The sequence below is a fragment of the Geotrypetes seraphini genome, chromosome 9 (assembly GCF_902459505.1).
Source record: "Geotrypetes seraphini chromosome 9, aGeoSer1.1, whole genome shotgun sequence".
NCBI lineage: Eukaryota > Metazoa > Chordata > Amphibia > Gymnophiona > Dermophiidae > Geotrypetes > Geotrypetes seraphini.
The window spans coordinates 33,065,107-34,102,169 of NC_047092.1; the positions used below are offsets into that span (position 1 = coordinate 33,065,107).

General features: G+C 42.4%; 10 protein-coding genes across 18 annotated transcripts; 6 read left to right on the top strand and 4 right to left on the bottom strand.

The window, feature by feature from the left end:
* Positions 1-79,737: 79,737 nt before the first annotated feature.
* Positions 79,738-82,756, bottom strand: CCDC71L (coiled-coil domain containing 71 like). Its single transcript, XM_033958878.1, has one exon. The coding sequence runs from the start codon at positions 82,506-82,508 to the stop codon at positions 81,861-81,863; it is 648 nt and encodes a 215-aa protein (XP_033814769.1). The 5' UTR covers positions 82,509-82,756; the 3' UTR covers positions 79,738-81,860.
* A 153-nt stretch (positions 82,757-82,909) lies between these two features.
* PIK3CG (phosphatidylinositol-4,5-bisphosphate 3-kinase catalytic subunit gamma) lies at positions 82,910-174,455 on the top strand. Of its 4 annotated transcripts, none has more exons than XM_033958876.1 (11): positions 82,910-83,025; positions 145,710-147,725; positions 151,719-151,784; positions 154,382-154,607; positions 157,153-157,256; positions 160,230-160,376; positions 161,697-161,787; positions 164,279-164,409; positions 166,743-166,854; positions 171,339-171,496; positions 173,286-174,455. In XM_033958876.1, exons 2-11 carry the CDS (start codon positions 145,722-145,724, stop codon positions 173,565-173,567), a joined length of 3,321 nt encoding a protein of 1,106 aa, XP_033814767.1. In that variant the 5' UTR covers positions 82,910-83,025; positions 145,710-145,721; the 3' UTR covers positions 173,568-174,455. The 4 variants fall into 4 exon arrangements, with proteins under 4 accessions (XP_033814767.1, XP_033814765.1, XP_033814768.1 ...); XM_033958874.1 differs by lacking the exon at positions 82,910-83,025 and adding an exon at positions 138,788-138,926; XM_033958875.1 differs by lacking the exon at positions 82,910-83,025 and adding an exon at positions 144,111-144,228.
* Positions 174,456-182,171: 7,716 nt separating this feature from the next.
* Positions 182,172-275,627, top strand: PRKAR2B (protein kinase cAMP-dependent type II regulatory subunit beta). Of its 4 annotated transcripts, none has more exons than XM_033959514.1 (11): positions 182,172-182,600; positions 211,015-211,050; positions 227,682-227,734; positions 232,914-232,997; positions 237,845-237,951; positions 247,371-247,524; positions 259,077-259,178; positions 259,263-259,337; positions 260,804-260,869; positions 271,155-271,293; positions 274,100-275,627. In XM_033959514.1, exons 1-11 carry the CDS (start codon positions 182,363-182,365, stop codon positions 274,231-274,233), a joined length of 1,188 nt encoding a protein of 395 aa, XP_033815405.1. In that variant the 5' UTR covers positions 182,172-182,362; the 3' UTR covers positions 274,234-275,627. The 4 variants fall into 4 exon arrangements, with proteins under 4 accessions (XP_033815405.1, XP_033815406.1, XP_033815408.1 ...); XM_033959516.1 differs by lacking the exon at positions 182,172-182,600 and adding an exon at positions 186,188-186,273; XM_033959515.1 differs by lacking the exon at positions 211,015-211,050.
* A 31,902-nt stretch (positions 275,628-307,529) lies between these two features.
* HBP1 (HMG-box transcription factor 1) lies at positions 307,530-369,122 on the top strand. The gene is made up of 11 exons (XM_033958865.1): positions 307,530-307,725; positions 322,183-322,375; positions 327,214-327,445; positions 328,202-328,343; positions 332,855-332,969; positions 333,053-333,162; positions 339,519-339,675; positions 347,753-347,897; positions 357,478-357,786; positions 366,903-367,044; positions 368,251-369,122. Exons 1-11 carry the CDS (start codon positions 307,711-307,713, stop codon positions 368,266-368,268), a joined length of 1,578 nt encoding a protein of 525 aa, XP_033814756.1. The 5' UTR covers positions 307,530-307,710; the 3' UTR covers positions 368,269-369,122.
* Positions 369,123-377,533: 8,411 nt separating this feature from the next.
* Positions 377,534-720,078, bottom strand: COG5 (component of oligomeric golgi complex 5). 2 transcript variants are annotated; one of them, XM_033957896.1, is made up of 22 exons: positions 719,987-720,078; positions 695,252-695,391; positions 694,088-694,145; positions 681,788-681,842; positions 674,957-675,026; positions 654,708-654,828; positions 514,149-514,279; positions 480,914-481,079; positions 471,530-471,642; positions 471,364-471,441; positions 468,993-469,074; positions 461,482-461,686; positions 455,094-455,255; positions 448,528-448,627; positions 444,086-444,196; positions 437,781-437,843; positions 433,207-433,310; positions 427,647-427,884; positions 412,387-412,463; positions 399,232-399,358; positions 393,404-393,483; positions 377,534-378,301 (listed from the first exon to the last, which is right to left on the bottom strand). In XM_033957896.1, the coding sequence occupies exons 1-22, from the start codon at positions 720,063-720,065 to the stop codon at positions 378,187-378,189; spliced, it is 2,475 nt and encodes an 824-aa protein (XP_033813787.1). In that variant the 5' UTR covers positions 720,066-720,078; the 3' UTR covers positions 377,534-378,186. The 2 variants fall into 2 exon arrangements, with proteins under 2 accessions (XP_033813787.1, XP_033813788.1); XM_033957897.1 differs by having other exon boundaries at positions 378,187-378,301; positions 719,766-720,044.
* Positions 592,943-594,268, top strand: GPR22 (G protein-coupled receptor 22). The gene has a single exon (XM_033957898.1). The coding sequence runs from the start codon at positions 592,967-592,969 to the stop codon at positions 594,266-594,268; it is 1,302 nt and encodes a 433-aa protein (XP_033813789.1). The 5' UTR covers positions 592,943-592,966.
* Positions 720,079-721,668: 1,590 nt separating the features above from the next.
* Positions 721,669-830,075, top strand: LOC117366890. The gene is made up of 15 exons (XM_033958866.1): positions 721,669-721,907; positions 725,181-725,194; positions 725,303-725,372; positions 728,795-728,916; positions 735,317-735,434; positions 747,422-747,544; positions 749,482-749,708; positions 756,511-756,516; positions 771,849-771,948; positions 782,346-782,446; positions 794,809-794,959; positions 800,558-800,693; positions 815,884-815,995; positions 826,954-827,054; positions 828,800-830,075. The coding sequence occupies exons 1-15, from the start codon at positions 721,669-721,671 to the stop codon at positions 828,860-828,862; spliced, it is 1,683 nt and encodes a 560-aa protein (XP_033814757.1). The 3' UTR covers positions 828,863-830,075.
* A 29,206-nt stretch (positions 830,076-859,281) lies between these two features.
* Positions 859,282-919,332, top strand: SLC26A4 (solute carrier family 26 member 4). 2 transcript variants are annotated; one of them, XM_033959087.1, is made up of 21 exons: positions 859,282-859,418; positions 860,466-860,614; positions 861,074-861,213; positions 863,855-863,965; positions 865,112-865,293; positions 872,005-872,169; positions 875,556-875,708; positions 875,810-875,892; positions 877,436-877,583; positions 884,107-884,220; positions 885,518-885,595; positions 890,820-890,915; positions 892,156-892,262; positions 896,027-896,096; positions 898,308-898,400; positions 900,965-901,060; positions 906,473-906,703; positions 911,075-911,129; positions 912,771-912,916; positions 915,901-915,984; positions 917,950-919,332. In XM_033959087.1, exons 2-21 carry the CDS (start codon positions 860,484-860,486, stop codon positions 917,971-917,973), a joined length of 2,307 nt encoding a protein of 768 aa, XP_033814978.1. In that variant the 5' UTR covers positions 859,282-859,418; positions 860,466-860,483; the 3' UTR covers positions 917,974-919,332. The 2 variants fall into 2 exon arrangements, with proteins under 2 accessions (XP_033814978.1, XP_033814977.1); XM_033959086.1 differs by having other exon boundaries at positions 859,287-859,424.
* An 8,980-nt stretch (positions 919,333-928,312) lies between these two features.
* CBLL1 (Cbl proto-oncogene like 1) lies at positions 928,313-956,167 on the bottom strand. The gene is made up of 6 exons (XM_033958713.1): positions 956,010-956,167; positions 945,411-945,578; positions 943,562-943,659; positions 939,281-939,364; positions 936,187-936,260; positions 928,313-932,862 (listed from the first exon to the last, which is right to left on the bottom strand). The coding sequence occupies exons 1-6, from the start codon at positions 956,116-956,118 to the stop codon at positions 931,839-931,841; spliced, it is 1,557 nt and encodes a 518-aa protein (XP_033814604.1). The 5' UTR covers positions 956,119-956,167; the 3' UTR covers positions 928,313-931,838.
* A 13,740-nt stretch (positions 956,168-969,907) lies between these two features.
* On the bottom strand, positions 969,908-1,020,822 carry SLC26A3 (solute carrier family 26 member 3). Its single transcript, XM_033958867.1, has 20 exons — positions 1,020,692-1,020,822; positions 1,018,742-1,018,881; positions 1,004,273-1,004,383; positions 1,003,927-1,004,087; positions 1,002,825-1,002,989; positions 999,119-999,271; positions 997,612-997,694; positions 995,490-995,637; positions 995,199-995,312; positions 991,691-991,768; positions 990,866-990,961; positions 988,635-988,741; positions 985,089-985,158; positions 984,904-984,996; positions 982,997-983,092; positions 976,628-976,861; positions 971,527-971,581; positions 970,467-970,612; positions 970,060-970,128; positions 969,908-969,955 (listed from the first exon to the last, which is right to left on the bottom strand). Exons 1-20 carry the CDS (start codon positions 1,020,820-1,020,822, stop codon positions 969,908-969,910), a joined length of 2,298 nt encoding a protein of 765 aa, XP_033814758.1.
* Positions 1,020,823-1,037,063: the final 16,241 nt, after the last annotated feature.

Below are 1,037,063 nucleotides of genomic sequence, written 5' to 3' on the forward strand. Positions count from 1 at the left end.
ACCCCTTGAAGGTCTGCACCCCCCCCCCCGAAGGCCTGTCCCCCCTTGAAGGCCTGCCTGCCTGCCTGTCACCCCCTCCCCCTTGAAAGCCTGCTTGCCTGCCCTCCCGCCCCACCCTGAAGGCCTGATGCCCCGACCCACCCCGAAGGACCGCTCGCCCCCCTGGCCTCCCCGCACCACCTATGAAGCAGCCGCAGCAGGATCGCGAAGTCAGCGTCAGCGATCCCTGCGCTGCTTCCTGCGCCACGGTCCCGCCCCTCCTCTGACGTCAGAGGAGGGGCGGGATCGCGGCGCAGGAAGCAGCGCAGGGATGCTGACACTGACTTCGCGATCCTGCTGCGGGCTGCTTCACAGGTGGTGCAGGAAGGTCAGTGGGGCGAGCGGTCCTTCGGGGGTGGCGGGGGACTGAACGGCAAGGCCGGGAACACCCCCTTAGGGCTGGTACCCGGGGCGGCCCGCCCCCCCCTAGGTACGCCACTGAGCTCAGGGGAGATATGATAGAGGTTTGTAAAATACTAAGTAGATGTAAATCGCTTGTTTACTCTTTCCAAAAATACTAGGAGTAGAGGACATGCAATGAACCTACTAAGTAGTAAATTTAAAACAAATCAAAGAAATTATTTATTCACTCATCATGTAATTAAATTCTGGAAGTCATTGCCAGAGAATGTGGTGAAAGCATTTAGCTTAGCAGGGTTTAAAAAAAAAGGTTTGATAATTTCCTATAAGAAAAGTCCATAAGCCATTTGTGGCAGAGTCCAGTCCAGACCTTCCTGGAGCCTTGCACACATGTATTCAAAACAGCACAAACAACCACTGTACAAAGGTGCAACAAGAAGAAAGCTTTTATTTTTCTAGATACCTGAATCTGATTCTTCACAGACTCAGGAAAGGCACAAATAATTGCTTAGTTTTCATAGCCTTAAGTCATTTCCACAACTATTCTCCTTATGGCCTTGGCTTACCCTGTTTCAGTAGAGACCAGTTACCTCTGGAGGTTCTTGCACATGTCCCAAATCTTTCCTCAGCCTACCACTAGGAAAGGGGAAATTTCTCTCTCCCCGGAACGCCTTCTTTCCTCAGAGATTTTTCTCTCTCGTGGGGACCTCTCCCCGGTGATTCACCTCTGTGGCAAATAAACACTTCCCTGCTGAACCCCGCCCCCTGACTCAGCAGGATTACCTGGTTAAGGTGGCTCAGCACTGAGCTGTAAAGCCCAGTGTGATCTGGGGTATGTAGTCCGCTCGCCTTGGGCTAGTAGCCCCTGCTGTATGGAGGTGGAATGGTAGCATTAATGGAAAATAACCCCTTACTCTATTTCACACCATTAAGATGAACAGGGAAAATTCACTGCTTATTTCTAGGATATGCAGCATAAAATCTGTTATACTCTTTTGGGATCTTTCCAGGTACTTATGACCTGGGTTTGCCACTGTTGGTCTGTCCCAATATGGCAACTCTTATGTTCTTATTTCTGCAAATGTGTTATTCTGTTTGATAATCACACATATTTGTTATGATTCTTTTCAATAGCAGTTCTTAGAAGGTAAAGGTTCTGCATTAACAGAAAAAAAATGAGCTGCCTCTTTAATGCAGTGCCATTGTAATAATAATAATAACTGACACTCAACTTGCAAATTTTCTTTGTTTTCCTTTCTTATGCTAAATAGTTCTTCCTCAGGGATAATGAGGTTCTTTCCTCCTTCATTAGTGGATTATATAGAGACAAATGTTTGTCAATTTTCAGTTTTTGTTGGTTGAATTGTTTCTTAATGGCTCTTTATTCTTTGATGTATTGTATGAAACAAAGATAAAAAATAGAATCAAGATGAATAGTGCCCCTGGCTCCAAGGTAAGTGGGTAGAAAGTTACCTGTATGTTCGGACCATCGCCTACCCGCCTCCCTCCCAGATCTATTGCAGGCCTCTATAGGGCCTGCCGCAAGATCTGGTGGTGGACTGGGACATGAGGTGCCCCCCCCCCCAAACTTCCATCCCAGCCAAATCCAAACCACCACCTGCCTCCATCACGCACCTGTGGACTCCTTGGTGGCCTCGTGGTAGATGGGACAGGAGGAATCCCTTCTGCCTCCTTGAGAACTCACAGCAGCCAATCAGCCAGTGGCCTTGAACAGAGTAGGAGGGCAGGAAGATCACGCCTGCTCTGTGCACTGACTGACTACCAGGGACCTGAAAGGTATGTGGGGAGGTGGGAGGGAGGTCTGGTTATCAATTTCAGAAGGCACAGGAGGCAAAAGGGATTCTGCCTGTCTCACCCACCATGAGGCCGCCGAGGAGTCGGGTGTGCGCAGGGAGACAGGGGTGCATAGTTGTTGTTTTTTAAATTCAGCTGAGATGGGAGACGGGGGATCATTCATATACCAGCCCACTGCTGGATCATCTTGTCCTGCGGCAGACCCGGTGGAGGCCTGCAGGGCATCAGGAGGGAGGGAGATGGTACAGGACAGTGAGGGGGGCTAGGTGCAGAGCCGGGAAGGGAGTGAGTGGGGCTGGATCCAGAGTCTGGCAGAGCAGGGAGGGAAAGGGGCCTGGGTGCAGAGCCTGGCAGGGAGGGGGACTGAGTGCAGAGCCTGGTAGGTGAGGGAGGGGCACTGGATACAGATCCTGGCAGGGCATTTGAATATTAATGCCCCCGTCTTATATTCGAGTCACCCATTTTTCCTCCTTTTTGGGGGGAAATGAGGGTCTCGACTTATTCAGATTGACTTATATTCAAGTATACATGGTATGTTGACAGTGGTCACTTCAAAGCTGTGCTCCTTGTCTTTTGTTCACTATGTCCTAGTCAGCTAACATACTGTACAAAGCACTCTGGCTGCAGTATCTTTGTCAAACACTGTGGCCTTGGTAACCACCAGCACATTTTTACTTGCCTCTGGTGACTATTATATAGGCATATATTTCCAGGCTACTTGTTGCTTTCTTCTATACAAGTGAATACATCTGCGAATGAACTCTGGTGGTCAGTGTAAGATTCTGAGTTCCTGTAATGTCAGATTGCTAAAGCCTATGCTCTATGTCATCACACTGAACATATATCTATATTTCTTTAGTGGTTTCTGATATGTTTGCCTTTCGTATAAAGATCTTCAAATCAAAAATCCCCACAGATATGATCAACATTCAGAAAAATCTTAATATAAATTGTAATACTATTTAATTGTTTATCTTCAATTGCTCATAGATCAGTTGTTCACAGGGCAATCATATGGTAAATAATTTTTTACCAGTGGTGCATTTTTTGTTCTAATCACAGCACATAGGATTCAGACATCTTGCTTGGTGATAGCACAGAGATGGTCTTATATCTATATACTCTGAATTTAAGATGTATAATTCCACACTCTTATCTTGCTGCAGATGACCAAAAATGTAGACCCCAGCCTCGACATGGACAAAAAATGTAGACCTTGGCCTTGACAGGAGCCGTGTTTCACAACTGCTACTTCAGGAAGCCAAGCATAATTTTATTTTTCAAAAATTGTCTGTGAACAAACATAACAAAATAAAAATAAATTAATGAATTCATACATGACCTATAACATTAAATTCTCATTTGTATTTTGAAAAGCTAAAAAAACAAAATAGGCCCTTCAGACAGTACCTTGAATGAATGAAAAGATGCCACGTAAAACCAGCACAATGAGGTTAAAAGTGCTGGCCGCAGTGACGTCATAAAGAGTGCGCAAGGATCTACTAAATTACCCCACAGGTGAAAAAACCTTCCCCAAAACGAACATAAAACTGATCAGAGACATAAAAATGTGCAACATCCCACCTCACAATTTAAACCGTTGTTCCTTCCTCCAGAGGGCTCTTGATACATCACCACCTTGGGGTAACAAGATGGTTTCCAAGACCAAATATTTATGATTCAATAGAGTTTGAGAAAAATCCTTCCAGTGTTGCACCAGGGGAGCCTAAAAGATTTCTTTCCAGATTCCACTTAAATGTTCTTGAATGTCATCAGTAACACGGCACACGGAAGGCTCCGACATGAGAAGGCCACGAAGCAGCCTGTTTAGAGTGCTGCCAGCCCGACACTGCTCTGAAGGGAGGTATGTAGGGCTCTCGGATGGGAGGGAAGGATGGAGGGTCAGCGGGGGTTCAGCTGCGTGGCGGGGCGGGTGCTCAAGGGTTCTGCTGCAGAAGGGATGGGAGGGAGGGAAGGATGAATGGAAACTGGGCAAAGGTTCTGCATGAGGGATGGGAGGGAGGGAAGGATAGAAGCTGGGGAAGGGTTCTGCTGCAAGAGGGATTGGAGAGGGAAGGAAGGATAGAAGCTGGGCAAGGGTTCTGTTGCAGAAGGGATGGGAGGGAGGGAAGGATGAATGGAAGCTGAGCAAAGGTTCTGCTGCACGAGGGATGGGAGGGAGGGAGGGAAGGATGAATGGAAGCTGGGCAAAGGTTCTGCACGAAGGAGGGGAGAATAGAAGCTGGGCAAGGGTTCTGCTGCAAGAGGGATTGGAGGGAGGGAGGGAAGGATAGAAGCTGGGCAAGGGTTCTGCTGCAGAAAGGATGGGAGGAAGAGAAGGATGAATGGAAGCTGGGCAAAGGTTCTGCACGAAGGAGGGGAGAATAGAAGCTGGGCAAGGGTTCTGCTGCAGAAGGGATGGGAGGGAGGGAAGGATGAATGGAAGTTGGGCAAAGGTTCTGCACGAGGATAGGAGGGAGGGAAGGATTGAAGCTGGGCAAGGGTTATGCTGCAAGAGGGATGGTAGGGAGGAAAGGATTAAAGCTGGGCAAGGGTTCTGCTTCACAGGGGGATGGGAGAGATAGAAAGATGCTCTTGGTCTGGCCCCTGTGTCAAATTTAAGAACCCATTGTGGCCCACAAGTCATAAAGTTTGCCTTCCCATAGGTTAGGGTGTAGTCCTCTAGGACTGTACTAGAGCAATAAGGAATTAGCCAATCTTCATGTGTGAGGCAACCACTCTCAGGGTTTGTTTCAGTGGCTAAGGTCCTTATCACTGCATGAAGTGTTTTTAAAGCTTGATAAGAACTCTACAGTATAGTTACAAAGATCCCTTCAAGTCTGTGGCATGCAAATTTGGGCATGGCTATTTTGGCGCCCTTTATACAATCTAGGGGAATTGTCTGCCTTATCATGAAGGTCCAGGAATCTTTATCACAGTATCTGAGAGCCTCTCTCCTTCGCCCACAGGCTCATAATATTCTGCCAAGTCAGATTCATGCAGCTGTGGTAGAGTTATTGAATCTCTTGCCCATTCAGCTGGGAGTAGTTGATGATGGTGTGAAGGGATATATGTGGATCAGTAAATAGTTTTAAAGTGGCATTTACATTATTTTTGTGTGTTCATGTATTGTTATTTTGCTCATAGGCACATTGGTCTTTCTCAGTATACAGTACATGTACATCATTGCTACTATAACTGAGAACACTTTGGTGACTTTCATGGAAGTCTTCTCTATTGCGTTGACTATAGCTATGATGGAATGTTGTTACTCTGTACACTGCTATATGGTTTTATCTCGCACAATGTCAGTATGTACATAGGGATGTGCATTAATTTGAAATGATGTTTTTAGGCCAAAATAACAGGAACAAATTCATTTTTTTCCTTTGTCAGAAAAAGTGCATACTCTTCAGAAAACAAAAATGTGTGATAGTGTATCAAAACCAAAAATATGTTTTCTTTGATCCTAAACAATAAATACCAGTGCACCACTATTCATGTGTTCAAATCACGTGTTCCTCAGAATGCCACACGATAGAATTGTGTGGTAGCCGTCCTCATTGGAACTTTTTATAATGTGATATTTTTGAACTCGTGTGTAGTTATTTGCATAATATAATTTATAAAGTGTAGGTGCTATCTAAAACCAAACATTTTAAGATATTCTATATGTGAAGTTAACTTAGCTTTAGAACCGGGTCTGCTTCATTCCCCACCGACGCGTTTCAAAGTTTTTCTTCAGGGTCGGAGACATGAAGAGCAGAGTTATCCGGGATTTGTAGTATAACGCTAATCCATAGTGATACTACAATAGCTCCGGATAGTATCACTATGGATTAGCGTTATACTACAAATCCCGGATAACTCTGCTCTTCATGTCCCCGACCCTGAAGAAAAACTTGAAACGCATTGATGGGGAATGAAGCAGACCCGGTTCTAAAGCTAAGTTAACTTCACATATAGAATATCTTAAAACGTTTGGTTTTAGATAGCACCGACACTTTATAAACAATACAAAATCAAACTGAAGGAAAAAAGAACAGACTACTACTCCAAACTCATTGGCACCGATAAACCGGACACAAAAAAACTTTTCAACCTTGTCAGAAATCTCACTGATACCAAACCCCACCTCGCCACCCTAGGAAACCAAACTCCAACAGCCTCCCAACTAGCGGACCATTTCAAACACAAAATCATCACAATCAGATCCACATTCAACAACTCTCGAAATATCTTAGAAGAGATACTAACAAAACCCACAAAAGACGAAGCCACCTCAGCAGATAGGACCTGGACCGACTTCCCAACGACACAATGGTCAGACCTAGACCGGCTGAATAAAAAATACAGCAAATCTTCATGTGATTTGAACAATTGTCCTCCTTATCTACTAGCTACAGCGTCCACTAAATTCACAGCTGGTCTCACGCTATGGCTGCAAACCACCCTAAGGGAAGGTCAGTTCCCCCCGGAACTTGGCGAAATCATAATTACTCCCATACTAAAAGACCCCAAAGGCCCAATAGACAGCCCAACAAATTATAGACCAATCGCTTCTATACCTCTATACGTCAAACTCATAGAGGGTCTAGTAGCACAATATCTCGCCAATTACCTAGAAGACCACCACATCCTACACCCTACTCAATCCAGATTCAGAACCAATCACAGTACTGAAACACTTCTGGTTTCCCTACTAGACATACCGTCAGCACCTCAGCAAAGGAAATAAGTTACTAATCATCCAACTCGATCTTTCAGCAGCATTCGACTTAGTTGACCATTCCATACTACTCCAGATACTAGATGCCATAGGAATATCAGGTAATGTTCTCAACTGGTTCCAAGGATTCCTCAAAACAAGATCATACAGAGTCAAGTCAAATGATCTTCTATCCGACTCATGGTCAAACCCCTGCGGAGTTCAACAAGGATCCCCTCTATCGCCCATACTTTTCAACCTCTTCATAGCATCCCTAGGCACGGCCCTAGACGCCCTAAACATTACATCCTTCAGCTACGCGGATGATATAACCATCCTCCTCCCCTTCGACATCCAAGACCCCACCTCCAACGGACGCCTGAAAACAACATTGGAAACTGTAGAAAAATGGATGACGAACCACAAGTTAAAACTGAATGCGGAGAAAACCAAATTCCTACTACTAGAGAAGGAACAAAAACCATCCCTAACAGAACTAGATGTAAACACAATCAAATATCCAATACAGAATACTCTCAAAATTCTGGGAACACACCTAGACAGAGGCTGCACAATGCAAACACAAATACACAAAACCATAAAAAAGCATTCTTCACCATGCGAAGCCTAAGAAAAATAAGAAAATTCTTTTCCAAAGAACACTTCAAGATCATTGTACAATCCCTCATACTCAGCTCCTTAGATTACTGCAACAGCCTCTACCTACCTTGCCCAAATACTATGATAAAACAACTACAGACCGTTCAGAACACAGCCATCAGACTCATCTACTCGCTCAGCAAATTCGACCACGTCACACCCGCCTATGTAGACTCTCACTGGCTTCCGATAAAAGCAAGAACTCAATTCAAACTCTACTGCTTACTTTTCAAAGTAACCCATGGTATGGCCCCCAATTACCTGAACAACCGTCTTTGCCGCTACCGACTACCCAGATCAAGAAGAACTCAGAATCTTTTAAACTTCCCCCCTCATAATGGTACCCGATGTAAAAAACTTTACGACAGCCTTCTAGCAACTCAGGCAGCGAAAATTGACCCCACCATCACCAAACTCATGATCAAAACAACAGACATCAAAGTGTTTTGGAAAGAAATCAAAACATTTCTTTTCAAAAAACACATCCTTACTTAATATTCCCCTCCCCAATCGCACATGCACTCTCCCCAACAAATAACACACTAGTCATCCCCTTGAACCTCATTTACGAAAAATATCCAAACTCCTAAATAAGCATCTTCCTTAGGTATCCATTTAACCTTCTCCTAAATAAGCATCTCCCTTAGGTATCCACTTAACTGATTCCTTCAAAGTTAGGTATCTTTCTTCAGTTGCCTATATTGTTTTCCCCACTGAACCTTGTAACTACTTGAACCCTGTCAAGTTATTCTATCGATAAATCCAGATATCTTATACTTGTATTTCTATACCACAACATGTAATTTACTTAAATCGTTGTAATGTAATTCTCTCGGTAATGTCCTGATCTCTTTTAACTGTAATCCGCTTAGAACCGCAAGGCACAGGCGGAATAGAAATCACAAATGTAATGTAATGTAATAAATTATATTATGCAAATAATTGCACACGAGTTCAAAAATATCACATTATAAAAAGTTCCAATGAGGACGGCTACCACACAATTCTATCGTGTGGCATTCTGAGGAACACGTGATTTGAACACATGAATAGTGGTGCACTGGTATTTATTGTTTCGAAACTAGACTTTGGTGCCTTTTTCTGTTTTGAGTATTCTTTGATCCTAGCCAGCTGACAACCTTCTTGTTAGCGGCTCGACTGAAATAGGGGGAGGAATATGAAGCACTCTTAAAATTGATTGTTTGACTTCCTATCTCAGCCAATATAATTCTTAACTTTTTATTTTTATTTCTTTGTTATTTTCTCTGATTCTATATTTTGGACCCATTTTGAGGGCTTGAGTTAAAGTTATGATAATTTGGGTTATTAGATTAAAATCTGATTTGTAAATTTATTTCCTATCTAACTTTATCTTTCTGTACAAGTGGATACTTGATATATTATTGAAAAATGATAAAGAAAGAAAGAAAACAAAAATTCTAAGTATTATTAATAGATGGGGTGGGTGGGAAGGGATTCTTTTATACTTTAATGATTATAAGTAAGATTGTCAAGTGATTTGTTTAAAAAATTTTCTGATTGATTATTATACACTTGTAAGATATGAAAATGAATAAAGATTTACAAAACAAAAAACAAAACAGTTTTGGGATGCCTACCCCTAGTACATAGGACCCCTCACCAAAGTTAATATGACAATAAATACAGCATAGATGGTGAAAACGTAGCAGTCTTTTTAATAACAACAACAAAAAATAATAATAATCCCAAACTATAAAGTACTTTTATACAAAATATTTGAGAAAATTAAGATAAAATAGAACCCCCAAACCCTTCACGTAAAATAATTGCAGATTCAGATTTGGGGGGTCCTGGGTTCTGTGCTCTTCAGTATCAGTGGCATAGTGAGGGAAGCTTGCACCAGGGACAGGGGTGCCCGGCAACCCTCCCCACGGTGGGAGAGCTCTTAGATTTACTGTCCCTCCATACTTCTCAAATCTTCTTTTCTTCACTGGCAGGGTCTCCTATCCACTGCTCATGCCAGCTGAGCCTGCCCTCTGGCATCACTTCCTGGTCCCGCAAACAAGAAGTGATGTCAGAGGGAGGGCTGTGACCGGTGTGAGCAGTGGGAAGGAGTTCCTGCTTATTGCTGGCAAAAACTATAAGAGGTATGGGTTGGGGGTTGCATTTAAGAGACTCCCCCATTGCCAGGGGAGGAGAGATGCTGGCACCCCACCAAGATGGTACTCAGGGTGCTCTACCCCCACCACCCTTACTATGGCACTGACCAGTGCCCCTCATATTGACCCATAAACAATCTATTGCTTTTGTCGGCCTATAAATGCTGTCCTTCAGGGTCTGTAGCCTCGGGATTCTCTTTTGCAGTTGAGTAGATAGGATCTGCACGACAACAGAACCTAGACGTGGCATATGCATTGGACCACTTCTGCTGGAAAAGACAGAGTAACTGTAGTTAGAAGGTCATGGTGGGAGAAGAAACGGGGGAGCTGCAGCAGGAGAAAATGATATGGTAGGAGAGAGGGGCCGAGAAGCAGGAGGAGGTGGAGGAAGAGACAGAGGAACTGCAGCAAAAGGGCAAACAGAATGCTAGGAATGATTAAGGGCGAACAGAATACTAGGAATGATTAAGAAGGGGATCACGAACAGATCGGAGAAGGTTATCATGCTGCTGTACCGGGCCATGGTACGCCCTCACCTGGAATACTGCATCCAGCACTGGTCGCCATACATGAAGAAGGACACGGTACTACTCGAAAGGGTCCAGAGAACAGTGACTAAAATGGTTAAGGGGTTGGAGGAGTTGCAGTACAGTGAGAAATTAGGGAAGCTGGGCCTATTCTCACTTGAAAAGAGGAGACTGAGAGGAGACATGATCGAAACATTCAAGATAATGAAGGGAATAGACTTAGTAGATAAAGACAGGTTGTTCACCCTCTCCAAGGTAGAGAGAACGAGAGGGCACTCTCTAAAGTTAAAAGGGGATAGATTCCGTACAAACGTAAGGAAGTTCTTCACCCAGAGAGTGGTAGAGAACTGGAATGCTCTTCTGGAGTCTGTTATAAGGGAAAACACCCTCCAGGGATTCAAGACAAGGTTGGATAAATTCCTGATGAACCAGAACAAATGCAGATAGGGCTGATCTCGGTTAGGGCACAGGTTTTTGACCTGGGGGCTGCCGCATGAGCGGACTGCTGGGCACGAGGGACCACTGGTCTGACACAGCAGCGGCAATTCTTATGTTCTTATGTAAGGAGAGAGTGTCCCAGAAAAGTGATGAGCATAAGAAAAAAAAAATCCCAATTATAAGTACAAATTGCTGGGTTAGGAGTCAGCACCTAAGAAAAAGATGTTGGAGTCACATATGTTGGTATTTTCAGTCCAGTGTGCTATGGCTGCTGAAAAAAACCAAATAGAACGCTAGGAATGAAGTACAGAACTCTGAATTTCAAGCAGCATAAAATCTGTTTTACTACTTGAGATCTAGCTAGGTTCTTGGGACCTGGATTGGCCACTGTTGGACAGGATACTGGGCTTGATGGACCTTCGGCCTGTCCCAGTATGCCAATTCTTATGTTCTTATGTGAGCCAAACATAGGACAATCAAGCCATTGTGACATCACTGATGAGTTTGACTCTTAGGCATTGGTGGAATGAGGCTTTATGACATCACAATCTCAGCTCTGGAATGTTGCTATTTTGTTAGGTACTTGGGACCTGGATTGGCCACTGTTGGACAGGATACTGGGCTTGATGGTCCTTCGGCCTGTCCCAGTATGGCAAGTCTTATGTTATGTTCTTATTCTGCCTCTGCAGGTCCCTGAAGTGACATCAGAGGAAGAGCCGACGTTAGCATGACAGCAGCTTGGGGGTTTCTGCTCACACCCGAAACATTGCAGAGGTACAGGGGAACGGAAGCGGTGTGCGTGCGCACAGGTATTGGGGGGGAGAGGAGGATGGGTGCTTGCGCCCTCACCAAGACGGCGCCTGGGGCGGATCGTCCCCCTTACAACGCCACTGCATTAACCTTGTTTAAGGGAATATATTACACTAATGTGTAGCACAGGCGTGTCCAACCTCAGTCCTCAGAAGCCTCTATCTAGTTGGGTTTTCAGGATTTCTCCAATGAATATGCATGAGATTATTTGCATGCACTGCTTCCATTGTATGCAAATACTGTAAATCTCATGCATGTTCAATGTGGAAATCCTGACAGCCAAGGTTGGTCACCCCTGGTTTAGCTCATCTACTGAATCCCCTGCTATAAATGTCACTGCATGCCACAGTTTTTTTATGCTTTTTATTCTTTGTTCTTACTGTAGTTTGCTCTCAAGGATTTTTTGTAGTAGTACTGACACAGCTGAGTTCAGTTCCAGCGGTCTCACAATTATGCCTCCCCTGGTTTTGTCCATAGCTGCAGAATGGAGGCATCGTCACTACCAAGACGGTTACTTCAATGATGTCAGCCACCTGGCTGGATGGTTATAAAAACTACTCCAAGAAAGATCTGGTACAGGCATAGGTGCCGGAACAGAGAGGGAGGGGCACAAGGTATGGAGGGCTATGTATGTTAATGCACACAGTTTAGGCAACAAAATTCTGGAATTGGAGACCGAAATAATGAATGCTGACCTAGATGTGGTGGCGATTTCCGAGACTTGGTTCACAGACTCTCATGAGTGGGATATGGCTATACCGGGTTACAACTTACTTCGTCAAGACAGAGAGGGCAAGTTAGGAGGAGGGGTAGCACTATACACTAAAGAAGACATCAAAACTACGAGAATCACAGATGTCAAGTACACCGGGGAATCCCTCTGGGGAGTGTGTGGCGCAGTGGTTAAAGCTACAGCCTCAGCACCCTGGGGTTGTGGGTTCAAACCCACGCTGCTCCTTGTGACCCTGGGCAAGTCACTTAATCCCCCCATTGCCCCAGGTACATTAGGTAGATTGTGAGCCCGCCGGGACAGACAGGGAAAAATGCTTGAGTACCTGAATAAATTCATGTAAACCGTTCTGAACTCCCCTGGGAGAACGGTATAGAAAAATTGAATAAATAAATAAACCTGGCCAGAGGCAACGAAAAATGCCTGTATCTTGGTGTAATATACAGACCTCCAAGACAGCTGGAAGACAAAGAAATAGAATTAATCAAAGACATAGAGAATATCACCTTACGGGGGGGACACTGTACTGCTAGGGGACTTCAATATGCCAGATGCAGATTGGAACTCACTCTCAGCGACAACCAGCGGCAGCAGAAGGCTATTAACCTCCATGAAGGGAGCATGACTCAAACAATTGGTCTGGGAGCCCACTAGGGCCCAGGCGATACTGGACCTGGTACTCACTAACGGAGAAAGCGTCTCGGAGGTATCGGTAGGAGATAAGCTAGCCTCCAGCGATCACAACATGGTATGGTTCAACCTCAGGAAAGGTTTCACTAGATCAAGCACGACAACAAAAGTACTCAACTTTTGAGGCACTGACTTTAGTCGCATGGGAGATTTCGTCCATCGGGCACTGCAAAACCAAGCTGTGACCGATAATGTGGAGGTTATGTGTTTAACCCTGAAATCTACCCTACACGTAGCAACAAACAGCTACATAAAATCAGTAAGTAAAGGGCGAAGAAACAATAGACCCCAATGGTTCACCGCAGAGATCTCAGACCTCGTTAAAGAAAAGAAAAGAGCATTCATTTCCTACAAACATTCAGAGAAAAGGAAGGCTTTAATAGAATATATGGCCAAGTCTACAGCTGTCAAAGCGGCAGTCAGAGAAGCCAAGCTTCGAGTTGAAGAAGACCTAGCAAAGCACATTAAGAAAGGGGACAAATCCTTCTTCAGGTATATTAGTGACAGAAAAAGAAACACAGGCGGTATTGTACGCCTCAGAAAACCAGACGGGAATTACGTAGAATCAGATTCAGATAAAGCCGAACTACTAAATGAATACTTCTGCTCAGTCTTCACCTGCGAGGCTCCGGGGTCCGGTCCACAGTTGCAGGTAAGGCAAAGCAAAGCTTGGAAGACCCGTTTCGAAATTTCGAGTTTACTCCCAGAGACGTCTACGGCGAACTATCAAGACTCAAGGTGAACAAAGCCATGGGACCGGACAATGTACACCCCAGAGTGCTCAGGGAGCTGTGTGTCGTCCCAGCAGAACCGTTATCCGTACTCTTCAATCTCTCCCTGAGTACGGGAAGAGTCCCCTTGGACTGGAAAACGGCTAACGTTCTTCTGCACAAAAAGGGGTGCAGGGCAGAGGCTGCGAATTACAGACCGGTGAGTCTCACATCGATAGTGAGTAAACTCATGGAAAACTAATCAAACGCAAATTAGACACGATCCTGGACGAGGAGAATTTACGCGATCCCCACCAACATGGATTCACCAAGGGTAGGTCCTGCCAATCCAATCTTATCAGCTTCTTTGACTGGGTAACTAGAAAGCTGGATTTGGGAGAGTCCCTGGACTTCGTGTACTTGGACTTCAGTAAAGCTTTTGATAGCGTCCCCCACCGCTGGTTATTGAGCAAGATGAAATCGATGGGAATAGGTGCAACACTAATCGCATGGGTCAATGATTGGCTAAGTGGTAGACTTCAGAGGGAGGTGGTTAACGGTACCCTCTCTAAAACGTCAGAGGTGACCAGTGGAGTGCCGCAGGGCTTGGTCTTGGGCCCGATCCTTTTCAACATATTCATAGAAGATCTGACCCAGGGGCTTCAAGGTAAAATAACGTTATTCGCCAATGACGCCAAACTATGTAACATTGTAAGTAACAGAAATTTGTCCGACAGTATGACGCAGGACCTGCTTTTATTGGAACATTGGTCTTCGACCTGGCAGCTGAGCTTCAATGCTAAAAAATGCAAAGTCATGCACCTTGGCAACAATAACCCGTGCAGAACGTACACATTGAATGGTGAGACATTGGCTAGAACTGCAGCAGAATGAGATTTAGGGGTGATCATTAGTGAAGACATGAAAACTGCCAATCAAGTGGAGAAGGCTTCATCCAAGGCTAGACAAATGCTGGGTTGTATCCGTAGAAGTTTTGTTAGTCGGAAGCCCGAGGTCATAATGCCATTGTACAGAACCATGGTGAGACCTCATCTGGAGTACTGTGTACAATTCTGGAGACCACATTACCATAAAGATGTGCTGAGAGTTGAATCGGTTCAGCGAATGGCCACCAGGATGGTCTCGGGGCTCAAGGATCTCTCGTACGAGGAAAGGCTGAACAAATTGCGGCTATACTCTCTCGAAGAACGTAGGGAGAGGTAGACATGATTGAGACATTTAAGTATATCACTGGCCGTCTCAAGGTGGAAGATGATATTTTCTTTCTTAAAGGACCCTCGACCACAAGAGGGCATCCGCTGAAAATCAGGGGCAGAAAATTTCATGGCGACACCTGGAAGTATTTCTTCACCGAAAGAGTCATTAATCATTGGAATGAGCTTCCAGTGCAAGTTATCGAGGCCAGCAGCGTGCCAGATTTTAAGAATAAATGGGATGCCCATGTTGGATCTCTAAGAGGGTAGAGTTAAGGGGATGGGTCATCAGAGTGCGATCTCTCAGAAGGTAGTTAGGGGGGAGGGTCAATAGAGTGGGCAGACTTGATGGGCTATGGCCCTTTTCTGTCATCATTTTTCTATGTTTCTTTTCTATGTTTCTAGGGGCCTGGCCTCGCCAAAAATGTGATCCCTGGTGGTCCAGGGGAGCAATGGGCAGGAGCGAGCTTTCCACACTCCTACCCGCTGCTAACCCGGTCGGTGGCAGCTGATTTCTTCTGCCGCTGAGCAGCAACCAGCAGGAGCGCGCTTTGGCGCTGCCTGCTCGGCGCTCAGCAGCTTCTTTGACTGGCTGAGCTTGCCCCCCCCCCCCAAACTAAAAAGTGTTTTGTCGCCTATGCGGTACAGGCAAATCGATGCTGAAGCAACACAGCTCCTATTTCTGCATTGATGATTTTACTGAAGCTGCTCAGAGACTCGCTGTGGGACTGCCCTACCAACTAAGAAACCACCTTACTGGTGCTAGAGAGTTGACTTGACTTGCTAAATTTCATTCTTAATACTGTTAAACTTTATTTTGTGTGTGATCGTCTGTACACTCCTCTTTGGCCTATTTGTTCTCTCCCATATTTCTCTCACTGTAGACAGCATGCCTGGGTACTCATGCCAGAGAGGTTTCCTCCAAGATATAAAATCAGTATTACTCAGTGGATTATAATAGGAATGGCAAACATCTTCCCTCCCACCCCGGAATCAGCCATTTCATTTTCCCAGCACAGAGTCAGAACCTCAGAGTTCAGTTTGAGCATTGGAGCCAGCCCTGTGTTCTACTTCTGTGACTGGAATGGCAAAAGCATTTAACGAATACGAAGACAGTTATCAAAACTGACCACACTGGTGTGAAATCCATGGGTGCTTTCCCCATATAATTTTGTGCCAGGTCTCAAGGGGAAATTAGGCATGTATTTTCCCTTTGAAAACTGCCAGTGGAAAAAGTACCTGCCAAGTTTGGCAGGTACTGTAATTTTTTTTTTTTTTTTTCCCAAAAACCAACACACGTAATTATTAAATTGCAAAACTATGGGCTCCTTTTACGAAGGTATGTTAGGGCCATAACACGCGGAATAGCGCGCGCTAAAATGCCGCGTGCGCTAGCCGCTACCGCCTCCTCTTGAGCAGGCGGTAGTTTTTCAGCTAGCGCACGCTAATCTGGTGTGTGCGCTAAAAACGCTAGCGCACCTTCGTAAAAGGAGCCTTGTTTTGCCTCCACCAGCTTGACATAGCTCCTGCCTTTGCAAAATGTAAGTAAAACTGTACATATTATAGGACATGTGTGCTTTTACATACATCAAGCGGATCCAAATCCCACTTTAAGCCATAAAACGTGCTCCAATTTTATTAAATCATATCAAATTATGGGGCATACTAAGAGATTCAAGTTAATTTGGGGCCCATTGACGTCTTTTATGGTTTATTATAGTTGTCTTTTCCTTTATTTCTGTTGGTATAATACACACACACCCAGGGGGAGGGAGGGCGGGAGGGGGGTATTTCTTTTGTATGGTTCTATTCCCTTATGAAAATGTTGGTTGGGTGGGGTTTTTTTTTAATATTGTATGGATTTTGATTGATTATAAGTACATATATGATTAATATTATTGGTATAGATACTGTATTGCATTTTTGTTAGCTTTAGAAACTCTTGGAGTCTTATGGTACCAAATAAAAGCGAATATCTTCCGACGGCGATTTTGAGGGAGGCTTTTCAAAACCCGGACAAAGGAGTACATGTCCGGGGAAATCTGGACATCAGGTAACCCTACCCGAAGGGAGAACAGCTTCATTACCACTGTGTACCTTTAAGGCAGAAAAAGGGGAAGATCAGTATTTGAAGGCGTCTTTAAAGAGAAAACATTTCAGTGCCCCTTTAAATTTAGTTTTCAGTGGAGGTCTATGGTTTACAGTGGGTTTTGTGTACGTTTGATGTTTTTACCACTGCCCCAAGAGATATTGAAATTCTTTTATATTACACACAAAATAAGCAGTTTTAAAAAAGCTGGTGGGGGGGTGTGTGTTCTGAATAAATGATCAGAGCACCAAATTTTTTTTAACGATGATGGGAAATGTATGTGGAGGGTAGAGAGGACTAAACTCTATAAAACAAAGCAAAGGGTTCCGGTAAAGTCTGCAGAAAACTTCATTGTTTCAGTTTCTTTTCCTCTTTTCTTGTTGTGCAATTCTAAGCATGATTAATGCCTGATTCATTAAGGCATTTCCCCATGGATTCTGTATAAGTTGCTTAAATTTGGGCATGGATCCCAGATCCGTGTGTAAACTGATTAGTCAATTAGTTGCTAACAATCAATAATTGGATCTAACAAGCACTTAATTGGCAGTAATTAGGGGTGTAGTGTATCGAGATTTTCAGAAAGCTTTTGATAAAGTTCATCACGAGAGGCTCCTGAAAAAATGAAAGAGTCATGGGATAGGTGGCAAAGTTCGGTTATGGATTAGGACTTGGTTATCGGATAGAAAACAGAAGGTAGGGTTAAATGGTCATTTTTCTCAATGGAGGAGAGTAAACAGTGGAGTGCCACATGGGTCTGTACTAGGACCGGTGCTATTTAACTTATTTATAAATGATCTGGAAACTGGAACGACGAGTGAGATGATTAAATTTGCAGATGACACTAAACTGCTCAAAGTTGTTAAAACGCATGCGGATTATGAAAAATTGCAGGCAGACCTTAGGAAATTGTAGGACTGGGTGTCCGAGTAGCAGATGAAATTTAATGCGGACAAATGCGAAGTGATGCACATTGGGAAGAATAACCTGAATCACAGTTATTGGATGCTAGGGTCCACCTTGGGGATCAGCGTCCGAGAAAAGGATCTGAGTGTCATTGTAGACAATATGATGAAACCTTCTGCCTAATGTGTGACAGTGGCCAAAAAAGCAAACAGGATGCTAGGAATTATTAAAATAGGGATGGTTAACAAGACTAAGAATGTTACAATGCCCCTGTATCGCTCATGGTACGACCTCATCTGGAGTATTGCGTTCAATTCTGCTGCTGCCAAGGATCCCTGCCTGCCCCCTGCTGAAGCCGCTGCTGCTGGGGATCCCTCTTTGTCTCCCTGTCAGCCCACCCGCTGCACCACCCCATGCCCCCGAAGCTGACCCTGCCACTTCGCTGGAGCCAGACACGCTCCATCCCCCCACAAAAGCAACTCCACACAGGGATGGGCCACAGTGCGTGCAGCAATTCACACGCTGCTCGCAGCTTGCCCACAAACCTTCCCCCCAACGTCAATTCTGACATTGGAGAGAAGGTTCCGGGCCAGCCAATGTTGGATGTGGCAGTAAAGGGGGTGGGAGAGATGCCTGGATCTCTCAAGACAGATGGACAGTGAGAGAGAGGGAGACATATTGCCAATAGGGGTGGAGGAAAGAGAAAGAAAAGTTGAACTCATGGAGGGACAGAGAGAGATGTTGGTTGGGGAAGGGAATGGGGTCAGGAGGAGAGGAAGCGTGCAGGAGGCAGAAAAAAAAAGAAGTATTGAATACACAGTCAGAAGGAAATTCAACCAGAGACTCATGAGATCACCAGACAGCAAAAGTAGGAAAAATAATTTTATTTGCAATTTAGTGATCAAAATGTGTCAATTTTGTGAAATTATATCTGCTGTCTATATTTTGCTCTATATTTGTCTTATTTTCTATAGTTGCTACTGATTGCATATTTTAAAGTCATCTGCTTTGACCTCTTTGAAAAAAACCCTGAACATAAATGATAATTAACATTTTCTAAGCTTTGTGTTTTTTTAATTTAGTGGTTACCATTATATATTAATAAGATTATATTGTGTGTACATGAAAAATGGATGGAAGAAATTGCATTACAATTAGTACTATTATTATGGGGTGGGGTCAGAGGCGGAGCTTGGGCGGGTCTGGGGCGGAGCTTAGGTGGGGGTACTCAGTTGGTATTTGTTAGGCTTAGGGCAGGGGTGTCCAATGTCGGTCCTCGAGGGCCGCAATCCAGTCGGGTTTTCAGGATTTCCCCAATGAATATGCATTGAAAGCAGTGCATGTAAATAGATCTCATGCATATTCATTGGGGAAATCCTGAAAACCCGACTGGATTGCGGCCCTCGAGGACCGACATTGAACACCCCTGGCTTAGGGGGTACTTGGCTTGAAGAAGTTGAGAAACACTGGTTTACTGGATTGGATGTTTAGAATCATACATCTGCAAGCATAAATGAGCACTCAGGGTCGTATTCTGTAAACCGCACTGGCTAAAAGCACCTAACTTAATTGCTTTAATTGACCACGTCATTTAAAACCAATTAAAAGCTTGTTAAAGAAAAGTAGGTGCCTGAAGGGGTGAGCACCATGATTGTGCCTAAGGTCAAAGGGGACATGGTTAGGGGCAGAGATGACTGTCGGCACTGCTACGCGTGATTCTTCCAAGGCGTGATATAGGCGACGGGGCCTATATCACTGGCACCTAAGATTTTCTTAGGAGTTCGAGAGCTGCAATGCTGTTAAAAGTGCCTGAGCGTGATTGATATGTGGCCGGTGTCGTTTTTCCAGGCGCTGCTTACAGAATCTGGGCCATGGCATGCTTATACACTGTCTAAGCGTTGTTCTGTATATAACTGTCCAAGGGACATGCACATCGGCTGGGCTTTTAGCGCGGTTTTTAGAGCCAGCCATGGCGGTAACAGCTCCTATGAGCATTGGAGCTGTTACTGCCACAGTCAGCGCTAAAAATGGCGCTAAGCTTTTGTAAAAAGGGTAAATATATATATATATATATATATATAAACATTTTCATCTGAATTTACATTTTCTGTTAGTATTACAGACAATTACAATTCATATTAAAGTGTCTCAGAGAGTGGACATGGAAGTGTTCAGTGATGTACCTGGTTTGCTTGCACCTGAGGCAGAGCACACGCCCCCTCCTCCAGTCAGTAGAGGGTGCATGAAGTGGTCACAGAGGGTGTTTGCAAAATTGAAGTAACTACGCTGACACTGAAGATAACTGATTACCTTGGATTAGCCTAAGAATTATTCAGAAATGTTGGCTTACATCACCATTCAAAACCACAAAGTTCCCTTTTCTTAGAAATCTTGAATTTCCACAGCACTTATTTTGCAACTCCAAAAGCACTTTATGCAGTGCAGATAGAATACATGCGCCTTTGAAAGATCTGGATGGTGGGCTCTGTAATTGTAGATCTCTGGATAATTGGGCCAGTGTAAGTCCTCTGTCTTAGATATTCATTCCTTAGTACAGAAAATTGCATGGTTTTGTTCAACCCCTTGCTGAGAGGATGGGACAGGCTTTAGCATGGTGACCAGAGAGTAACTTAGTGTTACCAGATGTCTGGGAAAACCCAGACATGTCCTTTTTTAGAGGACTGTCCGGGGTCCCAGAGGGACTTTCTAAAACCCGTCAGTTTGTTCGGGTTTTGGAAAGCTCCAACAAGCTCCGGTCACATCTGGAGGGCATCTGAGTGTACACAGATGATGTCACACACATCCATGCATGCTCCAGGCCCTCCAGATGCGCCTGGAGCTTGTCAGGGAAGAAGAGAGGAGGTTTGTGGGGGCAGGGCTGGAGGCTGAACTGGGAGGGGCTTGGGTAGGATGGGGCAGAGCTGGGGCTGGGCCGGATTTTTGTAGCCCAAAAAATGGTAACCCTATCCCTAAGAGATCTATCCATATGTACTGGGCACAGGTGATATTTTTCTGTCCTACCAAAATATTTTCCCAGCCACCTTCAAGGTTCAGTTCAAAGCTTTCACTAAATGAAAATGCCTTCATTTTGGAGAGTTTGGAAATAGGAGATATTGGTTCAGAAGGAATAGCATTACAAGCTCAGTATGTGTTATACCTTTTTACAACAACTCAGACAGAGACTGTGTCTGAATTCAAGAGGGCCTGGGATAGGCACGTGGGATCTCTCAGAGAGAGAAAAAGATAATGGTTACTGCGGATGGGCAGCTCTATGACCTCACAATGCAGTTGCAAAGAGCCTTAGCCTATGGGAAGAGGAGATGCAAATGTTAAGAGCCTTAGCCAATAGGGAGAGGAGGAGATAGTGGATGCTGCAGATGGGCAGACTGGATGGGCCATTTGGCCTTTATCTGCCATCATGTTTCTATGTTTCCCACTTATTGAGAGTCCATTTGAATATCACCAGTACTCCATAAACAGGGTACACTCTCTCACTTCCAGCTAGAGTTACCATATTGACCAGAAAAAGGAGGACGGACTGAGATATCTGGGTTTTACTTCCATTGAAATCAATGGAAGTAAAACCCGGATGTCTCAATCTGTCCTCCTTACTTCCATTGTTTTCAGTGGAAGTAAAACCTGGATGTCTCAATCCATCCTCCATTTTCTGGAGTCATACGGTAACCCAACTTCCAGCAGAACTGAGATTGGGAGGAGATGAGGAGAATGACTACACAGTAAGAATTATATTGACCAGATGGTTATTCTATGGATTAATGAACAACTTCAACCAGCTCAGCAGGCAGCCCCCGCAGCCACCCAGCAGCCCGCGCCAACAGAGGGGTCCTTGGAGGCCCAACAAAGAACATTGGGAGCCGCGGATAAGGACCCGCCAGTACCGCTAACAGCACCAATTTGAACCAGCTCAGCAGGCATCCCCCGCAGCCACCCAGCAGCCCACGCCGACAGAGGGGTCCTTGTAGGCCCAATAAAGAACAGTGGAAGCCGCGGATAGGGAGCCGCCTGTGCCGCAAGCAGCACCAACTTCAACTAGCTCAGCAGGCAGCCCCCGCAGCCACACAACAGCCCGCACCGACGGAGAGGTCCTTGGAGGCCCAATAAAGAACAGTGGGAGCTGCGGTATGCGGCCCGTGGTCGTGAGTCCGAAGGAGCATGGCCAAAGGGGCAGGACACGCCCCTTTTCAGCCCCTTCGGAGTCCATGAGGATCTGGGAGAGGACTGAGGCTTTATCCTTCTAAAATGGGTCAGAGGAAAGCTAAACTTCATTTCTTAACTCCAACTTCAGGACCAATGGATCGTTTCTTATCAGCTTCATCTTTACCAAGGTTAGAAGAGCAGGTAACTTTAAGCATGCAGTCAGCTTTTCTTTCCTTAGGAGGTCCTTCACCACCTCCCCAGCCGTTAACTCCTGTTGGAAGAGTAGAGACATCCTCCAATGTTGAGGAGGTAGCCTCTTCCTTACAAATTTCTAATATAACTGGACTTAACAGGTGGAGCAAATAAGCGAGGGGAAGACTAAAGGATTGATTCCTATCCAGATAGTTATGGAGCCAACCCTTGATGTTCTCCCTAAGGATAAAGTTATCACTTTAAATGATATTTGGCTAACCGTTAACAGAATTGAGTCTTCCTTGCAAAAAACAGTTTTGAAATTGTGTCATTTTTCTTCAGATGTAACAGTTAATGAATGAACATGATAATCAAATAAAAGAGCAGGGAAATAAATTAGACAAATTGGATAAATCTGTGACTAACCCACAAAAGACCAGATGGTTATTATATGGATTAATGACTTGTTTGTTACTATGTTGCTGTTCATTCTAAGGATGTTTTAACATTTTACTTTTGATTAGAGCGTATTGGTTTTTCTTTATTTATTGTTTTATGTGTTTTGCTTAATTACATCACCCACCATCCTTGGCCTAGAGCATTGAAGGGCAACTTCTATAAGAAGCGCCCAAAAGTTAGGTGCCAAATTAGACACTGTTCAGCACGATTCAAGTAAAATTGGGTGCTGTTTAATGAATCACGCTGAGCGGCACTCAATAAATAGGCCAGCTCAATAAAGCTCAACTCAAAGTTAGGCTCCTATGTGAGCACTTAAGCACGCTTAAGAGCAGTGATTCTGCAACAAGGCGCCTAACATGTAGCCACGCCCAGGCCTAACGTGCAAAGCGCCTAATTTTTTGAAGGCCGCCTAAATTTTTAGAGGCTCCTGATTGCAGAATCACTTTATCTTGACAGGCGGCTAAGTTTCAATTAGTGCTGATTAAAAAGTTTAATTGAGTTTGTTTATCAATTTAGATAGGCACCTATCTAGATGGCCGCCTCCAAAATAGGTGCCTATCATTAGGTACCGTTTGAGTATCATCAGAGCATTTTGCGCCCCAGGCCATGGTAGAAACATCTTCTGCGGCTTGGTAAAAGAGGGCCTTTATAAATTAGTTTTTGTATATTGCTAGCCTTACGTAAGGTGGTGTCTCAAAATTGACAAACAAAGCTAAATAAAAATCAGCTGTCATGGAATAATTATCTGGAATTGGGGAAATAGCAGAAATGTGTTCTTTTATGCCACATCAGAAGCTCTCTTTAAAAAGGTAAAATACCTCAAAGTTCAATAGGACAACCTTGCCAAGCTCCAAAAGATATTACCACAGTCTATTGCAAGCCACAAGGCAGCAGAATTCTAGCTTGGCTATATTCAGAATAACTATAATAGCTACTAGCTGATTACCTGGAATTGCGCGGAAATTTATTTATCCCAAATATCTGATGTTTTCAATAATTTTTACATGTCACCCCCTTCCCACCGCCACAATATTTTTTCCAAGATAGTAAGTCATATGTATACCAAGTTTGGTTGAAATCTCTCCGTGCGTTCCAGAGTTATGCTGGAACATCATCTCAGCAAGGCCGAAAACTATGGAATAGACACTAATATCTGTTGTTTTTGATAATTTTTACATGTCACCCCCTTCCCACCCCACAGTATTTTTTCCAAGATAGTAAGTTATATGTATACCAAGTTTGGTTGAAATCTCTCCATGCGTTTCAGAGTTATGCTGGAACATACATACACACACACAGATACATTCGATTTTATTTATACAAGAAATAAATAAACTGTATAAACAGTAAAACAATAACACAATACAAAACAATAAGAAACTAATATTCAAAAACACTGAGTTATTCCATTTTAGCTGATCAATACAGTTGACTCATAAGTCTTCCCTCTGATGTCAGAGCTGACATCAACAGGAAGGCTTCCAGGTCAGTCACATGTAGCATGCAGGAACTACTGCCTGCAGCCCTGCGAAGAAGCAAGTAAGGCAAGAAGGAAGCAGCCCACTTGGAGGGTCTGTCTAGTACACATATGGGAGGAAGCTAGCAAGCGCATTGGAACAAGGAAAGGAGAGAGAGGGGGCATGAACTTGAGACAAAGGAGGGAGCACATTGGGAGATGAGAGACGCACGAACTTTGGACAAAGACTGGAAGGAAGGAGAGAGACATGAACTTGGGGCATAGAAGTTAGGTAGAGATCATGTTTGGACACAGAAGGAAGGGAGGGGCATGAAATTGAGACAAAAGGAAGAGAAGAAGGGGGATGAGCTTAGGATATAGTATGGAGGGAGGGAAATGCTATAATGGGAGAGGGAATAGAAAGGGAGAATTGTTGGGCATGGGTGTATGAGTGAGAGGGAAAGAGAGATGGTGCACATGAGGGAAAAGAAAAAGGAGAATTGTTTGGCATAGGGAGGGAAAGATGCCTGGAGAAAAGAAAGATTAGAGGGAGAAATTTTGGATATGTAGTAGAGAGGGAACAGTGGAACAGATTGAAAGGGATGCAAGAGGGAGGAATGTTGGACATGGTGATGGAGAGAGAGATGTGGCATGGTGTTGGAAAGGGGTGATAGAAAGAAATGTTGGGCATGGGGCTGGTGGGCAGGGATGAAAGATGCTGCACATGGTCTGGGGAATGAGAGAGGGAGAAATGTTGGATGTGGCAGTAGATGGAGTGGTATCTCTCTCTCCCCCCTCCCACTCCCTTTGCAATAAGGGAGGGAATTAGAAAAAGAGAGATGGTGTGAGAGAGAGGGAGATTTTTTGCACATGGGGGTGGAGGAAAGAGGAAGAAATGCTGTGCAGGAAGGGGGAGGGGTAAAGAGGGAGAATGATCCAGGAAAGAAGGGAGTGAGAATGCTATTCAGTAGGAGGGAGGGAAGAGAGAAATGCTGGAACATGGTAGAGAAACCAATGGACAGCAATCACTTGAAGAAGAATTTTCAGAAGACAGGCAAGCAGAAAAAAAGAGAAACTAGAACCACCTTGATGGAAAAATAAATCTCCAAAGGTAAAAAATAGAATTTATTGACTGAAATATGGTAGCTTTGGGAAATGTATATAGATGTCTTTGTATTGTATTCAACAGAAAAGGAAATGCATTTCTGGCTTTATTTCTCCAGTGTTGAAGTACTTGCTGTGGCTGGTAGGGATCCCCAAGCACTGCCTGCTGAGGGCCTTCTCCAAAGATGGCCAGAAGGCCTCTCCACCAAGTAGTAATTGACATTGCAGCATCCCTGAGCTACTGACTCAGAAACTAAGCTTGGCAAAGGGGACCCTCGGCCACCTTCAGAGGAAGTCCTCAGTTGACCTAGTTTGAAGGTCCTCATCAACTGGAGTATTTATATTTTATATTTACATTAGAGGCTCTGGCAGAGTCCCATTCACAAAGTATGTATTCTTCTCCATTTAGATTTCCAAATTAATAAAGTGTCTTTGTTTATTTGTAAATGGGTCTCTACCAGATCCTTTAATTCAGTAGCATAATTAAATAAAATATCTACTTTTGAAGTTTATGGGGACGGGCTGGGATAGATATAGTAATGTAACCTGATTTATCTTCCAATGTTATTATGTCTATACCCTCAATCTGTATTCTCCAATGTCATGTACCCTCCTGGAAATGTCCAGCTCTCTTCTTATGTAATCCGCTTTGAACCGCAAGGTACAAGCGGAATAAAAATCACTAATGTAATGTAATGTAATAGACTCAATTCCAGTGGGGTGGGCGGGTCGGATTTGATTTCCAACATGGACAAGCAGGAATGGGTTTGATTTCTGTCCCCTATTTAGGTTCATACTATGGAGTTGCCATTGAAGCCCACTCCAGCATATCCTAACCATCCTGCCACTGGAGCTTCTGTCCAAACCCTCCAAAGTTCATCCTAAACCAAATCACCATATATGGGACACAGACCCTGCAGGATTGCCAAGTAGCATCCTTTGTTTTATACCAGTGTTTCTCAACTCGGTCCTGGAGTACCCCTTTGCAGGTCAGGTTTTCAGGACATCCACAATGAATATGCATTAAAGAAATTTGCATTTAATGGAGGCAGTGTATGCAAATCAAATTTATGCATATTCATTGTGGATATCCTGAAAACTTGACTGGCAAAGGAATGAGTTGAGAAACACTGTTTTATACCATTCATTTTTAAATTAGAGATCCTCTGTGTTCATCCCACGCTTTTTTTTAATTCGGTCACCGTTGTCATCTCCACCACCTCCCTCAGGAGGGCATTCCAGACATCCAACACCCTCTCCCTGTATAAGAATTTCCTAACATTGGGCTAGATTCTCAAAGCAAACCGATCATGTACCGATCAGTTTGCGACCCCTTTACTATCAAATTTCTATCCGGCCTGATTCACTTACCTCTCCTGCAATCCGCTTTGAATCCGTGCATGCAAATGAGGTGAAATGCATGCAAATTGAACAGGGACCTGATTTACTACACCAAATTTCTGATCCAACTGGGCTGGCCGATCACCTGAAGAAGCGACTGCTGGGGACCAGTTGAAAACATCTTTCCGACTGGAAGCCCTGCAATCTCTCCTGCCTGCTCGCCCCGAATGCTGCCCTGCTTCTTATCTCCTGCTGCTTGTCTTTCCGATGCTCTTCTCCTGCCTGCCCAAACTGCTGCCTGCCCCAAATTGCCATGATTTCCTGCCTGCCTGGACTCTCCCACCCTTCCCCGAAGTGCAAGCCCGTGGTTTTAACATGCGGGTTCTAAGCGGGTTAAAACCACGGGCTCCATTTATCTTTTTATTATTAGTGAGGGCAGCAGCTGGCAAGAGCAAGACCAGCTTTCTGGGAGCCACACAAGTTGGGGGTCAGTGGGGGTGGCTACATTTGGTTCAGTCTCCCCGAAGTCCTGCCGCCCAAAGTATAAAAAAGTATAAAAACAAAAAGATCGCTGCTCCTATGGTCTGTGCATGCGCGATCCATGCAGGCAGATGGGGGGCGTTCCTCCGATCGCCCCCATCTGCATATTTTTGGTTTCTGAATTGGTCGGACCTGTCAGGATCGGGCCCGAATCGGGCCCAATCTGACAGGTTAATGAATCCTGGCCATTACTCCTAAGTCTGCCACCCCCAACCTCAGTTCATGCCCTCTAGTTTTACCATTTTCTTTCTCTGGAAAAGATTTGTTTCTCTGGATAAGATTTGTTCCACTCATCAGACTGTAAATCAACACTATGAGTATTCCAAAGAAATGAAACAGAAAGTGTAACTAGCTAGTGTTGATTGCTCTTGGCATCTCTGATGGGTGCAGCACCAGGGTTGCAGCTGGACTCATTTCATTTTTTTAAATCTGTTTATTGTAAGAGCAGAGTCAGTAATGTTTTATTCCTGGCTGTACAGTGTAAACCAGAGCTGACATGAAAAAAAAAGATCTATGAGCAATCTAAACTCAGGACGACAAATGAAAACTGATATTAAATAGCATGGAAAAATCTGAAGAAGGTTAGTGTTAAAAGTGATATCCAGAGCCACATGATGTACGTTTCCAGGAAGGAAAGCAAGCAGGAAGCTCTGGGAAACCTGAGGTTGCATTTGCAACATGAATGTGGTGTGGGAATGTGACATTTCCTTCAATCTAGAGGACACTTCACAGAAATCATTTAGCTGTAAACAGGATTGCTTTTAGGAAATAAGCTCATTTTCTAACATGTTTCTCTGGTTTCAGTTGATATATATATATTTATTTTTTTATTATTTTTTTAATTCTTTCATCTTTTCTTCACCATCTCTATTATTTCTTCTGCACGGCAGTCTCTACCTGTGCTTTGAAATGTCAGCCTCCATTGAGCTATAGCACCCCAAACCTTCTCATGCAGTTGTCTGAATTTTTTATTGTTTCGTTTCTCCTGTCATTCTGTTCCCTCACAGTAGCTTAGTCATTGGGATAACGGTGTTCACCCAGGGCTACAGACCATGCCTCCCTCTGAGGCCTGGTCATGCGCACCTTTAGTGCTGCCTCACATGATACACGACCTACTCCTACTGGAGCGCTGGTCTAGGACCTGGCAGCTCAGCTTCAATGCCAAAAAATGCAAAGTTATGCACCTGGGCAGCCAAAATCCATGCAAGATCTATACCCTTAATGGCGAGATCCTAGCAAGAACGGTAGCAGAACGAGACTTGGGGGTGATCGTCGGTGAGGACATGAAGGCTGCAAGCTTCATCCAAGGCAAGACAAATCATAAGTTGCATACGCAGGGGTTTCGTCAGCCGCAAGCCGGAAGTCATTATGCCATTGTACAGATCCATGGTGAGACCCCACCTGTAATACTGTGTGCAATTCTGGAGGCCGCATTATCGCAAGGATGTGCTGAGACTGGAGTCGGTTCAGAGAATGGCCACCCGGATGGTCTCGGGACTCAAGGATCTCCCGTACGAGGAACGGCTAGACAAATTGCAGCTGTACTCACTCGAGGAGCGCAGAGAGAGGGGGGACATGATCGAGACGTTCAAGTATCTCACGGGCCGCATCGAGCCTGAGGAAGATATCTTCTTTTTCAGGGGTCCCGCGACAACAAGAGGGCATCCGTGGAAAATCAGAGACAGAAAACTACGAGGTGACACCAGGAAATTCTTTTTCACTGAAAGGGTGGTTGATCGCTGGAATAGTCTTCTACTGCAGGTGATTGAGGCTAGTAGCGTGCCTGATTTTAAAGCCAAATGGGATCGACACATGGGATCTATTCAAAGGGCAAAGGGAGGGGAGGGACAGTAGGGTGGGCAGACTTGATGGGCAGTGGCCCTTATCTGCCGTCTATTTCTATGTTTCTATGATGGCTGAGGCTAGTTGCTCACCCGAGACATTTATACACTAGAAGTGTAAAAGGCAAAATCATTTTGTTTGGTTTAGTTTTGTATGTTATTTGAAAATTTTGAAAATTTTGTTTTTTGTAAACTTTTGTGTTGTTTCATTTTGGTTTTTTAATAAGTTTTTGTTTCAGAGCAATTTTGTTAATTAAGAGGTGGCTGTTGTTGCTGCCCTCCCTTAAGCAACCCGGGCCAATCAGAGACTTAGGCCCCTCCCCGGCGCATCCCTACTATTTTGAAGAGGCAGGCCTGCTGGCCAGAGGGCGTAGGCATCCCTCCGGCTAGCCATGGTAAACAAGGTAAGGGGGAGGGGGGTCGTCGGAGGCATAGGAGGTGTCGGGGGGTTGCATGGTGGTGGGAGGAAGTGGGCATCTTTCCCACTGGTGGAGGGGGTATTGGGGGAATTTTGCTTGGATGCAGGAGGGAGTGGGCATCTCTCCCCCTGCCAGGGGGTGTCGTGGGGGGTCATTGTTTGGCTGTGGGAAGGAATGGGTATCTCCCGCTGCCAGGGGGTGTTGGGGGGCATTGCTTGCTGGCAGGAGGGAGTGGGCATCTCTCCCCCTGCCAGGGGGTGTCGTGGGGGGTCATTGTTTGGCTGTGGGAAGGAATGGGTATCTCCCGCTGCCAGGGGGTGTTGGGGGGCATTGCTTGCTGGCAGGAGGGAGTGGGCATCTCTCCTGCTGCTGTGGGGGATGTCAGGGGAGCGTTGCTTGGTGGTGGGAAGGAGTGGGCATCTCTCCCATTGCCAAGGGGTGGCAGGAGGCATTGTTTGGCAGTGGGAGGGAATGGGCATCCCTCCTGCCAATCTTTGATTGGGGAGGGGGGTTTGTACATTTATTCTGCACATGTGCCAATCACTATCATCAACAATGGGCACATGCAAATTTAACAAACCTTCGCTACTCTCCGTCAACCTCATTTGCATGTGCGTTTTTTGGAGAATGACTCGCCTTTTTGAAATCACTGCAATAATGGCTGCGACAGTGGCCCAACTCTTTTTACCGCAAAGTTTTGAGAATCTAGCCCTGGGTGTCTATAACAGGAATGCTCTTTTTTTCTGGGCCTTTAGGACTGAGGGAATGATGGTTTTGTTTTTGTTAATACCTGGGTAGTGGTATAAAGGGAAGGGTTGATTTGTGTGGCTCTTTTACCACATCTTGAAGCTTTGGTACCGAGGGTCCTGGCGTAGGACAGAGAGAGGAAGCCTCTTCGAGCCGTGAGACTTTAGGAAGAAGGATAAGCCCTTGGGGCACTGGGATCCAAGTTTGTAGAGGGAAAATAGTAGGGTTGCCGCTGCTGGGTCAGACCAGTGGTCCATCATGCCCAGCAGTCGATCATGCCCAGCAGTCCACTCACGCAGCGGCCCTTAGGTCAAAGACCAGTGCCCTATTTGAGTCTAGCCTTACCTGCGTAAGTTTTGGTTCAGCAGAAACTTATCTAATCTTTTCTTGAATCCCTGGAGGGTGCTTTCCCCTATAACAGCCTCTGGAAGAGCCTTCCAGATTTCTACCACTCTCTGGGTGAAGAAGAACTTCCTTAAGTTTGTATGGAGTCTATCCCCTTTTAATTTTAACGCGTGCCCTCTCGTTCTCTTCACCTTGGAGAGGGTGAACAATCTCTCTTTCTAGTGCTCACTGTAGTGTTTAAGATGCTGCCTTTTCTTTGTAACACCTTTGTGTGACAAGTGGATTATTATTAAAAATATTTTTTCCATATAGAGGAGAGGGGTGTTAAAAATAATTGGCCCCGGGTGTCCAATATACTAGGTACGCCACTGCATAGCGATATCCTGATATTAGAGATATCCTGCAATTCTCTTTATCAGGGAATCACCCAAAAACAGATCAGGAGATTACAGATAATTCAAAACACAGCCATCAAAATTATCTTTAACGCATAAAAAATTTGACCATGTATCCCCTCTCCTTAAAAACGCTCAATGGTTGCGCATCACTCAGAATTTCCTTTAAAACTCTTTTTCTTGCATTTAGGGCTCCTTTTACATAGGTGCGCTAGCATTTTTAGCACACACTAGCTGAAAAATTACCGCCTGCTTAAAAGGAGGCGGCAGTGGCTAGCGTGTGCGGCAATTTAGCGCACACTATTCCACGCGTCAAAGCCATAACGCACCTTTGTAAAAGGAGCCCTTAAAGTTAAAGCCAATCGCTCCCCTTCCCCCCCCCATGTTTATCGACAGACTTTTAAACATAGAAACATAGAAATAGACGGCAGATAAGGGCCACGGCCCATCCAGTCTGCCCATCCTAGTTACCCTCCCCTACCTTTACCCTGTGAATAGATCCCACGTGTGGATCTCATTTGGCCTTAAAATCAGGCACGCTGCTGGCCTCAATCACCTGAAGTGGAAGACTATTCCAGCAATTAGCCACCCTTTCAGTGAAAAAGAATTTCCTGGTGTCGCCGCGCAGTTTCCCGCTTCTGATTTTCCACGGATGCCCTCTTGTTGCCGCGGGACCCTTGAAAAAGAAGATATCTTCCTCCGCTTCGATGCGGCCCGTGAGATACTTGAACGTCTCGATCATGTCTCCCCTCTCTCTGCGCTCCTCGAGCAAGAATAGCTGTAGTTTATCTAGCCGTTCTTCGTATGGGAGATCCTTGAGTCCCGAGGCCATCCTCAAGGTCACTGCAATCATCACAACAGCTGTTCGAGTTGTTCTACGACACAACACATAAAACCATTTATTCGGTAGTTGTTCCAATATTATGTAATGCCCTCCCCATAACCCTATGACAGGAAACTAGTCTAAATCATTAAAGAAGCTTTTGAGATTTAGAAAAAAAAAGGTTTATTCTAGATAACCCCAGTTCCCTGACGTTTTTTCCTGTACCTTTTCCTTTTATTTTAATACTGTATCCTTACCCTTTTTCCTTTTGTTTCAATGTGTTGTTTAATAGTAGCTGTTAGTTTGTTTGTCCATTCCCTGACTTTTAATTAATTTTTATATTTCTGTAAGATGTAAACCGCTTTGGTACTTAAAGCGGTATATCAAGTCATAATAAACTTGAAAACCCGACTGGCCTCTGGACCCCTAAGGCAGGTTTGATTATAGAATCCTGTTCCATTAGATATCAGGCTTTCAGAAACTTATCTGAGACTTCAGCGACAAGTTAAGACATTCCTTTTCTGTGGCAGTGTCTACCTTGGAAAAGAGACGGCTGAGGGGAGATATGATTGATGTCTACAAAATCCTGAGTGGAGTAGAACGGATACAAGTGGATCGATTTTTCACTCCGTTGCCAGTGGAAGCACGAGTAATGTTTAAATTTTCATGCCTTTGTTTCAAGTTGGTCTGGGGATTGGCCCCTACCTACTTATTACCTCATTTCGTGCTATATAATCCCGTGAGGGTAACCAGGAATTGTAATCTATTTGCATACCCAAAGATTTTAGGCTATAAAGTTAGATCATTTTTAGACAGGATGCTTGCATTTCAAGCAAGTAAGCAACAGTCCTGGTTGGGCAACTATATTAGTGGAGCCGTTGTCTTACGGTGCCTTCCAAAAAGAAATTAAGACAGTACAATTTGATAAATTTATCTCTTAATTTGATGTTTTATTCTCAACATAATCATTTTATTGCATTAACTTAAATTTTTATTGTCTTTTTAGTAAACATGCTATATTCTTACTATTAATATTTTGTATTTCACTGATTTTCCAGTTTTTCTGTTTTGTGTAAACCGCCTAGAATTCTTTTGATTGAGGCGGTATAGAAAAATAAAGTTATGTTATGTCAAAAATTACAAAGACTAGGGGACACTCGATGAAGTTACAGGGAAATACTTTTAAAACCAATAGGAGGAAATTTTTTTTCACTCAGTGAATAGTTAAGTTCTGGAACGCATTGCCAGAGGTTGTGGTAAGAGCAGATAGCGTAGCAGATTTTAAGAAAGGTTTGGACAATTTCCTGGAGTAAAAGTCCATAGTCTGTTATTGAGAAAGACTGCTTGCTCTGGATCGGTAGCATGAAATATTGCTACTCCTTGGGTTTTGGCCACCGTGACCTGGATTGACCACCGTGAGAACGGGCTACTGGGCTTGATGGACCATTGGTCTGACCCAGTAAGGCTATTCTTAGGGTTTAGGGAACCTTAGGGTTCCTTTTACTAAATTGTAGCAAAAAGTAGCCTTAGTGCACTCTTATTCAGCTTTATCAAATACACCAAGATTATTTTTAGCACAGTCCTAAAACTCTTTTTAAAAAAAAAAAAAATTTATAAATGGCCATGCACTTATGTTGCATTTGTGCGTGACCATTAAAAACTTTTACCGCTTGAGCACTTACTGCCACTTGTATTGTACATGGTAAGGGCTCACACGGTATCCTGTCTTAACAAGTTAGTATGTTGCTGCAGGAAGTCTGAATTAGAGGTCTGCACGGGAACGGGGATCGCAGGAATCCCGCGGGTCCCGCGGGAAACCCCCATATCCACGGGACTCCCACGGGGACCCCCTTCTGGCCCACCAGACTCCCACGGGGACCCCCCTCTAGCCAATGGGACTCCCATGGGGATGGAAGGCTATGGAAGAAGGGTTTGTCCATATAATATAATGGACACATCAGCCTTAGTAAAAGAGGGGATTTATAAGTTAATTACCTGAACAGAAAACAAAAAAAGGGTTCCACCAAAGAGATTCCACAAGGAAAACAGCAAAAGAAATTGTGGAATTGATGATCCTGTCAGAAGTAATTGCTGCTTTTTATGGGGACGGGCGGGGATGGAGGTAATTCCTTGTGGGGATGGGTGGGGACGGAGAGGATCCTGGCGGGGACGCGTGGGGACGGCCAGGAATGGGTGGGATTTCTGTCCCCGCGCAACTCTCTAGTCTGAATTCTTCCTGTGTTACGCCATTTTAAGCTGTGATAGGTTGAATGGGAGATTTGTTAAATTGTAATGTGGGCTCTGTTTCGTTTTTTTTCAAATCATTTTTTCTGTATTTTTGCTTTTGCACATTTTATTATTTGATTACATTAACTCTTCTGTGTGTTATTATTGTGTTGTAATAATAAAACTTGCCTATAGTATTCAGTTATCATGTTTGTAATAAATGTAAAAAAAAAAAAAGAAAGAATTAAGGGGCTTTTTTACTACACTGTGTTATGAAATGGGCTTAGCGTACCCCTATGTAAATTCTTTCCATGTACTAAACCCCAAATTTGTGTATGGCGCCATAAGTTGTGCATGCAAATTGGTGAGCATAGCTGATTTGCATGTACCACTTAATTACTTGACAAGACCAATTGGCACCATTAATTGGCAATTACCTCATAATTGATGCTAATTGGCACTAATTAGAAGTTGTGTGGACAACATGGAGGGCACATTCTATAAAGCGGTTCGCATCAGTTCTAGTATATGGATCTGAAAAGGGGTGTGTGGCCAGAGGAGGAGCATGGGTGGTTCGTGGGCGTTCCTCAAAGTTAAGCGCACTGATATACAATGCACCCAATCTGTGCACAACTTAAGTTCAGGTATTGAGGCCTGGTTTTCCTTGGCCTGAATGGCTGGGCCTAACTGTTAGTGATGCATGGGCTGCTAAGCGAGACTATATATGGTGCATACATTATATAGCATTGTGCTAAGCACTGTTCTAGTCAGTGCCGATTTTTTTGGCGCTATACATAGAATCAGGCCCTAAGCACATTTCTTGTGCAGCCATAAAAAAATCATTTCTTGTATTTCTTCCATATATGGCCATGCATTAATGTTACCATTAGTGTGTGGCTACTAAAAAATTGAACATTGGAGGCTTCAAGTTGGGGAGGGGAGGAATGGCCTAGTAGTTGGAGCCTGCTGCCTTAGCACCGTGAGGTTGTGAGTTCAATGGAGGGTTAAGTGACTTGCCTGGAGTCAGAGGGAGTGGGCTGGGATTGAGCTCACAACTAGAGAATGACACGGTGACAAAATTCATCACCGTCCCCGTCCCCGTGGATAACCGCGGGAAATAATCCCATGTCATTTTCTAGTGTCTATTTCAACCTCAGTCCTTCTACACCAGCATTCTTCAAAGCAAAGCTTGCGGGTCAGTGATTGTGGCCATTCATACTCTGATTCTTATGTTAGCCAAGGATAATGAAGCCATTGTGACATCACTGGTGGAATGAGACATTATGACATCACAATATCTGCTCTGGATACCAGAGACTGTCATTCTGTAGTGTCTATCTCAACCTCAGTCCTTCTACACCAGCATTCTTCAAAGCAAAGCTTGTGGCCATTCATACTCTGATTCTTATGTGAGCCAAGGATAATGAAGCCATTGTGACATCACTGATGTGATTGGCTCTTAGGCACTGGTGGAATGAGGCATTATGACATCACAATATCTGCTCTGGATACCAGAGACTGTCATTCTGTAGTGTCTATCTCAACCTCAGTCCTTCTACACCAGCATTCTTCAAAGCAAAGCTTGTGGGTCAGTGGTTGTGGCCATTCATACTCTGATTCTTATGTGAGCCAAGGATAATGAAGCCATTGTGACATCACTGATGTGATTGGCTCTTAGGCACTGGTGGAATGAGGCATTATGACATCACAATATCTACTCTGGATACCAGAGACTGTCATTCTATAGTATCTATCTCAATCTCGGTCCTTCTACACCAGCATTCTTCAAAGCAAAGCTTGCGGGTCAGTGGTTGTGGCCATTCATACTCCGATTCATCCCTCTCTCCTTAAAGAATGACATGAAGATGGTTTTCCGCGGTTATCCACGGGGACGGGAACGGTGATGAATTTTGTCACCGTGTCATTCTCTACTCACAACCTCAGGGTGCTGAGGCAGCAGCTCTAACCACTAGATCACTCCCCTCCCTCCCCCCCCCATTGCTATTTTTGAAACCCATTATTTAGACATTTTTCTATGCAGTGCATCTAAATCACAAGGGGGTGTCTTGAAGGCGTGTTTTGGGTGGGGTTAGGTTGGGCTTATGATATGAAAGTTTTTCTGTAATAATGGAATATTGTAAAAAAAAAAAAAAAACAGAGCAAAAATTGGACGTTTGAGGCCAGACCTGTTTCAATAAAGAATACTGTTAAGTGCCAAAAAAAAGTGCCCAAACTGACCAGATGACCACTGGAGGGAGTAAGTCATGACCCCACCCCCCTTACTGACTCCCTCCCAGGTGGGTGAGCAGAGAGGAGGAGAGGTGCCAGTACCCAAGGCAGTCTGCCCCTCGCCCACTCCTCTTTTCATCGTATATTATTTGTATCACGTAAACCACTCTGAAGAGCAATTTAAGGGCAACAGCATTAAACCCGAAACTTGACACATAGATCTGCTTATCTCTCGTTCCCAGTCAAGATAAGCAGGTTGAATGTCTTTCCCAATCTGGGCCCTCGCAAGTTGAAGCGTCAGAGCTCTGCTTCCTGTAAATATTCTAATAATTGTATAACCCTCTGTGTTTCTCAATTCTATGTGCAACTCATGGGAGATTGCAGCTTCAGTACATTAGGGCCCATGCTGGTAGTTGGTTCATAGACAACAGCGCGAAAGACAAAAGCGCGCGCTGACAATTGAGCGCAGCGCGCGCCGCCGCGCCGCTCTAAATTACAGTTTTTAGGTGCTCCGACGGGGGGTTTTGTTGGGGAACCCCCCCAGTTTACTTAATAGACATCACACCGGCGTTATGGGGGGTTGTAACCAGTGTTCCCGCTAAGCTGCGTTGGCCTGCGCTCACGCACAAAATATTACATCGCAGCGCAAAGTTTCTCTTCACAGCGCACACACGCGTCGGTAAGGTAAGGGGACGCATTGGGGGGATTGCACTTCCCCACAATTGCCATGCTTCGGTTCCTCTTCTTCCTTCCTTCCTACCCCCCCCCCCCGCGGGACCCTGCGGCACCATCAACTCTTACTCCCTCTAATGTCGGCCCTGCAGCTCCAGACTTCCTCGCACCTTCTCCCCTCCCCCTTTGGATCGCTATTATTTTAAATGTTATAGCCGCGGAGCTGTATCCATCAGTGGAGATGTCTAACCTCGGCCTGCCCCGGAACTCTTACTGCAGCAGCCGCCCGTCTAGGCAGGAACAGGAAGTCACTGTTGCAGTAAGAGTTCCGGGGCAGGCCGAGGTTAGACATCTCCACTGATGGATACAGCTCCGCGGCTATAACATTTAAAATAATAGCGATCCAAAGGGGGAGGGGAGAAGGTGCGAGGAAGTCTGGAGCTGCAGGGCCGACATTAGAGGGAGTAAGAGTTGATGGTGCCGCAGGGTCCCGCGGGGGGGGGGGGAGGAAGGAAGGAAGAAGAGGAACCGAAGCATGGCAATTGTGGGGAAGTGCAGAGCTGCAGGGAAGAGTGTTGCGGTACCCAGCTGGAGGGAGAAGGAAGAGGAGGGAGGGAATTAAAGGAGATGCCAGGGCTTGGAGCGTAGGAGGAAGGTATGCCAGTCTAAGGGAAAAGGAAGGGGGAGATGTGAGAGCATGGAGGGGGAGCGAAAGATGGAAGAAAAGGAAAGGAGAGAGATGCCAGAGAATCAGGGAAGGGGAGATACCAGACTATGAGGAGAGGTGTGGGAGAGGGAAGGCGAGGAGAGAGATGCCAGACCAATGGGGTGAAAGGAGAGATGGAAGGGGGAGGCATACAGTTTCTGGAAGGGGCATAGAAGGAGAGAAGATGCCATATAGGGGAAGAGAGACGGCAGACAGTGGATGGAAGGAAGAGAGTTACAAGAAGATGAGGAAAGGAGAAACCACAGAAGACAAAGGTAGAAAAAAATTTCTATTTATTTATTGCTTTAGGAGACATGTGTCACTGTTTCTGTGAAGCATTGTATGCAGAGTCCAGCTTCTTGCTGGTTCAATTTAACCTTTGTCTATGTATTTTTATTTTATCCCCCCTTTTACAAAACTGTGAAGCGTTTTTAGCACCAGCCTTGGTGGTAGCAGCTCTGATGCTCAGAATTTTATGAGCATCAGAGCTGTTACCTCCGTAGCTAAAATCCACACTACAGTTTTGTAAAAGAGGGAGGGGTTAGTTTGTGATTACATATTCCTTACTAGGCGAAGGTGTTTTCTGTGTTCTGTGTGTTCGAAAGACATGGTTTTCTGTTAGGATTGACGGTGTAGGATTGATCTGTGCTGGTCTGGCTTGTTTAGTTTTACAATGGGTGTATTGATGTACTGCTCACTGCAATATGTAAGATGCTGCCTTTTCCTAGGTACTCATGTGTGACGTGTGGTTTGTTACTAAAAATCATGTTTTTCTTACAGATGGGGGGGGGTGCCAAAAAATGATGGGCCCCGGATGTTACATATGCTAGGTACGCCACTGTATGTAAAGATACCAGAAAGCTGGCGTAGCAAAAACTTCTAAGTTTTGAGTATTTAACCCTCCCACAATCTCACGGGCACTCGTTTCAAGTTTATTGAGATTTTGATTTAAACGCAATATCAAATATTTTCAATGCGTATAACAAAAATAAATTTGGGGAAATAAATAAAACCATTTGAACCAGTGTTCCCGCTAAGCTGCGCTGGCGTGCGCTGGCGCACAAAATATTACATCGCAGCGCACACGTTTCTCGTCACAGCGCACGATCGGAAGAGGCGTACGGCAGATGGCAGGGCGGCGAGAGGAGAATCGGGCGAGTTGGCTCATAACTTGCTGGCGCCCGATATTTTTGGCTCACGGTGAAAAAAGTTTGCTCACAACACCCGCCCGCTTAGAGGGAACACTGGTTGTAACCCTCCACATTTTACTGTAAACTTCACTTTTTCCCTAAAAACAGGGAAAAAGTTAAGTTTTCAGTAAAATGTGGGAGGTTACAACCCCCCACACCTCCACAATGCCCCCACAACGCGGCGCGATGTCTATTAAGTAAAGTGGGGGGTTCCCCCCCCACGCCCCCCCGTCGGAGCACTAAAAACAGTAATTTAGAGCAGAGCGGCGGCGCGCGCTACACTCAATTGTCTGGGCACGCCTTTGTCCCGGCGCGCTTTTGACTGGTAGTTTCTGGGTCAGGATCGGATGGATTCATCCCATGTTTCCCCTCTCATACTCTTTAATTGGTGACAGGTCAAAAGCACGCAAGAACAAAGGCGCGCCGACAACCGAGCGCAGACAACTGAGCGCAGGGCTTGATCGCGCCGAAGAAAACCCATATTTTAAAAGGCTCTGATGGGTGGTGTGGGGGGGGGAACCCTCACACTCTACTTAATAGGGATCGCGCTGCCTCACGCTGCCATGTTGGGGGGGGGTGTAACCCCCCACATTATACTGAAAACTTAACTTTTTCCCTAAAAAACAGGGAAAAAGTTAGCCCTTTAAAATACGGTTTTTCATCGGCGCGATTAAGTCCCGCGCTAGGTTGTCGGCGCGCCTTTGTCCTTGCGCGCTTTATACTATAAACCCTTTAATTACACAGCTCAAGTTTCTCCCAGTCAAACTGTACTCTCTGGGCCCAATATTCAAAACAAAAGCTGAGCTCCCAGTTTTTAGCTACAAATCGGAATTGGTGTTCTTCCCCTGTCCCTTTTTGTATTGTAAGTCATTTTTTTTAAATTATTATTTTTGTTAAATTGTATTTTTATTGTACGTTAATTTACATTTATTTGTAAGCCGCTTAGTTGCTGTGTGATTTGTGGGTTATCAAGCAATAATAAAAACTTGGGGCTCCTTTTACAAAGGTGCGCTAGCGGTTATAACACGCGCTAAAATGCCGCACGCGCTAGCCACTACTGCCTCCTTTTAAGCAGGCGGTAGTTTTTCAGCTAGTGCATGCTAAAAACGCTAGCATACCTTTGTAAAAGGAGCCCTTGGAAACTAATTTAAGAACTTAAAGTTATCGCATGTATAAATTTAGGTGAGTGGTTCAGTTCCAAGAATTTAATTTACAGGGATTGATATGGAATGTTAATACATGCTTTTTATATTTTTTTGGTATTTTCGATGAGTGTTAGTATCTGGGTCATTAATGTTATTTTCATTTTGGCTTCGCAGCATTCTGTTCCAAAAGCTCACCTACTCCCTGAGGAAAGTGTCGAAACGGATATCTCACCGGAGAGGTGTTGCTGCTAAGCAAGCTATGTACATGATCTATAAATTGGAGTGTATTAATGAAATTAATAAGGCATATATTTATATAAGAAAAAATTAAGCACAAATAAGAAAGGATAAATGAAATACGAGGATTATTTCATAAATAATGCACACTTTTTTTTTTTTTTAATTTACATGTTGTTTTTTTTAAGTATTTCTTTACAATCCTTCAATATAGTTTCCCTGCTTTGCAATGACCAAGTCCCAACGTCTGGGAAGCTTCATTATTCCATCCAAGACACCATTTTGTTCAGTTGCCAAATGGCTCAGGTACCGGTGGAAGAAAGCTCTTTCAGAGATGAAAAAAAATGTCCACGCATAGGTTGTTTCAACTTTGGAAAAAGGTCGAAGTCTGGTGGACGCATGTCTGGACTGTAGGGAGGATGAGGTAACACCTCCCAGCCGTATTTGTGTTCCGATATGCAGCACTACCTTTATAGCAGTTTATGGATTTTTCCCTCCAGGAATTTGTCCTAACCTTTTTTAAACTGAGATGTACTAACTGCTTTAACCACATCCTCCGGCAACAAATTCCAGAGTTTAACTATTAGTTGAGTGAAACGATTGGGGCGGGGGGAGTTTCTCTTACCTGTTTTAAAAGTATTACCATGTTATTTCAGTACTACTGCAAGGCTGCTGCTAGAGGTTGCAACAGCCATTTGGAAAAGGCATTGCCCATTTCCTACTAGACCACCAGGGAGTGGGCAGGTAGGCCCACTGCAGTCTGGGGGTAGTCTTGATGTCCTGGGGGTGAGAAGGATTGAAGGGTATCTTGGGAGAATGGTTGATGTTTCAGGGAGTGGGAGGGAGGGCAGATCTTGGGGGCTCTTAATGTTTTGGGAGTGCGGGAGGGAGGAAGGGAGAAGAGATCTGAAGGAGGGGGTTTCTTAATGTTCTTCCAGGAGGGTCATAAGGTGGGGGATTTGAGATGTTATGGGGAGTGAGAGGGAGATTAGAATTGGGGAGGGGGAAGGGGACAGAACCTGGTTAGAAATGCTTATGAATCTCAAGTGAATATCGGCCGGGAACTGTACTTGCATAAGTTCTGGCGGCTGGCATATCAGGAATTAGCCCTGGATATAGAATGCCAGTTCCTGGACGTGGCCCTGCATTGAATATCTGGGGCTAATTCTGCCTACGGTGGTCAGTGTTTAAAATCCCATGAAACCAAACAATGCAGCAACCAGAGAAACTGTAACATATGACATCCCCCTCCCCCGTGCTATAGAATAAATTGTTGTTATATTATTAATCTTTAGAGCAGACTAACACAGCTATCACGCTACTTTGTCCTAAATTAAAAATACACTTTGTTTTTATTTTATAGTCTGCCCATTTAATTTTTCTAATTGTGCGGTCCCCGTCTTTGTCTTCTCTATCCTCCTGTCTTAACTCTCCACTGCCCCGGGTACAAAGTAAGTGCCCATATATAATATGTAAACCCCTTTGATTATAACCACAGAAAGGAGGTATATCAAAGCCCATCCCCTTCCCTTCATTCTTCCACCACATCCGACCTCAATTTTTTTCTTTTCAGCTTTCATTTATTCTTCTGCCTCTATGTCTAGATTTCATTCATTCCTACGATCCAGTTTTCATTTCCCCTTTTTTCACTGCATACACTTACAGCTTTCTAACTACAGTACAGTCTGAATTATCTGACCAGGCAATTCTGGCAGACCCCTCCTCCCCCCTGGTGACATCATCACATTGCCATTAGGAAGAATGCAGATTCTTTTTCTGTTTTCTGGCATCACATGCTGTAAGGAAGTCATGCTTTTGAGCTGAGACCAGACGTTTCCAGTACGGGCAGCAATTTTTTTGGGGGGGGGCCTGGGTCCCTGCTTATGCTCCGAGACCATGCTTCTCTGCTAATACTCCTTCATGATGGCGTAGTGAGGGTGAGAAGTGCCCCTCCCCTGTCCTCATCTCTGCTCTGCCTCCATGATCCTTCCCCGATCCCCCCCTGCCACACTTATGCCCCCCTTCCATTCCCTTCCCCGTACCTCTAGTTCACCCCCACGAGCAACAAGATCTTCAACATGCTCCTTGCGACCCAGTCATCTCTCCCGCTGACACCCAGCCACGAGGAGCACGTTAAAGTTGTTTCGGTGAACAACTAGAGGGGGGGAAGGGGCAAGGGCAGAGAAGAGGTGGGGTGCCGGCGCCCCAACCAACATGGCGCCCGGGGTGTCCCCCCCTTACTTCACCACTGCTCCTTCATGAACCTCTCATTGCCTTTAAGAAGCACACAACTTCTCTTCCTGTTTTCCAACAAGGGAAAGGAAATGGGACTTGATATTTAAATACCACATTTCAGTGGTTACAATCAAAGTGGTTCACATATTATATACAGGTACTTATTTTGTACCTGGGCAATGAAGGGTTAAGTGACCTGCCCTGACTTGCCCAGAGTCACAAGGAGCTGCAGTGGGAATCAAACCCAGTTCTCCTGGTTCTTAGGCTGCCGTACTAACCACTCCACATTATTATGTGTGTAGCAATTTTTGGGAGTGGACCCCACTTTTTCAGCGAAAGAACCGTTCTTGATCTGAGACGCTGAGCACTGGATGAAGGTAAAGAAAGTGAGCATTAATTCAATTCTGATCAAGTCAAGTTCTTATATTCTACAGCTTTCTGAACAGGTTCAGCGTGGATATCAAGAGGACCTCTGAACGTGGGAAATTCTACAGCAGTTGTTCAGAAGAAAAAGAAACCCTGTCTATTAAGTAATTAGATCGAACAAACAGGTTTTCGGAGATTTTCTTTGCAAAGGCAACGTTGTTTGATTTAAGAGCTTGCTTTTCTTGCCAGGGAACCAGTTCTGATCTGAGACTGTGCTTTTGCAGCAAAGAAAACCAAGCAAAAGGTTGACCCTTAATCCCGCAGATAATGCAAATCCAGTGAAAATGAAAACTCTATGGAGGTGGGGATGTTCAAGATATAGGCTTTATTTAAAAACTAGTGTTTAAGCCCGTTAGATTAACGGGTGCTAGAATATATGTGCAGACTTAAGAGTGAAAACAATTTACTAAAAACTTACCATGAGAAGTTTAATATCCATTGTATGGTTGATTTATTATAAGTTTTTCTATTTTTCCTATTTTTTCTTGCATGTAGTGGGCTTAAGAAATTTTTACATTTCCCATTTGTCCAGCAGATTTGTTTGCAATTTAAAAACCCGAAGTGACTGAAAAATATATTATTTTTTGAAATTATTCTTAAACATTGTAAATGACATTATTTTATTGTAAAACGATGTCCCCTTCTTAACTATGCATACAAACAATCTCAATTACCTAAAACCTCCGTCAACTGAATATAATACTCATACTTCCCAGTCAACATAGGAAACTTTGTGTAACTCAAGGGTGTAAAGGAATGCTTGGTACTCAGATGCTTCTCTGTTTGGTGGTTCTATTATATTGTGCATGTGCAGGCATGTAGTGTAAAAGTGTGCATGTGTAGTTAAGGGTTTTATTAATAGCATGAAGATAATTTTTTATTTTTTTTAAATGTTGTATATCTATAAAATGTCCTTATAGACAATATTCCTTGTAAAGATTCTGTTTGAGTTAGGTAATAGTTTTCCTTGGTTAGGGCCATCTACCACTGGAGAGACCGCACAAGCTGAGGTGTCAGATCTCTCCTTCGAGGAAGTCATTCTCTCTCCGGATGAGCGAAGACCGCCTAGCTGCCCCGTTGCAACGGAGGAGTCGTTTGTCGACGTACCGTTCTTGTTAGGATCTCGCCATTAAGGGTATAAGTCCTGCATGGATTCTGGGTACCCAGGTGCATAACTTTGCATTTTTTGGCATTGAAGCTGAGCTGCCATGTCTTAGACCAGCTCTCTAGTAAGAGTAGATCATGCATCATATTGTCGGGCACTGAATTTTTATCTATTATGCTTTTGCCCACTACATTGCTTAGTTTGGCATCATCGGCAAATAATGTTATCTTACCTCTTGGCAGAAGGGCTCCGAGGTAGGATAACATTATTTGCCGATGACGCCAAACTAAGCAATGTAGTGGGCAAAAGCACAATAGATAAAAATTCAGTGCCCGACAATATGATGCATGATCTACTCTTACTAGAGAGCTGGTCTAAGACATGGCAGCTCAGCTTCAATGCCAAAAAATGCAAAGTTATGCACCTGGGTACCCAGAATCCATGCAGGACTTATACCCTTAATGGCGAGATCCTAACAAGAACAGTTGCAGAACGAGACTTAGGGGTGATCGTCAGTGAGGACATGAAGGCTGCCAATCAAGTGGAGCAAGCTTCTTCCAAGGCAAGACAAATCATAGGTTGCATACGCAGGGGTTTCGTCAGCCGTAAGCCTGAAGTCATTATGCCTTTGTATAGATCCATGGTGAGACCGCACCTGGAATACTGTGTGCAATTCTGGAGGCCACATTACCGTAAGGATGTGCTGAGGCTGGAATCGGTCCAGAGAATGGCCACTCGGATGGTCTCGGGACTAAAGGATCTCCCGTACGAAGAACGGTTAGATAAATTACAGCTATACTCGCTCGAGGAGCGCAGGGAGAGGGGAGACATGATCGAGACGTTCAAGTATCTCACGGGCCGCATCGAGGTAGAAGAAGATATCTTCTTTTTCAGGGGTCCCACGGCAACAAGAGGACACCCGTGGGAAATCAGAGGCGGGAAACTGCACGGTGATACCAGGAAATTCTTTTTCACCGAAAGGGTGGTGGATCGCTGGAATGGTCTTCCACTTCAGGTGATTGAGGCCAACAGCGTGCCTGATTTTAAGGCCAAATGGGATCGACACGTGGGTTCTATTCGCAAAGTAAAGGCAGGGGAGGGTCATTAGGGTGGGCAGACTGGATGGGCCTTGGCCCTTATCTGCCGTCGATTTCTATGTTTCTATGTTACCGGCTCGGGATGCCCTCTTGCTGTCATCTCGGAATGGGAGGACTAACCCTGTTAGGGGGAAGGAGGAGCCTTCAGGATCACAGCAAGCGGCGAAGAGAACCCAGCAAGCTCAAAGAGACTTTCCGAGCACTCAAGAGGCTTCAGGTACTTCGGGAGCCCATGAATTTTCTTTGATTTCTGAAGCGGTTACTGGCTCTTTGGCCACAGCAGGGAATATTAGAACTGAGATTGTTCCCTTGCAAAGGCCTAAGGTAATCACTATGGAATCCATATGGGTGGCCATATCGAATATGCAAACTTCACTGGGGACCCAAATTCAACAATTATCCTCACATTGTACTACTGTACTTTCAGAAAACTTGGAACTTAAAAATAAGGTATCAAGTCTGGAAAATAAAATGAGCGACACTGAGACTAAAGTGAAATCTTTGGAAGTACAAGCCCTGACTTGGGTTAAGGACAGTGCTAGTTTGCACTTTAAACAAGAAATGCTTGAAAACTCTATTAGGAGGAATAATCTTCAGATTATCAATTTTCCGAAAGTACAATCTACACCTGCCCTTGCTATGTTTAAAAGATATTTGTCAGAAATTTTGAAGATACCAGAAATCTTGTATCCACCTCTCTCAAAAATATATTATCTTTTAAAGAAAGTTAAACCTCAAAATCCAAACTTAAATCAGCAGAATTTATCTGTTGATAGTTTGGATCTGACTCAGATTCTAGAGAGGTCGGATACTGAGATTCAGGTTCCAGCTACATTAATAGTACAGTTTGCAATTGACTCGGACAGGGATTGGATGCTTAAGATGTTTTTTACTGTTGCAACCTAAGGGGTGGGATACACTATAGCCCTCCCCACAATATCTTCTATATTACAACTGTTTATTAACAAAAGTCTTCAGGCCCTCAGAGGTGCCACCAGATGCTCAATTATGTCTCATAGCAACTGGCTTTATGCCCCCTATCATCATCGGGTCTCTTTAGTTTTTTTAAGTTTTTTTTGTGCAATGCTATATTTTCGTGTTAATTCAATAAATAGTTGATAAAAGTTAGAACTTATCTTGGGTGGTTCAGCCAAGAGGGATAGAATACTGCCAACATGTTTCACCCTATTCGGGTTTCCTCAGGGCACAATCCCTACAATAAAACATAACTTAAGTGCTCAATGCTTACTAAAATTTATTGCATCAACCAAAAACAACTAAACTAATGGCTTACCTCAGAACTGTGTGTGCTCTATACGACTTGGCCACCCGAATGAATGATCTAAGATGGCTGCGGCTTGTATTGTGTCATTAAATACTCTACATGCACAGCTGGGGCTGATGTCATCCAATCAGCTCGGGAATGCAGTGGTAACCACAAAACCGATGGTCCCAGGCTAGGCATACTTGAACACAAATAAACACTCCTGCTCTTACAATACTTAAGACACACTGAAAACGTGCTGGGGATGTGGGGACCCAGTGAGACCTCACCAGAGGGATTGCCACTCGAGCTCCAGATTGAGCCCGTGGGGTATCACTGAATCTAGTTGATAGATCCATCTCTGTTCAAGAAAGTTAAGCTTAGCTTCCAAATTCCCCTCCTCTTCCTGGCTGTCAATCACATCAATGATTCGCCATTTGATTTGATCTGTAGTGTGTTGTTTATCCAGCCAGTGTGGAACTAGTGGAGCTGTTAACGTCCCAGTGGATATCCGGGATTTATGTTCATTTAATCTTAAATGAACCGGCCGTTTGGTGCATCCCACATATACCAGGGGACACAGACAGACAATTACATAGACCACCCAGTTAGATTTACATGTGGTGTGGACTCTGGCACGGATGGAATGTCCGGTGTGTGGGTCCTGCCAAACACTCCCTGCCAGGGTTTTGTCACACCACTGGCAATGGGAACACTGAGAATGAACAGCTTGATCAGTGGTAAGATCCCTTCTACGATTTAGCAATTGTCCTATGGTGGTACCCTTAGTATACGCTATTAGAGGAAATTCCTCCAGACCCCTAAGAGTTCTAAGTATGGGCCAATGTGCTCTAATGGAACCAACCACACTCCTAACTGCATTGGAAAAAGGAAGCACACACACCATCCGGGTGGTTCCCAACTCCTGATCCCTGCTTTTGGGGTTGTCCTGTAGCAACAATTCCCGATTGGCATAGCGGGCCCTTACATATGCCTTGTGAATGGCCTTATCCGGGTATCCCCGAGCCCGGAATCTCTGGGTGATGTCCGTGGCAACCCCCTGGAAGTGGGATAAATCTGAACACAGCCTCCTAGCCCTAAGAAACTGACTAACCGGGAGATTGTACTTGAGTTTGTAGGGATGGAAGCTAGAGAAGTGAAGTAGGGTATTCCTAGCTACTGCTTTCCTGTATAAGGTAGTGGAAAACGCGTCACCCTCCTTAAGAATGAGAATGTCCAGAAACTCAATTTTAGTCAAACTATAAGATAAGGTGAACTGAATGTTCAAGTCAATGGTATTAATCCAATGTACAAATTTTTGGAGTTCTATATCCGTCCCTGTCCATAACAAGAATACATCATCAAAAAAACATTTCCATAAGATGACATTCTCTTGGTATATTTTAGAAGGATATATGGCCTGCGCTTCAAGTTTGCCTACATAGAGGGTAGCCACAGAGGGAGCAAACATCGCCCCCATGGCCACCCCCCTGGATTTGTTTGTAGTACATATCATCAAATTTGAAATAGTTTTCTTGAATTACCCACTTAGCTAGTGTTGTAAGGAAGTCCGTAGGTATTTGCTGGGGACCCTGCCTAGCCTCCAAGGTGTCCCTAATAACTTCCAAAGCCCCAGATTGGGGGATTTTAGTGTAGAGGGATACTATGTCCAAGGTGGCCATATAGCATTGTGTGGGAACATGTTGTATAAGCCCTAATTCCCTAAGAAAATGGGATGAGTCTTTCAAATAGGATGGGACTTTAAACGCTGCCTCTTTCAAAAATATGTCAAGAAACCTGGACAATGGCTCCAACAGACTTGCCCTGGTATTAACTATAGGTCTCCCTGGTGGACAATGGAGATTCTTGTGGATCTTGGGCACGAATCGAATTTTGGGGGTAACAGGGAATTTCTCCAGAAGGAACTTGTATACATTCTTGGTGATGTGCCCATCTTCGTACGTGGCAGTGATATAATTGAAAATGTCTTTAGCCAATGTCTCCCCTGGGTCACAGGGGATCAATTCATAGGCGGCCACATCACCTAACTGTTTGGCAGCTTCCTCACTGTATTTGGTGGAATCCTGGATGACTATGGCTCCCCCCTTATCCGCCTGTCTGATGGTTATATCATCTCTGTTCGCCAATTCTGCAATAGCCTAATGTTGAGCATGGGATATATTGTATTTCTGGTGTCTAAAGCTGTAATTTTTCTGTAAGCGTTCAATATCTTTGATCACCAAATCCCGAAACGTGGCCACTGCGGTATCCATAGGAGGGGGAGGAGTCCATGTCGACTTCACCTTACAGATGGAATCATCAATTTCCCTGGGAATATCCCCTTTCTCCTCAACATTCTGGAAAAAGACCTTAATCTGAACATTCTTAATGAATTTATGAAAAGCAATCAAAAGTCTGGCTTCGCCTGCACTACAAAGCCCAACCCAAGTTGTAGAACTTCTTTCTGTATGGTGGTAAGATCTGAGGAAGATATATTAACCACCAATGATGATGTCATTTGGGTTTCTGAGCTCCCCCCATCCTGTGGGGGCCCCTGCTCCTGGTCCTGGACCGCAGGTTTTTTGAGCCTGGGTCTGCTTCCCTTGATGGCTTCGGATGGGAGCTATCAGTGGATTCGCCACTAGTTACATCAGATTCTTCTGATGTGGCATAGGATGCCACCCTGCGCTTAGTAACTGTCGGTATGGTTGGTTTTTTATTCCAGGTGTATACTCGCCCCATCTAATAGTCTCGCTCATCCCTTCTTAGTTTCTTGATCTTAGTCAATTTTAACGCTTCCCGTGCCTTGTTAAGGGCTTCCTCCATCTCCTTCCTCTTCTTGTCATATTCCTCCACTGGATATTTACCCTGAAGTTCTTGCTGGATCTCCACCACCTTGACTTTAAGATCTTGTTCAAGTTGTAATATAGAAGATATTGTGGGGAGGGCTATAGTGTATCCCACCCCTTAGGTTGCAACAGTACGCATTCTTCTATAAATATTTTCCATCTATAAGCCTATATACTAATTCATTAAGATGTTTTTTAAGAACATAAGAACATAAGAACATAAGAAGCGCCATCTCCGGATCAGACCTTCGGTCCATCAAGTCCGGCGATCCGCACACGCGGAGGCCCTGCTAGGTATTCACCTGGCTTATTTTATAGCCAACCATATCTTTATATGCCTATCTCAAGGAGATATGCATCTAGTTTGCTTTTGAAACCTAGGACTGTCGATTCCGCAATAATCTCCCCTGGGAGAGTATTCCAGATGTCAACCACTCTCTGTGTGAAGCAGAACTTCCTGACATTAGTCCTGAACTTGCCCCCCCTTAGCTTCATTTCATGTCCTCTTGTCCGTGTCAAATTGGACATTGTAAATAATCTTCTCTGCTCTATTTTGTCAATTCCTTTCAGTATTTTGAAGGTCTCGATCATATCCCCACGCAGTCTCCTTTTCTCAAGGGAGAACAATCCCAGTGTTTTAAGTCGATCCTCATATTCCAGTTTCTCCATACCCTTCACTAGTTTAGTTGCTCGTCTCTGCACCCTCTCCAGCAGTTTTATATCCTTCTTTAGGTAGGGAGACCAATGTTGGACGCAGTATTCCAAGTGGGGTCTGACCATTGCCCTATAAAGCGGCATTATAACTTTCTCCGATCTACTCGAGATTCCTTTCTTTATCATGCCCAACATTCTATTTGCCTTATTTGCCGCTGCCACGCATTGTGCCGACGGCTTCAGGGTCCTATCTATCAGTACACCCAGATCTCTTTCTTGTTCACTTTTCCCCAGAGTTGCACCTGACATTCTGTACTCGTATTCCTTATTTTTACTGCCTAAATGCATTACCTTGCATTTCTCCACGTTGAACTTCATCTGCCATTTCTCCGCCCATTTTTCTAACCGACACAAATCGCTCTGGAGTTCCTCACTGTCCTCCTGCGATCTGATTGCCCGGCAGAGTTTTGTGTCGTCTGCAAACTTGATGATCTCACTGGATGTTCCGTTTTCCAGGTCATTGATATAAATATTAAAAAGGATCGGCCCAAGTACCGAGCCCTGGGGCACACCACTAGTCACTCTCTCCCAGTCGGAGAACTTCCCATTTATGCCCACTCTCTGCTTTCGGTTTTCCAGCCATTTGCCTATCCATCTTTGTATATCTCCCTCTATGCCATGGCTTTGTAGCTTCCTGAGAAGTCTTTCGTGTGGAACTTTGTCAAATGCTTTCTGGAAGTCCAAGTATATTATGTCCACCGGCTTTCCACTATCAATTTGCTCGTTCACGGTCTCAAAGAATTGGAGTAAATTCGTCAGACACGATTTCCCTTTCCTGAATCCATGTTGACTGGGTTTCATCAAGTCGTGTGTGTCCAAGTGCTGAACTATGCTATCCTTGATCAGTGATTCAATCATCTTGCCGGGGACAGACGTAAGACTCACAGGTCTATAGTTGCCCGGTTCTCCTCTCGATCCTTTTTTGAAAATTGGCGTGACGTTCGCTTTCCTCCAGTCGTCTGGTATCTGACCAGTTCTGATTGACAGGTTTGCAAGTTTTTGCAATAACTCTCCAATTTCAATCTTCAATTCCTTCAAGACTCTCGGGTGAATTTCATCCGGTCCAGGTGATTTGTCACTTTTAAGTTTGTCGATCTGATAGTATATCTGGGCTAAGTCCACTTCAACTGTGGTGAGGCTGTCTTCTATTTCTCCTGCAAACACTTTCTCCGCTTCAGGTATTGTTGAGGTGTCCTCCTTCGTAAAAACGGACGCAAAGAAGGAATTTAGTTTGTCTGCGATTTGTTTATCTTCCTTGATGTACCCTTTTCTTCCCTTGTCGTCCAGGGGTCCCACTGCCTCTTTTGCAGGTTTTTTCCCTTTCACGTATCTAAAGAAGGGCTTGAAGTTTTTGGCCTCCCGGGCTATTTTTTCCTCATAGTCCTGTTTTGCTTCCCTCACCGCCTTGTGACATTTCTTCTGTTCATCTTTATGTTTGTTCCAGGCTTCGGTTGTCTTCGTGCATTTCCATTTTTTGAAAGAGTCCTTCTTTACCTTTATGGCTTCCTTCACCTGTATGGTAAGCCATGCCGGTTCTCTTTTGCCTTTAGTTCTCCGATCTTTGGAAATCCTCGGAATGTTCCATTTATGACAAATATAATTAGGATGTACCCTGATGTATCTCGTCCAACCCAGAGAAGAAGAAAACAATTTCTAGTATTAAGACCTCAGGCTGTACAACTAGGGGCAACCTTTGTTCTAAGATATCCCTGTAAGTGTGTTATAATATTTGGAGGGAATAGATATGTATTCTATGAACCACAACAGTTATCTAAGTTTATTTCTGATAGTTATCATGAGCCTCTGTGTTCTCAAGTTAGCTCTAAGAAGATTGTTCAAGAGCGGTCAGATCGCCTCTTAATTTGCCTAATATTTAGTTTCCTGATTACCTTATTTCAGCTTTTTTCTCTTTAACCGTCTCCGATATAGTGGACTAATAATGCCTTGTATAGGTCTATACCTTTTCAAAATTGTTTGGAAGTTTGATTTAATTTCAATATACATTGTATGTTTGCTTATTGACTTGTAATTATTGTCAATTATTAAAAATCAGTAAATAAATAATTACAAAAAATATATATATATATAAAACTTTAACATTGTCCATACTGTGCATGCGCATGTGCCTTCCTGTCTGATGTCAAATAATAGAACCTTCAGCACCATCCAAAAGCTAAGAAGCCAGCTAGGGGAGGTGGGTGGGTTTTTAAGAATATCTGCCTGCTGTCCTCAGAGAACACCTGCTACAAGTGAGTAACTATGCTTTCTCCAAGGACAAGCAAGCAGTATATTCTCACATATGGAACTTCCAAGCTGCCAGGCTCATGCCTTTAGGAAGAGAATTAAATATAATTGTCATATGGCTGGTGAAATCCCTGAGGATGGAGGGAAGATTAGAGAATGACACGGGGTCAAATTTTTCCCCGTCCCCACAGGAACTCATTTTCCCGTCCCGTCCAAGCGAGTTCTTTTCCTGTCCCTGCCCCATTCCTGCAAGCTCTGTCCTCATCTGCTGAAGCCTCAAACACTTTAAAATCATAAGTAGCAACATTCTAGAGCTCAGATTGTGATGTCATAATGCCTCATTCCACCAATGCCTAAGCTCTGTCCTCATCTGCATAAGCCTCAAACACTTTAAAATCATAAGTGTTCGAGGCTTGTGCAGTTAAGGCAAAGCTTACACAAATGGGACAGGGGCAGCAACAAAACCTGCAGGGACGAGATGGGGAAATTGAGTTCCTTCAGAGACAAGGAAAAATTTGTCCCCATGTCATTCTCTAGGGAAGATGGCTTTTAGAGAGAGAATACATTTTTGAGAACCGCCTGACCAAACTGACTGTCATGAGAAGTTCTGTGGATTGAGGATCAAGTAGTCACTTTGCAGATGTCCTGAATGGGAGTGGAGAGTAAATGGGCGATAGAAGTTGGCATAGCTCATACTCTATGAGCAGTGACACGGTCATCTAGCATCAGCCTAGCCTGAGAATATGCAAAAGAGATGCAGTCTGCTAGTTAGCATGAAATAGTCCTCATGGTAACTGGAACTCCCAGTTAGGATCAAATGAGATAAACAGTTGAGTTGTAGTCCTATGTGATTTGGTTCGATCCAAGTAGTAGGCAAGTGCTCTTTTACAGTCCAGGGTATGAAGAACTGATTCTTTAGAATGTGCATGTGGTTTTGGAAAGAAAATGGATGAAACAATGAACTGGTTGAGATGAAATTCAGAAACCACCTTTGGTAAGAACTTTGAATGAGTATGGAGAATATCCCTGTTGTGATTAAAATCTGGTATAGGGTGGATTTGAGACCAGTGATTGTAATTCATTGACTCGACATGCAGAAGTGTAATCAGGAAAGACACTTTCCAGATGAGGTGTTTCAGTGTAGTAGACAAGAGCAGCTCAAATGGAGGCTTTGTGATTATAGAAGAACCACATTTAAATCCCATATTACTAGCTGAGGGTCTGAGGGGAGGTTGGTGTGGTGAAGGCCCTTCATGAATCTGCAGACCAATGGATGCATCGATATGGGTTTATTATTCAGCTGAGTATGAAAAACTCTGATTGCACTGAGATGGACATGGACAGAAGATGTTTGAAGTACAGAATTGGAAAGATGAAGGAGGTAGTCAAGCAGAGATGGTAAAGGACATATGACTGGATCTAAAGAGTGGAGATCACACCAAAGAATAAATCATTTCCATTTAAATTGGTAACAGCATCTAGTAGTAGATGGTTTTCTAGATGCTTCAAAAATGTTCAAGACTGAAGGCGACAGGGGAGAGGCATCTACGTCTGGGAAGATAGATACCAGACTATTAGTGCCAATGAGCGTAGACTAGGATGAAAGAGTCAGTAGAGACTTTCAGGCAGGGATCCTATCCTAGGGAGAGGAGATGAAGGGTTCAATGGAAATCCCTAAGTTTCTTCAGCAGAAACATCGATACTGTTGGAGTGGATAGAGAGATCTAAATCAATGTCCTCAACATGATGTCTAGTAGAATGGAATGTGGAATGTTGAGAAGAGCATCGAGATTGTGAAGGAGAGGTGCACTGAGAGTGCCTTGATGGAGATGAAGAGCATTAAAAGGAGGGCCAGGAAGTATGTCTGGATCAGGAGGCATGAGATGAATGATGGGGAGAGACTCAATGTCGAGACGTAGAAGCTCAACGCTTGGATGTAGATCGATGTTAAGGTGTTCAATCATGATGTGATGAAGATCAGCCTCGAGGACGTGAAGGCTGCAAAGCAGCATCTGGCTGTAGTATATCAGGCTGGGCCGAGACTGAGTCTGAGGCATGCTGCATCAAGGAAAGCAGTGCCTGGGACTGTAGCAAGGATGCCAATTCCTGCTGCAATAGGACTTTAATCTGGTCCTGCAGGGAAGGTGATGGTACCAATGTAGTCAAAGGTACAGTGGGCTCAGGTTGACATTGAGGCATCGGGGATTTAGGTGGAGTAGGAAGCCCAGCTGGAGAAAACATCTGTAGTGATGGAGAGTGCATGAACTAATCAGTAGGAGGGTAATTTTTACAGCTTTTTACCCATGCCCAGCTGAAAACTGTCCCCCTATACTATGGATTAAAGAAATTGCATTGTTTATATTGTGGGTACTTTTACCAGTGTTGATCAAGACCCATGCATAGTTACAACTACTAATTTATATTATTTCTAAAGCGCTGAAAGGCGTAGGCAGTGTTTTCTACAAGTGTTAAATACCAGTTGCTCTCAAGCTAGCTGGACTTTTAAAAGGAAGCCCTACATAAAGTTTTCCTTAGACAGTGTGTCCAAGCCCCACATTTAATTTAAAAATGACTTCCCTATGCTCTAAGAGTGGTCATGGTGTGATGTTCTTGGAAAAGGGTGTGCCCGAGCTCTCCCTTGCTTCTACTCGGAAGCCTTGATTCTTTAATAAAGAGATAAAGTCTGTCTGTAGCCTCTGTAAGCATGCAAAGATGTTTCTGTTGCTGCCTCTGCGTGGTTAAAAAAAATGATTGTATTTGAAGAAGGGCCAAAGCTTTTGAGAAGCAGCTGATTTCCTTCCAAGGTTCCTTCCTACAAAGGAAGATAAAGCAGCTGGCATTCCTGATGATAGGGTGTAGACTTGATGGATTGAACTTTGATTCCATCGTATAAGATGAAAGACTGCAATTTTTGCCTAAAAATGTAAGGAAATCAGAGATTTACTTAAAGGAACAGAGGCCCAGCTTTCTATCAGCATATTGTAACTCGCTGACTGTCCAGCTCTCTTCAATGTAAACCGCCTAGAAGTCTCACGATTATGGCGGTATAGAAGAATAAAGTTATTATTATTATTATTACAACAAAATATAAGAACATAAGAATATCCTTACTGGGTCAGACCAAAGGTCCATCAAGCCCAGTAGCCTGTACTCATGGTGGCCAATCCAGGTCACTAGCACCTGGCCAAAAACCAAGGAGTAGCAATATTCCATGCTACCGATCCAGGGCAAGCAGTGGCTTCCCCCATGTCTCTCTCAATAACAGACTATGGACTTTTCCTCCAGGAAATTGTCCAAACCCTTCTTAAAACCAGCTACGCTATCCGCTCTTACCACAACCTCTGACAATGCGTTCCAGAGCTTAACTATTCTCTGAGTGAAAAAAAATTCTTTCTATCATATTGGTTCTAAAAGTATTTCCCTGTAACTTCATCGAGTATCCCCTAGTCTTTGTAATTTTTGATGGCGTGAAAAATCAATCCACTATACCCATTCTACTCCACTCAGGATTTTGTAGACTTCAATCATATCTCCCCTAAGCCATTTCTTTTCCAAGCTGAAGCGTCCTAACTTTTTTAGTCTTTCCTCATACGAGAGGAGTTTCATCCCCTTTACCATCTTTGGTCGCTCTTCTTTGAACCTTTTCTAGCGCCAATATATTTTTCTTGAGATAATGAGACCAGAATTGAATGCAGTATTCCAAATATAGAAAGATGCACACCGCTTTGACGTAAGTAGTTTATAAATTTTAAAAATAAATAATACCCCCCACACACACACACTTTTTCTAAGCCAATTAGCCAATTAGTTAAAACCCATTTACTTTTAAACTGATTAATCATTCTTAACATTACCTTTTTCCTTGAAACATTTTAAAACAATTAAAGCTTTTTCTATCAATTTATTTTCTTTATATTTTTTCTCAATTGACCCTATCCTTGTGTATAAACCTTAAATGTTTTTTTTTTTCTTTTCTTTTATAAATTGTATAAATTGTATTTCTCCCCTTTACCTACTTGTTCCAGTTTGTATTAATAGAACATAATGATTAGTCTGTATAATTTTGTCTCATTTGTATTTGTCATCCCTGGCTTTTATTGTACATTACAATTATATAATACGCATTGAACTATTGGATATTGCGTAAAATCAAAATATAATAAACTTGAAACTTGAAGCAGCCCAGAGTAATCACACCAAAGCCCATTGCTATGTGGCTTTGTAAAAGGGGGGAAGGTATAGAAAAAAGACACATGATGGCAGATAAAGGTCAAATGGCCCATCCAGTTAAATGTCAGCAAAAAGCTAATCTTTTTCCTTCACTTTCTTCTCAGGTACCCTGTTGCACTCACAAAATGCTACAGAAGTGATGAGTTTTACCAACAATTCCCACATTCACAGCACCAAAAGTGATTAATACCCACTCTAAAATTGCCCTTGCAACCAGAAGTGTAGCTAAGTGGAGTGTGAGAGGAGCGGCCACGCCCCCAATGGACTTCAAAAGAAAATGGTGCCTATTAGAGAGTTGCACGGGGACAGAAATCCCACCCATCCCCGCCCGTCCCGCCAGGAACCTCTCCGTCCCCACCCAACCCCGCCAGGATCCTCTCCGTCCCCACCCATCTCCGCCAGGATCCTCTCCATCCCCACCCGTCCCCGTCAGGATCCTCTCCGTCCCCACCCATCCCCACAAGGAATTACCTCCATCCCCGCCCATCCCCATAAAAAGCAGCAATTACTTCTGACAGGATCATCAATTCCACAGTTTCTTTTGTGTTTGCGCTGCTGTTTTCCTTGTGGAATCTCTTTGGTGGAACCCTATTTTTGTTTTATGTTCAGGTAATTAACTTATAAACCCTCTCTTTTACTAAGGCTGACGTGTCCATTATATTATATGGACGAACCCTGCTTCCAAAGCCTTCCATCCCCGTGGGAGTCCCGTTGGCTAGAGGGGGGGTCCCCGTGGGAGTCCCTTGGGCCAGAGGGGGGTTCCTGTGGGAGTCCCGTGGGTTAGGGAGAGATTCCCGTGGGACCCGCTGCATTCCCGCAATCCCCGTTCCCGTGCAGACCTCTAGTGCCTATGCAGTTTTCATGCTGGCACCTACTTATTTTCACTGTCTGCTGGCCCTGATGCCAAAACCTGGCTACGCCTCTATTTGCAACCAGACTAAAACAAGCAAGAGTCAGTTCTGCTCTAATTATAAATTTTCCCGATAACGTTCTGCCTTACACCTGGTAACTGGCAGCAATATTCATAGATGCCGTATATGTAGTTAGCAGTTATGCCAGAGGATATTATCTCCGACGCTTCGGACTTTAGTTAGTTTAATTAATTAATTTATTTAAAAATGTATATACCGCATAAAAATTATGCGGTTTACAAAATTACATGCATACGTATGAAAAATACTAAAACATGTTTCGACAGAACAAACACAATAGAAACATTAACCAACAGTATCATTATTAAAACCTTCTTTCAAATTCATCCAACAAGATGGAAAGACAAATTCCCACAAAAACATTTACAGGACGGTAAGGCTTCAGCAGCAAATAGCATTAGCACATGAAGGCATTAACAAACAATTGTGGACTCCTTTTACTAAGCTGCGTGAGGGCATCAACGCGCGAAATAGCACACGCTACAATGCTGCGCGCGCTAGACGCTAACACCAGCATTGAGCTGATGTTAGTTCTAGCTGAGTAGCGCGGGGATAGCACACGCTAATCTGCTGCATGCGCTAAAAACGCTAGCGCACTTTAGTAAAAGGAGCCCTGTGTTTTCAACATTTTCTTAAAATAAAGTTGAAGCAGTTCAGCTATAGTCCCTTTCAGTTCCTTGATGACCCTATTTCCAGGTTGTGGATTAAATTTACTGACCTTTTTATTTTTAAATAAAAGTCTCAATCAGCAACATCCGTCTCCTTGGCTTTTGCTTTGTTTTGTGTTTTAACTGTGGGAGAAACGGGTCTACTCTTTTGGTTGGCCTATGTAGTTGCAAAGTACATGGGTGGTCTGAGTGCATGCTTTATGTAACGCATAACTGATATTATTCTATAAGTTGTGCACATCTATTGGTGGCACGCTCATGGCCCATCTCTGCTCCACCAATGTGTATTTCTCATGACAATTATGCACAGATTTAACTGTGCTGGGAATTTTGTGTTTGACTTATCCTAAACTAGGACACATCCTCTCTCTGCTGTAAAACAACCAGAATCTCATGTGCAATGACATGATCAAAGATGGTAAATTATCCTATGGTGAGGGAGAAAGGGAGGCTCGACCTGTAATTATAAAGAATTTCGCTCTGCAACAGCAGGAACAGAGGTCAGCAGCAAATACATGTTAAAACCTTTTTATTCAACTTAATACATTTGCAGAAAAGCTTTTGAAAGCTATGTTTCCTTGATCATTTGAACAGGTAAACAGTAAAGTATTTAGTATGTTTAAGTTAATTGATGGAATTTGAACACTCTGTTCTCCATTTGTGCTTCAGTAAACACCAATAATTTATATATATATATATGCATATAAATATGTGTAAAAGAGGAATGTAGAATGAGCTCCTCCTAGTGGAAGTGAGTGTTTTTGTTCTCAGCTAACAGCATTATCTACTTGGCCAATACAACCCTTCTGGATGATTTTGGAAATACAGTAAAACCTTGGTTTGTGAGCATAATTTGTTCCAAAAGCATGCTTGTAATCCAAAGCATTGGTATATCAAAGTGAATTTCCCCTTAGGAAATAATGGAAACTCAGACGATTTGTTCCACAACCCAAAAACTTTAATACATAATACTATACGTACTTGTATTTCAAGACCTCACTCATTTAGAAAAGTCACTAAACTCCTGCAGCGTCAGAGAAGAACCATCGGCTCGGTTGTGATGATGTGACGCGTGTATGCTGTATGTACTTGTATTGCAAGACCTTGCTTGTTTAGAACAGTCACGACACTCTTGCAGATTCAGAGAGAGAAGAACAATCGGCTCAGTTGTGATGTGTGTATACTGTAAGTACTTGTATTGCAAGACATTGCTTGTATATCAAGTTAAAATTTAATAAAATGTTTTGCTTGTCTTGCAAAACACTTGCAAACCAAGTTTCTTGCAATCCAAGAGTTTATGGAGCAGTGAGTTTGTTTTTTTCTTGTAATGATAGAATTTATTCTTATTACAACTAGGTCTTCTGGTAGAAGGGACAAGACATTTATTATTGAAGGAGTTAGAATTATGAGTGGAGAAGGCTGACTTTTTTATTAAAAAAATTTACTAAACCACACTATCCATGCAGTTCTAGAGTTAGATCAGGCATGGGCAACTCCGGTCCTCGAGGGCCGGAATCCAATAAGGTTTTCAGGATTTCCCCAATGAATATGCATGAGATCTATTTGCATGTACTGCTTTCAATGCATATTCACTGGGAAAATCCTGAAAACCCGATTGGATTCCGGCCTTCGAGGACCGGAGTTGCCCATACCTGGGTTAGATTCTCAAAAATTTGTGTCAGGTTCAAACAATTTTTATTGATGCAAACAACAGCAAAAGCAATGCTAAAGCACACAAATGGTGTACAGTACAAATAATGATGCATCATATACAACAGTAAATCAAGCAGGTATAGAAAAGAGTAACAGCAACAACCCCCCCCCCCTCCTAATCCACTCAGGGCAAGCGAGACCAGAGGTGACAGAAAGGCACTCCGAGGCCCTGGACTCGTATGAGCCCTGAAGAGGCCACACCATCCCCTTCCCCCACCTATCCCAGTGACTAAGAGCCGGAACCTTTCATAACAACCCCGCCCCCTTCCCCAAGTCCTCCATCCCCCCAGTGGTCAAAAATTTGTATTAAAAACCAATGGGCCACTGTCGCAGCCGTTATTGTAGTGATTTTTTTGAAAAGTGAGCCATTCTTCCAAAAAATGCTCATGAAAATGAGGCTAGCGGAGAGTAGCAAAGATTCGCTAAATTTGCATGTGCCCATCGCTGGTGATAGTGATGCATACATGCACAGAAAAAATGCCAACCCCCCCCCCCAAAAAAACCCAACAACACACTGAGCCACCGAAGTCAAGCAAACCCCCCTCCCCCAACATCCCTCCACCACAGAGAGAGAGATAACCACTCCCTCCTGTCGCCAAGCAACAACCTCCCCTCCCCGGCAGCAGGAGAGATCTCCACTCATTCCTACCATGTTGCATAATCACCTGACACTGCTAACAACTCCCCCCAGCAGCGGGAGAGATGCCCACTCCCTCTGCCACACAACCCCCCATCCCCGCCCTGATACCTCACCGTGCTTCTGGAAACCCCCCCGCTCTCTCCCCCTTATCTTGTTTATGATGGTTGGCCTCTTCAAAATGGCAGGCTTTTCCCTCCCCTGTGCATTCTGGGATGCACCGGGGAGGGACCTATGGCTCTGATTGGGCGGGGCCTTTGGGCAACAGAAGAGACAAGTGAGATGTCTGGTTCCAACCAACAGTTACATTTATTGAAATAAGCAACAATAGTCAAACATAAGTCCTTAGTCAAAGTCCCAAAGTGCTTGTTAAAGAATCCCAGGAAAGTCCTGACTAGGATCCAAGTTTCAGCAGCAACGTTGCCTTCCTCAGGGGACAAGTCACTAAATTGAATGGTAGGACAAAACATATAAAGTAATAATAAATACAGAAGCCATAAAAATACTTATTAAAATGAAACCATATAAAACATAAAGCATCGCTATCAAACATATATACTGTAAATCCAAGTAAAACCCAGTGACACACTGAAACATATAACCACAAAAAAGGGAGGAATTTATTTATTTATTTATTCAATTTTCTATACCATTCTACCAGGTGAGCTCAGAACGGTTTACATGATTTTATTCAGGTACTCAAGCATTTTTCCCTGTCTGTCCCAGCAGGCTCACAATCTATCTAATGTACCTGGAGGGAAGTGTAATCCAAAACAAAAGCACCATATAAGTCAAGAAAGCTAGCTTATTACTTAAGCGAAAGAAAAGCCTCAGACAAACAGAGAGGTGTACCCACACTCTTCTACCCAAGCATCATAGGCAAAAAACTTTTGCACAAGGGCTACAGGCTTCAAAGAAGGTTTGGATAGGTACCTGGAAGACAAAGGGATTGAGGGGTACAGATAGGAGTAGAGGTAGGTTATAGGGATAGGATTAGAGGCAGTTACAAAATTAGTCAGGGACACTGTTCAGGCAATTAGGCCTGATGGGCCGCCGCGGGAGCGGACCGCTGGGCAAGATGAACCTCTGGTCTGCCTCAGCGGAGGCAACTTCTTATGTTAGCAGGTGGGAGCAAAAAAATAGCCGAGAATGATTAATGGTAAATACCACTGAACACAAACAGGCCATTAATCATTCTCGGCTATTTTTTATTTTTTTTTCTCCTACCTGCTAACTTTACACTTGAGCGAAAGTTTTTTGCCTATGATGCTTGGGTGGAAGAGTGTGGGTACACCTCTCCATTTGTCTGAGGCTTTTCTTTCGCTTAAGTAATAAGCTAGCTTTCTTGGCTTGTGTGGTGCTTTTGTCTTGGAGTGATATTTTTGGATTACACTGAAACATATTACATAACTGGAAAAACGCAAGCAGATAAAAACAACAAGCTAAGTGAAATGAAGAAAGATAGCGTAAGTATAACTTAAGAAAGTACTGTCATCTAAAAAAACACATTGGTTAAACATAATGTCATAAAATAAAAATGCAAAAAGAGCTAAAGGAAAAACATCATAACAGGAAATTCGCTTATTATGTGCCAGTACTTTAAAACAGTGTGCTACAGGTACTGAGAAACGGTGGCATGAAAGAAAATAAAATGTAAAAATCCAGATAACACCCAAAAGTGATGTATGTGTTAGGTCTTACCTTAAGTCAGGGGTGTCAGAGTCCCTCCTCGAGGGCCGCAATCCAGTCGGATTTTCAGGATTTCCCCAATGAATATGCATGAGATCTATTTGCATGCACTGCTTTCGTTGTATGCTAATAGATCTCATGCATATTCATTGGGGAAATCCTGAAAACCCGACTGGATTGCAGCCCTCGAGGAGGGACTTTGATACCTCAGCCTTAGGTAAAGGACTACTAGCATACAATCTGCTAAAAAAAGTAAGCCTGACTCTTATCATCCAATCTCCTTATATACTTTTGAGGCTAAGCTTTTTGCTAATATACTGAGATAAACTATTACTGTACAACTAGTCCTCATTGCGCACAAATTCTCTCACACAAAATTACAATTGCTCTGAAGAAAGTCTAATGGGGAACTCTAGAACTTGGTACCAAAATGAAGGTGCCACGGTGGGGTGCGTTTAACACTAGTTCTATAACAGCTGCTGAGGGGCTTAGCAAGAGGGGTGGTGGACTGCCCCAGGTGTTGTTTCCTCCTGTCCACCCTCCTACCTGCTGCTCTACTTCTGACATCACTTCCTGGTCATGGGACCAGGAAGTGAAGGCAGAGGAAGAGCTGAGGCCAGCACAAGCAGAAGGTACAAGATGCTGCTCGCTGCCAGTGAAGATTTAAAGAGGCACGTAGGCACGCATACGGCAGGACCCCTAAGCACTTTGAAAGCCTGGATATTCTGTTTTAAAAAAAATTACCTTTCTAGGGTGAAAGAAGACTGGAGGTATTCAAATGAAGAATACTGTCATTGTTGGTAGGTCACATTAGGCTATTGGAATAAATATTTCTGCCAACGCATTTGAAGTTAGAAAGTCTCCCACTGAAATTCTAATATGCATTCTGAAATACATAATCTACTTTTTATACAGTCTGTTGAAAAAACTGAAGGAAAAATCATAACATAAATTTGACCTCCAGTTAATTGAATACTGGGTATTATGCCAACAAAACACCCTTGCCAAACCTTCCCAGTCGTTGTTTTCAAAACCCACTTTGTACACAGTTTTCTATGTTGTTCGTCTGCGTAGGTGGGTTTAGCATGCGCTAAAATCCTGTGTGCGCTAAAAACGCTAGCGCACCTTAGTAAAAGGAGCCCATAGTCTTGCAAGTCAACCAAAAACCAGAGAGATTGCAGGAAGAAAAATTATGCTTTTTTGCTTTGACCAGACTGAACCTTAAAATGTTTTATATAATGCCAATAAGGGAAACACATTAAGGGATAGGGACTTGTATGTTGCCTTTGTGTAATTACACAACCACATTCAAAGCAATTTATGTACTGCTAATCAAGCATTCTCCCTATCTGCCTGGTCGGCTCACAATTTGTCTAATGTACCTGAGGGAGTGGAAGATTAAGGGACTTACCCACGGTCACAAGGAGCAGTGTGGGGTTTGAATCCCAGGTATAGATCTAATCACTGCACTTCTACCTTCAAAATGAGTGATAAACAAGCCAAACAAGCAAGGCATACAGAAAAAAAATATTTATGGTATAGGAAAATATTTAGGGTCATCTGCACACAGGTAAAATTAGAGAAACAGAACCACTGCATAACATTTTGGAGAATTTTGTCTAAGAAGAGACGGGGATATGTCAGGAGGGACAAACTCACTAGAGATAGCAGAAGGTTCCACTGGAGCAAGTTAGAAAAACATATGAAATGAAGAAAGACTAAAAAGGTTAGGGCTCTTCAGCTTAGAAAAGAGACGACTGAGGGGAGATATGATTGAAGTCTACAAAATCCTGAGTGGAGTAGAACAGGTACAGATGGGTCGATTTTTCACACCATCAAAAATTAGAAAGACTAGGGGGCACTCAATGAAGTTACAGGGAAATACTTTTAAAACCAATAGGAGGAAATATTTTTTTTCACTCAGAGAATAGTTAAGCTCTGAAACGCGTTGCCAGAGGTTGTGGTAAGAGCGGATAGCTGGATTTAAGAAGGATTTGGACAATTTCCTGGAGGAAAAGTCCATAGTCTGTTATTGAGAAAGACATGGGGGAAGCCACTGCATGCCCTGGATCAGTAGCATGGAATGTTGCTACTCTTTGGGATTCCGGAATCTTTTGTTACTCTTTGGGATTCTAGAATCTTGCTGTTCTTTAGGATTTTGAATGGAATGTTGCTACTCTTTGGGTTTTGGCCAGGTACTAGTGACCTGGATTGGCAACCGTGAGAACGGGCTACTGGGCTTGATGGACCTTTGGTCTGACCCAGTACGGCTATTCTTATGATATTGAAGATCAGCTTGTTTTACACCTTTAAACACCCAGATGAAATAAACACTAGTCAAACAAAATATATATATTATTGTTTTGGCCATTTTGAAGAATCTGTTGCAGCCAAGTCATAAAAAATATATATATTTGAGGAGGATATTGTGAAGTGGCATCTGAGTTTTATATGTTAAAGGAAGAGGAAATAACTTTAGAATTTACCAGTTTTAAGGTCACTGAGGTCTCTCTGCTCGCTGTCTAGATTCCCTGACTTCTGTGGGTGCTTCCATAAACCCTTACACACTCACATTCTTTGGGGGCTCAGGTCTCTGCCGGCCCAGAAAATCCATGATCTTAAGAAATGCTCCAATTATAGGCAGTCAGTGACTCAGACATTTGGGGAGGCTAGAGAAGGGTGGGGTGGGCAGGGAATGCACTAGCTGGTTAACATTTCCACACCCACTCTCTGCCCATACCACAGTTCCTCCAAAAACAAAAATAGAAAAAAATTAATACCACACCGTTAGTACACACAAAAGGGATAATTACTGCAGGATGCTTTTAACGCATCCGACTTAGCACACCTTAGTAAAATGGCTCCAAAGTGAAAATATAAGCAATTATGCTGTTTTTGTAGTGTAGGCAGGGGGCAAAGCATTCCACAGGCAGGGACCTATCACAGATAGTGCCTTATTCCAAGTCATGGTGAGCTGCTCATAGGATACCAGAGGGATAATTATCAGAAGACTCAGCAGTTATTGAAGTATAAGCAGAATCAAAACTCTGAAATACATCCACCAAATGCCTAGGCATGTGAACATGTGGAGGAGCATAATTGAAAGGAACGTCTAAGTCCATTTTCGTCTAAGCTGCAAGTCGTCCAAAGTAAAAAAATAGCCTAGGACACATTTTTGAAAAATACATCCAAAATTTTTTTTTCTTTCAAAAATCGTCTAATTATACGTCCTGCCGATCTGATCATCCAAGTCACAAAATCGTCCATCTTTATACCACACTTTCATCCAACTTTTCGTCCAAGTCAAAAGCGCCTAGAACAAGCCCTGTTGGACATGGGAGGGGTCTGCAAAGTGGGACTGAACACCCAGACATGTCATCTAAATAGCGGGGTACCTTACAGGGCACTGCTGTGAACTTCACAAAAAGGGTGCCATGTCTTCTCCTCACTGCTGCTCACTTATAGGTCATGGTGATCCCCCCAAACCACCTCCAGAATCCCCTAGACCCACTTATCTACCACCCCAATAGCCCTTATGGCTGCAGGAGCCACTTATATGCCAGTAAAAAAGAGTTGTGGGGGTGTATAGGGCAGTGCACATGTTTCAATATCAATGCAGTGATTACAGAGGCTTATGGGCATGGATCCTCCTCTCTATGGGTCCCTAACCCACCCCTAAGATGACTTAAGCCGCCTCTGTGCTGGACGACTAGGCTTTCCTATGCCAGTGTGCCAGGTGATGATGGTGTGGAGGCTGAATTTTAAAGGTGTGATTATGATTTTTATGGGGTTGGTGGGGTCGGTGATTACTGGGGTAGTGTGTGGGAGTCTGTTTTTTGTGTTTGCAGTGCTTTTCTGGTGACTTTAGGTGGGTTTTTGTGACTTAGACCATGTTTTAAATGGTCTAAGTCACAACGTCCAAGTTCCGTCGATCCTGAGCTGTATAACTTTCAGTTATACAAGCTGTACGACTAAGTCTAAGCTGGTCCACGTCCTGCCCAACTCCCGCCGTCGACACTCCTCCTGAAACGCCCCATTTAGCTTTGGTCATTCAGCGGCACTATGAAGGCCTAGGTCGTTTAGAAATACATTCAAAACCCGTTTTTATTATCGGCACTTGGACGTATTTGGACAATGTTCGTCCAAGTGCCGACTTAGGCCAGTTTTTGGACGTTTTTTTCTTTTGATTATGAGCCCCTTAAAGCCCAGTGAATCTGAATACATTTTAAATCAAAATGACATTTCACCAGGAGGCAGTATAATTCCCATCAGTGCCATAGCCACAGGTAGGCACAGGCTAGGTGGGCACAGGCCCACCCACTCTGGCCTCAGACTCACCCAGTAGCAGCATATGTATAAAATAGCTGGTGAGGATCCCCAAGCCCTGCCAGCTAAAAGTTTCTGAAACCTCTCACTCCCGCATATCCTTAAATGACAGCTCTTTGCCAGCAGCGAGCGGTATGACTGATTCACACTGCTCACATTGGCTCCACAGTCTTCCTTCTGCTGTGTTCCACCAATTTGAAAACAGGAAGTTGAATCAGAAGGAAGGCTACAGGGCCAGTGGAAGAACTGCTCTGTGCTCCCTGCCCTAAGCACTAGTCTATTCGGACATGTGTACAAGAGGGTGCACTATGGGTGAAGCACAACCAGGGCTCCCAGTTATGCTGACACGTAAATGTTAGGTGTGTCAATGGCAGCCTATGCAAGTACAGTATTCTATAATGACATCTTGGTGCACAGATGTCTGTATAAAAAAGGTGCTCATTGCACACAAGCAGGGCACCTAAAGGAGGCGCCCAGTTGTAGAATTGCCCTCTTAGGGCCATATTCTATATATGGCAGCCACAAAATTGGTACAGAACGACACTTAGCATGATTCTATAAAAAGTATATGCACCTTATAGAATCGCACGACGCACTAGCGTGTGTCATAGTCACATGACCTGTCTATTCTAATTCTTTCCGGTGATGTATGCCTCTCTTATTTCTGTTCACTTATATTTGTTTATATTGTATTTTATTGTTGGTTTAAATCAGGGGTGTCAAACTCAATCCATTAAGGGGCCAAAATCCAAAACACAGGCTAAGTCGCGGGCCAGTCACCGCCCAATCTACACCCCAGACCCTGCCCCCATAATAATACTAATTATAACACCATTTTTAAATTCATTTTTCATGACTTCTGGGTAGTCTGCGAAGTTTAGGTCACTTAGGACTATGATTTGTTTATGGTTTTCAGACAGGTTGCTTATAACAGTTAGCAGTTCTTCGAGAGCAGAAATAGGGGAGAAGGGTGCCCGTTAATCTAACGGGCTTAAACACTAGTATCAGGTATATTCTTTAACACTGCACATGAATTTTAGGAATGCCCATGCTCCTCTCCTAACGATGCTCCCTTTTCAGATTTGCAGACTAAATTGAAATCTCAGCACTTTATAGAATGTGACGACCAAGTTGCGCATGCAATTTCTAATTAGTCCCAATTAGCATCAATTATGAGGTATTAATTGCTAATTATCAGCACTAATTAAGTTTGTTAAACAAACTGTGTGCGCAAATCAGCTGTGTGCACTGAATTGGGGGGTTAAAAGGTAACTTTATAACAGTTTGCCTAACTGGTGCATTAGGTATATACATAAGTTACACCAATTTTCAAAGTGAAATATATACATGTCTCTCCCCAAACTTGCTCTCAGGAGCCTCTCCACTTAGTTTGGATAAAGTGATACACATACATGACAAGGACTGAAGGCACCTTATAGACTAACCAGTTTATTGTGCAATGAGCTTTGAAGGACCAGAGTCCACTTCATTGAATGCATAACATATAAAACACGAAGATGGGGGTGGATATCCAGGGACTGAAGGATACAGAGAAGACATTGAGAAATGCAGAGCAAGTAGTGGAAAGGGAGTGATAATAGCATACTTCCGCTAATTGTGAGAGGCCAATCACAGGATGAACTGATTAAAAGTTAAGACCGTTCAAGACTGTAGTGCCCCATGAAGCCATTGTCCTCTTTTGTACTCAAGGTGATGGTGTTATGCTTTTTGATGAATTATTTGGAGTTTTAGGATTATGGCAATGTTAAGGTTAGAGTGTCCTGGAAGCTTGAATGTTCCGCTACTGGTTTTCAGATGTTGTCATTTCTGATAATAGATCTGTGTCCATTATTCTTTTACTTATTGTATTTGTCCCTTTGGGCTAGATTCACTAAGCTCACCGATCATGTCCCGACCAGTTTGCGAGCCTTTTCCGACCCCGACCCAATTCACTAACTTTCTGCCCGATCCAATCCGCACATGCAAATGAGGGGAAATGGCATGCATAACTAGGAAGGCAGCGATTCACTAAACAGAAGATGGAACACTGATTGGGTTTGCCAATCCAAAACGAAGCGACTGCTGAGGACCAGTCGCTCATGTCCTTGCTGAATCCCACTCTCTGCCGCACTGTTGAAATCCCTGAAATCTCCCTGCTCCCCTGTGGTTTTAAAGCAGGGCTGCACTGTTTATTTATTCAATTTTCTATACTGTTCTCCCAGGGGAGCTCAGAATGGTTTACATGCATTTATTCAGGTACTCAAGCAGTTTTCTCTCTCTCTGTCCCAGCGGACTCACAATCTATCTAACGTACCTGGGGCAATGGGGGGATTAAGTGACTTGCCCAGGGTCACAAGGAGCAGCGTGGGTTTGAACCCACAACCTCAGGGTGCTGAGGCTGTAGCTTTAACCACTGCGCCACACTCTCTGTTCCATGTTGTTCCAGTCTGGCTGCAAAGCATGTTCTGTTCCATTGAAATGATTCCTGAAGTCCACTCATGAGGCCAGCGAGTGCATCCACCCCTCCCCCTTTCGTTTTGACCTCAAGCTTATGTGGAGAGCAAGCGCATGCACGGATCTCATCTACAGGCAAAGAGGATGGTCTGCGCATGCGTCTGGATCGCTCTGCAGCGATCCGTGGGATCACTAAGGGGCATGCATTCGATCACTTCATTTGCATGAGGACTTTGTAGTGAATCGGTTGCCCAGCAAGACTCGGTCCACGGATCGCCCACCTTGGTGAGTTTTAGTAAATCTAGGCCTTTGTAAGAGAAGGGTGAGAAAATAGAAGCTGAAACAGAACCCATCAAAAGGTTTTGTATCAAACCCTTCCTTATGTGTGAATAGTTAAATGACCCACTACAACTGTGAATGGGTGTAAGTATTATCTCTTTGGTTTCTCTCACTCAGTTGTCAAGTAGCTGAATTGTACTGCTATTATCACTCTCTTCCCACACCTCACTCAGTACTTCTAAATGTTTTCTATGTATTGTGTATCTTTGCCCTCCCCCCTTGGATCCTTTTTCATGGATATTTACCCAGCTCCCAAAGCACACTTCATGCCTCTGATGAAGTGGACAATTGTCCTTCAAAGCTCAAGCTTCAGTAAATTGGTTAGTCTCAAGAGGCCCACTATTCTCATTAAACCTGGAAACTCAGAGGATTCTCAAAACTTACATTGCCTTTAACAATGGTTGCTAAACTGGTGATGCCAGCAGATGTAATGTAATTTATTTCTTATATACCACTACATCCGTTAGGTTCTAAGCGGTTTGAAGAAAATATACATTAAGATTATAAATGAGAAGTAAGAAGGTACTTAAAAAAATTCCCTTACTGTCCCGAAGGCTCACAATCTAACTAAAGTACCTGGAAATTAATAAAGAGAAAATAAAGATGGTTGAAAAAAGAAAAATTCTATGTGAACTTATAGGATGGAAATTAAACTGACAGTGAAGAACTGTATGAAAAATACATATGGAATGCAGTTAGAGAGGGTAGGTTACAATCTATTTATGGTATTTGTTTAATTGGAAGGTGTTAAGGTGGGTAATTTGGGGGAAGGTTATCTGAACTCATAACTTCTTCTGGCTGTATGTAGTATTGAGCTCGCCAAATAGCAGTTACTTACCATAACAAGTGTTATCAGTAATTTGCAGAATGCTCTGACTGCCTCTTCCTGTACTAAAATCAGGCTACACCAATCAGGAGCTGCCTGTCAAAGCAGCAAATAATACTGCAAATGATTTTCTGCACTTGCTGGCGCCCCAGCTGCCCTCTTCTGCCTTTTGACAGACGCAAACCCGCTTTTGTGGTTTTTTGAATTTCGCAGGTGTTCCTGGAACAGAACCCCTGTGAATTTCAGGAGAGTACTGTATTCTAAACGTGGTCTAATTTGTCCTTGTCCCCCTGAGCTCTGTCCGTGCCCCATCCCTGCAAGCTCTGTCCTCATCTGCACAAGCCTTAAGTGTTTGAGGCTTGTCCAGATGAGGACAGAACTTGCAGGGATGGAGATGGAGATAGAACTCTTAACAACTTACAGGGACATTCTTTCTCTTTTTTTTTCTTTCTTCTTCCTGTTTATGCCTCTCAGTTCAGCTAAGAAAAAATTGTTCCAGTTTGATATTAATCTCCAAAAATCATCAGTAGAGGGTTAGATACTCGATCCTCAGAGGGTGAAATTACCCACAGGTTCAAGTGAGCAACACTCACCGAACCCCGATCTTCACTGGATCAAAACCGTATCTATTTTTCTTTTTAACTATATATACTTTTTAAATGATTTTTCTTTTTTATCCATCAATTGTTAATTTAAATAATTTCACTTAACTTGCTAGTTTATACAGGGGAGCACCTCCACCAACATGTCCATGTTTCACACGCTTTCCTCGGGGTCGAGGCTCCCTATCGTTTTCATGCACATAGTAGAAATCGCTCCATTCGAAAAGATATCATGCTGAACGAGCCTCGACCCTGAGGAAAGCGTGTGAAACATGGACATGTTGGTGGAGGCGCTCCCCTGTATAAACTAGCAAGTTAAGTGAAATTATTTAAATTAACAATTGATGGATAAAAAAGAAAAATCATTTAAAAAGTATATATAGTTAAAAAGAAAAATAGATACGGTTTTGATCCAGTGAAGATCGGGGTTCGGTGAGTATTGCTCACTTGAACCTGTGGGTAATTTCACCCTCTGAGGATCGAGTATCTAACCCTCTTCTGATGATTTTTGGAGATTAATATCAAACTGGAACAATTTTTTCTTCATATGATACGGTTGATGTTTCCAGTTGTTTGCATAGCCACTATTTCATAGTTCTCAGTTCAGCTATGCATCTTTCAGGCCTTAGCTGCTACCACCTTGTCATATTTTGGGCCCTAGCACTGCCTCATTCCATCTCCCAAGCCCGCTCCCACAAACCTCATCTTCCCTGACAAGCTCTGGCAGCATCTTGAGGGCCTGGAGCATTTGGCAATGTGTGTGACATCATTTGCCATTTGCGCATGCTCATTGGCCTTCCAGATGTGGCCGGAGCTTGTCAGGGCTTTCCAAACTCAGAAAGTTCGTCCGGGCAGCTAGACAGACCTCTAAAAATAGGACATTTCCGGGTTTTCCTGGACATCTGGTAATTCTACACATGTATGTACTCTCTCACACTTTTATTACACATGCTTATGTATTCATTGGTCTCGTTCTTCAGACATTGACTCAGTAACGTAGTGAGGGCGAGCGGCGCCTGGCGCAGTGATGCCCCTCCCCTGCCCCCCTGCCACACGCACCGCTTCCTCATACCTTTTTAACTTCGGTGCCAGCAGCCACCAACTTATAGCCTGCATCAGTTTCAGCGCTCTCTCTAGTGTCGCGCTCTCTCTAGTGTCACTTCCTAGGCTCCATCACCAGCACAAACCCCATACCAGCCTACCCCCCAATACTCCGTCTTCTACCACCCTATCCCAATTTCACATGGCCACCCATGCTGAAGTTCTCGAAACCCTGAGAGAACCCAAGCCCTCCGGCACCATCCTCAACCCCTGCCCATCCAACCTCCTACTATCCACAGAAGAAACCATGGCAGAATCTATCCTCCCCATCATTAACTCCTCCCTCTTGGCGGGGACAGTACCACTCAGCTGGAAGTCGGCTATTATCAAACCCACACTCAAGAAACCCACCCTCGACTCCCCCCAACGAACCCGGCAACTAACGACCAGTCTACAACCTCCCATTTGTCTCCAAACTCCTAGAACGAATAGTGCTCTGCCGCTTACATCCTTTCATAGAAGAACAAGCGGCCCTGTCTCCCGCACAATCTGGCTTCTCAAAAGGCCACAGCACTGAGTCAGTACTCCTGGATATCATAGATGAGTTGGTCAATACTCGACAAAGGCAGCGATGCTATACTGGTCCTACTTGACCTCAGTGCTGCCTTTGACACTGTCAACCATCACCTCCTCTTATCCAGACTCTGTGACCTCGGAATCAAGGACTCAGTCCTCCAGTAGTTCACCTCCTTTCTTCACCAAAGAACCCAAACAGTCCTACTAGGGCCAAACAAATCTGACCCCAAAACCTATCAAATACAGTGTTCCCCAAGGCGCCCTTCTATCCCCACATCAGACCTGTCCTAGATATAGCCCAGAAGTACATCAAAATTCACTCTTACGCCAATGACATCCAGCTGTTCCTCCCACTAGGCGAAAACTGATCATCCCAAATTGATAACCTCCAACTCTGCCTCTCTGGCATGAAAACCTGGATGTCAAACAACAAATTACAGCTGAATGCCTCTAAAACCAAACTTTTATGGATTAGGAAAAAAGGTACCAAACACACACGCCCAACTTTATTATGGGACTCCACCTCACTAACAGCAGCAGATCAGATACGCAACCTAGGAATAACATTAGATGGCCAACTGTCCTTGCCCACCCACATGTCTCAAATAGCCTCCACCTCCTTCTACTACCTCCCCCAAATGAGAAGAATCAAACCTTACATCTCCAAACCTGACCTAGCCCAACTCCTCTACACCTATGTTCTCTCCAAGATGGATTACTGTAACTCCCTATTTAATGGAATGGCCAAAAAAGATCTCAAACACCTCCAGCATGTACAAAGTGCAGCAATCCGCCTCCTACACAACCTAAACTACCATGACCCTATCTCCCCAGCCCTCCACGCAGAGCACTGACTCCCGATCAACCAACGCTGTGCTTTCAAGGCCCTGGTGATAGCACATAAAAGAATCTACGCCACCACCCCATCATACATAGGATCCAAGCTAACCCTGTACACCCCCACCCGCCTCCTCTATTCTGAAATGGAGAATACGGTTTTTCAGCTGATCGAAGGCAGGAGAGGGCAGCTGGGGCGCTTAAATTGTACTTACGAAGTCGGGCACATTTTCCAACCGCCTCTTTCTGGTACTAAAGTCAAGGTTACACCAATCAGGAGCTACTTTGACACGCTATCTGGCATATCAAACTCCTGATTGGTGTAACCATTACTTTAGTACTAGGAAGAGGCAGTCAGAAAATACCACAAATTACTGAGTCCACGATTTATGAACCGCAAATTCGCAGGGGTTTACTGTATAGACTTTACTAGTGCTGTGCAGCTTGTGTGCAACGTTCCTTAATGCAGGCATACTACTAAACAGAACCGCATGGGCTTGGTGCTGTGATACACATATGTTTACATGGGTTATAAAGATCTATTCCATACAAAATATGGTCAAGAAGGTTCCTTTTTTTTCGGCTAGCCAATCTAGCAGGACATTGCCTCTCATTGCTGAAAAAAAGGTTTTATAATGTTTAACAGGAGATATACCATGGCTTTAGCAATGACCATGTTTAGGAGTTTCATAAGCTGTGGGCATTGGTCTGATACCTCAAATTTTGCCTATTGCTGGAAATTAACATGTACCAAATATTCAAGTCCTGAGCACCCTATTGTGCATTCAGTTTTACAATCCAGAATGGTGAGTAACTCTGTCCTCGGTCCAGCATGAAAACAACTGTTCTGGGTCACTGTATGTATTGTGTGACAGGGAAGCTCCTGTCACAGGTAAAAAGACTGTGGGTCCAGTCAGGAATACAGCCCTTAAGGCTGTAAGCTCTAAAATAAAGCCTGTTTACCCTGGGAAAAGCAGTAGGGTAGTACAACCAAATAGCATGGAGGAAAAGCCAAGGTGGAGCCAGCCCAGAATTCAGGAAGGGAGGGCATTGAAACCACAAGCCAGTCCCTATTATTCCTTTCCCAAGGTTAGGGAAATCAAGGCAGAAGGGGGTGGAGCTGGTCATCAAACCCTGCAAACCTCAAATAGGCAGAGTAATCAGGGAGGAGGAGGAGACTCAGCTGCTCCTGATTGTAGGAGCCCAGCAGCACACCAAGGTAGCTGCTATCTCCCTTCTTCCATGGGCCAGCCAAGAAAGCTTTCAGGACACCAGCCCACCAGGGGAGAGAGATTACCTCCAGGGAAGTACCATAACTTTCCTAGCACGTTTTGGGGTGAGGAGCTAGAGGGTGTTCCTGAAGGGGAAAATGATTTGAGAAGGCTGACAGGTATTCAAAGAGGGGGATGGGAGGAACGGACAGAAGTGGAGGACTTCGTGGAGAGCCCTAGTTCCCTGGAGCCAGCCTGGGAAATGCTCAGTGAGGGAGACACTGAAGAATATATGTGGGGAGAAGACATGGACATTGAGACCTGAGCAGGAGGAAAGCTCCCTGGAAAAGGCAGGGCAGCAGTGTCCAATTAAGAAAGAAAAAAAGTATTTCCTGGAACCTCATTTCTCCCAGTAGCCCTTTGAAATAAAGTTCAGGACGTTAAGGGCCTGTTCGGGTAGGCTGAAGACCTTAGCAAGGGAGGTTTGCCCGCACAGCCTGTGTCCAGGTTGTGAACGTCCTTCCAAGGGGAGGGACAGAGTGAGAAAGAAAATAGTAAAAGCCAAAAACGGTTTTTTTTCTACTGAAAGTATAGTGGAAAACTTGCTGACACCTGTTGTGCTCAGCTGTAAAGTAACAAGCCAACTCTGGCTAGCAGAAGCCCTTAGTCCTAAGAGGGGACAATTCAGAAGCAGTGAAGAAACTGCAGAAGCATTTTTTTTGGTTTGTTTTTATGATGCCAATGTGTTGACAAAGCTTGTCAGTCTTGGGCAGAGGCGCACCCAGCGTGCCCTGGACTTGTGTATAATATACGGCAAAATTAATGACTAAGCCTGAGACAAGTATTCAGTTCAGTGAAGTTTTTTTTGTTACTTTAATAAACCCGGTGAAATTTTGTGAAAAGTCCAGTGTCCGGGTTTTCCTTTAACCAACCATACAAAAGGCATTCCTAAAATCTTACTTGTGGTCTGAGCCAGGGTTTCCCACCTACTCGGGATCTGGCCCGGCCACAATATTCTGTGAATCTGAAGCTCTGGAAGCAGATTGTACATGACTGCAGTCCCGTGCATGAAAGCACCGTAAGGAGGGAAATAGACTTTGTACTGGAGAACATAAGAAAGCAAGCCTGAAAAGTTGTATCTTGATTGACGCGACTGAAGACTTGGAGCCTACCAGTATGCTGTATGTAGCTCTTCTTGTCCCCTCCCCCAGTGCTTTATTTGTTTGCTGTATAAAAGGGCTGGAAACAAACTTCACTAGAGGAAATCAACCAGAAGCGGAAGAAAACCAGAGAGCTCAGTCACACTACCTAGCGCAGGGGTGTCAAAGTCCCTTCTCAAGGGCCACAATCCAGTTGGATTTTCAGGATTTCCCCAATGAATATGCAAGAGCTCTATGTGCATGCACTGCTTTCATTGTATGCTAATAGATCTCATGCATATTCATTGGGGAAATCCTGAACACCCAACTGGATTGCGGCCCTTGAGGAGGGACTTTGACACCCCTGACCTAGCAGGGATGTGTACTTAAAATATTGAGGCCCTCTTTTACAAAGGTGCGCTAAGCGTTTTAGAGTGTGCTAAATCAACACATGCGCTAACCACTAACACATCTGTAGGATAACATGCATGCATTAGCATTTAGCGCGTGATTAGAGCACACATGCGCTAAAAAGCATAGCGCAAATTTGTAAAAGAGGGGGTTAGAGTACATAGAATTGATTTAATATGCATTAACTTTAAATCAATGCAGTATATCATTATTGCAATAGTCAGCCTTCCACTTAGATTTTCAGAGGCGCTCCTTATGGATTTTGTTTTTCTTTCCAGAAGATATACAGCACTAACTTTGTCATGCAATCTTGCATTTTTTTTTTAATGCGTATACTTAACATTACAATTTTTCTGTTGACATAATCCAATAAATTTATGAAGGTAATGGAAAACTTAGCTCATAGTTCAATGTTGGTGGGGACCGGTGCTTCCACCACATTTCACCTCATGGCTTTTTCACGGAAGTCCCCCCAATTCACCACCAAACATTTTCACTGTTCGATAGAAAAGTAGGCTTATAGCTCATATCACATCTGGCCCCAAGTACATTCCAGGATCTTTCTCCTGTCATCTTCTCCCCCCACCACCAACAATAATCCACACCTCCCCCATCTAGGATAGTATCTGATGATCTTAAGGTGACTAAACAGGTTGAAAAAGCAACAGCAAAAGGAGGATGCTCAGATGCATAGGGAGAGGAATGGCCTCTAGGAAAAAGGAGAGATCAATGCCTCTGTATAAGACTCTCCTGCCACCTCATTTAGAATATTGTATACAATGCTGGAGACTATACCTTCAAACAGATATAAACAGTTGGTCCAGAGGAAGGCTACTAAATTAGGCAGTGGTCGACGTCACAAGGTGTATGGGACAGATAGCAATATACTCTGGAGGAAAGGCAAAAGAGGGGAGATATAGATAATTAAATACCTACATGGTATAAGTATCCATAAGGCAACTCTTTCCAATGAAAGAAAAGGAAACTCCAGCATAAGAGGGCATAGGATAAAGTTAAGAGGTGATAGGCCCAGGAGAAATCCAAGGAAATACTGTTTGTTTGTTTTTTGGGGGGGGTTATTTTTTTACAAAAGCATAGTGGCAGATAAAGGCCAAATAGCCCATCCACTATCTGCTCCTCTCCCTAAGCCTGTCCCACGCTTTCTTGAATTCAGACACAGACTGTCTCCACCACCTCTACCAGGAGATTATTCCACACATCTACCACCCTTGCTGTACAAAATATTTCCTTAGATCAGTGGTCTCAAACTCAAACCCTTTGCGGGGCCACATTTTGGATTTGTAGGCACTTGGAGGGCTGCAGAAAAAATAGTTAATGCCTTATTAAAGAAATGACAATTTTGCATGAGGTAAAACTCTTTATAGTTTATAAAACTTTCCTTTAACAGTTAAAAGGAAAGATATATAAACTATAAAGAGTTTTACCTCATGCAAAATTGTCATTTCTTTAATAAGACATTAACTATTTTTTCTGCGGCCCTCCAAGTACTCTATTTTTTTCTGCAGCACTCACATTTAAAGTTCAATATCTTTTCTTTCTCAACACTGGCACATTTCAATCACTAAATTGAAAATAAAATCATTTTCCTACCTTTGTTTGGTAATTTCATCAGTCTATGGTTGCACTTTATTCTTCTGACTGTGCATCCAATACTTCTTCCCTTCTTTCAGCCTCCTGCATGCTTCCTCTCCTCCAGACCTCATTCCCTCCCCCAACTTTTTTCTTTCTTTCTCTGTCTGTCTTTATCTGATTCCGTGCCCCATTTTTTGCTTTGTTTCTGGTTCCCTGTCCCTCCTCCTTCTTTCTTCCTTCCTCCATGCCCCATTTTTTGCTTTTTTTTCTGGCTCCCTGTCCCCACCCCACCTTCTTTCTTCCTTCCTGCCCTCCCCCATGCCACCGCCGCTGCGGAATAGGCTGCTGCTGCTATCGGGAACAGGCCATCTCCCTGCTTCTCTTCTGCATGGGGCCGACCAACTCTCATTGCCCGATGTCAATTCTAACGTCGGAAAGGACATTCCGGGCAGCCAGGCAGCGATTGGCTAGCCAGAACATCCTCTCGCCGTCAGAATTTATGTCGGGCCGCCAGAGTTGGTCGACCCTGCAGGGAAGAGAACAGTGGACCCCCCCCCCCCCCGGTACGCCACTGGAGCAGCAGCGTGTTTGGCGGGTGGCGGCTCTGAGCGAACGAGCCGGCTGCTGCTCCAAAAGGAAGAGAATGATGGCCTCCAGACCGCGGGCCGCAAATAAAACCTGGAGAGCCACATGCGGCCCACGGGCCGCGTGTTTGAGACCGCTGCCTTAGATTATTCCTGAGCCTATCATCTCTTAACTTCATCTTATGCCCTCTCATGCCAGAGCTTCCTTTCAAAATGAGAGATTCAACCTCAAGAACTTTCATGCCATGTCAGTATTTAAAACATCTCTTTATCATGTCTCTTCATTCCCTCAAAGTATATATACAGTGTGTGTATATATATCCTATATAATAAAACGCTAGACGCTCATGCGCACTAAGACCTGCGTGATCTGTAATCCCTGATCTGTGAGATGCAAGTCCGTGGCATTGCAGGAGTGTGCATGCGCACCTACGGTTCTTTCTTCGTCTTCGCCCCTCTCCCCCCAATCCCCGTTGAGCCTCCCACCCGATCGCCTCCAGAAGTCCGCTCCGCTCCTCCAACACCGGAAGACCCCAAGCTTAAGTCGGCTAACGAGCTGGTCCTTTGCAGGCTGCTGCCGCTCATGTGCTGAGGAGCGCGGTGTACAGGCGCTGAATAGCGGCGGCTCCGGGGCTTCTCCTCCTGCACAGGCCTCTCCCCTCTCCGCCAAAGACGTTCTAAGCACAGCCCGGTGCTGTGTGGGAAACCGAGTACCACGCTTGACACCGACCAAACTTCCACTGAACCAGTCGCGCGAAGCTGCGGCGGCCTTCCTCCCTAGGTTCCATACAAAGCAGGCTGAGCAGCACAACATTCAATAGGATTAGTGATATGAAAAGATGAGCAGACAAGAACAGAGACTGAGAAAAAGAGAAGGCATAAAGGAGTAGACAATTGCAGTTAGCTTCAAAATTAAAGGCAGTTATTAAATAACTGAGCACTTTGAAGTAGCTCCCTACTGCTGGACAGGGGGAGCAGGAAGAGGTGCTGATGGACAGGGGGGGAGAAGGGAGGCCTACTGCTGGACAGGGGGACCAGGAAGAAGTGCTGATGGACAGGGGGGGGGGGAAATGAAGGGAGGTCTACTGCTGGATAGGGGGAGCAGGAAGAGGTGCTGATGCACAGGGGGGGAGGTAAAACAAAGGGAGAAGGGCTGCTGCTGGATAAGGGGAGCAGTGAAGGGGTGGTAAAAGGAAGGAAGAATGGACAGGGGGAGAACGCAAGGGGTGGTTGTGGACAGCCAAGGAAAAAAAGCGGCTAAGAAGAGAGAGAAAGAAAGAAATAAAGACAGACAGACATACACACACATATTCTAGCATCCGTTAATGTAACGGGCTATAAAGCTAGTAAATATATATATTTTGAGAGCTTAAAATTCTGAACACATCAGTATATAATATGCAGCAGTAGACATCTGAAATATTGCTGTGATCTCAAGCAAGAAAGACGGAATAATGTATTACTCGGAGATGATGCAAAACTTTTGCATGGCTGTATATAGAGAGCTTAAGTCTTTCTTCAGACGCCTTATGAAGGCCACCAACCATTTTAGCCGATTTCCTCTGGAACAACTGCCTCCCTATTTTTTTTTTGTACAAAATATTCTAAATGAGATCTCGTGAGTCTTATACAGGGGCATCCATACTTCCTGTTTCGTATTAGCCATTCCTCTCTTTGCATCCTACCTGCCTTCTAGCTTTCGTTACCATCTTTTCAACCTGTTTAGCCACCTAAGATCATCACATACTATCATATTTAAGTCCCACTCCTCTTTCATGCACAAAAGATAACTCTAAACCCTCTAATTTAACAAATGTGATTCCAGAGAGTTTAAACAAGGTATCTAAGTAATGACAACATTATATTAAACTTTTTTATATATATATAGCAGACAACACAAGCATGTCATCTAGACAGAGATCAGACACTGGTTATCTTAACTAAGTTTATTTACAGTAAATGTTATAGTACAAATTCTCATGCTGTGCAATTCCATTTTCTAGACAACCTGCAGAATAGCTCCTGTCCATTAATAAATTACTCTTCAATATATCTTCCCAGGGACTACAAGGACTTGTGTGTACTAATTGAAAGTTTTGCTGATAAATATGTCATAATTAAATACCTCACAGCATTTTAAAGCTCTTTATATATAAATATCAGCTGAGCTAAAGACGTAACATAAGAACAGTTTTATTCACCACAAAAATATACATATGCATAAATATATATACACACACTAATTACAGAACTAAGGATTTTCCCCTTTAGTACCACATGGGCAAAAGCACTTATAAAAACAGGGTTCACAACTGCTTATCAAAATTATTCAATCCAATTAGGCACTATAGGCTTTAAAGAGTAGAAAAGTGTCAAAACTATACTTTTAGATGCACTCCTGTTTCTTCCTTAGAATATTCTTGTGTATTTAAACAAAACTTATTTATTGCACCCCTTTTTCCTTGGCAAGTACTGTTTGCGCAGTAGTTTTATCCAACATGGACTTTCAGCATAATTGAAACACTGCCCCAGCTAAGCCTTAGTCACATACGCTGTATAGAGGCTCAAAGAAATCCTTGTTGGCTGGCTCAACAGGCTCCCAACTCTTCCAGGCCTGAACATCCTCTGCCCATCCAAGTCCCAGAAACTGTGCGAAAAATTGCAGAGGTTAGCTCCTTCCATGTCCTAATCTCTTCTAGAACTAAACCCTGTACTACTTTGTGCTGTAACAAAACTCAACCAACTTAAAGCATCAAAGTAAACAACAGTTAAGCTAAAGCAGGAGCAACCATGAAAAGTCACAGCAAGTTTAAACAGGGAGATAGATACTGTACTTCATAACCTACAACAAAAAAAACGTAGAATAGTGGGGAGGGAGTAAACAGATTTCACATTAGCTTTTCTGCTCTAGAATGTAGATGATTATTGTGCTTTCCAGTTACTGAAAAGCACAACTTATTTGTGGTCTGTGTTCCATTTTCCACCTACAGAAAAATACAGCACCATTTAAATTTTACAAAAGGAACCACACCACATTCAACTACAGTAGAATATATTAAAACCTATGAACAGATATAAAAAAAACAAAAAAAAAAAAACTTTAGCACCACAAATTTAAGTAGACACATATGCTACATGTCTCCCTTTCGACACCAATGCCTACTAGTCTGTTGGTGCCCCCAGAGCTCAAGGCACTTGCACCACCTCTCCTTTGCTATGGGGAGAAATTTGCTGTACAGTAAGGTCAGAAACTGCTTCACAGAGTACTAGGAGCATGCCTATTTTACACATTTTCACTCTCAAGTAGGCATCAGGAATAAACTATGCCCAAAACTCCCAACCACAATTATACCCACGTTGCATTATACAGCTAAGCAGCCACAAAGCAACCACCTTCCAACTTTCAGAAAACAGTACGGCTCAACATTTATGCATTAGTCTTTTTTATATAAATATTCTAGAAACATTAAAAAAAAAGTTTAAGATGACATTGACATAACTAAAAAAAAAAAAATCTCAAAAGAATTATGGCGACAGATTTGCGTTTGCACAGTTGTTTTTTTTTTTTAACATATGTATTCTGGGTATTGCTGAGCCCTTTTTAAGGTTTCTAACCCTTGCACCAGGGAAGACGCTCTGAACCGCTTTGCCTTCATTGCCAACTCGCCAAGAGTCGCCACATTCGGAGCACATACTAGTGCAAAAAACTCAAAAGGAAGGACACCATCAAAAGCAAACCAAAGTCAACCTGTACACTTCAGCCACCGCAGGCCGGTTTTCTTTGGGTCGTCGCGGACTCGCGGACGACACGTGAGGTAGTCCCCAGGTGGGGCTGTGGGAGCAGAGGCGCGGCGCTGAAGCTGCGCGAGCCGAGGACCGGTACCAGTCAAGCCTTCAGTCCGCCAGAGGCAGCGCCCTTTTCGCCGACTTTCGTCTGCCCCTAAAGTGCAACAACGGGCGCCTCACCCCGGCGGAAGTGTAAACGAAGAGACGGGCAGAAAGGGGGGGGGGGAGGGTCCGGGAAGCTCAGTCCGGCTCCCTCCCGAGCCCCCGGCTCCCTCAGCAGGCGGCCAGCGGGAAGCGCCGCATCAGCACCACGGGCTGCAGGTTCACGCGCAGGATGCGCTGCGCCTCCCGTCTCGCGGCCGCCACGCTCTGCTCCGACGAGACGTCCTTCACGCGGATGGTGGGGAAGCTGGTGAGGGTGGGGGTGGCCGCGCGCCAGATCTCCTCCAGGGTCTTGCCCAGGTGCAGGAACGGGGACAGGGGCTCGGCGGGAGCCGGGGCGGAGACCGCGCTCCCGCCGCGGTCGGCACGGCCACGCTTTCTAGTGCCGCCGCCAGCGTCATCGCCGCCGCCGCCACCGCCGCCGCTCTTTTTCCTCTTCACGAGCGCCTTCCTCTGCGCCACGGCGGCGGCGGCGGCTGCCGTCGCCGCTCGGGTCCGCCGGGTCCTGCCGGCGCCACTGTGCAGGTCGCTGGGGTCCGGCACCTCCGCGCGGCACGACGAGTAGCCGTAGACGTCTTTGCTGCGGAGGATGACCGGCGAGAACTCGTGCTTGAGGCTGCACAGGAAGTTCCAGAGCTCCGTGTCCGAGCTCATGAAGTCCTTGGAGGCGGGCATGAACATCTCGAAGGCGTCCTCCAGCAGCTTGGTCCCCGCGAACAGGATCTGAGACCGGGAGTAGACAACTTTTTCATCCTCCATGGCTGCCCGTCGAATTCGGGGCTTTCTGTGCTGCTGCCCCTAGGGGCCGTCCGCCTTTCTTCCGGTGGTGAGGAGGAGGCGCCGCCGCCGATCACACAAGCGAAAACCGGCGCCTCCTAGTGCAAAACTTGGGCCGTCGAAGGGATTATTTTCTCTTGCGCCTTCACAGCGGGATAGCGCCCTCCTCCCTCCGCTCTGTTACCCTACCACCGGAAACAAAATGGCTCTCCCTTAAAGGCCTTGCCGCTGACTATATGTTGGTCAATTTGAAATACGTCACATCCTTGTCCCGCCCACCTACTCCAGAGCCAGCATGCTGATTCGTCTGAAGAGTTCCTGGTGGGGGCTCTTGGATTGGTTTTCAGAGGGCGTGGGCAGGGGTTCGGGTGTGAAGGGTTTAATCAGGGTTGACTAAGCCTGAGTTGGAGAAAGATGAGGTCATGCCTCTGTGTTAAGCAACCAGAGTAGATATGTATCTGGTGTGATTGGTGGAGACTTGGGGAGTCAGTGGGGAAAGGTAAGTAACCTTGTAGAACCTTTGAGATTTTAGGAATTGACTCCCCCATCCAGTTTAGGGGTTTAGATAGATAGTTATTATTTAAGGTACAAATAGAAGAATGCTTTTCATAAATGACAGGTATTTGAAAATTCCAAAATGTCTGTTTAAATCAAGTCTTTTTCTTTCATTCTTCTTCCCAGTTAATCCTCAGTACTTTCTCTCAAGCTTGATCCACTCTTTGAGTGGCTTCTTGTCCCCACCACCAAGTTTCAATCATTCCCTCACAAGCAATACCCATCAGTCTTAATTTTGCCTCACCCCAATTTAAGTTTCCCCCCTCAATGGCCTATTTCCTTATCTGGGTAAACATACCCCCTTTACAAGCCACAGTTTCTTTCTCAGAGCATCACCCACACCCTAGGATTACCATATGGCTCCAGAAAAAAAGGATGCATTAAGATACCCAGGTTTTACTTCCATTGAAAGCAATGGAAGTAAGGAGGACAGATCGAGATATCTGGGGTTTAACTTCCACTGAAAGCAATGGAAGTAAAACCTAGATATCTCAATCCATTCTCCTTTTCTGGAGCCATATGGTAACCCTACCCCCACCCCTGCCTCCTATCATAATTTCAGCCCATTAGTACATTCCCCCCAAACCTCAACTCCTCTATTTGTAGAAACAAGCATTTGTTTTGAAACTACATGAAGAAACTAAGGATATGGAGGGCAAAACTTTTGGTTCTGTTTATTTTCCTATGTCGTTTGCAAGATTTTTCATTTTGCTTTGGGGCGATGTCACTAATAGTGTGCATTTTTCACTAATAATGCACAATATTAACAAACGAGAAATTGTAACAAAATTTTATGGGGAGCCTTATTGTCATTTCTATTATCATTCCATTCCCTTGAGTTTGAACGTGATAGAACTTGTTGAAGAGGGTCTATCCATCTGTCTGCAAACTTTGGTTTATGGTTGCGCTTACACAAACAAGCTTAGGTATACCAGTGGAGGCAAGAGGATTGTGCATCAAAAGTCAGCAAGGTGCTAGAGGAAGTCAGTACCAGAAAAGGACTGAGTAGTATACGGAAAGAAGGAAACTAGTGCACAGAATAAGAGAAGCCTTTTCAACATGCCAGCAGAAGAGGATGGGCAAACACTGTGAAAAATTCTGCAGTCTGCTGACGGAAGCCCAAACCCACCAGAAAAAAAAGACAATGAGAACTACAGGTGTGGCAAAGAGCTGGCATGGTTAAAAGGTGAAGTAAAAGAGGCTATTAGAATCAAATAAACATCCTTTAAAGAATGGAAAAAGGATTCGAATGAAGAAAATAAGAAGAAACACAAGCACTGGCAAGTTAGAGTCAAAGCATTGATAAAGAAAGCTAAGAAAAATATGAAGAAAAACTTGCAAGAGGCAAAAACTCATAACAATTTTTTTAGGTACATCAAAAGTAGAAAACCAGTGAGGGAATCTGTGGGACCTGGATGATCAAGGAGCAAAAGGGGCGCTCAGGGAGGATAAGGCCATAGCAGAGAGCCTGAATGAATTAATTTATAACGCGAAAAAATATGGCCATGTTTCCCCACTACTAAAAGACGCTCACTGGCTGCCAATCGGCCATAGGATAATGTTCAAAATAATGCTTCTCATTTTCAAAACTTTAGCATCTAACAAACCACAATTTATTTCTAGATCACTAATCCCATACAAAACCCAACGCCCACTCCGATCATCAGATCAAAATCTACTTTCCGTACCCTCTTTGAAAATTATAGGGACAAGGAGATCAGACATGTTTACAGTGATGGGACCACAATGGTGGAATGCCCTTCCTCAATATATTAGAATTGAACACAACATTGTAACATTTTAAAAACTTTTAAAAACTTATTTATTTAATGATGCTTTTAACACTTGAAATTTATTTGTTTTAGGGACACCTCTTAAATAGCGCTTTGGTTTTATAACCCCTTACCTTTTGTTTTTACCTTACTTTCCGAACCCAAGATTGTAACTTTTTAATTTCTTTCCTCCCACCTCAAGTATGTACTTTATGTAATTTTATTGTTAATATATTAGTTTCTCTGTTTCTTTACTTGGATTATGTACATCGCCTAGCAATTTTAATAGGCGATTCATCAAATGTTAAATAAACTTGAAACTTTGCTTCAGTCTGTACAGAAGATGTATGAGATCTACCTGAATCGGAAATGGTTTTCATGGGTGATGATGCAGAGGAACTGAAAGAAATCTTGGTGAATCTGGAAGATGTACTAAGCCAAATTGACAAGTAAAAAAGTAATAAATCACCTGGACCGGATGGTATACATCCTAGGGTACTAAAAGAACTCAAACATGAAATTGCTGACCTGCTGTTAGTGATCTGTAACCTGTTGCTAAAATCGTCTGTAGTACCTGATGATTAGAGGGTGGCCAATGTTGTGCCGAATTTTAAAAAGGGTTCCAGGGGAGATCCAAGAAATTACAGATCAGTAAGCCTGACTTCAGTACCGGGGAAAATGGTGGAAACAATTATAAAAAATAAAATTGTGGAACACATAGACAAACATGATTTAATGAGACAGAGTCAGTATGTGTTCAGCCGAGGAAGATCTTGCCTCACCAATTTCTTGGCTTCTTTGAAGGTGTGAATAAACATGTGGATAAAGGGGAGCCAGTTGATGTAGTGTATCTAGATTTTCAGAAAGCTTTTGATAAAGTTCCTCATGAGAGCCTCCTGAGAAAATTAAAGAGTCATGAGATAGGTGGCAAAGTTCAGTTGTGAATTAGGAATAGAAAACAGATAGAAATCGGATAGAAAACAGAGGGTAGGATTAAATGGCCATTTTTCTCAATGGAGGCACGTAAACAGTAGAGTCCCGTAGAGATCTTTACTGGGACCTTTGCTATTTAACTTATTTATAAATTATATGGACATTGGAACGATGAGTGAGGTGATTAAATTTGCAGATGACACTAAACTGTTCAAAGTTCTCAGAATGCATGCAGATTGTGAAAAATTGCAGGCAGATGTTAGGAAACTGGAAGACTGGGTATCCAAGTGCCAACTGAAATTTAAAGTGGACAAAGGCAAAGTGATGCACATTGGGAAGAATAACCTGAATTACAGTTGCCGGATGCTAGGGTCCTTGAAAAGTGTCCATGTAATATGTGCCTTGACACATGTGAGGGGAGGCCCTGAGCTTAGCCCCCTCTAGTACCTCTAGGCCTGGAGAATTGCAGAGGGCTCATTCTTCAGGGAGAAAATCCCTCTCGGAGCCCTCAGAGAGCGAATCGTTGAAATACAGACATGTGGACGGATGATGATGTCCAATCTGTATCCCATGGCTCCCAAATTTCAGCAGCTGTTTATTCAGCCTAAAGTGGATTCCTTCCGTCAAGCATACTTCCCTCCCTAGTGAGGGAGGTGTGATTTTAAAGGATGCACAGGACAGGGTAGAGGTTGTCCTCAAAAGACAGTTCCGAAGCCTTGGCTTTGGGAATCAAGATTGCTGCGTTGCCCTTGTTTATGGCATGGTCTGACCACTACCTAGGGGCCTTCTGTCTCCTCATTTTCATGTCACATCTCGGGCCCCCATCCCGCACCTCAAATTCTATTACCTTCCGTAAAAAAATCTCGAGCAATCTGTTCTGGATCAATTTTCTCAACAAATTTTCCCCCATCCCTAAACCTGCAGAACCAGAATCTAACTGGTCCAAGTCCACTTTCCATTCCCTCGCCCCTCTCTCCACTAAAACCATTTCCTACTCCCGTAAGGCCCCTTGGTACCTCCCATACCACAGAGAACTGAAACAGAAATGTCATGCTCTGGAACGAAAATGGAAAAAAATCTAAATCCCCTACAGACAGACTCTCCTGGAGGGTCAACATTAAAATCTATAATACTGTTCTAAAAAAAGCAAGGAAAAACTTCTACGGTGACAAAATCTCCAAATCCAACAATCAGGGTAGCACATTATTTAACATCTGGCGTTCCTTAACCTCCAAAAATGACTCCATACTTCCCTCCTCCCCCTCAGCCGATTTTCTAGCAAAGTTCTTCAATGATAAGTCGCTTCTTCCCACCTGAAATCTCCTACAAATCTCTGATTCCAATTGACCCCAACCCTATCCCAACAGACGCCTACCCTATCCCAGCAGACAGATCCTGGTCTTCCTTCGAACTTGTTTCCGAATCCCTGGTCTATAATCTCTTCCTCAAATTGAAATCCTGCAACTGTACCTTGGATCCTTTCCCCTCTTACTTCTACGAGAACACTCCCCCTCAGGCCATCTCATCTCTTACCATTCTCATAAACTCCGCCCTCCATTTGGGTCTCTTCTCCCCAGAAATGGGCCATATTTCCTTAACCCCACTACTGAAAAAACCTGAGCTTGACCCCTCTACACCATCCAGCTACCATCCAATAGCTAACATTCCCCTTCTTACCAAGATGCTAGAGTCCATCATATCCACTCAACTATCTTCCTACCTTTAGAAATTCACCATTCTTCAACCCTACCAATACGGCTTCCATCCCAATTTCAGCACCAAATCCCTTCTGACCTCCTTAATCTCAAAAGTTCAATATCTCCATTCTCGCAACAAGTTCGCCGTCCTTCTTCAATTCGAACTCTCTGTAGCTTTTGATGTCGTCCATCATGATATTCTAATTTACCAGCTCACCGAAATAGGCATAAACTCCACAGTCCTTGACTGGTTCTCGAAGTTCTTACACTCCCGCTCCTACATAGTCAACATGAAGGGCACTTCTTCCTCCCCCTGGAACCTGATCTGTGGAGTCCCGCAAGGCTCACCTCTCTCTCCTGTCCTCTTCAACATTTATATGTCTTCCCTTAAACTCCTCCATCTCTCCCCCCTTGAAACACTCTACACTTACGCAGACGACATCTTTGTCCTCCTTGAGACCGACCGGAACCTCACCAACCTCTCGGCGAACATATCCTCATGTATATCGAACCTTCAATCCTGGGCCACACTGTGCAGATGAAACTGAACGAATCTAAAACAAAACTTCTCTGGCTCGGCCCAAAATTGGACCAACTGTCCACCTCCATCCCACTGTCCTCTGGCCCCACTCTGCATCTTGAATATTCTAGTAAAGTTCTGGGAGTCATCATTGACTCTATACTTTCCTTCAATGACCACCTCAACTCCCTAGTAAAAAAATGTTTCTTCAGCCTTCACATTCTGAGAAAAGTGAGATCCTGTTTCTATCAAAAACACTTTGCCGTCCTTGTCCAATCCACCATCCTTTCCAGACTGGACTACTGCAACTCTATCTACCTTAGCCTAACAAAGAAAAACCTTCAAAGACTCCAGCGAATTCAGAATACCGCTGCTAAGCTTATCTTCACAAAAAACAAATTTGACCACGTCTCACCGCTTTTATCCAAGCTCCACTGGCTTCCGATTATCTCCAGAGTCCACTTCAAATGTGCCTGCCTCACTTTCAAGATCCTACACAGTATCCTCCCTTCCTTCATTCCTCTTTTTTGGAACTCCTCTAACCCCAATTCTGCCAGATCCACCCAAAAACTTAAACTTTCCTTTCTCTCTCTAAAAGGCATTTCACTTGTAGGAAAACTAGGTTCTTCCCTCCCTTTCAGAATCACTCAGCTCTGGAACAACCTTACCTCCCCTCTTAGGAATCTGAGCTCCCTCCAACTCTTCCGTAAACATCTGAAAACCTGGTTATTCTCAAAAATGTAACTCCTCCTCCCTCTCTGATTATTCTAGTCCTCTAAATTTTCTCTTCATTTTGCCTCTTCCCTCCACTGGAGTTCCTTTCTACCCTAACTCTTGTTAACCGTGTCGAGCTTTACGAATGTAGAGATGATGCGGTATACAAACCTAAGGTTTAGATTAGATTAGATTAGATTAGATGCGCTTGCCATACCAGAATGCGTTAGACTCGCTCAATAGATGACATTTATCCCCAACTGGTGATGGTGGGGGTTGACTATGTAGTAGACAATCTGTATAATTAGAATCTGAGCAAGGTTTCCAATTATGCCTTCTCTGCTTGTAGAATGTGGTGGATCAAGTAATGGGTGGGAGATTCAGCTTCTAAAGCAACGCTGAGCAGACTCCCTTTTAAAGGGGAAATACTGTTTTATAAGGGATTAGATAACCTTATGGTCAGTGTGGCAGATCATCACCCTAAAGCTTTGCCTGAGAGCAGACCACGAGCCCCTAGAAGGTCAGGTTGAGCTAATTTTCAAGGCAATTAAATCCAGGTGACAGTGACAAGGCCCTTAGACATTCAAGCCATAGAGCCAGTATCTCCTGAAGAATCAGGCAAGGCCTTAGACATTCAAGCCATAGAGCCAGTACCTCCTGAAGAATCAGGCTTAGGCAGATACTCTATATACTTTATAGTACCCCAAAAATTTTCAGATGACTGGAGACCAATGCTGGATCTGACGTCCGTCAATGCAGCACTAAAAGTTCAGAGGTTCCACAAGGGAATTCTTAGCCTCACTGGATTTAATGAAGGTCTATCTGCATATTCCCATTTTTCTGGAGCACAGAAAGTATCTGAGGTTCCATGTGTTGGGGAGGCATTTCCAGTTCTCCATGCTCCCCTTTGATCTAACTGCAGCGCCATGCACATTCGCCAAGGTGATGGTGGAGATTGTAGCGCATCTACTCAAGGCAGGAACTTTTTTCTTTTTTTTAGTATTTATATACCACTTATAACCTAAGTGGTTTACATTCAGATGCTCAAGCATTTTTCCCTATCTGTCCCGATGGGCTCACACTCTATCTAATGTATCTGGGGCAATGGGGAATTAAATGATTTTCCCAAGGTCACAAGGAGCAGAGCAGGATTTGAACCCACAACCCCAGGGTGCTGAGGCTGTAACTCCAACCACTAAGCCACACACACAGGTACACCTGTACTTGGTTGATTGGTTGACCAGAGCCCCGTCCAAGTCGGAGGGAGAAAAGGCAGTGGTAAAAGTGGTCCAACTGCTGCAGAGCCTCAACTGGATTGTCAACTTAGTACCATCCCAATCCCTAGAGTATTTGTGAATTTGGTTGAATGTGGCAGAAGGTCATGTTTTCTTTTCAGAGCCATGCAAACAGAAGAAATGGAGACAAATTGCAGACCTCTTGACAATGCAAGCACCAATGGCGTGGCACTATCAACAAATAGGGTGCCTAACTTAAGGCACCGTTTATAGAAGTTGGGCCTTACCTGAGGCAATGAGAGAGAAAGTCAAGTTGCCCTAGGTAAAAAGAAATGTCAGTGAGGAAAGTGGACTTTGAACTCCATTCCTTAGTTTTCAAACACAGTGAAAATTCTGCAGGTTATCATGGTATTGGACAGTTTTATATCACGCAATGTGCTACTGACCTCTCTTTTTTTATTTGATATTTGGTTAATGTTACTTATCACTATTTGAACTCAAAAGAAAGAGGCCTGCTGTGCAGTGGAGATTACCAGGTAAATTTACTCCATTATCCTTTTCTGAATAAATTGTGGCACATGGAGGCAAAACTATCTGCATAAATACCTGGAAGAGCTGAATATCACCACTCTTGGGTTCCCAAAATTTTGCATACAATTACTCATTAATAATTCAGAAAGACTGCAGATGTTGAGGCTATCTTCTCACACTTGTATATAAAAATGAACAGTTTTATTATTAAACTAATTTAGACAGATTTGCAGTTCTTCAGTTACTAATCAGCAATTGTAAACACAAATTTGAGAACTGAAAGGCTGTGACCCAGAATTTACATGACAATTGCAGAAAGTATCAGGTATTTAGCAAACCATCTGGCTCGTCAACTGCTTAAAAATGTGCAAGTGCCTACTAATTCCTGTTACTCTTTTAAGTTCTGTAAATGCGTAAAAAGCCTTCTTAAAAAAAGTAAAAATTTCAGATTGCTGGGCACTGGGCAGATTTAATAACAAGGCTCTACCATTCTGTGGCCATGCTTAGCTTAATTGCTCCAACCAATTTTTTTTTTATTTTTTTTTTAAGATAGTGATTTTGCTTTCTTTCTGTGGGATGGAAAAGGTGACTTTAATTAGCTTTTAGCTCTAGCTTTCTGATCTCCACAATGTTATGAGACCTTAAGTAAATTTAAGTAATATATGGAGGGTTTATTTTATAATTTATTTTTGTTGTATTTTGGTATTACACAATGTACACTTACCCTTCAATAATAATGTTAGCAATTTGATTGATTATGCTTATACAATTAGGCCATTATCGGTGGCCACCTTTAGAGAATCATGCCTCTGGCAAAGGTAGGTGCCAGAAATGTAGGCCAGGGTTTTCAAGGCCTACCTTTGCTCTGAATCACACCTCCTTTAGGCGCCAGTAGGCGCCTGGAAAATCATTTAAAAACATTTTATAAACTGAATTTTTCACTTAACTTAGGCGCCTACATTTATTGTTTATCTAAAGCTTTTATACTGCTAACTAATGATGAATTTAATTCAGAGCGGTTTACATGACCAGCTTTGATGGGCGTAACATTAATTTCAGAAATGATGGTATAGAATATGAGTTACAATATATAAACTATAGACAAGAATATGGGCCTTAAGTTATCACCTCAGTCATCACATATGCATTTTTTAGCTCTGTTGCCGCCCACCTTTCATCTGCTTTGAAAAATATATTTCCAGATTTAAGTATCAAAGTATCATCCTGTTTTCTAAGTATGCTTGAATTTAAACTGATTGCTACTTGACATCTCCAAGTGACCCAAGGGCAATTATTTTCTAAAAAGGTGCATATTCTGCCATTCCTTTAGGTTACAAGGCAGATACAAATAATTTATAAAATACAGAGATGCTAAGTTATCCAGTTCCAGGCTGGAGACTTTTTGGCCATATCTGGTTTTGAACTTACACCCCAAAGCAAAGTGTGATTTGTAATTCCTGATTCTACCCATTGAAATCAATTCTGCAAGTTCCATAATGTATCAGGATAGGTTGGTCAGAAATCCAGGACTGTTTCAAAATCTTCAGCCTAGGACAGGGGTGTCAAACTCAGGCCCGTGGGCCAAATCTGGCCTGCAGTATAATTAGATTTGGCCCGCGAGAAAATACCCTTTCTGTTCCTTCCCTCCCTCCATCCCATTGTCCACAATCTCTCTCCCGGATTGCCGGTCAGCTGTAGCAATCCTAGCAGGCTGCCATCGGCTTCCGCAGCACGTTCCCTCTGCCGCGGTCCCGTATGTCAGAGGAGGGACGGGACCTTGTTAGAGGGAATGTGCTGCAGAGGCTGACAGCAGCCTGCTAGGATCGCTGCAGCCGACTGGTGATCCTCTGCAGGCTGCTTTGAAGGTGAGACCGGGAAGCTGGAAGACGCTAGAAAGAAGGGGGAAAACATGTAGGCCTGAGGGGGGGGGGAAGAAATAATGGGTCTATAAACAGAGGAGAGGGAAAGAGATAGTGGACAATGGGTTGGAGGGATGGAAGGACAGAAAGGGAGAGAAGTTGGACACAAGGGATGGTGTGGAGGGGGGCTAGAGATACTGGATAGGAGAGTAGTTGGGAAAAGAAAGGGAGAGCTGATGGACCCTAGGGTGGTGGGGAAGGAGGGAGAGATGCTGGATGAGAAAAGGAGAGATGATGGATCTGGGGATGATGGGGTCCATCGCCTCAGCTGCGGGGATGGAGACAAAAAAAAAGGAAAGATGCCAGACCTCCAGGGGAGGGAGGGGAAACGGAAAGGGAGGACAGAGATGGAAGATGGATGGTTAGCACCGAGAAAGAAAAAAACGAGAAATGGGCAGGAGACCCTGGCAAGCGAGTTATCAGAAAACAAAGATAAACCAGAGCCTGGGACCAACATGATTTGAATAATGACCAGACAACAAAAGGTAGAAAAAATAATTTTATTTTCTATTTTGTGATTACAATATGTCAGATTTGAAATGTGTACCCTGTCAGAGCTGGTGTTAGATAGCAAGTGTGAACTAGGACCTAAAAGAGAGGAAAAGTCTTTTTCATTTATTTTGTTTACACCACAGAGCCGGTGTGGGTTTGGAGAGATTGTAATCCTATACTTCTACTAAGATTAACCCCCTCTTCTACTAAACCACGCTAGTGGTTTTAGCGCGGGGAGCAGTGTGGGCCATTCAGCGCAGCTCCCCATGCTAAAACCGCTAGCGCAGTTTAGTAGAAGAGGGGTAAGTAACTTAATAAAAAATTTGGCCCGTGACTTAGCCCGTGTTATAGATTTTGGCTCTTTATGGGCTAGATTCACTAAGCCCAAGGATCCGATCCAATCCGTCGGTGATCCGAGGCCGGGCGACTAATTCTGAACGCGCTTGCATGCAAAGCAGACCGATCGGAGGCACGCCCCCAACCGACTGCACAGGTCGCTGAAGAGCGATCCTGTCGCATGCGCAGACCAACTTCGTTGCCTGTAGATTTTATTTTTTTATTTTTATTCAATTTTCTTTACCGTCCTCCCAGGGGAGCTCAGAATGGTTTACATGCATTTATTCAGGTTCTCAAGCAGTTTTCCCTCTCTGTCCCGGCAGGCTCACAATCTATCTAATGTACCTGGTAGATGGTCTGCACATGCACCTAAGTGAGCCGCGACAATTTTTCTCCACTCAGCCAGAATCCAACTTTTTTTTTTCTTTTAATAACCTCACTTTTCAAGCCTTTGTATGGGAGAACTTTTTTTATTATAATTATTATTATTATTTGAGCAGTACTACCTCCAAGCAAACATGCTTTAGTGCGAGCCCGTGGTTTTAACCCACTGGTTTAAAGCGGAGCTGCACTGCGGGTTAAAACCACGGGCGGCAAGGCAGGAGAATTTGAGACGGCAAGGCAGGAGAGGTCCGGGTGGCAAGGCAAGAGAAGTCAGCAGAGAGCAGGAAAGATTGTGAGCGGCTGGTCTCCAGCAGTCGCTTCTTTTATGATCGGCCAGCCCAGTCAGTGTTCTTGAAAAAGTTTAGTGAATCACTTTGCATGCCATTTCCCCTCATTTGCTTGCACGGATCAGAATCGGATCAGAGGTTGATCGGCCACGAGGTTAGTGAATCGGGTCAGGTCGCAAATCGATCGGTACATGATCGGTAAGCTTAGTGAATCTAGCCCATGTGATTGAGTTTGACACCCCTGGCCTAGGACTTGATGCTATGAATTATTTAAAAAAAAAAAGGATGGTTAATAAGACTAAGACTGTTATAATGCCCCTCTATCGCTCCATGGTGCGACCTCATCTGGAGTATTTCATTCAATTCTGGTCTCCTTATCTTAAGAAAGATATAGTGGCTCTAGAAAAGGTTCAAAGAAGAGCGCCCAGATGATAAAGGGGATTGAACTCCTCTCGTATGAGGAAAGACTGAAAAGGTTAGGGCTCTTCAGCTTGGAAAAGAGACAGCTGAGGGGAGATATGATTGAAGTCGACAAAATCCTGAGTGGAGTAGAATGGGTACAAGTGGATCAATTTTTCACTTTGTCAAAAATTACAAAGACTAGGGGACTCAATGAAGTTATAGGGAAATACTTTTAAAACCAATTGGAGGAAATATTTGTTCACTCAGAAAATAGTTAAGCTCTGGAACGCATTGCCAGAGGTTGTGGTAAGAGCAGATAGCATAATTGGTTTTAAGAAAGGTTTAGAAAAGTCCATAGTCTGTTATTGAGAAAGACATGGGGGAAGCCACTGCTTGCCCTGGATCGGTAGCATGGAATAATGCTACTCCTAGGGTTTTGGCCAGGTACTAGTGACCTGGATTGGCCGCCATGAGAATGGGCTACTGGGCTTGATGGACCATTGGTCTGACACAGTAAGGCTTTTCTTATGTTCTTAAAATATCAACAGTATAAATAACACAAGATATGACAGCCTAAGCAATAAAATTACTCATCCAAAAGCTTTCTCAAAAAGCCAGACTTTACACAAGGTCTTTTTTATGAAGCCACGCTAGCGAGTGCCGCGTGGCAAAAAGCCCTGAAGCACTTTAAATTCCTACGGGCTTCGGGGCATTTACCACAGCAGCTTGCGTTATCGGGCTTGATAAAAGAGGCCCGCAGTTTGCTGAAGGAAAAAAGATTGCTCACTACTTTCAAATCCAGAAGTACATTCTGTGGAAAAGGACCTAGAGGGGAGAAAGCCTCTTCTTATAGCCATCAGCTTAGGGAAGTCTGGTAGCTGTATTATGGCAGGCTGTGAAGATTGCAGTTCTTGAAGTGGAGCATAGTACAAAACTTTCTGTTTCAAGAGTCTGGAAATCCCTGCAAGGCCCAGCCCCAGATCTGCAGAGAGAGATGAGAACATAATTTATCTTGAACTTGGAGTCAGCTCCTCCTCCTCCTGTTTTATTTGATCTTTCAGCAAAAGCAAAATCTCCAGCCTGAATCCAGGGAAAAAGAACTAGGAAATGTCTGCACTGGGTAAATTATTCTCTCTCGTACACAGGGGCCCTGATTCTGCAAAGTGCTCCCAATTGTAGGCAGCTGTAGGCATCCTACAGCTGTCTAATCAGCTAATCGGGAGGCACTTTTTCTAAAAATAAAAAAAAAAATGCTTCCCAGGCAGGCCGCCTATATTGAAGGAACCTCCAGGGAGCCTAGAGAGGCCTGCAAGCCCGCTTAAGCTCGCCTAAGGCTAGGCGGTAGCCTTAAGCGAACCTAGGCGGCCCTATGCGTCTCCCTAGCAGAACGGGAGACGCTTACAATGTAGGCTAGCAAAATGCTGGCATACATGGTAAGTAGACGTGGCCGCTGTACCTAATCGCGGCAATGGACGCAAGTCTCCCCTCCCCCCAGTGATTGCGGCAGGAGGGTGCCCAACCCCTCCTGTCGACAGAAACCCCCTGACGATCGCCGGCAGGAAGGTGCTCAACCTCTCCTGTCGACCCCCCCAACGGCCCTCCCAAAGATCACAGCAGGAGGGTACCCTTCCCCTCCTGCCGACCCCCCCAACGGCCCCCCTAAGATCGCCGACAGGAGGATGCCCAACTTCTCTTGCCAGACTCCCCCCAACGAACCCCCCACCCCCACCCCGGAACCCCCTCTTGGCCTTACCAGCAAGTTGAACCAGACGGCTCCTCACACATCTGGCCAGCAGGCCCACCTTTCATCCAAATGAGGTGGGCCCACCCTTCAATTGCTCAGCCCACAGGATCCTAGGGCCTGATTGGTCCAGGCGCCTAAGGTCCCTCCAGGCGTCCTATACAGAATCCAGGCCAGGGTGTTTAGAGTTACCATAGAGGTAATATATGTCTCTGTGATGATATATATAAGTAAACCACTTGATCATAGATATAATAAATACTATTCATTGTAATAAAAGTAAAGTGCTCAGACCCTGCAACCAAACTGTTTAGTGGTGTCACTAAACTATGGCTGCCACTGGGACCATCACTGCCTTTACTGTCCCAATCCGCCCTACATATCTGACATTGATGATAAAAATGATAAAAGAAAAATGAAAACTTATCTCATGAATCCGGCGGGAGGTTCGATCTTTACAGGCGTTGTAGCCACCGACTGAAAGTCATTTTAAAAGTGCTCTTGCTACTAAAATATGAATGAAACTGAAAGCCGTAGAGTGCAATGGCCCTCCGACTCGAGTTTTGCACTCTTCCTCAGGAGGGGGTCACTGCTCTCGGCACCTTCTGACTCGAAGGACTGGAAAGACTAAGCTGCACAGGAGCGCGTTCCAGAAAAAAGGAGGACAGTTTGAGACATCCGGGTTTTACTTCCACTGAAAGCAATGGAAGTATACCTTTTTAAAGATGCTTTTAATACTTAATATTATATAATCTTTTCTTAGCATTTTAATTTTTTAATCAAACCCTTTCCCTTATGTTTTTTCCCGTATTTGTTTTCCTAACTAAAACAGATGTAATCTTTGCCCTTTCTTTCCCTCCATCTCAAGTTTGTCTTGTCTTAAACTTATGTTACTGAGTTTTAATTTTGTATCTCCATATTTTATGTTTTACTTATGTACATCGCTTTGTAAACAGATTTAGCGATAAATCAAATGTTAATAAATGTTAATAAACCTTGGGTGCCAGCATTTAAAGGAAAATGGTTCCTTGTGCAGTTCTTCCAGCCACTTTTTGCCCTGGATCCCTGGCATGGAATGCTGCTACTATTTGGGTTTTTGCCAGGTACTTGTGACTTGGATTGGCCTCCATGAAGACGGGATACTGAGCTAGATGGACCATTGGTCTGACCCAATAAAGCTATTTTTATGCTCTTAAAGCTAAATTCTATTAACTGGGAGCCAATGTGAAGACTGCAGAATTAGAACAAAATTTGGACCTTCTAACAAAAAATATTTTTAAACAGTTAACTTGTTTTACACTAAGCACCTTTTGTACCTCCATCAGACAGCTGTGTGATTAATCTTATTAAGATGCTCCTCCCCCAGATCGCAAGACAGATGAATCTCCTCCGCATACAAAGTACATTTAATACCATTAGTGCAAATCAAGCAGGCCAAAGATTGCAAATGCACATAGAATAAAATGGGTAACAGCAGCGAGCCTTGAGGAACACTAAACTCAGTTCTCCATAGAAACTTCATGTCTCCATAGAAATGATGCAAACATAATTGTGATAAATAAAAAAGATATCAGTATCTGTGAAGTCTAAGACAGCTGAAAGATCTAAAAGGAGATGCACTGAGTCAGCTCCTTCATAGCTCAATTGTCAGAGCTAAGAGTATAGACTGTGCCCTGTATGGAAGCCTCATTGCTCTGTAGCCTGGATGCCATGATCTTCTATTGTTAGGTGCCATCGACTCGTGCTCAAGACCTAGCGACTTGTTGAATTACAGATCTAAACAGAAATCGGTTTTGTGCTAGTCCGGAAAGGTCCTCCAGTGCCATCCCCAAGGTTGTTTTCAACGTGTCCAGCCATCTGATTGCAGGTCGCCCTCCTTGCCAGTTCCTTCAATCTTCTCAAACATGATGTCCTTCTCCAGTGATCTCTCTCTTCTGATGGTGTGACCAAAATAAGACAGTCGTAACTTCATCATATGGGCTTCGAGTGACATAGCCGGTTTGATCTCTTTCAGAATCAAGTTGCCATTATCCTTTCTATTAATTTTCCCCAAGAAGGTAAATGTGAGATGGATCTTAGTTCTGAAAACTCTTTTTATAAAATTGGACATACCCAGATGTTTGGATTTCCCTGGACATGTCCGGACGGCTTTTCAAAACCCGGCACTTTGTTCGGGTTCGGGAGGGGGTATCCGCGGGTGCGTGGATGCACCACGGTGATGTCATCACCTTGCATCCGCGCAGGTGTGGATGCCTTCCTGCCCAACAAACAGGCAATGGGAGAGGGACTGGGGGCAGAGATGACAGTGGAGCTGGGGCATAAGAGGGCAAGGGATGGGTGAAACTGTGCAGGCCTGGGAGGTGGGTCTAGGGGTCTGGATTTTACTAACATAAAATCTGGTAACCCTAGACATATCATTCATTTCTTACGTGGTGTAGTGAAAATTCCATCTCATGGGGAAGAATTTATTAATGGCAAAATAAAAGGTGCTGGTGGCTATTTGTTCTCTTGTTTGTAGGAGACCCACTACTTCTAGAGCTTGAGGCCAAGTTATGCATTCTTATGTGATACTAACTGCGATTCTGACAAAAGAATAATTATTGCCTGAACTAAACTTAAATCCTGTTGCTTGACCTCCCCATTCCCATGATCAAGACTCCCAGGCTTGTGCTGATCTGATGTAGGTGTGTTTGGGGCAAAGTTTGGGCATAGCATAGATGGAGTCACGATTTTTATAAAATATGGACATCCACCTACACCAGTTTCTTATGCTGATATAAATATACACAGGCCCAGCATAGTTACAATTTCTAAAATACTTATTCTAGCATTTTATAGAGATTCATAGGTGCCTATTGGGGGCATATTCAAAACATGAAGACATCCAAAAAATGGCATAAATCGGCACTTAGACATTCTTCTCACCAAAACATCCAAGGGCCGATTTTCAAAATCGTCTTTCTGGATGTCTTGCGAGGCGTCCCAGCTGTTGTGCATCCAAAATTCAGGGAGGGGGGTGCGGTGTGTTGGAAAGCGTGTCATCGGTGTGCTTACACTTGGATGTCTTGCGGTGATAAACCTTCTCCAAGACGTTCAGGATGGAACTTAGATGTTCGGAGCTAGACCTGTTATAGAAGCATCTAGGTGACACAAAGGTATCCAATCTGACCAGATGACCACTAGATGCATGAAGGTATGTCCCTCCCACACTCCCCCAGTGGTCACTGACCCCCCCCTCCAACCCCCCAAAGATCTGAATAAGACAGTACATACCTGTCTCTAGAACAGCAACATCTGGTATAAGAAAGCCTAGTAGAGCAGCAAGTAGGTGTATGGAGTCACCTGATGGGTGGTGTAGTGAATCCGAGAGGGGGAACCAAGCCCACATTCCACTCTAACCACTACATCCTATATAGAATTTCCCTCTCTACTAAGGGCCAGATTCACTAAACACACCAATCGTGTTCCGATCAGTTTGCGAACGTTCCCTGACCCCGACCCGATTCACTAACCTTCCCGATCCGATCCATCCATGCAAATGAGGGGAAATGGCATGCAAAGTAGGAAGGAAGAGAAGAAGGAACACCGATTGGGCTGGCTGATTCAAACTGAAGCAATTGCTGAGGACCGGTCGCTCACGTCCTTGCCGACTGTCCTGCTCTCTGCCGCCCTGAAATCCCAGCCCTGCAGCTCTGAAACTATCAAAATAAAACATGTCCTTGCTCCCTGCCACCCTGCCTCTCTGCAAGCCCGTGTTTTTAACCCTCAGTTTTAACCCACGGGTTAAAAGCGGGACTGCACTATGGCGTTGTTCCAGTCTGATTTAAATGATTCTCGTGGGGCCAGCGAGTGCAGCCACCACCCCCCTTTTGTTTTGACCTCAAGCTTTGCAAGCACATGCACAGGAAGAAAGGATGGTCTGCGCATGCGTCTGGATCGCTCTGCAGCGATCTGTGGGATCGCTTGTGAGCATGTGTCCTATCAGATCATTTGCATGGGGATTCTTTTGTGAATCAGTCACCCGACAAGACTCGGTCACAGATCGCCCACATCAGTGAGTTTAGTGAATCTGGGCCTAAGTTGCTAGCCTACAAAAATGGAAACATCCAATTACAATTAAGGCAGTAAATGGTGAGCATATTTTGGGGATCAGACTGAAAGGTCACTTTGGGCAGCCACAAAAATTAAGAGACTTGAAGAAAGCCCAGATGTTTATTCAGCATATGCAGACCCCTGAGCCCCAAGCTGGCTTCAGAAATCCCGAAACCAGGAAGTTTCAGAGCTATTTATACATTCTTCTGGCTATACAACTGAATTCTAGAAAAAAAACCTTTTCACATGTTACTTTTCTTAACAATCATTGGTCCTAAGCTCACACTAGCAGGTCACTTATTTAAGCCCTGCAGTCTTTCTGTTACATGTCCAGGAGGGCGGAATACAATATCATGTATGCTGAGATAGCCATAAGAAGCTAGAAAGCCCAAGCTAAAATACCCAGTGCAGGCAGGCTATAGAACATGAGATAAGTTAGGTCTGCAGCTAAACATAATTCAGCATTTTATTAAAGAGAAAACTTAGTTCAACATTTAGGAAAATCAGTCCCAGACTCCTTCAAGACCACCATTTAAAGGGAAATTTAAAACAAAACAGGAACCAGAGGCTCTTGTTATCTTTTTCCACCCCAACAAAAAAACAAACAAACAGAGAAACTATGATATGTAAGCCACTTTGCTATTCTTATTGAAAGGTAGTTAATTGAATTTACTAAGCATAAATTTAAAAACTAGGGGCTAGATTCACCAATCGGGCCCGATCCAGGCAGGTCCGATGAATTCTTCAAAGTTGAATATGCAGATGAAGGCCATCGGAGGAATGCCCCCATCTGCCTTAGGAAGTCCCTGATTGGCTATTGCTTTGACCAATCAGGGACTTCCTTAGGCTCAGCCCTAAGGAAGTCCCTGATTGGCTCAGGTGCCCAAGGCCCCTCCCAAGGGAGGAGCCTGAGCCAACCATGGCCTTAGGCTCCTCCCCATGCATCACATGATGCAACAGGGCGGGGCCTAAGGCCCACATTAGCAGTGCGTCATGGAGGAGGGGCAGGAGCAGGAGCAGGAGAATTGTGCGGTTCCTCCTGCTCCCCGAACACATCGCTGGAGGCCTAAGGAGCAGGAGGAACTGAGCACCCCTCCTGCTCCCAACTTTTAGGTACAGGGGAGGTGTCAGGTCAGGCCAGGCCCGACCAGGGGTGGGCCAATTCGGTCAGAGGGGTGGTGGAGTGGGCCGGTCTGGGGGTGCGGTGGGCCGGCCCAGGCTGGGCGCATTCATTTGGTGGAAGGAGGGAGTTGGCATTCCTCCTGTTATATTCGCACGGGCAACGTCGGGTGGAGCGGCTGGAGTGTCAGGGGCACTTTGTAGGGGAGGCTTTTTTTTTTTATTTCATTTTAGCCATTTTTTGACAGGTCTGCCTGTCTTTTCATTTTTTTTTTATGGGGCAGATATTTTGCGTGTGTAACACACACAAAATATCAGTGCCATGGAAAAAAAATGTATAAAAAAGACAGGCAAGCCTGTCAAAAAACCTGCAGGCCTGTCGGTAACTCAGTTACTGACAGGTCTGCAGCAGTTGGGTTTGTCAATAGTAAAACCCGATTCAAAATAGCCAAGCAATTGTTAGTGAATCCATCGCTTGGCTATTTTGCATGGGGTTTTACTAATTTGCATGGGATGATCGGGATCGGATCGCTACAGGCGTTAGTGAATGAGGTTGGAAGGCAATCGCATGGCAAAGGGCTCACAAACCGATCGGGTTGCATAGCGAATCTAGCCCTAGGGCCAATCCAATCTGTGATGCAATGTGGTAGACACAAGACTTTCACACGTACAAGAACAATCTGCAAATAAGAAGTGTGAAAACAATGGTGAAAGACAAACAGTAAATCAGATTATCATGTCAAATACTATTGTTGGAAGGTACAATGGCATTAATTTACATGAGCAAAGATAAATCTGTACTTTTGTAGGCAGCCACAAAGGCATTTGCTCTACAAAATCAGCTTATCTATTTAGAGCAGTCCTTTGCAGCACACTTGGGTTTATTTTATAGCTCTTATTCTCTGTCCTATTTTAGGGCCCCTTTTACAAAGCCATGGTAGTGATTCTCCCATGGCAAATGCGCCAAATTTCATTCAATTCCTGTGGGCTTTGGTGCATTTGCTGCAGGAGAATCGCTACTGCGACTTTGTAAAAGGGGCCCTTTGTATATTTTCATGTGTTTTTAACAGTCTAGTCATCCATTTAAAAATGTCCCTTTTCTGAGCATACGGTTAATGCAGTTTTTGTGGCATGCATATTTGATCATTAGATTTTTGTAATGATCAGACCGTTTAAGTACAATCTACAAATGTACTCACTCAATAGTCCCTCACTATTTCACTTCGCTTATCTCCCCCTATAATCCCCCCCCCCACCCCTTACATGAGCTCTGCTCACCTGGTAAGTCCCTTCTATCTGTGTTCTGTTCAACTACCAACTCCAGACTCTGTCCCTTCGGTCTTGCTGCACCATACGCTTGGAACAAGCTGCCTGAATCCCTACGGTGGGCTCAGTCTAATCTAATCTAAACCTTAGGTTTGTATACCGCATCATCTCTACATTCGTAAAGCTCGACACGGTTAACAAGAGTTAGGGTAGAAAGGAACTCCAGTGGAGGGAAGAGGCAAAATGAAGAGAAAATTTAGAAGACTAGAATAACCAGAGAGGGAGGAGGAGTTACATTTTTAAGAATAACCAGGTTTTCAGATGTTTACGGAAGAGTTGGAGGGAGCTCAGATTCCTAAAAGGGGAGGTAAGGTTGTTCCAGAGCTGAGTGATTCTGAAAGGGAGGGAAGAACCTAGTTTTCCTACAAGTGAAACGCCTTTTAGAGAGGGAAAGGAAAGTTTCAGTTTTTGGGTGGATCTGGCAGAATTGGGATTAGAGGAGTTCCAAGAAAGAGGAATGAAGGGAGGGAGGATACCGTTTAGGATCTTGAAAGTGAGGCAGGCACATTTGAAGTGGACTCTGGAGATAATCGGAAGCCAGTGGAGCTTGGATGAAAGCGGTGAGACGTGGTCGAATTTGCTTTTTGCGAAGATAAGCTTAGCAGCGGTATTCTGAATCCGCTGGAGTCTTTGGCAGTCTCTGGCAGTGTTCAAGGCCCAGTTAAAAGCTCACCTCCTCGAGAGCGCTTTTGAATCCTAACTCCTTTCACCTTGGGTTTTGCATCCTCTACCTTCTATGTCATGTCTGTCTGTCCGTTAGATTGTAAGCTCTTCCGAGCAGGGACCATCTATAACTGTCAAAATGAACAGCGCTGCGTACGCCTTTAAGCGCTATATAAGTGATAAGTAGGAGTAGGAGTAAGAGAAGTTTTCAAAGTGTAATAGAAATGTCACTACTACAGAAATGAAATAGAAAAATCAGAATAAGCATACAGGCAGTCCCCAGGTTAAGAACGAGTTACGTTTTTAAAGCTGTTCTTAAGTTGGATTTGTATGTAACTCGGAACTTGTAGATTTTAAGATTCTTGCTACTCACCTCTGCTCCCAGCTGACAAAAGGGCCAACTGTCCCAGTGTTCCCTCTAAGATACAGCATGCACAACCACACACTGTTCTTAATGTGGCCATGCATCATTCCTGAATCTGCTGAAGGAGAAGTGTAGTGAAATCAAATGAAGCTGTGACCGTGTTCTTAAGTACAAGTCGTGCTTAAGTCTGTAACACGGGGCGTGCCTGTACTTGACTCGCATAAAAACATAAGAGTTGCTATACTGGGACAGACCAAAGGTCCCTCAAGCCCAGTATCCTCTTTTCAACAGTGGGCAACTCAGGTCACAAGTGCCTGGCAAGATCCCAAGGAGTAGCAACATTCTAGAGCTGATATTGTGATGTCATAATGCCTCATTCCACCAATGCTTAAGAGCAAACCTCATCAGTGATGTCACAATGGCTTGATTATTCCTATACAGGCAGTCCCCGGGTTAAGAACGAATTACATTTTAAAATATTTTCTTAAGTCGGATTTGTATGTAACTCAGAACTTGTAGATTTTAAGATTCTTGCTACTCGCCTCTGTTCCCATCTGACAAAAAGGCCAACTGTCCCTACCAGTGTTCCTTCTAAGATGCAGCATACACAACCACACACTGTTCTTAATGTGGCCATGCATTGTTCCTGAATCTGTGTAGGAGTCTATATCACTGGAAAGACTGCTCAGTGACATCAAATGAAGCTGCGACCTCGTTCTTAAGTATGAGTTGTACTTAAGTCAAGTGTCTGTAACTCAGGGACTGCCTGTATTTGATTTTATTGCTTTTCTTTAATTTAACTTTGAATTAACTTTAAAAAAAAACCCAAACCCAAAAACACAAGTTTCAAGTTTATTTTTGACTTATTGAATCGCTTAATTTAATTTGCTAAGCGATTTACAGATAAAAAATAGATACATCAGATTAATTATAAAAGGATACATAAATTTGACACATTATCATACAAAATAATAAATAAAGTCATACAAACTAACAGATACATGGGGAAAGAAAGGGTTGAACTACAATCGTATATATAAAAGAAACAAGAATGGTAAAAAACAACAGGTAGGGGAGATAACGGGGAAATAAAAAGATAAAAAAGGAAAAATTTGATAATAATCCTTAGTTAAGCTTATAAATTAAACGCATCTTTAAAAAGGAAACTCTTTAAGCTGCTTTTAAACTGTTTCAGATCATTTTCTACTCTAAGATACTGGGGCAAGCTGTTCCATAATTGTGGGGCCATTACAGAAAAAATGTCAGGGCGATGAGTTCCGATGACTTTTAGTGATGGAACTGTTAAGAGTTTTTGATTGGTGGATCTTAAAGAGCGTGACGTACTATGTGGAATAAGTAATCTATTAATAAATTGGGGTTCATTTGTAGTCAATGTTTTAAAAACTAAAAGTAAGATTTTAAAAGTAATGCGATGGGCAATAGGAAGCCAATGTGACTCAATCAAGAGCGGTGTAACATGGTCAAATTTTTTGCAGTTGTGTATTAATTTGATAGCAGTATTTTGAACTATTTGAAGACGTTTTTTCTCTTTTTGGGTGACATTTATTAATAAAGAGTTACAGTAATCAAGCTTTGAAATAATTAATGAATGAATCAATATGTTTAGTGATTTTGGCTCTAAAAATTTGGCAATTGAGCGGATCATACGCAATTTGAAAAAACATGTTCTGACAGTGTTAGTAATGTGTCATTGGAAAGATAACACACACGCTGTCATGCTGAATAAACAAAAACAGTTACCTGGATGATGGATCCGTTTTTTGGTGCCAGTATTCTCAACTAGCGAGGCTAAATTCCCAGAGGACACAGACACATCATTGGGAAAGGAATGTATGGGAGGCAGCCAGCACTATGAGAAACAGCCTGCTGTTTGCTGCCTTAAGAACATAAGAATTTGCCGCTGCTGGGTCAGACCAGTGGTCCATCGTGCCCAGCAGTCCGCTCCCGCAGTGGCCCCCAGGTCAAGACCAGAGCCCTGAGACCAGCCCTACCTGCTTACGTTTTGGTTCAACAGAAACCCGTCCAACTTTGTCTTGAATCCCTGGAGGGTGTTTTCCCCAATAACAGCCTCCAGAAGAGCGTTCCAGTTTTCTACCACTCTCTGGGTGAAGAAGAACTTTCTTATGTTTGTACGGCATCTATCCCCTTTCAACTTTAGAGAGTGCCCTCTTGTTCTCCCTTCCTTGGAGAGGGTGAACAACCTGTCTTTATCTACTCGGTCTATTCCCTTCAGTATTTTGAATGTTTCAATCATGTCCCCTATCAGTCTCCTCTTTTCAAGGGAGAAGAGGCCCAGTTTCTCTAATCTCTCACTGTATGGCAACTCCTCCAGCTCCTTTACCATTTTAGTCGCTCTTCTCGTGTCCTTCTTCATATACGGTGACCAGTGCTGGATGCAGTACTACAGGTGAGGGCGAATCATGGCCTGGTCAGGTCACAAAAGCAAAGTATCAGCAATAACCATGGCCATCTGCCTCCTCTTACTTATCTATCTGGCCAGTGGCATAGTAAGGGTGAGCCGTGCCTGGGGCACCGATGCTTCTCTCCCCTCTCCCCTCCCCCGGCCGCATGTTCACTCCCTTCCCGTTCCCCATACCTTTTTAGCTTCTCTGACATGAACAGCATGCTGCTCATGTTAGTGTCGGCTCGCATTTTGACATCACTTTCTAGACGTGGGTCCTGGAAGTGACATCAGAGAGAGCGCCGGGGAAAGGTACAGGGGAAGGCAAGGGGAAGGCAAGGGGAAGAGCAAGGAGAAGGTGAACGGGCAGGGGGAAGGCGGGGAGGAGGAGGGGTGCTGTCGTGCTCTTAGGAAGACTGCGCCCGGGGTGGACCACCCCTCCCCCGCACCTCCGTTACTACACCACTGTATCTGGTGGAAAAAGAAATTGGTTTCAAGTTTATTCATATTTTTCTATTCCACTCAATGTACTAGCCTTCTGGGTGGCTCAGAATGTAATATGGGGGGGGGGGGAGATGGATTATGAAGGGGATGGTGTTGGAGGATCTTATCAGACTAGCACAAAACCGATTTCTTTTTAGATCTGTAATTCATCAAGTTGCTAAGACTCAAACACGGGTCGATGGCACCTAACTAACTCCCCCCTCTAATAGATTCTTCTCACTTTTGTATGCTTAATGTCCCTTTAGCAATTTCAGACATTTTAACATAACATAAGAACATAAAAATAGCCTTACTGGGTCAGACCAATGGTCCATCAAACCCAGTAGCCCGTTATCATGGTGGCCAATCCAGGTCCCTAGTACCTGCCCAAAACCCAAAGAGTAGCAACATTCCATTCAGAATCCTAAAGAATAGCAAGATTCCGGAGTCCCAGAGTACCCTTATCTCTTCCTCTCTCTAAGAGATCCCACATGCCTATCCCAGGCTTTCTTGAATTAAGACACAGTCTCCACCACCTCTTCCGGGAGACTCTTCCAGTCTAGTCTGAGTTTTTTTTCTAAAGTTCAGGTGCGGTTCATGGCATGTTTGCTACGAAAACAATAACGAAGGAGACCAGATGGTGCTCAAGCCTTTTATTATAAAACTGACTCGACAAGATTGTGTTTTGGCCCAAGAGGGCCTGCCTCAGGAGTCTTGATATTAAATGACAAAACCATAGATGTGTAAATCTATATGTCCAAGTATTGCAATAAAACCTCTTAAAAAAACCACCAAAATAATGGCTGACAGTGAATACAGCGAAAACCGGATTTACACATCCATGGTTTTATCATTTAGGGCTCCTTTTACGAAGGTGCGTTAGGGCCTTAACCGCGCGGAATAGCGCACGCTAAAATGCCGCACGCGCTAGCCGCTACTGCCTCCTCTTGAGCAGGCGGTAGTTTTTCAGCTAGCGTGCACTATAGCATGAGCTAATCCAGTGCGTGCGCTAAAAACGCTAGCGCACTTTCGTAAAAGGAGCCCTTAATATAAAGACTCCTGAGGCAGGAGACTTTTGAGTCAAGATGATGTTGGGAGCAGACGTGCGCGCTGAGCTATGCCACTAAGCTCTTCTAGAACTGACCAAACTCCAAACTCATTCGCGTTGCTTCTCTCGCAATGGGAAAGAGGAAAGGATCCTTGCGGTCAGTACCTCCAGTGACCGCGACTCCAAGTTGGTTAGTACAGATGACTTTTGAGGGCTTGGCTTGACGTGCAACCCAGATGGCACAGCCAGCTTCAGGAGAAGTTCCATTTTCAACGGAGGTTCTTAGCATCGAAGGGGCTTCGTTTAGCCCCAAAGTGGACAGCCACCCACCCAGCCCGGAAGTTCCAGCCCTGTGCTGCAGTCAACACTGATGTCCCTGGAAGTGGCAACAGAAGTGTGGAGCCTTGGAGGAGCGTCTGGGAGACCCTGTCGGGTCGAAGTGCAAGCCGGAGATTTAACAACGATCTCCAGCACAGAAGTTGGAGAAGGAAAATCCAGGGAAGAAATACTATCATATTTTGGAAGGTTGGAAAAACCAGCTGTCGTCAAATTAGAAGATATTTGGAGGGCAATAGAGGTAATGGACTCCAACCTTAAAAAAGCAGTTGAAGTTTTAATGAAGGATTGTGGTAGTATCAGTGATGAAGTGGAACATCATGGGGAAATCCTGAAGGAATATGGTGAGATTATTCAGAAGCATGAGAGGCAGATTTCTCAGATGAATGATCAAGTAGACATAGTTAGAGAGATCTGTCATTCAAAAAAAATTAGAGTATATTGAAAATTATCAAAGAAAAAATTATTTGAGAATTTTAAATTTTCCAAGGTCACCAGTAATCTCAGCTATTGAAATGGTCCATAAATATATGCGTGAAATTTTATTTCTACCTGGAGAAAACCTACCACCAATAGTGAGAGCACAATATTTGACCATTAAAGCTAAGCCAGCTAGCTCTACACCAACAGAAACTGAGATGCCTGAAGCTGAAATTAACAAACTTTTGGGAAAATTCTTTGGAAGTTATAATGGAAAGGACCCACTCTTGTGGTGACTTTTGCACTTGAGTTTGATAGAAACTTTAATACTTAAGACTTATTTCCGGCATATTAATGATCAATTTATGGGCTCAAAAATACATACATTTCCTGATCTCTCACAAATATCACAACGTAGAAGAAGGGATTTTCTGGTTTATCGACCAAGAGTCACTTCATTAAGTGCTATGTTTGTACTTAAATATCCTTCAAAATGTTGTATTACTTATTTGGGTAAAAATTTTCTTTTCTTTGAGCCCAAACAATTGTTAGAATTTATTATGGCTAGAGAAGGTGGGGGAGATCATAATTGACTCTGTTCCCATTCCAAAAGAGTAATGTGAACTGGCTGCTGACAGTGCCCTCTTTGTAATGCTCCCATGTAATGAGATTGTGTTCTCTTTCTATCTTTATTTCTTCTTTTTTATTTCTAGTTCTTGACTCCAAAAATATTTATGGACTATGGGCTCCTTTTACAAAGGTGCGCTAGTGTTTTTAATGCATGCACTTGATTAGTGCGTGCTAGCCAAATATCTACCACCTGCTCAAAAGGAGGTGGTAGCGGCTAGTGCACGCGGCAATTTAGCACGCGCCATTCCGTGCGTTAAGGCCCTAGCGTGCCTTTGTAAAAGGAGCCCTAAATAATGATAGTTTTCTATTTTTATTTTTTATAATGTTAGGGATTAATTTCCCTATTTCATTTGGTGAATCTGTATTCAAGTGTGTAAATGATACTTGTTTGATTAATTAAAAAATTATAAATAAATTTTTTGTAGAAAAAAAGATTCCTGAGGCAGGCCCTGTTGGGCCGAAACAAGATCGTGTCGAGTCAGTTTTATAATAAAAGGATTGAGCACCATTTGGTGTCCTTTGTTGTTGTTTTTGTGCCCCTCACTGTTGTGAAGGCAGCTTCTCCTGTTTATCTTCTGAAGGTATGTTTGCTGTACAGTTTGTGAGTTTGGAGTTTTTGTTCAGTTGATTTTCAACTTGAAAAAATTTGATCATGTGACTAAATTCTATCAGAAGCTACATTGGCTCCCAGTTGAGGCAACAATATTATTCAAGTTAGGTTGTACCTGTTACAAGACATTGTTTAGCCTTATACCTGATTATGGGCTCCTTTTACGAAGCCGCGTTAATGGTTTAACGCGCGTAATAGCGCGCGCTAATTTGCTGTCTGCGCTAGCTGCTACCGCCTCCTCTTGAGCAGGCGGTAGTTTTTCAGCTAGCGCAGGGGTTAGCGCACGCAAAAATGTGTGTGCGATAAAGCTGCTAATGCAGCTTCGTAAAAGGAGCCCTATATTATTGATCACTTTAAATTTACTGACAGAAAACATTTTTCTCGGCATTTTAGATTATTTATATTTCTTACTGTAAAAGATTGTGTATACAAAAGATTTTTCCATAGAATTTTTAGAAAAATGCTAAAGACCTATTTATTTGACATATTCTTCTGAATGTGATTATAATACACTGTGCTTGTACAGTCTCTTGATTGTTGCTAACCACATTGAAATGAGAGTTTACTGCGGTATATAAATGAATTTGTTATGTTATTCTAGTATCAGCCCAATTGCCTAGTTGGTTGCCTCTCCACCTTATAGATGACTACCACTACTACTTATCATTTCTATAGTGCTACTAAATGTATGTAGCGCTATACATTTAAGGCCTGATTCTATATATAGCACCCAAAAAAGTGGCACCCACTAGAGCTGGAAAGCAATAGAAGTAAAACCCAGATGTCTAAATCCGTCCTCCTTTATCTGTAGCCATATGGTAACCCTACCTTGGTGCCTCCTCAAAAAGAGGCGGTGTGTCCACAGTAATTTTTTTTATAATGGCTACATGCCAGTGCACAGCTAAAAATGAAGCAAATAGAAAAACACCCTCTTTGAATGGCTGCACTAGAAATGGGCTTAACACGTGGGAAAAGTCTGCATAAGGGTACGCAAAGGGGCTCATAATCAAAAAAATAACCCACCTAAATCGGTACTTGGACGATCTAAAAGACAAGTCGTCCAAGTACCGATAATCAAAATGGGTTTTAGACATACCTAAAAACGACTTAGGCCTTGTCAGTGCTGCTATACGACCAGAGCTAAAAGGGGCGTTTTAGGAGAAGTGGTGAGGGTGGGACGTGGGCTGCTCTAGTCGTACTGCAAGTATAACCGAAAGTTTAATGAGGCTTCCTGGATGGAAGTTGTACGTTGTGGCCATGTAAAATCAGGTCTAAGTGGCAAAAATGCATCCAAAGTGACCAGATAACCACTGCAGGGACAAAGTACAGACCCCCAGTGATCACTGACCTCCCCCCCCCAAACACCATAAAAATCGTAATAAAAACATAGACATCTGCCTCCAGAACATCAGCACCTGGCAGCCTGGCATGGGAAAGCCTAGTAGAGCTGCACAGAAGTGGCTTGTGGTCTTGGGGTGGGTTAATGAACCTTGGAGAGGAGGAACCAGGCCCATAAGCCACTCTAATCATGAGCATTCATGGTGAAACATGTGCACCCCCCCAAAACCCCTTTTGTACTGCCATATAAGTGGCACCTGCAGCCATAAGGGCTCTTGGGGTGGTAGACAGGTGGGTGTAGTAGGTTCTGTGGGGTGTTTTGGGGGGGCTCACAATGACCTATAACGGAGTTGTGGTGAGATGTTTATGTGGCACCCTTTTTGTGAAGCTCACAGCAGTGCTCTGTAAGGTACCTCACTACTCAGGTGCAATGTTTGGGTGGCCAGTCCATCACTTTGCTGACCCCGCCCACGTCCAAAAGGTCTTGTTCTGGGTTTTTATGACTTGGATGAATTTTTGGACGAGAATGGGGTATAACGATAGACGACATAGTGGTCTGGATGATCAAATGGCTGGTCGTCCTGAAAGGTCACTTTGGGCAGCCACAAAACGTAGAGACTTGAAGAAAGTACAGATGTTTATTCAGCATATGCGGACCCCTGAGCCCCAAGCTGGCTTCAGAAGTCCAGAAACCAGGAAGTTACAGAGATATTTATACATTCTTCTGGCTATACAACTGAATTCTAGAAAAAACTTTTTACGTGTTACTTTTCTTAACAATCATTGGTCCTAAGCTCACACTAGCAGGTCACTAGCAGGTCACTTATCTAAGCCCTGCAGTCTTTATGTTACATGTTCAGGAGGGCGGAATACAATATTGTATACTGAGATAGCCATAAGAAGCTAGAATGCCCAAGCTAAAACAGCCAGTGCAGGCAGGCTAGAACATGAGATAAGTTAGGTCTGCAGCTAAACATAATTCCAATGTTAAAAGGTGAACCCCTTCAGTCATCTCTTAAGTACCTTCTATTAAATATTACTCTTCAGGCCCTCAGAAATGCCACCAGATGTTCAACGTTTCATAACACCTGGCTTTATGCATTCAATCTTCACCGGGTCACTTATAACAATAATTTTCTTAACTTAAGTAGGATAGAATAGATTTAACTTTCATACCCACTACATTAGTACTTAACTTAGGTGGCAATGGTAAGGGATAAATATGCCAACATGTTTCACCCTTAGGGGGTTTCCTCAGGGCCACAATCCCTCAACTAAAGTCTTTTCCATGCGACGCAACCACCCAATAGCTCTAAACATAATTCAACATTTTATTAAAGAGAAAACTTAGTTCAACACTTAGGAAAACCAGTCCCAGACTCCTTCAGTCTAACTAGACTTTTTTCGAAAATATATATATATATATTTTGGACGTATTTTTCGGGAATGGACATTTTACTTAGTTGACTATGGGCGACTAGCGACTTAGGCCAAAAACGGACTTAGATATTTTGTTTGATTATGCCCCTCCATGCCTATTTCTTAGAGCAACTTAGTAAAGCATAAGGACCCCTTAGTGACCCCAGCCTCTTCCAGTCTAATTAGCAGAACACAGATGCAAAAATCAAACCTGTCTCCTCCACACAAAAATATCCAAGACTGACATGTGTGTTGATTGAGATGTTATACCAGCCACTGGAGTTTAAATTCCCACTAGAAAGAAATAGAAAGTCTTGAGAAGGAGACTTGGGAGTGATCATCAGCACAGACATGAAAACTGCTGATTATGTTCAGAAGGCTTCATCTAAGGCAAGACAGTTGTTAGGTTGCATCCGCAGGAGTTTCGTCAGCCTGAAGCCTGAAGTATGAAGTCATAATGCCATTATACAGAACCATGGTGAGGCCTCATTTGGAATACTGTGTGCAATTCTGGAGGCCACACTACCGAAAAGATGTGCTGAGAGTAGAGTCGGTGTAATGGATGGCCACCAGGATGGTCTCGGGGCTCAAGGATCTATCGTACGAGGAAAGGCTGAAAAATTTGCGGCTGTACTCACTCGAGGAACGTAGGGAGAGAGGAGACATGATCGAGACGTTTAAGTATATTACTGGCTGTATCAAGATGGAAGAAGAGATTCTCTTTCTCAAAGGACCCTCAGCCACAAGAGGGCATCCACTCAAATTCAGGTCCGGGAAATTTCATGGCGACACCAGGAAATATTTCTTCACCGAGAGAGTGGTTGATCCTTGGAACAAGCTCCCGGTGCAGGTGATCGAGGCAAACAGCGTGCAAGAATTTAAGAGCAAATGGGATGCCCATGTGGGATCCCTTAGAGGGTTAAGCCAAGGGAACATGTCACCAGGAATGGGATCCCTAGGATAGTAGACTTGGGGGTGGGTCAGTAAAGTGGGCAGACCTGATGGGCTATGGCCCTTATCTGCCGTCATCTTCTATGTTTCTATGTTTCTAGAATCAGAATGTTGGCTTTGGGCTGTGGTTTTAGCCAAAACATTCTAAATTCACTGATCTCGGTTAAACTGGACTGACTGGATTTATAACTGCCAAAAGGCAGGATTAAAGAAGTGTCATAAGCAGAAGGTGACTCACTTGTTGGAGGAAGCTGAAACAGGAAAGTCTGACTCTTAAAGAGACAGTCCCACTTTCTCTACTAAGGAGCACTTCTCTTCTTCTCTTCCTTCCCTCCTCCGCACCCCCCTCCCCCCCCAGAATACTCAACCTTTTGTTTTGTTCTGTTCTCTGTTTCCTCTTGCTTGGCCCATCTAACCTTGCACTCTTTTTTTCTGGGCCCCCTACTCATTTGTCACTCTAGGAACTATAGAAAATTGTAGTTTGAAAATTTAATAAAGATATACAAAAAAAAAAAGTGTTGTTTTTTTTTAACCTCTAGAAGATGCTAATTGGTTCATTTTGCTAGTCAGCACCAAATAGAGGCAGTAGGTTTGTCAGATTTCCACCCCTAGCCCAGCTCCGTTCTGCCCCCCACTTCCGCCACACAAACTTCACATCTCCTTCCCTGAGCTCGGGGCCGCATCTGGAGGGCCTCGGATTTATATGCTGATTTTTTTTTTAATTTATGTACCGTATTCCACAGTCAGTTTCAAGTGCATCAGTTCTGGATGCAAGATTGAAAATCCTGACAGCCTGGTCATTCTGTCCTCTAAGTCTTCCATTTTATGAAACAGCTTTTGCAGGGTTTTTTGGTTCAATATATGCAATTTTGTATTCGTTATAAGATTTTGAAATTAGTTCAGCAGGGTATTTATGGTAAACTTCCCAGTTATTTTAGTGAAATTTTACAGATGTACAAGCTAGAGCGTACATAGAGAGCTGAGAAATGGGGGACCCGTCAAATGCGCGCACGACAATTGCGCACATGACAAATGAATGGGAGAGGTGACACGTCAAATGCGCTCCGACAATTGGATACTACTACACTTAAAAGATTCACTTTCTATCTAGTGTTAGGGTAAGCTTTACATGATGATTATGGGAACCCTTTATATAAGTCGATATCTGGAAGGCCCTGATTTGCTCAGACTCCTCAGGCCCCGTCCATTGGGAGGGGCTTGAGGCACCTCAAGCCCCTCCCAAGGGACGGGGCCTGAGGAGTCTGAGCAAATCAGGGCCTTCAATGTATGTATACCTTTCAAACGTTCTCTCTTTGGTGTGCGCATTTAACGAGGCACAATTGACGGGGTGGCAATGTCCTGCACGCACTTGTCCGTACGCGCAATTGTCGGGGGCGCCTTTGTTGTGTGCGGATTTGTGTGTATGCTGTTGGATGTTAGAATAAGGGGTAATGCACATGTTGTGAATACAGCAAAATTTTCTTTCTCTATTGCTGGTCCGATTTTGGAATGGAATGGTATTCCTGGAAACTTGCATTTCTGTGAGAATGTGCTTAGTTTCTGGAAATTATTGAAGATATATCTTTATGTCCAAGTATTTAATTGAAGTAAAGGTTAATTGAATCTAGGAAGACTTGTGTATTAGATCAGTCTTAAAAATGTACAATGAATCTACTTAGGAAGTATGAGGGAAGGGTGTGCCCAGCCTGCAGGGGAGGGGCAGTGACCAAGATAGAGTGAGAGGTGCTCTAATCTCCTCCTATGGCTTTTAAGTATCACCTCTGTGCCAACAACTTGCAGATCTATCTCTCAACGCCTGAAATCTCGACAGACATTCAGCCCAAAGTTTCAGCCTGCTTGTCTGACATCACTACGTTGAAAAAATATACAAAATGGAGTCATACAAAGTATATTAAAAATTTAGTTATACAAATGGCTTCCAGACATCCCCATCAGGTTATCCAGAGGGGTGACCACAGGTTGCAGAGCTCCTTAATTTTATTGATAACATTAGGAATGTTAAGATGTCATGTGTCTTCCCATGAAGGATGAAATTTTATACCTAAATATTTTAAATCTGTGTGCAATTTTGGAGGCCACATTACCGCAAGGATGTGCTGAGACTGGAATCAGTCCAGAGAATGGCCACCAGGATGGTCTCGGGACTCAAGGAGCTCCCATACGAAGAGCGGTTAGGGAAGTTGCAGCTCTACTCACTCGAGGAACGTAGAGAGAGGGGAGATATGATCGAGACATTCAAGTACCTCACAGGTCGCATCGAGGTGGAAGAGGATATCTTCTTTTTCAAGGGTCCCGCGGCAACAAGGGGGCATCAGTGGAAAATCAGGGGCGGGAAACTGCACGGTGACACTAGGAAATTCTTCTTCACCGAAAGGGTGGTTAATAGCTGGAATAGTCTTCCACTTCAGGTTATTGAGGCCAGCAGCGTGCCAGATTTTAAGGCCAGATGGGACAGACATGTGGGATCTATCCGCAAAGATAGATAGGGAGGGTCATTGGAGTGGGCAGACTTGATGGGCCGTGGCCCTTATTTGCCGTCTATTTCTATGTTTCTATGAAGTAGAAAAGATGCTAACGTGTCCTTGATGCAATGTGCATTTAAGAGCATCACTTCAGTTGTATCCCAATGAATTGTGTAGCCGTGCAAAAAAGACTGAAGGGTAGACGACACAGCTGGAACAGATGTCAAGGAATGGGTTAAATACAAAATGACATCATCTGCAAAAGCGATAACCTTCACTTCTTTATTACCATAGGGTACCCTGTGTATCGTAGGACTAGAGTGAAGAGATCATAGTAGCGGTAATTCTTATGTTCTTATGAAACTGTTCCAAGTATCTACCACCCTTTCTGTACAAAAGTATTTCTTTAGATTACTCCGGAGCCTATCACCTCTTAACTTCATCCTATGCCCTCTCATTCCAGAGCTTCCTTTCAAATGAAAGAGACTCGACTCACGTGCATTTATGCCATGTAGATATTTAAACATCTCTATCATATCAGAATTATTCTAATGCAAGGAGAACAAGGCATATTGGCCCCACGTGCTAATGAATGCCATGTGTCTTCCGTTTGTTAAGCAATTCCACATGTTAATGAAACTTTACTGTCCTTGCCTTTCGAAGCCTATGCTCAGGGCATCTGTCAGTTCAAGTAGAAAAGACATTCCTCTGCCCCCAGAGGGCTTTCTGGCTAGGTGGGAACCTGGAAGGCTAAAGTAACTTGGTTAGAATCACAGGGAATGTCACGGGGGAGGGGAACAGTTTTCCTCATTCTTATGCTATTGTGCTAAATATTAGGTCACTCCTTTAGGTGCAAGCTGTGGATCAGCAGAGATATGTTACTCTTAGGAGTTGGTCCTATGTAGGTAGCATTTGCCAGTTCCTATACTTCTTTTTTGTAATTTAAAAATTTTATTTGCACATTCAAAAAAAACAAACTTCCGGAGGCTGTTATAGGGGAAAGCGCCCTCCAGGGATTCAAGACAGGGTTAGACAAGTTACTGCTGAACCAGAACGTACGCAGGTAGGGCTAGTCCTCAGGGCGCTGGTGTTTGACCAGAGGGCCGCCGCGTGAGCAGACTGCTTGGCACGATGGACCACTGGTCTGACCCAGCAGCGGAAATTCGTATGCTCTTAAGTAATGGTTCTCAAGCAAGGTTGAACAGAAATGGTGAGAGAGGACAGCTTTGATAAGTACCCCTAGATAAAACAAATGATTCAGTATAGTACGGTAATCCTCTACAAAGGGAGGAAAAAGAGAAATTTCACCATTTGAATATAATCGTCATCTAACTGAAACCAGCACATAGTTTCTTTATATATTACATTACAGATTTCTATTCCGCCATTACCTTTCGGTTCAAAGCGGATTACAAAAAGAGTTATGGATGAGGGTTACAACGTTAGATCAGAGAAGGTCTCCAAGAGAGGGAAAAGTAGGATCTGGGGTTAGGGAGGGGATGGTAAAAGGGGGGTTAAGCTTTATCCTGGTATTCATGGTATTAAGCTTTATTAAGGGATTTCTATATCTATCTATCTATATCTATATATTCTATATATATCTATATCTATATATATCTTTATTGCTTTTCCAAACTATCAACAGTGCATTTACAATTACACAGACATATAATAAATTCAGATTAAACACTTACAACTTTCAACAAACCATAAAGATACTAGGTGTAACTTTGGATCAGTGCCTAACCCTGAGAGACCAGGTGGACTCCTTGATCAGAAAGGGATTTTTCACTCTCTGGAAACTCAGATCCATTAAAGCTTATTTCGATACAGCGGCATTCAGAACCCTAGTCCAATCCCTCGTACTGAGTCTACTTGACTACTGTAACATCGCCTATTTAGCAATTTCCCAAAAGAACATGCAGCGTTTACAATTGATGCAAAATGCAGCGACCAAACTGATCTTTGGGCTGAGGAAGTTTGACCACGTGACACCCTACTACCGGCAGCTGCATTGGCTGCCAATGGAGGCGCGCGTAAAGTTTAAATTTGCCTGCTTCTGCTTCAAAGCACTATACGGACTTGCCCCTAAATATATAACTGACCTTTTCGTCTTCTCAGCCAACAGACACATGAGAAGCTCACATTCCAACTTCGTTTCCCCCCCAGTGAGAGGTTGTAAACTGAAAAAACACCATGAGCATCTTCTCTCGCACCAAGCAGCATCGTGGGGTAAAGACCTAGAACAATTGCTTTCGCCCACTACTTATGAGGAATTTAGGAAACGTCTGAAAACACACCTGTTCCTAAAGTATCTAGACAACTGATCCTCTCTTCTCTCTCTCCTCTATAGCGATTAACTTGTTCTATTGATCACTCTCTCCTCAAAAATGGATTTCCTGTCCTATTAACCCTCTTTCTTCCTCCCCTCTTAAAGTCAATCAATTTGTACCTTTGCTTAATCTTTGTAAACCGCATAGAACTTCACGGTATTGCGGTATATAAGCTGCTATTATTATTACTATTATTATAAGCAATCATTTTCACCCCTTCCTTCCTCCCACCCAAATAACAACTATAGATTCCATCAATAACCTCTCCTATGTTAATTTCTGTAAAAGTCAAAGAAACTCCCCTCCCTTCCTCCCACCCCTTGGATGTGTAAGTTATAATTCAGTTATTATTGATAAATTAGTCAACGGACTCCATATTAATTGTATAGTTTCAAAAAGGTAGTGCCACTCCACATAATCAAAAACTCCAAGGGCCATAGCACAAACAGGATGCCGAAGTTTGCCTGCTAAGTGTTGTACATGACAGAAGATCTGAGTATTATCTGGAGCAGTGTATCGCAAACTGTGTCCCATGGCACACTAGTGTGCCTCCTGAGACACTGGGGGGAGGAGAAGTGCCGGCGAGAGGCAATCAGCCGGTGCCAGCGCCTTTCCTTCCCTCTGGCCCCTCTTCCTTGCTGGCCTCCTCCACTGGTGGCTCAGGGCATGGCTGCACGGCCTTCTCACATGCGCAGACATTGATGTGATGATGTCATGCATGCACGTGATGTCATCACAGTGACATCTGCGCATTTCCGGATGCCTCGAGCTACGGCCACTACGTTTAGTGTGCCATAGCTCAACAAAGTTTGTAGGACAATGATCTACAGCAATGCGGATGGATAAAAATGGGCATACATTGTGCTAATCGGTTGGCTAAAATTTTAGCATAAATCTTACAATCGTAATTAATCCCCACTTTTACACAACCATAGCGTGGTTTTTAATGCTGGCTGCGGCGATAACAGTTCCGACTCTAATGGGAATTCTATGAGTTTCGGAGCTGTTACCGCACTATGGTTTTGTAAAAGAGGTGGGGAGGAGGGTAAGTAATGAAATTGGCCAGTAACTCTTAGAAAGTAATGGGTCCCTTCCCGGTTTTGGCAAAACAATTATAGTGGCCTCTGTGAAGGAGCCCACGCTATAATGACTATCTATAAATGACTGATATAACTGAAGCAATTTAGGTGCTAACAATATGGAATTGGTTTTGTAAAATTCATCTGTAAAACCATCATACCAGGTGCGTTATTAGGCTTTAATCTTTTATTGTTGTTAAGCTCTGGAACGCGTAACCAGAGGTTGTGGTAAGAGTGGCTAACGTAGCTGGTTTTAAGAAAGGTTTGGACAATTTCCTGGAGAAAAAGTCCATAGTCTGTTATGTTCAAATCTTTTTTTTTATTGTGAATGCCAAGAACAAGAAACAAAGGCCAAAGAAGCAACATCCCATTTGTGGTTTTGTGGTAAGAAAACAGAATCAGAAATCCCCTACCCCATCTCCCCAACCCACAACCCCCCTCGCTTCCTCAATAATCCCCCTCCTAGATAAACACACAAAAGATGATGGTCGCTAACATCCCAAAGGCCCGTACTCCTGTGGCCCTGGGTAAAGAAAAGTCCCCAAAAGGAAGAAGAAAAATAAAAAAAATAAAGAGAAGTGCCTGCAGTGACCGATCCCAGCGGCGAGCGCTTGGTACCACAACAAAGCTAAGCCAGAGGGTTCAAGAGGAGACTGCATCCTCTAGGCCAGTGATTCCCAACCCTGTCCTGGAGGAACACCAGGCCAATCGGGTTTTCAGGCTAGCCCTAATGAATATGCATGAGAGAGATTTGCATATGATGGAAGTGATAGGCATGCAAATTTGCTTCATGCATATTCATTAGGGCTAGCCTGAAAACCCAATTGGCCTGGTGTTCCTCCAGGACAGGGTTGGGAACCACTGCTCTAGGCAATAAGGAATCCAACTAGGCTCCCCAAAACTTATGACCAGGCAGGACTGGTCCTGCTCTGATCACAGTGATTTCTTGGTTATCCACTAGGGGGAGCTGGTAGAACTAAGAACTCACCAGGTATCCGATATCCAGGTCACCACCGGGGGAGCCCAAGAGCTGTGCAGGTCCAAGCTGACTCAGCTAGATCAGGGTGTGCCCCTGCTCTAGAAAAGACAGCAGTTTGGGACAAACAGTTAGGCAGGCTAGGGAGAAGGATAAGGTTTCTCTCCCACAATGAACCCCCTGGTCCAAGTAGAGGTGAGAGCTGTACACCCATGGAGGTAATTGAGGCTGGTGACTCACTGAATCTACAAATGCTGGAGGAAGAAACCGCTATGGAGTTACAAGGAAGTCTGCCTGAGGAGCTTGGGGAATATCCTGAATCCATGGAAGTTGGATTGATTACCAGGTGCCAAGAATGACCTTTTGACTGTGAGTTTTTGTTTCAACTCTTTTGGAACTCTGCATTTTTGTTTGAATCTTTGAAGCTGTGAGTGTGCCTTTTTGGGTGAGGTTTGCAAACACCCAGGGAAGGAATTTTGATAGCTGTTTTGTAAGGCTGTTTGGAAAGGCAAACCTAGGGCACTTTTTATTTCCCAGCAGTGCTCCAAACACTGCTGGAGGCTTCCGTTTTGGGAACTGTGAACTTTACACATACCAGAGCAGAGAACTAGATTGTTACATTTCAACCTGCTTGGGAGCAGGCTGCGACCGCCCTGAGAGAAGAAGCTCTGAGGAGAGCAAGATCTCAGGAGATTAAAGGACTATTGTTTGAAAAGGGAGAATCCTGAACTGTTATTGACTGATTGTGCTTGGTGTTTTGTTTTGCTTTATGAACCTTTTTCCAGAAGCACTATCTATTTTGCTTGAACCACCCTGACCTTTATTTTTGAAAGTAAATTTATGTTATATTACACAACTGTGGTTGTGCTTTTTGATTGAGTTCCTCTTGTCTCTCCAGTCCTGCAGGGTGACTTCAAGCCGGGTCACACGTGGTTGTTTGTTTTATGTCTAGCCACTAGGAGTGCTATAGAGTCCCGGTCCCGGGCTGCAGTGTGGCTACAACCTGCAGAAAATTCCGCCTATGACGAGGCCGAACAACCACCCCACGGGCCTCCCACATGGCCAGATTATGCACAATAGATCTCCAGGTCCAAAAAGAGGGAAGCTCAGAAGCAGTCCAGCAGTTCAAAATGCATTTGCAAGCAAGAAGACACACCTTACGACTCCAAAGGGGATCCCCCCTTAGGAAGGCCCCGGAAAGTCCCAGGCAGGTCCTGAACCAATTGTACTACAGTACCCGCAATTGGACTAAAAAAATAAGCCTCGTAAGAAGGAGACTCTAGACTGCCAAAAGACTTGGACAGTCCAACAATCCCAAAAGGAATGAACAAATGTATTGGGATCCCGGTCATATTTCAGACAGATAGGTGAGTCGATACCCCCAATTTTATGTAATTGCACCTGAGTAAAATAGGCCCTATATAGCACTCGCACATAACACTCTCGAAACAATGCTCCCGTGATCAAACTAGGAAATCCCTGCAGGGCCCGTAGAATATTCCAATGGCTACGGTCCATATGAAGATCACGACCCCAGCTCCCTTGTATTTGAGACACATCCTTGGGGGTCAGAAAATTCTGAAAGGGCCCCATATAACGCCAACATTGAAGAGCCCATAGTCTGTTATTGAGAAAGACATAGGGGAAGCCACTACTTGCCATGGATTGGTAGAATGGAATATTGCTACTGTTTGGGGTTCTGGAATCTTTTGTTTACTGCGGATGGGCAGATTGGATGGATCATTTGACCTTTATCTGCCATTATGTTTCTAAGATCACATTAGAGAACAATCTACTATGAAGGACATGTCTTACCTGTAGTTATAAAAGATGTAACAGTTATTTGCAAACTTAGTAAAATACAGTATTTACATGAAAAGCAAAGGAAAAAAAATCTCCTGGCAAATGGACATAGATTCTTTCCTCTTATTCTGTGTAATGCAGCATTTGTCATGAAGAGCCCACACCCTGTGACTCAAAAATAATTTCAGGCTATTACGAAAATCATATCTAAGGGTTCATCCTGAATCTTGCTGTAATACAACAGTAAACAGAAGAGTAGCTCTTGATTCCTCTAATTCTCATGCCTGAATTCAGTCCTAGACAATACTGGTAATTGTCTAGGATGCCAGATTTTGAAGATACAAATATTTTTAGGCCATATCCATTTGCTGCTTAAAAAGGGAGCCTCTTCCATATTTGCATATGGTGCTGCATAGTCAGCTCTGGGTTAACTATTAAGCAAAATAAGCATGTGTTTAGGACACCAAGAGAAGGGGAGCACTCCAGAGTTCCCCCCCCCTTCCCCCAGCTATCTGCCACACCCATTATCAAGGCAGGAGATAAGGGATATGATTGCAACATTTTAAAATCTGTGTCAATGTACAAGGGGCGAGCCTTTTTCAAATTAAGGAAAAATCTGGAATGAGAGGGCATAGGACAGGGGTCTGTCTCAAAGTCCATCCTTGAGAGCCACAATCCAGTTGGGTTTTCAGGATTTCCCCAATGGATATGCATGAGATCTATTTGCATGTGCAATGATCTTGTATTTTATATGATTTTTGTATGTGAAGTTTTAAGCTTTGAAATTTATTATTTTTATATATTTTTATACTTGTTATGTTTAGATATTGTGACACCTGAAGCAGACCTTATGCCGAAACATTGATCTTGTGTCAGCTCTTGGGATTCAACTTTGCTACCCTCTGGCAGACTCTTGTGGAATTGTCTGGATTTGATGTCATCACATAAAGTCCTTCTATTGGAACATTGAATGGCCTCTTTATTTATGGAAAGTCTGTGATTCATCCCTACTTTGAAGTACTCTCGTTTGTATTAGATTACGGTGCATGCAAATTGCAAAGGAGCATGGAATGGGTGTGTTTTGGGTAGGTCAAGGGCATGGCAAGTTCACAGACATCTATTCCCCATTTTAGAAGAAGACCAAATATATGTGTCCTTAAAGATTGATTGCAGGAGTTACATCTGCTCCCAAAAGCAACTGCTATTCAGCAGCACTCAACTGGAGGGATTAGAGCAGGGATCTCAAAGTCCCTCCTTGAGGGCCGCAATCCAGTCGGGTTTTCAGGATTTCCCCAATGAATATGCATTGAAAGCAGTGCATGCACATAGATCTCATGCATATTCATTGGGGAAATCCTGAAAACCCAACTGGATTGCGGTCCTCAAGGAGGGACTTTGAGACCCCGGGATTAGAGGAAATGCTCCCCTTAATCCTTTGGTGGTTTGTGTCCCTCAAAATGCCAAACTAGCAAACTGGTCACTGTGACAGCATTGGGAACATAACTGGTTATGATTCAAAGATCGCAAAGATAACTGTTTACATGCCAGCTTTTTAAACATCTGTATTCTAAACTAAACTAAACTAAATTAAATCTTAAGTTTGTATACCGCATCATCTCCACAGAAGTAGAGCTCGGCACGGTTTACAGGAATTGATATAGAAAGGAACTCCAAAAGAAAAGTAGAAGAACTTGGTACAGAGAAGTTTAGAGAGACTTAGTATATCGAAGAGGGAGAGGTCATTACATTTTAGAGAAAAGCCATGTTTTTAAATGTTTTCGGAAGAGTTGGAGGGAGGTCAGACTCCGAAGCGGGATAGTGAAGCTGTTCCAGAGTTCAGTGATCCTGAAGAAGAGGGATGTCCCTAATTTTCCTGCATATGTACTGTACATTTTAAATAGATGTTTACAATGTATGCTCCCAGGCCCGGATTCTGTAAATGGTGCCGTTATCGACGACCACATTAAAAACAGCCACTGATCATTTGTCAATCACTCAGCGGTGCCATTTACAGAATCGCGGCTACATGAAAGGTAGATGCTGGAAATGCAGGCCAGGGTTTTCAAGTCCCACATTTCCGGCACCTACCTTTCATGTCCATGGAGGCACCTTACAACGCCTAATGCCACTTCTGGCATTAATCACGCCTACAGTGGCAGTAAGCATTGCAAGGTGCTTCCATAAGTATGATAACAGCACTTTTTTCTGGAGGCGCCCTTAGGCATCTCTATTTTTTTTTTTTAATAGCATTTTAATTAGTTTTTAATCAGCACAGCCAAATAGTGCGCCAATTAGACCAAGTCAAACCAATTAAGTTAGGCAGTGGTAGGGCACCTACCACCGCCTGATTTAGGGTGCCATTTTTTTTTAATTGGGCCCCCACTGTACAAATATCCATTTCCCTATATTTTAGAACAGGCTCTATATACAGGTGAATAGATTCTGTACAAATGTAAGGAAGGTAGAAATCTAGAATGCTCTTCCAGAGGCTGTTATAGGGGAAAACACCCTCCAGGGATTCAAGACAAGGTTAGACAAGTTCCTGCTGATTCAGAACGTACACAGATAAGGCTAGACTCAATTAGGGCACTGGTCTTTGACCTAAGGGCTGCCGCGAGAGCGGACTGCTGGGCATGATAGACTACTGGTCTGACCCAGCAGTGGCAATTCTTATGTTCTTATCTCAATTTTTACTTCTACAACCTCTTTAAAATGGTGTTGCATGCATTAATAGTATGCACTTCTATACATGTATACCTCCAAGAAGTTTATAAGCAGCTATTTGTAATTCTATCATGCTTCATTAAATTGTCCTCAGCTTTCTTCTTTGAGAAAGGTTTAAAATAACTCGTTACCACTTTCTATTGTTTTCGTTATATTATGTTAATTAATCTGACAAGAGATTTTTTTTTTTTTTCATAAAATTTCTAGCACAGGGCTTTTATTTTGTTCTGCCTGAATTCTGTTTCATTAAATCAGAGAGTGATAAGGACTCGCCACTTAAACTTTTACCAAAAGCAGCAGTGAATAAGAGAAGTATTTGCCACAGTGGGATAGAGCTGTGCTTTGTAACCATCTTGTCAATCAAAAGCAGGCTATTATTTCAAAGGGGATGTTAAAAGACACTCTAAAAATATAACTGGTGCTGGGTTGCGTCAGCCTATGTTCTGCCAATCATAAAGAGGGTAGGCGCAAAGGCCAATCTTCAAAGTCCTTTCCTCTCCTCAGGTAAAAACACTTTCTATCCACGGAAGTCTGGCTTTTAACATTGTGCAATCCAAATGTAGGTAAATTATTAAGAACATAATTGCCATACTGGGACAGACTGAAGGTCCATCAAACCCATCCAACAGTGGCCAACCCAGGTCACAAGTACCTAGCTAGATCCCAAGTAGTAAAATTAATTTTATGCTGCTTATCCTAAGAATAAGCAGTGGATAATCTCAATAATGGCCTATGGACTTCTCATGTAGGAAATTAGTCAAGCCTTTTTAAAACCCTACTAAGCTAACTGATTTCACAGGAAAAAAAACTGTGGAGTGACGATGTTCCTAAATGGACTTTATTTGAAAGTGTCAAAGTTCCAAGGTACACTGAATTCATCCACATAAAAATAAGTTATCCACATAAAAGCCTTAAAGGACCTAGTCCGCTAGGGATACAGGACCCAACACGGTCCGTGTTTTGACAAAAAGTCTTCTTCAGGCGTCCCTTGGGGGTCCTATAAAGGTGAATATGTGGGAAACAATTGTGTGGTGAACCGGAAGTGAGACACTGCTTGCATTAAGCTAATTGATTTCACCACATTCTCTGGTAACGAATTCCAGAGTTTAATTACACGTTGTGTGAAGAAATATTTTCTCCAGTTTGTTTTAAATCTAATCTAATCTAATCTTCTATTTCTGCGTTGCACATACCTAAGCAGGCTCAAGGTGACTTACAAAGAGAAGTGAGAGGAGTGGAGAGAGGCGGGGAGAGAAGGGAAGGAGAAAAGGGGGGAACATTTGGGCAGGGGAAGATTTGAGATGTTCAAGTGTCAAAGAGGTAGGTTTTTATTTTTTTCCGGAATGTGGTGTAGTTGGGTTCTGTTCTGGTCATTTCAGTGAGGTCATTCCAGGTTTTCACTCCTAGGAAGGTAAGCATGGAGTGAAAAATTTGCTTGTATTGGAGATTCTTTGTTAAAGGACGGTTTAGTAGTATCCTTTTAAGGGTTCTCTGGGATGTGGACCATGCCTTTGAGAAGAGTTGGATGAGTGGAGTTTCTGAGTTTCTGTGAATTATTTGGCATAAGATGCATGAAGTTTTAAATTTTATTTGTGATGGGATGGGTAACCAGCTTGATGAAGGCTGATATCGAGTCGTATTTTTTCAGGTTGAAAATTAGTCTTACAGCTGTGTTTTGTATGAGTTGCATTTTATGGATCAGTGCGCTGTTGATTCCCATGTAGGCAGAGTTACAGTAGTCCAGCTATGGTAGGATCATCGACTGTACAATCAGAGCAAAGTATGGTCTGATGAGTCTTAGTTGCCTCATGGTGAAGAGGGACTTTTTCCAGATATTAGAGATTTGAGTTTTCATGGTTAGTGTAGAATCAAGAATGCAGCCTAGGATTTTGGAGATTTTATCGACAGCAAGGGTATGGCCTGATCAGAGAGTGATGCTTGTCGGTGCTGTCTGTTGGGCTATGTGGAAGTATAAGATTTTGGTTTGATTTAGTTTTAGCTTGTTGATTGTTGCCTAATTTTGGATTCTTTCAATATTGATTGAGACTTTGTTGGCGACATCTGATTGGTTGTTGGTTGTGGGGATGAGGAGCAGAATGTCATCTGCGGAGAACATTATGCATTCATCATCAAATTTGATGTTTCCAAGGGAGCTCATGAAGAGGTTAAACAGGATGGGGGGAAAGTGGAGAGCCTTGAGGCACCCCACAGAAGGCTTTCCAGGGGCTGGAGATCTCTTCATTCATTTTGACTATGTATTCTCTGTTTTGTAAGAAGTCAGAGAACCATTTTAGCACTGTTCCAGTTATATCAATTTCTGGCTACTTAGTAGCTTCATTGCATGACCCCCTAGTCCTAGAATTTTTGAAAAGAGTGAACAAGCGACTCACATCTACCTTTTCCATTCAGTATTTTATAGACCTCTATCATATCACCCCTGAGCTGTCTCTTCTCCAAGTTAAAGAGCCCTAGTTGCTTTAGCCTCTCCTCATAGGGAAGTCGTCCCAAACCTTTTATCATTTTTGTTGCCCTTCTCTGTACCTTTTCTAATTCTGCTATATCTTTTTTGAGATATGGCGACCAGAACTGCACACAACATTCAAGTTGCGGCCATACCATAGAGCATTATAAGGGAATTATAACATTTTCATCTTTGTTTTCTATTCCTTTTCTGATAATTCCTAACATTCTATTTGCTTTCTTAGCCGTCATCACACATTGAGCTGAGGAAGGATTTCAACGTATCCTCAACAATGACACCTAGATCCTTTTCCTGGGTACTGACTCCTAACATAGAACCCAGCATCACATAGCTATAGTTCGGGTTCCTCTTTCCCACATGCATCACTTTGCACTTGATCACATTAAACATCATCTGCCATTTGACACCCAGTCTTCCAGTCTCACAAGGTCCTGTTGCGATTTATCAATTTTGTGTAATCAGCAAATTTAATTATCTCACTAGTTATTCCCATCTCTAGATCATTGATAAATATGTTTAAAAGCAGTAGTCCCAGCACAGACCCCTGGGAAACCCCACTATTTACTCTTCTCCACTGAGCATATTGACCAATTAAATCTACTCTCTGTTTTCTGGTTTTCAACTAGCTCTTAATCCATAATAGGACACTATCTCCATGACTTTCTAATTTCCTCAGAAGTCTTTCATGAGGTATTTTGTCAAATGCCTTTTGAAAATCCAAATACACAATATCAACACTCTGGCCAATATTCAGAGTGTTGATATCGTGTATTTGGATTTTCAAAAGGCATTTGACAAAATACCTCATGAAAGACTTCTGAGGAAATTAGAAAGTCATGAAGGTAGTGTTATCCACAAGAATAGAGAATGGCTCCCTATCTGCTTCCACTTACAGTTCAAATTCCTCTTACTGACCTACAAGTGCATTCACTCTGCATCTCCTCAGTATCTCTCCTCTCTTATCTCTCTTTATACTCTTCCCCAGTATCTCCATTCATAGGGTAAGTCTCTCTTAACTGTACTCTTCTCCTTTATTGCCAACTCCAGACTCCGTCCTTTCTGTCTCGCTGTGCCATATGCCTGGAACAGACTACCTGAGTTGGTTTGTCAAGCTCCATCTCTGGCAGTGTTCAAATCCAGATTGAACTCCCACTTTTTGAAGCTGCTTTAAACTCCTAACTCTGGCCCACCTGTAAAGTATGAAACTATTGAAAACCATTTGCACAATATAAAAAATGGACACTACTTCTATATCCCAACTTTTTAATTAGATTCACTACTTAAATAATTGGATTTAATAGTATAACTGTTGACTTTTAATCACATTACATTAATTAACTTCTAGTGGGGACAAACCTCAGACTTAGGAGAACATGTTTCCCAAAATGGGATTACTGAAACACATTGCTCTCTTATCTCCTTATAACATCATCGGCTATTACCCCACCTCCCTACCAATATAGATAAATCAAATGTTTAATTCTCTATTTTTTAAAAAAATACATTACATTAATTTTTATAAATAAATAATTCTAAACAGTATGGGGTTCATAATAAAAAAAAAAATAAAAATCTAAAAAGTAGCCTAAATGGCTACTTGGACGATCAAAAAGCCTGATCGTCCAAGTACCCATAATCAAAGCTGGTTTTAGATGTATCTAAAACCAGCTTAGGCCTTTCCCCTGCCACTAAACGCACAGAGAGAAAAGAGGCGTGTTTAGAGGAGGGGAAAGGGCGGGTGGTGGGCGGGAGGTGGGCCGACCTACACCTAGGCGTGCAGCAGGTATAACCAAAACCTTAGGCAGGTTGCTTAGTCGGCACTTATACGTTTTGACTTAGACGAAGTCAAAACAGGTCTAAGTGCCAAAAAAGGGGCCGCTGAGCTGATCGTGGCTGCTGCGATCAGCTCAGCGGCCCCAGCAACCTGCCTACCCCCTACAGCAATGATCACAGCAGGAGAGATGCCTCATCTCCCCTACCGCGATGCTATCACTCCTCTACCCGAACTGCTGCGACCCACGACAGGAGAGATGCCCTATGCGATCATTGCTGTCGGCCCGGGAGTCTTAGGCCCCTCCTGTGGGGGGGGGGGGTTGTGTCGAGGGCAGGAGGGCCTGGGATCCCTCCTGCCCGTATTGTAGTGGGGGTGGGGGGTAGAGGGTCTGCCTGGGCAGGAGGGGTTAGGCTCCCTCCTGCCCGATTGTGTAGGGGGGTGGGGGGAGAGAGGCCAGGAGGGCTTGGACTCCCTCCTGGCCTGATCGTAATCGGGGGGTGCTGCAGGTGCCCGGGGCAAGAGGGTTTGGGCTCCCTCTTGCCCCGATGTCATCGGGGAATGTCGGGGTGCCACGGGGCAAGAGGGCTTGGGCTCCCTCTTGCCTCAAATGTAATCGTGGGGGGGGGAGTCGGTGCCACGGGGCAGGAGGGCTTGGGTTACCTCCTGCCCCGATGTCGTGGGGGGGGGGTTGGTGTGGATTATGTAACCGGTGTTGTTTTTGACAGACACTGGTTACAGAATCCAGCTTTTAGGCGAAGGACTGGCTCCTCCTTCGCCTAAAAGCCCTTGTGTTGGACGTTTGGGGCTTAGGCATTTTTTGGTTCATTATGGGGTATAAGTGTAGATGTCGTGGGGGTATAAGTATAGACGTAGTGGTGGTCTGGGCGTTTAAACAACTGAATATAGAGGCAGGCCATTATATTAAAAAAACCCTCCATTTGGACGTTTTTTTTTTTGATTCTGGACATTTTCCCTGCTTCTACTTTCAACGCTTAAGGCCTTAGGCCAAAAGGGGACTTATATGTTTTTTTTGATTATGCCCCTACACGCCTCCTCTTTTATTAATTTGAATCCTTAAAAGCTTATTAAATTTAAACTACAAAAACTATTTTGGTATGGGATATATATTACTTGAAATAGATCAGCATGCCATTTTTGAAACTCAGGACCAACTCATATCAGACCATATATATTCATCTAATCAAATTCAATCAAGATATCTCATCTAAAATTCTTATTCAATTTCATTGCAATTCATTTCTCTTTTGTCACTCCCTCTGTAATTCCTTACCCCAATTGTCCTATTTTCTGTCTGATTAGATTGTAAGCTCTGTTGAGCAGAGATTGTCTTTCAAATGTAATGTTGAGTGCTGCATACGTCTGGCAGCACTATAGAAGTAATAAGTGGTCGTGGTACCCTATACTTTTATAAAAACCCTTGTGTATTTATTGAGATTGAGGTAAGTGGGAGAAAAAACTAAAAAAAAAATTTTTTTTAATGCATCCCTGCCCAGCAGATGTCACCATAAGATAGGTAGTTTCAATATCTCCTTATCCAGCATTTGATTCTAAGAACACAGAAATAAAAATGCAAAACAGATGAACTAGAAAGTTATAAAGCTCCTTTTACAAAACTGCGATAGCAGTTTCTAGCGCGGGGAGCTGCGCTGAATGAGTTCCTGTGAGCGTTAGGAGCAGCGCGGGCCATTCAGCGCGGCTCCCCAAGCTAGAAACTGCTATCTCAGTTTTGTAAAAGAGGGATCTAAGGCTAGATTCACTAAGCAAACCGATCGTGTGTGACCCCTTTGCAATCCGATTTCCCTCCGACCCAATTCACTGACCTCTATCCCAATCATCCGCGCATGCAAATGAGGGGGAATAGGATTCAAATGTAGGCAGGCAGCAATTCACTAAAAAAAAAAAAAAAAAATGAGGGACATCGACTGGGCTGACCGATCCAAAAATAAGCGACTGCTGAGGATCAGTCGCTCAGATCCTTTCCGACTGCCCTTCCTTCTGCCCCCCCTGCTCTCTGCCCTGCTTCTCTGCTCTCAGCTCTCAACTTTTCAGCTCTGTCTGCCCCGATCGCCGCCCTGCTCTCAGCCCCCGACTCTCCTGCTCGCTCCCCCCAACTTTCCAGCAGTCTGCCCCGATCGCCTTCCCCGCAGCCTGTCCTCCTTATTTCTATTGCTTTCAATAGAAGTAAAACCCAGATGTTTCAATCCATCCTCCTTTTTCTGGAGCCCTATGGTAACCCTAGTAACAGTCTGCAGACAGCACACAAACCTTTCCCCACAGGGAAGGAGACTGGAGCAGGCTACTGGAAATACACGTTTGGGTTTTATTTTGGAATCCTTGTACCTGCTTCCACCTCATTTGCCGCTAACAAAGAAGGGAAGTTATTAATATGGGCTACCATCAAGAAGGGTTATTTTATTATCAACTCATGCTATTTTAGTACAGGGTCCATTTTGTGCAATTTGACCTAGTTCTGAGCTTTCTGGGGGAAGACAGGATATAAAATGAATTAAATCCCTATTTGAGGGGTACAGATAGGGGTAGATAAGGTATAGAAGGAATATAGATAGAAAAATAAGGGGACATAGGGCTAAATCAAGAAAACCTGACAGGTCATTGGCCTGATGGTCCGCCGCAGGTGCGGACTGCTGGGCGCGATGGACCTCTGGTCTGACCCAGTGGAGGCAACTTCTTATGTTCTTAAATAAATAAACACTAATAAGTGGATTAACAGTAAAATATTTAAAGTATAATGTAATAAAAATGAGCCAAGTATACAACTACTGCTGTTGATCATTTCAATAGTGGTGCCAGACGCATGTAGCGCTGTCCATTACATTAACAATGTAAGAGACAAGCCCAGCTTGATAGAGTTTACAATCTAATCAGACAAACAAACAAACAAACAGGGAAAACAGGGTTAGGCTCCTGCATGGGACAGTACTTGGAGTGCAGCACTCCAAAGGAAAATGGGGAGACCCAATGATCCACCGTGAAAACTGTGGATACAGATGTTCTGGAGATAATTTATTAAACACTGACATATAAAACCATGAAAATTCAACTAAAAAAGTACAATGATAAAAAATACTGTGATAAAAATACAACCGGACCATACACTGTCCGTGTTTCGGCGAACACGCCTTCCTCAGGGGTTCAATGGTTTGCAAACTCACATATAAAGAATAGGACTGAAAACAGTCTATTGTCTTTAAATATGTGAGCAAAGAACACATATTTTTTTTTTTTTTTGCTACTTCAGCTTATCTACGGTGTTCTTTGCTCACATGTTTTGTTTTCACAGTACTTGGAGTACCTGTAGATGCTTGTAATTCACTCTCTGGACACTTGGGGGCCATATCTCGAAGCAAAAGCCAGACAATGAGGTGAAAGTGAAAGCAAAGAAAGCTGGGGGGGGTGGGGAGTTAACAGACAGTCCACGAATGCACGAACACAGCAACGAAAATGGAAATATTGATCTCAATTGATGCAACCCTGGATATGGGAAATCGCGCATCGGGAATACACAAATAATGAGAATGGACTGAAATACGCAAATAATGAGAACAAAACTGAAACTGCTTCTGGCATAGAAATGCATCTGGCTTTTTTGGGGAGCACTCTTCTCTATAAAACCATTATTTTTCTGGTGTCCCAGGTGCATAGAGATAATCTAGATTAGTACAGGCAGTCCCCGGGTTAAGAACAAGTTACGATTTTAAAGCCATTCTTAAGTCGGATTTATATGTAACTCAGAATTTGTAGATTTTAAGATTCTTGCTGTTTACATCTGCTCCCAGCTGACAAAAGGGCCAACTTTCCTCAGTGTTCCCTCTAAGATACAGCAGAAATTGTTCTTAATGTGGTCCTTTATCATTCCTGAATCTGCTGCAGGAGAAGTGTAGAAGGTTATGACGCTGGAAATACTGGTCAGTAAAATTAAATGAAGCCGCAACTGCGTTCTTAAGTATGAGTTGTACTTAAGTTAGGTATCTGTACTGTAATGCAAGAATTCCCAGTTTGATCCCGCACATTTTCAAAACTGGAAGTGACTTTTCACTAGCTTTTCTCTCTGTTAAATGTTTGGAGAGTTATACAGAGACAGATACTGTATTATCAACTCCTTTAAGTATAAATTTTGTACAGCATCTAATAGGTTGGAAAGAATAGGTAGGAGAAATTATAGCTGACAAGGAAGAGAATGAAACAGGAAAGAAGTAAGCAATAATAATAATAATAATAATAATAATTTTATTCTTATATACCGCCATACCCAGCAAGTTCTAGGCGGTTCACATAAATTAGATTAGGATCCGCATTGACATGCAGATTTACAACAATTTATCAGATTTATAACAAATTTGGCCGAACTTGGCAGATGAAAAAGGAAGAGGGTGGAAGAAAGGGGAGAGAGAAGCTATCGTGAAGGAGGAGCTGAGCCGAGCGAAGGGCCAGGCGATTGCTGGAGGGGGGACGGTTAGGGGTCTTGTTTGCTGAATAGGTAAATTTTGAGTAATTTTCTGAAGCCGAGGTAAGTGGGGGCCTCGAGTATCATTTGGGCTAGCCATGGGTTCAGCTTGGCTGCTTGGAAGGCGAAGGTTCTGTCTAGGAATCTTTTGAGGTGACAAAGCTTTAGCGAAGGGAAGGCGAACAGCTGAATTCTGTGGGATTTCTTGTTGGTGCAGTAAAGGTTAAAGTGGGGAATGATGTATCTTGTCGAAAAGCCATTTACCGATTTGTAGCATAAGCATGCGAACTTGAAAAACACTCTGGATTCGAATGGCAGCCAGTGGAGTTGGTGGTAGAACGGGGTGATATGTTCCCATTTCTTTAGGCCATAGATGAGGCGAACGGCGGTGTTTTGGAACATTTTTAGTCTCCTGGTAGTTTTCTTCGTGGAGTTCAGGTAGATAATATTGCAGTAGTCTAGAATGCTGAGAATGGAGGATTGCACTAGTAGGCGGAAAGCGGTGTCATTGAAGTATTTTTTTTATGGTGCAGAGTTTCCAAAGTACCGAGAAGCATTTCCTGACTATGAGGTCAGTGTGATTTTCTAAGGATAAATTTTTGTCCAAGGTGACTCCCAGAATTTTTATGATATGTTCGAGGGGGAAAGTCATTCCTTTCAGTTGAATTGTAGTTAAGGTTACCATATGTCCAGATCTACCCAGACATGTCCTCTTTTTAGAGGACTGTCTAGGCATCTGGAAGGGTTTTTATCACATGGGTGTGGGCTGTGGGCAGAATGGTGCGGGGCCACGCGTCCTCTTTTTTTTTTTTGTAGAAAAAAATATGGTAGCCCTACAAACGTGACCGAGGTCTTTAAAAAAAACATCTGAAGTAAATGCAAATAACATGATTTAAAGTTTTCCCCCAATAAACATTTCCTCTTAAAGGCTGTCATGCAAAGCAATTATTGCACTGTCAGGGTTTGTTGCACAATTTGCAAGTCTGCTGTCTATATTAGGAGCTTTCTTTATCATGAGGAAGTGTGGTTTAAAGTTCCGAACACAGAAGTTTGTAGAATGCATCAGGCATCTATACATAGGAGCCAACTTTTCAAAATTATTGGGATGTCAAACCCAACAGACATTGCCTTGCCTTGGACACAGTCAAGTAGTTTGTTCAATACTGGGGGTACGCAAGCATCCATATTACCCACCCAGCTGGCTCCTGTGCTTCTGTGCTTTGGTACCCACTACCAGTGGGCTACAATTGGCAACTTCTGCTCTGTTTAGAAGTACAATATAAACTTTAGGGGCCAGTGGTGCAGCTACACTTGTTATTTTGGGTGGTCCTTCAAAACCACTCCCCTTTGTCCTGTATCTCTTTCCCTATCCTCTGTCCCCAGATCCAGTATTTGCCCCTGCCTGTGACCCAGCAATTCCTCTTTCCTGACATACCTCACCATGTTCGCAAGCGTTGGCAGCAGACATGTACATCTGCTGCCTGCACTGGTCTCTGCAGGCTTCCCCCTGCTGTGTTCTGCTGTCAGTGATGTCACCTCCTGTTTCTTCTGGCAGGATGTGGCAGAGGAAAGCCTGCAGAGGCCAGATCAGGCAGCAGATGTGTTACTGCTGCCGTTACATACGAACATGGTGTGATAGACACAGAGTCACCAGGATGTGGACTGATCCAGGGAAGGAAGAGAGGAAGCAAGGGGACCCAGATGGCAACACCAGAAGTGTGTTGAGGGGCCAGACAAAGTGGGGAGACAAGAACGGGTGGGCAACGTTATTGAACTTTTGTCTATTCCCTGTTCAGAATATATTGATATTCCATATTGTGTTAATATAATTCACAACTTTGTTTAATACTGAATTGTAATTGTATACTTCGCGGTATTTCTTCGTACTTGTTCGGCCTCAATCGACAGTGTCAGTTTGCAGCGTTTTAGGTAGCTCTGGCGCTGAGACTAATCTTTAAATGGAATCTGGAAATTCATTACTAGTCATTACAGCTAATTGTCCATAAGAATACTTGCAGTGGTGTAGTGTAATACTCAATTATTAACTGCATAAATTTATATTTAAAGGTGCGTATTCCATTATTCACATATTTGCTTGTACGGAGTTCTCATGATTTTAATAATTTCACAATTATTTATAAATTTATTCTCTTTTACAGTTTTAACATGGATGGGAAAAAGAAAAGACAGTTCCATCATTCACGTTAATGGTTTTATTATAATTTGTGATGAAAATATGAGAATTTGCTGGTAGTGTTCATTGTCATTAATATATGATAATTTAATCTCACATACTCTGTAATTAGTTTATAAAATTTTCTGCTTTCAATAAAACTCATATCTAGAGTTAGTTATCTTTTTTTTTTCTACGGCCCGCTGAAAAGTGCTGAAGTACCCAATGTGGCCCTCGTGGCAAAAAGTTTGGAGACCCCTGGTCTATTCCCAACAATTAAAAAAAAGTCAATAAATTCAGAGGAATATAGGCATAGAATAATTGCTGTATTAATGTCCGAGAAACCTTATGTACTTCACTCAGATTTAACCAAAATACAGTGGTACCTCGGAATCCGAACGCCCCAGAACTCGAACGTTTTGGAATCTGAACTTTTTTTTGTAGTTAATTTTGCCCCAGAATCCGAACTCTGCTTTGGAATCCGAACACCCTGCACATTGTGGCCCTGATTCTGCAAAGTACTCCCAATTGTAGGTAGCTGTAGGCATCCTACAGCTATCTAATCAGCCAATCAGGAGGCACTTTTTCTAAAAAAAAAAAAAAATGCTCCCCAGGCATAATGGACGCGGCTACGGTCGCCAGTCTCCCCTCCCCAACACCCCCCTCCCCCCGCCTATAGCAGGAGGGGCCTTAGGCACCTGGGCCAATCAGGCCCTAGGATCCTGTGGGTTGGGCAGTGGAGGGGTGGGCCCGCTTCATTTGGACGGAGGCAGGCCTGCTGGCTGGACGGTGCGAGTTGCCATCCGGCCAAATTGGAGGTAAGCCCAAGGAGGGGTTCCAGGGTGGGGGCTTTTGTTGGGGGGTCCGGCAGGAGGGGTTGGGTACCCTCCTGCTGGCGATTTTAGGGGGGCCATTAGGGGGGTCTGGCAGGAGGAGTTGGGCACCCTCCTGCCGGTGATCATCAGAAGGGGGGCCATTGGGAGGTCCGGCAGGAAAGATTGGGTACCCTCCTGCCGACGATCTTAGGGGGGCCATTGGGGGGTCCGGCAGGAGGAGTTATGCATCCTCCTGCCGGTGATCTTCGGGGGGGGGGGTTCTGTCGGCAGGTAGGGTTGAGCACCTTCTTGCTGGCGATCTTCAGGGGGGCTGTGTAGGCCCGATTCTATATAGGACTCCTGGGACAGGCATCCTATACAGAATCTGGGCCTTTATGTGTGTGTTTCTGCCCCTAAAATCCAGTGTATTTACTGTTAAAATTTTAGTTTGTGAGACCCAGGAACGGATTAATTCAGTTTCCATTATTTTCAATGGGAAAAATTGTCTTGGAACTCGAACGGGGTTCTGGAACGGATTAAGTTCGGATTCCAAGGCATCACTGTATGTTTTGCTGCTCTGCAATTAATCTTTCAGCAACATTTGTAAACAGTTGATATGAGTACCTCTTAGGGGGAAATTATCAACATGGGCTACCGTTAAGACGTGTTATTTTACCGCTCACTAGGGTTACCAGATGTCCGGGAAAACCCGGACAGGTCCTCTTTTTAGAGAACATGTCTGGGTGCCCGGAGGGACTTCCAAAACCAGGCAGTTTGTCTGGATTATGGAAGTCCCCGATGTTGGGGCAGCATGTGGAGGACCTCCACACCTGTACAGACGTCGGCGCAATGACATCGTATGCATACGCACATGCGCATGTTGTCATCACATCGACATCCGCACAAGTGAGGTCCTCCACACGCTGCCCTGAAGCCAGAAGTTTGTGTGGGGGCGTGGCTGGGGGGGGGGTGGAACATGGCACAGTTGAAGGCGGAACGGGGTGTGGCCATGTATCCGGGATTTCAGCTAACAAAGGAGTCCTTTTACTAAGGTGCGCTAACCAATTTAGCGCGTGCAAAATGTTAAGGCACCCATTATATTCTACGGGTGCCTTAGCATTTAGCACATGCTACATCAATTAGCATGCGCTAAATCGGTTAGTGCGCCTTAGTAAAAGGACCCCAAAGTCTGGTAACCCTACCACTAACTCATGCTATATGAGTTAGTGGTATGCGATATGACCTAGCTCATACTTATAATAAAATTATAATAAAATAATCTGTTTCTCCTCCTTCATTTCTTTTTGATATCAAAGAAAGTAATACACTTCTCCCTCCGTGTTCGCAGTTTTGATTATCCGTGGTTTTTAGCTTGCTGGCTCCTCCCCCCAAATTACATCAGCTTGCATAGAGCTGTGTTCTTCAACCACCGGTCTGTGGACCAGTGCCAGTCCGTGGACCAGTGCCGGTCCACAGAAATTTCCTGCCGGTCCACAGGGCCAGCACGTGCATCAGCCCCAAAACAGTGTTCTTCAACTGCCGGTCCAAGGTGCGATCGATGCGGCGTTATCTTCGAGCCAGCTCCTTCTTCCTCACTGATTCAGTGCACAAAGCCACGGGCAGCGGCTCCTACTGGCGTCCTGCGCCTGAACCGGAAGCCTTCGCTCTGACCTTGCAACGTCAGAGGGAAGGCTTCCAGATGAGGCATGGGACGTGCAAGGTGCAATTAGTACTATTATGGGGGCGAGGTCTGGGGTAGAGATTGGGTAGAGATGGGCGGGCTCTGGCCTACGACTTAGCCCAGTGTTCTTCAAACGCCGGTACACGGACCGATGCCGATCCACAGAATAGTTCCTTTATTTCTGCCGGTCCATAGGTGTAAAAAGGTTGAAAAACACTAGCATAGAGAAATCGCTGATTCCAAGCATTTACAGAGAAAATTGCTGATTCCCAGCACTTTCTTCACCATGTTTTGCCTCTCCTTCAGGAACAGGCCAGGTCTCCTACCATGTTGTTCGGGTTTCACCATATTCACGATGGTTTTTAATAGAAAACAGCAAATAACATATAAAAAAATTATTTGAGTTTTTTCTGTCTTCGTGGGTCTGTTAATCCCCTATCACAGCGAATACGGAGGGAGAAGTGTAGTCACTAGTTGTCAGGCCCAAGGAGCATTGCTGAGTGAATGCAAATTACCCTGTGTAATCTGGGACGAAAAACATTGTTCTTCCTATAAAAACAAAACAGTAGTTCAGCTTTTTGTGCTAAACAGTAAATATATTCCTTGTTGTAGCAACAGGATGTGTACTTTGAATTTCTAAATCAGCAACCAAATGTATAATCAAGTTTGGTTAAAACTTCCTTCCTGGTTAAAAAACCTGCACTTCCTCTGCATCTGGATGTGAAAGAGAGCAGAAGAAAGCAGAGCAGTGAGGGTGTGAGACTGATCCCTGAGCACCCCTGAATTTAAAAGCAGAGACCTGAGGCCCGAGCAAATGAGTCTTCGGCACCATAACGTTTCCTGTTCAAACAGGTAGCCATGCACTGTATTCCTCAGACAAGGTTCATTCTGAAAACTGAGTACTAAAGGCAGCAGGCATGGGGGGGGGGGGGGGTTCTTTTTTGGTTCTGCATTACCTTGTTTTTGAATGTTTACAAAAAGAGAGAGGAAGCAGGCTTTTTTGGAAGTGGATTAAGGTAGGTGGTGCAAAAGTTGAAAATGTCCTGTGAAGGAAAGCTTCAAATAGAGAGAGAGCATTGCTGTTAACTGATTGATGGAAAGGACGTGGATATCTGGAGTTAACCCTCCCCGCCCCGTTTCCCTGAGCAGGGCTTTATATGAAATTACAAACGTGCACGATTTCTGCTTAGGTAGAATGTATATATAAGATCAGCCAGAGTCACAGTCTGGTGTTCTGCTTTTTATCTAGGAAAGAAGAAATAATTTCGACATAAATGGCAAATGCCATAGGGGCTCTATCAACGCCCACAATTTTTTTCTTTTACATTTGGCTTGTGCCTTTTCACTAGTAAATCAAGGTGAGTTGTATTCAGATACAGTAGGTACGAGGAGGTGCTGAAAAGTTCTCAGCCGAACCAACCAGCTTCCTAAATTCTGAGCCTTGTTTTGTCACTGTAGCTGAAAAGAGTGTTATCTTAAGTTCCAATTTGCAGAAATGAAATTCTTATGTTTTTTTGACATTGATCGAACCATGTCATTCTCTTCTGGGTTGGGCTGAGAACTTTTCAGCACCCCCTTGGTAATGGAACAAGTTTTAGTCTCTGGTAACCAGAACTGAGATTGTGATGTCATAATGCCTCATTCCACCAATAAGAGCAAACCTCATCAGTGATGTCACAAGAGCTTGATTGTCCTATACTTGGCTCACTTTTATTACATACAAGGGGGTGCTGAAAAGTTCTCAGCTGAACCAACCAACTTCCTAAATTCTGAGTGTGGGTCTGCCACTGCAGCTGAAAAGAGTGTTATCTTATTTTTTTAAGTGCCAATTTGCAGAAATGAAATTCTAATGTTTTGACATTGTTTCAGATCATTGATTGAACCATATCCACGCCATTCTCTTCTTGGTTGGGCTGAGAACTTTTCAGCATCCCCTTGTATTGTTAAATTATTTCCCAAGGTCACAAAGCACATCAGTGTGATTTAAACCCTGGTTCTCAGCCTGTTGCTCTAACCATGAGACTACCTCAATGTTTCCCTCTCCTGGGGGAGGCCTAGCCAGTCAGGTTTTCAGGATATCCACAGTGAATATGCATAAGAGAGATTTGAATAAAAGAGGCGTATGTTATATGTAAATTTATTTCATGCATATTCATTGTGGTAAATCTGACTGTCTGTCTAGGTATGCCTTCAGGAGAGGATTGAGAAACACTGGGTTACCCCTCCATCCAAACACTGGACTTTCCCAAATACCCCCTTCTAGGATCCCACACCCTAGTGTGGACCAAGTGGCTTTTGGTCCATCTAGATATGGGGCATTTTGGGCCTGATTCTATAAATGGCACCTACCAGTAGGTGCCTACTGAGTTCGGCGTTTATCTTAATTTTTTTTTAAAAAATTGGTTAAATGGGACTGATAATTGAAAGCGTCGTTTGAAAAAATTAATTTAATTTTCAGGTGCGCTCCTAACTCAGTAGGCACGAAGTAGACATCTACACCAAGACACCTACCTGCGCCCACCCAAAATGTGGCGGAATTTGGGTGTGGAATGAGTTAAGTGCCTGTATTTTAGGCCAAGAAAACCCTGGCCTAATAGACCTCCAGATGCGGCCCCAAGCTTAGGGAAGGAGATGCAAGGTTTTTGTAGGGTAGGGCTGGTGGCGGAATGGGGTGGGGCCGGGCCGGGCCGGGCCAGGTGTCCTCTTTCTTTTAAAGGGGGGAGAGTGGCGCAGTGATTAAAGCTACAGCCTCAGCACCCTGAGGTTGTGGGTTCAAATCCACACTGCTCCTTGTGACCCTAAGCAAGCCATTAATCCCCCACTGCACCAGGTACATTAGATGGATTGTGAGCCCATTGGATCAGACAAGGGAAAATGCTTTGAGTACCTGAATAAATTCATGTAAACCGTTCTGAGCTCCCCTGGGAGAACAGTATAGTAAATTGAATAAATAAATAAGAGGAAATCTGGTAATCCTAAGGTAGACCCACCCAAACAGCAGGCCTATCTTTGGCCACTATAACATGGCCAGCCAGCCAATGAATATTGGCTGAAGTGGCTAAAAATAGAACAAATATTCAATGCCAGATGCCAGATACAGCCCAGCATTGAATTTTTAGGTTTCACACCAACAGAAACAAAAAGAGGGGAGTCCAACCTTGTCTGCAGTGAAAAAACCAACCAGGAAAAAACAAGCCAAAACTGCAGATATGTACAACTATGTAGGCAAAATTTATTGTGACAACCAAACTATATATTAAAACCTTTTTACCAAACAGGGGACTCAACACGGTCCGTGTTTCGGACAACCTTCATCAGGGGTCCATGGTAGAAAAAGGAAAAAACATATGTCACAACAAATGTATATAATAAAGCCAAACTGATGTTATGTAACGCTAGTGTAAAAAAAAAACAAAAAAAAAACTCTAGTGATTTTTACTATTCACAGTGACTCTCGGCGTTGCATAACATCAGTTTGGCTTTATTATATACATTTGTTGTGACATATGTTTTTTCCTTTTTCTACCATGGACCCCTGATGAAGGTTGTCCGAAACACGGACCGTGTTGGGTCCCCTGTTTGGTAAAAAGGTTTTAATATATAGTTTGGTTGTCACAATAAATTTTGCCTACATCGTTGTACATATCTGCAGTTTTGGCTTGTTTTTTCCTGGTAGGTTTCACACCAACCATAGGAGTCAGCCCGTCTAATATGCCCCAAGGCATATTTTAGTGTATAAAGAGGGGCATTTTCGATATGACATCCAAATCTGTTTACCTTTCATGGTCATTTTGGCTTTGGGGACGAGCCAGAAGTCGCACGGTGCCAGATCCAGCGAATAACTTGGATGAGGACACACTGTAATGCTTTTATTTGACAGAAATTGCTGTACCAGAAGTAACGTGTGACACGGAGCATTGTCATGATGGAGGAAGAAACCGTTTGCCCATTTCTCATGTCGTTTTCATGTTCAAATCTGTTGTTAAAATGTTTTGAACGGAACCATAAGAGATGTTCAGATCCTCAGAAACTTCCCTAGTAGTCAATCACCTCTTTGATTGCATCATTTTGTTTACTCTTTCAACATTCTCTTGGGTTTTTGATATTGAAGGATGTCCCGATCTCTCCTCGTCTTCAACCAATTCACAACCATTATGAAATCACTCAAACCACTTGTAAACCAACTTTCATGGTCACTGCATAAACTAATTTAAACATTTTGAGGGGCATAATTGAAAGGAACGTCTAAGTGCGTTTTCGTTTAAGTAGCAAGTCGTCCAAAGTAAAACCAGCGTAGGACACATTTTCGAAAAATATGTTCAGATTTTTTTTCATTTCGAAAATCGTCTAACTATACGTCCTGCCGATCTGATCGTCCAAGCTGCTAAATCGTCCATCTTTATACCACATTTTCGTCCAACTTTTCGTCCAAGTCAAAAACGCCTAGAACAAGCCCTGTTGGACGTGGGAGGGGTCTGCAAAGTGATGGACTGAACAACCAGACATGGCTCCTAAATAGTGGGGTACCTTACAGGGCACTGCCGTGAACTTCACAAAAAGAGTGCCATGTCATCATCTCACTACAGCTCTCTTATAGGTCATGGTGAGCCCCTAAACCACTTCCAGAATCCCCTAGACCCACTTATCTACCACCCTAATAGCCCTTATGGCTGCAGGAGCTACTTATATGCTAGTAAAAAAGGGTTTTGGGGGTGTATAGGGGAGTGCACATGTTTCAATATCAATGCAGTGATTACCGGTTTGTTTCATAGATACTGATGCTGTAGATCTCATCCTCCAAGTCCAAATCCATTAAAACTCGTGGCACTGCTTGCAACATTGGTGTCTTGTGAGAATTTAGCTCATTCTCTAGTGGGATTCGCTAATTCCTGTAAAGTTTTTTTGTTTGTGCTGATTCTGGTCATCACTCGGCATGAAAAATGATGAATCCAGATGACAGAAGCAGCTGAGTGGACTGTAAAGGGAAGTGTAAAAATAGAGGGAAAAGAAACAGGAGTTGTCTTTGACACTATGAGTACAGCACGGAGGGGGTGGGGTACAACCTATGAGTTTCTTCTCCTACAAATAAGGCTGGGGCACCACGGAGACGATGTGCTCTATCCTGAGGAAGGAGTGAAGATGATTGTAGCTGCTGTGGCATCCCTTGCCAGCCAAAGGAGTGTTCTTGAGGGTAATGCTCAAAGGAGAAGAGCTCCCTTGACTGCCTCAGCATGCTGTCAGGAGAGAGACTTGTGTTAAAGAAGAAATAAATAGCCTGGAGCAACCTGCTAGACTCGGTACTAAAGAATGATATAGGATGGTTAGAACATAGACCATAAGCGTTGTCGTACTGGGACAGACCAAAGGTCCATCAATCCCGGTATCTTGTTTCCAGCAGAGGCCAACCTAGGTCCCAAGTATCTGGTAGAAGCCCAAATAGTAACAACATTCCAGAGTTGAGATTGTGATGCAATAATGCCTCATTCCACATTCCACCAATGCCTATGAGCCAGCCTCATTAGTGATGTCACAATAGCTTCATTATCCTAGACTTTAGCTAACATCTTTTCATTGCTAGCTCAAGAGCAGTTACATTTCAGGTACAGTGGGCATTTATTGAGCTGTGGAAAAGTTGGAAAAGTGGATGACTTAAGATTTGACTGGAGAATTTGGCTCTATGTTGCTTTGAAAGAAAACCCTGTTCTCCCTTGCTTTGTTAATCAAAAATTTCTAATCTGAATGTCTATTGTCATGTATTTATTGACGATCGGTTTTAAAAGGAGACTGTGTACAAAGGGGTAGATTCAATAAATAGCATCCAAAGTTAGGCACCAGAATGATCCCTACTAAGCTAGTATTCTGTAGAGCAGGGCTGCCCAAGTCCGGTCCTCGAGATCTACTGGCAAGCCAGGTTTTCAGGATATCCACAATGAACATGCATGAGAGAGATTTGCATAACAAGAAGGTAGTGCAAGCAAATCTCTCTCATGCATATTCATTGTGCATATCCTGAAAACCTGGCCTGCCAGTAGATCTCGAGGATCGGACTTGGGCAGCCCTGGTGTAGAGGGTGCCTCGCGAGACTGCCCCTGGAAGTCTCGGCAGCTAATTTTGCCACTGACAGAGCATGGGCAGGAGCGAGTAGGGAAATGAGGTAGGCCTGGGGTCTTTCCTGTGAGTCTGGGCGGGGGTTGGTGGTGCCTGTTCAGGGAGTGAAAGGGAGTGCTGCCTTTTTTTTGGTCGGGAATGGGGGGGCTTGAAGGGACTGTCCAGAAGGTTGTTTTTTTTTAAAATTAAAAACAAAATAATAGTACTTTGGAATAGTACTTTGGGGGTAACTCAAATATAAACTGAGAACCCCTCCCCCCTGAAGCAATACGAATAATTGGAGTTTGGATAATCGGCGTTCCGCTGTATATATATTTTTAATTATTGAGCAAATATGGAAAGTAGCATATCTTTTCAATTTTGATGTACTTCCATAATATGCACTTTCGAGCTATCCTCTTAAATAACTGAGTTTCAAATTTATTTGTAATTTGATATACCAACCATCACAAGTATCTGGTCGGTTTACAATAATAAAAATTTAAAAAAAAGTAAGATATTTAAAATTGCGTAAATAGCTAAGAAAAAAAAATGGGGAAAGTTAATGACAAGACAAAGACATAATTGAGACAAGTGGGTGACAAGAGGAGGGAGGGGGAAAGGGAGGTTGTTAATTACATTATGTAAATGAATAAAAAGGAAGGGAAGAAAGGGAAGGGTAAAACAAAAGGGAGAGGGGAATGTCGCTTCTTAAAAGCGTTTCTCTGTTTATTAGTTTTTGTTTGTCTTTTTTCGGGTTCTCAGTTGGAGTTTAGATAGGCGTCTTTGAATAGAAATGTTTTAAGGTGTGTTTTAAACTTGTTTAGGGAGTTTTCAGCATGGAGGTGAGGTGGCATTGTATTTCGAAGCAAGGGTGCGACAGTGGAAAATATAGTATTTCTAGTATAGTATAAGTCCTTAATTGAGGGAACTGTCAGTAAGTTCTAATTAGTAGATCTAAGGGCCATAGCAGGGGTATGTATGAGAGGTTAGATATTTGTCTAGAAAGGTGGGGAGATGGGAGATCCTAATTTTGAAAACTAGGAGAATCTTATACGTTGTTCTGTGAGAGATTGGTAACCAGTGTGACTCTCGAAGTAGTGGGGTAACGTGGTCATATTTTTTGGCTTTATAGATGAGTTTGATTTCGGTATTTTGAATTAATTGCAGTCGACAGATTTCTTTTTGCGTTATTCCATGATAGTGTGAGTTGTAATAGTGAGATGATCAGCGAATGAATTAACATTTGAATAGAAGTAGGTTCTAGGACTGAGGTTATGGACAAAGGTTTCGGAGAAGAAATTTTAGCTCAGCACATATGGGTAAAATAATTTTTTGGTCTTGAAATTGTTCTTTTTTTCCCCCAGTATTGCATAATAATTCCATACATTGTTAATTACCTGCATGAAACCGATATAATAACTTGAGTAACTTCAATAAAAGTATTGCACCTTCGGTAGACTCTATGGGCAAATTTGAAATATAGGAGCTCATATGTGTGAATGTTTAGCGAGTTCACTTTTTAACGACTCTTTTGTCATTTGTTAGCTTTCTTCTGGAATGGAGCTGGAGACTTACGAACAGCCTGTCGTTTTGAGAGAGGAGAACAAACGCAGGAGGAGAAGGATGAGGCCTCATTCTGCAGCCCACAACCTGTCTTCCATGGAACTCATTTCCATAGAGTTTTTCCTGCCTACATTTAGCAAGCTTACGAAAACACAAGACACTCTCGTGCTGGAGATAGCTGGAAACTGTACTGTCGAACAGATGAAAGCCCAGGTTTGGATGCGTGCTATAGAGACAAACCTGAATTCGGATTTTTACCATAAGCTTACTCCTGACCACTTTCTCCTTCATTATCAGAAGAAAGGACAATGGTATGAAATTTATGACAAGCATCAGGTCATACAAACTTTGGACTGCATACTATATTGGAAAGTTTTGCAGAAGAGTGTGGGCAAAATCCACATTGTTGAGAAGCAAAAAATGACAGACGAGGTCGTTGAATTTCAGAAGCAGCTTAATTATTTGATTGGCTACGATGTTACAGATGTAAGCAACGTGCATGATGATGAGCTTGAATTTACTCGTCGACGATTAGTAACTCCTCGTGTGATTGAACTAGCCAGCAGAGACCCAAGATTGTATTCAATGGATCCATGGATTACATCCAAGCCACTTCCAGAATACTTGTTTAAAAAGATAGCTAGTAGTAATATTTTTATAGTTATACACAGAGGGACAACTAGTCAGACGATCAAAGTATCAATTGATGATACACCAAACATGATCCTTCAAACCTTTTTTACAAAAATAGCAAAGAAAAAATCATTGCTGGACATACCAGAAGATCATAGTGAACTCGATTTTGTTCTCAGAGTTTGTGGCAGGGATGAATACATTATAGGAGACACCCCAATCAGAGACTTTCACTGGATAAGAGAATGCCATAAAAATGGGGAAGAAATCCATCTTGTCCTGGACATCCCACCTGATCCAGCTCTAGATGAGGTTCAGAAAGAAGAGTGGCCCCTGGTGGATGACTGCACAGGAGTTACAGGGTACCATGAGCAATTAACAATAGAAGGAAAAGATCATGAGAAGGTGTTCACAATATCTTTGTGGGATTGTAACAGAAAATTTAGAGTAAAGGTCATTGGCATTGATATCCCAGTGCTGCCGAGAAACACTGAACTCATGGTTTTCGTTGAGGCCAATATTCAGCATGGACAACAACTTCTTGCTCAGAAGAGGACTACATGTAAGCCTTTTACTGAAGAGGTTCTGTGGAACACATGGCTCGATTTTGATATTAAAATCAAAGACTTGCCCAAAGGAGCTTTGTTGAATCTTCAGATATATTGTGGGAAATCACCATCGTTAACCACAAAGACAAATGTGCAACCCCACGATACTTTGTCATCAGATTCTAAATGTAAAAACCAGCTTCTCTATTATGTAAATCTTTTATTAATAGATCATCGTTTCCTACTAAGGCAAGGGGACTATGTTCTTCATATGTGGAAAATTCCAGGTAAAGGAGAAGAGCAAGGAAGTATTAATGCTGACAAGCTTACATCCGCAACTAATCCCGACAAAGAAACATCAATGGCCATATCCATTGTTCTAGACAGATATTGCCACCCAATTGCTTTACCTAAGCACAGGACAGTGTCTGATCTGGAAGCGGACAGGACAAGAACTGAAATGCCTAATCAGCTTCGCAAGCAGCTTGAAGAGATCATTGCCACAGATCCGCTCAATCCACTAACACCAGAGGACAAAGAATTATTGTGGCATTTTAGATATGAAAGCATAAAGCACCCAAAGGCATATCCTAAGCTACTTGCATCAGTGAAATGGGGACATCAGGAAACAGTGGCCAAAACGTACCAGTTACTGGCTAAAAAGGAAGCATGGGATCGTAGCTCACTGGACGTGGGACTAACTATGCAACTACTAGACTGTAACTTTCCTGATGAAAATGTACGCGCCATGGCAGTTCAGAAACTGGAGAGTTTACAAGACGATGACGTTCTGCATTATCTCTTGCAGCTTGTACAGGTAGGATGTATTTGCATTCACCAACTTACGATCCAGTCCCTCTGTTATGTGCATTTGCATTAACATGAAAGCTCGTTCTCATGGTAAAATGAACTCTTGCTTGAACACTCTTGAAACCGTCTTCCTGGATGCTTTCTGTGAATAAGCATTCAGGATCTATTTAAGCGAACAAAGTCCGTTTCTACTCTAGTATCAAACATAATAACACTATTAAAATAAGCAAAGATACTTTCCTTTATGTACTTCTCTTGTTTTTATTTTATTTGGGGAGGGGGCTAGAATTTTTTTTAATCTTAACATGTATAGCTTGTTTTCTAGGTCCTGATGTTAGGAAAAACAAACATGCCCTTAGCCTCGAACCACATTTGGTGAATTTTCTCAGATTCATTTTTTCTTTTCTTTGAATTAAGTTATGTACTACAGTGTACATTTTCCCCTGTGAGGGAATTAGGAGCATTTTCAAAACACTAACCCCCTCCCCCACCTCTTTTACAAAACCGTGAAAGCGGTTTTTAGCGCAGGCCGGCTCGCTGAATGCTCTGTACTGCTCCTGACACTCATAGAGTTCCTATGAGCGTCGGGAGCTGCGCAGAGCATTCAGCACTCCGGCCTGCACTAAAAACCGCTTTTGTGGTTTTGTAAAAGGGGGAGGGTAAGGATGTCCAAAAAAAAAGCATAAGTCTGCACTTGGATGTATTTCTTGTCAGAACATCCAAGTGCCAATTTTCAAAATCGTCTTTCTGGATGTCTTGCGAGGCGTCCTAGCCGCTCTGCGTTCAGAAATAAAAGGGGGGTATGTTGTAGGCATGTTCTGGGCGGGATTTGGATGACCTTTGGGCAGAGTTAGACTCGGATGTCTTTCGGTAATAATTGAACCTTTCCCAAGACGCCTTGGACGGAACTTTGACGTTCTGAGCTAGTCTAAGTGCAATAAAGGAACTCAAACTGACCACATGACCACTAGAGGGATTAATTAATGACCTCCCACACTTCCCCAGTGGTTACTGAACCCCCTCCCACCCTCCAAAAATCTGAATGAAACAGTACATACCTGTCTCTAGAACAGCAGCACCTGGTATGGGAAAACATAGGAGAGTATCACAAAGGTGTCTTAAGTAGCCTGTTGAGTGGGCTAGTGAACCATAGAGAGGAGAATCCAGGCCCATAAGCCACTCTAACCACTACATTTATGGTGGAAAGTATGAGCCCAGCAAACCCTACCAAAAACCTACTATACTGCCATATAGGTGTCGCCTGCAGCCATAAGGGCTATTGAGGTGCTAGATAGGTGATTATATTATAGATTTTGGGGAAGTTTTGGAGGGCTCATCATACATTATAAGCGGGTTCTGGTTACATTAGTGATTTCTATTCCGTCAATACCTTGCGGTTCAAGGCGGATTACATAAGATTTATCAGGAGTTACAAGAATTGTAACTTTACATAATAATTGTCTTAGGAATTACATAGGAGTTATATAAGAATTGTTAGGAACTTGAGGCGATACATATTGGGTAAATTAGAAACATTTTAGATTTGAAAGGGGTAGTGGGTGTGGTAGGTAGAGACTGGGAAGGAACTGGTTGTGTTAAATAGGTTTTATGCATTTTTGGAAGAGTAGGGTTTTAGTTTCTGACCCAGTGGAGGCATTGCTTATGTTCTGGGGGCTACTGCGCAGGTCCTGGACCTGTTGGACCGCCACGTGAGCGGACTGCTGGGCAGGATGGACCTCGGATCTGACCCAGTGGAGGCATTGCTTATGTTCTTTATGTTCTTTTTTTGAAGGTTTTGTAGTCTGTGGTCGAGGACAGCAGATTGGTGATTTGTCTGTCTAGTTTTGCTGCTTTGGAGGCCATTAGATTGTTATATAGTTTTATTCGTTTGACATTTTTGGTTGGTGGGTGTGTGAATAGTGAATGGGTTCTCCTGTGTCTAGTTGAGGTGGATTGAGTTAGTCGGTTGTTCCAGTAGGATGGGCTTTCTCCATTAATAGCTTTGAAAAGTAGGCAGTAGAATTTGAAGTGTATTCTTGCTTGTATTGGGAGCCAGTGTGAGTCGTGGTATGCTTCTGTGATATGGTCATATTTTTTCAATGAGTAGATGAGTCTTAAGGCTGTATTTTTTGTAATTGCTTTATCATGGTCTCTGGGCAAGGGAGGTATAGTATGTTGCAGTAGTACTTCTGGCACCCTTTACGTGAAGTTCACAGCAGTGTCTCTTCTAAGGTGTCTGACTGCTCTATTGGCATGTCTATGTCAGTGATTCCCAACCCTGTCCTGGAGGAACACCAGGCCAATCGAGTTTTCAGGCTAGCCCTAATGAATATGCATGAGAGAGATTTGCATATGATGGAAGTGATAGGCATGCAAATTTGCTTCATGCATATTCATTAGGGCTAGCCTGAAAACCCAATTGGCCTGGTGTTCCTCCAGGACAGGGTTGGGAACCACTGATCTATGTGACCAGTCCATTACAATGCTAATCCTCCCATAGCCAAATGGTCTGAATTAAGACGTTTTGAACTTTGACGCTTTTTTGCGGTCAAAAATGGTGAACAAAAATAGACATCCTAAGGTTGGACGTCCTGGCAGCCAAGATGCCTAACTAGGCGATTAAAAAAAAAAATTGGATGTTTTGCAGTGTTGCTTGTTTCGAAAATGACCATTTCTCCACCTCCAGCTTTGGACATCTTGCGGGAAACGTCCAATGTTAGACTTAGACATCCTATCGAAAATGCCCCTCCACGTGTCTCACAAATTTCCCTGTTTCTCAACCCAAGCAGAACGTAAAGATATACCAAGATATCGATTCCTGCAATAGAAACTCAGCCCATTCTAGGAATTTACTTTTTCTTTTTTTTTTCATTTTGGGATTATTTAATCATTTCATGTTGATTTTAGCACACACGTTATTTACAAATAGATGTTATTTGCAAATGACCTACTCTAAGAGGTCCTTTTTCTAAGGTGCACTAAAGATTAATGCATGTAAGATTGTGCTAATCGTTAGTGTGTGCTAAATCCATTATCACACCTTAGTGAAAGGACCTCTATGGGCCTGTTTTACAAAGCCGCGGTAACGGCCCTGACGCCCATAGAGATTTAAAGGGCTTTGGGGCTATTGCTGTGTGGCGACCGCTAGCACAGCTTTGTAAAACAGGCTGTATATCTAAAGTAAAGCAAACAAAATAATGTTGTTGATCATTTTTGTAGTTCATTTTGAAATGAAATGCCCCTTCGCTGCGTTTTTCATTTTGTTTTAAAATGAATGCACATCTGTGCCTACTGGCTGGGTTTATCCTGTGAAAAAAAAGAGATTTGCATGCCAAGCTTTGGCCCTCTTTGACTACGCTGTGGTAGATGTTTATACCGTGGCCTGGATCGCTAAATGCTCGGCTCCTAAAAAATAGGGAAAAAGTTGTTTCCTCTATAATGGGGGGTTCCAACCCCCCAAAACTCCCCCAACGGCAGTGTGAACACTATTAAGTAAACTGGGGGGATTCTCCCATTACACTCACACACACCCCTTCGGAGCTCTTTAAAATAAATTTTTACGGCGGCGCGCTGGAGTCTTGAGCTCAGTTGTCTGCTCTGTAATGTCGGCGTGCCTTTGTCTGGCGCGCCTATAACTGGGAACCAAATTTTATATTGTTAACTGAACAGAGAAGATGATTCTGGCAATGAGAAGGGAAATGTAAATTTTTATAATACCATTTCCACAAACAACACGCTAGTTAAAATCTATTGTCATTCAAATATCCTTGGAACTTCCATTTGTAGAGCCACGTCAAAGCCTTTCTGATAAATTGTAGAAATGTGTTTAACACTCTCCAGAGCAGGAATTGTTGGGATGTAGTGTTAAAGATGAGGCCAAGGCATGTGGAAAACCAGTATCGTAGTCGCAGCTGTTTACCACTCAGATACTACAGATTTAATAACTGTTTAGAAAAATGTCTAACAAAAGAGTTTCTTGCTTTCTTTATGTGCTCTTTAGGCTGTAAAGTTTGAACCATATCATGACAGCGCATTAGCCAGGTTTCTGCTGAAACGAGCTCTGAGAGTAAGTAGTCATATTTTATTTTTCTTTTGTATCCCCTGCATTAATTGATCTTAAATCTAGCCACTAGGTGTCACCATTGCCCAATCACACCCTCCCCTCCAGGCGCTATGAACTGCCTTCACAGCATCGCCAGCCATAGTCTCAACTGATCAGGAGAATAGAGGGCAAGGATCACAGCAGAGTTCCTTCTGAACACCACTAAGCCACCAGGACAGGCCCAAAAGGTCAAATTATATACATCAGCCAAACAGTTGCCATATTAAGGGCTTTTTCAATGAAAAGTAAAGGCATTCTGGGGCCTACTTGCATTTCTAAGGGGAAAGCGAACTCGTTTGCTCCTTATATTTACTGAGGTGATCTCTTAAATGGTCTATATTCTTTTCCCCTCATTTCAAAAGTAGTATGCTCTGTGAAGCTTTTACCTGCATTTTAACCATGGTGACCCATCTCTAGAATGCTCCCTACACCCAAGTTGATATATGTTGTGAGTATTAAGATCAACTTTGGATGTTATGATAGATTAGGATTACCAGAAGTCCGGGGAAACCTTGACATGTCCTCTTTTTAGAGGACTGTCCAGGCTCCCGGACAGACTTTCCAAAATCCAGCATTTGTCTGGGTTTTGGAAAGCCCCAACAAGCTCTGGCCACATCTGGAGGGCCTCTGAGCATGCGCAGAAGATGTCCATGCTCCAGGCCCTCCAGACATGGCTGGAGCTCATCCGGAAGTAGAGAGGAGGCTTTGTTGGGGTGGGACTTGGGGTGAAATGGCGCAGGACTGGAAGTGGAACCAGGCGGGGCTTGGGCAGAATAGGGTGGGACTGGAAGTAGAACGGGACAGGGTCATGTGTCCAGGGTTTCCAGGAGAAAATAAGGTAATCCTTTGATAGATAGATACACAGATATCTGTAATCTACTTGCACCTTAAACAGAATCTGAAGCCTTTAAGAAAATGTAATTAAAGTCAATGGCATAATAAGGGGGTGGGGGCCGCCCCAAACACCACTGATTGAATGGATTGGGTGGGGTGGAGTGGAGCTTGGTTCAGATGTCTGACTTTCCCAGTAAATGCATATTTATGTCATACATATTCATGGAAGATATCCAGAAAATTTGATTGTCTGTTGGGTCAAAAGCACAGGTTTAGGAAAGCCCTGATGTAGCAGAGTGAAGACACTAAGGCCTAGATTCTCTAAAAGTCGCGTTAAAAACTGATGGGCCACTGTCGCAGCTGTTACAGTAGTGATTTTAGAAAAAAACGAGTCATTCTCCCAAAAATGCTCATGCAAATGCGGTTGGTGGAGAGCAGCGAAGATTCGCCAAATTTGCATGTGCCCATCGCTGGTGATAGCAATGGGCACGTGCGCAGAATAAAGGCAAAAGAACCCCCAACAACAAAATATCGAGCCGCAAGTAGCCCTCCATCCAACAGCGGGAGAGATGCCCAATTTCTCCCGCTGCCAAGCAACACTCACCCAACACCCTCCCCCCTTCTCCGGCAGCGGGAGAGATGCCCACGCTCTTCCGACACCACGCAACATCCTGCCCCGTGCCCTCTCCCCTTACCTTACTTTTAGATGGCTAGCCAGAGGGATGCCTACTCCCTTCAACCAGCTGGTCCGCCTCTTCAAAATGTTAGGTCTTCCTCTCCTTGGTGCATCCTGGGATGCACCAGGGAGGAGTCTGAGGCTCTGATTGGCCCAGGTTGTTTAAGGCCCCTCCTATGGGAGCGGCCTTAAGTGTCTGGCCAGCTGGCCAGAGGGAGTAGGCATCCTACCAGCCAGCCATCTGAAAGTAAGGTAAGGGGGATAGGGCGGGGTTGTTTGAGGCACGGTGGGGGCATCTCTCCCGCTGCTGAAGGGGGTTGGGAGGGGTGTTGGTTGGTGGCGGGAGAGATTGGGCATCTCTTTCGCTACTGGGGGGGGGGGGGGTCGGTTGGCAGCAGGAGAGCATAGGTAACTCTCCTGCTGCTGAGGGGGTGCTGGGGGTGTGTTTCTTGGTGGCGGGAGAGATTGGGCATCTGTCCTGCTGCCGAGGGGGGCTATAATACAAATGCTCAAGAAGCGTGCTTTTACTACTTGCACTAAAAAAAAAATAGACGACAGTTTATGATTCTTCATGTAATTTTTTATTAGCCACAGTCAAAACACACACCACAAGATGCACTTTTAACAGTGCTGTCATTATACAGGCACCCCTGTACTAGTCGCTGAATTTTGTCGCCAAAAGCCGACACCACTCTCAGAAAATGATTCGGTGATTTTTAAGAATCCACCGGAGTGCTTGTTTCAGTATTCAAGAGCCCATTTGCATGACAGTTTCGTAGACTGCTAGAAAGCTAGCTAAAAGACTGTGATAAACCATTTTGACAATCCACTGCTCAAATGCACACAGGCTAAACCATCTGGAACCAGTTTAGCGGCCTCATTAAAGTTTTGAGGATCTGGCCCTAAGAAAGGTTTCTAAGGATGGACATTCTGCTGACTCACCCATACGGCTTGACAGAACTTCTAAAACCTCAGGCAACATAGTTATAAATAGTTGCAGATACCAGGGGCTGTAAGCGCCTCTTTTTACCTTTTTCATTTCTCTTTATAGAGTAAAAGAATTGGCCACTTCTTGTTTTGGTTCCTGAGGAGTGAGATTGCTCAGTCTATGCATTATCAGCAGAGGTTTGCAGTACTTTTAGAAGCCTATTTGAGAGGCTGTGGGAAAGCTAAGTTGCATGATTTTATGAAGCAGGTACAAGTTACTGAGATGCTACATAAAGTCACTATGGAAATAAAATCCATTTCTGCTGAAAAGTATGACATCACGTCTCAAGGTATGTTTAATGATTTAAAGGGGTAGTTATTACCAAACCTTAACTTCCCATGCATGTGATTAATCTGTAATGGACATGTACAGGCGTGTAGTTTGAATATAGTATGGGCAGAGTTCACAAGTACATACATTAATTATAACCCCTCCGCTTTTCCAAAACCACGATAGCGATTTTTAGTGCATAACGGTGTGCTGAATGCTCTGCGCTGCTCCTGACACACATAGAGTTCCAGCCTGCGCTAAAAACCACTATTGCGGTATTCTAAAAGAGGAGAGGGGGGGGGTAAATATACTAATCTGTGTGAGCACTTGAAAAATCTAGACTCATTTACACTTGCAAGGTAAGCATGATTTATATAGCTTGTATTAGTATTTATAAAAGCCTATTTTAGATAGGATGAGGAGAAGGGCATTAAAATGTCCAGGTTGGGATGTAGAGGCTCTTCCAAATGCAGTGTCTTATAAAATACATGTAAGGACATCATGATCCCCCCCCCCCATGTCCAGCAGAGGAAAGACGGGAGAGGGGAGATATGATAGAGATGTTTAAATACCTATATGGTGAAAATGCGGATGAGTCGAGTCTCTGTCAATTGAAAGGAAACTCTGAAATGAGAGGGCATAGGATTAAGTTAAGAGGTGATAGGCTCCGGAGTAATCTGAGCAAATACTTTTTTATAGAAAGGGTGGTAGATGCGTGGAACAGTCTCCCGGAAGAGGTGGTGGAAACAGAGACTGTGTCTGAATTCAAGAGGGCCTAGGATAGGCACATGGGATCTCTCGGAGAGGGAAAGAGATAATGGTTACTGAGGAGGGGCAGCTCTATGACCTCACAATGCAAGTGCAAAGAGCCTTAGCCTATAGGAAGAGGAGATGCAAATGTTAAGAGCCTTAGCCAATAGGGAGAGGAGGAGCTAGTGGATGCTGCAGATGGGCAGACTGGAAGGGCCATTAATGACTTTTATCTGCCGTCATGTGTCTATGAGGGGAAAAAGTTCCGCACTACCTTCCATATTCATGGGAGCAAATTTTTCAATCACTTCTCTTGATCTTCATGCACATCCTCCACATGTTTAATAAGGTTCATTCATGGACTTTTTTTTAAATTAACAAATAATTACTTGACATTCTTGTGCAGTTCTGGAAAGTTTTTTCCCCCCTATAAGATAATTAAACTATAATTACTAACTCTTCTTCATGTTGTCTGTGTTCCATGGACTCTAATTGTTTTTACTCTTAGTGGTCATAAGAACATAAGCAGTGCCTCCGCCGGGTCCATCCTGCCCGGCAGTCCGCTCCCGCGGCGGCCCAAACAGGTCACGACCTGTCTGAATCACCAGAAGGGGCTCCCTTGCCACCTTGGTTTCCCATTTAAGTCCTATCTTCCCATCGAAGTCCTAACCCTCCGGTCTTGCACATGCACGACCTGGTTGGGTTTCTATACTTATTACCTGGTTAGCTTTCTATACTTGTGTTACATCCCAGCACCTCTCTCAATATCCCACGATCCCTTTATCCCTCAGGAATCCGTCCAATCCCTGTTTGAATCCCTGTACCGTACTCTGCCTGATCACTTCCTCCAGTAGCGCATTCCAAGTGTCCACGACCCTTTGGGTGAAAAAAAAACTTCCTTGCATTTGTTTTGAACCTATCTCCCTTCAGTTTCTCCGAATGCCCCCTCGTACCTGTTGTCCCCTTCAGTCTGAAGAATCTGTCCCTATCCACCCTCTCCATGCCCCTCATGATCTTGAAGGTCTCTATCATATCTCCCCTGAGCCTCCTTTTTTCCAGAGAGAAGAGCCCCAGCCTATCCAACCTCTCGGTGTATGGGCAGTGTTCCAGCCCTTTTACCAGTTTCGTTGCTCTCCTTTGGACTCTCTCAAGTACCGCCATGTCCTTCTTGAGGTGCGGCGACCAATACTGAACGCAGTATTCCAGATGTGGACGCACCATCGCTCGATACAATGGCATGATGACTTCCCGCGTCCTGGTTGTTATGCCCCTCTTTATGATGCCCAGCATCCTGTTGGCTTTTTTCGAGGCTGCTGCGCACTGTGCAGATGGCTTCAGTGATGCATCCACCAGCACACCCAAGTCTCTCTCAAGTCTGCTGTCTCCCAACAATGGTCCTTTCACTGCACTAATGTGCAGTAAAAAATATTTTTATGTTTTAGCACTGGGGGGATGTTTGGGGATGGAGAGAAGTAATTGTTAGTGCAGCTACATCATTGCATGCTAACTGATAAGCGTGTGGTTAGCAAATGAACCTTTAACGCATACAAAATTAGGTGTAGTTAAGGGCTCACGGCTAATGGCCATGCACTAATAGAAAGATTAGCACATGGCCATTATTGCGCAAATGGAAAAATATGGCCAATTTACAGCTATGTTAAAAGTGGCTTCAGCGCATAGGGAAACCCACTCGCTAATCAAAGTTCAGGTCACTTTTTAGCAAGCCTTAGTAAAAAGATCCCTTATTGTGTAAAACTTATTAAGCTACCATGCATACCTTTTTCTTCTGTTTTTTTTTTTAATGCCTTTTCCAGTTATCACACAGCTCAGGCAAAAACTCGACAAAATGCAGAATTCAAAATTTCCCGAAAGCTTTAGAGTTCCGTATGATCCTGGGCTACGAGCTGGGACATTGGTGGTAAGTATCAGATTATTGATCTCTACTTGGTTGCTTGTCGAGCATGTTTATGTAAGTGAGAGATGCACACAGACAACTCATTCATGTTTTTATTCAGAATTTTTAAATACATAACATATCACCATCCACCTGGGATATAATAGAAATATTAACAAAAATATGAAAAGGAAAATAATACAATGAATATGAAATATGGATCCAAGAATCAGAAAAAGGAGAGAAAAAAGGAAAAAAATAATCATTTTGAGGATGCAACTCCATCCTTTTATCTGGCCAGACTTAAGCAGCAAACATAAGGGCTATTCAGTAATATTCACATCTTCCTTAGCTTTCAGAAACTCTTCCAATTGCTTAGGCTCAAAAAACTGAAATTGTTTACCCTCAAAAATTATAAAGAATACACAAGGAATTTTAAAAACAAAATTAGCACCTAAGAGCCAGGAAAGCCCTTTGTCTCATCTGTGTATCTCTTGCGAGATCAGGAAATACTCAAACTTTTGAGCCTAAAAATAAAGAATTTAGATGTCTAAAGGAAATTTTCAAACACAACAAACAGAGAGCTAACAATTGCCAAGCAACACAACCAACAAAACAGATCTCAAACTACCCAATAATAATGGAGGAAAAAAGTCTAGAAGAGTTAATGGCATGAAGCATTATATATATTACCGCCTCTTTTTAGGATGAATATCTTTCATTGGCAAAAAACCCCCAAACCTCCATATATTATACAACCAGACATAGAAAATCCCACATCCCATTGACACACCCTCCAATCAAAGAAAAATGTAAAAAACTATATGATGGCCTCCTAGCCACTCAAGCAGCAAAACTAGATAACCAAATCTCCAGTCTACTGATAACCACCCCAGACTACAAGATGTTCAGAAAAGAAATAAAGACTATACTCTTCAAGAAATCCCTGAAAAAGTCTTAACACCACGAGTACCTTCCTTCTTCCCATCTCTTTCCTGTCTCCCCGATACTACCTGGTCTACTCTTTACTTTCACTAGAAATGACCCACCTTCTTTAACTCTTTTGTAATCTGCCTTGAACCACAAGGTAATGGCGGAATAGAAATCTCTAACGTAATGTAATTTAAATAAACCAGCACTTGTATCCCAACAGGACCTGTTTCACTGGCACATGTCAAAGCAGCTCCTGATTGGTTTAACCATGACTTTAGTACCAGGAAGAGGCAGTGGGAAAATACCGCAAATTATTGAGTCTGCGATTTGCGAACCGCGAATTCGCAGGGGTTTACTGTATTAGTAAAATAAAAGAAAAAGATTGTTAGTTTGTGCACGCAATCAAGTTAATGCGAAGGTTTTTCAAGGATGATGAACGAAACTTCCATCCACGTTTAAGCCAATTGAGATTGTAATGATTTTCGGTGGTCCTTTTTCCTTCGTTTAAGTACTATTTGTCATACTATAAACTTTGTGTGAGTATCTGGATTTGTTTTTGGTTTATATACATTTTCGTTACGTTTTGAGTACCGTATTTTCACGCATATAACGTGCGCGTTATACATGATTTTTACAAACCGTGCATAACCTTGCGTATTATACGCGTGAGCGCGTTGTACAATTTATTTTTTTCATTCCGATCCGGTATCCTTCCCCCCACTCGCGTCACCCCCCCTCCCCCGCGATCCTACATCCCCCCAGCACCGCAAAACATCTCTTACCCGATTTGGCACCAGCACCAATGCACAGGACGTGCCAGTGCCCGAAGATCCTCCCTCGTTGTTGCAGGGCTGGGCTGTGCTGGGCGGTGCGAGGGAGATCCTCCTTCTTCCTCGTGCCAGGCTGGACTGGGCTTTGAGCATTTGCACATGCTCAAAGCCTTCTGGTCTCGCTCTCTCCGGTTCGCAGGCCAGAAGAGTAAGCGGGAGTGGGAGGAGGTTATAGCAGCATGCGCGGTATATGCGTGTGCGTGCTATATAAAAAAATTTTTACTGAAATACTTTGGACCTGCGCGCTATACGCGTATGCGTGTTATACACGTATGCGCGTTATATGGGTGAAAATACGGTAATAAGGTGACTGGACCATAAAAACAGCCAAAGGACTAAATTTCCAGTAGAAACAATAAAGAATGTGAAATAACACCTGTGAATCACAGAGTCATACCAGCAGTGATAGAAATATGGCAGCATCTGGGGAGCATCTCCTTGTGATGCATCCCTCATGGAGCTAGTTTCAATCCCTATATAGTCTGTCTGTCTGTCTTGCCCCTGTATGTCTGTGCCCAGGAGTAGAGAAGGAGATGCATTTTGAAAGGAGCAGTTCTATAACTGCTATGTTTCAGTGGACCATAGTTTCTATGCTGTAGAAACTGGAACTGCTTCTCCCCAAAAAACGCATTGGTCCATTTTGGGGGAGGGGGGCGGAGTTTATTTCTCTGGAATACTTGGTCCGACGAGGCCTGTTTTCCAAACTCAGCGTGTCTTTTCCTCAGATACTCCTCCACAACAAATGGGTCCAGTTCTAAATTTTTAGGAAGTTATTTTGCCCACAGACAGACATACTCACCCCCTTGCGATATGATGGGAAAAATACACTTCTCCCTCCGTATTCGCTGTGATAGGGGATTAACAGAACCGCAAATACAGAAAAACCGCGAATAACTTTTTCATAAGTTATTCGCTGTTTTCTATGAAAAACCATCGTGAATATGGTGAAACCACGAATAACATGGTGGGAGACCTGGCCTGTTCCTGAAGGAGAGGCAAAACACGGTGAAGAAAGTGCCGGGAATCGGCGATTTTCTCTGTAAACGCTTGGAATCAGCGATTTCTCTATGCAAGCTGAAGTAATTTGGGAGGAGGTGCCAGCAAGCTAAAAACTGTGAATAATCGAAACCGCGAATGCTGAAACTGCAAATATGGAGGGAGAAGTGTACAAAGTTACGTGCTAGTGACTTTTATGAAAAACATACGGGTTGCTTTTTTTTTTTTTTTTTTACAGGTTGAAAAATGCAAAGTAATGGCATCAAAGAAAAAACCCCTTTGGTTAGAATTTAAATGTGCAGATCCCACAGCCTTGTCAAATGAAACCATAGGAATTATTTTCAAACACGGAGACGATTTGCGGCAAGACATGCTCATTTTGCAGGTAGCTTCTCAATTGTTATTTCATACACTTACGTATCATTAAAGAACTCTGTTTCTCATTCATCGCTGCTTATGGCTGAGGACAGTGGTGTAACGAGGTGGGCAGTGGCACCCCCCGCCTTCTTCTTTGCTCCCTGCCCCCCTGCCACACACGTGCCTTCCCTTCCCTTCCCCCATACCTCTTAACTCTCTGCCAGCACGAGCAGCATCTCCAACCTGCTGCCCGCTCCAGCCTTGGCTTTCCCTCTTATGTTACTTCCTGGTCCCGTGAAAAAAAAAACTAGTGCTCCTGGTCTCTTGCAATGCTGCATGGGAAGGCTATAGAATCCAAGCCTTGCTGCAGAATTGACAAGTGTCTAAGGAACTGAAGACTTGGGTGTCCATGCTATGCTGGGGAACAGGTGGGCGTTCTCAGCCTGTTCCTGCTTAATACATCCTACCTGAATGAGTTCCCCATCCCTCATGATAATAGAGTGATAAAGAGGAGGAGAACAGTAATATGTCCTGCACATTGTTTGTGAATATTTCTGCCCCAGAATCTGAATGCTGCTTTGGAATACAGTGCTCCCCTGAGATTCGCGGGGGTTCTGTTCCAGGAACCCCCGCGAATCGTGAAAAACCACGAATACGGTTTTTCATGGGGGAGCCTGAAGAGGGCAGCGGGAGAGGGCAGCAGGAGAACAGCCGGAGCACCGCGAGTGCAGGAAATCACTCGCGTTACACTCCAATCGCCTCTTCCTGCACGAAGTCGGGCCTTATCCAATCAGGAGCTGCATGTCAAAGCAGCTCCTGATTGGATATGGTCCGACTTTGTGAAGGAAGAAGCGGTCGGAGCGTACCGGCGCTCCGGCTGCTCTCTCCTGCCTCTGCCACTGCCCTCTTCTTGTCGGTGGTTCGTGGTCGGAAAATACCGCGAATGATTGGGACCGCGAACCGCTGACCGTGAACAACCGGGGGAACACTGTATTTGTTAATATTTTACCTTAAAATGTGGTAATACCTTAAAATTTGTTAATATTTTACCTTAAAATTTGAATTTGTGGGACCCAGGAACGGATTAATCCAGTTTCTATTATTTTAAATGGGAAAAATTGTCTTGGAACTCGAACGCTTTGGAACTTGAACAGGGTTCTGGAATGGATTAAGTTCGGATTCCAAGTCATCACTGTATAGCTAATTATATGTATAACCAAAAGTTAATAAGTGCTGGCAGCTTTTAAAGTAAAGCACTTAAGCAATGAGTACTTGCTGCTGACTGCATAAATGCTTTGGAACGTTGGGCCCAAAGTTTCTTAAACAAATGTTAATGTTTTATTACCAGATTCTTCGTATTATGGAATCGATTTGGGAAGCAGAATCCCTGGACCTTTGTCTGTTGCCCTATGGCTGCATTTCCACAGGAAACAAAATAGGTACATTATTCTTGGTTTCTTGAAATTCAGATCTGAAGTTGGAACCCAGCAAATGGACAACTTTGGAAGTCCCCTGGCCAAATACGAGTATTTGTTTTCAAATTCCACCTTTTTTCCACTCTCCCACTCCGAAAACGGTCCTGAAGGGAAATCATTTTTAGAGATAATCCAGAAATGGATAACTCTGATTTGGGAGGATTCAGTGAGATATAAGATTGCACGTAACATAAATTATCTTTTGGGACTAATTTTATGTTAGGCATGATAAAGAAGGGAATCACGAGTAGATTGGAGAGGGTTATAATACTGCTCTATAGAGCAATGGTCAGACCACACTTGGAATACTGCGTCCAACATTGGTCTCCCAACCTAAAGAAGGATATAAAACTGCTAGATAGGGTGCAGAGACGAGCAACGAAGCTAGTAAAAGGCATGGAGAAACTGGAATACGAGGAACGACGTAAGAGACTGAGATTGTTCTCCCTTGAGAAAAGGAGACTGCAAGGGGATATGATCGAGACCTTCAAAATACTGAAAGGAATTGACAAAATAGATCAGAAAAAAAAAAAAATTACATTGTCCAATTTGACACGGACAAGAGGACACAGATTGAAGCTAAGGGGGGGTCAAGTCCAGGACAAATATCAGGAAGTTCTGCTTCACACAGAGAGTGATCGACACCTGGAATGCTCTCCCAGAGGAGGTTATTGTGGAATCAACCGTCCTAGGATTTAAAAGCAAACTAGATTCACATCTCTTTACGAGAGGCATAGAGAGATATGGGTGATTAAAAATTTAGTCTACACCTGGCAGGGCCTCCGCATGTGCAGATCGCCGGACTTGTTGGACCGAAGGTCTTCTTATGTTCTGTTCATATTAATCAATATTCTGAACGCCAAGCAGCCCTCACAGACAAAAGAAAAAGCCTCAGGTCTTGGGTGAGCCAACTTCTTACAGCTCTTCCCCACCACTGACATCATTGGCATAAAAAAACTTTTGTCAAACGATTATGATTAATTTCAAAAGGAGAAAAAAAAAAGTTTTAACATGAAGCAACCAAAAAACAAAACAATACCACTGGTCCCAGTTCTGAGCCGGGAGAAGAGTCAAACGCGTACAACAATTAATAATCACTAAAGTCCAGCAATCCTGAAGAAGTGGTTCTCCCACGAAACGTTGACTGTATACCGAAGGACCAGTGGCATTGTTTTGTTTTTTGGTTGCTTGATGTTAAAACTTTTTTTTCGCCTTTTTGAAATTAACCATACCCGTTTGACAAAAGATTTTTATGCCAATGATGTCAGTGGTGCGATAGAGCTGTAAGGGGTTGACTCACCCAAGACCTGAGGACTTCTCTTTAAGGAAATTATCCAAGCCTTTTTTAAACCCCGCTAAGCTGATTTCATCACATTCTTTGGCAATAAATTCCAGAGCTTAGTTACCACCATTTATAGAATTTGGGGGTTAATGCCAGCTCTATGGCTAATGCAAATGCTCACACCGTAGTGTATACGCGCATATGTATGCTATTAATCTAGCATTCTATAAAGGAAAGTAGGCAACTATATTCTTTGAGGCCCAAATGCTATACATGGTGCTACTAGTTAGGCGCCCTGAAGTTGCCACTTCTAATTGATTTAATTGTCTTCAATCAACGCGATAATTGATTGTGTTGTTTAAAAACAATTAAAAACTCATTTAAAAAAAGGCACCTCCACATACAGTGCCAAAATCATGACCTTGGAGGCCTAAGGGTAAAATAGGCGTGGTGAACACCAGAAGTAGGTGTCGGTAGGTGCCTCCATAGTTGTGATTCTTGTCACAGATAGGCGCCGGAAATGTAGGTATTGAATACCCGGCCTTACATCTCCGGTGTCTATCTGTGACGTAGCTGTGATTCTGTAAATGGCTTCGCGTGATGGACATGTGATCAGCGCCACTTTGGGGGGCAGCTGACGATCACAGCGCCGTTTATAGAATCCGGGCCTGATAGAATAGGCGGCTAATTTATAGGTGCGCAGTTTTAGAAGCACCTCCGTTCTGCATTACGAATCCTACAGAATGTACAGTATACAGCATTTGCCACTCAAAAATTATTGCATATCAGTATCATATATAGTACAGTAATGCAAGACTATATACAACGGTTTTGCCATTTTTATCCTATTTCATGGTACCAGTTGGCTTTGCATTCCTTGACAAGGAGTAACCCTTTTTGAATTTTTCCAGATGCCCTTGGAACCAGTCCACTTGGTTTGCCGTTTCAGGGCTTTTTTCCATAGCATTTTCACCAAGGAGCTGTTGCATAGAGCACACTGTACTATATTTTATTGTTCCTCTGAGCCTCTCCCCCTCTCCCCCCCCCCCAATTACCACCACCTTGGCAAGCATTTCATTGTATGTGACTTTGCATGAATTAGGCTGAATTTCCTCTTCAGAAGTGAATGGTGATGGGAATGAGCGTGGTATCTCTCTTCTTGTCTTCGTGCAGGAATGATTGAAATAGTGAAGGATGCTACCACCATTGCTAAAATTCAGCAAAGCACAGTTGGCAACACTGGGGCCTTTAAGGATGAAGTGCTGAATCAGTGGCTAAAGGAAAAGTGTCCAGTTGAAGAAAAGGTGGCCTTTTTTTTAATAATTCATTTCTTTTTCATTGATAGAAAAAATTACTTGATGCCTGTTGTTACAGAGGTTTCCATGGTTTGGCAGGAATTTCCTGCTTTCCAGAATGTATACAAACCATAATCCTGGGCTGCCCTCCTGGCTCAGACCATAAATGAAGCAGAGTGTTGTGGGGTATCCATATTTTGATCCCCTGCCTGTCCAAGTCTGTGTGACCTGGTCGCCCCATGGAGGCTTGGCATGCAGGCTTGGAGATGTACGGAAGCAGCAGACCCTTCTACCAGCCAATGAGCAGCATTGAGGGTGCACCTTGTAGAAAATACCCCTCGGGCTGATTAGGGGTATTCTGATCCATCTAGCCATGCTGCCTGGAAAGAAGCAAAGATGGAGGGAAAGAACATGGAGTCAATATTTAACCCTTTATTTGGCATTGTTGTTGAGAAGCACCATGTGTTTTCTTATGGGAAATCTGCATCTCCAAATGCCTTTTACTTGGCACTGTTGCTCTCGTTCAGCATCAAGTCACGTAAAGCAGCCATTTCACCATCTGCCAATTAAAGGATTAAAACCCTAAGTCAGTGATTTATTTTTTTATTTTTAACTAGTCTTTAAGCCCGTTACATTAACGGGTGCTAGAATAGATGTGTGTGTCTTTCTTTCTCTCTCTCTCTCCTTGGCCGCTGTCTGTCTGTCTGTCTGTCTTTCTTTCTCTCTCTCATTGGCCGCTGTCTTTCTTTCTTTCTTTCTTTCTGTCTCTCTCTTTCCTCGGCTGTCCACCACCCCTTCCCTGCTCCCCCTGTCCAGCAGTAGCCCTTCTCCCTTCGTTTTACTTCCCCCCCTGTCCAGCAGCACCTCTTCCCTGCTCCCCCTGTCCATCAATACCTGTCCAGCAGCACCCCTTCCCTGCTCCCCCTGTCCAGCATCAGCTAGCCTGGGCAGCCCCCAGCACACCCCTCCCCTAAAGCAGCCCCCTTTCCCTCTCCCCCTCCACTTCTTACCAGCATGGGACACTTCGTAGCCGTTGCTGAGACAAACCGCCACAAGCTGCCCCAAGTGCCACAAATGGAATGCGGCCACAGAGGCACACATCTCGGCGGCAGGGATCATGGCCTCCTAAGTGCGCATGTGCGCTTAGGTTTTTATTATAGAGGATGCTGGCTGTGGAGCTTAAAGATATTAATATATATTCAGCACTGCCTTATATATAGTAAGTGGCACTGAATATATGCATGTCTGTTAAGGCACAGTATATTTTTGTTTATTTATTTATTTTTACAAATTTATACCCTACTTGCAATAAAAAACATACATGAAAACAGCAGCATAAATAACATAAAGCCATCTGCATAACATCTGTAAACTAAGGGCTCCTTTTACTAAGGTGCGCTAGCGGTTTTAGTGCCTGCTAAACGCTAACATCTCCATAGAGCTTGCATCAGTATTTTTCATTTAGCGTGTGGTTTGCGCGTGCTAAAAACGCTAGCGCACCTTAGTAAAAGGAGCCCTAAGGGTCCCTTTTATTAAGCTGCAGTAAGCACTAACACCTGCAGGTTGAAATGCGCTACTGCAGGGCACACACAGGCATCCCGCAGTCATTTTGCTTATATGCTAAAAAAATAGAATAGGTATCGGTAAGTGCTCATGTGCTAATGAAGAAGTTAGTGCATGTAAAACCACAAAAATAAGGGTTTCAACAGGGTAACAATTATAACACTAAACGACTTATACTATTGAAAGGAAATAAAACCGCAAGCGTAAGTGTATAACAAACTGCTGAAAATCCAGAGAATAAAGTGACAGTCATAGGCCTGTCCTTCTCCCCTTTCTGTTTCCTACTCCTCGGCCAGGTTTGCTTTGGTGTCCTTTTTTCCCCCCCAAGCTCTATGGGAAACTAATATATATATTTTTTAAAAGGTTCATTTTAGATGGGTCCTCTGTCCCCAGCAGCAGCCTCCTCCCTCCCTCTCGCCCTCCGCGGTCTGTGCATCTCCCTCCCTCCCTTGGCCTTACCTTCACTGGCAATTTTTCTCTTAACCAGCAGCTGGAGCATTTCCTGAAGTCGCGTGCGGCTGGCTGGCTGCCTGAAACTTCTCCTCTACTCTGACACAACTTCCTGTTTCCGGTTGCGTTAGAGGAGAAGTTTCAGGCAGCCAGCCTAATGGACTTTTGATTCCTCTTAATAATGGAAAAGAGAGCTTGTACATACTAGTTATTCTCGTGCCCGAAGATCTCATGGTGTTTAGAGATAAAGACATCAAAGGAAGAAATAGTCCATGTAAAATTTTAAAGTCTATACAGATACCATACATTTAAATTATTTTCTTTTTCAGTTCCTCGCATCAGTGGAAAGATTTGTTTATTCTTGTGCTGGTTACTGTGTGGCTACCTATGTATTAGGAATAGGAGACAGACATAATGACAACATTATGATAACAGAGTCTGGTAAGTTGCTCCGATTTTGAAACCTAGTTTGCTATAGGTTTCCCCACTGATGCAGAAGAGCATAAAACACTGGAATAAGTTGACTGGACCATTAAAGAGCTCTTGTAGATTTTCAGAAGTTTACGAAACTTCTGAAAGCGACATTATTTATAGAAGCATTTCAATAAATGCTTTTTGCCAGGATTATGAATGTTTCTGTATGGATACGCTGTCCAGTGCTGTAAAATATGGCTGATATGAAGGACCTGTTGTTATTTGTATGATATGTGTTGTATGTTTTTTATTTTACATGATTGTCTTTTGTAAAACCATCTAGTTATAGGCGGTTAAGAAATCTTTTAAATAAATACATAAAATAAACATAATCGCAATAAATTGAGCCCATGAACGGTATGAGGGGCCGCTGAAAAGTTCTCAACAAAGCTGAGGCAGTCTCCATCGAGGGCTATTTTTGGTAGGGCTCCGATATCGGAGCTGCCTGAAAAGTAGCCGTTGATCACGTGACGGCGCCCAACCGAGAATTGCGCCTCCACAAAAGAAAGGCGCTGGAAATGTAGGCCAGGGTTTTCCGGGTCTACATTTCCGGTACCTATTTTTGTGGTGAATTGTGCCTGCGTAGGCGCTTTATGCCACCTAGCGCCACTTATGGCGTTAGCCAAGCCCTTAGTGGTGTTCGGCTGCCTAAAACACCTACGTAGGCATGATTCAGAGGCGTATTATTTAGGTGCCAGTAGGCGTTTTAACAGTGCAAAATTTTTTTTTTTTTGCCGTTTTAAATGGAGTTTGTTAATTAACTTAGGTGCCGGTAGGGCGCCATTTTTAGAACTTCCCCCTTAAGTCCAGTGATTTTCCACTTTTTTCATTCCATATTTTTCTGATGGAACGAAAAAAGTGGAAAATCACTGGACTAACCCCCTCTTTTACTAAGGTGCGCTAACCGATTAGCGCGTGTTTTTTTTTTTTTTTTTTAAATTCAAATTTTAAACATTATTATTTATACGTAATAATAAGAAAAGGAAATTACATAAAGAAAATAAGGAAAAAATTATAAAACCAAAGATTATCACAAGATTCCTCAAATCCACATAACTGAGAGAGAGCAAACAGATTAATATATTACAAGAAACATTCAAAAAATAAACATGATCCAGAGATCAACCATATTAGTGTTAATTATTTCAAAACTCCAAATATTAATTATGTAGTGACAGAAGAACTAGTTTCATGATGTTGCAAAAATTGCTCTAACTGAATAGAGTCCCAGTAAACATAATCATTATCCTTAAATTTAATCAAGCATTTACAAGGAAATTTTAAATAAAATGTAGCTCCCAAAGCCAACACCCTAGATTTCAATGCCAAAAAAGAAGTTTTGGGGATGGCGGACGTAGAAAATTTGCCTTTAACAAATTTATATTATATTCCTCAGAGGAAAAAAGTTCCCATAGAACCGGGTATAGACCAGTTGGAACAAATTGAATTTGATTTAACTGGTTTCCTGGAAGATTCACAGGATACAATTCCAACTAGGTCTACACTCCTTATAACTTGTACAAGAGAGATAGATAAATCCCTTAATTATGAAAGCTTATTTTCAAAATAAGCAAATTAAATTTTGTGGGGATAATGTATTGATTTTTCCAGATGTGGCCCAAACAACACAATTAAGAAGAAAATCTTTTTTGGCATTGAAATCTAGCGCGTGCTAATCGAATTGGCGTGCGCTAAACACTACTGCGTCCATAGACTAACATGTACGCGTTAGCGCACCTTAGTAAAAGAGGGCCTAAGTATATAGCCTTTGATGGAGACTGTCCTTGATTGAGCTGAGAACTTTTCAGCAGCCCCTTGTCATTTTTTTTTTTAATTATTATTATTTATTTTTTTTAATTATTATTTATTTATACCCCTTGTCATTTTTTTTTTTAATTATTATTATTTATTTATTTTTATTTTTTTAATTATTATTATTTATTTATACCCCTTGTCATTTTTTTTTTAATTATTATTATTTATTTTTTTATTTTTTTTAATTTTTTTTAATTATTATTTATTTATACCCCTTGTCATTTTTATAGCAGGATGCCTACTTCACATTTACTCTATAAGGAAGATTAGGGGACAAATTCTATAAGAAGCGCCCAAAAGTTAGGCACCGAATTAGGCACCGTTCAGCGCGATTCAAGCAAAATTGGGTGCTGTTTAGTAAATCACGGTGAGCGGCACCTATTTTGGAGGTGCCCATGAAATAGGCCAACTCTAGGTGCAACTAAAACAGGCGCCCATGTGAGCGCCGAAGCATGCTTAAGAGCAGCGATTTTGTAACAAGGCGTCTAACACGAAGCCACGCCCATGCCTAACTTGCATAGCGCTTATTCTTTTGAGGGACGCCTAAATTTTGAGAGGTGCCTCGTTACAGAATCACTCTTTCTTAATAGGCGCCTAAGTTTCAATTAGTGCTGATTAAAAAGCTTAATTGAGCTTGTTATTCCTTTTAGATAGGCACCTATCTAGTTGGACGCCTCCAAAATAGGTGCTGGTTACAGAATTTGGGCCTAGGTGCCTAGTGGCTTATAGGGTTAGGTTCTATAAAGGGCACCTAAAAAACCCACAAAAATCAGCACCCCAAAAAAATACTCTCTGCGCTATTCTAAAAACGGTGCTCAATGAAGAAGAAAAATTTGAGAAAATTTGGATTATCTGCATTCACCCCGCCCGCCAAAGCAGTGAGTAGTCAGGAAAAATGAGGCCATCTGTATCTACCCTCACCCCTGAATTAGAGATAGATCCAAAGGAGAGAGAAGCCAGTGAGGTAAGCCATTGCTCCACCTCTGTAGAAGAACCAACATGGAGGGAATCAGTCACATTGCGAAGGTGGGAGGTGCCTGGGGAGGCAGCGCCCCCCCCCCCCCCGCCTTTCTGCTCCTTGCTCCTTCCCCCCTCTGTACCCCTTTATATCTTCACCAGCGTGAGCAGCTTCTCTGGGCTGCTGCTCACGCTGGCATTGGCTTTCCCTCTGACATCACTTCCTGGCCCTGCGACCCAGAAGTGATTTCAGAGGGGAGCCAGGCTGACGCGAGCAGCAGACCGGAAAAGCTGCTCATGCTGGCAAAGATTTAAAGAGGTGGGGGAAGGGAGGGCGGAAGCGTGTCATGGGAGGGCGGAGAGCTGCCAGCGCCCCCACCAAGATGGTACCTGGGGCAGCTGGCACCCCATCCCCCTTTACTACGCCACTGGAGGGAACCTACCTGCTGCATCACTGCCAAGAGAAAGAAGTTCTAGAGAATGAAGACAGCTACCCCTACCACAGAAAGAGCGAGAAGCTAAAATGACTCCCCCAGCAGAGCGGGAAGCAGCCAGTCTCACCAGTACTGAAGAAGGGGAGAGCCAGATACTTTCTACATGTATTTCTTCTTTATTCTTTTTATTGTGTAAGACCGATTAGAATGCTTGACATAATGATGTTATTAAAATGTTTAAAACAAAGCATATGGGGTGGTTAAAGGTTGAGAATCAGCATGCTACAGTCAGGGATTAGGAAATCTGGTCCTCAAAAGCTGCAAATCAGTTTGGTTTTCAGGATATCCACTATGAATATTAGATATATTTGGTCCAACAGTTATCTTAATTTATGGGTGGAGGCGTGGCCTTGTTGTTAGAGCAGCTGCCTTAGAACCTTGGGGATTGTGAGTTCAATTCCCACTGCAGCACCTTGTGACTCTGGGCAACTCACTCAACGCTTCATTGCCCCAGATACAAAATAAGGCCCTCTTTTACTAAGGGGCGCTATCCGATTAGCGTGCGCTAATCGGATTAGCACGCGCCAAACGCTAACGCGTGCATGTTAGTCTATGGACGTGTTGGCGTTTAGTGCGCGCTAATTCGATTAGCGCACCTTAGTAAAAGAGGGGGTAAGTACCTGTCTAAAATATGTAAACTACTTTGATTGTAACCACACAGAAAAAGGAGTATATCAAGTCCCTTTCCCTTTACATTAGTTACTTTGATAAGCAGATGTAGCCATGGCTCTCTGAGACGGGATTTTGAACACCCATTAGGAAGAGTTAAAATGTAACACAATAACCAAAATTGGAAAGCAAGAGGGCATTCGGAAAAGTTGAAAGGGGACTGATTCAAAACGAATGCTAGGAAGTTCTTCTTTACCCAACGTGTGGTGGACACCTGGAATGCGCTTCCAGAGAGCGTAATAGGGCAGAGTATGGTACTGGGGTTCAAGAAAGGATTGGACAATTTCCTGCTGGAAAAGGGGATAGAGGGGTATAGATAGAGGATTACTGCACAGGTCCTGGACCTGTTGGGCCGCCGCGTGAGCGGACTGCTGGGCACGATGGACCTCAGGTCTGACCCAGCAGAGGCATTGCTTATGTTGTTATGACAGCCAGACTATTTCAAATAGCAATGAAAAGACCACCCCATTTTATCATTTTCCTGGCTGTCTTTTAACTTTTAATTCTTCTTTCAAGGGAATCTCTTTCATATTGACTTTGGTCATATTCTTGGCAATTACAAAAGCTTCCTTGGAATTAATAAGGAAAGGGTCCCATTTGTGTTAACGCCTGACTTCCTTTTTGTGATGGGAACTTCTGGAAAGAAGACAAGTCAACATTTCCATAAATTTGAGGTAAAGTATAAAAACAAATCCTATTAATTGCATAATGGACTACTTTTGGTTTTCCAGTTTTTGAAGTTTATGAGAAGGACATCTAAAAGAAACCATAAACAAAATACTTGTATTCTGAGGGGCTGCTTCTATTAGAATACATCCAGATTTAGGTGGCAAAAAACACATGTAAGTGCTGGCACTGAGGTCCTTTGCATGTGTTAGGTGGCAACGTACGAATGCATAAATCACAATATTCCCGCTGTGTGCCAATTTTCAATGGCACGCTCTTTACAGGAGGGTGGTCACACAGGCAGGGCACCCAATTATGCATGTAAATTAATAAATACCGGGGTCCTTTTATTAAGGCGCACTAACTGATTTATCGCATGCTAAAGATTAGCATGTGCTAAATGCTAAGGCTTCCATTATATTCTATGGGTGCCTTAGCATTTAGCACGTGCTAATCTTTAGTGCGCGCTAAATCGATTAGCGCACCTTAATAAAAGGACCCCACTGTGACTTACACAATCTAGGCATCAGTAGTTATCTGCCTGAGTGGAAATGCCTAAAATGTAGGTGCCTATTTGGACTGTTATGCTGGTATTCTATAGAGGAAAGCAGGTGCCTACTTTTATTTATAGCATAGGCTACAAATAGGTGCCTTCTTAAAAGCTAAACCCCTTTATAGAATTATCTTTAGAAACATAGAATATGACTGCAGAAAAGGGCCGATGGCCCAACAAGTCTGCCCACTCGAGAACCCTCCCTCCAACTAGTCTGCCTGCTCAAGGACCTTTCTTCCCTGGAGTATCTATCGATTGATTTGTACCCTTTCATTCTGTAACAGGTCACTTAAAGTTAGACACAAATTGCATGCCTAAGTTATAGAATACAAAGGGGCGTTCACAGGGGGAGGAGCATGTCTTCTATTTACATATGTAATAGTGTTATTCTATTGGCCTGAGAGCATTGGGCTGACAAGCTGCGGCCCAGTTGCTTCTAGGCTGACTCTTAAGGGGTCAGCAATGTTAGAAATCTCTTGGCAACACAAAACAAAGTGGGATGAAGCACCGCAGTACCAAGATGATTGCATACAGATTTATTGTAGAACCAAACCAAATCTCAAACGTGTATGGTGGTGATTGATGTAAAGTTTTGGCAGTTTATGCCTTCCTCAGGAGTCCTATCTTCAAAACATCAAGCAAAACACAATTGAGATAATCTATCCAATAGGTATAAAACATAGGTATCACCTATGTGCTAAAATAGTAGAATTTTCTCCAGCTCACTTGCAGCTGTAATGAATCTTGGCTCTTGGCTACAGAGCATCCCCACCAACAGAAGAGTCCTCTTGCGGCCACCCTATTGAAAGGCCCTCCTCAATATTGTCCCTTATACAAACTTACCAGCAAGCTGCAGGGCTCCTGCCCTCAAGGTCCCCCTCTCATGTGTACCTTATATATTCCTGATGTCTAGTGGGTGGGCGGGAATGAATCCCAGTTGGTCTTGCCCTAATCAGTGACAGGTTCCAGAATAGTACCAGCGCCCCTAGTGGTAGTCTTGTGGTACATAATAATGTTTTTCATCTCATTACTATGTAACACAGGGTGGCTTAATTATCATAGGGTTAGGGCTCCACATCCAGTGTTAATACCCTTCAACAGGCAATAATGGGAAAATAATGCATGTTAGTGCCCTCATGCAGCTTGATAACTTCCCCTTCCCCTTAGATATCTTACTTTGTTAGATTACTTATGCACCTCATGGAATTCTATACTTTAAAAAAGCCTCTCCTTTCTCGCCATAGGATGTGTGTGTGAAAGCCTACTTGGCCCTACGACACCACACAAATCTTCTCATCATTCTGTTCTCCATGATGCTCATGACGGGAATGCCTCAGCTGACCAGCAAGGAGGACATTGAATACATCCGGGATGCGCTAACTGTTGGCAGAAGCGAGGATGATGCCAAGAGGCATTTTCTTGACCAGATTGAGATCTGCAGAGATAAAGGCTGGACGGTGCAGTTTAACTGGTTTCTGCATCTCGTGCTCGGAATCAAACAAGGAGTAGAAAAACATTCTGCTTAATACTGTTCCCTAAGCCAGAAGAGGTCCAGGCTGTGTGATTACATATCACTTACAGTGTAAATTTTCCTGTTTTTTCTTGGATACACTTTTGGATTTTTGAGGACTAGTTTGTGCCAAAATTAAGAAAACTTGCAACAGTTTTTGGCTAAAACAACTAAAAGCTTGTCCACTCTGTTTCAAGTAGAACAATTCAGAAGCAGACAAGGTCTGAGGATGAGACCTTAGTATTCTTCTTGAGTCTTGCATCTTTGAACTTTCATTTGCCCTACCTTCTTCCCCAATGAGGCCCCCCTTTTATGAAGCCACATTAGGCTTATCACTGGCCGCTGCGATAAGAGCTCCGACGCACATAGGAATTCTATAAGCTTTTACCGGAGCTTTTACTGCCGCTGCTGGCGATAGAAAAGCCTAATGTTGCTTCATAAAATGGGGGTGGGGTTAATGTGTTGATTTTCTTTTGGCTAATTTTATGATGCTTCCAGCCCACAGAGAAGAACGAGGTTTCAGTATTTACTGGAGTGCAGAATGTGTTCTCTTTTATATCTTAGGACCCTTCTACAAAGCCATGATAGCGAGTCCCAGATCGGCAAATGCAATGCAGGCTATAGGAATTGAATGGGCTGTATCGCATTTTCCACCTGAGACTCGCTACTGCAGCTTTGCAAAAGGGGCTCTTATTTTGGATAATTTAATGTTTGTCTGTTTTTTTCCATTTGAACTTATTAAAGCTGAAATTTGAGTAATTTCTTCTTCTGGGACAAAAGACGTTCTCTTTTGGCTTCTAGTCTACAAACCAGTATGCAATCATACTATTCATTACATTACGTTAGGGATTTCTATTCCGCCATTACCTTGCAGTTCAAGGTGGATTACAAAATAATTATCAAGGATGTATTACAACAAGAACTTACCAAAAGAAAAAAGAAAATTGGTCATTCTCAAAGAGAGTAAGAAATGAGTATGGTTATTTGTTTGGGGTAGTTGGCTTTGGTGTTTGAAACTTGCGGTTTTATTTCTTTTTTCAGGGCTTTCTTGAAGAGTATGGTCTTTATTTCTTTTCTAAAAGTCTTGTAGTCGAGGGATGCCGTCAGTAGATTGGCGATTTGGTTGTCTAGTTTGGCTGCTTGAGTTACTGCTTAAAAGTCTATGTGGGATGGAGAGGAATATTGCCCATGCTGACTTGAATAACTTTTTTTTTTCCTTTTTGTTTTCTTTGGGTTTTTTTTTTTTCACAGCATGACAAATAAAGAGCTGTAGGTCAAATATTGCCATGTATTCTGCTAATTTGCACAGCTCTGAAATGTGGCTGGACAAAGGCCACCCTAAATTACACACTTATCTGGAAAATTGCATCCGAAGAGTAGATATCTTCTATTCTAGAGGATAAAATTATATCACCAGCTGATTATGCATTTCATTTTTTAAAAAGTGCTAATCAGAAATTTTGTTTAAGATTTTGCACCCTCAGAACCTTGTTTTGGTTGTATCAGAAGTAAAGACAGAATAGAATGAGCTCCTGGGAATCATTGCGGTTTACATAAGATTAATAAGGTTAGCAACATAGACATTATGAATCATAGCAAGACTATCATGAAAACAGATGCATTTTAGCATCCTCCTAAACTAAAGATAGGAGGAGGTTTGACATAAGCAGGTCGGGAGGCAGTTCCAAATTTTGGGGCCTTGAAACTCAAAGGTGGATTCAAAGAGTGATTTCCTACAATGCATTGGTCCTATACAAAAAGGATCAGGGACTCTATCAGGCTTGCTGTATTGCTTGTATTTTCAAATATATTTTATTGAGCTCAACAAAACCATCAAAAAAGAAACCAATCAAATACAAGCAAGCTCAGCATTTTTGATAACAAAACCCATCCCTACAGATAAGAAAGCCCTCCATCCCAACACAACCCACCCCAAAATAAATAACCCCCCCCCCCCAGGGTCCTCCTTCCAAGTATAACACAGCCAAAGAAAAGTATCCAAAGAACTAGTAAACCAGGTGTAACAAAGGAATACAGAATATAAAGATTCAACAATTCAGCAAGCGGCTTCGGGCCAGCGGGGTCATAGTTGTCCAGAAGGGTTCCCAAGTGCGTTGAAAGACCCGGCCTGGGAGAGAAGAAAGGTCCAACACATCTCTCCATTCCCACATCAAGAGGGTAATCATCCGACATCGCCAAAGAGAGTAATTGGGAGCAGTATCTTCAAGCCAGTGAAGCAAAATACATTTCAGGGCCACCAAAACAGTCCATTTTAGGAAAGCTGTAGCGCCCCGCACACGAGGGAAATAGTGAGGAACAGTTCCAAACAATATCAAAGGGGAGCGGCGAACGGTAATTTTCCAGATGCGCTCCACAAAGACAAAAACAGCATTCCAAAAGGCTTAAATATCCGGGCAAGTCCAAAACATGTGTCCCAAGCCTGCCTCAGGAGCTTGGCAGCGAAGACAAGCTGCATTTTCACGAAGGCGGGATAAATATGCCCTCTTTGGAGAGATGTACAAGCGGAAAACTAACTTATAGTGTTGTTCCCAAAAAGTGGTATATTTTCGAAAGGCTGACAACCTACGAACAGCCTGTGAGAGCACATCATCCGGTAAATCTACAGCAAGGTCACGAGCCCAGGCCTCCCTTAAATTGGAATGGTCAAACAAGGGGGATTCATCCTTCAAATGGCGATGATGGAATTTAAGGGGGACTGGAAATTGAGAACCAATGGTGAAAGCCGTGGAGAGCAACTCGTGACAGGAGGCAGTCAAAGAACTGGAGGGTAAAGAAGAAACATAATGATGAAGTTGCATATAAGCAAAATAATCAGTGGGGGGGGGGAGATCAAATTCCTCTTGCAAAAGGCTTGATTTTGCCATCATCATCAACCAATTGAAAAACATAGTGAATCCCCATGGTTTCCCACCGAGCAAAACTCGGCCCATCTATCCCCGGCAGGAAGGAACTATTGAAGCGGATAGGCAGAAAGGGAGATACAGAAGCAGAAAGAGCATGGAATTTACAGACCCAGCGTCAAACCTTCCTCAAGGGACAGGAGCACTTTTGCAGAGAGAGGTTCAGGCGCAAGAGAAGGAAGAGAATGTAAATAAGCACTAAAGTGAGTAGAGCAAAAGGCAAAAAAGTTCCAAAGAAATGTTAGTGAACACCGAAGTACCCCTAAAAAGGTCATTAATGTGCCGCATGCCACAACCAACAGTTAAATAACGAAGGTTCAATAAACCCAATCCACCCCTGTACCACGGAACCACGGCCCTCTGATAAGGCAGACGAGGCCGCTTCCCAGACCAAAGAAATCTCTGAACCAATCATACCAGTCGTCTCTCATCTCGAGAAGACAAATAAAGAGGAAGGACCTGAAAGACATAGAGCCAAAAGGGGACAATAAGTATGTTATAAAGATGTACCCGACCCAAGAGCGAAAAGGGTAGACTTCTCCATAGTAATTTGTTCTGAAGGGGCTGTATTGCTTGTATATGTCTTAGCTATTTATATGTTCTTAATAAACTTATTGTCCTTGAGGCTGATGTGCGGTGTCCCTTCCCCGCTCTTTCTGTTTCACATTGCTATAAGTGGGGTTGTGTGTTCCTTTGTGGACTGTTGTTACTTATGGGTGAAGTTAGGAAGAGGTTTTAGCTTGGTCCTACTTGGTCCACATGCAGGCCCGCACAAAGAGCCTTTTGGTGGGGCCCGCCTCCAGTGCAGGCTCGCCTGACATGCAACCCTTTAAAGGGCTGCTTAATCAGGCCCATGAGGTAGTAGGTGGGGCCTCAGTTCAGCTGAGTATCCTCAGATGGAGAGAGGAGGGACAATCAGCTGACTCCCTTCCTCCTCTCTCTGCTGGAATCAGAATGACCGGTGGTTTATTTCAAACAGAAACGCTGGAGTTATATAACAGTGTTCTCCAAGTCAGACCTGGAGTACCCCCTTGCCAGTCAGGTTTTTAGGATATCCACGATAAATATGCATGAAAGAGATTTGCATAAAATGCAGACCGAAGGTCCATCAAGCCCAGTATCCTGTTTCCAACAGTGGCCAACCTAGATCCCAAGTCCCTGGCAGAACCCAAATAGTAGCAACATTCCAGAGCTGAGATTATGATGTCATAAAGCCTCATTCCACCAATGCCTAAGAGTCAAACTCATCAGTGGTGTCTCAATGGCTTGATTGTCCTATATTGGCTCACATAAGAATTGCCATCCTGGGACAGACCAAAGTCCATCAAGCCTATGATCCTGTTTCCAACAGTGGCCAACCCAGGTCCCAAGACCCTGGCAGAACCCAAATAGTAGCAACATGCCAGAGCTGAGACTGTGATGTCATAAAGCCTCATTCCACCAATACCTAAGAGTCAGACTCATCAGTGATGTCACAATGGCTTGATTGTCCTATACTTGGCTCACATAAGAATTGCCATACTGGGACAGACCGAAGGTCCATCAAGCTCAGTATCCTGTTTCCAATAGTGGCCAACCCAGGTCCCAAGTACCTAGCTAAATCCAAAGTAGTAAAACAGATTTTATGATGCTTATCCAGGAATAAGCAGTGGATTTCCCCAGGCCATCTCAATAATTGCTTATGGACTTCTCTTTTAGGAAATTATGCAAACCTTTTTTAAACCCCACTGAGCTAACTGATTTCACCACAATCTCCAGCAACGAATTCAAGAGTTTAATTACATGTTGTGTGAAGAAATATTTTCTCCAGTTTGTTGAAAATCTACTACTTAGTAGCTTCATCGCATGTCCCCTAGTCCTAGTATTTTTGGAAAGAGTGAACAAGCGATTCACTTCTACCCAAATGGCCCATCCAGTCTGCCCCATCCACAGTAACTACTCTCTCTGAGATCTCACGTGCCTGTCCCAGGCTTTCTTGAATTCAGACACAGCCTCTGTTTGCACCACCTCTTCCGGGATACTGTTCCACGCATCTACCACCCTTTTTGTAAAAAAATATCTCCTCAGATTGCACCGGATCCTATCACCTCTTAACTTCATCCTATGCTCTCTCATTGCAGTTTCCTTTCAAATCAGAAAAGTTTTAGGAGTGCCCTTAAGCCTCCTCTTAATGGGGTTCCCATGAAGGGAAAAAGTCTGCACTGGAGACATTGAAATATTGAGAGCTTCGGGGTTTTTTTTTTGTTTTTAGCACAAGTAGATGTTAATCTTTCTGAAATAACCTATGGTTTTAGGATCATAACCTTCCTCAGTTGAAATCTCTGCTTCCTGCAGAGGGTCTTGTAGAAATGAAGATCTAGACACCAATGAATGAGCTATATCCAATACCCAAAATTTGTATTTATTTGGGAATTATTAACCACCTATATGAAGAGATTCACCCAAGGCGGTTTACTTTATACTGAATAGTGGTCAGGGACTCTAAGCATTTTCCTTATATGTCTTAGTGGAATCACAAATAGAGCAAAATGGGAATCTACTAGAAAGAAAGCTTTTTATTCTATTGCTCCATTTTAATGGAATCTTTACCATGGGATATAAGGCTGGAAGAAAATATTAAGGCTTTTAAAACTTTGCTAAAAACTCTTGTTTCAGGAAGCATTTGGAGTAAATTCAGTTTTATCCAATTCAATTCATATATATTAGAGGAATCAGGACTGTTAGTAGACTCCCTGTAATTTAACATTAGTACAAGAGATATGCTATAAATTAAATCTTGATATGTAAGTTCTTGTGTGTATGCTTTTAGAATTATGTAGGACTGTCCTGTTTTAAATGGAGTTCTTTTTCTAAATTTTATATATTTGTAAAAGCGGTTTAACACGTTTTAATAAAACATAAGATAACTATGATACCTGAGGATGGAAGGTCATGAGGAGTGTTGCTGGGACTGAACCCACGATGGGTTACCATATGGCTCCAGAAAAAGGAGGACGGATTGAGACATCTGGGCTTTTATTTCCATTGAAAGCAATGGAAGTAAAACCTGGATGTCTCAATCCGTCTTCCTTTTCCTGGAGCCATATGGTAACCCGAGGTTGGCTGAAGAGTAAGGGGTGAGAAGGCTAGCCAGGAATGGGCATTCCAGATGATTGACATGAGGTTTGTAGTTTATAAGGAATCCTATAAGAGACAGAAGCCAGTGTTCACTAATGAAAAGAGGAATTGCATGATCATATTTCTTTTGTGAAGAAGTTCCTGGAGGAAAAGACTATTAACTGTTGTTAAAGTAGATATGGGGAAGTCCACTACTTATTCCTGGGATTGGTAACATGGAATCTTGCTAATCTATGAGATTCTACCAGGTACTTGTGACCTGGATTGACTGCTATTAGAAGTAGGATACTGGGCTAGAGGGTTATTCGGTCTGATCCAGTATGATAATTCTTACGTTCTTACCTAATTTCATTTGGCTTGCCCTTAACCTGGAGATAGTAGCAGGCAGGTTATAGCTTCCAGGGCCCTTATGACCTTGAAGATAATAGCAGGCAAGATGTTAGCAGCTCCTGGGACTGTTCAGTACTGAGGAGTAGAGAATGACAGAGAAATTCAATTTCCCCATCCCATCCCCGTGAGTTTTGTCACTGTTCCTGACCCATTCCTGTAAGCTCTGCCTTAACCGCACAAGCCTTGAACACCTATGATTTTAAAGTGTTTGAGGCTTGTACAGATGAGGATAGAGGATGCAGGAATGGGGCAGGGACAGGAAAAGAATTCGCTGAGACAGGACGGCAAAATGAGTTCCCGTGGGGAAGAGGAAAAATTTGTCCTTGTGCCATTCTCTACTGAGGAGATGATAATAATAATAATAACTTTATTCTTTTATACCGCCATAACCAAATGTTCTAGGGGGTTTACACTAAAAAGAGCTGGACAACCAATGAAATACAATAATACAGTAAAAATTGCAAATATTTGTAAAATAGAATTTCAATAATAAAACTCACTAAGTAATAAACTTATTGAACAAAGTGGTCTTAATTAATTTCTGAAAACTGCAATAGAATAACATAGCTTGCTGAATACATGTGCCTAACCAAGATTGTTGCCTACCAGCTTGAAATGCTAGGGTCCTATCTAAGGTCTTATATCTACAATTATTAATTTTGGGATAAGCAAATAAGTAGTTTCTGTTGATGGTCTCTGCAACATAAAATGAGGAAAAAGGTAAGCTGGAGACAATCCCAATATCAGATTAAAGCAGACGCAGGAAAATTTGAATAATACTCTTGCCTCCAAAGGCAGCCAACGAAGTAAACGATAATATGGACTAATATGGTTGTTCTTTTTTAAACCAAAAATCAATCGAACAGCTGTATTCTGAATTATCCTTAATTTCCTTCGAATTTTTTTGGGTGCTCCTAAATAGATGATGTTACAAAAGTCTAAAATAGATAAAACTAATGCCTGGCGAGTCTGTAAAGTGTGAACAAGAAACTAGAAAAAACTGCAGACAATATGTACAAAATGCAGGCTGTGTTTATTATATCAAATATTAAATGCGGTCAATAATACCACCTTTTTACAAACCAAGGGACCCGACACGGTCTGTGTTTCGGTAAACACACCTTCCTCCGGGGTCCAAGGTTGATAAGGTTTTAAGACAAACCACAATTTAAATTAACAAAAGCCTATGCAAACAATTAACGCGAGTCGACGGTTCCAGCGCAAAATGGATACCGGTTTGTCTTAAAACCTTATCAAGCATGGGCTACTGAGGAAGGCGTGTTTACCAAAACACAGACCATGTCGGGTCCCTTGGTTTGTAAAAAAGGTGGTATTATTGACCGCATTTAATATTTGATATAATAAACACAGCCTGCATTTTGTATATATTGTCTGCAGTTTTTTCTTGTTCCTGTAGTGCAGTCGTCCTTGGATTTTCCTTTTGTTGTTTGCTTTGAGTCTGTAAAGTGTACCCAGGATAGAGTGGTAGGCGAGTTATCCACAGCTTCTGGAGCTGTGCTAACAATTTAGCATAGTATCAGAAGGGTTATCAGCTAGAGAATGACACGGTGACAAAATTCATCACCGTTCCTGTCCCCGCGGATAACCGCGGGAAACCATCTTCATGTCGTTCTTTAAGGAGAGAGGGAAGAATCAGAGAATGAATGGCCACAACCACTGACCCGCAAGCTTTGCTTTGAAGGATGCTGGTGTAGAAGGACCGAGGTTGAAATTAGACACTAGAAAATGACATGGGATTATTTCCCGCGGTTATCCGCGGGGACGGGAACGGTGATGAATTTTGTCACCGTGTCATTCTCTATTATCAGCAACTCCTGACTGCAGTTTAGATTGTAAGCCACCCAGAAGGTCTTTATCCCTGGGAGCGGGAGAGTAAATCTGAATAAACTTGGAAACTAGTGTAGCCTGGATATATTGGCAGCCACATTATCAGGGCTTCCTGGGAGATAGTGGTAAGTAAGTTGCCCACAGTGCCTATCGTGTCCCCAGGAAGCAGAAGCAGACAGGCTGCCTTAGCCTCAGGTCTTGGGGATGGAGGCAGTGGGGCTCTCACTCATCCCTTTCCCTCTGCCCCTCTCCCTCCCCTCCCCTCCACTCCGGGCTCAGCCTCAGACGCAATCCCCAGGCTGGGTGGTTGCCATGGTTGCCGGGGTCACATGCGTGCTGAGGCTTCCCCCTGGCTGCGAGGCGAAGGTGTGCGCGAGATGCAGCAGCTGCTGCCGCTTCCTGGCCCCTCCCCAGTGCCATTTGTCAGAGCGCGCCGCGGGGAGGCTCGGCGGACCGCAGCAGGGAACCCCCCCTCGGGTCCGGTGCGGTCCAATTTCCGTACAGGGGACTGCTGCGCCGGCGACTGCTCTGGGCAATGAGTATCGAAATCCCCGCAGGGCTGACGGAGCTGCTGCAGAGCTTTACGGTGGAGGTGCTGCGGAGCCAGCCCGGGGACCTGCTCGAGTTCGCCCTGCAGTACTTCGGCCAGCTGAAGGAGACGCGGGGCGAGCAAGGGGCCGGCCGCGACGGCAAGCTGCCCTTCAGGGCTTCCAAAGGAGTCAACTTCGCGGACGAGCCCGTGCAGAGCGACTCGGAGGACGAGGAATTCATCGGTAAGGGAGGGGGGGGGGGGTTCTGAGGTCTGCTGCGCGTGCACATTTATGTCCCCCCCCTCCCTTTTGCATAGAAGTCCAACAGTTCTTTGCCCTCAGAACTGAGAGCGGATTAGCAGCAGAAGTCGCCCCGTTTTTACGAGCGAAAACGAGTCATTTACTTCCGCACTCTTTTTCGTGGGAGACTTCTGGGGCGTCCCTTGTTTGCAGCCTTCAGAGATTAATGCAGGGGTGTCCAAGTCCCTCCTCGAGGGCCGCAATCCAGTCGGGTTTTCAGGATTTCCACAATGAATATGCATGAAATCTATTTGCATGCACTGCTTTCATTGTTTGCTAATAGATCTCATGCATATTCATTGGGGAAATCCTGAAAACCCGACTGGATTGCGGCCCTCGAGGAGGGACTTTGACACCCCTGGATTAATAGAAGCCTTTTACTAGCTTGCTTGCGTCTCTAACTCTTCCAGATTGATATGGTAAAACCAGGATCGTCATTGACTTATATTGAGATCTTCTTTTTCTTTAATCTGCTGAAGGCCAGCCTCCCTCATGCAGATTCTTTACACCACAGGTGTCAAAGTCACTCCTCCAGGGCTGCAATCCAGTCAGGTTTTCAGGATTTCCACAATGAATATGCGTGAGATCTATTTGCATGCACTGCTTTCATTGTTTGCTAATAGATCTCATGCATATTCATTGGGGAAATCCTGAAAACCCGACTGGATTGCGGCCGAGGAGTGTCTTTGACACCCCTGGATTAATGGAAGCCTTTTACTAGCTTGCTTGCATCTCTAACTCTTCCAGATTGATATTCACAGAATATGGTAAAACCAGGATCCTCATTGACTTATATTGAGATCTTCTTTTTCTTTAATCTGCTGAAGGCCAGCCTCCCTCATGCAGATTCTTTACACCACAGGCTAATAGATCTCATGCATATTCATTGGGGAAATCCTGAAAACCCAACTAGATTGTGGCCCTCGAGGAGGGATTTTGACACCCCTGCTTTACACTCTTCTGAAGGAGGGCAGGGATGTTCTAGTCCAGGAGGTAGGCAATTCCGTCTGTGAGAGCCGGAGCCAGGTTAGGTTTTCAGGATTCTGCATGAGATAGATTTGCATCTCAAAGAGGCAGTGCGTGCAAATCCATCTCGTACATATTCATTGTGGATATCCTGAAAACCTGACCTGGCTCCGGCTCTCGAGGACCGGAATTGCTTACTCCTGTTCTAGTCTGTTGGTGTGAGAATAGGAGGGGGGGGGAAGGATATCTGCTCCTCTTCAAAAGCTAAAATAGAATGAATGGAGAGAGCAGCACCCCCAGTTGTAGTGTTTGGGGGGTTAGAAAATCAGCTGGGCAGCCTTTACAAGGCAGAGGGGTGGAGCTGGTTGGAGAAACTTCATTTGCAAGGTTGAATGTAATTTTTCAAACAGAAGTGTGCAGACGGGCAATGCCAAATGCCCATGGGGGCATTGCAGGATATCTATTCTGGAACAGCTTGGTTCAGAGCTGGGTACTAGGCAGCCTTATACCCCCTTCCCCTCAGGACCTACTGTTTTGCTTTGCCTGCAGCTGATCTCTGCTGTCCCCCCCCCCCTAAGAAACCACTGCCTAGTCTTGCTTAAAGGTGCTGGCTTTAAATACAGAAATATGTTTAGAAAGTGTGTGACATTTTCTACTGCTCTTTAGTAACAGGGTTGTTGCTCATTTCAACGGATGCTGATTTTGATCCATTTTAGTATTTTCTTCCCCCCCACCCCCCTTTTGTAGTCACATTGACAGATATGACCTCGCTCATTAAAGGGATCTTTTATTAAAGATCAGCTCATGTTAACTGCAGCAGGGCCCATGGGAGTAAAGCAGGTCCTGTGGCAGACAACATGCACTGACCTTTAATAAAAGAACCCCCAAATATTTATTTTATTGTGCAGATACAGAAGGCCACACTTTTTGTTTGTTGGTTTGTTTTTAATGCTTCTGTGTCAAGAATGAGGTCAGAAAACGTTTGGGAGGGAGCGGGAGTCAAACCCCAGATCTGAGGGAGAAAACAACCTAGTAATTATTCTAATTCGCTTGGAAGCTCTTTAGCCTGCTACATCTTAGTGAAGTACATGCATGTGTGTACACTAGAAAAGGCATTAAATCTGTTGCTAGCCCCTGGAGGGCTTTGTACAGGCTGACAGTAATAGCTTTGCCTGGTTATTTCGTATTTCAACGAGCCTCTTTATCATTCTCTGACCTTTGCAATGCGTTGGAAGCTGTCATGTCCCATGGATGCATTTTGGCTTTTCATTAATTGTACTGTAATGTTTCTCTTTTGCCTTGTTAGGGGCGTGATTGAACTGCCTCTTTTTTTGTTTACACCAGGATCCAGGAAGGGGTAAAACGCGGACCTCACGGACAACGTGGGCCTCACGGACCTGACGGACCTCGCGGATCTAAACCCGCACGTCCTTAAAAATCTCAGGTCCGTGCCGCTTGTAGTTAGTTTCTGGCTCTGACAGACCTCGGTGACAATTTAGCGCTACATAGGGAAGGAAAAGTATTAGCGCTAAAATGTCACCGAGGTCTGTCAGAGCCAGAGACTAGTGCTGGAGCGGCTGTAAAACAAATCCTTTAAACTGGTTTCCTGCAGCCCCAGTAAATTTAAAAATCCGAGGTCCGCGGCTCTGACAGACCTCAATGACATTGTAACGCTGACGGATCCTAATACTTTTCCTTCCCTATACAGCGCTAAATTGTCACCGAGGTCTGTCAGAGCCAGAAACTAACTACAAGCGGCACGGACCTGAGATTTTTAAGGACGTGCGGGTTTAGATCCGCGAGGTCCGTCAGGTCCGTGTTTTACCCCTACCCCCAGGATCCTGGTTTTACCTCGTTCCTCATAGGCACCTTTCTTGTACAAGGCTAAACCGTGTAAACCGTGCAAAAGGTTGGGCAGGGCCTCTGTGAGGCTTGTCAATATACAAAGTCACCTTGCAAAATCTGTTTTTGCCGTTCATATAGTGGGAAGCAGAACTGAGATTGTGATGTCATAATGCCTCACTCCACCAATAAGAGCCAACCTCATCAGTGATGTCACAATGGCTTGATTGTCCTGTACTCCCCCCCTGCCCTCCAACTCAGCCAGCCGATTTGTTCCCTTTAACTGTATCCATGACGTCCTGTTTGTCTGGCTAGGCTGTTTTAGATTGTAAGCCCTTTCTTTGAGACTCTGTACAGCGCTGCGTACGTCTGGTGGCGCTATAGAAATAATAGTAGCAGTAGTAGTACTGATGTTTCACTAGGCTTTACCATGAATTACTAGGCAATCTCTTTGCACAAAGTTGTTCTCGGTCGCGCATCTTCGCAGGCTGTCACTCGAGGTGCGGAGGACGAGGGGGCAGGGCCGGGAGGCGTGGAAGGGAGATCGCTAATTCCGGATTGGTTGCAGCGCATTTCCCCTGCCAGTTTTTGAACCCTGCTGTAATTGATTACGTCATCCGCGAGGCTGGGGGGGGGGGGGGGGAGGAGGTGTGTGTGTGTGAAAAAAAAAAAAAAAGCCCGAAGCTGTTATTTAAAGCAGAGCTAGGATGGTGCTGCGGGAGAATTAAACGGCGCATTCAGCTTTTGGAGAAAATGTCTGTCACGTTTGGGTCGTACAATGTCAAAAAGACGGTGCATTTGAACAGCGGTAAGTGGGAGCCTGGGCGCTCTTTCCTTACTCTTTACGTTGCGGATGTGGGTCTTGTGATGGGTGGCTCTTGTCTCTCTAGGTCTTAAACTTGTTTTCGCAGTAATTGCCCCCCCCCCCATTCACCCCCAAATCGTTGCAGATGAAAGGGCACGGCGAATGCTATGACATGTTTTCCTATTAGAAATACTTCTGATAATCTTGAAGCAGGATATTTGAAGTCCTTTATATAAAAAAAAGAAATGTTTCTGTGGGAATCTTCTGCAGTGGAGATGCGTAAAAACCATGATTTTTCAGCAATGCAAAGATAATCTGAGAAGGAAAGGGCACTGGCCCTGAATCACATACAGTAAAGGACCAGTAATCTGGTTGCACCTTGCAGTGGTTCAATGTTCTGATTGGGATCTCTGCATTTTAATACAATGCTTATATATTAATAATAATAATAAAAAGAACCGATTCTATTTTTGTTTTGAAAATGAGGGGTTTCAAAGTAGTGGCTGCTTAATAAAATTGCTCTAGCTGAAGTTTGCCGTGATCATATATATATTTTTTTCTGACTTCTAATTAAATATTGCTCTCTAATTGCAATTGAACAACTTTAAAAACATTACTATCCTGTTCATTTTAAACCAGCAGGTATTTAAAAAATAAAAAAAATAAAAATAACAGCCTTGTGCTCTGCTGGACTCTGAGATTTGTGTTTGCATTAGGCTATCTTCTTCCCAAGAGGATGTTCAAAGATACTGCTCATAGGCACCAATATTTAAAAAAAATGACTGGGGTTGCACTTGCCAGACAAAACAAATCACCTCTCTCTGGTCACAAAGAACGAACTTTCTTAATATTGGGGATGCTCAGCATAAACTTATTTATTCCATTTTCTATACTCTTCTCCCAGAGGAGTTCAGAATGGTTTGCATTAATTTATTCAGATACTTAAGCATTTTTTCCAGTCCTGGTGTACCTGGGGCAATGGAGAAATTAAGTAAGTCCCTCTTTTACTAAGGTGCGTTAGCTGATTAGTGTGTGCTAAATGCTAATGCGTGCATGTTAGTCTATGGATGCATTAGCGTTTAGCGCATGCAAATCGGTTAGCGCACCTTAGTAAAAGAGGGGGTTAGTGACTTGCCCCGGGTCACAAGGAGCAGCGTGGGTTTGAACCCACGACCTCAGGGTGCTGAAGCTGTAGCTTTAACCACTGCGCCACTCTAGAAATCAAAATGTAATAAAAGTCAGCCAAGTATAGGACAGTGAAGCCATTGTGACATCACTGATGAGGTTGGCTCTTAGGCATTGGTGGAATGAGGCATTATGACATCACAATACCAGCTCTGGTAAGCAGAGGCTGAAACTTTTCACACTACTTATTTATTGAACTTTCTATACTGTTCTACCAGGGGAGCTCAGAATGGTTCAGGTGCTCAAGTATTTTTCCCTCTCTGTCCCAGTGGGGCCATTGACAACTTACTGTAATGAGTTGACACCATTTTCTATTGAAAGTATATTTGCAAATGGGGAGGAGGGTGAATTAAAGTTTTACTATAGGTTTAATCAATAGTAAAGAATATTTATATTTGTATATTTTTGATTGAATGCTAAAGGAAAGGGTGGGTGGGAAGGGAATAAATTTATTTATTTAATGTTATACTAGAAAGAAATTCAAGTTATGTATTTAATTTTAAATGTTTTATTATTTGTACACTTGTAAGATTAAAAAATGAATAAAGAATTAAAAAAAAAAAAAAAAAAAAAAGAAACTTTACAAACTATTTATTTCTTCAATTTTCTATACTGGTCTCCCAGGGGTGCTCAGAATGGTTTACAGTAATTTATTTGGGTACTCAAGCATTTTTCCCTGTCTTGGTGAATTCACAGTCTAATGTACCTGGGGCAATGGGGAATTAAGTGACTTGTCCAGGGTCACAAAGAGCTGTGTGGGTATGAACCTACAGCCTCAGAGTGCTGAGGCTGTATCTTTAACCACTGCACCACACGTTCCCCCAGCTGTCTGCTGTGTCTTTAAGAGCCTCCTTATAATATACTGAATAATACGACAGTATACTGTAATTAAATTCTCCACCAGGTTGGTTTAAGAATAGATATCAAGGAGTCTTGAAAACATTTTAGTTATCCCCTAAAGCCCTCTTTTACTAAGGTGCACTAACCAAATTAGCATGCGCTAAACTATTTAGCGCACTCTAAATACTAATGCGTTCATGTTAGTCTATGGACGCATTAGCGTTTAGCGCATGCTAATTCAATTAGCGCGTGCAAATCGGTTAGCACACCTTAGTAAAAGAAGGGGTAGATATCAGGAAGGCTAAAGGCAGCCATGACAAATTGACTTAGGACTTCTATTAAACCGCGCTAGCGGTTTTTAGCGGGGGAGCCGCGCTGAATGGCCCCCGCGCTGCTCCCGACGCTCGTAGAGTTCCTGTGAGCATCGGGAGCAGCGCGGGCCATTCAGCGCGGCTTTCTGCGCCACAAACTCCTAACGCAGTTTTGTAGGGGGGGAGGGGGAATGTCCAATCATACCTCACCATGCAGCCTTACAGTGTTTCCAATGTGTTGAGAAAGTTAGTTTTATGATAGTGAAATTCAGATTTATTTATTTAATTAATTCATTTTCGATCCCGTTACAAAAAGATCAGATCAGGTTACAGATTAAATATACAAAATTTCAGAACAAGTTTACAGTACAAATTTTTATCCTAACCTGACACATCCTAACCTGACACTAATATTAATATACAGTGGTACCTTGGTTTACGAGCATGATCCGTTCCAGGACCATGCTCATAATCCAAAACGCTCGTATATCAAAGCAAAGTTCCCCATAGGATATAATGGAGGCTCGGGCAATTCGTTGCTGCTGCTGCCGGCGGCCGACATAAACATAACAGAACTGGGGCGCTGGGGCTCCTTCCGCAGCCGAACCAACCTCGCTGGGGCCTTGCAGCTTTAACTTCTTTTTCGTTCATTTTGTGCCGTGGGTGCCTACATTCATGCCGGCTTTCTTCTCCTTGCCGCGGTGCTCGTTCAAAGCAGCGGGCAGCGGTTCCTACGTGCACCCTGAGGCCGACCCGGAAGACCTCCCTGTGCCGCGGTGCCTACCTTCATGCTGGCTTTCTCCTCCTTCTTGCCGCGGTGCTCGTTCAAAGCCATGGACAGCGGTTCCCACGTGCCCCCTGCGGCCAACCCGGAAGCCCTCTCTCTGACGTCGCAACGTCAGAGGGAACGTTTCCGTGCCAGCCACAGGAGGCATGCAGGAGCTGCCGCCTGCGGCCCCGAGCAAACACAGCAAGGAGGAGGGAGCCAGCCAGAAGGCAATCCTCCAGGGGCGCAGAGGGAACAAAAGCATTGCCCTCGAGCGGGCCGCCCGGCACTGCAGGTTGGACACCCTAAAAGGCAAAACTGAAGTGGAAGAGAATCGGAAAGAAAATCTGCAGTCGGTGTGCGTGAATTGCAAGGTATGGAGAGGGGGATGCGGGATGTTTTACTTTGGGATACGCTCCTATAGCGAGTCAAGCTCGGTTTACGAGTCACAGATTTTACAAATGTTTTGCTCGTCTTGCAAAACACTCGCAAACCGAGGTTTGACTGTACATAATATACAGTTTACCGGTTACTATTTGCCATGGTTATCATTACAGTGCAAAGTTTTCAGTACAAGTTTTATCCTAATTTGATCCACAGATATATGGCAAATCTAACATGTAAACTAACAACTATACACAGACCTCAAAATGACGAAAACAATGGGGAAAAAACTACAAGGCCACGGTGCAATTTATATAATTCCTTCCTCATAATACATTTTTTCAAATTATGTTTATCACTCATACTTCTATTTAAGCAGGAAAGTCTATTAACTATGGCCCTCTTTTACTAAGGTGCGCTAACCGACTAGCACGCACTAAATGCTAATGCGTTAGCATTTATCGCCTGCTAATCGGTTAGCGCACCTTAGTAAAAGAGGAGGTATGTTTAACTGAACATCAACTTAACCCCCCCATTTTGTAAAGCCGCGTTAGCATTTTTTATTACCGACTACAGCGATAAAGGCTCCGAATCTCGTAGAATTCTTATGAGCATTAAAACTTTTACCGCCGCAGCTGGTGATAACCCCCCCCAAAAAAAAAAACCGCTAAAGCAGCTTCATAAAAGTGGGTACTAGTGTCTTGCGTTCAGTTAGAGGACGGTTTTCCACTGCCACTAACATAACCCCTTCCCATCAGCCCAACCACCAAGTCATATTAGTCGCTGCTCCTCTCAGAGATCCACCTGGTTCCATAACACTAGACCAGGGGTCCCCAAAGTCCCTCCTTGAGGGCTGAATCCAGTCGGGTTTTCAGGATTTCCCCAATGAATATGCATTGAAAGCAGTGCATGCACATAGATCTCATGCATATTCGTTGGGAAAATCCTGAAAACCCGACTGGATTGCGGCCCTCGAGGAGGGACTTTGGGGACCCCTGCACTAGACAGAGGGCTTCATTCGCTAAGCTGCGGTAGTGTTGTTAACGTGAGCTAACTCCCGCGCTACACGGAAACACTAACGCCAGCTCAATGGAGGCATTAGCGTCTAGCGCGCATCGTATTGTAGCGTGCGCTAATGCCGCTAGCGCAGCTTAGTAAAAGGAGACCAGAGTGTGAGCCCACCGGAACAGACAGGGAAAAATGCTTGAATACCTGAATAAATTCATGTAAACTGTTCTGAGCTCTCCAGAAGAACAGTATAGAAAACTGAATCTAATATAATAAAACCCTAAGCTGCGCATGCGCACTCCCACCTGCGTGCTCCCGTTTTCCGTGCGCTGTAGGGCACTGCAGGTAGGAGTGCGCATGCGCGCGAATCTCTCTCTCTTTCTCTCTTCCCTCGAGGCAGATGTCGGCCGCGGCGGCTGTCGGCAGCTGCAGACCGCGGCGCCAGGATCCTCTCCATCTCCACCCGTCCCCGCCAGGATCCTCTCCATCCCCACCCGTCCCCGTCAGGATCCTCTCCGTTCCCACCCGTCCCCGCAAGGAATTACCTCCATCCCCTCCCGTCCCCATAAAAAGCAGCAATTTCTTCTGACAGGATCATCAATTCCACAATTTCTTTTGTGTTTGCACTGCTGTTTTCCTTGTGGAATCTCTTTGGTGGAACACTTTTTTTTGTTTTCTGTTCAGGTAATTAACTTATAAACCCCCTCTTGTACTAAGGCTGATGTGTCCATTATATTATATGGACGAACCCTGCTTCCAAAGCCTTCCATCCCCGTGGGAGTCCCGTTGGCTATAGGGGGGTCCCCGTGGGAGTCCCGTGGGCCAGAGGGGGGTCCCCGTGGGAGTCCCGTGGGTTAGGGAGGGAATTCCTGCGGGACTCCCGCGGAACCCGCGGGATTCCGCGATCCCCGTTCCCTTGCAGACCTCTAACGGAGCCACCAGCAGTGGGTGGCGGTCAGCCCGAGAAACCCCTGACCTAAAGGCCGGGCCAAAGTTTAAAGTAGTGAATGTAGGAGGTGCAGGAGAAGCTAGACTGAGGGAAAAAATGATGATGCACAGGGAAATGGAGGTAGAGGGGATGCTGCGGCTGCTGCACAGGGAAGTAGGGAAGGAGATGAGATAGGAAGAAAGACACAGGGGCAGGGAGAGGGACAGAAAGACAGACAGCGGGAGGAAGAGAGACAGAAAGAAAAAGACGGGTAGGGAGAGAAACAGAAAGAAAGACAGACATATATTCTAGCGCCAGCGGGAGGAAGGGAGACAGAAAGAAAAGAAGAAAGACACAGGGACAGGGAGAGACACAGAAAGACAGACAGACAAAGGGGGCCAGGGAGAGAGACAGACAGAAAGAAAGACAGCGGGACAGAGAGAGAGACAGAAATAAAGACAGACAGACATATATTCTAGCACCCGTTAATGTAACGGGCTAAAATACTAATAAATAAATAAATAGTCTGCACCCTCTAGCTGTGGCCCTGGCTGTAAAGACATGCCAGAATGGTATGGGTTATTTTTGTCTAGATAAGTAAGCAACCTTTGTGGTCATAAGATATAGCAGGCTAGAGTTTCCTAGCTGAATCATATCATAGGTCCATGGAGCTCAGCATTCGGTTTTGAAAACTCAGCTGATGCAGCTTCTTTTTCGGTCCTTTTTTTTTTCTGGCCCTTTAAATGATATCGGCAGCCCATTTAGATTCCACTTTTCTTCAGTATTTGCTGTAGTCTCTGGTAAGCAAAAGTGGACTATTGATTTCCTCATTCTTGTGGTGGTGCAGAATTATTTTCTGCTCAGATGGATATTATCTTCATTGGATGGCCAGGGTTGTGGCTAACATGTAAATGCTTTTATATTCATTCCGGGATAGGTCTCAAGAGATTCTGTAGATGTTGGATAGTAGACAGAAGTAGAAATTATCGTTTCCCTTTTAAGGGAATTAAATCAGCTGGGATACTTTGTCAGTCGTATGCCTTCAAGTTGGTAGAGATTTGGAATGGTCTTCCTGGCTCTATTAGAACGATAGGACAACTGCAACTGTTTTGGAAAACCTTAAAAACCCTGCTACTCTCACAATATCTAAACAGTTTACCTGCAGGATCTACTAATCGATAACATTGCAAGATCTTCTCTTCGCGATGGGCTAAATTAATTTCTACCATTCTTACTTCTCATTTTATGTATATTCTGGTCTCCTGACTACTGTAAACCGAGTCAAGCTCCGATGAGAGATGACCTGGTATATAAACCGAAGACTAGATTGGATTAGATTAGATTAGATAGAGAGACACCATATTGACAAACACAATCGCCAACAGCAGACAGATGCTTATTTCTGCTAGTTCAGTAAGACTGCAGTAATATTTTACTTTCCTTATGGATGTAGAAGGCAGATTGTTGTGATCTGGTAAATATAAAAAAACAAACACACGTTGTACCAGGAGACTATGTCCTAGGAACTGAGCAAAATATATAATAAAGGAAGAAAGCAATAGGGGGAAATTACACTTGAAACAAGTTAAACCCCCTCTTTTACTAAGGTGCGCTAATCGAATTAGTGCACACTAACGCGTCCATAGACTAACATGCACATGTTAGCGTTTAGCACGCGCTAATCGGTTAGCGCACCTTACCCCCTCTTTTACTAAGATGCGCTAACCGATTAGCGCATGCTAATCGATTTAGTGTGCGCTAAATGCTGATGCATCCATAGAATTTAATGGACACGTTAGCGTTTAGCACGCTAAATTGATTAGTGCACCTTACCCCCTCTTTTACTAAGATGCGCTAACCGATTAGCGCATGCTAAATGCTGATGCGTCTATAGAATTTAATGGACATGTTAGCGATTAGCACGTTAAATTGATTAGTGCACCTTACCCCCCTCTTTTACTAAGATGCACTAACTGATTAGCGCATGCTAATCGATTTAGCGTGTGCTAAATGCTGATGCGTCCATAGAATTTAATGGACACGTTAGAGTTTAGCACGCTAAATTGATTAGCGCACCTTACCCCCCTCTTTTACTAAGGTGCACTAACCAATTAGCGCGTTCTAAACCCTAACGCGTCCATAGACTAACATGCACGTGTTTAGCATTTAGCGTGCGCTAATTCACTTAGCACACCTTAGTAAAAGAGGGGGTTAGTTTTTTCACTTTAGGTTTCGTTTCTATGTTTGAAATTTATTAATGATAATAAAAAGAAGAATGAGACTTAACTGATAAGAACTGAAAGTTCCTAAAGCTAGCCAGTAGGGTAAAAACACTCCATCCTGGAAAGGACGAAGTCCGTGGATTCTGTCTAAAACATCTGACAAGCTACATCCTACAGTTTAACAGCATTCTGCAAATAAACTAAACTAAACTAAACTAAACTAAGCCTTAGGTTTATATACCGCATCTTCTCCACGGAAGTGGAGCTCGGCACGATTTACAAAGCTTAAATATATAAGAAGAGAGGAGAAATATTTACAAGAGTATATGAGCAGAAGGTAATAAACAGGAGAAGAGATGATCTTATGTTAGAAGAAATGATTCTATGTTAGAAAAGAGCCAGGTTTTCAATTGTTTGCGGAATAATTGGAGGGAGCCCAGGTTCCGCAGCGGGATAGTGAGATCGTTCCAAAGGCCTGTGATTTTGGAGACGAGGGACTTTCCCAGTTTGCCCGCGTAGAGAATACCGTGCAGAGAGGGGAGGGATAGTTTATGTCTGTGGGCGGATCTGGTGGTAGCAGGCCTTGAGGCGTTAAAAGATAGTGGGATTAGGGGCGGAAGGATGCAGTGAATGATCTTGAAAGCCAGACAGGAGCATTTGAAGTGAATTCTGGAAAGCACTGGGAGCCAGTGAAGATTGGCAAGTAGTGGGGAGACGTGTTCGAATTTTCGTTTTGCAAAAATCAACTTGGCTGCAGTATTTTGGATAAGCTGGAGTCTGTGGAGACTTTTTTTTGTAAGGCATAAAAATGGCATTACAGTAGTCGAGTTTGGAGAGGATGGTGGAATGTTTTTGGTGAAAGTAAATCATTTTTAATTCAGAAAAAATAAAGAAAAAAGCACTGGTCACGATAATTTCAATGTAAAACTCGCCTACCCACTACTTTCAGACTGTTCGCTGGAACTATAGCTACGGTAACTTCATACATGCCTATTTGAAGAAAAACTCTTTTTCTCAACAGAACAGATGAGAATTTCAAGTCCAGGGGAACAAAAGACTAATTCCTTACTGACAAGATGATCGTGAAAAATTCAAAAAAGAAGGTAGACAAACTCTTATCATGGCTTGGATTGACAACAAAAAGGCATTTAGGGGTCCTTTTACTAAGGCGTGCTAATCGATTTAGCATGCGCTAAATGCTAAGGTGCCCATTATATTAGCATTCAATGCGTGCTAATCGTTAGCACGCGCTAAATCAATTAGCATGCACTAAATCGCACCTTAGTAAAAGGACCCCTTAATTCACTTCCCCATAGTTGGATCACAAAGGGGTCCTTTTACTAAAACGCACTAGCTGATTTAACGTGCGCTAAACACTAACGCGTCCATTATATCCTATTAGCGATAAAAAGCTTAGCGCACCTTTGTAAAAGAGGGGGTATGTAGACCAACTTTGAAAACAAAGTATATAAACCTACAACCTAAATACTGTATGGTATACCAAAAACGGTGACGGGTCAAAAGCGCGCGAGGACAAAGGCGCGCTGACAACCGAGCGCAGACAACTGAGTGCAGGGCTTAATCGCGCCAAAGAAAAACCGTATTTTAAAGGGCTTTGACGGGGGTTTGGAGGGGGTAAAACCCCCCCCACCCCACCACCACTACCACTCTACTTAATAGGGATCGCGCTGCCTCACGCTGCCATGTTGGGGGGGGGTGTGGGGGGGTGTAACCCCCCACATTATACTGAAAACATAACTTTTTCCCTAAAAAACAGGGAAAAAGTTAAATTTCCAGTATAATGAGGGGGGTTTCAACCCCCCCAACTCCCCCAACGCCAGCGCGATCTCTATTAAGTAAAGTGGGGGTACCCCACCAACACCCCCTGTTGGAGCCCTTTAAAATACGGTTTTTCTTCGGCGCGATTAAGTTCTGCGCTCAGTTGTCTGCGCACCTTTGTCCTTGCACGCTTTAGACTATGAACCACCAAAAACAGTACTGTATCTTTGCTCAACACAGTTCATATCCTTAGTGAAGACATGGGAATGAAATTTTGGTTTAGACCAATGTGCGATGCAGTTTGGTTTAGACCAATGTGCGATGTTCACAATTAAAGGCGATAAAATCATAGAAGAAAAATGATTTACAGATAATAAATGGAAGTTTCATGAAATAATTAGCCACAGAAGAAGGATATACGAAACTTTAAACTTGCTAATGACCAAAGCAAAATAAAAATGATCTTATACTATATCAAATGTGTTTTGGTAATTTCTAAAGATAAAGTTAAATGGAGATAGTTCAATTATAACTGTTGACACCTGGGCAGTTCCGGTCAACAGATATGCTTCTAGAATTGTAGACTTGCACATAAACTAATTTATATAAACTTGATTGAAGAACCAGAAAATTGATGACAGCAAATCATGCCCTACACCCATGAAGTGATATTGATAGATCAATATACCAAGAATCAAAGGAACAAACTGTGGAAGAAAAACATGGCCTGATTAACTACAAAAAAAGCAAAGAATCCATGTTTAATTCAAGTTCATAAAGAAAAAATTGCTGAAAACATCAGAATTGAAAATAGAATATAAAAAGAAATAGAACGTAGGTTCAGCAACTAGAAAACATGATACCGCAAGGTCAGGAGTAAGGTTACATAGCTTTTGTCAAACTAAATTTGCATATTTTGAAAGGCGACCATGTTCACTTCTGGCCCCTTCAGCCAATTAAAAGTGAGAATCTGCCCAAGCCCCACTAACTGTCTACCCTTCTCCCCGGGACACAGTGGGCCAACACTGAATGGGGAAATAGGGACACAGGGAAGCAGTGCTGATCACAGGAAAGGCTAAAGCGGCTAGGGCTCTTCAGCCTGGAGAAGAGACGGCTCAAGGATATGATAAAGGCCTATAAAATACTGAGCGGAATGGAAAGGGTAGATATGAATTGCTAGTTTACTCTTTCCAAAAATACTAGGACTAGGGGGCATGCGATGTAGCTATACAGTAATAGATTTCAAACAAACGGAAGAAAGAAGAGAAAGGAGTAAAAAACTAAAAGGGAATGATGAGTATATCAGATATAGGTGTAGTGAGAGAATGAATTCCTATGAGCGTCAGAGATGTTGCCACCATGGCCTGCCCTAAAAACGCTAGCATGGCTTTGTAAGGGAGATCATTTATAAATATGTTCAATAGCAGCGGTCCCAGCACAGACCCCTGGAGAACCTCACTATCTAAATTAACCAAAACCAAAAAGAAAATTCAGCGCAGTGTGTGTCAGAGTTGAACAGCATTGCAGGCTTTATCCTGACTATTTTTAGAAGACATTGAGGTCAGTATTCTATAAACGGCTCCTTAGGTTAGGCCCTACTGGTGCCTAACCTAAGTGCAAAACACCATTAAAAATAAAATAAAAGGAGTTAAAAAAAAATATAGACGACTATTGGTCTCTATAAAAAAGGTGCCTGCATCATGGCTACGGAGGCGATTTATAGCGCCTAATGCCACTGTATGCGCGGCTAACACCAGTTTACTAGTGAAAGATAGGCGCCGGAAAAGTAGGCCTTGAAAATCCTGGCCTCCGTTTCCGGCACCTACCGTTCACAAAGCCATGATTCTACAAACGGCACTGATGCGCGATTGACACGTAATCGGTGGCTGTTTTTTAGGCGTCCTCCGATACCGACGCTATTTGTAGAATGCTTGAGTGTTTGGAATGCCATTCGTAGATGACTACACCAAAGAGTACATGTTTAGCTATTTGTGAAGTATGTTAAATTTCTGTTATTTCCCACAATAACCCCCACCTTTTAATAATAATTTATATTCTTGTATACCACCCTGCCAGTAGTTCTGGGCGGTTCACAACAAAAGAAACTGAGACATTTCAGTGAAGAAATACAATTCAAAAAACATGTTAATAATTTAAATACACATCAATAAAAAAATACAATTCAGTTAAAATGCGATAGCGGTTATTAGCGCAGGGACCCTATGAGCGTCGAGAGCAGCGCGGAGCATTCAGATTGAGCGTCGGGAGCAGCGCAGAGAATTCAGCGCAGTTCCCTGCATCGGGAGCAGCGCGGAGCATTCAGCTTGAGCGGCGGGAGCAGCATGGAGCATTCAGCGCAGCTCCCTGCATCGGGAGCAGGGCGGAGCATTCAGCTTGAGCGTCGGGAGCAGCGCAGAGAATTCAGTGCAGTTCCATGCATCGGAAGCAGCACGGAGCATTCAGCTTGAGCATCGGGGAGCAGCGCAGAGCAGTCAGCTTGAGCGTCAGGAGCAGCACGGAGCATTCAACGCAGTTACCTGCATCGGGAGCAGTGCGGAGCATTCAGCTTGAGTGCTGGGAGCAGTGCAGAGCATTCAACAGCTCCCTGCGTTAATAACTGCTATCGCGGTTTAGTAAAGGGGGGGGCGGGATAAATGCAGATATTAAAGGTTCATTTAATAAAATGCTACTAGATATTTTGCATAAAGGCCCTGTTTTACAAAGGTGTTTTAGCATGGATTTAGCGCATGCTAAATCAATGCGTGCGCTAACCGCTAGCGTGTCCATAGGATAACATGCATGCGTTAGCATTTAGCGTGCGCTAGAAAGCTTAGCACACCTTTGTAAAAGAGGGGGAAATGTTTTTAATCATTTTCTGATGACATGAGAATGCTTTCCTATTCTTATGTGGTTATAACACTGTCTTAGTGGGGTTCTAAGGAATCCGATCCCATGTGTTATAATAAGCATATTGGAGACTCTAGTGTTATTTCTGTACTGATTTATTGTACTTTTTCAATAAAGCAGACTTGACATAAATTGTCTTTTTATCAATGTATCTATCATTGCTGATTGTGAAAACATAAATTATAGCTATAATCCCAAGAAATTTGCTCCGTTAAGCAAAAAAAAAAAAAAAGGGACTTTTTTTTATCACCAGCCCTAGTGGTATTAGCTCCGATGCTCATAGGAATTCTCTCCCCTCCCCCTCCCTTTTTACAAAAGTGTGCTAGCATTTTCAGTGCCGGCTGCGACGGAATTCCTATGAATGTCGGAGCTATTACCACAGTCGTCGCTAAAAACTGCTGAACGCTTTTGTAAAGGGGGGGGGGTCTATGAGTGTCAGAGCTAATACCGCCACAGCCGGTGATAATAAAAAGCTTCGTAAAAGGGGGGGGGGGGAGTGTTTAAGAAAAACGGAGCTTTATGTAATCAGTGGCTTTGAGGGACCCATTATTTAAAAATTATTTTCTGATCAAGCATAATCAAAATCATGGGAAGAACTTCAATTTGCACAGTTTTTCCATCTTTAGGATTTTCTGGCCACCCACGCTAAAATCATTATAAAGTTACCTCTTATGTTTAAAGAAATACATTATTATTTAATATGAATTTATTGTGCGACTAATAAGCAGGTTCTTGGTGTAAGCAAAATAAAGTAGTATTAGTTAAGTCAGGGTATGGCGACATCTCGAATCGAATCACAATGTACCACGCATGACAAAAATAGTAATTATTGTAATGGCTGGATTCTGCAATTAAGTCCACACCAAGATATTAATCTATGCTGTCATAGGATGGCTTAATGGATGGAGAAGGTAATTTGTTACAGCTGGGAACAGTGGCATAGTTAGGGTGAGTGGCGGCTGGGGCAGTGGCGCCTCTCCCCCGCCCTCTTCCCCACCTCCCCTGTCGCGCGCACCTCCTTCACTTTCCCCAGCCCTTTTAAACTTCTTTGGCGTGAGCAGCATGCTGCCCAAGTCGGTGTCGGCTCGCCTTTGACGTCACTTCTTAGGCGCAGGTCCCGGAAGTGACATCAGAGAGAGCGCCAGAAAGGTACAGGGGAAGGCAAGGGGGTCCGCACAGCAAGGAGAGGAGCGGGGGGTCGTAGAGGAGAAGGCGTGTCGCCACACCCTTAGGAAGACCCTGCCCAGGGCGGACCGCACCCCCAGTACTATGCCACTGGCTGGGAACCTGTGTCTTTTTCAGAAAGGAAAAGAGACTGCGGAGAGGAATGTACAAGGTGCAGGAACTTTTATTAAAAGTCAATTAAAATATTGTAATCCAGAAAATGGTTCTCATTTGCATGGAGAACGAACCCAACGCGGTCTGTGTTTTAGAGAAACATTCCTTCAGGGGTCCAAATTTTCCTATACTTCACAAATAGAGAACCGTATGGAATACAACGGTGTTGTATAAAGTCCTTAAAATTTCGTGAATTGTGAGCGTCAGCCCATCAGAAGTTTTGCCTTCAATTTTCAAATTTTAAGAGCTTTATACAACGCCGTTGTATTCCATACGGTTCTCTAGTAGTGAAGCATAGGACAATTTGGACCTCTGAAGAAGGAGTGTTTCTCTGAAACACGGACCGCGTTGGGTCCGTTCTCCATGCAAATGAGAGCCATTTTCTGGATTACAATATTTTATTTGACTTTTAATAAAAGTTCCTGTACCTTGTACATTCCTCTCTGCAGTCTCTTTTTGTTTTTGGTGCTGGCCTTTCACTGCAGACTTGTTGGACTTTTCTTTGTTTTTTCAGAAGGGAAGAAATACTGGGCTCCATTAGGCGGTATGAGATCTAGGATAGGTTCATAAGTTCTTCTGTACTAAGTTCTCATAATTGCAACTGTACTGTCTAAATGAGAAAACTGATGGCATCAAAGAATATCATTGTATTTTAGCACAGTCATGGAAAAATAAGCATCTGTGGAAATATACGTAAGCTTGGCCTCATGCTTCATATCAGACTTAGGATATGTTATTATTACGGAAGACCACATAGCTGATCATATGTTGTTGTGTGCATTTATCTTCTTGTTTGGGCTGCCATTACATAATTTTCTGACACTGCGTATGGTTCCTCAAGAAATAAATACCATTTTCACAACTTGAGTTTGTTGACAGCACTCAGGAAAAAAACCATAATACAGTGAAGTCCTGTTCATATTTTTAATTTGTTGTTCCACACCTGGTGCACATTTATAGTAAGCTGTGTAAATATTATAGTGTGATATGACATCTAATAACATTTTTAATGTTTTGTAGATAAAAAAAATTTGCTGAGCATGTTCTGATTTTTTTTTTTTTTTGCTATAGCGATTCTTTGATGTAGCACTTGAATAGTGATTCCAGCATCCTAATCAACTGGATGTATTTGATGGCATTCAGGGTTTTATTCAAGTGCCACAGTAGAAGTTTCTACCGCAGCCCAGGGTGTTAAATACTTGGAGCAGTATCGAGCATTTAGCACTCCGAACCACAGTAGAAACCTCTACCATGGCTTAGACCCACTTTTACAAAGGCGCGTTCCGTTTATTAGGCGCCACTCTACTTACCTACCTATACCAGGTCAGGGTGTCAAGCCTCTTGTTGGGGTTTGTAGCCTTCCGCTGACTCTGGGTTCTAAGACTTTCGCTCATCACTTTTTTGTGGTGAGAGGCCTGCACACATCCTTGTGTTTGGGATCAGATTGTCTTGTTCACCTAGGAGTCTACGTTGATTTGGTGAATGGTGTGCTTTGGAGCAGATTGCAAGGCACCCCAGTAGAAGGCGTGGACCTGATAGATGATCTGAAGGCTGGGCAACCTCTTCCTCAAGTTTGTGAAGTAGTCTGTGCTGCTGACATCAAGATTCCTGGTCTTGTGCAGGATTTTGCTCTGTCTCTTTGTTTGGCCTATGGTCAACGCTTGCTCGATGATATTGGCTTTTTCAACCCCAATTCTTCTTTTCTCGAGCAGGGCCTCTCTCTAGGTGTTTTACCTTGTACCTAACTCTTCTTTCCATGTGTTGATTGTCAATGTTCAACCTACTGAAGTCCTATTTTCTGATGGAGAACCTTTGGGTTTTCTTGTGGGTGAATCTTTTCCTGATGTTGAGGTAACTTTGGATTTAGTGTGCGCTAAATCAACACATGCACTAACCACTAACGCGTCCATAGGATAACATGCACGTGTTAGCGTTTGGCGCGTGTTTAGCGTGGGCTAAAAAGCTTAGCACAGCTTTGTAAAAGAGGGAGTTAGTTTAAGTGAGGGTTAGTTAGTGAACCTGAGGTATCCCTATGTTTTGGCAGGACAGTTCTTGGAATTTGAAATCTGCTTTGTGCTTCTGCTCTATGACCTTTTGAAAACCAAAGTTCAAAGTTCAATTTTATTTGATAAACTGCATATTCTACTATAAATCATAGTGGATTCAAAAAGAAAATTAATTAAGGAAAGGAGCATTATAACAAAGCAAGGCAAAACAAATATATACAGTAAGGATTACAAAATAGTCTGTAAACCTCTGTATAAAACTAGTTATATTAGGATTAACAATTAATCCCCCTCTTTTACTGAGGTGCGCTATGCTTTTTAGCGCACGGTATATATTAGCGTGTGCGAAACACACGCTAAATGCTAACACGTGCATGTTATCCTATGGACACGTTAGTGGTTAGTGCATGCGTTGATTTAGCGTGCGCTAAAACGCTTAGCGCCCCTTATTAAAAGAGGGCCTAAATGTATAATAAAAGTCAAAATAGCTAAAGTTAAAATTAAAAATGAATTTAACAAAAGGAAGGGAATAAAACATTGACCTCTTGTTATGAGGCATTTGATAAAATATTTTCAAAGTTATTGATGATCAAAGTCTGAGCCTCATTTTGTGCAGTAAATTTTTTGGCCCACTTTGCTGGGCAATAATAATGAAATAACCTAATTTGAGTAATTCAGTCAGTATATCAGAATGCAGCATCAAAAACTGTATAGATAAGCCAAATTTGAACTTTTCTACCCGTTTTTGTTTATGTGCTATAGATAGTGAAAGTAGCCACTTTGGTTCCGATCACGCGCAGACAAGAGTAGCCCTCACATCGGACGTTCTAGTTCAGGAACAAATACATATCTGAGTCTAATATTATGCACAGCTTAGGGGTCCTTTTATCAAGCCGCGCTAGCGGGGTTAGTGCGTCAGACATTTCATCACGCGCTAACCCCCCCGGCCGGCTACAAAAACTAACGCCTGCGCACTGCAGGTGTTAGCTGCTAGCGCGGCAGGCGGTTTAACACACGGTATTACGCGCGTTAAACTCCTACCACAGCTTGATAAAAGGACCCTTTAGTTTAAGACCTGAGGCTACTCATATATGAAATTTCATGGAATTCTGAGATGGTCAGCTGGGGACATATTGCAATTTCGGACCATTTTGACTTGTTCCCTTTCTCTAACTCAATACATTTTTGACGGCACTTAGGGCTCCTTTTACAAAGGTGCGATATGCGTTTTAGTGTGCACTAAATATTAGCACGTGCTAACCATGCACTAAACCAGGGGTGGGGAACTCTGGTCCTCGAGGGCCGTAATCCAGTCTGGTTTTCGGGATTTCCCCAATGACTGTGCTTGAGATCTATTTCCATGCACTGCTTTCAGTGCATAGTCATTGGGGAAATCCTGAAAACCCGACTGGATTACGGCCCTCGAGGACCGGAGTTCCCCACCCCTGCACTAAACGCTAAAGTGTGCATGTTAGTCTATGGTCGCATTAACGTGCATGTATATTTAGCGTGCGCTAAAACGCATAGCACACCTTAGTAAAACAGGGGGTAAATTTACTTATACTGTATAGTTATTCATATAGTTAACTAAGGCGGGCTAGCCATTTTAGCACGTGCTAAATGCTAACGCATCCTTAGACTATAATGGATGCGTTAGTGTTGGCACGCATTAAAATGGCTAGTGCGCCTTAGAAAAAGGACCTCATATTTAGCTAGTTAGTTAGTTTTATAGCCCATTCTCCAAAGAAGCCTAGAACGGGTTACAGCGATACACTCACAATGTTTTTGAGGCATACGAATAAGGGTACATTCACATTATATTGGCATAGGACTAAGGGTATATTCACATTTAACTAGAGATTTAAGGGATATAGCGGCTTATTAATAATATATTTGTGGCATATCGTACTTAGGAGTGATCATTAGTGAAGATATGAAGACTGCCATTCAAGTGGAGAAAGCTTCATCCAAGGCTAGACAAATGCTGGGTTGTATCCGAAGAAGTTTCGTCAGCCGGAAACCCGAAGTTGTAATGCCGTTGTACAGGTCTATGGTGAGACCTCATCTGGAATATTGTGTTCAATTTTGGAGGCCACATTATCAAAAGTGCTTAGAGTGGAGTCGGTTCAGCAAATGGCCACCAGGATGGTCTCAGGACTCAAGGATCTCCTGTATGAGGAACGTCTAGGTTAGTTGCAGCTATACTCTCTCGAGGAACGCAGAGAGAGGGGAGACATGATAGAGACGTTCAAATATGTTACGGGCCATATTGAGGTAGAAGAAGATATCTTTTTCCTTAAAGGACCTACGGCAACAAGAGGGCATCCGTTGAAAATCAAGGGTGGGAGATTTCATAGCAACACTAGGAAGTATTTCTTCACCGAAAGGGTGGTTGATCGTTGGAATGATCTTCCACTGCAGGCAATTGAGGCCAGCAACGTGCTAGATTTTAAGAAAAAATGGGATAAGCATGTGGGTTCACTTCGAGGAAGTGCTTAGGGGGGAGGGTCCTTAGAGTGGGCAGACTTGTTGGGCCGGTGGCCCTTTTCTGCCGTCATGTTCTATGTTTCTATGTACTCAAATTAGGCATATAGAGATGCAATCTTGGTGAACTGGAGGTTTTCTCCATATATTCGAGTCAAGGAATAGGTTGTCAGTGGTATAAACTTGCCCGAACTGGAGGCATGGGGCTAGAGGGACCTTGAGGTGTTGGGAAGGTACCCATAGAAAACAGTGTCCTGTCATTGGCAATGTGTCTTAGGGGTCCTTTTACAAAGGCGCGTTAGCCATTTTAGCACGTTTTTAGCCTCCATAGACTTATAATGGGCACGTTAGCGTTTAGAGCATGTGTAGATTTAGCGTGCAGTAAAACAGCTAATGCGCCTTTGTAAAAGGACCCTTTAGTGAGCAGTTTTAGTTGCATAATGTTAAAGCCTGGTTGTTAGGGTCTCAAAGGTTGTTAGGGTCTCAACTGTTTTACAGTTTTACTGTCTCAATATTACTTTATTTAGGATGTATTTGGGAGCCAAATATATCTGGTGTCTACCTTAATTTACTCTATGTGTTATTTTATTAGATATGTTATATTCATGTATTTAGATGTCATTTTTTATTGTTGTGTGTGTATATACAATTATTATATATTATTATTTTTATGTTTGTTTGTTTTTTTAGCATTTTGACCCCTGAAGCGGGCGGTTTACCGCCAAAACACAGCTCCATGTTGGGTCTTTGCATTTTGGATATTTTAGAAATAAACTTTTTATTGATCACACCTGGTGGCTGGAAATTATTTGGTCCACCCCCTACTTCTCCTAAAGTTTCATATGTAATGCCAAAGTTTCAGGTAGAATATCATTATGATTTATGGAGGGAACGGAGGAGAGAGAAATGTAGTGGAAGTACAGAGAAACAGATGCTGTGTTTCTTGTGAAAGCCATTAGTAAAAGAGCATTGAGAGCAACTTTGCAATGCAAAGAGGAACAACATAAGTCATTTGACAGTGGACATTTATGGATGTCGCTAATAAAGAGCTGTAGCTTTTGTGTTCCTTTAAAACTTTGCTTATGCAAAAGCAATATTGTCAAAACTGGTCTGATGTTCTTGTACTTCTATCTTGTTATCTAAGCTTCCTGATTCACATTTTCTTATCATCAGCCTGTGGGAGTCATTATTTAGATGTGCACGTTGGAGGCGATTTTATGCTTAATTTGACTAGCTTGTGGGATAAAGACCAGATAGTAAGTGGTACCATAATGCAGCAAACAGCAAGACAGATGGAAATAAAATGAAAAAGAATGCAACTAGAACTAAAGTATGAGTTGAAATGAAGCACAGAGGCACACTTTAGAGCAATCTCTTCCCCCCCCCCCCCGAAATTGCTAGGCATGTTTTGGGGGGGGGCTGCTGTTTGAAAACTCAGTGTTATTTACAAGGTAACTTGCAGTTCTGAACTTGATCCAGGAGCAAAATGGCTTCTACGATCCCTTCCATCCCAGGGCATAATTTATTTTGGGGTTCAATGTCAAGTCTTTAAGCAAAAATAACTCTATAGTAAGGCAAATACTAGCTCCATTAAAAGACTGCTGATTTCTTGGATATGTTAATTAACATTTCTTGATACAGGTGTTTGCCCTTTCTATTTGTGGACTGAATTAACATCACTTTGAAGAATGGGTGGCTTTTCTTATGCTGTATTTCTTGCTAGGAGACGTCCGGATTTACCCGGACATGTCCGGGCGTCCAGACGGCTTTTCAAAACCCGTCACTTTGTCCGGGTTTGCAAAGCTTCCTCTTCAGACCGCGTCGGGAGGGGGCATCCGCACATGTGCGGATGCTCCCAACCGACCACGGGGCTAGGGGCAAGGCTGGGGCATGGCATGGGCTTAACGGGGTGAGGATAAGTGGAACTGGGTGAGCCTGGGGCCAGGTGTATGGGTCCAGAATTTACGCAAGTAAAATCTGGTAACCCTAATCTTGCTAACCTTACCTTATTTATAAAGGACATTTTCTTTGCCGTTGGCACCCTCCCACTCTTACCTGACCCAACCCTCCAAACCTTCCTTTCCTCAATGCTGCTGCGCCCCTGTCAAACACATTCTGCCTCTCTCACTGCCTGAAGCCTCTCTCCATAGCATCCTGCCCAGAAACAGGAAGATCTGTCGGAAGAAGTAGGATGCTATGCAGAGAGGCTTCAGGCAGTAAGAGAGGATCATTCCGTGGCAGGGCAGCAGCATCACGAAAAGGAAGATTTTGGAGGGCTGAGTTGGGCGGGTGGAGCGGGTGCTAACTGTGAGTACAGGGTGCTTAATGGCCACAATGAAGGACTGTTGGGGCTGTGTTGGTAGGGTTACCATATTTGGAGCCTCACAACTAGTTCCACCTCAAGTCCCGCCCTACTCTGCGCCCAACCCTGCCCCCTCAAAGCCTTGTCTTCTTCCCCAACGAGCTCCGGCCGGGTCTGGAGGGCCTCGAGCAAGCGCGGATGTGCGCGATGTTGCTGCGCATGCTCGGAGGCCCTCCAGACGCGGCCGGAGCTCATCGGTGCTTTCCAAAACCCGGACAAACTGTCGGGTTTTGGAAAGTCCTTCCGGGAACCCGGATAGTCCTCTAATAAGAGGTTTTCCCGGACGTTTGATAACTCTATGTGTTGGTGACCCATGGGCTAGGATGAACAACTGTCTGTCTGGATTTTTTCATGATTCTACAGATTTTGAAATTAGCTGTCTGAAAGTCAAAAGGATGGTTAAGGCCCTCTTTTACAAAGGCACGCTAAGTGTGCGTCCGCTAACCGCTAACGCATCCATAGAATAACATGCACGTGTTAGCGTTTAGCGCGCTAAAAAGCTTAGCGCACCTTTGTAAAAGAGGGGGTAAGTGTAAAGTTTATCTCTCTATAGCTATTCAGCAGACAACATAACATCAGAAGAGAGCAAGGGTCTAAGAGTTTGAGGAGTGACAGCATGTATGTATGTATGTACCATATTTAATGACGTACAAACCCAGACACATGGCCCTGCCCATTCTACCTCAGACCCACCTTGATCCACCTATAACCCCGCCCCAATCTTCCTCAATCCCCGTCCTGTTCCACCCCCAGCCCCACCAGCTGAAAGCCTCATTTTTTCTTTACTGACCTCCGGGTGCTCTGCGCTCAGAGGCTTTCCAGATGCCGTTGGAGCTCGAGACTTTCCAAAACGCAGATAGACTTCTGGGTTTTGGAAAGTTCATCTGGGCACCCGGACAGTCCTCTAAAAAGAGGTCAACTAGTAGCCCTATCTATGTACATATGTGCATGTATATACATGAAGAGTGAGAGTGCATGCATATGTGTATCTAAAGAGCAAGAGTATATGTGACTATGCGCATGCCTGAAGAATGTATGTACCCAAATGTGTCTGAAGAAATTCTATGTACAAGTATATATGTGTGACTGAAGAATGAGAATCCATGCATTGTGTTTGTGTTTCTGGGTCACTGGTGGGAGCAATATCATATTAATAGTTTCTTTTGAAAATTTGGGCTAGAGTAGATAAGTCCAATGTACCTATGCGCATGCTAAGTAATGGAAAGGTAAGCTTGGGGAATATACCCAGCTAATTGTTAAGTTTCCTGGGCAAATTTTTTTTTTTCACAGTTGCTTCCACTCTGTCTCTATCCTTTCAGAAGCACCTGCGAAAGCTACATACCGTGTTTCCCTGAAAATAAGACAGTGTGTGATATTAATTTTGGGTCCAAAAAATGCACTCGAGCTTACTTTCGGTGATGTCTTATTTTGTTCATGTACAATAATCATCTCCCCCTTCCTCTCCTCTACCCCAATTCTTCTTCTTTCCTTTCTTCCCTCCCCCCCCCAATGTGCAGCATCTTTCCTCCCCTCTCACCCATCCCCTTGTGCAGCATCTTTCTATTCCTCCCTCCCTCCCCCCTGTGCAGCAGAACCCCACCGACCTTCCCAACGTGAGACTGACATACCTCCGCTCCGAGGCTTCCTAAAGCAGCAGGGGTGGGAGTTGCTGAATCGACGAGTCTGATTTTTTTTTCAGCAAATCAGGCAGCACTAGTGTCAAGGATGGAGTCAGGGAGTGTCAGGGTCATTTGGGGGGGGCTTCAGGGGTCGATCTTAACTAGGGCTTATTTTGAGGATACTGTTTATATTAGAAGCATTTTTAAAAATCATGCTAGGGCTTATTTTCAGGATAGGTCTTATTTTCAGGGAAACAGGGTGTTTTCTTTTGCTGCTTCTCTATGTGAAACTTTTTTTTTTTCACAAGTCCACCTTTGGTATCTTTGTCTCAGAGGCACTGAAAGGTGAAATTGACTTTCCTGGCGTAGTGAGGTGAGTTGTGCTTGGGGGCAGTGGTGCCGCACACGTGCCCCCTTCCCGCGTAGCTTTTTAATTTTCCAGGCGCGAGTAGCATCGCGAACTTGCTGCCTGCATCATGACAGCTATTCCTGTGACATCACTTCCTAGGTGCGGGACCCGGAAGTGATGTCAGAGAGAGGCGACACCAATGTGGGCAGCAAGTTCGTAATGCTGTTCGTGCATGGAATATTAAAAAGGTATGAGTGAAGGGAAGGGGTGCATGGCTGGGGGGGTGCGGAGAGGAGGACGGGTGCTGGCGCCCTTACCAAGATCATGCCCCCCTCCTGCCCCCCCTTACTACTCCACTGTATCCCACTGTTTTGGAACTGCCAACTTAACCAATTCCAAGAGGGAGACTTTTTGGCCAGCCCTGTTTTTGAACTTAAATCCTAATTCAGTGACTTCATTGCTGTAGGTTTATTTAAGATTTGATCTACCGCTCTTGAATTTTACTGACCTAAGTGGTTTACAATGTATCAGGCTAAAATGAAATTAGGTACTTGAGAAAAACGACCCTATCTGTCCCGAAGGCTCACAATCTAGCTAAAGTTCCTGATTAAAATAAAAATATGTAATTCATTTCCAAGATCAAAAATCAAAGAAATAGAAATAATGAAAGAAGATGATAAAATTTTTTTTTTTAAGTTCAATAAATTTTATTATATAATACTTATAGATACAACCAAGTCATAACAGATTTATATTATACATAGGAACCAACAATCGTCCTATACAATAGCAGCCATATAACACATCAGAGAAAAAAAGTATTAATTAACACAATTAAGCACAAATAAAGTAAATGTTATTCTGTTGAGTCTAAAGGCCCCAATCACAGATGAGCTGGCTAAATTATTGCGAATATTACTAAATTTAACAATAAAAACAATTCTTAGCCATTGGAAAGATTTTACAAGGATAGAGTATATTACTTGGTGGAATTCTGTATGTCTCATAACTAAATTTGAAAGGGCTTTTGCTGAAAAAAGAGGTACGTTTGCATACATATCGTAAAATATGGAAACCTCTCATAAAATATAGTGACGTAGCAGATTTATTTTGTTGAAATTTATTAATGCACATCCATGCTGTTAATTATGGGCTCCTTTCACGAAGGTACACTAGCGTTTGTAGTGTTTACACCAGATTAGCGTGCGCTAGCTGAAAAACTACTGCCTGCTCAAGAGGAGGCGGTAGCGGCTAGCATGCGTGGCATTTTAGCGGGCGCTATTCCGCGCGTTAAGACCCTAACACGCCTTCATAAAAGGAGCCTTATATGTTGATTATTGTTATTATCTATTGGTAGTAAAAATAATATATAAAAAATTTTTTAGATAAAATAAAACAACTTTAAGAGATAGAAAAGTCTCTGAGGCGGCTTGATAGTAAGTTCAGTCTGCAGAACCAGGTCAACCGGCCGCCATCAAAGAAGCAGGAACCATGCCAATGAAGACCACCAAGACACCAGTCACCAAACAGGCAAGGTCAGGCGCCGCCTTCAGCAGACCCCTGAAGTGAAGTCCAGTTTCATGGGCTTCGATGTGTCCATCAGCCCAGCTGTAGGAGTGCCAAGTCCACCGAAGAGAGGGGGAACAGAGGCCAAGGCCGCAGGAGATCCTCTGACGCCGGCATCAATCCACCGCTGGTGACCACGTCGGGGCTGTGCTGCATCGCGCCAATGGCTTCTCCCTTCTGCTGCTGGACAAGAGCCCGGACAGGGAAAGCTGTGTTGAACTAGCTGATAGGTCCCTTATAGCACCAGAGTAGGGTTGTCAGAATCAGAAATCCAGGGCTGGCCTAAAATCTTCTGCCTGGGCTGGTTAAGTGGGCAGCTCTCCACCTCTGACCATTAAGCCACCCCATTCAAAGCATGTGCTTGCCTAATCCCCATGGCTTACTCACAAGTTACTATTACTGCTGCCATGCCCACAGCTAGGTGATCCACTTTTCTCTGCTACTTCTGGAGGGGTGAAATGTGTGGAGAGAGGAGAGGAGAGTGCACAAATTAAGATTTTTTTGGGGGGGAAGGGGTGGCAGGGAAAATGAATAAAAATAAATTAGAGGTCACTGGTAAAGTGACCCACAAATATAGTATTAATCTGGCCCTGTATGCAGGAAGTATGAATTTTTGCTGCCACTATGTGTAAATTTTCTAAATAAGATCTCTCTCTTCCTCCCTCCCCCTCTTTTTTTTTTTTTGTAAAGCTCCAGTAATAAACAGATTCACCAGACGGGCCTCAGGTAAGCATGTAACGATTATTTTTAATGTTGTAAAGTGCTCACTCTGTAGGTTGTTGGTTCAGTATCTGCAGCTTTACATACAGAAACGATCACCATGATGACTTTTGCTTTTCTGGTTTGCAGTAAAACAACAATACAGTAACGTTTCCTTTCATAATGAAAAATAATTTTTATGACACATGTACAAAAAAAAAAAAAAAAATGGGTTCTATCCACACAAAGGCATTATGGATTCACTATTACCAGCCCATTAATGTAAAATCTAAAATGCCTAATTTAGGACATTTTGCTCTCTTAGCCAATTTAGATGGAGATCTTGCTGTTTCTCTTCCTCTGTGAACAACTTCATTCTACAGAAAAGAGGGCTATTAACATGCACTCTCCACAGATTTTCTCTCTGCATTTTTTTTCCTGAGCACCAGTTCAGCCTTTCTCTGAGCTAGAATGAGCTTCATTTTCCCCATGCTAAACACATATATCATGTAGTAATATCATGTAGTAATATCTATTTGCTCCCTCTCCCATGTGTTAAATTTTCATTCAGACTTGTATAACTCAATGTAAAACATTTGTTGCTTTGGACTATCAAAAACTCTTGGCTTCAAGTCACATTTCTTTCTTTTTTTTTTTATGATGTACAATGCAACCAAAAAAAAAAAGCAACATTACTTGGAGTGGATAATAGTTCCAGAAAAAAGAAAGTATACAATAAATAAAAAAAAATAATAACAAAAATAGCCATATAATAGTTTGACAAGTAATAATAAATAAAAAAAAATTAAATCATAATAGTAATTAACAATCCCTTTTACAAAACCATAGTGCAGTTTTTAGCGCCGGCCATAGAGTTCCTGTGACCGTCTGAGCTGTTACCACTGCGTTCGGCACTAAAACCACACTACAGTTATGTAAAAGGGGGATAAATAAACACAAAATTTCAACAAAACACATTAAATATGTGCTAGGATTAACAGTCATAAATGTATTGGATTTGAATCACCAGATAGCCATCCTGAAATATCTCATTCTGAACAATATTCAACTAGCGGTGGCTAACGATTTTTAAGGTATTGCCTGCTGCAGGCTGAATTTGACCCACATATTCAATGCCAGGCTTGATCCGAGCACTGACACTGACTATTCAAATCTTGCCTGGATACCAGAAACTCTCCGATATTCAGCATTGGTACTTGAATAGCTATTTTTATTTGTCCAAATAGCTAGCCAGACACCAGCACTGAATAAGAACAAAGTGCCACCTATGCCACGACGTTTTTTCAGGCTGACGCCATTACAGGGCAAAAGTTATGGAGTACAAGTCCTAGTGAGGATGATTGCATAGTGACATGGGTCACATGAAGCTTTCTGCCAGTTGGTCACTGGATGTTAGATGTGGTTGGGACATGTTCAGTTATAGTCATTTCTCTTGATCTCCTGACGAAGCCACGTGCAAAACGGGCCCCGTTGAGATCACGATTATGAAGTTTCATTGCTGTTGGAAGCTAAGTTCTACACTTATAATGTTTACAGAATATTTATGATATTTGTAATATTTATTGTTTTAACACGATAAGATTTTGCATTAAGGTTGGTGAGTGGTGATTGACCGGTGATTGATAAATTAATCCCCCAAATGGATCAGCTTAGGCTGCCCTATAGTGAGTTGGAGAATGAATTTCCGAGGTCCCACCACAAATGAGTTTTATATTTTGAATGAAAGCTCAGCCTTACCACTCTTTTCAGTATTGATTAATGAATTATTTATGATCTTTGGCAATAGTTATTTCACCCCACATTTTTATTGTTTATCATTTTTGATTTTTCAGTGGGGGTTTTTTTTTTTGTCTTTTTTAATTTTTGTGTTACACATATATACCCTAGAAATAGTACAATACAATTCTCCCTTCCCCGTCAATAAAAAAAAAAAAAAATGCCCGCCCTATTCCATAAGCTATTTGTTCATTGTGTAATCATTTGAAGTCAGTAACTTGATGATTAAGGACATTTATCGAGTGCTATATTTTGAAAAAGAGTTTTAAAAAATGATTATTTATAAATAGCAGAGGATCCCATTAAGAAATAGGCCCCGTGAAGTATTTTGTGCCGCCCCGGTCAAGGGCGATGCAGTGTTTTCCTCTGCTGCTCCTGGGTAGTTTACTGTCTTGCCGGCTCCCTCCTCTGTTTTGCTGCAGCATTTGCACAGCCCCAGAAACATTTTTTTTGGCCAATGTGGCCCAGGGAAGCCAAAAGGTTGGACACCCCTGGTCTACAACAACATGCAAAATATTTCCGGGTTAGTCTGTTTGATTTCTAGAATTTTCTTCTTTAATCAACATCATTATTCAGATCTTAAATATTAGTATAGTAATTACTAACAAATAGCTCACTGGGTTTTATTTTTTCCTTTTGTAAGGATAGAGGGTTTAATAGAACTCTCAGAGGAGTTCTAGAATAGAATTATCAGAAATGCTTATTAAGAATACTTAATGTTCAAAAAAGCATGTGTTTAAGCCCTTGCTGAAATGGAGGCAATTTAATTCTAGGCGTGACCCCACTGGAAGCTTGAGAATGGTACTGCACATATCTTTTCACTAGTTCTGACTTCTCTAGCAAGTTTGAAAGACTGCAAGCAGAGGCACGTGAGCTGATACCACAAAGAGATGGATGCCACTTCAGCATGACTCAGAATGACCATTACTCTTATGCATACAAATATGAGTCATTAGTGTGTATTATTGCATTTTCTCCTAGGATAATATAAGTGCTCAGCCTAGCTTTGCTGTTCTCTCCTGTGTAGTAGGAGGAATAGCTTATATCCGTGATAAATAACCCAGGGGAATAATTTTATAAATTGGTTTTGCCTGTAGAATGTCATTCTACTCTTGTTAAGCTCAGATTCAACGTTGTACTTTATAGATCATTTTTAAATCTTTTTTTATTTTTATTTCAGATCATTAGCTTTATCCGCCGATGCTTGCACTCTCACATATTGCTCTCCCATGAGCATAACAACTTCAGATTCTTCTGTCCCCTTTCAGCATTCTTGGCTTGTCCTCTTTCAGCTTCAGCTTGGTTCTCTGGGATGTAGGAACATTTTTCTGGTCCGTACCATCCCATCTCTAATTCTCTTATCTTATGCTTACAGCTCACTTTAGATAACTCTTCAAAACAAATGCAAGGAAGTTTTTTTCACCCAGAGGGTCGTGGACACTTGGAATGCGCTGCCGGAGGAAGTGGTCGGGCAGAGTACGGTACAGGGATTCAAACAGGGATTGGACGGATTCCTGAGGGACAAAGGGATCGTGGGATACTGAGAGAAGTATCCAGGAAATAAGTATAGAAACCCGACCAGGTCGTGCATGTGCAAAACCGGAGGGTTAGGACTTCGATGGGAAGATAGGACTTCAATGGGAAACCAGGGTGGCAAGGGGGCCCCTTCTGGTGATTCAGACAGGTGACCTGTTTGGGCCGCCGCGGGAGCGGACTGCTGGGCATGATGGACCTATGGTCTGACCCGGCGGAGGCACTGCTTATGTTCTTATGTTCTCCTTCAGGCTGTAGTACTTGCATAGCACCCAAACTCCTCTTTCCTTTGGTGAGGGCCTTGGTCAGCACTGAAATACTGACAATTAGAAATCTGCTTTCTTATTGTCATCGTGTCGGGAAACCAGGAAAAAAAGACAGTTTTCTTCCAACAACTTTCTCATTTATCATCTCTGATACTCTTCCAGCTTCTGTCCTGGCATAATCTGAGGCACCCATGCACCAGTCAATAAAGATCATCCACGACTCAACCATCCCCCAAAACAAGGGTAAAGCAATAAGTATTTTATCCTGACTTAAACTATGGTGTAGAATCATCAGGATGAAGATACTTTGGAAAGGAGTTGCAACGCAAGGGGACCAAGACGTAGAAAGCAGAATAATGAGTAATTTTGTGATGGGCTCGGCATGGAGGCCGTCATTATGAGATAGAAGCGAGTGAACAGATGTATGGAGAATAAGGACATCTAAAGAGTATCCAGTTTTCATGACCTTGAACCCAGGAGCTTTAAACTTGTTTCTGTAGGCTACCAGCTTTTTTAAGGGAGGGGGGTAACATGATCAGATGAACAGAGATTAAACAGGATGTGCAGCTATGTTATACACAAATTTTAGTTGCCTTCCTAACCCTATCCTAATTCCTGTACAGGCGTCACTTGCAGGTATAAGGGCTGTTGGTGTGGTGTATAGTTAGGTAATTCCGGGTTTGGGAGGGCCCACCATACAAGGGGTTGTGGTGAGATGTGTACCTTGGCCTTTTTTGGTGAAGTTCACTGCAGTGCCCCCTAGGGAGTCTCACTGTTCAACTGGGATGTCTGTGTGCCCAGCCTACTAAGACTGCTGGCTCCTCCTACATCCCAATGGCTTGTTTTCTATGTTTTGGTTTTGGACTGGGGTTTGTTGTTTTGTTAATGGTTCAAAAAGATAGGCGCACAAAGCGCATTTTCGGAAACAAGATAGACGCTTTGCAGTTTTGAAAATAGGCATGTTTGGTACTGGATCTTTGTACTTGTTCCACAAAACATCTAAACTTGGAATTAGATGTCGTGTTGAAAATGCCTCTCTAAAGGAATTAAGGGCCCTTTAATGAAGCTGCGGTTAGTGCTAGAGTGTGTTTATCACAGCTTAAAATGATTTATTTCATGAGGCGCTCAAGCATCCTGTGGTAAGTGCCAAATGGGTGTGTGCTAACCATGCACTAAAACATATTTTAATATTTTTTGCTAGCGGGGGGCTCTGTGAGTGAAGAGTGAGCATTCCTGCATTACTTACACTGGCTTTTACAAAGCCACGGTGGAGTTTTCTACCACTGGCTGGTGAGGTAAATGCTCCGACGCTCATGGAATTCCTATGAGCGTTGGAGCATTTTCCTTGCCGGCCTGCAGTGGAAACCTCTACCGCAGCTGCACTAACTGGTTATGACAGGATTAGCATTTGAGCCATTACAACCTAAAAAATATGCTCATTTTTGTAATGTCTATGCACTAATGGACGTTTAAACAGAAAATGGAAATTCCCCCATTTTCTGGCTGTGGTAAAAATGGCCTCAGCATTTGGGAAAAACCTTTTCATGGGCATGATTTTTATTGCAGGTTAGTAAAAGGACCCCACAGAAACAAATTGAACAATTCTGGTACAAGAAGAGAGAACCCTGTGAAACTCCAGTGCATAGTTCTTGTTTAGTACAGAAGAAAGAGTTGACATAGGGCTCCTTTTACTAAGGTGCGTTAGGGCCTTAAAGCGTGCTAAATTGCCATACACGCTAGACCTTAATGCCAACATTGAGCTGGCGTTATTCTGGAAGCATACTGCGTGATTTATCATGCAGTAATTTTGTGCATGCGCTAAAAACGCTAGCGCACCTTAGTAAAAGGAGCCCGTAAACTCTAAAAAAAAAAAAAGATCACACAGAAAGGCATTGAACTGACCTAAGGACTGGGTCTTGTGGTTATCTTCAAGCAATAGCCATCTCCCCCCACCCTGAAAACCAGGTCTTTTATATTTATTTATTTATTTGTTCATTTTTATAGCCCGTCCTCCCCAGGAGCCCAGAACGGGTTACAATAAAATAAAAATAAAATTAGGTACGTGGAATTTCTCTAACTGTCCCAAAGGCTCACTATCTAGCTAAAGTACCTGAGAAAACAATTATTAAAAAGTAAAGATATTACAGAGGAAGGGGTTAGAAGAAGGTAGGGAGGAGTGGAGAGGAGAGAAGTATGTAGAATATTTCATAGAAATTCCTAACTTTACAGATAGGAGCACCATCTGTGTAAATGATATCTAAATGAATTAAAGTAATATGTAAAAAGGAACCGTTAAAACAATAGAATTCAGTTAATAAAATAAAAAGAATAGGGGTAAAAACAATGGAATGACATTTAAAATATTTCATAAACTGGAAGAAAAAATTGAAAACCAAAATCAAATAAGTCTGGCAGAAGTCCAATTTCCTGAAGCAGCTCTGTTGACTCAGCATATTTTAAATAATCCCAATTTTCATGATTTTAAAATTGTCTTTATACAGATATTCTACAGTATTTTAAATTAATCCAAGGGAAGGAGCCAAGTGCACTAAGTTCACAGTTAATGGTATCACACATAACGTTGATGATTCTTGCTACTTCAACCTTTATTGATAGGCTTTAACCTTTCTGTTCTTAAACTCTTCAGACACCATTATCTGATTGAACAGTTGGAAATCAACTAGTGTCAGACTTCCAGCAGCTAAGAATAAACGGAACTTCAGAATTAATGGAAGTGGCTCCAGCAGGCTCTTTGTGACATCCATGAGGCCAGATATAACAGAAGTTTGATTTACTGTGAATAATGCAACACAAAAATCTCATAAAATGGAAGAATTATTTTTCTATACAAGCTGTTATATTTGATTTTTTATTTTAATTTCACCTGAAAGAGAAATGTCAAAGTTCAATGGGCCAATTCAAGCCAAAGCCGAATACATCAATAAAATACCTACTCAGATGCATTAGACCAGTGGTCTCAAACTCAAACCATTTGCAGGGCCACATTTTGGATTTGTAGGTACTTGGAGGGCATCAGAAAAAATAGTTAATGTCTTATTAAAGAAATGACAATTTGGCATGAGGTAAAAACTCTTTATAGTTTATAAATCTTTCCTTTTGGCTAAGTCTTAATAATAATATTATAATTTATAGCTAAAAAGACATATGATCAAGAAACTGTTTTGTGATTATGATAAACAAAATAGTACCTGGCGGGCCGCATGTGGTTCCCGGACCGCGAGTTTGAGACCACTGCATTAGACTGTCATGCAATAATACCATTTTTTTATTTTCTAATTAGAGGATAAAGACCTGTGAAGTCTGTGAACAAAGTCAACTACCATGCCCGAAGGCTATTATTTTGTTGCTATCACAGACAAACTTCAATCATAGGTCAAAAAACTTCTATGTTTTAGATACAAGTGCAATTTCAAATATATATTTTTTATTTTGAGTGCAAACAAATATAGTATAAATAAATCTTCAGAAGGAAGGACAGCATTTATTAAAAAAAAAAAAAAAAGAATGATCCTGTTTCACCCTAGGCTTCAACAAGGAATCAAAAAAAACATGCTGAATCCTGAAATAAAAACATTTAGTTCAGTAGTAATATTCTCTCACAACTTGGGTCATATCATATAACAGACAGTTCTGAATGGTGATTAAACTTACATTATAGGCCCCCTTTTACAAAGCCGCGATAAAGGCCTCAAAAATATATTTTAGTGACTAGAATCATTCAACCACACAAATAGACAATGGGAGGAGGCTATGAAACAGGTATTCCTTGCACTGTAGAATAGCTAGATATTAAATTGGGAATGGGTAATGGGAGAAGAAAGAAAACTAGAAATATGACAGCAGGTAGAAACCATACCACCTATCCAGTCTGCCCATTCACATGAACTTTTAAGTTCTACAGCTTCATCCTTTCCCTCAGGGATCCTCTGTGCTTGTCCCAAGTTTTCATGAACTCAGATACTGTCCTGAACTCCACCACTTCCACCAGGAGGCCATTTTACACATCTACCATCCTTTCCATAAGAGAATATTACCTTAGATTACTTTGGGGCCTACTCCCTTTAACCCAGATCTTATGATCCCTCATTCCAGTGTTTCCTTTTCATTGAAAGAGGCCCAACTCACCAATCTGCTGTCTTCGTCCACAGATTACAAACCCTACTCTTCAAAAAAATACATAAAACCTATTTAACACAACCAGATCCGTCCCAAGCTTCACCTACTATACTATCTACTCCTTATCAAATCTAAAATGTTCAAATTACCCATTATGTATTACCTAATTTTGCGACAATTCTTATGTAATCTGCCTTATATATTTCGTAACATCATGACAAATTATGTAATCTGCCTTGAACCGTAAGGTAATGGCAGAATAGAAATCACTAATGTAATCTCCTGTGCATTTAAACCATGAAGGTATTTAAATGCCTCTATCCTATCTTCCCTTCCTACCCTTTTTCCAAAGCATACATTCCTTTATCCCAGAAAGAGAACTCTGGAGAGAATACATTCCAAAAGTTGAAAGCAGACTTGCTTGTGTAGGGTTAACACTGAGAATCTTTTCAGAAAACTATCCTAGAGGACTAAAGGAGTTAAATGAACTGAGTATGCTCGGAGAGTGCTGGCATCGACAGCTGGAGGCATCCAGATGACTTCCTCACTCCTGAGGTAGTATAAGAAGGAAGGAGGCGGTTTTGGCAGTGGATTTCTTCTACTTGCAGGGTTTTGGCATGCCTGCCAACAAAGGTATGATACCTAATGTGGTGGGGAGGGAAGAGGAAATACATGGCTCCCCATCCACCCCGTGCTCCTGCTTTTAATTGCATAGTCAATTGTACAATTAAAATTTCTAATTGCATGAGTAATTGCGATTAAAAAATTTAATAGAGAAACAGCCCTACAGTTTTTACATCAATATACAGTATCCTCAATGAGGTCAAATGGCAATGCATTAGCCCTTCATAGCAGCATTCACTCTTAGCCTGCCCTAAAGGATGACAACTTAAACTCTGGAATTCATTGCCAGGGAGAATGTGGTGAAAGCAGTTAGCTTAGCAAGGTTAAAAAAAAAGGTTTGGATAATTTCCTATAATAAAAGTCTTATAATTTGGAAGAATTTGCTGCTTATTTCTGAAATAAGCAGCGTAAAATCTGTTTTTCTCTTTTTGGGATCTTGCAGGTACTTGAAACCTGGATTAGCCACTGTTTGAAACAGGATACTGGGCTTGATTTACCTTTGGTCTGTCCCAATATGGCAATGCTTATGTACTTATAGGCTATAGGGGGAGAGTGTGGCGCAGTGGTTAAAGCTACAGCCTCAGCACCCTGAGGTTGTGGGTTCAAACCCACGCTGCTCCTTGTGACCCTGGGCAAGTCACTTAATCCCCCCCATTGCCCCAGGTACGTTAGATAGATTGTGAGCCCACCGGGACAGAGAGGGAAAACTACTTGAGTACCTGAATAAATGCATGTAAACAGTTCTGAGTTCCCCTGGGAGAACGGTATAGAAAATGGAATAAATAAATAAAGGAGAAATTCTATAAGATGCGTCCAAAGATAGGCACCAAAATAAATAGGTGCCTAATTTGCCCCTCCTTTTATCAAACTACACTAGAGGTTTTTAGCGCGGGCCGGTGAGGTAAGTGCTCCAATGCTCATAGGAATTCTATGAGTGTCAGAGGGTTTACCACGCCAGCTCGCACTAAAAACCTCTAGCGCAGCTTGATAAAAGGGGCCTTTAATTAATAAATTGGCTTCAATTATGAGCTTGTTAAAACCAGAAGAATTTACAACATAGTATTAATATTAAAATAAATTATTTGCTACTCCCATACTTTACACATGGTACACACAGTATGCACACACATCCCACAATTCTGAAGCTGACCCTCCGCACAGGGAGCCAAGCTGGAGCAGTCAACCCTGGAGCACAGTGAATCGGGCCTTTTATTCCCTCACACCCCCATAGAGAGAGAGAACAGAAAGCTAAGTTAAAATCAGGCCCATAACACCTAGCAGCCATAATAACAATTCTTGCACTTCCTCTCAGGTCCTTCCAGCCTGGCACACCTCTTGCCCATTACCAAGCCCAGCAAGTCATACACCTGCAGCGCTACTTCAGCTCCACAAGAATCCCAAATGGCCGCCTCTTACCGTCAGGGAGGCGAAAGGTAGAAGCCACGCACTCTCCAGCTCTAGTGGTTCCCATTCTGCATGCCACCCTTCAAGCTCCCCTCCCCTCAAACACTGCTACCTTCCCTGCCCCCCCTCCATCCACAACAACCACCAGGGTGCAGCTTGCAGAAGCCGCGCACCAACAATCCGCCCTCCTATTGGCCTACCATGCAACCAGAAGAAAGACTACTATTGGTGTCAGACGAGAGAGGCAGTGAGGAAGAAATTATTAGTACAAGAAGACAATTTATCTTCTCATGTACAGCTCCTCAGACTTGGAATGCGCTTCCCATGTTTTTACGGGAAGAGAAGGTGTTTGGGAAATTTAAAAGCGAGTTAAAAACCTTTTTGTTTAAAGATGCATTTGCAAATTAATTATCAATTCTATTTTACTGAGTTATTTTAGTGAATTATTTTGCTTTTACTTGTCTTCCTACTTCCTTTTGTATTTTCCTTGTATGTTCTCTCTTTACTAGAAAAAATGTATTTCACCCCCTCATACCTTTTGTTTATATTATAATTAATTAAGTGTATGTTATGTTTTGGTTTCCTTAAAAATGTATATTTTACTGTACATCGCTTAGAAATTCGATTAAGCGATTCAACAAGCCAATTAATAAACTTGAAACTTGTGTAGACTCGGGCAAAATTAAATGGAGTGGGCAGGCAGTGGCAGCAACGAGCGGGCGGGTGGCAAGTAGCGGTGGTGGGCAGGTGGCGGTCAGCCTGCGTACCCCCAACAGGCGGTCCGCATACCTCCTAGGGTACAGATACTGCAGGTTGAGAAACCCTGCTCTAAAGGACTTAGGTGCCTATAATGTAGGTCTTTAAAACTCTGGCCTACATTACAGGGCCAAACTTTAAATTAGTTGTGATTCTGTAATAGGTGCCTAAGTGTGACTGACAAGAGATTGGTGCCTATATTATAGACACCTATCTCTTCAGATGCCATTTACAGAATTAATAATAATAATAACAGTTTATATGCCACAATATGCAGTTTACAATAGATTAAGCGAGGTACAAATTGATTGAATTTAAGAGGGGGGAAGAGGAGAGTTAATAGGACCGGAAATGCGTTGTTGAGGAGAAAGAGATTAATAGGACAGAGAAATCACTATGGAGGAGAAAGAAGATGAGTGGGTCGGTTGTCTAGATACTTTAGGAACAGTTGAGTTTTTAGACGTTTTCTGAAATGCCCAGCTTTAACCCATTGTTCAGAAATCCATGTTGGACACTATTCTTGATTTTAGCCTAAAGGCTCAGAGCTTCTTTTCAACAACAACTGTCTGCCCTGCTCTAAGAGAGATGGATATTAAAGTGATTATTTAGCCTAGACTGCCTGTATTACGAACACCATCAGCTTGGCATTGGAAACTAAATTCTCTCAGTCTTCTTCTTTCAGCATCTCCAGTTATTCTACATTGTCTAATATCATCAGACTTCCTTTTAGATTACTTTGGAGTTTCATGCTTTTTGTGAAGCCAAATTGTCTTGTTCAATTGAATCCAATTTTATTTATAATTTATACATCTATAAATTATAAAACAGTCTTCCTTTCCAAAGGACTGCAGAGTGTTGCTTAGGTCATTGAAACAAGCTACGAGGGGGTGCTGAAAAGTTCTCAGTCCAAACCAACTTCCTAAATTGTGAGCATTATTTTGCCACCGTGGCTGAAAAGTGTGTTGTCTTATTTTATTAAGTGCCAATTTGAAGAAACAAAATTCTGTGTTTTGACATTGTTTCAGATCATTGATTGAACCATATCCATGTCATTCTCTGAGAACTTTCCAGCACCCCCTCGAAGTGTGAAGAGTCTCTGGTAACCAGAGCTGAGATTGTGATGTCATAATGCCTCATTCCACCAATAAGGGTCAACCTCATCAGTGATGTTACAATGGTTTGATTGTCCTATATTTGGTTCACTTTTATTACATATGAGGGAGTGCTGAAAAGTTCTCAGCCCAACCAACCAACTTCCTAAATTCTGAGCGTTATGACGCTACTGTAGCTGAAAAGAGTGTTCTCGTAATTCATGAAGTGCCAATTTGCAGAAACGAAATTCTGTTTTTGACGTTGTTTCGGGTCACTGATTGAACCATATACACGTCATTCTCTTGTTGGTGGGTCTGAGATCGTTTCAGCACCCCCTCCTACAGTCACCTGAGGCCTTGCTTCTTTTTACCATCAACACTATACCATAAACCTTAATATTTGTCAGATTTCTGCCCCTTTGGAATTATCCATTTCTAAGTGTGTTTCTCAAATATGATTTGCCTTTCTGCTTTAAGAGGTGCTAAGCATTGCACAGTTAGAGGTTAATTAGTGAAGCACCTGCTGACACCAGTTAAAAACATGATTTATTTAGCTGTCTGTCTCTTCTTGCCTACTGTGAATTTCCTAATGTGTTGCCACAGTTTGCTTTTTCAAGTAGAGTGAATATAAAGGTGAAATGCCAGCCTCTAATCACCCTGGGATTTTCATGCTGAAAATTTAATGTGCTTATGGGTGGCAGGGCTAGTGATATGATTCTGAAATCTACAGTAAAGATCTTCACACATAAGAACATAAGAATAACCTTGCTGGGTCAGACCAGTTGTCCATTAAGCCCAGTAGCCCGTTCTCACGGTAGCCAATCCAGGTCACTAGTACCTGGCCAAAACCCAAGGAGTAGCAATATTCCATATTACCAATACAGGGCAAGCAGTGGCTTCCTCCATGTCTTTCTCAAGAACAGAGTATGGATTTTTCCTCCAGAAACTTGAACAAACCTTTCTTAAAACAAGCTACCCTATCCGCTCTTACCACATCCTCTGGCAATTCGTTCCAGAGCTTAACTATTCTCTGAGTGAAAAAAAATTTCCTCCTATTGGTTTTTTTTTTTTTTTTTTTTTTGAACTAGACTTTTTTTATTTATTATATTTTACACAAAATTACTTACACTCTATTTATATAAAACTTAACCAACTTTTCAGATAAACAAAGCTTGTTTTTTTCATATTAAAGAGAAAATAAATCACTTTTTTTGTGTTAAACCTCAGCTTCAAATATTCTTTGTATGCCAAGTTTTCAGGGACTAATTAGCTGAGCTGAATATTTACAATCGTTTCATAATCCTCTTTCTCCTAGTTTTTCATCCTTTTCTTATTTCCTTCTCATTTTTCATTGTGCTCTTTTCCTTCCTGCCAGTACCTGCATATCAGAACAACCTACGGCAAAAAAACTGAACTGTGCATCATGCCACAAGGTGTCAAATAGTCAAAAGGAAAACAAGTACTGTATGCCACAAAGCAAAAGAATTGGTTTTAAAAGTATTTCCCTGTAACTTCATTGAGTGTCCCCTAGTCTTTGTCATTTTTGACAGAGTGAAAAATCAATCCACTTGTACCCGTTTTACTCCACTCAGGATTTTGTAGACTTCAATCATATCTCCCCTCAGCCATCTCTTTTTCAAGCTGAAGAGCCTTAATCGTTTTAGTGTTTCCTCATACGAGAGGTGTTCCATCCCCTTTACCATCTTGGTCGCTCTTCTTTGAACCTTTTCTAGCGCCATACCTCCATATTTTACTTCAGTAACACCTAATTCTTATTGTTTCCCCCGATGTTTCTGCTGAATATGTTGTGGATATTTCACTGATTACAGTAAAAAATGACTGAGTCATGAAACTTGTCTGATGTATGAAGACAACCTTTTCATAAGGACCAGAATGTCTATCGCTGATATGGACCTTAGTGTTATGTCTACTGTGTGTTGAACATAGATGGTGACTCAAGTTTCAAGTTTTATTTAAAATATGATTAAAACGCTTATCGGTTTTTCTAAGCGTTGTGCATTACTAAAAATGGGGGACACAATTATAAACGTACAATAGACTCATAGAACATAAATAGACCAACTCAAAGGCGTAAATAGACTAACTCAAAGACATAAAGTAAGACTACAATATATGTGAGCAAAGAGAGACATCGAGGTTTGAATGAAGGGTGGGGGGGGGGGGTGGAAATAAAATAGTACTAAAATGTATCGCTGATCGAAAGAAATGTTCTAAGAGTATAGGCTTTGCTCTAATCATAAATATTAAAAGCATCCATGAAGAGAAAACTTTTAAGGGAACCTTTAAATCTGTCTAATTTAGTCTCTTCTCTGATATAGATGGATAAGGAATTGCAAAGTTGGGGGGCTGTAACAAGTGATGTTCATTTGGTCTTAAAGTCTTTGAAGGAGAGTTTGATAGGAGTCTATCAAGAAAAAAACGGGGTTTGGAAGCTAAAGTGGGTCAGAGCAGGGCTGGGCTGGGTTGGGAGTTTGGGACTAAGGCGCACTAAAGGCTCCTTTTACAAAGGTGCACTAGCGTTTTTAACGCACGCAACGGATTAGCGCACGCTAGCTGAAAATCTACCGCCTGCTCAAAAGGAGGCGGTAGCGGCTAGCGCGCGTGGCAATTTAGCGTGCATTATTCCGTGTGTTAAGGCCCTAGCGCGGCTTTGTAAAAGGAGCCCTAAGTGTTTTAGCGCGGATTTAGTGTGCACTAAATTAATGCGTGCGCTAACTGCTAACTCGTCCTTAGGATAACATGCACGCATTAGAGTTTAGCACGTGTTTAGTGCGTGCTGAAATTTAGTGTGCGATAAAAAGCTTAGCGCACCTTTGTAAAAGAGGGAGTAAGGCAGACAATATGGGATGGTGAGGTCTAAGTTAAAATCCTTGGGGTGCATTGCCCCTCTGTCTCTCCCCCCCCCCCCCCACAATAGTCCTTCTCTCTCTTTCTTCCCATAAGTCCCATCCCTCACCATCATCCCATTTCATCCTCTTACCCCATAATTGCCCCATCTCTTTCTCTCCCTCCACCCTCCCATCACTGATATCTCTGATGGGCCACTGCCTGCCCGAGTCCACAGCAGAAAGAATGAATAGGATGGGTGATCTTCTCTTCCCTTCCCTGAGGTTGCAAAGAAAATTAAATCGTGTGCAGGGCCAGAGCACTGATAGCTCTGTTTGTCTTGGGAGGAAGGAGGAGAGAGAGGTAAGTAGAGCTGGCAGTGGTATGCACAGTGCTCTGGCTCTACACATTATTAAAACTCTCTTCAGTTATTTATTTAATGTCCTCCTGTATAACCTGTGATGAAATCAAACATATATATTATTGGGCCTGTATGAATGCAAAGTAATTTTTAACAAATAGCTGCTATAAACTTTCCCTGCATCATCCAAAAGATTCATCCCCGTAGTGAGACTTTTATTGTCCCAAATCATAACGTCATACTGAACATGCCTATGGGAAATTCTGCATTACCTTAACAGCACTATGGGGTCCTTATCCACCCAACCTTTACAAACCTACCTCCAGACCCATTGAAATTTGCTGCAGCCCTCCATGGCAGAGAAACTGGTCATACGATTAGATTTGAGGACATAAGAGTCCTGGAGAAAGGAAACTGTTGGTGGCTGAGAAAAATCGAAGAGGAACTAGAGATAGCAGGACACCCCCAATAACTTCAACTGAGATAAGGCCTATCCAAAAACAAAACATGGCAACCACTCATCCAAAAGAAATTTAGCGCAAAAATGACTGGGGCCAAGGATAAACGCCTTCTCTCTCCATCTAAAAGTTTCCACTACCTCCTTTTTTCTGACAGAATTTTTTTTTTTTTTTTTAAATGTGACCACAGACTTCCCCCCACCAGAATTAAAAATTGTGTCCAATGGACATTCCTGCCAAAATTCAAATTTGTGTTACCAATGAACTTTCAAACCTCCATAATTCAAATCTGAGACCAACAAAATTTTCCCAGCACATTACAAATTTGTGACCAACAAACTTTCCCGCCAAAATTCATGAACAACCGTCTTCCCTGTTCTCAATCAGGTCAGTGGACCCACTATATATAAAGACAAACTACAGACCTCACAGTATATCCTCAAGAAAGCCACAGCATGATGACTGAAATATCGGTTGTACCTACCCAGAAGTGGTGAGACCCAGACAACAGCAACAATCATGATGCCAGTTGCAGAAGCCTAAGAGAACATAATGGCAATAATTGATAGGGCCAAATTATGATTGGCACTAATTGACTCATTCATAAGTGTTGGAAGGGGGAAAGCCAGAGGGGCCATTGCCTCCCCAAAAATTTCAGTCACCGTTTGTTTCCTGCCCTCCTTCCCATCTGCCCAGGAACCCTAAACTAAACTAAACTAAACCTTATGTTCTTAAGTTTATATACCGCATCATCTCCACGGAAGTAGAGCTCGGCACAGTTTACAAGAACTTAAAAATGAGAAAGGGTAGGAAAAGGTTTACATAAGTTTATAAGTTGAGTGGAAAAGTAAGGGAAAAAAAGAAATTACATGTTAGAGAAGAGCCCCCTTCATTTTACTTCTGGGGGCAGGCCTGCTCGTAGACGCTGTGCAGCGGCTGCCCAGAGATTTAAAACTATTGCACCGGGAGGAGTTGGATAGAAGTCTCGGGAGCTGCTGAGAGGTCGTGCGCTAGGGCGGAGCTCCTGGTTCCCCCCCAAACAAATCAGCGTTCCACTGCCTAAGGGCTCATTACTAAATTAAATTATGTGCACAACCTGGGCACATGCCCAAATGTGTGTGCGTAATTCTGAGCACCATTTATGGAATTTGGGGGATAGTTTATAGTATTCACTGTGTAAGGTATTTGCATATAGAATAGAACAGGCAGAATTCTGGTATTTATGTGCTTACATGCACACATATGCCATTATTCTAAACATTTACGCATGCAGTCAGCACATAAATGTTAGTGCACACCTAATAGAATTATTCCCTTGTTTCTTATTAAAGTGTCATATATTTTCCATGCATTTCCTCACACTGATGTATGTTCCTTGCTTTAGTGTGTGCAGAAGCGTATAACCCTGATGAAGAAGAGGATGAAACAGAATCAAGGGTAAGTTCGTACATAGTCTTCATAGCATCAGTCTGATGCACAGTAAGCACTAGAGCACCACCATTTTTTCGATACATGTAAATCTTTTGAAGAATATCGTTTGCATAAGATTCTGGCGTCTCTGTATTATGTTCATTATCCTCTGTATTATATGTTCACTAGTTTTTTAGCCCGTTATATTAACGGGTGCTAGAATAGATGTGTAGACTTAGGCATTTCTTTCTCTCTTTCTATATGTGTGTCTTTCTTTCTTTCTCCCTGCCCCCCTTTCTTTCTGTCTCTCCCCCCTGTCCAGCAGCACCCCTTTCCTGCTCTCCCTGTCCAGCAGTAGCCCTTTTCTCTTCTTTTACCTCCCCCTGTCCAGCAGTACCCCTTCCCTGCTCCCCCTGTCCATCAGTAGCCCTTCTCCCTTCTTTTTACCTACCAATATTCCCATTTCCCCTTTTACCTTTCCTATTTCCACCTTTTTCACCCCATCCAGCATCATTAGAGTACCTGTTCCATTGTTGGTGTTCCAGTGTTTCCTCTGCCTTGGGTCTGGGCCAACTATTGTGGGCCAGGATTGCCAGGGGTGCCCTGTGGGACAGGCAGGGGTAAGGGTCAGCAGAGATGGGGGAGTTCTGGGTGGCAGCGTGAGTTCACTCTGGTGCAGGGCCTCTGCCGGGCCGCGGGGAGCTGGTGTCTGCACTTCTAGCCACTTCCTCCAATCTCTCTAGAGTCCCTACAGATCTTCTGTCTCACTCCGCTACGCTTCCCGTCATCTCTTTTGTCCAATCGCCTTCAACCCTTGGACAGAAGCACTTCCTACAAAGACAGCTTTGAGCATCCTCCCATTCCCTCTTCCACAGCCGCCACCACCAACATGCCAATTAACAGCAATAATTGATCGTTAGTACTCACTTTTTGGCACTAATTACATTTGCATGTAGAAATGTGCGTGCCATTTATAGACTTTGGGGGTAATGTCCATGCCTTGAATGTTGGTGCTATTGCCACTGGCTTTGTGCTAGCATTTTATAAAGTCATATAAGCGCCTGTGTGTCTTCATAAAATAATGCCAAAATACTGTAGGTGTCTTTCTGCTATAGAATTAGCCCTAAAGAGTGTTAGTAGCAGAAGCAGGATTTAGAACCTGGCTTCTCTGGTTCTCAATCTGTTGCTCTAAACATAAGGTCACTTCCTCTCTTTTTACACTGCTACTGTGTTTGATTATGGTCCATTTGTTGTAGCTGCAGAACAGATATTCAATCCATTATTTTCCCACTGAACAAGCAGACAGATGGATACACTGTCTTATGAGCACTGGTGCCAAGGCACTCTTGGTACGCCGTTGAAATCTGAAATGCTATTATGCTGGTAGCAAACTGACACTTGAGTTATTTTGTGGTTTAGAGCTGTTTTTATCCTACTTTGCCTTCTGGCTCCATTAATATGTTGAAATGCAGTGGGGCAACCTAAGGGCTTTCATACCCTCTCAAGACTCAAGTCTCTTTAAAGTGTCCATGTTAGATCGCCTCTTTGAAGACTAGTGTCAAAAGAACTGAGCTATGTACCAGGCGTGCATTCTTATATACAAGAAAACAAACCAGAAAAGTATTTGGGGCTTATTTCTTTGATGGTCTTTGCAGCTATAAGAACATACAATATTCAGAAACTCCAGCATTAATCAGCGGGCACTCAACTCATGCCTTCTATGAAAGAGTTGCATTGTTTATCTCCCACCCAAAAATTAAAATGAGACTTGGAGAGAATATGTGAATTGTACCTTAGGTGCAACTTGCAGGCCTTAAATTTTTTTTAAAAAATTGACCAATCAATATTCAGTGGGATTCAGTGGAGTCTGGGGGTGGAGTCAGGTTAGTCCTCGAGGTAATCCAGATATCACAATGCCCTGGATAACTATCTGAGCAAGTAGAACTGTATAAAAAGCCCAGGTAGCTATTTGGGAACAGCGGTACCTGGATAACTTACTGGAGCTACTGAAAACCAAGATATTCAGTGTAGAGAATGACATGGGGACCAGTATCCGTGGTTAACTGAGGGACGTGGACAGGGAGAGAGCCCAAGGGGGCGAGTATAGGGATAGAGCCCAAGGGGCAGGGATGGGAAAAGGACAGAGCCCATGGGGAAAGGGATCAACTCTGTCCCTGTGTCATTCTCTAAAAATTGAGACTAGTATCATTATGTAAAAACTTGACACATCTTAGACAATTGGCAACTGAATTCAATGCTTTTTTTTTTAACTGCTTTTGAATTTAAATGAGCTACTGTTAAATGACATCATTTATGTCTTGTCTGCCTTTGATGTGGCAACAAGAGTCTCGTCTGCTGATCAGACTCCTACCATCTGCAATGCCCTTCCATCATTTGTCCAGTTGCTCAAGCATCTTACTGTTATTGCAACAGATTCATCAACCGTTGCTGGCATCAAGAAATATTTCCATCATTTATAGACACTTAGGCCCTGATTCTCCAAAGTGCGTCCCGATTTTAGGCAGCTGTAGGCGTCCTACAGTTGTCTAATCAGCCAATCGGGATGCACGTTTTTTAAAAAAAATGCTCCCCAGGCAGGCCGCCTATATTGAAGGCGAGGCCCGCAAGACACCTAGGCCCTGATTCTGTATAGGACGCCCGGGAGAGGCGTCCTATTCAGAATCGGCCTACACTAAAACCCCGATTCTGTAACCGGCGTCCATGTTACAGACGCTGGTTAGAGAATCGGGTTAGATTAGACACGGCCCGCTACACTTATCGCGGCAAGGGATCTCTCTGCCGCTATAAGTATAGCGGGCCGCGGCCTGTCCGATCGGATGCCCCCCCCTCCGACACTACCGACCGCCCCCCCCCCCCCCGACATTACCGATCTCCCTCCCACCCCGACACTACCGATCGCTGGCAGGAGGGTGTCCAATCCCTCCTGCCCGAAGACGCACCTCCCCCCCCGGCGCTAACAACCCCCAAACCTCCAAACTAACCTGTTCTTCAGGCCAGACGGTTCTTGCCCGTCCAGCCGGTAAGCCCGCCTCGTCGCAATGAGGCGGACTCGCCCCTTCCCGGCCCATCCCGCCGAAGCCTAAGGCCTGATTGGCCCAGGCTCTAGAAGCCTGGACCAATCAGGCCTTAGGCATAGCGGGTCCGCCCATCCCCACTTAATCTAAGGCCTGATTGGCCAATCAGACCTTAGACTACTGGTGCTGTTTCGCATTTCTCATATTTGTTTATTGCTTAGGACCCCAGAAGAAGGTTGTTTCAACTACCGAAACACGGCCCGTGTTGAGTCTGTGTCATAATTTGTTACTATTTTTGTACCCTGTTCAAATAAAGGTGTTATCAAGATCATCAGTTCCACTGGTTTTTTGTCTCCATTACAAGATAAGGAACATTATTGCTTCTTTCTAGCTAGTTCAGGGGTCTCAAAGTCCCTCCTTGAGGGTCTCAATCCAGTCGGGTTTTCAGGATTTCCCCAATGTATATGCATGAGATCTGTGTGCATGCACTGCTTTCAATGCATATTCATTGGGAAAATCTTGAAAACCTGACTGGATTGCGGCCCTCAAGGAGGGACTTTGAGATCCCTGAGCTAGTTGTACTAATACTCCACCCCAAGAGGTAGCTGCAACTATCATTCTAAAAAGTTACAGCAAAAAATGTATTAGTAGATTGCTGGAACGCTCTTCCTTCTGGTATCAGGAGTCAAGATAACTATTCGATTTTCTGTAGACAACTAAAACCTTATTCCTTTCAGAAATCTCTGTTAGGAAATAGGAAATGAATACTTGTGGTAGATTTGTAGTTCTTTTAGATCAGACATGGGCAACTCCGGTCCTCGAGGGCCGGAATCCAATCAGGTTTTCAGGATTTCCCCAATGGCTATGCATTGAAAGCAGTGCATGCAAATAGATCTCATGCATATTCATTGGGGAAATCCTGAAAACCCGACTGGATTCCGGCCCTCAAGGACCGGAGTTGCCCATGTCGGTTTTAGGTATACAGTATTTACAAGTTAATGTTCTTCAGAACATTATACCCCTCTTTTACTAAGGCGCGCTGGCCGATTTATTGCGCGCTAAATATTAGCTAACGCGTCCATAGAATATAATGGACATGTTAGCATTTTGCGCTAAATAGGCCAGCGCACCTTAGTAAAAGGATCCCTATATTTTTTTAATGTGGATTTTATCTTATTCCATAGTAAATGTATTCTGAGCCATTTTGAACCAAAAAATGTTTTTTTGACTAATGTGGGATATAAATGTTAATGAGTGAAATGAACCATGTTCACCCTGGTTCTTCTCAGTCCACTGCCCTAACCTTAGGTTCCTCTACTGCTCCCATAAATAAAACAATTTGCTAATACTACCAGCTGAATTCTTTAAAGATGTATGTTTAAGATGCTTCTGAAATATGATTATTGTGTTGAATGTAGTACCTAGCCATTGGAGACCGGCTAGATTCCGAGCTGCACAGTTACCCAGTTTCATGAGGGTGACATATTGACCAGTGCAGTGTGGGATTTGTAGTCCCCGATACTGCCCATTGAAATCAGTGCTGCAGGTTGCATAAGGTATCAAGATAGAGGGTTGTCAGAAATCCAGAACTGGCCTAGAATAACCACCCTGGAACCGAGCAACTAGGCAGGTTATTTCTGTAGGTTATGTCTTCAGATTCAATTGCAAGACTAACGGGGTCTTTAACTAAAACTAGTGCATGTTATCTACCACAGGATAACATGGGCTGATCGTTAATAAAAGACTCCTAAGAAAAGGAGCAGTAGCATGCAGGTTGAGCCTTCAGGGGATTCACTCCACCCCCTAAAGGCCATGAGGGCATTGCTCTGAATTTGATTGGTTGAGCAGGCAACAGGCAGAAGCTGCTCAGCCAATCAAATTCAGACCAGTACTGTCAGGGCCTTCAGGAGGTTTGGAGAATCCCCAGCCGAAGAGCCCTGCTTTTTCTTTTGGTTTTCTTTTTGTTTGATGCAGTTTGACTGGTTGAGCAGGCTGCCTACTCAGCAAATCAAACTGCATCAAGTAAAAAGTAAACAACAACAATAAAAAAGCAGGGCTGCCGAGCTGAGGATTCACTAAATCCCCTGAAAGCCCTCACCGCATGCCACTAGAAAGAACTGTGCATAAATATAAAGAAATACTAAAGCAAAATTTTCCATGATCTCTTCTAGATTATCCATCCCAAAACAGATGATCAGAGAAACAGGTTGCAAGAGGCTTGTAAAGATATTCTTCTCTTCAAGAACCTTGATCCAGTAAGAAAGCTCATGCTAACCACGTCAGCCTCATGAGAAAAATATTAGCTTGCGTATGCTGTTTAATTAATTCTGCAACAACACTACATGATTTTAGGGGTGGATTCAGTAAATGGTACCTAAAGAATTAAAAGCAAGTCTGCATGGAACTGCTGTAATAGAATATTAGCTTAAGTACGCATCCTTGTACGTACATACTGGCATTTAGGTACATAAATGCAACTATTGTATAAAACCAAGCCTAAATCCGGACCCCCTAGACCACAGGTGTCAAAGTCCCTCTTCGAGGGCTGCAATCCAGTTGGGTTTTCAGGATTTCCCTAATGAATATGTATTGAAAGCAGTGCATGCAAATAGATCTCATGCATATTCATTGGGGAAATCCTGAAAACTCGACTGAATTGCGGCCCTCGAGGAGGGACTTTGGCACCCCTGCCCTAGACTCATCCATTTCCACCCATCCCTGCTCCGTTACGCCCCAGCTCCGCTCCCAGACCTGCCCTCACTGCCTGTTCGTCGGGCAGAAAGACATCCGCAGATGCCCCCTCCCGACACGATTTCTTTTCAAAACCTGGACAAAGGAGCACATATCCGGGGAAATCCGGACTTCTGGATAAATACAATGAACAAGGTAAACTCAAAATCAGCAGATTGAAATTTAATAATAGGGCTACCATGAAACCATTTCAAAAATCTACTTATTAACAGCACTGAAATTCAAATAGCAGAGATGTCAGCATATTACTTATGGAACACCTAATAAGCACACATTAGAACATTCAAGTAATATAGATATGACACAATACAGCTTATCATACAGCCAAGGGACCAAGTGTAGGTATCAGATGGGGACAAGATGGGTGGTACAGAGTCCATTTGGATAAACAGATGGGTGGCTAAACTCAAGGCAAGTTTTTTATACAGTTAAACAAGATAGGTCAGTTCCTAACAGTGTGTGTAGCAAACTAGTCCAGGTTCAGAGTGAGTATATATAGTCAGTCACCCTATGTTTTGAAGGCTTGGGAGAGAAATGAGGTTTTCATTTGCTTCCTGACGTAGAACTCCTCTGGGAGTAAATTCCAGAGTGTGGGGCTTTATCCTGAGAAGGCTCAATCTCAGCCTGCCTATCTGACATAGCCACCTGGGTGTCTCACCATCATCTAAAACTTCTTATCTTCCCGCCTAAACCCATCTCCCCCTCCCCCATTCTCTGTTTCTGTAGCCAACACTCTCTTCCTTCCTGTCTTGTCAGCTCGCAACGTTGGGGTCATCTTTGAATCCTCTCTCTCCTCCTCTGCTCAGATCAAACAAACTGCTAAAGCCTGTCACTTCTTCCCCTATAATTTTACCAAAATCCAACCTCTCCTTTCCAAGCACACTATCAAAACTCTTATCCACACTCATCACCTCTCGCTTAGATCACTGCAACTTGCTTCTTTCAGGTCTTCTGCTCAACCACCTTTCTCCCCTTCAATCCATTTAGAATTCTGCTGCATGACTCATATTCCATGAAAAGCATCATACTCACATTGCCCCTCTCTTCAAATCACTTCATTGGTTCCTCATCCATTCCTGAATACAGTTCAAACTCCTCTTATAGACGTATCTCCACCTATGCTCTTCCTCATCCCAGTAAACTCTGTTCATCCGGTAAATCCCTCCTATCTATACTCTTCTCCTCCACTTCCAGTTCCAGGCTCTGTCCATTCAATCTTGCTGCACCGTATGCCTGGAACAGACTTCCTGAGTCGTTACGTCAGGTTCCGTCTCTAGCAGTATTCAAATCCAAGTTAATCCACTTTTTCAAGGCTGCTTTCAACTCCTAATTCCCACGTACCGTAAGATACCTGTGTCCATCCAATCATTCTCTCTGCTAGAAACTCCCCAACCCCTTTATGTCCTGTCTGTCTGTCCAAATTAGATTGTAAGCTCTTCTGAGCATGGACCGTCTTTTATATGTTGAATGTACAGCGCTGTGCACGCCTTTCAGCACTATAGAAATGATAAATAGTAGTAGGGAATTTCCAAGTACCTAATTTTATTTTATTTTAACCTGTTCTGAGCTTCTGGGGAGGACGGGCTATAAAAATGAACACATCAATCAATCAGTCACATCATACAATTTCTTTTGACGAAGGTACAAATAGTGATGTTACTTAAGAGGACCTCAGAGGCCTCAAAAGTATGTAAAGTGGAGGTCTTAACGAGCACTGATTGGCACAAATAGCTGACCTCAAAGTATCTTTTGGGACGTATGAACCCCCTCTAAAATCACAGGTCAGAAATCTGAGGATACTGCTAGACTCATTACTCACTCTGATCCCAGAAATGCAAACAACCTTTACAAATTGTCTCTATCATCTATAGCAGCTACAAAATCTCTCTCCATATATTGAAAAAACAAGTGGTCCACCCACAATAATATCACTACTAGGCTACTGTAATGCCTTGTACACTGGCCTAACAAAGAGATTTGCATTAGAGAATGACATGGGGAAAAAATCTGTCCCCGGCACTGCCCCGTCACCGGACCACCGCCCCGTCTCTGCCAACCTCTTCGCCGTCCTGTCCCCGTCCCTGCTGTCCCCTTCACCACCCCGTCCCTGTAGCATCCACCCTTCTCTCTTGCCACCTCACTGCCCTTCGACAGCCCTCGCCCGGTCCGTGCATCTCCCTCCCTCCCCCTTACCTTCGTAGTGCATTTTAAGGTTTGAGTAGCTTGTTGAAAGCCGCCGGAGTGTTCGTGCAGTCATGTGCGTGTGTGGGCGGAAGCTTCTCCTCTGATGCAACAAGTCTCAAACCTTAAAACGCGCTGCGAAGGTAAGGAGGAGGGAGGGAGATAGATTTGGGTAGGTAGGAAGGAGAGAGGGAGGGGGCCGCCACGATCAGTGACTGCGCACGTTCCCTCTCTTAACTGCGGGAACAAGGCCATTCACCGCTCCACCTGTGGTGAGCACCTTTCCCCCCTCCACAGTTTTGGTGGGTTACCCGCGGCTACTCATGGCTAGCCATGGGTAACATCCACCGTGTCATTCTCTATTTTGCATCTGTTCCAACTAATTTAGAATGCTGCAGCACAATTGACAGAAGGCTGCAAGCGACGTGACCACATTAAACCCTTCCTGGAAAAAACTAGACTGGCTACTAGTACCTTACAGGGCCAAATTTAAAACTCCTTGTTTGATTTTTTTTTTTTTTTTTAAGGTCCTTAGATAAAATAGGCCATATTACTTAAAGAATAAGCAAGCTGTTTATTTTTTTTTTTAATGTATATTCTCCATATCCTACAATTCTATGCGGATTACAAATTATTCAGGTACTCAAGCATTATTCCCTAACTGTTCTGGTGGGCTCCCACTCTATCTAACATACTTGAGACAGATTCAAAACGAACGCTAGGAAGTTCTTCTTCACTCAGAGGGTAATGGACACCTGGAATGCGCTCCCAGAGGAGGTGATAGGGCAGAGTACAATATTGGGCTTCAAAAAAGAATTGGATGACTTCCTGAAGGAGAAGGGGATTGAAGGGTATAGGTACAGGTACTAAATGAATAGGAGACAAATAATTTAGGTAAGGACCAATTACAGGTCACGGACCTGGGGGGCCGCCGCGGGAGCGGACTGCTGGGCGCGATGGACCCCTGGTCTGACCCGGCAGAGGCAATGCTTATGTGTTTATGTGCAATGGGGATTAAGTGACATGCCCAGGGTCACAAGGAGCAGTGCAGGATTTGAACCCACAACCTCAGGAAGCCATAGCTCCAACCACTGCACCACAAATGCCTTTTAAAATGGCAAACACTCACACCGTTTATAATAATACGCACTGGAATTGTGCCTATCTAGGCGCTTTAGGCCGCCGAACACCACTTTGGGTGTGGCTAATGCCTGAAATCTCGTTAGGCAGCCTAAAGGGCCTTCATAGGTGTGATTCATGACAAAAATAGATGCCGGAAATGTAGGCCTAGAAAACCCTGGCCTACATTTCTGGCACCTATCTATAGCGAAGACACAATTCCAACTTGCTGCTCACGCCAGCGTCGGCTCTCCCTCTGATGTCACTTCCTGTTCCTGTACCTAGGAAGCAATGTTAGAGGGAGAGCCGATGCTGATGTGAGCAGCAAGTTGGTGCTGCTCCTCGTGCTATGGGAGTTAAAGAGGTATGGGGAAGAGAAGGGGTGTGCATGCTCGGTGGGGAGGTGGAATGGGGGGGGGGCGCCACTGCCCCAGATGCCTCCTATCCTTGCTACGCCACTGCTCCAGTCCAAACGCATGTCAAGAAATATTTGCTAGGTGACAGTAAACATTTTAACAGAGTACAACATTGAAATGCAGGTGAATAAGGTATTACTTTGGATTTGGGGTTCTATTACAACTTCTGATAAAAGCTGCCCAATGCCAAAATTTGTATTGATGGCTACTGAAGGCCATTATTTTAATTTTATAATAACACTGAATACATTATTTAGGCTGCTCACTGTTGTGCAAAATCTAGAAAAAGAGAACAGCTAAATAAAACATGTGAACATCAAAAGAAAATTCTAATTAGTAAACGAAAGCTGTGAAGCAATAGGTTATGCCCACCAGGCCTTCAGGTCAAAGAAAACAAGAAGGAGAGAGATGGGTCGAAAGAGTGGGGTGGAAGGGAAGGAAGAAGAGAACAATTAGATCCCAGACAGTTTGGTGATATGTTCATTAGATTTTCTAGCAGCTGAGTCTGGTGGTACCTCAGAGCAGACAGCAGTGAAGATGATGATACGCACCAATGCATTTTACCCTCTTCAGAAATCAGGAAACACTGGTGCTCTTACATGGGCCTGCTTGCTAACATTTCCATCTCCTTGTAGGAACAGATGTCTCAGGTGTTAGATGCCATGTTTGAAAAATTAGTCAAATGTGAGGAACATGTTATCGATCAAGGGGACGATGGAGACAATTTTTATGTCATCGACAGGTAAACTCTTAAAGCATCTTGATATTGCTAAAAGTCACTTTTTTGAAACTGAAATCCTTTGGGCTCCTTTTACAAAGGTGCGCTAGCGTTTTTAGCGCACGCACTGGATTAGCGCGCGCTACCCGAAAAACTACCGCCTGCTCAAGAGGAGGCGGTAGCGGCTAGCGCGCATGGCATTTTAGCGCACGCTATTCCGCGTGTTAAGGCTCTAACGCACCTTTGTAAAAGGAGCCCTATGTGTTTTGTGCTGTGTGACCATCAAATGATACCTGCTTAGCTTTCTAAATAAAGCCATCCTTCTGCTACTACCTATTGAAAATTAAAGGATCAATATTCTAAAGCACTTACCAGATAAGAGCATCTGCTACCTGGATAAGTGCTGCTGACCAAGATTTTCATAGGCCCTATCTGGATATTGCTTCTGCTAACCCTGTTGATGGTTTCTATACTATGGGGGCAATTCTGTTACCGGGTACCACAATTTAAGCACACTTTATGTGACTGTAGCACTATTCTATACTGCTAGCTTACATCAGGTACCAATGTAAACACTAGTTTTACAGCTGGCATAAATATTAGCACACTCGGTGCTTTCTTCACTTATAACATTAACCCCCCTCTTTTACTAAGGTGCACTAACCGATTAGAGCATGCTAATTGAATTAGCGTGCGCTAAATGCTAACGTGTTCATAGACTAACATGCACACGTTAGCATTTAGCGCGCGCTAATCGGTTAGCGCACCTTAGTAAAAAAAAAGGCCTAAAGCTTTGAGTTCCAAAGATGTCATGAGGTAATTTTTCCACCACATTTGTACTACAGTATTTTAAATAGGGAAGTTATCCATGTAAAGTAATGCAGTTTTAAAAAAATCATTCTTAAACATATTGGGGTCACCTTATATAGAATCCCAGGGAGAGCGTTTACGTGTGAGATTTGTTTATTTGGATTTATATCAGAAGAACATAACATAAGAACATAAGAAATGGCTTCGCCGGATCAGACTCTAGGTCCATCCAGTCCGGCGACCCACACCCGCGGAGGCCAAGCCAGGTGTTCCCTGATGAGAAACCTTGTTTACTCGTATCCCCCAATGTGATTTGCAAGAAGGTGTGCATCCAACTTGCTCTTGAAACCCAGAATGCTGGTCTCCATCACGACCTCCTCAGGGAGAGCGTTCCAAGCGTCCACCACTCGTTGTGCGAAACAGAACTTCCTAATATTTGTCCTGGGCCTGGTGCCCCTCAGTTTCAGTCCATGACCTCTTGTCCGAGTCACATTTGACAATGTGAATAACGATGTTTCTTGCTCTATTTTGTCAAATCCTTTTAGTATTTTAAAAGTCTCTATCATGTCTCCTCGCAGTCTTCTCTTCTCGAGGGTGAACAATCCCAGTTTTCCGAGGCGTTCTGTGTAGCTCAAATTCTCGATACCTTTTACTAGCTTCGTAGCTCAGAACGAGTTACAAGTTTACGTACTGTATAATAAGACATAACAGAGTATACAGTATAGTAATGCAGAGCTTGACAGTACTTTTTAGATCATGACATGATAGGACATAGCACGTGCAAAATCAGCGCACTAAATTGGTTAGCGCGCCTTAGTAAAAAGACCCCATAATCTTTAGTTTTAATCCCTTTAGCTTTTCATGCCCATACTGGATACATATACAGTAGTACCTCGGTTTACGAGTGCACTGTTTACGAGTGTTTTGCAAGACGAGCAAAACACTCAGCAAACTTTTGTCTCGTAAACCGAGCACTGCCCCGATAAACGAGCACTCAGCAAAGGTGGCCCAGGGGTGAGTACCTGCCTGCGGGTACTGCAGCGCTTTCAAAGTGGTGGCTTCCTTCCCTGCGTGCCTGTACGCGGTGAGCGTGTTGTCGGGGCAGCGGCTGACAGAGGAGAGGAGAGGTGAGGCCGCGTGCAATCTCGTTCAGGAGGGCATCGGCCGAAGCAGGAGGGCAGCCGCACGGGGACCCCGAGGGAAGGAAGCCACCACTTTGGAAGCGCTGCAGCACCGGCAGGCAGGTACTCAGCCCTGGGCCACCATTGCAAACTTTGGTTGTGGAACGAATCTTCTGAGTTTGCATTAAGGCCTATGGGGCATTTTGCTTTGATAAACGAGCGTTTTGGATTATGAGCATGATCCTGGAACGGATTATGCTCGTAAACCAAGGTACCACTGCACATTCTATGGGGCCCTTTTACTAAAACGTGGTATGTGGTATCAGTAGCGTAGGGCTTTCCTGCGAGCTAAGGCCACTTTTTGCGTGGTTGTAAAATGGCTGTATTTCCTATTTCCCCCATTAATGTCCATGCACTGATTTCCCAATTAGCACATAGCTATTACCATGTGAGCCCTTTAGTAGGCGGTGAGGGCTCCCGCGCTAACCACACACTAATTGGTTAGTGCACGGTGATGCAGCTGCACTAACTGATTAGCACAGGGCATGTGGACTCTCCACCCCCAAACATGCCCCCAGCAGTAAAAAAATGTTCTATTTTTTTAGTGCATAGGTAATGTGCACCAAACACAAACCGCTGGCGTTAGTGTCTAGCATGCGCGGCAATTTAGCGTGCGATATTCCGTGCGTTAATGCCCTAACACGGCTTAGTAAAAGGAGCCCTTAGATTTTATTTTGAGTATTTTTCTTTCATTTTATTGTATTTTAGTTTGACTTTGATGTATTATGTATTTTTATTGTGTACATTCTAGATATAACATGCTATAAATTTAATAAATAAAATATTGAATCTCAAACTGCATTTTGCCTGATTGCACAACACTATCCTAAGATGATCACCCAAGTCCTAAGTTTCTAAGGGCCCCTTTTATCAAACCGTGGTAGAGCTTTTTACCATGGGCCAGCAAAGTAAATGCACTGACGCTCATTCAATTTCCATGAGCATCAGAGCGTTTACCTCGCTGGCCTGCAGTAGAAAGCTCTACTGCAGTTTGATAAAAGGAGTCCTTAATCTCTATCCACTTTTGAATAGCTTTCTCTAAGGGGTCCTTTTACAAAGGCGCAGTAGCGGTTTAACGCACAGAATACCGCGCGTTAAACCGCCTGCCGCGCGAATACCTAACGCCTCCATTGACGAGGCGTTAGGAATTTAGGTTGCCGCGGAGGTTAGCGTGTGATGAAATGTCCGACGCCTAGAAGTTAAGTATGTGTGAATTTCAGCCTGTGTGGTTCTCAAAATCTATTGTTTTGTTTTGCCTGTATCTTCTCTTTATCACCCCATACTTTGCTGGCCAAAAACAACTGCCTAGTGGCTGCGTCAGCCCTGTGTCCAGTGAACCCGGTGACCCGTCAAAAGCACGCCGGACATTGGCGTGCCGACGTTTACGCCCCGACATTTGCGTGCAGGAAAAGTACGCGCCGCCCTATTCCTTTTTTTTTTTTTTTTTTGCAGTCTCGGGTGAGTGTATGTGAGGGGGGGGGAACCCCCCACTACACTCACGCTTTGGTTGAGGTAGGGGGTGGGGGGGAACCCCCCCTAATAAACTTTCAACTCGCACGCGATCTAAACTTAAAAGGCATTTTGCGCTCTGAGGGGGGTTGTGGGGGGAACCCCCAACACTTGTGCTGTGGCTTAGAGGGGGGTGTTCAATGCCGATGTGATCTTTCCCGCAAACCCCCCCCCCCATACTTAAATTTCTGCCTCGACACTTCCCCTCCGGGTGCGCATTTGACGGTTCGAAATTGTCAGCATGCCAATGTCCTGTGCGCTATTGACGGTGTATCGCGTACCCTTATCTCTGATTCAAAGATGGAAACTAGGTTTCATGAAATGTTCACACAACTCCTTGATTGTTTCATCTTTAAAAATGAATATTGAACTGATACCATGGTGACATGACTGGCTGAATGAATATCCTCTGCTGTTATATATATATTTTTTAAAAAGGGGCATAATGACTGTTTGCTAAAGGACTTCTTACCATTTTGGGTCCATACGGAAAGGTTTTTTATAAATTAATTGTACTGTATCAAATTCATATATATTATAATATTCAGTATGAAATTCCCTGCATTAAAATTGAAATCTGTCTGATTTGTATGCAAGAGGGAATCAAGGGAATACAGAAAAAAGCCAAGAAGTGGGATTTCATTATTGATTAAACCACTGTGAAATCTGAAGCTCTGTTCTATTTGTATGTAGAAGTTTCTCCCAGGCCTTTTTTCACTCATCTGGGGGCAAATGGAAAAGCAGATATTCAGAAAATATTGAAGTGCTTAAATCAATCAGGTTTCCTGTTTGGACTTAAGCCATTGAAAGCGAGGACAGCTGCCAGAACAACAGAAGCCATCCGTATATCAGGATGTGCTGACAGGTCTGTTCAGTGTCTTACATTACCGTAGACATTTTCACAAAGAAATAGTACATGTTTTTCCTACTTTCCTGGGAACTCATGTTACTGTTTATTCCATTCTATACAATCTTTTCAGCTCCATGTACACCTAGATGAACTGAGATTTATGGTAAAATACCCATTTCCTGGAGTAGTAAAAACATTTTTAAACAAGCGGGAAAAGCATGTGGAGCATAGTTCATCAAATTCTTTCCAGTCCCTCTGCGTGTGTGTATGGATGCTTGTGCATGCCCTCATATGGGGGGAGAGTGTGGCGCAGTGGTTAAAGCTACAGCCTCAGCACCCAGAGGTTGTGAGTTCAAACCCACACTGCTCCTTGTGACCCTGGGCAAGTCACTTAATCCCCCATTGCCCCAGGTACATTAGACTGTGAATTCACCAGGACAGGGAAAAATGCTTGAGTACCCAAATAAATTACTGTAAACCATTCTGAGCTCCCCTGGGAGACCAGTATAGAAAATTGAATAAATAAATAGTGTGTAAAATTTCAGCCTCTGATAACCAGGTATTGTGATGTCATAATGCCTCATTCCACCAATGCCTAAGAGCCAATCTCATCAGTGATGTCACAATGGCTTCATTGTCCTTTACTTGGCTCACTTTTACTACATTTTGATTTCTAGAGTGGTGCAGTGGTTAAAGCTACAGCCTCAGCACCCTGAGGTTGTGAGTTCAAACCCACACTGCTCCTTGTGACCCGGGGCAAGTCACTTAATCCCCCCATTGCCCCAGGTACATTAGACAGATTGTGAGCCCACCGAGACAGAGAGGGAAAAATAATGCTTGAGTACCTGAATAAATTCATGTAAACCATTCTGAGCTCCCCTGGGAGAACAGTATAGAAAATTGAATCAATAAGTATGTTCATGTATCTTCTTGTCTGTGTTGCTCTCTTACCTGGAGAGGTGAGGGGTGGAAATAATAACAAAATGAAACTAACCTTCTCTTGTACTAAGATGCGCTAGCCATTTTAGCACGCGCTAAAAATTAGTGCTTACTGAACGCTAAAGCGTTCGAACGCGTCCATTATATCCTATGGACGCGTCGTCGCACATTAGCATGTAGCAAGCAGTAAATCAGCTACCGCACCTTAGTAAAAGGGGGCCTAAATGTGATAACATATCTAACCATTAGATATTACTGTCAAAAAACCACAGGGTGCCGCTATAGCAAGGCTATGGATATTGCCATGCTTCTTTATGAGACATAGCAACAAGTAGAAACCACACATTTTGGTTAATGTAGGAGTGTGTGGCACAGTGGTTAGTGCTACAGCCTCAGCACCCTGAGGTGGTGGGTTCAAATCCCTCGCTGCTCCTTGTGACCCTGGGCAAGTCACTTAATCCCCACATTGCCCCAGGTACACTAGAGAGAGTTTGAGCCCACCGGGGCAGATAGGGAAATATGATAAAGTACCTGAATGTAAAACCACTTAGGATATAAAAAAAATTAATAAATACTAGGCAGGATATTCTCAAAACTTACCGTGCCTTTAATGCTGGTTTAGCGAAGCAGTATTTTACCGGCTGGTTATTATCAGAACGGCTCACCGTGGACTTTTCTGAGCTCTCTAGCAGTCTCTGACTCTGCCATGCAAATGTAGTACAATGAGATCATTAATATTAAAATGGTAGTAAAATGTGCTCTTTAATATTAAAAGGCGCAGTCCGGGCAATTCTCTGTCATCGCAGAATGATTCCCTAATTCCCTGAGGTTGTAGGTTCAAATCTATGCTGCTTCTTGTGACACTACGCAAGTCGCTTAATCCCCCCCATCGCCCCACATACATTAGATAGATTGTGAGCCCACTGGGACAGACGGAAATATGCTTGCGTACCTGAATAAATTCATGTAAATCATTCTAAATTCCCCCTGGGAGAACAGTATATAAAATTTGGCTGATTTTCACACTAGATGTGTCTTTTCTCTGGGTTTTCCTCCACACCAAATTCAGTCTCATTCCATTAAGTTTTTAGAAAATTATTTTGCTCCTGACAGACAGACAGACATGGTTAACCCTCTTATGTACTATATATTTTTGATCAGTCCGTACCTGCAAGACGTTACCTCACAAGTTTGCCCAACTTCATTCAATGATCATCGATTTATTTAAATTTTTTATGGGTCCTCAGAGGGCCACCACGCACTCAAATACATCTCATAGTGCGGGGCTTTATGCACCCTTTCGTCACTGGACCTATGTTTTGTATTTATCATACATAATGTTTAAATTATTTAATTTATTTAAGTATAAATATGCTAAAAGTACTTAGCTTTTGTATGATGCTAGTCGGGAGGGTAGAAACATCAGTTATCCAACATGTTTCGCCCATGTATCTCACCGGGCTTTATCAAGGCTCCCTCTCCCATTCACAGCCACATTCTCCCACCAATTCTCCAGGTTTTTCGTCTCGACGCATTGGTGGGAGAATGTGGCTGTGAATGGGAGAGGGAGCCTTGATAAAGCCCGGTGAGATACATGGGCGAAACATGTTGGATAACTGATGTTTCTACCCTCCCGACTAGCGTCATACAAAAGCTAAGTACTTTTAGCATATTTATACTTAAATAAATTAAGTAATTTAAACATTATGTATGATAAATACAAAACATAGGTCCAGTGACGAAAGGGTGCATAAAGCCCCGCACTATGAGATGTATTTGAGTGCGTGGTGGCCCTCTGAGGACCCATAAAAAATTTAAATAAATCGATGATCATTGAATGAAGTTGGGCAAACTTGTGAGGCAACGTCTTGCAGGTACGGACTGATTTATGATAATATTCTTCATTCAAAAAAAAAGGTGAAGTGAGTGCCTAGGTCTTCACTATATATTTTTGATGACATATATGACCTTCCTTAATGTGCAAGGTCCTTTGGTGTGGGCTAGAAATGCTGAAAGAATTACTATCAGCTTTTGCTCCACCAATCTCAGGACAACTTGGAAAGGCTGATCCAAGCTTGGGTTTTGCCGCATCGCATGCCTGGATTTGTATTTCTGCTTTTCCCAGGGAAACCAGGACTACTCTTCCATGCATATAATATAATTCAAATAGACCGGGGTGAGCTAGCACCCTTAGACACTTGCAGAAGTAGTATATTGTTGAAAATGTCTGAGATTGTTAAATATTTACTTCTCTACATCATCCAGGATACAGTATGTCTTATTTTCAAAATACAGGTGCTCCTTAGTTTGATGAATTGTTATGGAACCATGATTAGAAAATTCCACTTTCCATTGTGGAGGAACTGGAAGGATCTTAGCTTCATTTCTGTCTGAGTTTAAAAGGACCCAGATTTTTTCTTGAACATTTCAATTGGTCAGTGTTAATATTAACTAAAGTGCTGCCAGCAAAATCTGCCTTTTGTCATTTCTGTTGAGTTTTGTGCTACTGTTTCATGGCAGTGAGTTAGTAAAGACTCACAATTATTTAGTCTATCTGTGGCTGAGAGAAAAAAAAAAACCCAACTTCTATTGATCTTGCAGTGTGATGTTCAGCTCATTGAGGTGAGAAAATGTGTCTGTCAAATCAGGGGAAGCGGGATAGCAAATAAACCAGTCTTTTTCCCCAGTCCTCCAACTTTCCTAGTTGCTAATGCTGTGTAGACCAAAAGTTGATCAGATATCGAGAAATGTAGTCATAGACCAAGAAAATGTGGCATGAAATATATAGAAATATTTCCAATTGTGCCGGATATCATAGGTCTGATTAAAACTACAGCATGATTATTTGCCTATACACATTAAATCCTATGAACGCTAGAAGGAAGCTTTCCCTTGGCGTGATGTAAACATAAAAGCAATCATTAGCAGTAAGGAGGTGAGGAGTGCCTCAGCACCCTGAGGTTGTGGGATCAATTCCAGCACTGCTCCATGTGACTCTGGGCAAGCCACTTGCCCCCTTCCCCCTTTACAAAACCGCACTAGCATTTTTAGCACCGGACATGGTTGGTAACAGCTCCGATGCTCATAGAATTCCTAAGAGCGTCGGAGCTGTTAATAATAATAATAATAATAACAGTTTATATACCGCAGGATCATGAAGTTCTATGCGGTTTACAATGATTAGAAATGTTACAGATTGAGTGAATAAACAAAGTTACAGATTGAATGACTAAACAGAGTACAGATTTAGCGTGGCTGGCGCTAACAACGCTAGTGCAGTTTTGTAAATGAGGGGGTTAATTTTCTATCACCCCAGGTACAAAATACAAGGGAATGCTGAAAGGTTCTCAGCCCAACCAAGAAAATGACATGGATATGGTTCAATGAATGATCTGAAACAATGTCAAAACATCCTCCCATCCCTGCCTCTTCATTATAGCATACCTGCATGAAAGAAGCTATTAAGGCCTTTGTGTAGACCAGGGGGGTCAAAGTCCCTCCTAGAGGGCCGCAATCCAGTTGGGTTTTCAGCATTTTCCCAATGAATATGCATGAGATCTATTTGCATGCACTGCTCTCATTGTATGCTAATAGATCTCATGCATATTCATTGGGGAAATCCTGAAAACCCGACTGGATTGCGGCCCTCGAGGAGGGACTTTGACACCCCTGGTGTAGACTGTGAACATCAAAGTACATGTTTATTTCTTCTCTTTAGTTTTGCAAGACACTTTGATATTTTTGAAAAGCAACATGAATATTTTAAATAAATGAATAGGATCCTTCGTCATGCCTTCCTTTCTCATCTTCTCTGTTTATCTTCATACGAGCAACTGCCCTTCATACCTTTCCTCTTTTGTAAAGATAATGGGCTTCTCACCTTTTTATGTTGCTCGACCAAAGAGGTGAAGAAGGTGCAAATATTCTCCCACTTATGAGTTCTCAGATGTTCCGTTTGGTGTAGGAAAACTCCATGAAATTCAGAGTTATCCCCCCTCCCCCAGAGGCTTAAGTTTTCATTGTCTCTGCTTTAGTACAACAGAGCAAGACCCATGTTTTAAAATTTTGGCTTTAATTCATGCTGGTCTCAAGTCGGAGCTTTCTCACTTTTGCCATTACTGTAGGTTGCATCTCAAACTGTATTTTATTCACAGGGGAACCTATGACATTTATGTCAAATGTGATGGTGCTGGAAAGTGTGTTGGTTCTTATGATAACCGTGGAAGCTTTGGTGAGCTGGCTTTGATGTACAACACATCAAGAGCAGCTACTATAATTGCTACCTCTCCTGGTGCTGTATGGGGATTGGTAAGTAGTACAAAAAACTCAGATGGAATGGAGAGGTTTATTGCATTACAACGGGGATATTTTAAGAAGTTTCAGGATGTGTGGAAACCATTAACAAAGTATTGTAAAGATTAATTTGAAATTGTTTCCCTTATATTTATCAACTTAAGGTGTAGGGAGGGGGGAATTTTATTATTATATGTTTTATATGATAATGGAATATATGGGTGGGAGGGATGGAAAAGGGGAAGGGATAAGAATTTATGAAATGTATCAATGATTGTTTGTAAGTGATGTATTTATTGTTAATGTGAATGAATATATTTAACACTTAATGTAATTTTGAAAATGAATAAAGAATTAAAAAAAAACAAAAAACCCTCAGATGTGAAAAATCCAATATCACTGCAAAGAGCTTTGAGATGCCCACGGGAGGTTTTTTAGGCCTATGAGGTTCCTTGCCTGAGTCACTTTTGTGGCGGTGGGAGGGCCCCTGTCTGAGGCTTTTTCCTGCTGGTTTGGGTTTCATCTAGCTTATGCTTTAGTTTTTGATTTCCTAACTGCAATATTCAAGTGAATGTGTTAATTGTGATTGGGGTTTGGTAAGTAACATCGTCCAAAGCAAATGGACTCTCTCCAATCTTTGACGAAGATAGCTCTAATTTATTATTCTCTATTACAATACTAGACAAAATTCAACATCAAATAAGCAAACAAGTTGGGTTACTAAAATGCATCTGAACTTATTAGGTCAATCGGTGCGAGAGCTGTTTAATCTTGTGGCATCTACTTGCGTCTAAAATTGAGGACAATGGTAGAAAATCCAACACAAACTAGCAAAGACCCACTGTAGATAACAACTATTTTACTTAAATGTCCTTAATACATATGAATATCTCTCCAAACTAGAGAGCTGCACGGGAACGGGGACGACGGGAATCCCGCGGGACCCGCGGGCATCCCGCGGGTTCCCCCTTTGGGTCACGGGGATCCCGTGGGGACGCCCCCTAGGGTCGCGGGGATCCCGTGGGGACGCCCCCTAGGGTCGCGGGGATCCCGTGGGGATGCCTCCGAGGGTCGCGGGGTTCCTGCGGGGCTGGATGTACTCAGTCGCGCGGCTCTTCTCCCTACCTTCTCTGCTTGCAGCACAGAGCCGAACGGAAGTCTTCCCGACGTCAGCGCTGACGTCGGAGGGGAGGGAGGGCTTAAACAAAGCTGGATGTACTCAGTCGCGCGGCTCTTCTCCCTACCTTCTCTGCTTGCAGCACAGAGCCGAACGGAAGTCTTCCCGACGTCAGCGCTGACGTCGGAGGGGAGGGAGGGCTTAAACAAAGCCCTCCCTCCCTCCGACGTCAGCGCTGACGTCGGGAAGACTTCCGTTTGGCTCTGTGCTGCAGGCAGTGCAGGTAAGGAGGAAAGTAGCCTCGCGGTTCGAGTGGCTACCAAGGGAGGGGGCGGTCCGCCCCGCCACACCCCGCCCCGGTTGCAGCACAGCCGGCCAGGTCCCCTTACTTTTGTGGCACTTCCCCGACCGACCGACAACAGCCCCGGTCCGACAATCCTCCCTGCCCTGTAGCCGCGAATCTAAATTATCTTCTTACAGCAGCTGTAATAAGGTAATTTAGATTCGCAGTTAAGGGCAGGGAGGTTTGTCGGACCGGGGCTGTTGTCAGTCGGTCGGGGAAGTGCCACAAAAGTAAGGGGACCTGGCCGGCTGTGCTGCAACCGGGACGGTAGAGAAGGAGTGGGGAGAAGGACGCTGAAAGGCCATGGGGAAGACGGGAGGAGGGGGGGAAGGACTCTGAAAGCACTTGAAGACAGAGGAGGGAGAAGGACGCTGAAAGCACATGGGGAATACAAAGGGGTGGAGAAGGACGCTGAAAGGCCATGGGAAGGACTCTGAAAGCACTTGTGGAAGACAGAGGGGGGAGAAGGATGCTGAAAGCACATGGGGAAGACAAAGGGGTGGAGAAGGATGCTGAAAGCACATGGGGAAGACAAAGGGGTGGAGAAGGACGCTGAAAGGACATGGGGAAGACGGGGGGTGGGGTGGAGAAGGATGCTGAAAGGCCATGGGGAAGACAGAGAGGGAGAAGGACGCTGAAAGGACATGGGGAAGCAGAGGGGGGAGAAGGACACTGAAAGCACATGTGGAAGACAGAGGGGGGAGAAGGACGCTGACAGGACATGGGGAAGATGGCGGGGAGAAGGACGCTGAAAGGAAATGGGGAAGAGAGAGTAGGGAGAAGACACTGGCAGGGAAGAAGACAGATGCCAGACTATGGGGGAGCGGAGAGAAGAAGATGGGTGCCAGACCAATTTGGAAGGGGGAAGAAAGGGAGAGGCACAGTAACAGAGCAAATGGAAGATGCAGAAGGAAGAGAGACAGTGGATGGAAGGAATTGAATGAGAACATGAGGAAAGCAGAAACTAGGCAACAAAGGTAGGAAAATAATTATATTTTATTTTTTTATTTTGCTTCAGGATAAAGTAGTATATTAGTTGTGTTGATAAAAATTTATAAACATTAGAGGCTCTGGTAGAAACCCATTTGCAAAGTATGTATTCTTCCCAATTAATATTTTCAAATTAATAAAGTCTTTTTGCTTATTTGTAAATGGGTTTCTACCAGAGCCTTTAATTCAGTAGCATAATTAAATGAAATAACAATTTCTGAAGTTTATATGGACGGGCGGGGACGGAGGGGATTCCTCGCGGGGACGGGTGGGGACGGAGGGGAATCCTCGCGGGGACGGGTGGGGACGGAGGGATTCCTCACGGGGACGGGTGGGATTCTCACGGGGACGGGTGGGGACGGGTGGGGATGGGTGGGATTTCTGTCCCCGCGCAACTCTCTACTCCAAACTGCCTATTTGATTTAGGCTTTCTTTTCTGAAGTAGGCTGTGAAACTGTAAGCCTATTTATAGCTAGTCTGCATGCCGTTTTAGATGCTTTAATTTGTCATTTTTCCTTTTGCATGTTGTATTTCTTATCTTTTCATTGCTTTTTTACAAAACTATACAAGAGGTTTTTCGCGCCAGCCACGTGCTGAATGCTCTGCGCTGCTCCGATGCTCATAGGAACTCTTATCACCTTCTGAGCAGCGCAGAACATTCATCGCGCTGGCTGGCGCGAAAAACTTCTTGCACGGTTTTGCAAAAGGGGGTGTGTGTAATTTTTTTTTTTAAGGCTGCATTTTTTACATTAAAATCCGTAATCTTGATTAAACGCACAAAACTACCAAAGGACATGTAGCACATCCTGTGGCATTCCTTTATTACTTAGTGCACCTTAGGCCCTCTTTTACTAAGGGGTGCTAACCGATTAGCTCGCTAATTGATTTAGTGCACGCTAAACGCTAGCGCGTGCATGTTAGTCTATGGACATGTTAGCGTTTAGCGCGTGCTAATCGATTAGCGCACCTTAGTAAAAGAGGGAGTTAGTAAAAGGGCCCCTTAATTGCAATTAATGTTAATTATTTTTCATTTTGTTGTTTTAACCTTTCTCAGTTTATTATTTCCATTTTTTTTTAAAATAAATATTTAATTATGTTTAGTTGTAATCTAGGTCAGTGGTATTCAACCCAGTCCTCAGGGACCACCTGGCCAGTCGGGTTTTCAAAGTCTCTGTCATTCATATTCATTGTGGATATCCTGAAAACCCGACTGTCCAGGTGGTCCCTGAGGACTGGGTTGAATACCACTGACCTAGGTGACCTTTTGTGTCTTCCCTTTTGCCCCTCCTTTCCTTGTTTGTTTTTGTAAACTCTTGAGGTATACAGTCAAACCTTGGTTTACGAGTAACCCGGTTTGCGAGTGTTTTGCAAGACGAGCAAAACACTCAGCAAACTTTTGACTCGTAAACCGAGCATTGACTCGATTTGCGAGCCCCCACCCGACCCGACTGCGGGAACCAACAGTATTGCTCCCCCCGAGGCCACCGGCGCTGCTCCCTACCTTCATGATCATCTCCCCATCTGCCGACCGGCCCTGTCCTTACCCGTGTGCCACCGGAGTTAGAAAGGGCCTGCCGCCAGTCTGCTGCTTTGCCTTGAGCATCTGCGTATGCTCTAGGCCTTCTTGATCTCATCCTCACCGAGATTCTCATGAGACTCGAGATCTCATGAGAATCTCGGAGAGGGTGAGATCCAGAAGGCCTGAGCATGCGCAGATGCTCAAGGCTCAGCAGCAGATCGGCGGCAGGCACTTTCTATCACCGGCGGTGCAGGGGTAAGGACAGGGCCAGTCGGGGAGGTGGGGGGAAGAGGCGATAGCAGCACCAGTGGCTTCGGGTGGGGCATGGGAGTCGGGGTGCGTCCGGCAGGAGTGAGCCAGCACCTGAGAGTCCCAGCAGAAGGGGTAGTGGCATCCGGGGGGGGGGGGGCAGCATCCGGGAGCAGCAGAGCCAACAGTGTCCAGTCAGGCTCTGTGGCAGCGGCGTTTGCTTAGCCAGCACCACCCGCAGTGAGAGGCAGCGAACAGCAGCAGAGGAGGAGAATTGGAGGAGCCGCGTAGATGGGTCTATGGCAGAGGCAGCGGTGGAGGCGTTTCTAATGGTAATTAAGTTTTTGGGGATGTGGAACGAATTGTTCAAGTTTACACTAATTCTTATGGGAAAAGTTGCTTTGATATACGAGTGTTTTGGTTTAAGAGCATGCTTCTGGAACGAATTATGCTCGTAAACCAAGGTACCACTGTATATATATATATTTTTTAATTATTTGCAGCATTTCAAATAAAGGTGAATTGTGAATAGTTGCAGAATCTCAGGCAAGGCGTCACAGAATCTCAAACCTCGTATTGGTCTGTGGCAGAAAAGAGGGAACCTTGAATATACCATTCAATGAGATACTTTGGGCTCCTTTTACAAAGGTGCGCTAATCATTTTAGCGTGCGTGATAAATCAACACATGCGCTAACCGCTAACGCGTCCATAGGATAACATGCACGCATTAGTGTTTAGCGCATGATATTTATTGCGTGCTAAAAAGCATAGCGCAGCTTAGTAAAAGAGGGGGTTTGCCTTCTTAAAATGCTGATTCTCAGTATTGCAGTCTGCTAGCTTTTCTCCAAGAGGGCTTTTTCCAGGGTTCATAAAGGAGCTCTTTTTCAGCGTCCTTCCTCATTTGGGGCTAGAGTTACTCTGCAGAGGAAGGACGCTGAAAAAGAGCTCCTTTATGAACCCTTGAAAGGGCCCTTCTGGGCGAAACGGGTCCCATCAGGGCATACTAGAGACACTGCATTAAAAGGATAAGAAAAAATGAAACCTGTGCTGTTGTTTGGTCTTTATTCTTGAACTAGTTTTTTAGCCCATTACATTAACGGGTGCTAGAATAGATGTGTAGACTTAGGCATTTATTTCTCTCTTTCTGTATGTGTGTCTTTCTTTCTTTCTCCCTGCCCCCCTTTCTTTCTGTCTTTTCTTTCTGTCTCTCCCCCCTGTCCAGCAGTAGCCCTTCTCCCTTCCTTTTACCTCCCCTCTGTCCAGCAGTACCCCTTCCCTGCTCCCCCTGTCCATCAGTAGCCCTTCTCCCTTCTTTTTACCTACCAATATTCCCATTTCCCCTTTTACCTTTCCTATTTCCACCTTTTTCACCCCATCCAGAGTACCTGTTGCATTGTTGGTGTTCCAGTGTCTCCTCTTCCTTGGGTCTGGGCCGACTATTGTGGGCCAGGATTGCTAGGGGTGCCCTGTAGAACAGGCAGGGGCAAGGGTCAGCAGAGTTGGGGGAGTGTGTGGGGCCTCTGTCGGGTCGTGGGGAGCTGGTGTCTGCTCCCATTCCCTCTTCCACAGCCGCCACCACCAACATGTCTGCCCAGGCGAAATGCAGCGTTTTCTTTTTTGTGCAGCGCGCAGCATCGCATCGCGCGGCGGTGACGTCCAGGCCTCGCACTGCCACATCTTTCTTGGGTCGCAACGGAGAGGGCAGGGGGTGCTAGCGGCCGGCAGCCACCGCTCTGCACCGCATTTCGCCTCAAGCCGCCGCGGCCTCCTCCCGGCAGCCGCCGCTCCGTACTGCCTTGCTGCGGCTTTGGCCGGTAGGGCCGTATTGTGAGGTGGAGAGCAGGGAAGGGCGCGCATGCGCACTTGTCTTGCCACATTCCGACAGAAAAGGGATCAGGGAACACGCGAGGCAAGTGCGCATGCGCGAGCATTTTATTATTTAAGATAATAATAGAAAGACGCACAGCGGTAAGCAAACAAGCTACATTTAAAAAGGAGGCAATTTGACGAGCCAAAGCTGGACACTTACACATATTTTGTGCATCGATATAAATGGCTTTTGAAGGCCCTCTTGCACCCCCCCCAAACACCCCCAGAATCTGCTAGACCCATCTATCTACCACCCCAATAGCCCTTATGGCTTCAGGAGCCACTTATATGGCAGTACAAAAGGATTAGGGGTTTTTTGGGGGTGCACATTTTTCACCATGAATGCAGTGATTAGAATGGCTTAAGGGCCTGGGTCCTCCTCTCCATGGTTCACTAACCCACCCCCAAGACCACTTAAGCCACCTCCGTGCAGCTCTACTAGGCTTTCCTATGCCAGGCTGCCAGGTGCTGATGTTCTGGAGGCAGATATGTAAAGTTGTTATTACAGTTTTTATGGTGGGGGGGTCAGTGATCACTGGGACAGTGTGTGAAGGTCTGTACTTTGGGTCTGCAGTGCTTATCTGGTCACTTTGGATACCTTCTTGTGACTTAGACCTGGTTTTAGTCACAACGTCCAGGTTCTGTCTAGGCCAGGGGTGTCCAACCTGTGGCGCGAGGGTCGTATGCGGCCCCGTGAAGCATTTTGTGCGGCCTCGGTTGAGGACGATGCAGTGTTTTCCTCTGCTGCCCCCGGGTGTTTACTGTCTTGCCGGCTCCCTCCTCTGTATTGCTGCAGCGTTTGCACGTTTGTGTCGCCCCAGAAACATTTTTTTCGGCCAATGCGGCCCAGGGAAGCCAAAAGGTTGGACACCCCTGGTCTAGGCAGTGTAAAACTTTCGGTTATACATGCAGTACGACTAAGGGCTCCTTTTACAAAGGTGCGCTAGTGTTTTTAGCGCACGCACCAGATCAGTGCGCGCTATTGCACGCACTACCCAAAAAACTATTGCCTGCTCAAGAGGAGGCGGTAGCGGCTAGTGCGTGGCATTTTAGCACGTGCCAGGTGTATGCTAAAACCACTAGCGCGCCTTTGTAAAAGGAGCCCTAAGTCTAGGACAGCCCACGTCCCACCCAAATCCCGCCCTCGACACTCCTCCAGACACGCCCCTTTTAGCTCTGGTCGTTCAGCAGCACTGTGAAGGCCTAGGTTGTTTTTAAATACATCTAAAACCCGGTTCGATTATCGGCACTTGGACGACTTGTCTTTTAGATTGTCCAAGTGCAGATTTAGGCTGTTTTTTAAAGATGTTTTTCTGTTTCGATTATGAGCCCCATATAGCGCAGCTTGATAGAAAAAGAGGGGGCGGGGGGGGGGGCGGTGCAGATTTCCAAATAAGCATTTAAAGATTTGAAGACATCATTCATTTCACAGCCCAATAAAGGTTTGATTAGTTTTAAATGAAGATTTCACATTTTTCATATGTTATGTGTGTGGTTTTCCATACATGTATGTTTTTTTGTAGAGAAATTTTTTACACACATTTTAAAGGGTCCTTTTACTAAGGTGTGCAACCAATTAGCATGCACTAAATGACATGCAGCCCATTATATTCCTATGGATTACATGACATTTAGTACAGTATACACAGTCAGGCACCAACTGCCCCCCCCTTGAGATTTTTTAGCGCGGGCAGTCGAGGTAAGTGCTCTGACGCTCTTTGGAATTCTATGAGTGTCAGAGCATTTACCACGCCGGCTTGCGCTTAAAACCTCTAGCGCAGCTTGATAATAGGGGCCCTAAATCCTGTAGTATGCCTTAGTCAGAGGCACCATAGAGACTGGTAATCCTTTTTGTTCAGAACAAAAATCGTATCTATAATGAATCAACATGTTACTTTTGACTGAAGGTGTTGGGAGTGTTTTCATATTTTAATTACTGTACTTCTAGAAATAAAGCTTATCAGCTCCCCCTTGTGATACAATCTGGCTATTGTAATATTTTGCATTTTATTGACTTCTAAATACGATCCTATCTCGCCCTATCTCCAACAATTGCACTGGCTGCCTGTTGTTTTTAGATCTCAATATAAAGCAATAATGATTTGCCATCAATTCTTGTACGTAACCAAACCTGAATTGTTTAAAAGTAAGATGTCAAATTATTTACCATCCCAGGTCTCTGCGTTCTGAGAACTCAACGCTATTATAAACAAATGTTGATCTAAAATATGCTGAGAGCAGAAAAATGGCCTTTTGCTGTGCGGGGGTCAAATTGTGGAATTCACTTGTTGGTCAATTACGAAAATGTCATGACGGGGGTAATTTCAGAAAACTATTAAAAACGCAGTTATTTGTTAATGCATTTTTCTAGGAACTGATCTTTGCAGTTGTTCTTTTGATGGACAATTCACGTGATTTTCTGATGCTGATACGTTAATGTTTGTTTGATTGAATTATTTATGTAACGATATGCAAACCGTTTAGGTTTAAACGGTATAAAAAATTTTAAAAAAAATAAATAAATAAATATTGCCAGAGCTTGAGAATGAAAACATGTTTTAAATTTTTATGCCAAGAAAGAAAGCCAAAAATGAAAAGCCTTTTTTAAAAATCTGAGACCTATAACTTATACCCCCTCTTTTACTAAGGTGCGATATGCTTTTTAGTGCGCGGTAAATATCAGTGCGCACTAATCACGTGCTAGACACTAATGCATGCATGTTATCCTATGGATGTGTTAGCTGTTACCGCACGTGTTGATTTAGCGCATGCTAAACGCACACTAAAAACGCTTAGCGCACCTTTGTAAAAGAGGGCCATAGTGTATTCCTAACACAGGCTTCATACATACAATACAATCTTTATATACCTTCAATACTATTACTTAGATCACAGCGGTTTACAAACATAAGATATGGAGCCAGTCTCCAGAACTGATTATGCATTGATTATGGCTTAATTATGTCAATAATGAAAACCTTATTGAAGACACAAGCCAGTAGGAAAACACTATCAAAATGAAAATATCACTCCTACTTGAAACCAAGTACAGTAAACCTTGGTGGGTGAGTGTTTTGGAAGACGAGCAAAATGTTTTATTAAATTTTAACTTGATAAACAAGCGATGTCTTGCAATACGAGCACGTACACGCGCGGCACGTCAGCACAACTGAGCTGAAGGCGCTGTGAGGTCTTGCAATACAAGTACGCACTGTGTGCGCGCGTCAAAACTGAGCTGATGGTTCTTCACTCTTTGACGCTGCGAGGTCTTGCAATGAACATAAGAACATAAGAATTGCCATCTCCGGATCAGACCCTGGGTCCATCAAGTCCGGTGATCCGCACACGCGGAGGCCCTGCCAGGTGTACCCTGGCATAGTTTTAGTCCCCATATCACTGTATGCTTCTCAAGGGAGATAGAAACATAGAAGATGACGGCAGATAAGGGCCATAGCCCATCAGGTCTGCCCACTCTACTGACCCACCCCCAAGTCTAGGGATCCCACTCCTGGTGACAGGTTCCCTTGGCTTAACCCTCTAAGGGATCCCACATGGGCATCCCATTTGCTCTTAAATTCTTGCACGCTGTTTGCCTCGATCACTTGCACCGGGAGCTCGTTCCAAGGATCAACCACTCTCTCGGTGAAGAAATATTTCTTGGTGTCGCCATGAAATTTACCACCCCTGAGTTTGAGCAGATGCCCTCTTGTGGCTGAGGGTCCTTTGAGAAAGAGAATCTCTTCTTCCATCTCGATACGGCCGGTAATATACTTAAACGTCTCGATCATGTCTCCTCTCTCCCTACGTTCCTCGAGTGAGTACAGCCGCAAATTTTTCAGCCTTTCCTCGTACGATAGATCCTTGAGCCCCGAGACCATCCTGGTGGCCATCCGTTGCACCGACTCTACTCTCAGCACATCTTTTCGGTAGTGTGGCCTCCAGAATTGCACACAGTATTCCAAATGAGGCCTCACCATGGTTCTGTATAATGGCATTATGACTTCCGGCTGACGAAACTCCTGCGGATGCAACCTAACAACTGTCTTGCCTTAGATGAAGCCTTCTCCACATGATCAGCAGTTTTCATGTCTGCGCTGATGATCACTCCCAAGTCTCTAATTTACCCTTACCCGTATCACTCTATGCCACTCTTAAGGAGATGTGCATCTAGTTTACCCTGCAAGTGCATTCTACAGTACAGTATTTTCTATTAAAGTTTTTGGGTTGTACAATCGTCTGAGTTTCCATTATTTCTTATGGGGAAATTTGCTTTTATATACGAGGGCTTTGGATTACAAGCGTGTTTCCAGAACAAATTATGCTGGCAAACCAAGGTTTTTCTGTACAGGCATTAGGAGCTCAGCTTTTTTGTTTGAATACGCTGGACAACATATTTTTCCAAAAATTTTGCTTCCTTAAAACAAACTGGTGATTATGATAGAGCCCTTCAAAATAAACACAAATATAACTTCCCACTGACTCTATCATGTAGGAATTTTGAGAAACACGATGGTATCTTTAATTGACTATAATATGTTTTAATGCACAAAGTTTCTGATATGCTGCAATAGTTCGCCGTAGCTAAAAGTGGTTTCCTGCAGATTTTTGTTTTTTATTCGGTGTCTGGTGCATCTCGTTGCAGTGTCCAACAATAGTCGGCGGTGACCCGTCAAAAGCGCGCTGGACTTTGGCACGCTGACAATTGCGTGCAGGATGTATACGCGCTGCCGCTCCCGCCGCTTTCAAGCTGTACTGTTAGCACTGTGAGGGGTGTGTGGGGGGAACCCCCCCAGTATATGTACAAGTCCTCGCGCTCCCTTGGGGGGGAGCGATCCCCCCACTACACTGAAAAATTCCCGACCACTGAAAACTGAAAGGAAAACGGGAGTTTTTAGTGTACTTGGGGGGGTCCTCCCCCAATCCGCCCCCCCCCCCCAATGGGAGCACGAGGACTTCTACATGTACTGGGAGGCTCCCCCCCCATACCCTCTCACAGTGCTACCGGTAAGGCTTTAAAGTGGCGGCACGTATACGTCCTACATGCAATTGTCAGCGTGCCTTTGTGAGAGCGCTTTTGTCCTGCGCACAACTGTTACGGAACCATAGTCAGCCAGCATTGATGGATTCCAGTTGTCCTGATATCTTTTTTCCATAGTGGCAATGTCCTGGTGAAACCTTTCGCCGTGTTCATCGCTGACTGCACCAAAATTTGCAGGGAAGAAGTTCCTTTTTTAATTTTTAAGTTAGTCTCAAGTCTGGCCTTTGTTCTTGTTTGTGATTTACCTTCATCCTCCTATGAACCACTTTGAGACCCAGCTGACAGGACATTAGCTATTATGTTATATAATATCTTCAGATTCTCAGCAGCTCAGCATCTGCCTCACACTATCATGGTTTGCACATTTGGAAGATCTTAAAATAAGATGTACTGCTATTGTGTTTTGGTTTTCTTTTTTTAATCTTTGTTTTTTTATCACAGGATAGGGTAACCTTCAGAAGAATCATTGTAAAAAACAATGCCAAAAAGAGAAGAATGTATGAAAATTTTATAGAGTCATTGCCATTCCTTAAATCTTTAGAAGTAAGTCATTTATCAAGTTATTCTGATCTAGTAACCAGCTAATTCCTTCAAATATGTAATCATTTCTGTCTTTTCTTCCATTAGCTTTCAGAGCGCATGAAGGTAGTCGATGTCATAGGCACCAGAATATACCGGGATGGAGAACAAATCATTTCTCAGGTGAAGTTTTTTCCCCTTTTATTTGGAGCAAAAATTGTTTCTACAATAAATCCACATTTTATTTATGGTTTAAGGTGTTGCCAATTTCTTCAAGTTTCATCATTCTTCGCTTATCCTAGAAATAAGCAGTGAATTTCCCCAAACAATCTCAATTATGGCCTATGGACTTCTTTTAGGGAAATTATCCAAACCCTTCTTTAAATCCTGCTAAGCTAACTCTGTAGGGCCATGGCATACACGATTGTCTCTCAACAAAGCAGCATATCCTGCTGGGTTCTAGTCTAGCTCACCATAGTTACCAGCACAGCCTATACCAGTTAGCATAAGCCAGTCTGCGTTCGGCCAAATCACATGATGATGTCACGTGCACATGTGCATGACGTCATTGCATCAATGTCTGTGTATGCGCAGAGGCCCTCCAGATGCGGCCCCGAGCTCAGGGAGGTTTGTGTGGGGGCGGGGGTGGAGCTGAAGGTGGAATGGGGCAGAATGGGACCTGGCCAGCTGTCCTTTTTTTAAAGAGGAAATCTGGCAAACCTACCTGTTACACTAATATTCTATAAAGGAAGGCAGGTGTTTCCTTTGTAAAAAGGCTCCAAGTAGGTGCATTCCAGGCACTTAAGCATAGCCCCCCCCTTTATAGAATTACTCTCAGTGGGTGTGTAAAAACATATATGTACATAAACAGATATATTTTCTAAAAGGCCTTTTCTATATGTAATATTTACTTTACATACCTTAGGGATGAAGGGCATGACCTCATTAGAAATGGATAATATCTCTTCTTTTCCATTGGCATAGTAAGGGGAGTGCAGGAGGGGGGGCGGTACGCCCAAGGCGTGGTCTTCCAATGGACAGGGGCATTCCTCCTCCTCTTCTTGCCATGCGCTCTTGCCTTCCCCCGTACCATTTTTACTCCCCCGGCACGAGGGCTGCTGCCCACGTCGGCATCAGTGCTCCCTCTGATGTCACTTCCGGGACCCATGCCTAGGACGTGACGTCAAAGGGCGAGCCGACACCGACGTGGGCTTGCTAATCACGCCGGAGAAGTTAAAAAGGTATGGGGGAAGGGAAGGGGACACGCGCGGCGGGGAGGGCGGGAAAGAGGGTGGGGGAGGGACTGGCTCACCCTTACTATGCCACTGCTCTTTTCAAATTGCTCTCTTTTTTACATAGGTTCAACAAAATGTATATGCTTGAAGGTCACTAATGAAGTGGATACTGCTTTCTGTTTCTGTGACAACCCACTGAGGCTAGATATATATTTATTTAAGTATTTAATTTGTTTTCTATTCCGTTATTCCCAACGAGCTCAGAACGGGTTACAGGTTAACATACATAATATACAGTTAACAGGTTACAATTTTCCATAGTTACAGCACAAGTTTTTTTAATACAAATTTACGAGAATAATTCTATAACCACCAGCTTGATTTTTTTTTTTTTTTTTTTTTAATAAATTTCAGGGTGATGGAGCTGAAAGTTTTTTTATCGTAGAATCCGGAGAAGTGAGAATTACCATGAAAAGTAAGGTAAAAAAAAATCATTTAAGTTCTGACTTCTGGGAGGCCATCATGCTGTTTTCAAAGCACCTGGACTTAAAAAGTTGCATAGTAACATATATAACTATGTGCATGAAAATGAGTCTCCAAATGTCTTCCCACCACTTAACAGTGTGCAGAAGCCAACCTCTCAAGACACTACAAAACTTTGAATTCGTAGTTATGTCTAATACAGTGGTACCTCGGAATCCGAACGCCCCAGAACTCGAACGACTTGGAATCCAAACTTTTTTTTTTTTTCTTAATTTTTGCCCGGGAATCCGAATGCTGCTTTGGAATCCAAACTGTAAACGGTGTTCAGCCCAAAGCTTCCCCTCTGACGCAGCTTCCTGTTTCCGCCTGGAAGAGAAGCTTTGGGCTGAGCACCACTTGCAGCTGCCGATCTTTCTGTCTTTGCCGGTGGGGGTCCCGATCTTGCTGCCTATGACGGTGGTGGTCCTAATCTTGCTGCTTATGCTGGTGGGGGTCTCGATCTTGCTCTCTCTGCCAGTGGGGGGGGGTCCCGATCTTGCTGTCTGAGTTTGTGGGACCAAGGAACGGATTAATCCAGTTTCTATTATTTTCAGTGGGAAAAATTGCCTTGGAACTCAAATGTTTTGAAACTCGAATGGGGTTCTGGAACGGATTAAGTTTGGATTCCAAGGTACCAATGTATATTCCCCCCCCCCAATTCAGTATACGGTGCCTTTAGTAGTGCATGCAAATTGATGTGTACAGCCGATTTGCATGCACATCTTCATTGAGTGATTGGCCCAATTGGTGCTAATAATTAACATTTCATAATTGATGCTAATTGTCACTAATTAAAAGTTACAAGCCCAATGTGGAAAGAATGATTGTATAAAAAGTATGCGCCAGTTGCACTGTATGAATTTCAAAAGGGGGCATGATTAGGGGTGGATTGTGGGCAGATTGTGTACATTCCTAAAAATTCTGCTCATTGTTATAGAATCCATGCACAACTTAAGTGCCTGGTCCATGCACAAAATCTGACTTGGGCATAATCGTTTAGGCCTGGTTTTAGCTGGCCTAAATGGGTGCACCGAAAAGTTAGGCCATGCACAAGCGTTTAACGTGATCCTATAAAAGGTATGTGCACCTTGTAGAATCACATTAAGTGCCATTCTTGTCAGCACTAATTTTTTTTGGGGGGTGCTATATATAGAATCAGGCCCTTATTGCCAACAGAGAACTCCATTTGGAAGTTGGCTACAGCTCATAAGAAACAACGTCAAGATCGCGATATATCTAGAAAACCAAGAACATAAGAATAGCCTTACAGGGCCAGACCAATGGTCTATCAAGCCCAGTATCCCATCTTCGTGGAGGCCAATCCAGGTCACAAGTACCTGACAAAAACTCAAATAGCAGCAGCATTCCATGCTAACGTCCCATGCCTTTCTCAACAGTAGACTAGGGACTTTTCTTCCAGGAATTTGTCCAAACCTTTTTTAAAACCAGATACATTAACTGCTCTTACCACATCCTCCTATTGGCCATCTGAGAATTTCCCACATAAGGTCTAATTCACAAATGACTTTTTCTGTCATTGTGCATCTAAGGAAAAGACTTGGATAAATCAAAGCGGGAAAATCCAACCTGTCCAACCCAGTTGGTTGATATGACCTTTTTTTTTTTTTTTCAACCTGGCAGTTTCCTCTTTCGTCTTCACACTTCCAATTCATTCACAAGGGCTGAAAACTGGCACTAAGGCCCGGATTCTGTATAGTGTAACCAAATTTGCACATGCAACGTAATTGTTTAACAGGCTAATCAGCACCGATAATTGGCAATTGACATCTGATATGGGACATTAATTGGTACTAATTAGAAGTTATACATATAACTTTCTACGTGTATTCTATAAAGTGATGCACATCATTTCTAGTGATCTGGGGAGGAACATGGGTGGATCAATGGCATTCCTAAAAGTTAAAGGCTCCTTTTACAAAGGCGCGCTAGCAGGGTTAACGCGCGTGACTTTTCATCACATGCTAACTCCCGCGCTGGCCAAAAATTACCGCCTGCTCAAGAGGAGGTGGGAGCGGCTAGCGCGCCTTTGTAAAAGGAGCCCTAAGTGTCCCAAACGCAGCAGCTCAAACTTTTTACATATATATATATATATATATGTGTTCATTCGATTTTAAGCAGACTCGTCAGACATGCCTTATGCGATTTGGAACGGCTGTGTATATCGCTACTGGCATATATTCATCATCCGGACTGCTTTTGTTTTTATTTAATTTAATATATAAATATTTTTAATGACTTTAAAAATATTTTCATCTTTTTGTTTTAATTTGATTCTCCTCTAAAACACTGCCGCCTTGGTTAGTGTCAATAATTGATAGAAATCCATATATAAGAAGCCAAAATCACTTAGCTTGATGCCATATCTTTAATTTGTGCTTCAATGCACAAGTTCTTCTCAGTGTCGGGAAGGGGCTGGCTGGCATGTCTCGCCACTAGGCTTTTTCAAGATCAGCCCCCTATAATTTCAAAACAGACAAATGATGCAGAAAATGTCTTATGTTTTCAATTATCGCATAAGTTCTTTTATCTAATATATAATACATTATAGTTAGTAAGGTTATGCTCCTACTTGCCATTATCTAATGCAGCATAAAAGAGAACAGTTGGCTGGTTTTGAATACATTCCTAAAAGTTATGCACACTGTTATAGAATATGCCCACTCCGCACACAGGCATGGGTATTCACTGGCTTAAATGGGTGCACCAGTAAGGAAACAAAAAAAGCAGCCAGTCTACTAGATCCAACATGGAACAGAAGACAAGAAGCAGACCATATGAAGAAAAGTGGTTTTCAATGCTCCTAGGAGATAGTGCCCGACATGACTGTGTTTTGCCAACAAAGCTCTGTCAAGGGCATACAACCAACTGGTGACCCACAAGAACCTTCACCAGTGCTGAAAAAAAATGATCCTGGGTTTGTTACAACCGATAAGCGCTGGTGGAAGCTCTTGTGTGCATGCAAATTTTAATTAAGGCCAATTAGCACCAATAATTATTAACACCAAATTATCACTGCTGATTGGCTCGCTTCTCTGTTAAATTTCACATGTAAATTGGGTGCATAACCATATTTGTGCATGCACTTTTGAGCAACATATGTAGAATTAGGGTGTAACTACCTAAGCCAAAACTGGCTATTTAGTCAGTGGTCCAAGGGAAGAGTCGAGAAGGAGTTGGCATGTAACCTGTCAAGTGCCAATTCAGCCCTTAACCTGTTAAGGCACAAGGTCAAATAGGACCATATAAACAGCAGTCCTATCTTTGGATGGTTTAACTTAACCAGTTAAATAGGTTTCAGTAGTGGCCCTCCTAACTTTGGAACACTCTTCCAGCCCCAGCAAGAGAAGAAAATAACTTAGACCGTTTTAAAGGCCTTCTTAAGACCCATGTATTCAAAGATGCCTTTAATAATTAAATCTTCCCTAGGTTACTCATGCTCTTCTTCTAAACAAATCAGATAACAGTATTCCCCTTCCTTTTGTCCATTCCGTAACTGTTTTCTATCCTATATCAATTGTATTTCTACCCCATCTTCCTTCTGTATCATGTTAGTTTCATTCATTTTTGTCTTATTAGCGATACGCCATTTACTTAGTTGTTTTAATCTTTTTTAATTGTATTGTTGCTGGGGTTTTTTTAAAATTTTATTTTGTATTCCTGATGATTTTATCTGTAAATCGCTTAGAAGTTGTATAAGCGATAGTATCAAATTTTAATGAAAACTTGAAACTTAAATGCCAGCCACCTAAGAACTCCATTGCCCCAGGTACCACACTTCGATTGTAAGCCTGTCATGGCAGTTGTACGGAAAATACTTAAGGCTCCTTTTACAAAGGTGCGCTAGCGTTTTTAGTGCACGCTAATCTTGTGCGTGCGCTAAAAACGCTAGCGCACCTTCGTAAAAGGAGCCCTTAAAGAGCACCTGATTCCTCTCCTGAAAAAGGCGGTTAATAAATCTAAGATAATAGCAATACCCAGATATTCAATGCCGGCGCTAGGCCATGGCCCAGCATTGACCATCTGGGCATAAAGCCAGCGGCAGTAGGAAAAATCGCTGACCACAGATGGCTGAATATTTACCCCCCTCTTTTACTAAGGTGCGCTAATCGAATTAGCGCGCGCTAACCGCTAACGTGTCCATAGACTAACATGCATGCGTTAGCATTTAGCACGCACTAAATTGATTAGCGTGTGCTAATAGGTCAACGCACCTTAGTAAAAGAGGGCCTTTTTGTAAATAGTGTCCACTATTTTGCAAAAATGCACAATGTTGCTCAACTAGTGAAGCCTAGTGAGCAAAAGCGTGCACTCTCGGGAAATGGCACACATTATTTATATTACCCCAAAATTTTTTTAAAAAGAACAAATAAAGGTCCTCTTTTACTAAGCCGTGGTAGAATGCTCCGACATTGCTCTGACATTCATAGGAAGTTCTATGAGCCTCAGAGCATTTAGCGCTACAGGCCGCGGTAGAAACCTCTATCGTGGCTAAGTAAAAGGGGCGTGGGGGGGGGGGGGGAATGGCAAATGAAGTGTCCCATAATCGGCATGGGAAACTAAACAAAAAGAAAATCTTTAGCCTACAACTATCTGAAGATTTCCCTCTGTTTTATTATTCCCCGTAGCTTTCTTAGATCTAAATCCAGGCACTAGATGCCACCATTGTTCAATTTCTGGGACTCCCCTTTCCCCTTCACTCTTCTTCCCAGTCAGGGGAGCGGAAGCCCTGAGTTTGGAACTGATCAGAGACACCAGCCCAGCTCCAATTTGGCCTTTCATATTGCATAAAAGCCTTTAATGTACACTGCCATGAAAGGTGCGAGCTACCGTCACAATATATTTACAGCTGTAAGTTTCTAATTTTAGAAAGACATTGGAGGACCTGTAACTAAATGTAAAGGCTTGCAAAATTTCAAATCAAATCATAGCTTGATGATCAGTCTTATTTGCATAATTGGAATGGCAAACAAGTTGTCTTACATACTAAAATTAAAAAAAATAAATAAAAAATGAACACTTTGTTCAAAGTTGCTGAAAACATTTTCAAAAATATTAATGTTCCCTGAGAACAAGCAGGATAGAAAGTCCTCACAGATGCGTGATTTCATTCCACGGAGCCCACATTATGGAGAACAGCTTCAAATAGTCTAGAAGCTTTTGAGAAGCCAGACGGCACATGTGTGCAGTCTCTCACTCGTTGCTCTCATATAGGACCATCTCCTGTCTTTCAGACAAATGGTGACGGAACCCACAAGGGAAAAAGCGATATTGGATCTGGGCCTCACAAATGGAAAGAGTATTTCTAATGTTCGAGTGGGTGCTCACCTGGGAAGTAGCGATCATCAAACGGTTTGGTTTGATATAATGGCTAAAGTGGATAGAGGCTGCACGTTACTTAAAGTCCTAGATTTCAAACGTACGGACTTTAATGCAATGGGAGAGTACCTGAAGAAATAGCTGTTAGGATGGGACGACATAACAGAAGTGGAAAGACAGTGGTCTAAGCTGAAAGGAGCGATAAAAATGGCTACGGACCTTTATGTGAAGAAAATCAATAAAAACAAGAGAAAAAGGAAGCCGATATGGTTCTCCAAACTAGTGGCGGAGAAAATAAAGGCGAAAGAGTTGGCGTTCGTGAAATATAAAAAAATCCCAAGAAGAGGAGTGCAGAAAGGACTACAGGGTGAAACTGAAAGAAGCCAAGAGAGAGCTACGTCTGGCGAAAGCATAGGCAGAAGAACAAATGGCTAAAAATGTGAAAAAGGGAGACAAAAATTTTTTCAGATATATTAGTGAAAGGAGGAAGACGAAAAATGGAATTGCTAAACTAAAAGATGCTGGGAACCGATATGTAGAGAGTGATGAGGAAAAAGCAAATGTGCTAAACAAATACTTCTGCTCTGTGTTCACAGAAAAAATCCTGTCTGGCAAAGTTACACGAGAAAATGGAGTAGACTCTGCGCCGTTCACGGAGGAGAGTGTTTATGAGCACTTTGAAAACTGAAGGTGGACAAAGCGATGGGACCAGACGCGATCCATCCCAAGATACTAAGGGAGCTCAGAGAGGCTCTGGCAAGTCCTATTAAAGACTTGTTCAACAAATCTCTGGAGACGGGAGTGGTTCCTGGGGATTGGAGGAGAGCGGATGTGGTCCCTATTCATAAAAGTGGTCACAGGGATGAAACAGAAAACTACAGGCCGGTGAGCCTCAGTTCAGTTGTTGGAAAAATAATGGAAGTGTTGCTGAAAGAAAGGATAGTGTACTTCCTTGAATCTAATGGGTTACAGCAGGGGTGTCCAATGTCAGTCCTCGAGGGCCGCAGTCCAGTTGGGTTTTCAGGATTTCCCCAATGAATATACATGAGATCTATTTGCATACACTGCTTTCATTGTATGCTAATAGATCTCATGCATATTCATTGGGGAAATCCTGAAAACCCGACTGGATTGCGGCCCTCGAGGGCCGACATTGGACACCCCTGGTTTACAGGATCCGAGGCAACATGGCTTTCACAAAAGGTAAATCATGCCAAATGAACCTGATTGAATTTTTTGGTTGGATGACCAGAGAGCTGGATCGAGGACATATGCTAGATGTAATTTATTTAGATTTCAGCAAAGCCTTTGATACAGTTCCTCATAGGAGGCTGTTGAACAAACTTGAAGGGCTGAAGTTAGGACCCAAAGTGGTGAACTGGGTTAGAAACTGGCTGTCGGACAGACGCCAGAGGGTGGTGGTTAATGGAAGTCGCTCGGAGGAAGGAAAGGTGAGTAGTGGAGTCCCTCAGGGTTCGGTGCTGGGGCCAATCCTGTTCAATATGTTTGTGAGTGACATTGCTGAAGGGTTAGAAGGAAAAGTGTGCCTTTTTGCAGGTGATACCAAGATTTGTAACAGAGTAGACACTGAAGAGGGAGTGGAAAATATGAAAAAGGATCTGCAAAAGTTAGAGGAATGGTCTAATGCCTGGCAACTAAAATTCAATGCAAAGAAATGCAGAGTAATGCAATTGGGAATTAATAATCAGAAGGAACTGTATATGCTGGGAGGAGAGAAGCTGATATGCACGGACGGGGAGAGGTGATAGTGTCCGAAGATCTAAAGGCGAAAAAACAATGTGACAAGGAAGTGGCTGCTGCCAGAAGGATGCTGGGCTGTCATAAAGAGAGGCGTAGCCAGTAGAAGGAAGAAGATGTTGATGCCCTTGTACAGGTCATTGGTAAGGCCCCACTTGGAGTATTGTGTTCAGTTTTGGAGACCGTATCTGGCAAAGGACGTAAGAAGTCTTGAGGTGGTCCAGAGGAGGGCGATGAAAATGATAGGAGGCTTGCGCCAGAAGACGTATGAGGAGAGACTGGAAGCCCTGAATATGTATACCCTAGAGGAAAGGAGAGACAGGGGAGATATGATTCAGATGTTCATGTACTTGAAGGGTATTAACGTAGAACAAAATCTTTTCCAGAGAAAGGAAAATGGTAAACCAGAAGACATAATTTGAGGTTGAGGGATGGTAGATTCAAAGGCAATGTTAGGAAATTCTTTTTTTTTTAATTTCTTTATTGATATTTTGAACTTGACAATGTATACATTTGAAAAATCGGAAAAAAAACACAAAAAAACAACTATATGAAAATACACTATTAACATCAGAAATATTACAATAAAAATTTTTAATCCCTTCTTAACCTATAACAGTAATGATATTATATTATACACATCAATATTATAGAATATTATAAAATTTATACCTCTAAATAAATATTACACCCCCCCACCCACCCCCACCCACCCTGGATGTGCAAAGGAATCTAACATAAAGAAAAAGGAATCACTTTAATTATAATGTGACAAAATTAGTTAATGGACCCCAAATCCCCTTAAAGGATTTAACAAACCCTAAACGCTCTGCCATAATCTTTTCATATTTATATGTTGCACATACAGTTGCCCACCAAAAACTAAAATTAATCCTATCATGATTTTTCCAATTAGATGTGATCATTTGAACCCCTATTCCTGATAAGATCATGAAAAGGCGACTATTATTTCTATCCAAAGTGGGTTTATCATGCAGAATCGTTCCAAAAATTATTGCTTCATATGTCAAAGGAATAGAGGATTGAAGAATATTATTAATTTGCCCCCAAATCGACTTCCAAAAGCCAAGTATCAATGGACAAAAAAATAAAAGATGATCCAAAGTCCCAATATCAATATGACAATGCCAACATCTATTAGATTTAGAACTATCTACTTTATTCAACCTAACTGGAGTCCAAAAAATTCTATGTAATAAAAACAACCATGTTTGTCTCATAGATGCTGAATGTTAGGAAATTCTACTTTACGGAGAGGGTGGTGGATGCCTGGAATGCGCTCCCGAGAGAGGTGGTGGAGAGTAAAACTGTGACCGAGTTCAAAGAAGCGTGGGATGAACACAGAGGATCTAGAATTAGAAAATAATATTAAATATTGAACTAAGGCCAGTACTGGGCAGACTTGCATGGTCTGTGTCTGTATTTGGCCATTTGGTGGAGGATGGGCTGGGGAGGGCTTCAATGGCTGGGAGGGTGTAGATGGGCTGGAGTAGATTTAACGGAGATTTCAGCAGTAGGAACCCAAGCACAGTACCGGGTAGATCTTTGGATTGTTGCCCAGAAATAGCTAAGAAGAAAAAATTTAAAAAAAATTTAAATTGAATCAGGTTGGGCAGACTGGATGGACCATTCAGGTCTTTATCTGCCGTCATCTACTATGTTATTATTTATTTTATTTATTTAATTTTCTATACTGTTCTCCCAAGGGAGCTAAGAACGGTTTACATTAATTTATTCAGTTACTCAAGCATTTTTCCCTATCTGTCCCGGCAGGCTCACAATCTATCTAATGTACCTGGGGCAATGGGGGGATTAAGTGACTTACCCAGGGTCACAAGGAGCAGCGTGGGTTTGAACCCCCAACCTCAGGGTGCTGAAGATGTAGCTTTAACCACTGCGCCACAAACTCCCCACAATGTTTCTTTTTCAGTGGAGCTAAATGTCTCTTGCTATACTTTTATAGGATGCAGTGGGTGCTGAGTACACTTAATATAGAGCAAATTTTCATTTTTGTCCAGAGAGGAGTACTTTGTACTGATTTTAGTATCCCCAGTCATTTTGAAATGTTGGTATGAATGAGTTTTTTTTATTATACTGTGGCTATTTTTTTCAGCAACATGTCCCAGAAGAAAGCCCCCCCAGTAGCTTTAAAAAAATGAGGGCAGTGCAGCAAGATCATATTGTATATGGAGCAGCTACCCATAATTGGTTTTTGCAGTGCTGTGAGCCAGTCATGAACCCTCTCATTGACATTTGTGCTCTCAGAGGACACAGGGAGCCTCATGGCCATAGAGAGGATTGTCAGTGCTTCTAGATCTGGTCTGCTAAAGTTAGCCTCAAATGCAGTTTATTTCCAGAAGTCCAGGAATGGCACCAGATGCTGAGAATGCATCAGCGTTGGGACTACATCCATCACCCTCAGTGCAATCATCACTAGAGCCCACTGGGATAATGAAATCACACCTGAGGAAGAAGCTCATGAAGTTGAATGTCTGGTGGAGGCCAAGACACATCAAAATAATACCTCATCAGAGAATGGCTAGGGCGTTCCATCTGTATGGACTAGCTATCCTGCTTGTTCTCCATGGACAACAGGATACAAGTCTTCATATACCTACCCACCTACTCTTGAAGTTGTCTTCTACTCTGAGCTCTGTCAGAGATGGAGGGAGTCCTGTGTGACAGTGATGAGCAGAAAATTGCAAGCATGGATAGTCTGGTTTCCAAAAAGCTTCTAGAGTAATCTAAGCTGATGAAGCTTCACTGTGCAGGTTCTGTCAGATGATGTCACCCATCTGTAAGAATTTGTATCCTGTTGTCCATGGAGAACACATACTGAAAGTTAATAACTTGGCTTTACTTTGCAGTAAAAGGTAAATGTAGCTTAAAGTATTCCAAACAACTTGCTAAAGATACACATTTTCTCAAGAAAGATAATAATGAACTTCAGATAGAGCCTGTGGAGGCTGGTTATGTACATTGCCACCAAGAAAGGAAAAAAAAACTGCAGTTCTGGCAAGTAGACAAGCAAACCCCTGTAGAATACTTTGCTTTATTGGGCAGTCCATCCAAAATCATTATTCTTTTACTTTACAGGAAGTAATTTTTTTTAAACTGGACTTTTCAGAGTAAACCAGATGGGGAAGACAATGAAGCGGTGGAAATTGCCCGATATTCCAGAGGACAGTATTTTGGAGAACTCGCCTTGGTAACAAATAAGCCCAGAGCGGCGTCAGCGTTTGCTGTTGGGAATGTCAAGTGTTTAGGTATATGTCTGACTTTTTGACATTGATTTTAGAACTATTCTGTCTCTTTCTTCTCTGTCTTTTCTTTCTCTCTTTGATCTGCCATTGTGAATTTCTTTGGGCCTTCATCTCCTCCTCCTACATACAGTAATTGAGAAACTCCGATTGTATGCTCTCATTATTAGCAGTGACATCATCACCAGCATCACGGAGCTAACACATTACCTACAACTGTAAAAGAATTATTTACAGTAGAGAAATATAAAAAAAATGTGCCATAGCCATAGAGCGTCAGAATGAAAGGAGTAAGCCAATAAGGACTGGATTCTGCAAACACCTACAAAATTGGCACTGTTTGCGTGTCAATTACACAACAGTACTGTTTACAGAATCATGGCCACATCCAGTGTAGGCGCTGGAAATGTAGTCCAGGTTTTTACAGGCCTTCATTTACGGCGCCTACCTATAACAAGAATCGCGTCTATAGAGAACATAAGAATAGCCTTACTGGGTCAGACCAATGGTCCATCAAGCCCTGTAACCCATTCTCACGGTGGCCAATCCAGGTCACTAGTACCTTGCCAAAACCCAAGGAATAGCAATGTTTCATGCTACCGATCCAGGTCAAGCAGTGTTCCCCCTCCCCCTGTCTTTCGCAATAACAGACTATGGACTTTGCCTCTAGGAACTTGTCCAAACCTTTCTTAAAACCAGCTACGCTATCTGCTCTTACCACATCCTCTGGCAATGCGTTCCAGAGCTTAACTATTCTCTGAGTGAAAAAAAATTTTCTCCTATTGTAACTTCATCGAGTGTCCCCTAGTCTTTGTCATTTATGATGGAGTGAAAAATCGATCTACTTGTACCCGTTGTACTCCACTCAGGATTTTGTAGACTTCAATCATATCTCCCCTCAGCCATCTCAGGTGTCTAATGGTGCCTACGTCCACTTCCGGTGCAAACCACTCCTACTTTGAATGTAGACGCCAGTAGGTGATACTTGGACAGTGTCCTTTGTAGGCATCTACTTTTAAAAAAAATTAGTTTTTAATTGGTTTTAAATGACACAGTTAATTACTGCGCCATTCATCACCAATTAAACCAATTGAGTTAGGCAGCAGTAGGGCGCCTACTGAGGCCTAATTTTAAGCGTGGTTTTGAGAATCAGACCCTGGCGCTTGGCAAGATTACCCAATTCTGAGTGTATGAAATTAATCTAACTAAGGGCCTGTTTTACAAAGCCGCGCAACAACAGCCCCGAAGCCCTTTAAATCTCTATGGGCTTCGGGGCCGTCACCACGCTGCAGTCACTAGTGCGGCTTTGTAAAACAGGCCCTAAATTACACTATTTTACACTTATAAATAGAGATCTTTGTTTTTGTTGTTTGAACATTAGCAAGTAGCCATTTTGAAAAATTAGCACTTGGGTACTTACATTCAGTGAGCTAACCAGTTAACATGTAGAAATATAGCTGCAATAATTGATTAGCACATGAATGCCCACTCTCTTCCCCTTGATACATCCCCTCAAAAAAAAAAAAATCTTGTAGCATGCAGTTAGTATGTGCACATTTGACAGTAGGATGCCAAAGCGTGTCCCACAGGACACTATTTTAATCTATGTTAGGCGCATGGAGCCTGATTCTGCAACCAGTGCTGGAATCAGCTGGTACCTCCAAAACTGGCGCCAGTCACATGCCAATCATGTACCGGTGCCGGTTACAGAATCGTGGCTACGTGTACAGTAGATGCTGGAAATATAGACCAGGGTTTTACTGGCCTACACTTCCGGCACCTACTATACACAAGAATCATGCCCACAGAGGCTCCTACCGGTATCTCTGGTCACTTCAGGTGCAAACCGTATCCACTTTGATCAGACACTATTAGGAACCTCTGTGGACAGGACATTGGTGGCCTGTTCTGTAGGCACCAGTAGGTGCCTATATTTTTTAAAATTAGTTTTAAATAACGCGGTAAATAAGTTAGGCGGTGATAGGATGCCTACTGCCGCCTGACTTTCAGCATTCCTACGAGAATCAGGGCAATGGTGCTGATTTCCTTCTCTTTACCCATCCTCGCACTGTTTTCTCTAGCCAGCAGAGGTGTTATTGAGCAGCAGTATCTGCTTCTGAACCTTCCTCTGCTGATTTCCCTCTGATGCTAAATTATGCAGGTCAGTGGATCTCATGAGACCATGGGACCCTTGAGGTTCTAATTTTAGAGGAAAGCTGGGAAAGAAGGAGGCAACCGCAAGAAGCTCTTTTGATTCTTCTTGCCAATCCTGAGCAGGGAAGGAAAGGTGATGTCAAGAAATAGTGCAAGACGGGACATCATGATACGAAGGGAGGGAAGGGGAGAGAAATGGGTGTCATGAGACTGAGGATAGTGGGAGGGAAGGGAAGGGGGAGTGGTAATAACAAGAGAGTAATAGAAGAAAAAATGTTGATATCAGAGAGTGAAGGAGAAAGCAAGGTAACAATGCCTGGCATAGAGGGGGGCTGTGAAGATGATGATGCCAGGGGCTCAGGAGGGAGGAAAGGGAAAAGAGTTGATAGTTTGAGAGTGTAGTGGGTAGCAGGGGGGAAGGGAGTATAATCATGTGGGTTGGGGAGGAGGAGAGGGAATGTTCTCACCCTAAAATTAGTTCTTCCTTCATCTTTGTACTCCATTATTGTACATTCTCCTGGACAGTCATAGGAAGCTATTCTGCTAAATGAAGATTCTGCCTAATAATTAAAAACGCATATGTATTGTGTCATCATTTGACTTAAAGTTAACCTACATACATTTATGTTTTTGCTTTGTTTTTCTCTCTTTATTTTAGTTATGGATGTGCAAGCATTTGAAAGGCTTTTGGGACCTTGTATGGAAATCATGAAACGGAACATTGCAAATTATGAGGAGCAGCTGGTGGCCTTGTTTGGAACAAACATAGACATTACCGATCCCAGTGCATGAACAAAGAACAAGGAACAGCATGACATGCTACGGGAGAACAGCACAACCAGGGCCAGTGCAGGGTATTAAGCACCCAAGGCAAAACTTCAGCATTACACCCTGCCCCCTCATTAACGTTCAGCCTTGTTGCATCAGCGCCCCCAAACACGGTATTTTGATTGGAAAAAAAAATGAAATAACTGTGATTGCCACAACACTACCTCCCAGAATAATCCTCTAAAATGTATAATTGTATATTTTAATGTGTGTGTATGTACACAAGGTACACTGACAAATCCGCTCCGACAAATGCACGCACGGACAAGTGCGCACACGACTTGTAAGATGTCAAGGCCTTGGGCATAGATGTTCACATCTGATTGGCTGCTCTGTTAGTACCCGGAAATGAATTGGGGCGGGTCCAGCCGAACAGCTGATGCTGTTGGAAAGGAGCTTGTTTATATGCGGCAGAGTTGGGCTGGGAATCGCGGTGACATGGAAGCAAACAGTTTAAGGACTGAATGTGTCATAAGTGGATATCTGGAAGGCCCTGATTTTCACAGACTCCTGGGGGCCTGAGGAGTGTGAGCAAATCAGGGCCTTCCGGATATCCAGTTATGTAAATGGTTCCCATAATCATGAAGTAAACCTTATCCTAACACTAGTGTAGGGGGGGGGAGTAACCTCCACCCCCTTAAAAAGAAGAGGGTTACTTTATAACCCTCAAAAAGACAAAATAGTATCCACCGGGGCGCATTTGACAGGTCTCTCACATTCAGTGTGCGCATTTGTCTTTCGCACAGTTGTCGGGGCACATTTGTCGGCACACTATTGTGCACACATTTGATGGGTCACCATATATAAGGGTTGTTGTTTTTTTTTTTTTTTTTTTTGCAAAACTCTGTCAAAAACCTGACCAATTTCAATAAAATTTGAGATATATCATCTTAAATAGTTATGCAATAAGCCTATACTCACACTGGCAACCTCACTTCACTACATGATTCTTCAACTGTCACAATGTTTTCTTCAGAGTACACTGATTAGGCCCTGCCACTTCCTGACTGGTGACCAGTTGAACGAGTTTCTTGCAATTTATTCAAAACATATTCTATGCTTACCTTCTTTCACCTTGTTTCTGGAAACTCTTGTAGCAGTCTATGAGAACTCTAACATAGCTCCAGATACACATTTTTTTAAAAATAAGGATCAGATAATCCAGATAGAAGCCATGGTAACTGTTTATGCTGAAAATGAAAAGGCGGCTACACCTGTCTTGACAATCATCGCTAGGGTTACCAGATTTTCCCAAAGAAAAATCCGAACCCATGGCCACGCCCCCCAGGCCCGCCCAGTTCCGTCCCGTTCTACCCTCAGCCCTGCCCCCAGATGACATCCATGCATGTGCGTGTCTGTGCATGCGTAGATGCCCCTTCCCGATGCAATTTTGACAGGAAGCTTTTCAAAACCCGGACAAAATGCTGGGTTTTGAAAAGCCATCTGGACCCCCGGATATGTCCTCAACAAATAGGACATGTCCAGGGAAATCGTAACCCTAATCATTGCTAGGTGGTGGTGATGAGTGTAGACTTATTGCAAATTTATTCAGGAAGGTATAACCCAGGGATCTCAAAGTCCCTCCTTGAGGGCCGCAATCCAGTCGGGTTTTCAGGATTTCCCCAATGAATATGCATTGAAAGCAGTGCATGCACATAGATCTCATGCATATTCATTGGGGAAATCCTGAAAACCTGACTGGATTGCGGCCCTCAAGGAGGGACTTTGAGACCCCTGGTATAACCCAAACATTATCGAAATCGGTCAAGATTTGACAAAGTTATGCAGAAAACAAGCTTTTGTGTAGGTTTAAAAAAAACCAAAAAAAAACCCAGACACACATGTGCACCTGCACACAGATGACGGGGAAAATGACTATTTGAAAACTGTCACCTTTCCTGAAAGTAAATGCATGTACTGATGCTTGGGACCATCAAGACCTATTGCATTCTGTTAATTTTAACTACTCTTTGCCACCACGAGAATCAATTGCTGTAGGTGACCGCCTAGTCTTGCCCTGCTGACAATGTGTCTTATCTTTGTGTAGATGCCAGGCAACTTATCAGATTTTAGGATATTTTTTTTTTTTGCTTTTTTACATATTCTTACCAAATGCATAAGCAAAGTAGTGATTTGATAGATGAATACGGCTTTATCTACAAGACTTCTTAAATGTGAGTGTAGATTTTAGCAATTCTGTATATTGATAAACTTGTTCCTTCAGCTTCTCTGCTTTATGAAATGGTTAAAACATTTCAGGAGAGACCTATTAAGTGAACATGACATGCTTAAGAGAATCAATCTGTCTATGTGTTCATCAATATAGATAACATGGGAGATACAGTATTTTCAGTCTGTTCAGATTAGTGTGAGTTGGCCGTTAGCTATATTACAGATATCAATAAGGGAATCGCCCAAAAGTACAAATACTGGCACGATCTGTAAAGCACGCCATTACATTTCTGTATAGAAATTATTACAAGCAAAAACAGGAGATACATACACATTAATCCCAAAACTTGTGGAAATATGTAACAACCCAAGGACCCACACTCATTCAATGCAGGTGTCATAGAATTCTGCATTCAGTCAGTAGCGACGACATTGTGTGCATGATAATATGATGCGCCCTTGAGTTGTAAACACAAAAAACAGAGTCAACACCCCCCCACGGTAAGAACCACAACCAGAGAGAAAGTGAGGAGGTAACTACATATCCTATGACAGTGTTGAGTTTCAAATCATTTATTCAATACAACACATATAAATAAATATCTATCAGTTCATATAACATATCCTGTTGTGGTCCTTTCAGACTCTCTTGTACCCGACACGGTCCGTGTTTCGGCTATAACACTGAAGCCGGCATCAGGGGTATAGGTAAACAATTCACTAGATGGGGTCGGAACACTTGGCATCTATGGGAAAAATACTTTGCAATCACAAATCCAACGTATCGCTCAAAAAGCAAACAGCGAAAGGCCCGACCACTCTGCTCTTGGCTTTGTGATTGCAAAGTATTTTTTCCATAGATGGCAAGTGTTCAGACTCCATCTAGTGGATTGTTTACCTATACCCCTGATGCAGGCTTCAGTGTTACAGCCGAAACACGGACCGTGTCAGGTACAAGAGTCTGAAAGGACCCACAACAGAATATGTTAAATGGACTGATAGATAGTTATTTATAAATGTGTTGTATTGAATAAATGATTTGAAACTCAACACTTTTCATAGGTCGATGTGTACAGTTACCTCCCCACTTTCTCTCTGGTTTTGCGCCCTTGGGTTGTCACATCTCTCTTGCATGTAGAATTCATTATGTGAAAGTTTAATTTCAATATGTTATAACCGGATTTTGAGACCTGTCCACAGATGCACATTTCAAATTAGTCATGGTAGGAGGATGGAGTTTCTCTTATTAGCCCCAGATTCTAATTATGGTGCAATCTCAAGATGCACACACAACTTAATTGGCTAATAAGCCATTAACAAGCAATAATTGGCTGCTAAAAACCAATTATTCATATTAATTAGCACCAATTAGCATTTGTATGTGTATTTGACTGCATACTAAAGCTTGGTGCCCAAATTCCATAGCACTCAACTCAGCGCACCTAGCTGATGTAGGTGGCTAACTTAATTATAGGCTTAATCAGCGTTGATAATTGGCAATTAACTTATAATTAATGTTAATTAGACTTAATTGAAATTTAGGTGCGTACCTAGTCCAAAGCGCCTACCTGAAAATTAGGTGTGGATAGGGGTAGATCGTGGATGTGTTTTTGGATTAGGCACCTGATTTTGATTTAGGAGTCATTGTGTACACATTTAGGCCAAGGAAAACCTGGTAGGGTACACCTAAAAGCTAGTATATATGGTGACACCTAACGCTGCTTAGGTGGTGTGAAGGGTTCATAGACAACGGTGCGAAAGACAAAGGCGCGCCCGGACAATTGAGCGCAGCGTGGTGGTGCGCGCCGCTCAAAATTACAGTTTTTAGGGGCTCCGACGGGGGGTTTTGTTGGGGAACCCCCCCACTTTACTTAATAGACATCGCGCCGGCGTTATGTGGGGTTTGGGGGGTTGTAACCCTCCACATTTTACTGTAAACTTAACTTTTTCCCTAAAAACAGGGAAAAAGTGAAGTTTTCAGTAAAATGTGGGGGGTTACAACCAGTGTTCCCTCTAAGCGGGCGGGTGTTGTGAGCAAACTTTTTTCACCGTGAGCCAAAAATATCGGGCGCCAGCAAGTTATGAGCCAACTCGCCCGATTCTCCTCTCGCCGCCCTGCCATCTGCCGTACGCCTCTTCCGATTGTGCGCTGTGACGAGAAACGTGTGCGCTGCGATGTAATATTTTGTGCGCCAGCGCAGCTTAGCGGGAACACTGGTTCAAATGGTTTTATTTATTTCCCCAAATTTATTTTTGTTATACGCATTGAAAATATTTGATATTGCGTTTAAATCAAAATCTCAATAAACTTGAAACGAGTGCCCGTGAGATTGTGGGAGGGTTAAATACTCAAAACTTAGAAGTTTTTGCTACGCCAGCTTTCTGGTATCTTTACATACAGTGGCGTACCTAGCATATGTAACATCCGGGGCCCATCATTTTTTGGCACCCCCCCCATCTGTAAGAAAAACATGATTTTTAGTAACAAACCACACGTCACACATGAGTACCTAGGAAAAGGCAGCATCTTACATATTGCAGTGAGCAGTACATCAATACACCCATTGTAAAACTAAACAAGCCAGACCAGCACAGATCAATCCTACACCGTCAATCCTAACAGAAAACACACAGAACACAGAAAACACCTTCGCCTAGTAAGGAATATGTAATCACAAACTAACCCCTCCCTCTTTTACAAAACTGTAGTGTGGATTTTAGCTACGGAGGTAACAGCTCTGATGCTCATAAAATTCTGAGCATCAGAGCTGCTACCACCAAGGCTGGTGCTAAAAACGCTTCACAGTTTTGTAAAAGGGGGGATAAAATAAAAATACATAGACAAAGGTTAAATTGAACCAGCAAGAAGCTGGACTCTGCATACAATGCTTCACAGAAACAGTGACACATGTCTCCTAAAGCAATAAATAAATAGAAATTTTTTTCTACCTTTGTCTTCTGTGGTTTCTCCTTTCCTCATCTTCTTGTAACTCTCTTCCTTCCATCCACTGTCTGCCGTCTCTCTTCCCCTATATGGCATCTTCTCTCCTTCTATGCCCCTTCCAGAAACTGTATGCCTCCCCCTTCCATCTCTCCTTTCACCCCATTGGTCTGGCATCTCTCTCCTCGCCTTCCCTCTCCCACACCTCTCCTCATAGTCTGGTATCTCCCCTTCCCTGATTCTCTGGCATCTCTCTCCTTTCCTTTTCTTCCATCTTTCGCTCCCCCTCCATGCTCTCACATCTCCCCCTTCCTTTTCCCTTAGACTGGCATACCTTCCTCCTACGCTCCAAGCCCTGGCATCTCCTTTAATTCCCTCCCTCATCTTCCTTCTCCCTCCAGCTGGGTACCGCAACACTCTTCCCTGCAGCTCTGCACTTCCCCACAATTGCCATGCTTCGGTTCCTCTTCTTCCTTCCTTCCTCCCCCCCCCCCCCCGCGGGACCCTGCGGCACCATCAACTCTTACTCCCTCTAATGTCGGCCCTGCAGCTCCAGACTTCCTCGCACCTTCTCCCCTCCCCCTTTGGATCGCTATTATTTTAAATGTTATAGCCGCGGAGCTGTATCCATCAGTGGAGATGTCTAACCTCGGCCTGCCCCGGAACTCTTACTGCAACAGTGACTTCCTGTTCCTGCCTAGACGGGCGGCTGCTGCAGTAAGAGTTCCGGGGCAGGCCGAGGTTAGACATCTCCACTGATGGATACAGCTCCGCGGCTATAACATTTAAAATAATAGCGATCCAAAGGGGGAGGGGAGAAGGTGCGAGGAAGTCTGGAGCTGCAGGGCCGACATTAGAGGGAATAAGAGTTGATGGTGCCGCAGGGTCCCGCGGGGGGGGGGGGGGGGGAGGAAGGAAGGAAGAAGAGGAACCGAAGCATGGCAATTGTGGGGAAGTGCAGAGCTGCAGGAGCTGTTATAGCCGCGGAGCTGTATCCATCAGTGGAGATGTCTAACCTCGGCCTGCCCCGGAACTCTTACTGCAGCAGCCGCCCGTCTAGGCAGGAACAGGAAGTCACTGTTGCAGTAAGAGTTCCGGGGCAGGCCGAGGTTAGACATCTCCACTGATGGATACAGCTCCGCGGCTATAACATTTAAAATAATAGCGATCCAAAGGGGGAGGGGAGAAGGTGCGAGGAAGTCTGGAGCTGCAGGGCCGACATTAGAGGGAGTAAGAGTTGATGGTGCCGCAGGGTCCCGCGGGGGGGGGAGGAAGGAAGGAAGAAGAGGAACCGAAGCATGGCAATTGTGGGGAAGTGCAATCCCCCCAATGCGTCCCCTTACCTTACCTCCCCTTACCTTTGCGACGCGTGTGTGCGCTGTGAAGAGAAACTTGTGCGCTGCGATGTAATATTTTGTGCGCGAGCGCAGGCCAGCGCAGCTTAGCGGGAACACTGGTTACAACCCCACAACACCGTGCAATGTCTATTAAGTAAAGTGGGGGGATTCCCCCCCACGCCCCCCTTCCCCCCGTCGGAGCCCTAGAAACAGTAATTTTGAGCGGCGCGCGCCTCCGCACTGCGCTCAATTGTCTGGGCACGCCTTTGTCCCGGCGCACTTTTGACCTGACGCCGGTGTGAAGTATGGTTCTATACAGTGTGCTTTACTTTTATAGAATTGCGCTTAGCGCTTCACTAAGTGGCGCTAATTTTTTAGGCAATGTATACAGAAATGAGCCCTTAGTGCTTGAAATCTATATAGCAGATAACTGCAAGAGACCGTGCACATGGGAGGGGCATAGGTGAACTGGGGCGGGCCAAACATTTGTGCACTAAGCTTCTAAAATCATGTCATGTCAACTGCAACGTTCAGTCACAGACATTTACAGTCATCATTGGTATGGCATAAGCAGGCAAACCTAAATGTGGGCATGTAGGCCCGGATTCTCTAAACAGCGGCGTTGTTGGTGGCTGCCTTAAAAGTGGCCACCGATCGCGTGTCAATCATTGTGTCAGTGTCAATCATTGTGACATTTAGAGAAGCACGCCTCCGGCAAAAGGTAGATGCAAGAATTGTAGGCCAGGGTTTTCAAGGCCTACATTCCCGGTACCTACTTTTGACCTGAATCATGCCTCTGGAGGCACCTACTGATGCCTACTGCCACTTCTGGCATTAGCCATGCCTACGGTGGCATTAGGCGCTGGTAGGTGCTCCAAAGGCGTAATTCCAGTGCTGTTTTTTTTAGGCGCCATTAGGTGCCTTGAAATTTTTTTAAAGTTGCATTTTAAATGGCGTTTTTTCACTTAACTTAGGCACCGTTTAGACTAGATAATATGGGTCATAAATGCTGACTTACACTAGTATTCTATAACAGCTGGATGAGATATATGCATAACTTATAGAACACCATAAGAATGATACATCTCTTTGGCTGTCGTAAGAGCTTTTGCCAAAGTGCAAACGAGCCTATCTTCCTAGTTAAGCTAGTATTCTATAAAGAAAAATAGGAGCTTACTTTCTTTTATAGAATGTGGATGGAATTCTATAAATGGCACCAAGGTTTCATCAGCCCTGGAAAAAATCAGCATGGAATGGCATTCTATATATGGTACTTCGGGTTGAGCACTGTTTATAGAACAGTGCTTAGAGCCCATTTCTATGCCAAAAGTTGTGCGCCGATATTTATACTAGCTGAAACCTTATGTCACAGGGGAAGTCGCTGCTTGCCCTGCATCGGTAGCATGGAATATTGCGACACCTTGAGTTTTGGCCAGGTACTAGTGATCTGGATTGGCCACTGTGAGAATGAGCTACTGGGCTTGATGGACCATTGGTCTGACCCAGTAAGGCTATTCTTATGTTCTTATGTCATTGCTGGTGCCCTACTGAGCATTTTGGCACAGAAATGGGGCTGTTGTATAACCCTAGGCCCAACTTTTAGGAATGCCTCTCCACTCCTCTGGCAGTACCCTTTTTTGAGCTGCTCGCTAGAGCATTTAGGTATGCGGGGTTACAGTAAAGTGCACAAGGAGATGTGTATGCAAATTTCAGTTTTAACTGCAAGCTAAGACCTGCCCATAAGTTTTGGCACAGAAATCCCAGGGCCACATGCAGAGCATAGGAGTCAGTGTCTATCAGACACCTATATTTAGGAACACTTTTATAGAATTATCCTCTTCCCCCACCCCACCATATGCAACTGGGAACATTCATATGCTTATTGCAATAAATTAAAAGTGCATTATTCTGCTTTGTGAACTATACAGTATCCTAAACATATCAAGGATATCAGAGTGAGGAAGTTAAGGATAGATGAGGGGAAAAAGAGTGTGATTTATATGAACCAGCAAGGGCTTTTGTCAGAGACCATAGGCCATGCATTGTAGATGCTCTTTTTTTATATATATTATTGTATAGTTTGTCTTCTCTGTGACTGTTTTATGTTTTCCTGCTTTCTTCCATACCTTTCCCCCACCCCTTTTTTTATGAAGCCACACTACCAAGCCATATGACCATAGGAATAGAATGGGCAGCACAACATTTAGCTTGCACTGCTAGGCAGTGTGGCTTGATAAAAGGTGCCGGGGGTGGGGGGTGGGGGTGTAGGTTGGTCACTAGATTATGAAGTAGTTTTTCATTGAGCTCAGTGTTCAAATTTCTGTCAGTTTTTTTTACTGATCTTCAAGCCTGTATTTAAATAGAGGGCTCCGTTTTCAATGGAACTTAGCCAGGTAAAGATCATCATCTTCTTTAATTTTTACACCATTTAGGGGGGAAGTTATTATCAAAGTCGGTTACCTTTAAAGAGGGAAAACAGCAATGTGGTCAGTCGTTAAGATGGGTTATTTTAGCACAAAAATTGCATAAAATAGCATAACTTGTGGTAAAATGCCCAGCTGTAATGGTAGTCCAAATTGATAACTACCCCTTTGGTTTACAAAGGAACAAAAATACCTAATAAAGCAAGAAAAAAAAAAAAGAAAAGGAAAAGCCAGAATAAAAAGCAAGATTAAAAAAAAAAATCGAATATGGATTTAGATAATCACAGCACTCAATAGAGATGAAAGAAATTTTTTTCAAACAGTTTCTAAAATACTGCAGAATCCCAATACCCACAATTACCAGGCAATTTATTCTGATGTTCTAGGCCAATGATACCAAAGACCTTTTCCTCCATCTAACTCTTAGACAATACAGCAAAGATAGGATCTTAAACAAATTATTAACCTCCCCTTTTACAAAATCATAGTGCAGTTTATAGCTGAGCATCGGAACTGTTACCACTGCGGCCGTTGTAAAAAACTATACTATGGTTTTATAGGGGGGGGAGTTAAAAGAAGATCTGAGGGCTTGAACAGGAACATAATGATGCAACCTTTCTAATAGATGGTTTAGGGGTATATAGGGGTCCTTTTACTAAGCTGTAGCAAAAAGTGACCTTTGCGTGCCCTTGCATAGATTTTTCCCATGTGCTATCATACTAAGGCCATTTTTTTGAAAGCAGAATACAGACTTCTTGTTCCAAGTGCTCTGCAAATTCCATTGCCTAGAATCTGGCTGAAATGAAGAGAGTCAAATTTTCAAAGTGAATTAACCGGGTAGAAGCAGCTCCTAACTGAATAACTCCAGTGACTGGGTTCAACCCAAATTCTCAGTGACACATACTTGGATAGTATTGCTGAAAATCAGGACAGAGCATTGTGGCTTGGGTTATATGACTCCAGAAAAAGGAGAATGGCTGGAGACATCCTGGTTTTATTTCCACTGAAAGCAATGGAAGTAAGTAGGACAAATTGAGACATCTGGGTTTTACTTCCATTGAAAGCAATGAAAGTAAAACCCGGATGCCTCAGTCTGTCTTCCTTTTTCTGGAATTATAAAAATCTGAAGTTGCTGCCAGTAAGACAAGTACAATAACAGAAAAAAAAAAAAACAGGCAGAATATCTCAAAAGAGATTGCTTTTATGGGTCATTCTTAAACAAACTGTCAAAGCACCAATCCCAGAGTTATGTTAATTGATTTTTTTAAGAGAATTCTATACTGGGAGACTACTGAGAATAAAGAATAGCAGTTTAACCCGAGATGGTATCTCAAATGTGGAACATTTAAAATTAGTACCTAATCCCCTGCTTTACAAAACTGCGTTAGCGTTTTTTAGTGCCGGCCACCACGGTAACAGCTCCCAGGAATTCTGAGAGCATCGGAGCTGTTATCACAGTGTCTGGCGCTAAGAATTGCTAGCGCAGCTTTGTAAAGTTGGGGGTAAGTGAGTCCGCTCCACACATCATGATTTCTCTTGTGGAATTAATTTTTTCCTTTCATATATCCAAAAAAAAACCCCTCCAATCAATGGTGAATATAAAAGAGATTTTAAGTGCAATACTATTATTTAAGATTGGTCCATTCAGTTAGTTACTGCAAACTATCCCTTGTGCCAACCTCCCTTTAAAAAGTCGGATTAATATATGTGCAAAAATCACACAAAAAAATAATTTGAGCATGTTTTACTGTACAAATGCCATCATTAATCGCATACAAGTTGTGAAACCATTTCTGCCTCTGAAGAAGGAATGAAACAGAGCTCTGTTGGGCAGTCACTTTGATTCACAGATTATCCAGATAAGTTCTCTTTTTTTTTGTATTTAATTATCTTTGTTTTTGTGATTTTTGCACATATATTAATCTGACTTTTTAAAGGGAGGTTGGTACAAAGGATAGTTTGCAGTAATTAACTGAATGGACCTATCTTAAATAGTAGTATTGCACTTAAATCTCTTTTATATTCACCATTGATTGGAGTTTTTGGGATATATGAAAGGAAAAAAATTAATTGCACAAGACTAGTTAGTGATTTTTTGAACACTTAACTGAAGGAGTCTTGAAGGTTTGCAGGTGCTGAGGCATTTCGCCAGACCGGCTTCCTAAAAAGAACCCACTTCTGTATGGCTGGAATGACCAAACCGGTCCACTAGTTCATCTCACGTTCTTCATATTATATGACCAGTTTGGTCATTGCAGTCATGCAGAAGTGGGTTCTTTTAGGAAGCCGGTCTGGAGAAACGCTTCAGGACTCCTTCAGTTAAGTGTTCAAACAATCACTAACTAGTTTTGTTCAGTATTTCCCACAGTTGAGCACACCAGCAGCTCAAATGAAAACGTAATCTTTAAATGCTGTGATTGACCAAGAGCACATTTAGGGGCTAGTCCCTGGTTTTGATTTCTCTACTTTAATTGGTTCTGAGCATTTATAGACATAGATACATTGCCATAGGCATATGGGTGATCTTGTTACATTCAAGACTATCTTGTTAATGCCAGGGTGGTCTAGAAGAAGAGTCAGGAAGCACCCGGAGGTTATCTGGGAACCTCCAATATTCAGTGTGAATGCACAGACAATTAGCCAGGCAAGTATGGCTACCGAAATAGTTGTTCTGACTTGCCCAGACAGTTATCCGGTTATTAGCACTTAAAGACTGACATTAATTTCAGTTTTGGCTTCAGTGCCAAAACCACCCCAAAATTCTGATTCAACCATGTTTTGGCTTTGGCTAAAACTGCTGGTGCATTTTCAGCTGGAACCAAAACACTTCCCCTAGCCAACACTACCATCACTCTTCCGCAACCCCTAGGCACTCCCTGGGCCTACCTTAGAAGCCTTAGTGATCCAGAGACATGAATAGGACAGGAGTGATCCACAGTCAATCCTGGCCCTGCTGTCCCTGCCCTCAAAATTGCCTCTGAGATTTTTAGTGACAGTCTCGCAAGCCTACTACTAAAGCTCATTGCAGCCATTTTGAGATTGGAGGCATAGGCAGGAACAATTCACAGTCACTAGCTCCAATCTTAAAATGGCTGCTATGACTGTCGGCATCAGTCTTGCAAGTCATTTTAATGGAGAAGAGGCAGGGGCAGGAGCAACTGCGAATCACTTCTGCCTCAGGCCACTAGACCACCAGGGTTCAATGTGGGTTTGGGATACGGGCTCGATTTGGTTGTGGGGGGTGGGAGAAGAAGGCTCTGCTGGCGGCAGCAGGAAGTTGGTGTGGGTGGTGTTCAGGGCAGCGCCTGGTTGGTTTTGGCCAAAGCCAAGCAGCAAATTTCATTTGCAGGTTCAATTTCAATTGAAACCAAAACGCCTGGTTTTAGATGGCCTTTGTCAGCACTGAATATGAAGTGGCGCCTGGATAATTTCAGGCAGCCAGGCAAGATCCAGATAGCGCTGGGGGCTGGAGAAGACCCGGTCCTGAGTATCAGTGTCAGATTGAGCCTGCAGCTGCCAGCACCTTAAGAATCGTCGAACGCTGCCGACTGAAAATTGGACCCTGAGTTACTGAAATGGGCTGCTTGGGTCTTATTCAGGAAGGGAATGCTGGGTAACCAAAAGGTACAATGCATCTTTCTGTCTGCTTACTCTGTAAAAGAAACATTTGTTATCACACTGGCTTCATGTTAATTATTCAAGCAAGTTACAAATGAATACTTGGATGACTGAGAGAATGAAATTTGTGGCAGTGAGTGCCAGTCACAATATTTTCAATATTGTTGGTTATATTTAAAGTTTCCTTACAATAAACACTTTTATATATATAAAGAGAAATCTTGACTTTCTTTATTGATTTTCAAACTTTGACAGTGCAATATAATTAATTGAACATAAATACGCATAAAAAGCACTATTAAATACACAATTAATACATAAAACAATCATTTTTCCCCCTCCTCCCAATTATTAATACAAGAAGACATATTATGTCATTACAATATTATAATTAAGTAATTTTAATAATCAAAATACATTTCCCACCCCCGGATGTGTAAGGAAATCTGATAAAAAGAGAGATCCATGATAATTATTATGATGCAACAAATGCAGTCAATGGGCTCCACACCCTCTTAAAAGCATTACTAAACCCTAAACCAGGGGTGTCCAACCTGCGGCCCCATGAAGTATTTTGTGCGGCCCCGGTCGAGGGCGATGCAGTGTTTTCCTCTGCTGCCCCCCGGGTGTTTACCATCTTGCCAGCTCCCTCCTGTGTCTTGCTGCAGCATTTGTGCAGCCCCAGAAAAATTTTTTCGGCCAATGCGGCCCAGGGAAGCCAAAAGGTTGGACACCCCTAAATATTCCGCATTCATTCTCTCATACTTATAAGTGGTACAAACATTTGCCCACCAAAATTCAGTCTGTCGTAGCTCTTTCAATTATGTGTAATCATTTGAATAGCTATTCCCGTCATGATCAAAAAAAGACGGCTTTTATATTTATCCAAAGAAGGCTTAATGTGTAAAAGCGTACCACAAATTATGGCTTCATAGGTTAAGGGAATTGCTAATTCCAGAATATAATTGAAGGACAAATTGACTTCCAGAAATTAAGTATCTTGACTTTGTATTGTTTAAGACATAGACCAATGAAAATGAACATTTGCCCTCTTGTTCTACAGTTTAAGTTAGAAAGCCATTTTCAAAATGGCGTCTCAAGTCCAATTTGGACATTTCCCGCTAAACGCCCAAAGTCAGAAGCACAGAAACATCCATTTTCAAAAGCCGAACTGCTAGACATCCCCCCCCCAAAAAAAACAACAACTTTTAATTGTCTACTTGGATGTCTAGGCCAATAGGATGCCCAACACTTAGGATGCCTAACTTTATACCCCATTTTTGACCAAAGAAATGTCCAAATCCAGACTATTTGGACATGGGAGTGGCCATTATAATGAACTGACTACAGAAACAAGAGCAGTTGGACATCTTAGAAGGTACTGCTGTGAATTTCACATAAAGAGTGACAGAAGTACATCTCACCATATACCCCTTATAATTTATGCTGAGCCCTTCAAAACTCCCCCAAACCCTATTAGACCCACCTGTCTACCACCCCGATAGCCCTCATGGCTACAGGTGACACCCATATGGCAATAATGTAGGGTCTTGTTGGGGTTTAGTGGGCTCACACTTCTACCATAAATGAAGTGGTTAGAGTGGCTTTTGGGCCTGGGTCCTCCTCTCTAAGGTTCATTAGCCCATCCACCAGGTTACTTAAGACACCTGTGTGATGCTCTGCTAGGCAGGTACTGCTGTTCTAGAGACAGGTTATGTACTCTTTCATTCAGATTTTTGGGGAATGGGAAGGAGTTAGTGACCACTGGATAAGGGTTGGGGGGGGGGGGTCATACCTTACTGTATGTAGTGGTCACCTGGTCAGTTTGGGTCCTTTTGTGCAACTTAGATGCTTTTAAAACAGGTCTAGCTCCAAACATCTAAGTTCCAGCCAGGACATCTTAGAAATGGTTTGATTATCGCTGCAAGATGTCCATGTTAAGCATGCCCAAAACTTGCCCACTACATGCCTTCCAGCATGCCTCCTGAAACTCTGGACACACAGCATGAGAAACGTCTTGCTCGATGTCTAGGACTAGGACTGGGACTGGTGATTAGGATATCCAAGTACCGACTTAGGCAGTTTTTTTTTAACATTTTAAGTTTTTGATTATGAGCCCCTTAGGGGCTCATAATCGAACCAGAAATACGTCTAAAAACCGGCCTTGGATGATCAGTAAGGCAAGTCGCCAACTTCCACTTCCAATGTTGTCTTCAATAATTAATCACATGTATTTCTTCCACGGTGAATGTGGATTGATAATTGGGACTTTAAGACTTATTCTTGATTCTATTTTCTTTCCTATTCAAAGTTTTCTTGGATGTAATGTTAAATTGCAAAATGAAAAAAGAAAAAATCTGATTCCTTAGAAAAAGCTGTATCTTGAAAATGTACTTTAAGTAACAGTCTTCTTCCCAATAATTGACTGACTTCTAACCACTAGAATGCACACTATCCTTTGGAATTGCATTTAGAAGCAATCAACAAAATGCTGAAGAAACTGGAAAAAAAATAATTGAAAATTTCACAAAGCAAGTGGGGAAATAAATTAATGGTTCCAAGCTGAATTGTAGGATAGTTAACTCTGCCTGTATGGTATACTTTCTTGCCTTGATTTCCTGCTTTTTACACCATTCCCAAAGCAAGTTACTATCATTAAAACATAAAACATAGGTCGGAGAGGGGAAATATGATAGAGATACCTCTAAAACAGAACTCCTTTAGATCCACAAAGAGCACTGCACTTACACCCGCCCCTCTCTTCTCTGGGAATCAACTACCATAACTGCAAAAGACCAAGCACAGTTTAGAGATAACTCCTCGACTCAAACCTATCACTTGCCAACTGTATCTCCCAAGTGGTCTCTTCCTCATTTTACTATCTCCAACAACTCCGAAAAATAAAGGACTACTTTGTAGAACCTTATCTTACCCAACTTCTCTATGCCCATGTACTTTCCTGCATGGTCGACTGTAACACACTAGTCATCAGATTGACAGCAAAAAATACACAGCACCTTCAACATGTACAAAATTCAGCAATCAGACTTCTAAAAAGCCTGCACATCCATGACCCTGTCTCCCAGGCATTATCTCATCAGTCCACTGGCTACACATAGCCAAATGCTGTATCTTTAAGGGCCTGATGCTAGTGTACAAGTCCCTACACAACATGACGTCCTGGAGGAATTGGGTACTTCTGCCGGGGGATGCTTCAGTGGGGGGAGGGGGGGAGGCAGGAGGGAGTGAGCATCCCTTCTGCCACCTGACTTTGTATGTGTGGGAGTTCAGTGGTTCCCTGCCGCTGCAGTTGCCGCTGAGCTGATCACGGCAGGGAGATACCCTTGCTGCGATCAGCTCAGCGGCAACACGATTCTCTAATTGGCGCCTGTGACATAGATGCTGGTTAGTGAATCGGGGGGGGGGGAGGAGGGGGTTAGGCGTCTGTTTGTCAGGAGTCTCACAGGTCTGTATTAGGGTCAAAAAACGCTTCCAATAATCAATATAGCATCACATGAATGCACGCTGTGAAAAAACACCACTATTTGCGAACTGCAGTGTGCATTCATGTGATGCTATATTGGTTATTGGAAGCGTTTTTTGACCCTACTACAGACCTGTGAGATTCCTGAGGCAGGCCTTTTCAGGCCGAAACATGTACATGTCGAGTCGATGTATGGTGTATTGAAGAAATAAAGGATTGTGTGCAATATTTTGGGCTCACCAGTCTTTTTTGGACTTTTCCATTCCTTTGTGTCTGAGTGTTGTGTTCGTGGATTGAACTCTCCTGTGTTACCTTATCACAAAAGATTCCACCACAACCCCACCCCCACCTACATAGCATCCAAGCTGCACCCATACACCCCCAACCGCCCCCCTCTGCTCTGAAACAGAGAAGCAACTCAGCATCTCCTCAAGGAGATCCCTCCAGATGGAAACTGCACGCAAACGCTCTTTCAGTCATTTTCTCCCTTGGCTGGGAACCAGCTACCCACACAGATAAGGTCACCGGACTCACTAACGATCTTCCGAAGAGCAGTGAAGACCTTCCGCTGATCCTAACATCAGCGACCAGACTCCTCAATATACTTCTGTCTAGGTGTTCTGTGTTTGTGACCAGTCTTGTCTCAATTCTCCGCACATTTTTTGATAATGTGGTCTCCAGAATGGAATATTGTGTTCAATTCTGGAGACCACATTATCAAAAAGATGTGCGGAGAATTGAGTCAGTTCAACGAATGGCCACCAGGATGGTCTCGGGACTCAAGAACCTCCCATATGAGGAGAGACTGAATAAATTGCAGCTATACTCGCTCGAGGAACGAAGAGAGAGGGGGGACATAATTGAGACGTTTAAATATATCACGGGCCGCATCGAGGTGGAAGACGATATCTTCTTTCTTAAAGGACCTTCAACCACAAGAGGACATCCGCTGAAAATCAAGGGCGGGCAATTTCATGGCGACACCAGGAAGTATTTCTTCACCGAAAGGGTGATCGATCATTGGAATGAACTTCCACTACAGGTGATTAAGGCCGGCAGCATGCTAGATTTTAAAAAGAAATGGGATATGCATGTGGGATCTCTAGCGGGGTTGAAGTTCTGAGGGTGGGTCATTAGCGTGGTGGGCTGATGGGCTGTGGCCCTTTTCTGCCGTCATATTCTATGTTTAAAATGGATTTGTGAATGTCAAATTGTAACCCGTTCTGAGCTTCTGAGAGAGTGGGATAGAAAGTGAAATAAATTATATGTCCCATTCCAATAACAGGCTGTTCATCACACTTTAAATAACCTCTGGCATGAAAGGGGAGCCTGGTGATTTTCTTGACCTTTAAAACCAGAGATTTTGGTTCTTTTTGCTTTGTTAAATGAACTAGAGTACACTGCAGTGTATTCCAGCTGTGAGGGTTCACCATCTGCCAACAAGCTTCATCTGTTAATCCACACTTGTCAACTTAATATAGAGCTGTTTAACTATACGCATTGACTTGCATTCCAGTTAGTGCATGTTAGATCTAATATTATCATGTATTTTGAATGTGCATGGGTTTGTTTTGTTTTTGTAATAAAAGCAGTGCTATCGTACTCACTGGGAAAAAGTCTTAAGAAGGATATTCCATTAAATGTATTTAATAACTGCTTGCATTTTATTGCAAAGTTATAGTATGGGGCAGGTTATAAAATGTAAGTGTGCAATTAATTGTAAGTGTGCACGTGGAGGGGCATAATCAAAAAACACATTAAGTCCATTTTGCGCCTAAGTCACTAGTCACCCAAAGTTGGCAGTGTCAAAAGTCCATTTCCCAAAAATATGCCCAAAATAATTTGTATCTCTAAACAGTGCTTGGTCTTTTGCAGTTATGGCAATTGATTCCCAGAGAAGAGAGGGGCGGGTGTAAGTGCACTGCTCTTTGTGGATCTTAAGGAGTTAGGTTAGATCTTATGATTCATTGATTCAAACCTCTAACAAAAAAGCAGAAATAAAATCAAAGAGGAATTAGACAGAGCGTTACAATGTCTTAAAGAACAGGACACTTGTTTCAATATCCTTTCAGAAGCTTACAATATACAGGTTCAGAAAAGAAGTGAGAAAAAGGATTACATTCAAAACGTGAAACACAATAACATGGACTCTATACACACAAAATAGCTTAGGGATTGTGTTTGCTATACGCTACCTTAGTAGTAGGAACCAGGAGAATGGACTTTAGAGATACTGCAGTTAAGAAATAGGACTGGTACAGGACTGATTTCTAGTCTGTACTCCAGAATTAATAGGGTGAGACAGAGATTAACCCCCCCCCCCCCTTTTTATGAAGCCACGTTAGGGTTTTTCATTACAGGCCATGGTGGTAAAAGCTCTAACGCTCACAGGAATTCTTATGAGCGTTGGAGCTTTTACCGCCGTGACCGGGAATAAATAATCCTAATGCAGCTTCATAAAATAGGGTGTTTAATCCTAAAGAAGTGGAATCACTGCAGAATGCAAATCTGGTCATCTTATTGGGCAGACTAGATGGATATGTAGGTCTTCTGACATTTACTATGTTACAATGTTGCCCTTGTCATAATAGAGATAGAACATTTAGGAACAATAGACAGGTGACTTTTAATAACCCTAGAGCGCAATACCAAGTCAAACCCAAGAGAGATGAAATGACAGAAAGCCCTTTACCGGAAAGGAAAACCAAAATAATTTGAAGTGACTCTGATGAGGTCTTTGACCCTCATCCTCTCTTTATATCACCCCCCCCCCCCCCACCTAAACATAATTTTATCCAGCAGGTGTTTCAGTTAGGAAAAATATGGAGAAATCCTCTTTTATACAGGGAAAGAGGGAAAGGCATAAGTATTAAAATAAGAAATGGAACAAATACCCAAACCAAAATCAGAAGCTGCATGTTCAAAGCCCTGGTAATAGGGTACAAAAGATTCTGCGTCATCACCCCTGCTTACATCACATCCAAGTTACACCAGTACACCCCTACTCGCCCCCTCCTCTCTGAAGCAGAAAGGCAACTACACTTCTCCCTCCGTATCCACGGTGGTAAGGGCAGAGCCGGCCCATGAATACTTTAAAAAACGCGAATAATATTCAGGCCGGTTCTGCCCTTAACCCCCATTTCCCCTGGCTATTTTAAGCCCTGTAAGCCTTACCTGGTGGTCTAGCGGATTTTCGGGCAGAAGCGATCTTCCCACGCTCCTGCCTGGTGCAGATCGCTCACAGGAAATGGCACGGGGCAGGAGCGTGGGAAGATCACTCCTGCTCGAAAACCCGCTAGACCATCAGGTAAGACTTAAGGGGGCGGGGGCGGGGTTCACAGGGCTTAAAATAGCCCAAAAAATGAAAATGATTTTTTTGGCAGAAAATCGCAAATAATCGAAACTGTAGATACGGAAACCTCGAATATGGAGGGGGAAGTGTATGTATCTCCCCCAGGAAGATCTCTCCAAATGGAAACTGCAGGTAAGCGCTCGTACCCTTGGCTTTGGAACCAACTGCCTGCACAAATAAGATCTCAGGACTCGTTGATGACCTTCTGAAAGGCAGTGAAGACCCTCATCTTACATTACCATTTATATACCGCATAACCTAATATACCTCAATGCGGTTCACAACTTTAAGAATCTGAGATAATGTCAGGAACTACCAAAGAAAACAAATTAATGTCATGGTTATGTATTACAGAAATTTATTGAATAAGTAGGTTTTCAAGAGTTTCCTGAAATGTGTGTTCGATATAGCGTTAGCTATTAGCCGATTAAATTCCTTGTCTCTGTTCGCAGCCTGGTACAAGAATAGTCTATCGAAAATTTTTTTATATCGACATTTCTTTACAGAAGGAAACATGAAATAAGATAGAAAGTGTTGGGACCACCAACAAACAGTCCCCTCCTCATCCCCTTCTTCCTGTGAACACTTGCTCTACAACCTGCCTTCTCTTAATCTACCACAATTTCCTTTATTCTAATGTGGTTTTCCTTCTGCATCTTCCATGTGCTTATGATGATCTTGAAAATGTCTGTAATGTAATATATTGTGAATGTCCTTTTGTACCCCGTTCTGAGCTCCTGGGAGGACGGGATAGAAATCAAAGCAAATCAATCAATAAATAAAAAGGTAGAAAAGGTTGTAAATGTGTTCAGCAGAAAATTGAAAAAGGAAGAGGTTTCATTTGTTCCAGCTCCTTCAAAAAATGCATTTATTCAAGAGCAGAACTTTACCAGAAAACTCAAAATCATTTACTTTTCTAACAAAATGTCCATTGTGAGAAATAATAGCACCAGATGCCACCAATCCTCTCATACACATATATGACACAAAACTAAAAATGAAAGACTAGCATTGAATTCACTCAAGAATGATTAAACAGGCAAATAAGGGCGGAGTAGAAGGAGTGATCCATTTCAAGATAGTTTGCATGGTTCACAAGGAGATCTATGGAGAAAACTCAGATGGACTAACGTCTGATATTAAAATTCCATACTCCTTCTTTAATTCACAAGTATCACAACACTTCAAACTATCATAGAAACATAGAGTATGAAGGCAGAAAAGGGCTGTTGGCTCAACAAGTCTGCCCACTCGAATAACCCACCCCCCTAAGCACTTCCTCAAAATGAATCCACATGTTTATCCCATTTATTCTTAAAATCGAGTATGTTGTTGGTCTCTACTACCTGAAGTGGAAGATCATTCCAACGATCAACCACCCTTTTGGTGAAGAAATACTTCCTAATGTCACCATGAAATCTTCAACCCCTGATTTTTAGCGGATGCCCTCTTGTCGTCATAGGTCCTGTAAGGAAAAATATGTCTTTTTCCACCTCCATATGGCCAGTAACATATTTGAACATCTTATCATGTCTCCCCTCTCTCTGCGTTCCTCAAGAGAGTATAGATGCAACTTACCTAGATGTTCTTCATATGGGAGATCCTTGAGTCCTGAGACCATCCTATTGGCCAATCTCTGAACCGACTCTATTCTCAGCACATCCTTTTGATAATGTGGCCTCCAAAATTGAACACAGTATTCCAGATGTGGTCTCACCATGACCTGAAAAGCGGCATTACTTCGGGCTTTCGGCTGACAAAACTTCTCCGGATGCAACCCAGCATTTGTCTAGCCTTGGATGAAGCTTTCTCCACTTGATTGGCAGCCTTCATATCTTTACTAATGATTACTCCCAGGTCCTGTTCTGTAACAGTTCTAGTTAAGGTCTCACCGTTCAGAGTGTAGGTTCTGCAAGGGTTTCCGCTACCAAGGTGCATAACATTACACTTCTTGGCATTAAAGCTCAGCTGCCAAATAGTAGACCATTGCTCCAGTAAAAGTAGGTCCTGTGTCATAGTGTCGGGTACGGTACCTCCGCCCACTACATTGCATAATTTAGCGTCATCGGCAAATAATGCAATTTTACCCTGAAGTCCCTGAGGCAGATCCCATATGAAGATATTAAATAAGATTGGACCCAGGACTGAGCCCTGCGGTACTCCACTGAACACCTCCGACGTTTCGGAGGGAGTACCGTTTACCACCACCCTTTGAAGTCTGCCACTGAGCCAGTCTTTAACCCATGCAGTTAATGTTTCTCCTAATCCCAGCGAGCTCATCTTGTTCAATAATCTATGGTGTGAGACACTATCAAAAGCCTTACTGAAGTCCAGATCCACTACATCCAGGGACTTTCCCTTATCTAGGTTTTTTGTTACCCAGTCAAAGAAGCTGATTAGATTGGATTGGCAGGACCTTCCCTTTGTAAATCTATGCTGGTGGGGATTCCTCAGCCTCTCATCGTCCAGAACCATATCTAATTGTGTTTAATCAACGTTTCCATAAGTTTACACACTATTGATGTAAGACTTACCGGCCTGTAATTTGCAGTCTTTGACCTGCATCCCTTTTTGTGAAGCGGAATGACGTTAGCTGTTTTCCAGTCTAATGGAACTTTTCCTGTGCTCAGGGAAAGATTGATGAGCGCGGCTAACAGTTCTGCCAGGACATCTCTCAATTCCCTAAGCACTCTGGGGTGCAATTTATCTGGTCCTATGGCTTTGTTCACTTTGAGCCTTGATAATTCTTGGTAGTTCGGCGGAATAGGTTTAAGGCTACCTTTGAATACTTGGGTAGCACCTGTCTTCTCTTTGTGTAGATTAGAGAGAGAGAGAGAGAGAGAGAGGAGAGATGCCGCCCTGGCATTTTGAAACCTGCTTGATTTTGTGAATGTGAAAGAGTTTTTGCTTGTAAAGAGGAAGTGTGCTTTTATCCACTTCGAGCAAATTTCTCCTTGACACAGCCTGAGCGCGAAACATAGCCATTTTGGATTTCGACTTATCTAATAAATCACAGTATTCTACTGTGTTTCCCTGAAATTAAGAGCTACCCCGAAAATAAGCCCTAGCATGATTTTCAGGGTAGGTCTTAATATAAGCTCTATCCCCAAAATAAGTCCTAGTTGAAGTGCTTATTTTTGGGGCAGGGGAAAGCAAAATAAAAGTCCACTGCTGGTACTGGGATCTTCCTAAATGCCACAGAAGACCTTTCCATCTTTTCCTCCCCACGCCGACCGCGAGACTGACATACCATTACCTTTTTCCAAAAGGCAGCGTTGCAGCAGCAATCTAAATGGGCTGCTTCAGGCCTTCTCATGTTGGGACGTTCCTCTGCTGATTTGCTGATGATGGGGAGGGAGAGATGGAAGGGGAGAGCTGGGGGTTCGACTGTGCGGCAGCCTATTCTGATTGGCCCAGGCGCCTTAGGCCCCACCTGTGGGCGGGGCTTTGGTACGGCTGAGCCAATCCGGGCCCATTCTGGAATCAGCTGCCTGCCAGACGGGCTTGGCACCCGTCCGTCCGGCCAACTTTAAGAGGTACGGGGAAGGGGGGTCGCGGGTCAACGGGGGGGGGCGATCGGGGGTTCTGGGGGGGCGGTCGCTGGGGGAGGGGGTTGCGTCGATGGCAGGAGGGCCTGGGATCCCTCCTGCCCGTAATGTAGTAGGGGGTGGGGGTAGGGGTCGCTTGAGCTCTCTCCTGGCCCGTTAAATCAGAGGGGGAAGGGTCACCGGGGCCAGGAGAGCTTGGGCTCTCTCCTGGCCCGTTAAATCGGAGGGGGGGTCGCCGGGGCCAGGAGGGCTTGGGCTCCCTTCTGGCCAGATCGAGTCGGGGGGCATGATCGCCGGGGCAAGAGGGCTTGGGCTCCCTCTTGCCCCGATATCATTGGGGAGTCGGCGGGGCAAGAGGGCTTTGGCTCCCTCTTGCCCCAATGTTGTCGGGGAGTCAGCGGGGCAAGAGGGCTTGAGCTCCCTCTTGCCCTGATGTTGTCGGGGAGGGGGGGTCGCGGTTTGACATGGCAGGAGGGTTTGGGCACCCTCCTGCCTGGATCGTTGTGTGTGGGGGAGGGTTCTGTAACCGGTGTTGTTTTTGACAGATACCGGTTACAGAATCCAGCTTTTAGGCGAAGGACTGGCTCCTCCTTCGCCTAAAAGCCCTTCTGTTGGACATTTGGGGCTTAGGCATTTTTTTGGTTCATTATGGCCAAAAAGTGTAGACGTCCTGGGGGTGTACTTTTAGACGTAGTGGTGATCTGGGCGTTTAGTAGAGGCAAGCCATAATCAAAACAAGGACGTTTGTTTTGGTTATGGACACTTTGAACATTTAAGGACTTAGATGTTTTTTTTGATTATGCCCCTCCACACGTTTTAGCGCAGATTTGGCGTGCTTTAAATCAATGTGTGCGCTACCCGCAAACACATCCATAGGATAACAAGCACACATTAGTGTTTAGCATGCGCTAAAAAGCTTAGTGCACCTTTGTAAATGAGGGGGTAAGCTTTTATAATTTTGACATATTATACTGAGTTTTACATTTTTAATATATATCTTAGTTGCATACTATCCAAATTTCAAGATTTGATTCACATGTACTTAGACTGCATATTGTGATTTTAAATCTACTACATCTTTTTAGCTTCGTTATGTGTTCGTTACCCAAATTAATAATTTTACACACTTCTTGGTTTAGGAATTATTTCCTATATTTTTAGATGGCTCCAGTGTTGATGATATCATTGTGTCACTGGAAGGCATAAAATGATTGCTGTGAAGCACAGATGTTTTGAGCATTTTTGATGTTTTACGTTGTTTGAAGTAGCATCTTTAATTAAACTTTAGCAATTATAAGTGGACAGCTATTATTTACTACTTTTTATCATTTTTAACTGCCCTAGTGCTGATGACATTATCAATGCATTAGTGAAACGCATGGAACTTTTTAGCACTTGAAGCTGAATTTTTGATCAAATCTTAGTGCTTCTAGATGGGCATAAGCTGCTTTATTAATTTTTATCAGTATTTCATAATTTTTCAAATTATTTTTAAAATCAACTTTTTCAGAATTAAAATTGGTATTTGTTTAAATAGTGAGTTAATTCACAAACTTACTAAAAGATTCCTTTCCATTTTTAAGAGTAATTTGTGACTTACACAATATGTTTAAATCCTGAGCAGTGCACGCTAAATGCTGAGCCGCCCAGTCTGTTCCTGTGGGTGGCCCGTCATTTAGCACGTGTTTCTCAGCGCACAGCTTTGTAAAAGCCCACTTCTCCGAGAAGTGAGCACAGCATTCTGAAAAATGTTTCTCCCAAATTGACTCCAATGTCTGAATTTCTTTCCCCAGGGGCACCAAGGAATGAGTCTTGGTACTTATGGCTCTCGTTTGAGGGCGCATTCAAAAGAATAGTGAGAAAGCTGCTGCTTCTCAAACCTAGGAGCCTTCGACACTTTATTGAGTCAACACTTTTTTCTACATATCCTTCATGATTCTGTGAATGAACATTGTTAGAGACTCCAGAGAGAGAGGGGGGGGGGGGGGGGGGGGAGAGTGGAATCAAGGAACTATAGGATGACCAGTGTTTTTTTCCTTGGGCTCCTTCTTTAACTTAAATGGAACAACATTAGCCATTCCCCTTGCAAAATCAATGAATGAGAGCTCTTCTGGTGGGAATTTTCTTCTCTCATATGAGGAAGATGGGTTTGATGGAAGGGCCAGTTGAACGTCTTCAGTGAAAACATAACAAATAATCAGAGTCCCAGGAGTGCTCAGTCAAACCCAGAATAATACACCAGAGAAGTCTCAGTCTTTGCCTGGAATCAGGCCTTGGGCACCAAGCCATCCTCGACTCCAAAGCCCTTCCAGGTCAATGCCCCTCCTGAAAGTAGTGCATGTCAAAGAAATGCTCCATTCATTCAATGAATCTTCTCACGAGCTGCTCTTTGAAGGCTGATATTGACAAAGGCATGGGGAAACCATTAAGAGTGGCCATGATTTCCTCAGTCACTTAGGGAGTACTAGAAAGTAGGTGTCATGTCTTTGGAGGCTGTTGAGTACTGTTCATTCTCCTTGGAATTAGATAAGTACATGTCGGGGGTGCTTTGAGGACAATAGAGACCTCAGTGCTCTTGATACCGTGTTCCAATAAGATGCAATGTCAATCACCCCAGCTTCTTCCTGACATTTGGCATCATGAGCCCTTAGCATTGTTAAAGTTGAGGACATATCTTTCCTTTTCTGTGGGTAGGACACAGTTAATCGGTCCCAATTGCTTCTATTAATGCTCAACATCAAATGTGAATAGTGTATTCGATGCCCACACATCACTAGTAACCAATGCAGATCTGGGTCCCAAGAAAACTGATATCACTGTCAATGAACTGGACTGCTCAGCACCAAATATTTGTGAGGCTTCTCTGGACACTGAAGACCCCTCTTGGGTATCTGTGCATATAATTTACATTGAGAGGTATCATGATCAGGTTCCAAAATTTCAGGCACTACTTCTAGTTTACATAATGGACATGGAATCTTGTTGCAGTAAGTACATTTTGTAAAGCTGCTGGGATTTTTTCTGGGACTTCTTTTCAGGAAAAATAGCTGCTATAAAATCAAACAACTCTATTTTGAAAATTAATGCCCTAACTGGGATCCCAAGGTCCTCATTAAGGCTTACAAAGGGCAATGTGAGAAAATAAAGGAAACTTGAAAATGACAAAAAAACCTAAGACACTACAGAGAAAAAGTATCACACGATACTGTAATGACAAGGCACAAGGAAAATACATACAACATGCATAAATTAGTTAAGAAATACAGTCTTGAGGCAAGCACCAGTGATGCATGTCCTACTGGCTCTGTGGAGCTAGTTTCACATGACAGTAGCAGGCAGGAAGTGGCATGCATGCAAAGTAGAACAACTTAAAAGCTTTGAGTGTGTTCTATACTGGAAAAGTTTTTCACACAAGCTCCATCATGGATGTCATCCATGCTGTGAGGACTTATTATCCTGTTTGTCCTCAGAGAAAACATTTTGCCCAGTCCAATAGTCAAACAGTATGCAAATGAACTGTGCATGAATATAGAACAGTATGCCAGAATCATGCACACAGGGTCTTGACTAGCAGTGGCTAAAACTAAAAACTTGTTTTAACACCTAGAATTGCATGTACTGGAATGCTATTCTGTGCATACTGCTTATTCTATGCTTACAGTTTTCCAGCACCTACTAACAAACAATCTCTTTACTCTTTGTTCCAGCACACTTCCCCCTGAGCTACTTACGTATCCCTGTCTTTTTTTTTTTTTAACATCCATCTTCTAAGGAAGCCAGAAAAAACTGTGGGCCCTCTATGCTTGCAGCTAAGAGAAGCAACAAGCATGAAATCCTAACACTGACCACAGAAGAATAAGCCAATCTTTTACTCCTCAGACCCTGTGTTAAAGCCCATTAGAAAACCCTGCACTCAAGCCTTCCAGTCATTTGTGAACTTCTCTACATCTGTAATAAAGAGTTTTAATCCCTGTTATCAAAAAGCTATGCACTGACATCTACCTGTTTTTATGCAGTCAGCTTATATGCAAAGGTAACCTATGGCTGCACACAAAATATTTGTATTATTCATGCTGCCTATTATGGTATTATTTGTACTCTACTGACATCATATTTTTGTTATACTGTTATTCTACTGTGTTATTTAATGTTTATATACAGTATTCAATACTGTACCTTATTATTCCTATTACGAGGATTCAATTTGTAATCTCCAGGGTACCCTCATTGTATTTATGCTTATTGTAAATGCAGACAAATCCACAGCTATGTGGCTATCACATAGCCAATCCGCCCTACTTATACTTCCAGAACTTCCAGAACTCGAAGTCCCATCCAAAATCCCGACACTGGGAGTACGCTGCAACTCTGAGTTAAGCTTCAGACCTCAAATAAGCCACGTAGTAAAAATGTGCGTCTACCACCTAAAACTACTGCGGCAACTAAAATCTGTGCTGACTGCAGATAATCTAACAAAACTAATTCATGCTTTCATTACTAGTCAGCTAGATTACTGTAACACATTATTTTTAGGGTCAAGCATATCCAACCTCTCCCGCCTACAGCTAATCCAAACACTGCGGCCAAGCTTCTAACGGGCACATGCAGTTCTGACCACATTACGCCATAGAAACATAGATGACGGCAGATAAGGGCCATAGCCCATCAGGTCTGCCCACTCTACTGACCCACCCCCAAGTCTACTATCCTAGGGGTCCCACTCCTGGTGACAGGTTCCCTTGGCTTAACCCTCTAAGGGATCCCACATGGGCATCCCATTTGCTCTTAAATTCTTGCACGCCGTTTGCCTCGATCGCCTGCACCGGGAGCTCGTTCCAAGGATCAACCACTCTCTCGGTGAAGAAATATTTCCTGGTGTCGCCATGAAATTTCCCGCCCCTGAGTTTGAGCGAATGCCCTCTTGTGGCTGAGGGTCCTTTGAGAAAGAGAATCTCTTCTTCCATCTCGATACGGCCGGTAATATACTTAAACGTCTCGATCATGTCTACTCTCTCCTATTCGAACTACACTGGCTGCCGAAAACCAAACTACCGTATTTTCACGCAAATAACGCGCACCCGTATAAAACGCGCACACGGGTATAGCGCGCAGAAATCACGATGATATGTACAAAAACTTTGGTATACCGCGCTCACGGGTATACCGCGCATGCTGCCCGACGCTCCTTTCGCCCGCCCTGACTTTCCGTGCGCTGTCCCGACTCTCCGTTCACCCCCCCTGACTTCCGTGCACTGTCCCCCCTTGAAGGTCTGTCCCCATCCTGAAAGCCTGATGCCCCCCCCCCCGACGTCCGATACATCCCTCCCCCCGAAGGACCGCCGACTCCCCAACAATATCGGGCCAGGAGGGAGCCCAAATCCTCCTGGCCACGGCGACCCCCTAACCCCACCCCGCACTACATTACGGGCAGGAGGGATCCCAGGCCCTCCTGCCCTCGACGCAAACCCCCCTCCCCCCAACGACCGCCCCCCCCCAAGAACCTCCGACCGCCCCCCCCAGCCGACCCGCGACCCCCCTGGCGACCCCCACGACCCCCCCACCCCCCTACCTTTGGTAGTTGGGCCAGAAGGGAGCCCAAACCCTCCTGGCCACGGCGACCCCCTAACCCCACCCCGCACTACATTACGGGCAGGAGGGATCCCAGGCCCTCCTGCCCTCGACGCAAACCCCCCTCCCCCCAACGACCGCCCCCCCCCCAAGAACCTCCGACCGCCCCCCCCAGCCGACCTGCGACCCCCCTGGCGACCCCCACGACCCCCCCACCCCCCTTCCCCGTACCTTTGGTAGTTGGCCGGACAGACGGGAGCCAAACCCGCCTGTCCGGCAGGCAGCCAACGAAGGAATGAGGCCGGATTGGCCCATCCATCCTAAAGCTCCGCCTACTGGTGGGGCCTAAGGCGCGTGGGCCAATCAGAATAGGCCCTGGAGCCTTAGGTCCCACCTGGGGGCGCGGCCTGAGGCACATGGTCGGGTTGGGCCCATGTGCCTCAGGCCGCGCCCCCAGGTGGGACCTAAGGCTCCAGGGCCTATTCTGATTGGCCCACGCGCCTTAGGTCCCACCAGTAGGCGGAGCTTTAGGATGGATGGGCCAATCCGGCCTCATTCCTTCGTTGGCTGCCTGCCGGACAGGCGGGTTTGGCTCCCGTCTGTCCGGCCAACTACCAAAGGTACGGGGAAGGGGGGTGGGGGGGTCGTGGGGGTCGCCAGGGGGATCGCGGGTCGGCTGGGGGGCGGTCGGAGGTTCTTGGGGGGGGCGGTCGTTGGGGGGGAGGGGGGTTTGCGTCGAGGGCAGGAGGGCCTGGGATCCCTCCTGCCCGTAATGTAGTGCGGGGTGGGGTTAGGGGGTCGCCGTGGCCAGGAGGGTTTGGACTCCCTTCTGGCCCAACTACCAAAGGTACGGGGAAGGGGGGTGGGGGGTCGTGGGGGTCGCCAGGGGGGTCGCGGGTCGGCTGGGGGGGGGCGGTCGGAGGTTCTTGGGGGGGGTGATCGTTGGAGGGAGGGGGGTTTGCGTCGAGGGCAGGAGGGCCTGGGATCCCTCCTGCCCGTAATGTAGTGCGGGGTGGGGTTAGGGGGTCGCCGTGGCCAGGAGGGTTTGGGCTCCCTTCTGGCCCGATATTGTCGGGAAGTCGGCGGTCCTTCGGGGTGGGGGTGCGAGTGGTCCTGCCGGGGGGGGGGATGTATCGGACGTCGGGGAGTCGGCCGGGCAAGAGGGCTTGGGCTCCCTCTTGCTCCGATCGTGGATGCGGGTGCGGGTGGGAGCGCGTGCGAGCGGTCGTTCGGGATGGGGGTGCGAGCGGTCCTGCTGGGGGGGTGAATCGGGCGTCGGGCGGGGTGGGAACTATGTTTTAAAACTTTTGTATACCGCGCTCATGCATATAACGCGCGAGGGGTATGCGCGGTAGGTAAAAACGCGTATAACGCGCGCGTTATATGCGTGAAAATACGGTAATTGAATTTAAGCTGCTTTGTCTAGTCTTCATGGCCTGACATCTTCATCTTCCAGAGTATCTGTACAAGAAACTGGCCAGATATCAATCTAACAGAGCTCTAAGATCATTTCAACATGACCGATTTGAAATCCCAGGCCTGAGATATAAAACTGCAATGAACAAGAAAGAGAGCCTTTTCATATGTGGATCCTAATCTACGGAAGTCCATACTTCAAGGATTCATTCACGAAATCCTCCACCTTTCCTTCTGGAAATAATTGAAATCAACTCTGTTCCACCAACACTTTGGAACCCTATGCGATTACTCACCATAGTCAGCATATGTCTGCATAGTCTTATGTTGCCTTTTTGTATGCCTATCATATTCACAGTACACCTCTTTCTTCTCTTCATATTTCTTTAGCACGTATTTAAATACTTCTTACATAGATACTATAATAGATTTTGAGCCCACTGGAACAGAGAGAAATTATCTAATGAATGAAAATGCAACCCTCATTTCTAATGTATTAGTATTGTAAACTGCTTAATACTCATGTACAAATGGTATATCAAATATAATAAAACCATTCAATCCAAATGAAGTAAAACTCTGGAATGAGATGGCATAGGATGAAGTAATCTAAGGAATTTTTTTAACAGAAAGGGTGGTAGATGCATGGATTATCTCCTGGAAGAGGCGGTGGAGACAAAGATTGTCTGAATTCAAGAAAGCATGGAATCTCTTAGGGAGAGAAGGAAATAAGAACATAAGCAGTGCCTCCGCTGGGTCAGACCATAGGTCCATCCTGCCCAGCAGTCTGCTCCTGCAGCGGCCTAAACAGGTCACGACCTGTCTGAATCACCAGAAGGGGCCCCCTTGCCACCTTGGTTTCCTATTGAGTCCTATCTTCCCATCGAAGTCCTAACCCTCCGGTCTTGCACATGCACGACCTGGTTGGGTTTCTATACTTATTACCTGGTTAGCTTTCTCAGTATCCCACGATCCCTTTATCCCTCAGGAATCCGTCCAGTCCCTGTTTGAATCCTTGTACCGTACTCTGCCTGATCACTTCCTCCGGTAGCGCATTCCAAGTGTCCACGACCCTTTGGGTGAAAAAAAACTTCCTTGCATTTGTTTTGAACCTATCTCCCTTCAGTTTCTCCGAATGCCCCCTCGGGCCTGATGTGGACAGGCAGAGACTCAAGACTCACTAAATCAGCGAGTCCAATTTTTAAAAAAGTGAATTGTTGAATTGATTCGAATCGGTAAACCAGGCAGTACTAGGACAGACTATCAGTTGTTATGTTTCTATTTCTAATGCTATGCTGTTAAAGGTGCTATGTTAAGCTGTACTTTCTGAACAGGTGGTTAATAAAGTTCTAGTTGATCATGCTATCCTGACTGATTGTTTGGAGTCAATTGGAATTTCTGGTAATGTATTAAAATGGTTTCAGGGATTTCTGTGCAAAAGATCTTATCAAGTTTATAGTGATGATAAACAATCCTGTCGTTGGGTAAATTCCTGTGGAGTTCCTCAGGGTTCTCCACTATCTCCGACATTGTTCAACATTTATCTTGCATCATTGGGGAATTTATTGCAAAGTTTAAAAGTGAAATTCTATATCTATGCGGATGACATCACTACAGTTGTTCCCCTTACTAACCTGACTCCTGAGATAAAAAATCACTTATCCTTTATCTTAAACCAGATTGAACTGTGGATGACTGAATTTAAATTGAAACTTAACTCTGAAAAAAACAAATTCTTTCTGGCGAGCCCTAATGACAAAATTAAAGATAGGTCAATATCTTTAAATGGTCAGGATTTTCCTATAGACGATTTTATAAAAATTTTGGGAGTGACATTGGACCGTCATCTCACTTTAGAAGAACATACGGATTTGCTAGTCAGAAAATGTTTCTCGGTCTTATGGAATCTCAGAACCATTAAAAAATATTTTGATGTAGCATCATTTTGTCTGCTAGTTCAGTCTTCTATCTTAGGTAGGCTCGACTATTGCAATATTATTTATTTGGGCACATATAAGAAAACACTGAAAAGGCTTCAAGTTATTAAAAATTTAGCACTTCGGCTGATTTTAGGTTTGAAAAAATGGGAACATATTATTCCCTATTATCAAAAACTACATTGGTTACCGATGGAGGTAAGAGTTTTGTTTAAATTTTCCTGTATCTGTTTATAATCAATATTTGGTACGGCTCTTGAGTACTTGGTCTCTCAGTTTTTTCTAGACCGTTTTAACAGGCCTACATGCAGAATCCATATGTTTGCTTACCCAACAGTAAATGCTTGCCGCTTTAAAAGATTTATGGAGAGAACTCTTGCATTTTGGGCAGGTAAATTGAATGACTGGTTAGGTAATATTATTATGCGTGCTCCATCTTATTTTACTTTTAGAAATTAGTAAAATCACAGTTGTTTGATCAATTTGTAACCTGATTCACAGTTTTTAATCTTTAATCTTGTATGTATTTCTGATGATTTGTATTGTATTTTTTTTGCTGATTGTCCAGTACTTCTCAATGTAAACCACCTTAAACTATTATGGCTTTGGCAGTATACAAGAATAAATTATTATTATTATTATAAAAATAAAACTGTGTGCCTAAACTGAGCATAGTCTAGTGCACTTTCTTGCACTGGCCCCCAGACTAAATTTAACTAGTATGGTGCACAACTCGTATCATCACCAATATAATTAGGATGCACCAATAAACTTTCAGCATGCATGTTAAAAATATGCTGGCAATGCACATCATCAATTAGACCACTTAGCTCTTTGTTATAAGAAGATTAAACAGCATTGGTTTTACCCTACTGTATGAATGTACTTTCCGGTAGCATCTTTACAAATCTCATTTTAATATCATGCAGGATAAATGTTTAGGGGCTATAATTATTTCCAGGAACTCCAGAAAACCAGACGAAACAATTTATGTAGCAATATAATTGCCACTGTATTACTAGTTGTTAACTGTACTCTCCAAAATAATAAGATGTATACAAATGCGATATCTTTTGCGTGAGGAAACAATAACAGTTAGAATAATTGCATATTCTACGACCGTAAGGGATCGCTAAACAAAGCACCTACTGTAAACTCCGATTTAAAAACGTCCCTTGTGCACTGCCCCCTCTCTTTCTTAAGAAAAAAAACCACATACCAAAACAAAACATTTGATACACGTGTCCCTATGACTCTTGTTTATTATATGCATCTCGACCGCTAAGCACACCGGGAAGTGTAGTATTTCTGCTGGGTCGCTCCCTTGGGCGTTCTAGGTTCTTGTCCGTTGGGAAAAGACGTTTAAAGAACTACAATCCCCAGTGTGAAAGCCAATTAGAATTCAGCCTGCATGATCAAAAAGTGCTTAAGAAGCCGCCCAAGAGGTAACGTAGTTTTGATTTGATAGGCGGCTTCCACCGTCAATTGACAAGAAACTTCGTTCATCTCCGCCTTAGCACCTAGTACTTCGATCCTATGGGAAACGGTCGCTCCTTGACTGACGTCCAATTTAGCCAATGAGAGCAGGAAATCACTCGTAACACAGTGCCCCCTGAAGATTTTTTAAGAAAAGAAAAATTTGGTAATGGCGACGGGTCTGGTGAGTAAGAACTAAACTTTTAGCTGTCGCGCGGGGCATAAGCGACCCATGAGCCGCGAAGCGAGGGAAGAACGCCAGGAGCCCCGTCGGCGTCCGGAGAGCACGGGGCTCGGTAGCGGGGCCGCTGACAAGCGGCCACCGAGGGGAGTTCAGCGCCGTGACGTTCACTGTTTTTATCCTCCAGCTGCAGGCTTTGTAGTTCGTTGCCTTGGGAAGTGGAGCGCAGCCCTTCGGCTCTTTCCGTTTCCATTCATTCCGTTGGGTCGACCGACTTCCCATTGAAGGGAACGAAGCGCAAAGAAAAAGACGCCGCGACAGACGGGGACCCGTCGGTTGACAGATGCTAACGCTCGAGGGAGGCGAAACGGGCGAACGCGCGCAACTTTGGTAAACACAGTGCGCGGAAAGAAAACTGGCGAGGACGTAGCAGCTGGCCGCCGCGGGAGCGTGTGGGCGCCGGGCGAACCCGCTCGCCCCGAATGAATGAGCGCCTTGAAAATGTCTGACTGACAGGACACGTTTGTCATCCCGTTTCTGGACCTTTTCCGAAGTGGACGGAGCGATTCGCCGCGCGGGGAAGCCGTGGCCTAGCTCGCGCCGTTTCGCTCGCCAAGGGAGGGGGAGGGAAAAAAAGAGGAGCGGGACGGAGAAAATACCTTTTTGGAGTGAACGAGAAGCGTCGCGCCGGGGAACAAGAAGGAGCGGAGCCCGCTGGGAACCGCCAGGGGAAACCGGAGACGCGGTGTCAGCAGTTTGGGGGGGGGGGTGATATGTGTATGCGCGCGCACTTCGGGCGCTGGCGGGGGTGCAATATAATTGCAAGTGCCTCCACCTCCCCCCTCCCTTCAGCCGCGGAGTTTAGGTCTCTTTTCCGAATCCGCTTTGTTGGGATTTCTTACGCAGCGGTGAATGAATGGAGCTGTGCGCGCATGCGTCAGGTCCTCCAACTTAAAGTTTATAAACATGGTGTCACGTGACAGAGCTTTAAATGGCCGCTGGTGGAGGCTGTAGTCGCTGAGCGACTTGTCAGCTGTTGTTAGGTTGAAATATGGCTTTTGACTAGTTAAAGCTTTTTTTTTTTCTTCTCTTCCTTGTGATTTTTCCCTGCCTCTAGTGGCCAGAAGGGGTCTTTAACGTTCTAGTATTAAGAATCTCGAAACAGAAACTTTAGTAGAAATCTGTTTACTTCTCGGCTTGGAGAAAGACAGTTCTCAGATATTATTAGTTTACTGGGTATTGCATAATCGAATATGTAAAGTTCCAGTGCTGGGAGCGGAAACTGGCAAATCGTAGAGGAAGCCTTTCTGCAGACTGAACTGGAGGAGGATCTTTAATCCTAAAGCTCTGAAGAAATATTTTGTTAAGGGTATCTTGTGCTAATACGCATTTTAGTCTTAATTTAACGTTTCTTCTGGGAGCCAAGGAGTAAGGACTAAATTGTGATGTTTTTGGTTGAGCTTTTTCTCTGTGTTTGTTGTTGGAAAAATAAACAGCAACTCCAAGTGATTGATTAATTTCAAAATCATTTGTGAATACAATTACTCTGCATAAATTTTTTTTATATATATACTTTGCATTCACATTTTGAGAACAAGCTGAGAAATAGAATAAAGGTCAATATCCACTTTTATTTTGATATTTAATTGTAAAAGTGAGCTGCTCATTACTTTTTTTTTTGTTCAATATTTTTATTGGTTTTAGAGAAAACACAATAACAATAAAAGATATACATAACAGTGATAGGTATGATAAATAACATAATCATATTCCACAAAGAGGACATGTATTCATGGAAAGTCAATGGTGATCATGAATACATTTTGATGTGCAGTTGCATGTGAATTGCATATATGATATAGTTAAACATGAACCAGTGAATGATATGGTATAAAATGAAATAAGCATATTGAACAAACATATGTACCCAATACAACAAAGAAGGTGATACATATTCTGTAGTAGTTGCTCATTACTTCTTAACTACACTAGGAAGTTACAAAATGATACTGTTATGTGCCTTGTGTATATGGGGGGGGGGGGGGGACTCTGCTTTTATTTATTGGGATTTATTAACCACCTTTTAATGAACAGTAAATAGGTACTGTTAAGTATTTTCCCTATGGCCCCTTTTTACTAAGCCTCAGTAGAGGTTTCTACCACTGCTTGGAGCAGCATCAGAGCATTTAGCGCTCTGGCTTAGTAAAAAAAAAAAAAAAGGGTGTGTGTGTGTTTGCAATATGTAGTTCATGGCCCTCCAATGTTTGCTCTGGCTGGAAAGCCACTAAGATAAGTGTTGCTGTTCTCCTTTAGAGTATATATTTGAAGCATACATTTGAATAATATATTTGATGAATTGATTATAGGTTTTGATATTACAATTAGATTAAATTAAAAAAGCAATATTCAAAAATCAATAACAGAGTTGAACCCTCAGTTTTTAGCTTCTATATTAAATAAATATTAATTAAATAAATAAACAAGCAAAATTAAGGGTAGGAAGGAGGTTTTGAAGTAAATGATTATATGCATGCATTCAGATTGAAGACTAGAAATAACATCCATGTTATAAGAGGTCTCTTTACTGAGAATGGTGCATTCTTTATGATACTTCAACCTCTTGTTCAATTCACTGGGGGATATCATTTGAATGTTAATAATGGGTCAGTAGAAGTGATACATAAATTACAAAAGAAAACAGACACTGATATGCAAAGTAATATTTAAAGCAAGCATTGTATAAATTATCCATTATACCTGGCAGGCTCACAATCTAACTGTGGTACCTGGTGCTATGGAAGGTTAAGTGCCTTGTCCAGAGTCACAGGATATAACCATCTTCCAGTTGCTTTCTGTCTGCTGCTTATTGCTATGTAATTAGTAGAGTAAGGGAAAGATTTTTCATAACGGTAGTTTAGTTAATTATTGTACTTTTACACCAGTGTTTCTCAACTTCTTCTAGCCAAGTATCCCCGACCATCAACCATCCAAGCTCCGCTTCTGAACTTGCCCCCATAATAATAGTACTAATTGGAATGCAATTTCTTCCATTTATTTTTCACATATACACAATAGAATCTTATTAACAATACATAATGGTAACTACAGAATTAAACTAAACAAATCACACTGTATGCAGAGAAAATTTTAATTATCATTTTATGGGTTTTTTTCCAAAGAGGTCAAGGCAGATGACTTTAAAATATGCAATGTCACCTCAGTAACAGCTACAAAAAATTAGACAACTATAGTACAACAGTGTTCTCCCCAGAAATTTTTTCTTGCCGGGTGGCACGAAAAAATAGCCGGGTGGGATGGGACAGGGAAATATGTTGGTGCAAATTTGATGCTATGCAAATTAACCCTCCCTGCTTACAGTGAAGGAGTAGGAGTGGGGAAGAGGGTTGGCCCACGACCTGGAACGCTATGAAAGTTACCCCTCCCTGCTCACGGTGAAGGAGTAGGATAGGGGTGTCCAACCTTTTGGCTTCCCTGGGCCACACTGGACAAAAAAGTTTTCTGGGGCCGCACAAACACCAACACTAGCTGATGAGCAAAAAAAAAGGCTGAGCAGGTCCCAAATTTGCAATCACTAATATAGAAGATGTACGTATCTAATAATAAACCTTCATTAAAGGGACACTGTGGAGAGGAACCCAAAAAAGCAGTAATTCTTACCCTGACTGAGTGATCCTCCACGTACACCGCTGACAGTGGGAGCAGCCACAGGCTTCCGCATCCCCACTCTGATGAGCAGGGATGCGTGTTCCTGGTTCTCCCATTCACTTCTATTACAGCTATGGTGAGCCTCTTCAGAGGTGAGCTTCATCAGAGTGGGGATGCTGAATCAGCTGTCAGCAGCGCACGTGGAGGATCGTTTAATCAGGGTAAATATTACTGCTTTTTTGGGCCTCCTCCCTGCCCCCCCCCCCTTGGTTTTCATGTATGCATGAAAGCAGGGGCAGCTTAAGGATATTGCCTTTGGCTGCAAAGCTTGGAAATTTTGAGTTGCCAGACTGGAGGAAGGCTTGGGAATCTCCACTAGCTCAAGTATTTATAAATTGCACTCAGGCAGGGAGAAACTTTGGTGCCCCTCCACTAATTTTGGGCTCCAGTCCCTCCCCCAAATCAGCTGTATATGACTACGCCACTGAATACAAAAATAATTGTGATGCACATATCCCAAAGCTAACATATTCCAGTTAATAAATTCATAATAAAACAATTTTTTCTACCTTATTGTCTGGATGTTTTGTTTTTCCATCATCTTGGTCCCAGTTTCTCTTTCTGCTTTATGTCTATCTTCTACCAATTCTCTTTCCAATGTCTGCTGTCCAGTTTTTCTCCTCTTCTCAATACTGTTCCATTCTTTCCTTATGCCTGTCTCCAACGTATTGATTTTTCCCTTTCAGCCTTCTTAACTTTTTCTCTTTTTTGCCTCTGTCCACTCAAATCTTGCCTTCTTTCTCACCCTTCTTCTTTATAAATGTTTAGCTACCTCTCAATTCTCCATCTTCTCTCAGTCCTTAGCTCTCCCATTTCCCATCTCACTCCTTTCCCAGCCTCCTATTTCCTTCTATCTTCCCCCCATTACCACATTTCTACCACTGTACTCACTGCTCTCTCACTCATCTTGTCATTTCCCTTTTGACCTCATCCACATGGCTCACCACTTTCAGAATCCCCCTCCCTCTCTCCACTGGTCAGGCTGTAACTCCCTGTCTCTTTCTTTCCATCACCTGCCTAGCATCTTCTTATCCCAGCTCTCTTCCCTCCTGCCCTCCCATGGGTCCATCTCTCCTCCTCTATCTCCATGGTCCAACATTTTGCTCCCTCTCTTTTCTGTTTTCTTCTTCCCTCCCCCTTTGATGCTGAACAATGAAATGGAGGGGAAAAAAGAGAGATGCTGCATCTCTGCCTTCCATCCACAGACCTAACATTTCTCCCTCCTTCCCATCCCAAGATCCAACTTCTCTCCCTTTCTCTTCCCAACTGACCCCATCCCATCTCTCCCCCTGCCTGCCTGCCTCCCTTCCCCAGGTCTACCATTTCTTCCTTTCTCTTCCCAAAAGTTCTCCCTTCAAATATCTTTTTCCCTCTTCCTCCACACCAATGCTATAAATTCTGTGCAGGGTATCAGGATTATGCAGGTAAGATGAACTAGACCATTTCTAGAATGCTTTTGAAGAGTTGTCAAATGTATCTACAATTGATCTGGATCTCTAGAGCAGTGTTCCTCAACCTTTTGACACCTAAGGACCGGCAGAAATAAAATAATTATTTGTGGACTGGCAGTTGAAGAACACTGGGCTAAGTCATGCCCATCTCCACTCAATCTCTGCCCCAAACCCCGCCCCCATAATAGTACTAATTGTAACACCATTTGTTCCATTCATTTTTCAAATAAACACATAATATAATTGTATTAACACCACATAATGCTTAACCACAAAATTAAAATACACAAAGCACACTGTATGCTTTTTAATATTCATTCCTAAAACAGATATAACCCCATGCAAATGCAGGACCAAAAACTAAAAGTACTAATATTTACAAACAAACCCTAAGATGCAAGACTCTGCAAGCAGTACAACCCCAGACGAAAAGAAACAAATGCATTTCTTCCTGAACAGACAAATCAATAATTAAATAAAAAAAAACAGATAAATCAATCACTAAATAAAAAAAATAAAAGCATTTCTCCTACCGTTGTTGTCTCTCTCCCTCCATGTGCCTTGCCTTCTGGCCTGCCCCCCGGTGTTATCTTTGGGCCAGTCCACTTTGCGATCAATGCAGCATCTTCGGGCCAGCTCCCTGAGTGCTGCATTGCACAAAGCTGTGGGCATCAGCTCCTCGCATGCATCCCGCGCTTCATCTGGAAGCCTTCCCTCTGACGTTGCGATGTCAGAGAGAAGGCTTCCGGTTTAAGCGCAGGTCGCATGGAGAAGCCTTTTCCCATGGCTTTGTGCACTGCAGCACTCAGGAAGCTGGCCCGAAGACGCCGCGTTGATCGCACTATGGACTGGCGGCTGAAGAACGCTGTCTTGTGCCCGATGGATGTGCCGGTCCTGTGAACCGGCAGAAAATTGCTGCAGACTGGCACCGGTCCATGGATTGGTGGTTGAAAAACACTGCTCTAGAGCACCTGGTTTTGGGCATTTCCACCAGCTGTGTGCAGTGAACTTTTATCCCTCTACATGAGGAACTATCCTCTGGGAATAATTTTTAGTCTTCTTCCTTTTGGATAGAGTGATTGTCATTCAATCAGTCATAGCTGCCAGTGCAGAAATTAGAAATAAATTTAAAGAAATGGATCAAGTTATTTTGGTCTGTTCCCATTTTGTACTGTATATGAAGGTTTCAATCCCTTATACAAAGTTCTGAGTTTATTCAAGAACAAATATATGAAATACCCCAAAATACTCACCAATTTCACCAATTAATAATTCAGAAACTCCAATCAGAGTCTCAGGACTCCTACAGTCACTTTGGTTCTTGGGACACATTTTTTTTTTGCAAGCCGCGCACCAATCCTCTTCCCTGTCTCTACTCCAGGGGTGTCCAACCTCGGCCCGACAAGGAGTTTTGTGCGGCCCAGCTTCTCTCTCCCTCCGGTAGTAGTTTTCTGGCCTGCTCCCTTCTGCAGTCAGCTGCGGGTGGCATCGGCTCCTCGCGCGTGCGATTCATGGCTGATTCGGAAGCCTTCTCTCTGACGTCGTGACGTCAGAGGGAACGCTTCTGACACAGCCACAGATCGTGCGCGAGGAGCCGACGCCACCCGCAGCCGACTGCAGAAGGGAGCCGGCCAGAAAACTACCTGCCGGAGGGAGGGAGAAGCTGGGCCGCACAAAACTCCTTGTCGGGCCGCGGATTGGACACCCCTAGAGTAGGGACAGGGAAGAGGATTGGAGCGCGGCTTTGATGCTGGTGGTGCGGATGCAAGATGACAGCCGGGCGCTCACCTAAATTAGCTGGGCGGAGCGCCCAGCTAAAACACGCTAGGGAGAACACTGGTACAAAAATATAGACAGCAGATAAAAATTCTCATAACTAACACATTTTGATCACTAAACTGAAAATAAAATCATTTTCCCTACCTTTGTTGTCTGGTGATTTTTATTTTTCTAATCATCCTTTCCCAGTCTCTAGTTGCACTTCCTTCTGTTTGTGCTCTTAATTGTGTTTCCAGGGCCTTCTTATCCATTGGCTCTTTTTCTCTTCTTCACTTTCTGCCCTACATCCATCTTTGGAATTACCTTTTAACATTCAACTTTTTTCCATTTTGCTCTCTTCTCTAAATCTACATTTCCATGTCTTACTTTCCTATTTCTCTCCTCTCCCATAGTCTGACATATCTCTCTCCTTTCCTCCCTCCCAGTGGTCTGACATCTCTCTCCTTCCCTCCCTTAATCCAGTCTCTGTCTCTCTCTCTTTCTCCACTGCCCTTCCACAGTCCCAAAACACCTCTCCTTCTCCCTCCTCTGCCCCCAGTGCAGTAACACCTCTCCTCACTTTCTCCACGGGTCCAGCAGCACCTCTTTCTCACACCACCCCCACCACCCAGGTCCAGCAGCAGCACCTCTCGCTTCTCCCCCAGGTCCAGAAGCACCTCTCCCCTTTCTCTCCTCTTAAGGTCCAGCAGCAGCAGCTCACTGTATGTGTTTAATTCCCTGCACAGCTGCTAACAGCCTTAGTGATTCCATTAAGCAGCCTCAGGGCATTTGCTAAGCCGGATGTGCCTCTGAAGAAAGGGGAAGTTACATCATCAGAGGTGGGCCTGTCTTAACAAAGGCCTCGAGGTTGCCTGACGGAATCTCTAATGCTACTGGCAGCTGTGTAGTGAAGTAGATGCACAGTGATCTGCTGCTAGTCAGGGGGGTAGGGAAGGGAAAACCACAGTGGCGGTGGAAGGAGGGCGGGAGACATGATGGCGGTGGCGGAAGGAGGGTGGGAGATTTGCAATACTGTGTATCCCCTGCCAAAGGTACGCATGTTGAGAACCTCTGTTCTAAACCACCTTGAACATAAAAATATATTTTTAGCTAATATAATCTAACCTTCGTCCTGGAGAATTAAATGCTCTGATGCTTATAGAATTCCTATGAGTATCGAGCAGCATTGGAGCATTAGCACTTCTAGGATGCAGTAGAAACCTCTACTGTGGCGTAGTAACAGAGGGCCTAACTCTTCTGAGTGTAATTCAGAAATGTTCCAGACCCCCTCAGATCCAAACCTCATATTCTACTTTAGTTAATTTAGCCCATAATGGCTTGGCTATAAGTGCCAAAGCTACACTTAAGAGGCTGAATAACAGAATGCAGCTGATCATACTACAACTACTACTACTAGTAATCATTTCTATAGCTTCTAGGCCTATGCAGTGCTGTACACACATGCAGGTTCTATCTCTGTCCATAGCGGGCTCACAATCTAAGTTTTGTAGTTGGGGCAATGCCAAGTGACTTGTCCGGGGTCACAAGGAGGTACAGTGGGTGCTTTAGGATGAGGGGGATAACAATTAAAAGCAACTTCGAAAAAGGGAGCTTTTAATCTGGACTTGAATACTGCCAAGGACAGGCTTGGTGTACCAGCTCAGGCAGTCTGTTCCAGACATAAGGCACAGCAAGAGAGAAGGGATGTAGTCTAGAGTTAGCAGTGGATGAGTAGGGCACAGATAAGAGAGGTTTGCCCAAGATTTTGTTAGTATTGATTTAGTTTATTAAGATATGTGAATTACTGTTTTAAAGAAATTCACATAACATCATGTGCAGTTAAAGTAATCAACCAAAGGCAATTTATAATTAAATAGTCAAATATTAGCATAGCATACAATTAAAATAGCAAAATGCATCCCGGGATGCACTAGGAGGGACCTAAGTCTCTGATTCAGATACCTATGGGAGGGGCCTTAGGTACATGAACCAAGTGCATCTCAGGCCCTGATTGACCCAGGTGTCTAAGGCCCCTCGAGGATGCACTGGGAAGGGGAAGGCCTGCCATTTTGAAGATCTTCAGTTTAGAGGTATGGGGGGTTCGGGGGTTTATAGTGAGGTACTGGAGGCACGAAGGATTAGGCACTCCTGATGATCTTAAATTTTCTTTTTTTGGGGTGGGGTGGGGGGGTCCGAGTGGCCAAGGCAGGAGGGAGTGGGCTTTCCTTCTGCTGATTTTTTTTTAAGTTTGGGGAGTGTGAGCTGTCAGGGGAGGAGGGTGACCCGGCATAACTTTTTTAAAATTATTTTTAATGGGGACAGATATTGTGCATGTGCCCATTAAAAAATTAAAAATCTGCTGTTCGGTTAAAGGCATGGTGAGTTTTGAGCATATGGGCCTTAGCTGCATGCTCATTTCAGGATTGGGGTGTCCTTATAGAATCCAAGGGTTAATGACTAAATTGACATTAGCATGCTGTAATAAGATAGCTACTTGACTGTTTTTCAGGAACCTTATGGGAAATGGAGATGCATAAATGCAGGACTGAATTGTACCCTGGAAGCAATGAGATCTGTCACATAAGATGTTTAGGGAACTAAGATGATAAAGGGTAGGGTTACCAGACGTCTAGATTTCTCCAGACATCTTTTCAAAACCCTGCACTTTATCCAAGTTTTGAAAAGCTGTGTCAAGCAGGGAGGAAGTCTGCGCATGCGTGGCCGTCGCAATGATGACCTCACGCGTACGTGTGATGTCACCATGTAACATCTGCAAACTTCCTGCCCGACAAAAGCAGGCAGTGGGGGGCGGGATTAGGGCAAGGTGGGTGTAACTAGGCGGGCCTGGGAGCGGAGCTAGAGGGGGGGGTCTGGATTTTCAGAAAGGAAAATCTGGCAACCCTAATAAAGGGGATTAAACTCCTTTCATATGAGGAAGGACTAAAGAGGTTAGGGCTTTTCAGCTTGGAAAAGAGACGGCTGAGGAGAGATGATTGGTTAACAAAATCTTGAGTGGTATAGAACGGGTACAAGTGGATCGATGTTTTACTGCATCAGGATTTACAAAGACTAGGGGACACTCGATGAAGTTACAGAGTAATGTAATGTAATTTTATTTCGTATATACCGCTAATCCATTAGGTTTGAAGCGGTTTACAGAAAATATACATTAAGGATACAATAAAAATAAGATAATTAAAGATAGGTACTTAGAAATTCCCTTACTGTCCGGAAGGCTCACAATCTAGCTAAAGTACCTGGGAAAAACAATTAGTAAATAGTAAAGAAGTAAAAATAAAGACAGAGGTAAAAATAAGATTTGAAACATCCTAACAAAAATACATTGATCTCTCTAAGGCCGCACTTTTAAAGCAAAATGTTCATTCCAACAATTATATATTGGACAAATTAAAAATTAAATTAAAATTTTTTTTTGAATTGAAATAAAATATGGAAATGTAAAAAGAAATAAATGAACTTTGGAAGTATGGAAAAAGGTATAGAGAGGGAATATGAATAGAAGGAGAAACTGTTAAACAATGGAATTCTAAGGAAATTTAAATAAAGAAATAAAACAAATGGGTAAAAAACAATTAAAAAAAAAAACACATTTAAAACCAATAAGAGGAAATATTTTTTCACTCAGAGAATAGTTAAGCTCTGGAACGCGTTGCCAGAGGATATGGTAAGAGCAGTTAATGTAGTTGGTTTAAAAAAAAAGGTTTGGACAAGTTCCTGGAGGAAAAGTTCATAGTCTTCTGTTGAGACAGTCATGGGAGAAGCCACTTCTTGCCCTGGATCAGTGGCATGGAATGCTGCTGCTATTTGGGTTTTTGCCAGGTACTTGTGACTTGGATTGGCCTCCGTGAAGATGGGATACTCTGCTAGATGGACCATTGTTCTGACCCAGTATTCTTACGTTCTTATGTTCGTACATCAGCATGAATTAGATCCTTGGCTGAAATGTAGGAGGAGGAGAGGGGGTTTATGGTGGTAGTGGTGGCAATGGTGAAATGTACTGAGACAAAGGGGGGAATGTGTGGGGGATGTTATTCAACAATTGCAACCGATGCAACAATATTTGGTTACAGAGAAGCAATATGTTGAAAAACCACAGTACATATTGCATAAAAAATACATTCAAATCTATAATAATAAAACCCTAGAGCGCGCATGCACTCTTGAAACTTCGTGATTCCTGGCGCCGTGAGGTGTGCCTCCGTGCCGAATTCGATTTTCGAACACGGAGACAGGCCAGAACACGGAGCAACTCCCCCCTCGCCATCACTCACTGCCAGAGTGCCGCCTCACTGCTGCCGCTGATTCGGAGGGGTGGCACAGGCGCACCTGCCAGCATCTTCCCTCTTGCCTGCTCACCCGCCCACCACTCGCAGACAGGAGGCTGCCGAAACGCACCAAGCTTCCCCGGGGGGGGGGGGGGGGGAGGGAGGAACGGCAAGCGGTGGCGAGGAGGGAGTTGGAGCAGGCCGCAGAGGCTTTTGGTGCCTGCAGGCCGCAGCGGCTTCAGGCGGATGTCGGTGGAGGGCAGAGTTGTCGGTGTCGGCTTCAGGCGGATGTCGGTGGAGGTAAGGGTTGCTGCTGGACATGGGAAGAGGTGCTGATGGACGGGGGGAGGCAAAAAAAGGAAGGGAGGCCTACTGCTGGACAGGAGGAACAGAAAAGAGGTACTGCTGGACAGGGGAAGAGGTGCTGATGGACGGAGGGGGGGGAGCAGAAAAAGGAAGGGATGCCTACTGCTGGACAGGGAGAACAGAAAAGAGGTACTGCTGGAAAGGGGAAGAGGTGCTGATGGACGGGGGGAGGGGCAAATAAAGGAAGGGAGGCCTATTGCTGGACAGGGGGAGTAGAAAAGAGGTGCTGATGGACAGGGGCGGCAGAAAAAGGAAGGGAGGCCTACTGTTGGACAAGGGGAGCAGGAAAGAGGTGCTGCTGGACAGGGGGGAGGGCAGAAAAAAAAGGAAAAAGACAGAAAAAGGAAGGGAGAATGGACAGGGGGGGCAGGCAAGGGGTGGTGGTAGACAGCCGAGAAAAAAGAAAGACAAAGAAAGAAATACAGAAATAGGCTAAGGAGAGAGAGAGAGAAAGAAAGAAATACAGACACACCCACACATATTCTAGCATCCGTTAATGTAACGGGCTTAAAGACTAGTAATAATATATAATGCATATACAGTATATATAAATGCTAACCTCTCTCCATTCCCCCTCCCCAAAAAAGTGTCTCCTTAGATTAGTTAAATTTATATGTGCATAGTATAGTTTGAATTTCTGCAAGTAAAACAGTTTTATCTGTGGAAAGTCCTAGAAATATTTCCTGCTTGTTGTTTCAGGCTGCCAGAACAATCAACCAGATGCTTTTGCTGTAGCTCTTGACTAACCTCCTCTTATACAAAGGTGCGCTAACGCTAAACACACGCTAAATGCTAACGCGTGCATGTTATCCTGTGGACGCGTTAGAGGTTAGCGCACTCGTTGATTTAGCGTGAGCTAAATCCGCGCTAAAACGCTTAGCACTCCTTTGTAATAGAGGGCCTAAGGCTATTGGGTTGTACTATATTCCTCTGATTCTTTTTGATTGCTTGCTGAATCCATATCGTGCAATTAAGAAAGCCGTGAAGCAGATCATACGGTACATCTTTCAGAATTGTTGTGCAATTGACATAGACTTGACATAGGGTAATGAAGATATAATGAACAAATAAGATAAAAAATGCTGGTGGTTTTAAAGAGGTTATTTTCTCTTGAGGTTCTCTACCTTCTAAAATCAGTTCTATAATAATTGGATCTTCAAGGTAATTCTAGTGTTATATTTTGCAGATTTTTATTATTATTTCTTTTAACTGTCATGATTAGCCATATATATAGCTTTTCATATCTGGGTACAATATCCCACCATATTTCATATATTTGGTATATATAACTAGTATTTTAGCCCATTACATTAACGGGTGCTAGAATATATGTCTCTCTGTCTGTCTTTATTTCCGTCTCTCTCTCTCTCTCTGTCCTGCTGTCTTTCTTTCTGTCTGTCTCTGTCCCTGGCCCCCTTTGTCTGTCTGTCTTTCTGTGTCTCTCCCTGTCCCTGTGTCTTTCTTCTTTTCTTTCTGTCTCCCTTCCTCCCCTTGGAGGTAGAATATATGTCTGTCTTTCTTTCTGTTTCTCTCCATACCCCTGTCTTTTTCTTTCTGTCTCTCTTCCTCCCGCTGTCTTTCTTTCTGTCTCTCTTCCTCCCTGGCCCCCTTTGTCTGTCTGTCTTTCTGTCTCTCTCCCTGCCCCTGTCCCTGTGTCTTTCTTCCTATCTCCTTCCCTCCTTCCCTGTCCAGCAGCCGCAGCATTCCCTCTCCCTCTATTTACCGCGAGAGGAGCTTGCACGGACCTAACAGCCTGAGCCCCTAGCAGTGTAACTTCCCGGCGGCTCTTCTCACGATCGCCGCCTACTCCGACACAGGAGCGGCTCGTGAGAGGAGCCGCTGCAGCGTCTTTGAGAAGTTGAAAAAAACTTCGGCTCGTCTCCGTGCTCGGCCGCGACGGGCTACAGCTGCCGCGGCCTGCAGCCGCCGACAGCCGCCGCGGCCAACATCCGCCTTGCCGTATTTTTTTTTTAAATTTGAAAGACGCAGCGGTGGCTCCTCTCATGATCCCCACCTGCGTCGAAAGTCTTTCAAAGAACCGTAAGCCGTGCATGCGCACTTCCTATGGGTCGCTACAGCTCACGGAAAATGGACCCATGCGATGGGAGTGCGCATGCGTGGCCTAGCGTTTTATTATATTAGATTATCCCTCCCCTTTTACAAAACTGCGATAGTGGTTTTTAGCGCAGGCCAGCACGCTAAATGCTCTGCTCCCAACGCTCATAGTGAGTGTCGAGAGCAGTGCAGAGCATTCAGTGCACCAGCCTGTGCTCGCAGTTTTGTAAAAAAGGGGGTGAGGTTTCATTGTATTAAACCACATTATGTTTTATAGAATTGGATTTTATGCATATGCTTCAGTATGTATTTCACAAATAAGGAGCTTGTGGTGTTAAGGCCTTAATGCATGTTAATTGGTAAAAGCCCATTCTGTACCTATGAGCTTTTAGCATTTAACACGTGCTAATTCCTTTAAAGCGCATTAAAGCCATAACGCGGCTTAACGAATTCCTCTTTAGAGGGAAATACATTTTATCTGTCCTGTATGTTTGAGATTTATTTTACATATAAATGTATTTGGCTGAATAAAATCTGTTTTTAAAAACTTGGGTTACATTTTATTTATTTTACTGGGACAGATAGGGAGAAATACTTGAATACCTGAATATGAACCGCTTAGGCTATAAGTGGTTTATAAATACTTAAAATGAATAAATAAAATGTCTACTGATCAATCAATGATTGTTTATGGTGGATCCCAAAATAACATATACTGTAAGATACAACTAGTTTTTAACAGTATCAGTACAATTGGGTCTTTAAAGAAATCTTCATACAAGCACTTCAGTGAAACAGTTTTTGTTCTTTTTTTTAAGTCAGGTCAATTGGAGAGCTATAATATGGTGTGGGAAGTGAAGAGGAATGAAATGCCCAGTGTAATGCAGAAAGTTCAGTTGGTGATGGACAAAAGGACTTCAGGGATGAATGAGTCACTAGAGATGCTGAAGTGTAATGAGAACCTTCCATCGTCACCTGGATATTTATCTTGTGATGAACATATGGAACTTGGTAAAGAAAATCTTTCTTTTGTTAAGAAAGCAGATTTTATTTTGTTCTTCAAGTACTTTTATGTAGTTATTGTGAATTTGAATACAAAGTCCTGATCTTGCTACATCCCAAAATATGCAAACTACTATTACTACTACTAATTATTTTAGAGCGCTACCAGACGTACGCAGCACTGTACAGAGTCACAAAGAAGACAGTCCCTGCTCAAAAGAGCTTACAACCTAAACAGACAAGACAGACAAACAGGATGCCAGGGTGGGGATACATTTAAGGTGACGGTTAATCTGCTGGCTAGGGTGGTGAGCAGTGGGCAGAGGGGAGTAGGGTTATGGATTGAAGGTTAAATCAAAAGGGTTGATTTTCAGTCTGCTTTTAAACGAGGTAAGGGAGGCATGACACACGAACTCAGGTAGTTTATTCCAGGCATACGGGGCAGCTAGATGAAAGGAACAAAGTCTGGCATTTGGCAGTGGAGGAGAAGGCTACAGATAAAAGCAGCTTATCTGAGGAATGAAGTTCTCAGGGAGGCATATAAGAATTACATTTTTGTTCAAAATAAAACTGTTTGGGGTCCTTTTCCTAAAAATTAGTACACGCTAATGGGCTTAGTGTGCACTAAGGAGTCCTTTTATCAAGCTGCGGTAGGGGGTTTAACGTGCGTAATACCGCGCATTAAACCGCTTGCCGCGCTAGCCGCTAACGCCTGCATTGAGCAGGCATTAATTTTTTAGCCGGCCGCGGGGGTTAGCATGTGATGAAATGTCCAACGTGCTAACCCCGCTAGCGCGGCTTGATAAAAGGACCCCTAAGTGTAACATGGTCTATAGATATAAAATAGGACATTTAGCACACATTACCTTCCAAATAAGTCAGAGACTAATATACTAAACTGTGAAAAAAAATGATGGTTTAGCAGACAATTTTGTGAAATTTTTTTTTTCTCCTCTTTATTCATTTTTAATCTCTCAACAAGTGTACAAATTAAACCATACATATACATAAAAACATCACTTGTATACCTGATAAGAATAACAACAAAAGGTATATATATAACCCCATACCCCACCCCATCTCCATTATTATATTATACACAATAAAATAACCCCCATCCCCCTCTTTATTATTTATGGTGTATATTCCAATAAAATAGAGTAAATGGTGTCTAATCATCACAAAAAGATGTCATTGGCCCCCATATTTTAATAAATGTCTTATAACTACCATTCTGTACAGCTAATGATCTTTCCATTTTGAACATATGACATAATGAGTTCCACCAAAAGTTGAAATTAAGCCTACTGCAATCCTTCCAGTTATTGGTGATATGTTGAATAGCGACTCCAGTCATGATTAATAAAAGTTTATTGTTAACTGATGATATCTGACTCTTTTTTTCTCATAGCTGTTCCAAATAGAATCATATCATAAGATAGTGCTACATGATTTTCCAGTATACAGTTTACTTGATCCCAGATAGAATTCCAAAAGGCTAAAATATAGGGACAATAAAATAAAAGATGATCTAAAGTCCCTATGTTAAGATTACAATGCCAGCATCTATTTGACTTTGAACTATTCAACTTCTGTAACCTAACTGGGGTCCAAATGCTCTATGCAACAAAAAAAAAACAAACATGTTTGTCTCATAGATGCAGACCTTGTACATCTTATCCTCCATGACCAAATTTGTGGCCATTGAGAAGCTGAAATCTGATGCTTAATCTCAATACTTCAAATATCCCTAAGACCATTTTTAGGTATTTTTTTTTTTTTACCAAATCAGTAATAGTTTTATACCACTGCGCAGCCTGGTGACCCAGAAAATCTACCTGAAAGCATGAGAATTCCAAACTAAATTGAGTATTAAGACTTTGCCATTCAGGGAACCCAACCTGAATGGCCTGCTTCAATTGCAACCATCGAAAATATTGTGATTTATTAAGCCCAAATTTATGTTGCAATTGTGTAAAATCAAGCAGTGGATGGAATTTTGTGAAATTTAGTAATGAGATGCACATGAGCTCTTGGTTCATTAAAATTCTATAGCTAAGGGCTCCTTTTACAAAGCCACGCTAGGGCCTTAACGTGCGCTAAATTGCCACGTGCGCTAGCTGCTACCGCCTCCTTTTGCTAATCCGGTGCGGGCGTTAAAAACGCTAGCGTATCTTTGTAAAAGGAGCCCTAAATTTTGCAGTAAATTTCTTGCATATTGCCTGAGGAAGTTAACCCCCAAAACAGCTTCTCTGGAGAATTACTCAATTGCCATTTCTTACATCTCCAACCCTGACATGCTGCACAGTCACAACCTGACTCCCAGGGCTCCTTTTACTAAGCTGCGGTAGCATTTTTAGCGTGCGCTGCAGATTAGCGCACGCTAACCCCCGTGCTATGCGGAAAAACTAACGCCAGTTCTATGGAGGCGTTAGCGTCTAACACGCGCGGCATTGTAGTAAAACGTTTCTGATAGAAACAAACCTTTCTCAACACAGCCATCTTATATTCCTGTATAATAACAACATTCATATATTTGAAAGGTATAAAAAGGGGGGTGGGAGGGTATTAGAGAGTTATTTGGAAATTAATATCAGGGAGGGAAGGGGGGAGGAGGGATTATTATTTATATAAAGACATTGCTGATAAGATTTTCAAGTGATTTGTTAATTGTTGATAATGTGTATTGTACACTTGTTGAAAGATGAAAAAATGAATAAAGAATTATAAAAAAAAAGAAAGGTATAAATATACAAACAAACCTTTTTTAAAGAAGAGAAGGTGGTAGAACTACAGTAGAGGACATGAAATTAGATTGCAGAAAGACCAACTTGGGCATAACGACAGGAAGTACTTTTTTCCGGAGAGTGTGGTAGGTGCTTGGAATGTCCTCCTGCGGGTGGTGGAGGAGATGAAAATGGTAACAAGAATTCAAAAATGCATGGGACAAACACAAAGGAATCCTGGGTTTACATTTAATACAAATTGCCAATGATTAGATCAACCTACCTTCTCTGTATTAGATACCGAGAATGCTTTTGATAGAGTAGAGTGGCAATATATGTTGAAATCTCTGAAATAGTTTGGATTTGGTGAGAGGTTGATATCAATAGTAAAGGCCCATGTATGATTCCCCCACTATATAACTATATATTAATTAAAAAATGTTTTCAAGATTTCAGTTATATGATCACATTAAACAATGTCATTCTTAGGCAAAAAAAGGAAATATATATTCAAAAAATAAATCGCCCAACTACTTGGTGAGAAACAACAACAAAAAAACCCCATTAGCCACAATAAAACTATATTCTCCCCTTTAAGCAGCATCGGAGCATTTAGCGCTCCAGGCCATGGTAGAAACCTCTACCGCAGCTTAGTAAAAGTGGGGGAGGGACGTATATTAATAACAATTTGTCTTCAACCTTTTTTATACAGAAGCACATGACAGGGACGTCCCCTGTTGCCTTTATTATTTGATATTGCACTTTGAATGCTTGTTAATAGCAATAAGAAGTAATAAAATGTAATAGGAATCTCATTTACAAACTATCAGATTATGCTGATAACATTCTGCTATAAATAACCTAGCCAGAAAGTTCAGTACCTTCACTGTTAAAACTTGCAGAGGACTTGAGCATATTCTCTGGATACAAAATAAATTGGTCCACATTAGAAATTTTACCACTAAACATGCATAGTCAAGAAGGTATATTGAAGGATTATCCATTTAAATGGACTTAAAATACTTAGGAATCATCTATATAACAACATATTGAATATAACAACTAATAATGAAAAGAGAATCTAAATGAAATTAGACATTTATGCACAAAATGGTCCTCGCTCTAAATAACTATTGTAAAAATTTACTATGCTATATGAAATTAGTTCTTAGCATAGATGGAGCAATTTAATGTGTTAAGATGTCTCTAGAGCTGTAAAATTGTGTAAGTTCCAACATCGGGAGATTTTAGTTTCCTGTCTCCCTCCTTTATAAAGCTGCGCCTGCGTTTTTAGCGCCAGCCACGGCGGTAACAGCTCAGACGCTCATAGGAATACTATGAGCGTCAGAGTTGCTAGCATGGCTTTGTAAAGGAGGGGGGTGTATTTGTTATTGCAGAATTTTCTATTCACCTGGGCCCAGTTAACATAGTAAATGACGGCAGATAAAGACCTGAACGGTCCATCCAGTCTGCCCATTAGTTATACCCATTAAAAATACAATTATGTGGATGCCTGTTGGCTGCATATTAACCCTAAATCAGATTAATGATTAGAAAAGACTAAATAGTTAAGGGGCTGGCACACAACCATGTGAAAGTTCTGAGTTGATTCTCTCTTTTTTTCTTAAATGCTTTGTTATGACGCTATCATCTTTTCCATCTTATATATATGGCAAACTGAATTCCACCAAAATGTATAATTTAATTTAGTATAGTCTTTCCAATTTTGAGTAATTTGTTGCATGGCAACCCCTGTCAATATTAATAATAACTTCTTATTTGCAGAAAACAACAAGGGAATATTCATAATTTTAAAAAAGTATGGGGACCATATCTTAGCACATGGATAGAATATATAGGGGGTTAGGGAGGGTAATTTATTTTATTTGGAAATAGGAATATTGGAAAAAAGGGGGGATATTTATTTTATATTATAAGAATATTTGAATGTAATTCAAGTGTTATGAAATAATTGTCTTTTAGTATGTATTTTCACTTGATGTAAGAAATGAAAATGAATAAAGATTTACAAAAAAAAATGCTTTGTTGTGTAGCAGTTAATTCTAATTACTGATTTTTTTTTCTGAATTGCTGTCTTATTTTTATTTTTTATTTTTCTAGATGATCTGCCTGAATTGCAAGCTGTTCAGACTGATTCCACCCCACCTGCAGTCTTCCACCTTAGTACAGATGTTTCACACCAAGAATATTCAAGGCCTTCCTGGAGCCAACATACCTCAAATATATCTGAAAGTGCCTATGCATGCGACAGTGGTGTAAACTGGTTGACTGAGCTGGCCAACATAGCCACTAGCCCCCAGAGTCCTCTTATGCAGTGCTCATTTTATAACAGGTAGCAAATACTGTTTCTTTTAAAATTAAAGTTAAGAATGTGACAGCATTGCTATTAGAAATATTTTGTTCTGATTATAACAAGAAGGAACTATACTCGGAGCAGTGATAAAACAGCCTGTTTCATAAATCCAAATGGGGTATAGAGAGACACCCTCAGGAATTACAAGTGTATTTATGTTCACAGAAAGATCTTAAGACATTTCAGCTTTTTTTTTTTCCAAATCTTTATTCATTTTATATCTCACAACAAGTGAACAATAATACAACAATTGGTTCATACAAATCACTTGAAAATCATTTCTATTATCATTGTAAATACATAAATTTAAGTCCCTCCCCCACCCTTCCCTTCCACCAATAATATAATTCAAGCATATCTGAGGAGTGTGTGGCGCAGTGGTTGAGCTGCAGCCTCAGCACCCTGAGGTTGTGGGTTCAAACCCCGTGCTGCTCCTTGTGACCCTGGGCAGGTCACTCAGTCCTCCATAGCCCCAGGTACGTTAGATAGATTGTGAGCCCACCAGAACAGATAAGGAAAAATGCTTGAGTACCTGATTGTAAAAACCGCTTAGATAACCTTGATAGGCGGTATATAAAAACCTAATAAACTTGAAACTTGATAAGACATTTCAGCTTTTAATAAAGAGGTTAGTTCTTAAATATATATAAAATAATTAGAAATATAGTTTTATTTATTACAATAACTTTCTATTCCTAGGACATGTATTTTCATGAAACATATTTGTTATTGCAGATCATCTCCTGTGCATATAATAGCTACCAGTAAAAGTTTACATTCCTATGCCCGTCCTCCTCCAGTTTCATCAAGGAGTGAGCATGAACCTACCTTCTCCAGGCATCACTGGAAAGAGATGACATCTGCCAGACATGAGCGGGTGCGTTTGTATTAAGATGGTTTACTTCAGGCTGTACCCATAGTAGGAGGCATAGTCAAAGGGTGAGATAAGAGTAGCAATCTGGTTCAGGGTCTGATTTTGCTACTAACAATGCATGACCCAAGAATCGCACTAAAATCCAAATCTAAGCCTCTGTTTCTTGTATGATAATACAAGACAAGGCCAAAACAATTGACATACTCTAAGATACTAAAAACACCAAAGAAGTGTAAACTATAGCGTATGTGTGATTTATAATACAGTAGTAAAACTAATTTGAAAGAATGCTGGGAAACTTAAATAAGAAGTTAATTGTAGCCAAAAATGTCTACCCTACTATAATGAATTTTGGAGCTTGTTCATAAGAAGTGGTGCAACCAGTAGAAAAAGGGACATCAACTTCCTGTGCCGGATAATGTCGGGCAACTTGTTTTAGACTCATTCTTCCTGTTCCGGATAATGTCGGGCAACTTGTTTTAGACTCATTCTGATTCTGATGAGTTCATTTGATTCTCTGAGGTAGATATCATCAGAATCGGAATGAGTCTAAAACAAGTTGCCTGACATTATCAAGATAAGTGGTTTTTACACTTTTGATATTATTTATATATTATCAATGCAAGTTTGCACAGCATGATTTTTGCACATTAATTAAGAGTGGTGGAGTATGGTCAGTGATTGAAATTGTTGTCCACATTAGCTGAATGGCCAGTGGGCTGGTGTGTGAAAATGGACACATGATCTGAGGCTTTCCTTCTTCCACAAGAGATAATTGACATATTTTTCCAGTCTTACCATCTACAGTTTTATGATTTTCCTTTTTCTGGAGCCATATGGAAGTTCTGACCTGGAGGGGGTGGGGTCAAATAAGGATTGGTCTCTGTTACCACCCCTGACTCCCCTTAGGGACCCTGAGTCAGAGAATGAGGGTCTAGAGCCAATGACCCTGGGCTACTTCAACTCCATAGAAATCAGAGAGATTTCCCTAGGTGAGGAAGTGAATCCCTGGTGGTTGATCTGTTTGGATGGAAGAACTTCCTGCCTAAATTAATTAGGTGGTAAGAACCCTTTAGCTTTCAGTGACCCATCCTTCCCCCAGGAGGAACTTGTGTAGGGACCACATCCTTGAAGGCTATTGTAAACTCACCAAGACCTTTTCTTTCCACTGGGTGCTGTTGGAGATGGTCCACAAGGAGTGGGAAGCACTAGACATTGTCCTGCATTGGTCTAAGCTTCTCAAGGAGAACTAGGACAATTATTTTCTAGTCCCTAAGGTCGATGCACTGGTCACTGGTGTAGCTAGCCATATGTGGGGGTTATGTGGCCAGTGCAGTACTTTGCTGGATTCAGCAGCTCCCAACTCCCCTCTGAGATGACCGTTGGAGTCAGGGATAGTGTTTTTAACCAATATGCTTTATGGTTTGGTCTGTATATGCTCAAACCTGTTGGTCTCAACTTTGGTGACTCACCGTTGGCTTTGGCTTCAGCACTGGGCTGCAAATGTAGTTTCTAAGACCCACCTTAGCAAGTCTTTCAAGGACAGTCTGTTTGATGAGGAGTTGGAAAAGCTAGGAATAAGATACGGGAGCATGGCAAGATTGTAGGGAAGCAGAGGCCATGCCCATGAAGTGGGGCAGTTTCATTCCATAAAAAAGTCAGCTAGCTATGGTCATACTGGTGGCCTTACTTTTCAAGGAGGAGGTGTGGGTGCAACCCTGCTTGGAAAGCTGGCTGATTCAGCCCAATTCAATGGAAGATGTGCAGGCTGCCACAAAGAGAGTCATTCAGCTGCTGGAGTGCTTGGACTGAGTGATCAATTATGTAAAGGGTCATCTCCTTCCTACTGTGGAGTTAGGTTAGGAAATGGACTTCCAGATACTCCTATCAGGATATATATACCTGACTCTGGAGAGGATACCAAAGGGTGCTCTGCAGTCAGGTGTCCTCAGCTCCTGGGCTCGATGTCTGCCCTTTTGGAGGTGATTACATGAGTGCGGAACATGCTTGCTGCCACTTCAGAAGGCCTTTCTGTCATGCTGGACTTTGAATTTCAATTGCCCCTGTTGACATCACTCAAGAAGCAGTTTGACTGATGGGACCTCCCAGCTCACCTCCTTGGATGAGGAGGATTCCTCTATCTACTCCAGACAAGACAACGTTGAACACTAATGTGAGCCGAGAGGCTGAAGAGCCCACTACCAGTACCGCTTTGTTCAGGGGATGTGGTTGGCAGAAGAGATATCCTGGCTCATCAATCAGCTGGGAGCAAGGGCGATATGACTGGAGCTAAAAAAAGTTCCTTTACCTGCTTTATGGAAAGGTGATGCAAATAATCTTAGACAATGTGACAGCAATGGTGTATGTCAAGCTGGGTGGTAGCAGAAGTGAGTGGTTGTCGATTGGGCATAACATTGTCTGCCAATCTAGGTGTTTCCTTTCTGGTCTCTGATTAGCAAAATACTGTACAGGATTGTATCTAACCCATTCCTTGTCATCATGATAGACTGGCCCATGTGCCTCTATACATGGATCTAATCCGGCTGCTTACAGTCTCTTTGTGCCTGCTAAGGAATCGGGGCTTTGGAAATTGGGAAGGCTCAAATGCCATCCCTTTTGGCTTATGGCATGGCTTTTGAGAGTAATGCTTGAAATACTGGGGGCATCCAGCAAAAGTGGTGGAAACATTGTCAATAGCTTGCAAGACGTCTCTTCCTGGCATATGTCAGGGTGTGGCAGGCCTTGGAGGCTTGATGTGTCAGGGAGTCTTTCACTCTGGAAGTCTGACCTGGTCTCAATTCTCTCCTTTCTTCAAGATTTTGTTTAGGGCATAGCCTGAACTCCCTGAAGGTTCAAGTAGCCACCCTTGTGTGTTTCCTGGGCCATTAAAGGTGGGTCTTAGAGACTAAGGTGCTAAGGTGGGTCTTAGAGACTACATTTGGCAGTTCTGCAAATGTAGTCAGGTTCCTGCATGGGATCCTACCTCAATGGAACCTCAGCTTGCTTCTAAGAACTTGGCAGGGCCACCCTATAAGTCACTTGACCATTCTTCCTTAAAGGATATCTCATTGAAGATGGCCTGTGGCCTTTCTTGTAGTGATCTGATCAACTCAGTGGGTTTCTGAGCTCTAGACTCTTTTGTACGGATCTTTATTTGTCCTTCATTGGAGGTACTGTTGTGCTCTGGATGATCTTTTCCTTCTTGCCATATGAATCAGATTGTTTCCTTGCCTGCTTTTTTTCAGGATTCAGAGATAAATTGGTTGGTTGTTTTTTTTTTTTTTGTATAGTTCACAAGCTGAATGTGTGTAGAGTCTTGCTGAAGTACCTTGCTGTCATCAACGAATTTAGAAAGTCAGTCTATCTTTTCATTCAGTTTCAGGGGGTCGCATAAAAGGGAGGTGGCCTCAAATGCAGTGATTGTTCATTGGATTAAAGCAACAATAGAGGTGGCATTCATTTTGGCTCAGGCAACTTCTTGGGTGGAGGCTCAGACAGTCTGACCAGAGGATATTTGTTGTGAGGCATTCCTGTAGGAAGGTTTGTCTTCTCCTGTCTAGATGTCTAGTACTCTGGTACATCCTATTGGTTTGAATTGACCTAACTGGGCAATAAGGATGGTGAAATGTAATCTTACCTGTTAATTTCCTTTCTTTGAGTCCCATTAGACTAGTTCAGCATTCTGGCCAGAAAACAGTGGTTTGGAATCCTCTCTGTAGCTGTTATTAGTTTGGAAGGCCTGTGCCACTTCCCATTCTCCTAGCATTATTGTTTTGTTCTAAATTCCATGGTTTACCTAAGGCAGGGGTGTCCAATGTCAGTCCTCGAGGGCCGCAATCCAGTCGGGTTTTCAGGATTTCCCCAATGAATATGCATGAGATCTATTTGCATGCACTGCTTTCAATGCATATTCATTGGGGAAATCCTGAAAACCCGATTGGATTGCGGCCCTCGAGGACCGACATTGGACACCCCTGACCTAAGGGCTTTAGTTCTGTTTCACGCGATTAATTGTGTGATTTGTTATATACTGACTAGCTCCAAGCTTCACTATCTCTTATCCTGGTGATTTCACTGAAAACTGTCCACCACATCTGTTGGTCAGGAGATAAAGCACACTGGTTTGGACAGGTCTAGCAGTACTAAAGGAAAGGAAATTAGTAGGTAAAATTAAATTTTACCTTTGGAAAACTTTTTTTTAAGCAATCAAGAAAGTACATGTACCTTTCTTTAAACATTTTAGAAATAATCTAGTATAAGAAGATTATGTCTAAAATAAGTAGTCTGCTCCAACAAACAAATAATATATACTGTGCTTTTAAATCAGACCTCAGTAGAGATCACTTGAATGATCTATGGATCACGTTTTTCAGCATCACAATAATGCAGTAGCATTCTGTGCAGTATTAATTTAGGGAAGAGAACCCTTTGCTAAGTTACTATATATTAATTCTTAATATTAATACTCTCGTGCCAGATTCCTTATGCTCTTTTTTTTGTTGGTTTTATTTTAGCAAGCGAGCAGTGAATCAGAGTCTGGAATCTTCTGTGTGTCATCCTTGTCAGATGATGACGATTTAGGCTGGTGCCATTCTTGGCCTTCAACTCAATGGCATTGCTTTTTAAAAGGTAAGCGAATACTTGTTACCTGATGGATTATCTTTCAGACTTATGTCTTTCTTTTTAATACTTACATACTTTTTAAATGTCAGGCACCCGTTTACGCTTTCATAAAGGACGCAATAAAGAATGGCAAAATGTTGAAGTCTTTGCTAGTCCAAAAGACTGTGAAAATGAGGATATCATCATGGACAGTTACAGGGTAAATTTATTTTATTTTGACCAACTGTGACACTAAGCGATTGAAAATTTTGTACACCTCATAATCCCTGTTCTCCGAGGACAAGAAGGCATGTTGTTCTCACATCTGGGTGGTGTCATTCACGAAACCTGGCATGGACAATCAAAAAGTGGACTGTCACTTTTAAGTGCGCACATGCTGATGCATTGCCACCTGACATCGACTTGCAAGATCTGCAGTTCTTAGTTTTCTGCGGAGCTGAGAAGCTGTGTTTTAGAGTCTCTTTAAGCACATCAAACTTATACTTTTTTTCTTGCCTTCCTGTTCTTTTTTTTTTGCAACTTTTTGTCATTATATTTTGTTTTCTTCCCCTTTTTATCAAATATTTTCATTTTTTTCCAACTTTGAATTTTTCGGGCCTTTGGGCTCTTTTCAGCCCTTTCCCATGCTAGGAGCCTCAACTCTTTTTTGGTATACCATGTACTCAACCTCCCTGGGCCATTGAGCCCTTTGACTTCATGTTGGCAGTTTTTCCATTGATGTCTAAGGCTCCTAGTGGCTTTAAGCAGTGCACTCTTGTCAATGGACCTTATCAGGTACAAACCCACATAACTGGTGTGTTCAGTGCCTGGATCCTGAACATGGAGATATTTCATACATGCACTGTTCTTGCATGCAGAAGAGGTCGCATAAAGCCAGGAAGTTGCAATTTAAGAAACCTTTTGGTACAACTTCAGGAACATCAAGTAGGGCTGGAGACTCCAACCCCAACATACATCTACGCACTGATCCAGCATAGACCTTGTCTATGATTCGTTCCACTTCATGGTTGCTGCTACCATAATTGGGGGAGCCTTATAAGCGGGCTAAGAAGCACAAACATGTTCCCCGCCCCTCGAATCGTGCATCGGCATCATCTCAAGCGTCATCCACATTGATACACTCCAAGTGTTCATACACAGATGCCTGAATGCCATCACTGCAGTTGATGTCTCTTCTGAGACATTGAGGTCTGAGACATTGATGTCTCTTCTGAGACATTGAGGTCCTCAATGTCTTGACACCCAATTCAACCAGTGCCTAATGTATCCTTGTCAACATCAGTACCGACACCATCGCTGCAATAACAGCTTCGAGCATTGTTGGCAGCAAGAGCTGGCTGGGATACTGCAGTCATACCCTATGCAAACTCCTGCATCAACTCTCCCAGCCTCAGCTCAGTTCAAGTATCGACCAAGCAGTACATTGAGGAATTGTTCTTGAACTCCTGTACTCTGAGGATCTGCATCGAAGAGACACACATCACATGTATTGTCGGGAACAGAACACACCTCAATGCTCTTCTCGCCACTTTCCTTGATATTCCACTTCCTGAAGAGCTGACATCGAGGAATAAAATTCAGATCTGTTACCAAGCTTTCCTGGTGACTATCCAGACTTCTCTGATGATGAGTCTTATGGGATACTGTCGGATCCTTCCCCACCACCTCCTTGACATCATCTCCTGAAAGTCTGTCATTTACCAACTTGATCAGACAAATGGAGGAAGTGCTTCCTGTAAACATAGAGTCAGAAGTAGAGTCTCATGCAGAACTCAAGGAGGCTTTAGATTATAAGAAGTAGCCTAAAGACTTTCAAAGTACCACTTCATAATCTCATGAAGGAAGCCCTATTTAAGAACTGGGAAACACCATTCTATCCCAGTGGCTTCATGTATATTGGACGCAATTTATAGGATCCAATCTTATCCTTGTTTTAACAGGCCACAACTACAGCACCAATCTTTGGTAATAGAGTCTGCTTTAAAGCAAGCAAATAGTTCTCATACTTATGCAAGTACTTCACCAGGCAGAGAGGGCGGTCCTGGGACAAATTTGGTGGATGAGTATTCCAAGGTACCATGCTCCCTAACAGAATACTAAATTACAACTTTTATATGACATTCTATTATGAAATTTCTCATTCAGCAGTTGTCATCTTTTGAACAGTACATTCTCTCAGAGCACCTTAAGTCCTTCCAACATCTGACCAATAATTAAGTCACTGTGAGTCTTAATTTTTTGCGTAGCATCCTCAATGCATTCTCTAAATAGATCTGCTATGCATGGACAACAAATCAAAGGCAGAAGAGTCAGTTTTAACCTCAATCCAAATAACAGTATTTTTGACTCCTAGAGATCATTGCCAGTGTATCTCTTTCTCTATCTTCCCATAGAAGGCAGACTCCACCACTTTTACCATCGATGCACCCTCATAACAACAGGCCAGTGGGTCCTACAAGTGGCGATGCGCTTTGCTTACTACAAAAGCCTCCAAACCATCCTCCAAAAGTCTTTCTTTTCAATTCCTTTCAGAACACCTTGCTTCACCAAAAGCTCTCAGCCCTTCTCCAGCTCAAAGCAATAGAACAAGTTCTCTTGCAGGAGAGAGGCTGAGGGTTCTACTCCAAGTATTTCCTGGTGCTGAAAAAGACTGGAGGTCTCTGTCCAATTCTAGACCTTTGTGCTCTCAACAAATACTTAGTGAAGGAGAAGTTTCACATGGTCTCTCTGGGAACCCTGTTACCACTGTTGAAAAAGAATAACCGACTCTGGACCTCAAAGAAGCGTATACCCACATTTCCATCTTACCTTCCCACAGGAAATATCTTCGTTTTTGAGTGGGGCCATGCCATTCTCAATATAAAGTACTACCATTTGGTTTGACATCAGCACCGAGAGTGTTTACGAAATGCTAGGTGGTAATGACAGCAATTCCCTACTCATGCAGATTTCATGCATTTCCTTACCTAAACGGCTGGTTGATCAAGACCTTATCATCACAACAAACTCAGCAAGCCATCAGTTCCAGAGTTCGTCTACTTGAACTACTAGGATTTGCAGTCAACTACCAGAAATTGCATCTTCAACTAACTCACACTTTAGAATTCATTGGAGCTCTCTTAGACAAAACACAAGCTGGAGCTTTTGTACCTCAACAGAGACTCAACAATCTTATCCACATATCAGAAAGTCTCCTCCCTTCAACGCAATACTGCACATCAGATGTTAAGTCTCCTAGGTCACATTGCATCTACAGTTCACGCTACTCTATTTGCATGTCTGCCTCTCAGAGTGCCTTAGGGCTCCCTCTCTACCCAGTGGACTCAAGCCACCGGGGCTCTTTCCCAACCATCTTTGTCAATCCCTTCAGTGGTGGATGTTTCCCACCAATCTTACCACAGGCCTTCTCTTCGAATTTGCACTACACCAGAAGCTACTTACAATGGATGCCTCCATGCTTGACTGGGGAGCCCACTTCGATGGCCTGCATACCCAAGGCATCTGGATTCCTCACCAGAAAACTCTTCAGATCAATCTTCTAGCACTCCAAGCAATCCACAATGCCCTTTGCACTTTCCAAGATTGCCTCCAGAATCAAGTAGTCTTTATCCACAAAGACAATCAAGTTGACATGCTCTACTTGAACAAGCAAGGGGGAATAGGGCTTTGCCCACTCTGCCAAGAAGCAATCTAAATCTGGATGGGCGATTCCTCGCAGCATATCTGGCAGGAAAACAAAATGTCTTAGCAGATAAGCTGAGCAGATCTCTTCAACCTCACGAATGGCTGCTCAACACAACCATCTTGCAACAGATAATCGTAGATTGGGGGACCCTCGAAGTAGACCTCTTTGCTTCCTCCCACAACCACAAATTTCCACTCTTCTGTTCTAGACTCTACACTCCAAATCATCTGGAGTCAGATGCTTTTCTTCTCGACTGGTGGAGCAAGTTTTTATATGCTTACCCTCCAATTCCTCTAGTCAAGAAAATGCTACTCAGACTTCACCAGGAACAAGCCGCCATGTATCTCCTTGCACCTTGGTGGCTACATCAACCATGGTTCCCTCTCCTACAACTCAGTGTATGGGAGCCCATCACTCTTCAAGTCTTTCCAGAGAAAGAAGGTTTTCTCCTTCATCCCAATGTTTATTAGCACTCACAGCATGGCATCTCTTTCTCAGCAAGTAGATGCTTTCGCACTATCTTCTCCAGTGTCAGCCATCATTGAAGCTTCTAGAAAACCTTCCACATTATGCTGTTATTGTTTCAGGCGGACTCACTTCAAAGTCTAGTGTAATCTCTACTTGCTAGATCAAATCATTTGTCTTCTTCCATCAATCCTAAACTATCTCCTACACCTTTCCAGTTTTGATATCAAGACTATTTTAGTCGGAGCTTATTTCAATGTAATTAGTGCTTTTCATTCACCACTGGACAAGAAGCCATTACCTGTTCATTCTTTGGTTTCCAGATTCATGAAAGACATTTTCCATACCAAGCCTTCTTTCAGACCTCGTGCTGTTGCCAACCTTAATATAGAGCTTTCTACTCTGATGAAGTCTCTCTTTGAATGACCCTTAATTTCATCCCTCACGCATCTCACTTAGAAAGTGGTCTTCCTCATAGATCTTACTTCTGCACGCCAAGTCAGTGAACTTCAAGCGCTTGTGTTAGATCCACCCTATATAACATTCTACCATGACAGGGTGGTTCTTCATATGAATCCCAAGTTCCTCCTAAAGATCATCTCAAAATTTCATCTGAACCACTTCATAGTTCTACTTGTCCTCTTTCCAAGACCACATTCTCACCCTGGTGAAACAGCACTCCACACATTGGACTGTAAATGTGCTCTTGCTTACTACTTAGATCAGACCAAACCTCAAACTACCACTCAACTTTTCCTCTCATTAGATCCTAATAGACTTGTTCAATCCTAACACCAAGAAAACCATCACCACATGGCTGTGCTTGGGCTGAAGCTTGAAGGTCGTGTCACTGCACATAAAGTTCGAGCAATGGTGACTTCAGTACCCTATCTACATTTAGTATTCTGTAAAGCAGCCACCTGGTTCTCAATTCATACTTCATATCCCATTACTGTTTGGAGAATCATTCCAAACAATAAAGCCAGTTCGGCCAAGTAGTTCTTCAAAATGTGTTCTCTGGGAGTCCCAGATGTGAGAATATCATGCCTACTTGTCCTCGGAGAAAGCAAAGTTACTAACCTGTAGTAGGTGTTCTCTGAGAATAGCAGGCATATATCCTCACAGCCCTCCCACTTCCCCTGGTTGGCTTCTTAGCTATCTTACTGAACTGCAGGTCCTGCGAGCTGACTTTGGGCGGGAAGGCACCAGCACACGCATGGTATAGGCGGCTTTAAAGTGACAATACACTTAAGACTGTCTGTGCCGAGTTCCGTGGATGACATCTCCCAGATGTGAGAATATATACCTGCTGTCTTCGAAGAACACATACTACAGTTGAGTAACTTTGCTGTGTCTGTACTCCAGTATTTTCTGAATGAATAAAAAAAAAGGTTCATAGAAGAATTATAAAACAATTTTCATGCATACCAGATCAGTTTTAATTACTGTAAATTAACATTGTCAGTCTCATGTTTTAGATAAGTTAGCCTTTAGGGGGCAGTTCTACAACTGGGCATCCAGGTTCTGTTAACTAATTATCAACATGTCTGACACTGGAGCACCAGCAATTACACCAGCACTAGAACTAGCATGCTGTAAGTGTGTGTATACCCTTTTACATTTATGTTCTGTGTAAGTAAGGCATGCCCGTTAATGGCGCCTAGGCCTCCTGCTGACACTTCTGCAGGTAAGTGTACACGTGGGTGTGTAAGTATTCTAGACTTTATGGGCACGAAGGACACATAAATGCAGTTACCTAGATTACAGAGAAGAGAAAATTGTAAAACTAGAGGGCATAATTTGAGGTTGCAGGGAGGAAGACTCAGGAGCAATGTTAGGAAATTCTTTTTCACGGAGAGGGTGGTAGATGCCGGGAATGCCATCCCGAGGGAAGTGGTGGAGAGGAAAACGGTGATGGAATTCAAAAGTGTGGGATAAAAATAGAGGATCTCTAATTAGAAAATAAAGGATGTAAATTAAAGAACTAAGGCCGGTATTGGACAGACTTGCACGGTCTGTGTCCCATATATGGTGATTTGGTGTAGGATGGGCTGGGGTGGGCATCAATGGAACTCCACTAACTTGGAACATGAGGATATTCCTGACCGGACTTTACGGTAGATATCCTGCAATTAACGGGATGTTTGGATAGGCTGGAATGAGCTTGGACGGCAATTTCAGCATTTGGAACCTAGGACAATACCAGATTTTACAGAAATATCAAAGAAGAGACAAGTTAATTTAATCATGTATTTTTAATGGGCATAACTAATGGGCAGACTGGATGGACTGTTCAGATCTTTATCTGCTGTCATTTACTATGTTACAGAATTGCCTTTCCTGTTATATTCCTCTAATTTTTCAGGCAATTTTTTTTAGATTTAAATTTATATGTGCTTCCCCAGGGGTATGGATCTGATGGTCTAAAACTGATATCACATGAGGAGAGTGTTTCCTTTGGACAGTCGGTGTTGAAATTGACATTTGATCCTGGTACACTGGCTGATGGTTTGCTGACAGCAGAGTGCAGATTAGACCATCCATTCTATGTGAAAAATAAAGGTAAGAAACCACTATGCATGTGCTTTACAGGTTGCTTGACAGAAAAGGAGCAGTCTGATATTTGATATCTATTCTTAGCTCCAGAAGCAAAAAATATTACATAACAACCATGTAGAATGGCCTTGCTCTGTCCAACAAGTTTCTATAATTTACAATGATCTGAAGCTGACAGTAAAAAAAGTAATATCTACTTTACTGAAAACTCCTGGATAGAGGGTGTACTTAATGGCCTGATTCATTAGTAGTATTATCCCATGTTCACAAAATTGGGAAAAAAGCTTAGTGAAATATCCTCTAAGTGCTAAAGCAGATTTAGGGGTCCTTTTATCAAGCTGCGGTAGGGGTTTTATATATATATATATATATATATATAATACCGCGCGTTAAACTGCCTGCCGCACTAGCTGCTAACACCTGCATTGAGCAGACGTTAGTTTTTTAGCTGGCCGCGGGGGTTAGCGCGTGATGAAATGTCCGACGTGCTAACTCCGCTAGCGCGGCTTGATAAAAGGAGCCCTTAGTGTAGTAATGGTAATTACTAAGGAAATTGTATATGAAATGGGGATTATTGCAGATTGAGGTAGAATTTATTGGGCTAGAAAGAGTTGTGCAGAGATGTTATATCAAAATAAATGGGTAAGTTCTAATGAAATGCTTATAACTGAAGAAACTGGTGGCTTTGTGGTTTGATTGCATAATTTGTTGCTGTCCTCTGTAGTGTGGTGGACCGAAATCTGAGGGCAAGCCCAGATGTATTAGACCTCAGCATTTCTGAGGTCCAGGTCTGAAGCAGCTGTGGCCTGAATTGTTATATTTGAGAGACTTCACAATGGAGGGGGAAATTTACAAACTGTATTATGTCACTAATATTTGTAGTGATCGAGGGAGCAGTTGTTTCAATTTGTGGTCTTATTTCTGTTTTTTTCTCTATATACATTGAATATTACTACTTCCCAGACCAGTGGAAACTTTAGCTTCAAAGTTCAGGTTGTTTCCTTCATAATGATCTCTAATAACCGGTGACGGGACAAAAGTGTGCCAGGCAAAGCCGCGCTGACATTTTGTCACAGAAAATTGGGCGCAAGACTCCAGCGCGCCGCTGGAAAAGTTCATTTTAAAGAGCTCTGATGGGGGGTGTGGGGGAAACCCCCACACTTTACTTAATACTGTTTGCTCTGCCGTTGTGCAACACCCCACATTATACAGAAAACTTAACTTTTTCCTAAAAAATCAGGAAAAAGTTAAGTTTCCTTTATAATGGGGGGTTCCAAACCCCCAACCCCCCCCAACAGCAGCGTGAATACTATTAAGTAAACTGGGGGAGTTCCCCTTCACACACTCCTGTCGGAGCTCTTTAAAATTAACTTTTCCGGCAGCGCGCTGCAGTCTTGCACCCAATTGTCTGGGCTCAAATGTTGAATAGTTCAAAGTCTAATAGATGCTGGCATTGTAATCTTGAAGTAGGGACTTTAGATCATCTTTTGTTTTATTGTCCCTATATCTTAGCCTTTTGGAATTCCATCTGGGATCAAGTAAATTGTTTACTGGAAAATCATGTAGCACTTTCTTATGATACAGTATTATTTGGAACAAGCTATGAGAAAAAAGAGTCAGATATCATCATTTAACAATAATTTTTTATTAATCATGACTGGAGTCGCTTTTCAACATATCACCAACAATTGGAAGGATTGCAGTAGACTTAATTTCAACTTTTGGTGGAAATCGTTATCCCAGGACAAGCAGGCAGCATATTCTTGACTGATGGATGACGGCACCGACGGAGCCCCGGTACGGACAATTTTAGAGTGATTGCACTCTAAGAACTTGGAAAGTTCTAGCAGGTCGCACCGCGCACGCGCGAGTGCCCTCCCGCCCGACGGAGGCGCGCGGTCCCCAGTTTCTTAGTTTCCGCGGAGCTAAGAAGACGCACTTTTCAACGGCTGTTGAAAACTTTTTTCTCTTTCGCCTTCCCGCTCTCGTAAACTCATTGGGAAATATTGTTTCCCTCATTTTATTTTCTTTTCTTTGTAAAAAAAAAACAAAAAAAACTTAATTTGTTTTTCTTTCATTTTTTCGGTTTCGCCCCAGCGGGGCCTGTTGCCACCATCGAGGCCCCGGCCTTCGATTTGGCTGAAGCCGTTTTTACCTTCATGCCCCCTCAACCCGGGTTTAAGAAGTGCCAGCGGTGCGCTCGACCAATTTCACTCACAGACCCGCACAACTGGTGTCTACAGTGTCTTGGTCCTGACCATCGAGCGTCCACCTGCACCCGCTGTGCCACTCTTAAAAAGAGAACTTTAAAAAATTGCCAAATCCAACAGCGATTATTATTTGGTACCGAGATATCGGATTCAGCGGCACCGGTTCCGGCTTCGGCCCCGACACAGTCGGCACCTACTTCATCAACACCGCGCGATACCGCGCCGGCGTCGCATCCCTCAGGTAAGCCGGCTAAGAAGCCTTCCCTGCTGGAGCGCCCTCCGGTCTCAGTGGCAGCAAGCCCAATCCTGCCGACCTCGAGGCGCCCACGGAAGCGCTCCGCTCCGATTGAGGTTAGCCCCTCGACATCGGGTTCCTCTTCGGAGTATAGAGCAGCACCCAAGGTACCGCAGAAGAAAAAAGTGGTACCGGTGCCTTCACTGGATGAGCGCATTGCCGCCGTCCTGCAGGTCCAGCTCAAAGAACAACTCCAACAGCTGCTCCCTGCTCTTTTGACACCGAGCCTTCCAGTCCCGGTCCGGTCTGAGCCGCCGGTACCGGCAGTGGAGCAGCCTCCTTTATCGGCATCCACCTTGTCGGTACCGATGCATACCACTTCCTCGGTATCAATGCCGGTCTTAGCGCCGGAACCGAGATCCTTACACCAGGCTGTTCAAACCTCGGCGCCGACACAGCCTATAACATCTCCCGGTACCGTTTCACAGAGGTCTGGTAAGTCGATGCATAAAACTCGACACCTAGAACCCTCCACACCGGACTCCCTGGACCGCAGTTTTCAGGTGAGGGACCCTGATCTGTGGGGTGATTCGGAGGACCCTCTCCTCTCGGAGGGAGAGTGTTCATCAGGGGAAGAGGATCCTTCTGGTTTAGATCCCTCCTCTAAACCTGATTCAACCTCTTTTACCTCTTTTCTCAAAGAGATGTGTGACTCTCTCTCTATTCACTTGGAGGCTGAATCCAAAAAATCCAAGGCATTTCTAGATGCTCTGGACTTTGACCAGCCTCCAAGGGAATTTCTCAAACTGCCTCTCCATGACATATTAAGAGAGACATTTTACAAAAATCTAGAGACACCCTTGACCATCCCAGGAGCTCCCCGCAAACTGGACTCCTTATATAAGGTCATACCTATTCCAGGCTTTGACAAGCCGCAACTCCCCCATGAGTCTTTACTGGTGGAATCTACTTTAAAGAAATCCACGGGGGCTAGTGTATACGCTTCTGTCCCTCCTGGCAGAGAAGGTAAGGCCATGGATAAGTTTGGCAAGAGGTTGTATCAAAATGCGATGCTAGCAAATAGATCAGGGAACTATGCTTTCCATTTTTCTTTTTACCTTAAGCATCTCATTCAGACTTTGTCATCTTTTGAGAAATACCTCCCTGACCGTAAAAGATCCGCCTTTCGCCAAACTTCTTCATCGCTCTTACAACTGCGCAAGTTCATGGTCAGATCAATCTATGACACCTTTGAGCTGACCTCTAGGGCCACGGCTATGTCGGTGGCTATGCGGCGACTGGCCTGGCTCAGAGTTTCAGAACTCGATGTCAATCATCAAGATCGACTGGCCAATGCACCTTGTTTGGGGGATGAGCTGTTTGGAGAATCCATGGACTCCACTACTCAGAAACTCTCAGCTCATGAGACTCGATGGGACACTCTCCTTAAGACAAAGAAGAAGACCCCACCTACCAGGCCTTTTCGCCAGCAATCGGCCTATCAACGTAGATTTGTGGCTCGTCCTTTACCTCAGGCCCAGCAACAACCCAGGCGTCAGAGGCAACAACAGAGGCAAGCTGCTAGACCAGCACAGCAGCAACAGCAGGTGAAACCTCCCCCTTCACAGAAATCAACTCAACCCTTTTGACTTGGTTCTCCAGGACATAGCCAGTCTCCCTCCTTCTGCCCATCTTCTGCAGCCCATAGGACGCCTTACTCATTTCATAAGCCGTTGGGAAATCATCACCTCGGATCAGTGGGTCCTCAACATCATCTGCCACGGCTACTCTCTCAATTTCCAGACTCTTCCTGCCCAAAGTCTGCCAAGAGAGTCTGCTTTGAACACTCCTCAGTCTTCCCTCCTTCTTCAAGAGGTTCAATCCCTCCTTCTTCTGAACGCCATAGAGGAAGTTCCTCTAGATCAAAAGGGGCAGGGATTCTACTCCCGTTACTTTCTAGTTCACAAAAAAACAGGAGATTTCAGACCCATTTTAGATCTTCGCGATCTCAGCAAATGATTGGTAAAAGAGAAATTCAAGATGCTTTCTCTGGCTACTCTTTATCCTCTTCTCAATCAAGGCGACTGGCTATGTTCCCTAGATCTCAAAGAAACATACACTCACATACCGGTCAATCTGGCCTCCAGACAGTACCTCCGCTTCATGATCAACCATTGTCATTACCAATACAAGGTGCTACCCTTCGGTCTTGCCTCCTCTCCAAGAGTGTTCACCAAATGTCTGATTGTGGTGGCTGCCTTTCTACATTCCCACCACCTTCAGGTGTTTCCTTACCTGGACGATTGGTTGATAAAGGCCAATTCTTCTCAGACAGTACTCCAGGCCACCAACCAGACCATCCTGTTTCTACAACTTCTGGGGTTCGAGATCAATCTACCCAAATCTCATCTCATCCCCACTCAGAGACTTCAATTCATTGGAGCGGTGCTAGACACAGTCCTCATGAGAGCATTTCTGCCATCCAACCGTCTTCACACTCTCCAATCTCTGTGTCAGCAGGTGCTTCATCAACGCTCCATCTCTGCCAAGCAAATGATGATACTCTTGGGTCACATGGCCTCCACAGTTCATGTCACACCCTTCGCACGTCTCCACCTGCGCACTCCTCAATGGACCCTAGCGACCCAGTGGTCCCAAGCGACGGATCCTTGCTCACGACACATATCTGTGACATCATCTCTTCGTCAGTCTCTACAATGGTGGTTGATATCCTCAAATCTCTCCAGAGGTCTTTTGTTCCATCTACCTCCTCATCAACTTGTCATCACCACCGACGCCTCCCCTTATGCCTGGGGAGCTCATTTGAACGAATTCCAAACTCAAGGACTTTGGACAGCCCAGGAAATGAAACATCACATCAACTTCCTGGAACTCAGAGCGATGTTTTATGCCCTCAAGGCCTTCCAACATCTTCTCTTTTCTCAGGTCCTCCTGCTGTGCACAGACAATCAAGTTGCGATGTACTACATCAACAAGCAGGGTGGGACAGGCTCTCGCCTCTTGTGCCAGGAAGCCCAGAAGATTTGGGCTTGGGCCACAGATCACCATCTATTCCTGAAAGCTATCTACATTCAGGGAGAACAGAATTCCTTAGCGGACAAGCTCAGCAGAATTCTCCAGCCTCACGAGTGGACACTCGATCCTTTCACTCTACAGTCCATCTTCGCTCAGTGGGGCACTCCTCAGATAGACCTCTTTGCAGCTCCTCACAATCATCAGCTGCCCCACTTCTGCTCCAGACTCTACTCTCCTCACCGTCTGGCAGCGGATGCATTTCTCCTGGATTGGTCCAATCTCTTCCTGTATGCTTTCCCTCCTCTGCCTCTCATGCTCCGGACCTTGTTCAAGCTCAAGAGGGAACAGGCCACCATGATTCTGATTGCGCCACGGTGGCCCAGGCAACATTGGTTCTCCCTTCTACTTCAACTCAGTTCCAGGGAACCTATTCTACTTCCACAATTTCCTTCTCTGCTTACACAGCATCAGGAGACCCTTCTGCATCCCAACCTCCAGTCTCTGCACCTGACAGCCTGGTATCTCTCGGGCTGACTTCGAATGATACTCTTTTGTCTCTGTCCGTTCGTTCTGTTCTGGATGCCTCCAGGAAACCTGCTACTCTGCAATGTTACCATCAGAAGTGGACACGGTTTTCTTCCTGGTGTCTTCTTCATCATCATAATCATACGTCCCTTGCTGTGGAGACCTTGTTGGATTACCTTCTTTCTTTATCTGACTCTGGTCTCAAATCTACTTCCATCAGAGTCCACCTCAGTGCTATTGCTGCATTTCATGAGCCAGTCCATGGGAAACTCCTTTCAGCTCATCCCTTGGTCTCCAGATTCATGCGAGGTCTTTTCAATGTGAAACCACCTCTTAAAGCACCTCCTGTGATCTGGGATCTTAATGTGGTTCTCTCAGCCTTAATGAAGCCTCCGTTTGAACCTTTGGCCACGGCTTCTTTCAAATTTCTCACTTGGAAGGTTCTCTTCCTAATTGCTCTCACCTCTGCCAGGAGGGTCAGTGAGCTCCATGCACTAGTAGCAGACCCACCTTTTACCGTCTTTCATCATGACAAGGTAGTTCTGCACATCCAAAGTTTCTCCCTAAGGTTGTCTCTGAATTCAATCTCAACCAATCCATTGTTCTGCCTGTCTTCTTTCCGAAACCTCACTCTCATTCTGGAGAACAGGCTCTGCATACTTTGGACTGTAAGCGGGCTTTAGCTTACTATTTAGACCGTACTAAGCCCCACAGATCATTCCCTCAACTCTTTCTGTCCTTTGATCCGAATAAATTGGGACATCCTGTTTCTAAACGTACGCTGTCCAATTGGCTCGCAGCGTGCATTTCTTTCTGTTATGCTCAGACCGGACTGACACTGGAAGGTTCTGTCACAGCCCATAGAGTTCGAGCCATGGCAGCATCTGTGGCTTTCCTCCGTTCCACACCTATTGAGGAAATCTGAAAGGCTACTACTTGGTCCTCAGTTCATACTTTTACATCTCACTATTGTCTGGACGCATTCTCCAGACAGGATGGTCACTTCGGCCAATCTGTTTTGCAAAATTTGTTTTCCTAATGGCCAACCTTCCCACCATCCCTCTTTTTGTTAGCTTGGAGGTCACCCATCAGTCAAGAATATGCTGCCTGCTTGTCCTGGGATAAAGCACAGTTACTTACCGTAACAGGTGTTATCCAGGGACAGCAGGCAGATATTCTTGCGTCCCACCCACCTCCCTGGGTTGGCTTCTTAGCTGGCTTATCCTAACTGGGGACCGCGCGCCTCCATCGTGCGGGAGGGCACTCGCGCGTGCGCGGTGCGGCCTGCTAGAACTTTCCAAGTTCTTAGAGTGCAATCACTCTAAAATTGTCCGTACCGGGGCTCCGTCGGTGCCGTCACCCATCAGTCAAGAATATCTGCCTGCTGTCCCTGGATAACACCTGTTACGGTAAGTAACTGTGCTTTATGTCACGTGTTCAAAATGGAAAGATCATTAGCTGTACAAAATGGAAATTATAAGACCTTTACTAAAATATGGGGGCCAATGACATCTTTTTGTGATGATTAAACACCATTTTTTTCTATTGAAATATAGAGAGGGGGAAGGGGTTTTATTATATTGTATATATTAACAATAATAATGGGGAAGGGGGTGGGTTATGGGTTTATATATATACAATTGTTGTTTTTCTTGATGGATTTCAAGTGATGTTTTCAAGACTATGTATGGTTCTATATTGTACACTTGTTGAAAGATTAAAAATGAATAAAGAATTAAAAAAAAAAAAAATGTTGGCACGGCTTTGTCCCGTGCGCGAATGACTATGAACCCTAATAACCACATGTAGCACTTGTCTTGGGGCAAAAGCATATGCAAAGAGGAAGGTAATATGCATGACAGCACTGTAGGTAGTCACATATTGGCAGACTGGGTGGATCAAATGATCCTGATCTGTCAACATATTATGTTTCTTATTTTATGTATATTATTTTGTGAGTTGCCCCAGCAATTTGATTGGCGTTTTAGAAACATCTTAAATAGTAATTTGAAAAGTTTTGGTTGCTTAAAATAGGTAAAGTGCTAAAAGGCTGAATTTTGTCCTTTTATTGGTTCAGGTTGGTCATCATTTTATCCAAGTTTGACTGTGGTTCAGCATGGCATTCCCTGCTATGAAATGCACCTTGGAGATATCTGTCTACCTCCTGGACACCCTGATGCCATTAATTTTGATGATTCAGGTGTTTTTGATACATTTAAGAGGTAACTTGTCTTTTTGTTTCCTCTGTCTCTGCTTCTGTACCGAAATAAAATCAGTCTTGTTGGCAGCACTGGATATGCCTACCTTGCAAAGGATGAACTTCTCATTGTACCACTGCTTGGTCTGCCAATATTGTCCTCAACCTGTAGAAGCACTAAGGACTGAGATTCTCATGACATTTTTGATGGCTGTCTTTGGAAATGATTGATATGGTTAGAAGGAGGGTCTTGCTTTCAGGACTAGTTGACTGCTGTGAAGTATTAGTAGAGTCAAGGTTAGAAACAGCAAGCAGTGGCCTCCCCCATATCTTTCTCAATAACAGACTATGGACTTTTCCTCCAGGAAAAGTCCATAGTCCAAACCTTCCTTAAAACCAGCTACGTTATCCTCTCTTACCATATCCTCTGGCAATGCGTTTCAAAGCTTAACTATTCTCTGAGTGGAAAAAAATTTCCTGCTATTGGTTTTAAAAGTATTTCCCTATAACTTCATCGAATGTCCCCTAGTCTTTGTAATTTTTGACGGAATGAAAAATCGATCCACAAACTTCTTAATATATTACAGCAAGCCACTGTTTATTGAGAGAGGAAAAAGGATCTCGGAAACCTGCTCAGAGCAGCATGGAACTGGAATAGTCTGAGACTTGTCGGTTCCAGCTTTCTATCATGGATCCTGAAAATACCTCTCAAAATTGTACAGTGCCTCCTAAAGACTAATCGGTATAAAATACAAATATGTGAATGTGTTTTGTACTTAATGTTTTTTAAAATCTTTTTTTGGTTTTATAATTAAATGCACTGTAATGCAAACCACACAAATTACCTGTAGCTTAAACATAAAGAATATGATTCCTCTATTATAGGAATGATGGGAGGGGAGGGTGGTAATTTTATGTATTGTAAGATAAATTAGAAAGATTGTCAAGTGATGTGTTTAATTGTATTGTTTTATTGTTTGTGCACTTGATGTAAGATTGAAAATGAATAAAGAATTAAAAAAAAACAAAACATAAAGGATATGCTGTGCTATACATTTAAACACATCCAAATTTGGGCACTCTATTCAATAATTGTGATCATATTAGGGTATCTCACAACTGAATAATACAATATTAAGGGAACATAAACTTCATAGATCCTTAGTTGATAGTACCCCAAAGTAGTCTATATGATCCACAGCAACAGCACTTAGGGTTCCTTTTACAAAGTCACGCTAGTGGTTTAACACGCGTAATAGCGCGCGCGCTAAACCGCCGGCTGCGCTAGCCGCTACCGCCTCCTCTTGAGCAGGTGGTAGTTTTTCGGCCAGCGCGGGGGTTAGCGCATGATGAAAAGTCGCGCGCGTTAAACCCGCTAGCGCGGCTTTGTAAAAGGAGCCCTTAGACTTCAATACATTTTATTACTCTAAGCTTTACCTGTTAGTTTCAAGTTTAATAAATTCTTTGATTAGATCGCAAAATCTTATTTCAATGCGATTTACATCAGATAAAAATATAAAATAATAAAATCCACAAATATCACATATATTGCTAATTAACATTAAAACATTAGGGAAGAGGGGATCTTAAATTACAATATTAAAAAAATAAAACTAAAAATAAAATCGGGTATAGGTTTAGAACACACAGGATGGGAGACAAATAGTCTCATATTACAGAGAACCTCCTTGTCCTATCCTAAAATATAGTAAGACTGATCTAGTAAAAAGCGTCTTTAAAAAGCCAGCTCTTTAGAAGACTTTTAAATTTATTCAATAGTTTTTCTTCTCTTAGATTATCATTTAATATATTAATTTCATTTTAAATGTTAAATAGTTTTAAATAGTCAATTTTAAATAGTTAAATAAATAGAATAATTTTTCTTTCATATATTCTCATACAATGTATCTTGAATAATTAGTATTTAGCTTTTCATTCGTGTGGTCTAAATCGGGGACATAACATTCACCGACATGTTTCGCTAATAAGCTTTTTCAAGGTGAAGTCCCTCTGATTTAAGTCGCCAGATACATAGACCACTTTGGGGTACTATTAACTAGGGACCTATGAAGTTTATGTTCCCTTAATATTGTATTATACATTTAAACACAGTATATATCAAAACGCCATAGTAAAGCCAGCCAGTGTGGGTTCTTGTCGCACACAAACACTTGCTGTAGATGCTAAGACTATCAATACAGCGTATAACCTTCCTTAACTGCAACACTTATCTCTGAAATGTTGCGTAAACCATCCCAACAGGACCTGTTTTGCCTGATGAAGGCTTCTCTGGGGCCATTAAATCATAATGACTTTTTTTTTTTTTTTTTTTTTTGAGGCAGTGTCCGTGAGGGTCCGTGAGAGAGATTGCGCACTGACACTTGCTACACCTCTTAAAGCCTGTAGCAGGCCAGGACATAGACAGAAAAATAGCTGCCGCAAAGTCGAAGCTCTCGAGCTGCGGCCGAGCGGCCCGTCCCGGAAAACGAACAGAAGCTGGGCGATTCATAATGGCAAATGGGGAAAAAAGGAAGGTGGAAAATCAAAAACCTTTCAGAAAATTTCACAGTAGAGATCATCAAAATCTCTTCCCCTTCCTGTCGCCTTCCGTTCACTTGTTTCTTCTATAAAGCAGGGCTTGTCTGCTTCATAAATGGGAAGACTGGTTTTAAGATGGGATCCACCTCCACTTTTACTCCTCAAATGCAGGAGGATATTATCCGTCAGATCCTGAAAATCCTACAGCACGCAGGAATGAGCAACAGGGAAGAGAGCATCCACCAACGGAGAGACTGCTTCAAAGAAGGAATGACTATGATGTGTCGAGAATTAAAAAAAAAAAATCATAATGACATTAGTGGCACGGCAACACCGCCGTTGCAACAAACAGGTAACACCTTGCTAAACACCGACTCTTTGCTGGTTGAGCAGGTTGTGCTTTTGGCTTCTTTTTCCCATCATTTTTTGGTGCTGAAGATATTATGCCGCCAAGTTCTGCTATTGGAACAAAAAGTATCTAGAGATTGAAATAAAAGTAGATAAGAACAGAAACTTTGTTAACTTGAGTGGAAAAAATGAAGAAAGATTTGACCGAGACTCAATTATTAAAGACTTTACAAGTTTAAGAAGCAAATGTGAGGTTTTTGAAATTCATATATGGATAAACTGTGCTTCTTGAACTTTCCATGTCTGTTTGCTGTCACACCCAGAGTTATACTCAAGATAGCTCAAGGAAGTCCTGGGGATCCTCAAAGAGAGTATACCACTTTTTTTCTCGTTAATTATTTGCCAGCGAGGTCTCTGGAGAGACAGAGCTAGGTGGAGCCCCTTTTGATGCTTTTACCAATCTGGAATTTGGATACAAAGATAGCCAATGTCATATAAGAATTGCTTATTGAACCACAGTATAGGGGTTCAAGGAAGGTTTGGATAGGTTCCTAAAGGATAAAGGGATTGAGGGGTACAGATAGAAGCAGAGGTAGGATATAAAAATGGTCAAATCACTTCACAGGTCAAAGGACCTGGTGGGCCACCGCGGGAGTGGACCGCTGGGCGGGATGGACCTCTGGTCTGACCCAGTGGAGGCAACTTCTTATGTTCTTAATAGAGAGAAGACTTAGTAAGTCTTAGAATTCAGATTTTTCTTGATGAAATCAGAAGTACTTCAGCTTGATGTTGCTTTCTTTCTTAGATATCCGTTTAATTATATGGTTAGGAACCAATATAAAATGTCTTTTTTTTTTTAACCTTCTCAGTTTTCTGATTTTTAAGTGGCAAAACACATATGTAGTGGGCAATCAAGATGCTGCCGACATGATAGCTCTTCAAAAATGGGAAAAGGGGGCAATGACTGGAAAGCAATTTACACTAATGCTCAAAGTATGGGAAACAAGATTCTGGATCTAGAGGCTGAGTTGGATTTAGTGGTGATCACAGAGACATCGTTCAAAGAGAACCTTGACTGGGATATACAATAGTTATACTGGGCTATAATCTGTTCAGGTAAGGCAGGGTAGGAAGAAAAAGAGAGGAAGTAGTGTTATTCGAGGGTAAATCAAAAAGTGAAGGCAAAATACATTTAATGACTTTAATAGAAGTAACTGTGAGCAATTGAACATAGCACTTTCCTACACAGACCCCATGGAAGATGACACATTTGTTGTATCATTCAGCTAGCTTCTGCATTGATGGTAGAGAAGAAGTTTTTCAGCTGCTCCTGAAGCCAGGTGAGCACTGTTTCCTTTACTTCAAAGTGCTTTGTCTTTTGCTGTCCTGGTTGCAGTGATGCACCCATGTCTCATCATTGGTGAGAGTTCTCTCCAGAATACTCGGATCTTCTTCATACCGTCTCAAGAATTGGGTCACAACCTCCACACGCTATTGCTTATGCAGATCAGTAAGCTGTTTGGGAACCCAGACTCCTGTATCCCAAGTCATCATGCATTAAAGCAAATGCAGATCCATAGCTGATATCCAAATTTGAGACACCGTTATCCGTCAGACTTCTCTAATCAAGGCAACCATCCTGTCAATGTGCTCTTGTGTTCGCAGTGTTGATGGGCAACCAGAGGGACCTTTGTCGGTTACACCTATTCTTCCCACTTTAAACCCTTTTACCCGCTGGCAACACAGTGGCAGCACATTTGAGGAAGCAGGAGATTTTCATAGCCCCTAATCTCAACAATTGGGTAGTCATTGCCCCCTCTCCTCAAGAATTGTCTGGGGCTCCAAGAATCTCTTCTTCACTCATGACTCACTCATCAACCACAGCCAGATGGTTATTTCTTCTTTTTTTAAATTAAATCTTTATTCATTTTCATATCTTACATCAAGTGTAAAATTATTATCACAAAAAAGTTTTAACAAATCACTTGACAATCTTACTTATAATCCTTAAAGTATAAAAGAAACCCTTCCCCCCGTTAACAATAAATCAATTAGCAAATATCATATTTCCAAATCCCACCCCACCTATCTAATATAATAAAATGCTAGGCCGCGCATGCGCACTCAAAAGTCGTGTTCCCTGATCCGTCGCGACGGCACGAGTGCGCATGCGTGCCAGACAAGCTTCCCTGCTCTCTACCTCACAACACGGAAATTTATTTACACGCTGACGATCGCCTCCACAAGCCTGCTCCCAGCCAGCCGACGATCGCCTCCACAAGCCGGCACTGAGGTACAAGGAGCGCCTCCTCCCCCCCCCCCCCCGGGACGAACCGAAAAACTGACCCCGCCACCCGGGACCCGAGTCCTTTGCCACCCCACCCTTCCCTTCCCACGGACCTGACTATGAACCTTGCGATTCCAGCGTGTGCAGCACTCTTCACACGCTGCTTCGGGCCCTTCTACTGCCCTGATTTGCTCTGCCGCGTCTCTGATGATGTCATCAGGGACGTGCCAGAGTAAATCAGGGCAGTAGAAGGGCCCGAAGCAGCGTGTGAAGACTGCTGCACACGCTGCTGGAATCACCAGCTTTGTAGTCAGGACCGCGGGAAGGGAAAGGGGGTAGAGAAAACGCTAATGCTGCTGCACAGTGCACCCATTAATGTAACGGGCTTGCTTTCGGGAGGGGGTAGGGAGTCAGAAGGTAATACAGATAAATACAGGTAGGCAGGGGGCCAGGGAGAAAGACAGAGAGACATACAGAAAGAAAGACAGGGGGCCAGGGAGAGAGACAGACATAAAGAAAGACAAACAGACAGGGGGCCAGAGATACAACAGATAAATACAGGTAGGCAGGAGGGCCAGGGAGAAAGACAGAGAGACATACAGAAAGAAAGACAGGGGGCCAGGGAGACAGATAGAATAAACACAGACAGACAGCAGAGAAAGAGAGAAAGAAACCTCCCCCTCCCCAGACAAACACTAGCCAAGGATAGAGAGAGAGAAAGAATGACAGACAGGGGGCCAGAGAGACAGACAGAAAGAAAGACAGACAGACATCTATTCTAGCACCCGTTAATTTAACGGGCTTAAAGACTAGTATCTTATATAATAACAAGGTGTTTAAGGTGTCTGATCATTAGAATATGTAATCAATGGCCCCCAAATAGTTAATTCTTCATTTGAGACACATGGCTGCAGCAGTACAAGTTGTACCAATGGCCAGACTCCACATGAGGCATTTGAAATGGTTCCTAAAAGATCGTTGGAATCAATACACTCGGCTTCCTACTGCTAACATCCAGTTGTCTCAGGCTGTCAAACTCTGTCCACTTGTGGACCAATATTGATATTCTAACAAGAAGAAATTTTTTTCATTCACCTACGCCCTCCGGAGTTCTCATGACGGATGCATCAAAGACAGCCTGAGGAGCCCATATACAGGAATTTCAGCCCCTTGGTCATTCAGGGAACAGCCCTACCACATAAATCTATTAGAGCTGAGAGCAGTGCAATATGCCCTACAAACCTTTGAGCACATCCTGGAAGGCAACGTCACCTTAGTGCAGTCAGACGACCAAGTGGCAATTGTTTTGTTTTATATCAGCAAACAGGAAGAACTGGAACCGATTTCTTTGCCAGGAGGCCATGCACATTTGGGACATTGAATTACAGAGGGGAGTCTTTCTGTTGGCAACATAACCTTCCAGGATCCCAGTACAACCTGGCGGGCAAACTAAGTTACCACCTTCAGCCTCATAAACGGTGTCTTAAGAACACAATTATGCAAGTCTTATTTCCAGTGCAGGAGACTTGCCAATCTTCAGTTTGTCAAATTGCCCCATTACATCTTCCAACGTTACAGAGATTTGATTCAGTTTCTCTGACTCATCAGCTTTGAATACCATTTCTGGAACTGATATCTCCCCCACACCTTCCTTGGTGAAGACCGAAGCAAAGAATTCATTTGATCTCTCCGCTATGGCTTTGTTTTCTTTGAGTGCCTCTTTTACTTCTCAGTCATCTAGCGGTCCAACCAATTCTTTTCCCCGCTTCTTGCTTCTAAAAGAGTTTTTACTATTTGTTTTTTGCCACCAGCGCAGTCTAGTTTTGAAGGTCTTTCTTTACCTTGCGTTTGCATTGCCTTTCTTTATGCTGTTTTCTGTTATTTTCAGTCATTTGTAAACAGTTTGTACTCCAGGAAGTTGATAAAGTGAAATTATCTATTAACAGCCACTAGATGGCATAAAACTGTCTCTACTGTACTACATTTAAAAAATTTTAAACATGTTCATAGTGCAGAGAAACTGATAGTTTCCTGATGACAGTATGTTTATATATACCAAAAAAAGGTGCATCATTACTAAATTGCCACCTTGAATGAATCTCTTCATTAAGGTGGCTAATAAATCCCAATAAGTAGATAAATTCATTCATTCGAAAAAGATTAGAATGGTTTTGTAAATATGCTTCACTCACTTCCCAGGGGCAGGTATATTTTTTCAGCTGATAGGTGCCAACCAAGTCAGGAGTTGGGGGCGATGGCAGAAGTGTCTTGGGAGGAGGAGATACCTTTCAGCCCTATTGAGGCCCTTGTGGAGGGAGGTGATAGTGCCAAGACTTGTAAGGAAAACGAGAGGCATGGGGGAGCATGAAAATTAGAAGTCGATGGGGAAAGTAAGAGGGGAGCACAGAGGACAAAAGAATGTGAGATAGCAATAGGAGATGTGAATTGGAGTTGGGAGAGAGAAGGAGAAAGAGGAAAAGGGTTAAGTCATGGAACAAGAGCAGGAGAACAAAGACTGCTTTTTCTCTTGGGGTGAAAGAAGGAAGGTGTGGAGGAGAAAAATGTGAGGGCTGCATTCTTTTATTATTTATTCATATATATAATTTTTCTATCCCGTTCTTCCCAAAGAGCTTAGAACGATTAAGTATCCTACTTATTGCAATATATACTGAGCGGGTTCGTATAAAAATTTCCAAGTTACAAATTATCCAAAATTCTGCAGTGTGTCTGATATTTAATCTGAAGAAATTTGATAATCTTTCCTTTTTTTATTATCAGAAATGACTTTGGCTCCCAATACAGGCCAGGGAGTTATTCAAATTAGAATGTGTTTGTTATAAGATCAAGTTTGGTTTAGTTTCTTCTTACTTATATGCTCATCTTTCATTTTCTTTACCAAAACGATCTTTGTGAATTACAGTAAAACCTTGATTTGCGTGCATAATTCGTTACAGAACAAGTAACCAACCCTAATCTTCATCTTCCCCACTAGTAATCCTCATTTCTACTCCCATCCTCAATTTCTTCCCTCTGCCTCCTCTATTTAATGTCCCCCAAATTGTAATCCCTCTGCATCTACCGTGTAAGCATCACCTAAAATTGTAACTTTGTAAACGTCCCCTAAAATTGTAACTCCCCTGCATCTACTGTGTAAGCATCCCCCAAATTGTAACTTCCTGGAAATGTCCAGCTATCTTATACTGTAATCTGCTTAGAACTGCAAGGTACAGGCGGAATAGAAGTCACTAATGTAATGTAATGCTTGTAATCCAAAGCACTCGTATATCAAAGCGAATTTCCCCATAGGAAATAATGGAAACTCAGATGATTCGTTCCATAACCCATAAACTTTAATACAAAATATTATATGTACTCGTATTGCAAGACTTTGTTTGTTTAGAACAGTCACTACACTCTTGCAGCGTCAGAGAGAAAAGAACCATCGGCTCAGTTGTGATGTGTGTATACTGTATGTACTTGTATTGCAAGACATTGCTTGTATATCAAGTTAAAATTTAATCAAATGTTTTGCTTGTCTTGCAAAACACTTGCAAACCAAGTTACTTGCAATCCAAGGTTTTACTGTACTTATTTTGCTTTTCCATCAGTAAAGGAATGCAAGTATATGCAACCAATCTACTTTCTTACTAAGTGGCCAAATGGGAGTCTATTATTTGAACAATAATTTCACTATCATTCTTTTATATGCATTTTAGAAGATTAATAAAAGCTTATTTGTTTAGTAAATTTGGAAAATGATTATTGTTTGGTTTTAATTGATTATAAATTCAACAGTTAATGTGCTGGCTTTATCTTTTGTAAATTGCATAGGACCGCAAGGTATCTGCAATTCATAAATAAAGTTTGTTTGTTTTTTTAAATTCTTTATTCATTTTCGCATATTACAACAAGTGTATTAGATAAAATCTTAGGAACTTATAAATACACACTTGATTAACTTTCATGTAACACATTAAATACAAAATTTCATTACATATTTATATTCTATAATATCTTGAATAAAGTTTTATGTTATGTTACTCACCAAGGGGTCCTTTTATTAAGGTGCACTAAATGCTAAGGCATCCATTATATCCTATGAACATCTTAACATTTAACGCACGTTAATCTTTAGCGCGTGCAAATCAGTCGACGCTCCTCAATAAAAGAACCCCCCAGAGAGACATACATTTATGTTCCCACTATATAAAAATGATTAGAGAAGGACAGAAGGTGAGTCGTAGTAAACATTTCATACTTGGTGAGTTTTGGAGGCATTTAGAATTCCTGGATAGCAATATGTATGTGTACATTATTTTTGAATCAGTAAGTCGCCAAATTGTAATGTAGAATTCAAGGGGGCATATTTGGATTTTATTATGGATAATTTTCTCGAAATTCTAATTCATAAAATTCCTTTTTGTCGTCGTAGCTATGATTTTACACCGATGGATTCTTCTGCAGTATATGTGTTAAGTAGTATGGCACGTCAGCGGCGTGCCTCCTTATCAGGTGGAGGAGCAAGCAGTCCTGAGTTGGAGAAAACAGAATACAATAAAGACTGTGTATCTGTGAGCTCATCTTTGTGTAGCAAAGCTGTCAAAAGTCACAGCTCAGGGACTGCCAATACTGTAAGTGCCACATCTCCCAACAAGTGCAAAAGACCAATGAATGCATTCATGCTTTTTGCCAAAAAATACAGAGTCGAATATACTCAGATGTACCCAGGAAAAGATAACAGGTAACAAATTTAACTTCCTAATACAGGTGCATGTCAGAAAATGAGTGTGTAATGTTTCATTTGCTCTTTTTTTAAAATCTAGTAAAGTTAAACTGTCTTTCATTTGTCTTTCTTTACTAGATAAGGTAACAATAAAACATCTGAGACTTCTTGCCAAGCACTCTAGATTTCCAGTTCATTTTTTGAACAGTATACACAAAATCCCTCATTCTATATATAGTGCTCAAAATTTCATATGCAATTTAATTGCATAATGAGCCAATTAGCACAATGCTGACTTCTTTGTGAGATCATCAAGACACACCTAAAAGGTAGAATGTCACAATTAAAGTATGTGCTGGGATTTGAACCCACAACCTCTGGAAGATGAGCACAGGGCTTTTACCCATTGAGCCACAGCCGCTTCCTTTCAGTTGTGGGGGTTTCTACCATGAGAGCATAGTGATCCTAGCCATGTGAAGGTGAAAATACCTGAGAAGATCATAGCTCAGCAGATCCCTAAGCTATCTTATTAGATGTGAGGAAGAAGGACATTAGTGGAAGCTGCTGTGGCTCAATGAGTAAAAGCCCTGTTCACATCTTCCAGAGATTGTGGGTTCAAATCCCAGCACATTTTAATTTTGGCATTCTACCTTGCATGTGCACGTTGATGATCTCGCAATGAGGTCAGCATTGTGCAGCAGCACACCTCCATTTGCAATGAAGTAGAAGCCATGCTAAGGTCTGTATCTGGTTTTTTTTTCCCATTTTTAAGCTTTTGCAAATGAAGTATGTATGCATTCTATATATTTTTTCATGTGCTTTCCTTGCTTTCAGTAATGAGCTGATTGGAGTACTGTTTAGTCAGAAAAAAAGGGTAGCTTTTTAGCAAGAAACCTAAAGTGGTGTTTTTTTCATATGCTCTGCTTCAGTTAATGGATGTTTTCCTCTAATTAGCAAATAGCATTGCTGTTTGTCTACAAAAATAGGTTTTGCATGCAATATATCTGTTTTGATGTGCCCTGTTTATGTGGTGCCTTATTAAATGTATTTTGAGCTTAATAAAGCCAAAATAAAAACCCAGAGAACTATTTAGCAATCGCATTAAGGAAGTCCAAACTGTGCCTAAGTTCTGTCCATAGAACTTGGGTCTATCTGAAGCCCAAACTATGCTCAAAAGTAGACCTGGTTTTCATTTGTCTTCAATGTAGGCATGAGATGGACACCCTAGGTTGCTCAGCATTATGCAAATGAATCGAAGGACGCCCATGTTGAAGCCTCGCCCAGACCACGCCCACACCTATTCCGTTAGGCGTGAGTTTTCCCCAATGGTTATCCATGAAATTGTGGATGCGCCTACAAAGTGACGTCCACTTCCTTTGGACGTCCATGTGCCAACTATCACTCGTTAAGACCCTTAAATGGCTCATTAACCATTTGGTTTGGATGCCTAAGTTCCGCTCAGCATTAGGCGGGATTTAGGTGGCCTATATGTGCCATGAATGTCTATAATCATGCATTTTTTGCTAGATTTTAACCTAGTAATGGGCAGACTGGATGGACCATTCAGATCTTTATCTGCTGTCATTTACTATGTTACTATGTATATCCATGTGTTGACATCCAATTAACAAGAAGGGTTGGGGGGGGCTAGGTCGGGGACTAAAGAACTCTCTTACTATTGGAGTCTGGATCTTTTGGATGCACAGCATCTGTTGCACCCATTGGAGAGAGATTACATGCACGTATCTTATGAGATTGCAGAGAGGAATGTGCCAATTCAGGGGCATTAGTAGATGTTTCCGTAGTACTTGTATATGATCTTGGGTTTAAGGCCTTTTTGGAAAATGGGTAGACTTTTGTTGTAACAGTTTGGGACAAAGTGAACCAGTTTTATTTTGAGAAACAGCAAGGACTTTTAATGGGAGAAATGATCTTGTATTTGGAAAGGATGAGGAAGGTCATTGCTCAAGATATATTACAGTTAGACATTTGAAAATATATGAGCAGGTACTTGTGCAAACCCTTGCAATAGTAAATAAAGAACAGTTTCACACTCAAGTAGCATCAAATATTTTTATTCAAGAAAAAAAATATGTATGGCTTATTGTAAGCAATCATCGGTTTTGTTTTGGTGGTAAGGTTGACCAAGCTGTGGATGAGTCCCAAATATGTTAGAATATAAGAATAAATTATGCATATAGGTGAAATGCCACTAATGGTTCAAACTCATTACTGAAAAAATAAAAAAAAAAAACCCAGTGGAATCTAAACACACATAAAATAATCAAAATTAACAAAAGATGGAGGAAAAAGCCTCAGATGTCCTATTGTGTACAGCTATAGTACTCAAAATGCTGACACTACTTAGAACTATTTTCTTTCAGTGGCAAAAAACCTCCAAAAGCTCAACTTTCAAAGTCAATTTATCATTGAAAAACAATTTAAATATAAGTATTATATCATGGGCGTAATGCAATGGCGAACTAACCATTTCAAGCATGGAGCAGAAAACACAAGCACTTATCTTCCTTTGTCCCCAAAGCATGTCATGATATGATTAGAAGGAAATAAGGATATCATTACCCTGCAGTCTCCAGGTTTTTAAAATGACTTTTCACAGGAAACTAGTGACACAGAAAATACCAGTGCCATGAGACCTAAATGCAGTTCTGACATATTTGATGAAATTGCCACTTGAACCTGTGAAATAGTCAACACTTAAGCTTTGTTTTCCTAATAGCAGTAACCTCTGCTAGAAGAGTCCATGAACTATAAGCACTGCTATGATATCCTTCATGTACCCAGTTCTTAGAAGGCATCCTATGTTTTTACCAAAAGTGATTTCAGCTTTCACATTAACTAGTCCACCATGCCAGTATTCTATTCTAAGCTTTATTTTTTTCTTGTAGAAAAGGCTTTCCATACATTAGATTATAAAAGGATACATATATTTTACCTATAATGAAAGATAAAAGTAAATATGACCCATAATGTCTAGAAGTAGCCATATTGAAGAGAACAATAAACCATTGGTTAATATACACTTCTCCCTCCCGATTCATGAGTTTAGGACTCGTGAATTTGGTTATTCGTGAGTTTCTAAACCCAGCCCCACCCCTGCCTCCCGAACGCCTCATAAAATGCCCAAACCCGGCCTCACTGTGCTACCGTGACTCAAAACCAGTGCAACCACCGCAGGCAACAAGTGTCTCGGTCGGCTTCTCCCTGCCCACAACCACAAAGCCCCGCTTTAACAGCCTCACCTCTCCCAGGACCGTCACAACGTACGGCCATGGTCCCCCCAGGCCAGTGGTCTCAAAGCTCGTGGCCTGGGGGCCACATGCGGTCCGCCAGGTACTATTTTGAGGCCCTCGGTATGTTTATCATAATCACAAAAGTAAAATAAAACAGTTTCTTGATCATGTGTCTATTTAGCTATAAATTTCAATATTATTATTAAGACTTAGTGCTCCTTTTACAAAGGTGTGCTAGCGTTTTTAGCACGCACTAGCTGAAAAATTACCGCCTGCTTAAAAGGAGGCGGTAGCAGCTAGCGCGCACGGCAATTTAGCGTGCACTATTCCGCTTGTTAAGGCCCTAACGTACCTTTGTAAAAGGAGCCCTTAGCCAAAAGGAAAGATTTATAAACTATAAAGAGTTTTATCTCATGCAAAATTATCATTTCTTTAATAAGACATTAACTATTTTTTTTCTGAGGCCCTCCAAGTACCTACAAATCCAAAATGTGGCCCTTCAAAGGGTTTGAGTTTGAGACCACTGCCCCAGGCCTTCGTCACTCTAAAGGCCTTACGCCTCACCTCTCACAAAGCCCCCCAGACAGCCACAGCACTCACCCACCTGCCAGTCTCAAGCTCCCAGCCGGGCTTCTGAGCACTGGCACCCAGCCAATCACCGGCTGCCTTGGTCTCGGCTGTTCCACGGCACTAGATGGGTGCAACCAATGGCGAGAAGTGTCTCCGCTGCTGTCATGCCAACCTGCCACTGAGCCAGCCAATATGCATCATCCTTGTAAGGGGAGGGGAAGTCCGTTGTCTTTTCGATGCTGCCCCGCTTCTCCCGCAAGACCATCAGGCAAGCTGTATAGAGATCCAGGAGTCAGGAGGGAGGCAGGGGTGGGTCAGAGCCGGCCCTAAAAGTTATTCATATTTTCTCAATTATTCATGGGCCGGCTCTGCTCCTAACCCCTGCGAATATTGAGGGGGGGAAGTGTAATCAGTTTTTCTGTCAGCAAGATAAAATGAAGGTCTAAGTCAGGGGTGAAAGTCCCTCCATGAGGGCCACAATCCAATCAGGTTTTCAGGATTTCCCCAATGAGTATGCATGAGATCTATTTGCATGCACTGCTTTCATTGTATGCTAATAGATCTCATGCATATTCATTGAGGAAATCCTGAAAACCCGACACCCCTGGTCTAAGTAGTGAAAGCAGTAGAGGAGTAGGTTAGTGCAAAGGTAGGCAATTCCGGTCCTCGAGAGCCGGAGCTAGGTCAGTTTTCAGGATATCCACAATGAATATGTGTGAGATGGATTTGCATGCACTGCTTCCTTGAGATGCAAATCTATCTCTTGCATATTTATTGTGGATATCCTGAAACCTTGACCTGGCTCCGGCTCTCGAGGACCGGAATTGCCTAGCCCTGGTAGTGGTTAGAGCACCAACCTGATAACAACGGAAACCCAGTTAAAATCCCACTGCTGCTCTTTATGATCTTGGCTAAATCACTTAACCAAACCTTAGGGGCCCTTTTACAAAGATTCTGCGACCCATAGGTATAAAATAGGGTACACAGAATTTAACACACACTAATTCTGTTAGGGGTCCCTTAGATTGTAAACCCTCCAGGAACAGGGAAAATACCTAGTATACCTGAACATAATTCCTTGAGCTATTACTGTACTATTGCAAATGTGTGACCTAAATCTAAACAATAAAACATTTAAAATTAACATCACTTGTCAACATCTATAAGGTAAGCATCGCTGTCCTTTAAACATTGTGACAATGTTGTATTACCTGGATCAGGATCCAGGAAAGACTGCTTTTCATCAAACAGTATTAATTGTCCAAATTCTCACAAAAAGAGGTGTATATGTATGTAGTTGTAAGGAAGGTTTTAGTCAGTATTGCTAACCCCTATGGATCACATATTTGAAACAGTTCTCTAAAAGGTAGTTCAGTGTCTTCAAAAAAAATAATTTTATATTATCTAGAGCAGGGGTAGGCAATTCCGGTCCTTGAGAGCCGGAGCCAGGTCAGGTTTTCAGGATATCCACAATAAATATGCATGAGATAGATTTGCATCTCAAGGAGGCAGTGCATGCAAATCCATCTCATACATATTCATTGTGGAGATCCTGAAAACCTGACCTGGCTCTGGCTCTCGAGGACCGGAATTGCCTACCCCTGATCTAGAGCAATCCTTAATGGAGGAGATCCACTTGCACACCTAATTATCCTGCTTGTCCATGGAGAAAGCAAAATTGCTTACCTATAATTGAGTTTCTCTCTTTGTAGCAGGATAATTCAGACATCTACCTCCTTGAGAGCTGATTCTAAGCTACATGCGCATTGCAAGGGCAGTGTGTGGGAATCTAAAACAGATGCTCAAAAGCTTTTCAGCTGCATCTGAGCTCTCGGAAAGCTGTGTCACATTACTACATGACATCACCTATTTGTGTCTGATTTATCCTGCTGTCCATGGAGAACCTTTTGCTATTTTACATCTGTTATTTCATCAGCAGACACACTTTAATTGATATTATGTACAAGATTTTCCAGCCCTGAATAGGGATACCTAAGAAAGAACATAAGAACATAAGCAGTGCCTCCGCCGGGTCAGACCATAGGTTCATCCTGCCCGGCAGTCCGCTCCCGCGGCGGCCCAAACAGGTCACGACCTGTCTGAATCACCAGAAGGGGCTCCCTTGCCACCTTGGTTTCTCATTGAAGTCCTATCTTCCCATCGAAGTCCTAACCCTCCGGTCTTGCACATGCACGACCTGTTGGGTTTCTATACTTATTACCTGGTTAGCTTTCTATACTTGTGTTACAGCCCAGCTCCTCCCTCAGTATCCCACGATCCCTTTATCCCTCAGGAATCCGTCCAATCCCTGTTTGAATCCCTGTACCGTACTCTGCCTGATCACTTCCTCCGGTAGCGCACAATAAATATGCATGAGATAGATAGAGGAGAAGTCCCTGGTTTTGCAGGCACATATGTATTTCTTTGTTTTCTACTTAAATGTTTATTTAAGTGTGGCGATGAAAGGCATGTATTTATAGACCCTCTCAGTTCCCTGACTTTAGGAATGATATTGGAATGGTGAGTGATTTGAAATGAATATATTTTTGTATATCTGGCTCCTTTTTACTTTCTTGTTCACCTGTAATTGGGGACTCAAAAAATATGTAATGGGTTTTTCCCCTATCTTTTTATTTGTGCTTCTTTAAGGAGTATGCAAATAAAAAAGACTACTTTCCTGGCGAACAGGCCCATTAACCGTCATTAGTAAGTTAGATTTAGGGATCACTATTTCTTTCTTTTTTTTTTCAAATTCTTTATTCATTTTTCCATCTAACATCAAGAACACAATATTACATCATTAAAACCCTGTAAACATCTCTTGTATTTCTTTTAACATTTTCTTAAAAACACATTTATACCCTCCCACAAACATTTCAATCAAAAATTTCATATAAATATTATCAATTGATCAAACCTTAATATAACTTTAAACTTTCTTCCCTCCCCCCTATGTGCAAGTGTACTTTCAATGAATAATGGTGTCTAATCATTGCAATAACTTGTCAATGGCCCCCAAATCTTTTTAAAATTATTAGAACTCCCTTTTTGTAATTGGAAAAAGTACAGTAGACTAAATTATACCTTCTGGTGGAATTCGTTATGCCACATTTACAAAATGGAAAGAGTAATTGCCATACAAAAAGGGATCACTATTCCTTATGGTGAGGCTGATTAACAGGGAATGGACCTTCCAATTGAAACTGTCAGAAATATGATGCTTGGCATGATGGACTGTTGGTATGACCATCATGACACTTAAGCAGCACACTTAAGCAGGACAAAATATTTCTTATTCTTACATGGAGCCCCTTTTGCCTTGGAAACAAAAATAAAGTGGGACCAAACAGCATTCAGAACAAATTATTATTAAAAATGCTTTTATTTTTTGTAAATGTTCTCTGTGATTTTTTTTTTTTAAATACCTAAAAAGAGTAGAATGGTATTGGGGCTCATTTAAAAAAAAAAATATATATAACAGACTTTTGTAATGAGCAATAAACATTTTCCCATAATAAGATAATTGAAATGAGGGGATGGGAATGGGTGGGTGGGATGGATGGTATTTTTTGATATTTTATTAAATCATATAATGTATAATATAATGTATGAATATTTTTTATGTGATAGGGATGGAAAGGGTAGTTAAATTTCACGATTTTCAGATATTTTAGCAAATCAAGTGATGTTTTACAATTCAAATGTTATTTCCTGTTACACTTGATGTAAATTATAAAAATGAATAAAAATTATAACTTTCAAAAAAAATATAGACGTTTAGAATCTAGAGCCATTGACGAGCTTAGAACATTGCTCTAGAACAGTGGTATTCAACCCACTCCTCAGGTACCACCTGACTAGTCGGATTTTCAGGATACCACAATGAATACGGATGACAGAGATTTTGAAAACTTGACTGGCCAGGTGGTCCCTGAGGACTGGGTCGAATACCACTATTCTAGAACATTAGCAATAGCAATTGCTATGTACCGTTTATCTTGGCCTCAGACTGATCTGGAAACTTCAGTCCAGGAGTGCCTTTCAGATGTTCCTTACAAAGGTGGTAATGTGTTTGGAGACAAGAAAAAAAACCAAGCCCTCATACAGACATCATGACAACTTTGTCTAAGCCTCAACCTCTCAGTTGTTGTCTTCTTGTATAAGATATTTTATTTATTTATTCAATTTTCTATACAGTTCTCCCAGGGGAGCTTAGAATGGTTTACATGAATTTCATTCAGGTACTCAAAGCAATTTCCTCTGTCTATCCTGGCAGGCTCATAATCTATCTAATGTACCTGGGGCAATGGGGGGATTTGGCTCAAGGGATTCTGGTGCCCTGATCCAACTTTGGTGGCACAGCACACACACCCTGCCCAACTTTTTTCCCCAAACCTCAGGCTGGTCTCTCTTTCTTTTCAGCTGCCTTCCTCCCCAGATTCCTCCCTTCCTCCTCATCCAGCTTGCCAATAAGTGGATGTTTTCGGCCACCCCAGGCCCTTCCCTCTGCTGTGTCCCACAGAAAGAGAGATGTTGGACCTGGGATTTGAGAGAGAAGGGGAGAAATGCCAGGCATGTGGGAAGCAGGGAGGGGGAGGGGAGAGAAAGCTTAACCTTTGGACCAGGTGAAGCACTGGCAGTGCTGACAGAGGCTGGGAATCTTGGCACCCTTTATCGCTGCTATCCTGACCTGGTATCTCATCTGGTCCAGTGGTAGAGCCAGCCCTGGTAGCACGAGAAGATGTACAGTATGTGCAGTATAATTTTTTTGTGATTAGATGTGCGCGTAGTATAGAGCTGTTGCTAGTGAAACATTTCTTAGGCTCAGCCTATATACATTCTATTTGGTTACTGCATTGTCCACTTAATCATTTGTTTCTGTGCCAAAGAGCTAAAGAGCACAGGGTTGAACTTCCTGATTTCTCAGATATGAATTGCAGGTCCAAATTTATAAGCATAACTGTGACCTTCAAGTTTATTTAAAAATCTGATTTGATCGCAAAATCATAATCCAATGCGATTTACAAATAACGATAAAATTGGGTAAAAAAGAAAACCACATTGATCAAACCAGACAGTTAATACAACATCTTGAATGTGCCAGAAATGTTTTTGTAGCGTTAGCTTAGTCCTGCAGTCTGTCCTATACAACGGGAGCAAGGACTTTATCGGTAGCAGTGCCCATCAAGCAGTTTCTTCCTTTCCCTTTTCTATTATGATTGTCGTTTAGAAAGTACACATCAAGAAATCCGAAGGCTTGTGAAAGAAAATTTCCTGTCTTTAACGTCTCTGTAAATATTTATTCTGCAGAGCCATAAGTGTGATACTTGGTGACAGATGGAAGAAAATGAAGAATGAAGAGAGGAGGATGTATACTGTAGAAGCTAAAGCACTAGCTGAAGAACAAAAACGTTTAAATCCTGACTGTTGGAAAAGGAAAAGAACAAATTCAGTACGTTTTACAACGACCAAAAAATACTTAAATAACACTGAGGAATTTTAAATATCCCATGCGATCTCTTTGGCTGTGATTGCACGATCATCTTAAAGATAAAATGGCCCCAGCAATCCCCCATGTCCATAACTTTATTTACTTATTCAGTTTTCTATACCGTTCTCCCAGGGGAGCTCAGAACGGTTTACATGAGTTTATTCAGGTACTCAAGCATTTTTCCCTGGTGGGCTCACAATCGATCTAAAGTACCTGGGGGCAATGGGGGGATTAAGCAACTTGCCCAGAGCCACAAGGCACAGCGTGGGTTTGAACCCACAACCTCAGGGTGCTGAGGCTGTAGCTTTAACCACTGCACCACACTCTCCCCAGTCTCTCAGATATACTGCTAATGTTTGCTGTATAACAAGGATTGTATGAAGCGTATGTGTCTTTGTTTATAGATGGATGGATGGATGCAGTCTCCTCAATGGAGTATTGCTTGGGCAAAATGCACCTAAAAAAAGATGATACATCATTCTTTAATAGCAGGGAACTTTGAAAATTCACCCTGGGACCTCATTTCCCTCCTGCCCAAAGGCAAAGGGTATATTGCAACAAGAATAGCAAAAGCTTATTTCTGTTAAAGCGAGGATTCCTGCTGTGGAAGACAGTTTGTGGGGTGGTGAATTTATGTTTTCAGGATCTGGAGACAGTACTGCAGTTTGTCTCATTAAAGAAAAACACTTAAAAAGAAATTGTGAGCCTAGGTCCTGTTTTAATAGAGATGGGGTACAGTATTAATGAATGCTATGTGCCTGTAAACACAGTGTGATTATGATTATAATGAGCATTAAGGGGAGAGGCAAAGCTATATCCAACTTCAAAGCTGATAGCCAAAAAGGGGCTACACAAAAGAAAGGCTTAATTGGTCCTCTCCCTTCTAACAGAAGCAGAAACTCTTCCTAGCTATAGCTTTTCCGTATTTCTACTGTATATTCTTGGCTCTAGTCTCTTTCAAGGGCAAAGTATTTTTTTGCATTTTGTCCACTGATTACATTATTATGCACAGTGATGAAAACCATGAATAGCCGAGATTTCTTATGTGCCGTGAACAGGGTTCTATAATGTAACTGATGCAATTCATCCTCATATCTTTTTAAATATATTTTTCATGTTTGATTTGCAAATGCTTACCCGTTTTTCTACTTGGGCTTGCTTTCACAGGGCTCCCAACAGCATTAAACCAGAACTTTAACTTTTCTTAAGTTCATACTTTCAAAACTGCTGTCAACATTAATGGCAAGAAGACTTAAGAAAACATGGTTCTCAAGATACCCCCATACATCTGGAACGTGTCTGACCATAAGATGGAAGCATTGTCAATCTGAGTGAGGGTTTGCTTTCTACAATAGAGCATTACGTTAAAGCTATCAATATTTTAAACCAAATTGCCTTATGTTTCCTTCCAAACATTTATGTATCAGGAAATGTTGGCTTGAAAACCGATATCCTGTGGTGCTAATTAGGAAGACTATACATGAATTAAAAAAAAAAAAGTATGAAAAGTTAAATTTTAAAAATACATAACTGCTGTTTATACATTGACCTTTACAGCTTATTAATATATATGTTATACAACCCTGATTTACTCTAATGCTGGAAATTGGGATTTCCCCAGCAGCTGCCTGCCACCAAGGGGCAGGTGCATAATAGAGAAAACAAGGGGCTCGCCTACTTTTAACCTTTAGTGTTGTATCTATTCTGCCACATACTCTAAAGGTGACATTTTATTTTGCCATAGGAGACAGCTTTATGATGGGGCATACTTTGCACTTAACTCTGGGTGCAACACTTGCACTTTACTTTATTCCTTGCAACTGTCAATAAAAATTAGAACAGATGCACTAGTATTACAGCTGCTTCATTATGAACTTCTACAATTATGGCTTTTTGTTTTACTAAACAAGTGGTGTTTATGCTCAAGAATCACAGCTGTAAATTAATTTCAGTTCATGACTCATGTCTACATGATGTTACCCCTCAGATTTTTGCACATTATATTCTTGTATATTTCAAATAAAATTTGAAAATGTGAATTCTGGTGTTTTTCTTTGGAAAATATATGTCTGTTGAGCATTATTTAATAGTTCCTTAGTTTAATGGTAGACATTATTGGTCATAAAGACTGGCTGTGAGCAAGAGAGTGCTTTATATAGTGAAGTGGTCTGTATACTGATATTACCAGTTTGTTGAAATATTTTATTATCCACTTGTCTTAAGAAATGTAAAATGTCTATTGTCTTATATTCCTCCCCCCAAAAAAAGTCCACTTTGTGGAGCTTCCTAAAAATGTCCTTGGAACTCCTTCAGCCCAGGTAGCTTTTCAGGTTATCCATAATGAATATGCACTTATTGGAGGATGCACATATTCTCATCTACCATGCCATCTACTATCCCTTCTATGGTTTTAAAATAGGTTTGGACAATTTCCTGGAGGAAAAGTCCATAGTTTGTTATTGAGAAAGACATGGGGAAAGTCACTGCTTGCCCTGGATCGGTAGCTAAGAATGTTGCTACTCCTTGGGTTTTGACACGGTACTAGAGACCCGGATTGGCCACTGTGAGAACGGGCTACTGGGCTCGATGGATCATTTGTCTGATCCAGTAAGGCTATTCTTATGTTACTCTCAGAGATACTATGTACTTGCCCCAAGCTTTTTTGAATTCAGATACAGTCTTTGTTTCCCCCACCTCCACTAGGAGGCTGTTTCATGAGTTCACCACCCTTTCCATGAAGAAGTATTTCCTCAGGATACTCCCGAGTCCGTCTCATTTTACTTTCACCCTATGCCCCTCAATCCAGAGCTATCCTCAAAGAACACCTGGTACAGATAAGTAACTGTTTTCTTCTCTCTGCTCAGGGATCAGCTCTGAACATGCTTGACAGACACCTATTTTCCAGACTGCATGCCTGGTCTTGGGATCTGCAGTAGGATGCTTGGAGGTTCTATGTAATAACAATGCCTTGCATTTTGTGTTGGTTTTTTTTAAACTCTGCTTAAGCATTTGAGCAACACAGTAGTCATTCAGAGGTAGCCAGATATTCCAGTGCCTTAGGTAGCAGCACACTGAGTCCTTCACCCAGTCAGTCAAGGTTCCTTTCTCCCAGGTGTAGTGCAATAAGGTCCCTTATTGATAACTTCATGCTCTCATCTGCTGCCGACTATTGCCCTGGGACCCAATCCTAGTTAGTGAGGGAAATTAGTTCTTTTCTTCAGATGTCTAGCTGTTCAGGATGAAAAGGATATCTATAGAATCCCCTAGGTTGTTTGATGAATGTCTTTAGATCAATTTACAGAAAAAGAAAGGCAAATGAGATGTCTAGATCAACTAACAGTCCCTTTAATCAATATAAACATGTAACTACAGTACATTGTCTATATTGATTATTATTTTTTTTAATATATTTTTAGTTGACTGTATATCCCTTGAAGAAGGCATTTCATACTGCCAAAACTGGGATCCTAGTTGGAATCGTTGTTTGACACACTAATAAAGGGACTGTTAGTTGATCTAGACATCTCACTTGCTTTTCTTTTTCTGTGTGTTAGAAATTAAGGCAAGAACTCTCTATTGTTGTGAGAAATTTAGTCATTCCCAGTCTCTGAAGTATATAGGACCCCTTTAATCTCTAAAGAAGGAAATGTCTTCTGGTTTGTGAGGCCATGGGCTCAAGGCCTCTTCCTCAGTATTCAGTTTGCCTACTTCCAGATCTACTCTATTCTTGTCAAAGTGATCGCTGTTTGCCCAGAATCACATTACTTTTCCTTTCTTTGGAAAGCCTGGATGAAGCAAGAACATATGATTTTTCACAGCTGCCACTTGCTCAAAGGATCCAGAATTATCTTTGTGATTATTTTATACAGCAGAATTTTAGATTGTGAGGGGAGTCATGATATAGGACAGATGACATGCGGATGATGGTCCCAGTAGAGGACCAAACAGTTTTAAGTCCTAATGTTCCAGTAATCCTGGCCTTTAGTTTGATAGAATGTAGTTGGTGTGGCAACAGTCAATGTTGTAATATTAGCTGAACTGAGGGATACTAAGTAGCACTCAGGTAGCCTGGTTGGTGGCCCAGCTTTGGTCTGGGATGGTGCTGTCCTGCAAAACTTGTCAGCAGCCCAAACAGCCAACAGTCATCCTGCAGACAAATTTTGAGCCAATATTCTTGGAACACTAAGGGCACCTTTTACAAAGGTGTGTTAGGGCTTTAACGCGCAGAATAGACGCCAGCATTGATCTGGCGTTAGTTCTAGAAACGCAGTGTGGGTTTAGCACGTGCTAAAATCCTGCGCATGCTAAAAACGCTAGCACACCTTAGTAAAAGGAGCCCTAAGTGTAAAGACTAGTAGAAGTGGACTTTGGCACACCATCTGTTAGATCACTAGATGGACTCTGGAACTAGAGAATGACACGGTGAAAAAATTGGTCCCCGTCACCGCCCCGTCCCCGTCTCACCATCCCCGTCACCGCCCCGTCCCCGTCTCACCATCCTCTTCACCGCCCCGTCACCGCCACTGCCACCCCATTCACCGCCCCGTCACCGCCACTGCAATCCCATTCACTTTTCTTTATTTACGTATAAAGGAAACATTCTTTAAAACTTTAAAACTTAGTTAAATATTAGTTAATAACTATACAAAAACAAAACACGCAGAGAAAAAATTAATTAATAAAAATTCTCAAAACTGACACATTTTGATCACTAAATTTAAAATAGTTATTTTTTATACAGTTTTTCAATCACTAATCTTCCACCACCCCTGAGGCTAGCAATGCAAAAACAAACACGACATGTACTTTAAATGCTGCCGTGATTAGCATAGTGACCGCGGCTACGGCTGCAAGTCTCCCCTCCCCCCAGCGATCACGGCAGGAGGGCACCCAACCCCTCCTGTAGACCCCCCCAACGGCCCTCCCGACAATCGCAGCAGAAGGGTACCCAACCCCTCCTGCCGGTCCTCCCAATGGCCTCCCCTAAGATCGCCGGCAGGAGGGTACCCAACCCCTCCTGCTGGACCCCCCCCCAACGAACCCTCCCACCCCGGAACCCCCTTAGTCTTACTTTCCAAGTTGGACCGGACGGCTCCTCACACGTATGGCCAGCAGGCTTGCCTCTGTCCAAATGAGGCGGGCCCGCCCCTACCCTGCCCAACCCACAGGATCCTAGGGCCTGATTGGTCTAGGCACCTAAAGCCACTCCCACTATAGGAGGGGCCTTAGGTGCTTGGGCCAATCAGGCCCTAGGATCCTGTGGGTTAGGCAGGGGAGGGGAGGGGAGGGGCGGGCCCGCCTCATTTGGACGGAGGCAGGCCTGCTGGCCAGACGAGCGAGGAGCTGTCCGGTCCAACTTGGAAAGTAAGACTAAGGGTGGTGTTTCGGGATGGCGGGGTTTGTTGGGGGAGGGACCGGCAGGAGGGGTTGGGCACCCTCCTATTGGCGATATAGGGGGCCGTTGGGGGTGCCGGCAGGAGGGGTTGGGCACCCTCCTACCAGTGAGGGCGATCGTCGGGGGGGGGGGGCGGGTTCTATTGACAAATGAGCACGGTGAAAACACAGGTAAATTGCGGTTCCTAGAGGGGGGGGGACATTGGCCTGCGGGGACAAATCTATTCACCGTTTTTGCAGTCGGTGAAAGGATTTGTCCCCGCGTCTGCGGCGATTTGCTAATGAGGTCACCATAACCCGCAGCCACGCAGCGGTTCGCTGCGGGGATCGCTCCCCGTGTCATTCTCTAACTGCTGCTTACATTAGGCCTGGCTGGAGAGATTGGAATTGCTGCAGTGTTGCCCTGATGGCAAGGGAATGCCTTTTGTGTGTACCTTCTGACCTGGGGCCTCTGTTTGTATCTGACTTTCATCCTGCGGTTCTTTGGGGGAGGATGAATGGTCTTGAAGTTGGCCAGCAAAGCTGTGATATGTGTTCCCTGCCTTGCAGAAGCAGAAAATTATGAAGCAAAGGATTTGTTTCTGACACTTGCGGTGACAATGCTATTTGAGGGCTTCCTCTTTGCAAGTTGTGGTGCTGGTCTGGGGACATGGAACTGGAGTTGATTTTGGACAATGAAAATGACTGGGATATTTTATTTTTATTTGTTTTATTTTAAGTTTTTTTATTCTTTTTTATTCTTTTTTATTTCCTTTATTTATATTTTTATTTTTTGCTGGATATGTACATATTTATAATATTTCTCAGCTTCTTTATTTCCTTTATTTTAGAATGTGAGCCTGCTTGGACAGAGGGGGAAATTTTTCAATATACCTTATGACAATGCAATTTTACTTAACTTGTAATCCACTTAGGTCTAAGTTGAATAGAAATGTTAAAAATAAATAAATAAATACAGTAAGTGTAGGCACAGGAAGTCTATTGAACATAGTGTCTAAGTACAGAATTTATCAGGACAGTGTGGATGTGCAGGCTATCGTGGCTTCTTTCTGCCTGTTCTGGGTAGAGCTTTGGTATATCCCAATTATCTGGATTGATCTGGATGAACAATAAAAGATATGAAATTTAAATTTACCTGTTTTACTTTGGTCCTGCTAGAGCAGTTCAGAACCCATCTAGGGAAGCTGTTATGATCAAGGATTCTCAAGATTGTTGCGTTCAGAAGATTAGTAGTGGATGGATTGCTACCCATTCTAAAGGTAGTTACACTACCCTTACTCTTGATTTTAGGGAAATAGGGGTTGCCTTGCCCCTTGGGGGGCTTTTCTTTGGGTTAGTAATCATGGAGTGAGTGTTTTTGGCTGCATCTGGCTTGATTTTGCTCTTATTTTGGAAGCAATTGCTTTTGGCTGTCTTGACTTTGACATGGGTTGGCTACTGAAGAGTTGACGTCTGCATCAGACTCATATATTTATTTAATTTTTTTTTTTTTAGCCCGTCCTCTCAAAGGAGCTCAGAAAGGATTACAAATCAGGTACTCAAGCATTTTCCCTATTTGTCCTGGTGGGCTCACAATCTATCTAATAATGTACCTAGGGCAGTGGAAGATTAAGAGCTCCTTTTACTAAGGTGCGCTAGCGTTTTTAGCGCATGCAGCAGATTAGCGTGCGCTAACCCCACGCTACGCAGTTAGAACTAACACCAGCTCAATGCTGGCGTTAGCTTGTAGCACGCACTATTCCGCGCGTTAATGCCCTAACGTAGTTTAGTAAAAGGAGCCCTAAGTGACTTGCCCAGGGTCACAATGAGGTATGAAATTGCCTGTGAGCTTTTTTCTCCATTTTCATCTGCTAGCAGAAGGACAACCCACTTCTCTATTTGGCAAGACTAAAGGGAAAGAAATTAACAGGTAAATTAAAAAGCTTCTTTCATTTGCCTGACAAATTCCTCCTGTATCTCCCTTCCCCTACCATTTTAATTCTTTCCTATCAAGTTCAATCAGATAGAAACCATACCTGAGGTCCATTTGCAACCTGCTATGTGCATAATTTGGACCTAATCTACAGTACAGATGTTACTGCTAAAAAATGGCTCCTGGGACTTTCTTTTGCAGGATCTATAATACTGCTTCCACAGCACTTCCAAAAGCCAGAGCCTGGGAATTAAACCAGAATTCCAAAATCCGCCAACTTTGCTTCAGGGCAGTGTTGCCATTTGGTTGTATATTTTGCAAGAGTTTCTGTTTTAATAAAGAATGCAATACTCTGTATTTATGTTTTTGAGATCTGTGCAGTGTCATAAAATCTAGTACACTTCCCCCTCCCTATTCGCGGTTTTGGTGTTCGTGGTTTCGACTATTCGCAATTTTTTTCTCTTCACCCCCCCCCCCCCCGCCTAGAGAATCGCTGAGCTACCCGTATCGACCTGAACTGGCCCCAGGGCTTGGATCAGAGTGAGGAGGAGGAGGAGGGGGTGATCGGAGGCGAGCAGCCACCACAGGAGCACAGCCCTCAGCTGTGGACGCAGCTCCGGTAGCAACTTCATGCACGAACTTTACCTGGTGGTCTAGCAGTGACGTATGGCAGGAGCGATCTTCCTACACTCCTGCCTGTGCAGAGCCGTGCTGTGAGTTCCCGTGGTCTCACGAGACTACAACGGGAACTCCCATTGTAGTCTCGTGAGACAAGAGGAACTCAGCACGGCTCTGCTCGGGGCAGGAGTGTAGGAAGATCGCTCCTGCCATGCGTCACCGCTAGACCAGGTAAGGTCCGGGGGTAGGTCAGAGTTGGCCCAAAAGTTATTCGCAAATTTTCCTTATTCAAGGGCTGGCTCTGCCCCTAACCCCCGCAAATATGGAGAGGGGAGTGTATAAGAAATAACATTTATTTTCCTAAATACACCAGGAAACCCACACACACACACACAATGAAATATTGAGTATTTTTAATTGAAATTTTATTAGAATTTTTAGTAAAGCTTTAAACTGATTAAACATTTAGGACCTGATCAGTAAGTGGTGCCCAAATTTGGATGACAGAAAAGTCATCTATTCTATTCTATGCTATTCTATAAAGGGCATGTCAGGTTGAGTGATGAATTCTATACTCAGATTTGGGTACCAGGACTTATACCTGCTGAAACCAGTGTAATTCTTGGTTCCCAATCTGGGCATGCATCTGTGCTATTTTGTAATGTTTTGAACACCCTTGACCTGCCCATGCCCCTCCCATAGCCATGCCCCCTTTGGGGTTGTATGCCATTAGATTTGGGGGAACAATTTCATAAAATAGTTCATAGCAAGATGCTAATTGACATCAATAATGGATCAGTGCCAAGTTATTGATGTTAATTGGTTCATTACCCAATTTAGTTGTGTGCATCTCAGGATCACAACCAAATTTGGGTGAATAAATTTGAGCGCCCTTTACAATCTTCATTGCCTGTTTCCATTTCTCTATTTAGATAATACATTTCAAAATGGTTTCCTTGGTGCAACATTTTCTTCAAAATTGTAATATATCATAGCAATTTACAGAACTTTGGTGGAAAATTCTCCCATGCATTATTTTTTTTAAGAAAAATTTTCCATTTCATAAAATTTATAAGCAACAATGAATGGATGCCAATTCAATATTAAGCCAGTTTGGTCATTTTAAGCTTTGAATTTGTTAGTGTGGCATTTAATACTCAGGGTTTACATGTGCAAAGCCCACTTCCAGCGTCACCATAAAAAAGGCTTTTATCCATTTGATGAATATCTGGCCTGGGCTATTTAAAAAAATTAACACGGGCGTACTTACTGCCTCCTATTTAGGAGATGCTAAAGGTTCTGGTGTTATGAATGCTAATTAGTTAACATGCCAGTGATGTCAGCACGTTAGTTGAATAGTACTTCCATGCCTATTCTTTACCCCTCCAAATTATATGGCAATCTACTTAATAGCTATCTCCTACCAGACCTAAATATTCATATAACAAACTTGTACTGTTGGACTGGATATTAAAGACTCATGTTGTTTATGAGTAAGCCTCAGCCCCACCCACTCCACCGCTTACCTGATCAGTAAGTGGTGCCCAAATTTGGATAACAGAATTATGTGGGGAGAATTATGTGGCACTTCATCATTGGCTGCCCATATATGTTCTCATGTTCATAAATGAATTATTAATCTTTTGTCTTTTTTAATTTCTTCCTTTATATAAAAAGGTGATATGTGTACTTAGCTTATGACATGACATGTTTCGCACCGACTAGTGCTGTATCAAGGGTCTCCCGAGGTCGCGCGTGTCATCCGACTCTAGTTTGTGTAAAGGAATTCATCAATGGGCACTAATGATTTAGTATGTTCTAAATGTTATACAGTATTTCTATGGGTGTCTTAGTGTTTAATGCACGCTAAATTGATTAGCGCCTGTTGAAGAATTCCCTCCTAAACAGATAATGGTAGGAAAATATACAGCTCATAAACAACGATTATAATTTTATAAGATTCTTAATCCGGAATAGTTATAATCATACTCGTTAATATAGACTCCAAATCCAATAATGGTTTTAGCTTGGTCTTGGCTTGGCCTTAGCCCCACCACTCCACTGCTCTCAGCGGGAAGCATTACGTGAACCCTCATCATTGGCCAGCAAATATTCATTTCCTACATCAGCATAGTAATTATAAAATTATTAAATAGATCTTTACTTGCATATATCTGCTTAACTTTAAGCTACTTATCTTATTTAGCTGAAATGACCCGGGAGAAGATGACCCGACATGTTTCGCACACTGTGCTTTATCGAGGGCTTCCCGCAGCCGCTTCTGTCAATATCTCTTTGCTCCTTGAATTGATAGTGAGTCAAATGACAGAAGCTGCTGCGGGAGACCCTTGATAAAGCACGGTGTGTGATACATGTCGGGTCATTTCAGCTAAATAAGATAAGTAGCTTAAAGTTAAGCAGATATATGCAAGTAAAGATCTATGTAATAATTTTATAATTAATATGCTGATGTAGGAAATGAATATTTGCTGGCCAATGATGAGGGCCCACGTAATGCTTCCCGCTGAGAGCAGTGGAGTGGTGGGGCTAAGGCCAAGCCAAGACCAAGCTAAAACCATTATTGGATTTGGAGTCTTTATTAACGAGTAGGAAAATATACAGGGCAGAATCTTAAGAAAAATGTTCATACATATGATAAAACATCTGCATGACAAAATTTCCCAGAAGCATTCTAAGAAAATTTCCCAGAAAGCCCACATCTCAGATAACAAGGTAGCTATCTGACAATTTTCTATAAATTAAAAAAAAAAAAGTTATAACTTATAAGGCAGAGATTAAGAGTTTCAATTCAGACCATGACTTGACCCTGAACTTGGTACACATGATCCTGAATCTGGCCTCTAAATGCTGGTATGGGGCAATAGCCTGGGCTACGAAGACTGCTCACTCCAGCAGTTTCAGCTCAAGAATCAAACTCATATCTCTGAAATAGCAGGTATGTGCAAAACTAACCTATTAGGAGACGCTGACTCCAGAGCATAGCACAGCCAATAAGCCATGAAACCTGCTCAGGGTTTTTCAAAGTTAACAATTTATCTCAAACTATCAATAAGAAACAATTTTTCTATAGGAAGTACTGTAGAAACAGCTGCACTTGTGTAACATGGACCCAGTTACCAATCTAAAAAGCAACAAGAGGAGGTGTATCCTAGATATGCTCATTGAAGAGATGTCATTGCCTTTTGAAGCAGCTGAACCATTATGGGGTACACTGGTGCAAATTCCTTGCCTTCTCTTGCTCTAACCGACTGAACGTAGGCTTCCAATGCCCCCCTAAAGAAAAAAAGAAGAAAATGCAAAATAAAACATACTGCCTTCTAACACAGTGAAAAGTGCATACATTTATTAATTCAAAAGAAAAAGGTGATACCTTTTTTATTGGACTACCCATGCATTTTATGATTAGCTTTAAGCAATAAGTTAGTCCAATAACTTATTTCCTTTGTTTTTGTTTTATTTCTATATATTACCTTGAAACGTAGACTAACACGACCACCACACCATTTCACTCAATTATTCAAATTTACAAAGAATTTTATGGATAGATCATGGTTTTGTTAATGGCTCTTTTTGTTAACACAGTAGACTCTTTATTTGCCATACAAAATACTGAACAGCAATAACATTTTAAAAAATTTTCTCTTTATTAAAAACCCATAACTTCAGGTGCACAGAGTATAACTATAGTTGTCGTACAAAATGTGCATCACCAGTCACATACATACATAGACCTTAAACTACATTATCCTTCAAGTCTCATCTTTATAAAATTGTATGTTCTGTATTCCTTAGGGAAAGAGCACATACAGTATGCTTTTAAAAGCCTTGAGTCTTCCCATCATCAGGGCAGAAAGATGTTCCACTTCAATGCTTTTTCTATTCCATTCCAAAATTGTGGGAGGAAACTGACATTTCCCTTTAAAGGCTACTATTAATCTTGCAGCTAAGAGAAATAATTTATCAGAATCTTCTCGTGCTTGACCTGAGGTCTGATCATGCATAAAGAGCATCAAAGGATACTCAAGTGGTATGTGAACATGTCTTATCTTGAAAGCAACTTTACTTCGAATAGGATTTTATTTTTAGGCAATCTCATCAGATGTTTTTAAATAATATATCCCCCTCCAACAGGTATCTGGAATATCCCTCTACATTTTGTGTCCCTGTACTGGTGCGATATATACCTGATATATTTTGTATTGTATATCAAATGTTCATATTTGCTGCATATCCTGTTTCCATTTCCTTTGGAACATAGCTGCACTTTTGGTCTCACTAGAACTGAGAATCTTGTATAATTTTGTAATTAAGCCCCTCTTCAAGTTTCATTTAAAATTTGATGCACATACTAAGCAAATTACAATACTAAAATGGGGGAACAATAATACACACAGGACAAGTTCGAAACAGACGCACAATACTAGACTGGTACAAGCTAAGGAAAGGGAAAGAACTACAGTGGTTATAGAACAAGAGAACATGTAGGGTTAGGGCAATAGGGAGGAGTAAGAGTAAAAATAGAAGTGTGGCTATAAGAAAAAGATTATCAGGAATTAAAAGGTAGAAAAATATAAACAATTCAATTATGTCTAGATCCTTAAGCCTAGGTTTCGAAGGTGTCCCTTCACCTGCACTTTATTAAAAAAAGGGAAAAAAAGCCTGAGTTTGTTAAGAGATTTTAATGAATATTATATTTCCCCTTAAAAATGCACATCCAAGATGGGGGAGGGTGTTCTATGGTTTGAATATTAAATAAGGTAAATTAGAATGAGATTTATGATAGGTTATATTGAATTTAAAGAATGTAATTAATTAAGGGGAGGAGGATAAATTCTGATATGAAATTTAATAGAATATTAAGTGTTATATTGGAGTTTGAAATGATGTAAATGATATTACACTTATTGTAAGTTTTTTTTAAATGATTAAAGAATGGGGATAAAAAGAAATTTTCAACCTAAGCTTGCAATACTCATGTATATTTTTCTTGTTTAATATTTGTGATTGTATTAGTTCAGACATTCTGATTTCTATTTTGTTAAAAATGGCAATAAATAAAACGAAAAAGTCCAACTGTGATGTAAACTTTCACTCTAAATAAACTCGGGCTTAGCAATCATTAGTCCATATAATCCCTCTAGTCCCAAGTATTAAAATACCATAGAATTTTCTTTAAATTATTAAACTAAAATTTACCTGGACCTTAGTAACCCCACTCACCACTCAAAAGACTTTCATAGCGCTTAGCTTAACATGTTCAATCTTTACTGGTCCGTGTTCAATCCGTGGACCAGTGAAAATTGAACACGTTACGCTAACCGCTATGAAAGTCTTTTGAGTGGTGTTACTAAGGTCTAGGTAAAGTTTAGTTTAACAATTTAAAGAAAATTCTAATATATTTTGAATAAATAAAGACTTAAAAAAAAAATCTTCAACCTAAAACAATGAACAATCAGTTGTGACTTACTGTATCTATGCATTTAGCCATTATTTTAGGCCTAGAAATAAAAATACCCTTGTAACACAAAATCCACTGAAAACAGGATTTTTGTATATTTGCAATATGGATGAAATTTTTTTCCAAAGCTGCAGTAAAGGTTTCTACTATCAGCTGGTGAAGTAAATGCTCCCACTTTCATAGAATTCTTATGAGCATCAGAGCATTTACCTCACCGGCCTGCAGTAGAAACCTCTACAGTGGCTTTGTAAAAGAAGCCTTTAATTACAAGGTGAATTGCTAGATGATTGAATAATTCATTCTGCCTATGATCTTTGCTCGTAAAAAGAAGTATTTAGATGTTTTGGGCTTAATCCACCTTTGATTTTTACTCTTCAGAATTGAAATGTAGAAATCCCTCAAATAGCAGCCATTGTAAAAAGATATGTGTGAGTTATTTGGGGAAAAAATAGCCTGAAAAACAAAATAATGGAATACACTACTATGAACCTGTGGTTCCTCCAAATATAAGTATTTGGAAATGTAAAAGAGGGAAAAAGTCACTTATGGGGGTAGAGTGGAGGAGTGGCTTAGTAATAAAAGCAGCTGCCTCAGCACCCTGAGGTTGTGAGTTCAGCTCTTTGTGACTCTGGGCAAGCCACTTAATGCTTCATCAACCCAGGTACAAAATAAGTACAGTAGTACCTCGGTTTACAAGTGCACCGGTTTGCGAGTGTTTTGCAAGACGAGCAAAACATTTGCAAACTTGGTGCCTCGTAAACCGAGCTTGCCTCACTGTACGAGCGCCCCCTTCCCGCAATCCGGCATCCCCCCCAGTGATCTGGCCTCCCCCCCGCTCGCGTTGCCCCCCCTCCACTGCGATCCTACTCCCCCCCCCCGAGCACGTCAATGACACTAACTTTACCCCTTCATGGCACCAGTGCCGGTGCCCGAAGATCCTCCCTCTTCTGGCGCGACCTGGGCTGGGCGGTGCGTCGGAGATCCTCCCTCGTCTGGTCTGGGCTGGACTGGCTTTGAGCATTTGCGCATGCTCAAAGCCTTCTGGTCTCGCTCTCAATCTCGGAGAGAGCGAGACCAGAAGGCTTTGAGCATGCGCAAATGCTCAAAGCCAGTCCAGCCCAGCCCAGACCAGAAGAGGGAGGATCTCCGACGCACCGCCCAGCCCAAGCCGCGTCAGAAGAGGGAGGATCTTTGGGCACTGGCACTGGTGCCAAGTCGGGTAAAGGAAGTGTCATTGACGTGCTCGGGGGGGGGGGGAAAGTAGGATTGTGGTGGAGGGGGGCAACGCGAGTGAGGGGAGGATGCCGGTTCGCAAGGGGGGGAAGCCGGATCACGGGGAGGGGTTTGGAACAGCGTCAGATTCCTCAAGGGGGGGGGGAGAATGGAGCAGCGCCGGTAGCCTCGGGGGGGGGGAGGGGGGGAGGTGGAACCAATCAAAGCAGTTTCCCTTACTACTATGGGGAAACTTGCTTTGATATACAAGCAATTTGGTTTACGAGCATGCTTCTGGAACGAATTATGCTCGTAAACGAAGGTTCCACTGTACCTTCTAAAATACAAGGTGTGAGCCAAAGTTCCCAGAAAGATGCTCTCCCGCCACAAAGGAGCGTGCAATACCACTAGGTGTTACCTCCGGTATCACTAAGGAACTAGTCTACAAGTTACCATTGCCATGGAAATAAGTGTTTGCTACACTGTGTACTTTTGTGAAGTTGTGTTGAAGCTGTTTTGCAATCAGCATTATGACTGACTTCAAGAAACAAAGAATTTGTGTGAAATTTTGTTTCAAACTGGGAAAGACAGCAGTGGAGACCCATCAAATGTTAAAACGAACATTTCGGGATGAAGCTATGAGTCACACGCAAACCTACGAGTAGATGAATGCTCTGGATGACCTTCAACTGGGATCACCGAAGCAAATATGGCAAGAGTTCATGAAAAAAATCCATGAAGATCGCTGTTTAACAATTAACGACCTTTGTAAAACCATTGGTTTGTCATTTGGGGCTTGCCAGCAAATTTTAACTGATGAACTATGTTTGCATCGCATTGCAGCAAAATTTGTGTCTCGTTTCCTGACAAGTGAACAAAAGGAACATCGAGTTCAGGTGTGCATGGAGCTCTAAACAACGATGTGAAAATGACCCAAACTTTATTTCTCAGATCACTGATGGAGATGAAACATGCGTATATGAAACAGCAATCGTCTTAGTGGAAGTCACCAAATTCACCAAGACAGAAAAAAGCACATCAAATCCAGAGCAACATAAAAACAATGTTGATCTGGTTTTTTGATATCAAAGGGCTATCCACAAGGAATTTGTCCCACAAGGACAGACGGTGAATGGGCTGTTCGCTCTTTGAATCTATTTAGATCGGAGGATAACTTATTGGAGCACCATTTGCACTCCAGTGACAGTTCTTTTTTAATAATAATAATTTATTTCTTGTATACCGCTATACTAGAAGTTCGAAGCGGTTCACAACAAAAAATACATACAGTTAATATCTGAAATACAGAATAAACAATCAATGTCTAAATATAAGATAAAATGATCAATACTAGAATACATCTCATAAAATCAATAAAAGTTAAAATAGTAGCACAATTAAGATAAAAGAACTGTTTAGAATTCATGATAGGTTAGGGAGTAACATGACTAAGAAGAAAACATGTCAAACAAGCGTGTCTTTAGTGACTTTCTAAAATCAAAGTAAGAAATAGCCTCGAGTATTAATTTTCCAAGCCATGTATTCAGTTTGGCGGCCTGGAATAATAAAATTCTGTCAAAAAACTTCTTGTATTGACACAATTTAAAAGAAGTTAATTAAATAGTTCTGCCATATACCACGGAGTTTTGATCGTCTTGGGGTTGATAGTTCATGATTTAAGTGGCACTAGCTGATCTAAGAGTTTTTGTATTGAGGATTCCCAGAGTTTGAGTTGACTATCAATAGGTTTGTTGTCTAGTTCCTCAGCTTTCAATAAGAATGTGTTGGAAAGGTGTGCTAGATCTAAATTACTGTAGTCCCTGTATTCGATAGTTTTTGGCAGATAGGTAGGTTTAAATGTCTTGGGTTTATAATTTAGAGTGATTAAGGAATGATCCGTCCAAGGGATCCTTGACCTGCAGATCCTGCAATTGTGTGGCTTTAATATGATCTTTAACATAATGCTACTTCCCCTCCTTTTCTTCCTACCTTATCTTTCCTGAACAGATTATAGCCCTGTATAACTACATCCCAGTCATGGAACCCAGTCGTGAACCACATCTCCGTGAATGCCACTATATCCAACTCATCTTCTTCCATCACAGCTTCTAGATCCAGAATCCTGTTTCCCATAATTCGAGTATTATTTATTTATTACATTTTCTATACCGTTCTCCCAGGAGAGCTCAGAACGGTTTACATGAGTTTACTCAGGTACCCGGCAGGCTCACAATCTATCTAATATACCTGGGGCAATGGGGGAATAAGTGACTTGTCCAGGGAGGTACTCAGTTGATATTTGTTAGACTTAGGAGGTACTTGGCTTGAAGAAGTTGAGAAACACTGATCTAGAGAAAAGTTTTTTAATGTACTGAATGCTAACAGTTTCCTTCTGTTTTGCCCATGTTTGGAATTTAGTGACTGTACCCCAATTAGATAGAGAGTCTCAGCTCTCCAAGTGATTGACAACTTTCATCTGAGCCTGGAGTGAAACATGCTTAAAATAAACCGACTACTCAAATTTACTGTGCCTTTTTTTTCTCCTCAGCATAGATCACTACTTGGAAATCTTCCATCCAGGTACCAGCAGGAATAGAAAACAGGCTACCAGTTTGATGCATGGCATTTGAACCAAATATATAAACATAAAGGGGTACATTTTTAGCAGTGGCAGTACAAATTTAAACACCAGCCTCAGCGTTTAAACTTTAATGCCCCCTTTTACAAAACTGTTCAAGATGTTTGTAGCACTGAATGTTCTGCGCGGCTCCGACGCTCATAGAGTTCCTATGAGCGTCAGAGCAATGAGCGCACCAGCAGGCGCTAAAAACCAGCAGGCGCTAAAAGGGGGGAGGGAATTATTACATAAATTGATTAACTAGTCATGGCAACTATTTTTCTTTTCAAAAATGTGCCAACATTGGAAATCTAATATATACATTTGAAAGTGCGTGACGTACTTCTTAATGTTGCCACCAGATGATAGATGAGTGTAGCGTTCTCAGGTAGGGGAGAAGCAAAAAAACATTACATTTGACATTATCATTTTACTGTACTAACAAACAAGTAATAAATATTAGCTGTTCCTCTACACCAAGCACACAATCAGCTTGAGAGTATGTTTAATTGTAAACATCCTTCAAAGCATTGTCATGTAGGATTATGGTGTTGTGCAACAGTTGTGGACATTTCTCCAGTACTGCACGTTGTAGATGGTACTGCAGAAATGACTTGTAATACTGTGCATTCACAATGTGTCCCTTATGAACTGGATGACACATAAGACAACCTGGGAGACTACTTTGAAGGATGTTAACAGTTAAACAGTTTGTACTTGTACTTTGCACGAATACAGGATGTTCAGGGTGGTACTTGGAGAGACCTCTCAGGAAAGGGACTTGGGAGTTCTGATCGACAAGTCGATGAAGCCTTCCAAGCAATGTGTGGCGGCTGCGAAAAGGGCGAACAGAATGCTAGGAATGATAAAGAAGGGGATCACAAACAGATCGGAGAAGGTTATCATGCTGCTGTACCGGGCCATGGTGCGCCCTCATCTGGAGTACTGCATATAGCACTGGTCGCCGTACATGAAGAAGGACATGGTACTACTCAAAAGGGTCCAGAGAAGAGTGACTAAGATGGTTAAGGGGTTGGAGGAGCTGCCATACAGCGTAAGATTAGAGAAACTGGGCCTCTTCTCCCTCGAACAGAGGAGATTGAGAGGGGATATGATTGAAACATTCAAGGTACTGAAGGGAATAGACTTAGTAGATAAGGACATGTTGTTCACCCTCTCCAAGGTAGGGAGAACGAGAGGGCACTCTTTAAAGTTGAAAGGGGATAGATTCCGTACAAACGTAAGGAAGTTCTTTTCATCCAGAGAGTGGTAGAAAACTGGAATGGTCTTCCGGGGTCTGTCATAGGGGAAAACACCCTCCAGGGATTCAAGACAAAGTTAGACAAGTTCCTGCTGAACAAGAACGTGCACTGGTATGGCTAGTCTCAGTTATGGTGCTGGGCTTTGATCAGAGGGCCGCTGCGTGAGCGGACTGCTGGGCATGATGGACCACTGTTCTGACCCAGCAGCGGCAATTCTTATGTTCTTATGACATAATAAAATGATGATTTCAAATGTCATGTTTTTTGCTTCTCCCCTACCAGAGACCGCTGCACTCATCACTGATTGAGACCTCATATTCAAATGAGCGGATAACTGGCATTTTTGTGAGTACCTACAGATACAAAAGCTGACACTAAGTTTTGAAAAATATATGTGCATTTATTTTTGATTGGAAAAACTACATGTACAATGTTTTTGGCCAATCCAAACCACATCCTCTTGAAATCTCTGTGTTTTGGAGCAGATACATGTATAAGCTATGGCTTTCAGAAACAGACATTTATATAAGTAGACTGCTGACATTTATAGATTTTTCTAACATGACTTTATGGGTGCCATATCATCCAAACAGGACCTGTGTTGAAAAGATGCTTAAGAAACCGAATAATAATGAGGTGCCCATATCTTATAAGTCTATCATACTGGCGCTCCTCTAACCCAGATATGTCAATACCATTATTATATAATTTTTTTTTCGATTTCATGATCGCTTTAGCTATCCATTATATTGCCTGCAATAGGAAGGAGAATTCTAGACTTACCCCCTCTTCTATTAAACTACGCTAGCAGTTTTTAGTGCAGAGAGCTGCGCTGAATGGCCCACACTGCTCCCGACGCTCATAGGAACTCTATGAGCGTCGGGAGCAGCGCAGGCCATTCAGCGTGGCTCACCGCGCTACAAACTGCTAGTGCAGTTTGATAGAAGAGGCCCTTAGTATCTGATGTGTGCAGGATCAAACTCAACTGTATCCTATACATAGCATCTCAAAATCTTTTTATTTTCTTTTTAAAGCGACTTTTATTATTTTTATAAGATAAATGTACAAATATTAAATAATCTCAAAATCTTAACCCAAATGAAAATTTCTTTAGCAATTCTATTTAAAGGAAATGAAAAGCAATTTGATATACATTTCAAATAAAATATAAACCAAAGAGCACAAATGAATGTTGGTCAAAAGCTCTGAATCTATTATTTTACCAAAACCAACATCATTATCAACAAGGAAACAGAATAGGATTTTAAAGGGCTTGCTAATTTACTTTCCTTGCTGGATCATAAATATCAACTATTTGACAGTTCTGCAGCTGATTAAATTAAAGTCAGCTAGAACTGTGCCAAAATGTTCCTGCAAAGCATTAAGGTTTTTCTCTGAACATGAATAATTAAAAAGACTGCATCCTAAAGGCACCTGGAGTTAGTTTTTGAAGATGAACTATAAGTCAAGCAAGCTGGAAATATTAGAAGGCAACAATTGTCCTTCAAGAAGAGCCCTGCAAATCTCTGTATTTTGAATGGGCAAATCACTTTTTATAGGTGGCCCAAAAAGACATTTCCACTACCTGTAAATAATGACAAAACAAAGCAAAATTTCAGAGAGCTAATGACTGAATTTTCTTAAGACAAAATTATATGCATAAGATAGGTGATGGAGATGTTTATTTTGATGGCTCTTCTTGCATTGTATTTACTGAACACCTCAATAAAATTGAATTCTTAAAAAACAGAGCAGTAGATTTATGAATTAGAAGATGCAGTCCAGCAGGAAATAAAGTCTGAAGAACACAAGAACATAAGAATTTGCCTCCGCTGGGTCAGACCAAAGGTCCATCGCGCCCAGCAGTCCGCACCCGCGGTGGCCCATCAGGTCCATGACCTGTCAGGTTGTTATGATTTAGCCCTATAACCCCCTTGGCTTTTATCTATACTCTTTCCATGCTGATATCTACCCCTATCTGTAACCCTCAATCCTCCTATCCTTCAGGAATCCATCCAATCCTTCTTTGAATCCCCATAGCGTACTTTGCCCGACCACTTCCTCCGGGAGCGCGTTCCATGTGTCCACAACCCTCTGTGTGAAGAAGAACCTCCTGGCATTGGTTCTAAACTTGTCCCCTTCCAGTTTCTCCGAGTGCCCTCTTGTGTTTGTGGTCCCCCGTAGTTTGAAGACAATCATTATGTTATAATTTTTTTTCTATTGGTTAATGGCATGTATTCAGTTTTGCTACCAAAAAGGTGGCCTTTGAATACAAAATAAAGGCCTATCAAACAAGAGTGGCATGTTTATGTTTATTAAAATTTGGTATCCTGCAATTTACAACAGATCAAAGTAGCTACATTTATTAAAACTTGATGTACCATTCAACTTTGTCAGAACACCAGTGATCCACCAAAGTAGTCATTTCCCTTTTTTCAGAGAGGGGAGAATATATTCAAAAGAATGCATCTCAATTTCTCTTTCAGAAGGAACTTGTTCAGGTCCCTGAGATCTAGAATGGGCCTTAGGCATCCATATTTTATCAGGATGAGAAAATACTACAAAGAGAAACTTTGGGTTCAATATTCAAAAGGGCTCCATCAGAGAGGAGAGGCTCATGTCAAGTTAAACCATGCTGAGCAGGCTGGGAGAGGATTTTTAACTTTTGGAATGGGACAATTCAGCGCAGCCAGTTAAGCACGGCCGTTTCATTGCCACCAGTTCATCTTGGGCAGTTTAGTGCGGCCGGTTCATCATGGGATGTTTCATCTCTGAACTTTTACCACCGCCGTTTCATTGTGGCAAGGAAGACTGTTGCCTTTAAAATCATGTATAATACTGGCCAATGCTCATTTTGGTGCTTCAAATGTTAGACCTGTTTCTGGGTATATTTGACTTGCTGATTCCAAAAATGGCACCAGTTTTCTCCAATCAGCTCTAGTTCTTGAGATACAGAACGTGTGCCATATACCACTCTTCACTCTGCTTGCCCATTAAAAAAACAGGATATTTTAATGTAGTGTTTAAATTAATATCTTTTAAGTATGAAGGAAACATATTAAAAAATAAAAAAAGTGTACAACATGAAAATCTACTTATTTCATACCAAAAGCACAAGTTTATGATACAAACTTTCCAGTCATCTGACACACAAGAAGCTCCTTTTGTAACACTTCCAAGAGTGGGATCTGCCTGGACAATCCCGCATAAGATTCCAACAAAAGTCTGCCATCATGTGTGCATCCCACCTTCCTTGGTATCTGGCTTTCATTGTTTTTATGTTTTGGTGAAATCTTTCACTTTGCTCTTCGCTTAAGTCATCAAGGTTCTCTGGAAAGCGATCTAAATGACTGTGCAGATAATGGACTTTAACACACATGTTACAGCCAAGCCTGTTAAAGTGAAAGAGCATATCCTCTACTAATTGTGTGTAATTGTCTGCCTTCGTGTTGCCAAGAAAGTTTTTCACAACAAGAACAAATGAAGACCAGACACATGATTTGATTTCACTCATTGATGCTATGAAATGTGGGTCATTTATAAGTTGTCTGATCTGTGGACCATCGGAAATTCCTGCAAAGTTTTTCCATGGTAAGTCCAGGTAACGCATGCGTTCATGTATTCAATGCACGAACCGTCTTTATTCAAAGCCTTTACAAATTGTTTCATCAGGCCTAGCTTTATATGTAGTAGTGGCAGCATGATTCTATCTCATGTTACCAAAGGTTCATTGATTACATTTTATCCTCCAGCTACCAAATAATCCCTCGGAGGCCAATCTTTTTTTGCCCAATGTTCATGTTTGGCTCATCTATTCCAAAGCAAGAATACTTTGTAGAAAAGGAAGTAAACAAATAGTTGTGAAACAAAGATCATTATATACACAAAAAAGTGGGTAATTTAAATATATAAATTTCCCTTTCAAAAAAGAAAGATTGTTATGACATCCCGATTCTGCAGAAGAGATCTTTTAAACAGTGGTAAAAAAAATTAAGAAATTTAGCCTGTTTCACCCCTCCCCTTGCAGTGGGGGATTTGTTCACTAATTGTGATGTAGTTTGTTTTGTATCTGGATATAAAAAATTATAAAACAAAACATTAAAAAAATTAATAAATTCAACCATATCTAAGAAACTAGAGCTCATGCAGTCTATCCAATGCAATTTTATCCATCAGCACCCCAAATATCCCCAGGAACAGGTAAAAAAACTCAAAGTACCAAGAAAATTTTTTTTTTTTGGTTTAATAACCCATTTTGATTCATCAGTCTATGTAATCTAATCTAGTCTTCAGTTTATATACCGGATCATCTCTTGTCAGAGCTCGACTCAATTTACAAGAAGTCAAGAGACTAGAATATACATAAAATAAGGAGAAATAAAAGATAATAAAAATTAGTTTAGTCTATCGTAGAAGGAAATCTTGCAATGTTAACAATTAGTAGGTTCTGCAGATAAGCTAATTAGATATTGTGAGAATAGCAGGGTTTTTAAAGTTTTCCAAAATAATTGCAATTGGTCTATCATTCTTATAACACCATGAAGTCCATTTCAAATCTCTACCAACTTGAAAACATGAATGGCAAAGGGCTCCTTTTACAAAGCAGCGCTAGGGCCTTAACGTGCGGAATAGCTAGATTGCCGCATGTGCTACCGCCTCCTTTTGATTTCCGGCTAGCGCGCGCTAATCCGGTGCATGCGATAAAACCGCTAGTGCGGCTTTGTTAAAGGACCCCAAAGTTTCCCAGCTGATTTAATTCCCTTGAAAGAAGGAAACAATAATTTGTACTTCTGTGTGTTCCTCAAATAGCAGGGTCTATGGGCATTCCAATGTAAGGGAATCAGAGGATCGAATATTCCATAAAGAAGTTTGAAAATAGTACTTGCACATTTAAATTGGATCCTGAAGCAAACAGGAAGCCAATGAAGCTTTCTAAGCAAAGGAGAGACATGATCAAACTTTCGTTTCCCTAAGATAAGTTTTGCCGCCCTGCTTTGTAATAACTGAAGACGTTGCAAGTTGCCTTGCTTGATACCCAGATACACAGAATTGCAATAGTCTAATTGAGCAAGCACAGTGGACTGTACCAACAATAAAAAATATTCCTGATGGAGTAGTGATCTAACTTTTTTCAACATGCGCATACTGAAAAAGCACTTTTTCACTAATGAGTTTATCTGTTCACAGAATGTAAGTGATGAGTCCAGGATAATGCCCAGAACTTCCAACTTTGGACAGGACCATAATAGTTTTGTTTTAGCGGTGTTCAATTTCATTTGAATGGACATTGCCCATGACTGAAGCTTAGAAACACAGCAATCTATATTTGAAACCAGATCATTAAGATCAGGGTCAACCTCCAGCAGAATAAAGACATCATCTGCATATGTAAACATGGTCTCCACTGATGTGAGACAGAAGGATATAAGTGGTGTATAAATAAATAATCATTTGGTCCTTGCTTTGTCCATACACTGTACAGACTCTTAGGATTTAAAAACCATTGGATTCAGCATTGACATTTTGATATTGGTTTTTTTTTGGAGAAGGGTTTTCTTCCCTTTTTCTCTATGCTTGATGCCAATGACTCTGCAACTTTATGGCTTTGGCTCCTTTGAGCCTTTGGTGACAAATAAATGACATGAAATTCTGTGAGAACTGCAGAAGTTCTCCCCATCATAGGAAGGGCTTGGCAGAGGACACATACTTTGTGTCTGTTGGATACTCTCAATTTGGATTTGCAAAAATTGAATCGGGTTTTTTCTGCTGGTATTGTGGTCAAATCAAATTTAAATATGTGTTCTTGTTCTTTCTGTTTCTTTTCTTTTTTTTGTGAAACTAATTTATTCTGAAGAAATGTGTGAAGCAGCAATGACGTATTGTAAAAACATCATAGGAGTGATTTGCCGAGCAGAAAGAAACGTAGGTACTAGTGCAGGGGCGAAAAAAATGAAAGAATATCGGTGCATACTTAAAAGTTGAAGCTACATCTGAGCTATGTGAGATGACATCACCTACTTAGGTGATGGTTTCGCTTTGCTTGTTGACAGTGAACAGATTCATCAAACATTCTTCCGGCAGCCCTTGTCTGTTTTGTTTAATGCTGACTTTTATGACACAAATTCATATGACATGCATAGATTATAAGTTAATAAATGATATGGGAGAAAAATGACTCAGCTAATACTAACTAATGACACTAAGGCTTAAAGATGTTACATCTAATTGTCTGCATATCCCTCAGTGTTTAGAGCACATATCGTTTGTTAATTGCACATCTCATTCGTGGGGCAATTTTTTAAGGAATTGCAAGGCTAGCATCTTGCATCTATAGGATTGCAAGCTTATTCTCAAAGGGAAACCCCATGCACGTTTCATTTTATTCTTTTTCCTATGGCATCTTTTGGCCCTCATAATGGCATTACAGTGGTACCTCGGTTTCCGAGTGCTCCAGTTTGCGAGTGTTTTGCAAGATGAGCAAAACTGGCGCCTTGGAAACCGAGCGTGGCTCGATTTACGAGCGCCCCCCCCCCCCCGCCATCCGGCATCCTCCCGACGTGATCCGGCACTCCCCCAACGCGATTGGGCACCCCCCCACCGTGATCGGGCACCCCCCTGCTGCTTCTTACCGTCATCTGGGCACCGGCACCGGCATGTCCTGTGCGTTGGTGCCGGTGCCCGAAGATCGGCCTCCTCTTCTGCTGGGCCTTGAGCATCTGCGCATGCTCAAGTCCTGCGTGTTCACGTTCTATCTTGCGTCAGGGGGGGGTGAATCGCAGGAGGGGTGGGGGGGGGGCCGGATCTCAGGGGGGGCCTTCGGGGGGGAGCAATGCCGGTTCTCGTGTGGGGGGGGGGAAACGTATCAAAGCGAGTTTCCATTATTTCCTATGGGGAAACTCGCTTTGATAAACGAGCATTTTGGATTACGAGCATGCTCCTGGAATGGATTATGCTCGTAATCCAAGGTACCATTGTATTTGGTTTATACTAAAGGGAGAAATTATCAATGTGATCTATTGTTAAGATAACTTATTTGACCATAAATTTGTACTATTTTAGCATTTGTACCATTTTGTGCAATGAGATCTAGGACTCCTTTTACTAAGCTGCACTAGCGGTTTTAGCGCGCGCTAAACGCTAACGCCTCCATAGAGCTGGCATTAGTTTTTCCGTGCGCTAAAAATGCTACCGTAGCTTAGTAAAAGGAGCCCCTAGTTACTAATAACCTGGGTTAATGGTAAAATAACCAGTCTTACAGAAGCCCATGTTGATAACTCTAATTTTCTGTAAGCTCTACTGAGCAGGAACTGTCTCTTGAATGTTTTTAATGTACAGCGCTGCGTACATCTAGCAGCACTATAGAAATGATAAGTAGTAGTAAGTTTCTCACTGAAGTATTAGTATTAGAAGATCAGGGTGTGTAATGAAAGAATAAGCAGTCCTGGATATTAATCACATACCAGAACAATTCTGTACAGTGATCAATACTGAAAGAAAAAAGAAGAGATGACGGGATATTTTTCCCTGAAATACAGTTTACATAACTTCATTCTTCTGAAATAGACTTTTCTTTAGTAGAATGAGCGTGCAGCAATCAAAGTATCATAATTAAAACACAGGGGATGGGTCATTAGTGTGGGCAGATTAGATGGGCCGTGGCCCTTTTCTGCCATAATTTTCTATGTTTCTAATCTCACAACCTGGTTATTTTCTTACATTTTAGTTTCCAACTGAGAATGCAGCTTTGCCCTAACACTATAGCATATATATCACTTTTATATTTCCATTTAACAAAAATATAATTAAACAAAACCAAAACATTTTACCTTATAAGAATTAATCGATCTTTTTCAGATGGATGATCATCAAGCCATTGGGAATATCGAGCGATGGACCATTCTGCTCTCTAATAAATTTCACAAAGATAAATGTCAAACACTTAAAATTACAGACAGTGATGATTTTGTATTTGGTCATGCTGGGTTGCCAACTGAATCTTCTTGGTTGTCTACATAGTATCACATGCTAGACAGCACCATCCGCCACCACTGGAACTGGAGAGAAATATCTAGGGTTAGACTAAGGGCCTGTTTTACAAAGCCGCAGGGCAACAGCCCCAAAGCCCTTTAAATCTCTATGGGCTTTGGGGCTGTTGCCGTGCGGCTTTGTAAAACAGGCCCTAGAGAAATGTGAATATTATCATTCATGATGTTTTTAGAGGAAATGTAATTGAATGTACAGAATTATCTGACTTTGTCCATGATTTAAATTTTTACATTTTTATTATGTGATCCGCTTTGAACTGAAAGGTAAAGCAGAATAGAAATGCATATGTTAGTGTTAATTTTACAGCTTAACATCTTTTAGTTAAAAGGGCATCCTAATTAATGGTAATTTCATAATTTTTATGATGAAGCAGAACAGAAGGAGTGCAAAAACTGTTTTTACCAGTCACTAATGAGGGTCTTTAAAATATCACAATATGAATAACATTTGTAATAATTCATAAACATTTGAGGCTTTTGGAAACAGTCTAGATATACAATTTTTGCCCTTTTCTTTACTCTTTAAATTAGTGTAATTTTTTTTTTCCAAACAATGAGAGCAATGACCTGATCCCACATAAATAAAAATAGCCCTCACCATATGTTAATAGTGGCGTTTACTCGTATCATGGCTATAATAACACCAGTGTGTTACTACCATCACTAATGCAAGGGAGGATGCATTTTGCAATGGAAGATTAGGTTTTTACCTTTGATAATCTAATTTCTGTTAGTCCCTGTAGGATTCCATATCCTAGGTGCTCAATCAATTCCCACAATCCGAGAGTTGCAGAAATCCAAACACTTTTCTGAGCATATGCTCCTCCTACCTTAGAGAGTGAGTTCGAGCCCCCTACAGTTCAGTCCCAAAGCCAAGCAACCATGCCCGAACTAATCCATGACAAATAAGGGAGCACAGGGGAACACCCCCCAACAACAACAAACAATTTCTGTTAAGATCAGCTCTAAAAAATATAAAAACAAGTAATAAAAATGCAATACAGAAAAGACATTGAGGAACAATGTAGAACTAACTTGCTGTGTACAATGAGCACCCACATGAAACAACCATCAGCAAGATGCATACTCACAGAAGAGCGAACTGCCCCCAGGATCTGTTGACTTGCTGGAAGATCCTGAAGTCTGTAAGGAGAATAACTGAGGCAGAAAGAAATGCAGGCGATTTCAAAACAACAGAGCTTGCACAGAGAGGGCGGGTTGTATGGAATCCTACAGGAACTAACAGAAAGAAGATTATCGAAAGTAAAAACCTAATCTTCCATTCTGTTATGGCCCTTCTGGATTCCATACTCTAGGTCACTGTTCTTCAACCACCGGTCCACAGAAAATTCCTGCCGGTCCGTGCAGTACTGGCGAGATCGACATCTGCAATTTCTTGCCGGTCCACACAGGGCCGGCAAGATCGACGAGCTGAAGTCTGCGCAGGGCCGGAGAGATCATGGGGAGCCTCTGACAGTAGCTTTCTCCTCTCCCAGCAGCTCTCGTTACTTACCAGCGCAGCAATTCAGGAAGGCAGCCTTGGGGCTTTTGCTGAGTCATGGCCGCCTCCGATGATGCAACTTCCTCTTTCTTCAGAGGCGGCACGACCCATCAAAGGACCTGAGGCTGCCTTCCTGAATCGCTGCACTGGCAAGTAAGGAGAGCTGCTGGGAGGGGAGAAAGCCACTGTTAGAGGCTGGGAAGCTGCTGGGCATGATAAAAAAAAAAAAGGGACAGCTGCTACTGGACATGGAGGGAAGGATAAGGAGAGATGCTGCTGGGAGGGGAGGAGGGAAAGGAGTCTGGGAAGCTTCTGGTGCTGCTGAGAGGGGAGGAGGGAAAGGGAAGAGAGTTACTGCTGGACAGGGGGAGGGGGGAAGGGAGAAGGAAACAGGAAACAGGAAGGAAACAGCTGGCAGGGAGTTTAGAGGAGGGGAAGGGGAGAGACAGGAATGAGATGGGAAGGGGGGTCAGCAGAGAAATAGAGAGGGACAAAGATGCTAGATCTGGTGTAGGAGAGATAAAAATGAAGAGAGCAGTGAAGCTGGAATGAATCATGTAAAAAGGAGAGAGGGGGCAAAGGCTGGATGGAAAGGGGAGAGGGGCATAGAAAGAAGATAAATACCATATGGAAGGGGGAGAGGTCAGATGCTGGATTGAAGAGACAGAGGGCAGACGCTAGAAGTAAGAGAGTGAAAAGAAGATGAAAGCAGAACCCAGAGACAACAAAAGGTAGAAACAAATAATTGTATTTCTATTTTGTGATTAGAATATATCAGATTTGAAATATATATCCTGCTAGAGCTGGTGTTAGACATAACTGGGGACCGCAAAATCCAGGCAGTGGCTTAGGGCTCTCTCTGACCAGGGGGGCAGTTGCCCTAGTTGCACTCCCCTAAACCTATTCCTGCTATGTGTGACAGCAGTATTCTGTTAGTATATTTCTGTGTAGCATTCTGTAATAATTTGGCTTATTCAGTTTTCTTGATAGTAGAGGGGATATATGTGAATTGTACAGAATATTGTTTCTTTTTATACTTTAATAAAATACATTCAATATAAAATCATAACTGAGGCTTGTGCGGATGGGATTAGATGGTTTGCGAGGACTGAGCTCGCGGAGACGGGGCGGAAACGGGGTTTTTAAATTTCAGTTCTAGCAGTTTGCCGGTCCACAAAATATATTTTTATTTTCTGCCGGTCCATAGGTGTAAAAAGGTTGAAGAACACTGCTCTAGGTCAGTGGTTCCCAACCCTGTCCTGGAGGACCACCAGGTCAGTCGGGTTTTCAGGATAGCCCTAATTAATATGCATTGAGCAGATTTGCATGCCTGGCACCTTCATTATATGCTGATCTCTCTCGTGCATATTCATTAGGGCGATCCTGAAAACCCGACTGGCCTGGTGGTCCTCCAGGACAGGGTTGGGAACCACTGCTCTAGGCGACATACCAAAGCAATAGCAGCATCTAGGGAGGGACATAAGAGCTTGCTCACAACACTGAGGTCCCAAAAGTGGCATCAGTGTGCGCCATCACATCCACTCGATAAAACTGGGAATGGTATGAAGAGAGGACCAAGTAGCCGCCCTGAAAATTTCATCTGGATGAATCGCTCGAGACTCCCCCTCAAGGCAGCAAAATTTCTAGTCAAGTGGGCCTTAAGAAAAACTGGCAGCTGCCTACTTTGGGCGATGTAAGTCGCAGAAATGGCCAAACAAATCCAACGGGCGATCGAGGACTTAGAAGCTGGCCCACCTGGCCGAGACGGAATAGTCAGGACAAAGATGATTAGACAGCCAAAAGCCATTAGTCTTCTCCAAATAGTGGAGCAAGACTCTCCTGACGTCCAATTTGCGGAAGATCTGATCCTATCGCACCGATCCTATGAAGTGAAACACAGACAAACGAACCTGCTGGGTGACATGGAAATTGGAAACCACCTTTGATAGAAAACTGTTCTAAATGATCAAACTTGAAGATCTTCAGACTGCTAGTTAGACGGACACTGACTGTAACCTCTACCCCCACGGAAACTACCCACGCGACCAGGGGCGGGAAACGCAGCCTGTGCCCTGAAACCTGGAGGGATATTTTACTCAGGACACAAGAAGGCTGGCTCCACAGATCCACCGAAGTTTCTCTGTGAAGCAGCAGTCCAGCCCCGCAGGACTGTGTCCTTTCCTCCAACAGAGGACACCGTATGGGGTTTCATGGCACTGAAGCCACCGAAAACCCCCCAAATTTTAAGCGAAAAAAATAAGAAAAAGATACAGAGCAGATCAAAAGACTTCTGCATGGACTGTTTGCAGAAATTGAAACTGCAGGGGGCTCTAACTCGCTCTCTAAGGTAGGAGCAGCATATGCTCAGAAAAGTGTTTAGATTTCTGCCACTCTCGGATTGTGGGAAGGGATTGAACACCTAGAGCATGGAATAAGGAAGAGATGCAACAGAACATTATTTCCCTGTTTGCAGAAGCCAAAATCTCCATGTGCCAATCTTCCTCTCCCAAGGCAGAAGCTTGCCTTGCTAGGCTGCACAAAACTCTCCTAGCCTCTCTTCAGCACCCTCAGGCCAGGCCCATGCACACTTATCCAATCAGCTAGCATACCAGTTGATGGGGGCAGAGAGGATCTCTTCTACCAACATCATCATTTTCCCACTCACAGCGGTCTATGGAATATGTGGGGAAAGGAAACTCCATAGCCAGATGTCCCAGGGGAATCCTCCTCCACCTGGAGGTTAGGGAGGTGATTACAGTTGAATTAGAACTTTTGTTAAACAAGTTCAGTATGACGATGACAGAACGATGACAGACGATGACAGAAGCACGCGTAAAGTTTAAATTTGCCTGCCTCTGCTTCAAAGTACTATATGGACTAGCCCCCAAATACATAATGGACCTTTTCTCCTTTTCCACCAACAGACGCAAAAGAAGCACACATTCAAATTTCGTTTCCCCTCCAGTTAGAAGTTGCAAACTGAAAAAACACCATGAATACCTTCTCTCACACCAAGCAGCCATATGGGGTAAAGACCTAGATCAATTGCTTTCACCCACCACTTATGAGGAATTCAGGAAGTGCCTAAAAACATACCTGTTCCTGAAATACCTAGACAACTGACCTGCTCTTCTCTCTCTCCACAATAAAGGTCTTCCCGATCTCTTTTCCATTCCTTCTCCCTTCATAAGTCCGCATAGAACTTCACGGTTCAGCGATTTATATAAACTGTTATTATCATATTGTAATTTTTCGCTGTATTTTTTTTAAATGCATTACCTTTTCCTAATGGGTCCTCTCAGAAATTTCTTAGCAATCTGTATAACCTATATTCTCACTCAGCAAACTGTATATTTATACTTTCTTAAAATTTCTGCACTCTGTATTTCCTGTGATCATCTGCATATTGTAACTCGCTGAACGTTCAGCTTCCTTGATTGTAAACCGCCTAGAAGTCGCAAGAATAAAGTTATTATTATATTATTATTACTATTGAGAGAGCTCTGTAGAGATAACAGAGCCCTCTGTATGGTTGGAATACAGTGCTTTATCCTAAATAAAAATAGAAAGGTGATTAGCAGGCAAGGGGTCCTGATTCTGCTCCTTGGGGGGGGGGGGGGGAAGAAAGGCTGGAACTAATATCCATATCAGGTCTTGAGTTGGCTCCCAAAGGCTAATGTAAAAGCTTAACTATATCTCAAGATGTTACATGTTTGCATTAGCAGCAGATAAATGTAAACTGTACATTATTTGCCTTAACTCTATTTTAATATTAAGCAGCTTCTTTGTGTGCATCTGCATACAGTACAACTATATTTAGTCAAAGTTAACATTCTTGTAGAGTAATATAAATGTGTGAAGCCTAAATCAGTGCTAATATGCATGCTAAACCATATGTAATGTATATTAATGCTGCACTTAGATTAGTATTAAAATATCACAGAACCCAAAAGAGTAAAGAGCTTTTGTATACTTTGCAGTTCTGAGATTTTCCTTCAAGCCTGCTCTGTCGACAGTTAACATCTACAACTATATTCGTAACATGCAGTAGCATTCAGAGGGAACAGCAAAAAAAAAATAAATAATGCAGAGAAAGATTTATTTTTACCTGGTTTGGAGATTGCAGTTCAGGTGGTGCTCTTGTGAAGAAGAACTGAAGAATTGTACTGAATGGAATAATGTCTCCAACGGCTGGGCTGTTGGCAATATGCTCACTTGTCTGGAACAGGAGTGGCCTAGAATAATTAAACACAGACGTTTAACTCTCTTGATGTAAATGGGTTTGGCTTTGGTAAAATGTTCCCCCAAACTATGCTATAGTATTTCTAATATTTCTACAGACTACTATAAATAGACATGAAAATTCAAGACACAATAGAAAATGTAAATTTCTTTAGGATGGAAAAAATTGCAGTTGACAGAGGATACATTCAGCCCTCTGCAATAACCATACATTTCCTGTATAGAGGTCTCATAGAGGAGAAGTGTTGAAAGGAAACAAAGTCAAACAAATCGGCAAGCACTGTGTCACTATCACACTCGGATTTTGCTGAGCCTTACCCTATTAAACAAGAATTACTTTTTCAGACCCACTCCAGGAGTCCAGACTCTAAGTCAAGAATATACAAAAATCAAAGCCAGGCCTCCTGCTTAGCAACAGGCATCATTTGCCAGTGAGTCACAATTTTTAAAGACTTATTTCAACAGTCTGATGGTTCAATAACACATTGCTATACAGAGAACCTTTGTTTAGTTCCTAAGAAAGGTCTTTCATTCATCCTGTCAGCCAGAGCTGGATAAACCAGAGAGGCAATATCCACAGCTCCTAGAATAGCCCCAGAGATACCTAGTGGCTGGTTTTAGGGTTCATGATTGCAGGGTTCTGAAAGGAGACCTGGTGTGCAGTGTCTGGTTGAGGATTGCTGCTGTAATGGCTGAACTAAGCCATGTCCGTAAGGTTTGATTTAAACATTGGAGCCAGTCTAGCTTACAAGCATTTCAGTTTCCGATATGCAAAAGGATTCTATGTGGCATTTTCCATTTGCAGTAGCAGCCTGCCAGAATCCTATGCAAATGCATTACAATGAGCTTATTAGTATTAAAATGAGCACTCTAGATGATGCACAGATATTTCCATGTTATGCACAGAAAGAAGTGCACACTTTTAATGCTCCAAAATTTCTGGCAGGTCTGGAGGTGCAACTCATCAGTGGAGATGTCTGTTTGCATGTAGCATACTTCTGTAAAGAAAAATGGCATAAAGTGTGTCCCAGAGAAGTGCCCCCACCCCAAAAAAGTAAAAAGTAGTGTACATGTATCCCACAGAAGTGGGAAACCCTGAAGAAAGTAAAAGCATATTTTATGTATATTTTGAGCTGCCCCCTCAACGTATCTCACATGCAGGATGCAACTGCTTGCTTGCATTTTCACATTTGGGTTGTTTTGTGGCTCCCCCCACAGAACAATGACATCAGTGGATGTATGCATATGATGTACATCTGTATAGTGTACACAGATTTGCTTTAAGGCAAGAACATACCTCAAAGGATGCTGGGATTGTTTTCTTGCTATAAATAAAATAAGCTCCTGCATCATACCCATTTGTATTCCACATACACAGGAATTGCATTTGTATTCCACAGGTATTTTGTGCTGCAACAGAAGATATTATGGATGGAGCTTTTGATCCCCGCTTTCTGCAGGATGAGGAAAGGAGGGAGCTACAGGAACCAAACAGGCCTCTCTAGATGCCCGTCTTTGGGTCCATGTATATCGTGAACAGGTAGCCTTGCAAGAAATGTCAGACCAAAATGTGAAGAATGATTACCACTTAACTGAGACAGCAATTTTAGATCTATATGAGATCAGAGCTGATGTTGATCCACTGACAGCTTGGTGCCATGCAGCACCTGGGCTGGTGAAGCTGCTGTCTTGCAGTTTCTTGGCACAGGAATCTTCCAGTTTATGATTGGGGGGTAACAGTGGCTTGGACTAGAGAGTTGCATGGGGACAGAAATCAAACCCGTCTCTGTCTGTTCTCGCTGGAATCAAATCCGTCCATGTCTCTCTCCACTGGAATAAAATCTGTCCCACCCGTCCCCATAAAATTCAGAAGCAGCTATTTGATTTAATTATGCTACTGAATTAGAGGCACTGTTAGAGATCCATTTACAAATAAGCAAAAACACTTTATTAATTTGGAAAACACATACTTTGTAACTGGGTCTCTACCAGAGCCTCTAATATAAATATAAAATATGAACCTCAAGTTATGTCAGCTGAAGGTGGCCAAAAATCCCTTTTACCAAGCTTGGCAGGCAGTAGCAACATCCTAAGCCACAGATGCTGGCACCTCAGTGGCCCAAGGATGCTGCCAGTGACTGCTACGCTTGGTAGAAGGGAGTTCTGCCCACCTTTGGAGGAGGTCCTCAACAGGTGGTGTTTGGGGATTCCCACCAGCTACGGTCAGCAAGTACTTCAACACTGGAAAAATAAAACCAGAAATGCATTTTTTTTTTCTGTTGAACACAATACAAAGACATCTGTAATATACATTTCCTAAAGCTAATGTATTTCAGTTAATAAGTTCCTTTTTCTACCTTTGCTGTCTGGAGATTTATTTTTCCATCAATTTGGTTCCATTTTCTCTTTTTTTCTGCTTTCCTATCTTCTGCAAATTATTCTTTGGTTGCTGTCCATTGGTTCTCCTACCATGGTCTAGCATTTCTTCCCTCCCTCCCATTGTACAGCATCCTCACTCCTTTCTGTCCTGGATCAATCTCCCTCTTTTTTCCCTTTCCACCCCTGCACAGCATTTCTTCCACTTTCTCCTTCACCCCTATTTGCAACATGTCTCCTCTTTCTCTCATTTCCTTCCTTGCTGCAAAAGGAGTGGGGAAAGAGCATCTCTCCCATATCCCTCGGACCCTGTGCAGCAGCTTTTTCCCCTGCCCAACATTTTTCCTTCTATCACTGCTCTCCAGCACCATGCAGCATCTCTCCCTCCATTCCCTCCCTCTTGCATCTCTCTTTCCATCTGTCCCACTGTTTCTTCTCCACCACCACATCCAACATTTCTCTCTTCCCTATGCATCTTTATCTCACTCTTCTCCCACCACCATGTCCAATAATTCTCTCCCTCTCTATGCCCAACAATTCTCTTCTTTCTTCTTTTCCTCATGAGCACCATCTCTCCCTCTCATTCAGACACCCATGCCCAACAGACCATCCTTTCACTTATACCAAGCAACAGCTAGCTCGTGTCTATAGATCTAAAGGACACCTACCTCCACATACCTATCTACCCAGATCATTGAAAATTCCTTTGTTTTTGCATGGGAAACACGCACTACCAATAAAAGGTTCTTTCCTTTGCCCTCACTTCTGCGTCCAGACTTCACCAAATGTCTTTCGTTAGTTGCAGCACACCTCAAGACATCTGGACTCTGTATTTTCGTACTTAGGTGACTGGATGATTTCTGCATCCTTTAAACACAAACTCCTAATGACCTTACACAGCACAATCAACAGTCTTTCAGCTCTCGGTTACATCATCAACAAAGAAAAATTCAAATTATTCTCCACTCAAACCATTCAATTCATAGGAGCATTACTGCACACAGTCCAACATAAAGCATTTCTCCCTCCAAATTGTCTCTCCACAGTTCAACATCTTGTACAACACAGTCTTGCCTCTCAGACCTACACAGCAAAAATTTTTCTGACTTTTGGGTCCCATGGTAGCCTCGACTGTAGTGATTCCTACCACAAAACTTCATATGAGACCAATTCAATGGGAATTAAAGTTTCAATGGTCCCAGAGTCTTCATTCTTTGTCACACAATACACATTACTCCACGAATAAAGCATGGGCTTCACTGGTAGAACAATCCAAAATCTAATTCTCACAACAGATGCTTATCATACAGGATGGGGAGCTCACCTTCAGCATCTCTGCATGCAAGGATTTTGGACAACTGCAGAACAAACATCACATAAATGTCCTAGAGCTTCATGCAATCTAATATGCAATTCAATCTCTTCAATAATACCTTGTCACAAAACTGTTAATCAAAACAGACAATCAGATAGCCTTGCACTACCTCAACAAACAAGGGGGGGGGGATGGGCTCACTTATTCTATGCAAAGCTCATTGTATGGATGTTAGCAAACCATCTCTTCACCACATCCATCTCTTCTCACATAACATGGAGACAAGTAATACATCCCAACCTACAATCCCTTGCCTTAACAGTATTGAGGATCAAGGAATAGACATCCACTCTCTTCCAACTGCAATTCATGACATTCTTATAGCATCCAGAAAACCTTCAACTTGAAAGTCTTATTCACTAAAATGGAAACATTTTGCCTTATGGTGTGACTCTATTCATCAAAATGTGTACTCCTTTTCAATTTCTTTCATCCTACAATATCTTCTACACCTCTCTGATTTTGTCTCAAGACATCTTCAGCACGAGCCCATCTAGCAGAAATATCAGCTTTCCATTCCTTATTAGACAAGAAGCCAATATTGTATGTTTAATTAACGGTCTTTTCAATATTCGACGCCCAATTCAACCTCCTTTACTTCAATGGGATCTCAACATAGTCCTCACCCTACTGATGACTATGCCTTTTGAACTTCTAAATACTACTTCATTAAAATTTCTCACCTTTAAAACATTATTTTTGGTTGCTATTACTTTAGCAAGGAGAGTTAGTGAACTGCAGGCTTTAGTACATTACCATTCATTTTTAAAGTTTTTCCCCCCCACCAAAGTGGTTATCCGAATGAATTCTAAGTGTTTAACAAAAGTTGTTACATCTTTTCATGCCAATCAAGATATTGTGATACCTGTTTCCCACCCCAAAAATAAACAAACACCTCATACTATATCAGTGGAACAGTCTTTGCATATTTGAGATTGCAAAAGAGTTAAAACATTCTGATGAAGCACTCAATTATTTGTTCCCTTTTGCAAGCAATAGCTTGTCCAACTGGATTGCGGACAGTATAGACTTTTGCTATCAAGCTAAAGCTAACCTTCAACCACCTATTCACATTACGGAATCTCTCTCCTAGAAATATGCAAAGCAGCAACTTGGTCAACACCTTACACATTAACAAAACATTACTGCTTAGATAATGCTACACGATCTGACAGTAGATTTGGGCAAGTTATGCTCCAGGCTCTTTTTGCTTGACTTTTATTCTCTACCCCTTTTAGACATCAAGTTGTCATTCAAATATGACAACCCTCAACTTGGGAGATACCATATGTGGCTGCATTATTCAGTCTATCCATGGAGAAAGTGGCTGCATTATTCAGTCTATCCATGGAGAAAGTGTAGTTGCTTACCTGTAATGGGAGTTCTCCGTGGATAACTGGATAATGCAGACACACCTCCCACCCTCCGTCTCCTCAAAAACAAGATAAATACTTTTCCATGAAGTCATACAGTGTTCTTCATATTTCAGTATTATTCTACTACATTCTTGAGTAAATTCAAGGACATATTAGTTTTTGCTACTAACCCTGCTAGCTTGCTATGGACTATTTCTCAGTGGAAATGATGTCACCAAGGCGGGAGGAAGACAGACTGCTAATTGGCCTACAATTTTCTATCACTAGAAAGGGATGTTCTACATTAAAGGCTACAGAAGATGAATAACCACGTGTGTCTGCATATCCAGTTATCCATGGAGAACCCCTGTTATAGGCAAGTAACTATGCTTTCCTCCCCAGGGGATCAATAGGATAGTGATCTGGAGCCCACAGCTTTCTTGAGAGTGGATTCAACTGCCACAGAATGGTGTGGAAGTTGCTGCTTCTAGAATCCTTACTATTTCTGAACTATATACATAATATCCACGTTCTTGCTGACTGAGTGGAGGAAAATTCCATAGTCTGTTATTAAGAAAGACATGGGGGAAGCCACTGCTTGACCTGGATCAGTCAAAACAAAATGTGCAGGGGTAACTCTTACACAATAAGGTTACTATTGAGTGACTAAAGAAATCGGTAGCACAAAAAAATAAGGTCACCACATACATCAATATGCTTAGTAAGCTTATTTCTTACTTAGAACTCTGCTCAGAGACATGAAGGCTGATTACTCGGCCTCACCTACCAATCATTGCAGTGTTCAAAAAGAAAGCTTTTATCTTCAATAATCTTTTAATGCGCTAGCTTGACCGCTATGCTAAAGATGTTAATATTTTTCATAAGTTCTTGTGAACTATACAAAATTACTTATCTTTAAACAGTGACTGGTTCCGACGTGCACGTTTCGTTTGCTGCGTCAGGGAACCGACAATAACAGCTGAGTTTTAAAGCTGGTAGTGAAGAAACACTTTTTTGAGATATCCAGTTTTGTAATCTAATGTGACTTCACTACCAGCTTTAAAACTCAGCTGTTATTGTCGGTTCCCTGACGCAGCAAACGAAACGTGCACGTCGGAACCAGTCACTGTTTAAAGATAAGTAATTTTGTATAGTTCACAAGAACTTATGAAAAATATTAACATCTTTAGCATAGTGGTCAAGCTAGCGCATTAAAAGATTATTGAAGATAAAAGCTTTCTTTTTGAACACTGCAATGATTGGTAGGTGAGGCCGAGTAATCAGCCTTCATGTCTCTGAGCAGAGTTCTAAGTAAGAAATAAGCTTACTAAGCATATTGATGTATGTGGTGACCTTATTTTTTTGTGTGACCTGGATCAGTAGCATAGAATGTTGCTACTCTTTGGGCTTTGGCCAAGTACTAGTGACCTGGATTGGCCACCGTGAGAACAGGCTACTGGGCTTGATGGACCATTGGTTTGACCCAGTAAGGCTAGTCTTATGTTCTTATGAGTGTAAAGATAGTGTGGGAGGAGAGGTATTTCACATTCTCATCTGTACACTGTTCATCTCTGAGAATTTTATGAATGGACAATATAACAGCCTCTGTCGGGTAGAGGTGGGGGAAAGATTGAGGAATTAAAGGACATCCAATGTTTCTGCCCTGGGTACCTCTTTCATCTCTAATTTACAAAAATGGTCTCATCCACTTTTTCTATAGAATCAATGAAGAAGAGGTCCTCTGCGGAGACATTCTCCTTTCATAAGGCCAGTGGAGTCATAGTGTCATATTCAGAATCTCAGGAATGCTGCCATTCTGAACCTAGCCAGATCTCAGTGCTTCATTAGGGGCATCACTTGACAGAAGGGGTATAGGTACTAGCGTATAGCTTTGCCAGGATAAATTTCCTTCTCCACTGAATTGAAGATGGACCTCAGTTTAGTTGATACTGACTCCAATACCTTATGAAACCTTGGTGTTATTGAATCACTTTCAGGAAAAGCAAGGATCATGAGAATAAACTACTGAATCCTACACTCTGATCTCAATAGCATCAAAGTTGAGGCTCCCCCTCAAAGAGGAAGCAGCAAGTGAAGCTACATGCTTCTGAGCCACTTGAGGTATATTGCTGGCCTGGTCTCAGGTCCTTGGAAGTTGATACAACCCGCCCAAAGGCGGCAAGAACAAGCGATCAAAGGACCCGGTTTGGATCTCAACAGAAGCAAAGAGGGCAATAAATGACAAAAAAGTATCCTTCCGGAGATGGAAAAAGGACCCAACGGAGGAAAATCACCAGGCGCACAGGAAATGCCAAAAGGAATGCCACCGGGAGGTTAGAAAAGCAAAAGGGAACTACGAAGAGGGGCTGGCCAGGGAGGCGAAGAACTTCAAGGCATTCTTCAGTTACGTAAAGGGGAAGCGACCAGCGAGAGAGGAGGTGGGGCCGTTGGACGATGGGGATAGGAAGGGAGTGATTAAGGAGGATAAAGAGGTAGCTGAGAGGTTGAACACGTTCTTCTCGTCGGTTTTCACGAGTGAAGACACATCTAACATACCGGATTCAGAGGAGCTCATAAGTGGGGAACAGGCTGAAAAATTGGAACACATAGAGGTAAGTAAGGAGGATGTCCTCAAACAGATAGACAGGTTAAAATGCGGCAAATCGCCGGGCCCAGACGGGATCCACCCAAGGGTTCTGAAGGAACTAAGACAAGAAATAGCGGGCACAATCCAGCATGTTTGCAACCTATCCTTGAAAACTGGAGAGGTACCAGAGGACTGGAAACTGGCGAATGTCACACCTATCTTCAAGAAGGGATCGAGGGGTGACCCCGGGAACTACAGGCCGGTGAGCCTGACTTCAATTATAGGGAAGATGGTGGAAGCTATGATCAAGGATGGTATTTGCGAGCACATCGAGAGAAATGGCCTACTGAGAACAATCCAGCACGGATTCTGTAAGGGAAGGTCATGCTTAACGAACCTTTTGTACTTCTTTGAGGGAATAAGCAGTCAGGTGGACAATGGGGAACCCATAGACATCATTTACCTCGATTTTCAAAAGGCTTTCGACAAGGTGCCACATGAAAGGCTGCTTAGGAAGCTGTGGAACCACGGGGTGGGAGGGGATGTGCACAGATGGATCAAGCACTGGTTGTCGGGTAGACTGCAGAGGGTCGGAGTAAAGGGACAATATTCTGACTGGCGGGGAGTCACGAGCGGTGTGCCACAGGGATCGGTGCTGGGGCCGTTACTCTTCAACATATTTATCAATGACCTGGAAAAGGAGCAAAGTGCGAGGTTATAAAATTTGCAGACGATACCAAACTGTGCGGCAGAGTTAGATCCAGGGAGGAGGGTGAGGACCTGCAAAGGGACCTGGACAAGCTGGAAGACTGGGCAAACAAATGGCAAATGCGCTTTAACGTGGAAAAATGCAAGGTCATGTATATAGGGAAAAAGAACCCGTTGTTCAACTACAAATTGGGGGGGGCATTGCTAGGAGACAGCAGTCTAGAGAGAGACTTGGGTGTGCTGGTGGATGCATCACTGAAGCCATCTGCGCAGTGCGCAGCAGCCTCGAAAAAAGCCAACAGGATGCTGGGCATCATAAAGAGGGGCATAACAACCAGGACGCGGGAAGTCATCATGCCATTGTATCGAGCGATGGTGCGTCCACATCTGGAATACTGCGTTCAATATTGGTCGCCGTACCTCAAGAAGGACATGGCAGTACTTGAGAGAGTCCAAAGGAGAGCAACGAAACTGGTAAGAGGGCTGGAACACTGCCCATACGCCGAGAGGTTGGATAGGCTGGGGCTCTTCTCTCTGGAAAAAAGGAGGCTCAGGGGAGATATGATAGAGACCTTCAGGATCATGAGGGGCATAGAGAGGGTGGATAGGGACAGATTCTTCAGGCTGAAGGGGACAACAGGTACGAGGGGGCATTCGGAGAAACTGAAGGGAGATAGGTTCAAAACAAATGCAAGGAAGTTTTTTTTCACCCAAAGGGTCATGGACACCTGGAATGCGCTACCGGAGGAAGTGATCAGGCAGAGTACGGTACAGGAATTCAAACAGGGATTGGACGGATTCCTGAGGGATAAAGGGATCGTGGGATACTGAGAGAGGTGCTGGGATGTAACACAGGTATAGAAAGCTAACCAGGTAATAAGTATAGAAACCCAACCAGGTAGTGCATGTGCAAGACCGGAGGGTTAGGACTTCGATGGGAAGATAGGACTCAATGGGAAACCAAGGTGGCAAGGGGGCCCCTTCTGGTGATTCAGACAGGTCGTGACCTGTTTGGGCCGCCGCGGGAGTGGACTGCTGGGCAGGATGGACCTATGGTCTGACCCGGCGGAGGCACTGCTTATGTTCTTATGTTCCAGCATCAAGAAGGCTGAATGAACCTCTCTTCAGAGGTACTTTGAGGATACAGCAACTATCAATATCTTGGTTCTCTAATGATATTGTATCCTGACAGGGTTCATTGCTGATGTTTCTGTCTTCATCACATGCTTGAAATAAATAAATCTGAATTCTTCCTTTTCATCTGTTGGGAATTGGTCAATGTCCATTCTTAATGGCCTTTATTAATGCTCAAAATAATAGGTTATCAAAACACTTGTCAAAGCCAAAGCATCTCCAGCAGCAGCTTTGAGATCAATGGTTCTAATGCAGAAATAGATGGATTAGACAGTACTTTGATATGCCAAATATTTTTCCATGATTCCCTTTACAGTTTTATATCCCTCACTTTGTCAGACCGCAAGGCACTATAAGACCAATTGTGGGTAACCACATTGGATGTAGCCTTATCACACCACTCACATTTTTTTTTTAAGTCTCTGGGGATCTTTTTTGGGATATGCTGCAGTTATTGAAAACAAACAAAAAATCAATTTTGAGTAAGACGACCATTCAGGATACTAAGCAACTCAAAAATGGGGAGGAGGGGGAAGCAAGCAAAAAAAAAAAAAAATGCTGCAAATGACTGAAATGTCTAACCTGGGATGCTGCAAATGACTGACGTGCCTAACCAGGGATGCAAGAGAGGAAATATAAGAGGTCCTTATGTGACAATGTCAGAAAATCAAAAATTTCTCAAAGATGAAAGACAAAGAGGACCAGTGTGAATTTTGGGGGTAGGGGTTTCTTCTTCATTAATTCTTTTTGTTCTGGGGACTGTTATGAAGAAGCTGCTTTGTATCACAGAGAAAACGCCATAGCACAGCTCTGCAGCAGAGTCTGTATTTACACACAGGGTTCCCATATTAACTGTGAAGGCACTGCTGTACGTGAATCAAGGGAGGGGGGATGATTGTGGAGGCAGGGGCAGAGCTCATGTAGAACCAAAGAATTTCCAGCAGCACACCAGTTAAGAGCAGTGCAGCGATACTCCAGGCTACCTGCAACCTGATCCAGAGTGCTCCCTTTGACTCAACTTCCTCTTTCTGCAAGGATGGGACAGGTCAAATTGGAGCGTTCCAGAACAAACAGCAGGCAGCCTCGGTATATCGCTGCATTGCCACTATTCAGAACACATTGAAATAGAGGAGAAGATGCCGAACTGTGGGCTGGAATATGGAGAGAAATGGAGGGAGAGATGTCAAATTACGCCACTGAGAGGGGGTGGGTGATTTCTAGGTAATTTTATTAGCCACTATGGAGCTGTACCACATAGATAGGAAAACCCTGGTTTACTGGGGGCAATTTAAGGTTAACATTTTTTCAACTAATACACAAGTATATACATTATATCATGCATATGAGTCAAAAAAGATGAGTTAGTACTCTCATTATTTTAAAGTGTATGAGATATTACTTTAAAAAATATTTTCTTTGCAATTGTACTTTTTCTTTTTATTGCTTGCACACTGCTTTGGACTTTTTTGGATTGGGAAGGTGGTATAAAAATCTTCCTCAGATCCCTCTAATGCCACTGCTGTAATAAACATAAAAAAAAAACATTTTATAAGAAGAGTGCGCTAAAAGACTACTTATAACCACTACACTTGAAAAAGGTAATTTTATAAAGATGGTGGTGTAAACTTATTTAGTCACATTTTAGCCACAATTCTGACAGCTTTTGTGAAGGCTTTTTATAAAGACATAGGCGTTTTTGTATTTTTATAAACTACACTTACAGGCACCTACTGCTTATAAAATTACACTTGTAAAGAACTCTTTTAGACTCTTACAATAGTGATTATTATCAGAACCAAAGTACACACTCATTTGGAAGACATAAGTAATATAAAAATCTATAAGTTCAAATTACTGTAAAGTAGAAAAAAGAGAATATGCTGCCAATGCACTTAATGGATTTTGCCAGAATAACAATATCATGGAAAACCTTTCATATGGCGAAAAATTGGAGAAGCTGGGGCTCTTTTCCCTGGAGAAGCGGAGACTTAGAGGGGACATGATACAGACTTACAAGATCTTGAAGGGCATAGAGAAAGTGGAGAGGGACAGATTCTTCAAACTTTCGAAAACTACAAGAACGAGAGGCCATTCGGAAAAATTAAGAGTGGACAGAATCAGAACCAATGCTAGGAAGTTCTTCTTCACACAACGGGTGGTGGACACCTGGAATGCGTTTCCAGAGGGCGTGATAGGACAAGGTATGGTATTGGAGTTCAAGAAGGGTTTGGACATTTTTCTGAAGAAAAAGGGGATAGAAGGGTATAGATAGAGGGTTACTATACAGGTCCTGGACCTGGTGGGCCCCCGCATGAGTAGACTGCTGGACATGATGGACCCCTGGTCTGACCCAGCAGAGGCACTTTTTATGTTCTTAATATCAATAAAATATGTGACTGTCTCTGGGAAAAGGTGACTAAAGTAGCGGATCCAAAATGTTACATGTTTGAACTTCTGTAACTTAATTTTCACATAAAAGGATGGGATATGGACTATTGTATTATAAAGTATTTGCTCTAACAGAATTCAATGAAACCTCATTTTTTTTTCTGCTGGCTTTAAATCACTTTTTCCCCACAGACAGTAACATATATGTAGTAAAGAATCTATAATAATAAAATGCTAAGCGCACATGCGCACTCCTACCTGCATGATCTGTAGGTCCGTGGCCGGCAGGAGTGCGCATGCGCGCTTACAACGGCCCCACACTTGCGGACCCCAAGGTAATGTTGTGTGGTCTGGCCGGCTCCCTTACACTCCACGCCCGAAGTTTATTTTTAAGTTCAAATCTGCGGTGGCGGCTCCTCTCACGAGCCGCACCTGCATCGGAGAAGGCTTCTGATGCAGGTGGGGATCATGAGAGGAGCCGCCGTGGCACCTTTAAACTTAAAAATAACTCCGGCAAGGGACTAAGCGAGCCGGCCAGACTGCAGGAAGGGAAGGGGGAGGGGGAAATGCTGCTGCTGCTGCACAAGGACATGGAGGGGGGAGGGAAATACCCCTGCTGCAGCAGCACAGAGAAGTAGAGGGGGAGGGAATGCTGCTGCGGCTTCTGCACAGGGAAGTGTGGGGGGAGGAAAATGCTGCTGCTGCACAGGGAAATGGAGGGGGAGGGAATGCTGCTGCATCTGCTGTGCAGGGAAGTGGGGTGGGGGGAGGGAAATGCTGCTGCTGCTGCACAGGGAAATGGAAGGGGAGGGAATGCTGCGGTGGCTGCTGCACAGGGAAGTGGGGGGGAGGGAATGCTGCAGCGGCTGCTGCACAGGGAAGTGGGGTGGGGGTGGAGGGGGGGCTGCAGAAAGAAAGACAGCGGGAGGGAGAGAGACAGAAAGAAAGAGACAGGGGTAGGGAGAGAGACAGAAAGGCAGACAGACAGACATATATTCTAGCACCTGTTAATGTAAAAGGCTTAAAGACTAGTAAATAAATAAAAGTGAAACATAATATTGATTTTCATCTTTGTAACACAGTGTAATTTTTACGCACCTGAATGATCTCAACAATCTATAGGACTTTCCTAGATCGGACACACGTCTGCAGAGTGGGGCAATTGCTAATTCCATCTGTAAATAAAAGAAAAACAATTAGTGCATTGGCTGAAGTTTGGCCTATCTTTACAGAGTAAAGCATCCATCTGAATTGACAGACTTCAGCAAAGTTGATAATTATAATGCAAATATATATATGACTGGAGACGGTCACTTTATGCACCAAGAACAGGATTTCCAAGCAGCAGCAGCATTATTTATTTATTTATTATCACTTGATATTCCATCTTTTCCTAATAATGTCACAAAGTAATATGCAAAATACATTCAGGGGGAATACAGAAAAGGTCCTCAAAGTTAGGCACTGAGAAGTTGCAAGCCAGGTGCAAATTCTATAATGGCAGCTCCATGCAAAACTGTCTTTATAAAATATTAGCTTAATTCTGCACTCTCGAACTTAATTTTAGGCACAAGCATTTATGCCACTAAATGCTGGCGCCAAAGACCTGGCAGGTGAAGTAAACTAGGACAAGCGATGAAGCTACTAACTAGTAGATTTAAAATAAACTGGAGAAAATATTTCTTTACACAATGTGTAATTAAACTCTGGAATTCATTGACAGACAATGTGCTGAAATCAGTTAGCTTAGCGGGGTTTAAAATAAGTTTGGATAATTTCCTAAAAGAGAAGTCCATAGGGTATTATTGAGATGGCTTAGGGAACTCCACTGCTTATTCCTAGGATAAGCAGCATAGTACCTGTTTTGCTTCTTGGAATCTAGCTAGGTGCTTGGGACCTGGGTTGGCCACTATTGGAAACAGGATACTGGGCTCGATGGACCTTTGGTCTGTCCCAATATGGCAATTCTTATGTTCTTATCCAGTCTCGTATCTTCGGCTGAAAAACCAAGGTGCTTTCTTGTAGCGTGCTGTTGCCATCAGATCGAACGATGAACACCCCAATGTCCTACAATGTCTAGGAACGCCCACAGGGCCAACGACCACTGTCCCGGACCCAATGTCCGTCTGCTGAGGCAGCTGCTTGCACATTGTCCACTCCAGCTACATGTGCTGCCGTGATAGCCAGCAGGTGCTTTTCTGCCCAAGTGAACAGTAGCTTCACCTCTTGTTGGAGCGATGTGCTTCTGGTGCCTTCCTGCCTGTTGACATAGGCCACTGTTGTGGTATTTTCTAGGAATACTCTTACGGCTCTGCCTTCCAGCACCGACTGTAGGTTTACCAGAGCCAGGCGGGCAGCTTTCAGTTCTAGCCTGTTTATCGACCACTTCCACTGGGATGGTGTTCATTTCCCTTGCACCAGGCGGCCACTGCAGTGCACCACCCAGCCGAACAGTCTGGCATCCATTGTCAATCTGACCAATGAATCCCTTTTGAAGTGGAATCCTCTTTGCTCGAGACTGGGAGTGGAGCCACCAGCTCATGCTGTTTCAGGCTGCCTCCATTCAGGATAGAGGAAGTCTCTCTAGGGAGACTAACAAGACTACAGCATATCCTGAAGTGGACGCATATGTGCCGTTGTGTAGGGCACTACTTTTATGGCAGCCACCATCAAGCCCAGCACTTGTAGTGTAGTGCCACGCTATAGGAGGTTCATAATTTGCTCCCAAAGCTTCTTTCTGTGTGCTTCTGGTAGAAAAACTTGGCCTTCCGCCATGAAGAGAACTCCCAGGTATTTCAAAGACTGGCTCTATTGAAAGTTTTGGACTCTTTTGAAAGTTTGCAATTCAGCCCAGACTCTGCAAATTATGCACAACTGCTGTCATTGCTCTAACTCCCTCTTCTCGAGAGGCGGCTCTAATGAGCCAGTCGTCTAGATAAGGATGAACCAGCCAGCCAGCCCGCTCTGTGGAGAGGAGCTGTTATCACCACCATCACCTTGGTGAACATCCAGGTTGCCGTTGCCAACCCAAATGGTAGCACTAAAAATTGATAGTGATTCTCCAACATGCGAAATCTCAGGAACTTTCTGTGTGCTGGGAAAACTGGAATGTGGAGATAAACCTCCATCTAATCCAGGGTGGCCAAAAATTTCCCTGGTTGTAATGCTGCAATGACAGATCTCACCATCTCCATCTGGAAACACGGAATCCTCAGGGCCGCATTGACATGTCTGAGATCCAGAATAGGCCTCCAGATGTCAGAATCTTTCTTGGAACAAAAAAGCATATTGAGTATCTGCCAGAGCCAGAGTGTTTTTCCAGAACTGGTTATATGGCTTGAATATCCAGCAATCTGTTTACCATTGCCCAGATTTGGTCCTCCCGATCCGATCAGCCTGCTGGAGAATTCACGAACCAGTCAAACAGAGGGTATGCAAACTCTATCTTGTAACCTTCTATGACAATATCCAAGACCCAAAGATCTGTTATTATGCTTTCCCAGGCCTCCAGAAAATCCAAGAGCCGACCTCCAATTTTCTGAAGGGTGGCTGGAGGCCTGGCTTCAATGTAGCTTCTTGGCTTCAGTTGTGGTCCAGGAATCTGTATTTTGGATTTTCCGGCTTCCAGAATATCTCTCTCCAGAACCTTGATAGGTTCTCTGAGGTGAGCCTTCTGAGGCGTACTGGTGAAAATATTGGGATCCTAAAAGGCATTCCGGTTCTGGCTTCTAGATGCTTGAGGTCTGCTGTTCGGTAAGGACTTGGGACGAAGATCTTGCACACTGGCCATAAGATCATCCAAGCCTTTGCCAAAAGGCATTTGTTCCTTAAGGGGAGGCCTGCTAAGCATAGCCTTGAAGGTTGAATCACCCACTCACTGTCTGATCCACATCATGTGTTGGACAGAGATGGAGTATGCAGAGACTCTCGCCATGACTCTAATTACATCATAAAGTGTGTCAGCAACAAAGCCAACCCCTGCCAGAACGATCTGAGGTAATGGCTCATCCACTGTCATGTTCAGGGTTTGCAGGTGTGAATGGCAGGTGTGTGCTACGAAAGAAGCAGCTGATGCTGCCTTAACTCCTAGGGCCAGGGCCTCAAACTGCCTCCTGAGGACCATATCCACTCTGCGGTCCTGTGTATCCTTCAGCATGACTCCTCCTTCACTGGATAAGGATGTGAGTTTAGTCACCTATGCCACCAGGGAGTTTACCTTTAGCATAGCAAACATTTTCTGAAAGTCTTGATCCAGAGGATATAGCCTACTCATGGCTTTTGCCCCTTTGAGGGAGCCTTCCGAGACCTCCCAGGGATCTGTAACCAGGAGTTTCATGTCTGGGTATCACAGAAAGGACATGGGCTGAGATCAGACCCCGCTCAAAAGAGAACACTGAGATGACTGGGGCCGAGGTGGATCAATCTTGAGTTTATGAAGAGACTCAGTAATAATATCTGGCACAGCCGAAGACTTGAACAGTCACCGTAAGGAGGGATCCTCTCCCGGGTCCGCAGCCGGGACTCCATCCTTATCCTCTACATAAATTCCTGAAAACTTTGTTGTTCTCGCAATTTTTAAATGGTTTAACTACAGTCTCAACGAAATGACAATATTATAGTTATTTTTCTTATGCTTTTCTTATGTACTTTTTAAAATTAGTTCTTACTTCTCCTATGTTTTCTGCTATGTACTCTAGTGTTAATTATATGTGAACCGAGTCAAGCTCCATTGTGAGATGACCTGGTATATAAACCAAAGATTAGATTAGATTACATAAGAGGCCGAATCTCCCATCAGGGAGGCCTCACTTTGAGACAGTAAGGGGATCAAGACTGAATTGTTGCCCCCTGAATACCTGTCTGACTGATAATCAGAGGGAGGAGTTCTGCTCTCATAAAAGAAGCACTCTGAGTATTCTTAGATGCATGCGCCAAGGGTTGCTCTTCAGCAGACCTAAATTGTGAATTCTGGCCTTGTACATGCGTCTTCCAGAGCAGATTATTGAACTCTGGGGTAAAGGCCTTAGTAGGCAACTCTCCTTCCACTTTAGAAGGGAGATGCCTCTTCTTTGGCTGTGGAGCTTCTGCACCAGTTTGGTGCGCTATGCTGCTGCTCTGGGGCTCCTGGGAAATTTTTACTCCTCTAACAGGCTTAAAAGCTTTGTGCCATGCCTCAGAGGCCACGTGGGAGCTAAACTTGAAGTTCCTGCCTCCCCAATTTGCTCAACATGGCACATAGTGGAAAGGCGATCTTCCGCCACCCATCCTTTGCAAGCAAGACATGATACAGGGGTATTAGAGTCAGAGAACTCCACCCTAACACTTTGGAAGCAAAATGAGCTGTTTTGGAGAAGTTTGAAACTTAGGAAAAAAATCGGGAAAATCCAAGATGGCCACTGCTGATGAATTTTAGTGCTAAAAAGCAGCTTAAAATCATCTTAGGGCTGACCAAAAACTGCAAAAAACAGGATTTTAGGGGAGGGGGACCAGGGCCCTAGATGTAGAAAAAGTTTAAAACAGCTTTTGATGACAACCCCCCCCCAAATCTTTCCTGCAGGCTGTCACAGCCATACTCACAGACCATATGCCTGGGAAATGGTGCTTGCTGCTGCCTACTTCAGCTCCTCTCATGCTCTAGGAGAGGCCTTCTGCTTCCAGTCACTCAGCCACTTTGCTGGGATCTTCGGGCTGCTGGTCGGACCTCCACGGACTGACCCTCAACCCCCCAGACCTATCACGAAGAAGAAATGCAGCCGGCACCATGAGTGCCCTGAAGGAACGCTATTAGCACCTAAATAGCTTATACTCCAGCCCCATGCGCGAGCAACACCAAAGGAACGGACCCTGAGCTTCACTAATCTTTAGCAGTCCAGCTGAAACAGATCCCCAAATCTGCTCCTCTCCATGCAGGCTGAGTAGATCCTTATCAAGTGATCAACTAGAGCGAAAAAATGCAAAACTATCGCAAAATAAAAATAAATAAATAAATAAACCGAGCAGATCAGAAGACACCTTCATGCTCACCTGCAGAAAGAAAAACTGAAGAGGAAAGCTCCTGGGAGATGGAGGAGGTCTCAAAAGCTGTGATTGACATCTTTCTGCAGTATGCTCGTGAGAATGGACACAGTACCCTAAGGTTCAGCATACAATTCTTATTGCACTGCATATAACAATTATAATAAAAAGAGCCATCTGCTAATATTACTTGCCAAATTTCTGCAATCCAGACACACTAGCTAAAGCTGACAGCTTGCTTGCATTTCATCTTGTGTACAGACATACTTTAACAATTCACTCAGATAGGAAAGATCCATGCTGTTCTTAACTATAATTCATTTTTAGTAACCTGCAAAAGCTATAGTTGAAAGATTACTATAATAGTCTCCCCTGGAAAATTTTGATTCAGGTAAAATACTTGCCTGTTGAGAGATCTGGAATATTTTAGATTAACTTGTTTAGTTATAAAATTTTGTTCAGCACACTGTAATTCTGTTTATTTTTATTACTTTTGCTGCCATCTGCTCTACTAACGCTACAAAAACGTAGTTGTAAAGCAGAGACACACTTCATGACAAAACACCAATCTCTAAAGTAAAGCAAATTCTCATAGATGATTACATTGTTTAATTATATGAAAGCAAATGTAGAATTAATGTGATATGAGTATAGGGAAGTTTCTTCCCTTTACGAGAATATTGTTTTACTGGAGTAGCACAATCTTTTTGAACATCAAAATACAGTGATCTTTACTGTTCAATTTTTTATGAAAGTTATTAAAATTTATAAATTATTTCAAAATACCAGGTCAATACAATGAAATTAACTCAAAAAACAGTATTTTTACAAATGAGAAAATGCCAGACCAGAGTCTGGCAGTGAATTTATATCATAATTAGTATAGTCATATTTTTCTCTTCCTTGTTTTGGCCTTTTTTTTAATCACCTGAGATATTTAACCTCTGAGGCTAGTTTTTCATCTATTACTAGAAGAAAAGAATAAATAAATAAATAAATAAAGTGAGCTGCCATTTCTGTCCCTCCAAAAGTGAATATCCAATGACAAAAACGTAAAGATATTATCATCTTGCAAGAATACTGGTGTGGCCTTCTTTAGTATTATTTCATGGATAAGCCTGGATACTCTATAATTATAATTATTACTTCTTGATCTTACAGGATTTATTTATCCATTTCTAATATGCTTTCTTGAGACTGCGTATGCAAAGTAGCAAATAATGAAAATCCTGCAAATGAATTCTGTGTAAAAAAATGTTAACTTCTACAAAACAACTAACAATGCAAAATGATTATAGACAAATAATTTCAAGGCAGGCATATAGGTAAAGTCCATAAAGATATGTTTTATAAAGGCAATAGACATCTGTGTGTCTTTATGAAATGGGCTCTTAAATCTAGCCCCAACAGTGTACAATTACCAATAAACAAATTTACATCTGCTCCAAAGAAGATGTAAATGTGCAAGCATACACTGTGGGGCTCATTTTCAAAGCACTTAGGTGACTTACAAAGGTCCATGGGTTACTATGGAACTTTGTAAGCCTAAGTGCTTTCAAACTACACCTCTATGTGTGTACACATGTATTCTATAAAATAAGCTGCTTCCAATCCCAACATGACTGCTAGAATCTCCTGCAGCAGACTCAGAAGGAAGCCATGGGAAGTTTTGGGAACTATTTTGCTGAGGAACCTACAGGGGCAAGAGTGGCTGGCTATTGCTTTTGCACAAAAGATGCCACTAGACCACAAGGTCATTTAAAGGTATGCCTAGTAAGGGTCTTTGAGTGGTGGCAGGGCAGAGGAGTTGGGGGTCAAATGGCTGATGGAGGGTGGACATTTTTGGTTTCAGTCAAAAATGCACAAGCATTGTCAGCAGAATCCCAAATCCAGACTTCGGATTTTGATGCAGAAACTGAAACTCGATAAGCCTCTAATACAAAGAAATGTTACACAAACCACTCTCAACTGCAAAATTCAGTTACAGTCAACTACAAAGATGTTCACCATTCCTGGGGCTCACTTGTCTCTCTCCCCTCACAGTACAGATGTGGTTACTTGAAACAGCTGTTCTTATATAGAACAAGCTACAACAATATGTTATATACGCAGGGGACAAATATCCTGTGGTACTTTGATGGTATTGAGCAGTAATGTATCATGGATCACCTTTCATGTTGCCATACCCCCATGCACTTAACATACCCCCATGCAGTAAGCTGCTTGTTGAATCGACATGCACAAATTTTGCCCTTTTATGTATGCAAATTGCAGACTATTATACTTTTTGACCCCCAAAGTTGGGAAAGATCCAAAAGTTTTCTGATATAATGCTTACAATTTTGGTTTTATTCCTCCCCTACATATGAAGAAGAGATGACCCAACTTATACAATTTTAAACTCTCTGCTTTCAAAGAAAGATATGAAACAGTAGTGTAATGTCACTGTTGATATTCCAGAACCATCATTTCTGCAAGCTATATTGTCTTTGAAAAGCATGAGGAGGCAGAGATCCCCAGAAAGCAAAGGTGAAACACAGAAACATGGTGGCAGATAAAGGCCAAATGGCCCATCTAGTCTGCCCATTCGCAGTAACCATTATCTCTTTCCCTCTCCGAGAAGATCCCACGTGCCTATCCCAGGCCCTTTTGAATTCAGACACAGTCTCTGACACTACCACCTCTTCTGGGTGACTGTTCCAAGCATCTACCAACCTTTCCTTAGATTACTCTGGAGCCTATCACCTCTTAACATCATCCTAAGCCCTCTCATTGCAGAGTTTCCTTTCAAATTAAAGAGACTCGACTCAAGCGCATTTACATTATGTAGGTATTTAAACGTCTCTATCATATCTCCCCTCTCCCGCCTTTCCTTCAAAGTATAAAGATTGAGATCTTTAAGTCTGTCCTCATACGCCTTATGATGAAGACCACATACCATTTTAGTAGCCTCCTCTGGACCGACTCCATCCTTTTTATATCTTTTTGAAGGTGCGGCCTCCAGAATTGTATATAATATTCTAAATGAGGTCTCACCAAAGTCTTATACAGGGGCATCAATACCTCCTTTTTCCTACTAGCCATACCTTTCCCTATGCAACCTAGCATCCTTCTAGCTTTCACCATCATCTTTTCAACCTGTTTGGCCACCTTAACGTCATCACATGCAATCACACCCAAATCCCACTCTTCTGTCATGCACATAAGTTCTTTACTTCCTAATCTGTACCATTCCCTTGGGTTTTTGCAGTCCAAATTCATGACCTTGCATTTCTTAGCATTAAAATTTAGCTGCCAAATTTCAGACCATTCTTCAAGCCAGGTCCTTCTTCATGTTAGTCACACCAGATTTTCGTATCATCCGCAAAGAGGCAAATCTTACCCGCAGGCTATTTTTATTTTATCTTCAATTTAATAAGTAAAAATAAATTGAATATTGCTTTCATGTTTCTTCTTAGGACTGTAAGCAGTGAACAGCTGCTCTGAGTCATTTGAAGGGTGAATCCAGGAACTTGAAGGCCGTCAAATTTGCTAACGTATTTTCCAAGATCCGGAGTCAACTTGGCTCAACCTCATCTGGGTTTGGCCCAAGTCCTAACAAAGCTCAAGAAAAAAAAAACATTTTCGGAGACCAAAGTTTGATACTGGCTAATGCACAGCACGTGATACATGTCCTGGAATGCCATATGATTAAAAGAAAAACAAAAAAGTTAAATAAATAACTGAAAATTCAGGATAGCAGCACAGCTTAGCGGTTGAAAGAAAATGTTGCTAAAACTGGCAGTCTAGATTTCACAGGGGTATGCCCTAGCATGTAGATGGGAAAAGGGGAAATTATTGTGAACAATTGTAATTGTCAGCTATCTTATTTGGAACTGGAGTCTCAACAGTGTTAGAGTGGGAAATATTGCTTACCTCTGTAGTTTCTAACACCACCTCAATTAATTTACTCTACTCCTTAATTGGTGTATTTGTAATTTTATGAAGTTCAGCACTTACTCATCATATAAGTGGCAGTAAATACACATATGTTGTAAGATCATATATAGATGCCTCCTTTTTTAGGGCATGCCTCCTTTTTTGGGTTTATGAAATCAGTGCATCCTTTGTACATGTGGTCAAATGAACATGTATCTGCTAGCATTCAACAGAGCTTTTTGTAAAATACTTGGGAAATTGTGAATGTCCCAATGTGGACACACCACTTTCTAACGAAACATTCTATGCAAAATAGGGTTTTTAATATTTTGAAATAAAATATGGGCTGCAGATTCTGGCAACACACACTGAGAATACTGATCAGTTCTGTAAGTATGATCATTGCAGTGATTAGGGAATATGTTAAACAGAGAAAAGATTTTTGTTTTTTTCCCCCAGAATACCGCATCTCCAGTGACAAAGAAAATTATTCTTCGTGAATGGATCTTACCTAATGCACCATCTCAACACATTTGGAGATCCCAAATGATCAGTTTGATGAAGGTAGAATGGTATACAGGATATGTCATCCCGGTCAGGCCTCCTCTTTCAGCAACACTGGGAGTTGCATGTAGTCAGATTTTGAATCAATAATTATAGCTTGTATTTATAACTTTCAGAAGGGTGCATCAGGAAAGGGAAAGGATTATGGGAATTATTGTTTCTTGGATTATTCAAAAATGTATGGACTAAGTTCCTTTATGTACAGGCAGTCCCCGGGTTAAGAACAAGTTCCACTTTTCAAACCATTCTTAAGTTGAATTTATATGTAACTCAGATCCTGTACAGTATACAGTCTATAAAAACATTGAACATTAACGAAACAGACCTCAAAATAAGTATTGTGGTTTAAATAGAAAGAAAAGATAGGAGGTTTACACTTATCAAAAGGATGTGCTGAGAGTGGAGTTGGTTCAGCAAATGGCCACCAGGATGGTCTCAGGACTCAAGGATCTCCCGTAAGAGGAATGTCTAGATAAGTTGCAGCTATACTCTCTCTCGGAACGCAGAGAGAGGGGAGACATGATAGAGACGTTCAAATATGTTACTGGCCGTATTGAGGTAGAAGAAGATATCTTTTTCCTTAAAGGACCTACGGCAACAAGAGGGCATCTGTTGAAAATCAAGGGTGGGAGATTTCATAGCGACACTAGGAAGTATTTCTTCACCGAAAGGGTGGTTGATCGTTGGAATGAGCTTCCACTTCAGGTAATTGAGGCAAGCAACATGCTCGATTTTAAGAAAAAAATGGGATAAGTGCTTAGGGGGGAGGGTCCTTAGAGTGGGCAGACTTGTTGGGCCGCTGGCCCTTTTCTGCCATCATGTTCTATGTTTCTATGTTTCATCTATCCCATTATTCCTTCTCCACCACCATGTCCAACATTTCTCCCTCTCATCTCTCTCTTCCCCATGCATCTATACCTCATGCCTCTCCCACCACCATGCCCAATATTTATCTCTCCCTCCCTAAGCCCAATTCACCTCTTTCTTCATTTCCCCATGTGCATCATCTCACTTTCCCAACAATTCTCTCTTTCTATTCCCTCCCCACCTCAGCATCTCTTTCCCTCACTCCCTCCATTGTTCCATCATATGTCCCAAGTTCATGCTCTCCCTCTCCTTTTTTCCTTCCTTTCATCCCTTGTCTGAAGTTTGTGCTCCCTCCCTTCGTTCTGTGTCGCAACGCGACCCTGCTTCTCCCTTCCTGTGCCAACACCCCCTCCAATGTGACCCTCATTGTCCTTCCCTCTGTTCTGCATCTCAAATTTGTGCCTCTCTCCCTCCCACGGGTGTTTACCTCCTCTGGTCTGCTCCTACCAGCCACACTTCTCTTCACAAAGCCATGGCATAGTTCCTACAAGCGGCTGACCTGGAAGCCTTATCTCTAACATCAGAGGGAAGGCTTCCAGGTCAGCCAAGTGCAGGAGCCACTGCTTCAGCATAGGATTTCAGCTGGAATCAAAGGGAGAAGACATCTGCCTCACAGATTCACTGGACAAACATAGTCTTCTGGCTGCCAGTTGAACCAAGGTTGAACTGAACCTTAACCCCCGGAAAACTATGTCACAAAAGAGGAGAGGACCACGCAGCTGGCCCACTGTAAGTCTCTGTGCTCAAGCTACTGACTGAATCAGGGATGTGAGCAGCTACGCAGGGGATGACCCTCGAGCTCTAAAAAATACCAGAAGGCTGGCTAGCTAGCCATCCCTGAGAGGCTGATCCTGCTAGCAGCAGACTTCCGCCATGCAAGTCTGTGTCTTCTCCTAGGCAGAGGTCCCATCAAGTGGGAACCTCTGGGCACCAAGCCTCTAAAGTTCAGAGAGCAAAAATACTAAAAAAATAAAGTTCAGAGAGCAAAAATACTAAAAAAATAATAAAATGGCAGAGCAGTTAAAAACCCCCACTTCTGAGCAACTTGCTTGCAGATAACAAACTGAGGGAAGCAGGGGCAGCTCCCTGGGAAGGAGGAGGAGTTGGAAAACATGATCTACAGTTTTCTGCAAGCAGAGTGTGGCACAGTGGTTAAAGCTACAGCCTCAGCACCCTGAGATTGTGGGTTCAAACCCAAGCTTCTCCTTATAACCCTGGGCAAGTCACTTAATCCCCCCATTGCCCCAGGTACATTAGATAGATTGTGAGCCCGCTGGGACAGACAGGGGAAACTGCTTGAGTACCTGAATAATTTAATGTAAACTGTTCTGAGCTCCTCTGGGAAAACGGTATAGAAAACTGAATAAATACATAAACAATTAGCTGGTTGGGATACAAGATCCTAGCATTCAAGACCACTAGACACATTGCACTAGAAAACAGATTAGGACATTGCTCTCATTTTCTGTTCTCATGTCTGATATTTATCATTTGTTCTAATTCTTATGGATGTTGTATCTGTCTGTCCACTTTAAGTTTCCTTTGAAAACCTGATTTACATCCACTATAGCATGCATCTCTGCCTTCAAAATGTTTCCTCTTCCTCTGATAAAGGTTTTGATACTATTTTGTTTTTTGTCAGAGAACTCCAGTGAATGTGATGAAAGATTTCTACAACTTACAAGGTCTTTTTGAGGACAATTTAACATATGATATTCTGAGGTTACCAAGGTTGACAAAATGGACTGAAAGCAGGAGACCTGGGTGACGATCCTGCCTTTGTCCATTGACACTCACTATGACCTTTTGCAAGTTACTTTCCCACTCATTACCTTAGCCTGTAAGCTTTTTTTTAGGAAGGAACTCTTTGTATATGTATTTAGTCTGTTGTAAAGCACCCTGGATTTAATCATGGTTAAGTGATAAAATTATCTATGAATGAAAATTTTTAATGGTATCTTTCCCTGTCCTAATTAAGTAATGAATAGAAAAGCTTCAGAACTAAATTTTCCAGTCAATGGCAAAATTTTCAAGATATACCAATTTCCAGTAACTGATAGCTAGAAATCTTAAGGACTATTACATGCATAGTTTAACAGGAGTGGCCTAATGGTAGAGCTGTTGCTTTGATACCCTGAGGTTTTGGGATTGAATCCCAGTGCTGTTCCTTGTGACCCTGGGCAAATCACTTAATCTTCCATTGCCCTGCATGCAAAAGAAATATCTGTATTTATGTAAACTGTGTTGAATGTGTAACTACATAAAAGAGGTATACAAGCTCCATTCCTTTTCCCTATTCCCTTATGGATATCTGGAAAGTGTAATGCAACCTTGCCATCCATGAATCAGTCTCCAGCTTTTATTTTCCTAAATTTTTTTTGTTTAAATACTAAAAGACCTTATTTTTAAAGCTCAAAAACCTTTTAGTCAGTTGATGACCAAAGGAAAATTAATTATTTTTAGTCTATCATGTTGGCAATTGCCCATTTAAATTTTATTTTGATCATCTTTTTTTAAATAAAATCTTTATTCATTTTTTAAAATCCAATATATAGTGCAACAGGTTAACAAGCAAATAATATAATAAACAGCACTCAGAACAAATAATATAGAAGTACATAACAGCCCCCTCCCCGACCCTCCCCTCCTGGATGCTTTCAACATTCTTTCATGAATCAAAGGGAAATTAATAAAAATTAATTCTTACAAAATTTTGTTAATGGGCCCCCAAATCTCCTTGAATTTACTATAGTGTCCCAATTGTAACGAATTCATATGTTCAAACATATATATTTGGCATAAAGTTTCCCACCAAAAAGTATAATTTAAGTTATCCCAAGTTTTCTAATTTTTTGTGATAAGCTGCATAGCAAGTCCTGTCATTTTGATCACCTTTTGCAAAAGGTAGTACTAGTTCACTAGGATACCTGACACTATGGGCGCACGCAGGAAATTACCTGCACTACGCTTCTAGAACTAACGCCTGCTCAATGCTGGCATTAAGATCTAGCGCGCGCTATTCTGCTTGTTAAAGCCCTTAGTGAATCAATTAAAAGTTAAGAAAAATATCATAGATGGGAAGGGTAATTTGGTTTCTATTGCAAACGCAAGCAGTGTCTCACTTCCGGCTCACCACACAATTGTTTCCCACGTATTCACCTTTATAGGACCTCCAGGGACCCCTGAAGAAGACTTTTTGTCGAAACGCGGACCGTGTTGGGTCCTGTATCCTTAGTGGACTAGGTCCTTTAAGGCTTTTATGTGGATAACCTATTTTTATATGGATTAATTTATTTTATGTTGATGATTTCAGTGTATCTTTGGAACTCTGACACTTTCAAATAAAGTCCATTTAGGAACATCGTCACTCCACAGAGTTTTTTTGGTTTTCTCTGCATTTTCTTCTTTGTGGATATTTTGGGGTCAATTCCTTTTGTTTTTTTGCCTGGTGCATTTTATATCTTCTGAAAAACTAATAAAAATCTAAATATTAAAAAAAAAAAAAAGAATTCAAGTAGCACACTAAAAAGCATTCTTAAAAAGACAGCTTTTCAGGAGACCTTAAAATTTACTGAGTGATTTTTCTTCCCTTATATAAACAGGAAGCGAGTTCCAAGTCTGAGAGAGAAGATCGTGTCTCTCCTGAGGGGAATGAGAGGAGAGATTTCTCCTCAGATCTTAAAGATCTTGTTGGAGTGTAAGGGATTAGGAGTCTTTCTAAAAATACAGGGGCTTTATTCATTAATGTTTTGTGTGTAAGTAAAGCTATTTTGTATGTAATTCTATAATTTACGGGTAACCAATGTGCTTCTTTTAATAGGGGAGTCACATGATTATGTAAAAAAACAACAAAACCCCCCCTCCCCAAATTTTTCCATTTATCCCTTCAGTGGTTTCCTGGTTGCTGCTATGTTGTACTTCATCTTTTATTAAAAATATTATCTTGTGTTCTCCCTTTGCCTTTCATTCACTTTTACCTCCCCTTTTTTATGTATTTTAACCAACTTCTTTCCCAACTTCCCTTTTGTCTCATGTATGTTAATGTGAATTTGCCTAGTATTTTAATATATGACAATATTATTTTTATTTACTCATTTAACAGTTCTCAACAATTTTTTATATCGTACACCGTTTAGACATTTGTTTTGATAGACGGTATATCAAAAATAAACAAACTTGAAACTATTCTACTGTATTCAGGACCGTGTTGCCTCTCTTTTCTTTCCAATCTATATTTGTGGGTTTTGTTTTACTATTCACATCAATAACAAGATCTGATGAACCATATAACTAAGCATTTTCCTTAAATATATAAAATGGGAAACATCCTTACTACATTTGTAACTATATCCTAGAATACCTGGAAGATGACCGAATACAGGGACAATTTTCTGGCTACAATTTCTGATACCAATTAGATGTAACACAAACCCTACAGAGGTAAAATATTGAAAGTGTACTTGCTGGAGGAAACAAGAAAAAAAGATAGAATTATAAGAAAGATTAAATAGAATGCTTGGTTGGAGGGGCAAACTCATCCCCAGCTCCCTTTTTCTACCTCTCCTTCCCCATCATCCTGCATCTTCTCATATCTTCCTTATCCTTCCCAGGTATTCTCCCTTTCTCTTTCCTTCCTCCTCCCAGTGTCCAACAACTTCTTTTTCCTATCACCCCAAATATCTTATATCACCTTCTCTCTATACCCCTTCCTCCAATGTATCTAACATCTCCTCTCTTCTCCCTGCTAGGGCCAACACCCCTGGTGTTACTATTGCACCACCAGTAGAGGCATTAAAGAAGTGTCAAAACACACATGCACGCTCAAGACCTGACATATTGTGTCCCTTGAACTCTGAACTAAAGAATGCCAAGTTTGTTACAACACACCACCACTAAGTTGTGCAGAAGCCAGAAAGGTACTGGAGGTCACTGTTCTATATAGAAATACAGTAGTATCTATCAGGAAAGCATAGATTAATCTTCATTAGCATTACCTGAGCAAAATCTGCAGCAAGTCGCATTTTTCCACCTTCTCCAAGAGGTCTCAACAGACTGGCATTGCGAATAAAAACTTCAATTGCTCGTTGTGCGATGGTTTCTGTGTTGTCATAAACTAAGTCCACACACTCAAAGTGTTTAAAGTAGTCACTCATAACTCGAGCTATGAAGCCTTGTAGTTCTTTCATATAGAGAGAGCAAGGGACATCTGGTTTCCCAGAGTTTGATAACTGTCTGGAAAAAAACCCCCATAAGATCAGTCATTTGACATGCTGGGTTTATATTCATTTGATATAATATTTCACCTGATCCCAGGTAAAGTACAATGCAGATTACATACAAGATATGACATGCACTATGCAAAAGAATAAGAACTGAGGAAGGGAAGCGAAGTCCTGTGTAGGAAAAGCCCAGGTGAAGACCCCTGAGAATTCCCCAATATAGCAGAAACAGGCCAATACAACTAAAACCTAAAATGGTTGCTGGAAGAGCAAAATGGCTGAAAACACACACTGACTAAAAGCTGTCAGCTCTGTACGGCACACTTCTGCTTTTATGAAAAGAGCAAGGTCAAACAGAAGGCACAGCTGGAAAGAAAAACAATTCTAGTGAAAAAGGAATCCTGCCCCCCCCACCCCCCCAGTTAGCAGGGCCAGCAGCTACCAGAAGTTTCACAAGAATAAGGATGCTGATGGAAAGCTTCACTAAGATGCTGACGGGATGCTTCGCAAGAATAACGATGTGAAAACTTAAGAGAAGTTAACCACAGAGTTGAAAGCAGTTAGGCCCAGGTATTCAAGAGGGGGAACTTGGTATATTAACAGGACATTTACTGGGAAATAGATTAGATGTAGATAGAAAGGGCGTGACACACAGTATCACTCAGAAATGTTAACCAATCAATAGATTAATAAGTGAGATAATGAATATGTGAAATGTAACATGCACCAACGTGGGCCAGAGCTGTCAAACTCATATAAAAGAAAGCTCCTTGAACCAAGGTTTCAGAACTGATCCGAAGTTCTCCATCAGTCTGGCCAGCCTGGTGTATGCTCTATTACTCTGTATGCTGTATTACTCTGTATGCAGTATGATCTGTATGCTCTATTACTCTGTATGTTATATGATTTGTTCTTGTAAGCTATTGCTGTTTGATTATTAAATTCATATTATTTGAACCAGCATAAAGAGAGTCGAGTGGTCTATCAGCGGAGGCCGTAACAGCCGGCTCTTCAGAACATAATAACTTTACTGGGTCAGAACAATGGTCCATCTAGCCCAGTATCCCGTCTTCAAGGAGGCGAATCCAAGTCACAAGTACCTGGCAAAAACCCAAATAGTAGCAGCCCGATATTCAGCCTGTGAGGTAAGCAGTTGCCAAGATGTTTCCAATCATTGACTAAACTCACCCCAGATAGTCAATGCTAGGACATGCACGGCTCTCGGTACTGAATATCCAGGTATGACTGACAACCTGGAAGTCAAATATATTTTGACGATATTCAGATCAGTACCCAGTTAATTTGTCAAGTAAAGTTAGGAACAGCTGCTTTGCTGTCCTACCTTTATGTAGTTACTTAGCCAAGTTAGTAGACTGAAAATTGCTACTAATTGCCCAAGTTTCAGCTCTCCCATAGTCCCCCCCAAACTAGCTGGTTTTGGCAAAGATGGTTGAGGGGATATCCAACAGCACTATCTGGTTAACAAATATCCCCAGATAATCCTGCATAAGTGATTTAAATGGCCAGGAGCCTCTCCTAGCTGACTTCAGTAACTACAGGAATGAAGCAAAAGCAGGGTAGAATGATCACGAGTATTAGAAATACATTAAGTACAAGAATGAAGCAATATACACTAAACACCAAAGAGGCAGAAGTACAACCTAAAATAAAGATGAACCTTGGGAAAGGAATTCATTGTGCAGAGAATAATATAGCAGGGTGTGTATTCGTAATAACAATATCAGGTGAAGAAAAAGATCTTCTTTATATGTTCAAAGTTCTACATGTGTGCCAGATCATACAGCCCACTTACAACACAAAAGCATCTTGTAACCCATGCAATAGATGCCACTCAAGATCTAACACCCAATACGAGCTCATGCTTTCTTTGTAGCTATTTCTAGTCTGTGGAACACTATTCAATCAGATATTCTAAAATGTATTTTAAGGAAAGGCTTTGGTTTTTATGCTTTGATTTTTTTTTTTAACATATCTCTGTCCAACATAAAATCATAATAAGACATTTCCATTAAAGAAAGATGATCAGACAAGAAAAATCCTTGCACAGAACAGAGATTTGAACACTGCAACAGAAGGGAAAGATCAGCTTCCCTCCTTGGAAATGGATAGAGCATTACTGAATGAAGAGCTTGAGAGAAGCTGAGGAGCAATCGCAGACACTTCTCCCTCAATATTCACAGGGGTTAGGGGCAGAGCTGGCCTGCGAATATTGAAAATTTGCAAATAACTTTTGGGCTGGCTCTGACTCACCCCCCGCCTTCCCCCTGGAATCCCGGACCTTTTTTAAATGAAATGCTGCATCCCGGACATCCCCGGAGCTTATCTGGTGGTCTAGCAGGCTTTCGGGGCAGAAGCGATCTTCCTATGCTCCTGCCCCGTGCAGATCACTCATACAAAATGTCTGCGGGGAGTTCCCATCATAGTCTCGAGAGACTACGGGAACTCATGGCAGCCATTTTGTATGAGTGATCTGCACGGGGTAGGAGCGTAGGAAGATCGCTCTTGCCCCGAAAGCCCGTTAGACCACCAAGTAAGCTCCGGGGAGGTCCGGGATGCAGTGTTTCATTAAAAAAAAAAAAAAACACAAAAAACCGCGAATAACCTAATCCGTGGATACTTAAACCGTGGATTCAGAGGGAGAAGTGTATTTAGTTATAAGCCACTGACTAGGGTAGCCACGGACTCCAGATTTACTTCCTTAACAATACTGCAATATCACTGACCCCAGAACCTACTCTATCTCCTCTGGAAAATGGCAACAGCAGTTACCTCTGGATCTATACCTCTCTTCCCCTCCTTTCCTAGAACAGCATAGCCACCACGCTGCTTGTCATTATTTGAAATCAAACTGCTGAAGAAAATAATGGGAGGCTACTGGCCTTCATAAGAGAGAAGAAATAGTTTGGTTGTCCTTACCCTCAGCAAAAATGACAGTCCATCAGAGGACTATAATCTGAATAGATCTAATGTCTAGTGCTGTGATCTAGACCAGTGTTCTTCAACCACCGGTCTGTGGACTAGTATCAGTCCACAAAAATTTCCTGCTGGTCCGTGAAGGATTCAGGATCCCTCCAGGCAGTTACCTTCAGTGTATCGCAAACTGTGTACAGTGGAGGAAGAGAAGCTCCAGCGCCTACATCAACTGACTTGCTCCTATTGTCACTTATGCTGGGACTCTTACCATCATATATGCCGGGACTCCTGCCTTTCTTGTCTTCTCTCTGCAGCTCTGTGTGCTTTTAACTTCGCCACACAGCTGCTGCTAGCAATAGTTTAGACGCGGTTTCATGAGGTAGCCTTGGGGCCTTTGCTAGGCCCGGCCCGCTTCGATGATGCGAGGCAGGCCAGCCTAGCAAAGGCCCTGAGGCTGCCTGATGAAACCGCAACTAAACTAATGATAGTCGCAGCTGTGTGGTGAAGTTAAAAGCACACAGTGAGCTGCCACAAGGCTAGAGGAAAGGTATTGCTGGAGAGGGAAGGAGGAAAGGGAGAAGGGGTACTGCTGGACAGGGGAGGAGGAAAAAAGGAAGGAAAAAGCTGGCAGGGAGATTAGAGGAAGGGAAGGGGTCAGGGTGGAATGGAGAGATCAGATGAGGGAAAGGGGAGAGACAGAGAAATGAGAAAGTAGAGAGAGATTGATGCTGGGAAGGGGGTCAGCAGAGAAATAAGGAGAGAGGGACAAAGATGCTAGTTCTGGTGTAGGAGAGATAAAAATAAAGAGAGCAGTGAAGCTGGAATGAATCAAGTAAAAAGGAAAGGGGGGGCGCAGGCTGGATGGAAAGAAGGCAGATGCCACTTGGAAAGGGGAGAGGGCAGACAGTGGATGGAAGGGGCAGATGCTGGATTGAAGAGACAGACAGGGCAGACGCTGGAAGGAAGAGAGTGAAAAGAAGATGAAAGCAGAAACCAGAGACAACAAAAGGTAGAAACAAATAATTTTATCTCTATTTTGTGATTGGACGGATTCCTGAGGGAAAAGGGGATAGAGGGGTACTGAGGGAGGTGCTGGGGTGTTGCATAAGAATAGACAGCTCACCAGGTCGTGCAGGTGCAAGGCCTGAGGGTTAGGACTTTGATGGGAAGATAGGACTTCGATGACAAACCTAGGGGGCAAAGGAGGCCCCCTTCTGGTGATTAAGGCAGGCCATGACCTGTTGGGCTGCCGCGGGGGCGGACTGCTGGGCGGGATGGACCTGTGGTCTGACCCGGCAGAGGCACTGCTTATGTTCTTATGTTAATATATCAGATTTGAAATATGTATCCTGCTAGAGCTGGTGTTAGACATAACTGGGACTACAAAGCCCAGGCAGTGCTTCTTTAGCTTCCAGCTGGCTTAGGGTTCTCTCTGACCAGGGGGCAGTTGCCCTAGTTGCACTCCCCTAACACTATTCCTGTCATGTGTGACTGCGGTATTCTGTTAGAATGATATTTCTGTGAAGCATTCTGTAATAATTTGGCTTATTTAGTTTTCTTAATAGTAGAGGGGATATATAAGGGGTGGGGAAGACAGGTGTTTTGTTGATAAGAACATAAAAATTGCCACTGCCGGGTCAGACCAGTGGTCCATCGTGCCCAGCAGTCCGCTCACGCGGTGGCCCTCTGGTCAAAGACTAGCGCCCTAACTGAGATTAGACCTACCTGCGTGCGTTCTGGTTCTGCAGGAACTTGTCTAAATTTGTCTTGAATCCCTGGAGGATGTTTTTCCCTATGACAGATTCCGGAAGAGCGTTCCAATTTTCTACCACTCTCTGGGTGAAGAAAACTTCCTTATGTTTGTACGGAATCTATCCCCTTTCAATTTTAGAGAGTGCTCTGTATTATTTGTATTTATAAAATGACAACTGTACAGAATAATGTTTCTTTTTATACTTTAATAAAATACGTTCAATATAAAATCATAACTATTTGAGGCTTGTGCAGATGGGATCAGATGGTTTGCGGGGACCAAGCTCACAGGGATGGGGCGGAGATGGGGTTTTTTATTTCAGTCTTAGTAGTTTGCTGGTCCACAAAATAATTATTTTATTTCCGCCGGTCCCCGCCGGTGTAGAAATGTTGAAGAACACTGCTCTAAACCAGGGGTTCTTAACCCAGTCCTTGGGACACATCTAGTCATCCAGGTTTTCAGAAGTCTACCTCCAGTGCATGCAAATTTATCTCATACATATTCATTGTGGGAATCCCTAAAACTGGACTCATTGGGTGTGTCCTAAGAACTGAGTTTAGAACCACAGCATCAGATTAATAAAATACCAGGTTGAGGTAATAACAAGAATACTATACACAAGCACAGGTGTGCACACATGCTATTTACCCTGAAAAATCTTCCTGATGCATAGTAATAATAATTGCCTCCACCGAGTCCCCTACAGAATCCAGCAGAGGCTGCACTGCACTTCCCATCAGATCATGAATAACCTAAAAGTAGAAATGAAAGCAAAGAGAAAATGAAAATGATATTTAAAAAACTTTGTAGATTACCCTCCCAAAGATTTCAAAATCTTGGTGGGAGCCTCTCTGTCACGTTTTAAAAATGGAATGTATTATGGCAATACAACAGGGACATTACAAAAAGTTTTTGAAAATTTGGGAGCCATTGACAAAATTTTGCAAAGAGTGATTGTTGTTTTTGCTCTTTGGTCATACATGTCCAGGGTGGGTGGGTTGGAACATATTTTTAATTTCTTAATTTGAGTGTACTTTTAGAATGTAATTATGGGGAGAGGTGATATATCTATTTGTCGTAGATTACGTATTTATTTGTATTTAAGTGCTTTTATAGTGTAATATGATTGTATTATATGTTGCACTTATTATGCTTCCAAATGAATAAAGATATTACAAAAAAAAGATTTCAAAATAATTCCAAAATAATAATGCAATATAGTTGAAAGTAGGCCTGCTGATTATTTTATGCTTCCTTGTTCTTTTGGAGCTTTCTTTCACAAGAAAGAGTTAAAGAATACTCTAGGACAGTATATAAGATATGTACACAAGCCTTTTCTCCAAATTTTTTATTTGTTTAAAATATTCATGTTAGAAAAATATATTAACCACTACAAATGGATTTTATACATTAATTCAAACATTAATAGGGGCTTTTTAAATATGAAATCTAAATCCGATTTTGGATGTTTTGGGAAAAATGTCCAAAAATCCAGTAGAGAAAATGACCTTTCTCAAACCAGAAAAAGTGTATCTTTTTTTTTCCCAAAATGATCATTTTGTAAATGTGTTTGTCCTCAGAGTGTCATCTTTTTAAACCATTTGCAAAAAAAAAAAAAAAAAAAAAAAAGTCCAAATAAAAAACACAAAAAAACAACCATCACGACATGGAAGGAGCCAGCATTCTTAGCTGACTGGCCACACAGACATCCCAGCACAGCAGTGGGGCATCCTAGGGGACACTGCAGTGAATTTCACATAAAAGATCCCAGGTACACATCTCACCATAACCCCCTTACATGTATGGAGAGTCCTCTAAAACTCATCCACAACTCTACTGTACCCAACTTTGTATCTCCCCAATAGCCATTATGCCTGCAGGTGCCACTTATATGTCAGAACAGTAGGTTTTTGGTGAGCTTACACTTTCAACCACAAATGTACTAGTTAGAGTTGGATGTGAGCCTGTGTCCCCTTCTCTGCAACCACTGAACCAACCACCAACCTATAAAGATCTGCTTGCTGCTATAATAGGACTGCCCAGAACATCTGAAGTTGCCCTACAGGCTGGTTTGTACTGTTTCATTCCCATCTTTGAGGGAGGGGGGAGTGAAGGGATCTATGCCTTCAGCGGTCATATGGTCAGTTTGGCCATATTTTTGCCTCTTATTTGTTATTGAAACGGGTCTAGCCTTAAACATCCAGTTTTGCCCTGGATGTTTTCTGCAATGTTCCTTTATTGTAGAAAAATGTCCAAATCATAAGGGCACCCTAATCCCACCCAAATTATATCCCCAATATATCCCCTTGAGATTTAGACACACCAGACAAACAGGATAGAAAATTGTCTAAAAATATGTGTTTCAAAAATGGCAATTTGGATGTTTTAGCAAATAAAGGGCTCCTTTTACAAAGGTGCGTTAGGGCCTTAACGTGTGGAATAGTAGTTTTTCAGCTAGCGCACACTAATCCGGTGCGTGCGCTAAAAACGCTAGCGCACCTTTGCAAAAGGATCCCAAAATGTCCAAATTCCACTTTATGCCATTTTTTGGACGTTCTTCTCTTTTGGAAAACGAGTCCCTAAGTAAATTTTGCACTAAAGGTTTTAAGCTGTGTTAAAAAAAAATGTATATTTCTGTAAGTTGTTTCTTGAACTGGGATTTACTTATGTATTTTATGGAAAATGACGCTCAATCTAATGGCAAGATGGGCGATGAACTGTGCTAAATTATGCCTTGTGCTAATACAAGCGACTCCATGTTTGGGGGATCTCTGTTGCTGTCAGTTGGAGACAGGCAGATCCGAATGCAGAAGAATGCTAACAAACATGATTACATTACATTACATTACTGATTTCTATTCCGCCTCAACCTTGCAGTTCTGGGCAGGTCCAAAAGAAACAACTGGACATTTCCAGGATAATTACAGAGAGAATTCTGGTCATTTCCAGGAGAAGTTACAAGAATAATGGAGCTGTATATTTCAAGAGCTACAAGATGCTGTACAAATAGGAAATAGTGCAGATCCAGTATATATACCGTTAGGGAAGCAGTTGACTTGCTTGAGGCTAAAGAGAAGGGAACTGGTGAAGGGGGGAGGAGGGAGGAGTTGCGTTGAGGGGGGTCTGTTTGGGGTTAAGCCATCTGTATAAATTTTTTGAATAGGTGGGTTTTGATTTCTTTGCGAAATAGTTAATTTCTATTTTTTAATTTATTTCAGAAATAAATGCAAGTAAAATTTGATTAGTGAATGCAAAAATGTAGGGAACTACAGGCTGGTAAATCTGACTTCCCTGGTAAGTAAATTAATGAAAATGTTTTAAAAACAGAGAATAGTGATGTTTCTGGAATCCAGTAAACAGGACCGAAGGCAACATGGATGCAGGTCTTGTCAGACAAATCTGATCAATTTCTTTGACTGGGTGTCCAGAGAATTGGATAGAGGGAGTGTGCTACATGTGGTGTATTTAGAGTTTAGCAAAGCCTTTGACAGTGTTCCACACAGGCGTCTAATAAATTTATTTATTCAATTTTCTATACCATTCTTCTAGGGGAGCTCAGAACAGTTTACATGAATTTATACAGGTACTCAAGCATTTTTCCTTGTCTATCCCAGTGGGCTCATAATCTATCTAATGTACCTGGGGCAATGGGAGGATTAAGTGACTTGCCCAGGGTCACAAGGAGCAGCGTGAGTTTGAACCCACAACCTCAGGGTGCTGAGGCTGTAGCGTTATGGAAATACAGCTACTATCATAGTGTTAAAGAAAATCATATAGCAGAAGATTAGACCACTCTATAGTGTCTTCACTGAAACATAAATTATTTATTTATTTATTTTTTTAATTCTTTATTCATTTTATATTTTACATCACGTGCACAGAAAATATCAACAATTAAATTAATACATCACTTGAAATTCCACAAATTTCTCCTTAATTAACCCACAGGAGGTGCCGGTGCCCGAAGATTGTGCATCTCCTTCGACTGGGCCTTGAGCATCTGCGCATGCACAAGGCCTTCTGGCTCTCGTTCTCTCCGAGAATCTCGGAGAAAGGGGGGAGCCAGAAGGCCTTGAGCATGAGCAGATGCTCAAGGCCCAGTCGGAGGAGAGGCACGATCTTTGGGCACCGGCACCTCCTGTGGGTTGGTGCTGCGTGCCGGTGCCACATTGGGGGGGTAAGCTTTCAGTTTTGGTGGTCAGGCGTTCGTGAGGGGGGGTGATGCCGGTTCGTGGGGGGGGGGGATATATGGAAGCGCACCAGTGGCCTCGGGGGTGGGGGGGTCTTTTGGGGATGTGGTGGGGTGGGGTGGAGCAGCGCCGGTGGACGGGGGGGAGGGAATGGGAGGTGGAACGAATCAAGTGAGTTTCCCTTACTTTCTATGGGGAAACTCGCTTTGATATACGAGTAAATTGGTTTACGAGCATGCTTCTGGAACGAATTATACTCATAAACCAAGGTTCCAGTGTAGTTTCTTCTCTATCAGTCTCATATAATTTTTCAAAATCCATATGATAAGTATGTACCCAGAATCAAGGTGCTAGGTTAGATTGAATTCTGGTCAGACTGAGTTTGCCATCTCTTATGCTGAGCTGCTGGTGATGAACTTTTAAAGCTGCCCCACTGGAATTTTTCTAAACCCCTTTGAGTGGTCTTGTTCAGAACAGTATGACAAATCAGAATACACGCAACCCTGTCTGGATTTTTTTGTTCCATGTGTGATGTTGGTGATAAAGATCAGTGGTTCCCAACCCTGTCCTGGAGGACTCCCAGGCCAATCGGGTTTTCAGGATAGCCCTAATGAAAATGCAAGGAGCAGATATATGCAAATCTCTCTCATGCATATTCATTAGGGCTAGCCTGAAAACCCGACTGGCCTGGGGGTCCACCAGGACAGGGTTGGGATATAGATAGTATTAAATGGGTACTTTTCTTTTAGAAAATGCAAAACCGCATGTGCTGTTCCTACCACTGCCTTTAACCCTACCTACTTTTTCTACAGGTAAAAGCAGATGCATTGTTGATACTCATGAATACTCGTATTTGGAGGAGAGAATAGGAAATTTTCAGACAGCAAATTTACTCAGATAACCATTTTTATTTGTAAATGACTTCTAAAAATTGCCTTCCCATTCACACCAGGGCAAAACCCACCTCCATATTTCTGATTATCATGTAAATAAATATCTTTTTAACATAATATATCAGATAAATTCACTTACTTTTAAGGCTGTTGCAATGGTCTGCTCAGCAGCTGCAGAGAATGAGCTCTGATTGGAAACAACCTAAAAGAGAAAGATAGACAGTATATCACACAGACTAAAACAGATTTGTTTTCATTTTGCTGGGAAAATTGAATAAGTGAAAGTTCACATATTTTATAGTATGTTACAGTCCTAGTGATGAACCTATGAGGCTCATTTAACCAAGAAATATAAAACACACCTATTGTCCTTGCCTGGGAGAAACTTTCAAATTTCTTGATACTGGATATTTATTTATTATTAAGATATATTATTTTATCTATTATTCTCTTTTTTAAATACATTACATTGCTTTTCCTCGGTACATTGTTTTACCTGTGACAGGCCTGTTTTAAGAAAAATGCATTCTTTTAATCTAATATGTAGGTGCAAACTCTGTGGCTGCATGGCCAACCCATTATCAAGTTTGACCCCCCCCCCAAACACACACACATTCTCTCATCAATTTCCTGGATGTGATAAGGTGTGAGACTGAAGAAGTGACATGGGAGAAAGATGAGAGCGCTCTAAAACTATGGGTGCTCAAGAACAGAAAAGCAGTCAGGAACTTTATTCTAAGGTCCAAATGATTCACTCAAAACTACCATTACAGTCATCATTCCATCTATTAAATCTCCTTTGACTCAACGAATCATAAAAAAATAAGACCAAAAAGGACCTCAAACTGTCATTTCATTCATGCTATACCCCCTAGCCACGCCCCGTTATACCAATATTATTCCAACAAATGTGTCTAACTTCCAATAACAGAGCTTTGGCTAACTGGCTTCATATTCGATTTAACAAAGTAAATCTTCTCTGCTGCCATTTAAGATAATTCTTTCTTGCTCCTTTCTTTTGTGGCTCACAAAACAACCAATTGCTGTCCTCGAGTCTCAAAGGACCATTTTAAATCCCATTCATCATTTAGGAACCCAAAGCTGGGCATTGCAAGCAGTTATTCATAGCTTATTAAGTAGTTTTTCTGTTACTCTACCCCAGTTTCTTTCCACGCCATTCATTGCAATACTAAATGGGCAATTGTCACAATGGAGGAGGGTCACAGGGATCTGTACTGGGATCAGTATTATTCAACATACTTATAATTGATCTGTAAATGGAAACAATGAGTGAGATAATCACATTTGCTGATGACACAAAATTATTTAGAGTAAAATCACAAGCAGACTGTGAGAAACTGTAGAGATCAAAAATGGTCATCCAAATGTCGGATGAAATTTAATGTGGACAAGTGCAAAGTAATGCACATTTGAAAGAATGACCCAAATTATAGCTACTTGATACTAGGTTCCACATTAGGAGTTACCACTCAGAAAAAAAGATCTAAATGTCATTGTTGAACTCTTCTGCTCAAAGTGTTTTCGGGATATCCACAATGAATATGCGTGAAAACAATGTGGATATAATGGAGGATGTCAGATCAAAAGCGCGCCGGGACAAAGGCGCGCGCAGACAATTGAGCGCAGTGTGGAGGCACGCGCCGCAGAAAATTACTGTTTTTAGGGCTCCGACGGGGGGGGGGGGGTATGAGGGAAACTTTACTTAATAGAGATCGCTCCGCGTTGTGGGGGGTTTGGGGGGTTGTAACCCCCCACATTTTACTGAAAACTTCACTTTTTTCCCTGTTTTTAGGGAAAAAGTTAAGTTTACAGTAAAATGTGGAGGGTTACAACCCCCCAAACCCCCCACAACGCCGGCGCGATCTCTATTAATTAAACTGGGGGGGCTCCCCACCAAAAACCCCCGTCGGAGCCCCTAAAAACTGTAATTTTCTTTGGCACGCGCCTCCGTCTTGCGCTCAGTTGTCGGCGCGCGCCTTTGTCTTTCGCGGGGTTGTCTATGAACCATAATGGAGGCATTGAATGCAAGTTCAAGTTTAAGCATATTCACGGTGGATATCCTGAAAACCTGACTGGCAAGGGGGTGCTCCAGGACCGAGTTGAGAAACACTGGCATAAGAGAGTAAAACAAAGAATATTATAATGGCTTTGTATTGCTTCATAGTGCAACTGCACTTTTGAGTATCATATGCAATTCTGATCACTGCAACATATAGCAGAATTAGACAAGGTACAAAGAAGGGTGATCAGAATGATTAAGGGGATGGAATTCCTCTCATATGAGGAGAGGCAGAAGAGGTTAGGACTTATCAGCTTGGAGAATAAACTGCTGGGGGTGGGAGTATGATGGAGATCTACAAAACTGAGTGAAGTGGAATAGGTAAATGTGACTTGATTGTTTATTCTTTTACTTTAAAAAGTACAAAAACAACAAAGGTCATGGATAGCTACTTGTTGCCAGAGGATGTGGTAAAAGAAATTAGCATGGCTAGGTTTAAGAAAGGTTTAGACAAATTTCTAGAAGCAAAGTTTAGAAACTAATATTAAGGGAAACCCAAGGAAAGCCCTGCTTATATGTGGGGTAGGTTGTATGGAACCCTACTCTTTTTTGGGATTCTACTATGTTTAGATGAAAAAGGGCCAAGAGTTCCTGGTGAAGAAGGGTCTTCTGGAAGGAGCTGAAGAGACACTTTTGGTAGGAGATTTGGAGGTTTTCTGATCAAACATAGGGCATAGTCACTTGGTTTAATGCCGATCTCATCTCTTTCAAACGTGCAATGAGACGTCATGAACGATCCTGGAATGCCACAACCTGTCATTACAAAATTATAGATCTCTTGTCCTCTCCTCAAAAAGAGATTACTTCAACAGACTTATTGACTCCTCCCTGAGCCAATCCAAGGAGCTATTCCGCATCATATCTAATCTCATCACACATGCTGAGTCTCTGCATGTTAGAAACTTAGGGCTAGATTCACTAAGCAAACCGATCGTGTACCAATCGGTTTGCGACCTCTTTGCGACCCGATTTTACTCTGGCCTGATTCACATACCTCTGTGCTGCTCCGATTCCGATCCATGCATGCAAATGAGGGGAGCGGCATGCAAAGTAGGCAGGGACGCGATTCACAAAAGAAATCTTGCAAACCGACTGGGTTGGCCAATCAACACAAGAAGCGACTGTTGGGGGCCAGTCGCAAACGTCCTTTCTGACTGCCCTCGGCCTGAAATCCCAGCCCTGAAGCCCATCTCTGCCGCTCTGCTCTCTGCCTCTTCCAGCCGAGCCCTGCTCTTGCTGCCCCGACTCTCCTGTACTATGCCGCCCTTCACCGCAGTGCGAGCCCGTGGTTTTAAAGTGGGGCTGCACTGCGGGGAAAGGTGGCAGAAAGCAGGAGGGTCAATAAATTACCAGTAAAAAAAAAAAACAACAACAACCCAGCAAAAACGGACACAAATTAGTGTGTGCTTACAAGCTTTCTAATTCCTATTATAGGACACACACAAAAAGCTGTTGAAGGTGGCTGGGGAGAATCTGGGGGACTCACATTGGGTCAGATCCTCGCTAATGTCCGAGAATATTGGGGTCCCTGGGTACGTCTCCTGCTTAAAGGTTGACAGCAGGCAAGAGGAGGCGAGGTCTTCCGTGGCCAGGCCACTGCTCGAGCTTCAAAATATCCTTCACCGAGAAAGGTGTGGAGGTCACAGGACTGGGAAATATGGTGGGGAGCAGATAAAACCACCCAAAAACCACAGTTTATAGGATGGAAGAGCCGCATTAAACGCAAACGTTTCTGAAGAGATGCATAGCAATCCCGCACTGTGAAGGGGCCTCTCAGGTGAACCAGATCATATGGGAACTAGAAAGGCATGCGCAGACTATCTACAGGGAAAGCAGATGGTCTGCGCATGCATCAGGATCGCACACTAGTGATCCGTGCAGTTGGAGGGGGGTGTTCCTCTGATCGACCTCATTTTAATTTTATTGCTTTCTGAATTGTTTGATAGGCATGGAGAGTCAGGTTAGTGAATCTAGCCCTTAATGAGCTGTCAAGACTATGTTACTTTTTTCTCTTAATTTGTTTTTTTCTTGGTTTTTAACAGCGCAATTACCATGCTGTTAATAGCCAATCAAAACAATTAACTTAGGCACCTATAGAATGCCTACCAGTGCCTTCCTAATAGTGCCGTTTTTAGAATCTGGGTCTAAATTTAAAAAACGATTTAGGGCACGGACCCATTCATATGGCAAAAATCTATTGAAAAGGCTCTTAATATTTTTTTCAAATCTTGGCCTGACTTTCCTCCTGAAAACAGTATTCATCATTAATCACTGTGGCAGGGAATTCAGTCCATGCCCAGTATTTTATAAAGCAAAACTAAAATTAGGATCAGAAAACCAAAGATTAATACTGTATTACAGGGATAATGAGATTAGGATTATAAAGACTTGGTTAAAATGTGTAAAGCATAATTGTTCTAATGGCCTATTCATTGTGCAAAACAGTTTTTCATTTTCAACACTATTCTCAATGAACTATAACACATATTTCTCTCTGTTGGCTTTCATAATAGCTTAGGTCTCCTGATTTTCATGAATCAAAATGGTCTGTTTGAAACAGCCTCTGAATTTTAAAGGGTATGCATAAATTTATGTTGCCTAGGCTAATTCTAACAGCTAACTAGCTAACAGTAATGTTTTACTTGAAATAAGAAAAATTATGCACATAGGAGGTAATTCTCCATAGGTTGCCATAAGTTAGATATCATGATTATACGCTCGAAATGCACATAATTGCTTTTATAAAATACTAATGTAAGTCCACAGTTTCATGCCTAATTTAGGTATGAGTACCTATGCTAGCTCAAAGATTGGTGTAATTATTTGTGCCTAACTGAAGGCAGTTAGGCAGGTAACTGCTGATATTCTATAACCCTGACCTGCGCAAATCTATGCCCCCTAGCAGTTACGCACATTGGATTCTGTATGTGCAATCTCGCATCAGGCAGCATTATGGGGTAAAGATCTGGAACAATTGCTTACGCCTACTACTTATGGGAAATTTAGGAAACGCCTAAAAACATATCTGTTCCTGAAGTATTTAGGCAACTGACCTGTAAAATCTTATTCCACAATAACTGATCCCTAGAGCTTTTAACTTTGTTAATTCCACTCAATTTGTAGCATCTTTTAATCATTGTAAACCGCATAGAATTTCACGGTCCTGTGGTATATAAACTGTTATTATAATTAGCAACTGTTAATTAGTGACCATAAGCATTACCAATATACCCAGTTGGTAGTTAATGCCAATTAGCAGCTAAGTATAATATTAAATTATACGTGCAATTGACACTATTGTATAAGTTTTGTGTGCTAAGCATAAAATTGTGTGTAAAAGGTTATAATAGTATTAAGGGCATGAAGTTTTTAACACAGAGGCTCTATGGCTTTTTTAATACAAAGAGAGCAAATTTAAAGCCACTTTTTTGACAGCATATCTTTATGCTGCAATCTGTGGAGAATATAGTATATATAGCATAGAGACCCAATGAACTCTTTGCTGATATATATGCAGCTCACGTTTTGATCAAAGGATTAATACTATGCCTATTAATACATATAGGGCTCCTTAGAGTTAGAGGTAACTGCTCCAACACTCAAGAATTCTATGAAACATAGAAACATGATGGCAAATAAAGGCCAAATGGCCCATCCAGTTTATCCATCTGCAGCATCCACTATCTCCTCCTCTCCCTATTGGCTAACGCTCTTAACATTTGCATCCCCTCTTCCTATAGGCTAAGGCTCTTTGCACCTGCATTGTGAGGTCATAGAACTGCCCATCCACAGTAACCATTATCTCTTTCTCTCTCTGAGAGATCCCACGTGCCTATCCCAGGCCCTTTTGAATTCAGACAGTGTCTCTGTCACCACCACCTCTGCTGGGAGACTGTTCCACGCATCTAACACCCTTTCCGTAAAAAAATATTTCTTCACTGGGCTGCGGCAGAAACCTCTACCGGGGCTTAGTAAAAGCCAGCAATAGTTTATATATTTTTACATTTTACATATTTTATAGATATATCCCACCTTTTACAAAGCCACACTGCCTAGCAACACAAGTTAAATGCCCAGTCACCCATTCTATTCCTTTGTACAAGAGAGGATAGTTTATGAATATTGTCTTTGATGAAACTCTTAATTTTTTTTTTATTTTAAAATTATTTTTTAAAATTACACCCTTGATTTTCTCTGCAGTAAAGTCAAATCGGGTACTGAACTTTATTCTGCATTTTGTGCAAAACAGCGAGAACCTACTAATAAATCTGGTACACACATTTATAACATTGCAACAGTTCTAATCCAAGATTAATTAAACCTGAGAAAAAGGAGGACTATATTGTTTTGCAGCTAGTACTTACCTTTAAAACAGACTGATATAGTCTGTAGAGTGAATTTACTACAGCCACATTTCTTCTCTGTCCTTCTGTTAGTGGACCGATCACTTGGCTTGCATCTCCTTGTGTAGAAAGCTAAAATAGGTGAGCAAAGAACTGAGTTGGATTCATAAATGTACGCAAATCAAAACTACCGTTCATTGTGTTTCATCTTTTCCTTTAAAATGAACCTGAGGAATACACAAAAATCATTATTAAAGGTCTGATTCTATAGAAGGATACCTACTATATTTTTCACTCTATAAGACGCACCGGACCATAAGATGCACCCATCTGTAGAGGAGGAAAGCCCAGGAAAAAAAAATACCCACCGCCCTGCCCTGTACCCCCTCTGGTGGTCTAGTGGTAGGTTGGGACAGGGTCTTATAGAGCGAAAAATCCATAGGCACACTGGCACCCCCCCCCCCCCACTGTAGGCAGCACAGGCACCCCCCCGTAGGCAGCAGAGGCACCCCCCATAGGCAGCACAGGCACAACCCCCCATAGGCAGCAGAGACACCCACCGGTAGGCAGCAGAGGCATCCCCCTCATAGGCAGCACAGGCACCCCGGTACCTTTTTTTAAAGTTCCCTTTCCAAGCTCCTGTCTGTCTCCCTCTCTGGACAGCTCTTCTTCAGTTCGGGCAGAGCGGCACAGAAGGCAGGCACGTGCTGTTCGCGTTCCTGCCTGGTTTGGCGCCACTCCCCGATTGGCTACAGTCATTTCTCGCGAGAACTGACTGCAGCCAATCTGGGAGCAGTAGCGGACCAGGCAAGAATGCAAACAGCGTGCGCCTGCCTTCTGTGTCGCTCTGCCTGAACTGAAGAAGAGCCGTCCAGCGAGGGAGACAGACAGGAGCGTGGAAAGGGAACTTAAAAAAAAGGTACCGGGGGTGCCTGTGCTGCCTATGAGGGGGGTGCCTCTGCTGCCTACCGGGGGGGGGGGAGGAAGGGAGTGTCTCTACTGCCTATGGGAGGTAAAAAAAACAAAACTGTTGTAACTTCACTGGAAATGCCCAGTTAGCTCTTTTGTAATCTGCCTTGAAGTGCAACGTATAGGCGGAATATAAGTCCCTAATGTAATGTAATGTAATCATTTTGAGGCATATCCTCACTAAACGCTTGTTGAAAAAAAGAACGATTTGAGAAGTTTTTAAAAATGCTTTAAAATTTGGTTCAATCCACAGATAATTGGGAAACTGATTACAAATGCAAGAAGCATTATAGAAAACAATTTAGCTCTTGTGGCCTCCTATTTTGTTTTCTTAACCAATCATATAACTAGCCTGTTGTCTCACAAAGATCTGAGTGCAAAAGGGAGTATATGGGATTGTCAAAACATGTAAGTAATTAGGCTCTTGAGAATATAGTGCTTTATGTGTTAGTGATAATATTTTGAATTGAATTCTGCATGAAATGTGAAGCTAGTGGTATTATAGAAAAAGCAGTATAACATGATCAAATTTCTTTTTGTGCCCTTATAAGACGTAATAGGACAGAATACGGTACTGGAGTTCAAGAAAGGATTGGACAATTTCCTGCTGGAAAAAGGGATAGAGGGGTATAGATAGAGGGCTACTGCACAGGTCCTGGACCTGTTGGGCCGCCGCGTGAGCGGACTGCTGGGCACGATGGACCTCGGGTCTGACCCAGTAGAGGCACTGCTTATGTTCTTATAACTTCAATGGTGTAAGTTGTACCATTTGCAATCGTCTAGAATTGGCTTTCATATGATATTACAATGATAGATTAAGGCGTATATGATATTACAATGATAGATTATGTTCCCACCTTGCTATTCTTCTTTCTTTTAGAAGACATGGGATTCTGTACTTTAGCTGTTACTTCCTACTAATCGTGAACCTGCAGGAGGGTATCACTTTAAATCTCTGAATATCTCCCCTTCTGTAGTGGAGAACAGCCCCCTCTTCAGTTAGTGCCAAAATAATCAAACTCCACTGAAACGGAAGAAAAGAGGAGGGACTCAGGGAGCTTACCCAGCACAAACCACATTCTGCTCTGCTCTGTGACTTATGATAAAGGAAACAATGATTAAATAACATGTGACATATAACAATTTAACACTGAATAACAATACACACATGAGTAGCTTGGAACCAACCTAAGCGCAACTAGTAGGGGCAATAAAATCCTTCAAAGGAGAAAGTAAAAAGGAATCCCCTTGTTCCTGTAGTAATGTGTCTGCTTAATCTTATACACAGGAGAAGAGGTCTTGAGACAGTCACTGGCAATGTCCGAGGCAGAAATCAGAAGAATCGAAGTTCGTACAGGGTGGGCCGTATGGAATCCCATGTCTTCTAAAAGAAAGAAGATTAGCAAGGTAAGAACCAAATCTATCATTCTTTAGTGAAGACATGGGACTCCATGTATTAGCTGCCATACCAAAGCAGTGCCAGACATCTACAGAGGGACAGATAAGCCTGCCCGCAGAACCAAAGACCCCAAAGCGGCATCAGCTTATTCCATTACATCCACTCTGTAGAACTTCATATACTGAGAAAGTCAGCCTGGACATTCTCTATCCCTGCCACATGGGCAGCTGAGAGAGCCTGCAAGTGATCTTCTGCCCATTGGAATAACATCTGTGCCTCCAGGCATAGGGGAGAACTTCTGGTGCCTCCTTGTCTGTTCACATAAGCCTCTGTGGCGGAATTGTCTGAAAACACCCTGACTGCATTCCCTCTCAGAAAGGATTGCAATGCCCAGGGAGCAAATTCCAAGGAGGCTGCTATTGAGCCCTGCACCAGAAGGTAATGCCAGGCCTTTGCTTCAAAACCATGACAGGTTTATCCCCAACCTATCTGTCTCATCATTTCGAACTCTCAGGCACAACTAATACATGTAGTGTCTACTTGTTCACATACCCATCCTTAAAGGGTTGTACCTACAAGAGATTTCCAGTTAGAACATTATTCCAAGCAGGCAAATGGAACAAATGTTTAACCAACTTCATCTCATATGCACTTTCTTATCAAACTTTTAGGAAGTCAATCAAAACCTATCTCTTTGACAAATTCACTGACCCCACTTCAACCTTGATGTATCTCCAAAACACTTCCAGATAAATTTGTCTAACCTTAACATGCAAATATAATTTCAAAAGTTTTATACAATATCACTGTCTGTACACAGTCTTTTCCTCTGTAAACTGCTTTGAACTGTTTTTGGTATTGCGGTATATAAAAATAAAGTTATTATTATTATTATCTGCTTCCTGAGCTTATGTTTGCATGGCTCGGGAAGAAAAGCATGGCCCTGTGCTATGTCAAAATGGACTCCCAAATATTTCAAGCACTGAGTCAGCTGAAGATGACTCTTTCAGAAGTTGACTATCCAACCCAGGCTCTGGAAAAGGTTCACTATCTGCTGTGCTACTTAATCGCCTTCTTTTTGTAAGGGGACCCGGATCAGCCAATCATCTAGGTAAAGATGCATCTTGATGTCCATCTTGTGCAGGTGGGCTGCTACAACCACCAACACTTTGGTAAAGGTGCGGGGAGCCATGGCCAATCCGAAAGGAAGTGTCACAAACTGGAAATGTAACTGCAGAACATGGAATTTTAGATGTTTCCTGTGATTTGGAAAGATGGGGATGTGACGATATGCCTCCATTAAATCCAAAGAGGCAAGGAACTCTACCAAAGCCATCACCACTTAATGGAATGGACCATCTCCATGCGAATGTGGGGGCATGGGGGAACTTTAGGGAGCCACCAGTGCAAAAATAACAAAAGACCCAAAATAACAAAAAGAAGCAAAGCATATCAGAACACACCTTATGAGTTCACTTGCAGAAGGAAAAACTGAAGAGGGAGCTCCTGTCCGCTGTAGAAGGGGAGGAGTTCAGAGATTAAAGTGATACCCTGCTGCAGATTCATGATTAGTGGGAAGTAACAGCTAACATACAGAATCCCATGTCTTCACTAAAGAATAGTCGACTTTGGATGTAAAGAAAGCATGGATTAGAGTATATAAATCATTTAGTAGCTGCTTTGATGACTTTCAAGGGTTAATATGTCTGAAATCTTAAATATGTATCCCAGAGCAATCTTATTAACTTGTTGGAAGAATATACTATGCTCCCTTTTCAAAAAAGAAGGAAACAGCAATTATTAGCTGCTGATTCTGACATATCTTTTGATCAATTAAATATGAGGAGTAAGTAGCAGGGAACACAGCTCAGCAATGTTGCATAGCTGTGATCCTAGAAGACACCACTAAGAAGGAACATCAACCAGGAAGCCTTGTCAGATGAATGGATATTATTTTTGTCCTTTCCTTGTGTCTTGTAGATCCACAATGATGGCCTTATGGACCATGTTAGGGAGCACTGATCTAGTTAAGACGCATTGGTTACAGAAATCTGCATTTCATTTTAGTATAAAAAAATAATTCAAAAGTTCTTACAAGTTGCTCTGATTTTACACCGTATAGCTGGATGGTTTTAGCCACATTTCTGGAAACAGCTAAACTAAGGACTAGATCCACAGAAGCCACATTCATTTCACTGTAAACAAAAACAAATTACAAAAACTAGGATTAAAATCTCTGCATACATCATCCACTGTTTCAATAACTATGATGAGCTTACAATTGTGTTATCAGGAACTGGCTAATCATGCAAGAGCTTTCTGCAAATGAGTTTTAAGCATTACTAAGGGTAAATGTAAAAACATTTTTTTAAGTTCTCAACACGAGGTTTAAATTGTAAAGTTCTACTACCCATAGTGGTTCTACAGCACACTATAGTATCTGTAGGATGCAATACTTTATATATTGGATCAAGAAAAAAGTCATTATAATCCGTGAGCTATCAATACCACACAGGTCCCTTTGTCAAATCTGGAGCCTCAATGACTCATGAACTATCATTTCTCTTTTTGTTTGCTCAATTAAAGGTATCACAACTTAAAAGATTCCAATCAGGTATTTTGCGAAAATGTACGCTCATTAAGATGCCCATTCGTAGAATGTATATAGTACATAAGGTCAACAGGCATGGAGCAGAGGTGGGCACAATCAGTTATGAGATGTGGAAAAGAATCATACAGTGCAACAGTGTTACCATTTCAATTAGAAAAGGTAAATATTCAGAGAATATTAAGTAAAATAAATTGAGAGAAGTAAAAAAAATTATCCATCAGAGTTCAGTTAAAGCAGGCGGGTACTAGGCACAAACTGTATCCACATAACAAACTGCTACAAAAGCTGCTAATTAATCTATGTGTTTGACTCACAGAAGATGTGTGGAGTAATTTGGTGGGTGTTATTATTAGCAGCCTCAAGTGTTATTAAGGAAATACTTATATTAAAAAAAGCAAAAAGAAGAGTGGGAAAATTAAAGAAATAAATCAGTTTTATTCATGTGTAAATCCCAGCTTTCCATGCAAGTGCCCTAAACACTGATAAATGAGCAAAAGTATTCCATTTATGACTTAGGAAAATCTAAATGTTTTACCAATCATTCTTGCTATTTAAATTTTTTAAATAATTTTTTAATGAGGGGACACATTTCTCACCTCTACACTGCACTCCTAGTACAAAAAACTCTGACTGAGACATATAAAGATAGATGGGAAACTGATTCGGGCACCTCATAGAAGAAAATGACCTAGGAGAAAGATTTTAAATATCTACTAAAAGTGATAATTGCTAATAATTTAGTAAGAAATGGTTGTAAAATATTATATAATGCTATTATATGACTATGAGTTTATTAAAAATGTTTAAAAGTGGTACAGGTAAATCCTGGAGGGAATGTGGAACTTTAAGTGATATGTACCATATCTAGTGGACATGTTCAAAGGTGCAATCTTTCTGAGAAGTACTGAGGACTGTTCAACATATAACAAATGTTTATCCCAGACGGGCTGACAACTGTCTACTACATTATTAAGCCTACAGGTGTAAAACTAGAGATTCACAAGTTGGCCAATAGTCTATTTACAACCAGCAAGATGATCTTAGCCATAGCTTGGAGGTAAGCAACAGTACCTTCAGTGAATAAAGTTCTGAAAAACTGGACTATGTTTATCAAATGACACAACTAATAGTTTTGTGACCCGGCCAGCTAGCCATTCATCAAAACTGGAGAGGTCAGGAAAAAGGACATAAGACAGACCGTTGAATAGTTGGGTATACACTAGTGCTGCCCAATTCACCGATTCACATGGGGTGAATCGATTCTAATCGATTTATCAGGACAAAAAATCGGCCTCCAGATTCATTGACTGACCCTCCCCCCTAAATCAGGAGCAGCAGCGCTGCTTCTTTCTGGCCTGCTACTCCTGCTTTAGAGGGCGAGTGGGGAGGGTCACTCGGGAAGTGACTTACCTGCTGGCCTCCCATTGCTGTGCTGTCCGTCTTCCCCACTGGCCTCCCGGAGTCAATTTTCCTAATTTCAGCAGACTGCAATAAGATCGCTGGCGCTAGCGATCTTTGCAAGCTGCCGTACAGCTTTGGAGCTCTCTTCTATCTGCTGGGTTCCGCCCCTTCTCTGATGTCAGAGGAGGGGTGGGACCAAAGCAGAGAGAAGACACTCCGAAGCCATACGGCAGCTTGCAAAGATCGCTAGCGTCAGCAATCTTATTGCAGGCTTCTGAAATTAGGAAAATTGATTCCTGGAGGCCAGGGGGAACACGCAGGCCTTCCGGGGGGGGGGGGGGGGGGGGTTGCAGTCTTTCAGCGGGAGTGTGTGTGGCCTTCTGGGGGGACGGTACAGGCCTTCAGAGGAGACAGGCAGGCCTTCAGGGGTGGAGTGTAGGCCTTCAGGGATGGGTTGTAGGCCTTCAGGGGGACATGCAGGCCTTCAAGGGGGGGACAGGCAGGCAGGCCTTCGGGGGGATTGCAGGCCTACAAGGGGGAAACAGGCCTTCAGGGATGGTGGCACAGGCCTTCAGGGGGGACAGGCAGGCCTTTAGAGGTGAGGTGCAGGCCTTCAGGGAGGGGAAAGACCAGGGGAGGAGGGCCCTGGTGTAGAAGTACACGGAGGGAGGGAGGGAAGGGGGGTTCAAAGATACTTGCATATGCCGGACTTTGAGGGGGGGAAGAAATAATGAGTCTGAAAATAGAGGAGAGGAAGAGGGATGATGGACAATGGGATTTAGGGAGGGAAGGAACAGAAAGGGAGAGAAGTTGAACACAAGGGATGGTGTGGAGGAGGGGGGATAGAGATACTGGATAGGAGGGTAGTTGGGAAAAGAAACGATGAGATGGTGGACCCTGAGGTAGTGGGGAAGGAGGGAGAGATGCTGGATGAAAGGGTAGTTAAGAAAAGGTGGATCTGTGGAGGGAGATGCCAGACCTCCTGGGGAGGGAGATGCCAGACCTCCTGGGGAGGGAAGGGAAACGGAAGGGGAGGACAGAGATGGCAGATGGATGGTTAGCACAGAGAAAGAAGGAGACCCTGGCAAGCAAGTTATCAGAAGACAACCAGAGCCTGGGACCAACAAGATTTGAATAATGACCAGACAACAAAAGGTAGAAAAAATAATTTTATTTTCTGTTTTGTGATTACAATATGTCAGATTTGAAATGTGTGTCCTGCCAGAGCTGGTGTTAGACCGCAAACGTCAGCTAGGATTTAACAGAGAGAGGAAAAATCTTTTTTTTGTTTGTTTATTCTGTTTACACCACAGCGCCAGTGTGGTTAGGAGAAGGAAAAGAAGGTGAAGAGGCTATAAAATAGACCCACCAGGATGTTTGAAAAACAAAAAAACAAAAAACAAAACACCCAATTGGGCAGGAAAATCAAATTGAATCGAAAAACCAATTCAATAGGCTGAATCGAATCGAAATTTTGTTTCCTGAATTGGGCAGCACTAGTATACACTATAGACCTCTACAGCCCATTCAGGAAAGCCTAGTTGCTTACCTGTAACGTGGATTCTCCATAAATAGAAGGGGAATACAGCCACATTTGTTGAAGTCCCAGACTGATCTTGTATGCCCTAGCTACAGTAAGCTTTTTGGCTTACTGGGCATGTGCAGGGACTTTTGGAAACACAGATCCATCAGAAAATGCTTTGACCAGGCGCCTTTCACACTTCTAGTCCAAACACTAGTCTTAAGCATCCTAGATTACTGTAACATCATCTAGCTAGCAGGACTACGCAAACACTTCCGGAAATTAAGCATCATCCAAAACACCGCAGTGAGGCTTATATTTAACCTGAAAAAATTAAATCACATCACACCTTTCTACCAAAAACTTCACTGGCTGAAAATTGAGAGCTGAGTATTTTTCAAATTTGGATGTCTCTTCTACAAAGCTCTGTACGGTCTACTGCCCAACTACCTCACCAATCAGATCATATTCACCAGACCCGGATGATCTACTCAACCTCAATCATTCTTTGTCTTCCGCTCAATTAAAAGATACACCCATAAGAGATTCATCAACAGACTCCTACTCTACCAAGCAGCCTTCAAAGATCCTGAATGGAGCCAACCTCTTACATGCTCTTCAGAAAGCTCCTAAAAATACTCCTCTTCCCCAAACAGGACGACCCACCTTAAATTTTCCATGAAGACTTCCGACCCACTGACTCTCTATTCCACGTTGCTCTATGACTAAGAACATTCCTACCTATTTATTTATCTCCCTCTTTATAAAACCCTGCTTAAACTCCCTCTATGCAATCTATACAATTTTCAGTGCTTTCTCCATTGCTGTAGCTCACTGATTCTCCTCAGCCATTTTTCCTGTAACTGCCTCGAACCGAAAGGCTTTCACGGTATATAAATAAAGATTTATGTTATGTTATGTAAGTGTGGCTATATTCCCCTGCTGTCTACAGAGAACCCACATTACAGGTAAGCAACTTCACTTTCTCTGGAGACAAGCAGGCGAGGCTCACTTGTTGGTGAGTCCTAAGCTATAGTGTATAGGGTGAAGATAAGGAGCAAAAAAAGTTGCATAAGACACACTACCCTAGCAAATGTCCTGTGTTGTATTCAGTCTAATGCTTAGTAAAAGTGTGAACAGAGGACCAGGTTGCTGCTTTGCAAATGTCCTGTATCAGACTCAATCGGAGGTTTGCCACCGAAGAAACTGTAGCATGCAAACTGTGCGCCAATTCAGCTAGGAAGCAGTTAATATGCTTCTTTGTTGTTGTTGTAGCAGAATTTGATGCAACATGAAATCCACATGGCGATGGTTCGCTTACAACTTCTGTACAGTTTTTTAAAAAAGTAGTTATTTTGTTTTAATTGCAAATCTCTACAAGCTTTCAAACTGTAATTACTTTGCTTAGCTGTTTTCACTTTTCTAAATGTTATTGCCCTGGAAAGTGGTATTTCTGTGATGAGATAGCAGCAGCATCACCTTGCTTGTGACCTTTACATTTAAGGAGCCATAATTATCAGGATGGTTTGGTTTCACTTTCCAGAGTAACAACATCTAGGAAAGAGGTGCTTTTGTGCTCATGATGGCTCAGATAGTGCTTCTGTAGCAACAACTCTCTCGGTAAATCATATCTGTGCAAATATATATATAAGACAATCCAACTAGGACTCCTAATGAAGCCTTTAAATGATGAAACATGGCCTATGTTCAGTCCTGTTGCCTGTCTACAAAGAACATATGCTAATTTATTTATTTATTTTATTTGAGGCACTTAATCTACTGCCAAAAATCCAAGGCAGATGCAGTTTATAATAAAAACCAGTTAGGGAAGAAGACAGTAGGAAAGGGATGACAAAAATTAAGAAGACAGTTCAAAGGATTCAGTAAACAGATGAGTCTTTAGTAGTGACTTGAATTTAGGGAAGAAGGATTCAGAATGAATGAGAGGGTGGAAGGGTGGAAGGCTATGCTGATGGGCAGTATATCAAATACAAATAAACTTGAAATTTGGAGGGCATTCCATAGGGAGGGGCCAAGGTAGCTTAGATTGAGAAGAAAGATGGAAGAGAAGGAACTGCAAGGAGATTAGAGCAGGAAGAGTAAAGGGTCATCTTCTATGTTTCTATGAGAGGGAGTATAAGGGATAAAGAGGAAACTAAGGTAACTTGGAGCCAACTGATAACATGACTTGAAAACGAGACAGAGAAGTTTGAATTTAATGCGGGCCGACACTGAAAGCCAGTGTTCTGAATGGAGAAGAAGAGTGACACGGGCAAAACAGTGAGCTGATTGAAGGATCTTTACTGCAGTGGACTGAACCAGTTCAAGACATTTAAGAGAATGGAGGGGAAGACAGGCATAGAGAGAGAATTACAGTAGTCAATACGAAAAATAACGATGGAGAGAAGGAGGGCTCATACAAGGGAAGAGTCAAGAATGGGCAGGAATGAATATGATAAAGGGTGAAAAAAGCCAAGTGGACAACAGCATCAATCCGAGGCTTAAAGGACAGATTAGAGTCAAAGAACACACCAAAATTTTAATAGTGTCATGAAAAGGCAGGGGGCAATCATTAAGCATGGGAAACCTGTTTGGTCATTCCCACTGTGTTTTCACTGTCTTTGCTTAGTTGGAATTTGAACATTTCTATTACCTGATTATAAATCTATTATAAAGTCACAGATATAGGGCCTCATTCAAAAATTATTTTTTTCATAATCTATGCTTATGCACAAAATTAATATTAAATACAATTCTAGATATGAGAGGAAATATACTGGTTAAAGACTGAAGTTAAAATAACTATTTTCTGCAGTTTTAAATAAAGCAGGGATCTCAAAGTCCCTCCTTGAGGGCCGCAATCCAGTCGGGTTTTCAGGATTTTCCCAATGAATATGCATTGAAAGCAGTGCATGCACATAGATCTCATGCATATTCATTGGGGAAATCCTGAAAACCTGACTGGATTCTGCCCTCAAGGAGGGACTTTGAGACCCCTGAAATAAAGGCAGAGTCAGATGAAAGAGTACTTTATTATATCTAATGAAAAATTTCCAATCCTAAATTTTTGACAAAAAAGGGATCACTTCTTCATATTTTTAATTTGTAAAATGTTAGTCACACATACCTTGCAATGGTTTTAATGATGCTTTCAAGCTCATCACTGGAAGGAGGATTGTGACCCCCAGGAGGAAAGACAAGATTGATAGGATCAAAAAGTCGGGATAAAGATTTGGAAAGATAAGCAGCTTCATAAGGTTGCAATGAATTTTTCAATGCCTTTTCTGGACTGTAAATATAAGAAAGCAAATGTTAAAAAAGAAAATTATTTTAAAAATACTAATCATAATAGTTGAGCTCATTACATGACAGTTGTAATCTGCAGAGAACAGCGATATATATTTAAAAAATAAAACAAGCAACACTGAATAACACACTGAACTTTAAAAGATTCTTGTGTATACAAACTGAAGTAGAGCTCCCTCAACCATTTTATAATGTTGGGTTTACAGTTTTAATATAATTGATCTTATCTGTTTTGTCTCCCAAATATGCCTCCTGAAATTGGGTAGAAGTAGGGAATATAACAGTTTTCAGGTAAATAATAGGGGAACGCAATATAATTGTTTTTCTCTACATTTTCCAATGCTAGGTCAACTTGTTTCTAACAGAACCATAAACCCTGGTGAAATCTCCAGCTTCATAAACTATCCCCCTCCTCTACGAAACCACGCTAGCGGTTTTTAGCGCAGAGAGCCATGATGAATGGCCCGTGCTTCTCCCGACGCTCATAGGAACTCAATGAGCGTTGGGAGCTGCTGCTGATAGAAGACTGCAAGAAATGCGATTACTTCATACCATTTCTGCAAAAAGCTTCATTATCTATCAGTACAACACAAGGCCCTTAAATGAAATGGGCAACAGCATTTGAGAAAAGAATCTCCTTGTAAACACCTCTGAGGTTGATAAGGTCCTCCCATAGAATATCCCTTACCAGTCTTCAAAGGAAACAAGCAATGTGATATCCATCAACAAGCCTTCTCTGGAGAAGTTCCCCCCACACACACACACCACACACACTCTGGAATACACCCCTAGAAAGATTTCATTTAACATAAAACTATCTCCACTTCAGGAAGCAGGTGAAAGCTTGCCTCTTCTAAGCCTTTAATGGAAGCATCATCTAATTCAGTGGTTCCCAACCCTGTCCTGGAGGACCACCAGGCCAATCGGGTTTTCAAGCTAGCCCTAATGAATATGCATGGAGCAGATTTGCATGCCTGACACTTCCATTATATGCAAATCTCTCTCATGCATATTCATTAGGGCTAGCTTGAAAACCCGATTGGCCTGGTGGTCCTCCAGGACAGGGTTGGGAACCACTGATCTAATTAATGTCAAATACACAAGGACTAACACCAGCTGTACCAATTATAGCAAGGCTTTCTTATCCACTCTTACTTTTGTTGTAACTCCTGTTACTCTATTTTATCTGTCTATAAGTGCCACCTCTGCTTACACCTGTGTGGTGCAGTGGTTAGAGTTACAGTCTCAGACCACTGAGGTTGTGGGTTCAAACCCACACTGCTCCTTGTGACTCTGGGCAAATCACTCAATATTCCCATTGCCCCAGCTATATTAGATAGATTATGAGCCCACCAGGACAGGGAAAAATTGCTTCAGTACCTAACTGTGAACCACTTAGACCAGGGGTGCCCATTATGTCGATCGCGATCGATTGGTAGATCGGGAAGGCAACGCAAGTCGATCACAGACAATCCTAGACATAGGGAAGAGAGGTGTTCAATCTAAAATATTTCCATCATACTGAGGTTTAGGACCAATTTATTTTATATCAGCTATGATCAACAGCTATCATGCACTAACAATAAGTCAAAGTAATTCAGGGAAAGAATCGATGGGCAAAAATAATTGTACATAGTCAGCATAAAGCCTACAATGTACACCCAAACAGAACACACCGTTGGAATACAATGTTGAGGCTGAAAAAGTTGACCTTTGCAGAAGCGCAATGTCTTCTAAAACCAAAAAATCTTCAATAATGTTCCAAAGTTGGATAACAACTGCCTTCTCTGTTACCTCGCTAAGGACAGCACTAGGAAAATCTGAAACTAGCTCCTACCTGTACCTGTCTAGTCCAGGCTCTGGATGATGGAGAGTAAAGAAGAGTTGTGACTTGGTAAGCCTTAGTTCAAGTGGCTCCCACTATTGGGTGGCCCTTGGCATTTTGTTGAGAGTACTCAATGGAAGCTATACCCTGTGATGAAGCAATAAAAGTCATGTCTGAATGTACTTTCTCTTTTTAAATTACTTTTTCTTATGATTCTTCCCCCAATTTTATTGATGAGTAGCTGTAATAAATATTTATAATGATTACAAGGGTTCCCTTTATTTTCTTAATGTTAATTCTGTATTGAGAGTTTTTAAACTATTTTTTTATATTTGAAAATCATAAAAAATGTTTTTGCGGGTAAAGAAGGACTGGGGGTGCTATAATAACAAATTCTGAGGAAACATGAGAAAATATTTGCTTACTGAGAGGGTGGTAATGTAAAGGCTAAAGTCCTTTGACTAGCATTTAACTGGTGGTTGAATGGGAGGGGAGAATTCTATGTTTGAGACACTGGTTGACTTCTACAGTGAACTGTACATGAATTCATATCCTTGCATATTACTTCATACTTTTATGTTTAATACATACAATTCAAAATGCATTAAAGCAAGAATTTGTTTCACTAATCTAGACAACAAACTCTAAATGTTTTTATTGTGAAAGAACCGTTAAAGAACTTTACAAATTTTTTAAATTTTTTTTCTTATTTTTATATACTGCCTTTTCCCAAAGGCTCTAAAGCAGTGAACATTATAAAATAAATGACATCTCATAAGACTAAGAAATCAAAAAGTCCCGATTGCATATGTTCTAGTATCTTTTGTCACAGTAAACCAAAATGAGCCTTGATTCTAAAAACTGCCATAACAAGGCCCATAAGTAGGGCTATACTGAATATTTGTATTTGATTAATTTAGTCCCAAATATATTATTCAAATTTGGCTGAATAGTGATTTAAATTCAAATATAAATACTCTGGGGCTCTACTGTGCTAAACACTACTAAAATGAACACTCGATCTCTGATTTCACATTGTTTCTTTACTTATGTTAAAGCTTAATGGCCATTATTCATATTTGGTATTTATATTCAATGGAATAATATTTTTCATTATTAGTATTCGGCCAAATAGTAAAACATGCTATTTGGTACAGCTCTAAATTAATAAGTTAAATAGAGCCCACCTCTGTTCAATGACAGCAGCTGAGCTGAGTACACCTGACTGAAGAATCAGGTTGTTTCTCTTCTATAAAGTGATTTTGAAGCAAAGGTCTAAACATGCCAACCAAAGAGTTAGCAAAAGTTATTCAAAAGTGAAACTTGGATGACGACCATGAGAAAATTTAAATATGTGTTATTATTATTTCAGGCACTGTCATATCCATCACTATAACCTTTTGTCCAGTGTGCGGAGGCAACCAGAAAAGCAAACAGAACGCTAGGAATTATTAGGAAAGGAATCATACAAGGGGAGTGCTGAAAAGCTCTCAGCCCAACCAAGAAATGAATGACGAGGAGCTATGAAACTTACAAGTTATTCCACGTATTCACCCCTAAGTTCAACATACTTGGTTTGAAATTTCTGTAACCCTTCCAAAAAATACTCTGATGTCTGGTCGCTGAAATACTGCTCCACTGCTGCAATCACCTCTGAATCACTCGAAAATTGTTGCCCTTTCAATCTCTTTTTAAGATTTGGAAACAGAAAATAGTCAGATGGAGCAAGATCTGGTAAGTAGGATGGATTGTCTATGCACTGAAACCCATTGTTTTGCCAGCCTTGTGCGCAGGTGCATTGTCTTGCAAAAAACAGCTCTCCTTTCCACAGCTTTCCTCCCCTTTTTTTCTTTCAATGCCTCCTTTAATCAACACAGCAAGTTACATAGTATTCTGTATTAACTGTTTGGCCCCTTGGAAGATGGTCAGTCATTATAACATCTTTCTGTTCCCAAAACTCTGTGGTCATGTGTTCCCTCTAAGCTGAGCAGGTGTCCTCCAGCTGCATTGCTACCACTAGGGGGTGGAATATTTTCAGTCGCTAAGGACAGGTATGTTCCCTGGAGTCCTGCAGAACTTGCCTGTCCCTCACAATTGAAAAATGTGACAGTAAAACAGCACCCTCTATTGGTGAGACTGTGGGTGGAGGACTCCTGCTCAGCTTAGAGGGAACAGTGGGACCTTTTCTGCTAACTTTTGGGTCTTGAATTTTTTTTTGGCCTTGGAGAACCTGAGTGCCACTATTCAATGGACTGCTGTTTTGTCTTAGGATCATACTACTACTACTATTACTCATCATGTTTCATCAACAGTAACTAGTCGTGCCAAAACATTGGCACCAGCTTGCTGAAAATGCTGCAAAATCAACTTTGAAGTATCCACTCAATGTTGTTTCTCATCAGCATTCCAATATTTGGGCACCCACTGGGCTGACAGCTTCTGCATATCCAGCTGTTTGTGGATTATACATCCAACATATTCCCTGGATATCCTTAGTGTCTTAGCAATTGTTTTAGCTGATATTCGCCCATCTGTCAAAATCAGGTCATGGACATGGTCAACAATTTTAGGAATTGACACTGTTTGAGGCCTCCCCAACCTTGCTGCATCTTTGGTCTCGAAATCTCCATGCTGAAAGTTTGCATACCACTTCTTCACCGTGGAGTATGATGAGCATTTGTTACTCAATGTTTGCATCATACATTCATGGATTTCCTTTGGAGTTATTCTGCAGGAATAGGAACTTCAAGATGGCTCGGAGTTCCACACTTGAAAATTCCACACTTTTCACTGACATGGCTCAATCAATGATCTGAAACAATGTCAAAAACATAGTATGATTCTGCAAATTAGCATTTTGTAAAATAAAATAACACTCTTTTCAGCTACAGTGGCAAAATAACACTCGGAATTTAGGAAGTTGGTTGGGTTGAAAACTTTTTAGCACCCTCTCATAAATCAGACTAAGAATATTATAATGCCTCTGTATTGTTCCATGGTGTGACCTCACCTTGAATATTGCATTCAATTCTGGTCTCCTTATCTCAGAAAAGATAAAGCAGAATTAGAAAAGGTTCAAAGAAGAGCAAACAAAATGGTGAATGGGAGGGAACTCTTCTCATAAGAGGAAAGGCTAAAGAGGTTAGGGCTCCTCAACTTGGAAAACAGATGGCTGAGGGGGGGATATGATTAAAGTCTACAAAATCCCGAGTAGTACAGCATGGGTTAACATTTTTTACAATTTTTTACTCTTTCAAAAACTACAAAGACTAGGGGACTCTCAATGAAGTTACTTGTATGGAGCTGCAATTACATCCTCATACAAAGGCATGGGGGTAACTTGCACAGTGGCACTTCAACCCCAACTACTTCACAGGGCATACTGGATTAACCACAATTTTGTTTTTAATTTGCTTTTGTTCATTACGAGCTCCTTTTACTAAGCTGCGATAGCGTTTTTAGCACACGCTAGAACTAATGCCAGCTCATGCTGGCGTTAAGGTCTAGCGTGCACGGCAATTCAGCGTGCGCTAAACACGCACTAAAACCACTATCGCAGCTTAGTAAAAGGAGCCCTATGTTTCCAGCATCAATATATATAGATTTTTAGCTCACAATTCTTTTTCCCTTGTAGCATAAGGCTAGTTATATTCAGATACAGTAGGTACTTTCTTGTCCCTGGAGGGCTTACAGTCTAAGGAGCCCTTTCACTAACGATTAGTGCACGCAAAATGCTTTGGCCCTATTTTATGCCTATGGGCTATAAAGCACTTAGCACATGCTAAGTTTTATTAAAAGGGCCCCATAGTTTCTACCTGTAGTAACAGATGATTAATTGACTTCTTTAAGTTAACAAGTGGGATTTGAACTGGGTTTTTCTGGTTCTCAGCTTGCTGCTCTTCAACAAAACCACTTCTTCATTCTACAATTTCAAATGCTATAAACAAGAAGTAAATGCCCAGGAAGTAGAGTATTCCACTGCTTAAGGATAGCCACCTTGACTGCAATAGTTCACCCCACCATTGAGGGCAATTCTAGTGGCTCTTGTGGAGAGGGCTCACTATATTAGGTCAGATGGCAATTCTGCAAGGTGACCTCCACGAGCACAATTTTGGAGTGGATGGCCAGTTGTTTATGCCTAAGGGTGACCAGAGTTAAATCCAACATAACAATAAAACTATTTTCACAATCATGTAGCACAAATATACAATAGAACAAGATAATTAAATTATCCCCTAAAATATCATATAATAGAAAACAGATTTGTATTTTCACAATTTTTCAACAGATTTTTTGAAAGCAGGAATAATAATCATCAATCAACTAATATGCTAAATGTACTCTATCTTTATAAATGATGGCTAGTCAGTAATTGAATACACACTCATAATCCTGTTTCTTTTGCATGAAGATATCCTGCATGTCATCTTCCATTTGTTGTAGATCAGTAAGGAGATCTATGCTTCCATTTGTCATAAAATTCCCTTGGATATTCTGACTGTATTGCTGAAGACGTTTCCACAAATCATTATAAAGTCTCAGTAATTTAGGGTACTCTCCTTCAAAAGCCTGCTTCAAAAACGTAGACGCTGTGAACCAAAACATGAATAATGAGTTTTAAAGACAAATATATAAGTCTATATTTAAGCCTTGAGCAAAGAAGTACAATAAGCTTGTAGGTTGATTTACTTGGACAATTTTGAAACTATGCATTGATTTTCCACAACTTTAAAAACAAAAGCAATTTAAAATAAAATTGGTAGAAGCAAAACCTTAGATTAAGGGGCCCTTTTAGTAAGGTTACACAGTTAATGTGCAGATTAGCATGTGCTATTACCATGGTGGCATGACAGCACATGCTAATACATACCATTAACTGTGTGCTTTGTTAAAGGGTGGAAACTGGGGGTTATGGAGAATGGATGTAAACTGTGTACACTGAAAGCGCAAATGTGCATCTATGCTACCGTATTTCCCCACATATAGGCCGCCCCATGTATAGGCAGCAGAAAATGCCTATGCAAGATTTAAAACTGGTAGATAAGCTGTCCCATTGTATTAGCCACGGCTTATCTACCAGTAACTGGGGTGGCCTACACTGTTTTTTAAAATCTTCCCCCCACCTTACCTCCCTCGCTTGAGGGCAGACGGCTGCCTCCTTGAATCTCGCGGCCAGTGGTGCAGGGCAGGAGCGATCTTTTCGATCTCCAGCCTGGCCCCGCACTGCTTCCTGCATGGCTTTGCCATCAGTTCTTGCTGGACTGTAAGTCCCACAAGAACCGGTCCCGTGAGAACTGATGGCAAAAGCCATGCAGGAAGCAGTGAGAGGGCCGGGCTGGAGATTGAAAAGATCGCTCCTGCCAAGCACTGTTGGCGGCGAGATTCGAGGAGGCAGCCCTCCGCCATTCAGCAAGGGAGGTAAGGGGGAGGGGGATGATTTTTAAAAAACAGTATAGGCTGCCCCAGTTATGCAAGCCACACCCAATGGGCAGGCTAGCAAAACCCATATATAGGCCACGGGTTTACTTGATTGGCAAGGAAGGAGAGATACCCATACTGGTTCAGAGTGCCTTCCAGAGTTATCAAGGGACCCAGACCACACCCCAAAAAAATTCCCCATACCATAATGCTACCACCACCAGCTTATGTACATCCAACAATGGTTGCTGGGTGTTTGCTCTCGGTGGTTTCATGCCTGACATGTCAAAGTCCATCCATGACATCAGAGAAGGCAATCCTCTGCCAGTTGGTGCAAGTTCAATGTCGGTACTCCTGTGCAACTTGCAGTCAATTTTTAGATGAACCCTTGTGAGCATGGGCGCAGTCACCAGCCGTCTGCTCCAGAGCCCCATTTGCAACAGAGTTCGCTGCACAATCATTTTGGACACACATCTGGAAGCCCCATGTTTCTTTTGGACAATGAGTTGCTCCATGGTAGTGTGCCGATCAATCTGCACCAGTCTGAGCAGCTTTCATCTCTCATATCGATAGCTTGTGTTGCTCCCACAGTTACTAAGTTGGGTCATCAAAAAGGTTCCATTTGTAAACTCATGGTACACTTTAACCACAACAACCCATGAACAGTTCACAAACTCCACTATTTCCGAAATGCTTCCACCTTTGGCCCGGTAGCCAATGATCATGCCCTTTTCAATGTCTGATAAATCACACTTTATCCCCATGACAGCCACGGTTGCTATATTGACAACTTGTTGACATCCTACCTTATATACCCACAAAGTTTGCACGTGACATGTGCATTCGTTCATTGGTTGTGCGTCCCTGACATCAGAGGTAGGCAGTGGTCATAATAATGTGACGTGACCATGTATAAACAGTATTAACAGTGGTAACTACAAAAGATATCTCCAAAAATTACTATACAATCTTTGCATTTACAGCACGTAATAAATGCAAAAACTGGCCACACTTTAGTCAAAGTGCCCTTTGGTGCTTTAAAGCAGAAATCCTAATATATTTTATTTCTGAAATTAATATATGCATATTTTCTTAGACATTTTTCATTTCATAAGCAACATTTCCTTTAAGCAGTATTATGTTTTGTAGGAGTCCTCTGTTGGCATTCCTGCCAGTGCTGCTATAATCTCATACATTCTATCACCTGTCTCTCTCAATTGAATGCACTATATAGTAGCACCACTCTCCACTGGCAGGACTCCTGTGTAGAAGCTGCTGCTTAGAGGGAATGTTGTTCATAAGTTACAGAAAATTATATGTACCACTTAAAATTTGTGCAAGAAAAATTTACATGCATGTGGAATATTGGACACATGGGGAGTAATTCCATAACTGTGCTCCTATACCTAGAGGCATAGAGGGCACCTACTTTCCTTTATAGAACACTAATGTAATAAGTTAGATACATGCACAAAAGTTAGGCTGAGAATTTACACATCTTACAGTTGGTGTAAATGATCACGCCTATATAACAGGGACACGTGTAACTTAAAGTAGTCTATATTCCACCCCAATGTATGCTTCCCTAAGTACCTCCCAGAATAGCACTTAGGTAGAATTTTGGCATTTATGTGTCTGTGGACACATATACATGAATAAGCTATTATTCTAAATATTTATGTGCATAATTGGTGCTTAAATGTTAGCACTCACTTTAAAGAATTACTCAATAGCAACTGTAGCGTGCAGAGATAACAGAAAAATCACTTAGAAAGTAACTTTCTGGACTCATTTCAAATAGGACTAACTGCACCTAATGTCCCTATGATTCTATATAATTGCTGCTTTATTTAAAAGAAGGTTGGCACAGTGTAATTATAAATTATTTTATCAGATATCAAGACTTCTGGTATGAAAGTATACAAATAGTTACAAATTCTTCTAATGATTATTCACAAATATATTTCTGAAATACTAAAGTAAATATAAGAAATATGTACAAACCCTAACTTTATAAGATGATTTAGAACAATTTCCTGATGAGAACTATAAAACAGCCACTATCCCTTGAACTAAATTAATACTTGTTCCAGAATTAACCAACCCTTAGCAAAGAAAATACCAGTATCCGCAACCGCCTTCAGCTCTCACCTCCAGCACGAGATTACATGCACATGCACAAGCTGCACTGCCTCCAATGGTTACCTTACGTTCTGGAACACTGCTCGCCTCACTGCTGTAACCTCATGTAAGCGCCTTCCTGTGTCTCTATGCGATTGTGAGGTGGAGTGGAGAGGACAATCCCGTATAACCATGACTGCACGGAGAACCATGACTGGGATGTAGTTATACTGGGCTAAAATCTGTTCAGGAAAGACACGGTAGGAAGGAGGGGGGTGTAGTGTTAAAAGTTAAAGATCCTATTAAAGCCACACAATTACAGGATCTGCAGGACAAGGAAGAGGCAGGGCAGGATTAATTCTTCGAGGGCCCCTAGGCACACAAGTACACTGGGCCCATAGCCCTGCCCCGCCCATGCCCCCTGCCCCGCCCCCAAGGAAGAGACAAGTTAATCTAATCATGTATTTTTTAATGGGTATAACTTATGGGCAGACTGGATGGACCTTTCAGGTCTTTATTTGCCATCATTTACTATGTTACTATATTAAACACGACGTCCCTGTCCACCTCCCCATCTGCAGCCAGTGTTCCCTAGACAGGAGGAGCACCAACCTGCCTGTGGCTCAATGTAATTACTCACCTTACTGTCTCAGACAAGTATGTCTGTTCAGAACTTGAAATCTTTTCATGCCAGTCAGGATTAGTATAATTGGACAGTGGGAACTCGATAAATGAATCCACACTTCACTAGTAATCAACTCAGTCCAGGACAGAAATGGGGTTCTGATCTAGTAGATTACTTTTTTTAAAAAGTTGTCGAGACTCAAAATAACTATTATCAGAGAGCAAAACATAACTAAGACACATGAAGGGCAATTCTATAACTGGGCGCCTGATTGGAATCTATTCTGTAAAGGAAGGTAGGCACCTACTTTTTATTACAGGATACCAGTGTAACAACTTAAATACATGCTTAAATGTTAGGCGTCAGACACAGAGCCAGTGTGTTAGCATCTAAAGATACATGTGTAATTTATAACCTTCTATAAGTTACACGTGTAACTTACGCGTGTAACTTGCATGTGTAACTTACGCGTGTAACTTGCATGTGTAACAGACTTAGACATACTTACATGCTATAAATTACATATGTATCTGTGGTATGTAGGTGCTAAAACACTGGCTCTGTGTCTAACGCCTAACATTTAAGCACGTATTTAAGCTGTTACACTAGTATTCTGTAAAAAAAAAAAGAGTAGGTGTCTACCTTCCTTTACAGAATAGATTCCAATCAGGTGCCCAGTTATAGAATTGCCCTTCATGTGTCTTAGTTATTTTTTGCTCTCTGATAATAGTTATTTTGAGTCTCAAGACAACTTTTTTTTTAAAAAAAGTAGTCTTTTAGTTCAGAACCCCATTTCTGTCCTGGACTGAGTTATTGAGTATGGTGAAGTGTAGATTCATTTATCAAGTTCCCCTTGTCCAATTATACTAGTCCTGATTGGTATGAAAAGATTTCAAGTTCTGAACAGACATTCTTGTCTAAGACACTAAGGTGAGTAATTACATTGACAGGGAGGGGTGTCAGGATCTGTAAGCCGTTACCAGAAAGATTATTGAGGTAAGAACCTAATCTTCCCTACTGATGTACAGGGCATACGAGTCCTGATGAGTGGGAAGTATCTTGAATCTAGGGCGAGACAGATGAACCTGCCCTTAATACCGAGGACACAAAAAGCAGTGTCCTTTTGAGCTGCTACATCCACTCTATAAAACCTTGTAAATGTATGAAGTATGGACCATGAAGCCGTCCTACAAATCTCCTTGGGCGGGATTGCCTGGGCCTCCACCCATGAAGAAGCCTTTCTTCTTGTGGAATGTGCTCTCAAAGCCCCAGAATCCACCAAAATATTGGTTTTGAGACCCCCCCCCCCCCTTCCGATTCATAGGCTAAAAAAACTTGTACCATATTTCCACATATATAGGCCGCCCCAGTGTATAAGCCACAAAAAATGCCTATACAAGTTTTAAAACTGGTAGATAAGCCACCCCATTGTATTAACCGCGGCTTATCTACCAGTAACTGGGGGGGGCTATACAGTTTTTAACTCCCTCGCTGGACGAACTGGAATCGCTGCTCCTCAAATCACGGCTAGCGGTGCAAGACAGGAGAGATCTTTTAAATCTTCAGCCCGGCCCCGCGCTGCTTCCTGCATGCCTTTGCCATCGGGACTCGCAAGACTCAAGAGTCCCACGAGAACTGACATTAACTATTTTTCCTGCGGCCCTACAAGTACCTATAAATCCAAAATGTGGCCCTGCAAAGGGTTTGAGTTTGAGACCACTGCTCTATTCATAATGTGATTTTCTTGCGTTGTAAGTTTCCTTGAACCTGATTAGGCATAGAGTGATACAAAAATCACAGCTAGATTATATATGAAAACCAAAAATTCAGTATTCCTACTTAAATGTTCAGAGCTGCTGAATATCACTAAGTGGATAGATCATCCACTTATCTTATGTAGTAGCTTATGTAGTAAGCTTATTTTCGCAAAAAGCAAATTTGACCACGTCGCACCGCTTTTATCCAAGCTCCACTGGCTTCCGATTATCTCCAGAGTCCACTTCAAATGTGCCTGCCTCACTTTCAAGATCCTAAACGGTATCCTCCCTCCCTTCATTCCTCTTTCTTGGAACTCCTCTAATCCCAATTCTGCCAGATCCACCCAAAAACTGAAACTTTCCTTTCCCTCTCTAAAAGGCGTTTCACTTGTAGGAAAACTAGGTTCTTCCCTCTCTTTCAGAATCACTCAGCTCTGGAACAACCTTACCTCCCCTCTTAGGAATCTGAGCTCCCTCCAACTCTTCCGTAAACATCTGAAAACCTGGTTATTCTCAAAAATGTAACTCCTCCTCCCTCTCTGGTTATTCTAGTCTTCTAAATTTTCTCTTCATTTTGCCTCTTCCCTCCACTGGAGTTCCTTTCTACCCTAACTCTTGTTAACCGTGTCGAGCTTTACGAATGTAGAGATGATGCGGTATACAAACCTAAGGTTTAGATTTAGATTTAGCCAGGTAACTAATTATTGCTTCTAGGGATTTTTAAAATGATTCAGTAATTAGCTAACACCTTTCTAGCAGTAGGTCAAGGTGAGTTAAATTCAGGTGCAGTAGGTATTTCCTTTGCCAGAGGCTTACAATCTAAATCTGTATCCGAAGCAATAGAGAGTTAAGTAACTTGCTCAAGATCACAAGGCGATGCAGTGAGATTTAAACACTGGACGAGATCTCTGGTTCATACTCTTCCACTCAGAGCATATGAAAAGCATAAGAATGGGTCATAGTTCTTTTATCCATAGAAGAAATTTTAATGAAATTAGGTTAATAATTAAAAAGTTAGGGGAATGAGGAGACAGACCGACAAATACACAAATATGATAATGATCATTTGTATAGTGCTATCAAGTATATGCAGCATTTTACAGACTCACTTGACAAAGTACCACGCATAAGGTCAGTCTACCTGTAGTAGACAGCTAAAAAAAAAAGCCAATTTTACAAATCTAAGAATGAAGCATGTAGATAGACAACTTAATTTTTCTTTTGATATTTTCTTTGTATTTAATGCAATACTCATAAGTATACTCAAAGTAAATCAAAAGTAGAAATGCTGATGCTCATCAGAATCCTATTCAGTAATTGCAATGACAGAAGTGAACAATGAACATAAAGGCCTCCTTTTATGAAACTGCGATAGCAGTTTCTAGTGCGGGGAGCCGTGCTGCTACCAACGCTCATAGGAAACTGGATTGGCCACCGTGAGAACGGGCTACTAGGCTTGATGGACCATTGGTCTGACCCAGTAAGGCTATTCTTATGTTCTTATGACACGAGAACAAATTTTTTCCCATCCCCATGGGAACCCATTTTCCCATCCCGTCCCGGCAAGTTCTTTTCCTGTCCCTGCCCCATTCCTGCAAGCTCTGTCCATAAGTGGGGGGTTTATTGATATTGGAATTTGTCTTTTATTATGCATATTAATAATTGATGCATTATTAATGTCTTTTGATGTTGTATTATTGTATTTGATGATATTTGCATCAATAAAACTGTTTGAATCTAAAATCATTATTGTCTAAGGCTTGTGCAGTTAAGGCAAAGCTTACAGGAATGGGACAGGGACAGCGATGGGGAAACTGAGTTTGTGCGGGTACAGGGACAAGTTTGTCCCTGTGTTATACAATACCACAGCTTTGCAATAGGAGCACAAAATGTTTACACTCCTCATTCCAAAGTAAGTATAAGTACATAAAGATACATAAAGAACCTAGTTGACATAGATAACATAGCACTTACAGTTTGTGGCTTTCTGAAAGTGAGAAGACATGATCTGCGTGACGTCAATCCAAAACATATAAAGAATATCTGAATGGCCTTCCTGGGTAAAAAGCACAGGAGAGGATAGCATACTGGAAATAAATGTTCTTCAAATTGAATTCATTTTAAACATAGTATATTAGAAGCGCATGAAGCATATGTTTGAGCTAAAATTTCAAAGATCAATTTTATACAATACAGTAAGAAATACCGAGTTATACTTTCCTGCATTCAACAGACAGTTAAGATTTTCTCTTTATATTTTAAATATTAGCATGTACTGTTTCATGATTATAAAATTAATATGTTCCCAGATTTAACAAACATCAATTTTAGAAGAGAATATCTTTTGTTGAGGCAACGGATTCTAGTCCTTAAACTGGGTTCCTTTTAAACATTTCCTAAGAAATGTACAAATGTACTAAAGGGCTTTAAAAAAAATATATATTTTTTTTAAACTACAGTCTATTAGATTTTGCATGTACTGTCCCATATTAACATTTCCATTAACATGCGGTATTCTGGATGCAGTTAGTGTGGAAGCACTTAGTAGACCTTTGACTAAACTATGGCAGAAAGTGGCCTTAACGCATCACTTACACAGGTCTTTTCCAGAAGCTAAAGCCACTTCTCACTCAGCTGAAAAATAGCCACATATTAATTTCACCATTAGTACGTGGCCATTTAAAAAATTAGGGTGTGAGGCCTTACCGCCTCCTATACTGTAGTCTGTAAGGGCCCCGTGCTAATCAATTAGCGCTCGGCAATGCCCCACATGCTGATTCATGCTGTTACACCTACTCCCCCCTACAGAAGTGCCCATTTTCAGAAAAATGATTTAAATTTTTGCATGTGATTTTACCACAGGATGCCAGAGCACCTCCCATAGTAAGCTTTTTTAATCTGCGGTAAGCAAGTACTAGTGCTTCCCACAGTTTAGTAAAAGGGCCCCTTAGTGAGGCGCTACGTGGGCCCTTGCTAACTGCTGAAATGATGGTTAGCATACATTATGCCCTGATTCTATAAAATACTACAATTAGGTGACTAGACCAGCACACCTAACCAATCTGGGTGCCTACCTTAATTTTTTAAATTGACGCTGATAATTGAAAGCACCATTAAAAAACCAATTAAGAAACAATTTTTAAAAAATTAATTAGATTTGGTAGGTATCTACACCAAGGCACCTACCAGGTATGTTAATGGACAGCAAAACACTATTCCTCAAAGTTAAAACAACAAAAATGAGCTGAGGGAAAGGAAATTATTGTTGTTTTAACTTTGAGGAATAGTGTTTTGCTGTCTATTCTTTACTCTTTTAAAACAGATAAAATCCTATTTGCTTCCACTCTCGCTCTCTATAACATTTATTTTATTTCAACTTTGGGCACAGGTGCATAAGGTGTAATCTACAATCATATTCAGATTTACTGTACAATTTGTTTTCTCTTGCTGAAGTCAAGAAGTACTTATATTATTGATTTTATATAACATTTATAAATATAATAGAATTTAATATTAGTGGCAGTAAAACAGTCTATAAATAAACTTCATATAATTACTAAAAAGTGTCAAATATTAGCTAAGTATATAGATATCTGCATTTGACTATCTATGTATAATCTCTCTCCATCCCCTCAGGTACACCGAAATGCAGCTTTCTACTCCTTCCCTCCCATCCTAATATCTACAAGAGGAAGAGAGTTCTATATATTACGCCATATTCTCCTATGGAAGAAACCAAAATAAACTCTTTGGAGTGACGATGTTCCTTAAATGGACTTTATTTGAAAATGTCAAAGTTCCAAAGGTACAATAAAATCATCCACATAAAAATAAAGTAATCCACTTTAAAGGACCTAGTCCGCTAGGGACGCAGGACCCAACACGGTCTGCATTTCAACAAAAAGTGTTCTTCAGGGGTCCCTGAGGGTCCTATAATGGTGAATACGTGGAGAAGCTAATATGTGGTGAGTCGTAAGTGAGACGCTGCTTGCATCCAAAATGCATCCTGCGTCCCTAGCTGACTAAGTCCTTTAAAGTTTTTATGTGGATTACTTTATTTTTGTGTGGATGATTTTATTTTATGTGGATGATTTTATTTTACCTTTGGAACTTTGACATTTTCAAATAAAGTCCATTTAAGGAACATCGTCACTGCACAGTTTCTTTTGATTTCTTCTGGATTTTCTTCTCTGTGGATACTTTGGGGTCAATTCTCTTTGGTTTTCGCCATATTCTCTTATACCATCTGGATTCTGTCAGTTTGAATCACACAGCTATACAGGGTTCAAGTGTTTCAAATATGGTATACTGTGAACTTTTCTAACATAGTAAGTGTATTTCTTACCTTTGCTATTTCATCAATGAAGCAAACATGTGAAACAGGGTCCCGCTTTTTTGTCAATACTTTCTGAAGGTGTTGCACCTAAAAGAAAGATTATCTCTTTAATATGATTTTCTATTACTAACTTTCTCAATGTTCATGTACATCTGGAGAGGAAGAATAATTGTACCTGCACACAAGATGCACAGACTTGATCCATGAGTTTCTCCATATTTGTCCAAAGAGCTGCACGGAAAGCAGCAGTATTTCCTGGCGTAGGCATTGTAGCTCGTCCAGGACCACCTAGAAATATTTTGAGAAAAGCATAATTGATACAACAATTTTAGTCCTGGAAACTAGAAGGTAAAATATACTACAGATATAAAATAACTGTACCTTCAATACTGAAAGCACAGTTACTTACCGTAACAGGTGTTATCCAGGGACAGCAGGCAGATATTCTCACACATGGGTGACGTCACCGACAGAGCCCCCGGTATGGATACTTTAAAAGTGTATCGCCACTTTAAGACTTTAGAAAGTTCGCGATAGCCCACACCGCGCATGCGTGAGTGCCTTCCCGCCCTACGCAGGGTGCACGTCTCCTCAGTTAAGATAAGCCAGCTAAGAAGCTAACCAGGGGAGGTGGGTGGGTTGTGAGAATATCTGCCTTCTGTCCCTAGATAACACCTGTTACGGTAAATAACTGTGCTTTATCCCCAGGACAAGCAGGCAGCATATTCTCACACATGGGTGACCTTCAAGCTAACCAGAATGGGATGGTGGGAGAGTTGGTCTTTAAGAAAATAAATTTGATATTTGGGTAACTTTATTCTTTATTTGTATTGTATATTAGGATATATTATATTATTATATACAGGAAAATGAAATTATTGAATGATATTTATGTTACCTGTATAGATAATAGTGTAATATGTGGAATATCTTTTGTTCTTTCATTTGTATGACACTGTTTTTGATTAAAAATCAATAAAGAATTTTAAAAAATAAATAAATAAATAAATTTTATAATACAAACTGGCCGACGTGCCCATCCCATCTGGAGAAAGACTCCAGACAATAATGAGAGGTGAATGTGTGAACTGCGGACCAGGTGGCAGCTTTAAAGAATTCCGCAATAGGAGTAGATCTAAGGAAAACTACAGAAACTGCCAGAGCTCAGACTTTATGGGCTGAGACCTGACTCACGAGGTTCAGGTCAGGTTGAGCAAAGTAGTACGAAATACAGGTAGCCAAACAGTTAAAAATCGTTCTCTTGTAAACCGGATGCCCCAACTTGTTATGATCAAAAGAGAGGAACAGTTATAGGGAGAAGTCCTATAAGTCTTTGTCCTGGTAAGGTAAAAAGCCAAAGCACACTTATAGTCCAGAAAGCAAAGATGCATTTTTCCTACAAAAGAATGAGGCTTAGGAAAACAAAACAAAACCTGGAAGAACAATCAATTGATTGAGATGAAACTTTGACACCACTTTCGGTAGAAACTGTGGTTGTGTACATAGAAACACTGTATCATAGAGAAAAACTGTGAAGGATGAATCTGCCACAAACACTTGTAATTCACTGACCCTCCTGGCAGAAGTGATCAAGATAAGAAAAACAACTTTCCAGGCGAAAAATCTGAGATAAGCTATGGCCATTGGCTCAAATGGAGGCATCACGAACCTGGAAAACCCCAATCAAGGTCCAAGACTACAGGTGAAGGTTTGAGAGATGGTTTCACCTTGAAACGTCCTTTCATGAATCTGGAGACCAAAGGATGAGCAGATAAGCCGAAAAAAGCTTTCCCTTTACTAGCAAGTGAAAAGCTAGAATAGCACTGAGATAGACTCTAATAGCCAAAGTAAAAAATCCACACCATTTCAACTGACAAGGAAGTGGGATCTTGATGAAGAAGACTCCAGGAAGAAAACCTAACCCACTTTTGTTTATGATACCAATATAGGGAGGCTGGTTTCCTGTAGGCGTCAATAAACTTGCGGACAGGCTGAGAGAGATGTAATACAGAAGGGTTTAGCCCAAAAGAAACCAAGCTGCCAGGTGGAATGATTGCAGGTTGGAATATAGAAAATATCCTTACCAGTGAGAAAGCAGAGTAGACAAAAATGGCAGAAGCATTTGCTCCCTTGTGCTGAAGTGAAGTAGAAGGGAGAACCAATGCTATCTGAGCCATCCAGAAGCTATGAGAAGCAGGGTGGCTAACATGACATCAACATAAAATAAGAGGACGGAAACGCATAGAATAAAACATGCTCGCCCAATCCAGAAGAGATGCTTGTTTCCCAGACAATGCAATAAGTATAGTCTGAAACAAAAATGGGGTGGCTTGTAATTGGTGCGAGTCACCAACAAGTCTGCCTGTGGAGCGCACCATTGAACTTAAAAGAATGGAGAGCTGCAGAGCTGGGAGTCCATTGGTTAAGCTGAATAATTTCGCTGAATTTGTCTGATAGGGAATTTTGCTTCCCTAGAAAACAGATAATCGTCAAGATAAAGAGGCAAGCAATTGCCCAAAGCCAGATTTTCTGAGCTTCTTGACATAACTGGAGAGACCCTGTGGCTCCATGTGTTTACAGAGAACATGAGTAGAAGATTGTCCGTGCAAAGGAGGACTCCAGGGCTCAAAAAATGTTGAAAAAACATTAAGAGCATAATACATCACTCAGAACATAGTAAGTTGATATGAAAAGATGTGCTCCTCGATGGACTAAAAAACCTTGGTTTAAAATGACATCCAATTGTGCTTCCCAGGTATAAGGAGATGGGTTGTCAACATCAATCCCTTGAAGAGGAGAAAATTACATTACATTACATTACTGATTTCGATTCTGCCTCAACCTTGCAGTTCTGGGCGGATTACAAAAGAGACATCTGGACATTTCCAGGATAATTACAAAGAGACTTCTGGACTTTTCCAAAAGAGTTACAAGAAGAAGAACATTTCCAGAGGAGTTACAAGAAGAATGGTGTAGTATAGTTTAGGGAATGGGATATGGCAAGGAGGATTGGGCTATTCCAGTGGATATACAATTCGGGATGCTGTACAGATAGGATATAGTGCAGTTTCAGTATATATGCAATTAGGGAAGCAGTTGACAAGCTTGGGCTTTGAGGGGAGGGTGAAGAAGGGAGGATGGGGGAGTCAAACTGAGGGGAATCCAGGGAGTTATGACATCTGTATAAATTTTTTTGAATAGATGGGTTTTGATTTCTTTACGAAAAGATTTGAAATCGCTTGTTGTCATCAGCAGGTTGGAGATGGCATGGTCCAATTTCGCTGCTTGCGTCGCTAGTAAAATGTCAAACATCTTCTTACACTGAGTGCCTTTGAGTGGGGTGTAGGTAAATGGAGTCTTAGATCTTCTTTGTCTAGCGGCGAGATTTTGGTTCAGGCGGTTGTTTAGGTAATTGGGGGCTGAGCCATTTATTGCTTTGAATAATAGACAGTATAATTTGAATTGGATTCGCGCTTGTATTGGTAACCAGTGTGAGTCTAGGTAGGCAGTGGTGACGTGGTCAAATTTTCTTAGCGAGTAGATCAGTCTGAGTGCAGTGTTTTGGAAAAGTGCAAAAAGAAACCTCTGAAGAGTACAAAAGTCATACAGCACTGAAGCAACTGTTGAATAGTGGATGGTAGAAAAATATGCTGCTGCAAAGGAGCAAGGGTCCACTGAGAAGTACGAAGAGAGAGTCTTGCTCGTAGTGGTCCATGTGATATGGAAACCATGTGGCCTCAGAAAACCTTCAAGTACCTTGTAAAAAATATTTAACTTTGAAACATGTGTATACAGAGGCAAATGAGAGCAAGCAGACAAACCAGAAGAAATGCTCTCAGTAGAGTAGAGGCCAAAGACTGAAAAACTTTGTAGGGCCATTGGCTAAACTGAATAGTAGTCGTAAAGGAAAAGAAAAACCTGGACCATAAAAACGGAGTGTCGGTGCTACAAAACGCAAGTAGTCCCACCAGATATTGAAAAATATGATAGGTCATAATAAGGCCTGGTAGTGTAAACTGCGCTGAGTGACTAAAAGCCTAACACATGCGGGAAGCCAGAAGGAATAACATAGAAGTACTGGCTTCCTTGAAATCTAGAGAGCTGAGACGCGGGAAGGTTAAAAAGAATGCACCTGGGTGCTAAAGCAAGAGTGTAACCAAAAGGTGTTGAAAACTAATCGATTGGGAAGAAGAAAAACTCCAGATCCTGAAAACTCAGGGATATTAACAGCTGAACAGTGACCAAAAAGTCAAAGGTCCTAAAGGCCAAAGGGGCCCCAGAAATAAAAAGAGGGCAATGTGAGGAAAAAACACAAAAAGTACATTATACGAACAAATACTCCCCAATCGAGCAAAAATAAGGAAATGCTGCGATCAAAACCAGGAGAAGAAAAAATATCCTAAAAAGGATTGAGCGGCCTCCTCCACCCCTACAGCCACTCCCAAACCTCCGGCATGAAGTACAAAGGAATGTAGGAGACTCTGGCATAGTCTGGATGCTCTCAAGTAGACACCCTTTAACATTAGTGGAACAGTGGAAGGCCAGAGAAGAACAAATACACCTGGATGATCCTGTATTGCAGCAAAACAAAGGAGTAGCTGTAGTGACAGAAAGACTAACTGATAGGCTCTCCACCCATTTTAGTTCCCGCCACCCAGAAAAAGTCAATGTTCATTGTTTCTTCTTTTAACTTATTAGGTGGAGTCAAGCAGTGGAAGACGATGCTGTGGACAATATTAATTCGGTGTACAGTAGCAATGTAGGCTCTCCTTCCATATCAACACCGAAAAGAAAGTCTTAGTTTTAAGTGGGAAAAAACCCCAAAACCAAACTGAGGCTATGCTCCTGAGGACCACGTCAAAAAGACTGAGAAGACTTTAATTAAGCAGCCTGATGCACTGACGTGAATGTTGGCTTTACCTCTTAGAATGAGAAGGAGCAGAAGGAGCAGATACAGATGGATACTTGTGCCTGAAGATTTCTTCAAGGTCGATTCTACCACTAGAGACTCATGAAGAAGTTGAGGCGTAACAAATGCAGAAATAGGAACCACTCTGTAGAAGGACTTAAGTGGAAAAAACAGAGTCTCTAAATCCATGTAGAAAGTCTCCTCCAAAACCTCTAAAAACTCTATATTGCATTTAAAGTCTGAAGGGGCAGAATCATGCAGTGGAAGACAATGCTATAGACAACAACAACTGTTCAGATGAACAAGTTGCAGCAGAAAAAGAATGCTCTGGTGAAGCTAAAGCATCACCATCATCTGCAGTAGAGAATGGTTCTTGCTCAGAATCTCCAACCGGGTCAGAATTCCGGATGGAATGAGGACAGTGCTGGAGAATCAGTGTCGAAGACTTGAGATTGTGGTCGATGCCGTGACTGACTCAGACTGGACCGGCACCGAGAGAAGTGGTGTTGACACAAATACAGAATGTCAGTACTAATATGTGAAAAACATTCACCCAGTTCCTCCTGTAGCAAATTGTCAATATTTAGCTTAAGGGAGAGCACCGATACTGTTAGCTTTTTTTTTCCCCCACCGGTACCATCGGTGTCGTGCTCCAGTCCCATGAGGATGAGGCCAATGTCGAGCCACCCGTCAAGACCAGGACCGGGTGCTTACGGGACTTCATTAAAGTCAGCATGATGTGAACTTTGAGCTGAGTCCCAGTGGTTTGCACTTAAGGAAAAGCACCAGTACTGTTGGCTGTTTTGCCGATACTATTGGTGTTGGGCTCTGGTCCCATGAGAATGAGGCCGATTTGGAGCCACTCCTCAGGGTCGGAACCGGGCGCTTATGGAACTTCTTCAAGCACTGGTACCGATGGTTTTTTCGCCAGTACCAACGGTGTCACGCTCCAGTCCCATAAGGATGTCGAACCACTCCTCAAGATCGGGACTGGGTGCTTATGGGACTTCTTTGAGGTCAGCATGACATGACTCAATACCAGTTTGACCTGAGTCCCAAACAGAGAAAGAGAAGGCTTCCTAGTCCACTTACTCAGAAACAGCATGTGCAACACTGGAGGCAGGTCAGATGTTACTGCCATTGTCGATATATGCGGTGTCGCCTGAATCAGCGCTGGAGTCGGTAGTGACATCTATTAGTCCTTGTTGAAAAAATTTCACGACAATTATGACACCGGAGTCGACATCGCTGGATCCTACAGTGTCTCGGATCCGAAACTTCGGCACCACACATCCAGTGCGGGGAACTTCAAAGACGGTATCGACTCCAGGACGACATGAAGTCCATTGCTGAAGAAAAGAAAAGTGTAAACATCCCTCTTCTTCCTTATTATTTTTTTTTTAGCAACAAAATTCAAGACGGCGTATGAGCCTCAAAAAATCCGAAGAAGCTCGAACAGTGTCACTTGAAGAAACTCAGTCAGCAGCCTGACGTGGATGGGAAAAGCACCCCAGCGAAATTGAAGTCGGAGGCTGAGAAGAACAAATATGCCCCGCCGAGTCAAACCTGAAGATGAGCCAACTAAACTAATCTAACATTGCTTTCCTTTTTTTTTTTTTTAGACAAGAAAGCAACACTAAAGAAAAAGAGGAACTGACTAAAAAGTCAGAAAGCCGCGAGAGTGGGAAGGCAAGAAAAAGTTTAACGACAGTTAAACCGTGTCTTCTTAGCACCAGAAAAACAAAAAAAAACAACTGAGGAGACGCGCGTCTTACATTGGGCGAGAAGGCACTCGTGCATGCGTGGTGCGGGCTATCGTGAACTTTCTAAAATCTTAAAGTGGCAATGCACTTTTAAAGTGCCCGTATCGGGGGGCTGTGTCGGTGACATCACCCATGTGTGAGAATATGCTGCCTGCTTGTCCTGGAATAAAGGATATAACAATATGAACTTTTCTGATGTATAGCATGCCATGAACGAACAAGCAAACAGCGGAGACTTTCAAAATACAAGTGTACAGTAGAACACTGATTATCCGGATGTCCAGTTATTTGGATTGCTTTGAGTGGGGTGGGTGTATCTCAGTTTATATTTGAGTTCCCCCTGAAGTACCATTCCTATCACTCTCCCTCCCACTAGTATTCCTTCTCCTCTTTTGCCGTTGCTGCCATCAGCCCAGCCCAGCCCTCCCCCCGAACTAGGAAACTTTCCTCCACAATCAGCATGCCCCCTACAAGAAAAGAGAGCATTCCCCTCCCTCCCCAGACAGAAACCATCAACCCCACCCCTCAAGGACTCAGAGGAAAGACCCCAGGCCTATCTTGTTTCCCTGGTGGTCTATCAGCGCGCTGGGGCAGGAGCAATTCCTACTCGCTCCTGACCATGCTCTTTCAGCGATGAAAATAGTTTCAAGTTTATTAGGATTTTATATACCGCCTTTCAAGGTTATCTAAGCGGTTTTACAATCAGGTACTCAAGCATTTTCCCTATCTGTCCCGGTGGGCTCACAATTTATCTAACGTACCTGCTGCAGCAGTCTCATGAGGCTGCTCAAAGCCTCGCAAGACTGCCCCTGGAAGTCTTGGCAGCTATTTTCAACGCTTAAGCTCGCCCAAGGCTGGCCATGGGCGTGGTTTTGCCAGGAAGTGGCCTTAGGGGAGCTTAACCATAGAAACATATAGAAACATAGAAATAGACGGCAGATAAGGGCCACGGCCCATCAAGTCTGCCCACCTCAATGTCCCTCCCTATCTATCTTTGCGGATAGATCCCACATGTCTGTCCCATCTGGCCTTAAAATCTGGCACGCTGCTGGCCTCAATAACCTGTAGTGGAAGACCATTCCAGCGATCAACCACCCTTTCGGTGAAGAAGAACTTCCTGGTGTCACCATGCAGTTTCCCGCCCCTGATTTTCCACTGATGCCCCCTTGTTGCCGCGGGACCCTTGAAAAAGAAGATATCCTCTTCCACCTCGATGCGACCTGTGAGGTACTTGAATGTCTCGATCATATCTCCCCTTTCTCTACGCTCCTCGAGTGAGTAGAGCTGCAACTTCCCTAACCGGCCCTAGGCATCTCCCTAGGGCCACAATAGGAAACAGACAGTTGGGGGGGGGGGGGCTTGGGGGTGGAGGTGGGAGTGAGTGAGCATGCCTCCTGCCGGCCGACTTGTGATGGAATTTGGGGGTTCCCTTCCACTGCTGCTCAGCGACAAATTGATTCTCTAAATGACATCTGTGACATGGACACTGGTTAGAGAATTGGGGTGGTGATTCTGTATAAGACGCCTGTGTGCTATTTTCAAAAGCCACTTAGGTTGCTGCTGAGACCGGGCATCTTATATAGAATCAGGCCCGATTCTGTATAGGATGCCCATGTATGATTCTCAAAAGCTGCTTAAGGTGACTGCTCAGACCGGGCATCCCATTTAGAATATGTCCCTATGAGACTTCTTAGATGGATCTTCTAAGGACTAGATGTCTCCAGGAAAAAGGTTGTCTAAATTGTGCAGTATCCTTCTCTCTCTTTAAAGTTGCTCTAGTCTGTTCATGTAGTGTTACTTTATACATAAAGACATAAGTATGCAGACATCAGTCCTGCAGCAAGATAGGAGTTATCGCATGATTTTATGACTACTGGAGGGAAGTCATAGGTGTATACCCAGTGCAAAAATTTCCTAGATTTCATAGGATGAGTACAGTCTCTGGAGGCTAGAATAGTAGACCTGGAGCAGGTAGAGGATGTTTTGACTTCTGACAACAGATTTCATAGTTAATTGTGCTGCTTTGTGATAAAATATTTTCTATGATTTTTCTTCTTTCTCTTGGTTGTTAGTTTCACAGTAATCTCTTTATCTACTACACTGCTTGCAGTTATTACAGGGGCATACTTAATGAGTTTAGATTTCTTAAAATACTGAATTGTGAGGTTAGAAGCTTACTAATAAAGATTTAATACAGCTAACCCAGTTCCCTGAGTCTCCTCTACTGTGACATAGCTCTCTCGACAACCCAACCCTCAGCAGCTCACTCAGTCCCATCTTTAGCCGATTCTTAAGCTGAAGCCTCTGACTGAGGGATGTTGTCTTAGTAATTAGTTCATACAATATGCATGGACTTTCATCCACCCATTTATTTTCCATGTATGTTTAGACATTGTCTTCTGATACAATGGTAGATTTGGTCAGTTATTAAGCACACTTTGATGTTATTCCAAGAAAGGTGTAACAGCATATTTTTTTAACAAGCTAAACTTAAATTAGATCAAGCTAGCAATGCTAAATCCTAAAATTTAAATTCAAGTAATGGACTATTGCTTTTCCCCCTTAAATACAGAATGGTAAAATGAGCCATCAACAGTAGATAGAAAGCATGGACCAGAACCAATAAAGAAGCAAATTATTAGTTTAAAAATCTGTGCAATACTGTTGACTTGTTTAAAAAAAACAACTATCTAATTCTAGGTGAAACATTGTTTAGCATCTATCAAACTTTCTTTTTCAGTGACTTGAATAAGTCTGTAAGATGAATAAAAGAAGAGTTACAAGTAATAGTATAATTTAACCTAAACCTCTCAAATGATATCACAATATGTGGTTGAAAATTCATTGAGTTGGTCTAATAAATATGGAAGAAAAACCCCATCTGTACCTCTTATCACTGCCTGTAAAGGCTGAGTCAAAATTTTGATGTCCAATGCATTGTTGATATTTTCTTGTAGAGATGCACAATATCCTTCTACTACATTTGTAATCATGGCTTTTAGAATCCCAAGATTATAGAAAACTTGAAGTGCTGTTCCAACTTGAGTAGGGTTCTAAAGAAATTAAGAAGTAACAAATGATATGCAAAATTACATTTTTTTTGCATGACCACATACTACTTGGCAAATTCTATACAGTCCACCTAAGGTTAGACGCCTACATTGGTGAGCCTAGCGGATGTAGGCGGCTAACTTAATTAATATGCTTCACCAGTACTGATAATTGCCACTTAACACCTCATAATTGGCTCTAATTGGGCTTAATCGAAAGTTAGGCACAAGTCGAAAACACAGATAGTAGGCGCCTACCAAAGTGCCTACCTACAAGTGGGTGTGGTTAAGGGATGTATCACAGATGTGTTTTTGAGGTGACGGGATAATCGCGTGCCAGACACCAGTGCGCCAACAATCGAGCGCTGACAATTCGGCGCAAGAAAGAAGTGCGCCGCGGGAAAACTTAGTTTTAAAGAGCTCCGAGAGGGCCCCCACTTTACTGCATAGTGTTCGCGCTGCCGTTGGGGGTGTGTGGGGGTGCAACCCTCCACATTATAGAGAAAACAGAACTTTTCCTGAAAAAAAATCAGAAAAAGTTCCGTTTTCTCTATAATGGAGAGTTCCAACCCCCCAAACCTCCCCCAACAGCAGCGCAAACACTATACAGTGTGTGTGTGTGTGTGGGGGGGGGGATTCTCCACTCACAGCCCACTTCGGAGCTCTTTAAAACTAAGTTTTCCCGTGGCGCGCTTCTTTCTTGCGCCGAATTGTCAGTGTGATGGAGTCTCTCATGCAACTGACTATGAACTGTTTTTGAGTTAGGCACTGTTAGGCATCTAACTTAGGTACAGATATTTGGGTGAAGGAAACCCTGGTGTAAATAAGATGCATCTACAGTTTGGACACTTAGGTGATGTTAAGCTTGATTCTATAAAGTACGCCTAACTTTTATAGAATCACGCTTAGCACAGCACTAGTCAGCATGGATTTAGGTACACTTTATAGATTGGGACCTGACTTCCACAGGATTAATATTTGAGTCTTTCTTGCCTTCAAGTTTCAAATTTATTGTATATTTGATTAATCGCTTACTCAAATTTCTTTTTTTTTTTAATATATATTTCTTTATTCATTTTATAATTCACAAACAAGTGTACAGTAAATATAAAACAATTAGAATACAATATCACTTGAAAATCTACCACATCATACAACAAAAAGATATATCCCCCACCCCCTCCCAGTTCCATATACAACAACAAAAAAATATACCACATGAATATACCGTAATATCTTATCATTCATATATATTATTAATAGAAATCCAACCCTCCCCCCATTCCACATGTAAAAATTAAAATTTCTAAGCAATGAACTATCATTAAAATTACATAAAATTAAGGGGACAACAAAACAGCAAAAACTAAACATACGTAGCTTGTTAAAGACTAACATTACAAACACATAAAAATGAGAGGAAAGGATGGGTAGAGAAATACAAATTGCTGATAAAAAAGAAGACAATTATGGTAAAAACAATAGGGAGGGGATAAACAATGAACCTTAAAGAGGTTATGGAAATGAAATGAAACTCCTAATCAAGCTTTTTTTAAGTATCAAAAGCATCCTTGAAAAGAAAGCTTTTTAGTTTGCTGTTACATTTATCTAAATTGTTTTCTTCTCTTAAGTAAAAGGGGAGGGAGTTCCATATTTGAGGAGCTGTAACAGAAAAAATAAAGTGCCGCCGTGTATTAAAAATTTTAAATGAGGGAATAACGAATAAATGTTGATCAATAGACCTCAGTGATCTGGATGGGGTATAGGGAATCAATGATTTGTAAATGAAAGCCGGAGTTTGATTTGAAGGTAAGCAGACTTAATTTATACTGTATACGATGCGCGACTGGGAGCCAGTATGCTTTCTTAAGAAGGGGAGTGACGTGATCAAATTTCTTAGCTTTCATTATAAGTTTAATTGAAGCATTTTGAATAATCTGTAAACGTCTGATTTCATTTTGGGCTATTCCCTTGAGTAGGGCATTGCAATAATCAATTTTTGAAATAACAGGTGACGATAAGGGTTCATATTAATAGCTGGGCACTGACTTTTTGTGTTCACTTGGATTGTATGGGAGTGTACTTTAGTTCTTTTCTTCTTTGAACACTAGCACATACCAATTCCAGACTTCGTTCCTTTTATCTAGCTGCCCTCTATGCCTGGAATAAATTACTTGAGTTTGTCTGTCAAGCCCCTTTCCTTACCTTGTTTAAAAGCAGACTGGAAACCCACCTTTTTGATATAGCCTTCAATCCTTAACTCTACTCCCCACTGCCCACGAACCCATCCAGCAGATTAACCGTTCCCCTTAACTGTATCCATGACATCCTGTTTGTCTGTTTAGATTGTAAGCTCCTTTGAACAAGGAATGTCTTCTTCTTTGTGACTCTGTACAGTGCTGCGTACATCTGGTAGCGCTATAGAAATAATTAATAGTAATAGTAGTAAAGCAGAAAATTGGTCTTTGTCTAGCTGCTGCAAAAGGTAGCCTTAGTATGAGGAAAAGATCCACATAAGGGCCCACTAAGGCCACTTTTTGTCATAGCTTAGTAAATGGAACCCAAGTATTTCCACTAATATACCATGATGACTTACCAAAACAAATGCTGCCGATAAGTCAAGTTGCGTCACTAAGACCTAGATTTCCTTCAGCAAATAACATCTTACTTTCAATAGAAAAGCAGCATGAATTGTCTAAGTACAATATAGTGTTCTAAATCAAGAATAACATTTTCATTTAAATATTCTTGAAATTCAGTCATCAATACAATTTTAATAATTTTGGTCAAGGTAGGAAGAATTATGACTGGGGATACTGTAATTATTATAGTGGCATCTAAATTTTATCCTTTAAGTAAAGGGTTTGGAATGACATTTCCCATTTCCTCCTCCAAAAGTCTTTCAGCTGAAAAAATAAAATAACTTTGTGAACCACGACAGCAACTGGGATGGCAAATATTTTTCAACAATTCTGCTGCACTTGGATCCAATTAGCAATTAACCTTGGCAAATTTACCTTACCTACAATTTCTTTAATGATCTGTAAGAAAGAAATACAACAATGATGAAATGGAATCCCTTAGATGCCCCCCATGTTTTCTAGGGTAGAGTAATTAGGATCAGTTCCCACTGATGCTAGACTATATAGCATCTTTTATGTTTTATCTTGAGAAGTGCTTGCAAATTCCTGTGCCAACATCTGTTGAGGGTTATTTATTGAGATTTTTTTGACTGCCTTTACGAAGAGATTTACCTAAGCCAGTGTATAGTAGGTACCTGACATTTATAATTTTAGTATTTAATTTTCTACTCTAGATGAAGTATATAATCCTATGACAGTTCTAAGCCTGTATTTCAAGAATACATCTGGAGACAGAATGCGTGGAACTATGAAATAAAAAAGAAGTGAGTCACCAGGGCATATGTAAAAGGGTCTCTTAATGCAGATCATATGCAACCTGTATTCACAGAAATGCATTTTATGCATGACTACTATTCTTCTAGAATGAAAGGAATGAGGAAGAAAATAGTTTTCAATGCACACAGATTTCAATAATGAGTCATGTAAAAAGAAGTTAGCAGATGGTGTGAAGAGGAGCTGTGAAGATATGAAGATACTGGAGAGGACAAAGAAAAAAAATAGAATGTCCTTAGGAATATAGAAATGTTATGAATATGTAAAGAAACAATGACAAGACTGGAGTGGATCACAGTTTTAAAAATAGTATATAATTAAATATATACAATATATCTTTATAAACCACACCTATGTATTGGCAGCTTTAGTGATGCTTCAAGAAGCTCAGATGAAGCAAGGTTTCACATTAAAGTTACCGCCTCGGAAAAGGTACATCATTGATGATACACTGAAACACTCTGCTTAGTGTGTAGCAGTGGCTAAGAAAGCAAGTAGAATGTTAGAAATTATTTGAAAAGGAAAGGAGAGAAAAAAAATGTGACCGCACTTTGAATATTGTGTGCAATTCTGGTTACCACATCTTAAAAAAGATATTGTGGATTAGAAAACGTAAAAAGAAGGGCGACAATATTAGAATTATTTATGACTTCCTTATGAGGAAAGACTAAAAAGGCTAGGGCTGTTCAGCTTGAGAAGAGACAGCTAAGGGGAGATATGACAGAGGCCCATAAAATACTGAGTGGAGTGGAACAGAAAGACGAATCGCTTATTTACTCTTTCCAAAAATACAAGGACTAGGCAGCATGCAATTAAACTACCAAGTAGTAAATTTAAAATAAACCAGAGAAAATATGTCTTCACTCAATGTGTAATTAAACTCTGGAATTCATGGCCAGAGAATGTGGTAAAAACAGTTAGCTTAGAAAGGTTTATAAATGGTTTGGACAACTTCCTACAAAAAAAAAAATGTCCATAACACATTGTTACGATGGACTTGGGAAAAGCCACAACTTATTTCTAGGATAAGCAGCATAAAACCTGTTTTACTGTTTTGGGATCTCGGCGGGTACTTGTGACCTGGATTAACCACTGTTGAATACTGGGCTTGATGGACATTCATTCTGTCCCAGTATGGCAATTCTTATGTTCTTACTACAGGTCTCATCTTATGCAGTGGGTCCTATTGCTAATAATGGGGTTCTTGTATTAAGCTGTGCTATGGCCATTTTTACCTCAGCAGGAAAATGGCCGATTTTCAATTTTTCCTAATCATGACTATATGCTAATGTAACGTAATGTGATTAAAAGTCAACAGTTATACTATTAAATCCAATTATTTAAGTAGTGAATCTAATTAAAAAGTTGAATTGCAATGAAATTGAATAAGAATTTTAGATGAGATATCTTGATTGAATTTGATTAGGTGAATATATATGGTCTGATATGAGTTGGTCCTGAATTTCAAAAATGGTATGCTGATCTATTTCAAGTAATATATATCCCATACCAAAATAGTTTTTGTAGTTTAAATTTAATAAGTTTTTAAGGATTCATATTAATAAAAGAGGAGGCATAGTGTTTAGAATTATTTATTTATAAAAATTAATGTAATGTATTTTTTTTTTTAATAGAGAATTAAACATTTGATTTATCTCTATTGGTAGGGAGGTGGGGTAATAGCCGGTGATGTTATAAGGAGATAAGAGAGCAATGTGTTTCTCTCTTTAAGTAAACCCATTTTGGGAAACATGTTCTCCTAAGTCTAAGGCTTGTCCCCATTAGAAGTTAATTAATGTAATGTGATTAAAAGTCAACAGTTATACTATTAAATCCAATTATTTAAGTAGTGAATCTAATTAAAAAGTTGGAATGGGGGAGCTGTTACTGACCCGGAGGGATAGTCAGAGGAGGCTGTTGGTGTTCCCTGGACTCCTGCAGCAGCGGTTTGGTGTTTTCTTCTACCCGCCCGCAGGCATCGACAGAGACGGACCCCTGACATCATTGGGTCCGTCTCTAACTACTTTAAAGTGTAGCCACTGCCGCGGCTATCTGGGGAGCTGTTACTGACCCAGAGGGATAGTCAGAGGAGGCTGTTGGCGTTCCCTGGACTCCTGCAGCAGCGGTTTGGTGTTTTCTTCTACCCGCCCGCAGGCATCGACAGAGAAGGACCCCTGACGTCATTGGATCCGTTTCTAACTACTTTAAAGTGTAGCCGCTGCCGTGGTTGCAGCCGCAGGGTGTGGCCAAAGGGGCGTGCCCTAAGGGGCACGCCAGGCCCCTTGGGAGCCACGAGGAGCCGGGGAGCTAGAATTCAAGTTGGTCATTTTAATGTGTTCTTCTTGTAATTATTGTACTTTAGATTTTTTTTTTTTGATCTGGATATGGGGAAAAGAAAAATTAAACCAAAAAGTTCAACACCTACTGTATCTGGCCCCATGGACAGGCATTTGCTATTATTATCTGAAAATCCCCCAATAGTACCAATAAATATTGATGCCTCTGTGTCGGGAGCTTCAATGAGCCCCCTCGAACGGACTACTCCCCTTCACCCAGTATCTAGTGATAGTAGGAATATAAACCCTACTAATTCCAACGGACAAGTGGTATCCTCCACCCATATTAATAAACTAGTTTATACTGAAATATCTAAACCACTGATTTTTTCAGCTGGAGTGGAGGACAATCCACTAACGGAGGAGACACAAGATATTACCCTCAAATGTTTATGGTTAGGAATTTCTAGAGTTGAAGGGTTTTTCAGGACTATGATGAGACAAATGGGGGACTTTTCTCAGTCAGTGTCTCATAAATTAGAAAATGTGGATTCCAATTTAAGTTCTTTGGATAAACGATTAAATGTTATGGAGACTCAATGTAATACACTTCAAGCTGTTTCGGTATCTGCTGTTAAAGATTCTACGGTGATACATACAAAAATAGAATCTATGGAAAATATGAATAGAGGGAAAAATCTACACTTAGTCAATTTCCCAATAACTCATTTATTGTCACCTGAAATTCTACTAAGGAAGTTTTTTAAAGAAGTATTGGGATTGGCTAATGCTGAGAATTTTCCAATAAATAATTTTTATTATATTCCTCTAAAAAAAATAGAATCTGCCCAGGAGGTGGATCATCTGGTCACTAGTGAAGTAAATTTGACTGAGTTTTTGGAAGATACTCAGGATGTGATTCAGAGTCGGTCCACCCTGGTGATAACATGCATGAGTGAAATAGACAAGATGTTACTAATGAAACTTTACTTTAAAAACAGGTTAATGAAATTTTGTGGAGATTTAGTTAAGATTTTTCCGGATGTCTCTAGAACAACTCAATTGAGAAGAAAAGAATTTTTGAAGTTAAAAACTAGAGTTTTGGCTCTAGAGGCATCTTTCTACCTGAAATTTCCTTGTAAATGTTTAGTTAAGTTACAAGATATTGAGTATGTTTTTTGGGATCCCATACAATTACAACAATTTTTAGTAGCAAGAGAACAGAAATGATTTTGTTTCATCTGTAGAGAATAAGAGGAGAAATTAGAATCCCTATTAGTAAGGAATGATTCAAGGTTTGTTAGGACGAACTGAACATTTTTGTCCTTAATCTTTTCCTTTAAACTTGTTTGTTTAGAAATTGTAACATGTTTCCCCATAATGTGGGCTTAAAAAGAATTTTGTAAGAATGAATGATTATGAAATTATTTTGAGAGATGTTTTCTTTTTTTTCTTGAATTATTGGATATTGTAAATGTATTCAAAAGCATAAATTAAAAAAAAAAAAAAAGTTGGAATATAGAAGTAGTGTCCATTTTTGATATTGTGCAAATGGTTTTCAATAGTTTCATATTTTGTATATGCTAATGTTGCCATTAGTGTGTGGCCATTAAAAAGAAATACTGCCCGATAATGCAAATTCGTTGAGTAGCACAGGAATGCCCACTCTCCACCCCCAGACATGCCTCCCCCCAACAAAATTTTTAAAATAATTTTTAACTTGCAGTTAGCGTGTGAAGATTTGGAATTTTCCACAGGATGCCTGAAAGTCTTCAGCTGTAGTAAGCACATACTAGCACTTACCACGGCTTAGAAAAAGGGCCTCAATGTGTATTAACAGCATTAGCATGTACTCTAACATGGCAGCACACTTTAGCCTCCAGGCTAGGTGCTCATTTTATCATTTTACTTAAATGTAACTCGCTCTGAGCTATCATTAAATAGGTGAAAGAAACATTAGTAACTAAAAGCCATTCTATGAGGGAAAGTTAATAATTAAGGTGGTTGGCAGCATGGTTGTCTGGTTACTAGGCAGCTGGTTCAAAGAGATACTTGCTTTTTGGAACACTAAGGACTCCTTTTACTAAGGTGCGCCAGCGTTTTTAGCTCACGCAGGAAATTACCATGCGCTACACCGCATGCTACGCTTTTAGAACTAACGCCAGCTCAATGCTGGCGTTAAGGTCTAGCGTGCGCTATTCCGCACGTTAAAGCCCTAACGCGGCTTAGTAAAAGGAGCCCTAAGACAGCTATCATTATAACTGGTGGTTTGCTAGACAGGCAACAATGGTAAAACATTTTGCTCACTTACTTAAACAGCTATAGCTGTAATGGAATAGAATGAGCAGACAAAGAGAATCTTATGAACTGCAAGCACAGCTCTTTGCCAGTCTTCTGCCAGCTGCCCCAGAAATAAATGTGCACAAACCAAAAATGACAAGATTACTTTGTTAAGATCTGTTGACTCGCTGCCACCATTGTTACAGCAGGTGCTGAAGCTCCTTCAGTTTACTTGTGTTTTGAGTGCATTGCTGTATCACATGATTGAACACAATTTTCTAACCTATAGAACATGAGAAACTAGAAGGATTTTAAAACATAATCTGTGTACACCAGTGAAATCAGTATTACCTGTTAGATTGCTTAAAATACAGATCAATTTATTGATTCTCTGTTTTTGTTCCTATTCTTGGATTTTCTTTTTCACTGAAGTTCAGTATGTGTGGCTTTTTTGAATTAAAGTTGGCACTTCACATTGGTGCCAAATGGTGTTGAAACTAATCAGGGGTGCTATCTCTTCCATGTAGAGCCACTCTTTGGCACTGATCATTATGTGCTGTAGGAGATCAATCTCAGTTCCACTGGTCATTCTTCTTCTGACAGCAAGCATTTGGTGGAAAAGATGGCATGTTTTCAGCGCAGAGTAATGCATTTGGGGATTAATAATCGGAAGGAACCATATATGCTGGGAGGAGAGAAGCTGATATGCACGGACGGGGAGAGGAACCTTGGGGTGATAGTGTCCGAAGATCTAAAGGCGAAAAAACAGTGTGACAAGGCAGTGGCTGCTGCCAGAAGGATGCTGGGCTGTATAAAGAGAGGCGTAGCCAGTAGAAGGAAGAAGGTGTTGATGCCCCTGTACAGGTCATTGGTAAGGCCCCACTTGGAGTATTGTGTTCAGTTTTGGAGACCGTATCTGGCGAAGGACGTAAGAAGACTTGAAGCGGTCCAGAGGAGGGCGACGAAAATGATAGGAGGCTTGCGCTAGAAGACATATGAGGAGAGACTGGAAGCCCTGAATATGTATACTTGAAGGGTATTAACGTAGAACATAATCTTTTCCAGAGAAAGGAAAATGGTAAAACCAGAGGACATAATTTGAGGTTGAGGGGTGGTAGATTCAAAGGCAATGTTAGGAAATTCTACTTTATGGAGAGGGTGGTGGATGCCTGGAATGCGCTACCGAGTAAAACTGTGATTGAGTTCAAAGAAGCGTGGGATGAACACAGAGGATCTAGAATCAGAAAATAATATTAAAAATTGAACTAAGGCCAGTACTGGGCAGACTTGCACGGTCTGTGTCTGTATATGGCCATTTGGTGGAGGATGGACTGGGGAGTGCTTCAATGGCTGGGAGGGTGTAGATGGGCTGGAGTAGGTTTTAACGGAGATTTCGGCAGTTGGAATCCAAGCACAGTACCGGGTAGAGTTTTGGATTCTTGCCCAGAAATAGCTAAGAAGAAAAAATTTAAATTGAATCAGGTTGGGCAGTCTGGATGGACCATTCGGGTCTTTATCTGCCGTCATCTACTATGTTACTATGAAGTATCCACAAACGTAGGGCCCTGAATTAAGTCTTCTCTTTGCCTCTTAGAACCCACAACAGTTTTTCTTTTCCCATCTATAGACTTTAGAATGTTTAGAATTCTTGACTGTCTGAGTAACCTGCTACAGTTAATTATTTTGTTTGACTTATTTAGGAATATTAATATTTTATTAAGTTATAACTCTTGTCAACTTTGTACCATTTGTCAAGACACTTGAAGAACTACTTATGAACTGAACTTATTTTAGTAGATTTGAGCTATTTTGCAAAGACAGGCTAGAAATCCCAAATAAACTAACATCAATGATCACAAATGGACCCTAGATATCAAGGTTAATCACAGTCAATATTCATGAGATATTTGCTCATATCTGATTTAATAAGCAGATAAAACTACACAGTTAGGCTACCCTAAAAAGCATGACCCTTTTGAAGTGTCCAGTGTAGAGTTGGGCACTCCTGAAACACATTATAGCTTTTTACTATTGAGAGGAAAGAAATAAATAGCCATATATTCTGTCATGTAATGCCTCAGTGCTATTCTTAATCCCTCTCTGAGTTAACCCAATGGATACTTAGCACCTGTGCTATCAAGCACTGCAGGTAATATGAGCAGGCCCACTGAAAATAAATGTCATCTCTTTTTTAATTTTAATGTGAAGCCATTCACTTCTTGCTGCTGATTTTCCTCTCCCTATCTTAGTTTTGTTCCTCAAATCAATATTTTAGTCCAAACACCCTTTTCTGGTTATGTATCTCATTTGTGCTGTCAAGCCTTTCGTTCCTATTGGTCTACTTCACATTCTTCTTTTACCTTTAGAAATGAATAGAATTGACTAGTACAACTCTCTTTACAATGGTCTACTCTTAAAAAGTATCAAGAAGATTTGAATAACATAAGAACATAAGAAATGCCGCTGCTGGGGGCATAATAAGATATTCAAATTGGATCCAAGATGGCCGCAACTTATTAACTGCTGCTCAGACGCCTGGAATCTTGCTCTTACCTGCGATAAGAAATGCCGAAAAGGAGGGGGAAAAGTGCTGGTGCTGCCTCCCGACGCTCAGTACCCCCGTCGGCTACAATTGATGAATTTCTACGGCGATTGCAACGGGAACCAGGATCGCCAGGGACATCACCGCTGGGAACGCCGCTGGAGAGTATCGCAGCGACGAGTTCCCTAGGGCCCGACATCTCTTTGAGCCCTGACGAACGGACGCCACCCCACCAGCCACAACCACAGGCAGCCAGCTCACCGAGAGAGTCGAGTGTATCCGGTCAGGAAGTTCACTCCTCTCGAGAGGCAAGCATGCAGGAGGGCTCGTTGAATGGGACATCTTTGCCTGTAACCGGGACACCAAGTGCTGGAGGAGGACAAGGCTTCACGGAGGTAAATCAGATCCAAGAACAGACTCTAATTACACAACTACAATCATTTTCAGTGGTAAAACCCCCACAAGTCACATTAGAAGCTCTTTGGGACTTGGTAGTTAATTTGGGGAACACTTTAAATCCTCAAATAAAAAACTTGGACACAGAAATAAAAGTTCAGAAAGAAGAAATTAATATCTTAAAACAAGATGTATCTTTATTAAAGCAGGAAACCAATAAAGAACTAATAACTGTTAAACAAAATCAAGACCTATTGGTTAAAGATAATATAATCATGAGGAGGAAATTAGAAGCTTTGGAGAACAATACTCGGGCTAATAACCTGCGGATTGTAAATTTTCCTAAGATTTTATCAGTTTCCCCTCGAGATATGATAAAGCGATATTTTATAGAGATTCTCAAGATACCTGAAAATTCTCTACCTCCCCTTACAAGGGCTTATTATCTTCCTGTTAAAGCACAAACTGTTCAAAAAGAAAAAGATGAAGGACCTCAGGAACATCCATTGGATATTTCCGCTATATTGGAACAATCGGACAGAGAAGTGGCTACGCCAGCCACTTTTCTGCTGACTGTGGCTTTGGCTCCAGACAAGGACTGGATCCTGAATCTTTACTTCAAGAATAGATCCAAGGATTTCCTGGGTCTCCATATTCAAATTTTTCCAGATGTCTCAAGAGAGACTCAAAAAAGAAGAAGAGAATTCCTAAATTTGAAGCCTGGAGTGACTCAAATTGGGGGGTTTTTCTTTTTAAGATACCCATGTAAATGTGTTATTAGATATGGTTCATTGAAATATGTATTTGTAGATCCTTCTCATTTGATAAGATTTATCTCAATGAAACGCCTTGAGAATGAAGTAACAACAGCTCCTATTGGAAATTAGTTCTCGTTATTAGTAGTTAGTTAAAGTGCTTCTTTATATTTGTTTGCATTTAATTAAGATACTCTTTAAATTTTGGATCTAGTTTAATTTAGAGGACTTGTGTGTGATCAGGGAAGCTGTATTTTCTTTTCCTATTATAATTTGAGTGAATTATTTTTCAGATTTGAAAACTAATTTTAACAGAGATGTCTTGATCATACTTTTCTGTACAAGATGTTTATGCTTGGAATTTTATAAAATTGCATAAATAAAAAATTAAAAAAAAAAAAGAAATGCCGCTGCTGGGTCACATCAGTGGTCCATCGTGCCCAGCAGTCCGCTCACGCGGCGGCCCTCTGATCAAAGATCAGTGCCCTAACTGAGACTAGCCCTACCTGAGCACGTTCCGGTTCAGCAGGAACTTGTCTAACATTGTCTTGAATCCCTGGAGGGTGTTTTCCCCTATGACAGACTCCAGAAGAGCGTTCCAGTTTTGTACCACTCTCTGGGTGAAGAACTTCCTTATGTTTGTAAGGAATCTATCCCCTTTCAGTTTTAGAGTGCCCTCTCGTTCTTCCTACCTTGGAGAGGGTGAACAACCTGTCCTTATCTACCAAGTCTATTCCCTTCAGTATCTTGAATGTTTCGATCATGTCCCCTCTCAATCTCCTCTGTTCGAGGGGGAAGAGTTCCAGTTTCTCTAATCTTTTACTGTATGGCAATTCCTCCAGCCCTTTAACCATCTTAGTCGCTCTTCTCTGGACCCTTTCGAGTAGTATCGTGTCCTTCTTCATGTACGGCGACCAGTGCTGGATGCAGTACTCTAGGTGAGGGCGCACCATAGCCCGGTACAGCGGCATGATAACGCTACCTTATAATGCTCATACAGTATATCTGACTGTGTCTCCCCTCTGCTTATCATTGAATAAAGGCCAATGATTCAGAAAGAATAAAGATTAAAATTCTATCCCTGGTTTCCAAGAGTCATCTTCTTTGTCATTCCACATTATTCCGTATATTCTTAACTGCTCTTTATGTTCTTCTCAAGCATCTCACTTGACTATTCCTTTGCCCTCCTAACTCTGGCTTGCCTTGACAACACCTGTGCTACTGCCTTTAGCTTCCTGGGTCCCCATTTATAGAACTCCATTCCTGATTAAATCACAATGAGCAGTAAACAAAGAATAAAGAACTCTGCAGAAACCTCCAAGGACAAGGAAAAGCAAAGATGGCAAAGAACACAGACATGATCACAGGTCCAAATTGCCAAGACTTTATTGACTGACCCAACATGGCTTGTGTCAAGGGTTATAAGTCAGAGGGGAAAGTCATCAGTCTGAAAAAGTCTTTGCATAACACTTCATTGGCTGCCTTTGGAGGCAAGAATATTATTCAGATTTTCCTGTATCTGCTTTAAGCTGATATTAGGATTGTCTTCAGCTTACCTTTTTCCTCATTTTATGTTGCATAGACCCAGTGGCGTACCTAGGGTATGTGGCACCCGGGGCCCATCATTTTTTGACACCCCCCCCCCATGTAAAATTTTTTTTTTTTTTTTTTGCAATTAACCATGAAATGGAATAAATGGTCAGAATAGAAACAGGCAGTGAAAATTTTCTTTTATTGAACCTCATATATGTAACCATTATTCCAAACATAACAAAACATACCGTAAATTATGTCTAAATTGTCATGACATTAGAAGTACATATGGAGTAGTTGCAGGCAGTGGCGTACTTAGGGTATGTGGCACCCAGGGCCCATCATTTTTTGACACCCCCCCCATCTATATGAAAAATATGATTTTTAGTACCAATCTACATATCGCACCACAAGAGTGTACCTAGGAAAAGGCTGCATCTTAAACACTGCAGTGAGCACTAGAACACCAACACATACATTGTAAAACTAAACAAGCCAGATCCCGCACAGTCAATTGATCCTGTAGTCAATGCCAACTGAAAACTATGTCTTTTTCAGAACACACAGAACAGAGATACACCCTCGCCCAAAATGGAATAATCACAAACTAAAAATAGAAATATGTAGACAAAAGTTAAACTGATCCGCCAAGAAACCAGACCCTGGATACAATGCAACACCACAAAAAACAGTAACACATGTCCTCTAATACAGTGCAAAATATAAAGACAGTAGATGTAAATTTGAAAAAACTGATACATAACAATCACCACTTTATAAATTAACAAATAAAAATAAAACAAATAATGAGATATAAAAAAATACAATTTTATTGGACTAATCCCCATAAGCTCGGTCCCCATCCCCGCAAACCACCTGATTCCATCCACACAAGCCTTGAATTGTTTATATTAAAGTATAAAAAGAAACAATATTCTGTACAATTGTCAATTTATAAATCAGCGTCTTCTCCCCACTCTCTTCCCCATTTCCCTTCAGCATCCTCAGCCCACTCTCTCTCCACTTTCCTTCAGCGCACGCACATAAAAACAAGCAAGTAATTTTATATCATTTTCATTCTATTCATTCATAGAAATTAAAGTCTAGATAATGCCAGTCACATAACAAAACATGATTTTACAAAAATAATTCCCTGCAGTCAAGCCTGCAAGGATTATTAGATGTCTTTCAGCAGTTCCCCTCCCTCCCTCCCCCTTACCTTTGTGGCCAAGTCAAAATGATCTACCAACAATAAAATTTTTAAAACACAAAGCACGCTGTACGCAGAGAAAATGTTAATTATCATTTATATTCCGCGGGTTTTCAAAGAGGTCAAGGCAGATGACTTTATGCAATGTCACCTCAGTAACAACTATACAAAAATAGACAAATATTCCCCCTCCCTTTTTACTAAACTGCGATAGCGGTTTTTAGCGTAGGGAGCTGCGCTGAATGCCCCACGCTGCTCTCGACGCTCATAGGCTCCCTGCGCTAAAAAACTCTATTGCGGTTTAGTAAAAGGGGGCCATAGTGCAAAATATAGACAGCAGATATAAATTTTCAAAACGGACACATTTTGATCACTAAGTTGAAAATAAAATCATTTTTCCTACTTTTTTGTCTGGTGATTTCATGAGTCTCTGGTCCTTCTTCTGATCCTTCTTCTTTCTCTCCCCTTGGTCCCCCTCTTTCTTTCTGCCTTTCTTTCTCTCTCCTCCTGGCCCCCCTCTTTCTTTCTGCCTTTCTTTCTCTCCCCCTTGACCCCCTCTTTATTTCTGCCTTTCTTTCTCTCCCCTTGGTCCCCCTCTTTATTTCTGCCTTTCTTTCTCTCCCCTTGGTCCCCCTCTTTCTTTCTGCCTTTCTTTCTCTCTCCCCCTGGCCCCCCCTCTTTATTTTTTCCTTTCTTTCTCTCTCCCCCTAGCCTGCACAAAGCCATCGTGCCGATTTCTCCACTTCCACGATTCTTTCCCTACCCTCACCCCCAAGCCAGCAGCCGATTTCTCCCTGCTCCTTCCCCGATGTCCTGATGTCCTGAACTTCATCGGGCAGCAGCAGCATTCACAATTCACTGCTGTTGCCCGCTTCAGGCCTTCCTCTCTGTCGGGTCCTGTCTTCATGAAAACTGGAAGTAGGCAGGACCCGGCAGAGAACAAGGCCTGAAGCCGGCAACAGCAGCGAATTGTAAACGCTGCTGCTGCCCGAAGAAGGTAATGGAGCACCGAGGCAGTCCGCTTCTCCCCCCTCCCAGCCGAACCCCCGCTGACCCTCCTATCTCCCCCCCCCCCCGTGAACCTTTCCGACTTTCCCAGCGAGAGCAGCAAACCTCCTTCGCGGCTTTCTCCTCCCTCTGCCGCGTTACTGATGACGTCATCAGTGATGCGGCAGAGGGAGGATAAAGCCGACGCTACTGGAGGGAGGTTTGCTGCTTTCGCTGGGAGGGTCAGAAAGGTTCACTTGGGGGGGGAGAGAGATAGGATGGTCAGCGGGGTTTCGGCTGGGAGGGGGGAGAAGCGGTCTGCCTTGGTGCTCCAAGGCCTGGCGCCATTACATTTTTCGATAATGGCGCCGATGCTGCTTTCGCTGGGAGGGTAGGAGCGCGATAGGGACCGGGCCAGCTGTGCACCCCCCCCTAAGGCGGCACCCGGGATGGACCTCCCCCTCGCCCCCCTTGGTACGCTACTGCCCTGGGGAAACAGCCTGCAACAAGATCGCGCGATGCCAGAGATCTTTGCCTGCTTCGGCTGTTTCCTCCGCCGCGGTCCCGCCCCTCCTCTGACATCAGAGGAGGGGCAGGACCGTGGCGGAGGAAACAGTCGAAGCAGGCAAAGATCTCTGGCATCGCGATCTTGCTGCAGGCTGTTTCCAGACGCGACACCCGGCGCAGGGGGGGGTAACTGGACCGGACCGGGAGCACCCCCTCAGGGCTTGGTACCCGGGGCGGACCGCCCCCCCCCGCCCCCCCCTTGGTACGCCACTGCATAGACCATCAAGAGACACTAGAAACTTCTACTTATTTGCTTATCCAAAAATTAAAGGGTGTAGATATAAGACCTTCTTAGATAGGCCCCTAGCATTTGAAGCTGGTAGGCAACAATCTTGGTTAGGTAAATGTATTCAGCATTGCAGTTTTTGGAAATTAATTAAGACCACTTTGTTCGATAAGTTTATTACTTAGTGAGTTTTATCTTCATCCCCCAACTCTGGAACCAACTCCCCCCACAAACAGATTACAGAACTCAATGATGACCTGATGAAAAGCGGTAAAGACCCTCCTCTTCAACTAAGGGGTCCTTTTATCAAGCCACGCTAGCGGGGTTAGCGCGTCGGACATTTCATTACGTGCTAACCCCCGTGGCCGCCTAAACAACTAACACCTGCTCAATGCAGGCGTTAGCGGCTAGCGCGGCAGGCAGTTTAATGTGCGTTAAACCCCTACCGCAGCTTGATAAAAGGACCCCTAAAATTCAACCACAGTCTACGCCTCACCCCCCCCCACCCTCTCTTCTCCATTCTAAACTTCTACTTAAATTGCTATATAGTCCATTCTTAACCTGTACTCAAATTGCTGTATAGTCCTTGTATTTAAACTACTGTATTGTCTTTGTATTGTCCAAATGTACTCCACTGTGAATGTTTGCTTGTAGGCCGTTCTGAGCTACTGGGAGGACGGGATAAAAATCTAACTAATTAACTAACTAACTAACTAAATATTTGTATTTTTTACTGTATTATTATATTTTGCTGATTGTCCAGCTCTTTTTAGTGTAAATCGCCTAGAACTGTTGGTTATGCCGGTATAAAAGAATAAAGTTATTATTATTATTAAAATGAGTTACTGATACCGTTGCTCACAGGAACAAAAATGGTTTCATTTTTATTCCTATAAGCAACGGCAGCCACTGACTCTACTTATTTTAAAGCACTCAATCACTTACTTTTATGTGAGTGTTATGAAAAGACCTTTTCAGACTGATGACTTTCCCCTCTGGCTTATGATTCTCGACACAGGCATAGTGCCGAAACATGGCCATGTCGGGTCAGTCAATAAAGTCTTTGCCATTTGGACCTGTGATCATGTCTGTGTTCTTTGCTGTCTCTGTTTTGTTTGTCCTTAGATCCACAGTGAGCCATCATTTAAGACTTCAGAATGCACCTATAAACTTGGCTTTTAAAAAACTATCTTTCAAGTTAATCCTGTTGTTTTTTTTCTCAGATTTGCCACTCAATTCACCTTTTCACTTTTCTAATTAGTTTCTCCCTTCTTGTCCTTTCTCTTACCTTCCGTTTATCCTTTCCCTCCTTCTCACCTGCTTTGTCCAACTCTCCACACTCTATTAAAAAACAACATTGTACTTTCCTTTCTACAATAAAAATAAAACAAAAGGTATAAAATAAATAATAGTATCTATTATAAACATTTTTCAACAAAATATTTTCTATCTGGAAAAAGCATTCTCTAAATATAGACCATTTCTATGAATAGGCTATTCTGAAATTTCATAATCAAGAAGCCTTAAAATAAAATGTTAGAAACCAAACATAAGCCATCCTAAAATTCAAATATTCTATCAATAGTTCCTATGGAAACTAGAAAGTTACTGTTGCTCCAATCAACATAAGTGGGCTACACTGCAGTCAGATTAATACTTCATCTGAATCTCCAACTCTTAAGATAGAAAGGCAATGAACCAGTGTCTATAATTAATGAGCATAAAATGCCTGCACATGGTTAATACTTCAGTTTTGATATATTACTTTTCAGCATAAAACACTTTTGATATAAGATCTTAATCAAGATAATCAAATGGAAGGAACACACATGAAAATACTGCTACACTATCAATGAATTATGACTCAACAGCAATGAGACTCAAACAGAATTCCTGCCCTCGAAGTGAACTTTGGCAATTTGTTATTTCATCCTAAATTTCTTTACCTAGCTATAATGGGATAAGAATAACATTCTTAATAACAATAATAATGACAGTATTTCTTCTTCCTTTTCTCTGCTTGAGAAGTTGTCAAAATATATGGCAAAACAGATAAGCATCAGACACGATGACCAGATTTTGGACAAGATATTACAACCCCAGGAGTTCAGCAGATGATGCTGAAGCAAATTCTACAACCAAGGGAAAGATAATGTCCTTCGCAGCACCATAAAGAAAAGAGTAATATGGAAATTGATTTGTACTCAAAAAGTGGTCCAGCCCTCTCAATGAAGTATAAGATACAAGTGTTATTGTGATCCAAGAGGGTGGAATGAAAAGAAATGCTTCTTATTACATGTACAGTATATATTTTTCTACATAGTTGCCATATTTCTGTCAACAACAGACAAGTTTTTGAAAGATGTTATGAAAGAACTGCACATCTTGTCTCCTCTCCTCAACCAGTTATTCACTGTCCTTTCCACCTTTGCATTTGAGTTGAACAGATGCCTCCGAATGTATTCCTTCAATTTTGGAAAAAGATGGAAATTACATGATGTAAAATCTGGGCTGTATGGCTGATAGAGTAAGACTGTGAGACCCATCTTTGCAATTGTCTCTGTAGTATTTTGTGCTGTGTGAGGCTTAGCATTGCCATGTTGCAACAAAATTTCCTACTTGCGCTGCCAAACTCTTCTCAATCATTCCTTCAAAATTTTCAGGACCGCAATGCAACTCTGACTAATAGTTGTACCAAGTTCAATTTGATCTTAGTAGTGCCTTTGACTTGGTGGACCACGAGATTCTATTGGGTTGTTTGGATGCTATGGGAATTTCAGGAAAAGTTCGGGACTGGTTTCAGGGTTTCTTGGAAAAAAGATCGTATCAAGTCTTTAGCAATGGTCAGTACTCCAATAATTGGAGTAACCCTTGTGGGGTACTTCAAGGTTCACCATTATCACCCACGTTGTTCAACATCTATGTTGCTTCCTTGGCCAATCTTTTACAAAGCTGATGACGTCGCAATACTGATACCAGTCATTTCTTTTACCACTGAAATAAAAAATCAGATTACTTTTATCCTAAATCAGATTGAACAATGGACCATTGAATTTAAATTGAAATTAAACACTGACAAAAACAGATTCTTTTTGGCTAGTCCCAACGATAAAATTACAGATAAAAAAACCTCTGTTTAAGAGGACAAGAATATCAGTAGCCTCGTCTCTTAAAATTTTAGGAGTCATACTCGACCACCATTTAACCCTGGGGAAAATACTGATATGCTTGTAAAGAAATGTTTCTTTGCATTATGGAAGTTGCGTTCCATTAAAAAATGACCCTACTTCTTTCAGATTACTAGTTCAAGCATTAATTTTATCTATTCTTGACTATTGCAATATAATCTATTTGGGAGCTTATAAAACCATCTTAGGAAGATTAAGGCTAATCCAAAATACAGTGGTCCGTTTAATTTTTGGATTAAAAAAATAGGAACATGTCATCCCTTACTACCGTCAGCTGCACTGGTTGCCAATGGAAGCAAGAGTAATTTTCAAATTTGCTTGTATTTGCTCTAAGATGTTATTTGGATTAGCTCCGTTATATCTACTCTCTCATTTTGAATGGTACCGTTCAACTAGGCCTCCTCTACGTTCTGGTTTATTTACTTTTCCTAATCCCAAAAATTGCCGATATGAAAAATATTTTGATCGATCTTTGGCTTATCAAGCAGGTAAAGTTCAAGTATGGTTAGATGACCTGATTCAACAATCTGTATCTTACTGCACCTTTAGAAAATTGGTTAAGACCTTTTTGTTCAAAAAATTTGTTACTTGATTGATGACTATGGGCTCCTTTTATCAAGGTGCGCTACGGGGGTTAGCGCGTCGGACATTTCATCACGCACTAACCCCCGCGGCATGCCAAAAAACTAATGCCTCGTCAATGGAGGCGTTAGCGACTAGCACGGCAGGTGGTTGAACGCGCAGTATTCTGCGCGTTAACCGCCTACCGCACCTTGATAAAAGGAGCCCTATATCATAGTTTCTTATTGTATTTTTCACTATTGAAATATTGTACTGCTTTTCTGTGTGCTTTGTATCATCACTGGAATGTCCAGTCCTCTTTATTCTGTGAACCGCCTAGAACTTTTTGGGTGTTGGCAGTATAGAAAAATAAAGTTATTATTACAGTCCTGTCCCTGACAATTTCCACATTAAACACACACAGGGCTCTACTATCTGGCCTCAAGGGTTAATAACTTAGAGCAGTGTTCTTCAACCACCGGTCCACGGACCAGTGCCGGTCCACAGAAATTTCCTGCTGGTCCACAGGGCCAGCACGTGCATCAGGCCCAAAACAGTGTTCTTCAACCGCCCGTCCACGGTGCGATCGATGCGGCGTTATCTTTGAGCCAGCTCCCTCTTCCTAACTGATTCAGTGCACAAAGCCACGGGCAGTGGCTCCTATGGGCATCCTGCGCCTGAACCGGAAGCCTTCTCGCCGACGTTGCGATATCAGATGAGGCAAGGGACGTGCAAGATGCAATTAGTACTATTATGGGGGCAGGGTCTGGAGTGGACATTGGGTAGAGATGGGCGGGGTCTGGCCCACGACTTAGCCCAGTGTTCTTCAACACAGTGTTCTTCCACAGACCAATGCTAGTCCACAGAATAATTTTTTTTATTTCTGCCAGTTCATAGGTGTAAAAAGGTTGAAAAACACTGACTTAGAGGGTTTTCAGGCAAGCTTTCTTCTATGTGGAATTAGATGAGGATGGGGTTCAGGGGATTGGGTGAATGCTTTGGGGCTCAGAAAATGTGTAAGTGTTTAGGAGGCCAGTTTGATTTTTTTAAGGAGGGGGCTCATAAATCTGGTGAGGTCTTGGGGAGAGGGGCTCAGGAATATGGTGAGTGCTGGGGATGGAAAATTTAACAACTTGCTCAAGTTGAGGTGGCAAATAAGGACTTAAGAGATTTGGTAGAACAGAGATTAGGGGGTTAGGGGAGAATGAAAGGACTCACGATTACATACGAGATTGAAAGAGTCATTGGGTATTACTGCCTTCCTTAAATGTTTGAGATTTCTGAAATTCTCCATATTCCCCCACCCTAGGGATTTGCTGTTCAAAACACTTATTAACTACAATTAACTTAGTACAAAGTATTATTGTGCAACAATATTATAATGAATAATGCTTTTCATATTACTTCAGCTGTACATGCACGTAAGCTAAAGATGGCAAAACTCTATTAAACCAAAGATCAAAATCTGAACAGTAACTTTGTAAATGCAAACACATCTTGCCATAGCTAATCCATCTGCTACCACTAATTCTGTATTCCTCCGCATCTCGCCCTGGACAATATCAAGAGTCATCTTTACAGCACATTATTTTCTTCATCAGCAATCAGTGAAGCAAGCCCAGAAACACTTCAGCATAACACTTTCATTCTTGTTTAGCTGCTGATACAATTAAGTAATAATATAGCTCTTTTAAACAATTCTTCAACTGATTGGAAACAAGTCATCAGATATAGCCAAACAGGCATCTACTTTAATAATCTCTTGATTATCATGATCCAGTCTGAAACCTCTAATAAAGCTGTCAGTTCTTCATATCAAGTGAGATTCATTTGAATATAATTTTATTTTTTTATTTATTATTATTTTATTTTTTTTTGGGGGGGGAGGGGTGAGATATTACTAGTTTAGAATTTAATATGACTAGAAAACTGTTCCAGCAAGGTGAAATCTGATAATTCAAGGACATTAAATGGAAGATGTAAATACTCATTTTAAGGATTCATATTTGTTGAATTGATTACTTGTTCTTAAAGTTAGTTACAATTTTCCTACTTAAAAAAGGTGAATATCAAATCTGTGGAATTTTGAGTGGTGTAGATCAGTGTTTTTCAACCTTTTTATGCCTATGGACCGGCAGAAATAAAAGAATTATTCTGTGGACCGGCATCGGTCCGTGGACCGGCGGTTGAAGAACACTGGGCTAAGTCGTGGGCCAGACCCCGCCCATCTTTACCCAATCTCCACCCGCCCCCGCCCCCATAATAGTACTAATTGCACCTTGCACGTCCCGTGCCTCATCGGAAAGCCTTCCCTCTGACGTTGCAACGTCAGAGCGAAGAGTTCTGGTTCAGGCGCAGGATGCCCGTAGGAGCCACTGCCCGTGGCTTTGTGCACTGAATCAGTTAGGAAGAGGGAGCTGGCTCGAAGATAACGCCGCATCGATCGCACCGTGGACCAGCGGTTGAAGAACACTGTTTTGGGCCTGATGCATGTGCTGGCCTTGTGGACCGGCAGGAAATTTCTGTGGATCGGCACTGGTCCATGGACCGGTGGTTGAAGAACACTGGTATAGATCCTTCAGCGTGACACATTTGTTCACACACTTTAGCTTTTAAAACGATCCACAACATCAATCTTATTTCCACTACTTGTTCACGTCTCTAACTTTTTTTTTTTTTTAATCTAAGAATGGTCTCTTATTTTCAAAGACTGCTGTTAAAAATGGTCAATATACTTTTCAGCAAATATACAGTAAAACCTTGGGTTGCGAGTAACTTGATGTGCAAGTGTTTTGTAAGATGAGCAAAACGTTTTATAAAATTTTAACTTGATCGAGCGTTGTCTTGCAATACGAGCATGTCGAAGCGCGGCACAACATACACGCATCACCTCACTGAGCGCAGTTGAACGAAGCACAAGCATCACAATTGAGCACAATATAAGCGCGACACAACCACACACGACATATGCACGTCGCATCGCTGAGCACAGCTGAATGTAGCACAAGCATCATAACTGAGAACAATACATTTCCCCCTCCCCATTCGCGGTTTCTGCACTCGCGATTTCACATAATTGCGATTTTTTTCTGGGGAGAGGGAAAATTTTAAAAAACATATTTTTTACCTCTCTGCCGCCTTCCTGGCCTTACCTGGTGTTCTAGAGGGATTTCAGGGCAGGAGCGATCTTCCTACGCTCCTGCCCTGTGCAAATCGCCATGAGGAAATGGCTGAAGGGAGTTCCCGTCATAGTCGCTTCTGCCCCGAAAGCCCTCTAGACCACCAGGTAAGGCCGGGAAGGCGGCAGGGAGGTGGGTTGGGTCAGAGCTAGATAATCGCAGTTTTTCGCCATTCGCAGTCCGGCTCTGCCCGTATTTCCCGCGAATAACGAGGGAGAAGTGTAAAAGCACAACACAAGCACACACAACAGTACAGTATTTTGTATTAAAGTTTTTGGGTTGTGGAACGAATCATCCGAGTTTCCCTTATTTCCTATGGGGAAATTCGCTTTGATATACGAGTGCTTTGGATTACAAGCATGCTTCAGGAACGAATTATGCTCGCAAACCAACGTTTTACTGTATATAAGTAATCACATTCTCATGGGTCTGTACGTCCACTCCTCTCCTCCCAAAACATCATATGGGAGACAAGCAAGTAGTAGAAAACAAGGCCATAAATTAAGTTCTATAGGATTAAATGGTGTTGGTACAAATTAGAATTTAAAAACCAAATGCAACTTCTCTAAACGCCCATCTATTCCTCAAATCAGTAACTGTACATATCATCCTTTATTTTTCTTTAACAGTACACAAAATAATAACTAAGCATTAATATCTGCATAGAAAATAATATGAAATTCAGTAATTCTAATAAGAACAAATGATCCAAAGCAAGAATTCAAATCATCCACTAGTCCATTAAAATGGGGAAAGAGCTTTAAGAGTTTTAATAGGAAATAATCAAAATATAAAGAAGCAAGCAAAGCATTAGTCTGATTACAAAGGCTCCAATTCCTAAGAATCCAATGTCCATACCTTTCTTATTCTTTCCAGATAAAGTCACATATGGTTTCTAGGCCAAACCGAAATGTACACTGGGGCTAGTAATCCAAGGCTTGGGATCTACTTACAAACTAGGCAACCACAAGAGAAAAGAAGAGGAATTCCTCCACACAATGTAAAGAATCAACACTAGTGAGGCTGGTCTTAATCTGACCTTGCTACCTTCAGGTTACAGACTGTAGAAGTCTGCCCAACACTGGTCCCACTTCCCAAATGCTGGAGTTGCTATCAAGGCCCAATCCTGGCCTTTCATAATCAAGACACAGAAGAGTCAGCCTTGTTTTGCTATATTTGGGACAGACTGTAGAAATCTGCCCAGTACTGGCCTTACTACTGTAATTATATATATTATTTTGATTTGTAAACTGCCTTATTATCTGGTAAGAAAAGGCAGTATGTGAATGTTAATAAAGGCATAAAACTACAAAAACCATAACACTTAAGCATCCCTTCCTACTTGCATTTGCTTCTCTCTTTCAGGGTTTTTTTCCCTTTCTTCCCCTTATCCCTCCCTTTGCAACTTCAATTTATCATATCCAGACTTAAGTAGCAGTGGCCTTCTTTCTTTGTTCTGCCAGCAAGAGAAGGCTCCACACTGGCATGCCACAAGCCTCATGGCCATAACTGAGACGGCTTCTTTCTTTCCCGTCAGTGGGGACTGAACTTTGTATTGCACACCTCAGGCTTCATGGCTACAATAGCAGCGACGGCGAAAAGGGCGAACAGAATGCTAGGAATGATTAAGAAGGGGATCACGAATTGATCGGAGAAGGTTATCATGCCGCTGTACCGGGCCATGGTACGCCCTCACCTGGAATACTGCGTCCAGCACTGGTCACCGTACATGAAGACAGACACGGTACTACTCGGGTCCAGAGAAGAGCGACTAAAATGGTAAAGGGGCTGGAGGCGTTGCCGTACAGTGAGAGATTAGAGAAACTTGGTCTCTTCTTGAAAAGCCGCCTGTTTACGGCCTTTCAATACCACTGGCTTCATGGAAACTCAATATGCTGTTATAATTAATATATATTTATTTTATTAACAATCAATAACAGGTTACAAGAACAAATCTTTACAGCATATGGAGCTGACAGATAATATGCCTCAAGCGCTTGAGTATACCTGGATGTCTGTCCAGTTTTCATATTCACAAAGGCTGTCTCTTATACAATTCTTGACAGCTTGAGGCCACGTTGGCACATATCATATTGTTAGTTTTTATTGGTCACTTACAAACGTCATTACATTTATCAGTTTATTAATTGGTTCATAATATCTGTGTCATACCATACGCATGTCCTGTTTACCAGAAAATCTATCTTTTCCCGCATATGCCGTTTTAATTTATCATGTCAGCAATTTCAAGCCATCGGCCAGTAAAAGCCTGCCCATCACAGGATATTCTTGCAAAATAATGTATTTTTATATTCTTGGTTAAGACATGTTCTCATCCTTCTTAGATCCACTTCCCTGGCATTACAGCAGATGTGACACCAGTTGCCATGTAAAAGAATAAGTTTCATTTCACTCGTTCATTTTTCGCTTGGCTTGCTGATTTCAACAAGCATAGATTGTGCAAAGGCTTGACAGTTTTAGTCAGAGCATTCTCAGCCATCTTAGGCCTTTAGTTGTGTTTATTGGCCTAATATGTTAGGGGATTTTCAGGGAAGGCTCTTCACCTGTCACCTGTACAGGACTCTCGCGCTCTCTTTCTCTCCTCCCTTCTCATTCTCCCTTGAAAAGAAGAGACTGAGAGGACACATGATAAAAACATTCAAGATAATGAAGGGAACTCTATGAGCGTCGGGAGCAGCGTGGGCCATTCTGTGCGGCTCCCCGCACTAGAAACTGCTAGCGCAGTTTAATAGAAGAGGGGGTAAGTTGTTAAATAAATACATACATAAAGTCCCTATGGCAACCAACTTCTCTAGGCTGCCAAACACATAGGTTTATTTGTGCAGACAAGCAAACCTATGCACACAGGCGAAACGACAGAAAGACAAGTCACTTCAGCAAAACACACCTAAAAAGAAGATCAACTTCTTGGTATCTGTAGAGCCTGTAAGAAATGAATGTGTCCAAATGTTTCAGAAGGCAAATAAAAGCTGAAGGGAACAGAAACTCCAATGGACCACGAAGAGCTTTTGACCTTTCCAGAAAGCCCAGGAGGAATCTGTGCAGCACTGAGTATGGTTTTGTGATTTGTACTTGTAACTCAATGAATTGCATCTTCAGAGAAATGATCTTATGTTTTATTATTTGAATATCACTATGAGGTATATATTGAACTTTACAGAGTACCTGCTTCTTAAGGCTTGCAATTCAATAGAAACAGACACACTGATAGAGGGCTCTTTGTTAAACAGAGAGGCAAGCTGTAAGGGATGAAGTGTCTTGCAAGTCTATAAGAGAAGAATCCTGTGAGCATAGCAGTCTATGGCTGATAGTAGTTTTAACAAAGACATTTCTTTTCCTGGAACCAAACTCAAAAGTGAGAGCAACATTAGCACAAATAAGAAAAAGGTTTAAAATTGAAATCTGCAGATGTCCCAGTTGAGTGGTAGACTCAAAGAAGTATCAGTAAGATACGGTAGGGGTACGATTTGAAACGGTTCAGTGACAGTTGGGGGGTACCCAAAATAAGGTTTTGTGGTAGCTCAAGAAAGAAGTACAGGTAGCCTCAAGTTTTTCAGTCCTAGGATTTTATTGTGGTGAAGCGTTTATCTACTATTATGTGGGAGCGAATATATATGAAAGCATTTGAATTACTTCACTTTTTAAATCTGTGAGCAGGAGAAAAGGAAACCAAGCTATAAATGTTCCTAGATGAGAGATGAAATTGAAAATGTTTTGCAGAGTATAATTTTTGAAAAGTACTAAGTGTGTGTGTTATTAATGTGATCTTGATGTAATTTGTAACATTATGGATAACAGACTAGCAAAAGTGAGCAAAACAGAAGCGGCGACTGACTCCAGTCCTTCTATGAAATCATTCCATAAAATAAAAGTCAAAATATGTTTAGATTTAGACTTATTTCTATTTATTATAATCTGCCTTTATCCAAGGCAGACTACAAAATAACATATATAATCATAAAAACATTATAACACATAACAAAGAAAATCAAATGCTTTCATATCAATGAGTCCCATACAGTCACCTAAACATAAAGACATATGTACTGTCTTAGAACCTGCTTGGAGTCAGCTGGAATTAAGCACAGGGGCTGCGGCAAGTCATTAACAGTGCGGGCGATGCAGTGTACGTCTGCACGCCATTAAAACTCAAATGATCAGTCACCCACGCTTGAACAAGACACATTACCTCAGACACTACACTGAGTGTGGCTCAGAAGGGGTGGTGTATTTAATCAGCTCCCCTTGTCAACTTTTTTATATTGGCCACACTACCAGATCCATTTGTGTTCGAGTCACTGAGCAAGTTGCGACGGGGAGAACCCGCCGCACCTTTAACCCAACACTGGCAAGAAAAATCCCCCACACTGGTGGATTTGCAATTTACTTTTTAGAAATGCCACGATTAAAGCGAGGTGGCAGCTTCCAAGCACTTTTGTGGAAATATGAGCAATCCTGGATATACCACTGACAGACAGTGACCCCTAGTGGGCTGAATTGGGAGGTCGAATGGTGGGCGTTTTTACATAAATGAATGATAGCTGTTAGATTCTACATACAGTATAGGGAAGCAGGTTGAGGTGGTTATGTCATCCAACAGGAAAAGAAAGTGAGATCAGCAGAGTATGAGGTATCCACCAGTGGCGGTGACAGAGCAGAAAGCTCAGGTTTGAAGCTGCTTTTTTACACTCTTCTGTGTTTTGGTTTGTAGGAAGAAGATGACTACTTGTTACAACTAAAAGTTAATTATGGGTTCTCTAAGGAAGCTGGTCTGGCGAAACGCATCAGAACCCAATACTGCTTGCTTTTGAAGATCATTTCAGCAACCTCAGCTAAGTACCCAGTAAAGGAATTTAAGAACGTTTATATTTTTCAAAGAAACAAACAGTAATGGTTTATTGACATGGTATCTCTAAAGACTGTTGGATGTGCAATGATAGACTGAGGAAGCCGTATTTAGGGGCTTGACTCCCGTTTGTGGTCTTTCTACCTGACAACGGTTCTGAGCACATCTCAATCAATAAGAGATCAGTGAAAGTACAGGGGTGCTTTTTGTTGTTTGAATACTTCTGTTTTAGAACCAAACACATATCAAAAAGATTCTCAAAGTCCTGCATCTGTCTGTGACAGCAAAAACTGACATAACAGACATTTATGGCAATTTGTTCCATTCTATTAATCCATGTTTCATGTTCGTTCCAAATGACTCTCTATAAATGGGTGCTTCTTGAGTATACATGCATCTGAGTGAAGAGTACTCCAGGGTATTGTGACAAACCCAAATCCATTTTGGGTTTTGCCCATAACAAACCTGAATCCGTCATGGGTTTTGCCCCAAGGATTAGGAGAAATCACACTGAGCCTAGGTGTAGGAGAGCTGACCAGGTGGCCTGCCACTTAACAGAGCTAGCTGACTTTTGCTCAGACAATGATATAGAGTCAGAAGAGGCAGGGCAGGAAAAGGTTAGGTTTGAAAGCTGCACCCAGTGCAAATCTGTCCCTGCCACTGTCAGAAGTTTGATACCTTTTGAGCAACCTGTGCCTAGGAGAATTAGGACTAGCAAGAATCCTGCCTATAGTAATAGGGAGCAGGCTGGTGTGTGGGAAACCCTTCCCCCACCTACTCAGAGGGGGAGTGGCTCTCCACAGGATATAACTTGGCTCCTCAGGAAGAGGAGGGAGGCAAACAGGAGAGAGGAAACCTAGGAAGAGTCAGTCACTTTCACTCCACCCGGAGGAGTCTGATATTACAGACTGGCCTATGGTAGCGGCAGAGGAGTTGTCTCCTACCTGGAATCCTTGGGAGCAGCCGGAGGAGGAAGCCATGGAGGTGCAGGAACGCCAGATAGGAACTGAGACCCAGCCAATAGCCATGGAAACACAGTGAGCATAAGAGATGGGTTTGCTATTTATATCTCTGAGCTGCCAGCTAAACTATAGTTCACTGAAGTAAGTTTAGGATCTCTCCTTGAAAGCCAAACTTGGAGGCTTTCTTTAAAGCAGTGAACTGTGGGTTACTAGCAAACATGTGAATGGTTTCCTGGATTGTTATCAAGCTGAGTAATTACGCTGCCTTCCCTCTCAGCTCTGCATAGTAACTGCAGCAACATTTCCAAGAGAAAGTATGCATGGTATAGCACAGTAAAACCATGTGAAATTTCTACCTGCTGCACTGCGCAATCTGCTATAAGTTTGTTTTTTTTCAATTCATTGAGAAACAAAGTACTGCTGACCTTGTTTTGGTATGAATTGTGTGTAAAGCTTGCAAAGTCAAAGTATAACTGCTCTGGTGAAGAGGACTGTGTTACTTACCTTGTTAAAGTCCAGAAGCAGAGGACTGTACTCAATTCAGTGCTGACCAAACTTGAACATCCTGATTGCGTTGTTTGCTATTGGGACTATTTTTGAAGTTGCTCTTTATTAATTCTGCTGTGCCTGAAGCAAGATAGGATTTTTGTCAAGAGCTGTGCTGGACTTATGCTGTCTTGGTTTAAAGTTTTCTTTTTCTTCCTTTTGGAAGGGTGACTGTTTGCAAGCCAAGGTGGTGGGGTATGCCCCATGTTTATTAGGTGGGATTGAGGGCCTAATTGTTGACAGTATATCACCACGTGGAGCACACCACCTGTCCCAGCATTTCTGCTGCTGGAGTGATCAGTGCCGTTGCACTGATACAAGCCAAAGTCTTCCAGACTGTTTCTTCTTGAATTATTTTGTTTGGATGGAACTTTACAAGCTGGAACTCTTGATTACATGAAGAGCCCGTTTTTGCTTAGAGATAAGGTTCCTTGTTTATGGGTTCAAAACCTGATGACATTTTACAACTTTGAGACTATTTAGTCATTTCAACCCTAATGTTTTTGAGACTTTATTGTTTATTTCAGAATCCTGACAAAGTTTATTTTTGCTTAATTGAGGACTGGTATAAGAACAAACGAATGAAGCAACCTGTTTATTTTGTTCTGAGGAATAAATCCAGTCCTGGTTTTGATTTTTACTTACCTGGTTTGTTTGTGGTTCCTTTCGCTAAACCTTATTTTCTTTTTCCCTGTGTCGACCGCAGCGGCACACAAGAGCCATTCCTTGTCCCGGCGGTCCTGGACCCATTGCCCTGAGACCGTCAGTGACAAGATTATATCAGACGAATTGTAGAATTTTAAACCACTTGCAGAGATTGAATATGCGTTAATGGAAACCCCATATACCCAATACTACAGTAATAAGGCCATTTAGAACCAAACATTGTAACACAATCTGAAAATCCCTCTGGGGAATTAGTGGATGTACCTTATTCAGTAATCGCAGTTTAAAGAAAGAACAAAGCTGGAATCTAAAAGCCAATTCAGTATCTAGTATTACCCTCAGGTTTTCACAAGAGACTGAAATTGGAGCACCTAATAGAATAATCTCCATAGGAAATCCATCAAAAGAATCCAATGAAATATTCAGTCTTGGAAACATTCAAAATTAACATTGGAGGCTCAAGTAACTAGAGTGATTCAGATGGCATACTTTGCATTATGAATGTTGATGCAAATACTCCTACTACTAATCAGTTATATAGTGCTGAAAGGTGTACGCAGCACTGCACATTTTGACATTTATAAATGGTCCCTGTTCAGAAGAGCTTACAATCTAACTTGTACCTGGCTTCAATTTAGGTGCTTCTTATTTAGAAGATGGTAAGTACTCTCACGCTAACTGTACATTAGCCAGTTAGCGTGTGGTAAGTGTACTATGAAAGCTGGCTAAAACTTCCATGCCCATTCTCCATCCATGCCATGACCCCTAATCTGGAAAGCACTTAAGAGCCCTTTTACAAAGTCACATTTAAAAGTGGGCAGTGTTATTCTTAGCCCAATCTGTGGCAGGCCGAAGAATTCACAAAGAGCCAGCATGCAAATGGGGGCGATCGGAGGAACGCCTCCCACCGACCACATGGATCGCTAGTGAGCGATCCTGACGCATGCGCAAACCATCTGCTTTTCCTGTAGATGGTCTGCGCATGCTCTCCGTGCTGGAAACTGACATCTGCAAAATGTCGGGTTTGGGGGGAAGGAGAAAAGGCATAAGAACAAGCAGGAGGCGGATAGGGCTGTGACTGCTTTTTACTTTTCATGCGCCCATGGTTTTAACCCACAGGTTTAAAGCGGGCTCGTGCTGCAGGGAAGAGAGTCGAGGCAGGAGAGAGAGAGTCAGGGCAGCCAGCTAGAGTCGGGGCAGAGCACGCATGGTGGCAAGCAGGAGAATTGCGGCAGAGAGCTTTTTTTAATGTTGGCAGAGCAGGAGAATCGCGGCAGAGCAGGAGATGCTTTACTCGGGGCAGAGAGCAGGGCTGGTGGAAGTTGGAAGTTTGTAAAATGAAAACACCCAGAGAATTTAAGCTTGGCAGCTTCTGAATTTGTGCCTGCCTGCATGGCTTCTGAAACTCAGGGGCGGGAAAGTCGGGGCAGAGAGCAGGGCGGTCTGAGCAGGGTTTTGCACAAGCGACTGATCCTCACCAGTCGCTTGTTTTTGCATCGGCCAGCCAGTCGGTGTGCCTGAAAAATGTTTAGTGAATTGTGGCCTTCCTACTTTGCATGCCGTTTCCCCTCATTTGCATGCATGGATCGGAATCGGGTTGGAGGAAAATCGGGTCGCTTAGTGAATCTAGCCCTAAATTGGTCACAATTTGGGTTTTCCCATTAATGGCCATGTGCTAATTTGGAAATTAACATGTGGCTATTAGCAGTAAGGGCTCCCATGCTAATACTGCACTGAGTCATCATGTGCCAGTACCATGCGCTAGTGCCATCCGCTAACCAATTAGAGAAAGGTATGCCTACTCTCTACCCCCAAACACACTCCCAGTACTAAAAAAATGCTAAGTGCTTTTTAGCATGTGATTGGCGCTTGCTAAACCTGAAGTCAGCATGTGGTGCCTGAGCATACCCCACGGCCATGGATTTTAAGTTGGCGGTAAGCATGCATTAGCATTTACTGCCACTTGATAAAAGGGCTGCTTAGTGTGGGAATTGCTATCCTCTATAATAAAACCCTACGCATGCATGTGTACTTAGGAGGCCGTGATCCCTGCTGCCGTGATGTGTGCCTCGGTGCCGAATTCAATTTGAGGCCCGTGGGGCGGCTTGCGGCGCAAGGAGGCAGAAGAATGAGAGTGCGACTGTTTCATTCGGTGGTTTCCGCATATGCAGTAGAGTGTGCAGCAGTTTCCCCATCAGTAGGAGCCTACGGTGGTTTAAACATTGCCTTTCTTCCACGACGCTGCGACCCTGAAACCACTGCAGACCACCACGAAAATTGGGTAAAAGATAAAATGAAGGGAGAAGGGCTACTGCTGGACAGGGGGAGCAGGGAAGGGGTGCTGCTGGACACGGGGGGAGGTAAAAGGAAGGGAGAAGGGCTACTGCTGGACAGGGGGGAGCAGGCAAGGGGTGGTGGTGGAGAGCCGAGGAAAGAGAGAGACAGACAGACAGAAAGAAAGAAAGACAGACAGACAGCGGCCAAGGAGAGAAAAAGACAGACACACACATCTATTCTAGCACCCGTTAATGTGATGGGCTTAAAGACTAGTAACAACATAAAACTCTTTACTGTGGTTTTCCACGGGCAGTTATCACATGTTTTACCACATGTTAAGTGCTCAATGCACTCTCGTCAACAGGCCCAAATATTCTTATACCTAAGAGGAAAGTCATCAATGTGAACTACCATAAAGACCAGTTAGTTTACACACATTGGGCTATTTTAGCACAGGATCTCATTGCATAAACTGGGACCCTGTGCTGAAATAACACAACTTGTGGTAAAATAATCTGTCTTAATTACGTATGTTGATAACTTCGCTCATAGTTTTATTCCAATCCACAGACAGTTATTCTTTATGCCACTTTTAACATTTCTACATTTTTAAAAATAATTCATAAATAGTATTTTACCTGTGTCTCAACACCCTGCTCAAGCAAACGCTTAGCCTGATTTTCTATCTCAAGCCGAGCTCGTGAGATAAAAAGCAAATCATTTTCTATCACATCTATTCCAGAGAGATCAATGCCCTGAGAAAGATAATCTGTAACAATAATAAATAAAATAACCAAATTAGCTTTAACATTTCAAATGCTGAAGCATTCTGAAAATATATGTGTTTTCATGAAATATGTAGGTTAATATTTGAAAACAATTTTGTCAACAAAGAATGTAAGCAACTGTGATCTATAAAACAGTTTTCCAATTACTGCTTTTCTGTGCTGAAGCATCATACATGGAAATGATAAAAGAATGATCATTACTAACTGCAACTCTTGGAAAATTCTCCTCATTATCTACTGCCTCCCCCTTATGCACAATTCCTGGTCATAGGAAAGAAGATATTGCATTGAAGAAAAGAATTATCTTTTTTTAGATGCTTTAGGAATATAGGAAAGAATGATGGGAAGAATTTAATTATAATCCATGCATTTACATTCTGCATGTTTCAAGCAAAACAAGGACCAAGTGGATTACAACAATTTAAAATAAATAATGTGATATGTTCAGCCCTCAAAGTTTTGTACTTGGCCCTGGCCCATCCTACATACCTAAGCCTCCCCTCCCCCCAATTTCAAATGATTTACACTAAGGCCCAGATTCTCAAAACTTTAACACCGTCGCTAAACTGTGTTCTGGAGGTTTAGCCTATATGCAGTTTAGCGGCGGATTATCAAAAGGGATTATCTCTGTCTTTGGCGAGGTTTCTAGCAGTCTCCGTCACTGACATGCAAATGCGCTCTTCATCATTGAAATGAGCCCTCCAGTGGACTCTTAAAAAATGCTGAGCCATTTTCAAAAAGCGGTGTCAGCTTCTGGCGACAAAAATAAGTGACTGATCCAGGGGTGCTGGTCAGTGTCAGAGACTGCTAAAAAGCCCCTGTGTTGTGATACAGCAGGAGAGATGCCCATTCTCTCTGCTGTATCACAACACCCCTTCCCTGCAGCAGCAGCAGCAGCAAACACAACCCACCACCCCAGGAACGGTGGTGACATCCCCCTTGCAGCAGGAGAGATGCCCACTCTCTCCTGCTACACTAAAATCCTCGCTGCGGCCACCCCACCATGACCCAACCGCCCCCCGCTTGCATATTCATTGAGGAAATCCTGAAAACCCAACTGGATTGTGGCCCTCGAGGAGGGACTTAGACAACCCTAGTCTAATTTATTTACATTTTTATATGCCTCATATCTCATATCTTTATTATAAAAAGCCAGGATCAACGCAATAGCCAATTGGGGCAATAAATGATAAGTAAGGGGATTTAAATGCTCACAATTTTTTAAGATGGAAAACCATAAACTGTTATCTGCAAAACACCCCAAGTTTTTTGTTTGCTGCATATTAACCAGAAGGTATAGTATGATACTTTTGCTAGTCATTATCAAAGGCTCAGAACAACTATAACCTGGAATGAAATAATTTATTGTATTTTTTTAACCACTAAAAAGTCTATTCTACCATTGTCCTGATATTCAAAACAAATTATGCATTTGCTGACAGGTGGTGGGTGCATAACTAGCTTGATTTAAAAAAAATGATGTATAAAACTAGGCCTTTTAAAAAAGGAGTTTGATTAGGGAAAGAGCAGAGGTAGTGCCAGAAAATATCCATTTAGGGGCAGTATTCAGCCACTAACTGATAACTTACCTGTTTAATTTAGGCCTGCTAAGAAGACCTGAGTCTAAATGGATAGAATGGTGTGGTTAACATGTGAATCCACATATGCAATGCTTTTACTAACATGGACAATGCTGGATCAAAAACAGGCCATGTATGTTTTGCAACAAACATTTTGCTTCCATTTTCTGTTTTTATACTTATAAGTTTGCATTTTTCTAGCTATATTTTATTCTTGGTTGAACTAAGTAGATTTCAGATAAGTAAAATTCCTGTTGTTTGTCCACAGAGTAAATAATTATTAGGAATCAAGATTCAACAAATTATGATTCCAAAGCAGGATAGAGCATCACCCAAATAACACACTTATAAAATTGAATTGTAGGATTAGAACAATGTTTAACTTTTCAGAAATTTGCTCTGTCTGAAGTTCTCTGTTCAACAGCAGATTAAAACAAACACAAGTGTAGGTCTTTTTTCTCTCTCTTTCTAATGGAGGCCCCTCCAAAGATATCAGAATATATCAGATTCACTTGTGGGTGACATCAAGCAATGGCATGAACATGGATCAATCTTCCTTAGGCCCAAATGGAACAAAAAAGTAATTTGAACACGTGCTCTTGTTTCTGCATGCAAGGTTAACTCCACAGTTCTCTTGCAAAACCTGGGAGTCAACTCTTCAAGATGACATGTGGAATTATGTCTCCAATTTATTCTGCAGAGAATCCTCATGCCAGGTAAGCAACAAAGCGTTCTTCATTAGCAGCCAGGGTGAAATCGATCACGCATGTGGAACCTCCCATAGCTAAAGCTTGTGGAGATTCCACAAGTTTATTTGGATCCATTCCTACTTAGGAGGATCAGTCCTGATTGGGCAATCTGGGAGTAAGAAGAAGGGGGAAGTGACTAAGGGGTCCTTTTAAAAAGCTTTAGCAAAAATAGGCTTAGCCCACTCTTCTTTCCTGTGTGCTAAGGTCATTTTCATTGCAGTCATGAAATGGCCTATTTTTAAATATTTTTTTAATTAATAGCCATGCACTAATGTTGCCATTAACAAGAAACTCCAAAAACCAGACCTGCTCTCTATTCTCCAGACACCTGAAGGGTTTTGGGCTAACTGAGCCCCTTGTACCAAATGTTTGGTTGGAAATTATAAATAGAGTGTTACATCAGTAAGTGGGAATTCATGTGGAAGGTTTTATCCGAGTTCACCAGGGTTCAACACCACCAAATGCACCAACGAGCTTGGCAGATATTACCCACTCTCATCATTTTAAAACACTATGTGGGCTAATCTAAAAATCTATAATTCATAGCGCAAAAGTTTTTAAACTGCTTTTTTTCTTTAGACTATAAATAAATGCAAAAATTGTTATCAATCGCCCAAAAACCCTGGTGTCTATATAGTGTGGAGAATTAAATTTAAATAGGGTTGAAATAAATAAATCAACAATTCAACAGTGCTTTTAAATGACATTGGTGAAAAAGCCCCTGAGAAATATAAAGCCTGGTGAATTTTAAACCCTTAATAAAATGGCTGAATCAGCTGGCAACCTGCATGATATAATAAACAGCGGTTTGCAGATAAGTTCCTGTTTTTCAGCCATTTTATTAAGGGTTTAAAATTCACCAGCTTAGTGAAAGAACCCCTTAAACAGAGTAGCAGTCCAACTCTGCTATCTTTTAAGCACCTATTACTCAGCCAGCAATGGGTTGCAAAATCACAACCTGACGGCAGATTTCCTTCACTAACACTAACCAAAGATTGACAGCTTAAGAGACCATCACTCTTACTTGGGATTCTGCTGTGTTGCAGAGGTGCAGCCTAGCAGTGTGTGGTAGTGATGCACCCACAAGTGGGCTGATTTCATCCCGTTTTGTCAACCGAGAATTCATCTCAACTTAATTACAAAACATGAGAAAATATTTGCTTGTTTTCATCTCAAAGCATTTTCAAACTCCTTACTCGTGCAATTATAAAAGTGGTGAAAAGCAAATTCATTCCTCATTATTTCACAATAAACTTCAACGCCAATTACTTATAATTCCTATCTATAAATAAAGCTACTGCCAAATTGCTCTTGTTCATCATGACAGCTGCAAGGTAATATTAATTTTTTAACAAATATTCTCTTTCCTCAACTGCATGCACTAGGGGCTCCGTTAGTGGTTTTAGCGCACGCAGCATTTTAGTGCGCGCTAAACCCGCGCTACATAAACTAACGCCAGCTCAATGCTGGCGTTAAGGTCTAGCGCGGGTGGCAATTTAGCGTGCGCTAATCCGCGCGTTAAAGCCCCAATGCGGCTTAATAAAAGGAGCTCTAGGTGTTGGCTTACATATTTATATTCTTTTTTCTTTCCTAAAAGATCACTTTACTTCGTAATTCTGTCAGCCAGCACATATGCTTTAAGTAAGAGGTGATTGATATTCTTTCAGAGTTAATGACACAAATCAAAGTTGTTTATCCAAACGGCACTCAATTTTTATATATAAGGATCACCAATCAAACTCTCACCAAGATATATACCAAGCTCAGTATAAATCTCAAATTCCTCACCTCCAATATATAATCCACAGCTCCTCAAAAGTACCGCCTGGGCTCAAACGTTTTCACTGCCCTAGGCTTTATGTAGCCGCTATCAATTTTTTTTTTTTTAATCAACATTCAGTGGTCCGATATGTCAGTATAAAGCTTGCTAAGGGATGATAAGCCTTGAAAAAACCTTCTGTAGGTGAAATATGTTGGCTCCTATTTCCCTGAAAAGAAGACCACAATTAAAAGCTAAGTACCCTTGAAATATGCTGGAAGGGTTGTTAAATAAAAATTTAAAATTTAAAAGTAAAGTTTGTTAGTAAAAATTGATAGTGGCTCCAGTGAGGACATAAAGCCTAGGGCAGTGAAAACTTTTGAGCCCAGGCGGTACTTCTGAGGAGCTGGGGATTATATATTGGAGGTGAGGAGTTTGAGATATATACTGAGCTTGGTATATATCTTGGTGAGGGGTAAAGAATAATCAAAGTTGAACGTAGCAAAGGACTTAACTCAGTTTATATGTGGGATAATCCTGAACAAGTTGAAAATGATTCTTGTAACAAACTTATAAAGTTTCAAGTCACAGGATGAAAGCAAAGTCCAACACTGCATTAATCGTAGATCACTGATATTATTCAACAATGGGCAAACATTTGCATTTTTAAGCTAAAAACACTAAAAATGTTTGCTTAAACAGTCATGCTTATTTAAGCTGCTAATTGCATACAATTGAAAACCAGAACACATACAAAAAAAGAAAATATGTGCTAAACATAACTATACATTGAATTTCAATTTAATCTTCTTTTGTTGGTAAAGATGCTGTTCATTAAAGTGCACATGGATAGAAGCATTTCATGAAAATGAAACCTTGCAAAATTATCCTCAAGCATTTTATCAATATATAATGTTCTTCAATCCAAGTAAGGTATTTACAGGACTGTGCTGTTAATTTTATATCTGTTATGATATTAAATATAATTACAACTTCTAATTTCCAATTATAACCAGAACCCCTTCCCATGAGAAATTTGGGAGTTTTCATTATAATATTTAATATGTACTATTTAAACCCAGTCTAACTGCACTGTTTTTCCAATGACCTAATGAACACAAAAACATAAGAATAGCTTTACAGCGTCAGAACAATGGTCCATCCAGCCCAGTATCCTGTCTTCACAGAGGCCAATCCAGGTCACAAGTACCTGGCAAAAACCCAAATGATAGTAGCATTCTATGCCACCTATCCAGGGCAAGCAGTGGCTTCTCCCCTGTCTGTCTCAACAACAGTTCATGGACTTTTCCTTCAGGAACTTGTCCAAACCTTTAAAACCAGCTACTTTAACTGCTCTTTCCACATCCTCTGGCAACACATTCCAGAGCTTAACTATTCTCTGAGTGAAAATATATTTTCTCCTATTGGTTTTAAAAGTATTACTCTGTAACTTCATTGAGTATCCCCCTAGTCTTTGTAAATCTTAATGCAGTAAAAAAATTGTTCAACTTGTACCCGTTTTACACCACTCAGAATTTTGTAGACTTCGATCATATCTCCCCTCAGCCCTCTTGGAAAAGCCCTAACCTCTTTAGGCTTTCCTCATATGAGAGGAGTTCCATTCTTTTATCATCTTGGTCACTCTTCTTTGAACCTTTTCTAGTGCCACTATATCTCTTATGAGATAAGGAGACCAGAACTGAACACAATACTCAAGGTGAGGTCGCACCATTGAGCGATACAGAGGCATTATAATATTCTTAGGGCTTCTTTTATTAAGCTGCGTTAGCATTTTTAGCGCACGCTAAACCCTTGCTACGCAGCTAGAACTAATGCCAGCTCAGTGCTGGCGTTAGCGTCTAGCACGCGTGGCAATTTAGCATGCGCTAATGCCCTAACGCGACTTAGTAAAAGGAGCCCTTAGTCTTGTTTACCATCCCTTTTCTAATGATTCCTAGCATCTTGCTTGCTTTCTTGCCACCGAACATTGGGCGGAAGGTTTCAGCATATTGTGCATGATGACACCCAGATTTTTTTCTTGAGCGCTGACCCCCAAGGTGGAACATAGCATCCTGTATCTATGATCTGGTTTTTTCTTCCAATGTGCATCACATTGCATTTGTCCACATTAAATTTTATCTGCCATTTGGATTCCGAGTCTTCCAATTTCCTAAGGTCTTCCTGAAATTTTTCACAGTCCGCATGTGTTTTAACAACTTTGAACAGTTTAGTGTCATCTGCAAATTTGATCACCTCACTCGGAGTTCCAATTTCCAGATCATTTATAAATAAGTTAAAAAGCACTGGTCCCAGTACAGATCCCTGCAGCACACCACTATTTACCCTCCTCCATTGAGAAAAATGGCCATTTAACCCTACCCTTTAAATTCTCTCTGATAACCAATTCTTAATCCATAATTGAACACTGCCTCTTATCCCATGAGTCCCAGTACAGGAGCCAGTGTTGTCAAGGTGCACCGCTGCTGGATGGGCCTTGGCCCACCTGTGGCTATGCCCCTGGCTGATTTTATAGCTCTCTTCAGTTTAAACCACAGATCCTCCCAACTCTTCAGCTCTTTTTTCAGGTACTCCTCCATTTTAACAAAGGCAGCATGCTTAAAGTCCAGGATTTTCAGTTCTCTGCGGTCACATTCCACTTTAGCCCTTACGTCAAACCATATAGTGTGATGATCACTGTTACAGTTTATTTAAACATTGGCCAGGTGGGCTCCTACTCTGATGGACACACTGTCTCAATTTGTGAGTCTCCCCTTGTGGGTTCCATCACCCATTTGTCTCTGCAGTGCACTTTGAAAAGCATCTATAATTTTCCTGCTTCCTTCTGATTCCGCAGATGGGACCTTCCAATCTGCATCTGGTAGATTGAAATCTCCCAGCAACAGCACCTCCCCCTTCATTCCCAGCTTTTGGATATCTATGATCAATCTGTGTCTAACTTCTCTGTATGTGTCAGAGGTCTGTCAACAACACCCATATGGATGGATGTTCCATCTTCTCTTTTTAAGACAATCCATATAATTTCTTCCTCTCCCTAGGACCCCTGCATCTTAGATGCTTTAACATTGCTTTTCACATATAAAGCTATTTCTCCACCTTTCCAACCAGCTCTATCTTTCCTAAATAAGGTATAGCCCAGTATGTTTGCTTCCTATTCATGGGAGTCATTGAACCTGTGATATACACATCAGGGCTTGTAAATCATGAACTTTGTTACATAGACTGTGAGCACATACAGTTCCAGTTACTGGGCAGACTTGCACAGTCTATGTCTGTATATAGCCGTTTGGTTAAGGATGGGCTGGGAAGGGCTTCAATGGCTGGGATGGTGTAGAAGGGCTGGATTGAGCTTTGATGGAGACTTCAGTAGTTGGAACCTAAGTACAGTGCCGGGCAAAGCTTTGGATTCTTGCCCAGAATAGCTAAGAAGGGGAAAAAAAATTTGGGGGGGGATTGAATCAGGTTGGGCAGACTGGATGGACCATTCGGGTCTTTATCTGCCGTCATCTACTATGTTACTTGTTGTCCCTCTCATCATTGACCAGCTGCGAAGGTCTAAGGGGCTTCTCACTGTCAAGAATTTAGAAGATTCAGAGTTTCACCAATAAAAATAATTTTATTTTATCTGCTTCTTTGTTGAGTATACAATAATATTTCAAAAATCAGAGTAAATACAAACTAATATAGGCATACATAAATGCTTCTTAAAGCAAATTGAAAACAAAGAAACTGAGGGAGCAAAGCAGTTCAACAGACTTGAAAAAAACATGTAACAATCTGTGTTTGCTCAAAGAAAAATTCCGTTCTCTCATTCCTTAAATAATTTTTTTTCTCTCTTTGTCTTTGCTGGGTACTATTCCGTGAAAATGTCTGTAAGTCTTCAAATGTGACACATCCGGTCATTAATTTTAGTTACCACGTTGCTGTCACAGTGCTGTAGCTATCTCTAGCTAGGTTCCTTGGTACGTGTACTCTCATAAATGTTCTTCAATGCTGTTTCTTACAGTGTGTAGGGGGAGTCCTCCTGAAATTCGCTCACATAAGTCTATAGTACCTTGCCATAATTGGACTCTCCAGGCCAAACACAAATTTTTGGCTCTCTTGGATATCAGGTCCACAGCACCATTTTAACACTCACCATCTGTTTTTCTTTCTGCCTAATCTTCCCATCAATTCTTTTTGATGATAAGTAATTTCCTAAGATGGTTTATGTTGATTCTTTCTCCACTGCTGTCACTCTCTTGCTGTTGATTTTGGTGGGGGGTGACTTCCGGAGTTCATTCACTTCCGTTCAGCATAGCCACCTTCTAGTTTAAATATATTGACTGCATTTCTCCCTAATAATCCTTTTCCTGACAGAACGATGTAGACCATCATAACAATAGTCTTTTGTTTTTCCAAGAAACTGTAGCATCTGATGTGCAGTGATGAATAGAAGAGAAGAGATTTTTTGACACAGGTGAATTGGATTGTCAAAACTCTGCCTCAGTAGAAAAGCTTGACCTTGTGTAGCATCTAAGAGTGCTCCTATGAACTACAGCGTCTGAGATGGGCTTAGATGTGACTTTAGGTAGTTGATGGTAAACCTGAGAACCAGACAACAAACTGTTGAAGTCGTGGCATGCTGAGCTACTTGTGAGGACAATTTGATCAACCAGTAATCCAAGTAGGGAAATATGTGAAACCTCCATGAGCAAAGGGCTGCTGCCATTACTACAAAGCATTTTGTGAGAGACTCAAATGAGCTATGGCTCGAAGATAACAGAAACTAGTCTTACTGAAAACAGTGGATACATGGAACAGCCTCTCAGTAGAGGTACTAGGGACAAAAATAATACCTGAATTTAACAAAAGCCACAGAAGATCCTTGGTTGGAAAGCATAAAAAGAAAATTCAATATCAAAAATAGTGTGCAGGTTTTACAATAAAAAGCAATCTGGGTGGACCAGATAGGCTACATGCATATAAATGCATCTAATAAAAGCAACTATACAATAATATAGTCTAGAGCAGTATTCTTCAACCTTTTTACACTTATGGACCGGCGGAAATAAAATAATTATTTCGTGGACCGGCAAACTACTAAGACTGAAATAAAAAGCCCCATCTCTGCCCGCAAACTCAGTCCCGTAAACCATCTGAACCCATTCGCACAAGCCTCAAACAGTTATGATTTTATATTGAACATATTTTATTAAAATATAAAAAGAAACAATATTCTGTACAATTGTCATTTTATAAATACAAATAATAAGGCAAGTATCATCAAAACCCCTGTCTCCCCTCCCCTTCACATATATCCCCTCTACTATCAAGAAAACTGAATAAGCCAAATTATTACAGAATGGTACACAGAAATATCATGCAAACAGAATATCGCAGTCACACATGACAGGAATAATATTAGGGGAGTGCAACTAGGGCAACTGCCCCTTGGTCAGAGACAGCCTAAGCCAGCTGGAAGCTAAAGAAGCACTGCCTGGGCTTTGCAGTCCCCAGTTATGTCAAACACCAGCTCTAGCAGGATACATATTTCAAATCTGATATATTCTAATCACAAGATAGAAATACAATTATTTTTTTCTACCTTTTTGTCATCTCTGGTTTCTGCTTTCATCGTCTTTTCACTCTCTTCCATCCAGTGTCTGCCCTCTGTCTCTTCAATCCAGCATCTGTCCCTTCCATCCACTGTCTGCCCTCTCCCCCTTCCATATGGTATCTGCCTTCTTTCTATGCACCTTTCCATCCAGCCTGTGCCCCCTCTCTCCTTGTTACATGATTCATTCTGCTCTCTTCATTTTTATCTCTCCTACACCAGATCTAGCATCTTTGTCCCTCTCTCCTTATTTCTCATCTGACCCCCTTCCCAACATCAATCTCTCTCTACTTTCTCATCCCTCTGTCGCTCCCCTTTCCCTCATCTGATCTCTCTATTCCAGCCTAACTCCTTCCCCTCCTCTAATCTCCCTGCCAGCTGTTTCCTTCCTATTTTCCTTCCTCCCCTGTCCAGCATTACCTCTTTTCCCTTTCCTCCTCCCCTTATCCAACAGTAACTCTCTTCCCTTCCCCTGTCCAGAACTGTCCAGCACTACCCCTTCCCCGTTCCCCACCCTCCTCCCCTGTCCAGGAGTACCCCTTCTCCCTTCCTTCCTTCCCTCTCCAGCAAATGTTTCCTCTCTTTAGCCTAGCGGCAGCTCTGTGTGTTTTTAACTTCGGCACACAGCTGCCCCCTAAGCAGTTTAGCCGCGGTTTCATAAGGCAGCCTTGGGGCCTTTGGTAGGCCGGTCCATATCGCATCATGGAAGCGGGCCGGCCTACCAAATGCCCCGAGGCTGCCTCATGAAACCGTGGCTAAATTAGGGGTAACTGTGTGCTGAAGTTAAAAGCACACAGAACTGCTGCTGCTGGTCTGGGGGTGCGGAGACAAGATGAAGGCAGGAAGCATACACAGCAGGAGGCCCGGCATACACAGCAAAGGCAGGAGGCATACGTAGCAGGAGGCAGGAGTCCCGGCATACGCGACGGCAATAGGAAGTTGCAAGTCAGCCGATGCTGGCACCGGAGCCTCTCTTCCTGCCTAGTGTGCAGTTTCATGAACCGGCAAGAAATTATTGCGGACCGGCACCGGTCCACAGACCAGCAGTTGAAGAACACTGGTCTAGAATACTAAGTCCCTTCAAGGCTCATGAAATCTGATTACAAAATATCATACTAGAAACTAAGAATAGATGAATTTGATCAATCACAAAAAGACATTAAACAGTCACAAAAATCCCAGAATAAGTAAGGCTATTAAGAGGCAAAATGACATAATTTCAAAGACAGAAATAATTCCTCAAAGGAGGAGAGCAGAAAAGGAAATAAACTCTGCCAAGTTAAATTTTAAACAATAAAACAAGTTATAAAAAGAATTTGAGCATCTTGAAAAAAGAAATAAAAGCTAAAATATCTTTTTTTTTATTTTTAATTCATCAGAAAGCTTTGCAAAGAATCAATGGGATCATCAGATAATTAGTGAGTAAAAACTCTGCTTGGAAAATAAAACTAGAGCAAAGAAGCTGAACAAACTAGCAACATCAGTCTGCTATACAGTTTGCTGTGGAGATTTCAAAATCAGAATTATTCTTGTCAAGGGACAAATCAGAAGAACAGTCTCAAACTGAATTAGCAATAGAAGCAATCTTACAGCAAATTAATAAGCTGTGCAGTAACAGGTCAGCAGGACTAGGTAACAAAATGAAGAATTAAAAAGGGACTTACTGTAAATGCAGAACTATGGGGTCCTTTTACTAAGGCGCACAAGATGATTTAACGCGCTAAATCAGCTAGCACGCCTTAGTAAAAGAACCCATATGTAACTAATCACTAAAAATAAATGAACTGTTAAACCTAGTTAATTGAACAGGTTTATAAATATTTTTTTTTTGTATGTTTTATAAAAAAAAATCTTTTGTACAGTGTTCTGTAGACTAGCAAACAAGGAAAACACACCTGGCTAAAAAGCACAAATACAATGGGAAGTACAGAGGATTACTTCAGAAATCACAAGTAGATCAAAACCCTACACATGAAAGGTTAAGGAGTGGGAATTTAATTCTAAAAATGAAGGAAATAAGAGATTGATAACTATAGCACAGCACAGTGGACTACAGACAAGATAGTTACATTACATTAGAGATTTCTATTCCGCCATTACCTTGCAGTTCAAGGCGGATTCACACCCAATACAGAAATAACTGATAGAACAAACAAATGCGGATTTTGTAGCATTTAACTGGAAACAGTCCCACATTTTGTCACTGGGTATGAACTACTGATGTAGGAGGCTTCTATCCAGAAAGAAACAATAGAATAAGACATTTCATACACGGGAAACTATACAAGCACTACAATGTCGCTGTGCCACTTCATTTTAGAATATAGTCACTCTTGGTGTTCGGTGTGATAATGCCTTGAATTTCAAATCAGTTATATTATGAAAATTATGAAACTATACCTTTGGTGGGAGTTTCTGTGTCACGTCTTTAAAATGGAACATATTATAGCTATACAACAGGGACATTATAAGAAGTTTCTGGATATTTGGGAGCCATTGACAAAATATTGCAAAGAGTGATTGTTGTCGATTTTGCCCCTTGATCATGCATGTCCAGGGTGGGGGGATGGGGGGGGGGGGAGGTTGGAATATATTTTTAATCTTTGAGTGCAATTTTTGAATTTGAAGATGGGGGTGATATATATATTTGTCAGATTATAATTTGATTGAATTTAGGTGCTATTATAGTGTAATATGATTGTATTGCACTTATTTTTGGCTTCAAAATGAATAAAGATATTAAAAAAAAAGAAAAGAAAATGTATTTCTATTATTTGCATATTTATTTTGTCATTTGATATACACTAAATGGCCTATGTCAAGGCTTCACAGCAGTTGCGACAACTGAAGCCAATATTGACTAAAGATAATTTAATAAATTGGTACAAGCTTTTTTCACCAGCAGATTGGATTATTGTTAATTTTCTTTTGATTGGCTCCAGTAAAGTCAATTTTCAAAGATTGTAGTTAGTAAAAAATATAGCAGGACATCTTATTACAGAAACTAACCCTCCCCCCCCCCCAACCCCCCCCCCCCCCCCCCCCGCGAATATATTACATCAATTCTATACCAGCTACACTGGTTGTCTGTTGTAAAACATATTGACTTCAAACTATTATTGTGCCTTGTTTACAAAGCAATAAAAGGGTTGACCAGTGTATCTTTCTAGAAAATTGACTAAATATTCTCATTTGAGAGCAGTGCACTCGTCACAAAAGTATCTTCATTAGCTACCAAGTCTTGCTGTCATCAAGCTCTCTTCAACAGGAAACAAGCTAACTGGTGCCTAACTGAAGTTGCATGCAGATCTCCCCTGCATGCTATTTCCATAATTTGACATCTAACTTTTCTTGTCAACAGTGAAAAAGGGGGCATGACCATGAGAAGGGCATGGGCGAGTCATAAACAATCCCAAGGGTTAGGCGCCAAGTTATAGAATTTGACCAATCTGAACCTAACTTTGGTCACCAGACTTACACCTGCTCCTATCATGCATAAGTCTGATGCCCAAAGTTAGCCACAATCTGTGTACTGTCAGTATTCTATAAAAGAGGGCATCCTTTTATAGAATATTGGTGAGTGCCAATCTTTCCAGCACATAAATTTTGATGCTATTTATAGAATTTCTCCCTATATGTGGTTCACTAGACAGCAAATGATTTTGACTGAGATTCCATCTATAAATGGAGGATGTCTTAACTGAGAAAATATTTTTTATTGTAAACTGTTCAGGTACCTGTTTGATAAACGGCGTATCAAAGAATAAAAAAACTTGGAAACTTCAGTAGTTAGTGCCTCTTTTTTTTAGTTTAAAATTACTCTTCCCTGTATGATCACTTTTAGACTAAAAATACTTAGTAGTTTTGTTGCATGCATTTGCTCTTTCGAGATCAGATTTCAATAATGTGTTACATTGTGATGATCTGAGATAATCAGATTAGGAGGCTTCAGCTGATATGAACAAAGTGGCATGACTTCTCGTAAACAAGAACGCTTTTAATTGTGTTACCCCTTTGTTGATGGAACTACACTGGATATGAATGAAAAAGAAAGCCTTTGTTCCTCCTTCAAAAAGGTTTATTTTATATTGTATATGCCAAATGGTATCAAATTAAAATCGAGTATTATGTAAGTCTTTGATGTAATGGGACTGAAATTGTAGAACTTTATACCAATTTCAACCTTATATCATGTTTACAAAAGTTTTAAAGTGTGGCTTTTTAAGTTGACTTTTAAGTAAAATAGGAGGCTTTGTTACAGTGGATACTCCATTGAATGTTCTATATTTGTTAGAAAGTCATGGGATAGGAGGCAAGATCCTATTAAGGATTAAGAACTGGTTAAAAGATAGAAAACAGAGAGTAGGGTTAAATGGCAATATTCTCAATGGAGAAGGGTAGATAGTGGAGTTCCCTAGGGTATTGTGTTGAGACCACTGCTTTTTAACATATTTGTTAATGTTATAGAGATGGGAATACTTAGTGAGATAAATTTGATGACCCAAAGTTGTTCAAAGATGTTAAATCACAAGAGGATTGTGAAAAATCGCAAGAGGACCTTGGGAGACAGGGTATAAAAATAGCAGATGACATTTAATGTGGACAAATGCAAATTGGTGCATGTAGGAAAAAGGAACCTGAACTATAGTTACGTGATACAAGGTTCCACATTAGGAGTCACAGACCAAGAAAGGATCTAGGTGTAATTGTTGATGATATGTTGAAACCCTCAAGTGTGCAGTGGCAGCTAAGAAAGCAAATAAAATGTCAAGAATTATTAGAAAAGAAATGGAAAGCAAAGATGAGAATGTTATAATGCCTTTCTATCACTCCATGGTGCAGCCACACCTTGAATATTGTGTGTATTCTGGCCACCGCATCTCAAAAAATATAGCTGAATTAGAAACAGGTGCAAAGGGCAACAAAATGATAAAAAGGATGGGATGAGTTCCCTATAAGGAAAGGCTAAAATGGCTATGGTTCTTCAGCTCAGAAAAGAGGTGGTTCAGTGGAGATATAATAGAGACAGCTCAAGGAAGATATGATAAGTGGGGTAGAACGAGTAAATGTGAATCGCTTGTTTACTCGTTCCAAAAATACTAGGATTAGAGTAATGCGATGAAGCTATTAAGCAGTTGATTTAAAACAAACTGGAAAAATATTTCTTCAATGAAAATGTAATTAAATTCTGGACTTTATTTCCAGAGAATGTGGTGAAAGCAGTTAGCTTAGCAGGGTTTTAAAAAGGCTTGGATAATTTCCTAAAACAAAAGTCCATAAGCCATTATTAAGATGAACTTGGGGAAATTCACTGCTTATTCTTAGGATAAGCAGCATAAAATCTGTTTTGACTATTTTGAGATCTTGCTAGATACTTGTGACCTAGGTCGGACACTGTTGGAAAGAGGATATTGGGCTTGACGGACCTTTGGTTGGTCCCAGTATGGTAACTCTTATGTTCTTACTGTATGTGAGATAGACAGAAGCATAATAAAACTGCAATCATGTTAACCAAAAGGAATAACTTTTACAAATAAAATCTCCCCATAAAATTGTCTGTTGTGGTGGGAAGGCTTGGTTGAATAACATGTACATAACAGTACTGATAGTAAAGTGAATGTTCTTTTTAGCCAGCTCAAGAGAAGTAGCCATTTCAACATTCTCATTTGAGGAATGTGCCCTCAGTAGTGATAACTAATTTACACAGAGAGTGCCTTGGCTGCTTATACACATGCCCATCTGTTTGGGTGGCAATGTGCCTGGTTACAGTACAAACTGGTTGGGTCTCTTCTCCAAACAACGGATCCAAAACCTGACAGTAATATATTTATGCTTGAAATCTGCAAAAATCATCGCTTTTGTAGGAAAAATATTCATCCTATTTGCATTTTTACAATGGATCATAGCTATCTTTCATTTGATCCTAACAAACCTTAATGTCAATTACTGTTAATTTTTCAGTTTAGTTTTGAACATGTTAATAATGTGGCTGGAGCTATCTTTGTCGATTACTTTTTTTTTTACATTAAGAACCTTTCTTATGAACAAGTTTAAGCTTCATCTTCATTAATCTCACTGATCTTTTTGCTTATATATTTGTTCAAGGAAAAGGAGGTTTGAAGTGATCTGATTATGCAGTACAGTATTTGAAAGTTTATTTTTAATGCCTCACAACCCTGATGATCTTTTCAATCCGCACATGTTCCTTTTCACCAAGATAACTTTTTTTTTCCGAATAATACTGAATTAAATCTTTCCTAATTCTGGAAGAACTTGATATCATGCTTTCCTCAAATTCTAAACAAGGAACTTTTCTAGTTAATAGGGGCTAACTGGTATGGGCTTCATTCTGTCCCCCAAAGAGGCTACTAGACCACTAGGGCTTCTTAAGGTAGGCCTGAGGAGTGACTATTGGTGGTTAGACAACCCAAAGTGAGAGGTTGAAAGCTGGGGGGGGGGGGGAAGAAAGGTTCAGTTTCAGCTGAAAATGTATTGACGTTACTGCCAAAACCTCAACTTGGATTTGGGGCCAGTTTTGGTGCCAAATCGGAAAATGAAATTCGGTTAGCCTCTAAAATGTGTGTGTTTTTAAAAAACTGCAACAAGCATCATCTGTACAGTGTATGATTAATGATGTACATAGGAACCCAAGAGGACTCCTGAATGTGGTTAAGGCTTTACTCTAGTTCTGAGCTCTGGGAGAGCTGTTCTGTCTTGGTACTATCAGCTCAAGAGTTTTAGTATTAACAGAAGTTGCCAATTGCTACGGATCTTAAAAAATATAACAAGTTAACTGATATTTAACTAAACATTTGCAAGGGAATCTTAAGACAAATAATCCTCCCAAGTTCAGAATACCTGGTTTTATGAGAAGGAAGCATTTCCTTCTTCTCTGCGTATCTTTGGCAACAACCAGAAACATACAAACTTTGCAGTCATAAATATTGTGTCTTTGGAATACACACACACAAAATCTTTAAAAGCCAATCTCTATCTGGATCCTACACATAAGTTATTAACATGGTGGCTATCACTGGCTCAGAGACTGATCTCTGCGGAAATTCAATCATTTCCAAATTATCCATATCCAAAGGGCTCATTTTTTTTGTCTGGAAGAGATAGCAAGCACTAGCAAGTGAAGGAAAGATTCAGATGTATTAATGGCAAAACTTTTATAAATCTCCAAGACTGAAACAGTAGGCACACAAGGAAGATTCAATAGCCTTAAATTACCCCTCCCGTTAGCATTTTCTAAGGATTCAATTTTTCGATGCATTATATTTAAGTCAGTTGTCATAACAGATTCTTTCTTTGAGATTCCTTAATAGCATTCTTATTCTTTTGAACTTGATTTTTTTCTAATTCCATAATTTCATCCTGCAGTTTCAAAAGTTGTTGTGTTACTTTCTCTAACTCCCCCTAAACAAATCTATTTTACTAGAGGCTATTCCAGACAAACCAGACCTTCCCAAAGTGCTTCAAGGTTCAATTTATTTGATTAACCACTCAATTAAAAACTCTAGGCCTTACCAAAGAAACAGCAGGGGAAGTCTTTGCCAAAGATAATGATGCAGCTAATTCCTTTGGAGAAGATTCCATGAGTCCAATTGCTGGTCTAATTGTTTCTCAAAGCTGTGAGGACTGTACTTGATGTTCATTTATCTTTGCTTCCCCTGCCTATAACAGCAAATTGTGCAATTTCGCTCCTACAACTACTTCCCTTTGTTCATGGACAGTAGTAGTTTGAGCTTTCTGTGGGCTATGTAGCAGTTGTTCCTGTCAAATTGCTGCTCAATGTGACTTCCAGGTCATAGAGTGTTGCAGAGCTTCATTCCACATGCATCACCCCAAGCTACCCATCCTCAGCTCTTGAAGTCATTGTGCTAGATCAAGATATGAAGAGCTGTTCATCAGACTGGTCAGCGAGGTCGCCATTGACTAAATCGGAAGTTGTTGTTGTCCATGACACTTCTTACCAATCTTTTTCCTGATTATTTTCCTGATTGTTAACTGCTTTGATTGACTTTACTGTAAGGCAGTATAACAAATAATTAATAAGCATAAACATTATAGCATTTATCAATTCTTGAGTGAACTTCTCTTTGTCTACACTTTTGGCCTCTTTTACGAAGCCGTGCGGCAACAGCCCCGAAGCCCTTTAAATCTCTATGGGCTTCAGGGCCGTTAGCGCAGCGCAGCCGCTAGCTTGGCTTTGTAAAAGAGGCCGTTTGTGTGCTTACCAGAGTCTTAATTTTTCTCTTTCATCACCTGCTGTGATGTAAAGAATGGTGGAACTCTCATCAATTAAAAAAATAAACAAGACAGTAGTATTTCCAAAATTTAAAAATAACCTTGCTTTTTTATTCATTGTATACAACTAGAAGAGTGGGTGGGAGAAAGGAAGGTCTAATGACATAAAATAAGGTATAATGTAAAGGGCTTCAGAGAAATGAGAAGAAAAAGTCCAAGTTGGTGGAGAGGGAAATAAGGGGCCTGGACTGCAGGTATATAGAGGATATAAGTGGTATATAAGTAATTAAATAAATAAAAGTGTTTGGGGCTTGTGCAGATGAGGATAGGGCTTGCAGGAATGGGGCAGGGACAGGAAAAGAACTCTCCGGGATGGGAAAATGAGTTCCTGCAGGGATGGGGAAAAATTAGTCCCCGTATCATTCTCTAGTGAGGGGTAGGGAACTCCGGTCCTCGAGAGCAGTATTCCAGTCGGGTTTTCAGGATTTCCCCAATGAATATGCATTGAAAGCAGTGCATGCAAATAGATCTCATGCATATTCATTGGGGAAATCCTGAAAACCCGACTGGAATATGGCTCTCGAGGACCGGAGTTCCCTACCCCTGCTCTAGTGCTTCATACCCTTGCACTGTCCCTGTTTTTGATGACATCTATGTTGGGTTCTTTGCTGTCTATCCTAGTTTATTTAATTAATCTATAAACTGAAAAAAAAAATCAGTCTGTTATTTCACATTCCAGGCTGGCAGACTCACCCTGTGAACGGTGAACAAACTACAAAGTATAACTGTAAAACAAAAAGCGTGAGTACTGGCTAGCTCTACTCAAACTAAAATTGAAGATATTTATAGTCAAACTTGCTTTAATGAGCGCTCTGACTGACAGAACATTATGCATTTAATTGAGCTGTTTGATTAGCTACAAATATATGCAATTAGGTGAGCTATTGGATTAATTTTCTTAAGCTACATAACTCTGGTTGCAGAAAATTAGGAACTCACTTTTTCATGCAAATAAATGGGCTATGAGTTTGACAGGTGTGCATCTAAGCACACGTGACTGCAACTGCAAAACATGAAATAAAGAAAGAAAACTTTATGCTTAAGGACAAGTTTAGATAACCTTTTCTATGAATATGCCAATTTTCACACTAATTGGCAGAATCACTTAGAAAAACTATCAGGCCCTTTCGTTAAGCTGTGTTAAAGCAGCTAACATGGAGTTTACTGCATGATAAACAGCAGCATGGGACACACAGCCTTCTGCATTAAAAAGGTAGGTTTTGTGGCCAAAAAAAAGCCCAAACAAACCTGCATTCGGTGCCTAATGGAGTGGGCACGATATGGGCAGGTAAAGTTTGGTCAGCTATGACAGCTAGCTCAGGGGTCAACACTGAGCTGTTACAACTATTGATAGTTCAACTGGACTTATCACCACCTCAAGAGAAGTCAGTAAGTACAACTTTGCTATTCGCTGCCTGGTAGCACAGTATATTATCGCTGGTCTTACAGCGGCACTATCCCAAACCCCCCAGATTACTGATCTGAGCAGTCAACGATCAATCTGATACCCCTGCTCAGAGCCCTAATACTCCAATGAACAGCCTGAATTCACAAAGATCAACTGACACCCCCCCCCTTAAAGCACCAACCCCTGATGATCAATCTGAAAACCCCTGCTTAGAGTCCCAATCCAAAGCCAAATACCTCTCCCCTTGCAAAGAAGTCCCACCTCATCAGAAAACTCACCCCCTTAAAGTCCTACCCTCTTCCATTCTTTGATCCTCCTTCTGAAACTTATCTGGGGATCAGGCAGCAGCAATACTCGTTTGCTGTTGCCTGGGTCAGTGACGTAATCCAAAATGGCATGTCTCCATAAATATGATCGGTCAAAATTGGATGAGAAGAACCAAGAAGCAACCATGGGTGCTGTGATTTCCTCTTTGCATTAAAAAAAAAAAAAAAAGTATGTTTCCAATTGAAGCTGATACTGACACCCAAAAGTTATTTTTCATATTGATGTTGTGTGATAAATGGTGTGGCAGACATGTTAGTCCACTCAAAGATAATATGAAGAAATGAAACAAAAAAGAATTAAGGGGATGAAAGCCTGTGACCACCATTCTGAGACAGAGAATTTTGCTGTCACTCATCATTAACTCAGAAAAGAAGTCTGATACCTAAAGATGCTCATGTCCATGTTGATTGCCATCAGCAGAGTCTTGTAGGAGTGTGGCTGCGGGGACCAGGGATGGTGCAGACTGACAATGTTTTGGTGCAAATCTAATGTGATCTGCAGGTCCAGGATGTAATCAATAAGGTGCTAAAGTATTTCCATCTTGCTGACCTTCCCATTCTGTAGGATGCTAGGCATCAGCTCGTGCAGTTTAGAGTGGTAACTGTTCATGCCCCTTAGCTCCGTGAAAGTATGGCACCTGGAAAGAACTTGGAGGTATTTATATAGTCTACATGCAAATGCTAGTCTTGACTTATTTTCAATATTTTGTAGTTTTTTAAAGCTTTCAGCTACCAGGTTTGGAATACTTGAGATGGGAAGAAGGTAATAATCCTGTTATTACTGGACAGGGATGACATGTGGAGTTAGATTTATGTGGATAGGGTAAGGTAAGTATAGAGGTTTTTGCTACTTGTTCCTATAAAATGCAGTCCCTCATGAAGGGATGCTTGGGAAAAGATAATAGATATAAAGATGGTCTGAAGTTCCTATATCTGAATGCATGCTCTATTAGAAACAAAGCTGAAATTCTGTCTGACTTTTAGCAGATATAGAGCCTGATATGTGTTGTGTGTGAGAGCCATGACATTCTTCAGAAGATATGTTTATCAGATAGCACAAGGTAGATATTCTTTTTGACAGGAAACCAAGGAGAGGGAGTTGTGTGTAGCAGTGGGTAAGAAAGCAAATAGAATCTTAGGCATTATCAGGAGAGGAATGGAAAACGAAGATGAGAATGTTATAATGCCCCTGTGTGGTCACACCTCAAATACTGTGTGCAATTCTGGTCACCGCATCTCAAAAAAGATATAGTGGAATTAGAAAAGGTACAGCGAAAGGTGACAAAAATGATAAAAGGGATGGGACGACTTCCCTATGTGGAAAGGCTAAAGCAGCTAGAGCTCTATAAAATACTGAGTAGAGTACAAAGGGTAGATGTGAATTGCTTGTTTACTCTTTTCAAAAATACTAGGACTAGGAGGCATTCAATGAAGCTACTGAGTAATAAGATTTAAAACAAATTGGAGAAAATATTTCTCCACTCAGCATGTAATTAAACTCTGGAATTTGTTGCCAGAAATCAGTTAGTTTAGAAGAGTTTAAAAAAGATTTGGATAATTTCCTAAAAGTTCATAAAACATTATTAAGATGGGCTTGGGGACATCTACACCTTATTCCTAGGATAAGCAGAATAAAATCTGGTTTTCTTTTGGGATCTTGCCAGATGCTTATGACCTGGGTTGGCCTCTGTTGGAAGCAAGATACCGAGCTTGATGGACCTTTAGTCTGTCCCAGTATGGCAACTCTTATGTTCTTATGTAATGTACACAATCTAAGATCTGAATAGAAAATAGATATCATTGCAAACCTGGCATGAAAGAGAGTTCAAAGAGCCTGAGGACCCCAACCTTGCCAGTGTTGAGGCAAAATGAGGTGATTTGAAGTCTCTATATAACTTTTAAAAAATTGGGAATTCCAAGATGGCTGCAATGGCAGCATTTTGGTGCCAAAAAATGACTACAAAACACTTAAAGAAAAAAACCAGAAATTTTAAGATTTTAGAGATGGAGGAACTTAAAGGAACAGGTAGAAACCTTTAAAAATAAGATTTACAGCCCCCCTCCCTCCCGATTTCCCTCATAAGCTGTAACAGCCTTACTGTGAATCGTATAAGTTGAACAATTCAAATGGACAATGGATTTTCAGATCCTTGGATCTAATATATGACCCTCGGATTTTTGGGAGCTTCTTACTCTGTAGTTTTCAACAAGAAATGACAGTAATGAAGAGCTAAACTGCATAAGATAAGTAGAAGGATTCCGAGCTCTTCTTAAATTTTATTTGCTCCTTTCTTGCGTCCATGTTGGATGTAAATGTGTAAATCAAGTTAGCCTCTTTATGGTAAATATAAAAGAAGAATCAGATTAAGGGCTCCTTTTACAAAGGTGCGTTAGGGCCTTAACACGCAGAATAGCGCGCACTAAATTGCCACGCGCGCTAGCCGCTACTGCCTCCTCTTGAGCAAGCAGTAGTTTTTCGGATAGCGCACACTAATCCGGTGCGTGCGCTAAAAATGCTAGCACACCTTTGTAAAAGGAGCCCTAAGTGATTTTTGACACCATTTGGATTATTCAACTTATTATAAGATTCACAGTTGGGAAAGGTGCAATAGATTTTTTCATCAATAATTTTAATATTTAAAAATTTTTTTTGAGAAACAAAAAAAGTTGGAATGTATTAAATAGATGAAGAAGAATTAAATTATAGATTAAAGACACTCACAGTTAAATAAATGGTAAAGGTTTTTGATCGAGGAAAGATACCCTCAACCACAATTAACCGTAGGAGAAATTAATGATTCTTGGTGTGGTGTTCTGAGATCTTTTCCTTCACTTAGGCACAAGTATAGCATTGTTAACCTTTTTGCGTACCTTATATTTTGAGTGGTTAATTATTTTCTTATTTTTTGTAAGTGTTTTGATGATCCTAAGGTGGACAAATAAGTTGAAAAGGTGACAGCAAAAGCTAAAAGGCTGCTAGGATGCATAGAAGAGGTATGGCCAGTAGGAAAAAGAAGGTACTGATGCCCCTGTACAAGTCTCTGGTGAGACCTCATTTAGAATATTGTGTACAATTTTGGAGATTACACCTTTAAAAAGGATGGAGTAGGTCCAGAGGAAGGCTACTAAAATAGTATGGTTTTTGTCACAAAAAGAAGTATGAGAAGAAACTTAAATATGTATACTCTGGAGGACAGGAGGGACAGGGGAAATATGATACAGAAGTTTAAATACTTGAAAGATATTAATATAGAACCAAATCTTTTCCAGAGAAGAGAAAATAGTAAAACTAGAGGGCATAATTTGAGGTTGCAGGGAGGAAGACTCGGGAGCAATGTTAGGAAATTGTTTTTCACGGAGAAGGTGGTAGATACCTGGAATGCCCTCCCGAGGGAAGTGTTGGAGAGGAAACCGGTGATGGAATTCAAAAAGGCATGGGATAAACATAGAGGATCTCTAATTAGAAAATGAAGGATGTAAATTAAAGAACTAAGGCCGGTACTAGACAGACTTGCACGGTCTGTGTCCCATATATGGTGATTTGGTGTAGGATGGGCTGGGGTGGGCATCAATGGAACTCCACTAACTTGGAACATGAGGATGTTACTGGCTAGACTTTACGGTAGATATCCTGCAAATAACGGGATGGTTGGATAGGCTGGAATGAGCTTGGATGGCAATTTCAGCATTTGGAACCTAGGACAATACCAGTTTTTACAGAAATATCAAAGAAGAGACAAGTTAATTTAATCATGTATTTTTAATGAGCAGACTGGATGAACCGTACAGGTCTTTATCTGCTGTCATTTACTATGTTACTATGTATACTTTAGAGGAAAGGCAGAAGAGGGGAAATATGATAGCGAACAAATATCTGGAATGAGAGGGAATAGGATGAAGTTAAAAGGAGACAGACTCAGGAGTAATCTAAGGAAATACATTTTTTACAGAAAGGGTGGTAGATTAATGGAACAGTCTCCCGGAATATGGAGCAAATGTTTTTTGCGGCACATTATAATTGAAATTATAAAATTGTTAAACCAACAAAAAATTAACTTTGAGAGTTATTTATTTAAAGTTCTTTAAGCTATATATGGGTAATTGTAAAAAGGTGAAACTAAATTAGATAGAACAGAATCAATGGATGGATGTGCTTGTTTTTGAGTCCAAATTAACTCACAACACGGCTCGATAGTTGACAAGAAAATACGCATTTCATCATCCACCATCTGTGGTCGTTCTCTTTTTTTTCGATTTAATTTTTGTCAGAGCTGAAAATCAAAGTTCGCAAAGATAAGAAGATCCAAACGGTAACAAAGCCTTGATTGCTTTGTTGCTCAAGTATTCTTTTTAAGTATCTACTGTCTTTATTACTGAAAATATTTTAAATTATATGCTGTAAAGTGTAAACCAATCTGTAGCCTTAGTAGGGATAGGCGGTCCATGGACTGAAGAAATAAAATAAATAGATGCATGCATATGAAGAAAGAGAGCCTGAAAATAAGAGCTCCTGAATTTATAAATGCATTTAAAAAGCTTATCAAAAATGTTAGAAAATTAGTTTCACCAGTTTTATTTTATTTTATATCAAAAATGTATTCTATTTGCCTGACCATTTTTTCTCCTGTTATTTCATCTAAGCATAACCCACTGCTTTCATTTGTCCCTGTCACAGAATAAAAGGAAAAGGAAGAGCTGGAGGTCCCCTATTTTTATTCTTTTCCCTCTTCCCATTACCCAGTCTCCTAGCTGTGAAAAATGAACCAATTAGTGGATGCTGCTATTGTGCAATGGGTAAGGTTCTCTCTTTCAAGAACAGTGAGCACACGCTCTCCAGAATTACCAGAAATAGATTATATATAGAAAGCTACTATCATAGGCCTCCAGGAATACTTAATAGCATCAACAGAACCAAATAAGCAAAAAGTGTTGAAGTATGAAGGTAAACATCCAGAATCTGCCTCCCATTCTTAAATATAGACAAGAATTCCAATGAATAAAGGAATGAGTAAGAATTCACCCAGGGAAGGAAGCAAATTAATTAAACAAATTTTCTCTCTTTTTGCAAAACAACCCCCAAAAACCAACAATTCAGCAAACAAGGAAAAACAAGCATCTAATGCTTAAATACACTGGGAAACACATTTTTATTTCAGAAACAGAAAACCCAACTCAGAAATGATTTAAAAAGGTGATCAAATAACAAGGATAAGAGATTAATAGTTGCAGTAAAAGACAATTCACAGCAAACAGAAAAAATGGTAAAGGAATTACACATATCACTGTTGGCTGTTATGTGCTGGTGTCAGAAGGCCAGTATACAGAAAGGCACAACATGACAGCATGGTTTAGCCAATGAAACTGCATAATATAAATATGTAGACAAAAGTTAAATTGAAACACCAAGAAGCCACTCTGCATACAATGCAGCACCACAGAAACAATGACACATATCCTCTAATATTGTGCAAAAAATAAAGATAGCAGATGTAAATTTAAAAAAAACTGGCAAATAATCACCACTTTACAAACTAACAAATAGAAATAAATAAAAACATGAAAAATAAGATAATGCCATTTCATTGTACTAATACATATTTCAATAAGCTTTCAGAAGCCAAAACCTCTTTCCTCAGGTCAGTATAGTATACTGCTGTTATGGTATCCTGTCATGACCTGAGGAAGGGGGTTTTGGTCTCCAAAAGTTAGTAAAAAAATGTTTAAAAATTAGTCCATTATAAGATTACCTTATTTCCATTTTCTATTTATAAATATTTATCAATACAGCTACAATACTACTTTATTCTAAAGCAATTTAAAAAAAATATATCTTTTTTCTACCTTTTGTCTCCACTAGTTTCTGCTTTCCTCATCTTTTCTTCACTCTCTTCTTTCCATCCAGCACCTGCCTTCTCTCTCCCATATGACATCTTCTCTCTTTTAATACCCCTTCCATACCCTTTCCCCCTTCAAACAGAATTCATTTTAGGTTTCCCTTCTCACCATTTTCTCTCTCCTTTCTGTGTTCATCCCCTTCCCTATTCTCTGCATTCTCTCTCTTCTTTTATTTCCTTCCCCCCTTCACTGGCATCTGTCTCCGTCACTCCCCCCCCCCCCCCCCCCCACATCTCTGTCTCCTTCTCTTCCCTCTCGATCTACATGTCCTTCCCATCCTTCCCCCCTAGCATCTTTGTATTCCTTCCCTGCCCTCTCCCCCTGGCATCACTGTATTCCTTTCCTTCTAACCCCCTGACATCTCTCTCCTCTTATCCTCCATGTGCTGGCTGGCATCCATACCTCCCTGTCTGCTCTGACCTCTCTTCCTCTCTCTTTGCTCTGGCATCCATCCCACCCTCCATGTCTGCTCTAGCATCCATCTATCCCTCCCTGCGCCCCGATCCCTACCTTAACATCCCTAGTGGCCTCTTCAGGGAAATAATAATAATAATAACTTTATTCTTCTATACCGCCACAATCTGACGACTTCTCAGCGGTTTACATCAAAGAGAGACTGGACAATCAGTGAAGTACAAAATGCAATTAGTACCAGTACAGTATATTTCTAAAGGATATTCAGAATAGAATTATTGCAATTATTAAAGAATCATTACAATTAATGTAATTTCTATTTAGGGAATGTATCTATCAATAGTACAGTTTTAATTTCTTTCCGAAAAGCACCGTAGGTCATCTTAGCTACACTAATGTAATTACCAAACCACGACTGCTGTTTACTTGCTTGAAACATAAAAGTACTATCCAAAAATGACCTGTATCTTTGGATAGGCAAATAAATTACAATTTCTGGTTCTCCTCGTGGGGTTATATAGCACAATGTAAGACAAAAGATAGGTAGGGGCCAGTCCCCAAATCAACTTAAAACAAATACAAGAAAATTTGAATATTACTCGTGCCTCTACTTGTTTTGATAGACGGTATATCAAAAATAAAGCACAGAAACAAGCACCAATGTGTACTTTCACTTTCGGGTTTGTTTGGATTTGCGCACATTTTTCTCTCTCAGTACTAGCGCTATGAGCTTTCTTCCACTTCCAAATAAATAAAAACTGGTAGATTTTAAACTGAAAATATAAAGAAATCCTGTTTTCAAACCCCCTCCCCTCCCCTCCCCAAAGCTGGCAGCAGGTTTTCAGTTTGTTTAAGCACTATTCTCTGACCACTGGGAAGACATAGAAAATGACCTCATTAACACTGGTTTGATTACATTTAAGTACAATTTGTTGCGATTTCTGATGCCCATGTTGTTTCCCCAGTACTAAAACTCTGAGCATTCTGCAGAGATTAATGCCTAGTTCTATGCAAACTGGCTCTAACACTGCAGTTAAGTTCTGAGCATTGGCCCCAAATGAATAAAAATGATAAAAAAAAGATTTTTTTAAACAAAGTATAGATTTAAAGGGTAGATTTTTTTTAAAACAACATCCCTAGATAAAAGAGTGTATAGCGCATTATTTGAAATTAGGTTTGAAAAATTCTCTTGTGCAATTTTACTTGTACTTTCTGTGCAAGGACCATTATGTAAGAAAGTGAAAGTACTAAAAGATGGTTAAAATATTACTTACCAGTAGTTACAACTAAAGTAACATTTTCTAGCGCTGTTACAAGAAAATACAATCCAATCCATAGGGCTCCTTTTACTAAGCCGCGTTAGGGCTTTAACGTGCGGAATAGCACACGCTACATTGCTGCACGCGCTAGACCTTAACGCCAGCATTAAGCTGGCGTTAGTTCTAGAAGCGTAGTGCACAGTAATTTCCTGCGTGCGCTAAAAACGTTAGCGCACCTTAGTCTTATATACCGGGTCATTCTCCTGAGGGATTCAAACCGATTAACAAAAGTTAACTCAAGGAAACATTAAAAAACAGTAATAGGGCAGGAGAAATTCATCTAATGCCAACATTCAGTTATCAGCTAAAAATTTCTTAAACAGATCCATGATCTTTCAATTACATTACATTACTTTAGGGACTTCTATTCCGCCTATACCTTGCAGTTCAAGGCGAATTACAAAAGAGCTAACTGGACATTTCCAGTGAAGTTTACAACAGTTTTGAATTTCTTAGCTGAAACTTTAAGACCTACCTTGAGTTACTTTTACTTTGTTATTATATAACACTGGGATCAATTTATAATTTTGTTAATCTGCCCACCATCCCACATTTTCAAAAAATCTAGGGAGTTTATTTATATAGTACCATAGTAGATGATGGCAGATAAAGACCCGAATGGTCCTTCTAGTCTGCCCAACCTGATTCAATCTAAAAATTTGTTAGGGTTTTTTTTCTTCTTCTTCTTATCTATTTCTGGGCAAAAACCCAAAACTCTGCCCGGTACTGTTTTTAGGTTCCAACTACTGAAGTCTCCGTCAAAGCTTACTCCAGTCCATCTACACCCTCCCAACCATTGAAGCCCTCCCCAGCCCATCCGCCACCAAACAGCCATATACAGACACAGACCGTGCAAGTCTGCCCAGTACTGTCCTTAGTTCTTCAATATTTACTATTATTTTCTGATTCTAGATCCTCTGTGTTCATCCCACACTTTTTTGAACTCGTCACCGTTTTCACCTCCACCACCTCTCTTGGGAGCACATTCCAGGCATCCACCACCCTCTCCGCAAAAAATTTCCTTACATTGCTCTTGAGTCTCTCACCCCTCAACCTCAAATTATGTCATCTGGTTTTACCATTTTCCTTTCTCTGGAAAAGATTTTGTTCTACGTTAATACCTTACAAGTATTTGAACGTCTGAATCATATCTCCCCTGTCCCTCCTTTCCTCTAAGGTATACATATTCAGGGCTTCCAGTCTCTCGTCATACGTCTTTTGTCGCAAACCTCCTATCATTTTCATCGCCCTCCTCTTCTCATTCATTAGGCACATGAAGATGAAAGAAATTCTGCCATACACACAGTTCCCAATCTACTCACAGCAGCATTGCTTCCTAGCCACTACTGAAAACCTTTCATCCGCCAAGTACTACATGCTCTGAACTGTGCCATTTTTTTCTGCCTCTTCTGTTTATATAAACTGTACAGCATGGTGGCATTTATTATTAAATTAACAACACTGATACTCCTTCATTGTGCCAGGAAACAAGCATTCAACTCATATCAAATGCCCAAGTAGCCCCAGGCCAGGGGGTCTGTGATTTTTCATACACTGGTTTTAATGTAATGGTTATACAAGAAATCTTCATTTGGTGTGATATACTATTCATATCCCACTTTAAAGTACAATAACCAGTGATACAGTCAAGCTCTAGCACAGAAGAAAAACATCCACAGCTAAAAGAGCAACTCCTGTTGACATAAGAATGGTGTTAACATCTTTTATTTTTTTAAATGTATGGGGTGCCTTTCTTCTAAAAGAAGACAAGCAGGTTGCAATAATCAAAGCATCCAATTAGAACTGAAAAGATTAAAAAAATATATTAAAACAATGCTTTCCAAAAGATTACAGCAAAACTAGAGCAAGTACTAAATGCATATCAGTCAACTATCTAACAAATGCTTGCTGAAAAGAGCCAGATCTAACTCTGATGCCTGAAAACTAAATCATCTCTAAACCGGCTTCTCATAGGAGGAACAATAGAGCCTCCAGCCCTCATTTACTAAAAGAACTTGAATTAGGTTAGCTGTTAGGGAAAGGCAGTGCTGACAGAACAGGTAAGTGAAGGCAACAATCTAGGTACCAAACCACTCTTTTGAGTAAGTCTGTGAATACACAGGATGGAAGTGCCTGACATCTTCAATCATCTATTTTCTAGATCATCATCAATCTGTCCTTCTCATATCCATAGACCTCTCTGCCGCATTTGATACCATTGATAACACCTCTTATTAAACAGACTCTCATCCATTGGACTTAACAATCAAGTCCTATTATGGTTTCAATCTTATTTAAGAATATAAGCAATGCCTCCACTGGGTCAGACCCGAGGTCCATCGTGCCCAGCAGTCCGCTCACGCGGCGGCCCAACAGGTCCAGGACCTGTGCAGTAGCCCTCTATCTATACCCCTCTATCCCTTTTTTCCAGCAGGAAATTGTCCAATCCTTTCTTGAACTCCAGTACCATACTCTGTCCTATTACGTCCTCTGGAAGCGCATTCCAGGTGTCCACCACACGCTGGGTAAAGAAAAACTTCCTAGCATTCGTTCTGAATCTGTCTCCTTCCAACTTTTTCCGAATGCCCTCTTGTTCTTTTATGTTTTGAAAGTTTGAAAAATCTGTCCCTCTCTACTCTCTCTATGCCCTTCATGATCTTGTAGGTCTCTATCATGTCTCCTCTGAGTCTCCGCTTTTCCAGGGAGAAGAGCCCCAGTCTCTCCAATCTTTCAGTGTATGAAAGGTTTTCCATGCCCTTAATCATTCGTGTCGCTCTCCTCTTGACCCTCTCAAGTATTGCCATATCCTTCTTAAGATACGGTGACCAATACTGAACACAGTACTCCAGGTGCGGGCGCACCATTGCCCAATATAACGGCAGGATGACTTCTCTCGTTCTGGTCGTAATACCCTTTTTAATAACTCATCATCCAAATCTTATCCAAATTACTACGGCATCCCCTAAGGTTCCATACTGTCACCACTATTATTCAACATCTTCTTGGCCCCTTTATTAACACTGCCAATCAATTAGATTTACGTTTTTCGCTTATGCGAATGATTTACAGCTCATCCATCCACTACACTCAAATACAGCAGAAGAGATTTCCAATATTAATCAGAAACTAATCAACATTTGTCAATGGCTAAGCGAAAATATATTATCATTGGAGAGACGGTATAAAAATTGCAGTACCTATTAGAATCAAAGATAATACACTTCAAGAAGCTGATAAAATTAAAATCCTAGCCCCCTCTTTTACAAAACTGCAATAGCAGTTTCTAGTGCAGGGAGCCACGCTGAATGGTCCGCGCTGCTCCCGACGCTAATAGGAACTCAATGTGCATCGGCAGCAGCACGGGCCATTCAGCGCAGCTTCCCATGTAAGAAACTGCTATTGCAATTTTGTAAAAGGAAGCCTAGGTATGATCATTAATCACAAATTAAATTACCATAATCAAATTAGTGCCGTAGACAAAAGCTGTTTCTGTAGACTGCGGATGATCAGATCACTGGCCACATCTTCTTGACACATCTTCTCTAAATACTCTAATCCACTCTCTGATAATATCAAAACTCTATTATTGTAATTCATTATATAAGGGAATCACACAAAGAGAATTAAGACGCCTTCAGATCATTCAACATACCGCAATAAAAATTATCACCAAAAAGAGGAAATTCGATCATGTCACACCACTCTTAAAAGAGCACACACTGGCTGCCCATAAACCACAGAATAACATACAAAATAGCCCTACTAACCTTCAAAGTTCAAATGTCAAAAGCGTCTTCATTTTTGGAAAGAAATCAGGGGTGTCAAAATCTCTCCTTGAGGGCCACAATCCAGTCGGGTTTTCAGGATTTCCCCAATGAATATCCATGAGATCTATAAGCATACAATGAAAGCAGTGCATACAAATAGATCTCATGCATATTCATTGGGGAAATCCTGAAAACCCGACTGGATTGCGGCCTTCGAGGAGGGACTTTGACACCCCTGACCTAGATCATTAAGATCAGAGGATAAACATTTACTCTCAGTGCCCTCCTTAAGAATTATTAACATTTGACAGGATACGATCTTTTGTGACGGCCCCCCATATATGAAACTCGTTGCCTACATATTTGAGAGAATAAACTAATCTAGATAGATTTAAAGGAAATCTTAAATGCCTTCTTTTTAAAGATGCATTCAAACCTTAAAAACTACAAGGCCACTAAATTAGGTATGTTTCAACCTACTGTTATTCCCTTTTATGTTCTCCTTTTCTTTTACGCATTGAATTCCTCCCACTCCCCTTTTGTTCCTGTCACTGCTTATTTGTCTGTGTTCGAGTCTTTTAATCCCCCCAAATACTCTGTCACTCCCTTTTTAAAAAATTTGTACATTGCATTGAACTTATGATAATGCGTTTTAACAAAATTTTATTAAACTTGAAACTGTATAAGAGATAAGGGAAAATTAAGTATTTACCTCAGTAATCTTATTTCTAGTAAATAGGTACAACATTCCTGAACTTTTGAGTAGTTGTAACAGGGTGAATTTCCTGACATGGGCCAGAAAGGGGAAGCCTTAGCAGAAGACCGTAGGAGCTAATCTGCATAAGATCCAGCAAAGACCCTGGGAGCTGTCCAATTACCCTGAGTGAAGTAGGGTACTGAAAAGGACAGTTCCAGAGCAAGAGCCCTTTCAGAAGCCAGGAGACCCTCAAGGGGAGGAAAGCTGACTTTGGCCTAACCCTTGGTAAGTCTGATAGACTGCCCTGCCCGGTAAAGCTTGAAGACCAAGGGGGGCTTAAGCTTAATGACCAGCAGAGAGCAAAATGGAGCTGTGTGAGTGACTGGGAGAGTGACCAGAAGTGTCCTCAAGGAGTAGAGAAGTCTGAGGGACTGAAAGAGTCCACAGGGAGTGAAGTCTGAAGGACTGGAAGGAGTCTCAGGGAGAGTCCTCAGGGCATGAGTCTGGGAAAAGACAATTGAGTGACTGGGATTGGGTCTGGAAGAAGGAGTAGCCAGAGGGCCTAGTAGAGCTTGGAGTCCAGGGGGGGCTCAAGCTTGACGACCGGCAGAGGGACAAATGAAGTGTTCAGGACTTGTGAGGACTCAAAAGGCCAGGGACCAGAGGACCAGTGGAGGCCCCACAAGCAGTAAGAAGAGTTCAAGGTCCTAGACTGATGGGGAACTAGCGGCAACTGGCGTAGAGACCGGTAATGATACCAGGAGCTGCCAGAAGACCCCCACAAGAAACAGCCTGTAGACCCTGGGAGGAACACGTCAGAGGAAAGGCTTTGCCAGGACTGGCCACAAGCAACCTGTTCTGAGCGCTGCCTCCTCTTGACCGGCTGCTGCTTTGGGTAAGGGAGGGAGGGGAGAAAGGGGGTTTGTGGCTGACTGCTGCCTGCTTCTGCTGCTTCGGGTTTTGAGGAAGGGGGGCTTTGCGGCTCAGGACTGCTGCTGCACAGTGCTTCAGGGCAGGAGGGTGGGGGTTTGTGGTTCAGGACTGCTGCTGCTTCTACATACTTTGGGGCTTGAGGGAAAAGAGGGATTTGCAGTTTAGGACTGCTGCTGCGCTAGTGCTTCAGGTCAGGAGGGAGGTGGGATTCATGGCTCTGGACTGCTGCCGCTTCTACTACTTCAAGGCCTTGAGGGAGGGAGGGGGTTTATGGCTGAGGACTGCTGCCGCTAGTGCTTTGGAGGACTTTTTTTTCACCAGTGATTTTTTTTGTTGGTTGGGTGAGTGCCGGTTAGCTGAGTACTGGTTAACTGAGATTTTATTGTATATCAAGCAAGGAAGATTGAAATTAAGACATTTAAAAGATTTGAAGATCATTTCAGCTAAATGTCTGAGGGCTGCAATGGAGGACTTCAGGGCTGTGCTTTGGACATCACTACCCTAACTAGCAATCTTTAGTGTACATATTCCAACTCCCTTAGCAACTTAACAAAGAAATCACCAATATTAAGATGCAGGCAGCAGTCCAGAAGCAAGATGGGGGCCCATCCAAACTTTTGCACTGAGTGTCTCATGTTTGATTATCTCCCAGTTGGTGAGAGGTCTTATGTGTGTGTTCAGTGCAAAGAGCTCCTAGCACTCAGGAATAGGCCCAATCTCTTGATGCTAGATCTGTAGAAATTGTTCTGCAAGAATTGTTAAGACACTGACAACAGCCTCTTAAAGTTATAGAATGCCGAGTAGTATTTGCACCAGGCTTCATCTGGATGACATCATCCAGATATAAAGATACTACTATCCTGCTTGCCAAAGACAGATCATTTACATAAGGCAGCACAAGAGGCATTTCTAAAAGAATATATATATTATGTTAGACACGTCTATTGGTAAACATTCAAATTTATATTTTTCCTCTCACTTTAGAGCATTAATATTTTTAACAGGATTATAGGATGGTAGTGTCCTTTGTATCTAGAGCACATTGCGAAACAACAGCGAGAAGGCATTTTTGTGGTTGGCCCCTATGGTGTGGAATGGACTTCCAAGATCTATTTGAGCTGAGGCAAATTTATAACATTAAAGGTTATTTTAAAACCTTTTTTCTTTAACTAGGTCTTTGATATCCAGTTAGAGATAGAGAGAGGGGAGAATCTATTGATGAAGCTGAATCATATAATGCAATGTATATGATGTTACTATATAAGTATGTATGCTTCTGGTATGGATGTATTAGGTCTTTCCTGTCATGTACTTTGGAGTTCCTTTCCTTTTTGTTTTTCTTTAATTAATTTTACATGTTAAAAGCTGTGATCTGACAAAGCCTTACTATATTTTAAAAAAAATATGCATCCATTTCTGGAGTCTTTTTACTAAAATGCATTAAGTTTTGAACTTTACACACTATAAAACAGAAGTTTAACATGCAGCAAAACATAAACATGCTACATTAGGAAAGGACATTCCCATTATTTTTTTTTATTGTAAAGAAACCTCAGCGGCAGGAAGGAGGAGGGAGCCATCCAGAAGGTAAACATCCGGGGGCAGCAATGAGCAAAATGCCACATCGTCATCAAGCCAGGCCACACAAAACATCTTGCCAGGCTGCATGCGGCCCGTGGGCTGAACACTCCTGAACTAAACTATCAGGAGAATTTAGTACATCCTTTTTGCCTTCACTCTTCTGAGATCTCAAATTCCTTGATTGTCCGTGTGAAGGAGGAGGACTTGGGGACAGAGAAGATGATGGAAGGCCTTGAGGGCATAAAACATTGCTCTGAGTTCCAGGAAATTGATGTAAAATTTCCGCTCCCTGGCGGTCCAGAAACCCTGAGTCTGAAGATCGTTCATATGAGCCCCCCAGGCATAAGGGGATGCGTCCATCGTAATGACCTTGTATTGAGGGGGTAAGTGAAAAAGGAGACCTCTGGAGAGATTGGAGGTCATCCACCATTGAAGCGACTGCAGAAAAGATGATGTCACAGATATATGTTGTGAGAGACGATCGGTCGCTTGAGACCACTGAGAAGCAAGGGTCCACTGAGGAGTGTGAAGATGTAGCTTTGCCAATGGTGTTACATGGACAGTTGAGGCCATGTGGCCTAAAAGAACCATCATGTGTCTGGCAGAGATGGATTGAAGAGGAAGAAGTAGCTGACAAAGATGGATGAGAGCCTGAAGACGATCTGGAGGAAGAAACACTCTCATGAGAGTGGTGTCTAGGGTTGCCCCAATGACCTGAAGATGTTGAGTCGGAATGAGATGTGATTTGGGGAAGTTGATTTTAAATCCTAGACCCTGGAGAAAAGAAATGGGCTGAGATGTTGATTGGACCACTTCCTGAGATGAGGTAGCCTTGATCACCCAGTCATCCAGATAAGGAAAGACTTGAAGGCCGTATGATCGGAGAGATGCAGCCACCACAATCAGGCACTTCGTGAAGACTCTGGGAGAAGATGCCAGACCAAAGGGAAGAACCTTGTACTGGTAATGACACCAATTGAATTGAAAATGGAGATACTTTCAGGAAGCCGGATGAATTGGGATATGTGTGTAGGCTTCCTTGATATCCAGGGAGCATAGACAATCATTCTGATTGAGGAGAGGATAAAGCAGGGCGAGGGATAGCATCCTGAATTTCTCCTTGATTAGAAATTTGTTGAGAGCTCTGAGATCCAGGATGGGTCTCAGTCCTCCAGTCTTCTTGGGAACTAAGAAGTAACGGGGGTAGAATCCCTGATCCTGCTGAGGGGAACTTCCTCGATGACATTCAGCAGAAGGGATTGAACCTCCTGCAGAAGATGGGAGGACTATGCAGGGTCCAAAACAGACTCTCTTGGTGGATGGTTTGGTGATAGGATTTGAAAATTGAGAGAGTAACCCTGACGAATGATGTTGAGGACCAGAGGTCTGATGTTATGAGTTCCCAACAACCTATGAAAAACTGAAGATGTCCTCCGATGGGCTGAGGTAAAGGCTGTAAAATGGTGACATTGACTATGCTTTGAAGAAACAGATCAAAAAGGCTGTGTAGTTTTTTTTGAGGTGCAGCTGTTGCTGACGCGGTTGTTGCTGCTGCTGTCTCTGTCTCCTGGGTTGAGAAGGAGCTGGGACCATAGGTTTAAAAGTAAACCGCCTCTGATAAGAAGATTTCCTGAAAGGATGAGAAGGTGGAGGCTTCTTCTTAGGCTTTATCAGTGTCCCACCTGGTTTCATGGGCCGATAACTTTTGGGTGGTTATGTCCAAAGAAGCCCAAAAAAGTTTGTCCCTAAACAAGGGCATTAGCCAACCGATCTTGATTAGGAAAAAAAAAAGAAAGAAAAGAAAAACAAATACTGACTGAAAAGTCAGAAAATAAGCCGCATGAGCGGGAAGGCAGCGAAAAAATATCAACGGTCATTGACTAGCAACTTCTTAGCTCCGCAGAAACTAAGAAACTGAGGGACCGCACGCCCTACGTTGGGTGGGAAGGCACTCGTGCATACGCAGTTCAGGCTATCACAAATTTTCTAAAGACTTAAAAGTGGCGATGCACTTTAAAGTGGTCCGTACCGGGGCTCCATCGGTGACGTCACCCATATGTGAGAATACGCTGCCTGCTTGTCCTGGGATAATACACACTTTTCACTCTAACTTCTCATAATCCAAAAGAAGATTTTCCTTAACATACTTCTTAAATAATTCAGAAGAGGAAAGAAAATAGGGAATAGGGAAAGGAGCAGGGCAGACCGAAGAACAGCATGAAAATACCAATAAGGCTGGGGACTCGCGCATGCGCACTCCTGCGGCCACTGACCTACACCTCACAGAACATGCAGATAGGATTGCGCATGCGCGGCTAGCGTTTTATTATATAGGATTAAGTTACTTTAAATATCAATGAATTCATTATTTTTAAATAATTCATGGCCACACGTCCTCCGCGCCTGCTCATAAATTTGTGGAGTATGCAACTTGTCGCTCATGCATATTTTTTTTTGCACACACCTCATCAATCCTTAGAGGGAACATTGGTCAGAGGAATGGAGTTAAGTGCCCCCCAATCACCTTAGGGAAGAAGAGATGCCAGGCAGGGGGCAAGGTTGTGCTAACCCATTTTGGGCTCAGGGCAATCCAAAATTGAGTGTCTGGCTATGCCCCTAGAAGACAGACAAGATATTGCAAAAGAGTTGGAATAAAAGTAAATGACTAATATCCCCCTTCAAGATCTCTCCCTTCTTTTTATCTTATCTCTTCTACCTCTTTTCTCCCATGTCTCCCCTCCAGTTCCCTCTTTTTCATATCATCTCATCTTTCTCTTCCACCATTTTCACCCTCTATCTCCCCATCCATCCCCATCTAGTCATCCAGATTCTGCTGGCTTTCCCACTCACAAAACATGGACCATCAGAAAGCCATCAACAGAGAGACAGAACGAGAATGAGTACTCTGATTTCTCAGTTTTTCCCTCTGTCCTCCAAGAAATACCTTCTTTCAAAAATGCAGCACATGAGGGTCAGGGCTATAAATACTTATGCTCATAAGTCCTTATGGCCGTGACTCTCTCTATACTTACAGATAGTTGTGATCAGCAGCATAGACCTAATGTGAGGACAGCAGGCAGCATTAATTTCTTACTGCAGTCTTCCCACACCATACCACATGGCAGCAGAGTATGGAAGCTTAAATCAGCCCAAACATAATTTCAATAATTTAACATTTGGTTAATCTCTTCCCCAATATAATCGTTCCCTATGATTTTAGTAGTCTGGGTAGACACTGATAATGACTTTAAACATCAAGCCACCTCAACAATTGCCACTAATAGATTACAACAGATCACAGTTATGATCTGCTGTAAACTGTCACCCTGAACAACAGTAGAGCAAGGAGAATACACACACTGAGATTGCAGAATTATGTTGCTGCCACTAAAAATAAATAAAAATATGTGACTCATCCTGAAGAATCATCTTTCTCTCTTCTTGAAAACTGCTAATAGCTCATCCATCGCATCCATTAGTGCACAAGTTGCCAAGAATAGCATTACAGGACTTAGATATACACATTTTAACACTGAAGTGGTGAATTGAGAAAAGCAGATTCTTCATAGCAGACAATTTCCACATTTTATAACATTATGATATAGTTTACATCTTTTAATATCATTACTGCTCCTTTAACATTTACCATACACTCATATAGACAGAATACTGTTTCTTATTTATAAATGCCATCAAAGTATGTGCAGAGTATGAAAGGAAGGAAGAAAAAGCAGATACCGGTACGCCAGCGGGTCTCAAATACGCAGCCCGCGGGCCACATGTGGCTCTCCAGGTTTTATTTGCGGCCCGCGGTCTGGACGCGATCAACAGCATTTCTCTTCCCTCTTTCCCTTCCTTTTGGAGCAGCAGCGTATCTGGCCGGCTTGTTCCGTTCAAAGCCGCGGGTTGGCGGCTTCTCGCGCTATCCACAACATCAGAGAGGCTTCAGACGCAGGCGCGGATCTCGCAAGGAGCCGCCACCCGCGGCTTTGAACGGAATGAGCCGGCCAGACACGCTGCTGCTCCACAAGGAAGAGAATGGAAGGGAAGGGAAGGGGAAAGAGAAATGCTTCTGCTACATAGGAAAGGGGGACCTTAGGGAAATGCTGCTGTACAGGGAAAGGGAGAGGGAGAGAAAGGGGAAGAGAAATGCCTCTCCTGCACAGGAAAGGGGGAAGGAAAATTCTGCTTCTGTTGCTGCTGCACCCAATTGGGAAAAGAGAGGGAAGGAAGGAGAAGGGGGAGGAGAGGAACAAGAGAAGAAGCCAAGTTCATGGGAGGGAGGGAAAGAAAGGAGATATCAGACCATGGAGGGGGAGGGAGAGATGCCAGGGCATGGGGGAAGGGAAGGAGACAGATGCCAGACCAGGGGAAAGGAAGGAAGGAGGGAGGGAGAGAAAGGAAGGAAAGAGATGCCAGACCATGGAAATAGGACGGAAGAAGAGAGAGATAGGAAGGGAAGGGAAGACATGGAATTGTAGTATTTTGAAAGAAAGCAGGATAAATTGAACATTAAGTTAATGCCAAAGATGGATGCAAGGCAGAAAGTGAAGACGGAGAGAAAAACAGTCAAAGGACAAGAAGGCCCTGGAAACATAGTTGAAAGCATAGAATAAATAAAGTCACCAGACAACAAAGGTAGGGAAAATGATTTTATTTTCAATATAGTGCCAATTATAGATTGAAATGTGCCAGTTTTGAGAAAGGAAAAGATATTAAACTTTAAATGTGAGGGCTGCAGAAAAAATAGAGTACTTGGAGGGCCACAGAAAAAATAGTTGATGTCTTATTAAAGAAATGACAATTTTGCATGAGGTAAAACTCTTTATAGTCTATATATCTTTCCTTTTAACTGTTAAAGGAAAGTTTTATAAACTATAAAGAGTTTTACCTCATGCAAAAATTGTCATTTCTTTATTAAGACATTAATCTATTTTTTCTGCAGCCCTCCAAGTACCTACAAATCCAAAATGTGGCCCTGCAAAGGGTTTGAGTTTGAGACCACTGCGGTACGCTATTAAAAAGATGATGCCTTGCCTGTTGGCTCAGTGGCAGTGCATGAGCTACCCTGTACAGGACATGAATTTGAATCCCTACTCGATTCTTCTACTTCCTGAGTCATCAAGAGCTGAGAGTGGAGTATTTTAGAAACTGCTCATAGTCCCTGGAAAAGAGAGATTCATGGTCATCACAATCAATAACTAAATTTAGGGCTCCTTTAACTAAAGTGCGTTAGCGTTTTTAGTGCACGCAGATTAGTGTGCGCTAACCCTGCACTACGCAGCTAGAACTAACACCAGCTCAATGCTGGCGTTAGCGTCTTGCGCGTGGGGCATAGTAGCGTGCGCTATTCCACACATTAATGCCCCAACGCAGCTTAGTAAAAGGAAGTCCTAAATTTAATGCCCTGATTTACAGCGTTCCTGCTTAAATTGCGACCTACAGGTGTCTTTCTTTTTCTAGGGACCGCTAAGGTTCTTTACCTTCAAAAAGTAGCACTGAATTTGACCCCTTTGGATTTCTGCATCCTAAATATGCAATTTTGCTTTCATAGGGAATTTAAAACGTAGTGTCATACCATTGAACTCTTAAGATTTCAAAAATGTTGCAGCTTTGCAGGTAGAGGTGGTTCCTGTAAATCACCACGAATGATGAACTTGAGCTTTGCAGGGACTGGGTCCTGCAGATATTAAAGATTTCGACTATTAAGTCCCTGGTGAAAGACATGAGTTAGGAATGGGTGAGCTAACAATTATAAGCCAGTTGCGTCACTAACAGTATTGTCGAAGATCCTTGAAAAGTTGGTGTATCTGCAGTTAGATCGCCAACTTACAGGGGAAAGATATCTTGGATGTCCATCAATATGCTTTTCGGTCCAATCATAGTATGAGGAAACAACTGATAGCATCACTTTATTGATGAGGTCAGATGTAGATTTGACCATGGAGAGGAATATATCATGGTGGTTGCTGGATATTTCTACCGTATTTGATACCTGGACCAAGGTATTTGACTGGAACGTATTTCAGCTTGTGGGTTAGTAGAACAGTTTTGTCGTGTTCAGGTCATTTCTTCAAGGGCGGAAACAAGGAGGTTTATGTGCAAGGAAGAATGATCATCTCAATAGATGTAGAAACAGGTGTACCACAGGGTTTGTCGCTCTCAGCAGTGCTGTTTAATGTATCATCATACCGCTTTGCCATTATTGCATAACCCTTAAAGTATCTTACAGGATATATATGCTGATGACCTATTCTTTTTCCCCCAAAGGAGAGTCATGGAGTGGGCAATTGTCTAGCACAGAAAACTCTACTGATATCACTATTAGACACAGCCCCCCGACAACACCTTAGGCAAGGAACAAACTACTTCTCATTCAACTAGATCTCTCTGCTGCATTTGACCTAGTTGACCACCCCACACTACTCCAGACATTAGATGCAATTGGAATCTCTGGTAACGTTCACAATTGGTTCCAAGGCTTCCTCAAAACTCGAACATACAGAGTCAAGTCAAAAGAGCATCTATCCGACCCATGGTCAAACCCTTGCGGAGTACCACAAGGATCACCATTATCTCCTATATTATTCAACCTCTTCATAGCATCACTCGGCAATACCCTAGACGCCCTAAACACAATATCATTCAGCTATGCGGATGATATAACAATCCTCATCCCCTTCAACATACAAGACCCCCTATCCACAAACCACCTGAACATAATAATGGAAACGGTAGAAAAATGGATGTCAAGTCATAAACTGAAACTGAACTCGGAAAAAAACTAAATTCCTACTATTAGAGAAGGAAAAAAAAACCCATCATGCACAGAACTGGAATTAAACACAATCAAGTACCCAATGCAAAGCACACTCAAGATCCTAGGAATTCAACTAGACAGAAATTGCACAATGCAGACCCAAATCCACAAAGTCATCCAAAGAGCATTTTTCACAATGCGTAATCTAAGAAAAATAAGAAAAATTCCTCATCAAAGATCAATACAAGATAGTAGTACAATCCCTAGTACTCAGCATAGTAGATTACTGCAACAGCCTATACCTATCATGCCCAAACTACATGATAAAACAACTACAAACGGTTCAAAAACACGGCCCTCAGACTCATATACTCCTCAGCAAATTTGACCACATCACCAATGCTTACCTTGACTCACACTGGCTACCAATAAAAGCAAGATCCCAGTTCAAATTCTACTGTATACTATACAAAGTAACACACGGTACAGCACCCAGCTACCTAAACAAAAGAATACACCGTAATCTCTCTCACAGATTAAGGAGAACCTCAAAAACTATTCGCTTACCTCCTCTCAAAGGTATACGACGCAAGAAACTATACGACAGCCTTTTAGCTACACAGGCAGCAAAAATTGACACCACCATTTCCAATCTACTGATCAATTCAATAGACATAAAAGAATTCCGAAAAGAAATCAAAGACTCATCTCTTCAAAAAATACTTTCCATCATCTTAACCTCATCATAGCACTAGAAAATACACACAAGAACACCACCACCATAACTATACCTAAACATGGTACAACCCACTTCAACAACCTACTATCTATCTACTATGTACTCTAAATTTCTCCTGGATACTTCAACAACCTACTATCTATCTACTATGTACTCTTAATTTCTCCTGGATACTTCCAGACTAATCAATTGTAACTTGATATATTCCTGATTCTATGTACTGTAATATTCTGAAATTATACAGTCTCCTAATTTGTAATCCGCTTAGAACCGCAAGGCACAAGCGGAATAGAAATCTGTAATGTAATGTAATGTAATGTAATGTCAGGTTGGATTGTCTTATGACGCGCATCAAACATTGGATGTGTGTTAATAAACTGATGCTCATATGTACAGAAAACAAAAATAATGCACTTAGCTCAAGTTTCTGGTATACTGATGTAGAGTGTGGAAAAGAATATGTAATTATCCAATTTCGTGGATGTGAAGGATTTGGGTTTTTGTATTGTAATATTTTTTATATTATTTTAGATGTTTGTATGTAATTTTATTGTGTATGTTGTTCTTGTGCTCTGCCTATGTCGGAGTGCCTACCCCCACCCCCGTAGATGAAGATGAGTATCTGTATTTAAAATAAAGTATTTAAAGTATTTAAATTATTCAAAGTATGAATTAATGAGACTGATGACGACTCTGGGTGCCTGAATACTGTTTATTGGCATACAGGCGGTACTGCTGAGGTCTATAAGTATAAATATTAAGTTTAATAAGACTCTAATGTGATTTAGTGTGGTGTTCTGAAGTGGAGTCTTGAAAACAGAGCAAAGATAGAGCTGGATTTTGAATTTGTTCCACCTTGATAAAGGCAGAATATAAATAAACAAAAAAAAAATCTATTCTATTGCAAAATTTCAAATCATTAGCAAACATACTTTCCTTTATAACCTTTCCCCAGTGTCACTAATAAAGACAAAATCAAAGTGTGCACCAAAGTAACAATGCTAAAAATCAATTTGCCACCTAAACTGAAAGTTCAACACACAGGTTCCTCAGAATGCCACACTGAATGTTCGTGTGGTAGCCGTCCTCATAGGAACATTTAAGTGTGTGAATTTTTGTTATTTTGTTATTTTGTAGCGTTTCATAAAGTGCAAGTGCTTCAATAAATAATTATCATTTTGTTATAATTTTTAAACAGGGAGAGCTATAAAGAATAGAAAATAAAGATGTTGTTAATAATAAAAAAAACCCCAGTAAACTGAAAATTTAAGACTAAGCAATTGCTACATATCTTACCAGAGCAGTTTGAAATCCTAGCATATTGCTAGATCCCTGTTGAGAGTGCGGGTTTGTTAAATGGCCGCGCATAGAGGTGGGCTAATAAACCAAATCCCCGGATCATGTGGACCCCATGGTGACCAATGAACAGCTGACAAGACATTTTAAGCTAAATGGATAGGACTAAACCAAGGAACAAAACAGGGAGAGTCATAAGGCTGTTGTTAACCAATCACTGGTTAGATTTAAACCATGGGGATACATTGTATTGAGCTGATACATCCAACGAAGCTCTTTGATGTTTAAATTATGTTCAAGATTACCTCCCTCCCACCCGACATGAACACTATCAATGATATGCCATTTGAGGTCATTAATTTTATGTTTCAAAGAGACCAATGGCGAACCAGGGGAGCAGTTTCTACCCCAGTGTTGACACGAGACTTGTGTTCATTAAGTCTGATATTCATAGGTCTAGTGGTGCGCCCAATATATATCTTTGGACAGGGGGCACATGATCATGTAAATAACATGATCCGATTTACAGTTGGTCCTAGATCTAGCCGAGTCTATTTTACCAGGTTTATTAAGCCCACCTCTATGCCGTGGCCATTTAACAAACCCGGGCACTCTCAACAGGGATCTAGCAATATGCTCAGATTTCAAACTGCTCTGGTAAGATATGTAGCAAATTGCTTAGTCTTAAATTTTCAGTTTACTGGGTTTTTTTTTATTATTAACAACATCTTTATTTTCTATTCTTTATAGCTCTCCCTATCCCCGACCCTGATGAAATTATGAAACGCGTCGGTGGGGATTGAGGCAGACCCAGTTTTGTAAAGCTAAGTATTGCTTTTGCAGTATTCCTTTAAAAATATAACATAAAATGATAACGATTTAAAAATTATAACAAAAATGATAATTATTTATTGAAGCACTTGCACTTTATGAAACGCTACAAAATAACAAAAATTCACACACTTAAATGTTCCTATGAGGACGGCTACCACACGAACATTCAGTGGTGGCATTCTGATGGAACCTGTGTGTTGAACTTTTCAGTTTAGGTGGCAAATTGACTAATAAAGACAGTCATTTTTAAAGAAGATTGGATCTAGTACTGATCCACATAAGAACCTTGTTTACCCGTATCCCTCAATGTGATTTGCAAGAAGGTGTAGCATCCAACCTGCCCTTGAATCCCAGAATGGTGGTCTCTGTCACAACCTCCTCCGGGAGAGCATTCCAAGCATCCACCACTCGCTGTGCGAAACAGAACTTCCTGACATTTGTCCTGGGCCTGTTGCCCCTCAGCTTTAGGACAAATGTCAGGAAGTTCTGTGGTGGATGCTTGGAATGCTCTCCCGGAGGAGGTTGTGACAGAGACCACCATTCTAGGATTCAAATGCAAGTTGGATGCTCACCTTCTTGCAAATCACATTGAGGGATATGGGTAAACAAGGTCTTCCTCAGGGAACACCTGGCATTGGCCTCCGCGTGTGCTGGGTAGCCGGAATAGATGGGCCTAAGGTCTGATCCAGTTAGGGCATTTCTTATGTTCTTATGAAACCAATGTGACAAGGTGGTGGACACAGCCAGTAGGATGCTAGATTGCATAAACAAAGCATAACCAGTAGAAGAAAGGAGATGTTAATGGCTCTGTACAAGTCGTTGATAGTGCTCCAACTGAAATACTGTGTTCAAATTTTGGAGGCCATATCTCACTAAGGACATCAAACGACCTGAAGCAGTTCAGAGGAATGTGTCAAAAATGAAAGAAACATAGAAACATGACGGCAGATAAAGGCCAAATGGCCCATCTAGTCTGCCCATCCACAATATCTGCTATCTCCTCCTTTCCTAAAAGATCCTACAAACCTGTCCCATGCTATCTTGAATTACACACAATCTTCATTTCTATCAACTCCATCAGGAGACTATTTCCACGCATCTACATTACTCCTGAGTCTGAATTCAAGAGGGCCTGGGATAGGCACGTAGGATCTCTCAGAGAGAGAAAGAGATAATGGTTACTGTGGATGGGCAGACTAGATGGGCCATTTGGCCTTTATCTGCCGTCATGTTTCTATGCTTCTATCACCTCTTAACTTCATCCTATGTCCTCTCCTTCCAGAGTTTTCCTTCATTTGAAAAAGATTCACCTTCTGTACATTAAAGTCACAGGGATATTTAAACATCTCTATCATATCCTCTCTCTCCCATCTTTCCTCCAGATACAAGACTTGTGTCAAAAGATGTATGAGAAGAGACTTAAAGACTTCATTATGTATAACCCTAGAGGAAAGGAGGGATGGGAGAATATGATACAGATGTTTAAATACTTAAAATGAATTAATATGCAAAATAATCTTATTCAAAGACTAGAAAACAGTTAGAACTAGAGGTCATAAGTTCAGGTTGTAGGTTGGTAGACCTAGCAACACCAGGAAATACTTTTTCACATAAAGAGTGGTAGATGCCTGAAATGTCCTCCTGTAGAAGGCTTTGAAGACAAAAACAGTGTCAGAATTCAAGAATGCATGGAATAAACACTATGTAGAAAAAAGATGGAATCCAATTAAAGGAAAAGTTACATGAGGTGAGGTTTGATGACAGCTTCAGAGATTGAGAAGTAAGACCAATACAGGGCAGATTTCTATGGTCTGGATCCTGTAAATAGCAAAAACAGATCAGGACAAGGCTGGACTTCAATGGAAACTCTAGTCACTGGACTTCAGTGGCAACTCCAGGTCCAGTGGACTTCAATGACAATTCCAGTCACTGGGAAATAGAACCAGTACTGGGCAGACTTCTACAGTCTGTGCCCCAAAATTGGCAGGGATAGATAAAGATTAAGTATACCAGCATTTAATCATGAAGAAGTGGAACTTGTTCACAGTGCAAGATTCAACTCTGAACACCTTGTTGGCAGACTGGATGGAGCCATATTTATCAGCCAACTATTTACTATGTAATTTTCACCTATACCCTAGTCTTTGTACTGGCAGTCCTTAGCAGCAAGCCACAAATGATGGCTATCTTCAGAATGCAGTAGGTGTGCACCCTGAATCTCATTCTTAGCAGAACTAGCAAATATTTTTAAAAGGGTGACAATAATGATGGGAATTAAATAGTTCCTTATGAATAAATGATAAATAGGTTCAAGTTATTTAATTAAAGACAAATAGGATATATAATTTAAAAAAATTAAAAATCCTGAGTGGGATGGGAATGATTTAAATAAGGAACAGTTGTTCAACCTTTCAAAATCTACAAGAAGAAAATTCTCCAATTGTAGAAAGCTTTTGTACACTATTAACCTGTGGAATCTGTTTTTGGAAGATGTGGTCAATGCACTAACCTAGTGTGATTCAAAAAAGATTTGGACATGCTCCTAAAGGAAAAGCCCATAAAAAAATTATTATCCATGTTGACTTTGGGTTAAGCCATTACTTATCCCTGGAAATGTAAAGTTTGATTTTTTATATTTTTGTTTAGATCTATCAGGTACTTGTGATGCAGACTGGCCACTGTTGGTGAAAGGATGCTAGGTTCATGAATAGTGTGACCATATGGCTCCAGAAAAAAGGGGATGGATTGAGACTTCCGGGTTTTACTACCATTGAAAGCAATGGATAGTAAGGAGAACAGATTGAGACGTCTTGGTTGCTTTCAATGGAAGTAAAACCCGGATGTCTCAATCCGTCCCCTTTTTTCTGGAGCCATATGGTCACACTATTCATGAACCTTGGTCTGACTTAGCAAGGCTTTTCTTATGATCTTAAAATTGTGTAATAGTTAGATACCCTCCCCCAAGATTTTTGAATGCTGTCTTTGCAGTACTTTCAGCACCACTGCTAGGGCCACAATGTTTTATTCTTTTGTCTTGAGTTAACCAATATTAATTTTTGCTGCACTGCTTTAACATATAAATAAATTGGCATTGAAGCAAACACGTTGCTTAAAGGTTTAGAGACTTAAAGCTGATAGCTGTGCTTCTACAAAAATGAATGGGACGATTAATGAAATGTAGAAGCAGCAAGTAAACTGTAAATATTACAAACTGTCATCACTGAATATTCTGTTAATTAGAAAAGACATGGAAGTTTGCTGACCTATTTATTAGGCTCAAGTCAACTTCGGGAAGCCATTTTCAGGCAGGTGCACTGAACCAAGTTACAGTGGAGCCACAGGAATACTGATCTGCTTTTAATCATAAATGTGGATTTGATCAATTTGAATTAAACCTCATGACAATATTTAAATACTTGAATCTTTTTCCCAATTTAGTTGAACTAGGTATGCTACATTTTCTATACTTTAGACACACCCACTTACACCAGAATGCAGTAGGCTGTATATGGCTTATGTAAATGTTAGCGTCTTAATGTCCTTCTATAGCACACAACTAGCAGTGTTCTTTAAGTTACCTGCATATATGTTGGCCATTTATGCTTCTTCCAACTAAAAATGGACATAAATAGTAACAGAAGTGAGAAAGACTTCAAATGATTTTCCAAAAGTTTGAGTTCATAAGGAGCTAGCTAAATTAAAGCAACCAAAGTGATGAGGCTGGATGGGATATTAGAATTAGAACCCAGAGAAGTTAAGTCCAAAAGGTGGTTACTAAAATGGCCAAGTCTTCATCTTAAGACCCTATGGGAGACAGGTATACCCTGCCTAGATGAAAGGCAGGAATAGGGGTGATATGATGCAAATATTTAAGAATGACCAAATAAAAATTGCACAGGTAGGCATCTTTAAACAGAAAATAAAGGCTCTGGAATGAGGGGACAGTCATTAGATGAGGGTGAGAGTGGAGATTCAGGAGAAATCTAAGGAAATATTTCTTTACAGAACAGGTGATGGATACATAAAATAGCTTCCCAGTAGATAAGGTAAAAACAATGAACATTCTGAATTCAAGAATGTATGAGACTGTAAAAGTGAATGAGCTGGGACAAAGCAAAGCCACATGTGACGAGAGAAAGGAAACTAGGCCCTAGATATAAGAAAAATGTTACATGGCTCTGCTCCTGTAGAGATATGGCATACATTATTATCTCTAGTTAACCAACTTTAATTTTCAGCAACACTAAGCCTTTATCCTGGTTTCATTTGACCAGCTGCTTTTTATTTTTATTTCTCATTAGGATTGTATTGAATGACCTCCAGTGGGACTGAGACTTCATACCCTCATTGCATGCACTGGTGGAGGAATGCAGTCAGCCCTGATCCTGGAGAACCACCTCAGAGCTATTCAGCCTGCATGCAAGCCCACTGCGGACAGAACCTGGGGCAAGCCTTGCTTCCAAGGTAACTGGACCCCAAGTTTCCAAACTATTAGTGCAAGCTGGCCAAGTGGGTGCCCTGCAACACAGGTGGCCCCTTGACTACAAATTTCTGACCTAAAAATCTGTGTTCTCCTGCAGCCAGAGATGTCCCGTGATTGGGAGTCTTTTGCAGCAGTAAAAAGCCTCTCGACCGGATGATTTAAAAAAACCCAAAAAAGAGAAAGAAATAAACACGAGCAGAAACAGACAGGCTCCTATCACCTCATGTGTAGAGAGAATAACTGAAGAGTACAGGACAGCCAGAGAGAAGGAAGGTGGAGTGAAAAAAATGCAAATGAGGCTCTCTACCCACCCCCCCCGAGGGTGAAGGTGAATAAATCCATTGGTTCAAGCCTGATATTCTTATTGAACTAGAACTTGCATTTGCATACAAACAATTCAAAGGATTATTTTTTTCATTTCATTTTCTATTCACAACCTGCCTAACAGGTGACAAAAGTAATTTGGATTCATTTATAAAACTGTTCTTAATTTAAATGTACATGAATTACTTCATGCTTATATCACAATCAATTGGGCTATTTTAACATCAGCATTTTACCAGTAGTCTTCTAAGACACCTCAACCTGCTCTCCTAGGCAACTGTTGATTTTCCCCAGGGCAGGATTAATTCATCGAAGGCCCCTAGGCACACAAGTGCACTGGCCTCCTGCCCTACTCCTTCCACACACCCTTCCCCACCCCATTTATTTACTCATTTTCTTATTTACTTCTTTCCACTTTATTTCTTTTATTTTAGAATTCAAAACAAACAACAAGATTACCATACAGTGCCAGTGCAGTTTTTCTCCTATGCAACCTCCAAACATCTCTGACTAATCCCCCATTCCTTCCTAGAAGAAGAGATCTTCAGCCTGCAGGGCTTTGGGAAGCCTACCAATTTATATTTTGTATTTGGGTAGGAGGCATGGGGCATGGCAGGAAGAAAATTTAGTGCCCGCCATTTTAATGGACTAATACATTTCTCAATTAGCTTTCAGAGGTTTAAAACCTCTTTCTTCAAGTCAGTAAACTATACTGTTACAGTATCCATGTCCTGACCTGAGGAAATGGAGTTATGGTCTCTGAATTAGTAAAAAATGTATTAAAATTAGTCCAATAAACAGTATCATCTTATTTCCATTTTCTATTAATAAAAGATTATCAACACAGCTACAATAATACTTTATCCTAAAGCAAAAATAAATAAATAAAACAAAATAGAAAATTATTTCTACCTTTGTTGTCTGGTTTTCTGTTTTCCTCATCTTCTCATCATTCTCTTACTTCTATCCAGTCTGCCCTCTCATTCAGTGTCCGCCCTCTCTCTTCCATAAGGCACCTTCCCTTTCTATTTCCCTTCAATAAATTGTCTGTCCTGTGCCCTTCTCTCCTTTGTACTATGAATCATCTCAAGCTTTACCCCCCTCTTCCATTATCTGGTCTGGCATCTCTATCTCCTTTCCTTCCCCCATGCCCTAGCATCTCTCTCCTCTCATTCTCTTCTATCTCTCCCTCCCCCTCCATGTTCTGGCAACTCCTCTCCTTCTTTTTCCTGTGGTATGGCATCTGTCTCCTTAGTTCCTCCCTTCCCTCCCCCATGACCTGGCATCTCTCTGCTCTTCTTCTCTTCCATCTCTCCCTCCATTATCTGGCTTCTCCTCTCCTTCCTTTCTCTCTCTCCCTTCTTCCTTTCCCCTGGTCTGGCATCTAATCCCTCCCCCTCATGGTCTGATATCTCATTTCCTTCCTTCCTTTCCCTCCTTTATGGTCTTGGCATCTCTCTTTCCCCTCCTCTCCTCCTTTCCTGGTCTTCCTTCTCCCTCTTCTCTCTCTCCCCAATTGGGTGCAGCAGCATTTTTCTCCCCTCTCCCATCTCCTCTCCCCTCTCTCTCTCTGTCTTACACACCCGTCGGGAGCACACAAATTCTTTTCTTCCTCCTGGGCCCCTGACTGCCTGCCTGAAAACATCAAGGGAGCCCACTGGTGGTAAGGGAAGACAGACAGGATGTCTGGGCATCTCTTTGCCTTCGCCTTCCAGGGCTGGTGTTAGGGGGCAGCAAACAGGGCAAGGGGACCCCCTGACTGCATGGTAATGTGATGTAAGCTTCCCTCCCTTCAACTCTCTCACTGCTGGTCTCTCCTGTTGCTGCCGCAGCATGTAAGCAAATTGAACACATGCCCGGAGCTGCTCTAATACTGTGCGGGTCTATTTACCTTCTCCTTCTTCCCCCTCATGACATAACTTCCTGTTTCGGAGAAGGGAAACTGGCACGCACAGTATTAGAGCAGCCCGTGGCATCGGTTCAATTCACTTACACGCTGTGGTGGCAGTGGGAGAGAGGGCAACGAGGGAGTCGAAGGGAAGAAATCTTACATCATCTCACCACGCAGTCAGAGGCCCCACCCCTGTTTGCTGCCCCCTAACACCGGCCCTGGAAGGGGGAAAAGATGCCCAGTCAGCCTATTTGCCTTCCCCTAACATCAGAGGGGCCCCCCTGATGTTTTCGGGCCCGAGGCACATGCCTACTGGGCCTACCCTTTAATCTGGCCTGGCTTTGACAAAACAAGAAAATACAAATAGCACCAAAAGGTTCCACAAAGAAAATGAAGCAACAAAATAACAAAAAGATCGGATGTATCAGTTTGTAGTTTAATAAGCGTCCAAATAATTTAAAACCAATAATCTAAAAACAATCCACAAAGGGTGTTTACAGTCACAAGTGACCCATAGAATAGAAATCAAATAATGTATACAATAAAAATGGCCCAACACGGGCTATGTTTTGGCACAATAAAAATGCCTTCCTCGGGGGTATTATAGGGTCCTTGGTTGTCTTAAATATTAAAACATAAAAGTCACAAAAAAAATCAATTACTAAGGAGGCTACAAACAAGAAGCACTGCTCACAAGACTATAATGTAGGTCATTTTTATTGTATACGTTACTTGGTTTCTATTCTGTGGGTCACTTATGACTGCATACACACTTTGTGGATTGTATTTAGATTACTGTTTTAAAGTTATTTGGACGCTTATTAAACTACAAACTGGTACAGCCGATCTTCTGTTCCACAATCTTTTTGTTGTTTTGTTGATTAAGGTTGAACCATCTGTTTGGAATAGGCGCCCCACTGTCAAAACATGGACCATTTCCTAAGAAAAAGTAAAACAGTCTTCCCAGATCTCATCCATGTACTGAGATTGTGAAGCTCAGCCTGCCTCCTGGGAGGTAGGACGGGAACCATTTCTGCAGAATGCTCCCTTGAGGTTATGAATTTCAATTTCCTAGCAAAATTCTAAATTTGGCTTCTAGATATTCCTTTCCTAGTCTTCGCATATTATTGGCTCCTTTCATGCACTCTTTAAAATCCTATCTAGGCAATACATGAGGTTTGCTACCTTCACACAAAGGAGGCAAGTTACCAAATAAACCTCATTTTCAGCAGCCACATCAGTCATCTTGGGTCATTGATTAAAGGTAAAATGTATTGGCCATGATTGAGGGTATTCTGGAATGAGCCCTCATGCATGGCTCATATCCAAGGATTGTTTGGTGTGGTGACTGGAATACATATGTTGGCAGGGTTGATAGAACATAGGGAAAAAATCCAAAAATATCTGCGAAACGGGCTCCCTGGTTCCAAATCATACCTCAGGTTCTGAGTTAACTAAAATACAAAGCAGGAAATTGCCAAATTAACAACAACAAAAATGTTTTCATGTTTTATTAGAGATTTGATAAACCACTCGGGGCAAAAGCCGCCAGAGCGGTTTTGCATAATAAAATAGCAGCCCATAACAGGTACATTATAGTTAAAAGAAGAGATGGCGAATTATGGGGAAGGGAAGGAATATGAGAATAAAAGAAAATGAACTCCATTGCTTACAGGAAAGTAAAGATCCAGTAAGATTAGCCAAAGGCACCAGTGCCAGTGTGCCGAGGTGCAGGCCTATTGCCACTATTCTGACTGTAGTAGAGTGAAAGAGATGGGAATAAAGGTTGGTCGGGGAAAAGCATCTCGGAATAAAAAAAGAGAGCCACAAAAATCTGGATAAGAGGAAAAGGGATCTATGTTCCGGAAGCAAAGAGTTCCATAATGTAGGGCCTATAACACTGAAGGTTTTTGTTCTAATGGAATCATGGCAGATCTGGTGGAGGGATGGTATATGTAATAGATTGGATTGGGAGGATCTTAAGGTTCTAGTTTGGTGTGTATGGGATAATATGTTGAGAATGATAGAGAGGTGTGCCTCAGAAGTGTACCTTATGGACTAAGGAAAAGAATCAACAGTAAAGAAGAGCAAATAGACTTTATAAAGGAAATGACGGTACAAATATGAATTTGCTGTAACTGTTAATAAACAAAGACTAAAACGCTTTAACAGACAGCCCCCAACCCCCCTTTTATAAAACTGTGAAAGCATATTTTAGCATCGGCTGGTGCGCTGGATGCTCTGCACTCAGAGTTCCTATGAGCATCGGGAGCAGCGCAGAGCATTCAGCATGCCAGCCTGCTCTAAAAACCGCTTTTGTGGTTTTGTAAAAGGGGGGAGGGGAGTTATCAATGGGCTACAATTAAGTTAGGTTATTTACCACTAGCTCATGCTATTTTAGCACAGGCCCCATATGATGCAATGAGACCTAGTTACTAATAACCTAAGTCTTAACAGTAGCCCAAATTGATAACATCCTCCCCCTCTCCTAAGAAAAGGTTTATGGCATAATTAACTAGGCTTTTACAACTCTACATTTCCTGCAATGACAAGTAATAAGGGCTCAAATTTAATTAGAAAAGGTACAGATAAAGGCAGTCAAAATGACAAAATAGATGACGAAGAGAAGGTCGAGAGGAGATATGAGTCGAGCGGAAAAGAATGGAATGGGTAAACACAAATTGTTGTTTACTCTTTCAAACAGTACAATGCCTAGGGGACACGCCACAAAGTTACTATGCAGTACATTAAAATAAATCTGAAAGAATATTTTTTTTCACTCAGTATATAACACTGGAATCCATCGGAGTACATGTTAAAAGCAGTTGGCATAGCTGGGCTTAAAAAAATAAGTCTGGACAAGTTCCTGAATGATAAAGACTACAAACCATTATTAAGGGACCTGGGGAAATCCACTGCTTATCCCTGGGATAAGAACCATGCAAATTTATCTACATTTTGAGGTCAAGTATTGCTCACCTGGCCCAGTGCTGGAATCAGATACTGGGCTTGATGAAACTCAGGAGTGGGCCAGTAATACATTTCTTATGATTTTATAACAGGATGTCTATGTGAGAAGTTCAAAAGTTCTTATTTTAAGGTAATATCATAATTCTGCCTCTGCTTTGCCTAAAATTGTGCCCCCTGGGAATGCCTAAGCATAGACTACAGAAACTAGTAAGTACACACTTTCTGAGCACATTCATATGTGCATATGTGGACATGCAATTTTATAAGTCTTTTTATGCATGTAGAAAAAGCTTTACAAGTTTTACCCTTAAATACATCAAACATATACTTTCATTTTATACAAATGTACTATACAATTTAAGCTTTTAGTTTTTCAAAGTAACATTAAAATATTTTAATAAAAGGCAATTCAGACCTACTCCTAGTTTCTTAAAAATAAATCAGCTCTTGGATGCTAGGTAATAAACAATGTTTTTCAGGATTGTCCAAGGGGAAACCCCCCCCCCACACCTAATCAATGGACTATATGGTACAAACTAACACAGACCACCAGACAAGTGGGAAAGTTTTAATCACATCTCCATAGCCTTTCCAGACAAAAGAAATATTAATCCATCCCTGGTTCTCATTGCACAGCTGAGATTTAAGTATATTTTTTTTTGCATTAGGACCACAATAATTTCTACTGAGAGGACTCTAAATATGCCTTTGTTGGTCTTTTATGTTTCTGCTTCCACAGCAGGCTTACCAGCAAACTATAGACTACAGCCAAGCCTTAATGACCAAACACAGTAAGCTGGACAATTTCTATATATTTTTGTCAATGTCTTCTATGGCTTAAAGCTACAACATAAAAGATATCATACAACTAAGATTTCTACTAGTAAGAAAGTCAGAAGTAATTAAAATTATCAATCAGATTTTGCATTCAGCCCCAATCTATCAACTCATTCAACCATTTGCAGTGTATTGCTTTTAAGAACATAAGAACAGCCATACTGGGTCTGACCAATGGTTCATCTAGACTAGTTTCTTATTTTCAACCTGGCCAATCTAGGACACAGTAACTGGCAGAAACCCAAATAGTAGCAACATTCCATGCTACCAATTCACGGCAAGCAGTGGCTCACCCCCACTTCTGTCTCACTAGCACACTATAGACGTTTCCTCCAGGAACTTAAACCCAGCTTCATTAACCACTGTAAGCACATCCTTTTGCAACGAGTTCCAGAGAATAACCATTTTTCAGTAAAAAAACAATAAATAAAATAAAATGAGTTACTTCTATTTGTTTTAAAAGTATTCCCATGTAATTTTCATTGCATGATCCCTGCCTTTTATACTTTTTGAAAGGGTGAAAAATCGATCCACTTTTACTCGTTCTATACCCCCTTCTCAAGTGTCACTTTTCTAAGCTGAAGAGCCCCCAACCTCTTTAGTCTTTCCTCATACAAGAGGAATTCCATCCTCTTTTATCATTTTGGATGCTCTTCTTTGAACTTTTTCTAATTCCGCTATATCTTTTTTTGAGATACAGCGGCCAAAACTATGATACCATACCTCTCCTAATAATTCCTAACATCTTGTTTGCTTTTTTTGCTGCAGTAGCATACTGGACAAAAGATTTCAGCGTAGAATCTACAATGACACCCAGATCTTTTCTTAGGTGTTGACTCCTAAGTGGACCCTAGCATTTTTGATGAATTTAAGATTCTGTTGATATGGCAGACACCGTTATCTGAAGCTTCACCCATTCTTGATAGCACAAATCATTTTACTAGGCTGCAGTAAGCACAACATGTGGTATTTTTAAATAACATCCATGCCTCATCTGAAGACCTAACATTTATTGCTGATCCTTTTAGATTATTTTTAAACATTTTCCTAGTCACCCTTTTGAAAATCAAATGCTCTATAGTAGATTTCCTTAGTGATGTCACTCCAGATATCATCTGAAATTTAATCCTGCTATGGTCACTGTTTCCCATCAGACACAACACAGTTACCTGTCGTACTAAGCCATGCATTCCAGTAAGGACTAAATCTAAAATAGCTCCCCCCTCGTCGATTCCTGTATCAGTTGCTTCAAGCAGCAGTCATTTATTACTGTATTTTTTGCTTCATAAGACGCACTTTTTTTTCCACCAAAATTGGGTGGCAATTTCAGTGTGTCTTGTGAAGCGAAGGTAACTTTTTTTAAACACCCTCTACTCACCCCAGTGTACCTTTTTAAAATGACCCACTCGTTGGGGGTACGTGGGCTGACTGCTGCCGCTGCTCACCGCAACTCAAAGAAAGTAAGGGAAGGCCAGCGTGCAGCGATTGCACGTCGCCGGCTCACAAGCCTTCTCCCGATGTCAGAACTGACGTCAGTTCTGACGTCAGGCGAAGGTTTGTGAGCCCGTGACGTGCAATCGCTGCATGCTGGCCCTTACCTTACACCTTCTTTGAGTTGCGGCGCAGAGGTGGCGGACCGGGGCCAGAGGAATCGGCGGAGGGTAAGCAGGTTTTCAGCGTACAGGGGGGGGGAGGAGGAAGGCAGTTTCCGGCGCAGCAGGGAAGATGAAGGACAAAGGCTGGAAGGCAGTGAGTGGGAGGGGGCACAAACTTGGGACATGGGAGGGGAGGGAATAGAAAGGGACAATTATTGGGCCTGAGGAAGAAAGGAAGGAAGGAGACTCATGAAATTACAAGACAACAAAAGTAGGAAAAATTATTTTATTTGCAATTTAGTGATCAAAATGTGTCAGTTTTGATAATTTATATCTGCTGTGTGTATTGTGTGTATATGAAAAATGAAATGAACAGCCTGGGAGGGAAGGGGAGACAGGGTGCAGAGCCTGGTATATATTAGTACACAATTTGGTTTTCCTACCCTAAATCTAGGGTGCATCTTATGGTCTGGTGTGTCTTATGAAGCGAAAAATACGGTTACATCTAAGAATTTTACCTCCCTAGCACTCCCTGAAGTAACATTTATCCAGTCAATGTTGGGGGTAACTGAAATCACCTAATCACAAGATCGCATGCTCTATTTAAAATCTAGGAATCCCTCTCAAATGCCCATTCCAAGTGCCCATATCTCCCAACACCCAAGCAAAAGCCCTGAGCAAAAAATGCCATAAAATGATGGGCTCCGGGTGTTACATATGCTAGGTATGCCACTGTATGTAAAGATACCAGAAAGCTGGCGTAGCAAAAACTTTAAGTAAATTGTTATTCTTCTAAGCTTTGAGTATTTAACCCTCCCACAATCTCACGGGCACAAGTTTCAAGTTTATTGAGATTTTGATTTAAACACAATATCAAATATTTTCAATGCGTATAACAAAAATAATATTTGGGGAAATAAATAAAACCATTTGAACAATAAACATTACAAACATATCCATAGATGATTAAAATTACATAAGGAGTACAAGGATAAACTACATTTGTTTAAAAATGCGTCCTCCGTGCCTGCTCATAAATTTGTGGAGTATGTAACTTGTCGCTCATGCATATTTTTTTTTGCACACACCTCATCAATCCTTAGAGGGAACATTGGTCCTAGGCCACCATAGCACCAAATTCCTGTATTATGCTTCTGCTGTGCACAATAATAAACAATAAACACTGCTGTCATACTTTTTTTTGTCCCCTGCCGATTTCCTGATAGCACCCCCCCCGGACAAAAGTGGGGGGGAAGGGTGTGTGGGGGGGCCCAATAGGATTGCTCAGTAAGGGGCCCAGAAATTTCTGATGGCGGCCCTGTTCACACACAATAATACTGTGCTAATATTGCATGCTGCCTACTAGAAAGTGGGCATGGTTAATGGGCAGACTATGGGTGGATCTTGGTCATGTTTTGCATGTAGGCACCTATATTGAACTTTGGCGCCAGTATTTAGGCCAAGAAAACTCTAGCATAAATAGGGAATTCCTAAATTTTTGATACCTATCAGCAACCAATTCTATAAACAGTGGCTAACTCTTGACATACTCTATGTACCACATTCCTTGCCACCTATTTTTTAGGTGTTGTTTATAGAATCAGGGCTTTAGTGTGCAGCCATTAAAAGGTATTACTGTGTGAGCCCTTAACACCACCCATTTTGTACATGGTAAAAGTGCATTCATTAACCCCATGTTAATCAGTGTGCAGCAATACCACATTTGCTGATTTGCACTCACACCCACTCTCTACCCAGAAAATAAAAATTATTTTTTTTAGTGCAGTGTGCACATGCAAACGGTCAAATTTACTATGGGACGCCTCAGCACACCTCACGGTAACCTTTTTTAAGCACATGTTTGTGCTTACTGCAGCTTAGTAAAAGGATTTTGTGCTATCAAGAAAGGGTGAAGCTTCAGATAATGATGTCTGCCATATCAACAGAATCTTAAATTCATAAAAAATTTCCAAAAATCCATTAATTTTCAGGAGAGGAAACCAAGCAATTTCAGAAATACAACTTGATAATTGAAAGAGCCATGCAATCAAAGTAAAAGTTAAGAACACTGCAGGATAAAGGCAGACAAAGGTGGACTCTCAGTGCATATGCACCTAGGGCAGTGACGACCATGCATTATCAGAAAAGCTTTCAAAGTTGTGTTTTTCTTTTTTCATCATTAGGCACATTTCCCAGTGACACCAATGACATCATTCAATGTAGGATTGACTTTCCTGCTTTAAAAGCTTAACAGAGGATAAAATGTTAATTATTCATGTATGGTTTAAAAAGCTCAAAAAACTGGAAGGGGGAACAGATTGTGTTGATTTTGTGTACATATATTAAAAACTTTGACAATTGTTACTGTTAATTCTTTGAATTTAATCCTTTTAAATTTACTAGATTATTCGATTCCATTTTCTGCAATCCTTTCAAATCAGTTTTACATTTTCTGCTATACAGATCATATGGAACATCATAAATAAGCCTCTCTATAGGGGAAGAGGTCTCAGAGATACGTATAAATAATAGGAACAGTCTTCTGAAATCCTACATATGTGTGGACCTGAGCAATGCACCATAGAGAATCTCCAGGTGTATAAAAAAATTAAAATAAATAAACTTAATAATTTCACCATTAGGCTGCAGTTTTGCTTTGAGTGTTTCTGCTATTTATCTGTATTGCTCTGGCATATATGGCTTTATTTGTTTTTTTTTGTGGTTGGATATACATCAGATTTAAAAAAAAAAGAAAAATAAAATTTTTTTTCCGGGGCCACATACCATGGAAGTGGCACCTTTTAGATGCAACCTATTCATCTTGAAAATTTTTTTGTCTAATAAGGAGATCAAGACAATTTAATTGAGGAGTAGTTTTAATTATCAGGTTTATTAGAGATAAATAAAATTGTATTAGTGCTGTAATATTCTTAGATTATTTTCTTTTCAATTTCTTTTTTGTTAATGTCATTCTGTTTTCCCTAGATATGGCTAGACACATTAAGTAATACTGTTTTTTTTTTTTTCTTACTGTGTATATTACAAGTGTAATAATTGAAAACACTCAATTTAAAAAAAAACACAACTTTTTTCTCTAACAACCCCCCCCCCTGCTACTTTCATTTTTATCTGGCTTTTTGACATTACAGACTCTTAGCAAACTCATGTATGACTTTTATAAGAGAGATTTCGGATTGTCCTCAATTCAGATAGTCTGCGAGCTTTAAGCACTTGAACCCCCACTCTAGCTACCCCTCATTTACCCTCCCTCAAGGGCATAATTTACTTATATAATCTTACTAAGATACATAGTCAGTAGACTTCATTTGGTTCTGCAAACATAGAACACACCTATGTTGGTGTGATGTAAGTAATAAGCTAGTGCACATTTACAGTTTGTATGGAGTGTGGTTTCACCCGGGTGAGAATACAGACTTTGAAAAAAGACAGGAAGTACTATGGACTGGTTGAGAGGCTATTCTGAGCCAACCTTAGGAAGGCAACCAGAGAACCACCCTTGTCATGGTAGAAAGTTGTATAAGGTAGATCAGATATGAGTGCTTGAGGTTCACTGGCCCGGTGTGCAGATAATAATAATAATAATAATAATAATAACTTTATTCTTCTATACCGCCACAATCTTGCGACTTCTAGGCGGTTTACAATCAAGATAGCTGGACATTCAGTGAAACACAATATGCAGATATACATAGGAAATACAGATAGCATAGACTTTAAGAAAGCAAGAATATAGAAATACAATTTGCTTAGCAAGAGTATAAGATGTACATTTTGGTAGGTAATGTCCGAGAGGACCTGTTTGGAATAAGCCGCATGTTTTAGAAAATAACAATGAAAAATAACGATATTATAAAGATAATAGTTTATATGTATCACAGTTCCGTGAGATTCAGGTGAACTAAGGGGGGGGGATAAAGGTAGGGGGTGGTGGGAAGAGGTAAGGGGGGGGTAAAGGTAGGGGTAGGGGAGACTGTTCTTGGGGAGAGCGGGTCAATTGTTTAGGTATTTCAGGAACAGGTATGTTTTTAGGCGCTTCCTAAATTCCCCGTAGGTAGTGGGCAAAAGCAGTTGATCTAGGTCTTTACCCCATAGGGCTGCTTGGTGAGAGAGAAGGTGTTCATGGTGTTTTTTTTTTAGTTTGCAACCTCTAACTGGAGGAGAAATGAATTTTGAGTGTGAGTTTCTCTTGCGTTTGTTGTTGGAAAATGAGAAAAGGTCTGTTATGTACTTGGGGGCAAGTCCATAAAGTACTTTGAAGCAGATGCAGGCAAATTTAAACCTTACTCGTGCTTCCGTTGGCAGCCAGTGCAACTGCCGATAGTAAGGTGTCACGAGGTCGAATTTCTTCAGCCCGAAGATAAGCCTAACCGCAGCGTTTTGCATTATTTGAAGTCGTCTCATATTCTTTTGGGAGATTGCTAGATAGGCGATGTTGCAGTAGTCGAGTTGACTCAGTACGAGGGATTGCACAAGGATTCTGAAAGTAGATGTATCGAAGTATGATTTAATGGATCTGAGTTTCCAGAGTGTAAGAAAACCCTTTCTGAATAGGGAGTCCACTTGTTCCTTCATAGTTAGGCATTGGTCTAGACTCTAGAGTAACACCTAATATCTTTATGTTGGGCTGGATAGGGTAGTTGAGTTTATTGATGCATAGTGGGGTTTTATTGTCAAGTGGGTGAGGGGAGGCAACAAAGAATTTTGTTTTTTCTGTGTTAAGTTTGAGCTTGAAATCTGTCATCCATTGTTCCATCTCATTTATGGCATCGGATACCTTGGGAATGGTTTCAGAGATAGAGTTAGTGAATGGGATGATGATTGTAAAGTCATCTGCATAGCTGAACAGTTTTATCCCCAGTTGGGTTTCACACCTAAGGAGAGTAGAAGGACCTGCCATGGAGCAAAGCCCAGCCAAAGCCAGACATAGAGATGTTAGAACTGGATTAACCTGGCCAGTTGCCTCAATCAGAGCTCACAAGCCCAGAGGATTTAATGGAAGTTGCCAGATGAGCTGATTCCTAAAGGTGAGCTGTTTGAAGGAAACCAGTTAAGTGAAAGAAGGCTATTTTGTGCTGGCTTGTGGCAGAAATCTGCATTTACAAAAGACATTTTCGTGAATTAAAAAGACTGTGCCTCAATATTGCTCCAAACTGAAAGCATCAGAGTTTTTGTCCTGTTTGATTTATGAGCCTTTTTTCTTTTTTGAGACAGAGCTGATTTAAAACTGTTTTCATAAGTAGTGGAGAACCCATAAGGCTGTGGTTAAAAGGACTGTTTAAAGGTGAATGTTTGATTCAGAAGTGTTTGCCTTTTTTTTTTGTTTGTTTTCTGGGGTATCTGAGTGCTATAACCTGCTTAACTACAGAACTAATCATAGGAACTTTGTGATATGGTCCTTTTCTTTTTGAACCCCTCTTGATTGAGTTTTGTTTTTCCTTTTGAAAGAAGGTGCTAGTAAAACTGGGACTACAGCTTCACTGAGGAGAGCTATAGCAGCCATTACAGACCAGTTCATTACTGCTGGATTCTCAAGCCAAGCCAGATTATTCTTTTTCTGTGCTTTATTATTTGTTCTACTATATATTGTTTATTTTGCTCAAGACATTTATTTGTTGGGGTTTTTTTGAACTGCTACTTACCATTGTGGGCTTGTGCAATAAAAGCCTTACTCTAAGCAAAGCTGTTTCTGTGATTTGCCTACTGTGTTCTGGGTTTGTCTGGGAAAGCGGTGTGGCCACTATTTGGGCCAGCACCTACTGTTGAGAAGCGCGTCTGGTTGTTCATAGTGCCACCTGGTGGAGGGTTACCGCTACAGGCCTTGCGGACCTCGGGAGGCGACACATTGTATAAGTCTCTGGTGAGGCTCCACTTGGAATATTGTGTGCAATTTTGGAGACCACACCTTCAAAAAGATATAAATAGAATGGAGTCGGACCTGAGGCTGCTACAAAATTGGTTAGTGGCTTTTGTCATAAATCATATGGGGACAGACTTAGATACCTTAAATGGAAAGATGGAAGAGACACATATAAATATCTCCGTGGTGTTAATGTACTCGAGGTGAGTCTTTTTCAAATGAAGGAAATCTCCAGAAAGAGAGAGCATAGGATGAAGTTAAGAGGTGATAGGCTAAGGAGTAATGTAAGAAAATGCTTCTTTACAGAAAGGGTAGTAGATGCATAAAACAGTCTCCCAATGGAGGTGGTGGAGATGAAAACTGTATCTGAATTCAAGATAGCATGGGACAGGTATGTGGGTTTGCTTAGGGAGAGGAGGAGATAGAAGATGTTATAGATGGGCAGGCTGGATGGGCCATTTGGCCTTTATCTGCTGTCATGCTTCTCTGTTTCTATGTCTAGTGATCCTCTGAGTGGCTTCCTCAATCTTTTCCTCAAAGCAGAGAATATTGGCTAGACGTTTCTGCACATTGGCATCTAGATCTGAAAGCCTCAGCCATGCCTGTCTTCTCATGGCAATTGATAAAGCTGACACTCTGGAGGTGACATCAAAGGCATCAAAAACAGATCTGGTCACGTACGTATGGGTTCCGAGGTCATTGGTATTATGCTGGAAATTGAGTAATTGGTTGTCTGGGATGTATTGTTAATAGTGTGACAAACTTTGAACTAATGGCTTCATATAGAACAGCGATGGCGAACCTATGGCACGCGTGCCAACTGTGACACGCGAAGGCCTTGCAGCTGGCACGCGCAGGGCCGCCATCAGGGCAGTACTACCAGGAGAGAGAGCTGAACGGGGACGATGGGGGGCCCGCGGGGTTAAATATAACTCGAGCCGCGAGGCTCGTCTTCTACTCCGACTGCCCTGCGCTCACACAGCCGATCGGAAATCTTCCCCGACGTCAGCGCTGACGTCGGAGGGAGGGCTTATGCAAAGCCCGCCCTCCAACGTCAGCGCTGAAGTCGGGGAAGATTTACGATCGGCTATGTGTGCGCGGCGGGACAGGCAGGAAATAGAAGACAAGCCTACGCGGCTCAAGCTACATTTTGCTGAGAAAGTTGCTAAGATGGGTTGGGAGACAAACGGGGAACACAAAAGGGGGAGGGAGTGCGTTTTGGACACAAGGCATGAACTTGGGAGAAAGGAAGGGAGGGAAAGAGATGCTGAGGCGGGGGAGGGAATGGGTTTTTGCACACAGAAGGCATGAACTTGGGAGAGAGGAAAGGAGGGAAAGAGATGCTGAGGCGGGGGAGGGAATGGGTTTTTGCACACAGAAGGCATGAACTTGGGAGAGAGGAAAGGAGGGAAAGAGATGCTGAGGGGGGGGAGGGAATGGGTTTTTGCACACAGAAGGCATGAACTTGGGAGAGAGGAAAGGAGGGAAAGAGATGCTGAGGCGGGGGAGGGAATGGGTTTTTGCACACAGAAGGCATGAACTTGGGAGAGAGGAAAGGAGGGAAAGAGATGATGAGGTGGGGGAGGGAATGGGTTTTTTGGACACAGAAGGCATGGACTTGGGAGAGAGGAAGGGAGGGAAATAGATGCTGAGGTGGGGGAGGGAATGGGTTTTTGGACACAGAAGGCATGGACTTGGGAGAGAGGAAGGGAGGGAAAGAGATGCTGAGGTGGGGGAGGGAATGGGTTTTTGGACACAGAAGGCATGGACTTGGGAGAGAGGAAGGGAGGGAAAGAGATGCTGAGGTGGGGGAGGGAATGTGTTTTTGGACACAGAAGGCATGGACTTGGGAGAGAGGAAGGGAGGGAAATAGATGCTGAGGTGGGGGAGGGAATGGGTTTTTGGACACAGAAGGCATGGACTTGGGAGAGAGGAAGGGAGGGAAAGAGATGCTGAGGTGGGGGAGGGAATGTGTTTTTGGACACAGAAGGCAAGGACTTGGGAGAGAGGAAGGGAGGGAAAGAGATGGTTGTGTACACGGGGAATAGAAAAAAGGAGAATTTTTGGTTATAGGGAGGGAGTGAGGTACAGACAGTGGCATACCAAGGTGGAGGTGGGGGCGGTCTGCCCAGGTTTTACGTCCCAAGGGGGTGCACAGCTGGCCACCCTCCAGTGTTCTCCCTAGGCTGGCAAACTGCGTCTCTTTAGCCACTTGAGTGCCACCGCCGCCATTGGGAACAGGCCGGTGCCAAATTCTCCCTGCTTTTCCCTGTGGGGCTGACCAACTCTCGCCACCCGCGTCAATTCTGATGTCGGAGAGGACGTTCTGGGCCAGCCAATCGCTGCCTGGCTGGTCCAGAACGTCCTCTCCGATGTTAGAATTGACGTTGAGTGGCGAGAGTTGGTCGGCCCCGCGGGGAAGAGAAGCAGGGCGAACTCGGCGCCGGCCTGTTCCCGATAGCGGCAGTGGCAGCCTATTCCCCAGTGGCGGTGGCAGCATTTTCCCAATGGTGGTGGCTTAGGGGAGGGCAAGGAGAAAGAAAGAAAGGGGGGGACAGGGAGCCAGAAAAAAAAAAAAAAAAGAAAGAGGGCTGGGTGAAACAAAGAAAAATGGGGCACGGAGAGAGAGAGAAAGACAGACATACAGAATGAAAGGGGGTATGGAGAGAGAAAAAAAGAAAGAAGGGGGCAGGGTGAAACAAAGAAAAAGTTTGGGGAGGGAATGAGGTCTGGAGGAGAGGAAGCATACAGGAGGCTGAAAAAAGGGAAGAAATATTGGATGCACAGTCAGAAGAATAAAGTGCAACCAGAGACTGATGAAATTACCAAAGGTAGGAAAATGATTTTATTTTCAATTTAGTGATCAAAATGTGTCCATTTTGAGAATTTATATATGCTGTCTATATTTTGCATTATGGCCCCCTTTTACTAAACCGCAATAGCGTTTTTTAGCGCAGGGAGCCTATGAGCTTCAAGAGCAGCGTGGGGCATTCAGCGCAGGTCCCTGCGCTAAAAACCGCTATCGCGGTTTAGTAAAAAGGGAGGGGGAATATTTATCTATTTTTGTATAGTTGTTACTGAGGTGACATTGCATAAAGTCATCTGCCTTGACCTCTTTGAAAACCCGCGGAATATAAATGATAATTAACATTTTCTCTGCGTACAGCGTGCTTTGTGTTTTTAAAATTTTATTGTTGGTAGATCATTTTGACTTGGCCACAAAGGTAAGGGGGAGAGAGGGGAGCTGCTGAAAGAGTCTACCTTGACGTGGTTGCAGGCTTACAAATCTTTTGGTCAAAGAGTGCGACGACAGAGAAAAGTATGTGTGTATTCGGCCCATGAATGAAATCATTAAAACATTATAAATTGCCAATAAATTGAAATGAAAACCAAAGGATTGTGAATCAAATTGATTCTCTGACAATACAAAGATTCCAACCTTTAAAAATGATGTTACATAGTTCAGGCAACTTTATAAAGAGTTTTTAGATACTAAAATCTTGTTATTAAGGTTTAATTGACGTGCTGGCACTTTGAGGAAATTCTTTGGTTTTGTGCGGCAGTTTGGGCACTCGGGCTCAAAAAGGTTAGCCATCACTGATATAGAAAGTCATATAGAAATTATAGCTCAAAATGCGTCTGGTCAGCATTGAGTTCTGAAATAAACAATGGCCAAATTTATCCAATGTCCTTCCCTCTCTGCCCGGAGAGGTACTACTAGTGTACTGCTAGCTAGTATACTACTAGTGCACTGCTAGCTTTCTTCAAAGCAGATTCCACCAAAAGTGACTGGTGCTGCAGTTGAGACTTGTCAAAACCTGGGCAAGACTAAACTCTGTAGAGAACATCTAACTTCCATGGGATGACAGATCAATAGTAGTGTCTCCCAATTCTTTAACATAGTATCCTTTAAAAGGTTATGGAAAGGGAGTTTGAGACCGTCCTTTGGTATCTGCTTATAGTCTAGAACATCAAAGAGTTCAGCTCTTGGATCAGGCTCCGACTCCGGTTTAATTGTGGGGGCTTGAGCCATTTGTCTGATGTAATATGTAAATGAGAGGCTCTCTGGTAGAAATCTCCTGCAAGGTAGAGGATGAGATGGATCTGAAGAGAGCCCCTATGATTCTGTAGCTGAGAGTTCAGGGCATTCAGAAGAATGATAGGATAGGTCCGAATCATAATCTTCAATATCATGCCCTGGAATCAAGATCTACGTGGCATCTTATGTTGAGGTGGTTGAAGCAGGGTGGAGTATCTACTTTGATGTTGAGAAATACTCCTGATCATCTACAATTTCAATACGATATAGAGTGTGAGGAGCTTCGATGTTGAGATGATGCTGTTCTCCGACCTAGACCTTGAACATCGGTGGTGGGGAGTACAAGGCCTTGCCCTCGAGTATCACTTAAAGTGCTGCTCAGGCTGGGCTGGTACCAGTTGTGCCATAGCTAGGGCTTGAGGCACCTGTGTGTTCATCATGGCAGCCAACTCCTTCTGTAAGATGTCTCGTATTTGGTCCTTAAGTGAGGGTACCAGTAACATGGAAGTTATCTTTACAGATGATGCTGTAGGATGTTGAGGTGTTAGTGACCTCGATAATGAGGCACGCCCTAGAGAAATCATCATTTTAAGAAAAGGCGATTGAGCTTCAATACATCAGTGTTTACATTGCTTTGATGATGGGGACAGCTGAAACAATGCATAGGCATGCTGCGCCAGTACATGCTGAGATGAGGAAGAATGCCTATGCTTCTTAGCTTTTTTTAGTGGATCCTGATGGTGGCACCAATAATGATGCAAACGTTGATCGAGGCATCAATACCAATGGTTGTCTTGTGTAGCAAATGTTTCAGGATCAGATGCAGCCAACATCCTCGATGTTCCAGCTCCAAATAATTTTTCGATCTGGAGCTGCCTTGCCTTCAGTGACCTCTTCCGAAGCTGGGAGCAGCAGAGACTATGAGTCTACCCAGTGCTCAGGACCAAGACACTGAAGGCACCAGCTATTTGGATCAGTGACTGAAATGGTCCTGTTGCACTGAGTGCACTGCTTAAAGCCACTGGAAGGTTCTGACATGGAGAGAAAGACCACCAATGCTAAATCAAAGGACTCAATGTTCCAGGGAGGTTGAGTGACTTGGAACCTGAAAAACAGTTGGCACTCCCGGCCTGAAAACAGGCTCCTCTGCCCTCCAACCCAGCCAGCTGACTAACCGTTCCCCTTAACTGTATCCATGACATCTTGTTTGTCTGTCTTGCCTGTTTAGATTGTAAGCTCTTTTGAGCAGGGACTGTTTTATTACTCTTTGTGACTCTGTACAGCGCTGCATGCATCTGGTAATGCTATAGAAATAATTAATAGTAGTAGTAGAGAGAAAAAATTAAAACGTTTAAGAAAATGAAAGAAAAGTAAAATAAAATACAAAACTGAGGAAAAAAGTCAGGACATCACTGAAAAATCAAGGTTTTTGTGAGTTTAGACTAGAGGTGGGCAACTCAGGTCCTCGAGGGCCAGAATCCAGTTGGGTTTTCAGGATTTTCCCAATGAATATGCATGAAATCTATTTGCATGCACTGCTTTTATTGCATATTCATTGGGGAAATCCTGAAAACCCGACTGGATTCCGGCCCTCGAGGATTGGAGTTGCCTACTCCTGGTTTAGACTGACTCTAAACTAACACAGCTCTTCAGCTCCGTGGAAAACTGATAACTGATGGTCCTGTGAGCTGTCAGGAAAGTACCAATTCATGCAAGGTACAGGCAGTCTTGAAACCTTCAAAAGCTTTAAAATAACAGTACATTTTTGCACTTTCTGTCAGGTTTTTTTAGACCCATGAAGCCTGAGATCTTTTTCATCACTTCCTTTCTTTTTTCTATTTTCTTTTGGACTTAGTTGAAATAAGTTTGATCTATTGTTTGATATTGCTGGCTATTGGGAGAAGCTTGAGGTTCAGAACCCAGAAATAAATAAGTGTGTATGTTGTCTGATTTCAACTATCCCCAACATTGACTAGATAAATATTACATCAGGGAGTGCTAGGGAGTAAAATTCCTTGACGTCATAAATGACTGCTTCTTGGAGCAACTATTCCAGGAAGCTACAAGAAGGGGAGCTATTTTAGATTTGGTTCTTAGTGGAATGCAGGATATGGTATAGGACGTAACTGTGTGGGGTCTGCTAGGAAAGAGTGATCATAACGATCAAATTTCAGCTGATAACTGGAGTGATGTCACTAAAGAAATCTACTGTAGTGGCATTTAATTTTTGCAAGGGTGACTACAATAAAATGAGGCAAATGGTTAAAAAGAAACTAAAAGTGTCTGTAGCAAAGGTCAGAAGTGTAAACCAGGCATGGATGCTGTTTAAAAATACCATCGTGGAAGCCCAGACCAGATGCATTCCACGTATTAAAAAAGGTGGAAAGAAGAGAAAATGAGAGCTGGCGTGGATAAAAGACAAAGTGAAAGAGGCTATTACATCCAAGAAAATATCCTTTAAAGAATGGAAAAAGGATCCCAATGAAAAGACGTAAGCACTGGCAAGTCAGATGCAAAGCATTGATAAAGAAAGCTAAACAAGAGTATGAAGAACAACTTGCCAAAGAGGCAAAAACTCATAGTAACAATTTTTTTTTTTCAGTACATCAAAAGCATAAAACCTATGAGGGTATCTGTGGGACCGCTGGATGATCAAAGAGTAAAAGGTGCACTCGGAGATTAAGGCCATAGGGAGAGACTAAATGAATTCTTTGCTTCAGTCTTTACAGAAGAAGATGTAAGAAATCTTCCTGAACCAGAAATGGCTTTCAAGGGTGATGACGCAGAGGAATTGAAAGAAATCTTGGTGAGACTGGAAGACATACTAAGCCAAATTGACAAGTTAAAGAGTGATAAATAACCAGGACCAGATGGTATACATACCAGGGTACTGAAAGAACTCACCAAGCAGAGACGAAGGACCGGTATTCCACAGACAAAATTGAGATATGAAACAACAAAGTGGAACACAAGTCTCTGGATGTCCAGGAAATATTGTTTATTCAAATTGCCAGTTTAAAAACCAGATAGTGAGCGGTCTAGTGCAGGGATGCCAACACTTTTTGGGCTTGCGAGCTACTTTTAAAATGACCAAGTCAAAATTATCTACCAACAATAAAATTTTTAAAAAACACAAAGCACACTGAAAGGCAGAGAAAATGTTCATTATCATTCATATTCCGGGGTTTTTCACAGAGGTCAAGGCAGATGACTCTATGCAATGTCACCTCAGTAACAACCACACAAAAATAGACAAATATACCCCTCCCCTTTTACTAAACCACGATAGCAGTTTTTAGCACAGGAAGCTGCGCTGAATGCCCTGCGCTGCTCTTGATGCTCATAGGCTCCCTGCGCTATTGCGGTTTAGTAAAAGGGGGTCTTATAGACAGCAGATATAAATTCTCAAAATGGACACATTTTGATCACTAAATTGAAAAAATCATTTTTCATACCTTTTTGTCTGGTGATTTCATGAGTCTTTGGTTGCACTTCCTTCTTCTGTAAAGCCAATATTTCTTTCTTTCCTCTTTTCTTTCTCTCTCCCTCTCCCTCTGGCCCCCCCCCTCTTTCCTTCTCTCTCCCCCTGGCCCCCCCTTCTTTCTGCCTTTCTTTCTCTCTCCCCATGGCCCCCCCTTTCTTTCTGCCTTTCTTTCTCTTTCTCTCTCCCTCCCCCTGGCCCCCCTTTCTTTCTGCCTTTCTTCCTCTTTTTCTCTCCCTTCCCCTGGCCCCCTCTTTATTTCTGCATTTCTTTCTCTCTCCCCCTACCCCCAAGCCATCATGCCTATTTTTCCACTTCCCCGATTCTTTCCGTACCCCCACCCCCAAGCCACCAATGCGATTTCTCCCTGCTGCTTCCCCGAGCCAGGCATGGCACGTACAAGTGCCGGGCCTACAAGACTTCACTTCCAACGTCAATTCTAATGTCGGGGAGGAAGTTCCAGGCTGGCCCAGAACTTCCTCTCTGAGGTGAAGTTTTGTAAATCTGGCGCTTGTACGTGCCAGGCCTGGCTTGGGGAAGCAGCAGAGAGAAAAAGATTGCAAAGGCAACGCAATCGACTCTTGTTGCCTTTGTGATCTACTGGTCGATTGCGATCGACCATTTGGGCACCCCTGGTCTAGTGGTTAGAACTACTGCCTCAGCACCCTAAGGTTGTCAGTTCAATCTCAACCTGCTTCTTGTGACTCTGGGCAAGTAACTTAATCCTTCCAATGCCCCTGGTACCACAGTTAGATTGTGAGCCTGCAGGGACAGATAGGGAAAATAGACAGTAAATAAACATAGCATCCACTGTGGGAACTCATGTCAATTATTTTGAGTAGTGAGATTGCATGGAACGGGAGCGTAAGAATATCGCTTTTGCCCTGGCTCACCAGTGTACTAGCAGGGCTTAAGATAGGCCCAGGGAGAGGCTTGCAATGGATCTGAGAGGGTGAAGATTTGAATATAAACCGAGAACCCCATTTTTGGGGGCTCAAAAATCTAGGTTTATATTCAAGTATATACAGTACCTGAAAATTGGAGGGTGGCCAATGTTATGCCAATTTTTTAAAATGGGTTCCAGGGAAGATCCGGGGAATTACAGAACTCAGTGCCAGGCAAAATAGTGGAAACATAGAAACATGATGGCAGATAAAGACCAAATGGCTTAAGTAGATTAAGAATTGGTTATCAGACAGAAAACAAAGGGTAGGGTTAAATGGCTATTTTTCTCAATAGAGGAAGGTAAATAGTGGTGTGCGCCACAGGGATCTGTACTGGGATGGTCCAATTTTACTTATTTATAAATTATCTAGAAATTGGAACTCCAAGTGAGGTGATTAAATTTGCAGATGACACTAAACTGTTCAAAGTTGTTAATATGCATGCATTCTGTGAAAAACTGCAGGAAGACCTTAGAAAATTGGAAAAATGGGCATCCAAATGGCAGATGAAATTTAATGTAGACAAATGTAAAGTGATGAACATTGAGAAGAATAATCCAAATCATGGTTACCTTGGGGGTCAACGCTCAAGAAAAAGATCTTGGTGCCATAATGAATAATGCGCTGAAACCTTCCACCCAATGTGTGGCGGCAGCCAAGAAAGCAAACAAGATGTGAGGAATTATTAGAAAAGGGATGGTAAACAACATTAAGAATGTTATAATGCCTCTGTATTGCACAATGGTGCAACCTGATCTTGAGTACTGCATTCAGTTCTGGTCTCCTTATTTCAAAAAAAGATATAGTGGCACTAGAAAAGGTTCAAAGAAGAGTGACCAAAATGATAAAGGGGATGGAACTCCTCTCATATGAGGAAAGACTAAAGAGATTAGGGCTTTTCAGCATGGAAAAGAGATGGCTGAGGGAATATATGATTAAAGTCTAGAAAAACCTGAGTGGTATAGAATGGGTACAAGTAGACTGATCTTTTACTGCATCAAGATTTACAAAAATTAGGGGACGCTCGAAGTTTCAGAGTATAATACTTTTAAAATCAATAGAAGGAATTTTTTTTCTCACTCAGAGAATAGTTAAGTTCTGGAATGCATTACCATAGCATAGTGTAAGAGCTGTTAACCTAGCTAGTTTTAAAAAAGGTTTGGACAATTCCTGGAGGAAAAGTCCAGAGTTTGCAGTTGAGACAGACATTGGGTATGCCACTGCTTGCCCTGGATCAGTGGTATGGAATGCTGCTACTATCTGGATTTTTGCTAGGTACTTGTGACTTGGATTAGCCCCTGTGAAGACACGATACTGAGCTAGATGAACCATTGGTCTGGCCCAGTAAGGCTATTCCTATGTTCTTATATGGAAACAATTCCCCCATGGTGCCTCATTGAGAGCAGTGAGCTTGTCTGGTTATTGTAATATGATATCAGTACAGGGCTCGCCTGTTGGAATAAATTACCCCTGGATTTAAGGCAGGCTTCCACTGTGTTACAATTTAGAAAGGGGCTTAAAACGGTATTGTTTACATGCACTTTTGCAATTTGAATTATTGTATGTTGGCAGTCTGATTAGTTTTTGCAGAGAAGCTGATGTTTAGGGGTTGTTTTTTTGTTGGGGTTTTTTTTTTGAGTGAATTAGTAAGTTGTATTGCGACTGGTATGTGTTTTAACCATTTTTATTGTTGTAATTAGAGACAAGTTTGTGGTCAGTTTTTTCTTAAGTGTTTAGGTATGCATTTGTCATATTTTATTATGTATGTATTGCTGTGATGCACAGAATTGTTGGATATGCGGACCACACATTTTTAAATAAATAAATTACTGGCCAAATGACTAGACATGCCTTAATGGGATTTAGCGAAGAACTCTTGCCATAACAATCTGTTCGGGCAATGGATTTAATTAAGGCAAAATATATTTTATCATTTTAAGGAAGCAAACTAGAATGCCACCTCTACAGTATGGAAATGATCTAAGAGTACTATAATTTACATTCTGAATATTATAACTTATCTGTACTTGATAATGTGAACTACTCTATTATGACTTATGTATTTGGAGCCAGATCAGAAAGCTGACCTGCATATAAATATACTGGCTGAAATTCACTACACTTGAATGAAAATGCAGTACTTTTGTATCTGAGCAGATTTAACACACAGAACTCCACAGAGAGGCTTTACTATATTTTCAATAAATCTTAAAGACATGTTGCCTAATTGCTAGTGGCTTTAAAAAGTAGCATACATTTTATATCATTTTCACCAGTATTTTGTCATGCAGAGATTTTGTAGGACAAACTGGAATACTCAGTGAAATAGAAGAAATGCTGAAATATGCATAATGGTTTTAAAAGCTACTCTACAGCCACATTCATTTGTAAATTAAACCTTTTTTAAAAGCATCTCTATATAAAATGAAGGGGATAGATCACTCCCATATACATAGCAAGCATGGTTTAAGCCCAACATATCTGACCAATCAAAATTAGTGAATTCACTGCATCTCTCTGCAGTGAAGAGATGCAACGAGGTAGGCTGTCATTCTGCAAAAGCAGCCCATAAGCTAGCTTTCTTCCAAGAAGCACTGCTGATCCTTTTTAGAAAAGCTGAATCTAAATGTTGTCTCTGGAGACAAGAAGCCTTCAGTATGCTAAATTACTTTCATCATGTATTTTCAGATGCTTATTGATTCCACAGTTGGAAGAGTGTGAGAGACTGCAGCAGCCTCTAAAGGAGAATTACATGTCCTATACATTTGGAGTATGCTGAAACAATGGCACAGCATAATCACATCTTTTCATTAAGGTCATTTTCTGAAGAGATGTCCAGGACCCTCTTTCCCTTATACGCTGCCAACAAGTGAACAAAATGAACCAATCAAAACTGGAAATGCTTCAATTGCATCAAAAATATATCAGATGTTTAGCAGAGGTAAGATGCTACTTATTATGACGTGCAACTGTTTTCCAAACACAGGCAGAATAATTTGGAGCCAATGTAAGATTCATATGTATTTTGTAAGCATTTTTATTTCAACATGTGATTTGTACAGAATTATTCATCAATAAAACATTTTTATAGTTAACATTAAAATGTATAGAAATGGATAATTTGAGACTACAAAATCTAGAATTTCTGTCATGGTAAAAAAAACTGGGAATCATTATTGTACACTATGCACAGTACTGCTAAAAGCAATATTTTTTTTCATGTTGTCATATGTATTACAAATGAATTTAATGACTATTTGCAATCTCCTACACGCCTATTGTTTTATTTAGGGTGAATTATATTTCTATAAAAAAGGACACTTTATTACATTATACATCAGGCATTTGAAAAATTATACATCAGACATTTGAAACATTGAGTAATGCAATTCACCAGTTCAAAATGTATCAGAAAGTATTTATTTTGACTGCAATCTAGTCTAAGCTATACATAGTCAATGCAATATGTATATTTGCAAACCGTATTTATGTTCAGAAAAATGTATGGCTGATTTTCAGTAGAATTCAACACAAAGCTTATAGGAAATATACCATAGTACACAGAGTGTAAAGTGCCTGCTTACAAACCTTGTAAACAGAATCTGAATTCAGATCAGCAGGCATGGAAACATAGCAAATGGGAAGCAAAATTTATTTGACAGACTATAGTAACAACAAACTATATGGATAATATGGCTTGTTACTTTTAATATATATGGCTGGATAAAGTTTCTCATTTTTTCAACCTAATCACATACTACATACATGTTGTTACTCCCAGATCCAAAATACTCAAATTCCGTTTGGCAGACGATTATTGCAGATGTGGCACCATGTGGAATAATTTCATTAAACTATTGCAATCAGCACCCTTACATTTAACTATTAATAAATAATAATAACAATAATAATATTATCTAATGACTGAGCACCCACTTTTTTTTTTTTTGCATTATCTACATGAAGGTAGCTACTGCTTGGCTTCTTTTTAGCTTTCTGGTCTACAAACTGTAAGATGTATTCCTCTTAAATTTATGCTCTAAAGACAGACAGGAAGTGGAACAAAGAAATATGGAGAAGGTCTGCACTGGTGCTGTGTAAATAACTCTTCATCAATACATACAGAAGATAAACACAATGGACCACATTTTCACAACAAAAAGTGATTACTGCCTGAAAACAAAATAGTGAGCATAATTTAAATGGAATGTATAGTTTAATCTTTGAATTGTAGAAACCATTAATTCAGAAAGTAAATCATGACTTTCAAAAAAAGGAGAGAAAATGTACTTCATCAGCAACTGAATTATTATATTTCCTTGGCGCTATACATTAAATTATTCATATCAGTTGTCAGAATGACTAATAGTGCTATATTCCTCTGAAAATATTAGTCAGTTATGTACCTTGTGCTAATGAAAATAAGCCAAATTAACACACAGATGGTTTCTCTCACAGCACATGAACTGGATTTTACAATGTGTATCATTTTCTGTGACAAAGCCATCACTCTGATCTAATGAGCACACATGCTATAGGAACAAATGTACAATTATAACAGAAGGATACCTAAACACACTTCTAAAGTCAGAAATCCATTGCCTTTATTTTTCATTTCTACATATTCAAGAAAAACAAAAACATGCCACAGTACAATACAAAACGCATAAACACATCAAATAAGAAGGCTTTTTGCTTTGGTTATATTCATATAGTTTGAATTTTTCCAAATAAAATAAACTGGAAAGCAATAATCTCAGAAATGTACTAGCAATGTAGTCTTCCTTAAAAGTCCTTTTTGCTGAAGTGTTTTAACAAAAGGATATACAAAATTGATACTAGATCTGTAATATGACATAACTGTTGCCAGAAGAAAAGTGAAAATGCATGTCAAAAAATCTGTCAACCGTGTATTGATCTATGAAAATCAACTGGAGTGTGCTTAAAAGACCCCTGAGGCCAGGGAAAGCAGGTAGGTAGGCCATAAGTCACATACAACCAATTTCTGCTTAACATTCACAAAAGAACAGAGTTCTGCTCTGGAGAAGACACTTTTTTAAATTGCTTTTCTCTCTTTGACATTTGTTTTCATGTAACTGTAAGTCTAACAGATATGACAAAGACCTGATGTGTAATTGGTCTGTCCTGCATAAAATTTGGCACATTTCAAATTTTCCATTTTCACAAGATTTCAGTTAGATTATTCTTACAGGTAGTACCGTAATTTGTCTTTACAGATCTGCTTCTAATCTCCTTCTGGCTTCAACCAATTCAAAAGAATTCAATTTATCATGCAATACATTTGGAACAGTTCTAGAAATACAGACACCCAAATAATTCATGTACACAGAGTAAATCATAATATCTTGAGGCAATGTACAAGCCTACCAGACGCTGCATTAAGTCCCTATCTAATATTAGGAAGGCCATTAAATTTGTCTTCTTTCACAGAAGGCTGTTACCTTGTCATTTACAATTATGTTGTATGTACCAGACAACACCCCTTATAATGTAATTAAGACATTAGAAACCCTCAGATAACAGATCCCACAGTAACTACCACACACTACACATAGGTAGTTAATTATGGTGAAATATCTCAATTAAGACTTCTGGGTTACAAATGCTGGTCTTAAAAATACTGGTGATCTTATTAAATAGAATACTTGCTTACCAGGTGTATATGTTGGAAAATAAAATGCTGCATCTCAAGGTAGCCAAAGAACCCAAGTACTGTAATTTTATTTACAGGTGATCACCAATGAGGAAAGCATGCCTAACAAAGGTTTTCTGTTCCTCAGTAGCACTTACTACCAATATTATTTTAACTTACTACAGCAAACGCTACCAAATGTGCATACATTTTTCAGAGTCCCTCTTTCTCCATATTCTCATGCCTTAATTATCATCTTGGCTTCACATTTTAATTCAGCTATTTGTTGTTTAAATGATAGATTCATTTTCATTGAATCAGCTTGATGGCCTTAAATAAAACAATGAATACAAATCTATGGATTTACAGTATATAGGCATGCAAAGCTCTTACCATTGTTTCTGGACATCAAAATGCATTTATATATAGTATATACCATTGGTTCCCAAACCTGTCCTGGAGGCTCCCCAACTAGTCAGGTTTTCAGAATATCCACCAAAACTATTTGTGAAATAGATTTGCATGCAATGCCTCCTTTGCATGCAAATTTATTCATTGCAGAAATTCTGAAAACCTGACTAGTCGAGCAGCCTCCAGGACAGATTTGGGAACCACTGGTACATACAGTACACATATACTAAATACAAATATCAGTACAAATCAAAGCAATAGCAGGCAGTTCCAAAAGGTGTGCTCATGAGATGCAAACTCAGATATCCGCAGGACATGACTTATGCCTTCAAAATCCCCATGAAATAAAATTGACATGATTAGATCCACCACTAATTCTTTGCTCAATTTTTCAAAAATGTAGATCAAATAATAAAAATGTTTGAAGAATAAAAACAGCCTGTCCCTGTGTTTTACAGCTAGATCTATACCAGATGTTCCCAACCCTTTTCATTGTATGATCTCCTAATTTACCTCAAAAAACTTGAGATCCCCAGTTCCCCTCCTCTCTTCCTGGATCCTCAATCCCTCAGTACCAAGCCTGTTCCCACTAGTTCTCTATCTTCTGTCTCCTTCCTGTCTCCACCAGGCTCTCTCTCTCTCTCTTCCCCTCCTGCCAACTGCCTCTGATCTCACCCCAACAGATGCTGTTTCTTCTGTCCCCCAAGGCTATTGATGCTCTTACTGCCATCTCCACAGCCACTGTTTATCTTGTATTCTCTTCATATAACAGCATAAAAATACTTTTTTGTGACCTCTAGACCCCTGATAATTATACTGCAGACCCTCAAGGGCCCATGGACCAGTGACCTATACATATTTCACTGAGACCACATCCTCTATTCAAACATTTTGGTATGCACATTATAAAGACCGGAGTGCAGTTACGAAAAAAAACCAAACAAACCAAAAACCCAAGTCATCTGAACAAATAAAACAGTAATACTATAGCAATTATAGGGGGAAATTATCAACCACAGAAATGTAGTATATCAAGAATATAAGAAATAAAGATTTGGTTTCTGTTAAGGAGCGTTATTTTACTGTTAACCCCAGTTACTATTAACTAGTTCTCATTACATAAAATGGGACCTCTGCTAAAACAGTACATAGACTAAACCGAGCGAGACAATTATGCGCAGACATTGCCAAGCAGACAATCACGCGCAGGACATCAGTACGCTGGATTAAAACACAATTTTAAAGCACTCTGAGGGGGGGAACCTCCCCACCTTACTTAGAACTATTGGTGCTCCCGTTGTGGGGGGTAACCCCCCATTATAGAGGAAATAGTCTTTTCCCCTCTTTTTTAGGGAAAAATTAGTTTCCTTGGTAATGGGGGTTCCCCCTCCCCACCCACCCCCAACGGGAGCGCAAACAGTTCTAAGTAAAGTGGGGGGTTCCCCCCTACACACACCCTCAGAGCACTTTAAAATTGTGTTTTAATCCAGCATGTCGACGTCCTGCACACGATTGTCTGCCCGGCAATGTCCACACGCGATTGTCTGGCGCAGCTTTGACTCGTCACTGCTAAAACAGCATGATTTAGTAGTAAAATGGCATGCCTTAACTGTAGACCACATTAGTAGCTAAGCCCCATTACTGAATAATTTACAGTAACTATAATTATTGTTCAAATGCATATGTATCTCCATTTATTTTCCCCAAAAAAATTTTACCACCACAAAAAACTTCCCATCTTCAAAGTTACTTTCATACGAAGGCCTGCTGATATCCATGACATAGGTCTAAAAAATTATTTTATATAGAATATAAATTGGCTCCATACCAGGGAGTATTAGATCTGAGACTCTCTCTCATTATTTAAGAATCATGAAAAATAGAAGGGATTTCATACAATGTCTCCTGCTGTTATTTACATAAAAACCCTTCACAAGGGCCTAGGCATGGTATCTTTTTCTATGGGTTGTCATCAAATTGCTCTTCAAAAGCAGGATACATTATAGTTCTGACAGCTCAGGTTCCCAAGTTTAATTGTGGTACACATCAATGTAAAACGGGCTCAATAAAAAGAAACACCAATTTTTCAGAACAAGAATTTATAAAGTTTGTAAGAGTCAGTATTTAATGGTTATACATTCTCTTTCACCTTCTAGGACGCACCCCAACTGTTCCAAGAGGATGTGTTTCTCTTTCATGTTGGATGTCATCATGCAGTCTGAATCGAACATTACAGTCAGAGATGACACAGACAACACCAACACCAACATGTACCGACCACTCTCATATCCATTAAGTTTTCAAGTAACCCTCACTGGATTTCTCATGTTAGAAATTGTTTTAGGACTTGGCAGCAACCTCACTGTGTTGGTACTTTACTGCATGAAATCCAACTTAATCAATTCTGTCAGTAACATTATCACAATGAATCTTCATGTACTTGATGTAATAATTTGTGTGGGATGTATTCCTCTAACTATAGTTATTCTGCTACTTTCTCTGAAGAGCAACACTGCTCTAATATGTTGCTTCCATGAGGCCTGTGTCTCCTTTACCAGTGTCTCAACAGCTGTCAATGTTTTTGCTATCACTCTGGACCGCTATGACATCTCCGTAAAACCTGCAAACAGAATTCTAACGATGGGACGAGCTGTGATATTAATGACATCAACGTGGATTATCTCTTTTCTTTCATTTCTTATTCCCTTCATTGAGGTCAGCTTTTTTAGTTTTCAAACAGAGAATACTTGGGAAAACAAGACACTTTTGTGTGTTAGTTCAAATGAGTACCACACAGAACTTGGAATGTATTATCACCTTCTTGTACAGATTCCAATCTTTTTCTTGACTGTTTTAGTAATGTTGATCACCTACAGCAAAATACTTCAAGCTCTTAATATACGAATAGGCACAAGATTTACAACGGGGCAGAAGAAGAAAGCTAGAAAGAAAAAGACTATTTCTTTGACTACACAGCATGAGACAACTGATGTTTCACAGAGCAGTGGAGGAAGAAATGTAGTGCTTGGTGTAAGGACTTCAGTTTCTGTAATTATTGCCCTACGACGGGCTGTAAAGAGACATCGGGAACGACGAGAAAGGCAGAAAAGGGTCTTTCGAATGTCCCTTTTGATTATTTCAACATTTCTTATCTGCTGGACGCCAATTTCTGTTTTAAATACTACAATTTTATGTTTGGGCCCAAGTGACCTTTTGGTAAAATTGAGATTGTGCTTTCTAGTCATGGCATATGGAACAACTATATTTCACCCTCTACTATATGCATTCACCAGACAAAAATTCCAAAAAGTCCTGAAAAGTAAAATGAAAAAAAGAGTGGTGTCAATTGTGGAAGCTGATCCGATGCCCAATAATGCTGTGATACATAACTCATGGATAGAACCCAAAAGAAACAAAAAGATAAGTTTTGCTGAAAATGAAGTAAGGGAGAAGCATTTAGCATCTCAGGTTGTCACTGATTAGGTTGCAGTTAAGTTTTCACCAAATTTCTGAGGGTGAGAAAAAACAGGTTACAGAAAACTACTGCCAAATAAGACCACCATCTTTTTTTATTTTAGTACTGATTGCGCTGTAAACTGCAATACGTGTATTGACTACATTAAGCCTTGTATATTTCTTCATTAATTACTGTAGATGTTGCATGGCAGTTTAAGTAACCTCATATGGATATTTTTGTCAATATTCTCTCTAACAGAAATTCATGTGTCTCATTTTCTAAAAAAAAAAAAATAATTAGTAATAAATAGCCCTAAAATATTACATACTTCAGAAATGTAGGGAATTATTTTATATATTTTTTAAATATTAAATGATAAAAACTAAGGGGCTTTTAACAGAACTAAAAAATATATACAGCTTCCAAGAATGATTAAAAGAGCCAAGTAAATTATAGGACCCTTTTACTAAATTTATGGGCTTAATGTGCTGTAATGTAGGATTTTAACGAGTGGCAAGCCCCAACTAACACTGCATCAAAAAGATCATATGTTAATGTTGCTGTTCATGCATAGGACCAATGCATTAATGCAGAAGCAGTTAAAACCTATTTAGGAGGCAGTTAAGTGGTCCTGTGTTAACTGTGCATTAGCCAGTTAGCAAATGGTAAAAACCCCTTAACGCAGTCGTGTGGGAGTTCATTTCCACATATTAACTATGCATTCAGAGCTTAATCCACTTTAGTAAAAGGGCCCCATTTGTAAGCTGTGGTTGACCTGGAGATCTTTTCCATATTTTAAAGCACACAGATCTTTCATCTATATTCATTATAAGTCAAAGCTATTAAAGGTTACTTTAAAATCACAGAAACTATAGATGGTCAAAACATCAGACCCTGCAGCAAATAAGGAAATGCAACCCAAATTCCATGGGTCTAACTGTTTCACCATCAATATTTTTTGCTACTAGTACGACAGGATAGGTGAATTGTACTAAATTAAAAAAAAAAATTAGAAATTGAAAAAAAGAATGGGTCTGTTTCATTGGGTCACTCTTTGAAATTTCCTTTAAGAAGAGGGATATTTCAATATTAAGACATAAGAAGGCAAAGCAGAGGTAGAGCACCACCGTTTTGATGGAACCATTTCCAGCCTCATCTTCAAGCTCTCTAGTTGGACAAAATACTAGTATAGTCATGACCTCATAGGACCATCCTGATCCTCTGTCTTTTTATTATGTGCTAATGAAATTATTACGTGCTAAATGCTAAGAAGCCCAACACCTATCGGCTTCTTAGCATTTAGCATGCACTAAGCTTTAGTAAAAGAGTCCCAAAGTAAGTAAGGGTCTAGAACGATTCATTGCATCTGTTTCATCACACTCAGTTCAGCGTAACCGTTTCAACGTTAAATCATCATCCCACGATGAAATTGCTGCAAAGATTCATTGAGTCTGGGAGCCACAGCTGGGCACCTTTGAATTTTGGTGTTACCCCTCACCCCCCACACAAATTTCTTCCCTCCCCCTCCTCTTCCCTGTCCGCGATCCACAGACACCTCTCCCTATTTCTCTGTCTGTAGCGATGGAAGGGAATAATTCGTGATCTGGCACCTCTTGGATGATGCCCCCCCCAAAAAAAAAATTATTCCCTTCCCCTCTCCTCCCTGCGATCCACTGGCACCTCTCCCTGCTCTTTGAAGGGTACAATTCAGTGTGGTCTTCTCTCTGTCTGCGATCCACCGGCACCTCTCCCTGTTCCTGTGTTTGTGGCAGTGCTGGAAGGGGATGTCACCTCTCCCTACTCCTGTAACCGCAGCGACGATGGAAGGGGACGATTCAGTGCGGCCGTTTCATCGCAGCCACTCTGAAATGTCCTATGATTAATTATCCCATTCCCAAGTAAGTAGTGACATGCTGAGTCAGACTAATGATCCACTGAGGCCAGAATTCTGTTTCCAACAGTAGCCAATCTGGGTTACTTAGAACTCCAGAGTTTCCAAATGGGAAAATCTGTTCCTGTTGTGCACTACCAGAAGCAAGAGATAGAGAAACCTATGGGGCTCATTTTCAAAAAAAGACAGACATCCAAAAGACAGCATTAACTGGCATTTGGACGTCTTACTAATCAAAATGTCGAAATGGTAATTTTCGAAACTGACTTTCTAAACGTCTTTCTGGTGTTTAGCTTCCAGTGCGTCTAAATCGTAAGGGGGCGTGCTAGAGACGTGTTTTGGGCAGGCTTAGGACTTGGACGTTCTGCAGAGATAATCAAACTTTTAACAAAACGTCCAGGATACTATTTAGATGTTTGCGGCTAGACCTATTTTAAAAACGAATAAGGATCAAGAAGGTACCCAAAATGACCGGATGACCACCGGAGGGATGAAGGTATGAACCTTACTCCCTCAGTGGTCACCCACCCCCTCCCACCACCCAAAGATGTGAAAGAAACAGTACATACCAGCCTGTATTACAGCTTCAGATGGTCACACAAACACAGCTCAGCAGAGCAGAAGGGCAGTCTAGGAGGTACTACAGTGAATGTCCCATTAAAATGTCCCAGGTCCACATCTCACTGTAACCTGCTTATATTGTATGGTGAGCCCTTCAAAATCCACCCAAAACTACTGTGTCTACATAAAGATGACACCTGCAGGTATAAGGGCTACTGTACAGGTGGGTATTGTAAATTTTGGGTGGATTTTGGAGGGCTAACCATACAGTATAAACAGGTTATAGTGACATGTGTACCTGGGACTTTTTAATGTGACATTCACTGCAGTACCCCCTAGAGTGCCTCTCTGCTCTGCTGTGCTCAGCTGTCTATGGCTAGTTTGTTAAGAATGCTAGCTACTTGTACATCCCAATAGCTTTTTTTGTGTATTTTTTCATTTGGACATCTTTGTATTAAAAAATGGCCAAAAAAAGGATTCACCAAGGGCCAAAATGACATATTGCTCTTTCAAAAATGGACATTTTCTCTACTAGATTTCTGGACATCTTTTCCAAAACATCCAAACTCAGACTTAAGACGTCCTATTGAAAATGCCCCTCCACACCTCTGTGTCTAATAACTAATATACTCTGTGTCTAATAACTAATATACTTTATCAAACCTCACATCTTTTATAAACCCAGCTATAAGAACCTTAACTACATTCTCCAGCTTAATTATTACATTCTCATAGCTTAATTGTGAATGGACTGAAAAAATTATACTTCCTTAATTTGTTTTAAATCTGCTACTGGTAAATGTTCCCTATAACTTCAAGACTATCCTTATGATTTTATAAACCTTCATATCATCTCCTCTTAGTTGTCTCCTCTCAAAACTGAAGAACCCTAGAAAGTTTATCTTTCTTTTATAAGGGAGCCATTTCCGTTTATATTTGCTGCTGTATTATTAAGACGGGGTGACCAAAAGTGCACAGAATACTCAAAATGTTGTACTTCAGATCCAATAATAATAAGTAACACGCTTACTTAGAACGCTTAAATACATTCCCACAAAAATATCAAAAGAGTGAGCCGTGAGCAGAGGAGTGGAACTTGTTTAAATTTCAACTAATGAGCTTTAGGAGAGACTGACACCCAGTATAGAAGACTGTTGTCTTTTAAAGGCTTCGTTTGGCTTCCTAAAGAAATACTGAAACATGGCACGTTGAGGCCAAAGAACTTTACACACAAGATAAGTACTGTTGGTTCAACATTTGATGCTTTTTCCTCCATATCTCTGAACACAATCTTTCCACATGAGAATTTGAAGTGTAAATTCTTTTGATATTTTTGTGTGAGTTTATTTAAGTGTTCTTAGTAAGCGTGTTACTTATTATTATTGGATCGACCTTTCACGTTTTCGTTTTTGACTTAGTACCTCAGATCTATGCAGAGGGATAGTGATATTCTAATTTTACTCTCTGTTCCTTCCATCTATGTTTTCTTCACTAAGCATTTCACTGTATTATTCGCAATGACTCCAAAATTTTTTTTCCTGGGGTTTAACTTCTAGTATAGAGTCCAACGTGATGGCCATACTGGGATTAATGTCAAAAGCCTCTTTCTATATGCAAAACAGTATTTTACACATAGAAAAGAAGCACTTATAAAATTGCCTAGCCTGCCAGCACATCTTTTACCTGGAGTAAGTACAGGCATTCCTAGAGGAAAGGTTCAGGCAGGGGCAGCCCGGGGACCACATGCGGCCCGTCAGGTACTATTTTGAGGCCTTCGGTATGTTTATCATAATCACAAAAGTAAAATCAAACAGTTTCTTGATCATATGTCTCTTCAGCTATAAATGACAATATTATTATTAAGACTTAGCCAAAAGGAAAGATTTATAAACTATAAAGAGTTTTACCTCATGCAAAACTGTCATTTCTTTAATAAGACATTAACTATTTTTTTCCGAGGCCCTCCAAGTACCTACAAATCCAAAATGTGGCCCTGCAAAGGGTTTGAGTTTGAGACCACTGCTTAAGCACATAAGTTGGCTAAATAAAATAGGTGCAACTTGTATGCACATCTGATGCATAATGTGGCCTTTCTATAAAGTTACTCTCATAAAGGGTATTTTGTAAATATTTCCTTAAGTAAATTTAATTAAAATAGCATTTTATTGTCAGACTTGGTCTGTTTCAGCTGCCCTCTAATCAGCTGGTAAAGTTTCGTAACTACAGCCTATATACATAGGTTTACCCATTATTTGAGGTATTCCCAAGGATGGGGTTGAAAATTCACAGATATGCAAATACTTTAACCCTGAAAAACTGAGCTGCCACATTCCAAATACAAATGTATGCACATAATTGTCCTGGGGAATTTTAAACTAGAAATATACAAATACTTTTCGTTTGACAATCCAGCAAAGTTCTTAGGGGGGAAAAAAGTATTTAGGTGCATACATAGAGGAAAGTTTTGAAGCAGCAGTGAAAGAAAAAAGGGAATATCACCTGGAATGGAGGCTAACTGCAAAGATATTAGCAAAAATCAGAATGGCACACAGGATAAAATTTATTTTACACCACCACCCAACATTGTCATATTTTGGCATTGGCATACTTTGGGGTAATAAATCTTACTACACAACAACAAAGTGCACCTTTGACTGCTTAGGACTTGGCAACTGAAACTCTTATAGTCCCAAGTGTGTGGCTCCAATTCACCAAACATTTTGTGAATTTGTGCAGCATTAATTAGGGCTAGAAGAGTTTCAGCTGATAAGTCCTAAGCAGTCAGTGGTGCATTTTGCTCTTGCTCAGTAAGATTCATTACCCCTGATGCAGGCCAATGCTGAAACATGACTGCATTGGGTTATGGTGTAAAATTTTACCGTTTGTCATACTGGCATTTGCTGGCATCTTTGCAACCAGCCCTCCTAGAGCTGCCACTCCAGGTAGTATTCATTTGATGGTATATACGTACATACATACTTTTTACACATGCGCACAGTTATAAAACAAAATTCATAGTTAGGCTTTTTTTTCCCCCATGTGCATCGCTTTCCATTTGTTCATATTAAATCTCATCTTTCAGTTAGATGCCCAGTTCTCTAGTCTAGTAAGATCCTCCTTTAATTCCTCATAAGTATGTTTTCTAAAACTACAATATTTTGAATAATTTTGTGTCATCTACAAATTTGATCACCTTATTTATTGCTTGCTTTTCCATATTAATGAATGTGTTAAATGCTGTTTTTAGGACAGATTCCTGTGGCATGCCACTTTTTCCCTCTATCTGTTGGTAAAATTGCCCATCAGTGCTATTCTTTCCTATTTTTAAACTAGTTACATATCCAGAATAGTACCCAGCCTTCTAATATACGAGTTTCAGTTTTTGCGCAGTATCTCTCATAAGGATGTTTATCGACTGCCTTCTGGGGGGAAAAAAACAGATATGCTTCATCAGTGATTCACATTCCTGCCTTGGGGATCATCAGCTAGCAAGGTTTTCAGGATATCCAAAATAAACATGCATGAGACAACCTTACATGCAATCAGTATAAGAAAAACCTCTCTCATGCATGGTGAGAGCCACTGCACCGCCAAACCAGTTCACCCATATTCCTATGTACATCTTCAAAGAATTCTAATAAATAAATAAGGTACACATTTCCCTTTGCTAACCACATGCTCGCATTGCCAGATTAAGTCATGTTTATCCATATGATCAGTAACTTTGCTCTTAATAGCTTCCACTGTTTTACTCGATGGTACTGACATCAGGTTTATAGTTCTGCAATTCCCTGTACATAGTTAGCTTAGATAATGTGCCTGCCCATCATTCAAATCTCTCATGCAGGGAATATATTCCTCCTCAAAGTAATCAACTCCATAACACTCATTAAACTTCTCCCTCCTCCAATTATTTCCCCAAATTAAAGTCAGCTCCTTATTTTTCTATAGTAAGCACCCAAGGCAGATACATCAACCAAAATAGCTGATTTCATGCTTTACAAACTCACATCCTTTTTTTAAAAGAAAAAAAAAACTTAAGCTAATAAAAGTTTGAATGCATAAGGGTAGCAATCTCTATAAATCATATTAAATAATATGCAATTTTCACTTTTAAAATGATAGTGTTTTTAGACAAGTGTGCTATACTTAATAGCATTTAAGCTATGCATTTTGATAAATGCTCTATATTTAAGGTGTATTATAAAAAGTGTATACTGGATAAGAATCTTAACCTTGCAGACTCATGAGTGGATAAATGAAAAAGCCTCAGCCCCACCACTCCACCACTGTAATATCTTGTTACTGCGGGAAGAAATTACGTGGTGCAATCATCACTGGCTATTTCATTCATTTATAAGCCAGTGATGATTGCACCACGTAATTTCTTCCCGCAGTAACAAGATATTACAGCGGTGGAGTGGTGGGGCTGAGGCTTTTTCATTTATCCACTCATGAGTCTGCAAGGTTAAGATTCTTATCCAGTATACACTTTTTATAATAGTTCTGGACTTATACTGGAATAAGGACTACTTAAACTATTGCCATAGTTCTAGTGAGCTATATTTAAGGTGGTCAGCTTGATTGTAACAATCCAATATTATATTGTGGAATGGAGTTCACTACTGAGCTGATTTTAAAAACCTGCAATTGCCATCTGTACATATTTTTAAAGAATGCTAATCTAGACATCATTACAAAACACTATCTTATCTAGTACACAGCTCTTATTGTTTACAGACTTCCTATATCAGGATTTCTCAGATACTTGCTATACAAAAACAAGATTTCTTGTAAGCACTGTGTACGCACTCATTTTTCCTGAAATAAAAATTAAATCTATGATTTGAGCTGGTCTGGTAGTTCAGTGGAAATGCTCTGCACCTTGCAGTGGGTCTCTCAGTTCAACTCCCAGATTTAATATCATTTACACAGGATGGCTTGGGATGCTATGGAGGCAGCACTCCCAGTCTCTGCTAGAGAAGGAGTCAAAAAGTTATTGTTTTAGGTGACTAATTTAAAGTCTATGATATAGGGTTCCAGGAGACCCGGTGCCTGGCTGTCAGTCTCAGGTCCACTGCTGCAATGATGAGTAGGACAAATAGGATGCTCCAAAAAGAGGGAAACAATTATTTGGTATTTGCAAACAGAGGCACATAACATAGTACCGCTATTGTTCTGATTATACTGGAAGTAAAAGGAGGAACTAACATGATTTTATGTCCACTATTTTTTTATGCGGAATTAAGAAAAACAATATCATGACAGATTCCAGCATACTAAGGAAATAAATTTTAAAGCGATTGTATCAACGACATAGGGTCTTTTCACTGAAGATTTCTTTCTTAGGTACAGAATGATGGAAAAAAAGGGAGAAAAGATTATCCTTTGATAATACAGATCTTCTTAAAATTGTTGCTGTCAGTTTAGCACACTTACTTACCTGTAACAGGTGTTATCCAAGGACAGCACTAATAATCCCTTCTTCACTCTTGTGGAACACACTTAAATCATCAAAAAATAGGCTGATGTATGAGCCAGAAAAACATATACATATAAAGAAATTAAATAAAGAGATTATTGTTAGGATCTCAAGTGTTCGCTGTTATCTTGCCAATTTGAACAAGTCACGGCATATAACTGGCTTGCGAACTATCACCTGTCCTTTAATCTCCTATTTTAACATTTCCTTTTTTTCTTTTCAATATATTTTGCTATACTAGTGCTTCAGTATGTATATTTTGCTATACTAGTGCTTCAATATGTATATGTTTTTCTGGCTCATACATCAGCCTATTTTTTGATGATCCAAGGACAGCAGACAGATATTCTCACCTATGGGCGATATCATCCACGGAACCTGGCACGGACTGTCCAAACTGAACTGTCACTTTCAGAAGTCAAAAGACTTCCCGTAACGTGTATGCACGGGTGCCATCCCACCCGTGGCCAGCTTGAGGGACTATCAGTTCAGTAACAAAGTTAAAAAGCCAAGAAGAGGATGTTGGCGAGCTGTGAGACTATCTGCCTTCTGTCCTTGGACAACACCTGTTAAAGGTAAGTAACTGTGCTTTATCACAGGACAAGTAGATAGCATATTCTCATACAGGAGGACTCCCCAGCTAACAAATAGGGTTTGAGGGAAATTGGCTTCTAAATAGTCAGCATGGGTTCAGACGAGGGAGATCTTGCCTCACCAATTTGCTTGACTTCATTGAAGATATGAATACACATGTGGATAAAGGTGCGCTATAGTGTGTCTAGATTTTCAGAAAGCTTTTGACAAAGTTCCTCATGAGAGGCTCCTGAGAAAATTAGAGAGTCATGGGATAGGAGGCAAAGTTCAGTTGTGGATTAGGAACTGGTTATCGGATAGAAATTTTTCTCAATGGAGAAGAGTAAATAATGGAGTGCCGCAGGGATCTATTCTGGGACTGGTGCTATTTAACTTATTTATAAAACGATCTGGAAATTGGAATGAGTGAGGTGATTAAATTTGTAGATGACACTAAACTGTTCAAAGTTATTAAAATGCATATGGATTGTGAAACATTGCAGGCAGACCTTAGGCATCTAAATGGCTGATGAAATTTAATGTGGTCAAATGCAAAGTGATGTATATTGGTAAGAATAACCCAAATCACAGTTGCCAGATGCTAGAGTCCTCCTTGGGGGTTAGCGGCCAAGAAAGGAATCTGGGTGTCATTGTAGATATTATGATGGAAACCTTCTGCCCAATGTGTGGCAGCGGCCAAAAAATCAAACAAGACGCTAGGAATTATTTTAAAAGGGATGATTAACCAAGACTAAAGATATTATAATGCTTCTGTATCGCTCCATGGTGTGACCTCACCTAGAGTATTGCATTCAATTCTGGTCTCCTTATCTCAAGAAAGATATAGCGGCATTAGAAAAGATTCAAAGAGCAACCAAGATGATAAAGGGGATGGAACTCCTCTCGTATGAGGAAATACTAAAAAGATTACAGCTTTTCAGCTTGGAAAAGAGAAGGCTGAGGGAAGATATAATTGAAGTCTACAAAATCCTGAGTGGAGTAGAACAGGTACAAGTGGTTCGATTTTTCACTCCATTAAAAATTACAAAGACTAGGGGACACTCGATGAAACTGCAGGGAAACACTTTTAAAACCAATAGGAAGAAGTATTTTTTCACTAAGAGAATAGTTAAGCTCTGGAACACGTTGCCAGAGATTGTGATAAAAGCAGATAGCGTAGCTGGTTTTAAGAATGGTTTGGACAAATTCCTGGAGGAAATGTCCATAGTCTGTTATTAAGATATGGGGGAAGCCTCTGTTTGATGGAATGTTGCTACTCTTTGGGTTTTGGCCAGGTACTGGTGACCTGGATTGGCCACCGTGAGAACAGGCTACCGGGCTTGATGGACCATTGGTCTGACCCAGTAAGGCTATTCTTATGTTCTTATTAAACTTTGTATAACTTTGTGGCCGAACTGACTATCCAGCCTGGTAAGATTTTCCAAACAGTAGTGAGTCATGAATGTATGAACTGAGGATCAGGTGACAGAAATGGTATTCAATTCTTGTGAATCAGAGAAATTCAAACAAATCTCTGTAACACAGGATGATATAATGGATCAGTTTGACAAATTGAACAGTAGCAAATCATTTGGACCTGATGGTATATATCCCAGAGTGCTGATAGAATTAAAAAATTAACTTGCAGAGATATTGTTAACAATTTGTAATTTTTCTTTAAAATCCAGCATAGTGTCAGAAGACTGGAGGGTGGCCAACATGACGCCGATTTTTTAAAAAAGGTTCTAGGGGCGATCCGAGAAATTATAGACCGTTAAATCTGTCATCGGTGCCGGGCAAAATGATACAAACTATTATAAAGAACAAAATGACAGAACATATACATAAGTATGGATTAATGAGAGAAAGCCAACATGGATTTAGGCAAGGGAAATCTTGCCTCACCAATCTACTGCATTTCTTTGAAGGGGTGAATGAACACATGGATAAAGATATAGCAGAATTAGAAAAGGTACAGAGAAGAGTGATGAAAATAATAGGAATGGGACAATTTCCTGATGAGGAAAGGCTAAAGTGGCTAGGGCTCTTCAACTTGGAGAAGAGATAGCTTAGGGGTGATATGATAGAGGTCTATAAAATACTGAGTGGAAAGGGTACATATGAATCGTTTGTTTGCTCTTTCCAAAAATACTAGGACTAAGGGGTTTGCGATGAAGCTACTAAGAAGTAGATTTAAAACAAACTGGAGATAATATTTCCTCACACAACGTGTAATTAAACTCTGGAATTCATTGATGGAGACTGTGGTGAAATCAGTTTGCTTAGCGGGGTTTAAAAAAGGTTTGGATAATCTTTTAAAAGAGAAATCCATAGGCCATTATTGAGATGGCTTGGGGAAATACACTGCATATTCTTAGGATAAGCAGCATAAAACCTGTTTTACTACTTAGGGTCTAGCTAGGTACTCTGGTCCTGGGTTGGCCACTGTTGGAAATAGGATATTGGGCTTAACAGACTTTCAGTCTGTCCCAGTATAGCAATTCTTACGTTATGTCCTCAACAGGAATGGAGTGTAGATGGGCTACTCAAGTTGCCATGGCTCACACTTTATGTGGCTCACACTTTATGTGCAGTTACACGAACCCTAGCAGCAGACCAATCCGAGTATAGCAGAATGAGATACAGTCCGCAATACATGTGGAGATTGTTCTCTTGGCTTCAAGTGTTTCCAGCTTGTTTGGGTCAAATGACAGAAATAGCCGAGTAGAAGTTCTGTGTGGCCTGGTTCTGTCCAAGTAGGAGGCTAGAGCACATTTGCAGTCCAATGTGTGAAGCGCTACCTCATTAGGGTGAGCATGTGGCTCTGGAAAAAAACACCGGAAGATTGATGGACTGGTTGAGATGAAACTCTAAAATAATTTTTGGGAGGAATTTTGGATAAGTTTGAAGAACCTCAGGATAAAATGTAGTATAAGATGGATTTGTTACTAGAACCTGGAGTTCACTGACTCGGCATGCTAATATGAGAGCAATGAGAAAGACCACTTTCCAAGTGATGTGCTTGAAAGATGAAGTGGACAATGATTCAAATGGAGGCTTCATGAGGGCTGAAAGCATCACATTAAGGTTCCAATCCATTGGAAGAGGTGTCAGAGGTGGCTTGGTATTATAAAGGCCTTTCATGAATCTAGAAATCAGAGGATGTACTGCTAAGGACTTGTGCAGTGGTGTGTGGAAAACACTTATAGCACTGAGATGAACCCTCACTGAATTTGTCTTTAGACCAGAATTAGAGGTATAGGAGATAATCCAGTACAGATGAAACAGGACAGGTAACTGGGTCCAGAGATTTGCCACTATACCACAAAGAAAAGTGAGTCCATGTAAAGCAGCACTGTGTAGAAGGTTTCCTGGAAGCTTCAATAATAGCTAAAACTGGTGCAAACAGTGAAAGAGTATCTACTGGTTGGGAGAGAGATACCATGCTGTGAGAGCTAAAGGATGTAGATTGGGATGCAGTAGAGAGCTCTCGTTCTGTGTTAGCAGTGTTGGAAAGATTTGCAGAGTGATTGATTCTTGATTGTTCATTTGCAGGAGGAGAGGAAACCAAGGTTAACATTGCCACTGAGGTGCAATGAGTATCATGGTGGCTAGCTCCTGGCAAAGCCTGATCAGTGTTTTCCTGATTAGAGGGACTGGAGGAAATGCATAGAGAAAACTTCTGCACCAGTTGAGGAGAAAAGCTTCCATTTCCAGGTGATTGGGAGCGTGGAACCTGGAGCAGAAAAGAGGGAGCTTGTGATTGTCAGCGGAAACAAATAGGTTCACTTCTGGAGTCCCTGAAGCTGCAAATATCTGTTGCTAGATGAAAATGTTACGCGACCACTGGTGTGGTTGCAGAATCCTGCTCAATTTGTTGGCCAATACATTCTGCTTTCCTGCTAGGTAGACTATGTTCAGGAAAATGTTGTAAGCAATGCCCCAAAACAACATTTAGATGGCCTCTTGGCAAAGGTGGTGAAATCCTGTTCCACCTTGCTTGTTCACATAGTACATGGCTACTTGGTTGTCTGTTCGAATCAGTACTACTTGATTGAGATGATCTTGAACGTGAAGAGGGCTTGTGAATTGCTTGCATTTCTATGAGGTTGAGGATGAGATGGAAATGTGTCTTCACAGAACTCCAAGATCCCTGGGTGTGGAGACTATCTAAGTGAGCTCCCAATCCTAATATGGAAGCATCGGTCATCAAAATATTTTGATGAAATGTACTTGAAACAGGAGACCTCTGGCGAGATTGGTTGGAGACATCCACCACAGAAGTGAGCCTCTGAGCTTCGAGGTCACAGGCAAGCACTGGTACAGAAGACCAGTTGCTTAAGATCACTGGGAGGATAATGCCCACAGAGGATGTCTGAGGTGAAGATGGGCAAATGGGGACAAATATACTGTGGAGGCCATTGACCTAGAAGTCATAACGTTGCGCCGTAAGGTGGCAACGCAAAGAGACTTTCTGTCAGAGTTGAAGTAGTGGGGTGAGTCTCTGCTGAGGGAGGAAAGCACGTGGCTGGTTTGTACCCAGAAGAACTCCAATAAACTCCAAAGTCTGAGTGGGCTCCAGGTGAGATTTGGGATAATTGCAAATCCTAGGAGCTCAAGAAGTTGAATTGTTGTATACAAAGCCTGCTGAGCATGATGGAGTGTGGAGGCTTTGATCAACCAGTCGTCCAAGTAAGGAAAAATGTGGAAACTGCCGCTATCACCAAGCACTTGGTGAACACTCTGGGTGCTGATGCCAGTCCAAACAGAAGCACTTCGTAATGGAAGTGGCATGTTCCCAGACAAAAACGTAAGTATATGTGTATGCTTCTTTGAGATCTAGAGAGCATAGCCAGTCATTCTTTTCTAAAAGAGGTAATAGGATTCCCATAGAGAGCATCCAAAACTTTTCCTTCACCAGGTACTTGTTGAATGCTCCGAGAGCTAGGATCAGATGAATACCTCTGGACTTCTTTGTGATAAGGAAGTCCCTAGAATAGAACCTCTTGCCCTTCTCTTGCAGTAGAACCTTTTCTATTGTGTTGAACTGGAGGAGGGCTGAAATTTCTTGGTGAAAGAGGGCTCTCTGATGGAAGTTGAAACAAAACTCTCTTGGAAGATGGTTCAGTGGTCTCTTCTATAAATGAAGGGAATATCTTTGGCTCACCACTTAGAGGACCCACTGATCTGATGAAGGTCCAGCATTGTTGATAATAGATAAGCCCTGCCTCCTTTTGGGAGAGTCTGAGGCATGGGCTGAGAAATACTGGCAAAGCTCTCTAGGAGGGAATCAAAATGACTGCTGCTGCTTAGGTTGAGTAGGCACAAACGTTTTCTGTTGCCTGTGTTGTCTTGGACGTCTTTGAGTAGATGTTCGCAAAGACGCAGGAGGCTGACGGCATCTATTTCTGGAATAGTATGAAGAATGCCTGTAGGAGTTTGAAAAGTGCTTAGGTTGCTGACACTGTTGCACATTTGAGGAGGAAAGAGTGGTCATACAGTCAGTATGTCTTTTTATCTTTTGAGTGGCCTCCTCTATTTGGTCACCAAACAAGTCATCTCCTATACAGGGTATGTTGGAAAGATGATCTTGAATATTGGCATCGAGATCTGAGACTCTAAGCCAAGCTACATCAAAGGCATGTAGAGCAAGCCAAGTATTTCCTGGTTTCCAGGAGAACATGCCTGAGGTGTCGATTTGTTGAGAGATGCTTAGAGGGGATGTACTTGTCATAACTGGACATCTTCAGGACAAGAGACTTCATGTAGAAGTGTAATTCAGGATTTTGCTCATGAGCATAGAACCCTTGAATACCCTGCGACCAAACTTATCTAGCCTACTGCCCTCTGCCAGAGGAAGTACTAGCATAGGTTCTAGAGTTCTATGCTTTCTTTAAGAAGCACTCCACTAATGACTGGTGTGATAGCTGTGGTTTGTCGAACCTAGGGGCAGACTGAAGTTTGTAAAGGGAATCCAAATTCTTTGAAACAACTAGCATATAAAGGGGGATTCCCAGTTTTTGAGCAAGGCCTCTTTCATAAGGTCGTGTAGAGGAAACTTCAATGTTTAGGCAACTCCTTGTAGTCGAGTGCCTCTGAATTCTGCACTGGATTTGGTATCATACACCATCCTAATTGGAAGATCCTGCCCTATTTGCCTAATAAACTTGGTAAAGGACAGGCTGACAGGGAGTAGAGTCTGGTCAGGCAGTGAAGCTGAATCTGAAAGACTGCCATCAGCGAATTCAACATTCTAGTCAGACCTGCTAGAAACAAGGAGAGACAAGTCAGAATCTTACTCCTCACCATAATGTCCCATAGACCTGGAAAGATGGCGGGAGCAATGAGAGGAGCTTCTGGCAGGACATCTGGTTGCATTATGATATCTAGGAGTAGAGTGGCAACATTGGCGGGGAGGGGGGCAGGGTTGGGGGGAGCATCAACATGGATGCTATGAAGGCTATTGAGATAAGTGTCGAGTCAAAGATACACTCCTTCCCCCGCAGTGACGATGTGGCTATAGACACAGGTGATAAGCACACATAACACACAAGCAGGACTCTGAGAGCAGCAGTCTGCGGTTTCTTGCTTACCTTGCTCGGACTTAGTCAAGGCTAGGGACATGGTAATTTATTTCTAAATTTTCTAGAACACCTAAAACTAAGTGGTTAACAATTGAAAGCATTCATAATAATTCATAAACAATACATTTACAAAATGCATTCAAATTACATAGTAATTTCATCCTCCTAAAATAATGACAAAAGCACAATAAATTTACACAGTAGCCATCCCATTAAATAAAGTGCAATAGTCATAGCTTAAAATTCTTATCAAATATGGCTCCCAAATAGCTTAAAAAAAAAAAAAAAAAGCCTCCACAAACAATTGTGTCTTCAACATCTTTCTAAATTGTAAACAGTCAAAACAGGTCCTCAGGATACCAGGGAGGGAATTCCAAAATTTTACCCCTGTTATGGACAACACTGCCACTCTGGATTTAGCAAACCGGACAGTTTTCTCAATCATGGAAGTTAATCTCGTAGTACCTTCAGACCTTAAATTCCTCCTCGGCTGCTACACCTCCCAGAGAGATTGAAGGTTCAAAGGAACAGATCCATACAAACTCTGATGTATCACTGACAACATGTTATAACAAACCCTTTGTGACACTGGAAGCCAGTGCAGCTGTTTTAGCACAGGGGCTATGTGTTCTGTGCATGAGATTCCCAGAATCAACCTCGCAGTAGAGTTTATCAATTGCTGCAATGCCTTATATCTAATCTTGGTCATTCCTAAGTAAAGAATTTAGCACAGTGTATGACTGCAGTAGCTAGGTTAGCCCATTCCACAGCAGCATATTCAGATGATCTTGAAAAGCAGGGGCCTGTATAGTAGTCAGTACATATGGCGCCGGTTGCTGGAAATGGAGCGCTTGAGCAATAGGTGGCACAAAACGTGCTGGCTGCTGTGAAGATAGCGCTTTTGCAGTAGGTGGCACAAAATGTGCTTGCTGCTTTGAAGATAGCGCTTGTTGCTGCACAGATATTGAAACTTGTGCCTGTGCAGTAGTTGGCACAGAATGTGCCTGTGCAGAGGTTGTTGTTTCTTTGCTGGAGGAGATGCTCGTTTTGCAGTAGCAGCATTGGAGGGGGAAACAGTGCTTGTGCTTCTTAGCTTGCTTAGGTGGTTCCCCTGATGGCAGCGGCCCCAAAGTAGCTGAGGTAGAGCTGGATGTTGAAGTCGACAGCCCTGGAGTAGGGCTGCAAAGAGAAGCCTCAGCATCAGAGTTGGCTATCCTGGATGCCGCTTCAAAACCAACGCGAAAGTCTATAAATAATCAGGAGGGGAACGACCCCAAGTAAAAAACACCACCACAACGTTTCTCAGAGAGGAGAAGGAGGCTAGTAGGTTGAGGTCTAAAAGCACTCTTTTCAGTTATACTGGCCAATAAAATAAATGGAAAGTAAACGTAATACAGGAAGGTATAAAATATATGCAGTTAATACATGTACAAAATAAATGTGTATAATATCCGAATGTAAAAAATGCATACGATACATGCCAAAAGGTGTGTGAAAAGAAAATCAAAAAAGATAAGCTTCTCTGTTCCACGGAAAACAAAGAACTGAAGGTCCCACAAGCTGGCAGCAGGCAGGAAGGCACCATAAATGCGCAGTACAGGCAGTCTTTTGATTTGTTAAAGTGTTACAGGTTATGTTGATGATATCACCTACATATGAGAATATGTCCTGGGATAACATTTTTTCTTGTTAAAAACTTTTTTATTACAGATGGGCACATCCATTACATAAAGTTCCAGTTTTTGCAGTGCCTTTCCTGCGGGTTGTGCTAAGGGGAAAAAATATTGATATTTTTTGTTTTGCCACATTCTTGGGGTCTGAAATCAAATTACCAAACTTGTTGCCCATGCAGTGTGAGAAATACACAGCTGATGAGAATTATGGTTGATTCACAGGAAAAGTTTTAAGAAAATCATTATTTTGGTGCTTAAAATAACATAAATCATTATCATGAGTTTCTTTTTTATAGTCAACATTGCAATTATTATAATGATTGCAATGCTGACAATAAAAAAGAAATCATAATTTAAAAACTGTTTCTGTGTGGTGGGCTGCAGCTTTAAATGCAGCGGGAGTTTGAAATAAATATACCTAAGTGTGAAAACTCTCGTTATTGTAAGATTAACAAAACAAAAAGAAATAGTTTGGGCTTTTAGGATAATCCTTTTTTATATAAAACATTATTGTCCACATATCAATACTCTCTCTATACTCTTTATTTGGCATTGTTGCTCAGAAGCAATATGTATTTTCTATGGCTCTTTTGGGGAATCTGCATCTCCAAATGCCTGTTACTTGGCACTATTGCTCTTGTTCAACATCAAGTTACGTAAAGCAGCCATTTCACCATCTCCCAATTAAAGGGTTAACTATTTTAGAAGGAAAAAAACCCAGCAAAAAATAAAACCTAGCCATAAACTGTATAATGCAATCAAAGTTGCACAAACAAATCTGTGCACACTTGTCAACTTGTGTGTGCAACTTAATTGTTTAAAAAGCCAATCATTGCCGATAATTGGCACTGATTAGAATTTATGCACACCACTTTCTAAGCAAATTCTATAAAGTGGGGTGCATAAATTCTAGTGTGCAGCACTCAAAGGGGGGGTATGACCAGGGGAGTATGGGTGGGTCGTGGGTGTACTCCTAAATGTTAGGCGCACCGTTATAGAATATACTCAGTCCGCGTACAATATTCAGATTGATTTTCACTTACATAAATGATTGTGTTTAAATGTTAGTCATGCACACAGTCACTATGCATGATTCTATAAATTATGCCTAACTTCAGAGGCATTTTATAGAATCATTGACCATTACTTGGCAATAAGGGGCAATAACTTGCATAAACTGGCATCTAGCAATAAGGCCCAGATTCTATATATGGCACAGTCAAGGATGAAATTTTTCTATTTATTTAATACATTTTACTTCTCTCTAGCACCCTGAGAATATTTAATTTATACATTCGAGTAATATTTCTTGAGACCATGATTCCAAGGTAACTAAAAAGCCCACACAAGAGCAGAAATTCTATCCTTAGTTACTAGGAAAGAAAGCATTTAGAAGAAAGGCTACAGACTTGAAAATTTTTATCTCTTTGCAGCCCTAAAATTTATTTATATCTACATGATATCAGCCATGAAAAAAAGCACACAGGGGTCCTTTTACTAAGGCACGCTAGCCGATTTAGCACACACTAAATGCTAACGCATCCATTATATTCTATGGATGCATTAGCACGAGCTAAATCGACTAGCGCGCCTTAGTAAAAGAAGGGGTTAGTCAGCAAAGAAACTGTGTTTCAGCTCTTTTCCATATACTGTACATTTATTTTCAGAAAAGTTTCAGATGGCCAGAGTTCCAAAGGCAACACAACATCAAGGAAAAGGAGGGGTAACCCTGCCTTCTCCTACAGAATTTTTAAAAAAGAAAAAAAATGTTCAGTGCTTATTAATCAAAATTCATGCTCAAGGAGTAGCTTGCAGTACAATGAATCCATTTAAAGATCAATGAAGAAATCAAATTTAGATTTCCCAAATAGATTTTGCTCGTTAATTAAGAATCTTTCTTTCAACCAGTGGTGTACCAAGGGTAGGGTGGGGCGGACAGCCCCGGGTGCACTCCCTAGGGGGGTGCACAGCTGGCCAGATCCATAACATCCTGCCTAGAGAATGACACGGTGGCTATTAACCGCGGTCAGCCGCGGCTAACCAGCCGAAACTGGGGGGGGGGGAACAGTGTTCGCCGCGGCTACAGGGACAAGGCCAATCATCACCTTGTGGAGTGGTGAATGGCCTTGTCTCCACAGTTAAGGAAAGGAACGCGCGTGGTCACCAATTGTGCTCCCTCCCTCCATACTGATAGCCGCCGTCCGATCACTGCTGCCGCCCAAGCATCTCCCTCCCTCCATCCCTCCTGATCGCTGCTGCCTGATTGCCACCGCCGCCTGAGCCCGATCGCCATAGCCTGAGCATCTCCCTTCCTGCTACTAACTTTGCGGCAGGCAATTTCTCTAAATTTGCTTCCTACGAGCATCCGGAGCGTTGAGATCGCTTGTAGCTGCTGTAAAGGTCATCGCTGACGCAACAGGAAGTTGTATCAGAGACGACCTTTCCTGCAGCCACATGCAACTTCAATGCCCTGGCTGCTCGTAGGAAGCAAATTTAGAAAGGGAGGAAAGGTGGGATGGGCAAGAACAGACGCTGAAGGGATCTGGGGAAGGTGGGGTGGAGAGGAACAGACGCTGAAGGGTACTGGGGAAGGTGGGTTACAGAGGAACAGACGCTGAAGGGAACTGGGGAAGGTGCTGTGCGGAGGAACAGACATTGAATGGAACTGGGGAAGGTGGGGTGGAGAGGAACAGACACTGAAGGGAACTGGGGAAGGTGAGGTGGAGAAGAACAGACGCTGAAGGGAACTGGGGAATGTGGGGTGGGGAGGAACAGATGCTGAAGGGAACTGGGGAAGGTGGGGTGGAGAGGAACAGACGCTGAAGGGAACTGGGGAATGTGGGATGGAGAGGGACAGACGCTGAAGGGAACTGGGGAAGAAAGAGATTCCAGACTATGGAGGGAGCGGAGAGAAGAAGATGAGTGGCAGACCAATTGGGGTGAGGGTGGAGGGAGAGATGGATGGGAGAGGCACAGTAACAGAGCATATGGAAGAGACAGAGAAGGCAGACAGTGGATGGAAGGAAATGAATGAGGAGAAAATAAGGAAAGCAGAAACCAGACAACAAAAGGTAGAAAAAAATTTATATTTATTATTATTATTTTTTTTGCTTTAGGATAAAGTAGTATATTAGTTGTGTTGATAAAAATTTATAAACAAAGCACTGCCAGCTGAACATCTCCTTCTCTAGTTCAGGCCCGTTCAAGTTTCACACGACACCTGACAATGGAAACCGTACTAGTAGCAGTACAGGACTTGGTCCTGAAACACAATGCAAAAGGCAAAGATATGCTATTAGGGTTCCTGGACCTTTCATCAGCCTTCAACCTAGTCCATCACACACTGCTAAAATCAAGATGCATGACCTTGGGTCTCAAAGGAAATGTCATAGCATGGATTGAATCATAAGAATTGCTGCTGTTGGGTCAGACCAGTGGTCCATCATGCCCAGCAGTCCACTCATGCGGCGACCCTCTGGTCAAAGCCCAGCACCCTAACCAAGACTAGCCCTAACAGCGCACGTTCTTGTTCAGCAGGAACTTGTCTAACTTTGTCTTGAATCCCTGGAGGGTGTTTTCCCCTATAACAGCCTCCAGAAGAGCGTTCCAGCATTCTACCACTCTCTGGGTGAAGATGAACTTTCTTACGTTTGTACGGAATCTACCCCCTTTCAACTTTAGAGAGTGCCCTCTCGTTCTCCCTACCTTGGAGAGGGTAAACAACCTGGCCTTATCTACTAAGTCTATCCCCTTCAGTACCTTGAATGTTTCAATCATGTCCCCTCTCAATCTCCTCTGTTCGAGGGAGAAGAAGCCCAGTTTCTCTAATCTTTCGCTGTATGGCAGCTCCTCCAACCCCTTAAACATCTTAGTCGCTCTTCTCTGGAACCTTTTGAGTAGTACCGTGTCCTTCTTCATGTACGTCGACAAGTGTTGGACGCAGTACTCCAGGTGAGGGTACACCATGGGCTGGTACAGCGGCATGTTAACCTTCTCTGATCTGTTTGTGATCCCCTTCTTTATCATTCCTAGCATTCTGTTTGCCCTTTTTGCTGCCGCCACACATTGCATGGATGGCTTCATCAACTTGTCGATCAGAACTCCCAAGTCCCTTTCCTGGGAGGTCGCTCCCGTACCACTCTGGACAGCCTGTATTCGTGCATGAGATTATTGTTACCGACATGCATCACTTTACACTTAACCACGTTGAACCTCATCTGTCATGTCGATGCCCATTCTTTGAGCCTGATTATGTCATGTTGCAGATCTTCGCAATTCCCCTGCATCTTCACTACTCTGAATAACTTCGTAATGGCCGCAAATTTAATCACCTCACTCGTCGTACCTATGTCCAGATCATTTATTAAGATGTTAAAGAGCACTGAGGGTAGAATAGCAGGGAATATAAGCAACTGGAAAGAAACAGACACAGGAGTATCACAGGAATCAGCTATGTCACCCATGCTTTTCAATATCTTCCTCCAACCGCTAGGGAACTTTATCAGAAAACTCGGATGGAATGTTACATCTAAGCATCACCAGTGGAGTGCCGCAGGGTTCGGTGCTTGGGCCCGTGCTCTTCAACATATTTATAAATGACCTGGAAATTGGAACGACGAGCAAGGTGATTAAATTTGCAGACGATACGAAGTTATTAAGAGTAGTGAAGACACAGGAGGACTGCGATGACCTGCAACAGGACATAAACACGCTCGAGAAATGGGCTGCGACATGGCAAATAAAGTTTAATGTGGAGTGTAAAGTGATGCATGTCAGTAACAAAGATCTTGTACACGAATACAGGATGTCTGGTACAGTACTCGGAGAGACTCCCCAAGAAAGAAACTTGGGAGTACTGGTCGACAAGTCGATGAAGCCGTCCGCGCAATGTGCGGCAGCGACAGTGAAAAGGGCGAACAGAATGCTTGGAATGATTAAGAAGAGGATCACGAACAGATCAGAGAAGGTTATCATGCTGCTGTACCGGGCCATGGTGCGACCCCACCTAGAATACTGCGTCAAGCACTGGTCGCCATACTTGAAGAAGGACACAGTACTACTCGAAAGAGTCCAGAGAAGAGCGAATAAAATGGTTAAGAGGCTGGAGAAGTTGTCGTAAAGGCAAAGAGAGATTAGAGAAACTGGGCCTCTTCTCCCTTGAAAGAGGGGACATGATTGAAACGTTCAAGATAATGAAGGAAATAGACTTAGTAGATAAAGACAGGTTGTTCACCCTCGCCAAGGTAGAGAGAACGAGAGGGCACTCTCTAAAGTTAAAAGGGGATAGATTCCATACAAACGTAAGGAAGTTCTTTTTCACCCAGAGAGTGGTGGAAAACTGGAACGCTCTTCCGGAGGCTATCATAGGGGAAAACACCCTCTAGGGATTCCAGACAAAGTTAAACAAGTTCCTGTTAGACCAGAACGTACGCAGGTAAGGCTAGACTCAGTTAGGGCTGCTGGGCACTATTGACCACTGGTCTGACCCAGCAGCGGCAATTCTTATGTTCCTATGATCATCCCACTAAAGAAACAAAATGTGAAAACTAAAAAGAAGATCAAGGCAGGCCTAGAAAAATTCGTTGCATGGTTCCAAACAAACGAACTAGTAGCCAACAAGGAGAAAACAGAATTATTGCTAATTAACAAATGGGGAGGAAATAGCCCAAGATATCAACTAACTTTGAACGGCAACCCTGGTAACAAGATCCTTATAGGCATTTCAAAGTACACGATAAAGCAGATTCAAATGGTACAAAATGCAGCAGCAAGATTTCTGCTGGAAAAATAGAGGCTGACGAGTGCCACCCCGCTACTGAGAGAACTATACTGGCTCCTGATCGAAAGAAGGGTAACATTCAAGATCTTGTTGCTGACATACAAATTCGTTCATCTCTCAGGGGATAGATTCTGTACAAATGTAAGGAAGTTCTTCTTCACCCAGAGAGGGGTAGAAAACTGGAACGCTCTTCCGGAGACTGTTATAGGGGAAAACACCCTCCAGGGATTCAAAGTTAGACAAGTTACTGCTGAAGCAGAACGTACGCAGGTTAAGTCTAGTCTCAGTTAGGGCACTGGTCTTTGACCTAAGGGCTGCCGCGTGAGCAGACTGCTGGGCACGATGGACCACTGGTCTGACCCAGCATTGGCAATTCTTATGTTCTTAATATCTAGCGGACAGACTACATCACCACATATCAGCACACTCACTATGCTCGAGCCAAAACCTTCTTCTGGAAATACCCTTCTTCAGAAACATCAAATTTTAAAATAAGGCTCAGTCCTATGCAAGGCAAAGGCAGGACACAATGGCCGATACAAAGGTGAGGTAGAAGAGGCAGGAGGGTCTCAATGGCTGGATCCATCATGCCGAGGAGAGCTGGAATACCAGACAGGCCATGGTAGGTGAGGTGTTGTTGTTGGATGATTTCAGATGTGGTCTGGAAATTTCCATATGCAGATTCAGAAAGGAATTAAGAGATTGTGGATGCAGTTGGACAGGTCCTCAAAAAAGAAGCATTTATTCGTTTCAGGATAGGTCATTGTGTTTGTTTGGGCAAACAGTTGACCAAAATGGAAGTATTTTTTATGTTTGTGAATCTCCTGCCGACTTTCACCTTCCGTTTGTCTGCTGAAACCAATAAACCATCATTAAAGGGAAGGTCTGGTCTGACCTTAGCTCCATTTCCATTCAATGTCGCCATATCCAGCAGATGAAATCAGCCGCACTTAGGTATAGCCATGGAGTTGTTCATTTTACTGGAAAAAATATATTTTACTAAAAATCAACAAGACTGGCTTTACTTTCTTTAGTTAAAGCAGTGGTTCTCAACCCTGTTCTGGAGACCCCCCAGCCAGTCGGGTTTTCAAGATATCCCTAATGAATATGCATGAGAGAGATTTGCATACCTGTCACTTCCATTATATGCAAATCTCTCTCATGCATATTCATTAGGGATATCTTGAAAACTCGACTGGCTTGGGGTCCCCAGGACAGGGTTGAGAACCACTGAGTTAAAAGCTTACATAGAGCCAGCTGAATTCAGGGAAGGACAATTAATTCACTGTGTAATTCATACAGTAAATGGACCAATGAAACTGTATTAAGCAATCTTTGGAATGCTGATTCATTTCAATGAAAAACAATGTGCCGCTATAAATTTTTTTTTTTTTTTTTTTAAATAGTGATGGAACCGAGGAGAGAAAAAGCAATATTGGATCTGGTGTTCCCTAATGGGGAACATATCTCTAATGTCCGATTGGGTGCCCACAAAGCATAGTTACTTACTGTAACAGGTGTTATCCAGGGACAGAAGGCAGCTATTCTCATATATGGGTGACGTCATCAGCGGAGCCCGGATGCGGAAGCTCGCAAGCAGACTTGCTTGAAGAAACTAGAAGTTGAGTCGACCGCACCGCGTATGCGCGAGTGCCTTCCCGCCCAGCATAGGGCGCATCTCCTCAGTTCAGATAACTAGCAGAGAAGCCAATCAGGGGGGATGGGTGGATTGTGAGAATAGCTGCCTGCTGTCCCTGGATAACACCTGTTACGGTAAGTAACTGTGCTTTATCCCAGGACAAGCAGGCAGCCTATTCTCACATAAGGGGTGACCTTCAAGCTAACCTGAATGGGATGGTGGGAGTGTTGGCAATTTAGGAGAATAAATTTTGTAATACTGTTTGACCAAACTGTCCATCCCGTCTGGAGAAAGTATCCAGACAATAGTGAGAAATGAAAGTATGAATCGAGGACCAAGTAGCAGCCTTGCAAATTTCCTCAATAGGTGTAGATCTGAGGAAAGCTACTGAAGCTGCCATTGCTCGAACTTTATGGGCTGTGACTCTATGGGTAATCCAGCCTGGGCATAGCAGAATGATACACAAGCAGCCATCCAGTTGGAGATGATACGCTTAGAGATAGGATGTCCCAACTTATTTGGATCAAAGGATAAAAAAAGTTAAGGAGCAGTTCTGTGTGGTTTGGTGCGTTCCAAATAGAAGGCCAATGCATGTTTACAGTCTAGAGTATGAAGAGCTATTTCTCCAGGATGAGAATGAGGCTTTGGAAAGAACACTGGAAGAACAATGGATTGGTTGAGATGAAATCCCGAAACCACTTTAGGGAGAAATTTAGGATGAGTTTGAAGGACCACTTTGTCATGATGGAAGACAGTGAAAGGTGGATCATCAACTAAAGCTTGCAGCTCACTGACTCTTCAAGCAGAAGTGAGGGAAATGAGAAACACCACTTTCCAAGTGAGATACTTCAGATGAGCCTTGTCAATTGGTTCAAATGGAGGCTTCATTAGTTGAGCAAGGACAACATTGAGGTCCCAAACCATAGGAGACGGTCTGAGAGGAGGTTTTGACATTGAAAAGTCCTTTCATGAATCTGGAAACCACCGGATGAGCAGAGAGGGGTTTCCCTTCAATAGGCTGATGGAAAGCCACAATTGCACTAAGATGGACTCAGATCGATGTAGACTTGAGGCCAGAAGTGGATAAGTGCAAAAGGTAATCCAAAACAGAAGATAAGGAGAATGTTGAGGCTCCTTATCATGAGAAAAACACCACGTAGAAAATCTAGTCCATTTTTGGTGATAGCATTGTCTAGTAGTAGGCTTTCTACAAGCCTCTAAAACATCTCTTAAAGATTGAGAAAATTGAAGAGGAGTCATGTTGAGAGGTACCAAGCTGTCAGGTATAGATACTGCAGGTTGGGATAACACAGAGATTCCTGACTCTGTGTAAGCAGAGATGGAAAAACTGGTAGAGGGTATGGCTCCCTATTGTTGAGTTGAAGTAGAATGGAGTACCACGGTTGTCTCGGCCAGCGAGGAGCAATCAGAATCATGGTGGTATGATCGTTCTTCAACTTGACAAGAGTCTTGAGAATTAGAGGGAATGGAGGGAATGCATATAGGAAGAAAAGTTATCTGCCTCGAGGTGATGAGGAGAGTATATCCTGGAGCAGAACTGAGGCAGTTTGTAGTTGTGGGGAGCTGCAAAGAGGTCTATCTGAGGCGTTCCCCACTGTGAAAAAATGTGATAAAGAGGCGAGGAATGGAGTGTCCATTCATGAGGTTGCAGAAGATGACTCAAATTGTCCGCCAAGCAATTTTTCGCCCCTTGGATGTAGATAGCTTTGAGGAAGGTGTTGTGGTGGACTGCCAAGTCCCAAACCTTCAGAGCTTCTTGACAAAGGGTGGCAGATCCCGTCCCTCCCTGTTTGTTGACATAATACATGGCGACTTGGTTGTCTGTCCGAATGAGGACTACCTGGTCATGAAGAAGATGTTGAAAAGCGTTGAGAGCCTTGAAAATCGCTCTGAGTTCCAACAGATTTATGTGACATTGACAATCCGTACTGCTCCAGTGGCCTTGTGTACAGAGTCCATCGAGTTGAAGAATCTGTCGTGAGGACCTTCTGATGAGGGGCGTTTGAAAAAGCAAGCCTCTGGAGAGATTGGAAGAGAGCATCCACCAACGGAGGGACTGCTTCAAAGAAGGAGTGACTGTGATGTGTTGAGAAAGTGGGTCAGTGGGTTGAGAAACTTGCGTCCATTGAGATACCAGAGTCCACTGAGGAATTCTGAGGTGAAGTTTGGCAAAAGGAGTCATGTATACTGTGGAGGCCATGTGACCTAGAAGCACCATCATGTGTCTCGCCGAGATGGAACAGCAGGAAGACACTGCCTGACAGAATTGAAGTAGAGCTTCCAGACGTTGTTGTGGAAGGAATGCTCTGAGTTGGATAGTATCCAAAACAGCGCCGATGAATTGTAGATGCTGTGAGGGCTGAAGTTGGAATTTGGGAAAGTTGATTTTGAATCCAAAACTTTGTAGGAACCAGGTAGTCTGTTGGGTCGCTACAATAACCCTCTGAGATGTTGAATCTTTGATGAGCCAGTCGTCACGGTAGGGAAATACCTGAAGACCATGGTTCCGTAGAGCTGCTGCTACCACTACCGGGCACTTGAACACCCTGAGAGATGAAGCCAGGCAGCTCTCTGTATTGAAAATGCAGATTCCCCACCTGAAATCTGAGGTATTGACAGGAGGCTGGATGAATGGGAATATTAGTGTAGGCCTCCTTGAGATCCAGAGAGCATAACCAGTCATAAGAACATAAGAAGTTGCCTCTGCTGGGTCAGACCAGAGGTCCATCGCGCCCAGCAGTCCGCACCCGCGGCGGCCCATCAGGCCCATGACCTGTACGGTGATATTTGTCTGAACCCTTAAATCCCCCTTGGTCTCTATCTATACTCTCTCTATATCCCATCTCTACCTCTATCTGTATCCCTCAATCCCCCTATCTTTCAGGAATTTATCCAATCCTTCTTTAAAACCCCGTAGTGTACTCTGTCCTATCACAACCTCCGGCAGCGTGTCCCAGGTGTCCACCACCCTCTGAGTGAAAAGAATTTCCTAGCATTGGTTCTAAACCTGTCCCCTTTCAGCATCTCCGATGCCCCCTTGTACTTGTGGTCCCCAATAGTCTGAAGAATCTGTCCCTGTCTACCTTCTCGATGCCTTTCATGATTTTGAAAGTCACTATCATGTCTCCTCAGAGTCTCTGCTTTTCCAGGGAGAAGAGCCTCAGCCTTTCTAACCTGTCTTCGTATGGAAGGTTTTCCATACCTTTTATCATTTTTGTCGCTCTTCTCTGGACTCTCTCAAGCATCGCCATGTCCTTCTTGAGGTACGGCGACCAATACTGGACACAGTACTCCAGGTGCGGGCGCCCGATACAGCGGCATGATGACTTCCTTCGTCCTGGTTGTGATACCCTTCTTAATAATACCCAACATTCTATTTGCTTTCTTTGAGGCTGCTGCACATTGTGCCGTTGATTTCATTGTTGTATCCACTAGCACACCCAAGACCTTTTCAAGGTTGCTTTCCCCTAGCACCGATGCCCCCATTTTGTAGCTGAACATCGGGTTCTTTTTCCCTATATGCATGACCTTGCATTTCTCTATATTAAATCGCATTTGCCATTTATTTGCCCACTCTTCCAGTTTGTTTAGGTCCCTTTGTAGGTCCTCCGCGGTTCTAACCCTGCTGCAGAGTTTGGTGTCATCCGCAAATTTTATAACTTCACACTTCGTCCCTGTTTCCAGGTCGTTTATAAATACATTGAACAGCAGTGGTCCGAGCACCGACCCCTGTGGAACACAGCTCGTGACCCTCCGCCCCAACCCTTTGTTTTCTGCCTGCCAACCAGTGTTTAATCCATCTGTATATGTCCCCTTCCACCCCGTGGTTACGCAGTTTCCTAAGTAGTCGCTCATGGGGTACCTTGTCAAAGGCTTTTTGGAAGTCGAGGTAAATGATGTCTATGGGTTCCCCTTTGTCCATCTGGCTGTTTATTCCTTCAAAGAAGTGCAGTAAGTTTGTTTGGCACGACCTTCCCTTGCAGAAGCCATGTTGGCTCGCTTTCAGTTGTCCGTTTGTTTCTATGTGCTCACAGATGCTGTCCTTTATCAGTGCTTCTGTCATCTTGCCCGGAACTGAAGTCAAACTTATCGGCCTGTAGTTCCCGGGGTCACCCCTTGATCCCTTTTTAAAAATAGGTGTGACATTAGCTATTTTCCAGTCTCTGGGATCTCCCCAGTTTTCAAGGATAGGTCACAAATCTGTCGGAGTGTTTCCGCTATTTCATTTCTTAACTCTTGGGTGGATTCCATCCGGGCCCGGCGATTTGTCGCTTTTCAGTCTATCTATCTTCTGGAGGACATCCTCATGGCTTATCTCTATATGCGCCAGTTTTTCTTCTCGATCTCCACTTATGATCTCTTCGGGTTCTGGTACACAGGATGTGTCCTCGCTTGTGAAGACCGACGAGAAGAATTTGTTCAACCTGTCAGCTACCTCTTTTTCCTCCTTTACCACTCCCTTTCTGCCTCCATCATCCAACGGTCCTACTTCCTCCCTCGCTGGTTGCCTCCCTTTAACGTATCTGAAAAACGATTTGAAGTTTTTTGCTTCCCCAGCCAGCCTCTCTTCATATTCTCTTTTTGCTTTCCTAACCACTCGGTGACAGTTTTTCTGGTGTGTTTTATGTTCCTTCCGGTTTTCCTCGGTTGGGTCCTTTTTCCATTTTCGGAAAGATTTCTTCTTGTCACCTATCGCCTTCTTCACTTCATTTGTTATCCATACCAGGTCTTTTGTTCGATTTTTTTTGCATCCTTTCCTAAACCTGGGGATGTACAGGTTTTGTGCTTCTTGCACCATGTCCTTGAATAGGGACCAGGCTTTCTCTACGGTCTCCATCCGTATTGAGCTGTTTTTGAGTTTCTTTCTCACCATTGCTCTCATAGCATCGTAGTTCCCTTTCTTGAAATTGAGCGCCGCTGCTGTGGTTCTCTTCACTTTGGATGTTCCTACCTCTAATTTGTACCGGATCATGTCATGGTCGCTGTTTCCTAGTGGTCCTCCTACCACCACTTCCTTTGCAGGTCCTCCTAGCCCGTTGAGGATTAGGTCGAGAGTGGCATCCCCTCGTGTTGATTCCTTGACAAGCTGTTCCATGAAGCAGTCTCTCACAGCCTCCAGGAATTCTGTTTCCCTCGCAGTTTGAGTTTCCAAGGCTCCAGTCTATCCCGGGGTAGTTGAAATCCCCCATCACCATCACCCTTCCACTTTTGCATTCCCGCCTCAATTCTGCTTCCAGCTCTTTGTCGTTCGCTAACATATTCACAAGGCCCCTACATAAGAAAACGCAACTACAAGCAACCACAACCTTAAATAAATGTAGGCAAAAATCAAACTTAAACCTCAAGAATCCATATGCAGTTCAACACCATACAAATTAAAAACAGCACTTTATACTTCGGACTATAAAAAGAAAGCAATACAAATTTACAATAAAACTACATTTTCTTTTCATGAAATTAAAAATAAAAATATTTTTTCCTTTGTTATCTAGCCATTTTATTCATGTTTATCCCAGTTTCTGCTTTTTTCTGTCTCTTCTTAATTTTCTTTCCTCTCCTACATCCGTCTCTGACGTTAACCTTTTCCTTTCAGTTTTCTTCCATTTATTTTTCTGCATCTCTATCTGCTTCTGTTTCTCCAGTTTTGGGGTTTCTTTTGCTAACTCTTCACTTTCTCCCTCCTTCCAGCATCTTCTCTTTCCCCCTTTATTTTCACTCTTCTAACCAGTATATACTGTCTTGCCCCCTCCATCCAGCATATCCTCTCCCCTCTTTCCTCCAATACCTCATCCCTCTCTCAATCTCTCTTCCCCTCCACCTACATCCAAGATCTCTCCCCATCACCTTTTACCCTTTGCTTCTTCCAACAGAGTTGCAGGTCGGGGGCAGGCCCAACATGTGAGGCAAGTAGCTGATTCCTCCCGCCACCAGCCGTGACGGTCCTCCATGCTGTTTGCTAGTTGCCGGGAAGAGGGGTGTGTGAGGAGTCGGTGGCGCATCCAGATAGTGAGGAGTCCTGCCTTCAGTCTTGTCCTGGTCCCGCTAAACTGGCTGAAAATAATGAAGCCAGATACCACGGGGGCCTTTCCTCTTGCTAAATCACTATGGGCTCTGCCAGTCTCAATCCCGCCTCTCAAAATCAGGAAGTAATTTCTGAAGGGGGTGGGATCTAGAACAGCAGACCTTAGAGGGGACATGATAGAAACCTTCAAAATCCTGAAGGGCATAGAGAAAGTGGACAAGGACAGATTCTTCAAACTGTGGGGAACCACAAGCACTAGGGGTCACTCGGAGAAATTGAAAGGGGACAGGTTCAGAACAAATGCTAGGAAGTTCTTTTTTACCCAGAGGGTGGTAGACGCATGGAACACTCTTCCAGAGGCCAGACCACAGTACAGGGGTTCAAGGAAGGTTTGGATAGGTTCCTAAAGGATAAAGGGATTGAGGGGTACAGATAGAAGCAGAGGTAGGATATAAAAATGGTCAAATCACTTCACAGGTCAAAGGACCTGGTGGGCCACCGCGGGAGCGGACTGCTGGGCGGGATGGACCTCTGGTCTGACCCAGTGGAGGCAACTTCTTATGTTCTTATGTTCTTTAGTTATTTGGCAAAAGGGAAGGCCCCCGTTGCATCTGGCTTTATAATTGCCAGCCAGTTTAGCGGGACCAGGACAAGACCGAAGGCAGGGCTGCTCACAATCCGGATGCGCTGCTGACTCTTCACACACCCCTCTTCCCGGCAACTAGCAAACAGCATGGAGGACCGTCACGGCTGGTGGCGGGAGGAATCAGCTACTTGCCTCACATGTTGGGCCTGCCCCCGACCTGCAACTCTGTTGGAAGAAGCAAAGGGTAAAAGGTGATGGGGAGAGATCTTGGATGTAGGTGGAGGGGAAGAGAGATTGAGAGAGGGATGAGGTATTGGAGGAAAGAGGGGAGAGGCGGCCGGCAAACAGCAAGGAGGATCATTACGGCCGGTGGCAGGAGGAATCAACTGCCTGCCTCACATGTCAAGCCTGCTCCTGACCCACGACTCCTTTCCCCACAGCCCGGTAGGCTTAAATTTGAATATTTTTTTAAAGTAGTAGACTCAAATATAAACCAAGACACCCATTTTTGGGCCCAAAAATTATAGGTTCATATTCTAGCATATACAGTAATCTGCCTTAAATTTGACATATCTCTGCGCAGTTTCAATGGACTTATGCTAGTTATCAAGATAATCATCAGTTATCATCAATCTGTTCCATTTAGTTTCCATATATATATGAAGAATTCATTAAGAAAAGCAAATAATAAAGTTTTCTGGTTGTATAAGCAAATTATAGAACCTTCATGTGGAAGTTTTCACACGACATCTCAGTTCAGTGATCTTCTCAACATAAACCTGGTCAAATCTAAAACAATGTCAGCATACTGTACTAAACGGAGAACCAAAATGTACCCGAGAGATTATTCCTCATTTTTTTGTCTATACAAAAATGCTCGGCACATTTGGTTCTTAGTGACCACATACCAAGCCTTTTCTTATCTTATTTCACTTCAAAGCAACTTGAACTGTTAATATTAACAAGATGCATAATATCAGTAATATGTACTATGGTTACACCCACTCTTTAGCAAATATAAAAAAAATTCACACATACTTCTGAGTCAGAAACCATAGAAACAAGACCAATCTAGACTTTTTCATACTGCTGCCAAGAACCATTCCAGCAGTTAATACTCTTAGATATATTTACAGTTAAAATATTCACTAGTTCTCCTCATCATTACTGTCTGCATTATATAAAACAAACACGATGGGGCGTGGCTTGGAAGCGCATGAGCACGGTTGGGTAAACGATGAGCTCTGTCCCGATAGATCTTTTTAAAGATTTAATAGGTTACAAAAACTGATTTTTTCCGACTTAAAAGGGAGGATCTGTTAACCTATGGTGTCCGTTAAGCAAATTAAGGCTAATTCAGCTTTTATTGCAATGGGAAGTGCAAAAAGAGCGAAACCTGAGCCAGCGACCCCCTCAAAAAACTTAACATCGAAGGATAACCTGGATAATAATGGAATCCTTCTAGAGCTGTGAGCTATTAGAGAAATTGTATCTGATAACTCTAAAAAGATCCAGGAGGTGAAAGGAGAGATCGCTATTCTTAATGAGAAAATGGAAATAGCTGAAAACAAAATGCTGAACCTGGAACATAGAATGGTGACAGTTGAAACAGAGGTAATTCAAATGAAGCCTGATCATAAGAAGATTGAAGTACTTACTCAGATGCTGGAGGATTGCTGTAATAGGGAGAGAAGGAGTAACTTGAGTTTATTAGGGCTTCCAGAAGGGGCAGAGAAAAACAATATGACTTCCTCCTTAGAGAACCTCCTTCCTAAAATCCTGCCAATTAAATCAAAGTATCCTCTTTAAATTGAAAGAGCCCACAGGATACCTTCAAGGAGGATTGAAAATCAAAAGGGACCGCGTCCAGTAATCTTTAAACTCTTAAGGCATCAGCAAGTATTGGAGTTATGTCACCTGGCCAAAGCAGCTAAAAGGAAGAGCTTTCTTGATTTAAGATCGCAGCTGAGAAGCATCGGAGCAAAATGTGGTTTGATTTACCCAGCGATTATGAAGGTGACCTACAGAAATAAAACTACTAATTTTACGGAACTGGGTGATCTGCATGAATTCTTACAGCAATTGGAAGAACCTATGAATTCATAAATACTCTTTTTTTTTGTTTGATATATTTTTATTCAGGAGAAGAGTTAAATCATATAATCTTATTTATGGAGTTAATAATATAAATTTGATTTGAAGTTTAAAGCATTTAATTTTAAAAGCTTAACGGCTCATGGGGGAGAATAGAGCGTTTGCTTCTATGGGTGTTAGGAATTGTTACCATGACAACAGATTTATTAACAAACGCAATGAAATGTTGTTATGAATTTATTCACGTTTGATTATATTATTCTCTTAGTATAAATGTGGAATTAATTATATAACAAGGTATGTTTTACCAATGTATCTGATAATTAATATGAGTTATAGTCTTTTAATACATGATTAATTGAAGTACAGTTAAGGTTCATGTCATTTTCTGCTTTGAATTGAGTGTCCTATTTTTATCACTTCTGAAGGATATGGTCAATTATATATCTTTCCACATTAACTTGGGTTTTATTTTTATATTAATTATAACTTTTCAAGATGCATAATTACTATAACTTATGTTAATATAACATTATATAAAAGTGATTTAACATTTAAGATTAGAATCTTTTTGGTTAGGAAGTTTATTTTTTTTCAGTAATATTCCTGATCAATTTTATTACTGTCTTACAAGCTAATATTTGAGTATGATATTAATTTCTTTACTCATTTATTATATGTTCAGTATTTATGCAATATGAGGGTTCATTCTGTTATAATATAATATGATGATGAAAAGTTTTTGAGGATTATTTATAAATATGAGACATAATTAATTATCATAATTTATTTATAGGGGGATTTGATTTGTTTACTGGGGTTATATTCCTAAGGGATTAATTTATTTATATATTTTTTTATTAATGTAACTTATTATTTATAGGACAAATGTCAATGATTTCTCTATCGGGGGAATTCTCTTTACCTGATCTAATTTATGTGTTTTCAAGTTTTCACTTTTCTCACTAGTATGGGGGCTTAGGGTGGGTGGAAAGGGGGGGTTTGGGTGGGTTTGAAAGGGGTAAGGTCCAGGCTCAAGGACTTAAATTAAGGAAAATGGTATCTGTTCATGAGATTAGGAATTTGTTTAGTTATTTGATTTTGATTAAGTATTTTGATTATAAAGCTTATGATGGCATTTAAAATTTTCTCACTGAATGTCAATGGCCTCAATCATCAGATTAAAAGGAAAAAATCAATTGCTTACTTGAAAAAACAGAATGCTGATATTTACTATATACAAGAGACTCATCTGCCTATTGCAGAATCAAAAAATCTGGAAGGGGGTTGGGTGAAACAATGTTTTTTCGCCCTAGCTGTTGGAAAAAAAAGCAGGGGTAGCTATTCTTATTAATAAGAAATGTACAGCCAATTTTCAACTAGTAGGTTCAGATCCTTTAGGTAGATGGGTGCATGTGGATATGAGTATGGGAAATAATACCCTGGCTTTGTTCAATGTGTATGCTCCCAATTCGAATCAAAATGAATTTTTTAAAACATTGCAACAATTGTTACTCCCACTGGCTGCTTCTAAAATAGTTGTAGCTGGAGATTTTAACACTGTTATGGATCCATTAATGGATAAAAAAAAACCATGTAAAAATATAAAATCATTAGGGTTAGATAATTTGGTTCATTCATGTGATTTAAAAGATATTTGGCGTATACTTCATTTTCACAATCAAGAATTTTCCTTTTGTTCACATGTTCATAAGTCTTTTTCAAGAATTGATTATACTTTTGTCTCAACTCAAATAGTTCAGCAGGTGACTAAAGCTTCCATAGACCCAATTATTTTATCGGATCATGCGGGTGTATGGATTGAACTTCATTTAGATCAACATGAGTACAGTAGATCTGTTTGGAGATTTGATAATACATTGCTTGTAGACAAAATCCTTGAAGATTTCCAAGTAAAAATTAATGAATTTTTTCAATTTAATTTATCAGATGATATCTTCATGGAGAATTTATGGGATGCCTTTAAGGCTACCATGAGAGGTAATATTATTTCATACTCTGCTCATATTAGAAAACAAATTAAAATGTAATATTCTAATCTGGAAAAAGAAATTAAATATTTAGAATCTAAATTGATTGATAAATGGGAGCATGATACTTTACAGGCTCTTTTAAAAGCAAAAGGTAAATATAACGAATTATCTTCAAAATTAATAAAGAAAGATTTGTTCTCGCAACAAACTCTGTATTATGGGAACTCGAATAAGGCGGGAAGATTATTGGCAAATTACCTTAAAGCAAAGAAAAGGACAAAAATTATTGCAATAAAGCATGAGAAAGGAATTACCCATAACCAAATTGGAAATATCTTAAATCAATTTCTAAATTTTTATAATGACCTATATTCTTCTGAGCCTTATGAAGACAGGGAAAAAGATGGTGTAGAATTTCTAAATTTAATTATTGGACCGAAGGTTCCTGAACATATAAAAAGGAGCTTGGATGAGCCTATGTCACTAAAAGAATTAGAAACAGCGTTGAAGTCTTTTAAGAGTTGGATCCGCTCCAGGTGGCGATGGTTTCACAGTAGAATTTTACAAATCATTTCAAAATACTCTTTTACCTCATTTGCTAAATTTGTATCAGTCCCAACTAACTAAAGGTTGTATTTCAGGTACTATGGTAAATCATTAACAATCGTTTTGCCAAAGCCAAACAGAGATCCCACTTTGGTTTCAAACTACAGGCCTATTTCGTTAATAAATATTGATGGAAACTTATTGGCTAAGGTTTTAGCTTTACGCTTAGCTAGGGCTCTCCCTTTTATTATTGATATGCACCAAACATGATTTGTTGCTAAGAGGCATTCCTCTAATAATTCTAGATTGGCTTTTCATATGTTAAATTTAACTAAAAGCATGAATGATCCGGCTTTTTCTGTATCTTTAGATGCGGAAAAAGTTTTTGACCGAGTTGAATGGACTTTTATGTATCAAGCATTAGATTGATTTGGCATAGGTTCAGGATTTATACAGATGATTCAAACATTGTATAGCTCCCCTTCTGCAAGATTGTATATTAATAATAATTTATCTGAGTGCTTTATGTTGCGGAGGGGGGTTAGACAAGGCTGTCCATTATCTCCTTTGCTTTTTGACATTGTACTAGAACCCTTATTATTAGCTATTCAACAAGCAAAGGGGATACTGGGTATTCCCAGTTCAGACTGGGAATATAAAGTTTCAGCTTACGCAGATGATATTTTGCTTTATTTGAGAAATCCTGAAACTGTCATTCCATGCTTGTTAGAGTTGATTGATACATTTTGAAAATTTTCAGGTTATAAAATAAATTGGAGTCAGAAATTCTTCCTCTTAATGTGCACTGCACTAAAGGATTATTTGATTCTTTCCCATTCATATGGAAAGAAGATGGATTAAAATATTTAGGTATTAAGATAAAAAAACTCTGGAAGACACAGTGAAAGAGAATGAAAAATTTTTATTAAAAAAACTAACGGAAATGTGTGAGCAATGGAATCCTTTACATCTTTCTTGGTGGGGGAGAGTCCAAACTATAAAAATGATGATATTGCCTGTGGTTTGTTATCAAATGAGTATGATACAAGTTTTTTTTCAAGGGTCCTTTTATAAAAAGTTAAACGGTATTCTTACAAAATTTGTTTGGCTGGGTAAAATGCCTAGAATTGCTTTAGTATCTTTACAAAAGCCAATTGAGGAGGGTGGGGTAAATTTTCCAAATTTTCTAGGTATCATCAAGCCTATATTTTACGCCAGGGTATGTTTTGGGTCCTCCCAGAACTCATGGAAAATGCCCCGGATTGGTTATATTTGGAGTGGTGTCTCTTGCTTCCTTTAAATTTATCTCATGTTCTCAGTATCAAAATGCCTAGAAAATATAAAGAAAACAGAATATTGATTGATACATGGAAAACATTACGTTACATTAGTAATTTAACACCTATTCCAATAAATAAATCAACAAATCAATCTTTATGGATAAACTCCAAGATTCAAATTGGCGGATTTCAAATCCTATGGAAGCATTGGATTATTGCAGGTATACGAACACTAAATGATGTTATTTCAAATGGTAAACTGCTTGATTTTTCACAGTTGCAACATATATTTGGTCTTAATAAATCACAAAGTTTTAAATGGTTGCAATTTAAGCAGGCTATTCAGGTGGGGTTCCCTGAATGGAAAAATCTTAATAATCAGTATACTCTGGAGTTCCTATGCTTTCAGGCGGACTTCCTGGGACATCAGGTCGCACAGTGGTATAAATTAATATCTGGATATATGAATAAAAAACCAAAGACTGGTCTTAGAGACATTTGGAGCATTGAGATCAAGCATCAAATTTCTGCATCTCAATGGCAACGAATTTGGTCTTGGAGAATGAGATGTACAGTGTCTGCATCTATGAGACAAACTTGGCTCTTTTTGTTACATAGAGCTTTTTGGACCCCAGTTCGTTTACAGAAGTTAGATAGCTCTAAGTCTAATAGATGCTGGCATTGTAATATGGAAGCGGGGACATTGGATCACTTAATTTTTTACTGTCCCTGTATTATGACCTTTTGGAAATCAATTTGGTCTCAAATAAATTGTCTATTAGAAAACCATGTAGCATTGTCATATGATACTATTCTGTTTGGTATGTCTATGAGAACAAAAAGTCAAATTTCACCATATAATAACAAACTTTTATTGATTATGACAGGAGTCGCCATGCAACATATTACCAATAATTGGAAAAATTATACTAATCTTAGTTATTCATTCCGGTGGAATTCATTGTGTCACATTTATAAGATGGAAAGAGTAATTGCTTTGCAAAAAGGGAATTATAATAACTTTATAAAGATCTGGGGGCCAATGGCAAATTATTGTAATGAGTAGACATCATTTTCCATTGATAGTGTATTTATACATAGAGGGAAGGGGATTGGTAGGAAATTTTATCAGATAATTAAGATTACAATATATACATGATATGTTTGTTTGAAATAATTGAGGAAGGGTGGTGGGAAGGGAATAAACTCTATTTATTTATGTTGATAATAGAAATAATTTTAAGTGCTGTGTAAAAGTTTTCAATGTTGTAATCTTGTGCACTTGTTATAAGTTTTAAAATGAATGAAGAATTAAAAAAAAAAAGAAAACAAACACGATATCTGCTGGATAACCCAGATCATTATGTGACATTCCATCTATTTTATTTGGTGCTTAATATATTTATTTTGTATTGCATTGTTTTACAGTTACGTACGTTGTTTCTGCAATCTGCCTTGGTAAAGGTGGAATCTGTGGACGGTGTGGCTCACTGGTAGAGCTGCTGCCTATGCAACCAGAGGTTGTGAGATCAAATCCCAGTGCTGTTCCTTGTGACCTTGGGCAAGTCGCTTAGGCCCAGATACACTAATGCCAGCGATAGTTGCTAAATGGCTTAACAAAATGGATCACTCTATCCAACTAATTACCCTGTCTTCGTTACTCCCCATACTAAATGCCTCTGCTCTGCCTTATCGAACACCGCAGTATGTATCTACGCCGTAGGTAACTCTGCTGTATGTAACACCGCTCTATGTAACTCACAGCAAATGTAACTTCTCTGCAAATGTAACCTAGCTGTAAATTAACTTCACCGTAAATGTAACATCGCCAAAAATGTAAACGTAGCATCGCCGAAAATGTAACTTCGCTGTAAATGTACAGTCTCTTCATCTGTAAACCGCATAGAACTTCCATAGTAATGCGGTATACAAGAATAAAGTTATTATTATTATTAAACTTGTTTTGACAACTTTAGCAACGATCGCATTTGCTGATCCGATGCAGAAAACGGCTCACCATGTGGTTTTCTGCACAATTGCTCATTCTCTGATCCGACCATGTAAATAAGCTCATTAATATTGAAATATCATGTAAACTAGCAGAGTGACTGATACTCTAACAGGGCTTTCAGATGCACAAAAAAAAAAAAGTGATAATTTTAGCAATCCATAAAAAGTGACTGGTAAAGACCAGTTGCTTACCTGTTTAACCATACTTTAGCCTTTTTTTTTTAATGGGCACAGATGCTGTTCATGTTACACATACACAATATCTGCCCCATTAAAAAAAAAACAACAACAAAAAAACCACCCCACAGCCGATGACAGCCCTCCCCGTCATCCCCTCCAATGAACTATCACTCAACCTCTTTCCCCCGCTGTAGCAAAAATGGCAGGAGAGATGCCCACTCCCTCCTGCCATGGCAACCCCCCCCCGTGCAAGAAAAAATGGCAGAAGAGAAGCCCCACTCCCTTCTGCCATGCCGACCTCCTCTCCCTACAGCAGCAGGCAGGAGGGATGCCCATTCCTGAGCCAGTGACCCCCAAAACAATCCCCTACCCTACCTCTTCCCCCCCAAAAAAAAAGGCAAAAGGGAAGCCCACTCCCTCCTGCCACAAATATGTTTGTTGTTTTTTTTTTGGGGGGGAGCAAATTTGAACTTATGACATTTATGGAAGATAAATGTTTAAGTGCCGGTTCATACACATCTAAAACATGAACAGTGCTGCTGAAGTGCTGTAGCAACAGTATAACCTAATCTTTTTAGTTTTTAATCAATTTTATTTTTAACTTTGCTTTAGTGCTGTCCTTGAAATGATGCACTTATAATTACTCCACTCTTAGGCTTTTTTTTTCATAGGCTTATTCTTATGTCATTCTAATTTAATCAATTGTGAACCGAGTCGAGCTCCCTCGGGAGATGACCTGGTATATAAATTGAAGATTAGATTAGATTAGAGATTAGGAAAGTAAAATAATTTCTTGATTCAGTTCACATGGAACAGTATCACCTATGTGGATTTTACAGCCTTTACAACAGCATGAATTGATTGCTTGGAAAAGAAGCACATTCTATTATTAGAAAGTCTTCACAAGTCTGAATTTGACACTGCATTAACTAATGCCTCACACCCAGAACTAATGTTCTCTCTATATATATTAGGTATATCTAAAAACATTAAGGCTTATCATTCAATTATGAATGAACAGGTTGCATAACTATTTTACAAGAAAATTATTAACAGAAAACTGTTTGTTGCTCAGGTTAAAATCCTTCACTTTCTAAAAGACAAAGTAACATAATTCTGGCAATGAAAAAAATGAAAGAATATGCATATTTAGATCTCTAGCAACACTACAATAAGCAACTAGCTGCCATGCAGCAACAATTCACATGATAATGGGCTAGATTCACTAAGCAAACTGATCGTGTACCAATCGGTTTGCGACCCCTTAGTGACCCCGGCCCGATTCACTAACCTCTCCTGTGATCCACTTCCAATCCGTGCATGCAAATGAGGGGAACTGCATGCAAAGTAGGTAGGAACGTGATTCACTAAACAAATTTCCCTATCCGTCTGGGCTGGCTGATCAACTCAAAAAGCGACTGCTGGGGACCAATTGAAAACTCTCCAGCTCCATTAAAAGCCCTGCTCTCTGCTGCCCCGAATCTCTCCTGCCCTTCCCTGCAGGTTAAAACCACGGCCTCTCTGCCCAACAAAAAAGGAAAAAGAAAAAGTCATGGCTCAGACACATGCCCCCACCTCGTGTTGATGCCCCCCCACGCGCCGATGCCCCACAAAAGGCAGGAGGGATGCCAACTCCTTCCTGCCATGTTAAACCCCTCCTGACCTGGCCCGACCCACCTCCCTCCCTGTTGCAAAATCTCCATTTTCCACTTTGCCAAACCGCTGCAGCCTGAAGATTTGGAGACTGCAGCTCAGCTCAGCCGTTCCTGAGGAAGGGGGTCTTCACCCCCGAAACAGAGTCCCGTAGGACGGATTGGTTATCTGCTGGCTGTATTTTTTCAGAGAAGCTAAGTACTTCCTATTGGCTTTGCATGGTTGAATTTGGACATTCGAACGTTTTGTTCGGGCCTCCTGGATCAGGGGTAGAGACTACCTATAGAGTGTGTTTTTGATTTTGTTAGCACTTATCAGCACGTTTGTGTTATTTATCACTAATTCTCACAGAGAGCCCTGGGATGTTTCACAGTTAACACCTTATTGGGTGTAAGCCAGTGGCAGCCGTTACTTCTGGGGGTTCCCGGAGGGAGGCTGTGTGACTGAGGGCTCTCTAAAAATCTTAAAAATTTAATAGTTCATTTTTTCTAGTGTTAGTAGCATTTCTCACTCTATAGGCAGCCTCTCCCTCTCATCTAGTTCCTTCTTTTGGGGCTTTGGGAGATTACTTGTTTGAGCAAAATCTAGTCCGGCCTACCCACCAAAATACAAACAGCAGATAGGATGCCTACTCCCTCCTGCCACCCTCCCCCCCAACCCACCCCGGGACTATTGGTTTGACCAATCAGGGACTTCCTTAGGCTCAACCCTAAGGAAATCCCCGATTGGCTCAGGTGCCCCAGGTCCCTCCCAAGGTAGGAGACTAAGCTAATCAAGGCCTTAGGCTCCTCCCCGTGCATCACGGCAGGACCTAAGGCCTCAGAGTCGTCGCAGGAGGCATTGGAGCAGGAGTGGTTGAGCACCCCTCCTGCTCTGTTAAAGGTACGGGGAGAGGGGGTGGAAAGGGGGCCTGGAATGGGGATGGGGTGTCCAGGGAGTGGTGTGGCAGGAGGGAGTTGGCATCCCTCCTGCAGTTTATTTTTTGGTGTGTGGGCCTGGCTAGCCGGACTAGATTTTGCAACAGGGAGGGAGGTGGGTCGGGCCAGGTCAGGAGGGGTTTAACATGGCAGGAGTGAGTTGCATCCCTCCTGCCTTTTGTGGAGCATTGATGTGGGGGGGCGGGGGATGCGTCTGAGCCGTGACTTCTTTTTTTTCTTAAACTTTTCCCTTTTTTTCCCCATTTTTGTAGGCCAGATAGCTTGTGGTTTTAACCTGCGGGTTAAAACCACAGGCTCCCAGTGTGGGGAAGGGCAGGAGAGATTCAGGGCGAGAGCGGAGTGGCAGGAGAGATTCAGGGTGATTGCGGGAGAGTCGGGGCAGGCAGATTCGGGGCAGCAGGGCTGCGGGGCAAATTTTTTGTGGGGTTCGGGAAGGGATGGGGTTCAGGGCACTTATTGGGATGGGGGTTTAATTTTTTTTTTTAATCGGGCATATATTTTGCATGTGTGAAACACGCAAAATATCTGCTCGATTAAAAAAAATTTTTTTAAAGCCACCAGAAGCCCTGACAACAGTGGCAGGAGGCTGTTTCTCCTGTCACTACTGTCAGGGCTTTAGCGATCCATACAGTTGGCTGGGGGAGTGCCAACGATCATCTCCATTTGCATGCAGGCTTTTAGTGAATTCGTTGGCCTGCATGCAAACGGAAACGGATCTCACACGGATCAGAGGGTTAATGAATCTAGCCCAATGTTCATTACCTAGCAGTGTTTGAGAGATACCTGGTGTATGTGACCATCCAGAATATTTACCTAACCAGCATTTGGCCAAGGCAGAACTTTCATGGATGGGAATGACAGAAGGGAAGGGGTTATTTTGGGTGAAGTACAGCTTTTGTACTGTGCAAAATTTCTCAAAACTGACAAAGAAAATCAAAGTCCATTCTGTAAATTTTATTCCCATTTTATTTTAACCACTTCATTTCTTTGGCAGCACAGGTATAAACTGTCTCCTTTGGCAGCACAGGTAAAAACTACCAAACTAATAAACTTATCTGAATCGTCTCTGGTCTGCTTTGTCTACTCCAGCATCTCCCATTCTCCTAATCCCTGCTGCTGCTAGAGCAAGAAGCAGTAGGTTTTCGCAAAACTAGAGCATCTGATTAACCAGCACCATCTATGCCCATGATTGCCACATAATAGGGCTTCTAGTGAGAGTTTGTGCACATATACACATGTACATATTCACCAATAATCATCAATATTTTCATTTTTATCCAACATGTATAATTTTGAAAATAATGCACAGTTATTAATAGGCCTATAGAGAAGTCAGACATCACATACGTCATCAATGCTATCAACGTTCAACAAAATGGCTTTTCTCATGGCAGCAAAGCTGGATACTAAAATTAAATTGAACATTTTGAAAATAAAAAAAATGTATAAATTAAATGATGTGGTTATATTGTCATTGTCATGAACTACATATAATATGAACAGAAGGTATTTATCATTTAAAAAAAGAGCTGTCAGAACTCCAGTGAATGTAGTATAATATTAAAATAGCAGACGAGAAAATTTTGGTTTTCATGCTGTTTTTAGATAACATTACCTATTAAGATTTGCTGAAAGCAAACTTCCAACTCAGGGCTGAACACATTCAGTGTTTGAGAGCCACAAACAATTCAGATTTTCAGCAAACCCTTAACTAATATGCATGTGTTATAATTTGCATTCAATGGAGACAGTACATATATGAATATCCCATCTATATTCATTAGATACTGTATATCCTGCAAACCTGACCTGCTTGCTGCCCTCGTAGACTGAACTTGTGTATCCCTTTTCTAAATTATATGAATATAAGAAAAGCACAGTTACTTACCGTAACAGGTGTTATCCAGGGACAGCAGGCAGATATTCTTGACTGATGGGTGACGGCACTGACGGAGTCCCGGTACGGACAATTTTAGAGTGATTGCACTCTAAGAACTTGGAAAGTTCTAGCAGGCCGCACCGCGCACGCGCGAGTGCCTTCCCGCCCGACGGAGGCGCACGGTCCCCAGTTAGGATAAGCCAGCTAAGAAGCCAACCCGGGGAGGTGGGTGGGACGCAAGAATATCTGCCTGCTGTCCCTGGATAACACCTGTTACGGTAAGTAACTGTGCTTTATCCCAGGACAAGCAGGCAGCATATTCTTGACTGATGGGTGACCTCCAAGCTAACAAAAAGAGCGATGGTGGGAAGGTTGGCCATTAGGAAAATAAATTTTGCAAAACAGATTGGCCGAAGTGACCATCCCGTCTGGAGAATGCGTCCAGACAATAGTGAGATGTGAAAGTATGAACTGACGACCAAGTAGCAGCCTTGCAGATTTCCTCAATAGGTGTGGAACGGAGGAAAGCCACAGAAGCTGCCATGGCTCGAACTCTATGGGCTGTGACAGAACCTTCCAGTGCCAGACCGGTCTGAGCATAACAGAAAGAAATGCACGCTGCGAGCCAATTGGACAGCGTACGTTTAGAAACAGGACGCCCCAATTTATTCGGATCAAAGGACAGAAAGAGTTGAGAGAATGATCTGTGGGGCTTAGTACGGTCTAAATAATAAGCTAAAGCCCGCTTACAGTCCAAAGTATGCAGAGCCTGTTCTCCAGAGTGCGAGTGAGGTTTCGGAAAGAAGACAGGCAGAACAATGGATTGGTTGAAATGGAATTCAGAGACAACCTTAGGGAGAAACTTTGGATGTGTACGCAGAACCACCTTGTCATGATGAAAGACGGTAAAAGGCGGGTCTGCTACTAGTGCATGGAGCTCACTGACCCTCCTGGCAGAGGTGAGAGCAATCAGGAAAAGAACCTTCCAAGTGAGAAATTTGAAAGAAGCCGTGGCCAAGGGTTCAAACGGAGGCTTCATTAAGGCTGAAAGAACCACATTAAGATCCCAGATCACAGGAGGTGGTTTAAGAGGAGGTTTCACATTGAAAAGTCCTCGCATGAATCTGGAGACCAAGGGGTGAGCTGAAAGGAGTTTCCCATGGACTGGCTCATGAAAAGCAGCAATAGCACTGAGGTGGACTCTGATGGAAGTAGACTTGAGACCAGAGTCAGACAAAGAAAGAAGGTAATCCAACACGGTCTCCACAGCAAGGGAGGTAGGATTATGATGATGAAGAAGACACCAGGAAGAAAACCGTGTCCACTTCTGATGGTAACATTGCAGAGTGGCAGGTTTCCTGGAGGCATCCAGAACAGAATGAATGGGCTGAGACAAAAGAGTATCATTCGAAGTCAGCCCGAGAGATACCAGGCTGTCAGGTGCAGAGACTGGAGGTTGGGATGCAGAAGGGTCTCCTGACGTTGTGTAAGCAGAGAAGGAAATTGTGGAAGTAGAATAGGTTCCCTGGAGCTGAGTTGAAGTAGAAGGGAGAACCAATGTTGCCTGGGCCACCGTGGCGCAATCAGAATCATGGTGGCCTGTTCCCTCTTGAGCTTGAACAAGGTCTGGAGCATGAGAGGCAGAGGAGGGAAAGCATACAGGAAGAGATTGGACCAATCCAGGAGAAATGCATCCGCTGCCAGACGGTGAGGAGAGGAGAGTCTGGAGCAGAAGTGGGGCAGCTGATGATTGTGAGGAGCTGCAAAGAGGTCTATCTGAGGAGTGCCCCACTGAGCGAAGATGGACTGCAGAGTGAAAGGATCGAGTGTCCACTCGTGAGGCTGGAGAATTCTGCTGAGCTTGTCCGCTAAGGAATTCTGTTCTCCCTGAATGTAGATAGCTTTCAGGAATAGATGGTGATCTGTGGCCCAAGCCCAAATCTTCTGGGCTTTCTGGCACAAGAGGCGAGAGCCCGTCCCACCCTGCTTGTTGATGTAGTACATCGCAACTTGATTGTCTGTGCACAGTAGAAGGACCTGAGGAAAGAGGAGATGTTGGAAGGCCTTGAGGGCATAAAACATCGCTCTGAGTTCCAGGAAGTTGATGTGATGTTTCATTTCCTGGGCTGTCCAAAGACCTTGAGTTTGGAACTCGTTCAAATGAGCTCCCCAGGCATAAGGGGAGGCGTCGGTGGTGATGATAAGTTGATGAGGAGGTAGATGGAACAAAAGACCTCTGGAGAGATTTGAGGATATCAACCACCATTGTAGAGACTGACGAAGAGAGGATGTCACAGATATGTGTCGTGAGCAAGGATCCGTCGCTTGGGACCACTGGGTCGCTAGGGTCCATTGAGGAGTGCGCAGGTGGAGACGTGCGAAGGGTGTGACATGAACTGTGGAGGCCATGTGACCCAGAAGTATCATCATTTGCTTGGCAGAGATAGAGTGCTGATGAAGCACCTGCTGACACAGAGATAGGAGAGTGTGAAGATGGTTGGACGGTAGAAATGCTCTCATGAGGACTGTGTCCAGCACCGCTCCAATGAATTGAAGTCTCTGAGTGGGGATAATATGAGATTTGGGTAGATTGATCTCGAACCCCAGAAGTTGTAGAAACAGGATGGTCTGGTTGGTGGCCTGGAGTACTATCTGAGAAGAATTGGCCTTTATCAACCAATCGTCCAGGTAAGGAAACACCTGAAGGTGGTGGGAACGTAGAAAGGCGGCCACCACAATCAGACATTTGGTGAACACTCTTGGAGAGGAGGCAAGACCGAAGGGTAGTACCTTGTATTGGTAATGACAATGGTTGATCATGAAGCGGAGGCACTGTCTGGAGGCCAGATTGACCGGTATGTGAGTGTATGCTTCTTTGAGATCTAGGGAACATAGCCAGTCGCCTTGATTGAGAAGAGGATAAAGAGTAGCCAGAGAAAGCATCTTGAATTTCTCTTTTACCAAGCATTTATTGAGATCGCGAAGATCTAAAATGGGTCTGAGATCTCCTGTCTTTTTGGGAACTAGAAAGTAACGGGAGTAAAATCCTTGCCCCTTTTGATCTAGAGGAACTTCCTCTATGGCGTTCAGAAGAAGGAGGGATTGAACCTCTTGAAGAAGGAGGGAGGACTGAGGAGTGTTCAAAGCAGACTCTCTTGGCAGACTTTGGGCAGGAAGGGTCTGGAAATTGAGAGAGTAGCCGTGGCGGATGATGTTGAGGACCCACTGATCCGAGGTGATGATTTCCCAACGGCTTATGAAATGAATAAGGTGTCCTCCTATGGGCTGCAGAAGATGGGCAGAAGGAGGGAGACTGGCTATGTCCTGGAGAACCAAGTCAAAAGGGTTGAGTTGATTTCTGCGAAGGGGGAGGTTTCACCTGCTGTTGCTGCTGTGCTAGTCTAGCAGCTTGCCTCTGTTGTTGCCAGGCCTGAGGTAAAGGACGAGCCACAAATCTACGTTGATAGGCCGATTGTTGGCGAAAAGGCCTAGCAGGTGGGGTCTTCTTCTTTGTCTTAAGGAGAGTGTCCCATCGAGTCTCATTAGCTGAGAGTTTCTGAGTAGTGGAGTCCATGGATTCTCCAAACAGCTCATCCCCCAAACAAGGTGCATTGGCCAGTCGATCTTGATGATTAACATCGAGTTCTGAAACTCTGAGCCAGGCCAGTCGCCGCATAGCCACCGACATAGCCGTGGCCCTAGAGGTCAGCTCAAAGGTGTCATAGATTGATCTGACCATGAACTTGCGGAGTTGTAAGAGCGATGAAGAAGTTTGGCGAAAGGCGGGTCTTTTACGGTCAGGGAGATATTTCTCAAAAGATGACAAAGACTGAATGAGATGCTTAAGGTAAAAAGAAAAATGAAAAGCATAGTTCCCTGATCTATTTGCTAGCATCGCCTTTTGATACAACCTCTTGCCAAACTTATCCATGGCCTTACCTTCTCTGCCAGGAGGGACAGAAGCATATACACTAGCCCCCGTGGATTTCTTTAAAGTAGATTCCACCAGTAAAGACTCATGGGGGAGTTGCGGCTTGTCAAAGCCTGGAATAGGTATGACCTTATATAAGGAGTCCAGTTTGCGGGGAGCTCCTGGGATGGTCAAGGGTGTCTCTAGATTTTTGTAAAAAGTCTCTCTTAATATGTCATGGAGAGGTAGTTTGAGAAATTCCCTTGGAGGCTGGTCAAAATCCAGAGCATCGAGAAATGCCTTGGATTTTTTGGATTCAGCCTCCAAGGGAATAGAGAGAGATTCACACATTTCTTTGAGAAAAGAAGTAAAAGAAGTTGCATCAGGTTTAGAGGACGGATCTAAAACAGAAGGATCCTCTTCCGCTGATGAACACTCTCCCTCTGAGAGAAGAGGGTCCTCCGAATCGCCCCACAGATCAGGGTCCCTTACTTGAAAACTGCGGTCCCGGGATTCCGGTGTGGAGGATTCTAGGTGTCGAGTTTTATGCATCGACTTCCCAGACCTCTGTGAAACGGTACCGGGAGATGTTATAGGCTGTGTCGGCGCCGAGGTTTGAACAGCCTGGTGTAAGGATCTCGGTTCCGGCGCTAAGACCGGCATAGATACCGAGGAAGTAGTATGCATCGGTACCGACAAGGTGGATGCCGACAAAGGAGGCTGCTCCACTGTCGGTACCGGCTCAGACTGGACCGGGGCTGGAAGGCTCGGTGTCAGGAGAGCAGGTAACAGCTGCTGTAGTTGTTCTTTAAGATGTACTTGCAGGACGGCGGCAATGCGCTCGTCCAGTGAAGGCACCGGTACCGCTTTTTTCTTCTGCGGTACCTTGGGTGCCGCTCTACACTCCGAAGAGGAACCCGATGTCGAGGGGCTTACCTCAATCGGAGCGGAGCGCTTCCGCGGCGCCTCGCGGTTGGCAGGATTGGGCTCGCTGCCACCGAGACCGGAGGGCGCTCCAGCGGGGAAGGCTTCTTAGCCGGCTTACCTGATGGGTGCGACGCCGGCGCGGTGTTGCGCGGTGTCGACGAGGCAGGTGCCGACTGCGTCGGGGTCGAAGAGGGGACCGGTGCCGCCGAATCCGACATCTCAGTACCAAACAATAATCGCTGTTGGATGTGGCGATTTTTTAAAGTTCTCTTTTTAAGAGTGGCACAGCTGGTGCAGGTGGACGCTCGATGGTCAGGACCAAGACACTGTAGACACCAGTTGTGCGGGTCTGTAAGTGAAATTGGTCGAGCGCACCGCTGGCACTTTTTAAACCCGGGTTGAGGGGGCATGAATGTAAAAACGGCTTCAGCCAAATCGAAGGCCGAGGCCTCGATGGTGGCAACAGGCCCCGCTGGGGCGAAACCGAAAAAATGAAAGAAAAAATGAAGTAAGTTTCTTTTTTTTTTTTTTTTTTACAAAGAAAAGAAAATAAAATGAGGGAAACAATATTTCCCAATGAGTTTACGCGAGCGGGAAGGCGGAACAGGAAAAAATTTTCAACAGCCGTTGAAAAGTGCGTCTTCTTAGCTCCGCGGAAACTAAGAAACTGGGGACCGCGCGCCTCCGTCGGGCGGGAAGGCACTCGCGCGTGCGCGGTGCGGCCTGCTAGAACTTTCCAAGTTCTTAGAGTGCAATCACTCTAAAATTGTCCGTACCGGGGCTCCGTCGGTGCCGTCACCCATCAGTCAAGAATATGCTGCCTGCTTGTCCTGGGATAAAAAACAATCTGATTCAGACCAAGGCCCATCAAGTTTAGTATCCTGTCTCCAAAAGTGGCCACTCCAAATCACAAATGGCTAGCATATCCCAAAAAGCACAAAAACTTCCATGGTTAAGTCACAGCTTTCCCAAGTTTACCTAATAATGTTTTAGATAAGGGTTTTCCTTCAAGAATTTGTCCAAACCTCTTTTGTAGCCTGCTATGTTAATCATATTGGACTGCATTCCCAGAAACTATGAGGTACATAATCAAAATGAAAATACATCTAAAAACCCGCCTAAATCAGCACTTGGATGATCAAAAAGACAGGTCATCCAAGTGCTGATAATAGAGACGAGTTTTAGATGCATCTAAAAGCAGCTTAGGCCCTTTCAGTGCTGCTGTACATCCAGAGTGAAAAGGGGCATTTTTGAAGGAGTGGTTAGGGCGGGAAGTAGGTGGGATATGGGTCAACCTAGACTTATCAAAATAATACAAAAATGAAAAAGATTATCCAAAAATAATCAGATACACAAAAGGTTAATCAACCAGGAGATTAAATTAATTAAATGAAGGAAAGAATCTCAGAATTGCCACTCCAAGGATCATAATGTTATTATCCATATAAGGAATTGTGGCATGGTTATCTTTCATCGATCCAAAACCTTCATATATTAACAATAACTGTGTGTAACACTTTTCTTCAAAATGTAATAGTTACTACTCAAAAAATCTTTTTTTTTTTAAATTACTTTTTTCTTTTTTATTGTCTTATGTTTGTATTGTATTTATTTAAATAAATTATCTTTTTTACTAACATTTATTAGTTGAGATAAATGAATTGTCCAAAAATAGCTTTTACTTGTGCAAATAGCATTATTAAAGCTTATATGGATAATAAAATTATGATCCTTGGAGTGGCAATTCTGAGATTCTTTCCTTCATTTAATTAATTTAATCTCCTGGTTGATTTAACCTTTTGTGTATCAACCTAGACTTAGTCATCCTGCAGCGATAATCGAAAGTTCAACGAGATGGAACTAATAGGTTGTGACTTGGGCGATTAAACATGTCTAAGTGCCCAGAAGGTATCCAAAGTGACCAGATAACCACTGCAAACACAAAGTACAGACCCCCACACACTGCCCCAGTGTTCACTGACCCCCCCTCCCACCACCATAAAAATTGAAATAAAAAATACATACCTGCCTCCGGAACATCAGCACCTAGGATAGGAAAGCCTAGTAGAGCTGCACAAAGGTGTCTTATGTAGTCTGGGGGTGGGCTAGTGAACCATAGAGAGGAGGACCCAGGCCCATAAGTCACTCTAACTACTTCATTCATGGTGAAAAAATGTGTACCCACCAAAACCCCTCCAAACCCTACTGTACTGCCATATAGATGTCATCTGCAGCCATAAGGGCTATTGGGGTGGTAGATAGGTGGGTATAGTGGGTTTTGGGGGTGTTTTGGGGGGGCTCACCATGACCTATAAGGAATTGTGGTAAGATGTTTATGTGGCACCCTTTTTGTGAAGTTCACAGCAGTACCCTGTAAGGTGCCCCACTACTCTGTTGCCATGTCTGGGTGTTCAGTCCGTCACTTTGCTGATCACTCACACATCCAAAAGGTCTTGCTCTAGGCATTTTTGACTTGGACAATTTTTTGGATGAGAATGGGGTATAAAGATAGACAACTTAGCGGTCTGGATGATCAAACGGCTAAACGTATAAGTACACTATTCTCAAAAAAATATATATTTTGGATGTATTTTTCAAGAATGGACTTCGAATGTTTCTGACTTTGGGTGACTAGAGACTTGGGCCCAAAATGGACTTAGGCTTTATTTTTTTATTATGCTACTCCACTTGAAAAAAATATTCTACAATTTGTTTTCAGTCTGCTGGTTGTTTTCCTCCAAGCTGAAGAGCCCTAACCTTTTCAGCCTTTCTTCACAAGGGACGTTTTCCATCCTCCTTACCATTTTGTTTCTCTTCTCTGAAACTTTTTCTATTTCCACCATATCCTTCCTGAGATGGGTTGAGCAGAACTGCATAGCAATGCTCAAGATGTGACCACATCATTTATCTGTTTTTTCTTCATTCCTTTTCAATTAAAGCTTAACATTCTGGGGCCCTTTTACAAAGCCGTGGTAGCGGTGCTGCTGCGGTAAATGCACTGAAGCCCATTCAGTTCTTTTCATGATAAATACTTCTTGGTCCATATTTACCATCAGTGACAAGGCTATCTCTACATGACTAGCTAAAAGTTTTGCAAAGATTTTAACATCAACATTCACTAGTGAAACTGGTCTATAAACCCCATAGCTTATCCTATCCTTTCTTCCCTTATGGCTTACCAAAATCCCAACAGCCACTCTCACAGAAATTGCAAATCTAATATAATAAAACGGTAAGCCGCACATGCGCACTTCCTATGCGTGCGTCCGTTTTCCGTGAGCTGCAGCACACATAGGAAGTGCGCATGCGCGGCTTACAGTTCTTTCAAAGACGCAGCGGTGGCTACTCTCACGATCCCCGCCTGCGTCAGACTTCCGACGCAGGTGGGGATCATGAGAGGAGCCACCGCCGCGTCTTTCAACTAAAAAAAAAAAATACTCGCTTTTAAAATCTTCAGGCACCAGCGACGGCTTGCCGCACGCGCCCCAACTTCCCAACGCCAAGCGCCCTTTTAAAATCTTCAGGTGCGAGTGGCAGCTTGCCGCACACGCCCTGACCTCCAAACCCCCCTGCCGGCATCTATTTTTCCTCCTCCTCCCTCTCGCATGCTCACAGCGTTTAAATGAAAAGCGCTGCGCTATGCTGCCACTGGCCTCACCATCTCTTCTCCACTGCAGCCCGCCCTCTCACAAGAAGACACCGAGGCCAGCAACAGCGCGGTGCAGCGCTTTTCTGTGAGGCAAGTAAATTTCTGTGGGGCATATGCACAGGGGGAGAAGAAAATGAATGCTGCTGGACGGGGGAGGGAAAAGGAAGGGAAAAGGGGGAGCAGGCAAGGGGTGGGTGCACAGGGAAGAGGGGGAATGCTGCTGCTACACAGGGAAAGGGGGAATGCTGCTGCACAGGGAAGGAGGGAATGCTGCTGCTGCTACACAGAAGGGGGAATGCTGCTGTTGCTGCACAGGGAAGTGGGGGAGGGGGGAAAGGGAAAGGGGTCCAGGGAGCAATCTTGGTTTGCTTTGGGGAGAGACAAAAGGGGGCTATGGAGCGAGACAGAAAGATAGGCAGGCAGCGCACGAGAATGAAAAACAGACACACAGAAAGACAGCAGGCAGGGAGAGAAACAGAAAGAAAGAAACACAGACTGGCAAAGGGGGCCAGGAAGAGAAACAGACAGAAAGAAACACAGACAGGCAAAGGGGGCCAGGAAGAGAAACAGACAGAAAGAAAGACAGACAGTGGGAGGGAGAGAGACAAAGAAAGGAAGAAAGAGACAGGGGCAGGGAGAGACACAGAAAGAAAGAAAGACAGATAGACATATTCTAGCACCCGTTAATGTAACGGGCTCAATGACTAGTTATCTTAATAAAGCATTAAATAAGCTATTGAGGGACCTTACAATCCAGCAGACATCTCTTCTAAGCCTAGAGACGTGTTAACCGACAACTCATTAAGCAGGCCAAACATTCCTATAGGTACTAAATAACAGATTACTAGTAACAAGTTAGCAATTTCATGTTTTCGCTCTCTCAGAATTCTGGGGAGTTCACAATTCTCTTCTTCAGAGACCACAACTGATCTGATCTAATATCCAAGGCTATGCAAATTAGCCTTGCTCTTAGACCAAACATATGCCGATGCATCAGGAGGATCATTTTCAGCCTTTTACTTAGCTTGCCAATTCCTGAACCTGCAAGAAGATTTTGAAAGGCATTTCCCTATAAATTCTTTTCAAATTTTTATTTTATTTTAATTTATTTTTTTTTTTACATCAGTCATAGTATATGGATCCTTTATTTCTCATTCAAAATTACTTGCCCAGCAAACTTGGGAGATATGCTGCTCATACTGGAAATGAGCTACGAGAAACAGATCTATGTCAGCCCAGCCTTAACTTGCTGGCCTTACCAATGTCAGCAAAGGTCTATGGGAGATCATATCATTCATATCTGACCTTAGAGCATGTCAGTGCAAACAGCCTTAGCTTGACCCAGAAAGCCTAAATTATATCAATGCTTAAAGGTAACAAAGGACCTTGGTACAACTAAGAGGTGCTAAAGACAGCCAAGATGTGGTAATGTCTGGTGCTTAAGATGGACAGCTTAAGATATACAGTAAGCCCAGCTGCATGTTCTAGCAAACTGATCATGTACTGACTGGTTTGTGAGCCCTTTACGACCAGATTTCCCTCCTGCACTATTCACTAACGCCTGTAGCGATCCGATCCCTATCATCCCAGGCAAATTAGTAAAACCCCATGCAAAATAGCCAAGCGATTGATTCACTAACAATTGCTTGCTATTTTGAGTCGGGTTTTACTACTGACAAACCCGACTGCTGCAGACCTGTTGGTAGCTGAGTTACCGTCAGGTCTGCAGGCTTTTTGACAGGCCTGCCTGTCTTTTTTATTCATTTTTTTCCATGGCACAGATATTTTGCATGTTACACGCTCCATTAAAAAAATGAATAAAAAAGACAGGCAGGCCTGTCAAAAGTACCCCCACACATAAACTCTCCCCCCACTCCCGACCGGCATGACCCTCACCCTACCTCTCCACAACCGGCACGGCCCTCTCCCTCCTCCTGGCACCAAAAAGTTGGGAGCAGGAGGGGTGCTCAGTCCCTCCTGCTCCTAGGCCAACCACCCCCCGGCCCACCCTTGGTCGGCCCAGGCGGTCGGGTCAAGCCCACCCACCTGGTCCCTCCTGCTCCTTGGACAAGGCTTCCCAACATCTTCGGGAGGAGGGGTGCCCGGACCCTCCTCCTACTCCTACACACCGCCAAAATCTTCAGGAGTAGGAGGAAAGTCCTCCTGCTCCTACTCTTCGGCCAGCCGCTGCCCAATAGCAGCCTTAGGCCCCACCCCTGTGCATCATCTGATGCACGGGGAGAGGCCTAAAGCCCTGATTGGCTGAAGCGCCTCGGACTCCTCCCTTTGGAGGGGTCTGGGGCACCTCAGCCAATCAGGGACTTCCTTAGGGAGGACTCTGAGAAGTCCCTGATTGGCCAAAAGCGGTCAATATGTCTAAAGATTTGCTTTGGATATGGTCTCTTTCTAAGGTCTACCGTTTTTGCTTCTGTGCTTTCTGTTATGGAACTTTGCTGTTGTCTTTCTCTGGTTGAGTAAAAGCACACACACACACACACACCCTTTCCTTTGGAAACTTAGTGTACTCTGGATTACAGTACACAAATAAATTTGGCCCTTACTTTTTTATGCTGTAATTATACAAAAAGTTATGCAGCACACACAGGGCATATGGCAGTACATTGAAAAAAAATGGCTGAATTAGCTTGTTTGTTACACAGGCAATCAGCAATCAGATTTTTATGCCCTTTATGCTGTAAGAATCTAATTTTGAGAGGATGGTTTTGATACCATTTGCATTTTTCCCCAAAATGTGCTCATTTGTTCTTACTTCTGAAAATGCTTTATTTTCTTAGAAATAACACCTGCTATACAGATAAGAATAGCTCCGTCATTTTCTGCACTGCCTCATCGCATGTAATTTTCATAAACTAAGTAATGACATCTGGAACGTAGCATCAGAAGCCCTCTCATCATTCCTTTCAAATTGTCAGTCCTGTCAAACAAGATGTTATGATCCAAAAGGAAACTATGCTTTCTATTAACATAAATTACATTGCTAATTTTATTATCCAAAACCATAGGCAGCCTCATCGTTCTAAGGCTAACAGTTCCTTTCCAAGTACCACAATATATATGCTTTGTTTATGGCAAGGGTAGGGAACTCCGGTCCTCGAGAGCCGTATTCCAGTTGGGTTTTCAGAATTTCCCCAATGAATATGCATTGAAAGCAGTGCATGCAAATAGATCTCATGCATATTCATTGGGGAAATCCTGAAAACTCAACTGGAATACAGCTCTCGAGGACCAGAGTTCCCTACCCCTGGTTTATGATAAAGAACCAAAAGTCTATTAAGACAGTGGTTGAAATACAGAAAATATAGATAATCTTATTTATGGAGATGGGTGGCTACCATCCCTAGGTATTTGGAAGAAACCCTAGGCCCAAAGAAAAGCAAGAACCTTGTACTGATGGTGGTCCCCATACAGGAGGAAACACAGATATTTTCTGTAAGGATGGATCAGAATATGTGTATAGGCATTTTTGATATCCACTATACTCAACAGGTTTATTTTTCTTGTGGACTGACAGAAGAGAGGAAAGATCTCATCCTAAATATCTTTTTGCAAATAAAGAGACTGAGGTCTTCAATGTCCAGTATAGAGTACAAGCCTGCTTTTGAGAAATCAGGAAGTACCTAAAGTAGAAACGTTAGGTTCTATCCAGGGGCAAGATTGTCTATTGAAAGAAAGAGAAGACTGGCTTTTTCCTGAATCAGGAAAGCGTGGGTCTGGGGTTAAATGGTGAGGAACTTCAACTGGTAACCTGCTCTCACTATGCTGAGAGCTCAGGAATCTATGGATTTCCAATCAAAAAGGTTTTCTGGCTACTATCATGCCCCACCCTCCAGGTAAGACTGGATATATGGTTTGAAGAGCCAAATGCTGTGAAAATGGGCAACAGTCAAAAAGAAGCACTCTCCTGATGTCTAGCAAATGCAATATTTTGTCCTTTTCCTTCAACCCCGTAGGCTGAAAGGTAGGCAAAAGGACATAGTGACATAGAAAGCAGAGACTACTTTCGGTAGAAAGGATGGAACCATGCGCAAGTTAAGTCCTGCTTCAGTAATCTTAAGAAACAGCTCCCTGCAAGAGAGAGCCTGTAACTCAGAGACTCATCTCGCTGATGTAATCACTACCAAGCACACCGTCTTGACTGTCAGAGCTATGAGGGAAATCTCCTATAAGGGCTCATATGGAGCCCTAATGAAACCTTGCAAAATGGTATTAAGGTTCCAGGATGGAGACGTTAGACACACCAGAGGGCACCATTTGAAAGCCCCTTTAAATAATCTTGCTACATCTCTCTCCTGGAGCTCGGAAACATGAAATGCCCATTATCTGCACTTCAGCGATCCGACCAACAGGCCCTTTTCAAGTCCCTCTTGCAAAAATTTTAAAACTAACAAGATCGGGATTTGTAAGGACTCCACACTGATCTTAGCACACCACTGTCGGAAAGTCTTCCAGGCCTTGGCATAGGCTGCCACTGTCGAGGGTTTCTTGGCTCTAAGTACAGTGGAAACAACCACCTCCGAGTATCCCTTCCTTACTAGGGTAGCCTGTTCAAAAGCCATGTTGTAAGCCCTAAATGTTCCTGATTCTCTATGGGGATTGGGCCCTGAGTCAGGAGATCCATCTGAACTAACAACCTAAGACCTTCATCTCTCTGTAGAGGAACTAGGTCTACATACCACGGTCTGCAAGGCCAATCGGACGCCACTTGGACAAACAACCCCAGAAGACTTGCAAGCCTGAGAATGACTCAAACTAGCAAGGGCCATGGGGAAAACATGTACAAGAGACCCTTCTCCGGCCAATGCTGGACCAACACATCCATTGTATCTTTGGCTGTAAAAGCAAACCACCTTTGTGTTTGCTGCTGAGGCCGTGAGATTCATCAGTGGGCACCCCCACTGCCAAACAATGGCGTTGAATGCTAGTGGAGAAAGCGACCACTCCACTGGGTCGAGCTTTTACCAGCTGAGATAGTCTGTCTGAACATTCTCCACTCCCACAATGTGTATGGCTGAGAAAGTCTGCAGATGAGCTTTTGCCCACCAAAAGAGAAGCTGAGTCTCTAGATATAATGGGGAACTCCTCATGTCTTCTTGTCAATCGACATAGGCCACTACTGTCACATTGTCCCTGACTGCCTTGCCTTGCCTTCCAGGGACTTCTCCAGGGCTCTGAGTTCCAGGCGATTTATGGACCACTTTTGCTGGGTCGGGGCCTAATGACCCTGAACTGGGTAACTGCTGCAATGACCCCCCCCCCCCTCCCATAAGAGCTGGCATCGTTGTTAGGGTCTCACAGGAGAATATATGGAGTTGCATGACCTTTCAGAGGGAGGCAATTTGCAGCCACTACCATATGCTGTTCCTCATTGTCTGAGGAAACCAGCAGGATAGAAGAGAGTCTTGAAAGGGTCCTCACATGTGCCCTGGCCCAAGAGACCATCTCTAATGCTGCCACCATTGACCCCAGGACCTGTATATAATGCCACGCTGTTGGAGCCAGACTTAGTAACAGGTTCGATATCTGCTTCTGGAGCCTCTGTCTGCATGGCTCTGGAAGAAAAACCTGGCCTACAACTATGTCAAACAGAACTCTCAGGTACGCCAAGCACTGGGTTAATTCCAAGTAACTCTTCTTGAAGCTGACTATCCATCCCAAGTCCTATAGGAATTGGACCACTCTTTACACTGCCAGTTCACCCTCTTCCTTGGATGAGGCCCTGATTAGCCAATTGTCCAAATACATGTATACTTGGATCCCTGCCTTGCGTAGGTGTGCTGCTACCACACCATCACTTTGGAAAAGGTACGAGGTGCCGTGGCAAGGCCAGAAGGGAAAATGAAGAATTGGAAATACTGCTCCAGGACATGGGACCGCAAATACCTCCGGTGAGCTGGAAAAATGGGAATGTGGAGGTAGGCCTCCATCAAATTGAAGGAGGCAAGAAATTCCCTAGGCACCACCGCTACAACGACTGAATGAATAGTCTCCATGCAGAAGTGCAGCATTGACTGACTTGAGGGCCAGAATTGGCTTCCAGTCGTCTGAGCCTTTCTTTGGCTCCATGAAGTATATGGAGTATCTGCTCGAGCCCGAGTCTTCATCTGGAACTGGCTCTATGGAGTGAAGATCCAGGAACCTTTCCACCATTGCCTAGACAATAAGGGCTCTCTCCAGCCGGTTGTGGAATCTACAAAAAGATCTGGAAGGGGGGGGGGCACAAAATTCGATCTTGTAACTTTCTCAAAACAACCTCCAGGACCCAGTGATCTGTGCCTATCTGTGCCCATACCATCCAGTAAGCCAGCAGCCTGCCCCCTATCAGGGGTGTGTGGCCACTGACCTGGTATCATTGAGCTTTCTTGGAGGCTGGAGAGGGGCATGAGCCATAGGCTTACTGCCTTTTGTCCCCGCTAAACCTCTGTCATGACCCCTGAAAGGACCTCTGCATTGCTTGACCTCCCTCTTAAAAACGGACTCTCTGAGCTGCTCAGGGTCTGCTGCTCGGTAAGTCGCTTTTGATACGTTCACTGGGGTACCTGGCAATATCGTTAGTGCCAACGTGGATGAGCAGCATAGGCATCAGGCTTTATGGGTCTCGGCAAGCTCTCCGTAACATCTTGAATTTTGACACCAGGCAGACAGCATACCTCTCATGACATCACGTGTGGTCTGCAGATTAATGCTTCTGTACCCCTCAGAAGGGAATCGCCAACCACCACTACCTTACACCTCCTAGTGGTCATGGATCCAGTAATTTGGGGGATTTCAAGTTTTGGTCCTTCCTCTTCTTGGGATGCTCTCATCTCCTCCACTTCCAGGACAGCATACCGGTTCTTCAGTTCAAGGGCGGGGGTAGTCACAGTGCCAATCTTGCAGTGTTCCATAATCTGAGTCCAGCTGTCTTCCCTCAACACAGCCTCTTCTTCCCCACTGTACCTCTCACTCTCACGAATGCTTCTCAGTCTTGCCACCTCCTCTCTCAGTTCCTTTACTTGCTGCATGAGAGATTCAAGCTGAAGACAGCTTGCACATGGAACCACTCCCTCTGTAACCTGAGCAGTAGCTTTAATCATACAATGTTTCCCAGCCATACTGTGGTGAAGAAGTACTTACACTTGGAAGAATAAGGAAAGGGCAAAAAAATCCTACCAAAGTAATGTCCTGTTCCTGGTTGGCTGAAGAGCCTATAATTCAAAAGCTCTGCCTTGGAGTGAGTGAGTGAGTGAGAGAGAATTAAATTAACACCAGAGCCTTTCTCCAACAGCTATTTGTGCCCTAATCTGATATTATGCCCTGAAATGCAACCTAAAACACTAATCTAGGCTAAAACACTGTTTTGTATTAAACCCTAACAGACTCTAAAGGCTGCACTATTGCCTAACTGATTTTGCTAAGTTAACTGATAATTCTGAGCCTATACAACCTCTCTCTTAGAAGCAGGTATACTGAAGGTGAGGCACTAGGCCAGCATTCCTCCCCTCAAGGATCACCTGTGGAATCTGATCTCTTAAGAAAGTCCTCAGAGTTCAGTATGCAATGATGTCACCTAACATGCTGCTATTGCTGTGATGGAATCTCTGGACAATACATCAAATATTCAGTACTTTACAAGTCTTCATACCGTTGTACATTTTTTACATTCTGCTGTCTTACTGGAGCCCAATGCATTACCTTCAAGGTCTCCCATTTCTGCCAACTAGCCCTGCCCCTGTGACTGTCCCTGGAACCCAAGATACTATTTTGCAAGGACTCCTAGATTGTGCCATGCCTGCCCATAGAAATGATATCACTGCTCTTGACTAATTTCTTTGATGCAATCACAGTGTTTTAGTCTGCTCATGTTTATATGTGTGATACCTAATATCTTTCTGTTCTATCTGCAGCCCAAGACACAACCTTACCAGGTCTATGAGTTGCAGGCTGATTAGCTCTGTCTCCATGCCTACCCCAGAGGTGATGTAACGAGATAATTTCAGCACATTCAGCATGGGTGTATACTAAAGGAATGCACTTAAAAAAGCAAATCATGCTCCTTAGAGTGCAATTTTTGCGCACGTGTTTGCTTAGTAGTTTTATCTATTTTCTCATTCTTTTATATTCTAGTCTTACAATTTTTATCATGTTTTTCCAGATTCCTGTGTTTTGGGGATGAAATGTGATTTCTAACTAACTAAAAAACTATGAGCCAAAGCAGAGTAAGTCCTTAGTATCAATGTAAAACTCTGACACAACATCTAAGGCACTCCATTACAACCCCATGACACTGTACCCACTATGTTTATTAAACAAATACAGAATATTGCCACTGGCCAGTCTTTGTATTCCATTTAAACAGAAGGAGAAAGCAAATTACAGATGGCATAATTTTTTTAACTTACTTGATGCCAAATTCCATCCTATAAACATCACAATTTTTTATTTATTGGGGGGGAGGCTAAAGTTTTTTGGGTTTTTTAACCCATCTTTTCAGCCCTCCTCTTTCATATCACCTGATTAGATATTCCAATTATAGCAGTCACTCAAGTTAAATATCAATACATATGTCAACAAATAAAGGCAAAAAAATGACTTACCAAGTTCATTGAGACTCTGAGCAGCTTTGGTTATCTCTCTGCTTCCTCCCTGAAGCTGTCCTTGAAGTCTCTTGCTGAGATACAGGATGCGGATTATTCGTCGAAGCAAATCACAAGCTGCCTGTCAACATGCAGTCAATATATTAAGTTTGTCAACATATAGTATTTGTTGCTATGATATCAAATGGCTATATTTCTGTTTTATAAAATAATGTAGAGGCACTTATACCAATGCTATATATACACCATAATGTAGAGGCACTTATACCAATGCTATACACATATATATCTATATATCTATATATCTATATATATATGTGTGTGTGTTTACCAATTAGCATAGCAAATCTCTTTGATTAAAAAATGTACTGGACCCGACCCTCAAAGGTGATGCTCCAGTTCATTTGAGAGGAACTTGATTTTGTCTTATCTTCATCAGTCCAAATTCTTTTTTTTTCCTCGACAATGGAAGGGGATAGCCTTGAAACAGCTTGAGGTGAAACACAAATTTATGTTGGCACATATTTTCTCCATGACAAAAAAGCTGAGTAATTTATGAAATTGAAGTTTTTACTTATTTGAATAAATAGAGCAGTGGTGCCCAAAAGGTCGATCGCGTTCGACCAGTAGATTGCAAAGGCAACACGAGTTGATCGCAGAGAACCACATTGCCTTTGCGTTCTGTTCTTCCTGCTTCCCCGACGCCAGGCTAGGCACGTACAAGCGCTAGGCCCACAGCCTTCCCCCCGATGTCAGAGAGGAAGTTCCGGGCCAGCCAAAGAAAGAGAGAGAGAAAGAAAGAAAGAAAGAAAAAGAAAGAGAGAAAGAGAGAGAATAAAGGAAAATGAAGAAAGAAAGGGGGCAGGGAGAGAGGAAGAAAAAGTTGGACTCATGGAGGGACAGAGAGATGTTAGTTGAGGAATGGAATGAGGTCTGGAGGAGGCAGAATGAAAAAAATATTGGATTTACAGTCAGAAGAAGGAAGTACAACCAGAGACTCATGAAATCACCAGACAACAAAGGTAGGAAAAATGATTTTATTTTCAATTTAGTGATGAAAATGTGTCCGTTTTGAGAATTTATATCTGCTGTCTATATTTTGCACTATGGTGCCCTTTTACTAAACCGCAGTAGCAGATTTTAGCGCAGGGAGCCTATGAGAGTCGACATTCAGTGCAGCTCCCTGCACTAAAAACCACTACTGTGGTATAGTAAAAGGAGAGGGGGTATATTTGTCTATTTATTTGTCCATTACCCCCAAGTCCCTTTCTTGGGTACTCTCATTTAATATTATCCCTCCCATCGTATAGTTGTACCTCGGGTTTCTGTTTCCCACATGTAATACTTTACATTTCTCAACGTTGAACTTCATCTGCCATCTCGTCGCCCATTCCCCTAGTTTGTTCAAGTCCCTTTGCAATTCTTCGCAGTCCTCTTTAGTCCGAGCTCCACTAAATAGTTTGGTCATTTTAAAAGTAGCTCGCAAGCCAAGAAAGTGTGGGCACCCCTGAAATAGAGCAATGAAGTACTGAGATGTAGAGAAGTTGAAATAATTATAAAAGATTGAAAAAGGAGCAAAGAAAAAGAAAAGGAATTGGACTGATGACAATAAAAGCTGAAAACAAGTTCCTCTCGAATGAGTCTGAGCATCACCTCTGATCGCCCAGTACCCTAAATCAAAGAAATTTACTATGGTATTTGTTGCTATGAACATTTAAAATTCGGTAGAAGCCATCCTTATTACAACTAGAGTAGACAAATAAGCTTCTAAATAAAAATCCATTTTGAAAGGCCTGCTACATTGGAAAGGTTCCAGTATATTTATTTATATATATTTTTTACTTACTTATATTTATTTGGGTTTAGTTCACACCTTTTTCAGTATTTATTTTAAAAATTTATACACTGCTTATAACCAGGCAGTTTACAAATAACCATACATATCATAGGTCACAAAATACAAACACAACAAAAATCTCTGCAATGCCACAAACAATCCAGCATAATAGTCTCCAGATTATACCAATAACAAAAATGCGGTTGCAAAAAGATGGGTCTTCAACTGCAAATGACCAAACTACAGGGTTATCATATAGTTCCAGAAAAAGGAGGATGAATTGAGACATCCAGGTTTTAGTTCCATTGCTTTCAATAGAAGTAAAACCCGGATATCTCAATCTGGCCTCCTTTTTCTGGAGCCATATGGTAACCCTAGCCAGAAAGTCTATTCCACAACTTTGCTCCTGCAATAGCAACAGTAGATGCTCTAGTATCAGCATAGTGAACTTTTGACATCCTATCCTGCAGCAACAACATAGCATTCTCAGATTGCAATGATCTATTTGGATAATACAAAGATTCTTTAAAATACAGAGGAGGAGCATATAGGGCTCATAGTATGTTACATTCAGGAACACTCTATTTTCTGTCCCCAGAAGGTTTACAATCTAATTTTGTACCTCCAGGCAGGTGAGGCAATGGAGAACTAAGGCCCAAATTCTGTAACTAGCGCCTAAAGTTAGGCACCTATTTCGGAGGCGCCCAACTAGACCGGTGCCTATCTAGATTGAATAACAAGCTCAATTAAGCTTTTTAATCAGCACTGATTGAAACCTAAGTACCTATCAAGAAAGCGCGATTCTGTAACAAGGTGCCTCTAAATTTAGGCAGCCTTCAAAAAAAATAGACGCTATGCATGTTAGACGTGGGCATGGCTACGTGTTAGGCGCCTTCTTACAGAATCACTGCTCTTAAGCATGCTTAAGTACTCGCCTGGGCGCCTAACTTTTAGTTGTGCCTAGAGCTGGCCTATTTAATGGGTGCCTCCAAAATATTTGCCGCTCAGCGTGATTCACTAAACAGCACCTAATTTTACTTAAATCGTGCTGAACAGTACCTATATAGGTGCCTAACTTTTGGGTGCTTCTTATAGAATTTGCCCTTAAGTGACTTGCCTGTGATCATAAGGAGCAACAGTGATATCTGAACCAAGCTTCCCTAGTTGTGTCTGGTGCTTTAACTACTAGGACACTCTTCTCCACTCAGTATATGTTTTGTTGCCAGTATGAGTCCATTGATTGGACTGCTGAAGTTGTCAACAATGATTTTAGAAGCACTGTGTAATGTAATTAGGGGCAGTGGGCTCCAGGCCCTTCACTGCTGACTCAAAATACTACAGACGCCTCTTGATATGCCCAAAATAAAAGGAAAACAATAGGAAAAATAGAGTATCATTTATATATCATTATTGCTTCTCATACATCCTTATTAGACCATGTAACTGCATGAGTGGTCTCTCAACATGGGAATTGCCTGCAAGAGCTTCCAAAAGTGGATCTTTTTGCCACTCACCTCAGAAACAAGGTCTCTCAGTACACCAGGCTCAGGTCACATGACACGTTATTGTCAGATGCCTTCCTCCTTGATTAGGGGAGGAGGGCCTTCTGTATGCATATTCTCCAATATATCTGATAGGGAAAACTCTGATGAAACTCAAAGCAAGATCAAGGAACCATGATCCAAACCACACCTTCCTAGCTGTGGCAGAAATGGTTCCCTATGCTTCTGGAGCTATCTTCCGAGGAAGGTGGAGATTGGACTGTTTTCCGACCCTCAAAACACAGAATGAGGGATCTCTTCTGCATCCCAACTTCCAGTCCCTGGTCCTCAGGGCTTGGATGTTGAGAATGTAGAATTTACTTCCCTTTCACTGCCTGAGGGTGTTTCTAAGATTCTGCTGGCTTCCAGGAAAGATTCCGCTGGCTTCCAGGTGCTATTCTTTTATGTGGAAGAGGTTTACCATTTAGAGTCAGGGCAAGGCCCTAGATCCTCTCTCTTGCCCTACAAAATACCTGCTTGAATACCTCCTACACCTATACGAGTTTGATCTCAAAACCAACTCTATAAGGGATCACTTTAGTGCAATTAGTTCTCACCATTACTGTGTACTAGTGCAGCCCGATTTCCGATTCGAATCGATTCACCGATTCGAATTGGGTGAATCGATTTGAATCGGTTCATTTTGTAAAAAAATTGGCCTGTGGTCGATTCAGTGACCAACCCTCCTCCCCATGTCTCCTAAAGCAGGAGCGGCAGCGCTACCTCTTGCTGGCCATCCACTGCCGTTCCTGCTTTAAGGGGCGAGGGTCTGTCTGGAAGTGCTACAGTGTCCTCCGGCTCCCCTGTCAGTACTTGTTGCAATAGTAGCAGTAGCCAGCACAGTACTGCATCTGAAAACAGCAGAACTACAACATCTAGCATGCATGCAGCCTGTTCAATCGAGAGTACAGAGGTGTCAAGCCTATGTCCTCTCCCCAAGCAGCATAGAAGAGACGGCCACCTATTGAATCCCTTACCTGAAACCTCTCGGCATCAGCATTGAAGCGCTTCCCGTCCAACTTTGTGCCAGCTCCCAATTTACGGAACAAATTGAAGGAGTCCATGCTTCCCCAGCATGCTTGAGAGGGGGGTGGGACTCCGAAAGGACTGAATGGAAGTGAGCTAACAAAAGCCGGGAGAAGGGCATGGCAGTCTGCAGTTAGTCCAGCAGGAGCAAGAGAAGTAGCTAAGGGTTTGTTTACAACGAGCTAAGGCAGCAGCAAAATTTATTTATTGTGTGCATAGATTATTATGGTAGTTTGTTAGTAAATGAGTTCCTCCCGTCATACCATGGAGTTTTATGTAGAAAGAGTAAGGATAATGGTTTTTGATATACTGCCTTTCGTTGTTGACTAATTATATGGAGGCACGTTCTCTGTCCCCAGTGGATTGATAATTTAAGTAAATGTGCCTGGAGCAATGAAGGCCCAGAGTCACAAGCAGCTGCCATAGGATTCAAACCCAGTTCCCTAGAAAAGTGGCATAAAAATCCCAAAATTGTCTCCCATCCCAACAAGCCCCCTCCTTTAGATGTCGGGTAATCTTTCTACCTTGCTCTCTCAGTACTTGATCTGCAGAAATGTCCTGTGCATGCTTTAATTCTGATAAGGGGTGGGTAAGAAGAGCAGCTGCTTAGGGAGCCCAATCAGGTTGGAGCTAGAAACATCATGTTGGCTCATCCCTATGAAGAAAGAAGACCCTGGCAAGCGAGTTATCAGAAAACAACCAGAGCCTGGGACCAACATGATTTGAATAATGACCAAACAAAAGGTAGAAACAATAATTTTATTTTCTAAGGTAGAAACAATAATTATATTTTCTGTTTTGTGATTACAATATGTCAGATTTGAAATGTGTAACCTTCCAGAGCTGGTGTTGGACTGCAAATGTGAGCTAGGATTTAACAGAGAGAGGAAAAGTCTTTTTTGTTTATTTTGTTTACATCACAGCACCAGTATGGTTAGGAGAAGGCAAAGTGGGTGAAGAGGCTATAAAATAAACCCACCAGGATGTTTTGAAGAAAAAAAATTTTTTTGGGCAGGAAAATCGAATCAAATCGGAAAATCGACTAGGACTAAAATTTAAAAACCCCGTTTATGCCCCATCTCCGCGAGCTCGGTCCCCGCAAACCATCTGATCCCATCTGCACAAGACGCAATTATGATTTTATATTGAACGTATTTTATTAAAGTATAAAAAGAAACAATATTCTGAACAATTGTGATTTTATAAATACAAATATACAGAGCATGGACCAGCAAAACCCCTGTCTCCCCTCCCCTTCACATATATCCCCTCTACTATCAAGAAAACTGAACAAGCCAAGTTATTATAGAATGCTACATAGAAATATCATGCTAACAGAATACTGCAGTCCCCAATTATGTCTCTAGCAGGATATATATTTCAAATCTGATATATTCTAATGACAAAACAGAAATAAAATTATTTTTTCTACCTTTTGTTGTCTCTGGTTTCTGCTTTCATCTTCTTTTCACTCTTTTCCTTCCAGCATCTGCCCATTCCATCCAATGTCTGCCCTCTCCCCCTTCCATATGTATCTGACTTCTTTCTATGCTCCTCTTCCCTGTCCATCCAGCTTGTTCCTCCTCTCTCCTTTTTACATCATTCATTCCAGCTTCACTGCCTTCTTCATTTTTATCTCTCCTACACCAGATCTAGCATATTTATCCCTCTCTCATTTCGCTGCTGACCCCCTTTCCAGCATCAATGTCTCTCTACTTTCACATTCCTCTCTCTTCCCTTTCCCTCATCTGATCTCTCCATTCCACCCTGACCCCTTCCCCTCCTGTAATCTCCCTGCCAGCTGTTTCCTTCCTTTTTTCTTTCTCCCTTCCCTCCTTCCTTTTTTTCCTTCTCCCTTCCCTCTTCCCTCTATCCAACATTAACTCTCTTCCCATCCCTTTCCCTCCTCCCCTCCCAGCAGCATCTCTCCTTCTTCTCCCTTCCCTCCTCCCTCTATTCAACATTAACTCTCTTCCCATCCCTTTCCCTCCTCCCCTTCCAGCAGCATCTCTCCTTCTTCTCCCTTCCCTCTTCCCTCTATCCAACATTAACTCTCTTTTCTTCCCATCCCTTTCCCTCCTCCCCTCCCAGCAGCATCTCTCCTTCTAACTCTCTCCAACTCCAGTAACAGCTCTCCCTTTATCCAGCAGCTTCCCTGCCTCCTACAGTGGCTGTCTCCCCTTCCAGCAGCTCTCAGTACTTGCCTGCAGGAAGTTGCCGGTAAATCACTGCCCTGGCAAGTAGGAGAGCTGGTGGGAGGGGAGGAAGTCACTGTGAAGGCTCCCCAGGATCTTGCTCGCACACGCTGACCATCTCCCTCCTCCTGCACAAGTAGCTGCAGCTCTCTCCATTCTACTTGTAACTTCCCCACGGCCCTCTTCAGCAACTCGGCAGGGGCGGCGATCAAGACAGTCTGCTGACGTCGGGACCTTCCCTCTCTGAGTCCCGCCTATTTTGTTTCAACTTCCTGTTTCCGAACAGGCGAGACTCAGAGAGGGAAGGCCCCGACGTCGGCAGACTGTCTTAATCGCCTGAGGCTGGGAGGAACATTAGTGAGCAGGAACCGCAGTCGGCAGGAAATTTAACTGCCGACTTGATCTCGCCGGCCCTGTGCGGACCGGCAGAAATTTTCTGCGGACCATCACCGGTCCGCGGACCGGCGGTTGAAGAACTGTGATCTAAAGTACTTGGCTAGATGATTTTGTTTTAGGTGGTGGTCACTTCAGCTCACAGAGTCTGAGAGTTGCAGGTTCTAGTAGCTTATTCACCTTACACAAAGCACAAAGTTTTATCCTAACAGAACACTCATCCTAAGTTTCCAAATTTATTAAAATCTTATTATCCAACGTCATGGACAATCCTGGGTGGCTTACAATCTAAAAATCAGTAAAACAAATGATAAAACGAACAATGTCACTTTCACATACACATAAAATGGATAAATAGAACTACAAAATTTTATAGAAAAGGAGGGAAAGGTAAACACAACCTGGTAATCTTATGTTTTGCAAAACTCTACCAACATAGCTAAGTTCACCCTTTGCACCATCTGAAAGAACAATTAACTCACCAAACCACATTTTTGACCCACTTCTAATAGCTTACAATAGGCCTGAAAGTACATCAAGGTTTCAACCTGCATTTAATATTAAAACGTGTGAGAGATGTAGACAAGACACTGGAATAATGAGAGAAACTTTGAAATGGAAATTTGTGGCTTTCTAATAACTGTAAAATTTTTATTAGGATGAAAAATTAATGTGATCAAAGAACAGTATGGTTTGGGTAATTGTAACAATTTCAAAGACAAATCATGCTTCACAATCACTTCAAATGCTGCTCATCGTGCAGCTAGTCTGAGTACTAGTCCTTGGATTTGTTTGTCAATAATGAACAATACTGAACATAGTTCGTGAAAAGCTACAGTGGAACCTTGGTTTACGAGCATAATTCGTTCCAGAAGCATGCTCGTAAACCAAATTGCTTGTATATCAAAGCAAGTTTCCCCATAGGAAGTAAGGGAAACTGCTTTGATTGGTTCCACCTCCTCCCCCCCCCCCAACGAGGCTACCAGCGCTGCTCCATTCTCCCCCCTCTTGAGGAATCCGACGCTGTTCCAAACCCCTCCCCACGATCCAGCTCCCCCCCCCTGCGAACCGGCATCCTTCCCCCCCGCTCGCGTTGCCCCCCCTCCACCGCGATCCTACTTTCCCCCCTCCCGAGCTGTCAATGACACCCTTTACCCGACTTGGCACCAGTGCAGGTGCACGAAGATCCTCCCTCTTCTGGCGCAGCGTCGGAGATCCTCCTTCTTCTGGTCTGGGCTGGGCTGGACTGACTTTGAGCATTTGCGCATGCTCAAAGCCTTCTGGTCTCGCTCTCTCCGAGATCAAGAGCGAGACCAGAAGGCTTTGAGCATGCTCAAATGCTCAAAGCCAGTCCAGCCCAGCCCAGACCAGAAGAAGGAGGATCTCCGACGCTGCGCCAGAAGAGGGAGGATCTTCGGGCACCGGCACTGGTGCCAAGTCAGGTAAAGGGTGTCATTGACTGCTCGGGGGGGGGGGAAGTAGGATCGCGGTGTAGGCGGGCAACGCGAGCGGGGGGGGGGGATGCCGGATCACTGGGGGAGGTGACGGATCACGGGGGGTGGGCACTCGTACTGCGAGGCAAGCTCGGTTTACGAGGCACCAAGTTTGCAAATGTTTTGCTCGTCTTGCAAAACACTCGCAAACTGGTGCACTCGTAAACCGAGGTACTACTGTATATTGCTTTCCTGTTGAGGTTGTTATTGGAGCTTCAAGAACCATAACAATATATTCCTCTGAAACCCACAGTATCTTTTTCAATGGGCCAATGAAAGATCAAGCAGAGGGCCTTGTGGATGCAAAAAGTTAATAAAGGCATCATTGTGTTTTTGAGAATTTAGAGATATTTCCAATCCACCAATAATTGTCATACATGCAAGCAACATATTGGCCAAGCTGTAGGTTGACAAGTTGAATAAATGAAAGAGAATTATCAGCTTTAGTGACATCACCAATGAAAAATGTTTTATCTCCTGATATTCTGCCGGAACAAATTTTGATTTCATCAATTGGCTTAAACTACTGATTTTCCCGAGTTCCAGTTACTGTATGGCCATTCTCAAACATAGATTCCTAAATAAGTCTTAATTTCTCAATGTCTTCCTTTGAGATAAATAGAATTTGACCTCGGTAATAGTTTCTTCACAAAAGCTAAACAAATCGTTTGGAGTTGAGATCTGATTTTCCAGAGGCCGTTGCAAGCTGTCACCTGGAGGTGTGAAGCTGCACAATGCTGACCTCAATGTGTGATCATCAAGGTGCACCTGCAAGGTAGAATGCCACAATTAAAATATGTGCTGGGATTTGAACCTATGACCTCCGGAAGATGGGAACAGGGCTTTTACCCATTGAGCCACAGCAGCTTCCACTAATGTCTTTCTTCCTCACATCTGATATGATAGCTTAGGGATCTGCTAAGCTATGATCTTCTCAGGTATTTTCACCTTCACATGGCTAGGATCACTAAACTCTCATGGTAGAAACCCCCATGACTGAAAGGAAGCAGCTGTGGCTCAATGGGTAAAAGCCCTGTGCTCATCTTCCAGAGGTCATGGGTTCAAATCATAGCACATATTTTAATTGTGACATTCTACCTTGCAGGTGCACCTTGATGATCTCACAATGAGGTCAGCATTGCGCAGCTGTACACCTCCATTTGCAAATAAGTAGAAGCCATGCTAAGGTCTGTATTTGTTTTCTTCAGTTTTTAAGCTTTTGCAAATAAAGTTGTTATGTATGCAATTTATATATTTTTTTTCATGTGCTTTCCTTGCTTTAAGTAATGAGCTGATTGGAGCACTGTTTAGTCAGAAAAAAGGGTAGCTTTTTAGTAAGAAACTTTAAAGCTGTGTTTTTTTCACATGCTCTGCTTCAGTTAATGGATGTTTTTCTCTAATTAGCAAATAACATTGCTGTTTGTCCACAAAAATAGAAGGTTTTGCATATAATATATCTGTTGTGATGTGCCCTGTTTATGTGGTGCCTTATTAAATATATTTTGAGCTTAATAAAGCAAAAATAAAGCCCCAGAAAACTATTCAGTAGATCGCATTAAGGATGTCCAAACTGTGCCTAAGTTCCATAGAACTCACGTCTATCTGAAGCCCAGACTATGCTCAAAAGTGGACCTCCTTTACAATGCCTATAGGACCTAGTTTTACAATTGCTATGCAACTTGCTAGCTCATTGTGTAGCACACTGCTTAAACCTATAGCCTTCTACCCTAATGTTGCTGGTTTGAATCCCAGTCACTCTCTCAATAAAAGCATTAAACAGATCCAACTCCCAGTATCACAATTATAATGATAAACACCACAAAAATTGCCATTCTAATAATGTCATAATAATTAAATATTATAACATTAAGGACATTGTTTGGAAGTCTAACTCTCATCTAAAACCCGATTCTCTAAAGGATGTCTCAAAATTTGGATGTTTAAACAGTGCTGAGCGTTGCTGAGCGCAATTCTACAAAGGACACCTATCTTGGACGTCCAAACTGCGCCTAACTTTAGACGCGCTTTGCAGAATCAGGGCCTAAATGTCCATTTTGATGGGCCATTTACAAGTTTGTGCAAGCAGTGGATGTAGTAACCTGAGTTAGCAGGGCAAGCCCAACAAGCTTAACTGCACCATGCACTTTCATACCTCTAGCTCATTTGCATATTACATAAATATGATGCCAAATATGCCCTTTTTTACCACTGCATGTATACACATGTGAATAATGCATGCATTTAAGACCCAACTTCTGACCAAAGCAAGGTCAGGTCAAATATGAAACAGAATGGCTTCTGCAGCAAAAAAAAAAGGTGTTCTTTCAAGTAATACAAAAATTTTTTTAAAAAATTGGACAATGTACAGTTGAGATATTTGCACCCAAAACATAGCCAAAATTTGAATAAAGCACTAATATAATTTCTTTGTGTAATTTGTCACCACCACTGTAGCCCAGGAGAGGGCTCAATATCACTCACAGTGGTAACCACAATAAAGCACTCTGACGTGTGACCCGAAATGGAGCCACCCTGCAGGACCGGATTCCAAATGTTTGCAGGCTGAGGCCCAGTCCACCTGCATGGCTTCAGGAAAATCAGGAGCACCCTCGGTCAGACTTTCTTCACATTCCATGGGTTGTTCTTCTGGAATCAGTAGCTCCTCAGCTTGTCCAGCCTCTAACAGCTCCATGGGTGTAGGTTGGTTGCTCCTGCTTGGCCCAGGGGACTCCCTAGGGAGAAAAGGTTTAAACCTTCTCCCTAGCTGGCCTCCCTGTCTGTTCTCCACTGCTGGTTTAAGTACTCTGGGGCCACGCCCTACTTTAATCGAGTCAGCAGTGTTCCTGGGACCTCTTGGGCTCCCCGGGTGGTGACTCGGGGATAGATCACCTACCTCTTCCTCAAACACCTCAGGCTCCCTCTGGTGGTCACAGGGTAAATTAGCATTCTCAGGAACCATATGCCCCTTCCTGATTCCACCCCGGGCTTTCCTTTTTACATTTTCCCCTGCCCTAACTGGGACCTTGGCAGGGAGAATACCTGGCTGGTCACAAATTATATCTTTGCTTCCAATTGGCTTCAAAGCTTCATAATGCAAATCCTATATGAATGTCATGTGCCATGACTGCTAGAACAGTTATGACTTGAATTGAAATACAGGTCAAGAGCAATGAAGGAGTCAAAGTGGGCATTAAATTTATTTTCTAACATTTTTTGCCTATTTTGCTGGCTCATAACAGGCGAGGTAAATTAATATTACATTCTAAACTTTGCACATTCCCCTCCTTTTAATAAACCGCGATACCAGTTATTAGCGCAGCAAGCCATGAACACTATGCGCTGCTTCTGAGGCTCTTAGAGTTCCTAAGAGCATCAGGAGCAGTGCAGAGCATTCTGCATGGCTCCCTGCGCTAATAACTGCTATCACGGTTTAGTAAAATGGGGGAGGGGTAAGTTAGTAGTAGGAGTTGTATTCATCCCCAAAATTTCAATTCTCTTGGAGGCTTTGTTAGGCTGTAGTGGCTAGAAAAAGTTGCCATTTTGAGTTACGCAATGTACAGTATACTGACAACAACCTATATTCAACAGCCTCTAGGTCTGAAACCAACAGAGATCCAGCTGAAAAAATTTACATGGCTTCATTTGAGGCTATAGGAAACATCCAAACAAAATTTTATTCAATTTGGAGGAGGATGAGTGGGGATGAATTTTAATATTGGACCACTTGACATGGAATGACCCAAATGATAATCTCTGCTAGAAAAATATTTCTTAACTGTGCAGATAAAGCATCAAGATGATAAAACCAGTAGATAATTCCTTCTCTGTTTGTCTTGAAGAATCTCAGAGATATGATCTACAGAATCCTCTGGTTGGTAAAAATTTCACAGAGTCAATCTGAAAAAAAAAAAATATATATATATATCAGGTGTCTAGTTTCAGAATAACTAACAGACTCCATTTGATTCAGAGAAGTTCTCAGTGTTTGAGCAAGAGCAATCTGGGGTGAAGTAAGAAGAGACTTCTGTGAAGCATCCTTAGCTTGTGCTTGGCAGAATGACAAAATAATTTTTGAAAACAGAAATCATGCTAGTTTGAGCAGATGCTATGTTATGAGTAGGAAGAGATGATTCATTTGTTTCAGTTACTACTGTAGAATCTTTGGTGATGTCTTCCTCTGCTTCTTTGCTGGTAACTGAGTGCAATTTAGATGCTAAATATCTTAAATCTTTGAAAAGAGAAGGTTTCTCTATTACAAAAGCATCCTAATCCTTCCAAGCTTGTCTGTACTACTGTCACTGAAGCCACATGCATTGCAAGCATCTGGTCGACTATTCTGTTTGAAATTTGTGCAGAAAGCACAGTATTCAACATTTGTTTCTAACCTTCAGCATGGAGTATCAGTGCTGGAACCTTCAAAAACAAATTGTTGGCATGGAGCTTTTGCATCCAACCTTTGTGCTTATACTCCTTCAAGAAAGATTTGTACCAAAATATCTGCGCTCATGTAGCTTTCCACAAACTGTTTTCAGTGCCATGGCACTTAAATGTGGCACCAATTTTTAAGTGCTCCACAAGATTACCTTGTATTGAAAATATTGTTGGGCAACTTGAAATCTGAGCAATTTCCTGTGAGCTGGATGACTAGGGATATGTGTATAAGCCTCTTTTAGATCCAGAGAGCATAGCCAATCGTTCCAATTCAAGAGTAGACTTAAATTTGCCAAGGACAACATGCAAAACTTTTCCTTTTCTAAGAACTTGTTCAGGCCTCTGAGATACAAAATTGGACGTAGACCTCCCGTCTTCTTTGGGATAAGAAAATACCGAGAGTAAAACCCCCGGTTCTTTTGAGCAGGAGGGATGGTCTCTATTGCATTTAGAAGAAATAGAGATTCTATTTCCCAAAGCAGAAGGGATGACTGATGAGGGTTGAAAGAAGACTCTCTTGGAGGGTGGTATAGTGATGAAATGAAGTGATTAACCCTCTCGAATGACCTTTAGAACCCAGAGATCTGGAGTAATCAACTGCCAACATTGAATGGTAAAATTGGAGCAGACCTCCGAATGGCTAAGGAAGAGGCTGAGAGAGGGAAACAGCAGCTATGCTCTTCATGAGTCCGTCAAATACACTGTGCTGGCTTTTGAGGAGCTGCTGGTTGAGCCTTCTGAGGACGCTGTTGCTTTTGTTTTTTCTGCTGAGTCGGATGAGAGATCTCAGGTTTGGCAGAAAAACGTCTCTGATATGACGAGGGTTTAAATTACTGAGAAAATGAAGGAGGTTTAGACTTGAATTCTTTTCATGGTCAGTGAGTTTTTGTGTGGCTACCTCAATGGAATCACCAAAAAGCTCTTCCCCTAAGCAGAGAATATTAGCTAATCTGTCTTGAAGTTTAATATCCATATTTGAGATTCTGAGCCATGCAAGACATCTCATTGCCACTGACATGCTGAAGCTCTAGATCAGGGATCTCAAAGTCCCTCCTTGAGGACCGCAATCCAGTCGGGTTTTCAGGATTTCCCCAATTAATATGCATTGAAAGCAGTGCATGCACATAGATCTCATGCATGTTCATTGGGGAAATTCTGAAACCTGACTGGACTGCGGCCCTCAAGGAGGGACTTTGAAACCCCTGCTCTAGATGATAACTCAAAAAAGTCATAAGCCGATGTGGCCAAATACTTTCATGCTTAGGAAAGAGTGCGAAAGTTATTGTGAAATTCCTGAAGGTGTTATACAGGAATATATGTGCAGCTTCCCAATCAGTGTCACAGGTCATTGAAGCATCGAGTCCCTTTATGCAGACCAAGCAGCGACACCCACCATTGCAGCTTGTGTCATCTTTTGAGGTGTGCATCCTCGTTGAGGTCATCCTTTTCGAGGCAAGCTGCTGCACGTTTGTACTATGTAGCAAAGAACACTTCTCTCATTAGCCAATATTATAGACTTATAGGTAAGCTTTACATAGGATTAGCTCAGAGACATGGAGGGGTACTACAGAGGGTGAAAACCAAGGGTTATGGGTGAATGGCCTATTTTTTTTCTCTGCTACATATATCTAGCTCCATTAACAAAGACCTACCACACTGATTAAAAATAAGGAGATTAAGTCAAAAAAGTGCTTCATAATAACAATAACTTTTTGAAGAACAGACTCAGCTGAAAATACATTTCTTCTTACATAGATTTCTACGTTAGTATACATAAGCCATGCTGAGCTGGTTTGCAGATAAATTTCAAGGTCACTTACCAAGACTATGCTGAAAAGATGGTGAGATTAGAGTAACTAAAGGTGACCTAAAAAATTATGCTTTGCTTTTCTTCCTTGCCTCCTCAGAGACTTGGAGGAGGCAAGGACATTAAGCATAAAAAAGCTAAGCACTAAATCAGAATTAATTCTTGAATATAAAGTAAACTGATGTTGAATGAAAGATACATGAGATAATTATTAGCTAGTTAGAAAACTTAAAATGATTCTGTGCACTCTGCCTCTGATACAATTTAAATATCTTCAAATTCATTTTTGAATGTGTACTTTCAATAAAATACAGAATTTTAGAAACCTCCTATTTTGAATAAAATGTGAACTCTCAACCCAATAATGAATGCATTTATCTAAACAAAGAGGGAAAAGAATGTGAATGAAGCATGGATTATGGAATTCTTTCCAACTCTTTTAGTGCATGTATTGTACATATGCACCTGCAAGTGCATGGATATACACACATACTTGTATCTGTATTGCCTGTAAATCTGTCTCTCTGATCTGAAGAGAGCAGAGGTAGGGTGGTTTGAATGAAGCACTTCGTATTCTGCTGGCTTGGACGGAATAATAAAATGAAAAAGAATGATCACGAGTGGACTGACAGAGATCTGGGCCCCCAGGCAATAAGGGTCATGCCCCTCCCCCTCATATCCCATCCAACAGAAATTACTGGTTTTGTATCTGTTGCAATATTTCTAAACTCATTCTAGACTAAAACCTCATGTATATACAAAGTCATTAAATCATTTTAGCAGTATATTTGCTGTATAAATTTGATAAGATTTGCTTCTTGTTTTGTTTTCTAAATACTGCCGAGGCTCTAGAACAATGGTTTTCAAATTTTGTTCATTTGGGAACCTCGGAGACATTTGGTCTGACAGTATACTATATCAGATTTTATGAGCCAAATGTAAACACGCTCTGCATCCACAAAACTCCAGCCTCCCCTTAACAACAGATACAGAACTAGGAACTTTCTTCATGGAACTCATCGAACAAAAGCTATTCACTGATTTCATGTCATCTGAGCAATAGTAACAAATCTTTCCAATACCAGGTACATGATGGAATAATACAAAACCTGGAAAATATATATATATATATATACACACACACACACGTAGCAAACGTCATACAACAGTAGCAGCAATCCTATAATTCAAAGAATAAAAGCGTGTGTGGTGTGTGTCTTCGTGTGTGTGTTCGTGAGTCTTTGTGTGTCTTCGTGTCTGTCTTCGTGTGTGTGTGTGTCTTCGTGTGAGTGTGTGAGTGCGTCTTTGTGTGAGTGTTCGTCTGTCTTCGTGTGTGTGTGTGTCTTCGTGTGTGTGTGTGTGTCTTCGTGTGTGTGTGTGTCTTCGTGTGTGTGTGTGTCTTCGTGTGTGTGTGTGTGTCTTCGTGTGTGTGTGTGTCTTCATGTGTGTGTGTGTGTCTTCGTGTGTGTGTGTGTCTTCGTGTGTGTGTGTGTCTTCGTGTGTGTGTGTGTGTCTTCATGTGTGTGTGTGTGTCTTCGTGTGTGTGTGTGTCTTCGTGTGTGTGTGTGTCTTCGTGTGTGTGTGTGTGTCTTCATGTGTGTGTGTGTGTCTTCGTGTGTGTGTGTGTGTGTGTCTTCGTGTGTGTGTGTCTTCGTGTGTGTGTGTGTGTCTTCATGTGTGTGTGTGTGTCTTCGTGTGTGTGTGTCTTCGTGTGTGTGTGTGTGTCTTCATGTGTGTGTGTGTGTCTTCGTGTGTGTGTGTGTGTCTTCGTGTGTGTGTGTCTTCGTGTTTGTGTGTCTTCGTGTGTGTGTGTCTTCGTGTGTGTGTTCGTCTGTCTTCGTGTGTGTGTTCGTCTGTCTTCGTGTGTGTGTGTGTGTCTTCGTGTGTGTGTGTGTGTCTTCGTGTGTGTGTGTGTGTGTGTCTTCGTGTGTGTGTGTGTCTTCGTGAGTGCGTGTGTGTCTTCGTGTGTGTGTGTGTGTCTTCGTGTGTGTATGTCTTCGTGTGTGTGTGTGTGTCTTCGTGTGTGTGTGTCTTCGTGTGTGTGTGTGTCTGTGTCTTCGTGTGTGTGTGTCTGTGTCTTCGTGTGTGTGTGTGTCTGTGTCTTCGTGTGTGTGTGTGTGTGTCTTCGTGTGTGTGTGTGTGTGTGTGTGTGTCTTCGTGTGTGTGTGTGTCTTCGTGTGTGTGTGTGTGTCTTCGTGTGTGTGCGTGTGTGTCTTCGTGTGTGTGCGTGTGTGTCTTCGTGTGTGTGCGTGTGTGTGTGTCTTCGTGTGTTTGTGTCTTCGTGTGTGTGTCTGTGTCTTCGTGTGTGTGTGTGTGTCTGTGTCTTCGTGTGTGTGTGTGTCTTCGTGTGTGTGTGTCTTCGTGTGTGTGTGTGTGTCTTTGTGTGTGTCTCCGTGTGTGTGTGCGTGTGTCTCCGTGTGTGTGCGTGTGTGTGTGTGTGTCTGCGTATGTGTGTGTGTCTGTGTGTGTGTCTTCGTGTGTGTGTGTCTTCGTGTGTGTGTATCTTCGTGTGTGTGTGTGTGTCTTAGTGTGTGTGTGTGTCTGTGTCTTCGTGTGTGTGTCTGTGTCTTCGTGTGTGTGTGTCTGTGTCTTCGTGTGTGTGTGTCTGTGTCTTCGTGTGTGTGTGTCTGTGTCTTCGTGTGTGTGTGTGTGTCTGTGTCTTCGTGTGTGTGTGTGTCTGTGTCTTCGTGTGTGTGTGTGTCTGTGTCTTCGTGTGTGTGTGTGTGTCTGTGTCTTCGTGTGTGTGTGTGTGTCTGTGTCTTCGTGTGTGTGTGTGTGTGTGTGTGTCTGTGTCTTCGTGTGTGTGTGTGTGTCTGTCTGTGTCTTCGTGTGTGTGTATGTGTGTCTCCGTGTGTGTGTGTGTGTGTCTCCGTGTGTGTGTGTGTGTGTGTGTCTCCGTGTGTGTGTGTGTGTGTCTCCGTGTGTGTGTGTGTGTGTGTGTCTCCGTGTGTGTGTGTGTGTGTCTCCGTGTGTGTGTGTGTCTGTGTCTTCGTGTGTGTGTGTGTGTGTCTATGTCTTCGTGTGTGTGTGTGTGTCTGTGTCTTCGTGTGTGTGTGTCTCAGTGTGTGTGTGTGTGTCTCCGTGTGTGTGTGTGTCTGTGTCTTCGTGTGTGTGTGTGTGTCTGTGTCTTCGTGTGTGTGTGTGTGTGTCTGTGTCTTCGTGTGTGTGTGTGTGTGTCTGTGTCTTCGTGTGTGTGTGTGTGTCTGTGTCTTCGTGTGTGTGTGTGTGTGTCTGTGTCTTCGTGTGTGTGTGTGTGTGTCTGTGTCTTCGTGTGTGTGTGTGTGTCTGTGTCTTCGTGTGTGTGTGTGTGTCTGTGTCTTCGTGTGTGTGTCTCAGTGTGTGTGTGTGTGTGTGTCTCCGTGTGTGTGTGTGTGTCTCCTTGTGTGTGTGTGTGTGTCTCCTTGTGTGTATGTGTGTGTCTGTGTCTTCGTGTGTGTGTGTCTGTGTCTTCGTGTGTGTGTGTGTGTGTGTCTGTGTCTTCGTGTGTGTGTGTGTGTGTGTCTCCGTGTGTGTGTGTCTCATTGTGTGTGTGTGTGTGTCTTCGTGTGTGTGTGTGTGTCTTCGTGTGTGTGTGTGTGTGTCTTCGTGTGTGTGTGTGTGTGTCTTCGTGTGTGTGTGTGTCTTCGTGTGTGTGTGTCTTCGTGTGTGTGTGTGTCTTCGTGTGTGTGTGTGTCTTCGTGTGTGTGTGTCTTCGTGTGTGTGTGTCTTCGTGTGTGTGTGTCTTCGTGTGTGTGTGTCTTCGTGTGTGTGTGTGCGTGTCTTCGTGTGTGTGTGTGTGCGTGTGTGTGTGTCTTCGTGTGTGTGTGTGTCTTCGTGTGTGTGTGTGTCTTCGTGTGTGTGTGTGTCTTCGTGCGTGTGTCTTCGTGCGTGTGTGTCTTCGTGCGTGTGTGTCTTCGTGCGTGTGTGTCTGTGTCTTCGTGTGTGTGTGTGTGTGTCTGTGTCTTCGTGTGTGTGTGTGTGTGTGTCTCCGTGTGTGTGTGTGTGTGTGTCTCCGTGTGTGTGTGTGTGTCTCATTGTGTGTGTGTGTGTGTCTTCGTGTGTGTGTGTGTGTGTGTCTGTGTCTTCGTGTGTGTGTGTCTGTGTCTTCGTGTGTGTGTGTGTGTGTGTCTGTGTCTTCGTGTGTGTGTGTGTGTGTGTCTCCGTGTGTGTGTGTGTGTCTCATTGTGTGTGTGTGTGTGTCTTCGTGTGTGTGTGTGTGTCTCATTGTGTGTGTGTGTGTGTCTTCGTGTGTGTGTGTGTGTCTTCGTGTGTGTGTGTGTGTGTCTTCGTGTGTGTGTGTGTGTCTTCGTGTGTGTGTGTGTCTTCGTGTGTGTGTGTCTTCGTGTGTGTGTGTGTCTTCGTGTGTGTGTGTGTCTTCGTGTGTGTGTGTCTTCGTGTGTGTGTGTCTTCGTGTGTGTGTGTGCGTGTCTTCGTGTGTGTGTGTGTGCGTGTGTGTGTGTCTTCGTGTGTTTGTGTCTTCGTGTGTGTGTGTGTCTTCGTGCGTGTGTCTTCGTGCGTGTGTGTCTTCGTGCGTGTGTGTCTTCGTGCGTGTGTGTCTTCGTGCGTGTGTGTCTTCGTGTGTGCGTGTGTGTCTTTGTGTGTGCGTGTGTCTTTGTGTGTGCGTGTATGTGTCTTCGTGTGTGTGTGTGTGTCTTCGTGTGTGTGTCTTCGTGTGTGTGTGTCTTCGTGTGTGTGTGTGTGTCTTCGTGTGTGTGTGTGTCTTCGTGTGTGTGTGTGTCTTCGTGTGTGTGTGTGTCTTCGTGTGTGTGTGTCTTCATGTGTGTGTGTCTTCATGTGTGTGTGTCTTCGTGTGTGTGTGTCTTCATGTGTGTGTGTCTTCGTGTGTGTGTGTGTCTTCGTGTGTGTGTGTGTTTGTCTTCGTGTCTTCGTGTGTGTGTGTCTTCGTGTGTGTGTGTGTGTGTCTTCGTGTGTGTGTGTGTGTGTCTTCGTGTGTGTGTGTGTGTCTTCGTGTGTGTGTGTGTATGTCTTCGTGTGTGTGTGTGTATGTCTTCGTGTGTGTGTGTGTGTGTCTTCGTGTGTGTGTGTGTGTGTCTTCGTGTGTGTGTGTGTGTGTCTTCGTGTGTGTGTGTGTGTGTCTTCGTGTGTGTGTGTGTCTTCGTGTGTGTGTGTGTCTTCGTGTGTGTGTGTGTCTTCGTGTGTGTGTGTGTCTTCGTGTGTGTGTGTGTGTGTGTCTTCGTGTGTGTGTGTGTGTGTGTTCTGAATATTGTACTTTACTAGCTGTGTGTTAATCAGCTCAGTAAATCCAGACATACAATGCTGGTGCCTAGATATGGTCCAGTGTTTAATTTTCAGATTTAATGCTGACAGTGGTCAGCAAAACACTGATCCCCACCAGCTGAATATCAGGCCCTAAATCTATGATGGGGATCCAACAAGTGAAGGTTTGCTCAAGGCCCAATAATGTTAATCCAGCTCTGTTTTCCAAGAAATATCCATATTTCTTCCAGTATAAGTGATCTATGGGATAACATAATTTAACTGACAGACAGTCTATAAAAGAAAGAAACAAATGAATACATGACATACCTGTAGTCTTGCTAGCTGTGCAGTACGAGACACTATTTTATTATACGGATCAACAATCTTTGCTCTAATTCTAGTGAAGGGAACAAAAAAAGAACAGGACAAAGAATATGAAATCTCTCTAATAGCACTGCTCAAATAAGAACATAAAAACTAAGACAAGCTATGCTGAGTCAGACCAAGGTCAATTGAGCACAGCATAGAGGAGAAGTTGCCTAGTGGAAGTCAAGGCTCTAATTCTGCTTTTCCTGACTCTCTTTGTGACCTTGGGCAAGTGACTTCACCATCCATTGCCTCTGGTACAACTTAGATCCTAAACACAACTGCAAGAGAAATAACACATGAACCTGATTGTATCTCTTCTTGAGCTCAGATGAGAAAAGGCAATTATTTAAACCTGAAATTCCAAAATCAAATTTCAGGGAAAATGGATCATAAATGTAGATTCAGCAATAGACAGCTGACTGAGTGGAGTGGAATTATGCATGTTTAAGTAACAGGATAACTTATAAGCTCTTCCCTAAAGGGCACAGCTCAAAGTTTGTTCTTTAGCTATGTATGACTTTCAACATGTAAGATTTTAACAATTAAAATGCACATATTATACTACAGACGATCCAAAATGAACAGAGCTGAATTGCGTTTTAATACTTTATGGACCAGCTAGATTTAACCGCAGCTTTTGATAAAATCTCTCACCTGAAACTTCTCCAGAGACTTAGGGCTCCTTTTAATAAGGTGCGCTAGCGTTTTTAGCGCACACAGCAGATTAGCGCACGCTAACCCCGCGGTTAGAACTAACGCCAGCTCAATGCTGGCGTTAGCGTCTAGCATGCGCGGCATTGTAGTGCGCACTATTCCGCGCGTTAATGCCCTAACGCAGCTTAGTAAAAGGAGCCCTTAGAGAGTTTGGTTTGAATTCCACAGTTCTGCACACTTCTTACTTCACTAACCGATCCTGTTTGGTTTATTGGAACAATGATCTACCAGCAAATCTGTTGTCAGGTGTTCTGCAAGGATCTTTATTATCATCAACTCTCTTTAACTTGTATCTGGTTCCTTTAGTGAAATTACCAGAGTCATGGAACATCAAATTACATCTGTGGGTAACAACCAAGAAGAAGTGCTCTCTGACTTTAATAGCAAACTGACTGATCTTAACATCTGGCTTGCAGACAATAGCTTAATTGCTAAAGCAGAAAAATCATCCACCATGTGGCTATCATTCAGCCATTCTGCACTACGTAAATTTCCTGAACTAGCCAACAAACCCACCCAACTCAAGCACAAACGCTTCACTCCGCAAATAAGCCCTGTAGTAAAAATGTGCTTCTACCATCTAAGATTATTGCAGCAACTAAAACCTGTGCTCTCTGTAAATAATCTGACAAACCCATGCTCATGCTTTTATTACTAGTCGCTTAGATTACTGTAACATGTTATTTCTAGAGTCAAGCATAGCCAATCTATCACACCTACAGCTAATTCTAAACACTGCAGCTAGATTCCTAATAGGTGCACTAATAGGTGACCATGTTACTCCAATTCTGTTTAAGCTGCACTGGCTGCCTATAATTAAGTGGATTGAATTCAAGCTACTTTGCTCAGTTTTCAAAGCCTGGCATCTTTTACTTCCCGATTATCTACATAAAAAACTAATCAAATATCAACCCAGTAGAACTCTTAAGATCATCTTTCCATGACCAATTTGAAATCCCAGGTCGTAGAGTAATTAAACTTCAAGCAACAAGGAAAAAGCCTTCTCATATGCGGGTCCCTGCCTTTGGAATTACATGCTTTATGACTTCTTCAAGGGAATATCTTATTCCTCCCTTCTGGAAACTATTGAAACCTATTCTCTTTCATCTTCACTAAGGATCCATCCAAAGTCCATTAATGAACGTCTCTAGCTAAATACTGTATCTAGCACTAGCCTTCCTTGGATGATAAATTGAGGCATTTGTTCTGTCTATTGGGCCGGAATGAAACTCAGAACTATAAACTGTCTAGAGTTTATTTTAGTTTAATTTTTAATCTTTCTCATTTTCTTGTTATTGATATTTATAAATTTAGATTCTTAGTTTAACTATTGTATCTTTTCTTATAATGTAACTATAATATTCATTTTCTTGGATCTTGGGGAGGGTTCTCTTTGCTTTCAATGTTCTTTACATTCCATGGGGTACCGTATTTTCACGTAGATAACGCGCACCCGTGTAAAACGCGCACATGGGTATAGCGCGCAAAAAACACAAATTTATGTACAGAAATTTTTATATACCGCGCACACCCGTATACCGCGCATGCTGCCTGACTCTCTCGTCGCCGCCCGACTCTCCTTTCGCCCGCCCCGACTCTCCTCTGGCCACCTCGACTCTCCTTTCGCCCGCCCCGACTCTCCTCTCCCCTTTGAAGTCCTGTCCACACCCTGAAAGCCTGATGCCCCCCCCGACGTCCGATTCACTCCACCCCCGCCACAGGACCGATCGCACCCCCACCCCGAAGGACCGCTCGCACGCACCTGCACCCCCACCCCGAAGGACCGCTCGCACGTACTCCCACCCACACCCCTACCCTGAAGGACCGCTCGCACCCCCACAGCCTCCCGACACCCCCCCCATCATGTAGAAGCTCCTACCGGTGTCCTGCTGCTTCCTCTTGGCGGTCCCGACTCCCCGACACGATCGGGGTAAGAGGGAGCTCAAGCCCTCTTGCCCCAGCCAACCGCGGCACCCCCGATGCGATCAGTGCAAGAGGGAGCTCAAGCCCTCTTGCCCCCCGACTCTCCGACACGATCGGGGCAAAAGGGAGCCCAAGCCCTCTTGCCCCGCCGACTCCCCAACTCCTCGACAATATCGGGCCAGGAGGGAGGCCAAGTCCTCCTGGCCCTGGCGACCCCCCCCCCGCTAGTTGTTCGGGCCAGGAGGGAGCCCAAACCCTCCTGGCCACGGCGACCCCCTACCCCCACCCCGCACTACATTATGGGCAGGAGGGATCCCAGGCCCTCCTGCCCTCGACGCAAACCCCCCTCCCCCCAACGACCGCCCCCCCAATAACCTCCGACCGCCCCCCCAGCCGACCCGCGACCCCCCTGGCCGGATTGGCCCATCCGTCCCAAAGCTCCGCCTACTGGTGGGGCCTAAGGCGCCTAGGCCAATCAGAATAGGCCCGGGAGCCTTAGGTCCCTCCTGGGGGCGGGGCCTTGGGCACATGGTCGGGTTGGGCCCATGTGCCTCAGGCCCCGCCCCCAGGTGGGACTTAAGGCTTCCGGGCCTATTCTGATAGGCCCAAGCGCCTTAGGCCCCACCAGTAGGCGGAGCTTTGTGACGGATGGGCCAATCCGGCCTCATTCCGTCGTTGGCTGCCTGCCGGACAGGCGAGTTTGACTCCCGTCTGTCCGGCCAACTACACAAAGGTACGGGGAAGGGGGGTGGGGGTGTCGTGGGGGTCGGCCAGGAGGGTCACGGGTCGGCTGGGGGGGCGGTCGGAGGTTCTTGGGGGGGGCGGTCGTTGGGGGGAGGGGGGTTTGCATCAAGGGCAGGAGGGCCTGGGATCCCTCCTGCCCGTAATGTAGTGCGGGGTGGGGGTAGGGGGTCGCCTTGGCCAGGAGGGTTTGGGCTCCCTCCTGGCCCGAACAACTAATGGGGGGGGGTCGCCAGGGCCAGGAGGACTTGGGCTCCCTCCTGGCCCGATATTGTCGGGGAGGTGGGGAGTCGGCGGGGCAAGAGGGCTTGAGCTCCCTTTTGCCCCGATCGTGTCGGGGAGTCGGGGGGCAAGAGGGCTTGAGCTCCCTCTTGCCCCGATCGTGTCGGGTGTCGGGACCGCCAAGAGGAAGCAGCAGGACACCGGTAGGAGCTTTTACATGATGGGAGGGGGGTCGGGAGGCTGTGGGGGTGCGAGCGGTCCTTCAGGGTGGGGGTGCGGGTGCAGGTGGGAGTGCGTGCGAGCGGTCCTTCGGGGTGGGGGTGCGGGTGCGTGCGAGCGGTCCTTCGGGGTGGGGGTGCGAGCGGTCCTGCGGTGAGGGTGAATCGGACGTCGGGGGGGGGGAACTATGTAAAAAAAAATTTGTACAACGCGCTCACGCATATACCGCGCAAGGTTATGCACGGTTTGTAAAAACACGTATAACGCGCGCGTTATATGCGTGAAAATATGGTACTTTCTTTTCCTCCCTCTTATTATATATCTCCATAATGTTAGTGATGTCTTCTCTTGTATGCTTAATTAGATTGTGAACCCGTTCAGTACAGAGTAACTCAATGCCTATATTTAGTATTGTAACCTGCTTACCCTTTTCCTATCGTAATAAATTTTACGTTACACTGGTTCCAATCGTAATTATTTTAGCAAAGTTTTGTATTATTCACCGTTATCATTTACGACTATTGTAAACATAATGTAAATAAGTCATAAATCTGTAAATTCAAATATTTTGTGTTCCTGTCGTGTACTGTGGGACATACGATGGCAACGACATTTTTGGAATGTTCTGTCAGCCAGGACACACGATAGGAAAAGGTTAATACCTATGTTCAAGCAGTATATCAAATGCGATAAATCCAATCCAATCCAATCCAATTTAATTTAATAGCAATCATGCAAGACAATATCATGACTCAACACAGGCCATGTTTCGGCTGAAAAGCCTTTGCTTTTGAAGTCTTAGAGTCTGTGATAAAAATTATAATCAATTGTTAAGCATTCTAATACGATCTACAAGTGCACTGATCTATTTGTTGTTACATTAATCTTCCTTTACTGGCAATATTATTTTTAGATGCTACAGGTTTTTTTTTTACCTCTCAACTGTGTATGGAGTTGTTATATTATTTCAGTGTTTTATTTCTACATGTGAATTGGCTCAGCTTATGAAGTGTTTTTAGTTGGGGGTTTTTTTAATACTTACCTTTTATGTATTTTATGTTTAATGATTGATTATAATTTTTATCACAGACTCAGAGGCAAGCTTTTCAGTCGAATCAAGGCCCCTGCCAAGTCAAGTCATGATATTGTCTTGCATAATTGCTATTAAATTCCCATTGGTTTGAAGACTTGGACTGCTCTGCTCTTTTTGGATTGTCTATTATGTGCATGTAGAAGTTGACATTTCCTATTTTCTGGTGGATTGTCATCTTATACTACACACAATGCCTTATACACATCCAACACAGAGCTCCAAAGATGGGAGAGAAGCATCCTTTTCAAAGACTCCTGTTGGTAACCAGGCATTTCTAGGTGTATTTCAAAATGAGGGAGTGCACTGCAATGGTCCACATTTCCTGTAACCATGGCCTACATTCTAGTCCTGCCCTCTGACTCACTGACTGATAAACTGACATACAAACAGACTGACTGACAGAATCAGCGAATAAAAAAAATAAAAAGGAACCAAACTTTCATGAAGATAAAGCCCAAAAGCCCAAAGGAAAGCCAACCAGGGATGGTATCTTTTGAGCAACCTTTATTGTTGAAAAAATATGTATATGTTGTTCGACCTGACACGGTCCGTGTTTCAGCTCAATGAGCCTACATTAGGGTCAAGACAAGGTCTACAAGAGGACATATACATTAGAATCAGTGAGTCAGTAAGTTACCCAGTCAATGAGTCTGTCAATCAGTGAGTCCATCAGTCAGTTTGACTCAACTGACTGACATAGTCAAATGAGTCAGTGAATGAGTGAGTCATTCAAATAGTGAGCTAATCAGTAAGATGACTGACCGACTCTCACTGACTCACTGCTTGCTTGCTTGCCTGAATGTGATGACACACCCCATCAAAAACATTTGAAGCCTGTTACAAATATCAAAACACATAAAAACCCTCCATTCTAATCACTTCCAAAAACCCACCCACTGAAATTTCCTCTATCCTAAGCGCATCTAACAACTACCCAATCATCCCATTAGCTAAAAATCCAATCAAAAGTCAAACTTTCAACATATCCATGAATGCCATGTAATGATCCTCACTTGGCTGCTCCTTCATGCTAACAAGCTGGTAAAAGCCTCTGGGGAACAGACTAATAAATTCCAAGCTAGTAAGTAATAGTCTGATTGAGCGGCATAAGAAATTTTAAATAAACTTGAAACTTCAACTGATTCATAACATTTCTCTTTTAACTACCTTAAATCAAAAATCTAAGCCAGGGTGTGTGAACTGAGTGAGCTATAAATAAATTCACAACTAGCCTATACCTCCAGGGGGCAAATTTATTCTGTGGCCTCAATAATAGTCATGGCTGCAGAAGGTTTGATAAGTACTCAGCAAGAAGACCATTAAGCTCACACTATGAGATAATTCTGAGGACTTTGAATATGGGATGGACCCTGCTAATTTTCACTCCATTTTGTTGTTCCAAATCTCATGTGGTTTTATTCAAATGAAGTTGTGAACTTTTGCAATTTCAGCTTGTACCTCATTCTAAAAACTATATTGTGAAAAGATGAGTAATAATCAAGCCCCCCCCCCATATGTAATTTAAAATGTAGATACTGTTTAGTGAGGCAGCATGCATCAAGTCTAAAAACTGTGTATCTTCTGCAAAGGTGGTCCTGGACAAAAAGTACCAGCATACTAGTTTCCTCACATATTATGGAAACTAATCCCCATTCCTAAAAGCTAACTCCTACTGGAATGAAAAAAGAGAGAAATATATTTACCAATTATGTTGCTATTTGATTTTATCCAATTGTTATGCAATACAAAGCCAAGTTTGTTTAAATAAACTAATCTTAAATTTTAAAAAAGACTTAGTTTATGCATTTACACATGTTTTAGGAAAAGTCCTTAGATAAGAAATTAACAAGCAAGTAAAAGAGAGAAAAATAAAATACCTGTCAACAGCACTTTGTAAAGCTCCAATTCTTGTCTGCATCATTTGAAGAACACCTGAAATGAATATATGATATTTAGAACCACCAGATTTGCCTCCACATGTTTAAACATCATAACTATACTAGCTATAATATAAAAATAAAATCTTTGCCAGCAGATAAAGACCTGAACAGTCCATCCAGTCTACCCTTTAATTACATGCATTACAATTTCATGATTAAATTGAAGTTTTCCAAGTTTAAGTTTATTAAGTATTTTTGATTTATCGCCAATTCAAAATTCAAGGCGATGTACAGAGAAATAAAAAAATTTTGGTAACACACTTACAATTATTAAATAAAACAGACGATTAACTAAAATACAAATATAACATTACACTTAAAGGGTATTTCAACAAATTAAAATGAAACAAAAGGAAAATTATTTAATGGTTACATTCAGTATTAAAATTATTAGTTCAATTTTAAAATATTTAATTCAGGGGAAAAACAATAGGGAGGGAGACAAAGACATTTGACCTTTTAAATTAAAAATGCGAAAAGAAAAATTAGTCTTTTTTTCTTAGTTATTTCTGGGCCTTAGACCTTAGAAGCCCACCTGGTACTGTCCTTGGCGTCCAACTACTGGAGTTGCCAAAGCTCACTCCAGCCTATCCAAACCATCTCAAACTTTTGTGAGATTCAGACGATTAAAGTCTACCCAGCACTTTCCTCATGTTCCAAATTGCTGGGGCTCCTAAAGCCCTCCCAAACCTATCCAAAACCAAATTGCTAAATGCGGCAAGTCTGCCCAGTACCACCCTTAATACTTCAATTTATAACAACCATATTCTAATACTGTATTGTGTTTACATTGCTATTTTTACTACTGTCACATCTTGTCTATTGCTGGGGGTGGCCACCATTAGTGTCCTACATATATACACCACCTCCACCTTCTAGTTTAAATACCTAGAAACATATTGCCTGAACTTCTCAGCAAGAATTCTTTATCCTGCCATAGTAAGATGCAGCCCATCATTAAAATATAGTCTCTCGTTTTTCATTTATTTCCCTATCCTCCTATGTGCCTAAAGCTTTCTTGATGACATCAGGCTTTGAGCCACCTATTGAAGTTCTCAGAATTTAGTACTCTTTCCTCTCCTTTTCCGTAAGTAGGCAGCACTTCTGAAAAAGCTAGTCTTTACAAAAGGTTTTAACCCCTCCCCCAGCTCCTGAAAAGCTTTCTGTGCTGCAAGTGGGGCTTTGCTGGGTAGGTTATTTGTTCCCAAGTGGATAACATCAGCTTTAGAATTCTTAGTTTCTTCCCTAATTATAGTCAGCATTTGTGTGGTACTCCTAGTAGCTGAGGATCTGGAAGGCATTTCACTATTTTAGGCTCCTTGAAATCCTCTAACAGCAATAATTTTCTGGTTTGAGCCTTTTATTTTTCCTTTGGGGGTGCTTTTCTTCTCAAGTTACCTTCACTGGTTCTAGTTCCATCTCAATTCTTTTTTCTTGATCATCACAATACACTAATGGAGCAAAAGAATTCTGTAGGGGAAACAATTGTGAGGGTGGATGTTTCTGTGTCACATGTCGCGGCCTACCTGAGCCTACTGTGACCCATTTATTCTTAGGTTGTTTATTCTTTGAGACAGTGGTGGTAAATTGGTATGATCCTGTGGAGTGATGAAAGATGCTTTAATTACATCAAATTCCTGCTTTAGTTTACAGAGTTCCTCCTTGATACTAGAACAAATGTAGAACAAAGTGATGATAAACTCAATGAAATAGGTTCTTGCTTGGATAATCTATTTTCCGATAATATTCATATGTTAGTTGATCAATCCCAAACCGTGAACCGACTTTACAGAAGAGTGTCACTTATAGATTTCCATACCTCCCTCATTCCCAGTGGAGTGGAGTGCCCCCTTCAGTTAGATTCAAAGCAATCGATCTCCAGTGGAATAGAATACAAAGAAGGAAGGGTATGAGGAACTTCCTCGCAAATATCATACATATCTGTTCTGCAACTTATTAAAAAAAAACCAAAACAAACAATTAACGAGTATTTATAACATAGCAGCAACAAGCACTAACAGCAAAGGAGTCAGAAGCTGAACAAGTAACTTATACAGGATTTCTTAATGTTTAGCCATCTGTCTAGCAGGAGAAGAATTCCAGTTCTGAATACAGAAATATCTGAGGCAGAAAGCAGGCGAATCAGGAATAATGAGGGCTGTCCATACAGATTCCTGTGAAGATTAGCAGAGAGAATATTATCCAGGTAAGAACCTAATCTTTCATTCTGTTACATATACATAGGAGTCCATACATTAGGTGATGTAACAAAGCAATGGCTTATGTCTAGGGAGAGACAGAGAAGCCTGCTCACAAGATCGAGGACCCAAAAGCAATGGCCTCCGAAGCTGCCATGCCCACTCTGTAAAACCTTGTAAAGGTGTGGAGTGTAGACCAAGTAGCTGCTCTACAAATCTCTGCAAGAGGAACAGCCTGAGACTCTGCCCATGAAGATGCAACACTCCTGGTCAAGTGCATTTTAAAAGAAAGCAGCAGCTGCTTGCCACAGGTGATGCATGCCAACAAAATGGCCATGCAAATCCAACAGGCTATAGAGGCCTTGAACGCCAGTTTGCCCCATCTGAACTGGCTGGCTAGCACAAACAGATGGTCTGAAAAATGAAATTGATTGGTCTTTTCCAGGTAGTGAAGTAAAACTCTTCACACATCCAATTTCTGTAAAATATTATCCTGCTTACCCAAGCCCATGAGTTAAAAAGCAGGCAGATGAACCTCTTGGTTGATGAGGAAATCTGATACAACCTTCGGAAAGAAGGAACAATATGGAGAGCTATCCCAGCCTCCGTGATCTTGAAGAAGGACTCTCTGCAGGAGAAAGCTTGGAATTTCAATTGCTGAGATGATCACCACTAGGAACATCCTTCTTCATAATGAGATCCAAGATGGATGTCTCCTGCAGTTGCTCATATGGAGCCTTACCAAGATGCTAGGATGGAAAAGGGTGATGTAGTGGAGGCTGCAACTGGATCACACCTCTTATGAATGTGGTCACATCTGGATGAACTACCAGCGAAACATTACCTCCTTGTGCTTGGAAGTATGAGAGGACTGACACGTGAACTCTGAGAGATGCTCCTACAAGTCCTTTTTCCTGACTGGCCTGCAAAAAGGGAAGGATAACCAGAATGGGAGCCAATAGTAGCTCCACCTGATCCCTTTCACACCAATGTTGTAAAGCCTTTCAAGCCTTGGCATAGGCCACCATCATTGGAGGTTTTTTAGCCCAGAATAGACTATTTCGTTTCACTTTTCACATATATGGAAAAAAATATCTGCTCATACCTCTATCACAGAATTCATATTTTATAAATCCAGTTAATCTTTTTAATCTTAAAATATGAATTCTGTGAGAGGTAAGAGCCCAGAATAGAGTAGCAATAACTACATCCGAATAGCCTTTGCAAACTAGGGCTGTGCACTCAAGAGCCATGCTGTAAAACCAAAGTGTTCTGGATGCTCCATGGGAACCAATCCCCGACAGAGAAGCCCCAGAAGAACAGGGAGCTTGAAGCCTTTACAACAATGGCTCCCAACATTGTCCTGCAGGTCCACCAGGCCAATAGGGTTTTCAGGCTAGGCCTAATGAATATGCATGGAGCAGATTTGCATGCTTGTCTTTTCCATTATATGCAAATCTCTCCCATGCATATTCATTAGGGCTAGCCTGAAAACCTGATTGGCCTGGTGGACCTCCACTGCTTTAGAAGACATAATAGGTCCACATACCATAGACAGCAAGGTCAGTCTGGGGCAACTTGAATCACCAGCTGTGGATAAATCGCAATCCTGTGAAAGACCTAGTCCACCTTGGGCCAAGGAGAAAAGACATATAGGCGATCCTTGCTCAAGGCTCCAGATGCTCGGGCAGACAACTCGAAGGCATCATAATTTGACTGGAGGAGATGCAAACAGAGTTGAGACAAAGAAGCAAGGACTTCTTGAATTCAAAGTGCATTTGAGTATCCAAATAATTCAAAAACTTTAGTAGTAGAGAAATGAGGAACTCAAAATAAGTAATAAAATGGAAATTATAATTGAGGACTTTAGAGGACATAATAGCATTCTGATAGATGCGACGTCTAAACTTCTCCATAGTTTTACCCTCCCTGCCAGGAGGAAGGGTGGCATAAACCTTGGAAGGATGTGACCTCTTTAATGAAGACTCGACAAGCAGGAATTGATGAGATAACTGCGAGTTGTCAAAGCCTTTGCGATGTACAGTTTTATACCTAGAGTCCAACTTTCCTGGAACAGCTGGTATGGTATAAGGTGTTTCCAGGCATCGACCAAAAGTCTGATTCAAAAGCTTATGAAGAGGAAGCTTAAGTGACTCTTCCGGAGGTTGAGGGAGATGCATGACTTCGAGATACTCCTGAGAGTATTTAGAGCCAGTGTCTAATTGAAGATCCAAGTCCACAGCCATCTGACGAAGGAAAGATGAGAAAGGTAGCTGATCCGCCAATGCTTTGCCTCAAGAAGGACTAGAGGACATCGAGGCAGCTTGAATCGAAGATGAAGCTTCGGCAGGAAAAAAGGTATCAAAGAAACATGGTGACTTGGACGAGGCAATCAAAACCGGGATATCTTCGAGGTCCGGCATTGGAGACCTCGAACGAGGAGTCAGTGGTTTAGTCGAAGTTGGGGTAGATCGAGGCTTAGTTGAAAAAGGTTGTTCTTTAGAAGAAGAACTATGCCTGGAAGGATGCCTCGATAAAGGCCTCGATCGTCGGTGAGAACTGTGCCTGGAAGCAGATCTCGAAGATCGAGGAGACTTCGTCTCTGAGACTGAAGCAGCCAATGCTATCAAAGAATGGATAGGACTGGAGGCTGTAGATCTAAGCTCCAGAGGCTTGATGGAGGAACCTCAATGCACTCCCAAAGACTCTGCTCCTTGTATAGAGTGTGAGGATTCCTGCCGAGGCACTCGCAAAGAATCTGCTCCTTGTATAGAGTGTGAGGATTCCTGCCGAGGCACTCGCAAAGAATCTGCTCCTTGCTTCACATGCTTGGATACCCGACCAGACACTCGCAGAGACTCTGCTCCCTGCAAAGTGTGGAAGATCAGACTGAGGCAAAGGAAGTGACTTGACCTAGCGGGAGTCTGCTGAATGCCCAGGCTGGATAAGAGGAAGCGGCTTGGGTCCCATATTTGTAAGGAACTGAATAAACTGCTTCTCTAACATGGTCTGGAAAGAAGCCGGCAAGGATGGATCCGTGTCTGAAACCAGACCACCTGCTTTGGCTGGAGATTCCTTCAAGGTAATGTGAGTGTGCTTCGACCTGGGAGTCTTAGGCACTTTAATCACTACCGGTGGAACCGACTGCTGAGCTATCTGACCTGAGGAAACAGGGGAAGATACAGCAGATGTCATCTAAGAAAGAGCCGCTGCAAACGACGAAGGTCTGATGAGGCTCGAGGTGGAAGCAATAGGAGCAGGAGGAACCTCGGTAGGAGTTGAGGCCGAGAACACCTTCGAAGTCGAGGGATCAGTAGAAGATTCCATCTCGAAGAGCTTGTCCACCAAAATACAACGACGATTGAAAGCACGAGGCTGAAGCGTTTGGCAAGGCAGGCACGACCTGGGATGATGACTTAAGGCAGCGATAGTGTGGTTCCGTAAGAGAGATCGTGCGCTGACACTTGCTACACTTCTTGAAGCCCGTAGCAGGCCGGGACATAGAAGGAAAAATAGCCGCCGCAAGCTCGAAGCCCTCGGGCTGCGGCCTGGCCCGAAAAACGGACAGAAGAGGAAAAAAATTTTTTTTTTTACTGAAAATAAAAGAAATAAAATAAGAACAGCAATTCGAGAGGAAAAAAATACAAACCGCAGTTCAGAGAAAGCACAAGTAATAAAATTAAACACAGAGAGTCAAAGACAGACTTCTCGGCTCCGCAGAAAACTGAGAACTGAGGAGACGCGCCCTGCGCGGTGCGGGCGACTCGAAACTTCGAGTTTCTTCAAGCAAGTCTGCTTGTGAGGCGTTCGCATCCGGGCTCCGTTGATGACGTCACCCACATGTGAGAATACCTGCCTGCTTGTCCTGGGATAAATATAGATATAAAATTATTAACTGTAGTGTTTTACTCATAGCTCTCCAATTACTTCAGGTAATCTATGTTGCGATGAAAATTTTTATTTAAAATTCTTATCCTAATGTATCTATAGTTCTGCTTTTTCTAAGCAGGATTACTACCAGCAAAATGAAGTGAATGAAGGCACTAAGGTAACCTGTACACAGTGACATAAAGGCAGTTATATGGGGAAAAAAGAACTAATGATAAACAACAAATTTCTAGCATCACAGCCAACAATTTGGAGAGAAAAAATAAAAACACAATTCCAAGAAATGTTATATAACAATACACATGAAGGCTATAATGGGTGCCTAGGGACTATACAAGCAGAATACATATAAAGAGTTTCAAGGAGTAGAAGTTACCACAGCAACTGAGAATCGGGAGGTGTGCCAGACACAGGTCCAGAATTCAAAAATGTATTTATGTGGGAAGACTTGTAAAATATATACCCACTGAACTGTAACTACACACTTTCATGGAATGTTTAACCAGAACAGTCCACGAAGCTGTAGGATCCTTGAGCTAAGTAACAAAAATTATCTCCTTTTTTTAGGGGGGGGGGCATTACCCTAGCAATCTCAGAGAATACAAGTATCTTACAGTTTATAGACAAGGTATTCTGATGATGACAAAAATAACTGGAAGGCCCATTCCTATCCAGTTCTAGGACAATGGTTACAATTAATATAGCAGAGTTTGCATAATCAAGACCCTCTTTCTCCAAATTTTGGGTTAAATAAGGAAGTCTAATCGTAGATCAGTTCTGCATCAGACTTTGAGAATGATCAATTTTCCTTTTCACAAAACAAGGCAGACAGTACACTTCCCCCTCCCTATTTGCAGTTTCGACATTCGCAGTTTCGATTATTCGCAATCACGAGACTACAACAGGGAGTTCCTGTTGTAGTTTCTTGAGAACACGGGAACTCACAGCACGGCTCTGCACGGGGCAGGAGTGGCGGAAGATCGTTCTTGTCCTGCGTCACTGCTAGACCACCAGGTAAGGTCCAAGGTCTGGGGGTGGGTCAGAGCCGGCCCAAAAGTTATTTGCAAATTTTCCCTATTCGCGGGCCGCCTCTGCCCCTAACCCCCATGAATAGGGAGGGAGAAGTGTAAACCAGAGAAATAAACAGGCTACTGGAAAGCTAACCTTGTTAGTCCTTACTATCGACTGCTGCATTGGCTCCCGGTGGAAGCACGAGTGTTGTTCAAACTTTCGTGCATTTGTTTTAGGCTGGTTACCAAATTACCTTTTATCTCATGTTGTGTTATATAGTCCAACAAGGATAACTAGGAATTCCAATTTATTTGCCCATCCAAAAATTACTGGCTGCAGATATAAGACCTTTCTGGACAGGACTCTTGTATTTCAAGCAAGTAAGCAGCAGTCCTGGTGGGGTAATTGTATTAGAGGAGTTGTGTTGTTTTATGATGCATTTCGAAAAGTAATCAAGTCAAAGTTGTTTGACAAGTTTATTACCTAAATGAGGACATTACTGTTAACTAAAATTTTATACTGAATATTTTAGGAAAATGGCTGTATTTCAATTAATTGTATTTCGCTGATTGTCCAGTCTTCTTCTGTTGTAAACCGCCTAGAAATTGTTTGATAATGGCGGTAAAGAAGAATAAAGTTATGTTAGAAGACAAACAGATGTGTAGATTTTCTAGTAGATTCAGTCTTTGACATAGTCAGCAAGAGCAAAAGCACCAGCTCTGTAGGTTCTAGGGCACCCCCAATATTCTTTCTAGCACTACCCAGACATCAGAGCTGAAATAGCAACGTTGCACACCTGTAATAGGTATTCTCTGTGGACAGCAAGATACAACAGCCATATTTGTGGTTGATACTACAGCTGAATGCACCAATTGGCACTTGTCACAAAGCTCAGAAGACTTTTACTTCTAAGAATGCATGGTAGTTCCTGGCTCATGGTACCCATTTGAATCTCTTCAGTTATAATACAGAGCTAACTTCAACTGAGGATAGGGTAGGGTGCAATTATGTGGCTCTTGCATTCTGCTATCCACAGAAAACATGTTACAGTTGTGCAACATCACTTTCTCCATGGACAAGCAGGATGAACAGCCACCACACATGTGGAGATTCCCAAGCTGAAGATTGTAGCAGATAAAATTTAAATAAGTAACTCGGTAATATAAGGAGAAGGAAGTGAGTTGAAGTTCTCAAACAATAACAGAATTTCCTAAATCATTAGTATAAGAAACATCAGCAGGTGAAAGCTAATGTATATAGTAACGAGTAGGATATGAATGTGGACAGGATCAGACTGTTTGGCTAAAGAACTGAAATACAGAATGTAAATGTGATAGTGTGTTGGACTGCTATAATTTTATGAACAATTAGTTTTGATGTAATTTAGTTTGAGCATAACTGGCATAATTAGATTGTAAGCTTTTTGAGGAGGGACTGTTTCTTGCATGTTTATGTACAGCGCTGCATGCGTCTGGTAGCACTACAGAAATGATTAGTAGTAGTAGTAGTAGTAGATCTTGAAAAAATTGCAATATTTTTACTATTGTGAATGTAAAGGGTTGTGTTACTCACTCACACAACCTTTTACATTCGCAATAGTAAAAATACAAATCTGAAAAAAAAAAACTTATACATTTGAAAATATAAGCCTTTCTAGTTGCCAGCCTTCTGGAATGTAGGAGAAACAGACTGAACCTCAAAGAAGTGAACAGTCGCCACTCAAGGTCAATAATGCAGTAAGAAAGGAGAAAGGAAACTGTAAAGATATGTTCTGTGATGAGATGCTGCATCAAGGACAAAAGAATCAGAGATTAATGTGTAAATCGTTGAAAAGGGGAAAAACCAAGGCGTGTCAATACAGAGCGGTTAGGATGAGATGAGCTCTGTCTTGACAAATTCTGTGTTTTTGGTATGAATGGTATAAGTGGGAAGGTATATACATTACATTAGTGATTTCTATTCCGCCATTACCTTGAGGTTCAAGGCGGATATAGTAGATTTGTTGATCAGGAAGAAAGGAATACATCTTCAGGTATGGTGAGATTGGTGGGATGGCAGGGATGGCAAGAACAGAACATCTTGTATTTTTTTTTGGTTGCCAAGGCTAACAGGTCTAAGAACATAGGACTAAATTTTGATCTTCAGGGAGGTAAAGAACTATTAGAAAGATGCCATGCGACTGTGCAAAACACCAAATTTACAGTGCCTCCTGGCAAAGTGGAGAGGATCTGGTCTCTCCCTTATTATTGATGTAAAAGAACGTAATTTAATTGACCTTCTGGACTTGGAAAATGGAATTAGATAGCTGAAGTGTGCTGTAGATCACTGTCATTTGTAAACAATTTATGTGGAATGTTGGTTGTAGAACTATGTCCCTCAAGGCTGCAGATGAGATATATAGTGTCACCTGCTGCATTAAGGGGCATCGGTGATAAGTGTGATTGGAATGTGAAGTGAGTGGAAATATTTTCCTGTGAGGTAATCTGTATGTGTCCACCATGTTAAGAGTATGACATGTAACTGGTATGACTTGAAGACACTTTGCCAGATGATTGGGATGTTGGTTCAATCTTGTACATAAGGCCTATTGCAAGGGCCTCATGTTGAGACAGGAAATGACATGGTGTGGATAGATATAGCAGTCTAAGGAAAATGCTTCACAGAAGCTTGCAATATAGTCATTATGATTTGAAATAATGCGAGAATTTTCCACTCTATGAAGAAGCAGGAATGCTGTAGTTATAGGAGTAAATAGGTGTGCATCTATGAACTCTAGAGACTGAGAGGTTGCCAAACCAATTTGTTTGTAGTTTAGTAGAAATCTAAAGGACTGGATGAATTGAATTGTATACCACAAGAATGCTTAAACTTGCTAATGGGAGGGAGTGAAGATGCATTGTCAAAACCACAAACATGGCCTGCATCCAAAGTTGAGAAGTAACTACTAATATGCCTTTTGTGAAGATATGTGGAGCATAGGAAAGTTCGAAGGGAAGTGCTTTATACTGATAATGGCCAGAAAAACATTGAAAACAGAGGAATTTTCTGAATGAGGCATGAATGGTAATATGCACATGAACATCTGTAAAGTCTATAGAGACCAAGTAGATGTTTTGCCAGAGTAGAGAAAGAATAGTGGAGAGTGGGTTTATTTTGAAGTCTGCCTTCGTGACTGGGAATATGGAAGCAATTTGAATAGACTGCTAGGCTACTGCAACTAGGAGGATGTTTCCCTGTGCTATAAGTTTGGAGGAGAGTTTCAACATCATTTTGAAGAATCAGCAAATGTTGCTGAGAGGTGGACAAAACATGGAAGTCGAGGTGCTGGTAGACTGATGGAGTCTGTAATTGTTGTGTATGAAGAACAGGAGTCATGAGTGTGAGGTAAACTTTGTAGATTGATATTAAAGGTGAGACAACTTCCCTCCCACTGGATGCCTGAAATGAAGTGGGAGCAGTGGAGATGCAGTCAAAAATTAAGAGAAGGCTTTTGTTTTATTTGCAAAATTGACTTTTGAGATTTACTCTCTCTAAGACAGTGGCTCTCAACCCTATCCTAGGGGACCCCCCAGCCAGTCGGGTTTTCAAGATATCCCTAATAAATATGCATGAGAGAGATTTGAATATAATGGAAATGACAGGTATGCAAATCTCTCTCATGCATATTCATTAGGGATATCCTGAAAACCTGACTGGCTGAGGTATCCCCTAGGACAGGGTTTGAAAGGAAAATGTCCTAAAGGAGAATGAAATTAATTGTGCGTGAATATATATATATTCATATATATATATTCATATATATATATATATTCACACACACAAGCACATGTCATGCCAATTTGTCTAATGCACCCTGTGTTATTAATGAACTCATTGGAGAGAAGCTTAATATCTCTTCTTAAAAATTAAACAGAATGACACAAATTTACAAATCTTAGACATTGATAATAGAGAGCAACCTCAGACCACTTTTACTAGATGTTATGCATATCATCTCAGAATCAAATACCATGGCATTCATATATATATACATATATATATATATGAATATATATATATGAATATATATATATATGAATATATGAATATATATATATATTCATATATTCATATATATATTCATTCATATATTCATATATATATATTCATATATTCATATATATATATTCATATATTCATATATATATTCATATATATATATATATATATGAATGCCATGGTATTTGATTCTGAGATGATATGCATAACATCTAGTAAAAGTGGTCTGAGGTTGCTCTCTATTATCAATGTCTAAGATTTGTAAATTTGTGTCATTCTGTTTAATTTTTAAGAAGAGATATTAAGCTTCTCTCCAATGAGTTCATTAATAACACAGGGTGCATTAGACAAATTGGCATGGACATCTGTCTAATCCCAGAAGCACTGAGCCAAGCAAATCTATGTGCTACTATGGCAACAGGAGGAGTTATGGAAGTTGTATCTCATACGTCAAAAAAATAAAAAAAAAAATCAAGTATTTAGTAAGTGCATGTAAATCCTGAGCAGTTGCTTGGATGAACTTGATGGGTCAATTTTCCCACCGTGTGAAAAAGATTTTGGGATATGAGAAACTGATGAGCTGAAATTATAGTTTGCCTTTTGGAAAGACTATTTACCAACTGTGTCAAAGAGTCTGTGATCCTTTTCTAGAGAACTGAAGTAAGAGTAGGAGTTCTTAGAACTTTTAAGAGCAGAGTCAACTACAACTGATTGTTGAAGCTTGTTATGCCTAAGTGCTTGTTGTACCTCGTTGCTCGTGGATTGGTAAAGGTACCAACGATTTTGTAATCTATCGGCCTTGGGCAGGGGAGTTAGGAGTTGAGGAGTCCTTTAAGGGATCTGATCTGTGGGGGCAGTTGATTCCAGTGGCTTGGTTATTTGCCTTAATCCCTCCAATAGACAGCTACTCAATAGGAGAACCTTTCTGTTCTATGCCAGGTATAAATATCATTTTAGGATGAGAACTTACGTTTTGGTATTTTGCATAAAATAGGGTTTTTGGACATTTCACATAGGCATCCTAATGAAATTAGCCCTCGTGTGACTACTTTCTTGGACTCCCAAGGTTCTCTGTTTAATAATGATCATACCCATAATTTACCTTCCAAAGACTCAATCCCAGTTGCTTGAGCCAGCAAATCTTCATGTCTTGCAACTACCTGAAAAGTGATAAAATAAATGGTCATTTTCTACAATCTCTATTCTAAAATATATTATTTAATTTATCTGCTGAAGCCCTCTTATCAGCTGAATGGGGTAATTTTATAAAGAGACTTGGAGTACAATTATGCCTCACCTTATAAGGGTCATTCATTGAATCTTTCTGATAAAAGCTGGTGCAGCAGGAAATCCATTCAGTATGCTATTGCCCCAGATTCCTCTCAACTTAATCTGAAGATTTCCCAATTCAGTAGCATACCACTTTTTATCACACATGTACCACTTTTTTTTATTAGTACTGAATATATTAACATGCTATGACTATATTACATACCTTCCCCCACACCCCTCATTTCTGGTACTGGCATACTCACAAAGTAGACTTATGCAGGGAATCCTTAAACTCATTATATGCCTCTAGTACCCAAGACAAAAAGCTTAATACAAGCAACACAGACTTTCTGAACAAAATTAAAAATCATCAAGCAGGTAACACTTGGCACTCTCCTGGTCCCAATGGATCCAGAATCACTATAAAGCAACATTCCCCATATAGATGGCATCTACCTTAGATTAATCAATATAAACGAGAAACAAATGAATCAAATTTATCCTAACACACAGCTACTTCCATTTTGATAATAACATTTATGCATCTACAAATAATGGGTACTGCAATGGGCACCAAGATGACACAATATGCCAACCTTTCCATTTAAAAACCAGAAGAGATTTTTTTTTAATACATATCAAACTAAACCCTTTAATTATTTGAACTGAGGGAATAGAGCCTCTGAAACAATTTTACAAGGTTTAAATGAAAAGTAATGCCTCCATCTCCATAACTTTTGTTTAAATGAAGATGCTGTATGGATGAAAAATGAAAATAATGCTTGAAATTTGCTCTCATCTAGAATAGCCTTTCCAGCAAGAGTCCTCAACCAGAAGGAAGTCACTTTATCTGTTGCGCTGTTCACAAATTTCTAGGACTATCTAACTTTTTAATATTTTAATAGTTCATTCTGTTTTCACCAATGTGATTTAGTTTAAACTGATCAAATTCTGTTGAAAATGAAACATTTCATAATAGTACATATGTATTTACCTGTAAGTGAAGTTCTTTGTCCAGCTGGCTAATCCCTTGAGCAAGTTTTGCTAACTGTTCCGCTATTACTGCCTGATGAATTGATTGAGAAGTGTATGCCTTTACATCAAAGTCTTCTCTTAAAAACTCAATATAACATTCTGCAAAAAGAGAAAAACACCACACTCATTTTTCATAATAGTTCATGTCTACAAAGTGTGAGATTTTCAAAATTAATTTTTCACATTTTTAATAAAATGTATTTATATCACAGAGTAACAGCAAAGCAGTATCAACCAACAAATTAAGATATTCATCAAAGAAAGACTGTCAAAAGGCTAGAAAACAAAATTTATATTATTTTTGGTTTACCTCCTCTAAAGAGCTCTTACAAATCACAACTTGATAGCAACAGATTTTCGGGCCAAAGAAATGGCCCCAAAATGGGTCTCATCTCTATCATCTATATTTGGGTCATTGTCGTCCCCCCCCCCACCCCTACCACCCCTCCTGGACTTGTTGCAGGCCTCTGCTGGGCCTGGTGGGTTGGGCCAAGACAGGAGGGATCCCTCCCGTCTCCTGTACCTGCTGACTATCAATTTTCTTTACCTCCCTCCTGCCTCTCCCAGCATACCTTTTTGAATCCCTGATGGTCCAGTGGTGTACTGGGCAGGAGTGAGCTTTCTGCACTCCTGCCCCGTGCTGAGCCCCTCCTTGAATGGCCATCTTGAGTTCTCACGGCTCAGTGTACCGAGCATAAGTGAGCTTTCACACTCCTGCCTGGGCAAGAATCTTAAGCTCTGCCCGTTACTGTTCTTAGGTTCCAACTACTGAAGTCTCCATCAAAGCTCACTCCAGTCCATCTACACCTTCCCAGCCGTTGAAGTCCTCCCCAGCCCATCCTCTCCCAAATGGCCATATAATAATAATAATAATAATAACAGCTTTTATACCGCAATACCGTGAAGTTCTATGCGGTTTACAAAAGATTAAGCAAAGGTACAAATTGACTGACTTCAAGAGGGGAAGAAGAAAGAGAAGTAAAGTAATTAGACAGGAAATTCATTGTTGAGGAGAAAAGTGATCAAAAGGACAGTAGGTTGCTATTGAGAGGAAAGAGATAAGTGGATCAGTTGTCAAGATGTTTTAGGAACAGTCTGCCCAGTACTGGCCTTAGTTCTACTATATTTATTATTATTTTCTGATTCTAGATCCTCTGTGTTCATCCCATACTTTTTTGAACTCCGTCACTGTTTTCCTCTCCACCACCTCTCTCGGGAGCGCATTCCAGGCATCCACCACCCTCTCCGTAAAGAAGAATTTCCTTACATTGCTCTTGAGTCTCCCACCCCTCAACCTCAAATTATGTCCTCTGGTTTTTACCATTTTCCTTTCTCTGGAAAAGATTTTGTTCTACTTTAATACCTTTCAAGTATTTGAACATCTGAATCATATCTCTCCTGTCCCTCCTTTCCTCTAAGGTATACATATTCAGGGCTTCCAGTCTCTCCTCATACGTCTTTTGTCGCAAACCTCCTATCATTTTTGTCGCCCTCTTCTGGACCACTTCAAGCCTTTTTTGTGTCCTTCGCCAGATACGGTCTCCAAAACTGAACACAATACTCCAAGTGGGGCCTCACCAACGACCTGTACAGGGGCATCAACACCTTCGTTCTTCTACTGGTTACGCCTCTCTTTATACAGCCCACCATACTACTGGCAACAGCCACCACCTTGTCACAATGTTTTTTCGCCTTTAGATCTTTGGACACTATCACCCCAAGGTCCTTCTCCCCATCCATGCATATCAGCTTCTCACCTCCCAGCATATACAGTTCCTTCTGATTATTAATCCCCAAATGCATTACTCTGCATTTCTTTGCATTGAATTTTAGTTGCCAGGCTTTAGACCGTTCCTCTAACTTTTGCAGATCCTTTTTCATATTTTCCACTCCCTCTTCGGTGTCTACTCTGTTACAAATCGTGGTATCATCCGCAAAAAGGCAAACTTTTCCTTCTAACCTTTCAGCAATGTGACTCACAAACATATTGAACAGGATCGGCCCCAGCACCAAACCCTGAGGGACCCCACTATTCACCTTTCCTTCCTCCGAGTGACTTCCATTAACCACCACCCTCTGGTGTCTGTCCGTCAACCAGTTTCTAATCCAGTTTTCCACTTGGGGTCCTAACTTGAGCCCTTCAAGTTTGTTTAAGAGCCTCCTATGAGGAACTGTGTCAAAGGCTTTGCTGAAATCTAAGTTAATTACATTTAGCATATGTCCTCGATCCATTTCTCTGTTCACACAATCAAAAAATTCAATCAGATTCATTTGGCACGATTTACCTTTAGTAAAACCATGTTGCCTCGGATCCTGTAACCCATTAGATTCTAGGAAGTTCACTATTCTTTCTTTCAGCAACACTTCTATTATTTTTCCCAACAACTGAAGTGAGGCTTACCGGCCTGTAGTTTCCCGCTTCATCCCCGTGACCACTTTTGTGATTAGGGACCACATCCGCTCTTCTCCAGTCCCCAGGAGCTTGCTTACAAATAGATACATGTAATTTTGCAAGAAATATATGGGTGATATTGAGCTCATGATGGTCAGAATTCTTAAAACGCCAGCCACTGCAGACTTTTACCCAGATATTCAGTGCTGGTGTCAATTTTCTTGGGACTGACAGACAAGGGGGGTCTTACCAGTTCTTAAATAAAGCATCTCTCATGACCTAATATACTGTATAGGTACTTTACTAATACCTTCCAAATGATTGTATCAAAGGAGCTCAAAATGTTCTGAGCAAGGTTCTTCCTCTATCTTAATTTAAATGGGTAAAGCCTGACCCATTTGTCTCATAAAGCCAGTAAAAGATATGCTTTCTGGAAAAGACTTACACCTTTGAGATGGTAGAGAAGGGTCAGAAGATATGCCATAAATTCTTATGCCGACTAGTTTAGTAGTTCCTCATCTGAATGGTTGGAATATCTAAATCAGAATCCTCAAAAACTCTCTCCTAGGTGAATCAGGAAGAAGGCAGACAGAAGAGCATCAACTGTGTATCGACGAGAGTCGAGGAATAGGTCCGTGCTAACCCCGATGATTCACATCGAGTGGGGGTACGTGATCTTGTCCACAGTCGATGTCTTAATATATCCTTGAGCTGGGTTGAGGAAGGCATGGATGTCTTTAAAGCCTTTGAAGACTGCATCTGCAGTAGCTTCCAGAGCTCACAAGAATACAGTAATTTTTGTTCATGGCTCGGCAGAAGCATAGGAAAATAGCTCCTGCCCTGCTTCAGCACTAGACCACCAGGTAAGGTGTGGAGAGTTCTGGGAGGCAGGAGGAAGTGGGTCAAAGACGGCCCTAAAAATTATTTGTGATTTTTCCATATTCGTGGCTTGGCTTTGCCCCTAATCCCCGCAAATATAGAAGGAGAAGCGTACCGTTAAACAAGATATGAGGAACTAATCCAAGTTACAAGGTTGCAGCAAACTACTCCAGGTGCAAAGTGAAAGTATAGTCAGTTACCACATGTATTAAAGGCTTAGGAGAAAAGCTAGTCTTTCACCTGCTTTCTGGAATTCCCAGAAAGAAGAAAATATTAATATACTTTTCACTTTAACTGAGATTCAATAGTGTTTCACTTATTTAATCAGTCTCAAGCAGAGGACTAATAAACTGTTATTAAACAGCATGGACAATTAATATGAAAGATTAAAACTACAACAGCAGGCACGTAAAAAAAAAGTATTTCACTCAGAAACAATTACGGTAGCACTGTACATTAGCCTATTTCTAGAATTTGTCTTTGTGACAATCTCCCAGTCCTCTGTCACTAGGTTGAGTGCAAACTCAAATCACTGTTAAAACCTTCTGTTAAAACCTTCCTCACAGCTATTAGCTGCTTTCTCAACTGAAAACAGTGAATTCCTATTCAGCTTGGTTTCTTGCTAGGTAGAACCAACTGATTTTTAATGGCTTTTCTCAGTCAGCTAGTTGATGCTACTGCCACAGAATGAGTTAATCTCCTTCAGTTGTCAGCCAGCAGCTACTACTGCACTGCCATCTGCTGGTCAGTTCAGCATTTATGACAAGGAGAAATTTGTTCATTCATACCTGATAATTTTCTTTCCTTAATTCCTGCTAGACCAGTCCAGATTGACAAATTATGCTACAATATGCCAGCCTACCAGAAGATGGAGGCAGAGACCTGAGCTTTCCAGTAACATCACCAATATAAGGTCCAGCTTTGAATCAGCCAGTGAACTACTGCCAAAATCAAAGCTCAAGATGAAAGAGAATTTAGAAAAGAAACATACCATCTGTTAAAACAAACCATTAAGGGATATCTCTGCTAAAATGAGAAAGTACTATGCTGAAGTAGCTGAGACCAAGCATCAAAAATGAGAACATATGCTCACCATCTTTCCAGATGGGTTACAGGCTTAGTTTAGCAGGAATCAAAGAAAGAAAACAGAAACATAGCAGGTAAGAAAAAATTTATCCTTCCGTTTCATCCTGCTAGACTCCAGACTGAGGGATGCAACCAAGCTGCAGAACTGTAGACAGGAGGAAGAGAAGGTTCTCTACAATACCACTTTACCAAAAGCCCCATCCTCTTTTGCCCAGATGGCAACCCTGCAGCGTTTACTAAAAGAATGTGACAATGACGATGTTGCCACCCTATAAATATCTGCCAGGGCAATGGCCAATACTTCGAGGATAATCGGCAGAAAAAAAAGATGAAATGTCTCTGTATAGATAATTGGCAAAGCCACAGCTTGAATACTGTGTTCTGTTTTAGAAGGCCAGTAAGGATATAAAGAGGCAATAGACTCTAGAGGAAAGCAATCAAATGGCAGAGTGTTTCCACCAGAAGGCATAGATGAGACTTGAGTCACTAAATACTGTGTTTCCCTGAAAATAAATTAGTGTCTTATATTCATTTGGAGCCCAAAAAAGGCATTAGGTCTTATTTTCGGGGTATGCACATGATCATCTCTCCCTCACCCTAATTCTTCCTCTTTCATAAGAACATAAGCAATGCCTCCACTGGGTCAGACCTGAGGTCCATCGTGCCCAGCAGCCCGCTCATGCGGCAGCCCAACAGGTCCAGGAACTGTGCAGTAATCCTCTATCTATACCCCTCTATCCCTTTTACCAGCAGGAAATTGTCCAATTTTTTCTTGAACCCCAGTACCGTACTCTGCCCTATTACGCCCTCTGGAAGCGCATTCCAGGTGTCCACCACACGTTGGGTAAAGAAAAATTTCTTAGCATTCGTTTTGAATCTGTCCCCTTTCAACTTTTCCGAATGCCCTCTTGTTCTCCTATTTTTTGAAAGTTTGAAGAATCTGTCCCTCTCTACTCTCTCTATGCCCTTCATGATCTTGTAAGTCTCTATCATATCCCCTGTAAGTCTCCTCTTCTCCAGGGAAAAGAGTCCCAGTTTCTCCAATCTCTCAGCATATGAAAGGTTTTCCATACCTTTTATCAGACGTGTCGTTCTCCTCTGAACCCTCTCGAGTAACGCCATATCTTTCTTAAGGTACGGCGACCAATATTGGACGCAGTACTCCAGATGCGGACGCACCATCGCCCGATACAACGGCAGGATAACTTCTTTCGTTCTGGTAGTGATACCCTTCTTGATTATACCTAGCATTCTATTCGCTCTCTTTGCGGCCGCTGAGCACTGTGCCGTCGGCTTCATTGTCATGTCCACCATTACCCCCAAGTCCCTTTCTTGGGTACTCTCCTTCAATAACATCCCTCCCATCGTATATCTGTACCTCGGGTTTCTGCTTCCCACATGTAGTACTTTACATTTCTCAACGTTGAACTTCAACTGCCATCTCGTCATCCATTCCCCTAGCTTGTTCAAGTCCCTTTGCAATTCTTCGCAGTCCTCTTTAGTCCGAGCTCCACTAAATAGTTTGGTGTCGTTCGCAAATTTTATTATCTCACACTTAGTCCCTGTTTCTAGGTCATTTATAAATATATTAAATAGCAGCAGTCCAAGCACCGAGCCCTGTGGGACACCACTCGTGACCCTCCTCCAGTCCGAGTAGTGACCCTTCACTCCTACCCTCCGTTTCCTACCCGCCAACCAGTTTCCGATCCATCTATGTATGTCTCCTTCCACCCCATGATTCTTCAGTTTCCGGAGTAGGCGTTCATGGGGCACCTTGTCAAAGGCTTTTTGGAAATCTAGATATATGATGTCTATGGGGTCTCCTCTGTCTATCTGTTTGTTAATTCCTTCGTTAGGCACAATCTCCCCTTGCAGAAACCATGTTGGCTGGTTATCAGAAGTTTGTTTCTTTCAAAATGTTCATCAATGTTGTCTTTTATCAGTGCTTACACCATTTTCCCCGGAACGGACATCAGACTCACTGGTCTGTAGTTTCCCGGGTCACCTCTTGATCCCTTTTTAAAGATGGGCGTATCGTTGGCTATCCTCCAATCCTCCGGGATCACATCTGTTTTCAGTGATAGATTTGCAAATTTGCTGCAGTAGTTCTGCTATCTCCTCCTTTAGTTCCTTCAGAACCCTTGGATTTTTCTAGCTGCCTGCGTACGTCTTCAAGGCTCACTTCCATGGTTGTTAATTTTTCTGCTTGATCTCCATTGAAGATTTGCTCGGGTTCCGGTATGTTGGATGTGTCTTCATTTGTAAATACAGACGGAAAGAACACGTTAAGTCTTTCTGCTACTTCTTTCTCCTCCTTCACCACTCCCTTCCTGTCTCTGTCGTCCAGCGGTCCCACCTCCTCCCTAACCGGCTGCTTCCCTTTAACATATCTAAAGAACGGTTTGAAATTTTGTGCTTCCCTGGCTAGCCTCTCTTCATACTCTTTTGGCTTTTCGAACCACACAGTGACATTCTTTTTGATACTTCCTGTGCTCTTTTCAGTTCCCCTCAGTTTTGTCCTTTTTCCATTTCTTGAATGAATTTTTCTTATTTCCTATCGCTTCCTTCATTATTTTAGTTATCCACGCCGGGTCTTTTGTTCGACTCTTTTTGCACCCCTTTCTGAATCTGGGGAAATACAGATTTTGTGCCTTGCTCACCGTGTCCTTGAAAAAAGACCGGGCATGTTCTACTGTTTGCCATTTCTTGGAAGTGTTCCCAAGTTTCTTCCTTACCATTTCCATCATTGCTTCGTAGTTTCCTTTCCTGAAGCTGAAAGTTGTCGCTATGGTTCTCTTTCTTTTCGGTATTCCTACTTCAACCTTGAACTTGATTATATTATGATTGCTGTTTCCCAACGGTCCCACTACTTCCACTTCCTTTGCAGGTCCCCTTAACCCATTTAGGATTAGATCCAGAATGGCATTTCCTCTCGTTGGTTCTCTAACAAGCTGCTCCATAAAGCAATCTTGTGTAGCCTCCAGGAATTCTATCTCCCTAGCGCATTTTGAGCTTCCAAGACTCCAGTCTATCCCGGGATAGTTGAAGTCTCCCATAATAACTGTTTTACCGCTTTTGCATTCTCGCTTCATCTCGGCTTCCATTTCTTCAACGATATCCCCGATTTGCCCGGGTGGACGATAGTAAAGGCCCATCTTTATTTCAGGCCCTTTCCTTCCTGGTATTTTAACCCATAGCGATTCCAGCTTGTTGGTCGTCTCTGCTGTGTCCATTCTTATCGATTGTATGCTTTCTTTTATGTATAGGGCTATTCCACCTCCTTTCTGTCCTGACCTGTCCTGGCGATAGAATTTGTACCCCGGCAGTGCTGTATCCCATTTGTTTTCTTCATTCCACCATGTTTCAGAGACTCCAATGATGTCTATGTCCTCTGCATTGGCCATGGCTTCTAATTCCCCTATTTTGTTTCTTAGGCTCCTTGCATTGGTATATATGCAATTTAGATCCTGGTGTTTTCTTGTCTTCATTTCCTTTCCCTGCGCTTCAGTCTTTAGCTTCTTCTCTTGTGCTATAATCCTTCTAACCTCCTCTTCCTTCTGGGTTAGTCAACTCCTGTAATTTGCCCATTGTTTCTTCCCAGCCTTTTGCCTTTTTTCCCCTTAGTATCTTCACGGGATACCTTCTTCCGAATCGTCGACACTTGGTCGACTGTCGGCTTTCCCCTTCTTCTTAGTTTAAAGCCTGTTCTATTCCTCTCCTGATGTTGTTTGCTAGAAGTCTAGTTCCCGCCGCGCTCAGGTGCAGTCTATCTCTCCTGTAGAGCTTGCTCTTGCCCTAGAACGTTGTCCAGTTTCTCACAAAGTGGAATCCTTCTTCCTCGCACCATCTCCTCATCCACGCATTTATTGACTGTAGTTCCTCCTGTCTTTTCACATCTGCCCTCGGTACCAGTAGGATCTCCGAGAACGCTATCGTCCGAGTCCTCATCTTCAGCTTCTTTCCCAGAATCTTGAACTGTTCTATCAGCGTGCTTCTTCTGTAGTCTCTCCTGCAGACATCATTCGTCCCGATGTGGATCATTACTGTGATCTCTTCCGTCTCTGCTCCTTCCAGGATCTTTCCAATTTTGTCCACGATGTCCTTGGTTCTTGCTCCTGGGAGACTAGTTGATCCTCTCTCCCTCCTGCTATGTGGCTGTCCACATGCCTCAGGACTGAGTCTCCCACTAGGATCGCTGACTTTCCTTTCTTTAATTTTCACTTCGGTCTCAGGTCAATGTCCTTGGAGTGCTTTGCTGCTTCTTCTTCTATGTCCTCGGTGTGCTTCGCTGTTTCTTTTTCTTGGCATCGACTTGCCATTTTCTCCCCCTCATACGGTGTTCCTCTGTGGGCGTCTTCTTTGAGGTCATCTGCTTCTTGTTCTCCCTTCCATGTTGGTGTTGGTGTAATTTCATCTTCCATCTGGAGTTCATTCTCTTCCACCCTCCTCCTGTAGGCTTCCTCAATGAATTTCTCAAATTCCCTGACCTCCTCCTCAATGTGTCTCCAGCTGTGCTGATTGGGTTCTCCTTAGTGTAAAGTCCTTCTAGCTCCTTTATCTTGTCCTCTAGTCGCTTAACTTCCTTCTTCAAGCTTTTCAGCTCCTGACACCGACCACATACATATGCCTCCCCGAGGGGAGGTAGTCATACATATGACAGTCTGTGCAGAACACTAGATAGCTCATCTTCTGGTTTCTCTCTGCTTCCATTGTCATTCCTACTTTAAGATAACAGTTAACAGTTTACGGGTGACCTGCTGATGTTACGTATGTAAGTGCCCTCTGTGTCTGCTTTGTGTCCTCTCTCTCTGTCTTCTGCTGGTGGCCTCTCTCTTTCTCTCTGCCTGCTGCTGGTGTCCTCTCTCTCTCTCTCTCTCTGCCTGCTGCTGGTGTCCTCTCTCTCTCTCTCTGCCTGCTGCTGGCGTCCTCTCTCTCTCTCTCTGCTTGCTGCTGATGTCCTCTCTATCTCTCTCTGCCTGCTGCTGGTGTCCTCTCTCTCTCTGCCTGCTGCTGGTGTCCTCTCTCTCTCTGCCTGCTGCTGGTGTCCTCTCTCTCTCTGCCTGCTGCTGGTGTCCTCACTCTCTCTCTCTCTCTGCCTGCTGCTGGTGTCCTCACTCTCTCTCTCTGCCTGCTGCTGGTGGTGTCCTCACTCTCTCTCTGCCTGCTACTCGTGTAGTGACTCGCCCCTTCTGAAGGCCCTTCGCAAAGGCGCTCTCGCTAAGGGGAGCGCCTTTGATGCTCGCCTTTGACGCGCGCCGAACGGCTGAGCGCTGTTAGCTCCTCCCCTTTTAAGAGGGAGCTTCGGATCGGTGCTTGGCTGATGTCAGAGGGGTTGGCTATCTCTCGTCTCTGCCCCTCACTCCTGCCTGCCCTGCTTCTCCGATTCCTTCCTTCTTTCTCTCCTCTCTCAGCTCCTCTTCGCCTGCCTCGCGTCTTGCTCCTGCCTGCTCTGCTCACTGGGCTCTGATGTTATCGTGCCTTGGCTCCTCCCCTTTTAAGGGGGAGCTTCGGATTGGTGCTTGGCTGACATCAGAGGGGTGGGTGGAGCTATCTCTCGCCTCTGCCCCTCACTCTTGCCTACCCTGCTTCTCCGATTCCTTCCTTCTTTCTCCCCTCTCTCAGCTCCTCTTCGCCTGCCTCGCAACTTGCTCCTGCCTGCCCTGCCCCTGCAGCATCTTTCCTCTCCTCCCTCCTTCCCATCCCCCTATGCAGCAGAAGTTTGCTTACCTTCTATCCTATCCTCCCTCCCATCCCTCGTGGAGCATAATCTTTGCCCAGCTTCTATCCTTCCCTCCCTCCCATCCCTTATGCAGCAGAACCCTTGCCCAGCTTCTATCCATCCTTCCCTCCCTCCATCCCATCCCTTGCGCAGCCGAACCCTTGAGCACCCCTCCCCCATCGTGCAGCCGAACCCCTGATGACCCTCCATCCTTCACTCCCAGACGACCGCGAGCGAACTCTACCTTCAACCGAAGCAGCGCCAGGCCGGCAGCACTCTAAACAGGCTGCTTGGCCTTGTCCATCGGGGATTTCACTCTGCCGCATTACTGAATCAGGCAGCTCTAGTGTGGACTTTAAATTTAATACAAGCAGTGCTAACAAGTGCTCAGTTTGGAAAAGCAGAGTAATGTGGTTCAAAGGTTTAGTTTTATGTAGTAGGCAGATAGATGGCAATAGACTGAACAAGTTGAAGGCATTTTAAAAAGTAAAGTGGCAAACCAATATATAGGGAGTTACGGTAATCAAGGTGAGTAATCACAAAGGTGGAAAAAGGGTACAGATTGCTGGTAACCATTCTTAGTTTCTTAGTGACTTCTTTGCACGGTTCCCAACTGCCCAGATAAGAACAAGATTCATCAAAACCAGAAGTCCGGAGTCAGTCATAGGAGAAAACACCCTCCAGGGATTCAAGACAAAGTTAGACAAGTTCCTGCTGAACTGGATCATATGCAGGTAGAGCTAGTCTCAGTTAGGGCGCTGGCTTTTCACCAGAGGGCTGCTGCGTGAGCGGACTGCTGGACACGATGGACCACTGGTCTGACCCAGCAGCGGCAATTCTTATGTTCTTATGACTACCATCTAGCAAATGCCACTTCTATTCATCCCCTCTACCATCCGCTCCAGTTCACAACCTATATGGTCCTTCTGCTACCGATAAGGTAAGGCAGTAGTAGTCTATCATCCGGCAGATCACTTAATCCGCAACTATAAGATCTAACAACACTTTTCGTCGGAAACAGATCACAGATAGGGCTGCTCTTATTTAAAGCAAGTTTAATAGATGGGGCACACTACAATAACATTATTCAAAGAAATATGGCCTCTATCAATAACTAATGTCTCTTAGTAAAACACACAAACTTAGATCCCAGGGAGGCTTTAGCACCAGCAATGAACACCACTTATTAATTAATTTATTAGGTTTTATATCCTATCTTCTCCAAAGAGCTCAGAACGGATTACAATTTTACATTCATAGTGTTACAATGTACCATTACATAAGGTTATTCTATGAATATTGCCTATGGTTACAGCTTATCTTGCATGGAGTTACAACTTTACGAAATTACAAAATTACATAAGGATATTTTTTGAACATTGCATAGGATTACAGTTTATCCTGCATGGGGTATGACTTTAGAATCAAGTGAATGATACAGTTAAGGTGCCTAGTATGAGAAGTCTGTCTAATAATACAGTCTAAACACATAAGTTCTGCTGGAGATTATCGAGCCTAGCATGTATGTGAAACACAATTTGGCTACCCTGTTGTTCAGTGTAAGGGCATCATTTATACATAAATGATTAACATCTTCTAGTATCAAATACTTTAGTTGCGGTCCATGGAATATTTAACAGAAGCAAGTATGGAAAGATAGGGTAGGGGTTAAGGTTGAATGGATAGGGATAGGCAAAGATGAAGGTTTTTAAAGTTTAGAAGTCCCTCAAGGGATCTGATGTGTGGAAGTAGGTTATTCCAAAGGTTTGGTAGGAAATGAGAGTAAGATAGTTTTCAAGCTGTTCAGAGTGGGAGGGAGGTATTTCTTTTGTATGGTTCTATTCTCTTATGAAAATGGTGGTTGAGGGAGTTAATGTTGTATGGATTCTGATTGATTATAAGTGCATATATGATTACCATTATTTGTTTAGATATTGTATTGCATTTTTGTTAGCTTTAGATTTATTAATAATAAGCTGTTCGGAGCTGAAGGGTGTATCCTGAGGGTATATGTACGCATATTTTACCCTAGGAGCAAAGCGCTCTCCTTGGAGTGTAGAGAGGAAGTTTGTGTGAGAAGTTCTGGGTACCATGTTGTGGAAGGATTTGTATGCTAGCACTAGGCCTTTGAAGATGCAGTGTTTGGTTATGGACAACCAATGGGTCAAGGTCAGTGCTGAGGAGAGGGGATCATGGGCTTATAGGTTTTTCAGTAGCCCGATTGCTGCATTTTGAACTCGCTGGCATTATTGGATGTTTTTTGCTGTTAGTCCGTTGAATAATGCATTGCAGTAGTCCAGGCATGAGAGGATGAAGGCATAGAGTAGTTGGGTGAAGTAGCTTCTTATCTTTTGGATACCATTATACCAGAAGTCTCAAAAGTGATTATGGGCAATAGAAATAGAAAACCCTTCCCCCAACAAAAAGGAAGATGATTACATACAAATAGAATATATAGAATATATATATATATATGTGAACACAACATCAGCCTGTAATAAAACCTTGATCCTGAGCGATCTGATAGCTAAATACCAAGTTGGTTTTTAGCATGCAAGACAGAAACATGGATTGCGGAAGATAACTCCCCAGTACTAATTAACCCATTCCTTCCAAGATACAAAGTGATTCATTGCCCCAGAAAGACAAAGAGAGGCGGAAGTCTGCTCATATTATATAAATCATTTCTTTCATTAATGTTATTAAATAGCAATAATGAAAAGTGATCTGCAGTATGGAAAATCAGGAAGGAGAAAAAGACTTAGGAATATTATTAATGTACAGACCTCCTAGTAACTGGAAAAAGGTAAAGGATAGACTGTCTAATCCAGTGTCTCACAAACTTTGCCAAGCCGCAGCACATTAAACGCGGTGGCCGCAGCTTGAGGCATCCTCAACTATCTTACAATATACAGGATACAGACAAAAGATGTCTGCCTAGCACCGGCCATAGTTCTTTACAGCTGGTGTCACCATCTAAGCACTACTGCATAACCTTTGATGAGCATGAAACTCTGAGTATATCAATTCTGTAGGAGTCATAGCCCAGGTCACCTTTAAGGCAGCTGTGTTTTATTTGAAAAAGAAATATGAAGGCAGAGCAGAGCATTGTGGATACTATAAACCACTCAACAAAATTGCACTTGTTTTAATAAGTCAGACATTGTTTTGAAAGAGTAAGTTAGTTGATGTGAACACAAAGAAATGTAATTTACAGCTTCTATGGCTTTGACAGATAATTTATCCAACCACATAGCAAATTCTGGTCAACAAGGTTTCTCTGCCAGCATGCTCATCAGAAAGAAAACAGTAGCACAGAAGAATGATCAGATAGCGTACTGCTCGAAATTTGACAAGAACATGTTTTGTGAAGCAAGGACCTTTCTCCAAACCACAGGTCAATGCGCAAAGAGGAGGCGTGAACCTGAGAGCAATAAGTGTAAATCCTCTCAGCAGGATAAAACTTCCTCCACAGATCAGAAAGATACCAGTGGCGCAGCAGAGACAAAAAACTGTTTCTATCCACCTTCCCATATTGAACCTTAGGGGTAGAGTCATCTAATTTAGGTTTGAGCGTTAGATTGAAGTCCCAACCCATTAATAAAGTTCCTTCCAAATTCCTCTGAATACTAAGTTCCAGTTTTTTGAGGAACTCCCCCTGGTTTTTGTTGAGCACATAGACATTAACCAGAGTAACGCAATGGCCCCTTATTTTGGCCAATAGGATAAGAAATCTCCCAGCAGGATCCTGAATCACCTTTTTGCAATCTACCTGGATCCCCTTAGCAATAGCTATCCCAACACCCACCCTTTACAATATTATGTACAATTCTGGAGGCCGCACCTTCAAAAAGAAAAAGGATGGAGTCAGTCCAGAGGAAGGCTACTAAAATGCTGTGTAATCTTCATCATAAGGCGTATCGGGACAGACTTAAAGATCTCAATCTGTATACTTTAGAGAAAAGGTGGGATAGAGCTGTTTAAATACCTACATGAGTTGAGTCTCTTTCATTTGAAAGGAAGCTCTGGAATGAGAGGGCATACGATGAAGTTAAGAGGTGATAGGCTCAGGAGTAATCTAAGGAAATACTTTTTTACAAAAAGGGTGGTAGATGAGAGGAACAGTCTCCCGGAAGAGGTGGTGGAGACAGAGACTGCATCTGAATTCAAGAAAGCCTGAGATAGGCAAGTGGGATCTCTTAGAGCACAGGTGTCAAAGTCGGTCCTCGAAGGCCAGAATCCAGTCGGGTTTTCAGGATTTCCCCAATGAATCTGCATGAGATCTATTTGCATGCACTGCTTTCAATGCATATTCATTGGGGAAATCCAGAAAACCCGACTGGATTCCGGCCCTCGAGGAGGGACTATGACACCCCTGTCTTAGAGAGAGAAAGAGATAATGGTTACTGCGGATGGGCAGACTGGATGGGCCATTTGGCCTTTATTTGCCATCATGTTTCTGTTTCTATATGAGTGTACTTGATCGGCAAGGATGGAGAGATACCCATATCGGTTGAGAGTGTCTTCCAGAGGTATCAAGGGACCCAGATCATACCAAGAAAACATTCCCCAGATCATAACGCAGCCGCCACCAGCTAATGTACAATCAACGATTGCTGGGTTTTTGTTCTCGGTAGTTTTACGCCTTACACGCCAATGTCCATCCGTTCGATGGAGCTCAAAACGTGAGCAACCCTCTGCTAGTCGGTACAAATTCAATGTTGGTACTACTGTGCAAATTGCAGCCATTTTTTGCAATGAACCCTCATAAGCATGGGTGCATTCACCAGCCGTCTGCTCTGCAGCCCCATTTGCAATAGGGTTCGCTGCACAGTTGTTTTGGACGCACTTCTGGAAGCCTCCTGGTTCGTTTGGATGGCGAGTTGATCCATAGTAGCGTACCAATGACTTGCTGCCCCACAGTTACCACAGTTACATTCGGCCACTCACAGTACACTTTAACCACAGCAACCAGTGAACAGTTCTCAAAATCTGCCATTTCTGAAATGCTGCTGCCCTTGGCCCTGTAGTCAATAATCATGCCTTTTTCAATATCTAATAAATTGTGATTTTTCCCCCATCATAACCATGGTTGCTATATTGGCATTTTGCGAACATCCCACTTTATATACCCACAAAGTCTGCGTGCAACATGTGCATTCATTCACTGGCTGTGCGTTCCTGATGTCAGAGGTAGGTGGCGGTCATAATAAAATGACTTGATTGTGCATACGCCCACATGAAACAGGCTACTATTATTAATGTTTCTTTTCAATGTTCATCTCAAAATTCATCAACCACACAAAAAAATATACAAAAATTCCATTCTAATATTAAGAAGAATAGTACAGACTCGCCAGGACAAGAAGAAGAAGAAACCTACTATCTTGTTAAGAACTGAACAACAGCATGAGTTTTGCTTATGGAACCAGTGCCAGTCCTAACCGACTGTAGTTAGTCATTCATCTGGCTCTCCTTTTTTTTATTTTCACTTAAAATCAACTATAGCCACAGGAAATCACTATCACCTGCTTTTGTTTTCCTAGCTCTGTCACTTCTTAAAAAAAACCCAAAAACAACCCAAACCTAATTTCTCTCAGTTTCTTAGATGGTCATTTTGACCATTCTGTCATTTACTGATGCAAAATGAAATTATTAAGGGATTTTTTTCTGTTATCTGTATAAATAATTCTCCAATCTATTTCCCAGAGTAAAACTGAAACAGTTCCCGAAACAGATGGCATTATAGCACTTCCAGTTGAAACACAGTATCATGACTAAATTGACTAAAAATTGGCAACAGAGTGTAAAAAATTAAATTACTTGTCCATGCTTACCACTATCCACACTAACCCTTTCATTTACTTCAAGCACAAACAATGCAGTCAGATGCTTTCCCCTATATGCCTTCCTTTCTCTGAAAGATAATGCCATCTTATACATTTAACTAAAAATAATGTTTTTTTCAGGGGCGGGGGAGGGGGGTCTCAATATTCCTGCACTAAACTCAGTTTTCTCTGGTTAGAGCAGCAGACTGAAACCTAGGGAAGGCAGGGCTGACGTCCTGAGGATTGTTCCTTGTGCCTTTATGCAAGTCATCTCACCTTCTGTTGTCTCTGATAAAGAAATAGAAAAATTATGTTCTTACCTGTTAATTTTATTTCCTTTAGACGCATCAGATGACTCCAGAGACCAGTGGGACAGCACATACCTACCAGCAGGTGGAGATAGAGCCCTGATTTTCAGGAGTATATCTGGATGGAACTCCCTCTTGCCAATTAGTACTGATCTTGCCCAAGCAATGCAGCTCAAAAACTTTCCCATAAGAGAACAAGAACAATAGCCAATCTATACCAACCCTAGCACTCTTTCCCCCCTCCCCCGCCGCCACTGGAGTCATCACCGAATCTAGCCCGGGTGGGGCTCTGGATTCATCTGCTGTGTCTAAAGGAAAGAAAATTAACAAGTAGGGCAAAATTTTTCCTTCCTTAGTGCCGGCAGCAGATGAATCCAGAGACCAGTGGGATATAGCAAAGCCAACTCATACTGGGTGGGACTAAAGTGCGGCCTCTGCAATGACTGAAGCCCCGAAAGACGCCTCTGCTGGCTCAGCCAAATACCTAGAGAAAGTGTTTGAGGATGACCATGTGGCCGCTCTGCAAATTTCTTCCAGAGAAAAACCCCAGGATTCTGCCCAAGATGTAGCCATTGCCCTGGTCGAATGAGCATGGAGGGCTTCCGGCAGCCGTTTACCTGCTACCAAATAAGTGCAAACAATAGCCTCTCGGACCCACCAAGCTACTGAAACTTTTGAGGTTGCCAGGCACTTCCTAGGTCCTGAAAACAGAACAAAGAGATGATCCGACTTTCGAAAGTCATTAGTAACCTGAAGATAGTGCAAAAGAACTCTACGCACATCCAATAAATGTAAAGACGGAAACCGCGACCCCCACTCCTCTTCCCTAAATGCCGGAAGGAAGAGAGCCTCATTGACGTGAAAAGGCAAAACCACCTTAGACAGAAATGAAGGAAACCGTCCGAAATCAAGACACACCACCCCCCCCCCCCCCCCCCCGAGTCCAAAAAACATAAGAATGGATCTCTGCCAAGACAGGGCTTGCAACTGACACACGCTTCGCCGAGGCCATAGCCACAAGAAAAATTACCTTCAAGGTTCCATCATTGATCGTCACGGTACTCAAAAGTTCGAAAGGAGCCTCTATCATAAGAACATAAGAATTGCCACTGCTGGGTCAAACCTGTGGTCCATTGTGCCTATCAGTCCGCTCACACGGCAGCCCTCTGGTCAAAGACCAGCGCCCTGAGACTAGCCCTACCTGAGTACGTTCCGGTACAGCAGGAACTTGTCTAACTCTTTAATCCCTGGAGGGTGTTTTCCCCTATGACAGACTCCGGAAAAGCGTTCCAGTTTTCTACCACTCTCTGGGTGAAGAAGAACGTCCTTATGTTTGTACGGAATCTATACCCTTTCAGTTTTAGAGAGTGCCCTCTCGTTCTCCCTGCCTTGGAGAGAGTGAACAACCTGTTCTTATTTACTAAGTCTATCCCCTTCAGTATCTTGAATATTTTGATCATGTCCTCTCTTAATCTCCTCTGTTTGAGGGAGAAGAGGCCCAGTTTCTCTAATCTTTCGCTGTACAGCAACTCCTCCAGCCCCTTAAACATCTTAGTCACTCTTCCCTGGCTTCTTCATGTACGGCGACCTGTGCTGGATGCAATATTCCAGGTGAGGGTGCACCATGGCTCGGTACAGCGGCATGATAACCATCTCCGATCTGTTCGTGATCTCCCTTCTTTATCATTCCTAGCATTCTGTTCGCCCTTTTTGCCGCCGCCGCACATTGCGTGGACGGCTTCATCGACTTGTCGATAAGAACTCCCAAGTCTCTTTTCCTGGGAGTTCTCTCCAAGTACCACCCCGGACATCCTGTATTCATGCATGAGATTTTTGTTACCGACATGGATCACTTTACACTTATCCACGTTGAACCTCATCTGCCATGTTGATGCCCATTCCTCGAGCCTGATTATGTCACATTGCAGATCTTCGCAATCCCCCTGCGTCTTCACTACTCTGAATAACTTTGTATTGTCTGCAAATTTAATCACCTCACTCATCGTTCCAATGTCCAGATCGTTTATAAAGATGTTGAAGAGCACGGGTCCAAGCACCAAGCCCTGCGGCACCCTATTCCAGTCCGAGTATTGTCCATTTACCCCCACTCTCTGTTTCCTATGCTCCAGCCAGTTTTTAATCCACGTAAGTATTTCACCCTCGATTCCATGGCTCGCAATTTTCCGAAGTAGTCGTTCATGTGGAACCACCTTCAAACTCCAATCTGGACATGGTTTCCGCAGCGAAGGCCTAATTCTGTTTACCCCCTTAAAGAACCTTACCACATCTGGCTGAGACCCTAAAGAAGTATTTGACACCTTACCTCTCTAACAGGCGATAAGCGCCACCTAAACTCAAAGGAAATTGCATGCTAACCCTTTGGAAACCCCTTCTTGCAAAAGAGAGAATATGAAATAAGGAAGCCTGAAAGGGTGAAATCCCTCGCGAGCCATACAGAAAGAATCCACTCAGGTTTGTTTAATCCTTCCTACTTCACCAGAAGGCTCTGCTGCCCCCTTCAGCTTTGTTCCAAAGCAGGTGATAGCCACTTCTAGAAACACATGTGAAGGAAGGGTACGAGGAAATTTCCCGGAGAACAAGTCTGTTCTGCTCCGAAATTATAACAAACATGTTAAACAATGGTTGAAACAATCATGTCAAACAGAAAACATTAATGGAGCTCAACTACTACTACTACTATTAATTATTTCTATAGCACCACCAGACGTACACAGCACTGTGCAAAGTCACTGCTTGAGAACTTACAATCTAAACAGACAAGACAGACAAATAGGATAGAAAAATTATGTTCTTACCTGTTAATTTTCTTTCCTTTAGATGCAGCAGATGAATCCAGAGACTAGTGGGATAGCACACATCTACCAGCAGGTAGAGATAGAGAAACTGATTAACAGGTGGTCCTATTGGCTGGAATGCTGCTTTTATCTTCAGCATTGCTCCTTGCACAAGCAGCGGCAAATCTTATGTTATGTTCATCAGGAACCAGAAATATGCTTAGCATGTAAAAAATGTCTTTACCATAATAAATTTCAAAGGTAATAACATAGAATACCACTACCAACTATAACAAAACTTCTAGAACTCCCGAAAACATAATCCAAGAACCAATATCCAGCAAGGGCAGGGCTCTGGATTCATCTGCTGCGTCTAATGAAAGAAAATTAACAGGTAAGAACATAATTCTTTAGCAACAGCATCAGATAAATCCAGAGACTAGTGGGATGTAGCAAAGCAATCCTCAATCTGGGTGGGAAGCTAACGCCGGCTCCGCAATAACCGAAGTACCAAAAACAGACTCCGCACGCACTGCTACATCTAACCGGTAAAGCTTAGAAAAAAATGGAAACCAAGTCAGAGCCTCTAACACTGGAGGGAGGGTCAGGCAGGGACCAGGGAGAGGGGGGGGCAGGTGTAACCCCTAAATCTGACACCATTCAGCCGGACACCCCTGTCTCACTGAAGAGAAACCTCAACAGGAGAATAAAATTGTCGTCTCATTGAAGAGAAACCTCAACAGGAGAAATAGCATTGCTCAGTCACAGCCAGAATTCAGGAGCTAGTTGAAAAGGGACCGTCCACCTGCTGGAGATACATCATACTGAAGATTAAGGAGGTGTGCCAGCCAATAGGACCACCTGTTAATCAGTTTCTCTATCTCCACCTTCTGGTAGATGTGTACTATCCAACTAGTCTCTGGATTCATCTGCTGCTGTTGCTAAGGAAGTCATGGATACTGTTAAGGGGAACATTTAATCTGCTGGCTGAGTTGGTGGGCAGAGTGTCCTTGCAATGGACTCTTCTTCATGTTCTTAATGTCTGACTGGCATCCAACTGACAGGTTTGGATGTGAACATTCTGAGCGAGTCAGTAGGCAGACACAAGAAATGACAGGGTGGTGGTCCAGAATGACACCTATCTATTAGAAAAATATTAGCAAGGTAAGAACCCAATCTCTTTTTCTAGTGCAATAGGTGTGTTATTCTGGGCAGATGGGATGCACAAAAGCAGTCCCAGAAATACTGAGAAGGACCACTGCACCAGCGCAGGACCCAAAGGTATAATCCTCCCTTGCTGCTAAATCCACTATATATACCTTGGAAAATGTATGTAGAGTGGACCAAGTCGCTGCCCTCCAAATCTCCTCAGGGGAAACCACCTACTTTAGGAGACCTGGAGGCACAGGAAGAGGGATTGGTCACAGAACAGGGAGGCCGATTTAAAAAAAAAAAAAAAAAAAAAAAAAGGAATCGATTCACTCGAAATGAATCGGTGAATCGATTCGAATCAGAAATCGGGAAGCACTAGTATGGACAAGCCATGTTGGAATGAAAATGACAGAGGCTGTAAAAAGAAAGAGAAGGCAAACTGGTGGGAATTTTAGTGCTTCCATAGTTTTTCTTTGAGCCATGAGTTCTCCCAGGGGGAGGGGGAATTCTATAATAGGTGCTCAAAACTAGGCACCAAAAAATCTGCACTAAGTGAGATTTGCCTATAAAATAGGTAGTTTGCATGCAAATTTTTCTCATGCATATTCATTAGGGATATCTTGAAAACCCGACTGGTTAGGGGTCCTCCAGGACAAGTTTAAGAACCACTGCCCTAGGCAATTGTGCCCATGACCCACTACTATGCTTTGTTTTTCTTTTCACAAACATGATAATGGTGGTTATTTCAGAAGCCCTATTTGTGGTCTGCACATATAAATACTGGCATTTACATATGCATATCAAATAAATATAGAAAAACTGATTTTAGAAAGCCAGGTTTTAACAGCAAATCATAAAACATGCAAAAGACAAGGAAGCATAATTTGGGCAAACAAAATAATACACATGTATTCCCCATGTCAGAAGGGGAATGCATATCTCTGAGCAACCAGATCAATGTAGGAATTTAAACCTGCTCTCAGGCATATCTAGGTTTTGGGCAGAGTTCTACAGGAGAAAGTTTCAAGTTTATTAAAATTTTGATAAAACGCAAATCAAGACTTCTAAGCGTTTTAAAATTTGTATTAAAAAGGGGAAAACAATGGACAAATAAGTACCAGCTAAACAATATTTCACAAACATAAAACAATAGGAAAATAGAGAAGGATGCCCCCTTAATCCACCTGTTCCCCTTCTCCTCATGAAACTGATAGGACTGCATGACTGCGGGATCTGTACTTACGGTAATTGATAGAGTCAAAAATGTAAGACATAGATGTCTAAGCTACAGCACGCTCATGTGCATGTTCTGAAAATATTAAATATTCATATGCAAGTGCCAACATTAAAGATGTACTGTATATGTATGTTGCCTCCACTGCACATAGTCACATCCATTCATGTATTCTACATTTACATTGGATGCAATACTCCCTAAGGATTGGCCAGGTGCATGCAAATTTTTTTCATGTGAGCAACAAGTTCTAAAAAGGTTTTGTCGTGTGATCAACAAGTTCTACAAACCAACAATTTTCCAGATTTGCAAGTATTTTTGTGAGCAACACTCCTAAAATGTATAAGCAATTTCAAGTACTCAGCTTAGAGGGAACATAGTTTGACAGGCCCTTTCAAAAATACTACCAGAATATGGCTTGTCCTTTCTGGTGTTTAAATTTTGTTTTGTATGTTCTTTCTAAAATTTGCCTTCACATGTGTCATGTTAAGTACCACCAATAATTTGAAAAGTTGGCTCCTATGAGTGTGTAGAGTAGTGCTGCCCGATTCGAATCGGTTCACTGATTCACTTCGGGTGAATCGATAAGAAGGGAAAAAAAAAAAAAATTGACTTCCCGATTCGGCTAACCTTCCCCCCTCACCCTCACCCAGCTGGTGTCTGGCTTCCCCCCTTGCGTCCTGTTCCCCCCCCCCCCCCGGCATCCAGTTCCCCCCCTGGCCTCCCTGCACCGTCTACCTTAAAGAAGCAACCTGCAGACAAGATCGCGATGCTAGCGATCTTTGCACTGCTTCCGAGCTGTTTCCTCTGCCGCAATCCTGTCTCTGACGTTAGAGAAGGGGCGGGACCGTGGCAGAGGAAACAGCTCCAAAGCAGTGCAAAGATCGCTAGCATCGCGATCTTGTCTGCAGGCTGCTTCTTTAAGGTAAACGGTGCGGGGAGGGCAGGGGGGAAGTCGGACACCAGTGGGAGGCAAGGGGGAACACGCAGGCCTTGCTGGAGGGGGTGTGTGTGAGCAGTCCTTCATGGTGGTGGGTGAGGCAGGCCTTCAGAGGGTACAGGCAGGCAAGCCTTCAAGGAGGGACAGTCAGGCAGGCAGGCCTTCAAGGCGGGACAGTCAGGCAGGCAGGCCTTCAAGAGGGGACAGGCAGGCAGGCAGGCCTTCAAGAGGGGACAGGCAGGCAGGCAGGCCTTCAAGAGGGGACAGGCAGGCAGGCAGGCCTTCAAGAGGGGACAGGCAGGCAGGCAGGCCTTCAAGAGGGTGACAGGCAGGCAGGCAGGCAGGCCTTCAAGAGGGTGACAGGCAGGCAGGCAGGCAGGCCTTCAAGAGGGTGACAGGCAGGCAGGCAGGCCTTCAAGAGGGTGACAGGCAGGCAGGCAGGCCTTCAAGAGGGTGACAGGCAGGCAGGCAGGCCTTCAAGAGGGTGACAGGCAGGCAGGCAGGCCTTCAAGAGGGTAACAGGCAGGCAGGCAGGCCTTCAAGAGGGTGACAGGCAGGCAAGCAGGCCTTCAAGAGGGTGACAGGCAGGCAGACAGGCCTTTAAGAGGGTGACAGGCAGGCAGGCAGGCCTTCAAGGGGGGGACAGGCAGGCAGGCCTTCAAGGGGGGGGACAGGCAGGCAGGCCTGGTGTAGAAGTACACAGAGGGTGGGAGGGAAGGGGGGTTCAAAGAGACATGCATATGCCGGACTTTGGGCGGGAAGAAATAATGGGTCTAAAAATAGAGGAGAGGGAGAGAGATGATGGACAATGGGATTTAGGGAGGGAAGGAACAGAAAGGGAGAGAAGTTGGACACAAGGGATGGTGTGGAGGGGGAATAGAGATACTGGATAGGAGGGTAGTTGGGAAAAGAAAGGGAGAAATGGTGGACTCTGGGGTGGTGGGGAAAGAGGGAGAGATGCTGAATGAAAGGGTAGTTAAGAAAAGGTGGATCTGGAGAGGGAGACGAAAAAAAGGAAAGATGCCAGACCTTCGGGGGAGGGAAGGGAAACGGAAGGGGAGGACAGAGATGGCAGATGGATGGTTAGCAAGCAAGTTATCAGAAGACAACCAGAGCCTAGGACCAACAAGATTTGAATAATGACCAGACAACAAAAGGTAGAAAAAGTAATTTTATTTTCTGTTTTGTGATTACAATATGTCAGTTTTGAAATGTGTATCCTGCCAGAGCTGGTGTTAGACTGCAAACGTGAGCTAGGATTTAACAGAGAGAGGAAAAGTCTTTTTTGTTTATTTTGTTTACACCGCAGCGCCAGTGTGGTTAGGAGAAGGCAAAGGTGATTAAGAGGCTATAAAATAAACCCACCAGGATGTTTGAAAAAAACACCCAATTGGGCAGGAAAATTGAATCAAATCGGAAAACCAATTCAATAGGCTGAATCGAATCGAAATTTTTTTTCTGAATCGGGCAGCACTAGTGTAGAGGGACACAGTCTCAATAGGTGGGAGCTCTTGCTTTTTTGCAAAACATATCTGAAAAGGAACCTATTCATTTAGCACAATTTTTATATTTTTGTACAAGCAAGTTCCCTGAATACATGTACTGTATATGCATAGCATATATAGAAGACAGTCATACACTTCATTAAAAGTAAAACCGATAACAATACAGTAGTAAAGTTTCTTAGGCTACACTAAAGGAAAATATAAACCTTCAGGAAGCTCCTCTACCCTCTTAGGAGCAGCCAAGTTACTAAGAATATAAAAAATCGCCTAACAGTAATGCTCAATGGTTCCCTATAATCCATAAATTCCTGATTGAAAACACTAAAGTGATTCCATTATAGTTTCTCTTTGCCAACCTCGTTCCTGCAAAGTACTGCAATAGCAACACACTTTCCCGTTAGAATCCATTTCAACCTGTCCCAAACCAGTATAACACAACTTCAACAGGTAAGAGAGTGAATTTAAGCAGAAGCATCACTAATAAAAAAAAAAAAAAAAGAGCAACCAAACAAGAGCCGTACGACGGGCAAAAGTCAAGTCACCGAGGTCTCTGGCGTCCCTTCGTCCCCATTCACTAGGCAGGCTAACGTGACTTGAGAGGAGGACAACACTAGAGCCGCGGTAGCTCCACTCACCATCTTGGAACAGTTCCCTAACGTCCACTGGAGTTGCGACGCTGGCCATGATTTTCGACTACCTGCCACACACCATCCGCGTTGTCAGCATCCGGGTGTGACGTACATACCCCGCGCCCGACGTCTCTAACCACCCGCACGCTTGGAGTCTGGGAAAGGACCGGCGAAGGGTTCCTGGTTCACGACCAATAACTGAGGAGCGTCTTGCCTGCCAGAGGTACCTGTCTCGCGGCCAGTAATTAGGAGGTGCGCGTGGCTGCGGCAAGGACTTGTCTCGTGGGGGAGACGGTTGGAAATCATAGGAACCAGCTCGGGGGTGGGAGGGTTTGATCACATCCAGTATGGAATAGGCTCATTGGCTGTGGTCAGGGAGGGGTAATTTACCTTGAGTTTAGCAAAAAAAAAAAAAAACCCACGTCATACTGAAATGGTGGCTCTTTACGAAAGAGGTTGTTAGGTGGGCTGTTGGTTCTTTCCTTCTATGGCCGGTGGCATTGTAGCTATAAGGTAGTTAATAATAGTTCTTTTTAATATCTTATGCTATGATAACGAATAGTCGGTTTGCTTATCATATGGAATATGGATAATGCAGGATGTGTCAGGATCCTCCAATTCTGACCCCAGGAAGTGCTGTATCTATCTGGATTCAATACCCTTCATCACCTATAAGGCAGGAAACATCCAATCTTGCAGGATGTGTCCCCCTGGATTCAGCACCTTTCACCACCTATAAGGCAGGAAACATCCATTCCCTGCACTCCTTCCCCATCAGAAGCACGGGATATGCAGGATGTGTCAGGATCCTGCGATTCTGACCCCAGGAAAGGTTATATCCCCCTGGATTCAGCACCGTTCTCACCACCTATAAGGCTTCTGATGGGAAAAGAGTGCAGGGAATAGATGTTTCTTGCCTTATAGATGGAGAAGGGTGCTGAATCCAGGGGGATACAGCCCTTCATGGGAGGTCAGAACTGCAGGATCTTGCTAGATCCTGGATATCCTGCAGGATTCTACACATCCTTCAGGATCATGGCAGGTCCTCTGCTTTTGATAGGGAAGGAGTGCACGGAATGGATGTTTCCTCACTTATAGATTGTGAAAGATGCAGAATCCAGATGTATACAGCCCTTTTGGGGGTCAGAATTGCAGGATCCTGGGAGATCCTGCTGGATACTAGCAGATGCAGTGCTTTTGATGGGGGAGTACAGAATATGGATGTTTCCTGCCACTGTGTCCCCTCACCCCTTCACTTCACTTTGTCTACTATTTATTTTGCTTCTTTCTGGAACATATTGATTGTATTTTATGCCTCTTTCAGTCCCCCACAATCACTCCCTGCAGCAGCTTCCACTATCTTGCCTATCATTTAGGTCTGTTACTTGCACCAACTGTTTTGACTCATTTTCTGTCATTCTGCAGGAAGTCCCCTCCCCTTATGCTGACATCATTGGTCCTTCTCTGCCAATCCCACCCACAGAAGAAAAATACTGCATCATAGGGCACGGGACTTTACAGAGACGGGTGAAAGAGCATGGGGATTCCCTACTGAAAGACAGCCTGCTGCTGTCATAAAAGAGCATTCCATTCTTAAGGTGATCTACCCTAGATCCTGGAGATCCTAGAAATCCTGGTTTTACCAAGACCCCTTGTTAGCATGTGCACACATACAAACCAACTTGTGCACACATGCAGTACAAACAAACACACAGACATACCTGTCCACAGGGATAAATATAATTCTGGTGCACAGGGCATACGAGTGGGTTAACTCCTTTAACCGGGAGCTGTGCAGATGGTATCATCTACAATTTATTCAGTTCCGCCTCCTTCGTTGGTGGGCTGTACTGACTCTCTTCAGTTTTTCCTTCTGAAAGTTAAGGTGTCTTTCTGATCTGCTCAGAGTATGTATTTTATTATTTTGGGGGTTTATAATCCAAATCTGGAGGCTTTTGGTGCTCAAGAAGACCCCAGTAGCCTAGGGAAAAGGCACAGACTCAGCAGCAGTCTGCAGCTAACAGGGCAACCCTCCATTTGTGGAGCTTGGGGTCCATTCCCCTGGAAGCTAGGCTTGCCCCTGATTGATCAGGTGCTTGAGCACAGGTTATTTGGCTCATGGCTGTCTGGGATGGGCAATAAGCACAAGTACAGCACAATGAGTACCGTATTTCCCCATATATAAGCCGTGCTTATATATGGGTTTTGCAAGCTGGCACAGTGGGTGTAGCTTGCAAAACTGGGGCGACCTGTACAGTTTTTAAAAATCATCTCCCCCCCCCCTTACCTCCCTCACTGGACTTGCTGCTCTTCAAGTTGCGACCAGCGGTGCGGAGCAGGAGAGATCCTTACGACTTCCAGCCCAGCCCCATGCTGCTTCCTGCATGTTTTTACCGTCGGTTCTCGTGGGACAAGCACAAGATACATTTTAAGGATATTGTAAGGATTGATTATAATTAATAATTTGTCTACTGAAGAATAGGGTGGGGGGGAGGGGGGGATTAATTTTAATTATATAAAACTATAGGGTTATATTGGAGGGAGAAGTTATATTATGAATTAATGAATGTATGATTAATAAGTAATATTACAGTGTATATGTTTGTATTATAAATCACTTGTTGAAAGTTTGAAAATGAATAAAGAATTTAAAAAAAGGATACACGTGTAGCTTTCACATGTAACTTGCATGTGTAACTTGTAGACATACATGTGTAACTTGTACGTGTAAGTTACATGTGTTACTTGTCTATAAGTTATGCATGTAACTTAAGCATGTAAGTTACATGTGTAACTTATAGACGGTTATAAATTACACATATATCTGTGGTATGTAGGTGCTGACACACTGGCTCTGTGTCTGACACCTAACATATAAGCACAGCCTATATATGGGGACATACGGTACTCAATGTGCTGTACTGGTGCTTATTGTCTACTTCAGCTCATACTGCAGCTAGAATCTGAAGAAAACCATAGCCTCAAACAAGCATATGAAAGGGTCCACAACACTGCGATCTTTGGGCTGCCAGTCGTACTGAAGTCAGACTGAGACCTCAGACCTCCATAGATCCACTTGTTGCAACGGGGGAAGGGAACACAGACTGCACATACTAAAGCCTGTCCCAGACAGCCATGAGCAAATAGCCTGTGCTCAAGCGCCTGATCAATCAAGGGCAAACCTAGCTTCCAAGGGAATGGACCCCAAGCTCCACAAATGGAAATGCAGGCTGGCTAAAAAGATTCCCTGAAGGGTTGCCCTGTTAGCTGCAGACTGCTGCTGAGTCTGTGTCCTTGTGAGCACCAAAAGCCTCCAGATTCGGATTATAAACCCCCAAAATAATAAAATACATACTCTGAGCAGATCAGAAAAACACCTTATCTTGCAGAAGGAAAAACTGAAGAGAGTCAGTACAGCCCACCAAGTAAGGACGCGGAACTGAAGAAATTGTAGATGATGCCTTCTGCACAGCTCCCGGTTAAAGGAGTTAACCCACTCGTATGCCCTGTGCACCAGAATTATATTTATCCCTGTGGACAGGTATGTCTGTGTGGATCTCAATACAAGTCAATGAGGATCCTGAAGATCCTAGAAATCCTGGTTTTACCATGTTCCACTGTAATGTACCTGAATGTAACTCTCCTTGAGCTACTACTAAACTTGTTCGGTAACCCCCACACCTAATTGTCACTGTGGCCATATTTTCTTTCCTGGGGGTACACTTAGCTTCGCAGAAAAAAAAAAATTTAACAAGTGGGAACTGGTCTTTTCGGAAGAGAGTGTGGTGTAGTGGTTAGAGCTACAGCCTCAGCACCCTGAAGTTGTGGGTTCAAACACCACACTGCTCCTTGTGACCCTGGGCAAGTCACTTAATCCTCCGCTGCCCCAAGTACATTAGATAGATTGTGAGCCCGCTTTGAGTGTGGTTGCAAAACTACAAAAAGGCAGTATACAAGTCCCAATCCTGATTGACTTATTTGTAACATCACAGTATATGTACAGTCTCTTACTCTGTTAACCGCTCTGAACTGTTATGGTACTGCGGTGTACAAAAATAAAGTTATTATTATTATTATCCTTGGGATTACAGGCATATAATGTATGGTAATGTATTTTTCATGTTATGAACTGAAGACCCTGTACAAATCCAAATTTTTTTCCTTCACTTACTCACATATAGAAACATGGTATGGTGCATCAATTTCCATGCTAGATAAAATGATCTCAAAATACAGATTATGCTTAACTGAGAGAGGCTGATGCTCAAATCTGGGCACAAAAGTGCAATAACACAAAAGCCCATAATGCAGCAGAAAGGAAAAAAATAGCAAAAGAGAGGCTCAAAATAAATCATATGCAAATGTTATACATGGTAAATTTGCAGTAACAAATTGAAAGTAAGGGGAGGACTGTGCCTGGCACATGAATACAAAGGTTTTGCAGCATGCAGTTCTTGTATGCATGCCCAGACAATACTATAAGTCAGGGGTAGGCAATTCCGGTCCTCGAGAGCCGGAGCCAGGTCAGGTTTTCAGGATATCTACAATAAATATGCATCTCAAGGAGGCAATGCATGCAAGTCCATCTCGTACATATTCTTCATTGTGGATATTCTGAAAACCTGACCTGGCTTCGGCTCTCGAGGACTGGAATTTCCTACCCCTGCTATAAGTGAAAGCATACTACTACTTAACATTTCTTTAGTATTGTTAGATGTACACAGCACTGTATACTTAACATATATTAACACTGTTCTGCACTTTTAACTATGTGCCTTTCAAAAATTGTTTGCACTTTAACTGAGTGCAGAAAAACTGGCACCAATATGTGCTTTCACTTTTGTTTTGCTGGGACTCATGCACATATTTATTTTCTCACTATTAGTGCTTAAAATTTGCACTGGTTTCCTTCTGTGTATAAAAGAAGACAAAATCCACAGTTCAGTGTGAACAACGAAATCTTCTGATCTGGTGAAAACATTTTGGCATTTTAGGCCAGTGTTTCTCAACTCGGTCTTGGATTACCCCTTTGCCAGTCAAGTTTTTAGGATATCCACAATGAATTTGCATATACTGCCTCCATTATGCAAATGTATTTCATGCATATTCATTGTGGATATCCTGAAAACCTGACTGGCAAGGGGGTACTCCAGGACCGAGTTGAGAAACATTGTTATAGGCCATCATTTACTTCTACAAATTGCAGTGCTTATTCACCTCGTTAACAGTCATTTAAAAACAATTTGTGGCCTTCTTTAATGTACACATTAAAATCCATACTAAAGCTTTTTGAGCATTTAACGCACAATTGTTTGTGTGCAAATCCAGTACTGACTACTTTTTAAAACTGGTATTAGTTTTCAGCATCAGCCCCTGAATTTATATCTAAAGATTCACTATCATTTCTTTTTTCTCTCACAGTGCATTACTAGAAAGTAAGAAAGAAGATGATAGCCTTTTTAAAATGTTTATTTCAGACTTGGGGAAAAAAGATCAGATTATCCTAAATAGTGATTTTACTGAAGACCTGCCATGCCACTGAGAAAATCTAATGGACTTATTTCATCCTGGTCGTACTATAAAAATATGTGCCCCTATGGTGCGATATTCAAAGTAAGTATTAATCACACATTTTACTGTTCTTGCATAACAGTGTATGTGTTTTCTTGGTTTCAGAGTCTTATAGAAGTTGCTTTTAGTTCTTGGATCACTGCAATGCACATTGTTTTGAGTATGACAGGTCTCATTAAAAAGAATTTGCAAGCACACCTTGATAAATTGGCTATACATGTAACATCATATGAACTCCAAAAGGAAGCTCTCTTGGCACAGTGCATTAGCAGTAATTTTGCGAGACTGAGATAATATGAGGGAATTAAGGTTTTTTATATATATACCGCTTGGTGTATTAAGCAATATACAATCAGGTACTCAAGCATTTTTCCTATCTGTCCCAGCGGGCTCACAGTATGTTTAATGTACCTGAGGCAGTGGAGGATTAAGTGACTTGCCCAGGGTCACAAGAAGCAGCATACCCCAATTTAGGAGTGAAGTTCTTTATTGTCATAAGATTTGAAGTTGGTAGCGGGGTCTGAATATCGTGGCATCTCCTTGAAACAGCACTTGCGAAACGTGGATCCATGTCGAAGTCCTGTTTAAACGCCTAAACGATATGAAAAAGCTAAGTTTGAAAACTAATTTATTTCATAGAATTAATATATAAAACTAAGATTATTTAACATAAGGAGGAGCAGGGATTTGACCAATGAGGAGGCTAGCTACGCTATGAACTCTGTATCTAACAGACTTGATTCTATACAGATGTAGCCGCTGAGGTGTTATCCCATAGTTAAAAAACAAGAGAAGTTGAGAAATTGAGTATACAACAAAAGCATGATGAACTTTCTATTATGAACTTTAGAGATATATTAGAAAAAAGTACAGTGGTACCTTGGATTACGAGCATAATCCGTTCCAGGAGCATGCTCGTAATCCAAAATGCTCGTTTATCAAAGCGAGTTTCCCCATAGGAAATAATGGAAACTCGCTTTGATACGTTCCCACCCCCGAGGCCAGGGCGCTGCTCCCCCCCCCACCCCCGCGTGATCCGGCACCCCCCGTGAGAACAGGCACCCCCCGCCCGACCAACTTTAACTCACCCACCCCCCGTCTGGCACCGGCACGAGAACAGCCCCCCCCCGCTCGCAAAGGCCCCCCCCTTGAATCGGCACCCCCCCCCCCCCGCGAGAACAGGAACCCCCCGCCCGACCAACTTTAACTCACCCCCCCTTTGGCACCAGGCACGCAGCCCACAAGTGCCGGTGCCGATGTAGATCTTCTTCCCAGTCTCTGCCGGCTTTGAGCATGCATCTGCGCATGCTCAAGCCCTTCTAATTCTCCCTCTCGCCGAGATTCTCGGTGAGAGGGAGAATTAGAAGGGCTTGAGCATGCGCAGATGCATGCTCAAAGCCGGCAGAGACTGGGAAGAAGATCTATAAGCGGCACCGGCACTTGTGGGCTACGTGCCTGGTGCCAAAGGGGGGGTGAGTTAAAGTTGGTCGGGCGGGGGGTTCCTGTTCTCGCGGGGGGGGGTGCCGATTCGAGCGGTAGGGGGTCCTTTGCGAGCGGGGGGAGCGATGCCGGTTATCGAGGGGTGCTCGCAAATCGAGTCAACACTTGGTTTGCAAGACACGTTTTGCGAGAATGTTTTGCTCGTCTTGCAAAACACTCGCAAACCGGGTTACTCGCAAACCGAGGTTTGACTGTATTTATGAAGTTCTTTAAGCTCATATGAATTTCAATTGAATGAGGATATTTTTGATGTCTCTATAAACCTCATTATAGTTGGACTTTAAAATAAATTGCCATTACCTTGCATATTATGTTCTTTATTGTCATAGCCTGCACAAAAATTAACCTATTTGGCGGCATGGCTCTGGAATAAATGCACCTCTATTTAACTGATTCAAGACCTTTTCCTGAGAAACAGAGTTCACACCCTTTCATGTAATGATCTATTTCTTTAAATTACATTTAAACTTTTTTTTCACGTCTACCAGTACCTCTTGAATGTTTGATTCTGAAAGAAAAAAAAGTGTATGTACTGAAAACAATAGTTCAAAAAAATAGCATACTGAAGTTTAAGGGCTCCTTCTACTAAATGGTGGTAGAGGTTTCTACCGCGGGTCATCAAATTAAATGCCCCGATGCTCATAGGAATTCTATGAGCATCAGAGCATTTACCTCTTCGGCCCATGGTAGAAACTAGAGAATGACACGGTGACAAAATTCATCACTGTTCCCGTCCCCGCGGATAACCGCGGGAAACCATCTTCATGTCATTCTTTAAGGAGAGAGGGAAGAATCAGAGTATGAATGGCCACAACCACTGACCCTCAAGCTTTGCGTTGAAGAATGCTGGTGTAGAAGGACTGAGGTTGAAACAGACACTACAGAATGACAGTTTCTGGTATCCAGAGCAGATATTGTGATGTCATAATGCCTCATTCCACCAGTGCCTAAGAGCCAATCACATCAGTGATGTCACAATGGCTTCATTATCCTTGGCTCACATAAGAATCAGAGTATGAATGGCCACAACCACTGACCCTCAAGCTTTGCGTTGAAGAATGCTGGTGTAGAAGGACTGAGGCTGAAATAGACACTAAAAAATGACATGGGATTATTTCCCGCGGTTATCCGCGGGGACAGGAACGGTGATGAATTTTGTCACCGTGTCATTCTCTAATAGAAACTTCTACCGTAGTTTTGTAAAAGAAGCCCTAAGTTTTTAAAGTATGCTTGTCTGAAGTGAGAAACACTTCCTCCCCTAAAATATAAAACGTTTATAAAATGATATTTGATAAGTGTTTTAATGGCAACAAATTTTCCATTGATTTAATGGCAACAAATTTTCCATTAATTTGATATGACATCATTCATTTTTATTTTTTTGTAATTGATCACTTTCACATTACAAAATTTAACTCTGAGCTTTAATTCATGCTTTTCCAGTAGTAGTTCAAGGCAAGTTACAGTCAAGTACAGTTTGATATGTCATATACCTAGTATGCCTGAATGTAACTCACCTTCACCTTGAGCTACTACTGAAAAGATGTGAGCAGAATTCAAATACATTTTCAAACTTTTTCCAGGTTTTCTTCCCATACCAAATTTGGGTCCTTCCATAAAATTTTCATTTTACCCCTAAACAGATGGATATATGTTCTTGACCCCTTTATGTATGATTTCTTTTCAAAGATCCAGTGGGTTGGAAAAAAAAATTTTAAAAAAGATTTGAATCTAGCCACAATTCAGTAAATCCTTCAACTTTTAATTTGCTTTCCAAATTCTGGACTGCTTATTCATTTAAAGGTTATTCTTGGTCTAAAACTGTTTGTATACATGTATGACTATACTTCTTTTTTTTTTTTTAACTTTGTATTCTGTTAATTTAGTTTTGTGGCATTTATTTAGAATTCTTTGAATGGAATTTTAAGTAGATTGTGCTTTATAAGTTAATTTTCTGCTTACAGGTTAGCTTTCAGAACTCTGGTGAGGAAATACAGCTGTGATCTCTGTTACACGCCAATGATAGTTGCCACTGATTTTGTTAAGTCTGTCAAAGCAAGAGACAGTGAATTCACAACAAATGAAGGTGCATTTTATTGTTTTGTTTTAAGACTTTTTATTAGTAAATGTGGTCAATTTTGGAGAGACCTGCTGGATGCTATATTAAGTGTGAGAATATACAAAATATACCCTTCTACCCAGGATAATAGAAAACCAAAGAAGAAGTTGACAATAAGTGACAATTCAACAATCAGTCAAACTTCTGTAGTAACATAGTAGATGATGGCAGATAAAGACCCGAATGGTCCATCTAGTCTGCCCAACCTGATTCAATCTAAAAATTTGTTGGGTTTTTTCCTTCTTCTTCTTCTTATCTATTTCTGGGCACAAATCCAAAGCTCTGCCCGGTACTGTTTTTAGGTTCCAACTACTGAAGTCTCCGTCAAAGCTCACTCCAGTCCATCTACACCCTCCCAGCCATTGAAGCCCTCCCCAGCCCATCCTCCACCAAACAGCCATATACAGACACAGTATTGGCCATATACAGACACAGTACTGGCCTTAGTTCTTCAATACTTACTATTATTTTCTGATTCTAGATCCTCTGTGTTCATCCCATGCTTTTTTGAACTCCGTCACCGTTTTCCTCTCCACCACCTCTCTCGGGAGCACATTCCAGGCATCCACTACCCTCTCCGTAAAGAAGAATTTTTTGAGTCTCCCACCCCTCAACCTCAAATTATGTCCTCTGGTTTTACCATTTTCCTTTCTCTGGAAAAGATTTTGTTCTATGTTAATACCTTTCAAGTATTTGTACATCTGAATCATATCTCCCTTGTCCCTCCTTTCCTCTAAAGTATACATATTCAGGGCTTCCAGTCTCTCCTCATACATCTTTTGTCACAAATCTCCTATCATTTTCTTCACCCTCCTCTAGACCACTTCAAGCCTTTTTGTGTCCTTTGCCAGATACGGTCTCCAAAACTGAACACAATACTCCAGGTGGGGCTTCACCAACGACCTGTACAGGGGCATCAACACCTTTGTTCTTCTACTGGTTACGCCGCTCTTTATACAGCCCAGCATCCTTCTAGCAGCAGCCACCGCCTTGTCACTGTTTTTTCACCTTTAGATCTTCGGATACTATCACTCCAAGGTCTCTCTCCCCATCCGTGTATATCAGCCTCTCCCCTCCCAGCATATACGGCTCCTTCCGATTATTAATCCCCAAATGCATTACACTGCATTTCTTTGCATTGAATTTTAGTTGCCAGATTTTAGACTATTCCTCTAACTTTTGTAGATCCTTTTTCATGTTTTCCACTCCCTCCTCAGTGTCTACTCTGTTACTAATCTTGGTATCATCCGCAAAAAGGCTGGGATATAGCCTATGCTGGGATATAGCCTATGCAGGGATATAGCCTATGCAGAGTAGACCAGAAACTGGGCAGGCTAGAGTGGCCAATTGGTCTTTTCTGCCATCATTACATTACATTATATTACATTAGAGATTTCTATTCCGCCATTACCTTGAGGTTCAGAACTTGCAGAATTGCTGCACGCGCTAAACCCACGCTACGCAGCTAGAACTAACGCCAGCTCAATGCTGGCAGCGTCTAGCACGTGGCAATTTAGCACACGCTAAGTGCGCGCTAAACCTGCTATCGCAGCTTTGTAAAAGGAGCCCTAAGTCTGTACAGAACATACAATGTTTCCCCCTTCCTTATCCTGCTAGACCAGTCCAAATGAGTAGGTTGTATATCCCTACCAACAGATGGAGACAGAAAATGCTGATAATTCAGGAGCATCGTTTAGAGGTGGTACTGCCTTGGAACACCAGTATTTCTTTGCTACCAGGAGATGGCCCAGCAATATGATTTATTTCTCATTTGGCTTGACTCCCAGGGTTATAGAATATGGCCTGTAGCCCATGGTTGAATCCTTGACTAATACAACAGGAAGGAATACCTCCCGGAGCCCCAAGCCTTGGTCTGCGGGCCTTGACTTGAAGAGCAGAAGTATTGTGTTGCAGTACCAGAATAGGAGTCTGAAGGGTCTTGGGTCTCAAACAAAGGGTTTTGCCTGGTATGATGGCTCTTGGCAAACTGTTCTCCACCCCCTGCCCCCCCCCCCCCACACACACACAATCCCTATCTCCTGAGTTTCCTCAGGCCTCAAAACCCTCTCGTTACTCAAGGAGGGGAGAGCAAGGTTATAAGTCTCAAGAAAATCATGTGAAGGCCCATTTTAGATAGACTTTAGAAATCAGAATTGATATATCCAAGTTGTTGTACAGTTTTAAAAACATATTAGAAAAAGATCTGCCAATGTGGATCTTTTTTTTTTTTTTTTACAAAATACATGCAGGAATGCATGTAAAAAAATATTTCCTTAGATTACTCCTGAGCCTATCACCTCTTAACTTCATCTTATGCCCTCTCATTTCAGAGCTTCTTTTCAAATGAGAGACTCGACTCATGCACATTTACACCACCTAGGTATTTAAACATCTCTGTCATATCTCTCCTCTCCCGCCTTTTCTCCAAAGTTTAAGTAGCCTTCCTTTGAATTGGCTCCATCCTTTTAATATCTTTTCAAAGGTGCAGTCTCCAGAATTGCCACAATATTCTAAATGAGGTCTCAACAGAGTCTTATAGAGGTGCATCAATACCTCCTATTTACTATTAGCTATTCCTCTCCCTATGCACCCTAGCATCCTTCTAGCTTTCGCTGTCACCTTTTCAACCTGTTTGGCTTCCTTAAGACTACCCTTAAGACCATCACATACAATCATACCCAAGTCCTGCTCTTCTGTCATACACATTAGTTCTTCACCCCCTAAACTGTACCGTTCTCTCGGGTTTTTTCAGTCCAAATGACCTTGCATTTCTTAGCATTAAATGTTAGCTGCCAAATTTCAGACCATTCTTCAAGCTTCACTATGTCTTTCTTCATGTTATTCACATCATCCAGGGTGTCTAATTTATTGTAGATTTTGGTGTCATCCTCAGAGAGGCAAATCTTACCCGACAGCCCTTCAGCAATATCGCTAATAAAAATGTAAACCACTTAGGCTATAAGTGGTGTATAAATACTTAAATAAATAAACAGACCCAAGAACAGAACCTTGAGGCACACCACTGGTAACATCCTTTCTTCAGAGCAATCTCCATTGACCACTACCCTCTGTCACCTTCCACTCAACCAGTTCCTGACCCAGTCTGTCACTTTGAGGTCCATGCCGAGGGCACTCAGATTATTTATTAGATGCCTGTGTGGAACATCAGAGGCTTTGCTAAAATCTAAATACACCACATCTAGCATGTGCACTTCCTCTATCCAATTCTCTGTTTGCTCAGTCAAAGAAATTGATCAAATTTGTCTGACAAGACCTACCTCTAGTGATCTGTTTTGCTTCCGGTCATGTAATCTATCGGATTCTAGAAACTTCACCATTCTCTGTTTTAAAAGTGTTTCCATTAATTTGCTTACCATAGAAGTCAGACTTACTGGCCTGTAGCTCCCTACTTCTACTTTACTTCCACTTTTGTGGAGCACATCTGCCTTTTTCCAAACCTCCGGTACCACTTCCGACTCTAGAGAAGTATTGAAAAGATCAGTTAGCGGAGCCCCCAGAACTTCCCTAAGTTCCTTCAGCACCCTCGGATGAACACCATCCGGCCCCATTGCTTTGCCTACCTTTAATTTAGCTAGCTCCTCACAAACACAACCCTCTGAAAATCGATCAGGGTCTATCTCCATCTAGTGATGGAGTAGTCTCCATCCCTATTCGTGTTTGTCTTCTGTGGTCCCGCTACCAATGCTTCAGCCATGAACACAGAACAGAAATATTTGTTAAACAATTCAGCCTTTTCTTTATCAGCTTCTACATATTTTTCCCCTTTACCTTTGAATCTCATAATGCCACTTTTGCATTTCTTCCTATCACTGATATATCTAAAAAAATGTCTTGTTTCCCCGTTTTACCATGTCAGCTATTTTTCTTCCATTTGCTTATTTGCTTTCCTGACTACTCGACCAGCCTTTCTTAACTTTTCCAGATATTTTTGCCTGTCTTCCTCTTTCTGCACTCTTTTGTAGCATATAAAAGTTAACCTCTTATTCCTTACATTCTCAGCTACTACTTTTGAGAACCAAAGCGGCCTTCTTTTCCTTTTACTTACTTGCCTCACAAAATGGTCTGTTGCCCTTACAATAACCCCGTTCAGTTTTGCCCACTGCATTTTTTCTCCTTCCAGTCATAGGCACATAAGAATAGCTTACTGGATGAAACCAATGGTCTCTCTAGTCCTGTATTCAGTCTTCACAGAGGCCAATCCAAGTCACAAGTACCTGGCAAGAACCCAATAGTAGTCGTTCCCATCCAGACAACAATTTCTTGACATAATCCCTCATCTGAACAAAGTTAGTTTTTTTAGTTCTAGAACCTCTACTTTTGAATGAGCCCTCTCTATACCCATCTTAATATTAAACAGTTCTATGCAGTGATCACTGAATCCCAGATGATCACCCAATGTAACATCAGAAACATTTGTAATTTGTATTTTATTTGGTACAACAATGAGAGCAAAGAGTCAAATTTCGTCACATAATAACAAACTTTTATTCATATTGACTGGAGCAGCAATTCAACAAATAACATACAATTGGAAAAATTATGACAGATTAAGTTATAACTTTTGGTGGAATTGGGTATGCCATATATATAAAATGGAGCGCACAATAGCAACACAGAAAGGTTACTTTGGTAAATTTCAGAAGATTTGGAGACCATTAGCAGATTTTTGTAATGATTAATAACATTTTCCCATAATAAGATATTTGTTAAGTTGGGATGGGGTGGGTATTATTTTATTTATCTCATAATATGTATGAATTAATTAATACATTTTGATGTATTAGGTTAGATTTTCTGAAATAGGTAGGGAGGGATTGGGGGTTTTTCTATTTTATTTACATTTGTCATATTTATTAAATGTATTACATAATATTTAAATCATTATAAAATATGAATATAAGTATGATATATTGTACTTAAAGTGTTCATGAAGAAAATCAAGTTTGTATTTATAAGATTACATGAATTTTTCTGATACACTTGTTGTAATATGCAAAACTGAATAAAGAAACATTTGTAAGCACTAAGTCCAGTATGACTTTCTTTGAATGAGAGAATATCTTGCAAAAACTCCCAGTCTAGAGTCCTATTTCTGCTCGAATCCTTGCCTAAACACTAGCATAAATGACAGCTTATCACAGTGATTGTAGTGATGATAAGGTGGCAGTATTCCTTTCACTAATACAGATACTATGGGGCTCATTTTCAAAGCACTTAGACACACAAAGTACCATAGTAACCTATGGAACTTTGCGTGTCTAAGTGCTTTGAACCTACATCTCAGTGTGAGATATGAATTGATTTTGATACAAAATGAAACCTGAAATAACAAAGGCTCTTTTCGTTTCAAAATGAACTTGACAAAAACCAAATTTGTTTTATTTTGTTTTAGTTAGTGCTACTTGCAAAATAGCACATGCTAAAAATGAAACCAGTTGTAAAACTACTGAAACAAAAAAACTGGCTGGTGTGCGTACAAAACTGCAATTCTATAAGGGGGTGCTTAGATGTAAGCACTCCGGTATCAGTATCCAGATTCCATTAGTACTAGCATAAATCCACATTAGTACGCCTAAATATTAGGTGCATCCACCTAATTCCAAATAACAGAATACGAAATTTACAGTATTCTATAAGTTGTGCATTCTATAAGTTGTGCAATGATCTTCTTTTGTAATCCACCTTTATAACTCTTTTTTTTTTTTAATTCTTTATTCATTTTAACATAAACATCAAGTGTACAGTAAATAACAAACAATTATAAATTTAGCATCACCTGAAAATCTACAATAATATACAACAAAAAAGTTAATCACCCACCCCCCACCCAATTCATAAATAACCATAGTACACCACATTACTATAATATCTTATTTTAAATCATGTATATAATTAGTAAAAAAAAAATCCAAATACCCACCCCCCACCCCAAACCACAAGTAATTCATAATTGGGAAAAATGTAAATTATGCATTATAATAATTTAATAATGGCCCCCACACATCCTTAAACCTGTTATAATATCCTTTTTGCACAGCCAACGCCTTTATAACTCTTTTGTAATCTGCCTTGAACCGCAAGGTAATGGCGGAATAGAAATCTCTAATGCAATGTAATGTAAGTGAGAGATGCATCTACTGTATATTAATGCCCCTCCCTTTCAGTTACATGCAATGCCACTTAACTCATGCCCTTATAGAATAGTGCTTAAGGTGCTTGTGTGCATCTGTGGCACTTTTTGCTGCTTTTGTGCACAGAAGGCATGTAATTATAGAATTGTCCTTTATAATATTTTATGGTCAGTTTTAACATTGGTATAACATAATTGCCATTTCAATTTCACTAGGTGATCGTCCCCTGATAGTCCAGTTTGCTGCTAACGAATCACAGGTTTTGGCTGATGCCTCTTGTCTAGTCTGCCCCTTTGCAGATGGGATAGACCTAAATTGTGGGTGTCCTCAGAGGTAAGGCATTCAGATTATAGAGGACTACATTAAAATGATTCTAGAAGCAATTTTAAAAACACTGCAATATCTTATGTATTTTGTTGCATGCTTGCCCAACAAAAGCCAAACTGTCTGATCCAGTCCTGGTATTGTCCTGTTGCATGTATGGAAATGTGCTATGATGCTAGCATTTATTGGGGCAATAAGAGAACAGATATACTTCAGGCAACCTATGTTGTTATATAATTTAATTGATCCTCATCATCCAGAATGAAAATCCACAACTAAGGGCTCCTTTTACTAAGCTGCGCTAGCGGTTTTAGCGTGCGCTGCATTGCAGCACGAGCTGGCGTTAGTTTTTACACGTAGCGTGGGGGGCAGCGCAAGCTAAAAACGCTAACGCACCTTAGTAAAAGGAGCCCTAAAAGATTAGCAAGAACTGAATAAACTGATTGTATGTTACCTGTATACCAATAAGGAACTCATTGTTCCTGTTTGGACATGGTCTCTGGTCACTTTTTCTTATCCTACCGCCTAGGTTTAGGTTTCTTTGCCAAGAAGAAAAAGTAATAGTTTTGCCAAAAGACCAGCATTTGCTAAAAATTGAATAGAGAGGTGAGGGGGGAATAAGTTGCACAGCGACTATTGGCAGTGTAGGTTGACAAAACAACTAATATGTATGCCAGGTAGCACATTTTTATTAAAATTGTGTTCTTAATTTGGCTAGCATTTGCATTTCACTGATCCAAAATTATTTCCCTTGGCAGATAATAGTTTCAAAAATAATTTTAAAATATCCAGAATAATTATAATCTCAAATAACAGAGAGAATGAAAACAGATATGTGTAGTGTTACATTTTTGTTTTCTGTACCCTTACAGATGCATTTTAAATGGTATTTTCTTTTTCCAAGGATGGCACGGTGGTATATTTTTATTTTCTATGTCCTAGGATAACCTAATTTGCAGTTAAGGTAAAGTTAAGCAAGATCTATTAAATAAGTCCAATGGAAGCATCTTTATACATGGATTTCAAGGATTTTATGCCAAGTGTTGTACTGATTTGGCAAAGAATATTTTGGTTATCCTTTCTAGATTGCAAGGTTCAGTAAGTGCCACTCATTCAGATTCTCAAAGATGTCATCTTCTTTCTGCCATCAGTGAGAAAGGGCACAGTTGGTGCAAATTAATTATGAAATGTATTATTTGTTAAATTCCTTAGGATGGCTTTCTTTACTTACACTTCTGAATGTTACTTATCTTGGCTTCTCTACTCCTCACCCACCCATCTCGATTCCTGTTTTCTTATATTTAAAACAGTTTTATTAGGTTTTACATTTACATAGAGACAAGATCAGCCAGATCATCAAGCAGTTTACCTAAACATCACAACTGTACCCAATAGGTCCCCCCACCAACCCCCAACCCCTGCCAACCCCCTTCAAACTCCCCCCCCCCCCCACCTTCCCACCCCCCGTGGGAACAGTCTCTAACAGTTAGGTCAATTCAACAATCTACTGCGTACAACCGGTGCTAGTGTAGAACAGAATGGTATCCAACAGCGTAGGTACAAAACACCAGCCTTAGAGTTCATGTCTGCAATGGATAATCGCTCATAACCTGCCAACTGGATCATTTGCGTGCGCCAGTGGGAAACTGTTGGTGTATGTGGTGACAACCAGCATTGAAGTATAGTTTTAAGTCCCACGAAGATGGCCTTTCTGGCAAACGCCGCTGCACCTGGACGGATGGGCTTCATGGTAAGTTTTAACGTGAATAAGTACGTATTAGTAGGTATCCAAGTGCATTTCCAGATAGATTGTACATGTAGGCAGATACGTTTCCAGTAGGCCTGTATGCCCGGACAGTGCCAGAACATATGACCCAAAGAGGCTCTCGGGACCATACACTTCAAACAACAATCAGTAGGACTGATACGTGCCCGAAACGCCCGAACAGGAGCAAAATATGCCCGGACTAGGAACTTGTAGTATCGTTCCTTTTCTGCTACTGACAGCTGAAGTTTCATGCCCATTGAAAAGCTCCGTTTCAGTATGTCCACCGAAATAGTAATCTGCAAATCTTGTGTCCATCTCGAGGCCAATAAAGCATAGTCCAATTCTCCAGCCAATTCTTGTAAAAATCTGTGGTGGAATCGTAGTGGTACAGGTTCTTGTGCCGTTAGGCAGATGGCTTCTGATAGTTGTTCTCGAATAGTGTCAGATAAGGCCGCTACTGACAAAGTATTGACATAATGATGGAGCTGCCTGTATTGGAACCAATCCGCCGGTGTTAGTACTGATGAATCACATAACATTTGAAAAGATTGTAATTGTCCGTTAGATTGCAGTACATGGAATAAATAAAATAGACCCCTCCCGCTCCACCAGGCCTGGGCGCCCATATCCATACCTGGGAGAAAATCTCCATTACCAGCCACCGGTAGATATGGAGTCACATTAGGTCGAACGGCTAATCGCCGGCAGAGATTCCTCCAAAGTCTACGCAGGGGGAGGAGAAACACATCCCCATAATCGGTGTCCCGTTTAGGAAGGCATTTAACATGTAACATATAACTAAAATGATAGGGGGCCTGTGCCAAACACTCCACCCTCGTGGCTGAGAAGTGAGATGTCCCACAGAACCAGTCATTCAAGTGCCGCAATAAACAAGCCTCATTAAACCTCCCCAAGTGCAAGAGACCCAGACCCCCTTGAGAGATAGGTAAAGTTAAATTGCATAGGGGGATTCGGGATCTCCTGCCTCTCCATAAAAATTGAGACAATGCACGATGATGAAGCCGGATATGTTTGTGCAGTAAGTAAATGGGTAAAGTTTGTAGAACATACAGCCACTGTGGAATCATCATCATGTTGTATAATGCAATCCTGCCCATTAGTGTCAGTGGGTAGGATCTCCATGCCTGCAACCGTTGTGTAGTTTGGGTAAGCAGTGGTTGAACATTAAGTGAATAGAGTGTTGCCAAATCCCTCGGTATGTGGATACCCAAGTATCGAATAGATGTTGGGGCCCAAACTAGAGGAAAAGGGCCGGGCCACGAGTCACACAGCGAGGGTTGTAAGGGAAGCACTAGTGATTTCTGTTTGTTTAACGTCAGGCCTGAATATATGTGGAATTCATCCAATATCTCCAAGGCACGCTGCAAGGAACTATGTGGCTGAGCTAGTGTAAGTAAGATGTCATCGGCAAATGCCAGCACTCGTATCTGAGAGGAGCCCTCCCTCAGCCCAACCAGAATATCATCCTTTAATAAAGTTCGTAGGAGAGGGTCTAGATAAAGAAGGAATAGCAGCGGGGATAATGGACATCCCTGACGAGTGCCCCTACCAATATTGAATGGTTGTGTCAAGAAACCATTTACCAAGAGGGAAGCTGTTGGAGACGAATATAACACCCGCAAGGAAGACCCAAACCAACCCCCCACTCCCATGTATTCCAGTACCTTAAATAAGTATGTCCAATCAACCTGGTCAAAGGCCTTTGCAGCGTCTAGACTGACCAATATGCCCGGGTTTGACGCTTGTTGGGCTCTGAACATTGCCAGCAACACCCTTCTAACATTCACTACCGAGTGGCGGCCTTGGACGAACCCTGCCTGAGCCTGGGATATCACTAGTGGCAGGAGTGGAGACAATCGATTTGCCAATAGGCGGGCCAATATTTTTATATCGACATTCAGGAGGGATATCGGACGATAGGAGTCTACTTCGTCTTTAGGTCTGCCTGGTTTCGGTATTAAGGTTATGGTGGCCGCATTGGCATGCAAAGGAAAGCGGCCCTTCTCCAGCGCCACCACATAATAGCCCAGGAGAGGTTCACACACCTGCAGAGACATCATTTTGTAAAATTCTGTAGAAAACCCATCTGGTCCCGGGGCAGTGTACGATTTTAGCTGTGTGATTGCTCTTTGTATCTCTGTGCCCTGGATGGGTCTGTTTAAGGTTGATCTCTGCAGGTCAGTGAATTTAGGCATACCCGCGTCTTCCAAATAATCCAGAACATCGGGGCCCATAGATGTCGTATGGCTAGCATAGAAGTTTGAAAAGTGCTTGTAAAACGCTTCAGCTATATCAGATGGTGCAGTATGGTAAGTGTGTGCCCCAGACTTCACCCGGGGAATATATCGGTCATCCTGCCAGTGTTTAGTTAGTGTGGCTAGCAACCTGCCGGTTCTATTACCATAGCGGTAAAACCTATATTTTCTGTAGAACAAAGAACGCTTGATCCTTTCATGTAGTAATGCATTCAAAGCTACTTGCGCTGAGTTCATGTCCTCACGGAGCAGACGAGACGGATTGTGAAGAAATCTGGCTTTCAATTGAGTGTATCGCTTTTCCAGCCTAATAATACCCTGGGCGATTCTCTTGCGGCGAGCTGATACATACGAAATTATCACCCCTCTAAGTACTGCCTTAGCCGTGTCCCAAAATAGGTCCGGGGTTTGTACATGTTGCCCATTAGTTGCTAAAAACTCTTCCCAGTTAGTTTGTAAATATGTTTGGAAAGAAGGGTCATCAGCCAGATAGGAGGGAAATCTCCACCGGAAGTCCCCCATGGGGGGAGCAGTCCAGGATATATCCAACCAAATAGGACAATGATCGGACAAGGCTAATGGCCCTATCGTCGCCTCTGTTACTCGCGAGAACAAGGATTCTGTTATTAGGATGTAATCTAATCGGGAAAAGGTTCCATGTGCTCGTGATTGGTGTGTGTAGTCTCGTTCGAACGGGTGTAGTAGCCGCCAGGGATCCACCATGCCCAGGGACTTGCACAAAAAGGGCAGTCCCCTAGTGTCAGTTGCAGTTGGAGACCCAGACACTCTGGATCGATCAAGGGAGGCATCCAGAACTTGATTGAGATCCCCCACCACTAGAAGAGGAACTGAAGTGTCCCTAAGGCCTAAAGTAATCAACGAATTAAAATATGTGGTTGAGTAGTTGTTTGGCCCATAAGTTATCAGTAATCGGAAAGCAGTTCCTTGCAAGGTTATATGCAACAGCAATGATCTACCTAGCTCGTCTCTATGGCAGGATGTGACTACACATTTTAAACCCTTTCGAATTAGCAAGCAAACACCAGCTCTCTTGCCTGTAGAGGAGGCATGGAAAACAGATCCTACCCATCCCCGCTTCAATTTCTCATGCTCCTCAGCAGTCAATTTAGTCTCCTGCAAACAGGCCAAATCCGCCTTGTGGCGTTTCAATTGTTGCAGGATTTTAGACCTCTTTACAGGAGATGTTATACCGGCAACGTTCCAGGAAATTATTCGAAGTGTGTTATCCCCCATGTGTACCCCCTATAAATTGCATAGTGACAGTAAAGCTCCGAACCCACGTCTGGGCGCCCAGCCTCCCCCAGACGGTCAGCATATGAACCCAATCAAATTGCATTAACAGCAGTTGTAAACATAGCAGATACATCTCTAATCTGACCCGTGAAAAACACAAAACTGATTCATTTTCTGTCCCCCAAGGCTGTTCCCACCACCCCCCATCAAACCCAACCCCTCCCCCCATATCCCCAACTGTCCCAACTAGCATATCCCGGAGGTATATGCAAGAGGTCCGAGGAGACACCCACGGAGCCCCAATCCTTCAAACATCCGACATACTGTCTCAAACTAGAAAGCCTTAACATAACAACAGATTCAATTCTAAAATCCTGAAAGTTCATCCTAGCCAAACCCAATACAGTTACGTGGTATGATCCTCAAGGAGGGTCCCCCTGGGATTCCAGCTGGGTGTTGATGAAGTCAGCTGCATCAGAAGCCTCTGTAAATGAATGCCATGTACTTGCATGCTGGATTTTCAGGGTAGCCGGATACAGAAACAGAAAATGCTGTTTAAGGTCCTCCAGGCGTTTACAAAGTGGATAAAATCCTTTTCTTTTTTCAGTTAGAGCCGTCGAGTAATCTTGGCTAATGCGAATAGTTGATCCTCGCATCTTTAAGGCATCTTTTTTAACCCGGTAGTGGTGTAAAACTGCAGCTTTGTGCCTGTAGTTCAGGAATTTTACTATCACCACTCTCGGTCTGTCTTCCTGAGCTGGCCTCCTACCCAACCGATGGGCCCGTTCCAGGCAGAGAGTGCCAGCTTCCATAGCTTCCGGGAATTCCAATTCAAGCCAGCTTTCCAATTCCGCAGGTAGGTTAGCATCAGGAATCAGTTCTGGGATTCCCAGAAACCGCAAGTTACTGCGTCTGGACCTATTTTCCAGGTCATCAATTTTTTCAGCCTGTCTGTGCACAGTTTCTTGTAAGGAGGCTAAATCCATTTCATGAGATGTGATAGTATCCTCAGATGCAGACACCCGATGCTCCAGTTCTGTCGTGCGGGCCGTAGTGTCAGTTAGAAGTTGTTCCAGTCGGGTCAGTTTAGCCGTCAGAGCCTCCAACTGCGGCCCCAGCGCCTGGGTCACCGCCGCCTTGATTTCAGTTAGGGCGGCATCTGTAAACTCCGATACCGCCGTCCCCGATGCGGCCGCCATCTTGGTCGCGCCCGGAGTAGTTTTCTGCTTTCCAGCCCTGACCGGCTTCGATCGCGGTGTCTCTTGCGATCGGGTCAGGTAGTGGTCCATCGAAGCCCGATGCTGGGCGTCTGCGGGGGACCCGGCCAGGACGAATTTCGGTGCGGTGAGGCTTAATTGTGTGGATTGGGGCCCGGAGCCGATGTGAGAGACGTCCTCACCGGCTCATAGCGTCACGTGACCTCTCCTCCTGTTTTCTTATATGGGGGATCATTAACCCCCTCCTTTACAAAGCGCGCTACCATTTTTAGCACCGGCCAAGGCAATAACAGCTCGGACGCTCATAGGCATTCTATGAGCATCAGAGCTGTTACCGCAGCAGCTAGCTCAGCTTTGTAGAGGGGGTAAGTAAAGCTGTTAGTAGATAACACAGAGAATATTTTTAATGGAACACAGGCTTTATTTTGTGCAGCTTCGCCCATTTAGATAAATGATTTATTTAGCCCCTTGTCACAAAAGACCACAATTCAAGGAATAGGGGTGAGATAAATTGTCACAATATCAGATAGAACACGCCCAGAATTCCAGATATCCACTTATCAATGATAAAGGGGAAAACGGACCTCAGCAGTGAGCTAGAAACCCAGAACTTCACACATGGAACTACACATACTCAGTCATCATAGGTCCTGAAAAAACTCCCCTGTGCTAATAGCATTCATATTTTTTTTATTTAACTTTCAATCAGTCCAGCATTTCTCTACAGATCAATTGTAGTTAAAAAAACAACAACAAAACCCCAATATCAAGCTACATGTGTAGATATTGGGGAATAACCAGCACTGCTATCGAACAGAGATAAACCAGAACTCAGTTCATAAATGTGCCATATGAATTTGCCGTCAAAGGCTGTTAAGCCAGAATGGTAAATAAAATGTATATATAGGTCCACTTATTTGTCTTCTATCTTAACTAGGTTGTGAGGTTCACTGAGAAGGGACTAACTCTTCTGCGTATCTGTTCAGCATCTTGTAACACTGTATTTGTGCACAGTAGTAATGTTTACTGTCCTGTAAATACAACTAAATATAGTTGCAAAGGGCTTGATCCAAACTTGTACAGATAAGCAGTGTGGCTTTATTCCATAGAACATAACATAAGAACATTAGAATTGCCATACTGGGACAGACTGAAGGTCCATCAAGCCCAATATCCTGTTTCCAACAGTGGCTAACCAGGTCACAAGCAGTGTTCCCTCTAAGCGGGCGGGTGTTGTGAGCAAACTTTTTTCACCGTGAGCCAAAAATATCGGGCGCCAGCAAGTTATGAGCCAACTCGCCCGATTCTCCTCTCGCCGCCCTGCCATCTGCCGTACGCCTCTTCCGATCGTGCGCTGTGACGAGAAACGTGTGCGCTGCGATGTAATATTTTGTGCGCCAGCGCACGCCAGCGCAGCTTAGCGGGAACACTGGTTCAAATGGTTTTATTTATTTCCCCAAATTTATTTTTGTTATACGCATTGAAAATATTTGATATTGCGTTTAAATCAAAATCTCAATAAACTTGAAACGAGTGCCCGTGAGATTGTGGGAGGGTTAAATACTCAAAACTTAGAAGTTTTTGCTACGCCAGCTTTCTGGTATCTTTACATACAGTGGCGTACCTAGCATATGTAACATCCGGGGCCCATCATTTTTTGGCACCCCCCCCCATCTGTAAGAAAAACATGATTTTTAGTAACAAACCACACGTCACACATGAGTACCTAGGAAAAGGCAGCATCTTACATATTGCAGTGAGCAGTACATCAATACACCCATTGTAAAACTAAACAAGCCAGACCAGCACAGATCAATCCTACACCGTCAATCCTAACAGAAAACCATGTCTTTCGAACACACAGAACACAGAAAACACCTTCGCCTAGTAAGGAATATGTAATCACAAACTAACCCCTCCCTCTTTTACAAAACTGTAGTGTGGATTTTAGCTACGGAGGTAACAGCTCTGATGCTCATAAAATTCTGAGCATCAGAGCTGCTACCACCAAGGCTGGTGCTAAAAACGCTTCACAGTTTTGTAAAAGGGGGGATAAAATAAAAATACATAGACAAAGGTTAAATTGAACCAGCAAGAAGCTGGACTCTGCATACAATGCTTCACAGAAACAGTGACACATGTCTCCTAAAGCAATAAATAAATAGAAATTTTTTTCTACCTTTGTCTTCTGTGGTTTCTCCTTTCCTCATCTTCTTGTAACTCTCTTCCTTCCATCCACTGTCTGCCGTCTCTCTTCCCCTATATGGCATCTTCTCTCCTTCTATGCCCCTTCCAGAAACTGTATGCCTCCCCCTTCCATCTCTCCTTTCACCCCATTGGTCTGGCATCTCTCTCCTCGCCTTCCCTCTCCCACACCTCTCCTCATAGTCTGGTATCTCCCCTTCCCTGATTCTCTGGCATCTCTCTCCTTTCCTTTTCTTCCATCTTTCGCTCCCCCTCCATGCTCTCACATCTCCCCCTTCCTTTTCCCTTAGACTGGCATACCTTCCTCCTACGCTCCAAGCCCTGGCATCTCCTTTAATTCCCTCCCTCATCTTCCTTCTCCCTCCAGCTGGGTACCGCAACACTCTTCCCTGCAGCTCTGCACTTCCCCACAATTGCCATGCTTCGGTTCCTCTTCTTCCTTCCTTCTTCCCCCCCCCCCGCGGGACCCTGCGGCACCATCAACTCTTACTCCCTCTAATGTCGGCCCTGCAGCTCCAGACTTCCTCGCACCTTCTCCCCTCCCCCTTTGGATCGCTATTATTTTAAATGTTATAGCCGCGGAGCTGTATCCATCAGTGGAGATGTCTAACCTCGGCCTGCCCCGGAACTCTTACTGCAGCAGCCGCCCGTCTAGGCAGGAACAGGAAGTCACTGTTGCAGTAAGAGTTCCGGGGCAGGCCGAGGTTAGACATCTCCACTGATGGATACAGCTCCGCGGCTATAACATTTAAAATATCCAAAGGGGGAGGGGAGAAGGTGCGAGGAAGTCTGGAGCTGCAGGGCCGACATTAGAGGGAGTAAGAGTTGATGGTGCCGCAGGGTCCCGCGGGGGGGGGGAGGAAGGAAGGAAGAAGAGGAACCGAAGCATGGCAATTGTGGGGAAGTGCAATCCGTCCCCTTACCTTACCTCCCCTTACCTTTGCGACGCGTGTGTGCGCTGTGAAGAGAAACTTGTGCGCTGCGATGTAATATTTTGTGCGCGTGCGCAGGCCAACGCAGCTTAGCGGGAACACTGGTCACAAGTACTTAGCTAGATCCTAAGTAGTAAAACAGATTTTATGCTGCTTATCCTAGGAATAAAAAGTGGATTTCTCCAAGCCATCTCAATAATGGCCATTGGACTTCTCTTTCAGGAAATTAGCCAAACCTTTTTTTTAAACCCTGCTAAGCTAACTGATATCGCCACATTCCCAGGCAATGAATTCCACATTGTATGAATGCCTCAGGCATTAATTACACATTGTATGAAGAATATTTTCTCTGGTTTGTTTTAAATATACTACTTAGTAGCTTCATCGCATGCCCCCTAGTCCTAGTATTTTTGGAAAGAGAAAATAAGCGATTCATGTCTACCCTTTCCATTCCACTCAGTATTTTATAAACGTCTAACATATCACTCCTGAGCCATCTCTTTTCCAAGCTGAAGAGCCCCTAGCCGTGTTAGCCTTTCCTTTTATCATTTTCGTCGCACTTCTCTGTACCTTTTCTAATTCCGCTCTATCTTTTCTGAGATAACGGTGACCAGAATTGCACACAGTATTCAAGGTACAGCCATACCATAGAGCGATACAAGGGCATTATAACATTTTCCTCTTTATTTTCCATTCCATTCCTGATAATTCCTAACATTCTATTTGCTTTCTTAGCCACCGCCGCACATTGAGCCGAGGGTTTCAACGTATCCTCAGTGATGACACCTAGATCTTTTTTCTCTGTGACTCCTAAAGTGGAACCCTGCATCATGTAGCTATAGTTCAGGTTCCTCTTTCCCACATGCACCCTATTGCACTTGCTCACATTAAATGTCATCTCTCATTTTGATGCCCAGTCTCACAAGGTCCTCTTGCAATTTTTCACAATCCTCTTGCGATTGAACAACTTTGTGTCATCAGAAAATTTAATTATCTCACTAGTTATTCCCATCTCTAGATCACTGATATATATGTTAAAAAGCAGCGGTCCCAGCACAGATCACTGGGGAACCCCACTATTTTATCCTTTTCCATTGAGAATATTGACCATTGACCATTTAAACCTACTCTTTGTATTCTATCTTTCAACCAGTTCTTAATCCATAGTAGGACATTACCTCCTATCCCATGACTTTTTAATTTCCTCAGAAGTCTTTCTTGAGGTACTTTATCAAATGCCTTTTAAAAAAAAACCAATTAAACAGTATCAACTGGCTCACCTTTATCCACATGTTCAATCACCTCGTCAAAGAAATGCCAACTCTAGCCTCTATCCCTTCTGCCTTGCTGCACCATATGTTTGGAATAAGGTGCCTGAATCCCTACGGCCAGCTCTGTCTCAGGCAGTGTTCAAGGCCTAGTTAAAAGTCCACATCTTTGAGAATACTTTTAACTCCTAATTCCTTTCACCTTGGATTCTGCATCCCCAACCTTATATGTCATGTCAGTCCAAGTTAGATTGTAAGCTTTTCCGAGCAGGGACCGTCTATAAATGTCAAAATGTACAGCGCTGCATATGCCTTTCAGCGCTATATAAGTGATAAGTAGTAGTAGTAGAAGATTGGCGGTAGTTTTTCAGCTATTAGCACGCTATAGTGTGCGCTAATTTTGTGCATGCGCTAAAAACGCTAGCGCACCTTAGTAAAAGGAGCCCTTAATTTCTCCGCTATACCTTGTCTTCCCTGACAGCCCCTTTTATCCCTCGATCGTCTAGCGGTCCAACCGATTCTCTTCCCAGCTTCTTGTTTTTAATATACCTAAAAAAAGATTTTACTGTGTGCTTTTGCTTCCAGTGCAATCTTCTTTTTGAGATCTCTCTTTACCTTATTAGCACCTTGCATTTGATTTGACATTCCTTGTGCTGTTTACAATTATTTTCAATCGGATCCTTTTTCAGTGCCTCTAATTAAAAACTTAATTGAATAAAGATCTAAATGAGACAGATGAGTGAAACTTTAAAATTGAGAAATCTAACCTGAGATTATCTCTTGTATATAGCAGGATATAACTTTAACTCATACAAACATATATCTGGATTGTACAGTGAAAAGTGTGAACAGGGCAAGTACTCTGGGCTTTCATGCCACAAGGAGCCCATGCTGGCCAAATGCTGAAGGAAAAACAGCCTGATGCTTGGCTTAGGGACCTTCCTAAATTTCTGACCTGTGCACCTGCATGTACAATACCATCTTTTACTCTAACATTCCAGACTTCAACATAAGTACATACCTATATGCTATAAAATTCACTTTAATAATGCTGATTTATCCCATCTGTTTCTTAGGTGGGCAATGGCAGAAGGTTATGGTGCCTGTTTGATAAATAAGCCAGAGCTTATACAGGATATGGTTCGGCAAGTAAGAAATCAAGTGGAGAACCCTAACTTTTCAGTATCTATTAAGATAAGGTAATATTGAATGCTTAGTTGTTAAATTATCTGTTATGGTGTTCTAATTTTAAATAAATGTATTTTAATTGTATTCCATTCTGACAATTGTTTGAAGGGTGATATATCAAATATATTAAACTATTAAATTAATTTGTTGACCAAGTATATTTCTCTTCCTTGCGCATCCAGCAAAAACATAATCTAACCACTGTTTGCACGCTTAGATACACAGCGCAATATACATTATATCCAACGTTGTACACTTGGAATTTTTATCCCTTGCCCTTTTTTATTGTTATATTCCCAGGACCCCTGAGGAAGGCCTTTTTAGGCCAAAACATGGACTCTATAGGGCCTCATTCCATGTTATATTTATGCTTTTAATGGACTATTTTATACATTGTGAAGATTTTGAATTGTGCTTAGACATCTAATAAATATCTCTTCCACTCTTCTGTTGTTGCTGACCCCTTTTCTTACTGTGGAATGGAGTGGGTTTCAGTTTTGTTTTTGCTCTCCAGTAGAAAAAATAACCTATTCCACCATTCACTGCTGTTTTTTTATCTATCTTGTAAGATAAGCACCACAAACAACAGTCAAGATTTCCATTTTGTAAATGACTAACTAGTAAACTATTTTATCCAGTTTTAATCTAAGTTCCCACAAAGGAACACATTAAAATTAGAAGGTGACTGAGATCGGGGTGGGGGGTGGGGGGGGTTCCAGTTTCAGCCCAAACCGAATATGCAGCCCAAATTTGCCGCTCTGTTTCAGCCGAAACTAAGGGCTCCTTTTAAGCTGCGCTAGTGGGGTTAATGCACGCGCTTTTTCATCACGCGTTAACCCCCGCGTTGGCCTAAAAATTACCGCCTGCTCAAGGGAGGCGTTAGCGGCTAGCGCGGCCGGCGGTTTAACACGCAGTATTACGTGTGTTAAACCGCTAGCGCGGCTTGATAAAAAGGAGCCCAAAAACTAGCCCTCTCCCTCACTCCCATTTCTACCACATTGTTAGTGTTAGTGGCTAGTCAGGACAGGAGCAATCCCGTCATTCCTGCCCATGCCGGCTTTGCTAACAAAATGGCTTCTGGGGCCTCCTGTGGCAGTCTCATGATTTTGAATTGTATTTTTCAAACTGCTTCTGTTTTTTCACTCTTTGAAAACTGAATACAAATCTGATGTTTTTAAAATGTGCTGAAAATTCCAACTTTCAAAATGGGCCAATCTCTTGAGCAGTGAATCACGATGTTGAACTGTGGATTTCAAAGGTCTGTGGACTTGAGATATTTCTACACAAGGATGAATGCCATATAAAACAAGTGAATATTTTCTTCAATTTCTTGGCAAGCACTTCATAAACACGAATTTGGTCTTGGAGAATGAGTTGTACAATGTCAACATCTATGAGACAAACTTGGTTTTTTCTGTTGTACCGAGCTGTACAAAAGTTAGATAGCTGTAAGTCAAATAAATGTTGGCATTGTCATCTCGAAGCAGGGTCTTTAGATCATTTATTATTCTACTGTCCATTCGTTTTGGCTTTTTGGAGATCGATTTGGGGCCAAATAAATTGTTTATTAGAAAATCCTGTGGCTTTATCGTATGATACTATTTTATTTGGAATGTAAATGAGGAAAAAAAGTCAAATTTCTGCAAATAATAATAAATTACTACTTATTATGACAGGAGTTGCCATTCAGCAGATTACATTAAATTGGAAAAACTGGAATAGATTAAATTACAGTTTTTGGTGGAATTCACTGTGTCATATGTATAAGATGGAAAGAACGTTAGCGTTGCAGAAAGGAAATTTTAATAATTTTCTATTCCTTTTCAAATAATTCCTTTACAGATATATGTATGAAAATTATAGATATAAAACAAATAATGTAGAAAGTTCTTTTTTAATTAATTTTCACAAAGTATGCATATGTAATGAGTGTATGTCTGACTTTCAGGATTCATGATGACTTAATCAAGACTGTGGACTTGTGTCGGAAAGCTGAGGCAGCTGGAGTTTCCTGGATTACAGTCCATGGCAGATATATAGAAGAGAGACACCAGCCAGTACACTATGATGCAATTAAAATTATAAAAGAAAATATGTCTGTACCTGTAATTGCCAATGGGGATGTTAGAAATTTAAAAGAGGCAGAAAATGTACATCAAATGACTGGAGTAGATGGTAAGTACTTAAATGTATTTTGACCTTTTGTGTAATGTACAAGAGGAAATGTTATCTGTATATAACACTTGTTTAGAAGTTATATGCAACTTAATTTTAATTATGAGCTATAAGGCCTATGTAATAAAGGCTTTCTTCCACCTTGTGTTTACTGGGAAAAATTCTTGGTACATACAGCCACAGGTCTTATCAGAAGACAGGAATTTGAGATTTGGTGAGAAATTAAGAGCTTATGCTATCCACCTGTATTTATAGAGTCCAGTGAGTGAATATTTTATGTTGGCCTGAATTGTTGGAGACAAAATTGTATACATCAGAGATTCCCAACACGCGGTAAGTGATATACAAACTGCTGGTGGAGGTAAGCAGCACCACACAGGTCTCCCACCCTCCTTCCTTCCTCCCCCCCCCAACTCCCCGTGGAGTCACCTCTGCCACTGAAATCATTATACCTACTGCGTTGGGGGGGTAGGCTGAGCTGCTGTCCCTGCATCTCCCTCTCATCTCAATCTCTTGCTTCAACAAGGTCAGCGGCAGCAAATTCTACACATTGTCTGCTGCTGACCCACAAGCCTTTCCTCTGCCACATCCCGCCCTTTATCACAACTTCCTGTTTCTGCCCAGGCAGGACATGGCAGAGGCTTCCAGGTCAGCAGCAGACAGCAAGTAGGAATCGCTGCCACTGACCTACTGAAGCAAGAGAGAGCCAGTTAGTTGTAAGATGGAGTTGGGGGGGGGGAGGGAAGGAAAGAAAGATGTTACAGAGTGAGAGAGGGAGGATTGTTGGACCTGGGGTGGAGGGGAGGAAGAGATAAATACTGCAAATGGGTGGAGAGGGGGAAGAAAGGAAAAGTGTTGCATATGGAGTGCAGGGGAGGGAGAGAAATGTTGAGGCATAATGGTAGAGGGGATGGAGAGATGGTGCATGGGGAGAGAGGAAGAAATGGACATGGGGTAGAGGGGAGAAGAGATGGTGCACTTTCTGAGCCCTTGTTCCCTCCAGCCCATTCGAGAACTGCCAAGAGCTTCCTGACTCTGCAGGATTGATCGGGCTTGACTCTGCCCACTTCAGCGTCCTGCTCCTCTTCAGCCCTATTGTGGGCCGCCGAAAGTTTTTTCCCCCAGCGACTCTTCAAGGCAGAGGAAGGAGGAAGCTTCCCTCCATCTTATCCCTCCACCCGATGCCGCTCGAGCAGGAAGGATCGGACCTGCCTCTGCTCACTTTTTGAGCTCCTGCTTCCCTCCAGCCCATTCGAGGGCTGCCAAAAGCTTCCTGACTGTGCAGGACCAATCGGGCTTGACTCTGCCCACTTCAGTGTCCTGCTCCTCTTCAGTCCTATTGTGGGCTGCCAAAAGTTTTACCCTCCAGCGACTCTTCAAGGCAGAGGAAGGAAGAAGCTTCCCTCCATCTTGTCCCTCCTTTCTCCGCCTGACGCCACTTAAGCATGAAGGATTGGTCTAGTCTTACCTCGATTAGACGTACTGCTAAGCTTTACCTTGTCTAAGTTCTTATATGACACTATTCAGATGTTAAGTTGTGCTCAATGCTAAAGATCGGACTCAGTGCTAGTCTTCTCCTTATTTAGATGCTAAGCTCCACCCTGATTTTGCTCTCTCACGAAACTAATAGATGTTAGTTGAGTATAGTGCGAAGTTTTATCCTGATTAGATGCCCAGTTTAAGTTCTTACTTGAAACTGTTTAGATGCTAAGTTGTGCTCATTGCTAAGGATTGGGTTCAGTGCTAAGTTTTTCCTTGTTTAAATGCCAAGTTGCCCAGTTCTATCTCAGATTAAGCTCTCACACAAAACTAACTGACGCTTAAGTTTTACCTCCGTTCTTGTCTTACTAGCTGCAATTGGGCACTCAGCTGTCCTCCGAATTTAAACCACCTCTCAGAGATTGAATAAGTCCCTAGATCTCACCCTGAGTTGGCGCTAAGCCTTTCCTCTGCTCCGAGATTACTTACATGAGAAACAAATAGGTCCTGCTTCCCAGCCCTCCCAAAGGCTTCCCCTAATTCTCACCATGAAGCCACCTCCGTGGCTCCTTCTTCTCCTACTCTACTCATCTTTCAATACCATCCTCTGCTTGAAACCTCCCTCTCCCAACTTACTCGACTCCACAAATGTCAGCAATATTTGCCCTGGCCTCAGAATTCCCACACTGATACACACCAGAAGTCATACCTTCAAAAAAACCCTCAAAGAGTCAATCACGCCTCTTTAAAGCCTGTTCCCCCTGCTAATCTTCCCAACCATGCCTCTGACTCTCTCACCCCAATCCTGACACTTTATTGCAATGCCAGATCCGCATGCAACAGGACTCCAATTTTGAAGTACCTACTCAAGGATTTTGACCCTGGATTCTTGTGCATCACGGAATCATGGATTGCAAAAGATGACCTATTTACTCAAAACGAACTCTGCTCCCTTGGTTACCAAGGCCTCTTCTCCCCCAGAACTAACTGAAAAGGAGGTGGCTTGGCACTCCTCTACAAATCATTCTTCAATGTCCAGCTCCTCGAAAAGGGTAGCCACACCTCACTAGAATATTCTTTTTTCGGTCAGCCCCGGCGGGGCCTGTTGGCATCATCGAAGCCTCGGCCTTCGATTTTGCTACCGCCGTTTTTCCCTTCATGCCCCCTCAGTCGGGTTTTAAGAAGTGTCAACAGTGTGCTCACCCTATTTCCCTCACCGACCCTCACAATTGGTGCCTCCAGTGCTTGGATCCAGACCATAGGGCTTCCTTGTGCACCCGTTGCGCTTCTCTCCAAAAACGCATCTTGAAGAATCGACAACTTCAACAGAAACTCCTCTTCGGTGCCGGGATGGAGAATCCTTCAACATCGACCCCAACGTCAGCTCCTTCGACTAAATTGGTACCGACTCTTTTGACACCGCTAGAGGTTTCTTCGGTGTTGCATCCCCCAGGTAAGCCGGCTAAGAAGCCTTCCCCTACCCTGGTGGGCCCGCCGGTCGACTCCACAGTGAGCCAAGTCCTGCAGACCACGCAGCGTCCTCGTAAACGCTCCGCACCTATTGAGGTGAGTGCCTCGTCATCGGCCTCCTCATCTCCAGGGCGTCGAGCAGCACCACAGGTACCGAAGAAAAAGAAAGCGGTACTGGTGCCTTCCTTGGACGATCGCATCACGGCTATCCTCCAAGTCCAACTTAAGGAGCAGTTACAACAACTCCTCTCTGCTCTTTTGCAACCGAACCTTCCAGTGCCTGTTCGGTCTGAGCTACCGGTGCCGATTGTTGCTCAGCCTGTATTATCGGTGTCAACATTATCGGCACCGGTACATTCCGCTTCCTCGGTATCCATGCCAGTACTGTCAGTGGAACCGAAAGCCGCACACCGTACCATCCAGTCAGTCTCCGAGCCGGTACCGCTTTTGGAGCCGACTCGACACCACATTTCCCATACTTCCCCGGGTACCGTATCCATGCGGTCGGGCAAGTCGGTGCGCAAGTCCCTATATGGTGACACCTCCACTCCGGTCTCTCGAGGGCGATTACCATCGGTGCAAGACCCTGACTTATGGGATGATTCTGAAGAACCTCTCGGTACCGATGATGAGGTTTCTTCTGATGAGGATGACCCTTCTGTTCAGGAGCCTGGTAGTAAGCCTGATCAGACTTCCTTTACCAACTTCTTACGAGAAATGTCAGAGACACTGTCTATTCCCTTGGAATCTGACTCTAAAAAGTCCAAGGCATTCCTTGATGTCCTGGACTTTGACCAGCCTCCAAAAGAGTTTCTGAAGTTACCCCTCCATGACATTCTGAGGGAAGCCTTTTATAAAAACCTGGAAACTCCCTTAACCATTCCTGGAGCTCCCCGTAAGCTTGACACCCTTTACAAAGTTATTCCTATTCCAGGGTTTGACAAGCCTCAGCTCCCGCATGAGTCCCTACTAATAGAGTCTACTCTAAAGAAAGCTGCAGGCACTAGTGTGTACGCATCTGTCCCTCCTGGCAGAGAGGGTAAATTTAATTCAGCAGCTTTCTACCCTCCAAAGATATTTACCTGAACGTAAATTGTTTCAGCAGTATACTTCCAGTTTGTTCCAACTTAGGAAGTTCCTGGTCCGTTCTATCTACGACACCTTTGAACTCACTTCCAGGGCTACTGCAATGGCTGTCGCCATGCAGCGTTTAGCTTGGCTTCGGGTCTCAGAACTCGATGTCAATCACCAAGACCGCCTCGCTAATGCTCCTTGCCTGGGTGATGAGTTATTTGGAGAGTCTCTCAATACCACCACGCAAAAATTATCGGCTCATGAGACCAGGTGGGATACTTTATTGAAAAACAAAAAGAAACCTCCACCTTCTCGTCCTTTTCGACAGCAGTCTTCCTATCAGAGATGTTATTCTGCTCGTCCTCTTCAGCCACGTGCCAAGCCTCGTAGGCCACGTCAGCAGCAGCAGTAACAGGTTCGTCCACAACAGCAGCAACCTATGAAAACACCTGCACCGCCTAAAGCTGCTCAGCTTTTTTGACATGCTTCTTCAGGACATAGCCAGTCTCCCCCCTTCATCTCCTCTGCCTCAGCCTATCGGGGGACGTCTCCAGTTTTTTCTCAACCGTTGGGAACTCATCACTTCAGACCAATGGGTTCTCTCCATCATTCATCACGGTTACTCTCTCAATTTTCAGACTCTTCCACCCGACAGTCCTCCAAAAGAGTCTGCTTTCAACACGTCTCAATCCTCCCTATTGGCTCAGGAGGTACAATCCCTTACTGTCTGGATGCATTCTCCAGACGGGATGGACATTTCGGCCAGTCTGTTTTACAAAATTTATTTTCCTAATGGCCAACCTTCCCTCCATCCCTCTTTGTTAGCTTGGAGGTCACCCATCAGTTAAGAATATGCTGCCTGGGATAAAGCACAGTTACTTACCGTAACAGGTGTTATCCAGAGACAGCAGGCGGATATTCTTACGACCCTCCCACCTCCCCGAGTTGGCTTCTTAGCTGGTTTATCTTAACTGGGGACCTTGCGCCTCCGTCGGGCGGGAAGGCACTCGCGCATGCGCGGTGCGAACCACCTAGAACTTTCTAAGTTCTTAGAGTGCAATCACTCTAAAATTGTCCGTATCGGGGCTCCGTCAGTGCCGTCACCCATCAGTTAAGAATATCTGCCTGCTGTCCCTGGATAACACCTGTTACGGTAAGTAACTGTGCTTACAGGACTACCGCAATGCACTACTTTCAGGAATTTCCATAAAAACTAATAAAAAAAACTCCAGTTGATACAAAACACATCAGCAAAACTTGTATATTACAAATCAAGATTTGACCATGTCACACTGCTGCTCATAGAGCTACACTGGCTATCGATAGAAAAGCAAATGGAATTCAAACTATGCTGTTTAGCATTCAAAACACTATATAGTGATGCCCCTAATAGTTTCCCAAGATTTACTGAACTATTAGGTAGATCTGCTTAATCATCATAACCAGTGTTCCCGCTAAGCTGCGTTGGCCTGCGCTCACGCACAAAATATTACATCGCAGCGCAAAGTTTCTCTTCACAGCGCACACACGCGTCGGTAAGGTAAGGGGACGCATTGGGGGGATTGCACTTCCCCACAATTGCCATGCTTCGGTTCCTCTTCTTCCTTCCTTCCTCCTCCCCCCCCCCCCCCCGCGGGACCCTGCGGCACCATCAACTCTTACTCCCTCTAATGTCGGCCCTGCAGCTCCAGACTTCCTCGCACCTTCTCCCCTCCCCCTTTGGATCGCTATTATTTTAAATGTTATAGCCGCGGAGCTGTATCCATCAGTGGAGATGTCTAACCTCGGCCTGCCCCGGAACTCTTACTGCAGCAGCCGCCCGTCTAGGCAGGAACAGGAAGTCACTGTTGCAGTAAGAGTTCCGGGGCAGGCCGAGGTTAGACATCTCCACTGATGGATACAGCTCCGCGGCTATAACATTTAAAATAATAGCGATCCAAAGGGGGAGGGGAGAAGGTGCGAGGAAGTCTGGAGCTGCAGGGCCGACATTAGAGGGAGTAAGAGTTGATGGTGCCGCAGGGTCCCGCGGGGGGGGGGGGGGAGGAAGGAAGGAAGAAGAGGAACCGAAGCATGGCAATTGTGGGGAAGTGCAGAGCTGCAGGGAAGAGTGTTGCGGTACCCAGCTGGAGGGAGAAGGAAGATGAGGGAGGGAATTAAAGGAGATGCCAGGGCTTGGAGCGTAGGAGGAAGGTATGCCAGTCTAAGGGAAAAGGAAGGGGGAGATGTGAGAGCATGGAGGGGGAGCGAAAGATGGAAGAAAAGGAAAGGAGAGAGATGCCAGAGAATCAGGGAAGGGGAGATACCAGACTATGAGGAGAGGTGTGGGAGAGGGAAGGCGAGGAGAGAGATGCCAGACCAATGGGGTGAAAGGAGAGATGGAAGGGGGAGGCATACAGTTTCTGGAAGGGGCATAGAAGGAGAGAAGATGCCATATAGGGGAAGAGAGACGGCAGACAGTGGATGGAAGGAAGAGAGTTACAAGAAGATGAGGAAAGGAGAAACCACAGAAGACAAAGGTAGAAAAAAATTTCTATTTATTTATTGCTTTAGGAGACATGTGTCACTGTTTCTGTGAAGCATTGTATGCAGAGTCCAGCTTCTTGCTGGTTCAATTTAACCTTTGTCTATGTATTTTTATTTTATCCCCCCTTTTACAAAACTGTGAAGCGTTTTTAGCACCAGCCTTGGTGGTAGCAGCTCTGATGCTCAGAATTTTATGAGCATCAGAGCTGTTACCTCCGTAGCTAAAATCCACACTACAGTTTTGTAAAAGAGGGAGGGGTTAGTTTGTGATTACATATTCCTTACTAGGCGAAGGTGTTTTCTGTGTTCTGTGTGTTCGAAAGACATGGTTTTCTGTTAGGATTGACGGTGTAGGATTGATCTGTGCTGGTCTGGCTTGTTTAGTTTTACAATGGGTGTATTGATGTACTGCTCACTGCAATATGTAAGATGCTGCCTTTTCCTAGGTACTCATGTGTGACGTGTGGTTTGTTACTAAAAATCATGTTTTTCTTACAGATGGGGGGGGGTGCCAAAAAATGATGGGCCCCGGATGTTACATATGCTAGGTACGCCACTGTATGTAAAGATACCAGAAAGCTGGCGTAGCAAAAACTTCTAAGTTTTGAGTATTTAACCCTCCCACAATCTCACGGGCACTCGTTTCAAGTTTATTGAGATTTTGATTTAAACGCAATATCAAATATTTTCAATGCGTATAACAAAAATAAATTTGGGGAAATAAATAAAACCATTTGAACCAGTGTTCCCGCTAAGCTGCGCTGGCGTGCGCTGGCGCACAAAATATTACATCGCAGCGCACACGTTTCTCGTCACAGCGCACGATCGGAAGAGGCGTACGGCAGATGGCAGGGCGGCGAGAGGAGAATCGGGCGAGTTGGCTCATAACTTGCTGGCGCCCGATATTTTTGGCTCACGGTGAAAAAAGTTTGCTCACAACACCCGCCCGCTTAGAGGGAACACTGATCATAACTGTGACCGCTTGATCTTGTCCATCCCAACTCTGAAAGGCATAAAATACAAGATGCCTCATAGCAAGTCATTTAACTACCAAATTACAAATGTATGGAACTCACTTTCCATTGAAATTCGTGGCTTTTCAAGAAGTCTTTGTAATAAATGTATAAGACTTTGATGAGACCTCATTTAGAATATTGTGTACAATTCTGGAGGCCGCACCTTCAAAAAGATATAAAAAGGATGGAGTCGGTCCAGAGGAAGGCTACTAAAATGGTGTGTGGTCTTCGTGATAAGGCGTATGGAGGACAGACTTAAAGATCTCAAGCTGTATACTTTGGGGAAAGGTGGGAGACGGGAAATATGATAGAGACTAAACTAAACCTTAAGTTTATATACCGCGTCATCTCCACGGAAGTGGAGCTCGACACGGTTTACAGGAATTATAAACAAAGAAAGGAACTACAATGGAAGGGAGAAGGGCTTGGTGAGCAGGAAGGGAAGAGGGGACTTAGAATAGTGGAGAGGGAGGGCGAAGTTACATTTTGGAGAAAAGCCAGGTTTTCAGATGTTTTCTGAAATGTTGGAGGGAGGTCGAACTCCAAAGATGGAACGTGAAGCTGTTCCACAGCTCGGTGATCCTGAAGAGGAGGGATGCACCAAGTTTTCCTGAATGGGAGATGCCGATTAGAGAATGGAAGGATAGTTTGAATTTCTGAGTGGATCTGGTGGAGTGAGTACTCGAGAGCCAAGATAGTGGGAAGAGGGGAGGAAGGATGCCGTGAAGAGATTTGAAGGTAAGACAGGTGCATTTGTAGCGAACCCTGAGGAAGACTGGGAGCCAGTGAAGCTTAGACAGAAGCGGGGAGACGTGATCGAATTTGCCTTTTGCGAAGATTAGTTTAGCTGCAGTGTTCTGAATCCGCTGAAGTCTGAGAAGACTTTTCTTTGTTAGGCTTAGATAGATGGAGTTGCAGTAATCGAGTCTGGATAGAATGATGGATTGGACAAGGACAGCGAAATGTTGGTGGAAGCAGGATCTGACTTTTCTTAGCATATGAAGATTGAAAAAGCATTTTTTTACTAGGGAGTTGATGTGGTCGTTAAAGGACAATGTAGAGTCAATGATGATTCCCAGAACTTTGCTAGAGTGCTCAAGCTGCAGATTGGTGCCAGAGGAAAGTGGGATGTGGGAGGGTAGCAGATCCAATTTCGGGCCAAGCCACAGTAGCTTTGTTTTGGTCTTGTTTAGTTTCATTTGAACGGTGAGGGCCCATGATTGGAGATTTGTTATACAGGATGAGATGTTATCAGAGAGGTTGGTGAGGTTAGAGTCGGTCTCAATAAGGACGAGGATGTCGTCGGCGTAGGTGTAAAGTGTCTCCGAGGTGGAAAGTTGGAGGAGTTTTAGGGAGGACATATAAACATTGAAAAGAATCGGGGATAGAGGTGAGCCCTGAGGGACTCCGCAGATCGGATTCCAGGGGGAGGATGAGGTACCCTTCATGTTAACGAGGTAGGAGCGGGAACGTAAGAATTTTGAGAACCAATCTAAGACCGTGGAATTTATGCCAATTTCAGAAAATTGGAGGATTAGTATGTCATGGTGGACAATGTCGAAAGCTGCAGAGAGGTCGAATTGAAGAAGGACAGAAAACTTGTTGCAGGAGTGAAGTTGTTGGACTTTTGAAATTAAAGAGGCTAGAAGGGATTCAGTGCTGTAGTTGGGTCTGAATCCATGTTGGTAGAGTAGGAGAATGGAGAATCTCTCGAGATAGGATGAGAGTTGGGTGGCTATGATGGACTCCAGCATTTTGGTCAGGAGAGGGATGTTAGCTATTGGGCGGTAGCTGGAAGGAGTGGAGGGGTCAAGGTCAGCTTTTTTCAAAAGAGGGGATAAGGAAATGTGTCCCATTTCTGTAGAAAACAGGCCTGAGAACAGGTCGGAGTTTAAGATTTTGGTGAGAGATGAGATGGCCTGTGCTGGAATGTTCTCGTATAGGTAGGAGGGGAAAGGATCCAAGGAGCATTTGCAGGCTTTTAACTTGAGGCAGAGTTTAGAGACCTGGGAGTCGGAAACAGGCTCGAAGGCGGTCCAGGATCTATCGGCTGGGATATGGTTCGCCTCGGTTAAATTGGGGTTGAAGGTAGTGGGCACCAGAGAGTTGTAATCGGGTGTTAGGGGGAAGGAGCTTCGTAAGGTGGTCACTTTCTCGTTGAAGAATTTTGCTAGATCGTTCGCGGATGGAGAAGAGGGGAGAGGGGAGGAATCGTGTTTAGAGGATATGGAACGCCAAATGTTGAACAAAGTGCTGCTTTGGTTGTTGGAGCTGGAGATTTTGTTGCCATAGTAGTTCTTCCTTGATTTTTTTAATTCGGTGTTGTAGAACTTAATGGAAGCCCTCCAGGACTGTTTGTCCGTGGGGGATTTGGATTTTTTCCATTTTCGTTCCAGTGTTCGACATTGCTGCTTTAGTTGTCTGTGGTAGGGAAGGTACCAGGGGGCCTTGCGGGAGTAGGAGACAGTTTTTGTGGATAGTGGCGCAAGGGAGTGGTAGGTGGTCTCAGAGAGGGTGATTCAATTGTGCCAGTTGGATTCAGGGTTTGAAGGGTTAGGAGTGGTGGTAAATAGGTTGAGGAATTTGGTCCAGAACAGGTCGCTCGCAATTTTTTTCCGGAAGGTGATAGGATTGGGGGAACGGGGAGGGGGTTCGAGGTGGGACATGAAAATGGGGAGGCAGAAAGCCCCCAGGAAGTGGTCGGACCAAGGGACAGGGTCCCAGCGAGTGTCGTTGATTGAAGTTTTGTGTTCGGTGAGGTCGATGAAGCTGATGATGTCTAACGCATGCCCCTTTTCATGGGTTGGGGAGGGAGCCAGGGGGGGAAGCCTAAAGAGGTGAGGAAGTTGTTGAGATCAATAGCATCCTTGTTGGTGGTATCGTTTATGTGAAGATTAATATCCCCAATGATTAGTAATCTTTGAAATTTGAGGAAGGCGTTTGTAATGGATTCAAGGACGAGGTCAGAGGATTTGTTCCAGGGGGGTGAAGGTGGGCGGTATAAAAGCAGGATACCTAGTGGGTGCGGGTGGAACTCGTCATTGACAGAGGCTAGCATGTATTCTAGGGAAGCATGGCAACCCTTTTCAAGGAGCTGGACGTTGAAGAATGATTTGTGGAGGAGTGCCAGACCACCTCCTTTTCGATTAATTCTAGGGGAGAAGAGGCCTTGGTAGCCGTGAGGACAGAGTTCGTTTTGAGAGAATATGTCATCTTTTGCGATCCAAGTTTCAGTGATGAATAAGAAACCGGGGTTGAGATCTTCGAGAAGATCCTTCAAAATTTGGGTTTTGTTGCATGCGGATCTGGCGTTACAGTATAGAGATGGGACTGGGGTGAGAGAGTCTGGGGTGTGGTTGGGAGGGTTGGCAGGGGGAATGGGCTTTAAGGAGGTGTGATTGATACTTCGGGGTTTTTTTTTTTGAGGGGTGACATCTGGTGCGCAAAAGTGTGAGGATTTTGGTACCAGGGTAGATAAGACTAACAGTGAAGGGGTTCAGTAAGTTGGGGGGGAGGGTTCAGGCAGAAGGAGATATTGGAGGATGAGCAGATGAGGAGAAGGAGGATCCATAGGTGAGGCTTCATGGTGGGGGTTTGGAGGACCTTTGGGGGGGGTGGGAGGCAGGAATAGCGGAGGTTTGGAGTTGGAGAGAACAGGGCGATTGGGCAGGACTAAAGCAATTGAGTAGAATCTGGTGACACTTAAATACCTACGTAATGAAAATGCGCATGAGTCGAGTCTCTTTCATTGAGAGGAAACTCTGCAATGAGAGGGCATAGGATGAAGTTAAGAGGTGATAGGCTCCAGAGTAATCTAAGGAAATACTTTTTTACAGAAAGGGTGGTAGATGCATGGAATAGTCTCCCAGAAGAGATGGTGGAGACAGAGACTCTGAATTCAAAAGGGCCTGGGATAGGCATATAGGATCTCTCGGAGAGAGAAAAAGATAATGGTTACTGCGGATGGGCCATTTGGCCTTTATCTGCCATCATATTTCTATGTTAGTGTTTACTTATTGTTTTAAATGCCTTATCTTACATTACATTTATAATTTTATATAGCATGTATAACTTTTATGTAGCATGTATGATTCTATGTATAATTCTATGTAACAATATGCTGCTTGTAACATACCTAGAACTCCAATTTAAGAGGATTCAGCAGGATATAAGATTGCACATAACATGACTGTCCAGTCTTCAACTGACATAGTATCAGGCCCGGTCTGTGCAATGCCTGACTTTTCTCAGCTGTTTTGTGATATACAATCAGTGGACAGGAAAACTTACTTCCCATTTACACATAGTAGTGCGATGTTCCTAGAGTTTCCCTATTTACTGTACAGTTTTAGTTTGTCTTTCTTATTCTTCAAAATCTTTTGTATAGACATTTTAAACTCAGCTCACATAACACAAATTATTTGGTTTCCTTTGAAGGTATAATGGTTGCCAGAGGACTATTAGCAAATCCAGCCCTGTTTGCCGGATATGAAGAAACACCTCTAAAGTGTGTTCGAGACTGGGTTGATATAGCTCTTGAACATGGAACGCCTTTCACTTGTTTTCATCATCATTTAATGTACATGATGGAAAGGATTACTTCAAAACAAGAAAAGAGAGCTTTTAATGTTTTATCAAGTATATCTGCCATTCTAGATTATCTTGAAGAGCAGTATAATATGTAACAGTTTTTAAGATACTGTTTTAATTAGAATGAATATAGTATTTTACATTTCATTCACAATGTATTTTATTATGGAATTATTATAAAGAAAAAACAATTCAACTGCAAAGTAGGATCCTTTTTTAAATATGTGGAGGGGTATAATCAAAACAGACATCTAAGTCTGTTTTGGGCTTAGGGCGCTAGTCGCCCAAAGTGCATTCTTGAAAAATATGTCTAAAATCTTTTTTTTCCGAAAATAATCTACGTCCAGCCATTTGATCATCCAGACCGTTAGTATGTCTATCTTTATACTACATTCTCGTCCCAAAAATTGTCCCAAGTCCCAAATGCCTAGAACAAGACCTTTTGTATCTTGGAGGGGCCAGCAAAGTGATGGACTGGCCACCCAGTCATAGCAACAGAGTAGTAGGGCATCTTACAGGGCACTGCTGTGAACTTCATGTAAAGGGTGCAACATAAACATCTCACCACAATTCTTGTGTGGGTCATGGTGAGCCCTACAAAACCTACTATACCCACCTGACTACAACCCCAATAGCCCTTATGGCTGCAGGTGGCACCTATATGGCAGTACAGTAGGGTTTTGGGGGGGTTTGGTGGACTCACATTTCTACCATGAGTTGCTTATGGGCCTGAGTACTTCTCTCTTTAGGTTAACTGCCTCCCCCCAGACTACTTAAGGCTTTCATATGCCAGGTGCTGATGTTCTGGAGGCAGGTGTGTACGTTTTTATTCCAATTTTTATGGTGGTGTGGGGGAAGGTCAGAGATCACTGGGGGAGTGTGTGGAATCTGTACTGTGTCCTTGCAGTGATTATCTGGTCACTTTGGATACCTTCTGGGCACTTAGATTGCCTAAATCACAACGTATAAGTTCTGTCCAGGCAGCCTCATCAAACTTTCGATTATCCTTGCAGTACGACTAAGTCTAGGTCGGCCAAAATATCCCTTTTAGCTCTGGGCACACAGTGGCATTCAGAGGCCTAAATTGTCCCAAGTGCCAATTTGGGCAGGCTTTTAGATGTATTTCTGTTTTGATTATGAGCCCGAGTATCCTTTTATTTCAACTATGAGCAGTCATTCCCCATATCTGTATAATGTTACTGCATTTGACTTCCAATTTACTGTAAAATTTGTGTAGACTTGTTTGGTTTTGCCTCCAAGCAGATTTTCTGATTCATCTACTGATTTCAAGTTAAGTCCTCTGACCATACTCCACTGTTTGCTATTGACAAAGTTTGTTTCATATTTTCTTATTTTGTATCATTGGCTCCCCATATCTTATAGAGTCCAATTTAAAATCTTGAATTTAACACACACAGCTCTTTACTCCAATAACCCATTGTACCTGACAAACTCAGTTTCACTATATACCCCATTCAGAGCCTTATAAACAGCCCAAGATGTTTGTTTGACCATTCTTTCTGTCTATCTTGTTTGCTTAGAATCTAGTCGCCAAAGTGCCTTTTTCTTTACTGCTCCATCTTTCTAGAATACACAACCCATCACTCTTCATACAAAGTCCTTCTGCAAGAAGTTTTATTCTGACCTGAAGATTAGCCTTTACATACAGGCCTTTGGCATTGCACTAGCTGCTTTAGGGGCACAATAGGGCAGAGTTCTTGCCTGTCTTTTTGAACTATGGTTTTCCTTTCATTCCTTTAGTCTGACCTCACTCCAAATTTGGTGCTCCTATACCCATTTATTTTTATGTAAACTACTTTGATAGGCCCAAGGCAGTATATTAAAAAAAATTAAACTTTTTTTTTATATATATATATATTCTTTATTCATTTTTACAACTTTCAATAAGTGCAACTTAAGATATAATCACTTTACACTTTAAGAACACTTAATATTCCATCAAGAACTAATATACATCAAATATTCCCCCCCTTGTACCATGAATTGAATTTCAGACAAGAAACATAACATACCCTTCCCCCTCCTCCTCCCCCCCCACCCCCACCTTGGACGTTTATAAAGGGGAAAAAACCCCAAAACATTATTATTAAATTCTTATATCCTCATGCATTCAGAAATAGGTTACCACAGTTGATGCCTTATGCAACAACTACCGTATTTTTCGCTCCATAAGACGCACTTTTTCCCCCCCCCAAAAGTGGGTGGAAATGTTGGTGCATCTTATGGAGTGAATGTAATCACCCTCCCCCAGTACCTTCCAAACTGAGTCTACCAAAACAGTGACATTTTCGGTTGGGCTGCGTGCATGGACCGAGGCTCTGTTGGGTTAAAGGGTGCATGGAGACAGGCAACTACTAACCAGCCGGGAGAAGCACGCGGCTGGGGAGTGGTATTGGAAAGTGCCGATTTGATGAAGGTCAGCGATGGGGAGATTGACGTTTGGCTTGCTGGGTTGAGAGCGATGCATTGTGAGGAGCTCGGAGGGTGTGTGTTGACGGAGGCGGCGGCTTGTGGGGGCGTCCTGCATACTGTCAAGGGTGCAGTCTTTCAGTGTTGCCGCAAAGACCAGCGATGGGGAACGGCTGGCGCCTGCGGCTGATGGAGCCGGAGACGAGGGTGTCGGATGCAAATGCAGTTTACAACCGGCGAGTCAGCCCTGATGGAAACAGCTGACGGTTGGGCCCACTTCCCTCCTTGGCCTTCTACCTTCGGCTGTTGGGCCCTTCCTGCCTCTGCCTCCTTGCCTTCGGCTGCTTCAGGACCTGTCACTGGTGATTGAGCCAACCTTGCAGAGATCTGCCGAGCTGCTTAATTAACTGATTTCAATTTACTCCCCGTTTATTTTTTTTTTTTTTTATTTCATACAATATTTTTCCTATGTTTCTGATTCTCTTCCTGCTCTCTTCTTCTTCTCCTTTATTCGATCTTAATATCTGCTCTCACAGAGCTGGTATGAAGGAGGCACGGCGACCAATGCTCCAGGAGCTCCTGACTTTGTTTAGTAGTGGGTTATAGCCGGGCTTTAATTGGTAGCCAGAAGTATTGTCAGAAAGCAGGGCAGTTTTAAGGTTTCTCCAGACATGGGATTGTGTCCCTCCACTAAAGACTAGTTTGGCCAAACTTAGGAAGAGGTACAGAAACTGCTTTATATTACAAAAAGGTGTAGGCACCATCCATTAGGGTTTTATTAATTACATCTCCTGTTGGTCCAGCATTGCCTGGTAGGGCGGAAAGGGGGCTGGGTGCAGAGCCTGGCAGGGAGTGAGGGGGGCTGAGTGCAAAGCCTGGTATATATGAGTACACAATTTGGTTCAGAATGGTTTTATACTTGTTTTCTCCTCTAAATCTAGGGTGCGTCTTATGGAGCGAAAAATACAGTAATTACAATACAGGAACTTCTATTCCGCCACATTGCTCAATGGGTTTAGTGTGGATTACATAAGATAATAAATGTAGTGGTGCAGTGGTTAGAGCTACAGCTTCAGCAACCTGAGGTTCTGGGTTCAAACCCTGCACTGCTCCCTGTGGCCCTGGGCAAATTGTTTAATCCTCTACTGCCCCAGGTACATTAGATAGATTGTCAGCCTATCTGGACAGATAGGGAAAATGCTTGAAGTATCTGTATGTAAACCACTGAGTGTGGTTGAACTACTAAAATGCAGTATATATAAGTCCCAATCCCTATCCCTGATTACAGTTTTATATAATTACCATAATACTGTAACATACTGTAGAAAAAACTTTACCCCTCCCCCCTTTTATCAAGCTATGCTGCTAAACCAAGCAGCACGAGCTAAATGTCAAGCCACCCATTCTAATCCTATGGCTCAGCATTTAACTTGTGCTGCTTGGCAGCACAGTTTGATAAAAGGGAGGGTTAACTATTTATAGTCCTGCCAAATGCAAGCTCATGTAAACCTCTCTGAATTGATTCCCCCGTTTTTAGTAGAGGTGTAGAAGCTCTCAATAAACATGAACATATGAGAATTCTGGAACTTTGATTACTATGGAACTTTGTAAGTCTAAGTGCTTTGAAAATATGCCTCAATATCACTCCTGCCCCAAAGAATTTAGCATGCCATTGGGTAAGCAAGAGCCAGCAGAGGGATGTCCAGACCAATTTGTAAATCCAGTTGGATGGAGGGGTGTTTGAAGCAGATTCATGGTCCTGGGGGGGATTATTTGAGGGGAGGGGAAAGGAAAGGAGATGAAATAGAGGTGTTAAGATCATTACTTTGATGTTGTCGATGAATTTTTATACTACAGTCGTAGTTATAATTTTGTAAATACATTTAAAACAATTACATAATTCATGGGTGTCACTTTTTTTTTCTTCAGTATTGCATAAACTTTTACTTCGCTGTTTTGAACAGCACCTAAAGATTAAAATGTGTTTTTTGATTTAAAGTGCACTTTTACACATAGCTTGTTTGTTTTTAATGTTCATCTGTCTACCCTTGATTTTCAACTTTTTCTCCAATATCATTCAGATTTCTGCCACAGACAGTATATCCCATCTCACTCTGGTGAGATAGGGGTCCTTTTACTATGGTGCACTAATTGATTCCGTATGCACTCAAAACTGTGCAACCTATTGTATACCTATGGGCTACATGGCACTTAGGGCCAGATTATATAAAAGGCGCTTACATTGTAGGCGCCGTTCGGCACAGTTGTCAATCAGCAGCTGGGCACTGTATATAGAATCATGCCTAGCGATGCCTAAGCAATCTTAGGCATCCTATACGTAGGCGCCGCTCCATTAGGCCAGATTTTCACTTGCCTAATTTGGCGGCACTATGTCAGACGCCTAATAATGCTTAACTATGCCAATTCTCTGCCTATAACCACACCTACTTTTGAGACAAGCAACATTAGGTGGATTTAGACATGGTAGGGTGCCTCCACTTAGGCGCTGCTAGGTGTCCTAAGAGTTTGACGCCAAACTCTTAAATTGTTTAATTAATCCTTTTTTCTTTTCTTTGATTGGCTGAAAACCAGCATGGTCAATAACCATGCCAATTAAAAAATAAAAGGCGTGGATCCTGGACTTAAGTGGTGCCTAATGTAGGTGCCGTTTATAGAATCTGGCCCTTAATGCACACTAATTCATTAATGCACCTTAGCAAAAGTACCATTTAGTGCTCCTTTTACAAAGGTACGCTAGCATTTTTAGCACGCACTAGCTGAAAAATTACCACCTGCTTAAAAGGAGGCGGTAGCAGCTAGCGCATGCGGCATTTTAACACATGCTAAAACCACTAGCGCACCTTTGTAAAAGGAGCCCTTAGATTCAGAGCCCACTATTGGCCAAGAAAATACCTGCATATAATGTCACCATATCTAGGAAAAGGTGACTGAAGACACCAGAAACAAAAAAATGAGGTTTTAATTAATTCTGTTAAGAATAGAGGCTCTCAAATCAGTCCTCAGGATCAGCCCAGCCAGTCAGATTCTCAGGAGAGTCGCACCAATTCCACATTCTGATAGTACATTCTGATTATTCCCTGTCTGCTTATGTAGCACATGGTTATCCATCTGGATTAGAATCAAGTAGTGTCATGCTGAAGACCTTCCAGTTAGGGTTTCATCAGGATGACACTACTCCCCTGGGTACTCTGAAACCTCTAGCAAACTCAAAAGGATCAGGCATGATCTCTACCACACCTTCTACCAGTGTGAACATGACTCAAACCTCTGGGTTTTTTTTCCTTTCAAACTGAGTCGCTCACTCTCCTTGTCCTAACACAAGGGAGTTTATATGCCTCACAGGAAATTAGGATCTTGCCTCCCTCCTTCCCTACAATTGTAGTCCTAAGCCAAAGAGCCCAATCTGCTGATGCAGACACCAATGTTCTACCTTATGCTCTCCTCCCCCAGCCTCTAAAACGAAACCAAACATACTCCTTTCTATCAACATCTTTCTAATCCTGTGACAGTGCCCTTTAAAGATTTGGGCTCTGCTACTTGTCACAATAGCTATTTTTTAGCAAATCAATCTTTAGAATGTTCTACACAGCCCATAACTTCAAGAAATTGATCTGAAGTTGTTCCTGGGCCCACCAAAGACTCTTGAGTTTAAAGACTATCTACATATTCCCCCTCTGCAGTTTCTTCCAAAGGTGGTTTCTCATTATCACTTGAATCAAACAATAATAATAGCTTTATTCTTCTATACCGCCATAGTCGACAGACTTCTAGGCGGTTCACATTCGTAGAAGGCTGGACAATCAGCAAGATACAGGATGTAAGAAGAGAGGGTTACATAAGAATTAGGTAAAGGAACAGTAAAAAAACAGCGAAATTACATCGAGGTAGAGAGGGGGGAGAATATATCTTTTGAAGGCTTCTGTTTAGGAGATGAATTTGTCAAACAGAATGGTTTTGATTGATTTTCGAAATGCGCCGTAAGTCAAACTGGCTCTGTTTATATAGTTGTCCAGCCAGGACTGCTGTCTGCCTGCTTGGAACTTGAAAGTACTGTTCAGAAAGGATTTGTATTTGCAGCCTGTGATTTTTGGGTAAGTAAATATGTTTCTCGTTGGTCTTATGGGGTTGTGAAATATGAAGTGTGGTATTTCCTACCTTCTATCCACCACCACATTCATCAAAACGTGAACAATCTTTACATACTCTTGACTGTAAGAGAGCGGAGAGGATTTACCTCGATCAAACCTCTTATCCACAGAGACCATTACAGCTTTCCCTTTCACATGGAACACCTAAATATCAGAAGCCGATCTCCAAAAGAACAATGTCTTTATGGATAGCAAACTGCATTAGCTTGTGTTATAAGCTAAATAACAATCAGCTTGTAGAGTTCCATATTACAGCACACAGTCTGAAAGCCATGGGAATGACTGGCTCATTTGCACAGCCAAACCAATTGAGATCTATACAGCAGCAACCTGGTTGTCTACACATGTTTACAAGGTATTTCTGTTTAGATCAAGAGTCATAGGAGGACTCTAACTTGGGAACAGCGATACTTCATTCTGTGTTGTGATGCAGAAACCCTACCACCTCCACTTCAGGTAAATTTATTGTACCTATTATGCTGTGTTCAATATATCTTAAACTAGTTACCTTCAAAGCTTGAGAGTTACCATAGGTGTGGCAATGAAGATCACTGTCCAGGGAGAAAGAGTAGTTGCTTACCTGTAATTGTAGTTCTCCATGGGTAGAAGATGGTCTAGCCACACAACTCTCCTCTGTTGCCGCACGCTATATACACAACTGAAGGTGGGGGTGGCGGTGTTATACAGTAGATACACTGGTGGCAAAGGGCCACATGCGCAGAAATTTACTAAATTTTTCTGAGCTTGGTATCTTTCTGGGTTGGTTCCATCAGCTGTGACACCATCACATGTGTGGCTAGAAGATCATCTGTCCACTGAGAGTTACAGGTACGCAACTACTATAACTTGCTGATGTCGGCCTGCCCCCAAAGCCGCCTCTCTGGAGCAACTTACTGTTCCTGCATAGGAGAGATGCTCCAGAAAAAAGGCTTCCAGGACAGGCCGACGGCAGCACCTTGATGCTGCTGCCAGCAGACCTGAAGATTAAATTTCTGCGAGGAGGTAGATGAAAATCAGGGGAGAGCTATAAGGAAAGAGAGAAACACTATCCTGTGCAAGGGAGGGGATAGAGGGAGGAAGCGAAAAAGAGAAGCATCTACAGGGTTTGTGGAAAGATAGAAAAGCACACGCAAATGGGGGGACTGGAGAGAGGAAGAACCTGTGGAGAGGGGTTGTGGACATAAAAACAAGGGGGCGGGGTGGAGGGAGAGAATACCCCGGGTGAGGGTATTGGAGGGAAAGAAGAACCTTTGGGAAGGGGGGTTGTGGAGAGAGGGAAAGCACCTGCTGGGAGGGAGAGAGAAGCACCTGCAGGAGTGGGGTTGTGGGATGTAGGGAGGGAGAGAAACAAACACACCAGTGGGAAGGGAGGGAGACAAACACTCGTGAGATGGGGTGGAGAGAGAGAAGCAGTTGCGGGGGGGGGGGTTCAGAAAGAAAGACAGAAGCACTAAAAGGATACAGAAGATGGGAAGGGAGACTAAGGAAATGGGGCTGGGGCGGGCCGGATCAAGTGCCTCTTTTTGGATTTCATAAATATGGTAACCCCAACTCTAGATGCTTGGTAGGTTCATGATGCGCTTCATTAGACTGGCACAATGCCTATCCCCAACTCAGGCTTTCCCTGCAGCAGCCTCCACTATTTAGCTCTGCAATAGAGAATGACACAGTGGCAAAATTCATCACCGTTCCTGTCCCCGCGGATAACTGCGGGAAATAATCTCATGCCATTTTCTAGTGTCTATTTCAACCTCAGTCCTTCTACACCAGCATTCTTCACAGCAAAGCTTGAGGGTCAGTGGTTGTGGCCATTCATAATACGATTCTTCCCTCTCTCCTTAAAGAATGACATGAAGATCGGGGACGGTGATGAATTTTGTCACTGTGTCATTCTCTACTCTGCAAGTTGCACCAACTGTGTTGACTGATTTTCTGTCATTCTGCAGGAAGTCCCCTCCCCTTTTGCTGACATCATTGTCCTCTGCCAAGCCCACCCACAGATGCATAGAACTGCATCATAGGGGGCGAGAGTTTACAGAGAAATTCCCCACTGAAAGACAGCCTGTTGCTGTCATTAAAAAAGAGCATTCCATTCTTAAGGTGGTCTGCCCTACATCCTGGAGATCCTGAGAATCCTGTAAATCCTGGTTTTTACCAAGCTCCCGGCTTTCAAGTACGAGTCCTGTGTCCCGGCAGCTCGCAAACAACTCCAACATTGATACGTCAACGGGCTCGATGTATCGACGTCTTCAAGTGCACTGACAGACACGCACACTCAACCCCATCTGCATCTGTTCCCCTTCCTCCTTTCTGTCTCCGAAGCTTCTCCTCCTCGTCCCACTTTCTCTGTCTTAACCCATCTCCCCTTCAAACTCGTCATTACAGTAGCCAACAGCTGCCATTCATAGACATCATCCGCAGCCAACCCCAGAGGTTTCTCTCTCTCACGTCCCGCCCCCTTCTGACGTAACAGCACTCCGCAGTTGTATACCAGCCCCTCTGACACGACTTCCTGTTTCCGGCAGGGCGGCGGCAAGGGGAAAGTTCTAGGGCGTTTCAGGCAAAGTGTACAAATTTGCTGCCGCCAACGATTTAAAAGACAAATTTGAGGGTAGGATTCGGAGCGGCAGGCTTTAAGAATGAAAGAGATACTGAATCGGGGGGCGAAGGGGAAGCGAGTGGAATGAATGAAAGAGAGAGATCAGGAAGAAAAGAGGATGATATGTTAGACTGGGGGAAGTGGAACAGAAAGAGAGATACTGGGCTGGGGAATGGAGTAAAGTGAGGGGAACAGAATAGAGAACTGCTGGAGTGGGTTGGGTGAGGGCAGGGGGGATGTCAGACGGCGGGCAGGAGCGGGGGAGATGCTGGACCAGGGGGTGGGGCAGAGGGATGGGGTGGAGAGAAGATGTGACCACAGATGGGGAGGAGAAAGGGAGACAAGCTGGGGAGAATAAAAGAGAGAGAGATGCCAGATCTCAGGAGAAGGAAGTTAAGTTCTTGAATACATGAGAAGAGAGGGGTGCTTGGCGGGTGAAGGTAGCCAAATGCTTGTTACACACTTGCTGTTAGTCAGTGTGCTGCCATATCTGCTTGTCAGCTTTTTGAAGCAATGCAGCAGAGAGGGACACGGGATAGCAAAGTTGATTGGGTAGGGCCTATATGGCTCACACCCTTCTGATGCCATCTCTTCATGAGAGCCACATGTCCAAACACGTTTTTTCCCCCATATTGACGCAAAATGGACAAAATCCTGGGATTTGAATATCTTTTTGGAATGGGTGCTCTTGAGCACAGGAATGTACACTTTACTCTTTAACCAAAGTACCTAAATTGCTGAAACTTTAATTACAAAGCATGATTATTTATCTTTCTGCAGATCTCCCAAGAGATAAAGATGACTTTTCAGTGGACAGTAGTGGCCTCATTTCTTTATACCGAAGTAGCAATCCTTTTAATATTGTGTATTCCATTTATCTCGCCTCTGAGGTAGGCTTACAGTTTACACTGATAACCCATAAATAATATTTTAAAAGTTTTGCAGTTAGTTTTGAAGTAAAATACTGTACATGTCTGACTTAAGGCTTGAGCCAGGTGAGGCACAGGTTCAGTGTCCCAAAAACCTGACTCACTGGTTCACCCTTCAGAGCAGCTAGAATGTGCTGTTTTCTGGCCACTGTACTGTCCTTTTGCTGTTGTTTTAAGCATGAGAACAGATAACTTCTGTATTCACGATTAAAATTGGATAGATGCTAGCAGCATAGGGAATCTGAAATCCCTTGAATCCCCCTCTTTTGGGCAGATGGGTACCTCAAATCCCTGCTGGTTTAGTAGGCTTGGCTTGGCAATTTAAGTCTGCTCTTAAAGCTCACCCCTTCTTTATACCCCACACAGCCTGGCATTCCCCTCCTGGAACCCCCAACTCACTAAAGAGTTCTGGGAATGATGGGCAGGAGCCATACCCACTTGCTCCTGCTCTGTTTGCTGTCCTCTTGAAAATGGCACTTCTGACCCCTAATGGTATTCTTGCAGCACCTACTGTTAGGGGTTCAAGCTGCCATACGGGCAGGCAGGGAGAAGGCTGGAAAGAACTTGATACAGGTGGGTAGAGGAAATCTGGCTAGTTGAGAGCTGATGCAACTGGCTTGTTGGCTGGCAAGAAAGGAGTTGATATAGGGGAAGGGGGACACTGTCCTTTGAACTGGCTCTGAATGTATAAATGCCATTGCAAGAAAGCTGTACAGCACATTATAAAAATACTGAACAGCATACATTGTCAGAATTAAATTATCTCTTGTTTAAAGATGATAGAAGATTAATTTTTTAAATAGTGATTGCTATGAAATGTATTGTTAAACACTGGAAGGATACTTCTAATCTTACAGTGGAGCAGTGATAGAATATAAAAACAAGTTCTAATGAGTGTAAGAATTTTATTCTCTAGATTTGATTGTATACAGTATCTGGATGTTGTTGACTTTTGGTTATAAATTGAGGAAAACTAATAAAGAGATTTGAACTAAAAAAAAAATGAATATACAATTTTCTTTTAAATGTGATACATTTCTAATGATGCTATATAAGCCAGGCTAGGCAGCAATTAAATGCAATAGTTTTTAACAGGACTCCTCCCCCCCCCAAAAAAAAACCCAAACAAAAAACACTTCACAGTAAGGTTTCAGGACATCTACAATGATAGATTTGCATTTGCTGGGTCTCAGATGTATGCTTATTAATATCCTCATGAATATTCTGTATGAGCTTGAAAATCCAATTGGTTTTGGGGTCACAAGAACAGATTTGGTAAACCCTGTTTAATAACATTCAGTGACTAATGCAGCATGATATTTCCGTTTCTTTACCACTTTTCTCCAAAGAGGCACAGTAGTTTAAAACTAAGGGATGTTTTGCTCAAACCATTGACCAGTTTAATTATTTGATCTTTTCCTGATTGAGAATGTACCTGCCTTTGAGTTCTGACTTTTATTCACTAGCCTAGTTTATTTTCAAAACTGATTGGCCTGCTGCCAGCATATGTGACTCAGATTTGTTATGGGTAAGTGTAGATTTACTTTTATTTTGTGAAACATGAATTGTCCTGAATGTTTAGGATTTTTTTTTTCTGTTCATATTCCCTGATAAAAAGAATACAGAAATATGATCATAATCTGGCATTCTTCTGAACTCAAATAATTTTCGCTCAGAGAACTGCAGGGCTAGAAACCTGGAATTACCTTTCTGTGAGCTAAAATATACTAATGGCCAAAATTGTGGAAACACATAGTATTTTAGGCATTGGCTTTAAAAAAACCATGACTAACATCATAATTGTATTAATGCATAAATTTTCAACTAATAACAGAAACTGTAATACTATCATATTTGGCACATTTCACAAAAATAAATTGTCCAGTTATCTGATGACTTCATCAGTTTCACTAGTAGCACATTTGATATCCCTTAGCTTTGATCACTGTCTCACATCTTGTCATGCTGTTCACAAGTCTTTGGAGATCATAGGTGTTATATGGAACCAGGATTTGATTATTGCTGCTGTCAGCTCATGTTTGTTGGACAGTCACTTTGCCACTACTGTTCTCTTTAATCTGGCCCAGAGGTTCTCAATGGGGTTGAGATCTGAGCAGTTTCCTGGCCAGTCCAGCAACTCAATCTTGTTCTCTTTGAACCAAGTGAGGCATTTTCTGGCTGTGTGGCATGGGCACCATCCTGCTGAAAAATAAATGGTTGACTTGCACCAAAGACATCTCTGGTTGAGGGCAGGACCTTGGGCTAAAGGACCTCCTTTATGTATTTGTCAGCATTTATCACTTCAGCAGACACCTGCAGTACAATATGTTTTTGGTGGGTGCACATGCAGTGGTTAGAGTTGCTTATGGGCCTGGGTCCTCCTCTCTGTTATTCACTAGCCCCCCCCCCCCCCCCCCCAGAGACTACTTAAGATACGTCTGTGCAGCTCTACTATGCTTTCCTATGCCAGGTCCTGATGATGTTCTGGAGGCAGGTATGTACGTTATTCCAATTTTTATGGCGGTGTGGGAGGGGGGGAGTGTGTGTGGGTCTGTATTTTGTGTCTACAGTAGTTATCTGGTCACTTTGGATATCTTCTGGGGACTTATACCTGTTTTTAGATTGTCTAAGTCACAATGTAGAAGTTCCGTCTAGGCAGTCTCGTTAAACTTCCGATTATCGCTGCGGAATGACTAAGGGCTAGGTTCACTAACCTCCATTGCGTTCCCGATCCGTACACGCCCGACAAATTTACAAAACAAAAAAATTAAAATGAGAGCAATCGGAGGAACGCCCCACTCCGACCGCATGGATCGCTAATGTGTGATCCGATGCATGCGCAGACCATCTGTAGATGGTCTGTGCATGTGTCTAAGAGCTGTCTAGAGCTGCAACTTTTTTTTTTTTTTTAACTTTTACTAGCCCAGCGAGCCTGTGGTTTTAACCTGCTTTAAACCCGCGGGTTAAAACCACGGGCTCACAGTGCAGGGAAGGGCAAGAGAGTGGGGGCAGTAGGAGAGATTTAGGGCAAGAGCAGGGTGGTGAGGCGAGGGAGCAGAGCACAATATCGGGGCAGGCAGGAGATCGAAGCGGAGAAGCAGGGCAGAGAGCAGGGCGGCAAAAGGCCTGCCTCAGCGACTGATCCTCAGCAGTCGCTTATTTTGCATCAGCCAGCCCAGTCAGTGTTGCTTTTGAATGCCGTTACCCCTCATTTGCATGCGTGGATCAGAGAATGATCAGGACAGAGGTTAGTGAATCGGGTCAGAGGGAAATTGGGTTGCAAATGGCTCGCAAACCGATCGGTACACGATCGGTTTGCTTAGTGAATCTAGCCCTAAGTCTAGGTCGATCTACATCACACCCACCTCCCACCCTAACCACTCCTCGAAAAACTCCCCTTTTCACTCTGGGTGCACAGCAGCAGTGAAAAGGCCTAAGCTGCTTTTAGATATGTCTAAAACCTGTTTCAATTATCGGCACTTGGACGATCTGTCTTTTTGATCGTCCAAGTGCTGATTTAGGCGGGGTTTTAGATGTATTTCTGTTTCGATTATGAGCCCCTTACTATATATAATCTAAAATAAACTCAGATTTTGTAGTCAAAAATGGGAGTCTTGGTTTATGTTCAAGTCTGCACACCCCTCCCAGTCCTTTTTCAGACCTTTCCTGGTGGTCCACCGGTGAGCTGGGATAGGAGGGATCCCTCCCGCCTCCTGCCCTGGCTGACTCTGAAACATCCTACCTCCCTTCCACCTCCCAGACCTCTAGAAAGCCTACCTTGAAAGCCTGGTGGTCTAGTGGTAAACCAGGGCAGGAACAATATTCATGCGCTCCTGCCCCATGCAGAGCCACTATATAAAATGGCTGCCCCAAGTTCCCACAGCAACCTTGTGAGTTTCTACGGTCTAAAATTACTCAAGAGGGTGGGATCTAATATAGAGGTTTTTTTTAAATAAAAGCAACACTGAATTTTTATCTAATTGTAATACTGTATCTCTAAAATATGCTGTAATATTTATAATACTTTAAACTACGGGTGTCAAACTCGATCACATAAAGGGCCGAAATCTAAAACACAGGCTAAGTCGCGGGCTGAATTTTTTTATTAAGATACTTAGGGCTCCTTTTATCAAGGTACGGTAGGCGGTTAATGCACGGAATACCGCGTGTTCAACTGCCTGCCGCGCTAGTCACTAATGCCTCCATTGACGAGGCGTTAGGTTTTTGGCTTGCCCCAGGGGTTAGCGCGTGATGAAATGTCCGACGCGGTAACCCCCGTAGCGCACCTTGATAAAAGGAGCCCTTACTCTTAGTTGAAGTATAGATCCTTCCTCACCCTGAGACACCATTCCAGCGATTCACCTGGTTATTTTCACCTCATAGATGTTTCCATACTTAATCCCAACTTTATTCAAATAGTCATTCTAGGCATAGGCAGTGGAAAGCTTTTTTGGTTTGTTTGGTTTTTTTTTTTGGGGGGGGAAGCTTCGTCTCAGACATCACCCAATCTCTGCTCCAGATCACATAATAGTACTAATTGTAATACAATTTTTCTATTCATTTTTCATATACAGTGCTCCCCCATAAATTCGTGGTCCCGGTCATTCGCGGTATTTTCCGTCCATGAATGACTAGGCAGGAGAGGGCAGCCAGAGCGCCGGGCGAGTGAAGGAAATCACTCGCAGTATGCTCCAACCGGCTCTTCCTGTACTAAAGTCGGGCCTCACCAATCAGGAGCTGCATGTCAAAGCAGCTCCTGATTGATGAGGCCCAACTTTAGTACAGGAAGAGGCGGTCGGAGCATACTGTGAGTGATTTCCTTCACTCGCCGGTGCTCCGGCTGCCCTCTCCTGCTTCTCCGACTGCCCTCTCCTGTCTCCCCTGCTAAAATCATATTCGCAGTTTTTGAACATTCGTGGGGGTTTCTGGAACAGAACCCCCACGAATATCGAGGGGAGTACTATATACACACAATATAATCTTATTAACAATACATAATGGTTAACCACAAAATTAAATTACACAAAGCACACTGTATGCTTCTCAACATTCATTCCTACCAGAACACAGATAACCCCTATTCAAATATGGGACCACAGAATAAAAGTACTAATATATACTAACGAAACCCTAAGATGCAAGACTCTACATGCAGTACAACTCCAGAGAAACAGAAACAAATGTATTTCTTCCTGAACAGTGCAAAATATAGACAGCAGATGTAAATTCTCAAAACTGACAAAATTCAATCACTAAATTAAAAATAAAATCATTTCCCCTATCTTTGTTGTCTGGTGATTTTGGTTTTCAAACCATTTTTCCCATTCTCTGGCTGCACTTCCTTCTGTCTGTGCTCTTTAACTGTGTATCCAGGACCACCTTATCCATTTGCTGTTTTTCTCTCCTTCATATTCTACCATACATCTATCTTTCAAAATAGAACAAAAGACCCCCATCTCATCAATACTGGGCAAGTTTCTCAAATAATATCAATATATAACATTTAAAGGCTTTTAAATATTTAAATGTGCTCATAAGCTCTTCAGGAAGGCACCACAGCAGTGGTACAATGTCGCTGGAAAGGTGCTTGAGTTTTAATCATAATACATTGCATGGAGCAAGGATTCTTGCTTCTGCTGGAGTGGCAAATGTTATGGCTCTACAAAAGCTGTTTAACAGTAGACCACTTATCTGAAAAGGTCAGTTCACGGTTCCAACACAGTCTGTGTTTCACTAAGCTACATCAGGAAGCCGGAAGGATAAGCTTTTTATATTGATTTATTTGCAGTGTGCAGTGCCTGAGTCCTTTGGTCTACACACTTGATGTTGAAAAAAGTGTTTAGACCAAAGTACTGAGGCATTGCACACTGCAAATAAAATCAATATAAAAAGCTTATCCTTCCGGCTTCCTGATGTAGCTTAGTGAAACACAGACTGTGTTGGAACCGTGAACTGACCTTTTCAGATAAGTGGTCTACTGTTAAACAGCTTTTGTAGAACCATAACATTTGCCACTCCAGTAGAAGCAAGAATCCTTGCTCCATGCAATGTGTTATGATTAAAATTCAAGCACCTTTCCAGCGACGTTGTATCGCTGCTGTGGCGCCTTGCTGAAGAGCTTATGTGCACATTTAAATATTTAAAAGCCTTTAAATGTTACATGATATTATTTTGAGAAACTTGCCCAGTATTGATGAGAAGGGGATCTTTTGTGTTTGTTCTATTTTGAAAGATTTTTTCTCCTTGAGTGGACTGTAATTCAAAATCCTCGGTCTGTTTGGATACATCCATCTTTAGCATTAACTTCTAACATTCAACTTTCTTCCATTTTTCTGCTCTCTTCTCAAAATCTATCTACTTTTCCATGTCTTCCCTTCCCATCTATCCATGTGTACCATCTCCTCCCTCTTTCTTTCCTCTATTCCCATCTCTTCCCTGCCGCACCCATTGCTGTGCACCATCTCCTCCCTCTGTCTCCCCTTCCCCTCCATCCATGTACACCATCTCATCCCTCTCCAATAGTTAGGCAACTCTGTCTTCCCCCTTCATATGGTTTGGCATCTTTCTCCTCTCCTTCCCATAGCCTGGAATCTCTCTCTCCCATGGTCTGGCATCTTTCTCTCCTCCCTCTTCCTGAGGTCTAACATATCTCTCCTCTCTTTTCTGCGGTCTGGCATTTCTTTCTCCCCTCCTTACTTTCCATTCTGTGGTCTGGCATCTCTCTCTTTCCTTCCCATTCCTGTGGTCTGGCATCTCTCTCTCTCACCTTCCCATTCTAGTGGTCTGGCATCTCTTTCTTCTCTCCTTCCATCACCCTTCTCCAGAATCTGACATCACTCCCTTCTTTAAGTCATCTCTTCTCCCTCCCAGTGTAACATTTCTCCCTCCTCTCAACTACTATCATGCCCAACAATTCTTCTTCCCCATGTATATTATCATTTTCCCTCCCACTCCACACACCTATGTCCAATAATTTTCTTTTCCCTCACCCACTGGCAGCTTCTCTCTTTCCCTCCCTTCCTAACCCCCAGCCCGTGCAGCCTCTGTCCTTCCCTCATTCCCAACCCCAGCCCTCCCTCTCAGCTGGATCCTACAGTACGAGAGTCCCCAGTTCCCGACTCCCCCACCTACCACCTCCACGCTGCTGAAATTTTACATTTTTGGGCAGCCGACTCAAAGCCGCCTACCCCGAAAGTATTCTTTCTGTCTCACTTCCTCTTCCCATGTAGGCAGGACGCTGCAGAAAAAGCACTTCCGGGAAGTTGGTGTCGCATCAGCTGCCCGAAGATTTTAAATTTCAGTGGCGGGGAGGTGGTAGGTGGGGGAGTCCAGACTCAAGAAAGTTCCTGGAGAGTGTAGTGTCAGGCGCACAGTCACCATGGGCTGCATAAATTGGCCAGGCAAGCCGGATTCAGCCTGCAGGCCTTGTGTTAGATGCATGTGCTTTAAACAAACAATGGAGGAGGAGACATTTAACCCTCAAATAATACTAGCGTAACCCAATATTGGCGCACCTTACATTTAGGCAGCTGTTATACCATAGAACAGATGTAACTGCAGTTGCCCAAATGCAGCAAGAGTGCATGTAACTTGCTGTATTCTTGAGTTGTGCTTGCAAATGGCAACTCCACTCATGTGAATGTCCTCATATTTATATGCTCTGCATTCTTCCCAGAAATTTTTGCCAAGTGGGTGGCACAGGAGTAGCCAGATGGAAGCAGTACAGGCAGTCCCCGAGTTACAGACATCTGACTTAAGTACAACTCATACTACCCGTTTTGAAAGAATACAGATAGCAATAGTCTTCTACGGTATCACAGTTTTCATCCTCAACGGTTAAGGAATAGTCTTCTTATCAGCCAATTTCTCTGCTTGAGGCGGATATGCTCCTCTTTTGAAGATTTTAAAGCACAAGCAAAAAATATGAAGGAGAGATTCCATCAGCATGGCTTTCTGGAAGAAGTTATACATCAGGCATACACTCGTGCCATATTTGCTTAACGAGATTTGTTACTGAATTACCATGAGGAGAAAGAGAATCTGGGATTGATTTTTGTTCAGAAATTTACACCCCTCTCATCTAAAATCAACAAATTGGTACTTAAACACTGGCATGTGGTTAGATTGGCCTCAGTGGAGTTTCTGGAAAAAAATGATATTCTCTTACAAACGCATTAGGAATATTGGAGAACTGGTAAAAATCAAAAGTCAATCCAATGGAGTACCCATAGAGGGACTCACACCACATGTAGGAGATGCCAGTGGTGTGTTTTATCTGTGACCAGAGAATATTGGACACATCCAGACACTGAGATTAAATATTACACTCACGAATCTACTAATTGTGATTCTACCGATGTGGTCTATTTAATTCAATGCCCTTGTAACAAAATCTACATTGGGTGCACAATGCGTTCCATCTCAATGTGACCCTGGGCAAGTCACTCAGTCCTCCATAGCCTCAGGTACGCTATGATATTGAAATATTAGCAGGGCTGTTTTTTAAGTAGTGGCAACTCTTGAGCAGTTTGCTACCCGTTATGTTTTGGATTTCAGCTTTCCCCATGTCGCCTTGACAAAGAACTCGAAACGCGTTGGCGTTCAGGGGATTGGTAACAAGGCTGAAAGCTAAGTATTTATTAAATCAGCTCCAGCAGTTACAATGTTTGTAGAAAAATAGAAAAAATTATATTATAAAAAGAAATTCACTAGAAAAAGCATAAATACGGAGGAGGAGGAACCGCGGGGTATATGAGGAACTTTTCCCTTCAAACTGTATCAGTTTGTAGGGCTGTCTGATACCCCTTGCGAACCTCTAAATAAACTTATTACTCTGGGTTGATTACTCTGGTGACTCTGTGACATTTAGTTGCAAGATTTCTTAACACTCAGCATGAGGCAGGCAAGCATGATTTGATATAGAAAACAGGAGGAATGAGACCTGATCAGAAGTAAAAGATAGATCAGCAAGTAATCGGAATAGAACTATACAGAATTTTTAAAAAAACACAGCAACTTAAAATCTACTACTACTATTTTTTTCTATAGCGCTACCAGACGTACACAGCACTGTACAGCGTCATAAAGAAGACAGTCCCTGCTCAAAAGAGCTTACAATCTAAACCAATGTCTCTCAAACTGTGTGCCATGGCACAGTGATGTGCCCCAAAGAGATTCCATAATTTTACTTTAAAAATTACCTTCATAAGTTTACACTAGAATAGATGACATGTACATCGCATACGCAAGAATCTGTCAATGTTATGATAGGGATTCCCCCTGCAAGTATCAGCTGATCCGCAGAGCCCTACACCCTCCCCCTGACATCCCGATATCGCCCTGGTATCCCCCACATTCCCCCTCATATCCTGACATCGCTATGATATCCCTTATCTCCCCCAAAATCCCCCCTCAGAATAGCAAACGGCAGGAGGGAAGCTCCTTCAGTTAGTGACCCTGATTGGCTTGAAATGGCAGCGCACATCCCTGTTGTGGGAGGAATGTGGGGGCAGAGATGTCAGGTGAGGTATGGGCAATGAAATGTCAGGGGGAGGGAGGAAGGGCTCTGCAGCTCAGCTGATCCTTGCAGGGGGAATCCCCATCAGCTGAGCTGCCAGGAATCCCCAAAACTGGCTCAGCTGATGGGGATTCCTTCTGCTGCGATCAGACAAAGTAGTTGGTGGATATTTCTACAAAACTTGCTTTTATATGTTTTTCATATGGACGTTTTTATTTTTGGAAAATGGGCAGAAAAGCGTCCTAAGGACCAAAACTTATACCTAGCTCATTTTCAAAAATAAAAGATAAGATGTTTGGCAGCTTTGAAAATGGGCACAAAACATCCAACCTCAGACTTAGGCATATTTTTTATTATGATCCTCTCTATATGTTGAGGTGAGAGACCTCAATAGGAGACTGTATGCAGACCCTGGCTCCCTCTTTGGAATCCAGTACACTGTCATGTTCCTTGAATCCTATCAGAAGGTGGCGCTCTTGTGCAGTGACTAGGATTTTGTATTGTGTATTGTTAGAAGAAACTATGTAGCTTCATTTCATCCATCAGTTTCCAAACTTATTTGCAGTGCAATTTTAGCTCTCAGTGATTTCTTGCTGTCTTAATCCTTGGACCATGTAGAATTAATTATAGCCGTGTATAAGTCATGACTGATTAGGGCAGAATTTCATTAAGTAGTTCAATAAACACGAGGATCAAGCAACCAAAGGACAATTAGCAGCCTATAGTACTGGAACAGGCATGCATTGTTCTGTAATGAGAATTAATGGGTGTGTGTTCTATGTAAAGACAAATTATTTGCTTCATATTTGACTTCCTGGAATGTGACACTTTCTTCTTTCAGGTGGGAGAAGATTTTTAAATTCCAGTTATGGAATACAATTGGAGCTTACTGGAATAAGGCATTCCTTACAGTCATAATCATACTGATTGTCCTGTTTCTTGGTAAGTAATAATACAACAGTGTAGAAAATCACAATTATACCTTTTTCCAAACATACTAATTCCAGGTGAAAACAGCAGGTAAGGGGCTACAATATGCATTTTAAAAGGGAAAGTGCATTGTTTGTGCTATAATTATTTTCAGAACGAGGAACATGTCCGTTCACTGTGGGTAAGAACTTGGCAACTTGGACATCATTTGGACAATTATAGCAGATGGAAATGGGAAGATCCAGGAGATGAAATGTATCTGCCTGCCCTTTAATTATCATATGTATTGCTGTGCTTTTTTATGTAAATAACTTTTTCTTTGCTAAATTCAGTATTTGTATTTTATGTGATACATAAATTATTAATTTAAATATGTGACTACTACTACTACTATTATTAATTATTTCTATAGCGCTACCAGACGCACACAGCGCTGCACAGAGTCACAAAGAGTAAGAAAACAGTACATGCTCGAAAGAGCTTAAATCTAAACAGGCAAGACAGACAAACAGGATGTCATGGATACAGTTAAGGGGAACGGTTAATCAGTGGGCTGGATTGGACGGCAGAGGAGTAGGGTTAAGGATTGAAAGCTAAATCAAAAAGATGGATTTTTAGTCTGCTTTTAAACAAGGGAAGGGGCTCGACAGACATACTCGGGTAACTTATTCAAGGCATTAGGGCAGCTAGATGAAAGGAACGAAGTCTGGAATTGTCAGTGGAGGAGAAGGGTAACACTAAGAGTGACTTATCTGAGGACCGGAGTTCTCTGGGAAGTGTATAAGGAGAGAAAAGCGAGGAGAGATATTGAGGGGCAGCAGAATGAACACACTTGTAGGTCAGCAATAAGATCTTGAATTGTATACGATGGCAGATAAGGAGCCAGTGAAGTAACTTAAGGAGAGGGGTGACATGAGTGTAACGAGGTTGGTAGAAGATGAGTCGCGCAGCAGAGTTTTGCACAGATTGCAAGGGGGAGAGGCGACTGAGGGATACCAGTTAGGAGTAGATTACAGTAATCTAAGCGTGAGGTTATGAAAGCTTGAACAAGGGTCCGGGTAGTGTGCTTAGAGAGGAAGGGGTAAATTTTGGTGATATTGAAGAGATAGAAGCAACAGGTCTTAGCAGTTTGTTGGATATATGTAGAAAATGTGAGGTCAGAATCGAAGACCATCCAAAGTTGCGAGCAGAGGAGACTGGAACAGTGACAGTATTATTTACAATACTCTTAAGAATTCTGTCGCATTGAAAGAGGGTCTGTTAGTAACCTAGTAAATGACAGCAAATAAAGACCTGAACGGTCCATCCAGTCTGTCCATTAACTTGTCTCTTTTCTTTGATGTTTCTGGGCCATAGACTGTAAAGTCCACCTGGTACTGTCCTAGGTTCCAACTACTGAGTTGCTGTCCAACTCACTCAAGCCTATCCAACCATCCTGTTGTTTGCAGAATACCTACCCTAAAGTTTGGTCAGTAACATCCTCATGTATTAGTAGAGTTCCCATTGATGCCCTCCCTAGCCCATCCTACACCGAATCACCATATATGGGACACAGACCGTGCAAGTCTGGCCAGTACCGGCCTTAGTTCTTTCAGTTTTACCATTCATTTTCTAATTAGAGATCCTCTGTGTTTATCTTGTGCTTTTTTATAAATTCTGTCACCATTTTCCTCTTCACCATTTCCCTTGGGAGGGCATTCTAGACATCCACTACCCTCTTCATGAAAAAATTTCCTAACATTACTCTTAAGTCTTCTTCCCTGCAACCTTAAGGTTAGGTCATAGCACTTTAATGCATATCTATTCTTTTAGCTTCCTTCTTGGGCTCCCCACTGCTCAGCTACTTCCACAGTTTGGGCTCCTCTCTGCACCTGTGAAATGTTACTAGCAGGGTTGGATATTGATGCTGTTGTACTTGAACCACCAGTGTCAGGATCTAGGGCAGAGGTGGGCAACTCTGGTCCTCGAAGGCTGGAATCCAGTCAGGTTTTCAGGATTTCCCCAATGAATATGTATTGAAAGTAGTGCATGCAAATAGATCTCATGCATAGTCATTGGGGAAATCCTGAAAACCCGACTGGATTCCGGCCCTCGAGGACCAGAGTTGCCCACCCCTGACCTAGGGTGACATTAAGGCTGTTATTTCCACACTGCTTTCAGGAGGAAAGGAGGAACAGTAGGCATGTAGAGTCCCAAGGGAACTACACCTACAGAATAGGAGCCTCTGACTTATGTCTTGATCAACCACTCTCAGAAGACAAGGCAGATGCAAAGCATGCCCTTCACAATTCCTTTGTAATTATTTTGTTTTCATTGTCAACAGAATGAGTTTCTCACAGAATGCTATTTCATTTGCACGCTCTTTGCACTGAAATAATCCATTTGGCATTTGACTTTCTTATATGATTCAGGGAAATACACAAACTCTGGTGTTTCAACATCATAAATATGTTTATTTAGAAGAATGAATGCCAAGGTGAGTAAGGATATCTGAAGGCGATGCCACTGAGCAAAGAACAAGTATTCAAAATGTCATCAGTCATTATTCAGTGTCTAGCAAACTAGATAAAGACAAGTTAATAGTATGATGCTTAGACTTACTTAAAAACACACTGCAATAGCTAGCTATATGAGGAAAAGAAATTGAAAGAAATATATATTGTGTGCATCTTATGTTGTATTTTGGCAAAGGCCTTCAGTGGCACTTCTATCAGACATCTGCTTTGCATACAGCACACAGATTCCTAGTTCTGATTTTCTAACTTTTCCCCCTATATAATCTGCTTTTTGTCCTGTAAAATATTATATGAAAAAATTCAGGACTGGATCCAAATAATCTCATAATGACATGGAATTGGGGCAAGGGAAGAACAAGCTGGCCTACAAGAGGAGTTGGAGTGAGATGGTTAGCTCCTATGCCCAAGTAAATAATGCAAGTAGTCGATGTCATCAGGATGGGTCTTTAATATTAGGAGCAGATTTCTACTTAATGATATTTTATAGGGAGTATTTAGAAATCTATATTTAATATTGATGTTGGCTAAATAGTATGGTTAATGGAATCAAATAAAAAAACTGCCTTGCTTGATACCCAGATATGGCCAAATGGCCCATCCAGTCTGTCCATCCACAACATCCACTATCTCCTCCTCTCCTTAAGAGATCTCACATGCTTGCCCCATGCTATCTTGAATTCAGATACAATCTTCATTTCCACCACCTCCATCGGGAGACTATTCCACACATCTACCACCCTTTCTGTAAAGAAGTATTTTCTTACATTACTCCTGAGCTTATCACCTCTTAACTTCATCCTATGCTCTCTCCTTCCAGAGTTTTCCTTCATTTGAAAAAGACTCACCTCCTGTACATTAATACCACAGAGATATTTAAACATCTCTATTGTATCTCCTCTCTCCCATCTTTCCTCCAAAGTATATCTATTAAGGTCTCTAAGACCATCCCCATATGATTTATGACAAAGACCACTAACCAATTTTGTAGCAGCCCTATGGACCGACTCCATCCTATTTATATCTTTTTGAAGGTGGGGTCTTCAAAATTGCACACAATATTCCAAATGGGGCCTCACCAGAGACTTATACAATGGCATTATCACCTCCCTTTTCCTACTGGCCATTCCTCTCATTTTGCACCCAAGCAGCCTCCTGACTTTGACCGTTGCCTTTTCTATCCACCCTGAGATCATCAGACACAATCACTCCCAAGTCCCACTCTTCTTCTGCACACAGAAGTACTTCACCTCCTATACTATACTGTTCTGGATTTTTGCAGCCCAAGTGCATGACCTTGCTTTTTTTTTTTTTTAGCATTAAATCTGTACCTTTTGTGAAGGATGTAAAAAGTAATAAATTTGTCATTTCAGTATGGTCTTTTAAAAGATTTTTTTTTTCTGACTACAGATTTAGAGTATCTAGCTAACAGCTTCTCCTGGTATTAATGCCTGGGATTGACAATCTGCTAAGTCAGAATAGATTAGGCAGTACCTTAAAAACTGAAAACGGTAAAAGTAGTGGGTAAGAACTAATGTATTGAAGAAGTAACAAAGGAGTTTTCAGATTGACACCTTTAAATCTAAAAATGAAACCTTTTGCAGATGGTAATGCATATGCAAATAGTTTAGTAGGTATTCAGGACTATAAAATTATTTTTGGCACACATTTTGCATTTGTTTGTGCACTAATAATGTAGTGGAGTTTTTTGACCCGTGATTGTGATTTTTCCCTGTTTTTTGAACCAGTATCTGGGTAGTGGTGTAGCTCACTGAGGTCTTATGTCCACAAACCTTAGGATTTTAGAGTTGTTGGTATTGTCATTACTTTTCTATACAATTGCACTCAGTATTTTTTATTTGATTTATATTTTCTCTTCTGTTCTTATATGCAATGTGTGTGTGTGTATGCATGCATGTATTTATTTCAGTTTATGGTTAATGAAATGTCAATATTTGGTTTGCTTAGATATAGTTTATTTTTTTTTTTATCTTCTTGTTGCCTCCAAAACTGGACTGTATAAGGCAGTGGTCTCAAACTCAAACCCTTTGCAGGGCCACATTTTGGATTTGTAGGTACTTGGAGGGCCTCAGAAAAATAGTTAATGTCTTATTAAAGAAATGACAATTTTGCATGAAGTAAAAATCTTTATAGTTTATAAATCTTTCCTTTTGGCTAAGTCTTAATAATAATAATGTCATTTATAGCTAAAGAGAGATATGATAAGAACATAAGAATTGCCTCTGCCGAGTCAGACCACAGGTCCATCATGCCCAGCAGTCCGCTCTCTCGGCGGCTCCCTAGGTCAATGACCTTTAAGTGATCTAGTACTCTAAACATTTGTACTGTGTAGTACCCCTCTAATTATACCCTTCAATCCCCTTTTCCTTCAGGAATTTGTCCAGTCCCATTTTGAAACCTAACATTGTACTCTGCTTTACACTTTCTCCGGAAGTGCATTCCAGGTGTCCACCACCCTCTGAGTGAAGAAGAACTTCCTGGCATTTGTTCTGAATCTGTCTCCCTTCAATTTTTCCGAATGCCCTCTAGTTTTTGTTGCCCCTGCCAGTCTGAAGAATCTGTCCCTCTCTACCTTCTCTATACCTTTTATGATCTTGTAAGTTTCTATCATATCCCCTCTAAGCCTCTGCTTCTCCAGGGAATAGAGCCCCAGCCTGTCCAGTCTCTCAGCATACGAAAGGTTCTCCGTGCCCTTTATCATTTTTGTTGCTCTTCTCTGGACCCTCTTTGTGATTAGGATAAACATACCGAGGGCCTCAAAATAGTACCTGGTGGGCTGCATGTGGTCCCCAGGCCGCGAGTTTGAGACCACTGATATAAGGGCAGTTCTACAACTGGATGTCAACATTTATGTACTTCTTGGCATGCAAAATTACATAATGCCAACACTTACCCACAAAGTGCTATTCTGTAAGGGCACGTGTAAGTGATGTAGCATGTAAAAAGAGGAGTGTTCACATTGGCAGGCAATATGTGGGGCTGACACTTATGTATGTAACTTACAGTATACTTCCATATTTATACCAGCCCTATGGCTGGTACAACTGTGGATGTGCAAATGTTAGGTGGTGCTCTATGAAAAACCAGCCCTCATCTTAATTCACCAAATTTAATTTAATCCAACATCTGTTATGTTATGGCTAACTGTTACATTAAAAAAAACCAACAAAGAGAGGCGCCGGAGATGTCAAATCCAACCTGTGGTCACAAAGTCTTTATTTGCAGTTTGTATCAAAGTTTTATAACAAGTCTTAAAACAAGCAAAGTTCCAATAAACAAAGTCCCGACTAGGATCCAAGTTTCGGCAATACCATCGTCTTCCTCAGGGGACAATTATGAACTGAAAAACATACAAACATTGAAACAAATGACGTCTGAGCAATTAACTATTATAACAAACATATAAATGAACCAAATGATTAGTACATTTACATATACAATCAATTGTTAAAATCACATAAAGTAGAGAAGTTGAAGACTATGAGAAGGACAAAATGTAAACAAGTGATTTGATAGGAGCGAAAAGAACTTCAATTAATGTAGGATGCTCTTGCCAATGAGTCTTTTCCACCAAGGAAAAACTGTTAAAAATGATGAATATGAAGCTCAAGAATAAAAATTTGATGGAAACAAGGGGGGACAGTTTGACAGATCATAAAGTGCTCCCATCAAACTGTCCTTCCTTTTCTTTCTCTTCGGCACATTTTTAGGCAATGTGAGCTTAAATACCACAGTATTTGTCATTTTTATTTTACATTGTATCTTTAGCCTTTTTGGGGCAGTTTAGATGGCTAACGTAATCATTTCCTCTTTCTCAATTTTTTAGTATCTGATTACGGTCTTATCAGGTGCACCCTTTTGCAAGCCATCTCGCATTCTTTTATCACCTCAAACGAAGCAGAAACCATTCATAGCACACTCAACATACTTAGCACATGTATTAAACTGGATGCTTGTCATTTGAAAAATGTTTTTCCTCCACATGTTAAACTGAGTTGATGTGACATTATTTTACTATGTTACTGTTAAAAGCACCCAAAAATTGGAGAGAAAATCTATCTTCTTCTGTGATGCTAACTTAATATATACCATCAATAATCACAGCTTAAATTTAAAAACATTTCAAATTAAATATTTATGTGAAAAACTCAGACCCGGAACCCGTGAAAATAGTGTAACACCACCACCTGAGGTTCAATGGGGGACCATTATAGTTTTTCACTGTCCCCATATACCATCCAAACAATTTAACACAATTTTTGTTTTGGATTACTAGTGTCCTTCCCTGAAGAAGACTTGAAACTCGAGTCGGGGGGACAGGGTTATTAGAGTGAATTTTTCTTCAATCAACATAATATTTGTTTTTTATTGCACTTGTCACTTTATAAACCTCTGAGGTTCCACAACAGCGATATTCCATCCGATTCAGATAAGTACCTGGTGTATTTATTGGGTTAAATTGTTTGGATGGTATATGGGGACAGTGAAAAACTATGATGGTCCCCCATTGAACCTCAGGTGGTGGTGTTACACTATTTTCACGGGTTTCGGGTCTGAGTTTTTCACATAAATATTTAATTTGAAATGTTTTTAAATTTAAGCTGTGATACTGTTAAAAGCACATCACAAATGTGACACTATAGGGCAAATTCTATAAGAAGCACCCAAAATTTAGGCGCCTAATTAGGCACTGTTCAGCGCGATTCAAGTAAAATTAGGTGCTGTTTAATGAATCACGCTGAGTGGAACCTATTTTGGAGGCGCCCATGAAATAGGCCAGCTCTAGGCACAACTAAAAGTTAGGCGCCCAGCTGAGCGCTTAAGCACGCTTAAGAGCAGCGATTCTGCAACAAGGCGCCTAACGTGTAGCCATGCCCACGCTTAATGTGCATAGCGCCTGTTTTCTTGAAGGCCGCCTAAATTTTTAGAGGCGCCTTGTTGCAGAATTGCGCTTTCTTGATGGGCGCCCATGTTTCAATCAGTGCTGATTAAAAAGCTTAACTGGGCTTGGTTTTCAATTTAGACAGGCGCCTATCTAGTTGGGCGCCTCCGAAATAGGTGCCTACCTTTGGGCGCTGGTTACAGAATTTGGGCTTATGTGCTATCGTCATTTTAATGCTGACATTCATTGAATTTTAGAAGTTTTGCACCACAGATGTTTTAAAATATAAAGAATGAGTGTGCACATAAGGCTCTAGCAAGTTCAAGCTTGAGCAATATCAGTTTTTCATCGTTGGTTTTTGTTCTTTATTTAGTTGTTCTATATTTTGTTCTTTATTTAGTTGTTCTATATTTAGTTGTGTCCTTTTTTAATCAACTTTTGGAGAATGCTCTTATATTTTTTTATTTATCTTTACTGGTTTATATTCATGGATGTATGTTTTAATGTTTTTATCCGCCTCCCTTCTTTTACTATTATTAATTGTTTATCCATCCATTATTTTTTATGTCCAGTACAATTTGTTCATATTGTATTTAATTTTTTGCTTCCATTAAATTTTTATTATTGGGCTTCATATTCATCATTTTTAACAGTTTTTCCTTGGTGGAAAAGATTCATTGGCAAGAACATCCTACATTAAGAACATAAGTAGTGCCTCTGCTGGGTCAGACCAGAAGTCCATCATGCCCAGCAGTCCGCTCACGCGGCGGCCCATCAGGTCCAGAACCTGTATAGTGATCCTCTATCTATACCCTTCTATCCCCTTTTCCTTTAGGAAATTATCTAATCCCTTCTTGAACCCCAATACCGTACTCTATCCTATCACACCCTCTGGAAGCGCATTTGGGTGAAGAAGAACTTCCTAGCATTGGTTCTGAGTCTGTCCCCTTTTAATTTATCCAAATGCCCTCTCATTCTTGTAGTTTTCAAAAGTTTGAAGAATCTGTCCCTCTCCACTTTCTCTATGCCTTTCATGATCTTGTAAGCTCTATCTTGTCCCTTCTAAGTCTCCGCTTTTCCAGGGAAAAGAGCCCCAGTTTCTCTAATCTCTCAGCATATGAAAGGTTTTTCATACCCTTTATCGCTCTTTTCTGAACTCTTTTTTGAAGTTCTTTTTGCTCCTATCAAATCACTTGTGTACATTTTGTCCTTCTCACAGTCTTCAACTGCTTCTCTACTTTATGTGATTTTAACAATTGATTGTATATGTAAATGTACTAGTCATTTGGTTCATTTATATGTTTGTTATAATAGTTAATTGCTCAGATGTCATTTGTTTCAATGTTCATGTTTTTCAGTTCATAATTTTGCCCTGAGGAAGGCGATGGTATCGCCGAAACCTGGATCCTAGTCGGGACTTTGTTTTTTGAAACTTTGCTTGTTTTAATACATGTTATAAAACTTTGATACAAACTGCAAATAAAGGCTTTGTGACCACAGGCTGGATTTGACATCTCCAGTGCCTCTCTTTGTTTGTTTTGCTTTGCCTCGAGGCCTGATACCTTCTTTCCCTTTCCCTATAACTGTTGCATAGCACAATATAAGGTGAAAATTGTGAGTAAAACGTGGAAGGAATCAGTTTTCTGTGAGGGCCTGAACAACTCGGAGCCCTCCGGACAAATTTCTGCATAAAATCACACCACTTTTTGTGGTATAATGCAGGTATGTCCCATACATCATCCTCCTAACCATATAAAATAATAATTATAAGTGTCCCAGTGAAAGTGAGAATTTAAACTGAAACTAAAAATAGTCACCACAAATATGTGCATTGAGTTATTTTAAGTTTAGCATATACTAAATCAAAAAACTCAGAGCAAGTAGAGACTTACCCGACAGAGCACCCAGTTTGTTTTCTTCATCAGGGGCAACTGCAGATTCACAAACCTCTTACAGTAAAAATCTCTTATCCAAAATGACTCTCTATTATGGTTGTAGACACCCATGCCTTGAAGATAAGTCTCTTCTTGTTCTGAATTTTTTGATTTAGTATATGCAAGACTTAAAATCACTCAATGCATTATTTTTAGTTTCAGTGTAAAATATCACTTTCACTGGATCACTTATAATTTTACGTGGTTAGGAGGATGATATATGGGACACACCTGCATTATATCACAAATATAGTGGTGTGATTTTATGCAGTTAGCCATAACACAATAGATATTGGATTAAAATTAATTTGGTGAATTGAGATGAGATGAGGGCTGGTTTTTCCTATAGCATTAAATGATTCAAACTCCTCTCGACCATACGTCTTGGCTTTCTTGTTTAAATGTTAGGTGAACCATTTCTAAAATTCTGGGACATCATCAAACCATAATAAAGAGCCATTATTTCCTAATGGAGAAGGCTTGAAACAGTGATGAATTTTCCCAGGAGTGGCCAAAATTACTCAAGGGTTAGAAAAACATAGAAACATAGAAAAATGACGGCAGATAAGGGCCATAGCCCATCAAGTCTGCCCACTCTGCTGACCCACCCCCTTAGTCTACTCTTCTAGAGATCCCGCTCCTAATGACCTATCTCCTTAACTCTACCCTTTTAGGGATCCCACATGGGTATCCCATTTACTCTTAAAATCTTGCACGCTGTTGGTCTCGATTACCTGTACCGGAAGCTCGTTCCAATGATCAACCATTCTTTCGGTTCAGTGACAGCTCATCTGGGAAGTCGCAATGCTTTCAAGAAGAACATCCATAGAACTCCAGGCCTCTCCAGCATCGGCTAAGACCAGTGTTCATAACTTTATAATAAGAAAAAGACTGGGCAAAAATGAGATTCATGGGAGATCGCTGCTGTCCAAGTAACATCAATGCTGCTTTCACATTTGCAGAAACATCTGAATGATCAAGCCTTCGGGGATAATGTTCTATGGACAGACAAGTTCTAAAGTGGAGTTCTTTGAATAGCCCAGGTCCTATTTATTTGTGGTATACAGCAAATATAGAATTCCACAGTAAGAACCTCATACCAACAGTCAAATATTTTGGTGGTGGTCTAAAGGTGAGGGGTTGCTTTGCTGCCTCGGGACATGAAAAACAGTTATTGATGGAATCATGAATTCTGCACTGCACCAGAAAATTCTTAAGGGGAACATCTGGCCATCTGTCTTTAAGCTAAAGCATAAATGTAGTATGCAGCAAGACAATCGAAAAAATCCAAAAGCAAGTCTACATCTAAATGGCTGAGGAGAAACAAAATCAAAGTTTTGGATTGACCTAGTCAAAGTCCTGACTTGAACATAATACAGGTGCTGTGGCAGGACTTGAAATAAGTAATTCATGCATGAAAACAGAGAATTTGCGGGAGCCAATCAGTAAGCCACTCAATGTCAAGCAGCAGCACGAAAGCGCAGTCCTGCTCAGCGGCTGAAGCCGGAACTCGCAGCAGCAACCAACTGGATTAGCAGCGGGGCAGGAGCGCAGAAAGCTTACTCATGCTCGCTACACCTCTGGACCATCAGGGATTCCAGCGGCAGAGGAGGTACGATGGGCAGGGAGGAGGGACAGAGTGGAGAGCCTGAGAGAGGGAGGGATGGAAGAGGGCTGTGTACAGTGCCTGGCAGGGAGGGGGATGGGTGCAGAGCTTGACGGGATGGAGGGAAGAGGGCTGGCTGTAGTGCCTGGCAGGGAGGGGGGCTGGATGCAGAGCCTGACAGGTGATGGAGGGAAGGGAACTGGTTGCAGAGCCTGGCAGGACATTTGAATATTAAGTTGCCTGACTTATATTCAAGTCAACCATTTTTTCTTCTTTTTTGGGGGAAAAATGAGGGTCTCGATTTATATTTGAGTATATACAGTATATGCAATAATAGGGGAAATTAGGAGGGGGGAACCAGAGCCATTGGAAGCCATAACTACTTCCTGTGCAATCTCGCACCATGGAACCCCCCCTACCCCCGTGCAGGGGAGTGTTTTTATGCCGGTTTGTTACTGCAGCTTACATGTGACGCTCACTGCTTTCAGTTTGTTGAGTCCATTTGCTTCGCACTTTTAAAAGTAAAGTACTTTTATAAGCTGCACTACTTGTACTGTTTTTACGTAGAGACTCCTTATGTAGGCCATAGGGCCGAAACACGTATGTGTCAAGTCTTTTTGAAAGTTTGGAAATAAAAGCATCACAGCAGCTTTTGGTCATCACTGTTTTTGTGTAACTTAAAAAATTCTCCATAATTTAGCAACCCCTGCCTATCTCCACATTGTTACAACATTACCAACCTACCAGGAACTACATTCATCTGACGATCTTCTTTTGGAAGTCCCGTCCTCATGACTAGTTTGACTGAAAACCTAGAGATGTTCTTTCTTCTGGAACGCTTTGCTGACAACTCTTCGTACAATATCCAGCTTCAGATCTTTTAAAAAGAGCTTAAAACCATTCTGGGTTTTTTTTTTGTGCCTATGGGGGTCTGCTAACCTTCTTGACCAATGTTTGGACTGTAATTTTCACTGGCTGTCCATTTTCTACTGTCTTAAATTACTGCTGTGTGTGTCCTTTGTAATCTGCCTAGAACTTTGGATAGTGCGGAATATGAATGTACACAATAAAATAAAATCAAGCTATGATGAGCATGTGTTAGTGCTTATCGCAGCTTAGCAAAAGGACCCCTTATTATTTTGTACTACATAAATTGCAGAATTCAAGTGATCCTGGCAAAAATTGGTTTCTTAACAATTTAAATTATCTTTTTTGGACCAACATAAAAATAGTGATAGTGTGTACAAGTTGGTGAGATCTCAGGAGATCTTTCTGAAGACCTTTGATTAATTATTTTGATGTCCTATAGAAGTCTGCATAGAATGTACCTGATGAATACCTTTGACTTTTAAACATAGATATGAGTGTCATCTATTCTAGTATTTGCTCATCTAAGCAGAATCTTTCTTTCTTTGCAGATGCTGTGAGGGAAGTAAGAAAATATTCAGGCACACAGGTGGTAGATAAAGATTCAAAGCTCTATCCCAATGTATATGATCATATCCATATGAAACTTTTTAGATCACAACGAAATCTGTACATCTCTGGATTTTCGCTTTTTCTGTGGCTGTAAGTATAAACTTCTTCCCCCCCAACCTTTCAGAAGTATACTTTACATAATCGTGTAATTTATTATTTATTCACTATACCACAATTCCGAAGATCAAAGCGGAGTACTATCTAAATTTCATACTGATGGAAAGAAACTCCATATTAAGATAGAAGAGCACACAATCAGCTTTCACTTATTTAACCTATACAGTGGTACCTTGGATTACGAGCATAATCCGTTCCAGGAGCATGCACGTAATCCAAAATGCTCGTTTATCAAAGTGAGTTTCCCCATAGGAAATATTGGAAACTCGCTTTGATACGTTCCCCCCCCCCCACGAGAACCGGCATTGCTCCCCCAGAAGGCCCCCCCTGCGATTCGGCACCCCCCCCAATGTGATCCTGCACCCCCCCCGACTCGATCCTGCACCCCCCCCCCCCACCGCTTCTTACAGTCATCTGGGCATCAGCACCGGCATGTCCTGTGCTTGGTGCCAGTGCCCGAAGATCGGCCTCCTCTTCTGCTGGGCCTTGAGCATGCGCTGATCTTCGGGCACCGGCACCAAGCACAGGACATGCCAGTGCCGGTGCCCAGATGACTATAAGAAGCGGCGGGGGGGGGGGGTGCAGGATCGCGTTGGGTGGGGCGCTCGTAAATCAAGCCACGCTCGGTTTCCGAGGCGCTAATTTTGCAAAACACTCGCAAACCGGTGCACTCGTAAACCGAGGTACCACTGTACTCTTATCATGTTGGCACTTTTCCATCGACTGTGTCATATTGGTTGTCTGCTGTCATCTGTGTTTCATATCACTGTCTTTTGTATGATGCAAGAAAAGCAGTTCAAATATCCAAGTCAGGAAATAGTTTCTCTTGTTTATTTGTCCTTTTCTTTGCTATTTCTTCCATCTTGTCTCCATAATATGATTGCTTTTATTTACTTAGGGCTCCTTTTACAAAGGCGCACTAGCATTTTTAGCGCACGCACCGGATTAGCGTGCGCTACCGAAAAACTACCGCCTGCTCAAGAGGAGGCAGTAGCGGCTAGCGCGCACTATTCTGCATGTTAAGGCCCTAACGCACCTTTGTAAAAGGAGCCCTTAGTCTTGAGCAGTTCTGGAAAAGGAATTTAAATCATTTTTTATAAAGCAGAATTGTTTTCTAATCCTTTACTATGATTTTTTTTTTTTTTTTTAGTAAAAAGATATCGACCGAAATGCTGTACTAATATACAAATATATCAACTGTATGCAATATACCTTTTTCACAAGATAATGCAAATTAATTGCTAATAGGATAATATATCACAGAACCTCTTGTACAAAACCATACCATAAACTTGTGGGCAACCATGTAGGTAAAGTTTTGAAAATTCTAAAGCAGTGGTTTCAACCCAGTACATCCAGCCAGTTGGGTTATCCAAAATGACTATACCTTCATCTCCTATCATAAGAACATAAGCAATGCCTCTGCTGGGTCAGACCTGAGGTCCATCTTGCCCAGCAGTCCGCTCACGCGGCAGCCCAACAGGTCCAGGACCTTAGCAGTAATCCTCTATTTATACCCTTCTATTCCCTTTTCCAGCAGGAAAATGTCCAATCCTCTCTTAAATCCCAGTACTGTATTCTGCCCTATAACGTCCTCTGGAAGCACATTCCAAGTGTCCACCACACGTTGAGTAAAGAAGAACTTCCTGGCATTTGTATTGAATCTGTCCCCTTTCAACTAGAGAATGACACGGGAATGGACAGGGTCAGGGGCAGAGCCTGCAGGGACAGGTCAGGGACAGGGCCAAACTTTGTCCCCGTGTCATTCTCTAAAAACTTAAGACTAGTATGAATATGTAAAAGCTTAACACATCTTAGACAATTGGCAACTGAATTCAATGATTTAAAAAAAAATGCAGCAGCTGCTATTGGATTTAAATGAACTATTGTTAAATGACATCTTTTGTGTCTTGTCTGCTGATCAGACGTTTACCATCTACAACGTCCTTCCATCATGTGCCCAAGCATCTTACTGTTACTTCAACAGATTCATCAATTGTTGCTGGCATCGAGGAGCATTTCCAACATTTATTAGACACTTATTTTCTTGTTCATCCACTACGCAGTTTAGGTTCTCTTCTACCCATGTCTGAAAGACAATCCAATTATCTTCCCAGATGACACAAAAGCACAGGCAACTGAATCTTTGGAATGATTGTGCCAAAACCAGATTGAAATGGAAGACTCTATTTGTGATTTATAAACAGTTGTACATAATATTGTCCCTTTTTATACTTTAATTAAACAATTTAAATATAAAATCATAAGTATGTGAGGCTTATGCAAATGAGGACAGTGTCTGCAGGGATAGGATGGAGATAGAACTCATGGAGATGGGGACAAAGCCTATAGAGACAGGGCGGGGATGGGGACAAAGCCTACGGGAATGGAGACAAACTTTGTCCCATATCATTTTGTTGATGAAGCATTCTGAGTCAGGGAGGGGATGAACATATTTTCCTGTGGCTAGAAGGAACAGTGGAACCCCTATCCTGATAGAGAAAGGGGATGGGATTTGATATAATGCCTTTCTATGATTACAATCAAAGCGGTTTATAGGTATTCATTTTATGCCTGGGGTAATAGAGGGTTAAATAACTTGCCCATAGTCACAAGGAATTGCAATGGGAACTGAGCCTAGTTCCCCTGGTTCTCAAGCTACTGCACTAACCATTAGGCTACTCCTCCACTGAGGAACCTTTGTGGCCAGGATAGAGAGGAACAGAGAAGAACACAGACTTATTTTGTCAGTGTTTTCCCCATCCCACCCCTCATGACAAATTAGCTGTCCTTACCCCTCAAACAAAGCAGAGAGACTAGGCCTGTGGTGAGCAGAGAGTAGGAGATTAGAGTTTGGGGTGTGATGGAATCATTTTCACCCTCTTTGATCCCAGATTTCCTTGCTCAAACCACGATAACTTTTTAATATTCCTTTCATGATTTTATATCCCCTTCTCTGTTTTCTCTACTTCCTGATGCCTCTGCTCCCCAAATCCCTTCTCTGAGATCCCCTCTTTCTCCCCACAACTCAAATATCTTCCTTTTTGTGCTCTATCTCTTGCCTTCTTCCAGCACTAAGATTCCTCCCCCTATCTCCCCAAAAATAAGTTACAGTAATTGGAAATACAATAACTTACAAAAACTCCTCATAGTTGCTGCAGAATTTTGACAGATCAGACACAGAAAGCCTTGGCTGGGCCTATAGTACCTAGACAGCCAGGAGACTACAAATCTTGTAGTCTAAATGCCTTTCTCACATGGCACAAGAAAAGCCAACAAGAACTGTAGATTTAAATGTTTTCTTTTACTGAAATATTCTTAGAATAATGACTTAAATTTGGAAATACAGACAGAATTATTGGGGGTAATATTCAGCCAAAAACAGTTAGCATTTCCCTAGACTCGGAGAAAGGAGTAGGGGAGAACCAATTAAATCCAACTAACTACAGAGTCAATAACTGTCAAGCTTGACTGTTTATTAGCCCTTAAAATGCTTTCAGCTTGTTCTGCCTTTTTGCTCAACACATGCAGATTCATTGAAAATACAGTATTTGCCTATACACAAGTCAGGCACAGTATTGGCTAGACCTTGTGACTCCTGAGGCAGGTGTTTATTGCTGAAACATAGATCTGTGTCGTCTGGAACCATTTATTTATTTATTTAAGGTATTTATATACCGCCTATCAAAGTTATCTAAGCGGTTTGCAATCAGGTACTCAAGCATTTTTCCATGTCTGTCCTGGTGGGCTCACAATATATCTAACGTACCTGGGGCAATGGAGGATTGAGTGACTTGCCCAGGGTCACAAGGAGCGGTGCGGGATTTGAACCTACAAACTCAGGGTGCTGAGGCTTTAGCTCTAACCACTATACCACTTCTTTTCATGTGTATTGCAGATATTTTTCTGTATTTTAATAAAATAAGGCAATATGTTTTTATATTTTATTGGTTTAAAAATATTTATTGTGATTTGTTGTTTTGTTTTTTTTTGGTCTGCTATCGAATACTACAGTATTTTATGTACTGTGTGTTTATTCACCTCTGTAGTTAGATGGAATTTGATTGGTCCTACACTACTCCTTTCCCAGAAGAGTCTCCAATTTACTTGTCTCCTAATTTTGAGTTATATAGACCATCAAGGAATACAAGATGTTCTTACTTATTTGCCTATCCTAAGCCAAATGGTGTCAGATATAAGACCTTTTTTGATAAGACCTTAGCGTTTCAGGCAGGTAAACTACAATCCTGGCTTGGTGAATGTATTCATCAAGCCATATCTTACTGTTCTTTTTGAAAATTAGTTAAGTCTTCTTTGTTTGACAAATTTATTACTTAGTTGGGTAGTTTTAAGATTGTAATTCATTTTTAACTTTTTATAATGATTTTATTTTTATGGTGTGAATGTATTTCGCTAATTGTTCATTTTCTTAAGGTGTAAACCGCCTAAAACTCTTGGTAATGGCAGTATAAAAGAATAAATTTATTATTTATTATTATTAATGTATACATTTGTAGAGGGGTTCTTTCCCTTTTTTTTTTTTCTTTTTGCTTCTTTCCAGCTAGACTGTGTTTTGCAGCGAAGAAAAAAATATGTTTAATTCAATTATATGCGATGATTGGGTGATGAAGTGATATTCTTGAGGTTCGCCCCTTGTTTTTGCATCCGTGTCTCTGAGCATATTTTTCATCTAAAGTTGTTATAGTTCTGTTTGCAAAATCTTATCTCTTTAAAGATGCTTTTAATATTTAAACTTGTTAATAAAGGTCTCAAAATGTGCTAAAGTTTAACTACCCCCCTCCCTCTTGTTTTTTTCTACCAAGACAAAAATTGTAACTTTTCCACTTTCCCTCCCAACTCATGTTTGTATTATATGAAAGAATTTTGTCAATATGTTAGTCTCTTTGTACTATACTCTATTTTTAATTTTGTTCATCGCTTAGTAATTCTACTAAGCGTCATCAAATATACTAATAAACTTGAAATTTAAACTTTAACATGCCACAGGAGTGATCCTATATCATTTTTGCTATACTCTCTTTAATCACTCACCAAAGTTTTTGGTTCCCCTTTATCTATTTTGCCCTATCTGATTACTGGCATTAAATATCCAGGTACTTGGAAGCCTGCTGGGAGTTACCCAGGCACCACCGATATTCAGTAGCAGTAGCCTGGTTAAGAGCCCCTTTTACAAAACTGCAGTAAATGTAAGGAAGCCCATAGGAATTGAATGGGCTTCAGTGAATTTAATGCAGCAGCATCACAACTGTAGCTTTGTAAAAGGGGCCCTAATTTAGGACAGCCTTTAACTCGATAGATATCTGTGAAGCACTGCTAAATATTTGCAATACCCAGGTAACTCCCAATTTCACCCCTGTCTTAACCAGAGGGTGCCACTGAATATTTGGGCAGACTGCTGCAGTACTATCCGTTTATGTGCCACTGTCTGGGTTTGGCCTGATCAGCACAATTTAACTAGGCAGGAACCTCTCTTGCCTGTTTAAATCACTTTGGATATTGACTCCTATTTGATTATGCATGTTATTAAAATATATTATGTTTCTTTTCTAGTGTGTTAAGACGTATTATTATTCTTCTTACTCAACTGGCTACAGAGATGGGATGTACCTTGGCTCTGAAAGCACAAGTGGAAAGCAGCAGTGACGCTATTATAAAATATATGGAGGAAAACAAGAAGATGAAGCAGGTCCTTTTTTGTTTGTTTTCTTTTTTTTACATTTTTATGTTTTGTGTGCATCACAGTCAAAATATCCTGAGGAATATTTTTCAAAAGTCTATGTTTAGTTGAAAGGAAGGCAAAGAGCCAGAATAAAACTAAAGAAAAACCATAATCCACTTAAGCAGCAAGCAGGGCTATAACTAGAGATTTGCTAACTGAACATTGCCCAGAGTACTATAGTTTTTAGGGTACCATACTGCATCGTTGTGATTTATACAGTAATGCTGTTAGTTCTCACATTGGCAGCAGGTGCAAGTAGCCACAACCAGTCAATTAACTGCATGTTATACCACTAGACTAAGGTGGGAGGGAGTTACTAAGCTGTAATAAAATATGTCACCGGACTCTCTGACCTGCAGTAACTCAGAACCATAGGTTAATGGCTCCCTTGATAAAGAAATATCACAGCTTGTGATCAACCTGGGTTGTTAGTGACTAGATCTCATTGCATAAAATTGGACCTCTGCTAAATTCATTCAAGTTAGTGTCAAAATAACACATCTTAATGGTAGTCAACATTGATAGCTATGCCCTTAATTTTCTCATCAAATGTACATACAATACTTTTGATTTCAAGTGGTGCCATGTAGATATATTTTCAAAAGCTCCCTGAGAGTGGCTAAAACCATGGCTAAACTGTATCCCATGGATCAGGAATTCCAGCAAATGTTTGCTATGCCAAAAGTAGACTCCCTACTGGCCCAGGTGACCAAACGCACTTCTCTACCCAATGAGGGGGGTGGTTTTTTTGTGTAAATCATTTTTATTAGAGTAAACAAAATACAAAATACACAGCAACATGCCATATCACAGAACTCTGGATTTGTTATATAAAACCAACTCCAAACCCCCTACCACCCATCCACCCACTTCCCACCCAACCCCGGCAGCAGCAGCAGCAACCAACATAAAGCAGAAAAATAATAGGAATGAAAGAAAAGTAACAGGAATACATTAAACTTCCCAAAGCTTGTGTTGAATATAAGGGGCAAAAGTTAAACTAAAGGGCCGCCAACATAGGCAGAACAACCGCCCTACTTTAGATGATAAATCAGCAATGTCCCTGCGTTCTAATAACATTTGTTGAAGCATTAATGCTCTCCACTGAGAGAGAGATGGAGGCTGGGGTGAGAGCCATTGCAACAGAATACACTTCCGTCCCAGCAACACTGTTCTCCGAACGAAGGCTGAACAGCCAGGTCGAGGAGGATGCAGCCGGATCTGTAAGGTGAAGAGAAAAGTCGGATGTAGGCGCCAGGAACAATGCCAGAGGTGAGCCACAAAAGACAGCACTTGAAGCCAGTAAGAAGACACCAATGGGCACGTCCAAAACATATGTCCAATAGTCGCCAAAGGTTGAGTGCATTTACCACAGCTATGTCCCAATCCAATCCCCATCAAGCATGCTCTCTTCGGAGCGTAGAAAGCACGTAGTATGAATTTATAATTTCGCTCCCGCTCCACGGAAGACAAAGCAGCAGATCTGCCCAGGCGAATACCCCGACAGATCATCTCCTCCAAAATGGGTATCTGAAGATCAGCAGTCCACGCATAATCCAAAGTACCAGATAGCACCTGTAAGAATTTATGATAAAGTTTCAAAGGCTCAGTTCCTGAGCCGTGAGGCAGAGAGCAGCCTGCAACTTATCTTGAGCGTCCTCCAGCAATATCGCCGGGGTCAAAGTATGTAAGTAATGTTGAAGTTGTCGATGAGCAAACCAATCTGTAGATGGTAGATGAAACATCGCCTGTAGTTCTGCAAAAGGGATGGGGAGACCGGCGTGTGTTACCGCCTGGGATACATACTGCAGACCCACATCAGACCATCGATGAAATAGAGCAGAGTCCACCCCAGGCAAAAAGTCTCCATTTCCCCATATAGGGAGGCAAGGGGTTCTGCATGACGAGATCTTCAGTAAGCGGCATAACATCCGCCAAGCCACACGCATAGCTGGCAATAACGGATGTGAATGCAGCTGAGGCAAATCAGGTAAGTGAATAGCATGTAAAAGATAACTAAAATGGTATGGCTGAAAGGGAAAGCATTCAATATCAGGTAGGGAAAAACAAGCAGTGTTACAAAACCAGTCATGTATATGGCGCAACTGACAAGCAAGGTTAAACCTAGAAACACACAAAAGACCCAACCCCCCCCCCTGCGTAATAGGAAGCAGCAGCTTAGAAAGAGCTATCCTAGCTCGTTTGCCCTGCCATAAGTAAGTTGAAAGATGAGATCTGTGTTGAGATAAGTGTTGTTTTGTTAGCATGATAGGAAGTGTTTGGAATAAGTATAGCCATTGGGGGAGAATCATCATGTTGTAAAGAGCTATACGGCCAGAGAGAGAAAGAGGATAAGACTGCCAGTTATGTAACGTAGTAGCAGTACGACGGAGTAAGGGCAAAACATTATCTGTATAAAGCCTATCCAATTTTTGTGGAATGACCACCCCCAAATAAACCAGATGAGAGGAAGCCCACTGTAACGGAAACTCCCCATTCCAGTTCTGTTGTACTTCCAGCATGGTTGGCAGAGCGATAGACTTTTGCTTATTCAGGATCAAGCCCGAGTACATATTAAATTCCTCTAGTAGATCCAGAGCCCGAAGCAGCGAGCGCTGAGGGTTGCCCAAGGTAAGCAAAAGATCGTCTGCAAAGGCCAACACCCTCAATTGAGAGTGACCCTCAGGCAGTCCCTCAATCTCATCATCCCCCTGAAGTGTGCGCAACAATGGATCCAAATATAAAAGAAAAGAAAGAGGGGATAAAGGGCACCCCTGACGCGTTCCTCTGCCAATAGAGAAGGAATGAGATCGCATGCCATTAACTAACACAGAGGCCACAGGATTAGAATAAAGTGCCTGTATAGAAGCTAAATAGCTAGCAGGGAATCCCATGTATTGCAAAAGTTGAAATAAGTAATGCCAATTGACCTTATCAAAAGCTTTGGCAGCATCTAACCCAACTAACAAACCAGGTAAATTCAACTGTTGTGCACGAGAAAACGCAAGAAGAACTCTCCTTACATTAAGTACAGAATGGCGAGTTCGCACAAACCCCACTTGTTCAGGGACAATAAGGGAAGGCAACATAGATTCTAATCGATCTGCCAAGATACGAGCAGAAATTTTTACATCGACATTTAACAGCGATATCGGGCGATAGAACTCCACCTCCGTAGGCGGCTTGGACGGTTTAGGAATAAGCGTAATCAAGGCCTCGTTAGAATAGCGAGGGAACATGCGCTCCGTCTGAATGGTCGAATAGTAAGCCAACAGAGAGTCCCCAATAGAGAAAGATAAGATCTTAAAGAACTCCGGGGAGAAACCATCAGGTCCCGGGGCTGTACATGGTTTTAGTTTCTGAATTGCCAGAAGTACCTCCTGTAAATGGAAGGGTCGATCTAGGCGTGATGTTTGTGCCGCCGTCAATCAAGGCATACCAGCATCCTCTAGATAATCACAGACATACGGGCCCGTGTAGGAACCTGGTGACGCATAAAAAGCCTCAAAATGTCGATAAAAGCTATCAGAAATGTCCCCCGCCGAGGTAAGTATCTTCCCCGAAATGTCATGTATCATCGGGATATAGCGAGACCCCTTCCAACTCTTAGTAATTGACGCCAACAACTTCCCAGCCCTATTTCCGTATTTATACAATTGAAATTTGCAAAAAAACAAGGATTTTTTCGCACAATCATGAATAAGAGAGTTTAAGTTCGCCAACACTGTGTGATATTCATCTCTAGTGGCCACAGTGGGAGTACGTATTAAATCTCATTTTAAGGACACCAGTAGTCGTTCGAGTATCACAATACGGTGTGCAATGCGACGCGTACGAGTAGTTACATAAGCTATGATGTCTCCACGGAGTACCGCTTTAGCTGCATCCCAAAATAAACCAGGCTGGTCAGCATGTTGTGCATTAAAGGACGAATAAGCCTCCCACTTATCCAGTAAAAACTTTTGAAAATGGACATCGTGGTGTAAATAAGAGGGAAATCTCCAACCCGGTCCCTGGCCTAGTGGTCCACCCATCGTGACATCAATCCAAATCATAGTATGATCAGATACCTCCAGGGGGCCGATGGTCGCCTCAGTGACCCTAGAGAAAAGGGATTCTGAGAGTAAGATGTAATCAATTTGCGAGAAAGTCCCATGTGCTCTGGACTGATGTGTATAATCCCGTTCAGTAGGATGTAGTAAGCGCCAGGGGTCCACCAGCCCCATGGTTCGACAAAGATAAGGGACCCCTTTAGTCTGCTTTGTCGATGAGATACCTGACGTCCCAGAGCGATCCATGGTCGACTCTAGAACTTGATTCAGGTCACCCACCAAAATTAGAGGAGTATCGGATTCCTGTAAGCAAAGATTAACCAAATTTTGAAAATAAGAATGTTGATATCCGTTAGGGCCATATCCCACCAAAAGTCGAAAGGATCCCCCAGGTCCCTCCACCTTCGCTAAGAGATAACGGCCCTGTGCATCGCGCCTTTGCACCCGCACAGAGCACGCCAACCCCCTCCGTATCAGAATGGCCACCCCAGCCCTCCTCCCTGGGCCAGATGCATAATGGATGGATCCCACCCAACCCCTCTGGAGCTTCCCATGTTCAATATCAGTAAGTTTGGTCTCCTGGAGACATGCGATGTCTGCACGGTGGTGTTTCAATTGAGATAATATCTTAGTACGTTTTGCAGGAGATGTAATCCCTGACACATTCCAAGATAATATACGCAACTTCTGATCACCTGTAAGGGACTTTATCTAAATAGCTAATGCAAATTAACTCCCAACATGAAAAGATCCCCAGGCGCCCAGCCTCACCCCAAGATCCAAAGTATACAATCCACTCAAACCACTCATACATCCCCACTATAGCAATCCCCCAGTACCATACATATATCATAACCCATGCCCAAAACCATGCTGCTGCTACCACCCCATAACCCCTCACCCCCCCAACCCCCCCCAAACATTCCCAAAACTCCCTACAAAGAGGGAGAAACACAGGGCACAAAAGACACCACGCCCGGGGCCGCCCAGGCAGCAAAAATGAGCTCCCCAAGAGCCAGCAGGACTGGAAACCGCTCCCGGAAAATCTGGCAACTGAATAATCCCATATTAGGTAACGGGCACACTACAGTCACACCTCCCCGTTAGGAGGGTTGTCCAAAAGTTTTATGAAATCAGCAGCAGCCTCAGGAGACTGGAAGGATTTCCAGACTCCATTATGATGAATCCGAAGATGGGCCAGGTAGTTGAACTGGAACCTCCTTTTGAGCTCAGCTAATTTAGCGCACAGAAGGTAGTATGGCTTTCTCTTGTCCTGTAACGCCACCAAAAAGTCTTGACTGATGCGAACCGGAGCACCATCATACTTGAGCAGATCTCGTTTAGCCCGGTATTGTTGCAACAATTCTATCTTGTGGCGAAAATTCAGCAGCTTAAGAATCACCACCCTCGGGCGTGTTTCCAGGCCCGCTCGAGGCCCCAGGCGATGAGCACGTTCCAACTTCAAAGGACCCAGAGAGGGTGGGAGGGGTAGTTCTCCTGTAGCCAGCGTTCCAGTGTGTTCAGCAATAGGCGATCCGCAAGCGTTTCCGGAATACCCATTAATCTCAAATTAGAACGGCGGGAGCGGTTCTCCAAATCATCAATTTTAGCTACCTGGGACAACATCTGGGCCTACAACGTGGATAAGGCCGTCTCCCTGGTCTCTGAAGAGTCTTCTAAAGTCGAGACCCGCTGTTCTAGTTCGGCTGTGCGAGCCGCTGCTGCAGAGAGAAGAGTTTCAATATTTGAGATTTGGGAAGATATAAGTTCCATTTTGGGACTTAAGACCTGCGCGATCGCTTCTCTGATGTCGCCCAGCGCGGTCTCAGTAAAGTGGGAGACCGCCGCTGCAGGGCTCGCCGCCATCTTAGTCTCCACAGGCCGCACTCGTTCGCGCTCCTTCCGAGTTGGTTTAGCTGACATACAGTCTTGCGATCTGGTAACGTAGTTGTCCATATACGTACAGACCAAATGCGGCTCCGCACAGGCTTCGGAGAGCAGCTCCGTCCCGATAATTAAACAAAATAAGTAGGGCAGCCCCGGAGCGAGCGAGGAGACGTCTTCACTCGCTCATAGCGTCACGTGCTCCCTAGGGGGGGTGGTTTTTAAAGATCCGCAGGACTGCAGAATGGATATGGTCCTCAAGAGGTAATATGAGGCTTTGACTTTAGGGGTCAAGGCTGCAGCTGCTGTCTCTTTCTTGGAACACACCTCATACTCTAGACCAGGGGTAGGCAATTCCGGTCCTCGAGAGCTGGAGCCAGGTCAGGTTTTCAGGATAGCCATAATAAATATGTATGAGATGGATTTGCATGCACTGCCTCCTTGAGATGCAAATCTATCTCATGCATATTTATTGTGGATATCCTGAAAACCTGACCTGGCTCTGGCTCTCGAGGACCGGAATTGCCTACCCCTGCTCTAGACAAAGAAATCAGAACCTAACAGACTCTTTGCTCCTGCCTCAGCTTGTGCGGGCAGGAATAGACTACATAGCAGATGCCCTCTATGACATTATCAGTTATGGGGAAAGTCTCAGCCTTATCGATCACCACCTGTTGTGGCAGGTAATTTGACATCTAAAGCGATGCTGAGCAGGCTCCCTTTTAGAGGACAGATCCTGTTCAGCAAGTGCCTAGATGATCTTATGGCCAGTGTACAAGATCACTTGTCCAAATTTTTACCAGACTAGAGGCCAGAGCCAGGGGTCCTTTCATGGCTCGTGGCGCTCTCATCTGAATTCCAAAGGAGCCTCCATTCAAAGAGCCTTACAAGGTTCTATACAGAGAATTTCCTGGTTCTGGAGGAACCAGGATTCAAGTTTCCTCTCCACAGTGTCAACCAAAAAGCCTCAATGGTACCAACTCTCATGACACTCCTCTGAAGATTGGAGATTGGCTCTCAGAATTTCTGGAGGTTTAGGAGCGTATAACGTCCAGCTGCTGGATCCTGGACATTATCAAAGAGGGTTACAAGATAGTTTGTACAACCTCTCTCCAACTGGTTCGTAGATTTGCCAGCAAGCCAGCCAGAGGAAAGCAAACAAGATCAGAGTAATGCTATGCAGATTGCTAGATATTCAAGCCATAGAACCAGTTCCTCCAGATGACTCATGTTCTGGCAGATACTTCATATAATTTGTCATGCCAAAGAAAGGCTCAGAGGAGTTGGAGGCCCATTCTAGATCTCAAGCATGTCAACGTGGCCCTAAGAGTTCCTCAGTTTCGCATGAAAACTGTTCACTCAGTCATTGCAGCCTTAGATTTGATGAAGCTTACTTTCACATCCCCATCTTCCCAGAACACAGGATATTCCTCAGATTCCATGTGTTGGAAAATCACTATCAATTCTCAGCACTTCCCTTTGGGCTAGCAACAGCGCCCCAAACGTTCAGCAAAGTTATGGTGGTAGTGGCCGCTCATCTCCGCAGAGTGTGTTGGCAGGTGCATCCGTACTTGGATGATTGGCTCATCAGAGCAATATCCTGTCCAGAGGGAGAAAAGGTGGTTGCAGCAGTTGTCGAAATGCTGCACAGTGTGGGATGAACTGTGAACTTCCGGAAGAGCCACCTAGTACCATCACAGTCCTTGGCATATCTGTGAATCTTATTCATCATGGTGGAAGGCATGCAAACAGTATCTTTATGCTCAGATTACAGCCTTATTAACCAAGCCAGAGCCTACCGCATGACATTACCTGCAAGTCCTGGGGTCCATGGTATCCACAAGAAAGGTAGTGGCCTGGGCAAGGGCACACATATGACTACTTCAGGATGCATTGCTGCCTCGCTATTTGACTCAGAGACTCCCTGAAAGTTCAGTTTCCCTGGACAGTGGTAGCCAAGCACAACATGAGCTGGTGGCTTTGTCCATAGTCTTTGGCAAAGGGGATCCTGCTTAGGATTGATTCCTGGATCACCCTAACAGATGCCAACTCGTTTGGTTGGGGGGCTTATTGCAGCAGTAACTCGGTCCAAGGCCAATGGATCCCGTCTCAGTTGAGGTGATCTATCAACTGACTAGAACTTCAAGCAATTCGGATGGCACTGCTCCAACTGCAGTCTTTGCTAGAGGGCAAGGCAGTCAGATTCTTCTCTGACAATGCCACAATGGTGGCTTATGTCAAATAAGGAGGCACCAGGAGCGCTTCGCTCTGACAGGAAGCAAAAGCATTGTTCTATTGGGCAGAAACACACCTGCAGGAGATCTTGGCGGTACATGTGGCCAGAGTGAATAATGTTCAAGCAGATTGCCTCAGCAGACAGATATTAAGTCCAGGAGAGTGGACGTTACCACTGCAAGCATTCCAGGTCATTGTGAGCAGATGGGTTGCCCGACATTCGACCTCATGGCAACCTCAAAAAACAAGAAGGCAGATCAGTATTTCAGTCAAAGATACAAGCCCAGAAGTGCAAGTCTAGATGCCCTGGTTCAACTATGGCCAGAAACCAGGCTGCTGTATGTGTTTCCCCCTTGGCCCATGATAGGCCAGGTGATTCACCACATAGCTCATCACATGGGACGAGCGGTAGTCATAGCATCAGATGGACCCAGGCTTCCGTGGCTTGCGGATATCGTTTGCCTACACAAGAAGCAAAGTCTCAGACTCGATGTGTATCCAGATTTGCTCTTACAGGGACAGATTGCCTTAGATTGTACCACAGAAAGGTGATATCTCAAATCTCATTACCTTACCAAGGGAGTGCTTACCGCCACCTATTTTATAAATGGTAAGGGCTCCCACATTATCTGTGTGCTAACCAGTTAGTGTGAGGTAATGTAGATTCACTAACTGGTTGAAAGCAAAGGAGGGTCCACTCTACCCCTAACACACCCCTTAAAAAATTGAAAAAAAATAAATTTCCAAACAGTTACTGTATGAACATTCCAGAACTAACGCATGAATGTCCTTCATTAGGCCATTTTTTGCAATGTTAGACGCACTTTAGTGCCTAACGCAGCTTCGTAAAAGGACCTCTAATTAACTTATCAAAGTCACAAGCAGCTATTGGGATTTTGAACCTGGGCACACCTGCTGCTCTAATCATGAGGCTACTCCTCTATTCTTACTAAACGCAGAGGTTAATAGTTTTTGATAAAAGAGGGCAGTCCACAGACTTCTGTTCCACTAAACACTGGAACAAAGTTTAATGCCAGCAGTAAACAGATCAAATGTCCTATGCAGTCTGCCTATTTTTTTCTGTCAGCTCTGCAAAGACTATATCATACCTGCCAGCCATAGAGCATGACCCTTTTCATTATTTTATTAAATCTTGCCAATCCAAATTCAGTAAATATTTCTCTAACCTTTATATTGCTTCTGTAATTCTCTATTTCATTGTTCGTTGGTTTTATCCAATCTCTTGCTTTTTTTGGCCAAATGTTTTACTTCATTTAGCTCCAATAAAAATCTGCTCCTTTCCTCTGTGCATTGTTTTGCTGTGCCACCTTTCTACCACTTTTTTCTTTTGGCCTGGCTGTTTCCCCCTTCTCCTTTGAACTTTCATTTGCAACGACTTTGTGATTTATTTTTTTTTTTGCTCCCATTTTATATCTTTTCCCAAGTCTTGTACAATCCAGTGTACAATCTCAGCAAGGGATTGTACTCTAGAATTTCTTCCAGAGCCTTGCAGTCAAGGACCTTAAATCCAGCAGTTGGTGTTGCCATTGTACAGTGACTCCTTCCCACCAGGAGCTCTGAGCATTGCCTCTGTAGGATCACCTGCTCTAGCCACTTGGGAGCAGAAGAGCACTGGTCAGCCTTCTGTTCTTCATTTCTTTTGCCATGTTATTTTTATATCATACCCCCTTTTAAAGCTAGTGTCTCTCTTCTAAAGTCTCCTGTTGTCTGCTTTTTTATTTATCATTCTTTCTATTAGTCTCTCTATCCATTGTCCACCCTTCCTTTCTCTTTACTTGCACCCTTTTTTAGGTCCCATTTTATCAGTTCTGTTTATTTTTATCCATCTATTTCTTTCTTTATACTTTTTCCTAGTGTTCAGTTTTCTTCGAGAGTTTTCATTTTCACCAGGAATATGAATTTGTTTGAAATGACATGAGAAATGTTGTTTTGCCCAAAATCAGAGGGGACAAAAACCTGAATTTTAATTTCCCCCCGTGTCATACATAATGCGCACTCTGAGTACAGTGTGTGGAAAAATAGCTTGTATTCTTCGTAAATAGTGGGTAGTATTCAAAATATAGTCCCTGAAAACCAAAAAAAAATGAAATAAAAAGCAAACCAAAACAAAAATTCCCATAAATGACACAAGAAACTCCTCATTTTCATCCACTTCCCCATCTCCATTTGTCTGTCTTCTCATTTACCCATTTTTGTCTCCTGTTTGTATTATTTTGCTTGATCATTTTTCTCTGTATGTGTGCCTGTATCCTAGTCATATGCGTGATTAAGAAAACTAGCAGCCCATCAAATCTTAGCTGTTTGTCAGGGAGGGAAACAAGATGGTGACTAGAGTGGACGTTTGTGTCTAAGCTCCCACTATATAGGCTAAATTTTACCTTAAAAACTTGTATTTACATACCGTTTTGATGCCTAAAAGGAGGGGATGGCAGAGGCGACTTTGACACCCCGTCAGACTGCAATTACAGCATTTGCAGTCCCGACGCCGTTGGGCATATCCGCAGCTGAGCCCCAGGAGCAGCCCAGCATGGACGGCGAGATCTTGCTGAGCCCTTCGGGACCTGACCCTCCTCCCCCTCCGAGAAAAACAACGGAACATGGCCTTCATGTGGAGGGATCTCGGGAGCAGCCAAAAGAGGAGGAAATGTCATTGCTGGTGACTCCGGAGAGGATTGCAGAGGGAGGAGGTGCACTGCAATCGAGCGGTGGTGAGTTTGGGGGAAGTGAAACCCGGGAAGGGGAACGGGATCCCGGGCTACCTCAGCTCAAGAAACCGGCAATGGTTACACTGGACTCACTATGGGGAGCTATTGAAAATCTTCAAAAAGTATGCACGGGATTCATATCTCTAATGGCTGATGTTTCAACTAAAGTTAAAAAATTAGAAATAGACTATCAAGATCAAATGAAACAAGTGGGGGACATTGAAAAATCTATAATTGAGTTTAAATCCGTAAATAAGCAGCAAGCAATGGATAAACTATTTCTTCTTCGTAAAATTGAAAATCTGGAAAATCAAAATCGGAGTTTAAATTTAAGGATTTTAAATTTTCCTATGTCTAAATTTAAAACTCCTAGAGAGATTTTCAAGGACTTTTTAGTTTCCATATTGAAAATTACAGAAGTGAATATACCACCTTTGCAAAAGATTTATTATTTGAAAAGGACAAAAAAAGAGATTGATACAACTACTGAACAAGATTTATCAGCACTTTTGGAATCATCAAAGCTTGAATTGTCTGGTCGAGCTACATTAATAGTATCTTTAGTATTTCATCAGGACAAAGAAATGATTTTGAGATTGTACTATAGTTTGAAACAAGTTTCTTTTTTGGGAGAAAGAAAATATATATATATACTCGGATGTTTCAAAGTGGACTCAGTCAAGAAGGAAAGAATTTCTTACATATCGGGACAAAGTTGTTTCATTAGGTGCCTCCTTTCAGTTAAGATTTCCCTGTAAATGCTTTGTTGTATTTCAAAATAATAGGTATATTTTTTTATGATTCAGACCAATTACGTTTCTTTTTAGAAGGGAAAGGAGTTTCATTTCCACCATAGTGATTTCCGGAATAATTCAAGTCCGTCGTTGAGCCATCGGTTTCACTTTAATTTCCTGTTATTAATATGGTGTTCTTCCCTAGAAGAGTTTCCTTCTTTGTTTCCCTCCTCCACTTTGTTTGAGGACTATGTTTAAGTTAAATAATACTTTTTGATTTATTCTGTTTAACCCAAAAGAAAATTGGATTTATTAATTTGTATTATTACCTTTTTGATTTATTTTGTTTATTCCAATAATTTATTGGATGTATCAATATTGGAATATTTCCCATTAAGCACAATTCTGTACTTAATTAAAAATTAAATAAAGAATTAAAGGAAAAAAAAAATCTTAGCTGTTTGTCATTGCCTAACTGCTTTCTTCATGTGGTAATCTTGAGAAAATGGAAAATACTGTACTGTAATCCATTATACAGCAATGAAAAGAGAACTAACATTTTGGCCCTGATTCTGCAAAGTGTGTCCCGATTTTAGGCAGCTATAGGCATCCTACAGCTGTCTAATCAGCCAATCGGGATGCACGTTTTTGAAAAAAATGCTCCCCGAGCAGGCCGCCTATATTGAAGGCGCCTCCGAGAGCTTAGGGAAGCCCGCAATACCGCCTAAGCTCACCTAAGGGCCTTAGGCAGCCCTACGCGTCTCCCTAGTAGAGGAAGGGACGCTCACAATGTAGGCCAGCAAAATGCTGACCTACATTGTAAGTAAACACGGCCGCTATACTTATCACAGCAAGGGATCTCCCTGCTGCGATAAGTATAGCAGCTGCGGCCACCTGTCCGATCGTCGGCAGGAGAGTGCCCAACAACTCCTGTCACTCCCTCCCTCCCCCAAACTCCCGAATGCCAGCAGGAGGGTGCCCAACCCCTCCTGCTGGAAGGCCACACCCCCTCTGGACCCCCCATGCTAACGCCCCTCCACGCTACCACCCCGTTGATGAACCCCCCCATAACCTTCCCCCCAACCAACCTCTCCCCAACTAACCTCTAATTGTTGGCTGGCCAGCCGGGTCTTGCTGATGTCCAGCCATCAGGCCAACCTAATCGAAATGAGGTGGGCCCGCCCCTTTCCGGCCAAACCCCACTAGGTCTAAGGCTTGGTTGACCCAGGCTCTAGGAGCCTGAGCCAATCAGGCCTTAGACTTAGTGGGGAGGGGTGGAACCGATAAGCCTAAGGCCTGATTGGTCCAGGCTCCTAAAGCCTGGGCCAATCAGGCCTTAGACTTAGTGGGGTTGGGCCGGGAAGGGGCAGGCCCGCCTCATTTCGATGTTCTTCTTAAGTATATGTCTTAACTTTAGGTCTGCCCCCTATTTTCTCTTCCTGTGCATTTCTATGTTTTTTTGTGCTTTTCATCTTCCTGTCCACATGCAGTCAATCCTCTCCTGCATGGGCAAGCTTTCTCTTCTTCAGTTAGTCACAGTGTTACTTACAGTATAATTTTCCTTTTTGAGAACACTCTCTGGTGTCAGGTCAAAAGCGCGCCGGGACAAAGGCGTGCCCAGACAATTGAGCGCAGTGCGGAGGCGCACGCCGCAGAAAATTACTGTTTTTAACGGCTACGACGGGGGGCATGGGGGGGAAAACCCCCCCCACTTTACTTAATAGAGATTGCGTCGCGTTGTGGGGGCGTTGTGGGGGGTGTGGGGGGTTGTAACCCCCCACATTTTACTGAAAACTTCACTTTTTCCCTGTTTTTAGGGAAAAAATTAAGTTTACAATAAAATGTGGAGGGTTACAACCCCCCAACCCCCCCACAACGCCGGCGCGATCTCTAATAAGTAAACTGGGGGGGCTCCCCAACAAAAACCCCCGTCGGAGACCCTAAAAACTGTAATTTTCTTCGGCGCGCGCCTCCATCTTGCGCTCAGTTGTTGGCGCGCGTCTTTGTCTTTCGCAGGGTTGTCTATGAACCCACTCTCTCAAGGCATGGAGCAACATAATGAAAAAGGAAATCAAATATACAGCAAAATTTAAAAAATATATATTTTAAAAAGCAAAACAAAACAATAAAAAATAGTGAGAAAGTATACTTGGCCCTCTTGTTTATGTGCATTTGATATACCTCCCTGTCTTGAAGAAGTTCAGAGCACTTAACATTGAATAATAATCAGGTAGTCTAGGCATTTTCCCTATCTGTCTCAGTGGTCTCACAATCTAACTACAGTACCTGGGACAATGGAGGATTAAGTTACTTACCCAGCATTGCTGAAGCAGCAGCTGTAACCACCAGGCCACTCCGCTCCACTCTGCTCTACTCTTCTCACCAAATCTGGCTGTGGCACTACTCTTCAGCTGTTAAAAAATTTAAATTGAATTAGGTTGGGCAGACTGGATGGACCATTCGGGTCTTTATCTGCAATCATCTACTATGTTATGTTACTGTTAACATAATTCAGTAACCTCAGCTAGATACTGGAACCTTAATTGGGAAAGTAGCATAAGATTGAAGCTGGAGCACTGAGGACAAGAGGCTGAGGGCCAGATTCTCAAAAATTGGCATTAAATGCCAACAGGGTGCTGTCGCAGGCGTTCTTGTAGTGATTTGAAAAACACGAGTCATTCGCAAAAAAATCGCTAATGCAAATGAGGTTGGTGGACAGTAGCAAAGATTTGCTAAATTTGCAAGTGCCTGTCGCTGGTGATAGAGATGGGCACATGCACAGAATAAAGGCAAAAAAAAATAACAAAATAGTTGAGCTGCAAGTAACCCTCTCCCGCCACCAAGCATCACAGCGGGAGAAATGCCCAATATCTCCCGCCGCCAACCAACACAACCCCCAATCCTCCTCAGCAGTGAGAGAGGTGTTCATGCTCTCCCGCTACCAACCGACACAGCTCCCCACTAGTGGGAGAAATGCCCAGTTTCTCCCACTGCCAATTGACACAAGCCCCCAATCCTCCTCAGCAGTGGGAGAGATGCCCACACTCTCCCGCTGCTATGCTACACACCCCCTGTGCCTCCTAGGATCCCCACACTCTCCCCCTTACCTTTCTTTAGATGGCTGGCTGGAGGGATGCCTACTCCCTCTGGCCAGCTGGCCCGCCTCTTCAAAATGGGCCTTCCTCTCCCACACCGGGGAGGGGCCTAAGGCTCTGATTGGCCAAGATGCAGCTCCTGATTGGTGTAGCCCGACTTTAGTACAGGAAGAGGCGGTCGGAGCATACCGCGAGTGATTTCCTTCACTCGCTGGCACTCCAAATGCCCTCTCCTGCCTCTCCAGCTGCCCTCTCCTGCCTCCCCAAGCGAAAAACCATATTCATAGTTTTTTTATATATTGGCGGAGGGTTCCTGGAACAGAACCCCCGCAAATATCAGGTGAGTACTGTATTACAATATTTTAAGACTTAACTTGACATGTTGTAGATAAGTACCAAATACAATAAATTTGTTCAAACATTTTATACAGGTTTTAAACAGAAGTAACAAGATCGAAAAGGAGAAATTTGAGGATGCAGTCTTTGAAAATAGTAAACAGGAAATGGCAAACTTGAAGAAAGAATTAAAAAGTACTGCAGAAGGTAACAATTTTGTGAGAAACTTTTGAAATCCACATTTCCTACCAATTAATATTCCTTGTTGCACATAATTTGTTTTCCTGTCTTTTGTTTGTAGAAAATAATTCTCAAAAACCCAGCTCATGGATTTTAAATAATACTTTAAACAGTGAAAATTATATTTTCTCTTAAAAATGTGACCTTTGAAATTGCTAATTATTGCTACATTGCATTTCATAATAATCCTGATTAAGATTTTCTTATGTTGCATTCATGAGTGCTGTAGGGCTCCTTTATCTAGAGCAGTGTTCTTCAATTCAAGGCTTGGAGGCCAATTGTGGCCCCTGGAGACCTTTTGGGTGATCCTCGTTGTCAGGTTGGCTTTTTTCCTTCATGATTTATCTCTCTACCCCAGCTCAAGACAAAAAGGAGAAATGGATGGGAGGAAGAACAACATGCTTGAAGGACACGGTATTCTTGATAGATGAAGAGAATGTATTTTGAAATGCCCAACTCCTTGAGGGATACTCCCAATGAAAAATCTGAAGGCAGGCTAATGCGAGAGCATGTCATTGACACACGCTGGTTAACAGTGTTGTGGCCCTGCATAGGAAGATAGTTGGTGGCTCTCCTTCAGCTCATTTGGATCCAAAGTGGCCCTGACTTATAAACTAGTGAAGGCCACTGATCTAGAGGATAATGTGTAGCGTGATATTTCTTGTTGCCATTTGCTGTTTAAGGATGTAGAACAGGTACAAGTGGATTGATTTTTCACTCGGTCAAAAATTACAAGGACTAGGGGGGACACTCGATGAAGTTACAGGGAAATACTTTTAAAACCAATAGGAGAAAATTTTTTTCACTCGGAGAATAGTTAAGCTCTGGAATGCATTGCCAGAGGTTGTGGTAATGTAGCTGGTTTTAAGAAAGGTTTGGACAAGTTCCTGGAGGAAAAGTCCATAGTCTGTTATTGAGAAGGACATGGTGGAAGCCACTGCTTGCCCTGGATCGGTAGCCTGGAATGTTGCTGCTCCTTGGGTTTTTCCCAGGTACTAAGGACCTGGATTGGCCACCATGAGGATGGGCTACTGGGCTTGATGGACCATTGGTCTGACCCAGTAAGGTTATTCTTATGTTCTAAGACCATCAGGTGTGAAATTGGAACAGCTTTTACCTGCTTTGAAGTTGCTTGGTGATAAAGGTGCGTGACGTTAGCCCTGGGATTGGTAATGTGGAAAGTGCTACATCATAGTCTGGTTCTTACTGTTGAGAATACGCCAAATAAAGCACCATTGTTGAGCTGCTGGCAAGGTGGGCCTCACATTTTTATTGGGAGATGTTCTGGTCATTGTTTCATGGTATTGTTTTCTTCAAGGATTTTAGTTAAATGCTCGTACCTTGAACCTAATCATTGGCAGGGCTTTTGGTTGTGTACCGTCCTGTTGAAACTTTAGCAAGACAGAGATAAGAAGCACTTCCTGTATTGTCAGAGATTGAAAGTATCTACTCATGACACTTTGTCTGCAAGTACAGAATGTGCTGTTTTGGTTGCAAACATACCATTGTTTGCCTTGGTGTATGGTGTAAATAAATACTCTGCAACTAAGGTAATAATGTTTCAGAATCTTAAATCCTTCACCTCAGCGTAGATATATTTCGAGAGTTCATCTTGACAGGGAGAGGGAAGGAATAAGGGAAAACTTAATCTGCTGGAGTTTATTTGTATTGATAACCATTGTCTTCAGATTGCTACCAACCCACTCTGATCTAAAAAGACAAAAATGATTTGAATAAACAAAGTGTAAATATTGTGGACGGTATTGTCTGAAATTGCTCATTAGTGCTGCATTGCATTTCATAATAATCCTGATTAAGATTTTCTTTATGTTGCATTCATGAGTGCTGTAGGGCTCCTTCATCTGGAGGATAACGTGTAGCATGGTACCTCTCGTTATCAGTTGCTGTTTAAGGGTTTTCTCAGAAGACCATCACGTGTTAGACTGAAGCAGCTTTTACCTGCTTGTGGATGCTATGTGTGGATTTTGCAGGTTGTGTGATATTTCTAAACACAACCAGTCTGAAATGGCTGTATGAGTAACAGCTTCCTTGACCTTGTGTGAAGATCAGACTTCCATTCCATGCACCCTGCTTGCCTAACCTAATAACATCCATGGCGGGGATCCCTGATGCCAATCCTAAAGGACTTCCACAATGAAATATGCATGGGATATATTTGCATAATGTAGAAGCAAAGCATTCAGGTACATCTCATAAATACCGTATTTTCTCGCATATAACGCGCGCGTTATACGTGGTTTTTACAAACCGCGCATACCCTTGCGCGTTATACGCGTGAGCGCGTTGTACAAAAATTTTTTTACATAGTTTCCCCCCCCCCCCCGACGCCCGATTCATCACCCGGAAGAAGCGCTCGCACTCCCACCCGAAGGACCGCTCGCACCCCCACAGCCTCCCCCCCTCCCCCATGGAGAAGCTGTCTACCTTGTTTCCGGATGCCAGCCCAGCTGCTTCCTCTGCCGGTGGTCCTGCCCCTTCTCAGAGCCCTGTGCTGCGCTGCTTCCTCTTCAGGCGGTCCCGCCCTTTCTCTGATGTCAGAGAAAGGGTGGGACCGCTGGAAGAAAAAGCAGCGCAGCAGGGCTCAGAGAAGGGGCGGGACCGCCGGCAGAGGAAACAGCTGGGCTCGCTGGCATCTGGAAACAAGGTAGACAGCTTCTCCATGGGGGAGGGGGGGAGGCTGTGGGGGTGCGAGCGGTCCTTCGGGGTGGGAGTGCGAGCGGTCCTGCGGGGGGGGTGAATCGGACGTCGGGGGGGGGACATCAGGCTTTCAGGGTAGGGACAGTACTTCAAGGAGGAAAGGAGAGTCGGGGCGGGCGAAAGGAGAGTCGGGCAGCATGCGCGGTATACGGGTGTGCGCGGTATATAAAAATTTATGTACATAAATATGTGTTTTTTGCGCGCTATACCCGTGTGCGCGTTTTACACGGGTGCGCGTTATCTATGTGAAAATACGGTATTCTTTTTGGAAATCCTGAAAACAAATTTGGTTTGTACCCTTTGAGGGGATAGTTTTATGGCAGCACAAATTTTTACCCTAAACATACCAAAGCAAAAACACAGCCTGAATCTGTGTACTTTAAGTTCCTGTGCCATGTAAAACCATAAAAGCTTTACTACGAGGCTGAACATTACCAATCCCAGGGCTAACATCACGCGCCTTTTTCACCAAGCAACTTCAAAGCAGGTAAAAGCTGTTCCAATCTCTCCCTCTGATATTGTGGCCTCCAGTTATGTTTTATAAAGTAATTTCTAATTCTAGTACAATAGGTGTTGCAATTTGGACGAGTGGGTTATATCCCAATGCTCATGAGCCATGCAGAAGGTCCAGCTTTTGAATTCTTCTTTCTTCACCAGAGGGCTCTGCTTCCCCTTTCAGTTTTTCATTTTGCATGCGAGTCAGAATGAGTCTTTCTGATCTACTCAGCTTATTTCTTTATTTTTATTGGTCTTTTCAGTCTTTTTTTGCTTGATTTTGGTGTTAAGAGCTCCCGTAGTCAAGGGTCCAGCTCTGCCTGCATAGAGGAGAAGCACACTACAGTCAGCAGCTGACAGGCCAATCCCTTGTGGTACCTGTTGGCCAGCCTGCAGAAGCATTTTTGGAGCTTGGTTCTGTTTCCCTTGTAGCATTGCTTGCCTACTGCATTGCAGGGGCTTGACTGCAGACTGTTAGGCATCTGTAGGGGGTTCAGCTGATTCTAAGAATTTTTACCTTTCTCTCGTCTGCCCCGTGTACCTTTAGAATCCCTGGTGGTCCAGCGATGAAGCACAGCAGGAGCGATCTTCCTGTGCACAGCGCTAGCTGATTGGCTACCGTGAACTCACGGCAGCCAATAAGCTAGCAGCTCTGCACGAGCTGCCCATGCAGAGCTGCTAGCTGGTTGGCTGCCGTGAGTTCTTGCTGTCCTGCGAGAACTCGTGGCAGCCAATTAGTTAGTGGCTCTGCATGAGCAGGAGCAAAGGAAGGTCGCTCCTACCGCAGTTCACCACTGGACCACCAGGGATTCTAAAGGTATGCAGGGAAGTTGGGAGGGAGATAAAAATTCTTAGACTCAGCTGAGACAGGAGGGTCCCTGCTATCCTGGCCCACCACTGAACCACCAGGACTTAAGGCAGGCCCGGTGGAGGCCTGTAGGGCTCTGGGAGGGAGGGGGACAGGGTACAGAACCTGGCAGCACAGAGAGGGAGGGGGGGGGCTTAGTGCAGAGACTGAAAGGGGAGGGAGTGAGTGAGGGGACTGGATGCAGAGCCTGGCAGAGCAGGGAGGGAGGGGGAACAGGTTTATATTCATGTATACATTAATGTATTACACGTCCATAAGTTTTTTGAACAGATATTTTGCTATATAATACATTAAGAGCCACATTCTGCAAACAGCACCTACAAAAAATGCCACCAATCGCTTTTCAATCACTCTACAGCGCTGTTGACAGAATCACGGCTAACATTAAACATAGGCACAATTAATGTAGGCCATCAGTGCTAAGGTCATTTCTAGCGTAAACCATGCCTATTTTGACCTTAGGTGCCCCTGTAGATGCAATTATGGCTTCCTCTTTTGGGAGGTGCCTATATTTTTTTTAATGACATTTTAATAGTTTTTAATCGACACGGTCAATTACAGTGCCAATCGACACCAATTAAAATTATTAACCCCCTCCCCCCTTTTACTAAGCCGCAGTAGAGGTTTCTACCTCGGCCCAGAATACTACATGTTCTGACACTGCTACAACGCTCATAGAAGGCCTACGTTAGATGGTGGTAGGGCACCTACCGCCACCTAACTTATGGTACTGTTTAGAGAATTTGGGCCAAAGTGTTCACAAGTTTATTGAGAGGTTCTTCAGGATCAGTAATCGAAATCTGTAACCTGTAACCTATAAGTGCTATTTTATCTATGCAAGTTTCTGCGATCCTTTTCCTGTCATAAATAATTGCTTTGTTTCCTGAGAGTCATGTGAGGTTTAGGATTTCCCCAATGAATATGCATGAGATCTATTTGCATGCAGTGCCTCCATTGTATGAAGACAGATCTTATGCATATTCACTATGGAAAACCTGAAAACCCAACCTGGCAAAGACCAAGGTTGTACATCCTTAGGTTAGAACTATGTCACTGCCAGAATTGCACACAGTACTCAAGGTGAGGTCGCACTGTGGAGCAATACAGAGGCATTATAGCAGGGGTATCAAAGTCCCTCCTCGAGAGCCGCAATCCAGTTGGGTTTTCAGGATTTCCCCAATGAATATGCATGAGATCTATTAGCATATAATGAAAGCAGTGCATGCAAATAGATCTCATGCATATTCATTGGGGAAATCCTGAAAACCCGACTGGATTGCGGCACTCGAGGAGGGACTTTGCCACCCCTGCATTATAGTATTCCTTATCTTATTTTCTATCCCTTTCTTAATAATGTGTAGTATTCGTTTTGCTTATTTGGCTGCCATCACACAAGCCAAAAGATTTTAGTGTATTGTCCATGACACCTAGATCTTTTTTTCTTGAGTGCTGATTTCTAAGGTGGGACCTAAGATCTGGCAAGAAACAGAGGGCCATCCATACTGGTAGCAAAGTCACAGATAACCTCACAAAATGGAATGTGATCTGATTGACTGATTGATGTTGTATATAGCCAACAGTGACCAATCAGAGCCAATAACTATGAGTTTGTATTGTGACATGTTTTTCACATTCCAGAGGATTTACAAGGTGACCAGTTTAAAGAATAAAAATTTAAAAATAGAATTTAAGTGATTCTTGGTGAATATTTAAGTTTGCTATGTATATATTTGTAATGATGTACAGATGTCCTTTGAAGATCTTTAAAAAAATACATTCAAAGGGCTTCTTAAAAAGTTATGTTTTCCTGCCGAGAAACAGTATATAAGATATTTGAAACATGAACATTTATTTTCTGCAAAACATTGCAACAGTGTATTGAGTTTTGTTTTGTTGACCATTAGGTATCTTTTTCATCTGATCAGAGATACCATTGTATGTAATGAAAACACGGGCAGTGTGCTGTTTCTCATGAAACACCACTGTGGATACAGTTAGATCAAATTACACTCTTACCAAGTAATTTGGAGATACGAGTTCCAGAGGTTCTTACAATTCATTAAGAACAAAAAACAGAAAAGAAAAAGCTATTATATATGATATAGTTAGATAGATTTGAAATGCATATCTGATACTTTTTATGTCAGGAAATTGCAAAAGCAAAACTGGAAAAATAATAGGTTTGTTTAAATGCTACTTGAAAGTAAGATCCCTTTTCAATTTCAACTTATGTTTGATGAAACTTCATCATTCCCAACATTATTCAAGGGTACTACCATGTAACTATTACATTGCTGCTTGCATCCCTCCATGCAGCCACAAAAATGATTTGAGAGCTTTAGAAATAAAAATATTTTTAAGAATATCAGATGATATGCACTGCAGAAGTCCTTAGCACATAAATAAGTCCCTCAGCTCTGTGTGCGGCGGCTAAGAAAGCATATAGAATGTTAAGAATTATCAGGAAAGGAATGGAAAACAAAGATGAAAATGTTATAATACCCTTGTATTGCAGCGAAGGCCTGCCCATGTACAGGTAGAGCCGCTAGCTGATTGGCTGCCTTGAACTCGCAGCAGCCATTCAGCTAGCGGCTCTGTACAGGCACATCACTAAAGCTGTGTTCTTTTGTACAAAAGATAATCGGATACTTCACTCTCTATTGATACTCTCCAATATTCCAATTCAACTTTCATCAACATTGAAAATTTTGGGTGTTACTTTCGATCCCAAATTATCCTTCCAACCACAAATTTCCACTACTGTACAACATAGCTACTACAAGTTACATCTCATTCACTCGATATCACATCTCTTGCTTTCCTTGGCTATTAATATTCTTGACCATTCCTTAGTAATTAGTACACTCAATTACTGTAGTTCCTTATATTACAGTATTAGACTTAAAGATTTACATAGTCTACAATTAGTCCAAAATACCTCTATTAAACTAACTGGAAAAAAATTTTGATCATGTTCCCTCCTAAAATCAGCTCACTGGTTACCTATTAACCACCACTTAACATTTAAGGTCTTGCTTTTGGTCTTTAAGACACAATCTACTCGATCTCCATCCTACTTTGATAACTATTTCTTCATTTATTTAATCCGTCCTCCCAAAGGAGCCCAGAATGGGTTGCAAAGGTACATTCATAGTATATATAGGACAAAATTAAGTGAAAGACATATTTGGCAGACATAGCTTAGAAGAGCTTGATACCATATTTACCATCTCGCACATTTCACTCCCTCCAACAGATCTTCTCACAGTCCTTCCTGTAAGATATATTACATATGCATCCACCAAAGAATATATTTTCTCAGTCAATAGTCCACAAGTCACATCAGACTTGAACCCAATATTGAACGTTTTAATCCCTTCTTATTTTCAGGCACATTTAGCTAACATCCCTCCTTTACTCTCCTCACTTTTTCCATATAGGATCCAGTGGAGATCAATACAGATTCCGAAGCATAGTCTTAACTTTCCACTATTCTTTACTCATCTTTACTATCAATTATGGAGATCCATTTTCACTACTCTTTCGTACTTCAACCTAATTCTAATCCTCCTTCTTAAATTATTACATTATCTTAATGAAATGTAAACCGCATAGATACTTCTGCCAATGTGGTATATCAAACATTAAATAAACTTGGAAACATGAGAAAATATATGCCTGCTGTCCTTGGAGAACACCTGCTACAGGTAAGTATCTGCTTTTCCAATGGAAGAGGAGTTAGAAAAGGCTTTAAGCTTATTTGAATTAAGAAAATATATTAGTTAAGTCACAGGCATATTTCATCTAAATGGAGATGAAAATAAAATGTTCATAATCTTATTAAAAGGAATACTGTGTAAAAGTCTATTCTAGTGCAGTATGTGTGTCATTCTGGACAGACGGGTAATCTTCCCGTGCTTGCAAGCCCTGCAAAAGGAATCCATGCCAGCATTTCAACACAACCTCCTTTGCTAGAGAGCTATGCTGCTCTCTTCAGTTTTTACTTCTGCATACGAGCTGGAAGGAGACTTTCTGATCTGTTCTGTATATTTCTTTATTTTTTATCTTTATCACAGTTTTTGGTGGCTTTTGGTGCTTAGAGATCCCCACTTTGAGAGCTAAACTCTGCCTGTGTGGAGGATAAGTAGATTGAGATCTGCAGCTGACAGGTCAATCCCTCAGTGGTACCTGTTAGCTAGACTCTAGAAACTTTTGTGGAGCTCGGATTCTGGTCCCCTAGTAGCTTTGCTCACCTACTGGGTCACAGGGGCTTGAGTGCATCCATAGGGGGCTCAGCAGGGATCTTCATTTTGCCTTCCCCCTTTCGCATGCCTGGGTCCACGAGGGTTGAGGATCAGTCAGACTTCAGTCCAACTGGTAGCCCGACGATTTCAGCATTGGAAGAACAGTCACATTGAGGTAGTGATTTCTTCTCCCAGATCCAGCTACTTTAAGAACCCCGGGATGGCAGTCTACCTGAGCGTAGGAGCGTGGAAGCCACAGAGCCCTAGACACAAGCTGAAGTCATCTAAAGGGGACTCTGTACTGCCTAATATAACATTTTCTCCTGAATTTGTCATCTGATGTTGAGAGCTTATCTGGATGGACGAGATCCCCAGAGGAGGTCTGGCAGCGCACCCGGATGTGCAAGGGAGGTTTGGATTCCCAGGGCACATCTAGCTCAGTATCAGAGGCTGGCCAGGATCCAATGGACCTTTCAGATGGAGACTCGGAGGACGAGGGGTCTATCTGTATGCCCTTTCATTTCAGAGCGAGTTCTCCCTGCTGGGAGATGCAGGGCCACAGGCAGGTGCGAGTACACAAGATAACAGTGGTGGCCCTCAATCATGCACTGTTAGAGCTTATTGCTAGCTCTCTGTGGAAGTTAAACTTGGACTTCCAACAGGTCCCATCTGCTTCCTGCTCTTTTCTGAGAAGAGTGAGAGCCCAGTCATCTTCTTTTCCCTGGCATCCTGATATGAGTGTGTTAATCCTAGAGCATCAGGATGCTCCTGAATGGTCTCTAAAGGTAGCCAAGACAATGGCTTGGCTGAATCTGATGGCACAGGAATGTCAGCAGATGTTCGCTTAGCCTAAGATAGATTATTTTGTAGTGCAGGTAACCAAACACACATCCCTGCAAAGTAAGGGAGGTGTGGTATTAAAGGATATGCAAGATGTCAGGGTGGATGTGATTCTTAAGACAGTTCAAAGGCTAGCCTTGGGAATCAAAGCAGCTGCAGCGACTTCCTTTGTGACATGCACCTGTCATCAAAAGGCCAAAAAACTATAAACCCAATGTTGCCAAACTCCTGTAAACTTGACTTAACAAAAAATTGGCAACAAATATGGAGAGAGAACAAGCCTTCACCATATAAAGTCCAGAAAGAGAAGAAGCAGCACAATTACATAAATGTATTTTGTGAATCAAAGATACATTATACTTGTGAGAAAGAGACCTCAGTACTGGAGAAACTGCAATCGATTGGATTTTTTGCAGTATTCCTCGGGCTGACAACTCATGTAATCAATCACTTCAACCTAAATGAGTTTGTCCCATATATCATTTTGTCTCTTCCATAGATGTGATACTAATATATGAAAAAATAATGATGAAAAAAATATATAATAAAAAGTCAAAATGTGAACTAAAGTGTTAATTGTGCTCTCTTCCATTCGGAAAAATGCCTTCAATTTTCTTTCAGTTGCATGCTTTAAATACAGAACAAACAAAATGTCAGACTTCTCTGGTTCTGAAAAGAATGTCAGTCACTGTCCGACAGAGCTCTGTTTTGCCGTCTTCGTCAGGAACAGAAACTCCTTTCATTCTTTCATATGTCCATTGCAAATTGGAAACAATAGAGAAGTCTGTCGAAAAACATCAGAGGTTAGCCTCAATAAAACTTTTCTCCCTCCACTTACATGATCAGTTAACAAAAGTCATGTCAGGTTGCAGGAGCTTGTACTGGTGGAGGGCGAACCTTTACTCCAGCTCCTATTAGCAGGAATGGATTACTTGGATACTCTCTATGACATCATCAAGAGCAAAGACTCAGCTTATTTTATCTCAGCCACAGAATGCTCTATAAAACTAATAACTGTAAAAAAAAAAAATAAATTGATCACAAATTCAAGTTCAAATTATTGATATACCTCTAATATAAAAACCAAGGTAAATCTATGCAGTTTACAATAAAATGTTAAAAAAATAAAATAAAAGCAAAAATAAAATAAGAAGGGGAAAGGAACAAAAAAGGACAAAACACAAAAATTCCGACAAACAAATTTGGAAACATGAGGAAAGGAAAGAATAGGTAGGTTCCAATAAAAACGTCCCCCCTAAAATTAGCTCACTGGTTACCTATTAACCACCACTTAACATAAAATCTTGCTTTTGGTCTTTAAGACATGATCTACTTAATCTTTGATAACTACTTGATATCATACTTACCATCCTGCACACTTCGCTCCCTCCAACAAAATCTTCTCACAGTTCCGCACGAGAGATTGTACCTCCAAGACTACCCTCAGCAGACTTCCTTTCAAGGGACAAATGTTATAGTTCAGGAAGTTTCCCTGTACCCCTCCTTCGCATTTGTTTCTAAACAGGACTGTCAACTGCTTTGGTACAAACTGAAGGGAGCATCAGAGCTCTCTAATTAAGGAGGAGGTGTTGAAAAGCTGGAATGGATTTCTTCTGCACAGCCTGCAAGCATAGGGAGATTATCTGTCTGTCCAGAATGACACACGTGTCTGTTAGAAAAGATATTAGCAAGGTAAGAACCTAATCTCTTTATATGAATCTCATTAAAAGAGAGTTTGATAAATCTAAATGCCTTTGTAGCTCTTTTCAGGTCACGAAATGAACTGTCTGCCATTAAAAAGCAATCTGGAAGTCTCCTAACAGAATATGATCGGCTTACAAAAGAACATGAGGAACTTCAGGTAAATATATGTCTTCTTAGCCACAAAAAATGGACTGTTTTTATCTGAATGTTTATATCACTACAAGAACCATTTTCATATTTGCATTACAAGCAATTCATTACAGCACTTCAGTTTTAGCAACAGATATGACAGTTATCACAATGTATAAAATTCATTTGTGCATTACTTGAGGTCTCTCTTTTAACAAGCAGGAACTAAATGTGAAAGAGATTAGAATTAACAAGGTGACAGTAAACCAAACAAGAAAGGAATACCATCTATTCTAGAGAAAATACACTTCTCCCTCCATATTCGCTGTGATAGGGGATTAACAAACCAGCAAATACAGAAAAATCATGAATAACTTTTTCATATGTTATTTACTGTTTTCTATTATAAACCATTGTGAATATGGTGAAACCACGAATAACATGGTAGGAGACCTGGCCTGTTCCTGAAGGAGAGGCAAAACATGGAGAAGAAAGTGCTGGGAATCAGCGATTTTCTCTGTAAACGCTTGGAATCAGCGATTTCTCTATGCAAGCTGATGTAATTTGGGGGAGGAGCCAGCAAGCTAAGAACCGTGAATAATTGAAACCGCAATTGCTGAAACCGCGAATATGGAGGGAGAAGTGTATGTTCTAAACTTGGGCTGAGGGACAGTAAAGCTACAAAGAAGATGAAGAATTTCCTGTTTGTAGGGCTATTCTGGTGTAAAGGACAGAGTGATTTTTTTTTTTTTTTTTTTAAGATAACTTGGGAGTTAATGGAATCTGACTGGGTTAAAATTTCTGAGTTATTGGTAATAGTATTGACATAATCACAATAAAGGACAGTCTCTGCTCCTGGGAGCTTACAATATAGTCAAGACAGAAAAACAGATGAGAGGCATGGGGAAAAAATAAACTAGGTGGACTTTTTAAAAAAGGGGGAAACAATTTATATAAAAACGTAAGCATTGCCATACTGGGACAGGCCAAAAGTCCATCACGCCCAGTATCCTGTTTCCAGAGTGGCCAATCTAGGTAACAAGAACCTGGCAGAAACCCAAATAGTAGCAACATTCTATGCTATTGATCCCAAGGCAAGTAGTGGCTTCCCCCATTTTTGTCTCAGTACCTGACTATGGACTTTTCCTCCAGGTACTTGTCTAAACTTTTGTTAAACCCAGATATGCTAGCCACTGTTACCACATCTTCTGGCAATGAGTTCCAGAGCTTAATTATTCATTGAGTGAAAAAATATTTCCTCCTATTATTTGTTTTAAAGGTACTTCCATGTTCCTTCATCTTTGTACTTTTTGAAAGAGTAAAAAATCAATTCACTTTTACCCGTTCTACACCATTTAGGATTTTGTAGACCTCTTAACACCCCCTCAGTTACCTCTTTTTTCCAAGCAAAAGAGTCCTAATCTTTTTAGCCTTTCCCTCATACAAGAGGAGTTCCATGGTATTTTCCAATCCATGTAACATGGGGCCCATGTGAAAGGTGATTATCCTGTGTGGTAAATGCAAGCAGATGCTGGGCATGCCTATTGCATTTACCACACAGGCTTCACATTTAAAATGCAAAACTTAAGGTGAAAAACTTACCACAGCTTAGTTTACTGCAGGCTTTTGTATTATATATGTATGATTGTCCATAAACAACAATAACTAGTAAATGTGAAATTTTCTAAGAATTTATTTCTAAGTGACCTAAGTGCTAGAAAGTCTTGTTGTGCTCCAAAGTTTCCATTTAACAGTTTTTGTTTGTATATGCAGAACAATATGGAGAAAACCCAAGAGAACCATATGGAGAAAACCCACGAGAAAAAAGATCAGTAGGTTCAACTCCTAACAGTCGACTTTGGCTGATCTGCATGAAGTCCAAATGGTTTTGCTGTCTTTGGCATTTTGAATGAGTTTGTTCAGGAAGAAAAGTGCCCTGATAATGACAATCTACATCTGAGTGCTCTTTGGAGCTAGTTATATTCTCTGTCGTAGTGAAACCATTAAATGGCGTAGGCTGCAATTGATAATTTGTTTACATATCTGTGACGTGTCAACTATTCAGACAAAAACCAAGTGAAGTATTTTCAAAAAAGTTGAGCAACACAATATTTTTCACATGGTTCTATTGCTTTCCATACCAAAGTGAAGATTCAGCAAGGTTTATGTCATAGAAACTGTGGAAATGTTGACCACGTCACACTTTGCCTCAGTCTGGCTTTTAGAAGATCTCCTCGCTGTCTTCAAATGCATCATTTCAGAAATCGTTCAGTGCTAGAAACTAGTAGATTTAAACATGCTTAAATAATTTTTTCAGTCAGCCATTGTTCTTGGCTTAATTGAACCTGAAAGAAAAGGGATAAAATTTAAGTGTCATAAAAGGTTTCCTATTTTTGTAATCAACACAGAGGAAGAGATTATGTTTGTTGTTAAAAAAAGGGTTTCTTTTGCATGCTTTCTGTTATATGCTAGCATTTTTACTATTACAGCATTGATTGTTTTGGTTTGTTTTTTTATTTTCAATTTCTGAATATTGACCTCACCTGCGTTTCTGTGCCACAAGGTTTGACCCTTTTTCAGGATAGTATTTAAAGAGAAAAAGCCACAAGAAAGTATGCATGCTGACACCTAAAAATGGAATGAAAATTATAGAAATGATGTGCTTTTTGGTGTTCATTGCACAGTCGGGGCAGGAGAATAAAGTTAATAATTCTTTATACGTCATAACCTTTGCTGCATCTTTTGCCCTCTCTATTGCTTGGCAGAAGCAGATACTAGTAGAGGTCACATGCTCTATATTCTCTCAGGTTTGGATTGTGAGCTTACTTTGAGCAAAGATGTCGCTGGTTTCCTAAGAGCACTTCTGAAAAGTTGCTGTTCTGAAAGCAAGAGCAGATGGATTCTTTTAGCCCAATTTTTAAAAATCAGACTGCAGTGCAAACTCTCTGCTGTCTAAAAGTCTTCCTGTAATCCAGTACTTAGCACTCGATTGTATTTGAATTTGCTGTAATTTTCCTCATTTTGTTTTAAATTAAATCTATGATCATGATCTAAAACTCCTCCCTTTATCCTAATGTTACCAGTTGGGTCTGGTTTTCTGTGGTGTGATTAGAGTTTGCAAAAATAAATAACTTGAGGAAAATTGCTGAAAATTTAACAATCCTTGATGATTATCCATTAATAACCAGATTAAGAGTAGAGCTGTAGATATTATTCACACACACAAATGCAAGGATTGTAATCACACCATCATCATTAACTTAGCCTCTGAGGTAAACAGCTATTGGCTATTAACAGTTATCCATGGATTATTCTATATCTCCCACAAAGAACATAAGAATAATTAAATGTTTTATAGTATAATAGAAACATAGAAAGATGACGGCAGAAAAGGGCTACAGCCCATCAAGTCTGCCCACTCTGCTTACCCACCCCCCTGTCTATGTGCTAATGACCCAATTTTCTTATCTTGACCCTCGTAGGGATCCCACATGGGTATCCCATTTATTCTTAAAGTCTGGCACGCTGTCTGCCTCGATCACCTGCACTGGAAGCTTGTTCCAATGATCAACCATTCTCTCTGTGAAGAAATACTTTCTGGTGTTGCCATGAAATTTTCCGCCCCTGAGTTTGAGTGGGTGCCCTCTTGTGGCCGAGGGTCCCTTGAGAAAGAAAATATAATCTTCCACTTCGACACGTCCCGTGAGGTACTTAAATGTTTCGATCATGTCTCCCCTCTCCCTACGTTCCTCAAGAGTGTAGAGCTGCAATTTGTTCAGTCTCTCTTCATACGAGAGACCCTTGAGCCCCGAGATCATCCTGGTGGCCGTCCGCTGAACCGATTCAATTCTGCGCACATCTTTACTGTAATGTGGCCTCCAGAATTGCACACTACTCCAGATGAGGTCTCACCATGGCCCTGTACAACGGCATTATGACTTCAGGCTTTCGGCTGACGAAACTTCTGTTGATACAACCCAATATCTGCCTTGCCTTAGATGAAGCCTTTTCCACTTGATTGGCAGTTTTCATGTCTGCACTGATGATTACTCCTAAATCTCGTTCTGCTGAAGTCCTAGTTAAAGTTTCTCCGTTCAAGAAGTACGTCCTGCATGGATTTCCGCTTCCGAGGTGCATGACCTTACATTTCTTAGCATTGAAGCCTAGCTGCCAGGTTGAGGACCAACTTTCCAATGTAAGCAGGTCCTGCGCCATATAATTCTGTAAACTGCATTCACTTACTATATTACATAGTTTGGCGTCATCGGCGAATAGTGTTATTTTACCTTTAAGCCCTTGAGTCAGATCCCCAATGAATATGTTGAAAAGGAGTGGACCCAGGACATAGTAGGTAAAGAGCTTTTTATTATGAAAAGCATACGTTATATATAGTAATGGCAATAATATATACTGAATCCAAAGACCTTGGAACGCCTATCAACACATGAATGAATGGGCACTGGACCACAATGAAATGTGTTTGATGTGAATTTAAATATTAGACAGAACTTAGTAACTTTGGCAGAGAATACTGCTCAAATAGCCTGCATGCGGGACAATCCCCGAATCACAAATGCTTAAGATATATCATTAGTCTTCTCTCTTTTAAATAATTAAAAAAGTGCCACCAGCAAATGCTACTGGCTGTATCTTATATTCTAAATTCAATGTCTCTCAGTGTCCATTCATATACCATAGTTTATTAGTGCCAATGTGAAAATAATAATTCTTAAGTTCAAATGAGATTGAAATTGAAAAGCGCTATACAAAAAAAGCATCACTTAAAAGTTGCAAACTTATCTGTTGCCTACTTCCAGTGAAATGTCCGATGAGAGCCTTGTTTCGGTGTCTGCCTCAGGGACTTTAAAGCTCAGGCATATGATATGATACAGTAAAGATCAGCCTGTGTTCTTTACAACTTGTGAATTACTGAATCATATTGATGGAAATTTGCAGTAAAAATTGAAGAGCCTTCTCCTAGCCTTTATGTGCATATTGTCTACCTAGAAAAGTCTCCCATGTCAGCTTATACTTTGTAGGCTTGGGGAAGAGAGAAAGAAAGCAAAGCTTTATAAAACCTGGTAATACTTCTCCGTCCACTGCCCCTCACCATCATATGCTCAAACAGCTGTCTCAAGAAAATTTTCTTCTGAGCGCATTCCCAAAATTTGTGCATTTTTAACGATATAAGCTGGCCACGGAGTATAGCCTTTAGACCTTCCCAGAATGTGGATGGTGAAACTTCATCAAGAAGAATAACAACCACATGCTGAATGGAAAAAAATATCAAACACCAACAAAACTCATCTTGAAACTTCATCAGGTTCATTAAACTCAAAATTTTCCTTCAGGTGAGCTTCAACCTATTGCACATTCTGGAGTTCCAAAAGAATACTGTCATCCAGTCTCCAAAATCTCTGCGCTATAGGTAATTACACCAATGATATAGTAAAGCTCATGGGAGCATGATCAGACCAGACCCTTGATTCTGTGCTGCATGTTGTAATCACATTAAGTAGATCTTTACATATTAGTCCTGGAGTAGGAATTGTGTACACTCGAGAAATGGGTATAGTCTTTATCAACATGGTGTTGAAATTGCCAAATATCTATCAAATCCCATTCAGTAATAAGTTTACATAGTATTTCCCTATCAGCTTTGCAATATCCCGCCACCCAAGCTGAGTTGGCCTGCGCTGTATTTAGGGCCTTATTGAAATCCCCTCCAGTGAGCAAATTACCCTCTGCTTTCTCACCAATAAGCTGGCTAATTTGTTGAAAAAAAACAAACCCTAGTCACTATTGGGGGCATAAATATTTAAAAGTGAATAAAGCTGCCCTCCAATAGTGACCTTCAAAATAGATATCTCCCTCTCTTCTGTTGACACTGCATTTGCAAAAACTATTGCCGCACCATTCGTTTTGGATTTGACTCTTGGAGGTGAAAGAATATCTCTCTTTTTTATGTGAGAAATACCTGGGAAGTAGATTAGTCTGTGAACAAATCCAACAGACACGTGCAATCTGTCTTTATCTTTAAAATACAATTGCCATTTTCTGGGAGACTTTAATTCCTGGACATTCATAGATACACAGACTTGTTTAAGTTGTACCAATAAAGCTTCCATCTAGCTTAATCCACCTATCACATCCAAATCCCTCTTGCACTGTATCACAATACATGCAGACAACACATTCATCCCCCATTCTCTCAGCCATACCTGCAGTCACAACCCATCTTCCTGCCCAATCTTATTAGCTAACCATATTCCCTTCCAACTCAAACCCTGTTTACACTCTCCCTTCCCCCTCATCCCACACCCTCACCTCTTAAGTGGAGGCTATTGGATAATCAGACCATAGGAAGAATGATGTTACTTCAAGAAATCCCAGCAACCCTCTGCTCAATATCCCAATAGGCAAATTAAACCAGATGAACAAGAGCAAAGCCAAACATTTCTTGATCCATTTCTTGATCATTGCAATCTGATGAAGCTTATTGTGGAGTGAAAATTATAATCCAAATGGGTAGTGCCATCGATAGCAAATATTTTTAGCAGACACATGTGACCACTCAAAACTCTCTGTGATGGTGCAATGTAATCACAGATATATCAACGAAGAGCTCAACTTTAACTCCATCCAGTAAGATGTGGCCCACATTTTGCACCACATGCAACATGTGGAGGAAGTGGAAACAGCAAGCCACTATATCCCTTGGCCTGTCCTGTGGCTTGGGACATATAGAAGATAAAGTCCTCCTCAGGGTTTGCAGCCAACAGAAATTGATGGCACGCTTTTTGCTTGATGGCTGCCACATCACACTTCTGTAAAGGCTCTGGCACAACCGGTGCTCTTAAATTGTTTCTGCGCATCTGGTTTTCACTGTCTTCAATCTTCAAAAGCTGATCATCATAGCTGGTTTTCAAATGATCACACTGCTTCTGTAGGTCGACCACCTTGTGGTCAAATGTGATGACTCATTCCTCAAAGTCATTTAGGCGCTTGCCATTATCAGTTTTCTTATGTAGGCCTTTGACACTATGCTCACTATTGTAGATTTTATTTCTTCTATCCAGGCTTTCAGATTCTCTTTGCTGGAGGCTAGGTAATCTTCCAGCCCCTCTGGATCATGCTCCCCAGGCGCCCTTGCTCTTCTCTTTCATGTTTTCTAACTGAATGCAAATGCCTGGAGGTCTGGTTATGACTTCTTCCCTACCATGGAAGCTGTCCAACGTAAGACAGGTTATATTAAGCCTAAAAGCTCCCAAATTGTTTGATCTGGAACTCCATATTATCGCCAATTAGAGAGGCTCAATGGGAGCTCCACATCTATGTGACCATTCAGAAGGGTGATATCACTTCTTTCCCCTTTACCTTCTTACCTTCTTTTAAAGAAAAATTGTATAATTCAGCCATTCCCTGTGTGGTCTTGTTCGTTGAACTTCTGTCCTTGCAGTTTATGATCTCAAATAATTATTATGAATGAATGTTTGCTTCTAAAGGGTATCTGGTACTTCTCTGGCATCTGTAAACTAGGCCAGTAATGTACCCAAGCTTAAAATAAGCATAATATTGTGGGTAATAATAATAATAACTTTATTTTTCTATACCGCCTTAATCTTGCGACTTCTAGGCGGTTCACAGAGAAGAATAGCTGTACAGTCAGCGAATTACAACATACAGATAAAGAAGAGGTCACAGAGCGATCAGAGATTACAATGGTGCATATTGGCAAGAAGAATGATATACATAGATTACAATATAATTTTAACATATTATATTAAAATGGTTGGAAAGCCAGCGAATAACAGAATACAAATGGTGAAGAAGACATTGAAGAGTCAGAGAATACGGAATACAAAGTACCGTTAATGGGGAAAAAGTGGATTCAGTATGGTGAGCGGTAGCTTTGAGAGGGGGGGAGGAAGTCTAGCTAAGAAATAAATTTTTTGAACAGAGTGGTCTTTAATTCTTTCCGAAAAGCGTAGGCTCATCATAGAGTAAATATCTCACTTGATGGCTCCTGTTGCTGGTAATCTCCTTTATTGTCTGAAGGCATTGCTTGGAGTTGTACAGCCAACCATAGCAGTTTTCCTTATGCTTTACATTCCTTATCTTAATGATATTCAGGACAAGCTTAAGGGACTGTAGCACCCTGAGCAAGTTTTGCGTTGGCACCCCCTCTCTCTCAAGTCTCCCCCTCCTGCTGGACCAAGTGAGGCACTGACTCAGGGCACTGATGATAAAAGGTGTCAAAATCACAATCCAGCATCTATCCCTCTAGAAGTCTGAAGGTAGACCAGACTGGGATTTTAGCGCCTTTTATCACCAGTACCCTGGGCCAGGGCCTCACCTTGTCCATAAGTGGAGTTAGCCCTGAAGATGTTGCTTTTCTTAAGCAACAGTATTCTGATGCCAAATGTTTTGTATAAGTGTCTGAACAAGGTATTCTGATGCCATATCTGTTTGAATATGTAGAAGTAAGAGCCCTAGATTGTAAGCCCTTTGAGCTCAGGGAATGATCTACTATACCTAGATGCAACTCAGCTCACCTTGAGCTACTAAGAAAAAGGCATGAGCAAAATTAGGCAGCAGAATACCGTTCTAGTTCAAGAGGCCCAATAAACCAATGCCCGGTCCTAACCACATACTCTTGTTGCTGACGATATATTGAATAAAATATTGGTCAAGCCGTGGACCACCCTGTTCTACTGCCTGCTAAACAAAATTATCATTTTTAATTCAGTACTATATAAAGGTGATAAGTGGTCATGTGTATTAAATCCCTGTCCTAAAAAGCTTACAGTCTATTTGGGTACCTCTAGCCCAGGGATCTCAAAGTCCCTCCTTGAGGGCCGCAATCCAGTCGGGTTTTCAGGATTTCCCCAATGAATATGCATTGAAAGCAGTGCATGCACATAGATCTCCTGCATATTCATTGGGGAAATCCTGAAAAGCCGACTGGATTGCGGCAGGAGATAAAGTTTTTGGGATTTATTGCACTTTAAAAGCAAAAATGAAAGTGCGCTAACGCAAAGGTCATGCATAGTACAGTTACCAAACAGATGTGCTTGTGACTGCATGTTAAGTCAATATTTGTGTTTGGTTCTGATGCAGTTACCACCTCTACAAGAGAAGGCAGTAATTACGGTTCATAGACAACCCCGCGAAAGACAAAGGCGCGCGCCGACAACTGAAAGCAAGATGGAGGCACGCGCCGAAGAAAATTACAGTTTTTAGGGGCTCCGATGGGGGGTTTTGTTGGGGAGCCCCCCCAGTTTACTTAATAGAGATCGCGCTGGCGTTGTGGGGGGTTTTGGGGGTTGTAACCCTCCACATTTTACTGTAAACTTAACTTTTTCCCTAAAAACAGGGAAAAAGTGAAGTTTTCAGTAAAATGTGGGGGGTTACAACCCCCCACACCCCCCACAACACGGCGCGATCTCTATTAAGTAAAGTGAGGGGGGTTCCCCCCACGCCTCCCCCATCGGAGCCCTAAAAACAGTAATTTTCTGCCGTGCGCGCCTCCGCGCTGCACTCAATTGTCTGCGCGCGCCTTTGTCCCGGCGCACTTTTGACCTGACACCGTAATTACACAAGTGAATGGTGTGCAGTAAATTCAAGAGCAGTTTGAAAAGTGGGGTAAGTGTACAGCCCTGTATGGCGACTATCTCCCTCGTCTATTAAACTGCACTAACAGTTTTTAGCACAGAGAGCTGCACTGAATGGCCCACGCTGTTCCCGACAGTCATAGGAACTCTACGAGCGTCGGGAGCAGTACGGGCCATTCAGCACAGCTCTCTGCGCTAGAATAGAAGAGGCCCTATGTTGAGAAATATAACAGTTTTTATTTTTAAAAAATTGTTTAACTTGAGTGGGGTGTTTTTTTTACCAAACTTTTCAAATCACCCTCGCACTGGGTACTAACTGCAGTGTGCGGTCCATGCCTACTCTTTGCCCATAATCCTCCCAGTTCTCATTCCCTAAACCTTTATGCAGCTACAGTGGCCGGCTCTAGCACACAGTGGCCATTAACACGTTGCAAGGCATGTCAGTGATCAAAGTGGGATACTTCCTTCACCTCTTCAGCCAGTTAAAAATATAATGATGGGGTTATGTTTCTGAAAGTTCTTGAAAAAGCTATTTTATCCAAGGCTGTGACAGCTCCAGGATCTAATAATTCATGCTGCTTTATTAAACAAGGAGACAAAACAGGAGAAACAACGTCCCATGTAGCAAACAACAAAAAAACTAGCGGGGACAACAAAAACAAGAGGTCATTCAGAAAAACTGAGAGGAGGTAGATTCAGGTGGTAGACACCTGGAACGCGCTTCCCGAAGAGGTGATAAGACAGAGTACAATTCTGGGGTTCAAAAAGGGACTGGATAACTTCCTGGAAGCGAAGGGGATAACAGGGGGGGCCGCCGCGGGAGCGGACTGCCGGGCACGATGGACCCCTGGTCTGCCCCGGCAGAGGCAATTCTTATGTTCTTAAGTGGGACACTTAAAACTCCAGGATCGCATCAAGCTCTCGACACGTCTGTGTTTCTCCTAACGAAGGCGATTATTAAACAAAAAATATTCGGTATATCTGCTTCCTAAATGTAAGTTAGTTTCAGGGAAGTTGTGAGGGAAGCAAATTTCTATGACAAGAATGTTTCCCATGATATTCAACAAGAAGTAGTTTAAGTCGTATCTGGAAGAATAAGCCAACACTACTGGTCAATGCCATGGAAACAAAACAAACCATAGACCTTAAATTTGCTCTGCATCAATTCATGTGTCCTCTTCAAAATCAACTGTACTTATTGTATAAAACCTCTAAAAACTTTTTTACATTCTGAAAGATATTTTTTTCATTTCTTGTTTGAATGTTCTGAGACTTCTGTTTATCTATTGTTATGAAATAAAGTGTTTGAGCTTACAGTGCCTTGGTTTTAATATCTGCCTTTTTTTTATAGGCCAAAACACACAGTCAGTGTTTGTGTATAATGTTAAAGCATATTTTGTGCAGCTCTTCAGCTATCACACAGTATTATAACATATAATTTTTCAAAATAAAAAGTCCTTTAAAATATTCAGCTAGGGTTACACACACTACTGAATTAATGCTTTTTAATAGTGTTAATGTGTGTTTATTTTACCACATACCCCATTTTATGCAGTCTGACCTATTTAATAATACAGTAGCATATTTTAGTAACTGATAGTAAATTTATCAGTGGAACCAAATACAGTTTTATAAGGAAGGTTCCTTGTGTATATCTTTTTCCATATTTTATTAGTAACATAGTAGATGACGGCAGATAAAGACCTGAATGGTCCATCTAGTCTGCCCAACCTGATTCAATCTAAAAATTTGTTGGGGGTTTTTTTTTTCTTCTTCTTATGTATTTCTGGGCAAGAATCCAAAGCTCTGCCCGGTACTGTTCTTAGGTTCCAACTACTGAAGTCTCCATCAAAGCTCACTCCAGTCCATCTACTGTACACCCTTCCAGCTATTGAAGCCCTCCCCAGCCCATCCGCCACCAAACAGCCATATACAGACACAGACTGTGCAAGTCTGCCCAGTACTGGCCTTAGTTCTTCAATATTTACTATTATTTTCTGATTTTAGATTCTCTGTGTTCATCCCATGCTTTTTTGAATTCTGTCACCGTTTTCCTCTCCACCTCTCTCAGGAGCGCATTCCAGGCATCCATACCTTCTCCGTAAAGAAGAATTTCCTTACATTGCTCTTGAGTCTCCCACCCCTCAACCTCAAATTATGTCCTCTGGTTTTACCATTTTCCTTTCTCTGGAAAAGACTTTGTTCTACGTTAATACCTTTCAAGTATTTGAACGTCTGAATCATATCTCCCCTGTCCCTCCTTTCCTCTAAGGTATACATATTCAGGGCTTCCATTTCTTCTCGTAAGTCTTTTGTCGCAAGCCTATCATTTTCGTCGCCCTCCTCTAGACCGCTTCAAGCCTTTTTGTGTCCTTTGCCAGATACAGTCTCCAAAACTGAACACAATACTCCAAGTGGGGCCTCACCAATGACTTGTATAGGGGCATCAACACCTTCATTCATTTACTGGTTACGCCTCTCTATACAGCCCAGCATCCTTCTGGCAGCAGCCACGGCCTTGTCGCACTGTTTTTTCGCCTTTAGATCTTTAGACACTATCACCCCAAGGTCCCTCTCCCCATCTGTGCATATCAGCCTCTCCCTTCTCAGCATATACGGCTCCTTCCGATTATTAATCCCCAAATGCATTACACTACATTTCTTTGCATTGAATTTTAGTTGCCAGATTTTAGACCAGGGATAGGGAACTCCAGTCCTCAAGAGCCGTATTCCAGTCGGGCTTTATATGCATGAGATCTATTTGCATGCACTGCTTTCAATGCATATTCATTGGGGAAATCCTGGAAACCCGACTGGAATACGGCTCTCGAGGACTGGAGTTCCCTACCCCTGTTTTAGACCATTCCTCTCACTTTTGTAGATCCTTTTTCATGTTTTCCACTCCCTCCTCAGTGTCTACTCTGTTACAAATCTTGGTATCATCCGCAAAAGGGCTGGGATATAGCCTATGCAGAGTAGACCAGAAAACTGGGCAGACTAGAGTGGCCAATTGGTCTTTTCTGCCATCATCTATCACAGTGGTTCCCAAACCCTGTCCTGGGGGACCCCCAGCCAGTTGGGTTTTCAAGATATCCCTAATGAATATGCATGAGAGAGATTTGCATACCTGTCGCTTCCATTATATGAAAATCTCTCTCATGCATATTCATTAGGGATATCTTGAAAACCCGACTGGCTGGGGGTCCCCCAGGGCAGGGTTTGGGAACCACTGATCTATCATATACCATAGCTATATAAATCTGCAAAGAAATGAAAGCAGCACTCATTAGAGTTAACTTATTTGGTGCAGATACAATGCTATTTACACAGCTCCTACTGTCTCTGTGCCTTGGAAATTGGAAGGCTAGGCTCCCTTGATGAAGTTAGCATCTCCTCATTAATATGCTTGTGAAGCAATCTAGTGGTTATAACAGTGTCTCTCAAACAATATGCCACGGCAGAATGGTGTGCCCCGAAGAGAGTCTGGGTGTGCCATGAGAAATTCCAGAATTTTACTTTATTTTCAAAAATTCCCTTCACAAGTATACACTAGAATAGATGACATATATGTTGCGTACACACCAGTCTGTAATGTTATAAGCGTCTGTGTGCATAAGGATACAACCTCCTAGACAAGCATCATTCTTTGACGTGATTGGTCCTTGAAAACTAATGGCAAGTAATTTTAGTTTTAGTTTTTACGCAAACTTGGATTTTCAGCCCTGACAGAAATTAAATTGAAAAAAAGAGAATGGCTACAGATGGTGGGTGAAGAAATGCATGTTTGCTTGTTGATTATTGAGCCGTGTTAATTTGCACTGAAAGACAAGCACATTCCATCACATTGATTAGCAATTATATTCTATCTACTTTAGTTTCACTGTTGTTACAATTACCCATGCATAGCTTAAAGAACTAAAAAAAAAAAAAAATACTGTAAAGTCCATCTGTCCTAGGTTCCAACTGCTACTTGTCATCCAAGCTCACTCCAGCTTATCCAACCATCCCATTATATGCAGGATACCAGTAATATCCTCATGTTCCAAGTTACTGGAGTTCCAGTTGATGCTCTCCACCATATATGGGACACAGACCATGCAAGTCTGCCCAGTACTGGCCTTAGTTCTTTATTCCATTCAATTAGAGAGCCTCTGTGTTTATCCTACGCCTTTATGAATTCCGTTGTTTTCCTTTCCACCACTTCCCTTGGGAGGGCATTCCTGGCATCCACTATCCTCTTCATGAAAAAGAATTTCCTAACATTACTCCTAAGTCTTCCACCCTGCAACTTCAATTTGTGCCTTCTAGTTTTACCATTTTCCCTTCTCTGGAAAAGATTTGGTTCTATATTAATATCTCCTCTGTCCCTCCTCTCCTCCAGAGTGTACATATTTAGGTCTCCCAGTCTTCTCATACTTCTTTTGGCTCAATCCCTTATCATTTTTGTCACCTTTGGGCCATTTCAAGTCTTTTTATATCCTTTGCCAGATACGGCCTCCAAAACTGAACACAAAACTCCAAGTGTACCTCACCAAAGACCTATACAGAGGCATCAACACCTTCCTTCTGCTGGTTACTCCTCTTTCTATACAGCCTAGCATCCTTCTGGCTACAGCCACCGCCTTATCACACTGTTTGGATGCCTTCAAATCATCAGACACGATCACCCCAAGGTCCTTCTCCCCATCCATGCATATCAGCTGATTTGAAACTGTGGGATGCCTCAGTAAGACATTTTAAGCTGTGCTAAGCATGTATTAATGCTTGCCACAGCTTAGTAAAAGGACCCCTAATATCTTTAAAAAAAAAAAAAAAAAAAAGCTGTGTCTTCATCCAAGCATTCAAAAGATAAGTGGATTGGTCTCAAAAACCAAAGAAGGTAAAATCATTGTCAGTTATTTTGTGAACATTTAATTATAATTCAAGAGAATAAATCACTCAATATGTCCGTGTTTCATCCAAATGGCTGCATCAGGGGTTACAAAACAAGCAGGTAAAATATTGGTAAGATAGGGACCTCTGCTGGTGAACTAGATTTATGTTTTCTGAACAGTGCTTCCTGGCAATATTGGTCTGGGGGATTACTTCATTTTATTAATCAGTTTTAGCAATATTTCACCCACTTGTTTTGTAGATAGTCCACTTATTTCTCCTCATTTTCTTCCTCTGTTGTTCATCCTTTCAAACCATCTCCTGTAGATGGAAAGTGCAAAATACAGCTTCATATGGAGTATTTCTAGCATAGCTTTTCATCCAGCCAGCAGGAGTCACTGTTTAAACCATTTTGGTGCATCCCAATCAGATGCTGTGCCTTCTTAGCACTGGCTGGAGAGAGCCAGGGCTCCTAGAGGTATTGTAACTCACAACACTTGTATATGGCCACTGAAAACATGGAATGATGTAAGGTCAAGCTATTAGTCATTGTCAGGGTTGGAACTAAGCATTCTAATGTCTGAATCAAAGATACATGTTTACATACCTTTTCCTCCACCGTGATCCCCATTTTGTTTCTCCATTCAGCCCTTCTACTCTCATCCTCAATTCTCTTTCCTTCTGCTGCCACTAATATTACTTATATCTATAGAGCCAATCGGCCTACACAACAGTTTACATGGGAAGAGAAGGGAAGGGATTGGGACTTGTATACCACCTTTTTGTAGTTTTACAACCACACTTATCCTGGTGACTGGTTCAATCAAATCTGTCTAAGGCAGTGTCTCTCAAACTTTTTGAGCGAAAGGTAGTGGCCACGGCTTGAAGCAGCCAGAAGTATGCAAATGCATGACATCATCATGTCAACATCCACACATATGCAGAGGCTCTGCAGATGGACCCTAAGACACTAGTACGGGGTGTCAGCAGGGAAGAGGGCCATAGAAGAGAGGCACTGGTGCCAGCTGATTGCCTACAGCAGTGCTTCTCAACTACTTCAAGCTAAGTATCCCCTAAGTCTAACAAATATCAACTGAGTACCCCAACCACAGACCTCCCTAGGCCCACCCTAGCTCTGCCCCAGATCCCATCCCCTTTACTAAATGTAATGTAATTTTATCCATTCATTTTTCATATACACGTAATATTCACAGAAGATATAAATTCTCATAAATTACACATTTCAATCACTATATTGAAAAAAAAAATGATTTTACCTACTGGCGATCCTCTGTAATTAGCTTTAAAGGTGAGACCGGGAGGCCAGGGGGAAGCTGGAGGACGCTAGAGAGAAAGGGGAAACATGCAGGCCTTCGGTGAATCGGGCAGCGCTGGTGCTATACCACATAGGGAAGTCAGCTGGCAGGTGTCTCTCTTTCTCCTCAGTGTGTCACGGCACACTTGGAATCTCAGGAGGCGCACTAGTGTGCCTCGGCACACAGTTTGAGATACACTGGTCTAAGGCAATGTTTCCCAAGTCGGTTCTGGAGTACCTCATTGCCAGCCAGGTTTTAAGGATCTCCACAACGAATATGCATGACATTAATTTACGTACACTGCCTCCATCATATGCAAATTTCTGTTATGTGTATTCATTATGGAGATCCTGAAAACCTGATTGGCAAAGGGGTACTCCAAGACTGTCTTGGGAAACACTGGTCTAAGGGCATCTCATTCCAAATTAAATTGTCTTAATCATAAATGCATTGAAACTGGGTTGGGGAGTTTACATAAAGGGGTTCCACACCTTGGTCCTCCTGTCTGCTTAAGAAGAACTTCATTTGTCCAATAGAATTGATCCAGTCCTAGGTTTATTCTATTGCATGCAAGGGAAATCAGAACAAGACCCTAAAGGTTCTGGGGGTAATACTGGACCATGGTCTAACCATGAAAGACCATGTGGACTCCCTAGTCAGAAAGGGTTTTTTTACTCTCTGGAAACTTAGGTCCATTAGAGCATACTTCGACGCTTCATCATTCAGAATTCTGGTACAATCCCTAATACTAAGCCATCTTGATTATTGTAACATTGCCCATCTGGCAGTCTCCCAAAAGAAAATGCAGAGACTACAACTGATACAAAATGCAGCAGTCAGGTTGATCTTTGGGTTGAAGAAGTCCGATCACTTAACTCCTTCCTACCGACTCTTGCACTGTCTGCCAATGGAGGCACGTGCGAAGTTCAAGCTGGGATGTCTCTGCTTCAAGGTACTATCCGGTCTAGCCCCTAAATATATAATTGACCTCTTCTCCTTCTCAACCAACAGACATAAGAGAAGAACACACCTGAAGTTTGTTTCCCCATCGGCTAGAGGATGTAAATTTAAGAGACACCATCAACAACTTCTATCGTATCAAGCAGCCTTATGGGGCAAAGACCTCAAAAAACTAATTATACACGCAAATAACTATGGTGAATTTAGGAAACATCTAAAAACATACCTGTTCTTGAAGTACCTGCACAATCGACCCTATCACAATCTCACCCCCCAAATCCGATCCCGTAAACTGTCAACCACTAATCTCTAACTAGGAATGTCCCATTCAATTTGTAGAATCTTTCTAATTCATTGTAAACCGCATAGAACTTCACGGTCCTGCGGTATATAAACTGTTATTATTATTATTATTATTAATAAATGTAATGGGCTAATCCCAGGACTAGATCTGTTGGGCAAATCTGGAACCAGTTGGCAGCCCTAGGCTCTAAATTGAAATACCCTAGTGGGAACTTCACAAAATCATATGAAACACACACTTCCCACTAATATTCACGTGCCCTAATATTCACGAGCCCTAGGCTCTAGCCATTGCTCACTTGCACATGAACAATCAGCTGTTGGTTTTCAGAAACACTGGAGAAAATTGTCATTCCCTATATTTCTACCGGTATGTAAAACTGTGTTTACTAGCAACAACTAAAAAATATGTCAAATTGATGTTATGATAATCTGTTCAATCTAACAAAGTTATGATTTCTATATGCTTCATGAGGGGTTCTCCTTCTTTTATAGCTAAAAAGGTTATTGTCTCTTTATAAATGCCCTTGCTTCAGTGTCCAAAGTCGCTTTTTTCTTTAGGAGAAGAGAGTGTGAAGTTTCTTCCTGTTTTAGGTTTAATCTCTTTGTTGAAAAGTAACATGACTTATAAACTAGAGAATGACATGGGGGTAAATTTGTCCCCATCCCTGCAAGTTTTGTCGCTGTCCCTTCCCCTTCCCCATTCCTGTAAGCTCTGCCTTAACCTTAGAAGCCTCGGACACTTATGACTTTAAAGTGTTTGAGGCGTGTGCAGAAGAGGAAACAGCTTAGGCATTGGTGGAATGGGACATTATGACATCACAATCTGAGCTCTAGAATGTTGCTATTTAGGATTTTAAAGTGTTTGAGGCTCGTGCAGATGAGGACGGAGCTTAGGCATTGGTGGAATGAGGCATTATGACATCACAATCTGAGCTTTAAAATGTTGCTACTTAGGATTTTAAAGTATTTGAGGCTTGTGCAGATGAGGATAGAGCTTAGGCATTGGTGCAATGAGGCATTATGACATCACAATCTGAGCTCTAGAATGTTGCTACTTAGGATTTTAAAGTGTTTGAGGCTTATGCAGATGAGGACGGAGTTTAGGCATTGGTGGAATGAGGCTTTATGACATCACAATCTGAGCTCTAGAATGCTGCTACTTAGGATTTTAAAGTGTTTGAGGCTTGTGCAGATGAGGACAGAGCTTGCAGGAATGGGGCAGGGACAGGAAAAGAGCTCACCGGGACGGGATGAGAAAATGACAGAGAAATATTTGTCCCCGTTTCATTCTCTCATATAAACCATGCTTTCAAATTATATGCAAATTACAACACCAAACAACCATCTATACTATTAGTTGTTATACTACATGGTTCTAGGTCACGTTCAAGCTTATGTTCTCAGCTTTATTTTCCTTTTATTGCTATTTTATTATTTCCTTTCTTATTCTCTTTCTTTTCTCCCCCTCCTCCTCCTAAATTAGCTTCATGGATACTGTATTGTAATTTAGATAATTGATAGGACAAAATATATCTTTACTGGAACCCACTTGTATCCCATGTACTGACAAAATGAATCGTTAATGTAAACCACTTGCATCCCATGTACTGACTAAACATATCTTTATTGTAAACCGCTTCGAACTTCACGGTATAGCGGTATATAAGAAATAAATTGGACTTTTTGAAGCGTTGGTATTCGCTCTTTATTAGACTGATCGGTCGGGTCACACCCTGATGTAGCCTGTCGGTGAAACGCTGGCCTCCGTCGGTGTGCCGATCAGCTCTAAGATAAGTGGGGGTTTTTTCCTCTATCTATAATTCAGCATTTATGTGAAGCACAGTTTTTTACTCAATTGCTCACTTTTGTAAGAAGGTTTTGCCTGTGAGGTTACCGCTTAACCACCTTTATATCCACTATTGTGGAGGTGGGAGGGCCTTTTCTGAGGTTTTTTCCTTCTTTTTGAGCAATAAAGAACTGGTACTGGTTTCTCATTGCTTCTGCAGAAAATTTTTACTACTATAACATCTTATGACCACACCAGTCTCCTATTGAAAGTGTTGTTTTTACATATGCTAGGTACGCCACTGGGTATCTGATGTCTTTCTCTTCTCAGTACTACCATTTCTGAAAATGGCAACAGTTCAGCTGATATCAGTGATGTCAGCCAAGGTCAAGCTGATGTCAGTGACATTAACTGAACTGCTGCCATTTGGAAAACCTTGGTTGACGATACTATCAGCCTAACCAAACCCATTTTCAAAGATGGCAGCAGTGCAAAGAATATATCAAATATCTTTCTGGAACTAGGTAAGTTATATTGGTCCATTGGGAGGATTCTGGAGGTTTGGAAAATCTTTGCGACTCAGGGTACCTGGGCCTGGGATGCTCCAGGGCAAGGAGTCTTGCTGTTGAAGGGGCATGGGGTAGAGTGTCTCAGGACAAGAGATTTCCCAAATTACAATTATGGTGAAGTTAATTTTTACTGTACAGAACCTCCATTTGAACACTAAGAAGTACTTCCAGAATAATACAAGGGTTTCTTTTTTCCACTTCTGTGTTTGTGTGAAGCTTTTACTTCACTGCTTTTTACATAAAATCAACTTATTATATCAGAAGTAAAGTAAAAAAAAATTAAATGTATGAGGCAAGAGGTGATAGGTTTATTGTCCTACAAAAGGGCTTACATTCCTTAATATCATATCTTTTTTATTCATTTATAAAAAAAAAAATGTATGTCCTGCCTAAAACTAAACACCCCCCTTATACAAAACCACACTAGCAGTTTTTAGCGCACACTGAATGCTGAATGCTTTGCACTGTTCTTGACGCTCATAGGAACTCTATGAGTGTCGGGAGCAGCGCAGAGCATTCAGCACACCGGCCTGCACTAAAAACCGCTAGCGTGGTTTTGTATAAGGCGGTGGGGGGGGGGAGAATTCTTAAGAGTATCAGAGCTGTTGCCACATGGTGAACAGAAAACATCTCCAACAGTTTTTCATATGAAATTTCCATAAGTCATTTTTAAGATGGGCATGGACAAATCCACTGCTTTTTCCTAGGATAAGCAACATAAAATCTGTTTCACTCTTTGGGATCTTGCCAGGTACTTTTGACCTGGGTTGCCCACAGTTGGCCACAAGATACTGGGCTTGATGTACCTTTGGTCTATGACAACTCTTATGTTCTTCAGATAAAGCCCCAGGGAAGGGATGTACCTGACTGTAACTTGCCTAGAGATTTGATTTGGAAAGGCAAATCAATAAATCTAAACTCCAAATGGAAAAAAACCAGCACAGAAGGAAAATGTTTAGACTGTACACTCCTAATCCACTGTGGATTTCCCAAACATTCGACCAGCTGTAGGGTCACAAGTACAGTTAAGGACAGCCCTGTGCTAATTAGATCTCAAGCACAGGTTTACTTTGTATGTGCCACAGATCTCATTTTCCGATTTCCAGCAGGACATTCAGAGCCTCCCTTGAACAAATTTTGCATTAGAATGAATGGAGGGAATGTAATGTATATGGAGGATATGGCTGTGCGATAGGAGATGGTTGATAGGAGGGGGGGGGGGGGGACAGGGTGGATACTATTGCTATTATAGTGTTTGTAAGTTTGCTTTTTGCCTTGACTGTTTGCTGATTATTGTCTGTATTGGATATGAAAAATTCTAAATAAAAATAATTTTGAAAAAAAAAAAAATATGAATGAATGAAAACATTCCTTCAACATATAGGGCTCCTTTTACGAAGGCGCGTTAGGGCCTTAACGCGCGGAATAGCGTGCGCTAAAATGCCACGCGCGCTAGCCGCTACCGCCTCCTCTTGAGCAGGCGGTAGGTTTTCAGCTAGCGCGCGCTATAGCACGTGCTAATCCGGTGCGTGCGCTAAAAACGCTAGCGCTCCTTCGTAAAAGGAGCCCATAGTTGTTGCATTAATATGATTACTGATATTTTATTCTGTGTTGAGTACATGAATATTTGATCAATAGCCTTTTTTACTGTTTTGTAGTCTATTTCAGGTTGATATTTGTTTCACCCCATTTTAGGAGCTCATTCTCCAGCATAAATGCTTTTAGGTCTAATAAAGCCTTTCAGTACAACAATAAAATTAAATATTTCAATTAGTCAATTTAAACATAAATGTATCTTTTTACCATAGATTGGATTATCGCAGTGTGTTTTACTTATAGGAACTGCTAAATCACGGATTAGAGTACTTCAGGCGATTCAGAACACAGCAACTAGAATGATTATTGGAGGTAGCAGGTTTGCACATATTACACCATTGGATTCGCTAGAAGGTTTTGATATTGATATATCAGAGTCTATGTCATCCAGCGCCATGGTATTTAAAACAAGTAGTGCAAAGGTAATATTTATCCACGCAAGCTTTTGTCATTATGGAATTTTAAGATGTTATTGACAGATGCATCTCTATGCCAGATTTGAAAAAGGTAGCGGATGGTCTCGGGACTCAAGGATCTCCCGTACGAGGAACGGCTGGATAAATTACAGCTATACTCACTCGAGGAACGCAGAGAGAGGGGTGACATGATCGAGACATTCAAGTATCTCACGGGCCGCATCGAGGTGGAAGAAGATATCTTTTTTTTCAAGGGTCCCGCGGCAACAAAGAAGCATCCGTGGAAAATCACAGGCGGGAAACTGCACGGGGACACCAGGAAATTCTTTTTCACTGAAAGGGTGGTTGATCGCTGGAATAGTCTTCCACTTCAGGTGATTGAGGCCAGCAGCGTGCCTGATTTTAAGGCCAAATGGGACACGTGGGATCTATTCACAGAGAAAGGTAGGGGAGGGTCTGAGATGTTGCTGCATTGGATAGGTAGGTGGTCATAAGAAGAGCATTGGTCATGCTTTAGGTGAACAGTTGAGCCTACTTAATAATAGTATGGTAGACACTGTGGAATTAGCTAAAATGATTAATTCTTCAGTGCAAAAGTTACAAGTAGAAAATGACACAGGGACAAATTTTTCCTCATCTCTGCAGGAACTCTGTTTCCCCGTTCCATCCCTGTGAGTTTTGTCGCTGTCCCTGCTCCATTCCTGTAAGCTCTGCCTTAACCGCACAAGCCTCGAACACATGATTTTAAAGTGTTTGAGGCTTGTGCAGATGAGGACAGAGCTTAGGCATTGGTGGAATGAGGCTTTATGACATCACAATCTGAGCTCTAGAATGTTGCTACTTAGGATTTTAAAGTGTTTGAGGCTTGTGCAGATGAGGACGGAGCTTAGGCACTGGTGGAATGAGGCATTATGACATCACAATCTGAGCTCTAGAATGTTGCTACTTATGATTTTAAAGTGTTTCAGGCTTCTGCAGATGAGGACGGAGCTTAGGCATTGGTGGAATGAGGCTTTATGACATCACAATCTGAGCTCTAGAATGTTGCTACTTAGGATTTTAAAGTGTTTGAGGCTTGTGCAGATGAGGACGGAGCTTAGGCATTGGTGGAATGAGGCATTATGACATCACAATCTGAGCTCTAGAATGTTGCTACTTATGATTTTAAAGTGTTTGAGGCTTGTGCAGATGAGGACGGAGCTTAGGCACTCGTGGAATGAGGCATTATGACATCACAATCTGAGCTCTAGAATGTTGCTACTTATGATTTTAAAGTGTTTCAGGCTTCTGCAGATGAGGACGGAGCTTAGGCATTGGTGGAATGAGGCATTATGACATCACAATCGGAGCTCTAGAATGTTGCTACTTATGATTTTAAAGTATTTGAGGCTTGTGCAGATGAGGACAGAGCTTGTAGGAATGGGGCAGGGACAGGAAAATAATTTGACAGGATGGGGAAATGAGTTCCCATGGGGACGGGGAAAAATGTGTTCCCGTGTCATTCTCTAGTGACAAGTTCTATCCTGGGTAGTGACCTTCCAGTTGGGCAACAGTGCACAGCACCAATATTAATGCAAGTAAAATGCAGAAAGACTACATTATATACCAGAGACTTTTTCAGCAGCACACATTATGGGCTAGATCAGGGGTAGGCAATTCCGGTCCTCCAGAGCCACCGGCAGGTCAGGTTTTCAGGATATCCACAATGAATATGTATGATATGGATTTCCATGCACTGCCTCCTTGAGATGCAAATCCATCTCATGCATATTTATTGTGGATATCCTGAAAACCTGACATGCCTGTGGCTCTCGAAGACTGGAATTGCCTACCCCTGGGCTAGATAAAGGTGCCAGTCACGAGAGCCCATTATAGAATAGCATTGCATGCAGATTTTGGACTTATACCTGCTGAAAAATCAGGTGTAATTCCTGACATCCAATTTGGTCACCCCTCCCCCCAAAATTCCATAACACTGCATGCACATTTTAGACACACCGCTGATCCGCTCATGCACCTCCTATGGCCACACACCCTTTTGGGTTGAATGCTATGGGATTTGAGTGTGCATTATTATGAAATGCTGCCTAGCAAGATGTTTCACGTTTCAAGTTTATTTAAAAAAATTTTTATACCGCTTATTCAAATTTCTAAGCGGTGTACAGAAATAATAAAAGAAAAATCATTAAAAGAAACAAAACCAATTAGTGTTAAAATATTATACAATACGGTAATAAGTTAGGAGACTTTAACATAAACACATATACTGACTGGACACAATTGGGAAAGTAGGACTGAACTACAATAATTTAAGATAAAGCACACTTAGGGATAAAACAACAGGTAGGGAAAGGGACTGTAGTTAGTTTAGTCCTAAAAAGGACAGTTTTATCCAAAAGCATCCTCAAATAAAAATGTTTTGAGTTTAGCTTTAAACTGCTTTACTGAGGTTTCCACGCGTAAGTGATTGGGCAATGAATTCCATAGGGTGGGTGTCTATCGAAATCTAAATAGGTACTGATTAGTGCAAATTATCACTCAGTTATTGGCACTAATTAACTCATTAACCAATTTAGTTGGTTGCACATCTTGGGTCAGTGTCTAAATATCAGTGCTCAATTTTGGCCATCATATAAAGAATCCAGGGGTATCTGGTCCTGCATTGTTCCTTGAAGATTTTAGTATAAAGAATTGCTACATTACATCATCATAAATATTTTTTTAAACTTAAATGTTTACCATAGGGGTTCTGCCATTGCACATGACCTTATAGCTGAGAATTGTCCTAGTATGTATAAGTCAGATGGCATACACTACTCACTTATAGGCTACAACAGTTATAGCAACAATATTTAAAAGGGATTTCAAGTTTTTTCAAATTTTTATTAATATTTGATGAATCGCTTATTTAATTTGCTAAGCGATGTACAACTTCCTAAAAACATAATTGTGGGAACAGACAAAATAGCATCAAACTTACAAATTTTAAACAGACATGAGTCGTGGAGGGTAGGGGGGAGAAGTTACAATTCTTTGCTAGAGAGAATAAGCAAAAGGGAAAAAGACAAGAGGGAGGGTAAAAAGTTAAAGACCTAAAGCATCTGGTCGTAGGTCTAAAGATCAAATGTTGAATGTGTCTTTAAAAAGATAAGTTTTTAAAGATTTTTTAAATGAGGTAAGATCTTTTTCTTCTCTAATGTACTGTGGTAGTGAGTTCTACAGTTGAGGGGCCATTACCGAAAACATATCATGTCTTCTAGTGCCTACAATTTTCAGTGAAGGGATGGCTAGGAGGTTTTGAGAAGTCGACCGAAGAGACCGGGGGTTATTATGAGGGATGAGCATTCTAGTTATAAATTGAGGTTCGTTAAAAATTAACGTTTTATATACTAAAAGTAATACCTTGAAGGTGTTGTGGTGGCTGATTGGGAGCCAATGGGAATCAATCATTAAGGGCGTGACATGGTCATATTTTTTGGCATTATGGACAAGTTTAACAGCCATGTTTTGTATTATTTGGAGCCTTCTTTTTTCCTTTTGTGTGATGTTGAGTAAAAGAGAGTTGCAATAATCAATTTTGGCTATGACCAGAGAGTGAATTAATATGTTGATGGATTTAGGCTCAAGGAATTTAGAAATTGAGCGTATCAAACGTAGTTTGTAAAAGCATGTTTTAACTATATGACTAATATGGTCGTGAAACGATAATTTGTCATCAACGATAACTCCTAAGATTTTTAAAGTAGGCACTAACTCTAAGGGGATGATATTAAGGACTAAAAGGAGTCCTCAGGATTATGTCCTTTTTCCAGGTGAAAAGCATCGATTTAGTTTTTTGGGGTTTTTTGAATGTTTAGAGCTAATTTATTGGAGTTGATTTACTGTTCAATCGTGGCTGTGGCAGTAATGTACGGGAGCCACAGCAAACCAGGAGGTATTGCCAGCTGGCTGTGGTAGGATTGGTTGGCTACATTGGGCCAAGAAGACAAGAAAATAGCTTTCCTGCTCCCTACTGATAAAAGAAAGTGTTTAGAACTGACGGTGGCAAGATAGCATATTAAGATTCAATGCTAAAATCTGCAGGGCTTGGGCTGCAAAAAATCCAGAAGAATGGTATAGGATAGGATGCAAAGTACTTCTGTGTATGACAGAAGAGCGAGACTTGGGGGTCATTGTGTCTGATGATCTCAGGATGGGAAAGCCAGGAAGATGCTTGGGTGCATAAGGAGAGGTACGGCCGGTAGGAAAAGGGAGGTGATGGTGCTTTTGAATAGGTCTCTGGTGAGGTTCCATTTGGAATACTGTGTTTAATTTGGGACACCACACCTTCAAAAAGATATAAATAGGATGGAGTCAGTCCAGAGGGCTGCTATGGTTTTTGTCATAAATCGTATGGGGATAGTCTTAGAAACCTTAATATGTATATTCTGGAGGCAAGATGGGAGAGAGGGGATATGATAGAGACGTTTAAATATCTCTGTGGCGTTAATGTACAGGAGGTGAGTCTTTTTCAAGTGAAGGAAAACTCCGGAAGGAGAGGGCATAGGATGAAGTTAAGGGGTGATAGGCTCAGGAGTAATCTAAGGAAATATATATTTTTTTACAGAAGGGGTGGTAGATGCGTGAAATACTCTCCCATTAGAAGTGGTGGAGATAAAGACTGTGTCTGAATTCAAGAAAGCTTGGGACAGGCACTTGGGATCTCTTAGGGAGCAGAGGAGATAGTGGATACTGCTGATGGGCAGACTGGATGAGTTTATAGTTATTTTTTTAGTTTATAGCTTATTTAAAATTTGTTATACCACTTATCGTACTTCTAAGTGGTGTACAGAATATTTTGTAAAAAGGGGGATTTACAAATTGATAGTACACTTCTCTCTCCGTATTCACGGTTTCAGCAATCGCAGTTTCAATTATTCACAGTTTTTAGCTTGCTGGCTCCTCCCCCCAAATTACGTCAGCTTGCATAGAGAAATCGCCGATTCCAAGCACTTACAGAGAAAATCGCTGATTCCCAGCACTTTCTTCACTGTGTTTTGCCTCTCCTTCAGGAACAGGCCAGGTCTCCCACCATGTTATTCATGGTTTCACCATATTCATGATGGTTTTTAATAGAAAACAGTGAATAACATATGAAAAAGATATTCGCGGTTTTTCTGTATTTGCAGTTCTGTTAATCCCCTATCACAGCGAATACGGAGGGAGAAGTGTACAAATCTATGCGGATAAGACTTTACAAACATATTGGAGACAAAAGGATAAGGGTGGAAATCCATAAAATATATAGAACAGTATAAGGTAGGGAGGATCTTGTCTGTGCAGTATTGGAAAGATTAATTTTTATTTTTTATCTGAGCAGGCCTAGAAGATAAGGTTTCAGATTTCAGAAGCATCAGTGAATAGGAAGGTTTTGAGTTTTGATTTCAAATGGTTTAATTGGTTTTCTTCTCTTATATAAGTTGGAATCGAATTCCAGAGTGAGGGAGTTGTTACTGAAAAAATAGAGGATCGGGTTGTATCATAGTTTATGTGGCAAAGAGCAGGTATTGTAAGTAGATGTTGGGATTGCGATCTGAGCCATTTGACCTTTATCTGCCATCATGTTTAATGGCAAGACGGCCCATGTCTGCTCTTTCACAGCCCAGAGGGCTTCTGAAGTACCTGATCAGGTGGTGGGATTCACTCTCTATCAATGTCTGATTTAAAACATTCGATCCAACAATAGACTCTTGAAAGCAGAAACTCGATTCAGCAGAAACTCGATTCAGCTTTCCAGAAATATCATTCAATAAAAATGACCATTCGTGCGTCATCAGCAACGTGTGAACACTGCATAGGCCTCCAGGTTTACTTAACAGCATCATCGAATTCAGATATGCAAACGGTGCTGAAAATGTGAGTATAAACTTTCAGAATCATTTCCATCATGAAACTTGGACAAGTGTTCCGACAAGTGAAAGGAAGGAGGGAGAATCCACTAGTATACAAAAGGAAGGAAGCAACAGAATTTCAGAAGTCCAAACCAAACTAAAACCTTAAATTTATAGACTGGGCCATCTTCAATTTAAAAAAAAAATAAAAAAATAAAATATGAAGCTCGACTCAGTTAACAATCTTAAGGTGAGCCAATGATAATAAAACAAAACAAAAAAGAATGAAAAAAAATCAGATAAACCGAAATATACAAGTACTCATTTGTACAGAAAGGCACATTAAGATGATACCTCTCATCCATTGGAAACTTTGTAAATGGAAAGGGAGTGGAAGGGGTAGCAGATGATATGGATGGGCAGATGGTCCCCGGGTTAAGAACGAGTTACATTTTTAAAGCTGTTCTTAAGTGAGATTTGTATGTAACTCAGAACTTGTAGATTTTAAGATTCTTGCTGCTTCCCTCTGCTCCCAACTTTCAAAAGGGCCAACTGTCCCTACCAGGGATCCCTCTAAGGTACAGCATGCACAACCAGACGCTGTTCTTAATGCTGCCATGCATCATTCCTGAATCTGCTACAGGAGAAGTGTAGGAGTCTAGGCCATTGGAAATACTGCTTAGCGAAATCACATGACGCCATGACTGCGCTCTTAAGTACGAGTCTTACTTAAGTCGGGCATCTGTAACTCGGCGACTGCCTGTACTACAAAATTATGCACATTAAGGGCTAGATTCACTAAGGGCATGGATCAGTACCAATCTGTGAGGGATCCGATCCGATCCGTGTCTCAAATGAGGGCGATTGGAATCACGCCCTCAACCGACCGCCGGGATCACTCTGTAGCGATCCCGATGCATGCGCAGACCGTTGAAAAACAGCAACTTTTTAAAAAAAATTTTAACTAGCCCAGCGAGCCCATGGTTTTAACCCGCTTTAAACCTATGGAGTAAAACCATGTGCTCGCACTGCAGGGGAAGGCCAGGGCAGCACATGGGGGCAGGGAGCAGGAGAGTCGGGGGCTTTCTGAGCAATTGGATCTGGATCAACCATTCTTACCACAGTCTGCACCTCTTTTAAGCTTGGCAAAAGGCAGGAGATTTGGAGCAGAGCAGGGTGGCAGGAGAAAATTGCGACATAGAATAGGGGCAGAGAGCTGGAAAGTTGGGGCAGAGAGCAGGAGATGGCAGTCGGAAAGCAGTGAACGACTGGTCCCCAGCAGTCGCTTGTTTGTGATTGGCCAGCCCAGTCGGTGTTGCAGGTTTTTTTGTTAGTGAGTCGCTGCCTGCCAACATTTGAATGCCGTACCCCCTCATTTGCATGCGCGGATCGGAGGATGATCGGGACAGAGGTTAGTGAATCGGGTTGGAGGGAAATCGGGTCGCAAAGGGGTCGCTAAGTGGTCGGAACTTGATCGGTGGGCTTAGTCAATCTAGCCCTAAGTAATGTAATGTAATGTAATTTATTTCTTATATACCGCTACATCCGTTAGGTTCTAAGCGGTTTACAGAAAATATACATTAAGATTAGAAATAAGAAAGGTACTTGAAAAATTCCCTTACTGTCCCGAAGGCTCACAATCTAACTAAAGTACCTGGAGGGTAATAGAGAAGTGAAAAGTAGAGTTAGAGGAAAAATAAAAATAAAATAAACATTTTAACAAGACAGCATTGATCTAAATACTTTGGAAGGTAGAAGAGAGGAGAGAAAGGAATAGAAGCAGAAGGGGGAGCCGTTGAATTCTCTAAATGGCACTGGTTTTTTAGGTGCTCAGTGGAAAACACCATTTAAATGCTGGCTAATTAATTGGAAACAATGGAAAATAATTACCGGACTAATAATCTGCGCTTGCTGAATTTCCCAAAAGTTCCATCTATAAACCCAAGGGAGATGATAAAAAGGTACTTCATAGAGATATTAAATATTCCTGAGGAATCAATACCTCCTCTCACTCGGGTATACTATTTGCCTATTAAAGTAATGGATCAACAAGCGGAGGATCAGAAACAGGTTGTACAAGACCCTCAATTAGACCTGACAACAATTCTGGAAGTATCTGAGAAAGATTTGGCTAAACCAGCAACTCTTTTGTTATCTGTGGCATTGTTGCCAGATAAAGATTGGATATTAAAAATGTTTTTTAAAAATAAAAATAAGGAATTCCTGGGTTTGAAAATTCAAATATTTCCAGATGTTAGTAGAGAAATTCAGAACTGTAGACGTCAATTTCTTCTGATGAAAGCAGGAGTTGCACAGTTGGGTGGTATTTTCTTTTTACGCTTCCCATGTAAATGTATAATAAGGTATCGAGATAATAAATATGTGTTTTTTGAACCGGCTCAACTTACAGCTTTCTTGACGCTGAAACGTTTGGAAAAGGAAGGAACAACATAATAACAACAACAAATGGACTTGACTAATAGAATATAAGCTCCTTAATCCAGTCACTAGATACCTTTTTTTTTCTTGTATAGAATTTATTAACTGATTTCCTTTGAGTTCACTCATAAATCCTTGGATCATCTTTTTTGAGGAATTGAGATTGTTTGAGTAGAGATTTATTATTACAGAAATAACTTTCCTTTTTATTTTCTTCTTTTAAATATATGTATGATCAGACAATCTTTCTGTACAAAATGTTTGATTTTGTTAAAATTTAAAATTGATAAATAAAGAATTTAAAAAAAAAAATGCTGGCTAATTTTTAAAGCACCAGTAGGCGCCTTGAAAATCTGTGAATGCCATTTTTCACAGATTTTAATGGCGCTTACTGATACTTACAAAATTAGCACCAAAATCACAACTCTGTAGGTGCTTTAAGGCACCTAATGACTCTGTAGGCATGGCTAGCACTGGAAGTGGTGTTAAGTGGCCAAAAGCACCTATGGAGGCACGATTCACATCAAAAGTAGGTGCCAGAAATGTAGCCCTGGAAAACCCTGGCCTACATTTCAGGTCCCTATTGTTGCCAGAGGTGTGATTCTCTAACTGGCGCCATCGCATGAGTGACACCTGATCAGCGTCCGCTTTTACGGCCCGGCACCCCCTCCTCTTCTGGCCCCCCTTCCCACACCTCCCCCTGACGCACGGGCGAGCCCCTTCTCTTCCCCCGTACTTTTTAAACTTCGGCAAGAGCAGCCACCAACTTGCCGCCCGCGTCGGCTTCGGCGCGCTCTCTCTGACATCACTTCCAGGACCCGTGCTCATGCCGAAAGCATAAGCTTATGAATTAACATGCGTTTACATTTTTTTTTTTTAAATTAACACAAATGTGTAAACATGAACCCAAAATTAATGAAAATCGGGGGGAAAGCCAATTTCCCTATAACGAACTTAAATTATTTTTTTTTCCTATACAGAAACATTTTTGTGGTGTGTGGTGGGATCAGAATACATCAATTAAATTTTGTTTAATTTGTAAGACATAAGAACATCATTTTGAAAGCAAAATGAGGCATTGTTCCTCTAAATCCAGTTTCACCGATCACTCTACCATTGATGATCGATTTTTTTTTTTCATTAAATTTTTTATATTTAAATCTTTTTTATTAAGCAGTGACAACAGCAGGTAATTTTTTAAAACATGGCTCCAGAAATCTTTTTTTTTTTTTTTAATGCTCCCTCCAAGTCACATTTCATTACTTTTTTTTCATGGTTTACAATAGAGGTCTGCACAGGAACGGGGATCATGGGAATCCCCCCCTAACCCACGGGACTCCCTTGGGGATCCCCCTCTGCCCCACGGGACTCCCAAGGGGACCCCCCTCTAGCCAACGGGACTCCCACGGGGATGGAAGGCTTTGGAAGCAGGGTTCATCCATATAATATAATGGACACGTCAGCCTTAGTAAAAGAGGGGGGTTTATAAGTTAATTACCTGAACAGAAAACAAAAAGGGTTCCACCAAAGAGATTCCACAAGGAAAACAGCAAAAGAAACTGTGGAATTGATGATCCTGTCAGAAGTATTGCTGCTTTTTATGGGGACGAGCGGGGATGGAGATAATTCCTTGCAGGGATGGGTGGGGACGGAGAGGATCCTGACGGGGACGGGTGGGGACGGAGAGGATCCTGTGCGAGGACGGGCAGGGATGGGTGGGATTTCTGTCCCCGCGCAACTCTTTAGTTTACAACTGTTATGTGTTTTCACAGATGTTATATCTTACATTGCTGTCATTCATATAATTGTCCCAAAACCTAGAAGGGATATATGAAACACACGGAGCATCTTAAGATGTTTATTGACAAAGGGGGGTCACGGTGTGAAGCTGAAAAGAAAAAGTGTGACCATACACCAGTTTCCAAGAGCTGTGGGTTCCTGGAATCGCCTACAGTATTTTCAATGCAATGAAAATAATAACAGAGCCCGAGAGCCCTACAAAAGGAGGGGGCCGGAGGGCGGGCAGGATTGCAGCGACAGTCTGAATTTCTTGTTTGCTGAAAACACCCGGAAAATGAATCCCATAGCAAAATTTTTTCACTAACGACACCATGCAGCCTAAAATGCAAAAGAGAAGAAAGAAAAAAAAAAATTCTTAGCAAGAGGAAGAGTGGTGAACGATAAATTCTGGTTATCATGGTCATTTATTTTGGAGGGCTAGGGAGAATACTAGCAGACTCAATTCTAACATTTCTATAGCACTGATAGGCATACGCAGTCCCTGCTCAGTAGGGCTTACAATCTAAATGAACAGGCAGCAGGGCAAGCAGTAGTGCTGCCCTGCACTCTCACAGAAAGACAACCCGCCTGCTGGGAATTCAAGAAGAGCTGGTGGGTGGGGGTGCTTCTGAACAGGTACAGTCTCACCCAAACTGGAGCTGGGTGTCTCTGTTTCCCCATAAACAGCATCAGCTGGGACTATATATTCCATAAGGGCAGGCTGGCTGGGAAGGCTGCGAGAGTCTTGCAGGTATGGAGAAAGGCTGCCTGACTGGCCCGCTGGGAAACTTTCCTTCTGATTAGATTGTCCCGGTTTAAGAAGAGTGGCTCCGTTTGTCCATCTTTTCTCATCTGGAAGAGCAGCAGCTGTGCGAGTAATAAATATGCCTCTGAATCCGAGGGGGGGGGGTGTCTTCGGTTTTTTTTTAAGAATTTAGGGAGTGGGAAAGATGTGGCGGTAGAGCAGAAATATAAAAAGACAGAACCATTCAAAGAACAACTTAAATGGTAGCAAATCTTTCTCTTCGCCTTCTTAAAACAAGTGATACTGACAGGAACAAGCCTCAAAAAGCAATTTATCTCATACTAGAATTTCTTCCTCCTGAGGCTTGTTCCTGTCAGTATCACTTGTTTTAAGAAGGCGAAGAGAAAGATTTGCTACCATTTAAGTTGTTCTTTGAATGGTTCTGTCTTTTCATAGTTAACTATTTAATTAACCATTTAGTTCTCTAGATCAGGGTCTCAAACACAAACCCTTTGCAGGGCCACATTTTGGATTTGTAGGTACTTGGAGGGCCTCAGAAAAAAATAGTTAATGTCTTATTAAAGAAATGACAATTTTGCATGAGGTAAAACTCTTTATAGTTTCTATATCTTTCCTTTCGGCTAAGTCTTAATAGTAATATTGTAATTTATAGCTAAAGAGACATATGATCAAGAAACTGTTTGATTTTACTTTTGTGATTATGATAAACATGCCGAGGGCCTCAAAATAGGACCTGGCGGGCCGCATGTGGCCCCCGGGCCGCGAGTTTTGAGACCACTGGTCTAGATTGATTGTTGTACAATAGAAATGGCACAGAAAATATCTGGGAGGGAATTATATGATGTTGTTTATATCCTATGCTTTGAAGAGTGGGATTTTATTTTTTGTCAGTCTGGGGATTATATTATCCCAAAATACATTCCCCCCCCCCCCATTACTAAGGGAGAGTCACTATTTTTTTTTAAAATTTGCAAGAGTACCTGAGAAAGTATTCAGAACCTATTAGCACGGCAATGGCTCATAAAAGGGGGAAGTTAGGCAATGCCATTGTTAGGATTTCAGAAAATCGGATTAAACAGATTTGGTTTGCTTCCTTTAGCAGGGAAAGGGGTTAGGGAAGGAGCTGAGCATGTTTCTTTTTGTTTCCCAGAGCCGGCCCCCGGGAACGATGGATAATCTGGAGTATAACCGTTACCTGGTGGCCCGATCAATCTACTCGGAACCTACGTTTCAAGAGGAGAATGAGAAGAAGGAAGTGGTCCCTAAGACGCTCCGGGAGCGGCTGCAGAAGACCTGCAGGTGTCCTCTTTCGCTCTTAGCTGGGAGGGGGGCAGGGAGGGAGGGAGGGAGCGAAGCCTCCGGGACGTCCGCGTTTCATGAAGCGAGTGAACAAAGACTCTGCCCCTGGACGGGGTTTGCCTGGAAGCCCAGTGAGCCCCTGGCATGGCCGGATCAGGCCTGCAGCCCTCAAAGGCTACCAACGCTATTCTATGCATAGTGCGACCTAGTGCACCAGTGCTCTATCGGGCGAGCACGTGTAATGTTTGGAGGAGCAGCTGCGGTGCAAGCAGTGTTTTCTTTCATTCTGTGGAGTAGTCTTTTTTTTTATTTCTTGTGTTTCATGTCGCATTATCATATATCGATGATACCAGTCTGCAGTGCCTTAAGTGTATTTGGTCAATCTTGCCGCCTCTGATTTAAAAAAAAAAAAACCCCAAAACTGAAAACTTTTCTTTTTCCTGTGTTTGTTCCCCACAGCTGTTCATCTAAAAAAGCTCTGGGGATCACGAAGTCCTTATTCCCTGTGCTAGACTGGTTGCCCAAATATAGAATAAAAGAATGGATCGTGAATGACATCATCTCTGGTGTCAGTACAGGGCTGGTCGCCACTTTGCAAGGTAAGAAGAGACCCCCCCCCACCCTTCAATCTCGGAGGAAAGGAAGCTGTAGCATTGCTAGTTTTCATGTTAGTTTCACAATGCCTCCAAAACCATCTGATCCCAAACCAGTAATCAAGTTGTAACATGAATGTATGCAGAAAAGTAAGTGTGCCTGCCCCCCTCCCCCACTTATAGTCTGAGATTGAGCATATGGCAAAAGCGATCAGGATGGGCTAGAGCATGGGTGCGGAACGAAGGCCGCAATCCAGTCGGGTGTTCAGGATTTCTTCAATGAATATGCATGAGCTCTATTTGCATGCCCTGCCTCCATTGTATGCAGATAGAGCTCGTGCATATTCATTGGGGAAATCCTGAAAACCCGACTGGATTGTGGCCTTCGTTCCCCAGCCCTGGGCGCCAGCACCGGTAAGATTGCAAAAACTGGATAATACAAAATCTAATAGATGCTGGCATTGGATCACTTATTATATTATTTCCATTGATATTTAATTTCTGGAAATCTGGAGTAAATTCAGTTTTGTTTTAGGGGGTTTCTGTTCCATTGTCATATGAGGTGATTTGGGACATCCCTGAGACCTAAAAGCATAATTGATGATAATAAAGATAGGCTTCGTCTTATAATGACTGGAGTGGCCATACAATTGATCACTAGAATTTGGAAAAATTGGGATCGTCTAAATCAGGGGTGTCCAACCTGCGGCCCAAGGGCCGCATGCGGCCCAGTGAAGTATTTTGTGCAGCCCTGGTCAAGGGCGATGCAGTGTTTTCCTCTGCTGCCCCCTGGTGTTTACCGTCTTGCCGGCTCCCTCCTCTGTCTTGCTGCAGCGTTTGCGCAGCCCCAGAAACATTTTTTCCGGCCAATGCGGCCCAGGGAAGCCAAAAGGTTGGACACCCCTGGTCTAAATTTTATATTTTGGTGGGAAACACTCTGCTTATATTACCGGTATGAAAGAATGTTAGTGGAGCAATCAGGAGTAACTAAGAAATTTAAAGAAATTTGGGCTCCATTGGATTCATTTGTCAAATAACCTTAAGGGCTCCTTTTACAAAGCCACGCTAGCGGTTTTAGTGCACGCACCGGATTAGCGTGCACTAGCTGAAAATCTACCCCTGCTCAAAAGGAGGCGGTCGCGGCTAGCGCGCGGGGCAATTTAGCGCATGCTATTCCGCGCATGAAGGCCCTAGCGCGGCTTTGTAATAGGAGCCCTAAGGTTTAGTTAGTTAACTACCAGATTCAGTTTATTTTTGTTATTCTCCACACACATCCGGGACGGGAGGGAGGGGGGAGGGGGGGTTGGTTAAATTGATGATTCATGTATAACAAGTATGTAAGTGCTGTTTGTTGATTATTGGATTTTTAAATGCTGCACTTATTGTAAAGAATATATATATTTAAAAAACTGACAACCAGGGAAGTGCAAAAGCGGTTATAAAATGACAGAAAATAAAAAAGGATACTGAGGAAAATTATGAAGGGACAAATTTGTCAAAAAAGATAGGTCTTTAACGATTTCCTAAAAGATTGATAGGAAGAGGCCTTTGAGATTGTTTCGATAGGTAGGGGTCAGACAGATAGCCTTTCTGACAAGTAAACTTTTATCTAAAACATAAGAACATAAGAATTGCCGCTGCTGGGTCAGACTAGTGGTCCATGGCGCCCAGCAGTCCGCTCACACCTCCTAACAGAGACCAGCCCTACCTGCGTTCGTTCCGGTTCAGCAGGAACATGTCCAACCTTGTCTTGAATCCCTGGAGGGTGTTTTCCCCTATAACAGATTCCGGAAGAGCATTCCAGTTCTCTACCGTCAAAGAGTGTTTTATTTCCTTTGAATAAAAAGTATATTGGCTGGAAAAGCTATCTGTCTGATCCCCCTACTTTTGTTTGATTCGGTTCCGTTTTGGAGACCATATCTGGCCAAGTATATTAAAAGACTTGAAACGGTCCAGAGGAAAGTGACGACAATAGTAAGGGGTTTGCGCCAAAAGAAGAGAGTAGAAGACCTCATCCTGTAAACTCTGGAGGAGAGAAGGGACAGGGGTGATATGATACAGACATTTAAATATTTGAAAGGTATTATTAGAGGACCAAATCTTTTCCAGAAATTGGTAAAATTAGAGGACATCAATTGAGGTTGAGGGGTGGTAGACTTAAGAGTATCATTAGGAAATTATTTTTGGTGGATGCTTTGACTGCCCTCCCGAGGGAGGTGGTGGAGAGGAAAACTGTGATTGAATCCAAAAAAAGTGTGGGATAAATACAGAGGATGGCTAATTAGCAAACTTTCACAGTCTGAATCCAGCAAAGGAGATGGTTTGGATAGGCTGGACTGAGCGTCAATGGCAACTCCAGTAATTGGAACCTAAGGTAGACTTCTAAGGTCTATGGTCCAGAAATAAAGAAAACAGACATTTTAATTTAATCATGAAATTGTAATGCATGTGATTACAGGGCAGCCTGGATGGACCATTCAGGTCTTTATCTGCCGTCATTTACTATGTTACTATGTTTAACTTAAAACCCAAATACACAGGGCTTCTAGGGACTAACTTACATTCTAAACACTTACAACATTTGCCAAATAGTTCAACTTTTTTTAAATTTTCTTCTGATCTCTCTAATGTTTCTGGATGGTTTCAGGCTTGGCATTTGCTTTACTGGCTGCAGTCCCTGTTGGATATGGTCTCTATTCATCATTCTTCCCCATTCTGACATACTTCTTCCTGGGAACATCGAAGCACATCTCAGTTGGTAAAGTCTCTGCATCTGTTTACCTCTCCTTCTTTTGTAATGATGCTTTCTTCTACAGTTAAACTTGGTTGATGTATTGATGTATTGGAATCTTATAATGTATTTGGGTCCTGTTTTTGTTCAATAAAGATGGTATATAAGTCACATGCAAAGTCTCAAGCTCTGCTCCTTGCAGGATGCAGAAATATGGTGGCAAAAATCATTTTGGGGGAGAAACAGGAAGTGCATCATCTTGCATTTCATATCTTTATGGCAGCCCTAGGAAGAGGATCAGTAAAGCTGTGGAAGGGAAGAACAGGCTTCCCCCATTGTGAAGGGACAATATGGTAAAGCTGATTTTTGGCGCCCCCTAAAGTTGAGCTCCCTGAACTAATGTCTCACTGCCATGCCCTTTGAGCTCACCCTACAAGCAGACTACCTGAGTGTGAGTCCCAAATTTGATACCTGCTACTCATGCCATTCAGGAAATGGAAATGTTGTGGAGGCAGCACTCACAGCCCCTGGGAAGAAAGCGGGCGAGGCTCAACAATCATATAATGGTGACACCTAGTGGCCATACTCAGAATGCAAGCATGTCAGCTTCTGAGACAAGTCCGTTCGTGGCTGCTTGAACAAGATTGTTGTAATGGCTAGACTACATGGGAACAAAATGTCATATAGTGTGAAAAAACACTGGGTGATAGTAGATGAAGCCTTATGATGCTGTAATCCTGTAAACACCAGCTGCCACTGAGCTGGAAGCATACAAAAGCAGGAGGAAATTGCCAGGCCCACAACAATTAAAAAAATAGAAAAATTCTGATAATAAATTCCATGATCTAAACATCAAAATTTAAATTCTCATTGTAGGCTAATTAACTTATAGGCGCCCAATGGCAGAAAATGTGACAATATGCATCTCAGACCCTCCCTATATGTAAATATATCAAAGCTTGCTGTAACCCTTCCCCTGTAACAGCTGAAGTAGGGTTACCGTATTGACTCCAGAAAAAGGAGGACAGCCTGAGAAATCTGGGTTTTACCTCTATTGAAATAACGGAAGTATAACCCGGATGTCTCAATCCGTCCTCCTTTTTTCTGGAGCCGTGTGGTAACCCTAAGCTGAAGCAGACTTGAAAGTTGGTTGCCTCTTTGTTGTCTTGGCAGGCCCTTTCCCAGTGGTCAGTCTGATGGTTGGATCTGTCGTATTAAGCATGGTTCCTGATGATAAATACCTAATGCATGGTAATAGCACAGGGCTCAACAAAACCGTGGTGGACATTGCAACCCGAGATGCAGAGAGAGTGATGGTATCCGGAACCCTATGCTTCCTCGTTGGCATTCTTCAGGTAATTATTAATGAAGACACTGACAGTTTTGGAAACTTCTCGTTTTCATGTAGTTATATGAAGTCAAATGCAATGATATTTTATTTATTTATAAACATGTGCTCATTAGCTTAGGATTCCTTTCAAAGGGAAACAGGATTTTTGCAAGTTGCAGTACCTTTGATTAGATCGGCATGTATCTCCTGTGCAATGGAACCAAGTGCTCCCTGATATTCTTAAGGACTCTTGTTGCTGTGTAATAATAAAGACTCCCAAGGTGAATCAGAAATGAAATGTTTGTGTATCATAAGTCCTTGTTTATGCTTACTAGTTTATAGAACTCCTTGTTTGCACAGCTCCTGTGAGTTGGGCAAGGAGACCCTGTGTATGTATTTTGAAAGTTCTAGTGTTGGAACTGTATAGAGAGATCAAGCAGCTCCTGGGAACAAGGTGGAGAGTGAACATCTCACCCAGGTTATTTCCAGAACCAGCACCGACAGTTTCAGCAATGTACCATACTTCTAGACTTGGTTTGCTTAATGCTCTTAGGAGGTCAATGTACAATGACAACTTTCCAAAATGTGAGTCATGACACCTTGGAGTTGCAGCTTGGACAGGCGCTATATAAATATGTTATTATCTTGTGCCCACTGGGAGTCATGTACATTTGGGGGCCTTGTGAACTGGGATCACAGCTGCCAAAAGATTGATGAGTGCCTTACTATGATCAGTATGGAATAATTAATCATAAACTAAAAACAGAAATATGTAGACAAAAGTTAAACTGAACCACCAAGAAGCTGGACTCTGCATACAGTGCAACACCGCAGAAACAGAAATAGTGATGCATGTCCTCTATTATTATCACCGTGTCATTCTCTAGGGAGAGTCTATGCCCGGTTAATTTCTGCAAGAAGGCTGAACCCCAACTGTTTTACTGTGATTGATTTAGCCAGTGGCTTACCAAGAGGGGTGGGGGTGCAGGTGCTAAAAGGGTGTGCAGCTGGCACACCAGGACCTCCCGCCCTACTCTGCTGCTGCGCTTCTGCTTTTTCAAAGCAATTTCCCTGTAACTGCCAGTTCACGCCCCTCCGACATCACTTCCTTGTTACAGAGGAGAGCCGGCAGCTGCAAGAAGGTGCACTAAGGTCCCATGATGGCTGTATTTAAGTTTACTGCCACTGCTGCTGTTTCAAGAAAGCAGAAGCAGTTGGGAGATGAGAGGGGCAGGATGGAAGTGAGGTGGAGGAAGAGGGAGGACAGCAAGATTCACCCCTCAACCAAAAGAAAAAAGAGGTGGCCAGAAACAGCAGAGCAGTTTTCATGAATTAGAAGGCAGTCAACATTCCATTTCAGTTTGGGATGGGATGGAGGAAAGAAGAGGCAGAGATGCAAGGTGAGTCTAGGAGAGAAGGGTTTTAGCTGGGGGTTGAGAAAGAGAGAGAAAGCTGGGTGGAGAGGAAAGGGAAAGAGAGCTTGGGGGGGATGAGTGAGATGAATTGGAGTCATTGAGCACTGGAGAAAGAAAGATGGTTGAGTCTGAGACACAGAGAGAGAGAGAGAAGGAGGCAGGACAATGTAAGGAATTGGAGTGGAGGGAGAGAGAGAGAAGGGAGTAAGATACTGGATGGAATTAAGGTGGAGGTAGAGAGAGATGACAGAGGCTGATGGAAGTGGGGTAGATGGAGAGAGAAAAGGAGGCAGACATTGGATGTTAGTGAGGAGAGAGCAGACGCTGAATGGAAGTGGAGAGAGAGGAAGCAGACGCTGGATGGAAGTGGAGAGAGAGGGGGAAGATGGTGGATGGAAGGGGTTAGAGAAAGAGGGCACATACTGGATAGAAGGTAGGGATAAAAAGGCACATGCAGCATGGGGGGAAGAGGATAGAGTTAGCGAAATACTGGAGGGGGTGAGGGAAAGAGATGGGAAAGAGAGGGAAAGAGAGGGAAAGAGATGGTGAAAAGAGGGAAATTGAAGACTGAATAGTAAGAAAGAATTTAATCTAGACAGAGGCAGAAAATAAATTAAGAAGGAAGACCAGGGAAGAAAAGAAAAGGGAAGGGAGAGAAGAGAGAGAGATGCTAGACCATGAGGGAGGGAGGAAGAGGGAAGGGAAGTAGAGGATAGAGATGCCAGAGCATGGGGGAGAGGAGGAAAGGAAACAGAGATACCAGATCTAAGGGGAAGAAAGGAAAAGAGAGAGATGGAAGGGAAGATGCCAGACCATAAGGGGGTAAAGGGGAGGGAAGGGAAGAAGATGAATGCCAGACCAATTGGGAGGGGAGAGGGAGAGATGGAAGGGAGAGGCAGACAGTTGCTGGAAGGGGCACAGAAAGAGGGCAGATGCCATATGGAAGGGGCAGAAAGGGGGTAGACAGTTGAGGTCTGCACGGGAACGGGGATCGCGGGAATCCCACGGGTCCCGTGGGAGTCCCGCAGGAATCCCCCCTAACCCACGGGACTCCCACGGGGACCCCCCTCTGGCCCACGGGACTCCCATGGGGACCCCCCTCTAGCCAACGGGATTCCCACGGAGATGGAAGGCTTTGGAAGCAGGGCTTGTCCATATAATATAATGGACACGTCAGCCTTAGTAAAAGAGGGGGTTTATAAGTTAATTACCTAAACAGAAAACAAAAAAAGGGTTCCACCAAAGAGATTCCACAAAGAAAACAGCAGCGCAAACACAAAAGAAACTGTGGAATTGATGATCCTGTCAGAAGTAATTGCTGCTTTTTATGGGGACGGGCGGGGATGGAGGTAATTCCTTGTGGGGACAGGTGGGGACGGAGAGGATCTTGGCGGGGACGGGTGGGGACGGAGAGGATCCTGATGGGGACGGGTGGGGACGGAAAGGATTCTGGCGGGGACGGGTGGAGATGGGAGGGATTTCTGTTCCCGTGCAACTCTCTAGTAGACAATGGATGGAAGAGAATGGTAAGAAGATATCATCGTCCCCATCCCCACTAATAGTCATGGGAAACCATCCCGTATCATTCTTTAGTGTCTATCTCAACCTCAGTCCTTCTACTCCAGCATTCTTTTTTTTTATGTTTAAATGATTTTTATTATTCCAGCAGTAAGAAGCAAATACAAACAGTAGTACCATTCAGGAAATAACATTTTCAACAATATAATCAATTCCCCTCCCATCCCCCCCTCCCCTTCCCTCCCCTCCCCTCCCCAAGAATCCATGGCCAGTCCAACAGCTGAGAGTGGGAATAAAATCTTAAAGATTCAAAAGTCTACTGCGAGCATGCGGTGTGAGGTCCTGCCAGAAGTGCTCCCACACCTGACAAAATTTGCGACCCGGGCCAAGAGTCAAGTCTCCCACCATGCGTCTCTCCAGTGTTGCGTGCACTATCATTAGGGATCTCCATTGTGCATATGACGGGGGATCACGGGAGAGCCAGTTGGTGAGGATGGCTTTTTTTTCCCATCAAAAGGGCTCTGGAGATAAATGCTGACATTCCCCTGGGTTTGGGCGAGGCTATATTATAAAATCCAAATAACACCCTCGGTTGCGGAACTCCAGCATTCTTTAATGCAAAGCTTGAAGGTCAGTGATTGTGCCCATTCATACTCTGATTCTTCCCTCTCTCCTTAAAGAATGACATGGGGATGGTTTTCCGCGGGGACGGGAACGGTGATGAATTCTCTACGAGAGTACTGCCCTTCAGGACTAAGCTTTCTTTTCACTACCATTACAACTGTCTGAAAGCATGACTACGGAGACCATAAACTGGCAACTGTCCTATTGACTGGACTCTGTAAGTACCGTATTTTCACGCATATAACGTGCATACGTGTATAACACGCATACGCGTATAGCGCACGGGTCCAAAGCATTTCTGTAAAAAAATTTTTTATATAGCACGCATACGCGTATACCGCGCATGCTGCTATAACCTCCTCCCACTCCCACTCCCGCTTACTCTTCTGGCCTGCGAACCGGCATCCTCTCCCCCCGCTCGCATCACCCCCCCTCCCCCGCGATCCTACATCCCCCCAGCACCACAAAACATCTCTTACCCGATTGGGCACCGGCACCAGCACCAATGCACAGGACGTGCCAGTGCCATTGCCCGAAGATCCTCCCTCGTTGGGCTTGGCTGGGTGGTGCGAGGGAGATCCTCCTTCTTCCTCGTGCCGGGCTGGACTGGGCTTTGAGCATTTGCGCATGCTCAAAGCGTTCTGGTCTCGCTCTCTCCGAGACTCGAGACCAGAAGGCTTTGAGCATGCGCAAATGCTCAAAGCCCAGTCCAGCCCGGCACAAGGAAGAAGGAGAATCTCCCTCGCACCGCCCAGCCCAGCCCAGCCCAACGATGGAGGATCTTCGGGCACTGGCACTGGCACGTCCTGTGCATTGGTGCTGGTGCCAGTGTCCAATCGGGTAGGAGATGTTTTGCGGTGCTGGGGGGGATGTAGGATCACGGGGGAGGGGGGGGTGACGCAAGCGGGGGGGAGGATGCCGGTTTGCAGAGGGGATGCCGGATCGGAATGAAAAAAAAAATTGTACAACGCGCTCACACATATAACGTGCACGGTTATGCACGGTTTGTAAAATCGTGTATAACACGTGCGTTATATGTGTGAAAATACGGTAGTCTCGCTTGTAAATAAAACCAAAGGAGCTGAAATCACAAGAATTTATTCCCTGTCTTCCAGACAATAAGAAATTGGTCCATCTCCAGAGAGATTGGGTCAGTTTTACACTGTAAATGCTCCACCCTCCCTGGCCCATTACAACATTTGGTTGGCCATTGACCACATAAAACTCTAGACATATCAAGGAAATGTAACCCATTCAAATGAACCCCCTCTTTTACTAAACTGCGATAGCGGTTTTTAACACAGGGAGCCACGCTGAATGCTGTGCGCTGCTCTCAACGCTCATAGGAACTCTATGAGCATCAGGAGCAGCGCAGAGCATTCAGCATAGCTCCCTGCGCTAAAAACCTCTATCGCAGTTTAGTAAAAGTGTGTGTGTGGGGGGGGGAGGGGGAAATAAGAAACTGGGATTCATTTTACCTGGGTACAGTTAAAGATATCATACAATGTAGCATCAGCTGAGATGTTCCTTACATGAAGGTATTTGCAAAATGAAGTAACTTACAGATTACATGAAATGAGCCAATGCACCTGTAACAAAATGGTCAGACTTGTTTAAAAAAAAAAAAAAGTTTTCATTATGCAGATCAGCGATCTAGTTCTGGGGCCCTGAAGAAAATGGAATTCTTTTTCTTAGACTACTTTCTACTTTTATTGCATCATCTTGTTACTTTTTGGGATCCTGCCAGGTACTTGTGTCCTGGATTGGCCACTGTTCAAAATCAGGATACTGGGCTAGATGAACTCTTGAAGTGACTTAATAGGGCGATTTTTATGTTCTTTTGAGCTCTGGAACTTGTTAGCAGTAGATGCAGTAAAAGCAGTTAGCGTAGCCTAAAAACGGATTACATTTTCTCCAGGGCCCTGCTACTAGATCACTGCATAATGAAAAGCTTTTTCTCGTGTTTTTTTTAAAGTGAAATCTGTTTTTATTAAGCAACAACCATAACAAAAGCGGGACAAAAAGTATTTCAAATATTGAAAACAAAGCTCCCTTCCCCCATGAGGACTGGACTCTGACGTCCTCTCAGGTTCATTTTGTTATATGTGTTTTAGATCGTTTCTTGAACTCTGCAAGATCCTTCACCTTGTAAGTATCTTCATGTAAGGAACACCCTGTCTGATCAGGGCTGGTGTTATATGTTGGGGCCAGTGGTGCGCAGTGAGAGCTTTCAGGAGATTCAGTGAATTCCCAGCTAAGGTTACCAGAAGAAGGAGGACAGATTGAGACATCTGGGTTTTACTTCCATTGAAAGCAACTGAATTAAAACCCGGTAACTTTATCCCCCAGCTCTACAGCCCTGTTTTTTTTAATTTAATTTTTATTTTTTGTTTGATGCAGTTTGATTTGTTGTTGAGTAGGCAGCCTGGTCAACCAGTCAAATTGCATTAAAAAAAAAAGCAGGGCTCTTGGGCTGCAGATTATCCGAACCCCCCCTGAAGACTCTGACAGTACTGATCTGAATTTGATTGGCTGAGCAACATCTGCCTGTCAGCTGCTCAACCAATAAAATTCAGAGCAATGCCTTCAGGGCTTGTAGGGGTGGGACGAATCCCCTGAAGTCCCTGACCCGCACGCCACTGATTGGGGCCCAGATTTGATGGGGCTGCAGAACTCACTATCGGACTGTTCTTTCTTCAGCTATGAGCAGGCTTGGGGCCCTTTGTGGCCTGGGAGGCCAGGGCATTTGCCCAGTTTGCGTCCCTTTAATGTCAGCCCTGTAGCGGATGCTGAATTGTAAAAAGTTGAGTACCAGTGGCCACAGATCATTGAATGAAAATGAAACATTGTGTAACTTAATACAGAAAATTCATTATACTATAATTCATTTATAAATACTGTATACCCCAGCTATCGGAAAATAGAAATGAAATTCTGTTTGATGGAAACGTTCAATATTACATTGTCTTCTCCTTTACTTTCTTCACTGTTTTAAAGATCTAAAATTTGACTTTTAGATGGTCTGTTATCTGATCTTTGGCTTTTATTTGATTCAGTGCACGACACTAGGAGTTGAACTTTGGCATATATACAGACGTCACATTTTCTAATCTTTAGCTTCCCTGAGATACAGCATGCTCTAGGTCACCAGTCTATTTGCCCCCTTTGTTGTTCTCCAGCTGGTACTGGGAGCCCTTCAGATTGGCTTTATTGTGAGATATCTCGCAGATCCACTGGTTGGGGGATTCACAACTGCAGCTGCTTTCCAAGTCTTTGTATCTCAAGTGAAAATAGTCCTCAATGTTCCAACTAAGAACTACAATGGAATACTGTCCATTATATATGTAAGTATTTCCTTGACATTCCATTATCCAGAATAGAATCTTGTGACACTTCCTCCTTGAGCCTGTATCACACTTTTTCACGTTCAAATTTAGCATAGCAATCAATATATTTTCACTCCTATTTTTGTTCACACTAGGAAAGGGGGCTTCACTAAGGTTTGCCAAATATTAGGCAAGAATTAAATAAGTGGATGCCTAAGGTATCAACTTCATGGGGCAGCAAACAGCAACTGCAGTCAAAACAAAGCAAAAGGTCTTGACATCCACTCAAATTCAAAGAACTATCAGTGCATACTTTAACCTACATTTTTTAATAGGATGTTTGTGTGATAGTCATAATTGTTGAGTTTAATTATGTCAAACTCTTAGGGGGCTGAAAGTTCTTTGAGGGGTGTGCAAGACTGAAGGTTCTCCTAAGGTGTCCCCTAGAGCAGTGTTTTTCAACCGCTGTTCCGCGGCACACTGGTGTGCCGCAAGATGTTGCCTGGTGTGCCGCAGGGCCGCCATCAGGGCAGTACTACCAGTCCTGTATTCAGGGGCCCGGAGCTGACAGGGGGCCCGAGGCAGGGGCGCCAGTAGCTCGCCAAGGCAAAGTGAGTCGATCACCCAGGACTCACTTTGTCTTGGCGATCTAATCTATTGAGCCAATAAGTCTTCTTCTCCCCGACGTCAATTCTGCAGTCGGAGAGGAAGTTCGGGCTAGCCAATCGCTGCCTGGCTGGGCAGAACTTCCTCTCCGATTGCAGAATTGACGTCAGGGAGAGCATGCGTCGGCGTCGGCTTTGGGGCCTGTTATCCATTGGTGGGTCCTGTTCCCCGATGGCAGCGGCAGTGGCAGTGGCTTGGGGAACGGCAGGGAGAAAGAAAGAAAGGGGGCAGGCAGGGAAACAGAAGGAAAGAAGAGAAACAGAAAGAAAGGTCAGGGAGAGAGGAAGAAAAAGTTGGGGGAGGGAATGAGGTGTGGAGGAGAGAAAGCATATAGGCTGATAGAAGGGAAGAAAGATTGGATGCACAGTCAGAAGAAGAAAGTGCAACCAGAAATCACCAGACAAGGTAGGAAAAATTATTTTATTTTAAATTTAGCAAAGTGGAGGCAGTATTACCACAGTTTTCAAAGGAATTTGCCCAAATAACTTAATAGTTAACTGGGTAAATTCCCAGAGATGAAAACTTCCCTTCACTTACTATGCACAGTTCTGAATTTATATCTGCTGTCTATATTTTACAATATGGTCACCTTTTACTAAACCGCAATAGTGGTTTTTAGCGCAGGGAGCCTATGAGCGTCAAGAGCAGCGCTGGGCATTCAGCGCAGCTCCCTGCGCTAAAAACTGCTATTGTGGTTTAATAAAAAGGATGGAGGGTATATTTGTCTATTTTTGTATGCTATAAAAACCAAATACAGAGAGAGACTGAGAGCTGTTGACGAAGAGCTACGTATGTGTCTTTCTTCGATTCCAGCCAGAATATCAGCTTTGTGTTCAGCCAAACAGGCCCAGGTTTCGCACTGAATAAAGTATTTTATAATTTTTCACTATTCTGTTTACTTAATATTTCATAATAAAGTAATTATAAAATACTTTCTTTGTGTTTATTTGATTCCTATTCAAGAGAATTACTTTATATATAGTCAATATAGGCACAGAGTTAAATTTTTTAACATTTTCTAATGGTGGTGTGCCTCGTGATTTTTTTCATGAAACAAGTGTGCCTTTGCCCAAAAAAGGTTGAAAAACACTGCCCTAGAGGGTGACAGAAACCGGGGTTTTCAGTTTTGGCCAATACTGAGTCTGTGGCCAAAATTTGCTGCTAGGTGTTGACTGACCACTAAAGGGTGATAGAATTCGGGGTTCTGAGTTTTGGCCAAAACTAGGTCTGTGGCCAAAATTTACTGCTTGGTTTTGACTGAAACCTATACAGTCATCCCTTCTCTACCCCAGCAGATAGGGTTACCATATGGCTCCAGAAAAGGGGGACGGATTGAGACATCTGGGTTTTACTTATACTGAAAGCAATGGAAGTAAGGAAGACAGATAGAGACATCTGGGCTTTACTTCTATTGAAACCAGTGGAAGTAAAACCTGGATTTCTCAATTCGTCCTCCTTTTTCTGGAGCCATATGGTAACCCTACCAGCAGAAAGCAGGTGTTCCAGCCCTCCCAGCAGAAAATTTGTACTTTATCCTGCTTGTCTCCCTCCCCTTCTTCTCTTAACAGGAGTTGCCTCTCTCTCCTGCCTACCTGAAAGTGCCCCTTCAAGCCTATTTTATAATCTCTGGTGATCTAGAGGTGTAATCAGGGCAGTAGTGATCCCCAGTTGCTCCTGCCCATAATGGTTATGCTCTGAAAATGGCTGCCAAGACCTCTAGTGGCAATCTTGTGAGACTGTTGCAAGAGATTATGGCAGCCATTTTGAGAGTAGAGCTGACATGGGCAAGAGCGACTAGGGATAACTCCTGTTCGGAATTACACCTGCCCTGCCACCTGTCTTGACCTTTCACTAGAGCACCAGAGATTGTAAAGTAGCCCGGAGGAGGGGGGTGGAGCCTACTAATTGCATTCTTTATTTGTGTGTGTGTAATTGCAAGTAATGCAGTTATAATCTTGCATAGTAGTTTATATGGTAGATAGAGCTCCAAATAAATTCTTCTGATACAAATGTTTAACAAAATTTAAGTCTGTAAATTTGGGATGATAAGCTTCTTAGGAATGAGCTTCTCTGTGGAGATATAACATCAGCTATCACCAAATATGGCACACAAAATCAACTACTGTAAAAGCATTCAGGATTTTGCTTTCTTCAGCTACAGATACTGTTTTAAAATATGACTTTTTATTATTTAAATGATTATATATGTTCTGGCTTGAATACTATGTGTGTGATTCTAAAGAATTTTCTTGTTAGATATGATGAAAATGCAGCAGATTCTAGATTCTATGAGAGAGGAACCTGCAGCGATTGTTTTCAAGTACAAGTATGGTCAGCTTAAAGTATTGATAGGGAAATTATCCCCCCCTCCTTTTACTAAACCGCGATAGCGGTTATTAGTGCAGGGAGCTGCGCTGAATGCTCCCCACTTTTAGTGCTTCTTCCTTGAGCAGAGACGCCGATGTGCCACAGCGTATAATTTGCAGGAAAGCTCAAGTCCTTTGTTGTCCCCTGAGGAAGGCGATGCTGTCGCTGAAACTTGGACCCTATTCGGGACCCCTTATTTTGCATATCAAAGACTTGCTTTTGGACTTTTGATAAACTGCTAATAAAAGTATATGTTACTGGAAGTTGGATAAGATATCTCCTGTGCCTCTTTTTTTTGTTTACCCCGAGGCATAGTACCTTCTTTCTTTTTTTTGTGCAATATAATATATGTGCATTGTTTTGTTTTGTAGACCATTATAGATATCTTTGCAAACATTGGCAAAACCAACATTGCCGATCTCATTGCTGGACTACTGACTTTTATTATTTGTGTGGTGGTGAAGGAAATAAGTGATCGTTATAAACATAAACTCCCTATGCCTATTCCCATAGAAGTGATTGTGGTAAGTGGAATACTTCAGCTGCCGTATGATGGGAAAGATCTTTCTTCGTTCATGGGAATATTTTTCTCTTTTAAAAACGAAAATATTTTGTTCCACTGTAGACAATAGTAGCCACTGGAATATCCTATGGAGCTGACCTGGAGGGAAAATACAACGCAGGCATTGTTAAAACCATCCCAACCGGGTGAGTGGATTCATATTTTAAAGGGCCGCCTACAATCAAAGCAGTTTACATATACTATATGCAGGTACTTTTTTCTGTCCCTGGTGGGCTCACATTCTAAGTCATGTGCCTGGGGCAACAGAGGGTTGAACAACTTGCCCAGGGTCACAGAGAGATGCAGGGGGGTGATCAAACCCAGTCCCCCAGGTTCTGTGCCCAATGCACTAACCATTAGGGCTACATCTCCACAGTAACTGCTCTAGTAGTAGCTTTTTCTGTGATGCATTGCACTTAACGAAAATTCCAGCTCTTTTGAAGATCTCCTGAAAAACACTCAATTGAGTTTGCAGCTATTATGCATATCTCTACGCTCAACAGCACCTCGATGAGATAAATTAAAAAAGCGAATCTTCTTTTCAAGGAGATGAATGCTTTGGGGGGGGGGGAAGGGTCTCCTAAAGACAAAGGCAGGTACCATGTGGCATGCAAACCTCATAGCCCACAAAGTCAGAAAAACTATGCGGATAGAAGTTTTTCCGTGAATGTGATTGTGCTTGATCAGAAAATAATAAAAAAAATTTTTTTAAAGCCCATCCTGGGATCTCTCAAAGCCACTGATTGTATAAAGCTCCATTTTTCTTAAAATTTGCTATTATTTTTGCTTAATGGAGCAAATTTCATGGTATTATAGTTATAACTTTTATGTTTTCACATTCAGCAATGGTACATTGATTAAAAAAGACATTCCTTCCTCCCCCCTTTTATGAAGCTGCGTTATAATTTTTTTATCGCAAGCCACAGCGGTAAATGCTCCAGTGCTCATGAGTAGTCTATGAGCGTCAGAGCTTTTATCGCTGCAGCCGGCAATAAAAAACCCTCAGGTGGCTTCATAAAAGTTTATGTCGAGTCTGTTTTATTGAAAAAGAACAATAAACCAGTACAGAAAGAGTGATAGAGTCCATAGGAGCCAACTTTTCTAAATTTACCCCTTGCTGGACATAGTAAAGGAGTTTGCTTAGTATAGGTGTGGGTCCAGGAAGTGACATCAGAGGAAGAGCCGACACTGGTGCAACCGCAGGTTAGGGGTTGCTGCTCGCACCAGGAATGATACAGAGGCATGGGGGAAGGGAAGCAGCGCACGTGCACGGGAGCGGGAAAAGGAGCGGGGGGTGGGGCAGAGTAGAGGATGGGTGCCTGCGCCCTCACCAAGACGTCACCTGGGGTGTGCAAATGATATATCAACAACCATTCTTTGTTGTAAAAAGAGAAACCGCCATAAATAGAATGGATCTAGAAACAATGAACTAGGCCAGACATGGGCAACTCTTGTCCTCGAGGGCAGGAATCCAATCGGGTTTTCATGATTTCCTCAATGAATATGCATGAGATCTATTTGCATGCACTACTTTCAATGCATATTAATTGGAGTAATCATGAAGACCCGATTGGATTCCGGCCCTCGAGGACCAGAGTTGCCCATGTCTGAAGTAGGCACAAGTCTTTATCAAACCTGGTGTAAAATAGGGAGAAACCCCCCCCCCATGTATTCTGTTAATTATTTTAGGTTTATACCACCGGTATCTCCAAATGTGGGCCTGTTTTCAGAAATGATTGGATCTGCATTTTCCATTGGGATAGTAGCTTATGCTGTTGCCGTTTCAGTGGCCAAAGTATATGCCAGTAAGCACAACTACGCCATTAATGGAAACCAGGTACAGTGGAACTGTTTAAAATATCTTTACCTTTATTAAAAATTTGATAAGTTGTTAATTTGATAAACCTAAACTGAAGATTAGATTAGATATCACGATCCCTCGTTATGCCCATGTGGTGTTCAGAACAGAAGCCGTCCCAGCTCTTCCATCGAGCTATGTTCCATCTGTGCCAGCAGAATGCAGCATATGTGGCTTTCATCATCACCGCTACTGAGTAAACAAATGGTCTATAATTCTTTGCGAAGCAAAGTTCCTTCCTAATCAATTGTCATTGTGTACAATTACATTCATTAGCCATTACTTTTAACTAGGTAGATAGAGATTCTGTTTTACTGTAATGTCTTTGTCACTAATGGGTACTGTACAGATTGTAAGACTGGGCGTCAGATGACTGTGGCTATTACTAAAACTGCATATGAATTTGGATTTTATTACCCAATACCTGCCATAGACCATTAGTGGGGTGGCTTGGAGAAATCCACTGTTTACTCCTAGGATAAGCAGCATAAAAACTGTTTTGCTACTTGGTATCTAGCTAGGTGCTTGGGACCAGGGTTGGCCACTCTTAGAAACAGGATACTGGGCTTGATGGACCTTCGGTCTATCCCAATATGGCAATTCATATGTTCTTATGTGAGCCAAGTATAGGACAATCAAACCATTGTGACATCACTGATGAGTTTGACTCTTAGGCATTGGTGGAATGAGGCTTTTATGACATCACAATCCCAGCTCTGGAATGTTGCTACTATTTGGGTTCTACCAGGTACTTGGGACCTGGGTTGGCCACTGTTGGAAACAGGATACTAGGCTTGATGGACCTTCGGCCTGTCCCAGTATGGCAACTCTTGTATTCTTATGTTCTTTCTAAAGCACAGCGCAGAGCAAGTTACAGTATTTACCTACCCAGGAGGCCTTATATTCTAACTTGTAGCTGAGGGTGAATTGATTTGCTCAAGCTCACAAATAGCATTTGAGGGAGAAATGATATTTGGTTTTTGGCTCCCCTGGGTATTAGAAAAGTAATAAAAAAAGAAAAGAAAAATGAACCACAGATAAACAGGTCCACAAAAGGTTAATCAAACCAGAGAAGAAAAACCATATAGATAAACGATTTAATTACTACAAAAATGAAGGAAAGAATCTCAGAATTGCCACTCCAAGGATCATAATGATATCATCCATATAAGGAATTGTGGCATGGGTTTCTTTCATTGATCCAAAACCTTCATATATTAACTTGACTCAATCCGTCACTTATTTATAGATATATAACTTCACTACTCAGTAATTTAAATTTTTCTGAGCTTTTTTTAACTTTTTAAATTCAAAACTGTGCAAAAAGCATTAACATTTGTGCAAAAATGCAAAGAATCAAAATTATGCAAAATAGCTGTGCAAAAGGCAATATAACTTATGTAAAAAACATTAAAGCCTTACCTAAGCACTTATCTTTCAGCTTGACATTAGCTAGTAAAGCAGCATAGAAGTACCGCCGCTTTAAGCCCCATGTATCACATCCAATGGGAACCCGTTTCGCCGCTAGAAACATAGAAAAAAGCGGCAGAAAAGGGCTATAGCCCACCAAGTCTGCCCATTCCAAGTATCCCCCCCCTGAATTCACTCCCTTAAAGATCCCACGTGAGTATCCCATTTTCTCTTAAAATCCATCACGCTGCTGGCCTCAATCACCTACAGTGGGAGTCTGTTCCAATGATCCACTACTCTTTCGGTGAAGAAGTACTTCCTGGAGTCGCCATGAAACTTCTCTCCCCTGATTTTCAGCGGATGCCCTCTGGTGGTCGAGGGTCCCATGAGCCAGAAGATATCATCTTCCGACTCGATACATCCCGTGATGTACTTATACGTTTCAACCATGTCTCCCCGTTCTCTTCTTTCCTCAAGTGAGTACAGCCGCAATTTTTTTAGTCTTTCTTCATACGTGAGATCCTTGAGCCCCAAGACCATCCTGGTGGCTGTTCGCTGAACCGACTCGACCCTCAGCACGTCCTTTCGGTAGTGTGGTCTCCAAAACTGAACACAGTACTCCAAGTGAGGCCTCACCATGGATCTGTATAACGGCATCATAACAAGCGGCTTCCTCAGGGTTTGTGAGATACGGGTTTTGACGTCAAAACCCGTATCTCACAAACCCTTAGGAAGCCACGGTACTTCTATGCTGCTTTACTAGCTAATGTCAAGCTGAAAGATAAGTGCTTAGCTAAGGCTTTAATGTTTTTTACATAAGTTATATTGCCTTTTGCACAATTTTGATTCTTTGCATTTTTGCACAAATGTTAATGCTTTTTGCACAGTTTTGAATGTAAAAAGTTAAAAAAAGTTTAAAAAAGCTCAGAAAAATTTAAATTACTGAGTAGTGAAGTTATATATCTATAAATAAGTGACGGATTGAGTCAAGTTAATATATGAAGGTTTTGGATCAATGAAAGAAACCCATGCCACAATTCCTTATATGGATGATATCATTATGATCCTTGGAGTGGCAATTCTGAGATTCTTTCCTTCATTTTTGTAGTAATTAAATCATTTATCTATATGGTTTTTCTTCTCTGGTTTGATTCCCCTGGGTATTAGCCCACTGCCCTAGCTGCTAGGATTTTATGTTTGGATTTATTTATACATCTTTGTAAATCCAAGCCCAAGACAAGTTCCAAATTCAAGTGCTGATGTTAAATCCCATCCTAGAACGATTACGATTACTCAATGCTTCCAAATTATAGCACCGGGTCAAAGAAAGCAAAACAGCAGCTACTCGGGTACAAAGTCACTGCCTTTTATCTGTAGAAGTTAAAGCAGAAGTCCATAGAATCTGAAAATTCAGGCAGCTAACAGGAAGTACCACAAGCCTTATGAATAGCTGTGCTATTATCATTATCATTTGAGATTTGGGCAGAGATGCCAAGGATTAAATGGCCCTGGAGACTTTGTTTCCTGATATGATGACACTAAACCAGAGCCTACGTCACGCCTGAGATTCTGTAATGTGGAGGGAAACCTACCCTGCTGCTTTTCATGACATATCAAATCTCTGGGTAAACAGATTTACATTTGCATCATGTGGAAACTTCCTGAAATGAAGAGCCAAGGCTACAGAGGGGTTTTTGGTTCTTTTTTTTCTATTTTGGGAGTAAAAGCTTAGTACTTCTGACAGTAAAGGCAATTATAACAATATTAAAAGTGTAATTAAAAACAAAACAAAACCAAAACATAAATACATTAAAGTGGGCGAGGCAGCTAACCTAGGGATGGGAGTGCTATGAGGCCTGCTTCTGATACTACTTGTGACCATGTATTCCCTCGTTGATCCAGGTAACAGCATGAGATGGAAATTTTTTTAGGGCAGAGACTCATTGTCCGTCTATGTTAGCCATTCTAAGATAACCTGAAAAGGCTAACATAATAATATAGACCCCCTTTTACAAAGCCAAAGCAGAGGTTTCTATCGCGGGCTGGCATGGTAAATGCTCCAACGCTCCTACGAATTCTATGAGCATTGGAGCATTTACCTCACCGGCCCGCGATAGAAACCTCTACCACGACTTTGTAAAAGCTAGCAACAATATGTAGTGTCATTACACGGTGGCATATTTGTTGTTAACTATCAAAGGCTTTGATTAACCCAGTTGGTTGTTTCAGCAGTAGAACAGGCATGAATGGACACGTGAACAGCCATTTTGTAATTTGGTGCTTGCATTTACACGCCTCTAGCATTTATGTGTGTAAGTTTACACTTACCTGTGATAGTGCCAGTAGGGCACATATATGCTATTCTACAAGGGCATGAATAAGTGGCATACCCCTAGATTCTGTATATGGTACCCAAATTTAAGCACCGAAATTTGCACATGGATTGAAGATGCACACACAAATGAATTAGCAAACAGCCCACTAACTAGCAATAAATTGAGGTAGCAGTCGTTTTATGGAAGTCACAAAACAACGCTAACCACAAACAGGCAGCAAAGTGGAGTCAATGTCTTAGATGCAGCCAAGTTTATTGATAAATGAAAGTTTTTTAAAAAATTTTAAACAATTTTTAAAAATTTCCGTTTATCAATAAACTTGGCAGCATCTAAGACATCGACTCCACTTTGCTGCCTGTTTGTGGTTAGCGTTGTTTTGTGACTTTCATTGTAACCAGTGGAAATAGAGGTTTGTTTGATTGTGTGGTCGTTTTATGGTACAAGTACAAGATCCTTTATCTGAAATCCTTGGGACCAGGCATATTTTGGTTTTCGGAGATTTTGGGGTTTTGGAATGGATCTTGTACCTGTACCTTATATACTCCCTCCCTCCCCACCCCAAAGAGTGACGACCGACCCCCCTCCCAGACCCAGCAGCAGGACCCCCAGGCCTACCGTGCTTCCATGGAGGTCTAGTGGGAGGTTGGAGCAGAAGCGATTCTCATATGCTCTTGCCCGTGCTCTCACAATGCTGAAAATGACTGCCGAGACTTTCTAAGGCAATTTAGAGTACCGTATTTTCACGCATATAACGCGCATATGTGTATAACACGCATACGCGTATAGCGCGCGGGTCCAAAGCATTTCTGTAAAAAAAATTTTTATATTACACGGTACACGCGTATACCGCACATGCTGCTATAACCTCCTCCCACTCCCGCTTACTCTTCTGGCCTGCGAACCGGCATCCTCCCCCCCGCTCACGTCACCCCCCTTCCCACGCGATCCTACATCCCCCCCAGCACCGCAAAACATCTCTTACCCGATTGGGCACCGGCACCAGCACCAATGCACAGGACGTGCCAGTGCCCAAAGATCCTCCCTCATTGTTGCTGGGCTGGGCTGGGCGGTGCGAGGGAGATCCTCCTTCTTCCTTGTGCCGGGCTGGACTGGGCTTTGAGCATTTGCGCATGCTCAAAGCCTTCTGGTCTCGCTCTCTCCGAGATTCTTGGTTCGCAGGGGGGATGTCGGATCGGAATGAAAAAAAAAATTGGACAACGCGCTCACGCGTATAACGCGCAAGGTTATGCACGGTTTGTAAAAATCGTGTATAACGCGCGTGTTATATGCGTGAAAATACGGTACTTTAAACATTTTGGGCCTGATTCTGTAAACAGTGCCATAAGCCAAGTGGTGATAGGCGTCCTACTGCCACCTAACTTTTTTGCTTTAATTGGCTTCAATCGGCACAGTAACTGACCATTCCATTAAAAATAAATTTAAAAGTTGTTTTAGAAAAAAATCTGTTTACTGTATTTTCAAAGAGCAGAACAATCTTTCATAATACAGTCAACAGACAAAGTAGACAATACAGCAATGGTGATGCGTCAAAAGCGTGGAGGACAGTGGCCTGCCGACAATCCTGCGCTGACATTTTGTACACACGAGAAATGCGCACCATCGCTTCCGCTGCTTTTGCGCTCTAAGGGGTGTGTGTGGTGGGAATCCCCCACTACACTTAGAAGTCCTCATGCTCCCATTGGGGGGGTGTGGGGGAAAAATCCCCCCACTACACTGAAAACTCCCAAACAGCGAAAACAACGGGAGTTTTCAGTATACTGGGGGGTTCCCCCACAAAGCCCCCCCCAACGGGAGCACGAGCAGTTCTAAGTGTAGTCTGGGTTCTCCCTCCCCCCACTCCCCCGTTCACAGCGTAAAACAGAAGGCCTCAAAACGCTGGAAGTTGCGGCGCGCTTTTCTCCTGTGCTTAAATGTCAGCACAGGATTGTTGGCGTGCCACTGTCCTCCGTGCTTTTGACAGTGTACCTAAAGCAACATATTACTCCCACCCCTCCCCAATCCCCAGAAAGTACATTCACCCTGGATCGAAAAGAACCCTACTGTTATACCAAGAAAGGCCAAAGAGGCCAAAAAATTACGCCTACAAACCCTCAAAAAAGGCCACCACCCACTCTTCATATTTTCACCACACCCCCTAAGAAAAATCAGGAGTGAAATACAAGAAAATACAGATTCCCAAACCTCAGACAACCAAACCAACCCACCATCCAAGCCCCCCCAAATGAAAAAAGTTGTTTAAGAAAGTAGGCATCGTAATTGTGCCTATACCAAGGTACCTAGAGGCGCCTAAGGTCAAAGTACGTGTGGTTAGGCGCAGAGATGACCTTAGGCGCCATTAGCCATGATTCTCAGTCACACATAGGTGCTAGTAATGTAGGCATTTAAAATCCTGGCTTATATTACCGGCACCTATCTTTTTATGTAGCCGTGATTCTGTTAATGATGCCTATTCATGATTGACACGTGAATGGCGCCATTTTTCTAGCCGCTGCCCAACTGCCATTTACAGAATCTGGCCCTTTGCACGCAACATGCTAAAAAACGCCAAAGTTAAAAAAAAAATAAAGAATGAAAGCATGTCTCTGGCGTACATTTCTGGTTAAAGTAGCTTCATTTTCTGTGCCTAGTGTCAATCTTTTGCTGAACTGACCCCTAAGTTAAATTCTGGACATATTTCTCTTTTTTTTTTACAGCTGAACTGATTTGTTCTGGGGTTGTTTTTTTTTTAATTTCAGGAATTTATTGCTTTTGGAGTTAGCAATGTGTTTTCGGGTGCTTTCTCGTGTTTTGTTGCCACAACTGCTCTGTCACGTACGGCTATCCAAGAAAGCACTGGAGGAAAGACACAGGTAACATTCTAATTATCCTTTGAAAAAATTTGGTAACCAGCTGAATCCAGGTCACTTAAAATAAGCAGATGCAGTCCTGAGTTGTTTATTTAGTAAAACCAGAGCCATATTTCTATAGAAGAGTGCTGCAAGAGAACTTCCAGAGAGGAAGAGAACTTTACTGGTATTTTTTTCTTTAATATTTACCATATTTTTCACTCCATAAGACGCACCTGACCATAACATGCACCCTAGATTTAGAGGAGGAAAACAAGAAAAAAAACATTCTGAACCCAGGCTCTGCACCCAGCCCCCCTCACTCCCTGTCAGGCTCTTCACACCACCCCACCCCACACTCCTTGCCAGGCTCTGCATTATGTCCCCCCTCTCTGCCAGGCTCTGCAGCCAACCCCACACTCCTTGCCAGGCTCTGCACCTTGTCCCCCCAGTACCTTTTTAAATCCCCCCATACCTTTTAAAAACACTCCCTGTCCCTGTACTTTTTTAAATCAACACCTCCCCGCCCTGTCCTACCTTTTAAAAACACCCTTGCACCTCTTCCTACCATGTATCAGAATGGGCAGGAGCCAGCTTTCTGCGTTGCTGCTTGGGCCTGCGCTGCTTCCTGAATATATGTCAGATTTGAAATGTGAATCCTGCCAGAGCTGATGTTAGACAGCGAGCGTGAGCTAGGACCTAACAGAGAGAGGAAAAGTCTTTTTTGTTTATTTTGTTTACAGCGCCATCATGGGGCTGGAGAAGGCAAAGGGGGCTGGGGTGAGTGAAGAGGCTGCAAAATAAACCAAAGCCAGGACATTTGAAAAAAATGCCCTATTGGCAGGAAAAGTGAATTGAATCGAATTGAAAAATCAATTCAATAGGTCAAATCAAATTGAATTTTTTTTCCCTGAATCAGGCAGCACTAGTGGATACCAAGTACACATGGATATTTTTCTGCAGTGCTGGGCATGATCTCATTTTCTCTGTGGACTTGCAGAAAATGCAATAATAAAGATGTAGAAGGAATGGGACTAAAACCAGGACCGACTCAGGCTGACCCTTCTGACTTGGAGTTATATGGTCACCCTCATTCAAGTCTTGCATTAAAGCTGCTTCTCCACACTTTCGTGGAGGCACATCTAGCCAGTCACATTTTTAGATTACTGCAATGAATATATATGAGAGAAATAGTGCCTCTGTTTGAAACCCATTGCATGCAAATCTGCCTTATGCATATTCACTGTGGTTATCCTGAAAACTGAGAAGCTCTGCATTAGAAAACAGTCACTTCTTCAACATCTGCGTTCTTGTTTTGCAGGTTGCCGGCTTGATCTCAGCTCTCATAGTTCTTATTGCCATTGTTGCACTAGGGAAACTCCTAGAGCCCCTGCAAAAGGTAACCTGCGCTTAATTTCTTTGGGCTGTCTAGGGCAGTTTGAGCCAGTCTTACAGCAAAGCATTCTGGGATTTGTAATATTGCTTGGTTTGTTGATAACAGTTAGCAGTGGACAGCTAGCAGACTCTGAACAGGCTCCTCATGGCCTGCCCTGCCAGGGCCTTCCCTCTGCCGCATTAGGAGACCCGACTGTATGTCATATCTCAGGGGGGGGGGAGGGGGATCAGTCAAGAAGTGCAGCACAGGGGGATGGTAAGGATGGAAAGCTGCTTCACAGGGGGATAGGAGGGATGGAAAGCTGCTGCACCTAGGGGAAGAGAGGAAGAACTGTTGCACATGGGGTAGAGGAGTGAAACAAAGAGGTAGAAAGGGGTGAGAGGGAGAAAACCTGCATATGGTGGAGGGGAGGGAGACATGCATGGAGAAGAGAGAGGGAGACGTGTTGGACATAAGGTAGAGGGCAGGGAGAGATGGTGCATGGGGAGAGAAAAAAAAATATTTCACATGATAATGGAGAGGAGGAAGGGAGAGATACTGCATGGAGGGGTATAGAGACATTTGACCCATGGCACAAAGCAGGGAGAGAGAGAGAGATGGTAGACAGTGGGGAAGAAATGTTGGCTATAGCAGTGGAAGAAAAGGTACAGAGGTAGAAGATGAATGGTAAGAACAGAGAAAGAAGAAAGCATCAAATGGGCAGGAGACCCTGGTGAACGAGTTAACAGATGACAAACAGAAACCAGAGCCTAGGACCAACATGATTTGAATAATAAAATGACCAGACAACAATAGGTAGAAAAATATGATTTTATTTTCTATTTTGTGATTACAATATGTCAGATTTGAAATGTGTAATTAGAGAGTTGCGCGGGAACAGAAATCCCACCCGTCCCTGCCAAAATCCCACTCGTCCCTGTGAGGAATCCCACCCGTCCCCATGAGGAATCCCTCCATCCCCACCCATCCCTATAAACTTCAGAAATAGTTATTTCATTTAATTATGCTACTGAATTAAAGGCTTTGGTAGAGACCCATTTACAAATAAGAAAAGACACTTTATTAATTTGGAAATATTAATTGGGAAGAATACATACTTTGTAAACGGGTTTCTACCAGAGCCTCTAATGTAAATATAAAATATAAATACTCAGCTGATGAGAACCCCCAAGCTGTCAGCTGAGGACTTCCTTTCAGTTGGCCGGGGGCCCCTTCTGCCAAGCTTGGCAGGCAGCAGTAGCGTCCCTGAGTCACAAATGCTGGCACCTCAGTGGCTCATGGATGCTGCCAGTGACTGCTGTGCTTGGTGGAGGGAAGTTCTGGCTGTCTCTAGAGGAGGTCCTCTGCTGGCGATGCTTGGGGATCCCCATCAGTCACAGCAAGGGTCAGCAAGTACTTCAACACTGTAGAAATAAAACCAGAAATGCATTTCCTTTTCTATTGAACACAGTACAAAGACATCTGCTATATACATTTCTCAAAGCTATCATATTTTAGTCAATAAATTCCGTTTTTTCCTTTGTTGTCTGGAGACTTATTTTTCCATAAAGTTGGTCCCAGTTTCTTTTTTCCGCTTTCCCATCTTCTGTAAATTCTTCTGTTGCTGCCCATTGTTTCCTCCTACCATGGTCCAGCATTTATCCCTTTCTCATCTTTCATGCCTGCCCACCAGCCCCATGCCCAACATTTCTCCTTCTATCACCCCTCTCCAGCACCATGCCACATCTCTCCCTCCATTCCCTTCACCACTGTGTCCAACATTCCTCCCTCTTGCATCCATTTCAATCTGCCCCACTGTTCCCGTTCCACCACAATATTTCTCCCTCTCATCTGTACCTCCCTCCTTCCCTATGACCAAAAATTCTCCTTTCTTCCATTCCCATGTACACAACCATCTCCCGCGGCTATATGATGCGTTCTGGCTATCAAATACTTGTATTGTTGGTCCTTACACGTGTGATACATCCCAAGAATGTGGACCTGCAACACAAGCCAGTGAGCTGTAGGAACAAGATGGATATTCAAAAATCACACCCTATAGCCCTGCTCTTCAGTTCATTTTCTGGGGAAAAAAATGTGTGTGATACTGGAACTATATAATCTCTAGTGAAACAGGAGGTAGCACCGGGCAAACATTGATCATACAGGATATTGAACAGTCCTTCTGTACAGTACTTCTGGCTGGCACATATCGTTTCTTTGTTATGCTGGAAAACATTGATTACAATGCTGACATTAATATTTTTCTTTCCTTGCAACCTAATCTCCGTGTCATTTGTTAAATATTGCCCACTCTTGCTTAAAAGATTTTTGACCATTCCGGATGTATCTAGGACCACTCAATTGAGGAGGAAAGAATTTTTGAAATTGAAGGACAGAGTTTTGGCCCTGGAGGCATCCTTTTACCTGAAATTTCCCTGTAAATGTTTGGTTAAGTTACAAGATATTGAGTATGCTTTTTGGGATCCTATACAACTACAACAATTTTTAGTTGCAAGAGAACAGAAATGAGATTTGTTTCACCTAGCTGAGAATGTGAGGAGAATTAATTTAATTAATATCCCAATTTAAGGAATGATTCAAGGTTCTCTAGTGCAGTGTTTTTCAACCTTTTTTGGGCAAAGGCACACTTGTTTCATGAAAAAAATCACGAGGCACACCACCACCTAGAAAATGTTAAAAAATTTAACTCTCTGCCTATATTGACTATATATAAAGTAATTCTCTTGAATAGGAATCAAATAAACACAAAGAAAGTATTTTATAATTACTTTATTACGAAATAAAAATTATAAAATACTTTATTCAGTGCGAAACCTGGGCCTGTTTGGCTGAACACAAAGCTGATATTCTGGCTGGAATGGAAGAAAGACACACACGTAGCTCTTCGTCAACAGCTCTCAGTCTCTCTCTGTATTTGGTTTTTATAGCATACAAAAATAGACAAATATACCCTCCATCCTTTTTATTAAACCACAATAGCAGTTTTTAGCGCAGGGAGCTGCGCTGAATGTCCAGCGCTGCTCTTGACGCTCATAGGCTCCCTGCGCTAAAAACCACTAATGCGGTTTAGTAAAAGGTGACCATATTGTAAAATATAGACAGCAGATATAAATTCAGAACTGTGCATAGTAAGTGAAGGGAAGTTTTCATCTCTGGGAATTTACCCAGTTAACTATTAAGTTATTTGGGCAAATTCCTTTGAAAACTGTGGTAATACTGCCTCCACTTTGCTAAATTTAAAATGAAATCATTTTTCCTACCTTGTCTGGTGATTTCTGGTTGCACTTTCTTCTTCTGACTGTGCATCCAATCTTTCTTCCCTTCTATCAGCCTGTATGCTTTCTCTCCTCCACACCTCATTCCCTCCCCCAACTTTTTCTTCCTCTCTCCCTGACCTTTCTTTCTTTTTTTCTGTTTCTCTTCTTTCCTTCTGTTTCCCTGCCTGCCCCCTTTCTTTCTTTCTCCCTGCCGTTCCCCAAGCCACTGCCACTGCCGCTGCCATCGGGGAACAGGACCCACCAATGGATAACAGGCCCCAAAGCCGACGCCGACGCATGCTCTCCCTGACGTCAATTCTACAATCGGAGAGGAAGTTCCGCCCAGCCAGGCAGCGATTGGCTGGCCCGAACTTCCTCTCCGACTGCAGAATTGACGTCGGGGAGAGGAAGACTGATAGGTCCGATAGATTAGATCGCCAAGACAAAGCGAGTCCTGGGTGATCGACTCACTTTGCCTTGGTGAGCTACTGGCGCCCCTGCCTCGGGCCCCCTGTCAGCTCCGGGCCCGGCGGCCCTGCGGCACACCAGGCAACATCTCGCGGCACACTAGTGTGCCGCGGAACAGCGGTTGAAAAACACTGCTCTAGTGTGAACCGAGAATTATTGTCCTTTATTTTCCTGAATTTATTTGATGAGAAATAGTAACATGTGCTCCCCATTAATGTGGGCTTAAAAGGAATTATGTATGTATGGTTTGATTATGTATTGTTTTATATGATTTTTCCTTTTTTCCTTTGGAATTGCTGGATATTGTAAAGTATTCAAAATTATAAATTAAATTAGATTAAAAAAAAGATTTTTGACCACTGACTAAAAATAACCTGAGGAGAGCTGCCAATGGCTATAAATTAACCTTTGACTGTGTAACAGCACACAGTCAGAAGACCTTCCTTGCCATTGCTCTGTGACCGATGGAAGCCAATTTCTCATAAACAACCTTTCCTGATTTAATCTATTTGCTTTCATCCTCTGCTTTGAAAATAATGGGGCTTGTTTATTACGGTGAATGCCCTGTGCAGCCTAGAACACTGTGGGTTTACATGAGGTTCTAAATGTGCCTCCTTAAACGGAATGAGAGGGAATGGGTAATTCAGGGAATGCAGCACTCTTTACAAGGAGCTGTACAAGCGACTCTGGCCAAAGGTTGAGAAATGATTTTATCCTCTGAACCTTTAACCAGAGGGGAGTCCCTCAGCTCTGCCGCACCGAGGACATCTTTGTAAGATAACCCTTGAATTTTGGAAGCCCTCCCCTATGTTTTTTCAAATATGGTTGCAGCTCTCTATTCCCAAGTTCATGCCTTGTGTCCAAAAACGCACTCCCTCCCCCTTTTTGTGTTCCCCCTCCCAGCCCTCATCTTTAAGCAAATTACCAGCCAAATGGAGCTCGAGCCGCGAGGCTCGTCTTCTATTCCCTGCCTGCACTGCCCCAGCACACACAGCCGACCGGAAGTCTTCCCCGATGTCAGCGCTGACGTTGGAGGGAGGGAGGGCTTTGCTTAAGCCCTCCCTCCGACGCCAGCGCTGACATGAGGGAAGACTTCCGGGCGGCTGTGTGCTGTGGCAGGGCAGGTAGGAAAAAGAAGACGAGCCTCGCGGCTCGAGTTGCATCGAACCCCGCAGGATCCCCGCGACCCTCGGAGGCGTCCACAAGGGATCCCCGCGACCCTAGGGGGCATCCCCACGGGATCCCTGTGACCCGAAGGGGGAACCCGCGGGATTCCCGTCGTCCCCGTTCCCGTGCAACTCTCTAATGTGTATCCTGCCAGAACTGGTGTTAGACAGTGAGAGTGAGCCAGGACCTAACAGAGAGAGGGTTGGAGAGGGCAAAGGGTGGATGTTAAATAGTATTAGTAGGATGGAAGTTAAAAACCCTTGAGATTGAATGAGTCTTTTTTCCTAATATTAGATTTTTCTTTTTGGTCTGTTTGTTGCCTTTCTCCACAGTCTGTGCTGGCTGCTATCGTCATTGCTAACCTGAAGGGGATGTTCTGGCAGGTGCTGGATGTGCCCCGCTTGTGGAGACAGAATAAATTTGACTCTGTAAGTAGCTAAATGGATTTGAACTTTTATCGGGAAAGTCACTCCAGGATATACCACAGTTAGCTCCGCTAGCAGTGGCGTGTGGTCAGGGTCTTCAGGGAATTCACTCCGCCCCCCCCCCCCCTAAAGGCCCTGAGGGCACTGCTCTGAATTTGATTGGTTGAGCAGGCAACAGGCAGATGTTGCTTAGCTAATCAAATTTAGATCAGTGCTGTCAAGGTCTTCAGGGGGGTTTTGGAGAATCAAATGTAATACACCCCTCCACTTCTTTTATGTTCTTATTGTAAATTATTTTCAACCATGAAAATATACTTCTAAGAAGGAGGAAAAAGCCTCATATCTCCGTCTGATATTCTGACCAATCCAGTCCCATTCTTCATTGAGCTGCATGCCGGACGGACGGGTTTGGCATCCGTCTGTCCAACCAACCTAAAATAGGTACGGGGAAGGGCGGGTGGGGTGGGGGGGTCATGGGATCGGCTGGGGGGTCACGGGTCGGCTGGGGGGGCTGATCGGGGGTTCTGGGGGGGCGGACGTTGAGGGGGAGGGGGGTGCGTCGAGGGCAGGAGGGCCTGGGATCCCTCCTGCCCGTACTGTAGTGGGGGTGGGGGTAGGGGGTCGCCTGGGCCAGGAGGGCTTGGGCTCCCTCCTGGCCCAAACGAGTCGGGGGTGCCGCGGGTGCCTGGGGCAAGAGGGCTTGGACTCCCTCTTGCCCCGATATTGTCGGGAGGGGGGTCGCGGTTTGACATGGCAGGAGGGCTTGGGCACCCTCCTGCCTGGATCGTTGTTGGGGGGGGAGGATTTTGACAGACACCGGTTACAGAATCCAGCTTTTAGGCAAAGGACTGGCTCCTCCTTTGCCTAAAAGCCCTTCTGTTGGACGTTTTTGGCTTAGGCGTGTTTTTTTTTCATTATGGTTAAAAAGTGTAGACGTGCTGGGGGGTATTTTTAGACTTAGTGGAGATTGGGCGTTTAGGCAGAGGAAGGCCATAATCAAAACATGGACGTATGTTTTGGTTATGGACACTTTCCCTGCTTCTGGGTTGAACGTTTAGGGACTTAGGCCAAAAGGGGACTTAGACGTTTTTTTTTATTTTGCCCCTCCACGTGAATATGTTAAGGAAAGGTGATAATTGCTTATGTACCCTTGTGTTGCTCCAAACAGGCAGTTACTCTGAAACGGATTGCTTGATATTTTCCAAATATGTATCTTTCGTTGTTCAATTTATTTTTCATGTAGCTAATCTGGGTTTTCACATGTGCGGCATCCATCATTCTGGGCCTTGACCTGGGGCTCCTGGCCGGCTTGATATTTGGATTATTGACGGTTGTGCTAAGAGTTCAGTTGTAAGTAGATTCACTATCTCTTGATTTTAGATTAACTCATCCTTCTTCCCATTTGTAAAGGTATTCCACCCAAATTGTTTTCCCCTGCACCCCAATCTCTGACTAGATACTTCCTTTTGATTCAAACCATCTTGGCTCTCTTCCATTTGCAATTTGTATCCCATAAAGTACTTTTTCTGTTCCCCTTACATCTCATACACTCATTGTATGTATCTTGTTGTAAACATCTCTTACTTCCTGTTGTAAACATCTCTTACTTCCTGTTGTAAACATCTCTTACTCTCATTGTATGTAACTTGTTGTAAACCGCTTTGAACTTATGGACACACAGTGCCGGGTTTTGAAAAACCGTCCGGACCCCCAGACCTCAAAAGGAGGACATGCCCGGGGAAATCCGGATGCCTGGCAACCCTAACAAAGTGTAAGAAAACATTGTATGAGAGGTACCTCCATGACAGGGATCTCAAAGTCCCTCCTCGAGGGCCGCAATACGGTCGGGTCTTCAGGATTTCCCCAATGAATATGCATTGAAAGCAGTGCTTGCACATAGATCTCGTGCATATTCGTTGGGGAAATCCTGAAAACCCGACTGGATTGCAGCCCTCAAGGAGGGACTTTGAGACCCCTGCTCCACGAATAAATAGCAGCATAGAGGTGTAGCTGCTAATTTAGAAAGAGGGCTATTTGTGTGTAGGGATGTCCAGAGAACAATACTGCAGACATGATGTACTTAAGTCCAAGAGCTCCTTTTACTAAGCTGCGCGTGCTACATTGCTGAGCGCACTACACGCTACACACAACATGCTAACACCTCCATAGAGCTTGCTTTAGGATTTTCTGTGTAGCGCGGGGGTTAGCGTGCGCTAAAAACGTTAGCACAATATAGTAAAAGAAGCCCCAAGTCTATATAATAAATATATATAAATTATCCTTCCTCCTCTCTACGCGGTATTCTCTATGCAGGTAAACTGGGAAAATCTCTTCTCTTCAAAATCACAGGTCTCTGGAACGACCTTACTATCCCGTTGCGGAACCTGGGCTCCCTCCAACTATTCCGCAAACAACTGAAAACTTGGCTCTTCTCTTAACATGTAATTCTATTTTCCCCCTTATTCTTCCATTCTACATATAAGCTCATGTAAACCTTTTCCTTTCTCTTCTTATATTTTAAGTTCTTGTAAACCACGCCGAGCTCCACTTCCATGGAGAGGATGCGGTATAAAAACTTAAGGTTTAGTTTAGTTTAGTTTAATAAACATTGTCTTTAGGGTGTTGTCTGCCTTTGTAATCAAGGAACAAGGACCCGACATGGTTCCTGCAGTTATATTAGATATTCTTTGTGCTTTTGTGTGCGGATGTCACCATGTTTAATTTACTAGGAGGCACTGTAGGAGAAGTAGTTTGGATGAGCCTAACATATGGACATGGATTTTCCATCTTACAAGGAAAATCCATGTTGCTAAAAAAAAAAAATAAATTCTAGATGTCAGCATTTACACCTGCTCCAGGTATGAATAAGTGCTCGCTCTAAGAGGCACGAATCAATGTCGAGGTTGAGGCATCCCATAAATCTGCCCCCTCCGATCACCACTGCCAGTGGTCCAATCCTCCCCCCCTCTCCCAAGGTATCCGATTCCCTTTCTCACTTCCCCCAATAGTCAACCCTCCAACATATCAAATCCCTCTACTCTCTGAAAGCATACCCCCATGGAAATAAGTCCTCCTGTCAATGATGAGCCACCTCTAAACCTCCCCTTGCAGACCTCCTACCCTAATTTGCATCTGTACCCTTACCAGATTTCCTGTTGCTTAGTTGAAGCAGGAGGAATCCCTTCCTGTTCTTAGAGCCCCAGATTCCAAAATGGCCACCGTGTTAATCTTGCAGTGGGGTCATGGTGACCCTTTTGGAATGCGAAGCTGTAAGAGCAGGGGTGAGTAGGGATCAAGCATGTTCCTGCTACTCACCAGGCTGGTAAGGTCAAAGATGGCAATCAGGATTTGGTTTAAGGAGGCTGGCCAGGGGAGGAATCTTAGGACGGTGGTCATTGTTGTTCTTTTTGGGAGCTTGTGTCTGGAATAGATTGGATATTTGGGGGGGGGGGGAAGGGAATGGATATGTTGGAGGATCACCTGTCAGGATGGTTTGAGGATGGAATCAGATACCTTAGGAAGTGGAGGGATTGGAAGGCTGCAGGGGTGATCAGAGGGGCATTGCAGGAATTGATGCCAGGGTATTTAGGCCTGGTTTTTCTTGGCTTAAATGCTTACCTTTTATAGAATCACATTAAGCACTGTCCTAGTCAGTGCTGATTTGTTGGTGCTGTATATAGAAGTAGGCCCTAAGGCATGGGTGTCAAAGTCCTTCCTCGAGGGCCGCAATCCAATCGGGTTTTCAGGATTTCCCCAATGAATATGCATGAGATCTATTAGCATACAATGAAAGCAGTGCTTGCAAATAGATCCCATGCATATTCATTGGGGAAATCCTGAAAACCCAACTGGATTGCGCGCCTCGAGGAGAGACTTTGACCCCCCTGCCCTAAGGGTTCAATGGGAGAGTTCAAATGGAATCCCAGAATCCAAGTGAGGATACTTACAGACCGCCCTTCACAGTAACAGCAGAGCGGTTTACAAATTTAAAAGCAAAAGAAAGGAACTCCAGTATCAAAGGAAAGATAAAATAAATATAACCTCCTGAATAAGAAATAAAGTCTATAAAAAACAAAATCTGAAAAAGCTGCAGTCTGGAATCCCTCCAATCCAAAAGGGTCGAATTACAGTAGATAATAAAAAATCTACTAAGAGTATACTGAACCGAAAAGACAGGTTTTCAAAAGGCTTCTGAATTTTGCAGTACGGAATTTGATAGGAAGAGAATTCCATAAATATGGTGCAGAAGCAAAAGAAAGGCAGAATTTTGCATTGAAGTCAGTCTTGCCAGGTGAACTGAGGGTAGAGACAATTGCTGAGAGCGTAAATTTCTAATTGGTCTGTATGGTGCCAAAAACTTTGATAAGTAGTCTGGTGTACCTAAATGTAAAGCTTTGAAAGTCAAGGTTAATGTTTTGTGCATTAAACGTTATGTTGAAAAAAAAGTACTGTTTTGCTGTTCCTCCCACAGTGCTATGAGAAGCACAGATCTAAGGTGGTCAGCATTCTCCCCCATAACAGCTGACAGGTGTATCTCATTTTCTCCTACCCAGTACCTAGGACCACAAAAGGCCACTCCTGGATCTCCAGGTCTTGCAAAGAATAAGAACATAAGAAAAGCCTTACTGGGTCAGACCAATGGTCCAACAAGCCCAGTAGCCCATTCTCAGGGTAGCCAATCCCGGTCACTAGTACCTGGCAAATACCCAAAGAGTAGCACCATTCCATTCAGAATCCTAAAGAATAGCAAGATTCTAGAATCCCAAAGATTCAAAGTAACAAAAGATTCCGGAACCCCAAAGAGTAGCAACATTCCATGCTACTGATCCAGGACATGCAGTGACTTCCCCCATGTCTTTCTCCAGGACTTTTCCTCCAGGAAATTGTCCAAGCCTTTTTTAAAACCAGCTGCAGTAATTATATCTTTATGTCATGGAAAGCAAGTAATTAAATCCGAGCCAGAACTGCTGGGCTACTTTCACTTTTACTAGTTAGGAGGTATTTATTATTTTATACCAGAGATACCTCGTGTGGAGTGTTTCACGATGAATCCTTGGTTATTATGAACTCTCAGTGGCAAAGTTGATGCTAATGCTGGTTTTCTTTCCTATTAGCCCCTCGTGTGCATCTCTAGGAAACATTCCAGGTACAGACATCTATAAGAGCGTCAAGGAATACAAAAATGTAAGCGTTGCGTTCTGCATTTGAAACATTTTTCTTCAAGAGAGGTTGTCAAAGCTTGGGACACCGAACATTTGGGTACTAAGGGCCTGATTCTATAAACGGCGCCGTAATTGAGGCCGCCTCGCTAAAATCCGCACGTGGAGCAGTGGCCTAGTGGTTCGGGCTGCAGCCTCAGCACCCTGAGGTTGCAGGTTCAAGCCCAGCGCTGCTCCTTGTGACCCTGGGCAAGTCACTTAACTCTCCATTGCTAGTCAGATTATGAGCTCACCAGGACTGATAGGGAGAAATACTTGAGTACCTGAATGTAAACCGTTTAGGCTGTAAGTTATATATAAATACTAAAATAAATAAATTAGCTTAAATGGTGTGGTAATAGACCACAAAGGAAAAAACAGGGGGGAAAAAACAAAACCATAACTAACAATATGTACAAAACAGAGTGGAATTGTCCAGAAAAAGAATGATATGCACTAAAAAAGTGTCCTCCAATCCGTCTGGTAATTTGAAGATCTTTATTGTTCCAACATCAAAATAACACATTCATCGACTGAATGACTCGACATGTACATGTTTCGGCCGACATGGTTCCTGCAGTTTTACGTATGGCGTCAGCCAACGGTACTCGTATCACACGCTGGATGATATCCTTCTGAAATTGGCTTTTGATAAAATCATTTGAGTGCCAGCATACTTCTTAGATCATCATTCGTGATTTCTAAGACTCCTGAGGCAGGCCTGATGACCGAAACACGTACATGTCGAGTCATTGAGTAGATGAATGTGTTATTTTGATGTTGGAACAATAAAGATCTTCAAATTACCAGACGGATTGGAGGACACTTTTTTAGTGCACGTCATTCTTTTTCTGGACAATTCCACTCTGTTTTGTACATGTGGTAATAGACCACACCATTGAAGTTAATTGAATAATTAATAAAAAAAAGTAAATAGATAAGCGTGGAATTCCACGCAGTGCCTAGCGATGCCTAAGTGGAGGCACCTTCTTCTAACACGTAACAATGCCTACCTGAAAAGTAGACTTGGAACTAGATTCACTTACCTCTTTCCGTGCCCGATCCGTGCAGGTCCGACCAATTCACAACACAAAAAAAATTAAAATGAGGGCGATCGGAGGAACGCCCCCCTCCGACCGCACGGACCGCTATTGTGCGATCATGACGCAAGCGCAGACCATCCGCTTTTCCTGCAGATGGTCTGCGCATGTGTTTTGTGTCCGTTTTGGCTTTTTTTTTTTTTTCTGGCCCTGAGTCTCCTGCTCTGGAAGGGTGATCCCCGGCGTTTAAAAGCAGGCAATTTTTTGACTCTCCTGCCCTCTGCCACCCTTCCCCGCAGTGCAGCCCCGCTTTAAAACTACGGGCTCGCACTATGGGGAAGGGTGACAGAGAGCAGGAGAGTAAGGGCAGGCAGAGAGCAGGTTGCGGCAGAGAGCAGGAGTCGGGGGAAGCAAAGAGAGTCGGGGCAGGCAGAGAGCAGGTCGTGGCAGAGAGCAGGAGTCGGGGGAAGCAAAGAGAGTCAGGGGCAGGCAGAGAGCAGGAGTCAGGGGAGGCAAAGAGAGTCGGGGCAGGCAGAGAGCAGGTCGCGGCAGAGAGCAGGAGAGTCGGGGGAGACGGAGAGAGAAGAGTCGGGGCAGGCAGTACTCCGAGTGGAGCCTCACCAAAGACTGAGCAGTTTTGTACACAAGCGACTGGTCCTCACCAGTCACTTGTTCTTGATCGGCCAGCCAGTCGGTGTGTCAGGAAAAAAGGGCAGTGAATCGCATTCTTCCTGCTTTGCATGCAGATTCCCCTCATTTGCATGCACGGATCGGGATCGGATCGCTACGCAGGCTAGTGAATCGGGTCAGAGGGAAATCAGGTCGCAAAGGGCTCGCAAACCGATCAGTACACGATAGGTTTGCTTAGTGAATCTAGCCCTTGGTTAGGGAGAATCGGTGTGGTTGACTTAGGCGTCGCTAGGCATATGAGTCAGGTACCGGTAATTTAGGCCGGGATAATACTACTTAGTGCCAATTATTGATAATTAACATCAATTATCAGCTCATTGTTATATTAAGTTACACTCGCAAATGATCTTTGCATGTGCAACTTTGTATGCATGTGCAACTCCCCAAGTTTACACAATTTGGAGGATATGTTTATTCAGAGAATTGGACCATACCAGCTGGATCACTAATGTGCTTTTATTCCCCAGATTGTAGAGCCAGAAGGCGTAAAGATCCTCAGATTTTCCAGTCCTATTTTCTATGGCAACATCGATGGCTTAAAAAATTGCCTCAAATCTGCTGTAAGTAAAGGACGTCTGACACAGTGTTATAAATTAGGGCTGCAGAAAGATTGAAAATTTTAATTGTGATTAATTGCTCAATTAAAACTTTTAATCATGTGATTAAAAGATACCACACCCCCTCTCTACCTTCTCCCACCCCTCTGCCCTCCTGGTCCAACATCTCTCCCTCTCTTCTATCCCCTTCCCCTCTGTGGCCACCATCCCCCTTCTTTTCTTCCATCCTCTATAAGAAATGTCACCTATACATGCAATATGCAACAGTGTCTACCCTCTCTTTCTTTGTTCTTTAAAAATGTCTGCCCTTTCCTTTTCTGCCTTCTACCCACCCTCCCACCCAATGTTTGCCCTCTTTCCTTCTTCCCTTTCCCTCCAGTGTCTACCCTCTCCCCCGCCCCCCAATAAAAAAAAGGGCTCACCTTTTGGCAGGAGTAGAGCAAGCAATCAAATTCACTGGGGTTTTGATGGGATGAGTCCTCCATGCTGGTTGAAAAAAACAAAAGGAATTGACCCCAAAATATCCACAAAGAAGAAAATCCAGAGAAAACCAAAAAAACTCTTTGGAATGACGATGTTCCCGAATGGACTTTATTTGAAAGTATCAAAGTTCCAAAGGTACACTAAAATCCACATAAAATAATTTCATCCACATAAAAGTAAATCATCCACATAAGAGCCTTAAAGGACCTAGTCTGCTAGGGATACAAGACCCAACACGGTCCGCGTTTCGACAAAAAGTTTTCTTCAGGGGTCCTTGGGGGGTCCTATAAAGGTGAGTACGTGGGAAACAATTGTGTGGTGAACCGGAAGTGAGACACTGCTTGCATTTGCTGGTTGGCCAAGGGTGGAGAAAAGCCACAGGAACCAGCAGAGGCAGTTGTAGGGGGTGACTCTAGGAGCCACATCACCAGCATCGCATGGCCCGCCTAATTCACGGCCTTGAGCATCTGCACATGCTCAATGCTGGCTGACTTCTACCCCCCGCTGAACTTCCTGTTTCGAAGAGGAAGGAAGCCAGCCGGCAGGACTTAAGCATGAGCAGATGCTCAAGATCCTGCAGTGCTGGTAATGCAGCTCCATAGAATGAAGTGAGAAAAAATGCTTCATGGGGACAGAAGAGGGGTAGCCTATGGCTGGCTCTGCTGGACCCAGAAACAGGCAGTTTTATCAAAGCGTGATGCAACTTCCTCTTTCTGGGTCTGGAAGAGCCAGCCTTCTGCCTGCCGCATTAATCATGCTTAAATATTTTAGCATGTTCAATTTTCTATTGGATAACTGGGAAGACACAAAGATCTATATAATACACTAACAAACCAACGCAAATCTTTATATTATTTCATATAAATTTATTACTTTAACCCCACTTTTTTTATATGTGAATGCTTATTTATACATCAGCTGGCTCCTCCTGTTTTTGCTTGCAATTCATAAAAGGAAAGCACGAGCCATTTTCTTTACCGGATCCTTTTTTTTTTTTACATTTTTTTTCTTTTGAATTATTTGTGCAAACACACCAACCAATAAGAAAGACTTATCTTAAAGTAAGTCACGGGAACACCTCCACCTGCATGCCATGTTTCAATTTTTCTTCAGAGACGAAGTTGGGAGCCTCTCATTTAGAATTCTAAATGAGAAACTTTGGAGCGCGACATGAGAATCTCCTGCTAATTTTAAGTTGGGAGACTCGACCCTGAAGAAAAATTGAAACATGGCATGTCGGTGGAGACGCTCCCTTGACTTGCTCTAAGATAAGCCTTTCTTATAAAACTATTTATACACGTCCCCCTCCGAATCCGCGGTTTCAGCATCCGTGGATTCGGTTATTCACGATTTTTAAACAAAAAAAACATTATAATTTTTCAGGCTATTTTAAGTCCCCCCTTAAGCCTTACCCTGGTGGTCTAGCGGGTTTTTGGGGCAGGAGCGATCTTCCCATGCTCCTGCCCCATGCAGATCGCTCATAAGAAATGGCTGCTTTGAGCTCCAGTAGTATATCGAGCCATTTCCTATGAGTGATCTGCACGGGGCAGGAGCGTGGGAAGATCGCTCCTGCCCCAAAAACCCGCTAGACCACCAGGTAAGGCTTAAGGGGGGGCTTACAGGGCTTAAAATAGCCGGGAGGAAGCGGGGGTTAGGGGCAGAACCGGCCCGAATATTATTTGTGGTTTTTTAATATTCACGAGCCGGCTCTGCCCCTAACCCCTGTGGATTCGGAGGGAGAAATGTAAGTAATTTATTGGTGGTGTGTTTGCAGAAATAATGAAAAAAAAAAAAAAAAGGATCCGGTGAAGAAAATGGCTCATGCTATTCTTATAGGAATTGCACAGAAAAGGAGGAGGAGCCAGCTGAGGATTCTACAGATAAAAAAACATTGATATATAAAAAAGTGGGGTTACAGTAATAAATTTATATGAAATAATATAAAGATTTGCGCTAGGTTGTTAGTGTGTTATATAAATATTTTAGCAGGCATTAAAAATTTTAATGCATTAAATCTGTAGCTCTACTATAAATATATTTGAAAATGCAACATTAATGCCTAGTCTCCCTTGATATTACTATAGGTGGGGTTTGATGCTGTGAGGGTCTTCAACAAGAGGAACAAAGCACTCAGGAAGATCCAGAAACTGATCAAGAAGGGGCAGCTAAAAGCAACAAAGGTGACCAAATTCCTTCTCATTTCTGGCAGTGTCATTGCATTTTCTCTTTTCCTTATTGCAGTGTCCTTCAGTGCAAGGTCCGGGGACCAATGGCAGCTCTTGGAGATCTCTAAGGCGACCCTCATTATCATTCTGGCTTTTTTTTTTCTCTGCTACTCTTTGCCTCTCTATCCAAGTTCATGACAGAAAGAGGGAAGTGGATGAGAGGAAGAGTCACATGCTTGAAAGACAAGGCATTTCTCAATAGGTGAAGAGAATGTATTTGGAAACAACCACCTACTTGAAAATAGGGGGATTGGGACTTCTATACCGCCTTTTTTGTAGTTATACAACCACACTCAAAGTGGTTTACATACAGATACTTCAAGCTTTTTTCCCTATCTGTCCCGGTGGGCTCACAATCTATCTAATGTACCTGGGGCAGTGGAGGAATAGGTGACTTGCCTATGGTACAGGAATATGCCCAATAAACAGTTTGAAGGTAGGGTGGATGTCATTGACACACACTAGTCAGCAATGTCATAAGCTCGCATGGAAAGATATTTGGTGGCTCTCCTTCAGCTCACTGGATCCTAATTGACCCTGACTTAAAGATTAGTGAAGAACACTGCCTTACTGGAAGGATTAATAAATGAAGGATCTGGTTTTGCAAACCCAGGAGGCAGCATCATCAGACATGGTGCTCCCTTGGCTGAGTTCCATATTGGAGTGGCCTAATGGTTAGTGCATTGGATTGAGAACCAGGCAACAGGGTTTGATTCCCATTGTAGCTCCTTGTGACCCTGTTGGCCCAGTTACAAACAAGTTAGATTGTGAGTCCACTAAGCTCAGAGAAAGTATCTATATATAATATGTCAACCACTTTGGATGTGCCACAGAAAGGCAGTTATATCAAATGTATGATAGCCTAGGATACTATTGTTAATCTGCTTGTTTCCCAGTGTTACCATTTTCCCAGTTGGCTTTGCCATAGCAGTATATTGGAATAAACTGTGAGATTTTTGGCACATCAAAATTACAAATCCTGCTCTTTGCCCACTATCATAGGGATATATTTTAGACTAAATTCTATATATGATGCCAAAAAGTCGGCATCAAGTCCCATTCTATAAATGGCACACAGATCTGGGCACCATTTAGAGGATAGCGTTTGGCACCAGCATCCGCGCCTATTTTTGGGTACAAGGATTTACACCAACTGAAACCTGGTATAGGTGCAGATAATTCACAAGACATGGCACAGTAAAATAACATATTAGCAATCCTAAAATACAGTACAAAAAAAAATGTAAAATACGATCTATAACTTGCATAGAACTAAGCGTACAAGTTTCTAGAATTATTAGGATAGAGCCCACACACATTTATGTCATTGGAGCAGGTAGAAATTTGTGCACGAGCATTTGTGCGCTGCCGCAATCCATGGCACACGTCGTTTTTATAAAGGTGCTTTGGTGCCTTTATCAAATAGGCATAAAATAAGGGCCTTTTTGGACTTTCCATATTAGGGCTCTAATATGAAATTTTCCCCATAGTAACTATTGTGTCAGTAAGAACATAAGAATTACCGCTGCTGGTCAGACCAGTGGTCCATCGTGCCCAGCAGTACGCTCATGTGGCGGCCCCCAGGTCAAAGACCAGTGCTCTAAATGAGTCCAGCCTCACCTGCGTACGTTCCAGTTGAGCAGGAACTTGTCCAACTTTGTCTTGAATCCCTGGAGGGTGTTTTCCCCTACGACAGACTCCGGAAGAGTGTTCCAGTTTTCTATCACTCTCTGGGTGAAGAAGAACTTCCTTAAGTTTGTACGGAATCTATCCCCTTTCAACTTTAGAGAGTGCCCTCTCGTTCTCCCTTCCTTGGAGAGGGTGAACAATCTGTCTTTATCTGCTAAGTCTATTCCCTTCAGTATCTTGGTTGATGTTTCTTTTAAATGCTGTTTCTGGTATTTAAACATTTATCCAGTATTCAGTGCTAGCCACTATCTGGGTATCAGCATTGACTATCTGGGCATCATCATTGAATATCTGGGTATCACCACTGAATATCTGTGTATTGGCACTGAATACACTATGTAACAAATTTTTTTTTCGTTCCTGGGTAATAAGTGTTCTTTCTTAATAGCCTATGCCAATAATTTCCCTCGGGCTTTGCTTTTGTGACCAGGACATTGATATTTTGAAATGGACCTTTTTTCTCAAAACATTCTAGATTGATTCCAAGCTGAGTAAACTTAGGGGCCTTTTTACTGACCACTCAAGCAACTGCTACTTCTGCATGGTGGACCCTTCCAAATGGCAAGCATGCTTCTGCAATCACATATCTGGACATTCCTTCATCCACTGCCCCAGTGCCACATTGCCCTGAGCTGCCCATACCTACTCCCCCAGAGAGAGAGAGCAGCTGTCTTCAGAAGAGAGCAGTGAGTCAGAGAGTGATGGATACATTGTAGATCCAGTTTATAATATCAGTGGTGCAGCGGATGAGAGGAACGTATACTATCCAAACCATAAAGACCTCAACAATTTGATCAGAGATCTTGGTCTCACCAACTCCAATACCATGCTTTTGACATCTGAGCTCAAGCAGTGGAAATTGTTGGATGAAAGCGTGCAAGTCATAGATCAGAGGAAGTGTCACCAAGTTTTTTTTCTACCTTCACCCATCAAGATAAGCTCTGCTTCTGCCACAATGCGACCAGTCTGTTTCAGGCAATTTAAATTGCCTGTAACCCGAAAGAGTCACATCTCTTCATGATGTCTATGTCTCTGTAGCAATTCTAATATTGTGTAAGCTGCAATGACTCCTAGCTGGCATTTGCAGGATACAAAAGTTGGTATGGTATAGTATGACAGTTCATCCAGGAGCATCAAAGCCATGCTACTCCATAATGAGAAAAGTATCCATCCACTCCACTGGCTCACTCAGTGCATCTCAAACATTGCAACCACATCGACCTTAGTAAGTGCCTTGAAGTATGATGAGTACGGCTGGGAGGTCATCGAAGACATCAAAATGGTGGCATTCCTAATGGGTCTCCAAGGCGGTTTTACCAAGTTTCCCTGCTTTCTCTGCCTTTGAGACAGTAGGGACACAAAGGTGCACTACCAAAGGCGGGACTAGCCACAGTGGACCGAGTTCTCTGAGGGGAGAAACATCAAATGGTGGATCCCCAAAGAGTGCTGATACCACCACTGCACATCAAATTGGGCCTAATGAAACAATTTGTCAGTGCTTTAGATAAGGAGTTGGAAGCCTTCAAGTACCTTCAAGTATCTTCCCTAATCTGCCTGAGGCAAAGGTCAAAGCTTGTGTCTTCGTTGGCCACAGATTAAAATAAAAATCCTAGAGTGCAAAAAATTTCCCAAGAATCTAACTAGGAAGGACAAAGCAGCTTGGAACAGCTTTGTCATTGTGGTTTGAGGCTTCCTGGGCAATCACAAGGCCAAAAACAACATGGAGTTTGTTGAGAATCTGATGAACAATTACAGTAAAATGGGCAGTAGGATGTTTCTCAGAGACCAAATCCTTGATGCTCATCTTAAGACATTCAAGGAGAACATGGGAGTATACTCAGAGGAGCAAGGTGAGCGCTTTCACCAAGATATAATGGGCTTCGAATGCCACTACCAAGGACAATATCATGAGAACATGTTGGGAGACTACGTGGGATCTCTCAGAGAGAGAAAAAGATAATGGTTGCGAATGGGCAGACTAGATGGGCCATTTGGTCTTTATCTGCCGTCATGTTTCTATCTGGGGACTGGTTCATGAAAGCGACTTTCTATATAATCGCAGATCTCGAAAAACTACTCACATCTAAATTTTCTGTGGTCATTTTTGTATAACTTCGATAGAAATACATATTAATTGGGATTCCTATGTTGCGTTATATGACTTTATAAGAATGAAAAGATGAAAATTCAGTGATTTCACATTTTAAATAGGTAAATTGCAAAATTTGACTATCGTGGTCACAAAAGCAAAATATTATGGAAATAACAGACATTTTCTACACTTTTTAGACATGAGCAATTAGAAAAATGCACTCACTGCCCAGGAACAAAAATCATGTTACGTAGTGATATTGGGGTATAGGACCAACCATCATTATTATCTAGATAGTAGCGATATTCATGCCAGTATCCAGATAACAATCCAGATAATTTAGAGGTAGCTCTTTGGATACTGGCACAGAATGTTGATGCTATCTGGGTATGTTCCACCTCTACCCTGGTTCCAGCCCAAGACCTCCCCAACGTTATCTGAATAGCAGGTTTGTAATGATCAGAATAATGCCACTGAAAATCTGTGACTGGACCTAGTCAGAAGCATTCCCCGGATAGTAGTGATAGGTGCTTTTTAAATATTGGGCCATATCTTACATGAAAAAAGGAAAAGTCATCAGACAAATTGCAAGCACAGGCAGTCCCCGAGTTACAGACACCCGACTTAAGTAGGACTTGTACTTAAGAATATGGTTGCGGCTTCATTTGATTTCACCGAGCACTATTTCCAGTGGCCTAGACTCCTATGCTTCTCCTGCAGCAGAATTCAGGAATGATGCATGGCCATATTAAGAACAGTGTGTGGTTGTGCATGTCAGCTGGGAACAGAGGTAAGCAGCAAGAATCTTAAAATCTACAAGTTCTGAGTTACATACAAATCCGACTTAAGAACAGCTTTAAAAATGTAACTTGTTCTTAAACCGGGGACTGCCTGAATAGGAATAATCAAGCCATTGTGACATCACTGATAAGGTTGACTCTTAAGCATTGGTGGAATGAGGCCATTATGACATCACAATATCAGCTCTAGAATGTTGCTACTCCTTGGGATCTTGCCAGGCACTTGTGACCTGGGTTGCCCACTGTTGAAGATAGGATACTGGGCTTGAAGGACCTTTGGTCTGTCCCAGTATAGCAACTCTTATGTTTTTATGTGAGTCAAGTACAGGCACTCCCCATGTTACAGACTTAAACACGACTCGTACTTAAGAACATGGTCACAGCTTCATTTGATTTCACTACACTTCTCCTTCAGCAGATTCAGGAATGATGCACGGCCACATTAACAACAGTGTGTGGTTGTACATGCTGTATCTTAAAGGGAAAACTGGTAGGGGCAGTTGGCCCTTTTGTCAGCTGGGAGCAGAGGTGAGTAGGAAGAATCTTAAAATCTACAAGTTCTGAGTTACATACAAATCCAACTTAAGAACAGCTTTAAAAACGTAACTCGTTCTTAACTCGGGGATTGCCTGTAATACTTTGATGCTGCACTTAAATGTTCTGACTCGCATAATCTCTTTGATGAATGATCTCTCTATATGTTACATCAATAAATGCAAACCATATCCAGTTTTGTGATGCAGTCACCACATCTACTTGTAATTTACCTGTTTGTTTCCGGATTAGAATGGGATTATTAGTGATTCCGGTGCCATTAATGAAGGTTTTGAGCCGGATGAGGACCCAGAAGAGCCCGAGGATCTAGGAGTTCAAAGCAAAGAAGTGGAGATCCAGGTGGACTGGAATTCAGAGCTGCCAATCAAAGTCTCCATCCCCAAAGTGTCCATCCACAGTGTTATCTTTGATTTTGGAGCAGTAACATTCTTGGACGTTGTGGCAGTGAGGTCTATAAAAGTAGTAAGTATCTTTCCCATGCAGTTGGAAGACGCAGATACAGTAACGAGGAAGAAGAATGCTACTGATCGCATATGCTGTATCCTCAATTGTTTTACATCAGAACATTCACTACAAAGGCAATTCTAAAAGCTAGCAGCTAAATTTAGACACTATTAGCATGCCTATGTTACAGCATATTAGAACTTACTTGCGTGATTGGAGACTGTGTCTGAATTCAAGAGAGCTTGAGATAGGCACCTGGGATCTCTTAGAGAGAAGAAGAGATAATGGTTACTGCAGAGGGGCAGCTCTATGACCTCACAATGCAGGTGCAAAGAGCCTTAGCCTATAGGAAGAGGAGATGCAAATGTTAAGAACCTTAGCCAATAGGGAGAAGAGGAGATAGTGGATGCTGCAGATGGGCCAACTGGATGGGCCATTTGGCCTTCATCTGCCATCATGTTTCTATGTTTCAATGGGTAAGTGCGAGGCACTGTTCTGTAACCGGCGAGTGCAAATCATTTAGGGCTTGATTCTATAAACGGCAGCTAGCGGTGCCACTCGGTGTGGTTGTCAATCAACTGCTAGGCGTCTATAGAATCCCGCCTAGTGCCGCCTAGGCATTCCTAGGTGTCCAAGAGGTAGGTGCTGGTACATTAGGCTAGATTTTACTAACTCAGATGCCTAGTGGCACATAAATCAACCACACCCATTCTCCACCCGTATCCACATCTACTTTTCAGGGCACCTTGACATAGGTGTCGCTAGGCAACCTAAGAGTTTGACGCCAAACTCATAATTGGTGATCTACATTATTTTTTTTGATTGCCTGAAAACTGGCATGGTCAATTCCTATGTCAATTAAGCCAATTATAAAAAAAAGTTACACACAGATTTCAAAGTTAGGAGTCGCTAGACATCCTTGATTAGTCCTAATGCAGGTGTCCTATACAGAATCTGACCCCTAGTGCACAATTGCAGGGGGGGGGGATACCTGAGGGTGGACCATGGGCATGTTATAGACACATCACCAAGTGATGTGCACAACTTATAGAATACAATCAGTTGTGCATGTTTATGATTGTTGGGCAAGTCCTCTGGGGAATGTGTGGTGCAATTGTTAGAGCCACAGCCTCAACCCCCTGAGTTTGTGGGTTCAAATCCCACACTGATCCTTGTGACCATGGGCAAGTCACTTAATCCAACTCCTATAACTTTCTCACTTATATTCAAGCAATGATTTACTTATGCCACAATTTCATTGAAAGTTTCATGGACATCACATCTGAATGAGGGGAGAGCCTCAGAACCCCGTGCAGTAATAATGTCAATCACTGCACTAGAAAGGGAAAAGATCTTCACCGGCTCTTGACCCCCTTCCTACCTAGAGCAGACACAGTAAATGTTTCCAAATGGTGTCAGAAAAGTCAAAACTACTTAGCTTGTAGGTAGAATGGTCAATGGTATTGAAAATGTGTTTTGTCTCTGCCAGTCCTAGCCGGACAGCATCTGGAAAAAGATCAACAAATAAGTTAGCAGAGCTCCAATATGAGTGCAAAAAGACTAAACAATGTTGTTGCAGCTTACACCAGCATACTGATTCACACGCTTGCTCAGACAGAGACCACCCCAGGTGAAACTGCTGTTCTTAAATGGGTCTGACGTCACACCATCACAAACGTTCACAGCTGAAAATCAAAACCAAGCCTCTCTTTCATGGCCTGAAATGGAGAACCTCTGTGTAACAAAACAGTCCATAAAGTTGTGTGAAACTAAAAAAATAGTTGCCACTCAATCTTTTGATTCAGTCCTTCAGGATCCTCAGTGTGTAAACGGAAGATCCATTCCTGTTCTCTTTTCAATAATCAATGGCTAAAGTAGGCAAAGTCTTCTTAAACAAAAATAAGTACAACAGTCAAAACTGAAGACTAATATAAAGAGTTCTTGCTCATATCGCTATACCGCTCTCAGAGACCTGTAAGGTTAAACACAGCTGTGTTCTAAAACCACTTTGACAGGTAATAGGTGTCATTCATTGAGCCGGTAAGTATATATCGTGTATTTTTGTGCAAATTACTGCAACCAGCTATACAGCTCCAATAAAGTGCAACGTGTAATAAATATTTAAAACGTATATGAAAAATATATATCAAAAAAATTTTTAAACATTTGCACTTATCTCATATAAGCTGGTTCGTAGTTAACGAATGGCTAAACGCCCTACGGGACCCGTTTCAAAATTTTTTTGATATATATTTTTCATATACGTTTTAAATATTTATTACACGTTGCACTTTATTGGAGCTGTATAGCTGGTTGCAGTAATTTGCACAAAAATACACGATATATACTTACCGGCTCAATGAATGACACCTATTACCTGTCAAAGTGGTTTTAGAACACAGCTGTGTTTAACCTTACAGGTCTCTGAGAGCGGTATAGCGATATGAGCAAGAACTCTTTATATTAGTCTTCAGTTTTGACTGTTGTACTCTTTTCAATAATGCCAGTCTCCTGTCTCCCCCATCTCGGTATTGGTGGCACGTGATCAAGAATGAAACATTTAAAGTCCCTAGAATCATAGGAGTTGGATTTGATTTTCTTTCTCATTCCTGTATAGAAGATTTTTTCAAGTCACTTAATCCCCCATTGCCCTAGGTACATTAGAAAGAGTGTGAGCCCACCAGGACAGATAGGGAAAAATGCTTGAGTACCTGAATATAAACCACTTAAGCTATATAAATGCTTAAATAAATAAATAAAATTCAGTACCAGGTCATATTAAACAAATTGAGATGTTTACCCTTTTTAGAAAGCAGGTTAAGGCCTTTTTATTTACATGGGCCTATTTTTACATTTTCTAATGTTATGTCTGTTAGTTTTATGTTTTGTTAATTATGAGCCGCCCAGAATTGTAGATGGTGTGGGATAGAATTTTTTAAATAAATAAATGGCACACTTAAGCGTGCTTAACTTTCAACACACCACCGTGGCTCTGCACTGTTTGTTTATTTAAAATATTTATTATTCATCTTATCCGACGGTTCTAAGTGGGGTACAAATAAAAACATGCACAATTAAAAAAAACAATAAAACACAAGATAAACAAACTTAGACTCACAAATAGTATTCCATAATTGCTTAAGTGTGCTCAAAAGCCATTATAGAATTGACACTAAGTGAGCCCCATTGTGGCTTGAGTGTAGACACTAACTGGGGAATTCTATAAACAAAACCTATATTAGGCATCGCTAGACACCCTAATTGTTGTTGCTCAGCGACATCTACATTCAGGATCCCCAACTAATTTTTATTTTTTAATTGGCTTAATGGGCATGGCAATTGACCACGCCAGTTTCAGCCAATCAAAAAAAAATTAACAATTTTAAGAGCCTGGCACCAAACTCTTAGGACGCTCTCCCATGCCTAAGGATGACTAACGACACCTAACGACCCCCTATGTTTAAAAGTAGGTGTGGTTATAGGTGGAGAATAGATGTGGTTGACATAGTCATTATTAGGCGTCTGACATAGGCACCGCTAAATTAGGCAAGTGAAAAGCTGGCCTAATGGAGCAGCACCGATGTCTAGGATGCCTAAACTAAAACTTAACCTTATATACCGGGTCTTCAACCAAAGAAAGCTCGACGCGGTTAACAATAAATTAAAAGAAATAAAGTAAACTGAAATACAACAGTTAGTTTTCAAAATGTTTAGCGAATAAAAAAGTTTTTTAGAAGTTTGCGGAAGAGTTGGAAGGAACTGGGACACCTCAAAATTAGGGGAAGTTCATTCCTTAGTTGGGGAAATTTAAAACGCCAGATTGCTGCTAAAATTCTTAACTCCTTGAATGCCTTTCCTAGAAGGAAGAGAAAGTTTAAATCGATGAATGCCTTTCGCATATGAAAATCTATAAACATTCCATAGCAGAGGAACAAGAGGAGCAAAGATACCATGTAAAAATCTTAAAAACAATACATAAACACTTAAACTGAATTCTAAAATAAACCGGGAGCCAATGGAGAGAGAAAAGCAAAGGAGTCAGATGGTCGAACTTGCTCTTTCCATAGATCAACTTTGAAGGCAGTTCTAAGTCCACTAAGGCACTGCTAGGCGTGATTCTATAAATGGCATTTTTTTGATTGTCAACTGCACCACTTGGCACCATTTATAGAATCTGGCTCTAAATACCACCATTATTTGATGGCTGGATCTCGTTTTCAGGTCATGGGTTATGAACACTGTAGGTTTCCCAACGTAAGGTGACCCAAGGCTCAGGAACTGAACCCAGTTCTCCAGTTTGCAAGGTCACATCACTGGCACTGAGCCAGCCCCACAAAAATCCATTCTTTAGATTCCATTTGTTCTGACAACAGTTTGCTTTCTTTACAGATAGTGAAAGAATTCCAAAGAATTGATGTAAATGTATTTTTTGGAGGACAGGAAGGTAAGCAGTTTCAATGTGTTGATCTCCTTCTAAACTACCTGGTATTGTATTCACTACCCAGTTAAATGGCTTCCCATCCATTTCTGAATACAATTCAAACTCCTATTACTGACCTACAAATGCACTTCATTGGCTGCCCCTCACTATATCTCTTCACTTATCTCCCCCTATGTTCCTCCCCCCTACCCCACGAGCTTCACTCAGCTGGTAAGTCCTTCCTGTCTGTGCCCTTCTCTTCCTCTGCCAACTCCAGACTCCGTTCCTTCTACCTTGCTGCACCATATGCTTGGAACAAGCTGCCCGAATCCCTACGGCGGGCTCCATCTTTGGCAGTGTTCAAGGCCCAGTTACAAGTCCACCTCTTCGAGAGCACTTTCAACTCCTAACTCCGCTCACCTTGGGGTTCTGCATTCCCAACCTTGTATGTCATGCCCGTCTGTCCAAATTAGATTATAAGCTCTTCTGAGCAGGGACCGTCTTGTCAAAATGTACAGTGCTGTATATGCCTTTCAGCACTATATAAGTGATAAATAATAGTAGTAGAATATTGGACTACATGTTTCTAAGCAACAGAAGGAGAACTTGCTAGAAAAGTGATTTCTGTTATGGAAACGATCATATTTTTGTACAGGTTTTGAAAATGGAATAGATTGCAGTTATGATTTTTTGATGTTGCAATAACATTACTTAGGGCTCCTTTTACTAAGCTGCGCTAGCGGTTTTAGCGCGGGCTGCATTGCCCCGCGCGCTAGACGCTAACTCCACCATTGAGCTGGCGTTAGTTTTTACGCGTAGCGCAGGGGGCAGCGTGTACTAAAAACGCTAGCACATCTTAGTAAAAGGAGCCCTTAGATTCCTTCGGATGGCCACACTGGAAGAAGAGACTTCGGTGGTCTTGAAAGCTGGTGGAAGACTAGCTGAGCTAAGGTCTGTCCCGAGCTGGAAATGCATCCCATGTGACACGCCCCCTAAAACTCCTATCCTGCCCACTGTGTCACAGCCAAGCAGGGAAGGCAATGGATGGGACACAATTTTTGAGCTTCCACCTCCCTTGCACCCTAGGGGGGCTGCAGTGCCCGCACAATAGCTCACTACAGCCCTGAGCTGGGCCAATACATTGTTTTGCAACTTGTAAATCATCCATTTTTCATCAGGACTAAAATATCTCCTAGAACTCTCAGTAGCAGGTTGTAAAACCAAGTTTCAAGTTTATTAAAAATTTGTTATCCCGCCTTTTCAAAATTACAAAGCGGCTTTACAAGGTAACACTGACAAGTTAAATTAAAGGCTGATTGATATCCCATAAAGATAGGTACAAAATCACACAAACCAACTAACACGAAAGGGAAAAGGGTAGAATTACAATAAGTTAAAAGAAAAGGACATTTAAGGAAAAAACAAGAGGTAAGGATTACTAAAGATTTTTCCTTTTTCTGCACTAATGATCAAATAGGTTGTCCTTAAAAGATTAATCATACAGAATTATTCTCTGTATGAGACAATAAAAATGGGATTATTGAAATAGTCCCTTGGAACGTGTCTTCCCAGAAATGATTTGAATAGACATATTTAGCCATTTACTGTATTCTCAATTTTTTTTTAATTTTTTTTTTAAACAACTCTTCATTATTCATATTTTAGATAATATTTTGAAAAAAATGAAAGCATGCGGTTTCTTTGATGACACCATTAAAGAGGACATCTTCTTCCTGACTGTTCACGATGCTGTGCTTTTCATACAGAGCCAAAACATGTTCAAAGATTTGCAGGACCCCATCTTTGAGAAGGTAAAAAGGTTCCTTTCAGTCTGTACTCATTACAAAATGCACCCTTCACCCCAGTCTGTGCCATGTAAACATGACTTAACTCAAAGGTCTCCAAACTTTTCAAAAGATAGGCCACAAAAGTCATTTCAGATCACAGAGGGCTCATTTTACTAAACTGTGCTAATTAGTGGTGCCTCTGTTACAGAATATTAGACCTTACTTGTGTGATTGGTGCCTGTGTGACTTGGGTGCGATTCTATGTGATGATATTAAAGTGGCTAAACAGGTTGAAAAGGTGAGGCGAAAGCTAGAAGGATGCTTGGAAGCATAGAGAGAGGTATGGCCAATAGGAAAAAGAGGTTTGATGCCCCTGTATAAGACTCTTGTGCGACCTCATTTAGAATATTGTTTACAATTCTGGAGGCCACACCTTCAAAAAGATATAAAAAGGATGGAGTCAGTCCAGAGGAAGACTACTAAAACAGTGCGTGGTCTTCATCATAAGACATATAGGGACAGACTTAAAGATCTCAATATGTATACTGTGGAGGAAAGGCAGGAGAGGGGAGATATGATAGAGATTTTTAAATACCTATGTGGCATAAATGTGCATGAGTCGAGTCTCTTTCATTTGAAAGGAAGCTCTGGAATGAGAGGGCATAGAATGAAATTAAGAGGCGAAAGGCTCTGGAGTAATCTAAGGAAATATTTTATTACAGAAAGGGTGGTAGATGCGTGGAACAGTCTCCCGGAAGAGGTGGTGGAGACAGAGACTATGTCTGAGTTCAAGAGGGTCTGGGATAGGCCTGTGGGGTCTCTTAGAGAGAGGAAGAGATAATGGTTACTGTGCATGGGCTATTTGGCTTTTATCTGCCATCATGTTTCTAATTGAAAGTTACATCCCAATTCGAGTTGACCCTTTCGAATTCTACTCTAAGCTGTTAAATGTGACTTTCTTCTGTGTATGTGTACCTGTAACCCGTGTTGACTTTATATTATCAATGTTAACCTGTAACCCATTCTGAGTTCGTTGGAGAGAACAGGATAGAAAACAAATAAATAACCCCCTACCCCTTTTATAAAACCGTAGTGCGGTTTTTAGCGCTGGCCACGGTAGCAACAGCTCTGACGCTCAAACTCTGATGCTCAAAGAATTTCTATGAGCGTCGGAGCTGTTACCAACGTGGCTGGTGCTAAAAAATGCTAGTGCGGTGTTGTAAAAAAAAAAAAAAAAAAGTATGTGGGGGGGGGGGAGGATTGTGGCAAGTGCGAGGCACTGTTCTGTGACCAGCAAGTGTAAATCATTTAGGGCCTGATTCTATAAATGGCAACGAGCGGTGTCTACATTGTAGGCGCCACTCAGTGCAGTTGTCAATCATCTGCTAGGCGTCGTTTATAGAATCCTGCCTAATGGCACCGCCAGTATCCTAGAAGTTGGCACTGGTACAATAGGCCAGATTTTACTTGGCCTAATATACCAGTACCTAACTCGGACGCCTAGCGACACCTAAGTCAACCATGCTTATTCTCCGCTAAGAAGCCCATTTTGCTCTTCACATTTGGGGCTCCTTTTACAAAGCCGCGCTAGGGCCTTAACGCGCAGAATAGCGCGGGCTAGCCGCTACCGCCTCCTTTTGAGCAGGCGGTAGATTTTCGGCTAGCACACGCTATAGCACGCGCTAATCCGGTGCGTGCACTAAAACTGCTAGCGTAGTTTCGTAAAAGGAGCTTTGAACGAGCAGATGAATGATCCCATTCTGAGCTTGCTGAGTGCGTCATACCATCAACATTTTTGGCTGATGGAGCCTGGGAACCCTTCCAATATTGCTGACTTTACTCTTACGCGTATGGGAAAAAAAAAAAAAAAGAAAAGAGTAAAACCTTCTCGGGCCAGATTCAGCTGGAAAAATTACCTCTGTGGGCCACATCCAACCCTTGCACTAGTTTGGGGGGGTCCCCTGTGTTAGCTGTGTTCCAAGCAGAAGTGAGAAAGGTAAAAGAAGCTGAAAGAAATTAGTCCTTAATTACAGATTGCATTACAATAATAATGTGACAGTGTTTGATTTCAAAGCAGTTTACAGCTTTGAAACTAACCATCACCATCAAAATGCAAACTGCAGTTTTCTTGTACAGTGGTGCCTCGCATAACGGACGCCTCGCACAGCGAACGCTGCGCATAACGAACTTTTTGTCTTGCTCCCTATAACGAACTTCGTTTCACACAACGAAGTCGCCCGAGGGGCCCGGGGGGGGGGGCGGAACTACTCTCGCCGCTTCCTAATGTGAGCCGGGAACAGCAGCACCCTCCTGTCTGAATGCAGTGTTCCGTCATCTCCCTCCACCTTACCTTAGATGCCGAGTTTTCCGGCTTTCTTTTTCGGCCAGCCACACACTTTCAAAGAGCAGCACATGCGCGCATGCTCTGTTGTTCAATCTTCTCCTCTGACGCAACCGGAAACCGGAAGTTGCAGGAGAGGAGAACATTGATCAACTCCAGCAGCTGCGCGTGCACAGCTTTTTGAAAGCGTGCGGCTGGGTGAAAAAGAAAGCTGGCAAACTCTGCATATAAGGTGAGGTGGAGGGAGGGAAATGTAGGGCTGCAGAACGAATTATTTTGTTCTACATGTATTCTTATGGGAAAACGCGTTTCACACAACGAACTTTTTGCATAACAAACTTGCTCCTGGAACGAATTAAGTTCGTTGTGTGAGGCACCACTGTATAATTCAAGCAACATCATCCTTTGCTCATTCTCTGCTGGTCTGGTGAAGGGATCAGAGATCAAATGTGTTCAGGTGGATCAAAAACTTATCACTGCAGCTTGTTTGTTGGCATGCGAAAACTTGAGATTCCTTCATGAAGGAAATTAGGTGTATATAAAGCAGAGTCCATGAAGGAAAAAGGTTAACATTGCACGCTATACAGCTAGACTTTTTCATCTCGTGACGAAAGCAAAATTTACTGTTATAATTCCTGAATGCAAAATGCATTATTTTTCCTTCCAGATTTCCCTGATGCAAGAGTCTAAGGAACTACTAGAATTCACTGAAATAGAACAGCCAGACAATGAGCTGGATGTCCAAGAAGAGGTATGGTTGTCATTTCATGCCACGTTAGTTACTCAGGCCATTCAAACTATTATCGTCAATGCAATAGTGAATTCATGATCTCCTTTGTTTCAACTCCCTACAATTATAGATTCTTCTGTTTAGTTTAGTAAAGTTTCTTCTACGATGGCTTTACTAAACCATTTTTGGCAGCTTAGAGACAGGGAGCCAGTAATGAATGTAACCAAGCAGCATAAATCGAGAATGACTCGTCGTCAAAGACTGGCGATAGTTTTCAAACTGTTTCTTTGGGGACAAAGTTGATGGGTACTTTTTTCATGTGTGTTTTTTAATTAAGTTTCAAAATGAGAATATGAGGTTAATTCTAAAACAGTGCACCAATATTTGGGTGCTGAAAAGTTCTCAGGCCAACCAACCCACCTTCCTAAGTTCTGAGCAATATTTTGCCACTGTAGTTGAAGAGAGTGTTACCATATTTTGTTAAGTACCAATTTGCAGCAATGAAATTCTATACTGTGGCATTGTTTCAGATCATTCATTGAACCATATCCACATCATTCTCTTCATGGTTGGGCTGAGAACTTTTCAGCAGTGGCACAGTACAGGGGATGGGCTGGGGGATGGTCCACCCCAGGTGCCCTCTTGGTGAGGGCACCGACAACCCTTCTCTCCGCCCCCCCCCCCCTCCCGCTCCTTCCCACTCCTCCCTCCATCATACCTCTATCTCTACGCTGGCGTGAGAAGGAATTCCAACCTGCTGCTCGCGCCAGCGTCAGTTCTCCTGCACCTATGAAATGACATCAGAGGGAGAGCTGGCAGGTTTGTTGGTTTTGAAAATGGCTGCTTCTCCGCCTCCGATTTTGAATATCTTGGCTACAGCTCACCCACAGTTACATCCAACCATGGCTACTGGGTCTACAAAGCAATCAATCTTTGCAGCTCCTTGAAATATTTTTCTCTATTTATAAATTATCTTTCTCCTCATGGAGTGGTAGTACGAGCAGAAGGAAGTGAAAGAAGCAAGGAGCTCACAAGGGTGGGCAATCACGCTCCTCAAGAGCCACAACCCAGTGGCGTTTTCAAGATTTTCACAATGAATGTGCCTGCGATCGATTTGCATACAATGGGAGCAGTCCATGCAAATTAATCTCAGGCATATTCATTGTGGAAACCTTGAAAATGCCACTGGGTCGAGGCCCTCGAGGACGGTGTCAGGTCAAAAGCGCGCAGGGACAAAGGCGCGCGCAGACAATTGAGCGCAGTGCGGAGGTGCGCGCCACAGAAAATTACTGTTTTTAGGGCTCCGATGGGGGGGGGGAACCCCCCCACTTTACTTAATAGAGATCGCGCCACGTTGTGGGGGCATTATGGAGGGTTTGAGGGGTTGTAACCCCCCACATTTTACTGAAAACTTCACTTTTTCCCTGTTTTTAGGGAAAAAGTTAAGTTTACAGTAAAATGTGGAGGGTTACAACCCCCCAAACCCCCACAACGCCGGCGTGATCTCTATTAAGTAAACTGGGGGGCTCCCCAACAAAAACCCCCGTCGGAGCCCCTAAAAACTAATTTTCTTCGGCGCGCACCTTCGTCTTGCGCTCAGTTGTCGGCGCGCGCCTTTGTCTTTCGCGGGGTTGTCTATGAACCCTCAAGGACTGTGATTGCCCACCCCTGCCAGAAGAGCCGCACATACAATCTTTTCGAAGAATGGTGCAATTGTAACTTTCTTCAACAAAACTGCACCTTTTTCCAAAAAGATTAGATATGAGGTTCTTCTATTTTTTATTTTTTTTTTATAATTTTTATTGATAAAGCAGCCAACAGCAATACAGTGGCTCCTCACTCCTTTGACTTCCTTCCACTGGTGCTATCGTTCAATTTTTATGTAATGTTCCTTTTTTCTTCTTTTGTGGATTCCCCTCTTGTAGCTGAACTAGAGTCAAATTTAACCTCAGGTGTGGATTATCTTTTTTTTTCTTTTAACTACAGGCTATGCGCAGACTTGCTTCATAAAGAAAGATTGGTGACTCCCTAACTGTGGATCTTGGGGCAGGACTTATACACCCTTGCTTTCTGTTATTGCTCATTAGAGCATTTGCTTGGACTGAATGCTTGAACTTCTAAGGTGCCTTTTATAGAAACCAAGAAAAGCATTCTTATTTTCCACGTCTTTTTTCTTTGCTGGAAAGCTCCTCTTATCTCTCCTCAGAGACCGCAAACCGCAGTTAACCATCTGTAAACAGCAAGGTTTCTCAGCACACATCAGGGGGAAAATGCCAGGGCCACATCAGCTTTTTAACTTGGTTAATATTTGACAAGTTAAGTGCAATAGTATATCTGGCATCATTTGGGGTTAATAAAGAGAAAAATGGAAAATGCCTTAAAAATATTTTAGCAATGAATTTTTAATGTTGATGCAAATTTTACTTATTTTTTTAAAAATAAAAGATTATATCATCAGCAGGTATTTAAAAAGCTGAAAAATGACAGTATATTGTCAACTTATCAATGTTAAGCATAAGCAATTAACAGACTCCAAGGGGAGAGAGACCAGGTTGGTTCTCAACCCTGCTTGTCCTCTAGTGTTAGCCCATGGGGAAGCTGTGGTCTGTGCCCCTTGGGATATGCTCCCTTGGTTCTTACAGAAAATTTGGCTAAAACTCCTCCACAATAGCTCCATCTGGCAGCAAGCAGAGGAACTAGGGCTAAGTAGAAACAACAAAAAGAGATTTTTTTTTTGTAATTTGGGGTGGCTTTTTTTTTGTTAAAACTGGAGGAATTATTTGCACAGGCTGCTCACTTTTAATTCGCATTAATCAGAATTCTCACTAAAACGTTAACAAACTTATTTCACAATATAGCACATGCTGTACAGGCAGAACTTGAACTTTAAGATGCCTTTTATAGAAACCCATCTAAAGCGTTTCTTTTTAACTTATTTAACCAAGGAACCATAAGTAAGACAGGTATCTTTCTTTGGCCTTGTGTCTCCTAAAGATGAATATTTACTGTATTTTCAGTATTGATAGTAGATGAAGCAGTGATTTTGTTTATAACTCGGTAATGTATAATTGGTTACTGAATAATGACTCCTCTAATCAATTAAATCCCTTGTTAAAGTGGTTTAAAGAAAACTCCTAGCATTAAATTATTGTTTTCAGATCTATTAGAAGGATGTAAGGTCTTTCTTGGTAAGTATAGGGTGTGGAAAGAAACAGCAGATTCCTCTTACAGGTCATCTGAATTCAACTCACAGATCAAATGTTTGTTCTGAAAAAAATTCAACTGCAAGTGTTGCAAAAGGTTCAATGTATTTTGGTAGCTAAGATCATCATTTTGTCATATAGATAAACTATGTTCAATATGGTCACACCATGCTCCTAGATCTGTACTGGGACCAGTGCTATTTAACTTATTTATAAATGATTTCAAAATTGGAACAACGAGTAAGGTGATTAAATTTGCAGATGACACTAAACTGTTCAAAGTTGTTAAAATGCATGCAGATTGTGAAAATTTGCAGGCAGACCTTAGAGGGTGCAGAGGAGAGCCACGAAACTAGTCAAAGGATTGGGGAATTTGAGCTACAGAGAACGCCTCGAGAAACTGGGACTGTTCACCCTCGAAAAGATAAGACTGCGAGGGGATATGATAAGAGACTTTTAAAATATTAAAAGGTTTTGACAAAATAGACCAGGAATCAGCATTACTAACATGTTCAGATGTGACACGGACAAGAGGTCATAGCTTGAAACTAAGCGGCAGCAGGTTCAGGACTAACGTCGGAAAGTTCTGTTTCGTACAACGAGTGGTGATGCTCTCCCAGAGGAGGTTGTGATGGAGACTACTGTTCTGGGTTTCAAACGCAAGTTGGATGCATACCTTCTTGCTAATCATATTGAGGGATACGGGAAATCCGGATCTCCATAAAGGAGTACCTAAATGGGCCTCCGCGGATCGCTGGACTAGATGGACCTAGGTCTGATTCGGAGAAGGCATTTCTTATGTTCTAACTGGAAGACTGGGCATCCAAGTGGCAGATGAAATTTAATGTGGACAAATGCAAAGTGATGCGCACTGGGAAGAATACCCCAAATCATAGTTGCTAGATGCTAGGGTCCACCTTGGGGATTAGCGCCCAATAAAAAGATCTGGGTGTCATTGTACCCAATGTGTGGTAGCAGCCAAAAAAGCAAACAAGATGTTAGGAATTATTTAAAAAAAGGGATGGTTATCAAGACTAAGAATATTATGCCTCCATCTCCATGGTGTGACCTCATCTGGAGTACTGTGTTCAATTTTGGTCACCTTATATCAAGAAAGATATAGTGGAGCTAGAAAAGGTTCAAAGAGCAACCAAGATGATAAAGGGGATGGAACGCCTTTCGTTTGAGGAAAGACTAAAGAGGCTAGGGCTCTTCAGCTTAGAAAAGAGACAGCTGAGGGGAGATACGATTGAAGTCTACAAAATTCTGAGTGGTGTAGAACGGGTACAAATGGATCAATGTTTTACTCTGTCAAAAATTACAAAGACTAGGGAACATTCGATGAAGTTGCAGGGAAATACTTTTAAAACCAATAGGAGGAAATATTTTTTCATTTAGAGAATAGTTAAGCTCTGGAATGTGTTGACAGAGGTTGTGGTAAGAGCAGATAGCGTAGCAGATTTTAAGAGAGGTTTGGACAAGTTCCTGGAGGAATAGTCCATAGTCTGTTATTGAGACAGACAAGGGGGAAGCCACTACTTGCCCTGGATCAGTAGCATGGAATGTTGCTACTCTGGGTTTTAGCCAGGTACTGGGGACCTGGCTTGGCCACCATGAGGATGGACTACTGGGCTAGATGGACCATTGGTCTTACCCAGTAAGGCTATTGTTTTACAAAACCGTAGTGCGGTTTTTAGTGCCGGCTGTGGCGGTAACAGCTCTGATGGCGTCACTAAAAACTGCACTATGTTGTTGTAAAGGGGGGCAGAGGTAAAGAGACTTGGAAGAGCACCTCCCATTTGCAGGTGTGTGTATGAAAAGTGCAACCTTTATCCATGAGAGTTTGGGATTCTGTGGTATTTAAAAAACACTCAAGTATCCAAGGTAGCCCCCAGGGAATTTTGTGTCTGACATTAAGCTGAAGAGGAAAAGTTCATGTTATAAATGATAAGGTTCAAGGTTTATTAATATTTGATGTATCGCTGAATCTGTTTACAAAGCGATGTACACAAGTAAAAAAAGGGATAAGATTATAAAAATACAAATTAAAAATTCATTAACATCAAATTTATGACAAGACAGACTTGAACTGGGGAGGGAAAAAGGGCAAAGGTTACATCTGTTATATCGAGAAAAACATATATGGAAAAAACAGAAGGGAACGGGGGTAGAAAAAAATTAAAAAATAAAAATATTGAGTATTAAAAACATCTTTAAAAAGGTGCGTTTTTAAGGATTTTTTAAAAGAAAGATCTTTTTCATTTTTAATATGTTGTGGCAGAGAGTTCCACCATTGTGGGCCCATAACAGAAAACATATCTGATCTTCTTGTACCTATTGTTTTCAGGGAAGGTAGAGCTAGTAAGTATTGAGAGGATGATCTGAGTGAGCGTAAGGGATTATGAGGAATTAACATTCTTGCTATAAACTGAAGTTCGTTGTGGGCTAGGGTTTTAAATATAAGCAGCATGACCTTAAATAGAATGCGATGGCTGATAGGAAGCCAATGAGCATCAATAAATAGTGGCGTAACATGATCAAATTTCTTAGCGTTATAGATCAATTTAATGGCAGTATTTTGAATGATTTGAAGACGTCGTTTTTCTTTTTGAGAGATGTTGAGTAATAAGGAGTTACAGTAATCTATTTTAGCTATAACTAGTGAGTGGATCAGAATGTTATGCGATTTAGGCTCAAGAACTTTGGCGATTGATCTTATTAATCGCAGTTTATAAAAGCAAGATTTGACTATATTACTAATATGATCGTGGAATATCAATTTATCGTCAATTATAACCCCTAAAATTTTTAAATTGGGGTCAGTTTCCATAGTGTTATTATTAAGAACCAAAGGCAATTTAAGGATTATGTCATTTTTCCAGTTAAAAATCATGGTTTTTGTTTTTTTGACATTTAATGCTAATTTGTACTAAGGGGGACCACTTTAATGGCAAAATTTTGATGTTGATGGAACCCCCCCACCCTACATAATTAAGATCAATCAATATAACACAATATGGTTTAGTATTGTAACAGAATAAATTACATTAGAAATTATTGACGGTGCAAAAGCAGCAAAAATATTGGCGCGTTAGTGCTAAAGAAACTATGGGAAGAGTAGAAGCAGTTTGTCCTTCGTTTTACTTGCAATTCAGCAAGCTGCATTTCCAAGACGAGAGCGGGCGAGGGAAATATTTAGGTGGTAATGAAAGAAGCCACTATTTCTGCAGTCACCATCCTCTTCATTATTCTAAAGGTTTAGTGAAATAGTGCGGTGGCCGTGTTAATCCACTCTTTATGGTAATATATAGAAATAAAACAAAACCATAAAGGAAAAAAAACCCCACCTTTTTTAAAGTTTGTCCAATAAAAAAGTTATTATTCTTTCCTTTGTTTTTATTTCTACATATTACCTTAAGGATTAATGTTTCCTCTCCCAGTTCAGTTGCCCTCTCCACCTAATTTTACATGGGCGAGTTAGGTGGCTAACCAGGCAGCATAAAGAGGGACAGAGTACAGCAAACACAATAGAGCAGAAGAAGAAGAACAAAGGCCCTGATTCTTGACCTGGCACCAATATCGTTGTCCGCCTTAAAGGTGGATTCCAATCGTGTCAATCACCCATCAGCACCAGTTTTGGAATTGCGCTGATGTGATGAAGTTACAGGGAAATACTTTTAAAACCATTGGCGAGGAAATATTTTTTTTTATCTTGCTTACTACAAGATAATGGAATGTTGCTACTCTTTGGGTTTTGGCCAGATACTAGTGACCTGGATTGGCCACCGTGAGAATGGGCTACTGGGCTTGATGGACCTTTGATCTGACCCAGTAGGGCTATTCTTATGTAATGTAGGCCAGGGGTTTCCAGTTGTACATTTCCGGTGCCTATCTTCATGTGAATCACACCTACGTAAGTGCTTTAGGCCACCTACCACCACTTTCGGCATTGTTCACGCCTAATTTGGCATTTGTGGCTTAAAGTGCCTAAGTAGGCATGATTACGGCACCGATTTTCTAGGCACCAGTATGCACTTCAAATCTCAATTAAAGATGGCATTTTTAACAGATGTATAGGCGCCTACCGGCACCTAGAATATTGGCGCTGGTTTGAGAATTTGGGCCAAATGGCCTCAGTGAACAAGGACTTGTCTTTATTGACCCAGAATTGCCTTTATTATTGACCCAACCTGAGCTGTGTTTTGGCGTATAATGCCTGCATCAGGGGTCAGTGAAAGAACAAAAAGCAATCAACTCAGGAATCAGTCCTTAAGCCAGAGCTCTTTGGCTGACCCCTGATGCAGGTATCGTAAGCTCATGGGGCAATAAAGACAAGTCCTTGTTCATTGAGGCCCTTTGTGCTTTTTTTTTTTTTTTTTGCTATAAAATAACAGGCCAAAACACCCGTCAATTATAGCTAGCTAAATAACCAGTAATATTTACCTGGTTATTTTAACCAGCTATAATAGACAGGCAAACATACACATCTAAGACAACCAGTTAATTTAGCAGGCTATAATTAATGGGTATTTTGACCTGTTATTTTAACCACCTAAATCACCCATGTAAAATTAGGCTGGAGAGGAAACTGGGAGTCAGTTACATTAATCCTTTAAGGCAGGGGTGCCCAACCTTTTGGGGTTCATAGACAAAACCGCCGAAGACAAAGGCGCGCGCCAACAACTGAACGCAAGATGGAAGCACGCGCCAAAGAAAAAGAGTGTTGTTAGGGGCTCCGAAGGGGGGTTTTGTTGGGGAACCCCCCCCCCCCACTTTACTTAATACAGATCACGGCGGCGTTGTGGGGGGTTGTAACCGCCCTCATTATACTGGAAACTTAACTGTTTCCCTGTTTTTTAGGGAAAAAGTGAAGTTTTCAGTAAAATGTGGGGGAGTTACAACCCCCCACAACGCGGCGCGATCTGTATAAAGTGTGGGGGTTCCCCCCACACCCCCGGCAGAGCCCTTTAAACAGTTATTTTCTTCGGCGCGCACCTCCACATTGTGCTCAGTTGTCTGCGCGCACCTTTGTCCCGGCGCGCTTTTGACCTGACACCACCTTTTGGCTTCCCTGGGCCGCATTGGCCGAAAATTTTTTTTCTGGGACCACGCAAACGCTGCAGCAAGCCAGAGGAGGGAGCCGGCAAGATGGTAAACACCTGGGAGCAGCAGAGGAAAACACTGCATCGCCCTCAACTGGGGGCTGCACAAAATACTTCATGGGGCCGCATGCGACCCTTGGGCCATAGGTTGGACACCCCTGCTTTAAGGTAATATGTAGAAATTAAACAAAGGGGAAAAAATACCTTTTTTTATTGAACAAAAAAATGTATTATGTTTTTTTCCTTTGTTTTATTTCTATATATTACCATGAAGAGTGGACTAACATGGCCACCACACCATTTCCACTAATCCTTTAGAAAAATGAATAGGATGTTGACTGCAGAAATAGTGGCTTCTTTCATTATCACCTAAATATTTCCCTCTCCGCTCTTGTCTTGGAAATGCAGCTTGCTGAATTGCAAGTTAAACGAAGGACAAACTGCTTCGTCTCCTCTTCCCCTAGTTTCTTTAGCACTAATGCACCAACATTTTTGCTGCTTTTGCACCACCGAGAATATCTAATGTTGTAATTTATCTCACATTCTAAGTAGCCATTCTAATATTAAACCATATTGTGCTATATTGATTGATCTTATTTATATAGTGGTTGTTTTTTTATCACCTTACCAGAATTTCCCTATTAAAGTCTCAGTGGCAAAGACTCAAATAGGTCTTTTAACAAAGATACGCTGTCAAGCAGTGCACAGTAAATTCCAATTGATGGTACAGTCTTCAGTCAGAAAGATGCTTTGTTTTTATTTAGCTTTCCCTTATTCAAGATTACTATAGTAGTTGTCCAGGCCAAGTGCCATCCCAATAGCATTCAAAACACTTTTTACCACTCTTAAGTCATTCCATTGAGTGTGACACAGTGGTTAGAGCTACAGCCTCAGCACCCTGAGGTTGTGGGTTCAAATCCCTAGCTTCTCCTTGTGACCCTGGGCAAGTCACTTAATCCCCTCATTGCCCCAAGTACACTAGAGTTTGAGCCCACCAGGACCGATAGGGAAATATGATAAAGTACCTGAATGTATACCACTTAGGAGATAAGTGGTATATAAATAATTAAATTTTTAAAAAAAAATTCACTGGAGCGATCCTCCTCCTCAAAGCAGGTTGTTTTACTGGTATGTGCTGCAGCTCTTGTACAAGAACTTACCGGTACATTGAATTTTCCTTCCGACACATCAGTCCCTACAGCTGCAGCGTCCTCTGTAGTAGTCACCTATTGCTGGGGTTGCCTACTATAATTGACTTCAACTGACCTTTAAACTCAGACTGCAAAACCAGGACACCATACCGTCACTATACCCCAAAGCACAATAGGAGCAGGGCCCAGATTCTATCGTGCTGAAAGTTGTATGCCAAATTTTGGATGCACACACAACTGAATTAAGAGGCCCTTTAATCAGCAATTGGATGCTAACAGCCAATGGTTGCAGTTAATGGGCAGTTGGATGCTAGTCTATTTAGCATGAATCTAAAAAGGGGGGACTGGCTGGGGCATGTCAAAAGCGTTCAAAAAAGTTATGTGCAGAATTATAGAATTAGGTCAATCCACACCTAAGGTAGGCACTAGGATTTACACTTGCTTTTATGCCCTTCCCATGACCACACTCTTGGGTTACACACGATCCAATTGAGGCACCCATTGTTAGACTAGCAACTAGCCAGATTGGTGCCCAAATCACAATTAATAATAATAAATAACAGTTTATATACCGCAGTACCGTTAAGTTCTATGCGGTTTACAAAAGATTAGAGAAGTACAAGTTGAGAGAAATTAAGGGAAGGGAGAACAAGTGGGGGAAATGACCAGAGAACCGTTAAGTAGGGGAAAAGGAAGAACGGGTCAACTATCTAGGTACTTCAGGAACAGGTAAGTTTTGAGGTGTTTCCTGAACACCTCGTAAGTGGTGGGCGAGAGGAGTTGTTCTAGTTCTTTACCCCATAAAGCTGCTTGATGTGAGAGAAGGTGCCAACTGAGTCATTAGAGCTCATTAACTTATTTTGGGCTTCAAGTCTTTTTACATCCTCAGCCAGATATGGCCTCACCAAAATTCACCTCTAGTCTAATCCCAATTCTAACGCAACAGTACAGAATTATGTGATTATCTAGCATCAAGCACAGCTGGTTGGACAAATACTTCTAAAACTAAGTTGCATAATGAGAAAAATGCTTAATTTGTTCTAAATATATGGAATAAAGAAAGAATTTTTTTTTTTTTAATTCAAAGCAAAAGTAATATTCAGCATATCTTCTACAGTATCTTTTTAGAAGAGAATAATTCTCTTAAAAGAGAACTCAAATTTTCTTGAAAGTTACTTGGGTTTCCAGGTCACTTCATCAAATATTTAAACTAGGTAACATTCAAGGGAAATTGCCATTTTTTTAATGTTTTGGGGTGGAATTACTTTAATGCAGTGACCTACAGCAACTTTCTCTTATCTCTCTAGCTGTAAAAATCTACACTCACTCTCCATTATCAACATTAATAGATAGTAGATGTAATTCTCTCTTGTATGCTGTGCAATATTCAAAGCAGGGCTGTGGAGGTGGAGTCTGTAAAAATGTTCCAACCAACTCCAGTTTCAAAATAAAAGCTTACAATATTGTAAGAGAAATTTATAATTTTATCCTTATTTTTTTGTCCTAGATCTAAAATACTAGTTCATATAAGTTATATTTATCAGTACTTTAGATTAGGGATCTCAAGTCTCTCCTTGAGGGCCACAATCTGGTGTCAGGTCAAAAGCGCGCCGGGACAAAGGCGCGTTCAGACAATTGAGCGCAGCGCGGAGGTGCGCGCCGCAGAAAATTACTGTTTTTAGGGCTCCGACGGGGGGGGGGCATGGGGGGCCACTTTACTTAATAGAGATCGCGCCGCGTTGTAGGGGGTTTGGGGGGTTGTAACCCCCCACATTTTACTGAAAACTTCCCTTTTTCCCTGTTTTTAGGGAAAAAGTTAAGTTTACAGTAAAATGTGGAGGGTTACAACCCCCCAAACCCCCCACAACGCCGGCGCGATCTCTATTAAGTAAACTGGGGGGGGGCTCCCCAACAAAACCCCCCGTCGGAGCCCCTAAAAACTGTAATTTTCTTCGGCGCGCGCCTCCGTCTTGCGCTCAGTTGTCGGCGCACGCCTTTGTCTTTCGCGGGGTTGTCTATAAACCCCGCAATCCAGTCGGGTTTGCAGGATTTCCCCCAATGAATATGCATTGAAAGCAGTGCATGCACATAGGTCTCATGCATATTCATTGGGGAAATCCTAAAAACCCAACTGGATTGCGGCCCTCAAGGAGGGACTTTGAGACCCCTGCTTTAGTAGGAGTCAAAGCTGAAGGTTTGGTGTATCAACTCCACAGCCCTGATTCTAAGTGGCATTCAAAAGTAGTAATATATCTTCTTGCCTCTATTAAAAGAAACAAGGTTAAAATGGTAGTGGCAACATAAGTTATGCCAGAACTCATCTGAAGGTCATTTGAACATCATGGCAAAAAAAAAAAAAAAAAGCCTTTTTTTTTTTTTTTAAGATGTAGCACACAGCACATCACAGTTCTTAACATTTAAGAATGTTTGGCATACACACCATGATTAAAATCCATATTTATTTTCATCCACATTTCCTGAGCTTTAAATTCTGTGCAAACCAACATAATAAATAGAAGGGCGGGGGAGATCAAACATCTCATTGCAAGGCGAATTCTGCAGAAATTTCAACAAATTCTGCTTTGAAAAGAGGCATTTATTTTGGCCCAATGCTTGTGAAAAATCATGGCAGAAATTAACAAGAACTACAGGTTACAGGAATGCAAAATGATGGCCATTCAAGTGAATAAGAATCTATTAAGAAATCCACTAAAAACAATACAGTTACATGTTGAAAAATGGAATATTAAGCTTGAAAGCTGTACATGCTACAATTCAACCAAAAATGATCAATTCTGTAGTAGCATATTTTCCCCTTTCCTTCTACCATGGTCCAGCTTCTTCCTGGACTGTTGGCCTCTTAAGCGAGCTGCACTGAACTACCTTTTGTACCTGGTGATTCTCTCTCTTAGTAGTTTTTTTTTTCAGGCCAAATATTTTCTTTTTTTTTTTTTATAAACTACTTTCCCAAGAATGTATTAGTTTAAAAAAAACAACCAACCATTTAGAAGGTGCAGAGGTCAAAGAGTAATTTAAGGACCAATTCACTAACTATGTGGTAACAGTGGTATGTGTTTGTCAGAGGCCACATTATTTCTCAACTCTGCCCAGTTGCATCCTGTGGGTCCCACTCCTCTCCAACTCCAAATTCCCAATCTGACTAATGCCAAGAATGACAGAGACTTGAATTTGGAGCATGGCATGATTGTAGCTTTTATTTTATTTTCACTTTTTTTCTTTTTTAAATGTTCACCTTAACAACTTGGGGGATTGATCTCTGGCCTGAGTCAATAAGGACAGCAGAAGTGTCCATCAGGCTTTGAGGTTGCTGGGGACTCATCTGTAAAGAAGCAATGACATGACAGTGACTAAGGCTACAGACATCTCATTACAAGTGCATTAAGTTGACTACAGCACCTGGAAGGCAGGATGAACAAATTTCACATGCCAGGCTTGCTACTGCGTATTACAGCTGTTCCTAAAGCAACAGCTGAAGTAAGCGTGGCCACACAGTTGTGCTTACCAGACTTCACAACTGGCAGGCAAAAATAGCATAAGATGAGCTGACTCGCACTTGCTTCTTTTAAACCCCCTTTCCCAAAGGAGCTATTGGCAACACAGTTGGTCTAGCTTCTGCTAAGGGCTATCATCTGAGCCAGGAAGGGTGGGCTGTGCCTGTGTTCAACAGACCTATTGTCTCCCTCAGCAATTCAAAGTCTAACGGGGTCTATTCCCCAGTAACATGCATTAACTTTAGTGAATAAGGCCCAGATTAGACGATATCATAGGATAAGTGCAAAGGGCTCTGTAGAGGGGAGGATGTGAAAGGAAACCCAAGACTTCAGCTGAGGTCTATGGCTTTGCGACAACTGGGCAGCTAAGAACAATCAAAAGGTCTCATCTGCAGCCATAATTCTATATTTCTATGATAAAGCATCAGATTTACGGAATGGCAAAGTATTCCTTTAGGCAGAACATTTACCCTGCAACATGCCTCGGTGTAACACAAGCATTTATCATAAGGGGTTGCCATTTAGAGAATGCAGGTAAAAAAATCTTCCATGATAAAAGCTCATTAGCATATACCTGTTCCACAATGCAAATCTAAAAAAAAAAAAAGTTGCTTTCAAATCTACAGTGGTATGCAAAAGTCTGGAACCACTTGTGAATTTTGCATTCTTTCACCTTTCTGACTTTTCATTTTCTTTGTTGACCTAATAGATTTGTCTGTGTACTACATTATAAGGAATACATTTGACTATTAGAATCAACTTAAGATCACTTGTTTCTAATTTAAATATGGCTACTATAACTTTTATAGATCATGCTTCAAAACTGGATCAAGACTGGCCAATAAGTACATGTTATTTCTAACCACTCAGGAGGCTGAATTCATCAGCCAATCACAGTCCAATCATCTAGGTAACAGGGCAGCAATAAAAAGCACAGGCTTTTTGGGTTTCATACACTTTCAGCATCAACCATGAACAAGATTCAGAATCTGACGTTGGAGGAGTATGTTCGTGCATCAGTGATGAGCGAGGAAGGATTTTTGTATCACCAGCAAAGTCGGCTGCAGTCATAGTGCAGTAATAATGATTGTACAAAAGAAGAAAGTGATGGGTTCAGTGGTAGACAAGCCTCGGTCCGGTCATCCACTGCATCAACATCACACCAAGACCATGCAATCAATGTATTTCATTGACCAATCGTAAGTTGACTTCGCCTCAACTACTGCATGAGTGGTCAGATGAGTATCATGTCAGTGTCAGCTCATCAACAGTTCATCACCAGTGCCTGCAGTTTGGTCTGCAGGGCTGCAAAGCATGCAACAAGCCACTGATGATTGATGTCCAAACACGCAACCGTTTGAAAAGGCATGGAAGCACTGAAACTCAACATTTGAAATGTGTGAAAAAGTGTTTTTCAGCAATGAAAGCACCTTCTGCCTGTTTGGTAACCAGGCCCACACCTAAGTGAGGAGGCTTCCTGGAAAGAAGTTGAAGCCTGAGTGCCTCAACCTCACTGTAAATCATCCTTTGAAGGCCATGATCTAGGGCTGCATGGCTGCCAGTGGCATCAGACATCTGCACATTATCGATGGAATTGTCAACAGGACCCAGCACATCACAATACTTCAAAAGTGAACGGTGCCATCAGTTAAGCAGCTGTTTCCAGGCCAGTTCCTGTTCCAAGATGACAATGCACCGTGCCATCACTCCAAACAGGTGATCAACTGGAAGTGTCACAACAACATCAAGTCAATTGACTGGCCTGTCCAATCTCTGGCTCTGAATCCAATCGAGAACTTGTGGCACAAGAGACATTCAAAATGTGAGTTGATCGAGTCACTCATTGCAGCCTGGAACCACATTGTCACCCATGATCATCTCATCAAGCCGGCTCACTCAATGCCAACATGGTTCAAACAAGTAATCAAGAACAGACAGTGACCTACCAAATACTGAGCCATCACAACACACAAAATGGCCTTTTTCAAGGCCACTTACATGAATACGAAGGATAGAAGATGCCTGGCCAGTGAAGTATTTACTCGATTTATGCAGAAAAATTAACATGGTAACTTTAAGGCCAAGTTAGAATAAAAAGTTGATTTTAATAGCCAAATGTATCCCTCATAATGTGGTACACAGACAAATCTATTGGGTCAACAAAAATTAAAATAAAAGGTCAAAGCTGAAAGAATGCAAAAATTCACAAGTGGTTCCAGACTTTTGTACACCACTGTACCATGGAACTGAAATTTCAAGTGGCTCTGCACAGTTTTCTATTTAAGATTTTCAAAGACTTCAAGCCAGAACTTTGCTTCATCTTGATACAAGTTGAAATATAGGTACACAAATTTGCTGCTAAAATAAGTCTGGGAAAAGGTGTTCTCTCTTTTCATTAGCTCTGAGAATTTATTGGATGCGGGCAAAATCGAGGCAAAACAGTTCTATGCTCTGAAGAAGCAGTATGTTATTGTGTTCAGTCTCATGTAAAAAATATGTTCTTTACAATCATATTTAAACTTTATACATGTTGACAAAATGCATCACAAATAAAACTAAACAGTGTATTGAACAAACAATATACAAGAAAGAACAATGTGTGCGTGTGTGAATTTCCTGCTCTAGAAACATTAGAGAAGTTATTGCAGGGGAAAATTTACAACGCTAAGGGGCACACAGTCTTAAAATATAGCTGTGGTTTTACTGAGCCACATACTTGCACTACAATAAATTTTGTGTTAAAGTCCTAAGATCAAAGCTTAAAACAATGAAAACGTTCCTACCATGTCCTTCTGTCATGGCAACAGTTGAACAACATTTTAGAAACAGTTCTATTACTCAAAAGGCTGGCTATAGGTCTACACATGAAACTGCAGCTATATCCATCCCCAGGGTGTACTCCGTTCATCATTGATAGTATGGCCTGTATCGAGTTTGATCAGGATGATGTGGTCCAGGAATTGGGGCTTGAGAAGGTGGAGGGCCTTGCATTCGTGGAGGTGGTCCCCTTGGAGCAGGCCACATACCAGGGCTCAGGCCCCCAGGCTGGGTGAAAGGAGGGCTGAGAGTTCCTTGATCCTCACTGAACTTCGGCAATGAATTAGGATTATAGTGATGAGGAGGGGGCGCATTTACAGGTGGGCCACCATGCTGAGGGGGAGGTCCTGGAGGAGGATGATTCATATATGGAGGCATCTGGGCAATAATATGTCCAGGGGGAGGAGTAATTGGTGGTGGAGCAGATGTCATTGGTGGAGGTGGAGCCTGGCTGTAAACTATATGAGGGGTAGCTGCTGCCTGGGGAGGATGCTGCATTGGATGGCTTATTGGCGGAGGTGGAGGAGGGGGCGGTGCATAGTGCTGCTGGGGAGGCATGATATGATGAGGGTGGGTTACCACAGGTTGACCCGGGTATTCAGGATGATGGTGAGGAGGGCCTGGGGCAGGCGGAGGTGGCTCTCGAGCCCCAGAACTCGAATCATCCTGGATAGGGACAGTTATCAAATTGCTATGCTTTCTTATAGAAATCCGAAACGTGTCCTGATTCACCGAACGAGGTGGTGCCATGGTCATCTCAGCTGGGGATGCCCGAATGTCTTCATGCGGTTGATTGTAATGCTCATGCGGCACATGTTGGATCGGAGGTGGAGGCATCAGGATGTGTGGCTTTGGAGGACCATGACTCATATGGTGCTTATCCGGCGGCATTATGAATCGATCTGGAATTTCTGCAGGAGGCGGTGCTATGGGTGGGTGAATGGGCTCAGGCTGAGGCCGTGCAGCTGGTTTTGCAGCTCTCATGTGACGGTGATTGATATGAGCCTGCAAGTCTCGCTGAGACAAGTATGTTCTCTTGCACCCCTGGACAATGCTACACATGAAGAGAGAGCCTCGCATACATTGCTCAATTCGCTGAACAGGGTCATTACAGCTAAATAAGAAAAGAAGAACATGTTACTTAAATTCTAGTCCTTTCTGGATAATTTGGGGGATGGTAGAACAGGACGCTTGCTTCTACTGACAAAGTCCGCAGCTTTCAAATGGAGTCCTACTTTATAGTGAATGGATGAACTATCAATATGTTCATTTTCTATAAAGCAAATACATAAAAACACCTCCAAAAACAGAAAAAAAAGGATGTTTAAAAGACAACCAAACAAAAACCCAAATCCAAAAATACTACCGTATATACTTGAATATAAACCGAGATAACCATTTTTCCCCCATAAAGGAGGAAAAAAGGTTGACTCGAATATAAACTGAGGGGTTTATATTCAAGTGCCCTGCCTTGAACCCAGCCCCCCTTTTCCTCCCTTTCCTTCCCAGCCCCCGATACCCACTACAGACTTACCTGAAGCCCTGGTAGTCCAGCAATGAGCCAGGACAGGAGCAATCCTTCCTGTGCAGGTGTGTAGGAAGATCACTCCTGCCCCGCTTCACCACTAGACCACCAGGGCTTTAAAGGTAAAGCCCACAGGGGTCAGGGAGGCAGGGTGGTTTAGAGTCGGCTGGGATAGGACGCGGAAAGGATCGTTCCCGTTCCAGCTTACTGCTGGACCACCAGGGCTTCATGCAGGCCTGCAACAGGTCTGGGTGGGGACAGGGTGCAGACCAGAGAACATAAATATAAACAGACCCCCCTCCCCCCATTTTTGGGCCAAAAATCTCTGTTTATATTCAAATATATAAGGTATATTATAGAAGAAATTAGCTCAAAAAGTTATATATGTGAAAGAAAACCCATTGGGGTTATCTATGCAGTCCAAGGATTACAACTATTTAGACTCACATATGAATTTAAATCATAGAGCCCTCTAAGTATTATAGTGTATTAAGTGCTATGTTACAGTGCCATAACAGCACATAAAAATAAAAAAATTCACCAAGAGTCAAACAAGCTCAATATTTTTAGTGATAAAAACAGGTGCCCCATCTTCTTATGAAGCTTCCAACAAAACTCAGCAAATTGGGCTCTGGGGACTGTGAACCTTGCAGATGATGATTTGAAAGCCATCAAGTGAGCTAAGTATACAGGCAGTCCTCGGGTTAAGAACAAGTTGTTTTTTTAAACCGTTCTTAAGTTGAATTTGTATGTAAGTCGGATCCTGTACAGTATACAGTCTATAAAAACATTAAAGAAACCGTCCTCAAAATAAACTACTGTAGTTTAAATAGAAAGAAAAGATAGTAGGCTAACACTTACTTTTGGTTTTCATCCGTCCCACTGTTCCCTCTCCACCACCACACCCAACATTTCTCCCTATCATCTTTCTCTTCCCCATGCATCTGTACTTCACATCTCTCCGACCACCATGTCCAATATTTATCTCCCTCCCTATGCCCAACAATTCACCGCTTTCTTAATTTCCCCACGTGCACCATCTCTTTCCCTCTCACTCAGACACTCATGTCCAACAATTCTCCCTTTCTATTCTCTCCCAACCTCAGCATCTCTTTCCCTCACTCCTTCCATTACATCCTATGTCCCAAGTTCATGCTTCCCTCCCTCCATTCTGTCTCAAATTCATGTGCCCTCCCTCATTCCTTTCTTCATCCATCATTTGTCTGAAGTTTGTGCTCCCTCCCTTCCTTTTGTGGTCCTAACATGACCCCGTTTCTCCCTTCCTGTGCCAACATGCTAGCTCTTCCTCCCTTCCTTTTGTGGTCCTAACGCGACCCCGTTTCTCCCTTCCTGTGCCAACATGCTAGCTCTTCCTCCCTTCCTTTTGTGGTCCCAACACGACCCCGTTTCTCCCTTCCTGTGCCAACATGCTAGCTCTTCCTCCCTTCCTTTTGTGGTCCTAACGCGACCCCGTTTCTCCCTTCCTGTGCCAATATGCTAGCTCTTCCTCCCTTCCTTTTGTGGTCCCAACACGACCCCGTTTCTCCCTTCCTGTGCCTACATGCTAGCTCTTCCTCCCTTCCTTTTGTGGTCCTAACGCGACCCCGTTTCTCCCTTCCTGTGCCAACATGCTAGCTCTTCCTCCCTTCCTTTTGTGGTCCCAACACGACCCCGTTTCTCCCTTCCTGTGCCTACATGCTAGCTCTTCCTCCTTCCTTTTGTGGTCCTAACGCGACCCCGTTTCTCCCTTCCTGTGCTAACATGCTAGCTCTTCCTCCCTTCCTTTTGTGGTCCCAACACGACCCCGTTTCTCCCTTTCTGTGCCAACATGCTAGCTCTTCCTCTTTCCCTGCCCCAACGCGACCCTCTTCTTCTCTTCCATGTCCCAATGCGACCCTTGTTGTCCTTCCCGCTGTTCTGTGTCCCAAATTCGTGCCTCCATCCCTCCTTCCCACGGGTGTTTACCTCCGCTGGCCAGCTGCCTCCTACCAACCACATTTCTCTTTGCAAAGCTGCAACCAGTGGCTTCTGCACGTGGCCCGCAGCTGACCCAAAAGCCTTCCCTCTGATATCAGAGGGAAGGCTTCCGGGTCAGCTGCGGGCCTTATGCAGAAGCTGCTGCTTGCGGCTCTGCGAAGAGAAGTGCAGCAAGGAGGAGGCCGCCGGCCAGTGGAGGTGAACACCCACAGGAGGGAGGCACAAATTTGAGATGCAGAACAGAGGGAAGGACGACGAGGTGTAAGTTGGGACAGGAAGGGAGGAAGGGGGGGTGTTAACACAGAAAGGGATAGGCAGGACCCTGGTTCGCAAGTACGAGTCTGATGCAAGTTGGATGTTCTTAACCTGGGGACAGCCTGTATACTGTATTTGTGCTCTGTTGTATCACTAAAAATATTAAGCTCATTTGACTCAGTGTGATTTTTAAAAAGTATGTTGTTATGGCACTTGATGCACCATTTCCCTTAAAGAGGGCTGTATGATTAAATCCATGAGTTTGGACCCTTAGCCTGCATAGATGACTTAGACATTCATATAAAAGCCTTTCTTTCACATATAAAGGCCAAGATACTAGCCCACTAGGCCAAAAAATTATAACATAGTATTTTACGAAAATTTTCTATAAAAGAATATTTGCTATCACTTAGTTTGACCATTTCTCTAATTCTCCCAAAACATATTTTGGCATAAGAGCTCAAGTTACCAATAGAGGTCACTATTTTATTTCCTCTCTGTTATAAAGAATATAAATCCACTTACAATACAAATAAAATAAAAATCTGAACAAAATTAAAAGCACTTGTACCAAATGTGATATGTAATAAGACAGGAGCAAATGCACCAAAACAAAGCTATTTTAAGTCCTACTGGAACACTGTACCGTGCTCTGAGCAAAAGAACTTCCAACCTGCTTACCCTGGGCATATCTTGTCTCCTTTTTTTTCATGTTGACTTGCGCAGTCGTAGCAGAATACGTGCTTGCAAGGGATCTGGGAAGGCAGAAAAATCAGCACAGTTACAACTTCAGCAACTGAAAATTCATAAAATACTTTCACAAGGTCCAATAAAACTTTATGGGCTCCTTTTACTAAGCCGTATTAGGGCATTAATGCGCGGAATAGCGCGCGCTAAATTTCCGCACACGCTAGATGCTAACGCCAGCATTGAGCTGGTGTTAGTTCTAGCCACGCAGCGCAGGTTTAGCACGCGCTAAAATGCTGCGTGCGCTAAAAACGCTAACGCAGGTTAGTAAAAGGAGCCCTATGTAGACTAAAAAATTTATTGAGCTATAAACTTTCCAGTTTAACAGGCCACTTGGTCACATGTGTTCCTGTCTATTTTCCATTCTGTAAATCAGTGGCTCCCACACCTGTCCAGGTCATCAAGCCAACTGCAGTGAATATGCTGGAGATAAATTCCCCGAGATTAAGCCAATATTGTGGAATCAGCTGAACTGCCACCAGTTTCAAAGCCCGCAGCAGTAGAAAGAAGAGAACACTTGATGCTTTCCTGGCACCAGCTAAGGAATAGTGGTGCAGAGGGGGAGGAGGGGTGAACGCACCTGGCATTCAGATTAAACTTTCACCTTAGCCAGGTGTCTGAGCTTGTAATACCCTACTCTGAGGTGCTTCACCCAGAAATTGACTAAATTTAGGGATCTGTGCTGCCTTTCTAAAAACTTCCCACTGACACCGATTCAAGTGAATGATAGTACAGTAATGTTTGTGCCTAAGCTGCACTAGAAATAATTAGCATGCATTTACATACTAACTGTGCAGTGGTTTACTTCCAGGTTAGTGTGGAGTTTGTGCGTACTACAATACTTGCTCACAGTGCATACAAAATCAGATTTGAGTAGTTATTACATCAGGTCCTTAGACTGTAAGCTCTCTGGTGCAATGACACTTTTAGGTTCAATTTTTTTATTAATGCAAACATCAGCAAACACAACGCCATGGCACCCCAAGGCTGCACAGAACAAATAATGATGCATCATATGCAATAATAGAACAAATATATACAGATGAAGAGTAACAGCAACCAAACTCCCCCCCCTGTTCCTACTCTACCGAGGGCAAGCGAGACTTATGGGGCGGAAAGTAACTCCGAGGCCCTGGACTCTTATGAGCCCCGAAGATGCCACACCACACCCCTCTCCCACCGAAACCCACATATCATATTACTAAGTACTAGAACCTTTCAATACCCCCCCACCTTCCCTCCCCAATCCCCCCTCCCCTCCCCCCCCAGTGGTACTCTCCACCCCGCCCCACCAGCACGCACCATTGCTCTCCTAGCCCTACTTGCTGAGCACCCAGATTAAGGCACCCATCGTAAAACCGCACTGCGACCCTTTGGATGCAATGAATGCAGATATGGCTCCCAGATATTCAAGAACAACATCTTTCGCTTCCTAGCTCCTCCGGCATCCCGCGCCTCCCAGGTGGCCCACTGATGCAACTGGTTTCGTCATGCAATGACATTTTTAATGTACCTGAACTGTAACATGCCTTAAGCTTGGGTTAGGAAAAGTCTGGTAATTGAACTCAAAATTTTTAAAATGTTCTAAATATTAATTAATATTTAATTTACAAGATGAATACAATCAGTGCAATATAACATTTTTGATTTTTGAAATCTTATGACCACCTCACTGAATTTCCCTCTTTTAAGCCTCTTTCTGTGCCTCTGACCACTAAAACCTTCTTTTGTGGTTACAAATGCATTCCCTTGCTCTTACCTCCACAGTCACACACTGCTTCTGCCTGCAAACAGTAAGTGGGGAGCATCAGCCTTGCCAGACGTGCTCCATGTGTACAACCTCTTTGGAATACAAGGTTTTTGTTCATTCCCGAACAAAGAAAAGTTACAAATTGTATCAGCAAACAACTTGCAGCTCCAAATGGGTCATTTATGTAATTATTTGCCCTTGTGCTCTCATGTACGTGGGTTGCACTATTCGCCAAATTAAGACCAGATTGGTAGAACATCGGAGTAGAATCAATATGCAAGTAACTACAGCTCCCATGGTGCTCCACTGCATGGACAAAGGACACACTTTTCAGGAACTCCGTTGGGTGGTCATGGAAGGTATACCCGGCACATATATTGGGAATAAAAAAAGCTCGTATTCGTTTGTGAGAGCAGTACTGGATCTTTGAACTGGACACGGTTGCCCCCTATGGATTAAATGAGAATTTTGAATGGGGAGCAATATTATAACTTTTTGCTCCCTGTTCGGGGTCGGATGATATCATTTCCAGTTTGGTTTAAGTAGCAACGTTTTTCTGCCGCTCAGCTCACTCACGCTTTGAATGATCGAGCTTTTGGCTGCATGGCACGGAACACAAGGCTCCTGAGGAAGGGATTTGCCCGAAACTAGGCTTAGTTGAGCCTGGGATATTTCTCCAGTGAGGATTGTCCAATAGAAGCTGAAATAATCAAGGACTGGACACACTGAATGAAATTTGGATTGATACATTGAATAAGATTTGGAAGAAATACATTTGCCATTGTGGAGAGAAGTACTATTTATTCTAAATGTCGAGGAGACATTTAGTAATTTATTATCATAGGATTAGATTCACTAGAGGGACTCCTATATATTTAAAATCACTTAAAGTACTTTTGCGTTTAATCACACTCGTGTAGGCCTATGATGGTGTGGGCGTGGCTTGCAATAGAGCCTGCTGATTGATTAAAGCTGGGATTTCGCAGTGACAGTAGCCCCTATAGCTTAACAATCACACTGAGGCTACACACACATTTATTATTAATATTTAAGAGAGAGATTTATTTATTGTATTAAGTGGAGCGTCTCTAGTGACACCGATTCTTTCACAAGTACTTCGTGTTATTTTGCAAAATTCCTCAAGCATGCCTCCTGAATCCTACACTGAAGGGCCATTATTATGCAACAAGCAGAAAGTATTCAGGTCTGGGAATGCAACTATCAACAGGCTGGGACCCCTTTGAATCTATCCGGCTTAAAGGGTACAACGATCCTTACCATACGTCCATAGATTTTAACAGGCAATCCACACTTATCACAGAAATGGACAGGCATGTCATCTTTTTCTCCCAGGAGGTTTATCTGTAGAAAAAAAAAATTTGTTACCTAGAATTCATTCAGAACTCAATGAAAACCAGTAAATTTTTCTAGAAAACGTGTAGAAAATTTTGAAAAATCCACATAACATTTTGCTTCTCATCATGCATAAACCCTCTTTGGTTAATAAGCTCTCTGCCTGCTGAACTGTCAAGAAGCAAACTTATTGCATACTGCCTGGCTACACCTGCATAAAAATATACTCACAGATAGAATAGAAAAAAGAAAAATGCTGACGATTCTGTTTGTATAAATGTTCCTGCTGCCAACCACCCCTTTCCAGATGCTGCTGCCTTACATAACTGCAAGTTCTGCCTGATGGTTAGGCCAGCCCCAAAACTGCATCTCAGGCAGTATCAAATAGTGACATTATGGAAATCCCTGCTTCGGGTGCGATTGCATTCTGTGGTGTGACATTCATCTTTACATAGGGACTTGTATTCAAAACCCAAGTCATTTAAACCCTTACAAAAGCATTTCTTAGCAAGGGAAATCTGAAATCCAAGGCTTTTTTTTTTCTCATCTTGTGTCAATGCAAAGTCAGGACAACTCTCTCAGCCTCAGAAATGCCTTGCTGGGGAAAGAGAATAGAGTTTAAGTTATGTGAGATTTTAGTAAAGAGTACAAAACTTGTGTTCAAACCCAAGAAAGAGTTAACAGACTAGTACACAAATTTAAAAAATATATTATTCATTTATTGGGATTTATTTACTGCCTTTTCATGTAGAGATTCAACCAAAGCGGTTTAAAATACATTGAATAGTAATCAGGTACTTTTTATGTAGTTCTCCCCAATCATAGCACACAGTACTCTAAAGTTTGGTAATCTTGCTATGAGTAATTTTAGAAGTATATGCTCAATCATCAGTTTAACCCAGGGGTAGGCAAACCTTTTGACTCGTGGGCCACAATAGGTTCTGAAATTTGACAGAGGGGCCGGACCAAGAGCAAATGGATGGAGTGTTTGTGTGAATTAATAAAAATTAAATATAAACATCATAACATAAAAGGTTTTGATCTTTAAAAGGTAGCAAAGCATGAAAACGAATGTACATGATCATCTCTCCCTTCCTCTCCTTCATCCCAATTCTTCTTCTTTCCTTTCTCCCCCAAGTCTTGCTCCTGTAGTAAAAAAATTGCACCCGTATCAGACTCAGCATCTCTTTCCCAGCTCCTCTTGGGCCTATTTTACCTTCAGGAGCCAGACTGCTATGATGAAGATAGAAGGAACCCAAAACCAAAGCCTGAGACCAATGTGATTTGAAGAATAAAATTACCAGACAACAAAAAGGTAGAAATTTTTTTTTATATTTTGTGATTAGAATATTTCAGATTTGAAATACAGTATGTATCCTACTAGAGCTGGTATTAGACATAACTGGGAAGTGCAAAGCCCAGGCAGTGCTTCTTTAGCTTCCAGCTGGCTTAGGGCTCTCTCTCTCTCTGACCAGAGGGCAGTTGCCCTAGTTGCACTCCTCTAACACTATTCCTGCCTTGTGTGATTGAAGTATTCTGTTAGCTTGATTTTTCTATGTAGCATTCTGTAGTAATTTGGTTTGTTTAGTTTTCACAATAATGGAGGGGATATTTGTGAAGGGAGGGGAGACAGGGGTTTTGTTGATCCTTGCTCTCTATTTGTGTTTATAAAATGACAATTGTACAGAATAGTCTCTTTTTATACTTTAATAAAATAAATTCAGTATAAAATCATAACTACTCGAGGCTTGTGCGGGTGGTATCTGACAGTTTGCAGGGTAGGAACGAGGAACGAGCTTGCAGGGATGGGGCAGGGACAGGGACTGAGACGAGCTTGGTGATAATTTTTTCCCCCGTGTCATTCTCTATCTTGTACTGACACAATTATATTACGAGAGTCAACTGAAATGTTTCCGGCCTGACCAAGAAAGAGAAAGATTAGCATCACAATTCTATAGCTGTCCAGCAGATCATATTGACAAACATTTATGGCTAGATTTTTAAGTCAGTCTGACATCTAGTTTTGTTGTGTCAATCTTTTAAAGTGAACAAACTGCTCCACTTTATAAAAAAAAAAAAAGAACAAAATTGAGTATCACACCATGATAAAATTCCTTCATTTGAAGGGAAAATCACCTACTGAAATTAAATCTAAGTTAGAGGCAGTGTATGATGGTGCGTCTCCTTAATTTTCAATGGTGAAAGTGTTGGCTGCCGAGTTTAATCTAATCCTTAGGTTTGTATACCGCATCATCTCCACATTCGTAGAGCTCGACGCGGTTTACAGTAGGAGAAATAGGAAGGAACTACAACAGAGGGTTAGAGGTAGAAGTGTAAAGAAAATTTAGAGGACTTGGGATGCCAAGATATAAGAGTTTCTTGATTCCTAAGTTGGAGGGAGACTTACATTTTTTGAGAAAAGCCAGGTTTTCAGATGTTTGCGGAAAACTTGGAGAGAGCTCAAGTTCCGAAGAGGGGAGGTAAGGTTGTTCCAGAGCTCAGTGATTTTGAAGTGGAGGGAGGTCCCTAGCTTTCCTGTGTGGGAAATGCCTTTTAGCGAGGGGAAGGATAGTTTTAATTTGTGGGAGGATCTGGTGGTATTAGGGTTTGAGGAATTCCAAGAAAGAGGGATAAAGGGAGGGAGGATACCATATAGGATTTTGAAAGCTAAACAGGCGCATTTATAGTGGACCCTGGCGAGTTTAAATGTGGCCGGACAAGCATCGCTAAAAAATGCTTCAGATGTCCAAAAACAGCAACAACTGACAAAATGGTTGGTAAAGTTTACTTAATCATGATGGAAGATCACCGACTGGCTCTAAATGAGATAACAGAGGCTGCTGGAATTGTACCAGAATGTGTACATACCATCCTACATAAATATTTAAGCATGAGGAAGTTGAGTGGCGATGGGTGCCGTGTTTGATGTCAACCAAACAAGACATTTCGAAAACATGCCTTGAGCATTTTAAGTGCAATGAGAACAACTTTTTGTGGCGTTCTGCGACTATGAATGAAACTAGGGTTCATCACTATATTCCCAAGACAGAACAACAATCCAAGCAATGGACCACAATAAGACGAACAGACTATTGGCTGGGAAAATGATGGTGACTGTCTTTTGGGGTTTCCATGGCATAATTTTTATTGACTATCTGGGAAAGAGAAAAACCATTAATGGCGAATACTAAGCTGGATTTTTACAATGTCTAAAGTGCCAAAATCAAGATGAAATGTCTTCATTTGGCCAAGAAGAAAGTTCTCTTCCACTAGGACAACACACTGGCTCACACATCAACAATTGTGATGGCGAAATTGCATGAATTGCAGTTCAAACTAATTCCTCATCCACAGTACTCTCTCGATTTGGTCCCTTACAACTTCTGTTTCTGAACCTGAAAAAATGGCTGTCTGGGAATAAATTTTCTTTAGATTCTACAGTCATAGATGCTGTAAATTTTTCAAGTTTAGACATTTTGAATTTTTCTAAAAGCATGGAAAGTCTGGAAAAACATTGGAGCAAATGTATTACGTTAAAAAGGAGAGTTATGTTGAATATAAATTTAATTATCCTCCCAAAAAATGTTGATTTCTCAATTAGGAAGATACAAATTACGGTTAAAAATTTTTATAGGCTATTCAGAACACAGCGGCAAGACTGATTTTTCATAGACAAGGTCACCCCTTGTCAAGTTGCACTGGCAGTCTAGACAGTCACAAATTAAATTTGTGAGTTATGATTTTTAACATTCTTTACGGTTAAGCTCCTGAATACATGTCTGACTTGATTAGCTTCTCAAATGCTAATAGATCAAAGAGATTATGGGATCTTTTATCGATACATTACCCAAATTCAAAAGTTGTATTCTTCAGGTTTTGTTTAGCAGCACATATTTAGAATTCTCTCCTGACTCAAATTAGGACTCTCAAGTCCTACATATTATTTAGTAAAACTCTAAAGACTTACTTACTATGTTAATTCTCTTTCATTAACAATTTTATTACATTAATTCATTCAAATGGTTATAAATCCCGGGGGATGCCTGGTCTCCGAGATGAGATCCGCACCCCCAGCTGTCAGCAACACACAAGCCTCATCACCTGCAGCATACTGTTCTCGCACTCTAGATTCAGCAATTGTTCCCTCACAGCATATACCCAACAGATATCAAAAACACTAATCACCAAACAATAGCATGCTTGTACCTTAAAGTCCCAAAATATGTGGCCAGGAAATCTTCTTTGGTTGCCAAACACATCCCCGGTTTTGCAATCATACCTTTCATCTTCTTTATAGTTAAATCCTTTAGGAACAAAGGGGAAAACACATCAAAAGTGTCTGTATTCTGCTGGAATTTACAAAGTATGTTCTCCTTTAACTATCAGACTACAGAGTGAGACATTTCTGAACAGTTTAAGAGGTTCTGAACTTGGTATGAACAATACCACAGAAATTTCTTCAATCTGTACACATAATCAACTGTTAGGAATAACCTTACTTTCTGAATACATCACCACCAGATTTAAACTAAAAAACTCAGGCCAGAATGTAATAAAAATGATAACTGTGCTAAAACCATTAAGATATAATACTAATCAACAAGATGAAATTATTTGGTTGCTTTACATTTTTCTCTTGCCTTCCGAGTTTCCTACCTATTTGAAACCTACCAGAACAAGAGCTACAGCACCTGTCTTTTCACACTACTAGATCCACACAAGGTTAATCATACAAAAACTGGATAAATAAATGAATGAAAGAATCTCAGAATTGCCACCTCAAGGATCGTAGCGACATTATCCTTATAGAAATTGTGGCATGGGTGTCTTTCATGGGTATCTTCATATATTGTAAAGACTTTTTTTTTTTTAATCAAATTTAATAATTATTACTACTCAAAAATATTTGATTATAATTTTTTTAAATCTTTTTGTATTTTCTCCAAATTTTTTTATACTATCACTCTACTTGTGCATATTGCACCACAAAGCACAATTCATGGTCTCAACCAGTATTAGCGGTCGTAGATAATTGTATTGCTAATCATTGTACTCATTTGCAATATAAATAATTCAGTGCTGAAGATATATAACTATAACTCAATATGAGAAAGATTCAACATCATATCAAAGTATCAACTGCAAGAGGCCTTCTTCACTCTCTTCTTTCCATTAAAAAAAAAAAAAAAAAAAAAAAAGAGAATGCCTTAATGGCTAGAAAGCCTTTTGGCTTTCTTTTTCTCTTTCCTTTTTTTTTTCTCTGAGGAGATAAGAGGGGAGAGCTGCGATGGTGCAGGAGCGGTTGAAGAAAAAACTGACAGGACGAGGGGAGGGGCTCCAAGTGTAGGGCATCCTGCACATGCTCAGTAAGCTAAAAGCTTACTATAGCTAGGGGAGAGCACCAACACACAGGCTAAGTCAGAGGACTTCACCAACAAGTGTGCCTGCATATCCTCTGGTTGTCTGGATTTACCCAGATGTGACAAAAGACACAAAATACTAGAAAAGCTTTTTTGGAATTGAGACAAAAGTTTTATCATTGGATGCAAAATTTTTACTGGCTTACCCATGTAAATGTAGTATAAAATATCTGGGTATAACCTATGTTTATTATCAACCAGAACATGAGAGCTTTTATTGATTTAAAGATGTTGTCCATCTAAATTTCAAGCTGCTATTGCTATTTAAAGATTATATCTGGGCTTAATTTGTGTTATAGCCTTTCCTATGCCCCCTTTTTACAAAACCATATCGAGGTTTTTAGCGCCAGCCGCAGTTTTGTAAAAGGGGGAATGGTTTCCATGTACTCCCTTTTACTGTATATGTGAAGGACAAAGTTGCATAATATAAAAGTTAGATGTCATTTATTTTTTTTCTACCTTAAACCAATGAAACTATTGACCTCATGCAATATCGAACATGTGAAACACCTAAGACCAAGACATAAGAGACATACACACCAATAAATGCAACTGGAATACAACAATCTAGCAAGGCAATATACCCTTAGGTGACACAACTTTGCTTTAGCAGGAATAAGCTTGCCAGCCCTTACCTTCCTCACCAGCTTGCGCTTTTGAAGGCATCCTGTTCATGGTTCTCGGTGCATGAGGGGAAACTTTGGCTTTGTTGTTTTGTTTTGAAATTAACTTTATGGGGATTCGCCTGCGTACATCCAGGCCACCCAGTGACCCTGAGCTGTTGGTGCCTTGCAAATCATTGTCTATTAGAAAAAAAAAGAAATAAGTTCATATTTCATTATCATGGTAGATGATATTAAAAGGTGTGTGAGAGGGTAAGTTTAAACAATATGGACAGGGGACGGTATTCAGAATGACTGTGTTCAATTAGCCTGGCTCTTTTCCCAAGCCTTTATTGCAGTGTCCTGCAAACTTTTCCAGCCGGTGGCACAGTAAATGCAGTGCCCCGGCTGGAAGGCACCCGGAAGTCGACGCGATGACATCACATGCATGCGTGATGTCATCGCGTCGACATCCGCACATGCGGAGGCCCGTCTTGCCACGACCCCGCCGTTTCAGGGATCCAGGAGGTGCAGGGAGGAGAGACGCCAGCCAAGAGGAGAGTCGTCCACGCCAGCTGACTTCCTACAGGAGGCACATCCTGTAGGCAGGCAGCCGGCGTGGATGACTCTCCTCCTCACCAGTGTCGTGGCACACCAGAAATCTCAGGAGGCACACAGTCTGTGATACACTGCTTTATTGCGTGTAGTGACTGACTATCCTATCCACTAACTCCATTTATGGACTAGCCTGCTGCACACCTCAAATTAAGACCAGTTCCACATAGCTTACTCAACTGTACATTTTCAAGTTGGAGCTGAAAAAATATTTTAATTTAGCCTATGGGTTGAGAGCTATGTGACTGTGGCGGTCTTTGAGTCTTGATTATATTTGAGCAATCTTTCACTTTACTATCTGAGTGTTCCTTTGTTCTTCGACTATTAGATGTGTGACTATCTGTATCTTTACTATCACTTTTATAGTGTTCCTCTCTGACTTTTGAGATTGAGTTACCAGCTTTAACCTGTTTTGCGAGGAAAGGCAGTTTATCAAGTATCTAATAAAGGATAAATTAAATAATTTGCCTTCAATTTAACCACCCATCTATGAGGGTAAATCAGGGTTGAATGGCTTTAATAGAAGTAACTGTGAGCCATTGAACATATCACATCTACATTAGAGTCTTCTATTCCGCCAATACCTTTCAGTTCTAGGTGGATTGCAAAAGAATTAGTCTGGGCATACCCAGTGAAATTACAAGCTAGATAATTAGAAGCATTAGGGTCCAGGGATATATTGAGAAGTTAGTTTGACTTGACAAATTTTCTGAATAACTTGGTTTTTAATTCTCTCCTGAAGATTTTTGTAGATGGACCTTGTGATCAGCAGGTTGGAGATGTGGTGGTCTAGTTTCACTGCTTGGGTGGCTAGTAGGTTGTTATATACTTTCTTACGTTGTATGCCTTTGATTGGGGAGTGAGTGAATGATGCTTGTGTTCTCCTTGGTTAGGCAATTGTTTAGATAGGTTGGACCATCGCCATTCAGGGCTTTGAACAACATGCAGTAGAATTTGTAGAGTATGCGAGCTTGTACAGGGAGCCAGTGTGAGTCTTGAAAGGCAGTGGTAATGCGGTCGTATTTTTTCAATGAGTATATCAGTATGAGGGCTGTATTTTGCACTGTTTGTAATTGTTTTATCATGTTGGCAGGGCATGACAGGTATAGGATGTTACAGTAGTCTAGGAGTCCTAGAACTAGGGACTGGACCAGGAGTCTGAATTGTTTTTTGTTGAAGTATTTTCAGATTTGTCTTAAGTTGCACATGACTGCGAAGGCTTTCTGAACTGTTTTGTTGGCTTGGAGTTGTGTGGTGCAGCCTTATCACTATTCCTAGCAGTTTTAAATTGGGTTGCAAGGGGTATGTGATGGAGTTTATTTCAAGGTTTGTTATGGTTGGGGTTTTGGTTTTTTCGAGAAGTAGGAATTTAGTTGTGTCTTTGTTCAGCTTTAGTTTGTGGTCTTTCATCCATTTCTACATAGCCCCCATGCAAGATGACACATTCGTTATATCGTTCCAAGTAGCTGCTGCATTCCTACAGAGAAGTTTTTCAACTGCTCCCAAAGCTAAGTGAGCACTGCTTACTTTACTTCATCATGCTTTAGTCTTTTGATCTCTGGGTCACAGTGATGCATCCATGTCTCATCGCCGGTGACAATTCTCTCTAGAATACACGGATCTACTTCATACCCTCTCAGGAATTGGATCCACATGCTGTTGCTTGTGCAGATCAGTAAGCTGTTGGGAGCACATCATGCACAGACTTTCCTGTATCCCAAGTCATGCATTATGGTTAATGCAGATCCATAGCTGATATCTAAATTTGCAGCCAACTAAGACACCATTATCCGTCGGTCTTCTCTACTCAAGGCATCTGACCTGTCAATGTGCTCATGTGCACGATGTTGACGGGCAACCAGAATGACCTTCGTCGGTTACACCTGTTCTTCCAACTTTAAACCTTTTTACCCTTTCATTGATTCATGGTGCTATGTCCATACTGAGTCAATATCTGACTGCGAATTTCCACAGGTTTCACTCCCTCTGCCCAAAGAAAGCACACTACTGCATGTTGTTCTTCGATGGTGCAATCTGCAATGGAGCGACCATGTTTCTGACCTCTTGACTACACGACTAAAGGCTGAGTGCTGCACAGTGTCCAGATGAACTATCCAACTGGCAATGTACGAGTACATATGTTGCGTTTCACTTGCTCTGTTCCGGTTATTGTGTAATTTAACAATTGCCCTCATTATTTATCCTGATAAATTTGTCCTACCCATCTGGTCTTGTCTGTGTGTCTCAACTGTACTTGTCCTCTCAGCTGCCTATTAAGATGATTCATTTGTTTTCTACTGATGCGAGTCTCATATCTATGCGTGCCAGACTTTAAGAATAAAAAGGAAATTGGGTCATTAGGGCATAGACAGGGGGTAAGCAGAGTGGGCAGACTTGATGGGCTGTAGCCCTTTTCTGCCGTCATCTTCTATGTTTCTATGAATGTTCTAATGTGCCGCCTATTAAGATGTGTATTGTGCCAATATCATGAGTATCATATCTGTTACATGAATGTTCTTCCATGATACTTAGTATGGTGTTATAATAGATGTTAGCAGAATACAAATGTCAGTTACAGTGATGACTTGCATTTTCACTAGCTTCTGATTCCATTGTCCAGGCCTCATCTTTTCCCTATCTTGGAGATTATTCCATGAACTCACCAGCCTTTGTGAAAAAGAAATATTTCTAATGTTAATTTCATCTGCTGGGAAATGAAAATATAGAAAAAATTAAGACTCAGGAACAGAAAGTTGTTTCTTCATGAAAGTGGTGGCGGAAGCATGGAACAACCTCACAAGCACAGCAGTAATGGGAAATTAAGTCAACTTGATTCCTCACGCAGGAGAAGGACTGAAATGTTTATCTTGGCAGAACTGTTGCCACAGCCCTTGTTCTATTGAGTCTCTGTGGACTTATTTCCCCAGACCTGGTCTCTCACCACCAGTCTTCTCTATACATGCAGGTAATACTTGAGTATAATTAATCCCCATGTATATTCATATTTGTAGACCTACAAACAAGGACCATAAATGATCAATTTCAGAAGTTATAATTACAAGATATACAGATCAGCAAAGAAAATGTATTTGGATAATGTAAGGTATCTGTTACAAAAATTTTAAAAGCCAGGGACATTTTGTTCTCTCAGGCATTATTTTTGTTTTTTGTTATTGCTTGGCTTTTGAAAAATTAGTTTACTTTTTATATTTTAGTTTTAAAAATATTTTGTGAATCTGTTACCTAATGGTATTATTTATGTTTATTAAAGTTTATATACCGCATTATATAGCCAAAAGGATCCAAACGGTTTACAATACGTAATATAAACAATTTTGAAAAGAACTCCATTTCAAATAGAAAAGGAAAGAACAGGAGATAATAATTTTTTTTCTTAAATACATAATATTCCATAACAATCAAAATATCAATTAAAAAATTAAACTAATTAATACAGACTAAAATTTTTATTTAAATAAATGTATTGTTTAGCTTACTGTACTTTCAAAAAACAAAGATTACAGTTAATACAAATCTACAAAACTCTCTCTTCTTTTATTTTTTCTTAAATTTTAGACATCCATGTGACCCGGCTGCTGGAATTTTTTTCAGCCTTGTACATGTCAGCAATTCAAAGATCACATGGCATCCCACATACAGAGGACATACTAATGGTGCCTACCTGCAAAGCGAAGCCGGTGTGAGAAAAAACCAAAATAGTATCCATTGTACAATATGATACACTTTTCCCTCAGTATTCGCGGTTTCCACATTCGCGGTATTGATTATTTGCGGGTTTTGGCTTTTAGCTCCTCCCACCCGAATTAGGTCTTCCATGGTTCAGAGAAAAATGTTGCATTTTTCCAAGTACTGATTTGCAGGGTACACAGAGAAAATCACAGATTACCAGCCTCTCTTCAAGAATCAGATCAGTCAAAAGAGACCAAGTCACACGCATTTGTGCTCTCCCCAGTCAGCATGCCTCCCCCCCCTCCTACTGCGACCGAGGTCTGGCATCTCTCGCTCATTCTCAAGCCCCCACTGGTTCTACCTTTCAAACTTGTCTCTGAGTTGGCCGGCAGCAGCAGTAGTATTACATGGGGTTGCTTGCGGCGGCCCTGGAGCTTTCCCCTCCACCGCGTTCTGCCCCGCCGGAAACAGGAAGTTGAGTAAAGAGGGGAAGCGGGATGCGGCACAGGAAAAGTGGTTGCGTCAGAGGGGGAGCGGGGATGAAATAAGGATGGAATAAGGTTGAGCTACCAGAATACGAGATTGATATTCGCGGTTTCACCAAATTGCGGGAGGGGTTTTTTAAAAGAAAACCCACAAATAACCTATCAAAAAGTTATTTGCGGTTTTCCAGTATTCACAGTCCCCTAACCCCCGCGAATACGGAGGGAGAAGTGTACTCAATTTAATGCACACCATCTGCGGGTCTTATCTAGTTCTATTTTCATACCTATCTCAGACTCTAGTGTCGGCACATTCATACTGGACTCACTGCTATGTGAACACTTAGTAGTGAAAGCCATGATAATGCTGTAAAACTAATAGTACTGTATTTCAAATGGATGCGAATGAAGTTAAAAGTGAATTCCAGTACTATGTGTGAACATAAACAAAAATTAGGAACCTTGGTTGCTAATTTTTATCCTTTCCTTCAAATGATGCCAATTTTAAACATGAGCTTCAGCTAATCTTGCTCTTCCTTCCACACTAGCCGGACAGTCTCATTTGCAGTCTCTGGTAGAGGACAGCATGGTGTGGTTCACTTTTCTGATTATTACTCAGATGTTCTCTTGTTGCTAGGCAGTAGCTTACAGTTCTGATTCTGGTTATGTGCAATTAAGAGCACCTCTTGTGACCACAGGTAAGTTTTGATACATTTAAACTGAGAATAAACTACTGCACTAATAACTTATAAACTACAGTTTCCAGTGAATAAAAACTAGGCTGCATTTCTGTCTTGTAACAAACAAATTTCTCAGTTAACAGAAGCCCGACAGAATGTCACCACTATCAATACAGCTACTACAGTTTTCATATTACAGCCCAAGACAGAAATTGCTTAATTCCATAGCAACTCAGATTTTTACTAAGCATTATCTAAGTACCTTATATCTATAAATAGTAATTTGATAATTGGCCTCTAATAAGCCCCAACACATGCAAAAATACCAGATTAAGTATTCTTAGCTACAAAGATTATTCAAAAAAAGGGAAGTGCTCAAATTTTAATCAACTAAATGTAGGGACCCTCCTCTGACCTAATACTAACTTTCCCCAACCTCTCCCTTCACCCCAAACCACTGAACTCAACACCACAGCACTCACTTTTTCAATCCATTACTTCACCATCCCTACTCTCCCTGCATGTATCTCATCAGCAGCGCAGAAAGACCCCCTAAACCTCCCCCAAGTTCACCCGCCTCTTCTTGCTGCTTCTTTTGCTCTGTTCTGGGGATATCACCACAACCTTGATCCTCCCAAAACAACTCCAACCCTACTCATGAGGGTCACATTGCAATGTCACTAATCTTATTTCTGTTCTTCTCATCCCCTCCCCCCCTTCAAGTTTCTTTAAAATTTATTATACCGCCCACTCGAGCCTTCTAGGTGGTGTACAAAAATTCCATAACAATATAACAATTAAAATGTAATTTAATAAAAAACAAACCAAGGGAAAAGCCAATTTAAGGACAAAGATAAACGGGAACAAAAGGGAAGAAGGGATTGGAACTACAATTAATAGAAAAAGAAAACACTTAAGGGGAAGAACAAAAGATTGGGGAACTGAAAATAGAAATATTTCTTGAATCTAAGTCCTCCTTGCCCTTCTCATGTGTCCTGTGGAATCCTTGCTCTGTCTCCATCTCTTGCCTCCATCTATGACCTCATCTCTCCATCTGCTTACACTGAGACCTGGATCTGCCCTGATGACTCTACTTCCGCTGCACCCCGAGTCACGGAGGCTACATGTTTTCCCATATGCCTTGCCTGGTTGGTCATGGAGGTGGTGTTGGGCTGCTACACTCACCCTCTTATAGATTTCAACTCCTTCTTCCACCTCAATCTAATCGTTTCTCTTCCTTTGAAGTCTATTCCAACTGTTTATTTGTTCCTCTGCCCCTCCACATAGCTGTCATTTACTGGTCCCCTGTTAAGTCCCTCTCTTTCTTCCTGACTTTGACTCCCGGCTTTCCTTCTTTCTAAAACATTCATCTCCCTCCCTCATTCTTGGTGATTTCAATATTCACGCTAACTACCCCTCTGACTCTTACTCTTCTAGCTCTAACATCCTTATTCTATCTTCAACTGTGTTCCACCAACCCTTGTTGATGAATTTTAGGGAGAAACTACCATCTGGGGATTAAGACTAACCCCCTTTCTTACAAAGATGCGCTAAGCTTTTTAGCATGCGCTAACTACACGCTAAACACTAATGCGTGCTTGTTATCCTATGGACGCATTAGCGGTTAGCGCGCGTTGATTTAGCGCACGCTAAAACGCTTAGCGCGCCTTTGTAAAAGAGGGCCTAAATGCCTCTTAAATCAGAATCCCAAATCATACTGATCTAGTAACCCAGTGTGTGTCTTAGTTATGTAAAATGCATGTCAAAAGCAGTTTTCAATGAATGTCAAAAGCAATGTTTAATGCTGGTTAAAGCTACTTCTGAGACACCATTGGCACCAACTGTATAAGACTTTGGTGCATGGTATTTTACTCAAGTGTGAAAAGCTGACAGCAGCAAGACTTCAAAGGCAAGAAACATTTTCATTAACTTCTTGGCACATAAAATGGTCCTATTCTTTAAATGAAAGCCAATAGTGCTCATTTTCAAAGCAGATGGATGTCTTAAAAATGTTTTTTAAAAAATCCATATGCTAAAAAAATGTTATAAATCCTGAATGGGGTGGAAAGTGGGTGCATATTATGGAGCGAATACATCTCCCTCCCCCCACCCCAGTACCTTTTTTAAACTGGCATGGGTTGTCCAGCGCAGTCTCCTGCTGGAAGGCAGCCTTTCTGTTGCAGAGTGGCGCGGGACCAGGCAAGAGGTGCAAAGGTCGTGCTCCTGCGTTGTGCACCGCTCTGCAACAGAAAGGCAGCCGTCCAGCAGGAGACCGTGCTGGAACACCGCCAATTAAAAAAAGGTACCAAAGGGGCTGCGGGCTGCTTCGGGCTTCCCAATACCAGACGCACCTATATGTAGAGGAGAAAAAAACAAGAAAAAAAAATTCTGAACCAAATTTTTCCTTCTTGGTTTTTCCTCTTCTACAGGGGGGTGCATCTTATGGCTGGGAGCATCTTATAGACCGAAAAATACGGTATATATATTCATTCTCTCTCTCATGGAATTATTAAAATGGTATACATCTAGGTGCAAAAAGATATTTTTTCAGGTCCTAGAGGGATCACATTTACAAGAGATATAGCAGGGTTTGAACCTGTCTCTCTTGGTTTACAGTCCACTACACTAATCACTAGGTTACTCCTCTGTTCTGCAGGGACATCTGAATGGTCATATTTTTGAAAATGATGCCAGACATTCTATGCCTGGAAAACAGCTATTCATTTTTGATGTTTTTCATGGGAAAATGTTCATCTTGCAATCATAATTGAACAAGAAATAAAGACGTTTTTCTGTTTGATTATGGCTCAACACTGACTTTTTTTGGATTTGAAGTTTTTTTTGAAAATGCCCTTCTTTATGTCCATCAATACATTTACCACATAAAGTACCATACCATTTCTTATATTCTGCAATTTTCTACAAGGAATCATTGCGGCTTACAATAAGACTGGAATCAGTTAACATTAGCAAACAGATTCTAGATAGGGGGTAGGGTAGAAGTCAGTCATTATGAGGGGAAAAGATGTCTAACATTTTTCTGAAGCCTTAATAGAAGGGAACTTGATGAGGGGTAGATTATTCCAGACTTTGTAACCCATGGATTTGAAGGTGGACGCAAATATTATTTTCCACTTAATATGTTGTGGTGAGAGGAGGGACAGCTTAAGGCGTTGGGTTCTTCTTGCATTATGGAATGAACGTGGCATCTTGATGAGTGAAACTAATCCGCCAGAATTGCCATCATGAATTGCTTTATAGACCGTGCCTGCAATCTTAAAAAGGATTCTATTTTTCACTGGTAGCCAATGCAGTTTTCCCAACAACGGACTGGTCCTTTCGAATTTGCCTATTCCGAAGATTAATCTGGCCATGGTATTCTGGAATATTTGCAATCTCTTGTGTTCCTTCTCCGTGGTGCCATAGTACAGGAAATTACAGTAATCCAGGTGCAAGACAGCCTGTGCCACAGTTCTAAAATTAGCCTGGCTCATGAGGAATTGCATTGCTCTTAGTTGTCTTAGCCTGAAGTAGACCAAACTTTTATATTGGATCTGTACAAAGGAGGTAATAAGATAATCCACATCCCACAATGTTTTATTATAAACAGGAGCTGCATGTCAAAGCAGCTCCTGATTGGTGAGGCCCGACTTTAGTACAGGAAGAGGCAGTCGGAGCATACCGCGAGTGATTTCCTTCACTCGCTGGCGCTCCGGCTGCCCTCTCCTGCTGCCCGGTCACTTGTGGTCGGAAAATACTGCGAATGACTGGGACTGCGAATCACAGACCGCAACTTCACGGGGGAGCACTGTATTTGTTTATTGCATTTTATAATGTCTGCTTGTGCTTGAAATTGTGGATGTAAATGTTTTGTACATTGTTTAAATTTAATCGATTCATAATGTTTTAAAATAAACTATTATGTAAAAAAAAAAAAAAAAAAAATGGAGGAAAAAAAACTCAGATATCCATCAGAATTCTTCTAAATTATGGTTAAGACCTATTTTCTTCCAAGTTACCATGTCGGAAACGAGTATACCATGAGATCTGGGCTTATGTTGATTTTTTTTGTTTTTTTTACAGTATACATATTTACACAGACACAGTATTTGAAAATCCCCCTGTAAAAATGGCACATGGGATTTTAAGATAAGTGATGGCTTAAACATATTTCTACTCACATGCTATTAGAATGTTTCAAGTATTTTAAATAAGATGTATGGAGGGTTTTTGCCGATGAACAACAGTCAGTCCAAGAATGTGGTGGCAGGACAGTCTAAGGTTTTCTCTTACTTTATTTTTGGAACTGTAGTTGTGATCTGTTTTTGAAATGTACTTTATAGCATTAGAGAGATCCTTTTAGATTTTGATTAAGCAAAAACACCACAACACAAAAACATTCAAAACTTAAAACAGCATCCCTCCTGACCAGTGTCCTACTTTTCCTTTATGAAGTCCAGACGTTCGATTCTGATCATTTTCAACCCGAAAAGAAACAACTTTTTTTTTTTTTTTTTGCTACAATTGCGTTTTAGCAGGGCAAAAAATGATCCCAAAACTACGCGTGTAGGCCCTGATGATCAAATTAGCCTCTTCTCGCGCCTGAGAAAAGGGTCCGATATGATCCTTAAAAGTTAAACCAGACCATTATCATTGTAGCAACATATTATCGATCCCACATAAAAATTATCCAACCTGGAAAGCCTACATCCCTTTTCATAAGCCCAAGAACAGAAATTCCCACCCTCACATCACCTCACGTGATAGCCGGATATTCTAGCACAGACGCAACAGAAAACACAACGGTCTCACACATGCCTTAGCGACTCGTAAGAGTCACAGTGGGCAACAGAAAGGTGCAAAGAGGCCAGGGAAATCCCGAGGGAGGAGACACACGCATGCAAGGAAAGAGAGCGCGCGCGCACCCTCCGAATCGTGCATTTCCACCCCCTAAACGCCCATCCCAGGCGATTCAGCGAAGGGAAAAGTCAGGGACTGGGGAGGGGACCAGGTAATGAGGAAACGGGCGGTCGCTGACAGGGAGGGAGAGGAGGGCGACCGGATAACGCCGGGGCCCCCACTCGCACGTCCTCCCAACAGCTTCCGACAGGCCGCGAGCCCTCGCCAGGTCCCTTCCCCCCCGTTTCGGGGTCCGGGCTTCTTACCGCTGTGGTCCATAATTCGCAGCGGTGCGCTCCGAGAGCGGAACTCGCCCTGTCCGGCCGCACCAACGCACCAGTCCACTGAGCGTGCGCGCGGATCGGAGCGGAACATGGCGCATGCGTGGACGTGCAGACACCCGGAAGCGGATAAGCGTCTGTCAAAGAAGTGCTGAGATATACCATAGAGTTGCTCCGCCTGCTGTAGGGCGGATTAGTCTTCTCAATGGCTGTGTCCATAGAGAGAAACAAGAGGATAGAGCGACTCGTCCAGAAAGTCCCATCCGCATCGGTTTTGTTAATCAATCCTCATGCATTTCGAAGTTCAGACTTTTTTTTTTTAATTTCCGATATTTTATTTATGAATTGTACAAGAACATTAACAAAAATATTAAACGCAATCGTCAAATATAATAATTAGAAAGAAGCAGGAATGGATACATTCCTATTTTTAAAGACTGAAACTAATCAAGAATTGAAAGGTGTTATATAGTAAAATATGTAGTTGTGAAAATTCGTATGCTAATTGTAAAAAGGTGATAGTTTTAGTTTTAATCAATAGAAAAGAATATTTATTTTTGTATATTTTTGATTAATTGCTAAAGAAAAGGGTGGGTGGGGAGGGAATAAATTTATTTATTTGATGTTATACTATAAAGAAATTCAAGTGATGTATTTAATTTTAAATGTTTTATTATTTGTACACTTGTAAGATTAAGAAATGAATAAAGAATTTAAAAAAAGAAAAATCTTCAAATGTCAAAATAAAAAGATAATAAATTAAGAATTAGAATTTCTTTAGATAATTTTCTAACGGTTTCCAAATCTGCATTATCTTCTTTCTTATCAGTTTTTTTTCCCAGATGATGTCCTCTAACATAGTAAATAACGCCAGATAAAGACCTGAACGGTCCCTATTCAGTCTGCCCATTACATTACATTACGGACTTCTATTCCGCCTTTACCTTGCAGTTCAAGGCGGATTACAAAAGAGCTAACTGGACATTTCCAGTGAAGTTACAACAGTTTTTGGTTTTTTGGGGGTTTTTTTTGGTTACAAGGGAGGAGAGGTACCTGGATTAATTCCGGAAGAACTTGCAAATTGGATATTAAATTGACTGTATGTTACTGTGTAATATAACAAATAGATTACAGTTAGAGTACAAATAAGATTATGTTATATTTCAGGGATCTGAATACTTGGTTGGTGTTTTGTGGAGGAAGAGATTATTTAAGTGGAGGTTTTGGGGGAAGAATTTATCTAGAAGGAGGGGGAAGGGTTGGGTTAAGATATCTGGATAAATTTTTTGAAAAGTAGGATTTTGATTTCTTTTCGAAAAATTTTGAAGTCGCCCGTTGCCGTCAACAGGTTGGAGATGGAGTGGTTAAGTTTTGCTGCTTGCGTCGCCAGAAGGTTATCAAACATCTTTTTGCGCTGAGTGCCCTTGAGTGGAGGGAAGGCAAAAGGGTTCGGAGTTCTTCTTTGTCTTGAGATGAGGATCTGATTTAGGCGGTTGTTTAGATAGGGGGGGGGGCGGAGCCGTTTAATGCTTTGAATAATAGACAGTAGAATTTGAATTGAATTTGTGCTTGCATAGGTAGCCAGTGAGAGTCTAGGAAGGCAGTTGTAATATGATCATATTTTCTCAGGGAGTAGTTCAGTCTGAGGGCAGTGTTTTGTATAGTCTGAAGTTGTTTTATCATGTTGGCAGGACAAGGTAGATAGAGGGAATTGCAATAGTCCAGTAGACCTAAGACTAGGGATTGGATAATTAGCCTGAATTGTGCTGGGTCGAAGAATTTTCTTATTTTACGTAGATTTCTCATAATTAAAAAAGCTTTCTGGGATGTTTTATTGATTTGGGACTGCATTGTGCAGCATCTGTCTATCGTTACTCCTAGGAGTTTGAGTTCAGGCTGTATTGGGTATTTGGTGTTTTTAATTTTCAGTTCTGTAATGGTGGGAGTTTTGGCCTTTTCGAGCAGAAGGAATTTTGTTTTATCTGAGTTTAGTTTCAGTTTGTGGTCTACCATCCATTTTCCACTGCATCTAGGGCTATTTCCAGTTTTGCTGTAGTGGTGGGCTCTGATGGGTCGAAGGGGAGGAGTATGGTGATGTCGTCTGCGTAGCTGAAGGATGTAACATTTAAGTTATTTAAAGTGGCTCCGATGGAGGAAATAAAGAGGTTGAAGAGCGTAGGTGATAGAGGTAATCCTTGTGGAACTCCGCATGGGTTGGACCATGGTTCTGATTTGATATTATTGGACTTTACCCTGTAGGATCTTGATTTGAGGAATCCTTGGAACCAATTGTAGACCTTGCCTGAGATCCCAATGGCATCAAGTATCTGTAGCAGTATGGAGTGGTCGACCAGGTCAAATGCTGCGGAGAGGTCAAGTTGGATTAGCATCATCTTTTTGCCTTTGCTAATTTGCTGTCGAGCTGTGTCTAGTAGTGTTACAAGTAGTGTTTTTGTGGGTGTCGGGTCAAAAGCGCGCCGGGACAAAGGCGCGTGCAGACAATTGAGTGCAGTGTGGAGGCGCGCATCGAAGAAAATTACTGTTTTTAAGGGCTTCGACGGAGGGGCATGGGGGGTAACCCCCCCACACTTTACTTAATACAGATCGCGCCGCGTTGTGGGGGGCTTGGGGGGGTTGTAATCCCCCACATTTTACTGAAAACCCCCCACAACGCCGCCGCGATCTGTATTAAGTAAAGTGGGGGGGCTCCCCAACAAAACCCCCCGTCGGAGCCCCTAAAAACAGTAATTTTCTTCCGCGTGCGCCTCCGTCTTGCGCTCAGTTGTCGGCGCGCACCTTTGTCTTCTGCGATTATGTCTATGAACCATTTCTGTGCTGTGGTTGGTTTGAAATCCTGATTGTGAGGGGTGAAGTAGGTTATGGTCTTCCAGGTAGTTGGTGAGGTATTGTGCAACTAGACCTTCTATTATTTTAACATATATTGGCATTGAAGTGATTGGTCTGTAGTTGGAGGGGTTATCTATTGGGCCTTTGTGGTCTTTCATGATTGGGGTGATTATGATCTCTCCAAGGTCTTGAGGGAATTGACCTTCTGTTAATGTGGTTTGAATCCATAGCATAAGGTTGGCTCTGAATGTGGTGGAGGAGTTTGATAACAGGTAGGTGGGGCAGTTATTTAAGTCGCAATACATGATTAAATTAACTTTTCTCTTCTATGATACTTCTGTTTAATACTTGAAAATTAAACTATATCACTGAAATGTGATATTTAAGGTGTCTGCATTTTTCCAATTAGCAAGAATCATTTTTATGTCTTGTTCTCAGTATTAAGATGCCTAGATTATATAAAGATAATAGAATATTAATGGACACGTGGAAAACATTACGATATGTCAGTAATTTAACACCTAACCCAATACTAAAATCAACAAATCAATCTATATGGCTTAACTCCAAGATTCAAATTGGCGGATTTAAAGTCGTCTGGAAGCATTGGATTATTGCAGGCATACGGGTTTTAAACGATGTTATTTTAAATGGTAAACTGCTTGATTTTTCACAGTTGCAGCAAAAATATGGTCTTAATAAAACACAAAGTTTGTTTTAAATTTTAAATGGTTGCAACTGAAGCAGGCTATTCAGGAGGGGTTCCCTGAATGGAAGAATCTTAATAATCAATATAGTCTGGAATTCTTGTGCTTTCAGGCAGACTTCTTGGGACACCAAACCGCACAGTGGTATAAATTGATAACAGGATTTATAAATCAAAAAACAAAGACTGGCCTCAAAAATATTTGGAGCATTGAGATTAAGCATCAAATTTCTGCATCTCAATGGCCACGAATTTGGTCTTGGAGGATGAGGTGTACAGAGTCTGCATCTATGAGACAAACTTGGCTCTTTCTGTTGCATAGAGCATTTTGGACCCTAGTTCGATTACAAAAGTTAGACAGCTCTAAGTCTAATAGATGCTGGCATTGTAAACTTGAAGCAGGGACTCTAGATCATTTATTATTCTACTAGTCTTTAAGCCCGTTAGATTAACGGGTGCTAGAACATATGTGTGTGTGTCTGTCTTTTTTTCTCTCTCTCTCCTTAGCCGCTTTCTTTCTTTCTGCCTTTCTTTTTCCTTGGCTGTCCATCACCACCCCTTGCCTGCTCCCCCTGTCCATTTTCCCTTCCTTTTACCTCCACTGTGTCCACCACCACCCCTTCACTGCTCTCCTTATGCAGCAGCAGCCCTTCTCCCTTTGTTTTACCTCCCCCCTGTCCAGCAGCACCTCTTTCCTTCTCCCCCTGTCCAACATTAGTCCTCCGTTATTTTTTCTTCACCTCCCCTGTCCATCAGCATCTCTTTCCTTCTCCCCCTGTCCAGCAGTAGGCATCCCTTCCTTTTTTATCCCTCCCTCCTCCTTCTTATCCCTATGATACTCTTACCTTGCTCTGCCCCTGATCAGAGGTTCCCGACAGCTGCCCAGTTGCACCCATTGGAAAAGTTCCCACTGCCGCATCCCGCACCCCTCCTGACGCGGCTCCCGCTGTCCTTTCTGTCTGTCTCTGTCCCTGGCCCCCTTTGCCTGTCTGTCTTTCTGTGTATCTCCCTGACCCTGTGTCTTTCTTCTTTCCTTTCTGTCTCCCTTCCTCCCTCTGTCTGTCTGTCCAAAGCAGCATTCCATCCCCCTCCCCCCACACCAGTTCCCTGTGCACCTGCCCCTGTGTCTTTCTTATTTTCTTTGTGTTTCCCTTCCTCTCTCTGTCTGTCCAAAGCAGCATTCCATCCCCCTCCATTTCCCTCCCCCCACACCAGTTCCCTGAGCACCTGCCCCTGTGTATTTCTTATTTTCTTTGTGTTTCCCTTCCTCTCTCTGTCTGTCTGTCCGTCCAAAGCAGCATTCCCTTCCCCTCCATTTCCCTCCCCCCCCCCACCAGTTCCCTGTGCAGCAGCATTAGCGTTTCCTCTACCCGCCCCTGTCCCTTCCCTTCCCGCGGGCCGGACTACAAAGGTGGTGATTCCAGCAGCGCTTTTATCAGTCTCCACACGCTGCTTCGGGCCCTTCTGCCCTGATTTACTCTGGCACGTCCCTGATGACATCATCAGAGACGCGGCAGAGCAAATCAGGGCAGTAGAAGGGCCCGAAGCAGCGTGTGGAGACTGATGTACACGTTGCTTGAATCGCCATTCGGACCCGCGGGAAGAGAAGGGGGTGGGCGGCAAAGGAGAAACGGAGATCGGCGGCGGCGACAGGAGAAACGGATAACGTCGTCTGGCTGCGGTCCGGCTTGTGGAGGCGATCGGGTGGTGACGTATTCGCGCGCATGCGCACTCCTTCGGCCACAGACCTACAGCGCACGGAACACGAAAATAGGACTGCGCATGCGCGAGTTAGCCTTTTATTATATAGGATTGTCCCTTTATCATGGCCTTTTGCAAATCAATTTGGCCCCAAATTAATTGTTTATTAAAGAATCATGTTGCATTATCATATGATACGATTCTATTCGGTACATCAATGAGAACAGAAAGTTAGATTTCATCAAACAACAATAAACTTTTATTGATTATGACAGGGGTTGCCATTCAAAATATCACAAGTAATTGGAAAATCTGAAGTAGATTAAATTATACCTTCTGGTGGAATTCATTATGTTACATTTATAAAATGGAAAGCATAATTGCTATTCAAAAAGGGTATTATAATAAATTTAAAAAGATCTGGGGGCCATTGATGACTTACTATAATGAGTAGACACCATTTTCTATTGAAAGTATATTTGCAAATGGGGGGAGGAGGTTTAATCAATAGTAAAGAATATTTATTTTTGTATATTTTTGATTAATTGCTAAAGAAAAGGGTGGGTGGGGAGGGAATAAATTTATTTATTTGATGTAATACTAGAAAGAAATTCAAGTGATGTATTTAATTTTAAATGTTTTATTATTTGTACACTTGTAAGATTAAGAAATGAATAAATAATTTTTTTTTAAAAAAAGAACTTTCAGTCTAAGCTAAAGAACAAGGAGGTTAAGTGGCTTACTCCAAGTCACTGAGGAAGAAATAATGTGGACTCTATACTGATCATTTTGCATGTTAATCACTATGGAGCCCTTTTGCTAAACGGCATTAAAGCTTTATCCCTAAATTCTGTATATAGTGAAATAAATTGTGTGTGCAAATAATTGTAAAATGCATAAAACCATCACAAATAAAAATAAAATATAAATGAACCAATGGTACTTCTTTACATCATTTAAATACACATGGCAGAAAAACTGAAGTTAAATTAATATTTACATCTACGTATATTTAGCATGCTAAACACACAAGCAAGTTAAGCTGTGCAATAAATACGTGGAGGGGCATAATCGAAAGAAACATCTAAGTCTGTTTGGGGCCTAACCCTTTGTTTTACGAAGCCGCACTAGCGGCTGCTGCGCAGCAATGGCCCCGAAGCCCTTTAAATTTCTATGGGCTTCGGGGCCATTACCGCAGCGCAGCCGCTGGTGCGGCTTCGTAAAACAAGCCCTAAGTCGCTAGTCGCCCAAAGTCATCAGTGTCTAAAGTCCATTCTCAAAAAATGCCTCCAAAATATTTTGTTTTTTGAGAGTCGTCTAACTACATCCAGCTGTTTGATCGCCCAGACCACTAAGTCGTCTATCTTTATACCCCATTCTAGTCCAAAAATTCATCCAAGTCAAAAATGCCTAGAAAAGTACCGTTTTGATGTGGGAGGGGCCAGCAAAGTAATGGACTGGCCACCTAGACATGGCAACAGAGTAGTAGGGCACCTTAGAGGACACTGCTGCGAACTTCACAAAAAGGATGCCACATAAACATCTCACCATAACTCCTTTATAGGTCATGGTGAGCCCCCCAAAACACCCCCAAAACCTACTAGACCCACCTGTCTTCCACCCCGATAGTCCTCATGGCTGCAGGTGGCACCTATATGGCAGTACAGTGGGGATTGGGGGTGCACATGTTCCACCATAAATGCAGTGGTTAGAGTGGCTTATGGGCCTCCTCTCTATGGTTCAATAGCCCATCCCCCACACTACTTAAGCCACTTCTGTGCTGCTCTACTAGGCTTTGCTGTGCCAGGTGCTGATATTCTGGAGGCAGGTATGTACGTTTTTATTCTGATTTTTATGGTGTTATGGGGGGGTCAGTGATCACTGGGGCAGTGTGTGGGGGGTCTGTACTTTGTGTATGGAGTGATTATCTGGTCACTTTGGATACCTTTTTGGCACTTAGACCTAGTTTTACATGGCCTAAGTCACAACATACAAGTTCCGTCCAGACAGCCTCATTAGACTTTTGGTTATACTTAAAGTATGACTAAGTTTAGATCAGCCCACGTCCTGCCCAAATCCCGCCCTTACCACTCCTCCTAAAACACCCCTTTTAGTTCTGGTCATACAGCAGCACTGAAAAGGCCTAAGTCATTTTTAGATATGTCTAAAACCCAGTTTGATTATCGGCACTTGGACGACTTGTCTTACTGATCGTCCAAGTGCCAATTTAGGCCGGTTTTTAGATGTATTTCCGTTTCGATTATGAGCCCCATACTGTATTTGGCATTTTGCAATTCCAGTAAATCATGATGACATCATCAATATATTATGGGCTAATATGCAAAACTCATTATATTACTCTTTAATACCTCTACTTTATGTAACCATACGAAATTAGAAAAATACAAAGATACAATCTTATGTCATTGTATTGTAATACAATAGTGGAAATACAGTATAAATGTTTTTCATCACTGTACAAAACATGAAAGCTATGTATATATTTAGTATACAGTACATGTGAAGGGCAATTCTACAGTGGGTATCCACATTTACAGGCCCTTTCCCCCTCACAAGTGTGAATATAGAGGGCCCAATGTTCAGTGCTTGGGCTAACTTCAGCCATCCAAGTTAGCGTTGACTTGGCACCCAACGCTCAGCATTGGTGTAACTAAATGAAGGTGCCGATTTATAGAGTTGCCTCCTACATGTTTTTCCTATCCATGCGATTCAAGGCGGATTACAAAATAAGTTATCTGGCCATTTCCAGGGGAATTGAAGAGAAGAGCGAGTTGCTTCAGAGAATTGGGATGAGTGTTGCAGTGTTAGTTTGTCTTCAAGGATTTCTTGAATAGCATGGTTTTTATTTCTCTTCTGAACGATTTGTAGTCTGTGGTTGTTATCAGTAAATTGGAGAGTTGGTAGTCCAGTTTTGCTGCTTGTGTGACTAGTAGGCCATCTTACAGTTTTTTTTTCGTTTGATGTCTCTGATTGGGGGATGCGTGAACGGTTTGTGGGTTCTCCTATGTCTGGTTGAGGTAGTTTGGATTAGGCGGTTGTTTAGGTAGGCTGGACTGTCTCTTTAAAAGACTCTTTAAAAATACAACTGTGTAATAAAGCATCCTCATATGTACATCTATGTAGAAAATATTTTATACAGATTTATACACACACATATATATATAAAATTGTTTTCCTCTTCTGTAGGTCAGAACGGAATGATATTTTCATATTCCTTAGGCAGGTGATCAGTAAGCATCTTGTAAACCTGGTAATCAGGGCAATTAAAATTGTGTTTCCACTGGAACCTAGAAAAAAAAACCCCGACAAATATGTAATTTGTATAATTTTACTTCCAGTAGAAAAGGAGACTATTGGAATTTGAAAATCTTAACAGATTTTGGAGAGGAATATCATCCATTTCAAACAAGTTCACAGGTAAGTACCAGTTGGAAAGATGAATATTTTGCTAGCTTAGCTGTGACCAGTGAAGGATGGTCATTATAGGTGAAAACATCATATATGGACTTATTCACTATAGTACTCTATGCATTAATGTTCATTTGTTGCTAGAGAATGTGATCAAGATTCAAGATGACTAAAATAATAGGGTTCAACAAGTTCCTGGAGAAAATGTTCATAAGCTATTAGCCAGGTAGACTTGGGAGAGGCTTTGCTTATCTCTGTAAAACAAGTTATGCAAAATAGATCTACTTTTTGGAATCAGCCAGGTACTGTACTTATGACCCAGACTTGCCACTATTGGAGACAGGATGCTGGGCTTGATGGATCTTGGTCTGACTCAGCATGGCTTTTCTTATATTCTTATGCAATAATGCACGTTATTTCAATTTCATAATTGTCTCCCACAGCTCCCTTTATTAATGGAGCTATACACTGTACTAATGTATGATAATGTGTCAGTGCACTTTATGAATCAGCGTGACAATGAACTAAAACTTGGCCTGTATGTGAAAAACTAAAAAGGCCAAGCTAGCCTACATGAATTTCCTGAAGGAAGGCTTCCAAATCTCTATATCTGTAGACAATTCAGCTGCACAATGACAAGCCTTGCCTTGTTTATCTCACATTTAACAATCACAAAAGTTCCTTGAATTCTGATAGTATTATCATACAAGCTTTTTCAGTTCTGATTATGATCTAGAAGCATTACTGACCAATATTCACATAATGGGCGACAAGCTGGCTAACTCCCACGGCCAGCGGTGAACGCGCATATTCATTACCAGGCTGTTTCCAGTTACCAGCACTTAATATCCAGTTTATTTTTAGCCGGTGTAAACATAGCTAAGTCAAAAATCAGCGTTGGCCAGTAAAGTTTGTAGCGACCAAAGATAGGATTGCTATTTGCATGGCCTGATCTGACTACTAAACTTGGCTGGTCAGTGCTGAAAATTGCTGGTTATCAAGTGATATAACTGGTTAACTATTAGCTGCTAATCATGAATATTCAGCAGAGATAACCAGTTATCTTGCACTGGGCCCGATTCTATTTAACTTATTCATAAGAGATATGACGCAAGGACTTAGAGGAAGGGTATCACTGTTCGCCGATGCCGCCAAACTTTGCAACATAGTAGGCAAAAGCTTATTACCTGATAATATGAGACACGATCTACTGTTGCTGGAACAATGGTCAACTACTTGGCAGCTAGGCTTCAATGCTAAAAAATGCAAGATAATGCACCTGGGTAAGAGAAACCCGCGTAGAACTTATGTACTAAATGGTGAGACCTTGGTTAGGACCACGGCGGAACGCGACCTAGGGGTGATCATTAGTGAGGACATGAAGGTTGCCAATCAAGTGGAGAAGGCTTCCTCCAGGGCAAGACAAATGATGGGGTGTATCCGCAGAGGTTTCGTCAGCAGGAGACCTGAAGTTATGATGCCATTGTACAGAGCCATGGTGAGGCCTCACTTGGAGTACTGTGTTCAGTTTAGGAGACCACACTACCGAAAGGACGTGCTGAGGATCGAGTCGGTTCAGCGAACGGCCACCAGGATGGTCTTGGGGCTCAAGGATCTCACGTATGAAGAAAGATTTAAAAAATTGCGGCTGTACTCACTTGAGGAAAGAAGAGAACGGGGAGATATGATTGAAACGTATAAGTACATCACGGGACGCATCGAGTTGGAAGATGATATCTTCTGGCTCATGGGACCCTCGACCACCAGAGGGCATCCGCTGAAGATCAGGGGAGGGAAGTTTCATGGCGACTCCAGGAAGTACTTCTTCACCGAAAGAATAGTGGATCATTGGAACAGACTCCCACTCCAGGTGATAAAGGCCAGCAGCGTGATGGATTTTAAGAGAAAATGGGATACTCACGTGGGATCTTTAAGGGAGTAAATTCAGGGGAGGGGATACTTGGAATGGGCAGACTTGGTGGGCTATAGCCCTTTTCTGCTGCTTTTTTCTATGTTTCTATGAATATTTACACTTATCCAGTTAAGTGCTATTTAACTGATCCGAGCCATTTCTGGCCACTTAAATAACGCTGAATATCTGCCAGTATTAGGGGGCCTTTTACTAAGGCGTGCTAGCCGTTTTAGCACATGCTAATATTTAGCGCACGCTAAAACGGCTAGCGCGCCTTAGTAAAAGGACCCCTTAGTCTTTATTCCTGATATGAATTGGTTAATAGAAGTTTTTGGATCTAACGTCAATTGGGAAGATCACTCCCAAAGTGTTGGAGCCAAATATGCAAAAGGTAAGTGATGGGTTGTAGAAGGGGATGAAACAGTAAGGAGGCTACTCTGGGAAAAGTGAAGAGCTCTCAAAGGGATATAAGGAATCGGACAATCTGCAAGGTAGGCAGGATATTTTTTTGTCAAGGGCATGAGTTAGCATTAACAGTTTAAATTTGATTTGAAAAGCCACACATAGTCATCTCCTAGCATTCGATATAATCTAACAGCTGTGTTTTGTATCCATTTATGTTTTAAGGAGTAATGTGGACTGCAATTATATAAGGCATTACAGTAGTTTAAGGAACTGATTATCATTCAATAAATGTCAACCTTTAGATCTTGAGCTGATACATTCAGTTTTCCAAAGATGCCTTAACCATTGAAGCTGTTCCAGCCTGAAAAGAAAGGCTGAAACCCTAGAACTGTACTAATCAAAATCAATGGGAACAAGTTACTAATTCCTAAGAACACAGATAGCAGAACTTGTTCAGTAAATGTTTCAAGTCTATAACTGAACTCTCAGATCCCTGCTCTGGAAAATCATCAGGCGCCATTTTTTCTCTTCAACAGAGTAGAGCTGTACCATTTTGACTCCTGAGGAAGCCACAAATGGTGAAACGGGTCCCCGTAGGGTTTTGATACTAGCACTTGAAAATTCTTACCAGTAACAAGATAAGTGCGATTATTTCATTTATTGATTTTTTCACTGGATGTTTTGTTTAACACACGTTATTGCACCAGTTTATTATTTATAACGAACTCGATGAATGATACCTCTTCCTGCATTTCTGGACAGAAATCTTTGATGATTTTCCAGAGCAGGGATCTGAGAGTTCAGTTATAGACTTGAAACATTTACTGAACAAGTTCTGCTATCTGTGATCTTTGAAACCCTAGAACTGTCACAAAGTCCCCTATTGGAAGAGAGATACATCATGCCCTCCTCTGATGTAACTTCCTGTTTCTGTGAGGGTGGGACACACATGTTTCTCTGTTGCAATGGGAAGGGACAGACAGGGAAATGAAAGATGCTAGTATATGTAGTGGCCCTAATGCTGCTCAGAGTCTGAATCTCTACCTATCTAAAGCTATGGAGGTTGTGTTTGTAGCTGGGGAAGCTAAGCCTCATATCCGGGTCGCCTATAGGTTCTGGGATGGGGGAGTAGGAAAATGATCCTTGCCAGGAATTGTGGAGATAACAATTTTGCAATGTGCAAGGAATCTGCTTATGAGGTATGAGGGATGGGTGAGGCTAGCCTGCAGGGGGCAAGGGCACTGACTATAATAGAGTGAAAGGGAACCTAATGGGTGGAGGCATTAGTAGGGGGCAAATCAAGTCAGGTCAGGAGAAAGTAAAGTGCTGAGAAGAATATAGAATGGGGGAGTGGAGTTGGTACTGTGGTGATATTAAGCATCCTACCTTAAAACAAAAATCAAACTGCATTGGGAGAAAGAAGTGAGGGAAAACAGAATAAGAAGATGAGAGGAGGAAGACAAGGCAGGGAGGGTGAGAAAGAAGTGGGGTTAGTCTGAGAGAAAAGAAAGTGTATTGTGTGCTCAGATTAGGTAGGGAGGAGAGACTATTGAGGACTGGCTGGAAAGGGGAGAATATGGGTTGTGGGAACAGTGATGTCAGAGGGAGAGGCGAGGCTGATGCAAGCAGCAGGTAAGAGATGCTGCTTCCTGCCGGTGACCATCTGAAGAGGTACGCTGGGGGAGGGGTGCGGTGGGGAACAAATAAGGGGGACTGCCATGGTGGGGAAAAGTGCAGGGGGTGCATGGCACGGTGATACCAGGTGTCACCACCCCAGGCTCCTCCTTCCCTTGATATGCTGCTGAATCGTAGACGCAATATATGCTGATATGGTATTGCAGCATGACAATCTAATATAATAAAATGCTAAGCCGCGCATGCGCACTCCCATCGCGTGCGTCCATTTTCTGTGAGCTGTAGGCCACCGCAGGTAGGAGTGCACATGTGCACGAAGCTCTCTCTCTCCCTCCCCCCGAGGTGGATGTCGGCTGCGGCAGCTGGCGGCGGCCCGAGTCGGATGTCGGCCGCGGCGGCTGCTGGCCGCAGCGCTGTCGGTGGCTGCAGGCTGCGGCAGCCAAACCCGGAAAGCATTTTTACATAAGTAGGGCATGGAGTTCAGGAGAAAGGTATGGGGGGGAGGAAAATACTGCACAGGGAAGTGGGGTGGGAGGGAAATAGAGGGGCAGAAAAGGGGTTGATGGACAGGGGAAGAGGTGCTGATGAACAGGGAGGGGGGCAGAAAAATGAAGACAGACCTACTGCTGGACAGGGGGAGAAGGAAGGAGGTGATGATGGACAGGAGGAGGTAAAACAAAGGGAGAAGGGCTTCTGCTGGATAAGGTGAGCAGTGATGGGGTGGTGGAGTTCACAGGGGAGGTAAAAGGAAGGGAGAATGGACAGGGGGAGCAGGCAAGGGGTGGTAGTGGACAGCCAAGGAAAAAAAAAACCACACAGACAGAAATACAGAAAGCGGCTAAGGAGAGAGAAAAAAAAAAAGACAGACACACACACATATATTCTAGCACCCGTTAATGTAACGTGCTATAAGACTAGTGTAGTAATAATACAATATTAAACATACCAATTTTACTCCCTTTCAGACAATATCATACTCACCTGAACAAGTTCCATATTGGAAAATTTATTTGTAGAGAACGCCATGGAAACACTGAACATGACAACAGGTAATGATTTATGGTGTATTTAGTATTAAATATACCATCTTTAGTGGGTACCCACTAAATACAGTATTAATGGCTACAAAGCCTATCTCGCCAGCCCCTTTCCCCATAGACTCTGACCTTTGCCTTTAACCTCATTTCTGTCCTGATAAGGATCTTCTGGGCTTCTCCCATAGTGTCATAAATTCTACTGTTTCTGCCCCTACTGTCTCCACTGGGAAGCTGGTGCATATACATCTTCTTTCTCTATCTAAGATAACAATAATAAACGCTGTGCTCTCCCAGATCATAATCTTGGAACAATTTTCACTGATCATTGGAATGGCTGCAAAGACAGAAAAATATTCCACTCACCGTACAGTCTCTGTTGCGTAATTGTGCACTTGTATTTCCATTCATGTAGATGTTACGTCCATAGGTCAACTGCCAACAAACATTACTAGTTATACAAAGAATGAACGAGGATGGATTTCTTCTTCTCTAATATCATTGAAAATATATGGCTAAACAAACATCCCAAACTGTACTATGTTAATGCTGGTGATAGTGTATCTATGCAGTAACTACTACTACGTATCATTTCTATAGCGCTGCTAGACGTACGGGGAAGGGAGGGTGTGAGTGTGGTGTGGGGGCATGAAAGGAATGGGGGGAGGGTTTGGCATGGAAGGAGGAGGGGGTGGAGAGGGGGGCGCCACCGCTGGGAGCAGTTCCCGGCCAGCTAAGTCTCACTGAAAACCAGAGTGAGGGATGGTTCTTACCTCACTGGCTTTGTGTTTTGATAAGCAGTGTGAATTCTTTTTGTCCAGTACATATAGCACTGCATCATGAATGGTGAGGAAAAACATAGAAGTCTTAATTTCATCATCAAAAAATTCACATCTATTAAGTTTCTCCAGAAGATCACCTGCAGGATGACAGAACATAATAGAAAACTCTTACTTGCATTCTTTATTTTTTTAAATCTTAACCTCCCTCATCATAAAGCGACAAAGGGAAAATGTATGATACAGATTCTTATCCTTGATTAAACATGTGGCTGAATTTGTACTTTAATCTCAAGTGTTTTAATTACTATGTGGTAATCTGTTTTTACTGGCAGCCCAGCCAAGTTTAAAGCAAGCCAGTTATGTCAGAAGTCTTTCTCATTCTCCTCAAAGGAAAGGGGACTGGGAATTTCTGGATCGTCTTTTGATACCATATTCTCCATTTAGGACACTCAGATCATCAGAACAGCATTTATTGACTATCCCTTCTTTAAAAGTAATAGGTACTAGGAGATCTACTATTTTTTCGGTTATAGCACCCCAGCTCTGGAACAAATTACTGACGTGATGAACCCTCATTAGAAAAATTCAAAAGTTCTTTAAAAAGTTTCTTGTATAAAGACGCATTTGAGAAATAGATAGGATAATTCATCAAACATTAAATCTTATGCTCTACTACTTAGGGCTCCTTTTAATAAGCCGCATTAGGGCTTTAATGCGTGGAATAGCACACGCTACATTGCATTGAGCTGGCATTAGTTCTAGAAGCGGTAATTTCCTGCGGTAATTATTTTGCATTCTATCGTAAACCACTTTAACACTTAATTGTACTAAGTGGTATATTAAGTAATTTTAAGGGCTCTTTTTACTATATGGCACTAGAAGTTTTTAACGCAGGACAGCGAGGTAAACGTCTGGTCTTGTGGTATGAGCAAGAATAATATTATGAGTACTTGTATGTTGTCTGAGACCAAATTAGATTCCAAGTCTCCAGGAGAAGTTATACGATCATGAAGAACTATATTTATAAATAACATTCATAAAAGCAACTCACTCTCTATTCCAACAATATACACGTCAACTTCAATTCTGATGAATTCTTTCAAAATCTGTAGAACAAAAAATACAAAGGAAGTATTGCTCAATAACAAAGCAAAAAACAAAAGGAATTGACCCCAAAATATCCACAAAGAAGAAAATCCAGAGAAAACCAAAAAAACTCTGTGGAGTGACGATGTTCCCAAATGGACTTTATTTGAAAGTATCAAAGTTCCAAAGGTACACTAAAATCATCCACATAAAATAATTCCATCCACATAAAAGTAAATCATCCACATAAGAGCCTTAAAGGACCTAGTCCGCTAGGGATACAGGACCCAACACGGTCCGCGTTTCGACAAAAAGTCTTCTTCAGGGGTCCCTGGAGGTCCTATAAAGGTGAGTACGTGGGAAACAATTGTGTGGTGAACCGGAAGTGAGACACTGCTTGCATTTGCCATGGAAAAAAAAGGATGATTTTAGTGTACATTTGGAACTTTGATACTTTCAAATAAAGTCCATTTGGGAACATCGTCACTCCACAGAGATTTTTGGTTTTCTCTCAATAACAATGTACACAAATAATGACAATATAACACAGGGGTGCCCACACGTTTTGGGCTTGCGAGCTACTTTTAAAATGACCAAGTCAAAATGATCTACCAACAATAAAATTTTTAAAAACACAAAGCACACTGTACGCACAGAAAATATTAATTATAATTTATATTCTGGGGGTTTTTTTCAAAGAGATCAAGGTAGATGACTTTATGCAATGTCACTTCAGTAACAACTATACAAAAATAGACCCCCCCCCTCCATTTTTACTAAACCGCGATAGCGTTTTTTTAGCGCAGGGAGTTGCGCTGAATGCCCTGCACTGATCTCGATGCTTATAGGCTCCCTGCGCTAAAAAATGCTATTGCGGTTTAGTAAAAAGGGCCCATAGTGCAAAATATAGACAGCAGATATAAATTCTCAAAATGGCCACATTTTGATTACTACATTGAAAATAAAATCATTTTTCCTACCTTTGTTGTCTGGTCATTATTCAAATCTTGTTGGTCCCAGATTCTGGTTGTCTTCTAATAACTTGCTTGCCAGGGTCTCCTTCTTTCTCTGTACTAACCATCCATCTTCTATCTCTGTCCTCCCCTTCCGTTTCCCTTCCCTCCCCTAGAAGTATGGCATCTTTCCTTTTTTTCATCTCCATCCACAGATCCACCTTTTCTCTACTACCCTTTCATCCAGCATCTCTCCCTCCTTCCCCACCACCCCAGGGTCCACCATCTCTCCCTTTCTTTTCCCAACTACCCTCCTATCCAGTATCTCTATCCCCCCTCCACACCATCCCTTGTGTCCAACTTGTCTCCCTTTCTGTTCCTTCCCTCCCTAAATCCCATTGTCCACCATCTCTCTCCCATTCCTCTGTTTTTAGACCCATTATTTCTTCCCCCCAAAGTCTGGCATATGCACGTCTCTTTGAACCCTCCTTCCCTCCCTCTCTCCCTTCCTTCCTTCTACACCAGGGCCCTCTTCCCCCAAAGGCCTGTCCCCCCACCCCATGAAAGCCTGCACCCCACCCCTGAAGGCCTGCACTACCCCCCTGAAGGCCTGCCTGTCCCCCCTGAAGGTCTGCACCCCCCCGAAGACCTGCACATTCCCCCTGAAGGCCTGCACTATCCCTCCTGAAGGTCTGCACCCCCCCTGAAGGCCTGCCCCTGCCCCCACCCTCCCCTGGAAGGCCTGTGTGTTCCTCCCTGCCCTCCCACATCCATTTACCTAATTCCTGCAGGGAGCAGCCTGCAGAGAAGATCGCTGGTACTTTAGTGATCCTTGCAGGTTGCCATAGGCCTCAGGAGCTGTCTTTCCTCTGCCCCAATCCTGCCTCTGACTCAGAGGAGAGGCGTGACTGCGGCAGAGGGAAGATAGCTCCTAAGGCCTATGGCAACCAGCAAGAATTGCTAAAGTACCAGGAGGCCAGGGAGAAAGCCGGACATCACAGCTGACTTCCTGACTGACCCTCCCCCCTCGCCCTCTAAAGCAGGAGTGGTGGCGGCCAACCAGCAAGAGGCAGCGCTGCTGATCCTGCTTTAGGGGGGCGAGGGGGAAGGTCAATCACAGAATTGGGAGGCCAATTTTTGTTTTTTTTAAAAAAATCGTATTGATTCACCCGATGTGAATTGATTCGAATCGGGCAGCACTGAGAAGTTCTTGGCTCTTACCTCAACAGGCTTCTTTCTCCTGTAGTGCACTACTAACCTTCACCCCGCCCTCCTAGCACTCTGATTGGCCGGCGTTCTTCAAGAGGCGGGCCAATCAGGAGGGGAAAAAAAGAGAAGGGAACCCGGTTCTGCGATAGACTGGGGTTGCCTGAGCAATCGACTGGTCGATCGTGATCGACGTATTGGGCACCCCTGATATAACACATACCGAGCTGGAAATTTGTAACATTCTATCCAGTTCTTTATACATGTTCTTCTGTGTACTGACTACTTTTCCATTTATAATAAATATAATACAGAAAAACTATAGCATTTTAATTTTAAAATTTATATACCGTATATTACCTATACGGTTTATATAATAACAGCCAAACAAAATCTTTATTTTTTTAAACGGATAGTCCCAACAGGGATCCCAGTTTCGGCATATCTAAATGCCTTCCCAGAAGGTTGTCTCTATTTTCGTTTGCCAACTTTTCCAAGTGTCCCCTGAGGAAGGCATTTAGATATGCCGAAACTGGGATTCCTGTTGGGACTATCCATTTAAAAGAATAAAGATTTTGTTTGGCTGGAAGGACGTCTCCCTTGCCTTTTCTTCTGTACTGTTCCTATTGAGAGGCAAGGTTTCTTATGCCTGTTAACTCCATAATGTGAAATCTAATGTTGAGTTACGATCTGTATCTTAGAAACCAACCCACTTCCTTTCTCATACACCTGTACAGCACAGCACCTACATCCTTTTTCAATGACTCTCAATGTTCCTCCAGGTCATTTACACCATGTCTTAGCCTCTTCCTACACTACATCCCATTTCATACCCCCATTTCACATCCTCACTCATAACTTCAACCCATCAACACCCCCCCCCCCCGACACACTCATAGCTACCAACTACCAAGTCCTCACTATCCCTTCCACATTACAGCTCAGTTCCTCCCATCCGTAATACCCTGCACTGCCCAACCAAAACTCCCACTCAGTCACAGTTTCAGTTATTTCTTATCCCATCCATCTTCTACTCTATTCCCCTTCTTCCTCCCCCTTGACTCTCTTTCATCTTCTACTCTGTTCTTCTTGCCTCTCTCCCCCCACAAGATCCATTCATCTTCTGCACTGTTCTTCTTCCCAAGGCCCAATCATCTGTGCTGTTTCCTTTCTCCCTTCCCCTCCAAGTCTCATCCATCTTCTCCTTGTCCCTCTTCCCAAGTTCCATGCATCTCCTGCTCTATTCTCCTTCTATCCTGAGTCTCAGCCATCTTCAGCAGTGTTCTCCTTCTTCCCAAGACCCATTCATCATCTGAACTTCTCTACCCTCCCAAATCCCATCCATTTTCTGCAGTGTTCTTTTCCTCCCACAGTCCCATTCATCTTCTGCCCTGTACTTCTTCTCCTCCCCTCCCAAATGCCATTCATGTTCTGCACTATTCTTCTTCTGACCCCTCCCGAATCCCTTCCATCATCTATTTTATTCCTCCTCCACAATTCCCAACCATCTTCTGTTCTAATCTCTTTCTCCCTCCCCCCCTCTGTCTCGTCCATCTTCTCCTTGTCCCTCCCCAAAGTTCCATCCATCTCCTGCTCTGTTCTTCTTCTACCTTGAGTCTCATGCATCTTCTGCAGTGTTCTCCTTCTCCTCCCTGAGTCCCACCTGTCATCTGCTCTGTACTTCTCGCCCCTCCCTAATCCCATCCATTTTCTATAGTGTTCTTCACCTTCCATAGTCCCATTTGTCTTCTGCTTTGTACTTCTCCTCTCCTTCCAAATCTCATCTGTGTTCTGTACTGTTCTTTTTCTGCCCCCCTCCCTAGTCCCTGTTCTCCCTCCACAACTCCCATCCATCTTCTGCTCAGATCCCCTTCTCTCCCCCCCCTCCAAATCCCATCCTGGGGACAGCACCTGTAAGCTGGTCTGGTTGGGGCTGCGCTTTGGTGTTGGCAAAGGTGGCACTAGGTTACATGACAGTTCTTTTCTGCTCTTCATAGATGCTGGGCCACACGATTGCAACCTTCTCAGGTTGAACCATGGGTATCTGTATCTATAGAGCCCTGTAAAGCTCAAACATTATCTGTTTCAACTGCATGGTTGAAACCATGTCTTTTTACTGTCCTAACTTTAGCTGGTTAGCAGACTGCATATCTCTACTAACTGGATAAATTCTGGTTCCTCCTCAGCTCCAGGAAGGACAGTGCTACACTAGTCAGAGGAGATATTCAGTAGTGGTTAATAGACAATGAATGTTCCTTCCTCCAGCCTGCCCTATTGGTTCTTGGCCCTGAACGTTGGAACTCCCTTCCATCATCCCTCCACCTTCAAACATCAATTGATAAGTTCAAGTCAGATCTTAAAACTTTCCTGTTTAAAGATGCTTACTCATAGTCTTCCCTACTGTCTTCAGATTTTCCCTGCTCATCTAATGATGTTCCTTTTCACATCCCTAGGCCTGGGCACTGAATACTGAATTACATCCCTTATGTATTAACCACCCTTACTATTCTATTATATTTTGGAGTTCTACCTTCCTTACTCACATTCATGTCCATGTCTGTCCCCTCACACTCCTCCCTCCCTATGACCTGATTAGATTGCATGCTACTTAAGAGGATAGTGTGATATGCAAAATAGACTTGGAAACTTGGTTATACTAGGTAGGAGCCTCTCCTGTCTGGTTCAACCCTTCTAAACATGAGGGCCTTATGTGTCTTTAAGAAATACGTGTCTCAATAAAATAGTTTCTAAGTTTACACCTTCTCACCTTCTTAATCCAGATACCCTGTTATAAAAGAAACTTCTTCATATGTTTGGCATTGGAATTGGTTTGTGATAGACACACACAGTAAAAGAAATACTATAATGCTTAAAAAAAAAGAGATTACTCCGTGAAAAGCTAGTTACCGCTTTAAAACCTTTCATGGCAGAGATGTCAAGGAAGGATACTGCTCCAAAATCAAGGATTAAGCTGTGAATATCGATCTTTGGGACACTAAGGTTGTTGGGGAGATCCGAGTTCCAGTCTATCTCAATCGGCAGGTCTTTGGTATAAGTGGGCTTGTCCAGCTCCTCTATTTCATTATTGTCCAGTTCTTCCTCTGAATCTTTGTAATCATAAGAAGTGCAAATCATACCCTTCTGTATTAAACAAATAAAGGATACATCATCATTTTATCTTATGTCATGGTAAAGAATGAAGTTTAACAAGTTACCCAGATTGTAATTGGTCAACTCACTTTGGCATTGTTTGGGTTAAAAAAAAAATATTTTTAACATCACAATTTCTTTTCATTTAATGGACCCTAATTCCCACAGACAGTCCACTCAGATGATGCAAATGCCCTTGGTAGCCAGGATGGCTGGATGCTCCAGTTGTGCTCATTGGACAGGCAGAGGTTGCTGAAGTAATGGTAGCCTTTTTCCTGCTCTCCCTCCCTGGGATTGAACACATCACCTCTGTAGTAGAGAGTTGCGCGGGGACAGAAATCCCACCCATCCCTGCCCGTTCCCGCCAGGATCCTCTCCATCCCCACCCGTCCCCGTCAGGATCCTCTCCGTCCCCACCCATCCCCGCAAGGAATTACCTCCATCCCCGCCCGTCTCCATAAAAAGCAGCAATTACTTCTGACAGGATCATCAATTCCACAGTTTCTTTTGTGTTTCCGCTGCTGTTTTCCTTGTGGAATCTCTTTGGTGGAACCCTTTTTTTGTTTTCTGTTCAGGTAATTAACTTATAAACTCCCTCTTTTACTAAGGTTGACGTGTCCATTATATTATATGGATGAATCCTGCTTCCAAAGCCTTCCATCCCCATGGGAGTCCCATTGACTAGAGGGGGGTCCCCATGGGAGTCCCGTGGGTTAGGGGGGTGGATTCCTGTGGGACCCTCGCGGGACCCGCGGGATTCCCGCGATCCCCGTTCCCATGCAGACCTCTACTCTGTAGTGTGCCTGACCTCTGTTGACCTTGTTGGACAGAAGACATGAATGGGAACCTCCTGAGCAGGTGAGCCAAGGGACCAACTTTTAACCGGATGGTCTTACAGACAAATGGGTTAACCCTCAATGTTGCCAATTTGTGTTTTTTCTGGATCCAGTACATCAAAACCTTAATATTTACCTACAGACAAATGGACTAAGTTACAAGCCAATGATTCACAGATTTTTGCAAGTGATTGAACAGCCTATCCCCACTGGCCACGCGGACAACTGGCCAAATCATCTTAGCTGTAAAAAATGGGTTAGCCCATCTGTCCATAAAACCATCCAACTATCAGTCTTAAAGCTAACACATGAACTAAGGGAGAAACATAGCATAAGGAATAACAAAGAATCCATCGGCTAAACACTGATCTACGCTCCTATGTTAGAGCTTGATACAAAATAGAACAGCCATGTGGAATTTCATATTTTCTCTTTACACAGAATATTATTATCTGGTCTGAGACTTTCCTTTGCACATTCGGTTGAGTTGGCACACACTAAGGCCTAGATTCTATATAAGACGCCCAAAGTTAGGTGCCTAGATCGGCGCACCTAGCTGATCTAAGCACCTAAATTATTTGAAAAGCTTAATCGGTGATGATAATTGGCAATTAGCACTTCATAACTGGCTTAAACTGAAACTGGCTAGATGGTAGGTGCCTAACTTGGTAAGCGTCTACAACTTTCAGGTAGGCGCCTAGTCTAAGATGCTTAACAGAAAGTGGGCGTGGATAGGAGATGGATCGTGGGTGGATCTTGGGCATGTTTTGCATGTAGATGCCTAAACAGGACTTAGTACAGGTATTTAGGCCATGAAAACCCTGGCATTAATAGGGAGCGCATAAGGTTAGGATGTCTACCAGCACCTAAGTCTATAAACGGTGCTTAACTTAAGATTGAGAGGCGATAAGCACCACTCGACACTTCTGTTTTATAAAATCAGGGCCTCGCTCCACTCCTTTTGTTTGGTGCCTCTCTTCAAGTTCACCCGCAGCATTCGGAAGCGGCGGCTTTCTTCCAGTGGGCGGTGCTGATAGCTTTGAAGTGCATCTTGCTCAAGTGGCTGGAGGTGGAGGCACCGGACTATTCTCTATGACGTTGTTGCCTGATAACGCCCCTGATGTTGGGAGCGTAGGGGAGTGCAAGATTTCTCCTCTCCACTTGAGCGAGCATTTCAGTGCACATGGGAACCCTTTTGGACTACAATGTCTCCGGCGGCTCTTAGTCGCTTGTTGAATTCTATATCTAGCTTTCTTGGCATTGCCTGTTTTATTTTTTTGAAGGAGGACTAAGGGGTGGTGTTGGCAGGGGGTAGCTGGGAGGAGGGTTAGTTATTTGTTGTAGAAACTTTGAGCTGGATTTGTTGTATTGCTATATTCTTTGTTGCTTTTGTTGGGCTCAATAAATACATTTGACAATAAAATCAGGGCCTAACTGCCACCAGTGGCCATTATGTGAGCGCAGCAGATATTACATGTTAATGCCTGTTAGCATGCACTAAACATTAGTAAATGAATCTCTTGGGAGTAACTCTATAACTGGGTGCCTGGTAAGAGCATCTCTTTTGTAGAATACTAGCAGAATCAGGTATATATGCACCTATAAGTTGGGTGCAAACACTTATGCCAGCTATCAGTGGCATAGCAAGGGTTAGAGGCACCCGGGACGGTGGTGCCCCTCCCTTGCCCTCTTCTCTGGCTCCCCCCCCCCATCTCTACATGCTCCTAACCCTCCTGCTGCACGTGCACCACTTCCCTTCCCCAGTACCTCTGTAATGTTCCTGGCGCGAGCAACAACTCCCAAGTTGCTGCTGCGCCAGTGTCTGCTTTTCTTCTGATGTCACTTCTTAGGCATGGATCCAGGAAGTGATGTCAGAGGAAGAACCAATGCTGGCACAGGAGCAGGTTAGGGGTTGCTGCTCACACCAGGAACGATACAGAAGCATGGGGGAAAGGAAGTGGCGCACATGTGCGGCCGGGGGAGCAGAGGGCAGAGAGGAGGATGGGTGTCTGCTTCCTCACCAAGATGATGCCCAGGGTGGACTGCCCATCCCTTACTAAGCCACTGCCAGCCATAGATCTGGTGTGGGGGATGAAGTCTGAGTTTGAGGGGATGGGTTGAGTTGGGAATGGGGACAAGGTATGAATGAGGACAATTTTTTCTCCATGTCCAGGGTCACTGCAGAAGCTTCACTACCTTACAGCTACAACAGTGTTTGGCAAACTGGGACCTACCACTAGGGACAGAAGAAATAGTTGCAAATAATAAATGTAATCCGCTTTGGTTGTAGCACCTAAAGGTGGTTGATCAAATCCATAGTAACATAATAGATGACGGCAAATAAAGACTCAAATGGTCCATTCAGTCTGCCCAACCTGATACAATTTAAATTTTTTTTTCTTCTTAGCTATTTCTGGGCAAGAATCCAAAGCGCTACCCGGTACTGTGCTTGGGTTCCAACTGCTGAAGTCTCCGTCAAAGCTCACTCCAGCCGATCTACACCCTCCCAGCCATTGAAGCCCTCCCCAGCCCATCCTCAATCAAAAGGCCATATACAGATACAGACCGTGCAAGTCTGCCCAGTACTGGCCTTAGTTCTTCAATATTTACTATTATTTTCTGATTCTAGATCCTCTATGTTCATTCCACGCTTCTTTGAACTCTGTCACCGTTTTTATCTCCACCACCTCTCTCGGGAGCGCATTCCAGGTATCCACTACCCTCTCCGTAAAGAAGAATTTCCTTACATTGCTCTTGAGTCTCTCACCCCCCAACCTCAAATTATGTCCTCTGGTTTTACCATTTTCCTTTCTCTGGAAAAGACTTTGTTCTACGTTAATACCTTTAAAGTATTTGAACATCTGAATCATATCTCCCCGTCCCTCCTATCCTCTAGGGCAGGGGTGCACAACTTCGGCCCTTGCCAGGCCAGGTTTTCAGGATTTCCCCAATGAATATGCATGAGATCAATATGAATACAATGGAAGCAGTGCTGGCAAATGGATCTCATGCAAATTCACTGGGTTAATCCTGAAAACCCGACTGGATTCGGCCCTCGAGGACTGGAGTTGTGCACCCCTGCTCTAGGATATACATATTCAGGGCTTCCAATCTCTTTTCATACGTCTTCTAGCGCAAACCTCCTATCATTTTCGTCGCTTCAAGTCTTCTTATGTCCTTCGCCAGATAAGGTCTCCAAAACTGAACACAATACCCCAAGTGGGGCCTCACCAACGTCCTGTACAGGGAGGGGCATCAACACCTTCTTCCTTCTACTGGCTACGCCTCTCTTTATACAGCAGCTAACGCCTTGTCACACTGTTTTTTCGCCTTTAGATTTTCAGACACTATCACCCCACGACCCCTTTATCCCAACTTTAACTATAAAGCTGTGTTTCTCATACTTTCCTCTCATCTAAAAAGCTAATTGTGATAATTTCAGAAAGCCGCTGTTTACATATGGAGATCCATGTCATGCAGAGACTTCATGGGGACATAGTTTGGGCTTGACTTGAGCAGGCCAAACATTTATATACATAGCCCGCATTTTCCAATAGGAACACAGATATTCTGGGGGAAAAAATGTTCCTGTTGGTTTTTGCACAAGCTCAAAGGCACACACATTTTCAAAAGTGCTTATTGTACATACTGTACAAGAGATGGTCCCTGCTCAGGTCTTTCCCATTATGATACAGCCGGATATGAATACCAAATATAAAGAATGGGCACTGAGCTTCAACGTAACAATTGATACTAGAAGCAAGACGAAATCAGAGATCAAGTGTTTGCTTCAGTAGGATTTAGCACTAAGAGTATTTGAATTTAAGTTGCTATTTGACTGAAAATATATTCATGGCACAATCCTATCACTATTCTGTACATCCCTAATTCTGACCTTGATTTTCCTCAAAGGATTACAGGAGTCATTCTATTTAAGGCTCCATTATTTATTTCCTCCTCTAAAATGAAAAACAATGAAAATTTAGTTCAGAATATATATATATATATATACACACATACACATATACATACATATAGATAGATAGATATAGTTTTTCTGAGAGTTTTTTTTTTTTTTTTACAAAATACTTCATTTATTTATTTATTTCACTTTTATATCCCATCCTACCCAGGAGCTCAGAACGGTTTACAGTAGTGCATTCACAGTGTTTGGGGTGAACGGGCAGAGGTACATTTTATATTGTGGGTAGAAACAACAGAATCATAGCGTTTTGGAGGTACATGGTTAATCGTACGTATACAGAATACTGCTGGGGAGGGGGGGGAGAAGACAGAGGGCATTTATAATATAAGGTAAAAGTGGATCAATTTTTCACTCCATCAAAAATGACAAAGACTAGGGGACACTCAATGAAGTTACAGGGAAATTCTTTTAAAACCAATTGGAGGAAATTTTTTTTTTCTCACACAGAGAATAGTTAAGCTCTGGATCACGTTGCCAGAGGATATGGTAAGAGTGGTTAGCGTAGCTGATTTTAAGAAAGGTTTGGACAAATTCCTGGAGAAAAAGTCCATAGTCTGTTATTGAGAAAGACATGGGGGAAGCCACTGCTTGCCCTGTATTGGTAGCATGGAATATTGCTACACCTTGGGTTTTGGCCAGGTACTAGTGACCTGGACTGGCCACCGTGAGAACAGGCTACTGTGCTTGATGGACCATTGGGCTGATCCATTAAGACTATTCTTATGTTCTTTTGTATATACATCAAATGGTGTGGGGGAGGGTGGAATAAGCACATACTCATGGCAGGGGGTATTAGGTTTGCAGTAAGAATATTTGGTCATTAATGGTGATAGCTATGGTATTTAATCCTGATTGACACAACCAAGTGGTGGAATGCCCCGGACATCGTCTTGGTGGGGGCACCGGCACCTCGCCTCCTCTCTGCCTCCCCCGCTCCTTCCCACTCCTCTCCTGACATGCGCACACCTTCACTCCCCCCCCAATGTACCTCTAGCTCTTCGCCTGCCATTACTTCCGGGTCCTGTGACAAGGAAGTAACATCAGAGGGAGAGCCGACGCCGGCATTGGCTGCAAGTTGGAGATGCTGCTCGTGCCAGGGAAGCTAAACAGGGAAGGTGGAAGGGGCGCGCGCATGGTGGCGGACAGAGAAGGGGGGCACCACTGCCCCGGGCGCCTCCCACCCTCAGTGCGCCAGTTGCACAGCCTTTACAAAATACTCCTGGAACTGAGCACATCCTGACCCATCTCAATGTTCTGTGTAAAATGGGTATGAGGATATGGAGAAGGACAATGGCACAGACTTACCGGGGTCATCTGCAGCTCTCCTTTTTTCAGCAGCTTTCTGATTTTTCTGAGAGCTTTGTTACGCTTCCGTAGCACCCTCAATGGATTGAAGCCAACCTGGAAGATAGAATTCTTTTCTCAGAATTTCACGGTTTACAAGACTGTCTGTTCCCTTTGGACCTAAAGAACTTAGACATTACTTCGAGGGTATCAGTGAGAGATTAGAGGAACTGGGCCTCTTCTCCCTTGAAAAGAGGGGACATGATCGAAACATTCAAGATAATGAAGGGAATAGACTTAGTAGATAAAGACAGGTTGTTCACCCTCTCCAAGGTAGAGAGAACGAGAGGGCACTTTTTAAAGTTGAAAGGGGATAGATTCCGGACAAATGTAAAGAAGTTCTTCTTCACCCAGAGAGTGGTAGAAAACTGGAACGTTCTTCCGGAGGCTGTTATAGGGGAAAACACCCTCCAGGGATTCAAGACAAAGTTAGACAAGTTCCTGCTGAACCATAATGTACGCAGGTAAGGCTAGTCTCAAATAAGGCACTGGTCTTTGACCTAAGGGCTGCTGCGTGAGCGTACTGCTGGGCATGATGGATCGCTGGTCTTACCCAGCAGCGGCAATTCTTATGTTCTTATGTTCTTCGTTATGTGTTGAAATTTGAAATCTGATATGGTTGGCGAGTCTATCACCAGATACAGCACGCTATTTGAAGGGAAGCTGCACTTTAAAATGAACTTTAACTTCTGCTCTGCCCTTAACTGTGTAAAAATCATAAACTTCCCAACTCCCTCATAAAACAAGATGGTGAACATGCAAAAAAAAAAAAAAGATGCAACGGAAAGCAAGTCATGACTTTTGTGGCAAGTTCGATGTGGAAAGTTACCAAAGGTGGGTGGGGTACGTTAGATAGATTGTGAGCCCACCGGGACAGATAGGGAAAATGCTTGAGTACCTGATTGTAAACACCGCTTAGATAACCTTGATAGGCGGTATATAAAAATCCTAATAAACTTGAAAACTTGAACTCCGAAAAGCATATCCAGTTCTAAAGTTACCCTATTGCATCTATGGGGTTGAAGTCCCTAGGGAAACCAAAACTACCAGTCCATAGATGCAGCTGGACAAAACCTAGACCTGGGTAAGTCTCCTATGTTTAACCTGAAAAGAATGAAATCCAAGAAGTCTGCAGTAAATGTCGAGCAACAAAAACCAAAAAAGAAACTGCCGAGCTGATGTACTTGATGCAAGAACTTTATTTGAAACAATAAGACGTTGTTTTAAGAGTGGTATTCTAGAGAAACATGGACCCAACACAGACTGTGTTTCGATTAAAACATCTTCCTCAGGGGTCCAAGATGTTTCTTTGTTAGAGTAAGTAATGTGGAGCACGACAACGTACAAGAGAATCCAATGCTTGTTATGTCACCGGGGTAAAGAGTGCGGAGAAACACATCAGCATCGATCTGAGATGTATTTCTCCATGCTCTTTACCCCAGTGACATAACAGGCATTGGATTCTCTTGTACGTTGTCGTGCTCCACATTACTTACTCTAACAAAGAAACATCTTGGACCCCTGAGGAAGATGTTTTAATCGAAACACGGCCCTTATTGGGTCCATGTTTCTCTAGAATAAAGGTGGACCACTCTTAAAACAACGTCTTATTGTTTCAAATAAAGTTCTTGCATCAAGTACATCAGCTCAGCAGTTTCTTTATTGTTTTTTGTAACCTGAATCAGGTGGCAGACCTAGAGTTACCCATCTTTCCCAAAAGAAGTGAGTGCTACTCCTATAGCACTCCTAGGCTTGGCTGGTCTACACAGGATATCAGACTCACTCTACTACTTGGCAGAGATAATCAGCAACCACGGGTGACAGAAGCTGGCATTCTTATTTCAAAAATACAGCAGATGAGAACTTACAGCAGCAACAAGTTTATCTTTGAAGAAGTCAATGTTAGCAAAAAAGATTGGCGATGGGCATCTGAAAATCTTCACTCCTTCTGGCTCATATATCTGGTAAACAAAATATAAAAGTGAGCATGTGCATGCTATTTATAGGTAGCGATCTGCTTTTCTTGCTACAGTTACGTTGAAAAGCTTCTTACATTGACGTAGTCTTTTCTATTTTTGTAGATGTCACTTCCTCCAACATTTGCCACAATCATGCATTTTGGACTGAAAAGAATAAAATACTGGGTTACATCATAGGGAACCAACTACATACTTTCTGTCCATAATGTTTTATGATTTAAGTTGCCTGTCAATCATTCTTTTTATGTGATGAAGGCAGACATGCTGAAACGACCCGTGTCTGGATTAATAAAACTAAGTTTGATTGCCCAGAACTTGAAGGCCCTTTGTGGGTTTTTTTGCCTTGCTCCTTGTGTGGCTTGTACTTTGGTTCCCTCTCTGCCTTTCTAAGGTAACCGCTTCCTCATCCCTTGATGGAGTCACAGGTTAGGCAACTAGATAGGTCATATGGTCTTTATCTGCCTTCGTTTTTCAATGTTTCTATGAAATTTCAGTGGGAACAGTTGAGTACAATATGAAAGCTCACGTGTACGACTTTTGCTTTCAGGACATTTTGTCTTTGGAGCCAAAAGATTTCAATCTTGAGTATAACAACAACATACTGTATAATAAGTAGGGCTGCAGGAAGAATAAAAATTGTAATTGCGATTCATTGTGTTGTGTGTTAACGATTAATCATGATTAATATGTTTGATATTTTTAAAGAAAATACAACACAGAAACACAAAAAACATTCCTGAAAACCATTTGTTTATCTGTAGTTTCCTCTCTAACTTTCATCTACTACCTAGTACCTCATTTATTTTCTCTGTACTCACCCTATCAGCTCAATCCTGGTCTCGCCTTTCTCTTGCCTCCAGGCCAGTGTGTCTCCTCTTTTCTCCACTCACCCCTCATATCCAGTATCTCTCTACCTACCTCTGTGCATCCAGTTTCCCCTTCTTGTTCTCAATCCCCTTAATGGATCTCTCTCTTCCCTCCCTACCCCCTTCCTGAGTTCAGCATCTCTTTCCCTCCTTGCCCCCAATACAGCACCTCTTGCCCCCTGAATCCAGTGCTTCTTTCCTCCTCCATGCCCCCATGCAGCATCTTTCTCATTCCTTGCTCACCCTCTCCTTGATGAAGCACCTTGCTTCCTTTTTGCTCTGAGTCCAGTGCTTCTTTCCATCTCCTTGCTCCTCATGCATCACCTCCCTCTCTCTCCTTGCCCCCCTCAAGGTAGCACCTCTCTCCCTCCTTGCCTTGAGTCCAGCATTTTTCTCTCTCCTTGCCCCCCCCTCAATGTGGCAACTTTCTCCCTCCATCCAGCATCTGCCCTCTTTCTCTGCCCTTCCCTTCCATCAAGCATCTGCCTTTTCTTTCTCTACCCTTTCCATCCAGTGTCTTCCCTTGGTATGCCACTGCCCACCCCATAATCGGGCATCTCTGTCTCCTTCTCTTCAAGTTTCCAAGTTTAATTAAAAAATTGATTTGATTGCACAATCATAATCCAATTCAATTTACAAATAGTGATAAAATTGGGGTAAAAAAACAAACACATTAATCAAACTGGACAGTTAATACAACTTTTAAACAACCAGACACAAAAGGTAAAAAAAAAAAGGTTACCCGCTCTTCCATCTCTCACTTCCTTCTTCCTCCCCCATGCTCTGACATCTCTCTCCTCTGCTTTCCTTCCTTTTTTCCCTTCCAACCCCATCCCACCCTACCCCATGGTCTAGCATCTGTCCCCTTCCGTTTCTCTCTCCCCTCCATCTATGGCTTACAAATCTCTCCTCTGCTTCCCTTCCCTCCCTCCCTCCTCCATGATCTGGCATACCTTTCTCCTCTCCCATACCTTACCTTTCCTTTTCTTCCCTTCCCTGGTTTTCCTTCTTCCTTCCATCCTTCCTCCCAATTGGTGGCTTTCTCCTTTACCCCTCCCTCCCCTCCAATTAGGAGCAACATTTCTCCCCTCCCCCTGTGGAATAGGTACCTCTCACTCTTTTCTGCAGGGTCAATCAGCTGAACATGCTGCCTTCATCAGTCTTGAAAGCTTTCCCTCTGCTTTTCCTTCCTGTTTTGCAGAAGGAAAGCTTTCAGGGCTCCTGAAAGCAGCATGTTCAGCTGACTGATGTTGCCGGCAGCCCAAAGACTGTAGGCTGCAGCATGGGGAAGGGACTAGAGCACCCCCACAGACAATGTATTCAAGTTAATTGCAATTCATTTTATTAATCGGCATTAAAGATTTAGCAAGTTAATCGCATTATTAACGTGCTAAATCTGCTGCCCTGAAAATGACAACTTATTTACCATGGGGCAATTCTATAAAATGCATCAAAAGATAAGCACTAAGGGCCAGATTCTGTGTAGGATGCCCATTCTCAGCAGCCGCCTAAGTGGCTTTTGAGAATCACACATGGACGTCCTATACAGAATCACATCTGTCCTAACAGACAGACGCCTAACCCCATTTAATCCCGCCTAACCACCCCGATTCTCTAACCAGCATCTATGTCACAGGCACTTGTTAGAGAATTGTGTTGCTGCGATCTGCATAGCAGCCACATCTATTTGAAATGTAGACCAGCTTTTTGTTGGCCTACATTTTAGGCGCCTATTGCGGCCCTAGCTCGCCCAAGACCACTTTCGGGCGAAACCTCGACAGATGCCTATGGTGTAGGCGGCCTGCCTCAGAGTGGGTTTTGTTTTTTTTTATGTGCATCCTGATTGGCTGGTTAGACAGCGGTAGGACGCCTACTCCAGCCTACAATCAGGATACTATTTATAGAATATGCCCTAAATGTTGTATTCTAAACATGAATTCTGTAAGGGGATCTGGGTGCCCAGATTTCATTATAAAATACTAATGAAAGTTGGCATTTATGTGCCAACCTTTGGGCACTTATGCTATGTCTATGACAGGTGCCTTTGGTGCATTAAGGGCTCATTATCAAAAGAGAAAAATGTCCAAAAAAATAGCATGAAATAGCATTTGGACATCTTATTTGCTAAAATATCTAAATTGCCATTTTCAAAACACATTTATTAGACCATTTTTTATGCTTTTTGTCTGAAGTGCATCTAAATCTCAAGGGGGCATTTTGGGGCTTGTTTTGGAAGGGATTAGGGTGGACTTATGGTCTGGTTGTTTTTCTGCAATAATGGAACATTGCAGAAAACGTCCAGGGAAAATCTTGGATATTTGTGGCTACACCTGTTTCAATAACGAATAAATTCCCAAAACGTGGTCAAACTGACCATATGACCGCTAGAGTCATGAAGACATGACACCTCTTACTCCCTTAGTGGTTACTGTCCCCTTCCCACCCCCTAAAGATGTGAATAAAACAGTATACATATCAGCCTGTATGACAGCTTCAGATGTTATGACCAGCCCTATTAGAGCAGCAAACAGGTCTCCGGAGTAGCCTGGTGGCTGGTGCACTGGACTGCAGAGAAGGGGACCCAGGCCTTGAGGCATCCCTTTCCACTTGTGGTGGAAAGTGTAAACCCACCAAAAACCGACTGTACTAACATATAAGTGACCCCTGCAGGCAAAAGAACTTATGGGGAGGTACATTGCTTCTTCCACAGCCCTGATAAAGTAGATTAAGCAATTAAAAGGGGCATCTACTTACAACTGTGTGCGGAACACCACTGTCAGAAGTTCAAATCCTACTCCTGCTGCCAGACCAAGGTCAAGCCCTAGTAACACTGCAGCTATGAAGGTCACAATCCACACCAGCTGTGAAAAGCAAACACAGTCCTAGAATACTTAACTGCATTCAGATGGCTAACTTATCTGGCATACTGATCTGAAGGCTTTGCAGACATAACAAACTAAGACATACAGGTCAGTTTACAAAAGGTTTAACCTACCTAGCTGTGGAAATTACCAGGGGAAACCTTAGAAAACCTTTTCCCACTGACCAGCTAAATATGTCTGGCCAAGTGTACATTACAGCTCTGCTACAGCTCTACCCAAATCATGCCCCCAGGCAGTGGTGTAGTAAGGGTAACATAGTAACATAGTAGATGATGGCAGATAAAGACCCAAATGGTCCATCCAGTCTGCCCAACCTGATTCAATTTAAATTTTTAAATTTTTTTTCTTAGCTATTTCTGAGCAAGAATCCAAAGCGCACCCCGGTACTGTGCTTGGGTTCCAACTGCCGAAATCTCCGTTAAAACCTACTCCAGCCCATCTATACCCTTCCAGCCATTGAAGCCCTCCCCAGCCCATCCTCCACCAAACGGCCATATACAGACACAGACCGTGCAAGTCTGCCCAGTATTGGCCTTAGTTCAATTTTTAATATTATTTTCTGATTCTAAATCTTCTGTGTTCATCCCACGCTTCTTTGAACTCAGCCACAGTTTTACTCTCCACCACCTCTCTCGGGAGTGCATTCCAGGCATCCACCACCCTCTCCGTAAAGTAGAATTTCCTAACATTGCTCTTGAATCTACCACTCCTCAACCTCAAATTATGTACTCTGGTTTTACCATTTTCCTTTCTCTGGAAAAGATTTTATTCCACGTTAATACCCTTCAAGTATTTGAATGTCTGAATCATATCTCCCCTGTCCCTCCTTTCCTCTAGGGTATACATATTCAGGGCTTCCAGTCTCTCCTCATACGTCTTCTGACACAAGCCTCCTATCATTTTCATCGCCCTCCTCTAGACTGCTTCAAGCCTTGTTCTTCCCAAATGCCCTTCCATCCAGCCTGCCTCCCCAGGTTCCAACATCTCTGCTATTCTCTTCCTGCTCCAAGGGCGTAGCCATGGGGAGGCCTCAGGGGCACAGCCCCCCCCCCCATTCTTAGGTCAGGTTCCTCCAGTAGCAGTGCATATACTGCCCAGCATTCCCCCCCACCCTACAGACTATGCAGTCCAGTCTCTCTCTCTCTCTCTCTCTCTCTGTTTTCATTCCCTCCTCCTTTCAGTGTGGCGCCTCTTTCACTTCCCCAGAATCAGCCCTTTCAAGGCAGCCTCACTTCTTGACAACCTAGAAGCTTCCTCTCTGCAGCACTGTGCAGAGAGATAGCTTCCAGGCTGTCAAGAGGCAGGCTGCTTTGAAAAAGATGATGCTGTAGAACAGTATATGGGGTAGGTTGAAGGTTGGAGAGGTTAGAGAGGGAAAAATGCATAACCACCCATGGGGGAGGGAGTGGCGAAGAAAGGAGGAATGTGCTGCCCCGCACACAGTCTACCCCTAACCCCCACCCCGCACCCAAATTGGAGGGCTGCCTAAGCCTCTATAAAATCCCTCCCTCCATCCCATTGCCCGCCATCTTTTGGTCTCTCTCTCCCTCACTCCTCTTTAATAATTTTTCTTCTAGTCCCTCCCCCACCCGTGTTCCATATTTCCCCCCTCTCCCCTTAAAATAGCTCCAGGGGAACCCGTGGTCCAGGCATCTCTTTCTCTCATTGTTCCAGCTCTCTCCCTTCCCCTCACCTTCACGGTCCCTTTTCAGAGGTGCTCCAGCATGGCAGACAGTCTCAAAAGCAGCTGGCGGCTACCCCGAAACTTTCTCTCTGCCGCTATCTCCCCGGAGGGAAACGGCAAGTTGCATCAGAGGGAAAGCTTCAGGGCAGTCACCGGCAGCTTGTGAGAATGGCTGCTGCGCCGGGCACCTCTGAAAAGGAATAGTTTAATTTTCACAGATGACCGCAAAAGTGAGGGGAAGGTAGGGAGATGGACCAGTGAGGGGAAGAGATGAATGGACCGTGGGATCCCCTGAAGCTGTGGGGCCAGGGTAGATGCCCTCTTTGCCCTCCCCTAACACCGGCCTTGGCATAAGCTATTACTCGGATGATAGCAATGCTTATACTAACACAGTACATTTAAAAAGGGTTTCAACTTACACAATCATATTTGTCTTTTCGGAATAGAATGGGGATGTCATTAAACTGCAACAACATGCCTTTCAAATTGATAATAACCAAAGCCGACAGCACAGACTATTTAGGACAAAAGAAAGAAAGAAATTGTCATTTCAATTTCTGATTTGCACATGCAACACGTTCTCTGCACACAGATACAGAATTCAAGTTGTCTGTGACTCCCCAGGGATCACTATAATCCAGTGGTTCTCAACCAGTCATAGGCACCATGGAATGCTTTTTTGTTTAGGGGCCCAAGCTCCACCCCTCGATCCTACCCACATCTGCACCCCCATTCCCTGCCCCGGCTCCTTGTCCTTTCCTCCTATGCCCAGCATTAGATTCTGTCTCGAGCCCCTCTTCCTACTACCTGTGTTATCTATGAGTCCCTTTCTCCCAGCGCTAGCATCAGGCCCCATCTGCCACCAGCTCCCAGCAACAGATCCTTACTGCCACCCTCACCATGTGCCAGCATCTCCCAGCTGTATTCACATCTTTCCCCCTCCGTCAAGCATTACCCTTCTGTGCTCCCATCCCTCCACCCCATGCGTAGAATTACCCTTTCTGTCTCCCTTCCTTCTTGTCTCTGGAGTCGACATCTCTTCCCTTCCTTCTTCTCCTTCCCTGTGGATCCAGCAATCGCCCCTCTCTCTTTCCTCCTCCTCCCCTCCCCAAGGATCCAATAAATGTCCCTTTCTCTTTCATTTCCCCTGAACCTAGCACAAAGTAGAAATCTACAGGGTAGAAGAATGAAAGATAAGTTTTTTTTTATTTTGTTTTTTTTTTTTTGGGGGGGGAGGGTGCTACCTTTTGCAATGGTTCCAGGAGAAATCCAATGGCCAGAGTGACAATCATGACAATTACAGCAGACAAGATACCAGCGATCTATGATAAAAAAAATATTCTATTGTAAAACAACTATTCGATATACTGCTTCACAGCTAATGGAGGTTTGACTTTAACATTAACATTAAGGATGCACACAGGCAAAAATGTTAAATTGATTTATGGATTTTTCGGACTTTATCACAATTTTCAGACTTTTTCTGTTCCCCCTCTCCCCTTTTATAAAACCGCAGAAGCGGTCCTTCGCGCAGGCCGGCACGCTAAATGCTCTATGATCGTCAGGAGCAGCACAGAGCATTCAGCGCACCAGTCTGCGCTAACAACTGCTTCCATGGTTTTGTAAAAGGGAGGGGGGGGTTTATCAGGCATTTATTTTAATGATAATAATAAAACTTTTAAATGTGCTTTAGAACTCTCTAATGTGTGCAAATTGATTGTACACTTGACAATGCAGCTTAACGAGATTTTGCATGAACTAAAATACGTATTAAAGGTATGCTAACGAACTGAATATAAATATATTCCAACAGAGAAGTATAGTTTACTTCAGGGGTAGGCAATTCTGGTCCTCGAGATCTGGAGCCAGATCAGGTTTTCAGGATATCCACAATAAATACGCATGAGATAGATTTGCATCTCAAGGAGGCAGTGCATGCAAATCCAACTAACATAAGAACATAAGCATCACCTCTGCCGAGTCAGACCATCATGCCATCATGTCCATCATGTCAAGCAGTCCGCTCCCGCGGCGGCCCCCCAGGTCAATGACCTCTAAGTTATCTATTATTTAAGACATTTTGCCTGTATGGTATCCCTCTAATTATACCCTTCAATCCCCTTTTCCTTCAAGAACTCATCCAATCCCATTTTGAAACCCAAAATCGTACTCTGCTCTACCACCTCTTCTGGAAGCGAGTTCCAGGTGTCCACCACCCTCTGAGTGAAGAAGAACTTCCTAGCATTTGTTCTGAATTTGTCTCCCTTCAATTTTTTTGAGTGCCCTCTAGTTTTTGTTTCCCCCGCCAGTCTGAAGAATTTGTTCCTCTCTACCTTCTCTATACCCTTCATAATCTTATAAGTTTCTATCATATCCCCTCTAAGGCTCTGCTTTTCCTGAAAACCTGACCTGGATCCAGCTCTCGAGGACAGGAATTGCCTACCCCTGGCTTACTTTAAAGGGCCTGTTTACTAAAGCTCAGTGTGTGCTAGGTGTCCCGTGGCTCATAGGTATAAAATAGGGCACACAACATGTAGGGCCCCTTTTACAAAGCCACGGTATTCCTATGGGCTTTGTTGCATTTGCTGCGGGAGAATGGACACTGTGGCTTTGTAGAAGGCTGGTAAAATGTCAGAAAATTGGAAGAGATGAATCACTGTTTGACTGATTTAAAGTTTGTGGTGATTAGACAATTCTTTTTTTCTAAGGGGAGGGGTGATGTCTCTCGCCAGCTAATCTATCAGGAACAAAAATTAATTTATTCTTGGCATATGGTTTGGCCTGATGGCCTAAACAAGGAGATTGATTGGGAGGTTTTATGCCCTTGATATCTGGTTTAAATCTGTCCACCTGTTGTGGCTCTTTATTGATAACGTCTTTTTCATTTCATGAGGATCAGCAAGCTGTGCGAGCCATCTAGCTCCTTGCCGGTCTCACCGCTTTAAATGATTTCATTGAAATGTATTGCTTTAAAAACTTTTTGGATTATTGATTTTTTTATTATTTTTCTTTTCTTGGTTTCTTTATGAATACATTTTTTTTTTTTTTTTTAAATATTGGTATTTTTCTCTCCTGGGGGATTTTTCTTTTCTTCATCCTGAAGAAGTGCCTGTGAAACACGTTCTCGTGTTGAGGAAAATGAATTGATTATCTTCTAGTTTGGAGTGTTTGTTTTGGACATTAATTTTGGACACTATTTTGGGGATTACAGTACTGGAATATATTTGAGGATTGAAGAAGTTGGTTATGGCACGGTCACCACCCCCAGCTGTATGGTGATTAACGAGTGTCTTGGAACATCAGTTAAAGATAAGTCTCTCTCTTTTTTATTTCTTTTTTCATCTGTGAAATATTGGCTGGTAGGGGATGGTGCTATGATGTGATTGCCGTAACCATTACCTGGAGAGATGGGATAGGCACGTGTGATCTCTTGGAGAGAGAAAGAGATTATGCTTATTGCAGATAGGCAGACTAGATGGGTCATTTGGCCTTAATCTGCCATCATGTTTCTATTATTTACTGGTGTTCTCCACAAACAGTACTTCATAACATGTTCATTTATAATTTTTACTTATTCATTGGTCTTCAGAAGTGCCAGTATTTGAGTGGCCAAATACTATGTGGCACTCATCAGACCATTATGTTTTATATAAAGTGCTTTAGTGCATTAGTGCTTCTATACTTCAGTGCTTGAATAAATAAATAATTAATCTATCAACTTATCTTTTTTTCTGCCTTTTCTGAGTTTCCCCTTTGGCAGGTCCCTTCCCGATAACTACTGACAAGGGGAAAACTCAGAAAATGCATAAAACAAGATAAGTTGAAAGATTATTTATTTCTTTATTCAAGCACTGAAGTATAGAAGCACTAATGCACTAAAGCACTTTATATAAAACATAATGGTCTGATGAGGAGGCTAGTGCCACATGGTATCAGGTCAAAAGCACGCGCAGACAATTGAGCGCAGCGCGGAGGTGCGCGCCGAAGAAAATTACTGTTTTTAGGGGCTCTGATGGGGGGGCGTGGGGGGGAACCCCCCCACTTTACTTAATACAGATCGCGCCGCGTTGTAGGGGCGTTGTGGGGGGTTTGGGGGGTTGTAACCCCCCACATTTTACTGAAAACTTCACTTTTTCCCTGTTTTTAGGGAAAAAGTTAAGTTTCCAGTAAAATGTGGGGGGTTACAACCCCCCAAACCCCCCACAACGCCGCCGTGATCTGTATTAAGTAAAGTGGGGGGGCTCCCCAACAAACCCCCCCGTCGGAGCCCCTAAAAACAGTAATTTTCTTCGGCGTGCACCTCCGTCTTGCGCTCAGTTGTCGGCGCGCGCCTTTGTCTTCCGCGATTATGTCTATGAACCGTACCACATAGTATTTGGCCACTCAAACCAATTGGCTAATACTGGCACTTCTGAAGACCAATGAATAAGTAAAAATGATAAATGAACATGTTATGAAGCACTGTTTGTGGAGAACACGAGTGATAGTATAACAGTACAAAGGACTGCTGTACACATTACTTATTCTACTATTTACTGAGCACCTTTTTTCACATGCAATAATTTTTTGTAGAGTTTGTGTTTTACTTTAAGAGGTTCATTATTTTTTGTTTTTGTAGAAGGAGCCCTTAGCGTGTGCTAATATTCGTTACCACATGCTAAGCTTTAGTAAAGGGGCCCTTAAATGAGTTCGTAAATAGATACAGCAGGTTAGTTTTCCATTTACAGTACTTTGATAGGGAGCTTTCCATACCTGCGATTTGCCTCCTGTGCTCTCCTGTACAGCTGATCTGGAAAGCGAAGTACTCGCAGCAAATCCCCTGAATGAGCCACTAAATATGTTACTCAGGCCAAAAGCGATTAATTCCTACCATAAAAAAAAAAAAAAAGAATATGACACGTTTCAAAACCAAATTGTTTAAATTGTTAACCGTACCAGATAATCTTATAAATATATGCGTTTGACCTTGATCTCCAATGTCTCTTTCTTACCGTCCGTCTCCCTCCCCATTGAATGCTTATCTGCATTACAGTTTTTACTTACTTGGTTGCCATCTATGACATAGTCATGCTTAATTGAGTACACCTTTGCTACCGAAAAGGCTACCGCAAACCCAACAATTCCAATTGAAAATCCATCAGCCACACATTGTTCAAAAACACTGACGCTGGGTGCTATTGGAGGCTCAAACCTGTGAGACATGAAATCAAAGCAGAGATATTATCCCCCTAATTCCGTCAGCTTGTATGCACACTTTTATGTTTAGGGCCAAATTCAGTTAATGGCGTTGAGAAATGGGCAAGAAAACAGTACCAAGGGCCTTCAAGTTTGAGACAATCAGTCTCATGAGCGAGTCCTGCAAGAACTGACCTCAGCCATTCAGGGAGCGGCGCGGGCCCAGGCTGGAGCGCAAAAAGCTCACTCCTGCCTTGTGTGCCGCTGGCTCCAAGACAATGAGGCAGCCGTCCAGGGAGGGAAGGGCAGTAGCGCGGAAAACCCGCTCCTGCCAATACACCACTGGACCACCAGGATTTAAGGTGGATTTAAAAAGGTATGACGGGGGGGGGGATTTAAAAAGGTACGACAGGGGGTAAAAAATTGTTATATTTGTTCCATAAGATGCACAGATATTTCCACTCACTTTTGGGGGGGGGAAGTGTGTCTTATGGAGCAAAAAATATGGTAATTAATTACTAATAGGTATTAACTTCCAATTATTGGCTATAATTGATGTTAATTGACACTAATTAGCAGTTACTACGTAACTACCATTAGTCAGTATTCTATAAATTGAGCATGGAAATCTATTGCATGCAGCTGCAAGGGGTGTGGACCTGGGAGGGGCATGGGAGGGGCATGGGAGGGTCAAGGACGTGCCTAGCACTTCTGCACACACATTAAAGAATACTAAGAGTTACACTCCTAACTACCTACATTTAGGTGTGAGCATTTACATCAGCCTTTGAGCTTGCACAGGGTGTTCACACCTAAAGTTAGGTGGACTTAGGCTCACAACAATTTTAGTTATTTATTTATTCAATTTTCTATACCGTTCTCCCAGGGGAGCTCAGAATGGTTTACATGAATTTATTTAGATACTCAAGCATTTTTCCCTCTCTGTCCCGGCGGGCTCACAATGAGGGGATTAAGCGACTTGCCCAGGGTCATAAGGAGGAGCATGGGTTTGAACCCACAACCTCAGGGTGCTGAGGCTATAGCTTTAACCACTGTGCCACATTCTCCCTCCCCCCCCCCAAATTCTATATTGGTGCGCATAGACGATTTGCACAGAAGTGGAAAGGGTAGATGTGAATCACTTGTTTACTCTTTCCAAAAATACTAGGACTAGATTTAAAACAAACTGGAGAAAATGGAATTTGTTGCCATCTGTTTTACTGCTAGGGATCTAGCTAGGTACTTGGGTCCTGGGTTGGTCACTGTTGAAAACAGGATACTGGCTTGATGAACCTTCTATCTGTCCCAGTATGGCAATTCTTATTCTCTCAATAGCCCAACTCACCCTAAGGGGGGGAGGGAGGGAGGGAGAGAGAGAGAGAGAGAGAGAAAGAGAGAGAGAGAGAGAGAGAGAGAGAAGCAATGTTTTTTAAAAGTTTTAGCCTGACATCAGGGCTAGGCAGGTAAAGCATCAAGCCCACTGAGTCAGCAGGGCTTTGGGATCCCTCAAAGAAAAAGGCTCTTTAATTATCACATGCCACCATTGCACAAAGAGACACTTTTTTTTCTTGCTGCCAACACATGAAAATATAATTACAGCTCTTGAGCTGTAGTCATTTTTTCTGTAAAAATGGACCTATAAGCCTAGTTCACATGCTTGTTTTTGTATTTCTCTGCATTAATGATCTGCTTTGCATGATTTTACACCGCAGTAGATCATTAATGGCAAATTTACTTAAGCTTTCATGTAAAGCATACTTTGCACCGCTGTATACTACCCCAAAGTGTTCTTTTGCATAGTGACTTTGCAAAAGTGCAATTCATGTGAAAAATAATGCAAAATGCATGAACATTTGCATTTTTGCACATTTCTAGGCAGGGCATTTGGCACTTTAGCACAATGAACCCCTGAGTAACCAATACAGACAGGAAGTCACCATAGTTTTTAAAAATGCCGATCTGGAAAAAAATTTTTAAATCATGCACCTACCCTCTTGTTATTGTTCCAACAATTTCGACTTCATATCTCTCTTTAAAATTACAGGCATAAGAAATACCTGTAGCAATGACAGTCTGTAAAATTAAAAAAGATAAACTAAGATTAGATTCAAGTTGAAAGACTACATTTACAAGTCAATATGTAATAGTTTATTGCCTGTTATTGCCTTTTTACACTTATCTGCTTTGGACTTTGCTTCTCACTTATGGCCAGATATATTCAGTGTCTGTAAAGTTATACAATGGTTTCTCCTGATGGCACCTTTTCTTTCTTTGTATAGTTTATTGTGTAATAGGTGTCAGGAATTCGGCCTTGCACTGCCCCTGAAGTCTTGCCCTGCCCCTCATTTGAAGCAGCTTACAGAGGACAGCAGATTATTCACAAAGGGGCAAGCTAAAAGGTTCATCTCTTTGAGAAGCCTCTGTCAAAGCCACAGCGGAGGGCCATTTTCTTACAAAACTGTGAAATTGGCATATTGAGAGTGTATTTATCAGGAGCTGGAATTTTTGCCAGCCCCTGAAGAAAGGAAAGAACATTTTTGTAGGTGTATTTTGAAGAATGAGAGCCCCTGTGGTCGAGGGTGTATCCTTCAGTCTATCTATCTATACTAGGGTTGCCAGCTAGCCGGTTATGCCAAAAAAATGGCATTATAAAATCTGGTATTTTTGGTGTCCCTGACCTCTCTTTCCCTCCTAGGTCCAGCCAGGTTTTTTTCTCTCTCTCCACCCGTACACTGCTGAGGACTACCGAGAGTTCTGTCACACATACACATCCCCTCTTCCCATGAGCCTAGGGTTGCCAGGTTAGGAAAATCAGGACCCCCCTGGCCCCGCCCCCTGATTAACCTAAAAAATAATGCAGTATTTTGTAGCTAGTTACAGTTAAAGATAAACAGCAGGCTGGACAGATTCTGATATATACTACTGAATGTATAAGATACAGAATATTACTTTTGTACATTACGGTGGTAATTCTCAAAGATCCCTCATCATTACATAATACGCAAGGGTTTCACCAAGCATACCTTATACTACAAGTGATATTTTATGGGAGCAGCTAAGGAGAGCAAAATAGAGCACATACATCTAGCTAGGTCAGGGATCTCAAAGTCCCTCCTCAAGGGCCGTAATCCAGTCAGGTTTTTAGGATTTCCCCAATGAATATTCATTGAAAGCAGTGCATGCACATAGATCTCATGCATATTCATTGGGGAAATCCTGAAACCTGACTGGATTGCGGCCCTCGAGGAGGGACTTTGAGACCCCTGAGCTAGGTAGATGGAGGTGAATTTCATACTTTTTTTAACAGGGTTACATTACTTTGAAAATTGACCTCCAAAAGACCACTATTTCTGTAACTGTAAAAGTACTATAAATTTATAGGCAGGGACTTATCATGTGATCTTAATAACTATAATAACAACTGTGAAAGCAGTTTGTTTAAATGATAGAAACCATAAAGATTTGCATCACCGATAAAGGTAGGAAACACCTCTTACCACGATCACCTCAATAGGTATTGGCACAGGAAGTTTTGATTTGTAGTAGTTATTGAGTTCTTTCACAACGTAGATAATGACCATTATGATGATTGATGTTACAAGGTCTGCAATATTCGTGCTTGTGATCTGCCTAAAGATTTTTTCCAGAGTCTGCAAAATAAGAAAGAAATACGTATTCATTTGCTATCAGGGCAGGATTAACCAATAAGCCAAGTAGGCACATGCCTAGGGCCCGAAATGGTCAGGGGGGCCCGATGAAGGAGGGCATCAACTTTGTTTTTTCCAAACGGCGATGGGCCCCTCCAGCATCGATCGGCAACGCGGGGGGCCCCCCCCCCATCGATGGAAAGTAAGACAAGCAAGCAACGCGGATAAGAAAGGCAACGGGAACTGTAATTTTTTCAAGTGGTGCTGCTTGCCCAAAGCTTCCCTCTGACGCAGCTTCCTGTTTCTGCCTGGGCGCATGGTGGGGTGGGGCGGGGCAGGAGGCCCAGTGTACTTGGGTGCCTAGGGACCATCGACGAATTAATCCTGCCCTGTTTGCTACCACAAGAGAAGGTGATCTTTAGTTGATCTTAAAAATACAAAGCAGTACATTTGATTCTACCAGGTCAATGTTGAAATGTATAAGCCATTTGAGCATGTAAATGAGCATTTTACATGCTTGGGTGGATGCTTTTAAATATCTGTATGGGTGAACCCGGGGATGTTTCACAGTTTTGCCCGTTTGGGCAAGTATTGTGACAGCTAAGGGCCCTAGGGGTTTTGACGATTCTCCCCCAGGGCGAGCTGTGTGACTGAGGGCTCCACGTTTTCACAATTTTTAAGTTTTGCTTCTATTAGGGTTATTTTACCCCGGTGTCCACGGTCCGAGTTACTGTCTCTCCCTTTCACCCCTTCTATAGGGTCAGGGAAGATTGCGTGTTTTTCTTTAAATATCTCTGGCATACCCCCTAGTTAGGTGACATTCCCCTAATTCTGTAACTTGGTGCCTACTATTTGGTGAGAGAAGAAAGGAGTAAGGTCCATAAAATGACTTCACCTCCCAGGCACAGTATCCAACAATCCAAATTTATTTTATCATCATATAAAAATTCATAACCCAACACAGTACCATGTTTCAGTGAAAATGTGCCTTCTTCAGGGGTTAACTAGAGGGGATAATTTGAGGTTGCAGGGAGGAAGACTCAGGAGCAATTCTTTTTTTCATGGAGAGGGTGGTAGATGCCTGGAATGCCCTCCTGAGGGAAGTAGTGGAGAAGAAAACGGTGATGGAATTCAAAAAAATGTGGGATAAACATAGAGGATCTCTAATTGGAAAACAAAGGATGTAAATTAGAGAACTAATGTGGGTACTGGACAGGCTTTCCCAGTCTATGTCCCATATGTGGTGATTTGGGGCTCCTTTTACAAAACTGCGCTAGGGCCTTAACGTGCAGAATAGAATGCGCTAAATTGGCGCACACGCTAGCCGCTACCGCTTCCTTTTGAGCAGGCGGTAGATTTCCGGCTAGCGTGCTATAGCGTGCGCTAATCCGATGCGTGCGATAAAACCGCTAGCACGGCTTTGTAAAAGGACCCCTTGGTGTAGGATGGGCTGGGGAAGACATCAATGGGAACTCCACTAACTTGGAACATGTTACTGGCCATACTTTATGGTAGATATCCTCTGCAAACAGGATGGTTAGAGAGGCTGGAGTGAGCTTGGACGGCAACTTCAGCATTTAGAACCTAGGATAATACCAGGTGGACTTTACAGTCTACGACCCAGGAATATCAAAGAAGAAACAAGTTAATTTAATTATGTATTTTTAAAGGGTATAACTAATGGGCAGACTGGATGGACCGTTCTGTTCTTTATCTGCCGTCATTTACTATGTTACCTGGCAGAAACCCAAAGAGTAGCAACATTCCAGAGCTGAGATTGTGATGTCATAATGCCTCATTCCACCAATGCCCAAGAGCCAACCTCAGCAGTGATGTCACAATGGCTTGATTAGATGGCAACTTCAGCATTTGGAACCTAGGACCATACAAGACTTTACAGTTTACGGCCGAGAAATATTAAAGAAGAGATAAGTTAATCTAATCATGTATTTTTAATGGGTATAACTAATGGGCAGACTGGATGGACCGTTCAGGTCTTTATCTGCCGTCATTTACTATGTTACTATGTTAACAATTAGAATTGAATGCTGTGTATAACTGTAAACATTCAAATGAGCTAGAATAAGGTTATAAAAATGATAATCTTTCCAGAGAATGCTAGCATTGGATCTAATTGTTAAGTCCTGTGGAAGGCATATTTTCACCGAAACATGGTACTATGTTGGGTTATGGATTTATATAGGATGACATTAAAAAATCTGGATTGTTGGATTCTGTGTCCGGGGCTGAAGTCATCTTTTAGACCTTACTCGTTTCTTCTCTTTGTGTAGACTTACGTAGGGTCGTAGTTGGGTTTTCTTTTTTTTTTTTTTTGCTTACTATAAAGTGTCAAGTGCACACATTTATAGAATAGTAACATTTATTTCAAATTCTTATAACTTGCACAATCCAAATTGTTCTCAGGAGCTTACATCTGAAGCATTCATAATAAAAAATTTACACAAAGACCAATAAACAATAAAACAAACAAAAATGTTGCTGATTCGTTAGTTATTGATGCAGCTCTCACACAGCTCATATATATATACTGTATATACATTAACAGAAATACACCTTGAGTCAGACTGTTAAACCATGATCTCCATATGCCGGTCAAAACAGCATTTTCACTTCTTGCTTAAACAAATCTATAGATGTTATAGATCTCAAAGTCAGAGGCAAACCATTCCATAATTTTGGTCCCCATACTTTGGAAAATAGCCACTTGATATTCCTCTAGTCCAGCGGTTCTTAAACCTGTCCTGGGGGACCCCCCAGCCAGTCAGGTTTTCAAGATATCTTGATACAAACTCTGGTTGACTTCATTTTCTCTTGGCCACCTCTAGGCCATTTGATGCTGTATATATAGGGTGGAATTTTTTTTTCTTGTGATTACTATTTCAGAACATTTGTTTTGCATCCAATTTAAGTATGGCACATAAAATTATTTAGATATCCAGTATTTGATGGCTTCTTCAGTACGTTACAGAATGTTGGCCTCATCTTTTTGCATATGACTATATATTCTATAAATTTTAAGAACAATTTTTGAAAATTCTTATATATGAGTAAACATATTTACACACATTTTAAAAAAGTCATATTTTGAAAACTGTCCCTTACATATGTGTCTAACCTCCTCTTTTACTAACGTGTAGCACGGGTTTTAGCGCCGGCAGTGGCGATAACTGCTCCGACGCTCATGAGCGTCAGAGCAGTTACCACCACTGCTGGCGCTAAAACCCATGTTACGCGTTAGTAAGATAGGGGGGTAAATGTTTCCATAGTTTATGGCACAGAGTCTTCTTTTAGCCACGCTGACAAGGGACAGGCAGAGTAAAGTAGGCTTGGTGATTTCATTTTGAAACTCTTCTATGTATAGCTGTAAAGTATACAGGTATCAAAGTACTCTTATCTTTCACTGCCCCCGCCCCCGATTTTCAAAGGAAACGTCAATGACGAATTTCCCTCTGAAAATGAGCTTGTACGCCCAGAGAGCTGTAACCTCCATGGGGGATCCCGGAAATGGCCTTTCTTTATTACTTAAGTTGCTTACATAAATAATTGACAGCGGTCCACTAAGTCCAGGAACGGGAAGGCCAAGGACAAATTTCAGCTGTGACACCAAAACATGAATAGCTGCAGCAGTTGTGAAGCCACTGACTAAGGACTCCGATAAATAGATGACTATAAATCCAACTTGTAGTATTCCTAACGCCAACTGAAAAATAAACAGAATTATAAACAATTATCTGACGAGCGGACAAGAGCCCACCTCAAACTCCATGTAGCAGCCATGCTTACCAAAAAGGTGTCCTGATTCTGCACGTGTCAGTCAGTTCCTTCTGTATATTTATATAAATACATACTTCCAATTTTGGCTATGTAACTGAATAATCACACTTATATATATACACACCTATCACCATAAATAATGTGCGATTTTAGTCAGTTATTAGAATATTTTATTCAACTATTTATGGATGCAGTAATCCTTCATATCTCTTTAAAGAATAACTGCTTAGATCGTCATTTGATCCATCTTATACTTTATTAATTTCATACTTTTTTGATTTTTATTTTATAAATTATTTTACAATATTTTCTTTCTTTTGCAATCCGTCCTCCTTTTTCTGGAGCCATATGGTAACCAAGACAGCCTTCCACTACAAACACAGTGGAGCAGAGCCATCCTATCTACACAATCTTATCCAGGAGCCAGCTGTGAAACATCAGCTTGGAGTCCGAGGAAGAGAGGAGAGACTCTCAGGAAAGACAAAAGAAGTCTTGTAGTAGCCATCACTGTATGATTATGTTGCAGTCAGAATTTGATTCACAGGCCTCAGTTAGGCTAATGCAGTCCTTATACAAACAGACATGGGCAGTGTATTCTCCTAAAGAACCTGCAAGATCCTAAAAGAATAAAACAGTTTCTATGTTGCTTATCGCAGGCATAAGCAATGGATTTTCCCAAGGCCAGCTTAATAAGGGCTTATGGACTTTTCTTTTAAGAACTTGGCCAAACCTTTTTTTTTTTTTTTTAAACCCTGCTAAGCGAACTGCTTTTACCGCTTGAGACAGTGAGAACTGAAAGACTTTCATGTGTGTAACAGAGAAGTCCAATTTCTGAGCAATTATGTTGCCATTGAAATACCAACCTGAAATATCCCAGCTAGAACAGTTACAGATGCCGCCACCATCATTTTCTGTTCCTCCACAGTTAGGCCGTCAGCTGAAGTAGTGTTCGTTTCCAAGACATTATCTGGGACTAATCGAGTAACTACTTGTCCTACCATCAAGCTCAAAACAGGAAAGGGACCTATTGAACACCAAAAGCTGCATGAACGATAGAAAACAGCCCCGACATGTTTCCAAATGTCATAGTTGTAATCCCATTGGATATTATGCACTTCAGATTCACTCAGATGATTGTTTTGAAAGCATTTGGTCAGGCATGAAACAGGCGACAGCTATTAGATCCATAAACACTGACATTGAACTCACCAACTGATATGTGCTTGGATGTTCCAAAGAAAAAGTAGATTATGATTGGAAAGAATGCTGCGTAGAGTCCATACCCAGGAGAAACATTGACCAGCAAAGCAAATGCCAGACCTGTTAATGAGCAAAAATGTCCACAAATTTATTGTGTGAATTCATCAAGTGGGATTGAGCATAGCAAAAAAAAAAAAAAAAAAAAAAGGTTGTTTTGTGCTCATTTAAAAAAAAACCAAACATTTTGTCACTCTCATTTAAGCTATTCCTTTTTTTTGTCACACATAAGCTACTTAATTTGCCACGGTGGTTACAGCTACAGCCTCAGCACCTTGAAGTTGTGGATTCAGACCCACACTGCTCCTTGTGACCTTGGTCAAGCCACTTATCTTCCCATTACCTCGGTGCATTAGATAGATTGTGAGCTTGCTGGAACAGATGGGAAAAATGCTTGAACACCTGAATATATTCACGTAAACTGTTCTGAGCTCCCATGGGAGAATAAATAAATTCTAGAAACTTGCACACCCATTTTAGATTTAAGGCTGCTAAAAATGGTGCTAAAAAATGGGTTGGAGAAACAGGAGATACCGCCTTCCCAGAACTTGGAAAGCAAGATACAACAACAAAGATGACTTTTGGTGCTCAGTTGCTTTATTGTGTAAACTAGTGTTTAAGCCCGTTACATTAACGGGTGCTAGAATATGTTTGTCTGTTTTTCTTTCTTTCTGTGTCTCTCCCTGCCCATGTCTCTTTCTTCCTTTCTTTCTGTCTCTCTCCCTCCCACTGTCTATCTTTCTTTCTTTCTATCTCTCTCTCTCTCTCTCCCTCCCGCTGTCTGTCTTTCTGTCTGTCTCTCTCCCTGCCCGCTGTCTTTCGGTGTGTCTGTCTTTCATTCTCATGTGCTGCCTGCCTGTCTTTCTGTCTCTCTCCATGGCCTCCATCTGTCTCCCCCCCAAGCAAACCAAGATTGCTCCCTGGCCCCCTTTCCTTCTCCCCCCCCCCCCCACTTCCCTGTGCAGCAGCAGCAGCAGCATTCCTCCACTTCCCTATGCAGCAGCATTCCCCCATCCCTGAGCAGCAGCAGCATTCCCCCCACTTCCCTGTGCAGCAGTAGCATTCCCCCCTTCTCTGTGCAGCAGCAGCAGCATTTCCCCCCTTTCCCTGTGCACCCACCCCCTTCCCTGCTCCCCCTGTCCTGCAGTAGCCCTTCTCCCTTCCTTTTACCTCCCACTGTTCAGCAGCACCCATTCCGTTCTCCCTGTCCTGCAGTAGCTCTTTCCCCTTACTTTTACCTCGCCCGTCCAGCAGCACCCCTTCCCTGCTCCTCCTGTCTTATAGTAGACCAGCCATCAGTAGTGTTTCTCATCCCCCCCTCCTCCTGGGTCTCACACAGCCATTGACAGGAAATGACATCGGCAATGGATAAAATCGGCGCTGCAGGCTTCGCTTATGCGCCGCAAATCAAACCACCACAGACTCCACTGCCACGCACGCGCTGCACGCACCGCACATAGAACATGGCCGCGGAAGCAGAAATCACGGCGACAGGGATCACGCCGTTTCAACGCATGCAGCGGGTAAGGGTTTTATTGTATTAGATAAGACTCGACACGATCATGTTTTGTCCCAAAAGGCCCGGCCTCAGAAGTCTGAACGCCGATTGTAAATGAGTTATTACTGAGCCTCACAAGCGATCAGTGCTTTTATCTGACGACACAGTGGATGTCAATTAAGTGTTACTTGAAAGATGTTATAGCGGGAAACAGAAATCTCTGGTTGCAATGTTTGCGGGCTGCTGTCTTCACACACTTTTTTGACATGGCATTTTCCTGGCCTAATTTACTGGTGCCTAAGTCTTACCATGCCTATTCTCCGGCTCCTAGCTACACCCACTTTTCTGTTAGGCGCCTTGACTTAGGCATCGGTACTTGCCATGCTGAATTCTGCGCAGACCTTCAACCAAAGTTAATGGTTTTTAATTGACTTTTAATGGCATTTTCAATTAAAATGCTAGTCAATTTGGAGTTGTGCACGGCATTTGGCTAGGCACCACTGGGCACTACCCAACCTAGGCACTGTTTATAGAATTCCCCCCCACCTCCAAAAATAAAAACTGCCTATGTGCAAACAATTTCTACCAGACATTGAGGGATCCTTTTACGAAGGTGCGCTAGGGCTTTTAGCGCATGCACATAATTACCGCGGTACTGGCTAGCGAGCTCAGGAATTTAACGCACCCTATTGCGTGCGTCAAGGCCCTAGCGCACCTTTGTAAAAGGAGCCCTGAGTTAGCATAAGGGCTTGCGCCTAAACCCTTCCCCCTTTTACAAAACCATAGCGTGACTTTTAGCACTGGCCTCGACGGTATTAGCTCCGACGCTCATAGGATTCCTTTGAGCGTTGGAGCTGTTACTGCCACAGCTGGTACTAAAAAACGCACTACAGTTTTGTAAAAGGGGGAGAAAGTTAGGTGTTAAAGTGTAGATTTATGTTAATATTCTATCATGTCAATTGCATGTACAATAGCTGATATAAAATTCACATTTAACACACATTATCCTATGTGTGCCTAACTTTAGACGATCTATAGCAATATCTGTGTTGTTCACATTTTTAAAAAAATTTTAATTTAAATACTCAAGTGCAATTGAAATATAATACTTGCAATATATGAAATTCAATTTTCAAGTTTATTAAAATTTGATAAAACACTAATCATAATTCTAAGCGTTTTACAATATAAAATATAAAAAGGGGAGGACATTTAATTACTTATTATTGACTGGGACATATGACATACTTGAAAACAAGAGGAAAGTGGGAGAAATACACATTAAAAGAAAAGGAAACAGATAAAACAAATAAGGGACAAAACAGAAGGATGGTGAGGAAAGCCTTGAAAGAGAGATGATGTAAAAAGGGATCAATTCAGTTATCAGCTAGGAAAATGCATAATATGTAAATGTTATTTACATTTTAAGTACCCAAATAAACCAAATACACAATCCATGTCACTTACTAACTCTAAAAAGGCTCAGTGTAAAATTCCCCTTTCCTCATTCGCCACCTTCTAGAATTCACCTGTTTTTGATTTGATTAAAGCCTCACTATTTTATCCTGGAACGTATTAAAGACTTATGATGATGACATGCCAACCTTTTGATAATAATTGTTTATTGAGAGCTTCTATACCACTTCTAATGACTGGGGAGTCAATTCAGAGCGGTTTACATGAGCTTTTGTAAAGGTGTTACAATACAGCAGATTCAGGGTGTGGTGAGGAGGAGAGCTGCCAGCGCCAGCTGACTACCTAAAGGACGTGCTTCTCATGGCGAGAGGCACGTCCTGTCGGCAGTCATGCGGTGCCAGTACCTCTCCTCCCAGGGTTAGCAAGCTCAGGGCCCCATCTGGAGGGCAGACGTCGATGTGATGATATGCGCAGATGTCGATGGGATGATATCACACATGCACGTGATGCCATCACATCGACGTTCGCGCATGTCCAGATGCCCTCTAGCCGCGGATCCGCGTTTATTGAGCTGCGGCTTCAAAAAGTTTGCAACACCCTACAATACAGAGTTAGCGTTCTCTGAGATGGTTTTCAATGCAGACACGTTTATACCATAATCAATCATCCTATGTATATACACATATAATACTAGCATCGTGTACTATGTTCATCTTAGATTTACAAAGACAAGAAAATCCAAAAGATCCGCACTAAACACGCGGTAAACCAAAACCAAAAGAGAAAACTGCAGACAAGTGTACAAGATGCAGGCAAAATTTATATTGTACCAACAGATTGTTACGTACAAATGAACCACATTTTACAAAATATGGGACCCAACACGGTCTGTGTTTCGATTAACACGAATACAAGATGTCCGGTGCAGTACTCGGAGAGACCCTCCAGGAAAGAGACCTGGGAGTAGACAAGTCAATGAAGCCGTCCGCACAATGTGCAGCAGCGGCGAAAAGGGCAAACGGAATGCTAGGAATGATTAAGAAGGGGATCACAAACAGATTGGAGAAGGTTATCATGCCGCTGTACCGGGCCATGGTGCACCTCCACCTGGAATAGTGCATCCAACACTGGTCGCCGTACAAGAAAAAGGACATAATACTACTCGAAAGGGTCCAGAGAAGAGTGACAAAAATGGTTAAGGGACTGGAGGAGTTGCCGTACAGTGAGAGGCTAGAGAAACTGGGCCTCTTCTCCCTTGAAAAGAGAAGACTGAGAGGGGACATGATCAAAACCTTCAAGATAATGAAGGGAATAGACTTAGTAGAGAAAGAGAGATTGTTCACCCTCTCCGAGGTGAAGAGAACGAGAGGGCACTTGCTAAAGTTAGAAGGGAAAAGATTCCGTACAAATGGAAGGAAGTTCTTCTTCACCCAGAGAGTGGTAGAAATCTGGAATGCTCTTCCGGAGGCTGTTATAGGGGAAAACACCCTCCAGGGATTCAAGACAAGGTTAGACAACCAGAACCAGAACGTACACAGGTAAGGCTAGACTCAAATAGGGCACTGGTCTTTGACCTAAGGGCCGCCGCACGAGCGGACTGCGGGGCACGATGAACCACTGGTCTGACCCAGCATCAGAAATTCTTATGTTCTTATGTCCCATAGGAAGGTGGTTACCAAACATACGCACACAAAAATGCCTGATCTGTACACGCTGTGTGCTTTGACGATGAAAATATGCTGCCAAAAACAACTGAAGTAGCATATTTTCATCATCAGAGCACACTGCGTACAGATCAGGCATTTTTGTTGCATGTGTTTAGTAACCACCATCCTATGGGACCCCTGAGGAAGACGCGTTGATCGAAACACGGATCGTGTTGGGTCCCATATTTTGTAAAAAGTGGTTCATTTGTACGCAACAATCTGTTGGTTCAAAATAAACTTTGCCTGTATCTTGTACATTTGTCTGCAATTTCATCCTAGGTTTGCATACATTCGGATCATTCTACTTATCTGTAACTTTGTTTATCATATCCTCAGCAATTCTGGGTATCTCTGTTGTTAATGCTGGTGAGCATTTTACAAAGAAGAAGAACACTGTTACGATGATATGGATATTTGCCGATGGCGTGGAATGTTGCTGATACGGATGGATCAAGCTGTAAACCCAGTGCATTTTAAAGCTGTTGGAGTGAGTCTTCTTGGACAATTAAAAAAAAAAATGCAAAACCAATAAACCTTCTATTGACAAAGTCACAAAGGTTAGAGAAGTCAGTTGTGTTATAAAATCAAAAACATATGAGGAGATCAGTTTTCTCATCACCCATGGTGCTTGCAGGTCCAGGGATACTTTGCATCTTCTGGCCTACATGCTGATTTGAAAGTTGCACCGTTTGGAAATAGAACATCTTTTGCCCTAGCCATAGTTTCCAGAAGTGTAAAACTTCTACAAACAGGTGCGCGAGTAAGATGTTGTGCAAAATGTGCTGAAAAACATTCCCCACTTGTTCAGTTTAGCTTTTACAGTATATTATGTTTATTTTCTCTTTGATTTGACTTTTTAGCCTCACAACCGCATTGTCTCTCCCACTGACGTCGCTTCTGGGTGCTGCGCGTAGGAAGTGATGTCATAGGGAGAGCCGACGGTGTCACGAGGAGCACATTGAAATTCTTGTTGCTTGAGGCGGTGAACAACTAGAAGTACAGGAGAAGAGAAGGGGACAGGCGCAGCAGGGGAGAGTGGGGAACGGGGTGGTGGAGACAAGGGCAGGGGAGGAGAAGGGAAGGGGACAGGCGCAGCAGGGGCGATTGGGGAAGGAGGGGTGGAGACAAGGATGGGGAGAAGAAGGGAAGGGGACAGATGCAGCAGGGGAGATTGGGGAAGGGGGTAGTAGAGACAAGGGCAGGGGAGGAGAAGGGAAGGGACAGGTGTAGCAGGGGATATTGGGGAAGGGGAGGTGGAGACAAGGGCAGGGGAGGAGAAGGGAAGGGGACAGGTGCAGCAGGGGAGATTGGGAAAGGGGGTGGTGGAGACAAGGGCAGGGGAGGAGAAGGGAAGGGGACAGGCACAGCAGAGGCGATTGGGGAAGGAGGGGTGGAGACAAGGGCGGGGGAGAAGAAGGGAAGGGGACAGGCGCAGCAGGGGCGATTGGGGAAGGAGGGGTGGAGACAAGGGCGGGGGAGGAGAAGGGAAGGGGACAGATGCAGCAGGGGCGATTGGGGAAGGGGAGTGGAGACAAGGACGGGGGAGAAGAAGGGAAGGGGACAGATGCAGCAGGGGAGATTGGGGAAGGGGGTGGAGACAAGGGCGGGGAAGGAGAAGGGAAGGGGACAGGCGCAGCAGGGGAGATTAGGGAAGGGGTGGAAACGATGGTGGGGAGAATGGAAGGGGACATGTGCAGCAGGGAAGATTGGGGAAGGGGAGGTGGAGACAAGGGAGGGGTGTCATCGCCCCAGGCGCCTCTCACCCACGCTAAGCCACTGATTGTAATCTTTCTCATCTCCAGAGATCTGTTAAACGTATTCTTCAAGGGACCCATAAGAACTTATCTGAGCTTTTTCAGTATCTAGTCCCTTGGATTTGTCCACTTTCAACCCTGCAAGTTCTTCAGAAACATCATCTGTGACTGGTGCTGCATCTATTTCATTTTGCTAGTTACCTGTGGCCCTTCTCTAGGTCATTCTTCTGTTAAAACCTGATGAGATCTTTGTCAATTCGTTTTACATCGTTAGCCATCCTTCTCTTGTGTTTGCTTTTATGATATGCCTCTTTGTTTCTCTCAACTTTATGTTTCTCTCTTATGGTGTCTCTAAATATTCTTCTCTACAGTTGATGCAATTTCTTCAAATGAGTTAGTTGTATGAATACAATGACCTGAATTAACCTCACAGGCTATGTGGAGTATAATCGTAGTCTGTCAAATTGGTTCATAGACAACGGCGCGAAAGACAAAAGCGCGCACCGACAATTGAGCGCAGCGCGCGTTGCCACACTGCTCTAAATTACAGTTTTTAGGGGCTCCAACGGGGGTTTTTGTTGGGGAACCCCCCCCCCAGTTTAATTAATAGACATCGCGCCGGCGTTATGGGGGGTATGGGGGGTTGTAACCCTCCACATTTTACTGTAAACTGAACTTTTTCCCTAAAAACAGGGAAAAAGTGAAGTTTTCAGCAAAATGTGGGGGGTTACAACCCCCCACACCCCCCACAACGCCCCCACAACGCGGCACGATGTCTATTAAGTTAAGTGGGGGGGTTCCCCCCCACGCCCCCCGGTCGGAGCGCTAAAAACAGTAATTTAGAGCGGCGTGGTGGTGCGCGCTGCGCTCAATTGTCTGGGCGCGCCTTTGTCCCGGCGAGCTTTTGACCTGACACCGTCAAATTTACTGCTAATGCTCATCGTAGAACTTACATCGCGCCAAAGAGAACTTTCCTCTGGAGCCAAGGACCCTATAAGACCCCTGAGGAAGGCATTTTTATTTTGTCGAAACACAGCCCATGTTAAGTCATTTAAATTTTTATACATTATTTGGTTTTGTCACTTATGACTGTATACACTCTTTGTGGGTTGCTGTTTTTAAGTTATTTGGATGCTTATTAAACTACAAACTGGTACATCTGAGCAGCCAAGTTACTCAGGCAAAAGGGAAACTCAGTTCTTGATTTCTGCATCCCTATCCTGGTACATTATGGGACCTGAACTGCTGTTTTCAATTGGTGGTATCAGGGACTATAAACACAACATTGAATTGGGATTTAAGTTCAAAACTAGGTCTGACCAAAAAGTCTCCCTCCTGGAGCTGGGAAACTTGGCAGCTCTGAGGCAGTGGGCTGAGAATCAACAAAGCCAGACAAGTCATTTTCACTCTCCATTACTTCTGGTACAAAACAGATGTTATTGTCAACTCAGACATTATGTGGCCTCTCTCCCGGGGAGTTCCCTGAGGGGGGATTTTGGGACCCGTTTCTGTGATTTTTTGACAGCAGATCAAGATACTAGGGTCTCCATTTCTTATTTTCATAGCCAGATTATGGCTCTTCACTCCCCTAGGGTTTTTCCCGGGATTTTGGAAGCTTGGCAGCATGACCTGGGCAGAGACTTGGGGGCAATTTTTTCTGAAGATCTTGAAACGTACTGCGGGTCTGGTCTATAGTGCTGAATTGCTCGAATGTCACTATCGCACTGTCCTGTGGGCCTATATTTCCCACAGTTGGGCTTACTATATGGGTTGTATTGGCACTCAACTATGTGTCCATTGTTCTGTAGAGATTAACTCTTATTTCCATGGTATCTGGAGTTGTGAGGGGATTCAGGCCTTTTGGAAGGCGCTGGCATCCTTCTTACATGACCTAGTGCAAGTTCCTGTACCTGTCTCAGTGCTTTCTATGTTGTTTGTCCAGTTTTCTTTACTCTCTGTGTATACTTCTTCAGAAAAACTATTTCTTAGTAAATGTTTTATCTTGGGGAAGATATGTATCTTATGTTGCTGGCTCTCTTCTGAACCCCTCTCCTTTTGGCATTGGAGGAATCAACTTCATGAACTTATGGGCTGGAAGGCTCGTTTGGCCTGTTCTTCTCGCCGCTGGAGCACAGACTTTGTCAACACTTGGACTCCATATTTGAACATTTTGTCCCCTGAGAGTTGTAGCGTATCCTGAACAGACTCCACCTCTAATTAAGTTTACCTGTCTGATATTGATCTTTCCCTGTTTGGGAGTTGTACCATTTTTCTTGGTGGGGGTGGGAGGGGAAGGGGGGTGGGGGTTTCTTTCTGTGGGGTTGGGGTGTTGCTTTTGATCGTGGAGGACATCAGAGTCCAGTCCTCTGCGGTTGGTTGAAATTGTAAACCTGGTTTTCTACTATTGTTGTACCTGCTGTTGTCACTGCTTAATAAAAAAGATTTAAATATAAAACAGATGTGACCCCTCCCTCCCCAAGAATGCCTTTGCTACAGAGCAGGAGACACTGTATTCTTTAGGTGGTCATTGCTTGTGGATAGCGGAGATTAGTGGGAGGAGATGGAGGCCCCTTTTTTTTAGCTGAAGGGGAGGGGGAACAGTATACAAGGGGAGTTAGGAGTAAGTTCTAGACCAGGGGTGTCCAACCTTTTGGCATTCCTGGGCCGCATTGGCCCCCCCAAAATTTTCTGGGGCCACACAAACGCTGCAGCAAGACACAGGAGGGAGCCACAAGACGGTAAACACCCGGGAGCAGCAGAGGAAAACACTGCATCGCCCTTGACCGGAGCCGCACAAAATACTACACGGGGCCGCATACGGCCCTCAGGCCGCAGGTTGGACACTCCTGTTCTAGACTTTTGGTTATCCTGATCTCCAACCAGAGGCCTAGTACTGAGGGAGAATCCTGAGATACTGACTGCTTGTGGGAGGGAAAGTCTGAGAGTGTTTGCCAGAAGTAGGGTTGCCAGATTCTCCAATCGGAAAATCTGGACCCTTAGACCCGCCTAGTTCTGCCCATCCCCACCCTAATCTCACCCCCACCCCCAGTCCCGCCCTAGCCCCACCCCCCACTACCTGTTCTTGTCGGGCAGGGAGGAAGTCCACACCTGCGCAGATGCCACGCAGTGACATCACTTGCACATGCGTGTGATGTCATCGCATGGTATTCGCGCATGCGCGGACTTCCTACCTGCCTGATGCAATTTGAGGAGGCTTTTCAAAACCCGGACAAAGTGCCGGATTTTGAATAGCCATCCGGGGAAATCCGGACGTTTGGTAACCCTAGCCAGAAGAGCAGACAACAGAGGAGAGAAAGTGGAACCTGGAGAGCTTTACTGAGAGAAGATATAAAGGACTTTACTTTTCTGAGGGGGTCACCAGGCGAGGACGGAGTAAGGAGCGTGCAGAGACCCATCTCAGAAAGGAAAACCGTGAGTGAACAGCCCCTGGTTTTTGCAGAGCTTGTGCGGAGTGTTTCAGCTTGGCGGGAAAGATAGAGTGGTCCCAGGATGAGGAAAGAGGGTGTGGGACCCAGAAGTGGCTCGCCACATGTATGAAGGACAGGAGAGGTTGAGAAACGTAATAGAAGTGTTTTCGTACAGTGACTTTATCATGGGCCAGTTGTAAAACCAGTTTCAGTACACACACCAGAAAGAATTGTAAATAGTTTATACGTTGATGTTGCAATCAAGTTCAAGTAAAAGATACAGTTATCAATTGCACCTTGGTCTCAGCTTGATTCCTTTGATAAGAGAATAGAGTGAGAATGGAATGTGACAACTGAGACCCCGGGATTGCGACTCTCTGGCCTACCTGATCTTCATCCGGCTCTGGCCTATGCCAAGCTCAAGAGAGTGATAGACTTTATTCTTTTTGTGCAACCCCAGGTCGTGGGTCCTCGACCTGAAGAGCTAGATGGCTTTCGTGCCTGAACGGGAGTGGGAGACCCGGGTTACACAAAGAATTCAAGGGTGGACTGCTCAAAAGAGTGAAATTTAAGGGCAATAAGGGCACGATATAAAATGACAAAGTTGTGCAAGTGGAAAAAAAAAAGTTTACAAATGGGACAACAAAATATTTAGCTGTTTTTTTTTTTTTTTAACTCTTCTGAAAGGAAATAGGCAGCATGGAGGCAGTATTAGGTCAGTTGATTCAAGGAATTTACATAAGTAATTTATTAGTCAACAAGGTAAATTCCTTGGGCTGAAAACTCCCCTCCACTTGGCACATGCACAGGAATCAATGAACCTTTCCATCCTGGCCCTGATTTCCAAAGGAAAACTTTATTTACAGTAGAATCTCAGTTAACCGGGTTTCAGTTAACTAGCACTCTCAACCAATCGGCAAAAAAAAAAAATCACCGGTGAAAAAATAATGACCACCAGCAGCAGCGGTCCTAAGCTGCAAACCTCCCTCCCTCAAGCCCCAAAGAACTACAAGCGGCAGCAGTCCTCCTGAGCCGTGAACCCCACCTCCCTCAAGCCCCAAAGCAGCTGAGAGAGGAACCCCCTTCCCTCCCAAAGCACCATCAAGTAAATGCTGCCATTTGACGGTTCTTTTCCTCAGCTGACAGCAAGCCGTTCACATTTTCTCCCATTCTTCAGTTCTAATCTTTTTCAACAGCCCCATCTCTTGACCACTCATTTGTTCCATTCTCTCCAAAAATCCAGTACAAGGCTCCCCCAACAGCCTTTGCAGCTCAGCATGACTAGAGAAGGGTTCATAGACAATGGCGCGAAAGACAAAGGCGCGGGCCGACAACTGAGCGCAAGACGGAGGCGCATGCCGAAGAAAATTACAGTTTTTAGGGGCTCCGACGGGGGGTTTGGTTGGGGAACCCCCCCACTTTACTTAATAGACATCGCGCCGGCGTTATGGGGGGTTTGGGGGGTTGTAACCCTCCACATTTTACTGTAAATTTAAATTTTTCCCTAAAAACAGGGAAAAAGTTAAGTTTTCAGTAAAATGTGGGGGTTTACAACCCCCCACAATGCGGCGCGATGTCTATTAAGTAAAGTGGGGGGTTCCCCCCCACACACCCCCCCCGTCTGAGCCCTAAAAACAGTAATTTTGAGCGGCGCGCACCTCTGCGCTGCGCTCAATTGTCTGGGCGCGCCTTTGTCCCGGCGCACTTTTGACCTGACACCCTAGAGAAGCTTTTCCATTGGCTGGAGCCTACCACAGCCTCTGCAGTGGATGGGGTGAGCATTAGAGAGATACAGTGGACTAAACTTTGAAAAATATCCACACATTTAGCCATCCTTCTGGCTTGGAGATGGATAATTTATAACTATTTTGAATCCTGAGAAATCCAGACAGTTAGCAATCCTAGCCTTGATCTCTGAGCATATCTAACAAGGCTAGGGTTACCAGACATCCAGAAAAAACCCAGACATGTCCTATTTCCAAAATCTGGTACTTTGTCCGGGTTTTGGAAAGCTTCCGGCCGCATCTAGAGAGCCTCTGAGCATGCATGGATGATGTCACATTCATCCGCGCATGCTCGGAGATCCTCTAGACCAGGGGTGTGAAAGTCGGTCCTCGAGGGCATTAATTCAGTCGGGTTTTCAAGATTTCCCCAATGAATATGCATGAGATCTATTTCCATGCACTGCTTTCAATGCATATTCCTTGGGGAAATCCTGAAAACCCAACTGGATTGCGGCCCTCGAGGACCGACTTTTGACACCTGTGCTCTAGACACCCTGGAGTTCAGACAACAAAATGAGACTTTGCAGGAGGCGGGGCTAGATGCGGAATGGGGTGGGGTCATGTATCCGGGTTTCTCTGGACAAAAATCTGGTAATCCTGGACAAGAGCCCCCTAAATATTTGGGCCTGAGGTGCTTGCTCCAAACAGCAATCGCAAGGCACAACTTCTCCTGCCTGCAGCTGCTGTTCTCCTTCCCTCTGCCTAGCTGATGGCAGCTCTAGAGCCGTGATCAGTGAGCTGGCAGACAGGAGAGCGGCGGCTGCTGGCTCGGCTGATTCGTGGCTTACCCTGCTGTTTCCAGAGCTGCAATCAGCTGATCCTGTTCCTACTTTTTTTTTTTTTTTATAAGAAGGGCACAGCTTTTGTATATGTGTTTTGTGAATGCAGAACAGCTGCGCCCATTAAAAAAAAAAAGTCTGTCCACAGCTCAGCCACCAACCCCTGGTTTCCCTGCCAGCCCTGTTTTTTGGTGTACTTAAAGTACTTTTTACTTTAATCTGCAACTTGTGTGTATATATGCGTGTGCTATATTTCTATGAGGTCCTGTAGCCAGCCACGAGCCACGCTGCTACACCCCTTTTTGGGAATTGTCCTGCATGGAAAATTAAATCTCCATGTACATTTTCATCAGCCCATACTGAACTGTCATTGCACTGGCCTTCTGGTGGATTCTGAAAGGGGACCTTTGTAGGAAAGTTCATCTCCAAATTTCACTTGCAGGCCTAGGTATCAAGTTCCCAAGCTAAACAGTGATTACATCACTAAAGAAATATCTAATAAAAGTGGGATTATAGTTTATGACAGTGTCTCTCAAACTTTTTTAGCTCCGGCACACTAAACAGAGCAAATGTTTTTTGCGGCACATTATAATTGAAATTATAAAATTGCAAAACCAATGGAAAATTAAATTTGAGAGTTATTTATTTAAAGTTCTTTAAGCTATGTATGGGTAACTATAACAACGGTGAAACTAAAGTAGACAGAATAGAATTGCTAATCAATGCGATGGATGTGTTAGTTTTGAGTGCAAATTAATGCAAAACGCGGCTCGATAGTTGACAAGCAAACACACATTTCATCATCCACCATCTAGTAGTTCTCTTTTTTTCGATTTAATTTCTGTCATAGCCGAAAATCCAAGTTTGCAAAGCTAAGAAGATCCAAACGGTAGCAAAGCCTTGATTGCTTTGTTGCTCAAGTTAGGATAACTACTGCATAAAATATAAAAATAAAATTACTTGCCATTAGTTTTCAAGGACCAATCACGTCAAAGAATGATGCTTGTCTGGGTGGTTGTATCCTTACACACACAGACGCTCATAACATTGACAGACTCTTGCGTACGCTACGTACATGTCAACTATTCTACTGTATACTTATGAAGGGAATTTTTTAAAATAAAGTAAAATTCTGGAACCTGAAATCTCTTTGGGGCACACCACTGTGCCATGGCACAGTTTGAGAGACACTGGTTTATGGTTCATCTATTTATATTCCATCTTAAGGCTACTGCAGATTATAAAATATAACATACAGCAGTTTGATGTTTTCAGTCATGCTGCTTATAATATACATGATGCTTCATGGTCTTACAAGATTGCCGAAGATCAAAATAGATACTGGTACTCACAGGCAGGGTTGTATTTAAGTGTTAGGGTGATCACAAAGGGGCACATCCCCACAATAGCCATGCCCCCTGCAACTGGCCATAGAGTATAGTATTGCAAATATTACACCAGGTCTTAGAACACACTTTGGGGGAAGGGGGCAGATAATAAGTTGGATTGTTACAAGTCTCTACAGGTTCACAAAATATCTCACCTTGGTCCCGTATGCAAAACCTAGATAAAGCCTCACCAAATGCAAAATAAAAGGCCACACAAAAAGGACAGACAAAAAACAAACTGGAACCCCCAAGAAACTGGACTCTGCTTGCAGCACAACGAAGGAGAAAGAAAAATAGAAATTAGCGCTCCCGTTGGGGGGGAGGGGTGTTGGGGGGGGAACCCCCATTATAAAAGAAACAGCCTTTCCCCCTCTTTTAGGGGAAAATGACAGTTCCCCCTGAAAGGGGGGTTCCCCCCTCAACTGCAGCACCAACAGTTCTAAGTAAAGTGTAGGGGGGTTCCCCCCCCACACCCCCTCGGAGCGCTTTAAAATAGCGTTTCAATCCAGCGCGCTGACATCCTGCGCGCGATTTTCCACCCGGCATTGCCTGCGCACGCTTGTCTCACGCGGTTTTGACTCGTCACCAATATAACAGTAGCCTACATTGATAACATCCCTCCTTAATAATGTAAGATTTTTATTAAAGAGCCTTATGAAAAAGGTTACCTTGCAATACTGCTATAAGTCCAGTGCTGACCCCTGACACGATGTCATTGAGAATCCATTCCTTAAAGCGATACATCGGTAGCCAAGATGCAACAGGAAACAAAGTAAAGGCGATCTTCTTGGCTTTCTGAGGAGAGCAGCTGAAAGTGACAGTCAACAAATGGGATTTCATAATATACATTCAATTTATAACATATATAGATGTAACGCAAAAATATGTAATATAACGATTCGAGGAAAGGGGCACAAGTATGGCTATTTTGGGCCTTTTCAGAAAGAATTTCAGTCTAATACACATAGGGCCTAATCATGGACGCCTAGCGACGCCTAATAAAAATTTGTGCTCAATTTATTGCTTTTTAATGGGTTAAATGGTGTGGTAATTGACAAGGATGCCTAGTGACGCCTATGCATGCCTAAGGACCACTGAGCATAGAGTTACAAGATTTCTGGGAAAACCAAGATATGTCTTCTTTTTAGAGGACTGTCTGGGTGCCCGGAGGGATTTCCAAAACCTGGAAGTTTGTTGAGGTTTATGAAGGCCCCGAATTCAGGGCCACATCTGGAGGGCCTCTGTGCATGCGCTGTGACATTTTTGGTTCTAGAACTCAATCTGTCACTTCTAAATCCCAGGCAACAGTGTTACCCAAAGGCAGAAAGTCTCCCACACATATAGGGGTCGAATCTACAGAAGCCAGAGCTGCCTATTAGAGAATGACACAGAGACAGATTTTTCCACATCCCGTCCCCGCGGGTTTTGTCACTGTCCCCGTCCCTGCCCCATTCCTGTAAGCTCTGCCTTAACTGCACATGTCTCGAACACTTATGATTTTAAAGGCTTGTGCAGATGAGGACAGAGCTTGCAGGAATGGGGGCAGGGACAAGCAAAGAACTCGCGGGGATGGGACGGGAAAATGAGTTCCTGCGTGGATGGGGAAAAATTTGTCCCCATGTCATTCTCTACTGCCTATCCTGAGCAGAAGCCAAAATACTTCCCTGTCACTAAAGGGAAAGAAAGCGCCTCAAATAACCAGAGAAAGAGCCAGAAAATCTGACTGGCTGTGGGGTCCCCAGGACAAGTTAGGGAAACTCTGAAAAAGAAACATGGCACAACCAGAACTCAATTTTTTATTTTTTTTTTTGGGGGGGGCACACATTTCCTCTCGGTTCTCTCTGCTCTTCGCTGTGCCATACATTTGTTGGTGAAAATGCCCAAGTCCTGCCAGCGGCTGCCCCACCCCCATGCACATGCCCCCTTATGGTTAAACATTAAAGCATTTAAGTGCTACCTTATAGAATAGTGTCTGAATCAGCTGGGTGCCCAACTGCTGTTTATAGAGTGGAGTTGCTTGCTAATTAACATCAATAATTGGTTGTTAATACCCAATTATTGATGGTTAAGAGCTCATTAACCAATTAATTTGTGCAAACATTTCAGCAGCATGGTCAAATTTGGGCACCATATATGGAATCTGGGGGAATGACACATACATGCTCACACAGAATATCATAGGCACTTTTATAATAATAATAATAATTTTATTCTTATATACCGCCATACCCGGCGAGTTCTAGGCGGTTTACATCAGTTAGATTAGGATCCGCATTTACAAGCAGATTTACAACAATTTATCAGATATATAACAAATTTTAACCGAACTTGATAGAGGAGGAGGGGAGATTAAGGAAGATAGGGAAGAGAGAAGCTATCGTGGAGGAGGAGAAGAGCAGGGGGGCGAAGCAGGGGGGGGCGAAGTGTAATGAAATCTGGGGGGGGACCCTTAGGGGTCTTGTTTGCTGAATAGGTAAGTTTTGAGTGATTTTCTGGTAAGTATATTCTTCTTTGCAGTTGCTGGTGTTCTATATATTAACACATGCAAGGAAGATGTAATTGTAGACACCCAGTTATCGAATTGCCCTTAACTCGTGTCTTATAATAAGACTACTTACCTAAAATATAGCCTGAGATGGTCCAAGAAAGTTGTATGATATCTGGATACTTTATTATGTTTGTCACTAAACGAGTTTTCAGAATAGATTGGCCGGGCCACAACATACTGATTCCCGATGGGTTCAACCATTATGGCCAGATGTATTGTCCAGAGCAGAAGAATTGTGTATTCCTATTCGATGGTTTCAGCAAACTAGCCACTGAAAACAAAAAAAAGACACCTTGGGTCTTACATATTGAGAAACTTTACGACGCTTTTGTCAGCTGCAAAATACATGTTGTTGATCGACCCACAAAAGATCAAACCCAAACTGCTTCAGGAAATGTAAATACTCTGTTCGTTCACACTGGCTTTTACAAAGCCACAGTAGAGGTTTCGACCGTGGGCCGGTGAGTTAAATGCTTCGATGCTCATAGAATTCCTGTAAGCGTTGGAGCGCTTACCTCACCAGCCTGCGGTAGAAATCTCTATCGCGGCTCTGTAAAAGGAACCCTCAATATTTTCCCTTTTATAACCTCAAGGTATTTTTTTCTATATTCCTTGTAGTTTTAAAGTTCCATTTGGCACGCTTGTAAAATTAGGTATGAAGGATTTTTATTGACCGGTAACATCGTAGAAAAAATGTCAACTGCATCAGCTGTTACTATACTGTACATGTATTAGTAGATAACATAACATAAAATTTTATTTGTATACCACTAAACACCATGAAATTCAATGTGGCTAACACGTGGTAACTAAAGACTGTACATAAGCAGTGAGGGAACATAGTAACATAGTAGATGACGGCAGATAAAGACCCGAATGGTCCATCCAGTCTGCCCAACCTGATTCAATTTAAATTTTTTTTTTTTTTTGGTTTTCTTCTTAGCTATTTCTGGGCAAGAATCCAAAGCTCCACCCGGTACTGTGTTTGAGTTCCAACTGCCGAAATCTCTGTTAAGACTTACTCCAGCCCATCTACTCCCTCCCAGCCATTGAAGCCCTCCCCTGCCCATCCTCCACCAAACGGCCATACACAGACACAGACCGTGCAAGTCTGCCCAGTAACTGGCCTAGTTCAATATTTAATATTATTTTCTGATTCTAAATCTTCTGTGTTCATCCCACGCTTCTTTGAACTCAGTCACAGTTTTACTCTCCACCACCTCTCTCGGGAGCGCATTCCATGCATCCACTACCCTCTCCGTAAAGTAGAATTTCCTAACATTGCCCCTGAATCTACCACCCCTCAACCTCAAATTATGTCCTCTGGTTTTACCATTTTCCTTTCTCTGGAAAAGATTTTGTTCTACGTTAATACCCTTCAAGTATTTGAACGTCTGAATCATATCTCCCCTGTCTCTCCTTTCCTCTAGGGTATACATATTCAGGGCTTCCAGTCTCTCCTCATTCGTCTTCTGGCGCAAGCCTCCTATCATTTTCGTTGCCCTCCTCTGGAACAAGTACAAAAAGCTTGGGAGCAACACAAGGTTGGCGTCAGATGCAATCACAGTATATTAATACGAAAAACCCACGTAAGTAAATCAGTCTGCGAATACAGTTAAAGTTATAGATAGGGATTTTCAAATGCAGGTGGCGAGGGGGGGAGGACATACTAATCCCCTCTTCTACGAAACTGCGATAGCAATTTCTAGCCGTGGGGAGCCGCGCCAAATGGCCTGCGCTGCTCCCGACACTCATAGGAACTCAATGAGCGGCGGGAGCAGCGCGGCTGTCTGCGCTAGAAACTGCTAGCGCAGTTTCGTAGAAGAGGGGGTAAGTATTATGTATCTGTGAGCATTTACAGATATTAGAGAGAGAGAGAGGGAGAAAGAGAAAATGAGACATCTAAATAAATTATAAATTAAATAGCTTGACATGTCATTTGCTGATGGGAAGTGAAAAACTGTTCAATAAAAATATCTAAACTAAGTGAACAGAATTTCTAGGTGATTCAGAATCCTCTATTTAGAGATATATATATTTTTTTTACACTAAGAATTATTGAACAATACAGGAATAAAGAACTAGAGTTGAAAGTACCTGTTGTATACTCAGATGAATCCTCTAGAAGTTCCTTTTTCTGAAGAGTTTACTAACAGAAGACATTCCATAGGTGTCTTAGAGGCAGGGCAAGTAACGTCTGCTGTCTCTTCACCTTGTAGCCTGCCACATATGAATGCATCACCCTTTATCATACCCTGGATTTTACTAATTAACTCTGATTAACTTTTACTGGAGCATCAAGATTTCAGAGTGGCCTTGACCATTGAGACCATGATCAATAGAGAAGAATACTTCTTTAAGGCTTTTGCGAGATTGCTTAACTCTCAGTACTTCCCCCCCTTCACATTTTTTAGAGCTTTGTTCATAAAACACGTCAATATTTTCCATTGCAAGAATTTCCACAGAGAAGAACATAAGGAATACTTTATCTGTATCATTTAAGGGGAAAGGGGGTGGGATTTGATATGCCCCCTTTCTGTGGTTACAATCAAAACAGTTTACATGCTAGGACCCCCTCATCTGGTGATTAGCAGAAGAAAAGCAGATCATACTGAACCTGAATGATAGATGGTGGAGAAGGTGCCTGTTTTCTCTGACGTATATCCCCCTCTTCTACGAAACTGAGCATCGGGAGCAGCACAGGCCATTCAGCGCAGCTCTCTGTGCTCTCTCTGCGCTAAAAAACCGCTAGCGCGGTTTCGTAGAAGAGGGGGATAGAGTTCAGAACAGCACAAATAAGGAATATTGTCACTGATTCAGAACTTTGTCTTGAAATACAGCACTATGTCGGACAAGCAATAAGGATAAGTTTCAAGGATAAACAGCAAAGAGGACACCCGTAGAGTACTACAGATTCACTGAGCTGTTGATCCTTCTGGAACTTTCTATGACAGTGAAGACAGCTAAGTTTCTTAAATAAAATATTAATTTTGCCTTAAAGAGTTTGAGCAGTTAGCGGTAAATTGATAAGCATACATGAGGAAAGAGTAATTTACCTTTTCTGAAAAGCAGCTTCTACATGTGTAGAACATAATAGAAAATCAATGTTATAACTAAGAAGTATAGGTACAGTAGATGTGGCACCATAAAGGCCGGTATGTACTGTTTCATTCACATCTTTGGAGGGTAGGAGAGGGTCAGTGACCACTGAAGGAATAAGGGGGGCCATGTCTTCATGCCTCTAGTGGTCATCTGCTCAGTTTGGCCATCTTTTTGGCCCTTAATCATTACTGAAACAAGTTTAGCCTCAAACATTCAAGTTTTACCCCGGAAATATTCTGCAGTGTCCCATTATTGCAGAAACCCAGTCTCCTGCTGGGATAAGCGCCGCTCAGGGGATGTTTCAGAGTGACTTACTACTTCTATATGGACTGATCACTGTGGCATTATCCAGTTAGTGCTGGAGTGGTAAGAACATAAGAATTGCTTCTGCTGGGTCAGACCAGTGGTCCATCGTGCTCAGCAGTCCGCTCACGCGGCGGCCCTCTGGTCAAAGACCAGCGCCCTGAGACTAGCCCTACCTGCATACGTTCCGGCACTGCAGGAACTTGTCTAACTCTTGAATCCCTGGAGGGTGTTTACCCCTATAACAGACTCCGGAAGAGCGTTCCAGTTTTCTACCACTCTCTGGTTGAAGAAGAACATCCTTATGTTTGTACGGAATCTATCCCCTTTCAATTTTAGAGAGTGCCCTCTCATTCTCCCTGCTTTGAAGAGGGTGAACAACCTGTCTTATCTACCAAGTCTATACCCTTCAGTACCTTGAATGTTTCAATCATGTCCCCTCTCAATCTCCTCTGCTCGAGGGAGAAGAGGCCCAGTTTCTCTAATCTTTCACTGTACGGCAACTCCTCCAGCCCCTTAACCATCTTAGTCGCTCTTCTCTGGACCCTTTCGAGTAGTACCGTGTCCTTCTTCATATATGGCGACAAGTGCTGGATGGAGTACTCCAGGTGAGGGCGCACCATGGCCTGGTACAGCGGCATGATAATCTTCTCCAATCTAGTCGTGATTCCCTTCTTTATCATTCCTAGCATAGTCCCTTTTCGCCACCGCCGCACATTGCATGGACGGCTTCATCGACTTATCGATCAGAACTCCCAAGCCTCTTTCCTGGGAGGTCTCTCCAAGTACCGCCCCGGACATCCTGTATTCGTGCATGAGATTTTTGTTACCGACATGCATCACTTTACACTTATCCACGCTGAACCTCATCTATCATGTTGATGCCTTCCTCGAGCCTGATTATGTCACGTTGCAGATCTTCACAATCCCTCTGCGTCTTCACTACTCTGAATAACTTCGTCTCGTCCACAAATTTAATCACCTCACTCATCGTACCTATGTCCAGATCGTTTAATAAAGATGTTGAAGAGCATGGGTCCAAGCACCGAGCCCTGCAGCACCCCACTGGTGACGTTCTTCCAGTCCGAGTATTGTCCATTTACCCCCACCCTCTGTTTCCTATGCTCCAGCCAGTTTTTAATCCACGTATTTCACCCTCGATTCCATGGCTCGCAATTTTCCGAAGTAGTCATTCATGTAGAACCTTGTCAAATGCCTTCTGAAAATCAGATATACAATGTAGACCAGGTCGCCCTTGTCTATCTGCTTGTTTACTCCCTCAAAGAAGTGCAGCAAGTTTGTCAAACAAGATCTGCCTTTGCTGAAACCGTGCTGGCTGGTCCTCATCAGACCGTTGCTGTCAAGGTGCTCAATGATGCGGTCCTTTATCAGCGCCTCTACCATCTTTCCCAGTACCGATGTCAGACTCACCGGTCTGTAGTCTCCCCTCGAACCTTTTTTGAAGATAGGCCACCTTCCAGTCCTCCGGAATCTTTCCCGATTTGATTACAGATTGGCTATTAGCTGAAGTAGTTCAGCTATAGTTCCTTTCAGTTCCTTGATGACCCTCGGATGGATACCATCCGGTCCCGGGGATTTATCGCTCTTAAGCCTATCAATCTGCCTGCATACCTCTTCTAGACTGACCGTTAACCCTGTCAGTTTCCCATTTTCGCTTCCAGTATATAACCTGATGGGTTCCGGTATGCTGTGTATATTCTCTTCGGTAAATACAGATGCAAAAAAATGTGTTCTGTCTGTCGGCGATTGCCTTGTCCTCCTTTAGCGCTCCCTTTATTCCTTGATCATCCAACGGTCCCACCGCTTCCTTTGCAGGTCATTTCCCCTTAATATATTGAAAGAATGGCTTGAAGTTTTTCGCCTCTTTGGCTATTTTTTCCTCGTAGTCTCTTTTGGCCCCTTTTATCACCTTATGGCACCTGCATTGATGTTGTTTGTGCTTATTCCAGTTTTCATTAATTTTTGACTTTTCCATTCCTTAAACAAAGTTTTTTTTTGTCTCTGATCGCTTCCTTTACCTCTACAGTGAGCCACGCTGATTCTTTGTTCATTTTCTTCTTTGATCCCTTGTTGATACGCGGTATATATAGATTTTGCGCCTCAGTGACCGTATCCTTAAAAAGGGACCAAGCTTGCTCTAGCGTTTTTACAGTGTTCATCCTCTTCTTAATCTTCTTCCCCACCATGCGTCTCATCCCTTCGTAATTCCCTTTTCGGAAGTTCAGTGCCGTGGCCGTGGTGCTGGACCACTGTTTTGCCCCTGCATCCAGGTCGAAGCAGTCAAGGGGTGGAGCTGTGATAGACCTGAAAGTTATCCAGACACTGCCAATACGCAATGCTGGTGCTCAGAACATAGTACTGCTTGATATTAAACTTGAGTCCTCTATTGATAAGTTTACAACACACATCAAACCTACCATATATACTCAAATATAAGTCGATCCGAGAATTAAGATGAAGTACCCTTTTTCCCCCAAAAAGGAGAAAAAAAGGTTAATATTCATGTGCCCTGCCAGGCTGTGCACCAGCCCCCCTCCCTGCCCTGTACTCTGTCCCTCCCTCTCTCCTGATGTCCTGCAGGCCTCCACCAAGCCTGCCGTATGACATGGTGGGACAAAAAAGGAGGGATCCCTCCCATCTCCTGTCCTGGCTGACTCTGCCAATTTTTTTAACTCCCTCCCACCTCCCCCCACGTACCTTTTTGAATCCAGCTGTGAAAACAGGCAGGAGCGAGCTATCAATAGAAGTTTCGTCAGCCGAAAGCCTGAAGTCATAATGCCGTTGTACAGGGCCATGGTGAGACCTCATCTGGAGTACTGTGTGCAATTCTGGAGGCCACATTACAGTAAAGATGTGCGCAGAATTGAATCGGTTCAACGGACGGCCACCAGGATGATCTCGGGGCTCAAGGGTCTCTCGTACGAAGAGAGACTGAACAAATTGCAGCTCTACACTCTTGAGGAACGTAGGAAGAGGGGAGACATGATCGAAACATTTAAGTACATTACGGGACGTGTCGAAGTGGAAGATGATATTTTCTTTCTCAAGGGACCCTCGGCCACAAGAGGGCACCCGCTCAAACTCAGGGGCGGAAAATTTCATGGCGACACCAGAAAGTATTTCTTCACAGAGAGAGTGGTTGATCATTGGAACAAGCTTCCAGTGCAGGTGATCGAGGCAGACAGCGTGCCAGACTTTAAGAATAAATGGGATACCCATGTGGGATCACTACGAGGGTCAAGATAAAGAAATTGGGTCATTAGGGCATAGACAGGGGGTGGGTAAGCAGAGTGGGCAGACTTGATGGGCTGTAGCCCTTTACTGCCGTCATCTTCTATGTTTCTATGTTTCTGCACTCCTGCCCCATGCTGAGCTCCTTCCTGAATGGCTGCCTCGATTTCTTGCGGCCCAGCGATGTACTGGACATGAGCGAGCTCTCCTTTCTCCTGCCTTGCGCTTAGCCGCTCGCTGACTGGCTGCCGTGAGTTCTCACGAGTACCGCAAGAACTTGGAGCAGTCAGGCAGGAGTGAGGAGTGCTCGCTCATGCCCGCTTCACCACTGGGCCGGGAGAACTCAAGGTGGCCATTCAGGGAGGGGCTCGGCGTGGGGCAGGAGCACAGAAAGCTCGCTCTTGCCCAGTACACCTCCTGTCTTGGCCAACCCCACCAGGCCATATAGTAGGCCCTGCAGAGGCCTGCAACAGGTCCGGGAGAGAGGTGGGTATGAACTAAGACCTCCATTTTTGGGCCATTATTTTGGCCCCAAAATTTCAGTTTATATTCGAGTATATACAATGGTTATTCCACTATCAAATATTTTCTTCCTTACCTGCTACTAACTCCCCTTCAATTCCCTGTTTTTTTCTTCTCTTTTTATATTTTTTTTTCTCTTCTCCTTCCTCTCAGCAACACTGTGGTGCAAGCTTTTGTAAATAATAAAGGCTCCTTTTACTAAACCACAGAAGAGCTTCTTACTGTGAACCGGCGAGGTAAATGCTCCAACACTCACTCAATTCCTATGAGTATTGGAGTATTTACCTCGCTGACTACGTTAAGAAGCTCTTCCGCAGTTTAGTAAAACCCAGCATAAATAAATAACCAGGAAATGGGACTGAACAAGAAGCCATCCTAATAATTTCTGATCAGTTATCTGGGTACCAGCACTAAATATCAGTAATACCAGGACAACTTTTGGGGCCCACCAAAGAGATACAGTGCCAGTACCTGGATACAGGCTGGCACTGAATATCCAGGTCTAATTAAGTCTGCAGTAGTCAGCGTCATAAAAAAATGCTGACTTCCGTGGGTTGAATATCGACTGGCAAAAGTTTTAGGCATGGTCATTGGCCGTCAGCTAAGAAATCTCATAACTATGGGCTCCTTTTACTAAGCTGCTATAGTGTTTTTAGCGCGCACTAAACCCGCGCTACGTGGCTAGAACTAACGCCAGCTCAATGCTGGTATTAGCGTCTAGTGCGCGCGGCAATTTTAACATCACTATCGCAGCTTAGTAAAAGGAGCCCTATGTAATGTAGAAATGTGAAATACAGTGATGTTGACTGCGAGAGGGGGCAGAGGAAGAAAAGGGAAAAGAATTACATCATGCTTTATCTCTTCTAAGGTTGGTAACAGATAAGCAGCTTTCAGAACAGAGTGAAGCGTTTGAAAGTCAAGGACGTTTAATAGTTGAACAATGTAGAGCTATTGATTTCTAGTAACTCAAAATGACTTGGTAGGAAGTGTTTGATAGCTTTGGGTAGTAATAAACTTTAATTAGTGACTTACAATTAGTTGTATGAATGAGAAAGAACATAAAAAATACTTAATAGGACATTGAATTCACAGTATTACACCATATATTAGCAAGTTACTAAATATGAATGTGACTTTAAAAATGGACAGAAATGATTCCATCGTGGTCAGTCAGTTGGTTGGTCCCTGATTGACTCTCAGAAGACTGTGTTTATGGGGGGCTAAATTAAAGGGGACAAAGCAACATTGCAGATGGCATTCATCCAAGGATTCTGAAAGAACCTAGGGAAGGTCTGGTGGCTCCTCTCTCTGACTTGGCCCCAGAACTGGAGAAGAGCAGAAGTGGGCCTTTTCCACAAAAGCAGAGGTAGGTAGGAGGTTGGGAACTACCAGCTGGTCAGTCTGATCTCTGTGATAACAAATTGAAACCTCAAAGAATAGTGGGATTTCAGGAATCTAATGGATGGGAAGATGCTAGGCAGCATGATTTCACAAGAGGCAGATCTTGTCAGACAAAGGGGATTAATTTATTTGATTGGGTGACGAGAATTGGAGCTAGGAAGAGCAGTAGCCATGATGCACTTACAATTTAGCAAATTGACACAATTCCATATAAATAAGAACAAAAAAACAAAAGGAATTGACCCCCAAATATCCACAAAGAAGAAAATCCAGAGAAAACCAAAAAAACTCTGTGGAGTGACGATGTTCCCAAATGGACTTTATTTGAAAGTATCAAAGTTCCAAAGGTACACTAAAATCATCCACATAAAATAATTCCATCCACATAAAAGTAAATCATCCACATAAGAGCCTTAAAGGGTTTTAAAATATTCTACATATGTTTTTTAAAAACATTCTATATGGCTTTGCTAATATGTTTAATCTTAAACTTCTAACTACCAATTTCTCTTAATGATAGTTTGAAATATCTCAAAACCAAAATAGTCACAGAGTCCACAGAAGGATAAACCCCAAAAATTTTTTTGAGTTTTTAATGAGGTCCGATAGGGGTATCAGACAGTCCCACAAACCAGTATAGTTTGAGGGGAATAAACTCTTCATATACCCCACGGTACCTCCTCCTCTGTGTTAATTCTTTTTCTATTTTTGCATGCCCGGAGGTTAAACCGATGCGAACTCCGGTGGATGTTTATTTTAGACACTATGTCCCCTAAGGGGCTTAATGAGTCTTCCGATTGGTTAGCTCAATCGGACCTTTAACTATATGCTGGTCTCTTTAAATGTAGGCAAATTCTTTTGTAGTCAGAATTGATGAGTCCTTCCCCCGGAAATGTCGTCATGCAGGCGGGGGTTTTTAAGTCCAGAGCTTGTACGCCGCGGCTTGTCTTTTGATAAGCTTAGCGGCGGTATGCAGTGTATGTTCACCATAGTAGGTAAGCAATGATTTTGAAGTAACAAGAGGGCTATGCTTTTTGTAGAATAAGTAATATTTTTAGCGTAGTCCATATTGGAGAGTGCTAATTATGATGTCTTTTGGGTTTCAGCTTTCCCCATGTCGCCTTGACAAAGAATTCGAAACGCGTTGGCGTTCAGGGGAATGATTTCAAGGCTGAAAGCTAAGTATTCAGAATATGTATGAGTATTCGTATAAAATAATATAGCTCCAGCATTAGAAATGTTCAACAAGTAATAATTCAGAAGAAAAAAAGAAAAAAAGAAAAAAAAGATAAAAAGATAAAAGAAAGCAAAATAGAAAAAGAATTAACACGGAGGAGGAGGTACCGTGGGGTATATGAAGAGTTTATTCCCCTCAAACTATACTGGTTTGTGGGGCTGTCTGATACCCCTATCGGACCTCATTAAAAACTCAAAAAAATTTTGGGGGTTTATCCTTCTGTGGACTCTGTGACTATTTTGGTTTTGTAATTTTAAACTTGGCAGTAGTATAGAGTTTTATATATGGTTTAACTTCTGAAATTTTAAATTCAATATTATTTTAGTTTCCCACGTACTCACCTTTATAGGACCCCCAAGGTATGTAGTCCTCATTATTTTTTTGTCCTATACAGTTCCCTTTGTGTCTTTCTAGCTTGTTTAAACACAAGAATTCACTGATCATTTGTTTAGCATGGTCTTCGCACGTCCACCATTTTTATAATACAATTAAGTTTTTCACTTCACTCTGCATTTTGCATAGATCCAAATATTTTCTGTTTTCACATTTTTATGACATTTATCACCTTTTTCACCAACTCATTTTTATTAGTGCCATTTACATCACTGTATCTTTTATCACATATCTTTCATACTCTTTGCATGTCAGATATCATTCACCGTTTCACATTCACCACTACTATTCATAACTTACATGCATTCTTAATGTACCCCTCATTATTTATAGGACCCCTGAAGAAGACTTTTTGACGAAACGCGGACCGTGTTGGGTCCTGTATCTCTAGCGGACTAGGTCCTTTAAGGCTCTTATGTGGATGATTTACTTTTATGTGGATGGAATTATTTTATTTGGATGATTTCAGTGTACCTTTGGAACTTTGATACTTTCAAATAAAGTCCATTTGGGAACATCGTCACTCCATATAAATAAGAACATAAGAATAGCCTTACTGGGTCAGACCAATGGTCCATTAATCCCAGTAGCCTGTTCTCACGGTGGCCAATCCAGGTCCCTATTACCTGGCCAAAACCCAAGGAGTAGCAACATTCCATTATCTCAGAGCAAGCAAGATTCCAGAACCCTAAAGAGTAGCAAGATTCTAGAATCCCAAGGAGTAGCAACATTCCATGCTACCAATCCAGGGCAAGCAGTGGCTTCCCCCATGTCTTTCTCAATAACAGACTATGAACTTTTCCTCCAGGAACTTGTCCAAACCTTTCTTAAAACCAGCTACGCTATCCGCTCTTACCATTTCCTCAGTATGGGCCCTAAAGTAACTATCTAGGTTAGGAACTGGTTAAGTAGAAAGTGACAGAGTAAGGTTACCAGATGTCCAGATTTACTCGGACATGGAGGCCTGTCCAGGCGTCCCGGCGGGCTTTCAAAACCTGGCACCTTGGGTTTTGAAAACCATTGAGCTCAGGGCCTTGTCTGGAGGACATCTGCACATACCTTTTTTAGAGGACATGTCCAGACGGCTTTTCAAAACCCGGCACTTCGTCTGGGTTTTGAAGAGCTTCTTCTTTGGCACCGACCGATGAGAACAAGTTGAGGGGTTGGGGCGGGGATGGGTGAAACTAGGCAGGGCTGTGGGTCCGGATTTTATTTAACTAAAATCTGGTAACCCTACATCAGTGATCTCAAACTCAAACCCTTTGCAGGGCCACATTTTGGATTTGTAGGTATTTGGAGGGCCTCAGAAAAAATAGTTAATGTCTTATTAAAGAAATGACAATTTTGTGTGAGGTAAAACTCTTTATAGTTTATAAATCTTTCCTTTTGGCTAAGTCTTAATAATAATATTGTCATTTATAGCTAAAGAGACATATGATCAAGAAACTGTTTTATTTTACTTTTGTGATTATGATAAACATACCGAGGACCTCAAAATAGGACCTGGCAGGCCATATGTGGCCCCAGGCCACGAGTTTGAGACCACTGCCCTACATCCAGCACAGGGACGATCTTAACAAGAAAGCCTTCATATTGATGAACCAGAGCCCCCCGGCCTAATTATACTTTCCTGGTCAATGGCGGCACCCAGCAGTACCCTTCACCCGTATGCCACCATCTTGGAAAATGATGCACAAGACCCTTAGCAGCTGGCCATTCAAACTTTTAAAAATAGATTTCTAAAATGTCCTCAGTTATGTTTTTCTCCTAAAGGTCAAAGGTCTGTGCATATTGTTAAAATGACTAAGGCTGGTGGCAAGTTACAGACTAACCACTTTATTGAGGCATCAGCTTTTGAAGACAAGAGTCCACTTTGTTGCTTCATGTTGCTACACATCTCCCAGGGTCTTAAAATTTTGGAGGGCAAGAAAAAACGTGAAGCCATTGTCAAGTGTAAAAATAAAATTCTCACTGTGGACTTAAAAAGCTGTGAAAACACCGATAAAAGCGTAATAAACTTGCTTGCCAAATAGTTTGTGAAAACTCTCACTGGTTTAAATTGCTTTAGTGTCTGTTTCATCTTTTACATTTTTATTGTCATGCAACGCCAGTGACTCAGTATCCACAATGGCTGAGACATCGGTTAGAAACCAGAGGATCATTGTTGAAAGTGTTATACTGTATAACATTAACTGGGGGATGCACAAAACTTACCGATCGTGTCCCGATTGTCGCTAAACCGGTTTGACAAGTTTAGCGATCGATCGGATCAGATTCCCTAATTCACATAACTGACAACATGTGCTTATCCCCCCGATTGCCCATTTAACAATCTGATCCAACCCATGCATAATAGTAAAACCTCAAGCAAAATAGCCAAGCGACTGATGCACAAACATCGCTTGGCTATTTAGCATTAGGTTTTTACCAATCGTAAAATCCAATTGCTTTAGACCTGTCGGTCAATGGCACAAATGTTTTGCATGTATTACACATGCAAAATATCTGTCCCATTAAAAAAAAAAAAATACCCCACTGCCGCCGTAGGCCCTCCCCAACAACCCCCGACAATTGCTCTCCCCAACAAATGCAGTGACCCCCCCAAACCTAAAACCAATGGCAGGAGGGATACCCACTCCCTCCTGCCAAGATGGACCTTCCCACCCCCTGCGAAAAAAGGCAGGAGGGATGCCCACTCCCTCCTCCCACGAAGGCACCCACTCCCTCCCCCCACTGAAAAAAAGGCAGGAGGGATGCCCACTCCCTCCTCCCACGAAGGCACCCACTCCCTCCCCCCACTGAAAAAAAGGCAGGAGGGATGCCCACTCCCTCCTCCCAAGAAGGCACCCACTCCCTCCCCCCACTGAAAAAAAGGCAGGAGGGATGCCCACTCCCTCCTCCCACGAAGGCACGCACTCCCTCCCCCCACTGAAAAAAAGGCAGGAGGGATGCCCACTCCCTCCTCCCACGAAGGCACCCACTCCCTCCCCCCACTGAAAAAAGGCAGGAGGGATGTCCACTCCCTCCTCCCACGAAGGTACCCACTCCCTCCCCCCACTGAAAAAAAGGCAGGAGGGATGCCCACTCCCTCCTCCCACAAAGGCACCCACTCCCTCCCCCCACTGAAAAAAAGGTAGGAGGATTCCCACTCCCTCCTCCCACGAAGGCACCCACTCCCTCCCCCCACTGAAAAAAGGCAGGAGGGATACCCACTCCCTCCCCCCACTGAAAAAAAGGCAGGAGGGATGCCCACTCCCTCCTCCCACGAAGGCACCCACTCCCTCCCCCCACTGAAAAAAAGGCAGGAGGGATGCCCACTCCCTCCTCCCACGAAGGCACCCACTCCCTCTCCCCACTGAAAAAAAGGCAGGAGGGATTCCCACTCCCTCCTCCCACGAAGGCACCCACTCCCTCCCCCCACTGAAAAAAGGCAGGAGGGATACCCACTCCCTCCCCCCACTGAAAAAAAGGCAGGAGGGATGCCCACTCCCTCCTCCCACGAAGGCACCCACTCCCTCCCCCCACTGAAAAAAAGGCAGGAGGGATGCCCACTCCCTCCTCCCATGAAGGCACCCACTCCCTCCCCCCACTGAAAAAAGGCAGGAGGGATGCCCACTCCCTCCTCCCACGAAGGCACCCACTCCCTCCCACCACTGAAAAAAAGGTAGGAGGATTCCCACTCCCTCCTCCCACGAAGGCACCCACTCCCTCCCCCCACTGAAAAAAGGCAGGAGGGATACCCACTCCCTCCCCCCACTGAAAAAAAGGCAGGAGGGATGCCCACTCCCTCCTCCCACGAAGGCACCCACTCCCTCCCCCCACTGAAAAAAAGACAGGAGGGATGCCCACTCCCTCCTCCCACGAAGGCACCCACTCCCTCTCCCCACTGAAAAAAAGGCAGGAGGGATGCCCACTCCCTCCTCCCACAAGGCACCCACTCCCTCCCCCCACTGAAAAAAAGGCAGGAGGGATGCCCACTCCCTCCTCCCACGAAGGCACCCACTCCCTCCCCCACTGAAAAAAGGCAGGAGGGATGTCCACTCCCTCCTCCCACGAAGGCACCCACTCCCTCCCCCCACTGAAAAAAAGGCAGGAGGGATGCCCACTCCCTCCTCCCACAAAGGCACCCACTCCCTCCCCCCACTGAAAAAAAGGTAGGAGGATTCCCACTCCCTCCTCCCACGAAGGCACCCCCTCCCTCCCCCCACTGAAAAAAGGCAGGAGGGATACCCACTCCCTCCCCCCACTGAAAAAAAGGCAGGAGGGATGCCCACTCCCTCCTCCCACGAAGGCACCCACTCCCTCCCCCCACTGAAAAAAAGGCAGGAGGGATGCCCACTCCCTCCTCCCATGAAGGCACCCACTCCCTCCCCCCACTGAAAAAAAGGCAGGAGGGATGCCCACTCCCTCCTCCCACGAAGGCACCCACTCCCTCCCACCACTGAAAAAAAGGCAGGAGGGATGCCCACTCCCTCCTCCCACGAAGGCACCCACTCCCTCCCCCCACTGAAAAAAAGGCAGGAGGGATGCCCACTCCCTCCTGCCATGAAGGAATTCCCTCCCCCCTACTCCTCCCCACAAACTCCCAGTAATATCAAAGAAAAAAAAAAGACAATTTGATCATGAATTTATAATGCATGTGGCTATTGGACAGACTGGATGGACCATTCAGGTTTTTATTTGCTGCCATTTACTAAGTTACTATGGACTTCATTTTCAACACAGAAAGGTGTCCATAAAATGGCACTTGGACATTTTAATTGCCAAAACGTCCAAGTGGCAATTTTCGAAACTGACTTTTTAGATGTCTTGGAGGTCATTTTGCCTCCAGTACATCTAAATCTTAAGGGGCGCGTGTTAGAGGTATGTTTTGGGCGGGATTAGGGTAGCCTTAGGACTTGGACATTTTGCAGGGATAATGAAAACTTTTTGAAGATATCCAAGGCACCATTTAGACATTCAGTTAGACCTGTTTTAAAAGCATATAAGGGCCAAAAAAGTACCCAGACTGACCAGATGACTATTGGACAGAGTTAAGCATGACTCCCCCAGTGGTCACTGACCCCCTCCTGCCCCCCCAAGCTGTGAAATAGTGTATATCAGCCTCTATGATAGCTGCAGATAAGGGAAATTCTAATAGATCAAAAAGCAGGTGTCTGGAGTAGTCTGGTGGGCGGAGAGGAGGATCCAGGTAGGGTTACCATATGACTCCAGAAAAAAGAAGACGGATTGAGACATCCAGGTTTTACTTTCATTGAAAGTAAGGGAAGAACATAAGACTAGCCTTACTGAGTCAGCCTTACAATGGTCCATCAAGCCCAGTATCCCGTTCTTACGGTGGCAAATCCAGGTCACTAGTACCTGGCCAAAACCCAAGGAGTAGCAACATTCCATGCTACCAATACAGGGCAAGCAGTGGCTTCCCCCTTGTCTTTCTCAATAACAGACTATGGACTTTTCCTCCAGGAAATTGTCCAAACCTTTCTTAAAACCAGCTACGCTATCCGCTCTTCCCACAACCTCTGGCAATGCGTTTCAGAGCTTAACTATTCTCCTTTTTCTGAAGCCATATGCTTACCCTAGATCCAGGCCTATATCCTACTCTACCCACTACATTTATGGTGGAAAGTGTTGAGCCCATCAAAACTTACTGTGTAGCTGACTCTTGCAGTTATAAGGGCTATTGGGGTGGTAGACAGGTGGGTATAGTAGGTTTTGAAGGAGTTTTGGAGGACTCACTATACACTAAAAGGGGGTTATGGTGAAATGTGTACTTGGCACCCTTTATGTGAAGTTCACAGCAGTGCCCCCTAAGGAGCCCCACTGCTCTGTTGGCGTGTGTCTGTGTAGCCAGTTCATTAAAATGCTGGCCCCTCCCATATCCAAATAGGCTTGTTTTAGACATTTTGATTTTCATAAATGACCAAAAAAGATAGATATCCTAAGGGCCAGAATGTCTAAATCAGGGGTCTCAAAGTCCCTCCTCGAGGGCCGCAATCCAGTCAGGTTTTCAGGATTTCCCCAATGAATATGCATGAGATCTATGTGCATGCACTGCTTTCAATGCATATTCATTGGGGAAATCCTGAAAACCCAACTGGATTGCGGCCCTCGAGGAGGGACTTTGAGATCCCTGGTCTAAATGAACCATCTTTGAGAAAAAGAAGAGAAATGTCTTGCCGTTTTGAAAATAGTCATTTTCCCGACCCAGCTTTTAGATTTTCTTACGGAA

What these genes read in the sequence shown, in the direction of transcription:
- CCDC71L (XM_033958878.1), bottom strand. Translation starts at nt 82,508, where the DNA reads ATGGAGGATGAAAAAGTTGTCTACTCCCGGTCTCAGATCCTGTTCGCG.
- PIK3CG (XM_033958876.1), top strand. Translation starts at nt 145,722, where the DNA reads ATGGAGCTGGAGACTTACGAACAGCCTGTCGTTTTGAGAGAGGAGAAC. An exon ending in AAGACATGCTCATTTTGCAG is followed by an intron (nt 160,377 to 161,696) that starts GTAGCTTCTCAA and finishes TTTTATTACCAG; the next exon opens with ATTCTTCGTATTATGGAATC. An exon ending in AACATTTCCATAAATTTGAG is followed by an intron (nt 171,497 to 173,285) that starts GTAAAGTATAAA and finishes TTCTCGCCATAG; the next exon opens with GATGTGTGTGTGAAAGCCTA.
- PRKAR2B (XM_033959514.1), top strand. Translation starts at nt 182,363, where the DNA reads ATGAGTATCGAAATCCCCGCAGGGCTGACGGAGCTGCTGCAGAGCTTT. An exon ending in ATTCACCAGACGGGCCTCAG is followed by an intron (nt 211,051 to 227,681) that starts GTAAGCATGTAA and finishes TCCTTGCTTTAG; the next exon opens with TGTGTGCAGAAGCGTATAAC. An exon ending in CTGGTGCTGTATGGGGATTG is followed by an intron (nt 247,525 to 259,076) that starts GTAAGTAGTACA and finishes TTTTTATCACAG; the next exon opens with GATAGGGTAACCTTCAGAAG.
- HBP1 (XM_033958865.1), top strand. An exon ending in TGATGAACATATGGAACTTG is followed by an intron (nt 322,376 to 327,213) that starts GTAAAGAAAATC and finishes TTATTTTTCTAG; the next exon opens with ATGATCTGCCTGAATTGCAA. An exon ending in TCATCATGGACAGTTACAGG is followed by an intron (nt 333,163 to 339,518) that starts GTAAATTTATTT and finishes GTGCTTCCCCAG; the next exon opens with GGGTATGGATCTGATGGTCT.
- GPR22 (XM_033957898.1), top strand. Translation starts at nt 592,967, where the DNA reads ATGTGTTTCTCTTTCATGTTGGATGTCATCATGCAGTCTGAATCGAAC.
- COG5 (XM_033957896.1), bottom strand. Translation starts at nt 720,065, where the DNA reads ATGATTTCCAACCGTCTCCCCCACGAGACAAGTCCTTGCCGCAGCCAC. An exon ending in GTGTAAAATCAGAGCAACTT is followed by an intron (nt 444,197 to 448,527) that starts GTAAGAACTTTT and finishes CACCTATTTTAG; the next exon opens with CTTTCTACACAAGGAGATGC. An exon ending in AACTGCAATCTCCAAACCAG is followed by an intron (nt 393,484 to 399,231) that starts GTAAAAATAAAT and finishes GAAATTTATTAG; the next exon opens with AGAGCAGAATGGTCCATCGC.
- LOC117366890 (XM_033958866.1), top strand. Translation starts at nt 721,669, where the DNA reads ATGTATTTTATTATTTTGGGGGTTTATAATCCAAATCTGGAGGCTTTT. An exon ending in AAAACAAGAAGATGAAGCAG is followed by an intron (nt 800,694 to 815,883) that starts GTCCTTTTTTGT and finishes CATTTTATACAG; the next exon opens with GTTTTAAACAGAAGTAACAA. An exon ending in ATTAAAAAGTACTGCAGAAG is followed by an intron (nt 815,996 to 826,953) that starts GTAACAATTTTG and finishes ATGCCTTTGTAG; the next exon opens with CTCTTTTCAGGTCACGAAAT.
- SLC26A4 (XM_033959087.1), top strand. Translation starts at nt 860,484, where the DNA reads ATGGATAATCTGGAGTATAACCGTTACCTGGTGGCCCGATCAATCTAC. An exon ending in ACGCCATTAATGGAAACCAG is followed by an intron (nt 877,584 to 884,106) that starts GTACAGTGGAAC and finishes TTTTAATTTCAG; the next exon opens with GAATTTATTGCTTTTGGAGT. An exon ending in GACAGAATAAATTTGACTCT is followed by an intron (nt 890,916 to 892,155) that starts GTAAGTAGCTAA and finishes TTTTTCATGTAG; the next exon opens with CTAATCTGGGTTTTCACATG.
- CBLL1 (XM_033958713.1), bottom strand. Translation starts at nt 956,118, where the DNA reads ATGTTCCGCTCCGATCCGCGCGCACGCTCAGTGGACTGGTGCGTTGGT. An exon ending in GCGAATTATGGACCACAGCG is followed by an intron (nt 945,579 to 956,009) that starts GTAAGAAGCCCG and finishes TTTTTCTAATAG; the next exon opens with ACAATGATTTGCAAGGCACC. An exon ending in TTAAAATCTATGGACGTATG is followed by an intron (nt 936,261 to 939,280) that starts GTAAGGATCGTT and finishes CTGCCTTCCCAG; the next exon opens with ATCCCTTGCAAGCACGTATT.
- SLC26A3 (XM_033958867.1), bottom strand. Translation starts at nt 1,020,822, where the DNA reads ATGGTTGAACCCATCGGGAATCAGTATGTTGTGGCCCGGCCAATCTAT. An exon ending in TACCTATTGAGGTGATCGTG is followed by an intron (nt 997,695 to 999,118) that starts GTAAGAGGTGTT and finishes TTAATTTTACAG; the next exon opens with ACTGTCATTGCTACAGGTAT. An exon ending in ATGTCATAGATGGCAACCAA is followed by an intron (nt 995,313 to 995,489) that starts GTAAGTAAAAAC and finishes TTTTTATGGTAG; the next exon opens with GAATTAATCGCTTTTGGCCT.